Source organism: Natator depressus, chromosome 2 (assembly GCF_965152275.1).
Source record: "Natator depressus isolate rNatDep1 chromosome 2, rNatDep2.hap1, whole genome shotgun sequence".
NCBI classification, from domain to species: domain Eukaryota; kingdom Metazoa; phylum Chordata; order Testudines; family Cheloniidae; genus Natator; species Natator depressus.
In genome coordinates, this window is record NC_134235.1 from 10,132,743 (window position 1) to 11,286,175 (window position 1,153,433).

At 41.9% G+C, this 1,153,433-nt stretch overlaps 4 protein-coding genes and 1 pseudogene across 8 annotated transcripts; 2 read left to right on the forward strand and 3 right to left on the reverse strand.

The window, feature by feature from the left end:
* Window positions 1-15,264: 15,264 nt before the first annotated feature.
* CHRAC1 (chromatin accessibility complex subunit 1) lies at window positions 15,265-21,630 on the reverse strand. 2 transcript variants are annotated; one of them, XM_074942937.1, is made up of 3 exons: window positions 21,353-21,630; window positions 17,550-17,676; window positions 15,265-16,362 (listed from the first exon to the last, which is right to left on the reverse strand). In XM_074942937.1, exons 1-3 carry the CDS (start codon window positions 21,545-21,547, stop codon window positions 16,226-16,228), a joined length of 459 nt encoding a protein of 152 aa, XP_074799038.1. In that variant the 5' UTR covers window positions 21,548-21,630; the 3' UTR covers window positions 15,265-16,225. The 2 variants fall into 2 exon arrangements, with proteins under 2 accessions (XP_074799038.1, XP_074799039.1); XM_074942938.1 differs by having other exon boundaries at window positions 21,395-21,621.
* A 33,163-nt stretch (window positions 21,631-54,793) lies between these two features.
* LOC141983516 (E3 SUMO-protein ligase ZBED1-like) lies at window positions 54,794-58,010 on the reverse strand (annotated as a pseudogene).
* A 354-nt stretch (window positions 58,011-58,364) lies between these two features.
* On the forward strand, window positions 58,365-864,968 carry TRAPPC9 (trafficking protein particle complex subunit 9). Of its 4 annotated transcripts, none has more exons than XM_074943804.1 (23): window positions 58,365-58,462; window positions 64,389-64,989; window positions 83,161-83,306; window positions 85,505-85,633; window positions 88,647-88,673; window positions 101,553-101,674; window positions 103,540-103,665; window positions 105,652-105,868; window positions 114,517-114,660; window positions 138,767-138,893; window positions 145,724-145,869; window positions 165,188-165,273; window positions 193,254-193,380; window positions 195,036-195,168; window positions 199,869-200,032; window positions 221,376-221,528; window positions 236,691-236,815; window positions 366,575-366,717; window positions 383,872-383,982; window positions 489,079-489,232; window positions 509,149-509,239; window positions 857,469-857,692; window positions 863,612-864,968. In XM_074943804.1, the coding sequence occupies exons 2-23, from the start codon at window positions 64,406-64,408 to the stop codon at window positions 863,789-863,791; spliced, it is 3,459 nt and encodes a 1,152-aa protein (XP_074799905.1). In that variant the 5' UTR covers window positions 58,365-58,462; window positions 64,389-64,405; the 3' UTR covers window positions 863,792-864,968. The 4 variants fall into 4 exon arrangements, with proteins under 4 accessions (XP_074799905.1, XP_074799906.1, XP_074799908.1 ...); XM_074943805.1 differs by having other exon boundaries at window positions 58,435-58,566; XM_074943806.1 differs by lacking the exon at window positions 58,365-58,462 and adding an exon at window positions 59,401-59,419.
* A 70,831-nt stretch (window positions 864,969-935,799) lies between these two features.
* On the reverse strand, window positions 935,800-1,014,616 carry LOC141983517 (uncharacterized). The gene is made up of 5 exons (XM_074946716.1): window positions 1,014,384-1,014,616; window positions 944,348-944,654; window positions 943,138-943,295; window positions 940,635-940,704; window positions 935,800-937,074 (listed from the first exon to the last, which is right to left on the reverse strand). Exons 1-5 carry the CDS (start codon window positions 1,014,614-1,014,616, stop codon window positions 936,976-936,978), a joined length of 867 nt encoding a protein of 288 aa, XP_074802817.1. The 3' UTR covers window positions 935,800-936,975.
* On the forward strand, window positions 944,000-1,063,688 carry KCNK9 (potassium two pore domain channel subfamily K member 9). Its single transcript, XM_074943808.1, has 2 exons — window positions 944,000-944,576; window positions 1,061,464-1,063,688. Exons 1-2 carry the CDS (start codon window positions 944,000-944,002, stop codon window positions 1,062,303-1,062,305), a joined length of 1,419 nt encoding a protein of 472 aa, XP_074799909.1. The 3' UTR covers window positions 1,062,306-1,063,688.
* The last annotated feature ends 89,745 nt before the right edge of the window (window positions 1,063,689-1,153,433 follow it).

The following is a 1,153,433-nucleotide window of genomic DNA, read 5'->3' on the forward strand; positions in this document are numbered from 1 at the left end:
TCTGTGTGAAGAAGTCTTGTGCTTGCAATATATATCAACCATCTGGTGCTGTTTTGTTAAAATTGGCACTTCTTGTAAAAACGTATTTATACACATTAGATGCATTGTATAATTTCCATTTACTACACTGATGTAAACTTCATTCTACACATTCATATATAAATTGAGGCTTCATGTAGATATTGTTTAGTTTAAATACACTGTATGTATCTTGAATACTTAATTAAATGCTTGCATGATGCTATGTGGTGATGCCACTTTAAGCCTTAACAAGTTGTTAAATTTGTTGATTGTCCGAGTATGCAAAAACATTAATTTAACAGGATAGGTTGTTCTGTAAAGGAGATGGTAAAGAAGAAAAAAGGTTTCTCACCTAAGAAATAAAGGGAATCTTATAGTGAGTGATATATACCATGACTGACCTTTCAAGGCACTAGCTGTCACTGTTGCGCTACAGAAACTGGGTTATTGTGCATTTCTATGGCAGTATACAGAAAGCAAGTATCCTAAAATCTTGGCTTTTTTGTTTCTAAGATTTATATGACCATAATCTTTTTTCCCAATTGAAATTTATTTATGTCGGAAAGAGGATTATTATTCAATATTTAAATTTATGTTTATAAACCTGCTCTCAAGTTCTGTGGTTTCTTCAGAGCATGCCATCATTTTTCACTTCTTATGACTGACATTTAATCCTTACAACATTTTTAATTAGAGGCAAAAAAAAGTGTTGGGGACCCAGCTTTCTTTACAATTTGGATCTACCTCATTTAAACAGTTGGGTGCTATTTACTCAAATTGTCGATGAGATTGGGTAAAAAGTGACCAAACATTAAGTGATGACAAACCTCTTAAGAGGCAATACTCTGCAAACCAAATCTTTGTGGTTTATTGTTTAGAAACAACAAATATTTGGATTTTATTCTTTGTGCCTTTTTGTGTTGAGTCCCAATGCATAACAATCAAACATCAACTCCTAACTAAAAACAGCAAATTAAATAATTTTAACAGCAAATTTAAAAAAAAAAAACATGGAAAAGAGTTTTTAAAAAGTGAAAATATATTTTTCAGTGTATCAAATCATAAAATGTACAGTGTCACAGCAGAATTCTTGTAATGTGAACAAAATAAAAATCCAATAACTTGATGTTTTTCAAAATATATACATCCCAAACTCTTCTATGCATCCACCTCCATCTATATATGTATGTACATACTGTGCACAAGATTCTGTGTGTGAATATATATATATATATAGAAAATGAAAGGGGATGTGTGTGTGTGTGTGTGTGTGTGTGTGTGTGATAGGTAAGGGACTAAAATGTCAAAGTGAGTTTTCCGTGCAGTTTTGTATCTTAACAGTTTACAATTATGTACACATTTTTTTCTATTATGTAAACCTTTTTTACTTAAGAAAAATCCTTTTTGGAGAAATTTTAAGTTGTGATACTATCATTTTTGAAGTTTGAAGAATTAAACTTTAATACCAGTAACCAATACAGAGTGGGAATCTTTACTGTAAATTGTATTTAGTTTTAATATTGGGGGGAAAAAAAAAAGTTCTATGTGGAAGTTGTAAAAGTACCAACATTCCTTAGTGGCAGGACTTCATAACTGTTTCCTAAGGCTTTTTGCTGCAGAGAGACTCAAACAATGGGAAAATGCCTCTGTTCAATGTTTTTTATAAAATTGCTCCGTCAGGTCTACACTTAAGCTATATTTTATAAAGCGTAATCATCCTTTAATATGCTGCATATAAATTATCAGCATTGTTGCACTTTCTCAGTAATGTATGCCCTGCAATTGGCTCATGATAAAGACTTCAGTTTTTTAACAAAACAGTAGTACTTTGGGCAGAAGGTAAGATTTATATAGGTACCTCAAGGAAAAAAAAAAGCCTGAATATGCTGCATTTTGTTCCTTTAACTTTTTTCATGTAGTATTTTGTTTGCTTTTTATTATTTGTTTTGTGTATTATTACTAGCTTCCTGTTTTGCTTTTTGGGACCCCAATAGAGTTTAGAAAGTTGGTCTGTATTCATTTTGTAGGATGTAGTATCCTTTCTTGTTTCTAATGCAGTAGTTGATGTAAGGTTTTCCCTGCATTCAACAACAGAGGGTGTGGGGAGGTAGGCTTTACATAGTAGATTTCGGGGGAAAGATACTACATTTCTAAAACAGACAATATATGTTCTTAATCCTTTTTTTTAATATTTTAATTTTTTGGTTTTTTTTTTTTTTTTTGCTCGTGCTGCTTTCTTGACTCTTTTCTCAAACATGAATGAGAAGATGGGCATCTTGTTAAGTGGGGAAAAAATCCCTGCCCTTTTGATCTTTAAATACAGGCCAATGAATAAACAGTATTACCTAATTAATAAGGCTGGGCCAAATTGTACTCTGTCACACAAATGCAAATCTCAGAGGGAATTGCACCCATGTGACTCAAAGCAAAATGTATCCTGACTTGAAATTGTAGGCTGTCTGATTATTCAGATTAATGAGTTTTCTAGTTCTTTTTCCAAGTAAATTAAAATATAAAATGTGCACAGATGGGAATTATCTTTGTTGAGAAAAGAAACTGTTGAAGGAAGCTTCTAACGCTGTGAAATTGAGCATTTATTGTCATGTTTTAAGCTTAGGTGGGTCCTTTCTCAAGTTTGTTTTGTAGCTTGCTAGGTAAAATAGTTTGCACTACTTTTGCAATAAACTCATGAAAAACTAACCGTTATTTTCTGTTTTGGTTTCTTACTGTGTATATATAAACTAATACTAAAGACTTAGCATAGTGTTTTTCACCTCCATAAGACTTGTAACAAGCGCAAAATGCTGTAAATCTTGACAAAATATGATGTGAATGATATTTTATAAAGTTATTTTGTATGGTGTCAATTTTGTTTTGCCTCATAGTATGTCAGCAAAAAAAAAAAAAAAACCATAAAATTCCTCATCTTTACAATTGTCTGTTCAGAGTCTTATTTAATACAAACACATTTGTTGCACTTTATTAGCATAATAGGAGGTTTGGGTTTTGAGTTTCAGGTTATGAGAGATGAATAACAGTGGGACTTTTCAGCTTGGAAAAGAGACGAGTAAGGAGGGATATGATTGAGGTCTATAAAATCATGACTGGTGTGGAGAAAGTAAATATGGAAGTGTTATTTACGCCTCATAACACAAGAAGTGGGGGGTTCACCCAATAAAATTAATAGGCAGCAGGTTTAAAACAAACAAAAGGAAGTATTTCTTCACACAATGCAGTGTCAATCTGTGGAAGTCTTTGCCAGATGGTGTTATGAAGGCCAAGACTATAACAAGTTTCAAAAAAACTAGATAAATTCATGGAGGATAGGTCCATCAAAGACTATTAGCCAGGACGGGTAAGGATGGTGTCCCTAGCCTCTGTTTGCCAGAAGCTGGGAATGGGCGACGGGATGGATCACTTGATGATTACCTGTTTGGTTCATTCCCCCTGAAGCACCTGGCATTAGCCACTGTCAGAGGACAGGATATTGGGCTAGCCGAACCTTTGGTCTGACCCAGTATGGCTGTTCTTATGATTGCCTTCTTACAAAAATATACTTTGTCATTAAATCCAATCAAGGAATCAAAGTGCTTTACAAATACCAATTAATTAAACCTTAAACCATGTTATCTTGTGGGACAGGTACTGTATTATTCTCATTGTCAGCGTTCAGAATAGAACCCAGAATAATTGACAGCCCAGTCCTGTGCTTTACCATTAGGCCACCTTCTCTCTCTGAGATGTCAGCTTTAGTGCATTATAGACTTGTCTTCACGTACAGCATCATAGAAAAGAAGCTGGGGAGGGGAACCAATCACTAACAAAACTATGCTGGCTTCTGTCATGGACCCTGTACCCATAATCACCAGGTGCCCTCTCCAGGCAACTTCTGGCAGATGCAGGCGCAGATCTGAGCTGTAGGCTATTTCTGAACAGCACAGGCTATGGCTACACTACAGAGCTCACAGCAGCTCAGCTGCACCACTGCTAGTGCAAACGCTCTAGGCTGACAGGAGAGCGCTCTCCTCTTGACTTCGTTATACCAGCTCCCGTGAGCAGCAGTAGCTGTGTTGGTAGGAGAAGCTCCCCCGCCGCCATCGCGCTGTGCGCACCGGCGCTTAGGTCGGGGTAATTTACGTTCCCTGGGGGGGCTTATTCACACCCCTGAGCAACATAACTTATACCGACAGTGTGTACATAGCCCTAATCTCTCCATATCTCCTCCTAGTGGGAGGAAGAAAAAGCAGTTTTGAGGACTATGTCCAGATGGAGGTAATCACCTTAAACTGCTACTCTCAGGGGCAGGAGCCTAGTGCTGATTTGCTAGGTTTTCCTTTTCTCCTCCTGGCTCCTGTTCCCACCACAGTCAGGCCTTTAGCTCTTTTTCCCTGGCTTTGGGTACTTCTAGTTAGACACATTCCATGGGAGCTGTGCTTTGACATGTAAAGCACTATATATTGCTAAGTACTCTGAAAAATCAAGTCCTAGACATCTAAAATTGGTCACTCAAAATTACTGTATGCTTTTTACTTTCATCGCTCTGTGCCTCAGTTCCCATCTGTAAAATGAGGATAATAAGCCCGCATCTCATAGGGGTATATTATAGTGATATGCCATAGAAAAGCCCATCAGATTAATAATGGTCAGAGTCTGAATAGTGTGCAGTAAATAAAGCATAATAAAAATATAAAATCAAATACTGACTAGCTGCTTATTAAATTAGCACTGACCATCTTATGCACTGAATGAGGCAGTGGTCCTGTTGGAAAAAAGAACTTAAAAGCCAGTGTCAGCTCTAGGTACGGTATGAGAAGTCAGCTGTTCAGGGTAACACACTCCAAAAGAATACCAAAATCGCATGCCTGTGCTACAATATTGTGCCATCGTTAACTGTTTGTTCCCTCCTCAACACTCTTAACTGTTGGCTTGCCTCCTATCCCTCTTGAGCCGACTGAGCATGATCTCTTCTCCACCTGCTTCTCCTTCCGCATGACATTTTTTCTTTAACCGGGCAGATGGGGACCCTGTCTGAACTTTAGTAAAACCTCAGGACTGGGATTTAATTCACAATTAATGGACACCTAGTTACTTGATTCTAATGACAGAGAATCAGGCCCCAAGTACCCAGCTCTGGGCATGTACGGTCACAACAGGAAAGAGGCATAGAAAGGAAACTTGGGAAAGTGGGTAGGAGGGTAATCCAGGGAAGGGAGGGAGCAAAACAGAGCAAGGAGAAAAGAAAGGAAAGGAGAGAGAGTTTTTTTTAAAGTGAAGAAAAAGGAGGGTGAAGTGGCTAGAGACCTCCTTTGAAGGATGAAGGAAAGTGAAGTGCAGGCCACGGTGACATTCTGTGAAGAAGGGAAAGAAATGGGGGGGAACAGCTGGATGAGAAAACTAGAAATAGATAGGCAAAGGAAAAGAAAACTAGAAGGAAATATTTGCAAGGTTAGCTTAGTAGGGTGGACAGAGAGGCCTGAAAGGAGAGTGTACTTTAAGCTTAAGAGCCCATGGATTCAGTGGAACACACTATGCCAATCCTGTTGAGTCTAAGACTATGTAGCATGTCTGTCTCTCCTCTCTTTCTTCCCGCCTACAGATAGTTCACTCAGGAGCCAAGCTGCCGCTGTGTCACCCTCTATAACTGGGTGCTTGTTGCCTCTTGGAGGCAGTCAGAAGTCTCTGAAAGGGAGCTAGTGCTGCAAAGAGCACCATTAGCTTTGGCAGGGATATCCACCTGAAAAGCCACTCTATTTTTATTGTTTAACACTGGCTGCTTCCTGGCTTTATCACACCTGAGGCACATTTTGCTCACAGAGCAAAATCTGTGGCACGTAGTCATATTCTCAAGTCCAATGTGTCAGAGGCAAGCAGGTTGTAGATATTCATGCAGATGTTTGTGGGGGGGCAGAGGGCAGAAAAAATAGACTCTCTCTCTTTTGTTGTTTTAGTCCTAGGGTGTATTGGCTACTATTCATTATCAGGGTTAGAGAATGAAACTAACATTAGTCCTATAAGAAATAGTCTGCCTGTGTGGTTCATTTAATGGTTGAAAGTTCCTAAATCATGCTGGGCTCAGATTAAGAAAATTCATTGTAACTGTCATGTTTTATTGTTTGAGCACTATAATAGACCCTGAATCTGAAGCGTGATTTAATTCAAAGAGTAAAGCTGACCTGGTCATGCACTGAGTGCTGGTGCTGTAAATCTTTTCATAAGAATGAAAATGAAGGTTACTTATTTTTAACTGAGGTTCTTCAGGATGGAGTCTACATATTCACACTCTGGGGATATGCACTGACTTGTGCTGCTGAACGGTGCAGTCTTCTGCTAGTAGCGCCTATTAAAGCATTCACATGCCCTTTCCCACCCCTCTTCTCAACATTGGAGTATGAGGATGGGTCTATAAATGGGAGTATCGCAACATTTGCTGCTCCGGTTTCTTCTGCACTAATGCAGAGCCATGAGTAGTTAGGTTTCAGAGTAGCAGCTGTGTTAGTCTGTATCTGCAAAAAGAAAAGGAGTACTTGTGGCACCTTAGAGACTAACAAATTTATTTGAGCATAAGCTTTCGTGAGCTACAGTTCACTTCATTGGGTGCATACAGAGTAGTTAGGGCTCTGCAGAAAAGGGGAAGGAAAGCAGGGAGTGTGAATATACAGAGTCCATCTCAAATTACTTTGACTACAAGCAGATAACCTTTGTTTCTTCTTCGAGCGTCATCTGCATATGTCCACTCTTTGGACAGTTTAGTCATCCACATGAAATGAAAAAAATAGAGGGCAGGTAATGAGTCCTAATTAAACAAGGACTGCAGAACCCATCTACCAAACTGGGCATCCAATTTAGCTGTGATAGCTAATGCATAGTGCTTAGTAAACATATATATTGAGCTCCATGTGGCTGTGTTACACATTTCAATTAGGGGAACATGCTTTAAACATGCTGTAGAAGCAGCCATCACGCTAGTGAGTGTAAGGTATTTTTATAACTTTCTACTTTATATAGTATGAGCCATCAAGATAACATTTGTGTAGTTCTATTTAAATAGAAAGATATAGTCTGTATGCTAAAAGAATATTGTAATTTTGACTCTGCCTTATTTGAATGTGGTCTGAGAAAAAACACTGGTTGCATAATGGATTGAGTGACAAGGAAATCATATATTACTTTTGGTATAAATTTTGAGAGGACAAAGAACTCCTTTATCTTAATTAAAAATTGTAATGGCTAGGCAGCCATTAAGCCATGAAGTTCACTAATCCTCCTGGCTGACATGGCTATAATAAACACAGTTTTAATTAACAGATGGAATAAGGAACAACATGATAAAGGGTTGAAGAATGGAGACCTAAGCTGTGATAATACAAAGTTTGAATTCTATGAGGGAAGAGGCTGTCTCACAGGGGGATAACGATTTAGTAAATCTTTCAGAAATCGCTTAACAATATCATGTAAGACTATAGATTTACCATCTATCGGTATTGTGAAAAGTCACAATTGCAGCTAAATGTATCTTGAGTGAGTGTGACATACCGAGGCACAATCCAGACTAGTGGGGGTGGGGCTGTCACCCCTGCCCTGTAACCCAGGGTGCCTTACAATGCCTTGTTGTAGTAGCTCCCTGCTAGGAAAATCACAAACAGCCTTCCACTATGCAAGCCACACCCTGAGTGTCTGTGTGTAATTGTAACCTGCCAGCTACACCCTGGCTCTCACCAACCTTGGTTATTCTACAGGGTGACCCCTATGTAGTGAGGGATTTTTTGCCTTGAATGTTCTGAATAGAGGTTTGCAGAAAAACCTCAGAAGGGGTTTCAAATTTGTAAAATTATATTTTTTAATTATGCATAAAAAGTGGTGATAGTATCAGGACACTTTAGTGTGCATAAAACAGTAATTAGTTTTAAAACTAAGACTTAAATAAGTAAAAATTAATAATAGTTTAAATTTTAAAAATCCAATATGGTGGACCAAAATGGTGGCTATAGGGGAGGATCACCTAGACCTTTCTGGGAACTCGTAGAACCCAAGATTGGGGGGGGGGGGGAGGAGAGGGAGAGGCAGTCACAGGTAGGTGCACAAGAGTTAGCCAATCAGCTGCCAGCTGATTGGCTGAGAGAATGTCACCCCCATTGAAAGAGAAACCACTCAGAGACTGAGAACATGACACAACCCCCCCCCCCCCCCACTGAAAGGCGACCAATCAGAGATGAGTCGGGTAGGCTGAAAAGTGCATAGAAAGGTGACAGCCAGCAGGTTGAACTCCTAGTGGTTCAAGACCTTCAAGAAGAACAGAAGCTGTAAGACTCCCACCTGGAAAGAAGAGGGTTCCTAGGCAGCTTTGGGTGGAGTCTTGTGAGGCTTTGGGTGGGGGTTGCTTTGGGGGTTCTGAAGAGCCACTGCCTACAAGAGGCAACAAGACTCAGCAAGCAAGACTAGCTGTATTTGGGGTGAAGGCTTGTGAGGCTTTGGCAGGGGGTTGCTTCGGGGTTCCAGAAAGACACTGCCTGCAAGAAGCCTCAAGGAGCATCAGCAAGAGAACCCTGAGGTTGCCCTGGAGGCGGTTGCTGTAGCAACCAAGCCAAGGACCTCAGCTGCCCGCCAGAACCAGCTCTGGCGTTGTGTACCAGCTGAGAGGGACAGCAGTGAGACCGAGCAGAAGGACCTTGAGGGTTCAAGAAATACTGAAGAAAAATCGTGTGGAAATCTCCACCTATTGTTAAGGAATGTATGGGTGTGTCTGTCAAGAAAGCCAGCTGCAAATATTAATGTAAACAGTTAATGTTAGGTATTAAATGATTAATTAGTGTTAGTGTTACATGTTAAATGTTACTGTTAGTATTCTGTGAATGATTACATTGTTGTACATTATAAAGTCTGTGTCTTTTTTTGATGTGCTGTTTTATTTTAAACTGTAACTCCATTATATCTTATCATACTTGACTTCTTTTCTTCTTGCGTTTCTGTAACTACTTAACTCCTTTAATAAATGATTATTTCTGTTTTCGAAGAAATGCTGCTTGTGTGTGTCAATGTTATACCAATAAAAACAAAAACCAGCAGGATCTTATTAAAGGGAAAAAGGCAAAATACCACATTTATTGTGAATACAGAAAGAATCATAGTAAGCAGTTAGTTATAGCTATACCATTCCATTCAATCTCATATTTATTCACACATTCATTCATACACACACACACACACAGGTTCTGCAAGGTTGTTATCATAGTTACCAGCCTTAGGGTTGCTCATGCCAAGCCACTGGCCAGGTGGCCTGGACATGAGGAGGGAGCAGGGCCTTGTCAGATGCTCATCTGATGCTCCTGGAAGTTGGTTTGCAGCATCAGACCCCAAAGTTCTCACTTTCTAGAGTCCATTTTTATAGGAATTTCTTCCTATGCCAGTCTATGGGAATTGCTTCATCATGCTGTTGCTGAATCAATCAGCAGATGGCACATTCCTGACAGCTCCGTGCTGCTAGATGTTATCTTGTTCTTTGGTTCCATCCTTGAGGCTGTTGGGTGGATTCCAGTCTGCCCGCTGGGGGTCCTCGGGTTATTTCCACTTGATGCCTTCTTCAGCCGATGGACACTGGATTCTTAGGCTGGCACCTCCCTGATCATTCAGTTATTATCCACACCAAGCATCCATGCACATACATCCTCTATCTCTATTTTAATCACAATTGTTAACAAAGCAAGATGAATACAACAAAAGGGCGGGGAGTCTCTGGGTGCTGTTTCTGTTGTTACAGAGTATTGTTTTGAGTCTCTCTCTCTGTGAGTAGTTGTTATTACAAAGAATTGCTTTGAGAACATACTCTGTCTTAGAATGTACTAACGCAATTAGCAGCTTGCAAGTTTAACACATAGAGGAAGAGAAACAGTACCAAAAACCAAGAGACCTCTTAATTAGTAATACCCTGGAATTTAAACTATGGGGAATCAAACTCATTTGTGATTTTAATACAGAACTTCTTTAATATGATCCCACATCAGTCCTTGAGCGTAGGATGGTATCTGTGTCCTTTCAGGGGTCAGCAAGACTAGCTTGCTCTAGGGAGCTCTCTGCAGCTCAGAGACAAGAACCCTGGGAAAACCCTTCAGGGTCGACTACAGCCTTGTTTACCCTTTGTCAGACAAATATGTAGGTAATGTAAATGGCATCTAAAAATCTTAGGGTAACACCAACACATCCCTAGTTCTGGAACTTCCCCCAGAAATGTATGTCCGGTACTGCCTAGCCCTCTCCTGCACATTACAAGTATATTAAAGGAATAATATGACAGCTTATTCTCAAGACGCTTCAATTTAAACATATTGGATTAGATAAAACAGTAAATCAAGTTTATTAACTGCAAAGAGAGAGATTTTCAGAGACTATAAGTAATGAGTCATAAAAGTCAGAAATAGTTACCAGAAAAATAAAGATAAAACATGCCATTGTATTATTTAGGGTGGTCTACAATATAAACTTAGTTTGATGGAAGCCGCCTTATGACTACACTACTGGGTCCCTTCCAAACTTGCCTGTAACATCGACTTAATTACTCCACCTCTGTGAGAGGCGTCGCTCTTAATTTGAAGGTGGTGGGTGGACAGAGAGGCAGTGTAGACGCAGCATTGTGTAAGTTGACTGAATTGGCCTCCAGGAGGTGTCCCACAATGCTCCGCTGCGACTGCTCTGGAGATGGTTTTCAACTCTGCCACACAGCAGCGAGATATACAGGAAACAGCCCCTTCCCTCTTAAAGTCCTGGGAACTTTTGACTTCTCATTTCCTGTTTGAGCAGCATAGAAAGTTTGCCAGACCAGCTGATCACGGCGCCTCAATGCCCCAAACGGGCTCCAGTCTGGAATACACAGGAAGTGGTGGATCTTCTTGGTCTGTGGGGAGAAGAGTCTGCACTGGCACAGCTCTCATCCAGCCAAAGAAACGTAGACATCTAAGAAAAGATCATTAGGGCATGGGGGACAAGGGCTACCCCAGGGACACACAGCAGTGCCACATGAAACTTCGGCAAGCATACCAGAAGACAAGGGAGGCGAACACTTGCTCTGGTTCTGCAGCACAGATATGCTGCTTCTACAATCCAACTGCATGCGATTCTAATTGGTAACCCAACCACGACCACTAAACACAGCAGGGATACCTCACAGGAGTCTGAGTGCCGGGCCACCTCAGGCAACAGTGAGGAGGACATTGACCTCAGCATCTGCAAGCCCAAGATGACTGCTACCAGCAGCGTTATGAGAAGGGGGTAGTGGGTTTCCTGTGTTCTCTCATGGTTGCCGCCCCCGCCCCCGTGAGCCACTTCAGACTAGAAAGCCACTTGCAGATTAGAAAGCAGAAAATGAGAACATGCGATGACATGTTCAGTGAGATAATGAATGCCTCTGTGACAGCAGATACAGAGCTCAGAGCCTGGAGTTCATAAGTTGAAAAATTGGACATGGAGAGCATCTGAGGAGCATGAATGTGCCATGCAGGATGAGATGCTGCAGATTATGAAGGACCTGAGGTGTCTGGTTGAGCTTCAAGAAAAACAGCTTGATCTTAGACTCCCTCTGCTGCCCCTACACAATGGCCTGCAAACTGTTCCCAAGCCCCCTACCCCAAAGGCTCCAGGAGGCAGGGGGTGGGGGTGCATTATCCCATTCACTCAACACCCAGGGAGGGTAGTAAAACAAAAGGCAGCCATTCAAAAAATTTTTGATGGACAATCTTTCCATGCTTTCACAAACAGCCTGACCTGGTTTCTCCCCCTCCCAATTTTATCACACCATTTGCCCAAAGTTAAATTATTTCCTATTCTTTCAGTTTCTTTATGTTTGGGCAATAAAAGTCAATGTTTCAAGAATGACATACTCTTTATTTATTCCAAGCATGGACATTTGGTGAGGGGGGGGAGCGCAGCAGCACAGGGAAACTGATGCAACGGCAGGGATGGTATCTGAGGCACAACGCAGATAAGCAGTTGTCATAAATATAAAGGGAAGGGTAACCACCTTTAAAATCCCTCCTGGCCAGAGGAAAAATTCTCTCACCTGTAAAGGGTTAAGAAGCTAAAGGTAACCTCGCTGGCACCTGACCAAAATGACCAATGAGGCGACAAGCTATTTTCAAAAGCTGGGAGGAGGAGGGAGAAAAACAAAGGGTCTGGGTCTGGGTCTGTCTGTGTGATGCTTTTGCCGGGGACAGAACAGGAATGGCGTCTTAGAACTTAGTAAGTAATCTAGCTAGGTATGTGTTAGATTATGATTTCTTTAAATGGCTGAGAAAATAGCTGTGCTGAATAGAATGAATATTCCTGTGTGTCTTTTTGTAACTTAAGGTTTTGCCTAGAGGGATTCTCTATGTTTTGAATCTAATTACCCTGTAAGGTATTCACCATCCTGATTTTACAGAGGTGATTCTTTTTTTTTTAACTTCTATTAAAAGTCTTCTTGTAAGGAAACTGAATGCTTTTTCATTGTTCTTAAGATCCAAGGGTTTGGGTCTGTGGTCACCTATGCAAATTGGTGAGGATTTTTACCAAACCTTCCCCAGGAAGTGGGGTGCAAGGGTTGGGAGGATTTTGGGGGGAAAGACATTTCCAAACGACGCTTTCCTAATAAAAATAAACCCAGATAAATGTTTGGTGGTGGCAGTGGAAGTCCAAGGCCAAAGGGTAAAATAGTTTGTACCTTGGGGAAGTTTTAATCTAAGCTGGTAAAAGTAAGCTTAGGAGGTTTTCATGCAGGTCCCCACATCTGTACCCTAGAGTTCAGAGTGGGGAAGGAACCTTGACAGCAGTGCATATTAGTGTGGCTCATTACTGAAATGGGTTTTCAAAGACTCCCAGAGATGCAGAGCTCCTCACTGGGTTCTTCTTATTGCCCTGGTGTCTGGCTGCGCAAAACTAACTGCCAACCTATTCACCTCTGCAACTCAACCCTGCAGAAACTTCTTTCCCTGTGCCTCACAGATATTATGGAGCACACAGCGATAAAAGTGGGGATGTTGCTTTCACTGAGGTCTAACCAAATAAGCAAACTGCACCAGCAACCATCCTAAGGCACATTCCACCACCATGTTGCACTTGCTCAGCCTATTGTTGAACCGAGCCTTACTGCTGTCCAGGTGGCTGGTGTATGGATTCATGAGCCATTGGAGCAAGGGGTAGGCTGGGTCTCACAGAATCACTACTGGCATTTCAACATCATCAATGGTTATTTTGCGACCTGGAAAGAAAGTCCCTGCTTGCAGCTTTCTGAACAGACCTGTGTTCCTAAAGATGCGTGTGTCATGCACCTTTCCTGACTGTCTCACGTTGATGTCAGTGAAACACCCCAGGTGATCCACCAGCGCTTGCAACATCATTGAAAAGTATCCCTCAACATTTATGTATTCTTTGGCAAGGTGGTCTGGTGCCAAGATAGGATTATGCATGCCATCTATCGTCCCACTGCAGTTAGGGAACCCCATTGTGGCAAAACCATCTACTATGTCTGCACATTGCCCAGAGTCACTACCCTTCTAAGCAGGAATTGATTAATGGCGCTGCACACTTGGCTCACAACTGCTGTCATGGTGGCTTTATCAACTCCAAATTGATTCCCCAGACAGGTAGCAGTCTGGCAGTGCAAGCTTCCACAGAGCGATCACCACTTGCTTCTCCCCTGTCGGAGCAGGTCTCATTTTAGTGTTGCTGCGCTTCAGGGCTGGGGGAAGCTCTGCACAAAGTTTCTGGAAAGTGGCCTTTCACATGCAAAAGTTCTGCAGCCACTGCTTGTCATCCCACACAATGCAATCCCAGCAGTCAGCCAGCAGCAATTGTTCCATTCTATGGCTTGCAGCAGGGCTGCTTGAATGATATTGCAATGATCCACCGGCGGCCCCTGTTTTGGGTCTGGAAATACTACAGGATAAGGCATGAGGGGTTTGTAATGTTCATGACAAGCATGCAGTTGAGGGGGGGTCCATGTTTCTTGGGCTATGGTGTACACGCTGCTAAGCCGGGCTTTGCCTTTGATATCTGGGGAAGGATGCAGGGAGGAAACCGCATCATGGGAAATCAAAGCTATCTTCCCATTCCCCCCATGACAATGTTCTAGTCCTACAAGGCATTGCAAGCCTGTCCCAAAAACCCCTCGGGGTTAATTCCATTGTGGGATAGCTACCCACAGCGTACTGCTCTATGCATCATGCAAGTGCTTCTAGTGAGGATGCACTCCACCAACACAATGAGTGGGGTGTGGATACTCTGGACCAACTTAATTACTGAGGCATCCAGCTGTCAACTTAACTATGAAGTGTAGATATGCCCTTACTGTATTTGTACTATTGATCTGTTACAAAACATACTTTCTTTATCATAAGACCTGGTGTTAATTACTTTTTAGAGATGAGTAAAGAAAGTTTTCATGGCTGTTATAATTAAAATGTAGCAATACATTTCCAGTAAAAGGAGAAAATCACAGATTAAACTAAAGCATCACTGTGGAAAATAGAAAGGGGCACCTAGGGCAAGAATGTTGGGGACCCAAATATCTGAACTGAAAAACTGATGACAGTAAACAGAAAGGTGCTGAATTAAGCAGCATTCATCCACCCATTCTTCTACATGCCCTTTTGAGTTTTTTTTAAAAAACACGTTGGCACTAACCCTCTGCTTGCACATTTTCCTTCATTCCTCTGAACTGATGCTAGGCAGGCCTCTAACATGTGCTGGCTCCCCCTCCCTTAGTCTCCTCCATCTCTCTCTCTTTCTCCTGTTGTTACCCTTTCATCTCTGCAGGTGGAGCTGTCACCAATCAGGATCCTCCATTTGGTGCCTATGGGGGGTCATGAGTGGCCTAACACCCTAATCTCTTTTCCTGAATAGAGATCTAAATCAATCTGATCTATTACTTGTGCAGTAGCTTATGTAAACTGAAGACATCACTCAAGATGCTCTCAGAGCAGTTGTGAAGTAGCCTTCCAGTCTCTCAGATATATGTTACAGCTAATGTTCATGCAGAGACATTGTGACTAACACAGGCTCAATTTCCCCTGAACATACTAAAGTCAGCCCCCAGGGCAAATTGGGATTAGGGATCTGTCACATTTCTAGTGGGTGGCAGACCACCACTCATCCCCTATTTACTAGCTAGGATGATCCACACTTATATATAGTGGGCACATTTGACCCAACAATATGGTAACCCTGTACAAAGCATAAGTTAAAAGCCTTTATAAAAAAGAATGCTGTCAAGGGTCTGCATTAATTTCCACATTTTTAAAAAATATTTATTGTAAAAAATGTATTTTTTAAAAAATACACACAGAACATTTTCCAGTTTTATAGTAGTAAAAATATGCCAGCTCTACCACTCAAATGGTAAAAGAACTGTTCATTTTCTTGCCATAGAGCAATCTATATTTAATAAACTTCAAAACAACAAGTGTCGGTAGGTAGAGTACTATAGACAAACTATAAAAGGTAGAATCCTCCCTGGGTGAAAAAAATCTAGATATACATATTTACATCATGAGCTAACACTTCTACTTCTTAACACCAATGCAGCTGCAGAGCAACACCAGGGATTGCAAAAGGTCTATCCCTGTATCCAGATTCCTTGCAGACTTGGTTATTTAGACTGTATTACAACAGTAGCCACATTATATAGTTTTTGTGGGGTTGGTCCATGGGTATCGCTCCAACAGAATGCTAGAAAACAGGTGGAGATTCTGTCTCAGGTGCTTGGTTCATTGGCTGCCACAGAGTAAGAACTGTATATAAAGTATGCGCCACAGCCCTACTGGTTAAGCAGAAGTATTAGCTACAAGAGGAGTCCCATCTAGCCAGATGGAGCCAGGGCCTTTGGAATTGATGCTGAAAGTTGCCTACAAGGCTGCTTCTATTTGGATAATGATTGTCTGAAGATATTATTTTAAAATATTTTTTGAGCTGATTCTGTCTCAAGATCTGCATATATAGTTCCCCTGGCTTTCCATTTCCAAGGGCAGAATTCCTTCCTTCAAGCAGGCTAATATCCAGTTGTTTCAATTTAAAGTAAACAAGACAGCAACTCTCAAACAGATGGGAATCCAGCAGCTTGATTCCCAAGTTACAACCCCTTTTCCCCTCCCCGCAAAAAACTCAGTGTGGGTTAGCTTGGAAAAAATCAGGGAGCCAATCCGATATGTTATACTGCAGGAAAGAGACTAGCTATTTGACACCCTTAAGATTCAGCATCTTCCTCCTCACTCTCTTCCTCTTGGTCATCATCATCATCATCTTCCTCCACCTCTCCATCCCTCTTCTCTCTTTCAAGCATTTTCAGGTATTTGCTAGCGAGGATCTTCTTTGGTAAGATATCTGAAAGGCACAATTCCTTCTTTTGTAATCATTTTTGACAGTTACAAAAAAGATTTAGAATAATTTATTACTGTACCATCAAGATCATAGCAACTAACAGCCTCAGTCTATGGGCTGCAATTTTTTAGGCTATGGAATAGTCAGGTTATTCTAATCTAACTGGTATCCGTGGAATAGGAATGTAGCCATTGTGATATTAGAGAGATGGTCAGGATTAAGGGTATTAGTAATCCATGAGGGAATTTGTTTAAGTGATTCTTATGCCGATATAATAATTTCTTAAGTCTTACTCACTTATGCTGCTTTGCTTTTTACTTGCAAAGATCAAGTATAATTAAGTAATACACTTAAGATATATCTACTCTATTTATACTCCTTACAAGCTATTTCCCTATACTCAGTGTAGGCTGCCTGTTCAGGGTAATGATATCGCGATGAGCCCAAGAACAGTAAGAAAATATTGCTAAAAGGTGCCACAAGTGGGGCTGATGCGCTAGTAAAATCATATTAACAAGGAGATCTCACTCCTTAGACCAAAGAATTTATTAGAAGAGGGCAAGCATTATTCTAAATGCCCAATCAATGTACAAGATTTAAGACAACAGGGATTGTGGCATAAACCAATGTCTGAAAGGACATTTGTAAATTTAAAATTCACCAATATAGAGTTCTGGGCACATATGTTTCATAAAATCCTTCTTCTGCTTCCCCAAACACTACAAAGATTTAAGGGAGTGTTGTCTATTGGTTAAAGCAGAAGATGGGCGGCACTTACCTCCCCGATTTTATTCCTAGCTCTTAAAAACTGACTTTAAAGTCACTTTAATCAATCTGAACCTGAGCTTTCCCATTTTTAAATTAGGGACACTATCCACCACCCAGGGATACTATTAAAAGGTGTTAGAAAAAAGTAGCTTGAAGTTATTGGAATGTCAAGTATGACTGTTACAATAATTGGAGGTGCAATTATTTTGTCCCATGACTTTGTGTACTTTGCATCAATGAAAAAAGCAGCTCATTCATTCACACAGAATGCTCGTCAATTATTTGGACCATGAGTAAATTAAATGCAACAGAGGTTAACAGCCAAAAAGAGAATTTAATAACAATAATGACAACTGCTACAGTAAGAGCTGCATCTTATTTTCCAGTTGCCCATATCGATTTGCCACAACTGCTATACCTACCAGCAAGGAACTGAAACGTTTCAGATTCCTCTGCTGTATGGGATAAGTCACTGTAGGTTAGGGCTCTCTTCTCTTTCCCACGGCCATGTTTGTAGGAGTAAGTGGCTAAATACTGGACAAAGAGCTCCTATAAAAAACAACCAACAAAAAGAAATCTGTCAAATTATTAATTCCTGTGTGTACAGCTGACTGCAATGCTTCTTCAAGCCCTTGTTTAGGGCCCAATCCTGCCATTAACTGCATGCAGCCACTGCCCTGCACCTACACAGAGTCCCACCAATTTCGATACGGCTCTGTGAGAGCAGAAGATGTGTACCTCTGTGAGTAGCCAACTGCAAAACTGAGGTCTTAGACTAACCCTTAATTTGTGCCACTCTATCAAGTTAATCACTGCAGCAGGCTTTACGGAAACAGAAGACAGCAAGAAATTATTTCTGCAGGTATGTGATTAAATATTGCAAAAAAGCTTGCTGCTTTCTGCGACTTATAATGATAAAAACATTCCTCCCCCATTAAAAGAAACAGACAGCCAGGTTGATCTGTGCTAAATTTAAGTCCATCACTCACTGAGAGGCCACTTCCACTGAATGTCAAACCCCTACCTTTATTCACAGAGCTTTATCTTAGGGCATGTCTATCCTATAAACTTTAAGTCAACCCATGTTAAGTCAACTTGAACCACCACAGTAATTACTATAGTGATTCATATTCACACTGCCCTTCTTCTATCAGTGGTATGCATCCTCACCAGGAGCACTTCCACCGACTTAAGAGGGGCAGTGTGGGAGGCTGAGAGCCAGGGCTCTCAGTTCTGCATGTAGCTCTCTCCCAGCTGCCCTCCCCTGTGAACGGGGCAGTTCCCTGTTGTGAATGGGGCCGCCAACCAGACTCTGGAGGGATAGAGCTTCCCGCCATGCACTGCTGTGCTCCCAGCAGGGACCCAGGAAGCCTGGTGCTGCTGCCCAGCTGGAAAGCCCGCTTTCTTGTCAATTTCATGGCTCCAGCAGAGCCATGAAAGTGACAAGAATGACAGCCAGTAGATTTAAGTAACAGTGCCTACACTACAGGAACACTGCACCACTCTAACTACATGACATAAGCCCTATGCCTCTTGTAGAGATAGTTGTGTCACTGTAGTACGGCACTTCCATTGGCAGGAGTAGGCTGTACGGCATAGACTGAAATAAATTAGATCAATGTAAGGCAATTTATGTCCATCTAACACTGTAGTGTAGACCAGGCCTTAGTGGGAGTGAAAAGTTTAGTGCTGTATTCCATGGCTACAGCCGGGAACATTACGGATCATGTGCCAGTTTTATTAGAGCAGGGGTGGCCAAATCTGTGGCTCTAGAGTCACATGCAGCTCTTCAGAAGTTAATTTGGGGCTCCTTGTATAGGTACCAACACCAGGGATGGAGCTACAGGCACCAACTTTCTAGTGTCCTGGGGGGTGCTCACTGCTCAACCCCTGGCTCTGCCCCCACTCCACCCCTTCTGACCCCCTTCCCTTAGCCTGCCATGCCCTCGCTCCTCCCCTTCCCTCCCCCCAGAACCTCCTGCATGCCACAAAACCACTGATTGGCAGGGCTGCTGGTGGGTGGGAGGCGCTAGAAGCAGTGGGAAGGTGCTGAGGGGCTGCTGCCGTATTACTGTGGCTCTTTGGCACTGTACAGTGGTAAATTCTGGCTCCTTCTCAGACTCAAGTCGGCCACTCCTGTATTAGAGAGCTTCAATTTTCTAACAAATTTCAAGAACTGAAACCATGTCAAAATTCAGACATTAATATGTGACGCAGGCTCCTTGCAGTTCAGTTACTAAGCGGATAATTCCGTTTGTGCAGCTTCTACACACGCGGCTGTCGCTGGCTGTGTTCACAGCAGGTGCCTAGTGATTTTAAACTAAACTCCTGTGCCTAGTCAGTTTTATTTTGCTGAAGGGGCTGGAAAAGCATCACATGCAGCATCCAAAAGTGCAGGTGATCTCCCTCTGGAGGATGCTTCTGGAAGTCCCGAGCAAGACGCAAAATCTGAGGGACTCGGGAAGGAGCTGGTGATCTACTCTCAGCACATCAGGGATTCCTCACTAGCCGCGGGTGCAGACAGGCCTCAAGCCTGTATCGACAGGATACTGCGTGTTTAATTACAGGTTACAGCTGTGTTAGTCTGTATTCGCAAAAAGAAAAGGCGTACTTGTGGCACCTTAGAGACTAACCAATTTATTTGAGCGTGAGCTGTAGCTTACGAAAGCTTACTTCATCGGATGCATACTGTGGAAAGTGTAGAAGATCTTTTTATACACACAAAACATGAAAAAATACCTTCCCCCACCCCACTCTCCTGCTGGTAATAGCTTATCTAAAGCTATCACTCTCTTTACAATGTGTATGATAAGCAAGTTGGGCCTTCTCCCTCCCCCCCCCCCCCACAAACCCACTCTCCTGCTGGTAATAGCCGTCACCTTCAGCCCCCAACTAAAACCCCTCCAATGCATTATTAAGGATCTACAACCTATCCTGAAGGATGACCCAACACTCTCACAAATCTTGGGAGACAGGCCAGTCCTTGCCTACAGACAGCCCCCCAACCTGAAGCAAATACTCACCAGCAACCACATACCACACAACAGAACCACTAGCCCAGGAACCTATCCTTGCAACAAAGCCCGTTGCCAACTGTGCCCACATATCTATTCAGGGGCCACCATCACAGGGCCTAATCACATCAGCCACACTATCAGAGGCTCGTTCACCTGCACATCCACCAATGCGATATATGCCATCATGGGCCAGCAATGCCCCTCTGCCATGTACATTGGTCAAACTGGACAGTCTCTATGTAAAAGAAGAAATGGACACAAATCAGATGTCAAGAATTATAACATTCATAAACCAGTCGGAGAACACTTCAATCTCTCTGGTCACGCGATTACAGACATGAAAGTTGCGATATTACAACAAAAAAACTTCAAATCCAGACTCCAGTGAGAAACTGTTGAATTGGAATTCATTTGCAAATTGGATACAATTAACTTAGGCTTGAATAGAGACTGGGAATGGCTAAGTCATTATGCAAGGTAACCTATTTCCCTTGTTTTCCAACCCCCCCCCCCCCCCCCCCAGACGTTCTTGTTAAACCCTTGATTTGTGCTGGAAATGACCCACCTTGATTATCATACACATTGTAAGGAGAGTGGTCACTTTAGATAAGCTATTACCAGCAGGAGAGTGGGGTGGGGGGAGGTATTTTTCACACTTTGTGTGTATAAAAAGATCTTCTACACTTTCCACAGTATGCATCTGATGAAGTGAGCTGTAGCTCACGAAAGCTTATGCTCAAACAAATTGGTTAGTCTCTAAGGTGCCACAAGTCCTCCTTTTCTTTTTGCGTGTTTAATGGGAGCAGGCGAGGGGATGGCAGAGGCCCCCCTACAGGCGGATTTTTGCCACATGACAGGCTGCAACATACCGAAAAAAAAAAAATCCAGAATCAGGCCAATTCACCTTTCTTTGGAAAACCGGTGTGAACTACTTCCTTTACGCCCTCCTCCTGCCCCCACCCTCCAGGGGCTGGCAAGCGGGCGAGGGCAGCTGCTGCCAAAGCCTTGTCTAAAGCAGGGTAGCCCCCCCCCGGCGCGTGGCTCGTGCCCCGGGGGCAGGAGCGGGTGTGGGGAGGGACACAGAGCACGAATCGTGCCCGGACTCGGGCCCAGCCCATCGGCTCAGGCCCTCGGCGTCCCGGCAACAGCCCCAGCCCCACGGTGCGGAGAGCCGCTCGGCCCTGGGCTGCTTCCCCACCCCCCCGCACCAGGCGCCGGGGCAGGGACGGCGGGAGGCCCGGGCCGGGTACCGTGGCCTTGGCGGTGAGGAACAGCGCGTCCTGGTTGATGCTGGAGACCTCCGGCGAGCTCTTCATGATCACCCGGATCCGGGAGAGGGGCAGCGACACCAGACGGTTCTCGCCGCCGCCTCCGCAGCCACCGCTCAGCCGCGCCGCCGCCATTTTCCTACCCCGCCAGCCGCCGCTCCAAGCCCTGGCATCAAACCGTCGTTAAAGGGCGCCCGGCCGGCGAGCAGAGCCCTTTGGGAGTGGTAGTTTTCTGCCGCAAGGCAGCTCGGGCACTCTGGGAGGAGGGCAGGCGGAGGACTACAACTCCCATGATGCACCTCTCCTCAGCTTGCCTCGCCCACCCTGCTCTCCCAGCGGCCGGGTGACAGAGGGCGGGCTACGACTCCCGTCATGCATCTGTCCACCTCTTTCGCCCGGCGCCTGGGGGAGGCTCCGCCCTGCTCTGTTGACTCTAAGGCAGCGGCGTGCAGACAGGGTGCTTTGAATGCACTCTAGTGGCAGGTTTCAGAGCAGCAGCCCTGTTCGTCTGTATTCGCAGAAAGAAAAGGAGGACTTGTGGCACCTTAGAGACTCACCAATTTAGTGGGGCATAAGCTTTCGTGAGCTACAGCTCACTTCATCGGATGCGTTCAGTGGTAGTCCTAATTGCAGAGCTGATTAGAGCAGGACCTTTGTGCTTTCAGAGTGAATGTACAACAGGACGGATTGTGAGGAAGAAAACTCAAGAGCTCCATCTTTCATTATTATAGATATATTGCCCATGTGCATATAATGTTTGTCTTATCTGTTTACTTACCTAGACAATCAGGTGAAATCCTGGTCCCATGCAAATCCGTATGTGCTAAATGAGAGCCACAATTTTCCCTATAGTATTTGAGCACCTGTAAGTGCGCACATTGTTATAGGCTCGCTTGAATTACAGCTCAGAATCAGATTAGCTAAACTAATGTAACATTAGTTACATGTAATGATGGATACTTTGCATTTCTATAGCACCTTCGGTCAGAAGTTCTCAAAGTATTCTACAAACAGCAGGCTTTAGCACCCATGTGATGTAGGTAAGACACTGAAGGTGAGCCCTTAACTAACCGATCACTGCTCCTATCTAGGGTGAAACATGGCAGCTTTCAACAGTATATAATAATGTTAAAATTATATAATACATAGGTTAAGGAAAGAGTGTCTGTACATCTGGGTGTAGTGCTTCGACTATCCAAAAGTACAAAATCTGGTTTAAAAGTCAGAACATACTTTTTGGACATAATCTGCAATAACCCAAATTTAGGTGAATACATTTAATGGTAGAGTTTAGATATGAGATTCTGAATACTCAGGTACATCACTCAGGAAAAGTTATACAGACGGTTGTAGTGAGCAAATATAGGAATGAATGTAGATTGTCCCTCAGCAATTGAGCATTTAGGATAGGTTGTCCCTTAGAAGATATAATCCACCAGAGAAGTATTTCTGTTACTTTCTGATTTTGTTTCTCATTGGCACTCCAGCTCAGCTCCCCTGGTATTGCCGATGTTCAGTGATGTGTTCTAGATAGATGTCCCTCAACCACCTGATGGCGTCTGACACCATGAAGTGTTGCATCAGCCAAGTGTAGCATTCACCGATTCCGCATTCTCAACACTTGCTCCTTATCGGGGTCCCAGGCTCCCAGGGCTCCGACGATCAGAGTTTCAGAGTAACAGCCGTGTTAGTCTGTATTCGCAAAAAGAAAAGGAGTACTTGTGGCACCTTAGAGACTAACCAATTTATTTGAGCATAAGTTTTCGTGAGCTACAGCTCACTTCATCGGATGCATACTGTGGAAAACACAGTATGCATCCGATGAAGTGAGCTGTAGCTCACGAAAGCTTATGCTCAAATAAATTGGTTAGTCTCTATAGTGCCACAAGTACTCCTTTTCTTTTGACTATCAGAGTGTGAGTTAGAACCTGGTAACCCCTAGCTCTCAAGGTGTCGGCCTGAGGGGTGTATTTCTCCACCTTTCAACCTCGGGCTTTGTGGAAAGCCAGGGTCCTGTTCTCAAAGGGCACTGTGACAACCACCATGATGATCTTTTGGTCCTCATTAATGATGATGATGTCCGGTCACAGTTGGCTGTCCGTTCCAGGGATGGCAGGGTTCATGGCCACCTTCCTCACAGGTGGCAGTATGGCTCTGACTAGTCAGTCTTGGATGGTGTTGTGGCATAGCTGCTAGGCTCTGGAGTGGGGCTTGTAGCTACAAAGGACATGGGGTAGTGTCTCATTAGCATAACCACGCTTCCTGCATTGCTTGTCCCAATTCCCGTGGCGGACAGCTCCGTTCAGCAGGACACAGTTGATGAACCTAGAACTGGAATGGAAGACAGACATATCCAATTAAAAATGCAGTTAGAAGTTTACTGGTAAACTAGGGATAAACTCTTGCAAAAGTGTCGCGGAATTGAACCCAAATAATTATCTAATCTGAAAGAAGGCATCTGCAGCACTACCCTACACCCTAACGCCGTGGTGGGGCACTGCTTAAGTCCTGCCTCACTACCATCATCTCCAGTAGCATTATATTTGGAGGTCTCCTATTCAATTAGTAACCATGTGCAAACTAAAGCTCATGGGTTACAAATTCCATTTAGATTGTAACCTTTTTAGGACAGGGATTTGTTTGTTTACTTGGTATAAAATATTATGTTTGCTGTAAAACATCATTCATCATGGTCCTATATGTTAATATTTAACCCTGTGTCTAACTATTCTTTGATCTTACCTTGTAATGACCTCTTGTGGTAGTAGTTAGTATTACTATCTCAGTGAAATAATTTATACGTCAATCAACTGGAGCTAAGATCAAGTGTAGTATTTAGTATGTGAATCACTGGTTTTTCTGGGTGAAATCAGAACTACTCAACTGTCATTAACCCTCCTGCTCAATGGAAGGTGTACTAGGCTGGATTTGGTTAATACTCCTGTCATGTGGCAGGGGTATTAATTTTTTGCAGCTCTCACCCATGTTTGGTGAGTGGTGACTGAAGCCAGGAAATAAGGGTTAGTCTCTTAGCAGCATTCATGTGTCACACTTTATCATAGAATCTTAGACTTTAAGGTCAGAAGGGACCATTATGATCACCTAGTCTGACCTCCTGCACAATGCAGGCCACAGAATCCCACCCACCCACTCCTGTAACAAACACCAACTACGTCTGAGTTGTTGAAGTCCTCAAATCATGGTTGAAAGACTTCAAGGTGCAGAGAATCCTCCAGCAAGTGACCCGTGCCCCATGCTGCAGAGGAAGGCAAAAACCCCCCAAGGCCTCTGCCAATCTGCCATGGAGGAAAATTCCTTCCTGACCTCAAATATGGTGATCAGCTGAACCCTGAGCATGTGGGCAAGACTCACCAGCCAGACACCCAGGAAAGAATTCTCTATAGTAACTCAGATCCCACCCCCATCTAACATCCCATCACAGACCATTGGGCATATGTACCGCTAATAGTCAAAGATCAATTCATTGCCAAAATTAAGCTATCCCATCATACCATCCACTCCATAAACTTATCAAGCTTATTTCTTGAAGTCAGATATGTCTTTTGCCCCCACTGCTCCCCTTGGAAGGCTGTTCCAGAACTTCACTCCTCTGATGGTTAGAAACCTTCATCTAATATCAAGTCTAAACTTCCTGGTGGCCAATTTATAACCATTTGTTCTTGTGTCCGCATTGGTACTGAGCTTAAATAATTCCTCTCCCTCCATGGTATTTATCTCTCTGATATATTTATAGAGAGCAATCATATCTCCCCTCAACCTTCTTTTGGTTAGGTTATACAAGCCAAGCTCTTTGTGTCTCCTTTCATAAGACAGGTTTTCCATTCCTCAGATCATCCTAGAAGCCCTTCTCTGTACTTGTTCCAGTTTGAATTCATCCTTCTTAAACATGGGAGACCAGAACTGCACACAGTATTCCAGATCAGGTTTCACCAGTGCCTTGTATAACGGTACTAGCACCTCCTTATCTCTACTGGAAATACCTCGCCTGATGCATCGCAAGACCGCATTAGCTTTTTTCACAGCCATATCACATTGGCGGCTCACAGTCATCCTGTGATCAACCAATACTCCGAGGTCTTTCTCCTCCCCTGTTACTTCCAAGTGATGTGTCCCCAGCTTATAACCAAAATTCTTGTTATTAATCCCTAAATGCATGACCTTGCACTTTTCACTCTTAAATTTCATCCTATTACTATTAGTCCAGTTTACAAGGTCATCCAGATCTTCCTGTATGATATCCCAGTCCTTCTCTGTATTGGCAATACCTCCCAGCTTTGTGTCATCCGCAAACTTTATTAGCACATTCCCACTTTTTGTGCCAAGGTCAGTAATAAAAAGATTAAATAAGATTGGTCCCAAAACCTATCCCTGAGAAACTCCACTAGTAACCTCCTTCCAGCCTGACAGTTCACCTTTCAGTGTGACCCGTTGTAGTCTCCCCTTTAACCAGTTCCTTATCCACCTTTCAATTTCCATGTTGATCCCCATCTTTTCCAATTTAGCTAATAATTCCCCGTGTGGAACCATATCAAATGCCTTACTGAAATCGACGTAAATTAGATCAACTGCGTTTCCTCTGTCTAAAAAATCTGTTACCTTCTCAACGAAGGAGATCAGGTTGGTTTGGCACGATCTACCCTTTGTAAAATCATGTTGTATTTTGTCCCAATTACCATTGACCTCAATGTCCTTAACTACTTTCTCCTTCAAAATTTTTTCCAAGACCTTGCATACTACAGATGTCAAACTAACAGGCCTGTAGTTTCCCAGATCACTTTTTTTTCCTTTCTTAAAAATAGGAACTATGTTAGCAATTCTCCAGCCATACGGTACAACCCCTGAGTTTACAGATTCATTAAAAATTCTTGCTAATGGGCTTGCAATTTCATGTGCCAGTTCCTTTAATATTCTTGGATGAAGAGTATCTGGGCCCCCCAGTTTAGTCCCATTAAACTGTTCGAGTTTGTCTTCTACCTCAGATATGGTAATATCTACCTCCATATCCTCATTCCCATTTGTCATCCTACCATTATCCCTAAGATCCTCATTAGCCTCATTAAAGACTGAGGCAAAGTATTTATTTAGATATTGGGTCATGCATAGATTATTCTTAACCTCCACTCCATCCTTAGTATTTAGCGGTCCCACTTCTTCTTTCTTTGTTTTCTTCTTATTTTTATGGCTATAGAACCTTTTACTGTTGGTTTTAATTCCCTTTGCAAGGTCCAACTCGACAAGGCTTTTGGCTTTTCTCACTTTATCCCTACATGTTCTGACCTCAATAAGGTAGCTTTCCTTGCTGATCCCTCCCATCTTCCACTTCTTGTAGGCTTTCTGCTTTTTCTTAATCACCTCTCTGAGATGCTTGCTCATCCAGCTTGGTCTACAACTCCTGCCTATGATTTTTTCCCCCTTTCTTTCTTATACACCTCTACCCCGATATAACACAAATTCGGATATAATGCGGTAAAGCAAAAATGGTTTTCTATTTTGTCTACAACATTGGTTCTTAAAATGGGGGTTGCAACCCGGTTATGTGGGGGGTCGCGAGCCCTGAGCCCAGTGCGCGGCTGCAAGTTGCAAGCCCCGACCCCTGCGCTGGGCTGTGAGCCCCGACTGCGACGCATGGCTGCGAGCCCCGACCCTGTGTGGAGCTGTGAGACTATGAGCCCCAACCCCGGCACACGGCTGTGAGTCCAGACCCCGATCCCTGTGCCGGGCTGTGAGCCCCGACCCCGACAGGGATGTGTGGTTGCAAGCCCCGACCCCGGTGCGTGGCTGTGAGCCCCGACCCCAGTGCGCAGCTGCGAGCCCTGAACGCTGCACCTGGCTGTGAGCCCTGAACCTGACAGGGATGCGTGGCTGCAAGCCATGACCCCGGTGCCGGGCTGTGAGCCCCGACCCCGGGCTGTGAGCCCCGACCCCGACAGGGACACGTAGCTGCAAGCCCTGACCCCGGTGCCAGGCTGTGAGCCCCGACCCTGGGCTGTGAGCCCCGACTCCAACAGGGACACGTGGCTGCAAGCCCTGACCCCGGTGAGCGGCTGTGAGCCCCGACCCCAGTGACAGGCTGTGAGCCCCAACCCCTGCGCCAGGCTGTGAGCCCCAACCCCGGCGCACAGCTGCAAGCCCCAACCCTGGGCTGTGAGCCCCGACCCCGGCAAGGACCCATGGCTGCAAGCCCTGACCCCGGTGCGCAGCTGTGAGCCCCAACCCCAGTGCCAGGCTGTGAGCCCCAACTCCTGCGTTGGGCCGTGAACCCTGACCCTGGTGCGTGGCTGCGAGCCCCGACCCCAGGCTGTGAGCCCCAACCCCGACAGGGACGTGTGGCTGCAAGCCCTGACCCCGGTGCATGGCTGTGAGCCCCGACCCCAGTGACGGGCTGTGAGCCCCAACGCCCTACCCCAGCCTGTGAGCCCCATCCCCGACTGGGACGCGTTGCTGCGAGCCCTGACCCCAGTGCCAGGCTGTGAGCCCTGACCCCGACCACGGGCTGTGAGCCCCGACCCTGACAGGGACGCGTGGCTGCAAGCATGTTCGATATAATGCGCTTTCACCTATAACGCAGTAAGATTTTTTGGCTCCCGAGGACCCTGTTATATCGGGGTAGAGGTGTATGTTATAAGAAGAAAATTTAATCTTTGAAATCCCCCAGTGTAGGAGGTAACTTGACAGAGAACTGGAGGAAACAGTTGCAGAATTTTTAGTATTTTCTGGAAGCAATTTGTATGGCAGAGAACTCAGGTGAAATCCTGCACTACAATGCATTCCAGAAGGAGACTGATGGTGACTGCAAACTGCAGCTAGACAAAGCCATTCAAAAATTTCAAGAATACATTTTCTGCTCATTAAACAAGCTGCCAGTTGAAACAACTGTTATGTTACAGATGTATATCTTAAAGCTAAATCTTGTGCATTTAAACAGCTAATAGATGGACTAATTAGAGGTTGAATTATTTGTGGTGTAACTGATAATTAGAACAAGTAAGGTTCTTACCAGAAAGTGACTTGACGCTATAAAAAACCATGGATATTTCCAGGGCAAGTGAACACTGTGCTTCCTAAATTGCCTGTTAACAAGCAGTGAAAGAACTGAAGAGCATCTAATTAAAGATCCAGGCAAGGCATAAACAAATGGCAGAGACTAAATTTATTTGCAAGGGAATGCAAAGGTGTCATAAAAGTAATAAAACAGCACAAGAGGTACAGTGTCTTGGAAGTAATAGGTTTCAGAGTAACAGCTGTGTTAGTCTGTATTCGCAAAAAGAAAAGGAGTACTTGTGGCACCTTAGAGACTAACCAATTTATTTGAGCATGAGCTTTCGTGAGCTACAGCTCACTTCATCGGATGCATACTGTGGAAACTGCAGAAGACATTATATACACAGAGACCATGAAACAATACCTCCTCCCATCCCACTCTCCTGCTGGTCATAGCTTATCTAAAGTGATCATCAAGTTGGGCCATTTCCAGCACAAATCCAGGTTTTCTCACCCTCCGCCCCCCACCCCCACCCCCACAAACTCACTCTCCTGCTGGTAATAGCCCATCCAAAGTTACCACTCTCTTTACAATGTGTATGATAATCAAGGTGGGCCATTTCCAGCACAAATCCAGGTTTTCTCACCCCCCCACCCCCCTGCAAAAACCACACACACAAACTCACTCTCCTGCTGGTAATAGCTTATCCAAAGTGACCACTCTCCTTCAATGTGTATGAAAATCAAGGTGGGCCATTTCCAGCACAAATGTGTGTGTGGTTTTTGGAGGGGGGTGGGGGGGTGAGTAAACCTGGATTTGTGCTGGAAATGGCCCACCTTGATTATCATACACATTGTAAAGAGAGTAGTCACTTTGGATGGGCTATTACCAGCAGGAGAGTGAGTTTGTGGGGGGGGGGCGGAGGGTGAGAAAACCTGGATTTGTGCTGGAAATGGCCCAACTTGATGATCACTTTAGATAAGCTATTACCAGCAGGAGAGTGGGGTGGGAGGAGGTATTGTTTCATGGTCTCTGTGTATATAATGTCTTCTGCAGTTTCCACAGTATGCATCCGATGAAGTGAGCTGTAGCTCACGAAAGCTCATGCTCAAATAAATTGGTTAGTCTCTAAGGTGCCACAAGTACTCCTTTTCTTTTTGGAAGTAATAAACAGCTATTTTGTAATTGCATTCTCTAAACACAAACAAGATGCACAAAAGCAAAATCCATTCATGAATGTTCAGTTGGAGGACTACACAAGTTCATGATGAGAAACAGGGTTCTTGTTTCAGAGAGTGAATTATAAGGAGCTCAAGTGGCACAGCTCCACTTGTTTATAAAGACAGATACTTTTCAGTAGAGTTTGGAGTAGTGGAACAGGAAGTCCTATGTCTGCTTGAGTTGAACAGCAGTCTACAAATGCAGATAATCAAAAAGGTGTATTCCTTATCTATTGGACAGGAGAGAAAAGCTATTCATATAGGATTTGATGAATAGTTAATGGATTGGGATACACAAAGAATGTAAGACATTACTGTGACACATTGTACCCCTATAACACCCTGTATCCCATATTCAGCACTTTTATTCGATTATGTTGTATTTTGTGTAAAGTATGCCTTGAGGTATCATTTGAAAACTCATAATCTGCTGAACATCATTGTACTGTTATAATGTGTGTACCAACATTGTACATGGAATTATAAGATTTTACTGTATGATTGTTACTGAAATGTATTGTAATTCTTGGTACACCCCCTAGCCAATTTCTCAGAGACAAAGGCACACTGGCTCACCAGCAAGGTGTTGGAGCCATTACCTTTTAATCGGACATTCAGTGGAAGGGGGGGAAGGTATAAACAAAAGAATTTACAATTCATTTGAAGGACTGACTGCAGAGCACATATGCCATGGATCTGCCTAACCCCATGACCAATGTTCCCTCTAATTTTTTACATCCATGTGTGGAATTAATTTTGTTATGTGCACCAATATGGAGGTGATGTGTGGTGGGGCCGAGGGGTTCGAAGTGTGGGAAGGGGCTCCAGGCTGGGGCAGAGGGTTGGGGTGCGGGCCCTACCACTTGAATTCAAGTGGTTTGCTTCTGAAATGCTGAGTCGGCATACCTTGGTTTTGTAGAGCGGGATATTTTTCAAAAGCAGTCAGCATTGGCTTAACTCTGCTCCCACTGAAGTTATCCCATTGACTCCAGAGAAGGAGGGGTAAGCAAAAAACAAGTGCTTCTGGAAATCCCATCAAGAAACTTTAATCCTTACTTCCTCAAATGCAGGTTTATTAACACAAATGGGAGTAGTTATAATTTTAAAAGAACTTTGTCGTATCTTCCACACTGAAGCTGATTATTTAAAAAATAATAATAACCCACACAACAACACTGGTGTTTGCCTTTTAAGTCCTTAAAGATATCTTTATAGAAGTTTATAATATTTGCTGTTATTTTAAACTAGCTAATCCTCCCAAATTTTTCTTCTTGCCAGCGGAGGGCAACAAAAATGATCAGGGGGCTGGGGCACATGACTTATGAGGAGAGGCTGAGGGAACTGGGCTTGTTTAGTCTGCAGAAGAGAAGAGTGAGGGGGATTTGATAGCAGCCTTCAATTACCTGAAGGGGGTTCGAAAGAGGAAGGAGCTCGGTTGTTCTCAGTGGTGGCAGATGACAGAACAAGGAGCAATGGTCTCAAGTTTCAGTGGGGGAGGTCTAGGTTGGCTATTAGGAAACACTACTTCACTAGGAGGGTGGTGAAGCACTAGAATGGGTTACCTAGGGAGGTGGTGGAATCTCCATCCTTAGAGGTTTTTAAGACCCAGCTTGACAAAGCCCTGGCTGGGATGATATAGTTGGTGTTGGTCGTGCTTTGAGCAGGGGGTTGGACTAGATGACCTCTTGAGGTCTCTTCCAACCTTAATCGTTTATGATTCTATTTGAAAGCACAGCTGTGTGCTATCACCTGCTCTTCCTAATGAAGCTACATTTTATCAACGGTTCTCTGTTAACAGCTTGCTTGATTGGGCATTGGTATTTTTGATGTCAGGATGTGCTCAGGGACAGAGCATTGCTGGCGTAAAACCAGCAGAGGGAGCTAAATTACTTTTCAGGGTAGTGGAAACCTGGCAATAGGATTTTACTACAGGTGGTAAAAAATGTTCACACTTCAAAACTTGGAAAGCCTTTTCCCCTTGAAATTTTGACAGACAAGAATAAAATTGTACAGAAATTCTCAGTTTCTTCCCCAACCCCATGTTTTTTACTGGCTTGTGTTTATACCAGGCTTGCATGCATTTGGTCCGTGTTGGTATATGGAATTTTGCTTAATTATTTAATAGAAATCTTTGAGACAGAGTGCATTCCCAAGCAATTTTAAGGTAGCACAGATTTTTGTGCTCATACTATTTGATGATATTGTTTGTTATAGTTGAAAACTTTGCATCTGTCATTTAAATTACACCTACGCTCTATGCTGGTAAAAAATGGCAATAGTAGTTACAATTAAACTGCAGCTAGTGGCACAAAACCATATAAACCTTACTGTGTACACTCTTTTGCACTCCCAGTTCTTTTCTAGTCAATAGCAGAGATGTCTGCCTTTGTAATTAGTGATCTTAAATAGGTTCTAATTTTTTAACCATTGGTAACTCCAGCACCCTTTCCCAGGAGTGTGATAGTCTTAAGAGCAAAGTTTTACCCTGACTTACCTCCTATGAAACTAGTTGAAGTAAATGCATTGCAGCCTGGAGCTGCTGTGGCAGGGAAAGGTGCCTCTCCCCACCACAGCAGCTCTGGGGCTGGGGCTGCGAGAGAGGTGCCCTTCCTTACAGCAGCCCTGCATGCCCCAACTTGCTCCCCAACCACCTTTAGGGCTGCGCACCTGTGTGGCTCTTGGTAGCCTGCTATGCGACCATGCATCTTAGAGGGAACTTAGACTATGATCCAGCAAAGACTTTTCCAGCACAGGGGCTTGGAGTATAAGAAGGGAGAATATACAATACAAATTACCACCCTTCACCTTACATCTCTCTGCTCATAACATCAGTGAATACCTGAAGCACTGAACTAAGGGAAGTGGTCCCAGAGTGAAAGGAAATCCAGCCTGTGAAATAAGAACTGTGAATTGCCTTCAGCAGCTGGTGGAGTGAGAAAACTGTGTGCTTCAAATCTTACTTAGCTTGGTAAAGTTTAGGAATTAGATTGTGTGTTTATCTTTTATTTCTTCTGTAACCAATTCTGATCTTTATGTCTTACCAATTGTAAATTGTTACCCAGAATTGGGCCAGCTAGTAAGCTTAGGGAGGACTAATGACGCACCAGAGTTTGGCAGAAAGCAGCACGTTTATTATACTGATAGCTAAGCTCAAAAGAAGTGGGGGGAGGTCACACTGACACTCGCAGGACAGGCACAGCATTGGAGATGTTAGGATCCTTCAAGGTAAATGTCCCACAGCACAGCGATGGACGGTTCGATGAAGGTAAGTCTTCCTGAGGCACGATGGAATGCAACGCGGTGAACCACTGGCCAGGCAGTCTGGGCGAAGGGCTTTCAGGGGAGTTACAAGCTTGTGAGTGCACTCCCGAGCACATGGCCCCTTCCCCTTTTAAGGACCTGCTCCTCATGGCCTGTGACTAGAGATGACTTGGCCACATCTGGTTGGTCAGGCTCCACCTCGGCCAGTATCCATGCAATGTCCATGCATTGGGTGTGTGAGTGCTGCCTAATTAGAGTCCCAGACACCTTGTCTACCTGGGAGCTCTTCTGATCTTCCAGCTGTTCAACCAGCCCATTCATCCCACAAGCATTCCAGGAGGGGGGGGAGGGGGAAAGCCACTTCACAGGTATTCAAAGAGGAGAGGAGAGGGAGAGGAGACAAAAGGCGGGGGGGGGGGAAGTGTAACAGACTTTTTGAGCATACAGGTTACACATAGCATAGTCATACAGAGCATACAGATCACTGCTGCTCCTACAACATAAATCACTTCAACTCTATTTATTTCTAGTTAATAAACTTGTTTTACTGTTTTATCTAAACCAGTGTGTTTGATTGAAGTGTTTGGGAAATCTGTACTCATGTCAACAGGGCTGATGTATATCCATTACTCTTTGTTGGTGTGACAAACTAATTTATGATCTTCTCTAGTCCAGTGGGCTACTGAATGGTACAAGACACACATTTCTGGGTGGCAACGCTGGGACTGAGTGGTATGCGGGTATCACTCCGTTCCTATTCATGGATGACTGGGTGTAGCATTCATGTACTCAGGTGGGAGTGACTTTACATGCTGGTGGCTCTGAGTAATCAACACCTGTGGAGGTCTGTTGTTCACTACCAAAGCAGTGTAAGAGGCACCCTGGGCTGGAGAGTTAAGGGGACATGGCAGTTCAACAATCCAGCTTGCATCCTGGGGCATATCACAATTACATTTAAAAGCAGAAGCAGAACTTGACAGGCTGGTAAAATTAGGTGTTACTGAACAAATACACACAAAAAATGACTGATTTAATAGTGTGGTCACCTTAATAAAACCAAATAAGTTAAGGGTGTGTATAGCTCCAAAAGCTTTAAATAAATCTATAAAATACAAGCGATACCGCATTAGAACAGCAGGTGAGGTCAGGATTTAAAAATTCAAGCGTTCTTGGATGGAAGCCAAGGGTTTTGGCAGAAGGTGAAAAACTCTACACTTTCAAACAGTCTGAATTGATGTAAATTAAAGCAATTTAAATCACAGATTTTAATCATGATTTAAATCAGTAAGCAGGAAGCCTTGATTTAAATTGTAATGCTGATAACCAAATGCCAGCTCTGCACAAGTTTGTAGGCATTAGCTAAGAACCGACAAACTCAAAGCTGGAAACCAAGGCAGCTCACCTGTTAGTTAGTTTTGTTAAAAATAGGTATTAGTCTTATCAGAATGTGTTTAGTTTTTATCAGCTTGTACATTGCTGCATTAATCTTATTTGTAATGTCTGTATTCCATGCTATAAATAGGGCCCTACCAAATTCATGGTCCATTATGGTCAATTTCACTGCCATAGGATTTGAAAATTGGTAAAGTTCACATTTTCAGATGTTTAAATATGAAATTTCACGCTGTTATAACTGTGGGGGTCCCAAACCAAAAGGAGATTGTGGGGTGGGTGGAGTTGAAACCTGTTGTAGGGGGGTCATGGGATTGCCACCCTCACTTCTGTGCTGCCTTCAGAGCTGGACTCTGAAGGCAGCAACCGCAGGGCTTCCTGCAGCCGCAGGAGGTTCCTGGAGGTGGAGGTGGGTCTGATCTCCCCCGTGCTGCTGGGAATGCCCCAGCCAGGCACTTCTAGCTGCTAGTGCTGACCGGCTCGGGAGGGACAAGACTTGCTCTTCCTCTGCACGGCTGCTCTTGGGTACCTCTCCCAGCTTCACAAGGCTCCGCACCCCTACCCCCCACTCACTTCTTGCCCCCATCACTCCGCAGCTGCAGGGGGAGGGGGTCACTGTACAGGGTGTGCCCCCCTTCCAGATGCAATTATTAGCTTGTTTAAATAAAATAAATAAATGTCATGTGAACTTGAGAGGATTTATTGTTTGACACTTTACAGCAGCAAATAATACTCAGGGCTCAACTCCCCGACTGGAGATACCAGCAACTGAGAGTTTGTAGGGTAGTGATCTCAATTGGAATGTCAGCATGGAGCATCCAGCAACCATGTATTTCTTCATTCCCTGTCTCTGTGCTGAAAACACCTGTCCCTGTTTAGACACTGCTCTCTCTGCATCCATGGAGTTTGTTGGCATTGTCAGACAGCGCTGAGCTAGCCTTGCAAGATGCGGGATTCTGCCTTCCACTGAGTTCCAAAACTGTCGCACAGGCAAACTACAATCTGCTTCTTTCGCAATCTTTTGGTAAGCAGGCATCTTCAGCCTACAGTTCTTATCAAAGCCAGGAATTGCATTAAGCGAGGTTAAATCCACCATTAACAGGCATTTGTGTAGGGTTAAAAATATGCACTGCTTTTAGAACACTGCTGCAAGTTTTTGAAACGTTTGAGCTGTTTTTGCTACATCGCTTGACTCTTCCCCATAGCAGTAGTATTGTCTGAGCTTCTTTGCCACGCAAGAAAACACCTGCTGAGCATTGGCATTTAACTCAGCATTGTCAGAATGATTTTTGTTTGACTGTCCTTCCATCCAGAACAGTACATCCATTACTTTGTTGTACGCTTGGTGGATTGTGACATGTTGAGATTCAAACCAAGTGATTAAGTCCTTGAGTCCTGTGGCATTCTTGGTAACAAACTGAACTTCCTCATTCAGCTGAGCATGGTTTAGAAGGGTTGACAGTTCTGTTAAAACCTGCGTTTTCGGTGTCAGTGTCTGCTCTTCTGAGACAAACTCAGAGTAGTACTTCAGCTGGGCTGCATGGTATTGTCGAGCCCCAAACCAGGAATTCCAATGAGTAATGACTGGCTCTGGGGAAAGTGCAATTTTTTGTTTCCCAATTTTAGTCATTTTAGTAGTGTTCGCAATGTGCTGCCTGTTTCGAAGTTTGCGGCTAGGGCAGTGTTTAAAGATCTTTTTAATGTAGCTGACCAGTTTATCAACTTTACCAAACTCACATCTCCACAGCTCGCTGACAAGAGAAATTATATGTGCATTACATGTAATATGGACAGCATTTGGCATTAGACCTTAGACAACCAATTTGAAAGATTTCGTCATGTAAGTTGCATTGTCACTAAAGAAAGCAGATACTTTGTCAAAGTTCGCACTGTATTTTGAAACAGTTTTAATTATCCCTTGAGAAACTGTACTGTAGTTAACAGCATCCAAATAAATGCAGTCAGCGAGCATTGTTGTTAGCTTTCCTGTCTGTACATCTTCGGCCTTGCCAGAAATAAAATCAAACAGAACATGCAGTACCTAGTTGTCTTGCTCATCTGTGGACTCATCCAAAATAATTGCAAAAGACTCACATGAGTTAATTTCAGGGTGGATTTGATTTAAATCAAATTGATTTAAATCATGATTTTAATCACTAGTCGGGAAGACTCGATTTAATCATGGATTTCTACATAAAAGTGCATTCTTGTTGGTTGTTATGACCTTAATATATATTCTTCACAACTCAGAGATAGATGTAGGTTTCATTTTTAGAAGGTACACACTATATATTTTTAAGCGATTTATTTTGAAAACTTTTCAGGTTAGTTTTACAGCTCTGTCAGAAAATGAATGATTGTTTGGTTATTTCATTTACCAAAGGTAATTGAACTAGATATTTATGAAGTCATTGGGAGGTGAACTATCTCCAATTCAACAGGTTAATCATTAATATTTGGAGGATTTTCTTGCCATGCTGTATTAGGAGGAGAACATCACCAGACAGACATTTAAATTGTTTTATTTAACTAAAAGAACGTTATGTATTCTGGATTTTTTTATTCAACAGTAAACATATAATATTTTAACAAAACAAGCATATGAGTTTTTGAATTTAGTTAAACATTCAAGTTTTTTAAAACCAGGTTTGTTTTTGTTAAAATTGTTTTTAACTAAAATAGTTAAATTAAATATTTAAAAAAAAAAACCCCAAATTAAATCTACTATGTCAACCAAGTCAACATGAGAAACTTAAAATACTGGCTTCTGCAACTAACTCAGTCGTCTTCAGCTTCATTTTCCTGATTGTTCATAATCTGGAAAAGAAAAACAAGCTTTCCTGCTTTTTCAGGTCCCAAACGATTTCTCAATTTAGAATAAATTAGTCCAACGGAAGAAAATATTCTTTCTTCATCGGCAGAAGAGGCTACTGCTGTTAAAAGTGAGATTATCACTTCAACAGTCTCTGAATCCAAATGCTTAAGTGACTTCCACCAGTTCAGTGGTGTGACTTTCTTTAAAACATCATCAGCAAACATATATTTCTTGAATGGTTCACCCTTAGCTCTGAAGTTTATTATAGTAGGCATTATGGAAGGATGATTGCTGGATGTCCATGTCATAGCGAGCTCCTCCTCTTCAGCAGTTAAGGTTTGACTTCAGGGAGGAATAGCTCAGTGGTTTGAGCATTGGCCTGCTAAACCCATGGTTGTGAGCTCAATCCTTGAGGGGACTATTTAGGCATCTGGGGCAAAAATTGGGGGTTAGTCCTGTATTCAGCAGGGGCTTGGACTAGATAATCTCCTGAGGTCCCTTCCAAGCCTGATATTCTATGACCCTGGTACCAAGTATTTAGAAAATGAGCTGGAGATAGTGCTTGTTCCATTTGTTTTTTTAATGCTTGTAATTTAACTCTGTCATTGCATATTTCTCTTTTTAAGATCTCACTCAGTTCCTTCCAAATTTCAACAGCATCAGCAATAAAACAGCTATTTCCCTGCATTTTGTTCAAGGCTACAGAAGTAGGCTTCAGGGTACTCAGCATGTGTTCAACATTTCTCTTAAGCCCAATGTTGAGAATTTTGGCTGTGACAGTGCCATCTATTTTTTCATGATTTTGTTCACAAACTGTCATCAGATTAGGCCAGTTCTTGATATAGTGCTCAAAACAGTCCACTACTGAGTTCCATCGCATGTTTTGTGGGAGAGTTAGCTTGGTTCCTCCCACTTTTTTCAGAGCAGCTTCTGCAAAGTTGTTGTTACGGAAGTATTTTGTAATTTCAACAACATTAGCCTTTATTTCTGGAACACTGAAGTCTTTGGCTCAGAGGTGCATGAAATGAGCACTGCAACCGTATGTTGTTAGCTTGGGACTTTCTTCACTCTCTTTTAAATTTCTTCTCATCTTGGATACATTTGCAGCATTGTCTGTGACCAAGCTGCGCACTAGACATTAGAATTTTTTTTCACAGTTTGTTAAAACTTTCACTGCTACTTCTTGCAAGTATTCTGCTGTGTGTGCATTTCCTCATGTATCAGTTGTTTCTGTAAGGAAGACATTCCCTTCTTCTATTGTCACACAAGCACATACAACAGGACCATTGTGGACATTGCTCCCCCATCAAGACTCAGGTTAACAATTTCACCCTCTAGACCTTTTGCAGACTGCTCAATTTCTCTTTCATACACTTTATCCGCAATTTGCCTGCGACATCTGCTCTGTTGGGTGGACTGTATCCTGGTCTTAATGACTAAACCATGTTAATGAAGTGTGGGTTCTCAATCTTACGGAAAGGAGAGTTTGTTGCATAAACAAACTGGGAAATTTTTTCATCAGTTACCTTTTTTGTAATCTGCTGGTTCTTATCACAAGTTTATCTGTGGTTGTTTCTGGATGATGGAGATTTTTTTTTCTTTTTGCTACAGGTGATATATTGTGACTATGTGACGTACATGATTTGACTGAAACACTATCATTGGCAGATAATTCTGAAACTATTGAAAATGATGGTGATCTTGAAGGTGGATAGTCTTCAGAATCCTGTATGTTGAGGATGGATTTTCCTAAACAAAATAAGTTAATGCAGTTATTTAATTATTATTACCATACAGCTCATTTAGTATTACTGATTGCCTTCACAGACACTCAGTACTACTTTAAAGGTGAAATTGTAAAAGGAAGATCTGCCTATTTCAGCTATTTAATTTTTATCACAACTGCATCTAAAATGATAGTACCATAGAGTAACAACTATATTTTTTGCTCAAACATGAGAATTCAAGAATAGTCCAGAAGGAAGACAGGCAGTCCTTAAGAAAGAAGTATGAAATAAAAAAGTTTACCAACCTGAAGATCCTGCATGTTCAGACATGTTCCTTTAACCATTTTCAACACAGCTTCCTCCTGAGAAGAACACTTCTCATGATGTTGTTTCATTCAGGCAACCAGGCCTTGCATTTCTTTGTTGCACTATTTGCATTTTGCACACATGCCTGTCTTACCCACAGGTTGAGGAACTTCATTAAAATATTCCCAAACTGGGCCTCTTTTACACCCTGCTGCCATGATAGATTTTCCCTTCTAGTGAGAGAATGGTATGGTAGATCTCAAATCAATGAAGGCTACACTCAGAAAGACCTCAAGACTTCTGGAATATGCTGCTCAAACCGTTTCACTTTTGTTTCTACTGCCTGTCCCTTCTCACATTTATCTACAGACTACTGCCTGTCCCTTCTCACATTTATCTACAGACTACTGCCTGTCCCTTCTCACATTTATCTCCAGGTTGAGGAACTTCATTAAAATATTCCCAAACTGGGCCTCTTTTACACCCTGCTGCCATGATAGATTTTCCCTTCTAGTGAGAGAATGGTATGGTAGATCTCAAATCAATGAAGGCTACACTCAGAAAGACCTCAAGACTTCTGGAATATGCTGCTCAAACCGTTTCACTTTTGTTTCTACTGCCTGTCCCTTCTCACATTTATCTCCAGACTTCTCCTCCTTGTCCAGATCTATTCCGCCACCAACAATCTTCTGAACTTTTTGAAACTTTGCACTTTTAGAGAGAGGTAAGGGATTCACTCTGTGTACACAAATTGCAGAGGGACAGTAGGGTTGAGGCTGTTATTTCTCACCTCTCTATATTATATTATTTATTTATTTAAAAACATTTTTGCTGTTAACAAGCATATCATCTCTGGAGACACAAATCCACAGTTTGAGAACTGCAAAACTAAGCATCTCTGATGGTATCTTCTAGACTGAGCACTGAGTCTCATTGGGTAGATAGAAAGATTAACCTAAATAATCTATACAGAAGCCCCTGGAACCCCATAAGATTGGGTCCCTAATCCATGAACTATTGGAACTCATTTACAAAACTTTTCTTAAACATTACATGACTATATTGTCTCATACTGTAGAATTAGAATTTATAATCCGTATTCCATGATGAGATATCTTTGCACTATAATGTATCTTAATTAAAACTATCTTTAGATAGGTTTTTTCCTCAAAAAGCATTTAATCAAAAACATCCGATTTAAATAAAAAAATCAATTTTAAAAATTTTTTTTGAAAAAATCATTGATTTTTATCCACCCTGGTTAATTTGAGATTTCATCACCTCAAAATGTGTAGCGAAAACCTTTGGAAGGTAGTCCTGTCGTAGCTTACTCGGACTTGGTAAGCAACCGGCATTTTGCACATTCCATTGCACAACTCATCGAGCTTTGGGTGATCAAGTTTTTCCAACGGCATATTAGCATTTGCAAATGCATCCACAATTCCATTCTAGCTGAATGACGGGTCTCAAGAGCTCTCTGTCGTCTTCTTAAAAAGAGAAGACATTGTTTTTTGCTTTTTTAACTTTTCATTTACCAACAGTGCACTATCTGCAGCCGTCTTTCTGCTTTGATGGGTTTCCAAGTCTAAGTGGCACTGAACCATTGTCCGACGTGTGTGAGCCAATGAAACATTGCAGTTTGTACAAAATGCTTTGTCACCATCAGCATGTAAAGTTTGGCTTCCAAATTCTTTCACATGATCCACTGCTGTAACCATTTTTGAGGTTTTTAATTTACTTTGGACACTCATTTTACAATAATTGCATGTGTCTTCTGGTAGGCAGTCAATTGAGATCATAGCACAACATAATCTCCCCAATGTCCATATCTACCAAGTGCCCTGAGTGTGATTTGCCATGTAAAGTGTCAATCAAAAATTTTTGTCAAGTGCGTCACCTTTCTTTTCATTTTTAATTTAAATAAATTAATAATTGCATGTGGAAGGATGAGGAGCAGTTCCCTGTACAATGTCCCCTCCCCAGGCAGCTGCAAAGGGAAGGGGACAGGAAGTGAGTGGGGAAGAAGGGTTGCACTGCTATTTGCAGCCGGGAAAGAAATCCAACCAAGAGTAGCCCTGCAGGGAAAGAGCAATTCCTGTCCTGCCCCAGCCCTGCCTGGATTAGCAGGTAGGAGCCCCCTGCTGGGGTGCTCCCAGCAACACAGGAAAAATCAGACACAACTCCATAAGTCTTCTCCAGTTGCAGGAACCTCTGGGCATCCTGCAGCAGGGGGAGGCACCCAGAGGTGAGTCTGGTCTCCCCCACCCCCCGAGCAGCTGTGCAGGAGATGGAGAAGTCCTGTCCCGCCCCAGCCCAGCTGGAGCAAGGAGCCTCCTTGACTGGGGCACTCCTAGGAACAAGGGGACATTGGATTTCATGGGGAAGGGCTTATTTCACGGTCCGGGTTGCATTTTTCATGGCTGTGAAATTGGTAGGGCCCTAGCTATAAGGAATTATATAAGCTTTGCTTGAAAACTTTGAAACCGTTTGCTCTGAACTTGTGAACCCAGGCACAGGAATTGTTCCCCCACCATTGCCCATTAAGGAGGCCTCTCAAGATTAAACAGGCTATTAAGGAGCATCCTATGTATCCAGGAGGCGTGGCCTCCCTCACAGGCATGGAGGGAATGCCACAAGCCACCTGGTGGGCAGAGCCAGGAGGACCATGCACCATATGCCGGAAGCAGAGGGGCAGGACAGGAAGAAGAAATATAAAAGGCTGACCCAGCACCTCTGTTGGGAGGAGCTGCTGAGGGAGACAGATGCGTCTTCCCTGCTGCTGGAGCGGGACACCGAGGAGAACTGTGGCTGCCCCGAGAGCCTGTACGAGCTTCTAGAGAGCCCTGCCACTCCCGACACTGAGGAGCTGCTACCCTTACCCTTGGAGGTATATCCTGGGGAGATTGAGGATGACCCCTGGACGCAGGTACACCCTACGCTAAAAGTAGGAAGCCAGTGTTTTCCCTAGGAATTGAAATTTGGAGGGTTTTGGAATATTCAGGGGGGGTGAGGGCCAATGAAGGTTGAGACCGTGAGGGCGAAGGTGAGCTGTATGGCACCATAGTAAAAACTGAAAGATGTTTCACGACCATTTTATTAGATTTAACTCATGTTTTAAAATCATCACAAACATTAAAATTGGCTACTCAAGCTTACTATGAAGCACTACATCTACATCCTTCTTGATTTCTTGTTGTAATTTTGCCCTCTTTGGTGTTTTCTTATGTGTCCGTTACTTCCAGTCCTTCATGATATGCCCATGATCAGGCAGAAGATGACTTCTTTCAGAACACAAAATTCTATTCAATGAGGAAAAAGAATGCTCAACTGTAGCTGTTGTGATTGGGAGTATCAAGATACGAATTCCTACTTCTTTCATCCCAAGAAACATAGCACAAAGATTGGGTCGAACCACTAGTGATGACAAAGAAGTTGAAGTTAAATCTTCATTTGTTTGTCGTACGATATTCCACTCTGTGTTCAAAATTTTCTATTCTGTCCTCATCACATAGCAGTCCCATTGCTGGTAGTGCCTCAATCCCCTCAACTGTAGGTGTTTTATAAGACAGGCATCTGTAAAAGCTATGTAGAGGTTGAGTAGAATCCAGAAATCACTATTGTAGATTTGTAAGAATCAAGTCTGTGTACTTTTTCAGCAGTCTTCACAAACACTTCTTGTCCTCTTCACTTAAGGAGTCAATATAAGTACCTTCATTAGTCAACTTCTGGACTGAAGTCTTTGCTTCTTCCAGTACGTTTTCAATGGATATCTCTGATTGATCCAAGGGTAGCTTCTATTGCTGGACAAAGATCTGCTACCGTTGTAGCAGATGGCTGGATGACATTGTTTAATGACCCAAGTGATTTCAACAGTAGACTTACAAGAGAGAGAATATGAGCTTTCGTGAGCTACAGCTCACTTCATCGGATGCATAGTATGCATCCGATGAAGTGAGCTGTAGCTCACGAAAGCTCATGCTCAAATAAATTGGTTAGTCTCTAAGGTGCCACAAGTACTCCTTTTCTTTTTGCGAATACAGACTAACACGGCTGTTACTCTGAAAAGAGAGAGAATGGTGATAGTCTTCTCTGAACTCAGTAATAAAAGTAGTCCACCAGCCTCACTACTTAGATCTTTCCTATCTTAGTGGATACTTTCCAAAGCCAGTAATAATGATTGCAGTAATTTTAAGACAACAGCCAAGAATCGCTCATGGAGAAGGCCAGCAGGTTTTCCCTGGTTGGACTAATTTGAACTTCAATCCCAATATATCTTCTATTTGTTTCCAAGATGTTCAGTCCTTTTGGACTTTTGTTGAAAAAAAGTATGAAAAAGCCATTACAGTTATGGCTTTTAAATGTCTTTTGAAGATTCTGCAGCTTACACTAACGCTAGCTGGAGTAGATGGCCTCTGCAGTGTGTATAGGAGAGATTAGGGTTACACTTTTCTCTGAGCAAAGCTTGTACTCTACTATGTCTTCCAGAGAAGTTTGTAGCTTCATCAAATATACAAGCAGCCATCTATTTGGGGTTCAATTTACAAGCATTTAACTCTTCTAAGATGTCACAGACGCAGCTGATGTGTCTTCTATAACCTGAACATCTAGAATGCATCTACTGGCCTACCATGGACATCAAGATAACATATGCAATGACTTAATACTTGATGCCTGTTTGCATTGGTGCATTCATCAGCCATGTATGCACATTTTTTGAATATGGTGAGAGAGTTCTTCATTTTTTCAACTGCTGGGTCTTTCACTGTTGCACCCCATGCTTCTAGAGAGTCAGCTGAGTTTTTTCAGAAAGATAGCAAGCATTTGTCAGTCTTGTTCGAAACCAGTGCCCAACTTCAGGATTAACAAATGACAATGCACTTAACATTGGCCTCCAGTTTGTAGTTTGTGGTATCTCTTGCTTAAATAGAAAGTATGATGCAACAGCCATGTGGATTCACATAAACTGAGTTGTGTCTCCAGCATTCTTAACAGCCTCATTAAGTACTTCTAAAATTGGCTTTGACAGTGACTGGCTTATAAGGCTTTCTACATTTTGTGCAGTCCAGAGGTGTTTTGCAGCGTTTTCATATAGGTTGTCAGTACTGGCTTAATTAATAAAATGTTCCCAGACCATTTAAAACTCAGAGCAATGGAGCTGACGCAATATAATACATAGAGTACTTATAAAAACATACAGACACACAAGTGAATTTCTCCCAGACTGAGAATATAGAGGCAGTTTTGCTTAACTGCATGTTGCCAAGTTTTGTACATGTGCCAAGCTGGTGCTAAGTGTGTTCTGCAAAGTAGATTGTATACAGAACCTTTATACTTCAGCATCTTTATTAACAAGCTTCTTGGTAACCTTGGCCCTGATCCTGCAAGGTGCTTAGCACCTCCTGCTAGATAGTTGGTGTCCTTGGTTCCCATTGAAACCAATGGTCTAACAATGTTCTGCAGGATCATTCCTATTATCAGCAGTATGATTCATAAGAGTTGTAGTAAACTGTAGAAAATAAGCTGTATTTACATGAAAACCTATGTGAAATTTGTTTAATAGGCAACTGAATGGTTGTATAAGGTTTTCTTTAGGTTATCAAAACTTATTGTAGTTTATAGACATCTCATTTTAGCAGAGGATGTGGAACTTGATTACTTTTGTGATCTAAAACACAGTAATATTTTAACCTGTGAATGCAGTTTATGAACTATGGGTAAACCCCCCGCCCCCACACACATTCTGAATGTATAAGAAATGGATTGAGTGGTAGATCCCCCCTCAAACTGGGAAGGGGTGTGTGGTGGCAACATAACTTCTCATAGGCTGCAATTCCAGCCAATGAGATGGACTATTGTAGCTTATGTAACCCTTCTGCCAGTCAGAGTTGGCAACAACAAGGGCCAGGTTCAGTATCTAGGGGTTCCTTTTCAACAATACAACACAAAACTGGCTTGAGCCCACATCCAGTGACCTGGGACAATTACACACCACTCCCTGGGTGTCTCTAAGAGGCAATGCTTCCCTTCTCGCAAGCACAGAGTCTGAGAGGAGTCAAAAAATTTTGATAAAAGGAGGGAAGTAACTTGTGGCATTAATTTTGGGGGAACACTGCAAACAGGGTTCATAAACATAAACCATGAGCAAAAGACCCACCCCCCAAGTAAGTTGGGCAGTGTCCTTTTCCCCTCAGGTTCTTAAGTACAGCAACCCAAAGTCCCTTTAACGTGCATGTCCCTTCTCTGTGCCCCACTTATAGTTGCTGTCTTTGGACAGTACAGACCCAGAATTCAGAGGTGCATCTGTAGAGTTCACTTCCCACCCTGAGTAAGGAAGCACCTTACTCACTCCACTGCTCAGGCAGTCATTTGCTGCCCCTCTTTGTGGGGCTCTGCTCTGACCCTCTCCATCAGCCATCCTGCTGGCCGCTCACCAAGATGTCTTCAGGGCCCACCACTTAACACAGTTCTCAGTGATTTCAGCTTTTAGTGGGGAGCCTCACTATGGGTGCACACTGGGCAGTCTCTTGCATCAGAGATGCTGTCTCAAAGCAGGTCTAATACTTAAACCTAGATATCAGTGATTTCAGCAGCATGTAACAAGACTCTCAATTGAATCTAAATTAGCTGTTATTGCACAGTGGCGAAAGGAAGGGTCAAATAATGTCTGATACCCTCAAGCAGAACGCACACCACCCATGGGTTTTTGGAACCCATGTTCCCTTCCTAGCAAGTGCTTGTGACGTTATTGACATGAACTTTGACCATATAGCCCATTGTTGCAACCAAGGTTCTATAGTGGCACCAAATCTTGTACAAAGGAGGTCACGTAAGGTGTCCATGAAAAGGTTATCATTTGCTGGTTATGATTGTGCTATCTGTATGCATTTATCATTTTTGTGTTTAAAGTTGTAAGTATTGGCTCTATACTGTCTGTATTTCAAACTTGTGCTGTGCTTAAGAACATAAGACCATAAGAATGACCATACTGGGTCAGACCAAAGATCCATCCAGTCCAGTATCTTGTCTACCAACAGTGGCCAATGCCTGGTGCCCCAGAGGGAGTGAACCTAACAGAAAATGATCTAGTGATCTCTCTCCTGCCATCCATCTCCACCCTCTGACAAACAGAGGCTAGGGACACCATTCCTCACCCATCCTGGCTAATAGCCATTGATGGACTTAACCTCCATGAATTTATCCAGTTCTCTTTTAAACCCTGTTATAGTCCTAGCTTTCACAACCTCCTCAGGCAAGGAGTTCCACAGGTTGACCGTGCGCTGAGTGAAGAAGAACTTCCTTTTATTTGTTTTAAACTTGCTACCCATTAATTTCATTTGGTGGCCCCTAGTTCTTATATTATGGGAACAAGTAAACAACTTTTCCTTATTCACTTTCTCCACACCACTCATGATGGTATATACCTCTTATCATATCCCCCCTTAGTCTCCTCTTTTCCAAGATGAAAAGTCCTAGTCTCTTTAATCTCTCCTCATATGGGACCCGTTCCAAACCCCTAATCATTTTAGTTGCCCTTTTCTGAACCTTTTCTAATGCCGGTAGATCTTTTTTGAGATGAGAGGACCACATCTGTATGCAGTATTCAAGATGTGGGCATCCCATGGATTTATATAAGGGCAATAAGTTATTCTCTGTCTTATTCTCTATCCCTTTTTAATGATTCCTAACATCCCATTTGCTTTTTTGACTGCCGCTGCACACTGCGTGGACGTCTTCAGAGAACTATCCACGATGACTCCAAGATGTTTCTCCTGATTAGTTGTAGCTAAATTAGCCCCCATCATATTGTATGTGTAGTTGGGGTTATTTTTTCCAATGTGCATTACTTTACATGTATCCACATTAAATTTCATTTGCCATTTTGTTGCCCAATCACTTAGTTTTGTGAGTTCTTTTCAAAGCTCTTCACAGTCTGCTTTGGTCTTAACTATCTTGAGCAGTTTAGTATCATCTGAAAACTTTGCCACCTCACTGTTTACCCCTTTCTCCAGATCATTTATGAATAAGTTGAATAGGATTGGTCTTAGGACTGACCCTTGGGGAACACCACTAGTTACCCCTCTCCATTCTGAAAATTTACCATTTATTCCTACCCTTTGTTCCTTGTCATTTAACCAGTTCTCAGTCCATGAAAGGATCATCCCTCTTATACCACCACCAGGGGCGGCGAGTTATAGCTCCACGTGGTGCCTTAGCACCAGCAATATTCAGAGCCCAGGGGCCCAGCTCCACCAATATTTGGGGCCGGGTATCCCCCCGGCCCCACCTGCCCCCGTGCCTCCCCTGAGTGTCCCCCGGCCCCATCTTGCTGCCCCTGGCCCCCGCCGCTCGCCTCCCTGGGCCCTGGAGCAGAGCGTCCCTGCCTCTGCATCTTCCGTGCAGCTCCATGCTGCCTCCTTGCAGCAACTTCTGCCGCAGGGTCCTAGTGACCCCCATCTCGACAGCCAGGGCAGACTGACTTTGAGCCCGCCCTTCCACCTCAGACTCTTCCCTTTTCCGACGGGACCCTCCACCAGCACAGGGGGCCCCCCCGCCCACAGTCACTCCTCCTGCCCCATTCTGGGCAAGAAGGCAGCCCCATCCCTCACCCCCAGTGAGGCTACAGTCAGGGGCAACAGCAGGGGAGGAGGTGCATGCAGCACCCCCTGGGCACCCACCACAGGGCAGATGAGGGAGATTCCTGGACCTGAGAGGGGCCCTAGGAGCACATGCAGTGACAGTGGTGGGGGTGAGTGTGCTGCTGGGGGGGGGTTGGGAAAGGGGGGCTCCTCCCCCAGAGCTAGTTGCTGCCGGCAGGGAAAGGGCTGGGGGGAGTCCTCCTCTCTGGCTCCTGTCCCGGAGCATCCTGCCTGCACCCCAAACTCATTCCCAACCCTGCCCCACCCCACAGCCCACACCCCCAGCCAGAGCCCTCACCCCTCCTGCACCCCAACCCTCTGCCCTAGCCCTGAGCCTCTCCAACACCACAAACCCCTCATCCCCAGCCCCAGCCAGAGCCCTCATCCCCCCACACCCTAACCCTCTGCCCAAGCCCTGAGCCCCCTCCAACACCACAAACCCCTCATCTTTAGTCCCAGCCAGAGCCCTCATCCCCCCACACCCTAACCCTCTGCCTGAGCCCTGAGCCTAACACCACAAACCCCTCAACTCCAGCCCCAGACAGAGCCGTCATCCCCCGCACCCTAACCCTCTGCCCCAGCCCTGAGCCTCTCTAATCCCTGAAGCCCTCCAGCCCCAGACAGAGCCCTCACCCCCTACACTCCTACTCTTACCCTGAGCCCCTCCCTCACCCCAAACCCCTCATCTGCAGCCACACCCCACCGCCCTCACCCCTGCACCCCCTCCCTCCGCACCCCCTCACATCCCCAAACTCCCTCCCAGAACCTGCACCCCCTCCCTCCGCACCCCTTTCCATCCCCAAACTCCCTCCCAGAGCCTGCACCCTGCACCCCAATCCCCTGCCCCAGCCTAGGGCCTGCACCCCAGACCTCCTCCTCCACCCAAACTCCCTCCCAGAGCCTTTGGCAGGTGGGGGGCAGAGTTTGGGGGGGCGGAGTTTGGGCACCACCAAAATTTCTACAAATCTGCCACCCCTGCCCATGACAACTTAATTTACATAAGAGGCCTTTGGTGAGGGACCTGGTCAAAGGCTTTCTGGAAATCTAAGTACACTATGTCCACTGGATCCCCCTTGTCCACATGTTTCTTGACCCCCCCAAAGAACTCTAATAGATTAGTAAGACATGATCTCCCTTTACAGAAACCATGTTGACTTTTGCGCAACAATTTATGTTCTTCAATGTGTCTGACAATTTTATTCTTTACTGTTGTTTCAACTAATTTGCCTGGTACTCACGTTAGACTTACCAGTCTGTAATTGCCAGGATCACCTCTAGAGCCCTTCTTAAATATTGGAGTTGCATTCGCTGTCTTCCAGTCATTGGGTACCGTAGCTGATTTAAAGGACAAGTTACAAACAAGTTAATAGTTCTGCAATTTCACATTTGAGTTCTTTCAGAACTCTTGGGTGAATGCCATCTGGTCCCAGTGACTTGTTACTGGTAAATTTCTCAATTAATTCCAAAACCTCCTCTAGTGATACTTCAATCTGTGACAATTCCTCAGATTTGTCACCTACAAAAGACGGCTCAGGTTTGGGAATCTCCCTAACATCCTCAGTCGTGAAGACCGAAGCGAATAATTCATTTAGTTTCTCTGTGATGACTTTATCGTCTTTAAGTGCTCCTTTTGTATCTCGATCGACGAGGGGCCCCACTGATTGTTTAGCAGGCTTCCTGCTTCTGATGTACTTAAAAAAATTTGTCATCATCTTTTGAGTTTTTGGCTAGCTGTTCTTCAAACTCCTTTTTGGCTTTTCTTATTACATTTTTACATTTAATTTGACAGTGTTTATGCTCCTTTCTATTTACTTCACTAGGATTTGACTTCCACTTTTTAAAAGATGCCTTTTAAAAAGGTGCTTCTGGGTGACACCCTATAGAATTTGGCGTCAGCACTCCCTAGCCTGCTTGATGGCCCATTAAGGACCATCAGCTATACAACTGACCCACTGAGAGAAGGCAGATACACCTTGTGACTCAGCAACACATGCAGGGACATGCCTATGGACAGAACGCTAAGGTTTTTCCATGCAATGTGCTGGGTAGCTTGTTTTTGGAACAAAGGAAGCACAGGCCACATGGCAAGAGGATATAAAAGGCCCTGGAAACCCCTCCATTTTTTCTTCAGTCCTGCTTCTTACCTCTGGAGGAACTTTGCTACAAACTGAAGCTCTGAGAAAAGGACTGAATGACCCATCCAAGCTGTGAATGTACTCCAGAGACTTGATTTGAGCCTGCAGTTTATTCCATCACTGCTACAAGCCTGAACCAAGAACTTTGCCATTACTGTGTGTAATTGATTCCATTTAACCAATTCTAGCTCTCATCTATATTTCTTTTTATGAATAAACCTTTAGATTTTAGATTCTAAAGGATTGGTAACAGCGTGATTTGTGGGTAAGATCTGACTTGAAATATTGATTTGGGTTTGGAGCTTGATCCTTTAGGATCAGGAGAACCTTTTTTCTTTTACTGGGGTATAGATTTTCATAACCAGTCATCCCCATAAGAAGTAGTGCTGGTGGTGATACTGGGAAACTGGAGTATTAAAGGGAATTGCTTGTGTGACTTATGGTTAGCCAGTGTGGTAAAACCAAAGTCTTCTCTACTTCGGTGTGCCTTATACATGGAGGAACCCCAGCCTTAGGCTACAACTACCCTACTCTAGACAATTTGTCATGAATTGATACTCTCAGTTGTGTCCCACCAGAGGCAGCATTGTTACAGTGCTATTTAGTTGAGAGCGAGTTCCTCCATAGGGCTATGCCAAGTACAGTTCTGCTGCCCTTGATTCACACAATGAGGATAAGAACGCTTTATTACTCCTGCGCCAATAACAAGGAGACTGGGGATCCAACACCAGCCAAAAGTGATCATTTGGACAAGCAATTCCATCATGCTGAGCCTATAGGCAGGGTGGGTGTGCCCATGCAAATGAATCAGCTCCTGAAGTCCTCTTCCACAGCTCATCACTAGACGTCAGCGGAGAGCTCATTCAGACTCTGCTTACGCTTATATGAGGTTTCTAGGACACCAAATCTTAATATGGATTTGCTAGCCCTCTGTTTGGTTCCTGCCAAGCAACCATATCTGCTCCAGCCTGTTCAGTGCAGTGTTGTTGTTGCTGTGTTGGCTCACCTTGTCTCTCTAATAACCAGCCTGTTAAGGTCTGACACAAAGTCCCTTTCCAGAATGCAGAGCGTACAGAAACCCCTTTGCGCTCCTAACCACTTTGAGGGCTTAAATGGTGCAGAGTGCCCTGTAATGAATAGTTCTCTGCATTTACCTCCTATAACTTTCAAGAGCTAGGTAAATTTTTTTATCCTAAGTTATGGAAAATAAAAAACAAAAAATGTCTTGCATAAATAGAGATGAAAAATTATGTTAATCATAAAATAGAGAACAGGATATTTAACAGAAGATTGCTGAGTGTACTTTAATGTTCTGTTTTCCTGATGTTTTAGAAATCGAGCCCAGGTTATGTTGGTGAAGCTGCTTAAATTATGGATTTTGGTAATCACTTTTCACTGCCAATGTTTTTGTAACTTTCTTTCACATATTTTGTTGTATTACTCAGCTTATTGAATACACAACTTGCAGAGATTCTTGAATATTTACCCACAGAGTACATGTATCAATGCGGTTTGTTGGATAGTTTAAAACAAAGCAAATCAGAGGTAACCTGCTGTTTGTGTGTTGATTACATGTATCAATTTATTAATTTTTTATTATCCCTAAAGACTAAATCCCTACTATCCCTAAATATTTTTGTAAATCCAGCATTTCTGAAGATTAAGTACTTTTGTCTCAAATCAACTTTAAATTTTCAAGGATACATACAACATTTTGAATTTGTCCATAATCCCACCTGCCGCTCCACGCCTGGGGGTCTGCTGCCGGCCCGATTGGATATGTAAGAAGAGTCTGGATAAGCTCTCCCCTGATATTTAGTAGTGAGCTGTGGAAAAATACTTCAGAAGCTGATCTCATTTGCATGGAAACACCCACCCTGCCTAGGTGCCCAGCATGATGGGATTGCTTACCCAAATGATCACTTGTAGCTGGTGTTGGATCCCGAGTCTCCTTGTTATTGGGGCAGCAGTAATAAAGCGTTGTTATACTTGTTGTGTGAACCGAGGGCAGCAGAACTGTACCTGGCATACCCCAATGGAGGGACTCACCCTCAACTGAATAGCACTCATTAGGCAGGGGATATGGGTTCCAAAGCCCAGTGTGTTGAGAGGGTGAGGATAGGTGCTTGTAATGGATGATGTGGTTCTTGTTTAAGGGCCTAAACACCATTGGAGCCTTTCTCTCTCCATGGTGTAATAAAAAAGCTAATTTAGACTCAATTGAGAGTTTTGTTACATGCTCCAGAGCTAAAATCACTGATATTGAGATCTAAGTATTAGGCCTACTTTAGGACAATGTCTCTATTGCAAGAGACTGCCCAATATGTGCTAGCAGTGAGGCTCCTCCACTAACAGGTGAAATCATTGAGAGCTGTGTTAAGTGTGTGGTGGTGAGTGGCCAGATGGGCAGCTGGCAGAGAGGTGTGGCAAGTGGCCAGCAGGTTTTCTGGTGGAGAGGTGTGGCAAGCAGCCAGCAGGGAGGCTGGTGGAGAGGCATGGCCAGCAGGGCAGCTGGTGGAGAGATGCAGCAAGTAGCCAGCAGAGAAGCTGGTGGAGAGGGCCAGAGCCTAGCCCCGCAGAGGCGTGGCAACTGGCCGTTGGGGTGATGAGCGAGTCCCCGAGCAGTGTAGCATGTAAGGTACCTCCTTACACCTCCCCCTCCCCCACCTTCCACTCAGGGTGGGAGGTGAACTCTGTGGGTGAACCTCTGACCTCTGGGGCTGCACTGGCCAAGGACAGCAACTGTGAGTAGGGTACAGAGAAGGGATGGGCATGTTAAAGGGACTTTTGGGTTGCTGGACTTAAGACCCTGAGGGGAAAAGGACACTGCCCAACTTACTTGGGGGTGGGTCTTTTGCTCATGGTTTGTGTTTATGAACCCTAGTTGTGGTGTTTTCCCAAATTAATGCTGAGTTAATTCCCTCCTTTTATTAAAAGTTTTTGCTCCACTCAGACTTGTGCTTGCAAGAGGGGAAGTATTGCCTCTTAGAGGCGCCCAGGGGGTGGTGTGTAATTGTCCCAGGTCACTGGCTGGGAGCTCGAGCTGGTTTTGTGTTGTACTGTTGAAAAGGAACCCCTAGATACTGAACCCGGCCCTTGTTGCTGCTGGCTCCACCTGGCAGAAGGGTTACATATATATTGTTTACTTACACGGGAGGAAAGTGATCAGGAACAGTCAGCATGGATTCACCAAGGGAAGGTCATGCCTGACTAATTTAATCGCCTTCTATGATGAGATTACTGGTTCTGTGGATGAAGGGAAAGCAGTGGATGTATTGTTTCTTGACTTTAGCAAAGCTTTTGACACGGTCTCCCACAGTATTCTTGTCAGCAAGTTAAAGAAGTATGCGCTGGATGAATGCACTATAAGGTGGGTAGAAAGTTGGCTAGATTGTCGGGCTCAACGGGTAGTGATCAATGGCTCCATGTCTAGATGGCAGCCGGTATCAAGTGGAGTGCCCCAAGGGTCGGTTTTGTTCAATATCTTCATAAATGATCTGGAGGATGGTGTGGATTGCACTCTCAGCAAATTTGCGGATGATACTAAACTAGGAGGAGTGGTAGATATGGTGGCAGATAGGGATAGGATACAGAGGGACCTAGACAAATTGGAGGATTGGGCCAAAAGAAATCTGATGAGGTTCAACAAGGATAAGTGCAGGGTCCTGCACTTAGGACGGAAGAATCCAATGCACCGCTACAGACTAGGGACAGAATGGCTAGGCAGCAATTCTGCGGAAAAGGACCTAGGGGTGACAGTGGACGAGAAGCTGGATATGAGTCAACAGTGTGCCCTTGTTGCCAAGAAGGCCAATGGCATTTTGGGATGTATAAGTAGGGGCATTGCCAGCAGATCGAGCGACGTGATCGTTCCCCTCTATTTGACATTGGTGAGGCCTCATCTGGAGTACAGTGTCCAGTTTTGGGCTCCACACTACAAGAAGGATGTGGAAAAATTGGAGAGAGTCCAGCGAAGGGCAACAAAAATGATTAGGGGTCTGGAACACATGAGTTATGAGGAGAGGCTGAGGGAACTGGGATTGTTTAGTCTGCAGAAGAGAAGAATGAGGGGGGATTTGATAGCTGCTTTCAACTACCTGAGAGGTGGTTCCAAAGAGGATGGTTCTACACTATTCTCAGTGGTAGAAGATGATAGGATAAGGAGTAATGGTCTCAAGTTGCAGTGGGGGAGGTTTAGGTTGGATATTAGGAAAAACTTTTTCACTAGGAGGGTGGTGAAACACTGGAATGTGTTACCTAGGAAGGTGGTAGAATCTCCTTCCTTAGAAGTTTTTAAGGTCAGGCTTGACAAAGCCCTGGCTGGGATGATTTAATTGGGGATTGGTCCTGCTTTGAGCAGGGGGTTGGACTAGATGACCTCCTGAGGTCCCTTCCAACCCTGATATTCTATGATTGTCAGTTCAGATATATTACTTATTGGTGAAGTTTATGGGACCCTATCTTGCAGCGTTTTTAGAGAAACTAAGAAGCACAAATGACCATAGTCTTCATCTTGTAATGGAAGGAAACTGATCTTGTGATCTCTGGTTAATCTTCTTTTGGAAGGTGAAAATACTCCAAAGGTCCTACCAATATGGCCTTGTTTTCCTGACCTAAATACAGCAAGGAGTTAATACTGTGGATGTGAGGAAGAATTACTGCAATTAAACATCTAACCCTGTGCTCCCTTCCCCAGCTGTGGCCCCAGCCTCTGCTCCCCTACCCCTGTCCATGTCCCCCCCTCCCAGACACGTGGCCCTGCTCTCAGCCTGAGCCCAGGGGGGATGGATAGGGGTAAAGGGGCTGGCTTTAAGCACCCCCACTATTGAAAATGTTCCCGTGCCACTGGTTCACAATGAATCTACCGCACATATATGTTACCTTTGTCAAGTGTCTTTATTAACAACAAAAATAGACAGTCTTATGTGTAAAACCCACTTTTTTGTTTAACTTTTTACATAATATCCCCGAGCTGTCCAAAAACATAAAAAGTCCAATTAGAATTTCAACTCTACTGCTGATTTTTGTTAAGAAAAATTAACATGTTTACATGCTCTGGTATCAGTCTTGTGCACAGCTGATTAATAGTAAGGCCAGCATTGGAAAACACACGTTCTGCAGGCACAGATGTTTCTGGAATGCAAAGGTAACTCTGCCAGTTTTCCAAGCCTTGGAAAATGCTATGCATTGACCTTCCACCACTCAAATGGACTGCATTCCAATGAAGGACGAGGCTCCCTGAAGTAATTTTCCAGTTCATTTTCTACTGCATTCTCCTCATTCTCCTTTTTGGTGTAATCTTCACCTAAAAGCATCACTACAGTATAGCACTCTTCTCAGTTTAATGGATTTTTTTGGCGCTGGCTCTATCCGCTCATCCGGTTCAGTACTGCTTGGTTCAGCCCTAGTACGTGGAGGTTCTTCTATTTCTAACATGGACGCAAGTTGCAGGAGCTTTGATTTAGCAGCGATCTGGACAACAAGCAAAAGAAACCGCATGTGTTTATGGCATGGATCTAACAAGGAGGCAATAAGTGCAGTGTTAGGATATAGATATTCAGGCCTGTCTGCAAAGGCCTGTACTTTAAGAATTTAGGTGTATTCGTATCACTTGGCTAGTTATAGAGGTATAAAAGAAAGAATCAAAATCACTGTCTCCTGGTGTAAGAGCCTTCTCTTACTGTGACAGTCTGAGGCCCTGTTCTTAGGCTAAGGCCTTTGGCTAAGCAGCAGAGGCAGCCATAAGCTGGGAAGCGAACGGTCACATCCTCACATTCCAAACTAGTCACATTGAAAGAAGGTGCTATTGGGCTCTTAGGAATACAATCCTGTCCTGATAGTGCCTATCACCTCCAGAGAAAGGGAAGTGCCTAGAAAATGTAAAAGGAAACTTAGTTTGATAGCATCCTGTCTGGCAAGAACTCACTTATCAATAGCTGGGATGTGAAATCCTCACTTCTGTATTGTTTTGTCATTAGAGTTCCCACTTTGCTATTGTTTGTCTGTATAATCTCTGTCTGGTTCTGTGATTGTTCCTGTCTGCTGTATAACTAATTTTGCTGGGTGTAAACTAATTAAGGTGGTGGGATATAATTGGTTACATAATCATGTTACAATATGTTAGGATTGGTTAGTTAAATTTCAGGAAAATGATTGGTTAAGGTATAGCTAAGCTGAACTCAAGTTTCACTATATAGTCTGCAGTCAATCAGGAAGTGAGGGGGTGGGTGTGGAGATGGGAACAGGGAATGGGGGTGGGGAAATTGGAATCATGTTTTGCTAAAGAGGGGAAATGGGAACAGGGAATGGGGGTAAGGAAACTGGAATAATGTTTTGCTAAGGGCAGGAATGGGAACAGGGACACAGGTGTAAGGCTCTGTGGTGTCAGAGTTGGGAAGGAGGATACTAAGGAAGGAAACTGGAATCATGCTTGCTGGAAGTTCACCCCAATAAACATTGAATTGTTTGCACCTTTGGACTTCGGGTATTGTTGCTCTCTGTTCATGCGAGAAGGACCAGGGAAGTAAGTGGGTGAAGGAATAAGCCCCCTAACATGCAGGTTTGGCAGTTATGGCAGGATCATTGGGTTTCATGCAATGCTCCAGAGAGCAATGAACAGCAGGCTTGAAATCAGCAACTTTTCCATTTTCGACAGGAGCTTTGCTTCTGAGGTGAGTTTGGAGAAGATGGTTGCAAATTGGATAAATATTTGAAATTGACACTGACTGTTCAGCAGACAAGGCCGTTGTATGCATTTTAAAGTGGAAAGTAGTGGTAAGATATCCTCTATTAATTGCCAGTGCTCATATTGCAGCTGAAGTGTTTGGGCATGAGATAGCTCTGTAACAAAACAATCTGAAAGCACAGCTGTCATAGCCCACCTTTGTTCACTGAGTTTTTTGAACATGTCATATACTGAATTCCCGTGAGTTTTACATGACTGGATCACACGGTGTTGCTTAACCTAAAGTTGTGTTTTCTTTTGAGTGCTTTTGCAGCCATGGTGCTGTAGTGGAAGTGTGCAACTAGTCTACTTGCAGCTGCAACAGCACGATCCACACTATTTGAAGAAAACCCATCATTTATGGCTAGCTGAAAAGTATTGGCAAAACAATTGACAGATTTTCATGTAACATACCTTGATGTGTTGGCGAGCGCAATGTTGATTGCATTATCGTGTATGCACACCGAGACACGGTCTGCCAGACCCCATCTTTCCACTGTAGCATTTAATTTTTCAGCAAGGTGTTCCGCGGTATATCATTCTGCCATACTTTCGGTTTGTACAACTGCAGATCGAAGTTCCCAATTTTCAATATAATGGCAAGTGACAGTCATGAAGCTTTCTGTAATTAATGCTGCCCAGCATTCAGTGGTGAAAGCTACTTTAACGGTGTTTTCCAATTTTTCCCAAACAGACTTCACACAGTTTTCATAGCACTTCTCTAGTCGAGAGGTTATTTTCTGTCTCACAGGCACACAGTATTCAGGTTCTACAAAACTTTTCAACTCATGCATGAAAATCTGTACCCTCAACGACACTTACAGGCAGCATATCTGTAGTGATCATGGCGCACAACAACTCTGTTAGTTTTTCCTCACGTTGTGTGTTGCATTTTCTTGACCTGCCAGAAACAAACACGGTTAGCACTGTTTGATTTTTGCCTTCTTTATCACATGAAACAGAACGATGTTTCATCGTCAAATGGTCCAGCATTGCTCTGGTGCTGTTTGCATACCTCAGGCCTGTATGACACAGCCTACATTTAACAGTGTCTTCTGCTATTTTTGTGAAGTAATTCCAGGCATAACTCCTTTTTGATCGCTCCGTCTTCACTAGACAGAACAGTAGTCACCAAAAATCGTGATAACTTACTTGACGCTACCACAGTGTGATGGGGGTGGGGGGCAGGGGACCGGACACAGACGGGGTAAGGAGGCGGGCTGGGGCCAGGAGCACAGTCACAGAGCTTTTCCAGTGGCCCCAAGCGAGCTCGCAGCCTCCCCCCTGCCCTGGCTGGGGCCATGGCGGGGGGGCTGAGAGCAGCGAGCATGGGCACGGTCTTGTCCCGACGAGATGGGGCTGGAGACTCGTTTCCCCATGGTAACGCCCTTGTAAGCTCTCTGAAGCAGGGACTGGCTTTGTTTTGTGTCTGTACAACACCAGGCACGGGGGGGGGGGGGTCTGGGTCTGTTTACGGGGGCTCAGGACACAAACGACAGCCACCCCTGGAACAACCCCTCAGTCTCAGCCGCTGGCTCCAGCCAAACCACCAGGTAACCCAGCAGCCTCGGCGCCCCCCCGCCCACCTCTCTCAGCCCCTGGGACGGCTCTCACACCGCCTCCCCTCCCCCCGCCTTGCCGGTAGCCTCGTTCTCAGGAGCAACGGCAGGGAGAAGACCGCAAAAGACTCGGGGCCGGCAGGCGCATGCGCCGTTTTGCCGCTCTCCTGGGCCGGGCGAGGCTCCGGGCTGCCGTTGGCGTCAGTTCCGCTCCTCCCGCATTTCTGTGAGCCGGGCTGGAGGAGGAGGCGGAGTCGGTTCCTGCTGGGGCTGTGAGTGTCCGCGACCCGCGTCGCGTTACCCGCCCCCTCTCTCCCTCCCCATCCCGGGCGGGGGGATTTGAATTGACGCCGGGTCCCGCGGCGGAGCCTGCGCTGTGAGTGTGGACGGGACTGGTCGAGGGTGCGCCCGGGTGGGCTTCTGTTGGGGGCGCCAAGTGGCAGCTGCCCTCCGTTCATACCTAGGGAGTCTTGTCCCCCGGGGTGCCCCCCAGCTGGGGCCTCCACCCTTTTCCTTGTGCCCCCCTCCCTCGGCGCCCTGTCCCCCGGGATCGCCCCTAACCGGGCCCCTGCCCTTTTCCTTGGGCCCCCCTTCCTCGGCGCCCTGTCCCCCGGGATCCTCCCTAACCGGGCCCCTGCCCTTTTACTTGGGCCCCCTTTCCTTGGTGCACAGTCCCCTGGGTCCCCCCCCCAACTGGGTTCTTTGCCCTTTTCCTGTTGCCCCCCCTTCCTTGGTGCCCTGTCCCATGCTCCCTCCTGCCCTTTTCTTGGTGCTCTCCCTTCCTCAGCGCCCTGTCCCCTGCCAGCTGTGATCCCTGCCCTTTCCCTGGTGCCCCCCACCCTTGGTGCCCTGTTCCCTGGGGTTGCTCCTAACCAGAGTCCCTGCCCTTTCTTGGGTGCCCTCCTTCTCCCAACTTAAGCAGCCTGCCTTTTCCCTGGTGCCCTCCCCCCAGGTGCCTGGGCCCTGCCCTTTCCTGCACTGTACCCCTCTTCCCATTGCTCCTCCTTGCCCTGCCCTCAGTTGCTTCCTGTTGGACTTCCATCATCCCCCACTCCTCCCACCATAGTTTCCCTGGACAGCAGTGGTTCTGGTCCCCTGGGGTTTATCTGCTAGAGCGTTGTACAGTGGGAACAGCCTTTTCAGACAGCTGTAGTCCCTCCTGAATCTGAGCCTCTGTGAAAAAGTGAAATTGGCTGGTCTATTTTGTTGCCCAAGCTGAGGCAAATGTGGTAAGTAAAGAGCATAGAGGGTGAAAACTAAACTACAGATGTAAACATTTCCCAGCCTGAATAACTCAAGGAAACCCCGCCTAGCTTGACAGTTGTTTCAAACTTAGTTTGAGTACTGGTTTGTAGAATAAATAAACAAATCATCTTTTCCTACACCACTTGTACTTTTGAGCTGCATGTTGGTATTGGTTATTAGCTTGCCCTGGCCCCCCTTCTAAAAATTCACAGGTGGATGACAACTTCTGCTTGGTTTGAATTTAAAACTCAGCAAGAATGGGGGGTGTCAATGTTAGTTCAGCTGAGAGAGAAGTGAAGTGTTTATGTAAAAAGGAAAAAGTAATAAGCTGTCTTGTCCACCTAACAAAATGTATAAACTATCATAAAGGTCAAATGGCTCCTGCGTCTAAATCACTGCTGTTCTGCACCGTGTGGAACCATTTATCACTGTGCAAAGTAGGTGTAAAATTCTGTCATTCTGATTTGGAAATGTTTTACACCCACTTTGCACAGTGATAAATGGTTCCACAAGGTGCACCACAGAGAAGGAATGGCAAATCTAAGGGTAAGCTGTTGCGCTTCAGTGTAGACACTATCTACCCTTACAGGACACCAATGGCTATCTGCACCAGGTGTAGGTCTGTATAGCTACATCTCTCAGGGGTGTGTATTTTTCACACTCCTTACAAATGTAGCCATACCAGTGTAAATTCCTAGCATAGACCAGGCTTAGGGCATGGTTACACTGTAAACTTAAAAGTGCTTCTGCGGGAACGCTCCCGCGGCAGCGCTTTGAAGTGTGAGTGTGGTCATGTGGGAGCGCTGGGAGAGAGGTCTCCCAGCGCTCCTGGTAATCCACCTCTACGAGGGGATTAGCTCCGAGCACTGGGAGTGTGGCTCCCAGCGCTCAGAGCCTGTCTACACTAGTGCTTTAAAGTGCTCAGGCTTGCTGCACTCGGGGGTGATTTTTCACACCCCTGAGCCAGCAAGTTAGAGAACTATAAAATGTAAGTGTAGACAAGTCCTTAGTTGTCAAGCGAGGAATACTATACCAGGGTCGTTGGCATGGTCTACACTAGGAAATTAGATTTATATAACTGTGTGTCTCAGGGGTATGAAAAAGCCACACCCCTGAACGATGAGGTTAAATCAACCTAACCACCACTGTAGATGGTGCTAGGTCCGTGGGAAAATTTTCCCATCAACCTAATTACTGCCTCTCGGGAAGGTGGATTATCTACATGGATGGTGGAAGCTGTCCCCGTCGACTCACTGAAGTGCTACAGTGGCACAAGTGTAGTGTTTTAAGTGCAGACAAGCCCTTAAAACTCTGCTCTCAATGGGGTATACTGTGATAAGGGATAGTATTAGTGCTGTCCAGTAACAGTTAACATAAACTGACCTCATAATGATATTTAACAGGGAGCCAGTATAACTTTCTCAAAATAGAATCACCGGGTTGGAAGGGACCTCAGGAGGTCATCTAGTCTAACCCCCTGCTCAAAGCAGGACCAATCCCCCATAGTTGCCCTAGATCCCTAAATGGCCCCCTCAAGGATTGAACTCACAACCCTCGGTTTAGCAGGCCAGTGCTCAAACCACTGAGCTATCCCTCCCCTCTAATAATTTGCTTGAGTACATAAACTTAACATTTGGGTGTTTTATTAGGTAATAATACAAAGATTTTTTTTTTCCTCGTGTGTATGTTGTGGTTGCAGCCCCAGGTCCTACCTGGATTTGGAATAAGAAAGAATAACCATATTAGGTCAGACCAGTGGTCCGTCTAGCCCGGTATGTTGTCTTTAACAGTCAACAGTACTGGAACTTCATGGAAAGTGTACAGAACAGGGCAAATTTGGAGAGCTCCATCCCTATCTTTCCCTTCTGGCTTCTGGCAGTTAGAAGTTTAGGGTTGCTGTGAGCATCTGGTTGTATTCCTGACCACCTTGGCTAATAGCCATTGATGGACCTATCCTCCATGAACTTACCAAGTTCTTTTCTGAACCCAGTTAAACTTTTGGCCATCACATCACCCCATGGCAATGAGTTCCACAGGTTAATTGTGCATAGTATGAAAATGTACTTCCTTTTGTTTGAATTAAATCTGTTGCCTATTAATTTAATGGGGGTGACCCCTGCTTTTTGTATTATAGGAAAGGGTAAATGACACTTCTCTATTCACTTTTTCAACACCATTCATGATTTTTATAGACCTCTAGGTCATATCATATAATGATTGAAAATAATTGCTGTGGGCACTACTTCATTCTCTGACATAATTTGTGAGCATGAGTCTCCCCTCCACTTGCCCCCTTTCCAAGTTTTTAGGGCATGAACTTGTGAGGTGCTTCAGATCATCATCCCCTCTTGTGGGTGCTTAGTATTTGTCAGGAGATGCTGAACACCTTTCAGGATCAAGAATTGAGTTTAGTAGTGACCAAGTTAAATCCCCTTCCCCCCTGCAAAACAAAGAAACAAACCCAGAGTGTTGCAGAAGTAAGTAGATTAAAGTTAGAGGGCAGTAATTTTCCACTTTTTCACTCGAATGAATTTTTAGGATAACATAACTGTAGTCTCTAAAGGCATAGCTCTCTAAACAATGTTATTGTTTGTAAGATCTGTTGACTGGAAATTTTGTAATCTGTATGATAAATTTCAGGATTAGGCTTCAAAGTGAGAGTGGCAGAGTGTCTCCGAGTCAATGTGAAGCGATGGAAATGGCTACAGATATGGTTGAGAGGTCTTTTGGTTTAGAATATCACCAGGTTCAATCATCATTGGGATTCGTGGGCTTTTATTGTCCAATTTTTAAGTTCTCAGTCATTCTGAGAACTTGTGCACTGTTCAGCTGCAGTGAGGCATGCGTATATTCCAGGCCAAGTGTCATAGACAATTGTGATATCAGACCTAACTCCATCAATCATCACCCTTACTCTACAGCAAACTTTCATGCAACAACCTCATTGGTTGTCTGAGGGAGACTGCACATATGGTGGATTACTTGGCCTAACTGCTACCCTTGTGTCACAGCATGGGCTTTCAGTAGTTGAATAAAATATCAAAGCTAAAACGTAATGTTTGAGTTCTAGAATAGTCTTTGTCATGTACTTGGGTTCTCCTGCACACTGTTACAGTAGTGCACAACTTTTTAATTGTTCTATACATACATGATCGCTGCCTCTTTTTGCTTAACTTTGGCACTTGTAAGCTCTTTAGGCCAGGCCTGTGTCTTTGTATGTGTTTCAATAGTACTTAGCCCAAGGGAGCTCTGATCCTGGTGGGGGAAAGTAATATGAATATAAAATCAGTATTTCTCTTTAATTATTGCAGTGCTTCAACATGTCTTAAGGATACAGTTACATAAATTAGATATTAACAATGTTATGTAGGATTTGCTTTGTAAATAAATTTAAGGGGCATTTTAGCCCTCATAGCTCCAAAAAGGAAGGTCTTTTATTTAAACTTTATGAATTCTTGAATGGTTATTTTCTTCCTACTCTGGTTTTCATCACCTTCTATCTTGCCTCTTAATTTCTACGTTGCCTTGCTTTATTTGTGAGCTCTCCAAGTCTCGTTTTTTATATTACGTTTTTTAAAACAGTGCAATGGCTGCGCCAGCATGTCAAAAATTACCCCTTTTGTGTGTTCAGTTTATCTTTGGCAATAGACAGCATAAGTTTGCTGCAGAATTAGTAGAAAGAGGAAAGTAAAGTAGAGTATAGTCCCTCCTATAGTGGTGGTTTAATTTGTAGTGATGTGGAGATAAAACAGCAGTATCTGGAATGACTTTGAGAGAGTTTGTAACATACATATGTGATCTGGAAGTGTTCAGTATTAAAGTTTGTATTGGAGTAAGCCAGCACTCAGATAACAGAAAATGTGTGTGGCATAAAATAGGGACAGAAAGAAATAATTTTATGTCAGATGTCGAGTATTATTAGGGTTAGAGTTTGCATTATTAAACTATTTTGCAGGGTTTAGTATCTTTACCATTTCAAATTATGTTGGAATGAAACTTGTAAAGGAGGTGCTCAGTCAGGATACCAACTTTTTTTTTATTGCCCTAGGTTAATTTATCTTGCTTTTGCCTACATTGAAATGTCTAAACTCTAATTATATCTTGTTGTATAATAAACAGTAAGATTTCTTCTTTGGAAAGAAGGTTGACAGTACTGGATATGATTCTTTTTCAAACCCCTGGAGCCATTTGTAATACATGACTTTTCCTTTACCTTTGTCCCTTTCTCTACAGTTCTTTCATTTATTTCCTCAAAAATATAAAACTGTAATGGCAGGACGGGGGAATGCAAAATGTGTTTAGGTAGCACCATTCTTTTGCAGCAGATACAGCATTTTAGGAAAATCTGCTTTTAGAAATATTTCTGTATGTATTTTTGTCATTCTTGAAGTTGAGTTAAAAATTTGTTTAATATTGTCCATAGCTGACCTCTACTAACTTCTTTCCAGTCTTTGCTCCCTCAAACAACTAGCATGGTAGCTTATGGAATGGAAAACAGTTTTGAATAATGCACGTAATTGTTGCCAGTGGTAGTACTTCCATAGATAACACTTACTAATTTAGGCCCAGAGCCTGCAATCATTAATGCAAATGCCTTGTTTTATGTGAGTAATCTCTGTGTAGTCAATGGAACTACTCATATGCTTAATGTCAAGCATGTGCATAAGTGTTTGCAAGATTAGGCTCTAAATTAAACATAACCCATTAAGGGATAACAAACCAGGCAAGTGAGGTATAGGAAGGACAAGGATAGCAACAATAGGTTATACTTTAGCCTCGTCTTATTTATGGATTTTTATTTCTGAATGGGGGTTTTAGCTCTGCTTTCTGTGACAAAGGGTTTTAGGGTTGAGACCGCAGGGTGCAGACACGTTAGGTGTCTGCACCCTGACCTTTTTTTTCTAAGTGCCATCCACTCCTCTGAAAATAATTAATATTTTTTCTTTTTATTAGAGTATAATTGATGCATAATGAGCGTTCCTGACTACATGCAGTGTGCTGAGGACCATCAAACTCTCCTGGTTGTGGTCCAGCCAGTTGGGATTGTCCCTGAAGAAAACTTTTTTAGGATCTACAAACGAATTTCAACCGTGAGTCAGATTAATGTTCGTGACTCCCAGCGTGTGCTATATATCCGCTATAGACATCACTACCCTCCGGAAAACAATGAATGGGGGGATTTTCAGACGCATCGGAAGGTTGTGGGGCTCATAATCATAACAGACTGTTCCTCTGCAAAGGATTGGCCCCAAACTTTTGAAAAATTCCACCTTCAGAAGGAAATATATGGTTCTACACTCTATGATTCCCGATTGTTTGTCTTTGGGCTTCAAGGAGAGGTTGCAGAGCAGCCCCGCACAGATGTGGCATTTTACCCTAGTTACGATCAGTGTGAAACTGTGGAGAAGAGAATAGAAGATTTTATTGAATCTCTCTTCATTGTTCTGGAATCCAAACGTCTTGACAGGGCCACTGATAAATCTGGTGACAAGATCCCACTTCTGTGTGTCCCTTTTGAAAAAAAGGACTTTGTAGGTCTGGATACTGATAGTAGGTAAGTAGCTTGTTTACAACCTAACAGGGCTTGAAAAATTTACCTGATGCTAGCTCAAGGACTAAGCCTATTAGTCCGCCTAAAGAAATGCCTGTGGCACCAATAACACCGCTTCCTCAAGGCTGTATCTTCTGTAATGTAAGGGAACTTACTTTATTTACTAGTGGACTATATTTAATTTTCTTACCTTGTTAATTAACTTTCTATTCATATTTTTAAATTTAATTTGTAGGGCTCGTCAAATAGTTTATTAAAAAAGTAATTGAATAGGTTTGACAGATTCTACTTCTAGTTATATTTTTGCTGAATGGAATTTGACTAGCTATAGAACTGGATGAATATTATAAATTAATGTATTGATCAATAAACTGTAGTAAAATTAATTTTACATATTTTGCTGTGTACTATCTGACTAACCCTATTTACTACATTCCTTGCTTTTGTCTTATATCTTCCTGTCCTTACTGTCTTCCCTCCACTTCTTTTGCATTCCTGTAATAGAACTATGGTCTATCTTTGTGAATTGTCTTAAGTATTCGTTTCCTCCTTCTCTTTCCCTCCTCTCATTTCTTTCTCTCTCTTACTTTGTGTTCTGTTCCCTATTCTCATATTTTCTCACTATTCCTTTCTTCTTCCACCACAGCCCTGAAACCTTTCTCTAATCTGTACGTTTCTAACATCCCATCAATATTTCCCAGCCATCTCTATCCATGCCTTCCAGCCATAGGGTTTGGAAGTTTTACCAGACACCTGTTAGCTAGAGAAATAAACCAGCTAGCCAGAGACAGGTGTGAAAGAGCTTGGGTGTTTCACTGCTCAGGGGCAAAACCCAAATGAGACGCTAACCCCCACGCCTTCCAGCTGCTGGAGAAGGAGAGAGTGCTGAAACTCTTAACAGGGTACTTTAGCTGTTTAGGGACTCTGTCGTTACATCAACATTGTGCAGTTAGGGGTCTGATTAAATTTGTAGGCCACCACTAAATCTACTCTGGTGTACATGCTACAGGTTGCTACCTAGGGTGTGTGTGTCTCTGCTGCTTAGTTACTCTGCATCTCCCTCAACTTTCTGGCTGGTCCTAGAAGGGTTTAACTGTCTGATACTGAATGTGATTTGTCATGGTCAATATTGTCATGTAACTCAATTCTTCATACTGTGTACAGGTAGTAAAATTCTGTAAAGTAGACAAACCCATGTAGGCGATGCATTACTCAGCTGTAGACTGTTGGTCTAGCCAGTGGTTCCCAAACTGGGGTTCGTAAAATGTTACAGGGAGTTCTCGGGGGGGGGGGGGGAATTCCCTAATGGCAGACAGAGCTGCCCCTAGGGACCCCGTGCAGCATGGGGCCAGCAGCACGGAGCCCCTGGACTTCCAAGAGCTAAGCAGATCAAAGCAAGCATATCTATCACACTGAGAAGATTTAAACTTCAAGACTCCTTATAAGAAATGGAAAGGGAGGTGGATATTTTTTTGTTGTTTTTTAAAATTAAATCAGCAGCTAGTATTGTTTTTAAAATTATTATGAAGAACAAGTTTAAGCTTTCTTGTAATGTGTGTTCTTTGCCTGGACTGCTCAAGACCTGAATGCTTGTGTAGGAGAAACTCTTTGCGTTGGTTTCTTAAATACCTTCATGCTGTTTCACATCTGATACTCCTCGATGAAACACAAGCCACGAAAGTGAGCTCTTGGAAGAGTGTTGCCGTTTTCATAATGTAATAAAAATACTGTAATGATAAATAATAGTGTGTAATAAGCCTGTCATAAAAACTAATTTTATATTTCTAAGATCACTGCTTTTATAATTTATACTCGGGTAAAGGAGAAAATCCCTGGAAATATTCATTTTTAGGAGGAGGTTCGTGAGACTTGACATTTTAGTGAAAGGGGTTCACAGGTTGTTAAAGTTTGGGAACCACTGGTCTAGGCTGAACATAGTGACAAGGTCAGGGCAATAGAATTCCTATTTTTGAATAAAATAAAACTTCTTTAGGAGTATTGTCTAAAAACTTTCAACAGTATTTGTGGCGTTAATCACTTTAGAATAAAGTGACATGAGATGAAAACACCAAGGAGTCCGGTGGTACCTTGAAGACTAACAGATTTATTTGGTCATAAGCTTTCGTGGGTAAAAAAGCTTATGCCCAAATAAATCTGTTAGTCTGTATCCACAAAAACACCAAGGAGTCCGATGGCACCTTAAAGACTAACACGGCTACCCCGCTGATACTTGACGTTAAATGAGCCCCTTTACACTGTGTGTAATGTAACAGAATACTGGTTTCCAAAAGTTAAAGGTGTTATGCCAAAATGGTTATTTACTAGAGGTGATTATAGTGCAGTCCCAGGGCCAAATGTGACCCATGAAATTCTAAAACGGTAGGGAACTCAAACAGCAATCAGTGCACATTCCTTTCATCATAGGAAAGTGTAGATCCAAGCAGACATGCATTGTTGCATTTAGTTTTCATTTGTTACGTGTGCTTAAAACCGAAATAGTTGTTCTTGGCAAGTTGCCAATGGGACCTTCCATCCCAGCTCTGGTGTAGTACATGCTTTGGACACATTGGCTTACAGTTTTAGTGGTATCTTAGGTGCTCATATCGCCATGCTGAACCTGATGTAATACAGTAACTCTGCACTTAAAAGTCGTCCTGGTTAACATTGTTTCATTATTAGGTTTCTGATCTATTAGAGAACATACTCGTTTAAAGTCACGCAGTTTTCCATTATAAGGTTGTTTGGCTCGCTCTGCCGGGCGTACCAGTCGGGGAGCTCGGTCAGGGCGTGGGGGGCATTCCAGCCGGGGAGTGGGCAAGCCCCCCACCCGGCTCCCCAGCAGGAGCCCCGGGTGGGTGGAGTGGGGCAAGACCCCACTCCCGCTGTCCGGCAGGAACACTGGGTGGGCGGAGCGGGGCAAGCTGCTGCTCCCCCACCCCACTACGCCCCTGCCTCAACCAAGCTTCTCAGTCGTCATTAGTGAGTACAGTATTAAATTGTTTACAGTTATTTAAAAATTATACTGTATATGTATATTATGTCTTTTGTGTGGCGAAAAAGATTTCCCTGGAATCTAATCACCCCATTTACATTAATTCTTTTGGGGAAATTGGATTCGCTTAACATTGTTTTGCTTAAAGTAGCATTTTTCAGGAACATAACTACAATGTTAAGCGAGGAGTTACTGTAGGGAGTAGCTTTTAAATTGGTTCAAGCAATGGGTGCCTTTTAACTACAGTGTTTCTGCAGTTAGCATCACCATGTCGTTAAGAAGACAGTAAGTATTCCAACTTCTATCATAAATCTTCAATTTAAAAATTACACCAGAAAGACTTGATAAACCATAATTTCCAAATTTTTTTTGTTCAGCGTTATTTTGCGCTGGCGTTTTTGATTGTGTTGTAAAACATCTGGATTATATTTAAATTGCACATGAAAGGTGTTTAAAAGTTTCTGTTCAAATTAGCATTTTGGGTAATATTTTAGCAAAATAAGATATACTGAATAGCTGGAACTTGTGGTCACTTTCTTAGCAAAATTTTTCAGTTTCTTAGTAGAGCTGAGAAAGTTATAGTCCCAGAAAAATTCAGTTATACCCCTTCGCATTGGAACCCTCCCACACCCAGCCTCATTAATTCTTGTTTATATTTAAGTAAGATAAAGGCATTTTGTGTCTTTTTATTCTTTCACTACTTGTAAAAGTGAAAGACTGACAGCCCTGGCTTGATCCAGAAATGATATAATAAGTATACCCTTTGTGGGCTTCTTTGCACAGATCTTCCAGAGCACTTTGAACCTACCTTGTAATATTGCAGTTCTTGTAGGCTACTGTACAGAAACTCAGGACTATCACCTATGTATGAACTGGACTGAAACCATAACATTAATTTACACTTTTGAGTCAGAGTATTTGAACATAGATCTTCAAAGGTGAAATGCTAGTCCAGTTTCTTCTCACTATTTAGCTCACAATAAAACGTGTCTATAATGTAGCATGTTATGTTGTATAGTGCCTATAATTCACTAGCCAAATGGGAATCATTGTTTAAAGCTGTATATTGCAACTTTATCTTTTTTTTTTAAACTATAGGAAAAGATTTTTTTTCTTTTCTCATTTTTGAGGGTATGCACACATGATGGTAGAGATTGAGTTTAAATGATGAAAGACCAGACTAACTTTATTTGGATGGTGGAACAAACCATGAGACACTCTTCAGTACTTCCAGCTACTACAAACTGATGAAAGGTGGGAGGCAAACATGGCCTCTTTACAGTGGTTGGGGTTTCTCTTCCCCCAAGTTAGAACTCCTTTTCTCCACTCTCATCTCTTTCTGTGGAGACAATGAGGTGTTCTAACTTTATAGTTTATATACTGCTAACTGCTGCTAGGGCCTGAATATTGCCCTGGCTTGATGCAAATGACTGCATTAGAATATCACCAAATATTGCACAGAGGGATTTGATGCCTCAGTGCACCTCTGATCGTTTGGTTACAGATTGTTGTTTAATCTGTGGGAAGTGTATCTTTCCCTGCAACTCTCAAATTTGCAATTACAGTTGATAAGCCCTCACAGAGGCCAACTCATCTGAAGGCTAGAGATATACCCCATATCAAATGAGCCGGGTTAGTATGTCAATGTAGAAAATCTCAACTGAAATTAGTGAGTTACACATCACCAGGATGAAACACGCCAGGGTAATTTTTGGTCATACCATAATGCCTATGTACGTTCAACTGAGAGAATATTTTAAACCCCTCAATTCAATTAATATCCTTTCAGGCTAGCGCACTTCCCGTCAAAGACTGTGCATTATAAGCTTGGACCACATTAACCTGCTGACTAGGAATAGGTGGCTAGGATCAGTGCAGTCATGTTTCACTCACATTTATTATCAAGAAGTAATATTCGCTACTGAGGTGGATGATTATTGTAACCAAACTGGCTGCCTAAATGCAGCTCTTACAAACTAGGGCAAGAGTCATTTCATGCTTTGTAGTCCAGAGACACTAGATGCTGTTGAGAGGAAGGCAGAGTTGAGATCTGTTTCTTCTAGCAGCTTACTTGTGTACCTGGTAGATGATACTGTTTCCCAGGTTCTATACTGAGAGTGGTGATATCAAGGGAACATTACAAGTAGGCTTGGCAGAATTGGATTTTTTTTTTAAATAATTTCAATGGATAAAATCTGTTCAAAAATAAAGGGCTAAAAACTATCAATTTAAAATCTTCATAGTTGGGAAATTGTGGGGGAGTCAAATTATTTGACAGACATTGAGATTCAGAAAATTAGCTTTATAGTTGTTAAAATACAAATTGTCAACATCATGTCAAAATATACAAAGTAAATATCCTTAAGTCATACTCTGATATTTCTCAAGCAGCCTTTTTCTTAGTTTGCCTATTTATAAATTTAGATGATCATTGATGGAAATATTTTTTCATAGGTTTGTGTGTATGGTAAAATCGATGTTTAGTGACACTTACTGATAAAAATCTAATCCTTCTAAGCCTAATTACAGTATTTGTATTGGAGAATTAGCTTAAATGGTAAAATGCTTGCTTAGCAGATGAGAAGTAGGAAGCGGTGTGTAGTACTCTGTTTTCAAGTCCTTGTATGAGACCATTTCTGTTGAAGTCATTCCCTCCTTGACCATTTCAGCCACCGCTGTTTGATAACTTTTTCTAGGTTTCCCCGGTTTTCAATTTAAAAAAAAAAAAAAAAAAAGCTAGTGTTTCTAGTCTGTTGGGCCCGGATTATTTTAATGTTTGTTATTCACATCAACTCAGTGCGGGCACTATTACATTGTTGATTTTGAACTAATAAGACATCTACTTAACATGGTTCTTGCTCTCTCATCACCCAATATCCTATATAGATGTATTGCTTTTCTAATGTTAACATATAGTAGGTGGGATTTGTTCACTGTTCTTTGTCAAACTGTGTGAAATCTGAGTACATGTATATGTGCCTATTTAATTTTTTTCTGTTCTTGTATATTTCTAATTTTTGTTTTGTTCCTTTCTTTCTTTTTCTTTTTTTTCCTCTCATACTGCCCTGTGAGTTTGTTGTTGGGTCTGAAAAGGTAGGCTGTGATAGATTATATTTAAAATTAGTTAGCTTTCATGTGCTGCCTTTCCATTCTGTCTTCATTACATAGTTGAGCGTTGCTTGTGTATGTTTTTCCAGTACAACTAAGAATTACCGCTGGACCGTTATTATCATGGGTTCACTTCTTTTAGCATATGGCAATTCTATTTGATGGCAATGCTGGAATTTTTTTTTGTAGAATACACACAATTTGCTGAGATGGCTGCTGACCTCTGGAAACTGCTTTATTTTGTAAACTTCAAAGCCATGAAGCTACTGCCTGTGTTTGTTTTCAAAATTCAAAAGTTCTGTCAGTGATGGAAATTAAATGCTGTAGCTGGATTTTTAAAGGCTCAATAATGTTATGAACAGTGATATTTGTTGTTATGCATGCTAACTGGAATTGGGAATTGATTGAATTTGGTGGGAATTTTTTTTTTTTTTTTTGGCAGCATTTTGCATGAAAACTTTGCCAATTCATTTTGCATGGTTTTTGAACCTTCAGGCTTGCTTTCTGATGTTCTGAAGAATCAGAAACTCCTCCAAACTTTTGCTAAATGGTTTGTGGTGAAATTTACTTCTAGTTTGAAATTTAATGATTCAACACTTTTTTGCCCATTCTGAATTTTGCACATAATTATGGCAGTCACCTTGGGCAATTTTAGCTGGAGAATTAGTGAAATAGGGGAGGAACAGAGCAATGCATATAAAGTCAAATGCATGGCTGCAATATATATGCACCAGATGTACATGAGATTAGGTGGGGATGGAAGTGGCCAGGACTCTGCCTTCTGGTTCTATCACCAGAAGTGGCACAGAAGTATGTATTGTGTCCTGCACATGCAAGTTGATGAGGTGCTTGACGTTAAACCAGAAATGCGGACACCCAGAATAAGGTAAGCAAGTTTGATGAAGGCACTACAGTGGCTGTTAGTGTTAACTGTTTTAGTGTGTAGCAGACAAGCATTCTGTTTTCCACAGTGCTCCCAAAACAATACTGATTCTTACTTCTTAAGAGGATTTTGTTTTCTTAAAAACATAAGAGCTACTGCATAAAGATGGAACTATATTTGAAAGCACATTGTAAGCCAGCCTTGCAGTAGTCAACCACATGTAACTCTAGTGCATGGGGAACCTTTAAAGATTCAGGTTTGGAATGGTTATGTGAAGCTGTGGGGTATCGCATAAGACCATGTAGTCCTGTAAGTGACAACACCCTTTATGATTTGGGATAGGATTAGTGGACTTGCTACCACTGGCCAGTATTTTTGGTGGATGGGGTGCTTTTTCATCTGGTGTCTTCAGCAGTCACTGTCCATCAAAAATCTTGGATTGCATTATGGGGGAAAAGGAAGAGCAAGCAAGTACAATGGCTCTCTGCTCATGCCACTCCCTCTGAGAGAACGTAGAAAATGACTTCTAACCCCTGTCACTATGTGGGAATTGGCTTAGACCACAGGGAACCAGAACACTGGTGACTCATGATTAACCAACCAATGCATCTCTTCTTCCCCCCACCCCAAAAGAGAAAAAAGAAAAGGTATAACCTCCTTATTATATTGCAAGATTTTGCACCAATTTCTTCATTTCAGGTCACATAGCATCACTAGCTGGGACAAATAATTTATTTCATGATTTATTTACACTGGAGGAAATCACCAAAAAAGTGATTTTTATTTTTTAGCAATAAATATAGTATTATACATTTGATTACAGACTAGCGTTTTTTCAGTCTAGTTCTGAATTAATGTTTTTACTGACCCTTTTTGTAGCTGGGTGACTTTAAAAATAAAACCAAACAAAAACCTCAAGCATCTGGTGAATTAAGTTTTATCTGTGTGTTGAGGGTGGATTTTGTTTACATGAATGTTCACCTTTTCACTTGGCAGAGACATTTGTATAGTATTCAAGCACAAGTTGGAAAAACTGCATATTGTTGTAACCACTATAAAAATTGTTCACTTGGATAACTTAGTTCTTCATAAACAACAATGAATTATAAAGTTATTTAAAAATGGGTTTTTTTAATGGGGATGTCAGTTACTTTATATGAGCAGCATTTATTGATACCTGGGCTTTGCTGCAGGAAATGAATGTATTTACGTGTTGAATATATAAAACCACATGTCCACAGTGTAAACAATTTCCTAACGCAGTATATCTTGGGGAGGGAGTGTGAACCAGTTGATAGGGCGCTGCACTGGGACTCTGCAGGCCTGGTTCTACTCCTGCTGCTGTCAATGACTGGCTGGGTGACTTTGGGCAACTAACGTCACCTCTCTGCTTCAGTTTCTCACTCTGTAAATTGGGGGTAATGATACTTCTTTTGTAAAGAACTTTGAGATATATTCATGAGAAGTGATATTTAAGAGCTAAATATCAATCTGGAAAATATTAGTTATTGTGACTATCTTCTGATCTTTGGGGTCTAGTACATTTATTTAAAATACATTTTTTGGCAGCATTTATTATTTTAAAGGCAGAACTAATATAGCTGTACACTGAGTGAATCACTTGCTCTTTATTTAATTTCATGTATAATCTTTGAAATCAAAGAACAAATGAGCAAATGGTAATGTCCAATGGAGCAAAATTTTATTATTTTTTTGCATCTGTCAAGGTTCCTTCCCCACTCTGAACGCTAGGGTACAGATGTGGGGACCTGCATGAAAACCTCCTAAGCTTATCTTTACCAGCTTAGGTCAAAAAGTTCCCCAAGGTACAAAATATTCCACCGTTTGTCCTTGGATTGGCCACTACCACCACCAAACAAATACTGGTTACTGGGGAAGAGCTGTTTGGAAACGTCTTTCCCCCCCAAATACTTCCCAAAACCTTGCACCCCACTTCCTGGACAAGGTTTGGTAAAAAGCCTCACCAATTTGCCTAGGTGACTACAGACCCAGACCCTTGGATCTTAAGAACAATGAACAATCCTCCCAGCACTTGCACCCCCCCCCCCTTTCCTGGGAAATGTTGGATAGAAAGCCTCACCAATTTGTATAGGTGACCACAGACCCAAACCCTTGGATCTGAGAACAATGAAAAAGCATTCAGTTTTCTTACAAGAAGACTTTTAATAGAAATAGGAGTAAATAGAAGTAAAGAAATCCCCTCTGTAAAATCAGGATGGTAGATACCTTACAGGGTACTTAGATTCAAAACACAGAGAACCCCTCTAGGCAAAACCTTAAGTTACAAAAAAGATACACAGACAGAAATAGTTATTCTATTCAGCACAATTCTTTTCTCAGCCATTTAAAGAAATCATAATCTAACACGTACCTAGCTAGATTACTTACTAAAAGTTCTAAGACTCCATTCCTGGTCTGTCCCCGGCAAAGGCAGCATCGAGACAGACACACAGACCCTTTGTTTCTCTCCCTCCTCCCAGCTTTTGAAAGTATCTTGTCTCCTCATTGGTCATTTTGGTCAGGTGCCAGCGAGGTTACCTTTAGCTTCTTAACCCTTTACAGGTGAGAGGATTTTTCCTCTGGCCAGGAGGGATTTTAAAGGGGTTTGCCCTTCCCTTTATATTTATGACAGCATCAGACTTATAAAACAAGTGAAAATGAGTCTGCTTAGCATAGTCCAGACAGCAGTAACCAGAAGCAACTTACTTTGCTTTTTCTTTTTTCATAAAACTGTGCAATGGAACTATCCATTGCAATTAGCTGCATTTTTTATTTCTACTTTGTGTCTTAAAATTCTTACATCTTTATTTTTAAACCATTCCTGCTAAAGTATTGATTGCTAGCACTTTGCTTTAAACTGAGAATTTGCATCTTTTGTGAAGCGTAGCTTTAATATAATTCTCTGTTAAAAGATATTTTGTCTATCCTTCAAATTCAGCAAAAGTTTGGATTCCTGGCTGTAACACCAACATTTGAAAAGCAACTATTGTCGAATTATTGGTCATGACAACTTGATATATTGGTTAATATGGGAGAGAAGTACTCGGATGAAAATGAATTAAAAAGTAAACTTTCTAATTAAGAGACACTACAGATCATAATTTGACAGAAAAAGTAATGCCAAGTGTCCTTCATTCTAAGGAATGTGTTATTGAGGTAGAGATAGGTTGGAGATATTACAAACAAAACTAAAATAGCAATGATTAGTCTTACATTTTTATTCCAAAAATATGGGTACTAGCAAAATTCTTCTAATCTCTCCTCTCCTCTCAGTCCCAATTATAATTTGTTTATATCACAGCAGACAACACTAAATATTAGAATGAGACATATTTCCACAGAATCTGAAAAATTCTGAACCTGTGCTGAAATCTGGTTAAAACTTGACATAGTCTTGCACCTCATAGTGAGAGGCAGCCTTAGCTTTCACTCAAAAATTTCTTCCTGTTTCCTTTTCTTTCAGCCATCTTTATAAAGTATACATTTAATGGAAATCTAAAAAGGGTAATGCAAGTGCTGCAGTTTTCTTGACAGCTGTGGGACATAATGGGTAAGGTCCTTGGATTCAGTCCCACTACTTGTCCCTCTCATCACCCTAGTCATGGATCCAATATGATGTGTATGAGGGGCTTTTAAGAAGATTGGATAGTGGGGAGAGGTCATTTCCAGTCTTTCTGGATGGGCAGTAGCAACAGAAGGCATATTTTCGTATCTCACTGTGTGATGTCCTCTGCTGCTACTTCTGCGACAGTAATATTAGCTTTGGTTGGTTACCTGTCTGGTTCTCCCATAGACATCTCTGCCACTTTTCCATATTACCCCTTAAAGTCCATTTCTTCCCAGATACTTGCTAAAAATGGCAAAATTCTGATGGTTAGGTTAAGGGGCTGTCCTTTATGTGCAATTGTCAAGGTTCCTTCCCCACTCTGAACTCTAGGGTACTGATATGGGGGCCTGCATGAAAGACCCCCTAAGCTTATTCTTACCAGCTTAGGTTTAACACTGCCACCACCAAAGTGTTACACAAAGAACAGGGGAAATGCCCCCTTGCAAATGTCTCTCCTCCCCCCCCCAATATCCCCCCAAGCCCTACACCCCCTTCCTGGGGAAGGCTTGATAAAAATCCTCACCAATTTGCATAGGTGAACACAGACCCAAACCGTTGGATCTTAAGAACAATGAAAAGCAATCAGGTTCTAAAAAGAAGAATTTTAATTAAAGAAAAAGTAGAAGAATCACCTCTGTAAAATCAGGATGGTAAATACCTTACAGGGTAATCAGATTCAAAACACAGAGAATCCCTCTAGGCAAAACCTTAAGTTACAAAAAAAGATACACAGACAGAAATAGTTATTCTATTCAGCACAATTGTTTTCTCAGCCATTTAAACAAAACAGAATCTAACGCATATCTAACTAGATGGCTTACTGACTTTTTACAGGAGTTCTGACCTGCATTCCTGCTCTGGTCCTGGCAAAAGCATCACGCAGACAGAGAGAACCCTTTGCCCCCCCCCCCCCCCCAGCGAGGTTATCAGCTTAGGTGCTAGCGAGGTTATCTTAGCTTCTTAACCCTTTACAGGTGAAAGGGTTTTTCCTCTGGCCAGGAGGACTTTAAAGGTGTTTACCCTTTATATTTATGACAGCAATGTATATATTTTTTTAAAGTATAGCAATGTACATATTTTGATCCCCTCTCCCCCAACACTCAAGTTTTCCTTAGGGCAAAAAAAAAGTTATTTCCATTTGTTTATCATTGCCCTAACCATTTAGCTTGCATATTTTGTCCCACTCCCCCTTCCCATTTATTTGTCACTTTAGATTGCATGCTCATTGTGGCAAGAAGACTGTTTGTGTAGTGCCTAGCGAAGTGGCACTCTGTACCTGATTAGGGGTTTCTGGGCGCTACTGCACTAGAAAAAATGATTACATTTCACTGTTTTAGCTGCTGCACCCAGCTACTGTTGCAGGGTTTGAGGCCTCTACCTACAGAAAAGGTCAGCATTAGAAAAATGTAATGTGAATACATTTTACTTTAATAAAATAATAAAAAAAAAAGTCAGTTCATGGGTTTAGATGTTAAGTTCTGTTTTTTAAAATGTTGTCATGAATTGAATTTAGTCACAACAAATGCAATTGCTGCTGTTAGAGGCATCAATCTCTGCTATTATCATGTTTCCACAGAATTTTACTTTGAGTTTTCCCATTTTTTCGTAAGGAGGTGTACCAGTTCATACGAAGTGCTCTGTAAAATTTTCCTGAGGTCCCTATTACACTCTTTCAAATTCTTTAGGGCAGTGGTTCTCAAACTTTTTTTTTTCCTGCGGACCACTTGAAAATTGCTGAGGGTCTTGGTGGACAACTTAATGATCTTTCCAAATGTTGTTTGTACTGTTAGGTAACTATTGTATAGCACTTTGCATAAAAGCGCTATATAAAAAAAACCTTAATGTTTTATTTTTCTACAAATAAAAGTGCACAACTCATATTTTTAATATCCGTAGTCTTACCTTTCTAATGTGATTGTGTCCTCTCGCTGGGGCTGGGGAGGAGTGAAGGGGTCTCCCCTGCAGCTACAGACCTGGAGCTGGGGGAAAGTTGCCTTTTCCTCTGGCTGCCGCAGCCCTGCACATCCCAAATTTTCCCCCCCAACTCCTCTTCTCACCCCACTACCTCCTACTGCCTCTTATCTCAAGGCCACTACCTCACCTTACATGTGAGTCTCCTCCAGAGTCCAGGCACCTAATTAGTGAAGCCACACCTGCGTGGCTCCACTAATTAGGTGAGTGGCCCTTCATTCTCTCATGTGCGGCTGTCCAAGCATGCACCTTAGAGGGAACTATCCCCAGAGCACCTGAATGGAGCTTGTGGACCACAGTTTGAGAATCTCTGCTTTAGGGTTAGTCCATATATACTCTGTAAATCTTAGCTGAAATTTATAGGATTCCTTCTAACTTAAATTGGATTCTGAAATGAAAACTTTGTTCCTGTTTAATTTTTAGATGGTAAGGTTGGATTATTTATATGAAAGGAGATCAATTTGAATAGTTTCAATTAACTGACCTTGGGGTTGATGGTTATTTCTTTTAGTTGTTAAGTAAAAGAGTGGTCTTCAGGGAAGAGAAGGCCAGACCTACAAATCAGATGTCTTTTGGGAAACATTTATATGGATCATCAAAGATTTCATAGTGCTGTATACACATTAATTATTTCAACATGCCTATATGGTAGGTAAATGGTGTTATCCCTGTTTAATAGTTGAAAATACTCAGCCTCTCTACCTCAATAACTTGCCCAACTTCTCACAGCATGTCAGTGGCAGATCTGGGATTATTATTCAGGAGTTCCATTTTTGTACTCATCCGTGCTGCTTCTCAGTGATCCAGAAAGTAGTGAATCTAACTAGAGAATAAGCAACCCTGGATTTACTACTTACTCATTGATAGGAAGGGACTGAGAATATGAATAGTGGTTACAAGATGCTTGAATTAAAAATAATAAAGAATAACAGCCTTGGATTTTAAGAAAACAAATGTATGCATATTAAGAAAGATAATGGAGGAGGTGGCAATATGGAATGGGAGAATATATTAAATCCATCAGTGTGGAAGAAAATTGGAGCGCTATGAAGGATATGACAAAGATTAACGGGTCTGAAAAATGGAAAGTATCAGGAACAGCTGATGAGCTTTCAAGAAAGGCTGTTCACAGATCAGAAAGTGTAAAATAAATCTCTGCTGGCACTGAACATGGAGAAGTGGGAGGCATCCAAAAAAAAAAGCTGCTCTGCAGGGTAGATAAAAATCAATGATTTTTCTAAATTAAAAAAAAAATCAATTTTTTTAATAAAATGCTTTTTGAGGAAACTTATCTAAAGATGTATCTTAATTAAAACTATTATAGCTCAAAGATATCTCATTGTGGATTATTAATTCTAATTCTATAGTATGAGAATATATTTATGTAATGTTTAAGAAAAGTTTCGTAAATGAGTCCCAATAGTTCATGGATTAGGGATCAAATTTTATGGGGTTCCAGGGACTTCTGTATAGATTATTTAGGTTAATCTTTCTATCCACCCAACGGAACTCAGTACTCAGTCTAGAAGATACCATCAGAGATGCTTAGCTTTGCAGTTCTCAAACTGTGGATTTGTCTCCCCAGAGATAACATGCTTGTTAACAGCAAAAATGTTTTTAAATAATATATAGAGGTGAGAAATAACAGACTTCAACCCTGTTTTCCCTCTGCAAATTTGTGTACACAGAGTCAATCCCTTACCTCTCTAAAAGTGCAAAGTTTTAAAAAGTTCAGTGAATAGAAGATTGTTGAGGGCGAAATAGATCTGGACAAAGAGAAGAAGTCTGGAAATGTGAGAAGGGAGGGACAGGCAATAGAAACAAAAGTGAAACTGTTTGAGCAGCATATTCCGGAAGTCTTGAAGTCTTTCCGAGTGTAGCCTTCACTGATTTGAGATCTACCATACCATTCTCTCACTAGAAGGGAAAATCTATCATGGCAGCAGGCCATAAAAGAGTCCCAGTTTGGGAGTAAGAACCAGTCAAGAAATATGTTTGCTGATGTTCTAAACAAAGTCACACGAATGAACTGGTGGAAGTCACTTAAGCACTTGGATTCAGAGACTGTTGAAGTGATGATCTCACTTTTAACAGCAGTAGCTTCTTCTGCCGGTGTAGAAAGTTATTTTCTTCCTTTGGACTAATTCATTCCAAACTGAGAAATCATTTGGGACCTGAAAAAGCAGGAAAGCTTGTTTTTCTTTTCCTGATTATGAACAAACAGGAAAATGAAGGTGAAGACAACTGAGTTTAGCTGCAGAAGCCAATATTTTAAGTTTCTCATGTTGACCTGGCTGACATAGTCGATTGAATTTGTGTTTTTTTTTAAAAAAAGTTAACTATTTTAGTTAAAAACAGTTTTAACAAAAACCTGATTTTAAAAAACTTGAACGTTTAACTAAATTCAAAAATTCATATGCTTGCTTTGTTAAAATATATGTTTGCTGCTGAAGAAAAAAATCCAGAATATATAACGTTGTTTTAGTTAAATAAAACAATTTAAATGTCTGTCTGGTGGTGATCTCCTCCTAATACAGCATGGCAAGAAAATCCTCCAAATATTAATGATTAACCTGTTGAATTGGAGATTGGGATATAGCTATAAAACTCGTCTGAAAAGTTTTCAAAATAAGTCACTTAAAAATGTACAGTGTGTACCTTCTAAAAATGAAACCTCCACCTATCTGAGTTGTGAAGAATATGTATTAAGATTATAACAGCCAACAAGAATGCACTTTTATGTAGAAATCCATGATTTAAATCAAGTCTTCCTGAGTAGTGATTTTAAATTATGATTTAAATCTATTTGATTTAAACCAAATCCACCTTGCTGCTCAGTAAGACATGGTCATGGAAGAAGAGTAAAGACTTAAATAACTTGAAGAAATTTAACCTTGGAGAGAAGATACTAGAAACACTGAGAAATGTGTCTGAATAATATATTCATATTGGAAGAATCTCTAATGTTAGAGCACTAGGATTTGTGTGTACTTACAAATTAATGTAGATGAGTGACAGTTTTATTCAATCTTTCAAATGAAAAAAAGCTTAATTACTGGTGGTGCAAACATTTTCAGTCTATAGAATACCTAGGTGTGTGCTTGAAGGCAGAGCAGAATGTGTGGAGATTTGCTCAGGGGCTCTGAGGGTATGTCTACGCAGCAACTAGACACCTGTGGCTGGTCAGTGCCAATCAACTCAGGCTCACGGTTCTTGGGCTCTAAGGCTGTTTGATTGAAGTGTAGACCTCGCACCTCGTAGGGTCCTAGAGCCTGGGCTCCAGCCCAAGCCTGCAAGTCTACACTGCAGTAAAACAGTCCCGCAGCCCAAGCCTCGTGAGTCAGTCTGCTGGCACAGGCCGGCCATGGGTTTTTATTGCAGTGTAGACGTACCTTGAGAGGAGAAGTCACTTCTTGGAAAGTGAATGATTTGTCTCCTGTCTTGAAGCATGAGGAGTCTCATGGGGGAAGTATATATTTGTTACTTTGCATCTGTTCCATTCACCAACTTCTTTCTGAGAAGTTCTGGTTAAGGAAGGCTAGCATCAATACGAAGAATCCATTATCCAGATTAGTTATTTTTCTTGTAGCTGACTGTATTGAAGCATATATTTAGTTTAAAATTTTCAGCAAGGTGCCTTGTTCCTTGTAGCTTCCTTATTTGTGGTGGTTGGGGAGAGAGATGGGACTGAATGCCTTGTGGTGTTCGCAAGCTATTTTTCTAGCTGATTTTTTCCTTAGTGGTATAGGTGGTCTTTGAAGAGAATCCCATTCAGCTCTTGGCTGAAATGATGGTGGCAGTGTTGGTCCTGGAGGCTGAAAGTGTGAGTAAAAGTGGGAAGATGCTTAGATCTGCAACAAATCCATAGGTAATCCATCCCCTCACAGAAAAAAATAAGTTGTGTGCTATTTTAACAGGCTATTAGTTCTACAGAGCAAATATTTAATTACTAGAGCATGAAAAGAATGATCTGTCTATTTCTATCAGCATTTTTCTCTTTCGTAATTTACAAGTAAAATTATTCTCTCTGAAAGGAAGGCTTTCTATGTACAGTAGTGCTATATATTCAGAATATATGTTGTCTATATATCTCAATATTTCTTGAGGGTGTTTGGTCTTTATTTTTCATTTTGCCCAGTACACTGGTTATAGTTGATGTTGGGCTGTTTGCTCAGTGTTAGAGGGTGGATTGCCATTGTGACAGGTTCGGTCACAGAGACCCCCTTGGGACTGTCACCTGTTGTGCTGAGACTACCTCTGAGCCCGTTTTCTCTGCCAGTTTGGGCCTCCAGAACCCTGCCTTGTTGAGCAAGATATGCCAGTCTGCTCCAACACAGACCCAGGGTCTGAACCACGCCCCCAAAAGCTGCAGACTTAACTTAAAACAGCTTAGCAAGTGCTCCTGTCTCTAGCACCCAGATACCCAGCTCCCAATGGGATCCAAACCCCCAAATAACTCTGTTTTACTCTGTATAAAGTGTATACAGGGTAAACTCATAAATTGTCCACCTTCTATAACACTGATAGAGAGGTATGCACAGCTGTTTGTTCCCCCAAGTATTAATTACTTACTCTGGGTTAATTAATAAGCAAAAGTGATTTTATTAAGTATAAAAAGTAGTATTTAAGTGGTTCCAAGTAATAACGGACAGAACAAAGTAAGTTTATCAAGCAAAATAAAAAGAAACACGCAAGTCTAAGCCTAATAAAGTAGGAAACGGAATACAGGTAAATCTCACCCTCAAGATGTCCCAATAAGCTGCTTTCACAGACTAGACTCCTTCCTAATCTGGGCCCAATCCTTTTCAGACCAGCGTTGTGGTTTATGGCTGTGTCCAGCAATCACTCACACCCCCTTAGTTATAATTCTTTGTCCCAGTTTCTTTCGCATCTCTTTGGGGTGGAGAGGCCATCTCTTGAGCCAGCTGAAGACAAAATGGGGAGGCTTACAGGGCATTTTATATTCTCTCTTGTGGGCGGAAACCTCTTAGTTCTTCTATGCAAAGTCACAGCACCTAGGTGGAGTTTGTAGCCACCTGGGCAATTCACGTGTCCATGAATGATTCAGCTTTTTGCAGTCAGACGCCATTGTTGACATATTAGTTTGAACGTTCACAGGAAAGCGCAGATGTGGACTGGCATCTCCCAAAGTCCATTGTCAGTTAAGTGTTTCTTGATAGGATTATTCTCAGTAAGTGCCCATTCTCAAGAAGCTGACCAAATGCGTCACTGAGGCTACTTACAATCAAACACATTGAGATACAAGTACATACCCAATATTCATAACTTCAAATACAAAAATGATACACATACAGACAGCATAATCATAACCAGCAAATTACTATAGTCACCTTACTTTCTTTAGACACCTTACTTGACCTCCTTTGTACAAGATTTGGTGCTACTATAGGACCTTGGTTGCAACAGTAATCTACACGATCACAGTTCATGTCAATAACGTCACAGCCATGTTTAATGTCTCAGTGATACGTAAATAGAGAGGGAAGAATAAAAACAAGTAACTCAGTGCTTTCTCAGCTCATGGGATGGAGGTATTGTGTGAGTAACTATACGCTATCTTTTATATTGCAGACATTATAAGAAACGTTGTCAAGGTCGGATGCGGAAACATGTTGGTGATCTGTGTCTACAAGCTGGGATGTTACAAGATTCCTTGGTACATTATCATATGGCTGTGGAATTTCTACGGTCTGTAAATGACTTTTTGTGGCTTGGAGGTAGGCTTAATTGATTCTGATAAAACACAAATGCTTTAAGATTCTGGTATGAAGCAAATGATGGTAGCTTTTTGTAGCCTTCCTGCTGCAATATAAAAAGGCAGCAATTAAATGCTCTTAAGACATTTAAAAAAATCCAATAAAATGTGGCTTGAAAATCAAGCCAAAATAATTAGGATGTGACTAAGAATGCAAGGAAAATACTGTTTGTTATAGAAAGTGAGAATTTAGCTTATTTGAAATATAAAATATGTGCTTCTGTAGCATAACTAAATTATGCATGACTTGTTTAATAGCTGTTTTTAAAAAGGTGATTTTAGTCCTCAGGTAAATAGGTGTGGGGAAAAATGTTTCAAATCGTGCCTGTATGAGGCATAGTAAAGATTGGATGAAAAAATGTATGCCCCTGTGGCTGCCAAATCCACATATATTTAACTTACATTGACCATACCTTCACCATACTTTCACCTCATGCAAATCAGTTTTGGCCCCTAGGCTTCACCTCTTTGAAGGCCTTTTTTTTTTTTGTTGTGGTGCTGTTGCCTTTTCTCCTAGGTGCACAAGTGGTCATTGGACTCTTAGCTGCTAATTCTCATCCTCTGTACAATCACAGAAGTGTAGGGACCTCAATCCATCATCTAGTCCAGTCCCCTGCTCTCAAGGCAGGACTATGTAATAACAAGACCATTCCTGACAGGTGTTTGTCTAACCTGTTCTTAAAAACCTCCAATGATGGAGAATCCATAACCTCCCTAGGCAATTTGTTCCCGTGTTTAACTACCCTGACAGTTAAGAAGTTTTTCCTAATGTCCAACCTCCATTGCTGCAATTTAAGCCCATTGTTTCTTGTCCTATCCTCAAAGGTTAACAAGAACAATTTTTCACCCTCCTCCTTGTAACAACTTTTTATGTACTTGAAAACTTTTATCATGTACCCCCTCAGTCTGCTCTTCTCCAGACTAAACAAATCCAGTTTTTTTTTCAATCTTCCCTCCTAGGTCATGCTTTCTGGACCTTTACATCATCCATGTAGGGAAATCACTAGCAGCTCCTGCTACTCTGCTCTTTGCTTCTCCTTCAGCTCCTCTAAGATTGAGCTGGAGGTGTAAATTCTGGTGCAATGCGACGTACCCACGCTAGATTTGATCAAGCGGTTGAGCTAAAAATAGCGTAGCTGCAACGGTACAAGTGGCAAAAGGGGCTAGCTACTTCAAGTATTTAGCTATCCAAGATTCTAGGTATGTACTTAGGGTGGCTATCTGTTCACACTGCCGTACCTATAATCTATTTTTAGTGCACTAGCTTGATTGGAGCTAGCATGTGGTATATATCCTTAAGCTGGAATTTGCACCTCCAGCTAAGCGTAGACATACCCCCACAGACACGTCTTTGGGTTATTTTACTTCATGGCTCCCCTCTTGCAAAAGATCTATCAGCTTCAGCCCCTCTACTTCCTGTCTTTTTCCTTCCTCTCTTGAGAAAGGAACAATGGTGCTTAGAATGTTCTGTTCTGGCACGGGAAGGAGCCAGACAATATTTTTACTCCTGAAGTAAAATGGGTGCAGTGGTATATGTGCAGCCATACACCTGTTACACTTGGTGCGTATCATTGACCGTGGCAAGGAGGAGCAGGGCTGGCCACCCCACTGCCCAGACAGGTGTGGCCCCTCCTTTATGACAGAGGTTGCTGAAAGCATCATGATGGAGAGATCCATGGGGCCAAAATTGAGAGAGTTGCGTTGTAGCCCCTGTGCATTGACTTTTAGCACTACTGTGGTCCCTCCATCATGATGGAGGGGCTGGAGAGCCAAGCCTGGCTGGACACACTAAGCAGTGGGGTTGATAGCACTGATCCTCCTTGCTGCTGCTGTGGGGCTGGCTTCTGTACCAGGGCTCCCCTCTGGGGCCCTGCCTGGCTTTGGTCCATTTCCAGCAGGCCATGTTCCTTCTCAAGGATGGGGAATGAGATTGCACCTGGGCTGGACACGCTTGAAGGCAGAGGGACGGAGTGTGGTGTGACCTCGGTAGGCGCAGCGGGGATGGTTTTGCAGGGATTGACAATGGGAAAAATTTCTGTGGGTGCCCCTGGCAGAGTGAGGTTTTTGAGGCTCTGTGTATAGGATTATAAATTATAATACTTCATGTCATGTAATGAATTGATTCTGTTAATTAAATATTTATTTATCTTTAATCTCCAGCTGCTCTTGAAGGTTTATGCTCCGCATCAGTTATCTATCACTACCCTGGTGGCACAGGAGGGAAAGCTGGGGCTCGTAGGGCACAAGGTACTTCTCTTCCTGCTGAGGCAGGCAACAGACACAGACCAGGTAAACGGGGCTTCTGTTCTGACTTTTTTCCCCAGATGTTTAGTAATGGCAACCTGTAATCTATAGTCTTTTACCCCATGTGTAATAAGAATTTCACACAAGGGTAAAAATGGTATTAAACTGAACTACATTTTTTTGTTAGAAGATTTATTTTTTATTATAAAAATCCTATGGTTTTGTAGTGATATTAAGAAATGTGCTTACCCAGAGATAGAGAGAGAATGTGTTCAAAATTTCTCTGGTTGTGTGTTAAGACCAGGATTCTACTTAAGATTTGGAAAAAATCATTCAGCACGGAAAAACACAGGCAATTTTCAGAAAATATATAAATGGTGCGAGAGGGATATATGTGTTGATAAGGATAAGAAGGGTATGTTCAGTATCCAAAGGCTTTTGGTGTTCTTTATTCAAAGACTTGTTTGGAAGACCCATTCACTTTGTTTAAAACCTTGCATATATACTCTGCCAATAATGCATGTTACTTGTATGAATTATAATACTCTAATATTGAATTGTAATTCATATCAATTTTAAACAAAGCCCATTTAGTAGGTCTTTTATTAAAATGTTGGTTGTAAAATTAAACACCAGTAAGGAAACTGACAACTTGCCATTGTAAGGCTTTTGTATGTTCTTTGTAAATATTTTAATTGTATAGCTTTTTATAAAATGGGTTACCTTCCTTGGAGAGAGTGCCTGCTTGCTATTTAGAGTTAAAAAAAATAAAACAAAACAAAATCCCCATTCCCGTCTTTACATAAGAACGGCCGTACTGGGTCAGACCAAAGGTCCATCAAGCCCAGTATCCTGTCCTCTGATAGTGGCTAATGGCAGGTGCCCCAAAGGGAATGAACAGACAGGTTTATCATCAAGTGATCCTTGCTCAGTCACCCAATCTAAGCTTCTGGCAAACAGAGGCTAGGGACACCATTCTTGCCCCTCCTGTCTAATAGCTGATCACAAATTCGTTTTTAAATTGTGATCAGAACTAATTCCATCTTGTAAAAATAGCTTTACTTAATCGACATATCAAAAACTAGCAAACCTTTATTTTGCAGTTTCAAAGAATGAATTACAAATTATATGTATTGACATTTCAACTTTACAGTAAAAGAGCATCTTTCAAAAAATTACACCAGGTATTCGTCATTTAAGTAAATAAAGTTTTGTCCAGCTGGTCCCATAACCTGTTAAAATGAGTCTTACAAGTTGGACAAGATGATATCTCACTCACAAAGCACACAGTTGTGGCTCTCTTCGCTTCTCAACAAAGATTTAATAGTAGATGTTGCAGTGAGGTCTCGTTACTAAAACTTATTTTTACAAAAGTATATTATCATAATTAAGTGATAGTTGTCAGAATAACTGAACAAAATACATTTTGTGATGTATTACTACTTCATTTGTTGTTTTGTAATTTAATAATTTGCAGTGTCTTCCAGTCACTTCTGCAAGTTATATATTTAATACACTGTTAAATATAAACTTCTTAAATTTCTTGTTTAAAAGCTTTTCAATAAGCTACTCTCTGCATCAAGTAAAAAACATTTATTCATAGAGACAACTAGTATTTTAATTCAGTCTGTTCCCTTCACTCCATACCTTTCAGGAACACACATCTTAATCTAGAGCGGTTATTTTACAGTCCACAAGATATCATTCACTAGCTCCAGTTATTATCACTGTCATTTTGGGGCCTAAATAGTTGGATTCTAATCTTTGTCGGAACAGGTACTACATCCTGATCCCAAACCATCTCTCCAAAAGTATGTATAAAGGTCTGATTACAACACAAACTTTGTACCCATTTTTGTATCTATCTCCTGTAAGGTTTTCTGACCGTTGTTTCCTCTTTAATACATACTGTTTGTGCAACTCCTTTCTGTCTGAAGTATCTTACTTTTTCAGTTGCATTTCTGTTTGATTTCTTGCATTTTTAAAGGTGACTAGTAAAATAGCCTTATAGAATTAGATATAGAAAATTAATTCCAGTTTTCTCGTAGCTTTTAAATCTCTAGTTTACCTGTCTGGTCTAGAGGCTGAGAATCAGTTTAAGGAAGTACAAGCTATTGGATAAAGAACACCAATAATTTGGGGCTATTAAGCCCTCACTTCACATTTCAATTACCTTCTCCAAGGTCGAGAGCAACAGGATGCTGTATCTATTTTAAAAAAAAAAATTAGTCACTTCTCTCAAATGCTATCTCCTTTTACCATATATTTGACATAAATGGTTTGAGTTGTTTTGTGTAAGGCCTATCCAACATCTCATATTAGAATCTCATGGAGTACTTGAGAGGTAGGGAGCGTTTTTTTCTGCTACCCAACCTTGACTGAAGTCTACCACCAACATTCATTCAGTTTCTGAAGAGCCATGCTCTGTGATGGTAGAGTCCATTAAAAATCTCAGAAAAATGGGATGATCTCTTTAAAGAAAGTCAGCAGACATGAAAAAAGTGTAAGGGTCCTAATGGTAGTAATTGTGTGTTAAATACTCTACAATTATTTAAAAGTGTGCTCCTAGAAGAGCATTACATCTGATAATTTAATAGACCAATTAGGAAAATATCATGCTGGCAGAGTACAACAGGATTATTTATATTCAAGCACTTACAGGGAGACTGTTTTATGGAAGCTTGCTAACAAAAAAAAAAAAAGGGGGGGGGGGACTAAAAATTAAGATCTACTAGGAGATGACTCTAAAATACCAAGAAAAATTAAAGAAAAATATTAATTGCTTTTGGTTTGGTCTTAGAACTAATAACTTTTTTCTGAATTTTTTTTAAAAAACATTTAATATAGATACAGGATATGGTAAATATGTTGTAATGAAGCGACAATTGATGTGCTATGACTTCATTCAAGTTTTAAACAGGAATGTCTGCTGGATTTTAATAATTTTCCTGTAATTCTGCTCATGACTGATAGTTGTAAAATATATTGCAGTAGCTTACTTTATGTTGGCTATACTTCTAAGGCTGAAAAAAAATCATTTTTTTTTCCCTCCTCCTAGGGGCACAAGAAGTTCTCATTGACCCAGGTACTTTGTCTTTTTGCTTGTTTTCTGACAGTAAGCTTTTTTTTTTTTTTTGGTTATTACTTGTTTTGCATCTGTGTGGATGATTACAGCTAAATTTTCAAAATTTGTTTCTGACTTTGTGCCTCAGTTTTTGGTATCAGTTTGATAAAGCGTGGGCCTGATTTGACTCTTAGTTTTGTGGATGCTCAGGACTTCTGAAAATCAGGCCCAAGATATATCAAGTCACTTATCCAAAACTTGATAGGCATTTTTAAAAATATGAACCTGTGACTTTGTCATGATCATATGGATTTTGGAGAACACTGTCTAAATAACATCAGAATGGCTAGAAATCTGGCCTAACTTTCTCTTTCCATGTACTTACAAGAACTCCTTGATTTCTCCCCCCCCCCCCCCCAGTTACATTTTAGTAATGCTGTGAGGTAGCGGTTTAATGCTGTTTTCTAGAGCAGTAATGTTGACTTTACTCTGTTCTCAATACAGTGTCTTCCTAGCGTTCTTAGTCCTGTGGGTTTTTATTTCTGTTTCAATAATTACTTTGCTCAAATTCTGAAGCAGCATTCGGTTTACCACCAAAAGGCTGTTGATGACAAAAGAGGATTTACAAAGCTTGTTTGTTAAACCAAAATTATGTGATTTGGGATTCATTTATTTAGTCTATTCGCAAGGTGTCACTTGAGACATCTGAGTATCAGACAATAAGAACCAAATAGAATGCATTAAGACATAAATACAGTACTCATCCGGACACTATCAAAGCATCTGGCACTATGACAAACCCAATAGCTGTGGTGCAAGCCACCCAACCCATTTCAGTGGGATCTATTCCCATTTAGCAATATGAATAGAAGAACAAAAAATGAACAGGTACAAGAGTGGGTATGCGGCAAATATGGTTCAGAATAGGCCAGCTGAAGAAATGAGACTTGCAGCACACCCTAAAGGCAGCTTGTTACATAAGCACTCATGAAAAATACTTCTACCCTGGTGCTCTGTAGCAGGAGTGGTTGAGCACTTTGCAACAAAAAGTTCACTTGCTTCTTTTAAATATATTTAATTATAATTTCATAATTTTCCTTGCCCCCAGTTAATGTAACATGAAACACCTTACCAATGTATTTCAGTTTTTCTTATGCAAATATGTTTTTTCTGGGAACAATTGTTTTAAAATGAAGATATCCAAAATAAGCTGAAAAAGGGCTGTTTTATATAGAAATGACAGTTGGAATGTTCCTTAGTCTTTATAATCTGTACTAGTTTTAAAACAGTCTGTTACTTTCTTTAAAAATAAACACATGATACAGTGAAACTGCCAAATGGGTCACCTTAAATTGAAACGACCATTTCAAATAGTTTCAGTCACTGTTTAAAGTTTTATTTTTAAGTGAAGATCACTCTTCTCCATTTTCTTGACAGCTGTTCATAGCTCAGTTGCTTAGAATTAAATGAAAAATTGTCCAGTAGTTTTCATATGAACAGTATTGTATTTGTTCCCATATGAGGTTAGCGCTGCTCTGTAGATGTCTAAACAGTATTCACTTTTTGGTTTAGGGATTCTTCAGTAGCTTTTATTACTAAATAAGCTTTCTCACAAAGGGAATTGATGTAAGAATGTAAGATCACAATTTTCTCCTCCAATTCTGCAGTTGGAGGGGAGCCTGTGCCCCTGGATTAAGCTTGGAGGCATAAAAGGGGAGAGTGCCAACACTGCTTTTTTTCCTCATGGCTTGTGGAAGCCGGGTTGTTTGCAGTAACTTAAGCAGTAGAACTTCTTATGGAGGATCCTACATGTTCAATTCCACCTCTGTTACTCTGTTTTGTGAAAGTGTAAATTTGACTGGAATGAAGGAAAGCAGTGTGTGATCTCTTTTGAGAGAAGAACATAAGAATGGCTATACTGGATCAGAACAAAGGTCCATCTAGCTGAGATGCGATGTCCTGAGGTTGGGGGTTCCACGACCACCACTCCCAAGAGGAGAAGGCGGGTGGTGGTGGTCGGGGACTCTCTCCTCCGGGGGACTGAGTCATCTATCTGCCGCCCTGACCGGGAAAACCGAGAAGTCTGCTGCTTGCCAGGGGCTAAGATTCGCGATGTGACGGAGAGACTGCCGAGACTCATCAAGCCCTCGGATCGCTACCCCTTCCTGCTTCTCCACGTGGGCACCAATGATACTGCCAAGAATGACCTTGAGCGGATCACTGCAGACTACGTGGCTCTGGGAAGAAGGATAAAGGAGTTGGAGGCGCAAGTGGTGTTCTCGTCCATTCTCCCCGTGGAAGGAAAAGGCCTGGGTAGGGACCGTCGAATCGTGGAAGTCAACGAATGGCTACGCAGGTGGTGTCGGAGAGAAGGCTTTGGATTCTTTGACCATGGGATGGTGTTCCACGAAGGAGGAGTGCTGGGCAGAGACGGGCTCCATCTTACGAAGAGAGGGAAGAGCATCTTTGCCAGCAGGCTGGCTAACCTAGTGAGGAGGGCTTTAAACTAGGTTCACCGGGGGAAGGAGACCAAAGCCCTGAGGTAAGTGGGAAAGCGGGATACCGGGAGGAAGCACAGGCAGGAATGTCTGTGAGGGGAGGGCTCCTGCCTCATACTGGGAATGAGGGGCGATCAACAGGTTATCTCAAGTGCTTATGTACGAATGCACAAAGCCTTGGAAACAAGCAGGGAGAACTGGAGGTCCTGGTGATGTCAAGGAACTACGACGTGATTGGAATAACAGAGACTTGGTGGGATAACTCACATGACTGGAGTACAGTCATGGATGGTTATAAACTGTTCAGGAAGGACAGGCAGGGCAGAAAAGGTGGGGGAGTAGCACTGTATGTAAGGGAGCAGTATGACTGCTCAGAGCTCCGGTACGAAACTGTGGAAAAACCTGAGTGTCTCTGGATTAAGTTTAGAAGTGTGTGCAACAAGAGTGATGTAGTGGTGGGAGTCTGCTATAGACCACCGGACCAGGGGGATGAGGTGGATGAGGCTTTCTTCCGGCAACTCACGGAAGCTACTAGATCGCATGCCCTGATTCTCATGGGTGACTTCAATTTTCCTGATATCTGCTGGGAGAGCAATACAGCGGTGCATAGACAATCCAGGAAGTTTTTGGAAAGCGTAGGGGACAATTTCCTGGCGCAAGTGCTAGGGGAGCCAACTAGGGGGGGCGCTTTTCTTGACCTGCTGCTCACAAACCGGGTAGAATTAGTGGGGGAAGCAAAAGTGGATGGGAATCTGGGAGGCAGTGACCATGAGTTGGTTGAGTTCAGGATCCTGACGCAGGGAAGAAAGGTAAGCAGCAGGATACGGACCCTGGACTTCAGGAAAGCAGACCTCGACTCCCTCAGGGAACAGATGGCCAGGATCCCCTGGGGGACTAACATGAAGGGGAAGGGAGTCCAGGAGAGCTGGCTGTATTTCAAGGAATCCCTGTTGAGGTTACAGGGACAAACCATCCCAATGAGTCGAAAGAATAGTAAACATGGCAGGCGACCAGCTTGGCTTAATGGTGAAATCCTAGCGGATCTTAAACATAAAAAAGAAGCTTACAAGAAGTGGAAGGTTGGACATATGACCAGGGAAGAGTATAAAAATATTGCTCGGGCATGTAGGAAAGATATCAGGAGGGCCAAATCGCACCTGGAGCTGCAGCTAGCAAGAGATGTCAAGAGTAACAAGAAGGGTTTCTTCAGGTATGTTGGCAACAAGAAGAAAGCCAAGGGAAGTGTGGGCCCCTTCCTGAATGAGGGAGGCAACCTAGTGACAGAGGATGTGGAAAAAGCTAATGTACTCAATGCTTTTTTTGCCTCTGTTTTCACTAACAAGGTCAGCTCCCAGATTGCTGCGCTGGGCATCACAAAATGGGGAAGAGATGGCCAGCCCTCTGTGGAGATAGAGGTGGTTAGGGACTATTTAGAAAAGCTGGACGTGCACAAGTCCATGGGGCCGGACGAGTTGCATCCGAGGGTGCTGAAGGAATTGGCGGCTGTGATTGCAGAGCCCTTGGCCATTATCTTTGAAAACTCGTGGCGAACGGGGGAAGTCCCGGATGACTGGAAAAAGGCTAATGTAGTGCCAATCTTTAAAAAAGGGAAGAAGGAGGATCCTGGGAACTACAGGCCAGTCAGCCTCACCTCAGTCCCTGGAAAAATCATGGAGCAGGTCCTCAAAGAATCAATCCTGAAGCACTTACATGAGAGGAAAGTGATCAGGAACAGTCAGCATGGATTCACCAACGGAAGGTCATGCCTGACTAATCTAATCGCCTTTTATGATGAGATTACTGGTTCTGTGGATGAAGGGAAAGCAGTGGATGTATTGTTTCTTGACTTTAGCAAAGCTTTTGACACGGTCTCCCCCAGTATTCTTGTCAGCAAGTTAAGGAAGTATGGGCTGGATGAATGCACTATAAGGTGGGTAGAAAGCTGGCTAGATTGTCGGGCTCAACGGGTAGTGATCAATGGCTCCATGTCTAGTTGGCAGCCGGTGTCAAGTGGAGTGCCCCAGGGGTCGGTCCTGGGGCCGGTTTTGTTCAATATCTTCATAAATGATCTGGAGGATGGTGTGGATTGCACTCTCAGCAAATTTGCGGATGATACTAAACTGGGAGGAGTGGTAGATACGCTGGAGGGGAGGGATAGGATACAGAAGGACCTAGACAAATTGGAGGATTGGGCCAAAAGAAATCTGATGAGGTTCAATAAGGATAAGTGCAGGGTCCTGCACTTAGGATGGAAGAACCCAATGCACAGCTACAGACTAGGGACCGAATGGCTAGGCAGCAGTTCTGCGGAAAAAGACCTAGGGGTGACAGTGGACGAGAAGCTGGATATGAGTCAGCAGTGTGCCCTTGTTGCCAAGAAGGCTAATGGCATTTTGGGATGTATAAGTAGGGGCATAGCCAGCAGATCGAGGGACGTGATCGTTCCCCTCTATTCGACACTGGTGAGGCCTCATCTGGAGTACTGTGTCCAGTTTTGGGCCCCACACTACAAGAAGGATGTGGATAAATTGGAGAGAGTCCAGCGAAGGGTAACAAAAATGATTAGGGGGCTGGAGCACATGACTTATGAGGAGACGCTGAGGGAGCTGGGATTGTTTAGTCTGCAGAAGAGAAGAATGAGGGGGGATTTGATAGCTGCTTTCAACTACCTGAAAGGGGGTTCCAAAGAGGATGGCTCTAGACTGTTCTCAATGGTAGCAGATGACAGAACGAGGAGTAATGGTCTCAAGTTGCAGTGGGGGAGGTTTAGATTGGATATTAGGAAAAACTTTTTCACTAGGAGGGTGGTGAAACACTGGAATGCGTTACCTAGGGAGGTGGTAGAATCTCCTTCCTTAGAGGTTTTTAAGGTCAGGCTTGACAAAGCCCTGGCTGGGATGATTTAACTGGGAATTGGTCCTGCTTTGAGCAGGGGGTTGGACTAGATGACCTTCTGGGGTCCCTTCCAACCCTGATATTCTATGATTCTATAGCCCCGTATCTTGTCTTCCAACAGTGGCCAATGCCAGGTGCTTCAGAGGGAATGAACAGAACAGGTAATCATCGAGTGATCCATCCCCTGTTGCCCATTCCCAGTTTCTGGCAAACAGAGGCTAGGGACACCATCCCTGTCCATCCTGGCTAATAGCCTTTGATAGACCTGTCCTCCATGAATTATCTCATTCTTTTTTGAACTCTGTTAGACTTGGGCTTCACAACATCTTCTGGCAAAGAGATCTACAGGTTGACTGTGCGTTGTGTGAAGAAATACTTCCTTTTCTTTTGTTTTAAACTTGCTTCCTGTTAATTTCATTTGGTGACCCCTAGTTCATGTGTTATGAGAAGGAGTAAATAACACTTCCTTATTTACTTTCTCCACACCAGTCATAATTTTATAGACCTTTATCATATTCTCCCCCCACCCCCCTTAGTAGTCTCTCTTTTCCAAGCTGAAAAGTCCCAGTCTTATTAATCTCTCCTCATATGGAAGCTGTTTCATACACCTAATTATTTTTGTTGCTCTTTTCTGTACTTAAACCGAATAAAGACAGGTAGAATCTCATTATATCTTCTTGAAATGAATGACTTTGCCAGATGACTTAGGTAAAGTGGGTGCATTGTCAGGAACATAAGAGATGCTGCAATGGATCAGACCAATTGTTGGTCTCGTATCCTGTCACTTCTAGTGATCAATGCTTTATTTATGATTTAGGGGAAAGCAAAAATTCTCTGTAATGCATCTAAATAGTTATATGTAGTGTTTACCCTTGTAGAACAAGATTTTATTATTCTTTCTTTATATACATATATAAAAATAGAGACAGAGAGAGGCAAGATAAAATTTAATATTACTTAAAACTCTAGTCCTTTAAAAATGTATCTAATTTTAGATTACTGGAAGAAAATGTGAGATTTTTCTTACAGTTCTGAATTTATTTCTTAATTTTGAAGTAGGACATATAATCCCATCAAGATTGCCTTCTGTGTTTCAGGTTTTTTTGAAAGTGAGCTCCTGAATCTCCTTCAGTTCATCAACTTGAAGAAATTTCAGAGATCCTAGAGATTGTCAGCCATTCTGTTATAAACACTACTGTATTCTGGCAGTATTTTCTGTTGGTTCATTCTTTATATTCCTAATCCTTTTCTGTTTCAATATCTCTATTGGCTTTAAGGCTTTATTATCTTCATAACTTCATTCATAACCATCTGCGGCTGCATCTAGTAAAAGAGCTTTATTTTTTATTTCAGGTAATTTGGAATCTATATTTCCCTATTTTCTTATCAAAGCAGTCTTTTATTCAGAACATTATTCTTGGCTCATTCTTTAACAGCACAAATTAAACCATTGAATACAAATTGTAGAATCACAGTTATAACACAAGGAGAGAAGAATCTGACCAAATAGCTGAAGACGGAGCAGAGCTTTTAAAAAAGTATTATTTTTGTGCTCCCCATGTGGTTTCTTTTAAATTTCGTGTCAGTTCAGGCTAGCCTGACAGTGACTTGAAATCTACTGCTCACTTTTTTTTCTCAGTTACTACCATAAAAGTCCGGATAAAGACTGTTTTAGCTTTAACAGCTCTATTTTTACAATATTGATTTTCCCCAAGTATACAGAATCATAGAAATATAGGAACCTTAATAGGTCATCTAATCCAGTCCCCTGGATTGATGCAGGACTAAGTATTATCTTCTAGACCATCCCTGACAGCTGTTTGTCTAACCTGTTCTTAAAAACCTCCAGTGACAGAGATTCTACAGGTAATTTGTTCCTCTGGTTAACTACCCGACAGTTAAGTTTTTCCTACTATCTAACCTAAATCTCCCTTGCTGAATTTTAAGCCCACTGCTTCTTGTCCTAGCCTCAGAAGTTAAGAAAAACAATTTTTCTTTCTCCTTCTTGTAACAAACTTTTACAAACTTGATAACTGTTATGTCCCCTCTGTCTTCTCTTTTCCCGACTAAACAAACCCAAATTTTTCAATCTTTCCTCATAGATCGTGTTTTCTAGACCGTTAATCATTTTTGTTGCTCTCCTCTGGACTTTCTCCAATTTGTCCTGAAGTGTGGTGCCCAGAACTGTACTCCAGTTGAGACCTTATCAGTGCGGAGTAGAGTGGAAGAATTACTTCTTGTGTCTTGCTTACAAGACTCCTGCTAATACATCCCAGAATATTTGCTTTTTTGCAACAGTACTGTATTGTTGAATCATATTTAGTTTGTGATCCACTATAACCCTCAGATCCTTTTCTGCAGTACTCCTTCCTAGGCAGTCATTTCTCATTTTGTATTTGCTTGATTGACAGTTGATTATTCCTTCCTAGGTTGTAATAGTTTTGCATTTGTACTTATTGAATTTCATCCTCTAAAGCGCTTGCAACCTCTCACAGCTTGGTACCGTCTGAAAACTTTATAAGTATACTCTGTATATCCTTATCCAAATCATTCATGAAGGTATTGAACAGAAACAGACCCAGGACAGATCCTTGTGGGACCCCGTTTGATATGCGCTTCCAGCTTGATTTTTGAGCCATTAATGACTACTCTCTGAGTATGGTTTTCCAGCCGACTGTGCACCCACCTTATAGTAGGTTCGTCTCGGCTATACTTCTCTAGTTTGTGTATCAAAAGCCTTACTTAAGTTGAGATATGACAGCTACTGCTCCTTATCTCTACTGGAAATAACTTGCCTAATGCATCCCAAGACTGCATTAGCTTTTTTCACGGCCACATCACATTGGGGGCTTGTAGTCATCCTGTGATCAACCAGTACTCCAAGGTCCTTCTCCTCCTGATACCTGATATCACCACTGTCTGATACTAAGATTCAAAAATTTAAGACCTCTACTGGCTGGAGGACTAAACCAGTTAGTCAGAGGTAGATATGGTGGGCCTCCACCAGTGATGTCCCTGGTGAGAAGCCCATTGCCCCACCTCTGATTGTTGGCAAGGGATAGGGTGCTAGGAATTCTTTTAATGGTGCCCTTGGGTTTTATTTTTTGGAAGGGAGGAAGGAAGGAGTCTTTTCTCACACTCCAGGACCTTGAGACTATTCTCCATGTTAGTGCTGCAGAGTGTTGCTGGTGCTGCAGAATTGTTAGTGTTATTCTTGAAGCCTCCAGTGTTAGCTGCACTGTCAGAGAGGGCAGCATGTTGATTCAGCAAACCTCAATATTATTTGTAAAGAGAGTCTACAGGCTCATTTGGTGGTAAAGATGGTTGGCCAAGTTTACTGTCAGCACAGCACAGTACTAGTGCCCTGTCCAGTTGGTCACAGGGACACTAACAGAGGTTTTCCTATGACAGGGTAAAGGCTCAGTCGGCATAACAGGATGCTGTCCCCTCGGCTGATACAAAGGTGCCCCCTTTATACATTGATACAAACAAGTTAAGTGTTAACTAGCAAAATCAGGAGTGTACCGCCTTTATACCTTGTACCTTCTAGTTAGAACAAAACATCCTCATCCATTATCCTGTCATCACATTCTTATCTTATGAGGGGTCAATGTTTTCCTGTACAATCTCTTGGGAATTTGTTTACACAGTTGCTTGAGAACTGTAGGTGTTTCTGTACCATTCTCTCTGGTAAGGAACGTGCTTACTTAGTTAGCCAATACCTGGTGTGTTACTATACTGCCTAGGCCTACTCTGGTTCATACTCTTAGTTATGTCTAGGGCTCCAGCAAGACTGACTTACACTCTACTCCTCCATCTTCTTGAGATTTGCAAAAATGGGGAGGGGAAGAAAAAGGTTTATCTTCTCATCTCTCTCCCAGCATCTGTTCTGGGGAGGATCTGCTATTTGAATAACTTTTGGTATCTATTTTCTGGTAGCTTTCCTCAGTAGTGTTATGAAACCGACATGGTCCAAGACTGCCTTGCTTTTTTTGTCCACCGGTATCTGAAGTGTTTTTAGTGAAAATGACCAGTCATCTTAATTTTACTCTGCTGCTGTGTGGGAAAACTTTTAGCAGCAGAGAAATATTGGAATTGTCTGCCTACAGATTCAGAAAGATGAAACTGTATCACTTATCTTTCAAATGTGAGTGAAATTTAATCTTTGCAACAGTAAGATAATTCTGCTAAAATTGATAGTTTAGGTCTTCTCCGCTCACTAGGGAAAACGTCTTTCTCTCACCTAATGAGTGGATTTTTCAAACACTGATCATCTATATCAAAATAGTTCTCTCATGAAACATCCCTTCAGTATAATTTTGCACAATATTTTGATATTTTATTGGTAGAATAAGTTGGAGTATAGGCCTGTGAATATTAATATCTTATCAAAATGAATCATACTCTGAAAACTTGATGTAGAACATTAACTAATTCATCAGTTCTCACATGTTTATCTACGATTGTCCACTGGTTACTAATGGGGGATTCAAAGTAATCATTAGTCCTATCATTATTTGTAATGGATGGTTTTTCTGTCACCTCAAACTTTTGATTTCCATCTTTGGTCAAGTATGCAATAATATCCAGAGTGAAACATACATGGATCCAGTATTGACTCTTAATGGTGAAGGAGTTGTTACATGGAGGCCAGTAATTCATAAATGAAACATACATGATGTGTAGAATGTGTAGCAATAAAATTATTATTTTACCTGGAAATGAAATACCATCGTTATATTAGATCTTCAGAATTCTGAACAACTTATTAAAAACTTAACACAATTGGTTTGATGTTCAGGATGGTTTCACATTGAGACTGTATACTGGATTTTGTGTGAGGGTCTGTTCCCTATTCCAGCTTGTTAACATTTTCTTCTGGTTTTAGGCTGTTACATAAACACAGTAATTGGAATATTTGACTTGAAAAATACTCGAATGTTGTTTTATATTATGCCAATAAACATCATTGGAACCAAAATTTAATCCACTGCTAAATTTTAAGAGCGCTTACGCCTGGATCACTATTGATTATTCAATGTTTATATTGTATGTATGATATATATCACGCAAATTTATATAAATAAGTTATAATTCTGTTTTCTAAACTGACAATTGTGAAGACATCCTGTTAAAAAGGACTTTACAGAAATTGTTTCAGCTTTTAGATTTTCAAAATAGTAAATCTGTACCACTTCTTATCACCGACTTCTGTATAAAATGACGTTTCTAATTGACTTGGAGCTGTAAAACATTTATAAAACTCTCCAGAGCTGTATGTTCCTATTTGATAAATACATATAGTATCATATATACTAGTATCATGTTGCATGAAAAAACCAAAATGTTATAAATACGTGCTAAATGGATTTGTACAGTAAAATATCTTCTAAAATACAAACTTTGAAAATTGCTCAATATTCCAGTTATAATAATGATAGTTTCATTATTAAGGTCCATAGTTTACTCTAAATAATAGGAAGAGTTTCTTTGAATTCTTAGCAAGGGCAATGGTTATTGTTTGTTAGTATTATTTGTATTGCGGGAGCCTCCAAAGGACCCAGTCAGGTTTCGGGCCCTGTTGTGCTAGACTCTTAAACCCATGGGATATATGGTCCCTTTCCTTGAAGAGCTTGCAGCTTAAAAAGACAAAACACAAATGGACAAGGATAAACATACAAGCAAAGGAATTAGGGTGGTAATTAGGGTGGTATGGGCACAATATCTCATTGCTTAAATTTCCCCTTCTTTGACACAATCCCTTTATTTTAATTTTTGGGAAAGAGATGAAGCGAAGGGGAATAACAGGTGTTAGTGATTAAACAGGCTTGGAGGGAGGCCAGAGAGTTGGAGGGGGCTGGTTGCAATATGTGCTTGGTTAGGAGGCCCTCAGGATGTGAGTTTGCTTCATAGAATCACAGAATATCAGGGTTGGAAGGGACCTCAGGAGGTCATCTAGTCCAACCCCTTGCTCAAAGCAGGACCAGTCCCCAATTAAATCATCCCAACCAGGGCTTTGTCAAGCCTGACCTTAAAAACTTCTAAGGAAGGAGATTCTACCACCTCCCTAGGTAACGCATTCCAGTGTTGCACCACCCTCCTAGTGAAAAAGTTTTTTCCTAATATCCAACCTAAACCTCCCCCACTGCAACTTGAGACCATTACTCCTTGTTCTGTCATCTGCTGCCACTGAGAATAGTTTAGAACCATCCTCTTTGGAACCACCTCTCAGGTAGTTGAAAGCAGCTATCAAATCCCCCCTCATTCTTCTCTTCTGCAGACTAAACAATCCCAGTTCCCTCAGCCTCTCCTCATAAGTCATGTGTTCCAGACCCCTAATCATTTTTGTTGCCCTTTGCTGGACTCTCTCCAATTTTTCCACATCCTTGTTGTAGTGTGGGGCCCAAAACTGGACACAGTACTCCAGATGAGGCCTCACCAATGTCAAATAGAGGGGAACGATCACGTCCCTCGATCTGCTGGCTATGCCCCTACTTATACATCCCAAAATGCCATTGGCCTTCTTGGCAACAAGGGCACACTGTTGACTCATATCCAGCTTCTCGTCCACTGTCACCCCTAGGTCCTTTTCTGCAGAACTGCTGCCTAGCCATTCGGTCCCTAGTCTGTAGCTGTGCATTGGATTCTTCCATCCTAAGTGCAGGACCCTGCACTTATCCTTATTGAACCTCATCAGATTTCTTTTGGCCCAGTCCTCCAATTTGTCTAGGTCCCTCTGTATCCTATCCCTGCCCTCCAGCGTATCTACCACTCCTCCCAGTTTAGTATCATCCGCAAATTTGCTGAGAGTGCAATCCACACCATCCTCCAGATCATTTATGAAGATATTGAACAAAACCGGCCCCAGGACCGACCCCTGCTTCCTGTATCCTTGGTATGACAGGCTCAGATTTGATGTCCTTTAGGAGGTGCTGCAAGGCTTATTTGTTTTCCTATGGTTTTCTGAGGTTAGGTATATGAAAGAGAGAAGTTCATTTTAAAGGATTTCCAAGTGTTTTGATAGTGATTGTCTGGTAGATTTTATGAAATTTGTTATGTAAAATTGTTTTGCACTAAACTTTTAAAAATATAAAATTTAAAATAAAACATAAACCATACAAATGGAAAGCTTCTCAAAGTTAAATTGTATCATTTTGAATGGGCTATGGTTATTTAATTCTTTAAGTAACCCCCCCCCCTTTTTTAACAAAGTCTGAACATCCAGGTAGGTATAGGAGACCATAAATTCATATATTAAATGTTCTTTCATAACCAGATAGCTATATCTCCTGTTTGCATTTTTTATGAGTGAATTAATTTTTTAGTTCATTTTAGTAAGGCATAATATTCTCCAGTCATTTGTCACTCAGCCAGGATATGGCTTCTTTATTTATTTATTTATTCATTATGTACACTTCACTGAAACCTATTTTGTATTTTAGCATATTAGATATGTTTAGTTTTAACTAGAAGCTTCCTGATCATTCCTTACTCTGTTCTACTGTAGGTGCCCTCACTTCAAATGGTATAAATGCAGATACCAGTGCTGAAATAGGACGTGCCAAGAACTGTCTTGGCCCTGAAGACATCATAGATAAATATAAAGAGGCCATTTCTTACTACAGCAAGGTAACCTTATGTGCATTATGAAAAATTACCATATATGCATCAATTCCAGTGTACTGTCAATGCATTTTTAGTTGGTGTTAAAGATCACCTGCCTTAAAGTACATATAAATGTTGGCACATTCTTTTCATTTGTGTAAGGGTACAATAATGTTGTAAGAAACATGAGTAACTTACAACAGTACAGCACACAGAGGGAATACAGAGTCTGCTTTCTGATAGAGGATCTGGCCATTTCAGAATTCTGGTTAAGCCTTCACACTATAAGGGACCAACCTCAAACTGTGGGCATGGCTACACTAGAAACTTCAAAGCGCTGCTGCGGGAGCGCTTTGAAGTGCAAGTGTGATCACGCGCGAATGCTGGGAGAGAGCTGGTAATCCGCCTCCACGAGGGGATTAGTTCAGAGCGCTGGGAGCCTCAGACTTGCTGCGCTCAAAGGGGTGATCTTTCACACGCCTTAGCCAGCAAGTTAGAGCGCTATAAAATGTAAGTGTAGACAAGCCCTATGGTGTTCTGTTGAGTAGTACTATGTGCTGTACCACTTGTGCCTTTAGACTGTAAGGTCTGTAGATTACGTTCATACACCCCTCTAAAAATAAATACTAATTAAGTGCTTTTATTAATGCTAGTTATTTTGGGGAAGTTTTCTGTTAATTGGTGGGCACAGTTACACTTTTGAATATTCATGCATATAGTTCTATAATTAACATTGTCAAGGTTCCTTCCCCACTCTGAACTCTAGGGTACAGATGTGGGGATCTGCATGAAAAACCCCCTAAGCTTATTTTTACCAGCTTAGGTTAAAACTTCCCCAGGGTACAAAGTATTTTACCTTTTGTCCCTGGACCTTATTGCTGCCACCACCAAGCGTCTAACAAATACATAACAGGGAAAGAGCCCGCTTGGAAACGTCTTTCCCCCCAAAATCCCCTCAAGCCCTACACCCTCTTTCCTGCGGAAGGCTTGATAAAAAATCCTCACCAATTTGCATAGGTGAACGCAGACCCAAACCTTTGGATCTTAAGAACAATGAAAAAGCAATCAGGTTCTTAGAAGAAGAATTTTAATTGAAGAAAAAGTAAAAGAATCACCTCTGTAAAGTCAGGATGGTAAATACCTTACAGGGTAATCAGATTCAAAACAGAGAGAATCCCTCTAGGCTAAACCTTAAGTTACAAAAAGATACAAAAACAGGAATATACATTCCATTCAGCACAGCTTATTTTATCAGCCATTTAAACAAAACAGAATCTAATGCATATCTAACTAGATTGCTTACTGACTTTTTTTACAGGAGTTCTGACCTGCATTCCTGCTCTGGTCCCAGCAAAAACAACAGACACTGAGAGAACCCTTTGTCGTCTCCTCCCCCCCCGCCCCGGTTTGAAAGTATCTTGTCTCCTCATTGGTCATTTTGGTCAGGTGCCAGCGAGGTTGTCTTAGCTTCTTAACCCTTTACAGGTGAAAGGATTTTTCCTCTGACCAGGAGGGATTTAAAGGTGTTTACCCTTCCCTTTATATTTATGACAGACATGTTACTGTGTAAGCTGACTAACATACTACATGTATGCTGGAGCAATCTCTGAGAGGTGTCTTGAGTTTATTGAAGGGGTTGCAAGTAATGGTACCTTTCCTGGAATCAAATATTTAGAACATTAGTCTCAGGAGCGTGTGAAGGAGGAGGCAGGGAAGACCTGAAGAAATAGGAAAGGCAGATATTCTTTTGATTGATCCTTAAATGGAGATTAAAAGGAAATTTTAAATCCATCAGCCATACTGGACTCTTTCCAGATTTCTGTGTCTAGGCTGCGTCCTCAGAGCATATCCTCTGCACTTCAGTTATTTTTGTTTCCTCTTTTTTAAAGTATAAAAATGCTGGTGTGATTGAGCTGGAAGCCTGTGTGAAGGCAGTGAGAGTCCTGGCAATACAGAAAAGAAGCATGGAAGCTTCAGAGTTTCTTCAGAATGCAGTTTATATCAACCTTCGTCAGGTGAGTGTATAAACTGTTGTGTGTGGTGTGTTTTTTTTTCTTTTTTTTTCTTTTATTAAACTGAGAATAAAAAAATCATTAAGGGGTGAAAAATCCTTGAATTTAGGAACCTTGTTTTGCTATTCTGTCATAAAACTAATGCTTTACACCTCTTTAGTGCCTTACATCCCATGATTTCAAAACATGTTAGAAACACTAACAACTCCATCTAAAATGTGGACGCTTGGTGTATGAGATACTCTTCAAGTGAAGAATAAATGTGTCTTAGGGATGCCCAGGTGTCAAAGGTCTTATTGGAAAGCTATGCTAGAGAAAATTGGCCACATTATCAGTCGTATCATACCTATTATTCCTCAGCTGTGTCTGTTATATGAGGTATGGACATTATATGTACAATACAGTATATTTTATTATTTAAAAAAAAATAAAACCCCTGAAAACCAGACTTAAGGCCCAGCATAAAAATATATCACATTACACGAATAAGTCTTTCATATGGTGAGGGTCTTACAGTGATCCTCAATTGGACAAATTGTCCGCTCAGACAATGTGATCCTTGAAAGAGAAATTATTCTATGAATATGTCCTGGAACTTGTGGAATACTTCACGCTTGGCACTTCCAGCCTGCAGTTATGTGTAGAAAACACATCCTTAACAGGTTGGTACAACGGCAATGATCACTTCATTCAACTGTCGCTTGCAGAAGGGATGCAGAGTCCTTCCCTGCAGGACAGCTGACTAGGTGAATCTCTATTACTGTACTAGTGGAGGGAGTATGTTCAGAGGTCAAAGCACGAAGTCATTTTTGCTTGTCAAGTGGGCAGAGGCCAATTTGTTGTCAGAATGCTCCACATTCTGAGTCCTCAACTACTAAACAAGTGGCTGAATAGAAAAAGTTCTTCTGGAGAATGATTCCCAGATTGTATGCCCTGAAGACAAAGGACTGTCTTCCTCTGTGTTTAGAAAATGTATAACAAAGAACTAATAGAAACCTTTACTCCAGTACATACTTTTAGTGCAGAGCTCTTTAATCTATCAAGGAAAGCATAAAAAGATCCAGTGACTGAAAGTTGAAACTAGAAATGTAGACTAAAATAAGGCAATTTTTTTAAACAGTGAGGTTTAAACAGAAGTTAGAACTTACCATGGCAAGTGGTTCAATCTCCATCACTTGAAGTCTTTTTAGATAAAGATGGATGTCTTGCTAAAAGGTATGCTCTAGTTCAACGAGAAGTCGTGGCATAAATCACTAGGTGAAATTCTTTGGCTTTGTTATATAAATCTTTTTTGCATTTTTTCACAAAGCTAGGAGCATCAATCTTGATTTCCTAGCCAAATTCTAATTTGGGCAACTACATTCTCTCTAGCTAAAATTCCCCTTTTATTTCAACCAGATCAGGGTATTTTTCATTGTCATTAACTTCTTAGAGTTCCTTTGAAATGACAAAACGCTACATAAAAATTTCACTTATAGTCTATTGAATTCTGAAGTGCAACTTACAATGTCATCTTTTAATATAAGTACTATATCAGAGCTAGGTATTATTTTCATCCATCGGTCTCAAAGCTTTACAAAGGAGATGAGTATCATTATCTCCATTTTACAGACGGGGAAACTGAGGCACAGAGGGGCAAATGACTTGCAGAGCCAGGAATAAAACCCGTGTCTCCTGAGTCCCAGTCCAGTGGTCTAAACTATAGGTCACATAAAGTGCAGCTAATATAAAAACTAGAAAATGCAAGTCTGTAAAGTCTCAGTACAAAATTCAGAAAACAGGCATTAGAGCAGATGTAGAAACCTGCTAACGGGGCCAGGACCAGAGATTATTTGCTTGTTTGCTTATAATATGCACGATCATTGGAGTCTATAATGGTGGCTCCTTCATTGTCTTTGATATATTTTCTAGGTATTTTTGTGTTACATTTTTAATATTTTAGCATAGTAAAAAGTTCTTTGCTCTTTTTACTCCTTTTTTACATTTCAGCTTTCTGAAGAAGAAAAAATCCAGCGTTACAGCATTCTCTCTGAATTGTATGAACGCATTGGATTTCACCGAAAGTCTGCGTTCTTCAAGCGTGTAGCAGCAATGCAATGTGTGGCACCTAGCATATCAGAGCCAGGTTGGCGGGCCTGCTACAAACTGCTTTTGGAGACACTTCCTGGTTACAGTCTGTCTCTGGATCCAAAGGACTTCAGCAAAGGTAAGTTTCTGTGGCTCAGACTGCTGTTTTTTGCATTACTGTAACTAAGTTGCATCGAAAACAACTCCTGCACCCACTTCAATCTGATGCCAGCAATTCTAGAAAGAAGCATCTTTATCTTTGCTAAGACTGCTGCTGTTTGTTCAATAAATATGAAATTCTGATCATATCTAGGAATGTCAGTAGCCTGTCAAACTATTCTTAAATCTCTTAAATAAAATGTATTAGAAATGAGGAATTAGCTGAAGAAATCTTGGAGTCACTTGCAATATTATTTGCAAACTCATGGATGACAGGAGAGGTCCTGGAAGACTGGAGAAGGACTAATGTAATCTTTAAAAAGAGGAAAAAGGAGGAGCCAGGGAACTATAGACCAGTCAGCCTGTTCTTGATACCTGGGAAGCTACTAGAGCAATGTATAAAATGTTCAGTTTGCAAATACCTGGAGAATGAAGGAGTGGTCACTAGCAATCAGCATGGATTTACTGAGAACAAATGCCAAACCAGCTTGATTTCCTTCTTTAATAAGGTAACTGGTTTAGTGTATGGGTGAATGCAGTGGACATAATAATATACCAGGATTTTAGTAAGACTTTCGACAGTCCCACATGACATTCTCATAAGTAAGAGAAATGTGGGCTTGGGAGAACTACCATAAGTGGATACATAAACAAAGAGTAACTAACTATTAATGGAATGATGTTAGATGGGAAGGAGGTCTCCAGTGGGGTTCCACAGGGGTTTGTTCTGGTTTCTGTTGTTTAACACCTTTTTTAATGACCTGGGTGTAGAAATAGAGAGCATACTGATCAAATTTGCAGATGAGACAAAGCTAGGGAGGGTTTCAAACACTGTAGGATAAAGCTAAAATTCAAAGTGATCTTGATAAATTAGAGCACTTGGCTATGTACAAGAAAATGAAATTCAACAAAGACAAATGTCAGGTGCTACGCTTTGGGAAGAAAAATGAAATGCACAAATACAGAACTGGGGAAAACTAGTTTGGCAAATAGCACTGCTGAGAAGGATCTGTGAACGGTGGTGGGTCTCAACCTCAACATGAGTCAACAATGAGATACTGTTGCAAGAAAAGCAAATGCAGTTTTGGGTTGCATTAACAGAGGCATAGCGCACAAGACATGGGAGAAGATAATACTGCTCTATTCTGTGCTGGTTAGTCCTCCGCTAGGGTCCTGTGTCTAATTTTGTTCACTGATATATAGAAAGGATGTAGAGAAACTAGAAAGGCTCCAGAGGAGAGTGACAAAGATGATCAAAGGCTGAAGAACTGGGTATGTTTAGTTTGGAAAAGAAGCGATTGAGTGGGACATGATAGTAGTCTTCAAATACTTGAAAGGCTGCCATCAAAAAGATGGAGAAAAATTGTTCTGTCTTGCCACAGAGGACAGAACAAGAGACAATGCGTTCAAACTACATCATAACAGATTTAGATTAAATCTCAGATTATTTTATTTCTGAAATGTCCAAAAAAACCAAATAAAAACATTGAAGAATGTATGATCTACATTTAGATCAGTAACACAAAAAGTGAGGGACGTACTTCTTACTTATTTTATGAGTGCTTTTAATTACGGTTGTTTCTATCCTGGAAATGAACAATTGTGAATATTTCATGTGATGTTGATTCATTTAAAAGAATCATAGAATCAAAGAATCATAGAACTGGGAGGGATCTCGAGAGGTCATCTGGTCCTGTCACCTGCACTCGTGGCAGGATTAAGTATTATCTAGACCATTCCTGACAGGTGTTTGTCTAACCTGCTCTTAAAAATTTCCAATGAGGGAGATACCACAACCTCCCTAAGCAATTTATTCTAGTGCTTAACAACCCTGACTGTTAGGAATTTTTTCCTAGTGTCCAACCTAAACCGCCCTTGCTGCAATTTAAGCCCATTGCTTCTTGTCCTAGCCTCAGAAGTTAAGAAAAACAATTTTTTTCTTCCTCCTTCTTGTAACCACCTCTTACAAACTTGATAACTGTTATGTCCACTCTGTCTTCTCTTTTCCTGACTAAACAAACCCAATTTTTTCAATTTTCCTTTATAGGTCATGTTTTCTAGACCCTTTAAGCATTTTTGTCACTCTTCTCTGGACTCTCTCCAATTTGTCCACATCATTCCTGAAATGTTGTCCCCAAAACTGAACACAATACTCTAGTCGAGGCCTAATCAGTATGGAATAGAGCAGAAGAATTACTTCTCATGTCTTGCTTACAACACTCCTGCTAATACGTCCCAGAAGGATGTTCGCGCTTTTTTTGCAACAGCGTTATACTGTCAACTCATATTTAGCTTGTGGTCCACTATGACCCCCAGATTCCTTTCCTCAGTACTCCTTCCTAGGCAATCATTTCCCATTTTGTATATGTGCAACTGATTGTTCCTTCCTAAGTGAAGTACTTTGCATTTGTCCTTATTGAATTTCATCCTATTTACTTCAGACCATTTCTCCAGTTTGTTCAGATAATTTTGAATTTTAATCCTATCCTCCAAAGTAATTGCAACCCCTTCCAGCTTGGTATTATCTGCAAACTTTATAAGTGTACTCTCTATGCATTATCTAAACCATTGATGAAGATGTTGAACAGAACCAGACCCAGAACTGATCTCTGCGGGACCCCACTCATTATACCCTTCCAGCTTGTCCATGAACCACTGATAACTACTCTCTGGGAAGGGTTTTTCAACCAGTTTTGCAACCACCTTATAGTAGTTCCCTCTAGGTTGCAGTTCCCTAGTTTGTTTGAGAAGGTCATGCGAGACCATATCAAAAGCTTTACTAAAGTCAAGATATAGCACATCTATTGCTTTCCCCCCAATCCACAAGGCTTGTTACCCTGTCAAAGAAAGTTATCAGTTTGGTTTTGACACAATTTGTTATTGACAAATCTATGCTGATTGTTACTTATCACCTTATTATTCTTACAGGTGTAAGTTTTACATTAGCCTCGTCCATTTAGCTCAATATCCTGTCTTCCGACAGCGGCCAATGCCAGTTGATTCAGAGAGAAATGAACAGAACAGGCAATCATCAAGTGATCCATCCTCTGTCCACTGCCAGCTTCTGGCAAGCAGAGGTTAGGAATGCTCAGAGCATGGTATTGCATCCCTGCCCATCCTGGCCAATGGCTGTTGATGGACCTATCCTCCATTAACTTATCAAGTTCTTTTTTTGAACGTTGTTTATAGTTTTGGCCTTCACAACAGCCGCTGGCAAAGAGGTCCACAGATTGACTGTGCATTGGGTGAAGTACTTCCTTTTTTTTTTTTTTTTTTTTTTTTAAACCTGCTGTCTATTAATTTCATTGGGTGACCCCTAGTACTTGTGTTATGTGAAAGAGTAAATAACATTTCCTCATTCACTTTCTCCACACCAGTCAAGATTTTCTAGACCTCTATCATATCCCTTGGGCCTAGATCCTTCTGTTCAGTGATGTATGGGTCTGACTGGTTTCTCATGAGGATGTTAGTTGCCTTAAAGCATCAAGGTGCTTCATATGCTCTGTATTTACTCTGAGGACAAGAAAAGAGAGGTAGAACAAATGTCAGGTGTTTAGCAGGCGCCCCCCCTTGCCCCCTCCCCCCCCCCCCCCCGATCTGACCTTTTCCAGGGATCCAGGAGTGTGCACAGATTGGCTTTGGCCATGATTACCACAAGGGACAAGAAGCAAGAAAAATCTTTGCAGAAATTACTAGCTTCGGTTCAAAGCTCTAAAAAGTCTAAGGTTGCAAGGAAGGATTTGAGACCACTGAATCCTAAAAATCAGAGATTCCTTGTTGATGGCCTTTGTAAGTGGAGCCAATCCATGGGAGAGACGTTCTTTGGTTCTATGCACTCCCAGGCCAGCAGAAGAACCGGGGAACAAAAAGGACTATTATAGGAGCCAAAACTAAGAGATGTTCTGGGAACTTTTTGCATCTGATATCAAAGATAGTATCTGCCCTCATCTTTTCTCAAAGATGTAATTACCTTCAATATCAAAACCCCCTTCAGGATCATCATCAACAGAGAAGGGCAACCTTTATACCCTGTAGCAGAGGTAAACTAACCCCAGCATTGTCATCTTCTGGACCACACATGTAACCTCATATTTGGCATGAGGTTCCAGAATTGTAGACCAGTTCCTATCTTGCTTTTCCCAACTCCATTTGGAGATAGCCTATACAGTACTATTTTTACAGCTAGCAAGCTGTAACCTTGGATTGGTGAGTTTTAGAGATATGCAGCAGATGTGCCATATAGTTTAAAACCCTTCCTCCTCCCAATCCCCTCTTCCTTCTCTTTTCTGGGATCTGTCTTTTATGAGACCTTGCTGAAATCAGAGGTGGTCTCCCTTCTACAAGCAGGTATAAGGAAGTACCAAACTGTTTCAGAAGAAAATAGTTTTAATCAAGGTACTATCTAATTCAGAAAAAAGTTTGAGATCTTCAACCCATATTGGAGCTCAGGAAACTAAATTCATTCAGAAGAAAGTTTCAGTTTCACATGTTCTCTGTCTCTGATAATCTCATCCCTTTCCACATAGGACTGGTTTGCAGCTCTCTATTTAAAGGACGCTTTTATTTCCACATCTCCATCAGACCAGTCCATTGTAAATGTCTGTCTCTTATACTAGGAGACTGTGACCTAGGGACCCCTTAATGCCACAGCAAGACAGAGCTCGATTCCAGGCTCTTACTGAAGAGGGTAAACTGGTGCCCAGAACTGTATTTCTGTCAGCAATTGAAGCAATAGACACATCTAAGTGGATGTCAATGGCCATTGTGATGTAGCCATGACTCACAGCACATGCTTTGGGATTACCCAGGACAGTCCAGAACACCATGGAGGGCTTGCCCTTTGATGAAGCCCACTGTGTCCGTAAAAAGACAGATGAATCCTAACTTATTTGTGAAGGATTTCAGGGCCAAGCTTGGCTCCTTCCCCAAAAAGGAAGTATTGCAGCCAGCCTTCCAAATATAGACTGGGAACTCAACAGTTTATCAAAAGTGGTCTGCGTGTGGCCTTCGTAAGAAGAGTACAGAAGTCTCGTTTCCCTGCACCTCTCACATCTACATCAAGAAGATATTTTTGACAGGCGTTTGAGAGCTACAACTATTTAATGATACGACAACTATCTGATCTGCACGTATCCTTTGGGGGTCATTTAGTACACTATTTCCACAACTGGAGTGCCGACATAATGGGCAAGTGGGTATTAGATATGGTCCAATCCAGCTAAGTGATTGAGTTTCCCTCCTCCAAAACCCTCATTCCTGTCCCTCTTCAAGGATCATTCTCTTGAGGGGATCCTCCAGCAAGGAGTAGTAGAGCAGTGGGTATTTCTTCAACACCAAGGAAAAGGCTGTTACTCTATGTGCTTCCTAGTCCTGCAAAAGAAGGGAGGGTGGAGACCTATCCTCAATCTCTGCAATCTCAACCGCTTCATTTGCAAACTGAAATTTCGCATGGTCACTCTAGTATCAATAATCCCGTCCCTGGAAAAAGACATTTGGTTTACAGCTGTTGATATGAAGGACACTTGGATATTCACCACTCCCACAGACATTTTCTCAGATTCATAGTGTTTCCTGACCATTTCCAATACAGGGTGCTTCCATTCAGCTTTGTCACTGCCCCCAAGGTCTTTACCAGGGTCTTTCTGATAATAGCAGCTCATTGCAGATGCAATGGTTTCACCATCTTCCTCATCTCAATGATTTGGCTTCTCAAGAAGCCTATGAGTTGACCTGAATAATGCTTCAACTACTTTCTTCCCTAAATGTCAATATGGAACTTGAGAAAGTTTATTCTCACTCTGATGCAAACTGTAGACTTCTTAATGACCACCCTAGATTCAGTCACAGAGAGAGCTTATCTACCAAGGAACAGGCTTCTGATTTGTGAGCTACCTGACAGATCAGGTTATGCACAACTCCCGAACTGCAGTCAGAACTTGTCTTTTTCCCTCCCTGAGGCACATGGCTTCATGCGCTTACGTTACCCTGTGTGCCAGACTCCACCTACGTTGCCTTTATGCATGATGCCAATATATTCACCAACCAAACACAGCATGAATACCTTCCAGAGTAACGTTTTCTCTAATGCAGTGGAAAGATCCATTGGGTATACGTGGGCATCCCCTTCCCACCCTCCTTGCCAGACAAGATGATCATTACAGACTCCTCTTTTTTATGCTGTGGAACCCACATGGACAGCCATATGGCTCAGGGCACTTGGACTCCCTTAGAGGCCAGGTTTCACATAAACTTTTTGGAACTTCAGGCGGAAGCTTGCTTGGTTTTTCTGCAATTTATTCAATCCAGCCATGTCCTTGTAATATCAAACAATATGACAGCCTTCTTTTACATTAACTACCAAACAAGGAGGCCGGAGATCCATCCTCTGTGTGTAGAAGTGATTGCCATTAGGAGTTTGTGCATCAAGAATTGAACCACCTGGTCAGCAGGTCACTTTCAGGCAGTGTTGGTAGCACCCTCAGCAGGCATTTCACCATTGATCACGAGTGGAAATTGTGCAATTCAGTAATGAATAACATATTTGGTCAATGGGGAATTCCCCAATTGGAACCTGTTTACCTCCCAAATGAACAAGAAATGCTACATATACTGTTCCACAAGAGCTCTACGACTATACTCTCAGGGCAATGTTCTCCTTCTCCCCTGGAGAGAGCAGCGGAGCTGTGCCTTTCATTCCTTACTTCTTCTTCTATTTCAGGTCTTTTGGAAAATTTGTTAAGACAAGGCATGTCATTCTTATTGCCCTCAGTTGGCCCAGACAGTTTTGGTTCCTGAATCTCTTATAAATGTCAGCTTGTTCTCCGATAAGCATCCAGTCCTTTCCTGATTTCTTGAAGGGCAGGATCAACCATCCAAACCCTGAAGCACTTCATCTCATGTTTTGGTATTTGATGGGCATCAACACTGGAACATTCCTGCTCTGAAGCTTTATAAACCATCTTTAATAGCAGAAAAATAATGCTATTCAGCCGAGTGGAAGCATTTTTCCATTTGTGCACAGCAGCAGCACATCTCCTGAGTCAGCAGATATTCCCTTTATTTTGGACAGTCATCTTTCTCTCAGAATTTCTGGGCTTTCCCTCAGTTCTATACAAGTCTACCTGGCAGCAATCATGTGATAACCACCATCAGATGGTTATTCAATTTTCACTCATGCATTGACTAATGGATATTTGAAGGACCTTATCAGAATCTTCCCACTAGTAAGGAAACCTGCTCCTCACTGGGACTTGTACTTTCATCACTCATTAAACCTCCCTTTGAACCATAGCTATATGTTCCATGTCTCATTTTTCACTTAAAGTTGCATTTTTTGTGGGCCATCCCCTCAGCCAGGAGAGTAGGTGAGCTAGTACCTCTGATGACAGATCTGGAATACTCTGTATTCCATAAGGACATATGTTATGTTATGACTACATCTGAACTTCACCCCAAAAGTAGTTTTGGAGTTTCATTAAACCAGCCAATCCACATGTGGTTTTTTTCCAAAACTGCATACATCTAGGAGGAGGGGAGACTTCATTCCCTCAATGTTGTCACATTCCTACCTTCAACCTGCAAAGGAGAAAATCAGTAAATTTTTTTGCTATAGCAGAATGAGTGTGAGGTCAAGCTATATCTTCCAAGAGGATCTCTAAATGGACCTCAGGTTGTATCCTGCTCCACTACAAGTAGTTGAATCTTCCTCTCTTTCATTGGATGAGGTCTCATTTTACAAGAGCACAAGAAACTTCAGTGGCATCGCTTCTGGAAGTGCCTTTACTTGACATTTGCAGGACAAGTACCTGAAGTTCCAGCCACGTGTTTGCGTGTATGCTAGTGCAGAACTCCTCCGCTGACACATCCTTTGGGACAGTGATCCTCCAAATGGCTCTGCTGTCTGCATCCTTGCACCTTCCTTCTACTTGAGTACTGCTCATCATTCACCCATAGTGGAATACACATAGGGACCAGCACTTGCAGAAGAAGAGGAAGTTACTTACGTTGTGGTAACTGGAGAGTCTTTGAGGTATGTGGTCACTATCTGTATTCCACTATGCATTCTCCTTCCCCTCTGCTTTGAGTCTTTATTAGATTTGTGGCAGAGAAGGAACTGGAGAGGCATTTAGTCTGCTCTGCCCTTTATGCCTTCAGTTGGAAACACAAGGGAGGGCAAGGGTGCATGTGCAGACCAACGGAAACTACTTGTAAGGATTCTTCAACTCTAGTTACATGAGCGGATGTGCACACCAACAGTGGGATACAGATAGGGACTACACATCTTGAAGAAAGTCCAGTTATTACAAGACAAGTAACTTCCTCTTCCACTACACAGTACATTTATCTTTGCAATTTGGAAGAGGGTATGAAATGAAATTTTAATTTTTTAAATATTTGACATGTAAGTTCATTCTGGTACAAAGAAAAAAACAAAAGCACACTCCACCATTATACCTAGCACTTTTTTAAAGTTAAAATCTGGGGTGTTTTTTAATCTTCAGCTTTTATATAAACACCAATAAATTGCTTATTTAGAGTCTGTAGAAGAACCAAATTTAATAATATTTTAAAGCTACTTGTAGTTTTTATTAAAAATGTAACAAAAGTGATTTCCTGTTTATTTTATAGGAACTCATAAAGGATGGGCTGCAGTGCAAATGCGTTTGCTTCATGAGTTAGTGTATGCTTCAAGAAGAATGGGAAACCCTGCTCTTTCTGTCCGACACTTGTCCTTCCTTCTCCAAACCATGCTGGATTTTCTCTCTGATCAAGGTAGGATTTTTTAAAAGGTAAATTACTTTTTTCTGTATGATAGTGAAGATGTGATGTGATATTAATGCTTTGAAATGTATTTAAATTAACAAGTTCTAGAGGGGATTGAGTGAAAACTTTGTCCCAGGAGCACAGAAGAAAGATGAGATGCAATGGATGTGTTGTTAATTAGGCTGTAACTTTATATGCTTAACATATCTGGGAATACTCAGCAATAAATTGAACAGTACAGGTCACCATTTCTTCCTGAATTGTTTTCACCTATTTGGGAGGGCTGCTGAGAGCCCTTCCCACCCTGGTCCCAGTCTATTATTGAGACCCTGCTCCCCTCTCCTTGTATTAGGGTTCAGGGATGGGCTAAAAAATGGGTGTGATCACCACATTATACCTGGTGACAGGAGATTCAATCCCCTTTTCCCAGCTTCCTTACGGGATGCCTTCAGCTAAATCCATTTCCAACTCCTGTTAAGCAGAGAACTGTCTCCCTTCTTTAACAATTACTGTACTGGACACAGAGAGGCATCAGCAATTAGTTTTGCTTCATCCCCTCAACCCCCATTTGAGTTCCTGGATAGTTAATAGTTCCCTTCCTAATGTCAGCTAAAAATATCTGCTCTCTGGTTGAAGAGGTGTATCCCATTGTCCCTGGATAACTCTGGGACCAGGTTTTATTTTATTTTATTCTTTTATTTTTATTTTGCTGTGTAATCCACCAAATTCACCAATCCTCTGAATTTCAGATGTTTCACACATCTTCTGGCCTTGTCAACCCATGGAGGCCTGGCATCAACCCAGCATTTCCTCTACTGCAGCATTTCAGTCATTCCCAGGAAAAGGTCCTAGATCTCATTTAAATCTCTCTGTGCCCTGATGATTTAATAAACCCAATAACAAAATCTAAATAGTGTTCACCCAGGTGTACTATAATACTTTCTCATGGCTTTTTTTCTGGCTGCTAGAGTATAAAAAGGGCATTAGCTGGTCCCAGAACATGCACCTTTTGCCACGCCAACTCAGATTCACCTAGTCCCTGAGAACCAGCTGTGAATCTCTGGGAAACTGGTTGCTTGGATGTTTTGGCTCAATGCCAGTAGGCTTAAACGTTGACTATGACTAAGGCTACGTTTATGTCACAGAGGTCATGGAAGTCATGGAATCCGTGACTTTCAGAGACCTCCATGACATTCTCTGCTTCAGCTCCAGGGACTGCGGGACTCTGGAGCTGGCAGCCAGCGGGGCCCTGGCAGGGTTCCAGGTATGGGTGACAGTCTCCTGAGGGGGCCCTCCTCAGGGTTCCAGTGACAGGCGACAGCCTCGTGGGGAGGGGGACGTCTCAGGTGAGTGGTTCGGGGTGTCCCATTTTCTCTTTGAGAAATATGGTCACCCTGCAGTTCCCAGCTGCCATTGGTGAAGGGGGGCCCTGCTGCAGCTTCTAGCTGCAGCGGGGAACCCCACAGCTACCAAGGTGGTGGGGGAAACCATGAAGCTGCTGCAGCAAAAGTCAGACAAGTCACTGCTTCCGTGAATTTTTGTTTGTTGCCTGTGACATGTCCATGACTTTTACTAAAAATACCCATGACAAAATCTTAGCCTTAACTATGACCTGTTAACTTGCTCCCTGTAGAGCACCCCTCTGTTCAAAGTGACTCAGGGATGCCTCACTGCTGATATCCAGCAATGAGCTTCCAAGGGGAACTGGCCACCCTACCTGTTGGCCAGATGCACAATATTTTGCTTGCATGGCCAGTCACCAACTCCTGTGACCTGTTCACGTGATCCTGAAGGAAGGGATAAACATGAAGAGTTTAGCACATACCCCCTCATAGAATATCAGGGTTGGAAGAGACCTCAGGAGGTCATCTAGTCCAATCCTCTGCTCAAAGCAGGACCAATCCCCAACTAAATCATCCCAGCCCTAAACTATCCTTCCCAACAGGGGCTTCCTTTTATGTAATTGGATGCCACCACTGATAAGAATAACTGTCGGGCTTCTATTCTGAGCTGTTCTGTGGATGTAACTAATGCAATCTTGAATTAATGGGATACCATATCACCAGGGGAATCCAAACAATACATGCTCTTTGACATTGCCATGAACTGAAGTTTCCTTTCATGAGGTAACTCCTTTCCCTGTGAAGAAAGTGGCGCCTACACTAAGCAAGTCTGTCCTACTTTGACTGGGCAAATCCCAGCCTCCCCCATGCTTTTGTAGTGTTATGACTCACCTTGATGTCCCTTAGGTGATTTTTGAGACTGAGAGTCCGTGTCAGATAAGTTAGATCTCTCTTGCAGATCCCTGAATTCCAAAGCCCTATCTAAATCCTTTCTTGCTGAACCCTTATTAGCCCTAACAGAGAACTAAATTCTTCCACATCCCCAATATATAGAATGTTCAAAGTGCTAGTTGCTTTGCATTAAGACAGAATTGTAAATTAAGAACCAACCTTCCAGAGATCTAGAAGCACCTGAATGGCCACTGCACTGGCACTAACTCTCAAATTCTGCCGATCCCATATTCTGAGTGACTTGAAGTGGCTGTTATCAACATGGACCGCTGCCTGAATTGCCTCTCTCATGCCTGACTTAAATTCTTGCAAGTAGTCACTTCCACTAGGATGGGAAAGACCTCTCATAGGGTTTATGTTCCATCCCTTTCCTGATCCAGTAAGCACCCCTTAACAATGTTCAGCTGGACTCTGGTATCTCATGTCCCCCTTCAAGACAATACTGTTGCACTGACTAAGGAATTGTCCAACCCAATGAAAAACCTTCATGTCTTAATTTTCCATCAGTATATATGGTCTGGTTTTGATTAGGGAGGCAGCTGACTGCCAAGTGTAAAATACCCATTCCAAGGCCACCGCCTGGGATGTGAAATTGAAGGTGTCCACGCTTTGTAGTTCATGAAAAGTAATCTTCCTGGATGCCCTGGTCCTCCTAGCCAATTTCTGCAATCCTACCAGTTTATTAACAGTGAATAGAGATACCTCCCTGTATCTAACTAAGGGCTACACTCGCAACTCTCTAGTGGAGAAACTGTAGGTAGCCTTCCGGTCCTGCTTACTTGTTGGAAGCACTCATACTAGCTGCCACACTGGATTGCCCGAAAATCACACGTTCTTGCTCTGCAGTGGGAAGAGAGCCTAGCCAGCCACCCTGCCCCTACAGGAATCACTTTGCTGATTAGTGATTGATGAGAGGGTTCCTTCTGGTTGGCTGGTGTATAAATATAATTCCCCTCCACTCACCTGTGTCCATGGTGACTCAGTGCACCCACTTGGTCTGTCCTCCCTCTCTTCTCTTCCTCATATCTCAAATGCAGTAGGGCCCCTTAAAGGAGCCCCATTCCCTTTATTTCGGGACAGCCAGGCAAAGACCCATCATATTCAGTTATGGTGAGCACATTTGAGGGGGAAAAACAAGAACAAGTTATTTTGTTTTCCTCTAAAATAAAATTTTTAAAAAGAAATTAAGGAATACAGGTGAAGAACAATAGCTGATTGCAAACTGTCATTAACTCTTAACATATTAGAAGGATAAAATTTTGCACAAGCAAAAGATAACTGAAATTAATGTAATCAAGTTGATGTACCGTTTCTTAGCTTCTGTTTTGTAGTCTACGCTTCATGTGTAACATTACAACGAAATACCTTAAAACATTTTCCATCTGCAAATAGGATCGACTGCCTTATGCTGCAGTGTTTTCTTTCTCTGTACAAATTATGCATACACACAAACATAAAGGGATTGATATATGAGGGAGGATTAAAAAGTAAATTTGTGTGTTGATCAAACATTACTAAGGATTTTTATAGCTGTATGCAAGTCTTAATAGAGGGAGAATGTGTTTTAGATGACATGACTGAAACTGAGTAATAGATGCAGTTAAGAAAACATATACTCCTAGACTGAATATATTGGGAACATCTGTTGACAAGCACAATCTAATAGTTTGTTGAATAGCCTTCTAAGGCAATGGGGCAATGATGCCATCATTAAGTTTGACACATCAAACCTTAAGCAGCTGCACATAATAGAATCACAACTCAACAAGGTTTAACTAAGAACTTATTATACTTGCTGGAAGTATTGGAGGTTGGATGCACTTCTCTGAATTTCCTTCCTTTTTCTTTTGGTATTTCAAATTACATTTCAATGGAATTTGTTTGCCGGGTTGGTCCCAGGATATTAGAGATGCAAGATGGGTGAGGAAGTATCTTTTTTTATTGGATCAACTTTTGTTGATGAAAGAGACAAACTTTCAAGCTATCTAGAGCTGCTCTTTTTAGGCTTTGTCTCTTTCATCAACAAAAGTTGGTCCAGTAAAAGATTCTACCGCACCCACTTTCTCTGTGATTGGTACCTTTGTCATTAAACAGTGGTTAAAACACCAGTGATTGCCAGTGTGTTGTCAGCACATTTGATGTCAGTTGTAGAAATAATCTGATTTAACATTGGTAGGATTTTTTGAAGTGGAAAAAGGAAAATATAAACAAGGCCCAATAGGAAAACAAAAGGGGACAACTACTGTTACTCTCCTTTTGCTAGGTATATGGTTTTTTAAAAATAACACTTTTTTTTCAAAGATAAGTTCTTGGCTCCCCATAAATTAAATCGTTTTTTTCTTATTGCTATTGTTGCTTCTCTGTTTGAGATGTAGGAGAACTAGGGGAATTGAACAAAATAATTTGACATCAAGAATTGTTTTAAGAATGACTCTTTGGCAGCTCTCCAGCAGAGAGCGCAGCTCCTTTGCTCCAAATGGAGTCACTCTGTTTAGTGGTTCGAAAAAGTCATATAGAAAGGATAGCAAATAAAGACAATATTTATATGCCCAACAGACAAATGAATTCTCTTGAACTCTTAGGTAACGCTTGATATGCTGTTTTAATGATAAATTTATTTAAACAAAGTAAAGAAATATAGCCTAGTCCACTTACATATGCAATTAAAAAAACAAATAACATCTGTAAATCTTTTTTTTTTCATGTCACCTTTCATCCTTTGACAAGTAATTGGATATGGACTGAACAGAGCAGTTAACTCCCAGCATGTCTACCAACAGTGATTTCTCTTTGGTTCATTTTGTCTTTATAGCAAATTACTTTATATCTGAAGCACCAAACAGTAAGAGGAAAAAATGAACATAAAAGGGGGAGTTGGGAAACATTAAAATCCATAAAAAGGTTCATAATAAAAATATTTTGGGGAACATTTTGATATTTTTAAAACAAAAGGGATTGTCTCATCTATTTATTGCTTCATGATAGTATTTTAGTGCCAGATTTTTAATAGAATTTAGGCGTATAACTCCTGTTGATTTCAATGGGAAGTAGGTGGTTAAATACCTTTAAAATTTGGCTCTCAGACATGAATCAATTCATCCTTACAACATCTCTGTTTTAGGAACAAAAGAGAGCACGCAAACTATCATTCCAGTTTTACAGATGGGGAACAAAGGCACCAACAGATGAAGTGACCTGTCCAGTATCCAACAGGAAGTCTGTGGCAGAGCTATGAACTGAACACAGATAACCACAGTCACATTTCTGTGCTTTAGCCACAAGACCAACATTCCTTTCTAGGAATAGATGTCAAGGGGAAGCAAGTTCCATATCCTGGGACCTGCCACAGCAAATACATGATTGTCTGCCAACCTAATTTGCAGTGGTGGGATCCCTACAGGCTTGTTTAATATTTAATGTGTGGTTCTATCAATTTAAAAAGCATCTCTGCTATTCACCATAAATTTAGGATATATTCATGATTGGTTATAGCTAATGAATACTAGTGCAAAGTGATATGTTCTGCAGTAACTGTTTAATTTAAACAAAATTAAAAGTTCCTCTGGCATAGCAAATTACTTTGCTTTTTTTTTTTTAAGTTCTTTCGGTCAAAGAACCAGAAAAATGTTTTCTGCGGTGTTGGTATATGCATTTTAATAATGAAGTAGCTGGCTAGGTCTGAGAAGAATGAGAGAATCAGGAATATGAATGTGTAGTTCATAGTGTTCTCCTAGGAAAACCTTTTACTGTAAAGATGGATTAAGATGCTGCTTTGCATAGTTGATGCACGAAACTAAACTGCAAAATGGCAAACTCTTGATTCTTTTCATTTATTTGAAACAAAGCTGGAGCTGTTGATTATATCAGAGTACCAAACTAAGGCACTAATATTCAGCTTTTTATAATTTGAATGTACAGCATTATGCCACTTATTAGTGCAGTTGTTACTTTAGGAACTGCTTATTGTTTCCTTTATTCTATAAGCTGTTTTCAGAACATCTACCGGGTGTTTTTTGTCACTCATAACTTTCTAAAAAATTCACTTCTTAGGCTGAAATTATCAGGGCCTGGTGACTGACTAAAGGTTAATTGTTTTGGAAAGTTTGAACCAAAATGATATAGCTGTTTTTGAGCATATGAATAAGAACTTTCTGCTTGCTAGAATTCTTGAAATATTTTTTTTCTTACAGTAGACAAAGCTGGGGATAGAAATTTGGAGGTTGGTAATGCTCACTGAAAAATGCTTTTGGATGTTCTGATTTTAAATTGATTTCGATTTGGAAGAGTTAGGAGACTTTGAAAATAAGACTGCACAGTACATTTTTAATAATTGCACTTTTAGAACAATTTTGCAAGGAAGGTAATCTGTTGCACATAGTCGCTTCTTATTTAGCTGTACAGTGAACAAGGAATTATTCAGGAATATCTGCTACTGAATAGCAACTATGTGTGAGCGCGCTCACATTCCAGAATAAGAGTGCCTTGTTCCTGTTTCGTTTAACACATTTTCATGGGTTAAGCAAAACAGAAATAATCAGGAACAACTGTTGCTGAATAACTCCATGTGTAGACAAGTCCTTAATTACGGAGCCATACTATGACTCTGAGGCCCATTGGTGCCAACAGGTAATGGGATCATTGTTCTCTACAAGCAGCCCCTGTCTTAGATCTGACAAACTCACTACACCTAATACACCACTTTCTTGGTGTTTATCCAGGAACGATAGCATGTGAGGTCTACTGAAAACTTGTAACTTACCACTACTCATAATAATTGTCAGATGTGTGTATGGGTAATATTTATGGAATAATGTAACTATATAGAAAAGTATGCCTTATGGTCTTGGACTAAAAGTTTGTCACCAAGGAATCATATACCTTGGTGATGGCCTATTGAAGTGGGAGTGATTTAATGCAAAGTTAAATTGTCTACCTTAGCTCCACCCCAGAACAGTCCATGGAAAACTGTCAAAGATAACTTCAACCAATTGAAATCACTTTGAGGTAAAAAGTGACACACATGGGGTCGCCCTGTCTGCAAATAAAGACAAAAGACTGATTCACTATATTACAGAGTGGAGAAAGACACTCTACATCCATTCACTGAGGAGACATCTTATTGAGTTGGGGTGTTTCATGAAAGATTAGATCCTGGTTCCTGTCAAGCCATACAGTTCTGCAACAGACTGAACTTTGGGAGAAAAACCTACTTTATTTGACAGGAAAAATAACTATTAGTGTAGGGCAGGGGTGGACAAACTACGGCTTGTGGGCCACATCCAGCCCACCAGCCGTTTTAATCCGGCCCTTGAGCTCCCGCTTGGCAGCGGGGTATGGGGCTTGCTCTGCTCTGGCGCTCCAACCAGGGAGCAGGGTCATGGGCCACTCTGCCCGGCTCCCAGAAGCAGCGGCATGTCCCCCCCCCCTCCTGCTCCTATGAACAGGGGCAGTAGGGGTCTCCACTCCACATGCTGCCCCCACAGCTCCCATTGGCCATGCAGCCAATGGGAGCTGCAGAGGCGGTGCCTGCGACAGGGCAGCGCACAGCAGAGCTGCCTGGCTGCACCTCTGTGTAGGAGCTGGAGGGGGGACATGCAGCTGCTTGAGGTAAGCGTCTCCCTGAGCCTGAGCCGCCCCCGAATCCCTTGGTCCCAGCCAGGAGCACTCTTCTGCACCCCAAACCCCTCATCTTCAGCCCCACCCCAGAGCCTGCACCCCCAGTTGGAGCCCTCACCTCCTGGTACCCCTGCCAAGGCCCAGAGCCCCCTCCCACACCCCAACCCCAATTTCATGAGCATTCATGGCCCGCCATACAATTTTTATACCCCGATGTGGTCCTCAGGCTAAAACGTTTGACCACCCCGGTATAGTGCCTAGTTTATGTGGAATTGTTTTGTGTTGTAACTATTTGTTTCCATCACTCTTACTTCTATTGGAATCTCGTAGTCTTTCTTAAATAAACTTTTTTTTTTAATAAGTGCTGTTCATTGTACAAGAGTGGTGATATAAGGTAAAAGTGGCAAACTGGAGTACACTGCTCCTTTGGAAGCAGAGGATCTGGGATATTTGTGAATAGCCAGTGTGGACATCACAAGAGAACCCTTAAAGGGGAATCTGGAGCTGGGGTGCACTTCTTCTTAAACTGCAAGATAAGGACAAGGCTGGCATAGCCTGGAGGAGCATGTTTGAGTGGATGAAAGTCTGGTGGTGTTAGGGAGCTAACACCCAGCTGCCACAGGCAAGACACGCTCTTTTGTTGGAGGTGAGGGGGTAACTTAGTGACCCTCAGTTCTGGGTACCACAAGAACCGTGTCACATGCCTTACTTAGGCCTGGTCTACACTACATGGTGAGTTTGACACACACAGCTTATATCAACCTAGCTGTGGACACTTCCCTTAAATTTGGCTCCTGCTGACATAAGTGCCTCTCTATGCTGAAACACCACCTCCCCACTGGTGTAGAGTCACGGTTGATAAAATTAGGTGAACACAATGTCAGTGTAGACACTGCATTGCTTATGTTGACTGGTACTGGCCTTCAGGAGCTGTCCCACACTGCTCCATGTTCACAGTACAATCAATACAAGCACTTCTGACAAGGATGTACACTGCTGACACAAGGAAACAAGTGCACGCGCGCACACAAGCGAGTTAATAACTGCAGTGGCTGTATGCTCAGTGAGGTAGGTTGAGATTTTGTAGAGTAGACCTGACCTTGTTTTTTCCTTTAGTAATAAATATACATAGTTGTATGAATCGTGTTTGTTTTTCATCATGGTGTCTCCTTACGCATGGTAAGAACCTAATGTGACTTAAAATAGTGTCACATCCCTAGATTTGCTTGGGCAGACTATTAAGATTTGACCTATAAATTTTTGTTTTCCTAGATTATAGGTTTTTAGTAATTTTGGGGATAAAATTACTTGGCACTTTATACCTTAAAAACACTCTTTTGTTCCCCACAGGCTGGAGAAAGAAGAGTCATGGTTTGGCCAACTCTCATATTCATTAAGTGTTGGGATTGACCTGTGGAAATGCCCACTCTTGAAAGAGGGGCCCCAGCTGCAGCAATTCTGCAGTGATGGGAAGGGAAAATAATCCTTTCAGGTTTTCCTTAGTTACACAGAGCGGGGAAAGAAAAAGAAGCACGGTTCTGTATAGAAGCAGCATTAATTTTTTTAATTTTCACTTTAAAAAAAGTTGCTAGCTGTTCTTTAATCACTGCCCCATGGTGAATAAAATGAAAGGGTGTTTAAATACAGCAGGCTAATCCTTGTGAACGGTGTTGTTAGTAGAATATTTACGGTTTCTATACAGGGTCTTGGTCTAATGTGGGTAGGGAGAATGATTGAGGATTTCTTCTTCATACTCCCTCTTCTTCAAATAAAAATTTTAAATTGCTCAGTCTTGGATTGTTTTGAATTTACTTAATGTTTTTGATTCCGCGGCTTCAGTCTTGTTGTGGACACACTTTTTTTGCCTGGTTGGATTTATTTTAACAGATAATATTGAATTGGCTGGGCTGCATAATGAATTCATATACAACTTAGTATTGTAATTCTGCACAGTAGAAATAACTTTGCGGCTCTGACATAAAAAAGTTAAGGGGCTTATTTGTGGGGAAAAAATGAGCTAGTTGGGTTTCTCCCCTAATCTTTGTAGGGAGGACTGGGGGGAGGGATAGCTCAGTAGTTTGAGCATTGGCCTGCTAAACCCAGGGTTGTGAGTTCAATCCTTGGGGGGTGGGGAGGCATTTAGGGATCTGGGGTAAAAATTGGGGATTGGTCCTACTTTGAGCAGGGGGTTGGACTAGATAACCTCCTGAGGTCCTTTCCAATCCTGATATTCTATGATTTAAACCTAAAATACTAGGGAGTGAGGAGTAAGTGCATAAGTACTCCAGTGTGCTATTCTTGGGTTTATGGTGTTTTAAACTAAGTTGTTCAAGTAACTAATGTGTTAATGCTGTTTTGGGGGAAAAAAGCTATGAATGAAAACTTCAGGGACTTGGTAAAATTTCATTAAAATGCACTTTAAATATGGTAAAACTTGTTTTAAAAGAGCAGCACCATGTTTTTGAAAAGTGAACAAGCCATGTTTGCTTTTGTAACAGAGTACATAGGCATTAGTTTTGTGAAAAATTTAATTCAAATGCTTTAAAATTGAAAAATTTACAATTTGGCTTGTAAATTAATATTTAAATTTTAAAAGTTGGAGTGCTTGTTAGAGAGCAATCCAAGTATAAAGAGAGTGTATTGTAAGTGGTATTTTTCATAATGAGGTAATGGGTGACCTTATTACTTACAAGTGGGAGAGTAAAGGGTACTCCCTATAGAGTACAAATAAAATTCAAATTCTCAATGAGTTGTCTCAGTTCAGGGCAACTGTACCTGTATTTCCCCGCTTCGTGGTCCAGAAAGGGTACCCACCTTAGGCGCTCTGTTCCTCAGCAGTCACCTCTTTTGCATAGAAATGCATATCTCTCTCCTTTCTGATCAGAGGTTTTCTAGGCTGCCTGATTCCCTCCTTACGTAGTGAGAACCCCAGCAGTCTCACTGCATAGGCAGGCCTGCCATGCTTTCTCTCCAGAGGCTATAAACTGCATAATTGTGCACAGTTATAAGGTACCACCCAGCTTTTCCTAAGCAAGCACATTTATTTTTAAGGTGAAAGCATTACAGATGTTGCCTTGTCATCTCCCATTTTTTCTCCCATTACAACTTCCCTTACCACTACCTATGTGTAAATCTCATGTAAAAAGTATGTACTTACGTTAGATTGTTCTTTAGAACAAATACTGTCCAGATTCTGACATTTGTTAGAGCTACATTACAAATGCTACCTTCTATCTACTGTCCTTTGCTTGAACAGTGAAATCCCTAGCTTTTTTCATGTATTGATAATTTACTATATTGAAGATATCTTTTAAAGGAAGACAGTTGCCTTTCCGTATTGCTCAAATAATCCTAAAAGCATGGTTCTAGATTGAGAAATATATATTATCTGTGTTTGCAGGATTATTGTTTTATAAATTATTTGTTCTCATACTTCCATGAGTAGGAAAAGAAAATAGTGTGTATATTTGAGCAATTGGGTGCTTGATGTAAGATATATTAAGCACTAGTTTTTACCTTCACTCATAAAGCTTCATTTTAACAGTATTGTCAAAGAAATCTGTCCCCCACTCCTTCTTCTTTTTTTATTTTATTAGGAGAAAGGTTTTTATTGTGGCAAACTTTAAGTATGACCTATTTCTGATTCCAAACAGTATTAAACTTACCACTTTTTATTCCTTATACTTAACAAATTTTATTTCAATTTTTTTTTTCTGAGGACAAACATTTTGGAATATGTTGGTTTAGGAGATGATAATTAACAGAGCAATTGAGGCATTGTGTACACTGAGTTTTGCTGGTATAGCTATGCTGGCAAAATCCTCCAAGTGTAGACTCAGCTTTTTCTGGCAAAAATGTGCTTTTGCTGGTATAGGTTATACTGATTTGGTGGGCAAAATAGGATATACTAGCAAAAGTACTTTTATGCCAGTATAACTGGAGTTAGTACACTAGAACTTTTGCTGACATAAATATCTCAAAAATCACAACGCAAACCAACATTGCTGTGTTGGCAAAAACTTATAGCGTAGACTTGGCCTTAGTTATGTCAAACTCCAGAATAAAAAGCAAGAAATATTCTTTTTATTGAAGGCTATAATTAATAAAATTGATTTTATATTTTGAATCTATTGAAAGCCTAGATACTTCATGCAGGATTATCTAACTAAGTTTTTAAGACCAGGGCATCATAATATCTATCAAAGTATAATTTGAGCCTTTTGGAAGCAGTTATATTGAATATTTGGAAGCAGAAGCTTGATATCCAAATACTTGCTGCTTCTACTAAATAGTACAAGAATGTGGTGAGTCTAGGTAATCCTGCCTTAGTGCAGGGGAATGGACTAGTTGTTCTCCGTGTCCCTTCCAGCCCTGTATTTCTGTGATTCCAAGTCCTGCAGACAGAGCAGCGCACTGTGTTAAAAGGAAAAACCTGATTTTTAGTACTGTCATTGTTTTTTTCATGATTAAAATAAGTGTCCGGATATTAAATATTAGTGGGTTGGTAGTGACAACTGTGTTAAGGTTATCTAATGCTTCCCATTATAACACCTTATTTTTAATATTTTGCAATAGGATATAAAGAACCCAACTGGGTTAAGAGCTTAGTTGTGCCAGACACTGTACAACCATATAAGGTGACACAATATCTGCCCTGAAGAGCTCTCAATCTTAAGACCATTAGAGAACTCTGTTTGCTAGTAATTTCCCTTGAAATAACTTTCTAGAGGAGCAAAAGTACACTGTGAGCCACATAGGAGCTTGCTGGGAATTCAAGTGTGGTTGTAAACCCCTAAAATAATTCAGGGAATTTTAATGCTAAACTATTGTGATTCTATGGGTTATCGTTGTTGGTACCTAAGAGTGCTACTGCATAGGTGGTTTAATTGTGAGCTTTCTTTAGTTGTTGTATTACATGAAAGAAGATTCTGCTACTGAAAACATACTGCAGAAAATCTGGGCCTTTGTTTTAATATAGCTCAGTACTGGAAAATATTGTCTAGTTACAATGTGTAATTTGAGCTAATGACAGAAGGTTAAAGTTATATTAGGGCAGTCAGGAGAACACATTTAGCAGTGTGAATATATCTATTGCTTTGTTATCCACTGATTTTGTAGTTCTGGCAAGATTAGTTTACAAACAGATGCTATATATATTTTTTTTATACCGTGCTCATCACTGTACTCTCTGAATGCCTTCCAGTAGTGCATTAAGCAACATGACTACACATGTTCTCTCATCCTCTCCCTAGATGGAGAAGCATGTGTAGTGGAGTGTCTTGTTTGGTAGTGTGCGCCTTTAAAAAAACAAACAACCAAAAACATAAGAGTGGCCATAGTGGGTCAGACCAATGGTCCATCCTATTTTCTGACAGTGGCTGGTGCCAGATGCTTCAGAGGAAATTAACAGAACAGGGCACTGTCAAGGTTCCTTCCCCACTCTGAACTCTAGGGTACAGATGTGGGGACCTGCATGAAAAACCCCCTAAGCTTATTTTTACCAGCTTAGGTTAAAACTTCCCCAAGGTACAAACTATTTTACCTTTTGCACTTGGACTTTATTGCTGCCACCACCAAGCGTCTAACAAATATATAACAGGGAAAGAGCCCGCTTCGAAACATCTTTCCCCCCAAAATCCTCCCAAACCCTACACCCCCTTTCCTGGGGAAGGCTTGATAAAAAATCCTCATCAAGTTCCATAGGTGAACACAGACCGAAACCCTTGGATCTTAAGAACAATGAAAAAGCAATCAGGTTCTTAAAAGAAGAATTTTAATTGAAGAAAAAGTAAAAGAATCACCTCTGTAAGATCAGGATGGTAAATACCTTACAGGGTAATCGGATTCAAAACACAGAGAAGATACTGGGGCAAGTCAATGTAAGCCACATCAACTCCAGCTATATTAGTCACGTAGCTAGAGTAGCGTAATTTAGGTTGACTTACCCAGTAGTGAAGCCAAGCCCTAAGCTAGGGAAGCCTAGGAAACAAGAGACTGCATGGAGTGGGAATGATAAGACTTTTTGTTTTGGGAATTTTGAAATCTGTTTTTGACAGACTCTGATGCTAGCCTAGTGAAGAGTGAATTAAAAGGGTTTGGGGCTGATAAGGGGACTGGAAACTGAGTTTTTAAAGGGGAACTATAGGCGGGTTATGGCCACAGTACTATGTACCCACTCTATTGTCAAACTTTTCAACTATTCCATTATTCTTCCAATTTCAATATCAACAGTATTTTTATAAGGCTCCTCACGTCCTTATTGTTGAACTTTTTTTCCTGTTGATGATTTTTAAAATATTCATCATGAATATTCTTTATTTTTTAATTTTATCATTATTAACATAGTAAACTGTTTTGTAAACCTCTATTTGTTACCTTCTAAAGACCCATTTGTGTTTGATCAGTCTTTCCATTATCTGTGTATTTAGTTTGTTCTAAATCTGAAAATGGTTACCACACATCATACAGTCTACTTGATCTCGATATAAGGCTGTTTGTCATTTTTTCTGCTGAAAGAATTTCCCTTTTTCTCTCTGCTATTAATGTTGAGAGCTGTTCTTTTCCAGAAACAAGCTATTTTAATCACCTGACAGTTTTGAGTCCATTTAATCTCATCCCTGTCTTCATATTGTTGAACTTATTTTTTTATATTGTTCATGATCATCTGTTTTTTGAAGTGAATCTTATTATTCTTAACCCATTTGGTTAGCATAGATTAATTCTTCTATTTTGTTTCTGCCTTAGAATTTTCAGGGAAAAAGTGAATCTGACTGTGTATTATTTGGTATGTCTTCCTCTGTCATATTTGTTTACAGTAGAGGTTTTTGAACAGTCCCTCGTGAAGCCACATTTACCAATTTTTCCTTCCATTCCTCCTTTTCAGCAAGATTGTTACATCTACCTGTGTGAGAAGCTTCAGGGGACTAGAGACACCAAGTTGAGCTCTCTTAACCTCTTCACATTTCCTCCTCCGAGCTCTACTAACCCTTTTTAAGTTAGCCCCCCTCTTCCAGGCAAGTCTAGTCAGACCTTCTGTCTGAGCCTCCGACTCCCTGTTCCTGTGACTGCCCTTTCACAATTCCCAGAGCTCCGCTTTCCAATTGTCACCTTGAGCAATCACCCCAGAGGCTCCACCCTTCTCTGATGACATCGCTCCTGGTGATATCACCAGTCTCAGCATTTTCTTCAGAGCATATTTTGTAGGAAGAAGATCAAAAAGAAGATATACTGCTGGGTGCACCGAGACATAGAGGCTTAGACTTCTGCGCAGAAGTGCTACCCAGACTACTCATTCAGAACTTCGGGGTGTTTAAAATTGAAGGTTTGTCAGTTGCCTCCTGTGAGGAGAGGAAACAGGATCACAGAGGTAGTTGGAGAGCTAGATTGTGATCAGAATGGGAAGCACTGCTGGTCTGTTATAAATTTGGCCATCCCTATTGGAGTAAGAAGTAGGTTATTGAACACATTTATTATCTTAGGGGCTTTTTTCAGGTTAAAAGATGAATGTTTTGTCAAACCCAGACATTGCAGGCGTAGTCAGTCAATGGGTCTTGAAGACAAATGCAGGCCCCTCAAAAAAGAGTTTAAAAAAAAAAAAGCAGCAGCCCAGGTAGCTTGATATTGACAGGCAAACGTCCTGAGAGGGATAAAAAGGCTCTACTAATGACCCAGAGACATTGAGTAAGGTATGTGCCCAAAAAAGGGTAGCTCATGACACTGTCTCTATAGGGAGACCTAGGATAGGTCCAGCTGCTACTTCTGTGGGGCTGACTCTCACGGCACGTCTACACTGGCAAAGTTACAGCACCGGCAGTTACAGCAGAATGGAAATGGCTGTTGTGTGTTCACACTGACAGCTGCTTGTGCAATAGTGTGTTCACACTTGGGGCACTTGTAGCTCTGTTTGGAGTGGTGCACTCTGGGCAGCTATCCCACAGAGCACCACTCTCTTTTGCCGCTAAGACTTGTGGGAATGTAGGGGGTGGGGGTTGCGGGACATCCTGGGTCCTGTCCCAATGCCCCGTGATGCATTGCTTTGCATCCCAGAAATCCCTGTGCTTCCATCCGCATTTGATGCCATCTTTCAACGGTTTGTGTACTGCATGCCTTGCCTCTTTCGGGCAGCAGGAATGGATCCTGAACTGCTTGCTCTGACCAACACATCACGAGTGGCAGTGGAGTTATTCCTTAAACTACAAAGGCAAGAGAAGTGTGATGTTAACCTCACCACACGTAGTAGCTATGACACGAGATTGCTTGTGGCATTCACGGAGGTGCTGACCGGAGTGGAGTACTGCTTTTGGGCTCGGGAAACGAGCACTGAGTCCTATTGGGATCTGGCTGGTGAATCTTGCCCATATGCTCAGGGTTCAGCTGATCACCATATTTGGGGTCAGGAAGGAATTTTCCTCTAGGGCAGATTGGAAGAAGCCCTGGAGGTTTTTCACCTTCCTCTGTAGCATGGGGCACGGGTCACTTGCTGGAGGATTCTCTGCTCCTTGAAGTCTTTAAACCATAATTTGAGGACTTCAGTAGCTCAGACATAGGTGAGAAGTTTATCGCAGGAATGGGTGGATGAGATTCTGTGGCCTGCATTGTGCAGGAGGTCAGACTAGATGATCATAATGGTCCCTTCTGACCTTTAATATCTATGAATCTATCCTAATGCATGTCTGGGATGATGAGCAGTGGCTGCAGAACATTTACATGAGGAAAACCACATTCATGGGACTGTGTGATGAGCTCACCCCAGCCCTGCGGTGCAAGGACACGAGAATGAGAGCTGCCCTGTTGCTGGAAAAGCACGTGGTGATTGCACTGTGGAAGCTGGCTACTCCAGACTGCTACCGATCAGTCGCTAACCAGTTCGGAGTGGGAAAGTTGACCGTTGGAGTCACGTTGATGGAAGTGTGCAGGACCATTTGTCGCATCCTGCTCCGAAAGACTGTGATTCTGGGCAATATGTGTGACATTGTGGATGGCTTCCTTAACTGTGGAGGGATGATAAATGGCACGCACATTCCAATTCTGGCACCAGACCACCGAGCTACCGACTACATTAATCGCAAGGGGTATTTCTCAGTGGGTTCTCCAGGCACTTGTGGATCACTGTGGGCATTTCAGACATTAACGCAGGCTGGTCTGGAAAGGTGCATGACTCACACATCTTTCAGAGCACTGGGGTGTTCAAGAAGCTGCAGGCAGGGACTTTCTTCCTGGACCAGAAGATCACCATGGGGGAAGTCGAAATGCCCATTGTGATCCTCTGAGACCCTGCCTACCCCTTAATGCTGTGGCTTATGAAGCCATACACGGGGCAACTTGACAGCAGCAAGGAGCAGTTCAACAGGGGGTAGGGATAGCTCAGTGGTTTGAGCATTGGCCTGCTAAACCCAGGGTTGTGAGTTCAATCCTTGAGGGGGCCATTTAGGGATCGGGGCAAAAATTGGGGATTGGCCCTGCTTTGAGCAGGGGGTTGGACTAGATGACCTCATGAGGTCCCTTCCAACCCTGATATTCTATGATTCTAACAGGCTGAGCAAGTGCAGAACGGCTGTTGAGTGTGCATTTGGCCATTTAAAGGCCTGCTGGCGATGCCTGTATGGGAAGCTGGACCTTGCCGATGACAATATTCCTATGTTTATAGCCGTGTGCTGTATGTGCCATAATATTTGTGAAGGGAAGGGTGAAAGCTTCACTTAGGGCTGGACCGCAGAGGCTCAACGCCTGGAGGCTGAGTTTGAACAGCCAGAGACCAGGGCTATTAGAGGGGCACAGCACGGGGCCATAAGGATCAGGGATGCCTTGAGGTAGCAATTTGAAGCTGAAAGCCACTAATATTCGTTGCTATGCTTGGGATTGCAGTGCTTGTAATGCTAGGAGGTGATTGGTGCACATGATGCAAGAAGGGGGCTTAATGTTATTGGATGTTGCTTTGCAGTGCTCTTTTTGCTTTCACTTAATAGAATAAAGATTGCTTTCAAACCAACACAATTCTTTTAGTAAAAGACAACAGTCGGAGGAGAGAGTCAAACGGAAACATTCATCAGCAGGGTGGGGGATGGACAAAAGGAAGGTCTCCAGAGCAGGGGTCCCGGGACAGCTACAGATTTGTATATGTCCAGGGATCATACCCAACCTTCACCTTTGGAGTACAGTGCAGTGGGTGCTGTACTTCAGCAGGGCCAAATTGCAGAGGGATGGGTGTTGAGTGCAGTCAGTAGTGGGAGTCCACAGTGCTGGACTGTGAGGAGGGAGGAGTGGAATGCAATGCTGTGGGTAGAGAGGGGAGCCAGGAGGTTGATAAATGTTTTGGCGGTGTGTGGGGGATGCATGGGAAAGAGTTTTGCGACAGCAGCTGCAGGGGGGGGCAGGCACAGAGCTGCTTGGTTTGAAGAGCTAGTATCACCTGGAGCATGTCCACTTGGCACTCCATAACATTCAAGAGCTGCTCTGTGGCTTCTTTCTGGTGTGTCATGTTCTCCTTTCAGTCCCTCTTCTCGCTGTCCTGCCACTCCTTCAGTTCCTGTTTCTCGGCGGCAGAGTGCATCATAGCCTCATGGAGAAAGTCCTCCTTAGTTCTTCTTGGCCGCTTTCTAATTCTGCAGTTTCTCCGCCAATAACAAAGAGGGAGGCTGGGCTCCCAAAGTCATCTCTGTGAAGTTTAAATGCAACATTGTACAGAAGCAGTATTTGTTTGCAACACAGACAACACTGGTTCAGTGCTTTAAAACACAGCCAGTATTCATACACCTGTCACTAACTGGCTGACCCCAGGCAAGCACACATGAGCCACAAGACCCACAAAATGGTGAGTAGCTGCAGGGGCAGGGTAAATCACTCTTCCCAGACCCTGCTGTACACTGGGCACATGGTTCTTGGGGAGAGCCAGCACTGTAGGGGCGGCTTGATAATCATTCCTGTCCCCATACTTTCCACAGGATGTGATCATTATGGAAGATGTCTCGCTGCTGAGGGTGAGCAGGAAGTCAAGGGAGGGTCGTCTTCAAAACTGCTGCTTCTGCCCTGGCCCCATGCAGCTCGCCTGTGTGCAGCAATGGTGCCCCCCGTGATGGCAAAGTGGCGTGGGAAAGTTATCGTTAATGGGGCAAGAAACAAAGCAGCTCTGTCGAGGAACCTATGGCAGCAGATTGCCCAGTATCTCCACGAGAGTTTCCTGGAGCTCTGTGAGGGAGATTCCCGTGAAGTGAGGGAGTCTATCAAGAGCCTGTTCTGCTGCTCAGACTAGGCATGCCGTAGGAGAGAAGCCTGCTTTCTGCAACCCTCCTGCCCCCAACAACTTGCTTCAGCAATTCCCAAAATCAGATCTACTTATCAGGGGCCTCTTCTCCTGTTTGTGCTTTGCCAAGATCCGACTGCTGTGACTGGCTAGGTTCCTCTGGGATAGAAAAGAGCTCCTGACTGCATGCATCTCTGGCCTCCAAGTCATCCTCTGTCTCTGGTTCCCACTCCCCCTCTTCGTCCAAGATTTCGTACTCCTGGCTTGGAGTTGGCTCCTGGCACGCGAGCCAACGAAGTATCCAGAGGGGGTCTTTGCAGTGGAGGTGGGGTCGCCACCAAGTATTGCGTCCAGCTCTTTGTGGGCACAGCACCGGAGTGGCTGTTTGCCTCCCGTGCCTTGTGGTAGGCATTCCGTAGCTCCTTCACTTTTACCCTACACTGCAATGTGTCCTGGTCATGGCCGCTTTCTATAATGCATTGTGAAATCTGTCCTTAGGTGGTATAACTCCTACGGCTGGAGCGCAGCTGGGACTGCACAGCCTCCTCTCACCAAATGCCGATGAGGTCCAGCAGCTTGGCATTGCTCCAAGTGGGCGATCGCCTGGTGAATGGAGCAGGCATGGCCACCTGGAAAGATGTGCCGAGACCACTGCACGCATCACCGAGCAAACAGGAAGGGGACTTTCAAATTTGCAAAGGAATGTACAGGGTGGGGATGATGATTGGTCACCTGAGGGCAGGGCAGTAGAGTTCAAACCAATGACCAGAGAGGTGAGAACAGGCATTTTGGGACACCTCCTGGAGGCCAGTTACGGTGCTGTAATCGTCATGGTGTCGACACTGGCACTGCACCGCAGCGCTGTAGCCCCGGCACAGAAAGCTCTACGCCTCTCATTGCGGTGTTTTTACAACGCTACAACGGCGCGGTTTCTGCACACTAAGTGGCTTGGCAGTGTGTACACCTCGGGAATTACAGCGCAGAAAGCTGCTTTACTGTGCAGAAACTTGCCAGTGTAGACAAGGCCTCAGAGTATCCTGATTGGCACTTCTTTTCTTCCTTTTCTCCCCGCATGAGTTCCATTGCCCTTTTAGCAAAGGGAAAGGGTAAGTCAGACATCATGGAACTTACGTTTTTTGGCTGTCCTTTTGCAGTCTCTGATCCAATCCCATCATGCCTTGGAGGTCAAAAGGCTTCCTGCTGCCACTTATTCCTTTTTTTTTTTTTTTAAAACTTGTCAGAACCTCTGGCTGAGATAGGAACCCAGGAGGTTACATGAGCAACACAAATGCAGTTGTTTCCCAGTATAATCAATGATATGAATGATTCTTCAGCATTACAGATGGTTTTATATAGTCACTGTGTTTTTTGTAGAACAAAGAGGCCAGCTAAATGTTTGTTTGCCAGAGTATTGTTAGGGTTGCTAGGCATCCAGTTTTTGACCGGGATGCCCAGTCAAAAAAGGGACCCTGGCGGTGCTGGCCATTATACTAAATTGAAAATGCACCGTTAAGTGAAGGGGTTGACTGCCCACACTTATCTGAGTTCCCTTTCTCTTCGTCAGGCTCATCCATGCTTGCTTGATGGGACTGGCTAGACTGCTGCGGAGTCTCAAACAGATACTGATTCACATCATAGGTGGAGTCCTCTGCTGTGTCTTCTCCTCCTCCTCCTTGCTGTTCATGGCAGGGTCTCTGTCTCAGGCTCCTCTATTCCGGACAGGAGTGCATCTAGTGCATGGAGCCGAAGCGGTTGTTTGGGCAGTTGCACACAACAAGAGTGAGCTACTAGTTGTACTGATTTCAGGATAGGTTTATTCAAGGGGAGTGTTATAAACTTTTCAAGACAGAATGGTCCTTGTGTAGTGCCAAGCCCAGTGGGGTCTTCCTACCTGATTTATATCTCCGAGGGGTTACTGCAGCACAAAGAATATTTTGACAAGTCAGTAATTTGGGGTTTGTTTAGTGCTCCTCACTTTCTAAATGGTTTTGGGGGAAAGGCATAGTAAGGTGAAGATGTATGCAAAACTCATTTCAAGTTGTATAAATAGGACTAATTCTAATTTTTTTTTTTAGGTGCTAGGCTTCAAAACAATGAAACAATTCTGTTTTGCTGTGGACTAAAACTTAATGAGCAGTTAACTTTCTTTGCGAAACTTAGGAGAAAATTTTATGTAGAACTGATCTCAATATATTGTGTAATTCTTTTCTTATAAATTACTTGGGATAAGTTAAGGAAATGAATATGTTTATGTAAAATATTATGTGTAGTTTGCGCCATATGTGATGATGGGTTCCTGTTTGCTTGACATCACAAATTTCTGTGGAATTTAATAGCGGATGATTTAGCTATAGAAGAATCAGGAGGGACAAATACATGGTTAAGTGTAAAAGGTCCTGTTATATGCACATAATAGAAAATAAATACAGTAACTCCTCACTTAAAGTCGTCCCGGTTAACGTTGTTTCATTGTTACGTTGCTGATCGATTAGGGGTGCTCGTTCAAAGTTATGCAATGCTCCCTTATGTCATTTGGCAGCCTACTGCTTTGTCCACTGGTTGCAGGAAGAGCAGCCTGTTGCAGCTAGCTGGTGGGGGCTTGGAACCAGGGTGGTCCTGCAGCCCCCCTATCAGTTCCCCGCTCCCCCAAGTTCCCTGTGCAACAGCCACCCAGAAGGCTATCAATTGCCAGCAATTCAGCTGTCCCTCCCCCCACTGCCATGTGCTGCTCCTGCCCTCTGCCTTGGAGCTGCTCCCCAAGCCTCCTGCTTGATGTGCGGGGAGGGAGGGGGAGGAAGAGGGGGGCTAATGTCAGGGTGTCCCCCTGCTCCTGCACCCTGCTTACCCCATCTTCCATAAAGCAGAGGACACACATGAGAGGGCTCAGGATGGTGGGAGCTTCCTGGCAGCAGCTGCGGTCTCAGCTTGCTGATCTACTTAACAAGGCAGTGTACTTGAGAGTGGGGTCAGTGTACTTAAAGGGGTAACATGCATCACACTCTCGCGCGCACACACACGGTGTGTGTCTCTCTCTCTCTGCCATGCTGTTTCCCCTCCCTCCATTAGTGCTTCCTTGTAGAGTGTGAGGCTACATTAACAATGAGTTAACCCTTGAGAGCTCAGCCAATTGCTAGTTCATAATTTAGCAGTAAGGCATTCCCTGGGAAATATTCCACCCTCTGACTTCATCACCTCAACCAAGCTTCACAATCATCCTTGCGTACCAGTATTAAACTGTTTGTTTATAACTTATACACTGTGTGTTGAAGAAAATTTCCCTGGAACCTAAGCCCCCCATTTACATTAATTCTTATGGGGAAATTGGATTTGCTTAACATGGTTTCACTTAGTCGCATTTTTCAGGAACGTAACTACAACGTTAAGTGAGGTGTTACTGTATAGAAACTGTTTCTGCAGTAAATAGAAGAGATTTTTTCAGAATTCTGTGTGATGCGTCTCAGACTATCTTTATACAGAGTTTGAAAACTAAGCAAAGTCTGACACCCTTTCCTTCTCTGCCCTTTCCTCTTTCTATTCATATTCCCAGATACATTTAGGAAGAAAGTTCATTTTCTTATGTGTTAAGTGATTGGCACATTATCTTCAGTGTTCATAGTTCAGCATCTAGGTAATTTGTATTCCTTTTTTTGCCTTCCAACCTCTGAATGGATTCATGAGAAGGCAGCATTTTTTCTACCATTTTTCTTTTCCCTTCCTTTTACCGCTGTCTCTCCCTCTTCTGTTTTAGAAACAAAATGATAATTCAGGATCCAAATTACTAATAGAACATGTGTGGAGTTTCATAAAAAAAAATAATTAAAAAAAGGGCCAGTACATTATACAATAAAATAGTGGAAAATCATATCCCTTTCCTACCATGTTCACTAATACCTGATTTCAGGCCTCTTTCTATGTTTTTAATGCAAGAGCTGTTACATAGGGAATACAGCTTTCTGTACTGTTTCAGTGTTGTTGATGGCATCTGCTGTTACAGGAGAAACACAGAATCCTGCATTCAGGTAATTAATCGTGAGCCAAATGGTTGTTTGCAAACACTCAAAAATTTCTTTTGAAATGGCTGTAATACATAAGTGTCAAAATAACTGAACAGGTATGGTTAGCTACCTTTCAAAGTGTTTGTGACCCATCATTGTTATAATATGCTTTGTATGAAAATAAGTAATCCAAATTGTATAACTTAAGTTTGTTTCAATTAATATTGACTTGATATTTGATTTTCAAGTTACCTGCTTTCATGCCTTTTTAATTAAACAACAGAAGCAAAACTTGTCCTCATTGTCTGTTTTCAAATTAGGACCATATGTAATTTTTAAAATAAATTTTGCTATAGTTTTAACACAAAATACCATTGAAATCAATTATTTTTTCTTTTTCTATATGGATATTGTAATTGACTGATTATCTATAGTGATAGTTGACTCTGAGCATCATTATGTGAACAAATTAGATAAACTGTTCTTGAGTCCTTTGTATATATAGAATCAGTAGGTAAGTTGTAATAATTGTTCTGGCTGTTTTGAAAAAGGAGAAAACCTACAGAGAAAACTACATGTAAATTGAAGTTTGAAAAACTATTAAATATGTGCAGCAAAAAGTCTATAATTTTTCTAATAAGCAATTAATTAGTCTACTGATCATTTTTACTAAGCATTACTACTGGTATGGTTTGTACTTTGTAAACTTTTGTTTAAGTAGGACTTAGTCAGAATGCAGTTGTTGTTGTGTGTTAACATGACACATTTTATCCTATGCAGTGGGGCCCAATGTATATGTATGGGGTTTAAAAGAGCAAAGGAAATTAAATAAAAATGATGGCATTACAGTACGGTCATGCGTCTGACATAAATACCAAAGCAAGTAAAATATAAGTTAAGGCAACTTCATTGTTAACTCAACCTGTTTTCCCTTGGTGTTGCAACTCAGTTGAGATCTTATTCTCTTTTAGAAAAGAAAGATGTAACACAAAGCTTAGAAAACTACACATCAAAATGTCCTGGCACGATGGAGTTCATCACGCTTCCAGAAGGTTTGAGGTTACCCCCTGTGCCATTCACTAAGCTGCCTATTGTAAGGTAAGACTATATAAAATGGTGCATTGCAAATGTCTGTATTTAACATTTAAAACTTGTCTAGTAGTATTGAAAATTAGACTAGATAGGCATCAGATCTTATCAACCTGCATAATTGGTTGTCCAGAATGACATTGAAACGTGTTAAATTTGGATTTCTGAGATAAACTTACAGAAGCAAAAACTCTGTTCCTTTAGAATGGTTGAGCCAAATGAGACTCTTTGAGTGGTGCAGAATTTTCTCTTGCCTTTAAATTATATCAGAATTTTCTGAAAATCAAAGTTAAAAATAACCATTGACCCAAGAAAAGTTACGTATTTTAAGATGGGATTTTCAGAGGTTTAAGGGAGTTAGACACCTAACTCCTATTGACTTACAGTAGGTTGCCTAACTCCGTTAAGCCTCATGAGATGTCTTAGCCCACATTATTTACATATGTGGTACATAACTCAAAGTCCTTTCATTAAGTAATTTGCCATCTAATTTAGATAGGGACACATGAAGGTACTCGAGTGGGAGCAAATGTCATCGGAGAGCAATAATGGAAAAGAAGGCAAAGGAAGATCTTTGTTTTTTCCAAAAAAGAACTTTAGCAGGGAAGGCAAATGCCTACCAGAAAAATACAGTAGATACTACTGTGAACAATGCTCAAAGTAGACTCCAGTTCAGCGTGGAGTGTCACTGTGAATTTCAATATGCAGGACTTTTGGTACCAAGAAAAGAGAGCAGTAATGTTTGTGGAGTGAAAATTAATGAGATACAGAATAAAAACAAACAGACTTTGTAATCTAGATAGTTGGTTTATGCAACCCAGGAGTCGGCAACCTTTCTGAAGTGGTGTGCTGGTCTTTATTTATTCAATCTAATTTAAGGTTTCGCGTACCAGTAATACATTTTACTGTTTTTAGAGGGTCTCTTTCTATAAGTCCTTAATATATAACTAAACTATTGTTGTATGTAAAGTAAATAAGGTTTTTAAAATGTTTTAAGAAGCTTCATTTAAAATTAAATTAAAATGCAGAGCCCACCCCGGACTGGTGGCCAGGACCCGGGCAGCGTGAGTGCCATTGAAAATCAGCTTGCGTGCTGCCTTTGGCACGCGTGCCATAGGTTGCCTACCCCTGATGTAACCATTTCACTACTGTTACCATCATCTTTCGATCCTATTATTTGTTTCAACAAATAAGTTTTCCAGGGCAAGGGACCATGTTCAAGTGTGTTTGTAAAGCATCTAGTGCAGTTGGTCCCCATTCTGGTTGTGGCCTTCTAGCTCTACCATAATGTAAATATCTAGTTTTCCAGCATAATGTGAAAAATAATTACTTACTTTGAATAAATTGTTAGCCTGGTGTTCTAGAATGTAACTATTTCTTGTCTTCTGAAATTCTTACTTAAGATGGCTTCAGAAATCCCTGTTTATAAAACATATCACTTTTATGAAATCATAATCCTTTAATTAACTAAGCTTAAGTATACCACTTTTAAGAATGTAAATTAACCTAGGAAATATATTTGCAAAACCCTTTCTAATACTTGAAATAAGTGATTAACTAAATTAACTTATTTATCAATGAGCCCCAAGGGGAACTTATTCATTTAGGTAAAACACACAGTTATTTTGAGCAAGGGTTGTTGGTATAGGAAAAAACACAGCAAGCCTTTTTCCTCATTAAATTGCCTCTGCAGATCTCCATTCTCGGAAGGGCGTACTGTGGCTCACAAGTAATGGAAACACTGAATTATAAACCATTATGAAGGACCCAAACTTGGACTGGAGATCTGAATGTTCCAAGCATCAGTAAATTAACACTTTCATTTAGCTGTCCCCAGTTCTTCTCTTCTTGCCTGTCAAAATGGTCATGGAATCACAGTCCTTGGTTGTTATCCTGTTTCTTCGCAAATTGTAGTTGTGGAGTAAGGAATTCAGGATAGCATTTAGATTTTTTAGTATTGAGTAGCATTTGGTTAGCATTAGAACAAAATTGGCAATCTTGAGGAACATTCAGATTTTTAAAGAAGTGCATCTTGCAGTAGCAAGATGTTGCTTATTGACCAACATGTACAGTGCTTGAAGAGCCTGTGGTGACAGGCTTTTGCTTCAGAGTTGCTTGCTTTGTGTTAAATTTATTGCCTGGACTAGGAGGGAATGTGAAACTTATCCACAGAGGGGAAGCTTTAGTTACTTGACCTCTTAAAGAAGCACCAGTGAATTTAGTTCTGAAATGTCAAATCCTAAATTGAAGGCCCAGATCTTTGCTTTTATCTTATCCTTTAAAGACATTGTCAAAGTTGATGAGTCTTATTTGGTGTACCAAGAGTCCACTGTTCCTCTTCTTTCTATACTGGGGATTGAGTCAAAGCATTTAAACCCAGGGATTATGGGAAACAATGATCTAAACAGGGAAAGACTCCAGCAAAGAGGACAAGGTCTTTCTCCCCTCAGTAACTACTCCTACAGACTGGTTCTTCAAGTGATTGCACATGTCCATTCTACGGTAGGGGTAGTGTGTGCCTTGTGTACCACAGTCAGAAATTTCTCCCGCAATAGTACACTTTCAAGGTACTGTGAGCACTCTCTGCTGCCTTGTGCTACTACATGCAGGTAGAAAGGGTGGAACTGCCGCCAGTCCCTCTCAGCTCCTTCCTACTTCCATTGTCAGTTGTTGGAGCTGCTATTCTGTGCAAGTCTTACCCTCTTTAGTGTATGTAGTACCTGTTGTGTTGGTTTTTAGTCTCGTTTACTGTATTTATACATAGTTTAGATATAAGAGTATGTTCAGATTAATATTTTGTAGAGTGGGATCACCGGTTCCCGTTTGGGTACCAGTACAGGTATTGGATCCATGCCCCATTCTCTTGGCTTCAAGTCTTGTCACTCATGTAACAAGTCTCTGCCAGTCAGTGACCCACACCTCAGCCACCTTAAGTGTCTGGGGGAGGCGCATGTGAGTGACAAATGTCTCATTTGTTGGGGTGTTCAAGCCCTGATCAAAGAAGGACAGGCCAGCCAAATCCAAGTATCTGCTTATGGAGTCTGCACTTTGTGTGCCATTGGGGCCTTCCTTCTCATAGCTGGTACCGAGCATGTTCTGAATCTGTTAGGAGTGCTCCCCTAGTCTGACTGGGTCAAGAAGCAAATTATCATTGCTGGTGCTCAAGAAGAGACCACGTAAGTCTTCTAAAGATTTGATACTGGGGTCTTTGAAATCTGAGGTGAAAGCACTGATTGAAGGCCAGGACATTGAGGTGCACTCGAAGAGGCATTCCCAGGCGCAGTCCTTAAGCCAGGAAGGATTGCTGACTTCAGAGTGCAGGAACGTGTCTGTTTAGACTGATCCCTGAAGTGCTGACGCAGCTTTCAGTACTGCAGAACTGTTACCAAATTTGCCCGTTACTTTGGGGAATGCTCATTTATTAGGGTTACTCTTCGGGGTGGCATGTTTCTGTAATTCTATCAATGTACTTCTTGTGTCACGTGTGTTTTCATATGGAGCTCTACTTCTCCCTTATGCAAGTCCCCTCCCAGTGGAGCTATACTGCAGGACCTAGATTCCCCAGGGCTGGGTTCCTCCAGCCCCAGAATCAGATGAACACACACAGGCACACTAACAGAGCAAGTCTGAGTGGATCGGGTGACTCAGCACTCTGAAGCTGACCCCCTTATATGTCCCTGTACTCAATGGGCTGGGTCAAGCAGCACTTTCAAGCTGCCACCCTTATATGCCCCTGGGCTCAATAGGCTGGGCCAAGCAGTACTTTCAGCTGCCACCCTTATATGCCACAGGTTCAGCATGTCCCTGTTCCCACTTTCATATTACAATTGTACTGGTAGTAACCCACTTGATGAGCAAACCCCACAGTATTTTTGGGCGCTACAGGGATCTTTAGCTTAGGTAAAAGAAGCGTTGCTGCAGAGTAAATGGGGAAGCTAAAAACACAAGAGTGAAGTTCAGAGAGAGAAGCAACCAGCTTAACCATAAAAGTTATTTATTGAATAATACTAATAACTACACAAGGAGGGCTAAACAAACATAAGTTACATTATTAAAGGTTAATACCTGAGGTAGAAAGGAAAACAGAGAGGGGGGAAGGATCTCACCCACTCCCTGCGGCTTGAACTGTCGGGGTTCCCAGGTGATGATGGTAGCTCAGGGTCTTGAGTGCTGGAGACAGGCAGAGCCCCCAGCACGATCAGTCAGGAGATGGAGTCCCAGTGGAACTGAGGCAGAGTTTGGGTCGATGCATCAGAACACTTGGGCATAGGTAGGGGTTTTTGTAGAGAAACAACAGTGGTTCAAGGGAGAACACTAGATTTGTTTATGGGTAAACTGATGACTCAAGGGTTTTCTCTAGACAATCGGAGATGATCACTCTTGGCTATGGGTGGTGTTTTCTTCCAGGGAGCTTACAGTGCAATTAGGCTGCTTCAGTATTTTGGATATCAATCAAGAATTCATTACTAGAATTGGTCTAATAACTGCTGAGCTGGGTGTGTGCAGGCCTAGGTTCATTAACATCTGGGGCAGAGATCCCCCCCCCGGAGCCGGGGCTGGGAGCGTGACCACAGCTCTGGAAGGGGGAGGGGATATGAGGACAGAGATAAGGGGACTGAGGCTGGGGCCACAGCTGGGGATGGGGGTGGGGCCGGGAGCGGAGCTTCAGCCAGGGGCTGGAGTCAGCAGCTGGGGCCCTGGGCACCCCACAGTTGAGGGACTTCTGTTCTAGCTCTTCCTATTAATGAGGCTATTCTGGAGCCAGTCAAGGCTTTATGGCAGGCCCTGATTTCCCTGCTTCCCACTGCAAAAAGGGTGGAAGCATTCAAACATTTTCATAACCATCCTCCTCTGGGCTCCATGGTAGTCTCTGTTGCTGATGAAAGAGAGAGACAGGGACACCAGGGATCTACATCAAAAGGGAAAAAAGCAAAGCCACAACTTGTCCTGAAGGTGGCTTTGTGTGCCAGGTGGTGTTTGAGATTTAGCCTGAACCAGTGGAGGTGGTGGTGGTGGTGGTGGTATCTGGATCCATGTCTCTGGCCTGGTCTGGTAGGATGAAGATGGTCCAGGGGTTCCAGGGGATGGTGAGAGATGGCGGGCATGATGATAATGCTCGCTACAGTAGTTGTTGGCAGACACGCTGCTTCTGCCAATTTTTCCTCAAAGTATTTTCTTTTAAAGAACTCCAGAAGAGTGTGTTGGGAGAAAGTCTGTCCTCTCATTATTTTGTCCACCAATAGGCCTAGTTCCTGACCCACAATTTTGATCGACTGATTTGATTCCATGCTTTTCATGTTTACCAAGCATGATCTTAATGCAGTCCTTAAGTTATATCAGGAGGCCTTTTTGTTTGAACTAATTCAATCTTTCTGTGTTGCTTTTTAGAGACAAGGTGGGTGAGGTAATGTTTTTTTTTATTGGACTCTCTTCTATTGGTGAAAGAGACAAGCTTTCAAGTTAGAGAGCTTTTCTTCAGTTCTGGAAAAGGTATTCACTGGGCTGGTCAACACTGGGAATTTACATGGGCATATCTGTGTCTCTTGGGGAGTGAAAAATCCACACCCCCGAGAGACGTAGCTATGCTGACCTGACCTCCGGTGTGGACAATGCTAGGTTGATAGAGGGATTCTTCTGTTGACCCAGCTACCTCTTCTCAGGGAGGTGGATTACCTACGCCAATGGGAGAATCTCAGTGTCTACACTGAAGCGCTACGGTGGTGCATGAATAGACATACCAGAATGAACAACTAAATACAAGATGCAACAGATTGCTTAGCATAAGTAGTTAACACACATTCTAAGAGACGATTCAAGGTGAACTGGCCCATTAACACCTCTCCAGCAATAGGATAAAAAAGGGCATTAGTGGGTTACAGATTGTTGTAATAAACCATAAAGCCAGTGTCTCCTTCAATTCCGTAATTTTTAGTGTCTAGGAAAATTATGAATTTAAGCTCCCAAGCTTGTTTTTAAAGTTATTGTGCAGGTTTCCTTTGAGGATGAGGACTGAGAGGTCAGATAGTGAACACTGTTGGTCCATTGGTGATATGGTGTGTTTGTTTTTGATTGTTCTTTTTTCCTGTGAGACTTAATCTGAGAGTGTAGTGATAGTCTCGTTTCACCCACATAGTGATTTGGGCATTCAGTGCACTGGATGAGGTATACCACATGTTGTAATAGGCCTGTGTGTGACCCATGGGCCTTGAAAGGTGTGTTGGAGGAGCGGGGGGGGGGGGGGTAGTGATCATCTTTTCCCATCAACATTTGTTATAGGTTATTGTGACATCTTATGAACTTTCACTCACCTTTTACTGTTGAGCACATAATCAGGGTAAATTTGTAGTCCCTAGTTGTCACAATAGCAGTTCTATCCAAGTTCTAGCTGGGCCCAAAAACTCTGTGCTAACTGCAAGCAAAGCTGCTCGTTGTTCAGTGCTTATTGCTGAAAACTTTAGACTCCCCCTTCAGAGGCTTGGCTTGTGGCGCTTAGAGAATCCATCATCAATGCTTAGCTACCTAAATGTCATACATTTTAAATCACTGGACTTACTAATCTTTGTCTGGGTCACTTTCTTAAAGAAATGATGATCCTCTACATCTTTTCTTTGGTACCTTTTCCTCATTATACTTTTCTAATATTATACTTGTTTGCAATTTTGCCTCTGAAATGCTATTTGGTTTTCCTTCAGACCCTTGGTTTACCTTATTTCTTTTTTCCCCCCATTATAGACACCATATTCATTATAAAAATGTAAGGAGTAATCAGTATTTGCAAACAATTCCCTTAAAGTAAAAATAACCAGTTTAAAAATGCTGTTTAAATTTTTATTTAACAGATCTGTGAAACTCTTGAATCTCCCCATCAGTCTTCGGCCACAGAAAATGAAAAGTTTGTTGGGTCAGAACATGTCAACCAAAAGTCCCTTCATATACTCTCCAATTATTCCACACAATCGTGGAGAAGAGCGAAGTAAGAAAATAGGTAAGAATATGGTCCAAGCTTTCTTGTAACTGCTGCTTCATGCCTTGACTCCATATACAGATCAGGAATTTAAGGAATTACTCAAAAAAAGCATAATACTTTGGGATAAAGTTTTCAGTGGAGAAGAAATGTTAACTGATTTCAACTTATTTTCTTATCCTTAGGTGATTTTTCAAGCAAATCAATAAGCACTCAACCTAATAATCTTGTTAAGGGAAATGAATTAGATAAAAAAGCAGTTTTAGATCTTGAATTATGTCACAAATACTCTTATGTAGTGTAGTTGTAGCTGTGTCGGTCCCAGGATATTAGAGAAACAAGGAGGGTGAGGTAATATCTTTTATTGGACCAGCTTCTGTTGGTGAGAGAGACAAGCTTTTGAGTTTATAAAGAGAATGTCAGGTCTCTCTCCTACATATTTGGTGTTGTATGTAGTGGTCAGAGGGTTATAGGTGGTGAGACCTCTGGGGATGTGACATTACTCAGGATACAATTTGGACTGATGGACAGGTTTGTCCCCTCAATTCTACAACCTGGGGTGCCTTTTACACTGTGTTGCTATGAGAGCAACCACTCCTTGTCTGCTCACCCACAGCCTCCTGCATGTAAATCACTCCCAGCTATATAGTATGAGTGCTATAGCCAGGCACTTTGAATTACACTGCAGGGCAACATCTGCAAATTCCAAATCCTGGACTTTCTCCCAGAAACGTGTGACTTGTACTGCCCAGCACCCTTCTGAACAATGCAAACTCATATCAAGTCTGTATCTCATTAATAGAAAATGATATGCACAAATCCTGTTATCTCAAATGGAGTTTCCCAAATGCTTCAGTCCAAATACATTGGTTTTGCTAAAACAATAAGAGATTTACTAACTACAAAAAGATAAATTTGGAGTGATTACAAGTAATGAGGCATAAGTCAGAATTGGAAATAAGGAAGAAAAAAAAAAAAGGGAGAGAAATAAAAGGTAAAACACAGCTAATACCTAACTTAACAAGCTAAGTGAATTCAAAGTAAAGATCTCTCTCACCACAAGTTCCAACAGTCTTACTGACTGAATCCTTCAGTCAGGATCTCCCCCCAGTCCAATGTTGCTTCCTTTCTTGTTCAAGTGTTGTTGATGATGTTGGCAGAGAGAAAGGGAAAGATGATTTGAGGCATTTACTCTCTGCTCTTACAGCCATTTCTCTTGCACAAGAACCATCTCCATAGAATCATAGAATATCAGGGTTGGAAGGGATCCCAGAAGGTCATCTAGTCCAACCCCCTGCTCGAAGCAGGACCAATTCCCAGTTAAATCATCCCAGCCAGGGCTTTGTCAAGCCTGACCTTAAAAACCTCTAAGGAAGGAGATTCTACCACCTCCCTAGGTAACGCATTCCAGTGTTTCACCACCCTCTTAGTGAAAAAGTTTTTCCTAATATCCAATCTAAACCTCCCCCATTGCAACTTGAGACCATTACTCCTCGTTCTGTCATCTGCTACCATTGAGAACAGTCTAGAGCCATCCTCTTTGGAACCCCCTTTCAGATAGTTGAAAGCAGCTATCAAATCCCCCCTCATTCTTCTCTTCTGCAGACTAAACAATCCCAGCTCCCTCAGCCTCTCCTCATAAGTCATGTGCTCTAGACCCCTAATCATTTTTGATGCCCTTCGCTGGACTCTCTCCAATTTATCCACATCCTTCTTGTAGTGTGGGGCCCAAAACTGGACACAGTACTCCAGATGAGGCCTCACCAGTGTCGAATAGAGGGGAACGATCACGTCCCTCGATCTGCTCGCTATGCCCCTACTTATACATCCCAAAATGCCATTGGCCTTCTTGGCAACAAGGGCACACTGCTGACTCATATCCAGCTTCTCGTCCACTGTCACCCCTAGGTCCTTTTCCGCAGAACTGCTGCCTAGCCATTCGGTCCCTAGTCTGTAGCGGTGCATTGGATTCTTCCATCCTAAGTGTAGGACCCTGCACTTATCCTTATTGAACCTCATCAGGTTTCTTTTGGCCCAATCCTCCAATTTGTCTAGGTCCTTCTGTATCCTATCCCTCCCCTCCAGCGTATCTACCACTCCTCCCAGTTTAGTATCATCCGCAAATTTGCTGAGAGTGCAATCCACACCATCCTCCAGATCATTTATGAAGATATTGAACAAAACCGGCCCCAGGACTGACCCCTGGGGCACTCCACTTGACACCGGCTGCCAACTAGACATGGAGCCATTGATCACTACCCGTTGAGCCCGACAATCTAGCCAGCTTTCTACCCACCTTATAGTGCATTCATCCAGCCCATACTTCCTTAACTTGCTGACAAGAATACTGTGGGAGACCGTGTCAAAAGCTTTGCTAAAGTCAAGAAACAATACATCCACTGCTTTCCCTTCATCCACAGAACCAGTAATCTCATCATAAAAGGCGATTAGATTAGTCAGGCATGACCTTCCCTTGGTGAATCCAGGCTGACTGTTCCTGATCACTTTCCTCTCATGTAAGTGCTTCAGGATTGATTCTTTGAGGACCTGCTCCATGATTTTTCCAGGGACTGAGGTGAGGCTGACTGGCCTGTAGTTCCCAGGATCCTCCTTCTTCCCTTTTTTAAAGATTGGCACTACATTAGCCTTTTTCCAGTCATCCGGGACTTCCCCCGTTCGCCACGAGTTTTCAAAGATAATGGCCAAGGGCTCTGCAATCACAGCCGCCAATTCCTTCAGCACCCTCGGATGCAACTAGTCCGGCCCCATTGACTTGGCACGTCCAGCTTTTCTAAATAGTCCCTAACCACCTCTATCTCCACAGAGGGCTGGCCATCTCTTCCCCATTTTGTGATGCCCAGCGCAGCAGTCTGGGAGCTGACCTTGTTAGTGAAAACAGAGGCAAAAAAAGCATTGAGTACATTAGCTTTTTCCACATCCTCTGTCACTAGGTTGCCTCCCTCATTCAGTAAAGGGCCCACACTTTCCTTGGCTTTCTTCTTGTTGCCAACATACCTGAAGAAACCCTTCTTGTTACTCTTGACATCTCTTGCTAGCTGCAGCTCCAGGTGCGATTTGGCCCTCCTGATATCTTTCCTACATGCCCGAGCAATATTTTTATACTCTTCCCTGGTCATATGTCCAACCTTCCACTTCTTGTAAGCTTCTTTTTTATGTTTAAGATCCGCTAGGATTTCACCATTAAGCCAAGCTGGTCGCCTGCCATGTTTACTATTCTTTCGACTCATCGGGATGGTTTGTCCCTGTAACCTCAACAGGGATCTCCAGCTGATGTTCAGGAGACATTACAGGCTGTGTGAACAAGAATCTTAAGCTACTTGTTTGTCAAAATGTAGGCTTTTTTTGCTCACACGCTGTCCTGCCGAAGAGTGGCCACTTAATCAGATGATGGTCCATTTAATCTCGTCATCTGAGGCGTTGGCTAGCCTTTTGTCTCTGGGAAATTGGTTTGCGACTGATTTCCAGAACATGTTGGGACATGTTCCAGAAATATCTCATAGTAGAGTCCCAAAATTTTACATACAATGTTGTCACACATTTTACCAGGAGAATGATGATCAGCAAATCACGAGTTTTCAAATGAAATTGCACAAGGCATACTTTTGTACAAGATTTACCATAATCCTCTAAAAGGGGTGAACATAGATGTACAGATTGTCATAGGATGTTTTGTTTCTTGCATTTGCTTAGGGAGTAGGTGTAGCTGTTGTTTTTGCTTCCTTTTTTTTTCATGTTGTGGAGTTTCCTTTTCCGATGGCAAAATTCGACATCTTCCATCGTTGTATATAGTGTTGTTGAAGCTCTGTTGGTCCCAAATATTAGCAACATAAGGTGGGTGAGGTAATACCTTTTATTGGATCAACTTCTGTTGGTGAGAGAGACAAGTTTTTGAGTTTACACAGAGTGGTTCTTCATTTAAGCTGTGTAAGCTTGAAAGCGTGACCCTCTCACCAACAGAAGTTGGTCCAAAAAAAATTACCTCATCCACTTTGTGTCTCTAATATCCTGGGACCAACATGGCTACAACACTGCATACTCCTTTGTTTCAAAGAATATCTATTGTAAAGAACCAGTTAAGACTGAGAGTTCAGAGTACACATGCTGAATGGCTGCTGGATTTTAGGGCTCCCACCATTGCTACTACCTATGAAGCTGCAATAGTTAACTTCTGCAACACAATCGTAGTGTGGAGACAGCCTCTAATGACCCAAAAGAAGTCCTCTGCGGAGGATCAGAATGGATATTCCTAATTTTTTTTAAGGTAAAAAAGAAACATCATAAAATAAATTATAATGACAAACTTTCAGACCACCTTTATATTCAAATGAGAGAACAAGCCCAATTAAAAACAAAACCAAACATATACTTTGCAGGTGTTATTAGGAATGTGAAAAAGCCCAACATGTAAACTTGTCTCCTTCCTTAGATATGCTTGCTATTCTAAAAAGTGTGAATAAAACCACTTTTAAATAGTGTTACTAATATACCTTAATTTCTTTTGCTAGTTTTTTTTGGTTTAGGATACAGCCTCTGCAAGAGTTTGGGAACTGTCAACTAATAGTATAGATTGTCACTAAAGATGTAGTTTTTTAAACCAGATTGTACTTTGCCTTGTTTGTCTCTTCTTCCCAGTGACATCAGATTTCCAATTAAATTTTAGCAAATTAAAATGTTTATCTCATAATTCTGAAAAAGAAGCTATACTTCATGTGCAGAGGGGTCCTTTTAACTCATAAGAGAGCAGATTCTGTCAGTACCTTAACTGCATTTGCCTGCAAACTAAGTTTCTCTTATAAAACCACCTGAGGCTCAGGGCTCAGGAAATAGGAAAAAATGAATGTGAACCGAAATAATGTTTGGCAGCACTGTTGTTTTGTAAGCCTGGCAGTACGCCTAATAGGAGAGAGAGAGCTTGTAAAATTTCTAAGAGCAAAGGTAAGGAAGTTATCCATGTGACAGGTTTGACGGTTAATTTTTATTTATTTATTTATTTAACAGTTAGCTGCCTTTAAATCAGATCGTCTGCTTTTAAGATGGTATTACTAAGGAAAATAGTTTCTTCTAAAATTAGAAAATGTAGAGTCCAAATTTAAAATAGCTTAATGGATTGGGTTGAATCTCATTGAATTTGATGGGTCTAAATATAAATGGAATGAGATAGCAGAAACAGTAGGAGCAGCACCCAAAACACAAGCACATGGTAAGGCCAGAGCAGAAGCTGAACCATGTGGCACAAGGTGTTTCTCTGGGGATTAATATATAGCAAATACAAAGGCTAGTCCATTGATGGGTAGGGGGTGTGAGAGAGAGAAGCAGGAAAAAGACCAGACACGGTGAGAGAGAAGTGGCAGGAAGCAAAAGACAAATGTTTAGTTTACACTACACAGTTTTGTTGGCATAGCTGTGTCTGTTTGGCATGTGGAAAAAAAAACAGCACCCTCTACCTGACGGCAAAACCCTGGAGTAGGTGCAACTGTGCTGACAAAAGAGTGCTTGTTGGCTTAGCTAATGTTGTTCCTGGAAGTGGATAGCTGGGCTGGCAGGAGACTACCTGTTGGATTGTGCTGCATCTCCACTAAGGGGCTCTACTGGCACTGCTATACTGGCAAAGGCTCTGTAGTGTAGACAAGCCTAAGGCCATAAAAGCACTCGTGGTATGACCCGGAGAAACGAGCGTGCCTTTCGTTAACTGCCTAGAAAAGGGACTTGATACTATGATCAAAGATATCGTCTCCTGCTGTCAAATTGCTGCCGTGTTCAGGGAAACAGGACGTTATGTTCATTCTTTGTAAGTAAACAGGATTGCATAAGAGAAATATCTGACTGTCAATTTCTGCTCTTAACCAAAACAATCTACAGGACTGCAAATTTGGGTAACTGCTTAGGTAAGTAAGAAAGAGGTAACAACAAATTTGCATGGGCTGCAGCTAGTCTGTCATTTAGAAACTTGGGCAACCATATTTGACAGAAATATATATAAATTCCTTTAAAATGTTCTTGTTTTATGTTGGAGTGACTTCTACAGAAAATCAACAGAATGATACAAGATTAAACAAATGGTGGCTAGTTTACAGAAACTTGCTTTCAGTTTAGAAATGTGTTGTGGAAAATTTTATCATATCTTTTTGTATAAAAAGAAGTTGGAGTCAGACCTAAAATAATGCATATAGAATTTACGCTAGAAGGAGGAATTTAGATGGTATTAATATAAACTTCATAGAATATCATAGAGTATCAGGGTTGGAAGGGACCTAAGGAGGTCATCTAGTCCAACCCCCGGCTCAAAGCAGGACCAATCCCCAACTAAATCATCCCAGCCAGAGCTTTGTCAAGCCTGACCTTAAAAACCTCAAGGGAAGGAGATTGTACCACCTCCCTAGGTAATGCATTCCAGTGCTTTACCACCCTCCTAGTGAAAAAGTTTTTCCTAATATCCAATCTGAACCTCCTGCACTGCAACTTGAGACCATTACTCCTCATTCTGTCATCTGCTGCCACTGAGAACAGTCTAGATCCATCCTCTTTGGAACCCCCTTTCAGGTAGTTGAAAGCAGCTATCAAATCCCCCCTCATTCTTCTCTTCCGCAGACTAAACCATCCCAGTTCCCTCAGCCTCTCCTCATAAGTCATGTGTTCCAGTCCCCTAATCATTTTTGTTGCCCTCTGCTGGACTCTTTTTCCACATCTTTCTTGTAGTGTGGGGCCCAAAACTGGACACAGTACTCTTGATGAGCCCTCATCAATGTCGAATAGAGGGGAACGATCATGTCCCTCAGTCTGCTGGCAATGCCCCTACTTATACATCCCAAAATGCCATTGGCCTTCTTGGCAACAAAGGCACACTGTGGACTCATATCCAGCTTCTCGTCCATTGTAACCCCTAGGTCCTTTTCTGCAGAACAGCTGCCTAGCCATTTGGTCCCTAGTCTGTAGTGGTGCATGGGATTCTTCCGTCCTAAGTGCAGGACTCTGCACTTGTCCTTGTTGAACCTCATCAGATTTCTTTTGGCCCAATCCTCCAATTTGTCTGGGTCCCTCTATATCCTATCCCTCCTCTCCAGCATATCTACCACTTCTCCCAGTTTAGTGTCATCTGCAAATCGAACACTCCTCCCAGTTCCGTGCGAACCAGCTGAGAGCTGAACAGCAGAGAGGCTAACAGAGGGAGTTTGCCTGGGATCTGTCCGAGAGGAGGTACGCTAAGTGCTGCTGCTGCTACATATATGCCTCCTTCAAGAGACATGTGAATAATGTTTGTACATGCATCTCTTGAAGCAAAATGATGATAAAAGCCTCTTTCCTTTAATTGAAAAATTTACTATAGGGAACAGTCCTGAATTAGCTTATTGGGGCACTCAAATCAAGGTACTCTTCCCTGTTTGTAATGCACCTAGCATGTTGTGGATGCTATCAGAAGTAAATATCAGTAATGATGATTATATTCGATAGGTTGTAATAAAAATGATTGTGTGATATTTGGACACTAAGATCTGATAAACAGCAGTGACCTAGGCAAGGGTGATGACAGAAATGTTATGTACTGTAGCAATCAGAGGATCAGTTGCAGAGAATCCATGACATTTCTGTAAATGTTCAAAGACACTTCTGATGTTGGAGTGATAAAGGTATGAAGTGAACTCTGGGAGTGGTAGAAAATAGTAAGCTATTTTAGAGATGGGTGAGAGAATGAGGGAACTAGGGAGGAGGCAAGTCAACATATGGTTCAAGGAGTAGGAGGCAGAAGTCTTCAACAGAACAAGGCCAAGTCTTCTGACATAGCCTCAAGATGAAAATGCACTTGCATTATAATCTGTTTTTATGCACAAAATTTTTTTGTGTATGTACTATTCATTTGGCAGAGACTTTCCAATTTGTCAGCTCTGGGAGGAATTTTCAAAAGTGTCTAATTTAGGAGCACAAATCCCACAGACTTTTAATGAGATATTTACTTTTAACTCTCCCTAGGCACTTCTGAAAATCCCTTAAATGTTATGGGCCTTGTTAAAGATCCTGAGTACTTGCAGCACTTGTTGTAGCCCCCATTAGAGTCATATTCAGAACCTCTGACAGTCACTCCCTAGTTTTTTAATGATCGGACTGTGGCTTACTGAAATATTTCTGATGCTTAATTTTTGCTCTTGGATAACTCATTCTTATTCTGAGTCGTGGCATAGAATAATGGAACAAGTTCTGCATGTGCACTATACAGGAACACTATGGTGAAGTCAACAGGAGTTTTTGTCATGGAAGGATTGCAGGGTAAAGCAAGTACTGCTGACCCCCAATAAGGTTCAAACCCCAATTTAGTTTAGAAATGAAAATCTGAGTTGGAAAATCATATGCTACGAGTGCCCATTGTACTTGGGAAGATGAAATATTGCTACAGATGCAGCTGATCCTAACCCCTCTCTACAGTGGATTTTTGTTGACCATTTGTTAGCTCTTCTCGAATGAACTGGGGTTCAGCATAATTCCTGCTAGAAAAGTACTGACCTAGTGTCCTGTATCAGTGTAGGCAGGTACTTATGAGGCAGAGAGTATAATTTATAATTCTGGTCAAAATCTGTGTTCCAGAATGGAAGTAGAATTTCATCACAGGCAGTAGTTTCCTGTTAGTTTGAAAAGAAGTAGCTTAAAAAACAGTCAGAAGAACAGTTGTTTTTTAATAGTCTTCCCGTTTGTAGACGAAAGAATTAAGTTTGCATTTTTTAAAATTTACACTTTGCTATACCTGAGTTAAATTCAAGAAAGATTCTGATTCCTGAAAGGGAATAAGGTTTGGTTCATATCATAATGTTCTAAATTATTATTTGTATCGCATCCAAAGTATGTTGATTCAGAGATGATGAGCTATTAGACCTCTTCGGGCTGGTCTATACTGGCCTGCTAAATTGGTGCTGCTGCAATTGCTTCATCGATTTAGTGGGTCTGCTGAAGACAAGATAAAATGATGGGAGAGCACTCTTCTGTCGACTTCAGTACTTTGCCTCCCCAAGAGCTGGTAGCTTAGTCGGTGGGAGAGCGTATCCTGCCAACATAGTGCAGTGTAGACGTTGCGTTAGGTCGATGTAAGTTTCCTCAGGGGCGTGTGTTTTTTTTTCTCACCCCTGAGTGACGTAACTTACAATGACTTAAGTGGCAGTGTAGACCAGGCCTTAGAAACACTTGTTAAGTGTACTAGGTATTTTAAAATCAAATACTTACAGTGGTTGGGCACTTTGTGCTGTTTATCATTTTAAACAGGATTGTTCCACTGTTAAAATCTATTTCTCCTCCCTTGGCTGATGTATTGTATCTAACTTGCATCTTGTTTTATACTAAGATTGTAAACTCTTTGAGGCAGGTGCTTATAGTGCCTGGAACAATAGGGTCTTGTTGCCTGAATGGGACCTCTAGGTGCTAATACAGTATAAATAACAATCCCAAAATAAATTCTGTACCTTGAAGATATAATTATAGGCAGAGCTAGTATCCCTTCATTGAGATGTGCAATATATAAAATCGTATAGAAAAACGCCCAACAGGGTCAAATGGTGACTCAAAACAGATGTGGATGGAATCTGCTTATAACCTTGTCCCAACCTTAGGGTTGGAAAAAGGAGGAGATGATGATTTAAAAACTGTTGTTCATTCGAACAATTGATTTTTCTTCATTCCATGCCATAATTCACACAGAATCATAGAATCGTAGAAATGTAGAGCTGGAAGGGACCTTAGGAAGTCCTCTAGTCCAGCCGTGTGCACTGAGCCAGGATCAAGTAACCCAGACAATCCCTGATAGTATTAGTCCAACCTGTTCTTAAAAATATCCAATGATGGGGATTCCACAACCTCCCATTGGAAGCGTATTCCAATGCTTAACTACTCCTTATAGTTAGAAAAATTTTCCTAATATCTAACATAAATCTCCCTTGCTGCACATTAAGCCTTCAGTTGATATGGAGAAAAAATGGAACACAATCCTGTTTATAATCGCCCTTAATGTATTTGGAGACTGTTATCAGGTCCCCTCTTAGTTGTCTTTTCTCAGGACTAAACATGCCCCGTTTTTAAACCTTTCCTCATAGGTCAGGTTTTCTAAATTTTGTATAATTTTTGTTGCTCTCCTTTTGGACTTTCTCCAGTTTGTCCACATATTTTCTAAAGTGTGACACCCAGAATTGGACACAGTTCTCTGGTTGAGACAGCACCAGTGACTAGTAGAGTGGGACGATTTACTCTCATATTTTACATTTGGCTCTCCTGTTAGTATACCCCAGAATATTAGTCTTTTTTGCAACTGCTTCACATTGTTCACTTATTTAATTTGTGATCCACTATAAGTTCCAGATCCTTTTCAGTGCTATTACCATCTATCCAGTTATTTCCCATTTTGTAGTTGTGCATTTGATTTTTCCTTCCCAAGTGAAGTAGTTTGCACTTGTCTTTTATTGAATTTCATCTTTTTGAATTCAGACCAATTCTCCCATTTCAGGTCCATTTGAATTCTAAACCTGGCTTTCAAAGTTCTTGCAATCCCTCCCAGCTTGGTGGCATCTGCAGATTTTATAAGCATACTGTCCATGCCATTATCCAAGTTATTAATGAAAATATTGAATAGTGGAAAGAAAAGGAGTACTTGTGGCACCTTAGAGACTAACCAATTTATTTGAGCATAAGCTTTCGTGAGCTACAGCTCACTTCATCGGATACATACTGTGGTAACTGCAGAAGACATTATATACACGGAGACCATGAAACAATACCTCCTCCCACCCCACTCTCCTGCTGGTAATAGCTTATCTAAAGTGATCACTCTCCTTACAATGTGTATGATAATCAAGTTGGGCCATTTCCAGCACAAATCCAGGTTTTCTCACCCCCCCCCCCCCAAACTCACTCTCCTGCTGGTAATAGCCCATCCAAAGTGACCACTCTCTTTAGTGTGGCTCTCTTTAGTGGCTGATCCCTTGAGGACCCCATTAGATATGCCCTCCCAGTTAGACAGCAAATCATTGATAACTACTCTTGCAGTTGGTCTTTCAACCGATTGTGCATCCTCTTTGCAGTAAATTCATCTAGACTACATTTCCCTAGTTTTCTTATGAGAATATCATGTGGGACTGTGTCAAAAGCCTTATTAAATCAAGAGATATCATGTCTACTGCTTTCCCCACAATCTACTAGACCAGTGATTCCATTCAGCAAAGGGATTAGGTTGCTTTGGCATGGTGTGTTCTTGACAAATCCATGCTGGCTTTTCCTTAACTGTTATTCTCTAGATGCCCACAAATTGACTCTTTTTAATTATTTGTTCCAGTATCTTTCCAGGTGTTGAAATTAGGCATACTGAATCTACAATTCCCCAATTTACCATTGTTCTCCTTTTTAAGATGGGTGCTATGTTTGCCCTTCTACAGTCCTCTGGGATTTCTCCTGTCTTTCATGGGTTCTCAAAGATATTTGCTAATGGTTCTAATATTGCTTCAGCTAGTTCCTTAAGTACTGTAGGATGAATTTTGTCAGGCCCTGCTAACTAGAATACATCTAACTTATCTAAATATCTTTAACCTGTACTTTCCCTATTTTGGCTTGCATTCCTTCCTCCTTGTTAATATTGTGTTGTGTATCTGGTCACATTACTCCTGAGGGAAATTCTGCACATCTGCAGACGTGCAGAATTCATCTGTCTCACATAATTCTGTATTTTCCCTCATAAAAAAAACATTTTGCCTAAAAAGTGCTGCAGTTCTGCCTTTTGCCCACCAGAGGCTGCTGTGGTACCAGAACATCCAGCTGTGTTCATGTTGGGTGTTCTAGTGCCACAGCGGTTTTTGGTGGGCAAAAGGCAGAACTGTAGCACTTTTTAGGCAAAATGTATTTTTATGTGGGAAAATACAAAATTCTGTGTCCAGTGCTGCAGAATTCTTCCCCCAGGAGTAGAGTTCATCATAGCACCCTGCCCACAGAGCCAAGTTAGGACAGAGTGGGGCACACAGGGCTATTGGGGTCACAGCCTGGGGTTCAGAATGGCTAGTGGTGGGGACAGACTGGGGCATGGGCTCAGGACCTAATGAGGTGACAGCATTGAGCCTGGGGACAGGGGAGAGGGTCCTGTAGAGACCCATGGGGATGAGGGGTCCAGGGACAGGGCAGACGTGCCTGACTGAGTGGGAGAGGCTTCTCAACACCCTAATAATCCCATCCCTGCCCCAAATAAAAATCTCCCACCCACACCCAGCCCTCTCCAGGTTCACTCCTAGATTCCTCCTTCCGTCTCCCTCAGCTCTTCCATTACCCCTGACTCCCCCAAGCCTTTGCACTGCTTCTGACAAGGTACAGGAAATGCAGTTCTGTATTGTAATTTAAATGAATTACACACAGTTCTGTATTAATGTGCCTAGTAAGGAATCTATTTGTTAACAAATAATTACAAGAATCTTTTTTTTTTTTGTTCTTTGTTTTTTTTTTGGTCTGTATTGTTAGACATACTTGCTGACAAATATTTTGAAATAAATTACCAAAATAATTTTAACTGGCATGATTATACTGTTATTTTGACAAATAAAATATGCAGCATTTTGCAGAATTTTCAAATATTGTGTGCAGCATTTTTAATTTTTTGGTGCTGAATTCCCCCAGGAATAGTCACCAGTAACCTTTTTGTGAAGAGTGTAGCAAAATAGGCATTAAACACCTCCACTTCCTTGATGTCATTAGTTATCAGCTCTCCTTCCCCACTAATTAGACAACCTATACTTTTTCATCTTTCTCTTGCTCCTCATGTATTTAAAGAACCTGTTCTTATTCCCTTTTATGTCCCTTGCTAGGTGTAACTCATTTTGTCCCCTAGCCTTTCTGATTTTGTCCCTACATGCTTGTGCTATTTTTTTATACTCTTCTGTAGCATTTTTTCCATGTTTCCACTTTTTGAAGGATTCCTTTTTTATTTTTAATTTATTAAAGAGCTCCTGATGGAGCCATGTTGGCCTTTCACTATTCTTATCTTTCCTTCCCATCAGGATAGTTTGGTGTAGTACTCTTAATATTGTCTTTGAGAAACTGTCAATTCTCCTGAACTCCCCTTTTCCCTTCGATTTTCTTCTCATGGTACTTTACCTACCAGTACTTTTTCGAGTGCTTGCTCATGTCCATTCCCATGCAGGTGTGTGTGTGCGCGACGTGTGCTCAGTTGCTAGAAGGTTTTCCCCTCAGTGGTATCCATTGGGTCAGATTCGGTGCCCCCTGGAGTTGCGCCCTCAAAGTGCTGTATATAGGAGCCTGCCGACCCGTCGCCTCCTCAGTTCCTTCTTTCCACGAGTGACAATCGCTAATTGCTAATAGTTCCAATATTGCTTCAGCTAGTTCCAAGCAGCTCTCCCCAGTGGACTTCTTTGTATTCACCTGTAAATAGTTGAAAGCTTTTGTTAGAGTTACAGTAAGTGGATAACTAGTAGTAGAGAGTAGGATTCCGCTTAACGGCGTTCTTCCCGCCCCTGTGCTGGGGCATGCCTCTGTCTCTGGGGTTTAAACTGTGCGAGGCTTGCCGTAAGCCTATGCCCATCAGTGCCCACAGTTCTGCTCCTTTCAGAATCTGTCTGGGCTCGATCTCGAATGTGTTCCTTATCCCCTGGAAGGACCATCTTTTCTACGCATTTCCATGTATTCCACTCATACACAGGGCTCTACTGAAGGTCAAAAGAGATGAGGCGTGCTTGATCATGATAGCGCTGGCCTGGCTGCACGAGCATTGTTTTATCACCCTCCTGAATCTCTCCTTAGAAACACCAATCACCCTGTCTCTGTTTCCAGATCTAATCTCTCAGGATCACAGGCATCTGCAGCATCCAAACATCGAGTCCCTCCATCTCACAGCCTGGAAGCTCCATGGCTGAACCCCTTGGAGCTGGCATGCTCGGACTTGGTTCAGCAGGTCCTGTTACAGAGCAGAAAACGTTCCTGCAGGGCTATGTATCTGGCAAAATGGAAGAGATTCTCAATCTGGCGAGGCCAGAAAGGGATCTTGCCCTCTCAGGCAACAGTTCCATGTATTCTGGACTACTTGCTACACACCTAAAGCAGCAAGGGCTGTCAGTATCTTCAATTAGAGTGCACCTGGTGGTTATCTCGGCCTTTCACCTGAGGGTGAATGGCAGGTCAATTTTCGCTAATGAGCTCTGTAGCTGTTTTCTTAAGGGACTGGATAGGCTATACACACAGGTGAAGCAGCGTATCCAGTCTTGGGACCTTAACTTGGCACTATTGAGACACGTGGGGGCCCCCTTTGAGCCTTTGGCAACATGCTCCTTACTCTACTTGTCCTGGAATGTGGCTTCCTGGTGGCCATCACCTCAGCCAGGAGGGTCTCGGAAATCAGGGCCCTTACTTTGGAACCATCATACATGGTTTTCTTCAAGGACAAAATCCAGCTACATCCTCACCCGGCCTTCCTTCCTAAGGTGGTGTTGCCGTTTCACAATAACCAGGACATTTTCCTCTTGTGTTTTTTTTCCCAAAGCCACATGCTAATAGTCAGGAGCAGAGACTTCACTTGCTAGATGTCAGGTGAGTGATCCAGTCTAAGGGGATATTCAGGCTGGTTGTGACCTTTGAAAGCTCAAACCACCTTCAGTATATGCATTGTAAAGTATACCCACTTTTCAAATTGCTTCTACGTTATTGGTCTTAATTCTTTTTAATTCAAAGCATACGAGGAACAAAGCCATTAGTAAAGTCAGGTTTTCTAACTAACTTGGGGAGGGGATGGGTCATTGGTGGTCATTTTTCAATTGAGAAATATGCTTGAAAAGGCACCATACATACATTTAAAGAGTGCTGGGAGGATGACCGCCCTCTGTTGTGCCTTGTGGGCTCTACCACTGCTTCTTATCATGTCTTAAGTATCTTGTAAGAAACTCAAGATATTCAAGGTACTTCTTTCAAGCAATGACAAACGCCAGTACTTTGAAGAAATATATTTAATTTACCTAACTATAGGTCAAAAAAATAATCAACAATTTATTCTCTCTGGATAGTTCTTGTGATATTCTAAACAACTGGTAGCTTATTGAAGTTGTTACAAATAATCCTGGTTCATTACCTTGTATTACTTTGCAGATGGGTCCTAGTGTATAATTGAATAAATCATCATTACAGCGAAGGAAGTCAAATATTAGTGAAAACCCAAAGGGAAATGCAGCCCTTGAGAAGAGTATTAAGAAACTGCTTACAGCTCTTTAGCTCTCATAAGCTGATAAGCTTTTTTGGAATTGATTATATTTTAAATATTACATTGGATTATTATAGTCCTATTAAATAGCTTTAGTATCATGGTTATGAGAAATAAAACCAAAGATATTTGTGACCCAGTTAAAGTGATCAGTGTTATAAAATACTCACTTAGCATCTACAGAAGTAAGAGTGTACAATATATCCCCAGTAGGAACCACCTAATAACGTTTCATAGTTTTATTTGACTAGTATACCATTCGTAATGGCTGTTAGTAAGTGGCAGGGGCTAGATGAATCCCACAACTTCTCCCTGCAAAGCTAGTATTTTTGAGAATATGTGGCTTCAGCTACTGCTGGGATCCCCAACGTAGTGCCTGCTGGGGCATTTTTGTGCGCCCGCAGGACACCCCACCGCCGAAATGCCCCCGAGAAGCGTTGCCGTTTCAGCAGCGACGCTTCTTCCCGCTGCCGCTTTTCGGCGGCGACGTGTCAGGCGCCCACCACAGTCTTCTGGGAATAACAATATGCTATTCCCACAAGAAAGGTTGGGGACCACTACCCCTTCTCCTTCCAACAGTGCAATATGGGCTAAATATCTCCTGAAAGTTTTGTCATGTGGAGTGGCCCTTTAAAAAGGCTCCAGGAAGGATGATTTTGTCAGCTGGGCCTGCCAGGATCACTAAGAGGTAGGAAACGGAGGTAGCCAAGACCCCTCTGCTCCTAATCTTCCATGGAGCCAGGAATTTAGGGTGTCATGTGGCTCCACCACCCCATCTGCTTCTAGCAGCACCAGCGGGTTTCCCTTTACCATCTCAGGAATCCTAAGGATGTCTGCAATTTTGGACCTCAGTGCACTGTTGTGGAGCTTGGCAATTGACTCTTCCGTGGGGGATGAGTGAGAAAATGGGAAAATGAATAGAGGATTAGGTATGGGCAGGCCCTGGCAGTACCATTACAGTCCTGAACTAGTTTCAGAGAAGCAGCCATGTTAGTCTGTATTCGCAAAAGAAAAGAAAAGGAGTACTTGTGGCACCTTAGAGACTAGTGACCTTAGACCACATACACCATAACTGTTCATTGACGTTTCTGTCCTGTTGCAGCTCACACTTGCAAAGACCCACCCCTGCACTGGGCAGCAGGGAAGGACTCTCTTGTTTGAGAGAGCAATAAGGACAGTTTATATTTTTCTATCGTAAAAAAGAAAACCTAATAATGCTGCACAGGGAAGTGTTTGGATATATGTTGTATATAGAAGGGAGAGATAAATATAAAAATAATTGGAAGTGAGCCACGGATTTGTTCTTTCAGGGAAGGATGAAGGTTGGAAAGGAGGTGAATGTTAAGGCAGCACAGGAGTTTGTTTGATAAGGTATTTTAAAAACTTTCAAAGTTGGTTTAGAACCATTAAACTATACATATGATTGACCTAATGTTTTCAAATTAAGGGATGTGGAGCACTTCACAAGTACTTTATAGCAAGTTGACTAGTCGTACGATGTTGACTTTCCTCCTTCCTAGTTGCTAAATTTCATTTATACAATTAAAATATATGAAATCCTTTTCTAATATCCTTAGTAGAAATGGTCTGTGCAATTGTGAATGAATGAAGATATGATCTATGAAAGAATTTCTCTATTGTAATGTCTACACTATGAAAAAATTTGAAAATGCTAGATTCTATCACCTCACTTCTTTGTTAATGTTAGTTATCCTCTCTCCCCCATTTCCTCTGATTTTCTGTTACTTGTTTAGCCTTGTCTTAAATTAGACTGTAAGCAATTTGGGGCATGGACTACCTCTACTGATGTTTGTACAGCATCAAGCCCAGTAAGGCTATGATCTAGTTGGGATCTCTGGGTCCTGCCACAATACAAATAGTAAATAGTGGTACTAAACAGAAAAATTGAAATTTCTTTGAGTTAATAAATTTGTACAATTGTTATTACCTTTTCCTTTCCGGATCCCAAGTCCACAGCTGTTTCCTCATATACTTTTTGCTAATAATAAGGCCAAATAGATAACTGATCTGCATAGTATAGCTTACAGTAGGTTTCTTGTTTTCAGTAAGTTGTTTGTTAGTCTCTAAGGTGCCACAAGTACTCCTCGTTCTTTTTGTTTTCAGTAGATAGTTACAGAATTGAAATCCATCATTTGAGTGTCTTTGCTTTGAGAGAGACTTGGAATGATCAAATATTGACATCTCGGCATGTTGTTGTGCTGGTAACTCACCCTTCCAGATTCTGTGAGGGTTGTACTGTATTTATTCATTTGATTTATAAATAGTGTAAAAATTACTGTTTGGCTGTAAGGAATTCATCTTTAGTCTGTGCTCTGTGTATGAGTAATGGCCTCTTGATGTAATTGGAAAGTGTCTACTTCATTTTGGGCACTAACAAAAAATCACAAGTTATGGTGTATAAATAATAATCTTCATTCAATCAGCAATTTGTTGATAGTTTTCATTTGCAGGTTTCATGCTTTTTAAGAGGTTATATTTGTCTCACAGTGCATGTCCTTAATTCCTGCTAGCATTAATTGGAGTTAAACATTTTCATTAAAAACCTATCCCTTAAGCCTTCTGTAATATTGCTAAGAAAATGTAATCAGACAGTAGTAAATGGTTGTGAATGTGTAATTTTAGTACAGCCAATTTCAGCATGTGAATTAGTTTCATATTAAACAACAAGTCTTGATTTATGCAGTCCACTTACTAATATTATCTTGACAAGGGGGTGCTAACAAGGTATGTTAAAATATGGAGGAAGCCAGAGCACTGAAATACTTTAAAACTTGCAACCAGAATCTCTGCATTCCAACTACTACTATAGTGAGACCTCTGTGATTAAGCATCTCCCAATTACTAGTAATGGTATTCCTTGATCTTTCCCCTTAATCCTCATGCTTGTTTATACTTCTAAAATTGAATGAATTTAGTTTGTAATGTTGGTATGTCTCCACTTATGTCTCTGTACTTGGTATGGTACATACTTAGTTCTGAGACTTTCTTGCCACCCTCAATAAAGCTCCCAAGTTACCTACTCTTTCCTGAAGAGAATTAAAAGGGAGTGCATGAGGTTCTCAACTAATGGTTAATCAGGTCTCCTGTTAGTGATTGATTATCAGTGTCACTGTTCCTCTTATCTTTTTAAATAAATGAAGCTGCCAAATCATACTCAGCTCATATACATGAAAACTTGTGTTCCTATTACTGCCACTCTTTCCTCATTCTTTCCCTGTGTTGTGTTCACTCCTTACCATCCTGTTTCATTCTGGTACTTGATTCCATGAGGTGCTGAGCACTCTGGCCCAGATCCAGAAAAGCACCTCAGCATGTAAGTAGCCACCACAGAAGTCAATGGGACTTCTCAAGTGTTTAAAGCTAAGCATGTGTTTAAGTGCGTTTTTGGATTGTTACCAGAGTAGTTAGTACCTCATAGGTTTAAGCTTTTTGGGACAAGAACTGCCATTTATTTTATTTGTACGGTCTCCCAGCTCATTAAGGTAACCAATCCACCTCTAGCCTTTGCACTTCCAGTCCCCTAACACAATGGTTTTCAACCAGGAGTATATGTACCTCTGGGGGTACGTGGAGGTCTTCCAGGGGGTACATCAACTCATCTAGATATTTGCCTAGTTTTACAACAGGCTACATAAAAAGCACTAGCAAAATCAGTGCAAACTAAAATTTCATATAGACGATGACATGTTTATACTGCTCTATATACTAGACGTTGAAATGTAAGTACAATATTTATATTCCAGTTGATTTATTTTAGAATTATATGGTAAAAATGGGAAAATAAGCAATTTTTCAGTAACAGTGTGCTGTGACGCTTCTGTATTTTTGTCTAATTTTGTAAGCAAGTAGTTTTTAAGTGAGGTGAAACGTGGGGGTACGCAAGACACATCAGACTCCTGAAAAGGGGTACAGTAGTTTGGAAAGGTGCTCACTTCAGCAGGAAACTGGGTTGTGGAGGTTATCTGGGAATTTACATTTGACCGTAGGGATAGCTCTGAGTACTAGCATCTCTGTAGCAATATGTCAGCAGCAGTTAGGACTGCTGTTATGGTACACTTCCGGTTTTAAATGTGTAATTATTTTTTACAGACTTCCAGTGGGTCCAAGGAGATGTATGTGAAGTTCAGCTGATGGTGTACAATCCTATGCCTTTTGAACTCAGAGTAGAAAACATGGTATGTATTTTTCCAAATTGTTCTTTTATCATTTTGTGACACAATATTTTTTCAATTCTGCACTGTTCAATTTTCCAGTATTGTTTTTATGTAAAGCAAACTGTTAAAACTATATTCAACTGATAAAGATAAATTCTCAGTCATATAACATTGCCTCATTTAGCCCTTCTCACCTTCTGTACTAGACAACTGATACTAGAAATAAGGCATACATTTTTAACAGTGAGTAATTAACCATTGGAACAATTTACTAAGAGTCATGGTGGATTCTCATTCACTGACAATTTTTAAATCAAGATTGTTTTTTTTTTTAAAAAGATGTGCTCTAGGTATTATTTTGGGGAAGTTCTTTGGCTTGTGCCGTACAGAAGGTTGGACTACATGATCACAATGGCCTTGGAATCTATGAATTATTGCGACAGTGAAATGAAATTCTTTGCCATTCAGAGTGCATGGATGCTTTACAATTACTGACGTACAGATCCCTGAACACTGAGGACTGGCGTATAATGGCTGCATGGTTATTTAAATATCTTATGGTTATTCTTGTTTGCTGGGCAATAACCATATCCTTGACTGAATAACCAGACCTTGAACCCATAGGCTAAGCATCGTCTTAGCCCAGGGAATGATTGTGTCAGAATTATCAGGGCACATCTTCAGGTTGCTATGCTGCTGTGTACTGAACCTCTTTTCATCTCTGTCCTGGTTTCAAACTGGCCTAAGAATTCCCCATCCATAAGGTTGCCTCAACTTTTGACATCCTCCCTAGCTTGATTAAAGATTAACCCCCGCCACACACATCTAAAGCACAAAGATTGAGAGTGGGAGGAACATAGGGGAAGAAGCCATAGATGGTGAAGAGGAGGAGGGACTACAGTAACTCCTCACTTAACATCCTAGTTATGTTCTTGAAAAATGCAGTGTTACTCTAATCCAGTTTCCCTATAAGAATTAATGTAAATAGAGGGGTTTAGGTTCCAGGGAGATTTTTTTTTGCCAGACAAAAGAAGTTATATACATATATAGTATACGTTTTAAATAATTTTAAACAAACAAATACTGTACTCACCAATGATGATTATGAAGCTTGGTTGAGGCAGTGGCGGAGCGGGGTCGGGGTGCAGGAGCTTGCCCCGTTCTGCCCGCTTGCCCGGCACTCTCGGGCAGGAGCATGGGGCAGGGGGAGCCAAACGGCGTTATAAGGGAACATTGCAGGACTTTAAAGGAGTATGTTCTCTAATAGATCAGCGACCTATTAACGAGACCATGTTAACTGGGACGATGTTAAGTGGGGAGTTACTGCATTTAAAAATTCATCTGAGATCTCAAGGACTCCACTTGACAAACTGATATTACCTACTGATCAATTTTATACTTCTATAATCCTACAACTTAAGTCTGTTTAACATACGATTATATATGACATGACATATGTTAGTTAATCGTAACCAGATAATAAACGAGCAATAAACTAAAATCTTTGGCTACACATCATAAAAAATCATTATTTGTTGAAGTCCTTTTGGGTTTCATTTTTATTGTCATCCCTGAGGAAAGCAGACATTCAAATCATATAAGTTCATGACTTCAGTTATTTTTAATTCCCTAGTCAGTGTTCTAAAAGTATATATAGTGCTTTATTGAGGGATGCTGTTGTGAATTTCTGTGGTCTTATCAGTACAAAATAAATTTTTGATTCAGTTGTTCAAATGTGCTCTGGTATTGTACGTGCATTTTTGTGATCCAAAAAGTTTGCATATTATGACAAGAATCAAATATAAATTTCTTGGTCTTGCCATTTGATCAACTAAAAGTTTATGGTTTAATATAAATTTTATGCTTTTCGGTTTAATAATGTATATTGATTTTTTGGTGGTCATCTACAGTTCACCTGACTCCTTCCCATCCATTTTAGTCTGATTTGACACCTGATTCTCCTTCTCATAACAATCACATTCTCTCACCTTCATCCTGGCCAACTGCAGTATTGATGTGCTGTCTGGTGCTTAGCCTCCCTCCTTCTTTGACCTTAAACTCTCAATCAACACATCGACTTATCAAAAGGGCCACTCATTCAACCTTGTTTTCACTAAATGCTACTTGTTCTATGACTTTTCATTTGCCTTTCCCTTTTTGTGACAATCACTTTATCTCCTTCAGTACTGCCCACATGTTTCCCTTCCATTATCCTTCAATCCATCAGTGTGCATGATTTCTCTTCTTCTCCTTTCCCACACTCTCTCCTGTGCTGTCTTTACATATTCTTTTGAATCCTTCTGTTCCTCATTTCCCAACAGCCTAGGGGATCCTACCGGGCTTTGTGTTTCGCCTGCTCTTCTTGCTCCTACACCCTTTCCCTTATCCCTGCCACCTTTAATCTGATAATACATAAATGTACCTCCACTCCTGATCTGATTCCACCCATCCAATCTTGCATCTTTGTCTGTTTCTCTAACATATCCTCGAGGATGTTTTTGCTTTCAGCTTAATATGTCTGAAAGCCTAGAAGCTAGACAAATTCAGACTAGAAATAAGGCATAGGTTTTTAACAGGGAGGGTAATTAAACATTAGGACTACATACCTAGGAATGTAGTGGATTGTCAATCACTTAAGACTGCATATATTTGTAAAAGAGATGCTGTAGCTCAAACGGAAGCTATATGAGCTTGAAACAGAAATTAACTGGTAAGGTTCTATGGCTTGTGTTGTTCAGGAGGTCAGACCAGGTGGTCATAATGGTTCTTCTGGCTTAAGAAATCTATGAAATTTGAACTGCTTAGACCTCTTTGCTTCCCACCTTTTCTGTTCCTGCTAACAGCAATGCTATCTTCTGTCACTCAGCCACACAATTTGGGCCCCTCTCCTCTTTCCCCACACTTCCAGGTCATGTCTAAATCTTGTTCTGTAACACCTCTAAGATCTGGTCTTTTCCTTGTCTCCACATCGTGCAAATTCTGATTCAGTGAGAGGTTTTGTCAATAGGAAGGTGAATTGCAATACTTGTCACTAGAATGCAGAGGTGGATTAGGTAAAACAAGTTTGTATTGTGAGCCAGAAGGCAGGGGAAATCATAGGCTTGATCAGAGAAGGTGATGTCAGAACACTTATCGGGTACCTAGGGCCAGCCATAGCAAGACAAGTTCTTACAAAAGATAGTACGGACAAACATACACAAACCGAAACAGGAACAAACTAAAAAAAACAAACCAGCCTTCATGATATCCACTCGGATTATGTTGAGGAGTAAAAATTGTTTCATTAACCTCGGTACTGGGGCCAACTTAGGAATGAATGTCAGTGTCCTGGATGCACATTTGAAATTCTAGGTGTATACTTTGCTTAGTCTCAAGAAACTCAAATTCTGTCAAAACTTGCCCAGCGATGATAAGCACCCCAGCTCCTACCCCTGCTGCAGTTGCCAAACCCTCCTCTGCCTCAGTGTTGCAAAATGCTACCACAGGCCTTTGTAAATCTTATATGGCACAGCGTTCTACAAAATCTGGTGTTTTAAAAGAGGTTTCTGTTGTTGAACTCTGCTGAGGCCTAATATTAGAATAGTTTGGAGAAACACTCGGGGGGCTAAGTTCCCTAAGAGTGTAGCATCTTTATTGTTTTCTTTGATATTTATTAGTTTTCACATTGAAGACAAATGCATGTTTATACGAGAGGCTCGGAAAATTCTGGGATCTTACTGGATAAATGTAATTTTCTTCTCTTTATGGTGATAGTTACAAGATTAATGGATTGAAAATACTCTTGTTTACTTGAGCTGATCAGTCAGACATACAGAACTTGTCCTGGAAGGTGCTTAGTTCTAAGAAGACTAACAAATACAAAGAAACATTTGATATAAACTATTTTTAATGATTGTATGTTGGAAAACAGCACATGTATGGCTAGAAAATAGTTTGAGAAATATATATTAATATAATTTAAGTAACTTTAAAAATGGCTAATTCATACCATTCAGCAGCATACATTTTAGAATCAGTCCTCATATTTCACTCTCTTGTAACTGGCATAGAATGTGGTTTATTTATTTAATGGACAAGAATTTAATGGTTATGAATCTACTGTAAATTTGGAAATCACATTTCCATCCAAAAGCTTTTTATGTACTATTGTTAAAAATAACCTCTACAGTTATTGTGGCTTTTCTTTTTGTCGACTTTGTGTTAACAGCACGTTTGTGGTCAGTTTCACAGTTTGATGATGATCGGTTGCATCTATTTCACACACTGCTCTTGGGGGAGTACACGTCTATGCATTTTTTTCCCCCACCCTCTGTGAGAGGGTTTTTAACAGTAACAACTACATTGATGAGGTGTAGTAGGCAAGTATGTACGAAAAGAACAAAGGGAAAAGATAGGTGTTCTTTATTTATTTGTCAATGTTAATCTAAAGATTTCTAAGCACTAGAGGGCAATGTTGGACAAATATTGTTGAGTTCTACTAATGGCAAGTAGCAAAATATCAGACTTGTCATTTATACATGCTAGATATGTCGTATTGTGATGCTTATCTGTGTTGATTTAGATTTAACGTTAAGCATCTTGGCTTCAGGCTTAGTGTTGGAACTCTTATGCACAGTAAGGTTTATTTTAGTTGTTTTCTTTGACTGAAAAATCTTTTACCCTTTTCCTATGGTCTTTGTACTTAAACACTCCAAAGTTGCACCAGATAATGGCACATAATGGTGGCAGTGCCTGATGTATGATGATACACTTGAAGCTGCTTATCTCTTACACTGTGACAGTCTCTTCCTAATGCTTATTTTGCTTCTCCCTTCGTAACTAATGGTAGTTCTGTAGAAAGGTTATTAGATTCAGATAATGTTTAAGAATTAAGAGTCTTAGAATGAGGCTGCACAACCACTGCATTATAACAGAAATATGTTGCAACGATTGCTAGTTTGATTTTTATCAACACAGTGTAATTTTGGATACCATGTGTCAAATTGAGATAGAGACAACGTGGGTGAGGTAATATCTTTTATTGGACCGACTTCTGTTGGTGAAAGAGACAAGCTTTAGAACTTACACAGAGTTCTTCAGGTCATTTTGAGATAAGCTTTCTTTAAAAACAAAAAAAACCCCCTAAAACTAAGCTCTTTCCTGTACTGCTCTATAGTTAAACAGTCTGTTGTTCCTCTTACGTCAAATAATTTAGTATTCCCATTTAATTTTAGCAGTTTTTCACCTGTCACATTTTATTCAGGTTGTTGCCGGCACCCAGTGCCGAAAGGCAAAACAACAGCAGGGGTTCGTTACCCGGTATGCTTCACTCAATAATCACAACGGGGTGGAGAAGCAGAAAAGTTTATTTGCAGCTGCAAACAAGGTACAGGGAGAATAGAATCTCAAATCCTGCACAGCAGAGCAGGTCATTACACACACTTTTATATTCCTTAATGCTACTGCACTACACATCAGCCAATTAAAACTTTGCACAAATACTCTGCCTTCCTTATATGGGTTACAACAATATTTATTTCCTGTAACCTCTAACAAGCATTCCTAGCAACTTAAATAACCAGCACATTCTGTCTGGCCTTGTAGTTGTTTCTCTCCTATTATCTTTAACTTGGCGTCAGCAAACCTTACACTATAAGGCGTTATCTGCGACTGCAACATTGTTTTAGGAGCAAAAGAGCTTACTCAAACCAGCCAGGCCTGAATTCTATTAAGGGGGGTTAAGAAGAAGCCCTTAGGCCTTCAGCAGGAAGACCTCCTCGACCCTTATGGCCTTCCATCCCCTCGACTTAACTAGTGGCCATGCCCTGGGGTCTCCAACAAGGTGGTTATTAGGGCTGTCAAGCGATTACAAAAATTAATCGTGTCATTAATCACGTGATAAAAAAATTAATCACGCTGTTAATAATAGAATACCATTTATTTAAATATTTTTGGATGTTTTCTACATTTTCAAATATATTGATTTCGTTTACAACACAGAATACAGTGTGTACAGTGCTCACTTTATATTTTTGATTACAAATATTTGCACTGTAAAAAAAAAATACTATTTTCCAATTCACCTAATACTGTACTGTAGTGCAATCTCTTTACCATGAAAGCTGAACTTACAAATGTAGAATTATGTCCAAAAAGTGCCTGCATTCAAAAACAAAACAATGTAAAACTTTAGAGCCTACAAGTCCACTCTGTCCTCCTACTTGTTCAGCCGTCACTCAGACAGAAAAGTTTGTTTACGTTTGTAGAAGATAATGCTGCCTGCTTCTTGTTTACAATGTCACCTGAAAGTGAGAACAGGCGTTGGCATGGCACTGTTGTAGCCGGCGTCGCAAGATATTTACGTGCCAGATGTGCTAAAGATTCATATTTCCCTTAATGCTTCAACCACCATTCCAGAGGACATGCGTCCATGCTGCTGATGGGTTCTGCTCGATAACAATCCAAAGCAGTGTGGACCGACGCATGTTCATTTTCATCGTCAGAGTCAGATGCCACCAGCAGAAGGTTGATTTTTCTTCTTTGGTGTTTCGGGTTCTGTAGTTCCCGCATCTGAGTGTCGCTCTTTTAAGACTTCTGAAAGCATGCTCCACACCTCATCCTTCTCAGATTTTGGAATGCACTTCAGATTCTTAAATCTTCAGTCGAGTGCTGTATCTATCTTTAGAAATTTCACATTGGTGTCTTCTTTGCATTTTGTCAAATTTGCAGTGAAAGGGTTTTAAAAATGAACAGCATGTGCTGGGTCATCACCCAAGACTGCTATAACATGAAATATATGGCAGAATGTGGGTAAAACAGAGCAGGAGACGTACAATTCTCCCCCAAGGAGTTCAGTCACAAATTTAATTCGTGCATTATTTTTTTAACGAGCGTCATCATCATGGAAATACGTCCTCTGGAATGATGGCCAAAGCATGAAGAGGCATATGAATCTTTAGTGCATCTGGCACGTAAATACCTTGCAACGTCAGCTACAGCAGTGCCATGTGAACACCTGTTCTCACTTTCAGGTGACATTGTAATTAAGAAGTGGGCAACATTATCTCCCGTAAATGTAAACAAACTTGTTTCTCTTAGTGATTGGCTGAACAAGAAGTAGGATTGAGTGGACTTGTAGCTCTAAAGTTTTACATTGTTTTGTTTTTGAGTGCAGTTATATAACAAAAAACCCCTACATTTGTAAATTGCACTTTCATGATAGAGATTGGACTACAGTACTTGTTTGTATGAGGTTAATTGAAAAATACTGTTTCTTTTTTATCGTTTTTACAGTGCAAATATTTGTAATAAAAATAATATAAAGTGAGCACTTTACACTATGTATTCTGTTTTGTAATTGAAATCGGTATATTTGAAAATGTAGAAAAACATCCAAAAATATTTAATAAATTTCAGTTGGTGTTCTGTTTAACAGTGGGATTAATTGCAATCAATTTTTTTGAGTTAATCGCGTGAGTTAACTGTTTATCGAGAGCTCTAGTGGTTATATTTTAGGGGTCATAATAACTTTAATTTTAAACTTGGCTCTTCTTTTTATTGTTTTACAAAGGTGGTTAAACTGGGAGCAGGATTCAAAAGGCTTTGTAAACGTAGGGGCTGTGAAAGTGTCAGGAATATAAAATGAGATGCACGCATGCAGAGTTATGCACCACAATTTGTTCTAATAGTTAACATTTAAAGACTGTAAGGATGACCATGATATAGATGCCTTAAAGAGACTGAAAATAAGTTAGCCTTTTGTTTTTAGGAGAATCTTCTGGAATTCCCCTCTTACTTCCTCCCTCATGGTGGCTCAGTGTCACAATTAACCTGTTTTCTGATGGATAGCTGCTATCCCAACACAACTCATTACAGCCCATGCTGACCATTGGCCAGAAAAGATTAAGTAAATGATACAAGTTACGGCTTCTGCTATGCTCTCAACTAGTGGTTCCAAAACTTTTTACTAATGCAACAAACCAACTGTATTTTGTCTTTTTTGAGGATCCACCATTATATATATGCTTCGTATGTGTGCATGCATACACATTATTATTATTTGAATCATAAAATATTAGGGTTGGAAGAGACCTCAGGAGGTCATCTAGTCCAATCCCCTGCTCAATGCAAGACCAACACCAACTAAATCATCCCAGCCAGGGCTTTGTCAAGCTGGGCCTTTAAAAACTTCTAAGGATGGAGATTCCACCACCTCCCTAGGTAACCCATTCCAGTGCTTCACCATCCTCCTAGTGAAATAGTGTTTCCTAATATCCAGCCTAGACCTCCCCCACTGAAACTTGAGACCATTGCTTCTTTTTCTGTTGTCTGCCATCACTGAGAACAGCCTAGCTCCCTCCTCTTTGGAACCCCACCCCGCCTTTCAGGTATTGAAGGCTGCTGTCCTCTCACTCTTCTCTTCTGCAGACTAAATAACCCCAGTTCCCTCAGCCTCTCCTCATAAGTCATGTGCCCCAGCCCCCTAATCATTTTCATTGCCCTCCGCTGGACTCTCTTCAATTTGTCCACATCCCTTCTGTAGTGGGGGGACCAAAACTGGACACAATACACCAGGTGTGGCCTCACCAGTGCTGAATGGAGGGGAATAATCACTTCCCTCGATCTGCTGGCAATGCTCCTGCTAATACAGCCCAATATGCCATTGGTCGTCTTGGCAACCAGGGCACACTGCTGACTTATATCCAGTTGCTCATCCATTGTAATCCCCAGGTCCTTTTCTGCAGAACTGACGCTTAGCCAGTCGGTCCCCAGCCTGTTGCGGTGCATGGGATTCTTCCTTCCTAAGTGCAGGACTCTGCACTTTTCCTTGTTGAAGCTCATCAGATTTCTTTTGGCCCAATCCTCCAATTCGTCTAGGTCACCCTGGACCTGGACCCTATCCCTACCCTCCATTGTATCTACCTCTCCCCCCAGCTTAGTGTCATCTGCAAACTTGCTTAACTCCAGCACCTTGTTAGCCCTCCAGCCCTCTGTTCCTTCCTCCCCACCCTTAGTCTGAAACTGGGCGATGTGGTCATTTATATATACATTTATAAACCATTATTCTGTTATCACATCATTCAGGGCGGATGCAAGTTTTGTTAGGGGCGGTCCTGCCGTCCTTGTCTAGTAGACTCCGAGCCCGGCCTCATGTGGTGGGCACTGCCTGTGAATCATCTAAGTGGAACAGACGCTACATCCCCTCGAAGAAGGAAGTTATTTGCTGTAACTGTGGTTCTTTGAGGTGTGAAGCACACATATATTCCACGATCCATCCTCCGTCCCCTCTGCATTGGAGTGTAATCTCTGGGTTTTCAGTGCGAAGTAACTGAGGGAGGCCAGGGTGATGCTGCCACATATAGCCCGGGGAGGGGCTGTGGCCACGAGGCATGAGCACTGCCCTTCTGTGGGTACTGGTAGGCAAAATTCTCTGGCTCTGGTGTGCGCCTAAGTGAAATACATGTCTGCATCACCTCTCGAAGAGGCATAGTTACAGTAAATAACAGTTTTTCATTTATCAGATATACTTAAAACAGGATTTCTACATTAGGGAAAACTTGAAAGAAAAGAAATGCTTATGTAAAAGACTGTTTGTGTTTCCTTTGCTGATTTTGTAGAGTTTTTGGTTAAAAAAAATTATTTCTCATAATCCAGCTTTTCTTTCTAGCTGAGACTGTAATGAAGTTATTCTGTCTTTTATAAGACCAGTTTTTTCTCATGGAAATTGTGATGTCACACATTCATAATTATGGTTTCCCTGCAGGGTCATGTAGTAGAAGCAGATGGTTTCTGAAGGGGACTAGCCTTGTTCTATACACACTAGCCACTCTATGCATCTGATGAAGTGGGTTATACCCCATGAAAACTTATACCCAAATAAATTTGTTAGTCTCTAAGGTGCCACAAGGACTCCTCGTTGTTTTTACTATCTCTAAAGTGAGTTAAAGTAGCAAAAAGGTGGTTGTTCTAAATGAAATTTGAGTTTTAATTTCCCTAAAGCATTTAGAGTTGTTTAAGGAAATAATAAGACTGCTTTATTCTCTTTGGAACAAAATGATCTATTTGTTTGGATTTTATTTACTGTACTGCTTACCCAGGGAGGACCATTTCCTGTGAATTCCCCTCCCCAAGAACTTCCAACTATGTGTATTATAATTGAACCATACTATGAAATTATATAAGTAAGGGTATTAATGAAAATATCACTCACCAGTGGACATGGGGGGAAAAAATAAAATGTTTCAAAACTCAGTGGAAAACAACATTTAAAACAAACATTTTTGAAAGGATTATAGAGTCCCAAATTTAAGAATTGAGGCTTTTGGAACCAATATTGTGAGTAAATTTACTTAATCGGAATGATTTGCTGACAATATTCACCTAAGTAGTAAAGAGGAGTGGATTGCCCCTTCAAGCACAACCCTTCCAGACATGTCTATGGCAAAAAAGTAGATGAGTGGATGTAATAAGCTTTTTTCAATGGCTGCACTTGGAGCTGCTGTGGAAGGATGTTAGAAGACTGACTAGTAGGAAGGAACTGCCTTTTCCTAGCTTTGGAAGCTTTGCAGGAGGAATATTGGAGAATCTTGACCTGATGTCAGATCACTGGGACTAATTTGCACAAGATGATAACCAAGACATCTGCTAAACTGGATAAAATTGGGGGATGGGGAAGATAAATTCTTTCAAAATGTATAGCAGTTGAAGAACAGATGGCTGTGGTCCAAATTAGGTTGAGCCAAGTTTTATGTTGTGCCTGAGGAGATTTTGGGCAGATAGAATAATTGAGCTGTGGAAAGTAAGGTCTGAAAAATAAAGCTCCTAAATTTAATGGCAGAACTAGAGCTGTATGGAGAGCTTTCCACCATCCAAACCCCGGAGAACACATGGAGATCTGTCAGAGCTTTATTGACCAGACAGCAATCAATAAGATAATCAGAGAAGAGTTTCCACGGAATACCTGGGGAACTGCAAAGCACCAGATGCTGAAGTGCGAAACAGAGCTGCTGTGGTTGAGTGCTGCTACATCACAAGACCTGGAGCCACAGAGATCCATTTAGCAGCTGAGACACATTCTGCTATGCTGGAGTTGGCTTCTCGGACTAAGTCTGTATAGTATCTGGGAATGAGCCTGGGTTCATAGATTTATGGTAGTGGGGCTTGTTGTAGCGTGCTAAAAACAGCTGTTGTGGCTCAGGCTGGAGCTCATGTTCGAGCACAACCCCTGCCTAACTTGAGAACCTGAGCTGCACGTCTACACAGCTATTTTTAGTGGATTACTGTGAGCCCCACCACCACAAGCCTGTGGACCGGGACAGGGTTACTTGCTCTCAGATGCAGTGTAGATATTCCCTGGAGGAACTGAACCACCCAGTACCCAAAGGAGCTCAAAGTGTCTGTTAAAGTGGAGAGTGAGAACCGCAAGTGCTGTGAAAAGATAATCTTTTCTTAACTGAGAAAATTCACCAGGTATTGAAGACCCACAGGCTTAGTATCACTCAGTGGAAGTTCATTCAGGTTTTCAGATAAGTCTGAATAATTTTTAAAATTTTTCAAAATTAGGGAATGTCACTAGACTGGGGTAGTGCATGTTACATTTCAGCTAGAGTGATTTTTTTTTACAGGAGAATTACAACATCCTTTAAAAGCAAAACATAGAAGTAATAAATGGTGAGAGATCTTTAACTTGCCACAGCATTAGCAGATTCCATAAAAACAGAAGTTGCATTAAGTAAAAATTATCAGTTTGTTTTATTTCACCAGACTACGCTATTTAAACAATTTGACTATGATATTTGCCACTCTACATTTAAATTACACTTTAGGTCGTGACAGACTTTTCCATTATTTGTCACTATGCAAATTTTATTTTATTTTTTATGTGGTCCTTTGCTTTTGAGGCTTGTCTTCATGCATAAAAGTGATTTATATTTGGAAATTTACTACAATAGATAATCACTGCAAGCATGTTGTGACTATTATAAACAGTGTATTCTAACTAGGCATAATTAACCTATGCCACTACAGTTTAATATTCATCAGAATTTCCATGAAAACTTGTTGCATATTGATTCAATCTAAGGTGAAATTTTAATTGAACTTAATTATAGGATTTCTTTTTTTTGGTCCTATCTTTCCCACAAAGGTTTTAATGTTTTAAGTAAAAAGAAAAGGAGTACTTGTGGCACCTTAGAGACTAACCGATTTATTTGAGCATAAGCTTTCGTGAGCTACAGCTCACTTCATCGGATGCATACTGTGGAAAATACAGAAGATGTTCTTATACATACAAACCATGAAAAAATGGGTGTTTACCACTACAAAAGGTTTTCTTTACAAAAGGTGGGGGGAGAGAAAACCTTTTGTAGTGGTAAACACCCATTTTTTCATGATTTGTATGTATAAGAACATCTTCTGTATTTTCCACAGTATGCATCCGATGAAGTGAGCTGTAGCTCACGAAAGCTTATGCTCAAATAAATCGGTTAGTCTGTAAGGTGCCACAAGTACTCCTTTTCTTTTTGCGAATACAGACTAACACGGCTGTTACTCTGGAATGTTTTAAGTAGTCTATTACATTTATGCTTATATGGATTTGATTTGTTTTGTAGGCATTCAGCTTTTAGAATATATCTCTAAACATTGTTTTCCAGTTTTCATATTTTGTGTGTGTAACTGGGTATTTTGTTTTATAGTTATGTAACTATAGTTAGAATATAGTTATATATTCCTGTAACTGTAAAACAAAACAAAAACAGGAAAGAGTGGCTCTCAGTTGAGATTCATAACAGATAAATGGGAGTATACTGTACTATTTGTTAATCTGAAACACTATTTTTTGAATGTCTGCATTAGCTGCGGAGGGCATGTATTTCATGCTGGAAGACAAAGGGATTTGGATAATGCAGAGATTCAGATGAAAAAGGGAGAGACCCTGGCCAGGATGGCGAGGCGGGAGAGGATGACAAACCCCCAGCTGTGCCGGAGGCCGCCTGCTGCTGCATGGCTCCTTTGGCTGCGCAGGGAGTCCTCTGCAGTCCTGCCATCATGGGAATGAGTGAACAGGGCCAGGGCATTGGAGCTACAGAGGGCTCCCTGTGCTGATAGGGATTAGGTTTCAGCAGCCCTGCGCCAGTGTGGAGAACCCCTGCAGCTCCGGTCATGGGAGCAAGTGAGTGGGGCAGAGCAGAGACCCAGACCAAGACTTGGAGGAGGAGTCCTGGCAACAGGGGAGGTCACCCCGCTGATGAATGGCTCCTGCCCTCTCCATTATCCAAACTCCCAGTTATGCGAATAAAATCTGTGTCCCCTATGCTGTTCAGATAATCAGGTGTATACTGTATTTAATATTTATAATTGAAATGTGAAATGTATTTGACAGCAAATGAGTGCACGGTTCTCTACAAGTACAACTGATGTAGTTTTAACTTTGGCAGGACTGTTGCACATTTAGGATTGTTATCTTAAGCTTGCCCCGTCTGAGGCCATGTTTAGGCTACAAACTGTGGTCAACAGAAGTTAATTTGATGTATAGCTGCCCAAATTTGAATATTGCTCAGAGGCATGTGTGCTTGGCTGCTTTTGCTGTTGCTGTGTCCGCTCACCAGGAATGCTTGTATTGCTGCAAAGTGCGGTGCACCACGGGTGGGTGTCTCAGTGTGCCACACATCAGTTCTGGATTGCTAGTGGTCAATAGGAAATCATTTTGGAGTTGGAAAAAGTAAAGTGGGAGCATTTGTTATGCAAGCATGTAGGGCCATTAATAGTCTCCTGATGCACAGGACTTTCACTCTCGGTAATGTGCAGGATGTAGTGGATGGTTTTGCAGCAATGGGGTTCCTGAACTGCATTGGAGCAATAGAGGCACACACATTCCTGTTTTGGCACCAGCCCACCTTGCCACAGGGTACATCAACAGAAAAGGCTATTTTTCTATAGTTATGCAAGCATTGGGGGCTAACCGGGGACACTTCACCAATGTCAATGTGGGCTGGTCGGAGCAGCTTATCTATGTAAACACAATGCTCCGCATGGCCCCTCCATCCCCACCTAACTCAACAGGAGAATGAAAATCAGATGCCAACTCTACTTCTGTTCATGGTACCTGTACCTTTTCTCGTATGAGTAAACAATGACAAATTGATACTTTTGTCTTGTTAACTTGCGAATGGACTGGGTATAATCTTTAAATTTAAACATTGTAAGGAAAAATGCATGCACACACTTGCCTGAGTTCACTTTCCCTTCATCAGGCTCATCCGCATTCATCTGGTGGGACTGACTAGACTGTGGCAGAGTCTCAAATGTGTACTGGCTTGCGGTATGTCTGGAGTCCCCTGCCCTGTCGCCTTGCTCTTCCTTCTCACTTTCACAGTGGGGGGTCTCTGTCTTGGTCTCTGCCAAGGATTGCATGTAGTTCATTGTAAAAGTGCTAGGTCTGCAGGGCAGCACCAGGTCTGTGGTGGGCCTTGTGGTTCCCTGGTGAATTTTGCTTTCACACAGCACTTCTGCTGATCCCTGTCGTACCTGTTACCCTGCATCCCCTGTGCAATATTCTTGTAGTTGTCCATGTATCTACGACTGGTCTGTGGCAGTGCTTGCACAGCGTCATCTTTGTACAGGGCCAGGAGATCCAGTACTACTTGTCTACTGCAGGTAGGAGCGCACCTAGTAGATGGAGCCAGTATGGTCGGTTGGACAGTTGCCCGCAATTAGAGTATGCCGCTAGGTGTGCATTCCAAGGTGTGCAATTAAGAAAGGGAATTTCAAAAACATGTGAGGTAGTAGTATAAAATTCTGACCAGAGCGGTCACTGTCTCTGGGAATGGGGCATTGTGGTACAGCTGCTAGAGGACTGTTAGGATCCGCATAGGTTATGCGGTGTCTACACTTGAACTGTGTTGACCTCAGTAGGTTGACTATGACTCTACACTGTTCAGGGAGGTGGTTTTACTGTGTCACTATAATGGGATGCTTGTGTCAGCTGGAGACAAACTTGAGTGTAAACACATGCACACATAAAGTCATCCTAACTTTGTAGTGTAGACCAGGCCCCAAGTTAGTAATGACAGTATTTTATCTACTGTGATATCAGGCATTCTCCAGGGGCTTTATTTGGCAGGAAGACCTGAACAATTGTATATTACAATTGATAACATGGACATTCTCTAGTTAACTAAGGAACGCCTTCCTTTCAGCTTCAGTGCGGCAGAGATATAGTCTCAGTATTTGTTTTCTGTAAAACGAGAATTTCTTGCAAGGTGTAAAACTTCAGTCTGGGAGTGAGACCCAAGAACCCCTTGATGCCAGCTGGCAGAAAGCATAGGGGGTGCATAACATTGTATAGGGATCCCCTCAATTTGGTATCTGCATAATAGTTCACCAAAGGGTGACATGAAGTCTCTGCCCAAAACCAGTGCTCTGTATTGTCATAATCATAAAATATATGTATGGATAATATTTAAGGAGTTAGATATCTATATGAAAAATTATGCTCTTAAGGTGTTGGAGTAAAGGCAGGTCACAGGAGGTGATATACCTCCAAAAATGTTTTTTATAGGCAGACGGTAACTGTCACCTCTCTCCCTGTGTGCCCATTTGTGTATTGCATGCCTCATGCTGCATGCCTATTCGCATATTAAGCCAGCTGCGAATTGAGAGATAGTGAAATCTGCAGGATGAAACAAACAGGGGAGTGTCCTGTTTATGAATAAAAACACAGGATTGCTTTGAGATATCTTGGAGTGGAGATAAAGACACTGAATCCTTTACCTGTGGGAGGCAAACTGGCAGTGTGCAGGTCTCATGGAAAAAAGGGTCACAGCCAGCCTGACTGTAAAGCACTGCAAGGATTTTGGGAGCCCAATATCCTAGATATGAAAGTACCTTGTTAATTAAGCCTGGACTGTAGAATGCTTATGATTCTTTTATATGTAACCATTTGTTTCCAATATTTTTACATGCTACTACTTGTATCTCTATGCTTTGTTAAATAGACTTCTTTTTGATTTCACTATAAATGAATCTAAATGTTGTGAGTTAAGTGGGGCAATGACCCGAGGTGAAACTGGTAAACGGGATGTACTGCTTCTTTGGAAGCAATGGATTGGTGAATACTGTGAATGTCGAGTGGATCAGGGGTTGGCCACTTCCAGGGGTGGCAGGTTTGTTGAAATTTTGGTGGTGCTCAGGACCCCCCAAACTCTGCCCCCCCACCTGTCTAAGGCTCCAGGAGGGAGTTTGGATGGGGGGAAGGAGGTCTGGGGTGCAGGCCCTGGTCAGGGGATTGGGGTGCAGGACAGATGAGAGGTTGGACTCTGGGAGGGAGTTTGGGTGTGGGAGGGGGTCGGGGTGCAGGCTCTGAGAGGGAGTTTGGGTATAGGCCCTGGGCTTGGGCAAGGGGTGGGGGTGCAGGCTCTGGGCTTGGGCAAGGGGTGGGTGTGCAGGAGGGGGTGAGGGGTGCAGGCTCTGGGGCAGAGTTTGGGTGCTGGCTTTGGGCTGGGGCTGAGGGTGCAGGCTCTGGGAGGGGACAGGAGGGAGTGCGGAGGGAAGGGGTCCAGGCTCTGGAATGGAGTTTGGGTGTAGGCTCTGGGCTTGGGCAAGGGGTAGGGGTATAAGAGGGGGTGAGGGGTGCAGGCTCTGGGAGGGAGTTTGGGTGCAGGAGGGGATGTGTGGGAAGAGGGTGAGGGTGCAGATTCTGGGACGGAGTTTGGGTGCTGTGTGCAGGCTCTGGGCTGGGACAGGAGCTGGGGGTGCAGGAGGGGATGAGGGGTGCAGGCGCTGGGACTGAGTTTGGGTTCAGGCTGGGGGTGGGGGTGCAGGCTCTGGGAGGGAGTTTGGGGATGGGAGGCTGGGCAGAAGGAGGGGGTACAGGCTCTGGGAAGGAGTTTGGGGGCAGAGGGAGAGGCTTCAGGCTCTGGGAGGGAGTTTGGGGGCCAAAGGGGGGGGCGGTGCATGCTCTGGGATGCGATGGGGGGGGGTGCAGCGCTTACCTGGGGCTCCTAAGCAGGTTAGTCCTGGAGTCTCCATGTGCTGCTACCCCCAGGCACTGCCCCCGCAGCTTCCCATTGGCTGCAGGGGCATATGAGGCAGGATACAGACCCACCCCACCCAGGGGCTGCAGGGAGGGGCCGGCAGCCATGTGGAGCGAGCAGGGAGGAAGCAGCTCAGCTCCGCTGCACTGCTGGTGGTGAGTGGGGGCACTGGGCTGTTTTAAATGGCCCGGGGAATGCGTGGAAGGTGGGGCCAAAGGAGAGACCCGTCCCCAAACATTGCTGAAGCTGGGCTCTGGGCCAGGAATATTCCTGGTGCCCAGGCACCACAGGCCCATAGGACTCGCTGCCCATGGACACTTTAGGGAATTGCTTGGAGGGCTCGAGGGTTGGAGTGTGCATTTCTAAATTGTAGTGTCACAGTGGTGCCTGTGAGGCTTAGAGGGGAGTGCTTGTGTTGTCTGTGGCCGGTGGAGCTGGGAAGCTGACACACATTAGTCACAGACAAGGCTTCTTCATGCTAAGTGCAGCTGGTGGCAAGGTGCCTCATAACTCTGGGTACCCCTAGGAAGCTTCACAGAGTGTGGTTGAAGGTAGTCCAATTGCTTGCTATTCAGAACAGTTCACTTGTTCAAAATTTCATGATCAGTATTGGCAGAGGATCTCTTTGATTGCCTCACAGTATGGTACAGGATCATATATTATATTTTATACTTGTTTGCATATTATACCAATTAAAACCTATTTAATTAAGTAATAAACATATAAATCTCCCTACGAGATATTTATGTAAATCTATATGTAATCTGCATTAGTAGCTTCACATACAGATACATAAATAGTTGATACCATGGACCAGATTCAGCAAATCCTGACCTCAGTATGAGTAGTGTTTGTTGAAGACTTGCAGGAGTGGCGTCTAATGCTGAACTCCCTTTCCCTTTCTGTTTTCTTAATGAGGTAACAGATAAGCAATTTTTTTTAACGTTAGTGTGTCTCGTATGACTCATCATTTATCTCATGTTATAGATAGGTATGCATGCATGCCACCTCAAAGTAGTAAATTACACTAATTGACAAACAGAAGGTAAGGTCACTGCCCCTAAGCATTTATAATCTATGAATTATCAGGATACATTAGAGTTGGCGTTGAATCCTCATAAAATAAAATAAAAACTAGAGCTTAAAATAAGATAGAAGTAAATTAAATATTCTTGCAGAGCACTTAGTGAGGTGAGAGGTGAAGGAATAGCAACTGGAAAGAGAATATGGGCAAATGTCTCATGATATGGAGATGGATATTGCTGAGCTGAAGTTAATGTGGTTACATTTCGCATCAAAAAGTGGCTTATAGAATGCCCGATATACAGTGAAAGGATAGGAACATAGGAATGTCCGCTCTGGATTAGACCTGACAATGGCCTGTGTCATATGCTTCAGAGGAAAGTGTAAGAACCTTGCAATTAGCAGAAGTAGATTAATCTCCTCCCTACATTAGGACTCATCCTGATCTCTACTGGTTACTTTGGTTTAAGCCCTGAAGCACAAGATTTAATATTCCGTCCACAAAGTTTATTATAATTAATTATAGCAACTTCAGATGTTCTTGGAATCCATGTCCAATCCCTTTTTGAATCTTATTAAGTTATTGGTCTTAATGACCTTTTGTGCCAGTGAGTACCACATTTTAATTATATGTGTGAAAAATGTTTCCTTTGGTCAATTTTGAATTTCCTACCTTCTAACTTCATTGAATGTACCCTGATTCTTACATTAGGAGACAAGGAGAACAGAAGTTCCCCATCTATCTTGTCTAGATTGTTCATTATTTTATCTACTTTTATAAAATCCCCTCTTATTCATCTCCTTTCTAAAGTAAAGAGTCTTACTCTGTTGCACCGAATAGCTTTTCTCCTCATTCATTAAGAATGGTTAATGCTCCCCACTTATAGAATTCAGAAGTGGGCCAGAATTCTTGTTGAAGGCTACAGGTTTAAGCTCTGCCTTTCAGCTCAGGCCATTGTGAAATTTTCTCTGCTTGACCGTGGAACAAGTTGGTGGTACAGTTTTTTTTCTTAACCGGTGTTTTTTAACTCCTTTATTTCCATGCAGTTGCAACTTAGTCTTCTTCTTTCTCTTTCCGTGGGCTGGATGAATAGCAGCATGGTGGTTTCAACTGTCTGGATCAGCTGCTGCAGCACCTCCCTGGTGGAGTAGTCTACCCCCTTTAAGTCATGGCAGAACTGTCACACAAACACCAGGCTAAATCCAAGAGGTGTTTCCTACTGGAGGCATTACATTTACAGGCTTCCTTTTCCCAGCCAGCCATAACACTGCCAGGTTATGGGTCTCAGAGTTTGACTCTTCATCTGGCCTCAAGTATTTGACTCTAATGCAGAAAAGCCTTGTCAGGAGCTTCTGAATTTTTGGGGAAAGAGTTTAAGGATGAGGAGGAAGCTATCTGGCCTAGCTCTGAGGTAAGTCCTGCAATAGACCTGTGCTGGAGGAGAGAAATCTCCTGAAATAATCTGAAGTTCCCCTCGGATACTGAAGTGTGTCCTCATCTCCAGGGGCAAAGAAGCACAGCTCCTGTATAGCTCCCCTTCCTCCCACTGTGAATCAGGGGATTCTCATGATACTCACAGGTATATCCTGCAAACCCCAGAGACTGCAGGGCCCCAAAAGGCAAGACCAACTATCCCCTTCACAAGGTAGTGATTAAGTATTTGTAATGAGCAAGTGGTTTGCAAATCAGGGATTAAACCCCTTCTCCTTTGCCTTCTCCCCCCCCGAGGGAATATTTGCTAGGGTTTGTCTCCTACACAGAGGCACTTGCAGTGCTCAGTATCATCCGTGCTGCTTCTCCCCCTTCCTGCAGCATATCTGGGCATGCAGAGAAACATGGCCCTCCTGTGGAGATCTATCTCAGGTGGAATTCCTATTAACTGCAGCTGTTCTGGGTTTCAGCTCAAGGACCTTCCAGGGAAAGGGGCTCAGATTTGAGGCAACAGCAGGATGGGAATTGGGCCTTCTGATCATCAGTTTTTCCCCAGCTCTGCCAGAGAAAGGGAACACTCTGAAAGGTGGGAAATGGGTTCTCTCTCTCCATCTCTCCCATGCTTCACAGGCTGGCTCCACTTTAAAGCCTTAAGAACACATCAGGCCATCTGTGACCAGAACAGAAGCACATGAGTAGCACCATCATGGGATTGCAGATTCTGATTTACTGAGTAAAGCCCTGAGTGGTACTAGCTTGCTCCTATAGTACTTGGGTGCTAGCCAGCCTGGGGGAGCAAGCAGGCAGTCTTTCAGGCTTCCACAATCAGTGTGTATGTACCTGTACCCCATCTCTGATGCGTGGTCTCCATGCCAGAATGAATAGTGTACTATCTCCCCCCATACCACAGCTAGAGGAAGAAGTACTACACGTGCATACCCCATCATAGCCACGGAAAAAAGGAGAAAAACAAACAAACCAACCCTGCAGGACTCTTCCAGGAGAGGATGTCAGTGACTTGCAAGGAACTTATTAATAATAATATATCTTCCTACTGAAGCATTATTAGGTTCTTGGTTTCCTGTTGATGCCTCCTTTTGAGGGCATATCAAAATCCAAATGGGGCCATCTGTTTAAACCAAATGTTAAACTGAAAGGTTTATGTAAAAACAAAGATTTCTTAAATTTTGAGAACTCAAGGTTGCTGCAAGCAATAGCTCCACCAAAGAGAGGAATATCGTACATTCATAAATGGGCTTCTTTACAAAGACCCCATAAACCATAAGAAGGCTGGCACACAGCACTACAGTTTCAAAGCCTCAGCTATAGCCATTCAGACCAGAGGTTTTTTTATAGTTAGTAAGGAAGGCCTACTTTGTGGCGAATGAGTGATTTGTCATCTAGGAGTATGATCCTTGTTTGGAGTGGGACATCTCAGGTTCTGTCTTGATATGATTGGTGATGAGGAATGGATTCTAGCTTAGTGGCTACAAGTAACCCATGTTACACTCGTAAACAGCCATTGTTCATCATAAAGAGAGCTCATGCATCCAAACTTACAGCTGAGGTGATACTGCGGAAAAATTAGACACATTAGTAGCTGAGAGGCAGAGAGGCCTCAATCCTCTTTATCAAAGCCAGCATAGCAATTTGTTTGCCACAGACACCAAGGATATCCTAGAAGAGATTATTACCCGGGCAGAGGATAAAAACTGGAGCAGAAACTTCCAAGGAAAAGTAGATAAATTTTAGCGCTTTCAAGTGATTAAAAAAATTAATTGCGCGATCAAACAATAATAGAATATTATTTATTTAACTATTTTTGGATATTTTCTAGGTTTTCAAATATACTCATAGAATCATAGAATATCAGGGTTGGAAGGGACCTCAGGAGGTCATCTAGTCCAACCCCCTGCTTAAAGCAGGACAAATCCCCAGTTTTTTCCCCAGATTCTAAATGGTCCCCTCAAGGATTGAACTCACAACTCTGGGTTTAGCAGGCCAATGCTCAAAACACTGAGCTATCCCTACCCCAAAGGGGAGGGGCTTGGAGAATGCAGGCATCAATCCTGCTACCTCTCGCATACTAAGTGAGCGCTCTACCATTTGAGCTAATTCCCCAATATTGATTTCATTCACAACACAGAATACAAAGTGTACACTGCTCACTTCATATTTATTTTTGATTACAAGTGTTTGCATGGTAAAAAGGCAAAAGAAATAGTATTTTTCAATTCACCTAATACAAGTACTGTAATGCAATCTGTTACGAATATAGATTTATGTACAAAAATACTGCATTCAAAAATAAAACAATGTAACATTTTAGAGCTTGCAAGTCCACTCAGTCCTACTTCTTGTTCAGCCAATTGCTCAAACAAGTTTGTTTACATTTGCAGGAGAAAATGCTGCCTGCTTCTTGTTTACGTTATCTGAAAGTGAGAACAGGTGTTCTTATGGCACTGTTGTAGCCAGCGTCGCAAGATATTTACATGCCAGATGTGCATGCTTCAACCACCATTCCAGGGGGCATGCGCCCATGTTGATGACGCTTGAAAACCATCCAATGCAGTGCAGACCGACACATGTTCATTTTCATTATCTGAGTCATGCCACCAGCAAAAGGCTGATTTTCTTTTTTGGTGGTTTGGGTTCTGTAGTTTCTGCATCAGAGTATTGATCCTGTAAGACTTCTGAAAGCATGCTCCCTACCTCCTCCCTCTCAGATTTTGGAAGGCACTTCAGATTCTTAAATCTTGGGTTGAGTGCTGTAGTTTCTTTAGAAATCTTACATTGGTACCTTCTTTGCATTTTGTGAAATCTGCTGTGAAAGTGTTCTTAAAATGAACAACATGCTCTGGGTCATCATCTGAGACTGCTAAAAACATGAAATATATGGCAGAATGTGGGTAAATCAGAGCAGGGGACATACAGTTCTCCCACAAAGAGTTCGGTCATAAATTTAATTAACACATACTTTTTTTAACTAGCATCATCAGCATGGAAGCATGTCCTCTGGAATGGTGGCCGAAGCATGAAGGGGCATACGCATGTTTAGCATATCTGGCATGTAAATACCTTGCAATGCTGGCTACAAAAGTGCCATGCAAATGCCTGTTGGTGACATTGTAAATAAGAAGACATTTGTAAGTTGCACTTTCAGGACAAAAAGATTGCATTATAGTACTTGTAGGAGGTGAATTAAAAACTATTATTTCTTCTGTTTATCATTTTTACAAATATTTGTAATCTGTAATCAAAATATACACTTTGATTCAATTACAGCACAGAATACGATATATATGAAAATGTAGAAACATCCAAAATATTTCAATTGATAGTCTCTTGTTTAACAGTGCGACTAAAACTGCAATTAATTGTGATTAATTTTTAGAGTTAATTACATGAGTTAACTGCGATTAATCGACAGCCCTAATAAATTTTACTCTTAACAAAATCCTGACCATGACACAGACAAAAAGAGCAGTGGCATATGAGAGCGCACAATTCCTGTACAAGACTTTTCGTTCTGATCAGCCCTTTGTAATCCATGTCTTAAGTGGCTGGTAATAGTCACAGAAAGGCACAGGTCCCATGATATGCACCAGTGCTCATCCATAGATAACAGGCTAATCAGTACCCTGTCCAGAGAAACAGACCCGTTCATAACTAGACAGCTGCTGGAAAGGATTCATAGCTACCAGTTCTTCAAAATGAAAAGCTTTTGATCCCAATGCAGAGAATTGCTCACCCAGAGGTCAAAACAGATATGGCTATAGTTAATATTTGCAAAGATCCAAAACTTCATTGCATCAGTCATTTCTTGAGGGGTCATCAGTAGTCACTTATACCCAATGTCTGGATTGCTAGTGCCATGCATCAGCTTCATCTCCTGAGTGGGTTTCTCAAAATACACCTGCTGAAATTCCTTTGAAGGACATAGAATCGTGCGTTTGATGCAATGTAAAATTAGATGTCATTCTCAGATCACATCCGAATGCCTCTTTGTGGGCAGGTAAGTACAAACAACATGCTGAACACCAACCCAGTTTTCACTGTAGATCCCTTGCATACTCAAGTGCCAAATTTAATCTCAGTGACAAATTAGAGAAATCTGTGACTGGCTTTCTAATCGCAAGTTTTGGAATTAGTTCCCGTACCCATTCAAGAACCACGCTGCTTTTTGTCATGAGGAAAAGATGATTCTTACATCCACTAACCCTTTTGTTCAAGTTAAGTTCCTCTTTCTACAATTTCTAGGAAATAGTTCTACCATGGTTTTGTTTGAAGCTTTTTGTGGCATAAATGGGCATTTCTAGAGCTCCAAAGAAAGATTCCAAGCAAATGGAGTACATACATTTGGTATGTCTTGTTCATCATTTTTTCAAAAATGCCAAGACCTTAAGCCCTCAAAGTCGTTGTAGGCAAGAAGTGAAAATCCTGCAATAGTTGGAATGATAGTAATATCTGGGAAACGATTCACAGAGGTCCCTAGAGGCACTGGGGGAGAAGGGCATGAGCCTTATCACTGGACGATTTCCAAAGTTTTCATTCCTCTGCAATGGCATCCTTTGGTAGAAAGATATTACTGGGTGGTAGGTTCCCTATTATTGCGTAGTTTATAAAGCTCTTGCTTTATATGGGGGAACCTTCCATTCCTGCCTATGTTTCTACGATAATAAACTCTGCTTATCCCTCCCTCTCCCTCTCCCACACATGCTGGTGCGATTCACTGCTCATTCAGATTAGTAATGAATGAGAAGAGAAGCTGTGCAACAGAATGAGAAACTTCTTACCTGATAATATTCCTTCTGTTAGCAGCTTCTCTCAGAATTCAACCCAACCTGGTAGTCTGTTAAATGACCATAATATAAATTGAATTTTTTCTCTAAAGCAGAGGTGGGCAAACTATGGCCCGTGGGCCACATCTGGCCTGCGGGACCATCCTGCCTAGCCTCTGAGCTCCCGGCCAGGGAGGATAGCCCTCAGCCCCTCCCCTGCTGTCCCTCCTCCCTCACAGTTTTAGCTCACCACACGGGTAGCGCAGCTTGCGCCCACCCACCTCCCAGGCTTTCCAATAAACCTGTCCTGCCTGTCTGAGTGGCCTGGTAAGGGGGGGGTTAAGGATAAGGGGCAGGAGGTCCCGGGGGGCAGTCAGGGGACAGGGGGGCAGTTGGATGGGGCAGAGGTTCGGGGGGTGGGGGCAGTCAGAAGACAGGGAGCAGGGGTGGTTGGTTAGGGGGTGAGATCCTGGGGCGTCGGGGGGGTCCCAGGAAGGAGGGGGACAGAGAGCGGTGGGGGGAGGGTTGGATAGGGGGTGGGGTCCTGGCAGGGCAGTTAAGGACATGGGTCCAGGGAGGGGGTGGTCAGGTGACAAGGATTGGGGGGAGGGGTTGGATGGGGCGGGGAGCAGGGGGGAATGGATAGGGAGTGGGATCATGGGGGGGCAGTTAGGGGCAGGGGGTCCCGGGACGGGGCAAGGAGCAGGGGGGGTTGGATGGGTCGGAGGTTCTGAGGGGGGCAGTCATGGGGTGGAAAGTCGGAGGGGGCGGGGCCCTGGCTGTTTGTGGAGGCGCATTCTTCCCTACCCGGCCCTCCATACAGTTTTGCAACCCTGATGTGGTCCTTGGGCCAAAAAGTTTGCCCACCCCTGCTCTAAAGGGGACTTTGATATATGTTGTTTTACGTTAATTTAATACATCATATCAAGTATTCTTAATGCATAATAATTGGTTGCTGGAGTATTTCTACAGCTGTGGAAGAACTCTTTTGGTGGCCTGAGCTGGAGGACAGAGCTTAGCCCTGGAGCCTCCAGCAACAACATTGGACCACCTCCAAATTCCAAGGGTCAGGTACCTCACTTTAAAAATAAAATCACCAAAAAGCTTGGTAGAAAGTTATAAATTAATGGAAAGAGTTAGATAACTAAACGGAACAGCTTCTGTGCTTGTAATCGACATAATTGCAATATAAGTATGCAATAGAAGTAACTCTAGGAGAGGTATTTGTATGTTTCTACCCCTCCAAGACTTCTGTTGCCCCCCTGAAGGAGAGCAGAAAGGAGAAAAAGTCAGCTTTAAAACAGCCCTCTCCTCATTCCAGTCCCTTCTAAAACCCCATATTTTCTGTTTCCTAGGAATGAGTTGATTTTATACAAGGACTGATTTTTTTTTTTTTTTTTTTTAGAGAGTTTTCTTTAATGCAGTCCTCAATAATGAGCGCATCAACAGTGATCTTATTACTGGAACCCTTGTGCTTCCATTTGCATTACATCTAAAATTAGATTTGTATTAGCTGCTTAGGACAGGGATTATATATTTTGTTTGTCCTTTTTTAAAGGTACTAATACTCTGTTACTTACACATAGTAGCTGAGAATGAAGTGAGCAAGAGCCTACAGTGAGATAAAAAGATAAAAAATTACTTTGAAGTACTTCCCTACATAAATATACCCAATAGAATAGTAACTCTTAAATTTGCAGCTAGAAATTATATTGGAAAGTGAGAAATGTAAATGTGGGTACTCTGACCTGGGCAATTAAAATGTGACACCTTCAGGAGCTAGTGAGGCATGACAAGACATTCTTCTTACTTGTAACTTTAATTTTTGTGTATTATATCTGAGTCGAAACCTGCATATGAAATGAGAAGAAAAAGGGGTAAGCTGTAACTCTTATGCAGTATCGTCTATCTTAGGTACTTATATGACCCCCCTCACTGTAGTATCTGAGTGCCTCATAATCTTTAATGTATTTATTCTTGGAATTCTTGCTAAACCAAATACTATTATCCCCATTTTACAGGTGGGGAAGAGGGGCACAGAAAAGCTAAATGACTTGCGTCAGGTTCACAGGAAGTTTGTTGGCAGAGCTCAACACTGCTTATGAGCCACTAACTTCAAGTGAAGTCCCCAGCTAGGATTCAATGCAACGGTAGAGAGGTTTTTCTTCAGAGGATGATAACTTTAACAGGAGTAAGAATACCTCTGATGACAGTACGTGACATTTCCTCTGCACATAGGCTACAAAGGGGTGATTCCTAAATTGATAAATTTAAAATATTTTAATCCTGATGACCTCAGACCCTCAGCAGAAGATTGAAGTAGAGGACCTAAAAATACTGGAGGATTGAGAAATAAACCAGATTATATGGTAAAGAGCTGCCAGTTCATAGCTCTGAAGAATGGGAATCAGGTGGACAGGAAAATTTGCCATACCTGGCTTCGGTCACCATTAGCAGGTGGCATAACCCACGTGGCACTGTTTGGTGCTGTTTTCTAATTCTGATGTGCTCAGTGTTTTAGGAACTGGAGGAGAATTTTGGAAGTGCTTGTATTTCTTAATTTTTTTTTTTTTGTATCTGACATTGAGTGTTGAAGATAATCTATTAAAAAAAGACTTTAATTAGAGTCAATGCAATGAATTTGTGAGATCCGAGGTAAAGCAAATGCAAGTATTCTCTTGTTGTCCAGGTAACGCAGCTATGCCCCAGACTTCACGTTCAAGCTGTTCAGACTTTGAGAATAGTGGAACAAGGAATTTACAAAACACAAAGTTTATAGAAAAAGAGCAGTGATGGTTGCTGTGAATTTATTGAAAGTTTGACAAGATTGGTATTTACATTAATTCCTGTTGTCTTAACTTTTTATTTAAATTCAGCCTCTTACCTCTCTACTGTCCCTGTGGAACTGATTTCAATGCTACTGAGGTTTAATTTAATTTTATTTATTGTATAATTAATGATGTTAGGATGCCTAGCGCCTTGAATAGGCATCATCATTATTTTAAATCTAAATAAATAAAATAGTTTAGTCATTTACCAATGTACCTGTATTCCACACAAATGTGGAGCTATCACTTCTAATATGTTGAAATATTTACATAAAAACATTAGATCCATAAACTGAGATTTTTTTTTTTAAAAAAAAGTAATTCGATAGGGAAAGTAATGCCACATTATTGAAAACTATATCACTTTAAATTTTCTTCCTTTTTTTGGAGCCATTACACATTGTGCCCCATCTATGTGCTTCAGGAAACTGAAGGTTTGCTTAGCATGCACTGAATGTCTGTGTTCTTTTAACTCCCTGTGCATATGTTTTTCTCTCTGCCCAGTAATTTAATTGAGGATAGACATTGGCTGGTGTTGACAGCTTGATTTTTCTGTTCATATTGAAGTATAGATTTAATAGTAATGTCACAGTTACAATTCAGTATAAGTGTAAAACATTGCAGACTACATTATAGAGCCATTTTATTCATTATACCCTGGCATTTATTTTACCTTTAATCCATAAAGTATACCAAATCAGAAAGTACATGGGTATCTGTAACAGTATTAAAAATAAAAACTTGCATATCTTGAAGTGATTCGAGATGAAATATTCAGTTCACTGATTACTAAAAAGTATTACAATTATTTGCAATTTTAAAATGTCTTCAGCAATCCCAGGAATTGTTTATAGTAATTTTTAAAGATTAAAATAATGTAGTACTTTTTAATATATGCTGAAGAAATTTGTGACTTTTTTCCAAGGGTCTCCTGACAACTGGAGTAGAATTTGAATCTCTCCCTGCAGCTCTTTCTCTACCTGCTGAATCTGGCCTCTACCCAGTGACCCTTGTTGGTGTTCCTCAGACTACTGGGCAGATCACTATCAATGGTAAGGATTATATCTTTTACAGTTCTCATCAGGAAAATAGGCACAAGTATCTTAAGGCATTGTGGGTTTTTTTTGATGTAGTAGTTAAATTAATATTTATTTTATATTTCCACAAAGTCAGTATTTAAAAAGAACTTACAAAATGATCCTTCATCAAGAAGGTAGTTCTACATAGAATGAGAAAATAACCCGTGATTCTAAGAAATACATCACTTTTGTTTAGATGTGTGTGTTCATTGCTGTTACTACATTAAAATGCTAAATCTGAGGGGAAAGGGAAAGCTAAATAACTGAATAGTCTACTGTATTAGCAAACAATGGTGTTAAAATGCTGGTCTGTCTACACCTGTACTCCTAGCATTGCTAGAATATAAGTTCCCAGAATATCAGTTCATGACTATATTTTTTAAAAATGCATGAAAATCGTGGACTGTTACTTCCACAAAAGACAAAAGTACAGGCGTAAATGCATAACATTTATCTATACAATGTGATACGTTATACTTACATAGTCTTTCTTAGGAGGATTTGAAAATGCTTTACAAAGTTTGTCTCTTACCACCTGTGTAAGATATTTTCATAGGAGAGGTTGTGATTTGGCCTAGTTAATTTCCTTTCAGAATCTGGTCCCTAACATGGTGATGATTAAATCAATAAAAATTTAAATTAAAACATTTTTTAAGTTTTAAAGTAAACCTACTTAACATTAAATTTGAAATTATGAAAACCTAATTGAAGGCTTTATCCTATTATCTATTAAAATCATTTAAAATAAATAAAAATATGCTGTATATGTTTGCTGCTGAAATTTAAAATAAAGTCAAACCACTGAACTGATAAAGGTCACTGGCTAAGGACCTGGAACCAGAGTTTGTTGAAGTACTTTTGAAGACTGTTCTTCGTTTCAGTTTGTTCAACCAGTTCAGTTCAATGACTAAATAAAACCTAGATGTGAGAAGATGAGATCTACTAGTTCTAAAATCTTGAAGCACATGGTGTGACCAGAAAGAATCTGTTCAATTTACTAACTTGGAAAAAATCAGTTAGTTTTAAATGCGAAACATGTTTTGATATACACTTATATACCTAGCACATTTTCAGGTAGACTTATTTAAAAAAAAAATCAAATGCTGTTTTTGTGAATTTTTAATAGAATTCTAATTTTCATCCAAATAGAGCTTGACATGAGTCACATCTAAAAAATTAATCATTTAGTAAATAAGGAATGAATCAGTCACCATTTTCTAACATTTAAAAAAAAAAGTAAAAAAGGAATCTATATAAATCATAGGACTGGAAGGGACCTCGAGAGGTCATCTAGTCTAGTCCCCCGCACTCATGGCAGGACTAAGTATTATCTAAACCATTTCTGACAGGTGTGTGTCTAATCTGCTCTTAAAAATCTCTAATGATGGAGATTCCGCAACCTCCCTAGGCAATTTAGGAAAATAATTAAAGCACAAATAGAAAACAAGATTGAAATTAGTGATTTTAAATCAAGGTTTCCTGCTTGCTGATTTCAATCCTCAATAAAATTGGTCATTTACAGCACTTTGATTTAAATCAATCCACCATCATCACTAAACTTTTGTAATTAATTCCTTCATGAAGCAAATAGTTTCAGGACAAATTGGCTCTTTTCTACCTTGAAATAGGTTATCATACTTCAGTCTTTGGAGTCTTCAGTGATTGTCTTCTGGATAATCTGCCAGGATTAAAGACGAATGGCTGTGCAGTAGAAGTCATTCCGGCTTTGCCAAGGCTGCAGATCAGTACTTCTCTACCAAGGTAAGAAATTGCATGAGGTACAGATTTCATTTTTGATAAACTAGAAAATGGTGCATTGGTTATAATGCTGTTTCTGGCTATACAAATTGCTTATTATAACATGGGTATTTAATCACTGTATTTATACAGTAGAGTCTAATTTAGTGAAGTAAGACGTACATTAAAATCAGAGTGGCTTGAAATTGGGTTTGTGCCCTTATTTGCTCTTTGTGTAGTATAAAACTGAAAAAATTGTCTGAACATTTTTCACTTTTTTTAAAACCCTAGAAATATTAGGAATGTCAAGTCTGGTTTTCCTTGATTTTATTGGTTGACTTAATGTGGTCTCGGAGAGTATATACTGATCTCATACTTGAATCGAAGAGGAGTGATGTTGAGTCTTTAACAAGTTTCTACTAAGTTTTCATTAGGCACTGTTGTTAAATAGGTAACTGTATACAACATTTCGAGTTTGGGCCAGGGTGTTCCTATAATTCCTTTCTGTTTCATTAACTTCAGAGTAGGAGTGTCATTTCATTCTGACTGTCTACTCAAGCAAAGTCTTCAGTATTAAGTTGTATATATTGTTTTTAACCAAGCTGTACGTTGGGCTCACTGTGAGCCCTCATTAAAATGTTATGTTAAAGGTTGCTTCTAGTTAATGGATTTTATTGTAAATGGTTTTATTTTGTGTGTGTCCAGCAAAATTATGAATTTAATCTCCCAGGCTCATTTTTAAGGTGTTATGAAGGTTTCCTTTGAGGATGAGGACTGAGGTCAGGTTTGGAAAGATGATTTTGTGAAAATTGTTCGCCCATAGGTGATTTTGTGTTTAATCATTTTTCTGTATGAGTTTATTTGAGTGTAGTGATTGTCTGGTTTCACCCACATAGTTGTGCCATGTAGTGCAGTGGATGAGGTACACCACAAGTGATAGGCATGTGTAGGATCTTGAAAGGTTAGTTGTAGGTGGGTATTGATCATCGTAGCAGTGGAGGAGATCTGTCTTCAGGTTTTGTATATGTTCAGGCAGGGTCTGGTGCCGCTTTGAGTTGGTCTGTCCTGGTCTGTGGGGAATTAGTTTCTGATGATGAGCTTGGAGAGGTTGGGAATTGTTTGAACCCCAGAAGAGGGGGTTCAGGAAAGATTTCTTTTGGGAAGTGGTCCCCATCAAGTATGGGTTGCAATTATTTAATGATACCCTGGATCATTAAACAATTTAATGCTATACACTAAAAATTGTCTTAAAAAGATGCTGGATATATGGCCTGTTACTATAATCTAACCCACCAATTTCCCCTACACACACACCCCCCCTTTTTTTTTTCTATGACTGCAGGCTTGTTAACGGGCCACATCACCTTGAGTGGTCTCTTAGAATATGCGTTAACTACATATGCTGAACAATCTGTTCAACCTTGTATTTAGCTGTGATACTGTGAGTACCTTTCCCAGATCTGAAGAAGAGCTCCTTGTTTGTCTCTTTTACCAAAAGAGGACAGTCCTATAAAAGATATTACCTCACCTGTCTTGTCTCTGAAACATACATAGGGTACTTGAGTGTCAAATATAGATACATATTCTGAAATACCTTAAAAACCTACTGTGAATACATGATTTTCTGTGAAGGCAGCCTTTTCATAATGATTTAACAAACAAGGGTGTTAAAAGTATATGTGAATTTTAAATTACAGAACTCATAGATTTACCAACTATTAATCTCAATTCCTTTTGCCCTCACACCCTTGTTCTCCTCTGTCTCCTTTCCATCAATATGAAGAATTTTCAGTTTCCTCAAAAAACCGTAACCCCGTCTCTCTCTCTTGTCCTGTAGTCCTTCTCCCATCAATTCTAAAGCTCCTTTAATAGTCAATTTACATTCACTGTTTGAACTCCTCTCATCAAAATCCCTCCAGGATCCACTCCAATCTGTCTTATGCCCTCTACACTCCTCTGAAGTTGCATTTACCAAGTTCTCCAATGACCTCTTCCTAGTTTAATTTGAAAGTATTTACCCTATCCTCCTTGATCGTCGCACTACCTCAATACCATACAACATCTGTTAATTTCAATAATTGACTGATATGATGCATTTGCTGTTGCAGAAATTCTTGGAGAATCATTTGGAGAAATCTTATCTCTGAAAATTCATTTTCAGAGAAAGATATTTTTCCTAGAGTATATTAAAACCTTGGTGAATAAATCATCCACTTTATTTTCCATTTACCATATGAAACACACTTAAACCATTATTTCAGAAATCTTCAGTCATTTAACTTGTTAGTAATAGTCACTTAAGCAAACAGCTTCTTTCTGAGTGAACTCCTGGTGACTATACAGTCAGTCACTACTGCTCTCCTCTTCTTCTTCATGTATAACGTAGTTGAAGTCTACGTGCTTAGATCTACTTACCCCGGTGTCTTCGCTGTGGTAAGTCGACGGCTGACGCTCTCCCGTCGACTCTGCCTGTGCCTCTTGCCCTGGTGGAGTACCGGAGTCGATGGGAGAGCGCTTGACGTTAGATTTATCACATCTAGACTAGACGAGATAAATTAAGCCCCCGCTGGATCGATCCCTGCCCGTTGATCCAGCAGGTAATGTAGACAAGCCCTAAGACTGAACCTTAGGCCCCTTCTCGTGTGGCTAGAGTCAGTTTAGTCCCCGAGCAGACATCACTTGGACTCAGTACTTACCATCCCTCCCCTTGTCTTTGTTTTTCTGGCCTGGTGGAAGGAGCCAAAGTCAGTAATGATGGGGGGGGGGGGTGTCCTTCGTGTCCCCATAGCAGTCAGTGTCTTTAGTCTTGGATACATCCGACATAGGGTGGGGAGCCCACCTCAACAACCTTAGGACTCAGGGCCTCTGGTCTCGAGAAGAACTCTTCCTGTACGTAAACGTTAGGGAGCTCAGGGCAGTGTGCCTGACTTGTCAAGTGTTCCTTCCCAAAGTTTCAGGCAAGGTAGTTCAAGTTGTGACAGATAATACAGTGGCCCTGTTTTCTATCAACAAGCAAGGAGGGCCCCGATCCTCCGCCCTGTATCAGGAGGTGGTTGATCTATGGGGCTTCTGTGCAAGACACTCAGTTCATCTCGAGGCGTCTCACCTCCCAGGAGCCTGGAACATGTTGGCAGATCACCTCAGCAGGTCTTTCTCTCACCAAGAGTGGTCCCTTCACTCAGAGGTCATCAGTGTTATCTTTCAGAGGTGGGGGCCTGTTACCCAACATAATTATATCTTTTGACTAGAATTTTCATAAATTTGAAATATTGCAATACATTCCAGTTTAACCCACTTTACATAACGGACATACCTTTAGTAAACCTATGGTAATGAGTGTGGGAGGTGGCCCAGGGTAGGGCAGAGGATGGGGTGCAGGAGTGAGGGCTCTGTTTGGGGGTGAGGGCTTTAGGGTGGAGCTGGGGATGAGGGGGTTCAGGGTGCAGGAGGGGGCTCCATGGGAAGAGCCTCTCTCTCCCTCTGCACAGAGTTCTGGGGGAAGGGTCCATCTCTCCTGGCTGGCAGCAATGAGCTCTGGACCTGGGGGAGAGGCCTGCAGCAGCCCTCCACGCCCCAACTTGCTCCCCTCCCCAGTTCCTGCCCACCCCCTACCTCTCTCCTCTCCAGGTCCCTGCTGCACGGCCCTTTAGAGCTGCTGCACAGCAACAATTGTTACACTTTGAATCAGCAAGGTCACCCAGTGCCTGACATTCTGCGACCCAGTACTGGGTCGTGACCCGTACTTTGAAAAACACTGTTCTAGGGAGCATTCACCCTGGTGTCTATGTCGAGTCCCTTTCTCAGTTGAAATATTTTTTTAAAACTTTATTTGTGTGTTCCATGCCACTCTTAGTTGACATTCAGTAACCAAAGTACTAGATAAACCTCATTTGAAAAATTAGGTAACATCCAACCTTTAAAATTCAGGTTTCAGAGTAACAGCCGTGTTAGTCTGTATTCGCAAAAAGAAAAGGAGTACTTGTGGCACCTTAGAGACTAACCAATTTATTTGAGCATGAGCTTTCGTGAGCTACAGCTCACTTCATCGGATGCATACTGTGGAAATTGCAGAAGACATTATTATATACACAGACACCATGAAACAATACCTCCTCCCACCCCACTCTCCTGCTGGTAATAGCTTATAGCTATTACTAGCAGGAGAGTGGGGTGGGAGGAGGTATTGTTTCATGGTGTCTGTGTATATAATAATGTCTTCTGCAATTTCCACAGTATGCATCCGATGAAGTGAGCTGTAGCTCACGAAAGCTCATGCTCACATAAATTGGTTAGTCTCTAAGGTGCCACAAGTACTCCTTTTCTTTAAAATTCAGTTTTTTAGGTTTCATCTTGCTTTCCCCCACCCTTGCACAGTTCAGTTTTGTTATATAAGCAGCAATTTGTTTAGCGAACTCCCGCAGCTAGAAGTGAATGCTTTTATACCCTTTCAAAACTGTGATTATGAGCTTATTAGTTCTTGCTCCTAATAGTTCCTGAATAGAGTAGCCACTAAAAATTAAGCTGGAATTGAAGAGCTGGAGAAGGAGTATAAGATGAAGCTAGCTGCAATTTTTTTTTTAAAAAGGTTCAGTATTTTGTAAACCACCAAGGACAGGTTGACTGGATTCTCTGATTTCTGTTACGTTTTGTATTGTGGTTAGGTTCTTAAGATGTGATTAATGTTTAACACAGTATTTAATTTGCATATCTATCTTTGTTTATAGGTCTGCTCACACATTGCAGCCTTCCTCAGGGGATGAAATTTCCACCAGCGTATCTGTCCAGCTTTACAATGGAGAGACCCAGCAACTTGTCATTAAATTAGAAAATATTGGAACAGAACCTCTGGAGAAACTAGAGGTCACAGCAAAAACAGTCAACTCAAAAGGTATGTATGCTGGTGTCTGATTAGAAAAATCCCTTGCTTCAAGAGAAGCATGTACAAAGTGGTTGTGACAGACTGTCTTAGTGGAGTGATGTTTCAGAATTCAAGTAACCCTCTCCCCTAATAAAGATTCAGCGGGTTCATTTATTTGGACATCAGTGTCCTCTTTGGACTTCAGATCCAGTAAACATCAGTGTGTTCTTGATTTTCAAAAACCATGTGAAAGTAGATTTGAAGTTAATGCCACTTTGACAGCTTTTATTCTAAATCAATGAATCTTAACTTTAAAGTAGACAAAAGCAGAAATCTCATCTCTAAAACCATCATTTCTTATTATAATATATAATAGGAGCCAACGATTGTCTAGCCATAGATACTACATTGACTATGAAGAAATCAGATAAATAAGATGGTATTTTGTAGAGAAATGGAATATGCATAAGCAAGGTGGTTTATTAAAGAATAATCTTGTTTTAACCCTAAAGTTTCCTTACTTGAAAGACTTAATAGAGGGGAAAAAATGCCCAGCTGCCATCCTAGTCATAGTTTCTACAGCAGGAAAAAATGTGGAAAAGAACAATTGATAGTTTATTTTGTTCATTCTCATATTCTATTTTGTGAATTAAAAGGATAGTTGAAAATGAAGAAAGAATAGGATACAGGCATAAATTTTCCTGTCTCCATGTATTTTTTTCTAAGATTCTGTAGTCTAACCCGCCTGTGAAGGCATCATTATGAAGATTATATTAACAGAATAAATGTAGAATCAGATGAAAGCAAGTTAGTGTTTTCTTACAATGGAAATTACATACACAACTGTATTTTTTGTTCGTTCTTAATTGCATAGTGAGAAAATAAAATTTGATGATTTTTCTTTACTGAGTATCCAAGATTGCCATTTATACACTGGGATTGCCTCTTCTCTGCAGCTTCAGAAAACAGGACCTGCCGATCATCTGTGAGGGGCTCTCTGCCTGTACGGAGAGTCCCCAGGGAGATTGCATAGATTGCATTAAAAAGCTGAAAAGTATCTTGTCATTACTATAATTGGTACTATAAAAATATTTACAGGCCCCATCTGGGATTGACATCCACATTGTTATGCAGTGTACACACACATAATAAAAAGATTAACTCTACCCAAAGAGCTTACAATCTTGATACTGCAAGAGTTGTGATAGGCACATGATAGTAGTTCTAATTCTATCCCTGTGTCTTATAAATTTGTGTAACGTAACAGATTAATGTCTTTTGAATTAGAAATTTGGGTTTCCATAAACAGGGTGGGTTGGAAACGTGCGCCTGGATACTAAGGCAAGAAAAATCATCAGATGTCAATTTTATTTTCTTACATATCCAGGCTTGCCATTCCTACAGTGGAATATTTATAGCGTACTAAGCATAAGCATTTAAACCATAAGAAAGAGCTTCTGATAACCATAAGAAAGAGCTTCTAATACTCATTTCCGGTGTGTAGTATTCCAAGTATCTACTGGGGCTGTTTCACTGACATCAATGGTGGGTGTTCAGGGAAGGTGCATGATGCAGGCATCTTTCGGAAGGCTGGACTATATAGAAAGCTGCACGCTAGGACTTTCTTTCCAGACCAGAAGATTCCAATGGATGATGTGAAAATTCCCATAGTGATCCTGGGAGAACCCACCTACCCCTTGCTCCCGTGGCTCATGAAGCTGTATACTGTGACCTAGACAGCAGCAAGGTGCACTTCAACAGCAGACTCAGCAAGTGTCAAATGACCGTTGAATGTGCCTTTGGTCGATGTGGCTGGTTAGACCTCAGTGAGGAAAATATTCCAATGGTCATCGCAGCCTGCTTTACTCTACATAATATTTCCGAACTGAAGGGGGAAAAGTTTTCCCAGGGGTGGACCGCTGAGGCTGATCAGCTGGCTGCTGATTTTGGGCAGCCAGATACAAGGGCACAGCGGGAGGCTATTGGAATCAGGGAGGCTTTGAAGGAGCATTTTGACAGTGATTCCCAGTAATGTCTTTATGTGATGCATTCAGCCAGGCAATGATTTTTTTGCCACCTTGAATTACCCCTGTAGTGCTTCTTTCCTGAACTTTAATTGTAGTGAGCAAATATTCCGACCTATAGCCAATGTGTTTCAAAGGCCTGGTCTACACTACAGTGTTAGGTTGCTGTAAGATGCCTGGCATTGAGCTAGCTGTGGAAGAATTGTCACTTAAATTTGGCTCCCAATGATGTAAGTGCCCCTCTATGCTGATTTAGTAAGACCACCTCCCCCAGTGGCATAGAGATATGGTCAATGTAATTAGGTAGATGCAGTGTCAGTGTAGACACTGCGTTGCTTATGTCGACTGTTACTGGCTTTCAGGAGCCGTCCCACAATGCCTCAGCTCTGACAATACAATTGATACAAGTGCTTCCAGTGTGGATGTGCACCACCAACATAAGGAGCCAAGCTTGCACCACGCGAGCGATTTAATAATTAGATTGATATAATTTTGTAGTGCAGACATTGCCTCAGGATAGTTAAGTATTGGAATACGTTACCAAGGGTGGTTGATTAATCTGTTCTGAAAAACATCCATTGAAGAAGATTCAAGACCAGTCACAGATGGTCTAGGTATAACTGATCCTGCCTGAATGTGGGGACTTGGACTAGATGACCTCTTGAGATCCCTTCCAGCCCTGCACTTCTCTGATTTCTGTCTTGTTGTAACAGGCGATTTTTAAATTGCAGTAACATCCTCCAGTGAGTCCACAGCTTTGGGTGCATCACAGCAGCACACCTTTGTTTTCTGGTTAGGTCCTCCCTGATGTTCAGCACCTGAGATTAACCTTTTTTTAAAAACCTTTTAATAGAGGAAAATCCATACATAATATCAAATGTCACTTAAAGGCTTGAGAATGGCTATGCTGCTGGTATGCTTGGACCAATGCCCATCATGGTGACCAATATTATTGTCCTGTTCCCTTGTAGTCCCATCTGTCTGTCTCCCCTTGTTCTCATTTTATGCTTAGTCCCTACCCCAAAGACTTTACAATCTATCTTTTTGTTTTGTTTTTGTATACCGCCTAGCACCTTGGAGCTTTTACCTCTTCCCCGGCCTGTGCCAGAGGAAGCAGAAGGTATTGAAAAGTGAGCTGAGTCTTAGGGCTGGGCCTAGGCAGGTCCACCCTGGGTTACTGAGTATATGGTGAGAGCCTGTAATCCTGCACTGGGCCCAGTTAAATACCTGATAAGTGAGAGTGGGAGGAGGGTATGTATTGTGCCCTGCTACTTAAGTCCATCCCGTGTGTGGTGTTTATTCACCGGCATGTCCTGTCAGCACTTCTGTGGGCACATCTACACTTAAAACGCTGCATAAGCGCTGCTGTAGTGTTTTAAAGAAGGCTCTAACCCAGTGGGCAAGAGCTCTCCTATCGTCTTAATTAATCCACTTCCCTGTGAGGCAGTAGCTGTGTTGATGGGAGAAGCTCTGTGGCGGCTCCTCTAGCGCTCCCACCACATCTGGACTTGATTTCACAAGACCGCAATCGGTTGCTTCACCTGAACTGAACCTCCCTGCACCTGACAGCATGGTTGCTGTGTGGCTGAACCCTGAAGAGCAGGCCTGCTCAGAACAGGCTTGGCAAGTCTTGCTAGGTAGCAGAAAGCATTCCACCAGGACTAACTATTTAGCTAAGTGCAAACGCTTCACTAGTTAGGCTTCCGAGAGGAATCTTTCTCCATCCTAGTCTTCTCTGTAGTCTATATTGGATGATCTGCTCCACCTCTTTTAAGGTTCACTTGACAGCTATCTTGGCCATCCAGTGGAGGGCAAATCAGTATTCTCCCATGAGATGACAATCATATTTTTCAAGATCCTGGAAAGACTCTACCCTCAGGTTCATGACCTGATTCCCCCATGGAACTTAAACCTGGTCCTGTCAATGCTCACAGAATCTCCCGTCGAGCTGTTAGCATCTTGTTCCATACTGCTTCTGACTTGGAAGTTCGACTTTCTAGTGGTGGTCACCTCGCCCAGAAGGGTCTCTGAGATCCAAACCCTGATGTCAGAGACCCCTTACATTGTATTTTTCAAGGACAAGGTCCAGCTGCGCCCCCCATCTGGCCTTCCTACCAAAGGTGGTGTCACAATTCCACAACAACCAGGACATTTTTCTTCCGCTCTTTTCTGAAACCTCACAAGACTGCCAAGGAGAGTCTGCTCCATATATTACATGTTAGGCGAGCCCTAGACTTCTATATTGAGAGGACTAAGTCCTTCCGCAAGTCTGTACAACTCTTCATAGTAATATTGGAAAGAATGAGAGGCCTTCCACTGTCATCCCAAAGAATCTTGTCCTGAATAACTGCCTGTATCCTGCCTTTCTATGAGTAGGTGAAGGTTTTGCCTCCAGCCATTGTAACCACTCATTCCACAAGAGCTCAGAGCTCATCAGCAGCATTCCTCACACAAGTACCAATCAAGGACATCTGCAACATGGTCGTCGGTTCATACCTTACTGTCACACTATGCTGTCACCCAATAGGCCCATGGCGATGCCAGCTTTGGAAGAGTGGTATTGCAGTCAGCACATCCATAAACTCCGAGCCCACCTCCAAGGGTACTGCTTGTGAGTCACCTAGCATGGAATGGACATGAGCAAGCACTTGAAGAAGCAAAAATTGTTACTAACCTTTTGTAACTGTTCTTCAAGATGTGGTGGTCTTGTCCATTCCATGACCCACTGCCCTACCCCTCCATTGCAGATAACAGCAAGAAGTAGCTGAGAGGGTGCGGGGCTGGCAACACCCCATATACTACATATAGCACATATGTCCATGGCCTCAGGGGGCGCTAGAGCCAGCCCTATGGATACCTCTGAGGGGAAAAATCTCCGGCAACTGTGCAGACAGCATGAACACACCAAGCATTGAATGGACATGAGCAACACATCTGGAAGAACAACAAGTACAAAAGGTTAGTTACCATTTTTTTCACCTATATACTAATTTCTTTTCTTAAGTTGTATATTCTAATATGACAGAAAAAAGGAGGCTTATTTCACCCAGGTTAATTGTGTTCATAGCTCCAAGAAACAATGCTCATTTAGTCTGTTTTGATAATCAAAACAAGACTGTTCCACTGTGCTCTTGCCTCCCGTACGGTATGATTTTGGGAAACTGCATCTGCTAAGATGGGTAGCCAAACTTTTTGCCCCGAGGGCCACATCAGGTTTGTGAAACGGTATGGAAGGCTGGGTGGGGAAGGCTGTGCCTCCGCAAACAGCCTGGCCATTTCCCCTGCCCCTAACTCCCCCCCGCGCCCCCCCCCCCCAGGACCCCACCCCCTAGCCAACCCCCCCGCTCCCTGTCTCCTGAGCACCCCTCACCCCCCAAATCTCTGCCCCATCCAACCGCCCCCTGTCCCCTGACTGACCCCCGGGACTTTCTGTCCCTTATCCAACCCCCTCCTCCCCCCCCCGCCCCCTTACCAGGCCACTCAGAGCGGGCAAGACAGGCTTATTGGAAAGTCTGGGAGGTGGGTGGGCGCAAGCCACACTACCCACGCAGCGAGCTGAGGCTGCGGGGGAGGATGGACAGCAGGGGAGGGGCTGGGGACTAGTTTCCCTGGCCGGGAGCTCAGGTGTTGGGCCGGACAGTCCCACGGGCCGTAGTTTGTCCACCTGTGTGCTAAGAGCTGGACCAACAGTTAAGAGGAGTTTATTGGAGATTTCCCCCAGCAAACCCCCGTCCTCTTGTAGTGTAATCAATGGTCTTAATGTCTTTTTTTTTTTTTTTTTTTTTTAAAGAAAGGAAAAATCGCTTGTAAGAAGACCAGCCAGAATGCTTACTAGATGAGATATTAAAAGCCACCTCTGCTTAAGATATTTTTAGAAGCAATGAGATTTGGATCATTATCATAAATCTTATATCCAGGTTTATTATGGATTAATGGGATAGATTTCAAACAGGTAGATGAGCACATTTTACAGAATATTCTCTCCTCCTCTCCCCACCCCCTGGAAGAAAAAAGGCATGATCTCCTCTTTCTCTTATTTACTACTTCTTTTTGATTTTGAGAAGGGAAAAATTAACTTAAGGTAATTATGAGTACCCTTCAGTCCAGAGACTATTGAAATAGATCAGGTTTTGTATATATGCAGGCCATGTACTTTCTGAAGTTCCCATACCAGAAGGACTTTGACTTTCTATCGGGTGGGTTGGTAAGCAGTGTTTGGAGCATCAACCTGTTCAGTGTGCCAACTGTGGAGAGCTGCAGTTAGATCCTTTGTCATACCTTTTCAAAACATTATTTTTTCAGTGTGAGTCCAGATCAGACTGGATCCTTCAGTCCCTTTTCAATTAACAGCCCTGATTAGCCCTCCCCCGAACATTGTCACTGCTGGCTAGTCTCTCTCAGTGGCTATTTGTGGACACAATGTCATAAAGGAGAAAAAGGTTACTTACCAAAATAAGTCCTGCTTACTAAATATGTTGGCTCTGTAGATAAATACCAGTCCTCGCTTCCACTTAGAGACTTAAGGGGGGATGCACCTGGAGACAGAGTAATGGAGGGACAGTTAGGGATTGGAGACTTCTTATGCCCTTGGTTCTAGAGTACTGGAACGGACATGTACATGCTCCCTTAATGTCAGCTTTGAAATGGGTTGTAGCACAGTTTACCAGTATACAGGTCTTAGCACAGATCTTCAGAGAGAATACATTTGGAGCACAAATGTTAAATCGTTAAATTAATTTTTGCATTTTTGTTAGTGCAACATTGTTTGACTTAATTTATTTGCACAATATCAGAAAATTGAATCTAGCTAGGAAGTTATTATATGGGATGCAATGGTAGTGGCGAGAGTTTTACTATATACGCTCTTCAGTCTTTAAGGGTATTTCTACACAGCATTATTTAGTGAAGCTGCACAGCTGGGTTGACAAACTTGGAGGTAGCAGGGCTCCCATTAACGTTGTAAAAATAGCTGTATAGGCTGTTCTATGAAGTTGTATCTCAGGCTTGAGCTTGGGCTCTGAAGCCCATCCCCCTTCCTAGATTTTCAGATGGAAGCTATTTTTAACCAAAGATCTTGCATGAAGCTATTGATTCTCTAACCTTGTAAGGTATGTAGCATTTTTCAGCTTGATTCTTACCAATGCTAGTTTTTAATTTTAAATGTTACTTGTAAATTTAAATTCTTGTTCATAGATGAGTATAATTCTGATTCCTAACAGCTTTTAGAATAAACTTAAGATAAGGGAGGGAAAGTTGGCTAGATTGTCGGGCTCAACCGGTAGTGATCAATGGCTCCATGTCTAGTTGGCAGCCGGTATCAAGTGGAGTGCCCCAAGGGTCGGTCCTGGGGCCGGTTTTGTTCAATATCTTCATAAATGATCTGGAGGATGGTGTGGATTGCACCCTTAGCAAGTTTGTAGATGACACTAAACTGGGAGGAGAGGTAGATACGCTGGAGGGTAGGGATAGGATACAGAGGGCCCTAGACAAATGAGAGGATTGGGCCAAAAGAAATCTGATGAGGTTCAAGAAGGACAAGTGCAGAGTCCTGAATTTAGGATGGAAGAATCCCATGCACCGCTACAGACTAGGGACCAAATGGCTCGGCAGCAGTTCTGCAGAAAAGGACCTATGGGTGACAGTGGACGAGAAGCTGGATATGAGTCAACAGTGTGCTGTTGTTGCCAAGAAGGCCAATGGCATTTTGGGCTGTATAAGTAGGGGCATTGCCAGCAGATCGAGGGATGCGATCGTTCCCCTCTATTTGACATTGGTGAGGCCTTTTCTGGAGTACTGTGTCCAGTTTTGGCCCCCACACTACAAGAAGGATGTGGAAACATTGGAAAGCATCCAGCGGAGGGCAACAAAAATGATTGGGGGATTGGAACACATGCCTTATGAGGAGAGGCTGAGGGAACTGGGATTGTTTAGTCTGTGGAAGAGAAGAATGAGGGGGGATTTGATAGCTGCTTTCAACTACCTGAAAGGGGGTTCCAAAGAGGATGTATCTAGACTGTTCTCACTGGTAGCAGATGACAGAACAAGGAGTAATGGTCTCAAGTTGCAGTGGGGGAGGTTTAGGTTGGATATTAGGAAAAACTTTTTCACTAGGAGGGTGGTGAAACACTGGAATGTGTTACCTAGGGAGGTGGTGGAATCTCCTTCCTTAGATATTTTTAAGGTCAGGCTTGACAAAGCCTTGGCTGGGATGATTTAATTGGGGATTGGTCCTGCTTTGAGCAGGGGGTTGGACTAGATGACCTTCTGAGGTCCCTTCCAACCCTGATATTCTATGATTCTATGAAATGCAATATAAACTGTAATTACTGAATTGTGGAAGGTTGCACCTGCCAGTTTTTCCTTGTAAACCCAGATTTGCAGGGTTAAGTATTGTTCATTTGAAATTGAGGATTTTAAATTTAAACATAAGCTTAGAAACTGTCTGTGGATTGACATTTTATACACTGCCCGCTAAACCATTTTAATTTCTTGAACTTCAAAAATGTAATTATCAATACAGTTAGAGAGATAATGAAGTTCTTCAGGAGAGATCTTTTTGTAATGGGAATTTATTCTGTTTTTATAAACTATAGCTCACTTAACAGACATTTTCCCAAATACCACTCCTTTCCAGTTCCACATATGAAATTCAGGTCTTGTCCACTGCTATACAGCTCCACCTACCAGAGAGTGAGGAGGCAAAGAAGTTTGTCATGACTAGTCTCTGCAATGGTGGTTGGATGACCTCCACTTCTAGTGGGGCTTCTTCCCTGTGTAGACCATTTTGTGTCAAGACACCTGCCAGAACATTTTCAAAAGTGATGGTGATTTTGGATGACCAACTTGAGACTCTGTAACTGTGCCTGGTTTTTTTGGAGGCTGGGTGCTCAACACTTTCTGAAATATCAGAACCCGTGAAAGTGTCTGAAGTCAGGAACCTGAAATCATTTGCCATACTTAAAATTCTAAGCTCTTGTCTCCTCATTATTAATATGTTGAAACTGTTATTTTGGTCCTGTACATCTCTGAGAATCCTGCTCCAAGGGCTCGCATGTCGTGATCCGATGTGACAACTGCATAAATCAACTGATAGGCCAGCCAGAGCTTGTTGCTCAGGGCAGAAAACTTCAGTATATGTTTCAGTGATGTATCAAATCCTCTTTTAATCATTTCTTACCTGGAAAGAAAGGCTAATGGATTTGTAGGTTGGCTGAGCAGATGGCAGCTAATTTGCATAAATCTTTTCAGCATTTTGTTGCCTTCCAAGTTCTCTAAGTATTAGCTATATCACTGTGCCCCAGAGAGTGAAGCTTACTTATTGTAAATGGGCTTTCAATTCAACAGCTATATACATATTTGCTTTCTTGTGGGACTGAGGTAATCAAAATGTATACACTGCCCCATTTCACCCCTTAATTCAGAGATTTCTTGGGAAAGACAGGCCAAAAAAAGGAAGCAGGTGATATAGAAGCCGCATTAGATCAGGCAGTCTTAGTTGTTCAGGACCTCTACTGCATGACAATTCATATGTTCCTATTAACAGTTAATGCTAAGAGAGAAATGGAAGAGATGTGAAACCAAATCAGTCCCTAACTATTAGGGATCAGGAATGACACCTTCATTGGGGCAGATTACTGTGGAGACTTTTGTACTATTCTTTGAAGTATGTAGTTCTGGCAACTGTCAAAGATATGACATCAGAATAGGTCAACCACAGGTCTGATCCAGTATGACAGTTCTTATGACACATTGAGCTTGTTTCACTAGTGACTCCCACTTAATCTGGATCTTTTGCTATGATGCCTGTTATCGCTCGTTAGCCCTGCCAAACTTCATTGGATGGTTTATACTCTTGTATGCCTTAGGCATCTGAGAGACATCGTCACAAAAAGCTCTGAGTTCTTGTGTAGTGGTATGGACTATTCCACCTCAAAAGCTTACTCTTGGTTACAATGGATCTTCAGTAAACATGTTCAGGGAAATTTTCTTGTGAGTAAATATTGTTTCCAGCATGTTTTTAAATTATTTTTGGTTTCATTCAATAAATTAACACGTTTAAAAGTTGGTATTTTGTCTGCAGTCTGGCAAATTGGAATTCATGAGTTGGGCATGCATCCTAATGCCTTAGGTTGTCACTTTTTTTCTTTGAAGTCAAGATTTAAAGAAATGATGGGCTTAATTTTGCAAATTCCCTCATTTTATTGAATTGATATCTTAGGTGCAAAAGACAGAAACTACTTTTCCGTAACATGTAGAACAATAATTTTTCTGTATCTACTTTCTTCCATCTTTTATGGAGGAAAAAGAATATTGTGTGTAAGTGTTGTTTTTACCTCTGTCTGTTGCTGTTGCTGACATTAGGTTAAGAAAAGCTATGAAATATCTCGTTTTGAATCTCTGTGGGACACTAAATTAATTTCAGTCAATTTCCCTTGCAAGTCTTAATAGTCCCATATATAAAACAAATATTAGTTTGTTTGTTTAACTCTCGTAGATGGAGGACTAACATATGAAAAGTATCAGACGGGTAGCTGTCTTAGTCTGTATCCGCAAAAACAACAAGGAATCCGTGTGGCATCTTAGAGACTAACAAATTTATTTGGTCATAAACTTTTGTGGGCTATAACCCACTTCATCAGATGCATGGAGTGGAAAATACAGTAAGCAGGTATAAATATACAGCACATGAAAAGTTGGGAGTTGCCTTACCAAGTGGGGGGGTGAGAGCTAAAAAGGCCAATTCAATCAGGGTGAATGTGGCCCATTCCCAACAGTTGAGAAGAAGGAGTGAGTATCAACAGAGGGAAAATTACTTTTTGTTGTGACCCAGCCACTCCCAGTCTTTATTCAGGCCTAATTTGGTGGCGTCAAGTTTGCAAATTAATTCCAGTTCTGCAATTTCTCGTTGAAGTCTGTTTTTGAAGTTTTTTTTGTTAAAGAATGGCCACTTTTAAGTCTGTTATTGAGTGTCCAGGGAGATTGAAGTGCTCTCCTACTGGTTTTTGAACATTGCAGTTCTTGATGTCTGATTTGTGTCCATTTATTCTTGTGCACAGACACTGTCCAGTTTGGCCAGCGTACATGGCAGAGGAGCATTGCTGGCACATGATGGCAAATACCACATTAGTAGATGTGCAGGGGAACGAGCCCCTGATGGTGTGGCTGATGTGGTTAGGTCCTATGATGGTGTCCCTTGAATAGATATGCGGACAGAGTTGGCAATGGGGTTTGATGCAGGGATTGATTCCTGGGTTAGTGTTTTTGTTGTATGGTGTGTAGTTGCTGGTGAGTATTTGCTTCAGGTTGGGGGGCTGTCTGTAAGCGAGGACTGGCTTGTCTCCCAAGGTCTATGAGAGTGAGGGATCATCCTTCAGGATAGGTTGTAGATCCTTGATGTTGCGCTGGAGAGATTTTAGTTGGAGGCTGTAGGTGACCGCTAGTGGCGTTCTGTTACTTTATTTTTTTTGGACCTGTCCTGTAATAGGTGACTTCTGGGTACCCTTCTGGCTTTGTCACTCTGTTTCTTCACTTCAGCAGGTGGGTATTGTAGTTGTAAGAATGCTTGATAGAGATCCTGTAGATGTGTGTCTCTGTCTGAGGGATTGGAGCAAATGCAGTTGTATCTTAAGGCTTGGCTGTAGCCCATAGATCATGTGATGTGGTCTGAATGAAAGCTGGAGGCATGTAGGTAAGTTTAGCGGTTAGTAGGTTTCTGGTATAGGGTGGTGTTTATGTGACCATTGCTTATTTGCACTGTAATGTCCAGGAAGTGGATCTCTTGTGTGGACTGGTCCAGGCTGAGGTTGATGATGGGGTGGAAATTGTTGAAATCCTGGCGGAATTCCTCAGATTTTCTTCCCATGGGTCCAGATGATGAAGATGTCGTCAATGCAGTGCAAGTAGAGTAGGGGCACTAGGGGACGAGAGCTGAGGAAGCGTTGTTCTAAGTCAGCCATAAAAATGTTGGCATACTGTGGGGCCGTGCGGTATAGCAGTGCCGCTGACTTGAAGGTATAAATCGTCCCCAAATCTGAAATAGGTGTGGGTGAGGACAAAGTCTCAAAGTTCAGTAACTAGGTCTGCTGTGACATTATTGGGGATACCTGAAAAGTAGTGGTGTTGTAGCCATGTTGGTCCCAGGATGTTAGAGACACAAGGTGGGTGAGATAATATCTTTTATTGGACTTACACAGAGCTCTTCTTTAGGTCTGGGAAAAGTGCTCAGAATGTCAGCTAATTACAAGGTAGAACAGATTGTTTAGCATAAGTAGTTACCATGTATTTCAAGGGACCAATCCAGGTGAAGTAGCCTGTTAATACCTCACCAGTCACAGGGGGAGGTGGAAAAAAAAGGCTGTGGGGGTGTGTGTTAAGTGGGTTATATATTGTTGTAGTAACCCATAAATCCACTCTCTCTTGTTTTGCAGTTTCCTTTAAAAGTGGAGAGGTCACATATAGAAGTGTTCACGCACAGGTGAAAAGGCTGTTTAAGTCTTTTACATTTTTCTGTGTGAGTTCACTTGAGAGCATAATGATTGGTTTCACCAACAAAGTTGTTGTTGGGGCATTTAGTGCACTTGATGAGGTACAGCACTGGGACGTTCCCTTGCTGTTATATGGACCAGTGACCGAGGACTCCAATCCTCGACTCTGGGAGCCAGCCTCACCCTGCTCTGCTGTGAGAACCCCGACTCCCGGGATGTTCATGCACAGCCTCTGGCATGTAAGCTGCTCCCAGCTACTGCTGCTTGGATTGTGCAACAGGATGATACTAGCCAGCATCTGAGACGCAACCCTAGGAACCAGGCTTGTTATCCCAAGGGGGGTCTCTGCAAAGATAGATTTTAAGTGATAATAAGTCAAAGCACAACAAGTCAGATTTGGTCAAATGAAATAAAAACAAAATGCATTGTAAGCTGATCTTAACACTTAGATGCTTCTTACCAAAGGCTGGCTAGTTGCCCTTCAGCCAGGCTCTCCCCTTTGATCAGTGCTTCAGTCGCTTGGTGGTGATGTCTGTAGATGGAGGTGGAAGAGAGAGGAAGAGCGTGGCAAACGTCTCTCCCTTTTATCATGTTCTTCTTCCCTCCCTCCTGGCTTTGCTCCCACCCCCCACTTAAGGGTCAGGTGAGCATTACCTCATCGTAGTCCCTGACTGACCAAGGGAAGAGGGGTGACTCACTCGAGAGTCCAACAGATCTTTTGTTGCTGCCTAGGCCAGTGTCCTTTGTTCCTGTGAAGCTGGGCTGGGTATGTCCTGTACATGCCCTGATGAGGTGTGACCTGCCCCTCTGTTTCTGGAGAGTTTTGCCTGGGCTTGTTTTAAGCCATGAGGACACATTTTCAACCTCATAGCTATATACGTGAAATTACCATCTGTAATATAACAACAATGCTCAGTGCATCATGAGCCTTCCGAAGAAACCTGACATGGCAAACTTTGCATTGGATACCACACAATCATATTATAAGGATGAACATGGGGGTGCTGGGTGTTCCCCCGAGATACAGTGTGTCACAACCACATGTTGCGATATGCATGTATAGGACCCATGGATCTTGAAAGGTTGTTGTGGGGCGGGCAGTGGGGTTTTGATCATTGTAGTAGTGGAGATATGTCTACAGGTTTTGCATCTGTTGTTCTGGCAGGGTCTGGTGTCACTTTGAATTGGTGTGTCCTGGTCTATGGGGAGCTTCTGGCTTGGAGAGGTTGGGGCCAGAAGAGGTGGTTCAGGAAAGATGTCTTTCAGCATGTGGTCCCCATTAAGGATGGGTTGTAATTTTTTGATAATACCTCATGTGGGTTCGTTCTCCCAGGCTGGCTTTGTGAGGGTTATGGAGTTGTAGTTGGTTCTGCTTTTTTTGTGGTTTGTTTTGTTGGATGGCTGTCCTCAGGTGGCTGAACCCATGGATCATCACACCTACTTTCACAGATCCAGTAATCACCCCAAACACACAAAGAAATCTGTTATCTACAGCCAGGCACTCTACCACAGAATAAGTGCCGAGGAGAAAGTCCAGGATATACACCTTAAAACACTTAAAATAGCCTTCACCAAACAATGACACTCTACCAGTGAAGTAGGTCACATCATGTAACAGGCCACCTAAATATTCTGAGAGAACCTGCTTCAATACAGAAATAAAACACTTTAATAAACACACTGCTAGTGGTCACCTACCACTCCATACTGGAATCCGTATGGATCTGACCTCTCAGTCTTCATCCTCAAAGAAAACCTGCACAACACCTTCAAAAAAACAAGCCTGAGAGCTTAATTTAATAACTTTTCTAGATACTAATATGCATGGACTGAATAGAGATACTGGATTTATGGGTTATTACAAAAATCTGTAACTCACTTAACACCCTCACCCCATTTCCCCCCCCCCCCCCAGCCCCTTTCCCGCTATGACTGGAGAGGTGTTAACAGGCCACTTCACCTTGAATAGTCCCTGGACATATGTGTTAACTACTTATGCTTAACAATCTGTTCCACCTTGTATTTAGCTGTGACACTCTTGAGTACATTTCCCAGACCTGAAGAAGAGCTCTGTGTAAGCTTGAAAGCTTGTCTCTCTCGCCAACAGAAGTTGGTCCAATATTACCTCATCTACCTTGCTCGTCTAATATGAAAAGCAGTCCTACACTATAGCCATTATCAAGCAAAACACATTTAGGTGTGAAAAATTAAAAAAGTCATTCTTATTATATTCTCATCCCTAGATGTAATACATTTCACATTGGAATTAGATTTCTTCAAACAAACCATCTGCTTCTAAAACACACACACAATAATTCCTGTCAATTATATTCTACAGTAGCTATGAGATGTCAGCATTAATAAATTGACAGTGAAATACAAGAAGATGCAAATTAATTTTCAGCTGAGAACAAGTATTAAACAGAATATTGTCAGTGTAGCTGTTCCACTCTTTCAGAACAGAGATTGGAAACCTCTGGCTGTTGTAACTGCACACTTGTTTCCTCAAGTTCATGAGGAGCCATTGCCTTAACCCCACTTCTGTTTCTTGTGACTACTGTGGAAAGAGAACTTGGAACCCTTTATCTTTTTCTTTTTGGTCAATTTTTTTCTTGGTAGATAATCGCTTAATATTGGTGGTGGTTTCATTTTACTGTTGTTGAAGTTTTATGGTAATGTTAGTCCTGTCCCACTATGTGGTCTAGACACACACAAACAAAATGAGATAAGACTGAATAAATGAGTAAGGACAGGAGTGTGGATTTGTACTGACAGTCTACTCAGAGCTAGAATTGCTAGGTAAGTAGCCTTTCTTCTTCTAGTGGTGGTCCCTTTATGTATTGTAAACTCTGGTGCACCTGCATGCAATGTGCTGGAGCTGGAAGATTTTTTTGTAGCAGTCTGTTGACCCGCGTGTGTCGCATGTTTTGCCTTGTGTCTCAGGCGAGGTTATATTAGGTTGTGTGGATCGACGCCTCTTCAGTTCCCTCTTACAGCCTCCTGGCCAGAGTCTGAATCCCTGTTCCTTCATGATAATAGCTTGACTGCAAGACCATTTTCATCCATTTGTATATAGTTCTTCTTTGTTTTTTTTCTTCTTCAGTTAGCTGTAAATAGTTGTTAGTATAGTGTACTTAGTTAATCTTCATTGGACAAGAGACAGTGCTTCTGCACCCTCCTGGAGGAGGGTTGCCTGGTGGCCAGGATGGGGGTCCATGCAGCCATGGATACTGCGGATACATACTCCCATTGCCTCACCACATGTGTGGTCATGCGCAGCAACTTTGGCCGCAATCCAGCAGCTTCCCACAGGAGGTCAAAACCACAAAACAGGACCTCCCCTTTGACGAGGAGAAGCACATCTCCACCAAGGCAGATGAGTCCCTTCACTCCCTGAACTACTCGAGGGAGAAACTCTGGTCCCTTGGGATCCATACCCCATCACACACAGCAGCGACATCCCTTCTATCCCTGGCAGTATGCATAATATCCACCCTACTACTGCTGGCAACAAGAATTCCTGCGGAAGCGACACTGTCCACAGTGCCCCCAGGCTGCGTCCCCTGCCATGACCATCTTCTGCATCTTGATCCACCAACAGCCCAAGGCTCAGTTTTGACTCACAAGTCGAGTGCTCTGAACCCTCCCTGTCACCACTCTGGTCCCCCCAGTTGTCTCTGGGGGCCGTCCTGCCCTCTTCGCCCACAATTGTGGCAATATCGCCATGGATGGTTGGGTGCACCACAGATACTCTATTGAATTCCTTGTTTTCTTTCCCACATGGGGCACCCCTCAGACGCTTACTGGGGATCCTTCCTATCACTGCCTCCTACAAGAAGTGGCGCCCTTGTAGCAATGGGCATCATGGAGCATCCAGATATCTTCAAGTCCTGCGGGAGCTCATTTTGTCCATTTGCAGATAATGCTCTACATCTTAATGAGAAGCTATCTTAGAAGCAATTTCTTGTTAATCCAGCTCAGTGTTCAGAGATCATATTTGTCACGTTATTCCTCTTCACTCATTTTACAGAAAAAATCCTTTTATCTTGCTGTTGTCTCCACTTATCGGAAAGAGGAGGCAGAAACTGTCCATCACCCTTGTTACACCTCCTTCATATGAGTCTGAAACTTTGGCTGTTGTCCCTAAAGAACAGTAGAACACCAGGATTGTGATATCGTCACAAATGAATTCATAAAAGGAGTAGGAGATACCTTTGATCAAACAAAATTACTAGGAGGGAATTTTCCCTGGTAATACCTCACTCCTTTCCTCCTTCCAATCCATGGTACTGTGCTGATGTGGGAAGCGGTAAGACAGGAGGGTGGACATATTTGCTATCTACAAGAGAGTACTTGTCTACAAAAGAGAGGTGCCCAAGAGGAATGAGTTGTAGCTTATCAGGCAGAAATGAATTGGGGAGGAATTTTTTATTTTTCAGTTTATTGATCACAGTTGTATCTGGGTGAATGTCCAAATTTTTAAGAACAATACAAAATTAATTACTTTGAAAGGGAGATCCTTAAATCTAGAATTTATCTATTAAAGCTCCTTCCCTCATCCTCCTACAAAAACTTGAGAGAAGCTGGGCTTTACCCAGTACTCTGAAGGTCACCAGACTGTCCTTGTCTGTTAAATATAGTGGGCTGGTGTGCTGTAAAGCAAAGATCCGTTATTTTCTCTGGTCCCTGTACTGTGCAAAGTAGTGTTAAATGTTTGATGAACTGACCACTTGTGAGGAATCATTTACAGCAGTGATCTCCAACTTTTTTTTATGCCCAAGATCACTTTTTGAATCTTAGGGCAACCCAGGATCTACCCTGCCCCTTCCCCGAGGCCCCACCCTGCTCACTCCATTGCTCGCTCTCCCCCACCCTTACTTACATTCTCTGGGTAGAGGGTTGGGGTTCAGGCTCTGGGCTGGGGCCGAGGTGTTCGCAGCGTGGGAGGAGGCTCTGGGCTGAGTCTGGGGCAGGGGGTTGGGGTGCATGAGAGGTGCAAGCTCAAGGAGGGAGTTTGGGTGAAGGAGGGGGCTCCAGGCTGGGGCAGAGTATTGAGGTGCAGGAGGGGTACAGGGTGCTGGCTCTGGGAGGGGGGTCAGGGCTGAGGCAGGGTGTGGGGTGCAGGAGGGGGTATGGGGTGGTAGCTCTGGGAGGGGTCTGGGGCTTGGGGTGCAGGAGGGGGTTTGAGGTGTTGGCTCTGGGAGGGAGCTCAGGGTGGGGTTTCAGGTTCAAGAGGAGGTTTGGGGTGCAGAAGGGGGTATGGGGTGCTGGTTCCAGGAGGGGGCTGAGGATTGGGGTGTGGCCTCCTGCCGGGCAGCACTTACCTCTGGCGGCTCCCGGTTGGAGGCAGATGTGGCGAGGCTAAGGCAGGCTTCCTGCCTACCCTGGCCCCACACCGCTCCTGGAAGGGGCCAACGCGCACCTGCAGCCTGAGCGCTACCCCCTCTGTAAGCATCGCCCCCACAGCTCTCCCGGCCAGTGGGAGCTGTGGGGTTTGCAGGCAGGAGCAGTGTATGGCGGGAGACCCCTGTCCGGCTGCGGGGCCTCGCTGGCTGCTTCCGGGACCGGTGTGGGGCCAGGGTAGGCGGGGAGCCTGCCTTAGCGGCAGCCACGCTACAATTCCAGAGATTGCAATTGACTGGGATATCCTCTAGGATTGACTAGTCAACTGCGATCAACTGGTTGGTTACTACAGATTTACAGTATACAGTAGCTACGCTATGTGCTATTATGAATAAGTAACCTTTTCCTTATGAAGATGCTCCCAGTCAAACTATCACTGTTTGTTTTATGTAGTTATATGCTTTTTTTGTGGTGCTCATCACTGTAGTTTCTGAGCATCTTGTAAACATTAATGAATATATAGATGGGGAACTGAGGCATTGAAAGATTAACGGTATGTCTACATTAGTGCATGAGAAGCCAGGGTGTGATGTATAGTACACTAGCCTGCTGTGCAATAAGTTTCCATGTGGACCCTACTACCAAACAATAGTGCAGTTTAACGTACTGCTTATTATTTGAAATGGCAGTGTCAAAAATGCACCATAAACTTTTAGTGCATGGTAGCCAGGTCCACATGGAGGTTTACTGCCTGGCAGACTCGTGTCTATACATTGTCTACTGCTATGCATTCACACCCTGGGTTGCTGCACACGGTTTCAGTATCGATAAGCCCTAAATAGTTTGTCCAAGATCACACGAGGAGTCAGTGGCAGAATTAGGAGTTGAGCTGAGATCTGCGTTGCAGTTCAGTTTCTGAATAGTACATCAGAAGAGAGAAAGTTGTTCACTAGACGTCACCGTCTGCATATTACTGTAACATTTTTAATACTTAACATTTTCTTCCAGCAATTTATTAATGTATAAATGTTTGTTATATTTAGCTAGTTATATAAAGTCACTAATTGTTTTGATAATGGGTACTTAATGTCCTTTGGTGTAGTATTGAAACTTTTTATTAACGCAAAGTTACAGTAAAACGTTAACATATTATATCATACATTACTTACTATTTATGCAGGATCAGGTTAATATTCAAAGAACCTGTCTTGCTGGATAAGAAGCTCTCCTCCTTTATAGTACACTAAAAAGGGTGGCCAAATTTCTAAATACTTATCCTCTTTTTGGAGCTTCTATTGTGTATGTACTTGGTATGACATCTTTTCCATTACAAAGACAGTCCATATTTTACTAGCCCACAATTTCATAAGAGAAGTCACATTTTTCCACTACAAAGTAAATAAATTGTCTTTCTGTTTAAAATGTACATCCTTTATTGGAGCATTAAGTAAACAGGTCGGGGGATCTCTGGGAAGCTGGTATTTTTTTTATAAGATGAATCTGTTTAATTATCTCTTCCCCAAACTGTCTAATTCCTGGACACAACCACCATATGTCTGAGTATGTTCTTCTTTCCCCACAACTCTTCAAACAAGGTGCCTCCCCAGGAGCAAAACTCTGGGGGATCTTAACTGCAGTCAAATGCCATCTATACAGTAATTTATAAAATTTTTCTTTGAGTTACATAAATTGAAGATGTACATTCTTTCCCATATGGAGACCCATTCATCCAGATCAATTTCGTTGTCTCAGGACTTATACACACTAGTGCTTACTTCGGTATAACTTAAGTCGCTCAAGGATGTGAAAAAGCCATCCCCCTGAGTGATGTAAGTGACACCGACCTAAGCACTGGTGTGGAAGAAGCTCTCCTGCTGACTTACCTACTGCTGCTTCAGGAGGTGGAGTAATTATGCCAACTGGAGAGCTCTCCAGTATGTATAGCTCTCTAGAATGTATAGCATAGAGCATCTGCACTACAGCTGTTCAGCTACATCGGTACCCTTTGTTTTTGATGATTCCATATGAATTTTAATAGCACATCCTGTCATGTCAAGGATACCAATAGGGATGAACTGAAATAAAAATCATCACTGTAGTATTTTGGCGAACTTCAGAGCTCACTTGGCATAGCACATAATTGGCGTAATATGTCATATTTAGTTCCTCTGTTGTGTAGTTGGCCAACTGAATTGTTGTTTGTTTATTTTAGAAATCCATTTACTTGGTATTGTTTATTGCTAATTATCCAAACTTGAACATAATTAATTGCTAGTGAGATCGTAAAATAAATTCATATAAATTATCTCAATACCACATTTATAGTAAACATAATGAAATATATTCATTTTTTTCCTATCATTTTCTATGTCAGTTTAATGCTTATGAAAGAGAGGAACTAATAGTGCTCAGAGCTGTGCATGGTGTTTGCCAGTGCTATGCACAACCCCCCACAAATATCTTCCAGGGTAAATTAATCCTGACTTGTGTCCCTAATATTCTAGTTCTGAAGTACTCTAAATTGGTGATTGTTAATCAGGGCTCCGGGACCCCCCCGGGGGAGGGGGGATGGAAAGCCGTGAGCAGGTGTCAGGGATCTCACAAAATAAACCAGAGAGCAGGGCCAGCATTAGACTCACTGGGGCCCAGGGCAGAAACCTGAATTCTGAGCCCCGGTACGCATGGCTGAAGCCAGCCCTGAGCACTTTAGCTTTGCATAGCCCCCAGCGGTGTGGGGCCTGGGGAATTACTCTGCTTACTACTCACTAGCCCTGTCATTTAATCTACTGAAAAACAGTTGTTGTGGCGTGGGTGAGCTGTGAAATTTTTATAATAGGTTGTGCCGGGGAGGGAACACAGAAGGAAAAAGGTTAAGAACCCCTGCTCTAAATATTGGTCAGCTACAGCAAGTGGCATGAACATCTTTCTCTGTATTTTGATTTCTAATTATGAAGCAGAACCTCCAGTTAAAACAAACAAAAACCCAACCAAAACCCAAATAAAAAGCCCCCTCCCCCCTAACCCCCAAACTGCAGACACTTTGAAATAGTGACTGATTTAGCTTTGGGATTGGTTTTGTCATATTTTCATGATAAGATGAGGTGCTGAGCGTGTCCTATTTCCTTGTTGGGGCGACTATGTGATTCAGTACTGTATGAAGATTACTTTAGTTCACTTTTAGGCTGCGCTTCAGAGAGGGAGAAACATATTTTATGCTGCTTGTAATTTGATGTCAGTCATCCAATTATTTTTATTGCTGTTGTTTTCAATAAAGTTTATATTTTGGTTTCCTGGGTAAACATGTTTTTCTTTCACAGGGTGTCATCAGCCCTGCTCAGTCCTGTCAGCATTAATTTATTTTTTCATGATTTAATACCAAATATTTTCACACATTTAAACAGAAAATGAAAAGAAATAAACTGCACATGGTATATAGCATATATGGTACTAGTTAGTTTTAAATTTAAAACTTACTGCTTATTGTGCATATGCTTATATATAATATATACATTTTTAATATAGAAAAGCTGTATGGTGAGTTCCTGAGTTGGAAACTAGAAGACACACTCTCCCAGTTTCCCCTAAAACCTGGGAAGATTGCAACCTTTAATGTAAACATTAAAGTGAAGCTAGACTTCTCCTGTCAAGAAAACCTTCTGCAAGACCTCAGTGATGGTAAGTTACAAATAGGCTTGGCATAATGTGATTTATATTTTGTTTTCCATTTGATTGCTAATATCAGTTTATTTTTAAGCATTATTTTAAATTTTTATCTATTTTAAATTCTCATAGTTGTGGAAAATTATAGGAGGGATCAGACACTATGGGGGTCAAACAATACTTATTTAATGATAGCAGACCTTGAGATTCAAGAAGTTACAACTTTATAACTGGTTTCAGAGTAGCAGCAATGTTAGTCTATATCCGCAAAAAGAAAAGGAGTACTTGTGGCACCTTAAAGACGAACAAATTTATTTGAGCATAAGCTTTCATGAGCTACAGCTCACTTAATCGGATGCATGCAGTGGAAAATACAGTGGGGGGATTTATATACACAGAGAACATGAAACAATGGGTGTTACCATACACACTGTAGCAAGAGTGATCAGGTAAGATGAGCTGTTACCAGCAGGAGAGCGGAGGGGGGGTGTGGGGAGGAACCTTTTGTAGTGATAATCAAGGTGGGCCATTTTCCAGCAGTTGACAAGAACGTCTGAGGAATGGGGGGAGTGGGGGAATAAACATGGGGAAATAGTTTTACTTTGTGTAACAACACATCCACTCCCAGTCTCTATTCAAGCCTAAGTTAATTGTATCCAGTTTGCAAATTAATTCCAATTCAGCAGTCTCTCGTTGGAGTCTGTTTTTGAAGGTTATTTGTTGAAGAATTGCCACTTTTAGATCTGTAATCGAGTGACCATGGATTTGGATTTTTTGACCATGGGATGGTGTTCCAAGAAGGAGGAGTGCTAGGCAGAGATGGGTTCCACCTAATGAAGAGAGGGAGGAGCATCTTTGGAAGAAGGCTGGCTAACCTAGTGAGGAGGGCTTTAAACTAGGTTCACTGGGGGAAGGAGAACAAAGCCCTGAGGTAAGTGGGGACGTGGGATACCGGGAGGAAGCATGAGCAGGAGAACGCGAAAGGGGAGGGCTCCTGCCTCATACTAAGAAAGCAGGACAAACAGCAAGTTATCTCAAGTGCCTATACACAAATGCAAGAAGCCTGGGAAACAAGCAGGGAGAACTGGAAGTCCTGGCACAGTCAAGGAATTATGATGTGATTGGAATAAGAGAGACTTGGTGGGATAACTCACATGACGGGAGCACTGTCATGGATAGATATAAACTGTTCAGGAAGGACAGGCAGGGCAGAAAAGGTGGGGGAGTTGCATTGTACGTAAGAGAGCAGTATGACTGCTCAGAGCTCCAGTATGAAACTGCAGAAAAGCCTGAGAGTCTCTGGATTAAGTTTAGAAGTGTGAGCAACAAGGGTGATGTCGTGGTGGGAGTCTGCTATAGACCACCGGATCGGGGATGAGGTGGACGAGGCTTTCTTCCGGCAACTCACGGAAGTTACTAGATCGCAGGCCCTGGTTCTCATGGGAGACTTCAGTCACCCTGATATCTGCTGGGAGAGCAATACAGCGGTGCACAGACAATCCAGGAAGTTTTTGGAAAGTGTAGGGGCCAATTTCCTGGTGCAAGTGCTGGAGGAACCAACTAGGGGCAGAGCTCTTCTTGACCTGCTGCTCACAAACCGGGAAGAATTAGTAGGGGAAATAAAAGTGGATGGGAACCTGGGAGGCAGTGACCATGAGATTGTCGAGTTCAGGATCCTGACACAGGGAAGAAAGGAGAGCAGCAGAATATAGACCCTGGACTTCAGAAAAGCAGATTTTGACTCCCTCAGGGAACTGATGGGCAGGATCCCCTGGGAGAATAACATGAGGGGGAAAGGAGTCCAGGAGAGCTGGCTGTATTTTAAAGAATTCTTATTGAGTTTACAGGGACAAACCATCCCGCTGTGTAGAAAGAATAGTAAATACGGCAGGCGACCAGCTTGGCTTAACAGTGAAATCCTTGCCGATCTTAAACGCAAAAAAGAAGCTTACAAGAAGTGGAAGATTGGACAAATGACCAGGGAAGAGTATAAAAATATTGCTCGGGCATGCAGGAGTGAAATCAGGAAGGCCAAATCACACTTGGAGTTGCAGCTAGCAAGAGATGTTAAGAGTAACAAGAAGGGTTTCTGGAGGTATGTTAGCAACAAGAAGAAAGTCAAGGAAAGTGTGAGCCCCTTCCTGAATGAGGGAGGCAACCTAGTGACAGAGGATGTGGAAAAAGCTAATGTACTCAATGCTTTTTTTTGCCTCTGTCTTCACGAACAAGGTCAGCTCCCAGCCTACTGCACTGGGCAGCACAGCATGGGGAGGAGGTGAGCAGCCCTCTGTGGAGAAAAAAGTGGTTCGGGACTATTTAGAAAAGCTGGACGAGCACAAGTCCATGAGGCTGGATGCGCTGCATCCGAGAGTGCTAAAGAAGTTGGCTGAAGTTGGCGTTTTAAGGTCAGGCTTGACAAAGCCCTGACTGGGATGATTTGATTGGGGATTGGTCCTGCTTTGAGCAGGGGGTTGGACTAGATGACCTCCTGAGGTCCCTTCCAACCCTGATATTCTATGGTTCTATGTGTGATTGCAGCGCCATTGGCCATTATCTTGGAAAACTCAAGGCAATCGGGGGAGGTCCTGGACAACTGGAAAAAGGCTAATGTAGTGCCCATCTTTAAAAAAGGGAAGGAGGAGGATCCTGGGAACTACAGGCCAGTCAGCCTCACCTCAGTCCCTGGAAAAATCATGGAGCAGGTCCTCAAAGAATCAATTCTGAAGCACTTAGAGGAGAGGAAAGTGATAAGGAACAGTCAGCATGGATTCACCAAGGGCAAGTCATGCCTGACTAATCTAATTGCCTTCTATGATGAGATAACTGGCTCTGTGGATGAGGGGAAAGCAGTGGACGTGTTGTTCCTTGACTTTAGCAAAACTTTTGACACGGTCTCCCACAGCGTTCTTGCCAGTAAGTTAAAGAAGTACGGGCTGGACGAATGGACGATAAGGTGGATAGAAAGCTGGCTAGATTGTCGGGCTCAACGGGTAGTGATCAATGGCTCCATGTCTAGTTGGCAGCCGGTATCAAGTGGAGTGCCCCAAGGGTCGGTCCTGGGGCCGGTTTTGTTCAATATCTTCATAAATGATCTGGAGGATGGTGTGGATTGCACCCTTAGCAAGTTTGCAGATGATACTAAACTGGGAGGAGAGGTAGATACGCTGGAGGGTAGGGATAGGATGCAGAGGGCCCTAGACAAATTGGAGGATTGGGCCAAAAGAAATCTGATGAGGTTCAAGAAGGACAAGTGCAGAGTCCTGAATTTAGGGTGGAAGAATCCCATGCACCGCTACAGATTAGGGACCGAATGGCTCTGCAGCAGTTCTGCAGAAAAGGACCTAGGGGTTACAGGGGACGAGAAGCTGGATATGAGTCAACAGTGTGGCCTTGTTGCCAAGAAGGCCAATGGCATTTTGGGCTGTATAAGTAGGGGCATTGCCAGCAGATCGAGGGATGCGATCGTTCCCCTCTATTCTACGTTGGTGAGGCCTCATCTGGAGTACTGTGTCCAGTTTTGGCCCCCACACTACAAGAAGGATGTGGAAACATTGGAAAGCATCCAGCGGAGGACAACAAAAATGATTAGGGGACTGGAACACATGAGTTATGAGGAGAGGCTGAGGGAACTGGGGATGTTTAGTCTATGGAAGAGAAGAATGAGGGGGGATTTGATAGCTGCTTTCAACTACCTGAAGGGGGGTTCCAAAGGGATGGATCTAGACTGTTCTCAGTGGTAGCAGATGACAGGAGGAGGAGTAATGGTCTCAAGTTGCAGTGGGAGAAGTTCAGGTTGGATATTAGGAAAAACTTTTTCTCTAGGAGGATGGTGAAACACTGGAATGCATCACCTAGGGAGGCATTGGAATCTCCTTCCTCAGAAGTTTTTAAGGTCAGGCTTGACAAAGCCCTGGCTGGGATGATTTAGTTGGGGATTGGTCCTGCTTTGAGCAGGGGGTTGGACTAGATGACCTCCTGAGGTCCCTTCCAACTCTGATATTCTATGACCACAGAGATTGAAGTGTTCTCCGACTGGTTTTTGAACGTTATAATTCTTGATGTCTGATTTGTGTCCATTTATTCTTTTACGTAGAGACTGTCCAGTTTGGCCAGTGTACATGGCAGAGGGGCATTGCTGGCACATGATGGCATATATCACATTGGTAGATGTGCAGGTGAAGGAGCCTCTGATAGTGTGGCTGATGTGATTAGGCCCTATGATGGTGTCCCCGGAATAGATATATGGACACGGTTGGCAACGGGCTTTGTTGCAAGGTTAGGTTCCTGGGTTAATGGTTCTGTTGTGTGGTGTGTGGTTGCTGGTGAGTATTTGCTTCAGGTTGGGGGGGCTGTCTGTAAGCAAGGACTGGCCTGTCTCCCAAGATCTGTGAGAGTGAGAGGTCATCCTTCAGGATAGGTTGCAGATCCTTGATGATGCGTTGGAGAGGTTTTAGTTGGGGGCTGAAGGTGATGGCTAGTGGAGTTCTGTTGTTTTCTTTTTTAGGCCTGTCCTGTAGTAGGTGACTTCTGGGAACTTCTCTGGCTCTATCAGTCTGTTTCTTCACTTCAGCAGGTGGGTATTGTAGTTGTAAGAACTCTTGATAGAGATCTTGTAGGTGTTTGTCTCTGTCTGAGGGGTTGGAGCAAATGCGGTTGTATCGTAGAGCTTGGCTGTAGGCAATGAATCGTATGGTGTGGTCTGGATGAAAGCTGGAGGCATGTAGGTAGGAATAGCAGTCAGTAGGTTTCCGGTATAGGGTGATGTTTATTTGACCATCGCTTATTAGCACCGTAGTGTCCAGGAAGTGTATCTCTTGTGTGGACTGGTCCAGGCTGAGGTTGATGGTGGGATGGAAATTGTTGAAATCATGGTGGAATTCCTCAAGGGCTTCTTTTCCATGGGTCCAGATGATGAAGATGTCATCAATATTGCGCAAGTATGGGCATTGGGGACGAGAGCTGAGGAAGCGTTGTTCTAAGTCAGCCATAAAAATGTTGGCTTACTGTGGGGCCACCCTCACTCTCAGAGATCTTGGGAGAGAGGCTAGTCCTTGCTTCCAGACAGCCCCCCCAACCTGAAGCAAATACTCACTAGCAACCACACACCACACTACAGAACCACTAACCCAGGAACCTATCCTTGCAACAAAGCTTGTTGCCAACTGTGTCCATATATCTATTCAGGGGACACCATCATAGGGTCTAATCACATCAGCCATGCTATCAGAGGGTTGTTCACCTGCACATCTACCAATGTGATATATGCCATCATGTGCCAGCAATGCCCCTCTGCCATGTACACTGGCCAAACTGGATAGTCTCTACGTAAAAGTAAGTGGACACAAATCAGATGTCAAGAATTATAACATTCAAAAACCAGTCGGAGAACACTTCAATCTCTCTGGTCACTGGATTTGAGGCCTAAAGGTTGCAATATTAGAAAAAAAAGACTTCAAAACCAGACTCCAACGAGAGACTGCTGAATTGGAATTAATTTGCAAACTGGATACAGTTAACTTTGGCTTGAATAAAGACTGGGAGTGGATGTGTCGTTACACAAAGTAAAACTATTTCCCCACATTTATTCCCCCCCCCCTTCCCCACTGTTCCTCAGACGTTCTTGTCAACTGCTGGAAATGGCCCACCTTGATTATCACTACAAAAGGTTTTTTCCGCCCCCCCGGTCTCCTGCTGGTAATAGCTCATCTTACCTGATCACTCTTGTTACAGTGTGTATGGTAACACCCATTGTTTCATGTTCTCTGTGTATATAAGTCTCCCCACTGTATTTTCCACTGCATGCCTCCGATGAAGTGAGCTGTAGCTTACAAAAGCTTACACTCAAATAAATTTGTTTAACTTTATAACCATTAAAACACACTGTCTACATTGCCTGTCAAAATATACAAAGTAAATATCCTTGAATCAAGCTCTAAGTTCTAAAGCAGTATTTTTCTTTCTTTTCATATCTTTAAATTTCATTTATTATAGATGGACATTTTTTGTTGTTGTTTTGTGTGTACAGTGAAATTGACCTTTACTGTCATTTACTGATGAAAATCTAATTCTTCCAAGCCTAGTTACAAACTCCTCTTCTGCTTGTGTTTTATTTTGGCAAACATTTCTGCGTGACCTCCATATGATGATCTTTGTTTCAAAACTGGAGGGTGGAACTGATATCTATTTTCAAATTTGTATCATGTAGCCTTTAGGGATACATCTTCAACATATGTGGGATTTAATGTGGAGCCCCTGTGGCTAGTGACATGAGGAGCATGGCCCAAACTCTTCTTGTCATGCTCAGGATTTACCCTTACGTCATAAAATCATTGAAATGTAGGACTGGAAGGGACCTCGATAGGTCACCTCGTCCAGTCCTCTGTATGGAGGCAGGACTAAGTATTATCTAGACCAGGGGTCTCAAACTCCAATGACCATGAGGGCCAAATGAGGACTAGTACATTAGCCCGAGGGCTGCATCACTGACCACTGCCCTACCCCGCCCCGCCCCCACTCCACCCCTTTGGAGAGGCCACGCCCCTGCCCCACCTCTTCCAACCTCTTCCCTGCCCCCATTCCAACTCCTTCCCTGAAATTCCCACCCCAACTCTGCCCCCTTCCTGCTCCCAGGGGGTGCAGGAGGGATGCGGGGTGTGTCAGGGGGCTCAGGGCAGGGGGTCGGGGTGCGGCAGGCAGCTCAGGGCAGGGAGTTGGGGTGCAGGAGGTGTGGCAGGGGGCTTAGGGCAGGGGGTTAGGGTGCAGGAGGGGTGTGGGGTGTGGCAGGGGGCTTAGGGCAGGGGGTTGGGGTGCAGGAGGGGTGCGGAGTGCAGCAGGGGGCTCGGCTGCAGGAGGGGCTTGGGGGCATGTCCAGCCCGGCGTGCACCGGGGCAGGGCAGGGCAGGCTGCCTGCCTGCCTGCCCACTCTGCCCCAGCGCCGCTCTGGGAAGCGGCCAGGTCCTGGGGGATGGGGCGGCACAGGGGTCTGTGTGTTGCCCTGGCTGCTCCTCTAGGTACTTCCCCTGCAGCTCCCATTGGTTGGGAATGGGGAACTACGGCCAATGGGAGCTTCGGAGGAGGTACCTGGAGGAGCGGACAGGGCAACGCACAGACCCCTGTGCCGCCCCATCCCCCAGGACCTGGCCGCTTCCCGGAGTGGCGCGGGGGCAAGGCAGGCAGGCAGGGAGCCTGCTCTGCCCCCGGTATGCACCGGGCCGGAGCCGCTCTAGGTAAATGCGGGCGGGGGGGGGGGGGGTTCGGGGGTGCTTCCGGGAGCTGGTGGGCCGCAGAAGATAACCCCGCGGGCTGCGTGTTTGAGACCCCTGATCTCGACCATCCCTGACAGGTGTCTGTCTAACTTGTTCTTAAAAACTCCATTGACTGTGATTCCACAACCTCCCAGGGCAATTTGTTCCAGTTCTTAACTACTCTTGCAGTTAAGAAGTTGTTTTGCTGATGTCCAACCTAAATCTCCTTTGCTAGAATTAAAACCCATTACTTCCTGTCCTGTCCTCAGTGGGTAAGAAGAACATTTATCTCTCTCCTCATTATAATGACCTTTTCGGTACTTGAATCCTGTTATCATGTACCCCCTCAGTCTTCTCTTCTGAAGACTAAGCAAACCCAATTTTTCCAATCTTTCCTCATAGGTCATGCTTTATAGAGCGTTAATCATTTTTGTTGCTCTCCTTTGGACTGATGCCAGTTTGTCCACATCTTTCTTGAAGTATGGTGTCCAGAACTGGACACAATTCTCCAGTTGAGGCTTTATCAGTGCTGAGTAGAGTAAAAGAATAACTGCTTATGTCTTGCTTAAAAAACTTCTGCTAGTACATCCCAAAAGTGTTTGCTTTTTTTGCAACAGTATTACATTGTTGACCCATATTTAGTTTGTGATCCATTATAACCCCAGATCCTTTTTGCAGTACTCCATCCCAGGCAGTTATTTCCCATTTTGTATTTGTGGAATTGATTATTTCTTTTCAAAGGTAGTACTTTGCATTTGTCCTTATTGAATTTCATCCTATTCAAATTCCAAAGTGCTTGCAACCTCTCCTCGCTTGGTATTGTCAACAAACTTTATATATATGCTCTATTTGATATTATCCAAATAATTTATGAAGATATTGAATAGAATTGGAACCAGGACAGATACCTGCAGAAGATCACTTGGTATGCCTTTCAAGCTTGATTTTGAGCCACTGATGATTACTCTGAGTACATTTTTTCCAACCGATTGTGCACCCACTGTTTAGTAGTTTTGTCTAGGCTGTATTTCTCCAGTTTTTTTGAGAAGGCCACATGAGACAGTATCGAAAGCCTTACTAAATTTGACACATATCCCATCTACTGCTTCTCCCCATCCACAAGGGTTGTTACCCCATCAAAGAAGAATACTAGATTTGTCAACAACAAATCGTGTTTAAAATAATCCATGTTGACTGTTATCCCCTTATTTTCTTCCAGATGCTTACAAATTGGTTGTTTGATTATTTGTACCATTATCTTTCTGGGTAATGATGTTAAGCTGACAGGTCTATAATTCCCTGTATCCTTATTTCCCTTTTTATAGGTAGGTACTATATTTGTCTTTGTCCAGTCCTCTGGGATCTCTCCCTGCTCCACAAGTTATCAAAGACAATAATTAACGGCTCAGAGATCTCTTCAGCCAGTTCCTAAAGTATTTTGGATATATTTCATCAAGCCCTGCTGAAGACATCTAACTTGTCTAAGGAATTCTTACTTTTTTCAACCTATTTTAGCCTCAGATTGTACTTCATTTACACTGGTCGCTGTTAGTCATCCGGTTACTGATAACTTTTTTGGTGAAAGCTGAAACAAAAAGGCATTTAGCACATGGCCATTGCTGTGTGTTCATTATATTTCTCTCCTTATTGAGTAATGGGCATTCCCTGTCCTTGATCTTCCTCTTGCTTCTAATGTATTTGTACAATGTTTTCTTGTTATCCTTTGTCTTATCTAGTCAAATCTAATTTTTTACCTTGGCTTTTCTAATTATGCCCCTACATATTTTTTTTCTTCAACTTTTGTAATTTGACCTAGTTTCCATTTTTTGCATGCGTCTCTTTGGAATTTCAGGTCATTGAAGATTTCCTGGTTAAGCGAGGGTGGCCTCTTACTATTGTATATTTCCTGTACGTTGGGCTGCTTTGTTCTTATGCCTTTAATAATGTCTATTTAAAAGACTGCCAGATCTCCTGAGCTCTTTTTCCCTTAGTCTTGCTTCCATGATATCTTACCTACCAATTTTCAGAGTTTGCTAAAGTTTTCATCTTGAAGTCCATTGTCTTTATTCTGCTGTTTTCCCTCCTACTAATCCTTAGAATCAATAACTCATATTATTTCATGTTTACTTTCACCCAAGCTGCCTTTCACCTGGAAATTCTCAGCCAGTTCCATTCTGTTTGTCTGAATCAAATCTAGAATAGCCTCTCCCCTAGCCACTTTATCATCTCTCAAAAAAATTGTCTCAAATGAATTCCAAGAACTTGTAGGATAATCTGTACCCTGCTGTGTTTTTCCAACAGATGTCGCTGTAGCTGAAGTCCTCTATCACCATCAAGTCCTGTGTTTTGTATGATTTTGTTAATTTAATTTTTCCTAGCTTGGAGTTCTTTAGGAGTTTTCTTTTGTTTTTTTGGTAATATATTTGGTTTTCTTTACTATATTCTTATAGTATCAAATTTAAAAACAAGCCTCGCCCTCCTCCTCCTACCCCCCCATCACCAGCTAAATATAGCTGGCAATTTTCCCTTTAAGTGCAGTTGTAGTCTTTTTTTTATTTTGTCTCACATGATCATATTCATTCAGATGAGTTGAATCACAGAATTAAATATTGTGGCACTTTCAATATTTCAGTAGTAGTTCACTGAGATTTCTCAGGAAGTGAGATACTGAAATACATTCTACAATTCCCATTATTTACATCAGAGCATTTTTTGAGGTGATTTTAAAACTATATTTGCTGTGCAATCAAATATACAGCAGTGATTTTGTTTGGCCAGAACTCTTAGAAATATCCAGTAGACACTTTTAACAAACATTCCCTTATTAAAGGGAAAACATAATAAAATAGAGTAATTGTTCATACACTAATGTGTATTTTAAATTATTGATTTTTTTTTCAACTGCCTCATTTATTCTGTTAAATTTTTTTTTTATGAAACTGGTTTAGGAGGAAATTGATAATGTTTTGAGTTAGATTTGTTCATATTAAGCAGGGAGCTCTTATATCTTAATAAATGAAGATAACATGCATAAAGTGACTACCTCTCTTCCCATGATATCATTATAGATCTGCATTGTGTGCACTATGGCTTTTTAAAGTATGACACTCTATGCATGGGAAAAACAGAAGCATGATAATATTATGATCATAATTTAGTTAAAGGAAGCAGGAGTGAGTTCTGGTATGAATTCATTTAAGCAGAAATGATAATTGATAAAGGCTTAATTTCTTATTTTAATACACTTCCTTAGTGCTAAATACACTATTTTTAATTTTACCATTTATATTACCAAAAAAACTCAGCTCAATACCAGTAATTAAGGTTTTGTCGAAATAAATGTTAGCTGAAGAACTCCTACTCCTAATTCTTGGTTAGTACTGTTCTGCTGTTTCTTGGAGGAAAAAATTCTTGGGGAATGGGAGGGAGGAGGGAGGAAAGGAAGGAACTGCTGAGCCTACCCCATGCATATAAAAAGCATGGTTTAGGCTTCCCAAAATCATGAGACTGAAATCCAGATTTGGTTTCTAGCCTTTAGAGTGCACTTGGAGCATACTTCCAAGTTTTTCTCTACAATCATAATGGCTAGAACTTACTTTTAAAAAGATGATAAAGCTGAGTTTCTCACAAAATGACCTGTCTTCTGGAACTGTGACTTTGAGAAACACACTAGAGATCGCAAGACTTTTGATAAAGACACAGAACTTGGGCAACTCTGCAGCACGCCATTCAAAGGATGAGTATAGATGATCTCAAAAAGAAAAGGAGTACTTGTGGCACCTTAGAGACTAACAGATTTATTTGAGCATAAGCTTTCGTGAGCTACAGCTCACTTCATCAGAGCTTATGCTCAAATAAATCCCTTAGTCTCTAAGGTGCCAGAAGTACTCCTTTTCTTTTTGCGAATACAGACTAACATGGCTGCTACTCTGAAACCTGTAGCAGATCTGGAACTTAGCTGCTAGGCTCTTTCTCAGTCCAGCACCAGATGGCACCTCTCCATCCCTTCAAGTCCACTTACACCATCACTGTGTGATTCCTGAACTCCAGTTCCTTCACCTGTCCCTCAACAAATAACTTCCCTCCACGCTTGGAGTTTATAGCAGGTCATTTTATAAACATTTGAAAATACTTGTAAATGGTGTTTTGTAGATACTCATAAAAAGCTGTTTTAAGACATGGCCCAGAAGAAGAAAGAAGGAAGCAAAAACCAAAATATTGCAGTTTGTCACTTTAATGTGTGCACACCTCTGTGCATAGTATTTCGACACTCCATTCTAATGTACAAGGTGTGAGAACTGGGACTTTCTTTGGTGTTATCCAGAAGGCCCAGTAAGCATCGCATTAGGTAAACTGTGCGGCAGCCATTCCTGTAATGAAATGCTCTTTTATGCAGTGTTTATAGTCCTTGTACCAGTTCTTTCTGACTCTATGGTGCTGCTGGGCAGGGCTTGACAATAACTTTCTCTCCCCCCCACCCCAGTCCTTCCATCAGCAGGTATGTGGGTTATAAAACTGTTTTAATTAGACAGTTTAATCCCTTTTCTTTTATATTGTGGGGAGGCTGCATGGCTTCGTGAGTAGAGCACTGGACTGGGATTCAGGAATCCAGGGTTCTGTTTGTGGCTCTACCACTGGCCTGCTGGGTGATGGCTCTGGGCAGGTAATTTCTCCTTCCGGTGTGTCAATGTAACCATCTTTAAAACGAGGCTAATGTAGGTAAGTGTAGTGTGAAGCTCTTTGAGATCTACTGATGGAAGGCGCTATGTAAGAGCTTGGTAGTATTATTTATCATGTCAAATTATGATGGTTTCTATTACATGTTTTGTAACTTGTCACAGGACCTACCAGATAGTTGGCTATATCAACAGAGCACAAGGCCAAGCGGTTATGATTCTATTTAAGAAGGGAACTTTAGGTAATCTTTCAAAACACTAACTTTAAAATTCCTCTTTTTTTTTTTTTACACAAAACTTCTCAGAAAAATCTATTCTGAGATGAGAATGCAGCATACAAAACTTTTGATATTGGCATCCAACAGATACAGGGTAATGGATTTAGATGGACTATTGATTTGAACTATATGGCAATATTATACTTGCCTGTACAAGCAGCATTTTTACCTTGTTAATTTTGGTGAAACAGTAGTGCTTGTTAGGAGATTAAGGATTAATTGAAGCCCTGGAGTAAGCATTCACAACTCCTTCTCTTCTGTAATGAGAGGGTGGTGATAGACTCAATGTTTCTATAGAACTTTGATATCTTTGGATGATAGGCACTATATACATTCAGAGTATTATTATTAGCTTAACTACTGGTTTAACATGAACTAGGTAGAGCTACACTTCCAGATGCTACTATAATTTTAGTGTAGCTTTTAAAACTAATAGTGACAAGTAGTTAACATTTTTAAAGAGTATGCGAGACACTGGAGTAGGAAAAGTAATGCATTATAGAGAGTTGGAAAAGTCATTTGGCTTTCATTGGTTCAGTAGCTACAATAAATGCATTTTTTCCTTCTAAATTAATATTAATATTAATGATCCAAGGATTTCTGTCTTTTAAGCAAAGAAAAGTCAAGTCCTTAGCAGTGTCTTTGACTATTTTTTCATTTACTGCTGAAACTGCTTCTGTTTGCGTTTTGTAATAGGGAGAACACAATAAGGAGAGATTATAGATTGTTTATGTTGCAATAATCCATTAATAAGTGTAATTTATTACAAGATTTTTTTATTAAAACATCAGTCCAAATTGCTGTTGTAATTCCTTTTTTGTGTGTGTTGGTGATTAATCTCCTGCTAGAGAAGATCTTTATGTAATGCTGTTATGGATTGTATGATTTTTTCCGCAGAGGAAGACTGCAGTGATTACTTGTTAGACAACTCAATATTTACTAAATATATACTGGAATTAATTTTTTGAAATAGTTTTTAACTGTACCTCCTAAAACTATTAAATTATTGCTCATTGTAGCTACCATAGTACCTAAATCTCTCACCATGAGCTCCAGTGTGGACATGCACAGATCAGAGAATTCAGCTTCCATTTGCATGCATGCAAAATAGATCTTTTCAAGAAATAAATCTGGTCAGACAAACCCAATTTCAATTTTTTTGATGGAATTACAATTTTGGTTGATAAAGGTACCTGAACAGATAATTAAAAAGTAGCATTACATAATATTATTAAAGTGTATGTTAAATGGATTAAGAACTGGCTAGCTGACAGATCTCAACAATAATTGTCAATGGGGAGTCATCATTGAATAGAGGTGTTTTTAGTGGGGTTTTGTAGGGATCAGTACTATGTCCAGGGCTATTTGAATGTTTTCATTAGTGATCTGGAGATAAATATAAAACCACTGCTGATAACGTTCGTGGATGATACGATGGGCGAAGTGGTAAATAATCATGAGGACAGGGCAATCATACTTAATGATCTAGATCACTTGGTAAGCTGGGTCCAGTCAAATAAAATGTTTTAATACAGCCAAATGCATAGTTGTGCATCTAGAATCAAGGAATAGGTCATCCTTATAGAATGGAAGAATGTATTCGGGAAAGCAGTGACTCTCAAAAGGATTTAAGGGTCATAGTGGACAAGCAAAATAACATGAGCTTGCAGTGTGATGCTGTTGCAAAAAAAAGCTAACACAATCCATGACTCTCTAAACAGGGGAGTAGTGAGTAGCAGTAATGAGGGATTTTTCCTCTGTATATGGCATTGGCAAGACCAGCACTGGAATACTGTGTCCAGTTCTGGTGTCCTCATTTTAAAAAGGAAGTTGAAAAATTGGAGAGGGTGCCCTAATATGATTCAAAGGTTGGAGAAAATGCCTTTATCGAGAGACTTTAAGAACTCAATGTCTGTAGTTTGATAAAGAAAATTGAGAGGGGACTTGATTATGATGTGTAAGTAGTTCCACAGGGGGAAAATGGAGGGTGCTAAAGGGCTCTTTAATCTAGCAGAGAGTCATAACAAGAACCAGTGGATGGAGCTTTGTACTTCCTTCTTTGTACAGAGTCTCAGAAAATAGGCCATATTTATTTATATGTAGCATTTTCATTTTCACTTTCACCTAGCTAATTTGAGGTTTAAATGGAGAAAGTGTGACAGTTACAAATAAGGTACATGAGTTTATTAGTAGCAAAATTTCTGTTGACATTTCTTTTGATTACTGTACAACATATACACTAGTATACACTGGCTACTAGTAAAATATAAAGTTGAGAATGTGACTGAAAATGTGTCCTTCTCATTCAGTTTTGAGATGAGTACTACAATACACAACTTAAGTTTCCATTTTGCATTTGCATTACTTTATAAATGATCATATGTTGCAATTCCCATTTTTTTCATGCATCCCATTGTTAGTAATCTGTAGAAAACATCAAGCCATTATTTCATGCTCCCTATTAAAATAGACATGAAAAGGGATTCCTCAGGCATAATATTAGAAGTTATGCTACAGGAGTTAACCAGTTGATTCCCTTTTTTCGTTATAATCGCAAGGGAAGAAATCCCATCTTTTGCATCTCTCATTTAATTTAATAAGCACTAGTGTAACCTTAAATTTGGGGGACACTTTTTATACCTTCTTTTGTGCCTTTTCATGTTATCCTTCTTTCTTGTGGATTTCACTGAATTCTAATGTAACAATTTAGCTAAATAGAGAATTTCATCCAAAGCCCACTGAAGACAATGGCAGGCTTTCTGTTGCCTTTAGTCAGCATTGGATCAGGACCAAAATCATGACTGCATCTTTTCTTTAACTCTTTCTGCAATAGAGAGAGAGGTTATGTTTCATTACCTGATTTTTTTCCTTTTCATTTGATGATGTATTGGGAGTATTTTAGTTCAAGGCAGTCTGGAATATTACTTAGAACTTGAAAACAGAACAAAATAAGAAATTCTGATCCTTTTATTTTTCTAGATGGAATAAGTATCAGTGGACTTCCGCTTTCCAGTCCTTTTCGACAGATTGTCAAACCACGAGTAGAGAGCAAACCTATCAACCCGACTGAAAGCAGCAAAGTTGGTGACTTCAGTCATGTAAAGGTAAGGTAGTGGTATTGAAGTAGGTGAAGAGTTCAGCCTTCAGTTCACTGCATTCTACTGTGTTTTGTAGTAAAGATATGGAAGAGGAGTTTTTACAGGCAAATATTTTCTTTACATAGTTGTTAAGATGTATTATTTGAACTATAGTCTTAGACAGGGGTGAAAGTAAGTCTAGGGACTTACCGGTACAGGGCTGGGCTGGGGCCGGCTCTGGCCCCTGGAAGGGGCGGGCCCTCGGGAGGAAGGGGTGGGGCTCGGGGGGTCAGAGCCAGCCCCAGCCCACCCTGTACTGGCAAGTACCTCCTTCCCCCTCCCCAGGGTAACAGCGGATTCCGGGGGCTGTGGCAGCGGTTTAAAGGGCCCTGGGCAGTAGCGGCGGCCGGAGCCCTGGGCCCTTCAAATCATCCCCGGAGGTTATTCATTTCCCCCCCTTATTAGCCTTTTTTAGTTGAGACCTGTGATGCGGAGAGGATATAAAGAGCTTGTATTAGTTCATTTTGATAAAATGTACTTGAGTCAGGACAGTGCAATTGCTTCAGAAACAGGGTCTTGTTTTACAGACACCTATGAAGGTGTGAAGCCTGCTATTGGTGATATGTAAATAGTAAGAAGATGGAATAAGATGGAATAATCAGGAGACAGCTTAGTGAATGTCAGTATTAAAATTAGGAAAACTTAGTGCTATGAGTCAGTGTTTAAGTGGGTAGAAACGACACTGTTTGTGCTTACTTTAAGGCGTTCTGCCCTGGAATAAGCAACTGTAATGGGTAAAGATAGTCTATACACTTTGTCGAAGCCTTAAACTACTGGACTGATGCCTTCAGGCAGTGAAATAATAGTTGAACAGTATTCGTACTCCTCAGGTTTTGCAGAAGATATTGCTTCCAATTTTAAAAAATTGTAATTGAGACGCAAAAGTAGGACAATTTCTATATCGAATCCTTTATTCTTTATATTCGTTCTTCTGCATTTCAAAGTAAATTTAGGATGTCACTCTGGACAAGTGGTGGGCAGACTATGGCCTAGGGGCTGCATCCGGCCCTTCAGATGTTTTAATCCGGCCCTCGAGCTCCTGCCAGAGAGTGGGGTCGGGGGCTTGCTCCACACGGGTCCCGGGAGCAGTGACATGTTCCCCCTCTGGCTCCTATGCATAGGGACAGCCAGGGGGCTCTGCACGCTGCCCCCGCCACAAACACTGCCCCCAACACTGCCCCCGCAGCTCCCATTGGCCAGAAAACAGGGCCAATATGAGCTGCAGGGGCGGTGCCTGCAGATGGGGCAGTGCGCAGAACCACCTGGCCGTGCCTCCACGTAGAAGCCGGAGTGGGGACATGCCTCTGCTTCCGGGAGCTGCTTGAGGTAAGCGCCGCCCAGAGCCTGCACCCTTGCCCCCCTCCCGCACCCCAACCCCCTGCCCTAGCCTGGAGTCCCCTCCTGCACCCTGAACTCCTAATTTCTGGCCCCACCCCAGAGCCTGTACCCCCAGCTGGAGCCCTCACTCCCTCCTGCACCCCAACCCCCAATTTTGTGAGCACTCATGGCCCACCATACAATTTCCATACCAAGATGTAGCCCTTGGACCAAAAAGTTTGCCCACCCCTGGTCTGGACCATCACTCTAAAGTTATTTTCCGTTTTTCTGGCTCAGTGGGTGTCCTCCTATGTATTTTCCCTGTTGTAAAATTACACGGACAAAACTAAATTAAAATGTGAAACCTGATAGATTTCTTATCGTCATGATTCTCACTTAGGTATTGCTTTTAGCATTGTAGATTTACTCAGTTTGAATGCATTAGCATTATTTTTTAAGTTTAAATTTGCTTTTGAAAAGTTAAAAATTATATTAAAGTTAATTGTTAAATGGTCTTTCTTCTCAGTCTTTTGGTGAAGATTGAATGTAATGTTAGTTCAGTATCTGATGCATCTTCTACCTGGGATCTACATCCTGCACTAGACCATAACATCAGAAATTAGCACAGTTAATTATTTTATATACTTGAAAATATTTTGCTCAGCATGCCTATAATTTTATAAACAAATCTCGGACTCTACAGTTCTCTCTCAAAACCTTACTTTTGTATCTGAATTTACTCTCTTCCTATGGCAGAGCTATTTACAAGTCTGTTCAATCAATAATCAGATGAAGATGTTTGAAAAGATGATTCTTTCGGACCATTAATATCACTAATGCACTTTGATTTATTTCTGCATGTTAACAGAGAAATGGTAGTTAGTGTAGTTAAGTATTGTTAGTGACAATGTGAGGGATTATAAAATATTCCTGCCGTCTTTCAATTTATTTTATGAGATTGCAAGTCTGATGTTGAGCAGTAAGTGATTTTCCAAATGCTCATCCTGCAAATTACCAACATGATAGCGCAAACATTTGGGAGTTAAACCAGTCAGATGTTCAGCAATTGTGTAATTAACATAGAGCTGTGTAGGAACCCAGAAAGTCCATCCCATGAGAAGCAAAATTTCCCACAGACAGGAAATGTTTGAAAAATTCCATTTTGGAAGTATTGAAATGGAAATTTCTTAACATTTCTGCTAGCTTCCCAGCTGCCTACTTTCCTTCAGAGCCAGGTAGCCCAGTGAATCGGCCAGTAGGGAAGTCCTGGCTCCGCAGAAGCCCATCAGGTAAGCAGCTGAGGATCTGAGTATTGCTGGAGGCTGTGGCACATTGGACTACAGGCTTCCTAGCAGCCTGGGAAGACTGGTATGTGGGCAGGCAACATGGCTGAAAACCAGGCAGGTTTCCTTCAAAAGATTTGTTGAAAATGACATGTTCCCATGGACTATTTCAGTGGCAACAAATTGGCATCATATATTGAGATTTAGGACTTAACATGCATTTTAGAGATTTTTGTAGGGTAGATTTAGTCCTCAACACACTCCAGTTTTTAGCATGTACAATTTGAGTAGTTATGTAAAAATCTACATTTGTAAGTTGGACTTTCACAATACAGATTACACTACAGTATTTGTATGAGGTAAACAAAAGAAACAGTATTTCTCGATTCATCTTTTTTACAGTGGAAATATTTGTAATAAAAATAATATAAAGTGAGCACTGTATACTTTGTATTCTGTGTTGTAATTGAAATCAATATATTTTAAAATGTACTAAAACATCCAAAATATTTATAATAAATTTAAATTGGTAGTCTGTTATTGTTTAACAGTGTGATTAAAACTGATTAACTGTGACTTTTTAAAATCTAGTTAATTTGTTTTGTGTTAATCATTTGAGTTAAGTACAGTTAATTGACAGCCCTAATTAAAATGATTGTGCATACTTAGAGCCTTTGGCTGGTACAAGATAAAGCAATCCCCATATGCTGACATACTTACTTACGTACAGTCTTGTAGAAGCATATAACAGCAAAGATAGAAGAAAAAGTAAGTGGAGATTACCACAAAGCTTGATTGTACTCAGGCTCTCACCATTCCGTTATCCCTGGTGTCCTAACTAGACCTTGTTCTGACCATCTTTTATAACCTTTTTCCTTGCATCCAGGATCATATTTGATTTAGGTCTTAGTGCCCTGCCCATGTTTTCCACTGAATGCATCCAATGAAGTGAGCTGTAGCTCACGAAAGCTTATGCTCAAATAAATTTGGTAGTCTCTAAGGTGTGCCACAAGTACTCCTTTTCTTTCTGCCCATGTTTGTTATTCTGAGGGATGTAAATAAGGTTCCATTTGCTAGTATAAGCTATTTATATCCTATGTTTCCCAATCGTTTAGATACTTAAATGTGGTTACACAAACTCCCAGATCCACTATAAATCTTGTATTCAGGTTTGTGCGGTATACTCGTTTATCACAAGCTACATATTGCAAACTATTTCTAAATCTTATAGCCTTAGGTTATGTAGTTATGCTAACTCCATTGCTAATTAGACTATTAAAACTATTAATAGGCTCATTAGGCCTCAATTTACTGCAAAGCCTTCCTTAGTAGTTTTACATCTCTTGCATTACAGCTTTAATAGCTTCTATTTTAGATGATATTTCAATATGCCTTAGCACGTGCTATGTAATTTAGTTTTGCACCCTCAGATGAAATCAGGGATTACAGGTTAACAAGAACTGCTCCACAGCAAGATGATGAACAAGACACTCCACTCACTGAAAGATTCTCATACCATCCTCTGCCTGTTGGGTTTATATATATATCCCACCTTCCTGGAGAAAATTCTTGAGACTGCAGCTATGAGCTACCAAGACTGCAACAAGGCAGGCGCTTGGCTCCATTAGCATCTTACTTCCAGAGTAATTTGCCTTTTAAAAAGAGATTTTGATGAGTAGCTCAAGAGCCGTCCATTAGTTGTTTTAGTACCCCAGTTTGGCAGTTGCCTAGCCTATTACTTTCCACAGTGGCAGACCTTAACCATAGCCAGATGGATTTTGGATGTTACTTCCACTAGATGTACCACTGAGTTCCAGTCCACCCCACCTTCCAAATCCCCTTTGCCATCCCTCTTCAGGGACCCCTTTCACAGGAGGATTCTTCAACAGGAAGTGGATCCCTTGATCCAATTCGGAGTTACAGAGCCTGTACCTCTTGAATACAGAGGAAGGAGTTTTTACTCCAGGTACTTACTATTATGAAGAAGACAAGGCAGAATTCCCTGACAGAGAGGCACAGCAAACATTTCAGTGAGGACCCTGAGTGGGAGCTGCACTCTTCAGTATCCAACAAATCGTCCATCAGTAGGGCTACCTGCCCTGGGACCTCTGTGCTATCCAAGAAAGAAATGCTGAACTGATTGCTCTCACAATGGTCATGTTCCGGACTCTGGAGTGGAGTAGCCACCTTACTCTCATGGTCAGAACTGTTAATGTTTGTCTTCCCTCCTATTCCCCTCATATCTTAAGTTCTCTGGAAAATGCAGGGCAACAGACCATCATTTTGGGTTCACCATGACCCTGTAAATGACCACTTGCAGGTACATTTATAATTTTCCCCCACACTGTTCTCTCAGAATTGGGGCAAAACCTGCCATCCCAACACAACTCCCCTCTGGCTCACAGCCTGGGTTTTAGTTGGGCAACATACTTAGAGTGAACTTGCTTACAAGAAGTGCAGTCCATCATGATTAATAGTTGAAACCTTCTACATGCAAGTATTACACTGCTCAGACTTGCTCACAAGAAGTGAAATCCATCTTGATTAATAGTGGAAACCTTCTACATATAAGTATTACGCTATTGTGTGGAAAAGTTTTGCCAGAAAGATCACCTTTTTCTGGAAGAGCCAGAACTTCCCTGTATCTGTAACTACATCCTGTCCCTAAAGACACTCAAACTTTCAGTCTGCTTTCTCCTATAGAAAGCTACTCAGTTTTCACTCACCTCATCACAGTCCAACTCTTTAAAGCCATTATTAAAACTGTCCCTCTGGTATCTTGACCTCTATGCCTCTTTGGGTTCTGAATTTAGTACTAGCAGCACTTTGGTAGCTGCCCTTTGAGCCCTTGGCTTCATGTGCCTTCCAATACTAGATACCATTAACTTGGGTTTGAATAGAGACTGGGAGTGGCTGGGTCATTACACACATTGAATCTATTTCCCCATGTTAAGTATCCTCACTTTTTAAATGGGCCATCTTGATTATCACTACAAAAGTTGTTTTTTTTCTCCTGCTGATAATAGCTCATCTTAATTAATTAGTCTCTTACAGTTGGTATGGCTACTTCCACCTTTTCATGTTCTCTCTGTGTGTGTGTGTGTGTGTGTGTGTATAATCTTATATGTTCCATTCTGTGCATCTGATGAAGTGAGCTGTAGCCCACGAAAGCTTATGCTCAAATAAATTTGTTAGTCTCTAAAGTGCCACAAGTACTCCTGGTGTTTTTATCAATGAAGGTGGCTTTTTTACAGACATTACTTCAACTAGGAGGGCAAGTGAGGTTGGTGCCATTGTGGGAGATGCACTGTATACCATCTTTCACTGAGATAAGGTGTCCCTCCGAGTACATCCTCTTTGTTTCTAAGATCCAATCAGACTTCCCTCTGAATCAAACGATTCATCTGCCCTTGTTTTATCTGAAGCCCCACAATGCTAGGGATGACAAGAGATTATATTATCTAGATGTTCAAAGGGTCCTAACTTTTTACTTTGATTGGACCAAAGCTATTAAGTACATCTCCTAAACTCTTCAATTTGCCAGAAGAATGACAGGTGAAACCATCTCAGAGATTCTCAAGATGGATCTTTGGCTGCATCCTCTTCTGCTACTAGCTCTCAAACTCCTCCTCTGTATGATATTAAAGCTTACTCAACTAGGGCCCAGGCTGCCTCATTTGCATCACTGTCAAACATCCTTTGGTTCAGCAGTACGGCAGATTGTTGTCCGAGTTACTTCCTCGGACCATCCTCCGAAATAAGGGTTGCTTGGAAATTACCAACGGTTAGTACGCATGGGGACCTGCGCTCAGAGAAGAAAGGAAGATTACTTACCTTTATAGTAAATGGAGTTCTTCATTTTATGTGAGGTCCCTGTGGGTATTCACTACCAACCTTCCTTCTCCTCCTCTTTGGATCCTTGTGATTCGTGGTAATTTAGGAACTGAAGGGATGGGTGGTCTTTGTTGCTACTTTATGCCCTGGGTTTGCAGTACGAGGAGGCATAGACCAAAGGACTCTCCTACTGAAGAATTTCTCATCCGGGGCACCCGGAGTTTGTGCACATCCACAGTTAACACCCAAAGGGACCACATGTCTCTAAGAGTTTCAGTTTCTATGAGGTAAGTAACCTACCTTCCTTAGACATCTAACAAAAAGGAATGCAGGCTGTACTTACAAAATGGGAGACAGTATCATAGAAAGCAGTGGCTCTGAAAAGGATTTAAGTATTATAGTGGACGAGTATCTGAAAATAAGCTTCCTGTGTAAAGCTGTGGCAAAAAGGGCCAATGTGATCCTTGGATATACAAATAGTAAAGTAGTGAGTAAGAGTGTGTAGATTTTTACCTCTGTGTATGGCATTGGTGAGACCAATACTGGACTACGATGTTCAGTTCTGTAGTCCTCATTTTAAAAAGAAGTTAAAAATTGGAGAGTGGCTCTAAAATGATTGACAGGTTAGAGAAAATGCCTGATATTGAGAGACATAAAGAGCTCAGTCAGTTTAGTTTATTTAAAAAAAAAAAAAGAAGACTAATAGGGGACTTGATTACAATGTATGAGTGCTACTGTGCAGAACAAATACAGGGTGCTAAAGGGTTCTTTAATCTATTGGAGAAAGGCATAACAAGAACCAATATGTGGAAGCTGAAGTCAGAGAAAATCTGATTAGAAATTATGCACACATTTTTAATAGTGAGGGCAATGAATCCTTGAACAAACTACCAAGGGAAGTGGTAAATTTTCCATCTCTCATTGTCTTCAGATCAAGACTTGATGACTTTAATATGCTTTATCTAAACACAAATCACACTTCAGTCAAATGCAAGTTATTGATGTACAGGAAGTCAGATTAGGTAATCTAATGGTCCCTTCTGGCCTTAAACTGTACGAATCTATTAAATCTAAGAGCCTATTGTGGGGACTGAATCTACCCAGGGAGAAATCTTCCTGTTAGAGGATCTGCCCTGCTGGCTTACTTGTTGCTTCAGGACAACCAAGGAGGAGTGAACTGCCCTCCAGATATTGCCCCATAGCCCACACTGTGTGGGAAGGCCAGAGTGCTATTTAGACCAATTTGAGGTATATATTAAGGTTAACCATGCAGTATTCATGCTAATAATAATGGTTTGATAATCGCTAATACAAGAAAGAAGTGGGACTTTCTAAGTTTGCAAACAATTAGGAACAACCTGTCAAAATAATAAATATCTTTTGAGTAGTCCATGAAAATGTAGTATGCAACTCTAATTATGGTTTGGAAATATTTGTGCTTGTCAGAAATGATAATTCATAGAAATGTAGTTATTTATTAGCCCTGTATAACGTAGATAAACGAGCCTTCAAAATAAGTTGAGTTTCTGCAAATGAAAATTAATCTACAGCAGTATTTCAAAAACTGCATACTTCCATTACCACCTTTGAAATGTACTAATTTGGACATTTTCGAATATGGGTGCTTAAAAACACAAACTGCTTCAATCCTAAAAATTATAAATGAAAGAGAGAGTACTGGAACAGTAAATATTACCAATATTTTACATGCAGTTCCCTGCAGTCTACAATAATGTTTCTCTACAAATTTCAATGTTCTAATAAACCAGTCACTGACTTCTTGAAGTGACTGGATTTTTAATAATATCATAAATTTAGTATTCTATAAAAATGCTTAATGACATCATTATAAAATTTGAAGCTGAAAAGAAAATTATAATGAAAATACTATGTTCAGACTTACTATTTCTGTTACTCGCTATTCAGTAATTGTAACAACTCAAGTTTTAGTCATCATAAACTATTGAAAATCTCTACCTGGGGTATAATGCAATATCCAGAGAGGGAAGCTGGAACAAGACATGGCAGTGTGCCTCAAAAGGCCAGTTTGTGTGTTGAAACCTATTCTGTTTTAACTGGGGGAGGTGTGTATTGAACTTCCTATTCCACAGTCCAGAGTATCTTGTGTAGTCTAGTTTGTTACACGGGTGTACTACTCATTGTAATATACAGAAATTTATTAGTATCCCCTTAAATAGGTTGTGAGCTCTCTAGTTCAGTGGCTTTCAACCTTTCCAGACTACTGTACCCCTTTCAGGAATCTTATTTGTCTTATGTACCCCCAAGTTTCATGTCACTTAAAAACTATTTACTCACAAAATCAGCTATAAATAAAAAAAGGGTCACAGCACACTATTACTGAAAAAATGTTTACTTTCTCATTTTTTACCATATAATTATAAAATCATCTGGAATATATTGTTCTTACATTTCAGTGTATAGTATATAGGGCAGTATAGACAAGTCACTGTGGAAATGTTTGTATTGACTTTGCTAGTGCTTTTTATGTAGCCTGTTATAAAACTACATGAATAACTACATGAGTTGATGTATCCTCTGGAAGACCTCTGTGTACCCCGAGGATACACATACCCCTGGTTGAGAACCACTGCTCTAGTGGCCCTCACTGTCTTCTGTTTTAGAACCCACAAAAACCCTGTCAGAGTTGCAGGGTATAAATGGGCCTTGCATATATGTAGCTGGCTCTTGCAATGTTATATTGATTTAGTAAACACAATTACTTGGGCCCCAGTGTGAATGTGGTTCTCTCATGTATATTGTGTAAAGAGCTAAAGACATAACACACGGGATTTGTAAGAGAATCCTTGTGTGATGCATGACCAGAAAGCGTTAATCATCCTGCAGGCTGAATGACCTGAAGCCAACCTTTAAAGTCATGTTAGAAAGGTATGTGAATGGTAATTAGGGCCATTCAAGGTAGATAGGTTAGAACTTCGCAATGCAAACCTATATTGTTAGAAGTGATACTAATTGTGTGTATCTTAGATGCTAACAATGTAAACAGACTGTTCCAGTCTGTCACTATAACTTTTAATTCAGAGATCAAAAGGGAATATTAACATTTAGATGAATCTTGGGTGAAATAAAGTCATTGTCTATATGTCTCCTTAAAGTTTGTGATAGACTGCTTAATGGATAAATTGCCCTATGTTAATTTGTGTAACTAATTACTGGTGGTGCTTAGAAAACAGAAGGTTACATCAAAAGCCTATTGTTTACCCAGGACTGTATAGTCATGTGGATGCTAGAAAATTGGGTAAAATACCCTTGGGTTCCAATCCTTTTTATTTCAGATCTGCTTGAGGTTTCATGCAGGGGAAGCCTAAGCCACAAGGACTGAGATCCCAGTTTTGACTGGACCACCCTGAAATATAAACATTGGACTATAACCTTTGGACTATTTCTAAAATAATTCCTTGCAACTACAAAGCTCACCATTTCTGCTATGAATCTGAATCTCAAGATTGACTCATGTCTTTATGTATATTGATCTTTTAACCATACTTTTACTTTTTTAATAAATTTTAGTTTAGTTGTTAAGAACTGGCTGTAAGCGTGTATTTGGGTAAAATCTGGAATAGTCATTAACCTGGTAGGTAATGTGTCCGATTGTTTGGAATTGGTAGAACTTTTTTATATGATGAAATAAGATTTTCAGTAATCTTCATCATTCTTGACTTGGGTATCTGGGTGGAGGCCTGAGGCTGGGTTACTTTAAGGGAACTGTGTTGGCTTCTGGGCAACCAGTGAGGTAATAAAGAAGCTGTTTTGTGCTGGCTTGGTAAATCTAAGTATTGGAATATCCACCAGCTTTGGGGATTGTCTGCTCCATTCTTTGCAGTTCACCTTAACTGAGTGAGCTCGGCTGGCTCCCCTGGGTCCCCGGTCACACCTTGGCTTTTAGAATGTTAGGAAAGTGTCATTGTTATCGCTCCATAAATGTTTCTATATCTGATTAATTCTCAGTTTCTTTTAATAATTCATTTTGTAAAACACCTTTTCCCTTCCTTTGGTAGGGCTCATGTGTTAAGGTACTACAGTAGTTGATATTTTTCTTGAGTCTTTGATATTGACTGTTTATGCCAGACATAAGTGAGAAAGTTGACTCTTTATGTAGCAATAATTGAAGGTTAGCGTGATGTATTGTCCCTTTAAATGGTTAGACATTCTGTGCTCACTCTGGCATAGCCTCATTTTTGTGTTAGTTTCAGTTTTGCTGCCAGAACAATAAAGCTACCACTACAGCAGACAGCTGTGTTTCTATCAGCTCCCTCAGTCTCTAGCCTCTCCTCTGCTGGGTCCAAATATAACATACTGGTGATGCAAATCTTCTGTCCCACAAATGTCTAGTGCTCCCATTTCGTCAACAGGAAGAAAAATTAAACAAATAATAAAAGGAGGGGAAAAGTTCACCTATCGGCACAAGGTGACAAGACTGCTGTTTTTGCTGCAAGGGACAGCATGAGTCAGCTAGCAAGAGAGGGAAGGTAGGCAAATAAAGATAGAACAAAGAAGAAGGGTTCTGTAGTTACTGCCAGAGGTATTCAAACAGAGCAGTGAGGGGAAAGCAAGCAACCATCTTGACTGACCGCATGCAAGCGGGTAGAGAGAGAAACAGTTTTAGCTAGAACTAAGCGTTCCCAGATGAAGCCAAAGGAGTGAGTCTGCAGCGTAAGCATACAGTCACCAGAGGGAGATTAAGCACAGATAGTGCACAGTAAGTATAAATAAATACATTGCAGACACAAGCTGTAAGACCAGGGAAATAAAAATTTCTCGTGGCAGAGAAGAGATGTCTGTGAGGGTTTGACGTTCAATAGGAGAGAAGTGAAATTGCCCCAAAAGTTGCCATGTTGGTGAGTTGGACAAAAATCATGAATCATGTGTGGTGTACCATGAATGTTTTGAGCAATTTGTAGCTTGCAACAATATTCCAGGCGGATGGAGAGTTTCAACCTTACTGACAGTGATGTGTCAAAAGGCACATGGACTGCTGTGACACCTATTGTCTCCACCTGTGCCTGAAACTGCCACGTATGCTGGAGTTACTGCAGCAACACAGGGATATTCTTCTCTTACCCCATCAATGATAGCAGAAAATATTGGTTCCATCAGGCAAGTGGAGAGTTGGTAGAAGAGTTCATTCCTGCTCTGAGGAAGTTGTCAGATTATTGCCAGTTTGGACAAATATTAAGTGATGCCCTGTGCGACCAGTGTGTCTCTGGATTGTGCGATGACCAGATCCAGAAGACATTACTTACTGTATCAGCATTTACATTCAAGAAGGCTGTTGAAGTAGCTATTGCCATGGAAACTGCAGTGAAAGATTTTCTGGAATTTAGTGTGAGCTGAGAAATGCACCTCCTGAATCAGTGAGACAGAGGACTACGGGAATGTAAGAAATTTCTGTGAGGCCATTTTGCACAAACTACACTTGCAGAGACAGGGTGCTGGGAATGCCAAGTCATTTGCAAAATGTGCCAGAAAAAAGGACACATCATTGTGACCTATCAAACAGTTCAGCAATCAGCAACACAGAATAGTTATCCATCAAAGAAGACACCTATGAAGACTGAAACTAAGACAGGATGGAAGTTGGCAATTTATAATGAAGACAAGATCTCTAGTGATACTGACCAAGATCTAACACTGTATATGTTGTTGGAGGCTAGAGTTTGCATCTGGGTTACACCCTTGATCGAAGGAGTTCCTACAAGAATGGAGCTTGTTACTGGAGCTGCCATTTCATTGATTTCTGCATCTACCTATCACCAGACTTTGTCAAAGTTCTTCAAAAGCATGGAAGTTTCTTCGAGATGATGTATACGGCACAAAAGTTAGTTCCAAAAGGTATACTCCAGGTAAAAGTAGATGGACGATCAGTTGTTCTACCCTTGTATATGACTGAAGGAATGTATCCACCATTATTTGGCAGAACTGGGCTTGAGAAACTCTGAATTGGACTGATATCAAGGAGATCATGGAAACAGCTCGAAATCTTTAAGAAATACTGGACAGACACCGCAAAGTTTTTGAAAAAGAACTTGGACAGATGAGCAATGTGTCAGTTTAAGATCACTTTTGAGTCTGATAGCCAATGAAAATATTGGAAGCCCAAAATTGTGCCCAGTTCATCTATACTGTTGGTCATGGCCTCAGACTTCTTGGACACACATTCACGTGGACTTTACCAGATCTTGAGAAGATTATATGATTACTGAACAACTTTCTACAACTATCTGATATGAGATACACATTAAGGGCCCAATTATTTCTTTCGCAACCTCCCAGCACTCACTGGTGGCAGAAGCGGAGAGGTGTATTAGCAAAGTTTTGACCACTACTTTAGCCCAGGCCTCAGGCCCCATACCAGACCTCTGATACAAGGGCTTAGGTTTCAGGACCTCTTCCTACTACAGCTACTTACTGTAAGAATGAAATAATTGGGCCCTTAACGTGTATCTCATATCAGATAGTTTTAGAAAAGCTGGAAATGTAAAGAAAAATAATTTTAAAAATGTGGCATTTTACAGCAGTAATCTGTTCATCTCAGCAACCTGAAAAGTAAAATTCTGAAGCAGGACTGAGATGAAATTTCAGTAATTTAATTCTTTTTCTAATGCTACAGGTTTTTTCTCTTCAGTTTCAAGATCCTTTTGGTGCCTAATATGATACAAAGATGATCTTACATTTTAACCCAGCCTATGTCAGCTATTAAATTAATAGTCTGCAGTTGCTCCATTTAAGCCCTCGAGGTTCATAACTGGATCTTCAGTATTGATCAATTTCAGGCTTTCAGTTTTTAATCCTATTGAATCTGTTGTAGCATAGCTCTATACTGCAGTAGTTCTTTAGACATTTTTGATGTTTTGCTGTGTTTGAACTTCTCTCCTCCTTCGTTCCTTTCTTGCGCCTCATTCTCTTCTCAAACAACAGTTCCTATGTTACAATTCGAGACAGCTGCTAACTGACAATTTTGGGAAAAGCTTTTTTTTTTTTTTTTTGACTAAGAATGCCTTAGCAAAGCTTCTCCTTGTACTAGTGGCACATTTGGCAAACAAGATATTGAAGCAAAGCAGATCCTCCGTAAAAGCAGTAAATAAAGACGGCCTGAATTAAAAAATGATTCACATTGTGTAGAAATAAGCAAATTAACAAAGGATTGCTTAGGGCAATATGAGCCCTCCTAGGAAAAAGTGGTCTGCTAGGGAGGTGGTCGAGGTGTGATCCCTGAATGACCATGCCTGGAAGCATTACCTCTTTGAAAGAGGTAATGCTTCCACTGGTACTTCAGCAGAAAAAAACCTGGGAAGTAGCTCTTGCGATACCTTTTAAAATGTATAGTTAAGCTTCCCTTGCAGTGTTTTTAGCTGGGCTGGAGGTGAGATCTCCTCACCTACTCAGGCATACTACTTCTGGCATACCAGCTAGTTACCCATCTTCTTGACTAGCGTCTGCAGCCAAATGATGATTTCCACCTGCTTGAATGTATGAGCTGGTAGGAGTGCATCTTTTGTAGTGCATCCTGGCATGGTCAGCTGTAATTTGGCCCTTGCTAGTCAAAACACATAGTTATTTAGAAAGTGCTTTTGAAATATATTTCAATCTGTGTTAATTTTGCTGCTGAGACACTGAGAACAGAAAATAATTTATGGTCTCACAAACAGAGTTCATTTGGTCACTGTCTTAGGATTCCATAGATTCTCTCAGTGTAATCAGTTGATAAGACTTAATATATGCAAATAGACAAGCAAGGATATTTTCAGATTTAGCCTCCAGAAAAGCCATATATAAGATGCAGCGCTTTCTCAGGATGACAGCTTTGAGTTATATGAACTTGCTCATTCTTTATCCTTTTTCTTTACTATGCATATCCCTTATTATGCAGTTCTATATTTGTGAATAAACAGTTCACCAAGAGCTTGTATCATTACTTTTCCAATCGTGTTCTTGGCAGAAGATTCTTAATTTCTCAGTTACAGAGACAGGTCACAGTTATGCATAAAGGTGAGCTGTGCCTTTTGGGCAATTTGTCAGAGTAGTTAAAGTGCATCTTAAAAGATAAGTAGGATCTTCAGATCTCCTGTCTTCTGTTTATTTAGCTGAAAGTGGCATTCTGACTTTCTTACCCAAGAGTATGAAAGACAAATGAAGTTTAGTAATTTATCACTGTGGGGACTTCAGAAGAGTAGGTCAAGTGCTGTGGTTCTCAGCTGAAGAAATCTGAAACATAAAATGTGACATCTGTAATGGATGCTAAACCGTTTCTGAAAGGTCACACTGGAATCTCGTTTTACCTAGTTTATTTCATCTAGGAAAATCTTTGGATAATCATCACAGCAGGCTCCACATTTGCTGTTTATGAGACAAAACAGGTTTTAAATGTCATACTTTCCTTTGACATTTTTAGTAAAACAAGATGAATTAAAATTCTGATTTGATATATTGATGGGATAACTTTGGTTTTCTTTAAGATTTTTCCCCACTGCTGTTGATGTAAGGTTGTAAAAATAGTCTCTCTTTGTTAGACATTTGAGATGTGCTGTAACTTGGCCATCAACATAAACTGAATCTTTAAGTCAAGTATCTGTAATTGTGAATAGTGAAAGTTGAATCTCCAACAGGAGACCGAATTTGGCTAAACAGCTCAAATTTCCAAGAAATACAAAACTAGGTCTTCTGCTTTCAGGCTTCTGAAAGAACATACAGAAAGAGAGACAAAATACATATGATGTAAAAATAGTTAACTTTTACTAACCTCAAAATGCTTTGTTTCCCCTTTAAAACAGCTATTCATGTCAGTTTTTTAATCTGAAATGTCTTTCTAGATTGCATAGACAGCATTAGTACCCTGGATAGAATCCTATAACCATAATAATTCCCAACGAAGGTGTTCACAACGGAAAAATGTTTACCAGAAAGGAGACTTAAGTATTATAATAATTTTGCACTGTATGTAGTAGTTTCCAGCTGATGAGCTCAAGCACTTTTGAAAAGAAAATAAGAATTTTTCAGATGGAGAGACTGAGGCACAAAGGTTTTCACTTGTCTGAGATCACATTAGACTAGGATTGCTAGATGTCCGGTTTACGACCAGAATGCCCGGTCAAAAAGAGACCCTGGTGGCGTTGGTCATCCCTGCTGACTGGACCATTAAAAGTCTGGTTGGCGTGGGGCTGGAAGGCTCCTACCTGGATCCATGTGGCTCCTCAGAAGCGGTGACAAGTCCCTCAGCTCCTAGGTGGAGGGACGGCCATGGGGGCTCCGTCTACTGCCCCTGCCGTGAACACCAGCTCCACATCTTCCATTGGCTGGGAATTGCGGCCAATGGGAGCTGCAGGGGTGGTGCCTGTGGGCAGAGGCAGTGCGCAGAGCCACCTGGGCGCCCCTCTGCCTGTGAGAAGAGGGACATGTCACCACTTACGGGGAGCTCCCTGAGGTGCGTGTTGCCCGGAGCCTGTACTCCAAAGCCCCTCCTGCAAGCTAACCCCTGCCCCAGCCCTGAGCCCCCTCCTACACCCAAACTCCCTCTTGGACCGTGCACCCCGAAAACCCTCCTGTGCTCCAACCCCCTGCCCCAGCTTGGAACTCTTTCCCACACTCCAAATCCCTCGGCTCCTTCCTGGAGCCCCCTCCTGCACCCCAGAGCCCTCAGCCCTGTACCCCAACCCCCTGCCCCAGCCTGGATCTCCCTCCCATACCCTGAAGCCCCTAATTTCTGACTTCACACTGGAGTCTGCACCCCCAGCCTAGAGCCCATACCCTCTCCTACACCCCACCCCTCTGCCTCAGCCTGAAGTCCCTTCCCACACGCCGAACCCGTCGGCCCCAGCCCAGAGCCCCCTCCTGCACCCCCTAGCCCAGAGACTGTATCCCTAGCTGATTCCCAAGCCCCAACCCCCTGCCTGAGCCTGGTGAAAATGAGCGAGTGAGAGAGAGTGGAGGAGCGCGAGCGACGGGGGGGGGGGGGGATGGAGTGAGTGTGGGTGGAGCCTTGGAGAAGGGGTGAGGCAGGGGGTGGGGCCTCTGGGTAGGAGATGGGACAAGGGTGTTTGGTTTTGTGCAATTAGAAAGTTGGCAACCCTAAATGAGACCAATGGTAGTGATAAGAGTGCAAAACAAATGAGGGACTGAAAAACTCTAACCGTTTTTCACTAAGCATCTCCCAGGGGAAGGTGAAGTTTTGGGTTAACAACCATAGTTGTTTCATTTTAAATAGGCATAAACATTTTTACGAAGAGAACAATCCATCTGGTTGAATATATCTACCCTTTAGGGTTTATCTTAATTCACCTTCCCATTTTAAGTCAGATTTACTATCCCTCCCCTCTCGGGGCAGGTGAGGGGGCAGAGCGGGGTTTGCATATGTGGTGTGATGCTAGCAGAGTAGATTTTTTTTTTTTTTCCCCAAGTTTGATACGGTTGGGACAAACTGTTTTTGAGAGATGGGACTATAAGTGTGTGACAGGATGAAACTTCCAGGGAAGGGTTAAGGGCTGCCTACCTGCCTGTCACAGGACTCTGCAAGGGATTGAAGGAAGTAAGGAACTGACTTGATGAGTTTTTGTGCTTGAGCAATTGTGCTCTGAGGCAAGGGCCTGAAGGAGGCAAAAAAAAGCCCCCGCAAAACAATCCCCCCCCCCCCCCAAAAATAAAAAGGCCCTACGAAAAGAAGACACTCCAACTGAACACACTTTTGCCCCTGAGGAGAGGATGAGAGAACACACAAATGACATATGTGTTGTCACATTTCTTAATGCACCACTGAAAGGCTGTTAGATACTCCAGTGATGTGTGCGCTATAAAAACCTATACAGAATAGAGTAGGTGTGGCACTTGTTCTTTCCTGGGCTGATGAAATAGCCCATCAGTTTGTAGATGGTGGAGAACATGGGCAGGTGCTACAGCTTGAAGATAAAAATGGATCCAAATGTTGTACTGAAATAGCTGGGGTAGCAGTAGCATTTTCTACTGCAAGTACTAGCTTTAATGGTTGAGACTCCCAGGTTTGTGCAACACCCTGGTTATCCCTGTAGGATTTTTTTTTCTAAGATACGGCTGGAGGGATGACTCTGAAGACTTTCTGGAGACATTTGAATAGGTGGCAGCTGTTGCCCAATGTCCCTGAGAGGTGTGGGCCATTAAGGTCTACTGTATAGGGGAGGCCCAGCTGTATATTGTGCTATGAATGGGACCTTGACAAAGGACTGTGGGGTTCAGAAAGAAGCCATCTTGGACTGGTTCCGGCTCAGTAAGGAAGGATATTACTACTGATTTAGATGGCAACAATTTACTGTAGACTCTTGTCCTTGAGCGATGGTTCAGTAGCTACAGGATTTCTGCTTTCCCTGGTTAAAGCTGGAGGTGGTGGGATTGGAGCCATTTTGTGATATCCTACCAGCCCAGGCCGAAGGGGTTAGTCTGCCCACCACTAGGTACACCAGTCAGAGAACTTCCTGGAGGCAGAAGTGGACTATTGAGAGACCTTTGAAACAGACCCGCGGTGTCTGGGACTATGAGAGGGTAGCCCAGGGAAGGGTTCTACTGGGCTGCAAGACCTGCTTATGGTCCCCAGGGAGGTTGAGGTCAGAGATGGACCTCAATATCATGTGTGGAGCTATAGTCAAGGGACCTGCAGTGAGGGGTTCCTAGCTATGGAAATGCGGCTCCATGCTACTATAGGGAAGTCCCCTAATTTATTTATTCTGTGGGCAGGAAGGCCTTGGTGGTAATCCTGATTTTAGTCAAAGCCCACAGGGATGATGCAATGTTCAGTCAGCTGTACAGACAATTGGCTACGGTGAATGGGATTCTGGTTGACCTACACAGGAGTCTCAGTACCCTCCCTTTGAACTTGAGGAGGGATATCCTGGTAAGAGTTGTCCAGTTTACCCAGGACCATGCTAAATCTTTCTACTTGTTCACAAACCGTGTAGGAGAAAGGTATTGAATCTAGTCCATTATGTGCCATGGTCAAACCATTTAGTGATAGAGAAGACCCAGGGGAGGGTTCTGGCTGGGTTCTTTTGGCCAGGAGTCTACCAAGAGATCAAGCAGAGATAGAGAACTTGGGCAGGCTGCCCAACATTCCCCAAAACAATCCTATAACAAAAATGTGAAACTTAGTTTATCCGTCTGTGGGATAGGATTCTTAAGCTGCTGCCCTCAGCTGAGAGTAAACTGTTAGTGAAGTAAAAAGAAAAGGAGTACTTGTGGCACCTTAGAGACTAACCAATTTATTTGAGCATAAGCTTTCGTGAGCTACAGCTCACTTCATCGGATGCATACTGTGGAAAGTGTAGAAGATCTTTTTATACACACAAAGCATGAAAGAATACCTCCCCCCACCCCACTCTCCTGCTGGTAATAGCTTATCTAAAGTGACCACTCTCCTTACAATGTGTATGATAATCAAGGTGGGCCATTTCCAGCACAAATCCAGGGTTTAACAAGAACGTCTGGGGGTGGGGGGTAGGAAAAAACAAGGGGAAATAGGTTACCTTGCATAATGACTTAGCCACTCCCAGTCTCTATTCAAGCCTAAGTTAATTGTATCCAATTTGCAAATGAATTCCAATTCAGCAGTCTCTCACTGGAGTCTGGATTTGAAGTTTTTTTGTTGTAATATCGCAACTTTCATGTCTGTAATCGCGTGACCAGAGAGATTGAAGTGTTCTCCGACTGGTTTATGAATGTTATAATTCTTGACATCTGATTTGCGTCCACTTATTCTTCTACGTAGAGACTGTCCAGTTTGACCAGTGTACATGGCAGAGGGGCATTGCTGGCACATGATGGCATATATCACATTGGTGGATGTGCAGGTGAACGAGCCTCTGATAATGTGGCTGATGTGATTAGGCCCTGTGATGGTGTCCCCTGAATAGATATGTGGGCACAGTTGGCAACGGGCTTTGTTGCAAGGATAGGTTCCTGGGTTAGTGGTTCTGTTGTGTGGTGTGTGGTTGCTGGTGAGTATTTGCTTCAGGTTGGGGGGCTGTCTGTAGGCAAGGACTGGCCTGTCTCCCAAGATTTGTGAGAGTGTTGGGTCATCCTTCAGGATAGGTTGTAGATCCTTAATAATGCGTTGGAGGGGTTTTAATTGGGGGCTGAAGGTGACGGCTAGTGGCGTTCTGTTATTTTCTTTGTTAGGCCTGTCCTGTAGTAGGTGACTTCTGGGAACTCTTCTGGCTCTATCAATCTGTTTCTTCACTTCCGCAGGTGGGTATTGTAGCTGTAAGAATGCTTGATAGAGATCTTGTAGGTGTTTGTCTTTGTCTGAGGGGTTGGAGCAAATGCGGTTGTATTGCAGAGCTTGGCTGTAGACAATGGATCGTGTAGTGTGGTCAGGGTGAAAGCTGGAGGCATGTAGGTAGGAATAGCGGTCCGTAGGTTTCCGGTACAGGTGGTGTTTATGTGACCATCGTTTATTAGCACCGTAGTGTCCAGGAAGTGTATCTCTTTTTTTGTGGACTGGACCAGGCTGAGGTTGATGGTGGGATGGAAATTGTTGAAATCATGGTGGAATTCCTCAAGGGCTTCTTTTCCATGGGTCCAGATGATGAAGATGTCATCAATATAGCGCAAATAGAGTAGGGGCGTTACGGACACAAATCAGATGTCAAGAATTATAACATTCATAAACCAGTCGGAGAACACTTCAATCTCTCTGGTCATGTGATTACAGACATGAAAGTTGCGATATTAACAAAAAAAAAAAACTTCAAATCCAGACTCCAGCGAGAGACTGCTGAATTGGAATTCATTTGCAAATTGGATACAATTAACTTAGGCTTGAATAGAGACTGGGAGTGGCTAAGTCATTATGCAAGGTAACCTATTTCCCCTTGTTTTTTCCTCCCCCCAGACGTTCTTGTTAAACCCTGGATTTGTGCTGGAAATGGCCCACCTTGATTATCATACACATTGTAAGGAGAGTGGTCAGTTTAGATAAGCTATTACCAACAGGAGAGTGGGTTTGTGTGTGTGTGGGTGGGGGGGGAGAAAACCTGGATTTGTGCTGGAAATGGCCCAACTTGATTATCATACACATTGTAAGGAGAGTGATCACTTTAGATAAGCTATTACCAGCAGGAGAGTGGGGTGGGGGGAGTTATTTTTTCATGCTTTGTGTGTATAAAAAGATTTTCTACACTTTCCACAGTATGCATCCGATGAAGTGAGCTGTAGCTCATGAAAGCTTATGCTCAAATAAATTGGTTAGTCTCTAAGGTGCCAGAAGTACTCCTTTTCTTTTTGCGAATACAGTCTAACACGGCTGTTACTCTGAAACCTGTTAGTGAAGTGACAATGTTCCTCTGAAGTCTTGCTTTGTGTAGGAATTGTGAATTATGACATCTGCTTACCAAAAATGGCAAAGGTTGCAGATATAACCTGTGAACCTACTGAAACCACAGAAAGATAGGGAGGCATTGTTTGTCCACTTGGAGGCACAAGAGATGGACTTAGAGCCCTAGTTATCAGACGCAGATCTTGACTCAGAGGTGCCTCAGAGAGAACCTCTCCAGTGCACAAAAAGAGCAAGCCTCGGAACTGATCAAGATATCGTCAGTAACATCCCAGGATGACTTACTCAGTGGAGCAAGGTATCCACCTTAAGCTCAAGAACTCTATTCAGAAGGGCCATTTCCAAATCCCTATGTGGATGGATAAGGTGAACAGGGAATTGGTGAGTATGCTGCAGTTAGGGGGAAGAGAGGAGTCCCAGAGCAAGTGGAGCAGCCCGATTTTGCTGGTCCCACAGCTGGATAAGAGTACCTGCATCTTTGTTGCCTTCAGGAAGGAGAAAGCGCTGTCAAATTTGGATACCTATCTTAAGGGTGAACTTAGTAAACTGTATACAAGACTTTTTGTATAGATATTCTATTGGCACATGTTGGGATTTGAACATACACCTCTGAGGCATCATTTAGAAAGTATACCTAAGAATTGTACGTTCACTTTGATTTTATTGCAATATTTTTTCTGTATGGTTTTGGTATTGTTTACATACTATGAGAAAATAAACTGTAAATTGTAGTGCTGTCAAAGATCCTAATTTTCCAGTACATTGTAAGACACACAAAATCACCTAGCATGATGTGTTGGATTTAATCTCTTTATTCCCTACTAACTCCATAAGTACTCACAAGTATATCTCTGATTACAGCCCTGTAGCCATAGGGTTACTCTGAGCAGGCACACAGTAATTTAAAAATGCACATCATTTTGCAAAAGTGAAAGGTATGCATGTGTGATTTTCAAATAACAGAATAAGAGCTTCTAATTTGTTGGGTGGAATGCAATGTGAAGTCAAGTACATGGTGATGTAACCTTTTGTGTATTGCTAATGTTTTTAGCATGAGAGCTGATTATAAACGGAGTCCAACCAAAAGACTTTTATGTTCAGGGTTAGTCATTTGAAAAGCAAAGTTCCAATGTCCAGCAATGCTTTCCTCAAGGGATGCTGTGAAACCTAAGTAAATACCAGAGGTTTTTCCTGGTGTTCTCACAAAAGCAGCCACAGTACATAGTTTCTTTAAAACATGGGTGTCTGCAACAAAAGCATGGTGGTTAGCGTGCTGCAGGATGTTCACTTGAACCTAGAGTCTAAGCAACAAATCCCAGACAAACTTTCCACACACTGGCAAGAGGAAATATACTACAGGTCTGACATGGCTTTTCCCGTGTAACACTTCACCATCATTCCTTTTGCTCTGGTCTTGTTTCATAGGCAATAGAGTGCTGGCTGGAGATTAAGCAGAATCATAGAATCATAGAATATCAGGGTTGGAAGGGACCCCAGAAGGTCATCTAGTCCAACCCCCTGCTCGAAGCAGGACCAATTCCCAGTTAAATCATCCCAGCCAGGGCTTTGTCAAGCCTGACCTTAAAAACCTCTAAGGAAGGAGATTCTACCACCTCCCTAGGTAACGCATTCCAGTGTTTCACCACCCTCTTAGTGAAAAAGTTTTTCCTAATATCCAATCTAAACCTCCCCCATTGCAACTTGAGACCATTACTCCTCGTTCTGTCATCTGCTACCATTGAGAACAGTCTAGATCCATCCTCTTTGGAACCCCCTTTCAGGTAGTTGAAAGCAGCTATCAAATCCCCCCTCATTCTTCTCTTCTGCAGACTAAACAATCCCAGCTCCCTCAGCCTCTCTTCATAAGTCATGTGCTCTAGACCCCTAATCATTTTTGTTGCCCTTCGCTGGACTCTCTCCAATTTATCCACATCCTTCTTGTAGTGTGGGGCCCAAAACTGGACACAGTACTCCAGATGAGGCCTCACCAGTGTCGAATAGAGGGGAACGATCACATCCCTCGATCTGCTCGCTATGCCCCAAGAACGAGAGACCCAAACAGTTATTCATACAGGAACCTAATAAATGAATATCTTTATATGCTCTCTAATGCAGTGGTTCCCAAACTTGTTCTGCTGCTAGTGCAGGGAAAGCCCCTGGCGGGCCGGCCGGTTTGTTTACCGGCTATGTCCACAGGTTCGGCCGATCACTGCTCCCACTGGCCGTGGTTCGCTGCTCCAGGGCAATGGAAGCTGCTGGAAGTGGCGTGGGCCAAGGGACGTACTGGCCGCTGCTTTCAGCAGCTCCCATTGGCCTGGAGCAGCGAACTGCAACCAGTGGGAGCCACGATCGGCTGAACCTGCAGACGCGGCTGGTAAACAACCCCGCCAGCCCGCCAGGGGCTTTCCCTGCAGAAGCGGGCAGAACAAGTTCGGGAACCACTGCTTTATTCAATGAAATCTCCCCCCCACCCCCAAGCTACCTGTGTTATTCTGGAACGTGTTAATGGCAGCTATCAATCACACATCTGGTTAAAGTTGATAGGTACATTAAGCACCCTTCATTCAGGCTAACTGGAGGAGCAATTAAATGCCCCTTTGTGTAGTGATAGCTATAACAATAGATGCCACTGCTCAAGGCATTAGCCACTGTGGTATGTCCTGAGCAGAACCTAAGCCGTGTGGGCAGAGGGGTTTCCCTGGTGACTGATTGCATAGGCAGAGGCTGAGGTATTGAGTGGTTGCAGCTGTGTGTCTCTGAGAGCTAGAAAGCAACCAGGGAGCCAGTAGACAACAAGAGAAGTGGTTGTGAGTATGGCCCTGAGAGGGAGCAGAGACAGAGCTCCTTGGGGCACAATACTTGCTGGAGAAGCAGGCTAGGAAATTGTGAGCAAGTAAACTGCCTCCTGCTGTTTGCTTCTTACTGTGTTCAGGAAAACAGGACTTTGGGAGAGCTCCACAGAGAAGCCTTGCCACCCAGTGGAATCCACAGTTAGGTGGATTAGGTGCCTGGGTTCGCTATACAAAGCATGGAGGGAGTTGGGTTACAAAGAATGGGGACAATAACAATCGCCATGTCGTGCAGGGAGCCACCTAAGCTAATCAGTAAGAAGTTCTGAGAAGAGGGGTGTGGTCTAAACTCTGCCCTTCCAGGAGACTTTAGGTGTCTAAGTCCGGGCCATAGGGAGGAGCCTATCTCTGCTGCGGATTCTCAGCCATGGCCAGCCTCCTTGAGTTAGGCACCTAATCTGTTTTTAATAATATTGCTGTCTTGGCCATACTAGCCTTACTGGTGACTCTTGTCATGTGTCTCAGAGCAGATCTTCCTGTCACATGTCCAGGAAGAGGGGATCTTACTCTCCTACAGCAATTAACCTCCAACACCACTACAGGCCAGTCAGCCTCACCTCAGTCCCTGGAAAAATCATGGAGCAGGTCCTCAAGGAATCAATTCTGAAGCACTTAGAGGAGAGGAAAGTGATCAGGAACAGTCAGCATGGATTCACCAAGGGCAAGTCATGCCTGACTAATCTGATTGCCTTCTATGACGAGATAACTGGCTCTGTGGATGAGGGGAAAGCAGTGGACGTGTTGTTCCTTGACTTTAGCAAAGCTTTTGACACGGTCTCCCACAGTATTCTTGCCAGCAAGTTAAAGAAGTATGGGCTGGACGAATGGACTATAAGGTGGATAGAAAGCTGGCTAGATTGTCGGGCTCAACGGGTAGTGATCAATGGCTCCATGTCTAGTTGGCAGCCGGTATCAAGTGGAGTGCCCCAAGGGTCGGTCCTGGGGCCGGTTTTGTTCAATATCTTCATAAATGATCTGGAGGATGGTGTGGATTGCACCCTCAGCAAGTTTGCAGATGATACTAAACTGGGAGGAGAGGTAGATATGCTGGAGGGTAGGGATACGATACAGAGGGCCCTAGACAAATGAGAGGATTGGGCCAAAAGAAATCTGATGAGGTTCAAGAAGGACAAGTGCAGAGTCCTGCACTTAGGACGGAAGAATCCCATGCACCACTACAGATTAGGGACCGAATGGCTCTGCAGCAGTTCTGCAGAAAAGGACCTAGGGGTTACAGTGGACAAGAAGCTGGATATGAGTCAAAAGTGTGCTGCTGTTGCCAAGAAGGCCAATGGCATTTTGGGATGTATAAGTAGGGGCATTGCCAGCAGATTGAGGGACGTGATCGTTCCCCTCTATTCGACATTGGTGAGGCCTCATCTGGAGTACTGTGTCCAGTTTTGTGCCCCACACTACAAGAAGGATGAGGAAAAATTGGAAAGAGTCCAGCGGAGGGCAACAAAAATGATTAGGGGACTGGAACGCATGCCTTATGAGGAGAGGCTGAGGGAACTGGGATTGTTTAGTCTGCAGAAGAGACGAATGAGGGGGGATTTGATAGCTGCTTTCAACTACCTGAAAGGGGGTTCCAAAGAGGATGGATCTAGACTGTTCTCAGTGGTAGCTGATGACAGAACAAGGAGCAATGGTCTCAAGTTGCAGTGGGGGAAGTTTAGGTTGGATATTAGGACAAACTTCTTCACTAGGAGGATGGTGAAACACTGGAATGCGTTACCTAGGGAGGTGGTGGAATCTCCTTCCTTAGAAGTTTTTAAGGTCAGGCTCGACAAAGCCCTGGCTGGGATGATTTAGTTGGGGATTGGTCCTGCTTTGAGCAGGGGGTTGGACTAGATGACCTCCTGAGGTCCCTTCCAACCCTGATATTCTATGATTCACCAGAGCCTTGATTTCAGTCACAATAAGATGGGTGTAGTGGAAGATCAGCATCAACCCCCATCTCTACCAAAGATGTTGTTTTCATTGCCTGATGAGTCAGTGAAACCAGCCCCTACACCAACAGTTAAAGGCTTAAAAGCCTTTTGGAATCTCCTGTCCCACATTGCAGAGACCCTGTTAATCAAAACAGTCATGCAAGTGAGGTTCCACAGGTTTTGATATTCTCAGCATGACAGCTCAAGACAGGTTTTCCAGCCCATCAATGAGGGCACGGTGGAGCCAGCTAAGGGACTTTGGCAAACTCTGGCCATTCTTCCAACCACCTCTGAACAGGTGGGGAAAAGACACCAGATTCACCGAAAGGGCTTTGGTCATTTTTGTGCCCGCTCAAACCCAGGATATGTGCACAGTCCAAGATAGATCAGTCTTCAGAAGGTACTCTTGCATACAAAAACCCAAAGAAATTAGGTCTGTTTGGGTGCAAAATGTATTCATCAGCCTCACTTCCAACTCTGGGTGACCTTGCTCATGAAATATAACTTCTTCTCCTGTGTGACAGTCACTCCCTTCATGTTATCCTGCAGGAAACACAGGATGGAGTTACAGGAAATAATAAAAGATGGCCAAACAGTGACTAGAATGGTATTTCATGCAATCATGGATGCCTCTGACATGATTTGGAAGTTGTTGGCCATGGCCATTATGATGAGACAAATCCTTTGGCTTAGTGTCCAAGATACCCAAAGGGTGCTAGCCGCCATCAAAGATCTGCCCTTTATGGGATGGAACTCTTTATCAAACAACCAGTGAGGCTGTCCATTCCTTGGAAAGCTAAGGGGCTGTGTTAAGATTTGTCTTTATGATTTTCGCTCTGGCTCCCAGTTGAAAATCTGGTAATTATCAGTTCCAGAACAGAAAAATGACACTGTTGTACTCTCAAGACTGACCACCTAACGACCTGCCTAGGAAAAGATATTGGTACCCTAGAGATGTTGGACTCTCTCTCTAGTGCCTAGAGTTTACAACCAAGTTCAGGTCCTCATTTTGCTAGGTACTATACATTCACACAGTATCGTACAATCTAAACTAGTGATACTCAGACTGAGGCTCATGAACTGCAAGTGGCTCTTTAATGTGTCTCCTGCAGCTCTTTGCAGCACGTTAAAACACTGTGATCCAAGTTATTAACCAATCAGAATGCTTTTACTATGTTGTTAACCAATTATAGTTGATAAAACAATACTTTTGCTGTGAGAATAATGTATATAAAATGGTAAATGAAACAATGAATTCACAGTACTGTGGCTCTTTTGGGTAATGCTGATCCCTCATTTGGCTCCTGAACCACTGAGGTTTCTTTCTGTATCACTAGAAAAGGCAGTAGTATTGCCCCCATTCTAATAGAATAGCAGAATTGAAAGCTACCAGAAGAACATGAGAAGAAGTTAACACTGCAGCGGATACTGGCAAAAATGGAAGGCTCTATGTTTTCCATAGAATGGAGATATATAAGAGAGAGAAATTGCTCCCATTCCATAGCTAGAGAACTTGGGGGACAGAGTGTATGAGTTAATTTCCCAAGATCACACAGGAAATCTGTGGTAGATATGGGAATGGAAACTAGACCTCTTGAGTTCCATTCCAGTGCCTTAGCCACAAGATTCCCCTTGATCTTAGTATTAAGCAATAAGGGCACAATTTCTTAATCGTATCCTGTCCTGAAACCAGATGTACTGGAGTCAGAAAAATGTAAGGACTCCAAATATTGGCACAGTTCAGTTAGGTTGAGAACCACTGTTCTAACTCATTTACCCTAGTGGACCGCATACGTGCCCCAAAATGTGTTGTGTGAGCCTCATCCAATGCTACCTGTATGGACCTGAGAATGTCACATTGGCCTCAGCTCTCTGCTGATTGGCCCGCCTGCGGGACACAGGTTGTACTCCTGGTGGAATTCTGCACCCAAAAAATAAAAAATTCTGCTCACAATATTTTAAAATCCTGCAAAATTCTGCATATTTTATTTGTCAAAATAACACAATATAATCACACCAATTTCAATTATTTTGGTCATTTATTTCAAAATACCCGTCAGCAAGTATGTCTGTAACAATACAGACAACAAAAAAGATTCAGGAAATGTTTTTTGACAAATAGATTCCTTACTAGGCATATTAATACAGAACTCTGAGTAATAATTCATTTAAGCTACAATACAGAACTGTATTTTCCACACCCCCCAGAAGCAGTGCAAAAGCTGGGGGGAGTCTGGGGTAATGGAGAAGCTGAGCAAGAGGGAAGTAATTGCTGGGAAGGAGCCTGGATGTGAACTTGGAGGGTTGTTGGGTATGGGTGGGAAAAGTATGGAACAGTTTTTTTTTTTTTTTTTTTTTCTGGGGGTGGGGGGGAATGGGGAGGGATTGTTAGGGAGCTTCCCCCATGCAGACCCTGGCTGACCCCTAGCCTCTCCCATTCAGTCAGGCACATCTGCCCGTCACCCTGTGTCTCTGTGCCCCGACCCAGCCGCTCCCCTGTCCCTGTGTAGCTCTGCACCCACCCCATCACCATGTGTCTGTGCCCTCACCTAGCCACTCCCCTGTCCCTATGTCTCCCAGTACTCCCTCCCCATCCCCATGTGTGTCTGTGCCCCCACCCAGCCACCCTGTGTCCCCGTACTCCCTCCCCTGTCCCCATGTCTGCCCACACCCAGCTACCCTGTGTCCCGTCCCCCCTGTCCCCATGTGTCTGTGCCCCCATCCAGCCACTCCCCCGTCCCCATGTGTGTCTGCACCTCCCTTCCTGTGGCCCTGTGCCTCCACTCCCATTCAGCGCCTGCCCCAGTCTGTCCTCCCACGCTAGCCCTTATGAGCCACATCTGACCCTCCCAGTACCCTACACTGTCTGTCTCCCCATAGCCCCTGTCTCCTGACCGGGCCTGACAGATGCTGTGAAGAAGGGGCAGGCTTTCTCTTCCTTAGCTGGCCATGAGCTGCAGCTTTGTTCTATTGCCACATTGCCCTCTGGTGAGCAAAAGGTGAAACTGCAGCTATGTTTTGGCAGAAGCTTTTTTCTGCATAAAAAATTAGAAATCTATGGGGCTCATTAATTATGTGTATGTGCAGTAGCACAGAATTCCCCAGGAGTAAGGTTGAGAACCACTAAGTTAGAATGTAAGCTTTGAGGGGACCATATTGTGTAGAAACATACTCTGGTGGCATTTATTTTATTGCTACATGCTCAGTATAATCTGTCCTGGAAAAATTAACCATGCGTTGTGTTTGTATCAGAATAAGCCTGAGGCTCCTTTATTGATTACAAGCGCAGGGAGGTAACAGCTCGAAGTAGCTGCCCCCCAATGCAAAGCACACACAGGTTTTTAAAACTTAAAACCACAGAGAAATTACACATATTTCCGTATTAATTACCTTATTTGGAATACATTGCAAAATTAACACTGGTCAAAAGCAAAAACAAGCGTTTCCCCCACTAGGCCCTTCCTGTTATTCACTATCTGGTCTTTTGCGGTCAGCGACCTTTGTAACACAACTGTTGCGGTTATATATTTCATAAGCTTGACTATTGCAAATTTGTTTTGTCTGGGGACTTTTCCATCCTGCCCCTTCATGCCCCTTATGCACAGAAAACCATTGTTCCGTTTTGGGGACTTTCCACTGTGACTTCTCCTACCCCTTGACAAACATAAGCAAACAGGATCTCAGTTCATGGCCTGCAGGCAAGCTTGACCAAAGTCAGGGCCTTGACCTGAGTTTTATGTCCTGTTAATTTTCCCTCACAAATCTTATTGTAGACTGATACTTTAACAACTTGGGTATTAAATCTTTAGTATATTCAACTTAAGTTTTTTCCCTGCATCCCATCACTGTAGCATGTGATGACTAATTTACAAAATAGTGGAATATTTATTCTTGACGTTCATTTATCACTCTAGTCCGCTTGTTTGGTTGAAACCCAGTGTGTCAGTGTCTCAGAAAATGAACAATGATCAACATGTTGTAAACTTTAATTCGGTGGGTACTGGATGAGTTGCATATCTCATAATATTCGATGCATTTCCCTCTAGCATTTACACCCATCTTTTCCTTACCCTTAAATTTCTTGTTTTCTCATTTTTGCAGTATTTTTCTGACCAAAGTCTCTTATTGTTTCATGTACAACTTCTCATGTGTCCATTTATATCACTGTTAACTAAAGGATGTAAAACTTGTCATATTTATAAAATTATATACATTGATTTTTGCTGTGGCTCATCACCTTTTCCTAGCTATGTGAACTTAACCTCTCACCATTTGGTAATTGACCCTTCTACTGAATGTTGAAAATGATTGTACATGGTTTATAAGCATCAACTCAGTCATTTCTAATTTATTACAGCTTGGATTCCATTTTAGTTCTTATTCAACTTCTTAAAGCTATTAATCCCCAGGTTGGACTGTCTGAAAATTTTATTAGCACTGGTCTATTTTCATTTTCTACCTATGTTGCAAAATGCCATGATCTCTCTTCTCTTCCCCATCCCCCCACTCTTTAAAGTTTTCCACAATTATATTTGGTGATGGTGCAGGGTATCTTTTGATTTTTAAGTGATTTGTTTAAATTCATTTCTTCCTTTTTCAACTGGAATGATTCTCGGTTTGTACTTTATTTTTCTGCTGGCTTGACTTCTTTATATTACATTTTACATAGGTTTAAATATTTTAAACATTTACATTACATTTTAAATATGTTTGCAGTTTTGTTATAGCTGTGTTGGTCCCAAGAAATTAGAGAGAGAAGATGGGTGAGGTAATATCTTTTGTTGGATCAACTTCTGCTGGTGAAACAAATAAGCTTTTGAACTACACAGAGTTCTTCTTCAGGTCTGTGTAGCACTGTGCAGCTTGAAAGCTTATTTGTTTCACCAGCAGAAGTTGGCCCAATAAAATATATTCTTCTTTGAGTGCTTGTTCATGTCAATTCCAATCACGTGTGCATGCGCATGCATGGCAGCTGGAAGATTTTTCCCCTAGCAGTATCCATCAGGTTGATCCGGACACCCCCGGAATGGCACCATCATGGAGCTCAATATAGGGCCCTACCGACCCGCCACTCCCTTAGTTCCTTCTTACCGCCAGTGAAGGTTAGTTGGAACTTCCCCTTGCTCTTGTTGTGATAAGTGCATTCGGCAGTCTGTATATAGTTGCTCATTAGTTCTGTAAAAAAACAAAGTCTGGTGGCACCTTAAAGACTAACAGATTTATTTGGGCATAAGCTTTCATAGGTTAAAAAAAAAAAAAGCCCACTTTTTCAGATGTTCTCCCCGTCTAGATGGGCGAGGTCACCAGCACCGCTTGCTGCCCTGGAACTGTCAAGGGGAAAGCCTGCAATGATGGCCCGGCGGTCTTCATCCCCAGTCTTCATCCTTCATCTTCCCAGCACCAGAACAGGGTCAGCAGCCTCATCAGTCCCCGAGCCCTCGGCACCTCGAAGTACCGCTCCTCTTTGGTCATTGGTTTTGGAGACCTCTGCATCAGACTCGGATTCCTATCAATCTCGTAGGAGCAGAAGTAGAGGGTCCAGGTCATCACAAGACCAGCACCCTTACCCAGCACCATGGCCTACACAGTGTCCCTTTTGGACTCCCTGGGCCTTTCGCCAGGGCCAAGGGTGGAGTTAAGGGTCGCGGCCAAGGGTGGCGTTGGTGGCCTCGGCCACTTTCGTTCTGCCTCTGGCACCGTGGGCATTGGTGGGATTGGGGGTAGCTCCATCGCTCCCTGATGCCACCGGCGTCTGCTACACCAGCCCCAGTGGTATCAGCGCCGACAGCCCAACACTTGATTCCGGCTGATAGCTTCATTACAGGCGGCCTCGGCACCTACGTATACAGCTACAGCACCAAGGGCTATGGCACCATTCGCGTCGGCTCCAGCCCAGGATCCCCAAGTGCTGCGGGATCCCTTGGGCACGGAGGAAAGAGAGCAACCACTCCTTGCAGGGGTCTCTTCCTCCTCCTCTCCAGATGAAGCGCTGGTGGGCACTTCGGTAGCCCCAGCCCTGGAGGACAACAGGGTCCTACAGCAATTGCTGGGGAGGGTTGCCCAGGGCCTGGGCATTCAGTCGGAGGAAGTAGTGGAGGATTCAGATCCAATGGTGGATATCCTCGCCCCCTCTGGACCAGCACGTATTGCCTGACACCACAGAAATCTTGTGGAAGACCCCAGCTTCATTGCCTCCTATGGCTAGGCACAATAAAATATGCTATTTTGTGACGTCCAGAAGCTATGAGCACTTGTATACCCATCCTCCACCAGATTCCTTGGTCATGGATGCTGCTAACCAATGCGCGCGCCAGGGCTACCAAGGCCCCTCCGTAAAGAATCCGGAGGCAAAACGACTCTACCTTTTTGGTAGAAAGGTCTACTTCACTGGTGGCTTGCAGCTCCACATTTCTAATCAGCAGGCCATTGTCAGCAGGTACTGCTACAATACATGTAGGGAAATGGCAAAGTTTGCAGACGTGCTGCTGCAGGACTCCCTTGCTGAATTCTCGGCCCTGGTGTGGGAGGGCAGGCTAGTTTCCTGAGCTTCGTTGCAGGATGCTCTGGATGGGGCTGAAGTGGCCACTTGGGTGATGTCTACCAAGATGGCCATGGGAAGGGGTTCCTGGCTCCAGGTATCAGGTCTGCCATACAAGATCCAGCAGACCATTCAGGATCTCCACTTTGAAGATGAGACTCCATTTTCCGAAAAGACAGATAAAAGGCTACATAGCCTAAAAGACTTGAGAACCACTCTCAAATTGCTGGGCCTCCACACACCCATCATGCAGTGGAGGCATCGTAGGCCGCAACTTCCTCCGCGGTTCTATCAACCGCAGAACCGGCAGGATGGCTCATGGAGGAGAAACAGGAGGGGAGGAAGAGGCCGCACCTGTCCTCAGGCCAGGGCTCTGACCCATCCAAACCTTCATCCGGCCAGAAGCAGGCCTTTTGAAGGACGGCGCACCAGAAGTTGGACTGGATCCAACCCGCCTTACCTTCTCGTCCCGACTATCCCCTTTCTACCCTGCGTGGGCCCGTATCACATCGGACTGCTGGGGGCTCCATCCGGTAGAAAGGGGATACTCCCTCCAATTCTCTGCCCTTCCACCCCCATTCCCTGTTCCTCTTCAGGGACCCTTCTTACAAGCATCTCCTCATACAGGAGTTGCACTCGCTTCTATTGCTAGGAGCAGTGGAATACGTTCCTCAGTTGCTGAAGGGCAAGGGTTTCTATTTCTGGTATTTTCCTAATACCAAAAGCCAAAGGCAGGCTCAGGCTCATCCTAGACCTGCGAGAACTCAACAAGTTCATGAGGAAACTGAAGTTCCGCTTGGTCTCTTTGGGCTCCATCATCCCTTACTTGGATCCAGGGGACTGGTATGCCACCCTTGACTTGAAGGACGCGTACTTTCATATAGCAGTTACACCGTCCCACAGAAGGTACCTCAGGTTTTTGGTGAACAACAAACACTACCAGTTCACAGCCCTTCTGTTTGGTTTGTTAGCAGCGCCTCGTGTGTTAACCAAGTGCATGGCAGTCGTGGCTGCATTCCTATGCAGACGCCAGGTTCAGGGGTTCCCGAACCTTGATGAGGAGGCACAAGTCGACTGCATAAAAATGACGTTCAATGAACTTGGCCTTATCCTGAAAGTGGAGAAATCGACTGTCCCCTTTTCAGCGCATAGAGATCATAGGAGCGGTGCTGAACTTGACACACACCAGGGCATACCTCCCAGAAGTGAGGTTTCAGGCCTTGGGTGACATCATTCAAAGTCTCAGGCAGTTTCCCACCACCACAGCAAGGAATTGCCTGAAACTTCTAGGACACATGGCCTCTTGCACCTATGTGGTGCAACACTCCCGGCTCAGACTCTGGCCTCTCCAGTCCTGGCTAGCCTCGGTGTATTGGCTGGCTCTGGATAGTTTGGATAGGGTCGTGACTCTGCCTTGCCCGGTCCTCAACTCCCTCCAGTGGTGGTTCGACCTGCAGGTAATGTGTGCAGGTGTTTCCTCCACCTGTCGTCAGCCGTCCCTCTCAGTAGTGACTGACGCGTTAGCCTTGGTCTGTGGAGCACGTCTGGGAGACCTCAGAACACAAGGCCTCCGGTCTCAGACGGAACTTGCTCTTCACATCAGTGTCAGAGAGCTGAGAGCAGTGCGTCTGGCATGCCAGACTTTCCGAGCCCACTTGACGGGGACATGTGTATCAGTCATAACAGACAACACCACAGCGATGTTCTATATCAACAAATGGGGGTGCACGCTCCTCTCCCCTGTGACAAGAAGCCCTCATGCTGTAGGACTTTTGTGTAGCTCATTCGATACACCTGCAAGCATTGTACCTCCCGGGAGTACAGAGCGAGTTGGTAGTGGTTCCTACGCCTGAATGTCACGAACTCCTTCTTCTGATGATGGGGCTTTCCCCAGATAGACCTGTACGTCATGCGATGCAACAGGAAGTGCCAACAGTTTTGCTCCTTCCTGACTCACAGCCCGGGCTCCATCGTGGACATGTTCCTCCTCCCATGGGGAGGCAGTCTTCTCTGCGTGTTCTTGCCCATCCCTCTCGTTTACAAGGTGCTCCTCAAGATACGAAGGGAAGAGGCTTCAGTGATACTAATAGCTCCAGCCTGGCCCCACCAACGCTGGTACACATCTCTCCAGGAAATGTCCGAGGAAGCCCCAGTTACCTTGCCGCTACTCCCGGATTTAATAACTCAGAATCACAGCCATCTCCAGCACCTGAACCTTGAGTCATTGCATCTCACAGTGTGGAAGCTCCATGGCTGAACCCCACAGAGCTCTCCTGCTCGTACCTGGTTAGACAAATCCTCCTTGGCAGTAGGAAACACTCCACCAGGGCTACCTACCTTGCCAAATGGAAGAGAGCGATGCTGCACTGACCAGATTGAGACTCATCCCCGACGCTCACCTCTATACCACCCATAATGGGCTATCTTCTCCATCTGAAGGAGCAGGGAATGTCTATGTTGTCAATAAGGGTTCACTTGGCTGCCATTTCTGCCTTCCATCCAGGCTCAGAGGACCGGTCATCGTTTGCGAACCCTATGGTCAGCCGTTTCCTGAAAGGTCTCTACAGGCTATATCCGCACATCCGGCAACTGACCCCAACCTGGGACCTCAATCTGGTCCTTTCCAAATTGATGGCTTCGCCCTTTGAACCACTGGCGATGTGTTACCTGCTCTACCTGTGATACAAAGTGGCGTTTCTGGTAGTGATAACCTCAGCCAGGAGGGTGTCTGAGCTCAAGGCCCTAACAACAGAGTCCCCTTACACGGTGTTCTGTAAGGACAAGCTTCAGCTCAGGCCACATCCAGCTTTTCTCCCGAAGGTTGTCAACCAGTTTCACATCAGCCAGGACATGTTCCTCCCAGTGTTCTATCCTAAGCCCCACTTGAGTGGCAGAGAGCAGAGACTTCACTCTTTGGCTGTCCGCAGAATGCTAGCATTTAATATCGAAAGAACGAAACAGTTTTGAAGTCCAGTCAACTGTTTGTGGCTGTGGCAGACAGGATGAAAGGTCTTCCAGTCTCCTCCCAACTAATTTCCTTGTGGATCACGTCCTGCATCTGTGAATGCTACAGCCTGGCAGAGGTGCCTGCCCCTCCACTCACAATGCATTCCACTAGGGTGCAAGCTTTTTCAGGATGTTCCTGGCGCAAGTCCTGACCCTGGAAATATACAGAGTGGCGACATGGTCCTCCACACATGCTTTCACTGCGTATTATGCGATTACCCAGCAGGCCAGAGATGATGTGGCCTTCGGTAGAGCAGTGCTCCAGGCAGTGGTCAGCTCCGACCCCGCCTCCTGAATTCAGGCTTGGGAGTGATCTGATTGGAATTGACATGAACAAGCACTCGAAGAAGAAAAAACAGTTACTCACCTTCTTGTAACTGTTCTTTGAGATGTGGTGTTCATGTCCATTCTAATGCCCACCCAACTACTCTCTGTCGGAGTAGCCGGCAAGAAGGAACTGAGGGGCTGGCGGGTTGGTAGGGCCCTATATTGAGCGCCATGATTATGCCACTTCAGGGGGTGCCCGGACCGAACAGACAGATACTGCTAGGGGAAAAATCTTCCGGCTGCCATACACGTGCATGCACACACCTGATTGGAATGGACATGAACAACACATCTCAAAGAACAACAGTTACCAGAAGGTGAGTAACCGTTTTTTACCTCACCAAACTTATCTCTGTAACATTTTAAATAGCTCATTAAGCTGATTTGGTTCTGTCCTAAATGACTGCTTTGCTCTAGTCATGTTTTTAGTGAAAGAAATAAGTGTGTAATGCTAAAACTTGATCATTTATTCTTACAATTGTTTGACTTGCAATAGTATCAGAAATGGCTTTTCGTACCTGCCTTGTGGGAGACTGCCTCTCCCCCCATGCTATACTGCCACAGCTGAAGTTAGTGGAGTCGCTCAAGTGAAAGCTCCCTCAATTTAGTTAAGAGGGGGCAATACATCTTCTGAGAGAGACCTGAGACTGGAATTAAGTTCCATCTTCCACCAACAGTCCAAAATAGTCTGAATCTGTTGATCTTCAGGGCATGGGCAAAGCCCATACATTTTAACACTATTTTGGGGAGAAAGATCATAGCGGAAGGCCAGGATGTGGGGACAGGGGCTGTGATTAGTGGCTGGAGTTATGGTCTCTGTGTTCTGCCCCCCCCCCTTTTTTATTGCTGTATGTGTTGTGACAAAGCTCTGTCCTTGCCTCTGTGGGTCCCGCGTTTCCTGGCGGATTTTGCTAGCCTCAGAGGCTCACTGTGACCCTGCGTAACCCTTCTCTCTCTAGAGACAAGGGTCAGAGTCTACTGAGCCATTTTCATCATAAGCCAGCAAGGGAGGTGAGGAGAAGTTATCCTTCCTTGCACAGTCTCTGTTGTCTTCCAGTCTCAGTGATTAATCAGTGGGCAAAGGTGTGTGTGTGGGGGAGCCTGGGGCCACCCTCTACTCCGGGCTCCAGCCCAGGGACCCTAATAGTATCAGCTATGGTAGCTGACCTTTTAGAAACATGACATGTACAATTCCCTGAGCTACTTCCCCCACAGCCGCCCTCACTTCCTCAAGCTCCACTTCACCCTTACCTCAGGGCCTCCTTCCTTGTGCCTGATATGGTGTATGCTACTCAGCCTCTCCAACAGCGCAACTTCCTCCCACAGCTCCTGACATGCACCCCCACCTGAATAACTGGAAGGCTTTTAACTAGTTTCAGCCAGCCCCTGATTGGCTTCAGGTGTCCCAATCAACCTAGCCTTCTCCCTGCCTTCTGGAAAGTTCTTAATTGGCCCCAGGTGTCTTAATTGGCCTGGGGGCAGCTGCCATTTCACTTATCCTGGTACCAGGGATTTCTTTAACCTGGAGCTAATATATCTATCTCCCACCAATTTTCTATAGCCATCTGGCCTTCTATAGCCATCTGCCCCGTCACAGTGTATATTTTAAAATGGACTTATTTTCCCCTTAGGTATGTTATCTGAAGAATTTGCAGAGCACAGGCAAAGCAAGCGATTTAAAATTGTATATGCACCAAAAACAGTCTGTTGCCCATTCTGAACTCCAGCCCTCAGCATGTCCATCCTCAGGCTAAAGATTATAAATGATAAATTCAATACATTATGATTAGAGTAGAAGAGTATAGCTATAAATACCCAACAGTATGCAAATCAAAGTCTCTGTTAAGAGTAAAACATGCCAGTTACCATTTATCTTCCCTTAAAAGATAAATACTGTATGCAATGACACCCTCAATAAAGTGAGCTGTAGCTCACGAAAGCTCATGCTCAAATAAATTGGTTAGTCTCTAAGGTGCCACAAGTCCTCCTTTTCTTTTTACCCTCAATAATGAATACGTTATAGATTCCTTTTCCGGCCTTGATCTGTTATTCTTAAGATTATCTCATCTGACCAACACAAGCCTCAGTCTTTACCTAGTGATTCTTTCAACAAGCCCATAATTTCTGGTTTAGTTAGAGCATGTGTTTTAGAAAGACTTCAAGTGGCAGAGGATCCACCACATCCCCATGGAAGTTATTTAAGTGGTTAATTATCCCCACTATTAGATTAGTAATTTTTAAAAAAATTTGTCTAGCTTAAGCTTCCAACCAATGAATCTTGTTATGACTTTTTCTGCTAAATTAAAGACCCGTCTACTCACAGAAATCTTCTTTCCATGGAGGTACTTATTAACGTGTGTCCTCCTGAATCCAACTTTTGGTCATGTTTCTTCTGAATTTGTGTTCATGAAAGAGGAGATGGAGAAATTATAACAACAAATCATGAAAGGTAGCTTTCTAACAATGTTTTTCTCAATAACCAATACACCTTAAATGGGACTGATTTAATGATTCAGGTAATAAGCTTGTCAAGTTAGGTGAAACTTCATTAATATTTATTTGCATTTCAGGGAAATCTTTATGTACCTTACATATAAAGGTTACTGATGACATTCTACGTAAAATACATGTGTTAATATACAGTCCTTTTTGGATCCCAGTTTTTGGGTTTCTCATATGCAGTTGAACAAATAAATTGCTGCCATCCTGGTACTGTTTGTGATAGAGGGTTTCAGTCACAGGATTTATATATGGTTATGTTTTTAGCTTCTTGTAACCATTTTTGCACTTCATTTACAAAATTACATTAAGTATTAGTGGTTTTTGTTTTCACATAGTCTAGCAGGCACAGAAATGGAATTATGCTGTTCATAGATTCTAAAGCCAGAAGGGACAGTTATCATTAGTCAGAACTCCTTTATAACACAGGCAAGGAACTTCCCCAAAATAATTCCTAGAGCAGATCTTTCAGAAAAACATCTAATCTTAATTTAAAATTGTCAGTGACGGAGATTGCACCACTACCTTTGGTAAATTGTTCCAATCATTAATTACTCTCACCATTAAACATTTTCATCTTACTTCCAGTTTGAATGTGTCTAGCTTCAATTTCCAACCATTGCATCGTGTTATACCTTACTCTTTCCCCATATAGGTACTTGTAGACTCTAATCAAGTCAACCCCTTAACCTCCTCTTTGTTGAGCTAAGTAGGTTGAGCTTCTTGGGCCTATAACTATAGGGCTTATTTTCTAATGCGTTAATCATTCTCATGGCTCTTCTGTGAACCCTCTCCAGTTTATCCACATCCTTCTTGAATTGTGGACACCAGAACTGGACACAATGTTCCAGCTCCGATCACAATGGTGCCAAATATAGAGGTGAAATAACCTCTCTACTCCTCGTTGAGATTCCCTTGTTTGTTCCCTTGTGACCCCAGGATCACATTAACTTTTCTGGCCACAGTGTGCGATTCGGAGCTCGCATTCAGCTGATTATCCACCCCTCACCCCCAAATCTTTTTCAGAGTGACTGCTTCCCAGAATAGAGTCCCCCATTCTGTAAGTATGGCCTACGTTCTTTGTTCTCAGATGTATATGCTTATCTTTAGCTGTATTAGAACGCATATTGTTTCCTTGTATCCAGTTTACCAAGTGATCCAGATCTTTCTGAATCAGTGGCCTGTACTCTTCATTAGGTAACCCCCCCCCCCCCCCCCAGACAATTCTGAGTCTCACATGAACTTTATCAGTGATTATTTTGTTTTTTCCAGGTCATTGATAAAAACGTTAAATAGTGTAGGGCTAAGAACCGATCCCTGTTGTACTCACTGGAAACACACCGACTCTATGATGATTCCCCATTTACAGTTACATTTTGAGATCTCTGTTAGCCAGTTTTTAATCCATCTAATTTGACAGTTAATTTTATGTCATTCTAGTTTTTTAAATAAAATGTTGTGCAGTACCAAGTCCAAAGTCTTACAGAAATCTTAGTATATTATATGAAAACTATCATTTTTATCAATCAAATTTTCAATCTCATAAAAAAAAAAGACATAAAGTTAGTTTGACAGGATCTATTTTCCTTAAACTCAAGGCTGATTTGCATTAACTGAGAGAGAGGGACGATCAGCAAGTTATCTCAAGTGCCTATACACAAATGCAAGAAGCCTGGGAAACAAGCAGGGAGAACTGGAAGTCCTGGCACAGTAAAGGAATTATGATGTGATTGGAATAAGAGAGACTTGGTGGGATAACTCACATGACGGGAGCACTGTCATGGATAGATATAAACTGTTCAGGAAGGACAGGCAGGGCAGAAAAGGTGGGGGAGTTGCATTGTACGTAAGAGAGCAGTATGACTGCTCAGAGCTCCGGTATGAAACTGCAGAAAAACCTGAGAGTCTCTGGATTAAATTTAGAAGTGTGAGCAACAAGGGTGATGTCATGGTGGGAGTCTGCTGTCGACCACCAGACCAGGGGGATGAGGTGGACGAGGCTTTCTTCCGGCAACTCGCAGAAGTTACTAGATCGCAGGCCATGGTTCTCATGGGAGACTTCAATCACCCTGATATCTGCTGGGAGAGCAATACAGCGGTGCACAGACAATCCAGGAAATTTTTGGAAAGTGTAGGGGCCAATTTCCTGGTGCAAGTGCTGGAGGAACCAACTAGGGGCAGAGCTCTTCTTGACCTGCTGCTCACAAACGGGGAAGAATTAGTAGGAGAAGCAAAAGTGGATGGAAACCTGGGAGGCAGCGACCATGAGACGGTTGAGTTCAGGATCCTGACACAGGGAAGAAAGGAGAGCAGCAGAATATAGACCCTGGACTTCAGAAAAGCAGACTTTGACTCCCTCAGGAACCTGATGGGCAGGATCCCCTGGGAGAATAACATGAGGGGGAAAGGAGTCCAGGAGAGCTGGCTGTATTTTAAAGAATCCTTATTGAGGTTACAGGGACAAACCACCCCGTTGTATAGAAAGAATCATAAATATGGCAGGCGACCAGCTTGGCTTAACAGTGAAATCCTTGTTGATCTTAAACGCAAAAAAGAAGCTTACAAGAAGTGGAAGATTGGACAAATGACCAGGGAAGAGTATAAAAATATTGCTCGGGCATGCAGGAGTGAAATCAGGAAGGCCAAATCGCACTTGGAGTTGCAGCTAGCAAGAGATGTCAAGAGTAACAAGAAGGGTTTCTTGAGGTATGTTAGCAACAAGAAGAAAGTCAAGGAAAGTGTGGGCCCCTTACTGAATGAGGGAGGCAAGCTAGTGACAGAGGATGTGGAAAAAGCTAATGTACTCAATGCTTTTTTTGCCTGTGTCTTCACGAACAAAGTCAGCTCCCAGCCTACTGCACTGGGCAGCACAGCATGGGGAGGAGGTGAGCAGCCCTCTGTGGAGAAAAACGTGGTTCGGGACTATTTAGAAAAGCTGGACGAGCACAAGTCCATGAGGCCGGATGCGCTGCATCCGAGAGTGCTAAAGAAGTTGGCGGATGTGATTGCAGAGCCATTGGCCATTATCTTTGAAAACTCAAGGCGATCGGGGGAGGTCCTGGACAACTGGAAAAAGGCTAATGTAGTGCCCATCTTTTAAAAAGGGAAGAAGGAGGATCCTGGGAACTACAGGCCAGTCAGTCTCAACTCAGTCGCTGGAAAAATCATGGAGCAGGTCCTCAAGGAATCAATTCTGAAGCACTTAGAGGAGAGGAAAGTGATCAGGAACAGTTAGCATGGATTCACCAAGGGCAAGTCATGCCTGACTAATCTAATTGCCTTCTATGATGAGATAACTGGCTCTGTGGATGAGGGGAAAGCAGTGGACGTGTTGTTCCTTGACTTTAGCAAAGCTTTTGACACGGTCTCCCACAATATTCTTGCCAGCAAGTTAAAGTAGTATGGGCTGGACGAATGAACTATAAGGTGGATAGAAAGCTGGCTAGATTGTCGGGCTCAACGGGTAGTGATCAATGGCTCCATGTCTAGTTGGCAGCCGGTATCAAGTGGAGTGCCCCAAGGGTCGGTCCTGGGGCCGGTTTTGTTCAATATCTTCATAAATGATCTGGAGGATGGTGTGGATTGCACCCTCAGCAAGTTTGCAGATGACACTAAACTGGGAGGAGAGGTAGATTTGCTGGAGGGTAGGGATAGGATACAGAGGGCCCTAGACAAATGAGAGGATTGGGCCAAAAGAAATCTGATGAGGTTCAAGAAGGACAAGTGCAGAGTCCTGCACTTAGGACGGAAGAATCCCATGCACCACTACAGACTAGGGACCGAATGGCTCTGCAGCAGTTCTGCAGAAAAGGACCTAGGGGTTACAGTGGACAAGAAGCTGGATATGAGTCAAGAGTCTGCCGTTGTTGCGAAGAAGGCCAATGGTGTTTTGGGCTGTATAAATAGGGGCATTGCCAGCAGATTGAGGGACGTGATCATTCCCCTCTATTCGACATTGGTGAGGCCTCATCTGGAGTACTGTGTCCAGTTTTGGGCCCCACACTACAAGAAGGATGAGGAAAAATTGGAAAGAGTCCAGCGGAGGGCAACAAAAATGATTAGGGGACTGGAACGCATGCCTTATGAGGAGAGGCTGAGGGAACTGGGATTGTTTAGTCTGCAGAAGAGACGAATGAGGGGGGATTTGATAGCTGCTTTCAGCTACCTGAAAGGGGGTTCCAAAGAGGATGGATCCAGACTGCTCTCAGTGGTAGCAGGTGACAGAACAAGGAGTAATGGTCTCAAGTGGCAGTGGGGGAGGTTTAGGTTGGATATTAAGACAAACTTTTTCACTAGGAGGATGGTGAAACACTGGAATGCATTACTGAGGGAGGTGGTGGAATCTGCTTCCTTAGAAGTTTTTAAGGTCAGGCTTGACAAAGCCCTGGCTGGGATGATTTAGTTGGGGATTGGTCCTGCTTTGAGCAGGGGGTTGGACTAGATGACCTCCTTATGTCCCTTCTAACCCTGATATTCTATGAATCTATGATTCTAATTACATTAAACTCCTTTAGTTCTTTATTAATTAAGTCCAATATCAGCTGCTCCCTTATCTTGCTTGTGATCAATGTCAGGCTGACATGCCTGTAATTACCCAAGTCATCCCATTTACCATTTTTAAAAATTGGCACAACAGTAGCTTTTTTCCAGTCTTTTGGAGCTTCTCAGTGGTACAAGGCTTATTGAAAATCAACATTAATGGTCTAGTGGGCTCCTTAGCCAGCTTAGTTTGGTTTCATCTGAAGGGCTGAGGCATTGAGCATAATTACAGTCAATGCAAAGTTACTATTCAGAGCTTTTCAGCCTTTAGATTCTTTGGCTTCTGTTTTCTCTGTGCAAGCTTGTTTTATGACTGTCTGCCCCATTTAGTTAATGCTGTATTTTGAAAGTGCATATTACTCTATTTAAATGAACTCATATAGCTAAAAAAAGTTGTCCAGACATGTAATTGAGTGTTGTTGTAATCCTGGTTTAATTTAATAATAATTTCAATTGTCCATGACTACTGTAAATAAAGGTGTTCAAATATTACTGTAATGGTAGCTGTAGTTCATTTGCCATCTTTATGAGCATCATTCATTTCAGAATCTCCTCACAGTAAAAGTTAATTGCACATATGGGAACAGTGAGAGACACAAACTATAGTATGGTTATATGTAGAGGCTTCAATTTTATTAAAACTATTAAACAGGAAGTGACTCCCCATACTAGCATATGGCTGTTGGCTCCCCATATGGCTCTCCATAGCAGGGCTGTTACAAGGTGGATTTCAGTTTGGCACCAATGGACTTGGATTCTACAGTCATGGCGGTGGGTTTGGGGGCACTACCCCTCTTAAACCTCAGACTATCTGGAAGCAGAAGTCCTAAACCATTCCCTCTCCTCCACAAAGAAGGTAGTTGAGGAGACATGATGGGGGAGCTCCACTCTGCATGAGACATGGGGGCATACTCCCTCACTGTGCAATGCTGTGCTCAGGGTCCAGGCCCAAGCAGCCCATTGGATTACAGGGACTTCCACATCAGACCCTTTTTAACCCACCATCTGCACTGGAACCTATCAAAGTTGTGATGTTTATCCCCAAAAGTGGATCTCTGGGATGCCAGATTCAAGGTGGAAAAATCTGCACGGCACTTTGCCAATTTTGTCATATGGGGAAAAATCCCTTCCAAACCCCAATCAGAATTTGTCAGTCAGCATAGTCCCTGGTGGCATACGAGATCCAGCATACTAAAGAATGGGGAAGGCTAGGACTGGAACAGAGTCAAAAATGGCTATTCAGCAGCAGCAAGCAAAAGCAACTCTTTCCCACCCTGGCAGGCGAGAGCTAATCAGCCAGCCCATCGTGTCCCCCAATGGCAGCAGGAGTGGTTGGAACAGGCTGGAGTACCCAGAGGCTGAGAGAGCTTTTTTTCCCCCCTCACCCAACAGCATGGGGAAGCAGAGGGGTGGGAGAGGAATGAATGAAAAAGAAGCAGGACCTTCCTTCTCTCCCATACACATGCTATGGCCCATGTGGAGAGGAGGGGGAACTGGGGAAAGTACAAGTAGCAGTACTCCAGCCACTCCCACTTGAGATCTGTCATAATCCTGATTTTTGGCCCACATCTAAACGTCACAAAAAACTTTCATACTTGCCGCAAAATATTTAGGATACAAGCTAGATTGGATATATCTGGGGCCAATGTAGAACTTTTTAGCTAAATTTGAGATGAATTAGACAAGTGACTCTTGAACTAAGACCTCTTAAAATATAACGGGTGATCCTAATTTCACAATAGTAAATACTTTCCCCTCTTTATACCAAAAAAAGAGGTAGCAATTTCACTAGACTCCTGAAGGTGAGATCCAGTATCTTTTAATCTTAATTTTGAACAGTAATTTCATATGTCAAAAGTTAATATTGCCGTTCATAACAATGCAAAAAAAAATCCGGTCTGGTGAATTTAGGGAAACGTGTAGCCCTTGTCCCTGCACAAATTGATTGCAAAGGGGCCTTATCAATGGGAGGAATTTTTTTTTCCCATCTAACGTTTCACAAGAGGGCTCTTCTGCAGATCTTACGAAGGAGAGGAAAGATGTCCTAAGGTCCACAGAAAGGAATCATGCTCCTTCAGATTTTGAGATCTGCTCCTTGTTTGTGAAGTGCAACTTTAACTCCACATTTCCTTGGAGTTTTTTTCTTAACTGTCTTTAAAGATAACATGTTCTCAAATTGCTGATGTCTGAAATCTTAAATTCACCTTAGTGAAGTGTTTTGTGTTGGATTTTTTTCATCGGAGCCTCTCCATGTGGTGTTAATCTTGGTTGAACTGATCAAATGGTTCTTAACCTTTTCTTTGGACAGTGCCCTGCTTGAGATGAGTTGGTAGATGAATTTCTCCTAACCCACTGTGTCTTACACTGTCCAGCAGAAATCAGATCTCTCTCTTTTTTCAGTCCTTTTTCTTTTTCCAATCCATTTGTCTGTTCTCCCTTTTCTGCCATTTCCCCCTTCTGTTTTTTCTCTTTTACAGTGTGTTCTGCTTTTTTCCTCTTCTTAATTTTTTTTCTTTTCCTCTTTGTGGTTCCTGCTTCCCTTTTCTTCCACTCGCAAGAAAAACTACATACTTCTGTTATCGGCAGTGGGTTGCTGGGTTGCATGTTCTTTCATGACTGAGCAGAGTACGCTGGGAGCAGAAAAGAGATGCTTGGATTGGTGGGTTGATGTCTGACTCTTTTGATATGAATACCTTCCAGGGCATTCTATACTGAGGGCCCTGGTGGGAGAAGACTGAAAAAAGTGGTAGTTTAAAAGATAATAATATTGAAAGGATTCATGATCCAGTGTCATGCAGTGTGTCATGCCTCCAGGGCTCCTTCCCTCTGCTCTACTCCATTTTGGGAATCACTGAAGTCTACAGAAGGGAAAAAAAGTTCTACTTCGAGTAGTGTCCCTATGGGTGCTCCACTGTAGGCATGCTTGTTTCCCTGTGCTGCTGATTGGAGACAGTGTCCATTAGGCCCTCACATGTGCTCCCCCTCCTCCTTCCGGGCCACGAGGCTAGTCAGTGCATGCAGGCCAACTCCCCTCCATTCCTTCTCAACCCTGGCTGGCTAGAGACAGAGCAATTAGCAGTCCATTTGTGATCATTAGCTTCTTTAGCATTTCTAGTAGTTAGTCTCCTTAGTCTTCGATGTAGTTTTTTCTCTTTATTTTCTCTTCAAACCTTCCTGCCCACACACTTTATTTCCCCCCCCCTTTTTGTCAGGGACCTCTTCCCCCAGTGGGGTATGCCCGGCTTACCGGGCTTCAAGAAGTGCCTCTTTTGCGAAGAGGCCATCCCTGTGGCAAACAAAACACTCTCGCTGCATATGCTGCTTTGGGGAAGACCACATTCCCCAGAAGTGTGGTCTCTGTTAACAACTGAGACCGAGGTCTCAAAAGGAGGAGTTGAGACAGAAGATCATCTTCATGGAGGCAGCCCTCCAACCTTCCCCGGATCCGTGCCACAACTAACCCAGAAGGCGCGAGTCTTCCCCACAGCACTCAACATCCCAAGGACTATGGGTCAAAGAAACCAGCTGCAGACCCCTCTCATAAATCATCAAAAAAGACAGCAGTGAGTCCCCAGAGTGAGCCCGAAGCTAGCTATAAAAGATCCCTGGCATGCTCAGTATTGTCGGCATCGAGACAATCCAAGCTTGATACCTATGGCTCATGAAGATCTAGAGCGACAGACAACTGGTGTCTCCCCATATTGTGGGGGAGCACCAGCTAAAGGGGAGGACATGTGCCCTCCCCACGTGACTCCTCCCTGCTCCCAGCAGGGCCCCCTTTATTCTTCCCGTCCCCTCCTGCCCCACGTTACCTGGTGGGAAGGGGCTCTGTCCTCTTGCTGCACTGGCTCCCCCAGGTCATGTTCGGCTGCTCTCTGCTCTGCTCTCCCTAGCAGTCAGGCCCCGGAGACGCTCCTGGATGCTGCCCAGTGCAGCACAGCAGCTGCCTGGGAGAGTGCCTGGCTGCGGCGGCAGTGGGCTGCCTCCCGCCTGGGCTTGGCTTCAGGGTCAGCAGCTGAGCAAGTTGGAGCACACCCTAACATGCTCTGTGCACAGCAGTGGCTGGCTGCAAGAGAGCCTGGCTGGGGAGGGGACAGCAGCAGCGCAGGCTCAACTTCTGGGGACAGGAGCTGGATGGGCAGTGGTGCTCTGGCTTGCTCAGCTGCTGTCCCCAGAAGCTGAGACTGCGCGGGGGGCAGCCTGCTGCTGCTGCAGCCAGGTACTCTCCCGGTGAGCCGGGATGTTGTGCTGCACTGGGCAGTGTCCCAGGCAGTGTGGCTGGAAGAGGCTCTCGTCCTGCCTCGTCTCTTCTGGCTCTGGCCCCGACCCTTCCTCTCCCCGCTTGGGCCAACTGCAGGAGGGCACTTGATCCCGCTGGAGGGTCACTTGACCCTTCATGCCCCTCCCACAAGTCGCCTCTGCCGGACAGGCAGCGAGCCAGTAGTACCAATGCAAAAAGATAGGAGCAGAGAGCACTCCACTAAGAAGATGTTGCTAGTATGCGCTGTACCTTCGGCACCATCATCAGTGCCACATCCAGCACCAGAGCGTTCAGGGAGGGCAAGATCCCCGACTCCCTCCGTACCGCCAACAGCACTGGGTTGGTTGTCACCGCCGGACTTCCGGCACTCAAGAGAACTCAGGGTATCCGAGACACCAGAGTCTCCTCTTTTCAGCACTCGGACTTCGGTACCGAGTCTTCTCCACTACCCTGCCATGCACCTCAACTTTCTAGTAGTGAATCAGACAGTGACCCAGAGGAGGTCATCTCTCACCACTCTTCCCATGCTCCTTATGATGCTCATTATCAAGGGGATCCTCGGGGATACCTTCAGCCTGGTACAGGCAGCCATGGACACCACGGCTGTACTCTAGCCCACTGACACAGGGCCCTACTGGGATCCCTGGGTGGCATATCACCCCCACCCTTCTCAGGCTTCCAGCTTCACCTGAGACCTTGCTAGCCAACAAATTCAAAGACAATATTTAATGTTTGGACAAGATATAAAATCTGTCAGGAATATTTGGACACAGATGGCAGCTTGGCATATTCCAATTGGGACTTATCGTCTAGACCAGTGGTTCTCAAACTTTAGCAACCTGATCACCCTATTTTTATTGCCCTGCCCCCACTGCACCCCTTCCCCAAGGCCTCACCCTCACTCACTTTCACCAGACTGGGGCAGAGGGTTGGAGTGCGGGCTCTGGGAGGGAGTTTGGGTGCAGGAGGGGGTTTGGGGTGTGGGCTCTGGGCTGGGGCAGGGGGTGTGGGGTGCGGCCTCCGGCCAGGTGGCACTGACCTCGGGTGGCTCCTGAAAGCAACAGGCACCTCTCTCTGGCAGCAGCTCCTAGGCGAGAAGCCAGGGTGTCTCCATGTGCTGCTCCTGCCCACAGGCACCACCCCTGAAGCTCCCATTGGCCGCAGTTCCCGGCCAATGGGAGCTGCGGAGTTGGTGCTCAGGGCAGGGGCAGTGTGCAGATACCCCCTGCCCCCCTCTTCCTCCTTAGCCCCACTGCGCTGCTTGACTTTTAGCACCCAAAATCTCCTGGTTTGGCTTAAGTAGCCTCTGGGAGCTAGAGGGAGGGGGAGGAGTTGATCACTGAGGCCTGCGGACCCCCTGGAGTACCCTTGGGGAGCCCCAGGGGTCCGCAGACCCCAGTTTGAGGAACACTGGTCTAGACCAGGGGTCTCAAACACGCGGGCCACATGCGGCTCAGAGTTATTTGCTGCGGCCCACCAAGCTCCCCATGGCCTCCCACCCCCCAACTGCCCCCAAGTTATTTCCTGTGGCCACCAAGTTCCCCTCCCTCCCCCCAGCGCACTGTGTCCCCCCTCCTCTGCCTATCTCCAGGCGCTTCCTGCTGCCAAACAGCTGTTTTGCGGCTCTTAGTGTTTGTCCAGGAGGGAGCGGGGAGAAGAGGCGGGGAAGGGGTGGGAAGGGGCGGGGCCTCATGGAAGGGGTGGAGTGGGGGTGGGGCCAGGGGCAGCACGGGGGTGTGTGTGTCAGTGATGTGGCCCTCGGGCCAATGTACTAGTCCTCATGTGGCCCTCGTGGTGATTTGAGTTTGAGATCCCTGGTCTAGACCGTTTTTAAACACAGAGTTAAATGTATGGAGGATGATATTTCTTTGGGTGGTGTCTTCAAACCCATCAGAGACCCGTCAGGTGTTTCTGGAATCTTCATTCATTGCTCGATCAAGTCATCGAGATTATATTTTTTTTTTAGCTGAGGAGTTAAAACATGCAACATTCTTTAAATGCAAACCATAATTTGTTTCATGGTTCTTGTTTCAATACAATGATGATAGAATTTATTTTAACTGATCATGACTTTAGTGATTATTAGGTCTTTGAATCAAATTTTGCTTTCCAGAGCTATTCTCATTGGTGCTCTGTTTGCTCCCTGCTCATACTGATTGGAAGGGCTTTTGAGCACTACTGTGTTGGGGGCAAATGATTGACAGTAAAGGTAGATAAAACTGGCAATTTAGAACTTCCATAGTTATAAAATGCCTAATAGATTTACCCTCCTAGGAATTGGATTGTGCTTGTCCACACCCTGGGTGTGGAAAGCTCTCCATTCCATAGTCTTAAAACAGAATATTGGTTTTTGCCAGTTTGAAGAAGGTAGAAGTGTTGGTTAGTGAGAAGTTACTGAGGAGCCACCTGATGAATCCCAAAAGTAATCTTCTCCATGCATTTATTACAGTGTCTTCCTTCTAAGGATCTCCAAATGCATAATTATAATTAATAATGTGGCAGGATGATCATTACTAAAGATGTTATAGAAGTGTGGACTATTGTAGAGTCTTTGACTAAAAGTGGGATAATTTACAACCTAATTCTACTTCTCGATAAACAGAAAAGATGAGTGATATGTAAAGGAAGTTAATAGGATTAGGGAATTACACTTCTTTTTCATCACAGAATGCTGCCCGCACTCAGTGCATTGTTTAGCTAAATATATTTCAGTGCACAGAGAAACAGTTCTTTTAAAGAAACTAACCTAAAAATTGGGCATTTTAGAGATTTATATCTGTCTTTAGTCACCCTTGCTGTAAGCAGTATATTCTTTCTATGACTAGTTGAACAGTATCAAGAATTCACTTTTATGGGCAAGACTGAGACATTTCATAACATTCATTTTAGTGTTATAGATCATGAAATGGGACTGCATCTTTAGTTTTGTTTTTTTATATGAGGAGAAAAGGTATGTATATTCCACACTGAGAATTGGGTACACTAAAAAGATGCTGCTTTGTTTAGTACACCACAAATAGAGTTGAGATCTAGTTGCTGCTGTCAAAAGATTTGTGCTGTCTGGAGGACGAGTTCCGCTGTGTCTCACTGCCCCAGTTTCCCTCTGCTTTGAAAAAGTCACATCATAAGGCTTTGCTGTTGATGTGTTGATGGTTTTGTCAAGAAAATAAACTAAGGCAAAGTTACTTGTTCGCAGAAAAACTTGGAAAAGACCAGGCAAAAATGTTTTGTTTAGTGTCTGTACAATCTGAAACAATGGAAAATATATGCTCTATTTATGAGAGCAGGTCTTTTTTTTTTCAAAGGAGATGGCAGGTACCTTCATAAATGCTTGTAAAAATCTGTATTAAAATAAAAAGCAGTATTCAGTGGTTGCAAGTTATTCCTTATGAATGTATTTACTAATCAGAAAGATATATATATATATATATAAATAAAACTTGGGATTATGGTAGTGCCAATGATGTTACAAGCATATATGGCCTAGCATGTATTTATGCTCACAACAGCCCCATGAGTTCAGGAAGTACTATTTCCACTATTTTACAGGCTGGGAACAGAGACACAAAATGACTTGCTCATTGTCATCATGCAGGAAGTTTGTGGCAGACCAGCGAATTAAACATGGGTCTTGCAATTTCTAGGTTAGTGTCCTCAGCTGACATGGACTCAAGTGCCAGTAACATGCAGATGACACACAGCTTTCCTGGTCTTTCATCACATATAACCACACTACTTCAACAAGATGGCCCAGTGATTGAATGAGATCAACTCATGGATCAAGAATGGTTGGTTGAAGCTGAACTTGAATAAGACAGAGATTGTTGGTGAGCAGAAGAAAGCATCTGAAAGAGTTTGCAGCCATGATGCAATCTCCACTGAATGCAGGCACACACCAACAATTAGTCAGTTGCGTGCATAGTTTAGGAATACTCTTGGATTCCTTGCTGACACTAAGTTCACCCAAGTGTGTAATGCTTTCTGCTATCTCTGGTTGGCTAGGAGTTTCCATCCCTTCCTAGCGGACGATGACCTGGCCCCAATTATACAAGCTTTCATCACCTGTCAGCTGGATTATGGCAATGTCATACAAGAATACCTGATCATGAAACCTTCAGCACTTGGGTAACTTCAGCTAGCACAGAATGCAACAGTGTGTCTCCTCAGAAATGTCGGCTACCATGAGCACATCATACCTGCCCTCCACTCTCTATACTGGCTTCCCTTAGAATACTAAATCAATTTCTAAGTCTTGGTCCTTATGTTCAAGATACTCAATGACCTGGACCCAGGATATCTATAATATCGCCTAAAGAGCTCGGATGGAGAATGTGATTGATACCTCCACTCCTCTGGCACAATGGAACTTTCTACAATAAGAGTAAAATTTGTGCAGGAGACAGGGCTTTTTTGTGGTACAGTCTGAGAGGGGAATGAATTCCCGCTGGAACTAAGCCTTAGTGTTACAAACCTTACCATCTTTCACTCCAGGTGCAAGACATGTTTCTTTGAGGTGCCTTTTCTAACATAAACATAAAGCAATATATATATTTTAAAAGCAAAACAAACCTACCAATACCAAGCACTCCATTGCATACACTTTTCTACCTTGGGAGAGGAGGAGACCCCAAACAATATATGACAGATGTTAGTCATGTTGCTTAAGGCGCTTCTGGAAGACAGATACTGCAGTGATGAGTGAGTTATAAGAACTTACTAAGACTAAAATGGAATAACCATTGGCACGTCCTTTCACTTTAAACGGAAGACAAAAAATGTTGGGTGAGAAGGAAGGGAAGAAACACTGTAGTGTGAAGATCTTTCTATCTCAGGTTGTCTGCAGCAAATCCTGTCTGAATTTTGTTCAAAACCTTCTAGCGATACCTTATTCAGAACCTTAATAGAGATGATTAAAAAAAGAAATAATGATCATAAACAATACTTAATACTGCTAAGTCAAGTAATACTGAGGAGACTCAGTAGGAGGCTACATTAATTTTTGTAATGTATGAACAAAAATTATTTCTGTGATCAGTAGTTTTCGTAAATGGGATTACCCTTCAGTTTAGTAACATTTCCAGGGTTTTTAATGAAATAATGATGATAGCTGCAGCAGAATTCAAAAAGTAAAGTGTAACATCATTGCTGTCTTTGCACAGCAGACTTTAAAACCTTAGCCCAAGGAAAGAACAAATAGAACAAAAGAAATATTATTACAATTACTTCCTTCTCTAGGCCATGATGTAATTTCAACAACAAACTCATTCCATCGTAAGAGGTACTTTATTTGCAATCTGTAATAATTACTAAAAGGGAAGAATGTTCTTGAAAATATTGAGTGAGAACAGAGTGCAATAGTAAAAGAAAACAAGAAAATATCACAGAAACGATGAGACTTGCAATCACATTATGCCTAAAACTTATATTTTGCCCCAAAACCCTACTGAGGTTTATATTGCAGCAAAATTCATAGCACTCAACAGTTAAGTTCAGTGCTACAGTATATTAAGTTTTCTCTGCACTTCTGGCCTGTGGCTAGAGGAGGAACAGCTGAAATGGAAGTCTCTCAATATTCCATTTTATTTAGCAATAATCATGTGCCCTGAAATTATACTGGGGATCTCATATGGGACACTGAATTACGCAAAGATATTGGTCATGCCCAGAAAACCGAATTACATAATCCAGCTGGAATCCATATAATTATGGGTAGTCATCAAATGGCACTATGACAGACTTAGAAGTCCCTTTTTAACCATTAGTATAGACAGTTAAATATTGGAATAAATGCTGTATTGTCAGTCCTGTTAGGAGCTATTGCATTAAAAAAAAATTTCTGTGCATAACTGTGACTATCATTTCTTAGGTTCTAGAGCAACTGCTTACAAGGTACCTATGCATACAAGCAAATAACACACATTCACATAGAAATAGCATTATAGAAATAGGAACAGTCAGTCTGATATTTATTAAAGTACAATTTTTAAAATTATCTGAACCATAAGAATATGGTAAAAACAAACAATTCTTATGTAGTCGTCTGCTTTTGCTTCCAAGTGGGTACATGCAACTAGTAATTTGAGCATGATCATTGTAGCTATTCCTCTGGCCAGAGTCAAATTTAGCATTGACAAAAGACTAGTTGTATCCCAGGATTTATCCATTTATAAGACATTTGGGTCTGCAGAGAAGATCAATCTAGGGGAGTGGGAATAAAGTTGAGTTCTTTTCATATATCGTTTGGAGAGTGGGAAATCCTCCTTCGGACCTTTTTTTTTTTTTTTTATGTCAAACCGTACCTCAACCTTGAATTAAAAACAGTATTGTAGCAGACATTTCAAGGAAACAAAAGTTGGATGCAGTCTCATTCAGATAGGAGTTCCAGCTAGCATTTGTTTTATCTCAGTATTTTTCATTAAAAACATGTTTAAAAAATACTGGCAGGTAAGATATCACTAATTATAATGTCCCATTTTGGTCAGAAAGTTTGTTTGCAAAGGCTGTGAATTTGAGCAAATAGCAATAAAAGAGGGCGAACACTTTTCACAAACTGATCACTCCTATCTGGCCTCTCAGTCCTCATCCTCAAAAGGAAACCTGCACAACACCTTCAAAAGGTGAGCCTGGGAACTTAAATTCATAATTATGCTAGGTGCTAAAAATCATGCACTTAACAGGTTTTATGGCTCATTACAACAATTTGTAATCGACTACACTGACTGCTAACCCATAATTGCTCACTTCATTTTAAGTGGTCTTCTATAGCTTGTATGAACCCGTTATGCATAACAATCTGTCCCGACTTGTATTTAGTAAAGGGACAGATTAAACATAAGAGGTTCACACATGCTGGTTACCCTCCCCAGACCTGAAGAAGAGCCTCCATGAAGCTCAAAAGCTTGTACCCTCTGCCAACAAAAGTTGGTCCAATAAAATATTTTCATCTACCTTGTGTCTCTCATCTCCTCGGACCAACATGACTACATCACTGCAAACAAATCACAAAACGCATTTACAGTACTAAGCATACTGGGTCCAGCAGAAATCTGAGTACCAGTGACATCTGTAAGCTTGGTTGATAGGAGCAAGTCCTAGAAAGTACTAGAAATAGTGATGTGTTATGGCTTACATAAGTCTGAAGAAAGGTGAGGTCCAGGATCTTATTATATGCTATGCATCCTTGTGTGACAAATTTAGAAAAAATGTAATCATTTTGGAAGAATTAACATTTTAAATGGTTGACCGTGAACTAACTATGAGTAGAAGTAGCAGCTCTATTTGCCTTATGAGGGAAAAATCATTGGTGCAGAGTGGACATTGGTCCATACATTTGCTGAAAGGAGCTGTCAAAATTCATCCCAAAATTGAACCTGAATTTTCTCACCTGAATCTTGATTTGGCTCTTACTATATTATTATTATTCACCATTGAGATTTCACCACCAGAGATTTCTCTGTCTTAAGATATTTCTGGCAGTAAAAGAAATGAGGGAGATAATGGCTGTTTCAACTGTAAGTTGTTAAATATTTTTTCAGAAAACAAATTAGAACTTTATCATAATCCTTTCCCAAAGTGTCATTTTCATCATAGTTAGGAAATCTTTCTTAAATGTACTGGGGAAGGAAATTCGGTTGAGGAACTTCATTTTCCATCTGATCTGATAGAACACTGCAATGGTGCTCTTAGACTCTGGAAATGAAACAGATGGAGCCTCACCAGTAAATTTCCTGGTTTCCTATTTTAAGTGGCATATAGGACAAAGAAATACTGATTGTTGTGTGTATACTTCGCTGATACAAAATACAAAACTTTCGCTTAATAATCAGTTGTTGGGGTGTGGCAGTATTGTTACTTTGCTCTGATCAGCAACGGATAAGGGTTGAGCTTCAGATCTAAAAAGTGAGAGAATTCTGCGTGTTGATTGAAAGCATTCTGACGTGACTAAAAACACCATGTAGGGTGTGTGTAATGTATATTTTTGACTTCTAGATACAGAAAACTGTTATCAGGTACAATTTTCCGATGTTAATATTAAAACTTAGCTTATGCAGATGCTGGTACAGGACATAGCAATACAACTTTCATTTTCTTTCAATTATGTGTTTGCTTACAAAAACTTATATGAAAATGAAACTAAGCATGACTAATTTAGACAGTACAATGTGCATGTTCATCATGTAAATATTTCTCTCTTGTAAAATGGTTTTTGATTCTGCCCTTGCTTCATATGGTTTAAATTCTAGGGACTGCACTATGTTTCATAGCAGCCTTTTCAAGTTTTTATGGTTGTGGTATTATTTGTAGTGTTACAGAGGAGAAAGGAGGTCAGAAAATGTCACGTTGTTGGTCTCGTGTGTTTCACAGGTGTTCACTTTCAGCTACATCGAAGAAAAAATTGGAATTCACTCTGTATATGTGACAGAGTGTTTCTGAGGACAAGTGTTCGGATGCAGTATTGTCAAGCTATTTTTAGCCAACTGCTGTCCCTACAGTGCTGTTTAAAGATTCAATTCAGACTGCTAATAGGTATATTTATAACCATTCTGTCAACTGCCACAGCATGGATGCTGTTACAGATGATAATTCTATTCTTGGAAGCAGTACCATGGTTACCGTTACCCTGGTTGCTCAAGTAGAAGCTATACATCTGTATACACTTGGTAAAATTTTAATACACTAAACTCATTTTTACACTGTGAGAAACATCATGGTGGACACACAAAGCAAGGCATGATACTAACAGAAATAGTAAATACAGAAGATTACATTTATGTTAGAATTGGCTGGTACATTTTTGTTGGTTAAGCAAATACCCTTTTTTTCATTTCTGAGCCCTATTGGCACAGGTGAAGCTTGGAGTCTGTGAGTGTGAGAGAAACGATTATAAAATGTAATGTTTTCCTGCATTTATTTCTTGAATTTAATTTAAAACTGTATAAGTTCTTAAGTGATTTTTTTAACTGCTTCATAACAAATGGCCCATATGTATTCACTTGGGTACAGGCTAGAAGACTATAATTATTACTGCTATTATATGTTTGTACATAGCACTATAGGAGTGCAAGAAGCGTTAAAAGAGAATAAAGGCACTATATCCTCCCCAAAGAGTTCATAATCTTATTGTACTGAAGAAATTCATATATCAACATAGCCAGAAATGCTGGGCTAATTTAAATTATGCTAGATTTAGGAGTTTGGAGACAGAGAAGGCTTTGTCATTTAAACCCATCAGCAATGTGAATAGCTGGATCCTAATCTTTGAGGAACGGACAGTAAGATGTGAATGTCATATACTGTACAATATGATCATATAGAGCTGTTGCATGAGCCTTTTTTCCCCTGTAAGAAGCAATCTAAGACAATAATAAATCCTTACCTTACTGATCAATGCTCAAGAACTTTCAGACAACTTTCCTGCAGCATCTAGAAATGAATCATAGTCCCTGAGAACAATAAACCCTTGGCATGCTGTCGGGTTGTACTAGTTTTACTTTCTTCCTGGTATAGATTTGGAAAAAATATCTTCTCTGGGTGATGAATTCTAATTCAACTGCTAATTCCAATTGTACCTTGCCTTTAAATTCAGTAGACAAATAAAAAATCTGTTTTGGCTTTTCCACATAGCTACTCTGATCATAGAAAGATCAGTATATTGTCCAATACATCTTATTTGCCATTGAATGTGTCAGTGTTCCTCTGCAGATTATATATCAACTATGGATCACGTCTTTCTGAGAAATAAAGTGAATGTTGTTGTAATAAAAATATTTTGGTAATAAAATGTGAGAAGATGGATATTTGAGCCTTCTGCAAAAGACTGCCTTTAGTATTTGATATTGATTTGTTAAGCTGCATGATTCTGAAGCACACGGGAGAACCAACAGAACAAGTGAGAACACAAGGAAAAGTTCCCAAGTAATCCAGCACCTCAGAGTGTTTTCATCATAATTTTGTTAGCTGAAAAAACTAGTTTTCATTTATTCTGTGTAGTTAGTGAGAAGAAAGTGATAACATCTCAAATTTTAAGGTTTTCAGTATTTTTTTTAAATCATCTACTCATAAGCAGTCCATAGCGTGGATCAATGCATAAAATAGGATATTGTGCTGTCTCACTGGTTAGCAATAGCATTCTGCTTTGGGTGGATCATAGATCTGTATTCTACCAAAAAATGGGGATTGAGTGTGAACAATTGTAGATTTAGCTTTTCAGAGGCTGGCCTCCATTTTTACGTCCAGAGTTCCACAACTGATCCCAAAATTATTTGCCCCAGTACTGAATATCACTTGGACAACCGCTTCATAACTGGGCACAACCCGTCACTTAGCTTTCCAAGCAACAAAAATTGTGAGTCCACATGAATTCTCTCAAAACTGCAAGTAGAAAAGCAGAGCCCCAATTAAAGCTGGACTCAAAATTTGGCCCATGATATCCAGAATGTATATTCTTCAGAATTTGTGTATATGTTTTAGCATTTGTAAGATGCTCAAATGCTAGGGAAATGAGCACGATGTAAAAATCTAGATTAGATGGATCATATAATGCACAGGGGAAGGAGTATCCCATTTCTGGACTTGTCATTAGTTGGGGGGAAGAAGCAGCAACAGAGACATCATGTTAGTAATATAAATAGAGTGGAATTTCACCGCCATGGGAAGAGAAGCAGTTAAGTACAACGCAGGCCACAAAATCTCACCCGCCCACTCCTGCAATAAACTCTCACCTATGTCTGAGCTACTGAAGTCCTCAAATCGTGGTTTAAAGACTTCAAGGAGCAGAGAATCCTCCAGCAAGTGACCTGTGCCCCATGCTACAGAGGAAGGCGAAAAACCTCCAGGGGCTCTTCCAATCTGCCCTGGAGGAAAATTCCTTCCCGACCCCAAATATGGCGATCAGCTGAACTCTGAGCATATGGGCAAGATTCACCAGCCGGATACCCAGGAAAGAATTTTCTGTAGTAACTCAGATCCCACCCCATCTAACATCCCATCACAGGCCATTGGGCCTACTTACCATGAATATTTAAAGATCAGTTAATTGCCAAAATCATGTTATCCCATCATACCATCTCCTCCATAAACTTATCGAGTTTAATCTTAAAGCCAGATAGGTCTTTTGCCCCCACTGCTTCCCTTGGAAGGCTATTCCAAAACTTCACTCCTCTGATGGTTAGAAACCTTCATCTAATTTCAAGTCTAAACTTCCCAATGACCAGTTTATATCCGTTAGTTCTTGTGTCCATATTGGTACTGAGCTTAAATAATTCCTCTCCCTCCATGGTATTTATCCCTCTGATATATTTATAGAGAGCAACCATATCTCCCCTCAACCTTCTTCTGGTTAGGCTAAACAAGCCAAGCTCCTTGAGTCTCCTTTGATAAGACAGGTTTTCCGTTCCTTGGATCATCCTAGTAGCCCTTCTCTGTATCTGTTCCAGTTTGAATTTATGCTTCTTAAACGTGGGAGACCAGAACTGCACCCAGTATTCCAGATGAGGTCTCACCAGTGCCTTGTATAATGGTACTAAAACTTCCTTATCCCTACTGGAAATACCTCACCTGATGCATCCCAAGACCGCATTAGCTTTTTTCACGGCCACATCACATTGGCGGCTCATAGTCATCCTATGATCAACCAATACTCCCAGGTCCTTCTCCTCCTCCTCCGTTACTTCTAATTGATGCGTCCCCAGCTTATAACTAAAATTCTTATTAATTTCCAAAGGCATGACCTTACACTTCACTCTTAAATTTCATCCTATTACTATTACTCCAGTTTACAAGGTCATCCAGATCCTCCTGTATGATATCCCGGTCTCTCTCTAAATTGGCAATACCTCCCAGCTTTCTATCATCCGCAAACTTTATTAGTGCACACCCACTTTTTGTGCCGAGGTCAGTAATAAAAAGATTAAATAAGATTGGTCCCAAAACTGATCCCTGAGGAACTCCACTGGTAACCTCCCTCCAGCCTGACAGTTCACCTTTCAGTATGACCCGCTGTAGTCTCCCTGTTAACCATTTCCTTATCCACCTTTCAATTTTCAGATTGATCCCCATCTTTTCCAATTTAACTAATGATTCCCCATGTGGCACGGTATCAAATGCCTCTCAAACAGGTATAGGTGGATGCAATACCAAATTGACATACTAGGTCGTTGTACCTGGAATGTATCACAGAACTGGTGGTTTTTGTTTGAGGAGCTTTTTCAAAGATGAGATGCAGGTGGACGACACGTTATCTTAAATTATGTTCCTAGGGTAGAAAGAAAAAGGGTATGAAGTCAGGAAGGATGCTGTCAAAACACAGACTTGAATTCATTGGCGACATAGGAGATTTAAGGTAAGATGGTGGGACAGGTGTTGAGTTGTGAAATATTTTCAAAATGAAAAAAATAGACTTTTATACAGAGAAGGAGGGAGACTGAGTGGTGTAGAAGGGAGGCTGGAGAGTGGGAGATAACTAGATGGCAATCTTGTAGAGAATTGGGAAGAGAGGTTGAATTCTGCTGAGATTGTACAGAAGGAAGTGGCAAGTATTGATGTGAAGGCTTGAACCATCCAGTGAGTAGGAGGGAAAGTTGCATCCAAGATAAGGCTGTAAACTTGGGGAACTGGAAATATGATGGTGTTGGAGACAATGATAAATGAAGTGGTAAGTGGGGAGAGAGAGTTCAGAAGGAAGAGTTTGATTTTGGACTTTTGCTGTTGGGGGTAATGACATTCAGGAGATCATTTTGGAGAAACAGGCAGAGAAAAAAAATTAAAAGTCTGATAAAATAAGATGTATTTCCAATTAAAAATATAGATTTATCAGTTTTTTTTCTATAGGTCCTCCATCTTCAAAAATAATCAAAACTCTTCCAGGACATTGCATTAAAATGTTTCTTAGGGGGTAGATAATTTTTTGAAGAATAATTTTGGCTTAGTCTCTTCAAACCCTAATCATTAGATTCCACTAAATTGTATTCTAGAAGCTAAATTATTCCATATCTGTAATCTCAGCAAAAGAGAGTACTTAAAGATAACTGTGCTACCCACAGAAACTAAAATTAAACTGCTAGAACAATTACATAGACAAACTGGGAATCTGGATATGCTTCAGCAGTTACTTGAGATTATCAATGAATATGCACTAATGTCCTGTCCACTGGACTAGTTCAGAATGCCATATTGCTCCAGAAAGCCAAGATCAGTAAGAAGAGGGAGAAAGCTTGGTGAGCTTCTATCCTACTATTTGTATTGACAGGAGGTGGAGTAGCCATTCCCAAAATTAGACTAGTGTTGTAATAATAAACTGACTGAAAACACTCACTTCTTCAAGGGTTTTTCCATATATTCCACTGTTAGTGCTCGTGCACCCAGGCACTCAGGTTCAGATACTTTTTGGCCAGAAATGTCTGTCGGGGCCCTAGATGTAATAAGTTCAAAGGATTAGGGCCTTATATCTTCATCTTCCTTATTTTATATACATATTTTTAACAATTACTGAATTGCCACAGTGTGCATATGCTTAAACAGAATAACTATTACTCAGTTCAGAATGAGCCTACAGTAGATTGGGGATTTGGTGGGTTTATTTTGGTTGCATCTGACTTTAAGTATAGGTCAACTCCTTTTCCAAAACTGGATTAATTTGAACGTGTTTGTGAGTATAGAGTTAAAATAGGAATAGCATTGATGTAAAAGCTATGTCACTTCACCTGGGTGAATTATGAATTCCTGTCCTAACTAGTGTTGAAGTCACTGGTGTGTATTGTCCCCAGGTGTCTTCCAGTGAACAATGACACTGGCAGGTTAGCTTAAGATTTCTTGGCTGCTTGGCCAGCCATGGTAATGTACCCATTGGTTTTTCTCTTGGAGATGGAAGGGGTGTGTGAAGGCTTCACCTTTATCATGCTCTGTGCTTGTTTACAAGGGACATTACTGCATGGCAAGCTAGGGTGTGAATATATAATGCACTGTCTGGCATCTTGGTCATGTCCCACATGAACTTCGCTACAGCACATTTAAAGTCCCAAAATGCTCTGTGACCACTACTACTCATACACTGTAGTAAATCAAAGCATGCTTCAGAACTTTTAGTGTTCTGTAGCAGTGTCCACAGGGACATTACTGCACGGCGAGTTAGTGCACTGTAGATTCACACCATAACTTGCTATGCAGTAATGTCTCATGTAGACAAACCCTCAGTCTTTTACTATTTCCAGGATGAGATGAGGTCATACCTTTGTTCTTATCATGGTGCAATTTGTTGCACTTCCAAAGGACAGTGGGTCTCCATTATTGTTGGAGATTCATTGGTTCCTTTTGTTAGGGCAAATTGCCAGCATCATCTCTCAAAGAAGTGATGGTTAGGTTCATGCTCACAAAAGCTTCTGCCAGTTATCTTCCTACTCCTAACTTATGGGGAAGAAAGAAGAGATAAGGGAGAAGCAGCCTTAGTAGTTGTTGTGGAATTCTCAGATAGCCTCTATCCCTTTCAATTTACTTTTTGGCAAGGACATAATACAGAACCTATCCTAGTTTTATTGGTCGATCTTATGTTGATAATGGACAACTGTCAAGTGAGAAGAGTGCCTTCAGTGTCATTGGCCATAAATTATTAACACATTTTCACATCCTCATAGTGGTAGATGGAGTTATGTTTGAGTTACTGCATTCTTTTCTCTCTCAGAAGGCAGAGAGTGGTTTGGGGCAGTTCTTCTCCACCATGGGTGGTTCTTTGGAATTTTTCAGGAGTCGCTCCTGCCAATCTTGCTTTTATAGGAGTCTTCAAGAGAAGATTGACAGATTGGGTTACAGTTCTATCAATATATTGCTGATATTTGGTTTTACATCTTTTTCATGGAACCCAGATGGTATAGTGGTTAGTCTGCTTGGTGTCTGGCTGAGAGGTAATTGGTTGAAGCTCACCAGGGATGGAGCAGATGATTCTAGTTGAGGAAAACCACAAGAAAAGATTGAGGATTTATCTGTTTCTTTTAGGGTGTCTGACTACCTCTTGTTATTAAGGTAAAACAATCTGGGGTTCGTGTTGGATACTCTGCTTTTTTAGGATGTCCAGTTAGTGGTGTCCAAGAGCACTTGTTTCCATAAATTATTTAGAGTCATAAGGACTACAATGTTTTCGGTCCTGTATATTTTAGTGACCACCATTCCTTTGGTGGTCCATCCACATGATTGAGATCATCTGGGATTCTCAAGCTGACAGTCCCTAGACTTGTGCATTGAAGAACAAGAATTGACTTCTCACTTGGCATGTCAGTCTGATTCTTTCAAATTTCAGGATATGTTGTGAGGCTATAATTTCCCCCTATACGTAGATTTATCTTGAGGGAATGTAAAGGGTTTGGGCCATCCTGAGCACCCTTTTTGGCCAAACGTAGCACTGTGGTTGAGGCCTGTTGGAGTTGCCGGCAAGAAGGAACTGAGAGCGCTCAGGCCCGGTTGTGCCTGATATAGTGCTGCATGAGAGTGCCACAGCTGGCCCTACGGATACCACTAAGGCAGAAATTGCCAACAACTGTGCACATGGGCATGCATACGCACACGAAATGGAATGGACATGAGGAACATATCTCAAAGAACAACTTTGAGTCTCGTGGTGATCGGGGGAGGTCCTTGACTATTAGAAAAAGGCAAATGTAGTGCCCATCTTTAAACAAAGGAAGAAGAAGAATCTGGGGAATTACAGACTGGACAGCCTCACCTCAATCCCCAGAAAAATTATGGAGCAGGTCCTTAAGGAATCCATTCTGAATCACTTGGAGGAGAGGAAAGTGATCAGGAATAGTCAGCATGGATTCACCAAGGGCAAGTCATGTGTGACCAACGTGATTGCCTTCTATGATGAGATAACTGGCTCTGTGGATATGGGGAAGGTGGTGGACGTGATATACCTTGACTTTAGCAAAGCTTTTGATATAGTCTCCCACAGTATTCTTGCCGGCAAGTTAAAGAAGTATGGATTCAATGAATAGACTGTAAGGTGGATAGGAAGCTGGCTAGATCATCAGGCTCAATGGGTAGTGATCAACAGCTCGATGTCTAGTTGGCAGCAGGTATCAAGGGGAGTGCCCCTGAGGTCAGTCCTGGGGCTGGTTTTGTTCAACATCTTTATTAATGATCTGGATGATGGGATGAATTGCACCCTCAGCAAGTTTGCAGATCACACTAAACTGGGAGGAGAGGTAGATATGCTGGAGGATAGGGATAGGGTCCAGAGTGACCCAGACAAATTGGAGGATTGGGCCAAAAGAAATTTGATGAAGTTCAACAAGGACAAGTGCAGAGTCCTGCACTTAGGATGGAAGAATCCCATGCACCACTACAGGCTGGAGACTGACTGGCTAAGTGGCAGTTCTGCAGAAAAGGACCTGGGGATTACAGTGGACGAGAAGCTGGATATGAGTCAACAGTGGTCCCTTGTTGCCAAGAAGGCTAATGGCATTTTGGGCTGTATAAGTAGGGGCATTGCCAGCAGATCGAGGGAAGTGATTGTTCCCCTCTATTTGGCGCTGGTGAGGCCACATCTGGAGTATTGCATCTGGTTTTGGGTCCCCCACTATAGAAAGGATGTGGACAAATTGGAAAGAGTCCAGCGGAGGGCAACAAAAATGATTAGGGGGAGGGGCACATGACTTGTGAGGAGAGGCTGAGGGAAATGGGTTTATTTATTTTGCAGAAGAGAAGAGTGAGGGGGGATTTGATAGCATTCTTCAACTACCTGAAGGGGGGTTCCAGAGAGGATGGAGCTAGGCTGTTCTCAGTGGTGGCAGATGACACAACAAGGAGCAATGGTCTCAAGTTGCAGTGGGGGAGATCTAGGTTGGATATTAGGAAACGGTATTTCACTAGGAGAGTATTGGAGCGCTGGAATGGGCCTAGGGAGGTGATGGAATGTCCATTCTTAGAGGTTTTTAAGGCCCGGCTTGACAAAACCTTGGCTGGAATGATTTAGTTGGTGTTGGTCTGGCTTTGATCAGGGGATTGGACTAGATGACCTCCTGAGGTCTCTTCCAACCCTAATAATCTATGATTCTAAGTAGCTTTTGTGATTTGTGGGTGTGGAACTGGAACTGAAGACCAGGTCATAGTATCCACTTTCACCAGCTTTGCTTTTGAATGGTGTTCATTTTTTAATATTATCTTCCTATTTAAAAAGCACTTTTTAACCTCTCTTGGAAAAACAAAACAAAACATGGGCATCTGAAATAATTTTGCAAAATCCAAAGCTTCTGAAAAATATTTTAAGAGCATCACCAAACCCAAAATTAAGTTTGGTTATTATGAAAAACAAAGGGTACACAATACATAAAATAAATTATGCAGAGCCTTAGTCACTAACAAAGGACTCAATTCTGAATAGTTGAGACTTTTTTTTTTGCTGTGAGTTGTTTAAAGCTATATTATAATGAAGTCTACTAGGAATGATGCAAGATGATTTTGAAGATAGTCTGAAAATACATCAGAACCTATATTGGATAAAATGTAGTTTCTTGCAGTAATGAAAAGAAATGAAATAAAAAACATTCCTTGTTTTTGTTTTTTTTTTAAATCCACTGCTCAGGGATATTGCCTACTGGTTAATGCATGTCCTGTGTTGTAATTTGCCATAGGGATTTAGTGACATATTCATCTAAGATTACTTATTCTTTCTCAATGTGTGGGTACAAGTTGGTGTTACGCATCCTAAGGGACAAGATGAGTCAGATATTTGGTTTTATAGTAGCAGCCGTGTTAGTCTGTTTCCACAAAAAGAACAGGAGTACTTGTGGCACCTTAGAGACGAACACATTTATTAGAGCATAAGCTTTCGTGGGTTACAGCTCACTTCATCGGATGCATAGAATGGAACATATAGTAAGAAGATTTATATAAACAGAAGGTGGAAGTTGCCATACAAACTGTAAGAGGCTAATTAAGATGAAGTATCATCAGCAGGAGAAAAAAACTTTTGTAGTGATAATCAAGATGGCCCATTTAGACAGTTGACAAGAAGGTGTGAGGATACTTAACATGGGGAAATAGATTCAATGTGTGTAATGACCCAGCCACTCCCAGTCTCTATTCAAACCCAAGTTAATGGTATCTAGTTTGCATATTAATTCAAACTCAGCAGTTTCTCATTGGAGTCTGTTTATGAAGCTTTTCTGTTGCAAAACTACCACCCTTAAATCTTTTACAGAGTGGCCAGAGAGGTTGAAGTGTTCTCCGACCGGTTTTTGAATGTTATGATTCCTGATGTCAGATTTGTGTCCATTTATTCTTTTGCATAGAGACTGTCCGGTTTGGCCAATGTACATGGCAGAGGGGCATTGCTGGCACATAATGGCATATATCATATCAGTAGATGTGCAGGTGAACGAGCCCCTGATGGCATGGCTAATGTGATTAGGTCCTATGATGGTGTCACTTGAATGTGACAGAGTTGGCATCGGGCTTTGTTGCAAGGATAGGTTCCTGGGTTAGTGTTTTTGGTGTGTGGTTGCTGGTGAGTATTTGCTTCAGGTTGGGGGGCTGTCTGTAAGCGAGGACTGGTCTGTCTCCCAAGATCTGTGAGAGTAAGGGATCAATTTTCAGGATAGGTTGTAAATCTTTGATGATGCGCTGGAGAAGTTTTAGTTGGGGGCTGAAGGTGACGGCTAGTGGCATTCTGTTATTTTCTTTGTTGGGCCTGTCCTATAGTAGGTGACTTCTGGGTACTCTCCTGGCTTTGTCAATCTGTTTCTTCACTTCAGCAGGTGGGTATTGTAGTTTTAAGAATGCTTGATAGAGATCTTGTAGGTGTTTGTCTCTGTCTGAGGGGTTGGAGCAAATGTGGTTGTATCTTAGAGCTTGGCTGTAGACGATGGATCGTGTGGTGTGTCCTGGATGGAAGCTGGAGGCATGTAGGTAAGTATAGCTGTCAGTAGGTTTCCGGTATAGGGTGGTGTTTATGTGACCATCGCAGTGCTGCTGACTTGAAGGTATACATTGTCCCCAAAAGTGAAATAGTTGTGGGTGAGGACAAAGTCACAAAGTTCAGCCACCAGGTTTGCCGTGACATTATCGGGGATAGTGTTCCTGATAGCTTGTAGTCCATTTTTGTGTGGAATGTTGGTGTAGAAGGCTTCTATATCCATAGTGGCCAGGATGGTGTTTTCTGGAAGACCACCGATGGATTGTAGTTTCCTCAGGAAGTCAGTGATGTCTCGAAGATAGCTGGGAGTGCTGGTAGCATAGGGCCTGAGGAGAGAGTCCACATAGCCAGACAATCCTGCTGTCAGGGTGCCAATGCATGAGATGATGGGGCGTCCAGGATTTCCAGGTTTATGGATCTGGGTAGCAAATAGAATACCCCTGGTCGGGGTTCTAGGCATGTGTCTGCACAGATCTGTTCTTGTGCTTTTTCAGGGAGTTTCTTGAGCAGATGGTGTAGTTTCTTTTGGTAATCCTCTGTGGGATTAGAGGATAATGGCCTGTAGAATGTGGAGTTAGAGAGCTGCCTAGCAGTCTCTTGTTCATATTCCGACCTATTCATGATGATGACAGCACCTCCTTTGTCAGCCTTTTTGATTATGATGTCAAAGTTGTTCCTGAGGCTGTTGATGGTGTTGTGTTCAGCATGGCTGAGGGTATGGGGCAAGTTATGCTGCTTTTCCACAATTTCAGCCTGTGCACGTCGATGGAAGCAATCTGTGTAGAAGTCCAGTCTGTTGTTTCGACCTTCAGGAGGAGTCCACGCAGAATCCTTCTTTTTGTAGTGTTGCTAGGAAGGATTCTATGGGTTAGTATGATGTTCAGAGGTGTGTTGGAAATATTCTTTGAGTCAGAGACATCGAAAGTAGGATTCTGGGTCACAACAGAACTGTATCATGTTCGGGGGCCTGGAGGGACAAAAGGAGAGGCCCTGAGATAGGACACACTTCTCTGCTGGGCTAAGAGTATATCTGGAAAGATTAACAATATTGTTGGGTGGGTTAAGGGAACTACTGTTGTGGCTCCTTGTGGCATGTAGCAGTTTAGATAGTTTAGTGTCTTTTTTCCTTTGTAGAGAAGCAAAGTTTGTGTTGTAAATGGCTTGCCTGGTTTTTGTAAAATCTATCCACTGTTTTTTCTTTCTGTAGGAAATGTCAATAATTTAAAGATTTAGGAGATACATTAGAGAATATATTCAACAGGTACCGAAAGAGGTATGTAATGAAGATGTTCATATATTCTGAGAAGTTAGATAAAGCAAATGCATCTGGTTGTTTCCAGAATATGAAATAAATACAATTTCTAGGGAAGGTAAATAATAATCTAGTTTACATTTTGAATCTCAAATTGTTGTTTTGTGTATAACTTATGATCCATGAGGAGAAATACTGGTAACTTCAGTGTTAAGGAAATGAGAAATTGTATCTCTTTGGTCAGTTATTTTGATTAATATTTTTAACTTTGCTTTGTTGATCATTTCAAAGCTTCAGCAAAGGTAGCTGACTCGTGTTCATAATGCATTAGCATTCCCCTCTCTCTCTTTTAGAGTTCAGATAACATTAATTTGAGATCCCCTATGAAGTGGATTATAGTTGTTTGCTCATGTTACAAAAATTTAGGCCCTGATATTGGTTCACTTTACATGCCAGTGCTGCAGTGAGAAGCAGAACTAGTGGTTATTTTACATAATACCATGCAATTTGCCTCTGGTGACCTAGCCCAGTAAGCCAGATTTGAACATTTAATATAGCACAAATAGCAATTTCAATTTTCAGCAACCCAGGTACCAGAAAGTAAATCACTGAAAGTGTCAGGAGGCAGCTCATAGACAAATAAAAGCTCCAAACCATTGCTAGTTTTTGACAGCAGGTACAACTCCAATACATACTGTTTTCAAGTGTTTGTACTTGGAGTTCCACCTTTTCTGCACAGCTTTAGTTTTGACTCTTGATGTAGATACAGATATGTGGCGGATGTGGCAGTCTCTTATAATTCTCCAGAAATCTCTCCAGAGATTTTCGAGTATCAGAAATTACCTGCAAAGAACGTTTTTCCTTGCACATAATAGACTGAAACAGGACCAGAGTGAGCTAGTGGAAATTACTTATTCACTTGCGCTTATTGGCCTGTCATTTCATTCAATATGTTGGTTTGCATACTGTCTGTTAGCAATTGTGATGATAGTAGTGCAGTGATTAAATAAGAGCTTGATGAGGGAGAGAAGGTTTTTATTTTAAATGTCATAGGGTCAGTGACTGATAAATGGATTAAATATATTTTAATTAGTTTGTGATTCACAAGATAGTCAAGAGAAGAGGGCGGAGTGCTTCAGTGTAAAAAAAAACACAAAAAACCTAGTGGAATGCAACATGCAGGATGAGATTTTAAAACACAACCAGGAAATTCTATAACAGCCTTTATTCTACCCCTTTCTATGAATGCTGTAGCACAGGATGAAAAAAAATCCTATTTTCATTCATTCAAACAATAATGTTTCAAACTTGACCAAAACAATTTTTTTTTAGACTAAGTCCCAGCTGGGATTTTTTTTCTGGGTGAAGGGAATAATTTTGCGAAAAGTATAATTGTTTCAAAATGGAGGGTTTGTACTGAAACCCTTTTATCTACAGTTGTAAAAAGATAATCCGATTCTGTAATTACAGTTCACAGCTTGTTTCTTTTACTGTTTTCATGCTGTGAAGGGAAAATTAATTGATGTTCATATTATATACTACCTCAGGTAGGGTTGCCAGGCATCTGGTTTTTGACCGGAATGCCCAATTGAAAAGGGACCCTGGCGGCTCCGGTCAGCACTGCTGACCGGGCCATTAAAAGTCCTGTCAGTGGCTCAGCGGGACTAAGGCAGGCTCCCTCCCTGCCCTGGCTCCACACAGCTCCCAGAAGTGGCCTGCATGTCCCTGTGGCCCCTAGGTGCAGGAGTGGCAAGAGAGGCTCTGCGCGCTGCCCCTGCCCCTAGTGCTGGCTTTGCAACTCCCGTTGGCCAGGAACAGTGGCAAATGGGAGCTGTGGGGGTGACGCTTGCAGGTGAGGGCAGCACGTGAAGCCCCCTGGTCGCCCCTGTGCGTTGGGGCTTCAGGGACATACTAGCTGCTTCCAGGAGCCACCTGTGGTAAGCACCACCTGGAGCCCGCACCCCTGCCCCAAACCTGAGCCCCTTGCCACATCCAAACCCCTCTTTTCTGGCCCCACCCCAGAGTCCACATCCTCAGCTGGAGCCCTCATCCCCTCCTGCACCCCAACCCCCTGCACCCAGTCAGAAAGTTGGCAACCCTAACCTCTGAAATCCTACATGCCTTCCTTTTGGCTTTGAGTTCTCATACATCCAACAATTGATAAAGATATTAGTACTGGCACATTTAGGCTTTCAGTGTCTTTGGTTATCACTCACAATCATTATTGAAGAACTGTGCTAAAACAACAAACGTCATAGTGAAATATAGTCCGTAATTCTTTTTTATTGTAGTAGCTAATGTAATGAGATCCTCAGCTAGTGGTTTTCCCAAAGGCCTAAAATATGTGAGCTTTACCATTCCACTATTTTAAATACAGTTCCTCACTCGACTTTCCCAGACCTCTAACTTACTTTTTTATTCAAACAAACCATTTTGAAACTGTATTATTGTTTAAAAAAAAAAGTATCCCAATTCTTCCTTTTTTACACATCAAGCTCAAATAATCTATTGTGTTCTTAAAATCTTATGGGAATCAATGTTTCAAATTTTGTTACAACAGTGACAAATCTAAAAATCAGAATATTAATAATTTGAATAAATATTATGTATGTAGATGTCAATATTAGCTTTAAATGTATACTTACGTATTTTAGTGTTCATTAATGATCTCTCAGTAATTAAGGATGAAACCAGCTTCCATTATAAAGTCACATTTCAGCTCCCTTGATAATCTGAATTGAAAAAGCGGCAAAGAGTCCTGTGGCACCTGAAAGACTGACAGACGTATTGGAGCATAAGCTTTCGTGGGTGAATACCCACTTCGTTGGATGCATGCAGTGGAAATTTCCAGAGGCAGATATAAATATGCAAGCAAGAATCAGGCTTGGGATAAGGAGGTTAGTTCAATCAGTGAGGATGAGGCCCTCTTCTAGCAGTTGAGGTGTGAACACCAAGGGAGGAGAAACTGCTTTTATAGTTGGTGAGCCATTCACAGTCTTTGTCTAATCCTGAGCTGATGGTGGCAAATTTGCAAATGAACTGAAGCTCCACAGTTTCTCTTTGAAGTCTGGTCCTGAAGTTTTTTTGCTGCAGGATGGCTACTTTTAAATCTGCTATTGTGTGTCCAGGGAGACTGAAGTGTTCTCCTACAGGTTTTTGTATATTGCCATTCCTAATATCGGATTTGAAAAAATGACTTGTATAGAATTGTTGCCAGATTTACTCTGAAGGCCAGGAGACTGTTTTTGCAAAGTTTTATGAAAATCTGTAAAATTGTTTTGAGTTGCAGGTAATTTACAATGACTTCGTTTTTTTAAATTTTGACTTGTTTATCTTGCTCAAGGTCAAAAACTTCTCGACGTAGCTTCAGACTGTCCATTTAGTTAAATTGCCTTGTAAATGTGGACACTGGCTCTACTGGAACAGATTGCTGTTTAGTGAAGATATTAATAGTTTTTATTGTGGATGATTTTTGGCCCAGTCATGCTCCCACTCATCTCACAATTTGAGTATTTTGCTATTGATTTCAGTGGTAGTAGGATTGGGCACTACATTACTATCTGAGCATGCTGCAGTTTAACAGGAAGAGAAGTTCCTTTCCACAGTGATCTTCCTTTAGCTTAAGTGGTAAGGCCTGTTGCGTTGGAGCAAGAAGACAAAGGTTACAGTTCTGCCTCTGCATGTGTTCTATATTATTCTTTATTTGTATTGCGGTAGCATCTGCATGCTGCAATCAGTGTCCCACTGTGCTAGGTGATGTAAGTGTACAATAAATAGTCCCTGACCAAAAGAGCTTCAGAGTCTAAATATACAAAGAGACACAGCAGATGGAAAAAAACAGACAAATGGTGGAGGAGTGGACGATACCCTGGACCAGAATAAAATATGAAATACTGATTCAGGATACCAGCTGCCTCTTTTCATTGTTGAGAGTTTTGTCATTGAGACTTGTTAGCTTACCTATATTGAAGTTTGCAGCCTTGGCCTTTTGTAAGGTCAAGGTTGATTCCCCCTCTCGCTCAAAATCTGCACTCCTCACTGCAAATGAAATGAAATACAAATTCTTGTGATTTCAAATGTTCAGGCTGTGGATTACTGTTCCTGAGTCAGCATTATTGCAAGATGATTTTCATCATAATTGTGTCTGAGTGCCCTCTTACCTCCCTACAAAGGTTAATTGCTCTGCATCTGACAGACACATTCCTGTTCTTGGTGTAGCTGACACCCAGAATGTCAAAAAGTCTGAAAATATCATAAAATTGCTAGCTAATAATAAGGATATGTCTACACTTGGAGCTAGGGATATAATTATCAGTTTCAGGAGACATACCCATCCTATCTCTCATCAAGCTAGCGCACTCAAAATAGAGTGAAGTTTTTTCTGTATGAGTGGCTGGAGAGGCTAGCCACTGCATGTATATGCCTGTTAAGAGAATATAGGTTTCTGAACAGGCACCATCTCAAGGAAGCTAGCCCCTCCTGCTGCTTGTGCTTCTGTGGCCACATTCTATTTTTAACATGCTAGCTTGATGAAAATTAGCGTCATAGTGTCTCAAGATGGGAATCATTCCTCCAGCTTGAAGTGTAGACATGGACTCAAAGGATTGGGAAGTGAGCGTACTATTATAGATGTATCAGTTCAGATGGTTTTTAACAAGAGAATCTTGTAATGACTATTCTGGTTTTTTTGTTCCATTAAAAGAAAAACACTTCGAAAAGGTTCTTACCAAGAGAAAATTAGCTTTTAAAGATTGGGTTTGTTTAGTCTGGAGAAGAGAAGACTGAGGTGGGACATAAGTTTTCGAGTACATAAAAGATTGTTACAAGGAGGAGGGAGAAAAATTGTTCTCCTTAACTTCTGAGGATAGGAGAAGAAACAAGAGGCTTAAATTGCAGCAAGGGAGGTTTAGGTTGGACGTTAAGAAAAGATTCCTAACTATTAGGGTAGTTAAGCACTGGAACAAATTGCCTAGGCAAGTTGTAGAATCTCCTTAGTGGAGATTTTTAAGAGCAGGTTAGACAAACACCTGTCAGGGGTGGTCTCGATAATGCTTAGTCCTGCCATGAGTGCAGGGAACTGAACTTGATACATGAAGGTCCCTTCCAGTCCTACGATTCTATGATTCCTCTTCTGTAATTTGAATTTGTTTCATCTAGCAAGAAAATACCCAGTGCTCATTAAAATAGTATTTACTTTTTTAGTTTAGTTGTAAACGATTCTATTCAATATCCAATCTTTATTCCTCCTTACCCTACGTAAAGTATGTTAGGAATGATAGGAGATGATTTTATAGTGATACCAATCTTATTGACCCAGAATTCATAGATGTTTATTTCTGAATTTCTGGGAATAGGCACAGATTATAATCAATTGTCCCTAATTTGACCCCGTCATAGGCAATATATATTTTTTTAAAAGTACAGATTACTCATTGGCGGCATTTTGGCGGCGAGGTGTTCGGTGCCCACCACAGAAAGGTTGGGGACCACTGATATAGATATATATGAATAAAGTTATAATTTTTGATCTTTCACTATCTCAAATTCCAAATGAATCCAAATAGAACACTAGTTTCGCTGTTGTTTTGGGGATGGAGGGAAGGGAGGGAAATTGGCTTATTGATGGAGAGAGAGCTCTGTAAAATAAGTAATTTTATTCCTGAAAAGAGAAGACTGAATAGTTTGTGAAATCTAACTAAGTCATACTCTTGGTGGTGGTTAGTCAATTTGCCTCAGCAAATATCGTATTAAACTCACTTTTGAGCATGTGTGCTTGGTGATTTACTGCAAATGTCAACATTCTTTCATAATCACTATCAAAGTTATACATATTTTTGAAGGTATGAGCTGTTTGTTCTATAAACTTATCTATTCTGAACAAAGTAAAGTATATGCCTATCTTGTAGCATTATTTATGAAACTTTAGTATGTTTCCAAAATTTTTTGCTGTAAATCAATGGGTTAGAAAAGTTCTGTTCTTTCCTAGTACATAGATTGGGGATGAAAATTGGGCACTAATTTGTAATACCTCAATCGTGTTTACACAACTGCATATTAGATTATTCTAAATGTATTAGAGGAAAGCCTCATACACTGCGATGGTTGTGTTTTTGGCACATTTTGTAGAAGGGAGGAAAGACATTGCTGAATTATAAATAATTCCTTCCATCCTGCTCACTTAACAAAAAAAGATTCAGGCGGTTAACTCTGCAGTGAAGACATCCCTGAGAGGAAATTCACAAATACAATCCACTCACTCACTTATGTTCAACTATTAATAACCAGTCCTTATGTTTAAAGGCCCAGGAAGGTAAATTAAGGTTTTCTTTGCGTCAGGTTTAAATATACAATAAACCTGGTCAAAATATAGCTATTTTTTCCTTCCTGTACTGTACTATACTATACCAAAATAATCTTTAGTTAAAAGTTTAAATAAAGAGGGCCACATGAGCTAGGGTGCACATACATCTTTCCTTGTCTTCTCACATAATTAACTGGATAACAGAAAAGAGAGAAGATGTGTAGTGATACTTCTGGTATATATGTTTTTTGTGTTTATCAGAGTGATACTGTTAACTACACAATGATCTGGTACTGTGGGGATGGAAAATTCATTAAATTATTCAGGAAGTAGCTATGCATGTGAAAGTAGGATAACTTCTTGGTATAGTTGTGTTGCCAGAGATAGTGAATATTGGGTCTTATTGCCTCTCTTCCCCCTCTCCACCCATTGGACCTAAAAAAGAGACTTTCTTAAATAGAAGAATTGCCTCTTCTGCGGGTTTTCTTTTAGCAGTAATACATAGAAATTTTTGTGGAGCAAATAGCTCTTTAAACCACGTTATACAATATGTCCATATCATTTTCAAGCATGTCAATGTGTAGTGGCAGTCAAAAAAGCTAACAATGTTAGGAACCATTAGGAAAGGGGTAGCTAATGAAATACAAAACATCATAATAACACTATATAATTCCATGGTATGCCCACACCTTGAAAGCTGCATGCAGTTCTGGTCTCCCCATCTCAAAAAAGATATATTCGAATTGGAAAAGGTAAAGCGAAGGTCAAGAAAAATGATTAGGGGGATGGAACAGCTTCTGTCATAAATATAAAGGGAAGGGTAAACCCCTTTAAAATCCCTTCTGGCCAGAGGAAAAATCCTCTCACCTGTAAAGGGTTAAGAAGCTAAAGGTAACCTCGCTGGCACCTGACCAAAATGACCAATGAGGAGACAAGATACTTTCAAAAGCTGGGAGGAGGGAGAGAAACAAAGGGTCTGGGTCTGTCGGTATGCTGCTTTGCCGCGGATAGAACAGGAATGGAGTCTTAGAACTTTTAGTAAGTAATCTAGCTAGGTATGTGTTAGATTATGATTTGTTTAAATGGCTGAGAAAAGAATTGTGCTGAATAGAATGACTATTTCTGTCTGTGTGTCTTTTTTGTAACTTAAGGTTTTGCCTAGAGGGATTCTCTATGTTTTGAATCTAATTACCCTGTAAGGTACCTACCATCCTGATTTTACAGGGGTGATTCCTTTACTCCTATTTACTTCTATTTCTATTAAAAGTCTTCTTGTAAGAAAACTGAATGCTTTTTCATTGTTCTCAGATCCAAGGGTTTGGGTCTGTGGTCACCTACACAAATTGGTGAGGATTTTTACCAAACCTTTCCCAGGAAGTGAGGTGCAAGGGTTGGGAGGATTTTGGGGGGAAAGACGTGTCCAAACTACATTTCCCAGTAAACCCAGTTAGAGTTGGTGGTGGCAGTGGATATTCCAAGGACAAAGGATAAAATTAATTTGTATCTTGGGGAAGTTTTAACCTAAGCTGGTAAAAGTAAGCTTAGGAGGTTTTCATGCAGGTCCCCACATCTGTACCCTAGAGTTCAGAGTGGGGGAGGAACCTTGACAGCTTCCATATGAGGAGAGATTAAAAAGACGGGGAGTGTTCAGCTTGGAAAAGTGACAAATAAGTGGGATATGATAGAAGTGTATGACATCGTGAATGGTGTGGAGAAAGTGAATAAGGAAGTGATATTTACCCCTTCACATAACACAAGAACCAGGAGTCACCCAATGAAATGAATAGGCAGCAGGTTAAAAAAAAAACAAAAGGAAGTACTACTTCATTCAATGCATAGTCTACCTGCGGAACTCATTGCCAGGGGATGTTGTGCAAGCCAAAAGTATCACTGGGCTCAATATAGAATTAGATAAGTTTTATTAAGATAGGACCATCGATGGCTATTAGTGAAGATGGTCAGGGATGCAACCCCGTTCTCTGGGTGTCCTAAGCCTCTGTGTGCCAGAGGCTGGGAGTTGTCATCAGAGTACGGATCATTTGAGAATTGCCATGTTCTGTTCATTCCCTTTGAAGCATGTAGCATTGGCCACTGATAGAAGAAAGGCTACTGGGCTAGATGGACCATTGATATTGCCCCAGTGTGGCCTTTTTTATGTTCTTAGTATAGAAAAATACATTCTAAAATATATTCTTCATTCATTTTCACTTATTTTGTAACTTGATCTTATAAGACTGGGCTGCAGATCAGAACTGTTTGAAGCTGACTTCTAAGATGTCTTAACTTTTTTACCACAGTTTTTTCTGTCATCTTTAATCACATATATTTTGCTAGTTCAAACCAGTCTTTTAACTATTAATTATTTCACGTATTTTTAAAGAGTTTTCATTCAAAGGATCACCTTGATTCTGTACTGCTACTGTGTTGAAGAATGCCTTTATTATTAATGTGTTAGCACTGTATGAACATCAGTAGTGGAATTTCAATATATTTTCCATTACCTGTTTAAAGCAGTGCGGTATGTGGTTTAGAGTTAAGTCTCAGGACTGTATTCCCTGGTATAATTTTTCTGTGTGGTATGCAGCATCAAACACAGTATTCATTGTCATTATTAGGCAGTGTATAGCTGGTTCCTTGTACCTGTTGATAAAAGTCCCTCTGCTGCTCTGTGTGAAGTTTCACTGCAAGTGGAATGGATGCCCACTGAAATAAATTGAAATAATCTGGTATGTTCCATGTTGGCCGGCACTTTCTCATTGCCCTCCAGATTACAGAAATCCTGTGTGTGAATATTCTTTGAAGATGTCTGAAGTCGAAATGGGTTGAAATAGTGCTATTTAATCATTGTTAGTATTTTGAGACAAGAGTGCCTGAAGTAAGGTGGCAAATATAATTTTTTAAAGTAAATCAAATGCATGTAAATGTGCAATAAATTATTTCAGAAGGATGCTTGTTGTTAAAGTACGTTTTAAATGTATTACCCAACTCCTGTAAATAGCCTTACATTAAGTTATTAAATACATTAAAAATGTTAAATATTCCTATAATGAATAGATTTAGACATTGGGTTCTTCTGGATACATGATTTTTGTTTTTGTAAAAAAAATAATAAAAAAAACCCTGCCTGAGTGGATAATTACTCTAGTTTTTTTGGGTAAAAATGAATACAATGGATGTTTTATAACATTTCACAAAAGCTTTGTTTTCAGAGGAACATCAAATTAAAAATCGATGTTTAAACAATAGTAATGCTTTACAATGCAAAGGCCAGGAAATTCAAACATATAATTTAATGGGCAAAGTGATGTTGAAGTTTCAATCTTTTAATCAATTTAAATTTCTTGGGTCCAACTTGTCTGCTAAATCTTAATGTTAATCAAATTTTAAAATATATTAATATATGTAAGCAGTGTCTTGAGAACACTTACTCAGTGTACTACTCTAATCTTTAATGTTTTTAAATCAACACTTAGTGAAATTAAAATTTCACTTGACAGTCCAATTCTCTGTTACAACTTGGACAGCCGACTAACTGAATTGTTTATAAAAAAGGAAAAAATAGTCATTCCCTCTATTTTCCCCTCTAACAGAAAACATTTTATATTTAAGTTAAGGTTAGTTTAGTATTAAAAGTTTGACATCATATATCAAGGAACTTTTATAAGAAAAAGACTCTCCCTCCAAAAAAATAAAAAAAATTAAAAGGATAAAAATGAACAGGTAAGGGAAGGTAGATAAATACTCAGCTAGATTTACAAATCTTAACTAAGAGTACAAATAAAAAAAATCACATTGCTCATTCTAGAAACAGTCTTAACTTTGCTCCTTGTTTATCTGAAAAGGGTATGTTTGTATATCCCAGTAATTAAAATTTTGATTCGGTATCTTTGTTTTGGTTAATTTTTAATATCCAGGATCTTTATCTAATTCAGACTGAATAGCATACTGTATTGAAAAAGTATAAAGACAAAAAACTATTTTGAAATAGATTTTTCTATAGAGGAAATAAAGTTAAGGCTTATATTGAACTTGTTTATAGTGATTGTTGTGATAACTGGGCCTACAAATTTACCTTAATTGTGAGTTACACTCACATTTTACAGTTGAGGTTCTTAAAATGTCACAATAACCTATGACAAATGTTGATGTGAGAAGTTATGAAAGGGAGACAGATTGAATGAGTTCCAACAAAAAGACCTCCTGTTATAACTCAGGGAGCATGTTAAGATCATACCTGATAAACCAGAAAACTGGGGAAGCAGAAATCAGTGAACCATAACTGGTGTGTAGGAATTTAGGCCTAACTGGTGGACAAAATAATGAGAGGATGGGCTATTCCACACACCACTCCCTTTCTGGGTCCTTAAACACAGAGACTTCGGGGAGAAAAAATGGCTACTGGAGTGAGCTGTATCATCATGGCTGGGACCCTGAGTCTCATTCTGATCCTGAGAGATGTCCTGACCAGACTGGGCCAGAGAGAGGGACCCAGATGACATCATAACCTCTACGGGCTCCAGCTGAATCCTAAACGCCACCTGGGGTGAAACAGGATTACACTTTAGCAACAATAGCTTCCTAACTTCTCTTTCCCCCCCAAATTACGCTTTTTACCATACAATATGAGAGAGTCAGACAAGGGGGTTTTTCCTTCTGAAAAGGAAGGGAAAGGGAAGAAGGGATGTTGTTAAAATGAAAGCTTTATTTAAAACTTTGCATTTCAAATACTTTAACTGTTTTTCCTTTTCTTTATTTTTAATTACAGGTTAAAAGGATTTTTAATGTTGTGTTTGTCATGGGACTAAGCAGGCGGAGGCCTCTGTATACCAGGTGCCAAACCTTGTTTAACATTGTTTAATATCAGACAGTGACTGGGTTATGTTAACATCTTTGGGGCCCTATATTTCATCTAAATTATTACTCCATGACTTCTTTGATAGTTGAATTTAATTGTGGTGAAGGCAAATGGAAGTCACAGTGTCAATGCATGGGAGCATTACTGGAGTTCCATGGGCTTCGTGACTGGTACCTCCTATTGGTACAGACGGCTCCAGGTTTTAAGGATGTATGTACATTCCCCACTGTAAACTCTGAAATGCTGCATTGTGAGTTAAATGACTGCCACTTACCATATTGCATCCCCTCTGATTCTTCCCAGTCTTTGACAAAGGAGGTTTCCAGGGTGTTTCCTGCAACTGGTTGCTGATGCTGATAACCAACTCTTTTTCCTCTGTGGGGACTCTGTACTCCAGTGAAGGATTGCTGTGGGGATAGAGCAGTTCCTGGGGATGGGTTTTAGTCTGACTACGTTAAATAGTTGGTAATCTGAAAAACAAACCTTTGCATCATACACTGGTTTAATGTCCTCCCCTCCCATTGGATTCAGGGGGTTTAAATTTCAGTGGAGTCAGCTCAGCCGTTCATCCTTCTGAGACTGATAAAATGAGTTCCATTTAGATTACTGTATGGGGATCTCTTGAATGACATGTTAAAACTGAAGTCTGTTCTGTTCTACATAGATATTAAAAAGGTAGAGATTTGCTTTGTTATCTTTGGAAAAAAATCACTCTCCCGCACATGTTGTAGGTTTATTTATGACCTTATTGACTTCCTGGCTGGTACCCTTTATCCCAGAGGGGACTGTTTTGGTGTATTGTGAGTGAGGTGCCTTGGAATCCTTCTGAATGAAAGGTGGTATATAAATATAAAATATTGTTGTATTATATTTTAGTCTTCCTTCCTTCCTTAAATCTATGTGTTTGTACAGTTTCATGCTCACTTTCTTCAGGTGTTTAGCTACATCAGTTTACAGAAACAGTATATAAAATATTATAATCCCTCTTCCCATATTTTCATAGATTATAAAGCCATAATGGACCACTGTGATCATTTGATCTGATCTCCTGTATAACACAGGCCATATGACTTCTCCAAATTAGTTCCTGAATGCACACTGCTCAATTACTTCCTCAGCTGAAGGATAAATGGATGTCTTTTTGCGTTCCCTTTATATTCACCAAAGTCATTGTTTGGCCCCAAAGATGACCCTGTGGTTTATTCCCTGGTGTGCTGACTCCATGTTGACTTCACACCTCATGTCGACGTCGTATGCAAATGAGGCTTCCATTGTGTTGGCTTACAATGCTTAATTTACATATGAACCAGGCCTTTATTGAAGACCTCACATGATATTTCTTATGGATGAAGGCTATGAAAGCAGTGTATTAGGTTGTCAGGTCTATTAGGTGTTGCTGTTACAGAACAGTGAATCTTTTGCCAGTCAGCATTGACAGGTTCTTAGGCTCACATGTGGCCTACGTTTTTGTTTCTACATGTATGACTTTGCATTTGACTGTATTAAAATACACATTGTATGCCAGTATTCAGCTTACCAAGCTATCTTGATCGTTCTGTATCAGTGACTTGTCCTCTTCATTATTTACCATTCCTCCAATTTTTGTCATCTGCAAACTTTATCGGTTATGATTTTGTTTTCTTCTAGGTTTCAGAGTAGCAGCCATGTTAGTCCGTATTCGCAAAAAGAAAAGGAGTACTTGTGGCACCTTTAGAGACTAACCAATTTATTTGAGCATAAGCTTTCATGAGCTACAGCTCACTTCATCGGATGCATAAAAGTGGAAAATGCAGTGAGGATGTTTTTATACGCGCAGACCATAAAAAAAATGGGTGTTTATCACTTCAAAAGGTTTTCTCTCCCCCCACACCACTCTCCTGCTCGTAATAGCTTATCTAAAGTGATCACTCTCCTTGCACATTGTCACTTTATCACTTTAACACTGACCAGATTTGTAATCTCATAAAAAAAAAAAGTTAGACCAGCTCTGTTTACTAAATCCATGTCAATAGGCATTAATTACCTCCACTAATTTTTCAAGTCCTGCATCAGTTGTTCCATTTTTTTTGCCTAGGACTGATGTCAGGTTGACAGGTCTCTAATTAACCCAGTTGTGCCATATACTCTTTTTTTAAAAATATTGGCACAACATTAACTTTCTTCCAGTCCTCTGGAATTTCCCCACTGTTCTATGACTTACTGAAAATCAACAGCAAGGGTTCAGCGAGCTCCTCAACCAGCTCTTCTAAAACTCTTGGATGCAAGTTATCTGAACCTGCTGATTTAAAAATTATTTATCTTTAATAGCTGCTTAGTTCCTTAGTTGCTGTTTGAAATAGAAAATATTTTTGTCATCATCGTCATATGACTACATTATCTGGCTTTTTCCCAAATATGGGACAGAAATATTTATTGAACATGTCTGCCTTTTTTTCATTATTATAGACAATACCACTATTTCTTTCTTAAATTAGAATCTTCATAATCAGCTCTTAGATAGACTGACTCTTCAAAAATAGAAAGTAAAACAAGAAAGAAAAAAGAGAAGCAACAGCTAACAGCAGAATGGAAAAAAAAATCCAGATTCTGCATTTAAAATAAAGAATTGGCCTCGGTGAATTAAAAGGGAAATAGTTCTTTTTATCATACTAGGCTATACTGTAAATCAGAATTGTCTGAAATTTAAAACCTTTTAAAATTCAGTATATTTGCCTTGTTTGCTTCTACCCATAGTACTATAATTCTAGTGAGAACATGAATATAAAATTTTTTTTAGTAACATAATTTTAGTAGAGCAGCTGGTACAGAGGTAAGAAGTATACATTAATAGCAGAAACAATTTAGAAAGAAAAAGGTGATGTTCTCTGTTCTTTAATGAGTGCTTCAAAATGTTCTTCGTAATACTCAAAGCCCCTCTTTTCTTCCCCCCCTCCCCCCAACCACCTAGAAATAGTTTATATAAAGCCTACTTGGAAATTCTTTCCTTGGGTGTTGAATATGCAAGAGCAGTGCAGAAGTGCTTTCTTTTTTACCCTCAATGGTTGGTTTGTCAAGAATGATCATATCACTAATTCTGTATGGGGAGAGGGTGATTGAGTAGGGGAGAGTGTAGTCATGGGTAAACACAGGTAAACAGAGTATACCCACTTCTCGTTTGGGGAATATGGAGTTTAGTTCAGGTTAGTTTAACCACTTTTTTTTTTTTTAATCACTGCACTATTGAGACAGCTCCTCTAAAATGGCAGCTCCAGAATCTCAAAGGATGAGAAAGAAAAGGTATGAAACACCATAGCTCTAAGTATTCTCCTGCTTTCAATCAAAACTAGAGAGGGCCTTAATGCCAAGAGTACTCAGTTCTGATGGATGTTAGTGTGAGAGAATCTTTGGTACCAGGTACAGTAAAACCCCATTTATCTAATTCTCCATTTTCCAGCTCCATATTAACTGAACCACTAGGGCACCTGGGTCCAGAGGTGGATGATCTCTTCTGTGGCCGCTAGGTGGTGCTGCACCCTTGCACTTTCCCATTCTCCGGATTATCCGAATTTTTGATTATCCGATCTGGCCTCGGTCCCAATTAAATTGGATATACAGGGTTCTGCTGTATTTGGTTCCCGTGCAATTATCTTTCTTGCCACCAGGCACCCTTTCTGATTGTTCTGTTTTGTTAAATTTCTTATACTGTGGAATCCAAGCAGCTGCCACAAGTGCATAAAGCATCATGACTAGCATTTGTCATATCTGTTTGTCTTTCTTTCCTGTGGGGAGAAATTATATATAATTTCTATTTCCTATGCTATGTATATTTATTATTGAAGGCAAGATAAATATAGTGCACGTGTTTAATTTCTACCACTTATATTTCCACCCATTTGTTCTCAGAAAAGCATGAGAACACACTTTTGCTTTTTGGGAGTGGTAGTTGATTTTTTTTTTGTAAATAACTCAGTTGGCAGAGGTCAATGATTAATCCAATATTGTTCTGCATATTGTTTTGTTTTACTGATGTCTAAAGCTGTTCACCTCCTTAGGGTAGGAAAATCTGTCAGAAGTCCATGCCATAGAGACTCAGTTCAGTGAAGGTGATTTTTGGCATTTTGATCTAATCTTTATTCCACCAGTTGAGGGTGAGGATGGTTTCTTTATTCATTATACCTCTCATACTGTTATATATGTAAACAAACAACAGGCAAAACTTTACTTTCTTCAAAGGGCTTATATTTTGGTCATTACTTTACTTTTTCTGCAAATCTGCAATTAGAATCTTTTTGGGAATTGGGTATTGAATTCTGAAATCAAATTTTAGGGTGAAGTTAGCGTTTGAAATGCAGCTAATTTACTTTCCTATGGATATTACTTGTTTGTGATAGAACACCATGTTGTCATATTACATAAAATATGTAATATTTGTGGAAAATGTAAATAAGTATGTATGATGGGTTTAAATGGTGCATAGGGTCTTTTTGTGGGTCCTCTGTGCTGTGGTGAATTGTCTAAACTGAACAGAACATTAGCATACTTGTTTAAAATGGACATAGTAATAAAACATTTAAAATGCTTATTGTAATAAACATCTTAGTACAGGGCAGTCAGTTTTGCTGTCATGTTGCTGACTTTTAATATAATTTGTCAGAAATATCAAGAAAAAGGACCAAGAAATATATTTGAATTTTTTTCATTGTACTGATATTTTTCTTCTCTTTTCATACTATTTTTGTGATCACATACAGTGAATGAATTCATTTTGCAACTCAGGAATCATAATGGTATTTTCAGTTTCTTGTCAGAAAGGATTTAATAATTTGTTTGTTTGCTGTGTAATAGAATTTCATGAGTCGGCTTTGACAGCCCAAAACAGGGACAGAATCAATTGTTTTCTCTTTAAAAAACAGAACTAAAAAACCAAAATCATATATATTTTAGAGAAATTTGGTTTGTGGCAAATTTGGTTTGTGACGTTATCCACAGCAATTATACATATTGTGATTTTAGATTGCCAGCGTTTCCTGTTTTGAGGGTTTCAGTAGGGTTTCAGTAGGATTTAAGAAGAACAGGAGTACTTGTGGCACCTTGGAGACTAACAAATTTATTAGAGCATAAGCTTTCGTGGGCTACAGCCAACTTCATCAGATGCAAGAATGGAGTAGGATTTAAGCAATGGGGAGACTTTGTGCTGGTCCTCCACTCAGGAGCATATTTTACCTATCAGTGAATAAGGATCAGTTGTTGGATTATTTACCCCAGATTCTGTTTGCTATATTCCCCTGACATTTAGTATTGTGGCAACTACACACACAGTATTTAGTAACTGCATGAGAAATTATCAGTGTAGGTGCAAGTACCACTACAGACAATTCAATGTGAAGTTATTTAAAACTTGTTAGTACATAATATTAGAGATTGGCAAATACTTGCATAGGAATTAAGTCTTCACTTTATCCATTTGAAAGAGGAATAGAGTTGCTTTGGAATGGATTCTATATTTTTAAAGTTTAAAATCAGTAAATAAAATGTATTTAATGACTTCATAATGAAGTCCTGTGAGGAAAATTAGGTTCCAAATGCAGTAAGGTCAGACATAGTGTATTAAATTGGATTGTAATATCACATACTAACAATGGAAAAGGATTTTGGAAAAATTCTTGAAAACTTCTAGCTCTGTATGTAATTGATATAAAATGAAAATTCCATGAAGTGTTAAGATGCATCAAGAGTAGAATATAATATACAAAATAAAAATATTTTCTGCACTAAAAACAAGATAGAGTCCATTTAGAATACTACATTAAGTTATGGTTACCTTTTCATAATAAGCATAATCCTAGTCTGGTATTTAAAAGGTGGTTAGGACACTCATCTGGCAGAAGGGAGACCTGAGTTCAAGTCCCCGCTCCAATGATTATTTAAGTATTTATAAAAAGTGGAACCACTTCAACAGGTGAGATTAAGAACAATTTACTCCAGAACAGCTTGTAGCTTCATGGTAGTATGCTCACCTGCAAGGGAGGAGACCTGATCTGAAGTTTCTGTTCCAGAATGCGGATTCAAACTTGGGTCTCCCATGTCCCAGGGAAGTACCACGAGCACTGGACTTAAGGGGATAAACAACGTACAGTTTTCAGACTTTTCTACTTTGCTGACAAATTATGAACATTTTCAGAATCAAATCAAATATTTCCCCCCATGTTTGCAAGCCAAACTCTTTCCATGTTCTTCTTTTCTATAATTTTCATTACCCCCGTTCCCCAGAACTTATGTTCACAATTCTAAAATGTATGTGGGTTAGCTCCTTTGCATCATTCATTTTTTTTATTTCCCCAAATTGCTCCTTATCATTTTCTGTCAGAAATGTGATGTGTATTGCGCCCATTCTCAAAAAGACTTCAGTGGTGGAATAGTCAATCTAACTTCTTGATTTGGAAAGGGTAAGGACAAAGCAGACGATGATGCATTTATCATGGTTCACCACCCATATTGAACAAGCATTTGATGTTGTTTCTGACAGACTATTTGCATTTAAACTGTCAGCAGTTATCCAAGATGACACATGGGCTGGGACAGGAAAACAAATCAACTGAAAAAGACAGAAAATAGGGGGCCCTACTACAGGTTAGGGGTGTGGAGCCAATCTGGAGTAGATATTGGAAGATACATCACTAACAACTTGCATCTATATATTTATTAGACAGCTATGAAATACTGCGTGCTTGTTTTTCTTTAATATATAGATTTAACTTATGAAATGAGTAATAATGAAGATCCTAAAAGATTTAGATCTTTTTCATGAACTACACAAATACTATTAGGTAATGTTGAGATTCTACAGCAATAAATAAATACATAACAATAAATAAAAATAAGTTTGTACAACAATCTTGGCTCTCAAATACCGTATGAAAAGTAACTTCTGAATTCCTTTAAAAAGATCTGTACAGTCACGTGATACATTGAATAGTGTTGTGGACTTTTAAATTTCTTAATTGAGTTAAAAGAAAAAGATTGAGAGAGAAGTTTCCTGTGACCACAATTGCTTTTAAATGATGACAGTCAGGTCTTGAGATTCATGCATCAATGATTTGAATGTATTAGGGAAGTTGGGAATTCATACACTGTGCTGGTGTTTGACTGACTGACAATACAATTTTCTAAAAGTTTGATTTAACAGAGGAGCAATATGTCTGTTTACATTCATGGTAGCTGAAAATGAAAGAAGGTTAATTAAATGAAACCTTAGAATTTGCAGAATATCCCAGAAAGCAGGAAAAGTTGTGGAAAGACACTAAATTCAGATAGAACATTCATTGTGATATCGCAGAATGGGTGGTCCTTCACTGGATTCTGCTAAGAAAGCAAAACAATCTGAGCAGATGCCTATGGAACAACCCCATATTTCCATCACTTACAATGTTTGTGGATTTTTCCATGTTGGGTTTTGGACATTATACTGAACTTTTAAGATTCAAAAATTAGCCATTTAAAGTTGCCTGTGCTTATGGATGTATGTATAAAACTTAGCAGTCATTTCTTACAGTGAGAAAAAATGATAAGGAGCAGTTTGGGGAAATAAAAAAAATTAAAAGATGCAAAGGGAAGGGTGAGGTAAGTCAAAAATAGTTGAACAGGCGTAGCAACACTTTTTGGTTTACAAAATTACAAAAAACCAAAATACATTTTTAAAAATGTTTGCTGGTATTGCCATTGTGAGCTTTGGCTGAAAAGCAGCTTGCTTATATTTCTCAGAATTAAGGCTTTTTTTCCCAGGACCATAACCTCATTCAAGTCATTATCATGCAGCACTGAACACGTTTTAACAACATTTCACTTTGAACAAAAAAAGAGTTTGATAGTGTAAACATTTACTTGACTTTTCGAAACAATGTCTGTCACACTGAGTGCTCCTTCCAAAAGAAGTGCTTGTTTCTTATAATACAGAATAAACTTCTACTTGATATAGCAATAGGTCTTGAACAAACATTTTGTTGTTAAAGTAAAGAAATTTGATGAAATGTAAAACTGGGATATTTCAGGTATGAATACTGATTTTTATAAGAGAGTAAGTTTCTTTAATACTGAATTTTTAAAAATAGCACATTGAAAATCAATCAACATCCTATTCAGATTTCATTCTATTTTGTGATCTTCCTGTTTTCCTGTATGTGGTGCTGTTAACTTGCAGTAGGCTAAAGTTAGCTTTTTGTTACAAATAATTTTTCTATACAGTAAAATATTTGACACCCAACTGTGTTAATACTGAATGAAATAGTCCAGTGAAATCTTTCTGTATGTGCGTATGTTTAAAAAGAAAACTCTTGATTCTCCTGAGGGAATTGGGGCTTCTGTAAATGTAGTGCACTCTACAGCTTTCACATATCTCATTAATGTTTTTGACTGATAAGAGTTTGGGTGAGGGGGTGAGGTTGGGATCTTTTAAAGGGGGAAAACATTTAGGAATTTGGTATTTAATGTACAGAGCCAGACTGAGCTTCATGGCAAAGTCCCCTCCACATCGTGAAGACTTTGACATTTAAAACACAAAAAATCCTGAAAGAAACTTCATAGCTACGGAGAAAATACAATACATTTATGCAAGAAGGAGGTGATAAAAATGCTTCTAAATAATCCCAGTGCAAAATGGTTATGTTCGATCAGATCTATATTTTACGAGAAAAGGAAGATGTCACTAACACTCTCATTTATTCTTACATCGAGAGACAACATATCAAGTCTTTCATCTGTAAATAGATGAATTAGTGCAGACCCCTATGTCAGTGTGGATTGAAGGGGCTACCCTAAACTCACATAATTGCAGGATCAGAGCTTGGGTTATGACAATATAATACATCTTTTTTTATCTTAGGCACACTGTTCTTTTTGTGTCCTTCTTTGTTTAAATTTTTAAAAATGAATTGATATGTTAATTTATGCCACATATGACTGTGTCTTATGCAGTCTCAATTGTAGTGGAAGTGATCGTGGCTACTCTGATTAGGGGATGAAATGGAAGACTTATGGAGAGAATGACTTTTACTCATGGAGTCTTCCTTTATAGGAGAAAGTATCTAGTGAGGTAAATAGAAAGGAGCATAAACACTGCCAAATTAAATGTAAAAATGTAATAAGAAAAGCCAAAAAGGAGTTTGAAGAACAGCTAGCCAAAAACTCAAAAGGTAATAACAAAATGTTTAAGTACATCAAAAGCAGAAAGCCTGCTAAACAACCAGTGAGGCCCCTGGACGATCGAGATACAGAAGGAGCACTTAAAGACGATAAAGTCATCACAGAGAAACTAAATGAATTATTCGCTTCGGTCTTCACGACTGAGGATGTTAGGGAGATTCCCAAACCTGAGCCGTCTTTTGTAGGTGACAAATCTGAGGAATTGTCACAGATTGAAGTGTCACTAGAGGAGGTATTGGAATTAATTGAGAAACTTAACAGTAACAAGTCACCGGGACCAGATGGCACTCACCCAAGAGTTCTGAAAGAACTCAAATGTGAAATTGTGGAACTATTACGTATGGTTTGTAACCTGTCCTTTAAATCAGCTACTGTACCCAGTGACTGGAAGATAGCTAATGTAACGCCAATATTTAAGAAGTGCTCTAGAGGTGATCCTGGCAATTACAGACCGATAAGTCTAATGCCAATAATGGGCAAATTAGTTGCAACAACAGTAAATAATAAAATTGTCAGACAACATAGAAGAACGTAAATTGTTATGCAAAAGTCAACATGGTTTCTATAAGGGGAGATCGTGTCTTACTAATCGATTAGAGTTCTCTGAGGGGGTCAACAAACATGTGGACAAGGGGGATCCAGTGGACATAGTGTACTTAGATTTCCAGAAAGCCTTTGACAAGGTCCCTCACCAAAGACTCTTAGGTAAATTAAATTGTCATGGGATAAGAGGGAAGATCCTTTCATGGACTGAGAACTGGTTAAAAGACAGGGAACCAAAGGGTAGGAATAAATGGTAAATTTTCAGAATGGAGAGGGGGTAACTAGTGGTGTTCCCCACGGGTCAGTCCTAAGACCAATCCTATTCAACTTATTCATAAATGATCTGGAGAAAGGGGTAAACAGTGAGGTGGCAAAGTTTGCAGATGATAGCAAATGGCTCAAGATAGTTAAGACACAAGCAGACTGTGAAGAACTCCAAAAAGATCTCACAAAACTAAGTGATTGGGCAACAAAATGGCAAATGAAATTTAATGTGGATACATGTAAAGTAATGCACATTGGAAAAAATAACCCCAACTACACATACAATATGATGGGGGCTAATTTAGCTACAGCTAATCAGGACAAACGTGTTGGAATCATCGTGGATAGTTCTCTGAAGACGTCCACGCAGTGTGCAGCAGCAGTCAAAAAAGCAAATGGGATGTTAGGAATCATTAAAAAAGGGATAGAGAATAAGACGGAGAATATCTTATTGCCATTATATAAATCCATGGTACGCCCACATCTTGAATACTGCATAGAGATGTGGTCCTCTCATCTCAAAAAAGATCTACTGGCATTAGAAAAGGTTCAGAAAAGGGCAACTAAAATGATTAGGGGTTTGGAAAGGGTCCCATATGAGGAGAGATTAAAGAGACTAGGACTTTTCATCTTGGAAAAGAGGAGACTAAGGGGGGATATGATAAGAGGTATATACCATCATGAGTGGTGTAGAGAAAGTGAATAAGGAAAAGTTATTTACTTGTTCCCATAATATAAGAACTAGGGGCCAGCAAATGAAATTAATGGGTAGCAGGTTTAAAACAAATAAAAGGACGTTCTTCTTCACTCAGCGCACGGTCAACCTGTGGAACTCCTTGCCTGAGGAGGTTGTGAAGGCTAGGACTATAACAGGATTTAAAAGAGAACTGGATAAATTCATGGAGGTTAAGTCCATCAATGGCTATTAGCCAGGATGGGTGAGGAATGGTGTCCCTAGCCTCTGTTTGTCAGAGGGTGGAGATGGATGGCAGGAGAGAGATCACTAGATCATTTTCTGTTAGGTTCACTCCCTCTGGGGCACCTGGCATTGGCCACTGTTGGTAGACAAGATACTGGCTGGATGGACCTTTGGTCTGACCCAGTATGGCCATTCTTAAAGCATGTACTTGTGTAACTAAAATTGATCTGATTGCCATAGGCACTGACTCTGAGTGTGCTCCAGGGCTCGAGCACCACCCCAAAAAAAAAAGGGGGGGGTGCTCAGCACACATTGGGTCAGATTAATATTTTGTGGCCCTCAGCGCCCAGACCATGGTCCTGCCCCTGCTTGGCCTCTTCCCCCCCCTCCCCCCCAGGCCCTGCCCGCCGCTTGGATGGGGAGGGGAGAGAGGAGCGGAGCACTGTGCTAGTTACAATAGTGTAATCCACTTTTATAGATGCACTTTTACTCGCTTAAACTAATTTAACATAATAGTGGACCTATGACTCACTGCGTGACCTATAATCATCTGTAAATGTGGAGCTAATTATTCCAAGACTTTGAGGAGACAAAGGGCATTCTCGGTAGCAGGAGATTTACTTGCCAAGTCTCCAAATTATTGAACTATGAAGTTCTGGGATCTTAGACCTGTCAGATCATTCTCTGCATGTGTGTGTGTGTGTGTGTGTGTGTGTGTTTTCTCTCTGTCTCTCTCTTTCTAAGCTGTGAGCTGCAGTGGAGCAGCAATGTTCATGAATGCCACCTTTGAAAATGTTAACCAAATTTAAAGCATGTAAAGTGCATCTGGTGTACCACAGTGATGGTTGCATTGCAAATGTATGTAAGTCATAATAATTGTGCAAAGGACTTGCACTTTTGGACTAAATCTTACCCAGGTTAGTTGTGAATTAATACTCACTGGTCACTCAGGTTACTAGTGAGCAGGTATTCATACCAGTAAATACATTATTAGAGTTGCTGAAATGGGGGCTTGTTCATATTCTCAACTGAAAGTCCAAGGAATAAATCAACGTACAGATTCATAGATTGAGATCAGCTAGTCTGACCTCCTATGTAACCAAGGCCACAGAACTTGCCCAAAAGAATTCCGAGAGCAGATCTTTTAGAAAAACATGCAGTCTTGATTTAAAAGTTGCCCTAGAGCAGTGGTTCCCAAACTTGTTCCGCCGATTGTGCAGGGAAAGCCCCTTGCGGGCCGGACCAGTTTGTTTTCCTGTTGTGTCCGCAGGTTCGGCCGATTGCGGCTCACAGTGGCCGCGGTTCACTGCTCTAGGCCAATAGGAGCTGCTGGAAGTGGCGGCCAGTACATCCCTTGGCCCACGCCGTTTCCAGCAGCTCCCATTGGCCTGGAGCAGTGAACCGCAAGTGGCGGAACAAGTTTGGGAACCACTGCCCTAGAACAATCCACCACAATCCTTGGTAAATTGTTTAAATGGTTAATTACCCTTTGTTAACAACCTGCACCTTATTTCTACTCTGAGTTTGTCTAGCTTCAACTTCTAACTGTTGGATCATTTCATACCTTTTACTCCTGCATGGAGCAAATTCTAGCCACAACATAAACTTGTTAACAATGAGGGGTGGCATTTTAAATATATATGAATGTATAATCATTTTATTTACTCATCACTTGTATTCTTTTTAATTTCAATACCCACATGAAAACTGTGAGTGCAGTGTAATACGTTTCAGAAACATTTATTGTTCTGTTTCAGAGTAGCAGCCGTGTTAGTCTGATTCGCAAAAAGAAAAGGAGGACTTGTGGCACCTTAGAGACTAACCAATTTATTTGAGCATAAGCTTTCGTGAGCTACAGCCTACTTCATCAGATGCAAGAATGGATAGTAGGATTTAAGCAATGGGGAGACTTTGTGCTGGTCCTCCACTCAGGAGCATATTTTACCTATCAGTGAATAAGGATCAGTTGTTGGATTATTTACCCCAGATTCTGTTTGCTATATTCCCCTGACATTTAGTATTGTGGCAACTAAGCACACAGTATTTAGTAACTGCATGAGAAATTCAGTGTAGGTGCACGAAAGCTTATGCTCAAATAAATTGATTAGTCTCTAAGGTGCCACAAGTACTCCTTTTCTTTTTATTTATTGTTCTGTTTGTTTTGTATCTTTTTTAAGTGAAAATAAGCACATGAAGTTGGACTCGCGTGCTTTATTTGCTGGTTTTGCATCAGAACCGCTATCTGTAATGAGATATGGTGACAGTAATCAACACTTTCCAGTGAATAATAAGAGAAGCAGATATATCAGGGTGGATTTGATTTAAATCATGATTTAAATCACTAGTCAGGAAGACTCTATTTAAACATGGATTTCTACATAAAAGTGCATGCTTGTGGTTGTTAATAACCGTAATACATTTTCTTCGCAACTCTGAGATAGATGTAGGTTTCATTTTTAGAAGGTACACACTATACATTTTTTAAGTGATTTAATTTGAAAACTTTTCAGATTAGTTTTACAGCTATATCAGAAAATGAATGATTGTTTGGTTATTTCATTTACCAAAGGTAATTGAACTAGATATTTATGAAGTCATTGGGAGGTGAACTATCTCCAATTCAACAGGTTAATCATTAATATTTGGAAGATTTTCTTGCCATCCTGTATTAGGAGGAGAACATCACCAGGCAGACATTTAAATTGTTTTATTTAACTAAAGCAACATTATTATGTATTCTGGATTTTTTTATTCAACAGCAAACATATAATAATTTAACAAAACAAGCATATGAATTTTTGAATTTAGTTAAACATTCAAATTTTTTAAGATCAGTTTTGTTTTTGTTAAAATTGTTTTAACTAAAATAGTTCAAGAAATATTTAAAAAAAACAAACAAACCCCAAAATTAAATTGACTATGTCAGCCAGGTCAACATGAGAAACTTCAAATATTGGCATCTGCAGCTAACTCAGTCGTCTTCACCTTCATTTTCCTGTTTGTTCATAATCTGGAAAAGAAAAACAAGCTTTCCTGCTTTTTCAGGCCCCAAACCATTTCTCAATTTGGAATGAACTAGTCCAAAGGAAGAAAATATTCTTTCTACACTGCTGTTAAAAGTGAGATCATCACTTCAAAAGTCTCTGAATCCAAGTGCTTAATTGACTTCCACTAGTTCACTGGTGTGACTTTTTAAAAAACATAATCAGCAAACATAGTTCTTGAATGGTTCACCCTTAGCTCTGAAGTTTATTATAGTAGGCATTATGGAGGGATGATTGCTGGATGTCCATGTCATAGCGAGCTCCTGTTCTTTAGCAATTAAGGTTTGACCCTGGTACCGAGTACTGAGAATATTTGCAAGAAAATGAGCTGGAAATAGTCCTTGTCCCATTGATTTTTTTTTTAATGTTTCTAATTTAACTCTGTCATTACATATTTCTCTTCTTAAGATCTCACTCAGTTCCTTCCACATTTCAACAGCATCAACAATAAAACAGCTATTTCCCTGCATTTTGTTCAAGCCTTCAGAAATAGGTTCAGGTTACTCAGCATGCGTTCAACATTTCTCTGAAGCCCAATGTTGAGAACGTTGGCTGTGACAGTGCCATCTATTTTTTCACAATTTTGTTCAGAGTGTCATCAGATTAGGCCCGTTCTTGATATAGAGCTCAAAACAGTCCACTGCTGAATTCTATCGCATGTTTTGTGGGAGAATTAGCTTGGTTCCTCGCACTTTCTTTTTTAGAGCAGCTTCTGCAAAGTGGTTGTTACGGAAGTATGTTGCAATTTCAACAACATTAGCCATTATTTCTGGAACACTGAAGTCTTTGGCTCGGAGGTGCATCAAATGGGCACTGCAACCATAAGTTTAGCCTGGGTCTCTCTTCACTCTCTTCTAAATAATTTCTTCTGATCTTGGATACATTTGCAGTATTGTCTGTGACCAAGCTGCGTACTAGACATTTGAATTTTTTTCACAGTTTGTTATAGCTTTTACTTCTACTTCTTGTAAGTATTCTGCTGTGTGTACATTTTCTGATGTATCAATTGTTTCTGTAAGGAAGACATTCCCTTCTTCTGTTGTCACACAAGCCCATACAACCAGATCATTGTGGACATTGCTCCACCCATCAAGACTCAGGTTAACAATTTTACCCTGTAGACCTTTTGTACACTGCTCAATTTCTCTTTCATACATTTTATCCAGCAATTAGCTGCGACATCTGCTCTGTTGGGTGGACTGTATCCTGGTCTTAATGACTGAACCATGTTAATGAAATGTGGGTTCTCAAACATACGGAAAGGAGAGTTTGTTGCACAAACAAACCAGGCAATTTTTTCATCAGTTACCTTTTTGTAATCTGCTGGTTCTTATCACAAACGTATCTATGGTTGTTTCTGGATGATGGAGATTTTTTTTTCTTTTTGCTACAGGTGATATATTGTGACTATGTGACATACATGATGTGACTGAAACACTATCATTGGCAGATAACTCTGAAACTACAGAAAATGATGGTGATCTTGAAGGTGGATAGTCTTCAGAATCCTGTATGTTGAGGATGGATTCTCCTAAACAAAATAAATCAATGCAGTTATTTAATTATTAATTACCATACTGCTCGTTTAGTATTACTCATTGCATTCACAGACACTCAGTACTACTTTAAAGGTGAAATTGTAAAAGGAAGATCTTCCTATTTCAGGTATTTATTTTTTTATCACAACTGCATCTAAAATGATAGTACCATAGAGTAACAACTATATTTTTTTGCTCAAACATGAGAATTCAAGAATAGTCCAGAAGGAAGACAGGCAGTCCTTAAGAAACAAGTATGAAATAAAAAAGTTTACCAACCTGAAGATCCTGCATGTTCAGATATGTTCCTTCATCATCTTCAACGCAGCTTTCTCCTGAGAAGGAATATTTCTCATGATGTTGTTTCATTCGGGCAACCAGGCCTTGCATTTCTTTGTTGCACTGTTTGTATTTTGCACGTATGCCTGTCTTACCCACAGGTAGAGGAACTTAATTAAAATATTCCCAAACTGGGTCTCTTTTACAGCCTGTTGCCATGATAGGTTTTCTCTTCTGGTGAGTAAATGGTATGGTAGATCTCAAATCAATGAAGGCCACACTCAGAACGACCTCAAGACTTCTGGAATATGCTGCTCAAACAGTTTCACTTTTGTTTCTACTGCCTGTCCCTCCCTTCTCAAATTTATCTCCAGACTTCTCCTCCTTGTCCAGATCTGTTTCACCCGCAACAATTTTCTATTCATTGAACTTTTTGAAACTTTTCACTTTTAGAGAGAGGTAAGGGATTGACTGAGTACACAAATTTGCAGAGGGACAATAGGGTTGTGGTCTGTTATTTCTCACCTTGAAATATTATTTATTTAAAAACATTTTTGCTGTAAACAAGCATGTTATCTCTGAAGACACAAATCCACAGTTTGAGAACTGGAAAACTAAGCATCTCTGCTGGTATCTTCTAGACTGAGCACTGAGTCCCATTGGGTAGATAGAAAGATTCTCCTAAACAATCTATACAGAAGCCCCTGAAACCCCATATAATTGGGTCTCTAATCCATGAACTAGTGGAACTGATTTACAAAACTTTTCTTAAACATTACATGAATGTATTGTCTCATACTGTAGAATTAGAATTTAAAATCCCTATTCTATGATGAGATATCTTTGAGCTATACTGTATCTTAATTAAAACTATCTTTAGGTAGGTTTTTTTCCTCAAAAAGTATTTTATGAAAAAAAATCAATTTTTTTAGTCACTGGTTTTTATCCACCCTGATATGTATAGTGTGTGCTGTAAATCACTAGTACCGTGTGTTGGTGTTTACGGATGGTGAACATGCAGGGAAGTTAAATGGAACAAACCAGTAGTCACTTTGTCTCATTTCCTCCCTGACTTTCAGCAGGTATACTCCCAACCAGGTCTCAGACCCTCTGGTGAGATATCAGTTATAAATACTTTCTTTTAAAATGGTTTCAAAATAGAAGCAGTATGCAGACTTGTAGAATAAAATACCAAGTCCAGAACTCTCACTTTGCTAACTGAGACTCCTAACAATGGTTTTGTAGAGTTAAATTTTGGATATTCTTGTCTACCATATGTAAACAAACCTGTTAAAAAATTTAGACCTTTTTTGTTACCTGGCCAAATCTACCTAAGTTTCATTGATTTGATTCTGAAATACACCTACATATTTTTTGCTCCAAATTTCAAAAACATCCAATCTGAAGCAGACACCAAGCAAAAGAAGTATTAACCCAAAAGGTTAGTTTATCTAGCGTTATAAGCAACTGAAAACAAGGCGTTATAATGGAAAGTGTTAAGCAACCTTAATAATAGGCCTTGCTGTTGTGTGGGGTATAATCAGCTTTTAATGCCTTTGGAATGTCCATTGTGCGCCTAAATGTTTGTGATTAATTATTACTAATTTATTATTAATAGTGTATTAGTTATTACTGATTAATTATTATTAATAACATTTATTAATTAGTCCAGTGAAATGTATTCCATTATCTACCCTGTTGATTTCAGCATAATATGAAAGTGTTGTTATATTGCTCAGAATATATTGTGGCTACTGGTACCGTTGCTGCTTAACTTTTCTGAAGCTTGTGGCTTCTGCTTTCCCAAGCCCATACAACCCTGGGAGAAACAGGAATAGAACACAGCTTGGACTCCTAGAGCTAGTAACTACTAGACTGTGCTTTCCTTTACTACCAGAAGGATGTGGAAAAATTGGAAAGCGTCCAGCGGAGGGCAACAAAAATGATTAGGGGACTGGAACACAAGACTTATGAGGAGAGGATGAGGGAACTGGGATTGTTTAGTCTGCGGAAGAGAATAATGAGGGGGGATTTGATGGCTGCTTTCAACTACCTGAAAGGGGGTTCCAAAGAGGATGGATCTAGACTGTTCTCAGTGGTAGCTGATGACAGAACAAGGAGTAATGGTCTCACGTTGCAGTGGGGGAGGTTTAGGTTGGATATTAGGAAAAACTTTTTCACGAGGAGGGTGGTGAAACACTGGAATGCGTTACCGAGGGAGGTGGTGGAATCTGCTTCCTTAAAGTTTTTAAGGTCAGGCTTGAGAAAGCCCTGGCTGGGATGATTTAGTTGGGGATTGGCCCTGCTTTGAGTAGGGAGTTGGACTAGAGGACCTCAAGAGGTCCCTTCCAACCCTGGTATTCTATGATTCTGTGTTGTTACAGAACTAGCTGGTGTATACACAAAGTTCAAAGTTCCGTTCAGAAGGATTTTACTCCTTTCTACGCTCTCTGCATGGAGTGAGTGAGAGTTTGATTATGCCATCCATCTTTATATACAATCTATGTTGCTGTAAAATGCAAATGAAATTTAACAGAATAAAATTGTACGCAGGGTGACAGACGTGTTCTGAAATCAACCCTGACTCAGTTTAAAACGGGCGGGGGGGAGGGGCAAACTTTTTGGCCTGAGGGCCGCATTGGATTTTAGAAATTATATGGAGGGCAGGTTAGGGATGGGGTGGGGCGTGGCTTGCCTCCCCCCCCACTTCTGGCCCCCTGATGGCCTCACCCCCGGACTGCTGCCCCATCCAAGCCCCCTGTTCCCTGATGGCCCCCCGGGACCCTTTCCCCATCCGCCCCCCCCCGCTCCCTGTCCCCTGACCACCCCTGACTGCCCTCCCGCCGCCCCATCGAAACCCCCCTCTCATTCCTGTCTGCCCCACTGGGACCCCTTCCAACCATCCCTTCTCCCTAACCGCACCCGGAACCCCTGCCCCGACTTCCCCCCGCTGCCCCATCCAACCTCTGCCTCCTTCCTCACTGCCCCTCCAACCCCTGCCCCCATTCAACCCCCCTGTTCCCTGCCCTCTGACTGCCCTGACCCCTATCCACACCCCCACCCCCTGCCCACCACCCTGAACTCCCCTGCTTGCTATCCAACCCCCCCTCTCTCTGCCCCCTTACCGCACTGTCTGGAGCACCAGTGGCTGGCGGCGCAGCTGCACCAGGACAGGCAGCTGCATAGCACAGAGCACCGGGTCAGGCCGGGCTCTGCAGCTGTGCTGCCCCAGGAACTTGCCGCCCCACCGCTCAGAGCATTGCGTCGGAGACTGCCTTATTCCGTACAATTTTTTGTTTTTATCGCTCTTGTTATATTTTATTATCAATTTTTGTTTTATTTTATAGCTTGTTCCCTGCATTTCTATTTTAGGGGTCATTTCAATTCTTCTTCAGCCCCTAACCTCCTTTCTCCAACTCGCCATCCCAACATGGCAGTTTCTCAGTTAAATACAGTGACCACTCAGATAATGCTATGTTGTTTTGATTTTCCCTCCTCATTTGAAGATGTCCTCCCTTTGCCCTCCTACTTCTGCTTGTGCTGTGTTGCTTCCATTTCTCCTCCCAGAGCGGTAGGTACTTATGGACCATCCTTTGGGGAGGAAACTGGTGGTCGTCTGTCCAAATCTTCTGGGTACTGAGGATGGATGGAGGGACAGCTGGAATGTATGCTCTTTGAGGCAGGGACTGTCTTTTTTGTTTGTGCAGCATCTGGCATAGTGGGATCCTTGTCTATTACTAGGGTTGCTAGGCACTATGCCAATACAATAGCTAATATTAATAGCACAGCAATGCCTCTTCTCCTGTTATCTACCTACTATGGAGCTATGGTAGAGAGAGATTGAAAATCAGCCAATAACATGGAATCTTCAAATGTTCTCATGGGGATTCTGTAGGAAAATGAGATCCTTCTTATTGTAATTGTTAGGCCAATACCCAGAATGCTTTCAAGTCTTTTAGCAGCAGTAGTGTATAGGTATGTGTATGAAATTTCTTCCTGGTTTGAATTTTTTAGCAAATGTGTAATTGGAGAGAGACAGGAAACACAAATGTGAATTACCTAATACAGTAACAAAGATTAACTAATCAATCTTGCATTGATACAGTGAGGCTCATATGTAATTCAGGCAGTTAATATTCACTGACTTAATTTATCAGACAAAGTTGGATTGTCATGCCAAATGATGCCTCATAATGAATGAGGATAGAACAAGTGTCCTGAAGGCTGCTGTTTGTGGTAAACTAATTAGACTTTGCTGACACTAGAAAATGACTGGATTAGTCTGTTTTGGCTCCAGATAGGTAGAAAGCAGATGATCTTTTATCTGAAGCACCTCTATCGTTTGGACATGCTGTTTACATAGATTCATAGATAGTAAGGTCAGAAGGGACCATTATGATCATCTAGTCTGACCTCCTACACAACGCAGGCCCCAGAGAATTTCACCCACCCACTCCTGCGAAAAACCTCTCACCTATGTCTGAGCTATTGAAGTCCTCTAATCGTGGTTTAAAGACTTCAAGGAGCAGAGAATCCTCCAGCAAGTGACCCGTGCCCCATGCTACAGAGGAAGGCAAAAAACCTCCAGGGCCTCTTCCAATCTGCCCTGGAGGAAAATTCCTTCCCGACCCCAAATATGGCGATCAGCTAAACCCTGAGGGTATGGGCAAGATTCACCAGCCAGATACTACAGAAAATTCTTTCCTGGGTAACTCAGATCTCACCCCATCTAATATCCCATCCAAGGCCATTGGGCCTATTTACCATGAATATTTAATTATCAAAACCATGTTACCCCATCATACCATCACCTCCATAAACTTATTGAGTTTAATCTTAAAGCCAGTTAGATCTTTTGCCCCCACTGCTTCCCTTGGAAGGCTATTCCAAAACTTCACTCCTCTGATGGTTAGAAACCTTCATCTAATTTCAAGTCTAAACTTCCCGATGACCAGTTTATAGCCATTTGTTCTTGTGTCCACATTGGTACTGAGCTTAAATAATTCCTCTCCCTCCATGGTATTTATCCCTCTGATATATTTATAGAGAGCAATCATATCTCCCCTCAACCTTCTTTTAGTTAGGCTAAAAAAGCCAAGCTCCTTGAGGCTCTTTTCATAAGACAGGTTTTCCATTCCTCGGATCATCCTAGTAGCGCTTCTCTGTGCCTGTTCCAGTTTGAATTCATCCTTCTTAAACATGGGAGACCAGAACTGCACCCAGTATTCCAGGTGAGGTCTCACCAGTGCCTTGTATAATGGTACTAAAACCTCCTTATCCCTACTGCAAATACCTCTCCTGATGCATCCCAAGACTGCATTAGCTTTTTTCACAGCCATATCACATTGGCAGCTCATAGTCATCCTGTGATCAACCAATACTCCAAGGTCCTTGTCCTCCTCCTCCATTACTTCTAATTGATGCGTCCTCAACTTATAGCTAAAGTTCTTGTTATTAATCCCTAAATGCATGACCTTACACTTCTCACTATTAACTTTCATCCTATTACTATTACTCCAGTTTACAAGGTCATCCAGATCCTCCTGTATGATATCCCTGTCCTTCTCTAAATTGGCAATATCGCCCAGCTTTGTATCATCCGCAAACTTTCATTAGCACACTCCCACTTTTTGTGCCGAGGTCAGTAATAAAAAGATTGGTCCCAAAACTGATCCCTGAGGAACCCCACTGGTAACCTCCCTCCAGCCTGACAGTTCACCTTTCGGTGGGACCCGCTGTAGTCTCCCCTTTAACCAATTCCTTGTCCGCCTTTCAATTTTCATATTGATCCCCATCTTTTCCAATTTAATAATTCCCCATGTGGCACTGTACCAAACGCCTTACTGAAATCTAGGTAAATTAGATCAACTGCGTTTCCTTTGTCTAAAAAATCTGTTACTTTCTCAAAGAAGGAGATCAGGTTGGTTTGGCACGATCTACCTTTTGTGAAACCATGTTGTATTTTGTCCCATTTACCATTGACCTCAATGTCCTTAACTACCTTCTCCTTCAAATTTTTTTCTAAGACCTTGCGTACTACAGATGTCAAACTAACAGGCCTATAGCTACCCGGATCACTTTTTTTCCTTTCTTAAAAATAGGAACTATGTTAGTAATTCTCCAATGATACGGTACAACCCCTGAGTTTACAGATTCATTAAAAATTCTTGCTAATGGGCTTGCAATTTCATGTGCCAATTCTACATTTTGGATTATATGATAAAATCGATATAATGGAAGTATCCATTTGATTGCCAGGTGAAAGTTCAGACTACAACCAGTACAATTGCACAGGTAAATACAATTTTATCATGATCACTGAATATTTCACTGAGACATCCATACACCTGTATTTCCCATAATCTTTCCCACACTTTAAATTGTTTAAAGTGATGTGGTTTCTTCTTTACAACGAGAGGACGTTTCTTCTTGTAGTTAGAGAATGGGACTGGGAATGTTGAGTACTGGGGTCTGTTTCCAGCCCTGGCTCTGATTCAGGACTTGTCTACGCAACACGGTTAAGTCAACTTCAGTTATGTTGACGTACAGCCACTGCTGTAATTAAACTGCTGTTGCATGTCCATACTATGCTCCTTGTGTTGACGGAGCGCATCCACAGTAGCAGCTCTTGCATTGACCCAGAGAGCAGTGCGTAGTAGGTAGCTATTCCACTGTGCAACTGACTGCAGGATGTTTTGGGAAGGGTTTGCAATGCCTCATGGTGTGGGGGGGGGCAGGTTCAGCATCACATGATGCAGGTTTCTCAATCCCATCATTCCATGGGACTCCTACTAGGTTTCCAGCTGCCTTTCAGCTGCCCTAGTAACTTGCGAGCCAGCCATCTGTCAGAAAGCATGGATATAGCACTACTCTTCAGTATCGTGCTGTGCATTATGAATGCAAGGTTATAAGAATCAGAGGGGTAGTCGTGTTAGTCTGGATCTGTAAAAGCGGCAAAGAGTCCTGTGGCACCTTATAGACTAACAGATGTATTGGAGCATAAGCTTTCATGGGTGAATACCCACTTCGTCAGATGTGTATAGTTGAAATTTCCAGAGGCAGGTATAAATATGCAAGCAAGAATCAGGCTAGGGATAAGGAGGTTAGCTCAATCAGGGAGGATGAGGCCCTCTTGTAGCAGTTGTGAATACCAAGGGAGGAGAAACTGCTTTTGTAGTTGGCTAGCCATTCACAGTCTTTGTTTAATCCTGAGCTGATGGTGTCAAATTTGCAAATGAACTGGAGCTCAGCAATTTCTCTTTGAAGTCTGGTTATAAGGGGAGCTCAACAGGGGGCTATTCGGTTGAGGAAGGCCTTAAAGAAGCATTTTAAGAATGAGCCACAGTAACGTGTATTGCTGGAATTGTTTGCTTGCACTGTGCTATGAACTTTGTGTGTGCCCGACTATAACAATGTACATGCACCTATTGCTATTGTCTGTGAATGTTAGCAGCAGCCACCATGTGATGGAGAATAATAAAGATAAATTCAGTTTCCATACGTAGATTTTTATTCCACACCCATGCAGACATAGCTATGCAATGCTGAGGTAAACATCATACATATAAGGGAAAGTATCTTTAATGGAAGGGAAAAGGGAATTCACAAGCACAAACAGCAACCAGGCTCTCACAGCTCGGTGTATGTGTGTCTATCCTTGTGTTGAATCTCCTGTGGGGTGAATGTCTTGGGTACTGCTGTGGCCCCATAAGATATGGGATGGGGAGGGGAGAGTGTAGGGAGGTCCTGGAATACTGTATCTTTTCTAATTAAGCTTTGCATGATTGAATTCAGCCAAATTAAAACAAACCTCAAACATATGAATATGTTTCAGATAGAGATTATTTAAATTTTTATCTAGTGATTTGTTGTAGAGTGTTTTAACTCGCATGCAGCACACTGCAGTATGACCTGCATAGAGAACTCCCTTGTGATTCTCTCCCCCGGCTCCCCACAGTGATTTCTCTTAATATGAGGACTTATGCACCTGTGAAACGAGGAAAGGATTTGATCCCCTTTGCTTGTGATTTCTCTGCAGCTACTAGCAGTAAGAATTCTGTTGTAAATACATTCAGTAGTACTACTCCAATACGGAATTCAGGCAACATTCAAAAGAGCATATCACAGCAAAAATAACTACGGGAGCAGTGGAAGGATAGATTCTTTAAATTGGAGGCACTGGTCCAGTTGTTTTCTGAAATCTGATGGCATTTGAGACACCCCCTTTCCTTCCTTTGACAGAGGTGAGAGTCCAAAGGGATACCATTGTGCATCTGTGATCATTGTGGAGGTAGAGACCCAAGTCATATTGTCCAGATAACAAAAATTATTCCAAATCTGAATATGTGCAATGTAATGGAAATATATTATCTGTCCACATGACACTGACTCACTTTTAATAATGCTGTACAAAGCCATGTAACGTTGAAATTTATTTTAACGTACCATGTTTAGTAAAGTAAAAGTCTTGAAAACTGGGTTTTGTTTTAACACAAAAGTCTTCCTCAAGAGAAGTAAATCTTTTCTTTAATGACAGGTTTCAGAGTAGCATCCGTGTTAGTCTGTATTCGCAAAAAGAAAAGGAGTACTTGTGGCACCTTAGAGACTAACCAATTTATTTGAGCATAAGCTTTCGTGAGCTACAGCTCACTTCATCGGAGTACTCCTTTTCTTTTTTCTTTAATGAATCTTCTACAGTAGGCATACCAAAATTGTACCAATTTCTCACCGTCCAATAGTAATTTAACCCTGCGCAGTTTACATCTATACGAAATGTGATACCTGTTTATACTTGTCCCGGGAAGGCTTTAATTCTGTTTCTTTTCATTCTTTCTTAAATCCATGCCCTCTTTTCCTACAGCCTGATGCTAGGCACCCTGAGCCCCACCCTGAGTGCTCCCCCCACTCATATTCCACCACTCTGACCTCAGGCTACTCCTTATAGAAGCAGCATGTCTGTGGCTCTGCACCAGAGCGACTATCTGCCTCCCTTGCATTCTGGTATGCCTGACACAGCTCTTTGATTTGTACAAGCCCTTCTCCTCCATGCCTTGAGCAATCTGGCCACAGATGTCAAAGTTCCTGTGGCTATAGCAGAGCTGTGACTGCCAGCCTCCTCTCCTCACGGACCCAGGAGATTCACCACCTCACCTATACTCCCGGGAGGAGCGCATTTGCTGCATAGGGCAGGCATGCTCAGCTGGGCACTTGCTATGTGAGCTCTCCAAAGCAAACAGGAAGAGCAAGTTCACAACTTCCCTGGGCTGTAAAAAGGGGAGCAGTGTTTACCTGTGTATTTGGCTGCAGGCAGTGGAGTTCAAAACTGTGACCAGAGCGGTTTCAGTGGACATTGTGGGACACCTCCTAGAGGCCACATAAGTCCATGTAAGCAATGCAGTGTCATTGACACTGTGTCGACCTAACTACGTCGACCTAAGCACTATGTGTCTAGTGGAGGTGGAGTAATTAAGTTGACTTAACAGGCGAGATACATCAGAGGAAGGGACACTGACACTATTAGGTCGATGTAAGCTGCATCGACCTAACTCTGTAGTGTAGACCAGGCTTTAGGTTTGGGTTTGTCACTTCAATCTCTTTTTGCCTGTTTCCACATCTGTAAAATATGGTGATAGTTATCTATGAAGCTTAATTAAAGAATGCTTGTAAAGTGCTTTGAGGTCCTTGAATGAAAGGTTGCTGTACAAGTACATAGTAGTAATGAAACCACAATATTTAAAGAGTTTCTCACAAGATAGTGCTGTACTGAAAGAGGCTAACAAATGATCTCTGTGAGCATCCCCCAAAAGGTGAAAATTCTGAAGCAAAAACTAAGTGCATTTTAAATATTAAGTTAAAGCAGGAGGAGAGGTTTTCATAAGAGTCTATAATTTGTCATTCCTTTTGTCAACTAGCCAGATATCCTACTTCCAACAGAAATCATAACTTGATGATTTCCAAGGAGGCAGCCTCACATTCAATAACGATTCTGCTATCAATCTTAAAACAACAAAAACATGCAGCCAGGTGGGAAAGGGAGAGTGTTTTTCACAGATGAAGTAGGAGAAGGTAAGAGGAAAGCCCTAAGCAACTGACACGTGCAGAATTCTGAGCATTAATGGGAGTATAGGGTTGTACAGCAATCACTTTAAGATTTGCATGGTAGGACAAAACATACTTTTCCATTATCTTACTCATAACACTGTATCGCACTGACAACATAAACCTATTTTCCTATTCAAATTCAACCTGGTATTTTAGGCTTTGTCTACACTGGATTTTTGTTCGTAAAACTTTTGTCATTCAGGGGTGTGAAAAAAACAGCCCTCGAACGACAAAAGTTTTACTGACGAAAAGCGTTGGTCTGAACAGTGCTTTGTCAGCGGGAGAGTTCTTCTGCCAACAAAGCTGCTGCCGCTCGTTGGGGGTGGACGTTTTTTTGTCAGCAGGAGAGCTCTCTCCCACCAACAAAGAGCAGCTACACTGCGCATCTTTTAGCGGCATGGCTTTAGCAGCACAGCTATGTCGCTGAAAGGTGTGTAGTGTAGACACAGCCGTAGTATCCTGCAAACTTGTATGACAGGGCAAATGACTGGCCTATCAAAATTAGGAGTCACCTTTCACAAGATTCAGGTTGACGGTAGTCCTGTGGGTAAGGAATACTAAGTTGGCTCATGTAAAATATAAAATTTATGCATTCCACAGAAGTTGAGATACCAATCTTGTCTTTATTAAAACTTCTGACCTCCACTCCCTTGTCCTTTCTCTCTCCCCTCCCTTGCTCTTATAAGAATACCATAAGTTCAAATAAGAATCACAGAATGAAATCATGTCTGTCTGCACATCCTCAGTTTTTATATAGCCTCATTTGAGCACTTTCTCTTACCTCATCACTGTAGGTGTATTGAGCATGATATAATTCATTGAGGCAGAAGAGGCATAGAATAAAGCAAATAGAAAAATAGTATTTTTATTTTCTATCCTTTTCATACTTTTCCCAGGACAAGCACTATGGGGTGCCCAAGGTGGTCATTGAAACAAATGACTCATCCTTGCAGGCTGCTTTGTACTTGTGATGGCAAAGGCTTTCAAATTCTCACACCTGAAGCGGCACGGACGTTCTAATTGATTAAGCCATGTAAAAGGGGATAGAAGCAAAAGGCAGTAGTGCAGATCAGCCTATAAATTAAGCACAAACTCTACATCTGAAACCCAAGAATAATTTCCTTTGATAATCAGAGGATTTGGTTGGATTGTTGTAAACTGTTGTCCACATTACTGATTTTGTAAGAAATATAATGGTAAGGTGAGACTCATCAGTGGCAGTTTTTAATGATTTAAAGTCATCACCTGTGATCATCCCTGGCTGTTTCCAAGATGGAACAGATAGTTTAGCATAAGTAGTTAGCACATATTCTAATGGACCATTCAAAGTGAAGTGGCCTGCTAAAAACCCTGTAGTCATAGGATAAAAAGTGGTGTTATTGGGTTACAGGTTGTGGTAATAAGCCACAAATCCAGTGTCTTTATTAAGACCATGATTTTTAGTATCTAACAAAGTTATGACTTTAATGACCCAGGCTTGTCTTTTGAAAGTGGTGTTCAGGTTTCCTTTGAGGATGAGGACTTACAGGTCAGATATAGAGCAATCACCCGGAGTACAAACGGACTTGGACCCTGTGGGTATATGTGTGAGGCAGCTACCCAGTGTCATTGCTTGCCGCAGCCTTTGCTACAATGGCTATACTACTATTTTTAGCATGCTATCTCAATGAAAGTTAGCATGAGTATGGCTACAGGAGTTGGGAATCCCACCCTTTACTTCAAGTGTAGATGTAGCCTTAGGTTCCACCAAATTCAAACATGCAAAAAGACAGCAGCATTCCACCAACAGGACAATGCCTTAAGAAGCTGGTGAATCATTGTCGTATGCTAACCTTGACCATCAACATGCTGGTCCCCAAACAGCCTCTTCCTCCTCATTGCCCAGAGAGTCTGACACCCTGAGTCAGACAGAGAGGATTGGAAACTCAGGCATTAATGGAGAAAAATGAAGATTGAAACAGACTATTTCCAGCTATATTACAGACCAAAAGATTCTTCTTCTTAGCCTCCATGGAAGCTGCCAAATCCTACTGCAAGGAGCTATCCAGGTTGGTAAAATGCTTCATCAATCCTCAGTGCCCAAAGCCCTCAAAAGAAGCTATCACCAAACAACAAGCATTCTACTTCAGTGAAAAGATCATGCATGCTCAGGAGCCTTCATTACTAACCTGGATCTGCTCTCCTTATACAAGCTAACAAACAGCACCGAGGGCTGACATCCATTCTCATCCTCTTGGATCTTTCTGCAACATTTGTCACTGTAAGCCATGAGATACTGCTGTCTTGTCTGAGGGAAGTAGCGTCATGAAGGGAAATGTGTTAAAATAGCTTTAAGCCCTTCCTGGAGGGATACACCCAAAGAGTAGTGATAGGAAACTGCCTTTGCCATTACCCCTCACTTGAAGTCTTACAAGGATCAGTTCTGTCCCATTCTATTCAGCATCTACATGCAGCCACTAGGTGAACTGGCCAGATGACATGGACTCAAATGCAAGCAAGGTACAGATGACACACACTGCTCTACCTGTTTTTCACCACATATGACCATACCACTTCCAACAAGATGGCCCAGCTCTAGGATTAAATCAACTCATGGATGAAAAACAGCTAATTGAAGCTGAACCTGAGCAAAACTTAGGTGAAGCTGGTGGGCAGAGGAAAACATTTAGAAGAGTTTGCAGCCATGGTGCATTATCCTTTGGGTTGAAGGGGCAAGCCATTCCATAGTTTGAGTGCTTATGGATTCCTTGCTGAAGTTAAGCAAGCCACAAATAATGCTTTCTGTCATCTAGGGTTGACTTAGGAGAGATTGGTTTCAGAGTGGTAGCCGTGTTAGTCTGTATCAGCAAAAACAACGAGGAGTCCTTGTGGCACCTTAGAAACTAACCAATTATTTGGGCATAAACTTTCATGGGCTAGAACCCACTTCATCAGATGCATGGAGTGGAAAATACAGGAGCAGGTATAAGGGGTTGAAAGGATGGGGTTGCCTGACCTCACACTTGGAAAGGCAACCCCCATCCTTTCATGTATTTATACCTGCTCCTGTATTTTCCACTCCATGCATCTGATGAAGTGGGTTCTAGCCCACGAAAGCTTATGTCCAAATAAATGTGTTAGTCTCTAAGGTGCCACAAGGACTCCTCGTTGTTTTTGGAGAGACTGTCACACCCAGGTGGACAATAACCTGGCCTTAGTTATACATGCCTTTGTCACCTCCCAGCTGAAGTAACAGTCCAATCTACTTGGGCTTGAAACCATCAACACTTAGAAAACCAAATCAAATTTCTCTGGCTTGCCTTCCCTAATATAAACACAGAGCAGTGTTTGATTTTAAAAAAAAAAAAACTTACCCAAACAAAACATTACACTGGACACACAATTCTCCCCCTAGACAGAGGATGAGAGCAAAGACAATTCTCTCTATAGAGAGGATGGAAGGAGCTCCGTTATAAGAAACAAAATAGAATAGAATAGTCCATATCTAAGTGCTTCTGTCTAGTCAGCAAGCAGAAAAGGCTGGTCTATGAATCCTAGCCACCTCACTTCAGTCCTATATTAATGATTAACCTGTCTTTAGTTTGGTTGATGTGGAAATGTTGCTTATAGGAAATATTTTGCAGGTCTGAGACATTAGTACAAAACACAATCCTTTGGTTTTCCATAAAGCTTCACTCAGAAAGGACACTACGTTTTCAGTGTGCCAGGTGAGTTAAATAAAGGGTTTCTAAACCTTCATCTCACTGAGCTCAGCTTCTGTTCTTTTGTGCACTAATTTATCCCATGTCATGTCTTTTAGCACATATACGTTACAATACAATTTTTATTATGAGATCACACATTACTTCCCAAATAATATGATGATGTATGTTTTCTGTGATCTTTTTTGATACATCACCCTGACCATATGAACTGTGGCATTTTCTGACTTTTGGGTGTCTAACCATGCAACCAGAACATTCTTTTAACATAGTTTTTTATGGGTTAATATGAATATAAATAAATTGTTGCTCACTTCCAGTTTTTATTACTTCTTTGCAAGTAGTTTTGAAATGCCTAAGGTATTGTGTCTAATAATTTTGTAAATACAGCAGCAGCAAACTGCTGTGAAGTTTAGAAAGAAGAGAGGCATTCTAGTAACTTTTTAAAGACTTGCCAGTTGAACCACAGATTCCCTGTCTTTTCTTAAACTAACTTATGATGTTCGTCCAAAGGAGTGGGGAAGGTCATCTCTCATTTCTCTACTGATGGGGGAGCCCTCTCAGGCCCAGGTGGCTTAAGTCTAGCAACATGTAAGTCCGGTATTGACTTTGAAGATCCACTAGCCTAAGTAGCCCTCTACTTGGTTTATGTGGATTCCAGGTCCCTGGTTTTAGCTGGCTGAGCTAAGCTCATGATATCATCTACGTGGTGCAAAGGTCCCCAGGCTTATCCAAATGTAATTCAGTGCTGTGGTTCCAGCACTACTGAAGTGGCACTCAGGCCCCTGGACCTCTCCATGTAGGCCTAATTTGCCACCAAGGTTCCCCATCCCTCCAGTTCAGCCTAATTTAGTACTAGTAATCTCAGCACTCTCAGCATGCAACAGAGGTTCCTGGATCCTTCAGAATCCTACTATTCTGACCTCATCTGTATCAGGTGTCAGGGCATTCATGTATATATGTAGGCTTTGATCCACAGACAGGGTCCTTAACAGTGTACTGGGTGACACCTTTATCTATGCTACATATGTGACCACCATATGACTGATTACCAAGATACAACCCCTTTGTCGCTACTTACACCTGAACCACTTATGTCTCAGGTCACTCGATGTAAAAGGAGATGGTAACGCATAGTCATCTGCGGATTCCTTTCTCATCTCCCTCGCCATCTACAGTAATATTTCTAGGTGGTGGACTGGGATGCTTACCTTTTTCTTCAGTCTTTTCAAGGTTTGTGAACTCTATGGGAGATGCAAGCTCCACATCAGTGTTGTGGAATTGAGAGCTCTTTGTCTATCTTCTATGTCTTTCTTCTTTTGATCGAGACCAAAGATGCTCACCTGCTGGGTAACAGGGAAAAAACCTATGTCTGGGCAGATTATTTGAACAGAATTTTCGTACAATAGCACAAATGTATGTCTTAAGTCTCAGTCAAGCATTATGTTTTATCCAAGGGGAATAAGTCCTGACTAAGTCTCTTTGTCACCAAGGGGGAACAGCCACTGTATCCAATTCTGGTTCAGTGTCAAACAAGACCCAGTGTTATTGGTAGATTGCCCTTTTCTTGTGTAGAGATCACATGAAGAAGAAAGAGAGGTAGGTTACTTACCATTAACTGTTGTTGTTCAAGAGTGTCACCTCCGCATATTCACACTTCTGTCCCAACTTCCATACTTTCACCATCTTGGGTCAAGGATTCTGGAATTAGGGACAGGACTGAGGGGTAAATGGGACCAGTCTCACTTTTATACCTTAATAATCCTCCATGCTAGGGGTGTGTGTGGAGAAAGATTGAATGGCCCCACCAGACATTGCTCTCAAGAAGATTCTGCTGCTCAATGCCAGGAGGTACCAGTCCCACAAGGGGGAATATGTAGAGGTGACACTCTCGCAGAACAGTAGTTACTGGTAAGTAACTTCTCTTTTTAGTGCCTCCTATGAATCTTAGTCCAGTCTGAGGTTCTGTGATGGCTGAGGTCTATATCAAGTGCTTCCATGGTTACAGGGATAAGCCTTGAGGCCCTTATGAAACTGGGTTTGTCGTCTTGGCATTGTGCTGCATTACTGTCATGCCAACAGACTGTATATAATCTGTTTTCAATTATTTAAACAGGCTACTACAAATACACTGCCAGAAAAATTACTTTACTTTTCTTTTCCGTAACTTTATTATTTTTTCAAGAACAGTTCAACTGGTGGAGAAGTAATTCTATGGGTATAGTGTTAGTACCCTCTTTTTCTCCTTCTGACCCTTATGTTTTGGAGACACCAACTTGTGTTCAATAATTTAGGAATATATAATTCCAATAGCTAATTAGTAAGTAAACTTTTGTATTGAAATGAACTCTGTCCCATAAGAAACTGCCATGTATTCTATTTGCATCTGTCAACCTGTATATTTGTCTATAACAGTGACCCTTGGTTCACCCCATTAGTTAATGTGCGAGCAGTACAGCACGACAGCTATCCCTTTTAAATTGAATATTATTCTGCTTGCATTTCCACACTCAGTATAAACAAAGTTATTTTTAGCCAGTTCAGATTAAAAATATGCCTTCTAAACTTGGGGTGGATTCCTTGCTGAGTGGACTGATTTAGGGGGGGGAAAAGCACTGCATTATTCAATTCCCCAGCTGTATCTGCAGAAGCTATATTTATCTTCAGCTACTTGTCACTGCCATTGTATTATTTTACAAAGGATGCTGCAATTTCATTGCTCAGTGGCTTGGTGAGACATAAATATAGATGGATGAGCTAGATAAATGTTTGGTGTTGTACTGCACATGTTTCTACTGAAATTTAAAATGCACACAATGCACAGACTTGAGAAAGTCTGGGATAGAACTTGAACATTGTACAGAGATATTTCTGACTTTGTTTCATAGACTATTTGGATCCATATTGTAGTTGCCTTACAATTTCACCTAATTCACAGAGGCACCAAGTTTCATAAGAGGTCAAGTTGTTTTAAATAGACTAACTGTGAGAGCCATGTTTAGCAGTGAAAACTGAAAATTCAGTTGGGATTTGGTTTCTGCTTTTCATACGTTAAAGTTGTTTTGTTGGTTCCAAATTAAATAAATTGGCAAATAAATTATTACCAAGCTGGGCAATTATTATTATTGCAGGTTCCCTAAAATATGCATTCTGTAACTAACATGCAGACTTAACTGTGCTGTAGAGATGAATTGCAGCTATTATTATTTTCCCATCAGTGGGTTGTTTTTTCTTTCTTTCCATATATACTATAAAATGTATAAATGGAAATTATAAAAAAGGATTACCTGCATATTATTTACAGAATGTATGCATTAGGGAACCTGCAGTATATCACTGTAATAATATCTAGCTTTTTATATACCGTTTTCATTGGTAAATCTCAAAGCACTTTACAAAGGAGGTATCACTCCCATTTTATAGACTAATTTGATGACAAAGTAGCGTGTAGAGAAAGGAGAATCCCCTGCTACTTAAGCCCCACAACTACTCTCTCTCTCTTGCTCAAAAGTGAGCACTATGGGCTGTCTCTCAGTATAGATTTATCGGAAGGGAGCTTGAGGAACCTGTAGTCAGGTGGTCAGAGCCCCTTCTTAGTAGGAGATTCTGTCTAGTCAAGGGGTCCTTGCAATTCTTGCTGGTGGCCGCACTGACACTTTTTCCTAAAATTATTTATTTTTCCTAAAATTAATAAAGTAATATGCACATATATACATCCAAATCATTTTAATTTATTTATGTAAGGTTTTGGGGGTTTTTTTTGCATACCCAGTAATAAAAATAATGTACAGTTATCTCTATTCTTTACTGGACCTGTGTGCAGATGTGGTTGCCCCATCTCAAGAAAGATATACTGGACTTAAAAAGGTTCAGAAAAGGGCAACAAAAATGATTAGGAGTATGGAACGGCTGCCATATGAGGAGAGATTAATAAGATTGGGACTTCTCAGCTTGGAAAAGAGACGAGTAAGGGAGGGATATGATAGAGGTCCATAAAATCATGACTGGTGTGGAGAAAATAAATAAGGGAGTGTTATTTACTCCTTCTCATAACACAAGAACTAGAGACCACCAAATGAAATTAATAGGCAGTAGGTTTAAAACAAAAAAGAAAATATTTTTTCACACAATGCACAGTCAGTCTGTGGAACGCCTTGCCAGAGGATGTTGTGAAGGCCAAGACTGTAACAGGGTTCAAAAAAGAAAAAGATAAATTCATGGAGGATAGGTCCATCAATGGCTATTAGCCAGTATGGGCAGGGATGGTGTCCCTAGCCTCTCTTTGCCAGAAGCTGGGAATGGGTGACAGGGGATAGATCACTTGATTACCTGTTCTATTCATTCTCTCTGGGGCACCTGGCATTGGCCCCTCTCGGAAGACAGGGTACTGGGCTAGATGTACCTTTGGTCTGACCCAGTATGCCCATTTTTATGTTCTTATGACTTAACAGAATAGAAGCACAGGTAAGGTGGTTTGCATGTTCTTGTCTTTTTTATGATTGTTTCTTTTGCTTTTTTGGTAAAAGTGGTTGTCTGTACAACAATTCTGAAATAAATTTAAAAATGCTTTGACATAATAGAAGTCCAAATAATAATGAAAATCCTATCTGCAAATTGTTCCAATTTTTTTTATTTCAGAAACAGACAAAAAAAAGCCATCCAATCCAGTAATAATGATAACAACAACAAACATAATCCTCTTATTTTGTATGTTAGCAGTACAGTGTGATGATAATAATAAAATAATAAAAGTTCTGGGTTTTACCACATCCATTGTGTGGATCAGATTATTTGCAAAATCTCAGCAGCTCTTTGAAAGGAAAGTCTGCAGGATCTTGGGTCTCCTGTGAAATTAGAAGAGAAGCTTCAAGGTTGGCATCAGTGAGGCGGTTTCGGTACTTGTTTTTCAGGAAATGAAGTGCACTGAATGCCCTCTCACACACAGTAATAGAAAACAGGGACAAGAAAAGAAAAGCAACTTTAGCTAGGGTCTTGTAGGTGTCCTCAAATAGGTATGTGTTACTCCAGAACTCCTGTGTTGTAACAGCAGGCTGACAGAAGTATGTTTTAATTCTTGAATCATTACACATTTTCAGCATGAGGAACTTGAGATTCCTTAAATCCAAAGAATCAAAGGTAGCTAATTTGTCTTGCAGGGCAGTTTGTTTGCAGCCAATAAAGCTGAACCAGAATTGTTGAATGGGTCAATCACAAAGGTGTGCTAACGGAAAAAGTGTCCCTCACTGAAAAGATTTTTAAGCTCCCCCGAGAGGATACTCAAGTATTTGGTTACAGCTGAGCCAACTTTTTGCTGCACTTTCTCATCCTGACAGCTGAGAAGCTGACTCTTCCTCTTGTAGGTGCTGGACTATGTCAGTGATTGTCATTCTAAATGTATTAATTATTTCAATGCTATCAAATATTGTTAGCTGAGGTTTCTGAAGCTCCAGGTTCAAGGAAGAAAGCTTTGGTAAAAACTCTTTCATAAAGAACAAGCAACCATTTATTTCTGGATCTTGTAATTTTTGGGACGGTTCCGGTGAAACTTTATTCAGAACCTCAACAAGCCCTTTCCAGAGCTCAAACAGCCTCTATACACTGTCATTAAAACTAAGTCAGTGGACTGGATTGTAATTCAGGAGCACCTTGTGTGTCTCTCAGCCCATTTCACAGCTGCGAATCTCGCTTTATTGTCATTGCTGATGTTGACATTACTGATGCAATTTTTTCACTAAGGATTCAGTCTCATTCATACTTTTCATTGAGGGTTTGCTAGCAAGTACTTCTTGGTGGCTAAAACAGTGAAACAATAAAAGTTTGAGTGCACCGTTCTTGGAAGTAGTTCAGCACCCCTACTCGTGCACTTTGCATAGCTGCTGCCCCATCAGCTGTCAAACCTCAGAGATTGTCAAAGCTAACGCGGCACTCCTGCATTCTCACCTGAACACATTCAAAAATATGTTTGCCAGTAGGCCTGTCTCTGAGGTTGACACAGCCTTGTTGCTAAAAGTCAGTGTGTGTAAACGCTCTTTGTTGGTAGTTTGTTGGCACAAAATACTTCCAGCCCTGCGAGTGGCGTTAGCTTTGTCGGCAGGAGAGTGCTCCTGCTGACAAAGCCGCGTTCACACTGCCACTTGAGTTGGCAAAACTTTTGTCTTTCGCGGGGGGGGGGGGGGGAAGGGGAGGGGGAGGGAGAGGGGTTAAGTACCCGTGAAAGACAAAAGTTTTGTTGACTGCTTCACAGTGTAGACATAAAATGAGGCTCACCTGACATAAAACACAGTCAGAAAAACAATGGCGATCACAGTCCAAAAAGCAAGCATATACGATTATCTTGAGATTCCTCATGACATGAAGGCTGTCATCCAAGCACAGACTGTAGAAAGTGCTTGCTGCGACTTTTCCAGCTATTTCATATTGTAGAAAATTTGCCAGATCTCTTGTGGTCCTCTGTAATGTATCATTGCTGAGTGGTATCTCTCTGAAAAGCTTACTTTCTGGTTCTACAGCCAGAACAATTTTTTTTCAGGAGTTCTCCGTCGCTGAATGGTTTCCTTGCGTGCCCCAAATGTAGTGGAACTTTAAAAGTAGCCACTCGAATCTGATCCGCTTTATTCAAAAAATCTTTGAGCTGCCACTGTTGTCTTTCAAACTCAATTTTTGCATCATGTAACAGCTTGCACCCCTGAAACTCATTGTGGTAATTCTGTTCAAGTACCCCTGCATTAGTTCTATGGTGATGTTGCATTGCGTACATTTTGATTTGATTAATTTTTCTCTTACAAAGAGCGTACACTGCAACGTGCTGAGAAACAGAATCAGACGGCTTCATAAACACAAGAAACTGCATTTCCCACTGGTCTTGAAATGTTCATTTTTCTTCCTTCCATGTTCCGCTTTTCGTAGCGGGAGGTTGCTCCTCTGGGACCATCTCTGTATCACGTTCAGGGGCACCACCTGGCACTGATTTTTTTGAAATACTTTGATATCCATTTGTGTCTTTAATTCTTTTGCCTTCTGCCACAAACAATCTCAGCTTACTCAAACACCACATAGTGATCTTGCCAACGATGAGGATAACCAATAGCTGCTTATGGAGCTATAGTAATGGGAGATGTAAAAACACAGTGTGAATATGTTTTATGATTTGAAAGGAAACCACATGTATGTAATTTAGCTTTGCCTGCACTGTAGCAATATTTAGAAGGGAATGAGTCTGCATTATAATTTATGGTGTTTACAAGGCAACTTTAAAACTTTACATCTCGCAGATTGTTGGGGTATTCTGGTCTGGTGCATAGGAGTATTTTGACTTTTATATATTTGGGGGAGCAGGGCGGTGTGGATTTAACCAGGACTGAACAGGGCCTTATGGGTGGGCAGTGTAGACAACCACCCTAGTGCCATGGTGGGGGGAGCACCAGGAACAAGAGGCAAGGAGTGGGGCAGGCCTGGGGTGTGAGGATGCAGAAGGGAGCTTGGGACAATGTGCGGGAGGCAGCAGGGCCCATGAGTGATGGGGTGGTGGGTGGGGAGCCTGGAAGGAAGCAGGAACTAGAGGCGATGGAGGCAGTGATTAATTTGTAATGAAAGAGGTGTCAGGGCTCAAGCTAGGTGGCTGCTGGCAGGTACCCAGCTGAGAAGGCAGGGTAGCATTGGAGTTCTAACTATGCTGTGGAAAGTGACATTTGTATCTTTTAAAATATCACTTTCAACAGCAAGTCCTGGCAAATTGAGACCTGGGTGGAGGATGAGGTGCCAGGGCGATGGGGGACGGGGGGAACAACCACCATGTGGTTGGGGCTGATGGTCAGCGCCCTGGGTCAGCACCTGCAGGATTCCATGTTTGGTGCCCGCTGCCACTCGGCTGGGGGTCAGCACCCGGGGCATCTGCTAGAGCCTCCTGTCCTGTGACCGGGGCATTTTTTTGCTGCGTAGACATACCCTCTGACAGAAATGGAGGGGTGAGGAAAAACACAAGAGAACACCAAACAATTAATACTGTGGAGAATCATTCTGTTTTGTCCCTTGAGGGAGGGACTATATAAATGAATAGATCTTTTCTACCTCTTAATCTCCTGAGCTGAGAGAGAGAGCCAAGCAGAGTAAAGGAACCTGGCAGGGATATCAAAGACTTGGGGGAGAAAGAGAAGGCCGAGAGAACATTAAACAGGAATGGTATTCTAGTCTGTATAAAGCTATCAAAGAAAGGGATCAAAAAAGAAATGTGGAAATGATGGGAGAACAGGAACTATAGTGAAAAGCAGAAAGGTAAAGGCTTGACATTAGTGAAATATATTATCTTTTTCTGGAAAGTGTCCCATAGCTCTGTTAATGAGGAGGTGCAAAAAGTTGTGGTGGTGATGGTGGATTTGGGTAAAATTGATGCTTACGCTGGGCATAAAAATTGGTTACAGGTAGGCATATTTGAAGATAATTTTTAAATTTCAAGCCCTGATCCCAAGACAGATTACACTCATTTGTGAGATTGTTTTCCCATAATCATTTTAAGAACTTGTATTTTGAAAGAAAAGCTCATACTTTTTTTTTTTAAAACTTAAATATTTCAGAGCTCCTTTCCATGCTTCCCCACCAGAGCAAATATGATGGCTGCCATTAGTGCCATAGTCAACATTTAGTAAAAGGTTGTCACTTACTTAACAGTTACGGTACTCTTGAGGTACCACACTTATTGCCTGTTTTTAGTTGAATATTGAAGTTGAATAGCATGTATGAGTTTTCTTTACAATGCATGAGTTGCTAGTCTGATTATGGAAAAAAATCTGGCTAATAAAGATGATTTGCTAAGATTAAAGCTCTAGTTATACAAATCAAAGAGCAAAATCTTGTCTGGGTTTTCATTAACTTGTGGAAGTTCTGAGCACACACTGAGGGGAGCTTCTGCCTATTATAAAATGAATCTCATTTCTACAGATGTGGTATATATTATGCTTGAGTATATTTTCAGTACAGTGAATTTATTTTTTTCTACATGGCCATATTAAGTGTAGTGGACATTGCATAGCTAGATCCTATACAGGTCAATGCAATTTTAGCTTGGTGCAGGTAACCATTACTGTAAAACAGTCTAAAATATCTTGAGCATTAATATAATTGTATGGAGCACAGCATTCTGTTTTTACATTGGTGAAGTGATATTTGCACAGGTATTTTGTTCCTATGTCATTTTCCCACTGTATTTTCTTTTGCAACTGACCAGTGCTGATGTGCATCCCCTTCAAGAATTCTGCATGTGGGGGGTCTCAGAATACCTCCTCTTCTGTGCCAGGATATGGGCTGGCAGTATTCTTTTCATTCTTTGGTGCTGAAAGAGCAGGTCCTTCTGTCCTCACAAGTTGGGCTGGTACTCCCCACTGCAGTCCAGGGTTGGAGTCCCACTGCTGACTCTTCTGTGTTGGCCCTGGCTCCTCCTCCTTTACTGAACTCTGGGGGTTGAGGACTCAGTTTATGGTCTTCCTCCTGCCGTTGCCTTTTTATTTTACGACATTACCTCCAGTTTGTCCTGATGATTTCATCCTAGTTGTTAGAGATTAACCCTGACCTGAAGGTTTGAATCCAGATTCAAATTTTCCCCAAATGTTGTAAATATTTGGAGTTAGCGTTTTGATTTGGCCCGATATAGGGAAGGAGGCAGCTTTAAAGTTTAGATCCATATTTCCCCAAAGTTATGGAGTGTTTGTGTGGAGGTGTGTGTGGGTATAAGGTGTGAAGGCCATTTAAGATTTAGCCTATCTGTTTGCTATGCTGGCTTGGGGATTCTTGTAAGTGAATGTCACTGTGAAACTGAATAAATTGTCATCAAGTATGAGGTTTAATATTATAAGTAATAGTAAGTTAATAAATTTACAACCACTACTAGAGTGAAGTAGAGGTTTGTTTAGTTCTGGCTTGGTGGTGGTACTTCATAGTATCTTTACGTGCTCTTATGTTCCTGCTTGTGTACTTTTTTTCTCTTCCTCTTCCTGTGTCAATAGTAGCACTAGTAGATTTCCCCATACACTTATAGCATGCGTTTGAGCTCCAAGATTCTTTCTTATTTAGTCCCACTCTGGTATCTTGTTTTATAGTAGGCGTTATTTTTGGCAATGAGTACATCCTGAGAGAGAGCGCGCATATCCGGCAATTTCAAGATTTTGCTCAATAGACTGCCAAAGTTGCCGGGTGGTACTGGGTTCCATTTCTCCTTTTGATTACTGTTGATTGTAGAGACTTTACATATAAATAATTAAAATACCAATACTTTCTTACTTCATGAGTATAACCTAGCGAAGTAAATGTACACATGCGCACACAGAGTATTAGCATTATTCATTAGATAATAGTGGGCTGGATCACTCTTTCTGCTGTTCTTTCCTGATCATTACACTCTAGTTTGGGTTAGTTCTGCTACAAAATTAATCCATCTGCCCAACCTCCAAACCTAGAGGATCCACAGGATGCCAATCCCTTTGCAAGCCAAAACCCAGGCAGGTTTCTTTCCTCCCCACTGCCCGGCAGCACGTACCAATGGAGCCATGTTACAAGGGACTCACGGGGCTGCAGCTGCCCAGGAACATCCCTTAAAGATGTATCCCCATTGTGTAACGTTCTCAGTGGAAGAGCTGTTACAGTCCCAGGCTGGGGAAAATCTGCTTGGCACAGAAGTGGATGATGTGCATTTCCTAGTCCTCACCCAAAATCATTCTTTTCCCTTTCTTCGCACAGGTATCTCAACTCTATGGAGAGCTCTGTAGGGTCCTGGCAAGGGGAGAATAACACAATGGAGGTGTCTGGCACTTTTCTCAGGAGGGTCTCCTTGTTGCAGGTTGTATGTAGGGACAGATCAAATGTTACTAATGGTAATAGCAGGTTCCTGGGAATAGGGATTGCTGAATTCTCTTCCTGAGTCTATTAACTTGTGGTGTGTTCTTGGAAAAGTCTCTGCACTAATATCTGCCTTAGTCTATCCATCGGTAAAATGGATTTAAAAGCACTTATGTATTTCAGAAGGATGTTAAAGGTTTGTTTATTCTTTGTAAAGTAATGGCTTATTAAATGTAAAGTAACCTCAGATGGGAAGGTTCTGTATAAGTATAAAATATATGGTCATTCAATATTGATTAGCTTTTCGATTGGAAATGTTGGGTCTCTTAATGGAAACCTTGGTTTGTTTTAATAGGTTATTTCCTTTGATTGCTTCAAGCCAACCTCATATTTGAAAGTGCATTAGTGTCTTTTATTTAGTAGAGCTTTAATTACACATTGCAGATTTTATAAGGATGGAAAAATAAATTTAATTAAGACCAGAACCTGTTGATCTAAACCTGTTGTTTAATATGTTTCTCTTTGCCATTTTCCATAAGCAACAGTTAAAGTGCTACCTAATGCAGGTATACAGCATTTTTCATTACTAAGTGGGAGTAAGTGGAAATTTTATTAATTATTTGCCTTACCAGTGTATCATTCTAAATACAGTTCAGCTGATTACTAATAGGTCTAAGTATCACACTCAATGTGACATGGTTTTGTACAGAACACATTTGATGGTGCTGAGCAATTAAAAATGTTCTGAATTACTAAAGAAAAGCTTCAGACTTTTCAGTTTTGATTTTTCTTATCACTGACTCTAATTATATTATTAGGAGGTGTTTAGTAGCAAGTGATATTTTTTTATAAACCCCAGTTCCATATGTTCTTTGCTTACAGAAATGTTTGAAGTTTGGTCGCAGCCTGAGACTGTGTTATCTTAAATTTTTCTTACAACACGTCTAAAAATACTTGCTCAAACTTTATACGTATGCAGAGGTGAGCCTTAAAATTAAACATTTTCAGGTAGACCAGTCCTTTCTGAGAATTATTGTAGACTTTTTGCTAGTTTGCCTGAAATTGTTTTTTAAGCATTTAAAAACTGTATTGGACTTAGTTCTACTTTAAACAAAATAGAGCCCCCACTAATTAACTAGCATACAAAAATTGTTGAACCACAAGACACATGCTTAGCTTCCCAACACAATGACACTGCCTTTCATCTCTCTCTTTTCAACACTCCTTTATATGTTCTCTTGCATTGTCAATGGTTAAGGGTAGGGTCCTGATCTAGTCCCTCTGCAATGACCCTAGCAGACAATAGGATCTATATAAATAATAATAATACCCTGTAAACTAAGGTGGAAACACACCCTTAGCTGGGGTGTACATTCCCTACTTACTCCTGAATATAGTATATAAAACAAGGCAGCCCCTTTGTAACTGTATTACAAGTCATCTGATTCAAAGTGATTGATTGAAATGCTGGTAAAACAAATATGAAAAGACATGCTCTGAACATTCTAGCCATCTGTTTTCCTTGCCTAACATAATTGTTTTAAGGAGTGTTAGGAATAAGGCTAAGTCAGGGTAAGCACTTCTGATAATTCCACCTGTTATTGTTAACTAGAAGTCTTCATTGCCAAATATTAAAAGTAATTTGATAAATTCTATGGCTTGAGTGGCAGTTTGTTCTTTTGATAATTATACTTTGATTTCTCTGCAACATATTATAACCTGAGATATGTAATGACAAGGATTTCCAAAAACAGGCAGAGAGAAGATAATTGTGTTAAAGAATTAAGTTCCACTGTCTATGGAAGCTGTCTTGGTGAACAAAATGTTTCAAGAGAATTACTGTGATAAATACGATTTTCTTTGGTGTTCTGTGGTTTATCACTAAAACATTTCTGCCCAGTGTTATGAAGTCTTGATATATAGAGTGTCCATTAATTTCTGCAAATGGCCGCCTTACCACTTGTGCAAGTCGTCAGATGGCAATTTCACACTAGGGCATTGTTTTGCTTTATTTATTTTTTGGATTGGTTAGTTAGGAGGAAAGGCCTTGGAGGGAGCACTCAATAGTGATTGAATTTCACAGATTTACTGATATTTTCAGAGTAAATTCACCCACACAGCTGTGTGGTTCCTTGGTGTAAAATATAGGTGAACCAGACATTTATCTTATTGCAGATTTCTAACTGGTTCTGTTTGATTCCATGGAAAATGAACAGCTGCTAGTATTATTTAAGACCTGAAATCGAAATTTTCATGTTCTGAGTATGGATCTCCTATATTTTAGATAAGCTGAGGTTTTTTTTGTCTTCGTTGAGCTATCTACCACTTCTACCATCTCTGGTTTTACATGCTCATTGTTTAATTTGGGATTAATCTGGAAATCGTCTAAAATCCAGTGCTTGATATTAAGGGCTTTTTACAATTGTCAAAGGAAAGAAATTTGATTTAATAAATACCTTCTGACCTGCAGGTCTTCCAGTAAATGTGTCTTTTTGGGGACATGACAGAATGCAAACGAGTAGATATGCTAGAAGTGTAGAAATATAGGATTGTATAGAAAATTTTATTCTATGACCTCCAAGGAGGATCCCCATTCTTTGTGTTGTCCTCTCTTTAATGAATCACTTATACTCTTCTTTGAATAGGGTCCCTATGGGTGCTTCACCATAGGTGTGTCTGCATCCCTGCGATACTGATTGGAGAACTTTGGTAGCAGTCTGTTCGGCCTGCTAATGCGCTGCTCCCTGTCTGCCATGAGAGTAGCCAGGGTGCGCAGGCAACCCTCCTCAGTTCCTTCTCAACTACTTTGGCTTGAGACGGAGTTAGAGCTGTAACTCATAGATGGTTAACTCTTAGAATTGCTAATTTTAGCTTCTCTTGAAGTCTTTTCCCTTTCTTTACTTCGTTTACATTTTATTTTGTCTATTGCCTAAAAAAATATAGGAAAAGAAGAAATCTTTAGAGCATCTACCTGGGCATCTGTACACACCTTTTCAGAACACTATGCCATCCTAGGGGATTTGGCTGCAAATGCCAAATTCAGTGTCACAGTACTATCAAAGTCCCAGACTCCAGTGGTGGGCACTGCTTGGGAGTCACCTACAATGGAGCACCCATAGGGACACTACTCCAAGAAAAAAAAGAAGTTACCTTGTGCAGTAACGATGGTTCTTCAAGATGTGTATTCCTATGGGTGCCCCACGACCCCCCTCTTCCCTCCCTTCCCCACTTTGGAGTTCTAATAGTTGACTGCAGTAGAGAAGAAACTAAGGAGTGATTACCTGCGTGCGCTGGCTAGCCTCGTGGCAGGTGAGGGGAAGTGCATGTGGGGGCTGGACGGACTGCTCCCAAAGTTCTCTGATTAGCAGTACAGAGACGCAGACACACCCACAGTGGAGCACCCAGAGAAAGACACATCTTGAAGAACCATTGTCACTGCACAAGGTGAGTTAACTTCTTATGTTACCTAATCTTCCCTGTAGTACATGTGAGGCACTTGTATTTTTAACATGGTTGCCACAGGACAGTGATACAAATGTATGAGATTTTAAAATGTCATCCTAAAGCATTTCTCTCCTCTTTCCTTTTGGTGAAAAAGTACAGAATAGTTTCCACTCCCAGGTAATTTCTCACTTAAATCTGAGTGTGCATGTTGCATTTTATAAAGCTCACAGGACTAAGTTCAAAACCTGGTTCTGACACTAACTTCCTCTGTGACGTGAGAAAATTGCATATGTGCCCTATTTCAAATTCTGATGTCAGGTACATCAATGTAAATCCTGAGTAACTTCACCATCTGTACACAGGGGATACTATAACTTATCTCACCACTCAGATGGGTATTATGAAGCTTAGTTAATGTTTGCAAAATTCTTCATGGATTAAAAAACTGTACAAATACCTCTTACTATTGTTAATTTGAAGAGCTTCAGGTATCTGAATTTATTTTAATCAATACATTTCAAATAATTAAATAAAATAATTAAAATTGTGACCTAAGGTGCAGAATCTGGGTAAGTAGCTTTTTTGATCTGCAAGAAAAACCAAATAGAAGCTATACATATGTTATAAGGTATTTCTTCTTGATAGCTCCTTTCTGTGAATTCACAGAAAACTAAATTAAAAGATTCTAAATTGATTTACACATAATATGGTGGTAGCTGGTGTACATGTCCCATTGAAAAAAGAAGCCCCTACACTATTCGACACTGGTGAGGCCTCATCTGGAGTACTGTGTCCAGTTTTGGGCCCCACACTACAAGAAGGATGTGGATAAATTGGAGAGAGTCCAGCGAAGGGCAACAAAAATGATTAGGGGTCTAGAGCACATGACTTAGGACGAGAGGCTGAGGGAGCTGGGATTGTTTAGTCTGCAGAAGAGAAGAATGAGGGGGGATTTGATAGCTGCTTTCAACTACCTGAAAGGGGGTTCCAAAGAGGATGGCTCTAGACTGTTCTCAATGGTAGCAGATGACAGAACGAGGAGTAATGGTCTCAAGTTGCAATGGGGGAGGTTTAGATTGGATATTAGGAAAAACTTTTTCACTAAGAGGGTGGTGAAACACTGGAATGCGTTACCTAGGGAGGTGGTAGAATCTCCTTCCTTAGAGGTTTTTAAGGTCAGGCTTGACAAAGCCCTGGCTGGGATGATTTAACTGGGAATTGGTCCTGCTTCGAGCAGGGGGTTGGACTAGATGACCTTCTGGGGTCCCTTCCAACCCTGATATTCTATGATTCTATGATTCTATTAAACTGGTATAGCAAGATCAGTCCCATGCAAGATAATGGAGTGGCTCATATGGGTCTTGAGTAATATGGAATTAAAGGAAGGTAATATAATTAATGCCAGTCAGCGTGGGTTTATGGAAAGTCTGTCGAACTACCTGATATCTTTTTTGATGAGATTACCAGTTTGAATGATAAAGGCAATAATGTTGATGTAATATAATTAGACTTCTGTTAGGTGTTTGACTTAGTATTACATATTACACAACATTTTGATTAAAAATATTGAATAATATAAAATTAATGTGGTGTTGTAGTCATATCTGTCCCAGTATATTAGAGAGACAAGATTGGTGAGGTAATATCTTTTATTGATCAGCTTCCATTGGTGTTCTCTCTCACCAACAGAAGTTGGTCCAATAAAAAATATTACCTCATCCTCCTGTCTCTCTAATAAAATTAACGTAGCATGCATTAAATGGATTAAAGGCTGTCTAACTGATGGGTCTCCAAATGTAATTATAAATGAGGAACCATCATTGAACAGTGGGTGTGTTTCCACTGGAGTTCTGCAGGGATCGGTTCTTGGCCATATGCTATTCAACATTTTTATTAATGACTAGGAAGAAAACATCTGATAAAGTTTACAGATGACTTACAAATTGGGGGAGTGATAAATAAGGAAGAGGATAGGTCAGGTCAATGATAGAGTGATCTGGATTGCTTGGTAAACTGTGTGCAACTAAACAATATGTGTTTTAATATGGCTAAATGTAAATGTATCCGTGTAAGAATAAAGAATATAGGCCAAACTTACAGGATGGGAGACTGTATCATTGGAAGCAGTGACTCTGTTAAAGACTTTGGGGTCATTGTGGAGAATCAGCTGAACATGTGCTCACCCATGTAACTCTGTGGCCAAAAGGCTAATTGGATGAATAAACAGGGTCTCTCAAGAAGGAGTAAAGAGGTTATTTCACTTCTGTATTTGTCACTACTGTGACTGCTGTTGGATTACTCTGTCCAGTTCTGGTGTTGACAATTCAAGAAGGATTTTGATAAATTAGAGATGGTTCATGGAAGAGCCACAAGAATTATTAAAGCATTGGAAAACATGCCTTAGAGTGATAGACTCAAGGGGCTCAGTCTATTTAGCTTAACAAAGAGAAGGTTAAGGGGTGACTTGATTACAGTATTTAAGTACCTACATGAGGAATAAATCTTTAATAATGGGCTCTACAACTCAAGTTCATTTCTTTCCCACTTGTGTATCATCATCAGTAGTAAAGATTCTGCAGGCAAAATTATCATCTCAAGTGACACCTGTGCAACCTCACTGCTTACTGTAGGCTTGGAATGATTTAATTTATAGACACTTGGGAAGTGATTCTGTTGATGCTCAAGATGAATAGAATCTGCACCTCAGTCTCATTTAGTTGTTGTTTCTGCATGGCTAACTGTTGTAAATAGCTGACAGTGCTTATTATGCTCTTGCAGTAGTAAGACCATACTTAACTTTGCATCGGAATTTTCTGTTTTACAGGGTCCGTGTCTCACATTTTAAATCTGAAACATGCTACAGGGAACTTGTACCAAATTTCAGCCACTAATTAATGTGCATGTGGAATAAATTCATATGAGTTTGAGTGTTTCTGTGTTGTTGGGTTTAAAGGAAATTTGGGAAAACTGGAACACTGGAAAAGCCTGATTTCTTTTCACACAGCACTGTACATTTAAAGGCCCCTGCTGCTCCCTGAGCAGTAACATTGTGACATCAAAAATAATCAGCCACTCGTCTCTCACGCCCTCCATTTTGTTTGCATACTTGGGAGAGCACTGATTGCTTACCTGGTAGTCATGGCAATGGCTGCCTTTGAAAACTGGTTTACATCAGACTATCATAAAGTTATAATGAAGGGTCACAGGAATAAATGTAATGAGTTTTAAGGAGCTCCTGCTGTGCTCCTTGGGGTTTGTGCTGTGTAAGTTACACTGTTTCTTTTCAAAGGGTAATTGTTACTTTCCTCAAAAAGGGTTACATGAAAATAAGATATAAAATTAAAGCTCCTTGTAGTGTATATTTTTATATACTTACAAATCTATGGCTTTCTGAATATTTACCTTTTTCAAAAAGTAGGAAATTATAAATCTGAGTCCCTACTCAGTTTTCTATTACACAATTAAAAAAGAAGTAATTTAAAAGTTGCAAGATAAAAAAAAACATGTTTTGTTTGAATACAGTTTAGTTTAATTATTTCCAGTAAGTTGGTCAACATGGCACTGAGTGGTGAAACATAGAGCTTCACAGATAACAGTAGCAATTAAATATACAGTGAAGAAAAGGATTGTGTAAGTGCTTTATTATTTAAATAGCATATGTATGAAAAGATATTTTTGATTAAAAACTAAGGTAATTCACTCACACAAAGTTTTTAATGTTAAGGTTGTTCTCACGAATAAACAATCATAAAAAATTAGGCAATATAAAGTCTTCAGTTACATGATTGCATATTATTTTTTACACAGGATGTCTTGTTTATTCCATGCACAGAATGGATCAATAGGGATGTATAGGGAAGGAGTCTGTTACCTGTAGAACTTCTGCGTCATTTGTTGCAGAAGTTGGAAGTTTTGTAGTGAATTAGGTAGTGGACTGCAGGAAGTGAAAGGCTGGTCTCATGGCTAGGGAAGTTGACTGTCACTCACCTGGAGACTTGGATTCTATCTTTGCCTCTGAACTAGAGTTCTTATGTGAAACTGAGCAAGTTACACCAAACATTTCACAGTTACTTCTGCATGTAATTAAAGTCTGTATCATCATGCATTTGCACAAGGGGCTGAGTTAGGGGTGCATGGGCAATGTTCATGCTGGAATTTTCTAATTTGAGAGTGAGGAATTTTCTAATTTGAGAGTAATTTGATTATGATGTCAGAGTTGTTCCTGAGGCTATGGATGGCATTGTGTTCTGCACAGCTGAGGTTATGGGGCAAGTGATATTGTGGAAATTGTGGAAAAGCAGCATCACTTGCCCCATAACCTCAGCTGTGCAGAACACAATGCCATTCACAGCCTCAGGAACATCTCTGACATCATAATCAAAAAGGCTGACAAAGGAGGTGCTGTCGTTGTCATGAATAGGTCGGAATATGAACGAGAGACTGCTAGGCAGACCTCTAACACCACATTCTACAGGCCATTACCCTCTGATCCCACTGAGAGTTACCAAAAGAAACAATACCATCTGCTCAAGAAACTCCCTGAAAAAGCACAAGAACAAATCTGTACAGACACACCCCTAGAACCCCAACCAGGGGTATTCTATCAGCTACCCAAGATCCATAAACCTGGAAATCCTGGACGCCCCATCATCTCAGGCATTGGCACCCTGACAGCAGGATTGACTGGCTCTGTAGACTCTCTCTTCAGGCCCTGCGTGACCAGCACTCCTAGCTATCTTCAAGACACCACTGACTTCCTAAGGAAACTACAGTCCATTGGTGATCTTCCAGAAAACACCATTCTGGCCACTATGGATGTAGAAGCCCTCTACACCAACATTCCACACAAAGATAGACTACAAGCTGTCAGGAACAGTATCTCCGATAAAGTCACGGCAAACCTGGTAGCTGAACTTTGTGACTTTGTCCTCACTCACAACTATTTCACATTTGGGGACAAAGTATACCTTCAAATCAGCGCCACTGCTATGGGTACCCGCATGGCCCCACAGGATGCCAACATTTTTATGGCTGACTTAGAACAACGCTTCCTCAGCTCTCGTCCCCTAATGCCCCTATTCTACTTGTGCTACATGGATGACGTCTTCATCATCTGGACCCATGGAAAAGAAGCCCTTGAGGAATTCCACCATGATTTCAACAATTTCCATCCCACCATCAACCTCAGCCTGGACCAGTCCACACAAGAGATCCACTTCTTGGACACTACAATGCTAATAAGCGATGGTCACATAAACACTACCCAATACCGGAAACTTACTGACCGCTATGCCTACCTACATGCCTCCAGCTTTCATCCAGACCACACCACACGATCCATTGTACACAGCCAAGCTCTAAGATACAACCACATTTGCTCCAACCCTTCAGACAGAGACAAACACCTACAAGATCTCTATCAAGCATCCTTACAACTACAGTACCCACCTGCTGAAGTGAAGAAACAGAATGACAGAGCCAGAAGAGTACCCAGAAGTCACCTACTACAGGACAGGCCCAACAAAGAAAGTAACAGAACACCATTAGCCGTCACCTTCAGCCCCCAACTAAAACCTCTCCAATGCATCATCAAGGATCTACAACCTATCCTGAAGGACGATCCCTCACTCTCACAGATCTTGGGAGACAAGCCAGTCCTTGCTTACAGACAGTTCCCCAACCTGAAGCAAATACTCACCAGCAACCACACACCAAAAACACTAACCCAGGAAGCTATCCTTGCAACAAAGCCCGTTTCCAACTCTGTCCACATATCTGTTCAAGGGACACCATCATAGGACCTAATCACATCAGCCACACGATCAGAAGCTTGTTCACCTACACATCTACCAATGTGATATATGCCATCATGTGCCAGCAATGCCCCTCTGCCATGTACATTGGCCAAACCGAACAGTCTCTATGCAAAAGAATAAATGGACACAAATCAGACATCAAGAACTGTAACGTTCAAAAACCAGTCGGAGAACACTTCAACCTCCCTGGACACTCAATTACAGACCTGAAGGTGGTAATTCTTCAACAAAAAATCTTCAAAAACAGACTCCAATGAGAAACTGCAGAACTGGAATTAATTTGCAAACTGGACACCATTAACTTAGGCTTGAATAAAGACTGGGAGTGGATGAGTCATTACACAAACTAAAAACTATTTCCCCATGCTAATTTTCCGCCTGCTGTTACTCACACCTTGTCAAGTGTTTGAAATGGGCCATCCTGATTATCGCTACAAAAGTTTTTTTTCTCCTGCTGATAATAGCCCACCTTAATCGATTAGTCTCTTTAGAGCTGGTTTGGCAACCCCCATTTTTTTCATGTTCTCTGTGTGTGTGTGTGTGTGTGTGTGTGTGTGTGTGTGTGTGTATCTTCCTACTGTATTTTCCACTACATGCATCTAATGAAGTGGGCTTTAGCCCACGAAAGCTTGTGCTCAGATAAATTTGTTAGTCTCTAAGGTGCCACAAGTACTCCTGTTCTTTTTGCTGATACAGACTAACACGGCTTCCACTCTGAAACCTGTCACTAATATTATAGCAATAAAATAAAGCATAGAGATCCATGCTTTTCATTGTAGAATTCCTAATTAAATGTTGAGGTTCTGTCTCAAGTTACGACTTAGTCTTAAGCAGTGTCAGCTCTCTGGACTTGATGATTCCAGCTCAGTTGTTTGTTAATTAAGCCATCTGGAAAAGCAGAATGAAATTGTTTTTTTTTAGTGGGTCTGCATTTTTTTTTTTATTTTTGTATTTTCTATTGATCAACTCCGGAAGTGACGTGAGCTTAGATTCATTAACGTCCAGTGAGAAATTATTGTAAAAGCAGTAGAAGTAACTGCACAGAGTGTCCAGTGGCTACTTCTGTTGATATTGTAAGTACTGCTTTAGGGCTATGTTAGGAAGCAAAGTTAAGCTGCACTGTTCTGGATGAATTGTGAATGGGATAATATGGTACCTAGATACACACTTATTGCAGAACAGTGAATTGCTAACTAACATAAATCCTCAGGGAATTTTTTTATTAACATTAAAAAAACATTTTTACTCCATTCCCTCAATATGACCTGAAATAGAACAGTGTTAGAGCACTTCACAACATGAAGTTCCTTCATAACTAGGAAATTTTGAGTTACTTCTGGTCTCTGATTGTTCTGAAGTGGTTTCTGAGTAAGCAATAGCACCAAATATTTGCAGATTTTGTAAAATGCTTTGTGGAGCTTGAAGTGGAACCCTCTGAAAAGTGATGGCATCTAGTTGGTGTGATATTGCTTTCTTTTTCTTTTTTGCGTTGGTGGTTGAAGTTATACCACATGCCAGTGCTTCTAAACCTTTTCTGGCAACAGCTGGTTTTCCACTCTGACCTCTGTTGCAACAGCCAGTGCAACTTGCATTTGGATCCACCAAAGCTCCATTGTGAGTAGGAGGGCACACAGTGAAATGGAAATGGTGTGATGGGAACCAGCAGAGGCAGCTCATTAAGGAAAAAGTGCGGAGTCTAGAGTAGCACTCATGAAATTCTGAATTAGCACCAATAAAAGCAATATATTGGTGATTGGAAACCACTACCATAGATACACCCACCATTGTAATATCTGTTAATCAGTAAGATGCTACTGTAAAATGGACTTTAAGAAAGAAAGAGATTTTTGTGTGTAATGTATGAATGACAACTTTGTTTCAAAAGCTACCAGAATTTTTGTGACACGTTATAAATCAATTTTCATTTGATTTTTAAATTTTCTGTTTAGAAATTTCATCACTACTGCACATTTTCCATGACCTAATTTGATTGAGCAGTTATGATGCACAGAAATGAGCCATAGTTAATGACTTATTTACCATTATTTTTCCAGACACTGGAAGCCATTTTGAATTTCAAATACTCTGGGGGACCAGGACATGCTGATGGCTATTACAGGAACCTTTCTCTGGGCCTTCATGTGGAAGTGGAGCCATCTGTCTTCTTTACACACATCAGTACCCTTCCTGCAACAAGGTAAGGCTTGCAGTCATCCTTGCAACCCAAGATATCCACAGCAGCACGCAGACAAAAGCTGCTGAATGTAATTAATAAGATGTATGGAGAGATGTGTGGAACTGCTGGATATTTTATAAGATACCAGCTGTAACCTACCTCTCACTTTGTGGTAAAACAGTCCATGTGAATGTCTATAGTTCATATATTTTCACCTTGCTATAGCTTGAAAATAAAACATTTCCTTTTATAATGGGTACCTTCTTCCGTGTCTCTTCACTGAAATTGTGAAGGATTTAGTGTTGTTGTTTGCTGTTCTAGACTGTGTTCTGCATGCTACTGGATACCAATGAAAACAATAAGTTTGGGTCATTCTCTCCTAAGTGGATTTTTACCTGTTTCTTATAGGTGATAAATTAAAGTTTTGTATTTATAGTGACTTTCATCCCAAGCATAGTATATGGAATATAGTCAGAGGTCAAAATTTTCAAACTTCGGGTGCCTAAAGTTAATCAACAATATTGAATGGAAAGTACTTCCAGTAATTGTATTTGCTGCTATTATAATTAGTTGATAAAGACTAAAACCTCAATTCTATATAGTCAGTTTCATTATCTTCTTTTTATTTGAGGTATTTTTTGAGCCAACAGCTATTTTATGAAAATTAATTCTGTATGTTAAAGTTCTTCTTCTGGTGATTGCTACATGATTGTATAAAAGGCAGCGCAGCCTGAGACCACGCTCAGTTCCTTCTTACCACCCACAATCGATAGAGTATATTGCCTTGCTTCTGCAAGTTTGTTTTTACAGGGAAATTATCTTCCTTTCTGTAAATAGGTAAGTTAGTGGCCTTTGCTAGTGTTAAGATTAGTGTAGCTCTTCTTTGTTGTTTTTCTTGGAGCCGGGGTTCCCTCTTATTCACAGTGCCAGAGTATGCTTCTGTCTCTGGGTTTTATGCCTTGTGCTGGCTTGCAACAAATCTGTGCTGGTGAGTGACTTGTATTCCACCTTCCTTAAATGCATTGGTGAGGGTCACATTCTAGACCACTGCCAGATTTGCAAGAACTTTAAACCCCCGACAAACAAGGACAGAGAGGTGAAACTGCGTCACATCCTCATGCAGTCTGCCTTTTGTCCATCTTCTGACCCTTCTCACTCAGGGCTGGCACCAAGTATTTCAATATTGGTGAGGAGCAGGCCTCCAGCCGTTGCTTCTGAAACTCATCACCAGTTCCCTTCTCCAGTGCTGAGAAAGAAGCACAAAAGATCAGACCCAAAACAGTAAACAACAGTAAGCAATCTGGTGGACAAGGTAGAGTGTCCTCTGGAAAGAGAGATTCCCCAGCAGTGACCTATTTTCATCAAGGGGTCATCTGCTCCAGCACCAGTGCCTGTGCTATTGATACTGCAGTGTCGGCTCCTTTGGTGCATCAAGAACAGCACCAGGAAAATCTCTTGATATCACTGGTGCCAGAAACCCATGCAGAAGCACGGGACCTACTCTGCCTCTCGATACTGGATTCTCTGATTGTCCAGGAGACAAGCTGGAAGGTACCAGTGGAAGTCAGGCCCTAGCTACACACATTCTCAGAGACCAGATCAGTACTTGGTGTCAAGTATCAGGGGGTAGCCGTGTTAGTCTGTATCCACAAAAACAACAAGGAGTCCGGTGGCTCCTTAAAGACTAACAGATTTATTTGAGCATAAGCTTTCGTGGGTAAAAGCCCCACTTCTTCAGATGCATGGAGTGGTAATTTTCACACACAATATGAAGTGTACACTGCTCACTTTATTTATTTTTGATTACAACTATTTGTGCTGTAAAAAGCAAAAGAAATAGTATTTTTCAATTCACCTCATACAAGTGATGATTAGGGCTGTCAATTGCAGTTAACTCATGCAATTAACTCAAAAAAATTAATTGTGATTAATTGCACTATTAATGAAATTTAATACATATTTTTGGATGTTTTTCTACATTTTCAAATATATTGTTTTCACTTACAACACAGAATACAAAGTGTACAGTACTCACTTTATATTATTTTTTAATACAAATTTTGCACTGTAAAAATAAAATCATATTTTTCAAGTCACCTCATACAAGTACTGTAGTGTAATCTCTTTATCATGAAAGTGCAACTTACAAGTCCACTCCGTCCTATTTCTTGTTCAGCCAATCACTAAGAGAAAAAGATGTTTACATTTACGGGAGATAATGCTGCCCACTTCTTATTTACAATGTCACCTGAAAGTGAAAACAGGTGTTTGCATGGCACTGCTGTAGCTGGCGTCGCAAGATATTTATGTGCCAGATGCGCTAAAGATTCATACGCCTTTTCATGCTTCTGCCATCGTTCCAGAGGACATGCTTCCATGCTGATGATGCTCATTAAAAAAATGCCTTAATTAAATTTGTGACTGAACTCCTTCGAGGAGAATTGTATGTCCCCTGCTGTGTTTTACCCACATTCTGCCATATATTTCATGTTAAAGCAGTCTCGGAGGATGACCCAGCACATGTTGTTCGTTTTAAGAACACTTTCACTGCAAATTTGACAAAATGTAAAGAAGACACCAATGTGAAATTTCTAAAGATAGCTACAGCGTTTGACCCAAGGTTTAAGAATCTGAAGTACCTTCCAAAATCTGAGAGGGGATGAGAAGTGGAGCATGTTTTCAGAAGTCTTAAAAGAGCAACATTCTGATGCAGAAACTATAGAACCCAAATCACCAAAAAAGAAAAATCAACCTTCTGCTGGTGGCATCTGACTTAGATGATGAAAATGAACATGCATTGTTCCGCACTGCTTTGGATTGTTATCGATCAGAACCTGTCATCAGCATGGATGTACGTCCTCTGAGTGATTGGCTGAACAAGAAGTAGAACTGAGTGGACTTGTAGGCTCTAACATTTGACATTGTTTTATTTTTGAATGCAGGATTTTTTTGTACATAATTCTACATTTGTAAGTTGCACTTTCATGATAAAGAGATTGAACTAAAGTACTTATATGAGGTGACTTGAAAAATACTATTTCTTTTGTTTATCATTTTTACAGTGCAAATATTTGTAATAAAAGTAAAGTGAGCACTGTACACTTTGTATTCCATGTTGTAATTGAAATCAATATATTTGAAAATGTAGAAAACATGCAAAGATACTTAAATAAATGGTATTCTCTTATTAACAGCACGATTAATCGTGATTAATTTTTTTAATCGCTTGACAGCCCTAGTAATAATGCTATCTCTTTATCATGAAAGTTGAACTTACAAATATAGAATTACGTACAAAAAATAACTGCATTCAAAAATAAAACAATGTAAAACTTCAGAGGCTACAGGTCCACTCAGTCCTACTACTTGTTCAGCCAATCGCTCAGACAAGCAAGTTTGTTTACATTTGCAGAATATAATGCTGCCGCCTTCTTGTTTACAGTGTCACCTGAAAGTGAGAATAGGCATTTTCATGGCAATATTTTAGCCCACATCGCGAGATATTTACATGCCAGATGCACTAAAGATTCGTATGTGACGTCATGCTTCAACCATCATTCCAGAGGACGTGTTCATGCGGATGACAGGTTCTGGTTGATAACGATCCAGAGCAGTGTGGACTGACGCATGTTCACTTTCATCATCTGAGTCAGATGTCACCAGCAGAAGGTTTCAGAGTAACAGCCGTGTTAGTCTGTATTCGCAAAAAGAAAAGGAGTACTTGTGGCACCTTAGAAACTAACCAATTTATTTGAGCATAAGCTTTCATGAGCTACAGCTCACTTCATCAGATGCATACTGTGGAAAGTGTAGAAGATCTTTTTATACACACAAAGCATGAAAAAATACCTCCCCCCACCCCACTCTGCTGCTGGTAATAGCTTATCTAAAGTGATTGCACTCCTTACAATGTGTATGATAATCAAGTTGGGCCATTTCCAGCACAAATCCAGGTTTTCTTCCCCCCTGCCCCCAAACCCACTCTCCTGTTGGTAATAGCTTATCTAAAGTGATCACTCTCCTTACAATGTGTATGATAATCAAGGTGGGCCATTTCCAGCACAAATCCAGGGTTTAACAAGAACGTCTGGGGGTGGGGGGTAGGAAAAAACAAGGGGAAATAGGTTACCTTGCATAATGACTTAGCCACTCCCAGTCTCTATTCAAGCCTAAGTTAATTGTATCCAATTTGCAAATGAATTCCAATTCAGCAGTTTCTCGCTGGAGTCTGGATTTGAAGTTTTTGTGTTGTAAAATAGCGACTTTCATGTCTGTAATCGTGTGACCAGGGAGATTGAGGTGTTCTCCGACTGGTTTATGAATGTTATAATTCTTGACATCTGATTTGTGTCCATTTACTCTTTTACGTAGAGACTGTCCAGTTTGACCAATGTACATGGCAGAGGGGCATTGCTGGCCCATGATGGCATATATCACATTGGTGGATGTGCAGGTGAACGAGCTTCTGATAGTGTGGCTGATGTTATTAGGCCCTGTGATGGTGTCCCCTGAATAGATATGTGGGCACAGTTGGCAACAGGCTTTGTTGCAAGGATAGGTTCCTGGGTTAGTGGTTCTGTTGTGTGGTATGTGTTTGCTGGTGAGTGTTAGCTTCAGGTTGGGGGGCTGTCTGTAGGCAAGGACTGGCCTGTCTCCCAAGCTCTGTGAGAGTGAGGGATCGTCCTTCAGGATAGGTTGTAGATCCTTAATAATGCGTTGGAGGGGTTTTAGTTGGGGGCTGAAGGTGATGGCTAGTGGCGTTCTGTTATTTTCTTTGTTAGGCCTGTCCTGTAGTAAGTGACTTCTGGGAAGTCTTCTGGCTCTATCAATCTGTTTCTTCACTTCCGCAGATGGGTATTGTAGTTGTAAGAATGCTTGATAGAGATCTTGTAGGTGTTTGTCTCTGTCTGAGGGGTTGGAGCAAATGCGGTTGTATCGCAGAGCTTGGCTGTGGACAATGGATCGTGTGGTGTGGTCAGGGTGAAAGCTGGAGGCATGTAGGTAGGAATAGCGGTCAGTAGGTTTCCTGTATAGGGTGGTGTTTATGTGACCATCGTTTATTAGCACTGTAGTGTCCGGGAAGTTGAATGTCTTGTGTGGACTGGACCAGGTATTTTTTCATGCTTTGTGTGTATAAAAAGATCTACACTTTCCACAGTATGTATCCAATGAAGTGAGCTGTAGCTCACGAAAGCTTATGCTCTGATAAATTGGTTAGTCTCTAAGGTGCCACAAGTACTCCTTTTCTTTCAGCAGAAGGTTGATTTTCTTTTTTGGTGGTTCGGATTCTGTAGTTTCCGCATCGGAGTGTTGCGCTCTTAAGACTTCTGAAAGCATGCTCCACACCTCATCCCTCTCAGATTTTGGAAGGCACTTCAGATTCTTAAACCTTGGGTCAAATGCTATAGCTATCTTTAGAAATTTCACAATGGTATCTTCTTTACATTTTGTCAAATTTGCAGTGAAAGTGTTCTTAACATGAACAACATGTGCTGGGTCATCCTCCAAGACTGCTTTAATATGAAATATATGGCAGAATGTGGGTAAAACACAGCAGGAGACATACAATTCTCCCCCAAGGAGTTCAGTCAAAAATTTAATTAACACATTTTTTTAATGAGCATCATCATCATGGAAGCATGTCTCTGGAATGGTGGCTGAAGCACGAAGGGGCATACGAATGTTTAGCATATCTGGCACATAAATACCTTGCAATATCAGCTACAAAAGTGCCATGTGAACACCTGTTACTTTCAGGTGACATTGTAAATAAGAAGTGGGCAGCATTATCTCCCGTAAATGTAAACAAACTTGTTTGTCTTAGCAATTGGCTGAACAAGAAGTAGGACTGAGTGGACAGGTAGGCTCTAAAGTTTTACATTTTTTTTTTGTTTTTGAGTGAAGTTATGTAACAAAAAAAAATCTACATTTGTAAGTTTCACTTTCACGATAAAGCAATTGCACTATGCTACTTGTATGAGGTGAATTGAAAAATACTATTTCTTTTGTTTATATTATTATTTTTATTACAAATATTTGCACTGTAAAGTGATCACTGTGCACTTTGTGTTCTGTGTTGTAAATGAAATCAATATATTTGAAAATGTAGAAAAACATCCAAAACTATTTAATACATTTCAATTGGTATGCTATTGCTTAACAGTGTGATTAAAACTGCAATTAATTTTTTAATTGTGATTATTTTTTTAAATTAATCGCGTGAGTTAACTGCGATTAAACAACCACCCTACTTTAAAGATATCTTTTCTTCACAGTTACCTAGTTCTAGAACAGTCGTTTAAAATTAACAGTTAATACAACCTAAAAGATAATTTCCTGTAGTTGTAATCTCCTATTATTAAAAATCTAATCTTTATCTTTATCAGTCATACAACATACCTCTATGCATTTGATAATATTAACTTACTTGACCGATGTGGTAACTTCATCAATACTTTCTAAACTTCAATAAAGATTGCAGGTTTAAAGTTTATAATTTACTTTTAGAATTTCCTTACTTGTATTTATTTTCTAGAATACATCCCTCTCATACTATGAGATGCAAACATGTTCAGGAGTGAAATAAACCACAGATTTAACTTTTTGTGATTCAGGTTTAATTTTGTACATACATCTTTTATACATTTGCAGAGTCAAATCATGCAATTTTATTGCTAGGCTGATGTACTGAATACTGTGTTGTTTAAAAATGATGTGTAACACAATGGGGATAATTTTATTCTCTTTTTTTCAGTTGCACTAAGTAAGTTCATACCTGGTGCTAACTGAAAAATATGGTAAATATCAAATTGTGTGGGTATATACTTTGGGGATTGTGTAAATGCTTCTAATCCAATTGTGGGGGTGTTTACTTTGGGGACTCTGTAAATGCTCAACAAAACGTCTACACTGTTTTACAAAAATTCCACAGAACCAAGAAAAATTCTACAAATCTCTCCAAGGGGATCCACAACTTATTTAGTCTGATGGCTCATTGTATGGTAAAAAGATCTGTTGTTGTCTATCCTATGTAACCATAAGGCTTTTAAGTTTTATAAACAACCTCCCCTCACCACTCCTTAAAAATAAATAACACTATGACTGGATTATGTATTTTTAATATGGAAACATATTTCAGTTCTTCTTTTATACGTATTTTATTGTGTTTTTTTGGGGGGTGGGGTGGGGGTTGTTTCCGCTTGTTCTTTCGTTCAAGAATCTCAGAAAGCGTTTTCCACATGTTATTTATGCCTACCCTGCCCGAGGTTTGTAGATGAGTAAATTAAAGTTCTTTGAAATGATTTACCCATTGTCATGAAGTGAGTCTGAGGCAAAGCTAGGAACCCAGCCAACTACAAGTCACCTGCTCTAAATCCTAGGTACCATGCCACTTTCCCAACACTCATTAGGGTCTAAAGTTAGTTCTATTCTGATCTCGAGGTGATTACTGTGTTTAACAATGTAATATTGAGAAACTCACACATTCATTATTTTTTGTTTTAGGTAATGACCATTTTCCTTAACCTAAAATAAGACTTTCTTATTCCTTAAGTGTCATTCTGTTGCCAGTGTGTTAACTGCACATGGCAAATATTTTACCCTAAAAAAAAAACCCAAGCACTTTTTTTTAAATAGTGCTAACTTGATTTGAATTTAATGCTTCTATGGAGTCCAATTATGTACTTATGCATACTTTCTCTGCATAGTAGCAAGTGCTGGATAGTTCCAGTTCAGCAAAGGACTTCAATATATGCTTAACTATATTCATTGGCTTTAGTCCATCCGTATTCAACATACGTATCAGCATGTAAAGTTAATGGAAGCTAAGTGTGTAATCAAGTGATTGCTGAATAGGGATGGACTTCAGCACATGCTGAAGTAACTAAGCTGATGCATAAGTGCTTTGCTGAAAAAGGGCTAAAAATAATATACATATTTAAATCTATCTTTGTAGGCAGCTTTTTTTCTGCAGCCCCTGCCGAAAGGTTCTTATTGTCCCTTTATTTTTACATACATGTGTTGACTGCATGTTCATAAATGCACTTTATTATTTTCATGTGCTCATCATCTCTCTCTGTATTTATTCTATGCTAATGGTTTTGGTGATCACCAAAGTTGTTGTTTAGCTTTTGTGCTTCATAATATTGATTTCCCAGCACCTAGCCAAGTCATTTATCATACTATATTACATTTTAAAGTGAAAAATAGTAGAAATTTATCATTTTCAGAACACGTGTGAATAAATGTTTCTCATTAAGTAAAACACCCTTTGTTCCTTGATTTATTGATCTTGTCTCTGCTGACTCCAAATAGTTAGATGCTGTGAATTAGAAGTCAAAGTTTGCACTTATGCTTTCTCTCCTTATTTAACTTTTTTAATTAATTTGCATTGAACTTTTATCAGATTTTGTTGCTTTGGTATTATGTGAGATGTTAAAGTGCTTTTTAGTTTTTATGAGATAGGCTATGCTTTTATAGCTTCAGATTTTCAGTTGGCAATTCACAATATAAAAAATTGGTCTAGTTTTTCTGGGTTCCAAAAATATGCAATCAAAGTGTTCCTGGGGAATTTGAATGCAGTTGGGAAATGCATCTTCTTATTAAAGCTACTAATGTGACCTATACATTGAAACACAGTATTTTTTTATTTACTAAGAGTAAATAAAACAACCTTTAGTTGTTGATGAGAGATTTGTTGATACAAAATTGCTCAAGATAGTTATGTCCCAGGCAGATTGTGAAGAGCTAAAAGAGGATCTCTCAAAACTGGGTGACTGGTCAATAAAATGGCAGATGAATTTAATGTTGATAAATGGAAAGTAATGCACAGTGCTAAATAAGGAAGTGTTATTTACTCCTTCTCATAACACAAGAACTAGAGGTCACCAAATGAAATGAATAGACAGCGGGTTTAAAATAAACAAAAGGAAGTATTTTTTTCACACAATGCACAGTCAACCTGTGGAACTCCTTGCCAGCGGATATTGTGAAGGCCAAGATTATAACAGGGTTCAAAAAAGAACTAGATAAGTTCATGGAGGATAAGTTCATCAATGGCTATTAGCCAGGATGGGCAGGGATGGTGTCCCTAGTCTCTGTTTGCCAGAAGCTGGGAATGGGCGACAGGGTATGGGTCACTTGATGATTACCTGTTCTGTTCATTCCCTCTGGGGCACCTGGCATTGGCCAGTGTCCGAAGACAGGGTACTGGGCTAGATGGACCTTTGGTCTGACCCAATATAGCCATTCTTATGTTCTTATGAGAGAACAATGCTACCCAAGTGATCAATTGGAAAAATACCATACAGACTTTTTTCTCAGTTCCCTTATGTTTCAAATAGACTTAAATTTGGGAAATGATCTTTCCTGTATGATGTCTTAGATACCAAGGTGATTGCTGCCTTAGGAATACTTAAGATAGTGATGCAAGCTAAGTGAGAGATCTTTTATTGGACCAAATTCTCTCTCATCAACAGTTGGTCTAATAAAAGATATTACCTCACCCACCTTGTCTCTCTAGTATCCTGGGACCGACACTGCGTAAAATGGTGATAACATTTCCATCAGATTTAATTTGAGGGTGCAAATAGTAAGCTCGCATTTTAGATGGCTATCTACTCTTACTCTCTTTCATATGTATGTACTAACACATCCTGTACATTACGCTGAAAAAGCTAATTAAAATTCACCAATTTATATCTACTATTCTTCTTTCACAAACTTGATTCCATATTAATCTTAGAAATGTAATGCTGGAAGCTTCCTCAGGAGGTCATCTAATCCAGCCCCTCCTGCCTAGAGGCAGGACTAAGTATATCTGGACCGTCCCTGAAAGGTGTTTGTCTAACCCAGGGTTTCTCAAACTTTGTCATAGTGAGCCTCCATAAGTTAAGAAAAAAATTATGCCTCCCTGTAGTTTATTAGGACAACACAAAGAACTGAAAATCCTATGTTTTGCAAGTATGAGTAACAAAGTAAAAGGGTTTTGATCAGTGTAGTTATAAGAGTGTGAAGGTCAAAAGTACTAATTTTGTTTCATGAAGCACTTTTCATGTTATCTCACAGTTCTGCTCATCAAGGGTACAGATTGCAGTAGCTAAAATAAAACTGGTGAGCGTGACTGAAAAAGTGACACAGGGCTTAATGAATGGCATCAGCCCATAAAAAAGCAAGAGACGAGTACATTAGTGTGAGAGTAACTGGACCAACTAACTGAAACAGGGAACAGTCCCTATTATAGAATTGATTGACTTACAGGAAGAGCGCCCAACACAGGAACACATAGGCAACGCGTCTGGAGCCCAAAGGCCTTGGGAAACAGAGCATTCAGTAGGAGCTCTTAACTTTTGCCTTCCTGTCTTGCTAGATACTGTCGTGGCCCTATCACTATACTAGCTGATACACTAAAAAGGGCAATGTGACTGGCAGGCGAGGTGGTTGCCAGTGGACCTCGTGTGCTGGTGGGGAGGACTAGTCCCCATGACAGCTGCTCCCATTGAATGGCACAACAGGACAGTGGTGTCTCCCAGTGCGCCCAGCCCTGCTGGACCATGTGCTGTTCTAACTGCGTCCCTATGTTGCATCCTTGATGGGATGATTGCTCTGATGTGCTTGTACGCTGTCCTGTCAATAAAGATATTGCAGCTGTAACTTATGTCACAGCAGATGTCCGAAAGGATTGTTAATGGCATCTGTGGCTTCTTTCCTCCTTGTATCTCATTTCATTGGCTCAGCTTTTCCGTGTGACCATGCTGTGTTCAGGGCAGCGAGTCACATGGGCTTCATCGTCTCTGCTCCTAGCAGAGTAGCCAGTTTTCACTCAAAGAAGGAAAATAGGTTGGTTTGGCATGATTTGTTCTTGACAAATCCGTGTTGCTTATTGCTTATCACACTGTTATCCTCTAGGTGCATACAAATTGTTTGTTTAATAATTTGTCCACGTATCACAGTTAATCTCATTTACCTCTGGGAGCTGGCCCTTTTAGCCTTTATCTGCACTGGCCACTGGGAGAACAAGTGATTGACTTGACTGAACCCCTCCCCACCCCTTAGTGTCTGGTGGTGTTATGTGTTTGAATTTAGTAACAATAATAACAATGTGAGAAGTCAAAGTAACAAGCTCAAATGGAATTATGTAATCAAAGATTATCAGTCAAAGGTTAATACAGCACTATACAGAATACATAAAGAAAGTATACCTCACAACTTTTTGTGAAGAGTAAAAAGCTGACCCCATTTCCTTCATCTGTAACTGGTGGAATGCTAGCAGTGTTCATTCTCACTCTGACTCCCAAAACCTCTTTCCTTCTATAGGATGTGAGACCCCATAACATTTCCCTTTTGGAGGGAAAAATTACTTTCCCACAATGTATACTGTTTTTGATATCTCTGTTTACCTCATTACTTAAGGAATTTCTTTTGTGGTATCTCAGTTTACCTTGTAAACCAGTGGTCCTCAAACTTTTGTACTGATGACCCCTTTCAGATAGCAAGCCTCTGAGTGCGACCACCCTTTTATAAATTAAAAACACTTTTAAATATATTTAACACCATTATAAATGCTGAAGATGAAGCGGGGTTTGGGGTAGAGGCTGACAGCTCGTGACCCCCCAGGTGGTAATCTCGCGACCCCCTGAGGGGTCCCTACCCCCAGTTTGAGAACCCCTGTGATAAACTATAAAGTAATTTTTAATGCAGTCATTATTACTGACAGCTGTGGCAACAGGCAGTTTTCAGTGAGCTAAAACAACTTTCAGTGGGTCATTATTTCATTCATTTCAGAAAATATGTGCAATAACAACTATGTATCAATTGCAGAACATAAGTGGATCATAGGCATCTATTGTTAATTACCCACTGTTGTTTGTTATAACATATTTCTGTAGGGTCCCTTCATTAGTTTTGAGGAATATCTTCCTGATGATCTGGACTTTCACAGACTGAGAGACTCTGAGAATAAAGGTACAGCCCAATATTTAGGCCATGTGTACACTACTGGCTAAATCGACACTGCTGTCATTGATGCAGCTGTGTTGATTTAGCGGGTCTGGTGAAAATAAGTTGATGGGAGTGTGCTTTCCTGTTGACGTCTGTACTCCATCTGCCCAAGAGGCAGAAGTGGACACCGCTGTGAGTCAACCTAAGTTACATAGAGTTCAGTTACAAAATTTACATAAATGAAGTTGCCTTACAGCGTTAGTGTAGTTGAGCCCGTAGTTACCTCCATTCCTGAGCACTGATCAGACACTAAATTCAGTTTAAGGACAGAACTTTTCAGCTTCCTAGGTACAGGGGATTAAATTTATAGATAACCAAAGTCTCTTTTATGTTGTATAATTTACAAAATCATAAAAGGTTAATACTTACCAAAAGGAGCCTTTTGCGGCCACTGCTCAGCTGGTGCCCTCCTTTCGTTCCCTGCTTGGAAGGTTAGGACAAAGTGCCAATCCAGCTGTTCTTGCAGTGTGGCCTGGAGATAGGTGTACTGTCCAAAATGAAAAGTCTACAATTCTGGAAGTGAAACATCAAGGGATAATAATTGAAACTCCGGTCTACTAACTAGTCAGGCCTTCCACTGTGTAGTATCTTATCTTGGCTAACTATAAAGTTTTACCGAATTTATACTTTTGCATCCTATTAAAATGTTGCTGAATCAATCTGAATATGTTAAACAACCTTGATTAATAGTAAGTTTGCTGGATGGGACTTCTGGTCTTTGTAAAACGTGACAATTCAAAATTCTAATTGTTTTGTGCTCCATTGTATTTACACAATTGCCCAATATTTCACTGCAACAAACCGTGACACAGCCTCCTTTGCAAATAAAGATTTGGGGTGAAAAATCTGAATTATAAGTTTTAAAAAATAAAAGAGAAGGAATAAACTGATGTTTATTTTCCATCAGCATCATTTCAGCCTCTTCTTTACAGTGTTTTTGGCTAAACAATGGAAAAGTTCAGTAGTTGTTGAGTGATTTTTGATTTTGTCCTTGAGTGGCTCCAGTTCTTTAATTATTTCAAACTAGGTTTCCACTGAAACGGACAATGGAATTGATTAGCAGCTTTCACATTTTCTACAGTTAGAATGAGAAATAACCACCTAGAGAATTCAACACTGTGAAGACTGAAAAATGTGATGAGCTAACTGGTTATATATATTGTGATAGACCCAGGCCAGTTGGGTACAGCAGAATAGCAGAAGGCAGATATACTGGCCACTGGATTAACAGTTTTCTGTTCCCTGACTGACCAGAGCAGGGGCTGCTCCAGGCTAATGAGAACACCTGACTCCAATTAACCTGCAAAGAGTCAGGTGAGGCCATTAAGCTAATGTGACCACCTGACTCTAATTAAGGCCCCTCTGATAATATAAAAGGGCTCACTCCAGTCAGGCAGAGAGGAGCCAGAGGAGAGGAAGTATGGTTGAAGGACTGGTTAATGAAGACACCCTCAAATCATTGGTAAGGGAGCCCTAAGATAAGGGAGAAGCAGGAGAGCTGTGGGGAAGTGGCCCAGGGAAATGTAGCAACTCTGGCTGCCAACAGCTGCTACCATTAGGGTCCCTGGGCAGGAATCCAGAGTAGAGGGCGGGCCCGGGTTCCCCCCAACTCACCACTACAGAAACACCTCCAGGGAGGGGAAAACATGCCCCTGTCAGGACAGGAGGCTAAACTGTTTTGGCATGAGGCCGTAGGAGCAACAGAGACTGTGGGAATTCTCTCCCCAACCTCCCTTGCTGGCTTATGATGAAAAGGGCTCAGTAGACTGTATCCCTGGCCCTAGAGAGAGAAGGGCTACATGGAGGGTTGCAATGAGCCTCTGAAGCTAGCATAAGTTGCTTGGAAGTGGGGGACAAGGTCGGAGCTGTGCCACAATATATATATATAGACAATATATATATAGGGCCCTACCAAATTCACAGGGCATTTTGGTCAATTTCATGGTCACAGGATTTTAAAAATAGTAAATTTCATGATTTCAGCTATTTAATTCTGAAATTTCACGGTGTTGTAATTGTAGAGATCCTGACCCCAAAAGGAGTTGTGGAGTGGTCACAAGGTTATTGTAGGAGGAGTTGTGGTACTGCCACCCTTACTTCTGCGCTGCTGCTGGCAGCGATGCTGCCTTGAGAGCTGGGCAGCTGGAGAGCAGTGGTGGCTGGCCAGGAGCCCAGCTCTGAAGGCAGAGCCGCTGCCAGCAGCAGTGGAGAAGTAAGGATGACATGGTATGGTATTGCCACCCTTACTTCTGTGCTGCTGCCTGCAGAGCAGGGCCCTCAATCAGCAGCCACCACTCTCTGGACATCCAGATCTGAAGGCAGCAGTGCAGAAGTAAGGGTGGCATGGTATGGTAAGGGTAGCAATGCTGCGACCCTCCTAAAATAACTTTGTGACTCCCCTGCAACTCCCTTTTGGGTCAGGACCCCCAAATTGAGAAAGGCTGGTCTCCCCCATGAAATCTGTATGCTATAGGGTAAAAGCACACAAGACCAGATTTCACAGGGGAAGACCAGATTTCACGGTCTGTGATGCGTTTTTCATGGTCGTGAATTTGGTAGGGCCCTCTTTATATAGAACCATGTTAGATGTCCCACCCGTCTTCCAGAAATTTCTATCAACCAATCCCAGTCCCACTTCACAATTCAGAACTCCACCCACTCTTATCTTTTCAAGGACCAGTGACAGTCAATTTTACTTACTAGCCACTCCCTTCAATCACCAGTGACTCATGTGACAGTCTGTACACCTATGTTCACCCCTTTTAAGAGATTATGCTAAATTTTGTATAAAGTATAGTATATACAGTATCAATTAAAAACTCATGATTTGCTGATCATTGTTGTCCTGGTAAAATATGTGTGGCAACATTGTATGTAAAGAGATAAGATTCCACTGTACGATATTACCAGGACATGTTCTGGAGGGCAGTGATAAGTTCCGCAGAGACGAAAGGCTAGCCAATGCCTCAGCCAGGTGTCAGCAAGATCAAATTCACCATCACCTGATTAAGTGGCCACTCTTTGCAGTAGAAAGGGTGTGGGCGAAAGATCTACATTTTGACAAAGAATTAGCTTAATGGTCCTGGCCATGCAGTTTTTCTGTCTCCTGAACATCAGCTGGAGATGATTCTTGCACAAGAGGAAGGGCTATAAGGGGAAAGGACATATGTCCCAAATCATCTCACCCTTGCTCTCTACCCATGGCAGCATCAACCCCTGAAGAACAAAGAAGCATCATTGGACTGGGAAAGGGAGGGAGATCCTGAATGAAAGAGGTTCAGGTAGTAAGACTGTTGGAAAATGCGGCGAGAGAGACCTTTTGCTTTGTATTTACATAGCTTGTTAAGTGAGGTGTTAGTTGTGTTTTACCTTTTATTTCCTTGTAACCAATTCTGACTTATGTCTCATTACTTGTTGTCATTTAAAATCTTTTTGTAGTTAATAAATTTGTTTTGTTGTTTTATCTAAACCAGTTTGTTTGGATTGAAGTGTTTGGGAAATTCCATTTGGAGAACAAGATTTATGCATATCATTTTCCATTAATGAAATGGTGGACTTTATGAAATGAAATGATGAGCTTTATTGTGCAGGAGGGTTCTGGGTAGTACAAGACTCACATTTCTGGGGGAATGTCTGGGATTGGGAGTTTGCTGATGTTACCGTGCAGTGTAATTCAAGAGTGGCTGGCTATAGCACTCATACAATATAGCTGGGAGTGATTTACATGCTGGAGGCTGTGTGAGAGTAGACCAGGAGTGGTTGCTCTCACAGCGAAACAGTGTAAAAGGCACCCCAAGTTGGGGAATTGAGGGAACCACAGCTGTCCATCAGTCTAGATTGACCCTTGGTAATGTCAAAGCTCCATCCATTCCCCTCCGTCCTTAGGGTTCTGAACAGTTATATAGCAATTTTTTCTCTCATTAGTCATAGTAGACATAACAAGAATCTTAGGGCTGGTCTACATTTAAAAAGCTGCACCAGAGCCACTGTAGCACTTTAGTGAAGACACCACTATGCCAGCGTGGGGAGAGCTGCTTCTGTCAGTGTAGTTTAATTTACCTCTGCAAGAGGTGGTAGCTATGGTGACGGGAGAAGCTCTCCTGCCAACATAGCGCTGTCTACACTGGAGGTTATGTCGATATAACTACATCGCTCAGGGATGTGGACATTCTACACCCCTGAACGATGTAGTTATACCTATATAAGGTTGTAGTGTAGACCTAGTGTTTTCATTACTTCCCTTCTACTTTCTCAAACAGTTGAGGTTTTCATTTACAGATTGAAATTGAAGCCTAATATTTCTACTATGAACATTATTCATATTATGTTCATGTAAATACTTCATTTAAAAATAAAAATAACTAAAGCTTCGACAAACAGTGCACTTCTGGACCCCTAATTATTAGACACAGAGACAATTTGGAGGGGGTTCAGAGAGAAGAGCAACAAAAATAGTTTACAGCCTGCAGGGACTGATTTTTCAGTGAAGATCAAAAGTTAAATTTGGAAGCTCCATTTCTTAAGACGTCTAAAAACTCAACTGAACAAAATTCTAGTAAACCTACAATAATGAACAATGCTGCAAAAGATGTTCTAGATAAACGGTTCCCAGTTTGGTCTCTGAATCAGTTGTTCATGAAGTGCGTGCTAGTGGTTGGTAGAAAATTGGGTGGGTTTATAACATGCTGTTGGCTTTCCTCCTTGTTTCCAGCTGATTCTGCTGTCTGTCTTCATTTTCTCTGAAACAGCACTGATCTTAGTAGTTTGGGTCTTAAAAGGACTTTGTCAACAAACTCGTGTGTATTAAAACTGTCTTAAATGAGCATTCAAAGAATTGACAAAAAAATCCATTGTTTAATGGAGGCAGTCTGCTAATAAAGGTGGTGCTGGATTGTACTTGGTACTTTTGAGGATATTTAGGAGTGATTCCACTAGATTGGTGACAGACATTTGCAGATCATAAGTATCGTTAAATTCTGCTCTTGTTCAACTATGCATACTCTTTTTAAATTTCAACAAGGTTTAATCATAGTTAGTTTTAGAGGAAAAATTAAGATACTATAATTGGAATAGATGAGGGTAAATATAACTTTAAAGATTCAATAATATATGTAATTCAAATACTCCATTATGTGTTACTAAAGCTACAGTATTAATTTATTTTTCCTTTCCAAACAGCACCCGACAATGCCATCTACTCCTTGATGTCTTCAATTCAACTGAACATGAGCTGACCGTTAGTGCTAAAAACAACGAAGACCTAGTTCTGCATGCGGGGGAATGTCAACGGTAAGTGCTTTTGGCATTAAAGAGATACTGCTATAGCTTTATTTTCTCAACTTTTGTGAACTATTCATTTTTTTAAGATCGTTGTACAGTTCAGAGACTGTAATCTATTTTTGTTTCTCTGAAGATACATCTTTGAGTGCTAAGAATTTCTCGGTGTAATTTATTTTGTCTGCAGTTTTCTTCCAGTAAAATTAATTGCAGAGTACAAGGTGATTGTTACTTGTGGAGCGAAAGAATGGGTTCAGCATTGTACAAATGACATGGACTGTTGGATTGACTGGCTATGTTTTCCTAAAACTTTTATAATATAATGGCTCTTGATGCACTTTAAACACAGCGTTTTTTGATGTTGAAACCTCCGTTTTTATTTATTGAAATAGATTGAATTCACGGATATATAATCTTTGCACAGAATAGACCTTTCTTGATTCAGTTTACTTCTACCATAACAACCATTCTGGGAAAAGGAGAAATGGACAAAAGAAAATGGAAACGGAGAAAAAGAAAACGAGCAATTACAGTAGGGTAGCTCTGCAGTCTGTTCCCTTCATTCATCTCTTTGGGCACTTATCTAGGCAGGAGGTCTTAGAAGTATTCCCATCCGCTTTCCTAACCTGTCCACTTAACAGTTGTTAGACTGTTTGTTCCTAAGGGCAGGTACCATCCTTCTTTAAAATCTGGAAAGTGCATGGCACATAATGGACACAGTCCTAAACAATTAATAAATGGTGTTGAGACCATTACCCTATTAATCAAATCCTTCCTAAGACCTCACTTCTTCTGTGATGCTTATAAGAAGTGAATTTATTTTATCATTTGGGGAAAATCAATGTTGTGATGCCGAAATATTAACAAGAGGCTTCCTCAAAAGTTTATGCCTCACATACAACTAAACATTATATTCTCTGAGTAAAATATCCAGCCCTCCAAACTGTCCCTCTACCAAAATAGCCATCAGTTACATATTTGTTCCCCCCCTTCCTCCTCCCAGATTGTGGAGAGAGGTGAGTTGGTGTGTGTCATGGTTCCTTCCCCACTCTGAACTCTAGAGTACAGATGTGGGGACCTGCATGAAAACCTCCTAAGCTTACTTTTACCAGCTTAGGATAAAACTTCCCCAAGGTACAAATTATTTTACCCTTTGCCCTTGGATTTCCACTGCCACCACCAAACTTTATCTGGTTCCTGAAAAAACGGAGTTTGGACACGTCTTTCCTCCCAAAATCCTCCCAACCCTTGCAGCCCACTTCCTGGGGAAGGTTTGGTAAAAATCCTCACCAATTTGCATAGGTGACCACAGACCCAAACCCTTCGATCTTAGAACAATGAAAAAGCATTCAGTTTCCTTACAAGAAGACTTTTAATAGAAGTAAAAAAAAAAAGAATCACCTCTGTAAAATCAGGATGGTGAATACCTTACAGGGTAATTAGATTCAAAACATAGAGAATCCCTCTAGGCAAAACCTTAAGTTACAAAAAAGACACACAGACAGGAATATTCATTCTATTCAGCACAGCTATTTTCTCAGCCATTTAAGGAAATCATAATATAACACATACCTAGCTAGATTACTTACTAAGTTCTAAGACTCCATTTCTGTTCTGTTCCCGGCAAAAGCATCAGACAGACAGACCCAGACCCTTTGTTTTTCTCCCTCCTCCCAGCTTTTGAAAGTATCTTGTCTCCTCATTGGTCATTTTGGTCAGGTGCCAGCGAGGTTACCTTTAGCTTCTTAACCCTTTACAGGTGAGAGGATTTTTCCTCTGGCCAGGAGGGATTTTAAAGGGGTTTACCCTTCCCTTTGTATTTATGACAGTGTGAGTTGGAGGAATGAGTCTTGTGACAAAGTTCCTCCTCTGCCTTGGTGGGTCCTGCGCTTATTGGCAGTTTTGCTCGCCTCAGAGGTTCCTGGCAGCCCTCATTTGGCCATTTTCGTGGCTCAAATTTGCTGTTCACTCAGTTAGCCTCATCACTGTCCAGCATGGGGGAAAAGGAAGAACAACAATCCCCATAGTCTCTGCTGATCCACCTAGTGGATTGGGGAAACAGGCCGGAGACCTTCTCCTCTGATGGAACCAACCGTCCAGGTCAACTCCTCCGGTATCAAGTAGGGAGTTGGGGGGGGTGAAGGATGGGGGGAACCCGGGCCCGCCCTCTACTCCGGGTTCCAGCCCAGGGCCCTGTGGATTGCAGCTGTCTACAGTGGCTCCTGTAACAGCTGCGTGACAGCTACAACTCCCTGGGCTGCTTTCCCATGGCCTCCTCCCAACACCTTCTTTATTCTCACCACAGGACCTCCCTCCTTATGTCTGGTAATGCTTGTACTTCTCAGTCTTCCAGTAGTATGCCTTCTCACTCTCAGCTTTTTGCTCCCAGCTCCTCGTACACACACCACAAACTGAAGTGAGCTCCTTTTAAAACCCAGGTGCCCTGATTAGCCTGCCTGTCTTAATTGATTCTGGCAGCTTCTTGATTGGCTGCAGGTGTTCTAATCAGCCTGTCTGCCTTAATTGTTTCTAGAAAGTTCCTGATTGTTCTGGAATCTTCCCTGTTACCTTACCCAGGAAAAAGGGACCTACTTAATCTGGGGCTAATATATCTGCCTTCTGTTACTCTCCTGTAGCCATCTGGCCTGACCCTGTCACAGTCTACACTGAGTATTTCGGGAATTTAGGCAGAAAAAGGTTTCCTCGGTTGATGGTAGCGGAATCTGGCTCTTTCTGAAAGGTGGTTCTTCACCATCTTCTCCATACTCTGAAACAAAAATTGAAGATGAGAATCAGGTTGATAACTGACAAGTGTCAACATCAAGTGATTTTTTTTTAAGTTAAGATATGCACTTCCTTCCTTAAGAGCTCTCAGTATTCTGCCCTACTTAAAGGTGGGATTGACAGTCTGCCTCCAAAGGACCCAGTACTTCCCTTTAAGCTTTCATCAGCCAAGAAGACCTAATGTCCAAACAGGGTGTGGAATAGAATTTTCTGATCACATCCAGAACCTCAGTGAACACCACAGTTCTAAACCCAGATAACTTTTGGCGTTCAACTTCTCAATATCCTGTTTTACTGTCATTGATGTGGGCAACTTAGTCTTAATCCAAGTAATTTTCTCTGCAAAATAACCAGAAACTTGCTCTCAGTGAGGGGTAGTCAAAATCAGCCCCTGTGAGAAGGCAAATTTCATTAAACAGTTTCTCTACCATATGGAATGGTGGTGGTTCTCAAGAGGTTGCAGATGCCTCTCACACAACTGTACCTCAAGACCTTAGGAAACGTTTGTCCCCATAAGTCCTCTTTGGCCCAGGATTTCTGCCATTAGCTCTTTGGCTGTCCTGCACCTCACAAAACATTTTTAAACCAAGATTACTTGTGAGGATGAAACTATCAAAGGGGAAACACTCCAATACCATTGATAGTGGCAGATCATCAGAATAAGTTCCTCACTCCTCTAGGAGAATAGTAATACATTTTCAAACTATTGGAGCCTATGATTTTCCATGAGAGGAGTACATTATCCAGCCCTCTAATTCTAATGCAAACACTAGATCCAAAGCTGAATCTGCAGCTACCTGGGACAGCCCTGTAACCCTCATGTTGGCCACAAAATCCTGAACTGAATATGAAGATTCATCTTCTTATGTCAGTGTTGAAATTATTGGGTGTTGTCAGCCTGAGTGACTCCAGAGCCACAGCATTCAGGAAATCCATTGTCTTAAATTGAAGCTGCACTTTTGCCATTTGTTCGTTATAGAATTCACCTCTTCCATGATCCCTGCGTTAAATAAGACAATAATATGCAGTCTTGTCTTCCTTATGTTTAATTAAAAAGATAAAAAGAAAAAACTTGAACAATCACCAAGATATGCCATGCCTAACCATAGTAAATGTGTGATTGTGCTGCTGTGTCCCTTGTCCTTCGTTTTCACATCCCTTCCATATTGTTTCTGAACCTCAGTCGTATTTTAAAAAATCCTGTAAGCTCTTTGGAGTAAGGACTAAATCTTTCTACGTCTTTTGTGAAGAGCCAGCACAGATTTGGGTGGCATAAAATAATAAATTGTAGTAATAGAATCATAGAACTGGAAGGAACTTTGAGAGGTCATCTAGTCCAATCCCCTGCACTCATGGCAGGACTAAGTATTATCCAGACCATCCCTGACAAGTGTTTGTCTAACCTGTTCTTAGAAATCTCCAGAGATGGAGATTCCACAACCTCCCTAGGCAATTTATTCCAGTGCTTAACCACCCTGACAGTTAAGGACTTTTTCCTAAACCACCCTTGCTGCAATTTAAGCTCATTGCTTCTTGTCCTGTCCTCAGAGGTTAAGAACTACATTTTTCCCCCTCCTCCTTCTAACAATCTGTTACGTACTTGAAAACTGTTATCGCGGCCCCTCTGTCTTCTCTTCTCCAGACTAAACAAACTCAATTTTTTCAATTTTCCCTGATAGGTCATGTTTTCTAGACCTTTACTCCTTTTTGTTGCTCTTCTCTGTACTTTTGCCAATTTGTCCACATCTTTCCTGAAATATGGTGCCCAGAACTGGTCACAGTACTCCAGCTGAGGTCTAATCAGCATGGAGTAGAGTGGAAGAATTACTTCTCATGTCTTGCTTACAACACTCCTGCTAATACATCCCAAAATGATGTCTTCCTCTCCCCTGCCCCCCCCCCCCTTTTTTGTTTTTTTTGTTGCAACAGTGTTACTTTGTTGACTCCTATTTGGCTTGTGATCCACTATGACCTCCAGATCCCTTTCCGCAGTACTCCTTCTTAGGCAGTCATTTCCCATTTTGTATATGTGCAACTGATTGTTCCTTCCTAAGTGGAGTACTTTGCATTTGTCCTTATTGAATTTCACCCTATTTACTTCAGACCATTTCTGAATGGTCCAGATCATTTTTAATTTTAATTATACCCTCCAAAGCACTTGCAACCTCTGCCAACTTGGTATTGTCCACAAACTTTACAAGTGTATGCTCTATGCTATTATCTAAATCATTGACGAAGATATTGAAGAGAACTGGACCCAGAACTGATCCTTGTGGCCCCCCCCCCACCCTTGGTATGCCCTTCCTCCTTGACTGTGAATACTATAAACTATAATACTATAAACACCTTTTAAAAATAGGTCTACAGCACAATGACCCTTTATTGGGTTGATAAATTTGAATAAGTGGCTCCTTTTATTTGTTTATTTAAGTTTAATAACTTTAATTTAAATAGTCTGAAATGCCAATGTCATAACAGATGAGAACATTTCCAAGTACTTTACTCCTCCAGTAGGGTCATTTATCAAGGAAAAACTTCACAGCTTGTTCCATGTTTAAATTTTAATATTATATGCTCCTATCACAATAATGTGATTTTTAGTCCCATCATAAAATATTTGAATGTTTCAGAGTAGCAGCCGTGTTAGTCTATATTCGCAAAAAGAAAAGGAGGACTTGTGGCACCTTAGATACTAACCAATTTATTTGAGCATAAGCTTTCGTGAGCTACAAAGCTTATGCTCAAATAAATTGGTTAGTCTCTAAGGTGCCACAAGTACTCCTTTTCTTTTTATTTGAATGTTGTAATCTGGGTTATAAATTGCACATTACTATGTGTATTTTGTATTAATTCATCTTCTGTTTCACAGGATAAGTACTTTTAATTGTAAGCATTACTGCATAGCTCCTACTTTGTTTCCATAGTTCTATAGATAGTATAATTGAACATATAGGCAAACTTAAGTTGCGTTTAAGAAGGCCCTGAGAAGATTACCAAACCGCTTCAGTGAGAAGACTGATTTTACTACCCAGAGGACAGTATGAAAAATGCAGAAATTAGCCTTTTTCAATCTTCTTGGCTGTCCAGGGACAGGGTGCACTGGGCTTCCCAACAGAGCCTTGACACTGGATTCTCACTTGTCCCTTTTTTTCTGTCTTATGGACTACCCTTTATTAATATCTGATTAGGTGTTTGACATATTCACCTCCAGTCAATTTTTAATTCCTTGTTCTTTCTCCATCCCCAGTATCTCCATTATTTCCTTTGTCACCCATCATTAATATTTCCCTCATTTCTCTTCTGTTTTATCCCTATGCATTCCCCTCACTCTCCAGCCCCTCCTTCAGGGCTTGTCTACATAGAGACTTATTGCTTGGCCAGCCAGGGTATAAATCTACATTGTACTAGCCTGCCACGCTAACTGGCCATGTTACAATGCACTACTACTGCTTGAAATAGGCTGTGGAAAGCATAAGCACTCCTGTATCATTCCACTCAACATAGCAAAGCTTTATTTATCCGGTGTTTTAAGAAAAGTGTGCAGTTCTCTCCCTTCCCAGCCACCGCTGTAATAAATTAAAACACTGACTGCAACAATTGTCTTATTCTGCAAAATAATGCAACCCTGGGGGCTCCTTAATGCTACAGTACTACTCTACTGTGGCTAATCATTCTCTGAGTAACTAATGAAGGTTCCAGGACAGCTATTGTAGTTTGAAAAAACATATATTTGTATATGGAATGTTCAGTGGTTACCATTAAATAAATATTTAAGAGTTACATAACAATAGCATCTGTGAGAGCATGTTCCTTTTTTCTTATATGTAGAATAAGGAAATATGAGGAATATACTTGTCTTATCAATTTCTATTCCTTATCCCCTTTGTCTTGGAGAAATGACCAGCAGTTCAGGGGTGACCAGTTAGCATGCTTCTTCTATCTGAGGAACACAGAAAGAAACATAAATTCTGGCAAATCAAGTGTAAAAGTATAATTCGTACTCCTGGGAGTATTCTGCGCCAAAAAATTAAAATTTGCAGAATTTTAAAATATTGTGTGCAGAATTTATTTGTCACAATAACACTACATAATCACGCCAGTTTCAATTATTTTGATAATTTATTTCAAAATACCTGTCAGCAAATATGTCTGTAACTATACAGAAACACAAACAAAAATTCCTCCGGGAGTAGAGTTAAAGAAACCCCTATGACAACCCAGTTCCTGTTTCTCTGCCCCCTTCCCTGCTCCCACCCCCCGAGCCCAGCTGGAGGGCCAGACACCCACAACCCCTCCCCCCGAGACCCCAATCATGGGGCCCTTCTTGCCCAGGCACCCGCCCACTCCTCCCGCAGAGCCCAGGGATCCAGAGGGAGAAACAGCCTGATGCTTGGTCCCAGACTAGCACAGTGTTTCCTGTGCATCACCCTCTCCTTCCTTCAGGGCATGCTGAGAAACTGCAGCTGTCAGGAACCCTCTATCTTCCTCCCCCTCCCCCAAGCAGTGTCTTCTATGTGGAAGTTGGGCTGTGCCGGGTCCAATGGTCCTTAATGGCTGCTAGCAGCACTGCAGCCCATTTCTGTGAGGGAAAGGAAATTCTGCACGCACAGTGGCACAGAATTCCTCCAGGAGTGAATTAGGTAGACCAGAAAGAATTAGAAGAGCAACTAGTAAAAGAAAAAATAATTGCTGTTCATTTTTGTGTAAGTACATGAGAAGCAGAAAACCTGCCAAACAACAGTGCAGCCACTGGATGATCAAGATGCTAAAGGAGCACTCAAAGGAGATGAGGCCATTGCAGAAAATCTAAATGAATTCTTTCCATTGGTCTTCGTTGCAGGGGATTTGAGAGAGATTCCCACACCTGAGCCCTTCTTTTTAGATGATAAAATCTGAGGAATGGTCCCAGATTGAGGTCTCACTAGAGGAGGTTTTGGAACAAAGTGATAAATTAAACAGTAATAAGTCATCAGGACCAGATGGTATTCACCAAAGAGTTCTGAAGGAACTCAAATATGAAATTGCAGAACTACTAACTATGGTATATAACACTTAAATCAGCATCTGTACTACATGACTGGTTGGTAGATAATGTAACACCGATTTTTAAAAGAGGTTCCAGAGGCGATCCTGGCAATTATAGGCCAGTAAGCCTAACTTAATTACTAGGCAAATTGGTTGAAACTATACCAAAGAACACAATTATCAGTCTCATAGATGAATGAAATATGTTGGGGAAGAGCCAACAGAGCTTTTATAAAGGGAAATTATACCTTAAAAATCTATTAGAATTCTTTGACAGTGACAACAATCATGTGGACAAGGGTGATCTAGTGGATATAATGTACTTGAACTTTCAGAAAGCCTTTGACAAGGTCCTGCAGCAAAGGCTCGTAAGCAAAGTAAGCAGTTATGGGATAAGAGGAAAGGTCCTCCCATGGATCAGTTAAAACTGGTTAAAAAATAGGAAACGGGGTTGGAATAAATGGTCAGTTTTCACAGTGGAGAGAAGTAAATGTCAGGGTCCCCTAAGGATCGGTACTGGGACCAGTGCTCTTCAACATATTCATAAATGATCTGGAAAGGGGGGTAAACAGTGAGGTGTCAAAGTTTGCAGACCATGCAAAATTGCTAAAGCTAGTTAAGTCCAAAGCAGAGTGCGAAGAGTTACCAAGGGGATCTCACAATACTTTGTGACTGAGCAAGAGAATGGCAGATTAAATTCAATGTTAAGTGCAAAGTATTGCACATTGGAAAACATAATTCCAGCTATACATACAAAATAATGCGATCTAAATTAGCTGTTACTGTTCAAGAAAGAGATCTTGGTGTCATCGTGGATAGTTCTCTGGAAACATAAGCTCAGTGTGCAGCAGCAGTTAAAAAAGCTAACAGTGTTAGGAAACATTAGGAAAGGGATCGATAAAACAGAAAATATCATAATGCCAGTTTATAAATCCATGGCATGCCCACACTTTGTATACTGCATACAGTTTTGGTCGCCTCATCTCAAAAAATGGTAGGGGTGTATGTGTGTGTGTATGTATTAAAAAAAATTGGAAGAGGTACAGAGAAGAGCAACAAAAGTGATTAGGGGTATGGAAAGCTTCCCTGTGAGGAGAGATTAAAAAGACAGGGACTATTCATCTTGGAAAAGTGATAATAAGGGGGATACGATAGAAGTTTATAAAATCATGAACGGTGTGAAGGAAGTGTTGTTTACCCCTTTACATAACACATGAACCAGGGTTCAAGCAATGAAATTAACAGGCAGCAGGTTTAAAACAAACATTAGGAAGTACTTCTTCACAAAATACACGGTGATCCTGTGGAACTTGTTGCCAGGGGATGTTGTGAAGGCCAAAAGTGTAACTGGGTTCAAAAAAGAATTAGATAAGTTTATGGAGGATAGGTCCATCAGTGGCTAGTAGCCAAGATGGTCAGGGGCACAACTCCATGATCTGGGTTTCCCTAAACCTCTGACTACTCGAAGCTTGGATTGGATGACAGGGTGGGTCACTCGATAAACCACCCTGTTCATCTGAAGCTTCTGGCACTGGCCATTCTCAAAAGACAGGACTCTGGGCTAGGTAGTCCGTTGGTCTGATCCACTGTGGCCATTCTTATGTTCTTATTGTTCATCTTTGTGGCTGTGGAGCTGGCAGGGATATGCTTTTTATCCTTTGCCCAAATCCCCAAGATATCTTCTTGGGAGTGCACTTCATACTTCCCTTTTCAATAGCTGTGGGATTCAAAATGTTCCTATGGATCCTGCTATTATGATGGCCACTTTCTTCATTTGGAGGCCAGGTACACTTGGAATATACTGTTTTACTGGAGAGTTCGGTGCTCTCTGACCCCTTTATAAAATATTAGTTGGAGGGGAGGGGCCAGGATTGCTGGCCACCAAACCATCCAGTGGATGAAAGTAGTGGGATCCTTGGGAGAGGAGTGTGTCTTGGCTTACAATTTCAGTTGATAATGTTTTGGATTCATTGGAAAGATACTCTCAAGTGCTGCAAAAGAACACAAAATATATTTTTCAGCTCATCAAACTTTAATAGCTGAGTTTCTTCTGGCTCTAATATATACATTGAAAGTTATTGTTTGTCACTGGTGGCTTGTGTGAGGGGTTGTAATTGATGCTGGTGAACTTCTGGGTGGATTGAGTGATGTGTATAGTAGCCTCAGTTAATTAAAATATGTTTGTTGTACTAGAATGATGTGTGTCTATTTTGCGAACCTACTCAGTTGAATACACCTCTCATGATAACGAGAGCTATGGGCTTTATTTTATATATATGGTTTTGGGAAAATTTGTCTTAAATCACTTTTCTGTGTGACCGGAGTCTCCCATTTGCAAAGTTTTTTGAGAAAATCACTTGTACATTAGATTCTAACTTTACCATTTAAAGTGTGTGACACTGTATCTACAGGAAAATTCCGCACTTGGCTATAACCTTAGTAGTATCATTTTGTAGTCTCTCTGCCTCCCCTAATGCTGTTTAGCTGTTACATTAGTTTTCTTTAATGTAGGAGATGCTGCTGCTCGACTCTACAGGAGACTATTGAGGGACTCTTTTGTAAGAGTGTTGAAATGTGATGAATGTAATCAGTAGTAACAACTTATTTGTCATAGTTGTTTGGTGGTTACTACTGATGACCAAAATTAAAACAGCAGAATGTATCAGACAGAGCTCTTGAAAGGAGCTGTATTATGTATGTTAACAAAAATAATGTATTGCCAGCAGCAGTGATTTTAATTTATTGAAAAACTTAGTTATGGTAATTATTGTGTTTCTTACTTGATTATCAAGCCATTAAAATTAAATTTCATGACAACCCTCGTTTACGTGTAAATCACTTTGTAATTTATGGTAATAGATGTTATCTCGTTACATGCCTCAAGATATCTAGTTTTGTACAGCATATCATGCATTGCCTTTGAATTTAAATTCTGTGCACAGCATGTCTGGCACTGAAGAATCTCAAACAACATAATCAGTGGAAAGATATTTATCATGGTGATGATCTCAGTAGCTCAGCTCTGTCATCTGTCTTTGTGGTGCACCATAACTGAGTTAGGAAAGTCTTTCATGCATATGAGATAAACAAAGATTCTACAGTCAATAGCTGCAGGTGTCATAAAAGGTGCAGAGGCTAAGAATGGTTTGGTCGATTAAATGACTGGCAATAAGGAGATCCATACACTGTTGCTGACCAAGTGACATCTTCCTATGAAAGAATGTCTTGCCAAGCGTAAAGGATGTGAAAATCTGAATCTACTTAATCTATTAGAGGTTTCAGCTTTATATGAATTGTCTGTTCCTCTCCTAAAGAAGTTGTCATCATACAAAGAAGTACTCTTACTTTCAGAATACAAGGGTCCTTGAGTGAAAGCTGAGATGAAGTTAGAATAAAATTTATAAAATGTTATAAGGTGGCCCCATCTGGAATGCCCTCCAGCAGCAGGCTGCAGCAAGACAGAATGCCTGCCTCAATTTCCCTCCTCCTCCTGCCCATGAAAGGAACATAGTCTCCCATTGTCTAATGTAGAGCCCAGCTCTGGGCATAATTTATTCATGCACGCCAGTGCAATGTTCCTCTCCCCCCTTCCAGCCTTTTAGAAAACCATTTTCCAATTTACACAATAAACATACAGCAGATGTCTCCCAAATCCCTTTCCAGGGATGATATCAGCAAGTCAGCCACCTGAAACTCAATAGCAGGATTGTGTTCTCAGTGGCTTTGACTCCTGTTTCAGGACCCCACTCTCTAGATGTCACTGCCTGAGGGAGGCTGGTCTTCCTGCTGCCCTTCATTTATGTCTTTGCCCTGAGGGCTTCCCCTCTTGCAGGGTTCCATCCTGCAGGTCTCCCAGCCTGTCACTTCTGTCCCTGCTCAGGGGATGCACCCTATCACAACTATCATCTTGCTCCTGGGCTTGGCTTCCCCATACCAACCTAGATCTTCCACTTTTCCTAGGGGCCACTGTCTGAGTCTTCCACTTGTCGGGATCCCCAACTTTGATCTGTTTTCACCAACAGTTTTCCTCCAAGCTCGTCACTGGGCAGCTCAGAGTTACTGCTTGCCTTCCAAACTTAGCTCTCTCCAAGCAACTCCTGCCAGCTCTTCCTGCTGCTTCTCTCTCCTCTGGGTCTCTGGCAGCTCTCAGCTGCCACTTCCTGACTCTCTCACAGTGACTTGCCAGTTCTCTGATGCTCCCAGTTTGCTCCCCAGTATGACCCAAGTGTCCTCTTTTAAGTTCAGTTGGAATGAGCTAATGAATCAGAAGTGCACTGGCCTCTTCCCTCATAAAGGGTCAGTGTTACTGTATGACAGATATATAAGGACTTACCTGGTTTATAAAGAGAGAAGAAAAGACACAATGAGAAAAGGGTGGAGTTCGGTTACAGTACATAGCATTAGAAACACTTGTCTAAATGTGATGCTTCTAGAGGGAAGCAGTTTTCCTGTGCATTTACAAAAAGTCAGCAAGAATGTGCTAAACATTCTTATAGGTGGGGCGGTAGCAACACCTGTAATTAATGCCCAACAATTGCCATGATAAGATATTTTTTCAGTTGCTTTTAATTTTGCCATATTTAACCGTTTGGGCTGAAATTTTCTATGCTCAGTGTCTGTTTTAGGGTGAATTCTTCTGGAAAATTTCAGCCACAATGGTTCAGCTGTTTCAGAGAATGTTGTCATGGGAAAAGGCATTGTTTTTCCATTTAAAAAATTTCTGGCCACCTTTTCTTTGAAAAGCTCTAGCATCCCTATACTTTGGAGAAAGGGTTTGAAATTTAGGAAGGGGGTGCCTCTGTGACAGGTGGCTTTTGTTGTATCCATCAATATCTGCCAAAATTTGGCTTGATTATAATAGTTGAAATATCGCAGATTGCACATGCTCAGTAGAGACTTCTTACAGTTGAACGGCTAAAACCCTTGAAGATTCCATCCATGCAGACCATGCTCCTTCCCCTCACAGCTCCTGTGTGTGATTTAACTGCTCATGCACCATCTCCCCACTGACCAACTGAGCATGCTGCTGCCCAAGGTGCAGCTCCTAGCTGCTGAGAGCCAGTATGATCAGGAAGCCTGTCTTTCCTGTGCTCTGAATGACAATCCCCCCCTGTTGGCACCCAGGCACCGTGGAGGAGGAAGCCATGTGACTTGAATGCACAGAGGACCAGAACATGACTGTGAGAAAGAAATAGGTTGGAGCAAGGAGTTTGGTGAGACTGGGATAGGGGACTGGGAGTTGTTGGGCTAGGATTGGGACTAGAAGTAAGCGGGTAGAGTGCAAACTGCAACTTGTTGGGCAAAGAGACTGGGAGGAGACAGGGACTGCGAGGCAGGTGTAGGGGGAGACTGAGAGCCACTGAGGAAAATGGGTGAAGGAAGAGAAGATAGGGAGGGGATGGGAGGGGGAGTGAGTGCAGAGGCAGGTCTGACACGTAGCTGGTGCAAGGACTCAATATGTAGAGAGATTAGGACAGGATGCTAGGTCAGGAGTGGTGACTGATATTGGATGAGGAACCTGGGGAGTGAGTCTGGAACTATCAGCCAGTGTGCAGGGGAGAACTACATAATGCTGTGAGGGAGGTGAGAGATGAATCAGACCAGGAGCTGAGAGGGGCAGTTGGGATTGGGTGGGCAATGAGACTGGGTCTGGGAGTTGGAGGAGATGTGGAGCAGAGGAATGACCTGGACTCTGACTGGGGAATTGGATCGGGAGACACAGGTCAGCTAGGCAAGGGGACTGGGGCTAGGATGTGAAACCTGAGATGTGGGGACTGGGACTACGTAGTCAGAGAAAATGGGATTATGCTGAGGAGCCAGGGATGGGTAAGAGATGAACAGCTTGGAAGGGATGGGGCAGAATGGTCAGACTATGGGGGAATAAGCAAAAGTGACCACTAGAAACACTTTCCTCCAGAGCCTGGAATGGAACCCATGATCTCTGAATCTCACAATTCATAGAATCATAGAATATCAGGGTTGGAAGGGACCCCAGAAGGTCATCTAGTCCAACCCCCTGCTCGAAGCAGGACCAATTCCCAGTTAAATCATCCCAGCCAGGGCTTTGTCAAGCCTGACCTTAAAAACCTCTAAGGAAGGAGATTCTACCACCTCCCTAGGTAACGCATTCCAGTGTTTCACCACCCTCTTAGTGAAAAAGTTTTTCCTAATATCCAATCTAAACCTCCCCCATTGCAACTTGAGACCATTACTCCTCGTTCTGTCATCTGCTACCATTGAGAACAGTCTAGAGCCATCCTCTTTGGAACCCCCTTTCAGGTAGTTGAAAGCAGCTATCAAATCCCCCCTCATTCTTCTCTTCTGCAGACTAAACAATCCCAGCTCCCTCAGCCTCTCTTCATAAGTCATGTGCTCTAGACCCCTAATCATTTTTGTTGCCCTTCGCTGGACTCTCTCCAATTTATCCACATCCTTCTTGTAGTGTGGGGCCCAATTCTTCTGCTTTCAGCTAATATTTGTGAAACCCAGTGGCAAAGTATATCTCATTTCCCTCCACCTCATCCCAAGTGCTAGTCCATACTGTAACTGAGGCTTGACTGCCAAGATGTTACTTAGTTGGCACTATAATGTAATATAGGCATATTTCCTGTATTTACACTCTCCAGACACACCATAAAGATACCAAAGTGTCAACGGTAGCCTTTTTAAAAAACACAAAAAACAGGTTGTTTGTCAGGATCGGATTCTGAGAGCGAGAGAGAGACAGGAAGTTTGGATGGGGAAGGGGGTAAGTCAGCTAAGGTCAGAGAAGCTGAAGTGGGAGAGAAGGCTCCATGTTTCAGCACACAAGCAATACATTACAATAGATGAACACAGGACAATTCCAGGAGACCCTGACCCCAGCCCAAAGAATGCTCTGCAGAGCAGAGGAAACCGAGACACAGGAATGCATAGATGTTCATTTTTATATACATCTTTGTAGTTCTTGTTCCATTAAAGAAAAAGAGCAATAACATTGCAGAACCCTGTGCAAAGTGTCTGTATGTGTTTTGTGCTACACCTTATCATATGACCCTCAAAGATGTAAAGCAGAAGGCTCACGCCTTTGGGTGGAGTTCTGGGAGAGTGGGTGCAGTTAAGCTATGGGGAGAGTCTGAGGAGTCAATACTGGTTCCAAGGTGTGAGGCATTGGGCTGCATAGTCTAAACTCTCAGGAAAGTGATAGAGAGAGGAATTGCTCCACAAGAGTGTGCTTAGGGATCCCAAGCCAGAAGGGTGTTCAACATATTCATATATGATCTGGAAAAACAGGAGAACAGTGAGGTGGCAAAGTTGTTTACAGATCGTACAACATTACTAAAGATAGGTCCAAAGCAGACTGCGAAGAGTTACAAAGGGGTCTCTCAAAACCGGATGACTGGGCAAGAAAATGGCAGATGAAATTCAATGTCGATAAGTGCATTGGAATACATAATCCCAACTGTACATACAAAAGGATGAGGTCTAAATTAGCTGCTGTTGTTTGTACTGCAGAGTGTTGTTCAAGCTGATAAGTTAATGCTGCTCGTGCTGCTGTTCCTGGAGCTCCAGTGTTAGTTCCCCTTGCAGCGAGTGCAGCTTGCAATTCAGCAGATCTCCATTTTGTCCATAAAGAAAGACCACAGTCTCGGTTCAGTTGCAAAGGGGCTGGGCCAGGTTTATTCTCAACAAAGCCTGGTCCTAGTGCCCCATAGGAAGTACAGGTACACTAACATGTGTATGCCCGTGCAATCAGCACATCAGGATGCTGTCCCCTAAGCTAGCACAAGATGTCCCTCCTATGACTTCTGCTTTTATATATTGATATAAGCAAATTGTATATTACATTCCATATGCTTTTCTTCATTATACTGTACCTTGTACCTGCTAGTTCGAAGAAAACATCCTCATCCCTTATCCTGTCATTCCTTCCTTATTTTACAAGGGGTCTGTGTCCCTATTCCATGTCCTAGGAATGTGTTTATGCAGCTACTTGAGAACTCTGGTTGTTCCTGTACCATCCTATCCGGTCAGGAATGTGGTTACTTAGTGTTAGCTAATACCTAATGTGTTGCTATTCTGCCAACACCAGGCCTACTCTGGTTCACAGCCTTTGGTGCATACCGTTAGTTATGCCTAGGAGCTCCAGAAAGGCCTATACATGTTACCATTCAAAAAGAGATCTTGAGGTCATCTTGGATAGTTCTCTGAAAAAAATCTGCTCAGTGTGCAGTGGAAGTCAAAAAAGCTAACAATTTTAGGAACCATTGGGAAAGGGATATATAATAATAATGAAAATATAAATCCATGGTATGCCCATACCTTGAATACTCCATGCAGTTCTGGTTCCCCCATCTCAAAAAAGATATATTAGAATTGGAAAAAGTACAAAGAATGGCAACAAAAATGATAAGGACTGTGGAACAGATTCCATGTGAGAAGAGATTAAAAGTATGGGAGCAGTCTTGGAAAAGAGATTACTAAGGGAGTATATGATACAGGACTATAAAATCATGAATGGTGCGGAGAAAGTGAACAAGAAACTGTTTACCCATTCACATAACATGTGAACCAGGGTTCATCCAATGAAATTAGTAGGCAGTAGGTTTTAAGCAATCATAAGGAAGGTCGTCTTCACACAATGCACAGTCAACGTGTGGAGCTCATTGTCAGGGAGCATTGTGAAGGCTGAAAGTATAACTGGATTCAAACAAGAATTAGATAAGTTCATGGAGGATTGGTCCATCACTGGCTATTAGCCAAGATGGTCAAGGATGCAGCACCATGCTCTGGGGTGTCCCTAAACCTCTGACTGCTAGAAGCTAGGACTAGAGAACAGGGGATGGATAACTCAAAGGGGATGATCACTCAATAAAGTGCCCTGTTCTGTTCATTCCCTCTGAAGCATCTGGCACTGGACCCTGTCAGAGGACAGGACACTGGACTAAATGGACCATTGATTTGACCCAGCATGGTCATTTTTATGTTCTTATGAGGCATTGATGGGACTCTGTTTAGAATCCGGAGGCTTAAAACACCTAGGATCCAGCAACTTTTCAAAAAATCTTTCAAAACAAGCTTAGAAATTCATTTTCACTATTTATTCTGAGCAATAACGCCACACTGTAGTGAGAGCAAAGAAACAGATGGCCATTCACATACAATTTTCATATGTATCTTACAGAGACTTTTGATTTTTCATTTTTAGTTAAAGGTATAAAAGTCTAAAGTTCCCCTTCACCATAAAGGGCACAAAACAAAAGTAAGTTCTCCATCTTTGGTAGGAGCACTTGTAGTATTACTTTGCCACATCTTTGATTAGAGCTCTTATATCATTTCTTTTCAGGGGCACTGATCATATGTATTGCAGTGTCTGTTCCAATCTGCTTCTAGCTTCATTCAGGAAAGAAGGCAGCACAGGGACTTGAAGTTGCAGAGCTAGCCTTAGCAATTTTAAGTGGGCATGTGAAACATTTTTGCCCTCCCTGTGCCCAAAATGGTATCTATATCTAGTCCCTCCCACTGTGCACATAGACAGCCTAAGATTTTTGTTGCAGAGATGATCATTTGGGTACACCAAAAGTTAAATGACTCTTAAATAACAAGTGTGTGTATGGGAGAGGATCTTTTGAGGATTATTGAGGCAAACTGCTTAAATGTATATGGCTAGCAAGAACATCCAAAGTTACAATTGCAAGAATTTTTTTAAAAAAAGAAAAAATAAGTATAAATATTTTGGAAGGCATATAAAGCTTCATGCTTCAGTGCATAAACAATCCTCTAATTCAGTATTTCTCAACCTTTTTGATACCAGGGACCAGCTTGCTTCCTTCCTAAACTGTGTTGGGGAGATCTCAGGAACTGACACCAGTCCACAGACTGGTCGTTTAGAAATACTGCGCTAATTAATGGGGGTTGGGAAAATACTTTCACTTAGGACAATTTTTCCCATAGATGTCTACTGCAGGGTTTGTTTTGCCTTCTTCAGAAGCACCTGTTGCTGGCCACGGTCAGGAGTAAGATACTGCACTAGATGTTATGACAATTGCTCTGTTCTCCTTATCTTTCCCACACAGATTCTAAGCTCAGAAGACACCACTGTGATCATCTAATCCAATGGTTCTCAAACTGGGGGTCGGGACCCCTCAGGGGGTCGTGAGATTATTACATGGGGGGGGTCGTGAGCTGTCATCCTCCACCCCAAACCCCGCTTCGCCTTCAGCATTTATAATAGTGCTAAATATTGTTAGAAGTGTTTTTAATTTATAAGGGGGGGTCGCACTCAGAGGCTTGCTGTGTGAAAGGGGTCACCAGTACAAAAGTTTGAGAATGACTGATCTAATCCAACCTGTGTAACACAGGGCATAGGACTTTCCTTAACTAATTTCTGTTTGAATTAGAACATGTCTTTTAGAAAATATCTGTTCTTGATGTAAAAATTGCCAGTGATGGAGAATCCACAACAACACTCGGTAAGTTGGGTCAATGGTTGATTAGCCTCATTATTAAAAACGTGTGCCTTATTTCCTGTCTGAATTTGTCTGGTTTTAACTTCCAGCCATTGAATCTTGTTATACCTTTGTCTGATAGACTGAAGATCCCATTATCAAATATTTGTTCCCCATGTAAGTGCTTATACACTGTGATTAAATTACTTTTTAACTTTCTCTTATGCTAAATAGATTGAGCTCTTTGAGTTTGTCACTATATGGCATGTTTTCTAATCCTTCAATCAATCTTGTGGCTCTTCTGTGAACCCTATCCAGTTTATTAACATCTTTCTGAATAGTGGACACCAGAACTGGACACAGTATTCCAGTAGCAATTGCACCAGTACCAAATTCAGAGGTAATATACCCTCCCTACTTCTACTCTATATTCCCCTGTTTATGCATCCAAGATTGGATGCATAAACAGGGGAATATAGCTTTTGGCCACAGCGTCACTTTGGGAGCTTATGTTCAGTTGATTGTCCCCTATGAGCCTCGAATCTTTTTCACAGTCACTGCATCCTGAGAGACTTTTAAGTAATGTCTTGTAAGTATGGTCTATAATTCTTTGTTCCTAGATGTATAGGTTTACATTTGGCCTTATTAAAATGCATATCGTTTTCTTAAGCGCAATTTACCAAGCAACCAAGATTGCACTGTATCATTGACCTGTCCTCTTAATTATTTACTACTCCCCAATCTTTGTGTCATTGTAAATTTTATCAGTAATGATTTTGTTTTCTTTCTGGTCATTAATAAAAATGTTAAATAGTGTAGGGCCAAGAACTGATTGGCATTAATTCTATTATCCTCTATTAATTCTTTATTAATTGACTCCTGCATCAGCTGTTCTATTACTTTGCCCATGATTGATGTCAGGCTGACAAGCCTATAATTAACCAGGTCATCATGTTTACCCTTTTTAAATATTGGCACAAGATTAGCTTTCTTCCAGTCCTCTGGAACTTCCCCAATGTTCCAGGATTTATTGAAAATCAGCAGTAAGGATCCAGTGAGTTCTTTGGTCAGCTCATTTAAAACTCTCAGATGCAAGTTATCTGGAATGGCTGATTTAAAAATGTCTAGCTTCAGTAGCTACTCATTAACATCCACCTAAGGTACTGTTGGCTTGGAAAAGTCTCATCATCATCATGTGATATGACTACATAATGGTTTTCCCCAAATATAGAACAGAGATATTTACTGAATCTGTCTGCCCGTTCTTCATTATTATTGACTATTCTACTATTTCCATCCAGTAATAGACCAGTACCATTATTAGAATCTCTTTGTTCCTGATATAACTTAAAATAATCCTTGTTATTTTCCTTAACTCTGCTGGCTGTAGAGTTCTCCCTCTGTCCTTTTGTTTCCCTTATCAATTTTCTGCAGTTCCTAGGTTCTGATTTATATTCATTACTGTCCCCTTTCTTCCAGTGTTACATGCATATATATTTAAATGATTGCTACCTTTACATCTTATTTAAACCAGGTTGGCTTTTTAACCAGTGTGGCCTTCTTTCTCAGTTGTGGGTTTGTGGCTTTTTTGGCATCTAATTAATTCCCAAGAATCATTCACATTTTTCCAATTAATTTTTCTCCCAAATGATGTAACTCATAATTGTTTTTGGTTTTGTGAAACTGGCCCTTTTAAAGTACCAAGTGTGTATATATAACTTGTTTGGGCTTTAATCTGTCTGTACAAAACGAATGTGATTTTCATACTTGTACCTAAGCCACTACTAATTTTTTTAGTTTTATGACTAGTTCCTGATTATCTGTCCAGATCAGATCTAATATAGAATTCCTCTGTGTTTGATTCAAAACTTTGAGTTAGGAAATTGTCATCTATAATATTTTGAAATTCCAAGGATATTTAAGTACTAGCAGCATGAGACCACTGGCATGTGTTACTCAGATTGAAGTTCCCCATGATCACATAGCTTTTTTTCCTATATATTATGGATAGCTGCTTAAGGAGCCAGGAATCCTGTTCCCTGGTATGATTTGATGGTCTGTAACAGTCACCGATTGTACCCCATCTTGTGCTTTTCTGTTAGGACATTTATCTGTTCTCTGTCAAAACTGGAACTCAGATATTTTTCCTTCAACCCCAGGTTAGTTTACATTGGTTCTGTAAATGATTAGAAACACATTTTTATGTTCAATAAAATCCGAGATTCATCATCACATTTATAGTTGCCCTAAATCATAGAGTACATGATGGCTGCAGGCTGTTCAGGGCTCAAAGATCAATATGACAGAGTATTTACATTTTGACATTATCAGAATCCATAGTTAGTGATGATAAAAAGCTTTCTATGAAAAAGGCCCATACGGTCCCTTCTTCCCTCTCAGAACACTTGGGAAAGATGGTTTACTACTTTTTATTGAGTGCTGTCAGTGATGTTGATGCTGGACAAACATGGAGGAAAACAGGTCCTTGTCCCAAAAAGCTAACAGTCTAAATTGACAAATACAATAAAGTACAAACAAAAATGATACACTGGGCAAAGTTCCAGTCCTTTTAGATGTTTGCTGTTTTATTTCTTTTTCTCTGTTGGATGTTAGGGGTGAGAGAGAGAGAGAGAAAGGGAAGTACAGAGATAAATGAAGCAATTTTTTTCTGTAGTTGGGTCGTACCACAACTGTCATTCCTTGAAAAAAGCCATTGTTGAAACTAAACTGCAGACTCTTTAAATTCACACACATATGTCAGAGTAAGGCATTCTGTGTTCTGAATCGTGGCATTGATAAATTATAAACATAGAGGAGGAAGTCAAGACCCCGTATTACCAGCTCTCCACTGAGGATGTTCTGCTTATTAAGAGGCTTGATATTATTGAGGAAGACAAAGATTCATGATTGTTTGTTTAAAAAAAAGTAGGGAAGGGAGGATGGACAAGGGTAGGTACTAAGAATCTGCTACTGTACTGCAGCTGTGGATCTTTGTTAGTAGAAATAAAAGTGTCTTACAATCTCTCCTTCTTTGCATGAATTACTCCACCTCTGTGCCAGACTCATCCAGTCTTCCCAAAGCCAGACATCTTCTGTTCCCTTCTCCACATCCATCAGCATAATTTAACTTGGTTTAGGTCCCCTCCTATCTGTAGCATTCTCCTATGTGCTGTAAGAATCCCTATCCTCCCCTCCCCCTCTCTGAACTATGGTATCCACTCCGGTCTACTCTTCTATCAATGGCAGTTTCAGCATAGCGCTCCTGACTCCCAGCCTCCCATCTAAGATAAGTATTGAGCCGCCTTCCATAAAAGCTCCCATGCTGTTCTGTCTCCATATTCCTCTTCAGAGGTACACTGCCTCTTCTTCTGTCTTCCTTCCCACTCTTTTCTGCAATCCCAGTTACTGCTTAGGTGGCAATTGCGGAAGCTTCAAACACACAAACTCTTTTCCTAGCTATATTTTTACTAGGTGAAAACCTGGGGTCAAGGACCCTCTTGCACTTTATTACCAGATATTAAAAAAATACCCACTTTTTTAGCACTGTGCCAACTGGTTCTAAAACAAAATATTTTACTATGGAGTCTGATTTTTTTATATATGTCACCTAATTAAATCTGAGACCCTTCAGTAGTGGGGGATTGATTGCTCAGGGGATGAGTAACTGGATATAGAGCCTTTCACTCCCAGGTCATAAGTTCTAATTGTGAAATGAATTTGGTGGTATCAGTCCAATTGCCAATTGACAAATGTCTTTATTAAAAAATAAAAATAAACCCACCACCCCGCAACTGGGCACTGTTGTTGACACTGTCAGCAAGACATCAAAGCTGAATGGGCGTAGGTGTCATTCCAGATCAGGATTGAACGTGGGGAAGCTTGCATTGTTGCTTACTGTGTTGTAATTGTTCTATGGATAAACAGATGCCTTCAACCTCTAGAGCTATCTGTACTAACTGTCTGTAAGCAAGGGGACTGTCTGTAAGCAGCGACTGGCGTGTCTCCCAAGATCTGTGAGAGTGATGGGTCGTCCTTCAGGATAGGTTGTAGATCCTTGATGATGCATTGGAGAGGTTTTAGTTGGGGGCTGAAGGTGATGACTAGTGGCGTTCTGTTGTTTTCTTTGTTGGGCCTGTCCTGTAGTAGGTGACTTCTGGGTACTCTTCTGGCTCTGTCAATCTGTTTCTTCACTTCCGCAGGTGGGTATTGTAAGAATGCTTGATAGAGATCTTGTAGGTGTTTGTCTCTGTCTGAGGGGTTGGAGCAAATGCGGTTGTATCGTAGAGCTTGGCTGTAGACAGTGGATCGTGTGGTGTGGTCTGGATGAAAGCTGGAGGCATGTAGGTAGGCATAGCGGTCAGTAGGTTTCCGGTATAGGGTGGTGTTTATGTGACCATCGTTTCTTAGCAACGTAGTGTCCAGGAAGTGGATCTCTTGTGTGGACTGGTCCAGGCTGAGGTTGATGGTGGGATGGAAATTGTTGAAATCATGGTGGAATTCCTCAAGGGCTTCTTTTCCATGGGTCCAGATGATGAAGATGTCATCAGTGTAGTGCAAATAGAGTAGGGGCCTTATGGGACAAGAGCTGAGGAAGCGTTGTTCTAAGTCAGCTATAAAAATGTTGGCATACTGTGGGGTCATGTGGGTACCCATAGCAGTGCCGCTGATTTGAAGGTATACATTGTCCCCAAATATGAAATAGTTATGGGTGAGGACAAAGTCACAAAGCTCAGCCACCAGGTTTGCTGTGACATTATCGGGGATACTGTTCCTGACGGCTTGTAGTCCATCTTTGTGTGGAATGTTGGTGTAGAGGGCTTCTACATCCATAGTGGCCAGGATGGTGTTTTCAGGAAGATCACTGATGGATTGTAGTTTGCTCAGGAAGTCAGTGGTGTCTCGAATATAGCTGGGAGTGCTGGTAGCGTAGGGCCTGAGGAGGGAGTCTACGTAGCCAGACAATCTTGCTGTCATAGTGCCAATGCCTGAGATGATGGGGCGTCCAGGATTTCCAGGTTTATGGATCTTGGGTAGCAGATAGAATACCCCAGGTCGGGGTTCCAGGGGTGTGTCTGTGTGGATTTGTTCTTGTGCTTTTTGAGGGGAAGTTTCTTGAGCAAATGGTGTAGTTTCTTTTGGTAACCCTCAGTGAAATCAGAGGGTAATGGCTTGTAGAAAGTGGTGTTGGAGAGATTCCTAGCAGCCTCTTGTTCATATTCCGACCTTTTCATGATGACGACAGCACCTCCTTTGTCAGCCTTTTTGATTATGATGTCAGAGTTGTTTTTGAGGCTGTGGATGGCATTGTGTTCTGCACGGCTGAGGTTATGGGGCAAGTGATGCTGCTTTTCCACAATTTCAGCCCGTGCACGTCGGCGGAAGCACTCTATGTAGAAGTCTAGTCTGTTGTTTCAACCTTCAGGAGGAGTCCACCCAGAATCCTTCTTTTTGTAGTGTTGGTAGGAAGGTCTCTGTGGGTTAGTATGTTCAGAGGTGTGTTGGAAATATTCCTTGAGTCGGAGACGTCGAAAATAGGATTCTAGGTCACCACAGAACTGTATCATGTTTGTGGGGGTGGAGGGGCAGAAGGAGACACCCCGAGATAGGACAGATTCTTCTGCTGGGCTAAGAGTATAGTTGGATAGTTGGACAGATCAACAATATTGCTGGGTGGGTTAAGGGAACCACTGTTGTAGCCCCTTGTGGCATGTAGTAGTTTAGATAGTTTAGTGTCCTTTTTCTTTTGTAGAGAAGCAAAGTGTGTGTTGTAAATGGCTTGTCTAGTTTTTGTAAAGTCCAGCCATGAGGAAGTTTGTGTGGAAGGTTGTTTTTTTATGAGAGTGTCAAGGTTCCTTCCCCACTCTGAACGCTAGGGTACAGATGTGGGGACCTGCATGAAAACCTCCTAAGCTTACTTTTACCAGCTTAGGTTAAAACGTCCCCAAGGTACAAACTATTTTACCCTTTGCCCTTGGACTTCCACTGCCACCATCAAACTTTATCTGGGTTCCTGAGAAAACGTAGTTTGGAAACGTCTTTCCCCCAAAAATCCTCCCAACCCTTGCACCCCACTTCCTGGGGAAGGTTTGGTAAAAATCCTCACCAATTTGCATAGGTGACCACAGACCCAAACTCTTGGATCTTAAGAACAATGAAAAAGCATTCAGTTTCCTTACAAGAAGACTTTTAATGGAAGTAAAAAAGAATCACCTCTGTAAAATCAGGATGGTAAATACCTTACAGGGTAATCAGATTCAAAACATAGGGAATCCCTCTAGGCAAAACCTGAAGTTACAAAAAAGACACACAGACAGGAATATTCATTCTATTGAGCACAGCTATTTTCTCAGCCATTTAAAGAAATCATAATCTAACACATCTCTAGCTAGATTACTTACTAAGTTCTAAGACTCCATTCCTGTTCTGTTCCCGGCCAAAGCATCACACAGACAGACCCAGACCCTTTGTTTTTCTCCCTCCTCCCAGCTTTTGAAAGTATCTTGTCTCCTCATTGGTCATTTTGGTCAGGTGTCAGCAAGATTACCTTTAGCTTCTTAACCCTTTACAGGTGAGAGGATTTTTCCTCTGGCCAGGAGGGATTTTAAAGGTGATTACCCTTCCCTTTATATTTATGACAGAGAGTAACCAGTTTTGAGAGCTCATTCTTAATCTTTCCCTGTTTGCTGTAGAGGGTGTTGATCAGGTGGTTCCGCAGTTTCTTTGAGAGCGTGTGGCACAAGCTGTCAGCATAGTCGGTGTGGTATGTAGATTGTAATGGATTTTTTACCTTCAGTCCTTTTGGTATGATGTCCATCTGTTTGCATTTGGAAAGGAAGATGATGTATCTGTATGAGTTTTTTCATGAAATTGATAGATTTCCACTCCATACGGCTAAATTCAGTGCCTTGCATAGTGACAGGTTTCAGAGTAGCAGCCGTGTTAGTCTGTATTCGCAAAAAGAAAAGGAGTACTTGTGGCACCTTAGAGACTAACAAATTTATTTGAGCATCAGCTTTCGTCAGCTACAGCTCACTTCATCGGATGCATTCAGTGGAAAATACAGTGGGGAGATTTATATACATAGAGAACATGAAACAATGGGTGTTACCATACACATTGTAACAAGAGTGATCACTTAAGGTGAGCTATTACCAGCCGGAGAACGGAGGAGGAAAACCTTTTGTAGTGATAATCAAGGTGGGCCATTTCCAGCAGTTGACAAGAACGTCTGAAGGTTCCTTCCCCACTCTGAACACTAGGGTACAGATGTGGGGACCTGCATGAAAAACCCCCTAAGCTTATTTTTCCCAGCTTAGGTTAAAACTTCCCCAAGGTACAAACTATTTTACCTTTTGCCCTTGGACTTTATTGTTGCCACCACCAAGTGTCTAACAAATATATAACAGGGAAAGTGCCCGCTTGGAAACGTCTCCCCCCCCCCCAAATCCTCCCCAAATCCTACACCCCCTTTCCTGGGAAAGGGAGTTGCTAGCCCTTCCTCTCTGCATCTGCTCTGTCAATAGCCCTCACACACAACCCACTGCTTGAATGGTGTGGTAACCCCTGCATAAGTGAATAGCCTTTGGGACACTGTTGTCAAGTTTGATCAATAACTACTTCTTCTCACATCCCTCCACCACAATGAGAGGTTTTTCCAGTGCTGGGCACATGATATGGCCCAGTCTGTAGCCCTGGTGAGATCTTCCACAGTGCCTTCCTGGTGCTGCACATTGACAGATGTTCAATGATTTGTGTTTCACCAAAGTGATGTGCCTGGGTTGTTGGAATAGCCCCATTTCCGCATATAGACTTTTGACCAGCCAAATCCTGTTCAGAGGCAACTTAAAGATCTCAAGGTCGATCAATTCTTTTCTGCACCTGTGTGAAGGCCTTGGGCAATGTCGATGTATATTTTCATGTCCTTGTTGAATATTTCAAGCTGTGGGTACCACATTTCTAGTTGTATGGCTGTCGGTGATTTTTTTTAGTGGTTCCATTGCAGCTAAGAAGCATTTCTGCGATTTTAGGCTGCTAACTGCTGTGGTGTAGCTACCTGGTGAATATCTGGTATCTTTGACATGTCATAATCATTCCAGTTTGCTTATGACTGCCCTCCTAATATCAGGTGAAGTGATTTCAGCAAGCACATAAAGGTTGTTCATGTTTGTTGGTTTTATGGATCCTGTGATATAGCAGCATCGATAATTGAAATCACAGAACAACTAATACAGTTTTCATCTTTTTTCACTGGTAAATGCAATAAAAATGGAGTCTAGACTGACTTCAGCTTTTTATGGAGCTATGAACACTGCTACAAATCAAGTACATTGGAATGGTTCGGTCCTTTGGTCCTCAGGATTATTGTTACTTTAAGTCTCTGTGTAACTGCAGCATCATGGGATGCTAGTCCCCATGTGAGCTCCCATCTTGTCCATTGAGCAGGAGAAGCAGTATTTCCTCAAGCACTGAGAGAAAGCAAGAGGATGTAGAATGCAGGAAGGAATCAACCTCTCATTTCTTGAACCATAATATTCTGATTTTAGCCTGGTGCCCTGTGTCTTTAAGGTCTCCAGACCATTTATTACTGTATCTTTAAAATCAATCCCTTTCTCACAACATGCCATAAGTTGAAGAAGGCCCTGAACTCTGTAGTAACTGAGCTCTAAGATTACCCAGTTAGCCTCATTAAAGCTTCCCTCATGAATTCCTAATCAATCCTTTATGGACATTTGTAAGAAAGAGCAGCAGTTAATGAAACAGTCCCAAGTAATGGACATTTTTATGAGACTCTTCCAATGATGAAATTGTTTTTGGAGGTGGAGGAAAGGTTCTACCAGGTGTTGTGAAAATGAAGTATTTAATCAATGATTGTTCACAAAAGGTGACTTGTGGTAATGAATTCTGCAGATTAATTATGTGGTGTATAAAAAGTGTTTCTTTTTAATTTCTTTAAATGTGATACGTGTTAATTCTATTGTGCTCTGAGTATTGTATTATGAGAGAAGGTATATAAAGTGCCTGATGAACTATCTCTGTACCATACATTATTCTTTATACTTACATCATGTCTTATTTTTCTGCTCGCTACACCAAACCGTCCCAATATGTGTGTATCTTTCTCCAGAGGAAGTGTTTTCTCTTGTCTCTATCAGCTGGGATCTCTCGGGACCCCTTGTTTTTCTCCTATATCTCTTTTGAGATAGAATGCACCATATATGAGACAATAATATTGACTTTATAATGACATAATATTTTCATTATTTTTTTCCATTTTTTATGCATTCTAACATTTTTGTTTGCCTTCTTGACTGTCACTTCACATTGAACAGATGTTTTATTTGAATGTTCCATAATTACACCCAGGTTATTTTCCTGAGTGGTTACAATTAATTAAGAACCTAACAATGTGTATCCAGTTGATCTAGCCCTGGACTGCAAGTCAAAATATAATGGCTTGTAAAATATGTTGCTGCTGGTATAAGATGGGAGACAGAATCTGACACTTAAACTTTTTTTGTTTATAAGGAAAAACATACAGAAAAGGGATATCTGCTTAATAAAGGTATATTTATGTACTCTTTCTAAGTGGTTATAATTACAATTTAGCAATTATCACCTGTAGTTAAAATACTGTTTGAAAGTATGAATCTGGACATCACCAGCACAGATGTGTGTTGTACCTGTGGTATATTGTCTCAGGGCGCTTGATGTGTTTCATTTTAGGGTACTTACAGATTCATTGCTCCTTGGAGCTCACTTTCTTAAGACTGCACAGAAAAGAGACAAGTTAAGTAATCTCATTCCCTTGCTGATGGAATCTCTGTTGTAATTTCTGATTCTTCTTTGTGGCATTCAAGACATTAGATTTACTCAAATTCTCTTCACTGGGTCCTGCAGAACCATTTGCTCTTTTGGTATTACAAAGTCTGGAATTGATGATGATGAAAAAAAGAGCCATAACAGATTGAGAGGATATATGGAAAAATGCAAAGGGCATTATTGTTAGTGCTTTTAAGTAAGTTTTAATTAAAAGAAAAGAGGAGAGACTCAGGGAAAGAATTTCAAAAACAAAAATGAAGTGAAGAAAACGTGGCAAACTCTCTCACCCATGGAGCTGATTTCTCTAGCTCAGGTTCCATAAACAAACAAATTAGAACTAACAAGATATATTCCATTTTTTTGTCATCTTAGACTGTAAATGTTTGAAACAGGGACTCTTTCTAAATGTATCTTTATTAAGCAGATACCCATTTTCTGTATGTTTTTCCTTCTAAACAAAAAAAACCCCCTGATATGCTTTTGAGTTTTTCCATAATGCAAACAAAAAGTAATAAATGGCAAGGCAATGTGAGAGAAAAGAGTGAAATCTTGGGTCAATTGAAGTAAATGAGAGTTTTGCCTTGACTTTAAATCCAAATAATTTTTCACTGGAACATTCAAAGATTTTTCTTCGTAATGTCTATTTTTATGGCAAATATCAATGTTCTCTCTCCACTGTTTCAACTACAAGGCTCTTTTAAAAAAATATTCTTATGGCTTTCCTTTTTTGAAGTATTTGTGAAATTGCATTTTTTAAAATTCTTTTCTTACTTGAAAACAGTCAAACGACTTGTGCTTTAAAAAAAATCATAATCTTTGTTTAAAGAAAATGTTAGCCCCAAAGGTGAATTTTTCAGAAAACTACGATTACCTGAAAACAGGTGTTCAGAATGGAAACACTCACATGACCATAAAACTATAATAAAATGGAAACATTCATGCTATTGCTACAATAAAAGTTATAAATAACAGAAATATGCTAATTTCAGATTAAATTAGTCGGACTATTATACTACTATATAATATGCTGTATAATATGTACGTAACTTTTTTGTAGAAGGTTGAGCAAGTTAGCATTTGAAAATCTACTTCTGTACATAAGCCTTGATAGGATTTACATGACTTCATTTCAACATGCCTATGTCCATTGTTAACAATATTCATAAGGCTCTGTACATTGTTTTATGTGCAGATGGACAGGAGAGGTGCTACTGGCTCCAAAGTAATTTTCTGTTGGACTCATTTTCACTGATTCTGATCTCTGTGAGCAGTTGTCTTCTATTTTCTCAACTTTCCCATATAATTAGAAAGATTCTTTTTTTTATTATTATTATTATATGTAATTGTCACAGAGTGCATCACTCACCGCTGGTCTGGAGCCGCCTCCTGGTAAGTCTGAGAATTATCTTGAGGCCAAAGCCCCCATCTGCAGTCTGCACCCTGTCACTCCTTCTCTGCAGTCCCTCTTGCAGAGTTAGGAACTGCAGTGTCCTCTTTGTGGCTTGTCATCCGTGTCAATGTCTGTGTTCCCACCTTCTGGGGTAGTTTAGCTCCTAGTCCAGCCACTTCCACAGTGGTGATTGCAGTCAATAGTCCTGAAACTTCTCCATTGATGTATTGGGGGGACCCAGGCCTGCCTGCTACTCCGTGTTCCGGCCCAGCGACCCTATGGATCGCAGCCTCCTGCTGCACCTCAGATTCCTCTCCCTGCTGCTATATCCCCAAGGGCCACTTCCCCATGGCCCTAGCACCTTCTTCACGGCCTGCAACTACCCAGTCTCAGTAGCCAGCCAGGAGCACCTCTTGCTCCCCTGGTTCCTGCCAGAAGTAGCTCTGTCCAAGGTGCCTCTAGGTGTCTCAGCCTGCTAGAGAGACAGTCCTACCTCCTTGAGCTCCAGCTTGCTCTGCCCTGAGGCTCTGTTTATATGGGCCTGCTGGGCCCTGATTGACCACTCCTCACAGCTCCTCTCCTATTGGCTGTTTTTTGTGCAGCCTCTCTAGCGTTCTGTTAACCCCTAACCTGCCAGTGTGGGGTGCATGCCCCATCACAGAAACTTTATCAAATATACAATCAAGCTAAAAAGCTATTTAAGCTGGCATTAAGTGATAGGGAAAAGCAACACAATTAAAAGTTAAAACTGAAACTATGAGCTCGTACTCTTTCTTTAGCTCACTTACTTTTAGCATAAAGAATATAATTTTCTTGTGTGCTTTAAATTCTCTGTCTTTGAATATGAAGTGTTCTAGCATTCTTTATTTTTGACTTTATATGAATAGAACTGTTAGACAAATAGGTCTTTGTCTAATTGCTGAAATTGTTCTCTCTAATTCTCCTACCTTGATTTGCCAGGTAAGGATCTTGCTTAAATTATTTTCTAAAATCCAGATTACTTTTGTGTTACACATTAATGCCCCATTACCGTTTTTTAAATAGTACCTATTTTTGTTAAGCAGTAGTTGATGTCTTATTCATGTTCCACTATTTAAGATACTTTCATTAAGTGCAAGAACTTTGAATTGGAGTTTACTAAGATGAAAAACTCTTCAGGTGCAGGCCTGTATTTTTTTTTTTATATGTTGTACAACACTTTGCACAGTAGGGCCTTGATACATGATTTGGAGAGATTAGGCAGTGCCACCAGACCGATGATAATAGTAAAGAAGTGGGAAACAAGGAAAATAAACAGACAGCACAAATATTAGAATTTAAAGCTTCTTTCAATTATGAGAGTATTTTTTAGTATTATTCCGGACCAAAATCTTTGTTTAGTTCTGTTTCTGAGGGCTTGTCTTCACTACGGAGCTAAATCGGCGCTGCTGCAGTCAATGCAGGGGCATCGATTTAGCTGGTCTAGTGAAGACGCACTCAATTGATGGGAGAGCGCGCTCTCATCGATTTCTGTACTCCACCTCAACGAGAGGCGGAAGCAATGTCAGCAGAAGAGCGTCTCCCGTCGTCATAGCATAGTGTGGACCCCGTGGTAAGTATATCTAAGCTACGTTGACTTGAGTTATGCTAGTCACGTAACTCAAACGGTGTAGCTTAGATTGACCGGCAGCAGCAGTGTAGACCTGGCCTGACTTACACAAGTGGAGTATGAAACAACTCCACAATCACCTTCTGATTCCAGAATTTCAGTAATTGTAAAATAACTGCTTGCAGACACACCGCTCTGTCTGATTTGCACCTAAGGTTGTGTGAGCTCTCTGACATTGAAACGGATTTTGCAGAGACTCTGAACTGACAGCTGTGTGAAAGAAATCTCATTTTGGAAAAAAGCTATTGGGTCATTGCTCCCTTGAGAGAGAACCTGTAATTCTTAAATTATTGCAGCAGGTACAGTTTGCCAGGTCATCTGTTTTCTTCCTGAATGACTTATTCTTTTTCCTGCATAACACTGTGTTTTTTGTTTGTTTTTCATTTAGCTACACATTGAAATATATGTCAACACTGCAGAATAAGTGTCAGAACACTATTAATTCAGTTGGTATTCACTGTAATAGAATCATCCTCTTGGTGTTAATATGTCTATTCTTCTCAGTGTAAAATACTAATGCATGTATATCCATACTATCCCCAGCAGAAGGCTGCATCTAATTTTCTAGAAATGGAGAAGTTTGAAACAGTCCACAAGAATTATACAATCTCAGCAAATGATATACCATCTTGGTCCTGAGCTTTGATGAAGCCAGGACATTGCCTACTGGGACCCCTACTTACTGCAGGTTATATTTCCACAGTGAAAATGAGGACAGCTACAGGCCACATTGTAGAATTCCATGGGCAAAATTTGGCCTATGGATGGTACTTTGCAAAGTCTGCACAAACTCAGTTTGATAAAGCACCATGTATGTGATTCCAGTGCCAAGGAATTAATCATGCTGAATTTACAAATCAAGTAATTATGTAAGAAATTATATCCTTATCCTATATCCCATTTGAATTCTAGCATCTGGTAATAGGGGTGAGTCACACGTGCCAACAATGTGTGGAAGAGCATAGCCACCCAGTTACAAGGAACCATATGCACAACCCTGTTGCATCCCCTTTGTATCATAAGCTGCCAATCGTTTTGACTGTGAACGATGTTCTCTGTTAAATTGACTTTGATTTTAGGAAAAGAAAGATGACTGTATTTCATAACTCAGCGGTTCTCAACTGGGGGGTCTGCGACCAAAACACAGAGAGCCGGAGCCCCAGCACTCCCAGCCGTGGGACTGAAACCCAAAACCCCGGTGCCCCCTCACCCCCCACCGCTAAAATCCTGAGCCCTTGTGTCCCTTGTCGCAGGGCTGAAACCCTGAGCCCCAGTGTGCCTGCCCCCCCGGTGCCAGAGCGGTGCAGTGCCGGGGCAGCTCCACACACCCCTTTTTCTTCTCTCCCTGCCCCCAAGGCTCCACCCCCTGGCCAGGTTGGAGGTGTGAAGCCAGAGTAGGGCAGTGCAGGCAGCTGCTGCTCTGGCTGGTGTCATGGAGCAGGCAGCCACGGCATTCCCCTGTGTGCTGCTGGCGCCCAGAATTGCGGCTGCTGCTCAGCTCGGGCAGCCGGTCAGAGCCGCCCAGGCAGGGGGACCCTGCTCTGTGGTCAGCAGAGCCCTTGAGGAGCAGTAATCACAGGGGAACCCTCCTGGCACACAACCCCTAGCTATCCCGTCCCTGCACCCTGAGCTACCCCCCTGCCCTCACACAGCCACTACCTACCCACTCCCTGCACCCTGAGCTACCTCCCTGCCTGCACACAGCCCCTAGCTACCCTCTCCCTATACCCTGAGCACTTTTCAAACTTTATGAGCTGAACCCCCACCACACACAACCCAGACAGGCTGGGTGGCCTGCTGAGGTGAGTTAGGGGGTGGAGGTGGCGCTCCCCTCCTGGATCCTGCTGTGCAGAGCTGGCCCAAGCACCCCAAGCCCCTGCCCCCCAAAATAGAAGTCAAACTATGCCTATGCCCAAGGGCCCGGCCCCGGCCTGGAGCCCCAAGTCCTCCCCCTTCTCCCCTCCCCCCGGGCCCTGGAATTTTTATAGCATGTTGAGGGGGGCCTCAGAAAGAAAAAGGTTGACAACCCCTGTCATAACTCATTTTTCAACACAAGCAAAACTGCTCTATTTGGGTTGACTAGGGTGATCAAATGGAGTCTACTGATATTACATATAATAATGTATACAAGGCCATATGTGCATGTGACAGTTTGCAAACAAGTTCTGCAGTCTGGCCTATAGCCACCAACCTCTTCTCTTTTTTTAAGGAAGATTAGTACTCACTGTGTGCAACTCTTTATCTTGACCTGAGCAAAAGGCAACTTGGATCAAGATGAAACCGTATATGCTGTGAAAGAGAGAGTTTTTGTGGACTGTGTCTTTGTGGTAATGATGAGGGCAGGAACAATGTACTACAGTTTGTGCAAACCAGGTACATCCCTGGGCTCTTAGCAAGTTGCCAAGGCAGCTCTCCATTGGGCGCAGTTTGAGAATACTAAGGTATACTTAACAGTCAATTACTTATGCTTTGCATTTAGGGGCAGCACACTGAGGAGAAGGTACAGTAATACACATCTTCTCATTTTTCAGTGGAGCTGTGAAACATCACACAGTGAATTATTTAGAGTCCTGACAAAGGTTCTCTCATTCCACAGGTACAATACTGAATTCATGCAATTTTGTCATTAGAGAAAAGTGCTCTTGGTGGCAGTGATGGTTCAGATTTGTCTTTTGTAACTGCAAGAATGAAAAAGAAAAATGAGAGGTGTATCAAATTTTTAAAATTTTTGATTCACAATGAAGGTTGGCTTATGTATATTTGGAAAAATATTACAAGTTGGTGGTAAAATATTACATATTAGTAATATATGTTCTGTGTTTATGCTGAAACACTTGTGTATAATAAGAGAAGGGAGTTCATTACTGAAAACTTATAAAAATAATCATCTTAGTTTCATAATAACATTGCTCAAAATGAAAATCCTTATTGACTTTTACCTTTTTGTTCTGGTATTATACATGTCTGCATACATTCCTAAAACACTGCCTCTCTTACCTGCTTCTCTGTTCTCGTGTTTTGAGCTAAATCCTATTTTGCAGGAAGTATGGAAAGTGTGATGTTGTGTGGTAGGTCTGATCTGTATACACTTTAAAGCCTAGTTTAAGCTTTTAGCAATGGAACTACAAAGTTCTGAGGGAAGAAGGTGGTGAGCTAACACAGAATAAAAACAACATGCATTTTAAAGATACTCATATAGCAGCTTATTTTCCAGCTGCTACTTGAAATAGAAGGGCAGGGGAAGAAAACACTGTTTCTTTAAATAGACCGTCAGGTTACCACAGCATCTGGCTTCTTCTGTGACAGATATTGCATTTCTCATTAATAGTACCTTGCAAGTGTCTGCTGTTGCCATAGTAACTATCTCTGAGCCTTACACCTAAAATTTATCCTGACAAAGGTTATTGTGGCAACTGCTACTAATTGGGATTTTGTTCATTTTGTTCTGTGGTTGGCTGGAATCATATAAGTTGTAAATTGTATGAGCTAAAATTCCCATGCTATCCTTTTTGTAATACTTAAGAATTTTTTTATATACTAAAAAGACATTGTCCCTGTCCTGAGGAGCTGAAAGACGTGCCATAATGAGAAGTGTGAGGAACAAAACAGCATCACTAGGATTGTGGTTACTCAGTGAAGGCTAGTGCACAGCACGTTAGAGCAAAACATTGTTTTAAAAATAAATATCTTGATGACTTCAACAGCTAGTTCCTTCTAGGTGTCATGGGAAAAATGAATTTTTGGTAGGGATTGGAGGGACCATTGTTGAACAATTCTAAGGCTGTTGAGTGCCCTCAAATCCCATTGGTGTTAATGAGTGCTGAGGGCATTCACCTTTCAGGATCGGCCCCTAGATAAGTGGGAAGATGGTAGCTTTATATACCAGCTCAGGAAGCACATTACATGAGTAGGGGGCAGCATGAAAGTAAAGCTTTAAGTGAAGTTAAAAATAGAGAGGGGCTAAGTTTATCATCCTTTTCACAGTGGAAGGACTTTATGGTGAAGTGATATATCTTGACTTTAGCAAAGCTTTTGATATGGTCTCCCACAATATTCTTGCCAGCAAGTTAAAAAAGTGTGGCTTGGATGAATGGACTATAAGGTGGATAGGAAGCTGGCTAGATTGTCGGGCTCAACGGGTAGTGATCAATGGCTCCATGTCTAGTTGGCAGCCAGTATCAAGCAGAGTGCCCCAGGGGTCGGTCCTGGGGCCCGTTTTGTTTAACATCTTCATTAATGATCTGGATGATGGGATGGACTGAACCCTCAGCAAGTTCGCAGATGACACTAAGCTGGGGAGAGAGGTAGATATGCTGGAGGGTAGGGATGGGGTCCAGAGTGACCTAGATAAATTGGAGGATTGGGCCAAAAGAAATCTGATGAGGTTCAACAAGGACAAGTGCAGAGTCCTGCACTTAGGAAGGAAGAATCCAATGCACTGCTATAGGCTGGGGACCGAATGGCTAAGCAGCAGTTCTGCAGAAAAGGACCTGGGGATTACAGTGGACGAGAAGCTGGATATGAGTCAGCAGTGTGCCCTTGTTGCCAAGAAGGCTAATGGCATATTGGGCTGCATTAGTAGGAGCATTGCCAGAAGATCGAGGGAAGTGATTATTCCCTTCTATTCAGCACTGGTGAGGCCACATCTGGAGTATTGCATCCAGTTTTGGACCCCCCCACTACAGAAAGGATGTGGACAAATTGGAGAGAGTCCAGCGGAGGGCAACGAAAATGATCAGAGTGCTGGGGCACATGACTTCTGAGGAGAGGCTGAGGGAACTGAGCTTGTTTAGTCTGCAGAAGAGAAAAGTGAGGGGGGATTTGATAGCAGCCTTCAACTACGTGAAGGGGGGTTCCAAAGAGGATGGAGCTCAGCTGTTCTCAATGGTGGCAGATGACAGAACGAGGAGTAATGGTCTCAAGTTGCAGTAGGGGAGGTCTGGGTTGGATATTGGAAAACACTATTGCACTAGGAGGATGGTGAAGCACTGGAATGGGTTACCTAGGGAGGTGGTGGAACCTCCATCCTTAGAGGTTTTTAAGGCCTGGCTTGACAAAGCCCTGGCTGGGATGATTTAGTTGGTCCTGCTTTGAGCTGGGGGTTGGACGAGATGACCTCCTGAGGTCTCTTCCTACCCTAATCCTCTATGATTCTAAGTGTAGTTATGCTATCCAACATTAAGTATACCTAGAAGTTTGGTAAAATGAGACTTAATCTTAAGGAAGGTAACCTCATAAACAAGAGAGCCAAAATAAGAGCAATACAAACTATACCAATAGGGGGAACAGAGGGAAGTGACTTAAATATTCAATTAATATGGATAGTGCTCAGCATTTATTTTACTCTAAATCAATTTATGCAGTTGTTGCATATCTTAGTTAATGACTCAAGTTTGTCGAAATAGGCTTAACTGGAATTATTTAATCTCGGGTTATCAATCAGAGATTAGTATAGCACTATGTTGAATACAAAAAATAATAGATACATTACCATTCTTTGTCAGATTAAGAACTGGATATGTGACTCTCTTGCATCTGGAAGGGATACGCAGTTTTCATCCCCCAACTTAGTTCTCATATTAGTAGCATTATATAGGGTTTCAGACAAAGGAAACCTCATTGCCAAGATCATTCTCCCAGAAACGCATTTTGTGATGTTTTTTCTATACATTCTCAGTTTGTGATTTATATGTGAAGGAATGATTATTTACAGCTGGGAGATTAACAATTCTTCAAGATAGTATCTCTCAGTGAGTCCTTCTTAGCCCACAATCATTCTTCGTGTTGATCCCCAAACAGGAAAATCTGTTATAATAGTCATCCCTTATTAGTTTCCTAAGTAGCCCCAGTCCTATCGAGATGCAGCAGAGGCCCTTCTGGAACTCATGGGGAGTTCCCCCAGATTTGAGGGCCACTTCTCCTTATTATCCAGCATCAAGGAGATTACTATTCCACCTGACCAAACAGAAACTTTAATACTTCTGCATAACATCTCCTCATTGTCTCCTGATGAGGCTGCTGTCTTAGAGTTGTCATCTCCAGTCATTAGTGACAACAGGGCAAGTGTTTCTGAAGAGGGACGAAAAATCAAGGCAAGGTTGGGTTAATTCAGCTCCCAAAGGATGAAAAACTAATTAACTTTATTTATTTGGAAGAAAGGTTTATTCTTCTTCCGGTTTACAATTTAGAATTGTTATATGCAATATTGTAGTTGAGTTGGTCCCAGAAACAAGGTTGGTGAAGTAATATCTTATATTGGATGAACTTCAGTTGGTGAGACAGAGAAGCTCTGTGTAAGCTTGAAACCTTATCTCTCTCACCAACAGAAGTTGATCCAATAAAAGAGATTACCTCACCCACCTTGTCTCTCTAATTTAGAATTGTGACTCACCAGGCGCTGCTTGCCAGCTATGACTTTTCAAACTGGGATGTATTGTCTAAATTTCAGTACAAATTATCAGATGATGTGAAAGAAATTTAAAGCCTTTATAAATGAGAATCAGTTGGTTGCTTCCTCCTCCCTACAGGATGGCAAAAACCATTATGCCTTGTGCTTCATGACTGGAAGCATCATGCATACCAGCACACAACAGAGACTTGCCCTTTTAAGTCCCAAAATTATTTTTAGGCAAAACAGATGAAGCTCTGCACGCTAAAATATTCCAGGTGACCCTGAAATTGTTGGGTATTTTATATCTCTGCTATTAAAAGGAACAGTTTCAGCCTCAGGTCCAGCAGAAGTATCTGTACTACCCAGTGGGATAACCCATCAGCTCAAGAAAGTGTCACAGGTATCAAAAGAAGAGACCAAAATATCGACCTGCTTCACTTCTCCTACCTCAAGATTATTTTCAGCTTCCAAGCAGTCTTTTTGATTCCTTGGTGCAGCGCAGCAAACCATTCCTAGAGATCTCCCTTTGGCAGCATGGTGTCCTACTTCCTTCATGCTTGTACCCACATTACATCAGACCGTTGGGGTCTGAGGACAGTGGAACTGGTATATAGTCTGCAATTCTTCAAGTGCTTCCACATGTCCATCCCACTGTAAGTATGTGTGCGCGCCTCATGCACAGTTGTTGGATACCAGAGAGAAAAAGTTCTCTATCGGGGCAGTGCAAGCGCCGTCTGTCACCACATGCCACTGTGTGTTGGTATAAGAGTTAAGAGTGTGAAGCCACTTCTGACCTCCCTCAGTTCCTGCTTACTGCATGTGATGGTTGTCAGAGCAATCTCAGACTTGTCATAAGTGCTTCCCTTGCTTCTTTATATATCTATATATACGCACTGTTATTGTTAGGAATTAGTGAGTGAAGTTTAAGTTTGTTTTAGTTTGTTTTAATGATAGATTTTAGTCTTAGGTCTTTTTGGACCAGTTTTTCATCTTTCATTACTGGCATTGGTACTGGAACGATGCCATGCCCACCAGGTCTTCAGTTCTGCTGGACTTGCGTTAAGCCTGTGCCAGTCAGTGACCCCACACCTGGCCTGCTTGAAATGTTGGGGAGAATCCCCCCGTAAGTGACAAATGTCACAGTTGTAAGGGATTTAAGCTCCACTCAAAGAAAGAGTGGTGAGGCTCAAAAAAAATCACAACTAATCGTGCGATTAAAAAAATTAATAGTGATTAATCGCACAGTTAAAACAATAAAAGAACATCATTTATTTAAATACTTTTGGATGTTTTCTCCATTTTCAAATATGTCGATTTCAGTTACAACACAGAATACAAAGTGTACAGTGCTCACTTTATATTTATTTTCATTACAAATATTTGCACTGTGAAAAACAAAAGAAATAGTATTTTTTCAATTCACCTAATACAAGTACTGTAGTGCAATCTCTTTATCACGAAAGTTGAACTTACAAATGTATAATTATATACAAAATACTAAATATACTAAAACAAAACAAAACCATGTAAAACTTTAGAGCCTACAAATCCTATCAGTCCTACTTCTTGTTCAGCCAATTGTGCAGACAAACATGTTTTATATTTGCAGAATATAATGCTACCTGTTTCTTGTTTACAATGTCACCTGAAAATGAGAACAGGCATTTGAATGGCACTGTTGTAGCCGGTGTTGCAAGATATTTACATGCCAGAAGCGCTAAAGATTCATATGTCCCTTGATACTTCACTCCAGAGGACATGCATCCATGCTGATGACAGGTTCTGCTTGATAACGATTCAAAGCTGTTTAGACGGACACATGTTCACTTTCATCATCTGAGTCAGATGCCACCAGCAGAAGGTTGATTTTCTTTTTTGGTGGTTTGGGTACTGTAGTTTCTGCATCAGAATGTTGCTCTTTTAAGATTTCTGAAAGCATGCTCCACACCTCGTTCCTCTTAGATTTTGGAAGGCACTTCAGATTCTTAAATCTTGGGTCGAGTGTTATACCTATCTTTAGAAATCTCACATTGGTACCTTCTTTGCATTTTGTCAAATTTGCAGTGAAAGTGTTCTGAAAACAAACAACATGTGCTGGGTCATCACCTGAGACTGCTATAACATGAAATATATGACAGAATGTGGGTAAAACACAGCAGGAGACATACAATTCTCCTCCAAGGAGTTCAGTCACAAATTTAATTAAGGAATTTTTTTAATGAGCATCATCAGCATAGAAGCATGTTCTCTGGAACGACGGCCGAAGCATGAAGAGCATATGAATCTTTAGCACATGTGGCACGTAAATATCTTGCGACACCAGCTACAACAGTGGCATGCGAATGCCTGTTCTCACTTTCAGATAGCATTGTAATTAAGAAGTGGGCAGCATTAGGTCCTGTAAATGTAAACAAACTTTTTTGTCTTAGTGATTGGCTGAACAAGAAGTAGGACTGAGTGGACTTGTAGGCTGCACAGTTTTACAGTGTTTTGTTTTTGAGTGCAGTTATGTAACAAAAAAAAATCTACATTTGTAAGTTTCACTTTCGTGATAAAGAGATTGCACTACAGTATCTGTATGAAGTGACTTGAAATATTACTTTTTATCATTTTCACAGTGCAAATATTTGTAATAAAAATAATGTAAAGTGAGCACTGTACACTTCGTATTCTGTGTTGTAATTGAAATCAATATATTTAAAAATGTAGAAAAACATCTAAAAATATTTAATAAATTTCAATTGGTATTCTATTGTTTAACAGTGTGATTAATTGTGATTAACTTTTTTTAATCGCAGTTGATTTTTTTTTTTTGAGTTAATCCCGTGAGTTAACTGTGATTAATTGACACCCTTAATTTAAAGACAAGTTACCAGAAGACTGTGGGCAGGAATTTGCGGTAACTGTGGATGAGGGCAAGCTAGTTGCCAGAACTGCTCTCCAGGACAATTCAGACGGCTCAAACATGACGGCTTGAACCATGGCATCAGACATTTCTATGAGAAGCTGCTCATGGTTGCAGTCACCTGGGGTTTCCACAGAAGTCCAGCAGACCATACAGGACAACCTCCCTACTGAAGGTCCCTCTTTGTTTTCAGGTATAACAAACAACTGGGGTCCATAGCCTAAAAGATTCTATGGTAACATTAAAATCTCTTGGAATCTGTACTCCAGCAGCAGAGGAAACAATTTGGTTCTCATCTGCCATACAGACATCAGAGTTTTGCTCCCCAGTCTCAAGATCTGATGAGGAGAAAGGGCAGTGGTGATAGGACACATCGTCTGCCACCCTCTTCTTCAATATTAGTGGGCTCATCCAATCCAGATGTCTTGTCCAAACACACATTCTCATACACAGATCGAGGGTAATGGATCAGTTCCTGTAGTTCCATCTCTTTCCCACCTTTTGTTTACAAATCTTATTCCACTTCCTAAGTGCTTGGGCCCGAGTTGCATCAGATTGGTGGGTCTTAAGCACAGTGGAACTGGGATGTGCCCTCCAGTTCATTTCTTCTTCTACTTCCCACTCCCCTTTCCTGTCCTTCCTTGGGGACTACTCTCATGAGATCATCCTTCAGTTCAAGGTCCAGTTGCTTCTTCTGGTAGGGGCCATTGAGGATGTCCTGCTAGGATTCCGGGGGAAGGCTTCTCTTCCCACTAATTACTTATCCTCAAAGCAAGAGGAGGTATGACTAGCCTATTCAGCTTTCCTTCCAAATAAAGTAGGAAGGAACTTGTTAATTCTAACAGACAACTCTTGCAACTGTATTTTATGAAAACAGACAGGGAGGAGTGCGATCGACCCAGCTATCCCACAGGGCAATTTGCCTCTGAGACTATTGTGTAACAATTCAGTTAATCTCCCAGCTGCTTACCTTCCAGGGAAGCACAACACACTGGCAGATCAACTGAGCAGGAACTTCTCTGAAGACCATGAGTGATCTTCATGCCCAGACATTGCCAGATTGATCTTTCAGCTCTGTGTGATCTACGTGGATCTGTTTGCAATAAAGTCCAGCCGAAAATGCCATTGGTTTTGTTTCCAGAGAGGTCCCAGCCCAGGCTTATTTACATATGCTTTTCTGCTACCCTGAAGGACCTTCCTTCTTTGCCTTCCTTCTGATTCCTCTGCTGCCCAGATTCCTGTTCAAAGTTAAACAGACCATGCTCATATCATCCTTCTAGCACTGATGTTGTACTCGCTGCTACTAACCTTATCAGTCAAGCCTTGACTGTCTCTCCCACTGGATCCAGACACGTTTTCTCAGGACCACATCTGTCATAAATATAAAGGGAAGGGTAAACACCTTTAAAAATCCCTCCTGGCCAGAGGAAAAACCCTTTCACCTGTAAAGGGTTAAGAAGCTAAAGGTAACCTCGCTGGCACCTGCCCAAAATGACCAATGAGGAGACAAGATACTTTCAAAAGCTGGGGGGAGGGAGAAACATGGCCTCTCTCTGTGTGTGATGCTTTTGCCGGGGACAGAACAGGAATGGAGTCTTAGAACTTAGTAAATAATCTAGCTAGAGATGCGTTAGATTCTGTTTGTTTAAATGACTGAGAAAATAAGCTGTGCTGAATGGAATGGATATTCCTGTTTTTGTGTCTTTTTGTAACTTAAGGTTTTGCCTAGAGGGATTCTCTATGTTTTGAATCTAATTACCCTGTAAGGTATTTACCATCTTGATATTACAGTGGTGATTCTTTTTACTTTTTCTTCTATTAAAATTCTTCTTTTAAGAAACTGAATGCTTTTTCATTGTTCTTAAGATCCAAGGGTTTGGGTCTGTGGTCACCTATGCAAATTGGTGAGGATTTTTATCAAACCTTCCCCAGGAAAGGGGGTGTAAGATTTGGGAGGACTTTGGGGGGAAAGACGTTTCCAAACGGACTCGTTCCCAGTAACTGGTGTTAGACATTTGGTGGTGGCAGCAAAAGTCCAAGGGCAAAAGGTAAAATAGTTTGTACCTTGGGGAAGTTTTAACCTAAGCTGGTAAAAGTAAGCTTAGGAGGTTTTCATGCAGGTCCCCACATCTGTACCCTAGAGTTCAGAGTGGGGAAGGAACCTTGACAACATCCCAATCTGCAATCCTAGGCCTGATGGCATGAGTGCTGCATGGTTAATGCCTTTGAGAGACCTTGTTCTAAAGATGTTCAGAAAGTGCTTCTGTAACCATGCCTTCTGGGGGTCACAACTGAGAATGTCAAATTCAGGACAAACTGCTGCAAAATAAGGCAGATACACCCCAAGGCTGGTGCCTAATCCTCCGTAGGATATACCAAGCCAGCAACAAACTAAATTTCTGTTTCACCACACTGGCTAACAAGAAGTCATAAAAGCAGTTTCCTTCAGTATTCCAGTCCTTGTATTACTCCCCCCCCCCCCCCCAAAGCACTGGATTTAAAGATGAGTGGTTCTTTACAACTAGTCTCATCAAATACAAGGTTCTTGTGATCCCAGAGGAGTAGCCACACACGCAGGTCAATAAATAACTCAGATCTTACGCAAAAAGCACGCTGATGCCAATCTTTTAGTATCTAAAATCGGAAGATTTATTCATAGAAAGAAAGAAAGAAAGGTGAGAGTTAAAATTGGTTAAAGGAATCAAATACGTACAATAAATGCAAAGTTCTTGGTTAAGGCTTGTTGCAGTGATGGAATAAACTGCTGGTTTAATTCAAGTCTCTGGTTGCTTCCAAATCATTGGAAGGACCTCAGTCCATTGGCTAGAATGCTCCCATTAGTATAATCCATAGTCCAGGGGTTTGGATAGGAAAGAGGCAAAAGGGAGGAGTTTCCAGGGCCCTTTATATCTTCTGCCATGTGGAGGAAATCCCATTGTTCATATTTTGGAAAAGTACAGTAACAAGATTGGGTTTGGAGTCACATGGAAAAGTCACATTTCCATGCATTTTGCCTAGTCATTGCAGGAAATCATTACCTATACCCCAGACAGCAGGTTTGCAGGACAGTCCATTCATTGTATCTGGGCGTGTCTCATGGTCCATTGTTAGTTAAATGTTTCCTGATGAGCCACTTAATTTGAATAGTCCTTGCAAGATGTGCAGGTTAACTACCTTGTGGACGTTACCCCAGGAGCAAACATTTAAAATACAGATATAGAGCCAATACTCATAACTTCAAATACAAAAATGATACATGCATACAGTTAGCATAATTATAACCCGCCAATCATAACCTTGTCATAGACACCTCACTTGACAACCTTTGTACAAGATTTGTTGCAAATATATAATAGTGCTTACAACAATGATCTGTATGGTCATATTTAAATCAGATAACGTTACAGCTTTTGAATAATAGAAAATAAGGACAAGAAGCAATGGGCTTAAATTGCAGCAAGGGCAGTTTAGATTGGACATTAGGAAAATCTTCCTGTCAGGGTGGTTAAGTACTGGAATAAATTGCTTAGGGAGGTTGTGGAATTGGTCATTGGAGATTTTTAAGGGCAGGTTAGACAAACACTTGTCAGGAATGGTCTAGGTAAAACTTCAGTTCCTTGCACTCAAGGCAGGACTGACTAGGAGATCTCTCAATGTCCTTTCCAGTCCTGCGATTCTATGAAAACCCTCAGCTAGGGGCACTTATCTGGCTAAATTGAAGTGCTTCTCCATTTTGTCCCATCAGAAAGGCATATTCCCAGTGCATACACCCCTGAACTTTGAACTGGACTATTTTCTATACTTAAAACACCAAAGTTTAGCAATTAGCTCTATAAAAGTCCATTCTTTGGTGGAGAGTGGATCCCTTTCCTTTAACCCCATCATTACCAGATTCCTGAAGGGGTTGGTCAAATTATATTCACATGTGCAAGATCCTATCCCTCATTGGGATCTGAACTTGGTCCTAGCAAAGTTGATGGGACTGCCATTTGAACCCCTTGCAACTTGCTGTCTGCTCCACCTCTGTATGAGGGTAGCATTTCACCTTAGCCAGAAAGGTGGGTGAGTTGAGAACTCTAGTGTCAGAGCTTCCTTATAAAATTTGCTGTAAGAATAAAATTTAACTCCATCCTCACCCAAAATTTTTCATGAAGGTAGTCTCTAATTTTCATGTTAACTAAGCAGTCTATTTGCTGATGTTCTTCCTGAAACCCCATGCACCTAGAGATGAGGACAGACTTCAGTCGTCGTCTGTGAGCAAAGGGCTTTAGATTTCTATCTGGACTGTACTAACTCTTTTAGATTTTCCACGCAGCTTTTTGTTGCAGTTGAGGACTGAGCTAAGGGCCAATCAGTTCCCACTGAGAGAATCTCATCCTGGATCTCTTCATGCATTTGTTTATGCTACCAATTGAACAAATATAAGAACATAAGAATGGCCATACTGGGTCCCACCAAAGATCCATCTAGCCCAGTATCCTGTCTTCCGACAGTGGCCAATGCCAGGTGCCCCAGAGATAATGAACAGAACAGGTAATCATCAAGTGATCCTTTCCGTGTCGCTCATTCCCAGCTTCTGGCAAACAGAGGCTAGGGACGCCATCCCTGCCCATCCTGGCTAACAGTCATTGATAGACCTATCCTCCATGAATTTATCTAGTTCTTTTTTGATCCCTGTTATAGTCTTGGCCTTCACAACATCCCCTGACAAACAGTTCCACAGGTTGACTATGCATTGTATGAAGAAATACTTCCTATTGTTTGTTTTAAACCTTCTGCCTATTAATTTCATTTTGTGACCCCTGGTTATTGTGTTATGAGAAGGCGTAAATAACACTTTCTTATTTACTTTCTCCACACCAGTCATGATTTTATAGACCTCTATCATATTCCCCCTTAGTCATAGTCTTTTCCAAGATGACTAGTCCCAGTCTTATTCATCTTATGCAGAAGCTGTTCCATACCTCTACTCATTTTTGTTGTGCTTTTCTGAACCTTTTCTAATTCCAGTTGGCTATATATATACACTTATAATTATATATAGTATAACCCTGCTTGCTAGAGTATTGGCACATTCTACTAGAGCTCAGGCAACTTGGTCATCTGTCCACACTTTTGCTTGTTATACCATTTCCCATCAGTCCAGGGATGGTGCCAATTTCAGACAGGTTGTCCTACAATCATTGTTCAGGTAGACTCTGAGCCTACTTCCATGTTTGTCTGGTGGTGAGTCACATACAATGGAAGAGACATGTCGTATTCTGTCATAGTTACAGGTCTGTATCAAATTGTGAACTCTGTTTTATATTGGCCCCCATTTTGTGTACTAACTGCCATTTTGTATTCTCTGTTGAAAAGCCAGCCTGACCTTGAGAAGGCCAGTCCATTCCAGACATGGACCTTCCAGGAAGGGACATGGGACAGCCCAGTTAGGAATATAAATTAGGGAGCCATGACCTTTGAATGAATGAAAAGGCACTCAGTACTCATGCAGATAATATAATGCAATGTCCACTCACCTGAGAAATCTGACTCATGACTGAGTCAACATAACAGGTTTGTGAAAACTTGGAGGTGTTCAGCGGATGATAAATTCTCTAGCCATAGTGTATTCATTCCAAATAATAGATTGCCAGAGAATGTCTCCTCCACACTAAGATAAAAATTCTACACGAACAGCTAGTTTAGGCCCAGATTTTTTTGTTCTTTTATAAAAGGATATATTTTATTTGTTTTTAAATTAAATTAAAACAGTTTCATTTGGAGTTGAATATTTCATCAGAAGAGTTTAGAAACAATGTTTCAGTGTTGGTTCTGGTACAGGAGAATCAGAGAATGAAACTCATTACATACTTCCTATAAACAAAGTGAAATGACGGATACAATGGTTTTTTGCGAACTGAATGAAATGCATGAGGAAACAGAATAATAGTAAAAAGTACATTGAAAAAATTATTTGTTTTAATTAATCTGTTGCTTTTAACAACATAGCTAAGGGAATTTTCTTTAAATATGTGACCATATCCTTTGAAAGAAGTGTTAGATCAACATAATAGTGATGAAACATTCAGTATGTGTAAAGCTAGTGAGCAGTCTGTCATGCAAATAACTCAGAGTTCACTCTGAGATGTGAAGTACTTCTCATTTTAAATAGAATGTTATGTTCAGAAGTTGTCTTAAATATCTGACCTACATGTGTCCTCCTGATTATCCATGGAAGTATAAAAAGGTTTCTGAACTGGGAAAATCCATCTTTACTTGAAACCACTAGCTGTTTATAAGAATCGGAGATATTAAGCTTGCTCTTATGCTGTCCAGCATATTTCTATGTTAGAGTTTAGGTATATTTTGGACATGTTTCTTTGTCTCCCATTGTAAAAGGTGACTTCCATTTCTATATGCTTATCAGCTTAACAATTATTATTTAAAAAGTTTGTAATTTTGCATAGTAGGCTCAGAATATCAGTCAATTTGATGTACAATTGCAAGAGTATGCAGTTTGTGGAGAAATGGAGAGACTTTGGTCAGATTGCGGGGCAAAAAGACTCATTAACGATAGTAGCATTGCTTGCCACTCAAATTCTCTTTTAGCTTTCAAAGGAAACCTTGAGAACAGAAAATTCCGGGTGAGTTTTACTGTGTCTCTGAATAAATCTGTCAGGAATTAATCAGCCAGTGAGGCCTCACTAATCATCACTGGTCTCACTTATTCTAGCTGTCAAGTCAAGTGTCAAATTTAAATTTGACCAGTGGTGGAACTGAGTTTGATTCCCACTACTTTAACACAAATATAGGATGGCACTGCTTGGCTAGAGGTCAATCAGAAGCAGATATATACTATTTTGTACTTTTGCTGTAAGCCTAACTCTCTGAAACATCTCCAAAAAACTTTGCAACTTCCCCCCCGTGTAATAAAAAATACAGTATTGTTTCAGGTTGCTTTAAGAAATTTTGTGTCCGGGGCTGTACACATTACGCAAGATGTACTTCTGGTTAGTAGCATCTGAACCAATCCAGACACTAGCTCTTGCATCTACCGTATTGAGCCTGAGGACTTGTATAGAAACTGCATAAAAATCAAATGGCTTTCTTCACCCTCATCATTAAATTTTATTCCCATTTTTGTAGTCAAGATTTCTACCCCTTACTGATTAGAGAACCGTTCCATGACTGTTGGTTCTCTCACCTGAAGGGCCTTGAATGTTAAGACAAAAAACTTGAATGTGATTTGGTGGAAGAGAGGGAGCTAGTGGAAGGAATCAGGATCACTGGTTCTTGTGATCCTTGATGAAAAGAGGGTCCTTAGGATTTGCCCAAGCATGTGTGAAGTACCCATAAAATGAGAAGGGAGTTCTATTACATTCTAGCAATTTATTGCAAGAGTAATATGGAATATTTAGTTAAATATTTTGTTTAGTCATATCCATATATATGCTATTTTATATTTTTGTGCCATATATCTTCAACCAGATAAAACGAGTTGCCTTAAAGAAAGAGAGAATTCTAAAGACACTTCACCTTTTTAGAAAGATAGAGCATGTACTTGTTGGATTGTGGTTACCTCTCTATAGACTAAATTGCAAATATCTTTTAAAGAAACTATCATTAAGTATAAAAACATGATTAAAAACACTGGTAATGCTAAACTTTCTAAATGTATAATGCATATATTTAATATTCAGTACATTAACTTTCTTCCCAGTGGTAATGAACTCAGTTATTTTATCTGCATGTTTTATCACTTTGCCTTGCTACAACATGCTAAATATTTGCCTTATCAATTCCATTGATGAGAAGCAATTCAGTTTAATTTTCAAATGGTAATTAGTATGCTACCTTTCCATCCAAGGTACAAAATTACTCTTAATATTGGACTGTTGTGAATTCAGTCCGTGCTTCACTTGTTAGCAGCTATAGCTACTACCTTCTTTCTTTCCCCTCCCCACTGCAGCTAATTGTTGGCTCAGCTAGTGTTTGGTTTGAACTTCTTTTCCACTCCATTTCACTAGACATATACCGGCTGTTTGTACCCTCCTTCACTGTAGTCTACCATTTGTACAACATTATCAGCATGTTGTGCTCCATAGCTTAGGTATTGTGAAACCCTGATAAGAGTACATCTGTTCAGATTGTGTAATGGATTGGACAATAGAAATTAAGAAATAGAAAAGACCTGTTTAGTTCATTTTGTCAATTGCCTGTGAGCAGTGCAGGATTGTTCCCTGTGCCATTGCTTTGTCTGGTTTATTTTTTAATGGGTTGTTTTGATATTCCTTTTTACTATGATACAGCTGTATGTGCCCACACTTAAAACATAAGAAAAGTACACTATTCATTGAGTAATGTATGTATTAAATACTAGTACAGTATGATATGTATACTGAATTATTCCAGTGGAATTTTTCTCCCCCACTGTGTTCCTTTTCAGTCTCTCCTATGTAGGCTGTAAACCTCATATATAACATTCTAGTTTTCCTTTGGTTCAAAATTCAGCAAAAAAAGTTTGCTCTTCTTAGGAGTTAAAGTTAAGGCTCTTAATTAAATGTAGTGTGACATTAATAGGAGCTCCAGATGTTCAACATCTTTGAAAATAAGGGCTCTTACCTTTAGGAGTCTAACTATAGAGTTAGGATTTAACTTTAGGTAGGTTTGAATATGTTGGCCTGTGTCTATATGATTGTGTTCATGCTTGGTTTATGTGAATTTTGCTGAATCACAAAGCAGGCATTGGATTCTTCGGTTTCACAATTCAGTGAAACACTGTTGGTATCTGAGCCTCAAAATGTAGCTCTAGTTAAAATGATCGTTTTACAAAATTTGGCCTCAATCCTGCAAAGATCCTGTTTAACTTTATGCACTGTGAATGATCCATTGAATTAAATGGGGATACAGTGCTTAAATATAAGCATGTGTGTAAGCCTGCATAGTCAGGATCTTTAATTGTAGTTAGTTATAGTCAGGTCTAACAGTCTCCTGGTCTTTTAAGTAAATCCTCTATTTCAGGGGTGGCCAACCTGTAGTTCTGGAGCCACATGCGGCTCTTCAGAAGTTAATATGCGGCTCCTTGTATAGGCACCGACTCCGGGGCTGGAACTACAGGCGTCAACTTTCTAATGTGCTGGGGGGTGCTCACTGCTCAACCCCTGGCTCTGCCACAGGCCCTGCCCCCACTGTACCCCTTTCCACCCCTTCCCCTGCAGTGTCCTCGCTCCTCCCCCTCCCCCCCCCCCCCGAGCCTCCTGCGTGCCACGAAACAGCTGAGGGGGATGGAGGGGGAGGCGCTGATCGGTGGGGCTGCCGGTGGGCGGGAGGCGCTGGGAGCGGGGTGAGGGAGCTGATGGGGGGCTGCTGACATATTACTAAGGCTCTTTGGCTATGTGCATTGATAAATTCTGGCTCCTTCTCAGGCTCAGGTTGGCCACCCCTGCTCTATTTACTTGACTATACCAGTGCCCTTGTAACAACATCATGGGAAAGGACTTTCACTATGTTCATAGACTGATCTCACTCTTGTTTCCACTTCCCTTGTGGTCAAAGAGTCGGGCTCTTTATCTCTGAAGGTGCACAACAGTGATTCCAAAGTCAATAATTCCAATGATCTTAAAGAAAATAAAGCATTTGTGCAGAGAATAATGCCAAAGTAAAATGAAAGCTAATAATAAAATTGTACCCAGGCTGAGACTGTGATAAGCATAGCATGTGAGAAAGTACTGTGACGGGGCAAGGCCAGATGGCTACAGAAAAGTAGTGGGAGATAGATATATTAGCTCCAGGCTAAACAAATCCCTGGTACCAGGATAAGTGAAATGGCAGCTGCTCCAGGTCAATTAAGACACCTGGGGCCAATTAAGGACTTTCCAGAAGGCAAGGAGAAGGCTAGGTTGATTGGGACACCTGAAGCCAATCAGGGGCTGGCTGAAACTAGTTAAAAGCCTCCCAGTTAGTCAGGTGGGTGTGCATGTCAGGAGCTGTGGGAGGAAGTTGCACTGTTGGAGAGGCTGAGTAGTACACACCATATCAGGCACAAGGAAGGAGGCCCTGAGGTAAGGGTGAAGTGGAGCTTGAGGAAGTGAGGGCTGCTGTGGGGGAAGTAGCTCAGGGAATTGTACATGTCATGTTTCTAAAAGGTCAGCTACCATAGCTGATACTATTAGGGTCCCTGGGCTGGAGCCCGGAGTAGAGGGTGGGCCTGGGCTCCCTCCCCCCACCTTTGCCCCCTGATTAATCACTGAGACTGGGAGACAACAGAGACTGTGCAAGGAAGGATAACTTCTCCTCACCTCCCTCGCTGGCTTATGATGAAAATGGCTCAGTAGACTGTGACCCTTGTCTCTAGAGAGAGAAGGGTTACGTGGAGGGTCACAGTGAGCCTCTGAGCCTAGCGAAATCCGCCAGGAAACGCGGGACCCACGGAGGCAAGGACAGAGCTTTGTCACAGTACTTAATTACTTAATTTTTTTTAAGCGACACAGTCCCCTTACCATAGTATGAAGTCCTGTGCCTAACATCAGTAAGCTGTTTCTCTTTAAGGGCCAACTCCTGTGAGAAGTGCCTCATTCAAGGCATTGAGAGCCTTCAATTCCCATCTCTTGAATCCCAGAATTTTTCTCCAGTTCTCCAGTGGCCCAATCCTGGAAGGTGCTTAGTGGCTAATGGAACAGGTTTGATCATCCTCAGCACCTCCCAGGAGTTGACTCCAGGATCAGTGTCTTAGTTAGCCCCTTTGTACCTTGACTCCTTTATGGACTGTACGCTTTTCTCGCTGGTGCATTGTGTGCAGATGTATCTTTTAGGATGGATATTAGGAAAAACTTTTTCACTAGGAGGGTGGTGAAACACTGGAATGCGTTACCTAGGGAGGTGGTGGAATCTCCTTTCTTAGAGGTTTTTAAGGTCAGGCTTGACAAAGCCCTGGCTGGGATGATTTACTTGGGGATTGATCCTGCTTTGAGCAGGGGGTTGGACTAGATGACCTCCTGAGGTCCCTTCCAGCCCTGATATTCTATGATATCAGCGGTGTATGCGTCACTGTGTTATTGGTAATACACAACCAAAATTGTATGTCTGAAGTTGGAACCTGTTTAATTTCATCATCCTTTCTGTGTTATGTCACTTTCCTAATCAGCATTTGGGATATATTGGAATATCATAGTTATTTGCTCAGTTCAAAAAGTTATTTTGATCCTCTGTTAGTGGTTGGGAAATCCATTAATAAGACATTAATTCTAGCTGCTGTTAATACAGTTGTAATTTTCAAAAGGCAACCACCTTTCTGGGTGATGTCTGATCACAGAAAGCAAAGGTTAATGGAATATTAATTTGCTTCTCACTCTAGGAGGCATCTTTGTTTCACTTACTGAATTGTCAAAGAGCAGAATATTTCTCTGACATTTTATAGCTAATACAGTTCACATAAGACATCCAGCAAAAGCCTGCCGCGGTACTAGGGATAGAAGTATTTTATGGTTTTAGGTTTGTTTTTCCCCATTCCAATTAAAACAGTTTTGTGTTGAGTTTTAAAAATATATGTGCAATGTTTACAATCCAGATATTGCAGAAATCTGTTACTGCATGAAAATTGAATAGGAAAACTCTGTATCTCTCTCAAACAAATATGGGGACTACTATTTTTCAAATATTAAATTGTATCTTAAAGATCTTTGAGACAGGACCATGTCTTTGCACAATAAAGATGTAATAGAGCCTTGATTATGATTGGGGTCTCTGAGTGCTATTGTAAAATAAATAATAAAAATGAATAAAATGCAAAAGTAAACAGTATAAATGATTAACATAAATTTGATGCTAAAATCGCTTTTAATAATGTAAGATAGCGTTGGTATTAAAATTAACACTTTTGTTTAAAAACATTTAAATACTGATAGATCTTCTTTAAGAGATCACTCTTCCTGATTTGGAAGCTGTTGACTGTATTTCAGATGTTTCAAAGAGATAAATAGACACTATATGACTGATCAATGTTTGTATCAATTTTTAAAATGCATTTTCAAATATTTAATCATTGTAACATTAGAAAATTAGCATCACTTTCCTCACATTGTGACTCACTTGGAATTGGTATGCTGTAATACTGGGGGAAATTTTATTTGAAATCTGTAATTTAGCAAAAGCTGGATCTGAGGGTTAATCAGAAGACCTGATAATTGTGAAGTACTGATAGCTCTCAGTATTCGGGTGGGAATGAGGTTGAGGCTGGAGCAGGGGCTTGGACTTGGGGGTATTCTTGTCTTTGTATTAGAATGAAACTGTTACTTATATGATGTATATTACATTTTAATATTTACTTGTTATTCACATATTGCCTTTGCCTGTTCCCACATGTGGGAGATCCATCCCCAGTGCTAGTGAGCTTTGGCATTCTCAATAAAGTAGTGCTCACTGAACCCATATGAGTGCCCTGTCACAGCACTGAATGTTTGGAACCAAGATTAGAAAATTACCATGCAGTTGGAGTCTTTTCAGTTTCTTTTCAAGGTTAGCTGGAGTCTTAGGTACCTCTGCTCTTTTAAATTGCTAGGAGATCAAGTCTCCATGCTCTCTCCTTCAACACTGTTTGTTTTCCCTTTACACCACCTTTAGCCAGCATTCCTGATGGCTTTTTTTGGCCCTGAGGAATAGGAGTTAGTAGGTGACAGGGACTAGTCTTTTCCTAAAGGTCAGGATGCTATCGGGGCATCTTCATTATTTTTTGGTGACAACATCTCCACCTCATTTATATCACCACAATCTTCTAGAGCCGTCAGGACCCATTACAGAATCACTGGAGTTTGAGACCATTATAGTCTAGAGATATTGCCTCTTTTATGTCTTAGCATCTTTGTTGTTGTGGAGGCTAAGGAAAATGTAAAATTACTTTTCTGATTAATAGAAGGTTACTGGACATAGCCCAGAATAGTCTAGCTAATATCTGCATCAATTCCTATGGTCTTTCAGGACCTGAGGAAATTGAGATGCAGAAATGCAGTCATTTGCTGGTGGTCACACACCACATCAGAAGCAGAACTGGGCATAGAAATCTGGTCTTTTGATTCCCAGTCCAGTGCCCTATCCACTGGACCACACTGTCTGGTTTGTTTTTTGATGTGTTCCACCTTCATGTTGTAACTGAGGTATTCTTGACAGCTGATAGATAAATTCTGATACCTACCCGTTAAAGGCATCTGAGGAAAGAAGTCTAGTAAAAATAATTCTTGAGGAAGGTCACAATAGTAATTTCCTTTATCAACTTGTTGATCACCCTCCTGAACTATGAAATATGTAGACTATGACCAACGTAAGTGTTTTGAAAGCACCTTTTTTCTTATAATTCTTTATGAAAGTTGGAGTGCTAATGTGACATAGTCAATGTGGTATTATGTCTAATCTGTACACTGTTAATGATTTTCCTTGCACACATAGGAGATGTAACATCTAAGCCAGAAGTCCCCAGAGTGTGCCCCTAGGGGGGCATGGAGAGCCATTCGGGGGGTTGTGCAGCTGGGGCTTGGGCCAACTCCCATGGGGAGGCAGGGAGGAAGCACCATCCAGCTCTGCTCCTGGCCCCGGCTGCCGGCCCCACGCCCGGGACCCCAGCTGCTAGCCTTGGCCCCTGGCCAGGGCTCTACTCCATTTCCAGCCCTGCCCCCAGCTGTGGCCTCAGCCTTGGCCCCCTTGCCCCGTCCCCCAGAGCCACAGCCCTACTCCTGGCCCCAGCTCTGGATGGGGAAGAGGGTGTGGACCAGAGATAAAGGGGGGGGTGACCCTAAAAAGTTTGGGGACCACTTATCTAAGCAGTAGACTATCATGTATCTCTTGTGGGGAAATATGGATTTGCAGATCTCTTTGCCAGTAATGCATACATTTTTACTACATTTAAACTAGATTAAATTATTCTGAAAAAATTGGAAAGTATACCACTGAGGAGTTATGGAGAGAATAAAAACATTTCAATCTCTCTTGAGGGTCTATATCAGTGTATTTTATTAGATTTTTTTGGTAAAGCAGAGCTGGAAAAATTGAAAAAAGGAATATTTGATCCTATGAAATCCTTAGTATTTTGATTTCCTGAAATGATTATCTTATAGATAGTCAAATCATTTCCTTGACAGAGGAGATGAAGCCAAGAGCTGTGGAAGTAGTTCAAAATTCATAAATTGTAGTAGTTCTTTTGTGCCATAGCTGTCTTGAGGTACTGTCTTGGTATGTATATGTGTTCTTTAAAAATATTTCTTGTAAGTGAGATGTTTGAATGTATACATTTGGGAGTGTGTGGGAGGAAATAGTATTTCTGGAATGTGTTCATTATGAGCGTAAACTTGCTCTTCTAATTAATCACTATCACAAACTGACAGAAGGGTGTGTGTGTATGTGTATATATATATATATATATATGTGTGAGACAGATAATGTGTGATTCTGTAGTTTCATTTTTACCTGATTCTGCACTTTACTCCAATATAAAACAAGATGCTACCTTTTATTATATGTGAAATAATGTTTGAAAAACCTGTTGGACATAGCAGTCAGAGAAAGGAAAAGATACATTTGTGTTGGGGTAATTGCCCCACTTCTGTGGAGGGTAGATACACTGGGGAAGGGATAAAAGGCAAATACAATCTGAGGATGTATCAAACGAACTATTTCCAGTACAGAAAGAAAAGTGTTAATACCACTGTGAAAGGCTTCACTGATAAGATCATATCTATAATAGTGTGTACTGTTTTGGTCATCCATGTTCAAGAAAGATTAATTCAAACAGGAACAGGTGCAGAGATCAGCTACTAGAATGATCAGGAGAATGGAGAACCTATCCTACAAGAGGTGACTAAAAGAGGCTGGCTTGTTTAGCCTCGCAAAATGAAGGTTGAGAGAGAATATGGCTTTTGGGTATAAATCACCTGATAAATCTTTAGCTTAAAAGGCTCTTCTCCTTCCCTGGGAAAATATTGGCACAAGAATGAATAGGTATAAACTGGTCATGAATAAATTTAGACAGGATATTAGAAGAAGATTTCTGATCATCAGAACAGGTTCTGGTACAGCTTTTGAGTACGTGTAGTGGGGGCAAACAACCTAACGATTTTTAATATGGAGCATGGTATAGTTATAAACAAGATTATATGACAAGGGTGCCTGTAATAGTAGGGGACTGAACTTGGTGACCCAGGAGGTCCTTTCTAGTCCTATGTTTAAACCTCTTCCTAATCAGGAATGAAAAAGTGGGTTTTCAATTAAACAAAGATTTTCACACAGTTTATATTTTCATTTAAAATTTCTGATTTTTCATTGGAAAATATGAAAATCAAAATATTTTTGTAACCAAACATGTTTTGTTTTTTTTAAAAAAAGGTTGAAAAGTCAAAATTTTCTGGTTCCCCCCCCCCCCAATCCATTTTCTGACCAGCTGTTGCAGATAGCTCACCCCAGATAAGTATTGGTGGCATATTTAGCATTGAAGTAGATTCTCAGTAGATTCTCTCAAGACCTATTCGTGCACTCTTGCATGGATGGGTATGTGGAAAGCCTACAGATTAGTCTTGCAGATTGCATCTGGGCTGCTGGTTGTATCTGTTTTAGTTCCCGGGTCTACTAACAAGATGTGTAGTAGAGTAGTGTAAAAGCAAACAACTACACTTTTGAGGTTATAAATACCAAATTATATCCATTTCAATTTCTCACTTACTTCAAGAACTGTCACAATACAATAATTAAGAGTACAGCTTTGCTGAATCCTCTAGAAACAACAAACTATCAGTATGTAGGAGAGCTCATTGTTTGAAATTCACCTTTTTTCCCCCAACTCTGGTTTGGTTGTTGAAAATGGAACTATTCATATTCAAATAGAGGATATAATAGTTTTTTCACTAATATGATAAGGAAGTCTAAATATTCAACTAAAAATCCAAAAGGTTATTCTTACAGAACAGTGCATATTATGATAGTACTATTACTTGTTCTGTTTTCAAATTTAAAAAATAAAATGTAGAATTGTACTTTTTTACATATATTTCTTTGTCATCTTTTTGATGTTTTTTTCTGCTTGGCTTATTCTTAAGAATACAGTTTGCTAGTTTTCCTGTCACACCAGATATCAGTCTATTAAAACCAAAATTACCATCAATGTGGAAAACATACAGCTCCCACTACTAAAGAAAAAACAACTGTATAAAATAAGAGAAAATCTTAATATTATTTCACCTATTTCTTGTATTATTTCAGAAACAACATTAAAAGAACATTAGGGTTTCCACAGAAAATGAGGGACATAACAAACACAGTCAAGGTTCCTCTAACACATGAGACTAGAATCTTAAATCACGTTTGTAACATGAAGAGGACCCAAAACTGATGGCACAAACTGAAGATTGTTCTTTGAATAGTGCCCCACGGATGCTCCACTGTAGATGTGTCTGCGTCCATCTCACTCGCACATGTGCTTCTCTTCGCTTGCCATGAGGCTAGCCAGCGTGGGCGGGCATTCCCTCCTCAGTTCCTTCTCAACCACCTGGGCTAGAGATGGAGCTAAGAGATGTCCATTCATGGATCATGAACTCCCTTTAGTTTTGTTAATTTTAGCTTTCTTTGAAGCCTTTTTTCTTTTGTTACTTTGTTTTTTGTTGGCTGTGCCAGAAAAAGAAAAAAGAAGAAAGGGTTTGCCACTGGATCCCACTGGACAAGGGTATGCCTGGCTCTCAAGGCTTCAAAAAGTGCATTAGATGCAAGGAATCTATCCCAATGACAGACAGACATTTGCAGTGCGTTTGCTGCCTGGGAGAGAAGCACAATCCACAGAAGTGTGGTTGGTGCCAGCAGCTAAAACCCAGGTCCAGAAAGGACAGAGTTAAGGCTCAAATTCTTGCTCATGGAGTCGGCCCTTCAGCCCCTGGAGTCCTGGCTTGAACTCTCTCTGCGACCTTCTACTTCGAAGGCAGGTGATCTTAAGAAGATGAGCCACTCATTCAAGACCAGTAAGAAAAGCTCTGTGAGACCCTGTAGCGAGTCCTGATTGAGCTGGAAATTCTCTGGCTCCATCGGTACCGACTGCACCGATGCCACCTAAAGCTGGTACCGAGGGCACGTGCATTTATTGAGCCAACAGAGCAAGTCAGTCTGCCCAAAGACCTGATGGGCACAGGCAAAGAAGTACTGGTACCGTGTGGGCATGAAAGACATGGAAGATCCATTCCAGGGAAGGCTACTTCGGCACAGACATCAGCACCGGCACTGACCCCAGTGCATGTGGCACCAATGGACCATACAACCAAATCCTCATCTTTGATTCCATGGGTACAAGCCTTTCAGCACCGACAACTGCCCCAGTACCAACGCCATCTGCACCACTGGATTTTCAGTGCGCGACAGATCTCTGTGTCTTGACACACCGGACTCGCCCCTATTCAGTACCTGGGCCCCAGTACTGAGTTGTCTCAGTGCACTGGACTTGCTTACATCTCCCTGCCATTCACTGCCTTTCTCATCATCTGAGTCAGAAAGTGAGCGAGAGGACTTGGGTTCCCACCACTCTTCTTACCCACTGTATGGGACCCAATTTTACCATGGGCACCACGCATATCGTCTATCCAACCCTCAACTTCCATGGTTTGGCCAGCTGTGGTACTAACCGCTAGCCCCTACCCTCAAAGGCCTTATTGGGGCCCTTGGCAGGCCCAGAGGCAACAAGCCTCCAAAGTCCCTAATGTGACATACCAACAGACAAGGAGACACCTTCCTTCAGCTGTGGCTTCAAAAGCTTCAGAACTCCCTGAGCAACTGGGGGAGGAAGTTGAGGCAGAGGAGGAAGACACTCCTCAAGTTCATTTCTCGCTGTCCTCACCAGACGAGGTGGTGATGCCCCCTCCGCTATCCATGGCTGTTGACTTTAAATCATTTCAGGACCTAGCTCAGAGGGTGGCAGAAGCCCTGCAAATACAGTTGCAATAAGTGGCTGAGCTTCACCACAAATTGATGGACATTTTACACTCTTCCACCTATGCTATAGATGCCATCCTGGTTAATAAGGCACTCCTAGACCCCACCAAAGTTATATGGCAGACCCCCTTTTCCATCCCGCCAACATGCAGGCGGGCGGACAAAAAGTATTATGTGCTGGTGAAGGGCACGGAATTGCCATTTTCCCATCCATCTCCCAATGCCACCATTGTGGAATTCTAGGGGCTTTCAGCACCAGTTTAAATCCACGCAGAATAACCATGGTGGGAACCATCTAGATTTGTTTCGCAGGAAGGCGTTTTCATCAGCCACCCTCCAATTATGGGTAGCAAATTACCAGGCCTTGCTGGCAAAATATGACTACCAGAATTATATAAAACTGGGTTACTTTATTGAACAGCTTCCAGACTCTCATGAAGACCAATTTAAGGCCATAATCAACGAGGGCCAGCTAGTGGCTAAAATGTCCCTCCAATCCACATTAGACGTGGCCGACATGGCGGCATGCTCAATTTCCATGGTCATGTTATGAGTTGCATGTTGTGGCTGCATTTGTCTGGCTTCCCTAAAGAAGTCCAAACAACGGTGGGAAGACCTCCCTTTTTTAGGTGATGAAGCTATTTGCAGAAAAGACCAACGCATCTCTTCACACGTTGAAGAATTCACAGGCAATTCTCTGGTCCTTGGGGATATACACACTGGCCTACAAGAGAAAATACAACCCTCAGGTACCATTTCAGGCCCAATCATCACAATACCTGTCTCAGTACGTGTCAAGGTTCCTCCCCCACTCTGAACTCTAGGGTACAGATGTGGGGACCTGCATGAAAAACCTCCTAAGCTTATCTTTACCAGCTTAGGTCAAAACTTCCCCAAGGTACAAAATATTCCACCCTTTTGTCCTTGGATTGGCCGCTACCACCACCAAACAAATACTGGTTACTGGGGAAGAGCTGTTTGGACACGTCTTTTCCCCCAAAATACTTCCCAAAACCTTGCACCCCACTTCCTGGACAAGGTTTGGTAAAAAGCCTCACCAATTTGCCTAGGTGACTACAGACCCAGACCCTTGGATCTTAAGAACAATGAACAATCCTCCCAACACTTGCACCCCCCCCTTTCCAGGGAAATGTTGGATAAAAAGCCTCACCAATTTGCATAGGTGACCACAGACCCAAACCCTTGGATCTGAGAACAATGAAAAAGCATTCAGTTTTCTTACAAAAAGACTTTTAATAAAAATAGAAGTAATTAGAAATAAAGAAATCCCCCCCCCCCGTAAAATCAGGATGGTAGATACCTTACAGGGTAATTAGATTCAAAACATAGAGAACCCCTCTAGGCAAAAACCTCAAGTTACAAAAAGATACACAAACAGAAATAGTTATTCTATTCAGCACAATTCTTTTCTCAGCCATTTAAAGAAATCATAATCTAACACGTACCTAGCTAGATTACTTACTAAAAGTTCTAAGGCTTCATTCCTGGTCTATCTCCGGCAAAGACAAAATATAGACAGACACACAAAACCCCTTTGTTTCTCTCCCTCCTCCCAGCTTTTGAAAGTATCTTGTCTCCTCATTGGTCATTTTGGTCAGGTGCCAGCGAGGTTACCTTTAGCTTCTTAACCCTTTACAGGTGAGAGGAGATTTCCTCTGGCCAGGAGGGATTTTAAAGGGGTTTACCCTTCCCTTTATATTTATGACAGTACACGTCTCAAAGAGTTTACAAGGAGCAGAGGAAGAAACTGAGGTTCTTCAGGTGGAAGCAGTTGGGATCCCAACCGATTTATCCCAGCCTTCCACCTCGAAGCGGCAGTTTTGATGGGCTGGTCGAGGCACCTGTAGAACACTCTCCTTGCCACCTTATGGTAGAAAATTTTGCCCATTTTTTCGGAGACTGCCTTTCCCCATTCCACAGCACCTGGCAACAGATGACCTCTGTCAAGTGGGTGCCGGAGATCATCCAGAATGGATATGCCATTCATTTTTCCTCTCTCCCTCTTCCCAAACACCCTTCCCCATCCCTCTTCAGTGACCCTTCTGATGAGAGTCTACTACTTCAAGAGGTGAACCATCTTGTCAGCATACGAGCTATAGAACCGGTGCCTGTACGTCTCAGAGGCAAAGGCTTCTACTTTTGCTACTTTCTGATACCAAAGAAAAAGGGAGGTTGGAGACCCATACTGGATCTCAGAGAGCTCAACAGATATGTCAAAGCTCAGAAATTCAAGATGGTCACCCTATGAATGATTATTCCGGCATTAGAGGAAGGAGCTTGGTTTTTGGCCCTTGACCTTCAAGACACATACTTCCATATTTCCATCATACTGAGTCACAGGCGTTACCTCAGATTCCCGCTGGACTAGGACCACTACCAGTACAGAGTACTGTCTTTCAGCCTCTCATTGGCCCCTAGGGTATTCTCCAAGCTCCTCTCAGTAGTAGCAACCCACTTACACTCTCAAGACATCATGATTTATCCTTACCTGGATGATTGCCTTCTCAGGACACAGTCCTTCGCAGAGGCCTGAATCACTCAGTCCACACGGAACCTGTTTCTGAATCTGGGCCTACAGATCAAAGAACAGAAATCAACCTTAACACTGATCCAGGGCTATTATTCATAGGAGATGACCTCAACTCCATTCAGGTGAAGGCGCTCTTCCCACATCAGATTTCTCAGTCTCTCCTCATTGATAGTACATTCCAGCCCACAAATTTCAGGCAGACACTGCCTCCAGCTTCTGGGGAACATGGCCGTGGGCACATCGGTTATTGCTCACGCTAGATTATGCATGAGAAGCCTCCAGGCATGGTTCAGTTCAATGTACAGGCCTAACAGAGACAACATGAACAAACTTATAATTTATATGCCCACCAGGGTCAAAGAATTCTTGGACCGATGGAAGGACCCGGTAAATGTCTTTATGGGAATCACATGTGCTCAGTCTTCTCCATCTCTGCTCCTGACCACTGATGCATCAATTGTCTCACAATATGAGGCAAGTGGTCTCCAGGAAGAGACATGTCTCCACATCAATCTGCTGGAACTCAGAGCAGTCAGAAACACATTTTCTCACTTCCTCCCATGGATCAAGGACATGAACACAAGGGTCATTGAGACATGCCAAACCCGCAAAAAAAAAAAAAAATGCAGAAATTGGGCTTGTTTTTGGCTTTATTGGCTTGAGTTGTTTGTTGGCTAGGTTTTGGCTTGTAGCTTGTTGCTTCTTTTTTTTTGATTAGCTCCAGTCAAGCAGGGGCAAGGGACGAGCAAGTGCAAGGAGGGGAGAGAGTCAGGGGTGCACAGCGGGCCCACCACAGTCTCAGACTGCATGCCGGGGGGATCTAGTCACATAGAGTGTTGAGGTCCTTAGGGATTGGCTTGTTTTGGCCTTGTTTAGAAATGGGATTAGCTTGATTTTTGGCTTATTGTGAAAGTCGGGGTGCTTATTTACCGTGTGAAAGTTGGCAACTGTGGTCCTGACAGCCAAGATGGTCTGCATGTATTACATAAACTGTCAGGGAGGTGCCAAGTCTCATTCCCTGTGTGTGGAGGCACTAAAACCTATGGAACTGGTGCATCTCCCACAATTTTCTGATATCAGTGGCCTACCTACTGGGAATACAGAACATGACGGCCGACAGTCTCCGCCGCAAATTTCCACACGACCACGAATGTGAGATACTTGGTGATACAACACGATATATTCCAACAATGGGGGACACCAGTAATAGACCTGTTTGCTACCTACCAGAATGAGAAACGCCCACACTACTGCTCCAGGATGGGGATCGGACAACACTCCATGGGAGATGCTGTCCTCCTTCCTTGGAAGAAGGGCCTTCTTTATGCTGTTCCCCTATTCCCTCTATTACCGAAGGTCCTGTTGAAAATAAGAGAAACCAAACATCATATTGATTGCTCCCCCCTGGCCCAGGCACACGTGATACCCTTTCCTGTCACAGCTGGCGTTGTGTCCACCAATGATTCTCCCGATCACTCCTTACCTCCTATTGCAGAATGAGAGATGCACTCTCCATCCCAATTTGTGGATTTTGCCACTCAAAGCATGGCTTCTTCATTGTTCCAGCACAGAGACATCTTGCTCTGAGGAGGTACAGGAGGTGCTATTACAGAGTAGAAAGGAACTAATCGTCGTACCTACCTTCATAAATGAATGAGGTTCCAGATCTGGTGCCAACCCACTGGTGTCACCCCTACTTCAGCTACCCGACCAGTTGTCCTAGACCACCTGTTGATTAAAGAAATCAGGACTTTATTAGTTCACTGAAGGTTCATCTGGTAGCAGTTGCAACCTTCCACCAGCAAGTAGAAAGATACTCAGTCTTCTCCCAACTGACTACCAAGTGTTTTTTCAAGGTCATAACAAACCTCTTCCCACAACCCAGGCTTCCCACCCCCCAAAGGGATCTCAACGTAGTGTTAAAAGGACTAACTAGACCACCATTTGAACCCATGCCACTTGTTTACTATCTCACCTTTCCATAAAGATGACATTCCTCATTGTCATCACTTCTGCCAGAAGGATTGGGGAGATAGCAGCTTTGAGGCTCACCCCCCTTTCATGTGTTCTTCCCTGACAACGTCACACTTAAACCACATCCAAAGTTTACTCCCAAGGTGACTTCTGCATTTCACATGAACCAGCTTCCAGCCTTTTATCCCAAACTGCATTGGGATAACTGAGAAACCATCCTCCATACGCTCGACGTGAGAAGAGCCTTGGCCTCCTATTTGGACAGGATAAGGTCTTTAAGGAAATCTCCAAGATTTTCCCCTCCGTTGCAGATAAGTCGAAAGGTACAGTGATCTCAGCTCAGAGACTCTCCAAATGGGTCTCCGTGTGTATTAAATTCTGTTACCAATTGCGTAATACAGCACCCCCATCTTTAGTATGCACACATTTTACGAGGTCGGTCTCCTCATCTGTCGCCTTCTCCAAGGGTATCCCTATATAAGAAATCTGCAAAGCAGTTACCTGGACATCTGTGCATACCTTTTCAGAGCGTTATGCCATCCTGGGGGATTTGGCAGCAAATGCCAAATTCAGTGCCACAATACTATCAGCCATATTGGACTTGACTCCGAAGTTCCAGGCCCCAGTGGTGGGTACTGCTTGGTAATCACCTACAATGGAGTACCAATAGGGACACTAGTTGAAGAAGTAGGAGTTACTCACCTTGTGCAGTAACAATGGTTCTTCGAGATGTGTGTCTCTGAGTGCTCCATGACCCACCCTACTCCTCTCTACTTCAGAGTTCTAGTAGCTTACTCCATAATAGAGAAGGAACTGAGGAGGGAATGCTCGTGCAAGCTCGCTAGCCTTGTGATGGGTGAGAAGCAGTGCATGTGCAGGTGGGACGGACTGCTACCAAAGTTCTCTGATCAACAGTGCAGGGGCGCCGACACATCTACAATAGAGGACCCATAGGGGACACATCTCAAAGAACCATAGTTACCGCACACGGTGAGTAACTTCTTCCCCCAGCTTACTGGAATTCTGAGCTAGCATAGAGCTGCCATAGTGGCAAGGGGGAAATGTTGGAGGTGGGGCTGGAGTGCAATATAATTTTGGCTAGTAGAGCGGCTTACTGAGGGCCATTATCCTCTGGTGAAAGTTAGAGCAACTGACGCTGCACTAACCTGTGTCAGGTTGGTTTGACTCCATGGCAGCTACCAGGTTCTGAGGGGCAGAAAGATACTATAAAGCTGTCTATGCTGCTCTTTAATCTTAAATTCACCAAACTGGCACACCTGGGGGTCCAGCCCATGTAGTGTACACATCTGGAATGTAAGAGGTATTAGTTTTTTTTCTGTGTGAATCTAATCTTTTTTGGCTTCCTTGAGGTCGAGGTTGATAGTAGAAACTTTGATTTACAATGTGAACATCATTAAAATGCTAAAAAGAAAAAACAAAGAACCTAGTGTGTACTTTCTCATGCCAAGGGCTGATAAAAACCCTTTCACAAACCTGGATTGTTTGGCTGTAAGAAGCATGCTTTCTCCTTTATTTAATGTCAGAATGAAGGTTTGATGGGAAAGCACTTACAAACTTCACGTGTAAAGACCAGATAATTACAAATGGCAAGGGACTCTCTAATGAGAGATCACAAGTTACACATGCCTTTGTCACCTTCAGGTAGCTTAACACGCACTACTTATCACTGCTCTTCTTAGTGATGAATACTTCTGCCCTTGATGAGGACAAGGTGGTCATGTTAGACATTTACTCTTACATTTTGCTTGCTTTGGGTACAATTCATGGTGTTGGTAATGATCTTTAAACCCTTAAATAGTCTTGAATCTGGGATTTGAGATACCCCAATCTCACCTCATAGCTTCCACAACTGAAGGCCCCTATCATTGAGCTTTGTTTGTCAGAGCCTGAGTCTAATCTTCCAAATGTGATGCAAGAGGCATTTACTTTATTTAGTATTTGATTATATTTATTTTATCTTGTTTTGTTCATTATCATTTTCTGAGTTTTTCTTCTAATTACCGTGGCAATGGGTGCTATAGAAATTAGCAAGGCAAATAAGACTGCCATGTTGTTGTTGTTACTGTATTGTTACAGTAGTACTTAGAAATCCCAGTCAGGATCAGTACCTCTTCATTTTGCTATGCCTTTTGCAAACACAAATTAAATGAGTGGTTCCTAGCCCAAATGATCTTAATATCAAATTTAAAAAAATGCAAAAAGTGGATGTAGAAAACAATCAGAAGGAATAACTGAGGCTGAATGAGGGAAAGAGTTATAAAGACATATTTACTTAAACCATCTATATGCATTGTTAGATAATTTTGAGAATATCAGGTATAAATAAATATCAGTTCCTGCTGGCCATCTAGCTATTATTAGATTAACACAGGCACTATAATAGGAGTGAATCTTATGAATCTCAAGGAGGAAGGGTTTGTGGGTTTACAGACTAGTTTGAGAAGGCTATTCTATGAATAAGGGGCAACTTGGAAAACAAAGTTGTTTTATGAAGAAATAGACAATGGGAATAGAAGCTGGCACTGTTGACAGAGGTGGGGTGCTAGCGTTGAGGTGTGATACAAGATTATATAGACTGAGTTGGCTACGTTGGAAAGGGCCTTAAAAGTACTGACAAGAAACTTGTATTTGATGTGGTGGTGATGTGACCTGGTTAAAATGAGAGCTTAGGAAGATGAACACCAATTTGAATGTCCCTGAGGAAAATGATATGGGTATTAGAACACAACCTGAATGTCTGGGAATAGAAGGATGATCCAATTAAATATTACAGTCAGATTATGAGCAATATGAACAATGGTGGTGGTATGAACAGTGGCAGAGAAAAGAGGGAGTGGGAAGATATTAGGAGGGAAGACAAAGAGCTCAGTTTTGACCCAGTTAAGTTTAAGATGGCAACAAGACATCCAGGAGGAGATATGAGAATGGCAAACTGAGATATTGGAAACAGCTCAGGAATAGAGAAATAGCTGAAACCTTGGGAGCAGATGAGATCACCTAGAGAGGGTGAGAGAGTGGTCCCAGGAAAGGGTCTTATGGAACTGCCATGGCAAGTGGGAGAAAGTAGGGAGGACCCAATGAATGTAACGCTGAAGGAATGACCAGAGTTGTAGGATAAGAACCTGCAGACTGTGGTGTCATGAAGGACAAGATTTCAAGGAGAAGGAATGAGACAGCATCCAGTGGCTAGGGCAGTGGACTCTAATTAGGTGACATTTGTTCTATTTCTGGTTCTCCCACTGAACTGCTCTGAGATCTTGCATAAGTCAATTTCCTTCTGTGTACCTGTATTTCCCTTCCACTCTTTGTATGTCTTGTCTATTTAGTTGTAAGCTCTTCAGGTCAGGAACAGCACCTAGTGTAAGGGTGACCTGATCTCAATTGGGGTCCCTTGGCACTACTGTAATACAAATAATAAGTAGCAAAAAATATTGATCATCAATGTCAAAAATAGTCACAAGGCTGCGAGGATGTAGATGGAGTAGAGAACTTGAGATTTGTTCAGGAAGAGGTTGTTGGAGACCTTGGTGAGACAGTGTAGTAGAGGGGGAGGAAACCAGAATGGTGAATGTGAGGAATGGAGGTGTAGCTTGAGTCAGCAATGGTATATGACACATTTAAATAATTTAGAGGTGAAGAGAGAAAAGGGGACTGAAAATTAGTAGATGTTTTTTTATAATGGGGAGAAAATAGTATACTTTCATATAAACAGAGTAACCTGATGAACTTCAGAATTTATGGAGAAAAGTAAGGGAAAGAATTGAGCGAGAGGGCAAGGAAGGCCATTGAAGGAGAGGTGGTGTTGCTAGGACAGTTGGAAGCATTAGAGGAGGAAAATAGGTGACAGAGAAGGGAGTAAGCGATGAGAGGAGGATCAAAAGTAGTTTGAGATCATAACCATTTGGTAAATAAGCAGGAGCTCCGAGAAAGTCAAGGAAAGATGGTGCTTGTCATTAGCTTGGGGATTTCTCCTAATTAAGGTTCCTCCACTGAGTTGGTTGAATATGCATGTCAAAGCAAAATTGCTTCATACTGAATGTTGTGTTAGTATACCAATAGAAACAATTATTGGGAAGTCCCAGGGTGAGAACCATGCTCATAACTTCTGCAACCCCTTGTTCTTGACAGTAATTTTTTTCTCCCATCCATTGTGAAAACTAAAGAATAGTCCATCCTGCTGCCCAGTCTCCCATTGTCTCTGATTTCTGTTGTTTGCCTACTTAGATTGTAAATTGCTCGGTGTAAAGGCTGTGCCATTTTTTAGGTTTAATACATTACCAATAAAAGTCTGCACATAAATAATATAAACCATCTTTCTTATCTAACAAATAAAGGTTGGATTTGCATGCTCTGGGAGAGGAGAGTTATTTTGAAAGTTAAAATATTTTGATTTCACCACCATCCCCCGTTTTGAGTCACATCTTTTAGGGCAAAGGGGGAGATTTGCTCCCACTTAAAGTATTGAGTGAGAAGAACGCGATGGTTTTTATTATGCTTTCAACAAATTTGCATGTTAGTCAGCAGGATAAAAACTTAGTCTTGTGGGATGAGGAATCAGTGTCATATTGATTAGTGAAGATCAAAAGAGAATTGTTAAGGAATTCATGATGACTCAGAATGCACCTAATTATTATGGAGATTTGGGTTACAGGTTTCTGTCCTCTCCTTGCATGCTACTGAAATGAAACTGTACCAGCTAGTCAGAAGTAAAGTGCATAGAATATGACTTGACAGAAATATTCAAGTTATCTGAGCTATTATATTTTATATTTGGGTTATGTGGCCTCTGCTTAACATCACTCATAGATTTTAATTGTTTCTTGAATTTTTCAGAATGGCAATGTGGACTTTGGAAAGGTGTGTGTGTTCATTGTTGTCAAGGTTCCTCCCCCACTCTGAACTCTAGGGTACAGATGTGGGGACCTGCATGAAAACCTCCTAAGCTTACTTTTACCAGCTTAGGTTAAAACTTCCCCAAGGTACAAATTAATTTTATCCTTTGTCCTTGGAATATCCACTGCCACCACCAAACTCTAACTGGGTTTACTGGGAAACGTAGTTTGGACACGTCTTTCCCCCCCAAATCCTCCCAACCCTTGCACACCACTTCCTGGGAAAGGTTTGGTAGAAATCCTCACCAATTTGCATAGGTGACCACAGACCCAAACCCTTGGATCTGAGAACAATGAAAAAGCATTCAGTTTTCTTACAAGAAGACTTTTAATAGAAATAGAAGTAAATAGAAGTAAAGGAGTCACCTCTGTAAAATCAGGATGGTAGATACCTTACAGGGTAATTAGATTCAAAACATAGAGAATCCCTCTAGGCAAAACCTTAAGTTACAAAAAAGACACACAGACAGAAATACTCATTCTATTCAGCACAGTTCTTTTCTCAGCCATTTAAAGAAATCATCATCTAACACATACCTAGCTAGATTACTTAGTAAAAGTTCTAAGACTCCATTCCTGTTCTATCCCCAGCAAAAGCAGCATACCGACAGACCCAGACCCTTTGTTTCTCTCCCTCCTCCCAGCTTTTGAAAGTATCCTGTCTCCTCATTGGTCATTTTGGTCAGGTGCCAGCGAGGTTACCTTTAGCTTCTTAACGCTTTACAGGTGAGAGGATTTTTCCTCTGGCCAGGAGGGATTTTAAAGGGGTTTACTCTTCCCTTTATATTTATGACAATTGTTTTTGTAATTTCTTCTTTTTCTTTCTTACTTCTCTAGCTTCTTACCTGGATAAAACAGTTATGCCTTTAATGACAGGTTTCAGAGTAACAGCCGTGTTAGTCTGTATTCGCAAAAAGAAAAGAAGGACTTGTGGCACCTTAGAGACTAACCAATTTATTTGAGCATGAGCTTTCGTGAGCTACAGCTCATCCGATGAAGTGAGCTGTAGCTCACGAAAGCTCATGCTCAAATAAATTGGTTAGTCTCTAAGGTGCCACAAGTCCTTCTTTTCTTTATGCCTTTAAGGAGTTTATAACCGTGAATGGGATGACATGAAAAGATAAAAGCATCTGTATTAGGTCTCAGTATAAATGTTTCTGTCTTCCCTAACATAACTTGAATCTTTATGCTCGCTTGAGATATTCTTTTGTGCCTCTTCCCTCTAAAAGTCCTTCTTCAGGCCCCCATATAGTTTACTCCAACACTTTGCGAAGTCCCTTACATCTGCTCCTAAGTTGGTGAGAGGGAGTTAATGGTAACACAAGATAGCATGGGTGTGAACAAGTGGTTTAGCCATCTGAATAAACAGGAAGTATTGAATTTTGGAGATCTTGTGTAAGAAGCAATAGGGCTTTGATACTTTTTGGATGTAAAGGAGTAATGGGAGTGGTCAGCTTTTCAAGCTTTCATAACTGGGGGAAAGAAGGTGTTAGCAATGGAGACAAGGGGGCATAGGGAGAAAAATGTCATCTATTAATTGTGGAAAACAAAGTTTTGAATTGAGATAGATTAGTCGGAGGATGATTTTATTTGGAACAAGAAGTTTAGTAGGGTGTTTTAGAAAACTGTGAATAGAAGAAATTCTTTAAAACTTTAAACTGTTTAAAATATTTAATGTATTGTGTAGACCTGAAATTTGTGATTATTTTTTGAAACAAGATCTTTTAAAATATTTCCTGCATTTACAAAATAAGACTGGAGTTAAAAGGGTAACATCAACTGAAAAATCACAATTCTGCCTGAATTTATTTTCTTTGTTTCAGGTATAATCTAAAATGAATAAAACTAGATTAGAGGAAAAATATATTTTAGTATTTTTGGTTTGGTTACTTTGTGCATTTGCCAGCATTTACATGGTTATCTTTTTCCCGGTTACTCTTGAATAGTCACTCATTTTCCCCTTGTTTACTGTGTTGTTCTTTCAGATCAACAAGGGAGAGGAAGAGATTTTAAAATTAGGAAAATGTGATTGTAAAACCACAAACATTGGCAGGGAGAATCTGAGACAAATGTCCTATATGAACCCGGGCTGCAATGGGTAAAAAAAAATGTTGTTTGTTACCCAGGGTCTTCTGCAACCAAAGCTTTTGGTAACTTTACTCTGTGCAAGGCAGTGTCAGGAAATAAATCAATGGGGACACAGTGTGTCTGTCTGATAGAGGGTTGGCACAAGCAGTACAACACAACAGTGCTTTCACTTACAGCTTCTACTTTATTTAGTCTCAAGCATGTACAAATGCAATAGGCTGTAGAGAACCCCAAATCAATAGTTACCACAAAGGTCCAGAGTGGTCTCGAGCAGGTCAACAACAGATTTCCAGTGGCCGGCCTTCTATCTGCTACTGGGAATCTTGAGATGTATCCACGAAGAATCCACCCAGCTTAGATCTTTTCCCCTTTTTATGCTTGTAAATGTCACATAGCTTGTCAATCATCAATAACCACTGAGCAAACAGTTTGTTAAGCAAGAAGTTTCAAGCCGTCATTTATACAGATGTGTTTTTGCAGAATCTGCAGTCTCATGGGCCCAGACAAACAAACACACCAGAAATCAAATATAGATAGACTTCCTGTCTTTCAAAACTGCATACTTCAGCAGTTTGAAAGAAAGCCCAACAGGATGGTGCAGGGTCATACTCAATTCTTGTGGTTACTCCCCCTCCCATCCTGGTCTGCCTAGTTATGCTAAGGCTGCTACAAAGGCCTGACAGCTGCTTTTGACAATAAGCATAATAATCGATATTCCAGTTACTGGCAGTGGCCTAGGCACTTTTCTGGGCTGTTAAAATCTCCCCTTAAAAGTTTACCTTTTAAAGTAAAATCTAACTTTTGTTAGGTGATATTGATTTCCTCGCCATTGTAACTTGTCTTTGAAAAATCTATATAAAGAATTTTTAAATCAGCTATTATATTAATGTCTGATTTTTGTAACACACTTATGTAAAAATCACAAGTCTAGAAGGAGGCATTCTCTCTCTCTCCCTCTCTGTAGTTTGAACTATTTTATTTTTTTAAAAAGATTTCTCTGTAAATATGTATTTGCTAGGGGAAGGGTTTATGGAAAAGATGGGTCTTACATTTCATTCTGTACATGGGTAGGCTTAGGGTTAGGCTGAACTCCCGATCAGACCCAGTATTACTTAAATTATTATATAGTTGGGAACCCTGATTTGCATAGTTGCAACACTCACAATATAGAAACTCTTTTATATTTACAAATATAGTTTATTAATACATTTAGCACAGTCACAAACACACCAAGTTAATAAGATAGATAGAGATACGACAGAATGTACATCTACACACCCATATACTCTCACCATCCCTTGTAGAACAACCTGAAATGTTATCCATCATCTTCCTCATCACCTTCCCCATCACCAGTGGCCATCATTCTGGCACCTCCCAAGGACTACATCTCTTTCCCCTGCCCCTAGGTTGGGATGCCATTTTTATAATATGTTACGCTGACGCTGTTATGTTCGATGCATATTCAGTAGGGAATTTTCCCCTTCTCCTTATTTGTATTTCCTCACCTCACTAATGTTGGAGTGTCTTTTTCCTATAGGTTAGTATATCAATGATCTCAACTTCTTATATACATCAATTCCTTACCCGGGCCCTTTTGTGCTTAGATATCACACTTGTTATTTCTGTCCTAACTGGTTATTTGAATTCTTTCCAAGTTCTAAGTTGTGGTGTGCCTGTTAAGTTTAAAAAGGTATGAACTTAGGAAAGCCCCTATGCCAACCTGCTTTAACGCATCCTCTATGTTAAAGTTTGCAGTCATATATGGACCTTATGCTTTAGCTCCATTTATCTAGGTGAAAGGTCCCAGACATATATGTATGCTAACTTTGCCTTAGCTCACCATACAGAACGTGGCCTGCAGGTCCCTTGTGTTACAGCCAAAATATACCCTAATATAAACCTATTATAATAAAACAAATAATCAAACCTATAAGAAAATAAGAAACTTATAAGAAAAAATATATATATAATTTCGGCAAGCAAGCAGGCTAGTCTTAAATGTATCTCATGTACCTGTTATGTACGTCAGCTCGTTGCCAGGACTCTTCTGTGGTTGAATTATTTACCTGTGATCAGAACTTCCCCTTAAACTCTCTTTTCATCTCCCCAAATACTTGGGGTTTTTCCATTGGGCCATTTATCTGTTCAAAGATCATAGGTCTCAAACCTTGTGTTAACTTGCTGAAGCTAATGTCTTACAGGGTACAGGCCTGTAGGTTTCTTGCATTACTTCTGAATATATGCAAAGCAGAATATAATGCAAAGCAGTAAATATAATGAAGGCAAGCTAGCCCACTAGGCTACAGTAGCAGTGAATATAATAAAGCAAACTAGCCATCTGGGCTACAATGCACACTATTCTTAATCACCCTCCCCCATGGAATTGCATATAATCCTTGATCCACAATGATACATAAACTTAATGCAGTAAGGTCTCCCAAAGATATTGCATGAAATTGCCATATCTGTCACACTATAGTTACTGAAAAGTAACAGTTCTTTCTGCAGAATCTGTGTATGTCACACGGGACACATAAATACATCTAATGTGGTGGATTCAACCTATGGGCTGAATGTTTGACATGTTTTTCTTGAGACATTGCTTTAAATTGGTTCAATTAATGACACTTGCATGGGAGAGTTTTATCACTGTTTCAAGTGCTGTGTTTTGTAATAGCACTACATAAAATTATGCTGTCAAAATTCTTTACCTGCCTAAATAAATAAATAAAACCCCAGGAAGGAAAACAGAATCAACAAAGTTTAGGTAATTTTGTATTTAAGTATTGGAATGATTAAGTGTTGAAGATTTTTCTGTAGTAAAATTTTGAAAATTAATGGATAGATAATTTGTTTGACTTTCCACTGTGAAAGTAGAAATAGGGAACAGCAGACTTGTTAGAGGTTGCTGGTACTTTCCCCTTTCATTGTGTTAATACATTTTAAAACACACAATAACTATGCTGATTTATACAAGTGATTTTTCAAGTACTTGGATTTTGCAAAGGAGAAAGGATAAAATGCAAGTTGATGAAAATGACTTGATAAAAAAGCTCTCTTCAACTGCAGATGATAAAATCTGTTTGTGTTTATATAGTCGTTGTTTTGAACATTTTGTTCTTGGCATATCAAACCCATAGCTGAAAATTTAATTATTCTTGGGTTTGCTTTATTTTTCTTTTGGTTATTAATAGAGTTTTAAATGTAATATATTAGAATAAATAGACAAAATGACCATTCAGGTAAATTGTGGTACAAAAATAGATGTCTTCAGCTGTTGATAATCTAGTGCATTTTGCTTGTGTCTGCCTCCCTTCCTCCTGATGGTTCCATTGTTTTGTATACCTGCACTGTGGTCCTCAGCAATGAGTTTCTGTTGTCCTCGATTAGTACTGAGCATTCAGTGATTGTCAGGTAATAACTGTCATCCCGATGAGTATTTTATGATCCCACTTTGCTAAGAATTATTTATGAATCTGAGTTAAGAGTTTTCAAGGATGAGAAAATCTTAGTCTCCTCAGCTTCCACTTGTGTGAATTGCTGCTGCTTGCGCTTTTCCTGTTGCTTACCTAATGCTTACCGGTGAACTGTTTAACCTTTTACATTCCTAATTCCCAATTGTCAAGGTTCCTTTCCCACTCTGAACTCTAGGGTACAGATGTGGGGACCTGCATGAAAACCCCCCTAAGCTTATTTTTACCAGCTTAGGTTAAAAACCTCCCCAAGGTACAAACTTTGCCTTGTCCTTGGACCGTATGCTGCCACCACCAAGCGTTTTAAACAAAGAACAGGGAAAGAGCCCACTTGGAGACGTCTTCCCCCAAAATATCCCCCCAAGCCCTACATCCCCTTTCCTGGGGAAAGCTTGATAAGAATCCTCACCAATTTGCACAGGTAAACACAGACCCAAACCCTTGGATCTTAAGAACAATGAAAAATGAATCAGGTTCTTAAAAGAAGAATTTTAATTAAAGAAAAGGTAAAAGAATCACCTCGGTAAAATCAGGATGGTAAATACTTTACAGGGTAATCCGATTCAAAACACAGAGAATCCCTCGAGGCAAAACCTTAAGTTACAAAAAGACACAAAAACAGGAATATACATTCCCTCCGGCACAGCTTATATTACCAGCCATTAAACAAAAGGAAATCTAGCTCATTTCTAGCTAGATTACTCACTAACTTAACAGGAGTTGTAAGGCTGCATTCCTGACCTGTTCCTGGCAAAAGCATCACACAGACAAACTCTTTGTGTCCCTGTTCCCGCCAGATTTGAAAGTATCTTGTCCCCTCATTGGTCATTTTGGGTCAGGTGCCAGCGAGGTTATCTTAGCTTCTTAACCCTTTACAGGTGAAAGTGTTTTGGCCAGGAGGGATTTTATAGCACTGTGGACAGAAAGGTCGTTACCCTTCCCTTTATATTTATGACATGCCCCCCAAATCACAGATAGGGTGAAACACTGGCTATGATTTCTTCCTGGAGCTCTAGGAGAAAACAGAGTTAATAAGACACATGCACCTCTAAATATACTACTAACTGTATAAAGACTAACAATATTTTCCACATCTCAAGGACGATTTTAACCAGTTGATTCTGGGAAACTTTCACGGGAAAGTGCATTAGTCACTTTGTTAGAAGCTCCTGAGATGTGTTGTCGAAATCAAAATCTTGGAGAGCTAAACTCCACTGAATAATACCAGTATTTATATTATATTACTTATATTTCAATTTAGAATAGCATCTTCTTTCCAAGGTAACAACATTGTGCTCTTTCCAATGTTTTTGTTAGAAATCCTGAAAGACATTTGTCTTCATCAGAGTGCAGAAAAATCTTCACTGTTGTTTGAGCTCTAGTTATACCAGCATTAATGACTACTGTCTACGGGTTGCTGAACATTTTGCTTTCTTCTCAGGAACAGTATTACCACTTTTATCTTCTCTTTTGTTCGGATTCCTATTCACCTCTCGAGTGATGCTTGATGAGCTCTTTACCAATAAGGAAAGTAAATGGAAGCATAAATCTCTTGAAAGTCGTGTTTTTGAGTTCGGGTAGATGGTACACTAATCCAGGTTCCTTGTTTTTTGCCCTCTATACTAGAAAGCACAGGTATCTCCTACATACCAGTAAATTATGCTAAACATTTCTCTGCAAAATATATTTAATCTTTGCACTGTTACATTTGTATTTGCGTCCTCACCACTGTGTAGTACTGCTGATCTTTAGTAACAATAATTTGACTTGGAAATTATTTCCTAATGCATATAGAAGTTTGAAGGATGGCAAAGTTTAATAGTACAGAATTAAATGTAGGCTCAGACACCAGAAGTCTTCTGTTTGTTGATATACAGAAAAGGAACTATTTTTTTTTTGTACACACAGACATTCTGAATTTATAATCTGTTTTATGCCCCTGAAAAGGATATCTATACCTTTTAAACTTATGTCAGACGAGTCTAGTATACATAAGCATAGAAACTTTGGGCCAGATTCTGCCTTCTACATCTTGTATTGTCTCATTGACAGGCTTATGTGGAATGTAGATTATGGCTGAATTTTGTAAAATTTAATTTAATAGAAGGTTCTTAAAGCATTTCATATTCCAGAATTATTGCTCCCAATAACTTAAATCATCCATTTAGTTTAGCAGGAAAGTATCTGTCCTTAAAATGATAACTAGTTTTCATGCTCTTAATATGGTTTCACTGGTTGCACCTAAACTTGACAAGGTTCATCAGTAACTTCAGAACTTGGAAATAGAGATGATTACTGATTAAGCGCTATATGCAGTATATACCATAACTTTAGATAAAACAGGTAAGAATCCCAGGATGTTAAAATGGCAGGTCTATCTTTAAAAGTGAGCATTGCTATTTAGTGAAATGCTGAGTATGGGGAATGCAGTAAGGGTTAATCAGAAGCACTTATCACCTTTGATAGGTTGCAGTATTTCTTATGGCTTTGTTTCAGCATTTAGCGCCTTTCTTCAGTAATCAAATACGTTCTGTACCTCTTTGTAGGGCAAGCCTTAATTTCTGTAAAAGCACAGAAAGTACAAAAGTACAGCCGGAGGGGCTCTAGGCTCCCTCAACCATAGGTTCAAATCCTAGCACATTTGACTTAGCTCTTCATATTTTCCATGATAGATAAATTGATCACCATGCAGTTATGTGTGTGGAGAGACCTTACAACCCGAAGTTCTGTGTGAAATTAAAGATTCCATGTAATTTTTGTAAGAGCAGAGGTCTGCACCTAATTCTTGCTCAAATTTCCTCTTCACCACACAGTTGTGCAGTGTTCTGCCTGACTGGATATGTACCTCCACCCCAACGGGTGATTGTATTTCATAATATATTTTGTGAAGAATTTTAAGATCCTTTAGGATGAAATGTTGTGTATAAATGTAATATCGGCATTGTCGGATTCTTTCCTTTCTGCATTGTACAGAATGGAAAGAAGAATGTATTTTCCTTAATCATAACATCTTTTGGATACCTGATAGAAATAGGAAAGTAGATCTGTCATTTTCTAGAATTCAGATATTTTGTTCTGCTTGAAAAATGCCTTTTTAGTAACTTAATGAACCATTTTGAAATACTTCATTTTATCACATGCTGCCAACTATCAGTGTTCAAATCATGAAACAAATCAGGCATAGAAAACTCATGTAAACCACTGTGCTGAACAACAAGTGTTCAGAACTACCAATATTCTTATTTCTATATCTCAGAAGATGGGGGGAGGAGGGGAGAATAATATGAAATAATGTCTAAATGAAGATTGTGTTCTTGGCACCTGGCCAAGGATCTCAAACACAGTGATTAAGTGCCTAATTCTGTTACCATTGAAATCAATTGTAAAACTCCTACTGACTTCAGTGGGAATAAGATTGGACCCTAAAAAGGTACTTTCATTAAGGAAAGAAACACAAACATTTTGCAAGGAGTTGTTTACTTAATCATTTCTCTCAGCCCGAGGAGAGAGGCCATGGTAAAGAAACACTGAAGTTTTCAGTACTAAACTTTGCATTTAACTTTACTATCTGTTGGCCAGGAAATTAACCTGTTGCAGGTTTGTCATAGTTTTCTTCATAAAAACACTTAGATCCAGTTTTGTGTTGATTGAGTCTGCGATAGATATGCCATAAATTCGCAACCCAAAAGACATTCCAGATGAAGCAGTGTACAGTCTTTGTGCTGTAATTATCAGCTTAGTATGAAAAAGGACAGCATTGAGCAAATACCATCATTCTGACACATTCAGAGAAATCTCATATCTTTCTTAATGTGGTATCCATATGTATAGCACTGAAAAGAGACCTTATCAGATAAATACAAATGGACATCTATAAGGCTTAAAATATTTGGAGTCTTTTTGTCTAAATACAAAATGTATCTTTAGTAAGCAAATTTCAGGTAATAAATTTCAGGTAATAAATACAGACAAAGACTATATGTTCAGGATCTGAACTACGTTTCAAACTATTCAGATATTTCAGCTTGAACACAACTTAGCATAAATTAACGACTAGCAAACTTGTAGGAGTCAGCTATGAACTACTGACAATACTTTTACTTTGGCCTAGTCCACTTCCTCTGTAGAGAGCTGCAGAGTTCTTCCTTGTTTGGATTCTCTTTCTTCTGTTCCATGGGCATCTGGTTTACAATTTCAAAAATCATCTGTAGGCCTTTTGTGGACATATAAAGTGCATGGTGATTTTTGGCCCTTTGAAGTTTGAGAAGCCAAGTGGCATATATATTAGAGGCACTGGGCATGGCTTTCTAGTTAAGGCTGACTTCTCTTTTGCAATTAAAGATCGGATTAAAAAGAGATGAAGCTGCAAATCCAGCTTCGCTGACCAGTGTGCTCTGGCTTAGTTTCATCAGTGAATCTGTTAATAAAAGTAAAAATCAAACGAATGAAGATTGATATTAAATATATTCAAATAATTAGAAATATGGCACAGTAGTATTCTCTTTGGATGTCTTGTTTAGGATTCATGTAGGAAATTTTTAATAATTTTAAAAACAAGGGACATTCCAAGACACAAAACCATGTTACAATGGACTTAATTTTGAAAGTATATGTTTCAGTAATTTAAACTCAGTAAAAAACCAAAACAACCTCCCTCCCCAACATTCCAGGGATGTTGTAATGATTCCAAAAGCAAGCATTACAAACTCAAGAACTTCATAGTTAAGGTTACACTTAAAAAAAAAAAAATCCAAACATGTTAAAGAAGGGAAATGCATATTTAAGACATCCAAACAAATTTAACTCTGTCTTGTAGTGATACCATAAAATCACCATATAATTATTAGTAAAGAATTTTTGGGTTTGTAGTTCCAGATTAGATTAAACTAATTTTTAAAGACACGTTATGAGTTTTTTGTTTTTTGTTTTCCCCTTCTCATGGAATCATGTTTTTGTCTTGGAATTTTTCATGTAAGATGGAAATCATTACTTGCTTATTCTATGCCAGAGAATCTTATTCTATCTCATGTTAAGATATTAAAGTGTATTTCTACTGTGAAAAGTGACACTGTAAAAAATGGTACCTCATAAGGGGCAGATCTGTTCACTCTGTGTACTTAGTGTCTAAGACACTTATTTTGCTATTAAAATAAGTAAGTTTTTCTCTTTTTTCACTCCTATTAATATTGCAGTCGAACGGGTTCAGTACCCACCTCTTGCGAGCGCGTCTATGTTATTTCACTACTGGTGATCCCTTTTGGTGGTTTTCAGGTGGTTTTTTCAGTGACTAGCCTTCTGGCCGAGTCTCACACAGTCTGCATGTTAACCAGAATAGACCCTTTCTGGGGTGTACAGTCCATCAGGGCCTATCTCAGTACGCCTCTGGTGGTGTCTCTCTAGCCTTCCCTGGGTCTTGGTCTTTAAGTAGTCCTGCCCTGCTATGGGGCTGTATCCCCAGGGCTTCCTCCCTGGAGACACTATCTTCCTGCAGCTCTTCCCAGGCTCAGTCCCTGCAGCCAGCCAGGAGCTCCCTTAATGCGCCCCCGGTCCCTGCCCACACTGAGCTGTCCGTGGCCCTGCTGCTCTACGAGGCAGCCAGACCTGCACTCATTTCTTCTTCAGCTCCAAGCAGTGACTAATTGCTGCTCTGTTCTGCAGCTCCTTTTATATGGCCCTCCTGGCCCCGATCGGCTGCTTCCTGTGCAGCAATTCTAGCCTGCTTAGAGGACCTCTCCACTGCTCCTTTCCTGGGATGGGTGTGGCAGTAACCTGAGGCCTCCAGAAGGGGGCCTTTGGCCTAGTCCACCACATCACATGCAAAGACAATAAAGCGTAAAGAGAAAAATAAAGACACACAGTTGAATTCCAGTCCAGCTCATGCACCATCAATAAAAATGTTAACGAAATTCCATTTACATGGTAAATTCTGCCTTTGCTTACACAGTGAAGTTGCACAGGTGTAACAGGGCTGGATTTGGCCTGCAAAATGCTCATTATTTCCGATGATGATGAATGAGTCAGAAAGATTGACTTTCAGATCCAAGGCTGAGTTTGCTGGTTTGAAGATTAGAAAAAATAAAGTATTTCACTTAATAAACTGAGCAAATTTGATTTGGAGTCACTGACACAATAAACAGAACCAAAAGGTAACTTTTCAATGTACAATTGCATTTTGAGTCGGAGGATTTCACATAAAACAGGCTATTGCTACAAGTAATGAGGACTGGTGGAGAAATTGTAAAATTAGGGAAAGGTTTAGCTCTAATTCTGATATACAGTATTTATTTTTTAAAAAAAATCATTGCCAGTAGAACAAAAGTGGGGTCGTTGTTGGTCTTTTTAGCTAAATATACAGGAAATTTATGTCCATAGTACAAGAGGTGAAATCTTTTGCACTTTTTGGCTGATAAATACAAAGTTGCATCTCATAAATTGGTCACACAGCAGAGTAATATAAATTTTTAAATCGTCTGATGACGATATGAAGTCATGAAGTTATCAGATTTGTCACTCTGAGAAAAGGAATTGAATAATAATTAGCTATTTCTCACTGTGGGTGGGGTGGGGATGAAAGAAATGAAGCATCACCTGATATTCTGATGGTGTTTCATAATTATTACCGTCTTGACTTTTTTCTTTGCTGCGAAAATATATATGAATAACTCACTATATTGTGTTGGTCGTTTGCTTGTTTGGTATGTAGCACTAATATAAATGTATTTCCTTCAGAGATTTAAGCAGTTCTCATTGTTTTGAATGAGAGAAAGCAAATAAATCCCATTACATGGACCCATCCCTTAGAATCACTGTATTGTCACATTCCCCTTTCTCCTTCCTCCCCTGAATCAGGTTATAAAAGCCCTAATGTGTCTTTAAAAATTAGTTGAATCTCTTCTAGAACTACAAACACTAAAATTCTGTATCACATATTACAAACAAAAACTATGTTAAAATAACAGTATTGTGGTTGCAAAGTGAAATGCTCAAAAACTAGGAAATGCTAGAATTAAGGTTGCCTTTTCATCTAATATCACTCTCTCCTCTCACGCTGTCTCTGGCCTCTCTGACCTGATCTCTTTACCCAGACAGTCTCAGTAGTCCCCTCACACCTTGGCTCCTTGTCAGCTCTGTCTCCCCTCCCCCACAACATTCCTGCACCTCACTGTTTCCCAGTCCCAATCTCCTTGTCTAGCCTTTTCCAGTCTTCCCACCCCCCCACAACTCGGTCTCCATTTCCTTCTCCCTCCCATGAGTTTCCAGTCCCAGTTCTCCCCTCCAGGCTTCTTGTCCCTAACTGCTCCCGCCTCCCCATAGTTCCTGATCTTGTAGCCTCTGCATTCGAATCAGGCAGCTTTCTTTTCTCCAGGCCGCCTGGACCCAGCTGAGGAGTATCGAGAGCACAGGAGAGCCAATCCCCTTGCTCTTAGTTCCTGTGCCTGGCTCTGGAATGGTGTACAGCAGCCCAGAGTGGAAGAGGGAAAGTTCTGCTTAGCTCAGGGCTAGAGCATGCTCAGCATGGGTGGAATCTTCAGAAATTTTAGCTGAAGTCAGGCAAGTCTCTACTGAACATGTGTGAACTGGAATTTTTCAAAGGCTTATTCTTTCCAAAAGTGGATGGATTTTCACAGTGACAGCAAAAGTTACATTCCTGACGCAAAGGCTACCCACTGCTAATTTTCAGGTCCTTGCTCCAAAGCATTGAGACACTAAAGCTTCTCAAAGAAAAGGCCACCAGAATTTAACAGGGGCAAAACAACGTATTCTTTCCTACCCTTGTTCTTGGAAACAGGTGAACTATTTTTGCTGAAATAAAAGTAAATTCAGCCTGAAGAAGATACCCCCCACACGTTAAATTTCAGCACAGTTTGACAAAATTATAAGCAATTGAAAATGGGTCATATAATAGGAAGTGTCAGGTTAATAAGCAGTGTTGTTATCATCGCTGTTTATAATAAGGACCAGTGAGAGGGGGAGAGAGATTATTCCCCTGTTTTCATGGGAATGCAAACAGTTATTAACAAATGTGAAAATTATTAAAAGTACCTAAGTTCCACTTACAAAAGTGACTTCGTCAGTTTGGAGCCTAAGTTCCATTGACTTTTGTTGAGATGTAAGCTTGTAAGTGCTTAAATCACTCCCCGCGTCCCTCCAGTTGCACAGCAGCAGTATAGTACTCATGGGTGTCAAGCACACTTGCTGTACTAGGCATCTGGAACACTCCAAGTTCTTCACCAATAGCTCACTTTAATTCAGTCCGCTGGTGAATAGTTGTGCCAGACTAGGTATCTGTTGTTAAAGGATATGCATTTACAAAGGAGGTTAACAATATCAGTACCTCCCTATAGTTCTTGTTTGTGGTATTTTTGTGTTGTTAAAGAGCGTTTTTTTCTGAAAAGAGGCCAATTATCTTTAATTTTGAGGAAGAGCTGTTTGTCTTTCATCTGATGTTATCTGAAAGTCCAGGCAGATCTGACTCCTGTATTTTCAAAGACATAGTGACATTAGACAGTTGGTTGTGTCTGCAGTACTTGTCCTGAATACATATTCATCAAAACAAGCTCTGGTTTTTGTCTTTTAAATCACCTCTTTCAATTTTCAGTACTGCCTTCAACTACATAACACTAATTCTTTTCCCTGTCCATCTGGTAGTCAAGAACTGGCATATGTGAATAATTTAAAAATGATTAAACTACTATACTTTGTTGCAAAACTTAGAAGTCAGTGTTTCTTTTTGTGATATTTCTAAGCAATCATTTCTGACTTTTCAGAGACAACTTAGATCACGTGACTTATTCCGTCTGTTCTGCATTTCCATGCTGTTCAGTTAATTAAGAATGCATCAAACTGTTTTCCTTGGGCCTTTCTCATTGTTGTTTGGTCAGTGTGTTTATATATACAATAAAATGTGCATAAAATGTGTAAGGTATTTCTGACTACTGTCAATGAAGTAATAATGATTTAAATTGTGGTTTTTCAACATAATAATTCTCGCTACTTGGGAAGCATATGCCAAAGTTTGGAATTGCCAGTATGAACAAGATTGAGAATAACTAACTGTTGTTCATCACATAATGGAAGGCATATGTTAAAATCAAATGTGATGGGTAAAACCTACCGAAGACTGTACAGTCTATGCAGTTTAAACAGATGAAACAGAAACAAAGGATGTGAAATAAAGGGATGCACCATCAATGGAAGAATATTTGAGTGGTTCAATATGGAAAATGGAGTAAGTTGTTGGGAGATACTTCAAATATAAGAATGTCGATAGTGGGTCAGACCAATGGTCTTTCTAGCCCAATATCTTGTCTTCCGATAGTGGCTAATGCAAGGTGCTTCAGAGGGAATGAACAGAACAGGCAATCATCGAGTGATCCATCCTGTCATCCACTCCCAGCTCCTGGGAATGAGAGGCTAGGGCCACCCAGAGCATGGGTTTACATCCCTGAATATCTTGGCTAATAGTCATTGATGGACCTGTCTTCCATGAACTTATCTAATTCTTTTAGAACCCCATTATAGTTTTGGCCTTGGCAATGAATTCCACAGGTTGACTGTATGCTGTGTGAAGAAGTATTTTCTTATGTTTGTTTTAAACCTGCTGCCTATTACTTTCATCAGGTGACCTTTGGTTCTTGTGTTATGGGAAGGGGTAAATACCACTTTCTTGTTCATTTTCTCCAGACCAGTCATGATTTTATAGACCTCTATCATATCCTCCTTAGTTGTCTCTTTTCTAAGATGAACAGTCAGTCTTTTTAATCTCTCCTCATATGGAAACTGTTCCCTATCTCTAATAATTTTTGTTACCCTTCTCTGCACCTTTTCCAATTCTAATATATCTCTTTTGAGATGAGGTGACCAGAACTGCATGCGGTATTCATATTGTGGGCATACCGTGGATTTATATAGTGGCATTATGATATTTTCTTTTTTATCGATCCCTTTCCTAATAGTTCTTAACGTTGTTAGCTTTTTTCCTCTGCTTTTTCATAGTGGATGTTTTCAGGGAACTATCCACAATTATTCAAAAATCTTTCTTCAGTGGTAACAGCTAATTTACATCCCATCATCTTGTATGCATATTTGGGATTATGTTTTGTAATGTGCATTACTTTGCACTTATTAATGTTGAATTTCATCTGCAATATTGTCGCCTAGTGTCAAGGTTCCTTCCCCACTCTGAACTCTAGGGTACAGATGTGGGGACCTGCATGAAAACCTCCTAAGCTTACCTTTACCAGCTTAGGTTAAAACTTCCCCAAGGTACAAACTATCTTACCTTTTGCCCTTGGACTTTCGCTGCCACCACCAAACGTCTAACACCAGTTACTGGGAACGAGTCCATTTGGAAATGTCTTTCCCCCCAAAATCCTCCCAAATCTTACACCCCCTTTCCTGTGGAAGGTTTGATAAAAATCCTCACCAATTTGCATAGGTGACCACAGACCCAAACCCTTGGATCTTAAGAACAATGAAAAAGCAATCAGGTTCTTAAAAGAAGAATTTTAATTAAAGAAAAAGTAAAAAGAATCATCTCTGTAAAATCAGGATGGTAAATACTTTACAGGGTAATTAGATTCAAAACATAGAGAATCCCTCTAGGCAAAACCTTAAGTTACAAAAAGACACAAAAACAGGAATATCCATTCCATTCAGCATAGCTTATTTTCTCAGCCATTTAAAGAAATCAGAGTCTAACGCATATCAAGATAGAGTACTTACTAAGTTCTAAGACTCCATTCCTGTTCTGTCCCTGGCAAAAACATGACAGAGACAGAGGCTTTGTTTCTCCCTCCCCCCAGCTTTTGAAAGTATCTTGTCTCCTCATTGGTCATTTTGGTCAGGTGCCAGCGAGGTTATCCTAGCTTCTTAACCCTTTACAGGTGAAAGGGTTTTTCCTCTAGCCAGGAGGGATTTTAAAGGTGTTTACCCTTCCCTTTATATTTATGACACCTAGTCACCCAGTTTTGTGAGACCCCTTTGTACCTCTTCACAGTCAGCTGTGGATTTAAGTATCTTGAGTAATTTTGTACCATGTGGAAATTTTGCCACCTCACTATTCAGCCCCTTTTCTAGATCTGAGATGTTGAACAGCACAGGTCCCAGTATAGGTCCTTGGGGACCCCTCTATTTACCTTTCTCCATTGTGAATATTGTGGCCACTTATTCTTACCCCTTGTTTCCTATCCTTTAAACAGTTATTGGTCCATTTAAAAAAAAAAAAGAAAAAAAAGAAACCTTCCTTTCTACCCCATGATGTGAAGGAAGAGAATGAGATTGTCTGATGTACTTAAGGAGAAAGGTCCAGGTGTTGCAAATGGGAAGAGATGAGTGGTTAGCAAGGTGGTTATTGTTAAATTAAGCTTGAGGACGGACTACAGAAATTAAAAGTGTGTCAAGCTCCAACAAGCTAATTATGACTATTCCCAATTGTGTTTGGGTGGTGGTGGGAATTAGGAAACAATTTATTTATTGATGTAAACACACCCCTATTTCTGCTGTTAGGTCTGAATGTATAGGCCTGATCCTGCAAACACTTTACCAGAGTGTCTGCCATTGAGGACACTGACATGCATACCTTTTTAATAGAGGTCTGGCTATACCTGTCATGGTTTCATACTAACATAGCTACTCCTTAATGGCTTTTCATTTTAATAATTCTAAGCACGTTTTCCTTTCATAAACTGAGAGGTGCTGTTTAAACGCCAGTGTCATGACATCTGGTAATGTATATTCAATTCATCCTTTTGGTTTGCAGTGAGAGAAAATATACTTTTTGGTTGCACTGAAACCGCCAGTCCCTTGATTTTGGAACATATATAACCTGTCATGCCTTTGAAAATTCATTTTGGCCTTTTTCACAATGACTCTAATTCTGTCTCCTGAAAAAATTTCATTTAATTACACGCATAACACAACTTTCTTTAATTGGGCTCTCCTACATTGTTTCTGCCTAGTAGATGATGATTTAGCAATTTCCAATTTGTGTATCCCCTAGGTAAACTAACTCATGTTAAATGGGAATAAAAGCCTCTCCACTACTTTCTCCTTGATTTACTGCTTGGTGCTTTCTCTCTCTTTATGCATTACTCTGGAAAGATAAGAATATAAATTAGACTGAAAAGAAAACAAATGACAAAAGACCATGTGGTGAAAGACTGGGAAATGGTGAGAGAACTGTAAGCAGTGGAAAGGGAAATTATTTGTTGATAAGTCTTTGAGAAAGAAAGCAGGCCATATATGTTTTTGGTTTTGTACATTTTTGATTTTGTTACATTACTTAGAGTGGGAATTTTATATTTTAAGGTTTGAAATGGTAATAAATCAGAGCAGGAGTAGGAAACACCAAAATTAAGAAGTGGTAAGTATCAGATAAAACAAAGTCAAAGAAACTGGATGAGACATGATCTTATTATTTATTATGCTTTTGGAACATTTTGTATTTGACATATAATATCATTTCATGGCTGAGATACTTTTCAGTTGTAGGCACCAGTCTCTGGAGTGCAAGGAAAGAATGCTTTGGTTTTAATACTGCTTATATTTTGTCATACACAAGAAATTAAGTAAGTAATACTAAAATGTTTGCGTTGCAGTATTCCTGTTTGTTTAGTATCTAATACATAAATCCAACTATATATCAATAGACCGACAATATTACCTAATAAGTTAGATGATTTGGGCCAGACTATATGAACTTTTTGTAGAGTTGTTACCTCAGTGTCCTTACACATTTTATTTATCTTTGTGTGTGTGTGTCACATTCTTTGCATTGTAGATGTAAAACAAACATCCAACAAATCAGGTACATCTTTGGTCCTGTGGATGTTTGATACCAATATGTAGCACTTACATCACACTTCTCTATTTTCCAAGCTCTTAACAGATATTGACTGAGCAAACTTCACAATGCTCTTGTGAGAGACATAAGTATTGTTGTTGGCATTGATTTGGTGTCCCTCACCATTGTATATGGGTGCCTTATCGGTCTTTAAGGTAGGCACTGTTAGCCCCATTTTACAAATAGAAATAGAAGCAGAGAGGTTGTGAATTGTTTAATGGCACAGAGAAAGACAGAGTCACAGCACAGATTCACTCTCTGGAGTTCTGCTCCCACTGCAGCCCTCTCTCTTAGAAATATTGTATAGTCTCATTTTGCATGAGATTAAATGACACACAGATTAAAGCCTTATGGTTCTTCACAAAAGAACTGAGTTTGGCACTCACAAAGATAATTCACTTCATTTTCAATACTACTCCTACAAGCAAAAGCAGGGTACATATGGTAAAATAGCTCTAATACGACAAGGAAAAAATATTGGTGTAATTATTAATTTTGAGTGGGAATGGACTCATCAATATAGTGTTCCTAAATATTGATATAAATCATATTTGTAAACACATCAAGCCCTTAGAGCCCCAAGAATATTTTCTCATTACTCGCAACGTGGCATCAAACATAGACCATACATATGTGCTTTGTGACAAAGTTCCTCCTCTACCTTGGTGGGTCTTGTGCTTATTGGCGGATTTGCTCGCCTTGGAGCTTCACGGCAGCCCTCAGTTTGGCTGTTTTCGTGAACCCACAGTCCAGGTCAACTCCTCCTGTGTCTGACCAGGAGTTGGGAGGTTTGGGGGGAACCTGGGCCTGCCCTCTACTCCGGGTTCCAGCCCAGGGCCCTGTGGAATGCAGCTGTCTAGAGTGCCTCCTGGAACAGCTGTGCGACAGCTGCAACTCCCTGGGCTACTTTCCCATGGCCTCCTCCCAACACCTTCTTTATCCTCACCATAGGACCTTCCTCCTGGTGTCTGATAATGCTTGTACTCCTCAGTCCTCCAACAGTATGTGTTCTCACTCTCAGCTCCTAGCGCCTCTTGCTCCCAGCTCCTTACATGCACACCACAAATTGAAGTGAGCTCCTTTTTAAACCCAGGTGCCCTGATTAGCCTGCCTTAATTGATTCTAACAGCTTCTTGATTGGCTGCATGTGTTCTAATCAGCCTGTCTGTCTTAATTGTCTCCTGAAGGTTCCTGATTGTTCTGGAACGTTCCCTGTTACCTTACCCAGAGAAAAGGGACCTACTTAACCTGGGGCTAATATTTCTGCCTTCTATTACTCTCCTGTAGCCATCTGGCCCGACCCTGTCACAGCTTTCACTGCATACACAATGAGATGTATTTCCTGGGGAAAGAGATTGAAAGTCTCCCAAAATTAAGTTTCAAATGCACATTTTTCAATTTAAATACTGAAGCCTGTAACTGCAGTTCTGTAACATGTTGCACCTGCTGCACAGCTTCTGAATTTGCCCATTTTTCCAAGAGAAGTTTCTGCCAGTAGAAATTCCCTCCTCCTACCCCCATTAGCCTCAGAGATGGGTAGGTGGATGTATCTTTGTCTGGACCAACAGGAGAGAGAAAACCCTTTAAAGAATATACCTGCCCCAATTTTAGGCAACTAGACTCCTTGTGGCTTAGAGGGGGAGGGCCTATGTGGTTTATTCTGATTTGCTGGACAAAAGGGTACAAGGGTATAAGCCTTTCCCCCCCAGTCCTGAGGTGTCATTCTGCCTTGGGAAGGAAAGCTCACTCCACTCCCACCTTGGGATTAGAATAGGGCCCTTGTTTTGGGTCTTCCTCTAGTCATCATACTATTCATCATTTTGGGGCTGGAAAGGAATCTTTCCCTAAATGCCACTTTGACCTGGGCAGTGAAGGTTATCTCGACTTCCAGCAGCCCAGGACCCAGTTGGGAGGGTGAGTTGTAAAATTCATTTTGTTGCAACTTGGCAGGTACCCAGTACAGGGGGCTCTGTAGGGGTCTGGTTCCATGATAAAGAGGAATTGGAAGTGGATAAGGATAAGCATTTCCAAAAGAAACATCTCCTGGGGTTGGGGTTCCTAATGCCTGGTGCAGTGAGGAGACAATCCTCCTTCCCCACCCCATTAACTTTTGGACAAGGAGAGGTTGTTGGTGTCTCAGTAATTGTACTGGGACCAGGTTAATGGGGAAGACTGATGGTAGCTCTCCATCAGGTGGAATGGATTACAAAGGAGGGATGAACTGTGGCCTAGTTAAACCATATTTCTGGTGTCTTGTCCTGTGCTGTGAGGGAGAATGCTTTTCTTTTTTGGATCACAATAACTGTTGAGCTTTTGAGTCTCAGAGTGTAAGCATTTCACAACTTACTGTGACATTGCATCCTTGTTCACCAAAGCTCCCTGCTGGAAGAAAGGGAAGATCTTCACAGCACACGGATGACATATGGGAATTGGAAGGAATATGGAAGTAATTCAAGGAAGTAATTCATATGCTTAGGTTGAATCTTGTAGAAATTGTCTGAGGTGTGGTCTAGGGATTTACACATTGGAAAATAACAGAAACAAATTAGCTATTGTGGAGTTGACGGGTAATTTTAAACTGTTGGACACCAATTAATTTTGTTTTCAAAATTACTAAAAATATTTAGTTTAGAGAAACAAGAAATGCTAGGTCAGCTCTTACTAGTTGTTTCTCTTACTGTGAATTCAGGGGTGTGACTATTACTATTTTAGTCACAGGGGTTCTTATATATACCTTAGGGGATATAATGATCAAAGCCAAACAAAATATCACATTTATTAACCATGACTATTTTATTACTAAGAAAGGAAAAGAAAAAAATTAAACTAAACAACATAAATGACCAAACATAAATGATAAACTGGCTATGTCCATTGCAGTGTCTTTCATACGCCTCTCTGTGGAGAGCTTTAACAGAATTAACACCCTTGAGACTTAACCACCTCTGAGAAGTTCATTGTTTGGTAAATTAAGTTCTCTGAAAACATTCACTCAATGTGCAGGGGCAGTCAAAAAAGTGAACAGAATGTTGGGAATCATTAAGAAAGGGACAGATAATAAGACAGAAAATTTCATATTGCCTCTATATAAATGCATGGTATGCCCACATCTTCAATACTGCATGCATATATGGTCGACCCATCTCAAAAAAGATATATTGGAATTGGAAAAGGTTCAGAAAAGGGCAACAAAAATGATTAGGGGTATGGAGCATCTGCCGTATGAGGAGAGATTAATAAGACTAGGACTTTTCATCTTGGAAAAAAGACGACTAAGAGGAGATTCAGTTGAGGTCTATAAAATCATGACTGGTATGGAGAAAGTAAATAAGGAAGTGTTATTCACTCCTTCTCATAACACAAGACATATGGGGGTCACCAAATGAAATTAATAGGCAGAAGGTTTAAAACAAACAAAAGGAAGTATTTTTTCACACAGTGCACAGTCCAAACTGTGGAACTCCTTGTCAGAGGATGTTGTGAAGGCCAAGACTATAACAGTGTTCAAAAAAGAACTAGATAAGTTCCTGAAAGATAGGTCCATCAATGAGTATTAGCTAGGATGGGCAGGAATGGTGTCCCTAGCCTGTTTGCCAGAAGCTGGGAATGAGCTACAGGGAATGGATCACTTGATTTTCTGTTCTTTCCCTCTGGGGCACCTGGCGTTGGCCACTGTCAGAAGACAAGATACTGGGCCAGATGGATCTTTGATCTGACCCAGTATGGCTGTTCTTATGTTTCCGACTTCTGAGGCTTGGCAGGTTGAGAGGCATGAGAGCAGTGCTTCATTGAGCTGTGCCAGAAAGCTGGTACATACTGCTCATCCCAAGGAGTAATTGTTGAACTGCTTACAACTTTATTATTTTTAATTTGTTCGCCTCAAATTTAGCAAAGATAATAGTCTTCACTGAGGAAGCATTTATATCTGAGTTAAGGCTAACAAAAATAAGAAGGGAAATTGTTTCAACAGTGGGAGCAGAAATCCCATTTTCACTCACTGGTATCTTTTTAACAACCACTTTTTGGGTTGAAATGATCCAGGTTGTTTTTTTTTGGTAACAGTGAATTTTTTGGTGAGTTTGAGCTGAAGCCCTTCAGCCATTTTTGAACTATGGGAGAGCAAATCAAAAACAGTCACATTTTTATTTTTTGTTTTAAAGAGGACTACAGCAAAATTGACTGATTTGAAATTTGTTTTAGATGCTGCTGTGATGATCCTGGTACAAATGCTCAGAAAGGTAGGTAGACAGATAAAAACAAGGGAGAACAATGCCAAACACCTACTATAGTATGTTGCTTTCACTATGTTAGTTCACTGAAATAAATTATTATTGAATATAACCCTTAAAATTCAATATTATTTTTCATAAGAATGGTTGAATTTCTAATTTACAGGCATAATAAAGTCTGAGGCTGATGGGTCTTCAGTTTCCATTGCTCTTTTCCTTGAGAGAGCCAATATGTGGGAATGGATACTGGATCGCTTAAAAGGAGGACAACTGGCAAAATATTTAGACATGCTAAATTTTAAGTGGGAAGTTAAAGCAGTTTTCTGTTGGCTTCAAAAGAAATAGAAATTTGGCACAAATTCTTGGGAAGTCTGGGGTTGTGCCCAGCTTCCATATCTGTGTAGATCTCAGAAGTATAGTAAAAAGACAAATTAAGGAACTAGTACAACACAGCAGTATACTGGGGAAATATTTAAAAGTAAATCAATATATAATTAATCAACGACAAAGTGAATGTAATCTTAACTCTGCATAGTGCTGAATCAGGAATAAAGGCTGCCATAGGCTGAGTGATATTAAAAATAAAGTAGCACCTTATTTTATTAAACGCTATCTTCTGTAGAGACCGTACGTAGAGGCTATAAAATAAATGTTCATCAGCAGAAATTTAAGTTATTACAGATTATTGGGGAAATTTAAGACAATGTAGACTTTCAAGTTGCTCCAATGCTTTACTGTAGATTTTGCTCTGCTGAAGTGTATCTTAATTATATCGGTTTTTAAAAATGCATTTTTGAATTGGTGTTATTGTGAGTCCAGTCATAAATAATGCTGTCTATGTACACTGTTTTGGGGAAAATAAGATTTTGTGTGTCATGCAAAAGTTTGCGTGAGAATACGTACCTCTGTATGTGTATGTCAATATAAAAATGTGTGAATATTTCTTAGTAGTAGACTGTGGTGACTTATATTTCAATAATTCATGGCAGATTACTAATTTGCAATGGAACCGGTATACTCATAATTTTTTACATATTATTTACTGAGGCCCAAGCTTTGGTAGTCAGACTTAGTTTCCTTGGGACTCTACTCACAGTAGTAAATCCTGTGTGTGGTAGTAAGTAATTGCAAAATCGGGTCCTGTAGATCAAACCAGTAGGTCACAGGAGACCACTAGGAGGCTAGGGACATCTGTGCTGAGGCCCTACCCGTCTGTACAAGTCCTGCACCTTGGTGTCTCCTCCCCCCACTCTTTCACAGTGTAGTTCTGGTAGAGTTGCACTGACAGAGGTACTGCAGCTGGCATCAAAGGACCTCCTTTCTCCCACTGCGCCCTCCCCCTAAGATTTCTACAGTAGAGAGACATGAAAAGTTAATATAGTTTCCACTTAACCTGCCCACCCACTCTCATCTCCTTGCAGTTTCTCAGGTTCTTGGATATGTAAAACTCCTTCTGATGAGACTGGAGAAAGTGGGGACAGTGCTGTGGAGACAGCTGATTCCTTTCCCCCCTTTCATATGTGAGGAATATATTACATGAAGAATATGGGGACATGATTGAGCTGGATCACATTTCTTTAGCACTTTACCGCTACGCTGCACTGTTTCATTAATCCTCACAACATCCATGTGAGATAGTTAACTTTACTATTTCCCTGTTTTACAGTGATAAGACATAAGACGCAGATTAAAGGGTGTACTCTCAAAGTCCCTTCTTCAGAGCAGCCTTAACCTTTAATATAGGACAAGATCAGAAATGAGGATATTTGTAGACTAATCCAGCAACAGCCTCAATCAGCAATGGTTTGCTTTTGCTGGCTTTCTTGCTAAGGGTGTATTATTAGGATGGAATACCAATGAAATACAAAGCATGTTTACCAAGTTTTGTTGCTATATGGCCAGTGATCACATGATCACCAAAACCTTCAGTGGTATAATATAATCACCACTGATGGACATAAATTAAATATCCCACAGGCTGCCTTAAGGATCTAGCTAGAAATCAATGTAGGTGGTGCTCGATTTGCAAGTAGTCCATGTGCGGTTGGGATTTGCCATGATGATGATAACTTTTGATATCTACTATTTTTTTTGCATATAGTTAGTGTTGGTTTTAAGTGTAGGAATTTTAGTTAGCATAGTTGTGTTGTTCAGGTAACTTTAAGTATATATTTTTCTTGTTACTCAGTACTTATCTTCAGTCTTCATGGCTGAACAGAAGTCACACAGTTTCAAATATTCTCCTTCGTGTGACATGGCCATTCCCTTGAATGGTGGCTGCACAAAATATTCATTTTGTTTTGGTGATGGGACATATTTCGAACACATGCTCAGTTTATTTCTTTTCACAGCAAACTAGATATCTAGATGGGCTAGGTTAAAACTATTTCTATTAGATAGATCAATGAGACCAGCCTCAAATACTGGTGTAGCGCAGATTAAGCTGTCTCAGAAAAGTCCTTCTCTAGTTCTGGTGCCTATAAGGTTGGTCCCATCCCTGTGTGGTAAAGGCTCAGGTGCTGAAATCGTTGGGTGGGGATAAGTCCCATCCTCATTCCCCTGAAGAGCATAAAAGGAGGTCACCTCCTTAGGCACCCCCCAAAAAGAGAATTAAATCTCTTCAGAGACTGGATGAAAAAGGTATTCAAGGTACAAATGTAAGATCTCTGACCCCATTAAAAAGACTTTATCGTTATTGATAGCCTTGGTACTGTACAACGTGACACTGGTCTGGATGCCTTCAGTATTGACTCGGCCAGCACCAACTTCTACAGCACTGAAAGACTTAATAATCTTTGACTTTCCTGATTCCCCATGACTTGAACAGACACAGAGAATTCCATTATCACTACCGAGCAGTTCCTTACTCAGGGACACTCTCCTACCTGGAACACCTTTAAAACCAGTTGTCTGTGTCTGGGAAGAATATTCTTTCTCATCCTCTTTAGTGGATAGTAGTGGGGTTCTCCATCTTACTTTCCAGCATATTTTTCTACAGGTCCATATACTAGGACCCCGCCTCATTTTAGTAGCCATAGAGAACACAGAGGGACTCATGCGTCCTGGTGTCCACCACCTTGGCCTAGAGCACATTTTTCATATGGAGAGTAATCATGGTCATGTTGGGCTTCTTAATATCTGAGGAGACTGGTGTCAGCTATGCAGTCTACAGTCTACCAGGATAGAGAGAGAGCAGCAACCTCATACCTTTCCAGCACAGCAGCAACTCCACTCATCTGAGAATGAGCAAACTCATCACACTGATCTTTCTACATCAGCATTATCAAAGCTGTAACTCCAGCAGCAGCAGTACCTCCTGATGATTATAAAACATTTTAAGAGCTTCTAAAAAGACTGGTTGAAATGCTGAAAATTCCAGTAGAGGTGGTGAGCAAAAAATCTTACAAATTACTGGAAACTTTACACACCTCATTGCCAGACAGAGTGGCAATGCCAGTTAACGAAGGCCTTCTAGAGTTGCCTTAACTGCAGTGGGAACTTCTATCGCAATCCCTGTGACATAAAAGTAGGCAAAATATAACAAGTCCAGGCCCTGGGATTTGAGTATTTTTGTGTATAGTCAACACCTTTTTCTCTTGTCATTGTGGTGTTGTGTCCAAGAATGTATTAAACAACACAGTTATAAGTATACTCTGAAACAAAAGGACCAAAGAGATTAGACTTACTCGAAGAAAATATATTGTTCTGCAAGTTTACAAATGAGAATTTTGAATGATCAAGCTTTCTTTTCAAAAATATAACTACCAATGTTGGCAAAGGGTTGCCAGATTTTTTTGATAGGATCCCACAAGTGTTGAGAGAGGAGCTGCAGTTGTTAACCAATGAAGGACAACTAATCCTGAGAACAGGTCTTTAAGCCACTATATATGTATCGGACACTGTCAAGGTTCCTCCCCCACTCTGAACTCTAGGGTACAGATGTGGGGACCTGCATGAAAACCTCCTAAGCTTACTTTTACCAGCTTAGGTTAAAACTTCCCCAAGGTACAAACTATTTTACCCTTTGCCTTTGGACTTCCACTACCACCAACAAACGTTTATCTGGGTTTATTGAGAAAATGGTGTTTGGAAATGTCTTTCCCCCCAAAATCCTCCCAACACTTGCACCTCACTTCCTGGGGAAGGTTTGGTAAAAATCTTCACCAATTTGTATAGGTGACCACAGACCCAAACCATTGGATCTTAGAACAATGAAAAAAGCATTCAGTTCTTGAAAAGAAACATTTTAATAGCAGAAACAGTAAAAAGAATCACCTCTGTAAAATCCGGTTCTTAAAAGAAGAATTTTAATTAAAGAAAAAGTAAAAAGAATCACCTCTGTAAAATCAGGATGGTAAATACCTTACAGGGTAATGAGATTCAAAACATAGAGAATCCCTCTAGGCAAAACCTTAAGTTACAAAAAAGACACACAGACAGGAATATTCATTCTATTCAGCACAACTTAATTTCTCAGCCATTTAAAGAAATCATAATCTATCGCATATCTAGCTAGATTACTTACTAAGTTCTAAGACTCCGTTTCTGTTCTGTCCCCGGCAAAAGCATCACCCAGACAGACACAGACCCTTTGATGTTCTCCCTCTTCCCAGCTTTTGAAAGTATTTTGTCTCCTCATTGGTCATTTTGGTCAGGTGCCAGTGAGGTTATCCTAGCTTCTTAACCCTTTACAGGTGAAAAGGTTTTTTCCTCTGGCCAGGAGGGATTTAAAGGTGGTTACCCGTCCCTTTATATTTAGGACAGACACCATGGCATGTTCAGTGGTGACTGTCATAACAATGAGATGTTGGCTTCAATCATCTGGTATTTCATGAGAGGTACAAAATGCTGTAGAGGACTTACTCTTTGAAAGAATCAAACTTTTTGGTTCAAAAAACAGATGACACCTTGCACATCTCAAAAGATTTTTGTTAAACTTTAGGATCATTGGTAGTCTGTTCCCTGCAACTACAGAGAAGACAATACTAACAACCTCAAGCAAGGCAACCTTCTAAGCCTTTTGCATACTCATACCAAAGGCCTACATTTTCATAAGAGACGTCCATCTGCTTCTTCTGCATCCACTTCTTCGTGATTGTTTCTGAGCAACAAAAAACAACCTCTTAAGACTATCAATTTGACCCCCAATATTTGTATCTCTAATTCTGAATCTGATTTCTCAAGATGAAGTTAGGATCCTTCCTCTAGGCTATCTATCATCCTTGCATTTTACAGTGACCATATGGAAATGGAAAGGACTTGCTCTAGGGTCATCCAAAATATTTTGACCTCATAAAAGATTCAGCGAGATTTGGTTATAATGCTAAATAGAAGAGATTTTTCCTCTGGGCTGAAGATCACCATATTTCACCATTTTGAGCAGACGTTCATTTTATTTCAGATTACCTACTCTCCCTGAAGTCAACAGCTTTCTCAGTTAGTTCTGTGATGGTTCACCTGACTGCTACATCTGCTTTCCATCCATATATTGAGAATTATACTGAATTTTCACACCCCATGGTGGCTAGGTGTTCAATGGATTTAACACAGGTGTCCCCTCCAATTAAACTATGTCTGTGCTGTGAGCTAGGGGTGTGATTCCCCCGCTCACGAGCACGTTTGCACTAACTCAGGATAGCACAAATATAAATAACAGTCTAGCAATGGAAGCATGAATAGCAGTAGTGGAGTCATGGATTACCTATGCCGAGTACAAACCTGCCTGAAACCCTTGGTACGTACTCGGCATGGATAACGCATGCTTCCAATGCTGCTACCCATGCTGCTATGGCTACACTGCTATTTATACTAATGCTAGCTTGATGAGGGCTAGTACAAGTATGTATCGTGAGCAGGGAAATCACACTCCTGCATAGTGTAGATATAGCCTTAGAGAACTTCATCCCTCATGGTATTTGTAGCAGTGAGTCACATGGTTCTATCCTGTGAATGATTAGCAACATGTTCACGTCAACATCCTTCCATGAGAACCTCTTTTCTAGTTGCCATTGCATCAGTGCAGAGAATGGGAGAGCATCAATCCTTGACAGCAGGCCCACCAGATGCTGATTTTCGTAGAGAGAAAATCTCTAAGGACTCAACCTAGTTTATGCCAAAAGTTGTATCAGTTTTTCATAATAATCAGACTGTTAATTTAGCTATTTTCATTTAAAAATCTCATGCTCATAGCATGTAAAAGAAATTACACCCTTTACATGTATTACGATCCTTATCCATTAATTAACATAGAGCTAAACTATTTAGAATCTCATCTAGACTACTCATAGTCTAAAATACTGAGAGGGTAAAAGGGAAGACTATTTCTTCCTTAAGAATAGCTAAATCAATCTCTGATTGTATCAGACATTATCTGGTTGCTAAACAAGATCTTCCTGTTCAGATCAAGGCTGACTCTACTAGAGCTCATGCTGCTTGGACAACTTCTTTTAGGAATGTTCTAATTCTTGAAATACATATAGAAGCCAATTGGCACTCAATTCATACGTTTACAGAGCATTATGCCATAGGGGAGGCTGCCAAAGCAGATGCTAGCTTTGGCAAAGTAGTTATTTAATCATTATTCTCTTGGGACTCCAATATCCCACCTCCATTGAGGTCTCTGCCTGGGACACATCAGGAGTGTAATACACATAGATAATTACTTGAAGAAAAAGAGGTTACTTACCTTGCAATAACTGGTGTTCTTCGAGATGTGTTGTTTATATGTATTCCACAGCTTGCCTTCCTATCATACCATATTGAAGGCTATAATCATTGGATGTTTATTTAATGAAGGAGCTGATATTCATTTGCCCCACTCCACCCTTTTATGCCCTCAGGAGGAAGGGGCACAAGGACAGGTAGGATACAAGTGTGAACCAGTGGGCATTGCTGATCAAAACATTCCGATCTCTGGCACTGGGGGCACACTCATGCCAGGAGTACAATACATATAGACAACATATCTCAAAGACCATCAACTGCTGTATGATAAGTAACTTCTTTGTTTTGTACATATACCCTGCGTTGTGACAGAGAACAATTTGGAAGCATAAAAAGATAAATTAAAAAATCAGAAATTACATGTGCAGTTTCTGAAAATGTTCATCAAATGGCTAGCATTCCAATAAGAGAGTTATGAGGTGCTACATATAGTTAATGGGTAAGATAATCGTCTAGGTTCTAGGAAAATAAATCCTGATCTGTCAGTAATCCAAATATGGTTTTGACATTGCTGAATAGAGATCAGATATTCATTTATATATGTATGCATCTTCACTTAATATAATGCTAACGCTTTTCCAAATTTCCTAATTAAGTGAATGAGCTTCGATTATTAGCTTCTCATTCGCCACACTGGAGAATGTTTGTCTGTAGAGTCTGGTGTCCTAATACGTAAATTAAATAGCAAAATCCGTATTTCCATAAATAGCTAACACTTTTCCAGTGTGGCTTTTGTTATGAAAGGATAAGCCATTTAAATGGTCAAGTGAAAAAAGGTAGAGGTCGGAGCTAATTTGTTATCCCTCTCCATTTGCTATTTAGGGCTCCTGTGTCTGGGTTGAGGAACCTTTAGACACAACAATCACAGTATCCATAATATAATCTGCGTCAAGTTGAGCATTTCAATAGCTAACACTCTCTTAATGTGGCAGCATTTTTAGATATTACATTATATACAGTGGAACTATTCTTTCTTAGCTTGAATTTTTATTATTTGAAATGATTTGGATCAGATATGTAGATGCCAGTGAATTTGAGACTTCAGCATTATGGGTTAACTTATCTTCCATTTCAATTATTTTAAATAAATACTTAAGCTATAAGTGCAGTTTTGTGAATTTAATTGACCTTTCAAAGATGAATGGAAAAATTATCTTTCCCTCTGCATAGTTCAGATGTTAACGCAGTCCTTTTTTCTTCATGAAATCAGTTGTGGGCTAGGAGGGAGATCATTCCTGTGGGCTGGCTCAGTCATTTAGTTTTACCGTTGAGCTCTCCTATAAAATATGAACTATGGATTTTTTAATAATTAAAAAATAGAAATCAACATGATGTACATAAATTTAGAATAGTAGTCTTACTAAATATCAATGATTAAATGTAAAGGGGGCCAATTTCTGGGAGTCTTTTTCTTATATAAAGAGTTTTATATAAAATGTAAAATTAATTAGAAGGATGTCAGCTTTTCTGTAAGGCATTTTCTGTCAGGCATTTTTTTTATTGCCTTTGTTTTCAACCATTGCAAAATTTCTGTGCCAGTTAGAAAGGTAGTTTCTAATTTCTATTGATTCTATTTTCACTATTTTTATGGAAAATGACAGATACCATAGGAATGTATAGTGCACACTGGGTCTTACAATACTAATATTTTCATTTTACTTCAAATATTTATTTTTTCAGTAAAAATCTGCCTGTACTGTGCATTTGGTTCGTGTGGCAGACAGTAATATATCAATAAAGTGGCAATGCATATATAGGAAAGTGAAATGTCTTATCACTTTTGTGCGAGTTGGTTTACTGACGTTTAACTAACTACTCTCTACAGTTTTGGAAGGTTTGTTATATTTTCCTTAAGTAACACTGACAAGTGCCATGGCACAGACCATGCAGATATATCCATGTTGCACATGAGCTGATTTTCATTTCCTAGTCATTCATTTAATTTATATTTGACTAATTTGCATCCCTGTAATACTACTTTATCATCTGAGCAGCTGTCAAAATAATGTGGACTTATTTCATGACTAAAACCAGTAGCTTCAAAACATGAATGTTTCATTATTCATGAAAACTGTTGTCAATTCATTCTTCTCTCCCTCACCAGCAAGGTTATCCTTAGAGAACTAAAAAGGGGAAAAAAATCTGTTTCCCATGTGCAGTGTTGGCCATGGATATTGTTTTACATAATGCAGTATCTTTATGCAAATATCTCATGAGTTATTAAAACCTTCTCCTCTCAGAAAATTGAATTGCTCATTCAAGGTAAAGTAGGTTGAAATGAAATTCTAGTTCCTTTTTTCAAAGCAGGTGTACATTTTTTTAAGTCCTGGGATTTGGGGGTCTTGTTAGCTTCACATTTCAGATTTCCCCTGAACTGTGGTTACTGTTAAGGCCATGATTTCCTGTATAGCATAACTAGGCTTGGAAGGATTAAATTTTTGTTGTTAAATGTTGGTAAACATCAATATCGCCATACACACACAAACCAATGAAAACATATTTCCATTGATGAAAGTTGAAATTTAAAGATTGGCAAAGTAAACAAAATGCTGCTTGTGAAATTCAGAGTTTGATTTAAGGATATTTACTTTGTATATTTTGATATATAATGTTAATATTTGTTTTAACTGTTATAAAACTTTATTTTTTTGAATCACTGTGTCTACTGTCATTAGATAATTGACTGACCCACCCCATAATTTCCACAGCTGAGAAAATGTATATGGATACAAATGAATATGTATATGGATACAAATAGAAAAAATTATTAAAAATTAAGATCAATTAAAAAATAGTCAATTTTCAGTCAATTAAAAAAATAGAATTCTGCCAAGCCTAAGCATAACCTTGCAATCTGGGCCTTTTGTGCAATAGCTTTTGACAAAAAATGAATAACTGCTCTACAGCCATTTGTTTCCTCTTCTTGTTCGTACTTAGGTACTAGTACGCCTTACAAAAGGCTAACAGATTTTGAAAACAAAGAGGGACAGTAGTGCAGTGACTCTCACTGTAGATAGAAATGATAAATTAAGTAAGGATTCCAAATCTAGAATTAGAGAAAAACCTAGATACAGTAGAATGTGTCTTAGGCCATGTCTAGACTATGAAAATACTCCGATTTTACAGAAGTCGATTTTTGGGAACAGGTTGTATAAAGTCGAGTGCATGCGTCCACACTAAGCACATTAATTTGGCGGTGTGCGTCCACAGTACCGTGGCAAGCGTCGACATTCCGAGCGGTGCGCTGTGGGTAGCTATCCCATAGTTCCTGCAGTCCCCGCTGCCCATTGGAATTCTGGACTGAGCTCCCAATGCTTGATGGGGCCAAAAATTTGTCGCGGGTGGTTATGGGTAAATGTCGTCAGTCAACCCTCCCTCCCTCTGTGAAAGCAACAGCAGACAATCATTTTGCGCCCTTTTCCCTGGATTGCCCGAGCAGACGCCATACCACGGCAAGCATGGAGCCTGTTCAGCTCACCGCAGCAGTTATGACCATTGTAAATACCTTGCGCATTATCGTGCAGTTTATGCAGAACCAGTACCTGAAAAACCAGGCGAGGAGGCAACGGCAGCGTGGTGATGAGGACATGAACACAGATTTCTCTAAAACGGTGTTCCCCCGCAATTTGGAGATCATGGTATTACTGGGGCAGGCTCATGCCGTGGAATGCCGATTCTGGGCCCGGGAAACAAGCACAGAGTGGTGGGACCGCATAGCGTTGCAGGTTTGGGATGATTCCCAGTGGCTGCGAAACTTTTGCATGCGTAAGGGCACTTTCATGGAACTTGTGACTTGCTTTCCCCTGCCCTGAAGCGCAAGAATACCAAGATGAGAGCAGCCCTCACAGTTCACAAGCGAGTGGCAATAGCCCTGTGGAAGCTTGCAACGCCAGACAGCTAACGGTCAGTCGGTAATCAATTTGGAGTGGGTAAATCTACTGTGGGGGTTGCTGTGATGCAAGTAGCCAACACAATCACTGAGCTGCTGCTACCAAAGGTAGTGACTCTGGGAAATGTGCAGTTCATAGTGGATGGCTTTGCTGCAATGGGATTCCCTAACTGTGGTGGGGTTATAGACGGAACACATATCCCTATCTTGGGACCGGACCACCAGGGAAGCCAGTACATAAACCGCAAGGGGTACTTTTCAATGGTGCTGCAAGCACGGGTGGATCACAAAGGACGTTTCACCAACATCAACGTGGGATAGAAGTCATAGAGTCATAGAATATCAGGTTTGGAAGGGACCTCAGGAGGTCATCTAGTCCAACCCCCTGCTCAAAGCAGGACCAATCCCCAATTTTTGCCCCAGATCCCTAAATGGCCCCCTCAAGGGTTGAACTCACAACCCTGGGTTTAATAGGCCAATGCTCAGACCACTGAGCTATCCCTCCCCTTGGGATGGCTGGGAAAGTTTCATGATGCTCGCGTCTTCAGGAACTCTGGTCTGTTTAAATGGCTGCAGGAAGGGATTTACTTCCCAGACCAGAAAATAACTGTTGGGGATGTTGAAATGCCTATAGTTATCCTTGGGGACCCAGCCTAACCCTTAATGCCCTGGCTCATGAAGCCATGCACAGGCACCCTGGACAGTAGTAAGGAGCTGTTCAACTATAGACTGAGTAAGTGCAGAATGGTGGTAGAGTGTGCATTTGGATGTTTAAAGGGTCGCTGGCGCAGTTTACTGACTTGCTCAGACCTCAGTGAAACCAATATTCCCATTGCTATTGCTGCTTGCTGTGTGCTCCACAATCTCTGTGAGAGTAAGGGGGAGACGTTTATGGTGGGGTGAGAGGTTGAGGCAAATCGCCTGGCCGCTGAATATGCGCAGACAGACACCAGGGCGGTTAGAAGAACACAGCAGGAAGTGCTGCGCATCAGAGAAGCTTTGAAAACCAGTTTCATGACTGTTGTTGTTGTCCAAAGTAGTGTATTTAATTCTTTATTAATTAATTTTCCGTAGCAGTCCATTTCAGAAATTGCTTCTTATTCATGATACTTTGACAGGAAACCTGTTTTATTGGATCCAGGAAAACCCATTTCACACGACATTCAGAAAGGTGTAAATGCTTGTTTTTTATCTAATTGTTGTTTATAGTTTAATATCTGATTGTTTAGCACACACTATACTATAATATTTTGTTTTCATGGCTCACCATATGTTTGTTAAAGTAATTATTTTACTAATTATTTGTTTGTTTTACTATTACCATAAGATGTTACAAGTAGTGCCTGAGATGCGTTGAGAGATGCTGAAGCTATGGACTTCATAAGTTTTGCTTACAAATGTATTAATGTACAAAATCTGCCTGGCTGCATGGAAATTGGGTACTTTTGCAGTTATCTCATGTGCATGAGTAAATGTGTAGGTTTTGCATTTACAAAATGTGTAGGTTTATGTTAGGAAATTTGTGCGTGTGTGTGTGTGTGCGTGTGTGAAGCTACTTTTGGCATAGTTATATTAAACAGCATGTCCACACCCTGGAGTCTCTTATTCATGTTATAAAGTGACTTGTTGGGGTGCTGGGTCCTCATTTGTTCATCTATGTGCAGAGGCATGTCAGTGTTTAGTGGCAATTTCATCAGGGGTGGGGATCCTTTTTCTATCAGGGACCACTGACCCACATAAAAAATCAGTTGTGGGCCACACACAGCCCTGGGGGGGGGGGGAAGGGTGGAAACTCGGGGCTTCCCCTATGATCCAGATTGGGGCCAGAAATGAGAGGTTCAAGGTGCAGGAGGGGGCTCTGGGCTGGGGCAGGCGGTTGGGCTGTGGACACCGGCTGGGGGTACAGGCTATGGCTTGGGGCTGGTGCCAGGGGTTTGGGATGCATGAGGGGGCTCTGGGCTGGGGCCAAGAGGTTTGGAGTGCAGGAGCAAGCTCAGGGCTGGGGTGGGGGTTGAGGTGTGGGAGGTGGTTTGGGTTCTGGGAGGGAGTTAGGGTACAGGACGGGGATCAGGGCTGAGGTAGAGGGTTGGGGTGCAGGGTGCAGGCTCCGGGAGGAGGCTTGGGTTTGGGATGCGGGGTTCTGACCTGGGGCAGATGTTTGGGGGTTCAGGTGGGGATGCAGGGTCTGGGAGGGAGTTAGGGTATAGGAGGGGGTTCTGGCCTAGGGCAGGGGGTTTGGGGTGTGGGCTCTGGCCAGGCGGCACTTACCTGATGTGGTTCCTGGTCAGTGGCACAGCGGGGCTAAGGTAAGCTCCCTGCCTGTCAGTGCTCCGCACTGTTCCCAGAAGCGGCCGCCATGTCTGGCCCCTTAGGTAGAGGGGCCAGGGGGCTCTGCACAGTGTGTACTGCCCGTGCCTGCAGGTGACAGCCCTGTAGCTCCCATTGGCCGGGAACCACGGCCAATGGGAGCTGCAGAGCCGGCGCTGGGGGCAGGGGCAGCGCATGGAGCTTCCCTGATTGCCCCTGCTCTTAGGGGCTGCAGGGACATGCTGGTTGCTTCTGGGAGCTGCATGGAGCTTACTGAACTTTTAATGGCCTGGCAACCATAGCTTCCCCCCGCAGTGGGGTGAGGCAGTGCTCGCGGCTCCAGCCCTGCAGGAGGGCACCGAGGCTTGGGGCTTCTGGCCCATGGCGCAGAGAATTGCCACAGGCTAGATGAAATGAAACAGTGGCCATAGGTTCCCCACCACTGTTTTTAGTTATGAGTTTCATAAGTAAAATATTTGAAGGAAACAAAATTTAGAAATTTCCTTTGCACAATTTGTAAACATGTCAAAATTAATTTCAGGGACAAATGTTTACATTCCTACAATTTTTTTTCTTGTTTTGGTTTTCTTTTACATTTACTTTGATGCTACATGTGGTTGAATTGCTAAAATGTAATTTATAATGTTTTCTTACTAGCGTACTCATATTTTAAGCAGGTTGGATTTATTTAAATCAAAGTGATGCAAATCACCAATTTTAATTATGGTTTAAATAAGCAACAAGAAAGCTTGATTTAAATAATTTTTTTAAACTTTTTTTTTTGCATGTGCACATTTTAGTTACTCTCCTAAGAAAGATTGAGTGTCATGGTTGATAACCATTAAAGCATGTTGATTTGCTACTAAATATAGCCTTTACATTAAGTTAGGTGCTTCCTTTTGCTAACTGAGAGGATACACTAAGTCTATACATTTTTATTTAAGCAGTTATATGGCTTAACTTTCATTTATTCATGGTCTTAATTTCTACATTTTTAGTATGTTAGAAAATGAATAACACATTTCTTATTTACTAAACTTTTTTTTTTTTTACTGGTGATTTGTGTCAAGCTCTATTTGGATGGAAATTCAGTGAAAAAGCACAAAACAGCATTTTAATTTTTTTAAATTAAATAATACAACCTTAATATGTTGAATACCTAGAAGAAAACATTTATCACAACATATGTTTCATTTAAAGCTAACTGATTTATTAAACAAGCAAGTATTAGTAGATCTCATCCTCTCTCATTTTTGATTCAGAGACTGAAAGAGGAAAACAAGATTTCCTGGGTTTTCAACTCCCAGTTGGTTTCTTAACTTTGAATTAAGTCATTGAACTGAACTAAAATAAGTTAAAAAACTGAAATGACGAAATTATTATCTCTGCTGAACTAAGTTTTAGGGGTGTAACTGTTTGTCCAAATATTGTTATTGCATCCTATGTATCTTCATCACTTTGGAAAAGTAAGTCCTGCTGGTAGGTTTTCCGGTGGCAGGTTTGTTGAGCTTTTGAGGAGCCCCAGTGAAGTGATCAGGTTTCAGGGATGAAGGAATACCCAGTATTTTCTTAAGTTACAAATATGGATCTTTGATCATAACTTGCTTTCAATATTCTGTACCATAAATCATAATATTAATGCATCATTGTGATCCAGATTACTCTGACTGAAGCAATATATAACACCTTTTTGTTTGGTTTGGTTTGGTAAAGGTCTGTGAAATGATCTGCGGGAGACATTCCCACAAAATTGCTGTATTGACGATTCTTTTCTTTTCTTCCTTTTTTTTATCTCAGTATGGCTATCCAGGTTGACAAGTTTAATTTTGAGAGTTTCCCAGATTCCCCTGGTGAAAGGATACAGTTTGCAAACCCAAAGCAACTGGAAGAAGAGAGACAGCAGGCAAAAGGGCTGGAGATCAACAGCAAGTTAGACGTTTGCTGGAAAATTATATCCTTTAATACATGCTTGATTTATATCTATATCAGCCTTATGACCCATTTTATTTTATAATTTATATCACCATTTAATGAGGTTACTGAAAGGGAAAACAACTAGAACTTAACATAATTATAGACTTCTTAAAATTAATTGCACTACATTTTATTTAGATTTTTCACAATGTTCAGGTCTTAATATAATGGTTGTCTTAATCTGAGTCATATGGGCATGCTGCAAATCCTGTCTCTTTTCCCAACTTTTGGGGAAAGCAGAAGAGCAGTGAAGGTTGGTGTTATATAAAGTTAGATTAGTTCTCTCCAAAAGCAAAGTCTGCAAAGTGGTAATGAAATCATGATTTAGCCTTAAAAATGCTGAGAATATTTTTTAAAGTTATGCTTAGAATAATAGAAATGTAGGACTGGAAAGGACCTTGAGAATTCATCAAATCCAGGCCCAGGCACTCAGGCAGGACCAAGTAAATCTAGACCATCCCTGATAGCTGTTCATCTAACCTGCTTTTAAAATCCTCTAATGATAGGGAGTGCTCCCTGGAAGCCTTTTTCCAGAACTTAATTACAGTTTTTCTCCTAAAATCTAACCTAAATCTCCCTACTGCAGATTAGGCCCATTACTTTTTTGTCCTACCTTCAGTAGACGTGGCGAACAATTATTCACTGTTCTCTTTATAACAACCCTTAACATATTTGAAGGCTGATTTCAGGTACTCCCCCTCAGTCGTCTTTTCTCAAGGTTAAATTTGCCCAGTTTTTCTAACCTTTCCTTATTAGTCAGGTTTTCTAACCCTTTTATCATTTTTGTGGCTCTCCTCTGGAGTCTCTAAAATTTTTCCACATCTTTCCAAAAGCGTGGTCCCTGGAACTGGACACTTCCACTATAACCTACAGATCCTTTTCAGCAATACTTCCACCGAACCAGTTTTCCCCATTTTGCAGTTGTGCATTTGATTTTTCCTTCCTAAATGAAGTATTTTGCACTTGACTTTATTGCACATCTCTCCCTCCCCAACCCTTCTTGGAGTGGTCTGTTTCATTATAGACTTATTTTGTTCTGGGGCTTTGGCCCTTTAAGGTTCCCTAATAATATGCAAAAAGAACAGGAGTACTTGTGGCACCTTAGAGACTAACAAATTTATTTGAGCATAAGCTTTTGTGAGCTACAGATGATTATAATAATAATACAATAATAATAATACATTACACATATATAGTGCCTTCCATCCAGAGATTTCAGATGCTTTGTCATCACTAATTATTGAAAATGCACAGAACAGCTGTGACATGGGTTCGCAATAGTATATATTTCTAATGATGATGAGTAAGCTGAACCACAGTAAATTGAAAATGACTTGCCATAAGAAGTCAGAGGCATAGCCAGAAATAGATACCAAGAGTCTTTATGCAAAGTTCCATGTCTTGCTCATTCAACAACATTTCAAAAACAATCCTTCCTATGAAAAATTTCTGTTCAACCAAATCTCCCATATCATATTGCTAATAGATTCAACCTTCTGGCAGCTATTAAAATATTTAAACACTTCCTGATAACATGGATGAGAGTCTTGCACTGGAATTGGGTGACATGCTGTAATAATCCTAGTGCCCTCATCTTTTTGATTGTTATTGAGCAGCAGTATTAAAGTACATATTGCATACTGCATTCTTTATTTAATTGCAAAAATATATCAAATAATTTTCTGATCGGCAGTTGTTTGACTTGTCTAGGTAATGTCCCATTTGCACTTCCTTCCTGTAGTGATGTGAGACTCACCTCTGCGGCGCCTCCTGCTGGTTGTCCAGGCAATTATCTCACCAGCCTCCAGAGCGCCTGTTGCTGGCACCCCCGTGCGCCTTTCCCTTGGGTGCTGCCCCCTGGCAGTACCCCCACAGTCTCTGGGTGTCCCCTCCCAGGGGAGCCCCCAACCCCCTATCCCCACCTCGCCTCAGTATATGGCTACTGCAGGTCACCATCTAGCCCCCACTCACTGGGGCAGACTGCAGTATATAAGCCATTCATCATTGGCAAAAGGGGGGTTTGGACCTGCTGCCTTTGCCTATCCTGGGCTGCAGCCTCTGCAACCCCAGTACCTGTCCTGGCCTTTATCAAGACCTGCAGCCTGGGGGTTCTCCAGACTGGAGCTCCCCAGCTCCGCTATCCTTTCCCCAGGCCTGCTCCACTCTAGGTACCTTTCTTGGCTCCCAGGCAGCCAGGCCCTTCTCCCTCAAGAGCTAGAGGGAGAGTCCTCTCAGCTCCTGGCTTCACTGGCCTTTTATAGGGCCAGCTGCGGTCTGAATGGGGCATGGCCGCAGCTGTGGCTGTTTCCCAATCAGCCAAGGCTTGCTGCTTTCCCCAGCAGCAGCCGTCTCACAGCCTCAGCCCCCTCCCAGGGCTGGTTTCAAGCCCTTCAGGGCACGAGCGAGTGACCACCTCGCTACACTTCCCCACCAGAACTAAAAAAAAACAAAGACACAGTTGTCTGAATATTCACCTATGAAAGAGGTGATGTGACCTGCATCTGAATCAGGCCCTGATTGTGATAGACGGGACTCTGAATCCACGTGGAGCACCCCTCCAGCAAATTTTTACTCAAAGCACAAGTTGGGTGACAGACATCACAGTTCATCTTCTCAGTCAAATTCAAAGCATTCCAAATGTTCCTCTACGTCTCGGTCTCCTTCAAGAAAATCTTCCTCTAAATCTCTGGTATAGGTTTGAAGTCTCACAAATCTAAACACTCAGTGGCCTTGTCTGAGATGGCACTGTTGGGTCCATGAAGATTGGTGTTGTCACCTCTGCCAACTCCTCCTGCCTCTTCTCAGCTGATTCCGTGTGTTTCAGCACCATCAGCACTAATACGCTTCTACTCTGCATGCCTTCTTGTTGGCAAAAGATCTTTTTTGTCTTTCCCCACCTGATTCTCCTTTGATGCAGCCGTGTGCATTGTTTACTCCATTGACACACCCAGCACTGTCGGCCCACTCTGTTACACTGGCACCAGTGGCACACGGGCACTGACAACACACACTCTGGTTATGTCTTCACTGTTGTCACCGACTTCATCACCTTTCTGACTATCCTAGCCATTGCCTGTTCTTGAGCCTTGTTGATCTCCAATGCGAAGACCACCTAGGACCCCACTGAGAACTGCTCCTCCCTATTCTGAAGAGGTTTGTTTCTTCTTCAGACTCTGAAAGGGAAGAGCCTGTTTCTCCTTCCAGGTCTTCCAATACTTGATGTAAAGATCAGGATTGGATTCCCTACAGGGAGACTCCAGCTTGGGGTGCCCCATGGATGACTCCATCTATGCCATGCCCTCCATAGCCTTATTGGTCTTGGGCTGACCACAGAGATTCTAGAACTGTGTTTCATTCACTTTCTAGGAGGAAGTCTCCTTCTTCTTTATTGCAGGAGTTATCTTCTCAGCATCCTGCTACTGTTCCTCAATTTGCTGTGCTGGACCCAGTGGAGGACAGAGAATTATTGGAGGAGTCATTAGACATTCCTCTCCACATTTCTTCAACGTATGAAGTGGTTATTCTGGAGTCAACACCTCTCCCAGAGAAGACTTCAAAGTTTTCCAGGATCTCATGGGGAGGGTGGCTACCTCTTTAGGGGTCCAGGCGAAGATTGTATAGAGTCCACACATCCTTCTGGATATTTTACACACTCATACTCCAGGAAGGGTTGCCCTTCCTGTGAGTGAAGACTTACTAGACCTAGCAAAGGTTTTAGAGTAGCAGCCATGTTAGTCTGTATCCACAAAAAGAAAAGGAGGACTTGTGGCACCTTAGAGACTAACCAATTTATTTGAGCATAAGCTTTCATGAGCTACAGCTCACTTCATCGAATGCATTCGGTGGAAAATACAGTGGGGAGATTTATATACACAGAGAACATGAAACAATGGGTGTTACCATACAGACTGTGATGAGTGATCAGGTAAGGTGAGCTATTACCAGCAGGAGAGCGGGGGGGTGGGAAAAAACCTTTTGTAGTGATAATCAAGGTGGGCCATTTCCAGCAGTTGACAAGAACATCTGAGGAATAGCGGGGGGAGGGAGGGGTGGAATAAACACGGGGAAATAGTTTTACTTTGTGTAATTACCCATCCATTCCCAGTCTTTATTCAAGCCTAAGTTAATTGTATCCAGTTTGCAAATTAATTCCAATTCAGCAGTCTCTCGTTGGAGTCTGCTTTTGAAGTTTTTTTGTTGAAGAATTGCCACTTTTAGGTCTGTAATCGAGTGACCAAAGAGATTGAAGTGTTCTCCGACTGGTTTTTGAATGTTATAATTCTTGACATCTGATTTGTGTCCATTTATTCTTTTACGTAGAGACTGTCCAGTTTGGCCAATGTACATGGCAGAGGGGCATTGCTGGCACATGATGGCAAATATCACATTGGTAGATGTGCAGGTGAATGAGCCTCTGATAGTGTGGCTGATGTGATTAGGCCCTATGATGGTGTCTCCTGAATAGATATGTGGACATAGTTGGCAATGGGCTTTGTTGCAAGGATAGGTTCCTGGGTTAGTGGTTCTGTTGTGTGGTTGCTGGTGAGTATTTGCTCCAGGTTGGGGGGCTGTCTGTAAGCAAGGACTGTCCTATCTCCCAAGATCTGTGAGAGTGTTGGGTCATCCTTCAGGATAGGTTGTAGATCCTTAATAATGCGTTGGAGAGGTTTTAGTTGGGGGCTGAAGGTGATGGCTAGTGGCATTCTGTTATTTTCTTTGTTGAGCCAGTCCTGTAGTTAGTAACTTCTGGGTACTCTTCTGGCTCTGTCAATCTGTTTCTTCTCTTCAGCAGGTGGGTATTGTAGTTGTAAGAACTCTTGATAGAGACCTTATAGGTGTTTGTCTGAGGGTTGGAGCAAATGCGGTTGTATCGTAGAGCTTGGCTGTAGACAATGGATCGTGTGGTGTGGTCTGGATGAAAGCTGGAGGCATGTAGGTAGGCATAACCATCAGTAGGTTTCCGGTATGGGGTGGTGTTTATGTGACCATTACTTCTTAGCACCGTAGTGTCCAGGAAGTGGATCTCTTGTGTGGACTGGTCCAGGCTGAGGTTGATGGTGGGATGGAAATTGTTGCAAAGGTTCTCTGGCAGACCCTGTCTTATATACCTTGTAAGGCTAAGAAAGTGGACTCATGATATCAAGACCCTCATCAAGACTTTGGTGATTTCTTTAACCACCCAGTTCCTGATTCTTTGCTGATCACAGCCACTAATAAACGGTGTCATCAATCCCAATCTAAAGCCACTCCAAAGGGTAAGGAATGTAATAGATTAGATTTATATGATTTGTAAGAATTTTTGCACTTCCACATTTGAAATAAGGGTTGCCAGTTATCAGTTTTATCTAAAAATAATTTTATTATTTCTCTATCATTTCCAAGTTTGCTGACAAGTTGCCAGAGCAGTATAGGGGCCAGTTTCTATCTTTGGTTTCTGATGGTCAATCTGCAGCTTGTACATGTCTTCAGGCAGCCATAGATGCTGCTGACACTGCCTTACCACTGCAGTCTTTGTGAAACATTCGTCCTGGTTGCAAGTTTCTGGCATTCCAAAGAAGTTGCAGCGTACAATAGAAGATTTATCTTTTGAGAGGTCTAAGTTGTTTTCTGCCAAAACAGTCGATGCTGTGTGTGCACTGAAAAACTCTAATGCAACACTTCACTCACTAGGAGTTTACACTCCAGCTATGAAAACTGTTTAGTCCATAATCTTATTCCATACCCTCTTTCTATCAGAGGCCTCAGTATGTTTCTAAGAGAAGGTTAACACTCCTCCATGTCACCAGCCATCTTTGGCTGTGACAGGCCGTTCTGACCTCGAAGACAACTGCAGCCTCAAAGCAATTGTTTTGACTTCTCAGTCGATGACAGCGCTCTGATTATATCTCCTCCCTTTGGATCATGCCTTTCCCTTTATTATGCTTTGGAAAACATCACATAGGCCAAGTGGGTACTCAGCACAGTAAAAGAGGGATATGTTATCCAAGGCACCTCCTTCCCGTTCCCCATCCCTTTTCAGGGACCCTTCTCATGAGAATTATGCTGTCTTCTAGAATGAAGAGCTACAGAATAAAATCCTTACCAGCATAGAGGAAAAGGCTTCTATTCCCAGTACTTACTGGTCCCAAAGAAATCTGGTGGCCTCTGCCCCATTCTAGCTCTATAAAAGCTGAACTACTTTATCAAGAAAATCAAGTTCAGAATGGTTATCCTCTCTTCTTTTATCCCTTCCCTAGAGATTGGTATGCTGACCTCGATTTATGAGACTCATGCTTACACTTGGCAATGAATCTTTGCCACATGATTGATCTTCAGTTTATGGTGCGCCCCATCCAGTACCACTACATGGTACTTCCGTTCAGTTTATCAGTCCCAGCGGTCTGCACCACATGCATAGCTGTAGTAGCAGCCCACCTCGGTTGCTTGGACTTTCAGATTTTTCCTTATCTGGATGATAGTCTAGTTTATGCACCATCAAGCAACCAGGTCCAACACATCGTCCTAGTCATCAGACTTTTCCTCCCATCTAGGCCTGAAATTAAATTTGGACAAGTCATCATTACAACTGACTCCGCACATAACTTTCATAGGAACAGAGGTTGTGGGGGGTGGAAAGGGGTCGGGGCAGTCGGGGACAGGGAGCAAGGGGTGGTCGGATAGGGGGTGGGGTCCTGGGGGAGCAGTCAAATGCCCGACAGAAGTTTAAAAATAGTACATCAACACTATTACGTTTTAGCCAAACTTGTAATATCATTTAAAATATATATATCAAGTTAATTTGACAAGCCGTTGGCATTAATCATATTACCCTCTTTTAATGCTTTATTAATCAAGTCCTGTATAAGCTGTTAAATTATTATGCCCAGGCTCAGTGTTAGGGAGACAGGCCTATAGTTACTCAGGTCATCCTGTTTACCTTTTAAATACATTCGCACAATAGCTTTCGTCCAGTCTTCTGGAACTTCTCTAGTGTTCCGAGAGTTACTGAAAATCAGCATTAATGGTCCAGCAATCTACTTGGCTAGCTCTTTGAAAAAACTTGGATGCAGAGCTGCTGATTTAATAAATGTTTAGCTTTAGTCACTGCTGTTTAACATCCTCCTGAGTTACTGTTTGAATGGAAAGTACGTTATCATCATTATCATATGATCTGACTGCATCATCTGGCTTTTTCTCAAATACAGAAGAGAAATATTTATTGAACACTTCTGCCTTTTCTGCATTATCATGGACAGTTCTACCATTTCCATCTAATAATGGAGCAATACTACTGTTAGGAATCCTTTTGTACCTAAATACTTGAAACACTCCTTGTTATTGTTCTTATCACTGCTGGACATATTTTTCTCCTGGTGCATTTTTGCTTCAGTTATCAATTTTCTACAGTTCCTAGCTTCTGTTTTGTATTCATTACTAATCAACTTGCCGTTTTTTCCATTTGTTACATATGTTACATACATTTTTTTATAACTGCTTTCACTTTTATAATATCTTTCTCTTCAGTCTAGACCAGGGTGGGCAAACTTTTTGGCCCGAGGGCCACGTCGGGGTTGCAAAACTGTATGGAAGGTGGGCTAGGGAAGGCTGTGCCTCCCCAAACAGTCTGTCCCCGCCCCCTGACTGCCCCCCTCAGAACCCCCAACCCATCCAATCCCCCCCCCCTTGTCCCCTGACAGCCCCCTCCTGAGACCCCCTGACCTTAACCACTCCCCCAGGACCCCACCCCCTATCTGACCCCCCCTTGCTCCCTGTCCCCTGACTGCACCGACCCCTATCCACCCCCCCAACCCCTGACAGGCCCCTTGGGACTCGAACACCTATCCAACCGCTCCCTGTCCCCTGACTGCCCCCCGGGACTCCCACGCCTATCCAACCCCCCCATCTCCTGACCGCCTCCCCCCCCCCGAACCTCCGCCACATCCAACCGCCCCCTGCTCCCTGTCCTCTGACTGCTCCCTGTGACCTCCCGCCCCTTATCCAACCCGCCTCCCCGCTCCCTTATCATGCCACTCAAAGCAACATGTCTTGCCGCCCGGCCGGAGCGCACAGCCCCGCTGCCCGGAGCACTGCCCACACAGCGGCGTGGCTGCGGGGGAGGGGCCGGGGGTAGCCTCCCCAGTTCGGAGCTTAGGGGCTGGGCAGGAAGGTCCCGCGCGCCGCAGTTTGCCTGCATCTGTCTAGACCCTTAGCAGTGGCCAAGAGGTAAAGATTATTTCTTTGAGATCTGTTTTCTAAGCTGTCCTGTTTTTCTTCCATTTTGTGTAGTCTAAGCTTTCAGGAGGCAGTTTCTTCTTTATTTTCACTGGTTTTATTGGCAGTCCTTTGTAGCTCATTTTCCAAGTGAGACATTTGGGATTTTACATCACATACAACCTTAGAGAGGCCACAAATATGTTTGGAGATTGAATCCAGTCTGTGAGAAATTCTTTCAGTGGCTGGGCTATGTTCTGCTGTGCCCTTGTGGTCTTCCCCTTCAGTTGCTTAGGTGATTCAGGCTTAGGTCTTTTGTTGCCTCTCATTGTTTCATTGGAATCCATATTCAACAGTTTGAAGTTCATCCAGGGGATTAATTCAAATGTTTGACAGAAACTTAATTTCAGATTTGTTAGGACAGTATTTATTAGAGATGAATTAATATATGGGGAGTGAGGAGATGCGGGACTAGGCAGCCATCTTCTGTGTGGGTACCATGTGACACCCTGATGATGACATTTTATTTTTGGGGTTAAGGTTGTTAAAAGTTTTACTGATAAGTATGTCAATTATATATCCTTTCACTTAAATGGGACATTTAAAACAAGACTAGGCAAAAACTAGGCAAATAGAAAATGCTTTAAATTATAATCTAGCATTGATAGGGCTATGGTTTAGACAGCCTAATATATCTCTTCCGTCTAATTTCTATGATTCATTCCACCCTGATGTGTATTTTGATCAGTTTTAGAAATAGTTTACATTTGCATGCAGATCATTCATCTCTTGGGGTAGCTTTGTGATTTTTAGAATGCTAAATAAATATTTATTTATACTCACATTGTACTTTGTAATAAATCTCCTTTACTGCCTCATTTTTCTCAAAAAACAAGTGAGGTTTCATTGGTCCATCTGGCTGATTGAGATCAGCAAATCGAGTTTATCTTGTTTTTCAGAACCTAAACAAGTGCCTTTAGCAAGATCAAAACAACACCATAATCAGCATTCCAAAAGTTCAAAATGCAAATGAGAAAACAGATTTATGGTAAACAGTGTTCATTAATCATTTAAAACAGTTTTTCATTAGTATAATTTCTATTTATGAAAATTTGCTAATTTATTTATGCTGAAGTAGGACTGGGATGCATTCATCCACCTGTATTTATTCATACAGAAACTGACAAGTGTGACGTAAAAAACATCTTCACCATGCCTGAGGTGAAACACTGCACAGCAGATAGAAAACAATTAAGGGATTTAAAACGGAAAACAATTTGATAAATCTGTACCAAATTCCTTTTTAGCATCACATTTCAAACAAAATATATTCAGTAGGTTGTACTTTAGTTATATGGTGTCTTCAGAACAGTGATTAGTGCCTTCCTCTCTCCACTGGAAGGATGCTCTGTCTTTACTCACTCAGCTATAGTATGATTTATTAAGGATCTGATCAGGAAATTCCCATCAGTGCTTAAACCTACCTCTCAATGAGACCTTAACATTGTCCTGTCCAAGCTCACTAGTCCACCTTTCAAACACACGGTGACTTGTACCATAGCCCATATATCCATGAAAGTAGTGTTCTGAGTTGCTATCACCTCAGCTAGGAGGGTCAGTGTGCTTGGCACCATCATGGAGGACCCACCTTATACATTGTTTCACAAAGAAAAGGTTTCTCTTCAACTACACCCCAAGAGACTTCACTCCCTCAGCGTCCTATGTTCTACCTGCAAAGAGCAAACCCTTTAAAAAATCGAGACATTCTAACACCATAGTAGAGAGGTTGCGTGGACAAGCCATATCCTCCGAGGGGATTTCCAAATTGGTCTCAGGCTGCATCTTAGAGCACTACAAGTTAGCAAACATTCCTCCCTCTGAGCTCCCTATTGCGTCCCTATCAGATGTTCCACAACAGGACATCTGCAGAGCAGCCACTTGGAATTCAGTCCACACATTTTTGATGCACTATTGCCTAGTTTATGTCCCGGCCCACAGATGCACCAGTGGGGTCGGCAGTATTGCAAATATGTTTGCTACCAGCTTCCTCGCACCTCCTCCAGTCTGAACGCTGTTTGCCAATCACCCATGTGTGGGATACATATAGGGACCACCACCAGAAGTAGTGGAGGTTACTTACTATAACTGAAGGTTCTTTGATACATTTGGTCCCTGTCTGTATTTCACTACCTGCCCTCCATCCCTCTGCTTTGGACCCAGTTGGATTTACAGTAAGAAGAGGAACTAGAGAGGCATTGACCTGCAGTGCCTATTATACCCTCTGTCAGGAGCAAAAGGAGATGCACTGTACATGTGTGGGACGACAGACATTGCTTGGAAGAACTTCTGGACTTGGGCACAATAGTGTGCATGCGTTCCCATGTGTGGAATTCAAATAGCGACCATACATCTCGAAGAACTTCCAGTTACAGTAAGTAACCTCCACTTTTTTTTTAAATAAATTTCCGGCTCATTCTATCTTATTTTAAAAGCAACTAAATAGTCATTTAAAATGCACAATCTGCAACATAAAATCAGTAAATCACATTAAAGATCCTGGGGATAACCCTTTCAGTATAGAACAAAAGGAAATTCATTTTCCCTTTTAATGGGTGAGAAAAGCCATAGAATCTGAATGCATCTTTCATGTAAATTTCACGTATCTTGATTTTTTCTAAAGTTAGCATTGTTTGTTTTAAATGATCAAATATGTTGTTCTTTCCATTGCGGTAGCATCCAGAGGCACCAGGCAGTCATAAAGTTTCATTTTGTAAGGTGGTGTGCAGACACATAGTATGAGACACCCTACCCCCAAAGAATTGATAATGTAAGGAAATCATAAATTGTACTTCTTATTCCTACAGTAACTGTGCTAAAATAGATAATCGGTCCTCACACCATGAAACTAAACGTTATAATTTTACTTATTTTGTTTGCAAGCTCTTTGGGGCAGGGTCTTTGTTATATGCTTGTCTAGTGCCTAACACAGTGGGTCTGGGGCCCCTGGGTGTTATTGTAATGCAAATATGTGATAGTAACTGAAACACAATCTCATGGTTCTATCCTCCAGGCTAACACCCACCACCCCTTGTCTTTTCTAATATTTGTGATAGCCCTCTAATTAAACTATGACTTTTATTTAATGTATTTAAGAATGAATGTGTAATTTTAAACCAAAAAATATATATGTAAAAATGGTGAGACAAGGTGGGTGAGGTAATACCTTTTATTGGACCAACTTTTATTGATGAGCGAGACAATCTTTCAAGCTTACATAAAGCTCTTCTTCAGGTCTGGGAAACATAATCACAGAGTGTCACAGCACACAAAGAGCCAGCTTCCTTCAGGACACAACCAACCTTCTTCACAAACTCTGCAGTGATGTCCAGGTTGGGAGGATGGGAGGGATGTTGTTGGTGTCTGGAGTTTGTGGAGGAGGTCAGTTTGTGGAGGAGGTCAGAGTACATTTCTCAGATCTGAAGGAGAACTCTGTGTAAGCTCGAAAGCTTGTCTCTCTCATCAACAGAAGCTGGTCCAATAAAAGATATTACTTCACCCACCTTGTCTCTCTAATATCCTGGGACCGACACTAAGATGGTGTCATCTTAGTCCACAAATCCACTCCCTGGGTGTATTTAGGAGTTGTATCAGCTAGCTGTATTGACTGAGTTTTTCTGCTGGTTGCTGCTGGGACTTCTACAGAACCAGCAGAGAGATAAGACAGTGATTGGGATCCTATTCCTTCTTCTATATCATCAATAGAAAAGTTTACTGAGGGGTGCACAGGTGTTATGGAGGAAGGACAACACAGTTGCACAGATGTAACTGAGGACATAATTTGATGGTTAGAAACTTAATAGTTGGTGATACTAGATTCTTTCCTTCATATTGACAGGTTTCAGAGTAACAGCCGTGTTAGTCTGTATTTGCAAAAAGAAAAGGAGTACTTGTGGCACCTTAGAGACTAACCAATTTATTTGAGCATAAGCTTTCGTGAGCTACAGCTCACTTCATCGGATGCATACTGTGGAAAGTACAGAAGATCTTTTTATACACAAAACCATGAAAAAATGGGTGATTACCACTACAAAAGGTTTTCTCTCCCCCCACCCCACTCTCCTGCTGGTAGTAGCTTATCTAAAGTGATCACTCTCCTTACAATGTGTATGATAATCAAGGTGGGCCATTTCCAGCACAAATCCAGGGTTTAACAAGAATATCTGGGTGGGGGGAGGGGAGGAAAAAACAAGGGGAAATAGGTTACCTTGCATAATGACTTAGCCACTCCCTACAACACTACAAAAAGAAGGATTCTAGGTGGACTCCTCCTGAAGGTCAAGACAGCAGACTGGACTTCTGCATAGAGTGCTTCTACTGGCGTGCACGGGCTGAAATTGTGGAAAAGCAGCATCACTTGCCCCACAACCTCAGCCGTGCAGAACACAATGCCATCCACAGCCTCAGAAACAACTCTGACATCATAATCAAAAAGGCTGACAAAGGAGGTGCTGTCGTCATCATGAATAGGTCGGAATATGAACAAGAGGCTGCTCGGCAGCTCTCCAACACCACTTTCTATGAGCCATTACCCTCTGATCCCACTGAGAGTTACCAAAAGAAACTACAGCATTTGCTCAAGAAACTCCCTGAAAAAGCACAAGATCAAATCCGCACAGACACACCACTAGAACTCCGAGCAGGGATATTCTATCTGCTACCCAAGATCCATAAACCTGGAAATCCTGGGCGCCCCATCATCTCAGGCATTGGCACCCTGACAGCAGGATTGTCTGGCTATGTAGACTCCCTCCTCAGGCCCTACGCTACCAGCACTCCCAGCTACCTTCGAGACACCACTGACTTCCTGAGGAAACTACAATCCATCGGTGATCTTCCTGATAACACCATCCTGGCCACTATGGATATAGAAGACCTCTACATCAACATTCCACACAAAGCTGGACTACAAGCTCTCAGGAACACTATCCCCGATAATGTCACGGCTAACCTGGTGGCTGAACTTTGTGACTTTGTCCTTACCCATAAATATTTTACATTTGGGGACAATGTATACCTTCAAATCAGCTGCACTGCTATGGGTACCCGCATGGCCCCACAGTATGCCAACATTTTTATGGCTGACTTAGAACAACACTTCCTCATCTCTCGTCCCCTAACGCCTCTACTCTACTTGCGCTATATTGATGACATCTTCATCATCTGGACCCATGGAAAAGAAGCCCTTGAGGAATTCCACCATGATTTCAACAATTTCCATCCCACCATCAACCTCAGCCTGGTCCAGTCCACACAAGAGATCCACTTCATGGACACTACAGTGCTAATAAACGACTGTCACATAAATACCACCTTATACCGGAAACCTACTGACCACTATTCCTACCTACATGCCTCCAGCTTTCACCCTGACCGCACCACACGATCCATTGTCTACAGCCAAGCTCTGCGATACAACCACATTTGCTCCAACCCCTCAGACAGAGACAAACACCTACAAGATCTCTGTCAAGCATTCTTACAACTACAATACCCACCTGCGGAAGTGAAGAAACAGATTGATAGAGCCAGAAGAGTTCCCAGAAGTCACCTACTACAGGACAGGCCTAACAAAGAAAATAACAGAACGCCACTAGCCGTCACCTTCAGCCCCCAACTAAAACCCCTCCAACGCATTATTAAGGATCTACAACCTATCCTGAAGGATGACCCAACACTCTCACAAATTTGGGAGACAGGCCAGTCCTTGCCTACAGACAGCCCCCCACCTGAAGCAAATACTCACCAGCAACCACACAACAGAACCACTAACCCAGGAACCTATCCTTGCAACAAAGCCCGTTGCCAACTGTGCCCACATATCTATTCAGGGGACACCATCACAGGGCCTAATCACATCAGCCACACTATCAGAGGCTCGTTCACCTGCACATCCACCAATGTGATATATGCCATCATGTGCCAGCAATGCCCCTCTGCCATGTACATTGGTCAAACTGGACAGTCTCTACGTAAAAGAATAAATGGACACAAATCAGATGTCAAGAATTATAACACTCATAAACCAGTCGGAGAACACTTCAATCTCTCTGGTCACATGATTACAGACATGAAAGTTGCGATATTACAACAGAAAAACTTCAAAACCAGACTCCAGAGAGAGACTGTTGAATTGGAATTCATTTGCAAATTGGATACAATTAACTTAGGCTTGAATAGAAACTGGGAGTGGCTAAGTCATTATGGAAGATAACCTATTTCCCCTTGTTTTTTCCTCCCCCTCTCCCCCCCCAGACATTCTTGTTGAACCCTGGATTTGTGCTGGAAATGGCCCAACTTGATTATCATACACATTGTAAGGAGAGTGATCACTTTAGATAAGCTATTATCAACAGGAGAGTGGGTTGGGGGGGGGGGGTTGGGAGAAAACCTGGATTTGTGCTGGAAATGGCCCAACTTGATTATCATACACATTGTAAGGAGAGTGATCACTTTAGATAAGCTATTACCAGCAGGAGAGTGGGGTGGGGGGAGAGAAAACCTTTTGTAGTGGTAAACACCCATTTTTTCATGGTTTATGTGTATAAAAAGATCTTCTGTACTTTCCACAGTATGCATCCGATGAAGTGAGCTGTAGCTCATGAAAGCTTATGCTCAAATAAATTGGTTAGTCTCTAAGGTGCCACAAGTACTCCTTTTCTTTTTCCTTCATATGTATCTTGACCGTCATATTCCAGCTTGACTGTAGCTCTGGCAATTATTATAAGCATTTGTTACTTATTAATTGCACACATTTCATGTGAAAATCTTTGAGACAATAAGCATGGCAGCTCACAATGCCACTGTTACACAGATGTTTTTTAGCGTAGGATGGCACATTAAAGGAAGACAACTTGTGACTAGCTGGTAGAGGTAGCAATATTTATTTGCATTATTTTTTATGTGAATCCTGGCTGTTGATGACTTTCAGGGCTTCCAAGTATTGTCTCAAGGATAGCTGAAGCCTTGGACATCAAGACAAGGATGATTCAAGATAACACGCCCAAGCTGTTAGATATCCTAAGCTCCACTTAGCAAAAGGACTGTGACACACCCAGGCCTTGCTTCTCCTGAGTTCAAAGCTAGTAGAAAAGTGCTACCAAGTCCTCCTCCATAAGGACTTTGAACATTTTTACATGCACCCAGCCCTGGGGCTGTTTGTAGTTTCTGCAGTCCAAGAAAAGGCCAGGCCCACCAAGGGGATTCCAAAAGAGAAGCATCCCAAGAAACTAGACCTCTGGCCAACATGCTTGGCTTGTCAGATGCACACCAATTCCACATCGCAAACCTGTTTGCTAAGTACTGTCTCTGAGTTTGAGAAAGAGTGACCTTCCTATCAAAGCTTCTGCGGGAATGCAGGGAGGAGCTAAGAGATACAATCAAAGAAGGGCAGTTGGTAGCCAAAACAGTGCTATAAATTGTAGTGGATGAGTCTGAAGTGGCTGCTTAATCCATGGCCACAGCTGTTACAAGGCACCAAGCCTTCTGCTTAGAGGCATTTGGGATTCTGAAAGAAGTCTAGGCAACAATGGAGAATCTACCCTTCAAGGGCATGGACTTCTTCAGTAGCTGGAAGGATGTAGTGCTTCATTTCCTGAAGAATTTGAGGGAGACACTGAGGTTCTTGGTATTAACATTTTAACTTACCAGTGCCAGCTCCCTGAATGAGGGAGAACACTCTCTGATTCCCATGGTTGCCAACTGGAATGCCCTCTCAGAAAGTGACCCTTGTACTCTTGGAGGCACTCATCCTCCTCCTTCTCTATAAAACATTAGGGAGGCATCAGGTTTGATGGAGGAAGAAGGGGATGTGAAGAACACCACCACCCTGGAACTGATCTTCAGAAATCACCCTCCTTTCCATCGAGGAAGGTTGACGATTATAGCCAATAAATGGTGTGCTGAGTATTGTCATCCATGTCTACTCTGTCCAATTCCTTTCCTGTTCCCTACCAATCCCCCTTTCCTGTCCCTGTTCTGAGACCCTTCTCATGAGATCCTATGACAAAAAGAAGTCACCTCTGTGAGTCTAGGAGCTATGGAAGAGAGTCTGCAGGAGTAAAGGAGAAGAGTCTTCTATTCCCTATATTTCTTCATCCCAAAGAATAAAGTGGGCGGGGGGGGGGGGGAAGAGTTTCATCCTAATCTAGATCTTAGGATAATGAATGATCTCAGGTTCAGTATGATAATATTTGCCTTCATCATTTATCACTTCAGGCTAAGGACTGGTTTTTGTCTCTGAACTTACAGGATGCATACTTCTGCATTGCCATTCACCCCTCCCACAGGAAGTACCTGGGATGTATAGTGAAGCCATTCAACTGCATCAAGAACCTTTACAAAATGCCTTGCCATAGTGGTGGCAAGCCTAAGGAAAATGGGCGTTCACAACTATCTATATCTGGATAACTGGGTGATAAGAGGCAGATCATATCAGGAAACTCTTGACAAGCCTCATCAGTGTACTCTCTCTGTTTGCCCATCTGGTCTTCCTGGTGAACTATGAGAAATTGTCACTCATTCCATCACAGATGATAGAGTCCATATGGGTTAAGATAAATTTCATGACTGTCAGGGCCATAGGACAGATTCCTCTCACGTCACTTGTTACAGGACACGTTAATCTCATATTGGACTACGATGGTAAGGATTTGTCTCACATTGTGTTAGGCCATATGTCTCCATGTACTTCTTTGATGCCGCTTGATGGACTTCATCTTAGGCTGGCTCAGGTCAGTCTATTTCCTGATGAACCGCCAGATGACCAAGGCAGTCTTATCCCTCTCACATTCTTGTGGGGCTGACCTGAGGGCAGAGTCCTGGCCATGCCCAAAAAGGGCTACCATTCTAGATCCTGTCAGCATTCAAGGCATTAGTCACAGATTCATCTGGGTGGGCACACTTGCACCACCTACAGGTACAGGAGCATGGATCCCAGAGGTTCTGAAACTACATATAAATGTCTTAAGCCTGGCCACATCAGATTGATGTGGAAGGTGTTCCTCTGTATTCTATGCCATCCAGTAGTGCACTATATAAACTAGCAAGGGGGTGCTTGCTCTACCCCTCTCTGCAGACAGGTCATCAAGCTAGAGAATATATCCTACATACGTGGTATAACTCTGATAGCCATAAACCTATCAGGAATCAGCAATGACTTGGCAGACTACTTAAGCAGATAGTCTGTTACTAATCACAAGTGGTCATTGCAGTAATCCATCACCAAGTCAATATTACATCAATGGGGGAAACTGGTGATAGACTTGTTTGCCACAAAGGGCAACAAGGCACAGAGGAGGCATTAGCCTGGGATCCTTGCTGGATTTTTTCAGTCTGCAGTGGAATCAGGGCCTCCTTTATGCCTTGCCATCCGTTCCACTAATTCTGAGGGTAATTATAAAAGCAGACAAGACTAGGCCATCCTCATCCTTATCCTCATAGCTCTTTTGGCTGAGGCAGTTCTGGCTGACAGACCTGTTTATAAATGTCCATGTGACCACTGCTCACACTCTCTGGCACAACCCAAACCTGTTGTTGCAGGATCAGGGTTAAGTACTCCATCCAGGCCCAAAGTCTCTGGACCTGATTGCCTTGGGTGTTGGCTGGTTGAGCCATGAAAAGGAACTGCTCCTGGCATGTTCAGAAAATCCGTGCGGAGTAGAAAACTGTCCACAAACTGTCCATTATTCCTCAAAATGGAAAAGTTTCTTGATATGGGAAGACCAATATGATCTAGACGCAGTACAGGCCCAGGTATTGAGGATTCTAGATTATTTACTGCAATTGAAACACTCCAGACTCACTTAGTTTAATCAAGGCCCATCTGACAGCAATATCAGCATTTCATCTACTGCTAAGTCGTTCTCAGTCTTCTCTCATCTACTCCAACATGAGACCTCAGCATTATCCTTCTAAAGCTTATGGAGCACCCCTTCGAGCCCCTCTCAGGGAGTACCATCTTACTCTCAAAATGGTCTTTGTTGTGACCATAAGCTCAGCCAGAAGCCTGAGTGAGCATCAAACGCTTCTAGTGGAACCTCTGTATACCTCATTTAAAAAAAGACAAGGGGGTACTAAAATCTTATTAAAAATTCATCCTCAAGGTGGTTTCTGAGTTCCAGTTCAATCAATCAACTTAACTGTTGTCTTCCCAAAGCCACATTCCACACAATGGGAGAAGTAGCTCCACACCCTAGATGTATCCAGAGCTCTTCAATATTACGTTGACAGGACCAATCTTACAGACTGTCCCCATGTCTATTTCTAGCTATAACTGGCCACTCCAACGGTCAGGCCATTTCATAACAAAGACTTTCAATATGATTAACACATTGTATCTCACGGTGTTACCATGGATGTACTCTCTCACTGACTATTAAACTCACTCCAGCAGAGCCGAAAAGGAATTCTCAGCCTGTTTCAGCAAGGCTACTACATGGAGCAACCCACTCACATTTATCAAGCATTATGTGCTGGACTTTGCTCCTAGATTAAATGCCAAATTTGGGAGAATGGTATTCCAATCTGTAGATTCCAATGCAGCTAAGATTCCTGAAGAGGATGTTGCTTACCGGTAACCTACAGTGGGATCCTCACTGATACTTGAAGAAAGTATGGTTACTTACCCTACAGTAACTGTGATGTTTAAGATGATGATGTCTGTGTGAATCTGACAATCTGCCCTCTGTCCCTGTTTTTGTAGTCCTCAGCTACGACAGGGTGCAAGGAAACTGAGGAAGGGACAATGTCACTTTGCCCTTTTTATGCCCTCACATTGGAGTATGCGCTGCCCCCAATGGATACCGCTATTCCAAAGATTTTGAGCTTCTGCCTATGAGACACGTGCACGGCTACAATGAGATTCACACTGACTACATCTTGTAGAACCACAATTATCGTACGGTAAGACAAGTAATCTTTTTTTCTGTGCCCTTGCAGAAGCTGTTTTTGGACATGCAATTTATTTGATACATCTTTACTTGAACACTGTTTAATACGCTGCAAAATGCAAGAGGATTTATATCTGCACTCTTACTTCTCTAGAGTGCTTTGAATTCAAAGGCAGCCACTGCTTTTGTTTTTGTAAACTAATTTGTGACACTGTAGTTGCGTCAACCTATATACAGTGAAAATGAAATGGTGTGAATGTAAGGTATTTTTTACTTGAATTGACTGTTATATTAGCACTTATGAAATATGTATTTTTCAAGCCCCTACAGCCTGATTTCCCAATACAAGGAACTTGCTGTGCAACTTTGATTTCCTGGATTATGAGCTCTCTTAAATGAGCCCCTTTTGTAATAATGCATATAATTAAAGGAAGATATATAATGTGGCACACCTAAACAAGCATGAACCCAGTGCTTGTAAGTAAATTCATTGATTTTATTTAATAGTGATTTGTGGTTTACATTTTGTATTCAAGGAAAATAATCCTACATTTCCCTTTTATTACAAAGGCAAAGGTAAGTAGAATTGTTTGATAGGAGGAACTCCCATTTTCTCCCTTTTTTTTAATAAGTAGATATGAAATTTTGAATCTTTAATAAATCCTTAAGGTACAGTTTTGGTTTTCAGTAATCATAAATGTTTGTGCTACAGGCTCCCTTTCTCTCTGGATCAAAGTTTTCCTTAACTCTCATTTACCCTTCTTTGAAGCGTGAAGGGGAAGCAAGTGTAGAAGGAGTTCTTAATCAACTGGTCCTAGAGCATCTACAGTTGGCTCCTCTCCAATGGGGTGAGTAATGTCAAAAAGCATTCACGATCATTTAGGATGAGTATTGATTTCTAATCTTCTGTAATATGTATCTTACAGAGATTTATTACATAAAATCATCAAGTAATGTTTTGATAAGATGTACCATGTACAACATTGTTTACATTTTCATTTATTGATTGAAAATCTATGATGCAGAAGAGGTTAGTAGGAAATAGTTTTTTTTCCATGAATGCTTTGCTCAGCTGGAGAAAAGCTTATAATTTATATATCTATTGTCTTTAAAATGTATTAATGTTAAATATGGTGATAATAGTTTAGTGATACAGCTGATCAGGAATTTGTTCTTGCAAACAAATGTCCTAATGTTTTGTACAGGATGCAACTGTTCTTTACTTTTTCCTTACATATTACAGTATGTGGTGTAAAATAAGTTCTGTGTTTATCACTGATCCGTGATAAACTTCTTTTCAAGTATATTTATTACTGTATTCTAGAGATTTATATGACATTAACTTTTACTGGAAGGGTGATTGTTTGGCTAGCAAGGAAGAGCATTTTCTCATAATTATGCCTTACCTGTGTGAGCAGAGTCAATTTCACATGTAACAGTTATGTAAATGTGACTCCTGGGTAAGAGTGTCAGCAGTGTTCATTTAAGAGCCTGTGGTGGTTGATTTTTACAGCACTTTAGAACGGATTTAGAAGCATTTGTCCCACTGATTTTTGTTGGGGCGTGTGCTTCTAACTCCCATAGGAATATGTGAAAATCTCCCCCTGTGTTTCTGTATGATCCATCTTATTTAAAATGAAATCTTTTGGTTCTTCTCATATTCTTTCTTGCTTTCCCAATTTGGGTTTTCCTTCAACTTGCAAATTCCATTACTCCCTTTAATATAGCAAGAGTTTTGATTCATAAGAACTAAGTAGTCTTTTACATCCCTATTTAACATGGTAACTCTGTAGGTTAGGATCAGATGTTTGGTGGAGATACATGACTTGTTCTGATTCACAATACAATTCTTTTCTGCACAATAATCTTTGACTTCTTATATGGAACCTAATGGAAGGATGACAGACTTTGTCTTGTGTCAAGGATTTGAACTGTCATCTCTGTTTCTAAGGTTTGTGATATTTCCTGCCTTATAGTCAAGTGGGTTGAAATATCTCCTGGCCTATGGCGTGATATTCTTCCTTATTAAAACAAAGGATTCTAAGGGTCCTATGGCTCCAAAGGAATATACAATATTGTGGAAAAATGGCGTGAATGTTATTACATTGCTGATACAGTAAGATCAAAGGTAAGAAAATGAAAAGTTATGGAGCCAAGTTATGCCAGCAGAATATATGGTCTTTCCTTAAACCATACCTTGAGTTCTTGTTCACGTCTAATATTTTCCTTTTCTGCATATATTGTTAACTATAATGACTCAATTTTTATGTACGGTGTCAAAAAGTTATGTTAATGTGGGAACTGTGAATTATTTCCCTGGCTTTGTGTTTGTGTAAAATTCCTACCAGAATGTTACATTAAAAATGTATGGTATTTATTTCCCCTTTTTACCAAAAACAAAGAAGAAGAAAGATTCCACTTGCTTTTTTTAAAATTTCGATTGAAATATACAATCATTAAATCATGCATTGAGTTGAGGCTCTACATGTTTGGGGGCCAAGTATTCCAGAGTGAAATAATTGCAGTGGAAGTCACTGGGGACCCTCAGGAAGAGCCCCACCACAATGGGTGCCACTTCTGACACAATTGGAAGTGATCTGCACAAGTTATGGATGAGGGCTGGTCTCCACTAGTGGGAGATTAATGCTGCTGCAATCGATGCAGCAGGGATCGATTTAGCAGGTCTAGTGAAGATCCACTAAATTGACTGCAGAGCGCTCTCTGCTGGACCCAAGTACTCCAGCTTTCCAAGCAGAGTAAGGGAAGTCAACTGGAGAGTGTCGACACAGCGCTGTGAAGACACTGGGGTAAGTCGACCTAAGCTATGTCGACTCCAGCTATGTTATTCGCGTAGCTGGAGTAGCGTAACTTAGGTCAAATTACCCTGATAGTGAAGACAAGCCCAGAGACACAGTGTTATTGGAGGATCTGGGGAAGAAGTGTGTGTGTGTGTATGTATGTATGTATGTATATATAAAATATGATATCCTCTTGCCATTCATAGTTCAAATTGATAGGGAAAAGCACATAATGCATGCATAGTGCTCTGTATTGACTTGCTGATAACATGGGTGCCCCAGGAATACCTTCATGTTAAACATGAAGCTTGAAATTCAAACGGTTTTATCATCAGTGCAAAAATCTGTTGAAGTTGTGAAAAACACCATTTGTACATGCTCTGGTAACTCTTAAATGGCAGGATAGATTTTCTTCAAACTTCCTAAACAAATTAACTTCTGGCTGAGAATAATCATGAAAAGTGTCATCCCAAGAAGTAACTTGGGTGTGAGTCAGGACTTTGGCTTCTTAATTGTAAGTATAATCACCTCATACACTTATAATAATTACTATATATACTGCAGCCCTTAATTTCACTCTAAGCTTTGATTCTATAATAGCCGCACATGTAGATTTAATTTATTTAAAATGAACACAAAAGGTTTACACTGTTCAATTCCTTTTCATATTGTAGCCTGATTTAGGGTGCACTAATAATATAATTTATCAATTTGACGCCTTTTTAAAATTTAATTTTAAATTTAATATTAATTAGTATGGGTTTTTGGCTCTCCAGTCTGTTTGATCAGATCATCAGGCTCCACAGAATTTACAAAGGACCCTCGGGGGTATGACAGGAAGCTCACACTGAGACAGATATAGCCTTAAAGACTTTTTATTAAAATCAATAATAGTAAGTAAATGGTAAAATACTCAGAGTTACAAAGTTACAATTGTATTACTGCTTTTCAAAAGATGCATATGATAAGTTAGTATTATATGCAACAAAGCTTTGGTTAATAGACTCACACACTTCCTTGGTAACCTGGTGGTAAGAGACACGGGACCAGCCTTGCAGTTCAGGTTTCTCAGTTCTTGAGTGACAGATGCAGTGCTTAGAAAAAGTGAATGCTAAAAGTTATCAGAACTAACTTAGGGTTTACTTGACTAACTTAAACTTAAAATAAAAACCTAATAAACAAACTAAGAATAAAAACGTAGGGAAACCAAGCTTAGCCTCGTTCCCTTGAAACTTAAAGTTTAAGAAGAACAAGTATAGCCTACTAATAGTAGTAGTCATAGTAGATAGATAGAATAAAGTAAAATAAAATAGAAAGAGTGAGTGAAATGAAGTAAGATAGAATAAGTGAGAAAATGGAGCACTCTAGCGAGGTGGGTCACCTCATTTATAGGGCAAAGTGCTGGAAATCCTTCCTCCTATGCCCAAATTTCATTCCTCACCCACAAAATGTTAGGGTATGCTTACCCCATAGGCTAGTATGTTTGTGCATATTGATGAGAGGTATATACGCCCATAAGTTTCCTTATGTTGTACCTGTTAAGTCTGTGGGTACAACATTGAAAAAACCCCTATGCCAGTCTCCATTATCTATTGGTCTAGATAAAAGGTCATAGACATAGGTGTGGGTACTTATCTATTTAGGTAACAAGATATAGGTCAATTTTGCTTTCTGGGTAAAAGGTCTTAATATAGATATGCTAACTTTGACTTAGCTTAACATACAGGATATGGCCTGTAGGTCTCTTGCATTATAGCCAAACTTATTTTTAATATAAATCTATAAACCTATTATAATACATCAAATACTTACATTATAAGAAAAGATATATATGCAAGCAAGCAGGTTAGTCCCATAGGCTACAATATGGGACAAATGGGTAGCCAGGTATTGAACATTGATGATCAGAATTTAATCTATCCCAATTCCTGACGCAACTAATGTGAATTGTGAATTTTTTTTTTAGAAGACAGAGTAATAGTATTTGTTTTTAAATGTCTTCTTATGTGTGTCAACTGTATAGTATGGCGTAATTTATGAAGTGAAAGCAGCCAGTGATACAATTTTCTAAGGCTGAAGTACCAGTAAGGAGGTGAAAGTAATATTTAAAAGCAGGTTTAACATTTTTAATGGGCATTTCTGATAAAAGACACATTTAACATAAGCCAATATAAAAGATTTAAGACTATATGAAAAGGGCATCAGTCAGACTTTTAAAAGCTGTGTACTTCAGATCACTGCCGGACATTATTAGAATTTTGGTTTCAAATGAACTACAGTCTTCTGGAAATTAGGAATGCAAAATGTAGACCCAGTTAAGCAGCTGTTAGCATTATTTTGCTTGTGTGTTTGTTTGACAGCATTTCTTTTGGGATAACATTTTTTTCATGAGGCCATAGATTAGTGTCAGCAGTTTGAGAAGTTTTTTCTCTTAAACATTGAACTTTGAATAATCAGGAACTGGTTTTGCTTTGAGTTTTGTTATTTTGATGCTGTTATGTAAGAATTGCTTACATTTTATGCTGAGACTACTTGTATAGTATGATACATCACTTATTTGTACAATGCTTGTGTGTATTGACTGAAGCTTTTGTGACAATGATTTATAGCTAATGCTGTATGGCAGTAAGTTATATTTTACTGACACTCAGGCTCTGTGCTGTCTTTAGGAAAAGCTGACTGCTATAGTGAAGATTTACTGTAATTCATGCGAGCTGTAGCTCACGAAAGCTTATGCTCAAATAAATTTGTTAGTCTCTAAGGTGCCACAAGTACTCATTTTCTTTTTGCGAATACAGACTGACACGGCTGCTACTCTGAAACCTGTAATTCATCTGTTTTCATTAAAATTTCCGTGAGTACTTAACAATGCAGGTGACCGTTATAGCTTTATAAAAGCTGTTTTTCTAACCTCAGTATTTCTTTTAAATGACTATTTGGCATATAGTAATGTATGTTATACATTTTAAAAAATCTGATAAACATATTTTAATAGTTTGTCTTGTACATTTCAAAACTCTGTCTTGCTTTGGTAAGGTAATTTGGCAGAATACAATCAATAGTCTGTTAGATTAAATAAAATATAAAGAATCATATAATTCATTGTTAATGGTACTAAAATGTTTATCTGGGTTAGGAGTCAGGTCTGTTTTCAATGGCAGTAGGGACAGGGGAGAAAAGACCCCATTCAGTAGACTCCTTTGTAATGGATGTGGCATGAAATCCTAATATTATTAAGTGATTTGGGAAGAAATGCAAAATGGAAAGAGAGAAGTTGATCAGTGTAAAAATATTTAAAATTGGAAAGCTTATAAAGAAGGAAGATGTATCAAAGGTTAATGTGAGAGTTTTTAATGTGTTGTTAAAAATCGATTTTAAGATTTAGACCATCTTTTTAGAATGGAGTTGTCTATTATTAAGTGTAATAAATCACGTGTAATTGAAAAAGGTAATCTTGCTTAACACTAGCAAGTTCAACACTTTCTAAAATTTATGGCATATTTTCTTTGTACTACTGGGCATCAAACCAAATGTGGGAATAGTCTTTTTTTAAGTGCATATATGTTACCATTATCAAATCAAAGAAACATAATCTTACAAATGCCTAGTAAGCAAAAAGAGATTATGCTAAGGAGAATATTAATGGAAGTTTTATGGTTGGATTTCTGAGAGACCAATTGTAATTGCTTGAATTGCAACATTTTTCTTTTCTGATGTCTCTGTATATTTCATGCTGTTAAATTATACAAGAGAACAAAATTCTCTGGAGATGAAACCTTTATCAGTCTGTTAGTACTGTTCTGTGTTTTATAGTGAAATTATCATAGTTACAAATGTAATGAGCTAACTGTTGATGCTTAACAATTAATGCATGATACTGTTACAATATTTTAATACATACACCATAAGTTAAAATAATCTTTTTATGTAGATCAGTGTTCCAAATCATATTTTTTATCATAAAAGCAAGGTACAGAGCTAGGACTTGTGTTCTCACTATTTTAAACTGGGAGCAAGGAACTCCTGTGTTCTAATATCAGCTCTACTTCTGACTCCTTTTGGGTGAATTGTTTAAGCCATTGATTCTCAATCATTTTTATACCAGGACCCTGTGCTACAAGAGAAGTAGTTTTGAAATCCCCTTTATATAGTTTTGGGGCTTTCCTCCCATAAAGGAAAAAGGGTGTTCACAACCGATCCCATTCTTGGGATTGCAACCCTCTGGTTGAGATACCATATTTATTTGTACCTCGGGTTCCACACATGTAAAATGGAGATGATGATGATAAACTTCAGAAGCCTGGTGAGAATGAATTAATTAAGCTTACATAGTGCTTTAGAGTTGTAGCAAGCTATAAAAGTTCTAAAAAAGATTTTTGATAAATAGGACTGTCAAGCGATTAAAAAAATTAATCGCAATTAATCGCGATCATGTTTGTCTTAGCAATTGGCTGAACAAGAAGTAGGGCTGAGTGGACTTGTAGGCTCTAAAGTTATACATTGTTTTGTTTTTGAGTGCAGTTGTGTAACAAACAAAATCTAAATTTGTAAGTTTCACTTTCATGATAAAGAGATTGCACTACAGTACTTGTATGAGGTGATTTGAAAAATACTATTTCTTTTGTTTATCACTTTTACAGTGCAAATATTTGGAATAAAAAAATAATAATATAAAGTGAGCCCTGTATAGTTTGTATTCTGGGTTGTAATTGAATTCAATATATTTGAAAATGTAAAAAAAATCCAAAATATTTAATAAATTTCAATTGGTATTCTATTGTTTAGCACTGCAATTAAAACTGTGATTAATCATGATTAATTTTTTTGAGTTAATTGCGTGAGTTAATTGTGATTAATCGACAGCTCCACTTATAAAGCAAACCCTTGGCTTCCTTCAAAGCCCTTGAGACACTGAGTGAACAACTCAAATTGAATAATAATTATACACAGTATAAAGCAAAATAAACTCGGAAGGCCAAGCATGCTGGACTTGTGTAAGAATTGCACGTTAATCCTGCCACACCTGGATACAGTCCACAACTATCTTTTCATTAAGGGGAATTGTTTTTATATATGGGTGTCACCCTCTGAAGTTCTGAGTACATCAACTTCAGTGAAAGTGGATAGGAGTTGAAGGTGCTCCTCACCTTGCAGGATTGGACATTGTGTGATTACAAAGGCTTTCTCTGTGGGCTTGAAATATAACTAAGTTTCTGTTTTGAGGGTTTATTTAATGTCATTTTTGGGATTAATTTTAACAAATTTTGAGTTTGATGTAACTTCCAGAAATCCTGGGTATTGGGTGGGTGGTGGTTGCAGCTTTCTCTTTGTATATACTGTAATGAGTAGTGTATATTACATACATTGCTCGTTACAGTAGTATGTTCTGTAATGAGTAATCCCTTTATAATGTTTCAAACAGCACTATATTAAAGAGCATTAGGGAACTTTTAGTGTGCACCAGAAGAGTAAACAAAGACCAATTAATGTGCAACATGTTAGTGCATTTTAGAAATCACACACCCAAAGTGCACACTGCTGCTCTATGTAGACAAGCCCTTAGATACTAGTAGCAGCTTCCAGAGTGTTTCTGGTGTTTATTGGATAAACATAGATTTCAGCTTGTTGTTGTTGTTGTTATATATCAGGGAGGGGGGCGATGGGAGAGAGGGAAGTTTATTGGTTAAAACCAAAAATCAGAAATCCTAAATATAAATGTGGAAATTCTAGTGTTAGACTTTCCTCAACTCTAACAAAATGCCATATCTATTTTAGGTGATTTCCTTAGTAAATCTTTAATTAGCTTGTATATTTTCCATGGGATGCCTGAAAATGATGCCAGAGTAGTATGAACTCTCTCCCCACACACTGTACATGTACTTCAAGACAGTTTAAATTAAACACTGATGTCTCAAAGCATTGTACAGTACAGTAAATTGCATTTGCCACAGTGAGAGTTAAGAAAAAAAATAGAATTGCTTATATAGAATATACAGCATTGAAGAATCTCCAGCTCACAATTAAGAAAAGTAGTGCTAAATAGCTGTATTCTTGATTGCCAGTTTATAAGTACAGAATACTAAAACTTTTACAGAGAAATCAGAATATACCAGCTGTCCACTTGCCTCATGTAGGTTTATTATATTGAGAGGAGACTGAAAATTGAAGGCTAAATTTAAATTCCTCATAATGGGTAAATGGCATAAATATAAGAGGTGGATTTAACAGCTTCTCAAACAGCTTAATAAGCACATCAGCCATTTTAGGGCAGCTATCCTCTGGGTTGTATCCTCAAAATACCTTGGACAATATTTAGCAATATGTTGTTGCATTTTAAATGAGACAACTGTTATTGCAGGGGCCTTGACCACTGGTGCCCCTCAGCGCCTCCTATTATCTGCCTGTAGCATAAAATAATCTAGTCTCCTGTGGGTCTCATTTTGGTTGTTGGGTTTAGCGTGCAGGTGCTGGGTGGTGGTGGTCTGTGATATACAGGAGGTCAGATTAGATGATTTAGGAGGTCCCTTCTGGCATTAAACTCTGACTGTTATAACGACAATGATATATTAACAACAGTGAATAAATAAAATCACTGAACAGAAGCCATCTCTTAAATACACAAAGGTCCTTCCTCTCATGGAGCTTAAAAACAATGAATGAAACCGTTCATTTTATTTTGTAGCTTCTAGTCAGTCCTCTAATCGTAATTAAGCCTTTCAGCAATACATTTGATTAATTCTGATGGAGTACAGCAGTGTCAATTCCTAGTACCCTAGTACACATGCTATGAATGTTGGATTTTGCTCCTTCATAAGTCCAAGAATTTTTTTTTGATTACTTCTATTTTAGAATTAAAACAGCATTGGTGATATGGTCAGTAGAAAAGGAAATCTAGAATATCATTGAGAGAAATTCAAGAACAACTCATCTACACAGAAAAAGATCAATGTCTGATAGAAAGATTAAGAGGCTGCAGTTGGGAAACAACCTTGATTTTGTATGAATTCTGTTGCGTATCCTGAGCTTGCTACGCTGCCCCCCCCCTCCTCCTTTTAACAATCTACATGAGATGCAAGAAAAGTGGAAAAAGCTTTTAAGTATCCTAACAGCCTGAGAGGTGATGGGATAGTCTGGCAACAGCAAACAAGCAAGAAGCAGGGTGTTTTAGCTCCTGAGAAGTATCAAGAGACTAGGATAGTGCACTGAGAAAGGAACTAACTTGACAAAACTAAGACATTTGGCACATTTTAAAAATGTTTCTCAGGTGTCAACAAATGCCTCTGTATGACATACTTTGGATCAGCTGATTGTTCTAATTCTTATTGAAGTTTTACTTCCTAATGTTTTTATGATGATGAGCAAATGATGAATTTGAATTTCAGCTAATATTTGTTCCATATTAACTCAATTAAATAACTCAACTTTTTAAAATAAATGTCATGCAAAATCTTAGGCTTAGAATTTACTAATGTCAATTTACTTATTTAATAAAATATTGCTTAGAACAAGGTAATTCATATGAGAGAAATGAGCGGCATTGAGAGGAAAGAAAGGTGAACAATTAAATGACTAAAGTAGAAATGCTAAACATTTTTTATGAATTGTTAAGGGTTCATACAATAGAGTTGCTGAACTGGATATACTAGTTTTATAGAACAAATGTGATGATAGGAATAACCAGGAAAATGGATTGGAGTTTAAAATATTATATCAACACATACTTTATTGAGAGGATCTGAATTGGAATCCTCCCTGTGCTTTCAGGTGTCGCTTAGCTCATTCACAAGGCTCTGCTCTTCCTGTTTGTCATGTGGTTTGCTGGAATAGCTGCCTTCTTGTGTTTCTATAACTTAAAATTTTTACAAGGATAGGCTGTTGACTTATCTTTCAACCCCCAATCTGGAGGGCCCGTGGGTTGCTTTTCACTTGGATCTCTTCAACTTGGGTGGCTCTATCAGGAGTTAAAACTCCTGCTGGTATAGCTCTCAGCATCATTGGAACATGCAAGCCTTCCCACCATGTCAAGGTGAAGCCACTATAGAAAGTTTATCGAGAGGATGAGCAAAATAAAAGTTGGTTTTTGTTGCGCAGTTTGTGATGGATAATATTGAGTATGTAGAGAAAAGTGATATGAATATTTTGGCTGACACAGCGGAGGCTGTGTAGATAGAAATTAAGAACAATAAAACTGGGTATATGATTCCTGGAAGATACTTAGCTCATGGGCAGCTTGGAAAAATAGATCAGGAAATGAATTTATAGATATGAGAGTCCAGTCAGAAACTTTGATTACAGGAGATTTTAATTACTTAGCAATTAGATGGAATATACTAATAGCTATGCAAAAACTCAGACGTGAACGATATTCATAACTGTACTGCAGGAATGCTTTGAATAGCCTATATCAACATGATATTTTGAGCCAATTTTAGGCAGTGAACCAAAGTGAGAGCCTCTGTTCTGGACTGAAATTGGTGAGCTTTTCCTCTCACACCCCCATTTCGAAGTGTTGTTTTTCTCCAGGGGTGGTTTTGTTTTTTTTTTTTTTTTTGTACTGACTTGTGCTCTTGGGCATGATCTTACATCCATTGAAGTCAAGGCAAATCTTTCCCTTAACTTCACTAGGCTTTTCATTATGTTGTTGCTGCAGTACTACAAATGATGATTCCTTGTTCAGGCTGAGTTGTCCTTTGCATGTATATCCTTCCAAAATTACAAATATATGGAAACGGGGTGGGGGGAGGAGGGAAATAAGGCTGCAGTGGCCAGGTTTTTTTAGTTATTTGGTGGAAGGAACTACTTTCACACCTTTCTGTTTAGTTTTTGGGCTGTGTTTCACTTTACAGTTTGAACTGGCAATAATTCTAATGTTCCTACTTGGGGAGATTGGGCAACCCAGACCCATACCCAAATGCAGTTTGAAAGTTTTAGACTTTTATCAGTTTATATTGAGATTGTTTCCTTTCTTTTACACAGGTCAAACTTTTTTAATAGGTATCACAAATAATCCACTTTACTCTGTCAAATGCTTTTCCGGCAGCTAATGACAGAAGAGTAAATAATGGCTCAGGCTAATTTTCTAGTTCTTTAATTTGGGTAGTAATCTCTGAAAATGATAAACTTTTGAGTAATATTTGTAGGATATAATTAAGTTTTTTGAAACTGAGGACAAAGCATCTTGGAGTTTCTTGGGTGGTTATTGTGACAGGGAAGATAGTGACACTGAGCCAAAATTTAGCTAGGACACAGAAGTCATACGACCTGTTGAATTTGATGGGAATTGTGCCTGTCAAATTGGGCATGGTCCATGATCACCACAAATTCTTTGGAAATCAGACAGTTCTTGACAAAGATTCTTAGGGTGAGTTGGTTCAGTTTTAAACTTTAGGCATCCGTTTTCCACAGAATTCTGCTGCCTTGAAAAAAATAACAAACATGTAACTGATTTAAAAACAAGAAATCCATCTGGATCTGTCTTGTGATAACTAAATTAATGGTACCCCAACATTGGAAGCCTGAAAAACTATCAACAATAAGAAAATGAAACATAACAGAAGCAGCCTTTGTATGAGTAATTCAATGTACACATTCATAACATCAAATATACGTATACAATTATTTGCTAACCATTATATAGGAACACTGACAGCTAATTATGTATTTTTCTGTTCAGTATTTTCTGTCTTTTTTCTTCTAGTTGTTGGTTCCTTTCCCTGTTTCTTTCTTTATCTCTGCCTTTTTAAATCCTTTGATAAAACTGGAATGTAGCAAAATATTTTCTGTAAGTTTTGTTTTATTATTGCCTCCTATTCAGACTGTCTTGTTTTTCTTTTTATGGAACTATCATTAAAATAAATATATTTTTAAAAGAAAAATGTAACTGTTTGTGGGGTAAAGGAAGATTAAAACAGTTTAAACTTTTGGTTTTATTTTACAAGGGAACCAACCAACCAAACAAATAAGCTTGAGCTGAAATTGTGTTTTCACCCACATCAAATATTTACTGCTGGGTTGTAAACTCTGAATTCTTTTTAGCAGCTCTCTTATATATCAAATTGTCAGGTTGGCCATAACATATACGTGTACCTACAGAAACACCCTGTGATGTTGCAGGAAGAGGAAGAAGATATTTATAGCATCCTCAGATAATAAGAGGAGCAGAGTGACACAAGTGTGTGTCAGTCACCCCATTGGCCCAGTGGGGAGTTTGTACGTACTGTCACACCACTGGTGAGGCTCTCTGTTGGATCAGGCAATTTCGATTAAGGGGACTCAGGGCTCCTGGCAGGGCACGGTAAACATTTCATCTATGCCTCCTGAGCCTCCTGGCTGGGACAAACAATCACAAATGGGCTTTGACCCTCTGCAATGTAAAGTCAACAAACAGCTAGCAGCCTCTGGGGCAGACAGAGCCAATGTTCAGTCTCTACTCTCCTAAGCCAACTGGCTAGGGTAAACAATAGCAGTTAGGGGGCACTGACCCTCTGGGCAGGGCAAAGCAAGCAGTCAGCCTGTAGCCCCTGGGCAGGGGAAAAGCAAAGCAAACAGTTTGTGGCCCCTGAGCCACCTGGCTCGGGTAGGCAATCACTGTTAGGGGGCTCTGACTCTTAAGGCAGGGCGGAGCAAACAAGCAGTCTACCGCCCCTGGGCAGGGCAGGGCAAACAATCTGCCTATGGCTGTAGCCCCAATAATCACACCTAGTGGCAAAAGTGCAGGGGTGGGGGGGGCATGGGAACCTGGGCCCACCCTACTCCACCGGGTTCTGACCCAGGGCTCCTATGAAGCCGTGAAATTCTCAGTTAATGGTTCAAGCATTAGCTTCTGATACATTCCCTGGGTCACTTCCTACCGCAAGACTCATCTTGGGCATCTTCTCGGCTGGCAGTGTTTTAGCATCCCAGTCAGTCTCTGGGATCGGCTCGTTGTCCACAGCATAGTCCAGGTCCGTGGTTCCCATCACTTGGAGAGTGGCAGGAGCTTGTAGCACACATCATTCCTTCTTGCCAGCCAGCCCTGATTGAACGGGGCTGCTTCCTTTTATCTGTCCCTTCCACCTGCAGCATGCGCAGCATGGGCGATGCAGCGTGGTCTCCTGGGCCCACAGTGATTGGCCAGGCACCATTGGCCCAGGGCAGGATTGGCATACCCTGTCACACAGAGCAAATGTATTTTATAATATGGCTTTGTAAAGCAGAAGTGTTATCAGTAGACGTTGTATTAGACTCTTTTTGTAAAGTTCACATGAAGGTGAGTATTACAGTATCAGGATCAAGTCCAAACTTACAAGACGTAATAAAGGAAGACAGTTATTGAAAATGATTGCAATTATACAGTGAAAGTAAGAAAGCTTTCCAAATTAGGGTGGTGCACTTTTTTAAATTTTATTTTACGCTTCTGTAAAACATTATGATGATTGCTTTCTTAGTTACTCAGATCAAGTCACTGCATCGTTATTTGCTTTTGAAAACTCCATAATTTGGAATGATTGAGCAAAAATTAGTTCCATGAAGAAACAATACAGTAAAATGTTGTTTTGCACAGCATCTTGTATGCATATTCAGAAGCTGCAGGTAAGGGCTGTTGTGTACCAACTACTTCAGGCAGCTGACTGACATTCCTGAGTCTAGATATGAACTCAGTCTTACTTCCGTCTGTAATACGAAAATTTTGTGATTTTAAATGTGCTTAATGTGCCTGTTACAAATATTTAAAACCTGTTTGCCATCATGTCACAGTTGCAGGGCTAGCTGCACCTTTGTCCCCTTCCAGGTCTCTCTGAGTTCACCCCCTGAGGTGTCAAGCCTTATGTTTTTATCTCTTCTGGGGTGGAATTCTGCAATTCTCCCTCTCTTAGACTAGGTTATGGGCTACAGCACCTTGTGTATAAAGTGTGCTTACCCAGTAAGTCTGACTGGGTTTGGCATTTGCAGTTCTTCCTTTCAGGGGACCCTGACCAGTGGTGTTACAGTGACTGGACAGCTTTCAAAGCAAAGTACTGTTTAATTTTAACAGTAGAAACAAAGCACTTGGAGAAAAAGGATTTTAAAACAACAATCTACATACATGTCTACCTTATCTAAAGCCCTACCATTCTGTGATGGTAGCCTAGGCAGACATAGCATCTTCAGACATCCTGGTGAGTGCCTGTGTCAGTCTGTTTTCCACAAACAAACTTAAACTACCCCTTCTCTTCAGAGAGAGTCCTTTTTAAAAACTGTTTTAGTGCTTTTGACCTCTGGTTCCCAAGCCTTCTCCAGTCCAGGCATTGTCTTGTAACAACTTTCAAATGTTTCCCAAGGTGAGGGCTGGCTTATCTTGGACCATTCTTTCTTCTTCCTGACTGTTTTTTCCTTTTATAGCCTGCTATTAAACTAAGCAATGTATTCATACGGTAAAATCTGAATAACCAGGTCAGCATACAGTATTCATAAACTATTACAGAGCAGCTCCACATCTGTCACACGCTCATTAAAGAATAGTGTTGGAATCCTGCCAGTGGGTATTCTCTTGGACAGTTCTGCTTACATGGGGTTTTGGGGTAGTATGGATGGGCTTAACTGTGTTTAAACTACATTTGGAAACTCTTTTGATTTATGCTTAGCGTGGATGGGGTTTTTCGTTGTAGAGATCTATTATGTTTCCAGGGGTAAAGTACAGATCTTGGTATGTAGGTCATGACAGGTGATACATACAGCAGCTTGTAACAACATTTTTTGAAGATTTGTGATACATAATTGTTGATGTTTATAGGCCATTGAAATGAAGAGAGGGGAGAGAAGCACACGTGTTGCGGCAGTATAGGCAACATTGAATTTGAAAGTTGTCACGCCTGTAATGAGGAAAAAATAGGAACTTAATAAAACATTAAGAGAGACAACTTAGATTTTTCTTAAAATTACAGAGAACAGTGAACATTAAAGTAATGAGATCTGGAATTTTGTACTGACTCTTGCCTAATAGAAGTAAATTTTTCCAGCTGCTCATTCTAAATATACAGTGTTTATCATGGTAGATACATTTTCAGCTATTAATGTACATACTAATCTCACTGTTAAAACTTGAGAGTAAAGGTACACTGTAAATAATCTTTAACTCTGTGGTAATATTTACAAAATCTTAGTTTTTAATCACTGACAGTATTACTGCCACAGCTGCTCCATCAGTGGGCAGTCTGGATGATCACGGATAATCTTACATCCCAAGAGGGAGAAAAGTGTCTGCAGATACAAAAAAATGGATAAGTATTAGCTCCTTGTGAAAGGTTGGCAATAAAAAGCCATGCTCAGTAATTTTTTAGAAAAGATGTTTGTGTAGGGATATTTGTACTTTTTTCTTGACATATGAGTGTTTTCCTTCCTACAGCTATGTGAATTAGTGTCTAATTTCTAGGGCTGCTCTTAAGAGTCACCTGTGTGGCATTAACTCCTGTGACAGTACTAGATCTTCCTCTGCCATCTCAAATCCTTGCCAATTACATACTTATTCCTGATAATGGAATGTAATAAGTGGTGCACACATACCTATGTTTTGTCATTCATACTGTGACGTTCCCCTTTGGTGTTATCTGGATGGTGATCTGCTAGGTCACTCCAATCTTAGACTCTAGGAGTCAGCCTTACCTTGCTCTGCTGTGAGAACCTCCACTCCTGGGCTGTTCACGCTAGCATGTAAGCTGCTTGGATTGTGCAACTGAATGACACTAGCCAATATCTCTGGTCCCAGACACAACCCTAGGAACCTCTGTCTTGCAGTGTCCAGTTATGCCCACTTGTTCTGTTCTGTTCACAAGATTTCTCTTTTATTTGTTGGGCTGCAAAGATCATGTCTGTGGTATCATGGCCAGCAAGAAAGCAACACTGTGACTCTTGATAAACTGAGTCAACTAGGTAATACTCGAGCCTGTTGAGAATGACCCATGCAAGGATCTTTCCCACTGTAGATGGCAGTGAGATTCCACGATGGTTGTAACAGATAGATATGCTTCCCTTCATTTTGTATAGATGGACTATGAAACATCCTTATGCTCCTGGGACACAGTACCATGTTTCCATATAGTCTTGAAAATGTTCTTGAGTCTCCTGACCAGGTGGGCACCTCCACATTTGTACACTTCAGGTAGAAAGCCATCAGGATCTGGAGATTTGCCCATGGACAGCTGCTTAATGGCCTTAGTACCGTTGTCTAGAGAAGGGTTCATGGACAGCTCTTCCAGCACAGGACACTGCCGGAGGGAGTTGATGGCTTCATCAGACATAGTGGATTGACAGTTCAGGACACTATCAAAGTGTACTGCCCAGCAAGAGAGAATGTCACCTTTGTCTGTGATCAGCAAGTTACCATCTGTACCACTGGATTTTGTGCCTTTATAGAAGGCCTTCATGTCATGCTTGTCAGCTGCTTCCTTCAGTTCTGCAGTTGACTTTAGTAAGGCTTTTGATACTGTGTCACATGACTTTCTCATAAATAAACTAGGGAAATACAACCTAGATGCAGCTACTATAAGGTAGGTGCATAACTGGTTGGAAAATCATTCCCAGAGAGTAGTTATCAGTGGTTCACAGTCATGCTGGAAGGGCATAATGGGTGGGGTCCCGCAGGGATTGGTTCTGGGTCTGGTTCTGTTCAATATCTTGATCAACGATTTAGATAAATGGCATAGAGAGTACACTTATAAAGTTTGCGGATGATACCAAGCTGGGAGGGGTTGCAAATGCTTTGAAGGATAGGATTAAAATTCAAAATGATCTGGACAAACTAGAGAAATGGTCTGAAGTAAATAGGATGAAAGGACAAATGCAAAGAACTCCACTTAGGAAGAAACAATCCGTTGCTCACATACAAAATGGGAAATGACTGCCTAGGAAGGAGTACTATGGAAAGGGATCTGGGGTCATAGTGGATCACAAGCTAAATATGAGTTGTCAGTGTAAGGCTGTTGCAAAAAAAGCAAACATCATTCTGGGATGTATTAGCAGGAATGTTGTAAGCAAGACACGAGAAGTAATTCTTCTGCTCCACTCCGTGCTGATTAGGCCTCAACTGGAGTATTGTGTCCAGTTCTGGGTGCCACATTTCAGGACAGATGGTGACAAATTGGAGAAAGTCCAGAGAAGAGCAACAAAAAGGAGTAAAGGTCTAGAAAACATGACCTATGAGGGAAGATTGAAAATATTGGCTTTGTTTAGTCTGGAGAAGAGAAGACTGAGAGGGGACATAACGGTTTTCAAGTACATAAAAGGTTGTTACAAGGAGGAGGGAGAAAAATTGTTGTTCTTAACGTCTGAGGATAGGACAGGAAGCAATGGGCTTAAATTGCAGCAAGGGCGGTTAAGGTTGGACAGAGGGAAAAAATTCCTAACTGTCAGAGTGGTTAAGCACTGGAATAAATTTTCTCGGGAGGTGGTGAAATCTCCATCATTGGGGATTTTTAAGAACAGGTTGGACAAACACCTGTCAAGGATGGTCTAGATCCGGGGTTGGCAAAATTTTTGGCCCGAGGGCCACATCGTGGTGCCAAACTGTATGGAGGGCCGGGTAGGGAAGGCTGCACCTCTCCAAACAGCCTGTCCCCCGCCCCCATCCGCTCCCTCCCACTTCCCGCCCCCTGACTGCCCCCCTCAGTACCTCTGACCTATCCAAACCCCCCTGCTCCTTGTCCCCTGACCAACCCTGCGGGAGAGCGGGGACAACAGGGGAGGGGCGGGAGGCTAGCCTCCCCGGCTGGGAACTCAAGGGCAGGGCAGGATGGTCTTGCGGGCCGGATGTGGCCCGTGGGCCATAGTTTGCCCCACCTCTGGTCTAGGTCATACTTAGTCCTGCCTTGAGTGCAGGGGACTGGACCAGATGACCTCTCGACGTCCCTTCCAGTTCTATGGTTCTATGATTCTATGAGAGTAGGATGTCAGAACTCTTCTTGACAGCAGTAAGCTGAGCTCCTTGTTTAAGTAGGAATATCTGTGCTGTCCCCAGCAAATGCCTCTGCCTTCAGTCCCATTTATTTACTAACCCACTGTGGAGACTGGGTTGCACAAGACACCAGTCTTCTGAGAGAACATTCTTTTGATAAGGTGGTAAACTAAATTTTGCCTATAGCTAATCTATGTGGAAATGTGCTTTTATTATTGTTATCCTGTGTTACGGGATTGATTTAATTCAGTAACAAGAGAAGTCAAATAGCTAGGCTTAATCCGCTTTACTAGTCAAAGATTAATTCAGCATAATAATAATAATGTACTTTATTTATCTACTACTAGCTACTTTCTTGTTTTGGTTACATAACACTTTCAATTTCAATTACAGCTATGACAACAAACAACTCCCATGCTGTGATCAATAAATTTTGCTTCTGAGAGCTGAATGCATCTGTTAGCAATAAAACAATTTACATTCCTGGTTAACAGTTCTTTTTGTGAGAGCTGATTTCCCAATATATCTGTTCACAAGAGTCAGCTTCACAAGCCTAAATAAAGTTTTTTCTTTATCTGGTAACTGCTGCAGCATCTAGAAATTTATGTAACTAAAACTTTGCAAACAGTGTTTTTCCATTTACTCTTTGGCCTGGCTGCAAAGCAGCATGGGCTTTGGCTTAGTTCAGTCAGTATTCAACTTCCCTCACTCCGTTTGTTCCATCCATCTGAGTTTTGTCATTAACCAAGATTGCAAGCTCTTCAGGGGCAAGAACACTCTCACAGATCAAGAATCCTAAACTATGGTGATATGAGAGTTAACTCAACCAGTCATCAACCTTATTATACAGCTAATTTGCATGTGACAGTTTCATTGGTTGCATGAAGGAAATTGCACAGATGGTGGTTTGCTTGGCCCAGTTACCACAATTCTTCAAAACCATTCACACAACACAAAAGGCATACATAATAACCACAAACAATAGCTTCTCACCATAGCACAAACCCCTCAATTCACCACTTGCACAAATCAACACAAAATCCCCCAGCATAACCCTTGAGACACAAACCAGCGCAGCAATCCACACAACAACACAGTAATATCAAGCACGCACAACCCCACACCACACCATACACCTCTCATTCTCTACATGAACACATCATCGAGGGTTTACCAGCACAACACACACACTTGACTACCCTCACTCATGCTTACCATAAAACCATAAACTTGAGTGGAAAATCCTTGGGTTATCAGTAGTGTTGACACAAGTGTTTACTAATTTGGCTTATCACCACTCTACTATCTTTCCCTTCCGGATTTTGTCATATTGTAGTTTGTTCTTCTAATTGGAATCCCACTTCCATTCATTGGGAGATAAATGTTTCTAAGCTGCACATATTCCAGAACTCTCAAGTTATTTTCTCTCTCACCAAATTTTCAAGCTAGCCTGGTGACTTCACGTATATGGAGCACACTAATTTCAATACCTGGCTCTTTGGGGTATGTTTGGAAATCAATGGTAAGAGTTGCCTGGTTTCAGCACTGCAGGTGTGAGGTTTGAGTATTTGACTAATTAGCCTACCTATGAGAAGAAACTCTGAAATCAGGTGTCTGAGTAGCAAAGTCCATATAGTTTAAAACACAGTTTAATTGGGTTAGTGTTCTTGCAGAAGAGGTAGTATAAAATCTAGAAAAGGGACTGTATACAAGAAAGGTCTCTATAGACTTCTTGTATTGTACAGCAGTACAAAAGAGGTAGAAGTTCTTCGAGTGATGGTCCCCAGCTGTATTGCACTGGAGGTGCACATGCACCGGAGACTGGAAAAGTTTTCACTGGCAGTGTCCATTGGTCCACGGCTGTGACCTCTACCTCCTTGTGCTCTGAACCAAGGTGTGAACTGACTGCCTCTTCAGCTCCTTTCTACCACCCTTGGCTTGAGATAGAACCCCACCAGTGTCCTCAGCTTTGTTAGCATTCCTGCTTTGAATTAAATTTTCTTCTATAAAGAGTTTTTATATTTTTCTAGATTGTTAGCTAATTTGAGTGATTATTTAGATAGACAGTGTTAGTAAGGGACTTGACTCCCCAACCTGATACCCCACCACGTGAGATATTTATTATACCTAAGAACCCCAGCTTCAAGTCCTGTGTGGCCTGCCCTCAGGTCTTATTGGTTAGTGATTTCCATTGCGTTTGTTTGTATTTCTTTGCGGGGGCTATCCTACATCCCCTCCAATTGTAATGTCTGTTGTTCCTTTCGCATTTAAACCCAGATATCTTGAGAGTTCTAGCTCAGAAAACTCTTGATCAAATGCTCAATGAGACTGCGGTCTGACCCCTGTACATTGGCTGGAGGTACCAAGAACTGTCCCTCCAAGCATGGTACTCCTGGGCTCCAGATCATCAGAGGGCAGAGTTAAGGACCCTAGCAGGCGGAGCAGACAGGAGGAGCGCAAGTACTCTCACAAAACGTGAGAAAAATCCCCTCCCAAGTCCTCATCCAAGAAGAGGTCATCTTCCCATACACCCTCCATGTCTGGTGAGACTCCATGTCCCAGTATTGGTGTGTTGGAGCTCATAGGGAACACAGGTCTGAGTTGTCAGTACTGAGAGCTAACAGTGCTCCAAAATCACTGACGGGTGTGACTGGCTCCAGCGCCATCAAGGAAAAGAAGGAGAGATTGACCCCTACATTGACAGTACTGTCCCGTTTCACTGCCCAACCAAAATCAGCATCATCGACTGTGCCAAGAGGCAGAAGCCCCTCACGCTCTCCATCCCTCATGGCTGGCAATACTATCCTCAACAGCCTGGCTATGTATTCTGACCTGGTGTTGATGATACCTTGGAAATGGTGATCACTAGAGAGGTGCCCACACCTTTGATGCCCCATTCGTTGCTACCACTGACCAGCCGAGGTGTCACAAGACACCCAGTACTAGCAGTCCACTTGTGAAATCTGAGGACTTGTACTTTTCTGGCACACTTGAGACTGAGACAGTGGCTCCACAGATCATATTGAGATGTGATATTAGCCCCTATAGAAGTTGCACAGTCTTTTTAGGGCACCCTTTCACTCCTACAGGACACACTACCCAGCTTGAGACCAATGGCACTTACCCCATTGGAACCTCTTCCTTATCCATATGATCCCTCACACTGGCCCTACTGTGGCTCCTGGGATCCATATCTGAGACCTCCTGAGATCAGAGGATCAGAGAGGGAGTTCAAATGTAGGTTGTCTCATAAGGAAGAACCACACCTCACTCAGGGGCACTATGAGGAGGAAGAACAACCTGAAGAAAAGGACCTACTTGCCTTTGAGGCACTTTTGTCCTCATCTTCTGATGAAGCAGTTGCATGTGTCTCACCATCGCCACCTGATGAAGATAAACATTTCCAGGAGCTCTCAAGGAGAATTGTGGATGCGCTCCAGATTCCCCTGGAAGAAGTTCAGGAAACCATTCTCAAGCTGCTTGATATTCTCCAGAGTGCAGGCCCTAGCAAGGTTGCACTTCCAGTCAAGGAGACCATACTAAGAACCAGCCAAGATGGTCTGACAAACCCAGCCACTTTTGCCCCCACTCTGAAAAGAACAGAGAAGAAATACTCTGTACCCTCTAAAGGGCAGAATGCTTGTTTTTGCCCCCCATCCCAAGGTCCCCAGTGGTTCAGGCCATCATTGAGCATTATTGTTTGCACCAACCTAGGTCTGGTACCTCCAACAAGGATCAAAATTAGACCTCTTTGGAAGAAAGAGTTTCACGCCAGCTAGCCTACTATTCCACATTGAGAATTATCAGGCCTTGATGGCTAAATGTAATTTCATTAATTATAATAAGCTTTCTGAGTTCACCAAGAAATTACCCCTATTGTTTAGATTACAATCCCAGGCCATCATCAACGATAGTAAGCTTAATAGCTAGATTGTCTCTCCAAGCTTCAGTAGATGCAGCAGATACAGCTTCTCACTCCATGGTGACATCGGCTGTCATGAAACAAACTCCAGGGCGCCAAACTACTGGGTTTCCCAGTGAAGCTTATGCTACTGTGGAGGATCTTTCTTTCAAGGGCAACAGCCTATTCAGTGACAAAAAGTCACTGCATACCGTTAAGGACTCCATACAACCCTTTGCTTCCTGGGTATATACACCCTGGCACCTCAGAAAATACTCCAAACCACTGCCAGACAAACAACATCCTGCTCTTTAGTAGTTTACCACCAAAGATCCTGAGAGGCTCCCAGGAAGTACCAGGGAGTGCAGCATAGCAGAAGAACATCCCTCTGTCATTCACTCCCCACACCCATCTTCCCACAAAATAATACTTTTGACAGGACCCTCAAGAGCTGCAAACCAGCCTCCTTATCACCTAGCATCCATAATCCATTCAGTGGCCATCTGGTCTGTTTCTCCCAGGCGTGACATCATATCATGTTGAACAGATGGGCCTAGAGATTGTTACTACCAGTTACATTATAGTATTTCTGTCCATCCATACCACAAAACCCCCTTCCCTGTCCCTCTTCAGGGACCCCTTTCATGAGAGGACACTCAGAGAGGAGGTAGACTCCTTGCTCCAGCTAGGAGTGATAGTGGAAGGGGGTGTTATTCAAGGTATTTCCTTATTCCCCAAAAGAAGGAAGATTGGAGACCAATTCTGGATCTCAGATAACTGAGTATCTTGATCTGCCGTTCAAGATTCAAAATGATCACCCTTTACCTTTTATAATCTCCTCTCTGAACAAAGGTGGCTGGTGTGCAGGTCTTGATTTGAAGGATGCCTATTTCCACATAGACATTCACCCAGTACACAGGAGGTTCCTGCATTTTTGCAGTGGGCCGAGACCATTATTGATGCAGCCTGCTTCTTTTCAGTCTCTTGATGACCCCAAGGATTTTCATGAAGGTGCTATCCATGGTGGCAGTATATCTGCATACCCAGGGCACTCAGGTAGGTATTTCCCTATCTCAACAACCAGTTGCTCATGAGTCGATCGTACTGGGAGGTACAGGTGACAATCCTGCCAGAACCTTTCATCTGCTGCTGAAACCTAGGCCAGTCTGGGACTTCAGCCTTGGATCGTGAGCACTCATGAATCCTCCATTAAAACCTTTAGCCGCCTCCTTCATTTGTCTCTGAAGGTGGCCTTTCTGACTGCTATCTCCTCTACCACAAGAACAGTTGAGCTTGGGTCCCTTATGGCAGACCCCTCCCTACACAGTCTTCCAAAAGGAGAAGGTTTCTGTGACATTACCCTCCCCCCCGCGCCCCATATTCATCCCAAAGGTTCCCTCTGAATGCCACATGATTCAGGTCATACACCTACCTCTTTTCTGCCCAAAGTATCGTGCCACCAGAGAAGGTAAGAAGCTCCATTCTCTGGATGTCCATCAAGCCTTAGCTTTCTACTGGCTAAGGACAAAACCCTTCAGGAAATCTGCAAGACTGTTTCCTTTGCTGAACAGATAAGATGGGAAGCAGTCTTCTCACAGAATCTTTACAAATAGATTTCAGGTCACATCCTGTTTTGCTATGTGTTGACGACACCTCTCCCACAAGGTGTGAGAGTCCCCTTGACTAGAGGTCAGGCTTCTCAATAGCTTATATTCAGGGTGTCGCTATTCTGGAGATCTGTAGAGCAGCCAAGTGTGGCTGTGTGCACACCTTAACTAGATTGTTTAGTTTTTATCATTTTATCATACCTATTTTGGGTATTGAGTGTTTTGAATATAACTTATTTACATGTAAACAGTGACTCACGGGGAGACTTGTGAATTACTGTATTTTGGAAATCAGCAGGTAAATTAACAGATACAGTAAAAAAGCAAAAATACAGCATTAGAAAATGTCCTTTGCTTGTTTCTTTTAAGAGGTGTAAATTAGAAATGTAAAGGGATTACTTCCTTCCACAGGAAACCTTTCCTAATTGTTCCAGTCTCCATCCCTCACCCCCCACCCCCAAATTAGGTGTGGTGCTTGCCCACAAACCAAGAAGATTCCCAAAATGTCTCACACAGCCAGGGTCATCCTCACATAGACTATGCCTTCAGAAGCAGCCTGCAGTGGAGTAGTGCTTCTAGGTACTCAATCTAGAGGCAGTTGCCTCCTGGACACACCTAAATGGGGAATCTTGATGATGGAGGATTCAGACATTACAGTTTGAGATTAATTCCTTTTTCTAGGGAATCTTCGCTGGTATCAGTTGTAATATCAAAGAGAAGGTTTTTAAAAACACTGTGAAGAGAGGAGAGAATCTTCCTTTTTTTTGTTTTGTTTATACACTAAATCATACAGTTTTGATAGAAAAATTAAATCTGGTACATCTAAAATCAAATTATGAGCTACACAGATGCAGGTTTTGTGTCATTTGCGACTGCTCTATGTTGTACTCACTAATCCTTTTAATGAAGAGCTTTTAGCATGGAACAGATTCTATTTATAGTAAAATCATTAGAGCATAAAGCTCCTCATTGCCATTCTGCAGCATGTAGCTCTAGTGTTTGTCAGTGGGAAAGAGGTATTTTTAGCTGCAGCATTCAGAAGGGAGGCTCAAAGGTCAAGAATTCTGATGGGGATGTGTTCTGCTACATCAGTGCTCTCACACATCTGTTGTTTACTCTCATTAGCTCTTCAATAGTAAGAACATTTCTTTATTGTGACACTGAAGGTAAAGCATCAAAAGGATTCCAAGCATGAAACAAATGATCAGGAAAAGATGGTGTAGCCAATTGTGTTAAATGTTCTACTTCACCTTGTGTGTGTGATTTTCTTTTCCCAAAGACTTCATTCAGTAACATATTAGTTAAAAAGATTCTGCTCTAGGAACTTTAATTTTTATTTTATTCTGTTCTCCAAGAAATAGCAGTCAGCTGAAGTAGTAAAGAGTTTTAGGTATATATTCTTTTGATTGACATCTAAGCTATTCATTTTCTTAACAATGCATTGCAACAGTATGGAAGAAATAACATCAATGTATAGTTCGATAAGAATTGTGGTTTATTATTATGTACAATTTGCAATGCAGAATAGCTCATAGTCACCAATCAGGATCAGAGGCCCATGGGCTGGGCATGCTACAGACACAAAGTAAGACAATGCCACCCCCAAATTACATGCAGGCCAAACAGAGACAGGACATTCATAGTTTGTAAGGCCAGAAGGGACCACTGTGATCACGTAGTGTGACTTCCTGCATGACACAGGCCATAGAACTTCTCATAACAGGAGAGTGTTGCGAACATGAGGTGGGAGAAGGGAGGGAAGAGGAAGACAAGGGTGATAATACTAGGAATACGTGGTTGCATATATTACCTAACTGTGTAGCTTGGAGGCTTTATAGTTTCTTCTGGTTTTGTTTTTATGTAAGATCTGGGGGAAATGTATTAATAATCGCCGCACTGAAAAGGGGTGGGAATCCATAAAAAAGACTGGGAGTAGAAAAAAGCTTTTAAGAAAGATGGCCTGTAAAAATAACACGAAAATCAGGTAACATCAGCCTGGGATTTTATGCAATTTTAAGGGACATAAGGGTTGCCAGCACACTCTGTTATTAAGACCAGAAAGCACTGATGTAGCACTTTTAGTACAAAGCACTTTACATTGTTAGACAAATCATGCATGGTAAGCTCTAGATCTATAGGTACGCTGCTTTTTCAATTCATAGTGATGTGAATTTAATTATAGTTGCCTTTTAAAAATTCTCTCTCATACCCACACTGCTATATATTATTCTTTGCTCTGTTATATGGATGCCATTATCACATAACTTGTAAAATAGGATACTTTGTGTCAGCAAATTGTTATATTCTTTTATAATAGACTAAGTCTTTTTCTGTGCTCAAGACAACATTTAATACCATCTTCCTCCACCCCTGTCAATAGTTAATTTATGGAAGTCCATATAGTAATGGTGGTGGTGGTTGTTCTGCTGTTATTATTGTGTTGTTATGTTTATTACAGTAGTGTCAGGTAGCAGCCGTGAGTGGGGCCCCATTGTCCTAAACATTGCACAAATATAGAGTAATGGACAGTCGCTGCCATAAAGAGCTTACAATCTAAATAGACAAGACAAAGGGTAGGGGAAAGGAATATAACAAAGAAACAGAGTGAACAGAGTGGTGGGCTGCAAAACAACATTTTGGTGTCACAATTATTTTCTTTTTTAATTCTTTGGGTTGGGTATAGTTAAATTGTGATTAGCTACATGAAAAGACAAAGCCAGGGAGAGGGGACTTTGAAGGAGAAGGGAGAAAACGAAAGAAAAGAAGGAAGGTGAGCAATAGACGGCAGGTGGAGGGAGCCTGAGATGGAGACTGTGCAGGTGGGGTTGGAGTAAACAGCCAGTCAGGACATGGGAGAGAATTTTCAGAGCAAGAATTGTGGAAAGCAGTCTTATGACATCACCAGTGTTCGCCAGTTTGCACTAATGCACTTCCCAAAGATGCTTCTGTGCTGGCTCCTGCTGGCTTTGGGGTATTTTTGGCCTCTGTGTCAGGCTCTTTCCAAGAATTTGTTTTTTTATCCAGCTCTTACACAGTCATGGATCTGAGAGGCACTTGCAGGGAAGGATTGTCCTGTCTGGGTCCCATCTTTCTCCCTCTTCCTCGCCAAATACTGGAGTATTTATTCAAGCTGTTTCTGAAGTAGTCATCTGCACATAGGGTTACACAGCCCCTCCCAAAAAGACAAAGTAGTAATGACATTAATAATAGTGCTTGTATAGAACTGAGGAATTCCTCCTTCACGTGTGCTCAGATCATTTTATCATGTTTTTACCATTAATATATTTTAAAGAAAGAAAAGCTTTGTAGATTTTAAAACGTTCCTTACGGATGTGGGAAAAATTGGGACATCCTTAGGTTTCTTGCAAAAGAAACTTCCTCCCCCCCTCCCCCGGATTCTTAGTCTGTAGAAGGAGTCAACATAGGTGCAGAAGGTAAAAGCTTAACCAAGGTCATACACTGCCACACAGTGACTGTGACTAGGCATCTGTAAAACAAGAAGTTCTTTTACTGTAGCTTTTGGGGGTTGGAATTGGAATCAGGGCATTCGTGGAGAGGGTCCCTCTCTGAGGGGAAGGATTTGTACTAGGCCCCAAGCTAGTAAAATAATGCTTAAAATCAGTTGTTAATATTCTGTGTTTGAATGCAAGTACTTCTGGTCACCTAACTGCTCAAGTATTCAGATATTCCAGATACACCCTCCCCCTTCTTTTGTTTTATTAATTGCACCATTTGTTTTGATGCTGGTTATGTGAATTTCTGTGCAGTTTTACTGTCTCTGTTAGTTTAAAGTTAGCAAAACAGAAAGCATTTAATCCTTATTTGGGTTTGAAACAGGTTTAATTACCATAATGATGGTATCTTTGTTTAACTTGCAACCATTGTGACAACTCTTTTTTGTAATTAGTTTCCATGCAGGTAGCTGTTACTGTACTGTTGTACTTTGCCATATTGGGTGAATTTTAAGAATAGTTGTAAGAAATGCTCCTCTGAAATTTTCTTTTACAGACTGTGTAATTGGTGGTGAGAAGTAAAAGACAGCTCTGCTTCCAAGAGTCGTAGTTTAACTCTCAAGGTGACTGAAGCATTGATATAAATTTGAAGCTTTAGTGAGATACAGGCTCCTAGTGACTGTGATCATAGAATCATAGAATATCACGGTTGGAAGGGACCTCAGGAGGTCATCTAGTCCAACCCCTTGCTCAAAGCAGGACCAATCCCCAACTAAATCATCCCAGCCAGGGCTTTGTCAAGCCTGACCTTAAAAACCTCTAAGGAAGGAGATTCCAGGTAACGCATTCCAGGTAACGCCTCCCTAGGTAACGCATTCCAGTGTTTCACCACCCTCCTAGTGAAAAAGTTTTTCTAACCTTAACCCCCCCCCCCACTGCAACTTGAGACCATTACTCCTCCTTCTGTCATCCACTACCACTGAGAACAGTCTAGATCCATCCTTTTTGGAACCCCCTTTCACATAGTTGAAAGCAGCTATCAAATCCCCCCTCATTCTTCTCTTCTGCAGACTAAACAATCCCAGTTCCCTCAGCCTCTCCTCATAAGTCATGTGTTCCAGTCCCCTAATAATTTTTGTTGCCCTCCGCTGGACGTTTTCCAATTTTTTTACATCCTTCTTGTAGTGTGGGGCCCAAAACTGGACACAGTACTCCAGATGAGGCCTCACCAATGTCGAATAGAGGGGAACGATCACGTCCCTCGATCTGCTGGCAGTGCCCCTACTTATACATCCCAAAATGCCATTGGCCTTCTTGGCAACAACAGCACACTGTTGACTCATATCCAGCTTCTTGTCCACTGTAACCCATAGGTCCTTTTCTGCAGGACTGCTACCTAGCCATTCGGTCCCCAGTCTGTAGCGGTGCATGGTATTCTTCCGTCCTAAGTGCAGGACTCTGCACTTGTCCTTGTTGAACCTCATCAGATTTCTTTTGGCCCAATCCTCTAATTTGTCTAGGTCCCTCTGTATCATATCCCTACCCTCCAGCGTATCTACCTCTCCTCCCAGTTTAGTGTCATCTGCAAACTTGCTGAGGGTGCAATCCACACCGTCCTCCAGAACATTAATGAAGATATTGAACAAAACCGGCCCCAGGACAGACCCTTTGGGTACTCCACTTGATACCGGCTGCCAACTAGACATAGATCACTACCTGTTGAGCCCGACAATCTAGCCAGCTTTCTATACACCTTATTGTCCATTCATCCAGCCCACACTTCTCTAACTTACTGGCAAGAATACTGTGGGAGACGATGTCAAAATCTTTGCTAAAGTCAAGGAACAACACGTCCACTGCTTTCCCCTCATCCACAGAGCCAGTTATCTCGTCATAGAAGGCAATTAGATTAGTCAGGCATGACTTGCCTTTGGTGAATCCATGCTGACTATTCCTGATCACTTTCCTCTCCTCTAAGTGCTTCAGAATTGATTCCTTGAGGACCTGCTCCATGATTTTTCCAGGGACTGAGGTGAGGCTGACTGTCCTGTAGTTCCCAGGATCCTCCTTCTCCCCTTTTTAAAAGATGGGCAGTACGGTAGCCGTTTTCCAGTTGTCCAGGACCGCCCCCGATCGCCATGAGTCTTCAAAGATAATGGCCAATGGCTCTGCAATCACATCCGCCAACTCCTTTAGCACTCTCAGATGCAGCGCATCTGGCCCCATGGACTTGTGCTTGTCCAGCTTTTCTAAATAGTCCTGAACCACTTCTTTCTCCACAGAGGGCTGGTCACCTCCTCCCCATGCTGTGCTGCCCAGTGCTGCAGTCTGGGACCTGACCTTGTTTGTGAAGACAGGGGCAAAAAAAGCATTGAGTACATTAGCTTTTTCCACATCCTCTGTCACTAGGTTGCCTCCCTCATTCAGTAAGGGGCCCACACTTTCCTTGACTTTCTTCTTGTTGCTAACATACCTGAAGAAACCCTTCTTGTTACTCTTAACATCTCTTGCTAGCTGCAGCTCCAGGTGTGATTTGACCTTCCTGATTTCACTAGCAATACTTTTACACTCTTCCCTGGTCATTTGTCCAATTTTCCACTTCTCGTAAGCTTCTTTTTTGTGTTTAAGATCAGCAAGGATTTCACTGTTAAGCCAAGCTGGTCGCCTGCCATATTTATGATTCTTTCTACACATCGGGGTGGTTTGTCCCTGTAACCTCAATAAGGATTCTTTAAAATACAACCAGCTCTCCTGGACTTCTTTCCCCCTCATGTTATTTTCCCAGGGGATCCTGCCCATCAGGTTCCTGAGGTTGTCAAAGTCTACTTTTCTGAAGTCCAGGGTCCGTATTCTGCAGCTCTCCTTTCTTCCCTGTGTCAGGATCCTGAACTCAACCATCTCATGGTCACTGCCTACCAGGTTCCCATCCACTTTTGCTTCTCCTACTAATTCTTCCTGGTTTGTGAGCAGTACGTCAAGAAGAGCTCTGCCCCTAGTTGGTTCCTCCAGCACTTGCACCAGGAAATTGTCCCCTACACTTTCCAAAAACTTCCTGGATTGTCTGTGCACCGCTGTATTGCTCTCCCAGTAGATATCAGGGTGATTGAAGTCTCCCATGAGAACCAGGGCCTGCAATCTAGTAACTTCTGTTAGTTGCCGGAAGAAAGCCTCGTCCATCTCATCCCCCTGATCCGGTGGTCTATAGCAGACTCCCACCACGACATCACCCTTGTTGCTCACACTTCTAAACTTAATCCAGAGAAACTCAGGTTTTTCTGCAGTTTCATACCAGAGCTCTGAGCAGTCATACTGCTCTCTTACATACAATGCAACTCCCCCACCTTTTCTGCCCTGCCTGTCCTTCCTGAACAGTTTATATCCATCCATGACAGTGCTCCCGTCATGTGAGTTATCCCACCAAGTCTCTGTTATTCCAATCACATCATAATTCCTTGACTGTGCCAGGACTTCCAGTTCTCCTTGCTTGTTTCCCAGGCTTCTTGCATTTGTGTATAGACACTTGAGATAACGTGCTGTTTGTCCTGCTTTCTTAGTATGAGGCAGGAGCCCTCCCCTTTCCCATTCTCCTGCTCGTGCTTCCTCCCGGTATCCCACGTCCCCACTTACCTCAGGGCTTTGGTCTCCTTCCCCTGGTGAACCTAGTTTAAAGCCCTCCTTACTAGGTTAGCCAGCCTGCTTCCGAAGATGCTCACCCCTCTCTTCGTTAGGTGGAGCCTGTCCACCTTCTGTTAAATTCTTCAAAGATAAGGTAAAAGCAGGTACATAGAGCTTTTGCCTTTTGTTCAGAAATGATATATCTTAGCTCCCCATCATGTAGTTCTTCTTTGAATGATAGTCCCTGTGGATGCTCCACTTCAGGTATGCATGCATCTTTGGTTGGTTGAAAGCAAACTAGATCATGCCACAAACATTGGAGGGGCATTGCCTACAATTTCTAGACCAGATGGCCTCATCTATGTTCACGACATCTCATGCAAAAATACATCTCCACTGTTTTCATGGCTCTGTGCAGTTTACATTCCCAACAAACGTTGATTAGTTATCGCAGCCTCGATTCCACAGAGAGTTCTGCAATCACTCACTTGGGGGAAGGACACCCCCCCTCTCCCCCGCACACACAGTTTGAATGGGGATGCAATTTACCTCACTTATTTTATCAAAAATGATTGTGTCCTGTGCATCACTCATCAGATGGGGAACATATTTTAGCTTCCACAAAAGAAGACCTTTCATAAATGTTTTTTTGGTGAAGAAGAAAGCACTGGCCTGTAATTTGTTCTCTGAAGATATGGATTGCAGATTTTGTAAAATGTTACACAACCTGGCTATAAATTCTGCCCTCAAATGCACATGTCTGACTTTCATTCAGAGATTCAAGGCCAAGGGGAGACCATTATGATCATCTACTGTAACCTTCTGCATAATGGGGGCCAGAGAATGTTATCCAGTGATTCTTTCATTCAGCCCAATAACTTGTGCCTGAAGTCAAATATATCCTTTAGAAAGAGATCCATTCTTGATTTAAAGATTGCAAGTGACGGAGAATCCACCACATCCCTTCTGTAAATTGTTCCAATGATTAATTACCCTTCCTGTTAAAAATGGATGTCTTATTTCCAGTTTGAATGTATCTATCTTTAACTTTTGCCCACCATATGCACACATCCTAGGGCAGCATTTCTCTCTGAAGCCAACTAAATTTGCAAAGCAAAGATTGTAATTTTTTCCCAACCGTTATGTAAAGTTTGCTGGTGAATGATTTAGGGTATAAGGCTAGTCATCCTAGCACCAGTTATAGAATCAAATCAGAATTTCTTATTTCTGGGTCACATACAGAACACCATGCAGCAAGGTAAACAACAGAGGGTAAAGATGTCATGTTTAATGTAGAAATTTTGATTTTTCCTGATCTGCTAGGTGATTATGTGACTACACTAATTGTTTTATAATGTTTAAATGTAGGCCAACATCTTCAGACTTGGGTGCCCAGATAAGTAGCCTTATTTTCAAAGGTATTCAGCAACCACAGCTTCCAGTGTTTTCAGTTGAAGCTATGGGTATCTCAGCACCTATGAAAATAAGACCATTTATTTAGGCATCTGATTCTGAACATGCTGGCCTAACGTTAACAGCCATCATTAAAAGAATACTACAACTTTTTGTAAGTTGTATTTTAAAACATTTGACTACATAAAGATAACAATTGTGTTACACCAGGATTTCTTCCCATACTTTAATTTTTGAACTCAGTGCATTCTCTTTCCTGAAAGCCCCATACCTTTCATAGAAAAATAACTGTTTAAAGCTGTTTTTTTTCTATAAAGTACGTATCTCATCATTCAGACTAACAATAATACACCCATCCTCTGCTTGCTTAGTGAGGAGTGGAACTTACCATCAAGTTTCAAATCAAATCAAAATTTCAATTCTATACCAGAATTAGATAGAAATATTAAGGTATCCTTTAAATAAGGTAGTCAGATCTATGACATTCGCAACATAATGAAACTTGATCAGGTTCATCAGGACATTATATAATGTATATTTATACTGAAATTGAGGTTTTGTGGATCTCTTATGATCCATGGATTTACAGTGACCATCTGTTGGATATAACTGGCATAGGCAAAGGCTGATTTTTTGTTCTCTTTTTCAATGGATAATACTAAAATTATTGTATTGTTTGTATTATAGCAGGAGCCTAAATGACTACTTCAGTTAAGTTTGTATAAGAGTTTACATTCCAACCTCCTGTTTTCAGTAGCCCATAACTCTGAAAGCTGAAATTATTCAGGCTTATTTTTTTCTGAAAGATGACACTTTTTAAGCTTGAGAAAAAAATCTGTTTTAGTATGAGAAATGTAAAATTATATACTTTTAAACCTATTTTAAAAAAATCACTGCCTCTTTTAAAAACAGCAGCTCTACAATCAAAAATGCTGAGGGAAGTATATTTAAGTTTGGTATGGAAATAGTCTGGTCAGCGCCCTGTTACCGGTGAGCCACTCCTCGAGCCTCTCTGCCCTTGTCCAGAGACCAGAAGGGGCTGTGAAGCTTCTACCTATCACGGTCAGAAGCATGTCAGCTGGGAGAGGGTGACCGCTGGCAGGACGTCCCCCATAATGGGGAGCGTTGCCAAAGAGGTGGAGACCGTGGTGGTCCAAACGCGGGTTTACCCCGTGACCAGGACCCGCAGGGGCTGGAGTGGATGGCACCGGGAGGGACATAATTACTTGCGCTACTTGCAGGGCCTCCGGTGTGGATGGCACCCAGAGCTGATGAGGACCTTCACCGCTATTCGGGGGAGCGAGCTGGGCTACACCGTGGGCTGGGCTGCACCGCTCAACCTGATTCCTGTACTTAAATGTGATCTAACTACTTAGATCACTACATAGCAGCCTGATTGTCAAAGCCCCCCAAAACTCCCATCTTCCAGAATTCTGTGGTATACTGGATCCTTTGTTGTCACTTACTTGCCATCTCAAAAGGAGAGCGCAGAATTTATGATCTAGGGTTATCTCTTTAGGCCTACACTATTTCAGCTAAATTACAGCTTTTAGCATAAATGCTCCCTGAAGGCCTTAAATTAAAATAATAGGCCCTTAGCTATATACTAAGCTTAATAATCCATCTCCTTATGTCCACCTATTTGCCCCCGATGCATGTTCCAAACTAATAAGCAATACATACCTGCCAATCTTACACATGTCATTTTACCTCTAGCAAACATAAAATCACCCATGAGACAGAGTCCTAGGTCATACAATCAGGTCGGGGTCAACTTTTCTATCGCAAAATGTAATTAGCTCCTGCCCGTTTGATCAGGCTGCTGTGCACAGGAAAGCCTGAGGATTTTGGAGAGGGCTGCTGAATCTTGGCATGATTGGAGTTTCGATTCAAAAGAGACACTGAAAACTGGATTAAAATGGTTGTTCTGGATCAGGATTGGGCTGCATTGGCAGAGATCTGTGGAGAATTTTACAACCCATGCCAGGACTGCTTCTGAAGATTCTCAGTCTAAGCCATTTTAATTGCAGGACAAACTGCAGGTTTTTCAGTTGGTATGGAACAATATCTTTTGAATCCTATTTCTCTAATCTAGCTAATCAATCTCCCTATCATATGTATAGTGTCAGTCAACACAGTAGCTCCAATTGAAGGTTATAATGCTGTACTGATTGTCATCAGCTGTGTCTTGATTAGCTTTTTTTCTGGAAAAAAAATGCAGTGGTGGGAGCACTATTACAAACAGGGCTCAAGGTGGCTGCTAACATTTTAACTGCCTCGTCACTGCTCAGAGGAGGTCTATGTGACATAGTAGTAAAAAAACACTAGCGGACACTGGAGACTTGTCTATGCTAATGCTGAACCTCCAATAACAATGGGAGGATGTTTGTTTGTTTTTTTTTAAAAAAGGCTAACATCTAAACCTTTCCAGCAGTTTAACTTATGATGAAGTCATGGGACAGTGTCATTGGTACTTCTTGATACTCTGTGTTTGTATGGTCTTCTAGTTGATAGGCACCTTAAATTTTTATTCACTCTCTCCCTTTCCGTTAAAAAACTGAGACAGTTAAAGGAACACCACAAAATGTCATTTGTCAGTTGATAAAATATTTCCATGTGATTTTACACCTGAAGTCCACTATATTTCATGGTTTTGCTATCAGTGAAGGAGTTTTATACCTACTGTAGTGACATCTGATGATATCACAGCTCTAAAATATGTCTTTGCCCTGGCAGACATCATCCTTATATTGAGCAATAGCCACCCCTGACAAAAATATGGCTTTCTGCTAGAAAACAGTGCAGTTTTGGCTATACTCCTTAGATAAATATACATGGTGTGTAAAAATAACTTTTAATTTTAAAACACTGATATGGAAATAATTTTTAAAATGTGTTTGATAGATTGATTAAAAATATTAAAACCATAGTCATCCTTTTATTGATCCAGTTTACCACCTCTTTAAATAGACTGTCACATTTTGACTGATCCAAAGATGGACACACACACCATCCTAATAGCTGTTTACCATCATCCTTCTAAAAAAAAGGCTGCAGTAGTCTTAAACCGCGGGGCCTGATTCTGTTGTTTTTATTCACCACAATTAGGAGTTTTTTGAGCGGTGTACTTTCTGGGTGAAGCCTCTTGGATGGTCATGTGCGTGAACCTCTCACAAGAAATAATAATATCTGTCTCTTATATAGCACTTTTCATCAGTAGATCTTAAAGCACGTTACAAAGAAAGAGATATTTTATTATCCCCATTCTATAGATGGGGAGCTGAGGCACAGAAACGCAAAATGACTTGCCCAAGATCACTCAGCAGGCTAGTGGCAGTGCTGAGTATAGTCTTGGAGACCATATCAACAGTTGGGATTAGCTGCAGTATATGACGACAGCATCTCATATTTGAACGTTGGGTACTAGAGGCAAAGGATTCTTAGAAGGGGATTCTTGGCACTGGATCTTACTTTTTCTCTCCACTAGACTTTTTGGGGCTAAGTGTAAACTCCATCTTCTTTCTCAAGTTACTTGCCAACAGGTAGCTTGGTCTTCATAGAAGTCTCTTTAAGACTGGGTAGAGGATTGTCTTTCATTCCTACCTGCTGATATATAATTTTTTTTATTGTATATCTGCTCTCAGAGACTTCTGCAGTAGATTCATCTTTATGTATAATTAAGAAAGCACAGGCATGCATTTTTCGTATTTTTCCTATCAGTCTGTCTCAAGGTACATTTACAATAAGTAAGAGTAAAAAATGGACATCGGCTACCCTGTGTTACCTAAGAGAAACATAAAAACTCCTCCAAATAAACCCCAAATTACTTCTCAAAATCCACTCAGAATGCCTTGATAAACTGGGCTTGCAGTGTGATCTGATGATTAATGCGATATAAGTAGCTTCTGTACCAGGAGAGTGATGTCTAGGGTTGTGGGCCCAGGACTGGGAACAGCTCTGTCCACATCTCCAAGACGTATAGGTCTAGGAACTGTAAGCTTAAGAGCATCTGCTGATCTCAGCTGCTGATTAAACTCAAGGAAAGAGACCATCATAAACTGAGCAAGGAACCAAGACATAAAAGGATTATGGATTTAAAATATCACCATGAATTTCACCCAGAAAGAAAGAGAAATTAATGTAGTCTCTGGAGCACAGGTGTAGTATTCTTCACGCTAGAAGCATCACTATATAAGTAAAAAGAAAACGAGTACTTGTGGCACCTTAGAGACTAACAAATTTATTTGAGCATAAGCTTTCGTGAGGTACAGCTCACTTCACTGAATGCATCCAATGAAGTGAGCTGTAGTTCACGAAAGCTTATGCGCAAATAAATTTGTTAGTCTCTAAGGTGCCACAATTACTCCTTTTCTTTTTGCGGATACAGACTAACACGGCTGCTACTATATAAGTAGGTAGTCACGTTCTCCACTAGCTCAAGTTTCCAAGTGATGTTTGAGGGTCATCCCTACTAGAGAACACTGCAGAAGTCTAATCTGGAGGTGATAAAGTCACAGATAACTGTGTCAAAATGTGTTAGAGAGAAATGGTCTCGGTCATCTAGCCAAGCATGGTTTGGGAAACAAGTCTGTTACTGCTGCTATCTGGACATCCAAAAGAAATCAGCAATCCAGCAGCATTTTTTGCAAATGTCGCTAACAGAAAGTGGGCAGTTCTCCTTAACTGAAAGGGCAGAGATTGCCTTCACTATTTCCTCTGGTTATTTCCCAGCCAATCTGTTTCATTCAGTTTGTGCAGATGTGTCATTGCATCATCCCTTCACTCTCCTTGTTTGTTCTGTCCTTGTGAGGTGATAAATAACTATAATTGACAAGATTACAGCTCTATTGGAGTTGAGGAATTGTGGAAATGCCTGATGTTTCTGGCTCCCAAATGCAGGATTCAAGACAGATAGAAGGATAGTATGGTAAGCATGCAGGATGATTATTTCTGACTCTGTGGTGATAGTTTTTCTCTCTGACCAACACCTGGGTCTTCATTTTGGAAGGGTAATAAGTTTGGCATTTGGGATTTTTTTTATGTCAGAAATACCTCATGCTATTTTCCGTTATATCCGGTGTTATTACTTTGAACCTGTCAGTGCCCTTTAAAGACTACTGGATACGGATTGATATTGTACAATTTTGTTAATGTTCTGTTCATAAGTGTGCCATATATCCTGTCTCACTAGTATGAGAACATAATTGCCTTCATTATATTATTCACTTACCCCCAAATTATGAACTCTACTTTGCATTTACGGTTCCGTTCATCTGAAAATCTGTGTTTTTCAGCATCATTGAACTAAGACTTGCAACATCTCTGTGAGTAAGCATTATATTCATATAACATATGGGTAAACTGAGTAACAGAAGGATAATTATCTTGCCCAAGATAAGTCCACAGAGTGACTTAGTGACGGAGCCAATAACTAATTCAAGTGTCCTGAATCCCAACGCAGTCCTGCGGTCTAACCAATCAACAACTCATGTTGGACATTAGCTCAAAATGCAGTAAAATCAATTAATGAACCAAATTATCATAGAGTATCAGGGTTGGAAGGGACCTCAGGAGGTCATCTAGTCCAACCCCCTGCTCAAAGCAGGACCAATCCCCAACTAAATCATCCCAGCCAGGGCTTTGTCAAGCCTGACCTTAAAAACCTCTAAGGAAGGGGTTTCCACCACCTCCCTACGTAACACATTCCAGCGCTTCACCACCCTCCTAGTGAAAAAGTTTTTCCTAATATCCAACCTAAACCTCCCCCACTGCAACTTGAGACCATCACTACTCCTTCTGTCATCTGCTACCACTGAGAACAGCCTAGATCCATCCTCTTTGGAACCCCCTTTCAGGTAGTTGAAAGCAGCTATCAAATCCCCCCTCATTCCTCTCTTCTGCAGACTAAATAATCCCCGTTCCCTCAGCCTCTCCTCATAAATCATGTGCACCAACCCCCTAACCATTTTTGTTGCCCTCCGCTGGACTCTCTCCAATTTTTCCACATCCTTCTTGTAGTGTGGGGCCCAAAACTGGACACAGTACTCCAGATGAGGCCTCACCAATGTCGAATAGAGGGGAACGATCACGTCTCTCGATCTGCTCGCTATTTGTATCAGGGCTAGAAAAAGAATCCAGATCTTCTGAGACCTAACCTTTGAACTTTAGTCACAAGATTCTTCTTCTCTTCTACCTTCTCTTTGTCTCTGTTTCGCTGTCTTAAAGATGATGATGATGATATTTACCTAACGTGTTGATAAAGTGCTTAGAAAAAGAAAAGTCCTACTTTTAAGTGATGTCACAATTTCAACATATTAAAGGAAAATAAAATTTTTGGAACACATGACTAGTTTTTTATTTATTATTTATTTTTTATTTTTTTCTTTAAACCTGTCTCAATCCTTCTTCCAAAATACGCAGCACTAATGCTTGTTTGATTGTTCTATGGCACGTCGATATTTGAGAAAATGAGAAGCAGTGAATGTAATGAAAATTCAGCTGTCACCTGCCCTTCCAAACCATACTTTATAATCAAATAGTAGCTATACTGTCACTACCCACCAAAAAATTATCCTAATTTAGATGTCAAATTTGACCCCAGTAATGTATTCCCAACCCTGTGGAACATTACAGAAACAGCTGCCTTCATTTCAGCTGGAACACTAACAAAATTAGTTTTATGATAAATCATCTCCTATAAATAATTAATGCTTCTTTCTCAATTAGATTTTTGATTATTAAGTCATTATTTGTTCATCCCCTTGGTAATGATTCTACTTCCTTTACAAACATATACAAACACAACTTTAGAGAAAAATAAAATCCTTGTTACCTTGTCCTGTGCACCTGCAGATTGTGAATGATTCACCATAAGAAGCTGAAAGGGTCAAGAATTTTGAATTTGAAAATATTAGACTAATAAGTGTTGGAAATAATTCAGAGCTGCAAAACATTTATTTTGCTTAGCAATCAGAAACCAAAATTTTGCCAAGACCAAAATGCTAGTCTCACTTTTTTGATTTGGATTCCAATCCCCTGTAATACTTAACTACTCCAACAGAGTGTCATGAGGCTTGATGAAAGTTTCCAAAGCACTCTGAGATCTTTAGGAAGGAATAAAGTGCAAGATGATGAAATATATAATCATTTATTATTTGACTTGCCTACAGTCAAACAGTGAGTTAGTGACAGAGTTTAGATTTAATTGCAGGCATTCCTGTTTTGTCTCCTGCTCAACTCACGTCTTCTCAAAGACCTTAAATACACTTCAGTTTTCACACTGATGCACTCCACCACTACTACAACCTTGCTGGTGTTTTAACCACCAGATTGTCAAATTTGCATCTAATCTTGCATTGCAGTCACGGATGGAGCTACATCAGTAGTATTGCAATGGTGTGAAATTTGAAGAAAATCCTGGAGTAAACACAGTCCAAGTGCACTAGGGTATAATTCACTGAGATTATTTGGATGTCAGGTGATGTGAAGGGTCAATGGTGTGCTTAAAAAAAGAAGAAAAAAACAAATTAGGGAAGTTAACAAGCTCTGCTAGAATATAAAATCTGTATCTGCTAGTCTCAGTTAAATTCTCAAGGAGACAAAAAGACTAAAATAAAAAACCCTGTTTATCAGGTAATCAGATGGTTATTTTCTTTTGACTCCATATACTCTCTTTAAAAAGAATGAAAGCTTAGACTATGATCCTTGGTTGACCTATGGTAGCTTGGTGCAGTTTCAGCACTTTTTGTCATTCTAGTTAAAGTATATGCTATTGTCATCTTTTGAAATGGAGACCAAGCAGCAAGGAATTGCAAATCATATTGCTGAGGTACTTACAAAAAGTATCCACACAGGTATTTGTTTAAATTTTTCCACATTATTAGTGGCCCTTTTATTTCTCTGAAAGTTATTCAAAGTGTTGATACAGGGATTATTTTTGTTTCCTAATTTCCCTTAAATCTTGGGACATGCACTATAGTTAGAGAATTGTAAACAAGAATTGTTGATTTAAGGGGTTTCAGAGTGGTAGCCGTGTTAGTCTGTAACAGCAAAAACAACGAGGAGTCCTTGTGGCACCTTAGAAACTAACAAATTTAAGGGGGTGATCAAAGAGCAAGTTGTGGCCCACAGAGTTATACTGAGATGCCTGTTTCCTAAAGTTTGAATTTCTTTCCCAGCGTTCAGTGCTCCATCTTGAGCTGAGTGACCTGAATCAAGATGGAAGAGTGCACGCTGACATTTTGGTTTCATGGGCCACATCTTTATTCTAGATGAAGATGGCTGCTGTTGGCATGGCCCTCAGACTCATTGCAGATGTGGTCCTTGTTGAACTAAATATGTACTACTCTTTGCTCCCCTGCCTGTATACATATCTTTGTTTTGATAACGAAACCAGCTTAATGAAACTGGCTTCTTCCTATTTTTATTGCTAACAAACACAATTTTTATTATAGTGTGTTACTTGGTGTCTGTTGTGAAATGTTAGAAAACTGAGTGTCATACATTTAAGGACATTTAAGTAAGATGCATTGCCTTCCATTACAGTCTTCTGTTCAGCAAAGAATCTGACCCCATGGGGGGGGAAAACATCTAGGACTGCTTAATGGTCACTACTGTAGAATGTTGTATATACTGTTACTGCTTTTTATTTTTTTTTTGCCTTTAGAACTGTTAAAGTCATCTCTCATCTAAGAAAATCTTCTAGTGGTTTTTAATGCATGTATTCCCCATGGTTATCCAAGGAATGTGTCCTACCAAAAATATCTGTCTTAGAGATTTTAATCTTTTTTCTCTCATTCTTCTCTAGAGAAAAGAGTCTTCTGCAAACTTATTAGGTAATTTTAGTAAAATAAAGCTTTGGTAACAAATAGCTTGCTATTAAAGAACACTAAAACTGCTCAGCTTCTGTCTGGGGTGGTGGCAGAAGTCTCATGATAATGAGAAGATGCACAGCTAGTTTTAGTTGAGATAGTGAGGTGGGGTCTGTTTTATGGTTATCAGTAAGACTTCAGAACTTTCCTGAGATGGCTTTATGTACTGAAGCCTGAAGTAGAACTGATAGTAGCTAGACTGATCAATGCATCTTCATCTTCTTTCAAGAGCTCAGTGTATGTAAGGAATATAAAAAGCCACCATTGCGAACAGTGGTTTAGTTTTACCAGCATTAGCAATGTTAGGAGCACTAATGTAGACTGATGTGTAGCGTGCTGACTGCTCACACAATTTTCATTTAGTAAGCCTTCAAGAAAACTTATGTTCCTCCATCTGGCTCAGTGGTGGGCAACCTGTGGCGCATCAGGGTAAAGTGCTGGTGGGCCACCAGACAGTTTGTTTACATTTGCACAGCCGCCCGCAGCTCCCAGTGTCCACGGTTTGCCGTTCCCGGCGATACTTTTTGCAAGGTAGCTGACAACCACTGAAGTTGAAGGGAAATCTGATTGTTTTATTTTTATATTCTCATAAATAGAACAACCATTACTATTTTGCTTATTTTCTTTTCTGCTCCTGATTGAAAGTGGGGAGACAAGGTGGGTGAGATAATGAATCTTCTATTGGACCAACTTCTGTTGGTGAGAGACACATTCATTCAAGCTTACACAGAGCTCTTCTTCAGGTCATTGTCTCTCTTGTCCTCCTATCTTGTCTCTCTAATATTCTGGGACCAATAGGGCTACAACAACAACTGCCAGTGGATGCACCTTAAATCTAGAGGATTTTTTCCTCGCCATTAATTGAGTCCCTACATTATTCTGTAGGGGGAAGAGACTGTCACAGTCTTTTCAGTGCAGGCACCGCAGGCTGTTACATTCTGCTGCTAAGTATTTGTGTTGCATAATGTTTACAGACCCCCCCCAAAATGTTAACAAAATGAGCTTACATAAACACCCTATTATGCAGCAAAGATCATTAAATATGAATGGTTTCCAGTAAGCTCCTGTTTCTTGGATTATGTGACTTAGTTCATCTGAAGTATCACTTCCTGCCTCTTCGTGACTTTCATGCTGAACTTTATACTGCATTCCCTGGTGATTTTCCAATTTAAAAGTAGAAAGGGGCCATAATCACTTTATTGCTGTGGTTTGTGTTGTTAAAACTTTCTCTCAGATCTCTGCGCAAAGAGAAACTGAACTGCCATCAGTGGCTTTCCTCAGACAAAGAGATCAAACAAATAGAATCACTCCCAACATTAGAAAGATTCACAAGAGTTCTAGTGTTCTGCTGCAATTCATTATTAAAAATCCCCCCCTCCCTTTATTTTACTTTGGGTGGCAATAATATCAGCATTTTTATTAATGAGCCTTTAGGTGTTTTTATGTCTTTCATTTCATTTTCCAAGTTACCTGAGGGGAAAAGATTGCAGTGCTTCTTGGTGACAGAAAGTGTTGGTAAACAAGCCAATGTTATGTCTATTTTAAGAATCTTGGACCTGGTCTACACTGGGGGGGCATCGATCTAAGATACGCAACTTCAGCTATGAGAATAGCATAGCTGAAGTCGACGTATCTTAGATTGAATTAGAATCACTTCACGTCCTCGCGGCGCAGGATCGACGGCCGCCGCTACCCCGTCGGCTCCGCTTCCGCGCCTCACCCTGGTGGAGTTCCGGAGTTGACAGCAGAGCGATCGGGAATCAATTTATCGCGTCTACGCTAGATGTGATAAATCAATCCTCGATAGATCGATCACTACCCACCAATCTGGCGGGTAATGTAGATGTGGCCTCAAGGTATTGTGAGTGAAGCTTTAGAAATGAGAAATATTGAGTGGTAGAAAGGGAAGTCTTGTTCTGGGGCTTATGTGGTGTTTAAAATAAGGGAAGGCAAGGTGAATTAGAGGTTCCCAAGCATAATATCTGTAGTGCATACATAGAGAATAAAAACAGATACAAATTATGGTTGTACAGTAATAATTATATATAATCCCATCAGGAGGACATCTGATCTTGTAAAGCATGGGATCAAAACTAGGGTGGTTTATGTAATCTCAAGAACCCTAAGATAGTACCATCACTAAAAAATTAAACGAAACAACAACAAATCCTTTGCATTCCAGTAGCTGTGGAAAGCAAGCTCTCAAAAGTGTTGGGAAATTCCAAAAGTTAAGGTTGAATCTTCAGTTTTATGTCTGCTTTCCTGTGCATATAAAAAAGCATCTGTTTATGTCAATATATATAATTAATATATAATACAGTCTGGCTTAAAGAACTTTATATACACTCCTGCTGTGTGCTGCTGCTTCACAAAGTTATGATGACCAGCAAAGGCACTGGAACTAGCTGTATGCAGACTTAGGAAAGAGGGATGCTATTTGTTTGCAAGGCTTTCTTTGCAACCCTAAGGACCAGAAACCTCATGATTGTTTGGATTTTAATGGAAGCTTAAAAACTACAGAAACTCATAATGGATATTGGTCTCTTAACTCGCAAGATGTAGGAAAGCAAAGGGCTCTTTTAAGCCTTATCCATGATCACAGGAAGATTATTCTCAGGCAGAATCAGAGATTTTATTTCAGCTGCCAGGAAATAGTTAAAAATTACCACTTTTCATTCATAGGCTAAGTTTTATTTTAAATTTTGGAGAGTCAGCTTTAACCTTAAGGCTCGTGTTAGGTTTTATTTTGTGCTTGTACAGGGGTTGGAAAACAGTGGTGTACCAGTTAAAATTACATATTTTTTCTAGGCTAGAACCTTTCAACTTCATTTTAACTTACTATTATGTCTGCAAAATGAGCAGTTCAAAACAAATCTATCTACTGCATTACACAGCACATCCAGTCTGGATGGTCTGCAAAAGAGATTTGTGTAAGCTCGAAAGCTTGTCTCTCTCACCAACAGAAGTTCGTCCAAGAAAATATATTACCTCATCCACCTTGTCTGTCTAATATCCTGAGACCAATAAGGCTGCAACAGCACTCCATATAAATTTATTTGAAAGAGAAAAAGTTAACTTATTGATATAGTACTGATTCCATCCTATGGGTATTGTCTGGAATGGTGAGAAAACTTGTACTCTTTACGCAATGGTACAGATGTAATTCTATTTACAAAAACAAATATGTATTTTGTCACTTTTAGATCCCCCCCCCACACACACTGAAATGTCTCCTTAATAATTTCACAATCTTTTATTTTTTGTAATTTCCTTTTCATAGTCTCGGAAGAAATAAGGGTGATGTTAAAATCTGCTTAGAAAAATGTAAAATTGGGAGAGAAGTTTGCACAAACCCTTCACCATTACCAAATTTACTTTAAAATAAACATACTTACATTCCCCTGCACTGTCCATTTTCCTAAAGAATTTGTTTAACCTATAAAATTATAGACATCGCAGTTTGAGTTATAGACTTAATAAGGATATATTGACAAGTTAGCACTTAGACTATGCAAGGATTTTAATTAGTTTTAATCAGTCCACACAAGAGATCCACTTCCTGGACACTACAGTGCAAATAAGCAATGGTCACATAAACACCACCCTATATCGGAAACCTACTGACCGCGATACCTACCGACATGCCTCCAGCTTTCATCCAGACCACACCACACGATCCATTGTCTACAGCCAAGCTCTACGATACAACTGCATTTGCTTCAACCCCTCAGGCAGAGACAAACACCTACAAGATGTCTATCAAGCGTCTATCAACTACAATACCCTCCTGCTGAAGTGAAGAGACAGATTGACAGAGCCAGAAGAGTACCCAGAAGTTACCTACTACAGGACAGGCCCAACAAAGAAAATAACAGAACGCCACTAGCCATCACCTTCAGCCCCCAACTAAAACCTCTCCAGTGCATCATCAAGGATCCACAACCTATCCTGAAGGATGACCCAACACTCTCACAGATCTTGGGAGACTGGCCAGTTCTTGCTTACAGACAGCCCCCCAACCTGAAGCAAATACTCACCAGCAACCACACACCACACAACAGAACCACTAACCCAGGAACCTATCCTTGCAACAAAGCCCGTTGCCAGCTGTGTCCACATATCTATTCAGGAGACACCATAACAGGGCCTAATCACATCAGCCACACTATCAGAGGCTCGTTCACCTGCGTAAAAGAATAAGTGGACACAAATCAGACGTCAAGAATTATAACATTCAAAAACCAGTTGGAGAACACTTCAGTCTCTTTGGTCACTCAATTACAGACCTAAAAGTGGCAATTCTTCAACAAAAAAACTTCAGAAACAGACTCCGAGAGACTGCTGAATTGGAATTAATTTGCAAACTGGATACAATTAACTTAGGCTTGATTAAAGACTGGTAGTGGATGGGTCATTACACAAAGTAAAACTATTTCCCCTTGTTTATTCCCCCCCCCCCCCCCCCCGCACCACTGTTCTTGTCAACTGCTGGAAATGGCCCACCTTGATTATCACTACAAAAGGTCCCCCTCCCCCGTGCTCTCCTGCTGGTAATAGCTCACCTTAACTGATCACTCTCGTTATAGTGTGTATGGTAACACCTATTGTTTCATGTTCTCTTTGTATATAAAATCTCCTCACTATATTTTCCACTGAATGCATCCAGTGAAGTGAGCTGTAGCTCACGAAAGCTGATGCGCAAATAAATTTGTTAGTCTCTAAGGTGCCACAAGTACTCCTTTTCTTTTTGTGGATACAGACTGACACAGCTGCTACTCTGAAACCAATTAGTTTTGTATTTCACAACTTGAAATTAGATATTCCAGTTAAATATTATTGAGCCAGATTTTAAAATAGTATTCATTATTCAGATTAATTTAGACTTTCCACAATTTTTTACTGAATGAACTTGTATTGAGAAGGCTATTATACCAGAACAGTTCAATACTGTTCATTTTTCCAAGATAGAGGTGGCCACAGAAGAATAAGAAAGTTTAGCAAAGTAATTTTAAAGGCACTCATTCAACTTTAAATCTAATCAGTTATTTTTTAAAAAAAATGAGTTAAGGTAAATTAGGTACTATACGTGGCCCAAATCCGCAGCTAATTTTTGTGGTTTTACGGTCATACTCACCTATTTTTAGAAATGTTTTTTTCTTCCCTATTGCTGTGTGAAACACCTTACACAAACAATAGGAAACCCTAAGGCCCCATCCTGACAGAGGATTCACACAGATGGACTCCTGCTTCCCAGCTGAAAGTGGCAGTCCACCTTCATGACTGTCAAGGTTCCTCCCCCACTCTGAACTCTAGGGTACAGATGTGGGGACCTGCATGAAAAACCTCCTAAGCTTATCTTTACCAGCTTAGGTCAATACTTCCCCAAGGTACAAAATATTCCACCCTTTTGTCCTTGGATTGGCCGCTACCACCACCAAACAAATACTGGTTACTGGGGAAGAGCTGTTTGGACACGTCTTTCCCCCCAAAATACTTCCCAAAACCTTGCACCCCACTTCCTGGACAAGGTTTGGTAAAAAGCCTCACCAATTTGCCTAGGTGACTACAGACCCAGACCCTTGGATCTTAAGAGCAATGAACAATCCTCCCAACACTTGCACCCCCCCTTTCCAGGGAAAAGTTGGATAAAAAGCCTCACCAATTTGCATAGGTGACCACAGACCCAAACCCTTGGATCTGAGAACAATGAAAAAGCATTCAGTTTTCTTACAAAAAGACTTTTAATAGAAATAGAAGTAAATAGAAATAAAAAAAATCCCCCCTGTAAAGTCAGGATGGTAGATACCTTACAGGGTAATTAGATTCAAAACATAGAGAACCCCTCTAGGCAAAAACCTTAAGTTACAAAAAAGATACACAGACAGAAATAGTTATTCTATTCAGCACAATTCTTTTCTCAGCCATTTAAAGAAATCATAATCTAACACGTACCTAGCTAGATTACTTACTAAAAGTTCTAAGGCTTCATTCCTGGTCTATCCCCGGCAAAGACAAAATATAGACACACACACATACCCTTTGTTTCTCTCCCTCCTCCCAGCTTTTGAAAGTATCTTGTCTCCTCATTGGTCATTTTGGTCAGGTACCAGCGAGGTTATCCGAGCTTCTTAACCCTTTACAGGTGAGAGGAGATTTCCTCTGGCCAGGAGGGATTTTAAAGGGGTTTACCCTTCCCTTTATATTTATGACAATGACTTACTAAATTGTAGTTGGTTACTCATTGTTAGTATATCAGGCACATACAGTGGACATTTGTGGGAGGCAAAATGCAGGCATTATAGATCAGGGATGCATATTTCATGACAGAAAGGTTTCTAGTAAATCGTCCCTGCGCTGTATTATTGTGCTGATTTAGGCCCTGTTCCTGCAAACACCTAAGCATGTGAGTATCTTCATGCATTGGAGTATTCCCATCGAAGTCCATGGACTACTATTCACATGCATAAGTTTATTCTTACACATGCATAACTTTTTACATGATTGGGGCCTTACCAAGGTTTCTGTGCTTTATGCTGCACGCCAGCTTGACAACCAGACTCTCCTTAGTTCTAATTCTGGCTCTGCCACCCACTCCCTTTCAGCAAGTCACTAAATTCCTTTATATCTGTTTGTGTCTCAAAGGCCCTGATCCTGCAGATATTTAATCATATGCTTAACTGAGTTGTCCCATTGACTTGGAATTACACACAGTTGTAAAGTTAAGCACATGAATAAAACTGTTTGTAGGACTGGGGCTTGATGTGGAAATAATGATACTTCCACATTTCACCAAGGTGTGGTGAAGATTAATGTCTGTGCGGCATTTTGAAGATAGAAAGGGTTTTGTATGTATTATTATGATTTCAGTAAGAAGTCCTGTTTATGAGAGAGGTCAAGAGGATTAGAAAGATCAGTTCTTTCTCCGGTCTTGTTCAACGTTGCATGCAACATTTGAGAGAACTGGTAAGGCATTGTGGACTCAAATGCCAACAGTATGCAGATGACATACAGCTCTATGTATCTTTCACAATGTATGACACCACCATTCTCATTAAACTGGTCCAGTGCTTAGATGAGATATCCTCATGGATGAAGAACATCTGGTTGAAACTGAACCCAAGCAAACTGAAGGTTATGCTGGTGGGCAAGGAAAGCACTTTGAAGAGTGCAGTCTCATTTGGCTGAAATTGTAACAACCACAGCTGCTCAGTTCAATCTGCAATTTAGGAGTGTTCCTGAATTCCTTTTTGACTTAGCACTAAGCTCTAATATAGCAGCATCTCCGAGTAACTCATTCTATCAGCTATGGTTGGCCAAGAGATTGCATCATATCCTAGCAGATGATGATCTGGCCTTAGTTATACACACATACAACTGCACTACAGCAATGCTACCTGCGTGTGAAGCCATCAGCCCTTGGGAAATTCCAGCTAGCACAGAATAGCAGCTTCTTTCTTCAGCTACCACAAGAACATCAGATCTGTCCTCTGTTTTCTGCCCTCATTTACCATGGAATATCAAGTCAAGTTAAAAGTCTCTGTCCTAAGCTTCAAGGTTCTTAATGGTTTGGGCCCAGAGTGCCTAAAAGATTGCCTGAAGCAGTGGGCATAATGGATCCTCTACAAGGGTAAAGCGCACTTGTACAGGACACAGAACTTTCTCTGGAACTGGTCCAAGAGTTTGGAACAAACTCCCAAAGGAATTAAGAGTCATTAGAAAATTTACTATCTCTTGTTCCAAGTAAAAGTACACTTCCATGTTCTTGCTTTTGCTAATATAATCACATAGCACAGTGTACGTATAATACGTTCTCAGTCAAATAATTTATGTGAAGATGGAGTTAAGGTTAAGACTATGTATCAGTAATTTAAGGGTAAGAAATTTTGCAGAGATGTTGTAATTATCCCAAAACCAAGCATTACAAATCCAGGAAATTGAGAGTTAAGGTTATACTTAAAATAAATCCACACATATTAAGGAAAGAAACGTAGTTAAGGCACCCAAACAACTGTAACTCTGCGCTGTAGTGATGTAACTCCATAACCATACCACTAGGATTATGGCACTTCAGTGTTTCTGGTCCCAGACTAGATTAAATTTGTAAAGACACTCAGTTTTTTCATACTTTATCCCTTTGTGTCATCACTACAATCCAGATAAAGGTGGTTCTTCCCTATGATACCTTTGGTAAATGAACAGCTTTCCCCTTTGTTTCCTTGAGAAGGCTCTTAGTCAAGATCACTGTTCCCAAAGTCCTGTCTTGTCTTTGGAGCTGATGGTGGTAAGTGTGGTAAGGTGCCACAAGTACTCCTTTTCTTTTTGTTAAAACTAATTCATCCAGCTTTTGTGAAGCACCTTGCCCACAGTCACTCAAAAGTCAATAGCAGAGCAATAGAATATTGTCTTCTACCTCCCAGTTGTATGCTTTAATTACAAGCCTATCCTTCCTCCCATTTTATTGGAGAAAATGCTTTAGGATGCTGATAGTTGCCACAGGAAAATTGATCTGTATGACATCACCATCATTTTCCCTAACTCAGATTGTTAATTTTTGACAGTGAATTTTCTTTTTCTGCTACCCTGGGTGATGAGTGGAGGAGCACATAGCCTGAATGAGTAGTGGGTTGTTATGGAAACTAGAAAAAATACACTGAGCAATTAATTCCTCTTTCTCAGAGATGTGCCTTTGGGTGCCGTTATCCTGATTAATGTTTTGGAGGTATGATGATGTGCAATTTTCTTCTTTTTAGCGGTCAGTCACTACATTCATATTCTAGTAGTTTGAAGACTAAAATTAAATCAGGACTGTAACATACCATATAGCTTTTTTATTTTTAGTATCTCTGAATATACCAACATCCCTTTCTGACATACAAAAAGATAAGACAATATATTTTTCTGTAGAATACCTGCCAACATAATTAATGTCCACTGTTCCCCATATTGAAAGGTAGATTTTTTTTTGCAAGTTGAGAGGTGGAAATGTATATATTTAACCTGAAACTCTGACTGGAAATAAGGCATAAATTGTAATGGTTAGAGTAAGTAACCATTGGAATAATTTACCAGTGATCATGGTGAATTCTCCATCACTGACTTTTTAAGTCAAGATTGGATTTTTTTAAAAAAATATTCTCCAGAAATTATTTTGGGGAAGTTCTCTGGCCTGTGTTCTGCAGGAGGTCAGACTAGGTGATCACAATGGTCCCTTCTGGCCTTGGAATCTATGAATCTATTACATAAGGAGTTACTGGAAAACTTTTTTCTCATATTGATATGTACACTTGATTTAGATAGAAACTTGTCTATCGTAGTATAGGATGGAGGAATTAATACAGTTGGTATACTCTACAGCAGGGGAGGGCAAACTTTTTGGCCTGAGGGCCACATCGGGTTTCTGAAATTGTATGGAGGTGTGGCATGGCCGAGCCCCCACTTCTCACCCCCTGACCGCCCCCCCGGGACTCCCGCCCCATCCACCCCCACCCCCGCTCCCTGTCCCCTGACCGCCTCTGGAACCCCACCCCTGACTGCTTCCCGCTGCCCCATTCATCCCCTCCTCTCATTCCTGACTGTCCCCCTGGGACTCCTGCCCCATCCAACCACCCCTTCTCCCTGTCCCTACTGCCCCCCCCGCTGCCCCATCCAACCCCCCGTCTCCTTCCTGACTGCCCCCCCGGGACCCCTTCCCCCATTCAACCACCCTGTTCCCCGCCCTCTGACTGCCCCGCCCCCTATCCACCCCCCCCATCCCCTGACTACCACCCCAAACTCCCCTGCCCCCTTAATGCACTGCCTGGAGCACCGGTGGCTGGCAGCACTACAGCCACACCGCCTAGAGCACCAGCACAGGCAGCTGTGTTGCCTGGCTGGAGCCAGCCACGCCACCGTGCAGCACAGAGCACTGGGTCAGGCTGCAGCTGTGCTGCCTAGAGCATTGCAACAGCAGCACAGTGAGCTAAGGCTGCAGGGGAGGGGAAACAGCAGGGGCGGGGCTAGGGGCTAGCCTCCTGGGGCAGGAGCTCAGGGGCCAGGCAGGAGGGTTCTGCGGGCCGTAGTTTGCCCATCTCAGCTCTACAGGGAATAAAGAATGCCTGGATTGATTTTAGTTTCTTTACTCACCTAAGTGGCTAAAATGGGAATGCAGTACAATTGCCCTGAAAAAACTAAAGTCAAAATCTTCGTACCTTGGCACCTAAAATCTGGGTTCTAAATCCATATTTAGGCACATTCCATGACTCCTATTAAAGACATGGGCTTCCTTGGGACTCATGTACGTAAGAGCTGCAGGATAGACTGAAACCTTGCAATCTTATAGGACATCAACACCCCACCTTTTGAGATTCTTATGACAGCAATCTCTGACCATTGCCACACTTTTCTTTTCTTTTCTTATCCAATTTTTTGTAAAGAGAAAAATGGCTATATTAATAAATTATTATCGCTCTGGCTTGAGTGCACCAAGGTGGACAACACTTAAAGTTTTGAGATTGAGGGAAGAGGTTGTTGTCAAAGGGGATCCAGTGTGAAAACTAATCTGACTGTAAATCTGAATTCCATTGTGTGAAGTCTTTTTCTCAGATTACAACTATTGGTTACTGAGAACTAGCCTACTTTACTTTATTTCACCAGTAGTAATTGCTTCACATTTTGTTGTGCAGTTTTCTTGTGCAGACTTTGTTTGTTTCTACAAAGACAAGTTTATCCCAGTGAGAAATTATACACATATGTGGATGGAGCTGTCTCTAATGAACAGGATGGAAAATAGTAATAAAATTAGATTTATTTACTCTATTTGTGTTTGATTTTCTGGGTGGGTTGGTTGGTTGTGGGGGTTTGTGTTTTTTTTCTTTTCATTTTATTTTGTGGTTGGCACATGCAGTTTCAAACCGAATGACAGAAAATACTAATGTTAGACAAATAGCCAGTATTCCAAATATGACTGTAGGGACAAAGTTGTTTGCAAATATCTCCAAGTTCCTTTCAGAACCTAAAAAATTACCAGTTGAGTTGTGGGAAAACTGTGATTCCTGCTTTTTAGGGAAAGATATTTTTATAGTGCTTTTAAGAGGGTTTTATTTTTATAAGCAGTCGAGAAAAATCTAATCATAACAAAAATGAAGCCTGTTCCTATAGTGAAACCAGTTGTCACTACTAACTTTTAAAGGATGTACATACGATGCTTAGATAAACCCAGAGCCACCAAAATGTAAAAATAAATAGTAAGATTGTGGGTTCTTCTCAGGACAGAAAGAAGAGATGAATCATTCAGGTACTGTCACAGAGAACCTTGAAATGAATTATGTTTATAAAGATGTCAGAATAACAATGAATTAACAAGTAGTAGAGTAAAGAAATGATGGAAAAACAGTCAGTTCTTTTACGCCCAAAGACATTTTAAAGCAGTTCAGTTGTGTGCACGTTCAAATGACCTGGTTTCATATATTTATCTATTTGGAAAAGAGAATAAATAGGTAGTTCTACATTGCTTTTCTCATTGCCTGCAATGATAACTAGTGGTCTTAATTCTGCAGCATCTGCTTGCATTCTTATCTATTTGTTGTAGATTATTTACAGATTATAGTAATGTCTTTTAAAGTACATAATTCTGGATTCTCTTCTCATTTACGTTTTTACACTCTTTTGTGCTGATGTTAAATTAATTGCCTTCAGTGGAGTTATTCTTAATTTAGGGAAGTTTAAGTGAGGAAAGAATCAAAGGAAAGGTTTAAAAAAACTTGTTGAATTGTGTTTGAATTATGGAAGTCTCAAAAATACAAAATTATTTTAAAACAAGATTTTTTTCTCACTTTATTTTACATTATGAAATTTAAAGTTTATCCTATGCATGGCCCCTAATAAGGGCTTAATTTAATTAAGTTTTTGAAAAGACTTTATACATGATTGAAATTAGCATATTGTGAGACGATATCCAGTACTTTATTTTATAAATCCGTGTTTTCAAATGCACATATACATCTATATTTGCATTTTACAATATAAAAATTATTGTGAATGTCCCGTACATTGAGATGGCTGAAGAAACATTACCTTTTGACTTTTGTGCCTTTCAATGCTCAACAATAAAATTGCGTTATCATGTTTTTTTGTTACATATTATTTATATTCATGATAATGGACTAGAGTGACACTGTAATTGTTTATTAGATTAATTCTTGGTTATTTTTAGTACAAGTAATTTCAAATTCAATCAGATTATGATGCTGAACGTCAGACACCCTGGGTGAAATCCTGACCCTACTGAAGTCAATGGGAGTTTTGCCATTATTTGTAAGTCATGAAATGTTTCCAAGCTCTTTCAAAGTTATTTTTTGTAGTGTGTTAGATTTATGGTGTGTAACTATACAAAGTATTTAATCTGTTTCCATCACGATAAAATTTTGCTGATCTAAATTGAAACAAATATGGCACTATGGCATCTGGCATGAATTTGGGATCATAGCTAATTACTGACATGTAATAAAAGGGGCTTTTAAATCAACATTTCACAAATGTTGTTTTTGTATCTTCCGCTATTTCTTTAAATCTCTTAGACCTGGTCTCCACATAAAATTTAGATCAACATAGCTGCTTCACTCTGGGATATGAAAAATTCATGCCCCTGAGAGCCATACTATGCCAACCAACCTCTTGGTGTAGATGTGGCTAGGTTGACAGCACAATGCCTCTGTCAATCAAACTATCACCACTTGGGGAAGTGGATTATCTAGAGTGATGGAAAACCCCTTCCATCAATGCAGGAAGCATCTACACTCTGGAGCTGCAGTGGCATAGCTGCAACACCATATCTGTGCTGCTGTAGAACCTGTAGTTTAGACAAGCCTTTATAGGGCCTCATGTTTTGGTTTTGGGGTCATTATTTTTCAGACTTGAACGTGCCTTATTTATTAATTTTGAGAGGTGATCCATTAAAGAGTGCATTTCTTGAGAAGTTTGATGCATTATGCCATGTGTTCAGGCAGTCCTGTCCCCTTGCTATTTGGAGTAATCATGTTACATCGTGCAAAATAATACATAAAAAACTGTAAAGACAGATGCACTTTCAGGTCTGGTAATTGGTTGTCATTTGGATTGTCAGTTTCCAGTATGTAGAAATAGAGAAAATGAATAGGAAATGTTATAGTGCTGGAAACTACTATGCTCATTTTTAAATTATATTTTACATAGTTGGCATATGTGTAACTTGAATGATAACTTGACAACATTGACAAATAGGGCAATCATGTGTTCATTAGTTTCTGTTCAAGTGTGAAGAGCAACAGCCCTTGAAGTATAGCTATGGTGTGAACATTCTACATTACTTTTATCGTGTGCTGAGTAATAGAAGCTTGGGTTGCGAGCCAGCTACTTGGTTTAATTCAGCAGACTGTTTATTGTAAATGGACATAAACCTCCTCCCATTATCTCACCTCTTATTGATGATATCATTGATCTCTGTAAGTGTAAACTTTGCTTCGCTATAAACCTGTGTTTTATGTTATACGTTACTAATTGTGACTAGTGCAAAGCCAACAAACAGTTTTGGACTTCCTCAGACAGGCTGTGAAAAAAATGATATGGGAATTAAAAAAAAAATCCAAACTAAATAAAGAAGACTTACCTGTTTTCACTGGCCTCAGATTTAAAATATCATAATTGTCAAAAAAGTGACCATATCAAAAGTTCATTTTTGTAGGTATTTATGAATTGTTGGTGCATACAGTACTGAAATAATTGTGTTCAGTTCTTTGGCAGGTTCTATTTATGTAAACATAACTTTACAAAAGAGTATTTCTATGGCATATAGTTATATCTGGCTTGATTTTATTATACCTTTTGAATTACTGACCAAAGTCCAAAATCCTTTTTTAATCCTTAGGCCTAGAAATTTCCAAAATATTTGTGAGCCAAGTTTTAAATTTCTGCACTGAAGAGGTCGTTGTATTGTTGTAAGAGCTTCTTACTTGAAGGGAGGAAAAATACTCTTTACCACTGGAAAATGGGGCATGTAATGCATTGAAAGGGTTCTCATTAAATACACTGTGCTTCGGAGCTGCACTACTACAAGATTAAAGGTACGGAAAAAGCTCACTTTGTTTTTCCGTATTGATTTTGATTGGGCTTATAAAATACAGAAGTACATTATTGTGTTTTTAGCCAAGTGACAGACCTACCTTTAAATACTCTCGTATGTACCAGAGAAATAACTATGGGTGAAATTCTGGTTGCGCTGAAGTCAGGGGCAAAACTCCCATTGACTTCAGTGGGGCCAGGATTTCACCCTCAGCTTCAGGACTGTTACTGCATGAAAGATACATGGAGAGCTCCATGCAACATAAAACACACGTGAAACACATGTGAAACATACATGGAGAGCTCCATGTGGTCTTGGAGGGAAAGGGTTTTATTGCCAGTATTTCCTAATCCCAAAAGTAAAGTGGGGAAGCGGAGTTCAGACTAATTTTTAGACCTGTGTCATCTCAGCAGATTCTTTAAAAGGATAAAGTTTAGCTCACCATAGCTTCTGTGATCCTTCCCTGGATCTTGTGGACTGGTATGCCGTCCTCGACTAAAAGATGCCTACTTCCCTGTAGCAATCAATCAAGCTCACAGAAAGTACAGTAACTCCTCACTTAGTTGTCCCAGTTAACGTTGTTTCGTTGTTACGTTGCTGATCAATTAGGGAACATGCTCGTTTACAGTTGCGCAATGCCCCCTTATAACACTGTTTGGCATCTGCCTGCTTTGTCCACTGCTTGCAGGAAGAGCAGCCTGTTGCAGCTAGCTGGTGGGGGCTTGGAACCAGGGCGGACCGGCAGCACCCCATCAGCTCCTCGCTCGCCAGTTCCCTGTGCGGCAGCCGCCCAGCAGGCTATCAGTTGCCGGGCAGTTCAGCTGTCCCTCCCCCCACTGCCATGTGCTGCTCCTGCCCTCTGCCTTGGAGCTGCTCCCCGAGCCTCCTGCTTGATGTGCGGGGGGGAGGGGGGAAGAATGGGGCTAATGTCAGGGTGTCCCCCTCCCTCCGGCTCCTTTACCCCATCTCCAGGGGGCATGACACGACATGGCTCAGGACAGAGGGAGCGTGCTGGCAGCAGCTCCTGTCTGAACTTGCCGATCGACTTAAAAAGGCAGTGAACTTAGAGTGGGGTCAGCGTACGTAAAGGGGCAATGCGCGTCTCTGTCTCACACACAGGCTGTGTGTCTCTGTCTCTCTCTGCCATGCTGTCTCCCCTCCCTCCATTCGTGCTGTCTTGTAGATGGTGTGAGGCTACATTAACAACAATCTTTTAACCCTTGAGGGCTCAGCTGAGTGCTAGTTCATAATTTAGCAGTAAGGCATTCCCTGGGAAATATCCCACCCTCTGACTTCACCACCTCAACCAAACTTCACAATCATCATTGCTGTGTATGGTATTAAATTGTTTGTTTAAAACTTATACTGTGTGTGTATGTGATATATATAGTCTTTTGTCTGGCGAAAAGAATTTCCCTGGAAACTAACCCCCTCCCCCCATTTACATTAATTCTTATGGGGAAATTGGATTCGCTTAACATCGTTTCACTTAAAGTAGAATTTTCAGAAACATAACTACAACGTTAAGCGAGGAGTTACTGTACCTCCGATTTCTGGTAAGTCTAAATCATTACCAGTTCACTGTTCTACCTTTCAGCCAGTAAACAGCTCCCAGGGTCTTTACAAAGGTCATAGCAGTAGTAGTTGTATTCCTCCGAAGACCAGGAGTGCAGATTTACCCCGGCCTAGATGATAAGGCTTGTCAAAGGCCAGTCCAAACTGCAAGTGCAGTATAATGTTGCCCTGATCCAGTCAATGTTCTGAGACAGAAGTTAGAGTTTATAGGGGCTGTACTGCACTTATCTCTAGCCTCAGGGCCTTTCTTCTGCACTCCAGGTTCTAGTCAATTCAATCACTTGTTATAGATTTGAAGGCGCTCCTGCTCACAACAGCACAAAACTCCGTAAGGCTTGCACCTATGTAGTTCAGCATGCCAGACTGCACCTCCCAACTGTGCTGGCATTAGCCAACTCACCAAGCCACCATCAGTTCACCTTGGTAATAAGAATGTCCTCCCGTGTCCTCACCTCCCTAGATTGGTGGACAAATCCATGTGTATATGTAGGCATTCCATTTGCCTTCCCACAATCAACTCGCATGCTAGTGACAGATACTTCTGTTATGGCATGGGGAGCCCACTATGGTTTTCTACAGATGCAGGGTCTGTGACTCAGACCTAATCTCCAAGATCCTACTCCACCCAAGCCTACAAATCTCTTCACTTAACTGCATGGAGCCTCCATAGCTAGACACTGGTGAGCAAGCTTGCTTGAAAGACTTTCAATAAGTCCTGCTAAAGAGGGGTATGTCTTCTACAAGAGCTACTTACCTCACTAAACGGAGGCATTTCTTCACCTGGTCTTGCCAGTATGCCAGTTCTTCAGTTCAACATATTCTGGACTTCTTCTTATACCTGAAACACCAAGGTATGGTGATTAGTTCCATCAAAGTACATCTGGCTTGTATTTCAGTGTTCCATCCTGAAGTAGATAAATCACTTTATTTTCTCCAACGATATGGCCATAAGGTTTTTAAAGGGCTTAGTCAAGGTATACCCTGAAGTGCAACACCTTGTTCCTCCATGGGATCTAAACTTAGTACTGTCAAGACTTTTGGGTCCCCCGTTTGAATTATTGGCTATCTGCTTTCTGCTGCGTCTGTCAATAAAGATGGCGTTTTTGGTGTCTATTATCTCAGCCAGAAGTGTAATGGAGCTGCAGGCATTAGTGTCAGGACCTCCATATATGATCTTCTTTAAGCACAAGGTTTACCTGCGTCATCATCCAATCTTTGTCCCAAAGGTGGATTCCTCTTTCCACATTAACTTAGGCAATTTTTTTTGGTCTGTTTTCTAACCAAAGCTGCATCTGACCAGGGAGGAAGAGCGATTGCATATCTTGGACGGCAGAAGAGCCTTGGCATTTTATCTGGACAGAACCAGACACTTTCGTAAATCCTCCCAGTTGTTCTTAGCAGTGGTTGGCAGAGGAAGAGGTCAACCAGTCTACACCCAGAGAATTTCCTCCTGGATCTCATCTTGCATATGTATGTGCGATGACATGGCTAATGTCACTCTGCCTGAAGGAGTCACAGCTCATTTGACAAGGTCGCAATCAGCCTCAGCAGCCTTTCTGGCACAAGTTCCAATTGCAGGCATTTGTAGATCAGCAACCTGGTCCTCATGTTTGCTTCCCACTATGCTGTGGCTCAGGATTCCAGAGATGATGCTAGAGTTGGACGAATTGTTCTCCAATCTTTATTGAAATAGATTCCAATGCTGCCTCCTGTCTTAGAGCTTGTGAGTATCCAAGAATGGAATGCATATGTGTAATCACTTGAAGAATAAAAAATGGCTACAGGTGTAAACCTGTTCCATAACTACTGTTGTTCCAGCTATTTTGCACATGTTCATTCCACAACCTGCTGTCTTACCCCTCTTCATCAGTGTTACAGCAAGAAGGAACTGAGTTGGCTGCAGAGGCTCTGCCCTTTATATCTGCATGCAGTGGCAAACGGCAGCACGGGGAGCTGGACCTGCCCAATGAGTACAGCTGAGGGAAAAAGTTTCTGACAACTTCTGCACTGGGTGCACCAACACCAAGTGTGGAATTGACATGCGCAACACATCTTGTACAGCAATCATTATGGAACAGATTAATAACCATTTTTTCTATACTTAGTTCTGAAATTTCCCCTAGGAAGGTATATACAAATATACTTGTGCCATTTTGTTTTGTGAAATTAAAATTACACTGCTTGGAACTTGTATCAATACTAGTGATAGCAGAGCAGTCGTCCCTAGAGAGAGAAGAAAGGTCTGAGTACTAGACTGGGTTCTAACCCCGGCTTTGGCATTCTCTCTCTCTCTCTCTCCATGGCTTTGGACATGTCAAACTGTGCATAAAATTCCCTGTCTGTTAAATGGGTAGAGTACTACTTATCTTATGAGGGAGTTCTAAGAACATAATTAAAAACATTAACCAATTCCGATCCAAAGTATTTGTTATTGCTCAAAGTAAAATAATTATTAATGAACTATACTCATCCCAATGAGCATTCCTAAGTATAGAAAGGACTCATCCAATATTTTTTCTTAAATATGTAGTCATATAGTGAGCAGTCATTTGCTGTTTTCACTTGAACATTTGTTCTTAAAAGTTAAAAAAACAAACTATCAGCATTTCATTGTCAATGATAGATTTTTGTACAGGGCTAATAAAGCTAACTTGAACTGAATTATATTTATACCTTAATTCCATTAATGTTTTTACTAAATTGTTTCATCCCACCAACTTGCCTAAAATCTAAATAAGTATCCTGATAGGAGCAAAGATAGATGGATTAAAAGTTGAATGATGTTGCCATGAGGCTCCAATGCTGGTTAAAGAGATCTAGAGACATAGAACAGGAGTGTCTTGTCTACATTAATTCAGTCCTCCAGAAGCTACATGTCAGCTCCTTCACTTCAGAGATTTGCAAACAGATACGATGGTAGGGGATGGGTGAGAGTGCCCCTGGCTTCAAACTAAAATCAAGGTCAACTTAAAAACAAAACAAAACATGAATGTAAAAATAGTAATTGTGAAAGGGCACACTGTTGACTCATATCCAGCTTCTCGTCCACTGTAACCCCAGGTCCTTTTCTGCAGAACTGCTGCCTAGCCATTCGGTCCCTAGTCTGTAGCGGTGCATGGGATTCTTCCGTCCTAAGTGCAGGACTCTGCACTTGTCCTTGTTGAACCTCATCAGATTTCTTTTGGTCCAATCCTCTAATTTGTCTAGGGCCCTCTGTGTCCTATCCCTACCCTCCAGCGTATCTACCACTCCTCCCAGTTCAGTGTCATCTGCACACTTGCTGAGGGTGCAATCCACACCATCCTCCAGATCATTAATGAAGATATTGAACAAAACCATCCCCAGGACCGACCCTTGGGGCACTCCACTTGATACCGGCTGCCAACTAGACATGGAGCCATTGATCACTACCCATTGAGCCAGCTTTCTATCCACCTTATAGTCCATTCATCCAGCCCATACTTCTTTAACTTGCTGGCAAGAATACTGTGGGAGACCGTGTCAAAAGCTTTTCTAAAGTCAAGGAATAACACATCCACTGCTTTCCCCTCATCCACAGAGCCAGTTATCTTGTCATAGAAGGCAATTACATTAGTCAGGCATGACTTGCCCTTGGTGAATCCATGCTGACTGTTCCTGATCACTTTCCTCTCCTCTAAGTGCTTCAGAATTGATTCCTTGAGGACCTGCTCCATGATTTTTCCAGGGACTGAGGTGAGGCTGACTGGCCTGTAAGTCCCCGGATCCTCCTCCTTCCCTTTTTAAAAGATGGGCACTACATTAGCCTTTTTCCAGTTGTCCAGGACCTCCCCCGATCGCCATGAGTTTTCAAAGATAATGGCCAATGGCTCTGCAATCACATCCGCCAACTCCTTCAGCACTCTCGGATGCAGCGCATCCAGCCCCATGGACTTGTGCTCGTCCAGCTTTTCTAAATAGTCCCGAATCACTTCTTTCTTTACAGAGGGCTCGTCACCTCCTCCCCATGCTGTGCTGCCCAGTGCAGTAGTCTGGGAGCGGACCTTGTTCGTGAAGACAGAGGCAAAAAAAGCATTGAGTACATTAGGTTTTTCCACATCCTCTGTCACTAGGTTGCCTCCCTCATTGAGTAAGGGGCCCACATTTTCCTTGACTTTCTTCTTGTTGCTAATATACCTGAAGAAACCCTTCTTCTTATTCTTAACATCTCTTGCTAGCTGCAACTCCAAGTGTGATTTGGCCTTCCTGATTTCACTCCTGCATGCCTGAGCAATATTTTTCTACTCTTCCCTGGTCATTTGTCCAATCTTCCACTTCTTGTAAGCTTCTTTTTTGTGTTTACGATCAGCAAGGATTTTGCTGTTAAGTCAAGCTGGTCACCTGCCATATTTACTATTCTTTCTACACATCGGGATGGCTTGTCCCTGTAACCTCAGTAAGGATTCTTTAAAATACAGCCAGCTCTCTTGGACTCCTTTCCCCCTCATGTTATTCTCCCAGGGGATCCTGCCCATCAGTTATTACAACAGTATTTATCATAATGTTGATGTTGTGTCAGTGTCGCCTTCCAAACCCCTGGAATTGTGTGTGTGTGTGTATATCCACTAAAAGTCATATTGATATGGCCCTGTATTCTTTTTGTGACAAAGCTCTGTGAATAGCTCCTTGTGTGTTCTATTCCAACTAAGAGTGGGCCTGTTGGAAAATACCTGTGCATTGGGACTATTGCTACTAGGGATTCTGTGAACATTTATCATAGTTTTTTAGCTAGATACAACCAATTTAATTATGTCTTAGATTTCATCTAACTCTCTTCTCACTAGTTTTATTTGTCAAAAACTTTTCCAATAGAAGGAGATTATTTTTTCCTGTTAAAGTATATAGTACTGAATTTTTTTTGTAGAAAAATCCAGTCAGTCCTACTTTCCAAAGTTGCAAGGAAGCTGATAATTTGACAGGACTATTTTTTAGCAAAAAATGAAAATGTATTTAAATTTACTAGGTTACCAGCCGCACTCAGAAAGTAGTACATTTCTTGAGTACAATTTATACTACATTTCTAGTGAGTCCTTTTCTCTCTCTCTCCCTCTCTCAAAACACCAGTCTGGACTGATGGGTGGTATTCTGATCATCTGGAAATTACAGATATCAGAAACAATATCATGTAAAGAAATTTAGCTTTACCTGTGCCTACTGCCTATTAGGCAAGTTTCTTACAGTATCAAGAGCTAGCAATGAAGTGACCAGCTAGCCGTACCTGGACCAGCTCTGATTGGTTTAATATTAGCTATGCAACTGGATAAAAGGAAGAAAAAAGAAAAAGGCCTTTTTGGTTGAACTCTGAAACTTACATTAGAAGAGAGCAGTTTTCATTGGGAGACTTTAATTTATAGGATTGGGTTTGCTCTTCATTACAATGAAATTAACCATTGTCTCCTCCCTTCTTCCTGACATCTAGATCTCCACAACATGCAAAAAACAGACAGCCATTCAGTCAAGTCCTTCCTGGTTTGGCCTCTACTGAGTCCATATTTAGTGCCCTGGTGCATCTATAGAAAAAACAAATATGGGAGGCAGTGCTTAGTCCTTCTGACCAGTATCCTATGTGGCTGAACCTTCAGAGGGTCAGCATGGAAAGAGATAACCATGAAATCTGAATTCTGGCCATGAAATGGGAGAACAAATCATAATACTTTTCTTGTGAACTCTCACTTAGAGAAAGTGAAGCTTCCAGCACCACAGCTGCCTTGGAGGCTGTCAGGGTTCCTTCCCCACTCTGAACTCTTGGGTACAGATGTGGGGACCTGCATGAAAGACCCCCTAAGCTTATTCTTACCAGCTTAGGTTAAAACTTCCCCAAGGCACAGATTTCTTTCTTGCCTTGGGAACCAGCTTAAATTAAAAACCTGATACGCTGCCACCACCAAGCGATTTAAACAAAGAACAGGGAAAGAGACCACTTGAAGACATCTTCCCCCAAAATATCCTCCCAAGCCCTACACCCCCTTTCCTGGGGAAGGCTTGATAATAATATTCTCACCAACTGGTACAGGTGAACACAGACCCAAATCTTTGGATCTTAAGAACAATGAAAAATCAATCAGGTTCTTAAAAGAAGAATTTTATTTAAAGAAAAGGTAAAAGAATCACCTCTGTAAAATCAGGATGGTAAATACTTCACAGGGTAATCCGATTCAAAACATAGAGAATCCCTCTAGGCAAAACCTTAAGTTACAAAAAGACACAAAAACAGGAATACACATTCCCTCCAGCACAGTGAATTTCACAAGCCAAAACGCAAAGAAAACCTAACGCATTTCCTCGCTAGATTACTTACTAATATTACAGGAGTTGGAAGGCTTGCATCCTTGATCTGTTCCTGGCAAAGATATCACACAGATAGACAAAACCCTTTGCCCCCCCCTCCAGATTTGAAAGTATCTTGTCTCCTCATTGGTCATTTTGGGTCAGGTGCCAGTGAGGTTTCCTTAGTTTCTTAACCCTTTACAAGTGAAAGGATTTTGCCTCTGGCCAGGAGGGATTTTATAGCACTATATACAGAAAGGTGGTTACCCTTCCCTTTATATTTATGACAGAGGCAGAGGAACCTGACTCTTCTAGAAGGTTCAGAATAGAAGACCTAACTGTTCTACATAACACTATCAAAAAAATTCTCTGTCTATATCAGTGGTTCTCAATCTTTTTCATTTGCCAGTAGAAAAAAAAAACAAATAGAAGTGCAGACCCCTTTGGACATATACTGTCTGTACATATAGTTGAATTCTGTTCACTCAGTTTTCAGTCTGTCTTTTGTGGACACCTTAGACATAGTCCGTGGACCCCCAGGGGTCTGCGGACCACAGATTGAGAACCACTAATCTATAACAGTTGATTTAGAAAGATCCACAAGAGAAATTACAATTTGTGTGAGAGAAAAGGCAGTCAAAACACTTTCTCATTCACCCAGCACTTGAAGTACTGAGTTGATCAACATTTTGCTACCTTAGTGAAGAAAGAAATGTGTGAATCATTCTCCAAAGTTTGATCCTTTTGTCTCATTTCACTCTCCTCCTGGACATCACTGTTGTTAGAAATGATTGCACCTCCAAAAGATGCTTAGATTAAAAAGACTAAGTAATACTTAATTGCGAAGGAAGGAAGTCCTTTGAAGTTTCCGCTATTCAGTTCCTAGTTTCTCTTTAATACTGTTATCTAACAATTTTTTTAGAGTGGATGGGAGAACTTCACTTTATTTTTACCAGGGTTTCATTTTTAAAGGGTTCAGGAAATCCTAGATATTTCAAAATGGGATATGGCTGCTTGTTTCCTATACTTCTCTGCTTCTCATTCTCATAGGGCTGGTCAACACCACGCAGACAGGTTGACAAAAGGCAGCTTACGTTGACCTAATTATGTCAGTGTATACACTACAGCCTTGACCTGCTGATGTAAGCTACACTGACGATATAACTCCACCTCCACAAGAGGTGTAGGGCTTATGTCTGTGTAGTTAGGGCAACGCAGTGTCTGTGTAGACAGTTCATTACTTACATCTTCTGTTGGCTGTCTTGTCTGTCTTGAAATTGATAAGAGAGCTGAGCAGCTAGAGCCTGGTTTCCCCCAGCTCTCCACTCCCAGCTGGGCTGCTGCCCAGATGCTCCCCACTCAGGGAGCCGAGAAGCCAGGATAGCTGTCCCCTCCCCCACACTTCTGGCTGGGAGTGGGGAGCAGAGAGCACTGCGGGGAAGGAGGGACAGCCGCATGGTGCTTAGAGTCCTGGCTCTCAGCTCCCCCCGACACACTTCCCCTCTTCAGTCGGTGGAAGTGCTCCTGGTGAGGACGTGCACAAGCCACAGAAGGAGAGTAGTGTGGACATGTAGGTCAACTTAGGGCTGTAGTGTAGACATGCGCTTAGACTTTCTTTTCAAAAGCATGACTATGCCTACAGTGAAAAGGTCTCTGTGGCTCTGCTTCCCCAGGTGACAGAGAAGCTGAATAAGATGTAACTAGTTCAAGGAATTTCTCTTTGGGGAGCATCTAGATTCCACCCTGATGGGTAGTTATTGTTGAGAATAAAAGGACTTTATCTTCTTCATTTAGGAAACATAAACTTATTTCCTTTTATATTTCCTTTTTCCAGGTATACCATGTCTCATGTTTCTCATTCACTAGGCCTGGGAAGACTGATTGAGTTGAGGACATAGTTAGAGATTTAATCTGTAGTCGATGAGAGACAATAAATATGGTGTCATGTTTTACAAGGTCATTTTTAAGAGCAAACCTCACTTTTGAAGACTTGGTTTACACTTAAAAATTATATCAGCATAGTAGCTGCCTTGGTCAGGAGTGTGAAAAAACTGTCACCTGGCCCAGTAAAGCTATGCCAACAAAATCCCCTTTCTATATGCAGCTATGTCAACTGAAGAATGCTTCTGTAAATGTAGCTGATATCATTCGGGGAGATGGTATTCCTGTGCTGACAGAAAAACATTTTCTATTGGTGTAGACTGCATCTACGCTAGGGTCCTGTGCCAGCATATGTTCTGTAGTGTAGATGTAGCCTTATTTAGCTACCATAAAGGACTTAACTCCCAGATCCACAGAGGCACATAGAGATATAACTCCTGCATGCTAAAGTCCCGGTTTGAGGCACTGCTACAATCCACAAACCCCCGCTCAGCTGTCACCTAACCCTGTGGGTGCCTAACCACGCTCAGTGCTTAAATATCTGTTGTAAAAGTTCCTTAGGTGCCTAACTTTCTGCCTCTGGACATTTGCACTGTTGCCTCACTTTAGGCACTTGGAGGCCTATCTCGCGCTTAAGCCCCAGTGCGATCCACAAACCAGGAGAAGATAGACAAAGGAGCGCGAGTCTTACGTGTTGTGCCCAATCTGGCAGGCATGCTCAGAGGCTGCCTACTGGATCGGGTCCCATTCAAAATCTGTCTGGAGGAGGAGGAATTTGCACTACTGACCTCTTTATAACTTTTAGCCCAGTGGTTAGAATACTCACCTGGGATGTGGGAAACCCAACCACAGGGCTAAAAGTTTTAAGGTTGGCACCTCCTTCTCCTCTGTTTGCTGTGGAGCAAGGCAGGCATCTAACTCATTCTCTCAAGAAATGACTTAGGCACCTAATCTGCCTGACTTCCAAGAGAGGAGTTCATAGTCGTGTATTGGAAGCAGAGATAGGTGCCTTCCTTCAGCCAGGACTTAGGCACCAGTATTTGTGAGAGAGATGGGGTTTAGGACACACTTTTCTCTTTCATATCTCTCACTGGGTAGCTTAGATATCTGTCTGCTGGCTTTTGTGGATCCCATTCTTATAGACTCATAGATTCCAAGGGCAAAAGGGACCATTGTGATAATCTAGGGTGACCTCCAGTATAACACAGGCCATAGAACCTCCCCAAAATGATTCAGAGAGTATATCTTTTAGAGAAAAAAAAAACATTCACTCTTCATTTAAAAATTGTCAGTGATGGAGAATCTACCGTGATCATTGGTAAATTGTTCCAGTGGTTAGTTCCCCTCACTGTTAAAAAGTTATGCCTTATTTCTAGTCTAAATTTCTCTAGTTTCAAATTTCAGCCATTGCTTTTTGTTATACTTTTCTCTGCTGGATTGAAGAGCACATTATTCAATATTTATTTCCCATGTTGGTACTTATATTTGTAATCAGTCATCCCTCAATTTCCCTTTGTCAAGCTAAATAGATTCAGATCCATGAGTCTGTCCCAATAAGGTGTATCTCAGGTACCTATCTCTCACCTTGCATTGTGCAGGGATTCCCAGGGTATGTCTACATTGAAATTGGACACGCATGGCTGGCCCGTGCCAGCTGACTCAGGCTTGCAAGGCTTGGGCTGTGGGCCAGTTTAACTGCAGTGTAGACGTTCGGGCTCAGTCTGCAGACTGAGTTCTGGGACCCTCCCACCTTGAATAATTCTAGAGCCCGGGCTCAAGCCCAAGCCCAGAAGTTAGCCCAAGCCGCTGAGTCCGAGTCAGTTGGCATGAGCCAGCCACAGGTTTTTAATCGCAATGTAGATATACACTCTGGGTACAAGAGGGGCTAAAAATAGCAGTGTAGATGTTCCCGCTCAGGCTGGAACCCAGATTCTGAAAATAGGGGAACAGGGGTGGGTCTTAGAACCCAGACTCCAGCCTGAGCAGGAATGTCTACACAATATAAGCCCATACGTGAGCCTGAATCAGTTGACCCAGGCTCTGAGACTTGCTGCCACAGTTGTGGGGATTTGTGTGTTTTTGTTTTGTTTTGGTTTTTTTCAGTGTGGACATACTGTTGGATTTTAGAGTAACAGCCGTGTTAGTCTGTATCCGCAAAAAGAAAAGGAGTACTTGTGGCACCTTAGAGACTAACAAATTTATTTGAGCATAAGCTTTCATGAGCTACAGCTCACTTCATCGGATGCATTCAGTGGACTTAGAGATTAACAAATTTATGTGCGCTTTAGCTCACGAAAGCTTATGCTCAAATAAATTTGTTAGTCTCTAAGGTGCCACAAGTTCTCCTTTTTTTTTTTTTTGACATACTGTTGGTGTCTACTTTGGCTTTGTGGCTTGCAGTGTTGTTTCAGTGATTTTCCTGGTGTCTATAAATTAGACTTTGCAATGCTGAGGATGGTAAAGCCTTAAGTCCCTTTGTGGATCCCAACATAAGTGAACGCAGGGATAATCATCCATAAATCGATCAAGAGTAAGGACAGTGTTCAAAGTTTATGAAAGCAAACACCATTTAACACCTACATTTGTGTGAGTGGGCTGCAGACTACATTGGTGTCCCTTTTATCCATTGTCTAGCATCCCTGAAATGCATTTGATGGAATTTGTTCTTTGGTATATCTACCAATGAAGCCATACATGCTATTTATCAAAGTGATGGCAATGTGGATTCTAATGTACTCAGAGTTGAAAAAACTATCAGATGTGAATGTGCCATTATATGTTCACAGTCTGGAAAATTTCTATTTTGGTACTTGTTTGGATCAAGTCTTTCTTGTTGGATGACTGATGTATTTTTAGTTTTATCTTCATTGTTGTCATAAAAGCCCAACATGTAGATTTTTGTGTCTGGGCTAGTATATTTTCATGACAATTTTGCAAGGCTGCTATAGTGTACTTTATGTTAACATCCATGCTTACCACATACTTGATATAAACCATGGTTGTATGTACAAGCATATAAATTTGTCAAGCTATATCAACTCTTGCTGGTAAGTGAATTAAATTAGATGTTTTAATTTTAAATTTGAGACTATAAAGGCTTGCCTAGCCTGTTAAAGACAGAACCGTACAAGTTTGCTAATGGATTGTAGAAAGCAAATGGCACTTGAATTCATTTCATTTCATTTTGACAACTGTTATTGATGTGAAGTGTAATTAAAACAACCCGTTGCTTGTAAGACTGTCAGTTATTTGGCATGCCATTTTCAGCCTTTAATTTACAAGGACAAAATAATTGACCTTTGCATTCTTACAACACTGACTTGGAATTAGTGACTGCAGTTTTATTTTATTTAAACTTCTTTTTTTTAAAAAAAATAGAATGCTGGTTGGTTTCCAGTCGGTGAAGAGTCTTTTAGAGATTTGTGTTACCATCAGAGCCTAATGATTGCATAAAATAGAGAGAAAAATACTGCAAACAATAAGTAAAGACAAATTTAATAGCAAATGAAGCAGAAAATGTACAGTAATTTCAGATCTGCTGTGTTCAAGCTTCTAAAGTACATTGCTAGAATTGTGCGACAATTGAGCCCCAAGATAAGAACTGTAAAGTAGCATGATTTTCAGTATTATTATTGGAATGTAATTGCTTCATGTAGTAAGATTTGATAACTACTAAGGTTAAACAACTTGATTCGTAGCGTCTGCAGAATAAAAGCTTAGGTCCCTTGAATAGTGCCATTGCATAATCGTTCATACTGTGTACTCAGTGTGGTATTGTCAAGGACGTGCCCAAGGCACCATAGTGAGTTCCATTTCTTGTCACTAATGGGATCAAATTCTTGTTGATTTAACAAGACTTACTGCTCATTAGGTGCATATCCCCAACCAGTTTTTGGTGGAAAGATCGCATCAAATCTGTGATTGAGGTGGGAGGAAAGGGTGTGTGGAAGGGGTACAGGAGAGTATAAATACCACATCTTGCTGAAGGTAACTTTTTGTATATATTTGCCCTTATTTGGAACTATGGCCCACTCTGCTTCTTTTACTCAGGTAATACTCTCTGCCCCTGCGCATAATAATGTCTTTGGTGTGATCTTTTGTAGGATGGGATGGGGGGAGGGATGCTGTGATTGGGGCATGGGAGGGTGGGGGTTGGAACGGGGAGTGATGCAGTGATGGAGGGGTTGGGGGTGCGGGGGGTTGGGACGGGGCGGGATTCAATGAGTGGGGTGGTGGTGCAGCCACATTCCTAGCACACAGACATGGGGATACATACCTCCAACTCCTGGGTGCTGGCGATGGGGCGACAGACTGCGGTTCGCAGTGGGGCACGCGCCACAGCTCGAGCTCAGGAGCGTGAGGAGAAGAGGGCGGGGCAGCAGCGGGAGAGGTGGGTGCCACGTGACCCCTCAACAGCCATCTGCTGAGCACTCACGAGTCGCGCTAGTTCCTCCCCTGCCCTGCCCTCGCCAATGGGAGCTGTGCCTGAGGGCGGGGGGTGGGGCAGCATGTGGACCCCCCAACCCCGGCAGCTCCCAAGACTAGGAGCTGGACATGCCGGCTGCTTCCTGACCCGGGAGCCGCAAACCGGACAGTCAACAGCAGTGCTGGCTGGAGCCATCAGGATCCCTTTTCGACCAGGTGTTCCGGTCCAAAATCGGACACTGGTCACCCTACTTCTTAGCAAAGCTTACTTCCATGCAAGCTAAGCTGTGCTGGCCAGCGTATTCGGGGGTGGGGGGGGAACATAGAACTAAAACTCTGTATAGTCAGTCCCACCTACCGGCCTGCCCACTTCCCTCCCACCTGCACAAGAAGGGAGATAGCTTGCCAGCAGCTGCTCTCCCTTCTATGCAGAGTTTGGTGGTTTCCTGTTACACTTCTCAGTCTCCTCCACAGGTGTGAAATCAGCTCCTCCTTGAGCCCAAAGTGTTTGTGTAATACCTAGCACAGGGTGTCTGGGCACTACTGTAACGTAAGTAATGGCGGTTATCCGGAGTACAATCTGGAATGATCTTGGGGTTCATTAAATAACAAACCAGTGAATGAAAAACTTCAATAAAACAAATTGGAGAGCGTCTGGTGAACTGCTGCACATGCAGTTTTCCCAACACCTGCCTCTAGGGCATATCCCCAAATTCCTGTGTTCATCATACTGTCCCTTATGAGGGAGCATTTCTAAATTATCATCTTATACAAACATATCTTTACGCATTTTACTAGTTAAACTAGCTAACTTTCAAAGAAAATCTGCTGCCTATGAAATCTCTTTGCTGAAGCTACCCATCTACTTACCAATCTTAAAATCATTATTGCTTGTGGTTTCCAACTCCACAGACAGACATGTGTTCAGTGAAAATAAAGCTGAAAAAGTAATTAAAAGGCTTACCCTTCAGTTCTCTTAATTAAACAGTAAATAGTGTTCTTAATCAGGGAAAGAGGTGCTGAGATCTCCCCAAAGATTTTCTTTACTATAAAAAGATCCTTCTATTTTCATTTGACTTCTCTTTAAAAATGAGCCACCTACCTTATTTATTCATCCCCAGCTGAAATTTACTGATCTAGTTTTCAGTCTGAGCTGTTCAAAATTAGCAGCTGTGCTGTGGAAGCCTTAAGGGTGCAATATTTTAATTTTGTAAAAGGGAGGCCTCAAGGTCCCTACATTACTTATAGAACTACTCAGCCAGAAAAAGCTCTCATAGTGTCAATACTTCTTATTTTTAATATTTAATTAGTCCACATGTAAAAGCAGATTACTTTTGACAACATCTACAGTAGATGAAACATGCTTTCATTTTTTCCAGCAAACTAACCTCATCCAGACATGCAAGTTAAAATAATGCTCTAGGTTTGTGTTATCTTCCTTCACCTTTTAAGTTAGGGATGTACAAGTAAAGTATTATACCAGTGAAGCATCCAGAGAGAATTAGCAAATTTTGTATGTGTGTCATATTTATCTATTATTTGTTGCTTCCTAGTAACTAACCTATTCATTATCCATCACAATTCCAAACTTTGGAGAACTGACTCTTTCAGAGTTCTGGCATGAGAATATATGGAGCCTTTCATATTTAGTTTACCCATTTGTATCTGGAGTGGTAGTGCTAGAAGTCTGTTATCATTTGGTAGGTGTTTGGTGGCCAATATGAAATTAATTGGTGGTCACAATACCTGGTCCACAGGAGCATATCTCACCACAGAGGAAATACAACCACATTTGGTGGTAATTTACATCTATGTTGTCAGCTTCAACAGATGCAAATGACTGAAAGGGCATTGAGAATGAACTGTATTCTCTTACCCCTTGCAAAAGAAAGGATGAGGCACAATTCTGGAGTGATGCATAAGTTTTCACTGCTGCTCTTTGTGCTTTACGTGTTTGGTATATAAGCAGAGAGCCAAGGTCTGTTGGCCTGTTATTCTGCCGTTCTTCACAAGCATGAAATGCACACCATTTTAAAAAATAAAACTATTCCAGTTTACTCCCTTTTGAATGTTGGGCATTTAATTTTTAACTGCCTTTTTTAAATTGACTGTCCGCATCTAATGTAACATCTACCATCATATGATAGTGTGATGTTCCTGGTACCAGGGATGAAATCCTGTCCCCACTGAAGTCCTTAGGAATTTTGCTATTCACTTCAGGAAGGCGAGAATTTCACCCTAGATATCAGAAATTAACAGGTAGCATAGAACTTTTATTTCATGGCTGTAAATGATGTTTCTGAAATTTAGAGACTGGAATATCTTTGATAATCTCTGTGCTATATCACCATTTTAAATTTTTAATATGTTAACTGAATAGATACACTAAGCCTAATGTATGAAAAATATACTCTTTATTCTTATAATGTTGACATTTCTATAAGCTCCATTGACAGTACCGTATTTTCCTTTTTTAAAAAAATCCCTTCTGCATGGGGGGGAAAAACAAAAACAAACAAACCACCATGACTTTAGGCCATTTTCCTCCAAATTACATGTGAAGTACAAATACAGAATCTGAGACTACTCAGGTGCCAACATTTTGATTGTTTTGAAAACTAGACTTTCTTTTTAAAGAAAATGCCTTTGAATAATAAAACAAGATTTGGCAGGTGTCACCCAGAGAAGCAAATTTTGAGTCTGAGGATTAGAAAATTTGTGTTTTGCATTTAAAGGTTTTGAGAGAGTAAATGGTGTTGACACCTAGGTCAAACGTATTTTTGTATATTCTAAATTTAAATTAATCAAACACCACTTCCTTCAACACCTAGGTTGTCTGAGAGGTCTTCTAGCCAAGAGCTGACTCAGCCTTACCCTTGCTCACTGTATGCGATGTGATGAAACTATAGCTGGAGGTGGTTTGACTGACTTACTGTCTGCTGGATTTCAGAAAAGAGAAACAATCTATTTGGAGAAGAAGCTTTTAGAGATGTCAGTGGAGTGGAGTAGGGAGAGATTCATTCTTTTTTATTGTTTTTAAAGATTACACTTTGATGACATGTACTGTTTCTACTGGATCAAATTGCATAGGAATAGATACAGTGCATCAGAAAGAAAAAGAGAGAAATGTTATAACTAGGGTAGTGTCTGTGTAAGGCAAGAGGCTAATTGGTATTATTCAGAAGGTCTCAGTGATAGAGAGCACTGTTCAGTTATGTTTGGTATCATTTCCTTGCACTTCCTTTCTTCTGTTGATTCAGGAACTACAGCCAGTGAAACAAGCAAGGGACTGTTCCCATGAAATAATTGATCAAAACCTCCACAAACTTCCCTAGAATGAAGCATAATTGTTCAAAGACCATTCAGTAGTAATCTGCATTTTATATTTTGAATATTTTATGTAGGGTTGTTTGTCTTGTCAGACCTTAAATATTAAAATGAAACAGACTTCTGTCTGATGGTATACAGGTATCATAATAATGCAAATACTTCTATTTTTGCAATGAATGTCAAAGAAAAAATAACCTGTTTTGCACTTTGAGTCTAAATACAGCACCAGTAGATTAAGAAGAACTATATGATGTGGTATGGAATTTTTGTCAGAGAGAAATAATCTTTGAAATAAAATTTAGTAGTCACATGCCACCTATATTTATATATAGTTAAGTACTCCTATATATGTATATAGTTAAGTACTCCCACCACGTTAATTGTGGTTTATGAAAATATAAACCGTGATGACCCAAAAGGAAATAAAATAGAACAGGCAATCGTGGTATATAGTTTAGAAAGAAAGAAAAGAGGTAGAATGAAGTTGTAAATGCGAACAAATAAATATAGCACTCATTGATAATTTGTGCACTGAATTGTAGTTAGTAGTGAAGACAATCAGACAAGGAAGAATAGACCAAATTCAAATTTTTCAACGAGAAAATTTTAGGCAAAAATGCAGATTTGGCAACACCAAAATGTTTTATGAACGTTCAGAGGTTTCTCTGAATTGTTTGTCAAAAGAGAAACAAACAAAATTATCTGAATAAGTTTAAACCATCAGTTCTGGCCTGAAACTCTATGAATCTCCACATTCTCCTTAATAGTATTCCAAAAATAGAAGCCAGTATTACAACTGCATTTACAGTAATGCGTTGTCAGAAACAGCAGTAAACTTTATCTGCTGCACTTGAGATCTGCTGCACTTAAGCACTCATTAAATCTATTTGTAGGGTCAGATTTTTAGGAATTTTCCCATTTTAAACATGTGGCTGCTTTGTTATAGTGGGTCACGCTTAGCAAGAGTTAACAGTTGAGAAAAGCCCTCTACAAATGAATTAATTGTGAGGAATTCCTAGCAAATTGCTTTGACAGTGTATTAGGTATCTATGCACTTTTGATTAATAACCATAATAATATTTTTCCCCCATTTTCTCTCTCGAAAAGTAAAGGGCAAAATAAAAGAGCTAGTCCCATCCACCACGTGGGCTGGTGCAGTGCGAGTGGGTTCGTGATGCCATCTCTTCCCCACTCTTTTTAGTCTATTACCTGGGGCTCTGTGATAAGGCATGTATAAGGCACACTCAGCTGTGGGAAAGCTCCTTGTGTCCTCCCGTTACCACACACCCACACAAATGTCATGAATAATCTGACTCAAAAGTGTTTCTTTGTATTAATCTACACAAGAAAAATATATTGTGACATGGCAAATCTCTGTACAGTACTTGTTAGAGGGAGGGACTACATAGTCTAAGATTATAGAATCATGGAAATGTTGGGCTGGAAGAGACCTCAACAGATCATCTAGTCTATCCTCCCTCACTGATGCTGGGTTAAGTATACTTAGACCTAGATGCTTATTGCGGGTCACAAGATTATGTCATTATAGGTAGTTTTACAGTTTAATTTTAATTTACTAACAGAGAGAGGGAGAGACTACCCTTCCCTTATCTGTTGTCCTTAAATGATTGTCCTGCTGTCTTTCTTTCCCAGTGGTCATTTCATTATGTAATTATCAAAAATTGCATTGCAGAATGGCATCTAAAATAGGGTAAGCTTTTAAAAAGGCTATTATTAAAACAAACTCTCTGAAACTCTGGGATGAACAATATAAAATCATGTAGCCTATCCTTCAGGTTGGCAGCTTCATTCATAACAAAATATACAGTTGTAATAAGGAGGAAGGTGTGCAGTTTGAAATTCTATCTCGCCATGTCTTTTTCATACCCAAAATTCAGGGAAATATATAAATTTAAGACCTGTCACCAGCATTCGTAGCCAACATATTGGTATAGGATGTTTTTCAACTGTATGTTATTTGACATTTATTATGTTACTGTGGAACTGGGACTTTTGACCTCTGTGGCTCTCACCAATTTGGAATCTTATTGGAGTTGTGTTGGGATAAATCAGATTTAAAAAGCATCCCCCTTTCGGGGAGGTGGCGTATCGAAGTTGACGGGAGAGCGCTCTCCCATCAACTAATCGTGTCTTCCCCAGACCCGCTAAATCGATGCCCACTGCATCAGTCGCAGCAGTGCCGATTTAACCTGTAGCGAAGACAAGCCCTAAGTCAACTAAATAATGGCAAATTTGAGGGGCAGTTATTAAAAGGGGGGAGCAATCACCATCTTGACTACTTTATCTCTATGTTGTACACCTTCCCCTACTCTTTGTCTGGCTTTTTCATAACTATTAGAAATTAGTCTGATGTAATCTTTTCAGAGAGTTAGGTTTTACGACTAAACGAGGGATAATTTGCAGATCAACCCAAAACCTCAGAGGGGGAAGTCCAGCCTCAAGGGACTTTGGTAAGATTGGCAATTATCTCATAAATGCTTGAATGGCTTATAGTATTCCAGGCAAACCACTACTGAACTTTTTAAAGATCTAGATGCCGATATTCTAACAGTTATGTTTCAAAACTATAGAACTTTGGGCTGAATATCCAGTAATTAAAATGTTGTTAAAGGAGAAAACTGGAGAGATAAAGTGAAAACCCAATTATAACTGATGTTTCAAGTAGTCAGTGTTCTTAAATGTCTCATAGTCTGGTTATTTTCTTGGAAACTACATTTCCTAGAATTGCTGTGATGTTAATGCAAAATCTCAGGTTTTATACATCAGTAATTTAAGTATATGATTTTGATTGCTGTAATTTGAGGTTGATTCTAGTAGGTTTGAGTTGGTAAATTCAGAGATTGATCAACAGTGCTTCTTTAAAACGATGAAAAACCAATCAGATTGGTTGGTAAAAATTACTTTGGTGTAAAATGCTGTAGATATTAAATTGGAAGAGAAAACTGTTTATCCAATCTTTGCTGTTGTGTCACCACCTTAATATTGCATGGAAAAATGACCCCCTTAACATAGACTCATTTTGTTAACATCAGAAAAGTTGAATGGAAGATGAGTCATGAACTATAGCTTTAGCTTTTAAATATACAATTGGGGAGGAAAAAAATTGAAATTCCACAAGAGAAGGAAAATATATAGTCATGTCTGTAAGATCTGAACCTTAGTAAATTTGAATGGGCGAGGGGGTGGAGTAAAGGTTTTCAGAGCACCTTGATTTTACCTGGAATGAGTGTTTGAACTAGAAAGAACTTCCTAATGACAATTCAGTAAGTAAGTCACAGACACCTTTAGAAAAAACAAAAATAAAAGGAGGGAGGGACCACAGGTGGCCATTCTGTAATCCAGTTGCCACATTTCATCACAGTTGCCTGATACGCTACCCTCACCAGTGTTTTAGCTGTTGGACCTTCCCACAAAACCCTCTTGATATCTGGCCCAATCTTTAGATGCTGAGTTCAACTAACAAGTTAACAGTACTCACGGCATCTGCCTGACCTCTTGTCTATATTACCCTAAAGTCATTCCTATCTAAGAGCTTTTCGTGATCTGTGACATGAATATGGAGGTCTCACTCTGTTCACTGTTGACTCCACATCTCAAAAATCGCCACCACAATATCAAGTCTCAGCAGAGAGGGCTAGGATTTGAAAGGAAATGTAGCTGACCTCTCTTTGTTTTTAGAGGTAGTTCCTTCTCGTCAGGATCAAGGACAATTATCAAGGGAGCATGAGGGAAGCTTGCATTGCCACTGTTCTATGGCTTAATTGAAGACAATAATCTCAAGAGCAGTCAATGGCAGTTTGCTTTTATGACCAATAAATTCATACTTTAAAAAAAATTCAGAATTTTTGAATGATTTGTCACTGCAAACATTAGCATATTAAAACTATCAAAGCTGAATCCTTTGACAAGTAAATAGCATGGCAAATAGACTAGTGCCTATTGATCATCTGATGTCTCTCATATTTAGACATACAAGTGTAATTTCCTTTGGGTAGTTTGGTACATGGTCCCTCTTCAACCATCAGTATGAAATAAGGTTGACATATTTCTATTTGAAGATGCCGCTTTCAAAACTGAAAATGTATCAGTGTTAATAAATTTTATGTCACTTGCTGCAGTTTTTTTGTTGTTGTTAAACTGTAGGAGCTTTACAATATGCTAATAGTATAATGTACCACAATTGTAAATGTTAGGAACAGTGTAGTAGTATTCCAGCAATGGGCTATTAATGGCCATTGCATTAACTATTTAAATATAAGTTTGGTATGCAATTACAGCATCACATTTACATTGCATTATTTAATTTTTCCAGTTTGAAAGATTTTACCAGTTGGAGAGGGATTCATTCATATACTTAAAACTGGGAATGCTGGCAGACTTGCTAATATCTCTCAAACAAGTACAACTTTGAACTGTATCTTCACAGTACTTTATTAAAAAATAATTTAAGTAATTCACCATATCATATCTGAGAGATTTCTTTTCTTTTTCAATATTTTCAAAATGGAATTCAAAAATGTGAAATAAGAGTAAGGGTCTAATAAAGACTCAGAAGTGAGAAAGTACGGAACTGAAACAGTGAGATGCTGTAGTGTTCTGGGGTACTGCTGCAAACTATTTAACATCATGTGCAGTACTACTATAACTAAGCATATAGCTATATAGCTCAGGGACATATATATACCTACACGGAGCTGAATCGTGCTGCAATTGTAAAGTTTAGCCCAGTGTGTTAGCCTGAGATTCAGCCTTCTTCTGAATGTCCTGTTTTGGGGCTCAGGGGGTTTAAGTGGAACCTTCAGCAGTTCTGTTAATTAGCATTAGAGATTTAATTTATGTCCCCTCGAAAACAGCTTTAAAAAGCCCTATTGATTAAATGTTTTCTGGGACAAAACTTCACTTTTTGTAATTATTTAATAGACAAATTTCCATGTGGTGTGTGTGTCTGTCTGTTTTTGTTTTTGAGATTAACGGATTCCACAGATTCAAACATAGATTGTTCTTCAGTGTGCAGGTGCCTATTGTGGAGTGTAGAGGCCACTATTGCAGCTGAAGTCAAAGGGATTTTTCTCTAACATAAAAAGGTGTGGAGTACACTTTTATTTCCATGAAACTCTCTATAAATGACTCCTGCATGATGTTATACAAGGATATGTGAATAAATCTGATGAAATCACTAATATGATGTGGTTCTATGAATTGACAAATGTCATCTACTTTTTTTTTTATTGATCAGGGTCGATTGTTAACTTTTCTATAAACTGAGTTTATAGGCACTTACATAGACACTACTCTCATTGTAACGTTTCTCTAATGGTAATTCTTGATTTCTTTGTGTAAATCTACCTCACTACTTGTCATATCACCTCAGGTTATGATCTTGTCAGATCTAATAATCTGATCAGTGTTAGACCGAGTCAGCACTTGGACTGGTGACTATGAAAGGAAAAAGAAAAGGAGTACTTGTGGTACCTTAGTCTCTAAGGTGTCACAAGTACTCCTTTTCTTTTTACAGATACAGACTAACACGGCTGCTACTCTGAAACCTACCAAAGGAAAGCATAGTTTTTTTCCAGCGCCACTATCTGCATGAGGATAGCGAGGTTATTCTGTATTGAAAGTCCTGACCACCTGGTTTTGGGGTGCTTTCAAAAGGGACTCCATATTAGAGTGTGGGGTGAAAGTCACATCAGTGCCCCTCTTAAGAGACAGAGCTCTGTCAAGAGGGCTTCAGTGAGGAGCCCACAAATGTTAAGGCCAACTTCAGCACCGAGTTGGAAGAGAGCAAATTGCGTGACATTCTCACTATATATCTGGCTTATTAGACACATGTTAAAAGGAAGAAATAAACGTTTTAGAGGTACATATAGTGAAATTATAAATGATACCTTTCTGGCAAGGTGATGATTGTCACTTTGTAATTGAAGATTGAGATATTTATGGTTTATAAATCCATTAATCGCTCTATAGATTTGAATTTGTGAATTATTTGTTATGCTACAGGCCGAGCAGATCAGATGCGGTAGATGTGACTGGTTGAAGATGTAGCTGACACTTTGTTTCATGGTCACACAAGCACTTACTGTCCAGCAATTTCATGCTACCATTTACTGTTAGTCACCAGTTAGTTCAGTTGCCAGCTCTGATTTTCCAGGGCAGTATGCAATATTACAAATCTGTAAGTGGGTTTTTTGTGAATGATTTTTAAATGTTTCCTTCGTATTGGCTTTATTACACAGCTATATAATTGTAACTCTTTGCAATTAGCATATGCAATAAGCTCATGCATAGGCAATAGTGGCAGTGACAAACTGGAGTGAGTTCTCCCGAGCTACTTGTTAAAATTCCATCATAACTTTCAAGGTAGTTTGGGGTGGTTTCCATGCTTCTGATGAAGTCCACCATCTCTCTGGATCCTGCAAAATCATCATCTCTGTGGGTGGCTTTGACGCATGGGAATCCTAAAAATTCTTCTGAAAAGCAACTCTTACCTTTAGAATGACTCAAATTGCGCCAAGCATCAAGTATTAAAAAAAAAAAAAGTGAGAGGAGGAAAATACTAGGTCTTCACCCCACCACATTTCAAATCACACAAGCTGAACACTGTGCTGTACTGTCCATATGTAATGCTGATAGACCCCAGTCGTCGGCAGGCAGGATCAAACCAGGGACTGCTGGAGCTTAGTGCATGAGCCTCTACCACATAAGCTAAAAGCCAACTGCCTGTTAGCTAAGGCTGTAGAGCAGACTCATTAAGTGGTCTTGGTGCCACTAGATGGGCCGGAACACCACACGCAGGAGGTGTGTGGGTTACACATACACACCAATATTTTATAGCAACAAATTCTAAATATTTGTAATGTGTGGCACGTTTATTTGCCGGTCTGTGGCTTCTTGGTTACATAAGAATATTGTTGGTATAAAAGACAACCAGTAGATTAGATAGCCCCTCCTCTCTGCAAGTGCCTGCAGCCTAGGGAAATGATATATCACAGCTAAAGGAAAATAGGATTTTTGAGACTTCCTTCTTCAAAATATTAGCAACATATTGCTGACTATGGATGTTGTAATACAAGAGTCAGCATTTTGGGACAAAAACAGTTGTAAATTTTGAACTAAACTCATGCTGTACATAGCTATAAATTTCATTTTGTCACAAATCACTTGGACTCTAACTCAATAAAAATTATGCCTCAATGATTCTACACTTAAACTTGGTTTTTTAGTGCATGTGCTGAACCAGACTGGATTGCACTTGTGCATTCTCTCTAATGAATTTTGAAAATGCCAAGTACAAATTCTGTAAAGATTCTTATGTCCTATTACTGAATTTTGTCTTTACTAAAGAGTTGTGAGTGTACGGTTTATTTCTATGTGAGGCATGAAGGGATCCTAACAGCTCTGTGGTACATTATGTACCTGTTTAATTCCATGATTGTGACTTTTGTGCCCTTGGGAGTTCGTAAAACTCCACAGCTGGAGATTTGGATTAAAAAAAGTAGTGAATTTTTGTGTGTTGGAATAATTTGCAATCTGTAAAAGAGGAAATTCCTTGTGAATTTTATCAGGGTAAATATGCACTGTTACCAGACATAGCTGTTAGTGTCTGTGCTTGCAAGAAGCTGTTAAATTTGCCAAGAAGCATTACCAATTAAAGTAGTTAATTAACAAGAAGCTATGTTAAAATTACTTTGGGGTTGGGAGAAGGGAGAGAGAGAATTGTAATTAGAAAAAGAAATCACAGCTGCTGTTTAGAGAGCTGTTAAGAAAGTTTGCAGGTCTAACTGGTGGAAGGAACACTGCATTGCGGATATGCTTCTTTCATTCCTTCTCTTCTCAGTTTTCTAGGAAAGATCTACTGAAGTCTTATGTGTCACAATTTCCAAACAATATTGGTTACCCTAGTCTAATTTTTCCTATGTCAACATTACATAGGTTGTTCATAGTCATCCTGTGACTAATACACCCAGGTCTTTCTTCTCCTCTTTCGTTCTAAAAAATGATGTTACGTGTTGAAGTAAACCAGGAATGTATGTGTGGATGTGTTATTGTGATAGCTGATGAGAAATTCTGAAGTAATTGTATCGGATAAAAACTGGCATAGCTATCCAGAATGATAAGCAACTTCAGTTGTACAGTACCTGGTTTCCACGCAGGTTCTCCAAGTCCGTAGGGGCTGCCATGTTTTAACTTGATTTCAAGATGGCAGCTTGCTTCTAATGTCACAAGCAGACTTCTGTGAAACTGCAAGGATGCCCTAAATACCCAACTTACTTGTTGGGGGCTTCTTTCAAAATGGCATGAATTGGGTAACAGCTCCAAGTTTCAGACCAAAATGCCCAATTTAGCAGTCTCTCTCTGAACGGAAACTATGAGTACATCCCTGAGTTGGTGTATGCTTATAATGGAGTTAGTTTCTCCATGAGGGGACACCTTGCCTACAGCATCACTTTGCAGTATTGCTCTGAATTGAATCCTCTCAATTCTTTTTTTTTTTTTTGTATTATTTGCTTTCAGTGTCTTTGTAATTTTCCTCCTTAAAACCCTGAAAATAAAATTTCTTTGCTTATTCTCACTGTGGCAGTCTAAATCTGCTGGTGTGATCTTGCTGCTGTTTTTGTAGACTATTCTGTACTGGCAGACAGTTTGCCTTTGGAACTTGTGGCGCTCTGCTACAGCTTGAGCTTCATGAGTTTCAGGGTACAATGTAAGATGCATTTATTTCACTTAACTTTTGATTGATTTTGTTGCTGCTCACTGCTGGTACTGTACTGAAGCTGTGTTTTTATTACTGCAAGCCCCTAGATGCTCTAGTGCTAGGCAATCTAGAAACGTATTAAATAAATGATATTGATTTGCTCCTTTTCCCACTTGGCAAACATTTTATTTTGCTATGTTTCTAATGCTGTCTGAGGCACCATTTACTGCCTTTATTTTCCTCCTTACTTATGCCTTGGCATCATACGGGGGGGGGGGGGGACATATCAGTGTCTAAATAGAACTACCTAGATAGGAGATGTTCACAAGAATATGTATTGGGGCTTCTTATTAGTTGGTTAACTGCCACTGAATGGCAGCAGAGGGAACTCGCATTGTATTGTTCATCAATAATACTTTTTTGTACAATAATTTTTCTCAGAAGAACAAGTATTGGATTTTTTTTCATCCCAGTAAATATAACTTATTAGATAAGTATCTTATCCTACTCTGACCCCTGAGGAATCAACTGGATGAACTTGGTTGGTCTCTCCCACCTTCAGTTTCTGTGATAGGAACCATAGGTATTTAGACATTCTCCACTTGATTTATAGAGTTATATAATTTGGGCCCTAACTGGTTGCCAGTGGCCCGTTCAGATTTGTTTTAATTTGACAAATGCAAGTATGTTTCTTTTCTCCTTCAGTGGGGAGAAGGGAATATTTTCAGAAGAGGGACGATCGTTCCTTTATCTTAATAAAGATGCCCTACTAGCCCTTGAATTGGTTCCAGAAACTTACTTGCATTTTTATTTTGAGTTAGAAACCTGTCTGGGGATTTACTCCCATCGTAGCACAGAGAAGAATGCTATGCTGAAGAAAGTGAGATACCATGGCAGCTGCAGGTTTTTCGGAATACAGTAGAGGTATAAACTATGGTTTCCAAGAAGTTTATAGTCATTGCTGCAAGAACAGAATGCTTTCTTAAAATATAGTAAGTGTCAATCTGTTTCTAGTGAGACTTTCTCCCCCAGTGAGCCACTTTTTCCAGTGAAATAATAAAAAGCTAATATTGAGATCAAAACAATGCTTCCTTGTCAATAGATCAGTTTACTTTTACAATTTGTGAATAGTTGTGTGGTGGGTTCCCTCCTCCCCCGCCCTTACAAGTTTATTATAGTTCCAGAAGATTTATATTTTTGTCACTGAGTCTACACTGTTTCTTTAATAAGGGACAACTTTAGCTCAAATCTTGCATAACAGTTAAAATACTTAATTTTCTTGGGCATTTTTGTGTGGGTCTCAGGTCATGCTTATGTAGGGCCTTAGCTAGAGCGAGTTGATATTTTTTCATAGAAAAGTTTTTCAGCTAACATGAATTTTATCTCAGAATTATGGGAAAATGCCTACTGCTCAGGTTTTTTTTTTTTAAACCTTTTTCACTTAAAAACATGGGGGGAAGAGTGGGAAAAAAGTTAAAAGGTGAGAGAAAGTTACATGTTGACATTTAAATGACTTTTTCTCATTTTTAAACTTTCTCTTTTCAAATGATGAGAAAAGAACACTCACAGTAACATTTTGAATTTTTTCCAATGGAGAAAAATTTCAGTCTTTTCACCCAAAAAAATTTGCGCCCCCCCACAAAAGAAATAAAAAACCCCACCCCTTTTTATTTTTTGTTTGCACCAAAAAAAGGCCACTTTTGACAAGCTCTAGTCTTAGTTTTTTCCTCTCATATAGGAAACCCTAGGTCTGGGAGTGCTTTGAAGCCCCTGGAGGGAAGAATGGGTGCCGCACATTGCTCAACAAAAACTCTCTTTCTTCTAACAGCAATAGTCTTTGAAGGGAGTTTCGTCTAGTCCCCTTCACTTTGAAGGATGGGGGTTGATATATGCAGTCTCTAGATATGGGCTGAAGAGCTCAGTAGGGTCCTAACAGTGTGGAAAGTCAAGAATGCTACATGGAAAACTGGCCTTTCTAATGGCAAGTCTACATGGGAAGTGAGTAAAGCTAAAGTGAACACAGGCCACTGTGGCTTAGTAAATTCACCTTGAGCATTTCAGTATTTTAATAGTCACTTAGTGCACAATATTTCTTACAGATACATACTCTAAGTATAGGTTTCAGTGTACCAGCTGTGTTAGTCTGTATTCGCAAAAAGAAAAGGAGTACTCTAAGTATAATAATCAGGTCATTTGGACTGCAAAGCACCAATTGTCACAAAAATAATGTTTGCAACACAGTGTCAGTGAAAATCAATTTATACTCTTTGTGATATCATAATATACGTCTCATCCCCTTTGACTAATGGTAAACAGAAGTCCTACTCACTTAGTTTCCATTAGTTTATTTAAAAATGTAATGACAGTAATTTATGAGCATTAACCTCTGGAGATAATGTTTGGGCAATTTATTTCATATTTATTTATTCATGTAGCATAGTAGATATTCATGACAATTTTCAGACAAATATAAGCAATGGGCCATGATCTAAATTAGGCATAACACAGCAAGGGAGGAGAGTATGGCAATCAATGCAGAGTGATGGAGAGGAGACTGGACAGATGAGGGTTACAACAGTGAAAGACCATAACAAAGTCACAGCTTTGAATGCCCTTTTAATGCTGCTACTCCCATGTGTTAACCTCAGCTTCTTCACTAGATCAGCACCTGGTAACTCAATAAATCCCATTGGGTGCCCAATACTTTATTTTAGTTTGCCTGATTACGTAATAGTTTTCTCAACCAATTGATTTCTGACCTGATTCCTTCATTCCTGATTCAACTGATTTACTTAATAGCTTTATTAACTACAATTGCCAGTAATTTGTCTTACTAGTCATTTTTCTTTTAATACATTGCATCATTTTTGCTACCCATATGCTTTTAAATTGCCCATTTGTATGGATTATCTGCAATAAATATGTTGTGGCTCATTTGATTCTCTGCATAATTAGTTAATTGCTGCTCATTTGATTCCCTTAATAACTAATTTGCTGTCACACAATTAACAAACTCTTTGATTCCTTATTAATTATTTACTGTCTTTTGAATATCTGAATTAATTGACTGTTTAAATTTGCTGTCTTGCTGATTTGACACCAAATTAATTATGCTTTAATTAATCAACTGCTTACTCATCACTTACCTATATACCGTCCATACCTACCATTCTAGCTGTCTTGATAGTTACTTTGTTTAGTTATATTACAGTGAGGGGGACAGAATCAGGAAGGAGGGAAACAAGGTGGAAGTCAACAATGGAAAACTAACTAAAAATGAGTTTTAGAAGGGATTTGAAAAAGTGTGAGTTTACCTGGAAGGGCCAGGAAGGAGGCACAGGGGAACTAGCACTATACATGTACTAGATCTTTGCTGAAATGGAAAGAGTTACTGAAGTATCATGGGAAGCCTTTGATTCAGAAACAGTCATTTTTGCCTACTTTGTGGTTCTTTAGACTATTTCGCCCTCATTCTTTATTATCAAGGATTTTTCTGTGAAAAGAAATTGTCTCTTACTCATTGCCAGCAAAAGAGAATTCTTTTCAGCAAATCCAAAATTAAAAAAACCCCGATATCATGTCCTGTTGTTTTAAGAGCAGAGAGATTTTGGTCCTATAAATTACACTTCACGCAAAAATGTATGGTATTACTTAATTTGTCTTAATATCTGCCATATACTAGCTTAATCCTTGGTGTTATGAGTCTCGTTCTATTCTGAATTCTTCCATACTATACTTAGATTAGGGCAGAGTGTCCTATTGTTAAATAATTACCCTTGTTGCTACTTAATAAGTAAGTAAAGGTAAACTTTCCTCCACTGCTGACACTCATTGTCCTAAGTATTCTTTGATCACCAGTCAGTTGATTTTTGTGTGTGGCTCTTTTCTCTGTCTATTGTGTGGTCAGTTTCTTTCTTGGAGGAAGCATGGGGAGGCAGAACCCTTTTCATTTAATTACTGCCTTTGACTCCAGCTTCTTATCTTTCTAAAGATATCTCCTCCTGCCTACCTAGTCTCTGCATTATGTTCTACATTGTGTTCTGTCCTCATAGCTGAAGAAATTTTGAGAAAAATAGTGTATGCATTATTACATATTACAAATACATTTCTGAACAAAAATGTGTATTAGACTGTAAAAGTACTAAGTACTAAGCACTTGCTTAAGTATCTTGATGAATTTAGGCCTTAGTAATGTTCTCCTGAGAGATTTTGCTGTTGCAAAAAGAGATCTTTCAAGCAGAAGTGTGGCCTTCTAAATTGAAAAGCAGCTTTTTAAAAACTTTAACAGGTGGAGTAGAATTTTGTATTTTTATTATCAAGAAAAATGTATATCAAACTACAAGTATCTTCTGTAGTTATCAAACAAGGTGAGAGGTCTAGGTCAAAGCATGCCTCTCAAGCACTTGTCCTGGCTTACTTCTGTTTAACACCAATTTTATGCCTGTGTAAATCCATAGATTTCAGTAAAGTTTCCAGTAGAGATAAGGAGGTGTTAGTACAAGGCACTGGTGATACCTCATCTGGAATACTGTGTGCAGTTCTGGCCTCCCATGTTTAAGAAGGATGAATTCAAACTGGAACAGGTACAGAGAAGAGCTACTAGGATGATCCGAGGAATGGAAAACCTGTCTTATGAAAGGAGACTCAAAGATCTTGGCTTGTTTAGCCCAACCAAAAGAAGGCTGAGGGGAGATATGATTGCTCTCTATAAATATATCAGAGGGATAAATACCAGGGAGGAAGAGGAATTATTTAAGCTCAGTACCAATGTGGACATAAGAACAAATAGATACAAACTGGCCAGCAGGAAGTTTAGACTTGAAATTAGATGAAGGTGTCTAACCATCAGAGGAGTGAAGTTCTGGAACAGCCTTCCAAGGGAAGCAGTGGGGGCAAAATACCTATCTGGCTTCAAGATTAAACTCGATAAGTTTATGGAGGAAATGGTATGATGGGATAATATGATTTTGGCAATGAATTGATCTTTAAATATTCATGATAAATAGGCCCAATGGCCGGTGATGGGATGGGATCTGAGTTACTATAGAGAATTCTTTCCTGGGTATCTGGCTGGTGAATCTTGCCCACATGTTCAGGGTTCAGTTGATTGCCATATTTGGGGTCGGAAAGGAATTTTCCTCCAGGGCAGATTGGAAGAAGCTGTCAAGGTTCCTTCCCCACTCTGAACTCTAGGGTACAGATGTGGGGACCTACATGAAAACCTCCTAAGCTTACTTTTACCAGCTTAGGTTAAAACTTCCCCAAGGTACAAACTGTCTTACCTTTTGCCCTTGGACTTTCGCTGCCACCACCAAAAGTCTAACCGGTATTATATTATTAGGAAAGAGTCCATTTGGAAACGTCTTTTCCCCCAAAATCCTCCCAAATCTTAGACCCCCTTTCCTGTGGAAAGTTTGATAAAAATCCTCACCAATTTGCATACGTGACCACAGACCCAAACCCTTGGATCTTAAGAACAATGAAAAAGCATTTCGTTTCTTAAAAGAAGAATTTTAATAGAAGAAAGAGTAAAAAGAATCACCTCTGTAAAGTCAGAATGGTAAATACCTTACAGGGTAATTAGATTCAAAACATAGAGAATCCCTCTAGGCAAAACCTTAAGTTACAAAAAGACACAAAAACGGGAATATCCATTCCATTCAGCACAGCTTATTTTCTCAGCCATTTAAAGAAATCAGAGTCTAACGCATATCTAGCCAGATTACTTACTAAGTTCTAAGTCTCCATTCCTGTTCTGTCCCCCGGCAAAAGCATCACACAGAGAGAGAGAGAGAGAGCTTTGTTTCTCCCTCCCCCCAGCTTTTGAAAGTATCTTGTCTCCTCATTGGTCATTTTGGTCAGGTGCCAGCGAGGTTATCCTAGCTTCTTAACTCTTTACAGGTGAAAGGGTTTTTCCTCTAGCCAGGAGGGATTTTAAAGGTGTTTACCCTTCCCTTTATATTTATGACAGAGGCCCTGGGGGTTTTTCGCCTTCCTCTGCAGCATGGGGCACGGGTCACTTCCTGGAGGATTCTCTGCACCTTGAAGTCTTTAAACCATGATTTGAGGACTTCAATAGCTCAGACATAGGTGAGAGGTTTATTGCAGGAGTGGGTGGGTGAGATTCTGTGGCCTGCATTGTGCAGGAGGTCAGACTCGATGATCATAATGGTCCCTTCTGACCTTAATGTCTGAGTCTATGAATATAAAAGAATGTCTCAGAGGTCCAGTCAACATAAAGTATTGAAAATTTAAGAAGAGATACCATGAACACAATATCTTCAGTTCGTATTCTTTTGCTTCTCATTTCCCACAGCTTCTAGATCCTTATTATGCTGCAAAGATCTCTCTCTCTCTCTCTCACTCACACCCCCCCCCCTTTTAATGTATCTTTGCAATTTTTTTAAACGTGGAAAAAGAACTGGGAAATATCTTGTGTTACAACTGCTGGTGAATCACATTTTTTCAAATATTTGTGTTAATCATAATATTAGGGTACACCACTGTTGTTCCTTAAAGTATCAGGTGCAGCTAATTTTACTTTCATGATCCTATAGGGAAAATACTTTAAAGCAGTTCTTCTCATTTAGGTAATTGTTCTTTTCCATAAGTATTTTTCAATAGAACAGTGTAATTGGAAAAAAAAATCAGCTCTTGGTATCACTGAATACCTGCATGTACCATATCTCTGCTCCAAAGGAGAGCATTACTATAAGGGATGGTGAGTAAGCTGTGATTTATTTGTGAAATTCCTGGAGGGCAAAGCTACATAATGCTCTTGAAGCTGCACGTTGAGGTGCAATACCATATCTTAATATATTTGGCAAATTAAAATTTCAAGCCACAAAAAAAAAATAAAGGGAAGAGAAAGCAAATATTTTCCTTGGGAAATTATGGAACATTTAGAGGCAAGTAACAAATAGGTCAGCCTTCTTTTCTAATACATCACTGTGAGCAAGTGGTTTCCATTATTTCTGCCATGAATATTTTATTGTGGAAGATATTTTAAACATGATTTTACTTAAATGTTCAAATACAGTACTATGAGTGTGTGGTGGTTGTACCATGAAAAATGTGACAGTGTAAGAAATGGCATAATGGATTTTCATATTTGCATCTTGGTGATTTCCAGATTAAATTGGCTCAGCTGATAACTAAAAAGAAATTCTTGCTAATTGTCAATTCTCAAGCTCCCCTGGAGATCTCGATGTCAAGTCTTGTTCTTTCTGGCTCCTACCACTAAAGTTCTGCAATCAATAACTTAACAGTTCTTTGCATGACAAAGGAGCCAGAAGGGGTTCAGCATAGTTTCCCAGAGCGGTTTTAGCTATTTAGGGCTAACAGGCATACAAAGGCAGCAAAATAAGAAGATATGACTCAGAATTCCTTTTGAATAAGAAGATAACATTTTTACACATAAAACCTGAAAGGCCTCATCTGAACAAAAGTTATATTGTCTTCAAAGGACAATATTTTGTTACTACATAGCAATGTAGGAGTGTTTCCCAAATGTTTGGACCTAGCCAGCCTCTTCTAGAACAAGACATATTTTGTGACTTCTAACCCCAAACATGAGCAGTCAAGTATGGAGTTTTGGAATTAGTTGCTCTCAGACATCATCAGCCACGTCGTTGATACTGTGTGTTGTTTGACGAAGGCTTAGCTGCAGGCCAATTTTGATACTGTCTATTGCACAGAGAAGGGACTGTAGTTTTGTACGATGCTGTGTGGCTTACACTGCTGTGCAGTTGGTAGAAGGATCGAATGGGCCAAACGGGAGGAGGAGTGGCACTCTATGTCAAAAATGGAATGACCTCTTTTTGGGTCACTGACCGTTTGGAAAAAAATGATCTTGAATGCTTATGGATCAATGTGCTAACAGAGAAAAGCACAAGCTGGAGTGTTAGTTGGTGTCTGCTACAGACCATCAAATCAATGTAGAGAAGAAACTGACTGTCTATAATGTGTAGGGGGGGAAACTACGTGATTATGGGGTTCTTCAGTTTCAGTAACGCATGCTGGTAGTCTCATGCTACCACTACTACTATAACATCCTCTGAATTTCTAAACAGTACAGGTGACAATTTCCTAACTCAAGAAGTGTTGCATCCAACATGGGTGAATTCTTTATTAGATGTTGCCCTGACAGATAAAGAGGAACTAATCACAGAACTAAAAAACAATGGTAGCTTAGGTACAAATGATCAGGACTTGATCACATTTATAATGTGCAAGTAGAATAAAGTCCAGACCAGTAATATGTATATAATTGGTGCTTTACTAGGGCCAGTTTCAAAAGGTGAAAACAATTGTGAACCAAATCAGCTTGGATGAAGAATTTAATCAGAAGAATGTGAATGATAAATGGAAATCATTTAAGAACATGTTATTCATTGCCAAAGTAGCCACTATCAAGGAAGAAGGTTGTACTGTTTAAAAAAAAGTCTGTACTGATTTACAGAAGAAGTGAAAGCATCTATACTATTTAAAAAAATAGCAAATGGAAGAAAGGGGAAGTTGATAGTGATGAATATAAATCAGAAGATAGGAACTGTAGAAAATTGATAAGGGAAGCAGAGGGCCACAAGACAAAATCTGTGGCCAGTGGAATTGAGGACAATATATTAGGGAAAAAATCCTATTGTATTGGTCCGTTACTAGATGCAAGTGGTAGGATCATCAATGATAATGTAGAAAAGGCAGAAGTGTTCAATAAATATTTCTCTTCTGCATTTGGAGAAAAAAACAGATGATTCAGTTTCCTCACATGGTGGTGGTGACACTCTTTCCATTCCTCTAATATCTCTGGAGGATGTTCTAGAGAAGCTACTAAAGTTAAACATTTTTAGATGAGCAGTTTCAGATAACTTGCATCCCAGAGATTTAACAGAGCTGGCTGAGAGCTCACTGGACTGCTAATGTTGATTTTCAATAAGTTTTGGAGCATTGGGGAAGTTCCAGAGGCTAGAAGGAAGCTGATGGTTCAATTTTTAAAAAGGGGAAATGGGATTGATCCAGGGATTGATCCTGTCAGCCTGACATCAATCCCAGGCAAAATAATTGACTGGCTGATATGGGACTCGATTAATACGAATTAAAGGAGGGCAACATAATTAATGTAAATCAACATAGGTTTATGAAAAATAGATTCTGTCAAACTAACTTGGTATTTTTTAATGAGATTACAAGTTGGATTGATAAAGGCAATAGTGTTGATACAATATACTTAGACTTCTGTAAGGCATTTGACTTGGTACCACATGACATTTTGATTAAAATCTAGAATGATATAAAATTAACATGGCACATATTAAGTGGATTGAAAACTGGCTAACTGGTAGGTCTCAAACTGTAATTGTAAGCAGGAAATCATGTTTGATCAGGTGTGTTTTCAGTGGGGTCCCACAGGGATCAGTTCTTTGCTCTACACAATTTACCATTTTTATCACATGACCTGGAAGAAGACAGAAAATCACCACAGATAAAGTTTGCAAATGACATAAAAATTGGGGGAGTGGTAAATAAAGAAGAAGAAAGGTCACTGTTACAAAGCAGTCTGGATCACTTTGTAAACTGGGCACAAGCAAACAATATGCATTTTAATATGGCTAAATATAAATGTATAAATCTAGGAACAAGGAATGTAGGCCATATTTACAGGAGGAGGGACTCGATCCTGAAAAGCAGTGACTCTCAAAGATTTGGGAAGCACTGTGAATAATCAGCTAAACATGAGCTCCTAACCTGAGGCTATGGCCCACAAAACTAATATGATCATGGGAAGCATGAACAGAGGAATCTTGAGGAGAAGAGATTTGGTGATGGTGCAACTACTGCTGGAATACTGTGTCTAGTTCTGGTGTACACAATTCAAGAAGGACGTTGATAAATTGGAGAGGGTTCAGTGAGGAGCAGTGAGAATAACTGAAGGATTAGAAAACATGCCTTATAGTGTTAGACTCAAGGAGCTCAGTCCATTTAGTTTACCAGAGAGATGGCTAAAGGGTGACTTGATTACAGTCTTTAAGTATCTACATGGGCAACAAATATTTAATAATGGGCTCTTCAATCTAGCAGAGAAAGGTATAATGTGCTCCAGTGTCTGGAAGTTGAAGCTAGATAAATTCAGACTGGAAATAAGGCATAAGTTTTTAACAGTGAGAGTTATTTACCAAGATTCATGGTGAATTCTCCGTCACTGACAACTTTTAAATCTAACCAGGATGGGCAGGAATGGTGCCCCAGCCTCTGTTTGTCAGAAGCTGGGAATGAGCAATGGGGGATGGATCACTTGATGTTTACCTGTTCTGTTCATTCCCTCTGGAGCACCTGGCACTGGCTACTGTTGGAAGACAGGATACTGGGCTACATGGACCTTTAGTCTGACCCAATAGGGCCATTCTTACGTTCTTATGTTCTAAGAGTGGTGGTTTTCTAAGGGAATTTATTTTATTTTATTTCAGGGAAGATCTATGGCCTGTGCTATACAGGTGGTCAGACTATCTGATCGCAATGATCCCTTCTGGCCTCGTAATCTATGAAATGTTAAATAACGTGCCCAAAAGGTGTTCCTTGTGACATTGCCAGTTTAGGGAATCAAATTTTGATTTTTCAAGGCTTCAAGTTTTCTCAGGAAGAAACATCCTCAGGCTTATCTTTAAGCTCCAGATGTTTGGTTTCAGAATGTTGCAATAACTGCAAAGGTTGCATCATCCGAGCAGCCAGCATGTAAGAACATACTGTGCTGTAATTTGGAACCAACCAGTGTTACACGATATATGTCATCTCATTCCTTCTTTCTGAGTTTCCATTTAACAACTTACTACTTTCTGTTTCACAAAATGATCCATCCCTTGGCAAGAACTCAACTCCAGCAAAGACTGAATGACGTGTAATGCGTCATCTGAGACACGGCAATGCCCTCATCTTAGCTGTATTCTCTGACAACTGGCTGGTGTTCCAGTTCAGTGACGGATTTTGTAACAGCTGCAAGAATGAATTTTTGCATCATGTATATAACAAGTACTTACTGTAACTTGTACTGTTTTGAATAAGGTAATTACCAACTACACTCACAATGTTGTAGGATTAGTACTGTTACAAAAGCAGAGACTCTAGCAGTCTGCTGAACGTTCTCACATCCTGCACTGTTTGTAACCTGAAAATCATTTCACTGTCAAATATAGTGGCTTTAATGGGACCTCTCCTTCTTTTCACGGTCACACTGGACAGCACCACCCTTACACATTCCGTGGGCATCATCTTCGACTCAGCCCTCTCTACCGCTCCTCACATGCAGCCTGTACCTAAATTTTGCTGGTTCTTCCTGCATAATAGCTCTAAAATCAGCGTTTGCTATCCACCCACACAGCTAAAACTTGAGGCCTTACTCATCTTGGCCCAGGCCTTCATCAGCTTGCACCTCAACTATGGCAACATCCTGGCCCTACTCTTATCCATTGTCCACTTTAAAAAATTTCAAACAAGCACCTTTGTGCTTTCTCCCATGCTCTCCTATACACTTTGGGGAGCTCCCTATAAACTTCTACAAAGTCATCTCACGATCCTCATTCGTATCCCTCTCTTGTCCATGATGTCTAAGAAAAACTTGGCAACACTTAGGCAGCTGTTTTGCTGAGACTACTGTCTATCATGTTAACTCGTATTGTCTAATTATTTGCTCATCCTTCCCTTGTCGGTCCTTACCCATTTGTTTTTTCTTGTCTTATACTGGATTGTAAGTTTTTTGGGGCAGGTCTTTCTGTTATGTTTTTGCATACAGAACAGTGCTTAGCAGAGTGGGGCTTTGGTCCATGACTAAGGCTCCTAGATATACTGCAATACAGATAATAAGAATATGTCTGATTTAAACTAAACTGTACAGTGTGATATTATCAGTTTATTGGAGTGTAGGAACCAATCCTCTACTGGTGTCCAAGGGATGGTCTTTTCTGTTTGACTTCTCTAATTCTGTGGCTCAAGATTATTATAATAATTGAGGTTTACTGTCTTTAATATTGAAGGTGATGGTGGAGAGTTTTTTCTCAGTTACTTAAAAAAAAAAAAAAAAAAGGCTTTGTATCAATTGACTTCCTATTTACTTAGTTCCCAAGTTAGCTTCCGAGATCTCACATATCATGACGTATGGCACAACAACTCTATCCCATGCAATTGAATTTTTGTGTGATTTATTATGGTACCTTATAAAGTTATAGGAAATAACTCAAAATTGATGCTTGTCATTACAATACAGATGTCCCTTTAATCTGACACATTTTGCTAGGAATTTTTGGGTGGTTGTTTATTACCTTAATCCTCCCACAGAAACCCTTCCATTTTGACTTCTTCCAAGGCAATTTGCTATTCAGACTCTGAGCTGTCCAGTCAACATCTGATTTATAAACTATTTGACCTTAGTTACAACAGCATACAGTAGCTTCCTTTTCCATTTAAGTTGGTATCACATTTTAGAAATATCTGCTTTGGCAATGTGTAGTGGCAATCCCTTGACTACTTTACTATTGCCTAGTGACTTATTTTTATCACCTTGCAATGATGCAGAATAAGAATGGGTCTTTTCCTTATTTTGCAAAGTTAATTTACTATGTAAGAAGAAATTGTAACTATACCATATAGATTTGAACATTTTAAATATAACTTGAGGCCAAGAGCTTCAGTTTCTGGCAAAGAGTGGGGTGGGGAATGTACAATAGAAAGTTTTTGTTTTAACCCCCTGTTTAGTGACTGCATTTGGAGTTAACTGGAGGATTATTTCAGACTACCTAAGGATAAGCAAAAAAGAGGAAATAAGTTGAAGCCAATTCATTTTTAAGGTTGATATTTTTGGAACTCTGCAGCCTCTAGGATTTTGATGTTTTTCAAAAGGCTTTAGGCTGTAAAAGCTCTTTCAAATGATAGCTTAGTTTAGTTGGGGATTGGTCCTGCTTTGAGCAGGGGGTTGGACTACATGACCTCCTGAGGTCCCTTCCAACCCTGATATTCTATGATTCTATGATTAGGGCTTACTGGAAATGAAAAAACCAATCGTCTGGGGGTTTGCATGCGATTTCTGAGTGTGACAATCACGGATTAGAAAGGTCACTTAAATGTGGATCATGTAATGGTCATAATTTTTTGAATTTATATATTCAGCAGTTATACACAGAATAGATATCATTTAATTACAGTGAGCTAATTAGTAATATATTTTGGAGGTTTTAACAATGAGAAAAGAATGTTGCAAAGGGTTGAGAAGGAGAGCACAGAATGTGTCTGATTAACTTGGGGTTTACTTTCCAGAAATTGGTAACGAACGATCCCTGCAGAAACTGACAAAGAGGATACCTTTGATAACGGTTATTACAACTGGTGTAGCCTATCGCTGATTCTTAATGGGACTTGAACAGCCTGTTGTAAGGATTACAACTGTTAACTTCAGGGAAGGAATTGAACTTAAAATAAATATGTATGTGAAAGTATTGTATATATAATGGTATGTAAAGCTGCTGCATGTGATTAATTATGTTCTTTTACTAAACCAGAGAACAGAACTGATTTACTGTTGCCGTGGAAATTTAAAGGGTAAATTCTCAGTTAAGTTTCTGTTTTACTCCTTAAATTAATGTGAGGTTAATGCCTAAGATTTTATAAGTGTTTATTCACATCTTTAATTCTAAAGAATAACTAATTGTTTTAAAAAGAGCTCAATCTGGGGATTCTTCCTTTATACAGTAAATTAAATCCATCTTGCTCTCCATTTCTCCTCTTACTGATTTGAAGCTTTGCTCCAGAACAGAGCCAGCTTTTCTGGTTATACAAAGCTTATAGCCACAGAGAAAATGAAAAAGGAGAATAAGGAGACAGAGAGAGAGAGAGAGAACTTCTAGCTCTTTTACTTGAAAAGAACCTTCAAATTATAATCTGTGCAAACGAATCCCTTGGGCTGAAAGTTTATCACTTGATTTTCCAAAAGATCAGTGGGTTATTCACAGTCCCTTCACAGCACCCAGATCCAGAGTTTGGGGTCCAGAAAAAGTGTGTCCATACAACCTTCATTTTTTTTCTTTTGAAGACTCTAGATCAGCTTCACAGTTGGAGGAGGTAGTGCCATGTGAGCTTCCTTTGACAGCACTGGAGCCATTCCAAGATCCAACCAGCTAGCTGCCTGCAGCTTCACCAGCTTCTCTGCTGAGCAGTCAGTGTGACCTTTGACCAAAAGAAGGGGCAGCTCAGTAGCAGGGGTAGTACGATGCAGTGGACTGAGACCAGATAATCCCAGCTGTGACCGTACCTTCCTCAGTAGTCTTTGTCTAGTTATGGAGGATGCAAATTTCAAATCTGGTGCCCAAAATTAGGCACCAAATTCAAAATTTTCAGATTTAGGTGCTTAAATTTGTACACCTATATTTGGAAAAGTTGGCCTTAACCTTTCTGTTTTCATATCTGAAAAGTGGAGGAAATAACATTTACCTGCCTTACAGACGGGTTTTGGTAATTAAGTAGTTTGTAAATTGCTAGATAAATCCTAAAATGAACCAGAATACACACAGATTCCAGAATCCAACTATATTTGACTTCTGAAAATATTGGCAACTATCCACAGGCTCCAAGACAGGCAGTGGGGCTCCAGTTCTTCTATAGCAAAGGTTGCGGGGAAGGGAGGGTTTGCGGGGAGGACGTAAAGATCTGAGAACACTCATTTTACATAAATTATTACTGGTAAAATGGCAGCATCCACAGCATGCTAGTCACTGGCCAAACATAATGAGAAAAAGCCCCTAGCCCAAAGAGCTCACCATCTAACATGACAAGCAACAGATGATCTTGATGAAGCGTGGGGAGAAGGAAAAAATATACAACAATGAATATTTCTTAAGATAAATATCAGCTTTCCCTGACTTGCCTAATCTCTTGTAGAGATCACAGTAGAAATGGGTGTCAAGGAGAAATTTAAATGGGAGAAATTGACCAGCACTGGTTCAAGCCTGCCAGTGTTGGTGTAAGGCAGAAAGTTCCTCTAAACTAGAGCAAGTGGTAACAGCCCTCCAGCGTAGTCTGCCAGCTGACACTGGCTGGACTATAGCAGCACTCCAGATACACACCCTTTGCCTGGCCTAAGGGAATTGGGTCTAGAAGCTGGAGACAGTGGGTGTGCCATACGGGGAATCCCCCTCACCTGCCAGAGCTCTGCTATGCCTGTCCTCCACTGGCTAAAATCCCTTATGAACTGTATGCAGGAGTGAATTTCTAAAGTGTTGTAGTATTATTTGTAAAATATAGCTCAAAATCCAATGTTGCAACAAAAGAAGCAAACAGAAACCATGGCATTGTTTTGAAAATTGTCACTAATTACAAGAAGCTAGATGCTGGTATATTGACCTGGTTTTAATAGTCATCATTATTGCATTTTAAATGTTACAGAACAGTAAATTGATCGATCAATTATTTTTATACGTGGATCAGTTTAACATTTCTTTCACATTTGGAAGGAACTGATCTTTTGACCTCCAGACTCTTTGGAACTTGCATGTTTAGTAAATTAATATCTGCTTTTCCAAAGCAATAAGCTATCTTGTTTGTATTCCAGATCTCTTGCTTTTTCTGGAGAGACATTTTTATAATGGAATTATTACTGTTAATTTATATAGGTGCTTTGCAAACAGTATGAAAACAGGGTCTCTTCCCTGAAGTGCTTACGGATCCATCGCTTCAGGTGCTCAGACATCACAGTGATGGGCATGATCTAAGAACCAGAAGAGAATTCAGAGCCATCCTCTTGCCTGGATAGCAACATAGTAATATATTACCTTTTTTGTTAGCAACCAGTTATTGTACTCAGCTCTGATAGCTACCTTACTTTTTGGTGCAGTGTCTGACAAAAATGTCTTTCCATTAGTGCTAGATTTTAAATGTTATCCTCTTTGCATGCTGAGAGTTGGCACAGCTTGTAGATTTCAAGTACCTGTTGGGTGGGAAACCAGAAAGTACTTAGCTTACAATGAGATCTTAAGTATTTCAGCTGGGTTTTATCAGCACTGAAATATCTTCTCTCTGATTTGGCACTGGAGAGAGATCTTTCTCTCTAACACATTCGACCCACAGACACTCCCTCTTTTTCCCTCTCCCCTTCCACCGCTTTGGACAAAGGAGAGCTACTCCTGTTTGTGTTCTCTCATTCACTGTACTGAAGCAGTACTACATTCCCATTGATTAAGTAGGGAATAATTCAGTGGTGATCCCCTGTTAAACATTCTGCACTACAAGAGCCTGAATTTGCTGCTGACATGAGGAAACTCTGATGTTTTTCTGTTGGAAATTACCCAAACTCTCTTTCCTCTCGGGCAGCTATGATTATTCAGACAGCTTTTACAAAAGAATAAAATGTTAAGGGAATAATTTAACAACCCTTGCAACTTGGCTGATATATCTCATGCATCTGATTTAGCAAAAATGAAATGTAAAGTTTAAAATCCTACCTTTTAAATACTATTTAGCTCTTGTATAGCATTTCCAAGCGATTTACAGACTTTGACTAATTGAAACTCACAATATCTCTGTGAGGTCAGTAGGTATTTCCACATTTTACAGATGGATAAACTGAGGCACATTTGCCCAAGGCCAAAGAATGAATTAGTGGACACCTAGATTATATATAATTTATGAACTACTGCCTCCCATTCCTGAGTTCAGGTCAGCTTCTATACAGAAAATAGAGAAAAAATTGCTATGCTGATTTATACGATGCTCCAGGTAAGTGTGATACACAGGTATCCCCAACTAAACCCACTACCCTCCAAAACTATATGGTAAGAGGAAGATAGCTGCAGAGGAGAGTTTAGTATAATTCTCCACTGTAGGGAGTGCCATCACCCTCAGAAAGCCATTCTTGAAATCTCATCAGCATTAGATAATCAATCACTTAATCAGCAGTACCACTATTCTGGGTTGTACTTTCGGAAATGGGAAACATAACAGCAACTGGGGCATATGGCAACCAGCATGGTGGTGATTCCGCACGCCAGACTTCATATGCAATGCCTACAGCTGTGGTTCAGCTTGGTTTACAGACTGAAGAGGAGCAATTTGGACAAACCGCTGTCAGTGCCCACCAGGATCAAGAACTCACTGGACTGGTGGAAAAACCCAGCCAATGCCTGCAAAGGGATCCCCTTTTTTCAGGCACCGCCGTCATTGCTCCTTACCACTGATGCAAACCTCATAGGATAGGGCATGCATTTAAACGGTCTCAAAAAACAAGGCAAATGGTCAGCTGTGGAGATATCCCTACATATCAATCTCCTCGAGATGAGAGCAGTCAGGAATGACTGTGCCCATTTCCTCCCACCAATAACAGGATCACAGATAATGATCCTCACGGACAATATAGCCTGCATGTATTATATCAACCATCAGGGAGGAACCAGATTGCCCCCTCTATGCACAGAGGCAATGTAATTATGGAATTGGTGCATCTCTGATAACATCACCTTGTCTGTGACTTAACTCCTGGACACGCAAAATGCAGTAGCGGACAAGATCAGTCTCACATTCCCACATGACCACAAGTGGGAGATCCATCTGTTAGTACTTCATGACTTGTTCATACAGTGGGGAACACCATCCACAGACCTGTTCACCGCTTACAGGAACAAGAACTGTCCACGATACTGTTCCAGGGCGAGGATCAGACAGCACTCTCTGGACAGTGCTCTCCTCCTCCCATGGGACATGGGCCTTCTTTATGCCTTCCCTTCATTTCCCCTTCTGCTGAAGATCTTGCTAAAGATAAAGAGGGACAGAGCTCACATAATTCTGATTGCTCACACTTGGCCGAGACAGACCTGGTACCCTTACTTGACGCAGCTCGTGATGTGCCCACCGATCCATCTCCCTTCTGGCCACTCCAAACCTTCTCACTCAGGACAAGTGGTGTACCATACATCCCAACTTGGGGGTCTGCCTCCTCAAAGCATGGCTCCTGCGTGGTTCCAGCACCTAGAGAGCTCACAATCAAAAGAAGTACAAGAGGTTCTTCTGCACAGTAAAAAGTCTTCCATATGGCACACTTACCTGCAGAAATGGCCCATATTTCAGATTTGGTGCACGTCCCTTCAAAGCTCTCCAGTGTCGGCAACTTTGCCACATATTCTGACCCTTAAAAAATAAGGTTAGCCCTGAGCTCTAAGGGTCCACCTAGAAGCTATTACAGCATTTCACCAACCCATAGACAGGTCCTCAGCGCTATTGCACCTGACCACTAAAAGGTTCCTTAAGGGAATAACAAATCTCTTCCCTCAAGCTTGACTTCCTACTGCCTTGTGGGACCAAAGCTTAGTGCTGAAAGGGGTGACTAGGCCCCCCTTCGAACCTATGGCCACCTGTTCGATAGCATACCTATAGATGAAAACAGTGTTTCTGATTGCAGTTACCTTAGCTAAAAGAATAGGGGAAATAGCAGCTCTGATGGCGCATTCCCTATGCACAGTGTTCTTCCCTATTAAGGTTACACTTATGCCGCATCCAAGATTCATCAGTAATAAACTGATCTCCTCGTTTTACGTGAATCAGTTTATTCACCTTCCCATCTTCTACCCCACTCCTCACCGAGACAATAGGGAGGCCATTCTGCATAACCTAGACGTTAGGAGAGCCCTTGCATTCTACCTCGAAAGGCCTTCAAGAGCTCCCTTCCTCTCTATGGCAGAAAGGTCTATGGACTCAGTAATATCAGCCCAAAGACTCTCCGAGTGGGTCTCAAAATGCATCAGACAGTGTTACGAAATTCTTAACATGAGCTCTCTGCATCAATCTGTACACATTCCACTCGGTCAATCTCTTCATCTGTCACCTTCTTTAAGAATGTCCTCATCTCAGATATCTGCAGAGTGGCGACGTGGGCATCAGTCCACACCTTCACAGAACATTATTCAATCATTGGGGATGCTGTCTCTGGCTTTGGCTCCACAGTACTTTAATCTGTGCTAAGCCAAATCCAAAGTCCCAGCTCTACAAGGGGGTACTGCTCGGGAGTCACCTACAGTGGAGCACCCATAGGGACACTTTTTGAGGAAGAAATTACCCCCCTTATGCAGTAACAATGGTTCTCTGAGATGTGTGTCCCTATGGGTGCTCCACTACCCACCCTCCTCCCCTCTACTTTGGAGTTCTTGCTATGAGACTGCAGTAGAGAAGGAACTGAGGATGGTTAGTCCACACGTGCTGGCTAACCTCATGGTACAGCATGAAGAGAGATAATGCATGTGTGGGCACAACAGACATTGCTACCAAAGTTCTCCAATCAGCAGCACATGGACACAGACACACCTACAGTGGAGCACCCATAGGAAGAACACACACATCTTGAAGAACCATCGCTACTGCACAAGGTGAGTAACTTCTTCTTATGTTGTTCGTGCAAAACTCCTTCCTTTGGCAGAGAGTAGATGAGTGGAAGGAATATCACATGCTTTTTTCTTTTCCAAACTCTAGAATATTCTCAGAATTCCCCCAGTACTTGCTGTGTCTACTTACAGAGCAACAAAAGGCCAAGAAGCAACTTGGAGGACATACCAATAAATATTCTTCTCTTTACTTCTGTGGAAACAGTGCGCCCTTTTAACATTAGTATTATTCAGAATCCGAAATGTAGGTCCCTTAGGATTTGCTTTTTGTTATTTGTGTATGTAATTTATATTTCCTTCATTGTGTATATAAAGAATTCTCCTAGAACTTATTGGTATGTTGTGTTGCTTAGCATATAGATACCAGCTATATACTTGAGCTAAGGGAATAAATATACTAGTGTTGCATTTACTGATAATGATAGCAATTATCTATCAAAGATCAAACAATCCAAACAGAAAACACTTAGAAAATAGAGTTTTGCACCATATTTCCAAGATTATTTGCATTGACTATGCAACAGATGCTTATCCCTACCTGTGCTTGTTGGCTGGAGATTTCTGCTACATTTTAACTATTGAAGAGCCAATTTAAATTAATAAGTAGAGCAGAAGACTGCTGACTCTTAAGCTCTGTTCTGAGTTGTAGCCTGGACTTGCTTTATGATCTTGTACCAAACCACTTAACTAATCCTTCTTTTAGTACCCGATCTACAAAAGTGGGCTACTACCTACCTCTCAGAAGTGTTATGAGGTTTACTTCATGAATGCTTGTAAAGTGCTTTGGGATCCTTTGGTTAAGGGGAGCCTGATATGTACAAAAGATAGTAGTAATAATTGTCTAGGAAATCTTTTTAAAGACACAACGAGAAAAAGTGGAACCAACATGTTAATACATAATTAATTATATTCTTGAACAAATCATGAAATTGTTGAGAGAGGAGGGGCCTTTGTTCATCTGTAAATCAGGATTAAATAGAACACTAATAGATAAAAAAGAGTTCTCTTCGCTCTATATAGAATATCTTTTTGTGCAAGACATTACAGTTCACCTTTCTGGGGTTAGATTATATCTTTTGCAAAATAGTAATTGTGGTTACTTTGAGTTTCAGATAGAGAGAAAAATGATTCAGTGAGCACAATTTCCATGGCAGAATGTGCAAGCAATTTTGCAGAGATTTAAAATTGTACAATTCACTTCTCAAAGTAGTGTTACACAGTTCAGCATGGGGTCTGTTTACTCCAGTGGCATACTGGTGTTTTCTAACACCTCAAAAGCACTAGCACATGAGAAAAGTGTTATATTTTGTACTAAAATGATATCATTCCGGGGAGCCTGTGAAGGAGTGTACTACCTCTTTAAGGGCCAGCCTGGAACCCTCAAACAGAACAGTCTGGGTGCAATTAAGGAGACTCCTCGTTCTGCCCTATTAGCCTGTTTAAACTGGAAGAGGAAGCTGAGCAAGGGGGGAGGAGAAGACTAGAAGCTGGACAGTCTTCAAGAGGGATTGATCTCTCTCGAGCTCTGGAAGGTTAGCTTCACCAGACTTTAACTTTGGGAGCTCTGAACCAAAGGGTTCTGAGGCAAGCAACTTTAAACTGTTATTCCAAGTGCTCTTTCCCTAGACTTCATTAAAAGGAGGCATACTTATTTTGATTAATTTATTTTGGTTTCTCGTTACCTTCATCTGTACAAGAGGGTTTATTGATGCTGAGGTGGAGGAAGGGGGGGAACAAAGGTGGGGTCTCATCTGCAGAGCCACACCTTGCCACAAGGGTCATCCAGGGTGTCCCACCACTTCATAGGCCCTAACAGAAGGAAATTTTATTTTACTAATTATATTTGAATTAAATGGACGAGTAGATTAATTTAATTATTTATTTTTCTTTTGACTTAGACAATAAAGTGTCCGTACTTAGGATCTGAGCTTGCTGACCATTTAAAAATTACAAATACAAATTTCAATCAAATTACCCCTTCAGCCAAGCAGCAGCTCCATATGAAAATAGGAACACTCTAAGACACTGTCTAGTACTTCAGGCTCCCCTAACTCTCTTCAAAGGCAAGTCAAAATGAATTGGGCCTTGTTTTAATGGGGTAGTTACTCCTGAGTTTGACTATAAAAGAGATTAACCAAAGTCATTCAACAATAAGATGTGTTGTATTTTCTTGTTTTAAAATGCATAAGAAAAATAAGGCCCTGAAAGGTTAAGTGAATTGTATAAGGCCACAAAGCAAGTTAATGACAGATCCAACAACAGGACCTAGGACTGTGGTTTTCACCAATCTGATTACATGCTAGGCAGGGAATACTTATCTCAGGCTATTTTATTGCATTGCATCTTTGACCTGAATCCAAACATAGTCAAGAAAAATCAGTATCTTCTTTAGGCTGTTGGAGATTGCTTTGGGGGTGAAGGAGGATAGCTTGAGTTATTTAATGAAGTTGATTGCATGAAGTGAGCAGTGCCATAGAGTTTACACCCACACACAAGAGGGAATCTGGTGATTTAGGGAGCTATGTATTGTCTCATTCATTGATTCTGTGTTGGATCCACAGCTTCTTGAACTTTCGTGATGCCAGATTAGTCTAACTGAAGCATTTGAGCTCTCCCATGCATTTCCTACTCAACCCCCTAAACTCATTGTAGCCAGTAGGACAGTATGGGAAAGCAATAACAATTATTCTGGCAGAAAGGTGGAACCTTCTTGCCAAATTGGAGCTGACACTGGCGTTGCCAGGATGAAAATGCTAATAACAAATGTTTTGTCAGTTTGGTTAAAAAGACCCAGTCTGTTCTCTGACTAGGGGTATTAAACTTGTTACTGTACATGTTGTTTCTCCATAAAATAATGGGTGCATCCCAGCCTGCTGTTCAATGTAGCAAGCACTCCCCCTCAAACACTCAGATGATCCAGCTAAGGCATGAAAGGCTACGTAAGAGAATCTATAAGGTTGTGCTTGACAGCAATGAAAGAAAACTTTACAATGTGTTTTGGCTCATGAATTTAAACACCAGTGGAATTATGAAAGCTTACAGTGTTACCAGGATGATGCTTGCCAGTTGCCAATTACAGTTCTTTTTAGATCTGCTTACTGTGTACTTAGAAGTCTCTTTGAAAACAGAGATTAATTTGACAGTCTATCTTAATCCTGTTAAACTACTACATGTATTATAATAATGAATACCTAACCTTGTTTTATAAAGGAGAATCAAATTGGTTAAAGCCCTCAGAGTCTCATAATTTACCAAATTTAAAGTTATAGTAAAACTAGAGCTTGAGTCTAGTGTACATACACAGTTTCATTTCTTTATGCTCCACTGAGCCAGTTAATTCTCTCCACAAACCAGAATGTGGGACGTGTTAAAATTTTAATTAGCAGAACCCCAGGGTATTCACATCTCTGCAGCCTGAGATATTTGGAGTGGGGAGGGGCAGGAAACTCTTTTGGTTCCATCAAATAAAAGAATGTGTAGGCTGTCCCAAATACATCCTGAAGCTAATGATGTCTGAAATTAAGGAAACCCATGGGCTGCGTCAGAGACTGGGAATAGGATACACAATGAATGAATGGGTGCTGGTGTAAGGAGGGTACGCACATTGTAGGATGCTTTAGAGGAGGGAAGGTGCCATGTGGTGGCATGCATTCCGGTGAAGCAACTTCCCTACCTGTGACAGACAGGGGAAGCTGACAGTTTCCTCATCTGAACAGTTTTCTAGAAAAGGACCTCCTGTACATATGGAAGTATGCACTAAATTCTTGTGCTTCTGTCTTCTGCTCAAGAGGTGGGGAGACGAGGATGTCCAGCAAAGTAGCTGACTGTATTCAGGGGAAACTGACAGGTTAGAGTATATTTATGGGCCCTTTGCACTTCCAGAGTAAGGATTACACTGTTCTGCAGAAATCCTCAGTTGCTTGCTGAGGTTACCTTTCTGGCGTGTTTGCACAATTACTTTGGTACCATGAGGCTGTAGCATGGGGGAGAATCTTGACCATTGTTTCTTCCTATGATGGGGGCTAACTTAGCTACAACAAATCAGGAAAGAGATCTTGGAGTCATTGTGGATAGTTCTCTGAAGATGTCCATGCAGTGTGCAGCGGCAGTCAAAAAAGCGAACAGGATGTTCGGAATCATTAAAAAAGGGATAGAGAATAAGACAGAGAATATCTTATTGCCCTTACGTAAATCCATGATACGCCCACATCTTGAATACTGCGTACAGATGTGGTCTCCTCATCTCAAAAAAGATATACTGGCATTAGAAAAGGTTCAGAGAAGGGCAACTAAAATGATTAGGGGTTTGGAATGGGTCCCAGATGAGGAGAAATTAAAGAGACTAGGACTTTTCAGCTTGGAAAAGAGGAGACTAAGGGGGGATATGATAGATGTATATAAAATCATGAGTGGTGTGGAGAAAGTGAATAAGGAATAGTTATTTACTTGTTCCCATAATATAAGAACTAGGGGCTACCAAATGAAATTAATGGGTAGCAGGTTTAAAACAAATAAAAGGAAGTTCTTCTTCACTCAGCGCACGGTCAACCTGTGGAACTCCTTGCCTGAGGAGATTGTGAAGGCTAGGACTATAACAGGGTTTAAAAGAGAACTGGATATATTCATGGAGGTTAAGTCCATCAATGGCTATTAGCCAGGCTGGGTAAGGAATGGTGTCCGTAGCCTCGGTTTGTCAGAGGGTGGAGTTGGATGGCAGGAGAGAGATCACTTGATCATTACCTGTTAGGTTCACTCCCTCTGGGGCACCTGGTATTGGCCACTGTCAGCAGACAGAATACTGGGCTGGATGGACCTGTGGTATGACCCACAATGGTCGTTCTTATGTTCCTCTATCAAGGCACAAGTCTTTTAAATTCACCTTTAAAAACCCTAGTTCAGTGCAGTCCTCCTAGACTGGGAGCAGGAGATTGAGTATAACATTCAAACAAAAAGAAAAGGAGTACTTGTGGCACCTTAGAGACTAACCAATTTATTAGAGCATAAGCTTTCGTGAGCTACAGCTCACTTCATCGGATGCATACTGTGGAAAGTGTAGAAGATCTTTTTATACACACAAAGCATGAAAAAATACCTCCCCGCACCCCACTCTCCTGCTGGTAATAGCTTATCTAAAGTGATCACTCTCCTTACAATGTGTATGATAATCAAGTTGGGCCATTTCCAGCACAAATCCAGGTTTTCTCACCCCCCCCCGCCCCCACACACACACACAAACCCACTCTCCTGCTGGTAATAGCTTATCTAAAGTGACCACTCTCCTTACAATGTGTATGATAATCAAGGTGGGCCATTTCCAGCACAAATCCAGGGTTTAACAAGAACGTCTGGGGGGGGGGGGGAGGAAAAAACAAGGGGAAATAGGTTACCTTGCATAATGACTTAGCCACTCCCAGTCTCTATTCAAGCCTAAGTTAATTGTATCCAATTTGCAAATGAATTCCAATTCAACAGTTTCTTGCTGGAGTCTGCATTTGAAGTTTTTTTGTTGTAATATCGCAACTTTCATGTCTGTAATCACGTGACCAGAGAGATTGAAGCGTTCTCCGACTGGTTTATGAATGTTATAATTCTTGACATCTGATTTGTGTCGATTTATTCTTTTACGTAGAGACTGTCCAGTTTGACCAATGTACATGGCAGAGAGGCATTGCTGGCACATGATGGCATATATCACATTGGTGGATGTGCAGGTGAACGAGCCTCTGATAGTGTGGCTGATGTGATTAGGCCCTGTGATGGTGTTCCCTGAATAGATATGTGGGCACAGTTGGCAACGGGCTTTGTTGCAAGGATAGGTTCCTGGGTTAGTGGTTCTGTTGTGTGGTATGTGGTTGCTGGTGAGTATTTGCTTCAGGTTGGGGGGCTGTCTGTAGGCAAGGACTGGCTTGTCTCCCAAGATTTGTGAGAGTGTTGGGTCATCCTTCAGGATAGGTTGTAGATCCTTAATAATGCGTTGAAGGGGTTTTAGTTGGGGGCTGAAGGTGACGGCTAGTGGCGTTCTGTTATTTTCTTTGTTAGGCCTGTCCTGTAGTAGGCGACTTCTGGGAACTCTTCTGGCTCTATCAATCTGTTTCTTCACTTCCGCAGGTAGGTATTGTAGTTGTAAGAATGCTTGATAGAGATCTTGTAGGTGGTTGTCTCTGTCTGAGGGGTTGGAGCAAATGCGGTTGTATCGCAGAGCTTGGCTGTAAACTGTGGATCGTGTGGTGTGGTCAGGGTGAAAGCTGGAGGCATGTAGGTAGGAATAGCGGTCAGTAGGTTTCCGGTATAGGGTGGTGTTTATGTGACCATCGTTTATTAGCACTGTAGTGTCCAGGAAGTGGATCTCTTGTGTGGACTGGGCGAGGCTGAGGTTGATGGTGGGATGGAAATTGTTGAAATCATGGTGGAATTCCTCAAGGGCTTCTTTTCCATGGGTCCAGATGATGAAGGCCAGTCCTTGCCTACAGACAGCCCCCCAACCGAAGCAAATACTCACCAGCAACCACATACCACACAACAGAACCACTAACCCAGGAACCTATCCTTGCAACAAAGCCCGTTGCCAACTGTGTCCACATATCTATTCAGGGGACACTATCACAGGGCCTAATCACATCAGCCACACTATCAGAGGCTCGTTCACCTGCACATCCACCAATGTGATATATGCCATCATGTGCCAGCAATGCCTCTCTGCCATGTACATTGGTCAAACTGGACAGTCTCTACGTAAAAGAATAAATCGACACAAATCAGATGTCAAGAATTATAACATTCATAAACCAGTCGGAGAACGCTTCAATCTCTCTGGTCACGCGATTACAGACATGAAAGTTGCGATATTACAACAAAAAAACTTCAAATGCAGACTCCAGCGAGAAACTGTTGAATTGGAATTCATTTGCAAATTGGATACAATTAACTTAGGCTTGAATAGAGACTGGGAGTGGCTAAGTCATTATGCAAGGTAACCTATTTCCCCTTGTTTTTTCCTCCCCCCCCCCCCCCAGACGTTCTTGTTAAACCCTGGATTTGTGCTGGAAATGGCCCACCTTGATTATCATACACATTGTAAGGAGAGTGGTCACTTTAGATAAGCTATTACCAGCAGGAGAGTGGGTTTGTGTGTGTGTGTGGGGGCGGGGGGGGGGTGAGAAAACCTGGATTTGTGCTGGAAATGGCCCAACTTGATTATCATACACATTGTAAGGAGAGTGATCACTTTAGATAAGCTATTACCAGCAGGAGAGTGGGGTGCGGGGAGGTATTTTTTCATGCTTTGTGTGTATAAAAAGATCTTCTACACTTTCCACAGTATGCATCCGATGAAGTGAGCTGTAGCTCATGAAAGCTTATGCTCAAATAAATTGGTTAGTCTCTAAGGTGCCACAAGTACTCCTTTTCTTTTTGCGAATACAGACAAACACGGCTGTTACTCTGAAACATTCAAACGGTGGTCTAGCATCTGGCACATAGCTTCTTTTTAATACTTTAACTCCTTTGATGCTTCATTCTTAAAAATGAAAATCCTATAAAATAAATAAAATAAAGATTAGGATGCTCTAAATTAACTATATATATTAATGATTCAGTTGGATGGTTCTAATAAGCAAGGGAAGTATATGGCACAAAAGCCTTTGCTGTAAACACTTTGTCTTCTGTTGAATACCTGTTTTAAATAGAAGCATCGCTACAGTTAATTATTCAGCTTTTTGTAGTTCAACAGGGTGGTAATTTCTTCTCTATCTTAAAAAGAAATAGCGGTTGGTGTTTTTACAGGTAGAACAAGGCAATTAATTGTCTCTCTACCCTCTGGTGTTCTCTAATCAGTTTGTCTCCTTCTCCAGCTGGGATCCTCTTAGCACTGGTAGGCTGAGATTCTGAAGCTGGACTCATTGCTTATATATGTCTGAAGGGCCTCCATCACAAAGTCATTAACTGAGAGCTACAAACTAGAATTGATCTGTTGTAGACTTAGCATAATTTTCACGCTTGGGCTGACTTGAATGCTATTGTCCGACAGGCTTCTGAAAATGTCAAGTGCCAGAAGGGAGGCATCAATGAAATTGAAATTATTCCTCCCCCAGGAGTAACTGAATTTTAAAGTCCTCAAGCATTGTAAATAAAAAAAAAAAATTGGTAATGAGAAGGGGAATTAATAGGATAGTCTTTCATATGATTTATATAGCTTTCGTAAGTAGTTGCATTATTGTGTTTAAAAGTGCTGCTCTACAGCCGTTTCACATTAGGAAGATAAGATTAAAAATTTGAAGGGGCAACTCTGGAAATTAGGAGCTGAAAGAACTAATGGGTTTTAAATAAATAAAAGCTGCTATTGGAGAAAAATTATTTCAAAACTACAATGGTGGGGCTTCCATAAAGCATTCAGGGGACTTGAATGTTTCCCTTGATATAGATGCGACATTTCAATTTATTAGACAATTCCTTATTTTAATTGCTGTCATTATGGAAAATAGTAGACTTAAACCATGCCAGGATAATACATTATACAGCAAAATAGAACCTGCTTAACCACCCTGACAGTTAGGAAGTTTTTCCAAACTAAACCGCTGCTGCTGCAATTTAAGCCCATTGCTTCTTGTCCAGTCCTCACAGGTTAAGAACAACAGTTTTCTCCCTCCTCCTTGTAACAACCTTTTATGTACTTGAAAATTATTATTATGTCTTCCCTTAGTCTTCTCTTCTCCAGGCTAAACAAACCATTTTTTTTCAATCTTCCCTCATAGGTCATGTTTTCTGGACCTATAATCGTTTTTGTTGCTCTTCTCTGGACTTTCTCGAGTTTGTCCACATCTTTCCTGAAACGTGGCATCCAGAACTGGACACAATACTCCAGTTGAGGCCTAATCAGCGTGGAGTAGAGCGGAAGAATTACTTCTCGTGTCTTGCTTACAACACTGGTGCTAATACATCCCAGAATGATGTTTGCTTTTTTTGCAACAGTGTTACGCTGTTGACTCCTTTTTATTTAGCTTATAATACTCTGTGACCCCCAAATCCCTTTCTGCTATATTCCATCCTAAGCAGTCATTTCCCATTTTGTATGTGTGCAACTGATTGGTCCTTCCCAAGTGGAGTACTTTGCATTTGTCCTTATTTGAAATTTGACCTATTTACTGCAGACCATTTCTCCAGTTTGTCCAGATCATTTTGAATTTTAATCCTATCCTTCAAAGCACTTGCCACCTGCAACTTTGCAACTTGCAAAGATGAGGTTGAGTTGCAAATTTGTTTTTAAAAATGGGTTACCTAATATTTTCATTAGGTGGTCTTGTTGCTATTTGCTGTAGGGATTCTTTACTTACAATTCCCATCTTCTCATAGTGTTGCTGAATTACCCACCTTCCACTTTTTTCTTGGAAGCAACTGAGGAATATTCTTAGCAAAGAAATTGATTGTTACACTCCTGTGTTAGAGGATTTTCGTGTTGCATTTTATGAAAATGTTACTGCTCCTGAAACTTTGATGTGAAACTGCCAAAGCTTTGCAGTCATTTTTCTGTTTTTTGCTCTGTTTGCACCTTTTTTGACTATACAGAAATAACTACTGTATTGTTAAAAAGAAGTTCATAATCATAAAAAGGAGTGCCGCAGGAATGAAAAGGACTGTGTGTGGAAAAAACATATACTTTGGTGTTAGAAACCAGGCTCATAGGCTGAATTATTTCTTTTCCTTTGCTTGTTTCTAGCTATTTACTTACAATAGTCAATACAAAAGAAAACACTGTGTTGACTCTACCAGATATTTTCAGAAATAGAGGAGTATTTTTTGTGTACTCCTTTGATTTTTTGCCCACTTAAAAAAATCAGGGATAAACTCTTCTACCCATTCTTTAGTTTAATTTATCTATGTATTTCAAATATATATTACAATGTAATTGCCACTGCTACATAGTGGTAATTACAGCTTACGATCTATGAAAGTGTGATGAGGTGTACTGGCCTTTGTGGCTCCCTACAAGAGGCTCCGGAGCCCTAATGTGTCCCACCCCATTAAATAGTGAAGTGACAGAAAAGGAGCAGTGAAGATGGGTCCTCCTGGTCTGCCTAGACAGGCCTCACAGAAGCAGCCAATCAGAGAATAACGGACTGAAGTAAAAGGTGCTGCAGGGCCTTACTTAACAGGTCAGTTCCTGGCTGGGACCAGAGGAGTAAAAAAAAAGTGTGTTCCTCTCTGGTCAAAGGAGCAGAACAAGTAGCCAGAGTTTATGGCAGGCTGAACTTACACTGAGATTGCAGACGCAGAAGGGCCTGGGGAAGTTGGCCCTGAGGTAGGGGATTAGACATAAAAAAGGCCTGGTAGGAATAGGTCCAATGAACTAGCAGCAAAAGTTTGAAATAAGTAGTACATGGCTGTTGTGTATTGGGTGCTTGTTTGGAACCTGGGGTAGTAGGTGGGCCTGAGTTCCCCTACTGGACATATTGGCATAAACCCCAAGAAAGGAACAGGCCTTATTTGGGAGCCCAAATTTAAGGGGTCCAGATGTGAAGACCCTAATGAGGACAAATAGACTGTTTAGTTATTGAACTCTTTAATACCCCACCAAGGGTTCACTTGGACTTTGTGATGTGAGCAGAGGGCCAAGCCACTGATGACCCTCCAAGGTCAGCCAGCAGCCTGCAGGGAGTGCCAGGGGTGAGAAAAACCATGCAGTAGAGCACCCAGCCACTAGGAGGCACTCAAGAGATGAGTGCTCCATTACAGCAGGGTATAGATAATATATCAAAAATAGAAAGGAAGGGTTAATAGGCATGACATTGTTAACCCACTGTATACTAGGTTCTGTGTTACACTTTCACATGTGGTGGAAGATTGAACATTAAGGGCCTGATCACTGCATTCAGTGGCAAGACTCCCTTTGACTTCAGATCTACTATAGACTAAGGGGTTGATCCAAAGCCCATGGAGTGCATGTCCCAGTTTAGGGCTGTTAGTATATTTGCCACCTATGTATGTAGTTGGACGCTAGAAAATACTGGTTCTTTGGAATGAGTGTCTTCCTCAGGGTAGTCTGAATAAGTGAATGATGTTGGATAAAATTGGTTGTGCTGCCCTCATAAGTAGTGAGCTAACTTAAAAAGCTTAAGAAAATTAATTAGCTCAAATTTCCAGCTGTCAAACATAGATTTCACGTTAGATATTCCCAAATTTAGGATATGTTTTTATACTACCAGTCATAACATTGGTTCTTTTCTGGGAAGCCTGTGCATATTCGCACCTGGACCAAAGTGATCGGGAACCTTCTGGATCGCCCATTGTGGTTCACATGACTGCTGTTTCACCACACCACACATTCAGGGCCAGAGGTTATATAAGAGGGATGAGAGCCTTAGCCACGTCATTTTCTTTCTTCCAGCCAAAAGCTGCAGTGTCTAACATTACTCCCAAAGTATGGGTATCACCTGTTCTGTAAATTGCTACTCCCATCTGTGTGTTCCCCCCTCCCCCAAGAGTGCTTTAGAAAGAAGCTCATTATAAGCTTGGAAGATTCTGCCATGAGGTCCTGCAGGCCCTTAAAAAAATAAATGATTTGAGGAAAAATTGCCAAGCAGGAGAATCCACCTCATAGGAAATCCCTTAGAAGAATTCACTTTGCAGTACTTGAGGCAGGAACGCTGGGCATGATTTAAAATATTTAACACTTCACAGGGAAATCTAGAGTACCTTATATCACCTTGATAATGTGCACACATTATTAACACACATATTGTAACTAATATGTAGGCATTTTATTTTATGAGGTTTTATCTTCAAGACCATAATATCCTCACTGTGGTAGTGTCCAGTGTTCTCTACAATATTTCAAATAACTCTGAGGGTGTATTTTAGAGTAACAGTGTGATGGGGCAGTATGCCAAACCCCTGCCTATTCCACGAACACAGAACAGTCTGAGACTTCCTTGCTTGTAAACACCACCGTGTAGTTTATTTACAGTGCTTTAGTCCCTCCATCAACGCGTATCAGTGCCTCCACATCTTTACGCTATATCTCAACTTTCTAACTCCTTCTCCAAAAGAGTGGGGAGTGATAAGGTATATCTACTCAGAGAACTCCCTTTGTCTGGTTCTGCTAACCTTCTGTTTCTTTCCTTCTCTTCCCCTCTGAGCAAGCCTTTCTGTGCCCTTTTTAAACAGCTTTCCTTTTAGAGGGCTAATTGGTTCATTGACTCACTCTCCCCAATCAGTCCTCTGTCCATTTAGGCCTTCTCCAAGGGAACCAAATTGAGTACTAATAAGGTATGTGTACACAGCACCTAGACACCCTCAGCTGGCCCATGCCAACCGACTCAGGCTCACCAACTCTGGCTGTGGGGCTGTTTCATTGCTGTGTAGACTTCCATGTTCAGGCTGAAAGGTGGGGGAGGGTCCCAGAGCTTGGGCTCCAGCTCAAGCCCCGGAAGCCTACACGGTAATGAAACAGCCCTACAGCCCAAGCCCCATGAGCCTGAGTCAGCTGGCATGGGCCAGCCGAGGGTGTCTAGGTGCTGTGTAGACATACCCATAGTGACCAGAGTGCTGACTCAAGTGCTAGTCCTCAGCACTCTGTCACAAACTGTAACAAAACAAGTTAAAAGAGAGAGAGGTCCACATCCAGATTAGTCCAAACTACATTTAAGAGAACTTTTCAGACTGTGTATACAGGCATTCAAGCTAGAGGGAACAACTCCTGTAGCAGGGCCCATCAAGCTCTGGCATTCATCCCTTCTTTCCGTATTAAAATACACCTGTATTCTAGACCAGGAAGTTCTATCTATGAGTCCACAGAAACTATTCTTGTTCCCTGGGTCAGCCAAGTCTGGTGTGCAAGCCCCACAGACTATTTCTGACTCTAGACCGGGGGCATGTGTGCCCCAGAAGATGATTATTGTGCGCTGGATTCGTTACTTCTAGTTTGCAGTTTTCCAAAGACAACTCTAGTGCCCTGTGTTAGCAGGTATTCAGATTCTGAAAGATGCCTTTTCTGCTGTGGTTGAGTATTTGAGCTCCTGAAGTAGTTTTTTGTACCATGGGCTGAGAAGGTCAGGGATCAGAGTCAAGCTGGGAAAGTTGTTTAAGAAATATCCTGGAAGGCACAGTTTTTCTAAGCTATGGCAGGTTTTATTTTTCTTTTTTTTTTGCCAATTAATATGTTGCCATTGTCCTAAAGAAAACATTTGTAAATAGATGGCAAGGATTTTTTTCCCTTCGATTCCTTATCCTCCTCAGAAGGGCAATGTTGGATGAAAACGGCAGTTTCTGAGATGGAGGCAATACTTGGAAAACTAGCAAACATCCCAGCTGCTGTTACCTACTCACCTTTTTCCTTCCATTTTCACTGCTTCTGGGACAGAGTACTTCCTCTCTCCAAACAGAATCCTCATTTCTCTTCACTTACAGATCTAATCTGTACCCTGAGGTCATCGCTTGTTTGTTCTGTGGTTCCTGCTCACTTAGGAATGCTTCTAGTGCACCTCTGAAGTCTTTGCTGCCTTTCTTTTCCCTTCCCTGTTAATTTTTAAGGTGATTGTCAGGCTGGTGCCAGGTGCTGAATTGAGACTGGGGGCTTTCATCCATAGCACAGTACAGTATGAGAAGTAGCAGTGAAAGCATTCGCATACTAGCATGCCAGTCTTCTCTGTTCTGACTTGGAACGACCTTTTCTGTGAGTAACAGAACAGTCAATCTTCATGCAGTCTCAATACTACGTGGTCTTTCTTCTGAGTTTGCCTTTGTGGGTTTGGCTTTACTGCTCTCACTAGCAACAGGAGCATAAGTCAAAGTCTCCTGGGGTGTATGAATAGTGTTCTGAACAGTGTTCCAAACAGACAGGCAGAAAATAAACAGGTTCATGAACTTTGGGCACCTCAGTGGCACTGCAGACCATTTGGCAGTGTACAAGAAGCACAGCTGAAAAGAAATTTACTATTGCTAATTCAAGTGCTGCAGTCAGGAATAAAATAGGATGGAGGCAGAAAACCCAAATATCAGTGACAATTTCCCTTACAATTGATGCATCTGGAATCAAAGCACTTAAGAAGCATCTCATGAAAGCTAATTAGACAGCATTGCTCAGCTGGTAAAGAATGGGTTTTTGGGTAACATAAGTTTAAACAAGAATAAACTACTAACAAAATGTGCTGTTAAAAAAGTTAGACACGTTACCAAATCTTTGTCAAATAAAACTTATATTTGACACTCACAAGGAGAAACTACCAACATTTAAAGCTAGTAGGATGATCTTTCATTTAAAAGTATCACTGTTTTCACAGAAGGCTATTCAAAATCCCAATCACCATCTGAAATGAGATGGGACAGCACTGTACTTTGAATAGGTTGAGTAAAACCTTGCTAACAAAAAACTGGAAGTACTCTATCAGATACCAAGAGCACTTATATAAAGTAACCTGTGCCACTTAATAATAATAATAATAAAGCAAAACCCGCCCACCAAACCTGGTAAGAAGATGATACATTGTCAGAGAATACATTCTCCAAAATGCTTTCTTGTATGGGTCAGCATTTCATTGATGAGTGCAAATTTGCCAAATAAATAAAATTGTCTCTGCACCAGGGATGCAAATCTCCACAAATGATCTTCCATACATAATGTGCCCCTCGCTAAGTCGGAAAATGTTAAAACTGAACGTGTTAGCAATTCTGTGAAATGGACTTCTCTGTCAGTCACATTAAAGATTTAATTATCTTTAAAAGAACACAAAGACTGCATCATATGCATTATGAAAACACACAAGGAAAGTGAAACTCATGTCAGGGACAGAAATGACTGTTACACTGAAATGGAGAAAATTTTATCCTTTGATTCCTACAACAAAGTTCTGAAAACTCCATATCTGTGTCCAAAATTTTATGTACAAAGGCTAACAGATAAAGAAGCATTGGATGTATGGTATTTCTAGCTAATGGTAACCTTAATCCATACAATCAATACTGGGATTATTTTACTTATACAGTAGAAACCTCTTAATTGGGACAATCCTGTGAAAAACTGATTAGCCCCTTACATACATCATAAAAGTGATATTTTTTCATTCTAGCTGTAGCACTTCACTAGAGAAAAGGTGCCATACTTAATTTCAGGACTAAAGTGTCTAAGCAGCTATCTCAGCAACAGAAGAGTCCATTGTTCAGTAGTCTGAAATGACTTGAAGCTAAATAAAACACTACTAAGTAAAATGTATTAAATTGTCATTAATTGCATTTATCCTTATTTTTGGTTCTAATTTTTCTTTGACAGTCATCACACTTATTTAATACCTGGTGAAACACAACTTGGTTACTTGGCACTAGGCAAATGCAGTTCTCTTCGGGAAAAAAAATTGCTAATTGTGTTCATTTTAAACAGTAGTTACTGTTCACCAAAATTATGCTAAATTATTCCTTGGAAGATGCAGCTCAATAAACCAGCCGTCCTGATTGTATCCTACTTAAGTGGAGTTTAACTGTGTCAGTAATTCAGCTTTATTATATAATGAAGAATACCAGTGAAATTCTAACTCTGTCTGACTCACTCTTTACTGAATAGTGTAATATTTGCAGATTTTATACAAAAATACATTTAATGGCAATACTTCAGTACTGTACTTTCAGCCTCACATCAGATCAGTTTCACAACCCCAGTGTTAAATAAACAAACACTGGACAGGAGAACTATCTGTCTCATTGGTAAAAAAAATTTTGCACTCCCTAGTGATAGTAGGAAGGTTATGCCTTCTCACAGTGCCCTATCCCCATGCCCCAGTTCATCCATTCAAGATGAGGCATAATTGAGCTCTAAGTGTGACATCAATACATACAATATTCAGGAAATGCAAAATTGAGTGGCAGCATGGAAACTTTAATGCTGAATTCCTCATGGATGTGCTGCTATTTAACATTAATATTACAATAGTGCACAGAGACTAGTCAGAGCCTCATTGTGCTAGGTACTGTACACTCATAGTAAATGACAGTCCCTGCCCCAAAGAGCTTTACAGTCTGAAATATATGTCATTACAAGTAGATGAGACAAACAAGTGTGTTGGGCAGTGGAACACTGAATAACAAAAATGAAGGTGTTTAGCCAAACTACTCCATGTTTAGATGTATTTACTTTTTGCTAACAGTTGCACTTTAAGTCTCAAAAGCGAGCTGGACAGTCTGTAACTGAATTCCTGTCTTCACAGAGAGAGGACAATAAGCTGCTGCATGATAGTGATGTACATTAATTTCTTGGCTGGCTTAATGGAGCATGCCGTTTTCATGTCATGTTACTCTAGGCATAGGAAATTGTGCCAGTCAGAAGTGATAACTTGCATTCTGTTCTGCCCAGGTGGAATCTTGAAGACTTGGCTCCACCAAGCCAGAATTTGGCCAGGAGATCCTCATGCATATAAAACTTGAAAGATCAGGTGATACCAAGTTATGAGGAAAGCAGTGGAGCACACTTACTTAGAAAGAGAGAGGCCTACTGATCATACTTTAGAGTACTTAATTCATTCTTTACTCCTGATCGTGTAAGAATTCTCATCTACTGATATACATGTTGTATTGTGTCTTGTCCTTGTAACTCTTTTTATTCACATTTTTAATATTTTAATCTTTTCATGGTCATGCCTCTGGCACATTCTGGGGCTCCATCATTTAGCATGGTCTGATTTTTTTCCTCTCCCCCCAATGACGTGACAGAAATAGAAATATGTACATGGTATAATATATGTCCTTGGGCTTTGCAGATGGCATTTGGGTGGACATATGCTGCGTGTCTTAAGCTGTTCAACATCACACTTTAAAAAACACTGAGCTCCTCCCTCAAAATTGTGTGTTTCTGGCAGTTTTCAAGGTCTTGTGAAAGACCTTATTTTTTATCATCATCAGCAGGAGTGTGAATTTCACCGTAAATGTCTTTGGGATCTAACTTGCAGTGTCATCTGCAATAAAAAGATGTTCCATCCCATATCGCTAGACGATATGGACCTTAGTCTAATCAATTATTTTTCTTTATACACAGAAAATAATTTTCTCTCAGCAGCAGAAAATCACAGATCTATTTTGAATTGTTTGATTAATTAGAGGGGGGAACAGAAATTGGATCTCTTGGGTTCTATTTTTTGCTTTGTCACTGATTTGAAGTATGACCTTGAGCAAATCATTTAGACTAACCTTCACTGGGGTTATTGTAGCGAAGGGTACTGCTCACTGTGAGTAAGGGTAGCAGAATGTCACCCTTAACCTTTCAGTATCTCAGTTTACCCAACCACAAAACACACACAATAGTATCTCTCTTGGTCCTTTGAGATCTTTGGATGAAAAGTACTATATAACTGCAAAGTATTAATGTTACACGAACCAGAATACACACCATTGTCAGTTACAAGTAACTACTGAAGCTGTTCAAAAATTTGCAGAGTACATTCACTGTAAAATGCGATACTTGTCACATACAGACATATGCTCTTGAAGAGATGCTTGGTAACTTCCTTAAGTTGGCTGCAGAAAATTGTAAGCTGCCACATAAAGTAATGTTTAATAAATTTTGGTGTATTTCTCTGTTACAGTCTTTGTATGTGGTGTGATGGGGCAAGGCCAGATGGCTATAGAAAAGTAGTGGGAGATAGATATATTAGCTTCAGGCTAAACAAATCCCTGGTACCAGGGTAAGTGAAATGGCAGCTGCTCCAGGTCAATTAAGACACCTGGGGCCAATTAAGAACTTTCCAGAAGGCAGGGAGAAGGCTAGGTTGATTGGGACACCTGAAGCCAATCAGGGGCTGGCTGAAACTAGTTAAAAGCCTCCCAGTTAGTCGGGTGGGTGTGCATGTCAGGAGCTGTGGGAGGAAGTTGCACTGTTGGAGAAGCTGTGTAGTACACACCATATCAGGCACAAGGAAGGAGACCCTGAGGTAAGGGTAAAGTGGAGCTTGAAGAAGTGAGGGCGGCTGTGGGGGAAGTAGCCCAGGGAATTGTACATGTCATGTTTCTAAAAGGTCAGCTACCATAGCTGATACTATTAGGGTCCCTGGGCTGGAGCCCGGAGTAGAGGGTGGCCCCAGGCTCCCCCACCCCAACCTTTGCCCCCTGATTAATCACTGAGACTGGGAGACAACAGAGACTGTGCAAGGAAGGATAACTTCTCCTCACCTCCCTTGCTGGCTTATGATGAAAATGGCTCAGTAGACTGTGACCCTTGTCTCTAGAGAGAGAAGGGTTACGTGCAGGGTCACAGTGAGGCTAGCGAAATCCGCCAGGAAACGCGGTGCCCACGAAGGCAGGGACAGAGCTTTGTCACAGTGGTTACATTTATTTATTTTTTCAGTAAATATAATTATGAAGTTGCTTTTTTTCTTTCATTAGCCACCTTACTTGCAACTCAGCACCACTGGGAGATGACAATTTTAGTCTTTAAAAGGGATGCAAGGTCATTCAGAAAGCATGTTTTGGACTTCATTGGGCTCATTTGGCCCATTCTGCTACTTTTACTTTCCAATCACATTGTTGATGTGAGAAATTGGGAATGCAGATTTTTTTTCCGCTGTGCATCCTCTGCGCTTCTAACCCCAAAATTAAAATTGTTTTATGGATCCTTTGGCTTCCATGGTGCAGATTTCAGAGGAACAACACCTAGAAGTGAAACAAATTTACTCATTCTATGGATATGTTTTTAAATCCAGTTTGAATGTTATTTCTCCAATCCTAGACACCAGGGTACACTATAGGTAATGCAATTTCCAGCCAGCAGGTGGAAACAGGAAATACAAGAGACTTGATCCACTTGAACACACTAGTTCTTCAATCTCTTTCACTTTGTGAGCCAGCAGTTTTTAAATCAATTTTAAACACCCCTGTACTGCACACTTCACAGACTAATATTTTCAGACCTGCTAAAATATTCCAGTTGGTGACTGGAGCTGGAGAGAGTGCCCAGTGCCCTAAAAAAGAGTCCAGCATTATGTGAGCAGCATTCAGTTGGAAGAGTGGCACTAGAACACTGTCAGCTGAGAAGGAGATGAAAGGACGACAGAGTGGTAAAAACAAAAGAAAAAATGGTTTAAGAAGGGGGGAAATGACTGTCTTCTGGGTCAAAAAGAGCAATTTCTTCCAAACCCTATTTCATTCACAATAGCAGAGACTGGATAGAGAATTCTAGGTAGTGTTTCAGGAGAGGGGTGTAGGTGCACTTGGTAAGGTTAGTTAATTTAGAAGAGAGCGCCGCAAGCTAGGGAGGGAAACAGGAGATGGTTTGTGAAGATTCTGTCCCAGCAGAGGCACTACAAGCTGCTGGAGTCATAGCTAACATGGGGAGGGCTCTAGAATTCAGTAAATAAGTGAGTATTAGAGACGGGTGAAATTTTTTGGACAAATAAGTTCATTCTCTGAAAAATGATGTTTGGGTTGACCTGAAACTATTCATGAATTTGACAAAATTCTAGAATTTGCAAAATAGTTTTGGACAATTTTTTTTTGTACACTTAGCTGCTGAAGAGGAAGAGCAGGAAGGAAGAGGAGGAGGAGGTGGTGGTGGTGGTGGCGGCGGCATCAAGCCTATAGCCTAGTAGCTAATTGAATGATTATTCACTGTCACTGTGAAAGTCAGTGAAGTGCCACTATGAAAGACAATGAATTATCATTGGGCCAGGGAAGAGGGTGAAAATGACTCTATAGTCTGATTGTTAGGGTGCTCACCTCAGGTGTGCAAGACCCATGTTCAAGTCCCTGCTCCACTGATTAGTTAAATATTTATGAAAATCTGAAACAGGAGAGATTGAGAAACACCTGTGTACCTAGGGTGATCTTCTGCAGTGTAGTCAACCCAGTTCAAATCCTTTCTCTACATCAGGCAGAGGGGGGAATTTAACCTGGGTCTCCCATAAGTGCCCTAACCACCGGGCTAAAGATTATAAACTAGGCTGCCTCCTCCACTGCTCGACCCAAAATGGATTTTTTGATTTGCTGAAATTTTTCACAATTTTTGGATTCAATTTGAGCTGAACCAGTTATTGGTATTACTATTATTTGGAACTGCCAGCATACCAAGGTAGCAGTTATTTTCCCAGCTGTAGTGCGCAGTAGTATCATAGAATCATAGAATATCAGGGTTGGAAGGGACCCCAGAAGGTCATCTAGTCCAACCCCCTGCTCGAAGCAGGACCAATTCCCAGTTAAATCATCATAGTAGTAGTTACTATCAGAGGAGCATGCAGTATGAGAATTAGTGGGGATGGAACACCCACTGTTCAATTATTTTCACCAAAAGGCATGAATTTGAAGAGGGTGAATGTGAGCAGCTGTTGGTACTTAGAGGCGACAACTTGAGTAGCTGCTGTTGTGTAGCCAAGCACTGATGATATAACATTATGTGTAGAAAGGTTGGGGCAAGTGTTTGTGTGTGAAGGGGGAGAAGTCGGCTGAGCAATGAAGCGAACGTATTGAGTAAATGTAATCAATGTTCACATCTCCTCTTGGACTTCACCTAGACATCTGAAAATGTTCTGGCTGCTTCTTGCTTAGATAATAGAAATCCCTGAACTTGATCTGTTTCTCTCTTATTCCCCTACTCTTGTCACAGTATTGGTGTTCAGCGCAGTTGTATTAAGACACATATTTTCACCATTTCTAGAAGCAGAGTGAGGAACGATATTATCCCAGATTATACATTTTTATTTCACGTGCAGGGAGAAATTCAAATTTCTTTTGCCTACAAAGTGTGTTAAATGATTTTCCCTCCCCCAAATGGGAAGGCAACAATCCAATTATGTTCAAATGTATCAGAGAGTGAGACTTTTTTGTTTGGTAGCCAACATAGAAATAATTTGGTTAAACTATTCTGATTAGTACCAGATGGGTTTTCATAAAATATGTCCTGAGCATTAAATGTGAACAAAAATGCATAAAAAAGTATGTTTGCTTTCAACCCTGCTGGAGTGAGGTGGAGAGGCCCCCGGACATCTTCATCGAGTTTTAGAGGAAGCTATTTTACATAAAGAGGTGTAATGCATATCAGAGGAGAGAACTGACCCCTAAACATTTATATCAAATTTCTGCAGCCAAATCTCTTCAAAAATATCCAGAAATGTTGTTTGTATTATGAGTTAAGAGGAAAAATATACAGAAGATTCCACAAATACATTGAGCAACAAGAAGTGTTTTATTTTGTTGAATGCAAGTATTAGAAATTTCCATCAGCAGTATTATTTTGAAAGGTCATCAAGACGCATGTTTATACAGAATTGTGAGCGCTTAACTCGTGCACACAGCTACTACAATTGCACATGCAAATTAGGTATTTTCACATGACAGTGACCAGTCACATGGAACTTACCATTTGCGTGTGTAAAAGATGAAATTTGAACACTCAATGGATATTTACACATTTTGTCTTTTGAAATCAAAACCTAAGTCTCATGGGTTTTGCAGCTGTAACTATAATTTGGTGTCTTTGGAATTGGGTTTTAAATCTAAGCCCAGTCCCTGGAACCTCAGGTTTGAATCTTAGCAGGATTGACTCAGGCCTTTAGCCTTTTGAAGAAGAGAAATATAATTCCAATGAAGTTCATTCTTTCTCTCTCATTCATCCATGCTCTTTATAGTGAGCTCTTAAAAACAGAACATCTGTGTGATTTCAGTGGCCAGTGATGCTTTTATAAGAGCTGGGTTTGGTCTTGGTGCCCTTGAGAAAATTTTTCCTCTCTGCACTAAACTTCTACCCAGTGATGTCTGGCTGCTTTTCAGTGACAGTGTCTGTACACAATTTGAGAAATGCACTGAGATATTTTCATGTGAAAGGAGTTCTGGGAAGGAAGTAAAAATTATTAGACTGAAGGAGAGCACATCTAAACTGTACTTACTGTGTGCCCATAGTTCTGTCATGCCTTAGAGATTAATCTATCTCAGGTCAAAAGTATTTCACCTTCAGGACATGGCTGAGCTCCTGATGAGGAATCCAGTCTCACCTGGATTGCAGTAGCACCTGGGATTTCAACCTCACACCAGCCTCTTGAGTTGGAACTTGGAAAATAATATGCTCTTGTTGGAGGGAAAACATTTCCATGAGCTGACAACTTAGTGATTTATTTAACAAACTGTTTCCAAAATTAGCAATTCTTTTTTAATTTTAATATTTAGGATAACTGAGGTGTCTGTTACAGTATGAAATGAGCTTCATAAATGAATACAGTTGGGGAAAATCCTAAAAGTACAAGTATTTCTGCTAGGAAGAAAGGACAAAAAAATACATCAACTGAAGTAAGAGGGAAATTGTCTTGATAATATGATTGCAGGGGGAAAAAGTCATGTTTAATCTCTTGAAGTTGCGTTTAAATTGGTATCTATTTATAGGTTCTGATATTATAACTCTAGAGCATTTTCCCTGGGGTGATATGTGACACTTTGACTTCCTGCAAGAAATTCACACTCTCTCTTATTTCAAAGCACACTGACATTTTCTGTATTTCCCCATGTAGAAGCCACACAGTATTTTAACTCATGTAGAAGCACCAGATATTACCTAATGGCCTAATGCTTTAATCCAGTTTTATAGGACATCTCTTATTTTGATTTCTTTTCTAGATGAGATTAATAAGTCTCATCTTGAACCTAAAGCAGAAGTGAATAAATCCATTAGTTGCCATAGGTAATCAGTTGAAGTCAGTTAGTTTAATGTGATAATGCCATCAAGTTTATATTCACTTTTACCTGCAATATCCCTTTTGGACCTGTGTGAGTCTCATACAGGAAAGAGAGCAAATATATTTTTATGTCTTTTTATTTAAGAATTTTACATGATTGCATATTTAGTGAGGATGAAAGCTGCACGTCCAACATCTCTGAAGACTGAAGTCCTCTATTGATAACACAGTTTACCATGGGCTATGGCAGTAGAAACTTCTCCAACACTGGCCTCCCACTGTACCTCAAATCCAATTTAAGGAGGAACAGTTCTAGGAGTGAGTGAATAGCTTGTTCTGCATACCTATTCTGCCTTTGACCTCTGCTTAGTATTATTGTATAGTTATCATTTTTGTTACTTGCATTGAGAATGACTGCACCGCACCTTTAAGCAGGCAGGTATTTGGCTGGCTGGCCAAATGATGGGAACAGTGCTTTATGGCTGGGAGGGTGGGAGATGAAAATTGCTGCAAAAGGGGGGTCAGCGTGGTCGCTGACTCATCCCCTGGGAATGCAGAGTTTAAAAGGGGCAGCTTTGTGCCTGAAGCCTTCCTTTTACATGGAGCAGGCTGAGGCAGCACCTACCCTCCCTCCCCTTTAGGTGGTAAAATACCAGGTATGGTCAAGACCTGCTGTGGTCATTATGCTAGCCACCCCTTTTTTAGAGGAGCTGGGAAGGAATTTTTCCCTTACCACCAGATTGGTTTAGGTACAGTTGGGGTTTTTTTCACCTTCCCCGCAGTGGGTTCAGGAAGGGCTCTATTCATGCATGGCATGAAGGGTGGTAAGCTATGTGTCACAACTCATTATTTAAGTGTAGGGCGGATGTCCAGTGCAGGTACTCCATAGGAAAGGTATACAGTGGCCGGATAAATGTCTTTGAAAGGACTTAAAAAGAGGTGTTCGTTAAAGGAACAAATGGGGGGTGGTTGGGAACTCCTATGATTGGTATGGCAGGGAGCCAACTCCCCATTCTTATAGCCCACCTTACCCCTCCTACGAGGGATGTGGTTAGTAAGGTCCTGGCAATGGTTTTGCTGGAGGGACATGGATTGAAAAAGAGGGGGAGTTGGTAAAAGCCCCCTGGGTAATTATGGAATAAACATGGGGTTACCTGCACTGTACACTTTCATCTGCCAGGTAGTCCCAGATATCTTCTAATAAAGTTGCGGCCTGATTAAACCCATGTCAGATGTCTCCTGTCCTTTTTTCAGCATGGCCAGATAATTCTTCACTTGTTTTCATTGTACATCTTGAAAGTTTTAGTTACCCTGTAGATTGTCAAAGATCCTGCCTGATCTCAGAAGCACTCGCTGTCACACTTATTCTTTCTCGGCTTGCTCAAATGAGCAGAACTTAACATTCTGTTCAAGGTGCAGCCCTGTCATTGTCACAGCACAATATGCAGCCCAGGCAGGACTCCAAAAATATTGAGATTAAGGTGGTTTGAGTGCCTCATTATAGGTAACTTTGACTGCTGTAATGACCTTCTCCCTGGTCTTCCAGACACACATTTTCCCGTCTTCTTCGATTGCTTGTTCCTTCCACATCGGGGGTCTATATGTTCCATATGCTGGAAATCAGAATGCTTTAGCTAGTAGTGTCGATTGGTTGCACCCGCTACCTTCATAGCCTCAAGCCCCTCTTCCCTTGAGGGTATAAAAAGGGGCAGAGTGACCAACTGACCCTCAGTTCCTTTCACCGTTCTTGGCTGTGAGACAGAGTCAGTTGGCAGGGTCCTATCTTGTCCACTCACATATTAGTTTATCTGTAAATAGTTGAGTTAATGGTAGGTAGGATATAGTGTGTTGATTTGATAGACTTTTAGTTTAATAGTGGATTTTTCGTTTTGTTTTGTTTTGCATTTTTTCCTAATAGGGAAACTTCCTCATGGCCGTTCAAAAGTCTCCAGGTTTTAGATTTGTTTGTCTCGTGAGGGTGCTAGGAGCGTTAATGACACTCACTCTAATTGTCTTTACTGCCTGGATGAAGGACATATTAGGGAAAAATGTACGAGTATAAGACCCTTACCAAAACGGCTGCTAGATCCAGAGAAAGGCTAAAACCTTTTCTGTTGCTTTAGACCCTGAAGGGAGGCAGGATCCTCCCAGTCTGGGACAACTGTCAATGAAAAGTGCCATTACTGTGGCCTCAGGAATCCCTGTTACCTCAGTCTCTTCTTCTCAGGCAGATGGCAGTAAACAGTTCTCAGAAGGAACATAGGGATTGGTCCTGTACTAAAACAGTTCTAAAAAGAAAGGAGAGGTACTCCCTTTCTTGCTCTTCAGAGATCTGCTCCTAAAATTACCTTAGATCCCTCCAGCTCTCACAAAGAGAAAGCACCGAAGTTTTCCCAGCCATTGGTCTGCAATTCTTCAGCACTGTGCAGAGAACTTGTCTCAGTGGCAGCAGTGGTCTCCTTGGTTCTGCCTCCTTCAGTTCTGGAGCCAGCTCACTCAGGACTGTGCATTCAGGAGATGAGCTTGCAGATTCAGCCTCCTCCTACATCGGCAGCTTCGGTGCCAGTGTTTCAGAAGCTGTTGCCTTTGGTGCCAGCTATATTTAGGTCTCAGGTCTCCGAACCAGGTTTCTCTTCAGCATAGCAACAAGGAGTGCTGATGTACACAGCATCCTGGCTCTGACTGTGACTGCCCTCCCTGAGTCTTTGTTGCTGGCCACTTCAGGACAATTGGGATATTGCTTAGGACTCCTGTAGGATCAGCCACTTCACAGAGTGATGAAGCAGTGCTGTCTTCATCTTCTGATAGTGCGGATACCTCACCTTCATAATTCCCCAAAGCTGCCATTCTGTGATCCATATATGTTAGGGCGGCAGACTAGGGTTAAAGGCAAACTAAAGCAGGTTAAGCCAGTTTACCCTGCCAGGTATCCAATCCTCTGACTACATTTTTTTTATCCATATGTTCAAAGCTCTTGGCTTTATTGGTCCCATGGCCCTATCCACTCTCCACCCTTCGGCATTTTGTTCCAGAGACAATCACCTTCACCTTCAGACCTGTCTGTACTTCAGCATCAGCAACTATACCAGCAGGTCAGGGCCCCTGCTTGCTCCCTGCCCCCGACTCTCACTGAGAATGTTCCACAGCATCAGGCTGTTGATATCATCCCAACACATATATTCTTTTCATTGTCAAATGAAGCTGCTATACCACCTCAGACTTCCCATCCTGATGATTACAAAGTGTACTGTGAGTTATTCCAGCAAATTTCAGAGATACTTGAAATCTCGATTCAGACTGCCCAAGATACAGGAAGTAAATTGTTGGACATTTTACAAACATTCCTACCTGAGAGACTCACTGTGCCTATAAATGAGGGCATTTTTGAACTGGTGCAGTTACTGTGGTCGACACCAGCATCACTACAACTTCTAAAAAGGTATCAGATCCCTCTGTTGGGTTTGAATATTTCTGCTCCCATCCTGTGTCTCTGGTCATCACTCTTCTCAAGAAAAGCCAAGCAACAGCCCTTTGTAAGTACCCATAAGGACAAAGAACCAAAGAGGTTGTATCTTCGGTGCAGGAAAAATTATTTGCCCACAGACTTACAATTTCATGTAGCAAATTACCAAGCTCTTCTTTCTCGTTTTGATTATTCCAGTTAGAATAAGGCTGAGAAGTTTCTGGAAAACCAACTGCTACTTCTGTGACAGCTAATACAAAACCATTCCCGTTGTCCAAGTAGTCAGTTTGATACTTACTTTGAGAACTACCAACCAATCTTAGAGTATCTTTACCATTTCCCTAACCAAGTTTTAGGGACCATTTGCATTATTTCCAGAAAACTAGAAGGATATTGCCGTCGACTGAGGGGTGCTGGAAAGAATTCAAAACTGTTATTCTTTCCAGTTCAGGGATGTCCCTACATCCTCACACTGGCCTTCCCCTTCCATCTCCAGGGACCCCACCCACAAGAATCTACTTAGAAATTCAATCACTTCTGGCTATAGGTACTCTAGAAGAGGTCCCCTTTCAATACTGGGGGGAAGGGGTTCTATTCCCAATAAATTAGGAAGCTGTTGTCCAATATTAGACATGAGAAATCTAAATTGTTCTGTACATCAGTTAAGTTTTAGATGATAACTCTTTTCCATATTCCCCTCTCAGTTGGTTTGCAGCTCTTGATCTAGAAAACACATATTAACATGCATCTAGCACATTGGCAATTACCTGTGTTTTATAACGTGCAACATGCATTATCGAGACAGGGTGCTGCCTTTCAGCTTGTGGAAGGCCCCATGGATGTTACAATGTGCCTGGCAGTACCTGCAGTGTAGTTAAGGTGAAGGAACATCTTAGTTACTGGTTGGTGCAGGGTTCCACCCCCTCACCCAACAAGTATCAGACAGTGTTCAGTACATCATGCACTTCTTCACAAGCCTGGGACTCTGAATAAACAAGGACAAGTCTCACTTAACTCCAACTCACAGAATAGAATATACTGGAGCCCTCATAGATTCCACAGTGTTGAAGGCGTTTCTGCCTCATGCCAAGTTAAGCAACATGTCGGAACTGATCAGTCAGCTAAAGATCAATCCTCCGGCAACCATCAGAACATTTGCCTCTTTAGCCATATGGCCTCATGCACTCTAACTCCATTTGCAAGGATGCATCTATGTTGCCTTCAGGGATGGCTAAAAAACCTTTACCAGCCCAATGTTCACAGTATGGACATGATACTGCAGATACCTTAGTTAGTCTTGGATTCCCACAGTTGGTGGAAGGATCATTAGCAAGCTTACAAGGATGTTCTTTTCTCCCCATTACTTCCTCTGAAGTAGATTGTCAGAGATGCACCAGTGTTGGGAAGGGGAGCTTATTTTGGAAATCTCATATTTCAAGGACAATGGTCTCATCGTGAAACCCAGCTTCATATAAGAGTTCTGATGCTCGGGGTTATATGGCTTCAATGCAGCTCCTTTCTCTCTGACATTGCAGGTCAGCACTTTAAAATTCAGAAAGGGCTGCCATATATGATTTTTCCATAAAGACAAGGTTATTCCCAGACCACACCTTAAATTCCTTCATAAGGTACTGTCTTATTTTCATTTACATCAGTCTGTGCATTTTGTTTTTCCAGAAACCATGCTCAACCAAGGGTGAAGCTGTACTGCACACGTTAGATATCCTATACATCTTATCCTTTTATTTGGATAGGACAAAATCATTTAGTCATTCCCATGGCTGTTTGTTTCTCTTGCTGAAAGATTGAAGGGTCAGGGAATTTCAACCCAATTATGTTATGAAATGGCCAATTTACAGTTCTGTGGGAACATTAGGGTGCATTCAACTAGGGCACAGGCAGCCTCCACAGTCTTGTTTAGGGGTGTTCCTATAGTTGCTATTTATAGGGCTGTTACTGGGAATAACGTATGTACCTTCACAAAACGTTATGGTGGAAGTGTCATGGGCAGATGCTGAATTCAGCAGGTCTGTATTAAAATCCCTATTTAATTTGACTTATCATAGAATCATAGAAATATAGTGTTGGAAGGGACCTCAAGAAGTCATCCGTGCAGCCCCCTGCACTGTGGCAGGACCAAGTAAACCTAGACCATCCCTGACAGGTATTTGTCCAACTTGTTTTTAAAAGCTTCCAATGATGGGGATTCCCTGACCTCCCTTGGAGAAGCCTATTCCAAAGCTTAAGTACCATTACAGCTAGAAGGATTTTCCTAATATATAACCTAAATCACCCTTGCTGCAGATTAAGCCCATTATTTCTTATCCTACCTTCAGTGGACGTGGAGAACATTTGATCACAGTTCTCTTTATAGCAGCCCTTAACATATTGGAAGACTGTTATCAAGTTTCCCCCCACAGTCGTCTTTTCTCAAGACTAAACATGTCCAGTTTTTTTCACCTTTTCTCATAGGTCCGGGTTTTGAAACTTTTCTTCATTTTTTTTTGTTCTCCTCTGGATTCTTTCCAATTTGTCCACATCTTTCGTATATTGTGGTACCCAGAATGGGACTAGTAATCCAACTGAGGCTTCCCTAGTGCCAAGTAGAGCGGGACAATTGTCTTACATACAACTCTTCTGTTAATACACCCCAGAATCATATTAGCCTTTTTTGCAGTTGCATCACATTGTTGACTCATATTCGGTTTGTGGTCTACTATAACCCCCAGCTCCTTTTCAGCACTGGTACCACCCAGCCAGTTATTCTGCATTTTGTAGTTGTGCATTTGATTTTTCCTTCCTAAGTAAAGTACTTTGCACTTGTCTTTAATGATTTCCATCTTGTTCAATTTAGATCAATTCTCCAATTTGTCATGGTTATTTTGAATTTAAACCTGTCCTCCAAAGTGCTTGCAACCCCTACTGACTTGGTGTCATCTGCACATTTTATTAGCATACTGTCCACTCCATTATTCAAGTCATTAATTAAAATATTGACCCCTGTGGGGGGCCCCACTACACATGCCCTCCCAATTTGACAGCAAATCATTGATAACTAGTCTTTTCAACCAGTTGTGCACTCACCTTATAGTAATTTCATCTAGTCCATATTTCTTGAGTTTGCTCATGAGAATGTCATGTGGAACTGTGACAAAAGCTTTACTAAAATCAAGGTATATGGCATCTACTTCTTGTCTCCCCCTACCCCCCATCCACTTGGTCAGTAACCCTATTAATGCAGGAAATTAAGTTGGTTTGGCATGGTTTGTTCTTGACAAATCCACCTAACTCTATTATCCTCCAGGTGCTTGCAAATTGATTGATTAATAATTTGCACCAATATCTTTCCAGATATCAAAGTTAGTCTGACTGCTCTATAATGCACTAGATCTTTCTAGACTTGAGGTACTCCTCTGTCTTTACGGTATACTACTTGGGAGTCAGCAGACATGGAGCCCCACACACACACACACACACACACACACAGTCAAAGAAGACAGGAAGTTACTTATCTGTTTAGTAACTGGAGTTCTTCAAGAGGTGTTGGCTGTGTTCCATGACCCACCCTCCTTTCCCCACTACTGCTGAGTCTCTAATACATTGGACTGTGTAGTGTTGAAGGAACTGAGGGTCAGTTGGTCACTGTACCCCCTTTTTTTATTCCCTAAAGGGGAATGGTTTGAGGCTATGCAAGGAGCAGGTCCAACCAATGGACATGGCTGGCTAATGCAGTCCAATCTCCAGTGCTTGGAGCATGTGTGCACCAGATTTGGAATACATGGAGACAACACATCTCAAAGAACTCCAGTTACTGAACAGGTAAGTAACTTCCTTTTCCAGTAACATACAAAATACAGCCACTAAATTGATGTTCCTCATCCACTGACTTGAATGCATCACTCCCTTTCCAGTATCTCCTTTGGGCCCCAATCCATTGTCACATCATATTTTTCAGTTATTTTTGTCTTCCTTCAGAGTTCTACTTAGCTCTGCCCTACTTTCTTTATCCTCCTTTGTCAAGCTTTTCATCACTTGTACTCTGACTGCTCTGCTAACGTCATCAGCGTCTTGCACAACTGCATTCTTTCCTTCTTCTACGTAGCCTGTTGGGCACGGTTACATCTTCCTTTGGCTCATCCTGTCCCCATGTAAGTCCCTCTTAAAGACTGAATTGACTAATATATGGTTGTTCCCCTTTCCCAAATCTCTCCCTGTCTGTCTGTGTTTTAGATTGTGATGTCCGTGGAGTTTCTCTACCTCGTGAGTGCCACCATAACCAAATATTAAATAATAATTTTATTTTCCATATCTGCTAATTCCAGCAGCTGGACAGAGAGTCCACAGTTTCACACTTCAAACTGTTTCCAGATAAGCACGAACGTATTTCATAGAATATTAAGCCCCCAAAGTGTGTAACACAGTTCTCTCCTCATTGAAAGTGATAGCCCCAATCTCTGCTTAAGTTGGTATCCTGAAGACAGAAAGGTCCATTTCTGAGAAGTGACAGTCACCGGGAGCAGGAAAGATCCTTTCTTCATAAAGACACATTATTTTAATCTGAAAACTTTCAGGCCTCATCATCTTCATTCATGTTGATGTATTATTCAGCCTGGAATAGATGCACTTTGGGCTTGCCATATCGCTACCTCTTTTTTTTCCCCTTCTGCATCAAAGGCTCTAGTCAAATGAGAAATGTTTATAAATAGAATGAGAGTGATATCGTGGCCAGAGTGGGACTTTACAATATTCCTGAGACTTCATTCAACTGGTGCTTTGGATTTTGGCTCAGGAAAAGTAATCTTAACAAGAACCTTCAAATTCTCCCCCACCTCCGTCTGTCCAGTAAATAAGTTAATGCTTCAGAGTTCTCATGTGCTCAACTGTCCTACTTTTCAGGGACTTAATGGAATGAATCCTTCATTTTCATTCAGTAGACACATTGCTTTTCCAGCTTATGTAGGTTACACAAGTAAGTAAACAAAATCTGAGTGATTGCTCAGAACAGAGATTGTTGAAGAGGCAGTGCTATGCGAGTGTCCCCTAGTCATAGTTTTTTTTAGCAAAAAATAGAAAAAGAAATTTACCTTCTATCTGCTATTATTAATCAGATCACCCTAGTATCTGGTAAAGAATTTGATCATTATTTGGAATGGCAAGATTGGTTTTATTTTGTAGGAAACCTAAGCATAGTAAATTGTAACAGTAGGATATCAGAGAAACAGTAGCTAAATACGTCTGGAAGATTAGCAGTTCTGAACACTGCTAATTATAAATCTGTGCTAAAAATTTAGGTCTTTAAATGGGATTTAAACTTGGACACAGCCTGAGAATTCCTTGTATACAGAAGCATAGCATAGTGTTCCACGAACTGGAACAGTGGGGGTGGGGAGCTAAGTACCTATCATGCACTAGAATGAGAACCATCATCTATGTAGAACTACAAGGGAATGCAGCTTAGTGGGGGGAAAAATGCAAAACCTGTAAAAGTCCCCACCAAAGAGCTTACATTCTAAAGATGTTTGTGCACATGATAAATTAAGATGTGATATATAACTGAGCTGGAGAGTTGTTATATGAAACCTAGATGCTCAGGCCCGCGTGATGAATGCCACATTCGTGTTAGAATTCAGGTACTGGTCTAATGGTTTACCTGTAAATTTGCTAAGATAGCTGTTATTTTCCCTTCATTCCTTCCTTCTTTCAGTACTTGATGGAGACCTCAAAAGAACACTTATGTGCTGCAAGCATATGTGTTGGTGATTTGGTAGATGGCACTTTTGCCTCTATAAAGGATGAACCAATGCCCCAGCACAGTGCTAGTAGAATGTGTTATCTGACTACTTGTTGTTGGAAAAAAATGACTTTTTTTTTTGAGAGCAGCTCAATATTATGCCCTGTCCAGTTTCAATCTGGGCAACTACTTTCTGTCCATTTGAATGTACTCCTGAGTTTCAGTTGACTCTTTGCTTCCTGACCTTAAACATTGCAGGGTATGGGTATGCTCTGTTGATAGTTATTGTCTTTTGCCTAAGGTTGGGGGAAGTGATATCTGTGTACATATATTTATTTATTGTATATGTATGTAGGTATGTACATGTGCCTAATTTGAAAATCTAACCCATAATGTCTTTTGTATTTCTGAACAAATGTAGACTCTAAAAAGATAGCATGTTACCACAAAGAAAGTGCGAGTGTCCAAACAGCTCACCTTAGGTTATTCAGTTCATTTGATTTTGCTTTCAATCCATTATCCCAAGTCTTTCTCACTAATTGTTTTCACGCAATGTGCAAGTGCTAGCTACCTTTTAAGAAAGTCTTCCTCATCACCAATTTATGACTTGGGTTATGGCAGTCACCCACTAATCCTATGCATCATATTTTTTAGTATTTTCATCTTAGTATCCTGTTCCTAGGTTCACTGGAAGGCATGTTCTGTGTCAGGTAAACTTTCTTTGACTAATTATTAAACACATTTATGTATGCCTTCACTGGCACAAGAACCGTCTATATGAAAAATCATCCCTCTTAGCTGTATCATGTTAGATCAAAAATCTCTAGTTTGATCAAGAGGAAGTAAAATTTGAAAGTTAAGTTTCACAGACTGCTCTGATAGCCCCTTTATAGCAACTCTCAGGGTTCCTTCTCCACTCTGAACTCTGGGGTACAGATGTGGGGACCCGCATGAAAGACCCCCTAAGCTTCTTTTTACCAGCTTAGGTTAAAAACTTTCCCAAGGCACAAACTTTGCCTTGTCTTTGAACAGTATGCTGCCACCACCAAGTGATTTAGACAAAGAACAGGAAAAGGACCACTTGGAGTTCCTATTTCCCCAAAATATCCCCCCCCCCAAGCCCTTACACCCCCTTTCCTGGGGAGGCTTGAGAATAAACAAGAGGAGCACAAACCAGGCTTGGATTTTTAAGACCCAAAAAATCCAATCAGATTCTTAAAAATCAGAACTTTATTAGAAGAACAAAAAAAAAGATAAGAGAACAACTCTGTAAGATCAGACTGGAAGATAATCTTACAGGCAGTCAGATTCAAAACATAGAGAATCCCTCTAGGTAAAACCTTAAGTTACAAAAAGACACAAAAACAGGAATACACATTTCCTCCAGCACAGCGAATTTACAAGCCAAAACAAAGAAAACCTAATGCATTTTCTAGCTAGATTACTTACTAAATTTACAGGAGTTGGAGGGCTTGCATCCTTGATCTGTTCCCGGCAAAGGTATCACACAGACAGACAAAAGCCTTTTTCCCCCCCTCCAGATTTGAAAGTATCTTGTCCCCTCATTGGTCATTTTGGGTCAGGTGCCAGCGAGGTTACCTTAGCTTTTTAACCCTTTACAGGTGAAAGGATTTTGCCTCTGGCCAGGAGGGATTTTATAGCACTGTATACAGAAAGGTGGTTACCCTTCCCTTTGTATTTATGACAGCAAAGCATTTCTGCTCAGCCTCTCTTTCTAGAGAATGCTGCTGTCTGTTTCTCTTTCATGTGCCCACCCATGTGGATGACCACACCTTGCTGGCCTCCTCATAGGTTATATATGCAGTTTTTTTGACAACCAGCCACTTTCCTTCTCCTGTACTGAGGGAACTGTTCTTACTGCAGTAGCTAACAAACTGAAATGTCCCTTCCCAAGGAATTCTGTATATTGTGTAATTATTTTAGTTGTCCGTGCAGCTAGTTTTGCTGGACCGTGAGCAGGGTACAGCACTTTGTGAGAGAACTTTGCAATACAAGGAGAGTGCATAAGCCTCCTGAACTGACTTGATCCACAAAAGATAAGGATTACAATTTCAAATTTAACCTCTGGAGAACCTGCAACCAATGAGCAGAGAATGGTAAAGGGGTAATATTTTCAAACATTCTTTTGTCCCTATGCAGCAATATTCTGAAGATGCTAAAGCCAAGCCAAAAGCGTAACAGGGCAACCCAGCTAATGGAGCATTCCAGTTATCAAGTTTTGAAGTGATAAAAGCACAAATAAAATGGTCTTAATTTTGCATATTGAGATCAACTGTATTTTTAGCAATTTTAGAGGAGTTGAACCCCAGGACCTGAACAGCATTACAAGAGTAAACTGTAAAGAAAAGGTTGATATAAAAAGCAAACATCTCGATTAATCTCTGAAGGTTAGTCAGTTTCATGACCACCAGGATAATACAATGTACGCTGTTTGTAAAGTGCCTTTAAGATGGAAAAGGAACTATATGGACCAGATTCTGAGATGTTTTGAGAAGACCCAATTCCTGTTGAAGTTATTGGGCAGAGTTTAATATTTCTGAGGGTTCTGGGTAGGCAGCGATTTCAAGCTTTCTCCAGCCTAATTTTAAAATGGGAGATGTGGGTTTGGAGAGAAGTGTGTTCCACTGCTTTTTCCCTAACCATCATCTAGGTTGGGGTTCATGGCCTTAGTAGAATCATAGAATCATAGAATATCAGGGTTGGAAGGGACCTCAGGAGGTCATCTAGTCCAACCCCCTGCTCAAAGCAGGACCAATCCCCAATCAAATCATCCCAGCCAGGGCTTTGTCAAGCCTGACCTTAAAAACTTCCAAGGAAGGAGATTCTACCACCTCCCTAGGTAACGCATTCCAGTGTTTCACCACCCTCCTAGTGAAAAAGTTTTTCCTAATATCCAACCTAAACCTCCCCCACTGCAACTTGAGACCATTACTCCTTGTCCTGTCCTCTTCTACCACTGAGAATAGTCTAGAACCATCCTCTCTGGAACCACCTCTCAGGTAGTTGAAAGCAGCTATCAAATCCCCCCTCATTCTTCTCTTCTGCAGACTAAACAATCCCAGTTCCCTCAGCCTCTCCTCATAAGTCATGTGTTCCAGACCCCTAATCATTTTTGTTGCCCTTCTCTGGACTCTCTCCAATTTATCCACATCCTTCTTGTAGTGTGGGGCCCAAAACTGGACACAGTACTCCAGATGAGGCCTCACCAATGTCGAATAGAGGGGAACGATCACGTCCCTCGATCTGCTCGCTATGCCCCTACTTATACATCCCAAAATGCCATTGGCCTTCTTGGCAACAAGGGCACACTGCTGACTCATATCCAGCTTCTCGTCCACTGTCACCCCTAGGTCCTTTTCCGCAGAACTGCTGCCTAGCCATTCGGTCCCTAGTCTGTAGCTGTGCATTGGGTTCTTCCGTCCTAAGTGCAGGACCCTGCACTTATCCTTATTGAACCTCATCAGGTTTCTTTTGGCCCAATCCTCCATTTTGTCTAGGTCCCTCTGTATCCTATCCCTGCCCTCCAGCGTATCTACCACTCCTCCCAGTTTAGTATCATCCGCAAATTTGCTGAGAGTGCAATCCACACCATCTTCCAGATCATTTATGAAGATATTGAACAAAACCGGCCCCAGGACCAACCCCTGGGGCACTCCACTTGACACCGGCTGCCAACTAGACATGGAGCCATTGATCACTACCCATTGAGCCTGACAATCTAGCCAACTTTCTACCCACCTTATAGTGCATTCATCCAGCCCATACTTCTTTAACTTGCTAATAAGAATACTGTGGGAGACCGTGTCAAAAGCTTTGCTAAAGTCAAGAAACAATACATCCACTGCTTTCCCTTCATCCACAGAATCAGTAATCTCATCATAAAGGCGATTAGATTAGTCAGGCATGACCTACCCTTGGTGAATCCATGCTGACTGTTCCTGATCACTTTCCTCTCGTGTAAGTGCTTCAGGATTGATTCCTTGAGGACCTGCTCCATGATTTTTCCGGGGACTGAGGTGAGGCTGACTGGCCTGTAGTTCCCAGGATCCTCCTTCTTCCCTTTTTTAAAGATTGGCACTACATTAGCCTTTTTCCAGTCATCTGGGACTTCCCCCGTTCGCCACGAGTTTTCAAAGATAATGGCCAATGGCACTGCAATCACATCCGCCAATTCCTTTAGCGCTCTCGGATGCAACTCGTCCGGCCCCATGGACTTGTGCACGTCCAGCTTTTTTAAATAGTCCCTAACCACTTCTTTCTCCACAGAGGGCTGGCCATCTACTCCCCATGTTGTGATGCCCAGCGCAGCAGTCTGGGAGCTGTTCTTGTTAGTGAAGACAGAGTAGTAGTGGAATTTTTGCATTTCCATACTTTAAAAAGTTTAGTTTTCTTTTATGTTAAATTTTACTCTGAATGTCCTTACTTTCTAATTTTTTATTATTATCATAGGTGCTGGAACTAGGGATGTGGGGGGTACTGCTGCAGCCCCTGGCTTGAAGTGGTTTACATCAGATACAGGATTTACAGTTTAGCTGAGTGGCTCTCAGCATCCCAATTAAAAATGGTTCCAGCGCCCCTGATTGTTGTTACAGGGCTTTTAATGGTGTTTCACCCTTAAGTTACTGAAATGTGCTTTCAGACTTGACTTCGTCTTAATTTTTTAATTTAATTTTAATATTTTGCCTGCAAATTAGTAACATTACAGTGCGGCAGTAGCTGCACCATAGTTTAGGTTGTGTTACAGAATTCAGCTTTAACAGGCATTTTAAACCTTTATTTTGTAAACATCTTATTGAAATGGCAAAAATGAAAACACAGAATATAAACTGAGAGCACCATTTGAATTTCTCATGGTGATCTGATGAAAAATGAATTTATCCAGATAGAATCATGCGTCTTAAAATCCCCCCTGTGGGCAGTTTCTCACTGGAGTGTGTCATTTTCTTTGTACCCTTTTTTGCAACAAATCTGAAACATTCTCAGACCTGTCCTTAGTCCACATTATTGTTCCTTCTGAACCAATTCCTAGAATATCAGTTACCCTTTGATAGTGTTTATCTACAGAGTATTTGAAAAATGTGTGCACCAAACTAAACCCATGGAATTGTAATTTGATGAAAAATCTGGTGCGGCACAAACACCGCCACACACTTGCAGGGGCAAAAACCGAGAGAGAGAGAGAGAGAGAGAGAGAGAGAGAGAGAGAGACAGTCCTTCATCAGAAACACAGGAGTCTATGGCAGAGATCCGTGAGCTAGGAAGGAGGAGACCACCAAGCCATTCAAATCTCACCTCTTCAAAATGCTGTTTACATTTCCTTGTAATTTGACTGCCCTTGTTCTGACTACCGCAATGAACACTGACCTAGAAGACAATTAGAGGATATTGGCTGGACACTCTCCAAACTATCTCCCCACTCCTTTTTAAAATAAGTTAGCAGAGAGAGTTTATGTAAAATCACTGCCTGCCCAGAACCCAGATCTCTACCATGGCAAACACCCTTCTTATCCACTTGTCACTTCAGAGTGACTAAACAGTGATCTCTGCAGTACTAAGGAAAAATGACTTCCGAGTTGTGTGGAATGTATGACCATCTCTGCTGCTCTATTGGTATAAAAGAATGTGAGGTCACTGTCAAGATTTTGCATTAGGTGCAAGTTTGGTGGAGTTAAGGTATGTTCTATTTTGGGGATGTGCTGCAGATGGAAGTGAAAGCTGGGAAGTGCTGGAATGTGGTGTTGACATCATTGCGGGCAATGTGAAAGTGGAAAGGAATGCTGAAGTCTTTCCCTTTAACAACTTATTTCCATTCCTTTAAGGTTTTGGGTAGGTGTGTGCGAATGGGGGGATGTTGCCACAATGTTAATTGTTTGCTGATATTCTGTAGATGCAGAGCATTTAGTTGCTATCACAGCTGAATGTCAGCTGGTCGTCATTTTGATTTTGATCTTGTGGTTCTTCATGCAGTCTTTTTAAAGTGGGTCCAGTTGGGTTTTCATTTTGTGTTGTGCATAAGACTGACTGCTACATTATATTCCATTATTTGACCTTAGAAATAAACAGGGCTATAGTGTAAGGGTATTTCTACATTGCAATTGGGAGGTATAATGGCAACACGTGTAGACATAGCCATGCTAACTTTCATCGAGCTAGTTCATTAGAAATAGCAGTGAAGCCGTGGCAGCACAGGCTAGTCAGCCAAGTAGATACCCAGGCTCCTGGGCAGGTTTGTACTTGGGTGGCTAGCCCCTGCCGCCCCCTGGGCTGCTGCGGCTTCATTGATATTTTTAGCAAGTTTGGTCAAAGCTAGCTCAAGTACGCCTACTCATGCTGTACTCCTACCTCCCAGTGGGAGAGTAGACGTACCCCAAAAGAAACATCATGGTGTGCATTCTTTGATCCTGTGAACAAAATAGAAAAATCTAGAATTATGCCCCACAATAAAAGCCTTGATCCTGTAAGGTCCTGAATATTCTGGCCCCAACCCAGCAAAGCAATTAAGTCCAGCTTTAACTATACACATGTGAGTAGTCCCACTGAAGCCAATGGGCCTATTTATGTCTTTAAGTGCTTTGTTGGATTGGGGCCAGAATTCTCTGGACCTTGCAGGATTGAGATTGAGCTCAAGCTCCTCAGACATGCTTATACATATGAATATATGCCCAATCACTTAGCATCTACATAGGAGTTTTCCTTTTCAAAGTACTTTGCAAATATTAACTATTAAAGCCTCATTACCCCACCCTTCTTATTTTAAAGTTGGGGAAAGGGAGGCAAAGAGAGAGTGTTACTTATTTAGAGTTGCACAGTGAGTGAGAACTGGGATTGAACCTAAGGAGTTACTGGCTCACTGTGTCCCATGTTTCAGACCATACCTCACTCCTTTTTGAATATTTAATAAATACCCACCCTTGTGCACTTCCTTCTTAAAGCCGCACTTCCACTAATTTATGCACCCTACCATACATGATATTGTTGGAGAGCCTATAAAAGAGAGAGATCAGTGTTTTCAGACTTCTGAGGGAAGAGATTTTTTTCCTGTCACATTTTGATATGGTGTATAATGTCTCTTGCTTGGTTGTAGATTCACAATAAACCATATTTAGTTTGAGGTTGATTGAACACCTCAGATTTGTTTCAGCAACTAATTAGTCTCAGTAGCCCTTTGATGCTTTATGCACTACAAAGCATTAGAGATTATCTTCTTAAAATGGGCAGCTGAACACAGAAATCCCATAACTAGGCTTGTCACTTTGTAGTAGTTACGCCACTTCGGAAATGCAGGGACCATCACTGTTTCTGATGTTTTTACAGGCTAGAAGCATATCCTCGTGCACTTACCCAATAGGCCTTGAGAACAATCAAAGCGATTTGATGTGATCAGAAGCTCTCAAATGGATTCTGTCTTATTTCATACACAACTCTTCAGGTTATTCTTCATTAGATAAGAACTACCTTCGTGATCCAAATTCAGTCTCACAGGCCTGCTGTTTACTTCATTTTCACAGGCCTGCTGTTTACTTCATTTTCATTTTAAAACAATGAATTTAAAATTAGAAATGCAGAGTGAGCAGAAAGATTTTGGAAAATTCTTTTTAGCACCAGTTTATTGCATCAGTTTTATTATATCATACAGGATAATACTTTTTTGCATCTTGTTTAGGGTATCAGTACCACATTTTGAACTCTTTGGAAGTTTTTGACATTTTACAAGACTCTTGTCATTTTTCCAACTCACTGCCAAGCCTTGGAAACCATTCTGCTTCAAAAGCCAATTCCAGAAATCAGCACTATTATTGCATCTATAACCATCTAAATTAGTGGTACAATAACAACCCAACCTCACATAAGCACAGAAAGCTCTAACTGTTCATGTATGATGCTGTGAGACATACAAGAATATAGACATATTGCGTTGTGTCTGTCTTGATGTTGAAGGCTCATAGACTTCTTGTCCTTGGGCAACTCTAGATATCCGTGTTGACAATCACTCTAATAAATTGGCTCTGATTTTCATGGGTTTAGTAGTAGCCTTGTTTTTGGAACATGTACTATTCTTTGGAAATATTGTCTTTGTGGTGGGATTATGGCTGCTATATATTGCTTCGTGGGAAGTGTTTTGGATGTGCTAGTGTTTTTGGTGATTTAATTTAAGTAAATGCACCTAGAGGCCTTTTTAAATTAGCAAGTCTTTATAGATATAAATATAAAGAACAATAGAATCAGCTTGCAGGTCTATAGGTTTGTTGTTTCTTTTCCTTGCCCCTTGTTAGTACTGCTATTGGAAACACAAAGCACAAATATAGCTATTATATTTTTGGATTTATAACCTACTATAATTACTTTTTATTTTATGGGGAAATAAAGCAGTTTTTCAAAAGTTGCTACCTTAGTTCTACTTCCATCACTTGACTCCAAGGTGGTTGATTCTAAACACACACCTGGGCACTGGAGAGTTTGCATGCTGTGTACAAACATATTACAGCAGGTAAGAAGATTAGATAGTTTTTGCTTCCAATGTTCCTTGTTTTTCAGACAGCTGGAAGAGAACACTGTACTGCTCAGGGGCAGCTCTATGTATCTAGTCTGTGTAAAGATTTGTATGTAGAATAATCTGATTCCATATTTGGATGCTATGCCGTTGCAACTAGGGAACTGTATAACATCATTGAGCAGTGATTCATTCCTTTTATCTGGTATTTGGAAGAGGGTTGTTTGTTCTTTTAGTGTGTAAATTTACAGCTTTACTAGGAAGGGGAGACATCCTATTCAGTCAAGAAGTTCCTCTTGAAAGATTTTTGGTAAATGACAGAATTAAACCCACAGGCTGATCATGTGTGCTGCCAAAAACTAAACCAAACCAAACCAAAAAACCTCAAGCTATTGCATTGTTGGACGAGTGATATAGCATCCTATAGCAGTTAGTTGTGGAATTAAAATTTTCTGGTAACTAAATTTGTTATTTTTAAGCTATGAAATTGATACATCAAGTAATTAGTTGGAATATTTGCTTTGGTATTGTTCCTTATGTTATCTACGTTCTTCTTCACTCACAAAAAAACAAGTTGCTGTTTTTCTGAGTGGTTTACTAAAGAATATACTCAGTTGTCAGTGGTATTGTGTTAATTTTTAAGGTATTTTAAACAGATTATATCCATTTTATTTTCAAAGCACTTTACAAACTCTAGTTAATCTCCAAATATCCTACTAAGAGGTATGGTGTGTGGTTTTGTTTTGTTTTTTCTTTTTTATGTCCAGCAGTCCAACGATGGTCCTATGTGCAGGCTGAGTCCTTACTCCACCCTCAGCAGAGTACCCAGACCCTGAGTTTCCTTTCATTGGTAACTCAAAAACAGTAACACCAGGGTTCCTTCACCGACAGGCACTTCCAACCCTTTTATATACTGGATGGATAGATAGATAGATACACCTGCGAGCATGACCTAGCAGTAATTACTCTGGCTTCTGTAATGCAGGTTTAGGGTGACACAGCAAAAGACCTCTGAATGCATCCTATGAAGTGAGCTGTAGCTCACGAAAGCTTATGCTCAAATAAGTTTGTTAGTCTGTAAGGTGCCACGAGTACTCCTTTTCTTTTTGCAAAAGACCTCTGCATCTCTATACAGAATCTTAGAATCTGCTACCCTGTTGTATATCTTTCTTTCCGGAGCCATGCACAGAGGTGCACTTAATTCGTTTCTTTCATCTTGAAAGATTTTGCCAGTTTGAGAAATATTTCTTGTATATAAAATGGGGGAAAACCTTTGGAATCAGAAAAATCTCTGACAGTGGAAGAAACTTTTAAATTCTGATTACTGCATCATGCTGATATGTGGTATAAATATCTAGATAAGTACTGCATCGGCAGGAATCATGCCTCCTACTTCATTCTATAGTATTCTTGGTTCCTTTTCTGCATAGGTCTTGTTAATGTTTTTTGAAAAAAACCTTGGTACTTTTACCTGTTGTGTATATCCCACACAATGTCACACAAACAAAAGTAGGGAAAGAAAAACTTTTTTTATTTTATTTACCTATTAATTTCTTTTGTTATTTTGAATGTCTGACAATGTATCTGTCACAGCCTTTGTAGATTACAGAGTAGTAGCCGTGTTAGTCTGTATCCGCAAAAAGAACAAGAGTACTTGTGGCACCTTAGAGACTAACACATTTATTTGAGCATAAGCTTTCGTGGGCTAAAACCCACTTCAATGGATGCATATAGTGGAAAATACAGTAGGAAGATATATATATAAACACACACACACACACACACACAGAAATGAAAGAATGAGTGTTATCATACACACTATAACGAGAGTGATCAGTTAAGGTGAGCTTTTACCAGTAGGGGCCATTGTAGAGCTTACCCTGCTGGATACTCACCAGGCTGCTGTGTTTAGGCCTCGTGTGTGTGTGTGTGAAGCTTGCTGAATTTTGAATAGACTCAAGGTCTGTCTCTTTCCTTGGTCTCTGGCACACTTCCTTCCCTTCATGGAAATGAGACCTGTCAAGGTTCCTTCACCACTCTGAACTCTAGGGTACAGATGTGGGGACCTGCATGAAAGACCCCCAAAGCTTATTCTTACCAGCTTAGGTTAAACACTGCCACCACCAAAGTGTTACACAAAAAACAGGGGAAGTGCCCACTTGGAAACATCTCCCCCGAAAAAGATCGCCCCAAGCACTACACCCCCTTTCCTGGGGAAGACTTGATAAAAATCCTCACCAATTTGCATAGGTGAACACAGACCCAAACCCTTGGATCTTAAGAACAATGAAAAGCAATCAGGTTCTTAAAAGAAGAATTTTAATTAAAGAAAAAGTAAAAGAATCACCTCTGTAAAATCAGGATGGTAAATACCTTACAGGGTAATCAGATTCAAAACATAGAGAATCCCTCTAGACAAAACCTTAAGTTACAAAAAGATACAAAAACAGGAATATACATTCCATTCAGCACAACTTATTTTATCAGCTATTTAAACAAAACAGAATCTAACGCATATCTAACTAGATTGCTTACTGACTTTTTACAGGAGTTCTGACCTGCATTCCTGCTCTGTTCCCGGCAAAAGCATCACACAGACAGAGAGAACCTTTGTTTCTCCCCACACACCCCAGCTTTGAAAGTATCTTGTCTCCTCATTGGTCATTTTGGTCAGGTGCCAGCGAGGTTGTCTTAGCTTCTTAACCCTTTACAGGTGAAAGGGTTTTTCCTCTGGCCAGGAGGGATTTAAAGGTGTTTTCCCTTCCCTTTATATTTATGATACGACCTCACAGCCCAGTGCTTCAGGCCCCCAGGACCAGTGCTGGCCACCACCTGCCTTGAACTCTCTGGAAGCTTAAGCACACCCTTTCCCTGAATTCCACCACATGGATACTTTAGCTTTCACCTCTTTAGGGCCATGTGATAGCAGTAACAAACAAACTCAGGCTTTGAAAAGCTCTACTTCAGCTAGCACAAGAAATATACAGATCTAGAAAAAACAATTAAACACCTGTACACCATTCCCTGCCTCAATTTCCTCACGACTCCTGAATGTACTTTGGGCATAGGTCAGAGTCCTTTTGAATTGTTGGCCACTCAAAACAGGAAAAAAGAACGAAACAGTTAAGCAAGCTAAATATTTTTATCTCTGTTTTACAACTGGGAAAAGTGAGACAGAGATAAAGTGATGCGTCTCTCTAAAACCACTTGTATTTTATAATATTTGATATAAAAACTTAAGCTGTAGAAACGTCTTAACAGATCTAGAGAGTCAGTGATGCACACCCCCCCTTTTCCATTCTGTTTTCTTATCACTTCTGTGACAGTTCCTGTTATCACTGTTTTTGCAAGTCATTCTTTCAGGAGGTAGCATATGCTACATGTGATTTAGAGTAGCAACTAACATTGGGTGTTATGGAGTGATGTGACTGGAACAACCACACACATTTAACACATCCTCTCTGATCTTACTTAGGTTATGGAAATCCAAGAATATCCCTCAGGACAAATCTCCATATTGCTGCAATGCTACCAGACCAGATTTACAGTATCTTCTGTCTTCAGAGTTATTTAGGTTGATGAGATCTGGAATCAAAGATGGATAGCCCTCATGATTAAGGATGATTGTCCAGTTCACCTCTTCATTTAGAAATGAAACAGAGCATATTGTAGCTATGACCTTTAAGCTCATTCCTTCTCTGACAAATGTCCGTGGTGCAAAAAACAATAGAATGAGACAGTTTCTAAATCAGGCTTGTCTTCTGTCCATGAGGTAGCACACTCAGTAAATTATCTGTACATATGGTTGGCCAGTAAGCTTCATAGGCAGCTCGTAGCTAAACTTTTACTTTAAAAACTCATTCTCTACTACTGTCCCATGCCTGTGAGCTTTGTTGTCACAGTGGAAATTTGCCCCTCCCCTGACATGATATAACTGAAATCTGGTATGCTGCCAGTTTTAACTATAGTAGAACCTCAGAGTTAGGAACATCAGAGTTAGGAACCAACCAGTTAACCACACATCTCTTTTGGAACTGGAAGTACACAATCAGGCAGCAACAGAGACACCCCCCCCCCCAAAAGGGCAAATACAGTACAGTACTGTATTAAACATAAACTACTAACAAATAAAGGGAAAGCAGCATTTTTCTTCAGCATAGTAAAGTTTCAAAGCTGTATTAAGTCAATGTTCAGTTGTAAACTTTTGAAAGGACAACCATAACATTTTGTTCAGAATTACGAACATTTCAGAGTTATGAATAACCTCCATTTGCAAGATGTTCGTAACTCTGAAGTTCTGCTTTATCTCATTTACCTCTCAAGTTGCATGTAGATATTGAACCATGGTTTTGATTCACTACATTTATAAGCATGGTAGCTAATGAGCTAGTTTTATTTTTTGTAATTAAATGGTTGTAAATTGATAGATGGGATTGTTGGGTCTACATGGGGAAGATGGGATGAATGGATCTTTTTGGCTTGAACAGCTTGCACATAGTTTCTCTAGTAACTTGTAGCAATAGCCAATGTCTTGGGGACCCTCAGATTGTGGTCTGTTGGTCATAGATTATGCAGCACATATTAAAATGCAATGTATGATTCTTCTTTGAGAGATGTGAGTGCTCCATTCCAGGTGATGGTGTGTCCCTGCGCCTTTGCTCAAAGAGTTTTGCAGCAGTGCCTGCCTTGTGCGCTGTTGGCGCTTCATCTAGCACATGCACAATCCAGACTCGTCAGTTCCTTCTCAACCATGTGTGGCCTGAGACGGAGCTCAGCAGTCCCATTGGAAACCTTCATTTCTACTGGATAAGTTTAGATAGATTATATACGGTAAGTTTGTTATTAGAGTTACGTACCCTACCAGAAAAAAAAGTTATTTCTTCATCCCTTAGTACAATTAGTATTAGAAAAATGCCTGGTTCACCAGGATTTAAAAGATGCACAACGTGCAGAGCGGCGATGCCTGTGCCAGATGGACACACTCAATGTGTTCATTGCCTAGGGGAAGCTCACATTCCTCAGAAATGTGCCCATTGTAACAAACTGAAAGCTAGGGCGCCCAGAGATAGAGGCTGGGACTGAAACTCGTCTTGGTGGTGAAGTCATTAAGACCAGCCTCCATCCCAGGGCAGGAACCCTCTTCCCTGCATAGGTCACTGGTCTCTTCACTGCCAAGGTCCCCGAAGACCAAAAACATCCTCAAAAAGCCAGCCATCCTCTTCGCCTCATAGAGAACAGACCAACAAAATGGTCGCCGACCAAATCACTCTCATCGGTGCTGGCCGCATCGCAGCTCAGCACCTATGACACAGATTATGCAGCACATATTAAAATATAATTTATGATTACCGTCATGTCTAATAGAAAACTGCAGCCTGTGGAGACTACAGGTAGCAAAAGTGATACATCTTGATCTGAACGCTCACATGAATGTTGCACACTGGGACCTATTGTCTCTCTGAGCTGCACCTTCAAACTAGAGAGAAGAGCAGTTTCACGATGCTCCATTTCAAGTAGATTCTAGGTAGCCCTTGAGTTCCTGACAAGTTTCCAGTGCAGCCCTGGCTGGACTAAGTTTGGTGTCCTTGATGTAACTGCTGCACATATCAGAGGTTTGCAAAAAGAAAAGGAGTACTTGTGGCACCTTAGAGACTAACCAATTTATTTGAGCATAAGCTTTCGTGAGCTACAGCTCACCTCATTGGATGCATTACCACTTTTTTTCCACAGTTTTTTGGAGCAAATTTCTGGATTTATCTTTTTGCTTGAGACACAAATGCAAAAATCTATTTGTTACCAACTGTCTAAAAGCAAGTAAAAATTATTTTAGGAGGAAAGAAATCAAGCAAGGAAGCATAGCTCGTCATTATTTAAATGACTGTGTTTCATGGCAATTTTCTCTTGAAATAACCTTCTGGTTTCTGAAATTGTGGAGCATTATTTATTTCAATAGCCAAAAATCTTTCTCGCTCAAACCTCCTCGTACTACATGCATTATTATAGCAGTAATAAAAAGCCAACCCCAGATAACTGAGTAATAATATTAATAGGGACTGCATGTCAATGAGGTGACAAACCACTATAATGCTTCAGAAAATGCAGATCATTATCCAAGCAACTTAGCAACATCTTTGCGGTTTGAACTGAAGAACATACTAGTAGTCTTTCACTGCATAGATCAAGGGTCATGCAACATGTCCTAGGAGTAGCACTTGGCATGAGGCAGTGTAAGGAAGTGGAAAGGGCTCAAGACTTTGAAAAAATCCACACAGATTCTCTCCTCATTACTGCATGAATGCATGTGTTGACTCTGGTTCTTCCTTGAGAAATGAGACTATAGTTAAGGCACGGTTGGAGGGTCTGCCCCAAGCCAAAACAATGGCATGCACTACCTTGTGAGGGTGCCATATTGTTCCAGAGGATAAGCTCAGAAGGATTCATGTTGTTGAACATTCAGTATTTATTTCTTGTCATCTGCCTCAAAGAAACATACTTAAGAAGAATTTTTTAAGTAAAAAAAAATTGCCCTTAATCATTTCAGAATGCCCAACGTTGTGCAGTAGTGTTTCTTTTAAATGTATGGTCTACTGCGTTCCAAGCACACACCCTCGCTTAGTTGATCTATTTTCTACAAACTTGTAGTAAAAGGAATCATTCCTAATACTTTTTCCTCTTAGGGTACCCTCACAGGTCTTCTCATATGGTAGTATTAGAAGCTTCATTAAAACCTGGATTTAATTTGAGACCCATTCAGACCAGAGAAGTTTTGTAGAAATGCAGCTATAATTTGGCTCCAGGTCTTTTCAGATTGCTAGTGGTGTCAGAATTCATTGCCATCTGAGGGCTGTTCGGTGGCTTATGCAAAATGTGTTGATTGTTCTCAGTCTGGTTCTACAACATAGGTGTCATTATCATAAAGCCGTCCCCATGACTGGCACTTTATTGGCTGTCTCAGGCTCTGTCAGCCTCTATCTCCTATCTAAGTTTTAATAGTGCATTAATTGCTGTGGTATTTAACATTGAATCAGGTTTTCAGAAGAGCTCGGCTCCTCTATAGACAAAAAAGTAAGAGGTCTTTTGATTCTAATAGTCTTCTACTCTCAACTGAAGATCATCATTTATTCCAGTAGATTTGTTTGCTTTGCACATCTCTCAGACGTTTTGTTTTGTAGGTAAATTTTCTCTATTTGAGTTTGGCTTGTCAGTTTACAAGAAGTTGTCATTCTATCATTGGTAAAACCTTTTCTTCTGTAAGCTCAATATCCATGCGATATGTAAAAAAGGCACTGCAAAGCCCTGACAAGCACTTTCCATTTAACAATAAAAGGCTCCAGGCTAGAGCTTGATGTTTGAAATATACCTAAACTGACTTATGGCTGTAGAACCTGCACTAGTTGGAAACTGTCCTTTGGGGATGTCTACACAGCAGTTAAACGCTCGAGGCTGGCCTGGGTCAGCTGACTTGTGTTCACAGGGCTTGGGCCGCAAGGCTGTAAATATTTGAACTCAGGCTGGAGCCTGGGCTCAGGGACTCTTCTCCTCTCTTGGGGTCCCAGAACTCAGGCTCCAGCCCGAACATCTAAACCACAGTTGTACAGTCCTGCTACCTGAGCACCACAAGCCCAAGTCCGCTGACCCAGGCTAGCCAAGGATGCTTAGTTGCTATGTGGACATATATTTGGAGTTCAGTGGGGCATGACTGGGTAAAAGATGACAGATTTAATTACATTGTGTCTCCAACATTTGTCAGAAGCTGTATTGCTGTTTATAACCTGATTTTTTTAAAACCACCTTTATTTAAGTAACATAAGTATAATGGGGAATGCAGAGCTATAGGCCACTAGCATTAGGCTAACAATTATTTAGTATTATGATTAGAATGTCCATGCCTAACAGCCCATATTCAGGTCATGGCCTCTTCATAAGGGGCGCTGTATAGACACATAGTAAGGGACAGTCTTTGCCCTGAAGAGTTTACACACTAAATAGACAAGGCAGACAAAATGTTGGAAAAAAGAAGTATTATCATCCCCATTTGGAGATGAGGGCCTAAGGCACAGAGAAATTATGTCCCCAATCCTGTGATTCTCTGTACACATGCACTCTGCTTCATTTTTGCACAGTGCTTTACAGGATTAGGCATAAGCAACTTGCCTAAATTCTCACAGGAAATTTGTGGCCAAGATGGAAATTGAACCTCAAACTTCTGTCCAGTGCAGTGCCTTAACCATAAGACCTTCCTCTCAATTAGAAATCATTTTTTGTTTACAGTTTATTATGACCCTGAAAATATGTGCAAAATGATCTCCCATTTAAGTTCCATCTGTTTTTTTTAATTGCCTTAACACAACCTGAAATCAGGAGGAAGTATAGTTTAGTGGTTAAAGCAGTGGGCTGGAAAATGGCACTCCCTGAGTTATGTTACTGGTGCTTTCATGCATACAAATAGGATAAACATATTCAGTAAATCATAACCTTTCCAATGATATCTCACATGCCTTATCTTTCATAAAACATATCATATTTATGCTATAATCATATTAGAACAATATTTCTATGAAGAATATGGGGTGCAGTGTCACAGGCACATGGACGGGGGGACCAACAGATTCACATACACCAAGACCAGAAAGGATCAGCGCTACCACCTAGGCCAGCCCCCCACCCTCCCCTTGACCCACACATAGGCTGTAGAATTTCTTCCTGAAGCTGAATGAGAGCATATCTTTAAAAAGATATATAATCTTGTTCTAAAGACTCCAAGCAATGACGAGTGCACCATCTCCCCTGGTAAGCTGTTCCAATGTTTAATTATCATCACAGATAGGAAAGTGCATCTTACTTCAAGATTGAATTTGTCTAATTCCATCTTCCAGGTTTGGATCTTGTGCCTTTGTCCTCAAGATTGAAAAGCTCCACGCTATTAGATATATTTTCCATGTGTAAGTACCTCTACACAGTGATCACGAGAACTCTCAACCTTCTCTTCAGTAAACTGAATAAATTAAGATCCTTAACCTCATATCATAAGGCTTGTTTTCCAGTCCATGGATTATTTTTGTGGCTCTCTTTTGAACTTTTTCCATTATTTCCACATCTTTCATGAATTGTGGACAAACACCAGAACTGGACATAGTATTCTAATATTGGAGTTAAACCAGTGTTGTACATAGAGTCATAGAAGATTAGGGTTGGAAGAGACCTCAGGAGGTCATCTATTCCAACCCCCTGCTCAAAGCTAAATCATCCCAGCCCCCAACAAAATCATCCCAGCCAGGGCTGTGTCGAGCTGGACCTTAAAAACCTCTAAGGATGGAGATTCTATCACCTCCCTAGGTAACCCATTCCAGTGCTTCACCACCCTCCTAGTGAAATAGTTTTTCCTAATAGCCAGCCTAGACCTCCCCCACTGCAACTTGAGACCAATGCTCCTTGTTCTGTAATCAGAGGCAATATCACTTCTCTACTTCTACATGACATTCCTCTTTGTGTACCTCCAAGAATCATATTATCTTTTTTTTCATAGCACTGTATTGAGAGCTAATATTGATGCAATTATCTCTGATGACTCCTAAATCTGTCTCCAAGTCACTGCTTTCTAAGGGAGTCTCCCATCCTTTAATAGGCAGCAGGTTAAAAACAAAAAAAGGAAGTATTTTTTTCACACAATGCACAGTCAACCTGTGGAACTCCTTGCCAGAGGATGTTGTGAAGGCCAAGACGATAAGAGAGTTCAAAAAAGAACTAGATAAATTCATGGAGGATAGGTCCATCAATGGCCACTAGCCAGGGATGGTGTCCCTAGCCTCTGTTTGCCAGAAGCTGGGAATGGGTGACAGGGGATGGATTACTTGATGATTACCTGTTCTGTTCATTCCCTCTGGGGCACCTGGCATTGGCCACTGTCGGAAGACAGGATACCGGGCTAGATGGACCTTCGGTCTGACCCAGTATGGTCATTCTTATGTTCTTGCGAATAACCTGCATTTGGTTATATGAAAACACATTTTATTAGATTGTGACCATTTAACAAAGTGATTCAGATCTCTCTCTAATAGTAACTGATCCTCCTCAGTATTTACTACCTAGCCAATCTTTGTGTTATCTGTAAAATTTACCAGCAGAGATTTTATGTCATCATCTAAATAAGTGTTTCGAAACAACTGGTCTGTGGACCAGTCCCAGTCCCTGAGAAGGCAGCAAGCTGGTCCCTGGTATCAAAAAGGTTGAGAAACACTGATCTAGGTATTTAATTTAAAAAAAAATAGAGTTGGACCAAGAACTGATCTCTGAGGGAGATCTATATTTTGAGATCTGTCAGTGAGCCAATTTTTAATTACTCTTATGTGTGCCCTGATAATTCCATACAATGCAGTTGTTTTAATAAAAAAAGGCATATGTACAAAGTCAACCTTCCAAGTATACTATAGCAATATGGTTGCCTTTATCAACCAGACCTGTAATTCTGTCAGGAAAAGCGACAGGTTTGTTTGACAAAACCTACCTTCCATGAAACCATGCTGATTGTCAATAATTATATTTTTAGTCTCTAATTCTTTGTTGGCAGAATCCCGAATAAAGTGCTCCATCAGTCTGTAGTTACCTGAGTCATCCCAAAGATGTTCTCTTTCTAAATATTGGAAATACATTGGCAGTCCTCCTTTCCTTTGGAGTTTCCCCAGATTTGGCCAAAATTAACATTAGTGGTCCAGAGTGCTCCTCAGCTCATTCATTTAAGATTCTTGGGTCTAGGCTTGTTGCTTTGCTCTGAAGTTTCGTAAATATTTTTTGTACATCACTGTCAGATCAAGGGAAGAAAGGTGTTTTATATAAGTACAATATATAATTAACTACAGTTTTAATAAATGTGTATTATTTAACTATTTTACATGAATAATGTGCAGAAATATTTTAAATAAATACAATGAAAGGGGAGAAAGAAATTGTAAGCTCTTTGGGTTAGTGAACATCTTTGCATTTTGAGTATGCAGAACCTAGAACCATGGGACCCTCCTCATAAACTGGGGCCTCTAGGTGCTACCACAATACAAAAAATTAATAGTAATCATAATGATAAATTCCATTGGCTTCAGAAGTTCAGCCTTATTAAACCAACATTTCATGGCTCTGTACAACAAAACAAATTTGTTATCTGCTGGCAAATATGCTGCATTTTGTGCCTAAAGAGAGAAATTAAATCCATGAATTAGTGATGAGATTCAGTTTTACATCATCATTTTTTGTCCTGATAAGGTGGTATTAGCATTTTACACAGATGCATCAGACAGCACCTGGTGTTCCATCTTAACGAAGTGAGTCTTTCATGTTCCACAGCAGCATGCAGTTCAGCCAGGCAATGAAAAAAAATTAGTCCATTATTGGGGAAACATTATACAGACAAAATACATTTCCTCCATACAGGGGGGAAAATAGCCAGCATGCATGATGAAGACTTTCTGAATCAGATTTCTGTTTTCAAATAGTTTCAAATAGTTGCATGGACTAAGATCCAAGTTATATTTTTATCTGTTTGACAGTGATGCAATTGTATTTTCTTTTCCAAACTTCCCCATAACTTGGCCAAATATGGCTTGGATTTAAGAGGACGTTTTTAAAGTAGCATTTCAGTGATCAGTTGGTATAATTTGAATTGTATGAGTTCTCATTGAAAACCATAACACATTTATTTATTTATTTATTTATTTATTTATTTTATTTATTTATTTATTTATGAATTATCCTGTCACTTAAGCATACCTGTTTACTGCAGAGGACACCTGCACTGGGAAACCTTTAAGGTAGCATTTGAAAAATGAATTTAAAGAGCATTTTAGTTTAATTTTCTGGGTCAGTTTATTTAAATACACATTTGTTCAAGGGAGACTTTAGGCAGCAGGGTATATTTGAGCATCAATGCAATAGAATACAGCAGTTGTGCTAATGGACAGAAAACAGATAATGTGGGCAGCATATTATTTATTTTTATTAGGAATGATTGATTTTTGGCTTGTGTCTTAGTCTGGGATTGACTGCAGTGTATCTCTTCATTTTCTTCCTGGCTTCACTGTTGAATTACTCTCCTTCCGTACCTCCTTACTCCCCTACTCCCCTCCGTCCTTCGCCTCCTCCCTATGAGATCAGCTCCAATCTCTGCACTGTGTGACAGTCAGCCATAATGACAGGCTGGCCTATTTTTGGAAATCTGTCCCCACTCTTTCCCCACTAGAAAAGAAAGATAAGTTGTCTTTAAAAATTAATCCATCTGGAACAGGAGGAGAAAGCTTCATAGAGAGAGAGAGAGAGCCAGCAGGCACTTGCTACTTGTTTGCCTGGCCTGCAATATTCCTAATTATTTGTTCATCTTGTGTCACTAGATCAGGGAGCTTTGTACTTTGCATGATGGTGTCATTGATTACGTATTCTAAAGATCTCCAAAAGGCCTCTCTGTTTAGCACAGAAAGAAAATCAGACTAAATTGCAGCGTGAGCTGCATGGATCCCATCCAGTCGTGTCTTATTTTTCACACATTCTGATCTTCTTTAGCAAAAACAGAACTACTACTGCTTGTCTCCAAGGAACAAAAACAGACGTTCAGAACTTGGCAGTCAGGACGGAAAGAATCTTTTCCCCATTTATTTAGCACTTGCCATAGACTACAGGCCCTACAAGTACTACAGTATATTTGATAAATCATAGTCAGTACAGGAGTAACACTGATAGTGCTGTTCTCTGAACAGAAATAAATGTTGTGGCCTTAGCAACAACATATTTTATTCGTATATGGGCTCCTCATGACCAGACCACTTTGCCTCTGCACTTTACATATGAGGCCCAAATAAAATAATTATAGTTTTTGGGTTTTTTCATGGTGGGTAATTAAAAAAAATTATGGAAAAATTAGTACAACAGAATAATGCTATTGGAAGGTGATATGGACCATACCAGGAATGAGGAGATTGTTTGTCAAGTGAGAACTAAAGGTCCTTTGAATTCTGGTCCACGTTACCTGAACCACTGAAGATCAGGAGGGTTTGGCTAAATAGTTGAACTTCTGGCTCATCTCTAGCATTAACTCTGTTTTCTTTTCTCACTAGTTACCTTTTTTTATTCCAATAACAATATCTTGTCCATCTATCAAATCTACCTACTTAATCTTTGCCATTATTTTTTATTTTATTTCTGTATACATAACCTGAACAGTTCTCTACCTACCTACACGTTGATATAGCCCTCAACAGTATCTAAGCACCTTTCACGGGAAATCAGTGCTGACTCGTCTTCAGACTGCTGTTTTTCCCTTCTGATTTCCCTTTATTATATTAGAATCCAAGATGTATAAAATAAGGATAAAAGAGAAATGTTCATAAATAGTACAAAAATAGTAAAATCTACTCAGGCTAGTGTAGATTGGCTCCATGCTCTAGTGAAGTTCTGTGAAAGTTGTGTCCTGTCAGCCTAGTGAGTCTTGGGACGTCACATTTAACACTTATCAGCTAAAAGTGACAAGGATGGATGTCAAAAGACCTGCAAAATGCCTTAAATTTATAGGTAAAAATGTGATGTTACTTCTTTTAAATCAGACTTTTGGGGTATTCAGCTCACACTGGTAAAATTGCTTGACTATATTATTTTATCTTTGCTTGTCACCTTTAATGATAGTAATAATACTGTACACACATTTCTCATCATTTGTATCTGTTGCAGCTGGAAATTTTATAGCAAGTTTAATTGCAAACCAGGCACAGTTTGTTAATTTTACTCCTGGGGGAATTTCGCACCACTGTGTGTGTGCAAAATTCATGTCCCCTGCAGATTTCTTTGCTTCCCCAAAAGAAAAATGACTTTCTGACAGGGAAGCAAAGGGAAGCTGAAAGAACAGTCTCACACCACTCCCTACCTGTGCAGGTACATCATTTCAGGCACCCAGAACAGCCAGCGGAGAGGTAAATCACTGCAGAGCTGGGGACATCCCAGCGAGTGGCTCCTACCCAGAGCCAGGATCAGCTGGGCTGGAGGCAGGAGAGGACGGGACTTCCTCTTCCCCTGCAAGAAGTGGCTGGGGCTGTCAGACCCATCCCCAGGAACCTCCCCCCGTTGCAGGATGCTCAGCGTCCTCCCCTGCTTCCTGCCCCCATCACTCCTCAGCTGCGTGGTGAGGGGTCTCTGTACAGGGAGCTGCTCCCCCATCCATCCAACCCCCGAGTATTCGGACCCTCCCATTCCCAGATATCTCCTCCAAGCCTCACCCTGTACACCCAGAACGCCGCTCATCCTCCATACCCAAACCCCACCCCACTGAACCTCAACTGCTGCATCTGGAGGCCCCTGCACCCAGACTCTCTGCCTCCAGACCCCCTCCTCTGCACCCAGACCACCCCCCACTGCACCCGGGAACTGCAACCAATGGGAGCTGTGGGGGCAGCACTTGAGGGTGCAAGAGCAGCACACGGAGCCTCCCTGGCTGCCCATGTGTCTAGGGGCTGCAAGGACCTGGCGACAGCTTCTTTGGAGCCATGGTAAGCGCCACCGGGACCCCGCACCTCAAACCCCCACACACTACTCCCCGCACCTCAAACTCCCACACGCTACACACATTTTGCACCAAAAAATTAAAAATTCTACACACAATATTTTAAAATTCTGCAAAATTCAGCACATTTTATTTGTTAAATCAATGTGGCGGCTCCAACGTGGCATAGAGGAGCACAGGCCACTGGCTGCACAGAGGTGGGAGATCACTGTGTAGCTTCATCCCACTCCCCCCAGGACATGGACTCAGCACCTCCTGGGCCCTGCCCCTCCGTGCAAGGTGCACCAGGTGTGGGCAGGCAGGCTCAGCAAAGTAGGATCCACGTGTGGAGGGGCTTAGTGTGGGGGACTCCAGGTGTGGGTTGAGAGGGTTCTGTGTGGGGCTATCTGGGTGCAGGTGGCTTTGTGGGGGATCTGAGTGCAGGGGGATCTGGCTGCACAGGGGCTAGTTGGGGGGTTCTGGGTGCAACAGTAATGGGACTCTGCAGGGGGGGTCCAGGTGAAGGTGGGGCTCAGCGGGAGGAGGGTCCAGATCCTGTGGGAGTGGGGCTCGCTGGGGTGGGGATCCAGGAGCAGCTGGTTGGGGCTCGGTAGGTTGGGGATCCAGATGTGGATGGCTCATTGGGGTGGTCCAGGTGCAAGGGGAGTGGGGCTCATCGGGGGGGTTCTGGGTGCAGGGGGGTGTGAGGCTCAGCGGGAGAGTCTGGGTAAAAGGGGGCTTGGATGCATGGGGGTTGGGCAGATGTGTGAGCAGCTCCCTGAACAGTGATCCCTCCCTCTGCAGCTGAGGAGTGATGGGTGCAGGAAGCGGTTGGGGGGGAGGGGAGGGAGTTTGCACAGCTTCCTACAGCCAGGGGAGAAATCTGGGGGTGGGTCTGACACAGCCCTGGATGCTGTGCAGAGGAAGAGGAAGTCCCGTCCTTCCCAGCCCAGCTGGGACTAGCAGCTGAGCCCGGTGCAGGGTAGGAGCCACCAGCCAGGTCTTCCCCAGTCCTGCCCTCTGCCGCACAGTGATCTACCTCTCTGCCAGCTGCCCTGGGCACCCGAAAGATACTGCTGGGGAGGGTTGCAAGACCGCTCTTGTGGTTTCCCTTTGTTTCCCCATCAGAGAGTCATTTTTCTGCAGGGAACGGAAGAAATTTGCAGGGACATAAATTCTGCGCATGCACAGTGGTGCAGAATCCCCCCAAGAGTTACACACACCCCAACCCCCTGCCCCAGCCCGGAGTCCCCTCCAGCACCCAAACTCCCTCCTAGAGTCCGCCCTGTACACACACCCCCGCAACACCCCAACCCCCTGCCCCAGGCCGGAGCCCCCTCCTGCACCCCAAATCCTTCATCCCCTGGAGCCCTCTCCCGCACTCTGAACCACTCATTTCAGGCCCCACCCGGAGCCCATATCCCCAGCCCAGAGCCTTCTACCACACTCCAAACCCCTCATCCCGAGCCCATACCCCAGCTGGAGCCCTCACCCCCCTCCCGCACCCCAACCCTCTTCCCCAGCCCACTGAAAGTGAGTGAGGTTGGGGGAGAGCGAGTGACAGAGGGAGAGGGAATGGAGCTAGCAGAAGCGGGGTCTCGGAGAAGGGGCAGAGGTACTCAGTTTTTTGCGATTAGAAAGTTGGCAACCCTAAGATCATCAGATGAACCACAAGACCATATGGACAAGGCCCTATGAATCTTGTGATAGTGGCTGCTATCAACACACTTGAGGTATTCAAAATCATCCATCTGTTGCTGTAAAGTGAATCATCATTGTAGCCTCACTCAAGTGCAATATCCTTCTAAAAGGAAACTAACTTCAGTTGTTTTCAGAATAAAAATGTTTGCTACATATTTAGTCCTATATGTGAATATAGGAATAAAACAATCCAATTTGTTGTAGCTAGTTATTCTCCAAAAAGAGAAGTGATGTATGTATATATTTATATAATGCCAATTGACAACCATGAAACTTAAGTCTTCTGTCCACCTTGCTGGTACACACTACTCCACCCTTCACATGGGAAGACTAGCTTATCTAGGAATATGGTGAATTCTGCAGACATTGAATTTTTAAATCAAGACTGTCTTCTTAAAAGATGTTGTACCTCAACCAAAAGTTATGAGCTTAATGCAGGAATTACTGGGTGAAATTCTCTGGGCTGTATTATGCATGAGGTCCAACTAGATCATTTATAGATTCATTGATTTTAAGGCTAGAAGGGACCATTAGATCATCTGGTCTGACCTGCATATCACAGTGCAATTACTTATATAGTGAGCCCAATAACTTGTTTGACTAAAGCATATCTTCCAGAAAGACATCCAGTTTTGATTTAAACACTTCAGGAATGTTTCCCCTTGGTAGTTTGTTCCCATGGTTAAATTACAAATTTTTAACAATCAGAGTGATTTTTTCTGATCTGAATTTGTTTAGCTTTAACTTCCATAACTTTCTTATGCCTTTCAGACCTAGTATTTTCTCCCTATGGAGGTACTTACACACTTCAGTCAAGACACCTCCAAATCTTCTTTTTGATAAATTAAACAGATTGAGCTGTTCATAATTGTCCCACTCTGGCCTCAAAAATCTGTGCATCTATGAATCTTTAAAGGAGTGAAAAGGCAGCATGGTCCTTCAATTTCTTGCTGCTTTGCTGAGATTTCTAACTTGCCAGTTAATGCAGACTGTGCTGCTCTTTTCTCTGATGTGCTCACCCATCCACTTGGAATTGAACCAACTACAAATTCTTTTCACACAGATGACTGAATGGCTATCACTTTCAATGACTAACTAGTGATTTGTGCTGCATTTGAACCAGAAAACTAAGCAGAGAGCCTCTGTGGCAGAATACAATCCCCAGGGCCCACCCAGTCTCTCCTGTTTTTATACTAAAATAGATACAACAAAATCTGACATACCGGTAATTTAAAATCTCTACATTTTCCTGTTGATCATCACTTGCCTACCTTCCTGTAGGTTTCTTGTATGTACATTTTATCATTACATGTTACCAAAACTACACTCTTTTAAAATATGTATGTGTCTACAGTTAGGCATCTAATTTCATATTTAGGTACATGAAGTGACCTTGAAGTTAATAGGAGCTTCAGGTGCTCAGCACCTCTGAAATTTAAGGCACTTACAGAAGTTAGGTGCCTAAATATGGATTTAGGTGCCTAACTTTAGACACCCAAGTTTGAAAATATTATCCTTAGCTTATTAAAAGCCTTCCTGTATTAGAAATACAGGATTTATACTTTACTACTCTTACATTGTTTTCAGTTTCCTAGTAAGGATTACTTATACTGTGTGTTTCTGTGGTTAAAAATTCTTTAAAAATTACTGGAAATTATTGACACAAAGCACAGAGTAACATTTTGACAAGAAATAAGCGTGACATTTCATAGCAATGATCAAACAAAAAGATTATTTTGCTAAATGTTATTACAATAAGATCTCTTCCATAGATTTGCACTAGCCCGTCTCAAAGATGCTGGGTCTGATTCTCCCCTGCCTTTCACCTTGTGTGGCCATTTACAGCTCTGTTGGTGCAGATATGTGTAAAATATACTATCATTCTGATATGGTAATATTTTACTCTCACTTTGCATAGGGATAAATGAATATACAAGGTGCATGGCAGTGGAGAATCAGGTCCCATGTCTCTCCCCTGACTCCCTTGTTCATCTAGCAGTGCCATCCTTTGCATTCCTTCACAAAATCTCACCACACTTGATGCAAGAGTCTTTAACACTTTGCTTCATAAACCCTCCAACGTATCTGAAAACATTCCTTTCTCTTATACACAGTATAACTTTCAATTCTCCCTTTGCAATAATTTCTCTCTTTAACTTTCTTTAACTTTGTTTTGTATATGCCATATGGGGATAGCATACTTATGAAAGACTACAAAGTATTGCATTTAATTATTCTTTCCATGATTAATTTCATTTTATAGAACCTCTGTATTGACAGATATATTCCCTAGAACGACACATGGTGTGGAAAAACAAAGGTAGAATATACATGCAAAAGGGTCCTTTTTCAATCAGTGCAGTACAATGCATAGCTCTTGTTTCTGTGACCAGAAATGGTATTTCTGTTTTTGTGCTGAAAATTCACCATGTACCCTTTTATTTTGCCCTCTTTTTATTCATTGTATTTTTCAGTGGAAATAGTGCAGTGCTTTTAATATTTTTTTATAAATTCTACTGTCTAAGACTGACCTTCCAAAGGTTAGTTGCGTAAATGATCACAATTCTGTGAATCATATGGTTCACAAAATCCTAAAATGTGCAAGTTAAAATGCTTCCATATGGCTTCCTAAGCATTAGTACTTGTTAATCAGTGGAGGACAGGGGGCTAACTAGAATTTTTTTGCATATGGAGTTTCATCTGTTTTACTGCTGCCCCCTATATATGTGACTCTGGCATTCATATGCCTTACTTTGGCACTTACTAGATTGCAAAACTGCTTCTTTATTGATTCATAGTCATTATACTTGCTTCCCTTTGTTTACCATCTTACAAGCTGGTTAATGTTCAGAGGCTATTTTAATATTGTTACAATGCGGGATAAATCAATAATGGAACAAGAACATAAATATTAAGGTTAGTAGACTACAGCTGTGTGTGTCTACCATATGCAACAGAGTACTACAATCTTGCTAAGCTACCTCTTGTGTTTCAGTGAGTAAGCCTAATATTTTATTGACATTTTCATGCTAATGCACATCCTTTTGCTAAATAGTGTATTTTATTGAAATATAGGCCCCAATTCTGCAATAAAAACTCTACAGTTGGATTCCTGCCCCGATGTGAAGCCCCATTGACATTAGGGGCTTTTGCATAGGTAGGACTGGGTTATAGGACTGTGCACAAAAGGCACACTGGGTCTGAAAAGGCAAAAAAATATTTAAAAGTAGGTTTCACCTTTATTATTTTATTTTATTTTTTGCTATTGTAGGTGAAAACTGCTTCTCTTTTAATGATGATCACGGCAAAATTATGTAAAGCATAAATCTGAAGAAAATATTTTTAAGCATTTCTCTGATTTCTTGAGAGGCTACATCTCGCCTTGCCCGTACTCCCACAAGACCTACCTTGCATGTTTTGTAGATATACGATAAGGAAATGTATGTTTTCATTAGCTGTGTGGGAACAAAGCTGTACCAACAACATGTGTACTAGTCTTTCAATTTCCATGTTTTTAAGTTGAATCCCTTTCCTTACCCTTTGAATGTATTTTGTCAGTTTAGTTTGTAAGCTCCTTGAGGCAGGGACCTATTGTTATAAGTCTGCTAAGTGCTTAGGAAGTTTTTGGATGCTGAAGATGATGTACCAGGGCTGGTTCAAGCATCACTACCTAGCCTAGCACTTCTAGTGTAATGCTTGCTGATCATCTTCCAATGTGCTGTGGAGTTCCTGCTCCTTGTACTCTCAGATTATAACTGCCCTCATAGGAAAAACAGAATGTCTTCCAAATTGTCACAGTTCTGGGTGAGGCATTCTCACAGTTTTCCTTTCTTCTTCTAGTTAAAAATAGACCCCCATTTTCTTTCTTCCTTAACCCCACAGTCACCAAAACACATGCTGTATCTGCAAGTCTGGCCCTACTGAATTTCATTGCCTTGTTCTCATCTTTTACTAGCACAGTGCTGTTGTGTTTGGTTTTACAGCCCTACAAGATGTTAACTAAGATAAATAGTTGGCTTTCTCTGAGCTTAAACAGATCCTAGGAAACATCTATTAATTTTTTGTTTTGTAAAATTCTATTTTAAATTAAAGATAAAATTTGAGCCTAGGCTCAGTTGTTATTTTTATTTATTACCGAGAAACCCTAGTGATGGACCAAGACCCCTCTGTGGTAGGTGCTGTGCAAACACAGAACAGAAAGACAGGCAGTATCTTAAGGAGTTTGATAATATTAACATCCCTTCATAGCCCTTGGATTCTTCAACTACTTTGGTTAGAATCAGCATGCTTTGTGACTTTAGGTTATGTGCCATATGGCTGTTCCAGATCCCAGTAGCAACAGGAAGTTTTAGTGACTGGTAGACATTCAGTTTTAATGGCGATGCAGATATTTATGTACTAAGGGAGTGTGATTTGACTAAGTATTTCTGGGAAGAAAATTAATCTAATTGTGAAAATTGAAGTACTTCATAAGAGCAATAACATTAAATGACAACTGAATAATTTCAGCTAAAATGCAGTTCTACCCTGAAAAGTGACTTTGAGCCAGTTTTATAATCTTACTCAGCACAGCTGCTTTTCATGTAGTTATGACTTCCGAGTTACAAAAATCGTTTTACTGCTTTTGACTTCTGACAGTCCTGAAGAGCCAATTTAGCTAAGAGGGAGGGAGCTAGAAGATATTCCTTTTTGTTATCACAAATGAGAGTTTTTTACACTTATGCAAAAAAACATTGATTTAAATATAGTTGCATGGGGTCATTAAGACCATACTTTTCTCTCCTGTTCCATTCAGTTTCTTATACCATGCCCTTTACGTGGTATCTGAGTGCTTTTCACTCTGGCATATCAAGCAATATGACTAACTTTGTTTTTGCCACCTTCTCCCCAGAGGGAAAATTATGTGTTATTTTTGTTTAAAATAAATATTTATGAATGCTGTGCTGTGTATTTTTTACTAGCAAAGGCAAGCTTTCAGAAGTTCACCTTATGTTCAGAAGGGAAAGTGGTGGTTTGTGGTAGTTCTTAGATCCAGCTGGTGTTTGTTTCACAATCTTGGACCAATCCCTGAGAAAGCTGTCTCTCCTTCATGAATGATCTTTACCCTTGGGCTAGATAGTTCCATTGTGCCACGGTTGTTGATCAGTCTTCATCCCAGAGCTTTAGGTGATATTTTATGTATCCCTGGCCAAGACTATTAAGCACATTGAAGACAATGGGATTTCATAGGTGTAAATGAGGGCACAATTTGGCTACAGGATGTTTATTACCAGAGATGTGCAAGAAGAAAATAAGAGCTTGACTTTCAGAGCCCAGGTTGAGCAAGTAGGACTGACAGTTGGCGGAGAGTGGGAGGTTGTGACTTGAAAATCAAGTGTGTCAGATATGTGATGATTGAGAGATAATTTACGATGAAATCCCACAATACCATTTTATAGGGTCATTTTTCAGAGAAGAACCACACTTTAAATTTTCACTCTGCAGTCTCCACTGTCCTTCATGTCATGCGCTTTTACTGGAAATGCAAATAAAACAAAACCTTTTCAGCTAATGTAGGGCCCCAATGCTGCAAACACCTTCATATGAACTTAGCTTTAAGCACATGAGCAATCCCACTGAGGTGTGTAAGTTTGCATGAGAAGAGCCTTATAAAATGCACTACTGGAACTAAGTCAAGGAGGATGGGGGAGAAGAAAGTATATATAAGTTATTATGAGCTCTATTTGTTTGCGTGTATTTACCATAAGGAACCATTACTGTGCTTTGAAATGTAATTTATGCTTGTGCTGCTGGCTGCATAGGTAAGTGAATAAAATACAGTATTTACAACATAATAAATTATTCTGTTAATGCAAAAGAACACAGCATAAGGATAGTGTTGTAGGTACCTAGGCTGTAAAATATAATACAGAATAACATAAATAATCTTTACTAATAACAGCGTAATATTGGTCCTGCTTTGAAAATAACAAACATTTGATATATTCAGTAAATTGGTTTAATTAAAAATCAAGATTATATATGAAGATGAGTAACTCTTTTCTTCACTAACTTGTAGGAACAAAAGAAACTAAATTATCAGAAAGAATGGACCTAGTATTGTGTATCAGAAGAGTGACAGATTCTTCCTTAGAAGAACAGGGACATTCATGTTAAATTCTGCCCATTCCCACCCTACTCCCCCAAGTGAAAAAGAAATGAGGTTCAAAGGAAATTGACTGTGTGGAGCTGCTGGTTTGGGGGGTAAAAATGATATTAGGATAATGGTAAGTGCAGTTGTCAAAGAAGAAAACTGTTGCTTCAGAAGTATCAGAGAAGATTAACGGGGCAATATAAAATCCTACAGCCTTATTTCAGATTGCAGTGCATTTTCCAAGTACAATTTAGATGCACAGTATTTACGTGTGATTGGTTTCCCTGGCTTAAGTTCAGAATATTGATGTCATCCTCACGTAAAGAAATTTAAGAAAGTAAATGAGACTCGTATTCTAATTTCCCCCCAAGTTTTGAAAAAAGAGGCAACGCCAGCATATGCACTGCAGTGTCTTATATTTATAGGTCAATTTAGCAGCTTTTGCTGTTGAAGTTTGTCACTGTTCCTGATTTATGTGATTATTTGTACAGTGCCCCTGTAGCAGTCGGCACTGATAAGTTTAAAAATAAAAAATGTTTAGCTCCGAGCTAAACTAATGCTAATGATGGCAACAGCTTAAGCCAGCTACACAGCTTCATTTCAACATTGTAGATTTTTGTGCTTTTGTTACTTTTATATCAGGGGAAAATGTGAAATGTTATTTATATACAAGCAAGGTTTGTTGAATATTATTCTAATGAGTAGATTTCAGGTCTTTGCTTTATAAGCAGGAGACAAGATATCTTATTCTGAATGTTTCCTGAAGTCCCAACTTTTGGAAGAGTCACCTGTTCTTAATATTTCCTGTGTTACCTGTGCTTCAACTTAGGTCTTGAATATATTAGAACTCCCAGCGTGTATAACTACACAGATATAGTTTCACCACTGCAGCCCCTTGATGTTAGATGCCCTGCACTAGTATATAGTGGGGCTAAACTGATGCTGGTTTGGTTTTTGCTTTTAAAGCACACTGCCATTTGAAAAGGAAAACACAATTTCTTGTGGTTCTTTTCTGGAGCCCTTACAGGATTTGAATTAAGTAGCATGTTTTGTTTATACCGTTTTACTCTTTTTTACTGTTTATACTGCATGTTTTATAGGAATGCACACTTTTATTATTTAACTATTACTTTTTATTTATTATACCATTATATAATTCATATTCATTGAATTATTATTATTATTATTATTTTGCACCTGTTTTAGCTGTTGCTTTATTACTGAAAAGGGGATTTAGGGTCTTTTTCTATTATTTTGGTTCTGGCCACCCCTTTAGTGTCTATTTTTATTTACTAATTTATGGTTAATATTTATAACCTAATTTTTTTTTTAATTAAACTTTGTAACAGCATTAAGACGGTCGAAGGGTTAACTAACAAAGTTAAGACTGTCAGGAGACGTTGGCTGCTGCCCAAAGAGTGTGTGTTAGCTTTACAATCTTTAATGAAAGATCTGGATGGATTTAGTGGATTTTTTTTTAACAGCCAATTTATTTTACACATCAGTTTTTTTTATATATATATATAGGTGTTTTAAGAAAAACTGCAGTCCTTTTTCTATGTTGTAAGCAGTTTATTTCAAGAGACCAAATAAATATTTTAAACTTTCTTGGCTTAGCTTTACTAGTTGAGCTTTTGAAATTTTTTTCCTTTCCTAAAATGGTTTTATACTCTTGAAGTTTTCTTTTTGTAAATTGTAAATTAGGAGTAGATGATACATTGAAACTGTGTACATTTTTAAACTGCATATTATTTTTATATTTAATTTTTAAATACTTTTTTTTATAGATGAGATAACTAAGATACAGAAGAAAAATAAGGACGCAAAAACATCAGTAAAAAAATAATTGCTAAAATACAGCAATTATTAGAGCCCAGGCCAAAAAAGTTATCTGAGACTGTAGTAAGCTTAATGTTACACTTAATTTTTTGTCTGGCTATATCGAAAAAAGACAGGAAACATTTGACATGGGTTTAATTAGGTCGCAACTTTATTATTCGATATCTGGGACTATCCGGCAGATAAAAGTGTACAGTGCAGGTAAACCCATGCTTATTCCGTAATTACCTAGGGGGCTTCCACTAGCTTCCCCTCTTTTTCCAGCCAGGTCTCTCCAGCAAATCCATTGCTGGGACCTTACCATCCCCCGCCCCCCGGGGGTAAGGTGGGCTATAAGAATGAGGGGGTTGGCTCCCTGCCGTACCAATCATGGGAGTCCCCAACCGCCCCCTGTTCATTCCTTTAATGACCTCTCTTTTTAAGTCCTTTTCCAAGCCATTTATCCAGTCACTGTATACCTTCCCTATGGAGTACCTGCACTGGACATCCGCCCTACACTTAAATAATGAGTTGCGACATACAGCCTACCGCCCATCATGCCATGCATGAACAGAGCCCTTCCTGAACCCTCTGCGGGGAAGGCGAAAAAGCCTCAACTGCACCTAGGCCAATATGGTGGTGAGGGGAAAAATTCCTTCCCAGTCCCCCTAAAAAAAGGGGGTGACTAGCGTAATGCCCACAGCAGGTCTAGACCAAGCCTGGTATTTTACCACCTAAAGGGGAAAGAGGGTGGGTCCTGCCTCAGCCTGCTCCATGTAAAAGGGAGGCTTCAGGCAAAGAGCTGCCCCTTTTAAATCTGCATTTCTGCGGGATGAGTCAGCGACCACGCTGACCGTTTTGCAGCAGTTTTCACCCCCCTTTTACTCCAGCCATAAAGCACTGTTCCCTTCATTCGGCCAGCCAGCCAAATACCCTCCCACTTAAAGGTGCGGTGCAGTCATTCTGATGCAGCGTTTTAGCTGCTGTTTCATTTATTTTTTCCTTCAATTTAGCACTACAATTTATTATGGGTTTGTTTGTTTTTTTGTGCCCAGGTTACATCCCTACTAATACATTTGGAACCAGTAAAGCCTTATAGAAATCTCTATTTTCTTTAATGATTTAAAGTAAATTGTCCATAGTCAAACAATTTAAATCAGATTGTCTTTGTACTTGCAGTAGCCAGCATAGTTGATTATTTAGAGACATTTATTGCCCATTTCCTTCAGAATGGCCGTAACGGCTTCTCAGGAGAAAAATAAAAAAGCATAGTGGTAGTAATTGTCAGCACCCGACTTCCTCTTTGCATAATTTCTTGGATTACTAAGGATTTAACCAGGCACGACTGCACATTACTAGAACTGGGTTTTATTATTAAACCAAGCATTCTGTTTTTCTTTTAACACTTTCAGATTTAACACTTTATTACTTGCACTACTGCTGACGATGTAGTCCCGTCTGAGCTCTGCAGTCTTAATTTGTGCAAAGGCTCCTTTTAACTGCACACACTTTAAAAAATATAACTTATTTCAGTGTTTCATTGTTTAAGACACTTCCTAAGACTTTATTAGCTGCTATATTCTGGGACCATAACTCTTCTATCTTATTTCTTAGAATAACTCATTTCTCAGCTGACTTTTCCTTGGTGGCTTTAAGCATATCTTTTATGAGTTTTTTTACACTTATTTCTTAACTTAGTACACTTTGCCTGCAAAGCTGTACTCACTAAATACAGTCCTTGAAGGATAGCTGCTTTTTACTTTGGTTTTATGCAAATAGGTAACATATGGTTTTCTCCCTGACCTTTCAGGATTTTTTTTCTATTTAGTTTTTTTTTTTCTTTCTACAACTGAGATTTGCTCTCTCTGCTTTTTGCATTCATTCCTCAAGGTGGCACATTTTGTTTGTAAAGTTTTAGTCACCCAAAATAATCTTTGTGAAACGTCTACCTTGATTTTGGCTTTCCTTGTCTTAGGGGGGAGGGGAAAAAACCCTAGATACTATTCTTTTTGTGGCTGCCAATGGGTGTTTTTTTTTTTTTTTAACATTTCAGTGACATTTAATAGACCTCTCCTGTACTTTGCCAAGCATTCTTCTTTTCTTTTTTTAAAATCTAATACCACTCTCTGGAGTTCCTTTTTCACCAAGTCCCAGTCCTCCCCTAATACTTCTCTGGGGAGCTCATAGATTTAACCCATGTCTCCAACATGGTAGTAACTTCCTTATATTTAACCTTTCCACTGCTAATGCTAAACCACTGGGTTGCAGTCCTTGACAGTAAAGCTACATGAGTAATAAATTGTGTTACCTGCTCCAAACAAATCGAATCCCAGTCATGGCGCCATGTTGGGTTTCCCCCAAGACCTCTTCCACTCGGTCCCCGAAGAACTCAGTTTGGCTCCAGTCTCATCACTCAGGTTCCTTTATTTGGCATACAGCAAAGGCACGCTGAGTTGATCAGACTGACGTGAAAGGCATGGCTATTGGGCATTATTCAGAAACCCCCTTTCTTTTTTACATTTACACATCACATTGCATCATATGTTTTAGGATTGGCTTGGTTATTTGCAGGAACCAATCCATGTACAGCTTGCTCTTTCCATCACTGTCTATGTTCAACTTTACTCTTTACCTCACCTTTATGCTTCCGATTTCTCTTGTCCATTGTTATCTTATCTTATTCTTAGGAAATGGTTCCGTGGATGTTCCCCCTTTATCTTAGCTAGCTCAGACATTGTGTCTTTGTGCTAAGATAAGTAAATGGGTCAGTAAGTTAAAACATTCCATTTTCAGCCTGCTGATCTAGTTACCTTCCTACTCCTGCCTTCCAAAAAAATGAGACCTCCCCCGTGTTTAATTACTCAGGTCAGTCCAGGCCTACAACATGCACCAGTGCATGAGATCTACATTTGGAATTTACTCTGGTACACCCACATCAGTGTAAATATCCCTAATACGAACAATGACTCAGTAATTAAAAATGCATCGTGGCCAAGCTTCTTGGATTGTCATCCTGTTAGGCACTGGCAGGCCAGATAAGTAAGTGGATGGGAGAATACCAAGGAACAACGAGGTCCAACAGGAAATGGTGCTGATGATTCAGTAATGATCCAGAATGGTATATTTAAGGTGTATTTAGAATGATCTAGAATGGTGTATTTAATGGTCTAGTTAAGGTGTATTTAGAAGTTGTGCTGTTTTTTAGATGAGACATGAAACAGACATTGCGGTATAAAGGATCTTCTGGAACTTTTCAGATGAGTGGAGGATGATGTCTTGGCCAGGTTCCACTTCTCATTCCTTGTACTGCAGTTCTCTGTGCATTTTCAACTGGATATAAATACTCCTCATTTCTGTGCCCTAAACCCTGTTGTGTTGTTGCTCTTTATATTTGTACAGCTGCTAATGTATGTTGCAGCCCAGATATTTAAAACATGATTATTATTATTATTTGGATAACTTTTGCACATATTTAGTACTATTTAATGCTCATAAGTTAGATTCAAATTCAGTTAAAATATTTGGGTTTGTGCAGATGTTAGTGCCTTGGAAAATGGATCAGACTTTTTATCGAATTCATCCTATTTCCATTGCTTTGAGCTGGGAAGGATTTTTCCCCAGCCTTTAAAATATAACTGCCTTGCTCTCTGCTCCAGTTAACATAAGAGTTACCAGAAAACTTCTGATTATAAATTCACCTAGCTCTGATGTATCCCTCACACAAAAGCTAACACAATTGCAAAGTGATCACACTAGATGTGACTGTTGTGCAGGGGGAGGACAGGCTGGAGGTCTGCAGTAGACTTTCTTATTGCATAGGTTGATAAATCCTGGGTTCATCGGGCTGTAGAAGGAGTTTGTCATGGAGCGCCCCTGTTGGCCATTCATAGAGCAGCTTTGAGAATAATCCAAATGTCAAGCTTTGTGTGGCTTTCCGATGACTTGGAAGGGGGAATAATGGTGAAGAAGTGAAAATTTTAAACCACCTTTCGTTCATAGAATCATAGAATATCAGGGTTGGAAGGGACCTCAGGAGGTCATCTAGTTCAACCCCCTGGTCAAAGCAAGACCAATCCCCAACTAAATCATCCCAGCCAGGGCTTTGTCAAGCCTGACCTTAAAAATATCTAAGGAAGGAGACTCCACCACCTCCTAGGTAATGCATTCCAGTGCTTCACCACCCTCCTAGTGAAAATTTTTTTCCTAATATCCAACCTAAACCTCCCCCACTGCAACTTGAGACGATTACTCCTTGTTCTGTCATCAGCTACCACTGAGAACAGTCTAGATCCATTGGCTTAATAAACTAGATTTATATATTGGTCTCCTGGATATGCTAGCTAAATCTAGAGCCTTTAGCAGCATTTAGACTTCCATAGGACCTGGATAAGCAGACTGACTGTGACATCTAGTATCCAGGCCATAGAGCATAATTAAGTTCTTACAGAAAAAATTGTCACTATTAGCTGACTCATTTTATGCCTAGAGGTAACCCTTAAAATTATGCATATTTGCACTGGGTAAATGGTGCCTATCAAAATACTTCTGTCCGAGGGATGTGCTTTTTTTTTTTTTATGAGAACAAGATTACTGTTTGAAAGCATTATCAGAGAGCCTTGTTTTGCCATAGGCAGTGCAATAAACTTTCACATCTTAACTATTGCAGCAGAGGTACAGATATAGGGTGAAATAGATTGCTTTTCAACACACAGCACCAAGGCTTGGAGTCAATTTCAGATAGGCTGGAAAAACTTGCCTGGTGTAACATATCTGTTATGCAGTCGTGTTTCTTGTCATGTCCAAATGTATTTGTGACTCACGTAAAGTATGTCCTGTAATATTAAGCAGCAAGTATGAGATTTTGCTAGTACTTGCCATTGTCTTCTGTCATATGGTAAACTTCCAAAAATGCAAGTTAGTAGAAGCAAAAGAAAACCCTCCATGTTTTTCATAGTCATGAGACGTGATATGGGTGGTTCCAGCTGGCTTGCTGTTCTGGGAGACTGATCATTCCCAGTGATGTCTAGCATGGGTAGTGGTGCCAGAGGGAGTGATTAGAAGAAGTCATGATTTGGGTTAGGACTACGATTAACTTGCAAGTCGACTGACTTTATTCCAAGTCAGACTGAATCAGTGCCACAGAATGAAACTAGGGGTCTAAGTGTTGCCCTCTTTCAGATGAAATGCAAAACCCAAGTCCTGATCACTTTTTGTCATCAAAGATTCCATTCACGAATAGGGGTGTTAGCCCTTGTACCTTGGTAAAACTCCAGTTTGTCTACTTGTAAAGGGTCTAACTGCTGGTTTAGATCTCCCCAATGTGGCTGGTTAGCAGTGCTATGGAAGCAGCATCTTCAGCAACTGTGGGTAGGGGGCTTGTCCCATTGTTCCAGGATCACCTGCTCTGCACTGCATTCAGAAAAGTATTTACACGATTTAGATGAAGCCAATGGAGCTACATACAGCCTTCCGTGGCCAGAAGAAGGGTCACTATGATTTGGGATCTCTAGTTTCGAGGGGAGAAAAGGTGGGGAAGGACAGAGGAATCTTAAAGAAGAAGACCCCCAGCAACTTACAAATGTAACTACTTCTAGAGGAAAAAAAAGGCAGCAGCAGTATACCATTTTTCTAAAGTACAGAATTCTAGGCATAAGGAGCTGAAGCAGGTGACATGATTAAAATAAGTGTCAAATTCCTTGTTAGCATTATAAACACTCATTTGTATGTGTTGTCTTACTCACCTGCAGACATTATTAATACTTATATAGCATCTAGGAACCTCAGACATATTTGGTTTCAGAGTAACAGCCGTGTTAGTCTGTATTCGCAAAAAGAAAAGGAGTACTAGTGGCACCTTAGAGACTAACCAATTTATTTGAGCATAAGCTTTCGTGAGCTACAGCTCACTTCATCGGATGCATACTGTGGAAAGTTTAGAAGATCTTATTATATACACACAAAGCATGAAAAAATACCTCCTCCCACCCCACTCTCCTGTAGCCTTGCCTACCCCCTTTTCCTACCCCCCGCCCCAGACGTTCTGGTTAAACTTGGATTTATGCTGGAAGTGGCCCACCTTGATTGTCATGCACATTGTGGGGAGAGTGGTCAGTTTGGATGAGCTATTGCCAGCAGGAGAGTGAGTTTGTGTGTGTGGGGGGGGGTGAGAAAACCTGGATTTGTGCTGGAAATGGCCCACCTTGATTATCATGCACATTGTAGGGAGAGTGGTCACTTTGGATGAGCTATTACCAGCAGGAGAGTGAGTTTGTGTGTATGGGGGTGGGGGAGTGAGAAAACCTGGATTTGTGCTGGAAATGGCCCACCTTGATTGTCATGCACATTGTGGGGAGAGTGGTCACTTTGGATAGGCTATTACCAGGAGGAGAGTGAGTTTGTGTGTGTGGTTTTTGGAGGGGGGTGAGGGGGTGAGAGAACCTGGATTTCTGCAGGAAATGGCCCACCTTGATTATCATACACATTGTGAAGAGAGTGGTCACTTTGGATGGGCTATTACCAGCAAGAGAGTGAGTTTGTCTGTGGGGGGGCGGAGGGTGAGAAAACCTGGATTTGTGCTGGAAATGGCCCAACTTGATGATCACTTTAGATAAGCTATTACCAGCAGGAGAGTGGGGTGGGAGGAGGTATTGTTTCATGGTGTCTGTGTATATAATGTCTTCTGCAATTTCCACAGTATGCATCCGATGAAGTGAGCTGTAGCTCACGAAAGCACATGCTCAAATAAATTGGTTAGTCTCTAAGGTGCCACAAGTCCTCCTTTTCTTTATACTATTTTACTGGAGTTACTTTCATGCTGAAAACTATGGCCTGTTGGGTTTGAAAGATGCCTACAAGTTTATTGAATCGGACCCAATCCAGGAAGGCTGGCAATCTTTTTCTCACCGTAGCTTGCTGAGAGAACATTATAACATTGATTTGTTTGCAGAAGATGTGAAAGAAAGTGAAAAAGCGCTGCTAAGTTGTTGATATTAGTTGAAGCTTCATTCAAGGCTTTTATGTTACTCCAGACTTAAACCGGAGTGACTTTCCCTAAAATGCTCTATTTTAAATTGTAACCTAGAAATTTGATGGTGCTGTGAGAGAAGGAAAGGGACATCTTACAGGTAAGGCATCACAATGTACGTCACTGCTGACAGCACAATAAGTCTTATTCCAGAACTTTGCAAGAGTCAACTGTATTTCTAAAAATTAAATATCATATTTCATTAAAAAAACCTTTGCCTTCAGACCCTTTGCGGTGACTGCTTTTTATTGTTACAATTCTGCCTTTCTCAATATAGTGAAGACACTCAACGGTTTTTATGTGGTACAAGGGCATTTAACTAAATTAAAATAAAGAAAGAAGGGAAAAGGAAGATCCATGCTGGATATCAGAAACATGTTTGGGTGAGGCATTGTAGACTGCATTTTCTCCCAAGAGAAGTGGTAGAAATTCCATCATTGCAGACATAGAAAGCTACTTGGAAAAGCAGTGGAAAATGTACTGTAGATTGAGCTTGTTGTGTTCCATGTTTCTGCAACTACAGAGTCTGCTCCCTATCAGAAAATAGAACATTTAAAAAAAAACACCTCTATTGTTTTAGTTCACTTGTAAGGCTAGTTTTGGGGGTTTTTTTAAATCTTTCCTCTTATTCAAAATGGCTGCTGTGACTCATTTGATCATGTGTTAAGTCATGTAAAATGGCACACAACAAATCTGGTCATGCAACATTATAGACACAGGTAGCAGCTAAAAAAAATTCTCTATTCAGGCACCCAGAAAGCGGCAAGTTCATATCTGAGTGGTAGGGGCCTGCAGGTGAAAGCATTTCTTGCGGGCTAAAAACGAGAGAGAAGACATACATGAGCCCAGGGAGGAATTTTATTTTTTAAATAGCCCTTGTTAATTTTTAAGTTCTCTCTGTTATTGGGTTTTGGTAACTATGGAAATGGACAGCAGAATTTCAGTTCCATTCCACAGAATTCAGTATGCCTTATGTGAAATTCTACTGGCTTTCACTATAGGGAGGAATCTTGCATTAACCGAACAGGGAGATGTAGTGGATGCTTTATTAAGTTTTTTCCATCTCTAATTTATATTATTTTTTTCCAGAGTTTGCATGGGTCTCTCTTTTACTGTGCATAGAATTGCTGTCTTTATGTCATTGAAAGGATCTGGCACACCTTGGAATTTTTATCAGTTACTGAGAAGCTGTTTACTATAAGTGATTCTTCCAGCAACCTAAAATAGCACGGTTTTTCCTCATTCCTTCCTGTGCATCCTGGTGAGGACCTAGTAGGCCCATCTTTAGACATAGATATAAATGCATTGATATTTAACATTAAAATCTATTATCTCAAGAAAAGCTTTTAAGATCGTCTCTATTCCCAATGTCTATTTCCTATTTGTAGTCATAAAGTTCTGTTTGTGGCATCTAATACTTTTCACAGCAAATAATTGCAGTGGCACAGATTTCTGACTTTGACGGAGAGGAATAACTGCAGGAATAAAGAGATCCCTAAAATCTAATATCTGGTTTTCATTCCTGTCTGGCTAGTAAAAACTAGGGTTGGAGAATAATTTAGAAAATGTGCACCGTTGAACATGTCAGAGTTTTAAATCAGGTGTTATCTTGTCTTTAGTTGCTTACAAGTTAATTAAGCAACAAAATATGACAGGCAGTACATTTCCATGCTATCGTTGTGCTCCTCAGGTGATGACATGATGTCAAAATTCATTAAAAACTTTTTATAAGTACAGTATCAACACCATATGGAATATTCCTGTCATGGCACATGGATCTAAGCTAATCTAACTCCTGTTAACAACACTGTGTACACAGAACAGCATGCAATTCCAAGACTGTAGATTTTCGTGGAGAGAATCGGGACATAGCACTCAACCTATTAACTAATTATTACCTAGTTAATCATTTATTTTTACTGGCAATTAGTTATTAGAGTGACAGTTGGAAAGTCCTATTTATGTCTGCAGTTCTAAAGCTATTTTACAAATATATGTTGCTTTTGATATTTTAACAAATAATTCTGATATAAAGTACAAGCCCTTTTAACTTCCAATCACGCAATTATCATCTAAGGGAAACAGAATATTTCAACACCAGGAAATCATCAAATAATCCTTTATATATTGTCTGTATAGAGGTGTAAGTGTTAGAGATTATAAATTACTGTAGTTTTAGAACAAGCTATAAAAAAACTGAAAAGAGTCTGAAGAAGGGGATACTACACAGTTAGTTTTTCCAATCGGTGTAAAGAGTTGTCCTCCTTAATTGAACTTCATTCATCTTTGATATATAATAAAAAGCTTCTTCAAAGCTAATTTCTTAAGTGGAAACAATTAGGGCAATTTGCCATTCACTTTTTAACAGATCCTGTAATTTCAGTTATGTTTTGGTTTTATGTTCAGGAATTCAGGGTATGATATATGCCTAACTCTGGTTTAGAATAGTTTTTCTCCAGGAGAAAAAAAAATGGTATGTGTTGAATCCAGCTTATGAATGAGCCCTGTCTAATCAGAGCAGAACAATGATTAGTGATGGGTCTGAGCCAAAACACTACTCTGAATTTCACAATTCTGTAATGAATCAAACCAGAACAATGGATCCACACACTCCTGAACTTAAGGTTTCAAAATCCAAACCGGCCAATTGTGATGTGTTGTTATAAAAGCATCTAAATGGATAGACTTTTCCAAAACGAGGCTTGAGATAAATTTAAGATGAGAACTTTGATCCAATTCTGGCTTCAGATCATGGATTTGGGGGGTTAGATCCATCTCAAATTTTGACACAATATGAACAGGTCCTTTTCTTTCCTAATACCTCCAAATATTTATTTTGCATACTCCAATACAATCACATACTAACCCTACAAAACAAAATGTATGCTATCATCAGTTGGGTTGTTGATTATTTTCAGGGTATTCCTGTTGGCACGCAGAGTTATGAACAGTTACTTGTGACACTGACAACTAGTGTTAATTGATTTAAATAATTTCCATTAAACAGTCAAACTGAGTAAGAATCATATTAGAGAGACAAGGTAGGTGAAGTAATATCTTTTATTGGACCAACTTCTGTTGGTGACAGAGACAATCTTTCTAGCTACACAGAGCTCTTCTTCAGGTCTGGGAAAGGGACTAAGAGTATCACAGCTAAATAAAAGATTATCACAGCAACACATCATTGCATGGCTTAGAATTTAAGCTGCTATGCTAAAGTTTGCTATTATTACAGGACAAGCTTAATGCCTAAGGTTGGATTTTTCAAAGGTGCCTAAGGAAGTTAGTTTCCAGTTTCAATGAGAAGTGGGTTCCTTTAGTCACCCTTTGACAATTCCACCCTAAATTTTTTTGTTCATTTTGTGTGCACTTTAATTCAGGGCCCTGTTTACTTCTGTGCATATCTGAAATGAGCTAAGAGAAGAAGGCAGGATGACCTTTAAATTTTCCTAAGGTATTCATGCCTGGTCAGAACCAGTAGAACCTTGATAAACCATTGAGATTTTTCAAAATCTAGTGTAAATGCACAAAGTCCTTTTAAAATCCCCTTTAACTTTCACAAATTACAGCCACTTTTTGACCAAACCACTAAAAATCAGATCTGTGTCATAAGGCCTATGCCCCTACCAAATTTCAGCTTTCTGCCTCAAACTCCTGATATGTCACACCTATACAAAACATCTCTCTTTTTTATAATAATAGTGGTTGTTCCCATATCCTGTCTTGTAAAATTAAGTAGAGTACTGGTTTTAAATAACCAGCATAGAATAATGCTTGAGTTTCTTTGCTACATTATATTTTAGATGGCTAGGCTGCAGCAGTCAGATTATGGTTTTTAGTAGAATATTTTATATTTGACATGACATTACTTCTAAATTATTAACCATACCAAAGAAACAGAAATCAAGGGCAAGTGATATACTTAATGTAATGCATTATTAAATACTCCTTTGTGATGTAAAAGGAAGGCCTCTAAATTTTGTCTGTCTCTCTATAATAAATATGGAGAGATGGACATATACATAAAATATATTGGATAATGGGAGAAATGATGTGGAATATCGATATCGTAATAGGCTGAAACCTGCAGCTTTCTCAGCCTAGAGACAATTTAAGACTGTCTAAAACATAACTCTCACTCAATTCAGTGCTGAAGAAACTGCACCTCAGATTTTAATCTTTGCTATTCAACCTGTGTAGGTTCTTATGTGCCCCATTCATCATAATATCTAAGTATGTGTTGAGATGTCACTATCACGTCCCAATTCTACTGCCTTCCAGCAAAACCTAGGAAGTCAAGAGCTAATATTTCAGATAGGGCTGTCAAGTGATTAAAAAAAGTAATCACGATTAATCGCACTGTTAAACAACAATAGAATACCATTTATTTTAAATATTTTTGGGTGTTTACTACATTTTCAAATATATTAATTTCAATTACAACACAAAATACGAAGTGTACAGTGCTCACTTTATATTTAATTTTATTACAAATATTTGCACTGTAAAAAAACAAACAAAAATTATTTTTCAATTCACCTCGTACAAGTACTGTAGTGCAATCTCTTTACCATGGAAGTTGAACTTTCAAATGTAGAATTATGTACAAAAAAAACCTGCATTCAAAAATAAAACAATGTAAAACTTTATAGCAGGGATCGGCAACCTTTGGCAAATGGCCCGAGAGGGCCAGCCCCCTGGCAGGCCGGGCCGATTTGTTTACCTGCCACGTCCGCAGGTTCGGCCGATCGTGGCTCCCACTGGCTGCGGTTCGCTGCTCCAGGCCAATGGGGGCTGTGGGAAGCAGCAGCCAGCACATTCCTCGGCTCATGCCGCTTCCCGCAGCCCCCATTGGCCTGGAGCGGCGAGCCGCAGCCAGTGGGAGCCACAATCGGCCGAACCTGCGGACGTGGCAGGTAAACAAACTGGCCCGGCCCGCCAGGGGGCTTACCCTGGCGGGCTGCGTGCCTAAGGTTGCCGATCCCTGCTTTATAGCCTCCATCGCTAGGGTGAAAAAGATTATTCCATGGTCCTACACTCTTTTCCCACTTTGAAAATACCTTAAAGTTAGTGAAAATATCAGTGATGAAATAAAAGCGGTCTCTTAGGGGCAACTTCACCTCTCCTCGCCTATGACCAAAAAGACATTTCGTACATAATACTACCTGAAGTACTTAGCTATGTTATACTCTAATTCAGGGGTGGCCAACCTGAGCCTGAGAAGAAGCCAGAATTTAACAATGTACATTGCCAAAGAGCCACAGTAATATGTCAGCAGCCCCCCATCTGCTCCCTCACCCCACCCATCGGCAGCCCCGCCAGTCAGCACCTCCCCTCCCTCCCCGCACCTCCTGATCAGCTGTTTCGTGGCGTGCAGGAGGCTCTGGGGTGGGAGGAGGGAGGAGCGAGGGCACTGCAGGCTAAGGGGAGGGGGCGGGAAGGGGTGGAGTGGGGGCAAGGCCTGTGGCAGCACACTGGAAAGTTGATGCCTGTAGCTCCAGCTCCGGAGTTGGTGCCTATACCAGGAGCCACATATTAACTTCTGAAGAGCAGCATGTGGCTCCGGAGCCACAGGTTGGCCACCCGTGCTTTAATTATTTCCTATCCTAAATTTGCCACATACCACTGTGTTACTAACTCAAATACCTAATCTTATTAAATATTGACTTTTTTAAGGTGAAAACTATACTATCACCTTAAAATGCCATTGCTGGAACTAGAGGAGCTTGGTTTACTATGAGTGCATGTTGGAACTTGGAGTTCCAGCATAACCACAGTGACAGAGCATGGCAAATGGTGGGTAACTGCAGCAAGGGGAAAATAACCTCTTTGTAGAGGTTCATATTAAAGGACTGGGATTTAATCCATTTTTTATCTATCTTACTTTGTTTAACAGTTCTTACAGTTCTTTAAACCCTAATTAATTCTGGTAGTTGTTATCCTTCTATGAAGCATTCCCATGTAGAGTGCATTCTAGTTAACCTGAAGTCCAGGAGGAGTGATTAGCAGAGTAGCAGGAACCAATGGTGTCCCAGGGTCAGGCACGTTACTAGATATATTGGCATTTAAAAAAAAAAAAACTCTGTATTCTTGGGTTTGTGCTTCTGTTAGAACATATTGAACAGAGTGTATTTTATTGGATTACCTCAGCACAGGTGATAATTAAATGAATGTTTACTAAAATAGGACAGTTATATGACATCTAATTATTTAACAGTGTAAACTGTCAAGATCTTTTATTCAAGGACTCTAAAAGATGGATTTTGAATCCAACCCAATGCAGTTCTTTGGAATCAAATTTCACATCAGCTCTGACTCTGTCAGTTGTTATTGTGTGGGTTATCTGTAAAACACTGTTGCATCAGTGGCATTTATCATTTGAAATATAGGATTTGTTTATTTATAGTTGTATAATTTCTCTCTTTATGTCACTGAAGTACTCCAAATTCAAGTACATAACCTTTGTGGTCAGTAGATCTGCACACCCTTATATGGTGAAAGGCACTTATGGTGCACTTGTACAGTAATTATGGAGGCACTCTAATAATTCCATAGTTAAGGTTCTGATGAGGTTTTTAATAAAAGTCCTAAATAAAAGTCTTAGCTAATAAATAGTTAAGGTTGAAAGTGAAACTCCAAAAACAAATTACTTTCTTTACAAAAATTCTACCACACACACACACACATTCTGAAAACACAACCTAACATACAGTTATGTCTGGAAAGAAACAGTTAACGGATCCAGTCAATTTCCATTACCATACAATCATCCTTCATCACTTACTGTCGTCATACCCGATGTACACCACCCAAATAGCCTTAAACCTGCCTCAAACACCAAAACATCTAGGTCCATACTCTCAAATGGCATAAACCAGATTAGCTCAATTGACTCCAATAGACCATTTTATGATCTGGATTTAGATGTTTTGATCCTGGCCAGGAAACTGACATCATGAGGCTGGGTGCTGCAAGGAGCAAAAGATACTGATTATTCTCACTCACACTTGGAAAAACAAATGGACTAAATACATATTTGTGTCCTTAATGTGTGTGTGTTCAAAATATTTTTCTTTTGTAGGCTTTTCTACTTCAGGAGCATAGTTATTGTTTTGTTTTCCGCTTGATTTTAATCATCTGTAAAAGTTATCACTGGTTCTTGTTTACAAATATAGAGCCATATGTGAAAAAGAAGTGTCATTTCTCAGAGCATTGATCTTATTTTGTTCACATTTTTAAAAGGCACTCTGTCGTTTCTGAAAGGGATTAGTATTATTTATCTTTTTCGCAGTGCTTGGCTTCAAAAATAAGTGCAAACTCCTTCTGGGAAAAGACTGTCTTAAGTTCATAGTGTAAGGTGATTTAAAGCTTGCAGAGGTTCACGTTTGGGCCCTATTCTGACATCTTTACTCAGGCTCTTTCTCAGGCAAAACTACATAGGAGTTTTGCCTGAGGAAGAATTAAGTAATTACTTCACACTGGAACCCATAGGAGATGTACAAGGTAATTTCCAGCAGACAGAGGAATCCTGACTCCCTGTAGCCTCCTCTAACTACTTCCAAGCTCTTCCTACTGGCTCACCCAGAGGGAGGGGCTCCCTTCTTGTCTGGCCTTGTAAATTTGATGTATGTGGATAAGTGAGGATCCCGATTTGTGCCTTGGCTGTGGGGAGAAGGACCCTCCTCCCCTAGAAGGGAGCTCACTAGCTTCTTTCCTTTGGTTGGGAGGGGGAAGGAAGAAAGGGGACAAGCAATGGTGCTGAGGGATGGTTTAGACACTTGTCAGGATGTTGAGTCAGTGTTGTTCAGAATGAAAGGACATGATCATTGGAGTGGGGAAGAATTTGGCAGATAGCTCATCACCTCATATCTTATAGACAGTTATTGGAGAGCTTTGGAAAGTTATAGTACTATTTTTCTGTCCCTCTGCTGTGTCAGGTTTCCTTAATTATCAGGACCCATGGAACAGACAGAAGGATCCCATGGTATTTTTACAGAAAAGGAAGGTCTTGCACCTTCCACCATCAGAGACAGTACACTGGACCAGGTAGACATTGGATCTCATCCAGTATGACATAGTAATTGTTCCTAAAATCATCATAGAATTTCTTACACAAGGCCACTGGCGCACATGTGCAGCTGCTGTCTATCTAATTCAAAGATGTTCTTGTCCTTATGTTTGTTTAATGCCAGAAGTTTTTTTAGGATATGTATATACTCAAGCCGAGGTGTGATCACATCTCAGGTAGACAGACCCATGCTAGAATTGCTAAAAATACCAGGGTAGGTATGGCAGCATGGGCTGCAGCACCGTCTAGAAATGCGCGTATGTACTTAAGGTCCCTGGCATGCTTCTAATGTCTGTCCCAAACCCCTTGCCGCAGCATCTACACTGCTAATTTTAGCAATGAGAGGGGAAAGGTAGCACGGGTATGTCTACCCAAGCTGCAGTCACACCTCGGATTGCAGTGTAGACGTATCCTTAGGGGCTATAATGCACTTATGCCTGAGACAATTTTATTTTAAAAGATACAGACAGTTTAGAGAATGTTCAACAAAATAGGGCTTGAAACTGTGAAACCCATGCACTATTCTTTCCTTTAATTTAGCAAAAACCAAAACAGCTGAACAAATCTAAAATCTTTATATGCAAAGTTTTAGGCTGGAACAATTTTTGCAAGAATTTTATAAACCTCTGAAATGAAAAATGGTTGAAAATGGATATTTTGACCGGTCTTTAATGATAGTGTTAGGTGGCAGGATTATAATTTATATTACGTAAATACATAATATAGAGAGACAAATATGGTTACTATTTCATCTTTAGACTCAAGCCTATCCCTACTCAGTTTCCCTGAAATAAGAAACTTAGAAAAGAAAAGAAAGTCAGTAGTTCTGAGCATTGCCTAAGAATCTGGAAAATACAGTACAGTTGAAGTAAAAAATGGCAGTTCAAACTCAGCATTTGTGTGAGATTTTTCAGGAGTCAGGGTCATTAAACAGTCTGATTCTTCTTTAAGTGTTTGTGACATCTGAAAGACTTGCTTTAACTTTATACTTAAAGCCTGTAGGTGACTTTGAACTAAGGTAACATTGTGTTCAAGGGTTTTTTTTCCTTAAATACAGTTTCTTAATTTACAGGATTAATTTGGTCTGTAATTATCATTGGACTAAAACGATCTGCTATATTACTTTTCTTTCCACACATAGTGTTCTTCAGAGAGTTTATTTTGTTGTTGTCAGAATGATGATCTAATTTATTACTGCACTCTGTACAGTAACATCAATAAACCTAATGAGGGCCTATAAGGAGAGCAATTTATTAGCTTTCTCAAACAGACTTCTTGTGTCTTTCAAACAGTTGAGGTATCTGCACCATAATGAATATAAAATCTCATGCTGCCTTCATATGCATGCCCCTGCACTATACAATAGAAGTGTGTGTGACAATGCATTTGCTGGTATACAGAGGAGTAGCTTGTCATCATCTTGTTTTTGCAGTCAATTTCCCTGAATAATGCAGTTCAACACAATGGAACCAAAACAGTAATCGACAGAGTTATGAGTGTCTTTGATACTGCACTGAGTGGGTATCACTTAAGTGAGAGAGCCACGTTAGGCAGTTCTATAAAAAGCATGAATGCTGCTGTTTGGTGGGAAAATGCATGCACAAAACTTTTAAGTTTCATACCGCTGAATTTACAAAGGCAAAAATTCTTTTACATCTCCCTCTTTCTTTGGGGCCTGTTGTACCCTGGTCTAGAAGAGGGACCTTGAAATAAAATAATTTCAAAGGACATAGAAATCTTAGTTAGTAGTTGAAGAGGCAGCATGTGGTATTTTGGCGACTCCGTCCACTTTGAAAACACAAATTGGGACGCATACACACAAAATGGCTACCTTAAGATATAGGACTGGATTGCACTCTGTCTAGTAAATGCACTCCAGCTCTAACTGGGTTTCACTTTCAGTCTAATCTCTGAATAGCTAATTAGTTGGTATCAAAGTCACACAAATAGAACCTCCTATGATGTCTTTTAAAAATTTCTGTGAACTAGAGTTCTGATCAGTATGGTCTGGCTTCATGCTGTCAGGAGGGCAATTACTAGCATAGGGTTTGTTTAGATTTGTTTTTTCTAATTTTAAGAAGCTTCTTTTTCATTTCACTAAAAAGAGTCCTTCTCTCCTATATTCTGACCTCTATTTCCTTATTCTAAAAGAGAAGAAATGATCATCTTGATTTAATATTTTCCTTTGATGAGGAATGTACAGAGCATCCTCAGAGTAATAATAAAACCACCTAGTTCTTATATAGTGCTTTTTGCCTGTAGATCCCAAAGCACCTCTTAAAGGAGGCAAGAAACATTAACCCCATTTTATAGATAGGGAAGCTGAGGACTATATCGGTGAAGTAGTAGCAGAGCCAGGAATAGAATCCGTGTCTCCTAAGATGAGTCCAGTGCTCAGTCCACTAGCAACACTCCCTTACTGTAATTAAATAAGTTGAGTTAGTGGGTGAATCAGGGTATTTACCTGTACAGCCTCTGATATTTTATCATCTTTGGTGCACTATCTGTATGGTCACATAACATAACTGTGTCACGGTAGTTCAGAGGACATCAGTTCCAAACATCTTCTAATATTGGGTGAGGGAAAGGGAAATGGGATATTTTTATTATATTGGCTTTCATCCTATGTGCTTTTTTTTTTTTTGCAATTGGAAGCCACATCTTGGAAAAATATCATATTGCACTGAACTCTAGAGTGGATGGAACCTAGGAAATAAAATACCTAAAATGTTCAATCATAGTTTTTGCATGAAGGGAACACACTAACTCCGTTGTGTTCTTGGGATCATGAGTGGCAGATGCAGACAAAAGGCACTCAGATCTTGCCAGGAATGGCACTCATCCCAAGATACGAAGAACACGAACATGTACACAGAGCAGTACCACAGTAGCCCTTGGATTTGCCTTGGTGCTCTTCTCTACTGTTGATTCTTGCAACAATGGATATTGAGGTACAGTAAAACCTCAAATTTACGAACACCAACCTTACCGGTGACCGGTTATATGAACCATTTTTTCCTCATGGAAAAAAAATCGTGTAGTGAAAATGATGTCAATGAAGAACAAGTTTGCATCCTTTCACATTCCAGTCCTTCAGTGCACTGGAAACTACCTTGCAGTGGTTTGAAGGACAAGAAGAAAGCAATGCAGTGCCATTTATTGCAACTTATGTACTGCACCTTCTGTAATTTTGAGATGTTGAATTGTATTAACTTTTCCATTTTATGAATCCCTCAGTTCTCACTTAGTTCATAAAATAAGGGTTCTGCTATATTGTACTGTTCTGCCAACATGTTCAGGTCTGGTTCTGGTTTGGAATCTGCTTGCAAAGGATTTTTTATAGTTATCCAACTTTATAATAATAGCATAATATTTAGCATTTACATAGCATTGCTCATCCATAGCATCCATCAAAACGCTTTACGAAGTTGGATGTCACTATCCCCATTTTTCAGATAAGAAATCAGAAGCACAAAGAGGTAAAGTGACTTGCCAAATTCTACTCCTGGAGGAATTCTGTTCCTCAAAATTAACAACATTTGACTGCATTTACTCATGTGAAAAGATATAATCATGCACCTCGTGCTTCACACTGATATTTAGTCCTGGGTGTTGTTTAAGAAATTACTGAAGTACTGTTTCTAAAATGGTTTAGGAATGTTAATTAGTGTCCATTAGTTCTGAACTGAGGCCATCAAATTAATTGTACTTGTATCCTGAATCTTAGCTTCCTGAATTGAAAGAGCTATTACATTGTATGTAACCCATTGTGTCTCCATGACTTCTCTATAATACATTTATAATACTTATATGTTCAGCAGAAGCTTTTCTGCTTATTCAGGTTGAGACCCCTGAAATACTGGCTTGGAGGCAAAGGGATCTGCCTTGTCTGTTTCTTTTCTTTTATTTCTGGCTTGTGATGAAGTTCCAGCTCTTAAACTGAAATAACAGCTATTTACATCCAGAGTTACAGCTTCCTTATTTTATACATGGAACTTTTATAGGATCTTCTGACGGTACAGTTATTTTTACACTGCATTAAGAGGACATATAGAGAGAATATTTCCTTGAATTGTTTGAAAGAAAGTAGGCCTTTTGAAAATGCTGGTGCTGTCTGACTCATTCTAACCCTATATACTGTCAATGATAGGTAGGTATGATGATTGCTGTCTAATAAAAGGTATACTTATAGAATTACATGTATGCAGTGTTTGAAACCGTGATGATCATGAAACATTACCCAAGAAGAGCATGAATCACTCTAGCCAAAAGCACTTTCCTTAATTTCAAAATGCAATCCATTACGTAAGTGATGCTAATTTCAAGTTTCAGCCATTACTGCAGCTTTCATAGAATGTGCAAGTTTGGAAAACAGAGCTTTTGTGAGGCAATAGGCTTTACCGGTAAGTTGCTAGGAAACTGGGAATCAGAACTCCTTAGGTTCAATTCCCTAACTTGCCATTGGCTCTGAGTAGCCTTGGGCAATTCACATGGGCCTATTTATCAATAAAAGATCTCATTTTGTATATGTCAGCCTTGGTGCACATGTTTTTCGAACCCTATCTCCTGCATGTATAATTGATAAGAATGTCTCACCTGTGCACATAAACCCCATTTGTGTCTGCATATTCTGTCACCTGCTCATGAGTAATAGACCCAATGTATGCAGATAATGTGCATGCAAATATTTGTATGCAAAGTTAGACACACACACGAAAGCCCCATTTAAAACCCTTTGAAAATCTTCCCTTTGACCATTAAAGTGTCTGTTTCTCTCCAGTTTTCCCATTTGCAAAATAGGGGTATATAATAATTGCCTCAAGTACACAGTGCTTCTTGCAGCCTATTTAATTAATGAATGTAAAATGAATTGAGAACCTCTGATTAAAGATGCTATAGATTTTCAAACCATTATTTGTTGTAGGGGAAACTTTCCTCAGATAAACACCTTTGGGATGATATAATTGTCATGAAAATCAATAAGGTGTCTGCATGGTTCCTCTTTAACATTTTTAATTCATTTTCCAGGAAAGAATTATCCTAGTTATGTCTTTTTGTTTTTGTTTTTTTACTACCCAGCTGTACATCCTAAGCTCAGCTTCAAGGAAGCTAATAAAGAAATACAGCAAGAAAATGTATTCCCATGTTTAGTGTCTGGAAATATAGATACTATAATTAGGATTTCTCTCTAAGGGAGGAAAGATAAAATATTGGATTGGGCATATAAAAGGAAATGATCTTAATTTATGATATTTTAAGTTATGGAAAAATAACAATTTTCTTGTAAAACAAAACCTTTGTTTTTCAGATTCTCTACAGAGGATCAGAGTTAGTCAGTAGGTAGAGCATGAGATTGAGAGTCTGTCACTTACTTCCTTTGTGGCTTTTAAATTACTGCAGTCCTGTGCTTTCGTTTCCTCAGCTGCAAAACAGGAATAATACTTGCCCACTTTAGAAGGTGTGTTAAATAATCTTTCAGATGTGTTTGCCAATACCTGTACCTAGTTATCCAGCTCACTTGCATCTGGTATTAGTGGAACATTAAAACAATTGCATATAGCGTTTTTCCTCTCTTAAGTGATAAAAAATCCAACAGCAGAGATACAACTATGGGGCCAAATTCTGCTCAAGATGCATCATTGTTATAAACCCATAATGTGCTTAGCACTGTACAAGACATCTTAATTGTTGCCCCAAAGAGTTTACAAAGCAAATGACAAAATAAAGTCAATATGTACAGCTCTGATTTTATTTGTGGTCCCTTTTCCACAACTTTTGAAGTTGGTTAATGAATACATTTAGCAGCTTTACAATGTTTTATATCTTATTCAAGCATAAACTTCCCAAAAGTGTATGGATTTTCATTTATCTACCTCCTCCGCAACTGATTAGTCATCTAAACTTGATACTGAAGGTATGTGGTAATAAATAACACAGTGTTCATTTATTCCTTTCCCACATCTATTGTAAATTAACGTAATAAATCTTTGCAAAAGGTTGAGGTTTTTTAAAAAAACAATTCTAAACAAAACTCTAATACAAATATATTTATTTGACTCTGGTGTCAATGTTGTTAAGGGGAGAATTAATAGGTGAATGGGTTTCTTTAGTTCCCTATTATTATTTATGATTTGTAGTGCCTAGGAGCCATACTCATGGTCCAGGGCCCCACTATGGTAGGCACTGCACAAGTTCAGAGCAAAAAGACGACTGCCCCAAAGAGCTTATAATTTAAGTAAAAGACAAGAGACAACAGATGGATACAGACAGATGGGGGAGTACAAGGAAACATGACAGGCTGTGGTCTTAACACAGCAACAGCAAGACCATTGTCAAGTTTTTTGTAAGCTTCAAGGCAAAGAAGGGTTTTAACAAGGATTTTCAAGGAGGATATAAGAGGAAAAACATAAATTTGGCTATTCAGCAGCATTATATTTTGGAAAATGTATATTTAGTATATGAATGCATAAATCATTAGTATTGTGGGTAGCTGCAATGAATTATTTTGATATTTTGTAAAGGAGTTTGTAGCTTTTTAAAAACGTATGAACTTACATATTATCTCTAACCATGTTGATTTAGTTGGGGATTGATCCTGCTTTGAGCAGGGGGTTGGACTAGATGACCTCCTGAGGTTCCTTCCAACCCTGATATTCTATGATTCTGTGTCATATAATAGCATATATCTAAGCAGTCTCCAGAGTAATATATTCTCTACTTACAAATTATGATCCACATCTGAAGAAATATATTTCAGGAGACTTCCAAAAAAGAAATAAAGGACTGCAGTTCCACAAAGACCTGAAAATCAAGCCTACTAATATTTGCAGAACAGCATGTGAATTATCTAAACTAGAGTATAACAACTGAATTGGCTCATGTGACTATAAATAGGGTGAAGGAGGTCACTGGAAGCATCTAAGTGAAATGATCAATTCATAATGAAGTTTTGCAATTAGGTTGCATTGTTCTGTGTCCATTCTGCCTCCAAGGATTTGACTTCTGCTGATAATCCTTGAAATGACCAATGCCTCCCAAGCAAAAAAGAAGCGCTGAACATGTTTCAATGCCGTCTAAACCTTTTGAAGTTTTTCGTGAATATATTGCTAAGCCTCTGGGTCCTGCTGACTGGGGAATGTTTGATTGGTTAAAAGTTCTCTGTGTCTGCCCACCCTATCCCTAACTCCATGAGCTCTTTATATGGTACTGGAAAGTATTAGAAAAGGACTGGATAATCAATATATATGAAAGAACTGGTGACTTTCTCATATTGTACACAATACAGCAGCTCAAGGATCATTTTAAATATTGCAGCTACAAAAAAGAAAGGAGGATTATATAGGAATGCCTTAGAGAGAAGGAGCAATTTAGATACCTAGCATAGCTACTTAAAATGATAATTTGAATCACAAGAACCACTTGAAATAGATTGTACCCAGTTACCTCCCCATCTTATATGTAAGCAGAAAATGAGGTAGTGTCTATTAATCCACTTGTTAAAACTACATGATCTCTTGGAAATCATTGTTTTCTATTTCTGGACTTTAAACTGTTAAATTAGGGTACTTGACAATGAAGGAGAATACAATCTAATGTAATCAGATTTTTGTTCACTCAGCCTGCTGGCTTATCCATGTTCTCAAGTTTTTATGTCATGTACTCATATTGGCTGCCTAAGGCATAATATAAAAGCTCAAATGTGGCGATCGTTCTCTGAGCTGGCCATAACTACTGTATCAGTTGTTCCTTTCCTGAGAAATAATTAAATGTAGCCAGTTTTCTTTGTTTACAGGGACTCAGCCTGTGGTACCTTCTCCTTTATTAATATTGACTACAAAACTCTTACTATTTCCCCCTCTCTGCCACCCATTTCACTTGAGAGGCAGCTGCCAATGTGCATAATTATGTGGCATAGATAAGCATTTTATAAAAGGAGCATGTGACAGCCACTTGCATCAAGTCTCTGTAGACTGGACCTCCATAGTTAAGATGAGAGCAGGTGCAGTATGGATGATTCCATGCAGTATGGACGATTCCATGCAAATTATTTGGAGCCTTTGGCCTCCTCACACTATACAAACAAGTAATGAAAAGGTAGCCCCTGCTCCAAAGAACTGTTGCTTGATTTTAGGAGGTTAATATTATTAATTTGGATATGGGTTATAGGCTCGCCAGTTAATCTGATCAGAAGATAATAAGGTTCTTGTCCCAGAATCAGGCTACACAGCATTTCCAAGGACCCTCGGGGGTATGACAAGGATGTTCACACTGAGACAAATATAGCCTTAAAGACTTTTATTGAGATAAATGGAATAGTACTCAAATAGTAAAATAATCAGAGTTACAAATGCAATACTATTATTCTAAAAATTCATATGATATTATATACTATAAAGCTTTTGATTAATATGCTCACACCCTTCCTTGATAACCTGGCGGTAAGAGACAAAGGACCAGCCTCACCTCTGGTATGCCAAGAGGGTTCAGGTCCAGGTTCCTTGTTAGGATATAGATATTCAGGCCTGTCTGCAAAAGCCTGTACTTTAAGAATTTAGGGGTATTCTTATCACTTGGCTAGTTCTAGAGGTATAAAAGAAAGAATCAAAATCACTGTCTGCTGGTGTAAGGGCCCTCTCTTACTGTGACTGTTTGAGGCCCTGTTCTTAGGCTAAGGCCTTTGGCTAAGCAGCAGAGGCAGCCATAAGCCAGGAAGCGAACAGTCACATCCTCACATTCCAAACTAGTCACATTGAAAGAAGGTGCTATTGGGCTGTTAGGAATACAATCCTGTCCTGATAGTGCCTATCACCTCCAGAGAAAGGGAAGTGCCTAGAAAATGTAAAAGGAAACTTAGTTTGATAGCATCCTGTCTGGCAAGAACTCACTTATCAATAGCTGGGATGTGAAATCCTCACTTCTGTATTGTTTTGTCATTATAGTTCCCACTTTGCTATTGTTTGTCTGTATAATCTCTGTCTGGTTCTGTGATTGCTTCTGTCTGCTGTATAATTAATTTTGCTGGGTGTAATCTAATTAAGGTGGTGGGATATAATTGGTTAGCTAATCATGTTACAATATGTTAGGATTGGTTAGTTAAATTTCAGTAGAATGATTGGTTAAGGTATAGCTAAGAATATTACTATATAAATTAGGGGCAAACAGGAAGTAAGTTGGGATTCGAAAATAAGGAAAAAGGAACTTGTATTTAAGCTTGCTGGAAGTTCACCCCAATAAACATCGAATTGTTTGCACCTTCGGACTTCGGGTATTGTTGCTCTGTGTTCATGCGAGAAGGACCAGGGAAGTGGCAGAGTGAAGGAATAAGCTCTCTAACATTCCTCAATTCTTGAGAGGGAGGTGTAGAGCTTAGGAGAAGCTAAAGAGCTTAGAGTTTTGCTTAACTAACTGACTTAAAACTTACCATTAAAAACTAACAGACTAATAGACTAATAAGCAAAGAAGCCTTGAAACTTGAAGCTCAAAGCTTAGAAACCCTGAAGCTTAGAAGCTTCCTTGGCAAGGTGGGTCACCTCTCTTACATAGCTTGAGTACTTGATCCCTCCTTCTATGCGCAAACTTAGTTTCCTCATCTACAAAATGTCAGGGTACACTTACTGCATAGGCTGGTATGTTTGTACATATTGATGACATATACATACAACTGAATGACATTAGCTCATTCTCACGTTTGTAATTTCTGTCCTACCCCGTTATTTTGGTTCTTTCCTTGTGGTTTACCTGTTAAGTTTACAAAGGGTATGAACTTAGGAAGCCCCCTATGCCAACGGGCTTCAATGCATCCTTTATCTATCTATGTTAAAGGTTGCAGCCATATATGGACCTTATGCTTTAGCTCATCACCACCTATGTAGGTGAAAGGTCCTGAACATATGTATGCTAACCTTGCTCCCTGGGTGAAAGGTCCCAGACATATGTATGCTAACTTTGCCTTAGCTCAACATACAAAATGTGGCCTGTAGGTCCCTTATATTACTGCCAAAATACTTTAATATAAATCTATTATAATAAAACAAATAATCAAACCCATAAGAAAATAAAAAATCCATATGAAAATATATATATAGGCAAGCAAGCAAGCTAGCCCTATAGCAGGGGTCAGCAACCTTTCAGAAGTGGTGTGCCGAGTCTTCATTTACTCACTCTAATTTAAGGTTTTGCATACCAGTAATACATTTTAACTTTTTTTAGAAGGTCTCTCTCTATAAGTCTATAATATATAACTAAACTATTTTTGTATGTAAAGGAAATAAGGTTTTGAAAATGTTTAAGAAGCTTCATTTAAAATGAAATTAAAATGCAGAGCCCCCCAGACTGGTGGCCAAGACCATGGCAGTGTGAGTGCCGTTGAAAATCAGCTCGCGTGCCGCAGGTTACTTACCCCTGCCCTATAGGCTACAGAACACACAATCTGCATTACTGACAAGACATAGCAGGTGGATGAAAAAATATGTAGATAATGGGGAACTCCTTGTATTCATTTTAGAGTTTAATAATAATAAATAATAGTTATTGCCACTTATGTAGCACTTTGCTTGTTCAGTGCACTTTCTGACATAAACTAACCCCCAGAACACCCTTTTGATTGCAATTTGATTACTGCTATCTCCATTCCATTCATTGGAAAGTTAGACTAACTGTCTTGTCTAAAAGCACACGGTGAGTCAATGGCAGAGCTTGGACTCAGAACTACCTAACTCCCAACCCCATATTTACTGCACTCGACCAGGTACATTTGGCAAAGTTCCACAAAGAGTGTACTAAACCTTGCTCTTAAAGCAAAAAACAAAACAAAAACCCAAAGAAACCCTGTCCTGTCTAGGGTTAGCATATTGCTATGATTAGTGATAATCCAAGTTTCTTTTATCTCATCCTTTCAGATATTACAGATGAGCAAATATTTTCACTGACTATACAACTTTTATCTTCTAAGTGGGTGTCTGATGTAGTCTATTAGAGACATTCAAGGAATTGGGGGATGGAAGCTTACTAAGAATATCTAGCAATATACTGCTACCTTTGCCACTGAATACAAGACAAAGAAGAAAACAAAAATAACAAATTGTACATGATTGGGTTTTTTCATTCCTGCTTTGGCAAAAGAGGAAAAATAGCATGATCACCAGTGGCTTTTCCAAGGCCCTTTCTTCTTTTAGTTGCACAATAATGCAAAAATTTGCCATGTAGTTATTGTTCAATACTTTAAAAGATCTGAGAGTTTTGAATATATAAGTTCAATTATAGGAATGCCTTTTTTGAAATGGCAGGGTACCTAATACAAACATTTCCAAGCTTATAAGAATGTTTTTCTGCTCTGTGCTAGATGGATAAGTCCAAATTACTGCAGTGCAAGGCCAGATCTATGCTGCAAAGTTTTGTTGGCATAGCAATGTCAGTCAGGGATGTAAAAAAACCCACATCCCCTAGCTGATATAGCGATATCAGCAAAACCCCCAGTGCAGACATAGCTATGCCAACAGAAAAGTGCTTCTGATGACATAGCTAATGTCGTTGAGAGAGGTGGTGTTGCTATATAGACAGAAAAAAACTCCTTCTGTCTGTACACCTCCATCTATGCTAGAGGACTTTGCTGGTATAGCTGTACGAGCAAAATATGTCTAGAGTAGATGAGCCCCAAATAATAGGCATTGATTTCAAGTAAAGAATTTTTGTTGTTAATCAAGATATACATTACCCCAACTTTCATAATTTTCATTTCCTTTGTTAGCTTGCATTTGTAACTTATTTTTTATTTAAACTTCTCCCTTATGGATTTCATAATTACTATTTAAGTGAGCTAGGGAAAAAATAATTTTGTTTTAATTCATTTTCTAATTGCAGTTTTCTCCAAAGGGTAGAATTACATTTCTCACTGTACTTACAGAAAGTATCTTAGTTTAACATAAATATTAGTCTACTTAAAGGTATGTATAATTTTTAATCACAGGAAAATCCTCTCTAATTTAGCAGACATTTCAGCTGTATGCATAGGGAAATAGTCACAAGCAGCAGAAATGAGGGCCATGCTCTTTATTTCTTGTGCATGGCATTGAATAATTTATTCTTTAAGGTATTTGTAAATTGTCCTGTGAAATAGAGCAGCTAGTTTTCAAAAACATCTTGGCATCAAAGTTATCTCATCTTGGAGATAACTAGGAAGGATACTTGTTCAGTGTCTAAGCTAATGTTTAGCCTAGTGATACTCAGACCTCAGTGGTTCAGGAGCCAAATTCGCAATCAGCATTACTCAAAAGAGCCACAGTAGTGTGAATTCATTATTTCATTTGCTGTAGTACTGTATATTCATATTAAATCAGCATGACAGGGAAATATTTAGTTTATTTATGTGTATGTGCATATATATATATATATATATATATATGTATATATATATATTATTCTCATAGCAAAATGACTGACCAACTATTATTATTTTATCAACTACAGTTGGTTCATAACATAGTAAAAGCATCCTGATTGCTAATAACTTAGTGGCTTAATAATTAAATCACAGAGTTTTAATATCATGTGCTACAAAGAACCACAGGAGATACATTAAAGAGCCACTTGAAGCTTTGGAGCCTCAGTCTGAGTATTACTGGTTTAACCTGACAAAGGCTATCTACTGCCACACATGTGACAGGAAAAGATTAAACAGTTGAGCTCCATGGTAACTGCTTATAATGTAGGAATCTTCAGAGCACACATGTAATACCATAATCATCAAGTTTTTTTTTCAGTTGTCCAGATCTACTTTTGTTCGTGTCACTTCACAACTGAAAATGTAGTTTTGAATTAAAAGATAAACTTTGATAGAATTAGGCCAAAGATTTAAAGTAAACTGTAGAACTCGATAACCAGGTCTCTCTTGTAAAAGAGATGCTATTCTCTGTGGACTAACCTTGTTAAATAAAATATTGATTGGTTGTTAATGCGGATCTATATTGCCGCTCAGTTACAAAGGCCCTGCAGGTCTAATGTTTCTGCCTAACTTCTCTCTGGGAAAGATGTTCCCGTTTTTACTGGTTTCTCTCCAGGAAAGATGGTGGACCTGAATAGAAATGCCCATATTAGTAGTTAAGAGCAAACAAAATTAAACAAATCTTAATAGAGCAGAACTTGTTTTGCTTCTAACTTTGTCAGATGAATTAAATGATCAGGATGATAAAGTCCATTGCCTGAAGAGAACTGCTTTTAACTTGCAGGATCCTGGGGTTTTATGACTGTTAATTGGCTTAGGATTTAGGAGAAATGAGCTATTTACATATTTTATGATTTCAGAGCGCCAATAGGAATTTATTTGTCATTCTTTTATTCGCAATCTTGCTAATGTATTCTTAATAAGATCAAAAGCTAATTTAAATAACTCTGTTCTATGACTAGTCAGTCATCGTTACAGTTTAATCTTGCCATCTGAGTTTTTTGCTCCTGGTCAACGGGGATCATGTTGAATGGAGGGGTACATCCATTTCTCTTTAATCTGGTAACAAGATACTAACTGGTTGGTCCTCAGAGGCGTACCTCAGGGATGCTATTTTCCTGAACCGTGGTTTCAGAAAGTTGTACTGGATTTTAGTGGCCTCTTAGCACAAAACTCATTGAGTGCAGATGTATGTCAATTTAGTAATCTGGCCAGTTATCATGATTTTAGAAGTATATTGTGACTGAAGACATATTCACTAGAATAGCTTTAAAAAGAAGCATTTTACAAAACATCTTACACATTACATAAACCTATATTAAAGAGTGATTCACTTACCAGCCATGGATAGAGTAAGAAAACAATCTGAGGTGAACAAAGGTCTACATAGTGGGGAATTTATGTCAGGAAACAATGCCAGTGTTATGTGTTTTTAGAGATGCAGCAGGAGTTGCCCAGGAAGATGCTGGTTTCTTTAGTTTCCACCACCACTACGAGGCTCTTACTGGTTTCTGCCCTTTCATCGTCTTCATTTATGAAAAAGAAAAATATAACTCAGCAGTCTGGCCCCAAAGTAGTGCCATGATCAAGAGTACCTCATGTGTGAGTACATAGTTTTCCTAGGATGGGCTTTACCAAGGAACATCAAAGTCATACCAGTAAGTTGCTGTAAATAAACTTGCAGGAATTTTAATGGATTTAATGCACCATTGTTTAGTATCATAGAAATGCACTGTATTTGTTCCTGGGAATTTCAGTTAAGCGAGTAAGCCATTTATCAAGATGCAGTCAAGTGGATTATACTGGATTGTAGTCTAAAATTGCACCAGCTATTCAGTGTAAAGTATCAGAGGGGTAGCCATGTTAGTCTGTATCCACAACAGCAACGAGGAGTCCGGTGGCACCTTAAAGACTAACAGATTTATTTGGGCATAAGCTTTCATGGGTAAAAAACCACTTCTTCAGATGCCCAAATAAATCTGTTAGTCTTTAAGGTGCCACCAGACTCCTGGTTGTTTTTATTCAATGTAAAGTGCAGGGAAAACTCCTATGCAGCTTCTTAAAATGTTTAATGACAATTGATTACTGTCACTCTGGAATGATGGACTTGGTTTCGAAGTAGCGAATGTTATCATCTGCTTCCCAGCATTCATACTTGTGCTTTATTTGAGCAGGATACACTCCATTTGTTTGTGGTCCTTCCACCAATTTTCAATCTGTATCAGAGTTTATATAAAACCAGTTTCAATTATTTTTTTATTTCAAATCTAATGAGACACTGTAGTAAGTGCTTCCCTAAAGTTCAGGTGCAGACTATTAGATCTACTATATCCCCTATTTTTTGTAACTTGAGCAAAAAAATTTCTGCATAAAATGAAATGTCTGGGACAGAAAACTAGTATTTTAGAAGCGAAGTATGACTGAAATTGCTCACATATTCACATACACTTGTATGAAATGTTAATTTGTAAGTGGACTGCTAATTTTAAAAGTCACTAACTTTCAGAAGTTCCTTATGATGGCTGTTGTATTTGCATTCTGCAATACAGAAGGCACTTCACAGCTAGAGAAAATAGATACCTCTATTATCCATGACAACAATAGAAAGTATCCACAAAACTGTTTTTGTAGCCATCCCATTTTTAAGATTGAGAGGCTTACTTTTAATTTTTGTTTCCTGAGTTTTTGAGTCTATTAGTTTATTGTAGTGTTATGCAAAGTACAGTATCCCCTCCATAAATAAAAACATCCCATTTTTATATTGTCTGTTAGCCCAAAACTCAGAAGTAATATTTAGGCAATAAACTTGCACAAACTGCAGCTCTACTTTCTCTTCTAACTCAGGCAAGCCTGTCTTGCTCTTTGCTGGTGGACTCTCCTTTGGTTTTAGGTGGCTGGTGACATTAGTTTTGGTGGGGCTATTAAAATAGGAACATAAGCATTGCTATATTGGGTCAGCCCTATGATCCATTTAGTCCTGCCTCCAGCAGTGGTCAGTACCACATGTTTCAGGATAAGATGTAAATACCCCTGTGTCAGGGTTCCCTCCCCACTCTGAATTCTGGGGTACAGATGGGGGGACCCGCATGAACAACCCCCTAAGCTTATTTCTACCAGCTTAGGTTAAAAATTCCCCAAGGCACAAATCCCTTTTGTCCTTGGATGGTATGCCGCCACCACCAAGTGATTTAAACAAACATTCAGGGAGGGCCACTTGGAGCCCTATCTCCCCCCAAAATATCCCCCCAAGCCCTTACACCCCCTTTCCTGGGGAGGCTTGAGAATAATATCCTAACCAATTGGTTACATAGTGAGCACAGATCAACACCCCTCACCCCCCGGGTCTTAGGACACTGAAAATCAATCAGGTTCTTAAAAGAAGAATTTTATTTAAAGAAAAGCTAAAAGAATCACCTCTGTAAAATCAGGATGGAAGATAATTTTACAGGGTAACAAAAGATTCACAAACACAGAGGAACTCCCTCTAGGCTTAGTTCAAAGTTACAGAAAACAGGAATAAACCTCCCTCTAGCAAAGGGAAAATTCACAAGCAAAAACAAAAGATAATCTAACATGCCTTGCCTGGCTTTACTTACTATTTTTGTAATATTAGAGACTGGTTCAGGATTGGTTTATAGGAGAAGGAGTTTTCTGACCTGATGCTTCTCTGCTTCCCAAGAGAACACACACACAAAACCTCCCTCCCCTCCCCAATTTGAAAGTATCTTCTTTCCCCATTGGTCCTTTTGGTCAGGTGCCAACCAGGTTATTTGAGCTTCTTAACTCCTTACAGGTAAGGAGGAATTCTAGGCTACCCTTAGCTGTATGGTTGACACCCTGTCAAAGGTACAGAAATATCTGCAGTTTCTTTCAGACCCTCTCAGACGCTGATTTATGCCCTGAAGAACAAAAATGTATATCCCTTCCAAAACTGTTTTATCCTTCCTAATATAACTCTAGATGGTCTAATGTCTTTTAGAAACGTTCAGTCCTTCTCTGAATTTTACTTAACTCTTGACTTCAATATTTCACTTTGGCAGTTTGTTCCACTGACTACTTGGGCATTATGTTAAAAAAAGAAATAAAGTGTTCCCTTTGATCAATTTAAATTTGCTGCCTTTCAGTTTCATTGTATCTAAAATATTAGATGGCAGACAGTCAAATCAATTTCAAATCCTTACATGCCTTTTGTGTTTAAAGATTTTATTTGGTATTTGTAGATTACAATGCATTAGAACCTCAGACTTACAAACACTTTGGGAATGGAGGTTGTTTGTAACTCTGAAATGTTCGTAACTTTGAACAAAACATTATGGTGGTTTTTTCAAAAGTTTACAACTGAACATTGACTTAATACAGCTTTGAAACAAACCATGCAGAAGAAAAATGCTGCTTTCCCTTTACTTTTTTAGTAGTTCGTTTAACACAGTACTGTACTCAGGGGTGAAAGTAAGTCGAGTGACTTACCAGTATGCTGGGGCCAGCTCTAGCCCCCGGAAGGGGCAGGGCCTAGGGCGGAAGGGGCGGGATTGAGGGGGTCAGAGCCAGCCCCAGCCCAATCCGGGGCTCCCCTCTTCTACCGCCCTGGCCCTTTAAATAGCTGCCAGAGCCCTGTGGAAGTGGCAGGGCTCCAGCGGCTATTTAAAAGACCGGGGCTGCAGAGGCAGCTGGAGCCCTGGCCCTTTAAATAGCCCCTGGAGGCCCCCCCTCCCAGGGCTCTGGGGGCTGTTTAAAGGGCCCGGGGCTCCCCTGCTTCTACTTCCCCAGCCCTTTAAATAGCCCCCGGAGCCCTGGAGTAGCGGCAGCAGGGCTCCGGCGGCTATTTAAAGGACCGGTATAGTAGAAGCAGGGGAGCCCCGAGCCCTTTAAATAGCCGCCGGAGCCCTGCAGCCCCTACCCCAGGGCTCCAGCAGCGGGGCACTGGAGGCAATTTAAAGGGCCTGGGGCACCAGCCACTGCACTGGCCACTGTCGGAAGACAGGATATTGGGCTAGATGGACCTTTGGTCAACCCAGTTCTTATGTTGTTTGGGTGGTTGGTTGGCTTTTTTTCTTTTTTTGTCTCTGTTCCTGCCTGACTGTGTACTTCCAGTTCCAAATGAGGTGTGTGGTTGACTGGTCAGTTTGTAACCCTTGTGTTTGTAACTCTGAGGTTCTACTGTTCATTAGAAAAAACAGACATCTTGAAAACTACTGGTACCTAGAAACCATGCTGGTTCAATGAGCTTCATCTTCTCTGGGCCCCAAGACAACGTACGGTACGACTAGACTGTGATAAAAGACCCATGCCACGGGTGCAGCTGGCCCAAGTCAGCTGGCTTGGGCTGTGGGGCTATAAAAGCGCAGTGTAGATGTCTACACTACAATTTTTAGCCCTACAGCCCACACTCCTTAGGAAGTAGACAAAGGAAAAACCTGTGAGTAGGAGAAAAACATCTAGAAGGAGGGACAGGAAGATTGGTAGGGACAGCTGTACAATTTTATCAGAAGCAGCAAAGTTTTAATTTCTCCCATGAATTAACAGACTGGTGTAACTTTCAAATGTTTTAGACCTTCAAGGTCCCAAGTGAACTTAAAGGGGGAAAGGGAAGGCAAAAGCCAGTGGAGAAGAGAACAAAGGAAAAAGAAGGAAGTTGGGTACAAGGACTACTCCTATGCTTCCCTCTCTCTTCTTGTGGTTCCTTCTGTGGGTCACAAACCCTCCACTTTACACTGTAGGCTCAGTGCCACTTACAAGCTTTCGAGATTTGCTTAGTTTTCTGCTGCTTAAACCTTTGGGGACAGCTAGAGACCACAATGCCAACATAACAGAGGCAGCTACATTTCACTGATGCATCAAGCAATTCCTATATGCCTAGCTTGGAACCCTTGAGGAGGAAAGGTGTGATATAAAGGGCTTTTTTATTTGAGTATTTTGCCTTGCCTTTTAGACCATCATGGTTATACAACCTTGTCACTGGCAAGGGCAAAAGTTAAAAGATAAAACATTTCTTTTTGCATCTTTATGCATTTAGCAGGCAGAAATGTATACTATGCATGCGGTGTTTGTTTGGCAGTAACTATAGCTTTAGTCCAAGCCTCCTATTTTAGTTATCTTTCTAAATGTACTGGAGAAATACTGCAGCATATGCTGTGTGGTCTATGTGTTAATGTTTCAGTCATTAAGCTTGTTAATGAATAAAGCTCTGTCCTCTGTCAGCAGCAGTTAAGGATGTGGATAGAAATATGTGCACCTTCCCTGAGAATAATTGTGTGCACGCTGAATGCATGCACAGAATCACACAAGTTTGTTTCATACTCTTTGGGGAGGTGCATTAGGTAGTAGTCAGACTGGGTTATCCATGTGAACCAGTATCATAGTTGAACACATCTCTTGTTGTCATGAGGCTAACATGCTAAAATATGAAATAAGTTGCTAGCCCACATGCCGTCCCATTTCTTAGAGACACTATATATTTAAAATAGACGCACAAATTTAAACAAAAATGTTAACATGTTAGATTATTAAAATTACCATTAGTTGTTAATAATTATACATGATTGAGACTGTACAATAAAGTCCTTACCCAGAGGAGAATCATAGAATATCAGGGTTAGAAGGGACCTCAGGAGGTCATCTAGTCCAACCCCCTGCTCAAAGCAGGACCAACGCCAACTAAATCATGCCAGCCAGGGCTTTGTCAAGCCTGACCTTAAAAACTTCTAGGGAAGGAGATTCCACCACCTCCCTAGGTAACGCATTCCAGTGCTTCACCACCCTCCTAGTGAAAAAGTTTTTCCTAATATCCAACCTAAACCTCCCCCACTGCAACTTGAGACCATTACTCCTTGTTCTGTCATCTGCTACCACTGAGAACAGGCTAGATCCATCCTCTTTGGAACCCCCTTTCAGATAGCTGAAAGCAGCTATGAAATCCTCCCTCATTCTTCTCTTCCGCACACTAAACAATCCCAGTTCCCTCAGCCTCTCCTCATAAGTCATGTGTTCCAGTCCCCTAATCATTTTTGTTGCCCTCCGCTGGACGTTTTCCAATTTTTCCACATCCTTGTTGTAGTGTGGGGCCCAAAACTGGACACAGTACTCCAGATGAGGCCTCAACAATGTCGAATAGAGAGGAATGATCACGTCCCTGCTGGCAACGCCCCTACTTATACATCCCAACATGCCATTAGCCTTCTTGGCAGCAAGGGCACACTGTTGACTCATATCCAGCTTCTCGTCCACTATAACCCCTAGGTCCTTTTCTGCAGAACTGCTGCCTAGCCATTTGGTCCCTAGTCTGTAGCGGTGCATGGGATTCTTCCATCCTAAGTGCAGGTCTCTGCACTTGTCCTTGTTGAACCTCATCAGATTTCTTTTGGTCCAATCCTCTAATTTGTCTAGGCCCCTCTGTATCCTATCCGTACCCTCCAGCATATCTACCACTCCTCCCAGTTTCGTGTCATCTGCAAACTTGCTGAGGGTGTAGTCCATGCCGTCCTCCAGATTGTTAATGAAGATATTGAACAAGACCGACCCTTGGGGCACTCCGCTTGATACCGGCTGCCAACTAGACATGGAGCCATTGATCACTACCTGTTGAGCCCGACAATCTAGCCAGCTTTATATCCACCTTGGAGTCCATTCATCCAGCCCATACTTCTTTAACTTGCTGGCAAGAATCCTGTGGGAGATTGTATCAAAAGCTTTGCTAAAGTCAAGGAATAACACGTCCACTGCTTTCCCCTCATCCAGAGAGCCAGTTATCTCATCATAGAAGGCAACTAGATTAGTCAGGCATTACTTGCCCTTGGTGAATCCATGCTGAATGCAGTCTAAACGTTGAAGTTGAAAACATGAAATGATTTTTTAAAGATAATTTTCACTATTTATGCTCTGTTTAGTTTTTGCATTTCTCTCAGTTTTGGACAACGGAAACACACTGTTTTTATTAAATTTATTTGAAATTAGTTTTAGGTTCTTTTGTTTGGGCTGCTGCATAGAATCTTTATAAGATAGAAATAGAAATAGCTACTCAGTCATCCGGTATATCTCCCTCTCAGTGTAGGATTGTTCTCTGTGGGTATATCTACGCTGCATTGTAAACCCATGCTCTGACTCAGGTTTGAGGCCAAAACCACCTACCATGCATGCACACATCTTTCTGACATGGATCAGCAAGCACTTAGGACCTGGGTTCTAGGACCCACCTATGGGAGATGTGGGTCCAAGTCTGAGTCCGATTATGACTCAGGCCCAAACCCTGTCATTTTGCAGTGTGGACGCAGCTCAAGTGACAGACCCAATTCAGAAGGTCAGTGTAGGCTGGTGGTCCTAGTCACTTGTTGGGGATAGATGGATAGCCATGCCCAGATTAGATTTCTGTCCCTTTCTTCAGGGATTAGTTTTTTGTCTTCCCAAACAAAGCAAGAAAAGTATATAAAAAGCAACACCAATAACAGTCTGGTTAGGGTTTTGGACTGGGGCCTCTGGCTTCCAGTAGCTACCGGGTAGGGCCCTTTCTGACCCTGGGGCTCTCTACAGGGCCTGCTTGACTGCCTGCAGCCTCCTGCTCTGTTTAACAGAGGATCGTCTCTCTTGGCTTCCCCCTTTTTCATGGCTACGCTCTCCTTTATATTTGAGCTGAGAGTGTGGGCCAGTCATGAGCTGCTGATGAGCTGTGTCAGCTGATTCCCAGCACCTGTCTGCTGGGCTCCTCTCTGGGTTCCATGTTAGCCCCACCGCCAGGCTATTAAGGGTCAGATCGCCCTATTACTGTCTGCATAATGCAGTATGTATGCATTAGCACAACTGTGAGACCTGGGTCCTCAAATTTTAAACCCAGGTTTACAATACAATGTGGATGCTCAAGCATGGGCTTGGAAGCATCAAGTCCACAAGTTCAGGTCCCACAGATCTGGGTTTACAATGCAGTGTGTACACATACTCAATACTACTTTTTCTAGTGTTTATTTCCAGTATATTCGAAAGTCCTTAGCAATCAAAATTTTATCACTTCTGTAATTTGATTCCACAGGCTAAAATATATCATCAGTGGGAAACATTTCCTGGCACCAGAAACAGCATTCTAAACTTTTCCTCTTTTACATCTCGTTTACTCCAAGTTGTATATCCTAATAATTCCCACAACCTTGGCAACATTTAAAGGATAAAAATAGGGATTGTGAAGGAGGAAAATACATACCCACCTTTTAAATAGTTTGAGAGATATTTGACTAGAAGATAGTTTTGGAAGGCTGAAGTGGAAAATGATAAATATTTTACTTCGAAAATAGAAAATGTTCCTCTCAAATCTGCACATTTTCTATTGGAGGATCTTTGCTTAATAACTGTTCCTATTTGGTGTTTTTTTTTTAATGGACACATTTACATGGCTCTTAAATTTAGTATAAACTTATTTGTAAAAAAGCTAAACTTTGGGCTAAATTTGACTTGATATGTTCCATAAGTTACAGGGAAGGTTTCTTTTTAGTCCTTTCATGAGCGAATTAAAACGACATTAGACAAAGAATTGTGTACTCATGGTTCTTCCAAGCCAAGTACTAAAGTGCTTTGCCGGTTCCGTGTCTAGAGATGAATTGTGCCATAAACTATGTTACAAAGGCACGCTATAAACCATTTTTTCAGCCATCAGCATAGCTCTCTTTAGATGCACTCCTGGGGATGAAGCATGAAACCAGGAAGCTAACATAGCACTACAGAGCACTGTTTTACTGAGTACTTTATACCACAATTCATCTGTGTCGGCTAGAGAAACAGCATTAGCATTTTGTAGGCAAGAATCGTGTTTAAAAAAACTATCACCTTACCATTTGAATTCTAGTATGGACAGGGCCCTAACAAAGGAGATTCTGCGTATCTTAAGAAATGACCCTGGTTTGTAGGCTGAGCAAGAGTCATTTGATAAAATTGAATTTTCACCTTCTCTTATTACTTATATCCAATTATGTTGCCTTCTGTGTCTGATGTAATCTCTTTTTTTCTTCTTTGAGTGATGGTTTCTAGCTGTAGTCCACTCAAGGTGTGCATGTGCTCCATGCACTTCAGACTGGAAGATTTTTCATTAACAGTGCCTGTTGGTCAGCCCCTAAACCCTTCACTTATCTTCAGTATATATGACCTCCCCAAAGCTCTCATGAAAATGAGGCCATTATGGTAAATTACAGAACTATGTTAAAATTTATATTTGGCTGTCCCTTGATGCAAGGATGATGTCTGGCCAACGGGTTCATTGGTGGGTTTTTAGATGGCTGAGGATCCCAATTCGTGCCCTTCAGATTTTCCCACAGAAGTGACAGGTATAATCTTGGAGGAGACATAGTTGCTGGCTGGAGTGTTGCGCCCTTTCCTCTGTCGTTGCTTCTCTGTCTTGTGAGCATGTCTGTTCTCCTCTAAGCGAGCTGTGGCTTGGTGTATGGTGTGGCACCACCGTGTTCTGTTCCATGCTGAGTCCTCCCAGCTTATTGGGTTGATGCCTCCCTTTTTAAGGTGTACTTTCAGTATGTCTTTGAAGTGCTTCCACTGCCCTCCATCAGCCCTTCTTCCCTGACTTAACTGAGGGCATGGCTACACTTGCAGATGTAGAGCGCTTTGAGTTAAACCAGCCTTCGGAGAGCGCAGTAGGGAAAGCGCTGCAATCTGTCCACACTGACAGCTTCAAGCGCACTGGCTTGGCCACATTTGCGGCACTTGCAGCGGCATTGGGAGCGGTGCATTATGAGCAGCTATCCCAGCATGCAAGTGGCTGCAATGTGCTTTTCAAATGGGGTGGGGTGGAATGTGACAGGGAGTGTATTGTGTGTATGTGGGGAGAGAGAAAGTGGGTTTTTGGGGGGCTGAGAGCATGTCAGCATGCTGTCTTGTAAGTACAGACAGCAGCAGACCCCCCCATCCCCCCTACCTCTCTCTCTCACACACAGCATTCCACACTAGTGGTTGCTTTGTCTCGGAGCAGATAAGCAGCCGACTGTCAGAAATGGAGCTTTCAAAGGGCATTTCCGCATTCCTACAGCCGATTCCAAACAATGACAAGAGTGGCCACTTGACTGAAGGGGATTATGGGACGTTTCCAGAGGCTGATCAGAGCGCAGTAAAGCAACACCTCGTTCACACTGGCACCACAACGCTCCAGCGGGGGGCGCAGCAAATGTTATTCCACTCGCTGAGGTGGAGTACGAGCAGCGCTGTAGCCGCAGAGTCAGAGCACTCTACATGCCTTGCCAGTGTGGACAGGTAGTGAGCTAGTGCGCACGGGGCAACTTTATTACGCTGTAACGTGCAAGTGTAGCCAAGCCCTGAGAGAAGAGTACTTGATTCGGGAGGCAAGTGTCAGGCATATATACACAGTGGCCAGCCCAGCGGAGTTGGTGTTTCATGACCTGTGCATTTATAACAGGAGTGGGAACAATCTCTATAGTTAAGGGTGTATAAGTATTTCTATTCTAAGTGCTTGACTGAAAACTTTATAACTTTCTGAGACTTTCCTGTGAGTTTGAAATTTTTCAGTCCTGTTTTCTGCCTGATGGTTAAATTTTTTAAAAAGTTTGACTAAAAATTGTTCAGCTGCTTTTGAAGTATGAGAAGAGTTGGGGGAAAAGATGTTTTCCTCATCATAAAAACAAATTGTTGCAACACAGTGTTGGTGAACATTTGTTGAGATAGGTATCCCTCCTAAATTTACAGCTGAACTAGTTCTGTAGTGATCTGCCTCATCCCTTGGCTTACACCTAAAGAAGGCTATAGTGAATATATGTATGGTGCTATGTTAGCTTTTTATTTTCATGTTTCATCCCCTGGAGTGCACCTAAAGCGAAGTATGTTGATGGCTGAAAAAAATGTACATTTCTCACGTGCTTGCAAAATTATTAATTTACAATAAAGATAAGTAAAGTTATTGGGCCAAAATCAATAGAAATCAATGGAGTTCTGACACTTTACACCTGCCAAGTATTTGGCCCATAATACAAAAAATTTAAAGCCCTGGACCTAAACTGCACTCATATGGACATACCTCAATTGCCTTCAGTGGAGTTCCATCTGCAGGATAGCAGCCTTACGGTAAGTTTTTCAAAAGTATTTAAGTAACGTAGAAGCCTAAATCTCATTTTCAAACCTGGGGTCTACACTAAGAAATCAGGTCAGTATAACTATGTCGCTCAGGGGTGTGAAAAATCAACACCCCCGAGCGAAGCAATTAAACTGACCTAATCCCCAGTGTAGCCGCACTAGGTCAATAGGAGAATTCTCCTGTCAACCTGGCTACTGCCTCTCAGGGAGGTGGAGTACCTACACCAACGGGAAGGATAGTGTCTTCTATGCTACAGCAGTGCAGCTGTGCCACTCTAGTGGTTTATGTGTAGGTATATCCTTAGGATCCTATGCCCTAGTAACTTTCAAAGAGATATAGGCTGTTAAGGGCATGATTTTCAAAGGTTTTTAGGTACCTAAAGATGCAAAGTATTCATTGAATTTTCGAAAGCGTCTAAGCAGGTTAGGTACCTAACTGGCTTAGGCACTTTTGAAAAACCAACTAGGCATCTAAATACCTTTGAAAATCAGACCCTAAGTAACTTTTGAAAATGTATCGCAGGCTCCTTAGTCATGTAGGCACTTTTGAAAACTTTATCCTTAGTCATTTAAGACAGACAGGGTCATTATGATAATGGAATCAATGAAAGTATACAAGAATGGAAACCATTACTAGATCCTGCATGCATGTACCTAACGCAGCAGAAAAATGTGTGATGTATTGTATTTGAGAAGTCATAATCCATATACACAAGGGGGCAGAGTGAAGATTGTGACTGCAAACTTAACATTGTCAATTCCTGACTTTTGAATGCTTAACATTAAAACTGAACACATTCTGAAGATAGCTTTCTAATGGAATTTATAATCTTGAATGACAATGTCTTAGGTGTGTATGTGTATATATATATATATATATATATATATATATATATATATATACATATCAGCTTTCATCCAGATGGAATTCAAAGTGCTTTACAAATCATTTCTTTAAACTACTTATATATTGTAGAAATCTTTACACCCACCACTTTTGGTGTGAAGCATGTAAGATGTTAAAAAGAAATGACAAAGAACAGTCTTGAATAGAGTATGAAAATGAGGAGAATATCCAGTTGAAACTGCACGGAGAATTTATGGAGGCAGAATATGGTTATCTGAACAGTAGGCAGCAAATGGGAGTTTTGAAGGGTGTAACTGTGCTTAGAGATAAAGGGACTTGGTGAGCGGTGTGTTCAGTCTGTTGGTTGTTAGTTTTTATTCCTGGGGCTCATATGGCTACAGTTTGAATAGACCATGTGTATCAATGTGTAAACTAACAGTAGGGGGTACTAGTGGAGATCTGTTACGGAACATTGAATCAAACCAAAGAAAAGGATGGGTTACTCCTTGAGAGCCTGTCTGTAATGTATAAAGAAAAATCGTGTTGTTATGGGAGACTTCAATTTAGAAGACTCTGTTTTGAACCTCATTATGATTTTGGTGGTCTCTTCTGGCCTTAAATTCTATGACTCTGTAATGGGTAAATATGAACTAATCACTGGACAGGAAGTTGGTGGTTGCCTAGGACATGATTACATTCAATATGGGGAAACAGAGAGCCATCCCAACCAGTAAAATACACACACTCCCCTGATGCTTCAAAATGGCTAATGTTTCAATGTTAAGGAAAATTATAAGCAAAATTGATTGCGGGGAAAAATATAGACAAAAAATATGAATAAAAATTGGAAGTTCTTTAAGAAGAGTTTGTTAGATGTCCGAAAAGCCATGATTCCACAATCAAGAAAGAAGACAACTTTGGCTAAAATCACATCTAGGTTTAGTGGGGAAGAGAAGGCAGCAATTAGAAATAAAGAAGCTATATATAACAAATAGGAAAAAGGGGAAATATATAGCAATCAATATTGATAATAATGATGCAAACAAGGCATAAGAATTCAATGCATACTTTTGATCTGTATCACATGAGGAAGAGAAGAACCTTCAAGTCAGTCAGTAACCAAGGAGGATGTTAAACAACATCTACTAGAGATGAATGTTTTTAAATCAGCAAGTGTTGGATAATTACACCCAAGAAGAGTCCTAACAGAGCCAGCTGAGGAGATCTCTGGCCTGATGATGATCAATTTTAATAAATCTTGGAATACCGAGAGAATTCCAGAAGAGTGCTAATGGTATTCTGCCAATCTTCAGAAAAGCCAATGGGATAACCCAGGTAACTCTAAGCTTGTTAGCCTGACATCAGTCCCCGGCAAAGTAATGGAAAAGCTGTAACAGGACTCAATTAATAAAGAATGAAAAGATAGGAATCCCATTAATGCTGGTCATGACATTGTTTTATGGAAAGTAGGTTTTATGAAACAAACCTGATTTCATTTTTTGATGAGATACAACTTTGCTGGATAAAGATAACTGCATAGATATATTTCAGAGTAGCAGCCGTGTTAGTCTGTATCCGCAAAAAGAAAAGGAGGACTTGTGGCACCTTAGAGACTAACAAATTTATTTGAGCATAAGCTTTTGTGAGCTACAGCTCACTTCATCGGATGCATGCAGTGGAAAATACAATGCGGAGATTTATACACACAGAGAACGTGAAACAATGGGTGTTACCATACACACTGTAACAAGAGTGATCAGGTAAGGTAAGCTATTACCAGCAGGAGAGCGGGGGGAAAAATCCTTTTGTAGTGATAATCAAGGTGGGCCATTTCCCGCAGTTGACAAGAACCTGTGAGGAACAGTGGGGGTGGGGGGAAAATAAACAAGGGGAAATAGTTTTACTTTGTGTAATGACACATCCACTCCCAGTCTTTATTCAAGCCTAAGTTAATTGTATCCAGTTTGCAAATTAATTCCAATTCAGCAGTCTCTCGTTGGAGTCTGTTTTTGAAGTTTTTTTGTTGAAGAATTGCCACTTTTAGGTCTGTAGTCGAATGACCAAAGAGTTTGAAGTGTTCTCCGACTGGTTTTTGAATGTTATAATTCTTGACGTCTGATTTGTGTCCATTTATTCTTGTATGTAGAGACTGTCCAGTTTGGCCAACATACATGGCAGAGGAGCATTGCTGGCACACAACAAAAATATCTATTCAGGGGACACCATCATAGGGTCTAATCACATCAGCCACACTGTCAGCGGCTCGTTGATCTGCGCATCTACCAATGTGATATATGCCATCATGTGCCAGCAATGCCCCTCTGCCACTGTTCCTCACATGTTCTTGTCAACTGCGGGAAATGGCCCACCTTGATTATCACTACAAAAGGTTTTTTCCCCCCGCTCTCCTGCTGGTAATAGCTCACCTTACCTGATCACTCTTGTTACAGTGTGTATGGTAACACCCATTGTTTCATGTTCTCTGTGTATACAAATCTCCCCACTGTATTATCCACTGCATGCATCCGATGAAGTAAGCTGTAGCTCACGAAAGCTTATGCTCAAATAAATTTGTTAGTCTCGAAGGTGCCACAAGTACTCCTTTTCTTTTTGCGTAGGTATATTGGACTTTTGTGAGGTATTTGGTTTAGCACTGCGTGACAGTCTTATTACAAAGCTAGCACTACACATAACTAATAAAGCACATCTTAAATGAACTAAAAACTGGCTAACTGACAGATCTCAAAAAGTAGTTGTCAATGAGGAATCATCATCAGATAGGGGTGTTTCTAGTAGAGTTTTGCAGGCATCACTGCTAGGTCCAATGCAGTTGTGTAGAGAAATCTGGATCATTTGATAAGCTTCTCTTATTGAAATAAAAAGCATTTTAATGCACCTAAATGAAAAAGTTATACTGATAGGAACAAGGAATGCAGGTCAAACCTACAGAATGGGAGACTTTATCCTGGAAAGCAGAGACTTTATCTAACGTATCTAAATATTGTTTTAGTTTGTTCTTTCCCTATTTTGATATGCATTTCTTCCCCCCTTGTTGTTAACGTTAATTGCAATAGGTATTCAGTTACAAGTTACCTTGTTAGTCAAGACTGAAGCAAAATTGTCATTAAACACCTTTTCTTGATGTCATGTGTTATTAGATCTCCTTTCCTGCTAAGTAGAGGACCTACACTTTTCTTCATCTTTCTCTTGCTCCTATTGTATTTATAGAAACTCTTCTTAATTGCTTTTTATGTCCCTTACTTGCTATAACTGATTTTCTGCCTTAGCCTTTCTGATTTTGTCCCTACAAGTTCGTGCTACTTTTTTGTATTAATCCATATCAATTTGTCCGTTTTCACTTTGTGTAGGATTCCTTTTTGATGTTCAGGTAGAGCCATATTGGCCTCTTATTGTTCTATCTATCTTTCCTTCATATCAAGGTATTTTGCTGGTATGCGTTTAATATTGTCTCCTTGAGAAACCGCCAGCTATCCTGAACTCCTTTTTCCCTTAGATTTTCTTCCTGTGGAACCTTACCTACCAGTTCTCTGAGTTTGTTAAAGTCTGCTTTTTTTGAAGTCCATTGTCCTTATTCTGCTACTCTTACTCCTTTCTTTCCTCGAAATCATGAAATCTATTATTTCATGATCCCTTTCATCCAGATTCCCTTTCAACATTCAGATTCACAACCAGTTCCTTACTGTTAATCCTAACATGGCTGTCCACCGTCTGAAACAAAAAGTAGTTTCCAGTACTTTCTAAAAATTATTGGACATTTTGTGTTTTGCCATATAATTTTCTAATAGATCTGCATAGTTCAAGTCCCCCATTATTACCAGGTCTTATATTTTGGATATTTCTGTTACTTGTTCTAGAAATGCCTCATCTACCTTCTCCTCCTGATTTGGTAGTCCACAGTAGACCACTACCATGACATTACTCCTGGTTTTTTCCCTTTATCTTCACTCACACTTTCAACTGATCTGCCTTGCTCCCCCTTCTCTGTCTCAGAAAAAGCATATATATTTTTTAATGCTTTAGCCAAATACAAGTTATACTTTAGTCCCATCTGGCCTTAAACTCTGATGTATGAATAAAAATTTGACCCAGATAGTGGTGTAAACTCCCCTACTGTGGCATAAAGTGTGATGGACTCTTTAATGGCCCCAAGTAGTTAGGATGCAATATTGATACGAAATTCACTTGAAAATAGGTATCATAGCGGCATTCATTGGTTTGCAGCCAGCTGATGTCCTACAGGTATGAATGAAAGCTAAGAAATCTGGCTCTTTTTTGTAAAGGAAGTTTCCACAAAATTGAGTTGAGCCTGATCCTCTTTATGATTATGTTTTATAGTTTGCCAATCATGTCTTTTGTCAGAAGAGCTTAAGATGTTACCAGACTATTCTGCTCAATGTATTGCTTTGCAGGGCATTGATGAGTACATGGAGTGGGGATGGTGGGGACCTATAAGAGAAGATTATGCACATTAATGTGGGTGATGAGTACTAGGAAGACAACAAGAGTTCATTTGGAAATCTGCCTGGTGGATATATAAGGGAATGAATCATTTTCAGTACTTCACTTAAGCAGAACGTCCGCAAAAGTAAATGCAGGGTAAGACTCTGTTTTACACTTCAGAAGAACCTATTTGCCTAATAAATCCCACAGTCGTGTAGTTTTTGCTTGGTTATGAGACCCATGAGAAACTGCATTTGTGGTGAAAATTTATTAAATAATCATCAAGATTTTTTTTTATTAAATAAACCTCTCTTGTGTAGAGAGCCTGAGTCCAGGTTGTTGGGGGTTCTTTATGTTTAAAAGTAAGGATGTCCAGAGACCTTTTGAGAATTAGATCCATTTGCTACAGTGGTATCATAGAATCATAGAATATCAGGGTTGGAAGGGACCTCAGGAAGTCATCTAGTCCAACCCCCTGCTCAAAGCAGGACCAATCCCCAGTTAAATCATCCCAGCCAGGGCTTTGTCAAGCCTGACCTTAAAAACCTTAGTTATGCAATGCTCTCAAATATCAAATGGAACACAGATCTTGAAATGTGTCATAATGGTACCATGCTCAGATATTTAGGAAAAGTACTTTCTTTAGTCCAGCAACCATGGCTTTGTGCAGATTCTAAGGTTTGTTACCATTCAAGAAATGGGTGTAAGCTATCCAGCTCACATCTTTTTTAGACTGAATGACTGGGCCAAATTAAGCAAGTGCAACACCACTGAAGTCAGTGGAATTACACCAAAGTTGAATTTGGCCCTTGATGTGTGAGCTCTGGGAATAAACACTGTTTGGAATGCTATTGTGTGCACAGAGTAGTTTTTCTACTGCATGTAGGCAACAGAAGAATGATGGAAAACTTTCCATATTTATACCCTCGTGAGAGAGTGTGTGTGAGTGAGAGAGAGCGAGAGAATATGCAGGGAGCAAGGTAAATAGTATAAAAATGTAATTATACCATATTCAAATATTTCTGCCTAGTTACTTCCAGGCAAACCCTTTTTACTTGTTTCTAATCTACTGTACAGTTTAACAGGATCCATAAAAATCACTGCTAACACCTCACTAAACAGATCCAGCTGATAGTTTGATCTTAAATTTCCTCTTCAGTGTTCATCTAACTCAGGCCAGGTCTACACTAGAAACTTTTTTTTCTCACTATAATAATATTGGTTAGGGTGTTGCTTTTTATGACATTTTTATATCAGCAAAAATTCTAGTGTAGACTCAATTATACTGGCAAAGAGCTTTTGTTTTTGAAAAAAAAAAAAGTACATTGTGTCTACACTGGGGAGGGGTTTGCTGGTATAGCTACACTGGTGGACCTTTTTAGTATAGACTAGACCTAAGTATCTAATATTGGTCTTGCCATTCAGGCAGGTAGAGAAAACTGATTTTTCCCCCCCTTCTCTGGAAGTGTGTATTGTGTCCTAATGTCCATTGCCACTGACCTCTGTACGCTCTATATTCAAGTGCACTTAAAAGCAGTAAATACATTGCTTAGTGACTATTGAATATCAGATGATGGCACCGTGAATTCGGTAGCCCACAGCAGATTCTGAGAGAGTTTAATATGTAGACAGCTGCATGATATCCCTGTCACAAACCAAAATACTTCAGACTCTTCTGCATGTCTCTGTGCTCTTGGACTTGTTGTGGTAACTGGCCCTGAAGTGCTTAAGAGCCAGAGTTTCAGGGCCATAAAATACAGTGGATCTTACAGTATAAAAAATCATGTTACTCTGGCATGAATACTCAGATAGCTTGGGGATTTAATCTGTACAATGACATTTCCACACAATCTCTTCCCAATGCATGAAAGGACACTGTCAGGAGAGAACTTTTTCCCCGTGGCCAAGACTTGCAATTTATGCTGCTTTCTTGTTCATCCCTATGCCTTGTTTGATCAAGGCCTTTCTAATCATGTTGAATTCTCTGCATAGTTGTACGTGATAGGCTTTGTGATGTGAACAACTGAGCTGAGACTATTCAGCCTATGTCACCTGTGTAGAGTACAACCTCCAGGGGACCACAGAAAAGAAATAGTGACTTGGTTCAAGACTATATTTAATTAAATGTCATAACAATGGATGCAATGATATGAGGGGAAGCAGAAATGGAAAAGGTGCTCAGCTCAAGTTAGTCAGCAGCTTCCAATTATAGCAGTTAACCGCTAGAGAGCTATTCGGTTTCCATCATTGACGGGGATCCTTGAAATTGACAAAATGCTTAGAAGTGACAAAATTCTTCTTGATTTGAATTGTTTTACAGGGTGATATTTCTCCACAAAAAAAGGTAAAAACTTATTTGTCTGGCTGATATCCCATGCTGTTGCCATTGCAGAGAAACTCCTGATATGCCAATGTACTGTACCTTGCAAAAATATAAGTGAATGACTTACTGTTTTATTCGTTCTACATCATCTCTAACACATGCAGTTGTCAAGGAGGGGCATATTTTGTTTATTTGGTATGGTAGGGAAGGAAATTGTTTGCCAAATACACATTACCTGAATTTATTGCATCTCAGCATTTTGGATCCTTTGCATTTAGATCTCATAAAAGAAATGCAACCTTGTTCAAATTCATTGGCACAGTAATGGTAAATACAGGTTTGCTTTACACTCGGAAGCAGAGGAAAACTGCTCAGCTTAAAAAGAGAATTGGCAGTGTTACAAGAATGGCCGTAAGTGAGAGTTTTCAACTTTATTTAGATCAGACTCCAGTATAGTCTAACAAATAAAAACTACTGGTCTGAAAAGGGACAAACACACAGCCTGAGGGACCATATGTTAATTAAACCTACCAAGTGGACCAAAGTGAAGTCTGTGATTCTCGAAAGCAGCATCTACTCTACCCTCAGCATGTATGCAAAAATTCTCTCTACGGCTAATAGGACAGTGCCAAGAAGAGCATATTGATTGCAATCTTTGTACTACATGGTGTGCATCATGTACACAAAGGATATTTGAGCTCCTGAATGAAGTTTAACAATTAGGGGCAAATCAGTGCCTTCAGAGTTCTTGTACTAAATTAATTAAACTGCTGCTAAAATAACATGGAGCTAATCCACATATTAGAAATAGCAGAAACATAATTCCATTGCTGCTATATTCAATATGTTTATACTCCAATAAGTACATAAAAACAAAAAACGTCACCTGTCCCACTCCAAATGTCCAGCCGAACTATCAAAAATAAGTGGTTCATTCATACATATATTTAAAATGGGAGGCTAAGGGGTCTGGTTAAGATTTGTAAAAAGAAAAATTTCCCTGCAGTCCAATTAGAACAAAAACCATTGCAAATGGGTGATTTAAATTGGAAGCAGGTGTTCATAAAAAGAGAATACCCCAATCCAGCCACTTTATACCATGTAAAAGAGGTGGAGCAGCATAAAGGGTCTCTGAAAGCCTCAGATCTGCCTGGAGAAAGTTCCTTAGTGCAGGAACTGAGTAAGACAGCCATAAAGCTGTCCTCTAGTCACCCCCTTGCAAGTCCTGCAGTAGGGGTGGTGCTGGGGGTGGTAAGAGGGGCATGTCAGGGACAGGGCTGTGTGACACCAGCACTGCTGATCATGTGGGCAGCACTGTGTCCCATGGACAGATGGGGGTAGATTGCTGTATTTTATACAGGTCCCCAGAGCTGTCTGTGTAACCCCAGCAGCTGCAGAACAGTCCAGACTTGGGAGGTCTCTTAGAGGTACATTACAAAATCTTATCCAGGGTGTGGAGAGGGTATGGAAGGCATGTTTAGTGAACAGAGACCAGTGAAATAATGACACATTTAATCTGTGCTTGTCCTCCTTATGTTCTATCTAATCAGATGCATATGCTCAATCTATACCATGTGGAAAGACAAATCCAATCTCAGGTTGCCATGCCTCTTTCTCTCTCAGGTGAAAATTGTCACATACTGGAGTTGGCATTATGTCTGACAGGGAGAGGACCTTGTAGTAGATAATTAATTTGGAATAAGCATGTACCAGTCCTGCCTCTCTCTGTTCTCTCTCTCCCCTCCTCATCCCAATGGATATAAAATAATGGTAGCCCAGATTGCCCCCTCCTGAGGAAAAATCCCTGGTAGGGATGAAAATGTCACAAGGCGTTCTCATACAGGGCATGCTCCCAAAGAAACACCAGGAGAGTTAACTAGTAATCCAAGGATTCTGAGGGTTCACGATGACATTTAGCTATCTGGGGAGAAGTTCTCTTTATGAGAGTGCCTCCTATTCCCACTGGGGATGAAATTCAGTGGGAGCTGAGTGATCAGCACCTCTCAAGGTTCAGACCCAAAGATTGCATACTCATCCCTACGTAGTCCAAAATGGGGGTCAGAATAGCTTCTTATCCTATTAACTAAAAAGTGTGTTCATCTCTCTTGCATTATGCAGAATGTTCCTTAGTAGTGTAGAATGTTGGGCAGTGCTATTATAAGGTTCTTCTTTCAAATAAGTGCTTTAGAAGCCCCTTCCCTGTCTCTGTTTAGTTTGGCATGAATCCAGTACGCTTGTGACAGTGTATTTTGGGCTGCTGTTGTACATACAGCATGAGTAATGCATCGAGAAGTTGTTTTTAGTGTCTCTGGGGACCCAGGAGTTGTGATCTGCTCTGTGCTATGTTTTTGCTAGTTAGAGATACCATCCAACAAGTGGACATGCATCAGTTCCTTCTCTAGGCGTTACTGGTGGTCCAAAAGAAATCACTAATGAAATGCAAGCTAAAACCTATTATTGGTGATCTTTTGTATCTCATTAATTAAATTACTAGGTTTTGTAAACATTTGTATGCTGACAGTTTCCTGCATTTCTCTTGAAGGTAGAATCATAGAATATCGGGGTTGCAAGGGACCTCTGGAAGTCATCTAGTCCAACCCCCTGCTCAAAGCAGGACCAATCCCCAACTAAATCATCCCAGCCAGGGCTTTGTCAAGCCTGACCTTAAAAATATCTAAGGAAGGAGATTCCACCACCTCCCTAGGTAACACATTCCAGTGTTTCACCACCCTCCTAGTGAAAAAGTTTTTCCTAATATCCAACCTAAACCTCCCCCACTGCAACTTGAGACCATTACTCCTCGTTCTGTCATCTGCTACCACTGAGAACAGGCTAGATCCATCCTCTTTGGAACCCCCTTTCAGGTAGTTGAAAGCAGCTATCAAATCCCCCCTCATACTTCTCTTCTGCAGACTAAACAATCCCAGTTCCCTCAGTCTCTCCTCATTAGTCATGTGTTCCAGTCCTCTAATCATTTTTGTTGCCCTCCGCTGGACTCTTTCCAATTTTTCCACATCCTTGTTGTAGTGTGGGGCCCAAAACTGGACACAGTACTCCAGATGAGGCCTCACCAATGTTAAATAGAGGGGAAAGATCACGTCCCTCAATCTGCTGGCAATGCCCCTATGTATACATCCCAAAATGCCATTGGCCTTCTTGACAACACGGGCACACTGTTGACTCATATCCAGCTTCTCATCCACTGTAACCCCTGGGTCCTTTTCTGCAGAACTGCTGCCGAGCCATTCGGTCCCTAGTCTGTAGCGGTGCATGGGATTCTTCTGTCCTATGTGCAGGACTCTGCACTTGTCCTTGTTGAACCTCATCAGATTTCTTTTGGTCCAATCCTCTCATTTGTCTAGGTCCCTCTGTATCCTATCCCTACCCTCCAGCGTATCTACCTCTCCTCCCAGTTTAGTGTCATCCGCAAACTTGCTGAGGGTGCAATCCACACCATCTTCCAGATCATTTATGAAGATATTGAACAAAACCGGCCCCAGGACCGACCCTTGGGGCACTTCACTTGATACCGGCTGCCAACTAGACATGGAGCCATTGATCACTATCCGTTGAGCCCTACAATCTAGCCAACTTTCTATCCACCTTAAAGTCCATTCATCCAGCCCATACTTCTTTAACTTGCTGGCAAGAATACTGTGGGAGACGGTGTCAAAAGCTTTGCTAAAGTCAAGGAACAACACGTCCACCGCTTTCCCCTCATGCACAGAGCCAGTTATCTCGTCACAGAAGGCAATTAGATTAGTCAGGCATGACTTGTCCTTGGTGAATCCATGCTAACTGTTCCTGATCACTTTCCTCTCCTCTAAGTGCTTCAGAATTGATTCCTTGAGGACCTGCTCCATGATTTTTCCAGGAACTGAGGTGAGGCTGACTGGCCTGTAGTTCCAAGGATCCTCCTTCTTCCCTTTTTTAAAGATGGGCACTACATTAGCCTTTTTCTAGTCATCCGGGACTTCCCCGATTGCCATGAGTTTTCAAAGATAATGGCTAATGGCTCTGCAGTCATATCCGCAAACTCCTTTAGCACTCTCGGATGCAGCGCATCTGGCCCCATGGACTTGTGCTCGTCCAGCTTTTCTAAATAGTTCCCAACCACTTCTTTCTCCACAGAGGGCTGGTCACCTCCTCCCCATGCTGTGCTGCCCAGCGCAGCAGTCTGGGAGCTGACCTTGTTCGTGAAGACAGAGGCAAAAAAAAGCAATTAGTACATTAGCTTTTTCCACATCCTCTGTCACCAGCTTGCCTCCCTCATTCAGTAAGGGGCCCACACTTTCCTTGACTTTCTTCTTGTTGCTAACATGCCTGAAGAAACCCTTCTTGTTACTCTTAACATCTCTTGCTAGCTGCAACTCCAGGTGTGATTTGGCCTTCCTGATTTCACTCCTGCATGCCCGAGCAATATTTTTATACTCTTCCCTGGTCATTTGTCCAATCTTCCACTTCTTGTCAGCTTCTTTTTTGTGTTTAAGATCGGCAAGGATTTCACTGTTAAGCCAAGCTGGTCGCCTGCCATATTTACTATTCTTTCTACACATCGGGATGGTTTGTCCCTGTAACCTCAATAAGGATTCTTTAAAATACAGCCAGCTCTCCTGGACTCCTTTCCCCCTCATGTTATTCTCCCAGGGGATCCTGCCCATCAGTTCCCTGAGGGAGTCAAAGTCTGCTTTTCTGAAGTCCAGGGTCCGTATTCTGCTGGTAGTTACGTTAACATTAATGGACTTCATTCATACAAACTGTTTCTCCGAAACAATTTCTGGAATTAAATAATCTTATTAGGGTTAAAATAAATATAACAGGAGAAGGACAGAGAAATTAAGACGTAGAGACAAGACATATGTTTTCATATCTTAGTGATGGAAAAAACCTGCAAGGTCTCATAATCCATCTCCCTGTCAGTGCAGTTGTGATGGCCACCATCTCAGCCAAGAAATCCAGATTTGAACCAGAGACTCCGGAATTGAGAGCACGAGTCTCTGGAGCTTGAGTTATGAACTAGGGGCTATAACAGACTCACATTCTCTGTGGATCAAGCATAGTAAAGGGACACATAGCATACAATGACCAGTGAGTTACACAAGGTTGTTCCATACGATATATTTGCAAGTGTTGAAATACCCCAAAGATGGGGCTTCTACCATTTCCCTTGGTAGCATATTCCACACTCTTCTAGATCTTCGTCAAGTAGATTTTCAACCCGATACACAATATAAATATTTTTGAGATTTTTGGCAGAGATTTTAAATATTAACTGGGGGCCTGAATGCTGTGAAAAGATTCGGGATGGTAGTTCCAGAGAGCAGAGGCGGAGAGCCTTATCCCAGCACAGCAGGGCTTTGCAAAGGGACAGATAGGACAAATGCCTCTGAGAAGTGGGGGAAAGAATCGGATAAAGGCCAAGTCCCTGACAAATTATTTTGTTGTTGTAAATTTGTATTCCCTAAAACCAGTCAATTTGCACCCAGGCTGAGATTTTATATGACAAGGTGCTGCCAGGATTGTATTTTCAAGACCTAGTCACTATAAATCCCTGAGAAATTGAAGCACTGATTCATGAATGGCCTGGATTTATTGCTCTATTTAAATTTGTTTTTGCTTACAACTATCCTTTAAACACCCTTGTTAAGAAACAGATCGGGCACAAGGTAGGCAATCAATACAACATGGCAAATATTTGGATAAACTAGAGCATATTAACTGAATTATTGTATGGAGATGATGGACGAGATGCAGCAGACTGGAAAAATTTAGAGAATTTTAAATTGGTTAAATTGAAACAAAGAAACACACTGAATAATTTTTTTAAATCTCCTTTGTCAACTACAGAAACTCTTATTACTGTATATTGATCCGTTGCTATATGTTAGCTTGCTAAGTGGCAGAAAGACCTCCTTATCAGAAGCTATGAAAGTACTTAAACCATTTCCTCAGTTTGCAAGGCTTAGCTTTAGGATTCTTATCATTGATTGTATTCTAAGGTGATTCAGTATTGTTCACATTCATGAAGGCATGAGGTCTCTCCATTGGCACAAAGACCTATTTCTTAGCTAGCTAGTGACTGAATAAGTGGCCCTACCTTTAAAACTAAGGAAGCAACATGTGTGACTGAACAGTAACACACAATTTAGAGGTAAACTGATGATTTCTATAGTGTGGTGCTCAGGATTCATTTTATAGATAATTGGGTTTGTTTTTAATCTAATCTTGGTATTTTACAAAGCAGAAAAGTTTCCAATGTATCAAGCTGCATCAGTACAGACAAATATAGAATAATCTCTTTGGTTAGATCATATATATTAGTTTCAGTTTAATATCTGATAATGCCTGCTGTGACCTAAAAGATTGAGGCGAATAAGGTGCTTTTGTCTCTGAGACTGAATTGCTGTGTGGCCTTGGGCAACTCCTTTAACCTTTATTAAGGAAACAAATCTCATTTGGCCATCTGTCACATGGGGATAATGGTTATAACCTACCCTCCAGGAGTATTGTGAGTACTTGAACATATAAAATGCTATAGAAGTGCTGCCTTTTTAAAACTGTTTCTATTACTACTGTTGTTGTTATGGAATTGTTCTGTGTGCTTTCAGGGGATGAAGTAGATAATTTAATAGGACTTTGCCATCTCTAAATCCAGTGATTCTAGAACAGCCTGAAGTGCAACGGCTTATGTCACAAATGTAATCGTAATAATGATTTGTACTTGTGTGGTATCATGTCTTTTAGCGGGGATCTTAAGAAATCAGGAAACAATTTTTAAAGATAGCTGTAAAGCAACTTTTATCTCATCGGTATTAGCCTGAGCTTGCAAACACTTCAGGATGTGAGTAACTTTATGCATGTGAATATTCCCGTTAAAGTCAGTGGGATTACTTGTGTAGAAGATCTGTGTTTGCCAGGTCAGGGCCCTAGAATATATTCTGTGCCCTTTGGGGAGACTTAGATGATTCAATCTAATCTGTCGTTTATAGGGGTTTCTGTACTGGTAATCACCAAAATATCTCTGTGCTTCACAGGTAAATTAGACTTAAACAGTAAGGCTCCTAATGCAGTTAATGGAGTTTTCTGCACTTCCTGCTCTCTGTATAGGTACTTGGGTTAAATATATATAATCACATAAAAGTATATTTTAAATAACATTCTAGATAAGGGAAAGCTTTCTAACCGCTCCTCCTTTTCCTTCTCCTCCCTAGACCCCTCCTTCCCATCTTTTCCCATTTATGTATGTTTTCTCCTATTTTATAGCTGTAAACTCCCCCCCCCCCCCCACCACCACCACCTTGTGTTATGTCTATGTCCTGCTTTGAGCAGGGGTTGGACTAGATGACCTCCTGAGGTCTCTTCCAACCCTAATCTTCTATGATTCTATGTTGTATTGTTTGGTTTTGTACCATCTGGTTTTGCAGCTTTGTGTTGTAAAATTGCATAATTGCATGACTTTTGGAGATCCTATGAAGTGTACAATATTCAGAAACATATACAAGCTATAAATCATTTATCTCGTTGCATTTTTTATTCTTTGTTTTTATATAAAAATAAAAGTGTTACACTATGCCCTTAAGGTGGTCAGACTCTAGATTAATCTGGTCTCCTCGGAGAGCTCATTCTACAGCTGAACCTCCTTGACCAAAAACATATTATCTCCTGCTCTGATGTGCTTCGTTCTGGACTTTGTGAACTACGTTGTCCCTAAAGAGCATGGCAGTCTTATTAATTGTCAGAGACTGTGAACCGTAGAATGTGATTATAGCTATACTAATGTGAATGGTTAAAATAGAATAATCAGTTTAAATGTAGCATAAATACAGTGTAGACTGAGTTGAAAATAGAATGCCATATAAACACAAGTGCTTCTGACCTTGTGCCTCCCATAATACTCATTGTGTGTCTACAATATGACACCATTACCGCTCATCCTGTTGTTTGTCTACATATTTATATTGAGATGGGAGTTAAGCACCTACCTGCCATTTGTGCTTTCGGAAATCTCTTCCCTTGTGCTTGTCACTGTGGTATCTGAGCATCAGCATGCAGTTGCGATTCATGTACATCATGACTCTTATAATGTAGCACAGGCAGCCTAGGTGTACGACTGGTCCATTCATCCGCTAAATCCTGTCATAGTACCTGTTATAATGATTTTAACTGTGAGGAAAAGTAAGTGACCTCTCCTAAAAAAGTACACTAAAACAAACAAACAGGCCTTGATTTGACAGACGTAGCCTGGTTCCTTTTTTCAGAACGTGCGAATGAGGTGTTACTCTGGTGTGGATGCTGAGGCAATATACAAAAAGCATTATGATGGATCAGGATATCCTACTGTTCCATTTTATTATGTGCAAGCCTCGGTAAGTGGATGAGGAGACCTGTAGTGTTCTGTTGTGCTGTCACATATAGTCTGGTTGCATATTGCGGATGATAAATAATAGACAGGCTGGTTTTGATCTCACTGTTGATTAGATAATCTAATTCTGTGATGTGCTATTGGTAGGACCTCCTTCATATATCCCTACAGAAAAGGACCCGGGGATTACAGTGGACGAGAAACTGGATATGAGTCAGCAGTGTGCCCTTGTTGCCAAGAAGGCCAATGGCATTTTGGGATGTATTGGTAGGAGCACTGCCAGCAGATTGAGGGAAGTGATTATTCCCCTCTGGTGAGGCAACACCTGGAGTATTGCGTCCAGTTTTGGTTCCCCCACTACAGAAGGGATGTGAACAAATTGGAGAGAGTCCAGCGGAGGGCAACAAAAATGATTAGGGGGCTGGAGCACATGACTTACAAGGAGCGGCTGAGGGAACTGGGGTTATTTAGTCTGCAGAAGAGAAGAATGAGGGGAGATTTGATAGCAGCCTTCAACTACCTGAAAGGGGGTTCCAAAGAGGATGGAGTTAGGCTGTTCTCAATGGTGGCAGATGACAGAACAAGAAGCAATGGTTTCAAGTTGCAGTGGGGGAGGTCTAGGTTGGATATTAGGAAACACTATTTCACTAGGAGGGTGGTGAAGCACTGGAATGGGTTACCTGGGGAGGTGGCAGAATCTCCATCTTTAGAGGTTTTTAAGGCTCGGCTTGACAAAGCCCTGGCTGGGATGATTTAGTTGGTGTTGGTCCTGCTTGGAGCAGGGGGTTGGACTAGATGACCTCCTGAGGTCAGTTCCAATCCCAATATTCTATGATTCTACATCCAAGGAACAGGAAAAGCCTTGTTTTTTGGATCCCGTTCCAAGAAAGCATTTTGCTTAAGCTATTGTTCATTCTGCCCTAGTTTAGCATTTGTGATGATGAGTTAAAATGGGCTTCTTCAGGGTGTTAAAATTAAAGCTTTTCAGATAATTTCCTGGAGTCTAAGTAGTGAGATGATTATAATGTCAGAAGCATTATTAGCCAGGCTACACTGTCATTATTATCTTATTTCATTTTATTTTACTTAGCTTCCATTAATTTCTTATGTCCTTAAGGAAACAGAGGCATGTTTAACCTTCTGATCTCTTGTTACAAGAAACATAGAACTTCCACAGAATAAGCTATGCCAAAGGCGATTGCTTGACTTAACTCTGCTGTTGTTTAAAAAAAAATCTACTGTGATTATACAAGCTCCTCCTTATTTTTAAATTTACTCTTGATTAGCTCTACTTCAGTTATGTTTTTTTGTTATCCATGGCTGACTCCCCAAGATGCTAATTATTACTGTAAAACACAGATACCGCTGAGCTAATGAATTCTGAAAACATTGGGTAAAGGAAAAGGGTGTCAGGCATGCACAGTTAGAAAATGAACCACTGAAAACTATTGACAAATTTCAGAGTAGCAGCCGTGTTAGTCTGTATTCACAAAAAGAAAAGGAGTACTAGTGGCACCTCAGAGGCTAACCAATTTATTTGAGCATAAGCTTTCGTGAGCTACAGCTCACTTCATCGGATGTAATTTCAGCTATTTTTGGAGCTGGGTAATCTATTATTCTTCCCTTTTTTGAAGACAAGCACGCCTTCTCGAGTTGCTTACATCTGCGAAAATTGGATCTCAAAAACAAGCGGGTTTTTTTTTCATTTGTTTGCATTACATTTGATATGTTGCATTGCATCGTCTAGTCTTAGGAGGTGAAAGTGTGGTGGGATGTAATGAAATGCAGGACTAATGTTTTGTATAACATAATGGGGTGGCCAAATTGACTGATCCTCTGAGCCGCATATGATAATCTTCAGAAGTTCGAGAGCCGGCGCACGTGCCAGGGCTCGGGGCTTCAGTCCTGCTCCTGCTGAAGCCCCAAGCCTTGGCAGGCACCTCCCACAGGGCTGAAGCCCCAAGACCCCCTTCCCTGCTGGGTAGAAGCCCCTACCCCACCACCCTGCCACAGGGAAGAAGCTCTGAGCTCCCCCTCCAATCTGGTACATGGAGAATGGGGGTGGGAGGTGAGGGGCTCTTTAACTGTAAAAGAGCCACAGTTTGGCCACCCCGTAAGATAATATATTTATCATCACGTTTTGGAAGTACTGACTCTGGTAATATCCTGATCTCATTGAAGTCAGTAGCAAAACTTCCATCAACTTAACTAGAGCCAGGATTTCATCCTTTAGTGTATTGTCTCGTTACCTCATTGTCAGCACTTAAATTAAAAGAATGAAAATACAGAATGGGCAGTGATTAGAAACAAAATGAACTGGACAGTAGTTACAGAAAATCAAAGATATTTGCCATTCCTCCTTGCTTGGGAATCTGGGTGAGAAGGGGAAAAACTCCCCGTTGCAGCTGTGATCTCACAAGTGGGAAAACAAGGCTGAGAGTCTATTCAGATTTTGCCATTAAATTGCTTTTTCACCTTGGGCAAGTCCCTTAATCACTCAAGTATCTGAATTTCTCATCTGTACAAAATGTGGATAGTAACATTTACCCATCTTTGCAAAGCACCGAGATCAGTGGATAAAAGGAAGCATTTAAGTGCAAATCTCAATGTTTGTCCTCAACCTTTTATAAAACAAACTGAAATCTTCTACAGAAGTTGCCTACATTGCCGAAGATTTCTTCAGTGGTGTTTGCAGAATTTAACAATTGGGGTGGCAAGGGTTTGCCTTTGGGAGCATCAGGTGCTGTCTCAATAACTGCTGCCAACTGCAGGAATTTCATTTATGGCACTGAAGAGGCTATGCTGTGCCACATTTTATCAATGAATTGCTCTAGAGAAGGTGCTCATAATGCTGCAAACAGGTGGTGTGGATTCTGACTGTTGCCTCTGGAGAGATGCCACGGAAATGTGATGGCATAGCTGGAATGGCATTTTTGGACACTCTCGAGTTTTAGAGAATTATTTCAGTGAAGAATATTACTTCTGTAACAGGGAAAAACTTCCTCAAACTCAGGACCTGGAGCTATGAGCCATATTTGCCTGCTACATTTGGCCCGTAGGTTTATGAGTTTTGATTGGGAATGTAAAATCATGTTAGTACAGCTTACGATACTTATCATATAGCATTTTGTCTAATGGTTAGAGTAGAGTGCTGGGAATCAGTACTCATGGGTTCTGTTCCCTAATGCCATTATCTTACTGTGCGACCGTGGGCAACTCACTTCACTTTTCTGCCTCTGTTACCCCCATCAGCAAAATGGAAAAAACTCACCTGTGTAAAATACTTTGAAATCTTTTCAGTAGTGGCAGGGTATAATAACAATATTAGTAGTTGTAATTTGCGGTTGAGACTAGAGGACCCTTATTCCAATTAGTAGAGCAAAGGGCAAAGCCTTTTTAAAAATTGCAATTTAATCTTGAAAATGGTCAATCCATGCTATGGGCTGGCAGCAGTGTCTTGTGACATTTCTGTTTTTGTGTAACCAAAGCCAAGCTGAGCTGATTAAAAAGACTCAATTACACTGAGCAGATCCTTCTGTGTTTTTTTTTTTTTTTTTTTTACGGGAAATTGTTACATGGGCCTTTGCAGATGTTCTGCTCCCAGCCTATCACATCAGAAGGCAATGAGAACTGCAATTATAATAGCACCTTGTGGAGTTTCCAGGAATTGAAAACAAACCAAAGCATTAAAACTAACTATTTGTCTAGACTGCTGTTTCCACACAGAGAACCCGAAGACATGGAGAGGTCTGCATTCTTAAAAATGTAGGCAATGATAGATTCCGTGTTGGGGGAGAATTGCTACTTGTTTAATGTCATTCATATTATCAAATCCTTTTCCTGTGAAGTACCCTTTTTTAAAAAAAATAACCTGATTTTGCTACTGTTGTCAAATGACAATTTTAAAACACCGCAACAAACTGTGCTAGTTCCTGTGTAGTTAATTACTTCCCATCAACTTGTATTGTGAACGTGTCTGAAAAAATTAACACAGTGGTGCCTCTTAAGTTCTTTTGCTTTTCCAAAACAGAATAGCCTTCCCAATCACCATTTCCCAAAGGACAGAAATTTCATCATCCCCAGGACACATGGGGTTCAATCCTAAAGCACACACTCAGGTTTCACTTCACTCATTCACGTCAATAGGAATTTGCCTAAATAAGGAGCATGTAAAAGCTCGGAATTTCAGGATTTGGTCCATGATCTTGGAGATCATTTGATTTCACTGACTGTTTCTAAGGGAAGCACATATTTTATTTCTCAGTTTCTTTTGGTTTATCATGATTAATGATGCATTTTAGTTCTTCAGTGAATAATATCCTGGCTTAATTAAAGGGTATTTTACAAAAGATTTAAATCAGTACAAGTGTAAGAAGAACCTAAGGCATTAAAAAGCACTGGTTCCTATCTAAAAACTGTCAGAGCTTTGGTAGAGATCCATTTAAATAGCAGAAGTACACAAAACAGTCCATGATGAAGGCTTTCTGAGCGATAAGTAAAAATGCATGAGACCACATGGTGAACGTTTAGAGACTCTGACATGAAGGGGGATCCTTGTGACTCCAGCATTAGCTCCTTAGTAACCTGCTCCCATTGAGGTCAATAACAAACCTCCCATTGATTTAATTAGTGCAGGATTAAACCTGTAATTTGCTGGAAATGATTCTTCTGTGAACTCTATCTTTAAAGGAAATAAGTTTATTTTAAAAGAAATGAACAACAAGAGAAAATACAATAATCTGTCTTGCTCTGTCAGTCTCATATATATCTTTTTTTTTTCAATTTTACATTTTAGCATAATTCAATAACTTCCCCAAATATGTAAGTAAATATTTTATGTGGGGTTAGTGAAGTTTCTTCAGATATGAACTGTAGCATGCTTTTTGGATACAGCCAGTCTACTAGTCACATCATTAGCCAGAAGATGCCCTCTGGGAGCTTGTTCCTTGGTTATTAAGTGTACTAAGGCAGTGTAATGTTGCATTTTATTTAAACTGAAACAGCCATTCTTTATTCCCTGGGTCCTCAAGCATGATGAAACTCATCAATTGAAGGTGATGTCAGAGGGAAATCAAAACGCTTTCTGGTGTCTTAGATTTGTATAGCCATTGATTTGACAGATAAGGTATCTTGATCAGTTTCTATTTACTTAGATGTCCAGGCCTGTATAGAAAAGTTTAGCTTGGATATAGGTTTTGATCTTTTGGACTCCGATCCTCCATTCTTTCTATTCCCCTTATGGCTGGCTGCGCAGCAGAATTCAGCCCAGGACTTGTGGAGCAAGGTAGAGTTGCTAGGCCCTATCTGCCAGTACCTCATTCCCTTCTGGAAAGGACACACTGCTGTATACTCACATGACTACTAAGGTACAAGGATTTCTTGAGACTTAAATGCTGCAGGCGGAAGAATTTTGTTTTTCATGCAATGAGGAAAGTTGGCCAATTTATTCTTGGCTGTGAGAGTACTTTGTAGGGCACTAATTTTTTTTAGTCACTTCCAATGCTATCTACGCTAGAACAACTCACTACCCTTCTGCCTCCACTTGAAAAACAAAAAGAAAAAAAAAAGAAGAACATTTAGAAACAACATAATATGGACCTAGTCCTACAGTCTTCATCTGTGCAAAAATCCCTGCTGACCTTAATGGCTGGAGGAATTTGTTTTCAGTGGAAATCAATGAAGTGCTTAGCCATTTTGTCTGCTGTGTGTAAATAACTTGATTTTCATGGAAAAGAAAATGATGGCTTGATAATCACTTTAACTGGGCTACAGGACCCTCCCTGAAAGAGTTAACTACTAGCTCTCTAATTGTAAAATATGATTAAGTGAAAAGGGCCAATCTTGCTTTATTGACCCAGATTTCTACCTCTGAATACACTGATTTAAAGTAGTTTAAAAACTACAATGCCTGTAGCTTAGCACAGACAGTATTAAAGACACTTAATCCCCAGTGCTTAGTATAAATACTATTGTATGAACTGGGTGTTAGAATTGAATTCATTATCAGCATACATAGGTATTTTTCTTTAACTTGGAAATAAGATTTTTCATCCTTAAAGTGGATTCCAGGATAAAATGTTTCATTACATTGCTAATTAGTTTAAGGTTAGATGTTGTTGCAAATTGCAGAGTCCAGAACTACAGGCATTAGAAGAAGGAAGCATTGTTTGCCAGCCATCATAAAGTTACATTAGCAAGCATTTTTCAATATGACCTTTTCATGCTGCAGGTCAGAGGCAAACCATTGAGATTAGGCAATCAGTCAGTATTTCTATGTGATTCTAAATTGTTTCTTGTTGTTTTTGTGGGGAACATCTGCTCGTAAACAGAGAACGTGATTTGTTGATATTTGTCTTGGCATTTAGATACCGTGGTGAGCGGTGCCTTAGAAATGCCACGATAGGAAGAAATAATCCATAATACAGATGTGCAAGCCTGGGCAGGTTTGGTTGTGCCTATAGCTTATGGGAATATGGAATATTTTTTACAAGATTTTCCTCACTCTTTTTGGAATCTTAAATTAAAATATAATCTTCCTCCTCCCTTCCCCACACCCAAATATTTATTGCATTGTACATAGGCCTGAAGGGACATAAATATTATTAAAAACACAATAGAAACATTACAAAAAATTTAAATGCATGCCCAAAACTAGTAACGCTGTAGAAACAGATGCACCAAACCTCTGAAAGCTTACAAACAGCATTGCAAGAATATATTCCAAAAACTAGCAATGAGGAAACCTCCAAAGGTTCCAGAGTTCAGAGGTGAAATCCTGGCCTCACTAAAAGTCAATGGGAATTTTGCCGTCAATTTAAATGGGGCCAGAATTTCATCCCAGATGTCTATTTTAGCCAGTAGAGGTCCCTAAAAGGCAGGCCTTGAACCTTCTGTCCTCAATACCCCATCTTTTCATCAGGCCCTGTGACCCGTTATTTTCTCTACGCAGGACTGCCTCCTCCCTTCCTCCTCTTTTCTTCTGTGGGGCATCGGGGGTGGGGGGGAGGTGCAGAGGCAGAGTTTGTATCCCTCTATTGTTCTTAGGGAGCATCTGGTAAATCCACATCCCCTTCTAAAGATTTTAAAGTTGGGCAGCAAGCCTGCTCATTCCTGTAGTATTTGATGGAATGATTTTGCCCCCTCTATGTCTGGCAAAGTGAGAAGGGACATCTTCACTCCTCTTTCTCCTGGGAAGAAGAGTGGATATTTCTGTTTCTTACTCCATCCATACTCCCGCTGTCTCCTCCATGAGCCTGAACTGCCTGGCTCAAGTCAGAGAAATTGATTTCCTTCCAGATATGGCAAGATGTAGTTTTTAGACTGAGATTCTTACTCGTCAAACTGCTTTTGGAATTGTTCGACCCAAGTTTTGATATGTTCCATAGCTTTTATTTTGTTCGTTGCATTGTAATTGTAGGTTTTCCTCTTATGATCCCTCCTTTCACATATTTCCTTCACACTAATCTTCTGAATACTTTTCTTCGCTGCTTTGTAGATTTGGGGGGTATCTCTCCTAACATAATGGGCTGGGTTTTGGTTTAGTCAAAGTGTTTGATAGTTTTTAGAAAATGTAAGAAAACTGCTACTTGATTGAAAGATTTTTCTTTTAATTGTTTACTAGAAGGTTATTTCACTTCGTTGATTTTTGGTTTCTGTTTTCATGTTCTTAGAGTAGGGGCATGAAAATTTTATCTACAGTTTCTAGTTTAGTATATTAGCACTTAAATTGTAAATAGCATTGTCACCTCTAGTGTAAATGGAACACCTTGACAAGTAACTACTATAAATTAGGAACTGAAGCTTGTCCATCACAAAATCTCTTTCATGAGGACTCTGAATATTCAAATCAAATGCTGCAAGCTCCTTGTTAGTAAGAACCATGCCCATTATATTAAATGAAAAGCATAACATAAAGAGGGGGCTGTGTCCAGAGGAAATGGCCAGATATCACACATACAAATGAATATTCACTGACAGAGCGGTCCACCAAGAATGTACCATTATCTTTCCTACAAGACAGAATAATAATGGTGATGTCAGTCGCTGCAGTGAACTTTTCTTACATGCCAGTAACTCACCAGAGCTGACAAGAAATGTTCAACAGGGTATGAATTACATTGAGTGCAATATCACCAACGGCTGATTGGCGTAAAATAAGAGGATCCTGAGCCAAGGAAAGAAGAAAAATGTTAACAGAATTTGCTGGACAGGATAAAGTGGCCTTTACTTGGGCATGGTTAGTACCCCTCTACCTGGGCTGTGTGTTTTCTAGTAACTGTGGAAGATTAACAAAAGGGAGCTCCAGCCTCGCATTCTCTGTATCTCTCTTCCTTTCTTTATATAAGTAAAAAATGTTTTGGTTTTAGATACCAGAATTAGGGCACTGTATTATGACAATACAGGAGTTTGTTTATTGAGTGCTAGTAGTGTGCTTGGCACAATGCAAAGACAATGCATGGCCTCTACAGCAAGGACATATTGTCTTACAACAATGTAGAAGTTTGGGTTCTTTTCTCTCTCCCTTCCCATCTCATTGTGCTCCAGTCAATGAATCAAAATCCTTATCTAGTGTCTGGCTGAGACTGGTACCTGGGGAAGACCTTCTGGCTGAGGCTCAATCTGGCTAAAATTTGAACCAATGCTGAAGGTTAAGGAAAGCAATTGGAAGATGTGGCAACGATTTTATCTTCCCCTTTAATTGCTGGTGTGTGGCTAACATTTGTTACTCTGCTTTGCAGTTTGGTTCTTAGATTCCCAGCTGCTGTTCGATGATCATGCAGCAGCCGTGACAGAGATGATTTTTATCCACACCTGATAGAGGTTGAAGCGACTGTGTTTGGATGCACTAGTAGGTTCTGTTCCTTTATCACCTTGAGATTAGGCTACTGCTATGCAGTCCTCATGAGGCCACCCTAGATCCATCCAGAAACTGAAACTGTTTGTCTGTTGCAGCCCACTTGTAAAGTGATATATCTTGCGGTGAACACGTACCAGCTGTCTATGATCTGCACTGGCTGCCTGTTGGATTCCAGATAGAGTTTATGGCATTCTTTTTGACCTATAAAGTACCAAAATGGCTGTGAACCGTTCCCGCAGATGCATGCAGCCTAGGAGCTCAGTTTAGATTTCTTTGCCACACAAAGATTGGTACTGTTTAAGTCCAGATGTCTGTCAGGAAGAGGATCAAGAAAGAGGTCTCCAATGTAACTACAGCCTATGTATGCCACTGTTAAGGGTTTTAAAAAGTAGCAGTGCTAACTGGATCATAAGAGGAAATTAGTATCTGAAATAATGTAAAACGACAGTTGTAAAATAACAGTAGTTAAATATGAACACCTTGAAATTTAATATATGTAGATGTATAAATTAGTGCAATAAACGCTTTAAATCAATTAAATATTTGTCTCTGACTATGGCTAGCTGAATGTTCAGACAGGTAGACCATTAGAAAATTAGGCAAAGCATTTCTCATACCTTCTTCAGGGAATATATCATTTCAGAGTACGTGTATATATACAAAAACAAATTTAAGAAACAGCCCCAAATGACTGATATGGACACTGCTGCTATCTTTCAGAAAGTGATTCAAGCAAATTACTGGTTTTGATGTCTTGGCATTTTAGAAAACTTAATCTGAGTGTCCTATCTTTTGTTCTCTCAGCTAAGGCACAGTAATACTAAATATTGTCAGGTTACGTTTGCTTATGGTTTGCATTAAGTGTCAGGTGTCCGTGTTCCACATCTTAGGATGAGTTAAAGGCCTCTCATCATAGTTAGTTCATGACAGTGTAGAAGACACTATGAATTGTAATAATAGACATATGGCTGAAATCTCAAGTGTTCAAGTCTGGTCGCATTTCTCTTGTGTTGTCTAGATCATACTCGTGTACTGTGGAAATTAGGCTTCTGCTTCCTAAGACTGGTTCTTCGGTGCAGCTGGTGTCTCAGCTTACATCTCAAGTACTTGCTTCTTCAGTCATCGTATACCTTCAGGGATCATAATGAACAAACTTTAGTCCCAATTCAGGAAAGCCTTTGAGCGCATGCCTGAGTCTATCTCTCTTCAGGCCAGCACTTGAAACATGTTGAATTTAAGTATGTGCTTAAGACCCCTGGATTTCAGTGGGACTTAACTAAGTGCTTGAAATTAAACATGTGTTTTTGCTGTCCTGAATAGGAATGTTTGTTGAATCTAGCTGTCTTACATACTTATATGAACCCAACCACCATAGTATCTGGGCATCTCAAAATAATTGCCTCACAACACCACAGTAAGGTAGGGAAATACTTGTGACCCTGGGAGCCCATTGATGCCAACTGGCAGAGGGCCCCACCATTCTGAAACTCACACCAGGCCCGACACACACATTGCCCGAACATACTGTTGTCATAATATATATCTCAAAGGTGTCATGTAAGGTATCAAGTAAACTGGTTGCACTCTGGTCCCGAAAATCATTGTGCGATGTATGTATGGGTTGTGCACTAAGTTTTACAGGAGTGTGCTGGAAATACGTTCTTAAACTGTGTCATAGTGCATAAGCCCCAACCTGTCCTTGGCAAAGGAATGTGTATTTAATTGTCTGACCGACTTAGTCATGGGCAGAGGACAATGGAAGTACATTTACATATAAGGTAAACAAGCCATCAAGTTAACAAGTGATGGAGAAGACAGTTTAACGATCACACCAGGGGACAGAATCTGCATCCCAGGAAACCTTCCTGGTTCTTGAAACAGGGAAATGAGACTTTGGGCCATACAAGAGCAGCAAAGAAACATTTGAATTGTCCTTCACTTCGGGGACAAGAGGATACAGCATCCTTTGAGCTTATGAAAGCTGAATCCTCTTGGCCTGAAAGCCAAGAGTTGCTGGAGACTTAATGTAAATGTGAAACTTGCTCAGACAAAGACTGTAACTTGTTGAAATTACATGTTGGTCACTAGAAAGCATGGTTTGGTTTGGTTTATAATCATACCTGCTTCTTTTATTCTTGCTTAGTATCACTTATATTTTTCCTTTTGTTGATAAACTTAGTCTTGTTTTATTACAAAACCATCTCAGTGCTGTGTATTAAACTGGAAGGTGAGCCCTCAGCTAGCCAGGCTGGCATGTGTTCTACCTCTTTGGAGGCTGCGAACTTAATAACTTCAGTGTGTCCAGTGAGCGGGACTGGACACTACAGAGAAATGTGTCTCGGGAACTCAGGAGTTGGGGTTCATTGATTGTTACCTGCAAGGCAAGGTCTGGACTGACAGAGTCCTGAATGATGGCAGGGCAGACAAGTTGGTGCGTCCGGCTGCTGACAGAGCGCAGCAGCAGCAAAGCTCTCACTTGCTGTGGCGGGTAATACAGGAGCTCACGGTTCCGGGTACCTGAGTGAGGTGTCACAGTACTGTTATCCCCATTTTATGGAGGAGGAACTGAGTTCCCAAAGGTATAGTGCAGTTTTGTATTGACCCAACTGCAGCCCAGTGTCTCAAGGCTACAATCAAGCGCTGGGTATGTAAGAAAAGGTGAGACTGGGGTGAGATCGCAGGCAGCATCAGCCCAAAGAGATAGAAGAAGGCTGAGAACAAAACCAGATGGATGTCTCTAATGTGCTACAAGGTAGAGGAGGACAGATGATAGTACAAAGGGGCTGAAAACAGCTGAAAACAGCAGAAAGGAGAGTGTCTTCCAAGGGACATGCTCCCCTTCACAAGAGTGCAAGAAAAGATGCTGTGTGTTACACTGCACTGTGTGACTTGTTTTTGCTTCGATCTTTGGGCCGTGTTGGGTTGTTCAATCTACTTTTCAGAATGCCAAGTGATGGGCTTCCCACTACGTTGCTAGGGAAACTATCCTGTAACTTACTCCTTTATATTGAGCATACACTTTTCCATAATAGAATCATAGAATATCAGGGTTGGAAGGGACCTCAAGAGGTCATCTAGTCCAACCCCCTGCTCAAAGCAGGACCAATCCCCAACTAAATCATCCCAGCCAGGGCTTTGTCAAGCCTGATCTTAAAAACTTCAAAGGAAGGAGATTCCACCACCTCCCTAGGTAACGCATTCCAGTGTTTCACCACCCTCGGAGTGAAAAAGTTTTTCCTAATATCTAACCTAAACCTCCCCCACTACAACTTGGATTTGTGCTGGAAATGGCCCACCTTGATTTTCATGCACGTTGTAAGGAGAGTGGTCACTTTGGATAGGCTATTACCAGCAGGAGAGTGAGTTTGTGTGTGTATGGGGGTGGGGGGGTGAGAAAACCTGTATTTGTGCTGGAAATGGCCCACCTTGATTTTCATGCACGTTGTAAGGAGAGTTTGTGTGTGTGGTTTTTGGAGGGGGGTGAGGGGGTGAGAGAACCTGGATTCCTGCAGGAAATGGCCCACCTTGATTATCATACACATTGTGAAGAGAGTGCTCACTTTGGATGGGCTATTACCAGCAAGAGAGTGAGTTTGTCTGTGGGGGGGCGGAGGGTGAGAAAAGCTGGATTTGTGCTGGAAATGGCCCATCTTGATGATCACTTTAGATAAGCTATTACCAGCAGGAGAGTGGGGTGGGAGGAGGTATTGTTTCATGGTGTCTGTGTATATAATAATGTATTCTGCAATTTCCACAGTATGCATCCGATGAAGTGAGCTGTAGCTCACGAAAGCTCATGCTCAAATAAATTGGTTAGTCTCTAAGGTGCCACAAGTCCTCCTTTTCTTTTTGCGAATACAGACTAACACGTAGTTACTTCAGTTACTCTGAAACTACAACTTGAGACCATTACTCCTCGTTCTGTCATCTGCTACCACTGAGAACAGTCTAGATCCATCCTTTTTGGAACCCCCTTTCAGGTAGTTGAAAGCAGCTATCAAATCCCCCCTCATTCTTCTCTTCCGCAGACTAAACAATCCCAGTTCCCTCATCCTCTCGTCGTCAGTCATGTGTTCATAGAATCATAGAATATCAGAGTTGGAAGGGACCTCTGGAGGTCATCTAGTCCAACCCCTTGCCCAGAGCAGGACCAATCCCCAACGATGTGTTGGGGAACAATGTGTTCCAGTTCCCTAATCATTTTTGTCGCCCTTCGCTGGATGTTTTCCAATTTTTCCACATCCTTCTTGTAGTGTGGGGCCCAAAACTGGACACAGTACTCCAGATGAGGCCTCACCAGTGTCGAATAGAGGGGAACAATCACGTCCCTCGATCTGCTGGCAGTGCCCGTACTTATACATCCCAAAATGCCATTGGCCTTCTTGGCAACAGGGGCACACTGTTGACTCATATCCAGCTTCTCGTCCACTGTAACCCCTAGGTCCTTTTCTGCAGAACTGCTGCCTAGCCATTCGGTCCCTAATCTGTAGCGGTGCATGGGATTCTTCCGTCCTAAGTGCAGGACTCTGCACTTGTCCTTGTTGAACGTCATCAGATTTCTTTTGGCCCAATCCTCTAATTTGTCTAGGTCCCTCTGTATCCTATCCCTACCCTCCAGCATATCTACCTCTCCTCCCAGTGACACTGAGAGACAAGTCACTTACCCCAGGACACACAGGAAGGCTATGGCAGAGGAAGGAATTGAACCCAAGTCACAGGCTGGCACCCTAGCCACCTTTCTTCTAGAATTTTGGCCTTTAGCTGGGAGCATTTATAAATCTTCTTTGTCTCTGATAATGTATTCACGGGTGAGATTAGGATACGGAATACCTTTCTGTAAGCTATTATAACAACACAATGATTTCCAGTCTCCAGGTGTAAAGCTATAGAAAAGCCTCTTAAGGTTCTTAAGGCTCCCTGCTTAACAAGATTTCCGGTGTTCTCTTTAATCACAGATGTACTTTGTTTCTGAGCTCACAGTATCTTAACTTTTCAGTAAGACTTCCTAAGTGAATGCCTAATTGTTACTATTTCCAGCTGTCTGTTGTAACATATTTTCTCCTCTCTCTTAATTGATACCAATGTCAGGGCATTGTTGGTACCAGTGTCAGGGCATTATTGACACTTCTCACTGCCTCTTCCAGTTCCACTTTGTCTGTTTGCTCTTTTCTAAGTGAATATGTTTTCCTGACTTTTCCTGTCCCCATTTCAGTGATTTATACTTTTCCTACTGAATGCATTCTCCTGCTTGTGTTGTGTTAGTAGGAGTTATTCTAGGCCTTTTTCACAGATGGTCAGATAAGATGGCTTCTTCATCTTATTCAGTTTGCTCATTTGAACAAAAACATTTAGAAGTCAACCAGGGGCAAATACTCTTACTTCCCAGATTTCTCCTTGGACTTTTCAGTGCCTTTTCTGAAGGTAAGGATTGAAAATTAAATTTCCTGTTAAGGTTTAAAGGCAAAATTTAATTCTCAAAATATTAAGTTCTTGTTCCGTGAAAGCAGGGGAGATGTTGATGGGAAAAATGACAACAATCTAAGCGAGAAAAGGTAGGTGAAATAATATCTTTTATTGGCCCAACTTTTGTTGGTGAGAGAGACAAGCAATTGAGCCACACAGAGCTCTCTTCAGGACCTGAAGTGTGGCTCAAAAGCTTGTCTCTCTCACCAACAAAAGTTGGTCCAATTAAAGATATTACCTCACCCACCTTTTCTCTCTAATATCCTGGGATTGACATGGCTACAACTCGACTGCATAAAGCAATCTAAGCCTAATTTAGATGATATAATACATGATATCATAACTTACTCCATTGATATTTATATTTTTAAAGTAATATGTATCTATGATAAGATCTTAGACACCAGTAACAATTCACACTTAATGTACTCTAATTTCATTAACTATATTGTTGTCGTACTCTCTGGCAGAACGTCTGGTGTACTTTTACTGCAATATCACATCTTTCTAAATTCCATGTTTTTAACAAATACTCTGGATCTGACGGATCATAACCGTCATAACTCCATTGACTGTAGTGGAGTTATGCAAGATTTATAGCAGCATGGGAGGAGAATCTGGCACTCTAACTCTCCAAATGCCTGGTTAATAGATTCCAAGGCTAGAAGGGACCATTGTAATCATCTAGTCTGACCTCCAGTATAACACAGGGCATAGAATTTCCCCAAAAGAATTCCTAGAGCAGATCTTTTAGAAAAACATCCAATCTTGATCTAAAAATTGCCTGTGGTGGAGAATCTACAACCTTTGTTAGATTGTTCCAGTGGTTAATTAGTTTCACTTTCAAAATTGTACACTTATTTCTAGCCTGCATTTGTCTAACTTCGTCTTCCAGCCATTGGATCATGTTGTACCTTTCACGGCTAGATTGAAGAGCACATTATTAAGTATTTGTTCCCCGTGCAGATACTTAAAGCCTCTAATCAAGTCACCCTCTAGTCACCTAAACTTCTCTTTATTAAGCTAAATAGATTGAGCTCTTTGAGCCTATCATGATAAGGCCTTATTTTCTAATCCTTTAATCATTCTTGTGGCTCTTCTCTGACCCCTCTCCAATTTAGCAACATCCTTCTTGAATTGTGGACACCAGAACTAGACACAGTATTCCAGTAGTGTTCACACCAGTGCCAAGTACAGAGGTAAAATAACCTCTCTTCTCCTATTAGAGATGCACCTGTTTATGCATTTCAGGATCATATTAGCCCTTTTGAGCATCACTGTGGGAGCTCAAGTTCAGCTCATTAGCCACTCCCATGCCCAAATCTTTTTCAGAGTCACTGCTTCCCAAGTCCCCCATCCTGAAGATATGAATGGGCAATAGGGGATGGATCACTTGATGATTATCTGCTCTGTTCATTCCCTCTGAAGCACCTGGCATTGACCACTGTCGGAAGACAGGACACAGGGATAGATGGACCTTTGATCTGACCCAGTATAGCCATTCTTGTGTTCTTATCCTGTAATTATGCCCTACATTCTTTGGATGGGGCTAGAAACAGCATGTAGTGGATCTTAAAGTCACTGAATGGTTTTTAGGGGGACAAAAAGCCATAAAAACACTTTATTTGCATAACCTCTTGAACCAAATGGAAAATACAAAATTAATGGGAATTCTTTTAGCTGTGTTCATCCTAGAAAAATACAGATCTAAGCTGAAAAGACTCAACAGCAAAAGGACACTCGCAAAGATAATGGACCATTCACAAGACCAGCAGCGAGGCTCCAATATATCAGTAGTCACAAAAATTTCCATCTATGGCTCTTTGAGCAATATTTTTTCAGTGCAACTTTAATTTTTTTTCTTTCTTTTGCACTCCAACCACTGTCACCTGGATCCCCCTGCAGAGTCCCATTATCATTGCACCCAGAACCCCCCAACAAGCCCCTGTGCATCCAATCCCTTCCGCACCTGGGTCCTCCACTGAGCTGCCCACACCCAAATTGCCCCACACAGAACCCTCTCAACCGACACCTGGAACCCCCCGCACATTAAGCCCCTCCACACTTGGATCCTGCTGGGCTGAGCCTTCCTGCCCACACCTGGTGCACTTGGCACAGTGGGGCAAGGTCCTGGAGTGTTTCTGGGGCAAGCCCGGTCCTTGCACTATGTCAGGGTTGGGTGCAGAGTGATCTCCCACTTCTGTGCAGCCAGTGGCCTGTGCTCCCCAATGCCATGCTGGAGTTTCCACATTTATATGACAAATAAAATTTGCAGAATTTTGCAGAATTTTAAAATATTGTGTGCAGAATTTCTTTTTTTATTTTTGGCTCAGAATGCACTCAGGAGTAGTATCTGGCAAGACTTAAGGGAAATCACAGTGTGTCTGTTGTTTGAGTTCATGGATAACACTGAAAAGAATTAATATCTGAATTTCAATCTGAACATTGGGAATTCTCAAACACAGTAAGACACACAAACCCTGTTTCTTCTGAGAGAGTTTCAGAAGGGGAACCCATTTCATATTCATTGTAAAATCAAAGCATAAATTTATTCCAGGCATTTACAAGTATCTGCACTGATGCCAGGCACCTGAGCAGTGCTACTTAGTCAGTAGGTAGGAAACTGCCATCATTGTATTCACAAACATCTCCCTGCACCAGCCATCAGCTCTAACTGTGCACTCATCTCAGCCTGCCCTTCCTTGCTTTCTTTAACTCCCATTTGTTTTTCTCTACTGCCTGCTTTCTTCTTCACTGCTGAGTATTTTATATTCTTTGTCTGTTTATTTTGGATAAATCTAGATGAGCTGTTTGCTTTTCCATTCTCACACTTTATTATATTACTGAACAGCCATTGTCCCCAGTTTGTCAGCTTTTGTCTCTGATGTGCAAACACTGCTGAATTGAAATAGCCTTTTGGGGAAACTAGTCTGCCAAATGAGTAAATACATGAATGAATCAGTTTTATAAAAGCCCTGTTGTCTGAAAAGATGAAAAAGTGCTTATTTCCTCCTAACATCTGATCGGATCTACCCCCTTATTATACACTGGATGTGAGGAAAATATGTATTTGGTGCCTCTTTATAAAGCAATATAGTTTAGCTGGGAAATGGTCTCTTCTGTTCTGTAAGCATCTCTGTTTCTCTTTTCAAAGGGCTACTTTGACCCAGTTTAATTTTCGGTACTTGGACCAGTGTCACTAATCTCAGCACTGCTCCAAAAGCACCCTTTTTTTAATTGATTCTATATCCATGACATTTCAAAAATCTGTTCCTCCTATTATTATTTTATAGTTAAAATGTTTGTCCGTGCCTTCTGTATCTATCAGTCTATCACAGATACCTATATGGGCCTCATTACCATAGTATCTCAGCGCCCCATAGTCATGAATGTATTTATCTTCACAACACCCATGTGAGGTAGGGAAGTACTATGTATCCCTGTTTTATAGGTGGATAACTGAGGCACAGAGGAACTAAGAGCAAGATTGGTAAAGGTATCTACGTGCCTAAAGATGCAGATAGGTATTTAATTGGAATTTCCAGTGTCTAGGTGCCTTACAGGCAGTCCTCGGACTACGGCACAATTGGTTCCTGAAAATTGCATCGCAAGTCGAAACGTCGGAACTCGGAACCGTAATCCATTGCGGGACCAAGCATCGTAAAGTCGAAAGCAATTGTCATAAGTTGAATCAGGGTGTCAATTCCGAAATGTCATAAGTGCCGTTTGTCATAAGTTGAATGTCATAAAGTCGAGGACTGCCTGTATTCACGTTGATTTCAATGATGTGAGAATTAGGCATCTAAGCGCTTTTGAAAATCCTATTAGGTGCCTATCTGCATATTCAGGTGGATAAATAACTTTTAAAAATCTGGCCCTAAGTGATTTACCCAAGGTCACACAGGAAGTCTGCCAAAGCAGGAATTGAACTTAAGTCCCTGTCTAGCACCCTGGACCTTCTTTCCCTTGTGGTCATTACCAACCTTTATCATTCCAGTCGTAGAATTATAGAAATATAGGGCTAGTGGCGACCTCAAGAAGTCATCAAGTCAAGCCCCTGTGTGTGGCAGGACCAAGTTAACGTAGGTCATCCCTCACAGATGTTTGTCCAACCTGTTTTTAAAAACCTGCAATGATGGGGATTGGAAGCCTTTTCCAGAGCTTAACTATTCTTGTAGTTAGAAAGTTTTTTTCAAATGTCAAACCTAAATCTCCCCTGCTGCAGATTAAACCAATTACTACTTTCCCTATCTTTGGTGGACATGGAAAACAATTGATCATAGTCCTCTGTATAACAGCCCTCAACATATTTGAAGACTATTATCAGGTCCTTCCCCCCACCTCCTCGCCACCAGTCTTCTTTTCGCAAGACTAAACATGCCAAGTTTTTTAACCTTTTTTTCATAGGTCAGGTTTTCTGACCTTTTGATCGTTTTTGTTGCTGCTCTCTGGACTCTCTTCTGTTTTTCCATATCTTTCCTAAAGTGTGGTATGCAGAATTGGCCACAGAACTCCAGCTGAGGCCTCACTAGTTCCGAATACAGCGGGACAATTACCTCCTGTCTCTTCTATCCAGTTAATACATGCCAGAGCACTAGTAGCCTTTATCACAACTGCATCACATTGCTGACTCCTATTCAATTTGTGATCCACTATAATGCCCCAGAATCTTTTCAGCAGTACTACCACCTAGCCAGTTATTCCCCATTTTGTGCATTTGATTTTTCCTTTCTAAGTAAGTACTTTGCACTAGTCTTTACTGAATTTTATCTTGTTGAATTCAGACCAATTTTCCAATTTGTCAATACCAGCTGGAGTACTGTGTCCAGTTCTGGGCACCACCATTTAGGAAGGATGTGGACAAATTTGAAAGAGTCAAGAGGAGAGCAAAAAATGGTGAGGTTCAGAAAACCGGAGGTGTGAGGAAAGGTTTGAAAAACATGGGAATGTTTAGTCTTGAGAAAAGAAGACGGAGGGGTGGCCTGATAACTCTTCCAATATGTTAAGGATTGTTATAAAGAGGACACTGATCAATTGTTCTCCATGTCCACCAGCGGTAGGACAAGAAGTAATGGTCTTAAACTGCCACAAGCGAGATATAGGTTAGATACTAAGAAAAACTTTCTAATTATAAGGGTAGTTAAGCTACACAATAGGCTTCTAAGGGAGGTCGTGGAATCCCCATCATTGCAAGCTTTTAAAATCAAGTTGGGCAAACACCTGTCTAGGTTTACTTGGTCTTGCCACAGCATATGGCACCGGATTTGATGACTTTTCGAGGTTTCTTCCAGCCCTATGATTCTATAATTTTGAATTCTATTGTAAGAATGTAAGACTGGCCATACTGGGTCGGACCAGTGGTCCATCTAGCCCGGTATCCTGTCTTCTGTCACTGGCCAAAGCCAGATGCTTCACAGGAAATGAACAGAATAGGGCATTTATCAAGTGATCCATCCCCTGTGGTCCAATCCCAGTTTCTGGCAGTCAGAGGTTTAGGGACACCCAGATCATGGGGTTGCATCCCTGACCATCTTGACTAATAGCCACTGATGGACCTATCCTCCATGAATGTATTTAATTCTTTTTGAACCTAGTTATACTTTTGGCCTTCATAATGAGTTCCACAGGTTGACTGCATTGTGTGAAGAAGTACTTCCTTATGTTTGTTTTAAACCTGCTGCCCATTAATTTCATTGGGTGACCCCTGCTTCTTGTGTTAGGTGAAGGGATAAATAACATTTGGTTCCAGAGGAGCTTTGTTAGATTCAAACCCTCTCTGTGGAATGCTTAAATTTCAATGAATTGGTAAATTTCAGTGAAAAACTGTCTCTTCTGAATTTCTCCAACAAGCTCTAACTGAATGATCCTTGCTGGTGGCAATATGGAGAGATAGCTGGTGGCCTAATCTAATGTAGTACTGTAGAGAAGTCTGAATTATGTGCTTCCCAAAGCCTTTCATGCTCCCTGCATTGTGTTTAAGTCCATCATCTCTCTGAAATGAGAGGCAGCAAACCTATTCTCAAATAATATTTCTGCATAATGTTTTGGTTTTTTTCCTGGGACTTTCTTTTTAAGGCTGAATATTTTTTTTCCAGGCAGCTTCACATTCTCAGTAGGTGTTACTAAGCAGTAACATACATTGTCACCTAATTAGTTATATATTGTAACCTTAAGGCACTTAAACAGGATTAGCCAAATAGTATTAATGTGTGTAATGAGCTGCTTATGGATCTTTCAAAGTAGTGTTTAAATTTGTTATACTTAATAGGCCTTACCCTACATATTAATGTTTTTCTTTTAGAGAAGCTGATCAGGATCCTTTTATAACTGCAACTAATTGATGCACCATTTTTGTCATTACTATTTTTTCTTCCTATATGTAAAATAGTTGCTTAGCCATATAAATTACCAAGCTACATTTTAATGGTTAGAATAGTTAGTCAGTAGCATGATTTTATGCAGATATTGACTTCTATAGTGAATATCATAATTATACTCCTTGTTGAATAAAACGGAAAGCAAATCTTGTCTCTACTTGACTGCATCAAACACTCGCACAAAGGCACCCTCTCAAATGAGTTAGTCTGTCCTTTTAAACCAAGAACATTTCACAAAATGGTATTTTTAAAATGATGCTAATGATAGTTTAAAAAAGAAACCCACCCACAATGTACTCTACTGCCCTAAAGATATTCTTACAGTGAAAATTCAAGGTAATTCACATCTATATTCTATTACAACAGAAAAGCCTGATTAAATTGAAACCTGCAGGGAATAAAGTTGTTACTGCTTAGCCTTGGCTTTGTAAAAATTCTCAGTCTAATCTGAATGCACCTTTCTGGGAGAGAAGGTAAGGGACAGTAGAAAGTTTACAAGTATGGTAATAGTATTGGCTCAAATAAGTTTATGCAGGCACCAGAGCAAGGGCATTGAGAGAAGCACAGTATAGAATCCACCTCATACATTAGCCTGTTGTTGAAGCAGTGACATAAAAATCATATAAGTGTTCCAATAGATGGGAACCCCATATGATGGGTGGAAGAGACTTGAATGGGGAGTCTTCCCCAGCCTAGTGTGGAGAAGAGAAGCAACTCCTGAGACAGGAGCAACAACAGGGTGTTCGAAATAGCAGTAGATCAAAGTGCACTATGGAACTTCTAGTACACAATATCTGGGTCCACATGGCCAGTTAGCATGCAGCAGGCTAGAGGGTTGTACGTTCAAAGCCCAGAGGTTTGCTGGATATTAGTGTTAAAATCATAGCTTGACTTTCTGGTATGCGGTGAGTAACACAGCCTGTCATTTCCATACAGTTTCATAATAGTAATGACTACTAATACTGATATAGAAGCTCGTATGCAAGGATCTCAAAGCATTTTTCAACCTTAATTAACCTGTGAGGTAGGTCAATATTACGTTTTCATCAGTTTTATAGGTGGGAAACTAAAACAGAGAGAGATTGGAGGTCAGACTAGATGATCCTAATGGGCCTCTTTAGTCTTATAGTTTATTAATTACATCACAGAGAAGAGGCCTATGTGAGTCAATGAGGTTTCCCCTAAAGTCTAACCATAAGCATACTCTGTGCCACCCACAGTTCCTTTGTCAGTTTCAACAAATCTTTGGTCTCCTGTAATTAAAAAGGAAGGTAATATGTTCCAGTGGGTAGTTCATGGGACTGGGTGGCAGGAGATCTGCCTTCCCCATTCTTGCAGTGACTTGCTCCATAACCTTGGGAAGGTGATTTAGTTTCTCAGTACCTTAGTTTCCCAGCTGTAAAATGAATAGAATGATACTTTCCTACATACCATTGTAGAATGATTTGAGATCTTTGAATAAAAAGCACTATATCATTAGCAAGTATTATTTATTATAATAAAATTACTTAATTTGAATCCATATTTTTGTAGGGCCCTGTCCAGTATAAATAAGGATTTCCACCTGTTTTGTATTATCATTTTATTGTGTTTGTTGATATAATCAAGTGATCTAATTATATATTAAATAAAAATAGTGTTCCATCAACGTGCATCCAGTGTTGTTGTAACATCAGACACTCTTACTATATCAAATTATATTTATAGGCATTTCTAGAGGTAAATATAGTTTCTCCTAAATATTAAATGAAAAGAAAGAGAGAAAAATACAGATATCTAATTCTGTTTGCGTGTGCATAAAAGTCTTGTAAGTGACACAACAAGGTAAAAACAGGTGCTCTGAGGATCACACTCATTGTTAACTATTCATAGTGTAAATGTAGTAGTGTCTTCTGAGGAAGATCATACTAAAAAACTGTTTTAAAGTTTCTCGTTGTCAACCAGTGCAGTTAAATATAATATTTATTATCTGAAAATACAGGCTCAGACATATCGTGACTCCCCCTCCCAGTCCCCTTCTCCTTGTTTAAAGAGGGAGGAGGGTGTTGGTTTTTGTACAAGTGCTCTGTTTGAATCTGTGTTAATCTGGGCCAGCTGTGTGGGCTTTTAAAACAGGCACTATCCAACCCTCTTCCTCCCCCACACACACTCAGAGAAACTGTTCATTCTTCACAGGGTAATGCCAAGGGCCTCCCCTCTTTTTAAATGATACCAAAATATTATTAAAATCTCTTAGAGTAACACAGGCAGCTGATAATTTGGTTACATCATGTTCCTAAATTCAGCTATTTATTATTTATTTGGAGGCATGAGGGGCTACCACCATTAGCTTTGACTTATTAAATGAATTGTATATAAAGTAATTCACGCAATTCTGTTTAGAATAGGCGTCAGTATTTCCTAAATAGCTACTAGAGGCTTGGAGCTGACTGTAGTGTTTAATTTTGTAAAACCCTCTAGGGTACAAGAGAAAGAATAATCACATTACAAGTGAGAAATGCTGGGTAATTTTTTTAACAAAAACTGCATCCATTATAAATTTAGCCCCTAATTGGTAGCATTTCTAAGTCCTGGGAAGGAAAAGAAACAGGAGGAAACCTAATCATTCATAACCTCAGGAGTCTGCACCTCCAGTTTTGTCATGGCCTACTCTGCCAGTTCTTATACGGGCTTTAGAGGGGATAGAGTTTTTTCTTTCAAAGGAAAAGATGTTCAGATGTATGTGTGTGGTGAGGTGAGGGTGTCTGGCTGAGGGGGAAAATAACAGCTTTAAAATGCAGCATTCTGTTCCTACTAATTTGACAGTCTGAACCAATTGATTTCCCTCTGCTGTGACTTTCTCCAGTTTGTCACCTGCCTCAGCCCCAGGCAGACATCTTCAGCTTCTCACAGAGCAGTCAAGAAGCTGGTTGGGCAGCAAATGCTACAGGTGTGGCTTTGTGATGCCACAGTAGAGATGTCCTGCTCACTCCCTCTTGAGAATAACTGGAACAGGCCCAGACTCTAAGTCTCCCTCCGCTTCCAGAGCAGGCCATCGGGCTTCTAGCAGCAAGGTCCACGGCAGCAACCGCAGACTAAGAGGTTTTGGATTTATGTGACAAGTCCTTCCGCCTCTGCCCATTTCTTTACCTGGAAACCAACATAAAGAGCTGTGCTCCCACTCCACCTCCCTCACAGGGCATGCAGCACATCCTCTAAGATGTCCCAAATAAGCTCTCTGTTGGTCTTGTTCTTCTCAGTGGTCCTGCTTCCCCTCCAGGGTTCGTGACACTTCAAAGACTCTGCCCAACACCTTGGGCTCTGTATGTGTCTCAGGCAGCATTGCCAGTCCAGCTCCTCCTGTTCCCACAGTAAGAATCAGTATAAATCAGTGCTGAGAAGATGCTCCCTTCTGAGACTAAGGATATTGATTTTCAAACTGGCTGCATGTGTAAGCCTCTATTTCAGACCACTCTGCACATTTATTCTTCTGTGTGATCAACTTCCATCCTCTGAAAGTATCCTACCTGTCTATCCCCAGGAAGCCGGGAGTTGTTACCATGGAGAGATGGTGTCCTTGGACATTACACTGGTGACCAGCAGTGGGTCTCTATCACTGCAGGTGTCAACATGAAGGAATGAAGTAATCATTGAACAATCTCCCAGCCCATAGTTGGTAGACTGCAGGGTATGAAAATGACCTACAATAAATTAGCCAGTTTAGACATGTATTGCTTTTATTCCATCAAAACAAAATAAGAAAAAAACACCAACTCCACCCTTCTGTGCACTAACCCTGGCTGAATTACTACATTAGCTAACTGTTATAACCCAACCTCCTTTCCCAGCCTACTGTCCCGTCACCCATCATTAGATCATATTTTATGTTAGCTCCTCATTGGAGCAAGGATTATGTCCTTTTGTCTCTTTTGGGAGGTCCTACAAAATAGTTGTATTGATAAATATATATTTACATGGACATCTCTGCACTAGCAACTAGGTAGAATCACCATCTTATTCCATATATGTTAGTAAACAGCCGTTGGAATTTACATTTTGGGTTGCTTTTTGAATTTTAGAAGGAGATCTAGTCCTAAAGGTGCTGGAGACCTGAGCTGGTCCCAACTTCATGCAAAATGGAAAGTGCCATGTTCTTAAGTCTCAGATGACTAAGAGCTCTTTTCAGCTGATTTGTTGCTCTGTTGAAGCTATGAGATAAAAAGCACGGGGTTTCCTATAGTTGGAAACTCCATCTGAAGAATGGAAGATACCTCAGTGTGGAGTCTTGCCCTACCTGTGGGGGAAAAACAGCTATTGAGACAGAGGAGAAGCACCCAGGGAACCATGGTGAAGAGCAGGGCCCTGAAACAATTATTCAAAGAAGCCCCAAAGATATGATAGAACCCTCCTAGAAACTGAGTGGCATCCAGTCGCCTGGGAGTACAAAGCAGTCAGAGGTTTCAGATATCTGCAGCTGGTACTTGGGAGAGAGAGAAATCTGTTGGATATTAGTGGGGATAATATTAAAATGTAAAGATCACAACTTGACTTTCAGATCTGTGTTGAGTAGGAAAATTGAACTGGCATTTCAACGCTGTCAGTTTTAAAACAGTATTAATACTTACATATTAACAGTAATAATACTTACATAGAACCTCGCATCCAAGGACCTCAAAGCACTTTACAGGCTTAATTATTAATCTGTGAGGTAGCTTGGTGTTCTGTTTTCCAGATGGGAAACTAAGGCAGTGTCTGCACAGAGAAATTGACACTCTGTGTGGACACTGTTCAAGAATAAAAATCGCTTTATTACAATAATTACTGTGCTTTGTGGGCCGAGTAATTATTCTGGAATTAAGTGTCTCTTATTCTGGAATAGTGTCCACATGGGGAACTATTACAGTATATCTGTATATAGTCAATTTCTTTGTGTAGACAAGGCCTAAATCACGGAGAGGTTTGAGGTCAGATTAGATGATCATAATGGTCCCTTCTGGCCTTAAAATGTATGAATTAAGTCAGAGAGAAGAAGCCATGTGAGTCGACACAGTTTCCCCTCAAGCAACATCTATTTTGTGCTGATTCTTAATTAAAAAAAAATACACTTAAGGGGAAAAACATCTTCAGAGGGCACTTACGCTGAAAGGGCAGCCTCAGGCACCATATCAGAACGAATGAGCATTGAAATGTGCACATTCTTCAAAGGAAAGTCATCGGACTAACTGCTGCCTCTGCTCCCATCAGCCATGAAAGGCCAATTCTCCTTCATTCAAATCAGCCACTGCTTGGGATCAGGGCAGCATTTTTTCTTGCACTCCTGTCACCAGTGGTCAGACTTGTACTTTAGTTTTACAAATGTATAGTAATTCTTCCCTTCACATACAGCGAAAGTCATTATCATCACCACGTTTAAATATTCAGCATTATAACCATCTGACAGATGGCGAGCAGAGAAAGTGATCTTTTTCTGACCTGTCCTCATTTACTACCACAATGCTTTGTCTTCAACGCTTCATTTTGCTAAAGACCCTCTTCAAGACATAGTAGCTGCTAATATATTTTTAGAAAACAGCCAGATTGCCCAGTCAGTAAAAGCTAGAAAAAGAAGCCGTGGATGAGATACGAACTTGTCAGCATTATCAAAGGTCACTCATTTCACCTTTGCAGCTTTGCGTAAGACAGAAAAAGTCTAAAAGGAATATGTACATGTTTCATATCATGTGGCTAATCCAACTCGGCTTTACTATTCCGTCTGCCCTGTCATAGATGGAGCGCCTCTCCCAGAAATAAACTAGAAAGACTCCTCAGATTCCCCAAAACACTCCTGATCTCCCATATCTGATGAAGCCAGCGCTCTGTAAAATAATCTCCTCCCCAAAAAGATGTCCTTCCCCCTGATCCTCACTTGCTCCCACTCAGCTGCCATTGAGGTCTTTCCTTTCAGTGACTGCTTTTCTGCTCCACTCCCTTCTCATGCTCCCTCTCAAGTACGGATGCACCCGTCTGCAATAGGGCTAGCCCCACTCTCATTGAACTGACTCCAGTCTGACCTTGTGCCTTTCTAGGAGCCTGTCATTCCTCAGGCACACTGCTGTTTTCTTATGCTGGAAGAGATGGGCCTGTCTCAGAGGCAGATTACCGTTTTATGGGGCCCTAGGCCAGAGCAAGTGGGGGCCCCTCCCCATACCTTCGGCCTGCAGTCCCCTCCCCCTCCCTCTCCCCCCCCCCCCCCCCCCGCCTGGCGCTCCTGCCAGGGAGCAGGGTCAGGGCATGGGGGCTTTCCCTGCTCCCTGGCAGGAGTGCCGGGCAGGCGGAGTGGGTCGGGGTGTGGGAGTGCCCATTTTTCTGGAGGCCCCCAATTGGCTGGGGCCCCTAGGCATGGGCCCCATTGGTCCAGTGGCTAATCCACCACTGGCCTGTCTTCACTATCCATTTCATTATCTAAGCCACTTTTAGAATTGAAAATAATGGTGTTTGATATGATTAACGTGGTGACTATTCTATTTTTAATATGTGTTTTAACTGCATTTTAGTACAGAGGAAAGGTATTGTACTCACAGGCCAGGAAAGTTAAGTCTTCTATCCATAGAATAAATAAAGTGAACTCTTCTATCCATGGACAGTATGGGCAGGGGAGATGCAAGCTCTGCCAATGTGCTTTCTTCCCGACCGAAGGTATCACCTCTAGTGAGAGAGTAGTTTAACTTCCAAGCAACATTCCCAGCATCATAATGTTATTAATTATTGCTCCTTTCTGATATTCTTCTGTTTGGAAGGACATTGTTTTTACTGTAATAAAGAGTGAAAGAACATTCACAGAGCGAGCAGTCCTATTATGGAGTGAGAAGGGAGTAAAAAACAGGTAGCAATCAGCAGTGTTCTGCACATAGAACATATTTGTTGATGAAAGCACTATATTAGGGATAATTATGAGCTGTCCTGCAATGCGAAATGCGAGTAAAGCTTACTCAGGTTGTCCCATTCTAATGATTATGTTTGTCTAGCATTATTATTATACTGTGGCAGTGAGTACAATTTGTGGCCACATTGTAATAGGCTCTGTACCCACACGTAACAAAAAAGATGTCCCTGTCCCACAGAGCTTAAAATCTTATATAAGATGAAAGATAACACCTGGATACAACATACAGAAGGTGGTGGTGATAAGGTAACAGTGAGACAGTTATGATAATGTAATGCACTCTTACTACTGTTTATCAGCTGCCTAGCATTGATATTTGGGTGCCAAGTGACTTCTGTGGGACTACTCCCATGAATAGGGATTATTCCCATGAGTAAAAGTTTGCAGGATTGTGTTACTTTAGTTCAGGGAAAGTTGTAAATTGTAGCTGAAATACAAATTAATTTTAGATAAAGAATATAACTGTCCATTAGATGGCAGATGGTGGTATTATGCAGTGTTAGAAGAATCTCTTACCTGTCTGTGAGCAATGTAATGGGATATTGAGAAAGCAAAACTTGTTAAGTTTAGAGGGGACAAAATGTTATGACCTAGTTGCCTATCCAGGAAGAAAGCAGTCTGCCTGAAACACAGCACATCAGTAGAGACTTTAAGCCATCTTCCTTACAAATCTATAATCCTGGATCTACAAGTTCCTCCACATCGGCAAACCCTGCACCCATCCACAGCCCCATTGATTTCAGTGGAACTCTATGCATGTAGGGATTCACAGGAGATACGATGCATGGCAGTTTCTTTTTCTTCCTTTTCACTTTTCAAATACTGGATTGTAGTGTGCTGTAACGGAGGATGAGAGTTACAGTGGAAGGTCACTAGAGATGCTTATACACATCTTGTTAATTCATCTCCAGTTTGTTTTCTTTCAATTAATGCAATAAAATTGAGGCTGAAGGTCAGGAACAATAAAATTCTTCTTTATTTATGGATGCCCCAGTTGGTTCCAGTTAACTGGCAGGTTTCCTATTTGTGGTTAAGGAATGATCTCTTTTAGGAAAGAGTAGGTCATTAATGTGTTTGGTAACAACTTTTTTTAAGATTCAGATTTCTCCTCTAGGGCAAGCCTCATAAATTGCCGAGGAGTATTTGTGCAGAAGGCACATATGTTTGATGGGAAGGAAAGTTAGGCTAAATTGGACATTCTGATTATTAAGAAAAAATATAGAGGAGTTATTTATTTTATAACAACCTTGCAGTGACCAGAAACTAGCTGTAACTAGACAAAAATCACTTGAGATTGAAAACAAATTCTGTAGCTCAAGTGCAGAATTGATTTTTTATTAATATTGTCATACATTATTGAAAGATTATCCTGTGTGGGGAAAGTTTTGTTTTCAGTAGGAATCTATTGTGTGTTTTGGATACCTAATCTCATAAATCATCTTCTGCTTTCTACTTCCCTTCTTCCTCCCTACCACCAGCAATAAATTTCATTAACTGAGGCTTGTTTATATGAATTCCTGTGGGTGTTCCCCATTCTCTAAATTGCATTTTACTGTGTTTTTCTCTGCCTTAAAATGAAGACAAAATAAACTCTCTAAATAGAACTTTAAAAAATGAGCTGTTGAATTGTCCAGTCTAAACACAGTGTACCATATTAATCTTTTCAGAGGCAGTGCCTAATGCCTTTTGACTCATTTCTGTTTGTACTCTAGCAGCAGCTACGCAGTGCACCCCTTCTTTGACTGTTTGTGGTCCATTTTCAGTAGTGAGATAAGCATACGGAGACCATGTGAAACAGTGGATTACAAGTCAGGACTCCTGAGTTTCGTTCTTGGTTCTGCCATTTACTGCCTGTGTGAGCTTGGGCAAGTAACTTAACTCTCTCTACCTCGTTTTAGCCATCTTTAAAATGTGCTTAACAATGGCAAATGTACTTCAATATAAACATAGTTCTTTGAACTTCTGAATTGGAAATACTGTTGGCTTTTAAAGGAATAGTTTTATCATTATTCCCTGACAGAAACAATGTTTGTTTGTTTGTTATTGTGTTAACATTTTTAAAGTGAATGTAAAAGTGCAAGGGTGGTAGCTCTGGAACCTGAAAAACTCTATTAGGCACAGAACAGGTATGGTAGGATTATTCAGAATTCCCTTACTTTGTAAAATCTTATCCATTTCATTGTGTCAGGTGAAACTAAACAGGGTACTGTATATTTAAAGCTTGGGGTCAAAGTCTGCTCTCATTTACATTTTTTCCCCACTCTCATTGACATTGCATGGAGTAGAACTCACGTAGCAGAATTTAACCCATAGTTTTTGTGGAAGCTCAGAAAAAGAATTTGCCTAAATGCCCATTTGAATGATGAGCGAGGTCCTTCCAAAGTCTGTTTAGTTTCTTTCACGTCATTGCTTACATAATGCAGGGTAAATATCTCTTCATACTTCATGGCTTCAAAACTGCCAGGAACCTTGCTGGTGTGTGAGCAGCACATTAATGGCTTAAATACAGTATGTTTCTTGAGCTTCAGGTTTAGAACAATGTTGGCATGTTATTTTTTGTTAAGAAAACATAAATTTCCTTACATGTCAAGTCACACTTTTAATACCCTTAGAATCGTAACCTGAGTCTATAATGTTGACAGTCACTTACAAAATCAGAGAGGTACTGACAGCTATAGCTTAGAGATTTTAGATAACATCTGTCCTATAAAAAAGGGAATAGTTTCTGTGACAGCTTCAGAATAAGGAAATAAGCAGCATTTAGCACCTTTTCAGTTGTGATCTCATTTTTATCAGTGTGTGATAGGATAGTCACAAAACAACCTATTGACAGCACAATGATTTTTGGTCATGGAAAAGTTCCATAGATCAGGAGGGGCATTTTTCCATCTACGTGTTACTAGGACATACTTGCAGAAGTGGTCCTAAAGAATAAACAGATTGAAAGATGACACGACAAAAGGAACTATTGGAGTGCCATTTCTGCCACTCTTTTGACTATTTCTGAGTACTAATTAAAGCGGAGAGGTGTGCAAACAAGTCCTGCAAATCTACTCTTTACCGAGAGGCATATGTTTCATGAAGAGACTCAGACGTTCACAAAAAAAAGCTTTCTTGAAGCTCAAATAGTCCCACCAGTGTTCCAGGAAACACAAACTTTTCTGATGTGGAAGCCAGCATAGTTTTTAAACCATGAAGCAGAGGTAATTAAGCACTTGTGGTAAAACATTATGCTGTAGTCTCTGTGGTTATGCCTACAGTGCAGGTGAAGGAGTGATTGCAGATGGGTATGCCTACCCATCTTAGCTTTAATATAGCTAGCAGGAGTAACAGCAGTGTAGACATGGTGGCACAGACTTTAGCCAACACTATCCTCCTGGGTACGACCCAGGGTCCCTGGCGGGTTTGTACTCAGGCAGCAAGCGTGTACTGAAGCCCGTGCCACCATGTCTGCCCTACTGTTGTTACTTGTGCTAGCTAGATTAAAGCTCATATGAGTATACCTATACGTGCTACAATCACAGCATCTTTTTATAAAATTTTGACAGATAATATCAATATTTATTTTTAAGCATTTTTTTTCTATTTTAAATGTTTGCACTTGCAGGAAATTGTGGGGAGGGGTTCAGACAATGGGGGAGCCGACAATAATTATTTAATGACAGTCGATCTTGAGATTCAAAAAGTTAAAGCTTTGTAACTGTAAAGACATGGGGGTAAGGTAATATCTTTTATTGAACCAACGACTGTTGGTGAGAGTGACAAGCCTTCGAGCCACACAGAGCTCTTCTGTGGCACAAAAGCTTGTCTATCCCATGAGCAGAAGTTGGTCCAATAAAAGATAGTACCTCTCCCACCTTCTCTCTCTAATATCCTGGGACTGACACGGCTACAACTGCACTGCAAGTCACAAATTGTCAACATCGTATATCAAAATATACACAGAAAATAGCCTTAAATCAAACTCTAGCAGCAGCTACGCAGTGCACCCCTTCTTTGACTGTTAGTGGTCCATTTTCAGTAGTGAGATCAAACTCTAATAAGTTTTCAAGCAGAATTTTCCTTACTGTGCCTATCTGTACGTTTTGATTACTGTCGATGGAAATATTTTTACGTTAGTTTATACGAGGAAATGGATGTTTATTGACATTTACCAGTAAAAATCTAATATTTCCAAGCCTATCAAATGAAACTTACTCTGTGCAGAGATACTTGTACAAGGCTCTGTATAGCACTTTAAATCACTTTACATCAAAAGCCCTTTCGGAGTAAAGGAAAGGCAATGTGCAATCTGAAAAATCTGGAAGACCACTTCTTACTTGTGGGTAAAAGATACTGACTAGTTTTACTTCACAGGGTTTGTGCAGATAAGCAGCTTGGCTTTAGTTAATGTGTGTTTGTGCTTCCCTGAGTTTTGCTTTCAATTTGCGTTTGAGTTGTGCTTAACCCAAAATCTCTACTTGAAGCTCAGTCAAAACAGCTGAGTTTCTCTTGATTTCACATTCAAACCATGCAACAGTGGTGATGTCACAGAGTTTTAAAATAACAAAAAGCCAGCTTAGTGTGCTTCAGAATGATTCAACATTAATTCAGACAGTCTGAGAACCTTTCAACAATTTGAGCTACAAGTTTGTAATGAACCCTTAGAAAAGGCAAGTTTCATGTGATTTTGTTGACAATTCTTTTCATATCTCTAGTTATCAGGTTGTACAAATTATTTGTTGCAAATAACTTATCTGATTAATTTTAGGGGGGTTTTTCAATAAATTATTCTCAAATACATCTGTCATTACTCACCCAAATCAATATATGGCTAATAATATTAATTCAACTATTTAGTTGGCTGTTTTTTTCTGTAAAAACAATGAGGAGTCCTTGTGGCACCTTAGAGACTAACGCATTTATTTGGGCATAAGCTTTCGTGGGCTAGAACTCACTTCATTAGATAAATTAGTGGCAAATAATTGATTTTTTTTTTCATTATTTGACCAGCTCCTCTGGCAAGCTACAGTAGCTCCCAGTCTCTTGTCTTTTTTAAGGGAACCCATCCTTTAACTATTGGTACTTCTCACAATCCCAACAAGATGCTTCGGCGCTAAGGCTAGAAGTGCCAGTGTCCAAATAAATGGAAACATGAAATAGAGTCTAAAGCTTTGTTTGATAGGTGTACTCATATAATGCACTTTAAGAAACAGGATGCTTTTCAGTAAAAATTTCCTTGAGAATCCAAAACTATTCATAGCAAATTGTTCACTGAATGTCTCAGAGCATGACCAAGAGAAAGAGATTAATTTTTAATAAAACTGGTGAATCAGCTGAGCCCTTTCTAGGCTGTTTGAAGAGGAATATGGTTGCATAGTGCCTGTCAGAAACTGTATCACCAGGCTGAAAATAGTCTTTTTAAGGTTTAATGCCTTTAGGGTGCCATTCATGCCAGTGCAGAGAAACCACCGTGGCAGGGAAACAGAGGTAGGAAGGCGTAGGGGCCTCTACACAAAAGGCTCTTGCCTGTTGAGTATTGCTGGGCGTAGGGGCTCATTCCCCACGAGAAAAATTTACTTCCAAGCTTCCTGTTCCGAAGTATCCATTTCATTAGTGCAAATGTGGTAAACCCATCCCCAACCCTTGGATGGTTTGTGGGGAAATTATTTTTTTAATTCACTTTTAAAAAAAACAAAACCACTTTTAACTTGATAGCTTCCATTTCTACAGTATATGAGCAGAAGCAACTATATATGGCACTCTGCTAGGACCCAGCAGATCAGAAATGAGTATGAGGTGCCTCTAGGGTATTCAAAGTCTCTATTAAATGCACAAAAGTCAACTTAATTTTTTGACTACTTGTTCTCAAGTCGTTTTTGATAAGAACACCATTTAAATGTTAGAGCCCAAGCCCGACATTTTTCTTTTAAAATTCCCTTTGAAAATGTAAAGGTTTTTCTGTTCCCCGGTTGATGTTTATAAGTCTTTTCGGAAAATGGCTGACTGCACAAGGGAAATGAAACTAACTATATGCATTGGTGTCAAATGTGAAAAGTATAGAGAGCTTTTTCCTCTTTCAGAGACAGTAATTTTTGGTGTCACTTGTAACAATAGTCGGTACAAAATTTTCAGAAAAATGTGATTTTCAAGTTGGTGGCATCGCTCTAAAGGTGAGATTGAAAATGCCAGTGTTAAGTGGGAAACTAAGTGATGGTCCTCACTGTAGGAAGAGTGAGAAAGAGAACAATAGTGTGTCCACTGAAAAAATGATTTTACCAATTTTACCATATTGCAGGTGTCTAAGATCGGCATGTTTTTCATAGATACTTTGAAAACATCCACACTGATAATCCAGTTTTAGTATCTGATGATGGAGTCTCTCATATTGGATTCTGAAATCCTAATTAAATGTAAAATTTCCTTTTAAAGGCTTTGAAGTATTGGTCATTAGTTCTTTTAAACTAATATTTAATATAATAGTGTTTTCCCCCTTGACAAAGATGTACAATACTCAATGTTCTCCCTAGTTAGATTTTCTTTTACTGTGTAAGAACTGATTTCCTGAAGCATTGTTGGAAATTGCTCTATAAATATGCTTGGCCTTTGGAAATGAAAATAAGAGATTCTTTTCTGAAGTTTATATATCCTCGAAGTATTTACTGAAGCAGAAGTGCTTCCGTTTTGGAGTGTTTTGCTCATTGAGAGTTTCCATTCTCCCCATTTCACAAGATATTAAAAAAACCCTCCTCAAGGGCAGCCAGCAAAATGTAACAGCTGAAAGGCCACCCAAAGGGCAAGCAGATTGCCTTTGGAGAATTAATTCTACAGGAAATCCAGAGAAGAAATTTTGCTTCCTAAAATTTCATCTCAGTTATAAAATGATTTTTTTTATTATTTTTATTTTTACACAGAGTCTTGTCAAGTTTTTCCATGCAATGCTAACTATTACTCTTATTTTCAGGGTTCACTTCTTAATATTATGGGTACATTGTAGGGGCCAGGAGCACTTCAGATTAAAATTATGCCTACTGAATCTGATTTTGGGAAATGCTTCAAGGGCACAAGAAATTGCAAGCTCAATAGCAAAGATTTTTAATGAATCTGTAAACTCGGGGTCATACCCTATGACTGGAGAATTGCTAAGATAGTTCCTATTTTTAATAAAGGGGGGAAATGATCTGGGAAACTACAGGCCTATTAGTTTGACCTCAATTGTATGCAAGGTCTTGGAACAAATTTTGAAAGAGAAAATAGTTAAGGACATAGAGGTTAATGATAATTGGGATAAAGTACAAAATGCTTTTACAAAAGGTAGTTTTTGCCAGATCAACCTCATCTCCTTCTTAGGGAAGATAACTGATTTTTTAGGCAAAGGAAATGCAGTACATCTATTCTACCTGGATTTCAGTAAGGCATTTGATACAGTTCCACATGGGAAGTTGTTAGTTAAATTGGAGAAGATGGAGATTAATATGAGAGTTGAAAAGTGGATAGGAACTGGTTAAAGGGTAGACTGCAACAGGTCATACTGAAAGGTGAACGGTCAGGCTGGAGGAGGGTTACTAGTGTAGTTCCTCAGGGATTTCTCTTGGGACCAATCAGATTTAATATTTTTATTACTGACTTTTGCACAAAAAGTTGAGTGTGCACTAATAAAATTTGTGGGTGACACAAAGTTGGGAGGTACTGCCAATATGGAGTCAGACTGGAATATCATACAAGAAGATCTGGATGACCTTGTAAACTGGAATAAATAGAAATGGGATGAAATTTAATGTGCAAAATCATGCATTTAGGAACTAACATCAAGAATTTTTGCTATAAGCTGGGGATGTATCAGTTGGAAGTGACAGAGGAGAAGAAAGAACTGGGTTGATCACATGATGGTTGATCACATGATGACTATGAGCCACCAATGTGATACAGTCTTGAAAAAGGCTAACACAGTCCTAGCATGCATCAGGCAAGGTATTTCTAGTACAGATCAGGTGTGTTAGTACCATTATTCAAGGCACTGATGAGATCTCATCTGGAATATTGTGGGCAATTCTGGTCTCCCATGTTTAAGAAAGCTGAATTCAAACCGGAACAGGTGCAGAGAAGGGCTGCTAGGGTGATCTGAGGATTGGAAAACCTGCCTTATGAGAGGAAACTCAAAGAGTTTGGCTTGTTTAGTCTAACCAAAAGAAGGCTGGGGGGAGATATGATGGCTCTCTATAAGTACATCAGAGGGATAAATACCAGAGAGGGAGAGGAGTTAAGATTTAAGTTACTTGCCAATGTGCATACAAGAACAAATGGCTAGAAACTGGCCATCAATAAGTTTAGGGTTGAAATTAAGTGAAGATTTCTAACCATCAGAGGAGTTAAATTCTGGAACAGCCTTTCAAGGGGAGCAATGGGGGTAAAAAAACCTAACTGGCTTTAAGACAGCTTGATAAATTTATGGAGGGGATGTTATGATGAGACTGCCTACAATGGTATGTAGCTGATCTGTGACTGCACTGGCCAGTGATGGAACATTAGATGGGGAAGGCTCTGAGTTACTACAGAGTATTATTTCTGAGGTGTCTGGCTGGTGGGTCTTGCCCACATGCTCAGGGTCTAACTGATCACCATATTGGGGGTTGGGAAGATTGGCGGAGACTCTGAGTGGGGGGGGGGGTTTCGCCTTCCTTTGCAGTATGGGGCACTGGTCACTTGCAGGTTTAAACTAGTGTAAATGGGTGAATTCTCTGTAACTTAGTCATTAAACCAGTGGTGGGCAACCTGTGCCGCACGCAGCTCGTCAAGGTGATCCGCTGGAGGGCCGTGAAACAGTTTGTTTACCTTGACCGTCCACAGCCATGGCTGCCCGCAGCTCCCAATGGCTGCGGTTCGCCATTCCTGGTCAATGGGAGCTGCAGGAAGTGGTGGCCAGCACGTCCCTGTGGCCCACGCCGCTTCCCGCAGCTCCCATTGTCTGGGAACGGCGAACTGCGGGCAGCCGTGCCTGCAGATGATCAGTGTAAACAAACTACCTCGTGGCCCACCAGCGGATTACCCTGACGGGCCGGCCACAGGTTGCCCATGAATGCTTTAAACCATTATTTGAGGGCTTTGACAACTCAGCCAGAAGTTAGGGAACTGTTACAGGAATGGGTGGGTGAGGTTCTGTGACCTGCAATGTGCAGGTGGTCAGACTAGACAATCATCATGCTCTCTTCTGACCACGAAGTCTATGAGACCTATTTTAGCTCTTGGAAAAATTAAAAGCTCTTCTGTTTTTTAAAATGTCATTACTTTTTATAGCTTTGATGTAAACTGTCCTGTCTGATCATGTTAGTAAGTGGGTGCATCCTCCTAACTCTGAAATAGAGGTCTGTCAAAAGGAACCTACATGTGTAACTGAAGCCAGTTGGCATTTCTAAGATTAATAATGACAGGCTTACTTCTGCAAATCCTGTCCCTTTATTAACTAACAGTCATTCCTTACGGGTTTGTAATCACTCAATTTAGAAGAAAACCATCACATTTCTTGGCTATTAATATACTGAAGAAAGAACAGATGAGCAAGAACGGTCAAAGTATTGCTGTGTTTACCTCTGTACCTGTTTTTTAATTTATTTAAATATCCAGGACAACATAAGGGAAATGTTGTTATTGTTTTAGTGTAGGACGGTATGGCTCTGTCTTTCTTTAGTCTCAAAGTTTTAAAAATCATTGGATACACTATTGTTCTCTTCCTTGTTCTCTTTCTTCCTGAGTTCATAGCTCATGTTGATATTGCATAGCCCTACCAAGAAGATGCATTATTGGAGGTGTCATCCTGCAGATGAGACGATAAAGTGTTTCTTGTACTGAGCGGTAGTTTAAGTTCCCATAGCATCTTTTAAAAAGTGCAGGGGATAAACTCCAGTGACTAATAAAAAAACCCCAATTAAATGGTGTAGCAGGTTTGTCTATGTAGCCACTGCACTATCTTTCTCTGATTTACCAATCACAATCAGTAAAGCAGCGTGTGATACTTTGAGTACGCACAATATAAAACCAGAATCTTTTCTCGTCTTTTTATTTCATTTGTATACTTCAATTTTTCTGCTAATTTCTACTAGCTAATAGAAATAACCATTCTGGGCATGCGATTGAAAAGTGGGGTTTTACGTATGTTTGCAGTCTGCCTCTGTTTAGGTAGCCTTTTAATAGGGATCCCTACAGGGAAGGCCAGCTCTACATATGACACTTTGTAGTTGGTCAAGAATGGATATGGGCTTCAACTGCAACGTTTGGATCCAGATCTGAGCCTGTTTAGGTCTACAATTTTGCTTTGTCCCATCTGTAATCAAATTGAGAGATTTTCTTTGATCCTGGTATAGAAGTCAGGATATCATATCAGAAAATGAAAGCAGGGAGGTAAGGGGGAATATTGTGAAGAAATGCAGCTGTTAATTCAATCACCTACTATTAATTTTCTGCTTCTATGATGAATAATAATACAAGGTTAAAAGACGTGTTTTAATTTTTCCTTCTGAATTTATATTTGTCAGTATTTGAAATTGTTTATATTTTTAAGTCCTGTTTCTAAAACATGGTATTACAAGTTAATTTGCATTGCTGAAGTAATGCAGACTGTCCAAGCTTTACTTGAACAATATTTCAAAAAGGAGAAGAAATAGCTCTGGTTATCTGAGAAAAATCTGTGGTGTACCTAAGTCCAATAGGGCTGTGGTTTGGAACCAGACTATTTCAGTATTTGAGTATACCCAAATAAACACAATATTCTTACCACCCACAGGCCCTGATATGTATCTGTTGGGCACTATAGAAACTTAAACGTGGATATGGTTGCTGCTCCAAATTGCTCACAATGTAAAAAAAAAAAAATTTTTGTTTTTTTCCCCACAATATCCCTTATTTTTTGTCATCATATAAAGGATTATTGGAAATGTAGGGTCTCAAATTGCCTGGATGCTGGGATTGTATACAGGGTTTAGTAGTTTTATTTAAAATATTTGTGTTTATATTTTTGCATGGATCAGTGTAGCCTCCAAGAACTATTTATGGGGCCAAAATAACATGAGGGTTGTTCTTTTCATGGTATATCAATAACTACGTGGTGAGAAGATCAGCTCTCATTTTATTTTGCCCACCTGAAGTAACTTCCTGAAGCATTCAAAAAGATTTGGAGAAGTTTGGACAGAAATATATAAATAACTGCCCTTTCTTGAACAGCCTAGGCAGTCATAGATCTATATTTTCTAGTAACTTAGCAATGACAATTTCCATATTGTTTTTGGTGTAACCAGCGTGGATTTTAAAGGAATTCATATGTTGTATCACTTGATCTTATTTAAGAAAGACAGCGTTCTGACTTACCGAACTTAAATTTTGTAAAATCTCTGTAGAGGTCATTATGACACTAATCTGTTTAGTTATGGAGAGACAGGATTCAACATTTTAGACACTCACAGAAAGTTTAATGTTTTCCTCTGATCCTAGATGCTTGTATATACTTTCACAGTACGTCTTTTCTCTTTGTGCTCTAGTTCTGATGTCAAAGTAGACCTTTTCCCTTTGATAGTCAAAGAACTGTCAACTCAGCAATAGTATGTGTCCTGTAAAGACTGGATTTCTGAAATTTAAAAGTACAGCGTAATAAGTGATGTTCTTTTAAAGCCTGAGATACTAGCAGAGGCATTTTTCAGAGTAGCAGCCATGTTAGTCTGTATCCGCATAAAGAAAAGGAGTACTTGTGGCACCTTAGAGACTAACCAATTTATTTGAGCGAGCTGTAGCTCACGAAAGCTTATGCTCAGATAAATTGGTTAGTCTCTAAGGTGCCACAAGTACTCCTTTTCTTTTAGCAGAGACATTGTTTGCACAACTTTACCTTGTGCTGAAATTGCAATCTGTAGTACCATAAATAAAACGACGATACACTTTTTCATTTGTGCTACATTTGGAATCAGGAATGGTTTATTTCTTCTTTCTAATTAATAAAACCTTCTCCCACTTATAACTCTTAGAATCTGTCACCTTTTTCTGGAAAATAAAAGAACAGGATTGGCTGGCAGGGGGCAGGTATTTGAAAACTAGGAATGCCTCTCCAATGTAATTGGGTATTAAAACACTAATGCTGTAGGATGAGCTTATACTGTGTAACAGGATATGCAGCTGGGGTGACAGTTAGTAGAGTAGATCCACAATTACTCTTATGAAGAGCAATAAACCTATAATTTTCTGTGCACTGTGTTGAAAATGCACCCCTGTATATTTTCTTATTTCAGTTTTCCAAAGAGATAGCCCAGAACAGATCCCTGACGCAAAATATGAGAGTGCCTTTCAGAGAACTGTTTTCTGTACAAATTCAAAGGTTTTACATATTCAAGTTTGAAACTCCAGTTTTAGAGCAGATGTTAAACCACTTCCTTTACTTCGCCCCCTCCCCCACCCCCCCAGGTATAGAAATTATCTTATTCTGAATGAAACCAGAGTAAGTGTGTATATTGCTTGTAGGCTTTTTTATGGCACTCATCATTACAGTATCCGAACACCTTGCATACATTAATAAATTAATCATCTGTGAGGTAGGGCAGTATTTTTATGCCTATTGTACAGATGAGGAGCTGAGGCATAGAGTCTTAAGTTTTAAAAGTTCCAAACAATGAGATTTATATTTCTTCCCGTGTAAGAGTATTCCACAGGCTAATACAGCATCAAGAAGATTTTCCTAATGACCTAATTTTCTCTTTCTTAATATCATGCAATTATCCATAATATTATTCCCAGCTTCTCTCCATCACTGATACTTGTACCCTTCAAACAGTTGCAAATGGTATCACGCTCCTCCCATGATTGTTGCATAGTCAACATATTTGGCTCGTAATCTTTTCACATAGGTCAATTTCATTTCTTTCTGTGTCACTACTTGAATGCCACACTGAACTCAGGCCCAGGAAGCTATGCAGAAATCTTCTTTTGATGTGTATTCTGTGACACTGTACTTCACCTCCTTATGCCTCAGTATACCTCCTCCAGGACAGCCTTTCTGTGGGTTGTCTTTGCTACAAAACATTGTTCTTTTCATCATGAATGCCATTTGCCATAATCAGTTATCAAGCTTGAATATTACTTGTTGAATGCATAATTTCCTTTGGAAATGCATCCCAAACAACTGTGTTTGCCAGGTGTTTCCTTCATTTGGACACAATGATGCTTCAATAATCTGTGAAGCTCTTTGTAATGTTTTATATGTTTTTGCTTCATAATGGAGTAGATTATGTCTGCAACCATTCAGGAGAGTAAGGCCCACCCCCCACCCCCTGAAGGGCCCCACAGGACCAACAAGATCTGGGGTCAAAGATCTTGGGAGGGCAGGGGGTGCTGATTGTCCAATATTCTCCCTGCAAGAGGTGGGGAGTAAGCAAAGTCATGGCTCTACCTCTTACCTCTCATCCATGCCAGTAGAGTTACCTGGTTACAAGGTGGGGGCAGTATGCTGTATCTGTTAATGGGCTAATGCAGCGTACTCATTGGTCCATTTTGCAGATCAGAGCAACTAAACCTCAGAAGAGCCTTTCCTTTCTGCAGCTGCTCGGGGCTGGGACTTCAGTGCGCAATCCAGCTCTCAGAGATTATCTTTTGCCCCTTCACAAAAGTTTTCATGGCTTTCCTGAAACCGTACAAATTTCTTTAAAATTAAGTGATACAGGGATTCCTTTAAAGTCTTTTGTGATCTGAGTGAATCAATTAGTAATTCCTTAGCAGTCATCCATTAACAATTGCGGTGTAGCAATAATTATGCAAAATTGTCACAGCATCATTCAAACTCCTAGGAAGGAGCCTTGGCTTCCTCACTGTCTGATTCCAGTTGGGAAACGTTCAGTGTGGCAGATGGGATTCTATTTCAGACACTATTCCTGCGGGGATTTTGTCCATCAGTAGAACATTCTCTTCCCAAAGACCCTGCAAGCTGAGATCTGCTCAGCACAGGATGGGATATCAGGGAGCCCTTTATGGTTCCCTTATCCTGAGGGTTGTTCAAGCAAGATTTAGTCTGGTCAGGGGCTGTTCTCACTTATTCCACTGGCATATAGGGTATCTGGGAAGCCCTGTGTCACAGAAGGACAGACTGTCATAGCAGAACTCTGCCACATTTGCTTATTCCCCTAATAATTCTCTATACAGGGGGGAGGGAGTGGCTGGTACAACCACCTAAGCTAGTTTTATGCCATGGGGACTTCTCCCTCACCTGGGTAATTCCCTACTGTTTATTTCTCAGCAGATTCTGGTCCCCTTGCTCCACCTGAACTGAGACTGCCTCTCAAATAACAGAACAAACACCAACAAGAGAGAGGTGATATCTGGTCTCCAATGAGCAATATTGTTTCCTTCTTTTTCATAGAGCTTGATGATGTGACCAGCTAGCTTCAAGTCCAACTTGTGCCCTTGCATCCCTGTTCAAATCTTAACCAAGTGGCCTGCCTCATCCTATAACAGCCCAACCAAAGCCAAGACCACAATTACAAATCTGGATACGTAAGACACTTGTGAAATGCCCAAACTCTGTAGCATTCTGCTTTGGATATGGTCATATGATTTCTTTTCATGCATGAAATATTAGAAGAGTAATAACCAATACACCCGATATTTTACCTTCAAAAGGGGAAGTTCAAGTACTAGGAAACCATTGTCAACCTCGTTTAAGGTTTTGTGTCTGAACTTCATTTTTTCTAGCATTTTATGAAACTGTGCTATAAAATATTGCATATACACTTCACAAAAGGATCTCATCTGTATTTTTGATATTTAAATTGATAGTGAATTGCACTCTGATATGATTGGCCATTTCTCGTATATTTCAGTTAAATATTGTAGGATAAAAAGAAAAGCTACTAACATTAAAAAGTTTCAGAGTAACTGTTAGTCTGTATTCGCAAAAAGAAAAGGAGTACTTGTGGCACCTTAGAGACTAACCAATTTATTTGAGCATAAGCTTTCGTGAGCTACAGCTCACTTCATCGGATGCAATTGCGGTGTAGCTCACGAAAGCTTATGCTCAAATAAATTGGTTAGTCTCTAAGGTGCCACAAGTACTCCTTTTCTTTTAACATTAAAAAGTAGTGTTGCAAATAATGTAGATTAAATGTAATACTGGAAATCATGGTGAAACCCAGCTGTTTTCTTCCCTTGCAATATATGACGATTAGAGATTTACACCTGCTAACAAATGGCTTGATCCTGCAAAGTGCTGAGCACCTTCTGCTCTCTACTCCCTTGGGAACTGAGGGTACTCAGCATTACAGGAGATTGAGATAAAGTGAATCTCAGCACACAGAGAGGTTAGTATTTTTGGGTAACAAAAAAGGGCTGTTTCTATATGTGATTATGGTCAGAAATTATACTCTTTAGAAATTGTCTGTTACTGCTCCCTGTGATTATTCACAGTTAGATCAGTTTAATAAATTGACAGATACAAATTTTCATTACTGTCAGCACTGCAGAACCAATGTAGCTGCAAAAGATCAAGCTGTGTTCCTATTGTGTTTCATGTATCAACAAAATTGCCATCTAAGTTTTGATTCTGGGCTCTTTATTGTGGGTGTCGGTTGGCGAGGCTCTACCACAAATGGTGAAAAGGTCACAGAGTGATTTTCTGGCACCAGGCAGACGTTTCAGGTTTGGCAGTAAGAAAAATCTTGTTTTGTTTGTAAACTGAGCAAATTGGGCATGAGACTCAATGGGAGAATAAATATGAAACCCCATAATGTCATTTACACAGTGTCCTCAGCTAACCCCTCTTGGAGACCATGAGGCCTATGCTAATGGCCACTTTCAATATGCAGCTCTCTTCCCTCTCCACATTAAGCATCATCTTTAAAATATTCCCAAAGGTTTTATTGTTTCTATTTCCTCTTTAGCTAAAGGCCACCTCTCTAGGCAACTGGGGTTTGCTGGTTGGTTTTACTGTAGATTGAGGCTTATTGCTAGAGGGAGTCTGAGGGTTTTCTTCATTTAAAAAAAAATTAAAAAAAATCGGGGGAGGTGGAAGCCAGCGATACGATCCTGCCTGAAAAAAAGTTAGCACAGACGAAAATCAGTGTGCCATTGTTGCACAATTCAGGCCCTGCGTTGAATTTAACTAGATGAATGATTTTTAAGGCTAAATGTGCATGTGCAGCTGGCATTGAGCTTACCAGTAGCTGGGCACCAGCATCCAAGAGAAAAATTTGGCTCTTCATTTTGAATGTAAAATGAAGTGCAAAATAATGCAGCTGAAGGGAATGTTCTACATATGATGACTACAGAAATATATACAGCTAGTTTTAACATAATTCAGTTAATCATCAATACAGATGAGATAGCTGCTGTCCCTTTTGTCCCTTATCCATGCCTTTCTTTCTTTCTTTCTTTCTTTCTTTCTTTCTTTCTTTCTTTCTTTCTTTCTTTCTTTCTTTCTTTCTTTCTTTCTTTCTTTCTAAACCCTGCACATTATTTTAAGATACAATTCGTATGAAAGAAATTATGCAGAATAAAGTTGTGTACTGTATGTAGTCTAACCTTTGTGGGGGAGTTTTTATCCTTATTTGCACATGAATAGCATATTATAAAAGAGCTGATTAAAATGAGGTAACATGGCAGGAGAATAAGAATATTGGCAGTTAGTGAATGGATACATTATCTGTCCTATTTTATAGGACTTTACTATAACCTTGCCTGTAATCCTGCAGAGTAGTTCTCAGTAAGTAATGTGTCCTCTACCCCTCCCTGAAATCTACTTCCAACAATTGACTTGTAGATTATCCATGCAAGTAAAGTTCTTTCTGTTCTCTCTGGATCAGAGGCTGGCAGTAAAGGCTGCGTTCCTTGTTAGAAACCAACTGTAAAAAAAATCCGGAGCTCATATTTCACTAACAAAACCCAAGATGTACTTTGTAATGTAATTTTTGTTATCCTAAAATTATGCAGGAGAGCACAAGGAAAAGATTAAAAGAATTCAGCAGGTGACATTAATGAGCTTTTATTTTATTTTTTCCTACAAGAGGTTTTGCCCTGATTTGGCTAAGGTGTTTAATTATTTAAGCAAATATCTGCCTTAGTGTGTGAACCTAATAGTTTAGAAAGTAACATGATTTATTTATTTATTTTAGATTTGGAATTCACAGATTACAGGTGGTTACATGGGTTTGATGCTCCTATTGGATTTCTCATGCACTACCTTCAGAATGGAAGAGAGGAAATGCAAAACAGTTCAAAATCTCTACTTGCAAAGAGAATGTAAAGCATTTAGAGTCTCTTTGCATGAGCCACAGCCCAACTCTTGCACCAGGACATGAACTAAAATAACTGAGTCATTTAAGGCTTCCCATCCATCCTTCTGCAATTCACAGATATATACATTTTAAGACCTGAAGGGATGATTGTGATAAACTAGTCCAGTGGTTTTCAGCCTGTGGACTGCAGACTGTCTAAGATTTCCAAAGAAGTCCATACCTCCATTCAAAATTTATTGTGATTGTATATTTTAGAAATACATTCAACCTTTATTTAAGGTCTACGAGTGATGTAGAATTTATCACATCCCTCAGTAATCTGTTCCGAATGTTAATTGTCATCACTACTAAAAGATTGCACCTTATTGTTAGTTTTAATTTTGTTAGCCTCAGGCCTCAGCTTCCAGCCACTGCATGTCATTATCTCTTTCTCTTCTAGAATAAAGAGCCCTCTAGTATCTATTATCTTCTCCCTGTGTAGGTACATATCACTCGTGAGCAAGTTGCTCCTAAACTTTCTTTGTTATCCAGGCCCCAACTCCCCCTGTCCATCAGGTCAACAACCAGCAGAGAAAAGAGCAGTAGCTCTTTAAAAACTCAGTGGTACTGGGCTTTGAGAAAGTTGCTGCCCTGCCCCATTAGGGTGATCATAACTATTTGCCAAATGGGAAGTTAAAAGTTTTAACTGATATTTGTAATCCCAGTATAAGTACACTTAGGTGATGATCGTCCTATTCTTTACTTGATCAATGCCCATTGTTTTATGAGGTATTCTTCTGCTCTGAGTGGCAGAGGGCCCAGGTGAGAATTGTTGTAGCTATTCCCATGGGAATGAAAGACTCAAAAGCGTCAAGGGTTGGTGTTTTTTACCTGCAGAGACTGAAGAAGTTTGGGAGTTAGAGAGTGGATTTTATGTGGCAATTAGGGTGGGAGGCTATATTGCTTATATAGCCCTTGTAGTTTGCTTTGGAAGTCGTTATTCAGATGCTGAAGCTGCATTGCTTTAATGAACACTTCAGAGTAAGCAAGAGGGAGGGAAATAACACTACCCTGTTCTGTGGATGTGGAGACTCCGTAGAGAGCTTGGTTGCTGGGTTGGGCCTTAGGCTGTGGGGAGATGAGTCAGGAATAGATTGTCTGAGGTATAAGTCTGATTCAAGATGCTTGCGTCTCATTCCACTGGCTTCATCTGCTTTCTCGCAATAGGACAGGTTGTTTGGGTCTTTCCTTTGGGTGATGCTAACTAATGCATTAATTAATTAGCAAAGTAATCACCTGTGACAGATATGGCAATGTCTTGCAATATCCTAGGAAGACCTTATTATATTAATTTTTATGTATTAAGGTGGGCCGGGATTGGGCCAGTGTTTTGAAGCTATGCCCTGGTTTACAGAGTCATAGATTCCAACGCCACAAAAGGCTACTGTGATCATTTAGTCTGACCTCAAGTATAGCCATAGAACTTCCCCGAAATAATTACTAGAGCATATCTTTTAGAAAAACATCCAATCTGAATTTTAAAATGGTCAGTAGTGGATAGGGCCTACCAAATTCACGGCTGTGAAAAATGTGTCATGGACCATGAAATCTGGTCTTTTGTGTACTTTTACCCTATACTATATAGGTTCCATGGGGGAGACCAGCATTTCTCAAACTGGGGGTCCCAACCCAAAAGGGGGTTGTGGGGGATTGCAAAGTTATTGTAGGGGGATTGTGGCATTGCCACCCTTACTTCTGCGCTTCTGTCTTCTGAGCTGGGCGGCTGGAGAGTGGCGGAAGCTGGCCGAGGGCCCAGCTCTGAAAGCAACAGCACAGCAGTAAGGGTGGCAATACCATACCAGGCCATCCTTACTTCTGCACTGCTGCGGGCGGCAGCACTGCCTTTAGAGCTGGGCTCCTGGCCAGCAGCCCCCACTTTCCAGCTGCCCAGTTATGAAGGCAGTGCAGCGCAGATGGATTGGTAGCAGTACCGCAACCCCCCTACAATAATCTTGTGACTCCCCATAGCCCCCTTTTAGGTCAGGACCCCCTACAGTTACAACACCGTGAAATTTCAGATTTAAGTATCTGAAATCATGAAATTTACTTTTTAAAAAATCCTGTGACTGTGAAATTGACCAAAATGGACCGTGAATTTGGTTGGGCCCTATTAATGGAGAATCCAGCATCACCTTTGGTAAATTGTTCCCATGGTTAACTACTGTGTCAAAAATTTATTCCTTATTTCCCATCTGATTTTGTCTCATTTCAATTTTCAGCCATTGGATCATGTTATGCCTTTGTCTTCTAGACTTAAAAGCCAATTATTAAATATTTGTTCCCCATATAGACACCTATAGACTGTAATCAAGTCACCCCTTAATGTTCTTTTTGTTAAGATTAATAGATTGAGCTCTTTTAGTCTACCACGATAAGATATGTTTTCTAATCCTTCAGTCATTCTCATTGCTCTTCTCTTAACTTTCTCCAATTTATCAACATCCTTCTTGAATTTTGGGCACCAGAGCTGGATACAATATTCCAGTAGCGGTTGCATCAGTGCCAAATACAGAGGTAAAATAACCTCTCCCATTTGAGATTCTGTTTATGCATACCAGGATCACATTAGCTTTTTTGGCCACAGCTTCATATTGGGAGCCCCTGTTCAGCTGATTATCCATCATCCTCCCCAAATCTTTTTCAGAGTCACTGCTTCCCAGGATAGAGTGTCTCATTCTTTAAGTATGGCCCACATTCATTATTCATAGGTGGATACATTTATATTTAGCGGTATTAAAACTCATATTGTTTGCTTGTACCCAGATTGCAAGGAATTTAAATCGCTCTGTACTAGTGACTTGTCATCTTCATTGTTTACCACTCCCCCAGTTTCAGTGTCATCTGTAAATCTTATCAGTGATTATTTTGTTTTTTTTCCAAATCATTGATAAAAATGATAAATGGCATAGGGCCAAGAACTGATCCCTGCAGGACCACACTGAAAACACACCTACTTACTGACAATTCCCCTGTTAGTTACATTTTGAGACCTGTCAGTTTGCCTGTTTTTAATCCATTTAATTTGTGCAGTGTTAATTTTATATTATTCTAGTTTTTTAATCAAAATGTTGTATGGTGCCAAGTCAAACACCTTACAGAAGTCTAAGTATATTACATCAAGACTATTATCTTTATCAACTAAACTTGTAATTTCCTAAAAAAAGATATCAGGTTAGTTTGATAGGATATATTTTCCATAAACTTGTATTGATGTGCAGTAATTACATTATTCTCTTTTCATTCTTTATTAATCAAGTCCTGTATCAGCTGTTTCATTATCTTGCCTAGAATTGATGTCAAGCTGACAGGCCTATAATTACCCAGGTCATCCCATTTCCTCATTTTAAAAATTGGCACAACATTTGCTTTCTTCCAGTCTTTTGGAATTTCCCCAGTGCTCTGAGACTTATTGAAAGGCAACACTGATGGTCCAGCAAGCTCCTCAACCAGATCTTTTAAAACTCTTGGATACAGGTTAATTGGACCCACAGATTTAAAAATATCTAACTTTAGTAGCTTCTGTTTAACATCTTCCAGAGAATCTAGTGAAATAGAAAGAGTGTTATCATCACCATATGATGAGACTATCATCTGTTTTTTTCCCCAAATATAGAACGGAAATATGTATTGAGTACTTCTGCCTTTTCTGCATTATTGTTGATAAGTCTACCATTTCCATCTAGTAATGGACCAGTACTACTGGTCAGAGTTCTTTTTGTTTTTAATATATTTTTAAAAGACTCCTGTTTACTGTCCTTAACTCTGCTGGGTATGGAGTTCTCTCTGTGTCCCTTTTCTTCCCTTATCAATTTTCTACATTTCCTAACTTCCAATTTGTATTTAGTACTATCAAATTCTCCTTTCTAGCATTTGCTATGTATTATTTTTTATATCTGCCTTAACTTCCCCTATAAATCAGGTTGTTTTTTAGTCAGCATAGCCTTCTTCCTCAATTATGGGATTGTGGTTTCTTGGGTATCTAGTAAGGAGTTCTTAATAATTACCAATTATCATTCACATTTTTTTGATTAAATTCTTCCTCACACCTGATTTGGTTCATAATTGTTTTAAGCTTTGTGAAATTGGTTCTATTGAAGCCAACTATATATATTGCTGATCTGGATTTTATTCTGCTTGCACATTATAAATGTGATCAAGTTGTAATCACTTGCACCTGAGCTACCATTAATTTTTGCTTCAGTGATCAATTCCTTTTTATCTTGTAGGAAAGATGTAATAAAGAATACTTTTTGAATTAGGAAATTGTATTCTATAATGTTTAGAAATTTCAAGAATCTTTTAGTACTGGCATGAGGTCTCCAGCATATGTCACTCGAATTGTGAAGTCCCCCATGATCATGCCATTTTTCTCCTGCATATTATAGATAAGTGCATAAGGAGGCAGTCATCCCATTCCCTAGTGTGGTTTGATGGTGTGTAGCAAACACCAGCTAGTACCCCATCTTGTGCTTTATCTATTAGGACATTGATCCATAAGCATTTAAGATCATTTTCTTCCTACTTATCAGTGACTCAGAAACAGGTAATGCCATTTTTAACAGAGTACCATTCCCCCTCCCTTTTTGCCCACCTCATCCTTCCTAAATGGGTTATAATAATTGATTTTAATAGTCTGATGGTTATGAATCATCCCACCAGGTTTCATTAATACCAACTAGATCGAATTTATACCCATTCCAATTCCTCTTGTTTATTACCCAGGCTCATAACATTGGTGTATAGGCAATTTAAGAATTTCTTCTGTTCATGTCCTTCAGTTCCCCTGCTTCTGAGGTGCAGGCCATCCAAACTATACAGCCCCCTCTCTGCACAGAAGGTGGACCAATGTTCCACAAAACCAAATCAGTTACGTAACGAGCAGTTCACTTCCAGAATATTCTGCCTTCTGTTTTCCTTCACTCTTCGGACAGGAAGGATATCATACAAGATTCGTTGGACATTGTTCTTCTTCAGCATGCTTCCCAGTTCCTTGAAGTCATCCACTATCTGTGAGATATCCAGCAGTGCAGGGTTCATTAGAGCCAATATGAACTATCACCAGTGGATCCTTTTCCATCAACTTGAAATGCCTATCCAATCTCAGAGTGACATATCATGTCTTGGCTCTGCGAAGGCAGCACACTCTCCTGTAAGCTGCTGTCCCTTGCAGAATTTTCTCTCAATTCTTCTGAGTACTGAATTTACAACAAGGATTGTCTGTCTTCTTTGGACCGTTAGAACATTCTTTGTGGGCATGCTTCATTTTCTTACAGGTTGGGCTAAGCTGCCATTCACACATATATCCCATACATCTCTCCATTCCCTTTGGCTTACTGGATCTTGAGAGGTATCTTCCAAAGTTTCCATGTTGCGGACCTGGTATTGATTTGAAACTTGTAACTGTGTGGAACTCTTCCTGGCCCTCTTCTCTCTGGTGGCCACAGACTACCCGAATGCCACCATGACCTCCTGCATTTGGTGGTTACAAACTGCCAGGCCTCCTCTCTGACTTCCTTTCTCTCCATTTTCTTGGTGGCCAGCTCCATTCTTCCTTGAAGCTACTGGTGTTTCCTGAACCTGACTGTTTAGGAACTCCTCATATTCTCTGATTCTGGTTCTGGATATAAGATGGATATAACTATGGGGAAAAACCAGCTGTGGGTCTTGAAGGACTAAAACCCACTGGAGCCCTAGGTCAGAGTTGGGAGTGACCTCTAATGAGCTTTTTTGCATGCATGTGTGATGCTGTCTCGGGGCACCCTGAACCATAAGTCGCTGTGTTACCACTCTGCTTCAACAAGTGACAGCTTTGCTGGAGTTTAAGCTGTTTGTCAGCTCCCTGCCACACTAGTCTGTCTGCCTCACCGGCAATCTCCTGGAGACTCTGCCAGACTTGACTTTGCCTAGCAGGTAACATTCAGTGAAATCCAGCTCCCATCACCTCTGGAAGAGTTTTTCTCTGTAGTGTCCAACCCCTATCATTAGACACTCACAGAAATTGCAAAATTCACTGTCTCCAAAAGGACAGTATACATACCAGTCTATTAGCACAACTGAGGACATACTCTTTACCTTAATATGCAGCACTGAGATAGTTTATAGTAAAATTAAGCATGTTCAGTAATAAAGAACAGAGATTTAAGTGATACTAAGAAGAGAAAATAGAAAAAGAAAATGGTTGCCAATAAAACAAAATAAAACACACTTTCTAAAATTTAACAGATTACAATCCTGGTCTCAGGCAAGTTCTCACCTACAGTCAGTTCTTTGCGTCCTCAACCCACATGGCTGGGGAGATCCACCTTTCACAGATTACAAGAGCTCTGGCCCCCTTTGTCCCTTAAGTGGTGGATACCAGAGGAATCCCCTTTCTTCCTTTGGTAGTCCAGAAAACCTTTGAAATGTGTTCTTTCTAAAGTAAGCCGAGACAGAGTCCTCTCCCCTGCTGTTTGTTCTTTGGGGTGCAGGCTCCAAACCCCTTCTTTACCCGCTGGTGAATTTTTTTTTCAGTTAGCTTGAGCACTTTGTTTACCTTAGAGGCAATTGTACTTTCAGTGTCCTTTGGTTGTAATCAAGCCATGCTGTTTTCTCATCTGCCTGTTAGCTTGGTGTATGCAGACAGGTAAACCCACATTTCTTTGTCTAGAGCAAGCTTGTTTGTCAACTGCCTCCAAAACTTATTTTAAAAACATGAATGTATCATCACACAGTAATATGTATGAGCAGTATGTCACCAGTGTTCACAAAATACCTTACAAGACACTGTTTGGATAAATATTCGGACAACAGTTTTTTGAGTGTAGTGAGTATGTCAGAGCTTCTGGGATTTACTGTTATATAACAATGTTCCCTTAGCCAATTGGCATATAAAGGGGCTCAGAAGGTCATGGTGTGTAGGAACTTTTATTGTTTTTTGTGTGTTTTCTCTGTAATGCTTTTACCTTAAGAATAAATGTGCTTGCTTAGGAGGAGCTATCTGGTAACTTATAACAGCAGGCAATATACTAGTTATCACCCCCGGAGAGAAAGCACAACAAAGACTATCAGCCTTTTTAGGCATTCTGACTTGTGGGGGACATCACAGTGTAAGACAAGGAACTGTGCAGCCTTAAAATCCCTTGTCAGGAGGGAGTGAGATGAGAGTCTCCATCCAAGAGAGGTGACAGCTGGGAGCCAGAAGTCTAAAGTGGGTGCCCTTGGTGGACCATAGATGGAGAATACAGGTGCAGTTACCCTGAAGCTGTGACACCACCATTCCTGAGTTAATTTAGGGCAAGGTTCCAGTTTTGCTATTATAACTGAATCCTAGGTGGACTAAACCTGAATCCTGGTTGGACAATAAAACAGGTTTTGCACTGTTATCTAACATCATTTGGTTCCATGTGCAGGGAAGAGGGACAGGGGGTCAAGGACGTATCTTGGGCAAGTTGTTTGTATCTAGCCGTAGATGCAAACAGTCTTTCCATCCTTGGTCCTTTCTCACTGTCTCTGAGCAGTACTGTAAAGTGACTTTATGAATTTTGTGTGCAGGTTGCTTTCAGAATACAGTAATTTTATTATGTGTTGCTCCTCCGGTTTTCTGTCATTTTCTGATGTATTTAAATGCTGCTAAGTTTTTTTCCAGACAAGATGGCAATTAGATCTGATCAACTGTTATGTCTCGATAATGAAAGCAAAATTGAAATATTATGCAACACCTTAAAAAAGAGTGGGGGACTTTGACAGTTTTTATTTTATTTGACTTTGTCTACTCTATTATTTAACAAACCATATCTTTATTGCTTAAAGAAATTATTGCAATATTTCACAAGGAGCTAATTTTTCTTCAATTTCTGTTCACTTGTACAGTGTGCCTTGGATAGCTTTGTGCTCTGCTTCTCATGCTAATTCCTTTTACTGCAGCCGCTAGAGAATGTTAATGAAACTTGGCATTTCAAGCTTCTTTGCTCTCTGCATTATAAAATGCATTCGTAAAACCTGGCTGATCATACAAACATAGGATTTGTAGTTCCAGAACAGACCAATGGTCAGTCCAGTCACTCATCCCCTGAACCTGCAAACGTCTACTCTCACGATTAATCCATACCCATGATTCACCCATTGAAGTCAATGGGCGCAATGTGTACATCAGTAAGGCTTTGCAGGATCAGGCTCCTAGTTTGATATCCTGTTCTAACAATGGCTGATAGTGGTTGCTTTACAGAGAAGTGGGCAAATGCAGTTGTGCAATAATCAACCACATCATGCCAGTAGCAGAACAGTATGCAGTTATGATAAGATATGTGGCCATCTTCCATGCCACAGATGGTGATCCGTTTACCCTCTGGATCAGGGATCTCCAAACTTTGAGACTAGGGCCATATTAGATTTTTGAAGGGGCTTCGTGAGCCAAAGCGACTGTGAAAGAAATTAAATATATGCAAAATCGTTAAAAAAACCAACACTACTCTACTGTGTCAGTGTTCCACTGAATTCTAAATCGGGTATAAAAGTTAATCGATGCAGGTACTGAAGTTGGCTCCCCTTTTTGGGTCTGCTCTGTCCCAAGCCTGCTCCCTTCTCCCTGTGCCTGCTCGGCTGAAGAAAATGACAAAGGATTGACAGTTTGGCTGTACTTTGGTAAGAGAAGCTCCAGGTTTCCATTGTGGATTGGGACTGTTTGGTTCTATTAGTGCTGTAGTTAAAATTTAACCATTATGAAATTGTTAATTTCTATCTTCTTTACTCCATTCATTGGAGATGTAATTAAGCATCTGGCTTGTATTTTTGCTTTAAGGCAGGGGTCCGTGCCTGCTCGGCTGCAGCAGCAACTCTCCCCTAAGTTGGCTCCCCGAGGCACTCATCCCTCTGCACAGCTCAGCTGAGCTACCCCCCACCCCCCCCATCTGCGTGAGCTGCTGCCGGCAGCCCCTCTCCCTACCTGCTCGGCGTGCCTACTCAGCTGCAGCCTGCCTGTTTGCTTCTCCCTGTACCTGCTTGGCTGCAGCAACGACTCTCCCCAAAGTTGGCTCCCCTTTTGGGGGGGACACTGGCTCCCAGAGGCACTCACCCCTCTGCACAGCTCAGCTGTGCTGCTGCCCCACGTGAGCTGCTGCCGGTGGCCCCTCGCACTGTCTGCTCCGCGTGCCTACTCAGCTGTTCGCTTCTCCCCTGTTGGTTAGAGGGCCGGACAGATGGAAGCCCCGGGCTGGATCCGGCCCGCGGGCCATAGTTTGGAGACCCCTGCTCTGGATCACAAGGTTATGCAGTTATTTTTAACTTATGTGAACCTGACTTTTACTCATATAAAAATCAAATGCTACTTGAAATGAGCAAAACCTACTTTTTTCAGTGATACGGCGGTGAGTTCCCCAGCTTAATTGTAGTTGGAATAGAAAAGTGCTTTCTTTCATCTCTATCAATAATTTGTCTTTTAGTTTTACTGAATGGCTTCTTATTTGTATATTTTAGTAGACAGGAAATATGAGAGCCTACTTATCTTGTGATTCTCTCTCTCTGTCTTCCCCCCCACCCCCATTCATTGGTCAAAAATGTCTTTGTTCACTTCTCTGTGTAGAATTTCATGGAACAAATTTCTGACCCCCTTCAGATGCATTGAAGCCACACAAGGTTCCTGTGGCCAGTTCTGTGCTTGCAATTGTTTTAGCTAGGGCAAATGGAAATAGAGATTTTGTATTATGTCCACCTAAAAAACATCCCTGGTCATGCAGGATGGGGGGATTGGTCTGGAAATATAAAGTTATAAATGAACCATATAGTAAAAGCCATCCTATATTTTTCCTGTACAAACACTGTACGTGCCTCATGTTATGTGTGAGGGATAGATAATAGAGGAATGGAGGTGTTTTCTATTTTGTGTAGGTCCTAGGACTTCAGTCCTCAATTATCTCCAAGGAGGCATCATTGCTGTCAAAAAAGCTCAATAAACTTTTCTTTAAACACCTGTAGTGTATGATGAAACACGTTCTTGAACAGAAAGTGGAAATCATTAAATATATACCATATACTGTAAAAAGAAAAGGAGTACTTGTGGCACCTTAGAGACTAACAAATTTATCTGAGCATAAGGTTTCGTGAGCTACAGCTCACTTCATCGGATGCATTCAGTGGAAAATACAGTGGGGAGATTTATATACATAGAGAACATGAAACAATGGGTGTTACCATACACGCTGTAACCAGAGTGATCCCTTAAGGTGAGCTATTACCAGCAGGAGAGCGGGGGTGGAGGGGGAACTGTTTGTAGTGATAATCAAGGTGGGCCATTTCTAGCAGTTGACAAGAATGTCTGAGGAACAGTGGGCGGGGGGGGGGGGAGGGAAATAAACATGGGGAAATAGTTTTACTTTGTGTAATGACCCATCCATTCCCAGTCTCTATTCAAGCCTAAGTTAATTGTATCCAGTTTGCAAATTAATTCCAATTCAGCAGTCTCTCATTGGAGTCTGTTTTTGAAGTTTTTTTATTGAAGAATTGCAACTTTTAGGTGTGTAATCGAGTGACCAAAGAGATTGAAGTGTTCTCCAACTGGTTTTTGAATGTTATAATTCTTGACGTCTGGTTTGTGTCCATTTATTCTTTTACGTAGAGACTGTCCAGGGCTCCTCTGCCATGTACACTGGTCAAACTGGACAGTCTCTACGTAAAAGAACACTTCAATCTCGAACCTGCTGTGGGGAAGGTGAACCCGCCCCTCCACTCTGCTTTGGCCAGTCTGTTGGTGAGGTAGAAATTCCTTCTCAGCCCTAAGAGAAAGGAGCGGCTAGCACGATGCCCACCGCAGATACTGACCTGGTATTTCATCACTTTCAAGGGTGAGAGGGTGGGTGCTGCTCTGCTTGGTCCAGGTGAAAGAGGGCTTCTCCCCACTCAGTTTGTACTTCTATAATCTCCCCTCTGTTCCAGTCACCCTGGGGTACGAGTCAATATCCCCATGCTGACCCACTCTGTGCCTGCAGCACATCTGTGCCTCTCTGCCCTTAAAGAGGAAACCCCGTCCCCTGGCAAGCCAGGCAACATCTCCCTTGCTTAAGGTGCGGTGTGGTCATTCTGCCTTCACATCCCTTGCAATCCGCTTTAGTTTACTGGGTGTGCACAGAGTATAAGTGAGGACAGAATTAGGCCCTTCCTGTCAAAGGCACTCCAGGTGTTTTTGCAACAGTGTTACAAAGATGCCAGACTTGCCTAAATGTGGACCAAAGCTTTTTTCTATAGTGGGCAGGTGAGACACTGTCCAAATAGTCTGTATGCTAATATTTTTTCAAGAAGATAAATGCCTTTCCTCATCTCATTTGTCTGTGAATGTAGATCCTGACCCTATGTATGGTATTGCAAAACAAAACAGAATTCTTTAATGTTTCTGGTGGATGTCAAAAGGCTCTGCTAGTAAAAAGTATTCTTTTCATGTGATTTTTAAAGATCTAAATTGTCACAGTGGTAATCACTCCAAGAGATTCAGAAGTCCCATATTATAGTTGTTTTGATGGTTAGTAGTACCTGATCTGGGGGGATTCCTTTTGTTAAGATAAGAGAAGTAAAATATTTTCTCCAAAAGTTTAGTAGACACATTTTACATATATTTGTATGCAAAAGGTGTAATGCCTATGAAGCGTTATCTTTGGTTATTATTTTATTTGTACAGTGTTCACAACTGTATTTCCCAATCAAAGCTATCCACTGCCATGTTCAGAGGACTTCTGCAATTATTGCCACTTACAGTACAAATAGGAATGAGGATTCTGAGCTGTTGCTGTAATGTCCAGTGGTGCAGTACGCATAACTGCAACATGAAATATGAGCTATCAATTTCCTGCCCACTTCAAAGAAATGAAAAATATCCTTCCTAACTGAAAGCTAGCCAGTGCACTCAGACCACAGTTTTCCTTAATAGTGTCCCTCTGCAGTTCGCACCGCCATACTCAGCCCATTGTTTATTTTATGTGTGCGTTAATTTTAAAACAAACTAATAATAAAATAATTTGCATTTATACCCCATCTTCCACTGAAGGATTTCAAAGCACTTTACAATATTAATGAATGAAACTGCAAAACATGGAGTAGCACAAATAGCTGTTTTACAGATGAAGGAACTGATTCGCAGAAAGATTAAACAGCAGATTCTGGTATTCTTACTCATGCTGAGCAGCACATTAATCCATGTCTAGTCCCATTATGAATAAAGGAACTAAATGATTTGCCCAAGGTCTATGTGGCAGAAATGGGGGTCTGGACTCCAAATTCTGTGTCTTTATCACAAAACCATCCTCCTTTCCCAGAACAAAGTATTTGTTGAAACTCAAACAAAACTAAACAAAAAAGATTCAGAATGTAGCCGTGGGCATTTAAAATAACATATATTTAGTCATGTTTAGAAGCTTTTCTTCATTTTGTTTTCATAGCAAGTTTGACATCTGTGTTACTGTCAAATTTTCCACATCATATAATGTAGGTATGAAGTAGAATTGATTTACGTGGTGTGACCTTTGTGATGACATACTCATGGCCATATCTGATATGAGATCTCTGGACATCATAGTTTCCCTGTCATTGACTTCTCTGTAGTTGATCCTAGGTGCCTATTTTAAGAAAAGTGGCCTTTATAAGACAGCATTAGTTCTCTGTGGCTAGCTGAAAGAGAGGTACAGTGTTGATATCAAACATATATTTAGTAGTTTTGTTTTATAGTAATATATGTGGGCAGGATCATCTGACATCATGTTAAAATTTTTAGAAATGTGTACCTTATTTTTTATCATAGGTTGGGGGTGGTTCCACTAAGGTAAATTTTAGAAATGAACCCTGCGTATTACAGCATGTAACATCTTCCTGCATTTCTGAAAATGAAGTTGTATACTTCAGATTGTGCTGGAGGCTGTCAATTGGTCTTAATACATATGTGGTCAAGAAGTGATTGCTTCAGACCTTGCAGTTAGCAAGTTTGATTTAAGGGGCAGCATTCCCCCGGTATAAACAATTAATGACAAAGATGGACTCTTGTACAAAATTTCTTCCCCTCTGAGGGAGAGCTGGGATATCATTAAATATAGCTCATTCTGTGTTTAATTAGTAATTTATCTCCAGTATTCTACCATATACCGATGGGCAAATTACTGCAGTGGAATGTGGTGGCATTTTCAGACACTCAGGAGAAGCTGCAGTGTGAGGCACACACACGAGGGGGAGGGATAACTCAGTGGTTTGAGCATTGGCCTGCTAAACTCAGGGTTGTGAGTTCAATCCTTGAGGGGGCCATTTAGGGATCTGGGGCAAAAATTGGGAATTGGTCCTGCTTTGAGCAGGGGGTTGGACTAGATGACCTCCTGAGGTCCCTTCCAACCCTGATATTCTATGATTGTATGAAGCACGGACAGGCTTGAATTAACTTTATTAATGACAAGCAGGAAGAGCAGTACAGGCTAACCTCATCTCTGGGACAACTTTGTTACTTATTTCAGTACAATGCACTGTGTATTGGTTCCTGCCAGTAAACCCATACATAAAGGGTTTTCTGCTTCAATTCTGGGTCTTTCAAACTTGAGGACAGCCCTTCTGCAGTTGTTTTGTGAGCCCTCTCCAGTATAGAGGAGAGCTCTAGGACACAGTCCATATTTTTTTATGTCTACAGCCCCAGATGTGGCCCCCAATTGCACTCCTTTATGCAAAATATTCCTGTTGCTACCAGGAATTAATTTGTGGAAAGACCTCGACAGATGTTTTCCCTTTTTTGGAGGATACATTTCTGTGTGGAGGGAGAATTGGGCCCCAAGTATTCCCTTCAAACAACTTATTTTTAGTATTTGGTTGTGAAATAATAAAAAGGCAAATCTCTAGCCTAGTTCTTAAAAGTGTAGAAATATTTCCACATTCCCTGTAGTTGCTGCTATCACTTAGCATATCAGTGCAGATTTCTGAGCTCTGTTCTGAACCAAGCTATTTGCTCTCCTTTTTGGGTTGCCTTTAGAGCAACTCCTGGCTGATCCTTATCAACTGAGAGAGATTATGAGACGTGACCTACACACTTAACTTAAAGCAAATCATACTCTACACAGGCCTCAGGTCATTTTTAGAAACTTGGCTTCTATATTAGGTTCCTGGAATTCTATATTTGCTTCATCTGAAGTATGACAAAATCCTCTCATTAATTTTAAAAACAAACCTCTTTGGAATAAAATTTGGTTTAATAATGGAAGTGCATTAAAAATTTATATGATCAAGGGAAATTTATGTCTGTCAGGGAACTTGAATTTAAATGCCATCTACGTGAAACAGACTATCTGGAGGTAATAAATGCATGGTGTGGTTTGAGTCCTATTAATGTATCTAATGCCATTCTGCTTAGAACGTTTGTTACATCTGAAGTAACAGCACCACCCTTGAGTCCTAAGGTGAGTTAGAACATTAACAATGTGTTTATTAAGGGGGATTAATTTATTTTCATGAATAGGAGAAGAAAATCTTCTCCTTGCTGGAGATAACTAATTCTGACTGATATCAGAGAATTTCTACCCATCCAAAATTCCATTAAGAATATTATATGGTGTCAAGGTTCCTCCCCCACTCTGAACGCTAGGGTACAGATATGGGGACCTGCATGAAAAACCTCCTAAGCTTGTCTTTACCAGCTTAGGTCAAAACTTCCCCAAGGTACAAAATATTCCACCCTTTGTCCTTGGATTGGCCGCTACCACCACCAAACAAATACTGGTTACTGGGGAAGAGCTGTTTGGACACGTCTTTCCCCCCAAAATACTTCCCAAAACCTTGCACCCCACTTTCTGGATAAGGTTTGTTAAAAAGCCTCACCAATTTGCCTAGGTGACTACAGACCCAGACCCTTGGATCTTAAGAACAATGAACAATCCTCCCAACACTTGCACCCCCCCTTTCCAGGGAAATGTTGGATAAAAAGCCTCACCAATTTGCATAGGTGACCGCAGACCCAAACCCTTGGTTCTGAGAACAATGAAAAAGCATTCAGTTTTCTTACAAAAAGACTTTTAATAGAAATAGAAGTAAATAGAAATAAAGAAATCCCCCCTGTAAAATCAGGATGGTAGATACCTTACAGGGTAATTAGATTCAACACATAGAGAACCCCTCTAGGCAAAACCTTAAGTTACAAAAAAGATACACAGACAGAAATAGTTATTCTATTCAGCACAATTCTTTTCTCAGCCATTTAAAGAAATCATAATCTAACACGTACCTAGCTAAATTACTTACTAAAAGTTCTAAGACTCCATTCCTGGTCTATCCCCGGCAAAGGCAGCATCGAGACAGACACACAGACCTTTGTTTCTCTCCCTCCTCCCAGCTTTTGAAAGTATCTTGTCTCCTCGTTGGTCATTTTGGTCAGGTGCCAGCGAGGTTACCTTTAGCTTCTTAACCCTTTACAGGTGAGAGGAATTTTCCTTTGGCCAGGAGGGATTTTAAAGGGGTTTACCCTTTCCTTTATATTTATGACATATGGTAATACAATAAACTAATTACGAACAAATTTAGAAGCATTCCATCATCAAAAATATTGCCATTGGCTATATCAGTGATCCTGAGGATAGGACATAGTTCCCTAAAACCTGCTGTGTGGGTTTCTTTTATTGAAAGGGTTTGATATTGAAGGATTTGTTGTGGGTGTCACAATATAATTTTTTTGTGAAACAATCTTTTTTCCCCTAATTTTGTTTCTTTCTCTGTTACACTCTTATTAAGCAGAGGAGTAAATTCATCCTCATATGGGGCAATCACAAGGAAAACTTGAGCATAATTCCAAATTTTAATAGTCTTGCTTGGCTTGAAGTAAAGAAAAATGTAAAGCAGGCTTCTCTCAATGCTAAATTAAGAACCATATCATTTAAAATGAGGGATAAGTGAATTGGTCTGCGTGAAAGAACAGGTTCAACCTTCATCAAAATCTCTACCCAAACCTTTGTCGACATTTGAAAAACTCTGGATAACTTTTTCTCCTTGATGATCTTCATTTTTAGGCATTTGCTCACTGACAGATTTTGGCCAGAAATAGAAATGCAGGTGATGAAATACCATAGAATAGGCTGTTGTCTTTGTATTTCTGTCCCAGCTGGAAGCGGGAAGCACTGTGAATATCAATAAAGAGCCTATTTTCTGTTCAGTCCACTTTGCAGCCCATTCCTACCTCAACCAACTATCTGATCTTTGAGCAAATTTTGTGGGGGAAATAACTTCTGAATGATTTTAAATAGCATTGAGGCAATGTGGAAAGGAGGCAATGTACAAATGTTTGTATGCTTATCTGCAAAATATAAAAAGAGAGGTGTAATCAACTGTATTGGTCTAAACACAGGACAGAAAATCAAGAGATGCTGAGTACTATTTCCAGCTCTGGCAATGACTCCTATCTTTGGCCCTTGGAAATTCATTTTCTGCCTTAGTTTCTCCATGTGTGAAAATGGGTATAATAATGTTTTCCTATCTCACAGAGGTGTTATAGCATTTTTAATGAATTTGTGTCAACAAAGTGCTTTGGAAATGGAAAATGTTCTTTAATTGTGAAATTTATTTATTTATTTATTATGGAAGGCTTGCAGGAAAGGTCCTTTTATGGATTGGTAACTGGTTAAAAGATAGGAAACAAATGGTAGGAATAAACGGCAAGTTTTCAGAATGGACAGAGTTAAATAGGGGTGTCCCCCATGGCTTGGTACATAAATGATCTGGGAAAAGGGGTGAACAGTGAGCTGGCAAAATTTGCGGATGATACAAAACTACTCAAGATAGTTAAGTTCCAGGCAGACTGTGAAGAGCTACAAAAGGATCTCTCAAAATTGGGTGACCGGGCAACAACATGGCAGATAAAATTCAGTGTTGATAAATGCAAAGTAATGCACATTGGAAACCATAATCCCAACTATACAAATAAAATGATGAGGCCTAAATTAGCTGTTACCACTCAAGAAAGAGATCTTGGAGTCATTGTGGACAGTTCTCTGAAAACATCCACTCAATGTGCAGTGGCAGTCAAAAAAGCGAACAGAATGTTTGGAATAATTAAGAAAGGGATAGATAATAAGACAGAAAATATCATATTGCCTCTATATAATTCCATGGTACACCCACATCTTGAATACTACATGCAGATGTGGTTGCCCCATCTCAAAAATATATATTGGAATTGGAAAAGGTTCAGAAAAGGGGAACAAAAATTATTAGGGGTATGGAACGGCTACCATATGAGGAGAGATTAACAAGACTGGGACTTTTCAGCTTGGAAAAGAGTTAACTAAGGGAGGATATGATAGAGGTCTATAAAATCATAACTGGTGTGGAGAAAGTAAATAAGGAAGTATTATTTGCTCCTTCTCATAACACAAGAAATATGGGGGTCACCAAATGAAATTAATAGACAGTCAACCTGTGGAATGCCTTGCCAGAGGATGTTGTGAAGGCCAAGACTATAATAGGGTTCAAAAAAGAACTAGATAAGTTCATTGAGGATAGGTCCATCAATGACTATTAGCCAGGATGGACACGGATGGTGTCCCTAGCCTCTGTTTGCCAGAAGCTGGGAATGGGCGATGGGATGGATCACTTGACGTTTACCTGTTTTCATTCCCTCTGAGGCACCCGGCATTGGCCTCTGTCGGAAGACAGGATACTGGGCTAGATGGACCTTTGATCTGACCCAGTAAGGCCGTTCTTAAACTCCCTGACTTCTGAGAGAAGTTGGATTCAAATCAGATCTGAACATTGTGTCTCATGCTCAGTTTTATTTCCTTCTAGTTTGTCTCTTATATTTTATATTTGCAGTAAAGTCCATTGAATTTTTGTGATCCATTTAATGAATTTAACCTCTAAATGCTTAATTTATTGGAGACTGATAACCACCAAATTAAACATTATCCAGCAATGATTTTCTGAAATAATATAAAAGAAATGAAAATAATTCATACATGTGGAAAAATCATCAAGCCTGCTTTTTAATCTGAGACTAATTCAGACTAAATGTAAATAGAATTTGAATAATTATCCTTCATCTTTTCACTAAATTCATCAAGATACAGTCTGAAAAAGCATTAATACTCCTGTTTCCTCTTAATGACACAACATTGGCATGTACGTGTAAATTAGCCAAGATGTCTCATTTGGACTGGGTTGTGCAACACATTAATTTTAAACTGCATAAAAGGAAACTCGGCTGCAGTTTTATGACACATGCAATCGGAGGTTAAGGGATTGTATTAAATAGCCTCACAAGCGTAGCATCTCTGTTAAATGGTTCTCTCTCTAAATATATCACGCGCTTGTCAGTGTATATTTGAATTTTATGTACAGGTTTTCTCTGTCTTCTAATGTACAGACCAGATTAAACAGCTGTAAAATTCTATAACCGGCAATAGAAATTAGTAACAGTGGTACTATATATATGGCAAAATATTGCAAAAACCTTATTTGACAAGCCGAAACAAGTTCCTAAAGGAGATTTGTATTTTTATACACAAATCTCTCTCAATGATAAATTCATGCGTTGTCCAGCTATACTGAAAGGAGCACAGCAGACACTTCATTTGGTTTTAATCAGGCTGCGACTTTTTTTTATTAAATGCCTGGGATTACCCGGCAGATAAAAGTGTACAGTGCAAGTAACCTCATGTTCATTCAATAATTCCCCGGGGGATTCTGCCAGCTCCCCTTCTTTTTTCCATCCACATCCTTCAGCCTACCCATTGCTGGAACCTTACCATCCACCCTCTCTTGTAGGAGGGTTAAGGTGGGCTATAAGAAAGAGGAGGGTGGGTGGATCTCTGCCGTACCATTCATAGGAGCCCAGCACCCTTCCCCCATTCAGTTCGTTTAACCAACACTTCCTTTTTAAGTCCTTTTCCAAGCCATTTATCCGGTCACTTTATACCTTCCCTCTGGAGTACCTGCACTGGATATCCACCCCACACTTACATAATGAGTTGTGAGTTTGCCTAACCCCTTCGTGCCAAACATCAACAAAGCCCACCCCGAGCCTCCTGTGGAGAAGGCGGAAAAAAACCACTCCACCTAGACCAATCTGGTGGTGAGGGACAAATTCCTTCCCAGCCCCCCTGAAAAGGAGTGGCTAGCGCAAGGCCCACAGCAGGTCTTGACCAAGCCAGCCATTTCACCATCTAAAGGGAGGGTGAGTATAGCCTTAGCCTGTTCTGTGTAAAAGAGGCCTCACTGCCAGAGGCTGCTCCTTTTAAACCCTGCTGCCCTTCCGGTTCCCAGGGGAAGAGTCAGTGACCACGTTGACCCTTCCTCCCCTTTTGCAGCAGTTTCTGACCTCTCTTCCCTACCCCTTCTGCAGTAAAGCACTGTTCCCTTCATTTGGCCAGCCGGACAAAATCTGCCCCGCTTAAAGGTGTGGTGCAGTCATTTGTCATCAATATGCTTGGTTATGGTAATGTGCTCTTTGCAGTATCGGTAATTTAAAAAAAAAAAAAACTCTCATGAATTTGGTCCTGATGCAATGTGCCGGATTGACAGCCCTGGAGACTAAATTGCTCTCTACACAAAATTGCTACTACAGGGCAATAGTGATGCAAGCTTTCCCAAACCATCCTTCCAAAGATGTTCCAGCACTAACTGGAAGGAATGCCTCTAGGGGTCAGAGAACACTGCCCATTCAGTCTTTGGCCTCAAGAGTACCAGTTGTGCTTCTGAATTTGTAATATTGATACTTGTCCATTAACAACAAGGCTGAGATTTGAGGTGAAAAATACTCTGGGTTGGGACTATCTTGGTGTACCTAGTCATTGCTGTGCACGCTACATGACAGACCCAAGTACATTCAGTTTCCAGGTCTAAAGAAGAAATCACTTACTGTCAAAAACCTTCATTTTTATTTTTGCAGTAGTTTTTTTTTATTTAATTAACCTTTTTTCCTTAAATCCCTTGGGGAAATACTGTATGAAATAGTTGGAAATACATTTGAAGTTGTTGTATACTTCATAAACGTGCATGTTAAGTAGACTAAATTTGAAAAGCTTACTGCTTTGCATTGTTCAAAATCTTTTCAAACTCTAATTTTTCATATGATGGTGACTGTGGTACTGACTTGTCAACATGTTTTTACCATCTCTCTTTCCACCTCCACTCAGTGTCATCCTACCAGTCGATCCCTTGCTGAGAGAGCAGTCTATTCTCAGAGTTACTCAGGCAAACATGGATGAATACAAGATGGAACTTCATGGCCTGGTTCTGTTCTGTTACATCACCAATGCCATAGAGTCAATGAAGTTATACCCGTGTAATAGTGGTGTGAGATCAAAATAAGGCCCTGGGTATAAAATCCATCCTACCCCATTAATCCAGTGAAACCGTTCCCATAGATCAGTGGTTTTTAATCTGGGGTCTGCAGACTCTGTCTAAGGGATCCGTGAAATGTTGTCATTACCATAGAACAGTAGTTTTCAGCTTGTGGTCTATGGACTCCCAGGAGTCTATGTCTAAGATTTCCAAAGGTTTCTGCATCTCCATTTGAAATTTTTCAGGGGTCCACAAATGAAAAAGCCATAGATAGATACTTGGGGTGACACCCTGTCCCCATTAAAGTCAGTGCAAAACTCCCATTGCCGTCAGTGGGGCCAGGATTTCACCACTGGGGTATTAGCTTTTGGAAACCATATCTGCACAACATCATGCCAATAAAGTAGAGATAGCCCTAAGCTGCATATCCTCAGAACCGTTTACAAACTTCCTGCAGATTTGGGCATATTATGATCTGAGGTTTTGGTTCAAGACCATTTCTAAAATAGTTATTTTAAATTAAATTGACAAGAGAGCCACCAAAGAACTGAGGGGCGGCATCGTCCTTGGCCAGGCATCCTTCCAACATGCCAAAGCGCAAGTGTGAGAAGTAGCTTGTCAAAATGTCAACAAACCGGCACTACTGGAAGCTGGGAAAAAAACTTCTGTAGGCTTTGAGATTAATTTTTTTAGCATGATTTATTTCTCTCTTACTTCTGCTTCTCGTGTTGACAAAGATATATATGAATTTGTAATGGAGCGATAGCTGAGAAAACAGCTGACTGAGAGGTTAGGAAAACAAGGATTATTTTTTCTTTTGTGTAAATACAACATTGTGTTATTATTAAACCAACTGATTCCACTAGCCCCTTTGCCTTACAGGAGGTTTATAGCAGCTGATCATCCTTATGTATTTTTTATACTGTTTACTACTTAGGGAAAATAACACCATGTTGTTGTTGTTTGTGCCAGTAAGCCATAAATTAGATGTCAGATAAACCAGTTACAATAGTATTTCCATATGTTGATATTTATCTCCACTATCTATGTGCAATCCAGTGGATTATAGAAACCCCACTTACACTTGTGAACACCTACATATTTCTCAACTGTTTTTCACACCTGCATTAGCTAAAAATGGATTTGGCATTAAAAATGTGCTTTCAAAATAGTGATAACTATAACTTGCAAGAGAGCTTAAAAAAAGACATCCCAATGAATTACTTTACTGCTGTGCTTGTAGGAGTTACTGAATAACTGTCTATCTTAGGTACTTATAGGGGTCTCATCATATAGTGACTATCTAACTATAAGTTATTTTTAATGGTATTTGTTTCATGAAGCAGTTATAATGGGAAAGAAGTGAATGGATTTGATAAGAAAAGTGGTTGAAGTGTGTGGGGATAGGACATTCCCCATTTGCAATGCCCACCTCTTTCTGTTCTTCCCATCAATCTTGGTACCCGTTAAACTGTGAAGACTCAGACGTCACACTGGTGGAATCCTGTAAGTGTGGTGTCTCTCTCAAAAGGTCTGTACATATTGTTTTGGGTGATTTACCTGGAAGATGACTCCATATGGAATGGGTGAACTGGGGAGACAATTGCACTTAAATAGCAGGTTTGAAGATACCTATTAAGATGATTCTCCAAAGAGAATGTAAATCTTTGTGATGTTAGACAATGCCTCTTTTGACAAACCCACTTGACTCCTACTGAGAAATACTTGGAGAGGCAAGGTGGTAGAAGAAAGGATATTTCAGATTTCTCTCATATATGCGGGGTCTGTTATGAATAAAGTAGAGAAGGCATTTATCAGTAAGACCCTGCTTGAGTGATGCCACAGGTCCTATATATATCCACACTAGCCATTTCCATACAATGTATTATCTTCATAATGTCCCTTTAATTACATTTTTTTAAAAAATATTTCCATTTTGTAGTTGTACCGGTAAGCCAGAGAGGTTCATGCTTGCTAAACAAACTGGATTGCAACCTGACACTGTCACTGCTGCAATATTCCCTTTGAGAAAACTCTCACTGCTAACTCTTAGCTAGCACAGAGAATACTCAGGCAGTTTCTAAACCTTTGCACATCCAACACAGAAAAGTCTTATCCTGGAATATCTTCTTCTAAAGTGTTTGAATTCAGAAGTTAATCAGAGGCAGGGGTATTGTTAGCGGAAGGAAATAAATAAAATACATGCTGGAAAGAGCATATAAGATTAAAATAATAGCTCTGCTATAGGGCCTCCCTTAGGCTATGGGGAAAAATAGAACAAGGTTAGCAACATTCTTTTCTTTTTCTCACAGCCTACAGAAGCCTTCCTGTGCAGCATATTTTCAATCTCCTTTTCTGTTTCTAGAGCGTATTTTAAAAAGTCAGTTTTATGTGTTGTACCATAAACACTGCAGCATTTTCAAGAGAGATTTTGTGCCTGACAAAATTAGATGCATCGTTCTGGGTACTGTAGTGCTAAATGTGAGAGGGAAAGAGAGAGAGTCAAAAATCTACTCTGATTTTATGCTTTAGATAAGGGACCTTACTCTGCTCCCAAGGACTGAATGACCATGAGGAGGATTGGGAGCATTGTCTAATGATTATCACAGCAGACTGGGAATCAGGATTCCTGGGTTCTATTTCCCACTGTGCTGCTGACTCAGTTTGTGATCTTTTTTGAGTCACTCTATGTGACAGTTGTTCCATCTGTAAAAAATGGGTATAAATATTTATCTGCCTCATGGAGGTGTTCTAAGGCTTAATTAATGTTTGTAAAGCATTCTGAGATCCTTGGTTAGGTTTCTGGTGTGCTGAGGTCACGAACTATCATGCTGACCAATACTGCCTCATTTCCCCATCTGGATCCATCTGTTGTCTCTTGTCTTATATTTAGATTGTAAACTCTTGGGCCAGGGTCTGTGTTTGTAGGCCCCTTAGCACAATGGGGTCCTGCTCCAGGGCTAGGGCTACTAGGTACTGCAGTAATACAAATAAATCATCATAATCATCTATGGATAAAAGGTGCTATATGTGTGCAAATTCTTGTTATTAATAAAAGCATTAACACCTTACCATGAGCATGTCTACACGCTCATCAAATTCCCATGTGGACCTACAACTATTAGGATCAATTCTCTTCTCTTCTGTTTTACTTAGGTTCTTATACTTCACCCATTACTGTAGAATCTGAGGACCTTCCAGTAGCACAAGAAGTGACATCACTAGAGTCTGACATTTGTTTCTCTCTTCCACTCTCCGGTGCAAGAATTTTTATGTTAAAATTCATCTCTTTTTTTTTTTTTCAAAATTATCCTGGTATGGTGCTGGGTGCCTCGATCTTTGCACATGACTCCAGGAGTGTGGGTATTGTGACACGGTCGGACCAGAATATATAGGAGCTATGGGAGAGTAATAGAAGGCAGATATATTAGCCCCAGGCTAAGTAGGTCCCTTTTCTCTGGGTAAGATAACAGGGAAGGTTCCAGAACAATCAGGAACCTTCTGGAGACAGTTAAGACAGGCTGATTAGAACACCTGCAGCCAATCAAGAAGCTGCTAGAATCAATTAAGGCAGGCTAATCAGGGCACCTGGGTTTTAAAAAGGAGTTCGCTTCAGTTTGTGGTGTGCGTGTGAGGAGCTGGGAGCAAGAGGCACTAGGAGCTGAGAGTGAGAACGCGGACTGTTAGAGGACTGAAGTGTACAAGCATTATCAGACACCAGGAGGAAGGTGTTGGGAGAAGGCCAGGGGGAAGTAGCCCAGGGAGTTGTAGCTGTCGCACAGCTGTTCCAGGAGGCACTCTAGACAGCTGCATTCCACAGGGCCCTGGGCTGGAACCCGGAGTAAACGGTGGGACCGCGTTCCCCCCCAAATCCTCCCAACTCCTGGTCAGACACAGGAGGAGTCAACCTGGACTGTGAATTCAGAAAAACGGCCAAGCTGAGGGCTGCCGTGAAGCTCCAAGGCAAGCAAATCCACCAATAAGCGCAAGACCCACCAAGGTAGAGCAGGAACTTTGTCACAGTATGTAGAACCACCATGACCCTGATCCTGCCCCCATTGAAATCTATAACAAAATTCTCATTGATTTAAATGGTACAGGATAGGATATATATAGAATGGAAGCCATATTTAATCTGACTGTCTGTTTGTGTAGCTGTGTTTGAATAAGTGAAGAAATTACATTTATGAGGTCTGATCCTGCAAACACTCACGTGAGTAGTTTTTATTTGTATGGGACCACTTGTGTGAGTAAAGATTATTCCTGAGTGTAAAGGTTTTCAGAAATAGACCCTAAAATTCTTGCAAGTCTTGGGATTGTACACCAAATTCACATATCAGGCCCCACAATTACATCTGCTTTGGCTACCCTGAAGACTAGTAAGCGGGAAATAGACAAATGAATTAATAGTAAACTCATCTAAAAGACAGGTTAGAGATGTGCTAAAAATAGGACTTAGGCAAATGGAGAATGTGGTTTGAATAAGAGAATGTGCCCATCATGCTGAAAGGCAATTGGCTTACACAGTCTTTTACACTGTGAGGCTTGTCTGTTCTGCTAATCAATATTTTCTGAATTGCTTCAAAGAAAATACAATCCAATAATTTTGTAAAGCATCTTCCATACAAGCTGTATGTGAAAATTATTTCCAGGATTAAATAATATAATATCAGAGATAAATAAGAATAGAGGGAGGGAGAAAATACTATCTGAATACAAGGAAAAAAGGATGTGTTTTCCTTTCAAATTTAAATTATTATTTCAAAGAAAGCATAGAGTCAAATATAGTAAAAATCTTAAATTTTGAAACAAACTGTCATAAATATAAAGGGAAGGGTAAACACCTTTAAATCCCTCCTGGCCAGAGGAAAAACCCTTTCACCTGTAAAGAGTGAAGAAGCTAAGATAACCTCGCTGGCACCTGACCAAAATGACCAATGAGGAGACAAGATACTTTCAAAGCTGGAGGGGGGGAGAAACAAAGGTCCTCTCTGTCTGTGTGACGCTTTTGCCGGGAACAGAAAAGGAATGGAGTCTTAGAACTTAGTAAGTAATCTAGCTAAACATGCGTTAGATTCTGTTTTGTTTAAATGGCTGATAAAATAAACTGTGCTGAATGGAATGTATATTCTTGTTTTTGTGTCTTTTTGTAACTTAAGGTTTTGCCTAGAGGGATTCCCTATGTTTTGAATCTGATTACCCTGTAAGGTATTTACCATCCTGATCTTACAGAGGTGATTCTTTTTACTTTTTCTTCAATTACAATTCTTCTTTTAAGTACCTGATTGCTTTTTCATTGTTCTTAAAATCCAAGGCTTTGGGTCATTGTTCACCTATGCAAATTGGTGAGGATTTTTATGAAGCCTTCCCCAGGAAAGGGGGTGTAGGGTTTCGGAGGATTTTTGTGGGGGAAAGACGTTTCCAAGCGGGCTCTTTCCCTGTTATATATTTGTTAGACGCTTGGTGGTGGCAGCAATAAAGTCCAAGGGAAAAAGGTAAAATAGTTTGTACCTTGGGGAAGTTTTAACCTAAGCTGGTAAAAATAAGCTTAGGGGGTTTTTCATGCAGGTCCCCACATCTGTACCCTAGAGTTCAGAGTGGGGAAGGAACCTTGACACAAACTTTATTATAGAATCTCTATGGATGGAAATTCCATGTTTGAATAATGAGCACAGAAGCCAAATCCTAGAAAGGAGCATAAACTGTGCAAGTGTAAAAGTATAATTAGGCAGGTCAAAAAAGAATATGAAGAGCAACTAGAAAAAGAAGCAAACACTAACAGCAACATTTTTTTTAAGTACATCAGAAGCAGGAAGCCTGTCAAGCAGTGACTGGGGCCACTGGACAATCAGGGAGCTAAAGGAGCACTCAAGGAAGACAAAGCCATTGTGGAGAAGCCAAATTAATTATTTGTATCAATCATCGCTGTAGAGGATGATGAGGGAGATTCCCACACCTGGGCAATTTTTTTTTAGGTGACAAATCTAAGGAAGGGTCCCAGATTGAGGTGGCAATAGAGGAGGTTAAGAACATAAGAATGGCCAAACTTGGTCAGACCAAAGGTTCATCTAGCCCAGGATCCTGTCTTCCAACAGTTGCCAATGCCAGGTGCTTCAGAGAGAATGAACAGAACAGGAAATCATCGAGTGATCCATCCCCTGTCGCCCATTCCAAGCTTCTGGCAAACAGAGGCTAGGGCCACCATCGCTTTCCGATCCTGGCTAATAGCCATCGATGGACCTATCCTTCATGAACTTATCTAGTTCTTTTTTGAACCCTGTTATAGTCTTGGCCTTCACAACATCCTCTGGCAAAGAGTTCCACAGGTTGACTGTGTGTTGTGTAAAGAAATGCTTCCTTTTGTTTCTTTTAAACCTATTGCCTATTAATTTCATTTGGTGACCCCTAGTTCTTGTGCTGTGAGAAGGAGTAAATAACACTTCCTTATTTACTTTCTCCATACCAGTCATGATTTTGTTTTGGAACAAATAGATGAATTAAACAATAATAAATTACCAGGATTAGATGGTACTCACTTGAGTTCTAAAGGAACTCAGATATGAAATTGCAGAACTACTCACGGTGGTGTGTAACCTATTGTTTAAATCAGCCTCAGTACCAGATGACTGGAGGATAGCTAATATGATGCTCTTTTTTAAGGAAGGCTCCAGGGATAATCCTGGCAATTACAGGCTAGTAAGCCTAACTTCAGTACAACACAGATTGGTTGAAACTATAATAAAGAACAGAATTACCAAACACATAGATGAACACGGTATGTTGGGGAAGAGTCAGAACAACTTTTGTAAAAGGAAATCATGTCTCGCCAGTCTATTAGAATTCTTTGAGGGAGTCAGTCAGCACAGGGGCAAGGGTGATCTAGTTGATACAGTGGACTTGGACTGTTGGAAAGCCTTTGACAAGATCCCACACAAAAGGCTCTTAAGCAAAGTAAGAAGTCATGAGATAAGAGTGAAAGTCGTCTCAGGGATCTGTAACTGCTAAACAAATAGGAATCAGAGGGTAGGAATAAATGGTCAGTTTTCATAAAGGAGAGAGGTAAATAGTGGAGTCCCCCACAGCTCTGTATTGGGACCAGTACTGTTCCACATATTCATAAATGATCTGGAAAAAGGGGTAATCAGTGAGCTGGTGAAGTTTATAGACTATATAAAATTACTTGGGATACTTAAGTCCAAAGCTGGCTGTGAAGAGTTACAAAGGGATCTCACAAAAGTGGATGACTGGGCAGCAAAATGACAGATGAAGTTCAGTGTTGATAAATACAAAGTAATAAATACTGGAAAATATAATCCCAACTACACATACAAAAAGATGGGGGTCTAAATTAGCTGTTATCACACAAGAAAGAGATCTTGGAGTCATTGTGGATAGTTCTCTGAAAACATCCATTCAATGTGCAGCAGCAGGCAAAAAAGCTAACAATGTTAGGAACCATTAGGAAAGGGATAGATAATAAGGCAGAAAATATCATAATGCCTCTTTATAAATCCATGGTACCACTCACACCTTGAATGCTGTGTGCAGTTCTGGTCACCCCATATTAAAAAAATGGTTGGAACTGAAGGTACAGAGGAGGACAACAAAAATGATAAGGGGTATGGAACTGCTTCCATGTGAGAAGAGATTAAAAAGACTGGAACTGTTCATTTTAGAAAGAGACAACTAAGGAGGATATGATAGTGGTCTATAAAATCATGACTGGTGTGGAGAAAGTGAATAGGAAACTGTTATTTATCCCTTCACATAAGACAAGAACCTGGTTTCCCCTTGTGAAATGTATTGGTAGTAGATTTAAAACAAATGTAAGGAAGTACCTCTTCACACAGTACCCAGTCACCTTGTGAAACGTGTTGCCAGGGAATATTTTGAAGGCCAAAATATGACTGGGTTCAAATAAGAATTAGATAAGTTCATGGAGGATAGATGTGTTGCCGGCACAGCGTGCCTGAGGGAAGCAACAGTTGGGTTCGTTGCCCAGTGTGCGTCGTGCCAATGACCACAATGGGGTGGAGAAGCAGAGAGTTTTATTTGAAGCTTCAGATATGGCGCAGGGAGACTGAACTGTCTCAAATCCTGCAGCCCCAAATGCAGATTACATTATACAATTTATACCTTTTTCCTACTTAACTACACAAGCATATACAACCAATTACCTGTTGCCCCATACAATACCGTAGCCAGTCAGCTAAAGCAGCCAGTTATGTTTTTCCTCATTAGCATTGCTCGAGCCTTGCCTTATTTGGTTATATTTGTTACTAGTTTTTGCTAAACATTTCTTCCTTATCTATACGTTTCCCTGGCCGAAGCTGGTTTTGGCTAGCGAGCCGTGTGCAAACCTGTCTGTCTGTGTGCTAGCTTCCTCATAGTTTTGCAGGGTTACAGAAAGTTCAAGGAACGGAGGGGCTTCAGTTTGCCTGGGCCTAGAGCAAGAGGGCTTCATCGACACTCGTGGTCTTCCACCCTCCCGAGTTACGTAGAGTAGTGCCCAGTGTCACCAACAGATGCGTCAATGGTTATTAGCCAAAATGGTCAGGGACACAACCCCATGCTCTGGGTGTACCTAGCCTCTGACTGCCAGAAGTTGGGAGTGGACAACAGGGGATGGATCACTCAATAATTGCCCTGTTCTGTTTATTCCCTCTGAAGCACCTGGCATTGGCCAGTGTCAGAAGACAGGATACTGGTCTAGATGAACCATTAGGTATGGTTGTTCTTATATTTATTATTTGTATTTCTAATACAAATACAGTAATAATAATAAACAGACTTTAGTAGTCCAGATATGAAGGCATTATATTCTTTTTTGCTGTTAGATTTTTTGCATGATCTGATCTGCTGTGCTTGGAGTTGTATACAATAATGTTTGTTACCTTTGATGAGGAAGAGAGAAAAACTCTTGGAAAGGAGAAAGATGAGAGAGAGGCAAATGATGGAAGAAAAATGGATGCTTCAGGTCAAGAGTGACTCTGTGGAAGGAGCCACTTCTGTACAGTCCTGTTTTTTACTTGTCTCTGACGGGGCCAGTGTTGGGTCTGATGCCTGATCCAAAGCCCATTGAAGTCAATGAGAGTCTTTCCAATGTCTTCAATGGGTTTTAGATAAAGTCTATGGTAAGTCTGTGGCCAGCTAGGTTCCTGCTTCCACGAGTGCATTAACAGGGTACTGGGACTACTGTGGTCACCTGCCAACAGACCAGACCTGACCTGATGGGTAGGATCCCCTGGGGGACTATCATGAAGGGGAAGGGAGTCCAGGAGAGCTGGCTGTATTTCAAGGAATCCCTGTTGAGGTTACAGGGACAAACCATCCCGATGAGTCGAAAGAATAGTAAACATGGCAAGCGACCAGCTTGGCTTAATGGTGAAATCCTAGCGGATCTTAAACATAAAAAAGAAGCTTACAAGAAGTGGAAGGTTGGACATATGACCAGGGAAGAGTATAAAAATATTGCTCGGGCATGTAGGAAAGATATCAGGAGGGCCAAATCGCACCTGGAGCTGCAGCTAGCAAGAGATGTCAAGAGTAACAAGAAGGGTTTCTTCAGGTATGTTGGCAACAAGAAGAAAGCCAAGGAAAGTGTGGGCCCCTTACTGAATGAGGGAGGCAACCTAGTGACAGAGGATGTGGAAAAAGCTAATGTACTCAATGCTTTTTTTGCCTCTGTTTTCACTAACAAGGTCAGCTCCCAGACTGCTGCGCTGGGCATCACAGAATGGGGAAGAGATGGCCAGCCCTCTGTGGAGATAGAGGTGGTTAGGGACTATTTAGAAAAGCTGGACGTGCACAAGTCCATGGGGCCGGACGAGTTACATCCGAGAGTGCTGAAGGAATTGGCGGCTGTGATTGCAGAGCCCTTGGCCATTATCTTTGAAAACTCGTGGCGAACGGGGGAAGTCCCGGATGACTGGAAAAAGGCTAATGTAGTGCCAATCTTTAAAAAAGGGAAGAAGGAGGATCCTGGGAACTACAGGCCAGTCAGCCTCACCTCAGTCCCTGGAAAAATCATGGAGCAGGTCCTCAAAGAATCAATCCTGAAGCACTTACATGAGAGGAAAGTGATCAGGAACAGTCAGCATGGATTCACCAAGGGAAGGTCATGCCTGACTAATCTAATCGCCTTTTATGATGAGATTACTGGTTCTGTGGATGAAGGGAAAGCAGTGGATGTATTGTTTCTTGACTTTAGCAAAGCTTTTGACACTGTCTCCCACAGTATTCTTGTCAGCAAGTTAAGGAAGTATGGGCTAGATGAATGCACTATAAGGTGGGTAGAAAGCTGGCTAGATTGTCGGGCTCAACGGGTAGTGATCAATGGCTCCATGTCTAGTTGGCAGCCGGTGTCAAGTGGAGTGCCCCAGGGGTCGGTCCTGGGGCCGGTTTTGTTCAATATCTTCATAAATGATCTGGAGGATGGTGTGGATTGCACTCTCAGCAAATTTGCAGATGATACTAAACTGGGAGGAGTGGTAGATACGCTGGAGGGGAGGGATAGGATACAGAAGGACCTAGACAAATTGGAGGATTGGGCCAAAAGAAATCTGATGAGGTTCAATAAGGATAAGTGCAGGGTCCTGCACTTAGGATGGAAGAATCCAATGCACCGCTACAGACTAGGGACCGAATGGCTAGGCAGCAGTTCTGCGGAAAAGGACCTAGGGGTGACAGTGGACGAGAAGCTGGATATGAGTCAACAGTGTGCCCTTGTTGCCAAGAAGGCCAATGGCATTTTGGGATGTATAAGTAGGGGCATAGCGAGCAGATCGAGGGACGTGATCGTTCCCCTCTATTCGACACTGGTGAGGCCTCATCTGGAGTACTGTGTCCAGTTTTGGGCCCCACACTACAAGAAGGATGTGGATAAATTGGAGAGAGTCCAGCGAAGGGCAACAAAAATTATTAGGGGTCTAGAGCACATGACTTATGAAGAGAGGCTGAAGAGGGAGCTGGGATTGTTTAGTCTGCAGAAGAGAAGAATGAGGGGGGATTTGATAGCTGCTTTCAACTACCTGAAAGGGGGTTCCAAAGAGGATGGCTCTAGACTGTTCTCAATGGTAGCAGATGACAGAACGAGGAGTAATGGTCTCAAGTTGCAATGGGGGAGGTTTAGATTGGATATTAGGAAAAACTTTTTCACTAAGAGGGTGGTGAAACACTGGAATGCGTTACCTAGGGAGGTGGTAGAATCTCCTTCCTTAGAGGTTTTTAAGGTCAGGCTTGACAAAGCCCTGGCTGGGATGATTTAACTGGGAATTGGTCCTGCTTCGAGCAGGGGGTTGGACTAGATGACCTTCTGGGGTCCCTTCCAACCCTGATATTCTATGATTCTATGATTCTATGATTCTATGACCATTCTGCCTGGAAATGAAAAACATCTATTGCATTCATTTGAGCAGAAAAAAGAATCCCCTTTTACGGGAGGAAGGGATTTGAGTGGTTTACTGAGCTGGGTGGGAGGATGGGAACAGGGAGACATGGAGAACACCACATTTCATCTTCACCAAGTGTTTCAATGCATGTAGGATTGGTCGTGGGGCCATGCCTAGTACTTTTGCTCTCTGATCCACCCATGTTTCAGCTACACACAAAAAGCCTGCCTGATTCTGTTGTACAGTAGTGTAATTCCATTGATCTGAAAGGAATGAATTTACCCCACTGTAAATGAGAGGAGATTTTGTGCTCTTCCAGGACAATGCAGTTTGCAAAACTCTGAACAAGGCACATGAGAGCTGGGAATAAAGTGTTCATGGTTGAGTGGATCTGGCAAACAAAGGAAATCAGGTGAAGCCAGAGTCTGATGGTCTTTAGGAACACTGCAAAACCTTCCTCTTCGAACAAGCCTTTTTACCATAAGAATGACATTAACGCTGACAGCCTTTCTGCACAACAACAAAAAAAGGGGAATAAATAAATCTAAACCAAAAATATTTTCCCAAACAGGGAGCAGTGTCAGAAACTCTGTGCTGTCCACTAGGGACTTCGTTTATGCTATTGATTTTATGTGGAAGGTGCTCAGATACTATAGTGATTGGCAGCAATATGAAATTCTAAGATAGACAGAATCAGACCCCAACATGTTGATTGATGTAAAAGAATATAGAACACAAAGGAGCAGCTTTTTATTTGACAGGTATAATTTTGCAACTGGTATTGCAGCATCTCTGCTCCTTGGGTTAATGACAATGTAAGCTGGATTGCTAAACCCTTCAAAGCAAGCTGGAATGATCCTCTTTCTATCAATCAATTCAAAAAGCCACCCAGAGTGCCAAAGCAAAAAAAAAAAGGCGGCCGGAGAAACGCAGAAACGCTGCCCCAAGAATGGCTGAAATGCCGCCCCTTCACAGGGGCCACCCCAGGCACGTGCTTCCTTAGCTGGTGCCTGGAGCCGGCCCTTTGTATACTTTCCTTTTGTTTTGAAGTGTGGAAAAGCACTTCTCAATCTGTAATATATCACCTCATATTGTAAATAACAAGGGCTTTCAGCCCCACTCCCAAATAGCTTCACAATATTGTAGGTGAATCCTTCCCACTGAAGTCAGTGAACACTGTGTCAGTATTTAAGGTGCAGAATGCTTGTTCCACTGAGCAGATTTCTGTCCTTTGATTTCTAGGAGAACTTGACACTTCAACTCAGCTTTCTTATCTCCATTAATACGTCATGAGAAGTACCATGTCATAGCATGATTTTCCATCTGCTCTGCTGCTGGTCAATATCCTCAGCTGGGTTTCATTTGGGTTATGGGCATAAACGTAGCGTCAGAGCCAGACCTGAAACATGGGAATTGCAATATTAGCTAAGAGGCCAGTGGTCCATCTAGTCTGGAACCATACCAGTACCAAATCTTTCAGTAGAAAAAGCATGGTGGACAATAATGTAGTAATCTGTCCATACAGGAAGGTTAATGGCAGGTTTATGGCTTCACACATGAATGCAGATTGGCTTGGTGCCTGGCTTATGTCAGAACTGCATTGCCTGTTTGCACCATACTGTTCAGAAATGCTGAGTTTTATCTCTTCTCTTCCCTCACATTAACAAACCAACATGGAGAAGTGGGGACTGATGTATTAGATTTCTAATCGTGTGTTGAGCACATATGGAGGAGTCGGTAGAAATGGAATGCATTCATTTAGAGCAGTCTAAATCTTTGTAAGCTGTTAAAGGAAAACATCCACCTTGAATTGGTTAATTATTGGCAATAAAAGAAACCACAACCTTGACCCCCAAATTACAGGGAACAAATAATATATGCAAGTTTACGCTTTGCTGAAGCTTTGTTGAAACTGTAGGTATACTAAATTTATACTTAAGAATGCCTGGTGGATAAATAACAGACACTCAAGCCATCTATTCTTTTTAGCTGCAATTAGTGGTACATTACAATCTGTTTTCTTAAAGAACTGGATGCCTTCCAAAAGAGAATTAGGCCTTAGGCTATCAATACAATTGGTAGAGATGAAGTGTTGCTGTGCCCTTGCAATATGGAGCAGGGAACATCAGTTAGGAAAGGGAATAAAACTGTGGAAATTGTATGGCAGCTTTCTGAATCTCAGCTAAGTATGACAGAAGGAAAGCAGCAATTCACAGAATCATGATTGCCAGAGAATCATAGGCCTTTTTATTACAGTAATATTTGTGGAATTCTGAACAACTCATTGCTTGACTTCAGCAGGAAGGGAATACAAAACGCATGACTTATTCATGCCTTTCTATTACCAGTCTGTATTAAATATTTTTTATTTGTTAAATGCCCTGACTCCAGTAGCTGCTAGGTTGTATATGATTAAACAAAAATTAAAGCAAGCTAGGCACAGTGCCTAGAGACATCAAACTTTCAAACAAATGGCAGAAGAAAATGTTTTTTGAAAAGCTGATATGGTTATAAAGGATAAGCCAAATGGTCAAAGATAACTTGTACCAACATGAGAAGAAAGCCTCAGGGAGAGAGTTTGATAGATGAGGTCTCCAGATCAAGAAACTCCTGCCTCTGAATGACTCCATCCAGATGGTATTTTAGGATGTTGGAAAACTCGGCCAAACAATTGGCCAGGAGCAGGATAGTAGGATAGGTGATCACTAATATGCCTCAGAGCTGAATTATTATTAATGCTTTTATAGACTGTCAGCAAAATCTTGAAATGAATTTTTGATTGGTTTATCCGTAACTGATGTAGATCACAGAGCATGCACATTAGCTATTCTTTGCCCCTATGCCAAGGAAGCAACGCTTGAGTACCATGTTCCGTATTGGCTGGAACCTCAGGATCAATTTCAAGGTCAACTGGATGTTTACATTATATAATTCTGCTTAGTGTAATTAAAACTTAGTGAATTTACCATGTAGCTACAGCATCCTTTGCCAAACAGCATTACTTCTCTTCCCCTCTCCCCCATCAGTACCCACTCCCACAATCCCAGCTGCTTATTTATAACCTTTGGCTCCCTCCTAAAACCCTCCCCACTCTTACCCATTGCTCATTCTCTGGGTAATATCTTGCTGACCTTAAAAAAAAGATTGACATGATCTCCTTTCTGTCCTCCCCTCCTCATCCAACATCGTCTCCTCACCTCTGTCACTAACTCTGAGGTATATCACTTGCTTTCTACCTCAAACCCCAGCCCCTGCCTGCTAGATCCTATCCCTTACCAGGTATTAAATTTTTCACTCTCACCACTTCCTTTGTCCTCCTCAGTCTCTCCAACATCCCAGTTAAGTATCCTAACCACTGGGCTGAAAGTTATGAGGCAGGTCCTCCTCCTTTTCCCTCTTCCTCCTCCTGTTTTGTGAGAAGTTGCCTGAGGGCCCCAGTCCATCAGGCGTGGTCAGAGGGCACCTGCTAGGTTGAGCCCCTCACGTGACTTCGGTAGTTGAACACCTATTTTCCCCTAGTTTGTGACTCATTCTAGCGCTTAGGCAGGAGAGAAGCAGCCAGATCCTTAGACTGAGGCCACAGGCCATGTGCTCAGAGGCAGAAACATAAACATCAAAGGAACTTCTTACTGCAAAAACTTAGGCACCAAGTGAGTTTAGTCACCTACAGGGTTCAGTAGAAGTTTTGTGCATTGCAGTGGTCCCAAAATAGGAATTTGCCTAAACCAGGGACTTTGATGCCTAACTCCTTTTGTCCATCCATTGAGATCTACCAATGAAAAGAGCTGTATAAGAGCTAGGTATTATTATTATTATTATTAGTCTTAGTGGCACATATAGGGTTCACATCATAGTTTATGGGAGACAGATACCTGCATCCAAGGAGAGAATTCAGCCATATATCTCAAACATTCATTAACTGATTGATGATGACTTGTGATATTGCTGTCTGCCTTTCTAGTACACTTTGCCCAGTCTAAACTGCAATGCTCTGCTTTGCAGATTGTGCAAATGGACAAGGAAGATCTTTTGTTCTCTTCCCTTCCACTCTTCTTATAATTTTTAAATTAAAAAAAAATGTTAATCTGGAAGATAGAACTATTACAGCTCACCTGATCAGACCCCAAAGAAAGTGAGGTGTATCTAGACACATACTATTGCTATCAGTTTTGTGAGGCTTTTAGACATTGCAAGGAGCCTTCCAATTAGCTTCAAGGATAGTGGCTCTAGTAGGGATACACTATGTTTGCAAATAAATAAAAATAAAAAACAGAAAAAGTCCTTTTCCCCCTTTTTAATTCTCCAAGGTATATTTGTATTACATTGAAGGCAGGTGTAATTTAATTTCTTCAGAGACAATTTAGCTTTGAGCTGTTTATATCTATAACTGCACTGGATAGCACAGACTCAGTCCCTCTGAAAATACTGTAATGAGATTGCCATCACAGCTGTTATCTGTGGGTTGGGTCTTTTAAGACATTTATTGAGGGTAGCCCTGCTGCAGAGACAACTAGTTTAGCATGAAAATCCATTTTATTTTCTGAATTACTATTTACATTCGGATACAGCTGAATACAAAGATGTTCTATATGTAGGATTTGCAAAAATTGCTCTTATTGTACATGTATTCAAGAAGCATTAGGTACAAGATCGAGGAATAATTCTCAATATAACCTGACAATTATATGGGAGGAGAGGTAGATACGTTGGAAGGTAGGTATAGGATACACAGGGACCTAGACAAATTGGAGGATTGGGCCAAAAGAAATCTGATGAGGTTCAACAAGGACAAGTGCAGAGTCCTGCACTTAGGACGGAAGAATCCAATGCATCGCTACAGACTAGGGACCGAATGGCTCGGCAGCAGTTCTGCAGAAAAGGACCTAGGGTTTACAGTGGACGAGAAGCTGGATAGGAGTCAACAGTGTGCCCTTGTTGCCAAGAAGACCAATGGCATTTTGGGATGTATAAGTAGGGGCATTGCCAGCAGATCGAGGGACGTGATCCTTCCCCTCTATTCGACACTGGTGAGGCCTCATCTGGAGTACTGTGTCCAGTTTTGGGCCCCACACTACAAGAAGGATGTGGAAAAATTGGAAAGAGTCCAGCGGAGGGCAACAAAAATGATTAGGGGACTGGAACACATGAGTTATGAGGAGAGGCTGAGGGAACTGGGGATGTTTAGTCTATGGAAGAGAAGAATGAGGGGGGATTTGATAGCTGCTTTCAACTATCTGAAAGGGGGTTCCAAAGAGGATGGCTCTAGACTGTTCTCAGTGGTAGCAAATGACAGAACAAGGAGTAATGGTCTCAAGTTGCAGTGGGGGAGATTTAGGTTGGATATTAGGAAAAACTTTTTCACTAGGAGGGTGGTGAAACACTGGAATGCGTTACCTAGGGAGGTGGTGGAATCTCCTTCCTTAGAAGTTTTTAAGATCAGGCTTGACAAAGCCCTGGCTGGGATGATTTAATTGGGGATTGGTCCTGCTTTGAGCAGGGGGTTGGACTAGATGACCTCCTGAGGTCCCTTCCAACCCTGATATTCTATGATTCTATGATAAGGTATTTGTCCACTATTTGGCACATTTTTGAGGAGATGTATGGGTTAGTGTAACTAATGCACTTCATAGCAAATTTACCCGCAGGTAGGTAGGTAGCTTTTGTAACTCAACTAAATAAAAGTAATAGAAACTGACAAAACAGAGTTTTGTAAATAACTAAAAACTGGGGACTCTTGAGAGGAATTGTAATGAAAGAAGATTTCAAATACATTTGCCTGAGTTGGCTGGATGACCCAATGGATTAATATCAGCATGTGGAGCCTTTCACCTTTACATCATCTGTTAGTAATCAGCTCAGACATGTGTGACTGAAAATAATTATCATCTGGCTACTAGCTGGTGATTTCTGTTCAGATCTTAGTGGACAGGTATCCATGTCACAACTGTTGTTTACCGTATTAGCCATCGCAGCAGACAGGCCAAGGAGTGAATGCACATGGAGTCTAAACCATTAAGAGTTTAAATGAGCTTCAAATTGAAATTGATGTCCATTCTGCTAGAGGTCTCACCTGATAGTACTTTACATTTTAACAAACAAGGTGCATCACTTGTCAGGATACAAACAATAAGTTACTCATAGATTAGAACTCCTGAAACATTCCATTACTGAGAAATGTGTACAATTGTTGCATTGGAAGTTGTTTCAATTTTTCTAGATAGGCCCATTACAATGGAGGAATAGTATGCAGTATGTTCCAAGACATAGATTCCAAAACAAATGACTGCCGTTTCACAGTGGAAGTTAGTTCTTTGACTAGATTGCGTTTCTATTATACTTCTGCCCTAATACTGTGTCTATATTATACCTTAAGTAAAGATACAATGTTCAGGATAAAAGCGATTATTTCAAATCACATCTGCAAAGAAATGAGATTTGACAATCTCCAAAGTATCTTAATCTCTCCAAAAATGAAACTTTCAGCTTTAATGTACAGTTGCTAATAACTGAAACTATCTCGTAGATCATTATCAGTGGTGGAATATGGAACAGCTTGGAAGAAATCTAAAAAAAGTCCAGAAGATATTGTAATCTGGTCACACTCTAATCAGCTGTTATTTGTCAGATATGTCATAAATCTGTCTCCATGCAGAATAGAAGCTGGTCAGAAGAATCTCTCTCTCCCGTCATGTTGATTCACAGCCTTAAGATATTAGATATGGTAGTTGTAAAGTGTTTGGACATACATGTGTCTGTCATTAAGTATTCAAGTGTCATATATTTTTATCATTCTTTTTCTGCTGCCTTTGGGTTTGATGGACCCCACAAACTCACTGCTAGAGATCTCCTAAATCACATTATTTAGTCACAACTCTGTGGGCAAAAATTTAAACTGTGCTGTCAGGTTGAAATCCCGGAATTGGAACCAGTATTTGCCTGAAAAATATATCTATCCGTGTATCTTGTATGTGAAACTAATATACTCCTATAAGTAATGACTAGATACCACTATGATGGTATACATTAGAAACCTCATAGTTGAATGTGTAGATTCCTACTGAGTTTTGGTTATTAAACCACATTCACCAGGTCAAAACAGGTCAAACAGAGAGGCAGGCATTAGTGCCCTGCTCATAAATCTGAGAATCAAGAACTCCTGAGTTCTAGTACTTGCTCTGTTGCTGACTGCTTCTATGGCCTTTGGCAGAGTCACTTAAAGCCTCTCTTCCTCGGTGTTCCCATATATGAAACGGGGATAAATACCTCCCACACAGAGTTACTGTTCAATTAATTAAAGTGAAGTGATGTGAAGATGTGTCTACACTCTCACACACCTCAACTGTCTAGTGTTTTTGTAAGTTCTCTGAATCTGTTTTATTTTGAGTTATGACAAACACCATATTTACTGTACATTAACAGTACTATGTACAGTAAATCACAAACAATAAAACTATGTTAAAAGATCATTAAGGTGGTAAAGACAAGCACTCAAGAGGTAGGGAATGCCAGAAATAAGGCTAAGGAGGCCAGCAGCTGTTCCCTGTTTGCCACTGAGGCCTGGGCTTACTCAGCCAGCTCCAATTCCCCTTTCTTGATTGGAGCTGGCATGACAGAGGCCTGGCTCAGAGTTCCTTAGCCCCCAGCACCCTGTCACACTCCCATATGGAGTCTTCCTTTTTATGTCCTGGCTGCCCACACTGCCAGCAAATGATCACACCAGCTCTACTGGGAGCTCCTCAGGATTCCTCCTTCTTCCTCTCTGGGCCTTTCCCGGGGAGGGGTTCCCTCAGTTTCTTCCCCTACTCTGTCTTTATAGGGTCGGCCCTCCCTTCAGAGTACATCTGCCTCCGTGTATTCCTCAATCAGCTTGACCGCTGCATCAACTGTACTTGGCTGATGTCGCCTGACCCAAACTCAGATATTCTCGGGGAGGCCCTGTAGCAATTGTTCTAGGACTAGGGTGTCCATTATTTCCCCCACTGTTTGTGTCTCAGGCCTCAGCCATCAGTCTCTGAATGAATGCCCCGGGCCGCACAGCCCTCGTCCACCTGACCGACTAGAACTTTTTGCATTATTTCTCCACCAACAGGCCCAACGGATCCAGAATGGCCACTCTCACTGCCTCATAGTTTCTGGCCTGTTCATCACTCAGTGCCACGTAGGCTGCTTGAGCTTCGCCCGCCCAGTAGGGAGCCAGCCGTAGGGCCCAGGTTGCTTAATCCCATCCAGCACCCATGGCTATCCGCTCGAACGTGCCGAGAAATGCATCCGGGTCATCTGCCGGTCCCATTTTACAGAGTCCCAAGCCCTGGCTTACAAGGCTAGGAGCTGTTCCCCGTTTGCCATTCAGGCCTGAGCTTACTCAGCCAGCTCCAACTCCCCTTTCTTGATTAGAGCTGGCATGACAGAGGCCTGGATCAGAGTACCTTAGCCAGCACCCTGTCATGCTCTCATATGCATATGCATTATGATCATCTTTAATTACGTGATTGCCCACTGTTTTTCCACAGGACCCCAGTCCTGTCTTTTCCCAGTCACACCACCACTCCCGGGTCCTCGTCCCAGTCTCCCTCTCTCAGCTCCCTGTGTAGGTCCCAGCCTTCCTCCAATGCAAACTTGTTGTCCCAGTCTTCCCCACTCCTCATCTGATCTGTCCCCCACCCCCAAACCATCAGTCTCCACATAGCTCGTTGTCCCAGTCTCCTGGCCAAGCCAGTCTCCATCTTCCCACCTCAACTCCTCATCCTATCTGAGCTTTCTTGGGTCCTTTTACCCCCACTATGCCCATGAGCTATAATTGGGCCCTAATTAATTCATCTAGTGGTGAAAGACAGAACTGGCATATTTGGTCAGTATTTATCAAAGAGTATTGAGAAGAAAAACCTCTGAATCCATCAGATTATAAGAGAAAATCTGTAGGAATGTTCAAAGGAAAAAAAACTCATTGAAAATGGCTCTACATTTAGAAAGGTTTCAGAGTAGCAGCTGTGTTAGTCTTTATCCTCAAAAAGAAAAGGAGTACTTGTGGCACCTTAGAGACTAACAAATTTATTTGAGCATAAGCTTTCGTGAGCTACAGCTCACTTCATTGGATGCATTCAGTGGAAAATACAGTGGTTAGATTTATATGCACAGAGAACACGAAACAATGGGTGTTACCATACACACTGTAAGGAGAGTGATCAGGTAAGGTGAGCTATTACCAGCAGGAGAGCGGGGGAGGGGGAAACTTTTGTAGTGATAATCAAGGTGGGCCATTTCCAGCAGTTGACAAGAACGTCTGAGGAACAGTGGGGGGGACGGGGAGCGGAAGGGGGGGAATAAATATGGGCAAATAGTTTTACTTTGTGTAATGACCCACCCACTCCAAGTCTTTATTCAACTTAGGCTTGAATAAAGACTGGGAATGGATGGGTCATTACACAAAGTAAAACTATTTCCCCATGTTTATTCCCCCCCTTTCCGCCCGTCCCCCCTCCCGTCCCCCCCACTGTTCTTCAGACGTTCTTGTCAACTGCTGGAAATGGCCCACCTTGATTATCGCTACAAAAGGTTTCCTCCTTCCCGCCCCCCCGCCGCTCTCCTGCTGGTAATAGCTCACCTTACCTGATCACTCTCCTTACAGTGTGTATGGTAACACCCATTGTTTCATATTCTCTGTGCATATAAATCTCCCCACTGTATTTTCCACTGAATGCATCCGATGAAGTGAGCTGTAGCTCATGAAAGCTTATGCTCAAATAAATTTGTTAGTCTCTAAGGTGCCACAAGTACTCCTTTTCTTTTTACATTTAGAAAAAAGTAATTTAATTTTTAATAAATAATTTAAATTGTCTTTGGAAACTTGATCCCCAGCCTATCGGTCTATCATGTCGCTTTAAAATGTATAACTTTCTTTCATTATTAGAATATGTCAAGATAATCAAAATATGGAGGAAATTATAGCTGAAATGGTAAACAAGCGATATGAAAACATGAGTTGCGTGATGCTATAATATTCACTATACATTACTTATTTATAAATAGTTTTGCACACATCATTTTAATTCAACATAAGAACGGCCATACTGGGTCAGACCAAAGGTCCATCTAGCCCAGTATCCTGTCTTCCGACAGTGGCCAATGCCAGGTGCCCCAGAGGGAATGAACAGAACAGGTAATCATCAAGTGATCCATCCCCTGTTGCCCATTTTCAGCTTCTGGCAAACAGAGATGAGGGACACCATGTTACACTCATAAAAATGATACCAACAGGATCTTGTAAGAGGGACAAGGCAAATTGCCACGTTTATTGTAAATACAACAAAATATTCCTATATGCAATTTCTATATAGATCCATTCACACACACACAGACATTCACACACAGGTTCTACATAAAGGTTGTTATAGTTACCAGCCTAGATGCTGCTCATGTCAGGTCACTGGCCAGGTGGCCTGGACACAAGAGTGGAGCCGAGTCGTTGTCAGATGCGCATCTGATGCTCCTGGAGGGTGGTCGTAGAACCAGACTCAAAGAACAGAGTCCCTGGACCCAATTTTTATAGGTCTCTGGTTCAATACAAGTCTCTGGAAGTTGCTTCATCCTGCTGAATTTACAACTGAGGTGACCATCAATCAGCAGGTGGTACATCCATGACGGCTCCGTGATGGCTAGGTATTATCTTCTTGTTCTTCCTTGATGCGTTTTGGGTGGATTCCGGTTCGCCGTCCGGGGGTCATCCAGTTATCTCCACTTTGCATATTCTTCGGCCCATAGATATCAAGGTTGAAATTCTTAGGATAGGCTGGCACCATTTACTAACCTATTATTTCCCTGCTTCCGGCTCTCAATTCCATGCACTCATCATTCATTCTTTTACTTAACAACACAATCTATGACTCTTGATTCATTTAACAAGTTTTATCCCACTATCTATTTTTCCCTCTTTGGTTACTAAGATTTACATAGGCATGACAAGGGGCCCCCACGGGGGAAGAGCATCAGGGTGTTGTTTTAAAGAACAGCATTGTTTCCTCAAAGTTCTTATCACTTTCCAGCACAGACTCTTTGTCCTGTAGCGGCCTGAAATAATTAGCACTTTGGCCTTGCATTTGCTACAGAATGAAATTCAACAGCATGGAACTGATGTTCATACCTTTTTACAATACCTATATACTCTTTTGTCTATCTTTATTTCTACTACTACATAATTATAATTCTATCATACTTATATAACTTTGAGGGCGACCCAACAACCATCCCTGCCCATCCTGACTAACAGCTATCGATGGACCTATCCTTCATGAACTTATCTAGTTCTTTTTTGAACCCTGTTATGTCTTGGCCTTCACAACATCCTCTGGCAAAGAGTTCCACAGGTTAACAGTGCATTGTGTGAAGAAACACTTCCTTTTGTTTGTTTTAAATCTACTGCCTATTAATTTCATTTGGTGACCCCCATGTTTCTTCTGTTATGAGAAGGAGTAAATAACATTTCCTTATTTACTTTCTCCACACCAGTCATGACTTTATAGACCTCTATCTTATTGTCTCTTTTCAAAGCTGAAAAGCCCCAGTCTTATTAATCTATCCTCATTTGGAAGCTGTTCCATACCCCTAATCATTTTTGTTGCCCTTTTCTGAACCTTTTCCAATTCTAATATATCTTTTTTGAGATGGGGCGACCACATCTGCATGCAGTAGTCAAGATGTGGGCATACCATGGATTTCTATAGAGGCAATATGATATTTTCTGTCTTATTATCTATCCCTTTCTTAATTATTCCAAACATTCTGTTCGCTTTTTTGACTGCCGCTGCACATTGAGTGGATGTTTTCAGAGAACTATCCACAATGACTCCAAGATCTCTTTCTTGAGTGGTAACAGTTAATTTCGACCCCCATCATTTTATATGTATAGTTGGGATTATGTTTTCCTGTGTGCATTACTTTGCATTTATCAACATTAAATTTCATCTGTCATTTTGTTGCCCAGTCACCCAGTTTTGAGAGATCCTTTTGTAGCTCTTTGCAGTCTTCCTGGGATTTAACTATCTCGAGTAGTTTTGTATCATCCACAGATTTTGCCACCTCACTGTTTATCCCTTTTTCCAGATCATTTATGAATATGTTGAATAGAACTGGGCCCAGTACAGATCCCTGGGAGACACCACTAGTTACCTCTCTCCATTCTGAAAGCTGATCATTTATTCCTACCCTTTGTTTCCTATCTTTTAATCAGTTACAGATCCATGAGAAGACCTTCCCTCTTATCCCAGGACAGCTTACTTTGCTTAAGAACCTTTGGTGAGGGACCTTGTCAAAGGCTTTCTGAAAATCTAAGTACACTGTATCCACTGGATCCCCATTGTCCACATGCTTGTTGATCCCCTCAAAGAATTCTAGTAGATTGGTGAGGTGAAACATGATTTCCCTTTAGAAAAACCATGCTAGTTCTTCCCCCAACAAATTGTGTTCATCTATGTGTCTGACAATTTTGTTCTTTACTGTAGTTTCAACAAGTTTTTCCGGTACTGAAGTCAGGCTTACCAGCCTATAAGTGCTGGGATCACCTCTGGAGCCCTTTTTAAAAATTGGCATCACATTAGCTATCCTCCAGTCATTTGGTACTGAAGCTGATTTAAATCACAGGACTGGAAGGGACCTCGAGCGGTCATCTACTCCAGTCCCCTGCACTCATGGCAGGACTAAATATTATCTAGACCATCCCTGACGTTGTTTGTCTAACTTGCTCTTAAAGATCTCCAATGATGGAGATTCCACAACCTCCCTGAGCAATTTATTTCAGTGCTTAACCACCCTGACAGTTAGGAAGTTTTTCCAAACTAAACTGCTGTTGCTACTATTTAAGCCCATTACTTCTTGTCCTAGCCTAACAGGTAAAGAACGACGGTTTTTCTCCCTCCTCCTTGTAACAGCCTTTCATGTATTTGACAATTGTTGTTATGTCTCCTCTCAGTCTTCTCTTCTCCAGACTAAACAAACTATTTTTTTTCAATCTTCCCTCATAGGTCATGTTTTCTAGACCTTTAATCATTTTTGTTGCTCTTCTCTGGACTTTCTCCAATTTGCCCACATCTTTCCTGAAACGTGGCACCCGGAACTGGACACAATACGCCAGTTGAGGCCTAATCAGCATGGAGCAGAGTGAAAGAATTACTTCTCATGTATTGCTTACAACACTCCTGCTAATACATCCCAGAATGATGTTTTGCTTTTTTTGCAATAGTGTTACATTGTTAACTCCTATTACACTTATAATACACTGTGACCCCCCCCCAATCCCTTTCTACTGTACTCCTTCCTAAGCAGTCATTTCCCATTTTGTATGTGTGCAACTGATTATTCCTTCCTAAGTGAAGTACTTTGCATTTGTCCTTATTGAAATTCAACCTATTTACTGCAGACCATTTCTCCATTTTGTCCAGATCATTTTAAATTTTAAACCTATCCTCCAAAGCACTTGCAACCTCTCCCAGTATGGTATCATCTGCAAACTTTATAAGTGTACTCTCTATGCCATTATCTAAATCATTGATGAAGATATTGAAAAGAACCGGATCCAGAACTGAACTTTGTGGGACCCCACTTATTATGCCCTTCCTGCACGACTGTGAACCACTGATAACTATTCTCAGGGAATGGTTTTCCAACCAGTTTTGCATCCACCTTATAATAGCTCCATCTAGGTTGCAGTTCCCTAGTTTGTTTATGAGAAGGTCATGCGAGACAGTATCAAAAGCTTTACTAAAGTCAAGATATACCACATCTACCTCTTCCCCCCCATCCACAAGGCTTGTCACACTGTCAAAGAAAGCTATCAGTTTGGTTTGACACGATTTGTTCTTGACAAATCCATGTTCACTGTTACTTATCACCTTATTGTCTTCTAGATATTTGCAAATTGATTGCTTAATTATTTGCTGCATTATCTTTCCAGGTACTGAAGTTAAGCTGACTGGTCTGTAATTCCCTGGGTTGTCCTTATTTCCCTTTTTATAGATTGGCACTATATTTGCCCTTTTCCACTCTTCTGGAATCTCTCCCATCTTCCATGACATTTCAAAGATAATCAGTAATGGCTCAGATATCTCCTCAGTCAGCACCTTGAGTATTCTAGGATGCATTTCATCAGGTCCTGGTGACCTGAAGACATCTAACTTGTCTAAGTAATTTTTAACTTATTCTTTTCCTATTTTAACTTCTGATCCTACGTCATTTTCACTGTTATTCACTATGTTAGACGACCAATCACCACCAGCCTTCTTGGTGAAAACCAAAACAAGTAAGTCATTAAGCACCTCTGCCATTTCAACATTTTTTGTTATTATTTTTCCCACCTCATTGAGTAACAGGCCTTGGTCTTCCTCTTGCTTCTAATGTATTTGTAGAATGTGTGCTTGTTACCCTTTATGTCCCTAGCTAGTTTGATCTTGTTTTGTGCCTTGGCCTTTCTAATTTTGTCCCTACATACTTGTGTTGTTTGTTTATATTCATCCTTTTAATTTGACCTAGTTTCCACTTTTTGTAGGACTCTTTTTTAATAACGATAGGTTACAAAACTAACTTTTAGAATACTTAATTTTTCTATGTAATTTACTATCTGTTTTAAAAATGAATTACAATATTCCTTATGTTGGTATGCAATTCAAATAATTAATTTGCACTGCAGAAAAAAAGAGATTTAATTTTGTTCTGCCCAAATCTTGCTACATATAAATCTGTGTGGGAAAAATAACGATAATCACATATTCACACATCTTTGCAAAATCAATGTAATTAAAAGTACTTTATATTTCTGTAGTACAATCTATTTAAGGATCTTAAAGCATTTTACAAAGATTAATTAAAGACTCATACCATCCTTGTTACATAAACAAATACTGTACTGATCATATTCATTGTTTTATAAAGTGTTTTCTATATTTAGGTCAATACAGAATTGAGCATTAATAATTATACAGCTTAGTAAACTGAGGCAAAAAGGTTACATGATTTTACTAAAGCCACACAACAAGTCATTGGTCAGTCTGCAAATAGAATCAGTGAGTAGTGATTCCCTGTTCTTTCTGCTCTACCCACAGGACCACACTCCTTTGGGAAATTGAAAATATTGTCAGTGCTTTAAATTATGTTGAAAAAATTAATTCATAACATTAATAAATGTAGGCTTGCGAATGAATTATCATGTAGTGTCACTTGATTCCAGATACGTGACAGTAGGTCAGCCACAAAGCATAGCACTGCAGCTAGGGTCTTTGCCTATAGTAGATTATAATAGACATTTGTTTGTAAGCATAACTTGTGCTTTATTATGATGAGTCTAGGACTCATTTATTCCAGGTTGCACTAAACTGATTCTTTAAATATTAATAGCTTGCAGTGCAGTTTGCTGCTACTTCCTCTTCTTCCACAATTGTACCTTTTTTTCCTGTAATCGGACACTTCCCTTGCCTGTGCCAAAGGCTGTTTTATTAGCTCCTGGCTGAGTTCTGTTTCCTATCATTTTCTGTTGCTCCTCCATCTGAAGGAAGGCGGGTCATGTCATAATTACTTTCTGCAGTAATTGCCATAGAGATGTTGACTGATTCCTAATTAGATCAAGCAGTGTTTACCGTGACGTTTCAGAGAGGCTGTCCACAGATGCTCATCTCCAGATCTCAGTAATTATGAGTTGTGCAGCTTGTAGTTTGTGCAACTAAAGTTTTGCACATCAGTTCTTTAAACACATTGCAAGAAGTGTAGAAGTTGTGGTGTTTAATGAGAAATGGCAGAGTCCCTAGAGCAATTAAAGTGAGTTTTCTTTTAAAGTTGAGGAAAATGAGGAAAGCTTAAAATTCTATTCTGTTCTATTCTAGTCAGGTTCTTATGCTACATCCTATACTAGGTATCTGAGCTGAAAGACCTAAATATCTGTATAGTTTGGCTAAGCAACAGCAAAACCTCGGGGTATAAATCTGTACATATTTGAAAGCTTTAATCAGTGGTTGGCAAAATGACTCAAGGATTATACAACTGTTTCTCAAATCCAGAACAATTTTGGTTCCAATATACTTTTCAAAAATCTCTGAATGGGGCCTAGAGAAGTGTATGTGTTGGTGTTTGTGGGGGAGTGGAAGATAAGGGATAAATAGGACATCGAATTTTCATTTTGGGGAGCTATATTTATAAACCGTATACCAGCCTATTGTACTTCTGCTGTACATACATCTTTCCTTCAGTTTTATTCAGTTAATAAATTGGAATTAATTTGCAAACTGGACACCATTAAATTAGGCTTGAATAAAGACTGGGAGTGGATGGGTCATTACACAAAGTAAAACTATTTCCCCATGTTTATTTTTCCCCCCTAATGTTCCTCATACGTTCTTGTAAACTGCTAGAAATGGCCCACCTTGATTATCACTACTAAAGGGTGGGGTTTTTTTGTTTTCTTTTGTCTTTTCTCTCTCCTGCTGGTAATAGCTCACCTTACCTGATCACTCTTGTTACAGTGTGTATGGTAACACCCATTGTTTCATGTTCTCTGTTTATATAAAATCCCCCTACTGTATTTTCCACTGCATGCATCCGATGAGGTGAGCTGTAGCTCACGAAAGCTTATGCTCAAATAAATTTGTTAGTCTCTAAGGTGCCATAAGTACTCCTTTTCTTTTTGCGGATACAGACTAACACGGCTGCTACTCTGAAACCTGTCATTAAAAAGTCAGCTTGTCACCATCCTGGGGGTTACAAATGCAGGGAATAAGAAAAGGGGGGATGCTGCTGGAGTGCAGCTCCTCCTCTTCTGCTAAAAATAGGGAGAGAGTCTCCTCTCTTCCATGCTTGGTACTGCTAAAAGTAAAGGGAGAGTACTCCCTCCTTCTTGCCTGGTATGTTAAGAGATCCCCCCTTCTATCTCAATTTCCCTCAACCACTTTATGAGTGGGGATGCTTTCTCTGGCCTGGGCTGGGAGCTATAGCCAGTGGGTCTGTGATACAGCCTGCCCTCTGAGTGCTGCTGTGCATTTTAAGCACCACTGAAATGTAGCTGCCTCTGGGAGGAATAAGGCAGATATTTAATAGTGTTACACACTATGCTACACAGCAGATCGTGACAGGAAGTGAAGTATATCTTATCCAATTGAAAGTTTAGGTAGATGGTCCCATGCAGCCCATCATACTGTAATTTGGCTAGAGAGCTACAACCTTATGAAAAGTACAGTGGGCTCTTTCATGACTGGAAGTGGTCAGCACATTTACATCTCATCTAAAATTGTCACCTCCAACAGTCTGTGGCCCCTCCATTCACACACCCCCATACCATATTTGGGCATTCTTTAAGTACTTACTCAAAGGGGAAAGTGACATCTACAGAATCACCAGTGCTACTCCTTGCAGCATCTGGGTTTTTCTGAGAGGCCTCCTATTCAAATACTGACCAGGCCCAGCACTGTTTGATTTGTGATTTCTAATGAGTTTATAACCCAAAGTGGTATTGCTCCAGAGCTAACCAATAGTTTCTTTCCTAGAAGAAAGGTCTGAAAAAAAATCACAGCTATGAATTATAGTTTATAATGGAACTACAAAATGAACTGTGGCATTTATAGCTGATCATTGGTAGGTAATAACTACTAGCTGGAAAAGGGATCAGACAGGAAAAGAAAGAAGAATTAGTTGTACAGTATTGTGTATTTTTAAATAATAGTAATTATACCAGATAAAACTTTTCTGCTGAGACAATATACAGCGAAGACTGGTCATGTAACTCTGGAATGGACTTTAAATACCCAGATTGTAGAAGTCTTTAAATCTCTGAGCTGATGAGCTGTTCAGTGGACGTGCCTGCTTGTGTGGTCTAAACATGATTGTGTGACTCCTAAGCCACAGATAAGTACAACATGAATTATTATTTTTTAATGAGGTACTCAGCTAAGATGATGAAGAGGTTAATTGTTTGGCTGTCTGTATGTCATGCAACATATCACTTATCACAGACAGAAATCATTCCCCATGATATGTAGGATGGATTTTTTTTTTTTGTATACTAACAGGGAACTTTTGTTCTGTCTCAGGACATAATTTATATAAGAATATTAAACAATTCAGAACCTAGCTCAACATCACCCAGCAGAAGACCAGATAAAGATTTTCAGCATCCTAAAAAATATAATTTTAAAGGAGACTTTCAACTTGATTATTCCTCCTTCATAGATGTGTTGCCTGTCCTCAGAGTTCTCCCCAGTGAGATTCTTCTGAGATTCTGTATTATCACCTGGATACATGGAGACTCTCTTAAGCACCTTGTGGTCAAGACAAAGTCTCTCCTAGTGCCTAGTCCGTTGTACACATTTCAACTGTATGTATCAAGGACTAAGAGTACCTCTCCAGGAAGTGCTTCTATTAAACCTATACCAATTCACCTCAGATTCATCCAAGAGCCGGTTAAAAATTGTTGACCCCCTCATCAGGACTCATGACATCAGAATTAGTACGTTCATCTTACAAAAACTGGTGGAGGTTAGAACCAGTGCCCTAGAAAAAGAGGCAGTAAAAATAATTTGGAATTTTGGCATGTATTTCTAGCAATACCCTTGAGGACAAATGAACCTGAAGCACTTATATCCTTTGTTCAGATGTTCTCTCTATTGCTGTAAATAAAAGAGACTTCCTATAACAATAAAATCTGAAAAATCTTTTTGCCATACCTATGTCAGATCTTTTTCCCTTGCATTCCTCAACTAAGGATTGTCATAATTAAGATAGTAGCCAATGCAATCTTCTTTAAAAGAGCAGAAAAATAATATTCTAGTACTTGGCCTCTTCCGGTATACTTTTGTTTAAATTTAATCAAGGGGTGGAAAAATTTAAGACATAACAGAAGGATGGTTTCTTCAAGATATATGTATTTTCACTCAGAGTTGGAAATGCTCCCCAGGTACAGTAGTTGTATTTTCTACGTTTTGAGTGGTTGGGAGGAAAGTTAAGTTTCCTAGCCATCACTCATGGGAAAAGAGGAGGATAAGCTCCAAACCTTAACTATGAACATATATTACATCCAATCTTGTAAGAGCAAGCCAACATGAAGATTTGAACCACGTCTTTCTTCCACAGATAACTAAATAATTTTCCAAGTGCATTTTGGTAGACTTTTAAAGCATCCTAAATCACTTAACAGCATCAGAGAGTATCATAACGCAGATATGAGAAGGTTAGTATTTAAATTAAACAAAGTAAATTAGAAAGGCTAGAAACTTTATATTTATCTTTCACCCGTCAACCATGACGCCACCCAATTTCTCTTACTTTCTGTCTTGCAAGAGAGGTTGCTACAAAGTCGAGAAAGGCCTACTCTCTCCTAGATTAACCTTTTATTTGTACTGAATCCAGAATTAAGGAAATTTTATTGCAAGGACATTTCTCCCTGAATTACGATTTTTTATTTCAGTCTACTCAAACCTAGGGGAGCTCACTCCTGTACTCAGCTATCTGATATATAAATGTCTGGTATTTTTGAAGCAGTTTCTTGGTACTCATGCTGAATACTTAAGAATCATTACAATTTACAGATCCCTGCTTTTGTTTTACCCAGAAGTCACAGAGAAGGAAAATGTGGATATGTTGGGGAAGAGTCAACACAGCTTTTGTAAAGGGAAATCATGCCCTCACCAATCAATTAGAATTCTTTGAGGGAGTCAATAAATATGGGAGCAAGGGTGATCCAGTCAATATAGCATACTTTCAGAAAGCCTTTAACAAGGTCTCTCACCAAAAGCTGTTAAGGCTGTTAATGTGCAACAGCAGTGAAAAAGCTAACAGAATGTTGGGAATCATTAGGAAAGGGATAGATAACAAGACAGAAAATATCATGTTGCCTCTATGTAAATCCATGGTATGACCACACCTTGAATACTGTGTGCAGACCCGGTCACCCCACCCAAAAAAAGATATATTGGAATGGGAAAAAGGTACAGAGGGAGGCAACAAAAATGATGAGGGCTATGGAACAGCTTCTGTACCAAGAGAGATTAATAAGACTGGGACTTTTCAGCTTGGATAGGTCCATAAATGGCTATTAGCCGGGATGGGCAGGGATGCAACACTATACCTCTGTTTGCCAGAAGCTGGGAATGGGTGACAGGGAATGGATCATTTGGCGGTTGTCTGTTCTGTTCATTCCCTCTGAAGCACCCGGCATTGGTCGCTGTTGGAAGACAGGATATTGGGCTAGTTGGACCATTAGTTTGACCCAGTATGACCATTCTTATGTTATGTTCTTACGTTAAGCAAACTAAGCAGTCCTGGGATAAGAGGGAAGGTCCTGTCACAGATCAGTATATGGCTAAAAGATAGGAAACAAAGGGTAGGAATAAATGGTGAGTTTTCAAAATGGAGAAAGGAAAATAGCAGGGTCCCCCAAGGATCTGTACTGGAACTTGTGCTGTTCAACATATTCATAAATGATCTGTTAAAGGTGGTGAACAATGAGGAGGCAAAATTTGTAGATGATAGTAAATTACTCAAGTTAGTTAAGTCAAAGCTGACTGTGAAGAGAGTACAAAGGGATCTCACAAAACTGGGTGACTGAGCAACAGAATGGCAGATGAAATTCAATGTTAAGTACAAAATAATGCACACTGGAAAACATAATCCCAACTACACATACGAAATGATGGGGTTTAAATTAACTGTTACCACTCAAGAAAAAGATCTTGGAGTCATTGTGGATAGTTCCCTGAAAAATCCACTCAGTGTCTAGCAGCAGTCAAAAAAACTGACAGTGTTAGGAACCATTAGGAAAGGGATAGATAAAAAGACAGAAAATATCATAAGCCTCTTTATAACTTCGTGGTATGCCCGTATCTTGAATATTAGTTGCTGTTCTGGTTGTGTCATCTCAAAAAAGATGATAGGAGAATTGGACAAGGTACAGAGAAGGGCAACAACAATTATTAAGTATCTGGAATAGCTTCCATACAAGGAGAGATTAAAAAGACCAGGAGTGTTCATCTTAAAAAAGGGACAATTAAGGAGGGATATGATAGAGGTCTATAAGTTCATGAATGGTGTGGAGAAAGTGAATAGGGAAGTGTTGTTTACTCCTTCACATAACACAAGAACTTTTTCATTTTTCATCTGATGAAATTAATAGGCAGCAGGTTTAAAACAGATTTAAGGAAGTACTTCTTCGCACAGCGCAGTAACTTCCCATGGAGCTCATTGCCATGGGATGTTGTGAAGGCCAAAAGTATAACTGGGTTCCAAAAAGAATTAGATAAGTTCATGGAGGGTAGGTCACCAAGATGGGCGGGGATGCAACCCCAGGCTCTGGGTGTCCCTAAATCTCCAAAAGCCAGAAGCTGGAACTGGATAACAGAGGATAGAGGATAGATCACTCAAAATTTCACTGTACTGTTCATTCCCTCTGAAGCATCTGGCACTGGCCACTGTCAGAGACAGGATGCTGGGGTAGATGGACAATTGATCTGACCCCGTATGGCCATCCTTATGGATTGACATTTTTTTCAACATTTTATTTAAAAATTTGCATTACAAGGAAAAAAAAGACTAGTGCCTCAAGAAAACGGTAAGCATACAATACCACAGAAGAATCTTTATGCATAAAACAATTCTATGTTCTCGTTCAGTTTTCACTTATCATCTTCCCTTTGAACTCAGTTAAACAGATTTATTAAGTTAGAGCCAAATGAACTGCTTTGGAAGTGGGAAGATTCAGAAAACAGAAATAATTGCTCTGATTTTCTAGATTATAAAAGGTTTCCAAAGGTCTCTAGTACTAACCCCTTGCACCACAAGACTCATCTTTACACAAGCCCTTCCAGCAAAAATGCCTACTGCAGAATGTGGCAAAATTTTCTCCAGCAAAGTCAAAGGGGACAAAGTCTTGGTAAGAAATGGCAGATTCACTGAAGAAATGAATAGTACAATGCTTTCAGTAAAAAGAGTGCTTTTTTTCTTTGTGCACACTGATAACACTGTTTTAGAAATACATAGTTAGGTAGATACTTCCATAGCACTTTTCATCCAAGTGTCTCAAAGTGTTTACAAGCATCAATTAATTTAAGCATCACATGTGAGTGAGGTGGTTAGTCCCAATTTAAAGAAGAGAAGACTGAGACATGGAGGGAGTAAGCAGTTTGTCCAGGGTCACATGGTAAGTGTGTTGTATGGTCATGAGAAGAACCCAGATCTCCCAGTCATCTGCCTTAACTACTAATACATCCTTCCTCTAATGGTTCTATACTGAATCATTCACATACTCCATACTTAAAAATATTCTGGAAGTAGGAGCTTTGAGTGCCCAGTTGCAGCCCTCTCGGCTAAGATAAAAAACAATGTTGCCATCTCTTTCAGAATTTTGAAATATACGTATCAGACTATAAAATCCCATAAAATAACTGAGAGTTTACAAGTCAAAGATTTTGAAGGCCTTATTGCAGTTGAATTTGGGCCATCTGTCTCCTGCTCCTCTGGAATGGTGTTTGTTGTAAGAATAACTCCTGTCCTAGACCTGGCTGTTGTTAGAAATCGAGATTCATTAGTTCTGTGTCTGGCAGTTACACTCCTGGTAAACAAAAATATTAAATATTCTTCCAGCTCCCAAATCCCATGTGTTTTTGGGGAAAGTGCAGCTCAAATGAGGTTGGATTGCAGCAGAAGTACAATTGTACCTGACTGCAGACAAACAAAGCCACGTTACCCTTTCTGCTCAGAATGTGGAACCTTACATGATTCTGGCCAAAATTAGGGACTACCATGACAGGTACTTGAGAGAAGCCCTGTTCAGCATCCTCAAACTGGAGATATGTTACCATAATACACGACCTGTTTGAGGGAGAGAAGGGAAAATGACTTAGGGTGATGAGTAATAAAAATTCACACAGAGATAGACACAAATATGTTAGTCTTGTGTAGAATACAAATAGTACAAAAGCCAGGAAATGCAAAATTAAGGAAGGCGTATAAGCTTATTCTTGGCTTTTTGGCTTCGATCATGGGTAGCATCAGTTTACTGTGAAACATCCTGTATTGGGGGATGGACTCAGTGATCTAATATGTCTTTTTTCATTTCTATCTGCTATAATCCTATTTATCTCAGAATGATCTGGCTTTCGTTGGTTTGTGTGACAATTTTAATTTTAACTAAGTGTATTTTTCTAATGCCTCCTTATGCCAGAGGGAAGTGAAGCTACATATATTAAAGGGATGTAAACACCAAGCAAGGAGAGGGATTATTTTGAGTATAGAACTACGGGCTATAACTAAGAGTGGTGGGAAATAATGTAGAAAAGAACATTTAAACTGAGTATCAAGAAACCTTTGACAATAAGATATCTTAGACTGTGGAATCATTTCCTAAAGGAAGTGGTGAAAGACTCATCATTTGAGACATTTAAAACAGGACCAGAGAAGACATTAGAAATATTACTATATATGAAGCAATCTTGCATTTGTAGCTCCATATAGCAGTTCTAGTTTGTAACTGTCTGATCTATCTAGGTGTTATCCATCTCTTCTCCTCTCTCTGCCCAGATCCATCAGTGGAACTGAAAAAAAGGTACAGAGTAGAAAACAAATTACAGTAAAAGTTAGGATTATCTAACAAGAAGGCTAATGGCATTTTGGGCTGTATAAGTAGGAGCATTGCCAACAGATCGAGGCACGTGATCATTCCCCTCTATTCGACATTGGTGAGGCCTCATCTGGATACCATGTCCAGTTTTGGGCCCCACACTACAAGAAGGATGTGGAAAAATGGGAAAGAGTCCAGCGGAGAGCAACAAAAATGATTAGGGGGCTGGAGCACATGATTTATGGGGAGAGGCTGAGGGAACTGGGATTATTTCGTCTGCAGAAGAGAAGAATGAGGGGGGATTTGATGGCTGCTTTCAACTACCTGAAAGGGGGTTCCAAAGAGGATGGATATCAGTGGTACCAGATGATGGAACAAGGAGTAATGGTCTCAAGTTGCAGTGGGGGAGGTTTAGGTTGGATATTAGGAAAAACTTTTTCACTGGGAGACTGGTGAAGCACTGGAATGAGAATCTCCTTCCTTAGAAGCTTTTAAGATCAGGTTTGACAAAGCCCTGGCTGGGATGATTTAGTTGGGGATTGGTCCTGCTTTGAGCAGGGGGTTGGACTAGATGACCTCTGAGGTCCCTTCCAACCCTGATATTCTATGAACACTTAAGAATCAAGGCTCTGAATTTCTCCTGTCTCCACGTGATGGAAAGGAGGACCACAGCCACTCTCTGGCTGGCACTCAAGTAACTGGTGAAAACTAAAAACGTTCTTATTTACAGTAATACTATTTTTCAGAAGGAAAAGGTAAAAGATTCTGCATTCATTCTAAGTTCTACCTTTAGCTTTGTTATATAATGGCTAAGATGTCAATACGTTATAATTAAAAATGTGATGCAATGGAACTTTGATACTTAACTTGAGAGACAGGTCCTTAATATGTAACTTAGTGCTCATTAGCAGCCTTTGTTAGTATAGTTGTTATGATTAATATGCATTACGGTGGCACCCAGAGACACCAGTCAGGATTTGGAGCCCATGGTGCTAGACACTGTACAAACACAAACTAAAAGATGGTCCATGCCCCAAAGAACTTACAGTCTAGTTAAGACAAGATGCAACCAACTGGGTATAACAAACGATGGGTACAAATTGGGGAGGGAAAACCAGCAGGGACATGTGTCTATATATTGGCCAACTAAAATAAAGAGCAGAAATATCTAATGGTCATCTTCCTAGCCATTATCTTTTAGTGGCTTCGCATAGGCATCAAGGCAGGCATGGGTGAGGAGGAGGTATATGAAGGCAAACAAGTTTCTTTATGCACTTGTTTGGAAAGAATGAAAGAAAGTGTAGAGATTTTTATGGAAGAAGCAGATAAAATGGTGATAGAGGCTGGTATTGCTGGAAGGACAAGGTGTGACAAGATAAGACACAAGGGCAGACAAGATTGGAGAGGCAGAGTTATGAATTGCCTTAAAGGTAAAGATCAGATGTTTGTAGTTGATGCAGTGGGGAACAGAAGCCAGTGGAAGGATTCAAAGCAACAGTGACATGGTTGGAAGGATGGGCTAGGAAATGATCTTAGCAGAAGCATTTTGAACGGATCGGAGGGAAGCAAGGTGCTAATTATCTTACAAAACCAAACTTTTTGAGAATTCAGCTAAGCTCTATTGGTCTTTTCCTCAGCACGTGTTCACTGGCTACTGACTTCACTGGCCACTGGTGTCCATATGTTAAATACTGTATGTAGTATCTGCTTTAAATAGGAAAACTTTTTTGCAGCATTAATTTAAGTGCTGCCAACTAAATGGAACTGTGATAGCATTGTCCTGTGGATAATGGAGTCAGACAATCCAGTCAGACAAATAAACAAATGTTTAGCCTTTGGAGAGAAGAGGAATTCTGAAATTTTTATTTTGCAGTCTGTGAGAGAGAGCTCTTTCAGAGCTATTAGGACTCAGTTCTCTTCTCCACTATTACCTTGTTTGCAACAATTCTCTTTCTCCTAGGGGGCTTAGTGACTTGAAAAGCAACCATCATTATAATACCAACTCTGCTCATTATTGCAAGCAGCCTGCAGCCAAACTTTAGCTATTTTATTAATTAACAGCAGTGTTGCTCTCCCTTGGAAATCTCAGTAGAAAGGCCATCTATGTCATTGCCCAGCAGAAACTGTTCAGCAATCAGAGTCAGAAATGGCAGGTGGTTGTCCAGAGCTGTAAATAAAGTCTGTACCATGTTCTTCCTTTTTTCCCCAGGATTTGTGGAGGAGGAGAAGGAAACAACATTTTATTTGGTTTGAGGGCTGTGCGTATTCTAAAGCCTGGCCCAGAGATCAGTAGTAAAGGGCTCTGTTAATAAGTGATGTCAGAAGATTACTATCCCCACCCCCCAAAAGCACATACTCTTGTGGAAGATTTAAGTATTTATGATTCTGTTGATAGAACTTTCAGTGTTATGGAATGTGTGATGTTGCCAAGTGTAGTAACATTACCAGGCAAATGCAGTTTGCTCAGAGTAAGGATTTGTTTAAATATTTCAGTGCAAAGCATGGAACTGAGTCTTGCAGTGATCTCAGATGTGTTTTCCAAAGTGAATGTCATACTGGCATTCAAATATTTTATTTTATTGTTGGATTTATTGTGATTGCATGGGTGCTCAATGCTCTAGAAAATTTGCTGTATGGAAGATTCTTGCACTGGCAGGGGGAAGGGCTAGGTAAACTACTATCGGCTTTTTCCCGTCTGTAACTTTTGTGTGTCTGTGTCAATTAGAAATAATCCAAAATATATTAAGCAATAATATTTTTATGTATAGAAAAGCTGTTACTGGTCTGGGATGGAATTTTCTACATGCTGGTTGCAGTCAGGAGTAATAACTATCATGAGTTATATCAGGGAGCTAATACGAAATAAAAATACAGACCTTTCAAATGGCCAATGAACACAAAAAAACTCATGCAGCTCCCCACCTCACATGCATCAGGCTTGCCTTTTGATGATAAATCCCTGTCGGTTACAATGTCAGATGTGTTGTACATTTCATCTGAAAGATGTTCCATCCATATGCTTTGGCGGACTGTAAGCAGGACTGATGTAAGGATCCCTTATCAAAATTTCCCTCCATGAGTTCCTGGCCAGGTTTCCTGCAGTTTTACTCTGGGGACAGATAACTAGAGCTTCCAGTTAATTAATATGGGTCTGTTGGCATAGTACAGGGTGGGGGAAAAGTGCACTGGATAACCTGTTAGGATTTGTTCTAACTTATGTGAACAACTGAATTTTTAAATCACATTTTCCTGTTAGTGGGACATGGTTTTTTGATGCACTGATGTGGTTTTGAATGTTAAGGAGGGCAGTCTAGAAGAGAGTAGTTTTGAAACTCTGGGGGGAGGGAGGACGAAAGAATGTCATCTTAAGTACGGACACATCTCCAACTGGGCTATACCATCAGTCGCTCTTTGTTATGGGAGAATACTCAGTTCCACTACTAACATTCCCTTTTCAGGAAGCTTACTTTCCACAATATTGTCGGTACTAGGTGTCTGAGGCAATATACTGTAGCCGATACTGACTTCTTTTCCTGGACAAATCCTTAAATTAAGTAGCAGTAGGCCAAACTTGCCTGACTTCCAGTAATTAACAGTTATATTGGTTTTTACTGTACGTTTTAGAGGGAAGCCTCCAGGCCACCAGAGGAAGAGATGATATTCTTATAAATCAGGGCTCAACGATAAGCGTCAGAGGAAGTGGACCTTTGCTCTTTCAAAACAGTTTTCCACCAAGCAACCATGCAGCAGAATTTAAAATTAGAGTCTAACTAGGAATGACAATTGGCAAAGGTGGGGGGGGGGGTTTGGTTTTTTTTTATGGCTACAGGTTGGCAAGGCTGTTATCTGGAACTGACCCTTCTGGTCAAAGGATACACTCCACTGCTTTGAGTATAGGTTTTCAGGTTTTGTTTTTATTGTTTTGTTGCTTGTAGGCTCCAGCAGGAAACGTGAAAATAGCATTTACTTCAGCACAAGGTTTCATCTTTTCCATTTGATGAACACTGAGGGTGAGATTCATCTGAGGCCTTGGTCAACCAAGAATGGGAACTGTAACCTCCCTTCTGTCAGGAGGCAGGCAGTACAAAGCTAACACTGCTAAAAAAGTACATGTCGCTGGACAGGAATGGAAGGGGCAACTATTCTGCCTATCCCCTCACTGGCCAGCAGGGCCCCTATGCAGCACCTGTTTGGAATTAAAGCTGTCCTCTTGTTGGGGTGAATCACAAATGGAGTATAAGAAGCACTCTGGTGCAGGGTGGGAGGAATGTACAGTAATTTATAAAATTATGTGAAAGAGTGTGATCATTTTGGGCCAGGAATTGTAGTTTCTTTTCTGTTTGTACAGTACCTAGCACACTGTGGCTGCTACCAGTAGCAAATGAATAAGTATAATATATGCAGAGGAGAGAGTAAAGAAGTGGTAATGCAGTGAAAGGTGAGATCAAGAAGGGAAGAAGAGAGAGCAGAAAAGGATGAGAAGTGCTTTTACGTCTCTAAATATTCATTTCTATCATTTTTCAAAAAATTTGAATTTGCATTTTGGGGAACTTGATTTGGAGCATGAACTTTCCCAGATTTTCAGACCCCATTGTATGATTTGGCTATATCTGCTATTTCTTGTAAAACACTTTCAAAATCAGGTTCGTGATGAAGATGAACAAAACACTTTCACCTGTGATTTTCATTTTTTTTACGATTCAGAATGTTCCATGAACCATCTTGGAGCTTGACTTTCATGAAATCTGGTCATAATGTCAGCCCCTGTTTCACAAACTAAATTTATGACCAAGTTACTGAATGAGAGTCTAGAATTCTAGAAACAAAGTGTTATATTTAATAACTTGCACTTACATAGCGTTTTTCTATCCTAATTTCTCACCACAAGAAAAAGTTAATCTTTCTCTTTCACATGCTGTGCACACACACCATGAGACAGGGTATTAATGTACTCTTTTTACAGAGGGATAAACCGAGACAGAGAAAATTGATTTGCCTAAGATCACAGAAGAATTATAGCTAAGAAGAGAACCTAGGTCTCCTGACTCCCTGTCTTGTGCCTTAACCTCTGCTTTTATCCCCAGATGAGGTATGTGAAGTGAAGCAGGCAGATAGAAGAATGGAAAGTTAGTGACATAAAACTGACTCTGAACCCAGTTGACAGTGTCACCTCTGTGAAGAGAATGACAAAGAATCTTCTCCACTACACAGTTGGCAAAATCTTGACTAGCAGAAGTGTTCTGAATAGTGAATAGGCTAATAACTGGCTTATCGCTGCCATCTGTGATAAAGGGTGACCCAGTTACGCGCAAATAGAGGTTTGAAAGCACTAAGGGAAATCTGGCCCATTAAATGCAGAATTAACCGTGTGCCTCTTGCCTGGTGAAAACAAGTGGGAGAGCCCCTTATCCCACTCTTCATCAAGGGGCATCAGTTCCTTGCCCAGAGGGCAAACTGCTGGCCACATTGTTGCTCATGATATTTCAGGTTTCAGAGTAACAGCCGTGTTAGTCTGTATTCGCAAAAAGAAAAGGAGGACTTGTGGCACCTTAGAGACTAACCAATTTATTTGAGCATAAGCTTTCGTGAGCTACAGCTCACTTCATCGGATGCATACTGTGGAAAGTGTAGAAGATCTTATTATATACACACAAAGCATGAAAAAATACCTCCTCCCACCCCACTCACCTGCCGGTAATAGCTTATCTAAAGTGATCACTCTCCTTACAATGTGTATGATAATCAAGTTGGGCCATTTCCAACACAAATCCAGGTTTTCTCACCCCCCCCCACACACACACAAACTCACTCTCCTGCTGGTAATAGCTTATCTAAAGTGACCACTCTCCTTACAATGTGTATGATAATCAAGGTGGGCCATTTCCAACACAAATCCAGGTTTTCTCACCCCCCCCCCACACACAAACTCACTCTCCTGCTGGTAATAGCTTATCCAAAGTGACCACTCTCCTTACATTGTGTATGATAATCAAGGTGGGCCATTTCCAGCACAAATCCAGGGTTTAACAAGAACGTCTGGGGGGGGGGTAGGAAAAAACAAGGGGAAATAGGCTACCTTGCATAATGACTAAGCCAATCCCAGTCTCTATTCAAGCCTAAGTTAATTGTATCCAATTTGCAAATGAATTCCAATTCAGCAGTTTCTCGCTGGAGTCTGGATTTGAAGTTTTTTTGTTGTAAAAAAGCGACTTTCATGTCTGTAATCACGTGACCAGAGAGATTGACGTGTTCTCCGACTGGTTTATGAATGTTATAATTCTTGACATCTGATTTGTGTCCATTTGCTGTTTTACGTAGAGACTGTCCAGTTTGACCAATGTACATGGCAGAGGGGCATTGCTGGCACATGATGGCATATATCGCATTGGTGGATGTGCAGGTGAACGAGCCTCTGATAGTGTGGCTGATGTTATTAGGCCCTGTGATGGTGTCCCCTGAATAGATATGTGGGCACAGTTGGCAACAGGCTTTGTTGCAAGGATAGGTTCCTGGGTTAGTGGTTCTGTTGTGTGGTATGTAGTTGCTGGTGAGTATTTGCTTCAGGTTGGGGGGCTGTCTGTAGGCAAGGACTGGCCTGTCTCCCAAGATTTGTGAGACTGTTGGGTCATCCTTCAGGATAGGTTGTAGATCCTTAATAATGCGTTGGAGGGGTTTTAGTTGGGGGCTGAAGGTGACGGCTAGTGGCGTTCTGTTATTTTGTTTGTTAGGCCTGTCCTGTAGTAGGTGACTTCTGGGAACTCTTCTGGCTCTATCAATCTGTTTCTTCACTTCCGCAGGTGGGTATTCTAGTTGTAAGAATGCTTGATAGAGATCTTGTAGGTGTCTGTCTCTGTCTGAGGGGTTGGAGCAAATGCGGTTGTATCGCAGAGCTTGGCTGTAGACGGTGGATCGTGTGGTGTGGTCAGGGTGAAAGCTGGAGGCATGTAGGTAGGAATAGCGGTCAGTAGGTTTCCGGTATAGTGTGGTGTTTATGTGACCATTGTTTATTAGCACTGTAGTGTCCAGCAGGAGAGTGAGTTTGTGGGGGGGGGGGGGGTGAGAAAACCTGGATTTGTGTTGGAAATGGCCCACCTTGATTATCATACACATTGTAAGGAGAGTGGTCACTTTAGATAAGCTATTACCAGCAGGAGAGTGGGGTGGGAGGAGGTATTTTTTCATGCTGTGTGTGTATATAATAAGATCTTCTACACTTTCCACAGTATGCATCCGATGAAGTGAGCTGTAGCTCACGAAAGCTTATGCTCAAATAAATTGGTTAGTCTCTAAGGTGCCACAAGTACTCCTTTTCTTTTTATGATATTTCAGCTGATTCTTAAAGAAGCATCACTCAGTGCCAATGATTGTAACAACTTACCTTCCTGTGTCCATCATTCACTTCTCGAGCCAGGTTATTGAGAAGGTCGTGATGAATATACTAGACCCTTCCCAATGAGGTTTTGGTATAAATTATGGCATAGAAGCGCCACTAGTACTTCACCTGGTTATGGCCATGGATGGGGGGAAAACATCGATGCTTATATGTCACATTCTGCCAATGATCTTTGACACTGCTAATCATAAGGTGGTGCTGACTCACCTGTAAGACTTACCAGGAGTGGATGTAGCCATCTGAAATTGGTTCTAGTCATTCCTCTCTCCTCACCAGAGGCACCTGCCCTTAACATCCAGGTGGTGCATAGTGACAGATCTCACAGACTTTTAAGGCCAGAAGGGATCATAGTTATCATCTAGTCTGACCTCCTGCACATTGCAGACCACAGAACCTTACCTACCCACTTCTGTAGTAGGCCCATAACCTCTGGCTGAGTTACGGAAGTTCTCAAATCTTGATTTAAAGACCTCAAGTTACATGGAACCCACCATTTACTCTAATTCAAACCAGCAATTGACCTGTGCCCCACACTGCAGAGGAAGGCAAAAAACAAAACAATAACAGGGTGTTTGCTAATCTGACATGGGGGAAAATTCCTTCCTGACTGCAAATATAGTGATCAGTTAGACCCTGATCATTTCGGCAAAACCCACAGCCAGGCACCTGTGAAAGAATTCTCTATAGTAACTCAGCCTTCCGCATCTAGTTTCTCATCTTTGGCCATTGGAGATATTTGCTAGTAGCACTCACAGATTGGCCATTTGCCATTGTAGGCAACCTCATCATACCATCCATGTCATAAATTTATCAGTCTCAGTCTTGAAACACGTTAGGAATTTTGCCCCCACTCCTCCCCTTGGAAAGCTGTTCCAGAACTTCACTCCTCTGATGGTTAGTAACTTTTGTCTCATTTCAAGCCTAAAATTATTGATGGCCAGTTTATATCTATTTGTTCTTGTGCCAACACTGGCCCTTAACTTAAATAACTCTTCCCTCTCCCTGATGTTTATCCCTTGAATGTATTTATAGAGAGCAATCATATCTCTCCTCAGCCTTCGTTTTGTTAGGCTAAATAAGCCAAGCTCCTTAAGTCTCCTCTGGTAAGATAGGTTCTCCATTCCTCTGATCATGCTACTAGTCCTTCTCTGCTCCTGTTTCAGTTTGAATTAATCTTTCCTAAACATGGGGAACGAGAATTGAAAACAGTAGTCCAGATGCGGTGTCACCCATGCCTTTGTATAATGGTACTAACACTTCGCTACCTCTACTAAAAATAGTTCACCTGATTGCCCAGGATTGCATTAGCCCTTTACACAGCCGCATCACATTGGCGACTCATAGTCATTTTGTACTTGATCAATACGCCCAGGTCTTTCTCCTCCTCCTGTTGCTTCCTCCTCTGGTAAGTCCCCAGTTTAGAGCAAAAAATTTTGTTGTGCATGTCCTTGCACTTTGCACTATCAAATTTAATCGCATTTCTATTACTCCAGTTTTCAAGGTCATCCAAATCTTCTTATATGATCATAAGAATATCAGGTTTGGAAGGGGCCTCAGGAGGTCATCTAGTCCAGCCCCCTGCTCAAAGCAGGACCAATCCCCAACTAAATCATCCTGATATTCCTGTCCTCCTCCATATTGACATTAACTCCCAACTTTGTGTCATCTGCAAATTTTATTAGCACACTCCTACTTTTTGTGCCAAAACCATTAATGAAAATATTAAATAAGAATGGTCCCAAGACTGATCCCTGAGGAATTCCACTAGTAACCTCCCTCCAGCCAGCCAGTTCACCTTTCAGCATGAACCATTGAAGTCTCCCTTTAACCAGTTTCTTACCCATCTTTTGATTATCATATTAATCCCCATCTTATCCAATAAGTGAAACTGTATCAAATCCTTTACTGAAATCCAGATAGATTAGAGCTACTGCATTTGCTTTGTCTAGAAAAATCAGTTATCTTCTCAAAGAAAGTGATCAGACAGCTCAGGCACGATCTACCCTTTGTAACACTGTGTTGTATTTTATCCCCATTACCATTTATCTCTATATCCTTAATTACTCTCTCTTTCAAAATGTGTTCTAAGCATACAATTGAGGTCAAACTAAAGGACCTTTCTTAAAGGTCACTTTGTTCCCCTTTCTTAAATATAGATCCTATATTTGCAGTTTTCTTGGATCTTTACTGGTGCTAGACATTCACATATATACTAGAAGTGGCAATAAACGTCTTTTTCCATCTTTATTTAGCAAGGAGGATTATGCCTATTCTCATGGTTCGCTGGAATAGCAGTTGCAACCCTGAATACTGGCTCCACTGCTTCTGCATAAACCCATATCAACAGCCCTTCTCCGGTATAACCATCTGCGTAGACTGTTTTGATGCCAGCACAAAGACCGTTCTTGAGGAGCATTAGGGTTATAGCATGTGGACCTCAGTGTAGATCCTATGCAAGGCCTGAGTGTTTTGGGTGGCTTTATTCTCTCCCTATCCAATAGAGCGAGGTTCTTGTCTATGGTATGACTTAGGAATTGTTTTTTTCTTGCTGCCATCTGGACATTTGAAATCAGTTCCAAAACTTTGGGGTTTTTAGCTAAAACTCCCATACTGTCTGCATTTACTGTATCCGTGAGCTGAGACAGAGGCCCTGTTTTGCTATGTAGACTGCAATGTCTGTTCAACAACTTTATGTAGGCTTGAAAAATATTTCACTTTTATTGTGATTTGTTACATTCTGAAAACCTACCACTTCTGAGCTGTTTGTCACATTATTATGCTCTTCTGTGATCTTGAAAATTATGTTTGCAATTCAGGTACTTTCCTTTGCCACTAACCATGACAAAGCCAGTGATGGAAATGGGTTAGAGAAAACTTATTTTGCTATACAGAGCTTTAGAAAAGACATTGGCCTCATTTCATTCTGGGTCAGTCAGCACAGTAAAGTGTGAATATAGATTACCAGTAGCATTCTCACGGAGTCTCTATCATCCCACAATTGACTGCATGCTTAGTTCTTTTAATTCAGTCTCTTGTTTGTATCACAACTGGGCGAAGGGCAGGCTTTTCCACAAATTAATCTTGGAAAAGACAAACCACACAATAGAATGGTTAACTGCCAAGGCGCCCTGCACTCTGTGAAATCAGAAATGCTCTTGGGAACTTTTTCCAATATGTTACTGTTCATTTTACATGCTTTCTAACCAGGTCACAGACTTGCCTTCACTGTCTAATTTCAACAGTAGTTATGTAAGAACATAACCTGAACTTGTATGAGAGGCCATTAGGTAGCAGAACAAAACACCATTAAACTGAAAACATTTTTCACTTTAGGAAGGACCAGACCGCCAACAAAATGACTTTTTACAATGTGAAACTGCAGGTTGAACTCTCTTTTTAGTTTACATGTGATCCCAGATTTGCAGTCCTAGAGACGAAAATCCTCTCTCATCCTAAGGGCAGGTCCCACTTGAATGGCAGCAGTGCCATTTTCAACACTGCCTACCAGTGTGCCTCCTGAGGAAGAACCATTTCTGGGGCTGAGAGGGTGACTAAGGGCATGTCTACACTTCCCCGCCGTTTGGGCTACGGGGGTATAAACTGCTCCATGCAGATCCAGCAGGCATGAACTTAAAGGTTGTGGCTCTGTTTGAAGACGACTACATCAATGCAAATGACAGACCTTTAAGGTCATGCCTGCTGCATCCGCACAGGGGAGTTACAGCTCCGCACTGAGGTACATGCTGCACTTCACACCCCTGTAATCTGAACCGTGAGGCAATGTAGACATGCCCTTAGTCTCCATAGCATTCGATTCTTGGTCTCTCTGCTAAGACTACACAGAAGTGTACTAATTCTGGTGGAAGAAAGGAAGTGTTTGAAACTTGGTGAGCCAGGCATGCCCCGCCAGGAGAAGACAAGCCTCTCAGAGTGAAAAGAGGGAAAAACAATCCTCTCACCTAAAACTAACTATACTAAATAATAACCTACAACTATAAACTACCTAACTGCAATGAAAACAGAAGGCTGAGGACACTCTAGACAGACTCACTAGGGTTCTATCTCAGGCTAAGGTGGTGGTTTGCCCGTGCATCCCTATATAACCTCAGTGTCTGCCACAAGGAGGCATAGGGCTCATGCGTGAGCCAGACGGACACTGCTAGCTTGAAATCTCTGATCAAGGGCTCAAGCGGTGCACGGATACCTGCAGAGGAGCACCCATAGGGACACTACTCGAGTAAGAATTTATGTTCCTTATTAAAACTCATTCCTCTTGGGCTGTCCTCCAGTCACAGTTCTGAAGCCTGTTAAGTGCCTCATTGCAGATCCTCAGATGGTACAAATCACTGATGTTCAACTGACTTTTACAGAGCTGCACCAGTTTACACCCACTGAGAATTTGGAGAATTAGGTGTAGAGAGAGTGCATGTTTTTCAGATGAAGTAAAAATAAGTGTGTATGCCCTGTTTAATCAGTAACAAAGTGTAGGTTATTTGACAAAGTGACACGCTAGTGCAGAAAGATGTTATGAGCTGATCATTAAATCTTTCCAGAGTTTGGTTTCTGAAGCATTTTAATCTCAGTTTTCTGTAACTTTCTGCATTTTAGAAACTCTCTTCTCCATTTCTTATCAGCTTCGTTTCCACATATATTTGACAGAAGTGAACAATTTAAACTTCTGAAAGACCACTTTTTATATCAGACCTAAGACAACATTTCTAATCTTTTTGTTGTTGACTGTTGCATTTTGTCTATTTCATCTGCTGTGGATTGGCAAGGGTTAATAGTCTCTGTGTTCTCTGATTATGCATCTGTGTCTCTCTAGCAGGTACAACAGACACAATATTGTGTTTCTGCAGATAAGCTGATATCCTTGTCCTGTCCGCCCACCAAGTACTGCACAAATAATTCTTAGAAAAGAGACCTAATGAACCACCACACCACACTGATTTGCACATAATTGTATCTGCCATTTAAAAGCCAATGATAAAAGGACAGAATTTGATACTTGTTCTTTCCTCATTTTGTTCCACTGGTTTCTCTGGAAGAAACCGAGTTTTAAATTTTAGCTAGAAATGATTTTGCCACCCAGCTGGCCAATTAAAAATAGAGAAGTGTGCTGGAATGATTTGCAACACTAGGTGGGTGAAGCTGAAGGCATGTACAGCAGCCTCTGAGTTCAGAGAGGATTTGATTCTCTACTCTCCATAGCTAGGCTGAATTTTTTTATCCTGATGTATTTAATTTGTCAACTTATTTAAACCCAAACTTTTCTTTCTTTCTATATTTCACCAAGCTCAGATCTGAGCCCTTGAGTGCTGGGAAGAAAGGCTTTAACTCTCTTATCAAAGAGTTCTCTTTCTTTTAATAGCATTGTGTGTATTCCAATTTATTTTTTGTTAAGGCTGGATTTCTTTTTAACCTTTCCTCCTCCTTGGTGTGTGTCTTATAAATCCCCAGCTTTTGCCTTTAGTTCTGCATTGGGCTTGATACTGTAAGGAGCTGCTGGTAACAAAAGCTAGCAGATTGAAATGACCCATTATGAACCAACATGGAGATTTGAAAAGTTTACAATTAAGAATGAATGGGGGGGGGGGTTTGCAGCCAACTTGGGAGTGGAACACATTGCACTACAATATAATAAGCATAGATCTCCTTCAGGAGTCAGGTTCACATCTCACTCTCACTGGGTATTTTAAACATTTGTGTCTCTATATAAAGTATTGCTAATGTGTGGTCTGAGATTGAGAAACTCAAGGTTTAGATACAGCCTGGAAATGTGAGTCATAAGAGGGGGACAAGGGAAGAGGAAGCCAAGATTACAGTCTTGAGAGACATGGAGGATGGCGATGCTGTCCCCACGGTAGAGAAAGTGGAGGGAGAGGAAAGGGCTCCAGGGAAAAGTTCAGTAGCTCAGTTTTGGGAATGTCAAGTTCCAGTTGATGGCTTGACATCAGCAAGATGATGATAGAAAGACAGGTCAAAATGTTAATTTTGGTAGAAGGAGAAAGGTCCGGAATAGCAAGATAGATTTGTCATAGAGATTTTCTCTTACCAGTGGGTTCAGTTGTTCTTCACTGGCTCTTACCAGCCATGAGGAACATGGATCCATTTCACAAATGGAGACCCCAATCTTTTTCAGGCATTCTAATGCTTCATTTATCAGGGGGTAGCGGTGTTAGTCTGTATCCACAAAAACAACAAGGAGTCTGGTGGCACCTTAAAGACTAACAGATTTATTTGAGCATAAGCTTTCTTGGGTAAAACACCACTTCTTCAGATGCATGGAGTGAAAATTACAGATGCAGGCATTATATAATGACACATGAAGGGAAGGGAGTTACCTCACAAGTGGAGAACCAGTGTTGACAGGGCCAATTCAATCAGCGTGGATGTAGTCCACTCCCAACAATAGATGAGGAGGTGTCAATTCCAGGAGAGATAAAGCTGCTTTTGTATGAGCCAGCCACTCCCAGTGCCTATTCAAGCCCAAATTAATGGTGTTAAATTTGCAAATGAATTTTAGTTCTGCTGTTTCTCTTTGAAGTCTGTTTCTGAAGTTTTTTTGTTCAAGTATAGCTACTTTTAAATCTGTTTTAGAATGTCCAGGAAGATTGAAGTGTTCTCCTACTGGCTTTTGTATGTTAACATTCCTGATGTCTGATTTGTGTCCATTTATTCTTTTATATAGGGACTGTCCAGTTTGGCCAGTGTACGTGGCAGAGGGGCATTGCTGGCACATGATGGCATATATCACATAGGTAGACGTGCAGGTGTCTAATGGGACCAAACTCAATCAGGTGGCTGGGCAGTTTCTTGCTTTATTTGATTGGATTTAGAATTTTCTGTTCTAACAAGTTTTTGCCTTTTATTCAGTTGTACTATTCTGTAACTAAGGTTAAAGCTGTTCTCAGCAGTCACTGCTTGGCTATAGTATTTGGTTAAATAATGCAGGTTGACTAGCTGGTTTACTCTTCAGAAGAAGTGTGCCAGCCATTCTGGTAGAGATGAGGATTCTTTTAGCTGTGTGGCTATGGTGTAGTCCTGCAAGAAATCATAGTGCTGTTGGTAAGTGGATTTGAAATGGGTTTGAAGGAAGGTCAGGTTTTAAAAGCAAAGGATGATACAGTTTGGTCAGATCCAAGAAATAGTTAATGCCTCAGAAATTATGGTCTGATAACTTTCCAGACATGTCTGCCTGGATTTACTAGGTGATGTGTTGGTGCAACAGCAGTAACAAAAACATGAAAGAATTTAACTGAATCCACTAAGTGAGACCTCGAACAATTTAGAATTAGGAGATGGCACATTTTATGTGTAAGCCTCTCTGTGAAATGCAAGGAAACTGCATTAAGAATGCCTAGACATTTGTTTAAAATACACACAGTAAATACGATAAATGGCCTCTCTCTTCTTGAGTAGTTCTGGGTTATGGACCTTTGCCATGTGTAATCTGGTAACCACATGCCCCACCTTACCTTTTTTAAAGTGCTGAGATAGGCCGATTTGTCCCTGAATAAAACCCTTTAATATCTCCAGTTAATTCCAGCTCGTTGAGTTTCAATCATGGCTGGGCTAAACTAGCCCCATGAGGCTTGGTGTCTTAGTGCTCATATTTACACAGTCATTGAGAGGCAGCAAATCATCTACCTGCCTGTTAATAGGGAGTTATGTATTACCTTTAACAGGGCTCTGGAAAAAGGTTGCTGTGTTAGGGTAAAATTTTCTTGCAACCTTGACGTCTGATCTAGTATTTCCTGGCTGCCCTGTAACACACACACAAAATGTATCTTCAGGAACATCTGCTGACCCTTTGTTAACGTGTTCACTATCACTATAATGCTTTCTTAAAACATTCTTACCATGTGTTTCTGCATGTCTATGCACAGATATCTCTGTTCTTCCGTCCTTCTCCATGTATTCTTGAGGTCCTTCCCACTTTGGACAATTCCAGATTACACAGGGACTTTCCATCCCAAAGGATCCCAAAATAACAAATTAAATGAAAAATAGTGACTTGTGGCATACAATGCAACATCTATGTAAAGAGCACATAACAATAGTACACTGCAGTTGAAATCTGGTAATGAAGATTACTGTATCCACTTGAAATTACTATATCTAGGGAGCGTTTAGGTAGGTAATGTAATGTTTACAATGTAATGACCAGAGGTAGAATTTAGACCTGAACACTGGGAGTAACGTCCTTTCTTTTTGCACACACAAAAAGCTCAGTTGTATGTCTCATCTGTAAGACAGCCCCTCTTGCTGTATAGTATCCGCTGTGTTGCTGGTGTTGAGTACTGACTCAGAGGAAATGCATCACTTTCTGCATCACTATCACTGTTTCCTGAATCACCTAAGGGTTTCTTGGAGGTCTCCAATCAAAATACTACCCTGACCAATTCTTCTTAGAGATCAGACAGACTTTCAGCATAACGCGGTATGGCTGCAGACCATTTTGTTTTGCATTTGGTTACAAAAGGCATGCCACCCACACTTATCACAGGAGAATGTTATGGTTCTCCTCTCTAGGGCCGGTCAGTGTCGCACCTCGCCACCATCATTGTGGAGATACACAAAGAGGGCGAAAGCCGTGTACAGTAAAAGCTGTGTTATCCAGCACTTTACCAACTGGAATGCTCTAGAAACTGGCATTTTTGATAGCTCCCAGTGCAAATCTTCAATCTAATAACCAGGACCAATGCCGTAGCTAACTGGAATAGATGCCGAAGCTATTTGGGACAAGGGATGTAAAAGGTTAAATGGTTAACCAGCGCTGGTCATGCCATGCCGGCAGGACACCAGCCCCGGCCGCGGTGGGCAAGCTGGTGGGACCCTGGCCCCTGCCGCACCTGAGCAGCCCTGCAGTCCCAGCCCCAGCCCCAGCCACGCTGGGCCAGCAGGACAGCAATGCTGCCGCCCCACGCCAGCCTGCCGCCAGAGCGACATCGGTTAATGGTTAACTGGTTAAACTGGCCCTCATGGGGCTAGTTTAGCCCAGCCATGATTGAAACTCAACGAGCTGGAATTAATTGGAGATAATAAAGGGTTTTACTCAGGGACAAATCGTCCTATCTCAGCACTTTAAAAAAGGTAAGATGGGGCATGTGGTTACCAGATTACACATGGCTAAGGTCTATAACCCAGAACTACTCAAGAATAGAGAGGCCATTTATGGTATTTACTGTGTGTATTTTAAACAAATATCTAGGCATTCCTAATGAAGTTTCCTTGCATTTCACAGAGAGGCTTAGACATAAAATGTTCCATCTATCATTTAACTGGTTAACTTTTTAAACTGATATTTACATGCCTATTCAGGACCCCGGAATTTCCGAGAGCAGTTGGAAGGAGAACTTCAAGTTTGCCGTGAAGAGCCGAATGCTGTTCTTTCTGTTTGTATCCACCATTGTGATTGGTCCGTTTATTACTCAGTGTATTTTCCCGTGTTTATCGTAAAATATTAACACCACCTTACCATTATGGCATCCAAAATACCAGCAAAAAGCAAAGGAGAGCAGCGTAATAGAGTTGCGTTGACATTAAAACAAAAAATAGATATTTGTTCATGTCTTGAAAAGGGCGAGAATAGAAATGTTTATTCATTTCATTGTATTCTAATTCTTTGAATATTGGTAATCCATTGGTAAGTATAACTCCTAGTTGACAGGAATTTTTGACTAATTGGCACCCCCCCACCTTTCCCCCAACATGCCAGATAATGAAGCTTTTACTGTATATGATTACATAGCCTTTGGAGAGAAATCATAGTGTTTTCTTTTGAATAACCTACAGTTTAAGTAATATTTTAAGCCATATTCTACCGCATTATGGGCTTATTCCTAGAATATTTCTTGTACAAAAGAAATCTTTTATGCTAGTGCTATACAGAATAATAATATACAGTGCAATCCAATGCATCAGAGTGTGAGTTTACTTTGTCTAGTACTTAGCACCTGTTTTGGTTTTTTTTGTAAAACAGTGCAAGGAATCAATGAAAAGAAATAGCTCTGCCATAAGCAAGCTACAGTAATAATGTTTTCAAAGGCCTTAAAGCATATGTGAATCATAAGATAAGAAATTTTCAAAACATGGGCATATTATCTGTTAGCTTGACCTGTGTAGCAGTTGATCAAAAGATCTTGACTGCAAACCTGCTTGTGATGAGCAGATACAAGTGATTGGCCTACATTCAGATGTCAGGATTATTTAAACAAACTGGGACTGTGCCACAGAAACTAGTCAAAAGAAGTTTAGACTCAATTAGAAAAAAAAAAGTGCCTTAAAATTAAAGGGATCTGCTTTTGAGCCTTTAGATTACGACTTGACACAAGCAGTAAAACTCAACTGATTTTCACTTAGATAGCAAATACCTTGCTCATCTAGATGAAATTTCTGGCAAACCATCAAACGACAAGTCATCCTGGCTGCCAGAGAAGAAGAGAGTGTGATCAGCTTGCCAGAAATTTCATCTAGATGAGAAAGGTACATTACAGAATGCATAAACATCACCACCACCAAACCCTACCACCCAATACCTAAAGATTAAACAGAAGGAATAAACTAGTTTCTTAAAAGAAATCTGTGGTTCATACGTGGTCAGATTTATCTAAATTTCCAGTTAAAAGTTGGAGCCAACTAGCACCCAGAACACAGGTTTTGTTAGTGCTTTTCTTTCCAGCGAGCATGACCCTGGTGTTTAGCTTTACTTGAAGAAGATTTTACTACATCCAAATGTTTATAATAGAGATCGAACAGCACTGAAACTGAGCGCTGATCACGTATCTGTTATGGGTAAACTTGGGAATTAAATTGAACATTAGCATTATAGCGATGAGGGGGAAGAAAGCTTACTCCGTCCAAGTGAACGAGTTTGAAAAATAAAGCAATCCTTTTGAAACAGAGCCCACAGGGGACATAAAGGCTGCCTTCATCCATTGTCAGCATAGAGCAAATAACAGATACAAACTGAGAATGTATCTGGGATAACTGTAATCAGACCAGTCAAGATCGATCTTTAGAATACCAGCCACTGTGGATGACTGATTAAATAGAAAAATACTGACAAGTATCAAAGATTACTCACTGCTTACTTTGCTGCAACAATGGTTTTAATGGTGTATTTCTTTTTAATTGCTTGTGGAAGAAATAAAATGACTAATTCAATTTTAAAATGTTTTGTGTATGAGAAAGATTGCCAGAAATCAGGCAGCTAGGAAGGATTATGAAATTGGGTTGGCTGTTTCAGTAGTTCATCTTAGCGTTTTATCATTTATTTACTATACCTAATCCCCTGTTCTCCACATTGTATGTTTGCAGAAGTGTGACTGTTACGTTACTTGAAGGACTCTGGCTCAGTTGTTGGTATTTCCAGAAAGTTAGATTGGTTTTATCTATGCTTTAGAATCATCCCATCTCAAAAGATCTGATCTAAAGACGTACTGAGCACCTTTGTAGTTGCTCTGACTTCAGTGGGAGCTGAGAACATTCAGCACCTTACAGCATAAGGCTTAGAATGGTCGACTCTAAGGATAAAATCCTAGCACAGTTTTAAAGTATTACTATGTAAATAGCTATGCGTGTTTATACACGGTATAGTTATTGGCTCCAATGGAGTAATGTTATGGATGAATTTAGCTCAATATTTTTTCTGCATTACAGTGAATGAACCAAACGATGTTGCTCCAAGTTAAAATGGTTGGGCTTGGTATGAGAAACTGATCTCAAAGACATACAGTAGAATTTATGTAAATACATGTGATGCTTTCGTGTTATTAAATAACCATTTGGCCAGTGCTTGATGAGCACGACCAAGAACATAGAAGCAATACGTTTTTATGAATATCTTTTGTTTGGATTTCTCCAGCTGTGAAAATACTGTAGGCCTCATAATGGACAAACAAACATAACCAACCCTATTTCCCAATGTGTAAATAATCTGCACCATCCTTTTGGAAAATGAAGGGGAAATGCTCTGCACAAGAAAGAATAACGGAGGACTAGGGAGACAGAAACAATGCTTGGGTTTGGTTGTTGAATAAGGTATTTAACGGAGTTCAAAAGAGCTTGGTATGTTGGAAGAATACTGCGCAGAACCTGAACACTCCTCTATCAAAACTGCTTACTCAAAATGAAATACAAGGCTGCCAGAAACTGTTTCTGACTTGATGCATAAAAGAAGGGACAAGGTACTGGCTAAATCTAAAACTGCCAGACAAGAGAATCAGCTTGAATCAAACGGCAGGTTTGTTTGTGGTGGGATGATTTCTCTCCATCCTGAGATTTCGCCGTTTGTTTTTTTTAAAAAAATATATATAGCCAGGGTCAAACTGGATTGTTCAATGTATTTGCAAATGGTAACTTTTGCTGATTTTTGCTCTCTGTGCTCCTGAGCGTTCCCTATAAAAACCTGAACGAATGTTACCACTCAAGAAAAGAGAAAGTTGAAGCAGTTCCAAACAGCATTTCTGGCCCTTAGATTGCTCTGCTAGCAAAACTGAAAGCCAAACTGGCGTGGCTAAGGCTTTTAATCATCACTTTATACTGTGTGTACACAAAATAACTGAATCATTCTGTAACACTATGTCACTGCAGTAATTCCTGCTTGGGCTCTCTTTCTTTAGCTTTTCTCCAACCAAGTATCTGATGCATCTTATCTAGAGATTTCAGTGTTATTGCTGTTCCTCATCAAACTGGTTATGTCTACACTACGGACCTTACACCACACAGCTGCACCACTGTAAGGTCTTCTATGTAGCCAGTCTCCCACCGGCATAATTAAACCACCCCCTATGAGCTGCGGTAGATATGTCGCGGAAGAGCATCCACACCGGCCTTTTTGTCTGTTAAACCCTAGTGCAGACAAAGCCTTAGTGTTGCTCTCTCAAATTTGCAGATTAGCAAAACTAACCTCCCTTGCACAGTTATAACAACATTTTTAAAAAGCCTATCTTAAGAACCCCCTGCAACTATCACACTGCAGCTGGTTACGGTCTGTGTTTGTGGGCTTGAAGATCAGTTTGTATCTGTCAAGTGAGTGAGTTTATTTACTCCTCTAGCCATCTGCTGCTTTAAATTTTGTTAACCTTCTCATTTGAATAAATTAAGCTCTGGCTAAGATTTATTAAAAGTCCCAGATCAGATTCTCAGCTGGTGTAAACTGTTTGAGAGAGAGAGAGAGGGAGAGAGAATTGAAGTCAGTGCAGCTACACCAATGGATGATATGGCCCCTGGTCTTTAATGGCAAATACCTGATTGAAAACTCTCTTTCCCTCAATATGAGGAATAGTACAAATCACCCACACAGTACAGTATGTATCTCAAAATCAATATAAACTTTGGAAGATGAGTGTAAACATTGCCAGAATATGTATTTTCATTGAGGATAAACATTCAGGGTCCCATTGGTATGCTGTTTCCAAGCTAAACTTTCACATTGGTGCATAGGGAGTTCTGTGCACAAATCCAATTAACCATGACAGTATATGTACGTAGAACTTTCAGCACACAAGTTTGGAATTATAGCTCTGAGTTGCCAAAGCTCCTACAGAAACTATATTGGAACTGGGAAAATAGCAAGAGTATGTAAAGTATTCTACTTATTTTATATTAATATATTTAGATATTGATTTTGAGACAGAAGTTAATAGTAATTGGTATTTATTTACAAATGCAAGTTTTCACCATGTGATTCTGACAGTCTCACCTTGCAGACGCTAAATAACATTTTTCACTGATACAGTATCTTTCATCTTAGAATCTTAAAGCACTTTAGAAACATTCATTTGCCTTTGTAAAGCACATTAAAACAATGGAAGAAAGATGTTATATGAATTCTGAAATATTTTTTACTATTATTCATAATTAAATCTCTCAGCTTCCCTGTGGTATACATTAATCTAGTGTGTAAGGTAGGTAACAAAAGGATGAACTCACACAGAGGTTAAATTCCTTGCCTAAATCAGGGAATCAGTAGGAGGGCCAGGGCTCCTGATTCTATCTATTCACGTAATTTCTTATATTGTGCTAATTCAGTACCTTCCATCCTGGGTTCTAACCACTAGCCAATGGTTCCTGTCTCCGTAGCGTATGTAATAATAATAAATATATTGCACTTATATAGAGCAATCCAGCATCAGTTTGGTGATGCAGGACAGACAAGATGCCCTCTAGGGCTTTCCCTTCTTTAATTTCTAGCATTGCAATGTATTGCGGTAAAGCACATGAAGGTATTTTCTGCACCAGACATGTGCAGGTAAATGAAATATAAGGGGTACATGAAAAGTAGAGAGAGAAAAGAACAAGGACTTATTCCATTGCTTTATTTTAATATCTAGGAATAAAGCATGAAACTCTCCTCCAGTAGCAGACATCCAAACCTTCATGTTTCTTCCCTGACAGCTTGACTTTCCCCTGCACCTATTATATTTTGTATCAGTACTTGCATTAGACTCGTCTTCTAATTTTCTGAAACACTGATTATCTTTTATCTGAATTCTAGCACTGTCATAAATATAAAGGAAAGGGTAAACACCTTTAAAATCCCTCTTGGCCAGAGGAAAAACCCTTTCAGCTGTAAAGGGTTAAGAAGTTAGGATAACCTCGCTGGCACCTGACCAAAATGACCAATGAGGAGACAAGATACTTTCAAAGCTGGAGGGGGAGGAGAAACAAAGGCTCTCTCTGTCTGTGTGATGCTTTTGCCGGGAACAGAAAGGAATGGAGTCTTAGAACTTAGTAAGTAATCTAGGTAGATATGCGTTAGTTTCTGTTTGTTTAAAAGGCTGAGAAAATAAGCTGTGCTGAATGGAATGGATATTCCTGGTTTTGTGTCTTTTTGTAACTTAAGGTTTTGCCTAGAGGGATTCCCAATGTTTTGAATCTAATTACCCTGTAAGATATTTACCATCCTGATTTTACAGAGGTGATTCTTTTACCTTTTCTTCAATTAAAATTCTTCTTTTAAGAACCTGATTGCTTTTTCATTGTTCTTAAGATCCAAGGGTTTGGGTCTGTGTTCACCTATGCAAATTGGTGAGGATTTTTATCAAACCTTCCCCAGGAAAGGGGGTGTAGGGTTTGGGGAGGATTTTGGGGGGAAAGATGTTTCCAAGCGGGCTCTTTCCCGGTTATATATCTGTTAGACACTTGGTGGTGGCAGCAATAAGGTCCAGGGACAAAAGTAAAATAGTTTGTACCTTGGGGAAGTTTTAACCTAAGCTGGTAAAAATAAGATTAGGAGGTTTTCATGCAGGTCCCCACATCTGTACCCTAGAATTCAGAGTGGGGAAGGAACTTTGACATGGTGGCAGAGCGGTGGGATTAACTTGAAATCATTTTGAGATTAATTTGAGATTTTTTGAACTAGAAGCACAGATTTTAAAAGGAAATTTTTTTTCCTTTGAGCTGCTGGAAAGCAGGTTTTAAGCTGAAAGCAGAGGTTTTTTTTCTCTGCTTGGGGGCCAGAGCAGAGACAAAAGGGGATTGTCTTTTGTGAGCTGGAGTTTTCTCTACCTAAAGGCAGGGTAGTTAACCTCCTGCAGGGAAATTCACAAGTCTTCAAGAGACCTGAAGTTGTTTTTTTACCAAAGAGCAACTGGGGGGGGTTTCTGTCTATTTGCCTGGAGACAAAGGTGTTAGTTTTGGGGGTTTTTTTAATGATTTTGATTTTTTGAACAAGAAGCACAGATCTTAAAAAGGAAGGTTTTTTTTCCTTTGGGCTGCTGAAAAGCAGGTTTTCAGCTGAAAGCAGTTAGAGTTTGTTTTTTTCTCTGCTTTGGAGCCAGAGCAGAGACGAAAGGGAATAGTCTTTTGTGAGCTGGAGTTTTCTATACCCAAAGGCAGGGTCGTTAACCTCCTGCAGGGAAATTCATAAGACTTCACAGACCTGAAGAAGTTTTTTTTTTCCTAATAGCAACTAGAGGGGTTTTCTGCCTATTTACCTGGAGACAAAGGTGTTAGGTTTTTTTTTAAGGATTTTTCTGTAGGCTGACAATCACTGTCAGAGAACATAGGTATCTGGACAGCACAGCAAAATTTTACAAGCCAAGTTTTTTTTTTTTTGTTTTCTTTCTAACTCTCGGGTGTAAAGTTAGTTAAAAACAGAGAGGTTAGGATGACAGACTGCACTGTTCTACAGAAGCTGGAATTAGCCAGATTTGAGGCTGAGGAAAGACAAAAGGAAGATGAAAGACAGGTAGAACTCAGACAGATGGAGATGGATGCACAAGCGGCCAAAGAAAAAGTAAAAGAATCACCTCTGTAAAATCAGGATGGTAAATACTTTACAGGGTAATTAGATTCAAAACATAGAGAATCCCTCTAGGCAAAACCTTAACTTACAAAAAGACACAAAAACAGGAATATCCATTCCATTCAGCACAGCTTATTTTCTCAGCCATTTAAACAAACAGAATCTAATGCACATCTAGCTAGATTATTTATTAAGTTCTAAGACTCCATTCCTGTCTGTTCCCGGCAAATGCATCACACACACAGACAGAGACTTTGTTTCTCCCCCCTCCAGCTTTTGAAAGTATCTTGTCTCCTCATTGGTCATTTTGGTCAGGTGCCAGCAAGGTTGTCCTAGCTTCTTAACCCTTCACAGGTTAAAGGATTTTTCCTCTGGCCAAGAGGGATTTTAAAGGTGTTTACCCTTCCCTTTATATTTATGACAAGCACGATTTAGATACTGCCACTGTCTGCTGTTTCATATGACTCAGAGCAAGCATATATTGAAGCCAGTAATGATTCACTTGCAAAGCAGTGGTGTGAGCAATCGCAGCTTTTATATGCCATCTGTGTTAGTAAGCTGAATCCACAGAAAATGGACCCTATACACATGGCTTTTCCTCTGTCCATGGATTAAAATATGTAAGCGGATCCATATGGTATAGTAGGTGCTTTCTGAGTCAGGAAGGGGGTGAAACCGCATGTCAGATCAAGAGGCTTTCTCTGATGAAACATAATTGTTTCTAAACGCTGCTTACTGTAGTATTCTACAGCACAGATGCACGTGTTTTGTCATTTGGCATGTTATTGAGATTGTTGGCTTTATAACTACAAATGTACAGCCTACTGCTGTGAGGACAGGAAATAATTAGTCCATCTACCGACAGGCAGACACACAACACTCCTCTCTTCTTTGTGTCTCTTTCTAAATCAATGTTTAGTGAACTGATTTTCAGGAATATCAAAGAAAACTGATTTGTTGGAGGTGGGTATAATTTCCTCACCTTCTTGTGGATTTAATATTTTCATTTAAAGATGTTGTGGAGCAATAGTCTGAACTGTTATTACACGATGGGGACAGCGAGCAAAATTTTCATCCATAATTCCTGAAGTAGAGCATGGAGTTGAAAACCTAATGGCAAATAGATGAGTAGCTTTAAAATAAAGACTTATGCACTTAGCTCGTTGAATATTTCTGAAGGTTCATGTGAGTCAGAGGCAGTCTTTGGGGCCAGTAAAGCTCATGGCTGCAAGGCCCCATGGTACGAAGCAACCAAAGTAAAGGGTAATTTTTTAAGAATGAAAGCACTTCCTCCAAGAGAGAGCCATGAAAACAAATAGCGCAGTTGGTCTCCACTTCTGCAGCAGGTGGCTGGAGAACCTTAAGTTTATATATATATATATATATATATATATATATATATATATACACACACACACATTTTTGTGTGAGAAATCAGTCAGTTAAGCTTGGAATATATCCCCAACGACCGTCTTGCTAGCCTACCCTGAAGTCCTTAGACAGTCCTATAGAACTGGGGGTCTCAAACTGGAGGGGGTGTGTGTGGAATATATTCTGTGGGTGTCTGAGAAGCTTTAGAGGGGAAAAAACTTACTGCGTGCATTCAGAGCTGGGCATCCGGAGAGCAGCAGCTGCAGGCCAGACACCCGGCTCTGAAGACAGCACCACTGCCAACTGCAGCATAGAAGTAAACGTGGCAAGGAATGGCACTGCCTTCAGAGCTGGGCAGGGGGAGCGTGGTGGCTGCTGGCCGGGTGCCAAGCTCTGAAGGCAGCACCACCAGCAGCAGCAGAGAAGTAAGGGTGACAATGCCATACCACGCCACCCTTACTTCTGCGCAGCCATTAGTGGCATTAACTATTACAGACACAACACGGGGGGGGTCAAATAGGTTTGAGAACCACAACTGTAGAAAGTAGTGTGATCATGCTGTGCAAAAACCATTACGTTTGGATGCGGTGGTACAAAAATAGTTTCTCTCAAGCCCTCCCCAAAACGCTCAGGTTGATTGTGAAGTGTGTTCCTTCTAATCCCATAAACTGTACATCCTATTTGAAATGGAAATGTTTTGCTTAAATAGGCCTCATTTTCAACCGTACCACTGGAATGTTTCTCAAAAATGACATATATAACACCAGCAGTTTGGGATCCTGGTGTCCGCGTCATGTCTGCTCTGACGGTTGTACCTCTTGTGTCGTGTACCTGCTTCTTGTGCTGTGACGTGGCAGCTGTGGCTGAAGGGAAGTTTAGAGATCACCGCCTTTGACTGATCAGCCTGTCGTTTGCTGAATGGATCTGTCAGAAAATGTTAATTTCTGAACGTGTGTCTTCGTTCTTGCTAGCTGTTTTCTTCGTCGGTGCATCAATGTTTGTTCAGTTTGCCAGGCTCAATGGGCATTACAGAAGACTAGATCATATTCTGGTTCTGAGCCAACAATGCAAAAAATCAAAAACTCGCTCCTGTGAGAAATATTCTCTCTCCGAGCCGAGCATATCTGAACGTTCCTGGAGAATAGGAAATAATATCTGTAAGAAAATAGGGCACGTTCTGATTAATACAACTCAAACCTTCTTTGGAGAAAAGTAACAATGCAAATCCCACAATGGCAGTAATATGGGAGGAGGTTGGAGTAATGGAACTGAACAGCCCCATGAATGTGAGATATCCTGAATGTATGTATCCACTCCGAATGGTCTCTCTCACATGTGCTCAAAGCTTTTCCCTGTCTCTGAACAAGAGCCTGTTGTGAAATAGAAATACTATAGTATCTACAGTGCATCAGAGATAAATTTAGTCTGTGAAGTACACTGATAATGCACAACTGGAAACCCTTTCAGAGTGGGGAATTATAGTAGCAATTTCATATTGGATAGGCAATGAATCATTTCACTGCTGTACAACCAAATAGGCAGTGTTACTGGGCACACTTACTTTGATTGCAGTTTGGCCCAGCAGAATCAGTTTAGAGGCATTATATTTACTGCTGTCTCTGTGAGAAAAAAGAAATAAATGAAAACTGTAAAGTAAAAAATAAGAATCTCAGAATGAAATAAAGTGCAATAAGTAGACAAGCTTTATTACCCCTGTAACATTTTGAAATCCCATTTTTTCTTATTGCTGGATATTAGTGTACTGTATGTGATAGAGATATATCACATTGCAAACCCCAACAGAGACTGCCCTGCTTTAAAAGGTCACCTTATTAACAGGGAGATTTATTTCTGGCTATGACACATGGACATGTGGGCATCCAGAACAGGATCTATCACCAGTTACAGTTTGTATTTAAGAATTGTATATAGCACCCCTGCCCACTCCCCTAGCTGACTACCTGGTTCTTTTTGCTCAATACTTATGCATAAAGAGCAGGTGGAATACAGCTCACATAGGGCCAGATTATGGTTTGCACTGCATGAGGGTGCAAGGAGCTGCCGCCTCCCCCACCTCTGCATAGGGCTAGTCTCTCCAAGCTCAAGGATGGCTCCAAATAGCACCACTGGCTATGCTAACATCCCCGGAGGAGGCAGGGTGAGTATAAGTCTGTAGCTTTAGCACACCAGCCAGTAGAATGGGGTTGGCAGCTATTCACCCGGAAAGTATCTTGTTGTTCTTTGTGTATGGAAAAATGTAACAAATGTTTTTACCTCTTATAGAGGTGGACAATTAGCCGCTGACAGGTAATAGGTCACAATGTTCAACTGGTCAATGAAAGTAATTCATGGGTTTCTTACTGGATGTCTCCTTCATTGTCATTAAAGACTCCATGGCATTTTTTGCAAGAGACAAGATGTAAACCCTAGGATCCTCGCTAAATTTTAATTTTCATAATTACATTATACCTGCTAGAATGCCTTCTGAGGTAGCTACACAGTGTATGTCTTTACTCCATAGCCTAAACTGCTGTGTATTGTTGCTGTGCATCTTTCATGATTCTCATGGAGACCAATTTTAGTGCTGTTCCTACAGCAAAAGTCCTAAATAATGTGAAATTCATTTCTTGTATTGCAGATGTCTTGGTGGATGGAAAGGTCTGTGACTGTGATATTGTAGTAGACTGCAAAGTCGGGGACCCCATCGCATTGGAGGTGAAGCTGACCAACTGGAGCAAACACAGTGTGGGCCCGTTTGCTCTAACGGTGATCCCATACCAGGATTACCAAAATGGAGTGCACAACTACGAGCTCCATGATGCCATCACCTTTGTTGGATCCAACACCTTTTATATTGATTCAGTGAGTCCTTCTTTTTCATAGTCCACTCATCTGCATGACACATGCATTAAAATTGATACTCCAAAACAGGATGCCAACGTATGCAGCTTTATATTAGTGAATTCTACTGGATGTGAGGGATTGACAGCCCTGGAGACTGAACTCTTTTATTTATTCATTCAAAAGGTATAGAATAGGCGGCAGCCATGCAAACTTCTCCATACTGGCCTAACAGAGTTTCTTAACCATGACCTAAAGGGGTCCACCCCAAAGGGGAATTCAGCTTCGTGCCTATTGAATCCTTGATCTTTCACTGATATTGCCAACAAGGGCTGTGAGTTTCATAAATAGCTTGTGATTTTGGGAACTTCAGTATTTGGGTGCACACTTTAAAGAGGCCTGATTTTCCAAAAGTACTGATGGTGTCCCAGCTGATGCCAATAGAGGGTGTTGGGTTCTGTGATGTAGAAAATCATTTCCATGTAATGGTCTAGGGGATCACTAATTCCTTTGACACAGGCCCCTCGAGTGTTAATAGCTTTTGGTCACTACCAAGCTGGCAAAATCTGAGTTAGTACCATTGATAAAAGGTTTGATACAATATTGCCATTCCCCTGAGCCATTCAATCCCACCAGCGTTTAGAGTTTAAAGAACTTTTTCTGCAAGGTAATGGCAATATCCTCCAGGCTGAACAAAGAAACTGCAAACAACTTTTAGTCAGGCTATGAGGAAACGCTACAGCCTGAAATAGAGAAAATGAGATAAACATTAAAGTCCAATAAGATGGGCATGTGCATTCAGTTGTCACTTAACACATTTATAAAGGCTGATCTCATCATTTTGATTGTTCAGTTTTTAAAAAAATCAGTGTTAAAACCATGCAAAAAATGTTGAGTGTCCCTACTAAGAAGAGGTGATCTTTCTCTCAAGTTCACTTCTAGAGATTTCAAGTCAGAGAGATTTTTGTTCCTGAGGCAAAACACTGAAGGTTATTTAAAGATACAAAAAATCAAAGAGGAGTGAAAAACAGAGGACAAATACTGAAAGATGTTGTCAGGAATGCTCTGATTCTGGTAGCATATTAAATAAACATGAAGAGAGAGTGAGTATATGGTCAGGTCTTTACTTAGGTCAGGTCTTAAGTTATCCAGTAAAATATGACTGTCAAAACTGAATATTTAAGTGAATCTGAGCTGGAGCGAAATTAAAGGTTAACCACTGGAGACTCAATGTGCATATGTTTTCAACTATACAACATATGCAGAAAATAGGTTTTTTTAAAGCTAGCATGTACAGAATTTATCATCAGCCTGAATTTTAATGGATGCTAACGGTATTGTTTGCTGAATAATTTCAGTTTAAATGTGCCAACAGAAATCATCAAGAGAGGGATTTCTTGACCTGGGGCTATCATTCTGACAATGTTGATTTTGAATCAGAATTCCAGTACTTAGGTACCCAGTTGTGGAAGAGTCTTGCACATGAGGTTAGCAAGGGAGAAGGCAGAAGTCTGTGTAATATATTCTGCCTTGTGATTGGGTCTCCCATGAGGAGAGAAGCCAAGGGGTTATCTCCCCCGTGAATACCTGGGGTGCAATTTCAGCATTCCCCCTGCTGTTGTATTGTAAACACTATTGTACAATCCCTTATTAAGGTAATGGGGGTTGTTTTTTTGTTAATTTGTCCAAATTCTAACTCAAAAAAGGCCAAGGGGAAAAATGTGAACTTTCTGAGACAAAAAGTATTCTATTGTGTGATATTGGTATCAGGGCTTTTCCTACAGTAAATCCCAAAGATAACATATTGTCATACTTCCTCAGGGCTCCGAATACTGATCACAGAAGGAAATTTCCTCAGACAGTATATCTGATGTTATCAGAGTTTCTCTCATCCTCCCATATTGACTCATTAATCAATGGCAAAAAGTAAATTTCAGAAACCGGTACCTCGTTTTTGTATTTTGGGTATGGATACTGTGGGAAGGAATGAGTGCTACCGAGAATTATGATCAAGGTCCAAGCCAAACTTCAATAAGACCTTAGGTCAGAGATTGAAAGAGTTCAGTGAATCTGTATTATCTTTTTATAAACTGACTGATACATCAGACTAGATTCTCAACTGGTGTAAAGCAGCCAGTTTTTACCAGCAGAGTGTTGCCCATTATTACATTGACACAGAAATGGGTTGGTCATCAATGCTGAACTGAGTTTACCTTTCTGGACCAAACTGCTATCCTCTACCTTAACTTCTTACCAAGCCAGACTCCTAAAAGTTCACTCCTGGAAAATCTTTTTAGTTTTCAGACTACACTTGAATTTGTTTCTGGACATATCTGGAGCAGAGTGGGGTTAGACAGACACACAGACAAACGCACACATTTCATCGCATACTCTTTGTTATGCAGCACACAAAAAGTGTTTGAATTATTACTTTAAAAGACAAAACTTGTGATTTTTCATTTCACTCCATAAAGAATGGAGAATGGTCAGTTTCCCTTGGAGTTGAAAGTCCATGTTCACTTTTTCATTCTCTGTAATGAAGTTGTGTTTGGGTCCTTCAGTTTCAAACAATGCAGAGATTTATCTATATTAAAAAACAAACTCTTTTATTGGGTTTTTTAATCATTAAAATATTGCTATGGATTTTAAGTTATGCAAAATATTTCTTTTTGACACTTAACTTTTAGTCTGGGTTAAAACTACTTGACACTGTCCCTTTAAAACACACAAAAAAGATGAGTTTATTAGTAATCAGCAAGATTGTGATACATATTACCAGATGTAGGAATTTGAGATGTGAGATAACAGCCTAATTGATTAAAGTACTTTTGCATTGATTGAGATTTCTTTTGGATGTATCTTGGCCACCTTAAACCTAACCACTTTAGTAATACTCCTCCAGCTCTTACCAATGTTTTATCTGATTAGTTGCTCAGACCAAGCTGATACTTGCCAAATTAAAAGCAAAAAAAAATCTAACTGCCCTGGAAATTTCTGTAACTATCAGCAATTCATGTTTCCTTGTGTTCTCTGTGATTACCAGTATTGTTTTCAGAGTGTGTGTGTTTGAATGTGTTTTTAGTAGATGGGTTAGGGCGGAGGTAGTCAATAAGCAGACTGAGGGCAAATCCAGACCACCAGACACTTTTGACTGGACTCCAGAATCTTTTTATTTACTTCTTATTATCATTATTATTATTATTTATTATTATTTTCTCTGGAGCCTGGACCGTGACTATACCTTGACCAAGAATTTGGACCTTGACAAAAAATTAATTGACTACCCCTGGGCTAGGGGATTGGTAATGGGGAAAAAACATTTCATTGTGGTTGACAGTTATTTTGAATCAGCCAAGGAATAACGATCAACAACTCTTTGACAGCTCCTTGGAGTCCCGTGTGAAACAAGTGAGGAGCATCAGTGCAGTTTTACTTTAAATGTATACTCTTTGGGGCAGAGCCCATCTTTCATCTATCTGCACAGTGCATACCACAATGGAGGCTGAGTTCCTGACTGGGGCGTCTAAATATGACAGTAGTACAAATAAATACTATTAATAAGTTCATAGCCATCAAATATCTTCTTCACAAAACCCACCAGTACAAATGTTGCCCTTAATAGCAAGGTGCCATGGACTGAATAGGGCTGGAGACTGTATTTACACTCTGACCCCTAGATGACAGCAGGCAGCAAGGGCAAGTTGGCACTGTAGCTTGCCTGTGTTAGCTCAAATGTGTGGTTAAACAGAGTGTTGTGTTCTCACGTGCTGTCTATATTGCACCTTTCACAAACACTGTCAAAGTTCCTTCCCCACTCTGAACTCTAGAGTACAGATGTGGGGACCTGCATGCACGACCCCCTAAGCTTATTCTTACCAGCTTAGGTTAAAAACTTCCCCAATGTACAAACTTTGCCTTGGCCTTGAACAGTATGCTGCCACCACCAAGCGTTTTAAACAAAGAGCAGGGAAAGAGACCAATTGGAGACATCTTCCCCCAAAATATCCCCCCAAGCCCTACACCCTCTTTCCTGGGGAAGTCTTGATAATAATCCTCACCAATTGGTATAGGTGAACACAGACCCAAACCCTTGGATCTTACAAACAATGAAAAATCAATCAGGTTCTTAGAAGAAGAATTTTATTTAAAGAAAAGGTAAAAGAATCACCTCTGTAAAATCAGGATAGTAAATACTTTACAGGGTAATAAGATTCAAAACATAGAGAATTCCTTTAGGCAAAACCTTAAGTTACAAAAAGACACAAAAACAGGAATATAGATTCCCTCCAGCACAACTTATTTTACAAGCCATTAAACAAAAGAAAATCTAATGCATTTTCTAGCTAGATTACTTACTAACTTTACAGGAGTTGTAAGGCTGCATTCCTGATCTGTTCCTGGCAAAAGCATCACACAGACAGTCCAAACCCTTTGTCCCACCCCCCTCCAGATTTGAAAGAATCTTGTCCCCTCATTGGCCATTTTGGATCAGTTGCCAGTGGGGTTACCTTAGCTTCTTAACCCTTTGCAGGTGAAAGGATTTTGCCTCTGGCCAGGAGGGATTTTATAGCACTGTATACAGAAAGGTGTTTACCCTTCTCTTGATATTTATGACAAACACTAAGTTCACTTTAAAAGAAAAGTAATAAACAACAATGAAAAATATTTTTTTTTTACTTGAGCATTTGTTCAGGTCCCTGTTTCCTGGGTATTGTATTGGGAGTGGTAAGGATCACCATGCTTGGTGTTGCATCCTTTCCATAACATGCCTCTGCAGATCCCTCCCTAAATCATATGCCCTGTCACATGACTCCTACTGAATGGCTTTGCATAAGTCTGATCCTGCAAGATGCTGATAATCTTCCACCCCGAATTGACTTCAGCATGTCTTGGCAGCACTCTGCTTGCTGCAGAACAACATTCATTGGCAAGTAACCTTTCTTTCTGGACCTCACCATTCAGTTTCCTTCGACTTTTTGAAACAGAGGTGAAATTTGTGGAGAAGTTTCAGTGACATCTGTTCAGTGTTTATGGCTCCAATTGAGCAAAGCATGTGACTAATACCAGCCCAGTTCAGCAAAGCACGTAGTTAATTTTAGGTATGTAAGAGGCCCCGCTTGCAGTCATTGTCACTATTCATGAGCTTAAATTTAAGCCTGGGCTTAAATGCTTTGCCGAGGAGGGATGGGATTAGTCACATAATTAAAGTTAAGCGCATATTTAAGTGCTTTGTTGAGTTACTGTTTGTGTGTGTGTGTGTGTGTATATATATAATTTGAATTGCTGTGTGATGAAAGGCTCTATATAAATGGTGAAATAATACTTCAATATACTATACTTAATTGGGTTGTGCTAATTTAGGATGGCTGTCTTACTGGGATGTCTCTCACTAAACTCATTTAGCCCAATGATGGTGAAGTGTGCTGCTTATTTGGACAATATTACCATAAATGCTACTTCATGGGGATGAATTTAGCTATTGCCAAGTGGTTAAATGGTGTTTAGCGAGGTGTTTAATAGGTGTGAAATTCTAAGAACCAGTCTTTTAAAACACAAGTTGCTAAATAAGGGTCGAGAGTTAGATGTTCCTGGGTGTTCAGGAAGCCTCTGATGGCTTCTGCCAAAGACAGCTACATTCTGGTAGATTCAAGCGATCTGTGTTCTAGTCAGACCTCTGCCAGAGACATGCTGCAGAGCTTGGGGAAAACTCATTTAACTTCATTCTCATTACATCAGTGTCACCATCAGTAAAAAGGGGATAGCACATTTACTTCCTTAGGGTGGAGGTGAAGGGGGTTTGTGAGGTTTAGTTCACAAATATTTCTAGAGCACGTTGGGGTCCTTAGATGGAAAAGTTATAGAATGGCAAAGTATTACTATAATTTATTATTATTTACCACATTTGTTTTATTCAGGTAACTTCCACCCTTTCTTTTTCAGGTGAAACCAACCAAAAATTCTGTGTGCTTTGGAGCCCTGCTCTTTCTCTATACAGGCGATTTTTACCTGAACATCAAGTTTCACGAAGACAACTCCAGCAGGGAGCTTCCTCTTTCTTGGTTCTGCCTGCCCAGTGTTCACATTCGTGCTATGGAGCCTGTGATCCAAACTAAACTGTAAATGTACCATAAGATATTGGATTAGCCACCGTGCACAGAAACACTTGACATGTCCTCTGCTTGACCCCACTTTGTTTCTTTCCAACCCCAGACCACAGGCTTTCTTTAGAGGCACAGCTGAACACTTTTAGAATTGGCTGAAGTCATTTGGGCAGCTGCCTTTGCTTATGTGGAAAGGAGTGATGGAATATAATGTACTGGATTCCCCCCCCCCCAAAAAGAAAAAGCCTTTGGTAGCCACTAACGGAAAAATTCAGCTCTTCCTGATAGCCATGGCCTCCCCATTGATATCAGTGGATTTGCAGGGGTGTATGTGAAAGCTGAATTTAGCCATGAGCTTGAAGGCCTTAGCTCCAACCTGAACGATACCTAAGGATATATCGTCAGCACTTCAACAAGAGTTGTGTTTCTCCACTAAATTCCCACCACCACGATACTGAACACACCGTTTGGGACCTGTTTTCTCAGTCAGTTTCTTTCTGTGCTTGTTCCTAAACCCTTTGTTTGCCGGGTATATTGGTGTCTTTCTAACTCCGAATAAATGTCAGCCATGCAATAGCAGAGCAGCTGTCTTTGTCTTTCCCACCAGATTCTAAGGAACGCAGCAGCAGTAGTGCCTTTTAATGTGTTACTTATTGCAGGAAATAGCAGTACCGGTATCTCCAGTTCTTGTTGTTAGAACAGGCATGACCCCCAAAGGAGCTCTCCGCCCCTCCTTGGTCACAGTGCAGTTACTTCCCTTTGTGCATCCATAAACGAGACAAGAAGGAAGGCAAGACAGACAGAAATGTTTCTATGCCTGCCAGAAAGGAGAGAAGCCAAATATTTGCCTGCCTGTGGGTTAACCTATGAGGCAGAGTGCCACAGGCCTATTTCATGGCAGTTGGGAGCCATTTCAAGCATTTGCAGACCCCTTAAAATGCCACCAAGTTGAATCTGCTGATAGTCTTTAAAGCTTTTCACAAGAAATTGTTTCCAAACGTGTACTAATCAGGATTAGACAGGCCAGGCTAGACTATGATAGTTTCTTCTTTTCTTTGTCGAATGAATAAAATAAAATGTTATGGAATAACTGCTGTAAGTTACTTCACTGTGGCTATCGCTGCCAAATGTACTGTAAATTTGCTTTATTGTGTTGTCTTTTACATAGAAGCTTTGAATAAAGAGACCGAGGCTTACCCTAGATGAAGCACTGAAGGTGTCTGATCTGTATGTGAATTTTTCTTTGCCATGTTAGTCATGTTTATGTCTAAACATGCAAATAACCAAATGCGTATTTTATTCAGCTATGATAGCTATACAGCCCACTCCTACTGGCAAAATTCTCATTGTCTTCAGTGGAAACACAATCCTGCCCAGGCTCAATTGAATGATGAATACTGCAGTTTTTGAATGGCAATAATGCGAAAATATTCCCACTTGAACAGTAGTGTCTAAGCATGAGGGAACTTTTGCTTCAGGCTATAGTATCTACATTTCCAGTACATTCAAGAAGCAGTGATGCCTTTTGCTCTAAAATTTGTTTGTCACAACACAGTCAACGTTTGCTTTTGAGTTGGAGGAAACATCTATCTAGAGCTTTAGAATTTCAGAGGGAAAGATCTCTGAAGTTCAAATGACTGTCTAAAAGGCTTATTTGGAACTACAAATTCTTCTGTCAGCTGCAAAGGGGTGCAGTGCCCTGTGACAGCAGAAATAGTTCCACAGCTTTGTAGTGCTCTTCTTAGGGCAGGAAAGCCTGAGAGGGAAGAGCCTCTGAGTGACTCGAGCTTGGCACCCTCTTTACGTTGGCAGAGCTCCATCGAACAGAGCTGTGCAGTGGGGCCAAATTTACTGCATACCATCGCATGCCTATATGGGCGTTAAGGGAAGAACTGAGGAGAGCGGGAATTCAGTTTCTCCAGAAAGGCTTTGCTTTTCTTGCATGCGCCCATGCTGCATAATGTGATACAATAATATTACTGTACCACCACACTCTAAATTGAGATTAATTCAGTAATCCCCAAAAGATATTCTTTGTGCTACAGTTGCTGCTGGGAATAAAGCTAAGGCTTTATGAGGACCACATTTATGAGACAAAAATATTGATGGATTGCCGAGCTCTGAGACCATTAATGGAAGATTTTCTCTTTGAGTAGAGGATGTTGTACTGTGAAACCTGTTCTGCTGTGCAATCCTCTGTTAAAATGACCAGGGAAACAGCACCCTTTTACCATTAAGGGGCTAAGCCAAAGACCATTGAAGTAATTGGAAACACTCCTGTCGAATTCAATGGGCTTGACTCAAGCTCTAACAGCTGTCATTGCAATAAAAGAAAGCTGCATGTTTCTCAACCTTGGCTTCCAAAATGGCATTTTAATTTTGCAGTATGTGCTCACTAACATAAGCTTTTTTATATATATATAATACCCTGCCACTTGTTAACTTTGGCACTTCTAATGTCTTTCCAAACTTTCTTACACATTTACCTGTCAGGGTAAGAGAGCTGAAATGTCACACTGTAGTGTAGATTCTTAATGCTGAGGCTTACCTGTGACGAAAGTTAAGTGGTGGTGTTGTTTTGTGGGAATGTATTCAGAATGAGAATGCCGGAGCTCATTTTTTGAGTTTAAAATAGAAAATTACACCCTTTAGAATTGGTACATCCAGTGGTTCGAGTAAAGGACTGTGCTTATCTGATCTGCTGTCCTTTGCTGGAAATGCAAGCTGATTTTACTTCTCCTTGAAACATCCAGCTATTAATTCAAACGTAATGAGCCAAACAGTGCTTTGTTACACAACTGTAAATCTGATATGACCACACTTAGTGATTTATCTTTGTCTTCTGAGGTAAATTTAGTGCTAATCAAAGGTGCCAGATTCACAGTGCTGTTCCTGTTTGTCTCTCCATAAAGCAGATACCGCATGAACGGTAGCAGTCCAAGCTTCCTAACACTGCCTTGCCAATGCACCTTAACCCTAAATTGGAGGGAAGACCTTTAGAGGTGAGAGGTTCCTTCCGTCTCCATACCCATTCCATCCTCAGCCTGTCAACCGAGACTGCTGAGTTGGCTGTTAAATAGTAGGGCCAGCCTGATGGTGATTTTTGTGGTGGGGACGGATAGCTCTTCATTAGACAATATACTGAAACCATCAGCTCATTTCAGATAGGCTGCCAGGCAGCTGTCGGATGTCAATAACTTTGTCACTATGGCCCTGGTTCAGCAAGGTACTTAAGGACGTGCCTAACTCTAACCATGTGAGTAGTCCCATGGCCTTCAGTGGGAACACTCGGTTATTTAAAGTTAGGCGCCTTGTTGAACCAGCACCTAAATGTGTGGGCTGTATTTGAAACAGTGATCTTGGGGATAAAAGAGCACATGTCCCATTACTGAGCTCATGGGCCAGCCACTTCCCCTGATACCATTGGCTCCAAGTGAGAGGCAAACTTGCAGCCAAACCAGGGCTGCTCACTCTGCTGCTGTGGTGAGTCAGTCTTTTGACACCTGGGTCGAGTGGCTTGCGCCCGCCCACCCCCAGAGTCTTAACAGGTGCTGCGGTGAGTCAATAGAGCCTGTCGTGTGTCAGCCCTCAGGCATTCAGCAACAACCTACCCCTGAGCAGAGCCTGGGCACACGTGTCCACAACCCCAGCAGAGCTGCAGATCAGTCTGAGCAACAGCACTACCCCACCAGGAAACCTCATGGTGCACCAGAATCCAGCGACTCCCAGCTTGCTCCTGCTCCGGCTCCTGCTCCTTGCCTAAGCCCTGTCCCAGTATCATCCTTGCCTTGCTCTAGCCTCGCTCCAGCCTCGTCACTGACCCACTCTAGCCTTGCCTCTGCCTCCTGATCTTCCTTCCCCCCCCCACCCCCAACTCTCAGGCTGACTATCCAGATTCAACCTTTGGCCTGTATCTGGACTCCAGCTTCAGTATCAACTTGGCTTGTCTGTGGACTCTGACCACCCTGCTTTGGACTCTGGCTACAGTTCTGATTCTGGTTTGGCTATGGATTCTGAGCTCCATTTTGTCTCCAGTCTGTCCCCAGACCTCGATTCCAGAACCACTCTTGGCTCAGGCCCAACCCTATAACTAGCTGTAACACACACTTCAACCACTAGACCTGATTATCCGAGGCAGAACCTGACACTGTTTGTGATGGTGCCAGTAGCATGAGACTTATCAAAGTGATGGCCTTGCCATTTTTTATATTCTGAGGGTTAATTTTTTCATTCTTCAGGTGAAGGTGTCTTGTACCCCCTTCATGTACACACATCAACCATAGTCATGAAGGTTTATGGGTGTAAAGCACATTAATAAATTTGGCTGGGAAATCAACTTATACCAAAAGGCTATGACCACAATTACATTAACTCCATGCTAGGAGGGATGCTGCCCCTACCTTGCCTAGCTGGGATTCCTCTTCTTGCAGTCATCCTGCTTCCTGGGCAAGCCTGAGAGCAGCTGGGTTGGTATTCATCTTTTGTCGGCTCTCCATGGTCCCATTCCCTGCAACACCCCAATCCCCAGGGCTGAAGTGAAAGACACAAAACAAAAACATAAAATTGTATTAAAATGGTTTACACTTTATAAAGTATTTATACCTGGAAACAAGACAAAGCATTAATAAATTATAGCTGTTATAAGCATGTTATAAACATAAGTAGTGTGTGCTACAGATGGTTATAAACACATTAATAGAGGGTGTTACTGATTGCAAGTAACAACTCTAGAGACCAACAGGTCAATAACAATATAAAACACTTGATTTAAACAGCTATTAAGCATTTATGAATGGACCCTAAATATAAAGTGTGACCTTAAAAGTGTGAAACGTGGGACTTTATAAAATTTTTGTTTCTCCTGAAAAACCACAGAAAGACAAAAATCCCTTGTTAAATAGCAGCTGCATCATACCCCTCTGTCCCGATGCACTTACTGTACTGGGGACTACCACAGCACCATCTCCCAGATGCTAGAGATGTGAAAAAAGAAATGCTGAAAGACACTTTAGTTAGAGGTTACACAGGAATTGTGCCCCGTGCTCCCAAACAAACCCTCCTAGTTCACTGTGACGTTTCAGCATCCACTCATTGCTCCCCCAGGGATTGCTATGTCCCACTGCAGTAGGAGGGGAAGGAGCAGATGAAGGAAAGTGAATGGGCTGTATGGAGGGGTCCAGACGGATACCAGCTCAACAAACTCTGCCTTACATGGCTCTTGATTCTGGATGCTAGAGGGAAACATGAGAAAGAAGTCTAGTGCTGCTAAAAGCCAAGAACAGAACAGCAGCAAAATTAAACTTACACAAATTATTGAGTCAATGAATGAAAATAATAACCTCCAGCCTCCATGAGCATTGACTTCCAGTGGTGATGATCCCCATCCTACTAGACCCTGGGTTTCTTGGGGCGTGGGTGATCAGGTAGATGGTGTGGGGAGCTGCTGACTCCTGCCAGTGTCAGTGTGAAGGACATAGCAGTCACACCTCTGCCCATCATAATGCACACACAGCTCCCCATGCAGAACACAGCCATTCAAGACAGACAAAGGAGCATACCAAAGAGAGCCCAGAGGCGTTATTGTAACAAGTGATGGGAGTAAATGCTGTATAGCTATGCTTACCGTCCCCTTTTCTACACCTCAGCTTAACTCCTTGCTGAAGCACTCGCCAGAATTCTAGCTTTTCAGGACTTTTGGAGAGAAATACACAGAGTCTTTGTGTTGGCACTTACTCCTGCACAAACTGCACGTACAAAGGTACCAGACCAGAATAATAATGTAATCCACGCACCATATAAGGCCGCATGTTATGCTGGGGGTTGAGTGAAACCTCACTGAAGCCGCTGGATGTAACTGGATACCTGTAAAAAGGAATTTAGCTCATTTATGGAACAAATAGGCGCCACCACCTAAAACACAGGTCACATGCGAGCCTGGTCAGCAAGGTGTGCTCTGTTTCACTGGGGGGTAAATGCAGGCATTGGGTAGTGTTTGACAGAGCTCTGTGTGTGAGAGAGAGAAGCAGCAGAAACACACAAAGAAGCCCCAGTGACACACTTATAGCATGATTGTTTGATACTGTCTCGCATGACCTTCTCATAAACAAAGGCAACCTAGCTGGAGCTACTATAAGGTGGGTGCGTAACGGGTCAGAAAATCATTCCCAGAAAACAGTTATCAGTGGTTCACAGTCAAGTTGGAAGGGCATATTGAGTGGGGTCCTGCAGGGATCAGTTCTGGGTCTGGTTCTGTTTAATATCTTCATCAATGATTTAGATAATAGCATAGAGAGTACACTTCTAAAGTTTGCCGATGATACCAAGCTGGGAGGGGTTGCAAGCTGTCAAGGTCCCTTCCCCACTCTGAACTCTAGGGTACAGATGTGGGGACCTGCATGAAAAACCCCCTAAGCTTATTTTTACCAGCTTAGGTTAAAACTTCCCCAAGGTACAAACTATTTTACCTTTTTCCCTTGTACCTTATTGCTGCCACCACCAAGCGTCTAACAAATATATAACAGGGAAAGAGCCCGCTTGGAAACGTCTTTCCCCCCAATATACCCCCAAGCCCTACACCCCCTTTCCTGGGGAAGGCTTGATAAAAATCCTCACCAATTTGCATAGGTGAACACAGACCCAAACCCTTGGATCTTAAGAACAATGAAAAAGCAATCAGGTTCTTAAAAGAAGAATTTTAATTGAAGAAAAAGTAAAAGAATCACCTCTGTAAAATCAGGATGGTAAATACCTTACAGGGTAATCAGATTCAAAACATAGAGAATCCCTCTAGGCAAAACCTTAAGTTACAAAAAGACACAAAAACAGGAATATACATTCCATCCAGCACAACTTATCAGCCATTTAAACAAAACAGAATCTAACGCATATCTAACTAGATTGCTTATTAATTCTTTACAGGAGTTCTGACCTGCATTCCTGCTCTGGTCCGAGCAAAAGCAACACACAGACAGAGAGAACCCTTTGTTCCCCCCCGCCTCCCCCAGCTTTGAAAGTATCTTGTCTCCTCATTGGTCATTTTGGTCAGGTGCCAGCAAGGTTGTCTTAGCTTCTTAACCCTTTACAGGTGAAAGGGTTTTTCCTTTGGCCAGGAGGAATTTAAAGGTGTTTACCCTTCCCTTTATATTTATGACACAAGCGCTTTGGAGGATAGGATTCAAATTCAAAATGATCTGGACAACTGGAGAAAGCGTCTGAAGTAAATAGGATGAAATTCATCAAGGACAAATGCAAAGTACAGTACTCCACTCAGGAAGGAACAATCAGTTGCATGCATACAAAATGGGAAATGACTGCCTAGGAAGGAGTACTGCAGAAAGGGATCTGGGAGTCATAGTAGATCACAATCTAAATATGAGTGAACAGTGTAACACTGTTGCAAAAAAAGCAAACATTCTGGGATGTATTAGCAGGAGTGTTGTAAGCAAGGCACAAGAAGTAATTCTTCCACTCTACTCCATGCTGATTATGCCTCAACTGGAGTATTGTGTCCAGTTCTGGGCATCACATTTCAGGAAAGATGTGGACAAATTGGAGAAAGTCCAAAGAAGAGCAACAAAAATGATTAAAGGTCTAGACAACATGACCTACAAGGGAATATTGAAAAAAATGGATTGGTCTAGTCTGGAGACGAGAAGACTGAGAGGGGACACAACAGTTTTCAAGTACATAAAAGGTTGTTATAAGGGGGAGGGAGAAAAATTGTTCTCCTTAACCTCTGAGGGTAGGACAAGAAGCAATGAGCTTAAATTGCAGCAAGGGAGGTTTTGGTTGGACATTAGGAAAAACTTATTAACTATCAGAGTGGTTAAGCACTGGAATAAATTGCCTAGGGATGTTGTGGAATCCCCATCATTGGAGATTTTTAAGAACAGGTTAGACAAACACCTGTCAGGGATGGTCTAGATAATACTTGGTCCTGCTAAGAGCGCAAGGGACTGGCCTAGATGAGCTCTCAAGGTCCCTTCCAGTCCTGTGATTCTATGAAAATGAGAAAAGCTGAGAGAGAGTGCATGCTTTTGCACAGAGTGCTATCTGGAAAGAGGCTTGGAACTGTGAGCAAAGAAGCTTGTCCTGTTGTTTGATTCCTGCTATGTTCAGGGAAACAGGATTTTTGTGTATATTCTTTTGTAAATAAGATTGTGTCAAAGAAACATCTAGTTCAGTCAGCAATTTCTCGTCCTAATGGAAACAATCCACTAGACTCCAAGTATTGGGTAATTGCCTGGGTCAAAAGGGATAACAAGTATTTGATTTAATTCCAAAGATGGCAAGCGAAGCAGTGGGGAGGTGGCAAGGATTTTTGCTGAAAGCATCTGTGGCTCTGCAAATGTGCAGAGAGCAGAGCAGGCCAACTCAGTTAAAAGGCTCCAGACTTATCCAGAAAAAGGGTGTGGTAATTACTAGAGCTTCAGTGAAGGACAGACAGTCTTGCTTCCAACCCAGACATCCACTGCCTGAGAACTGAGCTAATCAGATCTTGGGAAAGTGGGGAGGTTATAAATAAAAGAGTCAAAGACAGCTTTCTGTATGCAATGGCTGATCAACATAGAACCAAGAACTGTGTGCACTGTCAGGACTGGTTCTTAATATCTATACCACTTTGGATATAGACTATAGAGTTCCTATTTTACCAGAAAATGAGGAGACCAGTCAACCATTAATCAAAGGACTAGAATGCTGTTCCGAATCCCAGACTTTATTTTGCTAACAAGTGTTTGGAAAAGGGCTGAGTGACACTGTAGGTCTGAAGAAAAAAATCACATGTGCCACATTTTATAGCCACAAGGGAGGTTTTGGTTGGACATATAGAGACACAGAAATCATCTCTAATAGACAAGCACAGGGAAAAGAGAGGGTTTGTGTGTCCGTGTGCGCGTAAGGGGACATAGTGATAGATTTACCACCAGCTTGTTTTGGTTTAAACTTTTTTTCAAATACTGTTTAAATGTTCTCTGTTAAGTTTAAATGTTTGTTTACCAAAAGATGGGCGGGGGGGGGCCTGACTTTGAAGCTGCCTGGCGATTGTTACTAACACTTACCTAATATGAGTAGCCAGGTGTGGAATGACCTTGCTGGAACCGGACTTAATGCAGTGATTATACAGAGGCCACATTATGGGGAAATGCAACCCTCCTGGTAGCAGCTAAACTACGGATGTGGAAAGTCTGGGCAAAAGAGGTGTGTTTGGTCTATCAGTGCTTTGTGCGAATGAGCTGCGAGCTGACCCAGCATTGAAAAAATAAATATGTTATTGCATTGCCCACTGTTCTATTTCCTCTCACTTTCTCGCTTGTTTCCAGTGCCTTTCCCTGCGCTGTAGATAACACTGCATTGTTTTGGCAGCTGGTATCTAGTGATGTATCTGTGTGCATATCTAGTACATTAATGGAAATATGTCACCCATCACCATTATTGTTTTTTAACTTGCCTCTGCTTATTGAACTATTGACATCAGCTGGCTGCTTTGATGGCAACAAGAAGTGCAGCAGTTTGCAGAGCTGTCAGGTGCAGACCAAACAGATGTCAGTGTTCAAACTGAAAAACGAGATTAGCCTGGTCCCGCGCTGTGGCTGTTTGTTAGATCTGTACTCTCCATGGAGAATTTACAGCACAAACCTCCTTTCCCTTCTTCTGATTTTAGTTTAATGGAATAAAATTTTATCCTACATCAGATTTTTTGTAATCTCTTTTTCGGTGTAAGCTTCTTTACTTTATGTGGGTTATTTTTTTACAGTTAGTCTGTGGTATTTTGTCCTCTCCCCTCTAATCCTCTGCCTCAGAGTTCATAGGGGTAAGGGGAAAATACTGGAGATGGGGACTAAATCCCAGTGCACGAGCACTGCTTTCTAGTGCATTGGCACACTCTCTCAAAGTAGCTTTGGGCCGACTCGCTCCCCTACCTTCAGCATTTCATACATTCAGCAGAGATGCAGGCTACCTGTGATCTCAGCAAGACCTATAGAGCTGTCGCAGCCATTTTGAATGAGTTCACAAATCCAGTGGTCACTTTCTCTCCTCTCATTCCCTGATTTTCCAATACTCCCACCAGTTTCTAACAACAATAAAGAGACCATGTGCTGGATTTTGGTGGCTTTGGCTATGTATTGAGCAGGAAAACCTACAACTTTATTACCTGTGCAGAACCGCTGTTGTTCACTGACAAGATCATCTTAAGACATTCCAGTGCTGCATGTAAATTATTAACTACAAAATGCTGCTGCCTTATGCAGGCAGAAATTAGGAGTTGCTAAACGCCATGTCTCTGGGCTCCACATTGACCGCACTTTCAATACTACAGAGCAAAGACTTGCCTCCTTGAAAAGCTGGAGAGACATTTCGTTGTTACCAAAAAAGTTTGCTTGAGCACCTCAAAATTAGTATGGTAAACTGGCATTTTACTGGCGTTTACATGTATCATGCCAGCCACACTGTCACACGTTGCAACATCACAGCACAAACTGCTCCCTCACCAACTCAGGTCAGTGCCTCGGAATCGTTTTGTGGTTTTTCTGTGACGCTATTACCAGTGTTTCTCTTTTCTCTCCTGTCTTGCAGCTCTTGGGAAGGAGGATCTCAGTGGCTCCTTTTCCTGGGGGAATAGGGGTGGATCCTAGCAGTTCTCATCCTAAGGTCTCTTTGCTCAGCAGTCCCATTTTGACACTGTGCCCAAAAGAGCTGATGTGGTCATGGGATGCATAAACAAGGGACTCTTGAGTAAAAGTAGAGAGGTTATTTCATCTCTGTATTTGGCACTTCTATGACTACTGCTGGAACACTGTCCAGTTCTGGTGCCCACAAGTCAGGAAGGATGTTGATAAATTGAAGCGGGTTCAGAGACAAGCCACGAGACTGAGTAAAGGTTTAGAAAACCTGTCTTATAGTGATAGACTCAAAAAGCTCAATCTATTTAGCTTAACAAAGAGAAGGTCAAGGGATGCCTTGATCACAGTCTATAAGTACCTACAAGAGGAACAAATATTTGATGATGGGCTCTTCAGTCTAGCAGAGAGAGGTACAACCCAAGCCAATGGCTGGAAGTTGCAACTAGGCAAATTCAGGCTGGAAACAAGGCATACATTTTTAACCATGAGCGTAATTAACCATGTGAACAATTTACCAAGGTTTGTCGTAGATTCTCCATCACAGACAATTTTTAATCAAGATTGGATATTTTTCTCCATCACAGACAAATTTTTAATCAAGATCTGCTTTGAGAATTATTTGGGGGCTGTTCTATGGCCTGTGACACACAGGAGGTCAGACTAGTTGATCGTGATGGGCCCTCTGGCCTTAGAATCTATGAATGACTTACCGTGTGTGTGCCAGGAACCATTCCCATAGCCAGCAGGGAATACTACAGCTACAGAGGTCTGATGCCACAGCAATGGGGAATTGACCATGGAAATCAGTCAAGGCACTAAGAAATCTCCTGAGTCCCTAACTTAGGGCCCCCAGTTCTACACTTGAGCCTCAAGTGAGCCTATCACCCCTATAACAAAGTGCCAATTTAACATTCCACACCCAATCTTCACTTGAGCTAAGCTTGGCACAGCTGAAGACAGGAGGAAGGAAAATGGCTCTAAAACCACTTTTCTCCTCCCCTGATCTTGAGCCAGCCCAGGACAAAGACAGCCTTTACCTGCCCCTGCTCCTCACTCCCCCATAAAACTTAGAACAGCCTTTAGGCTGCTCTAAATTATGTTGGGTGCTGTGGTTCCATAAGGACTGTTGTGGCAGCTAAGAAGCAGGTGAAATATGATGTGCCCTGTCCCAAAAATGCCCTCTGCATAGAAGTCGGGGGGGGGGGGAGGCATGCGAGTAAATGGTGTAAAGTCAATTAAACTTTCTCTAGGATTCCCTTCTGTCAGAAAGATCATTTGCCGCTATTTTGCCTTAGCAGCACAAAGCATCTGGGTCAGGTGCCAAGGATCTGGCCCCCTAACTTAGGTTGCTTCCAGAGTATTGAATAATGAACTAATATACAAGATACACAGATCAAAAAAAAAAACCATATACAAGAAGTTCAGCAGAAGTGCTAAGGAATGAATGGTTGATTCAGTCAAACTGAAGTGGTTGCTTTATGAAAATGCATATTTCATGGGCTGCCTGAGTCTGACAATGCATCAGCTATGTCTTGAACGGTCTCCACGTTGCGAGTAAGCTCACCATAATATATGCTAGAGATTGAAGCCGCTGCAGCATTCTTGGCGGCTCCACACACGATTCCATTTTTATCTTGTTTGATATTGTCCCGAATGTGTGCAAGGCAGCACATTCGCTGCTGCAAACGGCATTGTTCTTCTTTTTAACAAAAGAAAGCGCTTCTCTCATTTTAGGTAAACCCTGCATTTGCATTAAAAATACCCAGGGGTTATGGAGACGTGAAAACACTTTATCCTAGGGAAAATGTTCTTATAAGCCCTCACTTGTCTTCCTCTAAAAAGACGCTAGTGTGATACAATAACACCATGAGCCTTTCCGAAATACCAGGGGCAGTACACACATACCTGCAGATGCTGCTCAGGGGTACAATAACAATGAGAACACACAATTTGAATGGATTTGGAGACAAAAAGAGATCAGCTTAATGAGGCTGTTCAATGTGCAAGGGCTCCTAGAATAGTTATCACAGATCCATTTTCATTAATGTGTGTTAATTTAAAAGCTCAGCGTTCACATCAATCCTGCTTGAAAAACATCCCAACGACGTGCAGTGTCATTGCTTGCCATAGGATTCCCATGTTGCAGAAAACAGAGATAACCCTCGCTCCTACCATCCGGGAGCAGGAAAGGAAGAGACATAATTGTGTTGAAGCAAAGGCCACCAGAGTTTAGTGACTAGCACTAGCAGCCTGGTTGACAGAATTCAAATCTTTCTTCATAAGCAGATGCGATCTGTGGCCCACTTGGTATGTGAGTCTCTTATGTATCACCTACCCTCTGACTCCTTAGAACAGGTATTCTGTGTAGATACAGCTGCTTGAGGGCAACATTCCATCCAACAGAGGGCAGCCCATAGTACAGACCTCCCTACTTCAGGGATATTCCCTCACAGCCGCATTCAGTGAGCTCAACTGGCCGTTCTGCGCATGGTATAACACCGCAGTGTAAGGTATACAGTGAGAGGTTGTCTTCTCTAGTGGTTAGCGCACTTGCTCGGGGAGTGGGGGTGGGGATGGTCACGAGACCTGGATTCTAAGCCTAATGTCATTGATACTCTTTGCCTGTCATGTCTATTTAGGTTGGAAGCTCTTAGATTGGGCCTCTCTTTCACTATGTCTTTGTATAACACCTTGCACAATGTGGGCCAAATCTTGGTCGGAGCCTCTAACTTTTAATGCAGACAAAAATCAATATGCTGGACACATGCCTCTGTATTCTTTGACATATAACTAATATATTATAGGCTTTTCCTAATGTCATTCATAGACAAAGCAATAAACAATGTGCACGCATAAAAAAGGCTGAATGCACAAGCATTGACAAAACCTAAATTATATCTGACGCCTATGTAACTCACCTAACATTAATAAACTATTCAACCAGCCCAATATATTAGCTGTGCAAATCAATAAACATGTCCTAGAAAGCAGAGCTTTCAGCTCGAAGCTGTGCGCTTATGAAACAAGAGTGGCTACTGGTTACGGAGGCGGGGGGAACAACACAAAAAGCAGCTGGGGCTGTGATCCGTTTGCACTGGAAGTAAATTAAACCAGATAGTAAAGAAGAGAAGATTTAACTAGACAACAAAGAGTTTGTTGCATTTATAAATAGCCTGCAAAGTTCTGCACCTAGGTGCTGTGTGAACAATTCGGCTTTATGAAATTCTTCGTACATATTTAGGCACTTCAAAGGACACATACCAAGAAGGGTGTAAGACACTACAATGCAATGATGGATTGTTCCCTATATATCTAATCAGAAAAGCCTTTATTTGAAGAACTAGGGCCGGGAGGGGGGGAAAAGAAGTTCCATTTAGGAAAGGTTTATTAAAGGGAAATAATCCATCAAGTAGATGGTACACACTTTCCTGTCGGCGCTTCAGACAGGCACAGTTCTCTTTGTAAAATGCTGAGCAGTATTCAGCAGGGGCTCTGTAGTAACTATATGTTCATTAGGAACAACAGGAGCTTCAAAAACAAATGGTGTTAGCAGCAGCACTGCTATGTTGTCGCCCCTCCCAATAACGTCTGTAAATCACCCTGTTGCTGTTGTGTATGTGCCAGATCGAGGGAACACTACCTGCACACAACAAACCAGACAGCTTCAGAGCATCAAGGGGGAAGCATAAAACTAGCTCGCATCATTGCTAAGGGGCCCTTTGCGTGGAGTCCTGTTGTGACAATTGGCTCTACAAATTTACTGAAATCTTGAGCCCACCTGTAAATAGTATGTAAACGTTCACGAAAAGGCCATAATAACCTATAATAGCAAGTGTCGATGGGAAAAGGTACAAAAGGGAGACAAAAGAACCAAATTAGGCTAGACAGAAAGGCCAAGTTGATATGATTCAAGGACTATGTTGAAATTATGCTGGTTAAAAACAGGAGCTGTGGAGCCGGAAGTTAATGAGCCAAAATTGGTATGTCGGATATTAGGGATAATTGGTGGACACAATAGTGTGGCGATGGGCTATGCCACACATCAGCTGTCTTCTGGGGGGCCTTAAAGAGAGACTTTGTGGGGAAACGAAAGAACAGACAGAGGCTACCGGTGCAAGCCTGGCTGCCATCCCCACCCTTTGTTGGGACCCCGGACCTTTATCATCCTGATTCTGAGGGGTGCCCTGACCAGACCAGACCAGAGAGAGGGACACAGATGGCATGGCCACCCCTACCAGCTCCATCTGAATCCCAACCACCACCTGGGATGACCGTTACTATCAGCATTGAGACCATCTAAGAGACTGTCAGGCAAGGGAGCCTTTCCCTTTAAGACTGGCCTTTGACAACAACAGCAGCAGCAGCAATGGCATCTCCAGCCCAGCTCAAGTAACTTCTTCTTGTTTTCCCCAAAGGATGATTATGACCATCTTTAATCCCATCTAAGAGACTGTCAAACAAGAGGGGAGTTTTCCTTCTAAAAACTAGCTACAGCTCAAGAGAACAAGAGCTGTTGTGAAAAACAAAAGCCTTATTTAATACTTGACTTTGCAAATGATTTCACTGTGTTTCCTTCTTTTCTGTATCTTTAAAAGGATTTTTTAATGGTGTGTTTGCCATGCTGCTAAGCAGGCGGAGGTCACTGTGTACCAAGCCCCAGATGTTGTTTAACACTGTTTAATGTTGGACAGCGACTGGGTTATGTTAGTCCTTATAGTCCACCTAAATTAATGCAACTGTCAAAAAGCCTCCCATTTTGGCCTCCCGTTCTGTTTGCTTTGTATATGGAGTCACAGGCTGCGGTGTTGACAGTAGCCTGATGACGCTCTGCTCTGAATTTGGGTTGGTCAGATGAGATACAGTGCTGCTGAGCACCTCACTGAGCATCAGAGTGAGCCTGCCTTGTGGATGAGAGCAAGCCAACTAATGCACAGTTATGGTGATGCTGAGAGGTTGGGGGAAGCAACAGGAAGACTGGACAATGCTTAGAAACAGGGCCCAAATCCAGGCCTCAGCTCTGAACTGTGGCTCCATATCTGGGCTCTGGGGGGAAGGGAAAGTGCAAAAAGTAATATTTATGCACCCCCCCACCCCGCCATAGGTGCTTTGTAGAAATGTAGGAAGGCAGGTTGCCTACCCCAAAGAGCTTATAAATTAAATAAGGCCTAACACAACAAGTGAAGAGAACCAGAAAATGGCGTGGGTGGGTGGAGTGAAGACTAAGGGTTACTGTGGTAAATCTAGCTATGGCCCTGTTACGCATTTGTTTTACATTTACTGTACCTTTAAATCCATAAGGAATCCTCTCTCTACAGTCATAGGCAGCCATTTTACAGCATAGACAGTTAGATGGGGGGGAGTGCAATGTGTGCTGTCTTGTGGAAACTTTTGATTTGTTCTTTCTTATTTTGTTAGCCTGTGAATCCAAAGGCCATCTGGACTGAAGAAACCTGTTTGCGCTTTGTGTGTGGCAAAGCAACACACGTACATAATGTCACTTCAACTGTAAGTTACTGGACTTTCTTGTTACTCTTATGAAAAAGAGTAAAGTCATAACCCAAAACAAGACAGCTGACAAGAGACTTAGTGCAGGTTGTGGCCATTAATGTAGTACACTTGGCTAAGGGTAGATCTGAACCTCACTTTCTCTCTTCTTTTCTGCACGCCCTCCATCCCTTTTGTCTGATTTGGGAAGAATATGATCAGAGCAGATGTAAAGGGCTCTGGAATGGGAAGAAAAATAATTGAATGCTCTAGAGTTTTCTAGATGGTTCATTCCAGAAAAGGCAAAGAGTTTTAGCTCTGGGCATCTAAGGTTTCCTCGTATAAAAAGGCAACTGAATGGTGCTTTGAGAGCTGCAGGCGGAAGGACAAGAGCTCTGGAAGTGGTAAGTATCATGATTTTCTTTTGGATGGTGTGATGGGTTGTTTACCCCACACTTGCCCGGAAAGGTTTAATGAAGTCTAAGAAGGGGGCTAATTAACTCAACGGGCCACAGAGAGAATCAGGTGGCTAAATAATCCCTGTACTGAGGGAGGGAGCCCAGCTGGGAAGGAACAAGTGGGGCTGGATTTATAAAGACAGGACATTGGCAGCAGAAAGGAGGGATGTTGGGAAAGGCTGCAGTCGTTTCCTGGGAGGAGGGAGGTGTGTTTGAAGGCTACAGAGCCATGCAGCCTGCAGTTGCTCCCTGGGAAGCGGGAGTGGTGAAGCTGGCAGATCCAGAGAAGGAAGGGAGAGCTGGGTTGTTAGGAAAGCACTCAGGGAAATGCAGCAAGGTCAGGGAAGGAACAAACCTTGACTCCTGGCTGGAACCTGGAGTAGAGGGCAGGCCTGGGTTCCCCAACCAGCCACTGGGGAAATGGCACCAGCGAGGCAGTGACTAGGAAGACTGCCTTAGCCTGTTTCTGGGAACGAGATTTTCCAGCACCAGAAGGGGAAAGCATTTGGTGACCTGGCCGGAGTGCCAAGTCACAAAGAGGCAGCAGCCACTCGTGGAGTGAGAATGGGGCCTCAGACCCAGACAGAGAGGCAGAAGATGGCGTGCAACTGCAGGAAGGGGCATTGACCTTGTGAGCTATTCCCCAGCATGACCAGGAGGAGGTGCTATCTGACTGGTGAGTGGAGCACCCTGTCACAGATGGGTTCAACTTTCTCTCCTATACAGCTGTCACACATTCCGGTAATCTCAGTGCCACAGGGTCTGCCTCCATGATGTAAATAACTGATGAAAATCAAGGTGAAATCTCAGTGGGTCTCTGTGGGATGGAAAATCTGTGATGCGAGGTGCCCCTCCTAATGAGGAAGAGCAGAGAGCTATGGTTCCTGGAAATGCAATAAACATCATTCATTGAAAAGAAATGAACCAATGATTAGTCTCTACAGTGCATTGATTTACAGGGCATATCCCTAGAAGTGTAAAAGCATCAGTAGTAAATAGCCTGGTAGACAAAGCAATTACTCCATGCTAAAGACACCTCTGGAGAAAGGACTTAGCAGAAAAAGAGAGATCAGAAGCTCAGGGGGTCTTCTGGGTCCACATGATATTAAACAAACCAAAGCAAAAAAATCACACTTGCAACTGGAGGCTGCCCTTAGGTACATTGACCCCCATGGGGAAAATAGTATTTAGGGCTATCTCCTTCCCAGTACCCATATTTCTCCCTCCTTCTGTCTTACCAGTCTAACAACTCTCCCAATCTCCTACTTCTCTCATTTGATCCTCTAAAAAAGTTGGCCTAATTTCCACTAAGTAAGGGGTGAACTAAAACAGTGCTGCAAAGGAAGCACCATTGTGCAAAAGACTCTGGAGCCAAACTGAGGAAAACATGACTGAGCAGAAGTGGGGGCACCTACTGAGCAGAGGCCAGGTGGGCACGAGCTCTGGACTTCGTCTGTGTCTCTTGTGTTTGTACGGCGCCTGCTGTAATGGGGCCCTGAACCTGAAGGAAGCCTGTGGATGCCACTGTAATAGAAACATGGAATAACAGAAGCCACTATCTCTTGACTTCTAATCCTAGTTTTGCCTGTGTGGCCTTTGGTGAATCGTTTGATCTCTTTGGGCCTCAGTTTCCTCATCTGCAAAATGGGGATGCAAAGGACTCTATTGGTTTCTGTTTACAGCATGTGCTGGTTCTAGCTATGAGCTCATGTACAACTCAACCTTAGAACCCTCCATTTCAGCATAAGCCACTTCACCATCCCCCTCCTGGGCCTGGGGACACGGTTAGCTATGGGAGTTGCAGGACGGGCAGGGAGTGCCAGTTCCCCAGCCAGCTGTGAGAACTCAGGGCTAGGGGACTTCAGGATTGCTCTAGCCCTGTGTTCTCAGTGAGGGAAGAGGAAAGTTCAGCTACTGGGGGCTCTCTCTCAGTAAATGCAGCTGCTCCGATTGGCTGCCCTTCCCTAGAATTCAGGGGAGTGCAGCCAATCAGACAGGGATACTCTAGGAGCACTGTAGGAGGGTCTGAAAACTGGTAGAGCTGGCAAATCTGCAGAAATGCCTTGGAAGCCGGGGCAGTCTTCGGAGTACAGGCCGATGTGTCATACAGCATCTGAGTAACCCTGAGCTACGCATATGTGAAAGTAGAATGAATTATATTGAAATTATAATTCATTAAAGAAATGCTGCTTGAAAGGGTTGTTGAAATATAGTTGTCAGGAAAAGAAATATTAAGGAGTGTGAGACAATGGGTCCTCAAACTAATTAACTTAGAGCTCCTACTGAGCTAGGAGATTGGTAAACGTTAGTATGCAAATAAGATATGTATGTATATTTGTCAGTTTCTGCTTCCTTTTGTCTCCTATGTTAAATTGGCTTTGGCTTATCTGAATAAATAAGTTAGCTTGAGCTTTTGCAGGAGGCTCACATATATCTGGGTGCATTGGCAAAGCGCTTTGCTAATAAACAGAGTGGTCAGACAAATTCAGTGAGTCTTGAATCTGACTTTGACACATATGAGCATTTCATCAGAGCAAGGTGTTTTCATCATTTTGGTTGATCATTTGATAAATAATTTTTGAGCCTTGTCATGCCTGAGTTTCTCCACTGGTAAACTGAGGATAATACAGGACATACATACCTGCCTTGCTAGGGTGATTAATGTTTGTACATCAGTCTGGAAGCATAAAGCACTACATAAAAGTGCTACGTGTTGTGTGTGACTGACTCTAGTCCTAATGCTGTCCTGGCTACATCCCCTGAGCTGTGGCACCCAAGATAACTGTCTATTTAGCCTATATCCTCTGCTGCCTCTGCATTCTCTCACTGCACCTTGGAAACCAAAGTTCTATTCTTGCCAGCTAATCACTTTCAGACGAACGGGGGAGTGCATGGCAGCTTGGAGTTTTGCAATCTAAGAAAAGAAATGAGGACCTATTTTTAAAGATTATTTTTCTCCCCCATGTGCTGCGACAAATCGGAGTTTGGGCTCATGTGAGAACATTTGTACAGCAGTCGCAATCTGCCAGGCGCAGTTCTCAAAAATGTATTGGAGAATAGTAAATGATGGCGAGCGGAATACAAGGAAATACAAAAGGGGGGGGGCTGGGATTTGCAGCTCAACGTGGAAATAAATATTGGGCAATTTCAGAACATATTGATCAGCAAATAGTCTGCAAAAAGCCACTGCCCGCCCCCCTGCACCTATTTTTAAACCCATCGATTTAATAGCCCACAATGGGGCATGGTTAATGAGATGTTTTTCAGGAAATATGACTGCAAAAAACAGTCTCTCCTCCTTGATATATTTTATAGTTAAAGAAACCAATAAGCGAAGTAATGGCAATGATATACCTATAACATGATTTGAAGATCTGGGGGAATTGCCTTAGCGCTATAAAATCCTTTAGGCCTTTGGTAAGAGTAATAATTTTTAAATGCTGTTATTAGCAGCTCTGTCAATTCTATTGTGAGGTTAACACATTAGATGTTAGAAAAAGTCCTATTTGATCCTGTTGAAGGCTACTGTTTTCAGGAGGAAATATAGCACCTTCTAGTTTAGATCAAAAAGACTCCTTGGACCTCTGTGCCCAAGCAGGGCCATGTTGGGTGACTAATGTTGAGTGTGAGCTATTTATCCCTTAAATTGTGTTCATGAACTGATTATGTTGTTTAACACATCTTTGGTGATTTGATTGTGAACCTGCAAGGACTTGAATAGAAGCAGATTCAAAAGAAAACCTGCCGCAGAGGAGCTGAAAGGCAAATGTAGCCTCTAGGTAAGGATGTTCTTGGTGCTCTGGTATTACCAAACAATAGCTCCTGATTAAAATGCCATTTTTGCAGCGCTCAGGGCTGCTGTGCAGTCACATCTATTGTAAAAGGAGTGAGTTAAGCTGACTGAGATATATAAAGGAATACTGATTTAGTCTGCAGATCTTTGTATAGCTAAAAGAAATGACACTGCACTTCAGGTTTACAAAAAATTTGAAAGATAGAACAGGGAGAAAAGAGCAGTTACTAGCCTGTTCTGTAACTGTTGTTTGTCGAGATGTGTTGAACGTCCCTTCCACTTTGGTGTGTCAGCGTGCCCAGCACATGGCTGTTGGAAACTTTTCCCCTCAGCTGTACCTGTTGGGTGACTCGAATGCCCCCTCCTGCCATATGCTACTTTGTGCAGGTATAAAGGGAAGAGACGACCCCCCAACCCAGTTCTTCTTGCCGGAATGTCTTGCTGGGTAGGCGGGTGGGTTGTGGAATTGGCATATGCAACACATCTTGAAGAACAACAACAGTTATGGAACAGGTTAGTAATTGTTTTCTCTTCTTCGAGTGATTGCACATGTGCACTCCACTCTTGGTGACTCTAAAGCCATAAGAACAGGAGATGGGATTGGCGTCTATTTCAATGCAGATTGGAGAACAACTCTTCTAAATCTACCACTGTCCCTGGAGTCTTCAGCCACAGAGTAATGGAGGGCAAATATGTGGACCGAGGATCAGGTTACTACACTACAAATGTCTGCAATTGGAACTTGAGCCAGAAAGGCTGCCGAGGCCAACTGTGACCTCATCAGATGAGCTGTGACTCTGTCAGGCGGAGTGACATTAGCCAAATCGTAGCACATGCATGTGCAGGATGTGATCCAGGAAGACATTTTCTGGATGGAGACTGATTGACTTATTCTATCCACCACTGGTATGAACAGCTGGGAGGATGAAAGTGTCTGGTTCTATCCTAGTAAAACGGTATGGCACTCCTGACATCCACGGTATGGAAACGCTGTTCCTCCCTCCCCATATGTGGCTTTGAATATAAAATGGGCAAATAAATTGGCTGGTTGACGTGGAAAGAAGAAACCGCCTTTGGGATGAACTTTGGATGAAGATGCAGGTAAGCCTTGTCCTTCAGAAAGATCATATACGGAGGCCCCAACATTAATGCCCATAGCAACCCTACACTTCTGACCAAGGTAATGGCTACCAAAAATTCCACCTTCATTGATGGATGCAGCAGACAGCAGGTAGCCAACTTCCCAAATGGAGAACCCATAAGTCTTGACAAAATGAAGTTTAGATCCCATGATAGAACTGGGTCTTGCACCTGACTAAGTCTCTTAAAAACCTTATGGACCTGTCACTTGAGAAAACAGAGCGATTGTCTGCTTTCAGGTGGAATGCTGAAATAGTTGCCAGATGTACCTTGATGGAACTAACCACCATACCTTGGTGTTTCAGGTATAACAGGTAGTCCAGAACATGTTGAACTGAAGAACTGGTTAATGATACTCCAAACTGACAAGACCAGATGGGAAAAAATGCTTCCATTTAGAGAGGTAAGTAGCTCTTGTAGAAGACTTTCTACTATTTAGCAGGACCTCTTGAATGTCTTTCAAGCAAGCCTGCTCTCTAATGTCTAGCCATGGAGCATCTATGCAGTTAAGTGAAGGGATTGTAGGCTCGGATGGAGTAGGTGACTGATCCTGGAGATTAGGTCTGAGCCAGGTGGAAGTGAAATTGGAGGTTTCACTGACAGTGCCAGGAGAGTGGGGAACCAGTGCTGATGGGCTGGCCTGGTCCTGTCTTATCTTTAGAGATATCCTGTAAATGAGCAGGATTGGTGGGAAAGCATGGAGAAGCCTGCCTGACCACATCTGTAAAAAGGCCTCTGTTATGGGACCTGGGCTGTGATCACACAGGGAGCAGAGCTGCTGACTCTTTCTGTTGGTCTTTGTCACAAACAAGTCCACTGGGGAAATCCCCACTGCTGGAAGATCTGTTTGGGTGAAGAGACCACTTGTGGTTACTTGTAAACAATCTTCTCAGGTGATCTGCTAGATCATTATGTATGCCTGGCCAGTAAGATGCTTCTAGATCTATCCAGTTGGCCATACAGAGCTCCCAGAGTAGAGTCACTTCTTGACAGAGTGAAGAAGAGTGGGCTTTCCCCCGCTATCTTGTCTGTGAGGACTAACAGGTTGCTTCCCCTGATCCGCAATAGAAATACTTGGCATGTCAGTCTGACAGCTTTCAGTTCTCTGACATCGATCTGTAAAGTTAAGGACCATAGACCCTGTAAAGAACCCAGATGGGCTCCCTATCCCAGAGCAGAAGCATCTGTCGCTAGCATGAATGTCAACTATAGGCAAGCAAATGGGACATCTGCACATACACTGGATGGGTTTGTCCACCAATCTAGGGAAGTGAGGACGTAGGAGAGCAGTCTTACCACCGAGTCTAACTGATAATGCTTGGTGAGTAGACTGATGCCAGCTAGCTCTGCAGAGTTCTGCGGTGCAGTCTGGCATATTGAACCATGTAGGTGAAAGAGGCCATGTGACCCAGAAGCCTCAAACAGTTTTGTGCTGCTGTGAGCAGGTGAGCCTTCAAACTTGTAACAATTGGACAGATTGCCTGGAACCTGGAGAAGAGAGATTTGTTTAACAGTCCCAGAGCATTTAACATTGGCTGGATCAGGGCAACACTGTTCTGCACGTACAGTTTGGATTGGCCGTTGACAAGCCAGTCACCAAGGTAGTGGCAAATCTGTACTCCCGAGGAATGCAGCTACTACTGCCATGATCTTTGTAAAGACCTTGGGAGCTGCTGACAAGTCAAAAGGTAGTAGAGTGAACTGGTCAAGATTTTGATTTACCAGAAATCAGAGGTACTTCCTGTGAGACTGATTGATTGCCACTTGGAAATAGACAACTTTTAAGTCAAAGGAAACATACTAGTCCCCAGCATCCAGGGAAGGGATAATAGAAGCTAGGGTGACCATGGAAAACTTTATCTTTTTTAAGAATTTGCTGAGATGACACTGGTCTAAAATTGGTCTGAACATCCCCATTTGCATTTGGAATTAGGAAACACTGGGAATAAAACCCCTTCTCTCTGAGACCACATGGAACCTCCTCTATGGCTCCCAAGAGAAGGAGCGATTGTACTTCATGAATAAAGAGTTTCTTGTGAGAGTGGTCTCTGAAGAGGGACCGGGAGGGGTAGAAGCAAACTGGAGAGCATATCCCACTTCCACAGTGCTCAAGACCCACTGGTCTGAAGTAATTCAGGACCAAGCACTGTGGGAGTGGAATAGATAGTTTACTAGTGAGGGAGTTCAGGTCTGGAGAGATGAAGACTGGTATGGCATCAAATTGCCTTCTTTGCATTTCCCAGGTGCCTTGAAGGGCCTGGAGCTAGAGCCAAAGCAGCGGGATGGGGAGACCTATGCCTAACCCATAGACCTGTTTTTTGGCAGGTCCTGCTGAGAAGGAGATGTGGAATATCAGTGTGTCTCCTGTGGCCGATAGTGCTTCCTAAGCATGGCACGTGGGTATAAAGGTCTCTAGAGCCACCTTGAAATCCATAGGTTAAGTCCATGGAGCTTGCTGTCCATTTGGTTCAAAAACTAGAGAAGGACCATTGAATGGCAAGTCCTGGATAGTACTCCGGACTTACTGGGGAAGACCAGAAGTCTGCAACCAGGATGATCTACACATGGCCACTGAGGAGGCACATGATTCTAGCTGCTGAGTCAGTGTGTCCAGCCCCGCTTGCCGTGAAGTTCTCATGACTAATCTGCTCTCATTGACCAGGGAAGAGAACTCCTACCTAGCATTCCCCGAAAAAAGCTCTCTGAACTTTTCCATAGGGTCCCACAAATTGAAATTGTATCATCCCATTAGTGATATGCAGCTGCAGATCCCCGTTGAATAAATCTTTCTGCCAAATAAGTCTAGCCTCTTATAGTCTTTTGATTTTGGGATGGAAGCCTGGTGCCCTGTCACTCTCATTGGCCACTATGATGACTAATGAGCCTGGAGGTGAGTGAATATAAACTCATATATGTACATGCACTCAAAACCTTCGGAGAGTACATAGTGCTTTCTTTCTGCCCTTTTACAGGTGGGAGGAAAAGAAGATGGAGTCTGCCATAAAGCCTTTATCGGATCTACTACTGCCTCATTAATTGGCAGAGGTATGCTGGAGAGACACACTGATGAAAAAAGGTCCACTAGGCAATGTGAGGACTACCTGACCTCTTCCACCTTACACCTAACTCTGCAGTTACTCTCTTTAACAACTCCTGGTAAACTTTAAAATCATCAGGAGTGGGTGAATTTGTCCTGGATGAAACAGCCTCATCTGGAGAGGACGAAGAGGAATCCAAGACTGGAGCAGGTAGAATCTCTTCTACCAGCTTTTGCTGCTGTTCTGATGCTCGGTACCAGGCCTGGTACTGGACTCTGAGGATGGAGTTGCTCTGTGCATAGACTCTGCCCTCTAGATGAGGATACTAAGTACACATGGTGTGGGGAAGATCTGAAAGCTGGGGAAAACCCCAAGGGTTCCAAAACACCCATTGGTATGGGGCAGGGCATTCCCACATTCCCAGGGCAGGTCCCATTGAAGGGTCATGGGGGTAGGTTGGGGAAGACGCTCTTTGAGCAGACTGGTAGGCCCTGCTTCAGTGTTGTTAGATGTAAGATCCTACCTGTGACTCCAGCAATGAAGATTTGCCGTCCTCTGACCATGGAGGGGCTGATCTGTCAGTGCTGGGAACCATTGCCAAGAGCCTGGCAATGGGTGGAGCGACGCCATCATAGATGGTACCAAGCGCCGGCTGTCGGGGAAGCAGGAAAATTCGGTACTGGAGGTTGAAACACTGGCGTGTTTGTTTTATTTGCTCAGTAATCTGCTTTAATCTGTTCGCTATCCCTTATAATCACTTACAATCTACCTTTGTAATTAATAAACTTATTTTTTGTTTATTCTCAAACCAGTTTGTGTAATTTATACCTGGTGGGGCAAAAAGCTGCGCATATCTTCCTCCACATTGAGGGAGGGGATGGATTTCATGAGCTGTATAGATTTCTGTGCAGCACAAGACCAGACAATTTTGGGTTTACACTCCGGAGGGGGTGTGCACTTGAGTGCTGGGCAATCCCCAAGCTGAGTCTTCCCACACAGAGCTGATCTCAGTGTCCGTGTCCTTTTGCAGCTGGGTGTGGCCCTACCTGTGTGTGTACTAGAGGAAGCTTGAGGGCCTGGCACAGCAGGACACAGAAAGGGGGAGCCCAGGCTGGTGGAACAGGTGGGCTCAGTGGGACCCCAGTACATCAGGTGGCACCCCAGAAAGGGGGGAAGCAACCCATCACACACTCCTCCTCCAAATTTGTGCCTATGTTTCCGATGCTCTCTACTCCACTCCTCCTAACCCCTCTTACCAAGTTTTAAAAGCTCTGTATTTCCTCCTCAGTACGGGTGAGGGAGAACAGTGCCAGGAATCTGCTAAGGCTGGAGGCGCGCCTCTCACTGAAGTTTAGTTTAACACAACAAAAACTAACTATTCTAATTATACTGAAGACTAGACTAACTATATATATAAATATAGGTTGTGAATATATATATACACACAACCTATATTTACAAAGGCTGAGAGAGAGAGAACAGTTCTGGTATTGAGCAGAGGCCAACGATCATCGCAGGTGATAAGAAGGAACTGAGGGGGAGCTGGGAGGGTGTGTGGTTCTGCACTGTGATGTGTGGCAGCAGGGTGAGTTTGAGCCATCCAAGGGGTACTGCTGAGGGAAAAAGTATCCCATAGCTGCGCACTGACACCAAGAGTGAAATGCACAGGTGAAATCACTTGAAGAAGAATAGCAGGTAATTTGGTGTGATGCCCAAAATTTAAAGGGAAAGGTTGGGGGGGGCGGGGTTTCACCTCAGCTACCCACTTTGAATAATTACCAGCCACTTCTGGTCTTTGAATCCCATAGCATTAGAAGAACAAGAGCTTGTTGACAGCAATAATACTACGACTTAGCAAAATAATAACAATAATACTTACCACTTACACAGCTCTCTTCATCAGTATGCCGCAAAGCACGTTGCAAAGGCACGTCAGCATGATTATCCTTAGTCTCTAGGTGGGGAGACGGAAGCCCAGATAAGTTATGTGACATGACAATGGGAATCCATTGCACAACCAGTAATATAGCTCAGAACTCCTGACCTTGGATCCAGTGCTTTATCCACTGCTTTCCCATGCTAACATGTTTTGTTGATCTGGTGTCCGGAATCAGGGCCTGCAGCAGAGTCGATCTCTGGGCAACCACACAAGCACAGCCAACCTGCAGTAGGCTGCCTGGCTGGCTACACTGCCTGAGTGGCTGGAAGCCCAGCAGCAGTTCAGTTTTTGCTCAGAGCAAGCACCCAAGGCTGTGATGGCTCCTGTGCCTGCTTGTTCTCAGCTTTGCTCAAGTCTTGTTCCAGCCCTGCTCTTGCCTCGACCCCAGCCTTATCCCTGTCCTGCTCTCGACAGCTATCCCTCGGTACCAGGATGATGTCTGCCAGGGGAAAGGTCATAGATGAGACTTAAGATGGCTGAGGAGTTCAATCCATGCTCACTCCAAGTAACACAGCCCTTACCCTCAGCTCTGACTTCTGACTTCGGATCTGACCTTTGGCCTCTGATCATTGGATCTGATTCCTGACTTGGACTCTGATCCTTAGCTCTGGCACTGGCCTCTGGGCTCTGATTCCTGACTATCACTACTGCTATAGGCATGGCCACCCACATCCCGGTCACTGACAGCAGGGAAAGTCATCAGAGAAAACTAGTTAGGCTTTTTCGCAAGCCAAGACCTGGGAGAGTCGATAAAGCAAGAAACTTCTCCTCAGAATAACTTCCATTTGCCTGAAGGGCTGAGATTAGAGGATAACAGAATAGTTGCCATCTCGAGAAGGTGTTACATGTATGTGTCTAGAAACTGGGTCTTGGACAAGTCAGGAGATGGTTTTGAATCAACTGTTGAAATGGCACAGGATGTATTTCTGAAAATCTGCTGGCGTTAAGCTGACAATTACATGAAACGGAAACGGAGGTAATTTTTGTGTGTGAATGCGAGATCATTCTTGTGAGAATGGAATCTCGTCCTAAATACCTCAGAGAGGGCAAATGAGATTCAGGTGGTAATAAGTGTCTATTTGATTTCTGCTTGGTTACTAACTGTTTAACTGTCAGAAAAGAACTGGAACCCAGGAAGTGACACCTGGAAGTCAAAGGGCCGCTTCATCCATAAGGTGCAGGTCCCTCTCAGAGGTAACAACTCACGAGGAGGAAAGAAATAAAAGACTGGGCAAAGCAATTAACAGCTGTTCTCTCTCTTAGCTGATTTTCTTTAAAATCAGTGGCACTGTCAAAGATGCATTGAAGCTAGTAGGCTGCTAGCATTAAGGTATCCCACTAACAGAAAAGGGTGTATGTTGCTCCATGTGCTTTGCCTGGTCTAAGATTAGATAAACTGAGCTCCATTCACATACTCTGCACTGAGCCTGATGGCCAGAGAAAGGCAGTGGGTGGTTTATCAGTTCTTGCAAATGCTTAGTGCTCCAACTCTTGGGCTGACCCAGGAGATTAAGGAAGCATGAAAATTAACCCTCAACTGTGACCAGGCATCCACAATTCTAATAAAGTTTGTTTTGCAGTTAACTTTTGACACTCCATTATTTTGCATTTTCTGGACAGTCCTGGTTCTTCATTTGTGCCGAGGAGCAGGAATGTCAAAATGCTCTGAGAAATGCTCTCCTAGTGGTATTTCCTCTTTCACTCCCTAGTCACTTGTCATCGAATTTATCACTGAGCAAATATTTCACCATCTCCTTGCTCAGCTGGCTCTCTTCAGACCTCTGGTCACATTCCTTTACAAGCCCTTTCCCCTCCTGTTCCCTTTGGAACCCCCAATTCCATCCGTTGTCTCTCATATAAACCTAGGTATCCCCACTGGGTGCTCTCTCCACAGCCTCTTTCTCTCACAAGGCAGCCTCTCTCTTGCACACATTCCACACCCTTCTTATCATCCAAGGGTCACCTGGTTCGCCCGCTTGGTTTTCACAGCACTGCCTTCTCCTAGTTCTCTCCCAACTTCTCTGGCTATTCCTTTGGCATCTCCTTTGATAGACTGTCCTCCTCTCCTCTCCCATTTTTCATGGGTGCCCCATAGGGCTGGCTGCATCCTTTTCTCACTCTATGCCCACTCAGTGACCTCATCTGCTAATGTGGAGTCAGCTATGGTCTCTATCTTGGCAGTTCACAAATCCAACCCTCCACTCTTGACCTGTCCCTCTCAGTTCATTGATGCAATCCTAGACCCATTTCCCTGACATCAAATCCTAGATGCAGACATCAACTTCAAATTAACATGTCAGGAACAGAATTCCTTATCTCTGTCTGCTACCCCATTTGCCCCTCCACTCCCTGTGAGGGTTGAATACACCACCATCCTCTACCTCACTCAGGCCCAAAACCTGGGCAGCTCCTTCAACTCCTCCCACTCCCTCATCCTTACAACTAGGCCAGCCCAATTTTTGTTCCGTCTTCATATAGAACATTTCTAAGGACAGAGCTTTTGTCTCTGCTCACACTACTAACTTTTCATTCAGGCCAACATTATCTCTTGTCTTGAATATTGTAACCTCCCCCTCTCTGGCCTCCATGACATTATCTCCTCCCATCCACATAAAGCACAGGACACCTTCCTTGTGCATCACATCACCATTGGTTACCCTTCCTCTATCAAGTTCAAGAACCTTCCCCAGCTTGGCCACCCTTGTCCTTATCTCTTGCCCCTCCACTCCATTAATTCCAGACCTGGCATCTCATTTGTCTACAGTTATCTCTGTGCTTTCTTTATACTATCCTCTATGTCTGCAAAGCTTTTCATGAGCTCATCTTCAGACCACTATCCTTTCTGTAATTAAGGTCCTTCTGAAAACTCTTTTGTTCTGGTGCCTACAAAGCTTAGCTATGTTCTATTTGTTTATGTTCTTTAATGTGTTTATCTCCACCAAATAGCCAGGTAATCATATTGATGTTGCCCTCTTCTGCCTCTCCCAGCAGTCTTTTTGCCCTCTTGAATTGTCTGAAATTAGTTTGCAAGGTCTTTGGGGCCAAGATCATGTCTTTGTATTTGCATTGTGAGGGGCCTGGTGCATTTTTGGATGTCATTAAAATAATAAACAATAATTAGGATTACTTCTGGCCTAACCAGAAGCACGATGTACTGGAAATATAATGAGAGCCTCCTCTCAGAAAATTATCAGCCCCATGTCCACATTAGAAATGTTTTGAGAAGTTTCAGTCAAATATTCAAGACAATATCTTCAGCTAGTGTAAATTGGTACAATTCCACTACAGTTAATAGTACTTCACAGATTCATGCCAGCTGAGGATTTGGACCCCCAAACTATTTTATCTGAGGTTCAATCAGGGGTAAATTTTGTTTTTACTATACATTTCAATATTCCATATCCTACAGTAAGTAACATTACATTGAAAAAGAGCTAAACAACAGAACAATAATAAACCATAGAGCTCCACAGTAACAATGACTTGCAGCAGGAAATAATCTATCATATAATCTGCTACAGTAGGAGATTCCAACCAACTACTGAGTTTCATACTTGATCAAGGGATTTTTAGATCATCATATACCTCGGCATGGGATGGTTGGGTTGCATGGCCGACAATGTGCAGATACTGAAGGGACTCCCACTCAATGGAAACATGACAGACATATTTCAGTGTCTCAGTTCTTTGAGATCACCATGCAGCACAGTGTTGAAGAGACGTGTATATCAGCTACTGTCAGGGATTTAGAAGTCTGCTGGGATCAGTGAAATAAATCCAGAGCCATAATTGAGAATCACGTAATGACCTAATGGTACAGCCATCTAAATATCAACAGATTTCAGACTATGTTAATTGCGTGAGGGCTAAGAAACCAGAGAGTATCATTTTGTTCTTCTTCACAGGGAGATGAGCCGCTCTGATAGTCTTGATCTTTCCTTTTACTTTTCTTGTTTTTTTTTTTTTTTCAAAGTCAGAAGACTCTTTTCAAAACTATTTCCTCCACAAACTTAAGTGGCTGCAGAATGGAGCTGAAGAGAGAAGGCACATGTAATTCTCAACAAATCCTTTCAAATAAAGAATCACTATCAACAGAGGCCTCTGCAAGGTTACAAGGCAGCTCAGAGTCTTACTTACAGTATTGCATGAGATAATAGGGTGGGTGTCAGCAGGGGCAGCTCCTACCTCATTACTCCTACATAATGCTCAACAACTTCAAACAACCAGACATCTGAGATGGCAACAATGGTGTTTTAGGGCCATATTCTGACTCATCTTGTGCTGTGTGATAAAAGGTTTATCAGAGACTTTTCTGTGAAACACCATCACACACACACAGTTAAAAACAGCAAAGATTTACACAGGCTAGAAGAATATCTGGTTAGATTCCCAACCACATCCGAGGCATGTGCACAGATCACATGAGGGATCAAGGGCGTCAGAAAGCTCCCATTTGCGCTCCCTCAGTCCTGGGGCTGCTTTGCGGATGGTTGGTTCCTGAATATAATTTAGAGCAGCCTAGTGTAATCTCTAACTTACTCTAGCTGCAAAAGGTCCTAAGTGACTGATACAGCAACTGCTGATAAGCTGGGGAGCCTTGTAGGACCCATTATGCTGGCTCCATGCCACTAGGTGATCTTCTTACACTGATCCTCCAGTGACCTGCTACCCCAGCTTTAATGTCATTTTACAGCAGAATTGCAGAGCAAAGTGGCCACAACATAGAATCTGGGCCACAATCTTCAGAGGACCTTCTTGTGCAAAGGTGGAAGAAACCTTTTTTCTTCACCCTTATATATTTTGATGCTGTTGTAGAATCAGCTGAGGACAAGACCTTGTGAACATGAGATGTGTTTCCTGGAAATGCAGGATGAGAAATCACCGAGAATGCATTTAAACTGCTCACTGGCAGGCCTGTGCTGTGCTCACAAAGAAAGAACTATGATCGTTCAACTGTGCAGGGCAGGTTGGGTCAGACAATAGGATAGTGTCACCAAACCTTTCTAGGAAGTTGAAGTAATGCAGAGTTAAATGTTTAATATTTGTGTTCTATGAGACTTCACTTTGGTAGCCCAACTTGTTACTAAACACCCAATTAAATTAAGAAATCAAGGCTTTTGTTCATTTATTCAATGGGAAAATTACTGTCTGTCACCTTCAGGGAGAACATTACCCTGTCTCCTTGCTGCAAGAAGGATATGCCAATGTTTCTGAATGACAGCCTGGTATTTGGCTGTGTGAGAAATGTGAAGCCGGTGGTCCCTACCCCCAGAGGTGTCGCTAGGCACCCAGAGGTCTAGTTCGGGCACTTGGGGCCTGATCCAAAGCCTACTGTGATCAATAGAAAGACTCCCATTGATTTCATTGGGCTCCAGGTCAATCCCAGGAGAGAAAATGACCCAAAGGCAATGTCCCAGAAGTTTATCCTTTGTGTGTTATTCCTTCCCTTTAATGTCTCATCATGATTCCTCCACATAAAGAAACTGGATGGCTCAGGAAAGTGAAAATGGGCCTTTCACTTCTAGGGCATGAATTCAAAATGTAAAATGTGATTGGACCTGGATACAATTACCCTGTTAGCCTATAGGTGGCCCCATTAGAACAAGGTTGAAGAACATGGGCAGAGCTGAGTGGAGATGTTTATGTACTTCCTTGTTATACCGGCTCTGTGAATTGATAGTGGACTTTGATCTCTAGGGCTGTGAGTCTGGCTGCTTATAAAAGGTCTGAGATTTTCATTGCCTCATTAGATTTCATGCTGCAAGCAATAAACTCTGAAGCCTGCAGCAGAGGCTATACTAATCTGAAAGCTATTTTTTCGGCGGTGTTATGCAGATACTATTCTGATTTAAACTGGACCTACAGCTGTACAGATTGTTTTGATGAGAGGCAAACTTTTAATGGTGCTAGCTGATCTCCTTGCTTTATCCCCCTTCCAAATACTCCAAACCATCAGGTGCTGCCATGTTTTTATGTCATTCTTGAAAGCAGAGTTAAGTTAATAATCCATAATGAATCATTAATGGATTTTGGTGCATTTTTTTTCTGCTTAGAGGCAATGAAGTTCTAGAATGTGTTTGTTGTTCATAACTGTCCTCATATTCCCCCCCATAGACCTGACTAAAAGTCTATTGAAGTCACTAGAAAGATTCCCATTGACTTCATTGGGCTTTGGATTAGGCCTTAATTTCATAAATATTTTCAAAGACAGTAATGGAAGTTAGGTGCTCAGCTACCATTAACTTCCTCTTTTGTCCATTCTCTCTCTCTCCCTACTTTTTCTGCCTCTTCTTTCATTTTCTATCTCCTTTCTAAGTATTTTTACCATCTTGCTGTCCATATTTTTATTCCTATTTCCACCTCCAATAACTTCCTTCCAGTTCCCACCTCTCTTTTTCTGCCTCTCTTGGAAGCCCTTAGTAATCAGCCTCTCTCCATTTTTTCTCCCGCTTCATTTTCTCTCCAGTCCCCTCTCTCTTGTCACTCACCCCATCTTCTCTGTGCCACTCTCCCAGATCCCTCCCACTTCTCGTGGTGAGTACATCTATGCTTGACTTTGTTCCCAGTGGTGTTTTAACATGTGTCAGCTCACATGATTGCAAATTCTAGAGAAGATGCTGCACAATTGTTCCAGAACAATACATGTCTGTTTCTAGTTGTGTCTAATGAGACTGAATGCTACGGGTAAAAACGACTAGCAACACATGTTTGTGCCCTGTCCATGCTAAACGTTGCAATCATGGTAGTTAGAGGAACTAAAACTCAAGGGTAGACATAAGCAATGGGCTTAAATTGAAGCAAAGGCAGTTTAAGTTGGACATTAGGAAAAACTTCCTGATTGTCAGGCTGGTTAAGCACTGGAATAAATTGCCTAGGGAGGTTGTGGAGTCTCCATTGTTGTAGATTTTTAAGAGCAGGTTAGATAAACACCCGTCAGGGATGGCCTAGATAATACTTAGTCCTGCCATGAGTGCAGGGAACTGGACTAGACGACTTCTAGATGTCCCCTCCAGTTCTATGATTCTATGATTATTATTATTTATATTGCAATAGCACCTAGAGACTCTGCCCAAGATCAGAGCCCTGTTGCGCTAGGGCCTGTACATACACATAGAGAGACTGTCCCTGCCCTGAAGAGCTCACAATCTAAATAGACAAACAAAGTGAGGGAGAAGAAAGAGAATCACAGAGAGATGAAATTACTTTCTCAAGGTCACCCAATGGGTTGGTAGCAGAACCAGGAATCTCTACCCTGCCTTACCTCTCTTCCATTTCTCCCCCTCACCCCAACTCCATTCTCCTGGTTTCTTTCTCTTCTTTCTCTCCTCACAAACCCAGTATATAGTGGGCAACAGATGAAATGTCCTTCCGAGGACAATTCTCCTGATAGCACACCAAGGTGAAGTCCACTGAAAATTTGTCCCTAATGATAGAAATTATGAAGACAATTAAACATAGAGAAAACCATGTCAGTCTGTGTCTCTTGCAAAAATGGAAGGAGAGGCAGCATCTGCCTCTTTGCTTGTCTGGGACTTTCAGGGTTAAATGTGCTTCTACTCAATGCAGGATCTGATGAAAAGACACATTTCTGTGTGACTTAAATATGGGCTTTCAAAATAATATCTGAGTCAAAATGTGACTAAGCACGTCTAAGGGCTGTCATGCTTGACACCGAAGACAGCTGGTCATGTTCTTTAAGTCCATTTTAATAAGATTAGTGTATTGCTCATTATACAGAGATCTAGGAAATGCCTTACGTTATAATACTTTTACAAAGTAACTAGCTGCTCAGGGATGTCCTTATCCATCCTACACAAAGGCTCTTGACGATCTCTGCTCCACACAGGAGCAAATAGAAATTATTCAGGGATGGCGTGGAAAGTGTATTTGGGAGTGTGATTCAGGGTGCGGGTTCATTCCCACAGTAGCATGATTTACAGGCAGTCCCCAGTTCAGCACAGCATTTAATCACATGCTGAAGCCCATCCCTATTTAGTAAAGAATTATAAACATGATCACTTTTAGGCATGTGGTTAAATGAAGCAAGTGCTTAAACACTTTGCTGCGCATGGATGAACTGCTGAACTGGGGCCTTACTCCACGGCATTGCAACGACTGCAGACTGGCCGCTAGTGAGTTTTCAGTGGGATCCTGTGTTGTGTGATGCGTTCACTCTCATCTACCAGTCAGGATAGTAACTGAGTGCTGATGCTAATGGCAGCTATGAGCATTGTTGTTGTTGATATGTGCAGGTTGTCAATGAACTGGAATTCATGGTGGCCACAGTGGGCTACAAAACTTACCACTGGAAAAACTAATACTGATTTCCATAAATCCCAGGCACATCCATCCACCCACCCACCCACCTCCCTCCATGATGGTGTATCCAGATTAATGGAATAATATTTTGCATGTATATGTGATGGTGGCCATCTTGGTTGACATACTTGGGGACCTACAGAGCTAAAAGCAGGAGTCAACAGCTTGAGCTAAAGATCCGGCTATTGTATATGGGATTACAATAGACTTCTATCCTCTGTGGATTGGGCACAAAGGGGAACATGTCACATGTGTAGCAGTGGGTTACATACACACTGTAGCCCTTCATGGGGTCACAAAGCACATTTCAAACATAGAGCAGGCCCTATTGTGACTTTAAGGCACATCCCCAACTTGGGGGTCTTCAGAGGTAGCTCTGGCAGGTATTGTGCTCCAAGTAAGCACGATATGTTCTGGAACACAAGGGAGGTGTGGCAGTGGCTCCACCATTTGCAAGGGTGCACTGTGTGGACTTGATTTCCAGGACATTTTAATCCCCAGAACACATTCCTAATACAACCCTAATACAGATTATGGCGGTTAAACCACGGTGCACGTTCTTGGGGCTGGAGGTACAAAGGAGCTGCACAGGCTAAGTCTGAAATGGCAGCTGCGCTACCCTTTGAAAGGGGGCAGTGTGGGCTCCCCCCTGTTGCCAAGCCAATGGAGCTTGCCCATGCGTGGGCAGCAGGGTCATGGTCCCCACCTCACCCCATTTCCTTGGAGGAGGCTCAAAGTTTTAGCGTGAGAGAGGCCCTCCATTTCTCGTCCAGCTCCCACCCAGTAGCGAGGGGAAGGCGAGGGGGCACATTGTTTGGTGTGCCTTTTCATGCAAGGTGGGGCACACTCTAGACCTAAATGCTTAAAAAGATCTTTCTTTCAGACATGTCCTCGGTTACAGTCCCTTGTTCAGAATTCTCATTCCCAGTCTAGGTGGGGAGAGTACAAGAGGCATAGCAATAGGAGAATAGAACTGGAAGCAGGAGATGAGAACCTGAACTGAAATTCATTCCAAAGAGATAAGCAACTCGGAACATGTGCAAACAACTTGTCTTGAGCCGCCAGGACGATCAGATGAAAGACAATAAAAACAACTAAGGGAACCTTAATTTATGCTTCCTGGACAAAGCCACCCAGAAGAGATGTTGTATCAGGTATTCATATGCCCATGTTCTACTTGTATTTTCTTTGTGAACAGTTCAGATATGTACCAGCTGCCTGACTGCTTTAGAAAACGATGACTACATGTTGGGTGAAGGCCAGGACGGCTCAGGCATTGAGCAGCAAGGTTTCCTTCCACCATCAGGGCCCTAGATACTGCGACCTGTCCCATGCAGGCAGTCTCAGTTTGGGGGCTAGGGTACCAGCTCAAATCTGCTGCAGGTCAATAGTGACTGAAAATGATGATCAGCAGCAAACTGTTAATTGGCCCATATTTAACTTGGTGGTGGCTTCAGCCTCTGGAAGAAAGTATCCGTGTTACCAAAATAAATAATATACATCACAATTGGTTCTATCCTGACAGGGCCGGCTCCAGGCTCCAGGCTCCAGCGAAGGAAGTGGGTGCCTGGGGCGGCCAATAGAAAGGGGCAGCGCTCCCTGCGTTATTGGGGCAGCACGTCCAGGTCTTCGGCGGCAAGTCCTCATTCCCTGTCTTCCTCTTCGGCGGCAATTCGGCGGCAGCTCAATCTGGTTTTTCTTTTTTTTTTTTTTCTTCGCCGCTTGGGGTGGCAAAAAAGCTGGAGCTGGCCCTGTTTCCAGACAGCAGCTCAGTAGAGAAGCCGAGGACTGAATGGGCCCTGACGATGGAGCTCCCTTCCTCCAGGCCTAAGAGAAATCCTGTAAACAAGGGCAGAGGGAGTTTGGTGCAGTGTGTGCTGCTTCTGCTTCTGCTTCTTCCAGTTCTGTGGTTTGGTTTCAAGATCATCTACCCAGCATCTTCCACAAACACCAAAAAACCCTTCAAATTTTACAATAAACAATCTTTTTAAAAGGATTACGCTACTCGGGGGCAGAAACTAATTAATTCAGATGCATTTTCAAACATGGAAAATGTCGTCTCTGTCCATCTCTGATTCTGATCCTTCACCCCTCTGCTCAAACAGAACCCGAAGAGATGCTCTCTTGTGGGTTAGGAATGTTTGGATACCTTCCCCACCCCTCATTGTCCTTCATTTTCCCCTTCATCTCTTCACTTCTGTGTTCTGGCCAAAGCCAGGAAAGGAAATGCCAATAAAACCCCCCAGTGCTGGCATATTTCCATCTATCCCAGAGACAGTACTGGAAGTCTTGTGAGAGATCATCTTCTCAAAGGCCAAGTGATCCAGCTAGACTTAGCAACTGCTGGGTGCTTTGCTCATTTGCTATTTACCCACCTCTGTTCATTAGAGTTTCAAAAAGGCACTTGCTTTTGAGCTCTCCACATTATTTCCACTGACAAGATAGTAACTTACGGCCATTTCACACCATCTGTTTTTCTAAAAAATCATGCTTAAAAATCATTGGTATGATATGGCCTTGTTGATTTCTGATGATATATTCTCCCGTGTAAAACCTGCAGTTAAGTTCTAGGGTTGCAACAGAAGTTATTGGCTTTCTCACAATTTTTTTTTTGTAGCTGCACTGGGATGCCTTGGTAGCTGGGATTTAATTTTTAATACTTTATAAAATCTGCTGTTTTCTTTCTGGTCATTCCGACAGGTTCCTTCTAATTACTACATGTATGCCGGCCTTGCAAATGGGCTAGAACATCTCATGGGCATTAGAGCGTAAAAGGCAACACTTCTTACAGTAACAAGCTAAAGCACTTGCTCATGTTGCATTTAACTAGAAGCCAGCCTCCCACTCCTATGGCAGAAAATCAATTCCACAATAGCAATTCCTTTTTGGCGAGAGACTGATAACATTGGCCAGAACCCAGAATAATGCAAGCTGGATGTGTAATGTGCTGCCAATGTACCTTACTCCTCCTGACCTTCAGCATCTCTGGCATTCCTACCCGGGGTCTTTCTTTGAGAAGAGATTGATAATTATGCTCAGTTGTGAGCTGGCACTCCACTCCACAGCCACTGTAAAGATTAGCGTAAAGACACCAAAGCCTCTGCCATGATCTAAGCTGGATTTGAATATAGGTATACGGACTTGAAAAGGTTGTTGTATAGCCTCACTGTACCACCTAAATCCCCCATACACTGGCTCATTCTCAAGAAGAGGCCAAGTATAAAAACAAAAAATGTCATAAGAACATAAGAACGGTCATACTGGGTCAGACCAAAGGTCCATCCAGCCCAGTATCCTGTCTGCCAACAGTGGCCAATGCCAGGTGCCCCAGAGGGAATGCACAGTGTAGTAAGATGAGGCCCTGAAACATAAACCCTTGGTATCAGAGGCCCGGTATGAGACCTAAGGCCTGAGCTAAAGTAATGGTCAAGACTTTGCTAACGTTAAGCAAAGTTAAGCTGTGAGCCAGAGGCAGGCCCTGCTCACAGAAGCTGGCAAGGAGAAGGCTGATGTCGCATAAACATATATCTAAAGTGTATTGGATACCAGAACTGTATACAAATGGTACAAGAACATTCCTATACCGTCCACACAGATAACAAGGACAGGGGCAAAAGGCTAGTATGATGGATAGAGTTGTTTTGTTCCAACCAACATGTACAAGGTGAGAGGCGGCACCTCACTACGTAGAAGGGTGGTGCATAGTTACGTAAAGGGGTTGCACCTCAATACGTCAAGAGCGTTGTGTAACTTGTTTGTATCTGTGTATAAGAATGCATCCCTGGGGGGGTGTCTTTGTCCGGCCTGGGGGGCAGTGGAAAGTCCTGCCACTGACTGAGCTGAGTCCATTGCCAGGGAGCACAAATTCGTAGTATGCCCTGTAGAGCCTATGGGGAACTATCACTGTGCTTTGTTTGAGCAATAAACCTGGCCGACGTGCCTTCGTACCTTGCTAGAGTCTGTGGTCATTGGGGGTTCTCTCGGGGTCTGCTGTGTTAGCTACCTGCGCAGAGCTGGGACAGCACACAGAGGGAACACGCATGCAGCCGACTGTTATCATCACTGAACATGAGCAAAGCACCACACCGGTAGCTTCTGACAACATTGGTGACCCTGACCGCTGATCTGGTGAGTAAGCGAGCTGTCCGCTGTAGGAATCGTGATCTAACATGACAGAAAACCCTGAGCTAGGGAACCCCCTTATCTCCTCCCTTCATATTCCCACTGAGTTTGATAACTCCTGGACCCACTGGATTGCCAGTAAGGGAGGTCCATATGGATTTAGAAAAGAAAGTGGGGAAACGTGGACTGGCATATGTAGAGCGATGGTAGAAACCGAGGCTCTTAAGAATAATAATAAAAGTAAAAAAGCTAGGATTTTACAATTAATGTCTATGGCAGTAAGATGGCTTAAACAGCATGCCACAAAATTGGCGGGGCAAGTAACAGTAACAAAGAATGAGTTAAAAGAATCCAAGGAAGCTACACAGCCCTGGAATGCTCCCACCCCCTTGCAGGGTGGCAAGCAGCCCAGAGACAGCCACCACAGGAACAGAATAAAACACTGGAAACAGCTTCAAGGAACCCACAAAAAAGAGATGTGCCGTCCTCTGTTATAAATACTGCTGATAAACAGCAGGCTTCAGGTAGCTCCCCTGTGCCTGAAAAATGGGGACAGAAGTGGAAAAAGGTGGCCCTAGTAAAATTGAAAGATGAAACGGGGTCCACTACAGTGCAACCACTAGCTTCTGATAAAAGCCAGGTTCTGGTAAAACCTAAACCAGGACCTAGACTGCTGCCTGTCAGAACGGGACAAGTAAGTGCACAGATGGGAAAAGTAACACACAATACTTTCACTGAATTGGTAAATCAGATGAAGGAAAAAATGGAACAGTTCACAGAGCACATTAGGAGACAGGCGCTGCAACTTGATTGCAGGGAAGTGAATAAAAACGAATTTCAAAGTCAAAAACTAAAATTGAGCAGGTTAACACCTAGAACTGATGCATTAACACATGGAGTTGCCTAAAAACAGTTAACTGCCGCAAAAAAGGGCACTCCTGCCATCCATTTGGCATGCACACAAAAGCAACAGACACTGGGGGGAACAAATTCAGGTTTTACAAGAGGAGGTAACGACCCCCACTCTCATCTCAGAGCCAGGAGAAAAACCAAGGGCGCACTTCCCAACTGTGCAGGTTCCAAATTGCTTTAACCCATGGAACCACACTCCGCGCTCCTATCTAAAAAGACAACCTTCTTTCTCAAATATTTTTACCTACCAGTTAAGTTTTTCCTTTCTATGCCTTCTCAGTTTGCTGAATTTGCTGCTGCTTCCTGTACTTTCAAATACCTTGACAGAGTTAATCTTTCTTGGCTCAGGTCTCCCTACCTTCCTAGGTTGCTTCCTAGGGTAACCCCCTTTTCCCTACCTCTCCTCACTTTGGCTCTCTCTCTGTGTGTTAAAAGTTATAGTTTTTACAGAAACCTCCAAAAGATAAAGCAAGTGAAAACAGACCAAAACAAGAAACAAAAAGAAAACAAGGTAAAAACTTTAAATCAATCCAGTAAATTAATTATTTTAAGCCTTCAGGAAGGCAACAGGTGGAATTATTCCTAACTTTCTTGAAGATATGGTTGCCAAGCAACAGAAATGCACACGCTGCTTCTAATCCTAACCACTCACTAATATTTGAAGCATGGGCTTTTCCTATTTCCATATCGCAGAGTTTTAAAATAATGTTAAATATAAAGTAATGCAAAATTCCTTGTTACCAAATTAATACAATACATTTGGCAAATATTAAAAAAAATAATTATCAATTTTTGTTAAAAGTTTTAAAATAAGGTAATAACTTGTTTATTCAAATATTTAATCCTTTTTATTTTTGTTTCCTTATTTTGTATAGTTATGTATAGAATTCTGGCGCCATTTGTTTTTAATTGTAAGTTTGTCCTGTATGTCATGTGTGTTGTCCTGTGTTGTATGTTGTGTGTGTCACGTGACTATTTTTTATTATTTTTATTTTGTTGCAACAAAAATCAATTTTATACCCTTTTAAAAATATATATATATAAATGGTACCACACTATTTAATATTATAATTTGGGATTGGTCCTGCTTTGAGCAGGGGGTTGGACGAGATGACCTCCTGAGGTCCCTTCCAACCCTGATATTCTATGATTCTATGAATATTATTAATACATTTTTTTTTTCAAAGTTCAACAAGGTCTCAGTTATAAATATATGTACATACATTTCTGCCTCAACAAATAATGCAATTGCAAACAAAAATAATTCTCTTCTATTAAATGCAGTTTTGTTTTGTTTTTTAAGTTTTTTATTTGTTATTCAAAGAAAAAATGTAAGGGGAAACCTCAACATTAAGGTAAAGATAATATTAACAAAATGTCAATTACTTGTTTGGGTTTTTATAAACTTGTTTGCACTTTTAAATATAATTAGAGGAATGTGATAGCAGAAATATTTTAAAATAACAATTTATGCATAAAGCTAACCAAACAATGTCAACAGGTTTCCACCTTTGGCTTCCAAACACAACAAAGCATCATGCCCTCAAAGTATTTGCGTGGACCTGTATTTAAATTTATTTTGGTTTAATTTTATAGTTGGTTTAATTTTATACGCTCTTCTTTTGATATGTTATGTTAATGGGAAGCCGTGGTTGTTAGTTTGTGCTTCTAAACCGTTAACAAGAATGAAATTGGTATCACAAGCAAATTAACTCTGAAAAGCTTGGTAAAAATTATGTTATTGACTCTTTTGCTAACACAGAAGGTTCAAGGGGGAAAAAAGCATTTATTTTAGCAGTTAAGCATTACATTTAGTATAAAATATTAGTAAGGCAACTCAAATGAAAATGAATCTCGACACAATAATTGCAAAAGGATAGCTTGTGTTATCAAAGTCTCGGTCCCTATTACATTGTAAACAAACTAAGTGAAACTTTGTATTAAATTTGGGTTACTGAAAACAAAAACAAAAAAGGAAAACAAACAAAAAACTTTACTATGTGAACTAACAAAAGTTGTTTTAAGTTGCATCCCACAGACCAAAGACACGAGAAAATATCACAGCCTGAAGACACCAGAAAATATCAGTATACAGCGAAGAAATCCCCAAGCATCAAGAAAAGAAAAATGAAGTGCCTTATAAATAAGAGACTGGTCAAATACACCTCCCTCTACCATATATGGATGATTAAGTTAACAATCAGCTAAAAACCATCAGCTGGACCAGGATAGACTGTCATTTGATTTCAACTTGGTTACTGTGTAAAAACAACCGCATTGTCGCTGTATTATCACTGTACTGTTTTATTATTGCTGTACAACATTTACAATCGTGCTCAACTGTTTAACCAACACACAGGTAAACAGTAACAAATGAACGGCAGCAAACAACATGAAGGCAGTTAAAACAAATTGGTAAAGAAATTAAGTTACACAGTAACTACAAACTGGGTAAACAAATTCCCTGTTAGTACCAGTCATAATTTGGGTTGCTGACGCTGCCTCCTAACTAAGGCACCTGTTATTCAAAACAATCTTGCTCAGTGTCTGGGTACCAGTACTGCATCCTGACACTGCACTATTTGATAAATTGGTTACTGCCCATGCAGGTGGTTATCTGGAAGGCAGCAGCCATCAGCAACAACTGGATCTACATCAACTACGGGTGCATCACAGTGCAGTTCAACCAATGGATCAGAGAAGCGAGCCAATTCTGTTTCCTGCCCAGCGAAGCTTACCAGAGCGTGACAACCAGCAGTAAGGGTAATCTGTAACATGGATGGACAGTACTGTGTATTAACTAATTACAATATATTTACATATAATGGCCTCAGTGGTAGTATCACTACTCCAAATTTCTGTTTTACTTCTCATATACATAGCATCGTGGGACACATGATCACAGTCCCTAGCCCAGTATTTCAAAACACTCAGCCTACGGCTAATAATGACACAGATGGTAACTGTAATTGCCCTAATAAAAGTGGGTTGCTATCTGCAGTACCGCAAGGGCCAAACTACAACACCAGATTGGAAAAGAATTGTTATGCTTGGATATAAAGTGCTGTTATATGTACACATACATACTATACATATATGCCCATATATGCTACAAATATATATGCCATATCCATATTATTCATATATATTAATTATTTGGGAGTGCCTCTAAGGCTCAATCATAATATTACGTTCCTCAGTCATGGTCCCGGGCCTAACATTCCCAGTCCCACCATAAGGGACTACAAAATAATAATTGGATAAAATCTGTCTACCAGTCGTACGAGGGAATGTGCAGACGAAGGGACGGATGGGGCATGAGTGTATGGATGGAAAAATAAGGTAACCACATCACAGTGTTTAGCCCACTGGAGTTATCTTTCGTCCATGCACTATGCTTTTCCGGGATGATGGGTAAACATCCTCCCCGTAAAAAGACAAAAAGCGGGGGACTGTAGTAAGATGAGGCCCTGAAACATAAACCCTTGGTATCAGAGGCCCGGTATGAGACCTAAGGCCTGAGCTAAAGTAATGGTCAAGACTTTGCTAACATAAAGCAAAGTTAAGCTGTGAGCCAGAGGCAGGCCCTGCTCACAGAAGCTGGCAAGGAGAAGGCTGATGTCGCATAAACATATATCTAAAGTGTATTGGATACCAGAACTGTATACAAATGTTACAAGAACATTCCTATACCGTCCACACAGATAACAAGGACAGGGGCAAAAGGCTAGTATGATGGATAGAGTTGTTTTGTTCCAACCAACATGTACAAGGTGAGAGGCGGCACCTCACTACGTAGAAGGGTGGTGCATAGTTACGTAAAGGGGTTGCACCTCAATACGTCAAGAGCGTTGTGTAACTTGTTTGTACCTGCGTATAAGAATGCATCCCTGGGGGGGTGTCTTTGTCCGGCCTGGGGGGCAGTGGAAAGTCCTGCCACTGACTGAGCTGAGTCCATTGCCAGGGAGCACAAATTCGTAGTATGCCCTGTAGAGCCTATGGGGAACTATCACTGTGCTTTGTTTGAGCACTAAACCTGGCCGACGTGCCTTCGTACCTTACTGGAGTCTGTGGTCATTGGGGGTTCTCTCGGGGTCTGCTGTGTTAGCTACCTGCGCAGAGCTGGGACAGTACACAGGGGGAACACGCATGCAGCTGACTGTTATCATCACCGAACACGAGCAGAGCACCACACCGGTAGCTGCTAACAACAAACAGAACAGGTAATCATCAAGTGATCCATCCCTTGTCGCCCATTCCCAGCTTCTGGCAAACAGAGGCTAGGGACACCATCCCTGCCCATCCTGGCTAATAGCCATTGATGGACCTAGGGCTTGATTCTGCTTTCACCCTTGTGTAAATAAGGGATGATGCCAATGAAGTTACACCAGTGTGAAACTGGGGTAATGAACAGCATAATCAGGCTCCCAAGTAATTTCATGTATCTAGACCTACATTGTCCTGAGTTTGCTAACAACATATATTAGACACGGAGGATCTAGGACTTATCACTGTTTGTTGTGATCATTTTGCTTTGCAGATGAACACATAATTTGCAAAGCTAGTTCCCACCGATGTTGATGTATTTGTCCTCTTCCTTATGCTGCTCAGTGGGGACCAATTCTATGGATCTGGATGAGATCTTTTTGATGTATTTGAAAGCAGCTAGAGTGCTCACTCCTTTCTGAGTACCACTTGTCTGCAGGTACAGTAAATTACATCATAGCTTACGGTGTGCAGCTAAAGCCAATTATATCCTGATTAGCCCAGTGAGGCATTAAAATAGCCAGAGAAACTCATTTTGTCCTTGTGAGATGGAAGTTTTGCTTCCTGCCAAAGAGAGTGGTTTGAGCCAATTGTCTAAGCATGGCTCTGGGAGCGAGGAGCTGGTGTGTTCTAATCCTGACTTGAACACTGCTTCACTGTGTGACGGTGGGCAAATCTGTGAAATTCCCTGCCTCATTTTCCCTATCTTTGAAATGGGATTAATAATGCTTACTAACCTACCTTCTAGCAGTGGTTTTCAAACTGGGGTATGCGTACCCGTGGGGGGTATGTGAGCTCTTGTCAGGGGGTATGTGAGAAAAATCCTGTAATGGCAGACAACGCATTATACTTAGTAAGACTTGGCAATCTAATCATAGATATAGCAAGACCCTGTCTCAGATGGGGCTACACAGTACGCTACATTATTTGGAAAGGGACATGCAGCCTATAAAGTTTGAAAACCACTGGAGGTTTCCTGCTAACATGTAAAGTGCTTCTGTATAAAAATGCTAGTTTGATTCCATTTTATGACATCTGATGCTTGCGTCACGATTTGGTGCCTCTCCATGTATTGCTCCTTTAGACATAATGATCCAAAGGAAGAGCTGCCCAAACCCATTCTTGTAACAAAATTCCACTGCAAAAGGCTTCTTTTGAAGGCATAAAGCCTGAGAGAATTCTTATACGATGAGGTATCTCTGCACTCTGTTCTGCTATAACTGTGCCAGTCCCGTAGTCTGCAGGGCTGCCTCCTGCTACATGTAATTTCTTATACTGACAACATATTAGGATATGCCTTTAGTAGCACATGGTGTCTTGGATCTATCTTTTAGTGGATGAAACAGCCCAGTCCCGCTGTCAATAGGATTCTGGTTGAAGAGAGGGTTTTGTTATTGCATAAAGATCCATTATGAGCATCTAGCCTGAGCTTCTGCATAACGCAGGCCATAGAATTTCACCCGGGGATGACTTGCCTCAATATATGTTTTATTTCATTTTTCTGCAAAGATGCAGCAATGTTAGAACTACAGGTGTTAAATGAAAGAAAAGCAGGAGTTAAATTAAACTGCAAAGTGACAGGGCCCCAGCTGCACTGCCACTAATGTGCCTTTTTAGAGTCCATGCCTAGAGGCTTTGTGTGCGATGATAAATATATTTGTTTTGGTCGTTAGAGGGGCCCTTAAATTATTAAAACACAGAATAGAAAAATGGCTTTTCATTTTCTAGCCCCATTAACTTGTTTCACTGGCCGTGAAAGAACAAACAAACAAACACGAAAAGTTCAGAACTCAAAAAATCAAGGCTTGAAACAGACTGGATGCTGGTGCTGTAACTTGCAGCCGGTCAGTGCCTCCACTTTTTCTATTTGACTATGTCCAGTTAGCAAAGTAGCTTGTTTATTAAGAACCACACTGTTGATTTCTGCAGGAGTCTTGTACACAGTGAAAGGGAAAAGGTGCATTTTCAATAGTCTCCTTTATTGATTTTGTGTTTGTGGGTGTTTAAGAAAAAATTACCATTACAGTAGCTGTGACTTGACAGGAAAGAAAAATGAACAAAGGAAAGAGCTGCCTTGTTTTTTTAAAATTGATGATGGGCCTTTGGCATGGACTTGGTGGTTGTGGTCTTATAATTTAGGGCCAACTTTTCAAATTGGAGATCCATGGGAGCTGTTGATGCTCAGCACCTCTGAAAAACAGGTCACTTGTTTTGCTGCTGAAAAGCTAGACCATGTTCCCAGGACACAGCCCAGGGTCAAAGGTGGCGTGTTGATGCATTGTCCCAGGAGCATTCCAAGTCAGGAATTATGGCTAAGGGAAGCAGCTGTGTGTGTGTGTGTGCATGTGTGTGTGTGCGTGTGCGCGCGCGCTTACCTGCCAATTTTTGTTTTTAAGAAACTAAACTTCCCCCTCTTCCAATCCCGCCCCCACAATCTCCGGTTAGACACCCTGAGCAGTGGCGGTGAGCAGAGGGTAGCGGGATGAACCAGCTGCTGCACCTTTTCATCTTGCTCAGGAGGGGACGATGCCGTGGCATTTGGGAGGAATGGGTGACGGAGGTGGGGGGGAGTTTGGGTTATCCTGGGCAGAGTGCTGTGATTACAGGCAGTTCTGGGACTCATCGTGTGCTAGACCCTGAGCAGCGAATGCCTAGTGGGGAGTGGTCGGGCAGGGAGCTCCAGGACTCTACGGGCGCAGGGAGGTTACCACCCTCTTCCCTCCAAAATGCACCATTTTCATTCTACCCCCACCCCAACCTCTCACATGTATACGCCCAAGGGGAGGGGGCAGCACAGGGAGGATGTTCTCCCCTCCTCCCAGCAGGGAGCCAGAGCTGCCCCTGTTGTGTTTACAGCAATGGAAGATACGGGCAGCGGCACAGAGAAGCACTCCCGGCCCATCACCGTAGAGGTGGGATTGGAAACTCTGCCTGCTCCCTCGGTGCATGGAGCAACTCTGATTGGTCACCCTTCTCAGGAGTTAGGGAAATGGTGAAAGGCGGCCAGTCAGGCAGGGAGTTTCCTGCAGATGAGTACAGGAGTCTGAAAAATCCTTGGGGTGTGTGGGACCAAGAGACTTGGTCAGCAACAGCCCTAGTCTCCTGTCATGTGCCCTTTACTCTCCCCAGGGTGCTGCTTGTCATTCCCTCAGTCTCCTCTTGCCTGCATTTGTAGTGCTGAAGGTCCCAGATTCTAGTGTTGCTATGACCATAGTGTCTGTCTGCATATGCCCACGACTACAGCCTAGAGTGAGACTGGAAACGGCAACCTCTGGCGGTGGCAGGTGGGAACAGCTTTCCAAGGTCATCAGCTCAGACTGCCAAGAAGTGTCCTGGGGGCTGCCGCTGAGACCTGCTCATCCAGAAATTTCTGGGCCGTAGAGCTGCTGAGTTGAAATCATTGCAACACCTATGTGACAATCCCTGGTGTTCATGGAGAGCATGCTTGCTGCTACAACCCTTAATAGGGTATAGTACTCTCCCCCTGCAGGCTCTTCCAGCTTTGTGGCTGGTGTTTGTAGGGTAAGATGGAGGGAAGAGAGGGCCTTGTTCTCACTTTCTTTCCAGTACTCCCCATCTCTTTTGGGCTGGCTAGCACCCAGGGGGAGTGTTGGGAAGAAGGTTCTGCACTTGTGCCTGTCTGTCGAATGGAAATACAAGGTGCAGTGAGGCTCCTTGTACTTCCTGCCCTTGTGATCCTATACACAACCTGCCCCTGACAAAATATGGAAGAAGGAACTTAAGCCCACTAATAGGCTTCCTCCAAAGTGTGTGGCTCAATACTTCTGCTACTTGCTAGTACCAGGCATCACATTTCAAGAAGACTAAACAGATTTCACCAATAGCTTACAGTAATGTAGTCATTATAACGCTGCTTCTCCTTATCGCTGATTAACATGGCTTGGTGGAATTTATGCTGAGCATGATGTCCCACAAGGAATGGGCAGGGTCCATGCTTCCTTGTGGATCCCTCCACATTCTAGGTGCACTTCCCCAGCAGCACCAGAGACTTAGAAGCACAAGGAGGAGTCGAGACTGAAGTGGATAATGAAAGATTCCGACTTATTGATCACCCCAAGTGAAGAATGTGTCTCCAGCATCTACTGTTCTCTACTGAAGGTGTTGTTTGCCCTCAGCCTTCACAGGTATTCATGATGATTATTTACTTGCTATTTAAACAGCACACAATTAGCTTAGATACTTGAGAGAGAGAGAATAAATAGATATGACATCTAGGCCCTACCCTGGAAGGCCTTGCAACCTAATTTGAATGTGATCCAGTAAGTGAGAGTAGCAAATAGAGGGAATCCAAGAACCATAGTGTTACAAGGGACCGCAAGGGTCAACTAGTTTAACCCCCTGCCAAGATGCAGGATTTTTTGTGTCTAAGGAAGGGCAAGGGCTACAGTGGTAAGATCCTGTGGTGACATTGTTTCAGCATCTATGTGTCTTGGTGATTCTTTTCCATCTGTAATTTCCATCTGAACATACCTGAAGATAGAGACAAAACCATGTGATGGTAAAGGGGGTAGAGTTGAGTAACATCCTGTGCACTACAGGATCTCTGCTGCGGAAGAATGGTCTATCTGGGAAGATGTCTATCGTATGATCTCCTAGGCCATTATGACAGATGGAGAGAGGTGATGATCTCTTTCTGTACAACACTCGGAAGATTGCAGGGGAAGAGGTGGAAGCCCCGACACTGAAAACTACACCAGAAAAGGCACTAGAAAATATACTATACTGATCAATCCTGAGTTGCAGGAGATTGGGTTTAGGTGGCCTAATAGGCTTTTTCCATTTCTAACCTCTACGACTGTAGGTCTGGTTCCCTTCCGAAGTCTCCTTTAAAATGTTTTGAAGAAGAAAAATTACAGATTAACTAAGGTATATTCTTTCCTTTTCTGGAATCTAGGTGTAAAGCCTGTGGCTCTAGAACATTGGTTTCCAACCTCTTTGGGCTCAGGACCCATTTCTAACCTTTGAGAGATGCCCCTGGAGCCAATATCCCTCTGCCCCATCATGCTCTATCAGGGGAGAGTAGGTGCGCAGAGCTAGGATTTCAGATGCTCCAGACAGATGTGAACAGCTGGAAAACCCCCCTGTCCCAACAACTGGGGGGAGAGGTGGTGAGCCAGGGCACCCCACAAATAACATACAGTTCCCAGACAAGGTTCATGGGGGGCAGAGGGTAGGAGGTATTGATGGTGGGATCTGGAGGCAAAGTAAGGAGATCAGGATGCCTGGGGTTTAGTGAGGAGGCAGTTAGGAGGGCAAAGGCATGTGGGAGTATAGTGAGGGACTGGGGAAGGATATGGGGCAGAAGGGTTTCTGGAAGGGGCAGCAAGCAGATAGCTCCCCAAAAATACACATCCTCCTCACACAGCCCATGGTGGCAGAGGGTAAAGAGGTGGCAGGTATTTGAGGTCCTGGGGGTAAAGTGGGGAGGCTGAGGGAAGGAGTTGAGGGACAAAATGGGCTAAGGATGCAGTGAGGGAAGATCTGTGGGGGGGGCGGGTTGGGTGCCAGGATGGGTGGTCTGACAGAAGGGAAGTTGCCTGGCAGTGGGGGAGGTATACATTGGGGGGGGCTATTCTGGGGAGAGTGGACAGCAAGACAGGGGGTATGGAAGACAAGATGTCATCTGTCTGCAGGATAGGGAGTATATTGCGTGGCTGCTACCTACTGGAGAACATGTTATCTGCAAACCAAACCAGGAGGCTTCTTTTCCCCACACCTGTGAGAAGAAGGGGCAGATTCAGGGGAGCATCCAGGACCCCAGAATCCCTGCCTGCCCTACTGTATCCCAGACTGACCTGCTGCATCCAATGCAAGCAGACCTCGAGTGCTCTCTCCAGCTCCTCTTCCACAGGGCTGTCTGGGCATGGCTCCCTGCTCCAGGCATTGCGACCGCCGGGGTTGCAGCACCACTCAGGTTTGGCCTGGCTCCCCTGATGGGGGTCTGGCCCTGCCAAATTTGGGAGAATGGCATTGCATGGAGTCACAATAGCCCTTACTCAAATTTGGCCTGGCTGGCCCACCGTCGTCACGAGAGAGGTGCAGCTGGGTCGTACCTGAGTGACACTGTGACCTTGTGCACAAGGTTGCAATGTCCAGGGCAGGGAGCCAAGCCCAGCCAGCCCCACAACTCTTTGACACATTCTGGTGACCCTTTTTTAGGTCGGGACCTGCAGGGGTGAGGAAACTCTGCTCTAGAGGGTAGGGAGCTCACTACCATGTGTTGATGAACAGGGGAAAGAATACACAGATCCTCCATAGGGGAAGGAGCTCTCTGTTACCATCTATCGGTCAGCAGGGGAGAGTGCTGCTACAGAAAGAGTTCATTCGCATAAGCTTTCTACCCAGAATTCCTCCAAGTGACTCTTTGGGGAGTCATCAGAACTGTACAGAAACTCAGAATTGGTGGCGTAGTGAGGCTGAAAATGGGGGGGGGGTCTACTTTGCAGCTATCAGGGATGCACTTCTTGCCAGCTCAAGGGTCCTAAATGCCACTGATTCCCCTTCCACTGGAGGCTTTGTGAAGACGCAGCACAGAGATGAGCGGCAGAGGCAGCTTTGCAGGGAGCTGGTTCTTTGTTGAAGCTGCAGATAGCAGCAACGGAGCTGAGTGAATGCTGGTGAGGGCTCCCCTACACACCACCAATACGGCTGAAGTCCCTTGGGCAGATGGTGGAGCCTCAGCGTTTCCCCTCGTGGCTGGAGACAGACCTGCAGAGAGCACTCCAGTCTCTGGGACTATGCTACTCACTGACACCAAACTGTGAGTGGAGTGGGGCGGGGGGCTACAGAAGGGAAGGGTGGGGGGAAGTGATATCTCAAAGGGATGTTTGCTGATCATATATTCACATGGGGGGCTGAAGTAAAGGACTACTGCTGACGTTTACTGTCCGGGTAACAGTTTTACTTATTATTCCGATGGCTTTACTGTGGATTTATTGTTGCTGTGTTTGCCCTAAGACAATGCTGTGTTCCTTTATCACCTACTAGAGTTTTCCTTGTGTCATACACAGGCTCTGTGCTTGCGAGTGGTGACGTATTGCCAGGTCAGGTTTTTCCCAAGTTCCTGAGTGGGGTCTCAAGCTGATGGTGTTTGTTAATTTTAAGAGGAACCTGTAGACATTTGAACCCAGGCCTTGTTGCTGCCGACCACACATGGCAGAAGGGTTTTTCTGTAAATAAAAACGGATTTGTGGAATAGGTTACTGAACTGATCAGCAGGGCTTTGGGTCTGTATATTGTGGAACAGAAAGCAGCCACAGAATGGAAAAGGAGGACCTAGCTCACAAGAAGAGTCACGCACATCAACATAAGCGTAAGGTTAGTTTTCAACTTGTTCCTAGTGGGTCCAGTTAGAAGGATAAACATTCCTTTCATCCGTGCAGCTAAGACAGTCGGCTCATAAATTCACATTTGTGCTGGCAACTTCAATATGTGCCAGCGATGATGGTACCGGAAAGTGACATTAAGGCATCATATGAAGGTGTGTAAAACATACAGAAATGGTGTTTATTTTTCCTGTCTAAACTGGCGAGGCATTTCAAGACAAGTATAATGCCTTGGTATATTTAAGTGTTTTGTTATTTATAGACATGACTTGGATGGTATTGAAATCAAGAGTTCCAGGTGACAGTATATTGGGAGGAAAGGTAAATAATGAAGAACAATGCAGTTAGACACAAAAGGTCTTAGATCGTTTAAGTAATTGGGCAAAAAAGATGACAAAATCAGTTCAGTGCAGATAAATGTAGAATAATGAGTCTTGAAGCAAAGACTATAAAGAAGGAATATGCTAACTAGGAAAATGCTGCAGCATACTGACTAGCAAAGAGATCTGGGGAGTTACCGGAGAGAAATCTCCCAGAAGCTCAGGGTATAACTCCTCCTGAATTAACGGAATTGCAGACGAATAAAAAAGGGGTCAAGAATTTGAATTTTTCATAGATATTAGGCCCTCTTAGGTTACCAAATCCATCCCCTTGCATCACTTGTAACTGAATTCTTTCTGTAAAGAGCCCTATTATGTTGAATTATGAGAATTGTCAAGGTGGTTTATAAGGCAGATCTAGCTAAACTGTGAACATTTTTGCTAAGCACTACAAAAAGCAGGAAAAGTTGAGTTAGATTCTGACCTCACTGACATAGATGTCAGTCAAGTGACCTGGGTAACAAAGATCAGAATCTGTCCCACTTTTGATAAGAAAAAGTGTCCTGGAAATTGGAATTAAAACTCAGGCCTTGTCTACAAATACACGGGTATTTTAACCACAGGTGCAGCTAAACTGGAACAAACCCCTAATGTAAATGTGATTTGTGCCAGTGAAGCTCACTCTTCAAACTGGAGTAAGCTGCATTGATCCAAACCACACAATACTGGTGTAAACTGTGTCTACACTGGGAATTTGCATCAGTGCAGCTATGGTGGCTAAACTCCCAGTGTAGATAAGGTTTACAGTGCTGCATGGGTCCCATTGACTTCAGTGTTTCTACACATGGAGAGCAAGTTGAGCAGGAATTGCCCTTGTAGAAAGTTCCCAAAAGTGGGCTCAAAGCAAAACTCCCAAAGTAATTAAGTCAATGCGTGATTGTCCTGTTAACTCAGCCTTCCTGAAGTTTACCTCTGGCTAAACAGCATCAAGGAAAAGGGTGAATTCTATTCCCTAATAGCCCATTTATGTCAATGAGGTGTAAATTCTACCACCTCATTCACCTCAATCAGTTCTTATTTCAAAGCCTAGCTGGGGACCATTTAAAATGCAAACATTGCTAAGCACAGGCAATTTAAGAAACAAACATTCAACTGGAGTTTGAGATGTGATCTGAAAAATTGTCTTTTTCTTTTTCTTCCCCCCTCTTTTTCCCATCAGGTTCAGAAGTATTTTTCAGGTAAAGTTAAAGTGGGGTGAGACTGAGGGATGAAGGGTTATATGGCAGTAGGCTGAGGTGAGCACAAGAGTGGTGTAGTGGTCAGGGCAGTAACTAGGGACTTGAAAGAGAAGGGTTCAAGTCTCTCTTCTGCTAAAGACTTTTTTAACCTGGTGAAAGTCACTTGTGTCTTTGTTACCCATCTGTAAAATGGGGATAATAGCCCTTCTCTACATCACAGGGGTGTTGTGATTATAAATATAGTAAAACTGTGAAGTGTTCAGATGGGAGCCATATATAGGGTTGCCACGTTTCTAATTGCTGGTAACTGGACCCTTGAGGCCCCACCCCTTCCCTGCCTCTTCCCTCAAAGCCCCACCCCCATCTCTCACTCCTCGCCCCACACATGCCCTGTTGCTTGCTGGAACATCTCCATCTCCCTCCTCCCACCCCACCTTCCTATGCTCTGGGGCTGGGATGGGAGCTGCTGCAGCCTGACAAGGAGCATGTCTGCGGGTAGGAGGCAGCCCCAGCTGAGCAGTGGCTGGTGCTGGTTAGTGACCTGGCGCCTCCCCGCACCCTGCGATAACCGGACTTTTGGTGTCTGGTCAGTACATCTGACCAGACACTGCCAAGTTCCCGTTTCGACCGGACCTTCTGATCAAAAACTGAGCACCTGGCAACCCTAAATGACACCCGGACACAGAAGCCAAAAACTGGACTGTCCAGGTAAAACTCAGAAGGGTGGCAACAGTAGCTATATAGGTTCCCGAGATAGATGGCTTACCGCTTCATTTGCAGACATTCTAATGTTTGGGCTCTTCAGGAGGTGTACCGTTTTTGTAAAGTGTGTAATTTTGTGGTGTTTGCTGCACTCAGCTGGCACACTTAAATTTTTTCCTCTTTGGTGCACGAGCACCTGTTTAGTATTATTGATTGCCCTTATTTCACTTTTAAGCTGGGATCTCTTGTATAATCAAGCTGCTAATAAGCCTCTGTGGTTGTTCTTTTCCTTTTGATACTTTGATTGGATTTCCCTTGAAGATTTTTATTTCACCGTGGGGTTTCAAAATAGAAATTAAATGTTTCCCTCAGTCTTTGATATAACGTAGATCCCAAATATTCAGTTCCTTTGATATACCATAGATCCTAGTATTCAGTTAATGATTATCAAATATTCAATTACTTCCTAACCCGTTTAGTATTTAAAAAACTCAGAGACTTTCTTGATACCTTGTGGTTATAAATACTTTAGCGAAGTCTACCCTAGAGAGCTTACAGTGGCACAGCTGTACGGATGCAGCTGCATCGCTGTAAGAGTGTTCTCCCATCGACATAATTAAACCACCCCCAATGAGTGGCGGTAGCTATGTTGGCGGGAGATGCTCTCCTGCAGACAGAGAATTGTTCTCACTACCACATATGTTGGTGAAATATATGTTGCTCGGGGGTGTATTTTTAACACCCCTGAGCGACATAAGTTTTGCCAATGTTCGTGGTAGTGTAGACGTGGCCTTAGCAACAGAACTTCACTTCAGGTTCTGACATTGTTACACCACCGGGCTCTGTTTGGAATTTTTAAAATAACTTTAGCTCTTTATTGTTTCAAACCTCTATAAAACTACAAAATAAAATGATACTCTGCTTAGTAGTAGTAATATTAAACAGTTCCTTAAACCCACCAGCTGTATTGTAGAGGTTAGGGGTTCATAACAGGTGGTCAGACTAGATGATCATGATGGTCCCTTCTGACCTTAAAGTCTTTGAGGCTATGTTGGCATCATTTTGTCTGCGAGAGACGGTGGGAATTGCAGCCTATGATGTAGCTGGTTTGCAATGTCTCATGTGACTGAATAGTCCAATCCAAGATTTGTAAGATCTTTGGCAGTTGTTGCAAATGTATGTATCTTGACTGGGAGCTGTTTGCTTCCAACAGGCTCTTTTCTCTTCAAGCTGTAGGAGCCAGCTCCTGTCATGGACTTTGATACCCTGATGGAGATGATGGTGCCACTTGTTACAATCACTTGCCAAGACTTCCCATTGGTCAGGAGCAATTCCAAATTCCTTCATATCATGTGTCTTTATAGCGAAGCTAGCATGTGTCTTTATAGCGAAGCTTGGGACATCCTGTTCTTGTTCCCTCTGATAGCTCCCTGCATAGCATGTCCTTGGGTATGTGTCCGTCTTCCAACCTACTCAGAGGGCCCAGCCAGCACAGTCGTCTTTGCTTGAGCAGGGCTGTCACACTTGGTAAATTTGCCCTTTGAAGAACCTCTGCATTGGTGGCTTTATCTTGCCATTTGGTGTTGAGTATGCAGCGTAAACAGTGTAAGTGGAAACTGTTTAACCTTTTCTCCTGATAAGCATAAGTTGCCCATGTTTCCCCACCGTACATGAGAGTGCTGAGGACGCAAGCTTGGTACACTAGCATTTGGCCTTGATGGTAAGCTTTGAGTTGTTCCATGCTCTTTTAGTGAGTCTGCTAAAGGTGGTGGCAGCCTTTCCAAAGTGAACATTTAGTTCTTCATCCAGTGAGAGGTTGGTGGTCACTGTAGAACCTAAATAGCTGAACTTTTGGACTACTTCTAGCTGGTTTGCATTTAAGGTAATTGAAGGATCTTGTGGAACCACCTGTCCTAATAGAACAGTTTTCTTGATGCTGATGGTGAGAGCAAATGCTGGACAGGCACTTGAAAGGCAGTCCATGAGTTCTTGTAATAGATCTTCACTGTGAGCTATGAGGGCAGCATCATCAGCAAATAGAAGTTCCCTGATTAGCACCAACTGAGGTGCAGCAAGCAAGCAGACGCTGTGCAAATCATTACTGGAGCAAGCTTTGTGAAGAGATTCAGACACAGGAAACCTCAAAGTCATGTATGATGGCCTGAAGAAAGCTCTAGGTCCCACTGTCAACAAGGTTGCCCCTCTCAAATTGCACAGCAATGGAATCATTTCAGATAAAAACAAGCAGTTGTTTCTTTGGACTGAACACTAGTCAGAGCTATACGCACAAGAAAGAAACATCACCAGTGAATCACTGGACCAAATACCAACTCCACAGGTCATGCCAGAGCAAGATGTGGAGCCCACTGTAGAAGAGCTAAGCAAGACCATTGATTTGCTATCAAGTGACAGGACTCCTGGAAAAGATGGCATCCCAGCGGAAATCCTCAAGGGCGGGAAAGACAGCCTATTACCATATCTTCATCAGCTGTTACTCAAATGCTGGAAAGAGGGTGAGGTACCACAAGAGATGGGTGATGCAAACATCATCACTTTGTATAAAAATAAAGGCAAAAAGGGCAACTGCAACAACTACAGGGGTATCTCGCTACTAAGTGTAGCAGGAAAAGCTTTCGCAAAAGTCATCTTAGTGTGCCTAAAACAGCTGGCTAATCATGTGTACCCTGAATCACAGTGCGGATTCAGGGCTGGAAGATCAACTATAGACATGATACTTTCTCTGCAACAACTCCGAGAAAAGTGTGAAGAGCAAAACCGACCATTGTACATCACCTTTGTGGACCTAACCAAAGCATTTGACACAGTCAGCAGAGCAGGTCTATTTTTAATACTAGAAAATATAGGATGCCCAACAACGCTGGTAAGTCTTATATGTTCATTCCACAACAACATGAAAGCAACTATCCACTTTGGACAGCTCTGAGATGAAAAGCGGAGTGAAGCAAGGATGCATTCTTGCCCCTACACTCTTTGGAATCTTCCCGGTACTCTTCAACTCTTGTGTTTAAGGACATGAAGGATGGAGTGTATCTCCACACAAGATCAGATGGGAAACTCTTCAACCTGTCCCAACTTAAGTCAAAGACCAAAGTAAAAAAGGTTTAAGTCTATGAGTCATGTTTAATAAAATAATAACCTGACCTCTCTTTTGAGAGGAGGAATCTCTTATTTTAGCCAACCTCAGAAAGAAGAAGCTTTCTGGTAGGCCAGTGGTTTGGAATCTAATTTCTCAACCTGAAAACTGATCTTTATGTGAAGCATATGTAGCACCCTCTGCATGGCTCATTAGCAAGCTTTAAAGCCAAAGATCTTCACCACTGCAGTGCAGACCTCCTCTGTTTGAACTCATGGCGTAGCCCCATTGGCTGGTAACATTAGTAAACTATAATTCTCTGTGTGAACTAGCCATTAATTGGAAACGCAACAGATTTTAACAAGAAGGCGACTCATGGAAATGGACTTCTTGTATAGCAAACAGAAGCTAAGCCTGTATAATCACCAATACATAACATTATTAATAAAATCCATAATTTATGGGTGGTGTTTTCACATCCAAGACTATATCCTGCCAATTCAGGGCTTGGACCAATATAATTTTGAGGGGGAATGTCCACATTTGTAGGGTGAGGGAGGAATAATTTCTGTGGCAGGTTGATTTAAAAAGAAAAAGAAGCCCGAGAGTTCTGAATGGTATGCAATGTTGGAATGAGTCTCAGATAGATGGAATCAGGAGCAGAGGACAGTTGAGGAAGACAAAGATGTGTGAGGCATTCTCTTATGTGGCACTGCATCATTAATTACATGGGAGTTTTGTTATTGACTTCAACGGGAGCAGAATTGGGCTTTTGACTGTTCCAGCAGTAGGACATTGCTACTGGCTGGAGCCCCTGATTGAGGGGCTCCGGCTGAGAGATCATGAGGTTTCAGTGATTACCATGGGAACCAGAAATGATCCCATAAGGATAGAGAAATTATAAGAGGTTTTAATTGAGAGATGATGAGGTTTAAAATGGTTACTATGGAAACCAGAAGTGGCATCCAAAAAAGAGTGTATGTGTTTATCTCCCATTCTGATTGGCAGATAATTGTTTAAATGTTTCAGTGATGAGGTGTTTGTGGCAGAAACATCACATATGCTGTCTGATACATCCTGTGATGCTGGTTCAATTATTATTTATTAAAGCACTCAGAATGTGTTTTGGAGCCATAGAGACAGCAAGGGTCACCTAGTCTAATCTTCTGCCAAGATGCAGGAACTTAGACACAAAATTCAGTGGATGACCCAGAGCATAGTTTTGTCATTGGACCTGGTGCTGAAAGGTGCTGAGTGCCTCCTGGGATGTGCAGAGCACGCTCATCGGCCACTGACATGCATGTTTTGCTTGGTATGATTGGCAAGAAGGAGTTGAGGAAATGGCCTTTTGTATTAGGTGGGATTTCCAGGCATAAAGGACAGCATGGAAAAATTCCTAAAAATAATGGTGGGAGAGGATTCAAAAATACCTACATGGGGAACAACTATTTGATAATGGGCTCTACAGTAGAACACAATCCAATGGCTGAAATTGAAGCTAGACAGATTCAGGCTGAAAATAAGGCATAAATTTAACTGTGAGTGTAATTAGCCCGTCCACTATAGGGGGTAAAATGAGCTTCTTTCTAATGGCTCCAGGTCCTTTTATATCAGTGATATTAACAGCAGCACATGTAGATTTAATAAGTGTGGCTTATTCCTTCCTCCGTATCACGAGTATACCTTAAGTGAGGGTGAGTTATTTTAGTGAAACATTACTGATGTGGGAGTGTTGGAATGCTTGTAAAACACAATTTACCAAGGGTTTTCCATTACTGGCAATTTTTAAATCAAGGTTGGATGTTTTCCTAGAAGTCTAGAAATTATTTTGGGGAAGTTTTATGCTCCACAGGATGTCAGACTGGGTGTTCCCAGTGGTCTCTTCTGGCATTGGAATCTATGAATTTATAAAAGGGCTCAGTGAAGCAAAAGAAGCCAGGGAAAAGGGGGATAGAGCTCTCTTGTGGTTATGGCTCTGGATTGAGACTCAGGCATTCAGTTTTCAGCTCTGCCACAGACTTCCTGCATGACCTTGGGCAAATCATTTAGTCTCTTTGTATGTCCATTCCCCATGTGAAAAATGGGGATAATGATTCTCCTTTCTCCCATTTTTTGCCTTTAAGGCGTTAATAATCAAGATTTTTGGCGGGGACGCAGGGACCGTCTCTTACTAGGTGTCCTGTAGTGTGTACTATGTACAGTAATTAGCACCTGGGCTGCTGGTGATAGGGGGGTAGTTTGCCATGGGGCCCCCATTTGAGAAGGCCCCCTAGTAGCATTTCAGCCTGGTGTACAGGGTCACAGCACCACTCAGGTTTGATCCGGTGACCTTCTGTCATGATGGAGGGGAGGGTGAGCAGGCCAAAACTGAGTGAGTCACTGTAATCTGAGTTGCAGCACTGCTCAGGTTTGGTCTGATCACCCCTCAGTCATGATGGAGGGGAGGCCAGGTCACATTTGAGGGAGTGACATTGCTGACCTAGTGCACCAGCTTGCCATGCCATTCAGGTTTGGCCCAGCTGCCCCTCTGTCATGTTGGAGATGTGGCAGGGCCAAACCTGAGCAACGCTGCGACACTGTGGCCACGTCACAATGGCTGGAGTGGGGACCCGGGCCCAGCTCTGTGGGACAGGAGTCCGCTGTGGGGTGAGTGCAAGGCAGGTTTCCTCTCCAACCCTTCCCCCAGCTCTCCTTGCCTCAGCGGTAACTTTTTTGAAGGATAGGAAGACTCCATTTCTGATTTTCTCCCAGGCCCCACAAAATCACTTTGTGGCCCTGCCTAGCACAATGGGACTCTGGTCTTGACTGGGGCCGTGAGTTGTTACTGTAATACCAATAACAGTAATATAGTAGGAAGGAGCATGAGAATAGACGAGGAGTTGTGCAGGTCTCCGTCTGAGAAAGAGAACTTTGAATGTGGACGGGATGAGGAAGCCAATGAAGTGATTCAGAGAGGAGATTGATGATGCCATGCTGGGTGGGGATGCGGTTCAATAGGACGAGGTCGGCGTGGTTTATTGTTCCACAACACTGCATGTTTCTAAAGGCATTTAATATTCTAATTCTGACTACGGTTAACCCCGAAACTCCCAAAGCAAATACCACCCATCAGAAAACTATGTGGCATTGTGAAAACATGATCCAAGATTTTCCAAAATGTCTAATGACTTTGAATGCCTCAGTTTCTGAGACACCTTTTAGAGGTCTAATTTGTAGACGGTAGGCACCTGTGAGTAAATCCGTTTGCTCAACAGTGCCCTTAAGCATGTGCCTATTTTGAAGCACTTGGGTACTTGGAATTGAAGGCACAACTTTAAGTTTTGGTTGCATTGGGTCCTTACTGGGGAACTATTATGGAACTACAGTTTCTCATTGGACCTTGCTGAGATCAAAGTAGTGGTCCCCTATATTTCCCAACCTACATTTTCAGATTTTTTAAAGCAAGATTAATATAACAGTGTGTTGGGGAGCGTGCGGATGGAGGTTTTTATGACGTGAAGGTCTTCATGTTGCCATGGCCTTCACACAGCGCGTTAGAACTCCGATACTGCATTTGAAAAAAGAGGCCCTGTCTACACACAGCTTGCACTGGCTTAGTTAAACCCTCTTATTTGGGTTTAAGAGTGGTTTAGTTCAGTTAATGTACGCCTCTTCCTAACTGATTTAAGATAAACAGAAATAAACATGTTTTTTAAACCCAAATAGAAGTGTCTACATAGCCTTCTGCACCCAGTTTCAGTAAATCGGTGTAAAAAAAAATCACACCTTAAATTAAATCAGTGTGGCTCTGTTTTGTAAACATGCCCTAAGATTACATGATAATTAAGTCAAAGTGCATGTTTCTGAAGGTTGCCTTTTGCGGTTTGATCACAGAGTTCATTAGGTGATGTCATAAACATACAGCTAAGAGTAGCATAAAATCCCTCCTTTACCTGTAAAGGGTTAAGAAGCTCAGATAACCTGGTTGGCACCTGACCAAAAGGACCAATAAGGGGAGAAGATACTTTCAAATCTGTGGGGGAAGGTTTTTGTTTTGGGCTTTTGTTGCTCTCTCGAGAGACAAAAGAAGAGACCAAGCAAGTAATCCAGCTCCTACTGAAAGGATATATCTAATATTACAGAAATAGTAAGTAATAGCAAGGAATGTGTTAGATTATCTTTTGTTTTAGCTTGTGAATTTTCCCTGTGCTAAGTGGGAGGTTTATCCCGGTTTTTTTTTGTAACTTTAAAGTTTTGCCTAGAGGGGAATCCTAGGTGTTTTGAATCTGATTACCCTGTGAAGTTACTTTCCATCCTGATTTTACAGAGGTGCTTCTTTTACTTTTTTTTCTTTATAATAAAGTTCTGTTTTTTAAGAATCTGGTTTACCTATTTGATTGGTATATTATTCTCAAGCCTCCCCAGGAAAGGGGGTGAAGGAGCTTGGGGGGATACTTTAGGGAACAGGAACTCCAAGTGGTCCTTTTCCTGAATCTTTGTCTAACTCACTTGGTGGTGGCAGCAGTACCCATCCAAGGACAAGGAAGGATTTGTGCCTTGGGGAAGTTTTTAACCTAAGCTGGTAGAAATAAGCTAAGGGGGTCTTTCATGAGGGTCCCCACATCTGTACCCTAGAGCTCAGAGTGGGGAGGGAATCCTGACAGGTGATTAGCAAGCCTTGTTAATATGCTGGACTTCTTTCCTCCTAGCAGCGTGAATAGATCAGGTAAGGTAACAGTGATGGACTGGAGCAGTTAGTCAGAGCTGGGTGAATAATTCATAATGAATAATTTATCTGAAGAGTGACACCTCTTTTTCTGTTCAAATTGTCCGTGAACAGATAGTGATTTTTCTCAAATCTGTCTTTTGAAGTTAGGAGCTGAACAATGTTTTTATCTAATTCTTCTTTATCTATCTGGTGCTCATTTGTGAAAAGTTCCTTTCATGCATTTGCGTGGTTTAACTGGACACTTAAGTTACATAGCTCTTTTCTAGTCCATGTTTGTTTACAAGAACTCAGAATGAAGTTTCTGCTGAGAGAATACAAATTCGAAATCTGCTTTGTGTAATATCCAATTAAATGTTGGTGCTTTTACAACCCTTGGTTACTGTGTATTACCTACACCTGATCTGCAGAGTATATGCACCTAGTAAAGAGCCTGGCTCCAACTCAAGCTATAGAGCTTCATGCTTTCAGATTTAGCAATCCCCACCTCAATCCCAGGTGTCAGCTACAATGGCGGGTATTGCACTTTGGCCAATATTCCTTTCAATAAACATGTTTTGCTAGTACGTGAGTGAAAAGTGAATGCAAAAGGGACCCCAGCACCGCTGAAGTGAATTCTTTTAAAAGTGCAGACAAATATTCACAGAAATTGTTTTTGCAGTATTTTTGCAGCTCTACTCAGAATGTAAAAACTTGAAAACATCTGGGATTCTGATTCTGAGAATTTACCTTGGGAGTATTAGAACACAATGTCCTATAGACGTGGGGAAATGCAAAATACTGGAAGGAAAAATTGATTGTATAATCTTCTGCAGAAAAAGTGAGGCATTTATTTATAGAATAACTAATTAGGATATAATTCTTGCTTATGATGATAGAATCCATTAGTCAAGAAGCACAGATGTCATTATGGTGAGCCAAAGAAAAACAAAAATATAAATTAAAAGAAATAAACAGGAGAAGCATTTAACAAAAATGATATTCTACAATTATATAATGCTTCTCATCCGTAAATATAGCAAAGCTCATCTCTCTCTAACCTTGCCCCCTCCCGCAAATACACACAGAGATAAACAGTCTGTGCCTATGCACATGTAGGACTCGCTTCGTCTGTCACAAATACAGCCACATTTAATATCACACAGACATTCTGCACAACAGTTTAGGACAGGAAGTGAAGAATATTGTATCCAGTTGAAATTGTAGTGCATACTGTCTTGTGAGAAGCAAATCCCAGCACACCCAATGGAACTGTTCTAGTACTCTTGTTTACAGAACTGTCAGAGTCTGCTCCATACTGAGCATCAGCTGGCGTACCACAATCACTGGGACAAATTCAGCCTTGGTGTGATGGGGTCTACAAACCCCATACTGAGCGTAGACAGAGGCAGGAGGAGATCCTCTCCTGTTTACAAGCAAGCAGCTTGATCACCCCCCCCCCCCCCCCCGCCCCTATGCAGCTGCCAGAGCTGCCAGTCATGGAGGCAGGCACCCACAGCTGCACTCAACAGAGGAAACAAGGCCTGCTGTAAATGAGGGAGTACAGAGAAGGAAAGGGAGGCTGAAAGTCCTGGATTAGCACAGGAGTAATAGCCCTGCACCACGCTATCTCCAAGAAAACAGCCAGGCAACTGAAGCAGACTGCAGGCCCTAAAATTGAAGGGTTGATAGACTTAATTGAAGGTGAGGTCCAGGAAATGCCCTGACTGAGAACAACCAGTGTGGGGTGGTAGGTGACAACTAGGGTTGTGCGGTTGACAGTTTTTGTTTTCCTGTATTGAAGCAGCTCTCTTGGAAAGGGCCACCTAAATATCCCATGATGCAATCTACTTCTCTGGTGGAGTGTCCTTATTTAGTGAAAGTGGTTTTAAGTGTGTTTAGGTGTGTATCCTGGACTTTCTCATCAGAGCAAATTCTGTGGTATCTGAGTGCCTGACTGTAGATAATGGATTGATTTTTTTTTTTTTGGTGTATCTGGGGTGGCTGCTGGATCTGTGGAGGTAAATGTGGTGATTGGCAGGTTTCTTGTGTATTGTCATTTGTAGGGTTCCATTGTTTAAGCTAATTGTGGGTGCAGGAAGTTGATGCTTGTGTGGGAGTGTTCCAGAGAGAGTATGATGATGGGTGGTGATTGTTGAATCCTGTGGTGGAAATCTGTGAGGTAATTTAGGTCTTCTGTCTAGAGAATGAAAAGTTAGTTGATGTATCTCAGTTATATCATTAGTTTCATGCTGCATTTTTCCAGAAATTCTTCCTTGATGTGGCCTGTGAAGAGACTGGCATGCTGGGAAGCCATCCTAGTGTCCATGCGTGTTCCTATGGTTTGCTCAAAATGTTGTTAAATGTGAAGGTATTGTGGGTGAGAATGAACTGGTAGAGTTTGGTGATGGTTTTGGGTGAATTTCCAAGTGTTGTGCATTGTCTTGTATGTATTTGAGGCAGACAATGATGCTGTCAAGGTGAGAGATGTTGGTGTATAGGGAAGTGATATCCATGATGGCAAGGATGGTGTTCTGGGGGAGGTTGTTAATGTTGTGGACTTTCTGGAGAAAGTTGGTAGTGTCTTAGAAAAAGCTGGCCATGTGTGTGGTGAGTAGTTTAAGGATGGTTTCTATGAGAGTTGATCTTCCTTCAGTCAGAGTGCTGTGGCTGGATATGATGGGTTTGCCTGGGTTCCCTTGTTTGTGTATCTTGGGAAACATGTAGCCACATAAGGGATGAGGTTGTAGAGATTTTCTTGGAGTTGTTTGGAGAAAGATTTGAGGATATCTTTAAATTCCTGTGTGAATTATGGTGTGGGGTTTTCTTTGAGTTCTTTATAATAATTGGTGTCAGAGATTTGTCTGTTGGCCTTGTTGACATAGTCATCATGATTAAGGACTATTATTATCCCCCCCACCCCCCACACACTTTTTTTCCCCTGCAGGTTTAATCATTATTTGGTGGTTTGATTTCAAGGACTGTATAACTATACTCTAGGTGGTAGAGAGATTGTGGTGGTTGTAATGTTTGTTGATTTCACCATTGATTTCCACCCCCCCACCCCCCAAAGCAATCAATGTAATGATCCACTGTGTGGTTTCATCTGCTGAGGGGTGTACAGTCAGATGACCCCTTTTTCTTGGGTATGTCTATACTGCACTTAAAAACCCATGACTGGCTGATGCCAGCTGACTCAGGCTTGCGGGGCTCAGGCTAAGGGGCTGTTTAATTGTGATGTAGCTGTTTGGGCTTGGTCCGGAGTCAGAGCTCTAGGACCCTGTGAGGTGGGAGGGTCCCAGAGCATGGGCTGCAGCCTGAGCCTGAACATCTATCCTGCAATAAACAACCCCTTAGCCTGTGCCCCACAAGCCTGAGTCAGCTGGCACAGGCCAGCTACGTGTGTTTAATTGCAGTGTACCCCTTATGACTGTTGGTGAGGATATAGTGTCTGTCATCTTTGTTGTGAAGAATTCCTTGAGGTGGAGTCAGCATAAGTATTCTTCTAGTTCTCCATTTGTTGGTATGGTATCAGGTTTTGTGGTGGAGCAGAAATGCAATCCCTTCGAGATTACTGATACTTCAGTTCTGGTTAGGGGTAATCTTGATAGGTTGGTGACCCTGGGTGTTGTATAGCATCCATGTGGTGGGCTATGGTGTCTTGGTTTCTCCCAGAGGCGATGTTCCCTGTTGGTTGTGAAGTTGTTGTAGCTGGTTCCATTTTTTGTTGCTGGATGGCTATCATCAGGGTTTTTTAAATAGTTGTTTTGGGTTTCCTTCATGATCTCTAGGTAAGCTGCCTGGTTTTTTTTTCTCTTGCAGCGTGTGAGAGCATGTGGTGATTTCTTGTTTGAGGTGGTCTCTTCTGGAGAACGTAAGGTTCAGGAGATGGTTTCTCAGTTTTTCAGAGGTCTTCTGAAGAGATCGTCAGCATATTTGTAGTTATATATAATGGCCAGAAGGTTATAGATGGTAAGTCTTCTGGGGATGATGATTTGTTTCTTGCATTTGCTCAGGAAGTAGATGTCACTGTCTGTCGACTTTCTTTATGTTGTGACGTTAAACAGCAACATTTCATATCTTCCATAGTTGTTTGCAGTGTTGTTGTATGAACTATAGTGAGTTACCTAATTTCTGTGAGTGAAATCCTGGCCTTATTTAAATCAATGGGAGTTTTGCCATTGGGATCAGTGCCACCCGGTATCTCAGTGTTCACATCTGAAAACTGGGTGTAACAATATTCACTTGCCTCAGAGGGATGTTAGTAATTAATTCATGTTTGTAAAGTGTTTGGATGGATATGGTGCTACTATAAGACTTCCTGAGTTTCTGGATTTGTTATTTAGTGAAAGTGGTTTTAAGTGTGTTTAGGTGTGTATCCTGGACTTTCTCGTCAGAGCAAATTCTGTGGTATCTGAGTGCCTGACTGTAGATAATGGATTGATTTTTTTTTTGGTGTATCTGGCATGGCTGCTGGATCTGTGGAGGTAAATGTGGTGATTGGCAGGTTTCTTGTGTATTGTCATTTGTAGGGTTCCATTGGGGCCCTATGTACAGTGTGTAAAACTGGAATTTTCAAAACCAGTTTTGTAAATGATTTGTCATCTCAGCAGGGGTGAAAGTCAGCCCTCCTCCCATGTAAAGCCGGAGTAGTTGCTGCACTCCATGCAGCTAAAGTGCACAGAGGGTTGGGAATTAAATCCACTTACAAAGCTAGACTGGGGTCTGGAGCAGCAGCTGATATACAGGTGGCAGACTGTAGGTTGGTAAAGTGTACACAGATCCTCTGTGCCAAGCATGTCAGGCATTAGGGCCAGTGCATCATGCAGTCCACTATCCTACCATGTCCCCAACAACTGTCTTCCTTACCAAGATATTTGGGAAATGTGTGGGTTCTCCCTCTGCCACACACAGGGCTGCAAAGGCCTTCATAAAAACTGGGTAAGTGATAGGTCTCAAAATACAATTGTAAATGGGGAATCATCATTGAGTGGGTGTGTTTCCAGTAGAGACCTGTGGGGGTCAGTTCTTGGCCCCATGCTATTTAACATTTTTTAATCAATGACCTGGAAGAAAGCATAAAATCATCACTGATAAAGTTTGCAGATGGTACAACAATTGGGGGAGTGGTGAATAATGAAGGGGATGATTCACTGATTCAGAACTATCTAGATCGCTTGGTAAACTGGGCACAAGCAAACAATATGCATTTCAATATAGCTAAATGGAACCAAGAATGTAGGCCATACATACAGCATGAGGAACTCTATCCTGGGAAACAGTGACTCTGAAAAAAATTCGGGTTTCGTGGTGGCTAATCAGCTGAACATGAGCTCCCAGTGTGATGCTGTGGCCAAAAGAGCTAATGCTATCCGGGGATGCATAAACAAGGGAATCTTGATTTGGAGTAGAAAGGTTATTTTACCTCTATATTTGGCAGTAGAGCGATTGCTGCTGGAATACTGTGTCCAGTTCTGATGCCCTCAATTCAAGAAGGGCGTTGATAAATTGAGAGGATTCAAAGAAGATCCACAAGAACGATTAAAGGATTAGAAAACATGCCTTATAATGATAAACTCAATCTATTTGTCTTAACAAAGAGAAGATTAAAGAGCATCTTGATTACAGGCTATACATATCTACATGGTGAACAAATATTTAATAATGGGCTCTTCGATCTAGCAGAGAAAGGTGCAACATGATCCAATGGCTGGAAGTTGCAGCTAGACAAATTCAGACTGGAAATAAGGCAGAAATTTTTAACAATGAGAGAAATTAAGCATTTGAATAATTTACCAAGGGTTGTGGTGCATTCTTCATCACTGACCATTTTAAAATCAAGAAGGGATGTTTTTCTAAAAGACATGCTCTAGGAATTATTTTGGGGGAAGTTCTGTTGTTATACAGGAGGTCAGACTAAGCAGTCACAGTGGTCCTTCCTGGCCTTGGAATTTCTGAAATCTATGAAACAGTGTCATCTCTGCTGCAGGCAAATATTTTCAGCCCCACTGCAAGCCTTGGGTTGTATGGACAGTATGGGTCCTCTGTGAATATTGCCCTACATCCAAGACTTTGAGTGATATGAAGAGTCTCTTTCAGTGGAAGTCGCTGTTCCACAAATGCTGCTCACTGGGAACTCCAGATTGCTGCTGGTGTGTAGGACTGAGAGGATTCAGCTATTGTGGGAAACCAGGGTTGGGGAAAGTTTCTTCATCAGGTAAGCTCCAATTTTGTTAATCGTTAATTTAATAATGGTTACGTAAAAACAAAAGCATTCCCTTACATTAAAAGTTCCCTCTTTCTTACTAATCAAGCAGTAACCAGTTCCCTGAGATCTAATCTAAATAATCTGATAGTCTAGGTGATTGCTTTGATTTCGTATTAAATAGATTCTGTGTTTTATTCTCATGTATTTAGATACAGTGAACAGAATAGGCCAGATCTTAAGTTAGTGTAAATCACCTTGTTCCTTTAAAATCAATGCATCTACCCCAGTTTACATCAGTTGAAGATCTGGCCCAGTATGGCTTTGATTATATTACTGCACAATGCAATTTTCCTTTGAAGGCCCAGTTGTGCAGTCCTTCCCATGGAACACTCTCATGGACCATTATAAGAGTTTTGCCTACATAGGAACTGCAGAGAGGAAGGATTACCCAGTGGTTATCGCACTTGGGGGCACAGAAGACCTGGGTTCAGTTCCCTGCTCTGCTACAGACTTCCCATGTGACCTTGGGCAAGTCACTTACAGATGAGGAACTGAGGCACAGACAGTAAGTGGGGATAATAGCACTTCCCTACCTCACAGGGGTATTGGGAGGAGAAATCCACCAATGATTGTGAGGCACTCAGTTACTGTAGTATGGTGGCCATATAAATACCTTAGATAGTACCAGCCTCATAGAGGGATGAACTTTGTTGCATTTTATGGTGAGGAGAGCCATTTTTTGGTCCTGTTTTCAAGTTTGTTTTTTTGCTCCCTGTGAGAAAGCAAGGGACAGTGAAATAAATATCCCAGTTACAATTCCATGGGGAGAGTCCTCTCAAAATAAAGAACTGAAAATTGGAAATTGCTGTTTTAGGATCAACTGTCATTTTCTCTGTCAAGCCATTGAAAGGTTTTTGAAAAATAAAAGTGTTTTGAGGCTCTTTTTCTCTCTCGCTCGCTCCTCATTCCCTTCCCCTTCCTTTAAAACGTCATGACAACCTTAGCACATAGTAGTGATCTTTTGCAGAATTAAATTCACCTTCCCATTTCTCTTCCCCATAGGCTGGGTTATGAGTCTGGCTTGGAGGTCATGTCTCACTCAGAAACTACCAAAGTCATGCTAGGAACAGTGTAGAGACACTGGGATAATAAAATCATTGGGCTGAATCCTAAGGCTCTTGCTTAATTCATTCTTAGTCCTTACGCAAACTCCCAATGAAGCCAGTTATTTAGACCAAGGCCAGACTTATGATTTGCTAGGCCCACAAGAAGAGCAATTTTCCAAGCAGCCAGAACCGCATGGTGGATCAGGCTACAAGTCCCTCATTTGACTGATGGAGAAACGGAGGCACAGAGAGGGGAAGCGACTTCCCCAAGGTCACACAGCCACCTAGTGGCAGACCCAGGGACAGAAACCAGGCCTGACACCCTGTGCAGTGCCTTATACAGTCACTTATATTAGCCTGAGTTTTAGTGGATATCGTGAAAGAAGTGAGTTTTAGTGGGAACTTGAATGAGGCTTGGGAGTGGCTTGGCAAACCCACATGAGGAGGGTATTCCATGAATAAGGTGAGGCCTGAAAGAAAACATGGAAGCAGGAGGAGAGAACAAAAGGAGTGGAGCACTGAGGCTGGAATAACTGGTGGAGTGGTGGGGGTAAGGAGTACGGCAGGGGGGATGTGGTAAGAGATGGTAAGCCTCAACTGTTTGTATTTCATCCTTCTATATTACTTATTAATAGCCCACTTATAAGTTGGAAGAAGTCAAGATTTCAATGTACAAAGTAGTCAGCGCAAAGGTATTTGTACCATATGTTTAGAACAGAGGAGATGCAGAGATTCCAAATGGATTTCAGCCACTGTTTTATCTTGTAAACCTGACATTCCTTCTGGAAGGGAATGTACAGCAGAAAATGGAGCACTGTTTATTTCATGACATTTATATGGAAAACACTCAATCATATTCTTTTCTTTTTCATACCGTTCAGATGGAGAATAACTTGTCTTATGAACCTATCAAGCAGTTTCTTACATCGAGCTCAACTTTCTGCCTATTTCTTTAACAGAGCTTTTCAATCTGGCCTAAAATTATTATCCTTGCCAAGACATGATCTTCTGAAGGGGGCGGGAAAGAGGTGGGACCACCACAGCCTGACTCAGCAGACCAATAAATTACTTTTACATCTTCCCCTTAGATGTTTGCTCTATAACCCTTGTGGCTTTGTAGCTAATGCACTCCACAAGAGTTAGCAGAAGTGTACAGATTTCAGAACTATGGCCAGCTCCAGCTATCTCCAGCTAGTCGGTGAGGTTTTTCTGCAAAATCACTACTGAGGGACAGGTTTTGCTTTCAGGGCTAAGTGTCCCTTGCTTTAAAGTGGCGGTGTGGAAGAATGCAGGGAATAAGGATCTTCCTTTGTGCAGATGCTAATGCCACCATGGTTCTGAGCACACAGGAACGACAGGAGAAGCTCCACTTGTAGAGCAGGTGGGAAAGGAGAAGTGGGGAGTAGGTGAAGCCATGGCTCCATTTCCTCCCACTCCACCAGTTTGACACCCAGGTGCAGGGGAATTATGCTTCGCTCTGTAAAGGGATTTTCCCCACCCTATGCAAGATGGAAGCCCTAGGAGGAATTGTGCTTCAAAAGTGTCTCTCTGGGACCGAGTGCCCGCTGAGACATGCCCTGGGAACATAGTACCACCCCTCATTCACGGCTGGGCCTAAGGCACAATCTAGACCACAATTTAGACTAGCTAACTTCACTGAACTGGCCACTGCTGAATCCAGAGCAGAATTCAACTCTAAGGATCCTATTTGGCACTCTATTCAGCCAAACTTCCATTGGCTGTTCTGGGGATTTGCCTAGCTGAGACGTGCTGAATAGAGCCTGATAGATATGTCTACACTGCAGTTAAAACCCCACAACTGGCCCATACCAGCTGACTCAGGCTTGCAGGGCTTGGGCTAAGGGGCTGTTTAATTATGATGTAGACATTGGAGCTTGGGCTGTGGTCAAAGCTCTGGGACCATAGAATCATAGAATATCAGGGTTGGAAGGGACCTCAGGAGGTCATCTAGTCCAACACCCTGCTCAAAGCAGGACCAATCCACAATTTTTGCCCCAGATCCCTAAATGGCCCCCTCAAAGATTGAACTCTCAACCCTGGGTTTAGCAGGCCAATGCTCAAATCACTGAGCTATCCCTCCCCCCTGCAGGGTCCTAGAGTCTGGTCTTTAACTGAGCCCAAATGTCTACATTGCAATTAAACAGTCCCTTACCCCAAGCCCCATGTGCTCGAGTTATCTCACATGGGCCAGTCGCAGGTTTCTAATTGCAGTGTAGACATACCCTAGTGCAGGCACATGTCCTACCATGCCTCTAAAGAGGCTGTGCTATCATGATCACATTACGCTGCTGTTCTTGAAGCTTAATAGGGAGGTGGAGCCCAGAACATCTCAAATGCTGTTTAACGTCTGAGACATTTGGTCGTATGAGCTTGCACTAAACAATAACCAGGGAGAGGCACTGCTCGATATTGGTTAGAAGACAGGGAACAGGGTTCATGAATCTGGCACTAACTCATTTGCTGACCTTTGGCAAGTCACATAACTCTGCTCTGTTTGTCAGTATATCCATCTGCAAAATGGGCATAGTAATCCATACCTCATGGGGACATTGAGGCTTAATTAATGTTTTAAAAGAGCTCTCAGATCCTGGCATGAAAGGTGCTTTGTAAATAAAAATCATTCTAATTTATCTCTTTTGTGCAAACTCCTTGCTCTGGTTTTCTTCTTCCATCACTTTTACACCAGTGTAACTCCATTGAATTCAATGGAGCTAGTCCTGATTTGCACTGGTATAACTGAAATGAGAATCAGGCCCCTTTTCTCCAGCTGAGCAGCGAGCACACTAAAAACACAGAGAAATTCTCAATACCACAGCCACCTACACTCCCCTCCAAAAGTAACCTAGTTAAAAGCCTTATTTTTGTCTCCAGTAATGAGAGAACGTGCACCTCATGTTTACTCGGCACCAAGCCCCTTTTAGCTGCTTGTGTGTTTACAAGCTGTCTTAAGTATTTGCAGATTGACTATTCTGATCCAAAGGGATTCTGAGAATTGTCTGGTTATTAAGCCACGTAGAAGCCTATTTGATTTTCCATTTGTTCTGGTGTGAGCAGTGTGAGGAATGTTCCATCCAGTGCTTGACTTTGGCCTTGGTTTGTCCCTCTTGGTTTCTCAGCCAAACTTTCATTAGGATACATGGCCCGTTTGCTCTTAGAGAGTAAAACAATAATCTTCCGTTCAAGAAAACAGCATAGCCTTTTGTGAATATCCAGGCTGAGATTTATTTTAGAATGTGGCTCTAGGAGACATCTGCACAGCAAAACGTAATTGAATTTGTTTAGATGTAGGACTCTGCTATGTTCTTACTTCCATTATAACACAATAATAATAACAATAATACTTAGCACTTAGTGCTTTTTACATTTTCTAAGTGCTTTGTAAACATTAACTAATTAATCCTCCCGACACCCTTGTGAGGTGAGAGAGCTCTGATATTTATAGCGTTTGAATAAAGATGAGGTGCTATGCTGCTCGCCCATGCAGTTGATAGCAAGCTAATCCAGCAGGGTTGGCTTGGTGGTGCTATTATTAGGGGAGGGTCCATCCTGATTAAGTGACCATATTAATTACAACAGTGCTGTGGTTTTTTTTTAAAGGTTTAAAAATGAATGACTAAAAATACAATAATTTTATTCTCTCCTAAACTCAAGTCATGGTATTTCCTCCTCTGTCCTCTGAATAATCATTGGCACTTCTTCTATCCTTCCCTTGCTCAAACTCAGGATCATCTTCAAGTCTTGTCCACCTCCTCTTTCTATCCAGTTTGCTATCCCTCTTTATAAGTGGTTACATGCATATGTGTATTTAGTATACGTGCACCAGGGTCCTGGATGGTAAGCTCTTTAGGGTAGAAGCCTTGTAGAACAACAGGGCCTGTGGGCGCTACCACAATACAAATGACTATTAATGATAAAAACGGAGTCTTGGCTATACACATCCAGACGGAGTGGAATGCATTAAATACATCCTCCTCGGAAGAGAGCAAGGATGGCCCAGCAGTGGCTGGGGTCCTAGTTTACCCAGGTTTCATTCCCTGCTCCCCCACAGACGTCTTGTGTGCCTTGGGTAGGTGCTTTTCCTTCTCTGTACAATGAGGTTTATAGTACCAGGGTGTTGTGAGGACAAGTGCTGTAAAGATTGCGAGATGCTCTCCTACTACAGTGATCGGGGCCATGTAAATACCTCAGGCAGGGAACGGGAACTGGATGCACTCTGAGAAACATTTTCCTAAGAGGGGAGAAAATATCTGAAGGGCTTAGGAAGTGGCCCAACACTTTTAAATGTAAAAGGGTGGTCTATAAATCCAGGATGCCTCCAACTATTTATTCTCTGGAGACAAAAGATGGCCCCTTCTGCTCTGCTGAGTGATGTAGAAAAGGCAAAGCACATGTCAGTTTTCTCCAATATTGTTTTCAATGTCCCCCATGGTGGCTCTTGAAGAGACCTTTGGCTTGACTGTTGAACTCCCCCTTCCTGCCACATACAAGCTCTGCAGAATAAAAATTACACACGAATATAAAAATAGAACAGAGGAGACTATTTAGGTTGCACCAGATGCTCGAATTCCTGCTACCTAAGTTGATTTCAATTTAGTATGTCCCCAGTAAAAAGAAAGCTGAATGGCAAAAATTAGAAATGGAGGCTGATCCTGCACCCCTTACTCCCATGAGTAAATCTTCCTCAGATGAGCCGTCCCATGGAAGTCAATGAAACTAGGCATGCAAGTTTTCCCTTGTCTTAAGTCTTTTGTAGGGTGACTGCCACGTTAGTATCTAGCAATAGGGGTAAGTATTAGAGCAGAAGTCTCAATTCTGCCTTCAGCGGTACAGGTGTGACTGTGGTGAGGAAAAACACTGAAGAATGGGTGACCTGGCCCTGCACACCTAACTTAAGTGAAGCTCCCCTCTAGTCCAGTGGAACGTCCAAAGGAAAAAAGAGGAAAGAAAACTTCCTTGGCAAGGTCAGTGTGGTCTAGTAAATGGAGCACTAGACTGGGACTCAGGAGACCTGGATCCTATTCCTTGCTCTGCCACTGGTCTTCTGGGTGACCACAGGTGAGTCATTTAATCCCTCTATACCTCAGTTTTTCCATGGGTGATATAGGGATGATGATACTAACCTCCTCTGCAAAGTACTTGAGATCCACTAGATGAGCTAGGCATTACTGTTGTTAGGGTCCTCTCCTCCATCATTACCCTGAACTACTGCAGTACGAACACAGAAATGTTCATATATTAAACAGGAGTAGGATTCCCCTTGCCGGTGACACAATAAGTATGTAATCAATAAACTTTTCACTGAGTTCGTAAAAGCACAAGTGTGATGAAAACAGATGCCAAGAACAGAGATTGTGATCCCAGTGGTAGAATTGTGGTCTCTTGTCCCATAGTTAAATTGTAAAGCTTTCTGAAACAGGGACTGCCCTATGTCTGGCCAGTGAGTAGCATAATGGGGTCCTGGTGCTTGAGTAGGGCTCCTAGACATTCCAGTAATACAAATAAATAATAATAATCAGTAAAAATCAGGCCCTGATAGTTTTATGTGAAAACAATTTCACAGTCAAGGGCTTATCCAAAGCCTACTGAGTCAGTGGAAAGCTTCCCATTGAATTAGTTTTGGATCAGGCCTTACATTTTAAACTGAATCTAATTCATTTAAAATCGCAAAGCTCTTCTCAGCACTCCAGCTCCATGGTGAAGCACAGTCTTCATTCACAGTCTGCTCGTTCCCGGAACCATTTTGAAAATTACAGGAAAGAACTTTTATTAGGGAACTCTGCAGAGCCGTCCTCAGTCACTGTCAGCTGGGTGCTTTTCTCAAGCATAGCAATTCTCGCTTATCAAGCACGGGAATCGTTCTGAATTTGTAAACCTTGATCAGAAACTCGCCTCACGTAAACTGGGTGGCAATAACCACTCCTTCCGTCTGATCACCTTCCGTGAAAATAAGTGACTGTCACCACTCAAAATAATGCCTAGAGTAATTTTCTATCACCCATGTTTGGCTGAAATGTCTCTCCTTCTGTCTCAGTATCCTGGCTTCTGAAGGACAAAAGATCTACGGTAAACAGTCCTGGCTTATTATTTAAATTGGATGTGTCATATAGTGCATAAAGGGCCCCATAAGAATCAGAGCCCTATTGTGCTAGCTGGTGTACGAACACAGAGAAACAGACAGTCCCTTTCCTGTTTTTCCTCTTCTTCCCCTCCCCCTGCCACGTTCCCCATCTAGATTGTCATTAAGACATTAGCCCTGGGCGAGGGGCAGCCTGTAGCTACACCACCTCAGGAACACCCCAGGGAAGGAACTGTATCTCTGAGGACATGTCCTGACTGAGATCGCCTGGGGTCCCAGAGCCATGACCCTTCAGCGCAGGCTGGGTCCGTGAGTAATTCCCAAGGTTCGGGGCAGCTTTGTCCAGCCTGTGCTCACGCTTTTGCTGCCCCAGCTTTGCTGCTCTGGGCTGCGAGCAAGCTCGATTAGAGCTGTGTGTGGCCCTCTAACATCATGGCAATGGAGCCATATAAGTACCTAGGGAGATGGATAGAGAAATTGTTCCTGCTGCCACAGCCCCACTGCAATGTGAGCAGCTTTGAATGCACTTAGATATTTTTCCAGAAAACAATACACCAGTTCCTTAGCCCGGTGTCTCCTAGGCAAAAAGCAGGCATTAGCCTGCCTAATTGTACACACTGTACTGTACCACAGAGCTCTCTCCCCACCCCCAATCAGTTCCAGGCTGTTCACAGGACACGTTTCAGCCCAGCACTAAACATCACTTTCCAGCTAAAGGTTAATTACTCAGGGGGACATTTTCATCCAAGCTGCTGCCCGCAGGTTGCAATCCCTGCCTGAGCTCTATTTTTAGCCCAGCTCCTTCCTTGTTATTGATCCTAGTCACCCTCTGTTAATTAGATACACACAACACATACAGCATTTGCAACTCATTTTTCAATTCAGTTCAGCACCTCCCTCCCCTAAGATGTAATTTAGAGCCCTCCTTGATTCATGCTATTGATCTTCCCAGCAACTTTGCTGTAGGATTCTCTGTGTTGCAAGCTATTTATAGATCTCACCCCCCCCCCTTCCCCTGGAGAATCAGAAATGGGCAACCTTAATCAGACTGCTCAGTTTCAAAAAAACCAACTCTTTCTTCAGTCTCTGTCGCTAGACACTATAGCTCACATCTGTGAGCTCTTCCCGACATATATGTCGTTGTTATGGATGTGGAAGTGTGTAAGCTGCCGTGACAAAGATTTACCTTAATGAAATATTACTCTGCCCGTCAATTAATCCCACAGCATGTTCAGTTACGAGACTAATTGGCCAAGGTTTTCAAAAGTGACTGTGATTTTCTTTTTCAAAAAAACCCAGCAACGAGGGGTCCTTGTGGCACCTTACAGACTAACAAACCCACTGATGAAATGGGTTCTAGCCCACGAAAGCTTGTGCCCAAATAAATGTGCTCGTCTGTAAGGTGCCACAAGGAGTCCTCATTTTTGCTGCTGATTCAGACTAACACGGCTACCGCTGAAATCTGTGATTTTTGGTGTCTCACTTTTTGAGATCCCAGCTTGAGACACCTTACAAGGGCCTGATTTTCAGAGGATGGGTGCTTAACACATTGTCTCAGATGTGAGCATCCAAAATCACTAGTCACTTTTGAAAATCTTGGTCATCATCCATTGAGCCACACAATGTCCTAGTTGCTGTGGGAGCACTGAGGAAGACAAGGTCTTGGGAACATAGGCTGGGACTCTGAAAGGAGCCTGCAGGAGTTTGGTGCCCAGCTCCCATTGGATTTCAATGAGAATTGGGCACCTAACTCCCTTACACTCTTCTGAAAATCCCAGCCTTACATCCTAAGGCCCAAATTCCAGAGTCTCCATTGAAATCAAGGGGAGTTTGACTTGAGCGAACACCTCAGGCTCTGGCCCTAAATCAGACATACTAAAATAAACCTGCCTCAGCCATGTAAGAATAGCAGGAGGCGGCCCTCTCAGGATTTTCAGAATGCCCCAAGCTTTTGGAAATCTCATACTGACTTGCCTGTATCCAGAAACCTGGAACACTGTGAAGCCTCATTTGTGAATATCTGCGATGAGCATCATCACCATGCCTTTAAGTAAATGAAAATCAACATTAAAACCATATAGCACACTGCAGTGGTAGAGCTCCCTCTCTTTATCCCCTGACCAACTCTGTCTTTGTGTATGGGACTTTGTCAGCCTTGAATAAATAGGGTGGTGGTGGTGGTTATTTATTTGGATTAGGGTAGCACCTAGAGGACCCGATCCGGATCAAAGCTCCATTGTACGAGGGGCCATGCAAACACAGTGTGAGAAAGTCCCTGTCCTGAAGAGTTTCCCTAAATAAATTAGGCACTCGACTCCCTGTGATCAGCTCACTCCCTTGCCTGCCTTTGAAAATCCCAACCGACCTAGGGGAGAGCGGGAGCAATGAAGTCGTGTGATACGGGGCTCCAAGGCAGGAAGAGTTTGGGTTCCCCAGGGGCCGTACAGGGAGTCTGCAGCAAGGCCAAGCACTGCCTGCACCCCAGCCCAGGGCTTTCTTCACAAGCCCACCCTGCCTCTCTGGCTAGCAGCTGGACTGAGTGATGGCCCCAGAACCCATCTGCGCTGTAAAAAATGGCCTTCGAGTAGATGGGATGATTTAGTGGGGGATTGGTCCTGCTTTGATCAGGGGGTTGGACTAGATGATCTCCTGAGGTCCCTTCCAGCCCTGATACTCTGATTCTATGGTGACATGTGCCCTCCCCGCGGGGCAGAGGGCAGCAGCCAAGTGGCATCTGCCTCCCTGCTGGGTGCTCCTTGGAAAGGGAAGTGCCAGTGGGAGAGAGAGGCTGGGTCCAATCAGCTCCACATGAGGGGAAGTGCTGAGCCACCCCGCAAGCTCCCGGCTCCTCCCAGCGCCTGGCAAAGGGCCGTGGGCAGCCACGCCCGGTCATGATTCATAATTGCTCTAATCGCAGCGCGGCCCCGGGGTCGATAACGGGGTTTGCTTTATTTAACCACCGACAGCCGGCTCCTCTGAGTCCCTGTGTTTACCGACGGGGCTTATTTCACCCAGCGCGCCGCCCGTAATATGGCCCAAGCGCCCCGCGAGGTCTGATTTGGGGTGTGCCCTGTGATTCCGCCGGCTGCCCCCCGCCATTACCACCAAGCGGGGGGGGGGGGGAACACACCTGGCGGGTAACTTCTGCTTTGTCCAGTGCCCGGTTTACCTGCTGCAGGTGACCGGACCCGCCTCCCTAGGTAGAGCGATCAGCCCCGCCTTCCACGGGGAGGAATTCCCTGGGGTGAGGAATTGAGGGTGACACACCTGAGCAAAGGAGCGGAGCGGGGGAGAGAAGCCGAGCCCATCCGGCGAGAGCTAGCCCAGAAAAGCAGGGCTGCAGGCCGGTGGGAGGGATGTGGTCTCAACGCCGCTTAGCAACAGCTGCGCGGAGCAGAGAACTTTGCGGAGCGCGTTTGAAACTGGTTTCACTCCTGGCCCCAGCACATGGCAAAGATCTAAAGCGTCGTCTCCATCCAGCGTAGTCTGGAAGGGAAGCAAGACCTGGGTCTCCCCCCACTCCTCCCTTTCCGCTGCTTCTGCCCCCCCCCCGGGAAGATGGTCAGGGTGAAAGAAGGAAGAGAGCGCGCCTGGAAAACCTGCCCCACGTGGTGCGTGGCTCCCAGCAAAACCCCGCTAGGCTGAGCATAGGAGGAGGAGGCTGGGAGTGGCCACAGCGGGGGAGGGGACCCGGGGCGGGGAGGGGACAGAGCCAGCGGGAGCGAGTCGCATGCGATGGTGCAAGGCAGGAGAGAGCCAAGGGGAGCAACTCATCGCTCCAGCCTCTTGCAGGCAGGGTGGGCGCAGAGCGGCTGGGGAGGGGGAGCGTAAAAAGTGCCTCGGGAAGGAGCGGGTTAATAGGGGGAAAAACCCACCCCAGCAGCTCACAAAAGCCACCGCAGGTTGGTGAGCCTGGGAACTGTTCCCCCTGCCTGCCTGGAGCGAGAGACATGGCTCGGAGCAGTGGCTTGATTTTCCCCGAGATGCTGTCAAGTGCTTGGGAGGAGGCGGAGAATTGCTCTTTTTAAAAGGGCGTCGGTCCAAGAATCCCAGCGGGGCAGGAGCGGGAGCAAGTGGCCGTTTTGGGGTCTGGCTGGGAGGGGGCGACACCCCTCGCTCCGCTTGTATTTTCGGGTGACGGTTTCGGTGTCTTCTCCTGCCCGCAGCAGAAAGGATGGAATGAGCGTCCCTGGGATCTGATGCTTCACCTCCATGGGCCAGACAGGTTGATGGGCTTGTGTCTGCTCCGAGCCTGTCCCCGCCGCCACCCCGGCCAGGTGGGCTGCTGATTTCGTCCACCCTGGGCAACGCCTCGGCTTTTTGTGCCCCTCTCCGTGGCCCAGGGGACCCTCCTGCCCGGCGGTGCGTTACTCTGATGGTTTGAACCCAGGAAGGAAGCTGCACCCCCGAGTTTGTTCCTCCCCCCCCCCCCCCGGCGAGGAAAGCCAGCTTTCTGGGTATGCTGCCGAAAACTCACAGGCTAACGTCTGACACGGTCTCCGTCCTAGTCGGGCTGGACTTCCAGATCTTCTTCGCGAGCATCGGCTGTCTCCAGCCACCTGACTTCAGCCTGGCTCTTTCCGCGGGGAGCGGCTGAGGGCCGAGGCCGCAGAGCGCCCGGTTTGAGTCCTTTAGCTAGGAACAATTCATTTTTTAAGAAAAGTTGGTCCCCGCGATCAAACCCAGCGGAGCCCTGTGAGTGCCCGGGGCGTGCTCTGGGGCTGGAGTGTCGCTCCGATCCGGTCTGGGCAGAGGACCGGCACCCGCCGCCGGGGGCTGGCCTCTCCAGCCCTGGCGCCGGGGTGCCTTGCGCCAGCCTGCCCTTGAGGGCTCCTCTCACGCCTCCTCCCCGCACGCAGCCGCTGGAGTGTGACGGTCCCGGGCAAGCCTCTGCCCCACCTCCCGGGCACAGCTGGCGTGATCGCCGCTGCGGACCCTCCAGCCTTTCCCCCAGAAGCGATTCCCCTTCCTCCCGGGCGGCAGCTCCGCTGGGGATGCTGCTCCCTAACCCCCTCCCCCCCTTCCCTTCTCCCCTCCCCCTCGCCAGCCGGAGGAGCGCTGAGTACAGAAACTTGTAGTAGTAGAAGAAGAAACCCAACCTCCCCTCGCACCGAGTCTGCCTTGCTGCTGGGTGGCTCCCCCGGCCCTTCCCCGCCTGGCACCCCCGCCCCCCGGCTCCCGTGCTGCTCAGCCTCTCCTCGCCAGCACTCGAGGACTGGTCCTCCCCTCCTCCTTCCCCAGGACGGCGGGGCTCGTCTCTCCCCCCCGCCCCCCCAGCCCACTCCTGGAGGCAGCGGGGAGGGAGGCGCTGGTTTTCAGGCGCTAAGGGGGTGTTGTGGATGGCCCTGCGCACTGGGACGGCTTGGTTTGGGCAGGTCCTGCGCAGAGTTTCCCGGCTGCCGGGCACCTGGTCCAGGCGCTCCAGCAGCCTCCTGTGCCTGTCTTCCTCCCAGGAGCCCGAGCAGGGAGGCGGGGAGCTGCCGCCCCGGAGCCTCGGGAGCCGCCGCCGCCCCCTGCGGCTGCCCCCCTGCTGCCTGCAGCTCCCCCCCGCCGGCTGCGGCTGCTGCACCCTGTCGGATCCCCGGACGGCCAGGGGGGGACATGGTCCCCTCACTCGCCCCTTGCTGGCGGCCATGAAGAGGCAGAACGTGCGGACCCTGTCCCTGATCATCTGCACGTTCACCTACCTGCTGGTCGGGGCCGCCGTCTTTGATGCCCTGGAGTCCGACAACGAGTTGCGGGAGGAGGAGAAGCTCAAAGCCGAGGAGATCCGGCTCAAAGGGAAGTACAACATCACCAGCGAGGACTACCGGCAGCTGGAGCTGGTCATCATGCAGTCCGAGCCCCACCGGGCCGGGGTCCAGTGGAAATTCGCGGGCTCCTTCTACTTTGCCATCACGGTCATCACGACTATCGGTGAGTGCCCGGCCTGCCCGGTCCCGCACGCTCCCTGGCCTGGCCGAGTGATGCCAGGGGCTCCCAGGGCTGGGGCTGCTGGGTGCAAAGGGTTAAACAGGACAGAAGTCGCTCAGGACCCCTTCCCCTCCCTATCCCTGCGGTGGGTAGCTAGTGTTGTTTCCAGGGGCTTTGAGGTGTCCCCCACCCGTCACCCCAAGACGCAGCCTTTGTCCTGTTGCACCTGGAAAGTGTGTCTGAAGTTGGGTGAGGGGGTAGAAAGGGGGCTGGCGTTGACTGCCAAGCTAGAGTCATGCTCTCTCTTGGGAAGGGGAGGAGAAGGATAATAAATGCTAAAACTCTGCTCTGGAACCTCAAGGCAGGTGGCTGGGATGTGCAACCCATTCTGCTCTGCAACTCCTGGCTTGGCGACTTACTGTACCCCGGGCACTCCTTCACTTGCAAGCTTCAGAGACTTAGGGGGGACACTCACGCAAATCGCTCTTTGAGGATGATGGTAGTGAAGCCTGCATCAGCTAATCATAAGTCTTCATTTAGTCATGGGAAAAGTTATCTCTATTTGCAAAGTGCTTTGGTAGGGGTGGGTGCTGTGCTAGGAGACGCTGAATACAGTTGTAGTTTCTATCCGTGGCTGTCTTGTTCACGACCCTTATTTTCCAGAAATTTTATTTTGCAATTGCAGTGACTGGTGCTTGGACAGGCTACAGTAGTGTGTCACACCCGAGCCTGCATTTGGGGGGGGGGGGGAGTAAACAATTAAACAAACATAAAGGCGATCCCTCGCCCTCATTCATTACTCCACTTCAAAGTGAACTTTCCAGAGACTGTCAAGTGACAATATGTTGACAAAGCTAAGGGCTATTTTGCAGTTCTGTATTTCACTCCAGTAAAACTGCATGGCCCAAACAAAGTTTTGTTTCCTGAAATAAAAACAAGTAGGTAGACGGCAATCTACAGACAAAATTATGTCTAGCACCGTTGCTTTGGTCTGTATGGTGTTTACATTGTTACTTGTTTTATACTAAATAGGCTGCATTTAATGAGGCAACTAACATGTCCTCACAGGACATGTTCCTCTTTAACATCTGTGGAGATCTGAGAAGGTCACTTCAGCTCAGTGAATGGTTGATAGTGCATTATATTGAACAGGACATGAAAGACCAGCTTACTGTTGTTAATAAAGACAGACACTATCTTTTGACTGTTTAGGGCTTGTTACAACAAATTTGCACATTACCACCTGAAGATACTGTCAGTTTTCAGGAGAATATCCAATCCACTCTCCTTTGAGCTGTCAGGAAAAAGTGTTTACTTACATCTGTATTTTGACTTTCTTACCTGGGGCAGTGAATCATTTTCTTTGAAAGATCATCTGACAATGTGAAGCCTAGTTCTCTTTATGGAGGTGATGAGATTTTTTGATTAGTTTTTTTTCCATTGCCAGACATCTTTTTATGAATAGAAAACATAAATATTTCATATGAGGCCATACAACAGACCGTTATTGTGTACACTCTATAAAGCTAGAACTAGATTCCTGTTTTGTTCAGTGGGATTTCTTCTCCCCAATTTTGCATCTTTTAGTTTTTATTTGTGCCTTATTAAAACATTGAAATATCTTGTCCATATGGATTATTATATGACTTACTGTACATTGTATGCCTGCTGTAAACAACAATTAAATATTTTCACAGTCACTAAGCTATGCTGGTGATGGGTATGAAGGGTTGTAAATGTGTGGGTTTTTTTTTGTTTTTTTTTTGGCCTGGAAACAAACCAAAACTTGCTTTTGTTTCCAAAGTTGAGGAAAGTTGGATCAATGTTTTCCTTTCAGGTACAATAGAAATGACTTAATGAAAAATACAGAAGAGTCCAATTTCTTTTGCTAAAATGAAGGCTGAAGTTTATGAAGTCAACAATGTCAGTTACAGGATGCTTAGGTGTTTTCTAAAATGAAGAGTTTAGATACATTTAAGAAAATCAATAGCCTTGGACATGTACCCATTCTTGTCAGTGGGCTGAGGCACTTTGGGAGGTCAGCATTCTTTTAACATTACAATATCTATAGCAGTAGTTAAGTGCTGGAAGAAACAATGCAGTGGAAAGACACAATGTGGAGATACCTTAACAAGTATTTATAAGTGTATTCTCTGGCAGGATAAGTAATCACTATTCCAAAAGTTTATTAATAAATTAGTTACTATATCTGTCTTACTAAAGGCACTTTTCTTCTATTGTCTTTTACATAATCCTTTCAAAACATAAGCTGCCCAGTGATGTTATCTTTTATAACAATTGTCTGTAAAAAATTAGAGTGGATGAAATAGTGTGGATAAATTACTGGTTCATCCAAAACGATTAATTTTCCAGTAAAAAGCTTCTCATTTTAAATTTTTGTCTACTTAAGAAGTTCTTGGGCCTGGAAAGGAAATACCAAAGCATTTTCCCTCTATTGTATTGTTTCTTAGATTGTGCAGGAATATTAACTGTTCAGGTTAATCTTCTGTTGCTATTCCTGTTTTCATTCTAAACTTGCACACGTTGCTTGCATGCACATCTCATTCTTCCTTCAAAATCTTCCAGGTAGAATTCAAGAAACACATACAGTGTTAACGAAGAGGGCCCAGTCATTAAATGCCCCTGTAAAATTAGTTTTGATGATCACAATTACTATCTCAGCCTGGTAGAGACAATTTATATAGAAAAAGGACCCAAATGAAAGCAGGATTGACTTGAATTTTTGAGCTTCATTTTGAATGTCTACTGTACAAATATGGTGCTGAATTGGACAGCTCCCTGCAGCAAATGTCCTGCAGTATCCACATTTTGCCAAATTTTGACTCCACAATATAAAGAAACCCAGCTCATGATTTCATCTTAAGTATAGATCATTAAAGATCTATTTTAACTGAAGTATAAATAATTAAAAACCTTCCAAGTCAGGTGCAGTAGTAAGATTTAGCTAACTTTTTAATTTTGTATTCTCTAGATCATTTTATTTTTATTGGCTTGCAGTCGTAGTTATGGTCTGCGTAGCTTCTCAATCCCATTTCTAAATAAAGGAATCTGAGGGATCAAGTACATGGAAAGAGGATTTTTATTCTGTACCCAGGAGATATTGTAAACTGAATTTGGGAAGATTATTTTACTTCTGTTTTCTAATATCTCTAGCAAGGAATTAGCAAGAGCAAACATCACAATTTTCTGTAACCCTATTCTTAAAATCCAGTGGCAGAATAGAAACACCCTTTTTATTGACGTTTTCATCATGTTAGAATTATGAGAAAGTTTTCACATGGTCAAAGGAAGTAATCAGACTCTCATGGCTCTTAACACTTACTGATTTTATTCAGGATTCTTCTCACTTCAGTGTTCGTTAATATCAGCTTCCATCCACTTCCAGCTATCAGGCCAAGAGGATGAGAGAGAGGGAGAGAGAGTGAGTGAATGTATCTGGTATTCCTTCCAGCTGTTTATCTCTGTAATGGTACACTGTAGTTTATACCATTGAGTAAATCAAGAGTCTGGGTATTATGAATAACAATGCCAACTTTTGAAAAGAAATTCTGGTAACTTGTGACTCCATCTTCCAGGTTTTTAGTGGTGAGTAAACTGTTTTACTTAGGCAGGTGGTGACACTGTCAAAATATGTTATTAGTATAGCTAGGACTCCATCATTTAGGCTTTTAAGGGTGATAGTCATACTTGATTTAACACTACAGAGTTCTAGTAAACACTGAATATTTCTGAAGGCTTGTGTGGATTGTAAAGAACTGAAAGCTGTTTGTTGCCCTAAAATGAACTAAAGCTATGAACAGATTGAGGATGTTCTTTTTTTTTTGGAAAAAAGAAGTGACTGCATAAAGTAATGAGAGCTGAATGCAGACATGGCATGTGATGTGCAGTGGGAGTCTCAAAAGAGCTAGTTTTCTAGCTTTATGACTTTCTGACTCTTTGAACTCAGTCCATAGCCTACTGTGAGAAGAGATTGAAACACTCTGATCAACAGAGATGTGATGTTTTTGGAGAATGCTGTACAGTATTTGCAATACCCAGTATATGATGTTCCCACTGATAGGGATTCTTTGCAAACGACAGATAGCTGCTTCACAGAGAGTTTGGCCCCAGATTTAAGAAAGTAGCTAAACACATGCTTAAATGCATTTCCGTTCAGGACAGCATTTAAGTTACTTACCCTCTCTATGCCTCAATTTACACATATGTAAAATGGGCATAATACCTATTGCAGAAGGATGGGTAAGATTTGTTTGCTTAATTTTTGTAAAGTGCATTGAGATCCTTATATGGAAAGGTCTTGGAAGTGAGAGAACAAAGAAATCCATGCTTTGGTCAGCCAACGGCTGCATCAGCAACTTGCCACCAGCATGAAGGCCATATCGAATTTAAATAAAACAGAGCAGATTGGAGCCACTCTCCTCTTTAATACACTCAGATCAAGAAGGAGGGCCTCATGCACTTGTGGTACAAATGGGCATAGTTCCAATGAAGTCAATGAAACTCTGCTAATTCATGCCAGCAAAGATCTGGCCCAAAGTATTAGATGCTGAGACTTGTAGTCTCTGTCGATTGCACCTTCATAACAAAGGGGAAGTCAGCCACCTTTCAGAACTCTGTGGATATGATCACATTGTACATGAGCATGCTAAGTCAGCCACACTGTAGTACTCCAGGTATCTGTACAACTGTAGAATAGGTTCAGTGAATCTTAAAAGGCCTATCTATACTATATTTCCAACTGCATGAAACCATTTAAAAATAGTTCTCTGCTAATGTGGCTGGTTCACAACTTGGTTAACATGTTTTTAGAGACAATTCTTCAGTCTCTTAAAGGAAAAATGTTTTTTTCATAGTTATATCCTGTCCACACTCCTGCTACAGTCATGTTAGCAGGACCCATTTTAAAACGGTTTCCGAAGAAGGCTGAAATGTAATTTAGATTGATCTTAAACCACGTTTGCCCAGGATAACATACCCAAGTTATATATACAATAAAAGGCTGCAGTTGGGTTTCTGAAGCACCCAAAAGTCCCTTAGCCACTCTTTGGTGATTGTTGTCCCCAGATCTCTTTGATACAAATCTGTCAAATGGGTGACTGATATAATTATTATTATTTAGCATTTGGTGTCCTTTCTCTCGCTTCTCCTTGCCTTTCTGTTCCTTTTAATTTTTCTTCACTTCTTTCTTCCTTTTTCTATTTTTCGTAAACTCTGATGCTCCTTGGGCTCAGGGTCAGTTCTACGGGCAGGCAAGCAGGGCAGCCACCCTGGGTGCCATCTTCCAAGGGGCTTTATACCTCTGCAAGTTTTTCTCCTCTTTCTTTTAATCCACTGATCTGTTAGCTGTGGTTGGGGCTTCTTCTTTTTTTTGGCTTGGTCACTGAGGATGGGGAGGGGTGAAAATGTTTTCCACCCTGTCTGGCAAAATGGCTGGGGCCGTTCCTGCTCAGTACATTTTTTTTCCCATGTAGAAAGAAAGCCCACAATCTTTTAAGTGACACTTTCTGTTTTTCTCTCTTGTATAGTCATTGAATATACTCCTTGGTTATTTTTCTATTCCCACATCAAGTGTATGAATTCCTTGTGCACCTTTCCTAGGAATGGCTTATAAGTGTCTGTGTTTGTACACCCGTACTTCACTTTCTGCAATAACTAAGCAATGCCAAAACAAAATCACAGTATAAATCAGAGTGTGCACCTTTTGTGATGGAAATCAATTAAACAAATGAACAAACTATCAAGCTGGTGTAAAGGGAGGAAAAAGAAGGGGGAGAAGAGAAGGAGCAGAGGCATTGATGGGGAAGATAAAAGAAGCGGGGAGGAAGAGAAATTCGGGAGAAGAAAAAGAAGCTCAAGAGACAGCTCATGGTTGATTTAACCATGGACCTGCTCTTGATCCCACTGAAATTAAAAGCAAAACTTCATTGATTTCAGTGGGATCAGAATCAGGCTCCTGTGCATACAGGACTTGAGCCAAAGGAAAGTTATCCAATGGAAAGACAGCCCTTGACCAAGCCCATTGTTTTTATTTCATCTGATCCTTGCTTCATGCAAGGAACTAAGTGTCTTTAACTCCTGTAAAAGGCAGTAGGAGTTGAGGGTGCTGGCTCCCTAGAGGAGGAGCTCACACCCTTGTGGTGGGGTCCATTGTTTGGTAAACATTGATGGATGTGGTCAATGCTTTATTGTAACATGAATAACAAACATCATATATTACCTTGCATGTTCAAAGTGCTATACAAACATTCAGTAATTAACCCTCACAGCACTTATGTGGGACTGGTAAATCCTGTAATAAATCTCCTTAGTTGAGAGGTAGGAAGCTTAAGTGACTTTCCTAAAGTCACACACTGCTTCAGTAGCAGAGCCAGGAGGGGAACTGGGGATGAGCTGGCTCCCAAACCTGTTCTTATGCCTCCAAACCACTGCTGGAGGTGAAAGTGTGAAACTGTCTCCTAAATCCACCTGATTTAGGCTTAATCAATTTTTGCCTTTATTTGTACAATTTCAGACAGAATTATTGTCAGACAAATTTATTGATGCCAGCAAATAACAGACAAGGTGGAATAGGTAAATGGGCCCAAGTTACCACATTCTCGGCACTGGGAAGTTCTTTTACATTCCATGATGGCCGTTGCCTTCTCTGATCCCTTGGTCTGGTCCTTCAGTCCCATTCCTTCACTTTCTGCATCCGTGTTTTTTCCAGTCTGGGCCTTGTTCACTTAGGTGTTTTATACATTTCTACATTACAGATTACTTAATCTTTATCCAATCAACTTTTAGCACATCACCCCTTGGTTTTTTTAAGTATCCCATACATGATGTATGTGCAGCCTTCATTGACCCAACTTCTGCATTTTTCCTGCTGGTTTTTCACTTTTTGGGTCACTTCGTTCTAAGTCACTCTGATCCTGAGCCTTTCCAGACAAAGTGTGTTTTATATTTATCATTACATGTTTGTGTAGCTCTTACTTACATCTTCTGGCATGACATATTACTTATCTCGCCAACAATAACGTCATTTTAAACAAATCACTCATGCCAGGCAACGCTTTGGCCGAAGTGTTACCTTATCTATACTTGTTCCTTATACATAATTACAGTTTATTAATATCTAGCTAACAAAGTCCTTAATCTTACCATTTAACAGTTCTTCATTTTTATATCTCAATAGCATATTCAGTATGTGTTATCCTATTCTATCCCTTAATCTATTGTGGGGTGGGGGCTTGGAAAACATGATGAATCTTTAATGTCAACATTTTTTGTCACCGTTAAATATATGTTTTCAAAGGCCTTTTTCATTCAAAGTCCAGTTTTGTTTGTGAATCATTCAAAAAAAACCCCAAACCCTTCATTAGAAATTTTCCTGGGTTGCATTTTGAGGGATGTCTCAATTTTAGGGCCTTGATATTTAGTTGTTTTTCATGGTACCACAACACCACACAGGCTTTCCTAGTTTATATCCAGGTAAATAGTACCTCCGCTGAATGTAGATATACCAAAGGCATACATTCGTTGTGGGTTCGTGGTATTATAAACAAGCTTCTCTAACTTGGGTCTCATGGTTCTGGATAGCAGCAGAATCTGTGCGTGGAAATACAGCCATATTATATAGAGCTGGGCATGTACTATTCTGTTTTATTATTATTTTGGGGAGGGATTTTCAAAAGAAGGCTTAAAGAGCTAGGTGACTTCTATTGAAAATCCCCGCCTTTGTTATGGTTGTGGCTGGATGAATTCTCCATCTTTCCCCTAATACAAGCTAGCCATCAAGGACATCTGCTGGTGATGCAGAGCTAATCAGTTATAGTCCTCTCTGCTTCTGACTTGAGCCAACAGGTTGAACAGCAGATGTTCATTGTATGTAGTAGATCATGGGTGGCACCCTATGCCTATATTACCTGGATCCTAGGACGTCTGGAAATTTAGGGCCTCATTTAAAGCCCCCTGAAGCCAGTGAAAGATTCCTATTTAGTTCAGTGGGCTTTGGATCAGGTCCTTATTCAAAATGCATTCCATGATCCAAGGAGTCACATTCGGTAGCAGCCAAATTCCTAGAGAATTCTCTGTAGTGTAAAGCAAATAACAGACATTAAAAGAAGGGAACACAAGCAATTTATTGACCTGTTGTTATGTCTTCTTGCTGCACAAGTGCCATTTTCAGATGCACTTCCCCCCCCACCCCCCAAAAAAAAAACCCGCAAAGAAACGTATGTGATTTGCTGAGGTTGAGCTTATGTTGTCTTCGGAGTTTACAGCTAGGATTAGCGTGAACCTTTTTCCAAGGAGTGGGGGATTAAGCTACATAGTCAACTTTTGACAGAGAGAAACCTGCAAGAAGAGCTTTGATGCTTATTTTTGCAGTTGCGTTAAAAAAATATGATGCGTTCTTTCCCCATTGCCTGACCGTTAACATCCTCGTCTGATCAGCTGAGAGAGTGGATTTTTTTTTTTTTTTTTTAAAAGCTTGATCTGCACTTTCTGCTTCCGGAAAGAAAACACCCCTCCGAGTTGCTTGGCTTTTTTTTTTTTTTTCAGAATTACATAAACATTTTTTTAACGTCGGGCAGATTGCCACAGCAGGCTTATGCAACACTCAGTTGGTTCAGGGGTGATAGGCTCACTCTCGATTTTTTTTAAATGCTTGCATTATTGAGATGATGAGGGCATTACAATGGATGACAACTCCCCGTGAAGGGGCACGTATGTATTTGTTACTGTTAGGGTGATTAAGAGGGAAATAATTTTATATTGTCCTGTGACTTGATTCCTGGGTCATCCTGAAGCAGCACAACCGAGAAGAGCATCTTGTAGAGAAGAACACCCACTGTGGGGTTATAGGGATATGACAGGCAGCAGATGGTCTCTTAGGCTCTGCCATCATTGAAAATGATAGCTCTCTTTGCTAAATGTGGCAGCCTCTTCGGAAAGGCGTGTTTTTCCTGAGAATGATAATACACAGAGTGACGAATTAAACCCCAGCAGCTAATTGTATAGTACAAGAGGTCAGATCAGGGCAAATGGTGCTGGTCCCTCAACCTGTGGAAATTCTTAAAGCTCATATTGAAGGGAAATTGGAGACAAAAATTCTATTCTTGAGGCAATTGGTGGTGCCAGCAGTTTTCTGTATGTCTCCATTATCCTACTATGAAGACATTTGAGGTCCAGGTGGTGGCATGCTTTATCCCCCACAACCTACCTTCTCTTTTAGCTGCGTCTAGCAGCAATGTCCTAGTCCAACGTTTAAGTCATCACAGGCTGTTGCCATGGAAGTTGTGACACAAAGGCAATATTTTAACAAATCTATGGCCACAGAGGAACTTTGCAGTTGTCACTTTGCTGTATGTTATGATGGAAATTTGCCAGGGCAGCAGGGATAGATTTTGTCTCATCTGCTTCAACAGCACAGCCCTTTACCACCTGAGCTAAAGGAGAATCCCGATTAGCTGTTAACCGTATGGGGTCTGTGCTACACAGGGGAGCAGGCCTGATTTCATCTAGAGCAAGACAGTGGTGCATGTAGTAATAATAATTGCATCAATTCATGAAAGCTCCAGTTTGGAATTTAAATGAAGTCTGTTGCAGAAACTAGGGACATTGTAGCAGAATTTAACTCTAGTGTTGTGGAATACAACAGGCCATGAATATAAAGCTACTGTATCTGAAATATTATAAGACCTTCCATGAAGTAGTGGTAGTTGACCTTCTTAGCTTTGGAAGTTTGCATCAGGGAAGAACCTCGAAGTCTCAATACTTCTCTGATGTTGCTCTGAACTATCCAAACATCTTGTGAATATGCTTCTGTCAAGGTTCCTCCCCCACTCTGAACTCTAGGGTACAGATGTGGGGACCTGCATGAAAACCTCCTAAGCTTACTTTTACCAGCTTAGGTTAAAACTTCCCCAAGGTACAAATTAATTTTATCTTTTGTCCTTGGAATAACCACTGCCACCAAACTCTAACTGGGTTTACTGGGAAACGTAGTTTGGACACGTCTTTCCCCCCAAAATCCTCCCAACCCTTGCACCCCACTTCCTGGGAAAGGTTTGGTAAAAATCCTCACCAATTTGCATAGGTGACCACAGACCCAAACCCTTGGATCTGAGAACAATGAAAAAGCATTCAGTTTCCTTACAAGAAGACTTTTAATAGAAATAGGAGTAAATAGGAGTAAAGGAATCACCTCTGTAAAATCAGGATGGTAGGTACCTTACAGGGTAATTAGATTCAAAACATAGAGAATCCCTCTAGGCAAAACCTTAGGTTACAAAAAAGACACACAGACAGAAATAGTTATTCTATTCAGCACAATTCTTTTCTCAGCCATTTAAAGAAATCATAATCTAACACATACCTAGCTAGATTACTTACTAAAAGTTCTAAGACTCCATTCCTGTTCTATCCCCGGCAAAGCAGCATACCGACAGAGAGACACAGACCCTTTGTTTCTCTCCCTCCTCCCAGCTTTTGAAAGTATCTTGTCTCCTCATTGGTCATTTTGGTCAGGTGCCAGCGAGGTTACCTTTAGCTTCTTAACCCTTTACAGGTGAGAGGAGATTTCCTCTGGCCAGGAGGGATTTTAAAGGGGTTTACCCTTCCCTTTATATTTATGACAGCTTCCTTGTGAGATTTCTGGTACTTCCTGCTTCTGCTTGTGTAGGAATGTCCTTTCAGTGGTATTTGGGCTCTAAAAATAAGGGACATAAATGTTAATCAACTATGTCTGAACCCAAAAGAAGCTCAGTTTGGTTTTGGTTTGAGTTAGGGCCAAGGTTTTGCAGAGGAGAGATTTTTATTGTATTTGAAAGGGGTTGCCCATCTCTCACATCCAACACTCTTCTTGAAAATACATGAACCACTGTGCACCTTGTTACAGATGGTACCAAAGGTGGATTTTCTCTGGGAGGTTTTTAGCTTCTGCACCTTTGAACAATTATTGTTAAAATGAGATAAAACTCATTTCAGGCAACAAATAGTTGAAACAATAAGTTCTCCTTCCTTCTGCCTTGTGCAAGGGACACATTTTGGCTTTGAATTAATGTCCAGGAACTGCTTACAGGCATTTGAGGGTAGAATTTGACCAAAATACTTCTGAAAATGTGTTCACTGATGTCTTGGGGAATCTGAGTTGTACACATGTGCACACATACATACAAACATACACACACAGCCTCCCTTCCCATGTTGCTTTCTGTGGTAAGAGATATCACAAAAAAGGAGGGAGATGGTAACTTTATCAAGGAATATCTGTCCAGTATCAGTTTCTGAATTTCCTTGTAGTGCCTCTGATCTGCACACATGTGAGCATCTGGCCTTTGAAAGCAAAGGGCTTAAGTACATGAATTGCTCTTAAGACAGACCACGACTGGTAATAAAAGGGCTATTATTTAAAGGGTACTTTCCAGAACAATTAGGGCTTCGCTACCAATGCATTTGCTTTAATGACCACACTATGCCAGTCAGAGGAAACAGCATTAGCTGATACCTACTTACGTAGGCCAACAGAGGCAAATTAGCTATATTACGAGCCAGCTCCTGAATGCACTGCACAACTCGGGGGATATTTTAATGCTTGAGAAGCAATAGCTAAAGATGATTTCGAATGGCTACTTTCTTGTTTTCTTCAAACACCCGCCCCAATGTGGCTTTTCATTTAAGATGCACAGTTCCTCTACTTTCTAGTAGCTAACCCTCTGTGGGCCATATTGATCCCTGGTCTAACTCCTCCAGAGGTTAATTTGACCCTACTGTTGTAATATCCTCCTTGCAAATACACCAGAGCCCGTTTATAACCCATAAAACAACTTCACTCACTCTCAGTGGAGGCTCACAGTGCTCCAAATTGGCTTTGAGCAGCTCCTGTTCTACTTAGGAAGACGTTGGTGTTTTGATGAAGTATTTGCTTCTAACCACGAGTAAGTGTACTAGTATTTCAGCCTTTTATGATGAGTTCTTAGGCTCACCCACCTTATCTTAATGATGAGTTTCTATGGTAGGTCTTTCTAGAACACCACTCTCTTCCAGTTATGCATTTACTCGCCTACAGTAGAGTTGGGGTGTTTACCACCTGTGAGCATGTGTTCAGTCAACCTCATGTATTAGAGCAGTCACAGTTGACTGGGAGGTAGCAGGTACTGGTCGGCACAGCTGCCATCTGCGGGCTAGAGTTTGGGCGTCCCCGTGTGTCTGGGTAAAAGAGAGGGGCAGGGATGGAGCCCTTCCTCCCCTGAGTAAGTAAGGTGTACATTTTTAATGATGAGCATCAGTGACCATTGGAACAATTTGCCAAGGGTCATGGTGGATTCTCCATCACTGACAGATTTAAATCCAGATTGGATGTTTGTCTAAAAGATCTGCTCTAGGAATTCTTTTGGGGAAGTTCTATGGCCTGTGTTATCCAGGAGGTCAGATTAGAGGATCACAATGGTCCCTTGGGGCCTTGGAATTTACGAATCCTCGCCAGCACAGGGGGAGATAAAGGCCGGGGCTTGTGGTCCATTAGCAGAAAGCCTGGGGATAACTCAGCCAGACTGCACTCCTCTCCCCCCAAAGTAGAGACGGCCTGGTAGGTTATGCCACCCTGCTTCTCATCCACTAGAAGCTGGAGGCTGGCTTTTTGAGGAGTGCTGACTTTCACGGGATGTAGCTGTCGGCCCTCCTAATCCTGCAGTGCTAGTGCGCCTGGAAGCATACTGCCTGCTTTAGTCCTACGCATGCAGTACCTCAGTACCTGCTGCTTAGCTGCTTCATTTCTCCATTTCCCTCCTGCGACGTGCAACAGCCAGAATACAGCCCTTGGTCTGGTAAAACACTGCTGCTGTCCAGAAGGATACTGAATTACTATTCAGAAGTAACCAGTTCCTCTAAGAGCCCTTGCCCAGGAAGGAATCAGGGTGTTTTTAAACTATGTCTCAAAAATGTGGTTATGTAGATTTTTTTCTCCCCCTGAGTGAGTTTGTTATGTAGATGGAGGGGTACCATTGTGCTAACAAGTCGTGTGCTTGTTTGGAATTGCTACTGATCAGTTAAGGGAATGGGACTCTGGGCACTCTATGCTAAATATGTATTTCATCTTTGGATACATGTGCAGTGGCTTCTTTTGGCGCTAATACAATACAGGTGCAAAATTGCTCAGCACACTGGATGCACGCTGGGGTCTGTGCTCTTTTGAAAATCTGGCCTTCGATGTCACCGTGGGAGCTGCTGAGTGCTGGGGCATTTTAGAGACATCAGTATGGGATGGTCAGGGATGAGGCAAGGCACCCGCATCTTTAAGAACACAGGTGTGTTCAGAAAGCTGCAAGCGGGGACTTTCTTTCCAGAATGCAAAATAACCATTGGTGATGCTGAAATGCCAATATGTTCTTATGTCTGATATACTAGGCCAGATTCTGATCTTGATTACCTTATTGTAAATCCAGCCCAACTCCACTAATCTCTGGTGGAGTAACTCTGGATTTACACTGTGGTAAATGAGTTCAGAATCTGGCCTACTGACCCTAAATTTTAAAAGCAACCCCCCTGAATTTTACAGTGTCAGTACTGTCTCCTGCAGCAAATGGCAGGTTAGGCAGTTCTTTGTATTATAAAAGTTTTGTGTTTCTGAGCTGTTGTTCTGCTTGGAGGGCTCCTCTTCAATCCTTGTGGAACCCTGAGGAAACCCCATTTCCCCTCCTGTATATATTTCAGTCCTCTCCTCTCTCACACTCCATGCCTTTCATCTCAGCCATTGCTACTCTAGCCACGGGAGACTTCCTGAAAAATTTGTCCAAGCCAACCTTCTATCAACCAGAGGGATTGGTGTGGATGGAAGCAAGGCACTCCCTTCCCTTTCCTCCCCTTTCCATGGGGCATCAACACCCTTGTCAGTCCAGGGAGCAAGAGAGTCTCCTGTTGGCCCTTCAATGCTGATTAACACTGTGCTAATTAACACAGAGAGTCTGCTACAAAACTTCTCCATGGAAGTTATGTTAGAGTTAAAAGAAAATAGCAGTCCATTGGCGCTGAACCGTATAGGGTATGTAAGTAATATGGATCAAACTTGTGGGCCCATCCATGGTCTCCTTGGAATGGTGAGTCTTGTTTACATGCACAGTGTTGCGTTGATCACTAATATGGGACGTTATCAATGGATTGTCCTGCACCACATATTGACAGGGACTTTGAAGAGGTGGGTGTCTTTCCACTCTGGAGGACTGAGCATGAATTCTCTGTTAGGATCAGGTGGATCAACAATTAGAATCATTCACTCAGTTGATTTCCTGAGACTGAAAGCAGTGGGCTGTGGTGGTTTTCAGTCCTTTTAGTTTTCTGTGGGTGTATGTTCCAAGGCATGATAGGGGAGGCCAGAGGAGCGTTTCTTAGTGTTATTAAAACAACATACAGATTCTTTTATATAAGAGCTTTTTAATATGACTTGCTCCATTTTTCTTACAAGTTGCGGTAGGATCTTTGGTAGGCCCACAGCCTTTAATCTTCAAAGGGAGAGAGAGGGCTTTTGTCTCCTCTCACCTGCCCTTCACCTCCCAGCTGCTGCAGTCCTTGATATAAGTTCTGCTGGTCAGAGTGCCTGAGGCATGAATAAAAATCTCGGCAACTAGACTCCACCTCCATAGAGCCTGTGTTCAGAAAGAGATGCTAAGAGGGAAGGCTCTGCATGCATGGTGCTTCTGCTTCCCATCTCACTCACATGAGTGTAAATCAATTGACCTCAGGGGAGTAACTCCAGATTTACCCCAGTGGGAGAACAGTATATAGCCCAGTGTGTCAGAGGGGCAACTCTTTGTGAGTAACTTCCATGATTGTGCACAAGGAAACACTGGGAGGGAGAGACTTCGTTGGTCTTGAGGCTCTTTGATCTTTCCTCTGCTCCTAATGGGGTGTCCGTTTTTAATATCCCCTCACTTTGATTCCATCTGTTGACTTACAGGAAAGAGTCTGAAGGGCAGACCTTCGTCTGAACAGTGCCCCAAGTGTGGGTTCCCTCCAGAGTCTCTCCCCAACTGCAAACAGATTTCCCCCATCTCCACATAGAATTGCCTCCTCCAGCTGCCAAGCACACTCAAAGGCTGCTGTGACGGACACAGCCAGTTGCCTAACCTGGATCCCAACAAGCTGAGGGCCAAATCCTGAGATCCTTGATTAGGCAAACTCCCACTAACTTCATTTGGTGGCAAAGCTCATGGAGTAAGAGGGACATTGGGCTGAGCAGGAAGAATGGTCTAGTAGTAGCTGGGGCACAGGTCTGAGACGCAGGAACTTGGGGTTCAGTTCTTGGCTCAGCCACAGGCTTCCTGTGTGACCTTGGGCAAATCACTTAATTTCTCTCTCGGTTGCCTCCGTGTGGCTGACACTTCAGAGATGTATTCTGAGATGCTTAGATACTGCGGTAATGGGAGAAAGATAAGTTTCTAGACAGAGCGTCAGGGTGCTGAGGGAGCAGCGTAGCAGATGTAGCTATGTAACTTACGATTTTGCTTTCTACGTATTGCACCGTTGATGTCTGACAGCTGTCTGTGCAAGGCCAGCGGCCGTTATCTGAGGCAGAGCTGTTGCGGCATGTTCCTAGAGGAGAGGGACACTGTGTGCTCTGTTTTGAGGCTGTTAAGAGCTCCACACAAGAAGCCATTTGCCTTGCACAATAACGAGTTTTATCGGTCCTTCAAAACCTATGAACAAAGCTGCGTGTTCTTGAGTACCACCCGCTAGCACTATATCCACATCTAATTACAGACAGACAGATATCTCTCTGTTGTAAATCACTCCTGTAACAGAGGAGACTTATCTTCCATTCTTCCTTATGTTGTTGTTTCCCTTAAACTAATATAAAAGTCATTCAAGGCTGGAGCAATGGCCTTAGGACCGGGGAATGAAAAGTCCGCTTAAAGACATCTTTGCCACCACCCTGGACTGGTGTTAGGTGTTTCTTGACAGGACCAGAAAATCTGGCCCTATGTATTTTGGTTACAGAAAAGTTTCATGACAGAAAGATGAAATAAAACCAAAAGTAAATACAGTGAAGTGCTTTGAGCAAGTAACAGCGTGAAGTAGTAAACATGCCAATGCAGTCCTGCATCTGTTAGTTGTACGGAGAAGCAATTTCCGGATTTTGAGATTGATAAAGAGCTTTGTTTCCTTGTTTTTCTTTTGAAAGTGTTATGGACTCCAGTAAACTCTAAACGTAGTGGGATTTTCCAGCTGTCACTCGTAGTGATTAGTTGGTTACGTGGATCTGTTGTCATTATTATATGCGGTATTGCCCAAAGAGCCCCATCTGAATCAGGCCCCATTATGCTAGGGGCAAGTCTCTACATAAAGCAAGACTCAGGGTAGCATTTTCAAAAGCTTGACTTAGGAACCCAAATCCCATTTGAAAAACAAGCGACTTTGGCCCCAGATCCTCAGATATTTAGGCGGCTAACTCCCATTCCACTAACTTTCAATAAGACTTAAGCTCTTAAGTGCAAAAGTCACATCTGAAAACTGGACTTAGACTCCTAAATCATACAGGAACTTTGGAAAGTGTTATCCTAAGACCCTGCCTTGAAGGACTTAAATCTCTTTTGAAATGAGACAAGAGTGTGTGTTAAAAAGGATGGGAAAGGGAAGCGAGCACAAGGGGAACGATAAAAAGTTCATGTCATTACATAGGCTGCTTTGTTCCAAATCATTTGAAAGGTGGATTTTTTTCTTAAATATGTAAATATATGAAATCAGCTCTCCCTCACTGCCACTGATCCTCACCATCACTGGCTGGCAGGCAGATATCTTGTGCGTGTCGCAGTAGGGGTGGGCGTTGAGGAGGGATTTGAAGAAGAGGGCAAACTTTGTTGCTGGCCAGTTTCACTGACATCAGTGGAATAATAGCAGCAGAGTTTTTAGCCGGGAGACGGGAGTGTAGCCATATAGATTAAGTCACAAAGGTCTCTGGTGCATAAGGAGCTGTGGGAAAGAACGTGTGGAGACATTTGTGGGAGAACCAGACAAACAGGCATTCACATTCACATCATTGACAAAGCAGGTGGGGAAATGGGTTACGTGATGAGAGACAAGACGGCGGCAGAACCACGTAAGATGTTGAAGGTGATGACAAGGAGCTTGGATATGACATGGGGGAAATGAGGGAGCCAGGTGAGGGATTTTAAATGGGGAGAGAAAGATGATATTGTTAGGGTGACAGGTAAGGAAGATGGATTTTCACTGCTCTGTTTTTACTTTTGGAAAAATATTTCCTACTGGTGTTCATATGTTAGGGTGACCAGATAGCAAGTGTGTAAAATTGGGACAGGGAGTGGGGGAGGGTACTAGGTGCCTATATAAGACAAAGCCCTGAATACTGGGACTGTCCCTGTAAAATTGAGACATCTGGACACCTTATCATATGTCTGCCTTTGCTTGTACCCATTCGTGTGGCTGGAATGATCAGAATGGAAGTAATTTCTTTGATGTTTGATGGTAAGTGAGAATTTCACACCTGAGTGCCATTGCCTGCAGGTGTAGAATATCACCACTTGTGGGAGTGTCAGTTAGAACCAATTATAACTTGACTGACCTGTATTAAAAAGCCTGTAGGACTAGTCCTTGCACAATGGAGATTTGTCTTCTTTGCATGTTTCTGATGTGCCAAGTTCTCTGCTTTAGGGATCTGGATGCAGTGCTCATTGAGAGAGTCTTAGAGGGCCACAATTATTTTTCAAACACCCGGAGATGTGTGTGTACCTGTAGACTTACAGGACCAGTGCACAGTTCCCTGCAAAGAGGTAACAGACTAAATACAACATGACCCAACAGGTGAGGGTCATAAACAGACAAGGTGGGGGGCGTGGGGCGTGGGGAAGGGAATGGAAAGGACACACATGACTAAGAGAGGGGGATGTAGTTATTCTGTAAGGCAAATGCACATGCTGATGGTCATTTATTGTCCTGTTTGTTCCCTCTGCCTCTCGTCTCGTAGGCAAGATGGTGGAGGTGAGTTTTTAGGAGGTGCTGAATGTGGACTGGCGAAGAGACTTGTGCTGGGGGAGGGTATGTTGTAAGTGTAAGAGGCAGAGACATAGGTGAGCCAAAGACTCTCTCTGCACTAGGAAGATTAAAACCCATCATCCTCCAGGAGCGGAGGCAACAGGGGAAGATGCAGTGTGGACAGGGCTCAGGCATTTATGCCCAAGTATTCTACACTAGACTTGATTTTCCTATTAAACGTCCCCAGTTGCTGCTGTAACCCACACACCTTCTGGGTGTGGCGTTCTGTCCCATCTAGTGGCACCGAGACCACTTAGAGAGAGTTAATGAGTCTTCTCTGCAGCCTTAGTGAAGGGGCTTTTAGCTCATGTGGTAGAGGCTCATGCACTAAGCTCCAGAGGCATCAGGCTTGATCTTGCCACTGTAACTCCAACGGACCCCGGTCGTAAGTGGGCACCAGTGCAGCTGCATGGGTGGCAGAACACTTGTTCACAGATTACTGGAGCTTTAGGTGACTTGGTGGTTAAAACTCTGGGGGCTGATCGACAATATTGCTTCTACCATCGTTACTAGTGATGGAGCTATATTGGTGATCCCAACAGCAGGAAATGTTAGGAAGACAATCCTCTCTCAGAACAGGGTTAGATGACGTGGTCATAAAAGCATCGGAGTTATGTATCACGAGCATCCTCTCCTGCAGTCCTTGGAGGAGCTGGGGGTGAATACAGGGGGTGAATTATGGGTCCTAATTTTCCTAGACAAGGCCAAATGCTGCTCGTTGACCTGAGCTAGAGTTGTGGGCACTCAGCAATTTGGGTGTTTGAAGTTGGGCACCCAAAAATGGAAGCACCCAAATGCAGAAGCCACTTTTAAAACCGTATGTCCTAAATGTATTGGTGCTTCAGAGTCTTTGTGTGTAAAGTGGGGATACTGATACTTAAATCCTCTGCCGTGGGCTTTGAGAGCTCTACGTTAAAAAGCACTCTAAGCTAGAGTAATAAAAACAACCATAGAGTGAAATTAAGAGAACAGAATTCCCCGCTCCGCCCATTGAAAGGAGCTACCCAAATCCCTCCTCATGACAGGATTGCACTGAATAAGAATTTCCAGGTTAGTAATAGCCCGGCCCCAAACAGTACGGGGCTCAGTTGCTGACATTCCTGAGTCAATGCTAAGGCAGCCTTGCTGCTTGCTTCAGGGATTGTGTATGTGGAGCACGTTTCGGTAGTGCTCTGAGGTAACAATTTCCCTTCCTCCACACTGCCAGTCACTGGATTTTCTTCATTTTAGTGATTAATTGCTCTAAATACTCCTGCACCTGGTCTGCAAGAGTACAATTTCTGAGATGTTTCATTTGAACTTGCAGTGCAAAGGCAAGAGAATTTGGGGGAGTATGCACACCCACATGTCACAAGGTCGAGATGGTTGCCAAAAGGACACACAGTAAAAGAACAGTTAGTTCTTAAACGAGGGTATAATCTAATAAACCGAAAGGAGAAAATTATATATTGGAATATTTAGTCTCCCCCGTCCCCCTCAACATGTTCAAGCCATGACTAAAGTGGCTATTAAGTGTATATATAGGCATCTGTGCTTCTGAGAAAGTGAATGTGTGTGATTGTTTGGGAATCTCTGTGGAATGAGTTGGAGGCTGTCACTCCAGTTCCTAGTGACCTGGTCTCCATATTAAAATCCATTGTATTAGCAAAAAAACCCTGTTCTGGCTGGCTCGAATCTGTGCATCTCATCCTCAAATGGGTGCCCGCTGTCTTGGCAACTTCAGTAAAGGGGCTGTGGTTTGAAGGAGGATGGAAAATGGGTTACTTTCTCATCCTTCACATTGGTGCATGCAGATCAGGGTTAAGTAAGACACGTTGGTTGGGATGGAGTAGGTTGGGATGGGATTCTCAACCTTTGCTCTACTGTGACCCCAAGTTACAACTGAGGAAAAATGCCAGGGCACCTCCATGCATAGTTTCATGACCCTGAACCTGTCTAGCTATATACAGAAGCAGAGGGTGATCACAAGTTCTCTGGGAGTTGGGACCCCCAGGTTGACAGTCCCCTACATCCCATGGTCTAGCTGTTCTGAGGACGCCAGCTGCCAACACCAACAATCTGGTACCATTTACATACCTTACATTCACTTTCAAATGTTATCACAAATGTTATTGGGTGTGAACCTAGTTGATTTTGCTTACCATGGATGTATTTGGCTGTGTAACGGTCGGAGGGTGTGCCTCCAATGGCCCTTCCTGCTGAAAGCAGCTCTCTTCTTTCCGAACGCTTTTACCCCGCTTGACTTAAGAACTCAAATGAAATGTTAATTGCTTTACCAGCAACATTGTTGAAAAGCAAAAATACCAGGCTGACAAGCAAGGAACCATGCGGTCTGGTGCTGATAAGAGAGAACAGACTATGTAAGTCCATGAAAAGTCAATGGCTCCCAATGATGCTAGGGCAAATTCAAAAGCTGAAGGAAAATCACTCAGTAATCAAGTACCTTTTTTGTTGCCTTTGTTTGGAGATAGCAGGGGTGACTGGCATCTCAGGCTGTGTTAACTTCTGCATTGTCTTGCAACAGGCTGCTGGCTGGCTTAATGCGGCCTTTCGGCTTCCCTTTTATTGCAAGTGGCTAGGTAGAATGAAAATGCAAATGACAGGAAAGGGATCGGCCCTTTGGGGGATGGATGAGTTACAGGGTATCAAGAGCAGGATATACTATGTGTGTGTATGTTACTTCTCCTCCCAGGTGTGGACGCCGCCACCACATCTCCCTGTAAGCAGGATCAGAGCCACCTTCCGTTCATGCCCATGGGATTTAACCATAAAATATGCTGATAGTGTCAAATATCACTCCCAGACCCTAGATTCAGATTTGAGAGAGATGAAGGTGGAGCCCAAGGCCCTGGGACTCCTTCCCAAGGATGTTGGGAGGAATTCAGACATTGCCATGTTCAAGAGCCATCCTTTTGCCAACTGATTGCCTGTCTTTCACCAGGGAACAAAAGAAAACACATGGCCTTGTGAGTCCCCCTGGGCCAGGACTCAGGAGTTGTGAGTTCAAGTCTCAGTTCTGCTGCAGCTTTCCTGACACCGGGTAAATTATATAATCTCACTTTGTCTCAGTTCCCCATCTGTCAAATGGGCATAATAGCATTTCCCTTCTTCTACTCGTTGTCTGTCTCTACAGATGGTAAAGTCTTCAGGACAGGGATTATCTCAGACATATGTACAGTGCATAGCCTCTAGGTATGTGGTTAGGGCCTGTAGATGAAACTGTATAACAATGATAACAATAAGTGGGAACCTAAATGCTCATTTAATCAAATTAACTAATTCATTTTTCTATTGTCATCAAACTCCAGGTGCAAGAGCAATCCAGTCTTTTAAAAAAACATATGATTATTCTCTCCTAGGAGGGTTTAATTTGCAGATGAAAATGGGGCAGGGTGGAACATTCAGAATAACCCCAACAGTTAGAAAAGCCTATTAACGTAATGTAGAACTCTTTGAATTGCTGTGGTATTGTATTATCCCACATCATACAGCACACTTTGTATGGTAATGGACTAGCTAGGCAGTATACATGCAACTGCTCTATACAGATGTAATTGGAACTGCTCAGCTGTGTGTCATAGACCTGTAATGCTAATGATGAGTCTCTTTTGTAGTGCATTTGTAGCAGGGGGATCTGGGTTCCATCCCCACTGTTGCTATGAAGTTCCAAGAGCAATACAGTGACAAGCATGCCCTCAGGTGTGGCCACAGATTTGTTACAATGTGTACAACACCCATCACAAAATGTCTATGACACGGTGTGAGTTAATTGGCAACACTTAAATCATAAGTAACCAATAATTAATAATTACAACTGTACTGGCCTGATGGTTTAGACTCAAACAGCCTATCTTCCAAATAAAATCGTATGAACAAAGAGGATAAGAAAATGAATCCAGAGCAGACAAACCAGCGAAAAAGGGTTTCTGAGCCGAGTAGAAACTCTTCCTATTGTAAACTGGGAGAAATGCTGTGATCTACTGTATGGGAACAGAAGGCCTCAGACACAAGAGGAAAACTGCATTGCCACTATGCAGAGGGCCAGAGAGCAAAGAATCCATGCTGGGTGGGGGGTGGTCTCCACACACCCACATACCGCCAAGTGCTAGATCTTGGCAGTACTTATCTACTCTAAGCATACTGGGTACATAGTCATTGAATCCATGCATAGCGTGGATCAGCTGAGTCAACAATACCACTAACTGAGGAGAAGTGGGTATAGCCCACATCCCCTGCAACTTCCCCATTCAGGAAAGTAGTGGCTGCATGTAATTTTTCTTACTCTATGCAAAGTACTGTATGTCATTCAATCATTAGACTCTTTCCCTTTGCACCACGTTGCTGGGTTGACTCCATCTCTACCCATTTCCCTTGGTTATTCTCTTCTTTCACCTGAGCGCTGACCCATACACTTTTATAGACCTTGCCACTCTAAGTACCATCTGGTAGGTGGGTAAGGTATTTGGGAGGAGGGTCGGTGACGTATAGCAAAGCGTGTTATTTCGAAGAACAGCCCATATTGAATATGTTGTGAGTAGCGATGGGTAACGTTCAAAAGCTCAGGTCGGGATCCAAGAGTTCAGATACTTATCCGAACTATTCAAAGGTCAGCAAAACTGGGCCTCGGTTTGCGATGTTTGTAACACCCTTGAAAGGTTATGGCCTGATCATCTGGTTTCAGTGGGAATTGAGGACACGTTCTAGGAATCCTGCTGGAGAAGTTGGCAGGTGAATTTCCTATGGGACACATAGGAACCAGAATCCCTTCTCTCCAGCACACTCATTTGAGTGAGGTCTTACTACAATCAGTTATGTTTCTAACTCGCTTCAGGACTCTTGCGTACATCACTCCAAACACAGCCAAAATCTCATAGGAACAGTAGGTATTTTGCCCTCTCTGCTAAATGGGAGAGGTGTGTGAAGATGAAAAGTGAATGTAAGGGTCAAATCAGTTTTGTTTCAAGCTGCAGGAGGGTGATTCCTGTTCTAGCCACTCAGGTTTGCATTAGTTGTGAGTGGTAGGCTGAAAAGTGATGGCTGCCAGCACCACAGAAGTGCCATTATTGCAGCATAGTCCCCGCAGAGTAGTCGTCACATTTCTCAAATATGTTTACCATTCTGTCTTACTCACAGCCCTATGGCTGCTGTAGGAGGTAACGTTCCTTGGCCACCCTCACAGCCATGAAAGAAGCCTTTGAGAGCCACATGATGCTTTAAAAGCGTTGAATGCAGCCACAGGGATTCTGGGAATCTGAAATGGCAGCAGCCACGTGGTGCCCGATGGGCAGGCAAGTTCCCCCACAGAACATGTCACTGACTGAGGACTCAGAAACTTTATTATGCATATCTTCAGAGCCCAGCGTTATGATGTGGCCGGTTCTAAGAAGTATGATGCATTTTCCAACGTCCTGTGAGAAGGGATAATGTAACCGAGGTGCTTTTTTTTTTTCCTTTCTATCCCTGACATGCATTATAAAACAGTAAGCGACGACAGTCTGACTCAGCCAACGGACGGAGCCTAACAGTTTTTGCTCTCTGATGAGTTGTGGTACGGAGTCATTTCCTCCTAGTTAGCTTTCAAGCCCAAGGACTTCAATAAGGCCGCCGGTGAGGTAAAGAGGAGGGCACTTGGTACAATCTAGTCCTTATCTGACTGACCGATGGACACATAAGTAGCTTCTTATTTCTGATTGGAATTTAACTTTAGCGACAACAAGGAAGGGAATGGAAAATACCTATTTCCAAAGCATGCTCACACTCAGTGAAGTGCCTGTATAAAAGGCAGAATGGGATTCCATGCTTATGCCCCCTCTGTGGCTTTTATACCAAATTTGCTCAGTTTACAAGTCAATAATTTTTTGCCGACTGCCAACCTAATAAACTCAGTTTGAAGATCAAGCTGTGTTCTCTCCATCTCTGCCCTCATCACAGGTAATATTCTGCAGTGAGCTCGCAGGAAACAGCTTTATTGGTGGTATGTGAGGTGGAATAGAATCCAGCTCAGAGACCCTATCATGCTAATGGTAGTAAAAAAATTTGTTCCTCTGAAATAAATAGCAGATCTGACTTGGAAACATCCCAGGAGCTGCTATACTGAGAAATAAGGGGGCATTTTTTACCATAGTCTCATCTGATTCTAACCAGACAGTTTTATGTTTTATTTCTGGTTCACATACTCGTGAATTTCACTGCTTGTTTCTACATGGGGGTCAAGCAGAGTGTGTCTGTTGCCTCTTGTGGGGTAAGGAAGTGGAGAGAACAACTTTGATTACATGTTTCCCCCTCACTATTCCTAGCAATCAAGATCCAGTAGAATGACCAGGTGGAACATGGGTTTGTACATTAAAAGGCTTATAGGATACATAGGTTGAGATTCTGTGCTGTGCCTCCAGGAGTTGTAGCACAGAAGGTAAAGCCCAGGGGAGGGGAGCCAGGGAAGCCACCTTTTGCATCTGTGGGATTCTGGGATTTTCTGGGCATTGGTGCAGCCTCTGGTGTAAAATAGAACATTTTCCCAAGGGTTGCCTATGGGCTGGACCAGCTCTGAACTGTAAATGTGCTAAAGGCGGCCACCCCTTCTGGAATAGTCCTATAGACTTTAGAAGGAACGATACCCTTCCCATAAGATCTTTTTAACCTCCCTATATAATATAATAAAGAACTATGGAATTATAAAGGTTGGTTCAAAAATTCTATCTAAAGTGTATCATTCCCTATTAAAGTCTGCAAGATTATTCCACACAGCGTTGAAAACTAGACTGCACATTAAATTCTATACGTTTTAGAATAATTTCTATAGACTACTATTAGAATTTCTTTAGTTTCCCATAGGTTCCATCCTAATTAAATAATACAGGATTTTTCCATAAGAGATAACTTTCCCTGGCAAACCATTCCGCAGCCTAATGGATCCAGTTCCTAATTTTCAACCTACGTTTTCTGTTTCATAATTTTTTCCCATTCCTCCTAGCTTTATTCCCCTTTACTACTTGAAATAAAATGTTTTCATCCCTCAGATATTTATGGACTATCAGCAAGTCTTCACTGTAATTTCTGTTTAGCCAAACTGTATCTATTTGTCTGTTTTAAATTCTCTTCATTAGTTAGTACCGTCCAGTTGCATAATACTTTCTTATCCCTGTCTTTAGATTTCCTTATCTTCTATAATTTGTCAATATCTCTCTGGGATTGGGAATTCCCAAAAGCCTGTCAGAAAACAGCATTCTCCCTGTTATCGTTCCATCAGAATATTCATTTGAATTATATATACTTCATCAGTTATTTTTAGAGCTGGGCAAAACATTTTGTGAATTTATGTCAAATTTGCAAAATTATTTTGGTTGGAAAAATAAAAGATATTCAGACTAGTTGGCTGCAACATTTTAAATATGAAATGTTTCAATTTTTCAATTCCAAATGATGTGGTGTTTTGAGATTTACTTCTATTTTATTTTAACAAAAAGGTTAAATAAACTCAAACATAAAATGAAATGGTTCATTGTTGGTCAAGGAAAATATTTTGTTCAACTCAAAATCATTTTTTTTAAACTTTTTCATTTTGATAAAAGAACCCTCCCCCCCACCTCTTCCCCAATAAACAAAACTTACAAACCTTTGTGGGTTGACCCAGAACAAATTTCTTCCCTAATTTTTTGGTTTAGCCAATGAAGTGAAAAATCAGTTACTTGCATAGCTCCAGTGATTTTATTTTTTAATTCTACCCTCTTTAAGGAGACTGTAAATACAAAAGGTGTACAAATGTGACAGTCCTATCTTGGCTGATACCTGGGATGTCTAGAGCTCAAAGCATAAGTCTGCAGTTTGAGCTAAAGGGACAGTTTCTGTAACAGACACAGTATCTGTGGAGAAGGCACAGAGAAGAAGGCAGAACACAGATTGACCAGTGGGTTACATATTTCCTGTGTACAGAGGAAGCATGTCATGAGATTACAATGCCCATAGCACCATCTTGGCTAACAGCAAGAATTCAATGAGGGACCTCCCAGAGCTAAAAGCAAAAGTCCCCTAGCTCTTAAGGTAAAGACAGTGGGGACTATCTGTAGTGGGTTCCACCACAGACTCACATCCCCTGTGGGCATAAGGGGAATGTCTAACATATACTGACCAGTGGGTTACACAAACAACTAGTGAAAGATCCTCCTCTGAAGCAACATGACAACTCCTGGTCCTTTTTTGCAGGAGAATTCTAACATTGTAATATTGAATTAGAAATGTTGGCATATCATCGATGTAATGCACCATTCACTCTCTTCAAGAATGAGGACAGCCACTGGGGAATCTTCAGATTCACTGGAAATTACTGAAGTTAAATTTTTTTATAGTACATATACTTAAGGTAGAGTGATACCTCTTCCTCTTTGTCCTGTACACTCACATCCTGATGTAGTTTGCATCCCAAAGGGTCCTCTAAGAAATATTTGACGAAAGATGTAATTTTACTAATAAATATAGTAAGGATGAATGTTGTTGGGAAGGGCAGTTAGATGGTCAGAGCAGAATATACTGTTGATATTAATAGAGCCATTCAGAATTCATGAAGCTAAAGTTCCTACAGATACAAAGGCACATGTGGAAAATCAATGCCTGGGAATAGGCAGAAAATATTTTATTTTATTTATTTATTATTGTAGGACTTAGATGGCTTAATCGGGGCCCCATTTTGCTAAGCACTCTACAAACATAAATTGTTTCCTGCCCCACAGAAACATTGTCATTGAGAGTAACATTTTAGCACCTTTTTAATTTCCACCTCACTGTTTTTTTGGTTAGCCCCCTTGTCTTTCTGTGCTTATTCACTTGAATTATCCACCAAAGTGGGCCATAAAATATTATTTTAGGGCTGACATTGCTCCCTCTGAATTTGCCAAGGGGAGATGATGCTTAGTTTTAAAAATAACAATAAAGGGGGGAGAAGTTTCTTTCTATAATTTAACAGTATCCTCCTTTCAAAATAAAGCACAAAACGTAAAGGCCACTTGGGGGAAGAACTGTGATTTCAGAGCTCCCCCTAGAGGCTTCAAGGAGAGCTGGCAGAACTGAGCTGACCTACACGTACACCTGGTCAGAAAATGGAAAAACAAAGAGAGTCTCTTATCATGGTTCTAATGTGTACTTTAGCTTTTAATGGAGAACATTGGATATGGGCTGCTGCAGAGAATCAAACAAGCTGGAGCAATGTTTCAAAGTGTTCTTTTTCCTAAAAAGATTTAGATAGTAAAGCTTCTCTGCTCCTCTGCAGAAACGCTTTTCTTTTCTGCCTGGTGGATGCATTTTATTTCTAGAATTGTGCACATCCCCTCCACCATCTGCTAGACTAACATGATCATTATTAGGAGTGGATAAATCATTAATCACTATTTATGAACTCCATGCTAACAAAAACCCCAACCAATTTCTTTAACATATTGATTTTTGGCATTCGCTTTCTAGAGACTATTTCAGGTTAAAACGGCTACATAATGTTTGGAATGCCTGAGCATATCATGTCTAGCTTGTCCCTTTAGGTACGCTGTGGTCCAGCCTTAGATAGCATTGGTTCATAGCTCCTGTAAGGAAAGCGGCTTCTCCTAAAATAGTGTGCCTTCGGACTTGTCCTTGATACACTTAGGAACATAGAACACAGGCCTAGAAGAGACCTCCTGGGTCACTGAGTCCAGTCGCCTGTTATCTCAAGCAACCCCCTAATATATAATACTTCTTCATAAACTTATCAAGCTCCATCTTAAAACTAGTTAGGTTCTTTGCCCCCACTACTCCTATTGGAAGGATGTTGTTGCCCCATTTGGCCATGCTTGCTTTAGGGATTTTCCATCCAGTTAGTCTTTCGTTTGGTTTCACTCTACCATACGGCTCTGTTTCCAGCTATGTCATCTTGACCCCCACTGCTTCTTGGGACTTGTTCTTGATGCATTTGTTCCCCCCCCCCCCCGCCATGTGGTTGGGGCACTTGGGACATTATGCCATGATTCACTTCCCAACATGGCAGGAAAGTCGGTGCTTTGGGGTTCAGAGAAGCCGTGCCAACATAGGACAGCGCTGGGGGAGGCTGTAAAAGTTGCAGTGGCTACTCAAGTTTTGCCTGTGTGTGTTTGTCGGGGATGCTGATTCAAGGAGTGGTTGGAAACTCTGGGAAACTTACGGAGGTCATGCTTCACACCATGCTGATAACACGTCATAGCATTAGCTGTGCAGTAGAGATGATACTATCAAACTCACTGTGTTGTGAGGTGTTGTGCATTAATGTTTGCAAAGTGCTTTGAGATCCTCTGCTGACAGTGCTGTGAAGGGCAAGGTTTTCATCTGATGTGTTTATTGTTGATTATTTGTAGGGACAATTACATGGAGCTGGTACAAGAAATTACAGTTTGTGGGGGAATTTGCATTTTGCTTGTATGTGACACCTGGACCTGTGGTGAAGTCAATAGGTTATTGTTAAAATGATGTCTTGGTGCCCCGTTGGACTGCTTTCTGAGATGGAAAAGGAGAGACATGGATCTTGGTATTGTCCGTGAGGTTTTGGACCAGCTCCAAATAAGCAGTAAACTGGACAGTGAGATGCATTTGTGGAATTATGGGATGCTTGTTATTTATTGGTTGTGAGTTCAGATTGCCATTCTCAGCCTGTAGATGTTTAATATGACATTAAGCCTAGACACGCTCTTTTTTCTCTTTAGATTTGTTGTGTACTCAGCTGGGATTTGCGCAGACTGATTTATTTTTCTATTGGATTTCTTTTTGGCACATGCACTCAGTTATTACAATGGGTTATATACTTACTGGACATTATTCTCAGGTATTTTCTTCATCAATCAGTTTACTCTGCAGACTCTCAGGTTCCCTACCTGCAATAATGCAGATTTAAAAGCTGTAGGTGATTGATAGCTTTGTGGTTAAGGCTGGGACTCAGGAGATCTGGGTAAAATTTCTGGCTCTGCTGCACATTTTGTGTGTGGCTTTGGGCAAATCACTTACTCTCTTTGTGCCTCAGTTTCTCATCTGTGAAATGGGGATGACAATATTTCTTTCCACACCCTTTGTCCGTCTTGTCTATATAGATTGTAAGTTCTGTGGAGCAGCAGCAGTCTCTTACTCTGTGGGCTAGTCTACACTAAAGCTGTAAGTCGACCTAAGTTACGTAACTGAAGTCAACATAATTTAGGTGTTTATACACTCTATGTTGACCGGAGATGCTCTCCCGCAGACTTACCTTCAGGCTCCTGGGGAGGTGGAGTACAAGCATCAACTGGAGAGCACTCTGCCATCGACTTAGTTGTCTTCACCAGACCTGCTAAATTGACACCGCTGCATCGATCGCAGCAGTGCCAGTTTGTCCGGAAGTCTAGACAAGCCCTTAGATTGTACTATGCTTAGCAGAACAGACCTCTAGGCACTATTGTAATACAAGCAATAATAATAAAAAATGACAACAAATAAAGATAAGACAGTATTATCGAACTGGACAATATACAGTTTTAAAACATCTGTGTGTTGATAAATAACAGCCTTTATTTAGAAAGTGGCTTCTTTTTCTGTTCCTGGTTTGAATGTTAAATTTATAGCATTAGCTACGTTTGACATCAGTGGGAGTTCCCTGTGGATTCAAGCCCCAGGGTCATATAGGCTGCAGTTCAGCAAAACACTTAAGCATATACCTAAGTCCCACTGACGTCAGGTTGAGTTCTGCACATGCTCAAAATTAAGCACATGCTTGAGTGCTTTATGGAACTGGAGCCTAGTTAACCCCAAATCTAGCCAGTCTGGGATGTTTTACTGCAGACCTTCCTTCCTCTTTGTAACCACGAGATTCCGTGGAGAGGGAATCTGAGTTAATGTATTTTTTTTCAAAATTATATTAATAATTTCAATATTTTAGATGAATTGTTTAAAAAAAAAATGATGAGCACGTTCTTGAATTTTTAAAGCAGACGTACAAGAAATAAATAGACATTTGTGTCCATGTCCACAAAATGCCTTGGGTAACAAGGATCTATTGGATAAAAAGGCTAATTATATTAGTTCATTTCATTTCAGTTTATGAGATGGTAACACATAATAAAAAACTTAGCCCAGATTGTGTTATTTATCAATTTAACCAGTATCCAGTTAAACACCTATATGGTTAAAACTGATTAATATCACAATGAGTAAATACAAACATATTACCCTCTGGATAGCAGAATTTAATAAAATAAGGAGCTAAGCCAAAACTGCTCTTATACTTGCCATATTATTCATCAGAAAAGGCTACTATTGATGTACAAACTTATTATTTTTCAGTTAAAAAGTTTTAATATAAAAATTCAGTAGAAAACTTAGTCCAAACTGTTCTTTTCTTAATAGCAATCAAATATGCATTCAGTCTGGTCAAATTATTCAACAAAAAAGCCTTCAGAATTAGCCCCTTATTGATGTTATGGTAAGTAAATGAATTATGTTACTTTCCAGATAATTAGGCCTCAATTAAAAAAAAAACAACTTAAGAAAAACAATATAACTCAAAGTCTGATGGAATAGACTCAGATAACTGATCTTTTTATCTAAATCATTCAACTTTTCATCAGCAGACTCATTTCTCCTCTCTTTCCCCTTGATTTGACTATTCAAAAATGCTACCTCTTTGTCATAAACATAAAAGAGAACATTTTAACGTCTTTAACAAGATGATATTCAGCAGGGAAATGAACTGAAATAGAAAATCCTAGTCAAGATAAGCATAAGAATTCATTTTCCTTCTAGCTTGGGTAGGACTAGACATGTGTGGGGGAAAAGATGGATTTGTTTATCTTATTTGTTTTATAACAACAGTTATCTTCCACTCACCAAGCCATGGGCACCAATCTGTCCCGATCTAAAGAAGACTCACTTTGTCAACGATGCCAGTCTATACTACCCCTCCATTCACTTGTCGCACAGCCACCATCTTTGTGCTTTTTCCTATGTTGCCCATTATATGTGAGAAAAACTCTCAGTTAAAATCCATATGTCCAGGATAGATTCCTTCGACATCATTTTTTCAGACTCACCTCTGCTGTGATGATTATATGCTGTAATCTAACATGTGCGGAGCGGGAGGAAGGATGGTCTCATTATGGGAAATGATGAGCACTAGCTGAGGACTTTGGAGACTTGGGTTCAAGTTCCTGATACATCACAGACTGCCTTTGTGACCTTGGCCAAGTCACTTAGCTTCTCTGTGCCTGAATTCCCAGTCTGTAAAATAGCAATACTAGCCCTTCCTTGCCTTGCAGCGGTGTTATGAGGATAAAATACATTAAAAAGATTATGAGGCACTCAGATGCTAGGGTAATGATGGCCATATAAGTATCTAAGTTGAGAGTACTCCTTATTATACAGAATTGTGCTGATTTTACTGTTACCTCATACTCTCCGTTTGTCTGTGCCATCCACCTGTTGTATCTTGTCATAACCTTGGATTGGGAATTCTCTAAGGCAGGGGACTGCCTTTTTGGTAACATTTATGCAGAACCTAGCACAATGGAGCCCTGCTTCTTCAACAGGCCTCTAGTTGCTACTGTCACAGAAATAGTTAATAATTATACTCAAAATTATACAGTACGAGTTCACGTCAGAGGTTAGAACCCGATGGAATTGCTGACCTTGGAATTTTGTTGGGAGCCTGGGGGATCCAAATCATCCCTAGATACAGAATTGAAAAGTAAAGAGATACAGCTGCTTTTATGAGTTTTGTTCTATAGACTTTGGAAACGCCGAAGGCCAACCACTCTTCAGCTTGGAATGGTGAATATAACTTCAACTTTTTGATGGATCTGTGAGTTATCCTTTGACTAATTTGTATCTCTTCAGTTTGCAGCTCAATTAGATTTTCTTCTCCTTTTGTCAAAGAATCTCTCCAATTTTTACTCCTTCCTGCCCCAACCCATGCATTCCAGGTGAGAAATCCTGGGCATAATTCTCCATTGACTTGATCCTTGTGTATTTATTTACACCTATGCAAAGTGAGAGTAAAATGCAGCCCAGTCAGAATGGTAGCATTTTACATCCACTTTGCACTCACTGGCCCAGATTCTGTCCTGTACGCTAACTGCTTTGTGTTGCTCTGGCATGCATTCGACTGGAGGAAAGCCCTATGGAGTCCCATGAGGATTGCCCTTGTGTAGAGCTTGAGTAGCAGCTCCTAGAACACTGCCCATTTGATTTCTAGTGAAGAGGGCATGGCTGAGGAAAGGAGACAGGGCCAGTGTCCCTATGCTGCAGTGAGCTTTGGCAGTTGGGACAAACCCTTGTGGCTGTGGGCCGCTGGGCATAATTTAGAGCAGCCCTGAGGCAGCTTTAAGTTGCACTGGAGGATAGAACCAGCATCAGGAGGGCCAGTATTGGGGGGGGGGGATCATAAAGGTGTTTTCTGCTCCTCCAAGGAGGCTGAGCTGAGCATACCTCTGGTGTATCCTAGAACCTTGCCCACTACACTCAGGTGTAAAAGATTCCACAATGTGCAAAACAGTGGGGAACCAAGCCCATTGTTTGTAAAAATCTTATTTTGAATGGACCTGACCATTTGGCTGAATTGCTGATAAATTAAACTCTTGGGAAGCCACTGGTGATCCTGTAGCATTAGATCATTGGGGATAAAGGCTGATGTATCAGATGAAAGCACTTGAGTTCTGAGGTGGTCACTGGGAGAAAAAAGCTCCTCTTCTTGATATACCCGGCTCTTTAGGTGACACTGGAGTGGCCGTTGTGGTGCTGTCCTTGTTTTCTCCTTCTCTCTAGACATGTTGCCAAATGAGAGAGACAGAAGATAGCACTTGAGAATGCACACACATTCTATCCCACTGAAGGTGAGAAAAAAAGCCAGTTGTAATAAAGTGAAAATACAAAGTGCTACCAGAAGCTAAATTTTAAGCTCGAGTGATTATAACAAGAGCGGCAGCATGATGTAGCAGATTGATTCGGGGTGGAGGCCCTGCCATTTAATTTCATCCTGTCTCTGCTTTGACTTGCTGTGTAACTTTGTGTACATGGCTTCGACTCTCTGACTCAGTTTCCCTGTCTGTAAAAATGCCCCCTTACCTCCCTACCAGGAGTGTTTGTGGGGCTTAATTAGTTACTATTTATTTCTACAGTGTGGTGGAAGTGAAAAGCCCTATGCAAGGGCTAATTATTAACACAAGGGATAAAATGATACCCTCCATTATAATTCTTTTTTTTGCTGGATGAATTAGGCAAGTGGCAAATGAGCTGATGTTCTAAACAGTTCATTCCAAGGTCTCGCTTAGCTGGGTTTATCAGCTACTGAATTATTATCCCAGCAAATTGTTACATATTACACAATAAAGCTATCGAATATGCATCAGCAAAGCCTCTATCAGCAAAACGACACGGGTGTAATGCTTTAAGTTACAGCCGAGCCCAATTACTATGTGAGAACTCCTCTCTTGCTCAGTAGCTGCCGACCATTTCAATGACATGTTAATAGGGTTTACACTATAAGTGGCTTTACCATTTTTGTCATGCTCGTTTTCTTTGGCAGTGGCTCATTGCTGGTTCGAGCATTAGGAAGGTTTCATCGTGGCAATGTTTCACTCCCGTTATCGAAGGGACTAGGCTGAATTCTGCACTCATTTGCGCCTGTGCAAACCTGATGAAAGCAGGTAGGTTTGCGGAGGTTTAAATGAGGATAGGACTTGTTTCCCTCTTTAGATTTTAGGGTAGAAGTGAGCACAGCTCCATAGAAGTCACCGGCCCTAGGGTCTAAAGTCAAACAAACATAAGTGTTCCACAAAGTGTCCCAAGGTATGAAACAATGTGACCCTCTTCTCCCATTCCCCCAATGATGTATCACAGGGAAAGAGATGGTATTTTCATAGATTCATAGCAGTTAGATAGAGGGAGCGGGCTAGATCCTGCAGCTCTTAGACAATATGCCCATTCAAAACAATGGATGGTTTGCCTGAGTAAGAACTGCAGCATCAGGGCCAGTAAAAAATTGGGTCAAAATCTGCAGTTACCATGCGTGAGGTGTCAATCCGCAGAGAGGCTGGCCCTTTCAGTCATTTGCTCCATCTCTGCGGCCTGTTCTGACCAATGCATTCCCTGGTGCTTTTTCAAGCCAGTGTTAGATGACCTAAGTAATGGGACTTCCTCCATTTCTGCCTTCTGAATAGCAGTACAAGAGATGGGCCAAGTCCACATGCCTGTGCACTCCGTGAAAATGTGGATTAGGATCCATGTTTAACTCAAGAATTGACAGAGAAGAGCTTTTATACTCTGAGTTATAGCTACTCCAACAGGCAAATGCTGCAGTTTCCTTGCTTCTGTCCGAGTTTCAGTGAGTCTCCCTAAGGCAGACTGGAGGCTGAGTTCATCCCTGCGTTGGTGCAGCACATAGCCCAGGGACTGAGGGAATACAGTTTGCACATCCCTCACCCTGGCACAGATTACTGCAACCTGAAAGCAAGCACTGGACCAAACTGGACTGTCCCCTGTGCTGGAGAAGGGACTTTTGGCCTCTTTGCAAGGGCATGACTGAGCAAAGTGGCTGCAGTGCAGGGTCAGATTCCCTCTGGGGGATTCCGTATATGGAAAAAAACCCTTTGGGGCCATGAGGGATTTACTGCAGCCTTTATCTGACATTACTCACTAGCTAGAGATTGTGATTTGCTGGTTCTGAGTCAATAATCTTACAGAAACCTGGCTTTTAGTAAACATGCAAGAAGACAAATAGCAGCTGGAACAGGTGGGAGATGGGACTTCGAAAATAGTTTCTCTGTATACCCTAGTGAGACAGGGTTGTCTTGTGTATTAATAACACACATTGGTATTAAGAGTGAGGATGCTCTTGTGTAACAAACTGGGACAGGGATGGGGAGATTTGTCATAGGGCACCATGACTCCTGCTCCCAAATAATAAATCCAGAAAGCCTAGAATGCCTTGATTCTCATGCCTACATCTCAGCCTCCTCCTAAACAGCAAGGGCCCGATTCTTTTACATCCTACTAATTCTTCCATCACTGTGGGGGTTGGTCTGAAAATCCTTAAGGGGGTAATCATGAGGGGTGCGAAGCACTAGAACCACGTCAGCAGGAGCTCTGTGTAGCCAGCACCTCTCAGAATTGGGCCCTACAATAACGTTCCTCAGCCCTGTGCTGTCATTGCTGGGCTGTTCCGTGAATTCCTGCTGCTGCCTTGGAGACCCCTATGGGATCATAGGCTTTAGGGTATGAGGTAACAGAGTAGCTGCCCCTGCTGGGATCCTGTGGAAGAGGACAGGGGTTTTTGAAACCTGTGGCGCTCATGAGATGTATGTGGATCTTCTGAGATCCTCCAGGGGCAAGGAACATCTGCACAGAGATCTCGCTGCCCAGTTCTCGTTTGCTTCCTATTGCCCCAAGAGGGGGAATATGCAAACTCTGCAGTAACTTGCTCAGATTGGCCCTGTGGGTTTGTGAAGAGGAGAATCCACCTGAATTTGGACCACTGTGTAGAACAGTATATTTGTTTTTAATAAGGGAAGAAATATTGTAAGTCTCTTGAGAATATCTGTTCTTGTGAAACTTCCAGCCCAGTTTTACAAACCCCGAGTGTCAGATGGTTCAGATAGGGATTGAAAGTGCTGGGTATTTATGTGAACTAAACCTTTGAACCTTGGGAGATTTGCCTCTTGCTGCTTTTTGTATTAGTTGCTGCAGCCAGATGGCTGTGAGGAAGCTCTGTGCACAATCCCGAAATCTCTTTGCATGTTTTTTCAGAAGAACTCAAAGCGATCTCCTGGTGATAGAGCAGTTCATTAAGGCACTCCAGCCCTGCTTGTATCTTAATGCATTTTTCTTCATTTTTTTTTCCAGAGATTCCTTTTTCTTTCCAACACATCTGAAAATAAATATTTTCATTCAGATGCAACTGAGTTGAGACCCACATTGAGACCCACAGTCTTGATCTGTGTGAGGTTACTGGGCAGTGCAGAATGAGGCATAAATTATAAGGTAATGTATGTAAGGAGAAATGTAGGAAACATTCTGTGGAGAAAAATGAGGGTAGGTAGCTTTGGGGTGCCTATCAAAAAGGTGGGGGGCGTGTCACATAGTAGGTAAGCAAAAAAATCAAATCACTTTATGGAATTTAATAAGTCAAAGCGGTATTCGTCAATGTGGTGCATGGGAGTAGCTGCTTGTCCTTTGTGAGGCATGCTATTGAAATCCACAAAATCTCCATCCTGAGTTGACATCACCTTTCACTTACACTTGTTCAAAGGGGGTGTAAGTGATGAGGCCAGGTGGTAAACGAGTGGAGATTTCTGCTTTGGTGGCATTTTACACCCACTCTGTAGGAGGGTTGGTGAATACAAGGCACAGGGCAGTGGAGAGTCTAGCCTCGTGTTTTTCCTGTGTCTGGATCTGGAGTTTTCTTATACACAATTCTTTCCCCCTTCTCTGGCATGAGAAAATTAAATGCATCTGGGACAGAGATGGCAGAGTTCTCATCAAAATGTTACTGTCCCTGAGAGCCAAATCCAGCTCTGGAGTAAGTGGGTACAACTACTACTGAAATCAATGGGACGAGATGGGTGAGGTAATATCTTTTACTGGACCCGCTTCTGCACACACAGCATAGACACTTGCTCAGCTGTTGTGGTGATAGCAGTCGTATAAGCAGATAGGTACTTGCAGTGACTCTTGTGGCAGAGGAAGGACAGAGCTTGGTTGTGATGACTCCAAAGAGGATTCTTTGTTCAGAATGTTGAACCCAGACAGAGTCTGTAGTTCTTCCTGGCTCTCTAGCTCCAGCCTAATTCACCTCTGGTGTGGCCTACTGTCACCAATAAGGATCTGCCCAGATCCTGGCCACTGGAGGGAAATGGAGTGCTGATTACATTACACCAGCAAGAAGCAACTTGTTACTACATGAGCTAGGAGGATTCCAGGTTAAGGGGCTGATTCTGCAGTCCTATTCATACAGATGGCCATGGGAGTTTTCTCAGCGTGAGAACTGCAGGATTAGGCCCTGAGTCATAAAAGAGCAAAACTGAGTTTCATCTAAGGAAGCAGAAATCTTCCAGGAAGGTATTTGCTTCTAGCATGGCTCAGGGCAGGCTCTTTTTCTGGGCAGCTTATTAAAAAAAAGGAACAAAGGATTTCAGAAGAGGTAGAAAAAGGAGCCAAGACTACTCAGGAGACTCTTACCTGGCTTCATAGATTCCAAAGCCAGAATGGTACAGTATGATCACTGAGACTGAAATCCTGTATAACACAGGCCTTAGAACTTCCCCACAATACCTCCTAGAGCAGATCTTTTCGGAGAATATCCCATCTAGATTTAATAAGTGTCAGTGATGGAGAATCTACCATGACCCTTGATAAATTGTTCCAGTGCCTAGTTACTCTCACCATTAAAATTTCACCCCCTAATCTTCTCTTTGTTAAGATAAGTAGATTCCTGTTACCCTCTTTCATACTGCTCCTTGTTAGGTAACAACTCAGAGCACCTTTTCTCCTGCGAGGACCAGATTGGCTGTTGCCTACTGGAGAGTGATTTCCAGAAGAAAAGCTCCGTGTGGATGAGAATAAACTTTTTAAAGGCTGGTTCATTCCTCTGGCATTATCAGCATCCTCAAAAGACCTATTAAATACTGCTGCACTGTAGAGTAAATCTCATAAACTTTGAAATTAGAAACCATCTGCAACTGTTCAATCTGCCCATCGCTGTGCATTTTGGTTGCCTCTGTGTGTGTGTTTCACACCATTTCCCTTCCTTGTTATAGGTAGACTCTTTTTAGAGGGCCCTCTTGGCATTTTTATCACTCCATCAGCATGCTCCACTCCCTCAGCTAACAGGCCTTCACCAAAAATACCCCCCAAAACCCAGCACCCCCAAGCAGCTGAGGTAACAGGAATAGCTACCAAATGGGAGGACTCTGTTTGAACCCAGGCCAGGCTGGGTCTGGGAGCACAGTGTAGGCACTGGCTCACTGCAATCTCACGCTCATTTTCCACCATTGTGACTCTGACTTCAATGGCATTACTCCTGTGTGAAGGCAGAATCAGACCCAACATGTTCAGCCTCACACGTGGGTCCTGAAATGGCACGGTCAGGTTCCACCCAGGAACTATATCTTGCTCTCCTTGGGTGGGAGAAAGGTCACCAGGGACAAAGGGTGGAAATCTTGACTGGAACCATCAAGAACACCTGTGATTTTGCCCCCCCAGCCTAGAGAGCCCGAACAACAACATAATAGTATTTTGATGTCTGTTCAATTTTGTTTTTAAATCGTCCACCCGGTAATACACATCCTGTAAGACAGAAAGCGATTGAGTGACTAGTTTTGAACTAAATGCCAGACAATAAAAACAAAGTTCTCCATTGTGTGAGGTGCCTGAATGATTATTAAGAGAAGCGTCTATGCAAGTCACCATCCTGCGGCAAATCCCAGACCTCAAAAAACAAAATTTTAATTAGCCAGTAAATCCAACAGCAAAATCTGCTCCTGCCCCCACACTCCCTATGACACCTACACCCTCAGGGTTCCCCATAAACCCTGGGAAACAGATGATCTTTGTAGCATGCCCTGAAAATCAATCGGTCAGTGACAATGCCCTGCTGCCTGCTTTTTTTCTCCTGTAGTGAAGAGGATAAAGCTTGAATATGACTTCTAAATGCAGCTGGGGCACTACAGCACAGGGAGACTTGCAGTCTTTTTGGTAAGCAGGTCCAAGGCTGCATAGGTTAAAATTAATGACTTATCTCCACCAGCTAGTGTCGATCACAGGATACTGGTGTTGTGCGCTGCTGCTGAGATACATTGCTTCATAAACAGGTTGCTACGTTCTGCACCAGCTTTGGTTACCAAATGGGTTTAAGATGTAGAGCGCATTGAGTAGCGTAGCCTGGAAGTGACACATGTATGTATAACAGCAGCAATGTCCTTATGCAGGAGGGAAGATTGGGGAGGCATGTCAACAGGCTGCAATCAATTTTCTACGGTTTAAACCCCTTCACTCAAAGTTGCATCCAGAACAGCAGCATTCACATGGCTCACCTCATGTCCCATTGAAATGTTGTGCTATGTGGTAGGTGACCAGGCAGGTCACTGAGCAGGAACTGATAAAGGGATTAAAGCCTGCTAGTGTCTTAGTGCTGAGGTATGAACTCATGACATGGTCCGACAGAGGAAAATAACAGTAAAGGATGGGTCTGATGGAAGAGGGGGGGGGGAACAATAAAGAGACCACTCCCTTCTGGATTAAGAGGTTAATGCAAGCCAAAGCACTGGAGCATGGCTGATGAAGGTGCATCCTGGCAATGAAAAATTCACAGGCTAACATCTCAAGCCTCTGCCAGACTGCAAAGTGTTGACCATCATTACCCTGTGCCCATTATGTCATTGCCAGGCTGTAGATGCTGAGCCTTTGCAGAAGAATAAGATTAGAAACTGATGGTCAGTTCGCATCTGCTACGGCACTATTCCCTGAACTGCTGGTTTATATCTATTCTCATTCAAGGTGGAATAATAAGGCACCTTGAAGAGTTGGAAGGGGTGTGTGATAGCTATGGGCCTATTCCTGGGCCTACTGAAGTCAGTGGAAGTTGTCCTCCGTGAGAACAGGATTGGACCGAATCATACACCGAATCCTGACAGGTCCTGAGCACTTGCAATTCCAGCACAATTAGTTGACTTCACAGTGCATAGCAGTTTGCTCAGCAGTTGCTTAGCATCCCTCAGGATCTGATCTAATACTATGGGATTTGGACTAACAAGACTCTTTTTTTAACTATACAAATGCTGAATATGCTTCTCATCTTTACCTGGAAGAAGGGAAAAACCTCAAAACCCAAAGAACTATGTTAAATAAATGGATGCCCAAAGTTTTCACAAGTTGTTGCAGAGAATATAAATTGGAAACCTGGTAAATGTTCCAGACATGGAGTAACACACAGAACTGATCAGGGAGACATGCTAGCCTAATCCCACAAACAGTCACCTTCCCAAAGGATGTGGGAGAGGCAGTATGGTTTGAGGATTGAAGCATGAGGCTAGGAATGAAGACTTCTAGGTTTTACTCCTGATTCTGCCCGTGACTTACTGTGTAACTTCAGACAAGAACCTAATCGGTCTCCATCTTTAATCCTTGGCAGCCTCACTGGCATGTTGGAAATCTTGATTGCTTAATGTTTCTAAAGTGCTTGGAGATCCTCCAATGTAAAGCAAGTGTTGAGTGTGATTTCAGGATCATCTTGCAGGTGTCATCTTTGATTAGTAGCTCAGCTCTTACTTTAAAACAAACCTTATTTAGACTTGGTTATACCAAAGCACAAAAACAGAGAGAGGGAGAGAGATGCATTCATGTGCACATACAGTAAGTTTGCCTGACTAAGGACGATTAAATAATGATTAAAATCTGAGGAAGGCCATCAGAAGTTGGTGCATAGTGAATACCTTTTTCATAGAACCAATTGACTAAAAGTAGATGTTCCCTATATCAGAGGCTGTTATTAGTATGTCCCACTATATAAACAAGAATAATTTCAGCCACTTTTAAAATGAAGCCATCTCTGGAATGTGACGCACTAGTTGTTTAACAACAGATCTCAAGACTCCGCGTCAGTTTGAGACTGAAAAATACCACAACCAATTGACACTGCAGAAGAACATAGGCAGGTAGTTGTAACTGTTCTCACAGTCAGAACACCATGGCTAACAGACTAACTTGTGAAAACTGCCATGGGATGTTTGTCTCTTCCAAAAGATGGCCTTCCCAGCAGCACACTATACATCTCAACATGATGCTGGTGCATTGCCTCGGTAGTGATTCAAAGGGAGGGTGCCATCTACTTAATCAGCAACACCATTTCTGCAGCCCGTGGGATCTATTCTCTGCTGCCTTGCAGCTTGTTACTCATTTACCCCTGTGTAAAGCGCTATCACGGGTGTGCGTGGAGAATTGCTCATTCGACAGCACTGAACGCTCACTTTGCTGAGGGGTAAATGACTGCAAAAGACACACGGCAGTAATTTCACACACTGGGTGGCTTGGGATCTCCAAGATTATACTTCTGGAAGTCAAAGGAAAACTTTGGTTTGTACACAGAAGTCTTGATAAATCAAGGCTTGAAAGGCACATTGATTTAGTGGTGCAGGGAGCAGCAGACAGACAAGTGCAAACATTGGTCTTTTCCTCTGTTTCACTCACTTGCTCTCATTTTCTCCCTCCTTAACCCCGCTGCTTAAAGCTTTTATGCTTTGCCATACACAGCTAGACTGTATGAGTCAGGACCATACCTCGGTTTAGATGCCCCCAGCTTTTTTTCCTCTTCGGTATACTAGCCACGCAATTTACGATGAACATAAACCGGTAGCAGAAACATACTTTCCATTTATTAGTGACTTTCTGTATAAAAATGAATATAAAAGGCAGCATTCCCAGGACTCTCACCTAAATCCCAGATGTTGTGATGTAGCAATGCTGGCAGCATTCTCTTCTCAGGTTGAAGCTGGAGACCTCATTCATGCTGAGTTGCTCAGGCCTCTGATAAAGCTTTGTGGGCTTCCAGCTGCTCTATCATTTCAGAGTCATTTCCTGCCTGAGTTAATAAACAATTGATTCAGTCTCTTTTCCCTAGTTACAAGCTAGTGGAGATGACTCTAGACCTTGAAGGTGAAAAGGAGGCAATCACAGAGGATAAAGAGACTGCGGAGGAGTTAAATGACTTCTTTGCATCAATCTTCATTTCAAAGCAATGTTCAGACTGAATTGGGAGGATTTAGGGTGTGTGTGTACATGGGGATTTCCCTTCCTCTGATGGAGTTTAATCCGCCTCTGTGGGTGCTGCTGTACTATCCCTGAAAGGAACGACCTGTGTCCATGAACCAGGGTACTTCTGAAGATAATTATTCCCCCTGGGGAATATATCTGGCCAAAGCAAGGGGCATTTAAAAAGAACCAGTTTCTGAGGGTTGAGGGTGCAGGGTACCACTTCAGGGGGTGTTCTCTTCCATGCTGCAAAATGCTTGTGTCCCGCACAGCCACCCCGGAAGCTGGCTTAGTTGTTACACAGAGCAAGGTGAGGCACTGTAAGAAAGAAGCATAAGACAATAAGGTAAAGGAACAAGTTAAGAAATTAAGGCCCTGATCTTGCCAGGAACACTCATGACAGAACCACGCAAATCCCCACAGAATTCAATTGGCTTCTGTTTGAGCACATGGCTCTGTTTGTATGGCTCAGCTTGCAGAATTGGGGTTAAATCAAGACAGGGTGAAATTCCCCTAGGGAGTTCTGAAGACGTGAAGGAACAAAGTATTATACTGTAGTTGAAAACCTGTGTAATTTACCATTAAAAGCAGCCACCTCCCTGGAGTTACAGCTGAATAAATAGAAAATCTGGCTAAAAGATATTTTTGCAACTCAGTTGCCGAGTTCAATTCAGTTAGCTTTGCAGGGCCGTATCATTCGCTTCTCGGGAGTATTTGGACAACCACCAGCTATTTGTGAAAACATCTTCCAATCCTAAAAGTTCAGTCGTGTTCATCTGAAAATTCATACCAAAAGAGCTTGGTTTAAGAATTTTAAACAGGAAATTAACAAATAAAACAAATCAGGGAGCAGATACAAAAACACTGTGCGACTTACAGGACCAATCAGAGAATATGAATAATAAAGAATCAAAGAAAATTGTTTGCTAGTAACTTGAGGACAGGCCCACAAAGATACACAGGCACCTATTTGTCTCTTTAGGTGCCTAAATCCACCATTTAGGTTCCACTGACACTCTCAAAACCACTGTTTATCGACCCACTAACCCTGTATGTTAGTAAGTTTCTGCCGGTTGGCATTTGCAAAACTGCCTAAATTTGGGCACTCCCCACAGAGCTAACAAGCTGCTCTGAGCCCTAGCTTAAGCTGAAGCCCTGAAGCGGGATTCTCAAGTTAGGCATTACCCCACTGATCTTGCCAGCAGGGTCCAATGCGACATTTGTGCTCTAAGCACACCTAAAATCTGGTATTTTTAAGACCCTGTAGCAGGAGGGCTGGATGCCAGGCAACACTAGGGGAGGGGCAGCAGCTGTACAAAGAGGGTGGTAGTTGTGTTTCCCTGATGGGTAGAGCCTTCATCTGGGATGCGGGAGATCCAGGTTCAAATCCCTCCTCTGCCTAATTTGGAGCAAGGGCTGGATCTGAAGTTTCCTACTTGTCAGTGCCCTGGCGGCTCTGCAGTGGAGCAGTTTTGGTGACGCTGTTCCACTTTGTATAAATTAATGGGGTCAAAGAGGCTGACTCTATAGCCCAGTGGCTAGGTCACTCAGCTGGGATGTGGGAGACCCAGGTCCGTATCAGGCAAAGCAGAGATTTAAAGTTGTTTCTTCACATCTTAGATGAATACCTTCATCACCAGGCTAGTCATAGAAATGTAGAGCTGGAAAGGACCTTGAGAAGGCATCAAGTCCAGCCCCTCCGTGCTGTGGCAGGACCAAGCAAACCTACCCCCGTGTTTCTCAATGACCGATCCGTGGACTGGTGCTGGTTCCTAAGATCTCACTGGCACAGTTCAGGAAGGCAGCAAACCAGTCCCTAGTATCAAAAAGGTTGAGAAACGCTGACCTAGACCACCCCCGACAGGTGTTTGTCCAACTTATTTTTAAAAGCTTCCAAAAATGGGGCTTCCTGACCTTCCTTGGAAGCCTATTCCAGAGCTTAACTACACTTATAGTTAGAAAGATTTTCCTAATATCTAACCTAAATCTCCCTTGCTGCAGATTAAGCCCATTACTTCTTGTCCTACCTTCTGTGGACATGGAGAACAATTGATCATTGTCCTCTTTATAACAGTCCTTAACATACTGGAAGACTGTTATCAGGTTCCCCCCTCAGTCATCTTATTGTGTTCTCTCACATCGAAAGGCCTCAGTTTTGTCTTGTTAGGGCCAAACAGCTGAGTATCCCAAGCAGAAGGAGGTGCCTATCATGGGCCTGTCAGCCAGGTGCCGAAGGTCCAGATCAGTGGGCATTAGGTGCGTAAATACCTTTGAGGATCTGGGCCTAAGTCCTCCCTTTTCTTCCCCGTTTCACTCTTGGGTTGAGTAGCCGGCTCCCTGCTCAGTTTGCTGGTTTCTGAGGATCCGTCCTTTCCTTAGGCCCCTAACTCTCCCCAGGCCTTGTCTGGAGTGCCTAACCTGGAGCAGAGGATTCCACAAGGCGGGATTAGGCCTTGCAATGCTGAGCAGAGCAGTGCCTAAGGACCCTTGTGCGTCTGGCCCTCACTGTCTGATTAATTGTTTGGCCACGCTGTTGGGTGAATGTTTACAAACTCTGCATACCTTTAAAGAAAATCAGGATTGGTTTCCAGGCAATTTGCTAACCAAAAGGGGGCTGAATGCATAACAAATACTACTTATGATGAGTAATTTGACCAGGTAGGATTGTATTATGGCCAACATATCATCTATTTAATAGGAGCTAAGGGTAATCCTGGAAATTACAGGCCTTTCAGTCTTATTTCAGTTGCAGGAAGAACCAGTTGAGAAAGGAATGGTAGACACAGTAATAAAGCACCTTGCTAAGTATAAATTTCAAGTGACAAACCATCACAACTTTTTGAGGGTAAATCTCTTTGTGCCTGAGTTTCCCCATCTCTAAAATTTAAATAATGCTACTTCCTGGCTCCCACCCCTTGTTTTTCTCATCTAGTTCAACTGTAAAATCTTTGGATTTTCTCTTATTGTATGTATAGCGTTTAGCACAGTGGGCCCCTGATCTCAGTTAATCAGAATAAATTGTGCCTCTTCAACATTAATAACCCGGTAGATGCTGTCACGGGATACACCACTCACCCCTGGACTGGTGCCTCCTCCTGGTACTCTGGGGATTAGCTGAAGGCCAACATCCCCCCCCTACCCCCCATCCGCGGTTTACATACCATCACTGTGTCCTCCTGCAGCCTCAGGAACCACAGCATCCTCTTTGTGGCTTGGCCCTCTGGCCATGTCACTGTCAGAGTTCCCTCTTTCCAGGGGAGATTTAACTCCTCAATAGTCCTAGGCAGTCCTCTCGCTCAAGGCCTTGCTGCCACTTGCCCAGTGGCTGGTAGGGGAACCGGGACCCACATTGTTCTCTGGGTTCCATCACAGGGACCCTCAGCTCAGCAGTCTGGGCCTTCCCTCTCTGGCCTCATTGTTCTATCCCTGGGTTGCTTCCTACTACAGGTTCCCCTTGTCTTCCTGGGCCTACAAGTTCCCAAAACCTCTTCCCAGGGAGTGACCGCAGCCTGCAGTCCCCACTCACTCCTCCCTTTCTCCTGGGAGCATATGCATTTTCCCAGCAGCCTCTTCTGCTTTCAGCTCCTGGGCTTTATAGGCCCTGCCTGTTCCTGCCCAGCTGAGTCTCCTTAATCAGCTGCCTATTGGGTTATTTGGTCCATCTGACCTGCATTAAACCCTGCTGGGTGAGTGTGGGAGAGTCAGCCCATCACAGATGCCTTTCAAGGCATTAACAACACAGCAGATAAAGGCGAACTGGTAAATACAATATATTTAGACTTTTGACTAAGTCCCTCACAAGAAGGTATTAGCGAAATACGGTAACCATAGGGTGTGAGGGAACGCACAGCTATCAATTAAAAAGTGGTTAAGAGGTAGGAAACAAAGAATAGGGCTAAGCGTTCAATTTGCAGGATGGAAAGGACATTAATAGGAATGTACCCCCGAGGTCAAGTTAGTAAAGACTAGTGTGGAAATACGAGGAATGCCATAAGTACCTAATTAACCTCAGAAATTGCCAACATGATGGCAGATGAATTTCAACATGGCCAATCTAAGATAATACGAGCTGAAAGGAACAACTTAAATGCCTTGTACACACTGATCGGCTTTGAATTAATTCTAACTTCTTGGGGAGGGGGGAATAAAAAGACCTGTAGGCATCATTGTCAACAGCTCAATGAAGATATCTACTCAATGCGCAGTGGGAGGGTTGAAGAAGTGAATGAGACATTAGCTGAATTAAGAAAGGGGTGGAGGAGGCTATGGAAAATGTTAGAATTGATGGTGCATTCTCACCCACATGCAGCGTTCAGTTTTGCTCTCCCTTTTGTTAGAAAGGAGATAAGGTAATACAAGATCCAAAGAAAGGCAATGCAAGTGATTTAGCAGCATGTGGTTCTCTAATGTAGGGAGAGATGAAAATGACTAGGGTTAATTGGTTTGGAAAGGAGAAGAATAAGTGGTGATAGGAGAGATGAATTTAATATAATGAATGGGAAAGATTAGGCTAATCTGCCACTCTGATTTCTTTTTTTTTACCCTGTTCCATAAAATAGAGAATGAAGAGAAATTCAATGAATGTCAAAGGCAATACATTTAAAATGGGTAACAGGAAACATTTCTCATGCCACACATAGTGAGTCTGTAGAACTTAGGGCTTGTCTACATTACTGGCTGGATCGACGGGCAGCAATCAATCCAGTGAGGATTGATTTATCACGTCTAGTCTAGATGCGATAAATCAACCGCCAAGCACTCTCCCTTTGACTCCGGTACACGACTGGAGCGAGAGGCGCAGGTGGACTCGACAGGGGAGCGTCAGCTTTCGACTCACCGCAGTAAAGACACCATGGTGAGTAGATCTAAGTACGTTGACTTCAGGTACGTTATTCATAGTGTAGACCAGACCTTAGTGATGCAGAGTGTTACTGGGGCAAATAGTTTAAGAAGACTTTTTTAAAAAGATGTAAACATTAATTGGGTTAGCCTCTCCTGTCATATGTATCAAGGTAAAAATTACAAGGGCTCATAATGTAGTAAAGTGGTCATCACTGGATGAACTGGGTTATTATGGGTTGGAGCCTTCCTTCACCCCTCCCTTACATCTTGATCTAGTCAGTGTGAGTTCCTGCATCCCCAGTTGTATTGTGATGCCATTTGAATAAAGCAGCAAGTTCCCAGCCTGCAGTTTGGTGAGGAGAGTTGTAGTTGCATTGAGCAGTCCCTTTACAAAAATTAATGTTCATGGCATGAATCAGTCAGGAGTTGTGGGCAGCAAGGACTGTCTCCCCATGGTAATAATGCTGAATAAAACTTTCCTCTTTTAGAACTCAAAGCACTTTACCAAGGAGGGTAAATGTCCTTGTCTCTATTTGACCACTGGGGATCCTACGGCACCAACTGGTTAAGTGACTAGTCTAGACTCACTAGTTTAGTGAGTCAATGGCAGAGCTAGGTTCTGAATCCAGCTCAGTAGCTCCTTAGTGTTGCCACACTAATGGCTAGCTAGAGAGAAGATGCAATAATATTCTAATTGGTCTTATGTGCATCTGGACCCCTCACAAGAGGAGGAACTCATAGAATTTCCTTCCAGCTTTTCCAAGGAGTGGCAGGGTTTGCCTTCTCTGCAGATGAAGCTAGAGGTTCAGGCCTTAACCCCAGCAGATTTTCCCACAGTCCCCTGGAGGTACAGGGCCATCTGCACAGAGATCCTGTCTTTCTGCACTGGGTGTATGGCTCTGAGCTGCTCTTCCTGGTTCTCCGGCTATGTGACTCTGTGCCTGCAAGGATTCCACAGCCCGCCCCTCAAGCTCTTTCAGATCTCACCTCAGGTTATTGTAACTCCTGTGCTGCTGCCCTGGTGGGAGGATAATATCTGCTCTCCCTCCCACCCAATGTCTGTCACTCCTCATCACAGACATATGCTTGGACCCAATGAGAATTGTTTGCAGATCCAGAGATGAGTTTGGGTGCCGGAGGTGGCTGATGCACACACACATTGTGTATCTAGGGACAAAGTTAGTTAGTTCCACCCATGCATCTAAAGGCACGCACAGGTCGCAGTACCCCACCCATGACAATAAGAATAGGCTGTATATTGTGCTCGCCCTGTGTGCTGTAGTGACTAGAGCCATGCAAAAAGTTGGTTACCACCCCCAAATCCATGTGTACCTCCAGGTTTCAGGGTTCATGAAAAACTTAAGACCTAGCTTAGGTTCACCTTGTGTCACTGGCAGATCAGGTGTCAGTTCATGCCAAGGCCCCAACTGGACACTGACGAATGCATCACTGGAAACCAGCCTGACTGACCTGTGTGAAAGTATTATTAAAATAGTCATTAGATTTATAAAAAAATGTGTTTAGACTTTATGAAATGCTGGTAGGATGCTGCATGATTAATCTCACTTAACTTCTGTACCCCATGTTATAAGGTAGTATGTAAGTAAGTGTTTGCTCTGAAACTGTAAACCCCCTCAGTCAGGAGAGAAGTATTCCCAAGTGTGAAATACTAGTTTACCACAAGAGGTGTCATCTCCTTTCCAACAAAAGAAGGCCCATAGATACCAGACAAACCATTGTGGAACATCAGAGGACAAAAACTTTGTTGATTGCTCCCCCCACACCCATGAAGAGGGGACGTGCACAAACACTCGTCCCATCAGGTTGAACTGTGGGAGAAGGGAATAAAAATCCCTGACAAGAAGGAACTGTACCTCTTTATGCTGCTTGGACTTTGGGGAGCAAAGATTTCTAAGCATAAGCAAGAGATCCCCAGCTGCTTGGCCTGGGTTAGCACTAAAGGATACATAGAGCTTGCATATAGCTTCTATCAGTTTTTGGAACCTGGGACTATAACTCATTTGTGTGTGTATGTTCACCTGCTTTCACACTGTAAATAACTCTCATTTCTTTTTCTTCGTTAATAAATCTTTAGTTAATTTATTGTAGGATTGGCTACAATATTTTCTTGGAGGATCTAAGGTGCAATTGACCTAGGGTGCAATCGACTGGCTCTTTGGGACTGGGAGTAACCTGAATATTGTTATGATTTTTGGTGTAAGGGACCATCTATCGCAAGGGCAGCCTTGCCTGGGTGGCAAGATAGGTCAGAGTACCCAAGGAGACTGTCTGTGATTCTATGTTAAGGCTGTTATAGTGCTTGAGGAGTTCACACTTGATACTTAGGTGGTGAAATCTAAGTATAGAACTCACAACCAGTTTGGGGTTTGTGCCCTGGTTCTTCACAGTCTGCCCTGAGGTTCATACTCACACTCGTGAACCACTCTAGACAGCTTGTCACACCTAAAAGTTCACTAAAGTTTGCAAACCTGGGCCCATTTTGGGAGACTCAAGGACCAATTTCGAATGGCCAGGTGGGTCAGGGCGGGGTGTACAAAAGTCTCTGCCTCACATGGTTTGACATGAATCCAGGTGAGGCCCAGCAGCACCGTTTCAGTCTGAATTTTTGAGTTCCTTTGCACCCGAAACTCAAAGCAAAACTCATGGAGCACTATTCCTCCTGGGAGCAACTCCATCAATGTCAGAGCACTAACAGCAGGGATGAATTTTGGCCAAGAGGCACAAAACCAAGTTAACCCAAAGAAGTTTGCAAAAACCCCTGTGAACTGAAACTCTCGCACTTGTGGTGACACTAATTCAGGGCCAGATCAAGGCTTTATGACATGGGAGGCAGGTTGTGGACTGGTGGAAGAGCTACCTGCAGCATGAACCCTTGGAGGAATTCTGTCATAGACTCATAGAATATCAGGGTTGGAAGGGACCTCAGAAGGTCATCTAGTCCAACCCCCTGCTCAAAGCAGGACCATTCCCCAACTAAATCATCCCAGCCAGGCCTTTGTCAAGCCTGACCTTAAAAATATCTAAGGAAGGAGATTTCACCACCTCCCTAGGTAACGCATTCCAGTGCTTCACCACCCTTCTGGTGAAAAAGTTTTTCCTAATATCCAACCTAAACCTCCCCCACTACAACTTGAGACCATTACTCCTTGTTCTGTCATCTGCTACCACTGAGAACAGTCTAGATCCATCCTCTTTGGAACCCCCTTTCAAGGTAGTTGAAAATAGCTATCAAATCCCCCTTCATTCTTCTCTTCCGCAGACTAAACAGTCCCAGTTCCCTCAGCCTCTTCTTGTAAGTCATGTGTTCCAGTCCCCTAATCATTTTTGTTGTCCTCCGCTGGATGCTTTCCAATGTTTCCACATCCTTCTTGTAGTGTGGGACCCAAAACTGGACACAGTACTCCCGATGAGGCCTCACCAATGTTGAACAGAGGGGAACGATCACATCCCTCGATCTGCTAGCAATGCCCCTACTTATACAGCCCAAAATACCATTGGCCTTCTTGGCAACAAGGGCACACTGTTGACTCATATCCAGCTTCTCGTCCACTGTAACCCCTAGGTCCTTTTCTGCAGAACTGCTGCCTAGCCATTCGGTCCCTAATCTGTAGCGGTGCATGGGATTCTTCCGTCCTAAATTCAGGACTCTACACTTGTCCTTGTTGAACCTCATCAGATTTCTTTTGGCCCAATCCTCTAATTTGTCTAGGTCCCTCTGTATCCTATCCCTACCCTCCAGCGTATCTACCTCTCCTCCCAGTTTAGTGTCATTTACAGACTTGCTGAGGGTGCAATCCACGCCATCCTCAGGATCATTAATGAAGACATTGAACAAAACCGGCCCCAGGACCAACCCTTGGGGCACTCTGCTTGATACCGGCTGCCAACTGGACATGGAGCCATTGATCACTACCCGTTGAGCCCGACAATCTAGCCAACTTTCTAGCCACCTTATAGTGCATTCATCCAGCCCATACTTCTTTAACTTGCTGACAAGAATACTGTGGGAGACCGTGTCAAAAGCTTTGCTAAAGTCAAGAAACAATACATCCACTGCTTTCCCCTCATCCACAGAGCCAGTTATCTCGTCACAGAAGGCAATTAGATGCTCAGCCAGCATTCCTGGAGGCAACTATAAGGGAATGCAGGTTGGTGGGGGGAGAGCACCACCTTTGATTTGAGCAGTGCACCTTCTCCCTATGATAACTTTGCTCCACCGGCCAATATCAAGAGGGAAGTTGCTCTCCCCCTGCTCCTTCTCATGCCTTTGAGGAAGTCAGTGCTACCATTGTGAGCTTGGAACACCAGCTGTGGCTGGCCACTGTTCAGGAGCACAAAGGTGTGGGGGGGAGAGAGGCGGAAGGATCCTTATGCCCCCTCCCCTCTTGTACACCTGCGGAGAGCAAGCTACAGTCTGACCCTAAGTATGCATCTCGCACACTGAGAAGGTGAGGTACAATTATTAGCACATTCCGTTCTAGCGAAATCTTCATTAGAAAGCACTGACGCTCCTGCAGTACTCCAAGGCTGAAGGGAGCAATGCAGCTGCCGGCATCATCATTGCCACTTGGACAATGCTCTCTGGATGTGCATGGATTTATCTTACCAGCACCCCAGCGAGGTAGGGAAGTATTATCGCCCTGCTGTAATGCACAGAAAGAGTAAAGTGACCTGCCGAAAGTTGCACAGAGTCAGTGACAGTGACGGGAATTGAGCCCAGATCTCCAGAGTCCCAGTCCAGTGCCTTGATCACATGACAGGCCTTCCTTCTGTCATTCCTCACCCCTTCCCCTCCCTACTGTTTGTTAATGTTAGCTTGCACGTGCTTTCTGGGCACAGGCCATGTCTTTCTGTTTGATCTCTGAAGCACTGAGCTTACTTTGGGACGCTGCAAAAATGGATAATAAAAATCAATGCCTGATCGCAGACAATTCATGCACAACATTAATCAAATACGTTATATTCTATAAATAATGTTCCCAGTCCTACCCATTAGCAATCGGTTGGACTACCCAGTTCCCCTAAAATGAGATTTTAAAAGGGATCAGTCCCTAATGTAGTAGTTTTTATTTCAGTTGAAAAATATGTAACTTACAAAAGGAGGTGTTGGATCTGAGATATTTACTGCTTTTCAGCATTAATCCCTTTGTTCTCAGACGTACTGCATGGCTGTGGATTCATAGCTCAGATGCTTCCTTAGGCAGACACTGACATGCTGGGTTTTGATGGTCTCTTTGGCAATCCATGGATAATAGGTCACTGAGAGATTTTTTTTTAAACTGCACCTCTCAGTCTGTGCTGCTGTGCCTTCGAGGGTGTGCTGAGGCTGTAATGGGACTTACTGGAGACCAGTGAACTTACACCCACCATAGAGCAGCTTAGGCCTTGTCTACACCATGTGGGAAAGTCAATCTAAGCTACGCAATTTGAGTTATGTTAGTAGCATAATTCAAATGGGTGTAGCTTAGATCTATTTCCCAGAGGGTCCGCACTCCCCTTACTCTTCTCGTTCTGGTGGAGTATGGGAGTTGACGGGAGAGTGATTTGCAGTTGATTTAGTGGGTCTTCATTAGACCCACTAAATCGACCATCGCTGCATCGATCGCCGCACCGTTGATCCCCTGGTAAGTGTAGACAAGCCTTTAGAAGCACCTTGGGCAATGTCTCATGTTGGCACTGACCATGGAATGGCTCTAAAGGACAGCTTTCAATGACAGAGGGTTTATTATACGTGTGGAGCAAATGAGAAAGCTAAAGCAATTAACACAAAACTATGTTTAACATAAGTTGTTGTTATTAATCAGGGATGAGGCCTCCTTGGGATGGGCACTGTGCATAAACATAGAAGAAAACACATGGCCAAACACTCTGCTGGCACCAGTCCATTAAGTCAATGGAGCGATGCCAACAAAATTTTGGCCCACCGTTCCTGCTCCAAACAGTTTATAATCTAAGAAGACAAAGCAACAAACACAAGGTTGGAGAGAAGGAAACAATCAAGAACCTTGATTATTTTGTGCGTGTGTTGCCTTTGCTCTCTGTTTGTAATCTGATGTGTCAGATAAATATTGATCTTCCCTTATTGCCTTTCAGCTGCCTGCTCCAACTGCCCCTCATTCTAACATTAATCATAGTTTGTTTTCTTGTAGGGATCAAGGCAGGAGTGAGACTCAAGAAGGGTTTAGCACAGGGGTGGCCAACCTGAGCCTGAGAAGGAGCCAGAATTTACCAATCTACATTGCCAAAGAGCCACAATAATATGTCAGCAGCCCCACATCAGCTGCTCCCCTCCCCACTCCCAGTGCCTCCCACCCACCAGCAGCCCCACTGATCAGCGCCTCCCCCTCCCTCCCTGAACCTCCTGATCAGCTGTTTCATGGCCTGCGGGAGGCTCTGGGGGAAGGGGGAAGGAGCGAGGGCATGGCAGGCTCAGAGAAGGGGGTGGGAAGGGGTGGAGTGGGGGCAGGGCCTGTGGCAGAGCCAGGGGTTGAACAGTGAGCACCCTCTGGCACATTGGAAAGTTGGCGCCTGTTGCTCCAGCCTGGGTGTCGGTGCCAAGACAAGGAGCCGCATATTAACTTCTGAAGAGCTTCAGGGAAAGGGTCTGATAAATAGCTCCTCAACTCTGGCCACTGATTTTAATGGGGCACAGGTCAAATGGGCTCCGTGAAAGAGATCGATATCTTAATGCTGTTCCTAGTGGACAAATATCCACAACATAATAAATCCCTCGGCAGTGGCACCTTAATATTATGGGGATTGGCACCTTAGGAACGTGAATTATAGTACTAAGAATCTCTGCAGAGAGGCCAGAAGTTGAATGAACATGGGACCTTTCTGCTCCCACCTGTAAGTGGGTCCCCCAGGTCAGAGTAGAGGCATGTGGGTGGAATGCTGTGTAGGAAACTTGAACTGTTGCTACCTGGGCATGTTCTGTCAATAGAGAGAAGACTTTATTATTCAAGGATGCTAATCGAGTCCAGCTAGTTAGCACTAAATGCCATTTTATCATTAATGTATGCTGTTGGTCCTGGGTATTGCACTGATCTCTTGGCAGCGATCAATTGCACAGATAGCTAAGCAGGAGAGCAGTAGGATAGATATGATTCTCCTCTCACACCAGTGTAACTTCACTGCCATCATTGGGGATGCTCCTGATTTGCTCTGCTGGGAGGGGAATCAGGCGAGCAGTCAAAACACTTCATTTCCTGCCTTTGAAATTTTTTTAATTATCAAATTGATTTTACTGGCTGTAAAAGATGCTCCATCAGCTGCACGGAAGACTGCATTTCCTTCTCCTTTGTTTGTTTTAATATTTAATATCTTCAAAGTACTGTAGAAATATTAACTAAGCCTCACAATGAAGCCCAGAGGCAGGTTAGTAAGCATTGTTGTTATTCCCATATTTTAGTTGGGTAAACTGAGGCATACAGTGTCCGAGTCACAGAGTCAGGATTAGAACTCAGGCAATTTAAGCTTTTACACTCATGCTCAATCCACTACACCAGACTACCTCTCTTAACAACCTCCCTCGGTGTTACTGTAATGTCATATTTTCCTCTTTTCATTTCATAAGTAAATTTCTGCATCAAAGAACAGATTTATTTCCCTTAGTCCCTCCTGACCAATCCACTCTTGGTTTTACTTCTCCATACCATGCTTGGTGAGGGTGTGTGTGTGTGTGTATTTAAAACAATTGGGTTGCACTTCACCCTACGGAAACAAAAGTGCCTATTTAAGGGCAATATTGTCCTCTTGCAGCTGAATAATCAATCTCAACTCTGCTAGTCTGTCCTTTTTTTGTGTGTACAGAATTTTCATTTGATGTGATCAGATATCACAGGAGATTTTTGATATGATGGGGGCAGGATGGAATAGAATGGAATGGATTCTATTCTATTCTATGCATACTGTATACACCTGCCCTTATTTGAACCATTTATATTGCACAGCACTCATCTTGTCACCTAAATTGAGAGCATGTAATGGAATTAGTGGAGGGAGAACCTCAAAATGTTTAGAGGTTTCATTTTGTTAAGAAACCAAAATCCTCATATGGATGTCAGAAAGGGGCACAAAATTTATCTTGACATTTCTGGTCTTTCCTTTTGAAGATTGAGAGGGAAGTACTGCACGAGCAGCTGACCTTGATTCTGATCTTCGGCTCTCGCTATATGGATAGTTCTTTCATATGGGCACTCTTCACATATAACAAAATATCAGGGCTTACCATGAAGATAAAGACAGAGAATCATGCCTTCATTTTAATGGATGATACATTCCTATATATTGTAATATATCATCTAGGATCTTATAGTGAACAAATCTGGTGTGTATCTCACTCAGAAGGAAGCTCTGTGACCATTCCATATCTGGTACAGAAGTACATGGTCGGGAAAGAACAAGTTAAAATTATTTAGACAAGTTAGATGTCTTCAAGTCACCAGGGCCTGATGAAACACTTCTTAGAATATTCAAGGAGCTGATTGAGGAGATATCTGAGCCATTAGCGATTATCATTGAAAAGTCATGGAAGATGGGAGAGATTCCAGAGGACTGGAAAAGGGCAAATATAGTGCCCATCTATAAAAAGGGAAATAAGTACAACCGGGGGAATTACAGATCAGTCAGATTAACTTCAGTAACTGGAAAGATAATGGAGCAAATAGTTAAGTAATCAATCTGCAAACATCTAAACAACAATAAGGTGATAAGTAACAGTCAACATGGATATGTCAAGAACAAATCATGTCAAACCAACCTAATAACTTTCTTTGACAGGGTAGCAAGCCTTGTGGACCTGGGGTGGGGGTGGGGGTGGGGAAGAAGAGGTAGATGTGGTACATCTTGACTTTAGTAAGGCTTTTGATACTGTCTTGCATGACCTTCTCATAAACAAACTAGGGCAATACGACCCAGATGGAGCTACTATAAGATGGGTGCATAACTGGTTGGAAAACCATTCCCAGAAACTAGTTATCAGTGATTCACAGTCAAGCTGGAAGAGCATATCAAATGGGATTCTGCAAGGATCAGTTCTGAGTCTGGGTCTGTTCAATATCTTGATAATGGCACAGAATACACTTATTAAAGCCTGCATATGATACCATGTTGGGAGGGGTTGCAAGTGCTTTGGAGGATAGGATTCACATTCAAAATGATCTGGACAAACTGGAGAAATGGTCTGAAGTAAATAGGATGAAATTCAATAAGGACAAATGCAAAGTACTCCACTTAGGAAGGAACAATCAATTGCACACATACAACATGGGAAATGACTGCCTAGGAAGGAGTACTGAAGACAGGGATCTGGGGGTCATAGTGGATCGCAAGCTAAATATGAGTGAACATTGTAACACTGTTGCAAAAAAAGCAAACATCATTCTGGGATGTATTAGCTGGAGTGTTGTAAGCAAGACACAAGAAGTAATTCTTCCGCTCTACTCAGCACTGATATGGCCTCAACTGGAGTACTGTGTCCAGTTCTGGGTTCCACATCTCAGGAAAGATGTGGACAAATTGGAGAAAGTCTAGAGCAGAGCAACAAGAATGATTAAAAACAAAAATGAGGGAAGATTGAAAAAATGGGTTTGTTTAGTCTGGAGAAGAGACATCTGAGAGGGGACATAATAACAATTTTCAAGTACACAAAAAGTTGTTACAATGAGGCGGGAGAAACATTGTTCTCGTTAACCTCTGAGGATAGAACAAGAAGCAATGGGCTTACGTTGCAGCAAGGATAGTTTAGGTTGGCCATTAGGAAAAATTTCCTAATTGTCAGGGTGGTTAAGCACTGGAATAAATTGCCTAGGGAGGTTGTGGAATCTCCATCATTGGAGATTTTTAAGAGCAGGTTAGACAAACACCTGTCAGGGATGGTCTAGGTCAGTGGTTCCCAAACTTGTTCTGCCGCTTGTGCAGGGAAAGCCTCTCGCGTGCCGGGCTGGTTTGTTTACCTGCTGCGTCCACAGGTTCGGCCGATCGCGGCTCCCAGTGGCCACAGTTTGCTGCTCTGGGCCAATGGGAGCTGCTGGAAGTGGCGGCCAGTATGTCCCTCGGCCCATGCCGCTCCCAGCAGCTCCCATTGGCCTGGAGCAGCGAACTGCGGCCACTGGGAGCAGCGATTGGCCGAACCTGCAGATATGGCAGGTAAACAAACTGGCCCGGCCCTCCAGGGGCTTTCCCTTCACAAGTGGCAGAACAAGTCTGGGAACCACTGGTCTAGATAATGCTTAGTCTTTCCATGAGCTCAGGGAACTGGACTAGATGACCTCTCGAGGTCCCTTCCAGCCCTACGATTCTATGATTCTGTGATATGCATATTGTCCTTCCTGATGCTCATTGTCAGTTTTTATATTGACCTGTGTTTTTTATGTACATGCCATAGAGGACTTGATTGGTGGGTTTTGGATAATAAGACATAGGAAAGGAGCTGCTAGCTAAGAATATCTATAGTACAGGTCAAATTAAAGAAGGGATCTATGCAGGTAATGTAAACTTTAATCTGTGGTTACCGTTACTCTTGTCATCCTCTTTCCTTTAGTTATGAAGTACAGATGACCCAGCTGAGTTTGCAGTCCTTTGTCTTTAAGTGCCACAAATGCTCTTTGTTTTCCCTGGTACTGCTCTGTTCTGTGCAGAGAGCAAGTGAGTCAATGAAACAGCCCAGGAGCTGACACTGCTGAGACTGTCCTTCTCAATTCCCTCACCGCTCTTTTTGCCTTGCTTGGTGTTGAAATCACAGGGCCTTCATTCAGGTCTTAGACCTGTGTCTTAATTACCATGTGTCTAACTATATAGGATTCAGAGGGAGCCATAAAACCACTAAAAATCACCTAAAATAGCTTTTATATATAAAAAATAGCAACTGTTTTGAAATCAAGTTTTTCAGTAACTTCCAGAGCTAGAAGCAAGTGTTCTGTATCACAGTGGAAATCTGGCACTCTCTCCTTTCTGAAAATCTAAATACACTATATCCACTGGATCCCCCTTGTCCACATGCTTTTGACCCCCTCAAAGAATTCTAGTAAACAAAGTAGATTGGTGAGGCATGATTTCTCTTTACAAAAAACATGTTGACTATTCCCCAACAAATTATGTTCATCTACGTGTCTGACAATTTTGTTCTTTACTATAATTTCAACCTGTCAGGCTTACTGGCCTGTAATTGCTGAGGTCACCGCTGGAGCCCTTTTAAAAAATTGGCATCACATTAGCTATCCTCCAGGCATTTGGTACAGAAGCTGATTTAAATGGTAGGTTACAGACTGCAGTTAGTAGTCCTGCAATTTCACATTTGAGTTCCTTCAGAACTCTTGGGTGAATACCATTTGGTTCTGGTGAATTATTACAGTTTAGTTTATTTAGTTTATTTCCCAGCTTGAAAAAAAGACAGAGGAGGATGATGTGATTTTGCTGTCAGTTCTGGAAGGTGAATTGTTGCAGGTCATGGGGCTGATGGAGATGTGCATTTTGGGGTGAAACGAGGGCCAGAGCCAATGCACTGACTTCAGTGAAAATGGAAACAAGCTTTCTACTCTCAGAATGCTCATTTGCCCTGTTTTATGGAGAGATGAGCTTTGTTACTAAAACCTCGTGGAGAGAAAGGACTGAGACGTCGGCCTTGTTTCAAATGATTTTGCAAAGGAAAAATGACAGGATAACTGTGTACAAATGTCCAAAGAGTGTAAACTTTAAAGGCCTGATTCTGTAAGCATCCTGCACATGGCTGCCCCCTGACACTCCAGGGGAGTTCTACACACAGAACTCATGGAGGAGAGAAATTAGTTCAGGTTTTTCAAGGAGATGAAGTGGAGAATAAATCAGCCAAAGGAGAATGCAGACTAAATAGATGGAAAAAATTCACTTCCTAATGTAGAGTGGCAGAAGCCTCATATCTTAATTAGTTCAAACTGGACTGAACAAACCATTGGGGAATACATTTCAGGGAACGACCCTATCCTGGCATCTCACTGGGGATAGACAGGACAAATGTACGAGTGTGATTGTATGAAGGGGTTGCTTGTGAGAGTGGGAGAGAGAATACAGCCCTGGGGAGGGGGGGGTTCCTTCCAGTTTATGCCTTATGTTCCTAAAAGCTCATGCTTCAGGGCCTCAGCTGGTCCCCTGCAGGGGTCAGGAGGGGATTCCTTCCCCAACACCACTGTATTCTGTTTTGTGGCATGGGGGTTGGTCTCCTTCCTCTGACACATCAGAAATGGCCATGGTGAGAGATGGGACACTGCTGAATAGAGAGGGCCAGCACTTTGAGGTGACACCCAGCATTCTCACTCACACACGCTTATCTGGCTGGTTCTTGCTTGCATGGTTAGGGTCTAACTGATCACCATTGGTGGGGTCGGGAAGGAATTTCCCTCAGGTCAGAATGGCAGTGACCTTGAGGGGTTTCCACCTTCCCCTGCAGCATGGGATGGGGGTCACTTGCTGAGATTATCTGCGTATATCTTAATCAATTCCCTGCCATTGAGGGAATTGGTCCCTCCTATTCTCTGCATGTGGCACATAATAGTGTAGTCTCCTGTGGGCTGTAATACTTTGGTCTAATTTTGATTGCTGGGTTTAGTGTGCAGGAGATGGGTGGTGTTGGGGGCCTGGAATATACAGCAGGTTGGACTAGATGGTCTGGTGGTCCCTTCTGGGCTTAAACTCTGTGATTCTATGAAGATGGCTTAATAGTTTATTCTGTCTCTCTCTCTATCATCTGTCACACAGAGCTTCCTATAATTATGAAAGGGAGAAGAAAAGAAGCTGCCATGAAATCCACTAGGGACATTGCTGTACATATCTGATGTACCTGAGCAATGCTCAGTTACTATGGTGATGGGCAATATAGAAAACACGTAATGTAGAGAAAGAGTTTTATGGTGGGTTTCAATTTGAGGTGTCCTGGATTGAGAAGTGAAGATGGGATAAGTAAAGGTTATTACTTTTGAATAACAGTAATTATTATTATTATTATTATTGTTATTTAGGTCTTACCTAACTATAAATACGAGTGATTGCAAAGTCTTAATACTTCGACAGCACTTTCCCTGAAAGGATCTGAAAGCCCTTTACAAAGTTAATTTACAAAAACCTCACAACTAGTCCCTCTGTAAAGTAGCTATTAATAATTATTATTATGATATTAATTTTGAGATGAATAAACTGAGAGATCAAGACGCTAAAAGTTAAATATTCATACATAAGGGCCTAAAGGTAGGCACCATGTTTAGGCTGTGTCACATGGTAGAGTGGACCTTTAAGGGTATTGTGCTTTGCCCCCAGTGGTGATATATCAATAGGGTTGCCAGTTTTGGTTGGATGTAATTCCTGGAGGGTTCATCACATGACATAACCTTTAACTAAAGATTAATCTTTAATTCCTGGAGATTTACTAACCTTACTAATCAGCTGCCTCCCACCTGATGCAATGAGGCCAGAGTTGGGTGATAGCATGTCATAAAAACCAGCAAGTAGCTGAGCTAGAGAACTGTGGGGAGTAGATAGACTCCTGTGGGATTCCTTGGGCCAGGAGAGAGAACCTGGTTTATATATATGACTCAGGCAGATGGCCTGCAGAGTGGAATCCCATAGGGAGCAGGCTAGAAAGGAGTAGGGATCAGAGAGGCTCACCTTGGCTCCCAGATAGATCCTGTAGGATTTGTAGATTGGCTCTTGCAGAAGTCTGGGGTCATGACTGATATGTTCAACTTATGCTATTTTGAAGAAATAAAACTGAAGTCCTGAAGACATGGGGACATATATCCTGTGCCTGGAGAGAGTTCTTAGCCGACTGACTTACAGGCATCTGAATAAGTGGCCTGAATTTCAGAGTTCTTGAGTGTCCAAAGCTCCCATTGAAGTTGAGAATCAAATTTAGATGCTTAAGTATGGAGTTAGAAGCTGACTGTTTGGCACCTGAGCTTGAAAATTTTGGCATAAATGATTTGCCCTGGATTACTCAGCAAGTGAACGGCAGAGTCAGGAATGCAATCCATGTGTCCTAACTCCTAGATCTCTGCTCTGTCCAGTGGACAAAACCTACGTCAGCCAACCTTGCTTCAGGTTGTTTCCTCTGCCTTTCCTTCCATGCTGTAACAAATACCAAGTTTGACTGACTGCTAGAAATGGAGAATTTGATGAGTCATTGTCTTGTAGAGCGGCATGATGTGTGTAGAACACTGCACTAATCTGCCTACCAATCTCTGTGTAAGATTTATTTATGGCATTCTCTAGTGTAATACTATAATATCCTTTCCCATCTCAAATTTCCCGTCTGGTGCCTGCTTACTACAACTTTTTTTTTTTTTGGTAAGTAAGATGATTGTGTATTGAGGCTGAAGGGTGCAGAATATTATGAGGATTTTTGTCATCAGATTAAGACTTTAGATAAAATGAAAGTCTCTGGTTAATTATTGAAAGCTCCACGTACTAACGTTGGCTCTCGTGTCCACCTCTCCACCCAATGCCCCTGAAAGACTCAGCTAGGATTTGGGGGGGTTACTCAAGGTAAAAGTGGAAAACATGTTGATGTGAACAGATGCTGTGGCCACTGGCTCCGCAGCACTCGGTGGGAGTTCCGAGGCAGTGTATTTGTCTCAGTGAAACATTTTTCATACATGGTAAGCCATAGAATCGTAGGACTGGAAGGGACCTTGAGAGGTCATCTAGTCCAGTCCCCTGCAGTCATGGCAGGACTCATGGCCATGCTTCATTAATGTACTTATCCACCATGGAACTATTTACTGTCAATGTCCATTCTAAGAATGAGGTCCCAGCCCTGCCCTTGCCTTGCTACTCTTTCTGTAAAGCACTCTCTCCAGGCCTGATAGACTCAGGGTCATTATGTGTGTGATGGAACAAGAGCACCCACAGAGAAAGACTGTAGCAGGAATATAGGAGTCTCCCTGCAGGGTCATACTGCTCCATCGAGCCCTGTTCTCTGCCCCCAGCAGTGGCCAGGATATGATGCTTCATAGCATGATTGCCCAAGGTTTATCCTGAGGCTTCATTATGGTCCAGAGACTTTAAATGCGGTTCACAACTGTTCTGTTCCTCAAGTGCAGCATGAGAAACCTGATCAGCTGGTAGTTTTGATTGGTGGTAAACTCAGCCAACACCCCATTTCTGTTCCTCTTTCATGTATGCAAAGAATGTTGTCTTGCAGTTATTTTTGCTACAATAATGTATGTACATCTAAATGAAAATTTGGTGGCATGTGGCCAGTGTCGTCTTTGGTATCCCTGCTTCAGAGGGATATGAGCCTTCCCCACTTCCTAGCCATTGTACAGTGTACTTGTGAAGAGGAAGTTTATCCTGCTGGTGATCACTTCATGCCCTGAAATGTGAGATTTGACTTATGCTCATGATTCTAAGAAAAGGAAGGAGTAAGACTAGCAGAATGAGGACAATGGACTTCAAACAAACAAACCAATAAACAAGACAAAAACCAAAACACAACAGACTTTAACAAACTCAGAGAACTGCCATAGGAAGAAAATCTAGGGGAAAAGGAGTTCAGGAGAGCTGACAGCTTCTCAAAGAGGCAGCATTAAGGGCACAACAGCAAAGTATCCTGGTGAGAAGGAAAGATAGGAAGACTAGCAAGAATCAATATAATGGCATCAGCAGTTCTTGAATGACCTGAAAAATCAAAGTGAAATCCTACAGAAAGTGGAAATATGGACAAATTGCTAAAAATGAGTACAAAAGTATAGCACAAGGATGTCGAGACTAAATGAGAAAGGCTAAGGCACAAAATGAGTTACACCTAGCAACAGATATAAAAGACAATAAGAAGAGATTCTATAAATATATTAAAAGCAAGAGAAAGGTGAAGGAAAGTGTTGGCTTTCGACTCAGTGGGGAAGAAGAACTAATAATGGATGGTTTCAGAGTAACAGCCGTGTTAGTCTGTATTCACAAAAAGAAAAGGAGGACTTGTGGCACTTTAGAGACTAACCAATTTATTTGAGCATAAGCTTTCGTGAGCTACAGCTCACTTCATCGGATGCATACGGTATGCATCCGATGAAGTGAGCTGCAGCTCACGAAAGCTTATGCTCAAATAAATTGGTTAGTCTCTAAGGTGCCACAAGTACTCCTTTTCTTTTTAATAATGGATGACACCAAGCAGGCTGAGGTGTTTAATGACAATTTTGCTTCAGTCTTCACTAAAAAGGTTAATTATGACTAGATGCTTAACATGGTTAACATTAACAGCCAGGGAGAAGGAATACAAACCAGAATAGGGAAAGAACAGGTTAGAAAATATTTAAGTAAGTTAGATGTATTCAGGTTGGCAAGGCGGGATGAAATTCACCCTAGGGTACTTAAGGAACTAACTGAAGCAATCTCTGAACCTTTAGTGATTATCTTCAAGCACTCCCGGAGGGCGGGTGAAGTCCCTGGGGATTGGAGAAGTACCTAACTTAAAGGGAGCAAAGAGAATCTGGGGAATTGTAGACCAGTCTGCCTAACTTCAATTCATGGAAACGTATTGGAACAATTCCTCGAAAGATACTGGAACAAATGATCAAACAATTAGTAATTAACTAGAGGATAATGGGTTGATAAGTAATAGACCCTTCCGTGCAGCAATCCGTGTCTCCCATCTGGGAGTGTGTGAGCCACTTGCACACACGAGTGCGACCAGGGACAGCTGCCAGTGAGACTGGTGCCCGCCCCAGTGGGCAGTGCTGTGGGCAGTAGAGGCATGCCTGAGGAACTGCCCTTGTGGGGCGTTGGCTCCTGTGAGCCGCAGCCCGATGTGTTGCTGCCTTTGCTGATGCGGTTCCCGGTAGAGCCCTGCAGCTCTGCGGATATCTGGTTTATATCCACGGAAATCCGTATCCCCAGATATACATTTTGTATCCATGGAGGATACTGGCCTAGTGGATAAGGGAACAGCTGTGTACATAGTATTTCTTGATTTGAGTAAGGCTTTTGACACAGTCTAACATGACATTCTCATAAGCAAACTAGGGAAATGTGGTCTAGATCAGCAATACTCTAAATTTAGCAACCTGAGGACCCCCATTTTGACTTAAATTTTTTGGGGACCCCCAACCCCCCCCACTCAGCCCAGGTCCTGCCCCCACTCCACCCTTCCCTGAAGGCCCCACCCCACCTCTTCCCACCCCCCGCTCACTCCACCCTGTTAGGGGGCTTATTTCTTCACCCACTTACTTCCCTGGTCCTTGTCGCATGAACAGAGAGCAACAATCCCCCAAGTCCAAAGGTTTATTCGATGTTTATTGGGGCGAACTTCCAGCAAGCATGATTCCAGTTTCCTTCCTTAGTGTCCCCCTTCCCAGCTCTGACACCATAGAGCCTTACACCTGTGTCCCTGTCCCCATTCCTGCCCTTAGCTAAACATGATTCCAATTTCCCCACCCCCATTCCCTGTTCCCATCCCCCCCCCCCCCCGCACACACACACACTTCCTGATTGACTGCAAACTATATAGTAAAACTTGAGTTCTGCTTAGCTATACCTTAACCAATCATTTTCCTGAAATTTAACTAACCAATCCTAGCATATTGTAACATGATTATGGAACCAATTATATCCCAACACCTTAATTAGTTTACACCCAGCAAAATTAATTATACAGCAGACAGGAACAGTCACAGAACCAGACAGAGATTATACAGACAAACAATAGGGAAATGGGGACTACAGTGCAAGAACAAACACAGAAATGAGGATTTCACATCCCAGCTATTGATAAATGAGTTCTTGCCAGACAGAATGCTATCAAACTAAGTTTCCTTTTACATCTCCTAGGCACTTCCCTTTCTCTGGAGGTGATAGGCATTATCAGGACAGGAGTATATTCCTAACAGTCCAATAACACCTGATTTCAATGTGACTAGTTTGGAATGTGAGGAGGTGACCGTTCGGTTCCCAGCTTATGGCTGCCTCTGCTGCTTAGCCAGAGGCCTTAGCCTAAGAACAGGGCCTCAGACTGTCACAGGTTTCAGAGTAGCAGCCGTGTTAGTCTGTATTCACAAAAAGAAAAGGAGGACTTGTGGCACCTTAGAGACTAACAAATTTATTTGAGCATAAGCTTTCGTGAGCTACAGCTCACTTCATCGGATGCATTCAGTGGAAAATACAGTGGGAAGATTTATATACATAGAGAACAATGGGTGTTACCATACACACTGTAACAAGAGAGTGATCACTTAAGGTGACCTATTACCAACAGGAGAGCGGGGGGGTGGGGGGGAACCTTTTGGAGTGATAATCAAAGTGGGCCATTTCCAGCAGTTGACAAGAACGTCTGAGGAACAGTGTGGGGTGGAGGGGGGGAATAAACATGGGGAAATAGTTTTACTTTGTGTAATGACCCATCCACTCCCAGTCTCTATTCAAGCCTAAGTTAATTGTATCCAGTTTGCAAATTAATTCCAATTCAGCAGTCTCTCGTTGGAGTCTGTTTTTGAAGTTTTTTTGTTGAAGAATTGCCACTTTTAGGTCTGTAATCGAGTGACCAAAGAGATTGAAGTGTTCTCTGACTGGTTTTTGAATGTTATAATTCTTGACGTCTGATTTGTGTCCATTTATTCTTTTACGTAGAGACTGTCCTGTTTGACCAATGTACATGGCTGACTGTCACAGTAAGAGAAGGCTCTTACACCAACAGACCGTGATTTTGATTCTTTCTTTTATACCTCTATAACTAGCCAAGTGATAAGAATACACCTAAATTCTTAGAGTATAGGCCATTACAGACAGGCCTGAATATCTATATCCTAACACCCCCCCCACAATCACTCGCTCTCCTCCACCCTCACTCACTTTCACCAGGCTGGGGCAGAGGGTTGGGGTGCAGGAAGAGGTGCGGGGTGCAGGCTCTGGGAGGGAGTTTGGGTGTGGAAGGGAGTGTGGGGTGAGGGCTCTGGGAGTGAGTTTGGGTGCAGGAGGGGGTGCGGGCTCTGGGAGTGAGTTTGGGTGCAGGAGGGGGTGTGGGCTCTGGGCTAGGGCAGAGGGTTGAGGTGCGGGAGAGGGTGAAGGGTGCAAGCTCTGGACAGGCAGCGCTTACCTCGGGCAGTTTTCGAAAGTGACTGGCACATCTCTCTGGCAGCAGCTCCTAGGCAGGGAGGCCAGGGGGTCTCTGTGCACTGCCCCTGCTTCCACATTTCCCATTGGCTGCAATTCCCAGCCAATGGGAGCTGCGGATTCAGTGCTCTGGCAGGGGCAGTGCGTGGAGACCCTCTGGTCCCCCCAGGGGCTGCAGAGATGTACCCGTCGCTTCTGGGAGCAGTGCGAAGCCAGGGCAGGTAGTGAGCCTGCCTTAGCCCCACTGTGCCACCGGACTTTTAGTGCCTCAAATCTCCCAGTTTGGCTTCAGTAGCCTCCGGGAGATAAAGGGAGGGGGAGGAGTTGATCAGCAGGGCCTGTGGACCCCCTGGAGTATCCTCGGGGACCCCCAGGGTCCACTACCCCAGTTTGAGAAATGCTGATCTAGATGAAATTTCTATAATGTTGTGTCCCTGTGCGTCAATGGGTCACAGATGAGAATACCAGATTCAGGACAAACTGATGAAAAATAGAGCAAACACCCCAGACTGGTGGTCATTCTCTCATAAAATAGACCAAGCCAGTAACAAAAGTAAACTTCTGTCTCACCACACCAGTTAACAAGAAGTCCAAACTGCAGTGTCCTTCGGCATTCCAGCACTCATTTCACCATCTAGACTCAAGACTTTATGATGAGTAGTTATTTAAAAACAATTTCATCAACCAAAGGGTCCTCCTAATCCCAAGATATAAGCCACATAGCCAGGTCAATATATAACTCATATCTTACCCAATAATTATGCTGTTGCCAATCCTTTAGTATCTAATATCTAAAGGTTTATTTATAAGAGAAAAGAAAGAGGAGAGAATGGTCAAAGAAATCATATACATACAGTCATTGCAAAGTTCTTGGACCAGGGTTGTAGCAGTGATGTTACAGACTGATGGCTTGTAAAGTCTCCGAGCGCCAACTCCACAGCTTTTACTGGCTGGGAAAGATTGGAAGTTCCTCAGTCCATTGATTGGAATGCCCCTTTTAATACAAGTCCATAGTCCAGAAATCAGAGCAAGAAAGAGGCAAAATGGAGATGCTTCCAAGGTTTTTTATACCTTCTTCCATGTAGAGGGATTGGTCGCAGTCATAGTGTGTGGAAAATTACAGGCACAAGATGGAGTCCAGGGCCACATGAACTAGTCACATGCCCTTGCATGCTTTATTGACTCATAGGAGTAGCCATTACCCATATTATGGCTAAAATATTCACAGGAAGAATCACTGGCTGGGGAGAAGCTTCTTCTATATCCATTGTGACAGCTAAGTGTTCTTTAATGGGCCATCATCTTGAATAGTCCATTCATCATGTGCTGGCTAGACTGGATGTAAACACATTTGAAATACTGGTACATCGTTAATATTCATAACTTTAGATACAAAGATGATACATGCATACAAACAGGATAATCATATTTGATAGACTGTAACTTTTCCATTGATACCTTATGTGACACTGCACCCCATATTCTTCATAGTGATATTATTATGATATGATTATAGCATAATTATGATGAATTTTATGCAAGATGGGTCATGTGAGCTGTCATTGAAAAGGTTATGATTTGCTGAATATGATTATCCTATTTGTATGCATGTATCATTTTTGTATCTGAAGTAATAAATACTGACTATGTATCTGTACTTCAAATTTAGTTACACCTGTGTAATGCCCGCTAGACAAGATGCTTTCAGTCTAAATAGCTGGTTGTAAAGGGCCCATTCAGGGTAATGGGCCATTAGAAAGAACAACAGGCCTTAGGAGAAGCTTATCTCTCTCCTGGTGAGCCTTCCTGAGAACGCTACAGACAGCCTGTGAGTGATGGCTGCTATGACTCTACAAGGACATGTGATAAGGACACATGATATTGGACTCCATCTTGGGATGTCAGTATTTTTCCACAAACTGGTCTGGGAACCAAGCTTTGGAACAAAGGGTTCCGGCCATATGCAAAAGGTGTATAAGGCAGGAAGTGACATCATCTGAGGTTCTTCACTCCCCACACAAGAGGACTCCTGGAAACATCTGAGGAACAAAGATTGAACTGGGGGAAGTGCTGGACCCAGGCTAAAGGAATTTCTAGCCTGTGTATGAAGGACCTGGGGATTCTAAGGTGTAAAGCAAATGCAGATTGCCCCTTAAAAATCTGTAGCCTGCTTGTATCATTTCTCAAGGTGTGAATCTGCTAATTCATATCCAATCTATTTAGTATATTAAGCTTAGTTTGTGTTTTTTGTTTATTTGCTAGGTAATCTGCTTTGATTTGTTTGCTATCACTTATAATCACTTAAAATCTATCTTTTGTAGTTAATAAACTTGTTTTTGTTTTAATCTAAACCAATGAGCTTTGACTGGAGTGCTTGAGGAAAATCTCTGCTTGGTCACCACCCGTGTGTATTGTCCTCTTCACATTGAGGGAGAGGCAGACCAGGTATTAAATGCATATACTGGCCAGATTTGACTAGGGCAGGATGGTACTGCTCTGCGTCCCAGGCTGAGAAGCTGTGGTTAGAGAGCCTGCGTGTAACTGCAGTTGGGTGTGTCCTGGGTGAAAGTAAGTATAGGGACTTACCGGTACGGGGCTGGGCTGGGGCGGCTCTGGCCCCCGGAAGGGGTGGGGCCTCAGGCGGAAGGGGCAGGGCTGGGGGTCAGAGCCAGCCCCGGCCCACCCTGTACTGGTAAGTGCCTCCCCCTTCCCCTCCTCCTTCCCCTCCCACCCCACCAGGGTAGCAGCAGCAGCCGGGGGCTCTGGCAGCAGTTTAAAGGGCCCGGGGCGGTAGCAGCGGCTGAGCCCTGGTCCCTTTAAATAGCTGCTGGAGCCCCACCACCGCTTCCCCAGGGTTCTGGCAGCAGGGCTCTGGGGATGGGGCTCTGGCCGCCGCTACCGCCCCGGGCCCTTTAAATCACCATCAGAGCCCCGCCGCGCCTCCCCAGGGCTCTGGCAAGCTCCGGGGATGATTTAAAGGGCCCAGGGTGGTAACAGCAACCGGAGCTCCATCCCTGGAGCCCTGCTGCTGGAGCCCTGGGGAAGCGGCAGTGGGGCTCCGGGGACAATTTAAAGGGCACAGGGCTTGGCTGCCGCTACCGCCCCAGCCCTGCTGCCGCTACCCCAGGGCTCCGGCAGCAATTTAAAGGGCTGGGGGCTCCAGCCACTGCTGGGGAAGGCAATCCGCCCCGGACAGTGCACCGGCTCTTGCCGGTACGCCATACCAGCGCATACTGGCTTACTTTCACCTCTGGTGTGTCCCTACCTGTGTAAATGCTGGTGAAAATGCAGGCTTAAGGGCTTTGCAGCTTGTCACAGCAGCACAGTGTGAGAGGGAGCCCAGGTTGGTAGGTCAGAGGGCTCGGTGGTACTCCAGTTCCAGGTGGCACCTTAGGGGGAATCCATCACACCCTACATGACATACTTTGTACAAGATTTGTTGCAATTGTCTAACAGTGGCAATCTTTTATAAGTGGTCATATTTCAATCATACAGCATCACAGGTGGGTTCACTACTGATTGAAAAACTGTACTCTAAGAGTAGTTATCAATGGTTTGCTGTCAAAGTAGGAGGAAGTATCTAATGGGATTACACAGGAGTCTGCACTGGGTTTGGTACAATTCAATATTTTCATTAAAGACTTGGGTAATGGCATGGAGAGTATGCTTATAAAATTTGTGGAATTTCATCGTGTTGATTTCAGACCAATTCTCCAATTTATCAAGGTCCAAAGTGCTTGCAATTTTGGTGTCTTTCACAAACTTTATAAGCATACTTTCCACTCCATTACCCAAGTCATTAATGAAAATACTGAATTCTTTAACAGCCTTTAACATATTTGAAGACTGTTATCAGGCTGGTGTTCAGTTGTTCTTCATGTCCACTTCTTCTTTCATATGGCTTGGGTAGGTAGCAATGATTACAAATTTATATCTAGATTTGATAGCCTGCACCTTGCCACAGCAGTGAGCTGGTGAATGTCCTCCAGGCTCCCAGTGAAAGAATGAAGGGGACACTCAGATATGATGCACTGCATCACTTGTGCCTGGTGACCACAGTTACATACAGGAGTTTGCCTCCTTTACCATTTAAAGAGAGTTTGTTCACATCTCCCATGAGATGTCCTGATGCGATTCAATCTGCACCAGTCTTTCTGACCCAAATCAAAACCTGATGGTTCCTTGGTAGGATCAATGATGAGCTGTTTGTTTTGAGCGGTCAAAATGCTCCACGTGGCTCTCCATTGAATTTCTGCATTGAAGTTGAGTGTAAGGGTCTTGATGCGGTTCCACAGAGGGTTGGCCACTGGATGTCGCATTACCGACTTCCCAGTGAAAGTATAAGCCAAGATTAAAATCCATGTCCGCTGGACTTAGGAAAGGAAGTAATCAGCTTAATGTGCAGCAAGGGAGATTTAAGTTAGATATTGGGAAAAGCTTCCTAACTATAAGGATAGCTAAACCTTGGAGTAGGCTTCTGGAAGGTGTGGAATCCCCATCTGTGACAGACCAATGATGTCTTGTAATATGCAGTGTTGTAGCTGTGTTGGTCCCAGGATATTAAAGCAAAAAAGTGGATGAGGTAATGTTTTATATTGGACCAACTTCTGTTGATGAGAGAGACAAGCTTTTGAGCTTACACAGAGCTCTTTGTCAGGCCTGGGAAATGTACTCAGAGGGTATGTCTACACTGCAATTAAACACCCACAGCTGGGCCTGTGTCAGCTGACCCAGCTTTGTGGGACTCAGGCTACAGGGTTGTTTAATTGCAGTGTAGATATTTGGGCTTTGTCCTCCACCCTGCGAGGACAAAGGGTCCCAGAACCTGGGCTTCAGCCCAAGTCCAAATGCCTGCATCTCAGTTAAACAGCCCCATAGCCCCAGTTCAGCTAGCCCAAGTCATCTGACATGGGCCAGCCAGGGGTGTTTAATTGCAACGGAGACATACCCAGAGTGTCACAGCTAAATACGAGGTACAAGTTGTTTCACATAAATAATGAGCACATATTTCAAGGGACCATTCAAGGTGAAGTGGCCAGTTAATGCCTTTCCAGCCATAGGATGGCTCCTCAATATGCCAGCCTCTCCATAGGATACCTTGAGGAAGAATTTCTGAAAAAATGCACCATGAAACCTGAGATACATGTGAGATACATCGAAGACATTTTCATCCTCTGGACAGATGACCTAAACTCCCTCCAAGATTTCCAGCACAACCTCCACCCATCCATTAAACTCTCTTTAGAACACTCCCACACCAGTATTAACTTTCTGGACACTATGATCAGCATCATCGATGGAACTCTACGGACAGCTACATACAAGAAACCCATTGATCACAACACCTACCTACACAGATTCAGTAACCACCCCCAACATACCAAGAAATCTGTTATCTACTGCCAGGCACTCAGATACCATAGAATATGCTCTGAGGAGAAAGTCCAGGATATACACCTTAACACATTTAAAACTGCCTTCAGCAAACAAGGACACTACACCAGAGTAGTAGATTGCATCATGGAACAGGCCACTCATATACCCCAAGAGAACTGCTTCAAAATGAAAATAAACCCCAATCTGACCGCACACCCCGAGTTGTCACCTACCACCCTACAGTGGAACCCATGCAGGGTATCATTAAATAGTTATACCCCATACTCAATGGAGATCAATGGATGTGATCGTTCCCCTCTATTCGACACTGGTGAGGCCTCATCTGGAGTACTGTGTCCAGTTTTGGGCCCCACACTACAAGAAGGATGTGGATAAATTGGAGAGAGTCCAGCGAAGGGCAACAAAAATGATTAGGGGTCTAGAGCACATGACTTATGAAGAGAGGCTGAGGGAGCTGGGATTGTTTAGTCTGAGGAAGAGAAGAATGAGGGGGGATTTGATAGCTGCTTTCAACTACCTGAAAGGGGGTTCCAAAGAGGATGGCTCTAGACTGTTCTCAATGGTAGCAGATGACAGAACGAGGAGTAATGGTCTCAAGTTGCAATGGGGGAGGTTTAGATTGGATATTAGGAAAAACTTTTTCACTAAGAGGGTGGTGAAACACTGGAATGCGTTACCTAGGGAGGTGGTAGAATCTCCTTCCTTAGAGGTTTTTAAGGTCAGGCTTGACAAAGCCCTGGCTGGGATGATTTAACTGGGAATTGGTCCTGCTTCGAGCAGGGGGTTGGACTAGATGACCTTCTGGGGTCCCTTCCAACCCTGATATTCTATGATTCTATGATTCTATGAGACCAGATCCTGAAAGAGTTACTTCCTGAACCCTCTCTTCTGGCCTTCAGAGAATCCCCCAGCCTCTCTGAGATCATCATCAGAAGCAAGCTACCCACAGACCAGGCAACACCAATTCAAAGCACCACCAGACCCTGCCAGAGCAACAGGTGCAAAACCTACAGATATATCTCCACTGCTAGGATGATCAACAATCCCCACAACATATCTTTCAAGATCCCTGGGTCTTACACATGCCAATCACAAAATATGGGGTACCTTGTTCAGTTTACTAAATACCCCAATAACAACGATGTGGGTAAACATGACAATCACTACACTCCCAAATGAACTCACACAGAAAAATGATGAAAGACAGAAACACCATATCACCTGTGGGTGAACACTTTTCACAAAGTGATCACTCCACATCTGACCTCTCAGTCCTCATCCTCAAAGGAAACCTGCACAACACCTTCAAAAGATGAGCATGAGAGCGTAAATTGATAACTTTGCTAGATAATAAAAATCATGGAATAGAGACTCCGGATTTATGGCTTATTACAACAGTCTATAACCCAATAACCTCTCCCCCACCCAGCTTTTTTCCCCCCTCTCCCCCTATGCCTGGAGAAGTGTTAACTGGACAGTTCACCTTGAATGGTCTCTTGAACTATGTGTTAACTCTTATGTTAAACAATCTGTTCCAACTTGTATTTAACTGTGACATTCTGAGTACCTTTCCCAGACATGAAGAAGAGCGCAGTGTAAGCTCAAAAGCTTGTCTCTGTCACCAACAGAAGTTAGTCCAATAAAAGAGATTACCTCACTCACCTTGTCTCTCTCATATCCTGTAATACACTGAACTAACCTTATGGAATTAAGATACACTTTACTGAGTTAAGTTAAACCTTATTGAAGTAGGGTTGACAACTTTGGGACACGTATTAAAAATGCGATCAGATCTGTTTTGTAGTGGCATTGTACGTATCTTCTGTGGTAGGGAGGGCAGATGCTAATGTATTCCCTCTATTATCAACCCTCTGAAGCCACCCTTCTGGGGAGAAAAGCATATATTAGTTAAAACTGGATACTCTGAGACTAAGAGACAAAGAAAAGTCTTTTGGATAAAACCCTGGGGTTTACCCTGCCTCAGGGCCTTCTTCATGTTCCAGCAAATGGACAGGAGCAACCTGTCTGTGCTGGAAATGAGAGTGAAAGCAAGGGAACTGTCCAGCCTGGGAAGATCCCGGTCAGAGTGGAGAGAGATGTGTGCCTCCACCCCAGCGAGGGAACAGCTGGAGAGCTGAAAGCCAAGAGTGGATGCCCTTACTAGACCTTTGAAGGGAAATACAGATGCAGTAGCTCTGTACTGTGACACCATCATAAGAGGTTGATAAGAACAGGTTAGACACACACTTGTAAGGAATGGTCTAGGTCTGGTTGGTTATGCCTCAGTGTGTGTATGTGTGGAAGGGGTGGGGCTGGACTAGAGGACCTCTCGAGGACCCTTCCGGCCCTACCTTTCTATGATTCTATGAGGTATGTTGTCTTAGCCTAGATGCAGTGGCTACAGATTCTAACCAGCACAGCAGTTAACTTGGCAGATTCGCAGTGAAAGGGTTAATATAATGACAGGTTTCAGAGTAACAGCCGTGTTAGTCTGTATTCGTAAAAAGAAAAAAGAAAAGGAGTACTTGTGGCACCTTAGAGACTAACCAGTTTATTTGAGCATGAGCTTTCGTGAGCTACAGCTCACTTCATCGGATGCATAGCATATCGTGGAAACTGCAGAAGACATTATATACACACAGAGACCATGAAACAAAACTTCCTCCCACCCCACTGTCCTGCTGCTAACAGCTTATCTAAAGTGATCATCAAGTGATCATCAAGGAAGGCCATTTCCAGCACAAATCAAGGTTTTCTCACTCTTCCCCCCCCCCCACACACACAGACACACATACAAACTCACTCTCCTGCTGGTAATAGCCCATCCCTCTTTGAAACCTCTCTTTATAATGCGCATGATAATCAAGGTGGGTCATTTCCAGCACTAATCCAGGTTTTCTCACCACCCCCCCCCCACACACACACCCCCTCCAAAAACCACACACACAAACTCACTCTCCTGCTGGCAATAGCTCATCTTACAATGTGCACAGCAATAATCCAAGTTTAACCAGAACGTCTTGGGGGGGGGGGTTTGTAGGAAAAAAACAAGGGGAGATAGGCGTTCTGGTTAAACTTGGATTATTGCTGTGCACATTGTAAGATGAGCTATTGCCAGCAGGAGAGTGAGTTTGTGTGTGTGGTTTTTGGAGGGGGTGTGTGTGTGGGGGGGGGGTGGTGAGAAAACCTGGATTAGTGCTGGAAATGACCCACCTTGATTATCATGCGCATTATAAAGAGAGGTTTCAAAGAGGGATGGGCTATTACCAGCAGGAGAGTGAGTTTGTATGTGTGTCTGTGTGTGTGTGGGGGGGGGAAGAGTGAGAAAACCTTGATTTGTGCTGGAAATGGCCTTCCTTGATGATCACTTGATGATCACTTTAGATAAGCTGTTAGCAGCAGGACAGTGGGGTGGGAGGAAGTTTTGTTTCATGGTCTCTGTGTGTATATAATGTCTTCTGCAGTTTCCACGATATGCTATGCATCCGATGAAGTGAGCTGTAGCTCACGAAAGCTCATGCTCAAATAAACTGGTTAGTCTCTAAGGTGCCACAAGTACTCCTTTTCTTTTTTCTTTTTGGTTAATATAATAACGACAGTGGTATATAGAAATAGCTTGAATGAGAATATCCAGGTCAGGCTGTTTCAGTTTGCTGATATAGCCCAAGCTGTAGACATAGTGAGTAGCTATGGTAATGATGGCGAATGCAGGCCCAGCAGATTCGCCTGTGGAAAATGCCGTTTAATGTGGGCTAATGTCAAACGATGCAGTGGGCATAGCGAAGCACAGTAAAGTGCATATGTTAAACTGGATAGTCATGCATGCAGCCTGCCCACCGACAAAAAGGATTTATGGGTTATTTATTGCAAATTATATGACAAGAGAAGTACTCCAGCTCATTGGGGTCTAGGGAAATCAAATATTATTCTCCCATCACAGAGGGTGCTAAAATGTGTGCTGTAGACTCCAGTCACATCTCTCGATGTTTACAAACAGCAGCTCGTTGTTCAGTTGTCCAGGCTGGATTTTGAAAATTGGAGCTGACATTTCACGAGCAGCAATGTTGTTTCTCGTGCTCTGGTTCAGGGCAGAGAATGAGTTCTGCAAGGGTCAGGAAGGAAGGAATCCTTGCTGGGTATACTGCATGTGGCTGGTTGCATTGTAGTTGTGTGGGGGGGGGGGGAGGAAGGGGGGCATGTTTGTGTAAGGCATGCCTTTCTCTGAAACATTAGATCACAATGTGATCAGATCAGAATCAGGATTTCCAATCTGATAGACCAAAGGCCTGATGCAGTGTATTACATTCTATGGCCAAATTGTCAGTTGGTGCAAATTGGTGTAGCTCCATTGATTTCAACTGAATTATGCCAGATTACACCAGCTGAGGGTCTGGCTCATGTTTCTCTGTAATGTATTGCAAAGCCCCCCATAGCCATTATTTGAACTCTGCCTCTGCTTGAGTATTCAGTTCAGACCGAGCCACAATGTCAGTTAGAAGTCCAAGAACGTGGGCCAGTAAAGTGCCAGCATGGCACATTCAGAGCCTCATTTGGCATGCAACCAATGCCATTATTTCTCCACCTCCTCATGAAGGCTTTTCCTGTAACAGCAATCACCCTGATTGCTTTGTGGGATCTTCACACAGAATAAATGACTCTGGTGATTGATTTGGTCTATCATAGTAGCTCTTTACTGCTTTGGATACCATGAGGCTATCTAGTCATTGCCCAATTGCCTTGCAACTTGCCAGTTACCCAAGGATCACACTTGATTTACACAAACTAAATCAGAGTGTGGCTGCCTTGATATTTATCCAGAACTACAAATCCCAGCATACCATGCTTCAGCTTGATCCCAGCAATCAATATATTATCACCTTGCAGATCAGGCCTGTAGGCACTATTGTAACACAAATTATAACAACAACATCATGTAGTCTGGGGCCTTGGGTCTCCACTGACAACAGCTTCTTATTAAAGATGACAAGTGCTGTGGACTGCACTGTGAGTTTCATTGAGCCTTTAGTCATCTTTGCTGTACTCCAAACTATATAGGTTAGTGTCACGTACCTGGGTGTGGGTGAATAGGACAAGTCCAAGTGATTTTGATTGTGCTTTTTAATGGTATGATGGAATTAAACCCCAAACCAGCCACATGATTATTGCCCAGGCCTTAGTAATTAGACTTTACCTGGGACCCTGTGCTTGGTTTGGTTGCTTTTTCAGTGGCAAGACATTTGCTTTCCCCTAAAGAGGCTTGCAGCTAGCACAGGACGACAAGACTCATTAATACCACTTATAAACAAGTTTGTTCTATAAGCAAAGATTAAGTATCTGAGTCTGTTCCCACTGGAGACCCTGAGCTGACCAACCCACGAGCACTCTGCATCATGAAGTGATTCGATAAATCTGAACAAGATTAACAGTCCTTATCCAGAGCGGCTTTTCGAGCAAAGCAAATGAGTAGACAACTTCTGAAAAATCAGGCAATATAAATGCAGGTAAACCATACAGGGCTACATTGCTTTATGCAAGTGACAATCGTATGGAAGAAAACAGGGCTGACAAATTTAGGAGACAATGAGGTAGCTGTAGCTGAGGGGAAGAATGGCCTTAAGGGTAATGTGCTGGCGTAGGACTCAGAGGTGGGTTCTGCTCATGGCTCTGCTAAAGACTCAGGCCCTCCAGCATTTGGGACGGAGAAATCAGCTTGCTTTTCTCCTGTCCCCAAGTACTGCTGCCTCCACCCCTCAGGTATTCTTGCTTCTCTGGTGCTTCTGCCCAATGGGTGCTAATGCAACCCCTGCCACTTGTTATCAGGCTGCTGTTCTGCGGGGAGGGGAAGTTTTGGTGGCTCCATAGGATTTTTGAGCTGCTGTTCTGTGAGCTGTGGTGGTGATGGGGTTTAGTAACTGAAAGGTAGCCATCTGCCAGCCATACTCCCTATCTCAGCCTTGAAGTGCTCCTAGAGTGGGGGCAGGGTGGGACAGACTGGAGGATGGCAGGTATCCCAGCCCCCCCCCCCTGTAGTTCTCTCTCCTTCTCTCCCAGAGGTCTCTGGCCAACCATGGAAAGTGGGAGAGGCAGCTGTTTTTTAGCGTGGCACATAGCTGGGGTGGCTGAGAGAACAGGGTCCATTTTGTGATGTCCCTGGCACCTGGGACAATTCTGTACCAATTCTGTAGTGGGACAGTTGGTACAGAGACCCACATTAGAGAATCACCATTTACCAACAGTTACCTTGCCGCTGTCTCGGAGATGGTATTCTCTGCACAGGGAGACACAGGTGTGCCCTCGGTACCCAGTCCAGTTGGTAAAGGATAGCATTTTCAAGGCTGGAGGGTGGGCAGACACTACCATGGGCAAAGCACTGACCCTCTCTGTCTTTTGGCTGTACATTGGGGATGCTGACAACTATCACACAGGAAGGGCATGAGGCTGAATTCATTAATCCTTGTGAGGTGTGCAAAGTGTTACAGAAGTGTGACATACCAGGAAGAAAGGGAACGTGCGGGAGAGAAGGAGTTGGGGAGGATGGGAGGAGAAAGGGAACAGAGTAATGATGAAGCAGATGGAAATCAAGGCTGTGCTAGAGGGAAGCTCCTCTTTCCCTGCCAGCTGGTACCACGTCCCCTCCCCAGCCCAATTACTGAAAGCACGGCAGGCCAAAAAAAGCAACAGTCAAAACAACCTCATGTCATCTGAGTGTTCCTCAGTCCAGCTGCATGTGCCAGCACATGGCACAGAGATGAGGCATCTCTCTCTTCAGCAGCATGGGAAGAAAGGGTTTGATTCTACTTAGGTCTGGTGCCTTCTTCTCCAATGAGAAAGGAAATGTCAGACCCGCACAGACCCAGTGAGAGGGAGAGTGCGTGGGGAGCAGGGGCAGGGCTCAGTGCCCATTGACTGCCAGGGCATTGCATGGCTTGGAGCTAAACAGAGCTGTGGCAGTGTCATCAAAACTCTCACTTTGGAACAAAAGAAAGAGAGAGAAACACTGTCTCCAATTTGTCAGTCAGCCAGAGCTCTGAGAATGGGAAGTGACAGCTGGTGGCATACAGACTACATTCCCGTTAAGTTTGTGTGAACTCTCAACCCAGCACTACAGCCCATGCCATATCAGCACAAACCAGCACCCCTTTCCAAATCAGCAGGGCAGTTGTTCCTTCCCCACCCTCCCCTCCTCTGTACGCATCCCTGATGCCCAGGAGAAGCATTGCTGAATCAACTACAAAATGCAGAGGAATTGGCAAGGAGAAGGGTCTCTGGAAATCAATTACCTTAAATGCAACTGCCGGTCTGGTAGATGTCTTTTATTTGCATGCTCCTGGACACCTAGAGATTATAGGAATTTACATTGCATGATGATGTTTTTTGGAGGGTGCTCTTTCATAATAATAAATTTGCCCCCCTTTAATGACTACAGCAATGAGCATGGCCTCAAAACCTAGTCAGAGGGAGAGCTTTCCTCCTCACTTCTTGCGACCATGGTTAAATGTCACAGCATCACTGTGAGGCAGGAAGGCATTGTTAAATCCATTTCACAGATAGGGAAGCTGAGGCACAAAGGGGTTAAGTGACTCGCCCTATCTCACACAGCAACTCACTAGCAGAATGAGGAGTAAAGCCCAAGAGTCAAGATTTCCAGTTCTCCATATTGCCTGTTCCTTCAGAATGGCAATGGACTCCACCCCTTTAGGGCCTGGACTGTTGCAATCTGTCTTATTACCTCTTGGGTGTTTCTTTAGAATGCATGTAGGTAATTGGAGTACATTTGTAGACAGCACTGGGTCCTTGTGCCTCTCTTCTTCCTTTCCCATCGTATGCACATCCTCCAATCTTTAGAGCCTGAGAATGCCTAAGAAACTGAAAAGCTGTAAAACGGATGACTATTCCACTATATTAGCATCTTGTATGTGAATCTATCTGGACTCTTAGTGTGACCTCTAGACTGGAGCACTGGTGCCTGGGGGTGCTAGAGAATAAGTGGCTGGCTTACCGCCAGGAAGTAAAAAAAACAACACTTCTGAAAGCTCTGGCCCGGGAGGATGAAGCAGTCACCCGGAAGTTGAGCACTCCGGCAGCAGCAGCTTAATCAGGGAAAGAAAGAGGAAGAAATAAGGAGGGTTGTTGCATCCTTCTGGGACAAGGAAGTCGCTCTCTTCACAGCTCTGGTGGAAGGATGCTTTCAGTTCTGGACATATTGTTACCAGAGAGTGATCGATGCACTGGAAGAAGTTCAGAGAAGAGTAACAGAAATTACTGGGAGGAAGGGGACCGTGTTTTCTGAGAAAGACTGCAAGGGTTAAATCTAGGGAGGTTGCCAGAGTGATGACTAAAGGGAGACCTGCTAAATGGCTACAAATAATGAAAATTTACAAACCAACCAGGGAGAGGAACGATTTAGTTTAATAAAAGGAGGTAACATTTAGGAGTTCTGGGGTGAGGTTATGAAAGTGAAAACGTAAGTTGAATATAAAGAAATATGGCCTTGCACTCAGCTGTATTAGCCTGTAGAGTAATATCCAAAGGGAAATAGCGCCCATTGCTTGACTTTGCACTTCTAAAACTAGACTGCACAAAAACATTGATAAATACATAATAGGAGACAGTCCCGCACTGCGCCCTAGAGAAGGGACTAATGTTCTAACAGCTCATCTCCAGCTCATCTGAAGCTATGATTTGGTGGCCCCACAACTATTTCTTCTATTTATTAATGATGCTAGTGGTGCTCGCATGAAACTCTAAGCAATTCTAATGCAATCTGTCCCTTAGTTTTCCCATGATATACGACCAGCTCCTTTTAAATAAATAGCACGACAACAATGTGTGGGGTTCACTGAGCTGGTCAGGCCAGCTGAGACTCTGCTACATACCAGGGAGCTCCTTGCCCTCCGGCACTGGGATGCTCTGAGGGTCACAGATGGGTGCTATTGTCCACGGTCACAGCGAGTTAGCAGCAGAACTAGGGGCAATCTCGTTGCTCCCTGTCCCATGTCCTCTCCACCGGCCCAAACTGCATCCCCTATGTTCAGGTAACTTTTCCCCTGTTTCTGGTTTCTGTCCAGAGCTGGAACCTGAAGTACCAATATCCTGTGGGAAAGGCATCTCTGGTGGCTTATCCCTCTGAGACTAGGAGTGGAATTGCAGGGAATCTCATAAGAGAAACAATTCCTGTGTGAGTTCCAGCTCAGCTTTTCAGGCTTGAAGTACAGACAGTTTGCAAAGGCATCTGAACCCATGGATGCCTCTTTTAACCCAAACTGTGAGCCAGAATGCTGGAATCTTGTCCTGAATCCAGGACACCAGCTTCCTTGATTTCTCTGTCGGACTCACCCTTGTTTGATGCAGAGGGTTGCTATGTTCTGAGTTTATGGGGCATACACAAGTATTTAGTTATTCTTTTATTTTTCATCCATCCAGTGATGAACAGAAGGCAGCCAGCTGCAGGAGAAGGGTGGGGGAGGGGAAAATATAAAAGCAAAGCGGGGATTATGAATAGCTTCCTTATATGGCTAGAAATGTAGCAGAATTCTTCTGGCAAACGAGTAACTAAGAGTAACATCTGTCACAGTTAAGAAGCTGGCCTAGTAGAAAACTGGTCTGGAGCTCAGAGCAAATGTCCACTGAGTTGTAACCCTTTTGAAGGCTACAAATCTTGTAGCAGTTCTGCCATTCCCTCCTGATGGAGAGGATGTCTAATTGCATTAATGAGTTGCCTTCTTTTCATTCCTTTTTAAAAAATATAGTAGATTTCCTGTACTTCTAGCTGTTTTCACCCCATTGAAGCCACAATCATTTCACCAGACTGTTTAAAGGTACAAGGTTTAATTTTGCTCTTTCTTACATCAGTGTAAAGAAATTCACCCCAGATTTACCCAGTGTATTTGAGAGGAGAATTTGATTTACTCAGCACTATAGAGCTGATTGAGGAGCGCATGTGTAAACCCACACCAGGAGAGCGTGGGTTTCTGTCTCTCTCTATTGGCTGGTCCATGAAGGTGGTTAATGACTGCGCTACTACTTTCACCTAATGAGGCTTAGTCCTTTATCTTAAGTGGCAGAGGCTATGACTTCAGTGTTGAAGACGTGGGGTTCCTAGTCCACTGACAAGCGAAGTGGGGGGTTCATAAACATGCATTCTCACAAATGGGTGTGTAGAGATTGTTTTTGTGAAGCTGTTGTTATTGTTCTAGTGCATGGTAGTACCGAGGTGTCTACTAGTTTTCTCTTTGGCACAATCTTTCCATCCATAAAGAGCTATCACCTTCCTTACACAATAGGGCATTGATTCCTCCACTGTGCACTTAAAGAAGATTCTAAAATCTTACAGGAAGAAAACAGCAGTGTGTCCTCTCATTATCGGGGGATGTTGGGTTCAGTTAATTAATTCTGTGCTTATGAAGGATGTTGGATTAACATCTCTCCAGAGTGAAGTACAAGTAACCTACTGGGCAATTTTCCTTAACCCTGTTGCAGAGGGTCTGTGCTCATATGTACCTTGATCTCTGAGGATGTTACTTCATGAACTGGTTTTTGTGATGCTGGTAAGAAAACAGGACATGAGATCACCAGTTCATATCACAGAGCAGCCAGCAATGACTTGTGGATTGCTCATGGGAGCTGGCGTTGAGCTGGCAGTCATGAAGTGGAAGGCTCCCTCTGGGATTACTGGTCCCCTGAGCCATTTTCTCCTGTGGCATACTGCTAAAAATAGAATTGGTGCCACATATGCATTACATGGTGCATTACTAAAGCATACAGATCTTCAGAAGCAGCTGCTGCTCCCTTCCTTTCAGTCCGTGTCTGCTGGTCATGGACACTGACGAGGAAGAAGTGATGGTGAGTGGGAAGATGGTATTGTCTGAAGTGCTAGTGCAGAGATTGGCAACCTTTGGCTTGCAGCCCTCCAGGGAAAGCCCACTGGCGGGCCGGGCCAGTTTGTTTACCTGCCGCATCCGCAGGTTCGGCCGATCACAGCTTCCACTGGCCGCGGTCACTGTCCCAGGCCAATGGGGGCTGCAGGAAGAGGTGCAGGCTGAGGGATGTGCTGGCTGCTGCTTCCCGCAGCATTGGTGGCTGCCATCTTGCCTGACATAGCACGGATTTAAACAGGGACCTCCAGAGCTGTAAACATGAGCTAAACAGCCAGGCTCCCTAGCTGGGGGCTGTAGCAGACTCACCCCCTCTGTGGACTGGGCACAGAGGTGGATGCTGACCAGTGAGTTACCCAAAAAAATCCAGCAGTTAAAATGTAAAACAGCGCTCTAGCTCAAGATGTAGCGGTTCATACTTTCCCATCTGATGGTCCCTGGTGTTGGCTAAAACAGCATTTGTCGTGTTCTGTAAATGCTGCTTAAGTGCCCTTTATTCACAGATAATAGGTGACCATTTAATTTTGTGTTACAAATGTGAGAGAGACAAGGTGGGAGAGGTAATATCTTTTATTGGACCAACTTCTGTAGGTGGAAGGGACAAGCTTTACAGCTTCACACAGTTCTTCTTCAGGTCTGGAGAAGGTAACCAGATGGTCCAAGCTAAACACAAGGTGGGACAGATTGTTAAGTGTAAGGGATTCACTCTGTGAAGCTCGCATAAAGACAGGTTTCAGAGTAGCGGCCGTGTTAGTCTGTATCCGCAAAAAGAAAAGGAGGACTTGTGGCACCTTAGAGACTAAGAAATTTATTTGAGCATAAGCTTTCGTGAGCTACAGCTCGCTTCACCGGATGCCTTCAGTGGCACCCGATGAAGTGAGCTGTAGCTCACGAAAGCTTATGCTCAAATAAATTTCTTAGCCTCTAAGGGGCATCCGATGAAGTGAGCTGTAGCTCACGAAAGCTTATGCTCAAATAAATTTGTTAGTCTCTAAGGTGCCACAAGTCCTCCTTTTCTTTCTGTGAAGCTCGAAACCGTGACCATGCCACCAACAGAAGCTGGTCTAGTAAAAGCTATTACCTCACCTACCTTCTCTCTCTCTCCTATCTGGGGACCAACACGGTTACCACAACACTGTTAAAATTGTGGCATGCACAGAAAGTACCTTGTAATGCAAATGACCAACATAGTTCTTTCTGCCTATTAAGGAAATGGGAGGTTTCAAGGGAGTTTATTTTGTACCTGCTAAATGTAATGACCAGAGGAGGTCATTGCTGTGTAATTTTAGTGAGCCCATTTCCACTTACAGGGGTGTGGTCAGGAAAGTGAGGAGGCACAGGGGGCACATTGCTGTACACCAGCTATTCTGGGCTGCCTGCCGCAAAGGCCCACAGAGGGCCATTGCACCAGAGCATAAACGGGCCAGCCCTTTGCTTCAACTCTGGCTGTGTCCAGAATTGGGGGGCTCGGGCGGAGAAGCTGCAAAGGCACCTTGGGCTCCTCTTCACATTCTTCAGGCAGGTCCAGGAATGTAGCAACAGAGGACTTTGACCTTTGACTCTGGAGTTTGCTTCCCCCCCATGGTGTGCCAAAGGCCTGCTTGGGTTGTAGAAAATCCCGGCAGCTGTTTAGAATGCAAAAATCTGCAAAGTAAGCTTGTTAATGTAAAGTGAACACCAGTGGGGAATGACAGAGTAGAGATGGAAGGGACCTCTTTGATCACCCTGTTTGTCTCCCTGTCATCAAGTCCTATTGCTAATCCTACCGGGTTTGTGGGGATCTTGTTTTGCTTTTAGGGGGTCATTTTCAGCAGTGGGTGTCCAAGTGACATGTGCACAGCGATGAGGTGTGTGCATATGTGCTTCACTCCTTTTGTGTGTGCATATATGCAGCTTCATACCTGCTTTTATCAATTGGCATGTAACAGGGCGGCAACCTAGGGACCTATATTTTAAAATAATCTTTGCATGGATTAGATTCCTCCCCTCTGGGAGATCTGAGCCTGTACATCGGTGGAACTGGTGCAGTTTTGCTTCATGAAGGCAGGTTGTGGAGTGTCCCTGCAGAGATTCTGAATTTCTGCAGGGCTCCATCCGTGAAAACTAAAAAAGGGATTTTGGAGGCAGGCCAGGAATGGCGAGAGACACAACAGTGGATCTGTATACAAGAAGGGTACAGCAGCCATTGAAGTGGATGTAACTGTAATACCTCCAGCGTACTCTGACTTGAGGAAAAGATTTCATCCTTTCAAGCCCCTGCTGTAAGTTAATGCCAGGGCGGTTTGGGGCCCCTTAACAGCCATCAGCTTTGCATCGCTAAAGCAGTTGTTCGAAGCTTGCTCTTTCATTCCCATAAAGTGCCGACTACTGTGGTCCAGTTTTATTTCGTTGCTCATAAGTTGTGAAAGTGGCTGGAGTGTGTGGTGGGGAGATAGACGCCTGCAATTAGACTGTCATCTGCAAAGCAAGAGAAGTAATGTATATAGCTCAGGAGCACATAGATTTTCTTTTGTTATTAAAAGTGCTTTTTGCTGTTTTTGTAAAGTGGGATCCTTAGCCAATAATCAAATAAGAGAAGCCAGAGATCATTAGAAAAACAATAAAGGTTCAGAATAATGACTCTTAGGGCCTCATTTGCTCCCCAGTTAATTAAACAGACAGCACAGATGCTACTGCTGTTGATAATATCATTCAATTATTGTGCTGCTAAGTATTATGGTCCCTAGGAAATCATTACCCAGGGCTGACTGAGAAGCGGAACTGCAAAGGGCTACTTAAGGGCCAATACACCAGGTCTGTGTTGAAAGAGGGGGCTGAATGCAGCTTTTATCAGGGATGCTGGCTGCTGTGGCCCAGCAAGCGCAAGGGTGTTTGAGTTGGTGGAAGAGCGGTCATGAAAGATGCCCTTGCGGCAAAGTGTTTTTGTGCAGCAAAAAGCAGTTGGTCTGGAGTCAATGGGAGGCACCTTTTATGAGGGAGGAGCTGGGGGGAAGGCACTTAACTGGCTGAAACAAGCTGATGTGTGTTTAAAAAGCTGCTCTGAGCTTGGTCATAGAACAAAAGAGAATCGGAAAGGGAAATGAATGTACCTCAACACCCCAGTTCGTACTAAACTGCCTTTCAGAGGGGACACAGGATATCAGCAAAGCCTCATTTAGTGATGCAAGTAATGGATTCACTGGGCTAAAATCTCCACTCTCCTAGTTTGAGGATGAGTGTACAATGCAGTCTGTCAGTAAGAGGCCTCATCTCAGCACTTAGGGCTTTATCAAACCAAACTTTCCCTTTCAGGAAATGAAACAACAGTGAACTATGGAAGTGAAAGAGCCCGGCATAGAATGCACCCCAAAGTGCTCCCTATCTCCTGTGCTTGTCTTTATGCTGAGAGCATAAACCCGCTAGGCCTCCATTCTCCCAGTGTCTCAGGGGGGCGATGTCTGAGATTGTGGAAGGGGAAGGATTGGCCAACAGGAGAATCCTTTCCCAGGGAGAAGGGGAATCAGTTGGTTTGGGTGCTGAGCCCAGCCCAGCTCTCATCCTGCTCGTCTCTGGCCTCGTACTCCTGCTGCTCAGAACACAGCTAGGTGCTGCCACTCAATCAATACCAAGGGTCAAGTTCACTCCTGATGTAATTCCAGGCATGAATGTAACCCCAGGTGGGAGGGAGGGAGTGGGAATAGTGTTTAAGTCTGCAACCCTTTCTATGATGAGGTTCAACAAGGACAAGTGCAGAGCCCTGCACTTAGGACGGAAGAATCCCATGCACTGCTACAGACTAGAGACCGAGCGGCTAGGCAGCAGTTCTGCAGAAAAGGACCTAGGGATGAGAAGCTGGATATGAGTCAACAGTGTGCCTTTGTTGCCAAGAAGGCTAACGGCATTTTGGGCTGTATAAGTAGGAGCATTGCCAGCAGATCGAGGGACGTGATCATTCCCCTCTATTCAGTATTGGTGAGGCCTCATCAGGAGTACTGTGTCCAGTTTTGGGCCCCACACTACAAGAAGGATGTGGAAAAATTGGAAAGAGTCCAGAGGAGGGCAACAAAAATGATTAGGGGACTGGAACACATGATTTATGAGGAGAGGCTGCGGGAACTGGGATTATTTAGTCTGTGGAAGAGAAGAATGAGGGGGGATTTGATAGCTGCTTTCAACTACCTGAAAGGGGGTTCCAAAGAGGATGGATCTAGACTGTTCTCAGTGGTAGCAGATGACAGAACAAGGAGTAATGGTCTCAAGTTGCAGTGGAGGAGGTTTAGGTTGGATATTAGGAAAAACATTTTCATTAGGAGGGTGGTGAAACACTGGAATGTATTACCTAGGGAGGTGGTGGAATCTTCTTCCTTTGAGGTTTTTAAAGTCAGGCTTGACAAAGCCCTGGCTGGCATGATTTAGTTGGGGATTGGTCCTGCTTTGAGCAGGAGGTTGGACTAGATGACCTTCTGAGGTCCCTTCCAACCCTGATATTTTACAATTCTATGATTCTATGCTGTAACTCCTGCAAGTGCAGTGTAGATTGGGCAGGGGATTTGGAAATATGTATGCCCTCTCCAACAGGAGGTGAGTTCTGGCATCTTCCCTCCATAATGCCCCAGTGGGATCTGTGCTGTGGATCTTCCCCTGCCTTGGCTGAAGTGTGTTTCTTCACACAAACACTTTTAACTGTTTCACTTGAAGGAAAGGAGAACGTGATCCAAGGCCTGAAGGAAGGACAGCGCAGGTTAAAGAAAACAGGGCAGAGTTTAAAGTATGAACCAGTCCTGAAGCTCTCACTCACTTGAGTTTTGCCTCCTTATGACTGTGCTCTACTCTTCAGTTCAGATCTGCACTACAGCTTTCTGGCACCTCCCACGGTGTTTGTCTTTGCACCTGGAGTGCCACCTGTATTATCATTGTTATCTGCTATTTTTGTTATGACCGTGCCTGGAGACCCCGACTGTGGAAGTTGTAGAAGCCATGTACAGTGGTGGCACTGGAGACAGCAGCTAATGACAGTCGGGGGGTTAATGGTCTGCGTGTATGGTATTTTCAGCTGATCTTTATTACCCAGGAAATGCCCTGGGTCATAATCATAATTGCTTTAGTAATATAAAGAAATGTATTTGAAAAATGCCTGGCAGTGGCACTGCTTAGAAATGCTGCCCTTTCCCTTTGCTCTGCCGCATTCACATTGTCTGTGTAACGTGCTGCTCTTGCCTGGGTATTTTGCTTCTGCATCGGACTGTGAATTTTCAAATCGCTCACCATCTGTACTGAAGCACCTACCATGTCGGGGATTGTATTATAAAACCACTTTAGAACGTATTTTGGTTTTGCCTGTGTATATGAAATTCTACACTGGCTTCTTGTAGATCAAGATTATAGTTCCCATGTCTATGGCCCTCTATGGCAGGGTCTCAGTTAGAGCTGGTTGAAAAATGACCCTTATTTTTTTGTGGGGATTTTTCACAAAACTTTCATTTTTTTTTCTGGAAAACCAAAACTCAGAAATGGTCGGGTTTTGAAAACTGTTTTCTAGAAGAAAAAAAAGTTGGTTTTCATTAAAAATGTTTGTTTTTTTGGAAAACCAATAAATCTACATTTTTACCAAAAGACTGCAAATTTTTATTTGGTTTCTATTTCTTCAGTGAGAAACTGGAAAATTGTTTTGGTAGAAAAAGTCCTTGGACAGTGAGACAGATAGACAAATATGCACACATGCACACACAGAGAGTCAACCAGCTCGAGTCCCAATGTAACTTAGAAAATGCCTGTCTACTTATCTGACCTCCATTATCTTAATATCTGAGCTCCTCACAATCTTTCATGTATTTATCCTCACAATTTCCCTGTGAGGCAAGGCAGGGCAGGGCAATTATCCCAATTTTACAGATGGAGCAACTGAGGTACAGACAGATGAAGGGTTATGCCCAAGCTCACTCAGAAAGTCAGCGGTGGATCTTGAAACAAAGTTGCTGGACTCCCAGACTACTGCCCTAGTCACATCCTCTTTGTTCTCTCTGAGACCATCATCCCCCTTAACATCTGCATCTCACTGGAGTTCTGAAGCTGTCCACCTCTAGGTTCAACCTCATGGGAGAAGGAGAGCAAGGGACCTCAGTGGCTAGCCTAAAGGAACTGTCTTCCAGAAGAGGGGGGCATGAGTTTGGCCCTTGAGAGCCCAATGGGAAATGGAATTCCTCAGCTTGTCTTTATCACAACATCAGAAAGGAAAGGAACATAGAGAAACAAGAGGGCAGGGGCTTGGGATGAAGAAGGAGGAAACAGCTGTAGGGAAGTGGATGGAATTCCAGTATTCTAGATGAAATTTCCACTATTCTATGGAAATGAAGGGCCTGTAGGAGAGCTCATAGTATGAGAACTTTAGGTAAATCAGAGCAAGAATGTGCGTGTGCGTGTGCTCAGAATTCTGTTTTGTCCTTACATAGCATCTGTCAGCCAAAGTTCTTTTCAAATGTTCCCAATTCCCCTCTGAACCAGGGAAGTATTATCCCCATTTTATAGAGAGGGAAACTGAGGCATGGATAAGCTAAGTGATTTGCTGCAGGTCACACAGGGAATTGGTGGCAGTGCTGGGAATGAACCCAGGAATTTTGGGGCTGATTCTGCTCTCACTTACACAATGTAAATCAGGAATACGATCACTGCAGTCAATGGAGTTAGCTGTGAGAAGAGATCCAAACTTCTTGATTTCAGTCCTTTGCTCCATTAGTGCAGGAGATTTATTGTGAATGAAATCACTCTCAAAGAGCTTTTCTGGTGTAAACAAAGTGGCTCCTCATCCCCACACAAGCACTCTCTTTTGGCACAGACCTGCTAAAAGGCAGCTTATGCTGTCTGTGCTCCGGGTTTCCTTATGAGTCAGCAGAAATAGAGATTATTCTCATAATGACCATGCTGTTACATTTGTTTATTTACTTGAACAGTCTGTAAGCAGTGTGTGTGTGTGTGTGTGTGAGAGTGAGAGAGAGAGAGAGAGAGAGAGAGAGAGAGAGCGCGCAGATGAATAGTGCTGCTCTATCCTGGGAGAGAGTGATCACAATTGGATCCCTGCTAGAAAAGGGCCCTTTCGCTGGGGAAATGGACAGTTCTCCCAGGTGTCTCCTGGTTCCCAGTTCTGCTCATTCAGAATCTGACCATGCCATGCCGCAGCAAGGGAGCCAGCCTGGGCTCCCAAAGTCCCAAGTAGGAAATGCTGCAGCAAGCACATCAGAGACACACTTGCTCCTCATCTTATTTTCCCCAGACATTAGCCACAACTCCACTTCTTACTGAAACAATTCCCTGCTCTCTCCCCTCTCTCCTTGTCAAGTCTCTTGCCTCTTTCTCTCCTCTCGCTCATCTCTTTTCCTCTCCTTGTCACTTTCTCTTCTCTCTCCCCTCTTTCTTTTCTCTCCTTGTCCCTTCTCATCTTTTCCTCTTCTTGGCTCTGTACATCCTCATCTTTTTCTCACTCCCTTCTCTTTTGCTTGTCTCATTACCCCTTTCTCTACTCTATTTCTCTGTTCTCCTTTATGTCTGTCCTCCTCTTGTCTCTCCCCGATGTTGGCTCTCTTGTTTCCTTGCCTCTCACAGGAAGCTGAATCTCTCCCATAAACTTGTGAACCCATTTGTATGAGGCTATGCTGTTCAGTGTGCTCCTTTTCCCCCTTTAAGGTCACACTGCAAAGCAAAAGTGGGGATCATATTTTAAAGCCAGTTAAGATGCACTTAGTCTATAAAATATGGAGCAGTCTTATACACAGTGAATCTATCTTAGCTAAAGTCCCAGAATGGCTGTTGGAGTTAAACAATCAAGGGCAGTGAAGCTCAGACCTTGTGTGCACACTGGATTACTTTAAGCCCATGCAAATGCTGTTATTTGTTATCTCTGTTCCCTGGATTTAACAGGCCATTTGCTTGTCTTGCCAAAAGCTGCTGGTTTTTACACCACGCTATATGCACAGTGTTATCCACCTGGGAGAGGAGAAGAGACAAGGATGGCAATGAGTGGGGATGTGATAGAGGAGGAATGGTGAAGGGAGGGAAGTAAGTAGAGATAGGGAGAGTGTCCAGGGGAGAGCAAGGGGACACAAGGAGGGGAACATCCAGGGGTGAGGGGAGAAGGAGGATGGGGTTTGTGGAAGTTAACTAGTAAGGAGAAGGGCTTGGACTGGGAAGCTGAGTAGGGATGGCACCGTAGGGACTATCACAGTTGCAGGGCTAGTTGCATCTCTTTCCCCTTTTTAGTTTCCGAGCTCAGCCGCTCAGGTGTCAGGCCTTTACTTCTCCGGAGGTGGAATTCTGCAATACTCCCCTCAGGCCCTGAGCTACATCTCTGCAGCTCAACCATGCAGACCCAGAGTCTGACTGGATTTAGCACCTGTGGTTCTTCCCTTCAGGAGTCTGTGACCTGTGGGGAATACAGCCTTTCTTATAAACCAAACTACTCTTTGTTTTCATAGAATATCAGGGTTGGAAGGGACCTCAGGAGGTCATCCAACCCCCTGCTCAAAGCAGGACCAATCTCCAATTAAATCATCCCAGCCAGGGCTTTGTCAAGCCTGACCTTAAAAACTTCTAAGGAAGGAGATTCCATCACCTCCCTAGGTAACACATTCCAGTGTTTCACCACCCTCCTCGTGAAAAAGTTTTTCCTAATATCCAACCTAAATCTCCCCACTGCAACTTGAGACCATTACTCCTTGTTCTGTCATCTGCTACCACTGAGAACAGTCTAGATCCATCCTCTTTGGAACCCCCTTTCAGGTAGTTGAAAGCAGCTATCAAATCCCCGCTCATTCTTCTCTTCCGTAGACTAAACATCCCCAGTTCCCTCAGCCTCTCCTCATAACTCATGTGTTCCAGTCCCCTAATCATTTTTGTTGCCCTCCGCTGGACTCTTTCCAATTTTTCCACATCCTTTTTGTAGTGTGGGGCCCAAAACTGGACACAGTACTCCAGATGAGGCCTCACCAGTGTCGAATAGAGGGGAACGATCACGTCCCTCGATCTGCTGGCAATTCCCCTACTTATACATCCCAAAATGCCATTGGCCTTCTTGGCAACAAGGGCACACTCTTGACTCATATCCAGCTTCTCGTCCACTGTAACCCCTAGGTCCTTTTCTAAAATCATTTAGAGGGATTTAGAAGGAAAGGGTTTAAAAACAAGGAAGCATTTATGTATATGTCTAGCTCACCTAAGGCCATCCTGTGATAGTGGCCTGGCAGGCCTAGCTCCATCAGGTACTCGGGGGCGGGGGGTCCTGTCTGGCTCCCCATAATTTCTGCTCCTGGCCTTTTGGTCTTCTGTTTCCTGGCCCTGGGCCCTAATATTTCAGGCATTGTCTCTCAACAACCTCCTAGTGTTTGCTGAGAAGTGGCTTATCTTGATCCATTTATCTTCCCTTTCTGCTTCTTTTCCTTACAGCCCCTCATTAAACTAAACCAGTACATTCACCCAGGAAGCATATCAATAATCAGGTCAACACACAGTATTCATAAATTACTCGAGAGCAGCACCATTTCTGCCACAGGTAGGGAGATGGGTTAGAGGGGCTGGGAAGGACAGTATCAAAGAAACCGAGGAGGGATGATGCCGTGTGGAGTATTTTGTACTGTCTACAGCAGGGGTGTGAATGTAGCAAGTGCTGGCCACTGCTGGAGGCAGGAGGCTGGCCTAGATGGCCCACTGGTCTCATCTAGTCATGTGACTCCTCCATGTGAGTGGGGAAGAAGAATCGGAGAGTACTGGGTGGGTGGCCATAAGCAATATGAGGTAAGAAGAGGATGGGCGTGGGGATGTCAGCGGTAGGGTAGGGTAGGCGATGGCGCAGGAGGTGAACGGAATAGGCAGGGTGACAGCCTGGGAGGGCAGGGATGAGGGTGCCATGGTATTTCTGAGCTCCCTCACATTTCCCTTTCAATAGAGATGCAGCTACTTACTTTTCCCTCCCCCCCTGAAATTACATTTAATCTCCAGGACAAGTCAGCCCTCTTTTTTGTGAGTGGCTCCTTTGCAGCCTGGTAGGAGTGCTGCCCGGCCATTACCTCAGCACTTTCTCTTTGAGCTCAGAGTCAATTTGGCAACAACAACAAAATAAAAAGCCCAGAAACTGGCAACTCACCAAAATTAAAAAAATAAAAATAAAAATGAAGCAATGACTGGTTGGCCAATTAAGCTAAAAGCATTTCAGAAGCTAATCCAGCTCACCCTATCAATAATTCAAGGATCCAGAATCCTTCTAACTGTTTGAACACCTTCCACGATGGTAAACCACTAATAGGACAAATGAAATGACTTTTTATGGTTGTATCTCCATGCCACATTCACTCAGGCAAAATCCTGCAGCTCTGTTCATTTAAGGAGTTGGATTATTATTTCTCTTGGTGGAGATGAATCGAGGGCCAACATCTGTTTGTAAACAGTAGTATGTTAAAGCTGCCAGCTCATTTTACTCAGCTCTGATCCTGTAGTTGGTGTCGAAGCAGAGCTTCGTGAAGCAAGACACCCACATGAAACTTGCTTGGTTTCTAGTTTCATTGCAATTGTGATCACTTGGACCAGGTTCCCCAAAAAATGGAATTTAAACCTAGGAGCTTCAGCATTATGGTCCATAGCCCCTTGCCATAAGACTACAGTGGGCTTTGGTTCAGACCCTAAAAGCATAGGTCTCTACCTCTTGAGTTAAAGGAGTAACATCATCACTGATTATTCATTAACTAGTACGGTTGTAGGCTCCTATCTTGTATGATAGCATTCTCTGAAATGCTTCCAGTTCCAGAGCAGGTTAGGAAAACAGGCAGAACTGCAGGGTCTCAATGTGTGGATGAGCTCATGGTGTATGGAGGAGGGTTTTAGGTTTAGTTGGAACTGGAGAACTTTTTGGAAAAGGAGGAGCCTCTACAGGAAGGCTGAGTTCCACCTAAGCCAGAATGGAACCAGACTGCTGGCATGTAGGGTTAAAAGGTTGTAGAGGAACTTTTTAAATTATGGACTGGGAGAAAGCTGGCAGGTGTGGAGGAGCACACACATTCCTTAGGAATGAATTTATTAAAGGGGGAACTCTATATCCAAGTAGAGGGGATTGGAAAGAAGTTGGTAAGGTCCAGGTCGGAGCTAGTGAGGAACAGTCAATGTAAAAGAGTCCCATTTCAATGTAACACATGAAGGCAAGCACCTGAATATTGACAAAATATATAAGGGCTTATATAGACATGGTAGAAGTCTAAATACAAAGATGAGTGAACTAGAGTGCTTGGCATTAAATGAGAGTATTGGTATAATAGTCCCCATGGAATAAGGCTAGTCAATGGGACATGGTAATATCAGGGTACAAAATATATAGGAATGACAGAGTAGGTTGTGCTGGTGGGGAAGTGGCACTGTATGTGAAAGAAAGCACAGAGTCAAATAAAGAAAAATCTTAAATGGATCAAACCATAGAATCTTTATGGGTAGAAATTCCATGCTTGAACAATAAGAGTCTAGCAGGAGGAACATACTACTGACCACCTAACCAGGATGGTGACAATGATTGTGAAATGCTCAGGGAGATTAGAGAGGCTACAAAGGCAGAAAATGGAGTAATAATGGGGGATTTCAACTATATTAACCGGGTATATGTTACCTCATGAATGGATGCAGAGATTAAATTTCTACAAACATTAAATGACTGCTTCTTGGAGCAGCAAGTCCTGGAACCCACAAGAGGAGAGGCAATTCTTGAGTTAGTCTGAAGGGGAACACAGGATCTGGTCCAAAAGGTGAGTATAGCTGGACCGCTCAATAATAGCGACCAAACTGTAATTAAATGTAAACATCCTTGTGGGGGGGAAATACAAAAAAACAAAAAACAAAAAAACAAACAAACAAAAACCCACCACAGGAGCATTTAACTTCAAACGGAGAAACGACACAAAAGTGAGGAAGCTAGTTAAATGGAAATTAAAAGGAACAGTCACAAGGGTGAAATGCCTGCAAACTGCATGGAGACTATTTAGAAAACACCATAATAGGAGCTCAAACTAGATGTATACCCTAAATTAAAAACCAGTAAAAGGACAAAAAAACTGCTACCGTGGTTAAACACTAGAGTTAAAGAGGCAGTTAGAGACAAAAAGGCATCCTTTAAAAATGAGAAGAAAAATTCTTCTACGGGAAATAGAAAGGAGCATAAACTCTGTCAAGTCAAGTGTAAGAGTATAATAAGGCAGGCCAGGAAAGAACATGAAGAGCAACTAAGTAAGGATGCAAAAACTAGCAGCAACTGTTTTCAAAGTACATCAGAAGGAGGAAGGATGCTACACGGTCAGTGGGGCCACTGGATGACCATTATGCTAATTGTGCATTTAAGGAAGATCAGCCTGTTGCAGAGAAGCTAAATGAATTCTCTGCATCAGTCTTCACTGTAGAGGATATGTGGGAAATCCCCACGCCTGAGCCATTCTTTTAGGTGACAATTCTGAGGAACTGTCCCAGATTGAGGTGTCCATAGAGGAGAGTTTGGAACACATTGATAAATTAAACAGTAATAATTCACCTGGACCAGATGGTATTCACCCAAGAGTTCTGAGGGAACTCAAATATAAAATTACAGAACTTCAAACTGTGGTATGTAACCTAGTGCTTAAATCAGCCTTTGTAGCAGATGACTGCAGGGTAACTAATGTAATGAGTATTTTTTAAAAAGGCTGCAGAGACAATCCTGACAATTACAGGCTGGTAAGCCTAACTTCAGTAGTAGGCAACTTGGTTGAAGCTAAGAACAGAATTATCAGACACATAGACAAACACAATATGTTGACGAAGAGTCAACATGTTTTTTGTAAAGGGAAATCATGCCTCACCAATCTGTTAAAATGCTCCGAGGGTGACAACGAGCACATGGACAAGGGTGATCCAGTGGCTATAGTGTACTTGCACTTTCAGAAAGCCTTTGACAAGTTCCCTCACCAAAGGCTATTGAGCAAAATAAGCAGTCATAGGGTAAGGGGGAAGATCCTCTCATGGACAAGTAACTGGTTAAAAGATAGAAAACAAAGGGTAGGATTAAAAGGTCTGTTTTCATAATGGAGAGTGGTAAATAGCAGGATCCCCCAATAATCTGTATCAGGATCTGTGCTGTTTAACATATTCATAAATGATTTAGAAAAAGGGGTGAACAGTGAATTGGCAAAATTTGCAGATGATACAAAATTATTGAAGTTAGTTAAGTCCAAAGCTGACTGTGAAGAGTTACAAAGGGGTCTCACAAAAGTGGGTGACTGGGCAACAAAATGACACACGAAATTCAGTGTTGATAAGTACAAAGTAATGCACATTGGAAAGAATTATCCCAACTATAAATACAAAATAATGGTCTAAATTAGCTTTTACCACTCAAGAAAGAGATCTTGGAGTCATCATGGATGGTTCTCTGAAAACATCCACTCAGTGTGTCGTGGCAGACAAAAAAGCTAACAAAATGTTAGGAACCTTTAGTAAAGAGATACAAAATCAGACAGAAAAATTCATAATGCTGCTATATAAAATCCATAGTATGCCCACACCGTGGATACGGCATGCAGTTCTTGTTGCCTCATCTCAAAAAAGATATATTAAAGTTGGAAATGTGCAGAGAAGGGCAATGAAAACGATTAGGGATATGGAATGGCTTCCATCAGAGGAGTGATTAAGAAGATTGTGACTGTTCAGTTTAGAAAAGAGACAGCTAAGGTATGGTCTATAAAATTATGAATGGTGTGAAGAAAGTGAACAGGGAAGTGCTATTTATCCCTTCACAGAACCCAGAGTCACCTGGTGAAATTAGTAGGCAGCAGGTTTAAAACAAACATAAGGATGTACTGAATGCAATCCATCTGTGGAACTGGTTGTCATGGGATGGGATGTAGTGTAGGCCAAAAGTATAACTGGGTTAAAAAAGAATTAGATAAGTTCATGGAGCATAGGTCCATCAATGACCCTTAGTCAAAATGGTCAGGGGCACAACCCCATGTTCTGGGTGTCCCTAAACCTGCAACGGCCAGAAACTGGGACTGGATGACAGGGGATGGATCACTCAGTAATTGCCTGTTCTATTCATTCCCTCTGAAGCATCTGGCACTGGCCACTGTCAGAGACAGGATACAGGCTTGATGGACCATTGGTGTGTCCCAGTATGGCCGTTCTTGTGTTCTTAGGTGGACTAGCCACTAAAGTGGGACTTGACACGCTGTGCCAGTGTGTCACATTTGCAAACCAGGGCCCATTTTTAAGTAAACCAAGGCTCAACATCCATTGACCCACTCTCGAGTCATAACTTTGTGTTGAGATCATGCGGAAAGAGTGGTTTTGGATGGTTTGTGATGTGAAACTATGTCAAACTCAGCTTTCTGACTGAGCTTCACTTTGTTTGAACTTCATACCTAAACCATGCCTCAGAAGGTTAGTATGAACTGCCCTGGATTGAGGCTGCAGACACTGTACACACGAACCTCGTGGGGCAAAAGCGCTGAGTCTTGCACAGCGCTCACCAAAGACTGCTAAGGAATGAAAATGAAACTTGGTAGCTGCCATCTGTCTGTGTTTGCGTACAGGCGCCTGTCACGGGGCAAAAAGCTTCCTGGACAAGGCCTCTTTAAAACCAAACGCCTTCGCAGTCACACTAACACAGCCACGCGAGCTCTCATGCATGGGCTTTTCCAAAATACGGGCTGTGAGGCCAGATCTCCAGCCGGTGCAAATCAAAGTAGTTCCTCTGACTTTCAGTGGAGGTCTGATGACTTATACCAGCCAAGGATCCGGCTCAGGGATTCAGAAATAGGTCCTTTTGCGACGCTTGTGAGCATGACTGTAATTAAGAAAATCTGTGGTCTGTGTGCATGTTCCAGAATCCCTGCCAGGGTTAACGTTTCAGCTCAGAGAACAGGCCACTCCCTGAGTAACCCTCAAAGCTGCCGACCTGGTAGCGACTTCAAATTGCATTCCATCGTCTGTGATTACATGTGCTTCTCTGTGGCTAACGAGGCAGGGAGGGGGCAACTGTGCCTGGAAGTTTTCTGTATTGCCTCTGAAATAACACACTCAAGTGCCTGAACTAACCAAGACACAGTTGCCTCACATCCCATTCTAACAGCTTCATGATGCTCATCTCCTCTTAGCTTTGCTGTAGTTTGCTTGCGCAAATGTCGTTTAATTGTGTATCTGTAAACGCTGCCGGTCTGTCTCCCTCTGCCAGGGATGGCTAATTTTATTATCTATCATGCCAGAATTAATCCCCTCTGCGAAGATGAGGAAGATGTTTTATAGACAAGTGTTATGATCATAGAGCAACTGTTGTATGAAGTGGTTATTGGCTATAAAGTTCCCCAAACTGCTGTGTGCTGCCTGGCGAGGTAAATGCTGTCAGTAGCCAACAGAGGGGAATGAAAGAGTGAGACCCTGGTGTGAGGGGGAAAAAAAAGAGGGACGGAGAAAAGAGAACAGGAGAATGAGCGAGAGACAGGAACAGGCAGCAGGGAGGAATGAGAGAGAGAGTGTGTGTGAAGAGAATAGGGAATGGGAATGAAAGAGAAGGGACTAAGAGAGGGAATGGGACAAGGGAAAGAGAGCAAGAAAGGAATCGAGGCGAGGAGCAGGGATGCGGGACAGAGGAGATCTGTGTTTGAGGGCAGTGCCTCCAAAGAGGATTTTTCCCTTTGATGAGGGGTATTTGCAGCTTCTCTGTCTGCTAGGCTATCTGCGGCCCACCTACTTGATTAACCACTAGCACTAGATGTTCTGCTGCTTGTCGGGGTTCTGCCTCCGAGACAGAGTCTTCCAAATTGAATAATACTGGCACCTTTCAAAGGTAAAGGAAATGTCTCCCACCTTATTACTCTGCTGCTGCTCAGTCAGGAAGTCACTGTGCAGTGCTTGGAAATAGCCGCCTTTTCTGCGCAAGCGTTCAAGTGCAATGCCAGCAGCTCCATCCAGCAGGCCTGGACTCCTCAAAGGAAATGGAGAGCCAAAAGAAATAAGGAGCAGCGCAAATTGCATCGAGCCTGGAAATGGAGCTTTTACTTCAAAGCCTTGAAAAAAAACCTGCTATGGACACAGTTAGGGAACATTGTGTCAAGGAACCTTTCTCGCCACTAACCCCATTAAGAGGCTTTTCTCAGGGCCAAATTTTGAGAGTTGCTGAGCACCTGCAACTCCTGTTGCAATGAGGGTTTGGCCTAAGGCAGTGGTTCTCAACCAGGGGTATGTGTACCCCTGGGGTATGCAGAGGTCTTCCAGGGGGTACATCAGCGCATCTAGGTCAGTGTTTTTCAACCTGGGGATCGTGAGTCCCATGGGGGTCACAGGATGGGTTTAGGGGGTCACAAGTGCAGGGCTGGCATTGTGGGTGGCAAGCAGGGCAATTGCCTGGGGCCCCATGCAACAGGGGGACCCAGAAAGCTAATTTACATGCTTCACCCCTGGGCAGCAGGGTTTGGGCCTCAGCCGTGGGTGGCGGGACTCGGGCTTCAGACTCCTGAAAGGGGTACAGTAGTCTGGAAAGGTTGAGAACCCCTGGCCTAAGGAGTGCGTGGTATATCTTGGGGGCAGTGTTTGGGGAGTGGGGTTGAGCAGGATGTACACTTGCAGCATTAAAAAAGAAAAGATAAACATTTTGGCACCTGATGGGCAGACTGTAGAGCAAACACACAGGAGCGTTGCTCCTTCCATAGAAACACCAGCTTCATAGGTTGGGTGCCCTGCACACTCCCACAACTCAAACTTAACCTGCGTAGGTGTCTGTTCTGCTAGTCAAGCTGAAAGGGAGCCTCACTCTGGCCAAGCTGGTTAGATTCAGGCTCAGCTCGTGTCAAGTAGAAGCCACATATTCATATTTTACGGTCCTTCTGCCTGCCAGCGATGATATCATTTGGTACTGTGCTGTGGGAAGAGCTCAGGGGACGACATCATAGGTTTGGAATGTCAATCACTGAGCAAAACCTAAGTAACTTCACTGAATTTAGTGGGATCACTCTGGGTTTACAGAGGGTGAAACTTAGAGGAGAATGTGTCTTATAGAAATCAAAGATGGAAAAGACCTATTGTGTTATCTCACCCAATCTCCCTGTAAATGCAGATGTGGTCCCTACAGTGCATCATCTAGTGTTTCACCCACGTTAAGTTTAAATGTCCCGAATGATGGACTTCCTCCATTGTCCTTGAAATTATTATTTGGAATATTCCCTATCAGACAGTCTTTCCTGAAAGTCAGTCTAAATGTTTACTTTAATTGTTTCATCCCATCATTCCCAGACACATCCTCCTGTCCCACTCTCCAGCTTTGGCATTCTCTCGCTGTAAAGGGAGGATGAAAATGCCCAGCTTCACAGGCATTTTATGAAGAATCGGGGCCATACTTTTTTTTGCATTTGTACAGCTCCAAGCGCAATGACTGGGGCTGCCAGGTACTAAAGCAATACAAATAATAAATAATTGTGATAATCAATGCTTTCGAGCAGCTTAGATATGAGAGTGATGGATACCAGAAGGAAATATTTTGTCCATTTTATTTTTTGTTCTACCTGGAACCCAGGAACTCTGAAGTGAAAGAAAATGAAAAATATGAGGTTAAACAGATTAAGAGAATAGTTTTAAAACCTAAAGAGAAAGGAATAGGTTAGAGTTTTGAGCTAAACTTTGGAAGGTGGTTTCCTATTTTATCCCAGGCAGTTTGTCTATTCCTATTCCCTGGGAATGGAAAACAAAAGTGATGGATTATTCTGCTTATGCCTAGTCAGGTAGATTAAATGGTGTGTCTCACTCTGTTGCCTCCTGCGAGCTTACAGTAGGTTGTGCGTATCGCAGGCTGGCATGGAAAAGGCTTGATGTTTTGTAAACCCTAAAGAAGAAAGGGGCATTGTGCCAGCAATGCCCCTCTGCCATGTATATTGGCCAAACTGGACAGTCTCTACGTAAAAGAATAAATGGACACAAATCAGACGTCAAGAATTATAACATTCAAAAACCAGTCGGAGAACATTTCAATCTCTGTGGTCACTCGATTACAGATCTAAAAGTGGCAATTCTTCAACAAAAAAACTTCAAAAACAGACTCCAAGGAGAGACTGCTGAATTGGAATTAATTTGCAAACTGGACACCATTAAATTAGGCTTGAATAAAGACTGGGAGTGGATGTCATTACACAAAGTAAAACTATTTCCCCATGTTTATTTCCTCCACCCCCCACTGCTCCTTGGACGGTCCTGTTAACCGCTGCAAATGGCCCACCTTGATTATCACAACAAAAGGTTCCCCCCCACCCTGCTGGTAATAGCTCACCTTACCTGGTCATTCTTGTTACAGTGTGTATGGTAACACCCATTGTTTCATATTCTCTGTGTATATAAATCTCCCCACTGTATTTTCCACTGCATGCATCCGATGAAATGAGCTGTAGCTCATGAAAGCTTATGCTCAAATAAATTTGTTAGTCTCTAAGGTGCCACAAGTACTCCTTTTTGCGGATATAGACTAACACGGCTGCTACTCTGTTAGATATTTCCATGTAGGTAAACTCTGATCAATGTGCTGGAACCCTGATCGGGTAAGCCTAATCCAAACCTTACCACTGCCTCCTTGGATCCAGTTATATATAAATAGAACAGGTCAACCTTTCCCCATTAACTTTTTTTCAAAACAAAAATGCCTTTTTGATCAAAATTAACATTTTCGTGAAAAATGTTCATTGTGGTCAAAATATTTTTATATGAAAATTTTTGAAATAAAACATTGCAACTTTTTTTTAAAAATTGGGTACACTTTTATTGTGGTTTTCCAATTTTTTTTCTTTGCATTTTCTGTTTTTTGGGAGAGAAATGGTAGGGAGGAACCAACAAAAACCTTAAATTAAAAACCACATTTTTTGTTTTTGCTTTCTTAAAAAGCAGCTTAAAAATTTGAAAATTTTCTTTGAAAAAAACCCAAAAAATGGAAAGAAGGTTTTTGAACACAACACTATGAAATTAGTGTGCCCTGGTCTACACTATGAGTATTCCCTGGGACACACAATTTGACTGTATAAAATCGCTCCCTAAAAAATCAACTTCTATAAATTCGACCTTATTGTTTATTTCATTCATGGTTTTTCATGAAATGTACTTTTTTTGACCCAGCTCCTTATGTAAATCTGATTGAATCGCCATTGGGTCGTTATGCAGGGTGACCATGAGCTAGGCTTTGCATGTCAGAGCACCGCTGGTGCTTGAGGCCAGGTACAGCTTCTGGGGAAACAGTGACTGGTCTCACTGGGCAAGTACTCAGTTGCCCAGCAGTCCAATCTAGATTTGCCAGCAAGAGTGAGACAACTTTGGGAGATTTTCCTTCAGAGGAATGTAAAGTAAATTCTCTGACTGTTGACATAAGGGAAGCCGTCAGTGATCTGGAGAAACTAGAACCCGGGACAGTGGTGTTTAGTATCATTCCAGTAGCTGCAGGAAGCCTTTCAAAGCCTAGAGCTGTTTGACCACTGGCTAGCTCTTGATCATGACAGGGTGGTGACACAGAAGTAAAAAATTAAAAAAGCAGCTTCCTCCAAACTGGGAAATTCAACTCCTTGTAAATATTGGAACTGGCTGAGAACATAAGAATGGCCATACTGGGTCAGACCAAAGGTCTGACTAGGCCAGTATCCTGTCTTCTGACAGTGGCCAATGCCAGGTGCCCCAGAGGGAATGAACAGAACAAGTAATCATCAATTGATCCATCCCCTGTTGCCCAGACCCAGCTTCTGGAAAACAGAGGCTAGGGCCACTGTCCCTGCCCATCCAGGCTAACAGCCATTGATGGACCTATCCTCCATGAATTTATCTACTTCTTTTTTGAACCCTGTTACAGTCTTGGCCTTCACAACATCCTATGGCAAAGTGTTCCACAGTTTGATTGTGTGTTGTGTGAAGAAATACTTTCTTTTGTTTGTTTTAAACCTGCTGTCTATTAATTTCATTTGGTGACCCCCAGTTCTTGTGTTATGAGAAGGAATAAATAACACTTCCTTATTCACTTTCTCCACGCCAGTCATGATTTTATAGACCTCTATCATATCCCCCCTCTTAGTCAATTCTTTTCCAAGCTGAAAAGTCCCAATCTTATTAACCTCTCCTCATAAGGAAGCTGTTCCACACTCCTAATAATTTTTGTTGCCCTTTTCTGAACCTTTTTCAGTTCTAATAACAGATTAATCTATTATCCCCATTTTACGAAGACATTCTAGCCCTTTCGCTTTATGTTCCTCCTCACTAGCGTGCTTAGAAGTGAACTCACTATTTCCATTCCTTTAATTTAGTTCTTGTCTACTCTAGGAAGTTTTGCTGCTTTAACTATATTGCTGTAGTAAAAGTGGCAAAACCCACTAATGTGGATACAGCTATACTGGTATAAAAGTGTTTATATTGGTATTGCTTATTTCCATTTGGGATGTGATATAAGATATACCAGTATAATGGTGTCCACACAAGACTTCTACCAATATAGTAACTATATCGGTAAATATCACACCCCAATAGTTATGCCAATATGGCTTTTCTAGTGTAGACCAGCCCAAGCCCAGTGAAGGGAAGTCACAGAGCCTTTCCTTTATCCTTCGTCTTGAATGTGGAAAGCCATAGCATCTCTTTGAAAGCTGAGGCGACACCACACTCAAAATCCACACATGTACAGGCCTCTTCTCAGAGTTCGCAAAGCTTGATTTTTTTTTTTACACCGGGTGTGCAATTTATGGCAGATACAGCAGAAAATAAAACAAATTAAGCCTGTAAATGCACTGGAAACTACCTAAGAAGGCAATTTTTATGCTTTTATAAATCTTAGTTTCATAGAAAAGAAGGAGCCTAATAGAGATAAAATATCACTACCTTACAGAGATCATAGGCGACCTCTGACTGCCTGTGACAGCCTCTCATGCTACTGTAGATTACCAGCCTGCTTCTCTCAAAGGGGGTTAACTGGATGCACTCAGTTTTACTAGGCTATATAAGGCAGCTAGTGATGCCACACTGCTTCCCATGGAAGACTGTCAAGACTCACAGACTTTAAGGCCAGAAGGGACCATCATGATCATCTAGTCTGACCTCCTGCACATTGCAGACCACAGAACCTCAACCACTACTCCTGTAGTAGGTCCATAACCTCTGGCTGAATTACTGAAGTCCTCAAATTTTGAGTTAAAGACTTCAAGTTACAGAGAATCCACCATTTATTCTAGTTCATACCAGCAAGTGACCTGTGCTCCTCACTGCAGAGGAGGGTGAAAACTCTCAGGGTTTCTGCTAGTCTGACCCAGGGGAAAATTCCTGACTGACCCCAAATTTGGTGATCAGTCAGCCCTGCGCACGTAGGCAAGACCCACCAGCCAGACACTGAAAAAGAATTCTCTGTAGTAACTCAGAGCCCCTCCCCGCCATCTGGTGTCCTGTCTCTGTCTATTGGAGATATTTGCTAATGGCAGTCACGGATGGACCATATGTCATTGTAGGCAGTCTCATCAGACCATACCTTCCATTAAATTATCAAGCTCAGTCTTGGAACAAGTTAGATTATTTCCCCCCCACTTCTCCCCTTGGAAGAATGTTCCAGAACTTCACTCCTCTGATGGTTAGAAACTTTCATCTCACTTCAAGCTAAACTTCTTGGTGGCCAGTTTATATTCATTTGTTCTTGTGTTAGCATTGGCCCATAACTTAAATAACTCCTCTCCCTCCCTGGTATTTATCTCTCTGGTGTATAGAGAGCAATCATATCTCTCCTCAACCTTCGTTTTGTAAGACTCTGTGGTCTACAGGAGAACCAGTAGGCTAATGTCATCACAGGTATTGATGAAATGTTTAATGGAGACAGAAGTGATTTTTATTTGACATTTAAAACATTCTGTTTCTTGATTTGCTTTTGTCAACACATATTTAATTAGAGTCTTTAAGGTTCAACACCTGTGACCCTTTTGGTGAAAGCTTTCCAGACAGCTTCCACGCCACATTTCTCAGACCAGCTCAGGATAGGAAGAAGCCCAATTCATTTGTAACTTTGCAGGGATCATTAGCCCACAAGCCCCTGTATTCCTTCACAAAAGTACTTACCCTCTTACTGAGACATACCAATCAAATGGGCCTGCTGACTCATGCAAGACATGAGATGCCCAGGCCCCTGCCCTTGTGAAGGGTTCCCAGCACATCACAACTGAATTCTGAGCAAGTTGAACTCTGTGATCCAGGGGCCTCTTGGTGCCAACTGACAGAGGGCACAGGGGTTGCACAGAGATTTACAGGGATCCTCTGAGTTGAATATATGCATAATAATTCCCTAAAGGGTGGCATATGAGGTCTCTAATGAGAGCCAGTAGCTCATTGGACATCATAATGGTTGTGAAATGTGTGTACAGATAATATTTAAGGAGTTACGTGTCTATACTGAAAGTTCTGATGTTCAGACATGTAACCAGGAGGTGACATGTCTCAGACAGGTTCATTTAGTTGGGGATTGGTCCTGCTTTGAGGAGGGGGTTGGACTAGATGACCTCCTGAGGTCCCTTCCAACCCTGATATTCTATGATTCTACGATTTCAAACAGGAGGTAACACATGCTTATCCCTCTGTCTGGTCATGTGTGTGCTGGGCATCAGATGGCTCACAGTGGATGCTCAGCACTGGATTTCCAATTCGGCACGGTAGGCATGTGCCTGGGGCACCGGCGTTCTAGGGGCACCTTACCTCTCTAAAACTGTGTGCAACACGAAGATCAGCTGTAGGTGGTGGTGGAGGGGCACTGAAGATGCTGTGCTGAGGGGCACGAAGGTGTAAATCCAGCCCGGTGGATGCTTGTTTGCATACTGAGCCAAATGCTCATCGAGTGATTGTGAAAGCTTTAAAAGAGGGAATTTACAGGAAGAAATAAACAGCAGGAGGGGATCAGATTTATGAGGCGGCAAGCTGACAGGGTGACTTGTCTCATGAACGGAAAAGCAGAGCAAAGCCTGGCTGTAAAACACGGGAAGGACTTTGGGTGAGCATTGCTGTATAAGAGAGGAAAGTATCTAGTTAAGTAAGTCTAGGCTCTAGACTGTGTGTTATGATATTATTTTATGTGTAACCATCTGTTTCCAATACTTCTACTTGCTATCACTTGAATTTCTACTCTTTGTTAAATAAACTTAAACTTGTTTTCATTATAAACATATCTCAGTGATATATGTTCAATGGAACAGAGATCTGAGGTGAAACAGGCAAACTGGACATTCTCTTCTGCAATCATGCTTTATTATTGTCCTATATATATCTGACTAGGGGAAAACAAATCCTAGTCTGCATCACAGATGTGCGGGGAGAGGAAGATTCTTGGAAAGCAGTGATGACAAATAAGACCTAGCGGTGATAATGAATGGCAATTTCAATATGAGTTTGTAATGCAATGGGATAGTTAAAAAGACGTGGCCCTTTGGAGCTACATAGGCAAAGTCATCATGTGACCGACTGTGTACATTGCTCGGAAAGATTCTGAAGATTATAGGGAATTAAGAAAAGAGTAATAAGAATGACCAAGGAAAGGATTTGCATGTGGGGAAAGATTTAAAAACTAAATATGCATAGGTAATCTAAAGCTGTAAAACGTCTGTTGATTTCAGTACAGAATTGTGCCGTGAATTCCTCAATATATAAAGCTTATTGACTATGGTGAGAGACAATAACTATCTACAAGTATTTCAAGGGAGTTAAACAGCAAGGAAGGAGAGAAATTGTGTCTGGGGTATGGGGGTATAGACGTAATAATTACGGGAAAAAGAACAGAAGAAAACATAGGCTGCATAGCAGAAAGACTTCCTAATTGTAGGATCCACTGGACAGTGGACTAATCTCCTAAGGTAAATGGCAGAAGCCCTGTTATTTCAAACATTTAAACAAGACTGGAAAAGCCCTGGAGAATATACTGTACGGAACAGCCTGCACTTGCCCCTGGGAATGGACAACATGATGTAATAGATCTTTTCTTACTTGTCTCTATGATTCGCTTCAGTTTGAGATCTTGTTCTAGGCATGATTTGTCTTGGGAGCGTCTGTGATGTGACCCATGGGTCGAACCTGTGACATCTTCAGAGAAGGAAGAGTTGGAGCAAGTGGAGAGAAGGGATATAGGGACTAAGTATGAATTCGGCTTCCTAAAAGTGCTTTGAGCTAATTAACAACAATTAGAACAGAGTCAGATGGAGGGAATGTGAGCTGAGTGGGGAAAAACTGGACTCAAAAATGCTACAGGCCTGATTATCCACTGCATTTTGGACAGTCTTTTACATCAGTGCAAAGGGGATGTCAAATGCTGCCAAATCTGAATCCTGGTATTTTGCACCCACATTGGTAAATGATGGCACAAGGTTCAAGGCAGTGGAGAATCTGGCCCTACCACTGTAAATGATTACATAGTCCATACTGTGATGCACGCAAGTCTTCTGAACCCAGAGACTCAGTGTCAGCTGCTTTCTTCCCTTTGCCATTGAATCCAGTGACTCCCCATCCCGGTGACTGGAGGATTGTTATTCTTTATAAGAATCCAGCATGCCAGCTGGGCGACTCTTCCAAGTTCCCCCTGGTGTATACTGAGTCCAAAATGAGCTTATCCTGGGAAGGCATCTGGCTGCTGATTTGCTGCATTGTTTGTTTCTTTAGTAAGTTGCCCAGGCTCAGCTGTAGTCCAGGCAAACTGTCAACAACCGACCAGCAGGAAATCCAAAGCAAAATCATGGTCGGTTTAGGAAAGAGTCAGGAAGGGTGGTCTGGTTAGAAGCATCAAATTGGCCCAAATCTCTGCCCCATCCCTGAAATGCCAGTGCCCTTTCACGGTTGGATAAAGGACTCCCTCCCTCTTCCCAGCCCCTTAGTGCTTGGAAGCTGCAGACCCCACAGTGGTCGGTACCGTGGTGCCAGGGTGGTGGGATCCCTAGGGTGGATGGAGGGGCTGTTGCTATTGTCTATTTCTTTTTTTTTGAAGTGAATTGAAGTCAGGGGAAAGTTTCCTGGTGGACAGTCTGGGGAAGACTGGTATCCTCTCTCCCAAGAGCAGGGTCAGCACAGGCCCTCATGGTGCCTCATGCTTGTGCTCAGTTCTGCGCTGGGGAGGCTAGTGTGGAGGGCACAGCTCAGTTGCAACACCCTTTACGTTGAGGGCATGTCTGCAGAGAAGGTCAGCAAGATATTAGTTGTGATGGCTGTTCTGTCGTACGGACACTTGTCCTCTGGGAATGGTCTGAAGCCACCAAAGAGTTGCTTTGCAGAAGTGACGACACAAGGCAGAGGAGAATCAGGCCCAGGGTGCAGCAGCAACAAATAAAAAAGGAGGTTATGAGAATTAGTTAATGTTCATTCCAAGCTTTGAAGTGATGTGTTCATTATTATTGTGACTTGACAGAATACACTGCTTCTGTCAGCTGAGAAGCGTGTCCCACCCTGGCACCTCTGCGGAGCAGAGCTATCAGAGCACTTACTCCTGCAGGTGTAGTTCCATCCATCCATCCATCCATCCATCCATCCATCCATCCCTGGGAAAGCGGCATTAATATTTCCTAAACTTTGCTTGGGATGTTGCACCAGCACCCCTTGGAGCCAGCCCTGTGGGGTTCCAGCACATATTGGATGTTAGCATAGAGAGGGAAAATGAGGGATGAAACAGAATTGGCTTTGGAGTAGGCATTCAAAAGAGTATGGTTAGTCATGAAAAATCCCAGCCAATCCTGGCTGCAGCACTGAACTCTCGACAGTCTGAGTTCTATACGCAGCATCATGCCATTGGGGAGATGCAGCTGCCATGTCTCCTGTGAGGTAAAACAAAGAAGCTGCTTCCAGTTATGTCTGCTCTCATATGTGAGAGGAGTTAGATGAGACAGCACACACAATGGGAGGAATGGAGGTGAAATAGCAGGGGAAGAAAGAGAGAGAGGCAGGCTCTGTGCCCTTAGTTTCCATAGGCTTCCTCTGAACTAACCTTGTCACTTAAAACATTTCAGATTAGACAAGACATTGGACAAAACACTAGTGGAGATACATAAGGGAGTCCTTCTGCTTTGTCTGGGAGCTGGACTACGTTAGCTAACATGTCCGTGATTTCTAGGACTCTAAGAACAGTGTGTGAAAGAACAGATACATTGGACATTTTACTTATTAGGTTTTTTATTAAAGGGTAAAGAGAACTGTTGGCAGTCCCAGTTATTTCCTACCTTGTCAGTAAAAAAGAAAATATACAAGATAATGAGATACAGCAGAATTGAGGCAATAAAGATTATGGGTTACAGCCTACAGGGGCCAGCATACTTACTATTACAAAATAGGTATCAATAATTTGCTGTACCAGTCAAAAATTATCATTGGAAAAAAAATGTAAACAGCCTTTTTTGAAAACAAAAATTTTCACAACGTTCCAGTTATATGATGAAAATCCCCCACCCCCATATACATGTGTTGGTTTTCAAAAATTGCATTTTTCAGATTTTTTTTTAATTGAAAAGCAAGATATTTTTATTTTTAAACCTTTTTTGGAAGTTGCTCACTATTTTCTGTCCATTTCTAATGTTTTGTTTTTAACTAATTCATCTCACTGGCTCCATCTTTCCTCAAAATATTTTGGTTATTTACCTACAAGGCCACATTGTCTGACCTGCATGTATCTATGCACACCCTGAATGCATGGCAGAGAGTAGGGTAAATGCTACCTCTAAAACACTATTCTCAAAGGCCCCTGGGTGAAGTAGGGGTGGCCTGTAGGTGGGGGCTGAGTGTGCTGCTTGCATTGACCACCTAGAAAAGTACTGGGGAGTCTACTCAAAGGCAGTCCCATCAGGAAATATACCAGGACCTCTGAATTTTGCATACAACACTCCATCTTGATAGCAGTGGACCTGTAGCCCTGTGTTAAAAAAGAGTTTGGCTTCACTTAGCTTCAATTTACACACATTAAGTGTTGCCCTCAAGCCACTGGTAAATCATCAGTGTGGCCAGCCTGGCCCAAGACCAAATGATGGTGCCCCAGGCAAGGAGCGTCTTTGGCGCCCCCTCTCCATTTGTTAAACGTTTGAATACCTTATTTCTATTGCATTTGTAGCCCATTTCATGACTTTGATGCACAATTTACATGCATGATTTATTCCTGTCATATAACACAATACATTTGCATGCTAGGATCTGTAAATCTGTATTTATTCATGCTAACAGCAAAAACAGCACTTTGAGCTTGGTGGCCCCCAAGCCTGGCACCACAGGTGGTCACCTGGGTTGCCTGCCCCTAAATGTGGCCATGAATGTGGCCCTTGGTGGGGCAGTACCCAAAGATTATCTAAGAAAGGTATCTTCCCACCAAAGGCAGGCACAGCAGTTGAGATCAGGAGGGGCTGTTGATTCACGGAGTTCTGCTCAGCACTGTGCAGCAGGCTTTCTTGGTTGATGGCCTGCCACTGTTATTCCCCACAGCTGTCCAGAAGAGCCTGTGCTTGGCTAGCTTTACTGAGCAACAGAAGCATTGTTTATTTTCTCAAGTGTCTGTTTAAGTGCGTGTTCTTTGCTGCTGGTTTCTCTCACCTAACAAGAAGTCTATTAATATGTGTGGGTAACAGTTGTGGCAGTGGTATTTATGCCACCATTTGTCGTGCGTGGCACATGTACATTACATGGATTGGAAATGTTGGTGCTTAGGGCATCTTGTTGCTACACAGAGATATGTGAAAGGAAACAATTACAATAAGTAAACAGGCCTTGCTAAAACAGAAGGCACAAGTTTCATAAGCCAGGGAAGATCTAGGTAGAGAAGACTCTGTACAATTAATTTAGGCCATAACATGATCTAAAAGCGCTTGAGGAAACAAGATTTTGAAGAAACCAGCCCGTGACTTGAAGAGGACAGGGATGTGCTGACACAGCATCTGTGATCTATCTTTTGAGGGAATGTTTCATCCCTGCTACTTTGCTGTCATCTGTTCTGTTTGCTGGCAGGCGTTTGATTCAGTCTCTCCAATTTGCTTTCAGACATTCCTGCTCCTGGGGTAATTTTGCAGGCTGAGGCAGTTATCTGTCTCATGACTCACGATGTACAGAGATCTGGCTTGGCCTCCCACCCTCACGAATAATGGCTCAGGCTGGAACCTGACATATAACTTAGCCGATCAGAGGAGAAGCAGCCCATTCCTCCTGCCTGTTATGTCCCTGCCTATATCTTGGAGGGATCCACAGACCCAGCCAAGTCTCTGCTGAGGCTAATTTAAACTTGTTTTATGTGAGCAACTTAAAAAACTTGATTCAAGTTCAACAAGAAAGATTCCCAGTGAGAACAAAGCCACACGAGTCACCTGCTGCGCCCTGTGGACCCTGATATAACATGAACTGTTCAGTGTAATTTCCAAACAGTGTATATGGACTTATATTATGAATCAGAGTGGATTGTAGGAAGCATCCTGGGAGGAAGGATGGTTATTGGGAAAGGTGGGGTGTACAGTAGCAGAGGAAAGATAAGGAATGGTTATAAACTGAGCCACCCTCATACATGGTATCTTCATCGGGGATACCTCTAAGATTTTGACACTCACCCCCCTGAGATGAAGGTTGCAGTGGACTTTCCCCAAACTCTGCAGGGTTCCCATCTGTGACAATGACATCTTCACAGCAGTGTGTGACATCGCTACATGTCACCACGTCACCCTGTACAGAGAGAGAGCCATCGTGTTGTGGTATGATATGACTTTAGCCGCTGCATTTTATACGTGGACAATGCATGCGTTTGGAAGACCAGAGGGGAGGACGTAGCAGTAGTTGAGGCAAGACATACTGAGGGCTTGAACCTGGCTGTAGGAAGGGAATGAAAAGGGTGGATCCTGGAGATGTTCAGGAAGAAAAAGCAGCAGGATTTGGATATTGTTATTTTGTATTTATTTGTATTCCTGCAGTGCCTAGGAGCCTTAGTCATGGTCCAGGGCTCCATTGTGCTAGGTGCTGTACAAATACAGAACAAAAAGATGGCTTGGATATATGGGACAAGGGAGAGGGAGGAGTCAAAAATAACTTCCAGACTGTGTGCTTGAATGCCAGGGAGGATGGCTATATTAACAAGGCATCTTTCATCCAGGCGAACCAGGCTCAGAGCACAGATTGGATGGAGAGCTGCTGCTTTTCTGACAGGAATCTGATTTGTTTACTTTTCTTTCTCTGGGTCACTGAATAGTTTAGTTGGCTTGGATTTCACTCCAGTCATCACTGATACATAGCCACATCTGGGGTGGAATGCAGCAGCTATGCTATGCAACAGACAGGAAGAGTAATAACACCATCAGAAACTCGGAGGGGAAATTTAATTCAACAGACTATAATCAAACAGGAAGGCAGCCAGGAATTGGGATTAGCACTCCAATCTTGCAGAAAATTTTGCCCGGGATGGCTTCCTCTCCCTCCCATTTGAAGCGGAGGCGCTGAAGTCAGAAAAGTGCCAGTAATTCTCTGTGGCACTTTCTCTGGCGTAGATACGCCTCTGAAGTGAACCTGTGACATCAGTTTGGCTTTTTTATCTGAATTATGCCTCCCTGTCTGAGTTGCAGATGCCATCATTCCCGTTTCATTTTCTGCCTTGCGGAGCTGCAGCCAGAATGAGTAAGAAAGGGTTGAGTCACGGGGCTGGCACAGTTCATTTTTTGCACGTGCTGTTGTCAAAGAAGAGATGGCCCGGTGAGAGATGCCAAGTGTCCGTCACCGCAGTGAATGATATGAGAAGGAAAGAGGAAACAAAACCTACTCCCCACAGGAAACAATTCTGCCCCCTGACTAACACCGAGAACTGTGCTACTTCGGGACTCGAGATGGTCTGAAAACTGCTGTAAATGTGAATGAACCTAGCAGCTCTGCAGCTTCACCGTGGGTTTGACACTGATTACAAATACCAAAGAGCTTGTTGTTTGTACCTTTCAGTTTTAATATGATGATTTGTTAAGCACTGACCATGTGCTTGGTCTGATACGAGGGCCTAGGATGCAGCCACGCCTGGCCAAAGAACTGAGAGCACAGGACACAGAGTACAGACGCAGACTCTGCCCTGGACTGCTAATGGTCTAAATGAGGTGGGCACAGTGTAGACACGCTGCACTGGGAATGTTTAAGATTTGTTTCCCTTTTAATTTATTATACCAATTATCACTGTCTTGCTTATTCCAGGAGATAAGATGCATAATCACAGTTACATTTCCTTGTTTGCTTAGTGCTGGTGCTTTAATACTCCCAGCTGTCCTGAGAGTGTCTTTCTCCTCACAGGAACTCAATGTGATTCAATGGAATTCACCTTGTTGGATTAGTGGGACTTTAAGATGCCAGTACCATGTCTGTACTACTCTTTTAGAAGCTTGAAAGGAAGCTAACCAGTATTTCTCCCTGACTGGACAGTGCCAGCCTCCAACTAAGTGGGTTTCCTTTTTCCTTACACTTAAAAGGGCACAAGCAAGCAATGGAACAGCCAACTTAATGGAACAAAGCAGGTTGCCTCAAGCCTCCCAAGTTATACTCTGCTATGACCGGAGCAAACAAGAGTGTTTAGATCTTGCTGATTTTCCAGAATTGTCCTTAGGCACGAGTGCAGTTGAGTACCAGAAGCATCCCCCAGAGCCAGCAAAGAAGAAAGCAACTCAGTGACCAATTTGGGATGAGGCTGTGGTGACCCGAGTCTCTGCCTCTCATGACTAAACCTCTCAACCATTTTGCATGACTGTTTTGAGGAACTGGACACCCTTCATATCACCTCAGCCATAGCTGGGAAGGAAATTGCAATTGACATAGATCGGCCCAAAACAGGGATAACACTTTGAGAAATGACACGTTCCTCATGCCTGACTGTCCTTCTCCAAACCAGGACTAACTGAAGAATTCCATCAGTGAAGCCTAAGCAAACATCTGGGCGTAACAGGGAAAGAATGGGTATAGAAGCCACTTTGTTCCCACCATTCAAGGTGAAATACAAATCATTTGTACACCCCCTGTTCCATCTGGTAATGTTTCCTTAAACGTTAGGGATCACTCTCCCAGTCCACCAACTCAGAGATGTCTGCCTGCTGTTAACCAGACCCTTGCATTCTGCCATTCCAGATACTGTTGTGATGGGAGCCTTCTAGATACCTAGATAGATATGGCCCTGCTCCAAGTTAAGGCTCCACAGGTTGGGCTTCTCTACTGTTTGATCCTATTGCTCAGCTGAGCAGAGCAAAACCTCTTTGCTCTATCCACTGCTCATCTCCCAGGCACATCAAACTTACTCACATTCAGAATAAGCAGAAACTCTAACCTGGCAGAAGGAGCTGTCTTCTCTGCAGTGCTCCACTCCCTGGTGTAGACATGGTGTGTCACCTTTATGGACCTCTTCTCCTTTCTTGTGGATGCCCAAGTTCCCTGGTTTTCTTCATTCCCTTAGCTTCTTAAATTGATGTCTTCTCAATATCATGGTCCTAGTGTCCTCTGCATAACCTTCACCCCCTTCTCAGGGTGGTGAAAATGAGCTAAGCTGAAAACCCCATACCACGTGTATTCAGATGCCTTTATTTCTGTAACCAGGCTCATTTCAGCCCAGTGTCTCTCATCTCCCAACTTGTAAGTACTTCTCTTCATATTTGAATAAAGTGCAGTGGCATTTGTGCTGGGGAAGTTAACAAGAGTCTCTAGACACCCTGTTTAGGCAATCAGCTTCTGCTACTGAAGTGGTCGCTTGTGTCTACCGAGGCTTGTTGTAAGTAAAACCCATCTAGTTGGAGCCTGACCTTATCCACTGGAGAAACACTATTTACAGGTAAGAAAAACTAAAACTGTTTATCCTCCACTTTCTTCTGGCAAACTTTGATCCCTCTCGCTTCTGACATTGGGCCTCTGAGGGAGTTTGAAATTAAAAGGGACAGTGTCCCATTTTAAATTTTAGACCTACATTATTAAAGTGTAAAGAACTTAGCTGATTTACAGTGTTTATGGCTTGATTCTGCACCGCTGAAGCACATGAGAGTTTTGCCTTTCCTTCATAAAGTTCAGAGCATTTCACTGTTAATCTCTGAGGCCAGTGCCACAGAGCTACGCATGCTCCAAGGCCTTGTCTGCACTAAAGAAATGTGCTTTGCCTAGCACTCATGGACCTGTTTTAAAGGTCTGATTCCATCTCAATAAAAAAGGCCTTGTCTGTCCTATGTGTTTGTGTTCACACTGTGATATATCAGATTGTATAAACCTACATTGATGCAGTGAGTATGGTCTAAAGGCTAAAGTTATATAGTAAGCATTCTCTTTCTAGCTGTGTAACCTTGTGAGAAGTCACCATCTATCTGTGCTTCACTTTTCCTATCTGTAAAATGGGGCTACTAATGCTTATCTATCTCACAGGAGTATTGTAAGACAGAATTAATTACAGGGTCTGTAAAGTACTTTGAGAAACTCGGATGGAAGATGCTCTGTAAGTGCATAATATTAATTTATTATAATCTTTCCAAATTGTCTCTCAGGATCCTTAAGGAGTGGGATTGGACAATTTCAAAGGAAAAATTTTTTCATCCCTAACCATTTTCTTTAGAGCCCAAAGTGAAAGCTGTTTCTACCAACTGCCATCTCTGTCACCATCTGGAAAATCACATTTTCTGAAGCTTTCCTCCTCTTTATCAGCTGTAACTAAAGCTATAAAATGGGAAGATGTCCTTGCTTTAATTAACACCCCTGTAGTTCAAAAGCTGATCTTAGTAATGAGAGGCAATTATAGCCTTTATTGAGGGATAGTCAGGTGGAACAAATCCAGCATCCATCTATGGGAGGCATTTATTCCCCCAGGAAATTTGGAAGCTGCTTATTATAAAGAGCTGAAAACAAGGTCTGGTACAACAGGTGAATCAATTTGTTCTTTTTGTAATCTTAAAAATAACTTGTTTCTATTTTTTTTTTGCAGACTTGTTTTTATATCACCATCCAGCTGCCAGCAAGTAGCAGTTGAGTTAAGAAAGGTTGTTACTGGCTCTTTGAAGATGTAGTTTCTGTTTTTTGTTTCTTTTTCTAGATGAGTGTTTCTTTCTACTTTGCATGGGATTCAGTACTGAGTTCTGGTGAAAGTGCATTAATAGATCATTGTATCGGTAGCCAAGTGCAGGACAATTGACTACCGTTACCTGCAGCAGCGTAGCTAACTGACTGCTAGTTGCAATTCATACTGTGCACATTGCAAATGGGTAATTTTTGGGCCAAGAGGCTGGCTGAAAATAGAGTACGGCTGCAATATTGACTGGGGAAATGTCAAAAGAAATTCACGCCTATGTGGAGGGCCAAGAGACCATCTACATTCCACTTTAAATCCTATTTGGAGGACTTAAGTGGAAAATAGGTGGTGAGTAAGACCTTGTACAAGCTCTCTGCATGGGAGTGAATTCCACACTGAGATTAAATTCAGTGTGGATAAGTATCTAAAAGTTGAGACCTTTATCCCACCCTCCTGTGTGTGTCTTGCACTGGCAAAGAGATGCATTAGATGGCTCACTAGGTTATGACCATCTATAGACCTGATTCTCCACTCCAGCTTTACACCTGTGTATCTCCATTGATTCTACAAGAGTCATATTCTGAACATAATGGAGTGGGGAATAGGACACTTAGATTCTGTGAAACCTCTTAGGACTGCAAAACTGGACAAGAATTCCTGCAAGAGCTTTCTTTCTTGAGGTATTTTTAGAGCCCTGCAAATCTGCAGATATCTGCTTTATATCCACGGATATCCACGCACTTTGTTTGCAGATTGCAGATCAGGTGCAGATACAAATTTTGTATCCGCGCAGGGATCTAGGTATTTTCACACTCCCACTCCTAGCAGGTAGTACAGATTTGTGCAACAATGTGGGGTGAAAAAGTTAGGTCACATTGGTTTGGGTGAAGGTTTGGGTAGGTTCTCACTCAAAATGCAAACCAGTTCTTATATCCCTACTAATATAACATGAAACATACCACATACCCGGTCCTGGACTACCTGAGTCACCTGATATAGTTAATTGTTCCAACCATTTCTAGTAACTGTAGAAGGAGCTGAGTCAATTGTGCATTCCTCTGTAATTAAAAATAAGCCTTAACCCTCCCCTCAAAACCCTACAATCTTCTAGCAATGAGTGTCTGTCACAGGGTCCGTAGGAGAAGCTTGTTAAAATTCCACCACCAAACTGGAGAGAGGTTTGGGATGGTTTCTCTACCTCTGAAGGTTCTCTGGATACTGCTGAATCACTCCTGCCAGAGAATACTTATCTTTGAGGTCATCAAAATCCCCTGCCTTTGCAATGGACCACATTCCAATGCCAGGTATCAGGTGTGTTTTGGTTTTTTTAACTGCCCCAGTGAAGACATCCATTTCCAGTTATGGAGGTTGAATGTTATGCTATACACCATAGTAAACCCTTCAGGAAGGAAGTGAAACTTCTCCAGCAAATGAACTCTGTATATAATTTTGTTTGCCATTAAACAGTGTTGTCACCCTTCTTGCTTGCTTACAAGGACAAGGCTTTTATTTAAATTGGAACACAACGCAATAGATTCTCCACTCCCTCATCCCGTCTTTTCTTCAGGCACATGCACATCTTGGGTTTTAGCTGGCTTTGGGAGCCCCCTGTTACAATAGGGGCAGTTCATCACGGCAGTGTTTTCAGGAACTCCCAAGCTGAGCTTTTCCTCTGCTGCGGCAGCAAAGAAGTCCTTATTAAAGTAGGAGCCACTTGTGCCTTCCAAAGACTTTGAAAGAGGTGGCTTTGACTTCTCCATTGAGGAGAGTATTCTGCCTGGGGAAGACTTGAGGGTTGACAGGGTGCTTGAGTTATTTTTGTTGGTGATTTGCTCTGCTGGTATGATGAGGAAGTTTAAGGAATTACCCCTCCTTGCTGACTCTCCTGTCTTTTCCTTTCCTTCTCCAGGTTATGGACATGCTGCCCCAGGGACAGATGCCGGGAAAGCCTTTTGTATGTTCTATGCTGTCCTGGGGATCCCACTGACACTGGTCATGTTCCAGAGCCTGGGCGAGCGCATGAACACCTTTGTCAAGTACCTCCTGAAACGGATCAAAAAGTGCTGCGGGATGAGGAGCACTGATGTCTCCATGGAAAACATGGTCACTGTGGGTTTCTTCTCCTGCATGGGAACCCTCTGCATTGGAGCAGCAGCTTTTTCCCAGTATGAGGAGTGGAGCTTTTTCCATGCTTACTATTACTGCTTTATAACATTGACTACGATAGGGTTTGGCGACTATGTGGCCCTGCAGACCAAAGGGGCCCTCCAAAAGAAGCCACTCTATGTGGCTTTTAGCTTTATGTACATTCTAGTGGGGTTGACAGTCATTGGGGCATTTCTAAATCTGGTTGTTCTCAGGTTCTTAACCATGAACAGTGAGGACGAGAGACGGGATGCCGAGGAGCGGGCATCCCTGGCAGGGAACCGCAACAGCATGATTATCCACATCCAAGAGGACAGCCAGCATGTTCGGCCACGGTACAAGGCCGAAGTAACAGACCTTCAGTCGGTTTGTTCCTGCATGTGTTACAGGTCCCATGAGTACACCAGCCGGATGGTGTCGCACCAAAATTCGTTCAGCTCCAAGCTGAATCCTCAGTACTTTCACTCCATCTCTTACAAGATAGAAGAGATCTCACCAAGCACATTGAAAAACAGCCTTTTCCCATCTCCTGTTAGCTCCATCTCACCTGGGTTGCACAGCTTTACAGATAACCACAGGCTGATGAAAAGGCGAAAGTCCATTTAAAGTGATTTGTCTTCTTTTGCTTTACTTGTTTCCCCCAATTACTTTTTTTGTTTCTTGAGTGAGACGGAGCGAGGCCAAAGGGAATAGAAAAAGCCAGTCCTCCTCTGAGACTCAGCTCTTGAGCATGAAGCATGGATTATTACTGTTCCAGAAAAGTATGCCTTACATTACCCCCTCGGTGGATTTCAGAGGATTCGAGGTGACATGAAGTGGGTACCAAATCCAAAGTTGCACACAAAAGCTGGGAGCCTTCATGTGCCATTGGCACTCCTGACCTAATAAACTATTTTCCTCTCAAGCAGGTCGCTGTGTGCGTGTGCGCGTGTGTGTTGAGTGCGTGTGTGTGCAATTCCACAACTAGTGCCATGTGACAAAAATGCATCAGGTATTAATTTTTTTCCCCTTGAAGCAATTGTGTTCCAGCCTGCTTTTAACTTTTAGACTGCTTCCAAAAGAATAGGGGACGGGGGAGCCAATTTGTTTTGTTTTTGCCAACTCAAGCATGTGTCATAAGCAGTCAATATACCAGGTGTATCATGATAAATTTTTGAATGCTAGATTTTAGATTGTATTAACATAAAAAAAAGAGACAGGAAAAGATGGATCATTTTAGCTTGCCAGTTCAAAATTAAAAATAAAATAAAATAAAAATAAAGCATGCACTTTGTAAAACTGGTATGCATTATAAAAAAACACAAGAAAAACTAGCAATGGAATTAATAATCAAAAGCAAATAATATCATTGATTTAACTACATTTACTTTCACCATTTGCTACTGTTCCAACAATTTGTTGTGCAAGTAGAATTTTTTAAGAGAAATTGGGGAAATTGTTGGAACTATAGAGTTTCTTTTTGTTACTTTGCTCCAATTTATAAAATTTATTATTATTATGAAGGCGATTATTTTATTTTATTTTTTTGTGCAGCAACTACCTGCATGAATAGGAATTATATTTTTTGAAATGCTTGGATGAGGATGGGTATAAATAGGCGGATGTATATTTTTTTCCTATATAATAGTGACAAGGCATTCCTTGTTTTAAATAAATAAAAAAATAATGATGATTGTCTCTAAATGCTTTTGATTTGTAAATAGTGGAAAGCCTTTGTTGGTCTCAGGAAGAATTCAAGGAACAGTATCTTGATGGTTTTTGGCCTACTGGGAACTTGCAGTAGTAGATATGGTCTTGCTTTTGGGCTAGTCTGAAAGGCATAAGTATGTGCCTGCATGTGGCAAGAACAATTGCACTCCGGTGTTTTGAAGGGTTAAACTGGGAACAGATTGCATTAGCCAGATGGAGTGAAGGCTGATGATATCACTAAGTGAAATTGTTCCTTTGGGATCATTTGCCACCCAGCTAATGATCTGAACCAAACTGACTTTACAGAACCATATTCTAGGTCCTGGTCCAACTCCCACTGATGCTAGTGGAAGTTTGTAATAATGAATGCAAGCAGGATATGGTCCACTGGGAGTTTTGTCTTCGTGTTCAATGGAGGCAGGATCGGGGCCCATATCAGGGTACAGTGGTGCATCTGAATTAATAATCCTACCTTTTAAAATGCCTTCAGGGTTAAGGTACAAAGAAGCATTATCTATCTGGCACAAATCATCTCTCTTGCTGATTACACTTGTATATACTTTCTGTATACAAGCAATAATCCCCCATATATAGTTCTAAGAGTACCTGGATAATAAGTTTTCTCAAATTCATGCAAACCTCCATTTCAGATCTGACCTCAACAGCTGGGTGCACATATGGGATGTTGACTGCCTTCCTACGGTTTATTTGTCAGGGGCATTAATGGGCAGAAGTTAGTAATGACCTCTACTTTCAACTCTCTTCTTCTGGCTTTTATCATTCAGCAAAGTCAAAGTCTGTAATTTCAGTGTCTTATAACACACAAGTATCCACAACTTTGAAAGCTTTCTATGACTTCCTCTTCTGGGAATTTCTGCTAAATCATGCTGGTATTGCACATTAAAACCTCCAATAATATGTGTGAAACACTAAACTAGAGTTCTGAGTGACCATGAACTGAAATGAACATTTTAGCCTAATTTATGGGAAATGCGTTTTTATCTAGTGTTAATGGGTACTGTGGGTACATAATTAACAAGCCTATTAGTGACATGCTCTAAGCACCCAATAGACTCTAAGACTTATGATGATGATAGAAGCTTTGAAACCAGTAGACATTTGGAAAGCAGTCTTAACATTCTGTGATCCACCTCTATGATAACCAATTAGACATCTGTTTCAAGACATGTGATCTACTGGTCTTCTGAGACTCACTGTTACATATGTTTTTGTTTGTGATGCTATTCTAAGAGCCTCCCAAAAGTGAAAATGATTGTGGTCCTCTTTTGCTACTAAGGAATAAGCTGTATGTACACATTGTGCATATCTGGCAAATATAGTAGGAATCCAAGAAAATCAACAAAAAGTTTGGTTTCACAAAGCTTTGAACATTCAAATTCTGCTTGCCTTTGAGGGGAGAATTTGGCTTGGAGAACTTTTTTCAAAAACTTGAAAAAGTTATACAAATGTTGGATTTTTTTTATTAAGGGAAAAAAAATCTCTTTTCTCACCAAATGGAACTAAATTGTCAAAAATTCTTCAAGGTTTTGAATTATAGAAGTTCAATGTTGTAATGTGTTCTAACCGAGAAGTTATAGATTCTCCCATCTGAAGCTAGACAAATTCAGATGAGAAATAAAGTACACATTTTTAACAGTGAGGGGAATTAACCATTGGAACAGCTTACCTAGGGAAGTGATGCATTCTTCATCATTTGAAGTCTTTATATCAAGACTGTCTGTCTTTTTAAAAGATATGCTACAGCTCAACCAGAAGTTATGGTTTTGGTCCAGGAATTACTGGGTCAAATTCCTATGGCCTGTGTTATGAAAGAGGACAGACTAGATAATTATAACACTCCTTTTTAACCTTAGATCTCTGAATGTAAAGAGAGAGTGTGTGTGTCTTGTAGGACACCATTTAGACAGAAGGTGTCTATGTGCCTTAGGATATGTTTTTCTGCCTGAAAGATCCGTAAATCTGTCCAAACTCTTTCTGGTATTCTTATCTTAAATACGATCTTCATGTCTCCTTGTTTACATTTTGAAACCAGTCCCTTATATAAAATCTTTCTAAGACCCCTTTTGTATGAGCACTTATAGTATATTTAGCTGAATTCTCTTGTCTGTATGTTCATCCCCTTCTTGAACTAGATGAAAATGTAGGCGTGTATTTTGCGGTTCACTCTCTGATATTGGGTGACAAAAAATGCATTGGGTAGAGAAAGCAGGGGACAATGGAAGGGGGCAGTCCCAGAATCAAGCAGTAAATGTGAAGCCTTGGGGATATAGCTGCTCCTATGCCTCTTCCTGTGGGGGAAAGGGAGATATGGCTGGGGCATAAAAATGTCTAGGTGATTTCCTGGTTGCTGCTGGTAGCTGGCACCACTTACGGCAGTCCACACACCGCTAAGTCTGCCTAGCGACCAGGCCAGTGTATATTGGTGTAGACTAAAGGGACGTATGAAGGTAGTTTAAAGCCACCTTGGCACTATGCTTCCTTGAACTGTGGCAAATGCTCTTGAATTGCAGCTCAAACTCTGGGTCTTTTTGTGAACATATTTCAGCCCATGGGTTATAGTCACACACTGTTGCACATCTATTTTTAATTCTTCACGATTAGTTATTTATGGAGATGGAGAGGTAATAAGTGAGGACCTGAAGAAGGCTGAGGTGTTTAATGCCTATTCTGCTTCAGTCTTTGCTAAAAAAGGTTAATGATGGCCAGATACTCAGCACAATGAATATTGACAACAAGGAAAAAAGAATGCAAGCCTAAGTAGAGAACAACAGGTTACAGAATATTTAGATAAGTTGGATGTATTCAATCCAGCAGGGCCTGATGGAACTCATTTTAGGGTACTTAAGGAACTAGCTGAAGCAATCTCGGAACCATAGCAATTATCTTTGAGAACGCATGGAGGAGAGTGAGGTCCCAGAGGATTGGAGAAGGGCAAACATAGTAGCTGTCTTTAAAAAGGTAAACAAGGAGGACCTGGGGAATTATAGACCAGTCAGCCTAACTTCAATACCTCGAAAGGTACTGGAACAAATTATTAAACAATCAGTTTGTAAGCATCTAGAGGATAATAAGATTATAAGGAATGGCCAGCCTGGATTTGTCAAGAACAAATCAGGCCAAACCACCAATTTTCTTCTGTGACAGGGTTACTGGTCTGGTGGATGGGGGAAAGCAGTAGAAGTGATATATCTTGATTTTAGTAAGGCATTTGATTCAGTCCACGTGACATTCTCATAAGCAAACTAGGGAAATGTGGTCCAGATAAAATTACTGTATGGTAGGTTTGCAAATGGTTGAAGGACCATACTCAAAGAGTAGTTATCAATGGTTTGTAATGGGCTTAATCTGCAGCAAGGGAGATTTAGGTTAGATATGAGGAAAACTTTTCTAACTATAAGGGAATAGGCTTGCAAAGAAGGTTGTGGAATCCCAATTATTGGAGGTTTTTATGAACAGTTGGACAAACACCTCTCAGGGATGGTCTAGGTTTACTTGGTCTTGTCTCAGCAGAGGAGGCTGGACTGGATGTTTTATTTAAGTCCCTTCCAGCCCTAGATTTCTATGATTCTATGGTACATGGTTGATTGCCCAAATGACATGGTGTTGTTTCTGCTCCTTGATTGGTTGACTGAACATTTTGTAAAGTGGATGGGGAAGAATCAAAGTGATGGCTGCCCAAACACTTGCAGCATAAAGCATCTTGGACCATTTGCTTTGTGACCATTCTCACATAGAAAAACTCACTTGTACGAACATCTGCAGACAAACAATAATAACAATAAAACCATAACAATGAAATCTAATTAAAATACCCTTTGTAATGCTTTTTTGCCATATTTGTTCAGCTTTGTGTGTGGAATTTAGAACTGGAATGAACAAAGCACTAGAGGAAACATTATATGGAACACAATCATACACAAAAAAGCCAAATCCTGCTTACCTGACCCCCAGGAGAATTCCCATTGACTTCAGTGGGGAATTAATCATAACAGTCACCCTGTAAAGGGGGATGGACAGTTCTGACGTGTCTTTTCCATCTGTGGCTCTCTGGATTCTATATAAACTCTTGCTTGTTTCTGTGTCGCTCTGTTTTTCATTGTACAGAATCTTTTGTTTGAGCTACATTTCTTGAGTTAAATCTTCTTCTTCTTTTTTTTTGTTTGCTTCCTAGATTTTTGTTTTACTTTGAAAGAAACAAAACCAATAGTTTTATCATCCCACCCTTGAAATCGCTGCATGGAAAGCTCTGATTGGGTACAGGCGTGCAGTAGTGGAGTTAATTATAACAAGAATTCATACTGCTCAAAGTAACTAAACAGTGTCTTTACAATACATAGAGACTTGCAGGATCATTTTGCAATGTATTCTCATTTTCAGGTGCCTTTTGTCCCCCACTCCTCCACATTATTAAGCATTAGAAATAATAATAAATCAGATTAGTCTATTTATGTCACACCAATGTGCTCTTTATCAAAACAACACCATTTTAGCTCCCCACAGTTGACTTTGATTTTTTTCTCTTTGATGATAATATGTAATATGAGAGGATAATAGAGTTGTTATATAATCAGTTTGATCAGTGCAGGCCTGAAATAGCTTTGACTGAGTATGCTGTGATATGGAAATGAGAGAGGAAACTTAATAGAACAGTGAAGGCGTAACCCTCCGCTTAGTCTTTATTACTATGTAAGAATTGCACTGGCTGATCTAACCGGGGTGCTTCACTAGAACCTTGTTTGTGAGGTTTGCAGAGATGCCCACAGTAGAGAGTTTTTAAGGAGACACCTATGAAAGGCAGCTTTGGATGTTACGTCCAGACTCTGAAATTGCCTTTAGGTTATTAACAAATGGAAAAGATGAATATTAAACCTAAGTGAAGGACTTTCTTCTGCATGGACTCCTCTGTAACAGATCATTTAGAACTGAATACATTCAAATAAAAGGAAAGTGACCAAGTTAATTTACTATATTGTAGGTCATCTTGTTAGTTATCCTAGTACTTTGATTGAAAGAACACTGAGATAGTAACCAACAATCCTAAGAATTAAGTCTCAGCCCGGTAATTTATCTTTTCTCTGAAAGATTTGAAAGGTTTTGTTCCTGGCAGTATAAAAAAGGCGTCATTAGATGCTAAAAGCTAGAAAGTGTAATCAGTGGAACTAGAGCTGGAGAAGGGAAATGATTTGGTATGTGGAAGCTGGAGAGAGGAATGATGATGGAAATAGCCAATAATAGAGGTTTATGGCCTGATTTTACTTTGTGTAATATTCCTGTTAATATCGGGGTCTAATTAAAACATACATTTGACGCCTTTACTGGGGAAGCTGGAACAGAGAGATGTGCTGGAATGTCTCCATTACTAATGTTATGGCCTTTTTAATGCATATTTTAATGAGAGGCTATTATTAATTGGAATATTACCCAAATTACAATCAGAACCACAGTGTTACTAATTTTGCAACTAAGGGTGCATAATATTTCCAGAATCAGAAAAGAAAGGTTGCCCGTTATTACGTGCCTGCCATCCAACTTTAATATCCAACTTCATTTTAGAAAACTCAGCTAGATAAACTGTATGGAAAGCATTAGCCAACATCAAGATACATGGAGGGCAAAACAGATAGCATGACACTGGACACAGAGAGATTGATTACAGTTGGCATGCATGCTGGGACTCTGTTCCTATTTAATCAGAAGTTAGAGGCTGAATTAGAGCCCCCACAAACTGATCTTACTCCTTGCTGGACTGTAACCAGGATGGCAGAGGAATTTGCATCTGAATAAGTACCAACGAGGCAAAAATAAACAAAGATCTCAAGCATGCGACTTGAGCACAAATATAATTTCCATGTGGAATCCTAATGCAGTGGTTCTGAGGACAGCAGTTGTGTGTTTTGCCCCACATAAGACCCAGTTCTGTGAGGTGTCCTCTATGCAGCACCTTCCAGAGCTAACCCCCATCCCTGGTATAATCTTTTTAACTTGACCAGGAAGGAATAAAGCCCAGAGTTGGTCTGTTTCTGTTAGAACCAGATGTAACCTGGTTAACATTATCTTCCTCTCCACAATGACAGCCTCCTCACCCCAAATTGGGGATTGAATTCTGGGACAGAGGCCAGCCTGGAGGCTCAGGGTCTCCTTTAGGAACTGCACTGCTGTAGAGGGTCCAAGATGGTAGACAAGGAGCGTCATGGAAGATCAGGATCTCCGCATGAGATGGCCTGGACCATTTCAGATCTATTGAGATGCTTGGGTTTTGATGGCCAAACTCTTTGTCTACTTTGTGGGATGCAGACCCTACCCTACAATGAGCCATTTCAGTGGTAGCTCCTGAGGGGGGAATTTGCTGAGCTTCCTGTCCCCTATTGCGTTTTTTCCTGCATATAGAAGAATCTTATCTATAGAAAGTAGGGATTGAACAGATACTGAATCATCTATTCCATCCCTTTACCAGCATTGTTCTTTGCAGTATATTATACTACTGTAAACTGTTGTTCTGATCCTATATCCCTAACTGAGGCTGTAGCTCAGTAAAGAACCTAAGTACATGAATTCAATGGGGCTTGAGTGCTTTGCTGAACTGGGGCCTGAAGCACTGTGACATCCCACTGAGGTCAGTGGGAGTTTTTCCTCAGCATGGTTTATCCCTGAAGGCCCTAATTGCCCTGGAAACATTGCTCTGTTGTTCCTTTCCAAAGATGTAAATACACATTTGTTTCTCCAAAATTGCTGAGAAAGCTAATGAAAGCTGTATAATTATATAGACTCCTGAGTTACTCGTGTGTACAAGTCTGCACTTCTTTGGAGAAGTTGCGGTGTGAAATTCGAATTCAGCAAATTGAATACCTGATTCTGATTACACTTATACAGGTAACTCCACTCGTTTCAGCTAAATTACTCCTAAGTGGCAAAGGAGTTAGAGAGGCCAGAATCAGGCCCTGAAAATGTATAAGGTTTGGATTTGGACATGCTATATTTGGTGCTGATGCTGCTAAGTAGACATTTGGGAAAGCAGGAGTAATTTCACTTAAGTAAATGGAGTTATACTGGTGTAAAAAAGAGAGGAATCTGACCCAATATCCCTAATTTTAATCTCACAATTGTTTTACACTAGAGTAACCCAGATGATTTGAATACAATTCCGTTAATCCTGATTAACACCAGTGTTAGCAAGCTCAGAATGTGGCTCAATCTCTATACACCATCGCATAATAATAATATATACAACTAATGCTTCACATTACACAGTCCTTCCTGACCATTATAATGGTGGCAACAGCACGGTAGAAAGTCCTAAAGAAAACTAAACCGCCCAATTGTACAACGTGTGCTGCAGTGTTTTTGCTTTATAATCCTGGAATCCTGGCAACAAATCTGTCTGGCTAATTTTAGGATGGCAATATTATCCCTGGAGCCTGCAGTCTCCAGTCATCTCTCCTTCTGCAAATGTGACAGATGAATATTGTAATTAACAAAAATCCCAGTGTGTTTCATTTTTACTTAATTTTCTTGTCAGCCTTCTTCCACCTTGCATCCTGACCATGTATGGAGCACCGCCACACATCAACACCCACAGCAAAAAATGAATGGTATCATTGTGTTGGTAATTAATATTCGCAGTTCCAAGCTGTGTTGTCTGGGCTCACTTTGAGAAATGCAGAACAAACAGCAGCGCGATAGAATTTATCATCGCTTGCTAATTCACAAGTGGATCTAAGCAAGCATAATAATTGAAACCATGCTCCTTAATGCATCTTTTTCATGCGCCAGTTCTGAAGCTGCTGGTCTGGCTTTGATAAATTGTTTATCCGGCATGTGGCAAAGCTTGCCGTCATTCCTCCACCCAGACCATTGTATCTGGGGCTGGGGTGGGGAGGAACAACAAAGGGTCCATTTTACAGACAGTGTCCCTCTTTGGCTTTCTCTGTGCACAACATCCCTGTCTACCTCTGCACTAATTCATTAGCTTGCCATTTAACAGAAGCATATTAACAACCAGGATCATTGCATGCTGTACTTTCCCCCATTACGTATTAATGAAGAGTATTATATTACAGAAAAGCACACTGGGGAAGGAAATGTTCCACTCTAATTGTTACTGGCAAAAGAAATATATAGATTGATTAAAAACCAAAACAAGGGAATCAAACAGGAAATGCAATTTGCACAAACTTGTCTGTGTGCCGCCTACTTACACTTTGATTAGATGCGATTTGTAGGCCCAGAGGACAAGATATTTGAGTCTGTTCCTTTGGTAGAGGAGCTTGTGGAGGGAGGGGAGTGAAAGCAGCAAACAGGTGGGTAGGAAGCGGATAGAACCTTGGCTCTACTCCTCCCCCCGAAATGCAGGAGTTGGCATGGGGAGTGTTGGCATCTGCAGTGCAGGCAACCCTGGGAACAAGCAGGGTGGAAATTGTGTCTCAGAGAGAGACATTCCCTGCCCAGCCCTTGGGATGGTGCGGCTACACAGTGCTTCATTCACAGGGTTTGTGGCAAAGCCACAGTCTACCCCAAGACTAGAATATCCGTATTCCTCAAAAAGGGACAGATGCTGCTGGATGTGACCTCATGTGTTATGCCACTGGAGGGAGTAGGACTATTTATCCACTAAAGGGCTCCTCATCCTGAGTTTGGGGGAGGGGAGCTGCCCAGAATTCGGTACACAATGATCTTCATTTTTGGTACATTTGGATTTTTCAACTGTACAACAATAATCAAAATTGACCTTTAGAGAAATGACATGAATGAAACTCAATATTGCTGGCCATCCTGACCACTTCTGCATGCAGCTCTATTGTATTCATTATCGTTGAGAGTCTAATTAATCTGATAATGGCATTTAATTAGGGTAGCTGTAATAAAATGGGTGAGTGTGTTGTGCCTCCCAGAGACTGATGTCCCAACTAGGCTAAATATTCTTCCAGGGCCTGCTTGAGAATAAGGAGGACATGGTTGGAGATGGGGGTTGAACCCAGGCTGCCCTATTTACAGGAATCATCCCATCGACTTCAATCGCACTGCTCATGGGAGTAAAGTGAGCAGGGTTTGGCCCCGTCCTGTATCATGAACAGGAAAGAGAAACCAGCTAGTACTAGAAGGACAGCGTGGGCTAGGGGACAGAGCAAGGGGCAGTGTGTGAGGACTAATCCTGGCTCTGCCACTGACTTACTGTGTGACCTTGGCTTTGTCAATAAACCTCTTCGTGGGCCTACCCCCCTTTGGGATAGATCGTGCCTATAAGGCACAGCCCAGGGTAAGGCGGGTGTGAAGCTGCACCTCAGTGTGAGCACAGGAAGGCATTTCCTGGACTCCCAGGCATGCATGAGGAATACTCCTCCCCACTCTGCAAGTCAGTGTGGCCAGGGCACCCTTCTCCCCCTCATAGTCCCTTCCTGCCTTGGTGCGAAGAGTGCAGAGCATCAGGGAGTGGAATTCTGCTTGGCCTTTACATGGACCATGGTGGCTAGGGAAGACTTCTAGTGCCCTCTCTTCACACTGTGCAACTGCCTAATGGCCGGGGGAGTCTTCCCCAAGGAAGTCCATTTTTTTGGGATCAGGGCGTGCATGTGTTTCACTCTTTATAAGATATGTGCACCACCAGTTCACAGTGTTTTGGTGAGGACTCATTAGTTAATGTCTGTTCAGTGTTTTGAAGACTGTAAGTCCTAAGCCTTCTCATACACACTGGTTTGAAGAATGATTTGCAAATAACCAGGGAACAAAGTCTTATCAGAAGAGGAGTCAAACTGGTACCCACGATTTGGTTTTTTTACATGATTCTTCCAATTTTAGTTGTGATTTCAACAATCACATCAAGAAAATCACTGGGAGCTAATGTGACATCTTCAGGCACTGTGTCATATTTAGGAGACTGGAAAAAAAAAAAGGTAACCAAACAGAGTTCTAAAAAGTAGAATTCAAACCAGCATGTGTACTGGTCAAGGACAGGGCCTTCATTCCAGCTCTCTGGTTTTGCCTGTGTGTACATTTCTTTTGAACTGTCCAATAGATTTCCGAAGTGAAGCACTCAGATACAAAAGTGATGAGGGTGGCATGAGAACCTATACAGAATGTAGCAGAATTGTTGCCGCATCACAGGTTCCCACGGACCATACATCAAAATGCAGATGGATTAATGCTAGATTCTCATATTCTTAGCATGTGAGTGACCCTAATGTGGGGTCCCACAGTACGGTGCTACTCATTGCAAATAAAGGGATCAGAATCTGGCCCAAACTGGCTCTTTAGCCCTTGGGAACCTATCATGTTGTCTTGCAATTGGCTGACTATGCACAGGAATTAATAAATCGTACCTCTGCAAGATTCTCTTTTCAAGACATAGTCAAAGGTCCCATTATTTTTTACTGCACACTCTTCTCGTATTCCTATTAGGAATGACTATTCTAGTGAAGTGGTTCCCACCTTTGGGCCACCACTGGTCCACTGAGAACTTGGTGATGTTCCAAGCAGAGCTGTCTGATCACACGGGTCTCCTCCTTTCCTGCTGGTAAATCGACTTACAGATACATTACTGACTGAATGTTACTGTTCCATATAAACAATTGCTGTGGTTGCCAGGTTGACGTTAGTTGGTTGTCAGTGGGAGTGGAGATGGTCTACACAATCATGAATGGGAGAGGTGAGCCAAGAGACAGACTGTTATTCAGAGGTGATCAATGCTATGAAACAGTTTGAGAACCCCTGCTCCCATAGATGGCTTTACTGGAAATCCACTGCCAGTGCACAGGCTCCACCCTGCAGACCTTAAACTTGATTAGTCCCATTGAAGTTAATGGGGTTTTTAGGTGCATGAGGACTGCTGGATTGGACCATATAAGAGAAAGATAATCATTATATAGAATGTATCCTCTCTAGCACCACACTCCTCTTTACCAAATACCCAACAAACTCAAATAATTAGAGGCTTGCTGGTTCTTCAGAAAACAAACACAATTTGTTTTTGCTTTTTAGAATGTTCATAATTTGCTATTTAACCAATAATCGAGATGCTTCTCTTTGCGAGTGCGGGGTTAACTGTGGAAATGAACAATACAAGTTTATTCTTGTATAATCTTTTTCTTCTTGCCTCTTCCAGATGCTTTTTAAGATTCTTTTGTCTGGTTATTGTTATCAAGGAATATTTGATGAAAATTTTTGATCTTAGTGATATGAGTGCAAAGAAACTAATAATTTGGAGCCAAAATGGGAGATAATGAGAAATCAAATTGTCAGATTGTTTCCAGCAGGCCAAAAGAATGTGGATACTGTCTCTTTAAGGTGCAATTTCTTACTTCAACAAACTGTTTATCTATGAGAAACAGGGATAAAAGTGTTCAATTTGTGACCCAAGGAGAAATTTTTGGATTTCTTCCAAACACACATACATGAAGAAATTGAATTGTGGACTCTACTTGGGAAACTGAGCTTTTGTGCTCAAACAGGAGCGCTTGTGTGTTTGTGTGTGTGTTGCCGCTGTGTCTCTTTTGGATCTCTAGACACTTTTTGGGTACATTTTAGTACTTTTTTGGGAGGTGCATAGGAGGACTTAGTGATGGTATTTGGGCGGCATTCTAAAGGCTCTTGACAGTTTGAGATAGCATTTAAGCTAAATTTCTCCACTGGTTGGTAAACTTCATGTGCAGTGCACAGAGAATCAAGAGTAAAGGGTGGAAACTAAGAAACAGGAGCACTCTTCTCAACTGGCTGTGTCTTGTACTGAACATTTACCTCCAGGAAGCTGTCTTGTGTGAGTCAATGATCAGACCTAATCTCAGACTTTTAATTTCACAATGGTTGTTGAGCTGGCCCTAGCGATGGAGATAGAGGAGGTCACAAGCATCAAGTAATGAGTTAAGCCAGCGACAGCCTGATTACAGAGAACCAAATTAAAGCATTTTAATCTTTTGTGGGTTTTTTTTCTTTCTCTGTCCTCCTCCCTGACCAGAGAGGATGCCTTCACTCATGGCCTTAGAATGCCGTACTGGAGTTAGCAGAGTGAAACAACAGTCAAATTAAACTGAGATTTATTGCAGCTTATGTCAAGAATGAAAACTGTATCACACAAATGTTTACAAGTCCAAGTAGACAGCGAACCCATGTACATTATGTAATTTATGCAAGGGATTGCATCTTTCTTTTGTAATGAATGCACTAAGCAACCCTGTATATATTTTACAATGTCTTTACAAAAAAAAAAAAGACTCATTTACTGTAGTATTGTAAAATAAATGCACTTTTCTAATTTTTTCATTAAAAATCCTATGGCACGTTTTCAAATGTATATTGTTTCTTTTATATTGAATGTGGAAATGTTAACTTCCTGTAAAATTGCACTGCAGACGTAAAGTCCGCTGATGAGTCCTATTTTGTTAAAGAAAAGTCCATCAGCAACAAGTAGATGTTCAGTGTATGTATATATGTGTATATATACATATATATCTAGTACTACGTATCAATATATATATATTATTTATATATGTTCAGATTTATATAATGAATGTATTGATATATCTATGGATTGATAGATATATATGTGTGTGTGTGTGTGTGTGTGTGTGTGTGTGTGTGTACATGTACACACACACACAGACATATACACACACACACGAATCACAATGTACAAAATGAGATTTAGTCAGTGAATTTAAGGGGAAAATCAACAGAGATGTCCTATACAGAAGATATTTTGCAAGGTAATAAAGGCTTTTTTTGGACAAAAGTATGTGCAGAGTGAAATATGAACCTTTATCAAATGTTTGCTCATGCTGTGACCAGGTGAATCAGATGTAGCCAGACTGAAAGGAAAGTTAATGGGAGAAGTGTAAAAGTCTAGCCAGACTGGAATTAGTTATGGGCAACTGAGCCTTTCACCTCTAGGCTGCCAGCATATAGATCAAGTGTGAAATTTTGGCCCCATGCAAATCAGTGGCAAAACTTCCACTGACGTCACTGAAGCCAGGATTTCACCCTCCAAATTATTGACTGTGCAGTGGTCTGCGTAAAGTGGGTTTTGGGGTCTCAGTGCAATTCCTAGTGGGAAGTGTCCACACCAGGCACCCTTGTTGGCAGTCTCAGCAGTGAGGAGAGGACTGAATGGGCATTTTGAATAAACCACCCTTTAGCGGTGGTCCCTTCCAGGTGAGGCTTGGGATATGCCAACTGATCAGAGTCTCCCCTGCCCTCCTCTTCTGCCACATCCATCACGGTGGGATCCGAGCACTGTCACTTCTTGGGCTGCAGCGGTTCTGTGGTGACTGGAGAGTTTCATTTCCAGAATTGTTACACTAACAGTAAGAAAAATAAATCATAGAAATGAACACACCCTTCTTTCTCATAGACACCACAACCCTAGAATCATAGAAGATGAGGGTTGGAAGAGACCTCGGGAGGTCATCTAGTCCAACCCCCTGCTCGAAGCAGGACCAACCCCAACTAAATCAGCCAGCCACAGCGGTACAGCAACCAGGAACAAAGACATTACCTTTGGCTCCAGTAATACAAATCTCTACTTGGTCAGATAAAGAAATAGCTCCATAGTGAGGGTGATTATCAATAGAACAACTTACCTGGGGCTATAGTGGATTTGCCATCACTGCCTTCTCTGAATCGAGCCTAGCTATCTTTGTAAAAGGCATGCATGAGGTCAAACCGAAGCTGTGGGCTTGATGCAGAAATTACTGTGCGAGGTTCTGTGGTTTGTGCTATGCAGAAGGTCAGACTAGAGGATCATAATGATTCCTTCTGGCCTTAAAGGTGATGAATCAATTAAACTCACTTACAAACAAACGCATGGATCTGGCAGTCTCCATCCAGTGGGCTACCAGCTGTTCAATATATATCCGCCATTCTGTCCTTGGCCTATTGCTAAACAATGGTGGTGATGGAATGGGCCTCATCTTTTGGGAGGCGAGACTGGCATCTTTGTGGCACAGAAAGGAGGAGGACCTCTTTAACAGTGGCAATAAACACCACCTACACAATCTTGTTTTAAGATGTGATTTTTGTGCCGTATCACAGTGTCGTCATTCACAACTAGGGCCAAGAATTTTTTTCTCTTTGGGGTGATTGTCACTGGTAGGTTTGGGGGCATATTTTAGCACCTCTGTTTATCCAGGCTGAACAGAGAAGCCAAAATCAGCAGAGGAAATGGTTGTTGAACCTTATTCACTGCCATGTGCAGGCAAACACTTTTTAGTGTAATTATTCAAATTCAGGAATAAAGAGTACTGGCTAGAGGGCCAGGTTTTTACAGATCTTTAGGTGCCTGAAGATGCAGCTAAGTGCTTACTGCGATTTTCAAAAGCACCTAGGTGCCTGGCTCCCATGGGAATAAGGCACTCTTGAAAATCAAGGGAGTTAGGCACCTAAATACCTGTGACGATCTGGCCTTAGTGGGATTTTCAAAAGTGCTTAGGTGCCTAATTCCCATTGAAATCTGGCTCTTTAGGCACTGTGATGGGGTGGACTAGGTCCAAAGGCCCCCTACTGGAGGCCTCAGGGTTCTGCCACACCCATCCCAGGAAAAGAGCAGTGGAGAGGTCCTCCAAGCAGCATAGAGTGGCTGCAGGGGAAGCAGCCAATCAGGGCCCAGGAGGGCCATATAAAAGGAGTTGCAGAACAGCGCATTAGTTAGTTGCTGCATGGAGCAGGAGGGACTGTGGACAGCTAAATCTGCTCGCAGGGACCTGGGGAGCGAGAGGCTCCTGGCTGGCTGGTAAGGACTGAATCTGGGGATACAGCCCCATACCAGGGCTGGACTACTTCAGGAGTAAAGCCCAAGGAGGTCTAGAGAGAGACACCAGCAGAGGGGTACTGAGATAGGCCCCTATGGACTTTATATCCCAGAAAGGATTTATGCTGGCTAATGTGCAGACAGTGTGACTTGGCCGGAGGGCTGAGTCACTGAAAACCCACCTGAGAACCACGAGAGGGGTCTCTAGACCTAAAGAACACAGACATGCCCAATCAGAAGGGGGTACTTGTGAGATGTGGGTGCCAACCCTGTTACAGGCACCCAAATACCTTTTAAAAATCTGGCCCAGGGCCATTAAAACTTGACCTTTCCTGGCATCTCCATGGACAAATCTGCTGGCCCTATCTTTGAAAGACTCAGTGGAGGAATGCAACCATTCTGCACCACAATGAAGACATCTGCTCAGGGTGCAGTGGCAGTCACAATCCAAACAAACATTACCAGGTATGAAAAATAGAACCCAGAATACGATCGTGCCATATGTGCCTCACCTGGAATAGTGTTCAGTTCTGGTCACTCCCTTGGGAAAGGCTTTCATTCAGCGGAGACAAATAAGCAGGGATATGCTAGACATGTGCAGAATAATGAATGGGCCAGAGAAGGGAAATGAGGTGCTCCCATTTACCTTTTTTCAATATACAAGAATGAGGTGACATTCAATTTATCTGAAAGACTGTACATTTAAAACTGATACATGGAAACATTTAAAAAAAATTCCATTACCCACAATAACCAGCGGAACTTGCTGGAACAAGATGGCACTGAGGCCAAGAGTTTAACAGAAGTCAATGAGGGATTAGACACTCTTATGGATTAAGAAAACCACCACCGTTCCATTAAAAAGGATAAAAAATACATAAGGGATATAAGTCATGATTCAGGGCATAATCCAAATACTAAGTGCCTGGGGATAGGAAGAAATGTCCCCTTTACTCAAGATAATCCATTGGAACAAGAGTTTCCAAACTTTTTATGCAGGTGACCCACCAACAGCATTTTGTCTTTTTTGTGACCAACAATATCTGCACCCTCCGCCCTGATACTGCAACCCTAATCCCAGTCTGGTGTGGGGGTGTTTGGAGAGTGAGCCCACCTCACACACATCATAGAAGATTAGGGTTGAAAGAGACCTCAGGAGGTCATCGAGTCCAACCCCCTGCTCAAAGCAGGACCAACACCAACTAAATCATCCCAGCCAGGGCTTTGTCAAGCTGGGCCTTAAAAATCTCTAAGGAGGGAGATTCCACCACCTCCCTAGGTAACCCATTCAAGTGCTTCACTACCCTCCTAGTGAAATAGTTTTTCCTAATATCCAACCTAGACCTCCCCCACTGCAACTTGAGACCATTGCTCCTTGTTCTGTCATCTTTCTGCAGCGGCTGCTCCTGTCCTGTGGGGGTGGGCCTGGCTGTCCACTCTGGGCATAGTGACCTGGTGCACAGTATTGCAGCACCACTCCAGTTTGGCACAGGGCCCTCACTCTCACACCTGGTCATGATGGAGGGGCAGCTGTACCAAATTTGAGTCAGTGTCATTGTGACCTAGTACAAACTTTCAGCTAGGCCAGACCTGACGATGCTGGTGATCGCACCCTCTCTCCAATCATGATGGAAAGGTAGCTGGGCCAGACCTGAGGGGTGCTGTAAGCCCATGTGCCAGTTCACAATGCTTGGAGTGGGGAGCCAGCCCATGGGACAGGAGCCACTGCTGTGGGGTGAGTGCTTGATCTCCAACCCATCCCCCAGCCTCCCTTCCCCAAATGCCTTCCCTCTGCACTGGTCTGGGAGAGCTGTGTGCTTGCCTAGGCCGTAGCCAGTGATGGGTTAATCCAACCCTGGTTGTGATGACCCATCTAGAACCGACCCACCATTTGGGACACACTGCGGTTTAGGATTTCTTGCATTTTCCTCTGAAGCATCTGTGAGTGACTGATGTTGGAACCATGATGCTGGTCCCCTGGTCTGATCTGTGAAGTCAGTTCCTATGTTGGTATAAATGTTTAACAGGCAAACACGGGGTTACAGTCACATGCCTTCAAAACTGCATGACACTGTAAATTGTGCAAAAGGCAGGCAAGAAAGGCTCTGGAAGGCATGTTTCAGATGGGTCATTCAGAAGGCTGGACCTGGAATCACAATCGGCCATCTTGTAAGAGGGTGTAGCTGTGTCAAAGGCAAAAGATTAGCAGCTGCTCATACCCGGGCTGGACTTGGCTCCAGCATTTTATTACAAGACCGTTTTGGTTGCTGAAGGGAAAAAAATGCAGTGCTCTCTCAGCAGGAGCCAACTGATTGTGATCAATGTATACAGCATTAGCATGTCCTATTCTTGCAGCCTCTTGGCTGACAGAGATTGGGATAAATTGCCTTTTTTTCCTCTGTGGGTTCCCACTCTTGCTTGAATGCCAGTGATCTGCTTGTTTTCTGCTAGGACAGAAACTGAGGGGCAAATCCAGCCCTGGCACAACTCACACTGATTTTGTGGTTGAATTTTCCCCCTGCGGGACACACCCACTGAATGCCAAATCAGCATAAATTATACACCCTTGCTCTTTTCCCCCCTTGTTTAGAAGTTGCTCATACCTGCCATGTAAATTACACCATTCTTTTTGCGTCCAGGGCCGGATTCTCCTCTCACTTGCACTGGTTTTATTCCCATGAAACTCCACTGACCTCACTGGAATCAGCCTAATTGACACCAGGGTGGGATCAGAATCAAGCCCGTGGCATCGTTTACTTGTAAGGTTAATAAGCTTCACTTTTTTGTCTTCCCTGGAGGCACACGGAAGAGGTTCTTTCTCGTGTACTGTAAACTCACCTGCCTGTGTGTTACAGCCAATGAGATCTGGTCACAGAGGAGGAACCCTTTCACAGCTTCACAGTACGTAGAGGTGGTGGACGAGGAAGCTAATGGCCTCTGGTTCGTTAACATGAGCACAAGTGTCTGTGGGAGGTAATTGTAATGATAGTAATAATGCAGGAAACATCCAAATCATCGATCTCCGTCTCAGTGTGAATCGCAGGGTGCTAAATTACTTTAAATTAATCACATACAGCTGCTACAGCCAATGATTAGCACGCTCTCCTGGGGGAGAGAGCAAATCACACTGCATTTACAGTCCCGTGTGTGTTCTCAGGCTTGTATGGGCTCTTTCTGTGGACTGTTTGCAGGGCTAATACCACCTACCAGGCCACGTGACTTCCCGGGATTCAGCTGGTCAATTCTTGCATGAAAAATTGCAGAGCAGACCCAGGCTACTGCAGGGAGGGAGACAGGGCTTTCAGCAAATGGCAGGCTTTGCAGGACTGGCGGGTGGCCAGGACTGACAGGCAGGTTTCCCTGTAGAGGAAACCCTACTCTCAGTTACATGGGTGTAAGCTCCCACAGAAGCCAATGGTGGTTGCACCTGTGTAACTGAGAGCAGATTTTGACCCTAACTTGACTGTTTCAGTCCAGGTCAGATGGGTAGCTGTGACAAAGTGATTACCATTTCACGGCTGTTCCATCACCTATATGAATGGAATTAGTGGACAGGTGTCCCCATAAAAAAATACCTTTACATGTGGTGTCCTTGTTGACAGTCTCACAAAAGAGATCAAGGACTGAACAGGCTGTTGGGAGAAAACTATCCTCTCATCCTGATTAGCAGTCCCCCAGGGCAGGGCTGTGGCACACCGGCAAGAAGCTGCACTGTTTGCCTCTGCTGAGCCCGATCTGTAGAGCAATGGAGGACTTCAGCCTCTGGAGACACCAGGCCAGCAGGGTTCACGAGTCTCAACAGTCTCGTCCAAGCAAATGGAGGAGGCATTCCCTCCTCTGAGCTCGTATAGTGCTGGTCCTGGTAGCATTTGCACTGAGCAATGTGTGAGGGAGGAGGGGATAAAGCCCTTGGATGGGGGCTGGGGATACTCACCCTGTGTTTAAAATCATCTATTTACTGTATTTGCCACTTGGTGCAAGCCAATCATCCCTTGAGGTCAGAACATGTAGGGATAAAGTGAGAGGTGAAAAGCCATGTCGAGTTGGACCTTGCAAAGGGAGTTAAAACCAATAGTAAAAGGTTCTATAGTCATATAAATAAGAAGAAAACAAAGAAAGACGTGGGACCGCTAAACACTGAAGATGGAGTGGAGGTTAAGGATAATTTGCCTCAGTCTTTAATGAGGAGCTTAGGGATAATGGTAGCATGGCAAATGGGAACAAGGATATGGAGGTAGATATTACCATATCCGAGGTAGAAGCAAAACTCGAACAGCTTAATGGGACTAAATTGGGGGCCTGGATAGTCTTCATCCAAGAACATTAAAGGAACTGGCACATGAAATTGCAAGCCCATTAGCAAGAATTTTTAATGAATCTGTAAATTCAGGGGTTGTACCGTATGACTGGAGAATTGCTAACATAGTTCCTATTTTTAAGAAAGGAAAAAAACATGATCCGGGTAACTACAGGCCTGTTTGACATCTGTAGTATGCAAGGTCTTGGAAAAAATTTTGAAGGAGAAAGTAGTAAAGAACATTGAGGTCAGTGGTAAATGGGACAAAATACAACATGGTTTTACAAAAGGTAGATCGTGCCAAACCAACCTGATCTCCTTCTCTGAGAAAGTAACAGATTTTTTTAGACAAAGGAAACAGTGGATTTAATTTACCTCGATTTCAGTAAGGCGTTTGATACCGTCCCACATGGGGAATTATTAGTTAAATTGGAAAAGATGGGGATCAGTATGAAAAATGAAAGGTGGATAAGGAATTGGTTAAAGGGGAGACTACAGCGGGTCATACTGAAAGGTGAACTGTCAGGCTGGAAGGAGGTTACCAGTGGAGTTCCTCGGGGATCAGTTTTGGGACCAATCTTATTTAATCTTTTTATTACTGACCTCGGCACAAAAAGTGGAAGTCTGCTAATAAAGTTTGCGGATGACACAAAGCTGGGAGGTATAGCCAATTCAGACAAGAACCAGGATATCATACAGGAGGAACTGGACCTTGTAAACTGGAGTAATAGTAATAGGATGAAATTTAATAGTGAGAAGTGTAAGGTCATGCATTCAGGGATTAGTAACGAACTTTAGTTATAAGCTGGGGACGCATCAATTAGAAGTAACGGAGGAGGAGAAGGAGCTTGGAGTATTGGTTGACCACAGGATGACTATGAGCCGCCGATGTGATATGGCCATGAAAAAAACTAATGCGGTCTTGGAATGCAGCAGGCGAGGTATTTCCAGTAGAGATAAGGAGGTGTTAGTACCATTATACAAGGCACTGGTGAGACTTCATCTGGAATATTGTGTGCAGTTCTGGTCTCCCATGTTTAAGAAGGATGAATTCAAACTGGAACAGGTACGGAGAAGGGCTACTAGGATGATCCGAGGAATGGAAAACCTGTCTGATGAAAGGAGATTCAAGGAGCTTGGCTTGTTTAGCCTAACCAAAAGAAGGCTGAGGGGAGATATGATTGCTCTCTATAAATATATCAGAGGGATTAATACCATGGAGGGAGAGGAATTATTTAAGCTCAGTACCAATGTGGACACAAGAACAAATGGATATAAACTGGCCATCGGGAAGTTTAGACTTGAAATTAGATGAAGGTTTCTAACCATCAGAGGAGTGAAGTTCTGGAACAGCCTTCCAAGGGAGGCAGGGGGGGCAAAAGACCTATTTGTCTTCAAGATTAAGCTTGATAAGCTTATGGAGGAGATGGTATGATGGGGTAACAAGATTTTGGCAATTAATTGATCTTTGACTGTTTATTGTAAAGAGGCCCAATGGCATGGGATGGGATCGTAGAATATCAGGGTTGGAAGGGACCTCAGGAGGTCTAGTCCAACCCCCTGCTCAAAGCAGAACCAAAGCAGGATCTGAGTTACTACAGAGAATTCTTTCCTAAGTATCTGGCTGGTGAGTCTTGCCCACATGCTCAAGGTTTAGCTGATCGCCATATTTGGGGTCAGGAAGGAATTTTCCTCCAGGGCAGATTGGAAGAGGCCCTGGGGTTTTTTTCTTTCTCTGCAGCATGGGGCACAGGTCACTTGCTGGAGGATTCTCTGCTCCTTGAAGTCTTTAAACCACTATTTGAGGACTTCAATAATAGCTCAGACATAGGTGAGAAGTTTATTGCAGGAGTGGGTGGGTGAGATTCTGTGGCCTGTGTCGTGCAGGAGGTTAGACTAGATGATCATAACAGTCCCTTCTGACCTAAATGTCTGAGTCTATGGTCTCTGGGTAACAACACAGTTGCCTTTATTCCCCATCATCGCCATTAAGTAGCTATCTGGCCTGGTCTCCTCTCAAATTCAGTCTTTTTTGGAAGCCAACTTACCCCATATTCAGACAAGGGTCATCACATGGTGAAGCCTGCCCAGCCTCCTTAATGAATGCATTGGGGAACTACCCAGAGACCCTGTAAATTCTCTGTCTCAGTCCCATGGCTGTAAAAGGCAGCAGTTGTGGGACTGGGGAGGGGGGAGTTTCCTGGTTCCACTGCAGCCTTATTATTTATTATGATAGTGCCTAGAGGCCAACAAAGAATGGGGCTCCATCGTGCTAGGTGCTTTACAGACAGAGACAGTCCCTGCCCCAAAGAGTTTATAGTCTAATAAGATGAGGGGTTAATACCTTCAGCCCCATACTAGAATTTAAGGGACAGATGAGCCTATTGCCTGCTGCCCACAAAATGGGAGGGAGCGGTGAGCAGCCGAACTGGCTGCTGCTTGGGTATCTGAGAAGGTAGTAGCCTCTCCGAGTTGATGAAGGGGAGGTTACCCCAAGAAGACAGTTCCAGGTAAGGAGATGACATAGGGAGGAGCACAAGTCCAGGAAAATTGAAAGGAGGAGGCTTATATTTGAATTAGGATAATACCTAGGGGATCCCCTGAATTTAGGAATATTTGCCTATTGGTACATGAGGTTAGAGGCTTATATTGCCATGGCTGGTGAAGTTGCTCCCACAGATGTCCAGCTCGTACAGTGCTCTGTGATTCAGGTGGTCCATGGATGTAGGATATCATTAGTATTATCATTTTCCAAGGAGCAGCAAGTCTGCAAGCCAGGAAATGCTTTGGTGTCAGCTTGAAAGCTTGTCTGTCACCAACAAAAGCTGGACCAATAGAAGATATTCCCTAACCCACTTTGTCTCTCTTATTCCCAAATGGATATTTACATTGATGCCAGTGGGAGATCTACTGATGAAAAGTGCTGTATAAGTGCTAGAGAGACAATGTGGGGGAGGTAATAGCTTTCAATGGACAAACCTCCGTTGGTGAGAGACACAGGCTTTCAAACAGAACTAGGTCCAATAAAAGATACTACCTTGCCCACCTTGTCTGTGTAATATCCAGGGACTGACATGGCTACAACAACACTGCGTATAAGAACTAGCTATTATTAATATTAGTATTAAATTGCCACTGACTTCAGTGACTCAGGATATGTCTACACTACCCACTGGATCGACGGGCAGTGATCGATCCAGCAGGGATCGATTTATCATGTCTAGTCTAGACACAATAAATCGACCCCGAGCACTCTCCCGTGGACTCCTGTACTCTGGCTCTGTGAGGCGCAGGCAGAGTCAACGGGGGAGCGGCAGCGGTTGACTCACTGCGGTTAAGACACCACGGTGAGTAGGTCTAAGTATGTCGACTACAGCTACGTTATTCACGTAGCTGAAGTTGTGTAATTTAGATCGATCCCCCCCAACCCCAGTGTAGATCAGGGCTCAGAAGCAGCCTATCATAAGACTGTTCCTCCCCCCACCTCCAGCCTTCAGCCCCAGGGGACCTTCTCCCAGCACACTGAGGGTCCATGGGAGAGTGTCATGCTTGCTCATATAGGCACATATACCACTGGGATTCAAACCCTTGGCCTGCAGCATTGTGGCCTCCCAAGGCGGGCTCTACGCTGACTCTTGTAAATGCAGGCAGACATTAATCACTCAAGACTGTGAAGTGACAGATGGGGGAGCACATGGGACACTACGCACTTTAATTCTCACAGCATAAGCTATTGCTGGGGCTCAAAGAACATGATTATTAGTGTAGCTGTCTCATTACTAGAGAAACAGCAATATCAAATACAGTCTGTTTGCAACAGCCGCCCCTCTCCCCCTGCCCCCCCAACACAGCAAAAGCCTAGGAGCTGTGATAGATATATGCCCAACAGTGCTCATGGGCCATCGGGGCCAGGCTGTCAAGGGCAAGTGGCAATATATTTTGAGCCAAGCAGAAAATATTTAGGTCTGGATTGTCTCCTTTGGTTCCACAAGAGGTGGGAAGCCTGATCCAGTGGGATGGAGGGAGCTGCAGCTCCACAACGCTGACTTCCTACATCCCCTGGCCTCAAGGGAATCCCTCCGCTCCGGATGTTTGAGGACCAATGTGTGTTGAAGGTGTGAAGAGAGCGGGGCAGAGAGGCAACTTCTCTCTACAGCATCATCATCTGCTTCCCCCAACTCCAAGGAAGCCCCTCAAGGCAGGTCAGACTGCTGGGTCAAAGAGGTGGGCCGAGAGGAGCTGATGCTTCCCACGGTATCGTTGCCTTGAGCCCCGCAGAGGATCCCAGCTGAAGAGTGCTGGTTTTGGTGATGACAGTAGCAGACAAACAGATCGCTAGCAGACAAGGATCCATGCCATAAAAGTGCCATCCTAACTGAGGCTAAAAGGTTCCCTGTAAGGGCAGTGTCAGCCCAGAGGCCCACGTATAGAACAGCTTTCTGCTATGCAGAGGGGCACACCGGTGGGGAAGCATGTGTTACCTGTTACATGAGCAGAGGACTTTAGCCTCCAGTACTGTCCACTGGGCACCTTCCAACAGCGCTAAATTCCACCAATAAAGAGAGAAAGTGAACACATGGGAGAAGAGCGCCCACGTGTCTGTGTGAAGACCCCCAAACGCAACAGTGTCTTTTACACAACAACTCTGATGTAACGTGGCTGTATAGGCAGCACTGCATATGACTTATACATTCCAGCGTAGCCTTCCGACACCTACTTCCAGTGCCCTGCTCATTTCCCATTTACAGCTACCGGCCTTTTGGCTCACTCTTTTCTTCAGCATGTATCACCCACTGCTGCGTTTAGCTATTGGATGGCCCTTCGTTTGATCTCTGGAATTGCTTAGCTAGAAGATGCATGCACTCACATACCATATTCCAAGAACACTACTCCAAGCATGTTGGCTGTGGCTGAAGCTTAGAGTTCTGGGGATGGGGGTGGAAGGAACTATTGACTCATATATGCTGGCTACCATAGATCTCTCTCTATGTGTATGTCATCATATAGTGTGGATACATGATATATATTAGTCTGCATTAAGCACAAATATTGTAAGAGTGATATAGCCTAAACTGGCCTATACCATAATCCTATTCACTTATGCTGAGAATCCCATAACTCCTTGGATTTGCTGAAGTAAGCATTTGGCACAAGCAGGTAGGAAACTTGCAAAATCAAGATACATTTGCTCTATGTCTTAGTACAAGCTAGGGAAGTACCTTCACGAACCAGTACCTGGAATGCTGATATCCGAAACAATGATAAGGAAGGAATAGAACAACAAAGTAAGGAACTAAAGAAGTATGGATTGGATGAATGGACTATAAGGTGGACAGAAAGCTAGCTAGATCATCGGGCTCAACAAGTAGTGATCAACGGCTTGATGTCTAGTTGGCAGCCGGTATGAAGCGGAGTGCCCCAGGGGTTGGTCCTGAGGCCAGTTTTGTTCATCTTAATGATCTGGATGATGGGATGCATTGCACCCTCAGTAAGTTCTCAGATGACACTAAACTGGGGGAAGATGTAGATATGCTGGAGGGTAGGGATAGGGTCCAGAGTGACCTAGACAAATTGGAGGATTGGGCCAAAAGAAATCTGATGAGGTTCAACAAAGACAAGTGCAGAGTCCTTCACTTACGATGGAAGAATCCCATGCACCGCTACAGGCTGGGGACCGACTGGCTAAAAGAACCTGGGGATTACAGTGGACAAGAAGCTGGATATGAGTCAACAGTGTGCCCTTGTTGCCAAGAAGGCTAACGGCATATTTGGCTGCATTAGTAGGACCATTGCCAGCGGATTGGGGGAAGTGATTATTCCCCTCTATTTGGCACTGGTGAGGCCACATCTGGAGTATTGTGTGCAGGTATGGGCCCCCCACTACAGAAAGGAGAGGGCAACGAAAATGATTAGAGGGCTTGGAAACATGATTTATGAGGAGAGGCTGAGGGAACTGGGCTTATTTAGTCTGCAGAAGAGAAGCGTGAGGGAGGATTTGATAGAAGCCTTCAACTACCTAAAGAGGGGTTCCAAAGAGGATGGAGCTAGGCCAGGGTTGGGCAAACTGCGGCCCGGATCCAGCCTCTTAGGGCTTTGGATCCAGCCCATGGGGATTGCCCCCCATGGTGCCATAGGCCCCACGCTGCTCTCAGAAGTGGCCGGCACCACATCCCTGGGGCTCCGGGGAGGCAGGGTGGGCAGAGGTCTCTGTGCGTTGCCCTTGCCTCCAGGCACGGCCCCCTGCAGCTCCCATTGGCAGGGAATGGGGAACTTCAGCCAATGGGAGCTTTGGGGGAGGTAAATGGAGGCGTGGCAAGGGCAGCGCTCGGAGCCCTGTGGCCCCCCCCGCCGGGCGGTGCAGGGACGTGGTGCCGGCTGCTTCCCGGAGTGGCGCTGCGGGGCGCCAGGGCAGGTATGCAGGGAGCCTGCCCTGGCCCTGGTGCATGCTGCTGCCACCCCGGAGCCACTATAGGTAAGCAGCACTGGGTTGGAGCCCAAACCCCTCCTGCACCCCACCCCCCAACTCCCTGCCCTAAGCCCCCTGCCTGCACCTCACATCCCTCCTGCACCCCAACTCCCTGCCCTGAGCCCCCTGTTGCACCCTGCACCCCAACCCCCTTCCCTGAGCCCCCTCATATACCCACACCCCTCTTCTGACCCAATCCCTTGCCCTGAAACCATTCCTGCACACTGCACCCCCTACCACACCCCGCACTCCAACCCCCTGTCCTGGCCCTGCATACATTTTGCCCACCCCTGAGCTAGGCTGTTCTCAGTGGTGGCAGATGACAGAACATGGAGCAATGGTCTCAAGTTGCAGTGGGGGAGGTCTAGGTTGGATATTAGGAAAACCTATTTCACTAGGAGGGTGGTGAAGCACTGGAATGGGTTACCTCGGGAGGTTGTGGAATCTCCTTCCTTCGAGGCTTTTAAGGCTCGGCTTGACAAAGCCCTGGCTGGGATGATTTAGTTGGTGTTGGTCCTGCTTTGAGCAGGGGGTTGGACTAGATGACCTGCAGTGGTCCCTTCCAACCCTCATCTCTGATTCTATGAACTGAGACAAACTGATGGGTTGGATTTTAATGAGTGTAAAGGGATGTGTAACTTGTAAAATCATCATATAAGTAATACCAGCTGAAATGTGTACCTTGGGGAGCGCACCTTCTGCATAAGGTGAATGCAACCTCGCTTCACAAGATACACCGATGATTGACACCCTCTGATAGATGAGGAGCCAGACAGCGATACACATCCTTTGGATGAAATGTACACTCTAGCCACCAGCAGACTGTGACTGTGCCAGTCTGAGATTGTGATGCTATAGGGCCTCAGCAAGCTAGTATATTGTTACCCCCTTTGACCCAAGCGGTTAGCCAATATCCAGGGTCTTGGGGGTTGTTTCTCTTAGGAGGAGAAATTGAGGATGAATCCAGGGTTTCTTTATGAGGCAATCCTGCTTATAGAAAAAGAAAGTCCTGTTTCCCTTAACAGTGGGAACTGAACAGGAGGTGGCTTCTTTGCTTACAGTTCCAAACCTCTTTCCATCCATCATTCTTCCTCAAAAGCCTCCTCTTGGCTTTTGCTAAGAGTCAGGCTGCAAGTGCTCCTTTTTGCTGTCTCATTGGGTTTCTGACTGCTTCTGCCCACAGACACAAACCTCCATCAAACACTACCCATCAATGCCCCTCTGCCCGCCTACCTCGGTTTCTGACTGGCCTTGCCGGGGGCCTGTGGTTTGGCTGGTGGCTTCTATTGTTTCAGCTATCTTACTCCCAAAACCTTAACAGCTTTTTACGTTTATCATGAATGAAGGATGCCTGTCACACCCACCAGCTTCGCTGAGGTCTGGTCTACACTACAGACCCATATCAGTATAACTACACCACACAGCGGGGTGAAAAATCCACCCCCCCGAGTGATGTAGTTATACAAACCTAACCCCTCATGTAGACAGCACTATGTTGGCAGGAAAGCTCCACCCGCCGACATACCTACTGCCCCTCAGGAAGAGGTGTTAACTAAGCGGATGGGAGTGTTCTCTCCTGACAGTTTAGAGCATCTTCAATAAAGCACGACAGCAGCGCAAGTTGCATTGGTGCAGCTGGTTTAAGTGTAGACGTGCCCTGAAATTTCACCCAACCTCCATCATAACAGTGCAAGGGGCCTTTTGCAATGTGTTCATAGAAGAAGAGTGTACTGCCCCATGACCCTCTGTCAGAGGGGAAGCCCAACGCAGACAGTGACACCAGAAGGGCTAACTGAACCTGAACTGAATCTGAAAGAGGGTAAAATATCTTAACCACATGAATCAATTCTACAGTTGAACAGAGAAGGGAACCAGTAGCTCAAACAGGCATAACCCAACTTGTAAACAATGTGGTGAATAGTGCCCTCTTATGGAAGTCAAAAGAAAACAAACACTCCCCTGGAGGGGGCTAGATGGCTGGCAGCATAAGCCAAATATGCCCATATAGTCCTCTCCCTTGAGATCACTAGTTCAAGACAAGGTGAGTTAGAGGAATAAACGAAGAAAAACGGTGTCACTCGGCAGCCTCTGCTGACTCCCCTGGGAATCTGGCCAGGAGACTGGGATTTACCTGTGTTTTGGCAAAGAGTGCCATGGATCTTTGAGGACCACAGCTGGTCAGGACCAAAGTAATCTCATCTGAAAACTGACAGCCTAACAGCACAATGCCATAAAGTCCAGGCTGAGGCACTGGTTTAATAATGACTTGGGAGGAAGAATGCGACCCACTGTATCATTAACACCACGTTTGGCAGCATCCTGCAGTGGGCCGAATTCTCCCCTCCCCCCACCACATACACACAATAATTTCTAAGGAAGTTTGTGCGAATTAGTGGTGTCCTGCAAAGGGAAGAGAAGGAAGAAAACTAGGCCTGAGTTCACAAAAAAGCATCATCTCGCTCTCAGTCTCAGCTGTAAGTGAAGGATCAGAACTCTCACAGTGTCCCTGCAGAAATTAACCTCAGCCAGCAAAGCCAGACCAATGAGATGGATGCAAGGCTTAGCGACTTGTTCTAAAAAAAGATGGGAGGTGGAAGGTGGCTTCTTTTCAAGGTTAATAGTCGGTAAATTTTTGTGGCATGTGGGGAATTAGGAGAGAGCTTGTAGAAAGCAGTGCCGTATGAAGAGTACTGTGGGGGGAGAGAACGAGAAACAGAGACCCCCCTCCTCATCCCTGGCTATAGATTTTCAGAGAACCAATACTAGTAATATTTATCCACACGGAGGCTGAACATAAAGGTCACACACTTGTCAATGGAATACAGAATAAAGGACTGTCACAGGATGGCTGGCCCCTTGCAAGGAAGCAGGTTTAGCTCCCCTGTGCTAGAACAGGTGCTCCCAGTTGGGCCAATTCACAGGATCAGGCAGCACCTGGGGCTATCAAGGGCCCAGCTGTCAGTAAGGAAGGGAGATGCTTAGGGAGCAGGAACAGCAGGAAGTTCCCTGGGGGAGGTTGCCAGAGTCCCCTGCTGGGAGGGGAGGCAGTGGGAAAAGGGTCTTCAGGGAGATAGCGTCAGGAGACAGTGCTTAATTAACAGAGTGCGGGAGAACCCGGCAATGAGCCCTGAAGCAGGAGGGACTGAGAGAGGCCAAGGGGAAAATCCCCTGGGAGCTGTAGCCCAGGGTAGGCTGAGCAACAGTGCAGGTATTTTGCTTATGTCTGAAAAATAAAACTGCTTGGGTAAGAGACTCTGGGTGCGGCAGTGGGCTGGGGACTAGCTAACTCCTCACACAGACAGGGCAACAGTGCTATGAGCAGGTGGGGGAGATGCTTTTAGATCTTATCCGCACGACACCTAAGGGCTGACATATGATTAACCTCAGCAAATAAAATGTAATTAAAGCGACAATTCCTGACTGCTTGTGAAAGCGAGAAAGGACACCCAGACCTCAGGGAGAAAGAACAGGAGCGCCCTGAAGGGCGATGTTTATTAAGATGCCATAAATCTGCAAATCATCTCCATGAAAAGACTGAAGAGTTCAGGAGGTTGCTAATGGGGTCCAGAGCCTTTCATCTCTAGGGCACTGGTTCAGAGTTGAGTCATGTGCATATTAGCTGAAAGTTGTTAGCCTCTGATGACTGCTTAGCGGCCTGTATGAAATGAGCTGAATGTCTCAATCCAGTTCCCTGTGGGTGCGTGTCCACATCACAGTTAGCTTCTCTGTCGGCAAGGACATTTCAGGAAAGATGTGGACAAACTGGAGAAAGTCTAGAGGACAGCAATAAGAATTATTAAAGGTCTAGAAAACAGGACCTATGAGGGAAGATTGAAAAAACTGGATTTGTTTAGTCTGGAGAAGAGAAGACTGAGAGGGGACATGATAACAGTTTTCAAGTAAATAAAAAGTTGTCACAAGAAGGAGGGTGAAAAATGTTCTCCTTAATCTGAGGACAGGACAAGAAGCAATGGGCTTAAATTGAAGCAAGGGCCATTTATGTTGGACATTAGGAAACACTTCCTAACTGTCAGGGTAGTTAAGCCCTGGAACAAATTGCCGAGGGAGGTTGTGGAATCTCTACCATTGGAGATTTTTAAGAACAGGTTAGACAAGCACCTGTCAGGAATGGTCTAGTTTTTGTGTAGTCCTGCCTTGATTGCAGGGTCCTGGACGAAATGATCTATTTAGGTCTCTTCTAGTCCTACACTTCTATGATTCTAAGATTTTCAAAGTTATAAAGCAAAACTTACATATTTTCTTATAGCATGGAATACAGACATTACAAAATGATTAATGCATGTAGCAACTTACTAACATTCTGTAGAGTCGAAAGACTAAATATATTCCTATGTGATATAATTTTATATTTTTATAAAATATCCTTTTTGAGCAACACTGACATATATGTGAATTGGTCTGTTCTCCAGCTACAAGTTTGTCAGTTCTTAGCAAATGCCTGAGGCCCTGGCATAAGCTCGCACCTGGCCTGCCAGCATCACAGCTGGGATGTTCTTTCCTCTGGCTAAATAAATGCCAAGCTGTTCATTGTTGGAGGTGACAATAACCTGGTGTTGAAGTTCTATTTCCATGACTCTATTTCAGTGACGTTGTTTTATTACCAAGAGCTGAAACTTTTGATTGGATAGGTTTCAGAGTAGCAGCCGTGTTAGTCTGTATCCACAAAAGGAACAGGAGTACTTGTGGCACCTTAGAGACTAACAAATTTATTTGAGCTCAAGCTTTCATGAGCTACAGCTCACTTAAGTTGGATGCATGCAGTGGAAAATACAGTGGGGAGATTTGTATACACAGAACATGAAACAATGAGTGTAACAAGAGTAACAAGTGCATTAATGGTCTGTTGCATTCTGATTGATCTACTGTGGGTTTCAGCCAATCGGATACCAGCTCAACCTTGAAAACACAGTAATTTAAGGGAAAAATCCTGTCCCCTTCTCCATGGTTGCAGAGGACCCTCTTGCCACTGAATTGGTGCAGCTCCAGTACAGGGGTGAGGGCATCCTGCATGATGTGTCATAAAGACCAATTCTCCAGTGACTCCCTATGCTGCCCAGGAATCTGACATTCCTGCATGTACCTCAGAACTTGACAGTACTGCAGTCAGCCATTTTGTATGTACAGTCACTGCCGACTGAAAACCAAACATCACATAGCTAGGAATAATCTTACGCCTTTGTAAGACAAGGTCAGACAGCTGCATATTTGCAGTTTGTTCATTAGAATGGGAGGATGGGATAGAAAGTTATGGAGGAAAGTGCGTGAATAGTGACCTGGGTTTTAGGTGCCCCTGACTTGTTGTTGTTATGGCTAGAAATATTAGAACTGTTTTGAGGTAATGAGTAGTTTGCTGAAATTAGGAGAATTGGTGAGCCAGTAGAGGTTATTGTGCTGATCCACATATAGGTCACTATAAGTTGTGTGTTTTGTTAGAGTAAGTTATAAAAGATTAGGCAAAAGTAAATACCTCGGAGCCATCCGAGGGAGCTTTTCTTCGGGGAAGGAGCTGACATCTAAACTTCCCATCAGATGGACAGAAAGAGGGCCCCCGGAAGTCTGGCTGGTGATTACACAAAACCATCTCAGACTGTGAGTAACGATATTTGGGATGTCCTAATCTTATTGCTAATCTCTGTGTGTGCTTAAACCTAATAAACTGTAGTTTTAGATAAGAACACGCTTACTTGTATTAATCATTTATCAGACGGAAATTGCTGTGTTCCCATTGATTTATTCCTGGCACCACCTGGAGTGAAACATTTAAGTTACCACTGTTGTGGGTTCTGAAAACCCCAGATAACACCTCCACATCTGTGCACAGTGAGAGCTTAGATGTGGGGTGGATGTGACAAAACACACCCCTTTATTCACAGCCTATGCACTATTGTAATAATCTTTGCACAAGGTATGCCCTGTAAGGTATTAATTGAAAACTCTCATTTTGCTGGCCAGTATTGTGCTGATAAAATATGTGTGGCAACACTGTATATGAAGTTATAAGATTTCCGTGTATGGTGTTATTAACACATATTCCAAACCCCACAGCACTGCTCAGGCAGAAGTCAGGTCTGTCCTAAACAAAGGAGGGAATGTGTGCTTCCTTTAATTTGCATTTAAGCAGTAAACAGAGTCATCAAGCAGGGAAGGAAAACAAAGGAAGTTCAAACAGGCAAAAAAACCTAGCAGGGAACATCCTTCCACATAGACTCTTTGTCTCCTGGGTCTCAGCTGGAAATGTTTTTGAAGAGGTGCCTGAAACTACAAAAAGGAGGGACAAACACCCCAAGCAGCCCCACTGTCTCTTCCTCCCCATCACATTCACCCCGGAGAAAAGGAAAGGAAACGGCTGTTGGACTCTGAGGGGAGGGTTTCTGACCTAAAAGCTTGGTCAGTAATCTGCAGGAGCATGTAGTGAGAAAGTTTGCTTTGCAACTCAGTTTCTTAAGTAGATACTAGTAAGTGTTTTACCTTTATTTTTCTTGCAGTAATTTCTGACTATTATGCCTCATTACCTGTACTCATTTAAAATCTCTCTTTGTAGTTAATAAACTTGTTTTATTGTTTTATCTAATCCAGTGTGTTTAAACTGAAGTGTCTGGGTAACTATCATAGAATCATAAAATATCAGGCTTGGAAGGGACCTCAGGAGATCATCTAGTCCAACCCCCTGCTCAAAGCAGGACCAATCCCCAATTTTTGCCCCGATCCCTAAATGGCCCCCTCAAGGATTGAGCTCACAACACTGGGTTTAGCAGGCCAATGCTCAAACCACTGAGCTATCCCTCCCCCTATTACTATTTAAGGTAATAAACAGACACATTATTCCCTTAAAGGAATAACAAACTTAATATATTTGTACTGTCCAGGAGAGTGCTGGGCAGTACAGGACAAACATTTCTGGAGGAAGATCCAGGACTGGGGGTGGGGGAGGGGAGTGTTAGGATCACTCCGCAGTATAACTAAGGCTGGTGAGAGCCAGGGTGTACCTGGCAATCTGCAGTTACACATAGATGCTCAGGGTGTGGCTTGCATGCTGGAAGGCTGTTTGTGAGCAGCCCAGGTGGGAGCTACTACAGCAAGGCACGCAAGGTTGCAAGGCTGGGGTGACACAGCCATGTCCCCCCTCACTAGTCTGGATTGTGCCCCGATATGTCACAGTGGGATCACTGTAGGTCATTTACTTCTGCATAGGGTGTGTAGAAACACTGCCGAGACGAGCAGTGGAATAGCAGCCACTGAAGCTCTGTGGTCTGACAGAGGAAATCCTGGGCCAATCCTGCCCCAGAGGAAACTCCCAATGCAGAGCCTGGCTGTTTGGGCTCAGCACTGGGGCTGAGATAAGGACTTTAATGAATAAGATGCACTTTGAGGGGCTGAAGCTTATTTATGTCAAGCTGTGTGGGTGCCGCTAAGGGATTCCACATGTACAGTGCCTAGTACAATGGGGCCCTGATCTGCACTGAATGCTACCACAATACAAATGATAACTAATACCGTTAATACAATAAAAATAGACATGCTTATTTAGGTCTTATGGGGCTTTATGTTTTTTAATGTTCCCTGAGCACTTCAGTGATTTCTGTGGTCCAGGGTCTGTAGGCTCTTCTACATAGATGGTATCAGAAGTAAATACATCCTTAACCAATGGCAACATATCCATGGGAGAAAGGAGGTGGATCAGGCTCCCTCACTGGAATGCAGAGAATTAGTCCTTGCAGAATAATATAACAATCTCCCCAGGCACTCTGGGGGGCCATACAACTTCTTGTTCCTCAGAGGTAGGCTGACTATTAGAGGAAATCTTCCTAGCAGCCAGAGTAATTCTCTTGAGGAGCAGTCTCCCCAGGGAACTAAGTGCTTGAGATGTTAGAAACCAGACTGCATAAGGCCTTCCACGGCAATGCTGGGAAAGAGGAGACGGGGAGAGCAGTGAGTGCTGAGTGAGGATGAGATGGGGGGGAGGAGAGACTGGGGACTGGCAGGGTGAGAGCACAGGGACTGTCTTTTTGTTTGTACAGTGCTTAGCAGAACAGAGTCTTAGGCTCTGAGGTGCTACCACAGTACAAGATATAATAATAATAACTAATAATAGGGATGTTGTGGAGAGGGCAGAAATACCAGAGTCTGAGAGCACTAGTGGGGCTTGGCACACAGGCTGGAGAGAGGCACTGGAGGGGCCCAAAGAGGCAGTGGAAGAGAGCTGGAGGAAGATACCTGGGAAGTACACAGCTGGCCAGACGAGAGCTAGCAGCACCAGACTGAATGCTGGGATGCACATGGGAGGGAGGAGAGACACTCGATGCTGCTGGGAAGTAATTTTCCCTGAGAACATTTTTCGTGGGCAGTTAGTTAAGGTTCTTGGAGATCTCCAGCCAGGGCCCTCCTAGATTCTAAGCCCAGCTGCTTTTGAGGTTCACTCATCAAAATGGTCTTTTGCCCCTGCCAAACTGTCACGGATGAGGGGGAAACCCCACATAGAACCTCCAAGCAGCTTTTAAAGTAAGCCCCATGCAGGGACAGGATCCTAAGGTCCATCCGGTGCTCCGAGCTCATGATGCGATAATATGCCGCAGCACCAGCAAGCGATCGCTTGGCATAATGTGTATCATTGAAACAGTGCTCTCTTCTGCTTGGAGATTACTGCTCACTGCCGCCGTATACATTATTTAAACTGTAATTCTGAGCTACTCTGAAAGTGCAAGGGATGTGGTTACAGTAGAAAATTATTAGGCATAATTCTTTATAGAGCTTTGCTCTCTTAAAAACATCCCCAATTTGATTTCTGATATTTATAATCAGGACACAAGCTGCTGCTAAGCAGTAAAATGCCTGGAACAAACTCATTTGAAAATTCTGAGCCAAAGGAATAAATCCCACCCTTCGAAGCACAGTGTGCACCCATCAGAGAGCTTGTGTTTTTAACCACAGCACTGTATCACTGGCAAAATGTGAGGGGGAATCCCGTGGAGAACTGATTCATGTTCTGTTTAGCTCTTCAGATCTGGACCTGTATTGCTGAAATATGGGCCTGATTCTCCACTGCCCTGCACCGTGGGCAGTCATTGACACCAGTACCAAGTGGGCGTGCACACAATTCCATTCTGAGCTGGTAGCACTTTACATGCACTTTGCAAGGGGGAAGTGTAAGCGCAAGATGCAGGGCAATGGAGAATGAGACTTGATTTAACAGAGGCCCTTTTGCAGTAGCTTGGGTGCTGCAAAGGGGCTGTAAAGCACATATCAACTCCTCTGGGGCCTGCAGGCCAGTTCTCAGACAGGCAGGGGTGAGAAGAGGGCAGTCTGTAGGAGTAGAAGGAGAAATAGCTGGGACAGTCCTCCACCTGGATCATTCTGTGCACTAGAGGCCCTAGTCTGTGCCTTGGGCTGCAGAGGTCCCTGGCAGATCAATAAGCACAGAAAAAACCACCTCCCCTCGGGCTTTGCACCAGCCAAAGGATGACTCTCCCACATAGTACCTGGAATGCCCTCCAGCTGGGAGCTTTAAACATAATGCTACTTAATACAGGAAATTGCCTGTTGGATTACACTTAACAGGAAGCCAGGTGAGTGAAAAGTAAAGCCTGGGGTGGATTGCTAGCAGCACACCCCAGGCTCCTTGCCTTTCCTTACAAAAGGATGCAACTCCTTTGTGTGTTCCTGTGCAATAGGCAGTGCGTGCAGCTCCTCCCTTGCTGGTCAACAGTGTGCCCTTGTTGCCAAGAAGGCCAATGGCATTTTGGGATGTATAAGTAGGGGCATAGCGAGCAGATCGAGGGACGTGATCGTTCCCCTCTATTCGACATTGGTGAGGCCTCATCTGGAGTACTGTGTCCAGCTTTGGGCCCCACACTACAAGAAGGATGTGGATAAATTGGAGAGAGTCCAGCAAAGGGCAACAAAAATGATTGGGGTCTGGAACACATGACTTATGAGGAGAGGCTGAGGGAACTGGGGATGTTTAGTCTTCAGAAGAGAAGAATGAGGGGGGATTTGATAGCTGCTTTCAACTACCTGAGAGGTGGTTCCAAAGAGGATGGTTCTAGACTATTCTCAGTGGTAGAAGATGACAGGACAAGGAGTAATGGTCTCAAGTTGCAGTGGGGGAGGTTTAGGCTGGATATTAGGAAAAACTTTTTCACTAGGAGGGTGGTGAAATACTGGAATGCGTTACGTAGGGAGGTGGTAGAATCTCCTTCCTTAGAAGTTTTTAAGGTCAGGCTTGACAAAGCCCTGGCTGGGATGATTTAATTGGGGATTGGTCCTGCTTTGAGCAGGGGGTTGGACTAGATGACCTCCTGAGGTCCCTTCCAACCCTGATATTCTATGATTCTATGGTCTGCTTTTTTAACACCTCCAGATTTCCTTCTCCTGTTCATCTGCTTTCCCATTTATTTTACCTGTCATTTTCAGAGCTTCTCAAAACCCAACAGAGCCCTAGTGTGGCAAACAAAGGGAAATTCAGTCATTGGTCAGAAGCTCCATTATTGGGTTCGAGGGGGATTGAGACTAGAGGATTTTCAGATCAAGCCTGGGAGGCAGTCTGTGTAAGCCTATGGTGTTCTGGGAATAGTAAGAATTGTGCACACACTGATCAGTATAGACCAGTGGTGGGCAGCCTGTGGCCCGCGGGCTGCACGTGGCCTAGCAGGGTAATCCGCTGGCGGGCTGTGAGACAGTGTTTACATTGACCGTACGCAGGCACGGCCGCCCACAGCTCCCGTTGGCCAGGAACGGTGAACCGTGGCCACTGGGAGCTGCTGGCAGCTATGCCTGCGGATGGTCAATGTAAACAAACTGTCTCATGGCCTGCCAGTCGGCCTGCGGGCCGCAGGTTGCCCACCACTGGTATAGACTGTACTCCCATTCACTTATTAAAAACTGCCTCCTACGATTCCAAGCACTGCCCTCAGAGACGCTCACGTAACCCACACATCTCCTGGGTGTGAAGCTCTGTTCCCTCTACTGGCACTGATTGACCCGCCCCCCTTCAGAGGTGGGAGCTGAACCCACCTGAATGTACCCCTGAATCCTGGGCGTTCCCTGACTTCAGACAGTCAACTGTGAGTGGAATGCAGCAGATGGGAAGAGCAGTGGGGTGTTAAAGGGATTTATGTCTATCAGACTTTCATACTACAAGGTGGGGAAACTGAGGCAAGGGAAACTACCCAAGATACTGTGCGGTGGGTGTTTGCTTAGGGTTTGCATATTTTTAAACCATTGTTGCAGTGTTTGCTCACATTAATGCTGAGTTCCATCCCCCTTTTAATAAAAGTTTTCATTTGTTATACTCACTGCCTGCGAGTGGGGAAATATTGTCTCTTAGAGGTGCCCAAGGGTCATGTTTAGTTTTCCCAGATTTCTGAGTGGGGTGTGAGCTGGTTCTGTTTTATAATGTTAAGAGGAGCCAGTAGCTAATTAACCCTTCCCTTGTTGCTGCTGACACCCCCTGGCAGAAGGGTTACATGAAAAAAGCTCAATACAGACGAAGCAACAATATCCAGGTGTATGTTTGAGTCCCAGCTCTGTTCGCTGCTAAGAACAGCAAGAAGAACAGGACAGTAGCTGATTTAATATTGTCTTGGTAGCAATTCTTAAGACATTTGGGGGCTATTGTTAAATAACCGTCTGCAGATTTCACACTAGTAGGTAAAACCTGGTCTCAGTAGGCCTACTCACAAGCTCTTGGTACAGTCCTGGTTTATAGCTCTCTACATGCTGTATTACCCTTTCAAATATAAGACCACTAGCCCTTGGACTAAATCAGATGCACCAGTGCTAATGGACCGTAATGCACCCAGGAACGGGTCCCTTTGGGCTCTCCCTGACTCTGGCTTTTTGAATTCTTGGGGTTGACCAGTGAGGACCAGAAATTAGTTCTCTACAGATTTCCATTTTAGTGTGCTAATCTCCGTGCTAATCTCCCATGCCATCTGGGGTTTATATGAAAGAGACCAATCTAGCCGTACCACCTGAGCTGAGTGAAATGCACACCATAAATAAATAGCAAAATGATGAAAGTAAATTAGTTTAATAATCCAATATGTAGTTAGCAGAGATGAGCACCTCAAATCCAATCCCTTCAGATTTCTGGTTCTGAGGGGAGAGATTTGAATACAGAGATCTGTTCCGTATTGAACCTTATCATTGTAGTGTCTTTACGTTCTGTATACGGTACCTTTACATTGGTAAACATTTCCCCTATGTGCACAGTCCAGCAACTATTTTGTTCTCCGATCTCAGTAGAGGCTGTCCAAGGAGCCACACACGCTGAGCTTTCTCTTTACTTTTGTACTTCCTTGTTTTGTTACTCTTGCATTTCATCAGAACAGACTTTATTTCAAATCCTCTGTTTTTGTGTTGTGATGTGACTAAACACACTCTGAGATGCAAACCTGAATTTATGCGTTTGCAGCATGCATAGCATTTTGATCTAGTGAACAGGGAACTGGTGTGGGAGTCAGTGAATAAGACTGCGTGACTTTGGGCAAGTTAATTCATCTCTCTGTGCTTTGGTTTCCTCTGCTACCTTTTGTCCATGTTGTTTTATCTAGTGTAACAGGCTGGCTAGGAGGAGGCAATCTTCGCTTTGCCTGTGATGCAGGAGCTATCTCCCAACTGATCCTGATTTTGGTGGCTTAATTGCAATTTTTGGACAGACCTGAGAAAGGGCAGGAAGGTCTACAGAGAGAGAGCTCAGTGGTGAAGGGGAAAGCTCCAGGAGAGAGGAAGGAGGTTGGGAGTGCTGCTCCAGTGAAGGGCTTGTTAGGACTGAGGTGGAAGGAGAGCTAGAGAAAGCCACGGATAAAGCCTTTGAGCTGACCAGCAAGTGGGACGCCAGCAACCACTTCCTCGCCGGGGGCAGCTTCACCCGTTTCACCGACTGGTGGTTCATCCACCATGCCCGGCTCAGCTGCGTCCTGCTCAATGGAGCCTTCCGCCAGGGGAACCGAGACAAGTGATGCAGGAAGTGCGGCTACTCCAACGAGACCCTGCCCCACGTCCTGTGCAGCTGCAAGCCCCACTCCAGAGCCTGGCAGCTGTGCCACAACGCCATCCAGAACCGCCTGGTGAAAGCCATCGCACCGCGCCTGGGGGAGGTTGTCATGAACTGCGCCATCCCCGGTACTGACAGCCAGCTGCGACTTGACATGGTCGTCACTGACAAGGCCCAGAAAAATATCATCCTCGTTGACGTCACGGTCTCTTTTGAGAACAGGACCCTGGCCTTTCGCGAAGCCCAAACTCGTAAGCTGGAAAAGTATGCCCCCCTGGCCGACACCTGAGAGCGAAGGGCTACGAGGTGCAGATGGATGCCCTGATCGTCGGAGCCCTGGGCGCCTGGGACCCCTGCAACGAGTTTGTGCTGTGGCCCTGTGGGATCGGTTGACGCTATGCATGGCTCACGCGGTGCCTCAAGGTCTCGGACACCACTCGATGGTCCAGGGACATCTAAATCGAACCGGCCACTGACAGTAGCAGGCGGGGTAAGCCGGAGCAAGATCGTGCATCAACTACGAGGAAGGGACCAAGGAACTTTTTCCATTGGACCATATGAACTGGAACCATAAACTCACTGAACATTAAATCTCACCAAATGAGGGTAAATCCATCCTCATCATCGTATCCACTCATTATACTCCAAACCTGACCATAGCCATTATATGAGCAACATACCCTCATATCTCAATGTCTGTACTTTGACCTATTAACCTTTTACCCCCAATTGGGGATATTGCAGATTATGTATTCCTTATGCCATCCAATCCTAAACCGAACTTCGCACCCCAGGATAATCTGTAAATTATTCCCTGATCAACAGAAACGTCTATGCTTAAACTCTGTACCATTTTCTTTTTATTTTAACATCATCTTAATAAAAGCCCTGAAATAAGGGCAAGACTCCAGGTGAGGCAGCCCTGGGAGTTGGCATTCAACTGAGGAATGGAGCACAGGGGAAATTTAAGAGTGATGAAATTTCAAGCCTGAGGAAGGCAGAAGTGGTTTAAGTTTATATTTTCAGTGGGGATTTGTGGGGGACTCCGCCGAGGAGCCTTATGAGCCTCTGTCCTGAAAGAAGAGTGAACCTTGAGAGGGTTTGAGGCCTGGGAAGGTAGAGAGATCCTGGAGCTTTGGGAAAAGGGGTGGAAGGACCCCCAATCCCAGAGTCAGGGGCTGAAGACCTGACACAAGGTCAAAGAGCTATTTGTGGGTGGGACTTTCTGTTCTTCCAGAAGCGATCTGAGGGGGAACTTTAAGTGACCTGGCCAGAAGGCTGAGTCATGAGAAGAAACAGTCTGCTGCAGGTCTGGAGTAGCAGTCATCAAGGGGTGCCAGGGAAGGAGCCTGCTATGCCCAGCCACAAGGGGACATGTTGGCCCATTAGTTGCTGTTCTACAGTGAGATTGTATTTGCACAATGGGACTCAGATCCAGGTCTCTACTTGCTGCTGTGTAGCTGAAATAATAATAATACAGAGCAACAGTGAGCACTATCTTTTATAAGTAGCATCACTGAAATTTAGATGCACACTAGAGTAAGTGAGATCAGAATCTGATCCAAGGTCCAGTGATGAGATAAAATAACCACACCCACAAAAGCACAGATTTCTCCTGGTTCTGAAATTTCCTAAATGTTAAAATGAGGTTTGGATGAAAATAATTATTGCTGAAAAAGTTCAACAGGTTTTTTTAAAAAGGAGTAGGTTGGCAATATGATCTCTCTGCAGATAACCGTCCAGGACTTATCTCTGGGGCAGAGAAGATAACACATAATTCGCAGAAAACAAAGGGTGCAGGGGAGAAACTTGTGAAAAGCTTTCATTGAAGAAAACTGAATTTAGGGGCTGAATTTGTCCTATAAATCTGGGAGTAAAAATAGCCAAGTCTGGCTGATAGCGGTCTGAAAAATGAGTTCAGTAAGAGTGGTCACAGCTTTGATGGATAGGGGAGTGGCTTCTTCTCAGGTCAGGCCAGTAATGGGAAGGCAATGGGATAATCATCAAATAATTCTTTTTACTACCTAGCCGTTACACATAAATGGCTGCTGTACAAAACCAGTTAACTGGTGACAGTAAATCTAAGTTCGGCTTTTACACATGAAAAGAGGATCTTGTTACACTCCTTCCTTCTTCATTCAGTTTTATTTTGTTTTTCTATCTCTGTTGGGATATCACTTGTGGGGTATTTTTGTGGCCAGCTTCCCTTAGGTCAGTGCATATGGACAGGCCTGGTTACAGATGGGTTCACGGTTCCCTCTGAAATTGCACAGGGTGGTATTGGGTGGCCTAGGGAATTGTTAATGGAATACACTTACTTGTCACTTTCAGGTCATTGGGTTAAATGCAGCTACCTAGGTTGTCCGTGACCGAGTGTCACTTAGTCTGATGATATCTTCGTAGCTTATGTGAAATGAGTTTGCAGTGTCAGTCTAGTTTAATGCAGGCAGGTCTGTCAACGTCACAAATTCTGCCCGAACTGGCAATTCTATTGATGGTCTCAGCAGAGCGGGAAAGGACTATATGAGAAGAGGGGACGTCTTTTGGATGAGAGGTAAAATTCAAGTCATCCTGACCACTCAGGATCTTTACAGATCCCATGGCACTTCTTGCAAGACGAGGAATACTAGCCCTGATCTGACTTTGGATATTTAACTTGGGATATTAACATTTTACCTATGTAGAATTTGCCTGCAGCTGCATTTGGATACAGTGTTCTTCACTTCCTTTCCTAAACTCTAATATAGTTCTGGTGCGCACATCAGAGATGGTTACATTTTGATGGTGGGGGAAAGAATGCCTATCATGGCATAGTAAATCTCTTTGAAACGCTTCTGACCTATGTCCTTAGTCCTGCTCCCATTGAAGTCAATGGTAACACACCCTCTGAGTCCAGTGAGTCAGGTTGGGGCCCTGTAATGATGTATATTGGCACTTTAAGGCGACATGGGGATGTCTTTGGGATCAGGCTACTCCAAACCAGTTCTGCAGAAGACCCAGGGAATGACAGAGAGAAATAGCTACTGAGAGGGAGAGAAGAAGTGATTAACAGTTGGTTTCTGGAAATCCACCGATATGCTGTTCTCCTTAGGGCCCAGGACCACCAGCCTTGTAGAACCGGGTGGGGCAGGGCTCTTAGTTAACCAGGGCAAATTCTGGAAAGGAGGCCAGCATATAATCTGTCTCTTCCCTCATAGCAGAGGAGATGCTTGATGGAAGAGGCCTGCTGGTATGTGAGTGAGGCTGAATTACCTGGACTCTACCTCCAGATTGCAGAGGAGAGTGTGTGTGAACTCCACCCCAGGGCGGGGGCGGTGTGTGCCAGGGGAGAAAGACAGTTTGGTTGCTGAACATTTCATTTAATGTTCTGTATATTTGAGAGGCTTTGTTGCCAGTCTGTAGGTCTGTTACCAGTAGGAGCTGTCTGGGGGTAATTTAAAGGGCCTGCTGGGAGAGGCTGGTTCAGGGTTGTTGCCTGCTATAGGCCCTATCTAACTATCTTATAAAAATCCTTTGGTAAGATTATAATGCCTAACTACCTCTCACCAGGTAATGGGTTGATCTCCTGGCTTCAGTGCTGTGATGAGTCTCTTTAGTTCTTGAGCACTGACAAGATACTTGGCGCTGTGCAGAGAAGAGTTATTGTGGTGGTCGGTGTTATATAAATACAGTCGTTAGATGAGAGAGAGGGTGCATGGTCCATGCCAATAGGTGCTTCCCATCTAAGAAGAGAAACCTTCTTAGAGAATTAAACAGGAAGAGCTAATGCTGGCATGGCACAGTAAGTTTGGCTCTTGTTTCTTTAAATATTGTATACTCTTCATGGTAGAGATTGTCTTGCTCTGCTCATACAGCACTCGGTATAATGGAGACCTGACGTGAGTAGGCCCTCTGGCTGCTACCTTAATCCAGAAGCAATAACTGTCAAAAGGCAATATACATCCTCCCCCGACCTCTCTGCCCCATGTGCACCCCTCTCCACCTGCCCACCCCTACCTGCGCATACAAACAATCTGTGGAAAGATATGTAGTGCTTGATTGGTAGCTATATCCTTCATCTGAAAATCCTATACCTATGCACAATGTGCTTTAGCAAAGCAAAATGCTTTGTGGTCTTTATTGCAAAACATCGTGCTGTTCAGTGGCGCCGTAGCCAGCTTGTGATTTTAATTAGTTATGTGACTTTGTTTCTCTACACCAGAGACTTAAAGGAAAACATAGTTCCAGTTTCCCAAGTGCCATGTCACACTGCACATCTGTCAAAGAGGCTGTGGGAGTTTTCCAGGAATGGTTTGTCTTGTTTTCAAGATAGGCAGTCTTTTTGTTCCCTTCCCTGACTTAATAATTAATACTTAGCGCTCTATAAACATTAGCTAACTAAGCCTCCTCACAGCACCCCTGAAAATAAGGATTAGTGTCTCCATGATGGAGACAGGGAGCATGGGCCATCCTGGGACACCCTGTCCCCTCATGGTAAAGGACAGAGGAAACCCAGGAAACCCTGTCAGGTGACCCTCTGGGACTGTTGCTTCCTACAGCAGACAGAGGTCTTGGGAAATCATGGAGCAGGCAGAGGGTGTTGTGTCCACATCTCATGGTACCCAGGATGTGTAGAGAAAAGAAGCAATGACTCAGTAGTGATGGTGGTGCCCAGCTTTTCCCTTCTTGCTGGGGCAGGGAGCAAACCCAACCGCTCCAGGTGCAAGTGGGGGTTAATGCTGGTAGGAACAGAATTAATTCCACTGTGATATCAGCATGGATAATGACAGTGTTCTGCACAGATGGCAGCTGCTTCCTGATCTCTCCCCTCCTCAGAGTGCCCCTTCTGAAGGCTGCACACCATAGACTAAGGGTCTGCCTCTGCCTCCCAGAGAGGGATGAATCACGAGCGGAGGCCCTGCTCTTCTGTACCTCTCCTCCATGCTGCCACAGACTCTTACTCCCCTTACAGGTGACAGGGAATACAGGATTCAGAGAGCTTGAGTGAATTGTCCAGGACATGGAGGAAACTGGGTGGCAGTCAGGATCAAGGAGGACAGATCTCTTCCAGGCTCAAATGCAGGGAAAGCTCATTCAAATCAAAATCCTCTGAGAACATCCACTTAGTCTCTGAGTCCAGAAATGCCTGGTCTGTGTGTCCTGCTAGTCTAGAATAACCTGATCAAGATGCTGTCTGACGTCGTGGTGAATTGTGGAAGTCTCCCTGTCTTAGGAGACATCAGTATCCACTGGGGTAATACAATAGCCTGAACTCTACATGTTATGTTTCTCATAAACAATCTCTGGACTTGTGAAAACACTGTTGGCCATATTTCGGACTGGATTTAGGCGTAATTAATGGAAGAACCACCTTCCAATTCTTGTCAGATGTTCTCTCCTGCAGGTGAAAATGAAAACTTCTCTTTCCAGAGTTGGACTGGTGACTGTCTCTCACAAGAGAAATGATGATTGGTCTACCTGCATGTAGAGCTAAATGCATAACTCTAGTTTTAAAACATAATTTCCCTCAATAACATTGTGCGCTCATCCCCCCCGCTCCAACCACACCCACTCCCTGACACAGCCATAAAGGAGCAAATCAACAAATATAAAAATCCTGTACATGCTGGAAAGAGAAGCATATGGTTATTACTGTACTCCTGCAGGCCCTGAGCCAGGGTTTGGGTCCCATCGTGGTAGGAGCTGTACACACAGCTGCCCTGAAGAGCTTACAATCTTAAAATAAACAGACATAGGTGGAAGAAAGGAATTATCGTGATTTCCATTTTACAGATAAGGAACCGAGGCACAGAGAGGCTAAGTCAGTAGTTCTCAGCCTTTCCAGACTACTGTACCCCTTTCAAGAGGTGGATTTGTCTTGTGTACCCCAAGTTCCACCTAACTTGAAAACTACCTGCTTACAAAATCAGACATAAAAATACAAAAGTGTCCCAGCCACACTATTACTGGAAATTTGCTTACATTCTCATTTTTACCATATAATTATAAAATAAATTGCAACCCCCCCCCAGACTGAGAGATAATATATAGAGCAGTATAAACAAGTCATTGTCTCTATGCAATTTTAGTTTGTACTGACTTGGCTAATGCTTTTCATGTAGCCTGTTGTAAAACTAGGCAAATATCAAGATTAGTCGATGTATCCCCTGGAAGACCTCTGCGTACCCCCAGGGTATGATGTGTACTCCTGGTTGAGAACCACTGGGTTAAGTTACTTGCCCAAGGTCTCACACAAAGTCTGTGGCAGAGTTGGGATTTGAACCCAGCGCATTTGATCTGTTGCTTGCAATAGGACTGGACTTGATGACCTGGGAGGTCCTTGTGCTCTTATGACATCCAAGAGATACACTATGTGGTATAGGTCGTCAGTCAGCCTCAAGATGTGAGGTTGTCACTAACATGTCCTTGTGTGTATGCAGCCTTTGTCTGAGATGCGTAAGCATCGTGGCTGATGTCTCCTGAACAGTCTGGGTGTTGCCATTCAGACAAAGGGCACAGATGGAAGAGAGAGAGGATGAGCAGCGAAGGGATGCCTGAGTGGGGAGAGTGCCACTCCTTTGGATAGGGCTTTCACTTGCTCCTGGAATAACACAGCCTTGGTTTAACTCAGGGGGAAATGACACTTTCTCTCCTCCCATCCCCAGCGACAAGCTCATTAGGAGTTTCTTGGTGTCATCGCTTCTCCTTGTGCCGCTACCCTTGGTTGACTGCAAGGATGATGCAGCAGCAGCTTGTGGCTGACTCACCGTGTCGATGTATCTGTGATGAACCACACGCAGGAGGGGCACAGAATAGATTTCTGTTTCCCTATCTTAAATTCCTGCTTCTCTGTGAAGCCAGCGAGACGCTCCTAGCAATGGTGAGTCAGTGTCCTGTTCAGGGGAACCTTTGGGCCCACTCACTACAGATAGTTGTTTGTGATATCCACAGATTTCTAGCACCCTGCTTTTTTTGATTGGAGACATACAGTACCCAAAAGATGATAAAAAAGCCAGAGGGATGGTTCCTGACACAGAGGTGACTGCAGTAGCCTTTCACCCATTGCAAGGAAGCGAGAGATATTTTTGGGATCTGAATGAGAGCAGCACAGAAAGGCAGATGATCAGATCTGAGCCACAAGCAACCGAGAACAGCTGCCTGTCGCACAAACATCCCTGTCTGTCTGTGGCATCGTCTTGGGAGTCTGATAAATCTCCTCTTTGTCTCAGCCTGAATTAAAAAGCATAACTCCCCTTTGTCACCGGTGTCCTTTACACTCATGCTTGTTCTTCGACCCTGGCTCCTCCCCAGAGCTAATGCACGGTGGAGTCTCTTTGAATCTTTATCTTGCCGTCTGACAGAGTCTTACCCTGAACATTGTGTGACTGCAAATTATAATCCGATTTGAAAGCGATACTTATCAAAAGCAGTGTAAGCTACTTATATTATAAATCCCCCGGTTCAATAAAAATAGTCTAGGCATCAGACACGCACAAAAATTGTCTGTCCAGAATTTAATGTTATAATCTGCCAAGGGTTCTTGTTTGGTTCTAGGGATCAAATTCTTGTGTGTAATGCAGGAGTCGGCACCATTTAGATGAGCTAGATTTTGAGTCGTTAGACTACTGATCGCTCTGTTTCCCAAGCTGCTTCACCTTCTGTTCCTTATGCCAAGAGTCTTATTCCCCTGGGTCACAGAGCATCACATCACCTCATCAGCAAACAGTTTGTGACATCCGCATTGAGGAGTTCAAAGCCTGACCCAGCTAATGTTGCCTCTCTTCTTGTCTTCTCAAGGGCAGCCACAGCCACTACATGCAACATCTGGCAGGAAGGGAAAAACCAATGGGAATGATAAGCCTGAAGATCTCTTCTTCTTCTTCTTCTTCAAAAAATAGGATTGAAAATCTAGTGCTCATGAAAATGTGGGGTTCTTTTGCCATGGAATTGTTCAATGCCGAGCCCTATGAGATCCTTGGCCATGACTGGGGTTTGAAGGTTCTACAGTAATACAAATAATCAATAACCATCACACTGGCTAGAGTCCGGTATAACACAGGTGGGCAGGATGTATGCCCTCCTCCATAGTGCTGCCATGGCATTGCTTTTCCAGTGTGCAACACTCTTGATATTTTAGCTCTGGCTTGCCTCTGATAAGTGATGTGAAAAGATCTGTGATACAAAAAATACAATGTCATCTAGGGACCAGGACCAGCCCCTCAAACTCATTCCCCATTTGGCTTAAACAATCCTGGAAGTTAGAAGTGAGAGGCTAGGACAGTGGTTCCTAACTCTTTTATACCAGGACACCCTCTTCCAAATCAGGATCACCTTGACTCTACCCTCCCCATCTAGCCAGAACCCTCTTACCAGTAGCAAGGACAGGATGGTTGTGACTCCCTATCACCTGCTTGTGAATCCCGTAGAGAGACTCTAGAGACTCCTACACTAAGTCATTGTGCCACCAATCTGAAGCTTCCAAAGAGCTTCGGAGCCTGAAGAATCTATTCAGGTTTGGGAAGGCTGAACCATCAGCTGCCTTTTATCATGCAGGACCTGAAGTGCACCACATATGGATGGCAGGAATGGAAGAGGGAATCCCTCATCCAACAGGTTCTCCTCTGCTAGTGCTGCTACAGGCGGCAGATAATCACAAGACATTCCTAAAAGAAATAGTGCAATTTAGGAATTGTCATACTGATGTTCAGACTCATGATCCATACAGTCCAGTCTGCTGTGTCTGATGGTGGTCCGTGCCAGATGTGTCTGAGGCAGGCACACAAAATCCCAAAGTAGGAAGATAGGGAGTAATCTGCCTCCATGAGGGTCTTGGCTTAGACCCTGAAACATGAGGTTTTAGACCTCTTCCAAAACTCTTCTTTTAGCATTAGCTATTATAAGTCTGGTTATTTGTTCATATAATTATCCACCCCATTTTTGAATCACGCAGATGTCTTGTCCCCAGCGGTATCTGGTGGCAGTGAATTCCACAGTTTTATTATCCAACTGACTGGGAAAGTTTTTCCTCTTCCGTTTTGAATTTGCCATCTTTCAATTTAATTGAATGTCCCCTTGCTCCCGTGTTAGGAGACAGGGAGAGCAATAGTAGTTTCAACTCTTCCTGTAAGCCAGGGCTGAAGATATTAAGGCAGACCCAGGTGAACTCAAAGGATGTCTTGCAGTTCCAAAAGAGGGCATTGTATGCGAGACTGCACCTGCCTTTACACACTTCATTGGCTTTAACGTTATGAATAACTAAATTCTAATTGCTGCAGCTTTCATGGAAGAAAGGCTTGTAATGCTGCCTGGCTCTTACATGGGAAATCTGGACAGCAGGCAGACCCCTTCCTATGGAAAATGAGCTTCAATGACCCCTGCCTGTGGAAAATGGTGGCAATTTGCAATATTGTCCCGAGTCGCTTGCAGTAGTCTCCTTAAAAAACTGCCTAGACCCTTTGCCCCATCTTGAGTGTGCCCTCCCCTGGCCAAATTCACCATGTTTAGGGCATTCGCTGAGCTGTGTGCTAGCCAATGGACAGTGAGAAACTGATTTGTATTTTAAAAGAGGTGTATTTTACTATCATGATTCGATGCTGTGAGTGCACTAACAATCATGCTTCTGTTTGTTTCTTGTGCTTCAGCAGAAGTGGCCTTCAGGGGAACCCCCTACACACCAGTGGAGCGCCTCTGCCAGATAAGGAAGTCACTGAGGACAAGCAAGGAGGACATGTTTAGAGAGGTGCTCCAATCCTCAGATGCAGAAAAACAAGAACACAGGGTGTGGAGAGAGACTGTAAATGAAAATCAGACTAGACAGGCAGGACAGGAAGGAGAGTCAGGAGCATATTTTAAAGGGCCAGGGGTTGATGATAAAAGTGATGGAGAAGCAAACAAAGATGTTGAAGTGCCTTATCGCGCTGCAGGCAGAATACATACGTGCTCCCCCTCCCCTGCAGCCGATACTGAACTGCTTGGTATGCTCTCCCCAAACTCCTCCCATGCATTCCTTGCATCTTCCCAGCTCATCTCAGTACCCCATTCGCTCCACCACAGCTTCCAAAATGATAGCTGGAGTTACACACAGCTATGAGAGCCTACATCAAGACACTGCCCTGCACTCTTGTCTCCCTTTCCACCAAACGTTTTATGTGTGTGGTTAATTGGTATTTAATAAAAACATACTCTCTGAAAGATAATCAATATTTGTCTCCTACATACAGTGGTTGCTGCTGGAATTAATACACAGTGGCAGTTGGAACTATTGAGGACTACAAATCACGGTTGGGAAGCTATCATCAAAATTTTCATGGACAGCGGCAAGTTAACAAAGCGTGGCAGAGTGATGTATAGAAAGACACATTACTGGAGCTCATTGTCAAAATGGTACCTCAAAGCCTCCCTGATTTGAATACCACCTCCCCCCCACCTCCCATTGTGCCCCTCTAATGGCCCTGGTATCTGGCTGCTCAAAATCAGCAGCCAGGTGATCCACCTCCACACTCCACCCCGGGGGGAAATTCTTACCCTTAGCCTCACAAATATTATGCAGCACACAGCAGGCCTCTATGACCATGGGAATATTTTCCTCATTTAAGTCTAACCTGCCATAAAGGCAGCATCAGTGCACTTTTAATCTGCCAAACACACATTCAGTGGTCATTCTGTACCTGCTCAGCCTATTGTTGAAGTGCTCCTTGCTGCCGAGGGTAAGCAGAGGCACCTCCTGCATTCTTGTGGCTTCAGACTGGGTACCTATGCTGCTCAGCTGTATGCCACTTTGGTTCCTGCACAAATGATTGCTGATTGGTATGGGAAAGTGTCCTACAAGGGGGGAAGGAACAAAGCAGTTCTGCCAAGGAACCTTCAGCAGAGGATTGGCGAGTACCTCCAGGAAAGTTTCCTAGAGATCTCTCTGGAGGATTCCCATGAAATCTCAGCGTGTATTAACACATTATTCTGCCCCACTGCATAGCTGCACAGGGGAATGTGAAGCACATGCAGACACAGCTAGTTTTGTACATTTCTAACTCTTAACCCACTTCTAGCATGTAACAAAACGAAGGACAGCTCTACCTCTCATAACTGAGCAGCATTAACTCAGAAAGATCGCTTAACAGAGCTCCCTTCTCCTGCATCATGCACACCAGAGATGGAGTGCTGGGACTGGCTTGAACCCTTCTGGGTCGAGAAAAGGTCCTGGCTCGGCATGGTACCGGACGACCCTGTTGCCGGTCCCATCTCATCCACCGCTCCATCCTTGGGGTTGAGTCCGCTGTTGGCTATCTTCAAGCTTCCCACCCCCAAGTATCCACAGGGCTCTTGGTGGTGGAGGTGGGGTCGCCGCTGATTATTGCATCTAGCTCCTTATGGAAGTGGCAGGTCTTCAGCACCAGAGCAATGGTTTTGGCTCCCTTGACTTCTGGTACACATGCCTCAGCTCCTTTATCTTCACATGGCACTGATGCGTGTCCCATTCATAGCCCTTATCCAACATGCCACAAGAAATCGGACTGTAGGTATCAAAGATCCTATGGCTGGAGTGGACCTGGGACTGTACAGCCTCCTCTCCCCACAAAGCCAGCAGATCCACAACTCAGTTGTGCTCCAAGCGGGAGAGCATTTGCTGCATGGAGCCGCCATGGTCAGCTGGAAAGATGCGATGTGAGCTCTTGACAATGAGCAAACAGGAAATGGAGTTTCAAAAATTCGCATGCCTTTAAAAAGGGAGATGGGCAGATGCCTGTGTACCTGGATGCAGGGCAGTGGATTTCGAACTGCTGACCAGAGCAGTCAGGATGGGCATTGTGGGACGCTTCCTAGAGGGCATTTACAGCAACATAACCAAGCACGGTGTCTACGCTGATACTTCGTTGATACAATGTTGCCGCAAAAAGCTCTACATCTCTCGTCAAGGTGGTTTTATTCTGTCAGCAAAACAGGAGAGTTTTGTCGGTGGAAGGAGTATTGTAATGTATACCCCCACTGTTTTTGTCAACAAAAGTTGACTTCTGTCGACAAAACGCTGTCATGTAGACAAGGCCTTAGACAAAGGAACAAAGAGAGAAAGGAAAGCAAGATGGTTCCTACAGCAGCATAGAGCCCTGGCTTTAGCCAGTATGGACTATGTCTTAACCTTTGCTGCCCTATGCTAAGGTAAGGACTTCCTGGTGTTGTATTCCAGTTGACTAATAAACCCTATTCTGTTTTGAAAAGGCTGCGTGGAGTTGCTGCAGTTACTTGCTGATATGCATTGGTCCCTGTAGAGGATAAAAGTCTCTGAACAGGAATCTGTCTCAATGGGACTCGCTGGCGAGAAACAGGAGTGCTGGAGCTCAAGTCTCAGCCAAGGAGGTGTTGGGGCCCTGTGGCCTATGCTTGTAGAAAAGTGTGACCCGTGTGGGGTCTGGCACACTGCACGAGTTCAAGGGGGAACAGGCTGAGGGGAAAGTGTTGTGGGGGAGAGGAACATTAGCGTCTGGGGCAATAGGCTCTAGGGGTGACTGGGACACAGTGGGGAACTTTTCCATCTTTCCTTTGAGCTCCACTTCTCAGGCTGTTCTTCTCTGAGCCCCTGGGCTGTCCTTTCTTACCTTCCTGCCAGCATGGGCATGAGCAGCTGGCTGCTGCCAATGCCGCCTCCGCCACTTAGTGAGTCCATACTGTCTGCAGGGAGGTGGGGATTGTACATGGTGCGAAGCAGAGACGTACTCTCTGACCTGAGTGTCCAAGCTATAGCTGTCCTTAGCGGCTTGGAGTCTCTGCAGGGGAAGCCCTGCTTGGTCCCTGCAGCCCTGCTTGCTTCTGCGGGGAAGTTGTAGCTGGAGCTGGAACAAGCTCACAAGTAGAGATGCGTGAAATTCAGAATATCTGTCCTAAGGAATATGCCAACATTTCAACACTTGCTTTTGTCCCATCTCCCATCATGCACCCAGAGTCATGTGTAGTCTTTTAGGAAGTCTGTTCCCTATGAGAATCATAGAATATCAGGGTTGGAAGGGACCCCAGAAGGTCATCTAGTCCAACCCCCTGCTCGAAGCAGGACCAATTCCCAGTTAAATCATCCCAGCCAGGGCTTTGTCAAGCCTGACCTTAAAAACCTCTAAGGAAGGAGATTCTACCACCTCCCGAGGTAACGCATTCCAGTGTTTCACCACCCTCTTAGTGAAAAAGTTTTTCCTAATATCCAATCTAAACCTCCCCCATTGCAACTTGAGACCATTACTCCTCGTTCTGTCATCTGCTACCATTGAGAACAGTCTAGAGCCATCCTCTTTGGAACCCCCTTTCAGGTAGTTGAAAGCAGCTATCAAATCCCCCCTCATTCTTCTCTTCCGCAGACTAAACAATCCCAGCTCCCTCAGCCTCTCTTCATAAGTCATGTGCTCTAGACCCCTAACCATTTTTGTTGCCCTTCGCTGGACTCTCTCCAATTTATCCACATCCTTCTTGTAGTGTGGGGCCCAAAACTGGACACAGTACTCCAGATGAGGCCTCACCAGTGTCGAATAGAGGGGAACGATCACATCCCTCGATCTGCTCGCTATGCCCCTACTTATACATCCCAAAATGCCATTGGCCTTCTTGGCAACAAGGGCACACTGTTGACTCATATCCAGCTTCTCGTCCACTGTCACCCCTAGGTCCTTTTCCGCAGAACTGCTGCCTAGCCATTCGGTCCCTAGTCTGTAGCGGTGCATTGGATTCTTCCATCCTAAGTGCAGGACCCTGCACTTATCCTTATTGAACCTCATCAGATTTCTTTTGGCCCAATCCTCCAATTTGTCTAGTTCCTTCTGTATCCTATCCCTCCCCTCCAGCGTATCTACCACTCCTCCCAGTTTAGTATCATCTGCAAATTTGCTGAGAGTGCAATCCACACCATCCTCCAGATCATTTATGAAGATATTGAACAAAACCGACCCCTGGGGCACTCCACTTGACACCAGCTGCCAACTAGACATGGAGCCAAAGAGCCATGAGAGAATGGGGGCCTGAACTACAACTCCCATAAGGCAATGTACTAATTAGCCATGTAGTCTAATGTTTTACTGAACTGATTCAAAACAAAATATTTCAGGTCAGGTCAATAAAGCCAGATATTTTGATTTGGGTTGTATCTACCTGACATGAATTACTTCTTTTGGGTTTTTTTTCCTTCCCTGATGGAAAATCAAATATTGCTGGCAAAATCAAAAATTTCCCATGGGCAAACTTTAGTTTTGCAGAATCTTGATATTCCCTGGGAAAATCATTTTAACAGAAAACTCCCAACCAGCTCTACTCACAAGGAAATCTCATGGTTGATTCTAGATAGCTACTTGCTATCTCTTACTTTTATTTCAATTTAAAACCATGATAAACATTTCAGGCTCTAACTGGACAATGCTGAGGCCCATAGGCCCAGACATCCAGCTCAGCCTCTGTTTTATATTCCTCTCTAGGTGTGGCATAGAAAGCCCACATGAAAGGATTAATTATAAAAGGCTGAAGTTTCTCACCTGAGAAGGAATTGAGCAGGATGGGACTTCTGTCTGAATTCCTGAAACTACCTTAACCCACCAGCCTGCTGTCAGATGGCCTCCCTTTATTCCTTAACATGTATCCCCTACATGCCCTATGTCCTCATCGCCAGTGGTAAAAACTTCCATTTCCTAGCACTGCAGGGTTGTGAGATATTGGACTTCAAACTAGTTGGTGCATGATTGAGTCTTGTTCATCCTAGGCTCATTGAAATTTTAAGTGGGCAATTCCACGCTTGTGAAAGAAACATTTTTATAGCAGCTGTTTTTTTGTTTTCGGGTGGGACATTTGTTTGAAGCTGCAAGTTTGGAAATTTAAAAATTATCTTGGTGGAGATTAGTTAGTGGTCAGAGTGGAGGTGAGGTGACTTACCACCAGGCTATCGTCACCAAATATGTGGATAAGGAGATCTCGTGTGTGTGTCTAGAGGTGGTGGGTTTTCTTCAGACCGTTACAATGTCATTGACATTTTGGAAGACCCCATTACTCACAAGCAGCCCTTGCCTTCGTACTTTGTATATGCCATCCATCTTGCAGAAGACCTATTCTAAAATTGAATGAGAAAGTTAGAAAATATTTCATGGGTACTGCACTTATGTGAATCCTGGTTACCTTAATTACCATCTGTCCAGCTATATCGGGTGATAGGAGACAAAAATTAGTAATAATTAGAAGGTTTTTAAAAAAATATTGGTAAGATCCTCCTTTGAGTTATAATGCTGTGATATTACAGACCAGTATCTTGCATTTTACCAGACTAGAAGACTATGAGTGCAGAGAGTAGGAATCACTGCTCTCAACAGGATATATCATCTATTTATAGCCTTACCGGTTCAGAAAATACTGGACTTTAACTTTAGTCTAAGGCTAAATATTGTCAGTTCTAGATCTTGGGCCCATAGAATACTGTGTCCCTGCTTTGACCCATTCCATGTTTGCGGGGGGGAGAAGAGATTTTTTTTTTTTGAGGCAGGTTCTTTTAATTTTTAAAGGGTGGGGCTGCTTGAATACATAAGTATGGGATGTTATCCTGGTAAACACGGATTAGTACATTGTTGCTAACTCGCACAACTTGATCACAAGTCAAGTGATTTTTGATTTTCTAGAAAGCCCCAACTGTTGGACTCAATAGCAGATCCATGAGACTCTTAGCTTGCATTAAAAAAAAGTAAGTTGTTGGCCTTTGTGGTGGCAGAGAAAAGCTTGGAGAGGTGAAGTAAGTGCACCCTACAGGCTCAGAAACCAGAAGGTAAATAAAACAATCCAAAAACTGTTCTTTTGAAAGACACCTAAGATTTTCTGGAACCCCTGATTTCTGGATTCTTGTGGTCAACAAGGTCCCACACCATAGGCTCTCAAGCAAAATAAGCAGTCATGGGACAAAGGGTAGGGTCCTTTCATAGATCACTAATTGGTTAAAAGACAGAAGACAAAGGGTAGGAATAAATGATCAGTTTGCACAGTGGAGAGAGGTAAATAACTGGGTCCCCAAGGAACTGCACTGGGACCTCTGCTGTTCAACATATTCATAAACTATAAATGATCTGGAAAAGGTGGTTAACAGGTAGGTGGCAAAATTTGCAGATGATGCAAAATTACTCTAGATAGTTAAGTCCAAAGCTCAGTGTGAAAAGTTATAAAGGGATCTCACTAAACTGGATGACTGAGCAACAAAATTGCAGATGAAATTCAATGTTGATAAGTGCAAAGTAATGCACATTGGAAAACATAGCATCAGTTTATACATACAAAATGGTGGGGTTTAAGTTAGCTATTACCACTCAAGAGCTCTTGGAGTCGTCATGGGTAGTTCTCTGAAAACATCTGCTCAATGTGTAGTGGCAGTCAAAAAAGCTAACAATGTTAGGAACCACTAGGAAAGGGATAGATAATAGGACAGAAAATATCATGATGCCACTATATAAATCCATTGTACGCCCACACCTTGAACACTCTGTGCAGTTCTGGTCACCTCATCTCAAAAAAGATATATTAGAATTAGAAAAGGTCAACAAAAATCATTAAGAGGTATGGAACAGCTTCTATATGAGGAGAGATTAAAAAGATTGGTACTGTTCATCTTAGAAAACAGATGACTAAGGGGAGATATAATAGAGGTCTATAAAATCATGACTGGTGTGGAGAAAGTGAAGAGGGAAGTGTTATTCCCCCTTCACATAACAACTGAACTAGGGTTCATGCAATGAAATTAATAGGCAGCAGGTTTAAAATAAACATAAGGAAGTATTTCTTCCCACAATGCATAGTTAACCTGTGGAATTCATTGCCAGGAAATGTTGTGAAGGCCCAAAGTATTACTGGGTTTAAAAAAGAATTAGATAAGTTAATGAAGGATAGCCATTGATGAACCTATTAGCCATGATGGTCAGGGACGCAAGTCCGTGCTCCGGATGTCCCTACACTTCTGACTGCCAGAAGCTGGGCTGGGACAACAGGGGATGGATAGCTCAATAATTGGCCTTTTCTGTTCACTCCCACTGAAGCAGCTGGCAGCACTGGTTACTGGTGCAAGTCAGGATGCTGGGACAGATGGTTGTTCTTATATTCTTATGACAATACTGATAGTGGACTAAATGCAAGCCTATCCTATTAGTTATTAATACCACCACAATGTGTATCCATCTAGGCTTTGGTTTCTACCTCCTTCAGGCAGTAAAAGACATCACACTTTAAAAGGGCATTACAAATAAAGACACACAGCTCGATAGTACAGTGTGTGTGTGTGTTCGTTCATTTGTTCGTTCCATGGAAGAGCCAAATAATTCCAGGTACTGAAGTAATGATTTGCCCTCAGATGGATGTACAATATTATCCTAAAAGTTGTGTTCATTGAGAGAGTTTTCAGATAATATATCCTGAAATTCTCAGAAGGTTTTATTTTTCCATGCACAAGAAGTAAACTGACACTGTTTTTAGGCTAAGAACAGCTGAATAATACAGAACAAAAGGCAAAATCTCCAAAGGAGCACAGACAGTGTGTGACAATTGTGACAGGGTCAGGCCAGATGGCTACAGGAGAGTAATAGAAGGCAGATATATATTAGCCCCAGGTTAAGGAGGTCCCTTTCCCCTGGGTAAGGTAACAGGGAAGGTTCCAGAACAATCAGGAACCTTCTGGAGACAATTAAGACAGACAGGCTAATTAGAACACCGGCAGCCAATCAAGAAGATGCTAGAATCAATTAAGGCAGGCTAATCAGGGCACCTGGGTTTAAAAAGGAGCTCACCTCAGTTTGTGGTGCGCGTGTAAGGAGCTGGGAGCAAGAGGCGCTAGGAGCTGAGAGTGAGAATGCGGACTGTTGGAGGACTGAGGAGTACAAGCATTATCAGACACCAGGAGGAAGGTCCTATGGTGAGGATAAAGAAGGTGTTTGGAGGAGGCCATGGGGAAGTAGCCCAGGGAGTTGTAGCTGTCGCACAGCTGTTCCAGGAGGCACTCTAGATAGCTGCATTCCACAGGACCTGGGCTGGAACCCGGAGTAGAGGGCAGGCCCGGGTTCCCCCCAAACCTCCCAACTCCTGGTCAGACACAGGAGGAGTTGACCTGGACTGTGGGTTCACGAAAACGGCCAAACTGAGGGCTGCCATGAAGCTCCAAGGTGAGCAAATCCGCCAATAAGCGCAAGACCCACCAAGGTAGAGGAGGATCTTCGTCACACAGTCCTCTGACAATCTGTACTGAACTCTAAGAACAAAATGGCTGCTTAATGTGCCCACCAGGGCGAATGCTTAGAAACTTAAAGATGCAGTGCAAAGACAATAGAAGGCATCACTGGTTCCTAGTCACACAGCCCAGTTATACTGTTCAGCCCTTGAATAATCTTTATTTGGGAAATGTTCCTGTCTGTAAACCTCCAGTCACTGCAGCTGAAGAAAAAAAAAAAAAACCTCCAGTCACTACAGCTGTAGCTCACGAAAGCTTATGCTCAAATAAATTGGTTAGTCTCTAAGGTGCCACTAGTACTCCTTTTCTTTTTGCGAATACAGACTAACACGGCTGCTACTCTGCAGCTGAAGTGTTTAGCAGTTGATAGATCAACTTTTGCTCTAGTAGTTGGCTTGTGATTTCTAAATAGTCATGGCATGTTTAGTCATGTATTGATTCTTGCATTTAGTTAATTGCTATAAATGACATAACTGCATTGGTCTTCATGATAATATATTGACTTATATTGCAATTTTTGCCTGTAGCAGAGCTGACCTCAGATGTGTGCAAGTCACATCTCTGAATCACACAGTGGTGCTCGCTGATAGTAGTAATATTACATTTTTAATCTGCTCTGATAACAAGTCTGTCTAAATTAGTTCAGCCCCATGTGGGGAGGGGAGCTTGGGCGAGCGGCTCAGGCCAGCCCGAAGGGCTGTGGCAGGGAGGGCTAGCCCCATGCAGTGTCCTATTTTCCCTTGGGGAAATATGGTCACCCTAATTATCTAGACCATCTCTGGCAGGTGTTTGTCTAACCTGCTCTTAAAAATCTCCAGTGATGGAGATTCCACAACCTCCCTAGGCAATTTATTCCAGTGTTTAACCACCCTGACAGATCATTTTGAATTTTAAACCTATCCTCCAAAATCACTTGCAAGCCATCCCAGCTTGTATTGTCCACAAACTTTATATGTGTACTCTTTATGCCATTATCTAAATCACTGATGAAGATATTGAACAGAACTGGACCCAGAACTGATCCCTGTGGGACCTCACTTGATATGCCCTTCCAGCTTGACTGTGAACCATTGATAACTACTCTCTGGGAATGGTTTTCCAACCAATTATGTATCCACTTATAGTAGCTCCATCTAGGTTGTATTTCCCTAGTTTGTTTATGAGGTTGTATTTCCCTAGTTTGTTTATGCCCATGCGCGACAGTATCAAAAGCCTTACTAAAGTCAAGATATACCACATCAAACACTTTCACCTATCCACAAGGCTTGTTACCCTGTCAAAGAAAGCTATTAGGTTGTTTTGACATGATTTGTTCTTGACAAATCCATCTTGACTGTTACTTATCACTTTATTATCTTCTAGGTGTTTGCAAATTGATTGCTTAATTATTTGCTCATTGTCTTTCTGGGTACTCAAGTTAAGCTGACTGGTCTGTAATTCCCCAGATTGTCATTATTTCCTTTTTTATAAATGGGCACTATATTTGCTCGTTTCCAGTCCTCTGGAATCTCTGCTGTCTTCCATGAGTTTTTGAAGATAATCACTAATGGATCAGATACCTCCACAGTTAGCTCTTTGAGTATTCTAGGATGTGTTTCATCAGGTCCTGTTGACTTGAAGACATCTAACTTGTCTATCTAATTTTAACTTGTTCTTTCCCTATGTTAGGCCTTGTCTACACTACGAAATTAGGTCGAAATTATAGAAATCGGTTTTGTAGAAAGCGTTTTTATACAGTCAATTGTGTGTGTCCCCACACAAATGCTCTAAGTGCATGTAGTTGGCGGAGTGTGTCCACAGTACTGAGGCAACCATCGAGTTCCGGAGCGTTGCACTGTGGGTAGCTATCCCACAGTTTCCGCAGTCTCTGCCGCCCATTTAAATTCTGGGTAGAAATCCCAATGCCCGATGGGGCTAAAACATTGTCACGGGTGGTTCTGGGTACATATCATCAGGCCCCCATTCCCTCCCTCCCTCTGTGAAAGCAACGGCAGACAATCATTTCACGCCTTTTTTCCTGGGTTACCCATTCAGACCCCATACCATGGCAAGCATGGAGCCCGCTCAGCTAACTGTCACTGTATGTCTCCTGGGTGCTGGCAGACACGGTACTGCATTGCTACACAGCAGCAGTTAATTGCCTTTTTGGCAGCAGACAGTGCAGTATGACTGGTAGCCGTCGTCAGCGTAGTCCAGGGTGCTTTTTTAACTGACCTCAATAAGGTCAGGGGCGCCTGGGCAAACATGGGAGTGACTCAGGCAGCTCATTTCCCTTTTAAGTTTCGTCTCATGGCGATTCAGTCCTACCAGCAGTGCACTGTCTTTTAATCAGCAGCCAGGAGAAGATAATGGCCAGCAGTCATACTGCACCGTCTTCTGCCGAGCACCCAGGAGATGACGATGGCTAGCGGTCGTACTGCACTGTCTGCTGCCAGCAAGATGTATAAAGATATCTGAAGTGGCTCAAAACAAGAAATAGACCAGATTTGTTTTGTATTCGTTTTCTCCTCCCTTCCTCTGTGAAATCAACGGCCTGCTAAACCCAGTTTTAAGTTCTATCCTTGAGGTTTTGAGTTCTATCCTTGAGGGGACCATTCTGTTTCTTGCAAAGCCACCCCCTGTGTTGATTTTAATTCCCTGTAAGCCAACCCTTTAAGCCATGTTGTCAGTCACCCCTCTCTCCGTCAGAGCAACGGCAAACAATCATTTCACGCCCTTTTCCCTGGATTGCCTGAGCAGGAGCAGACACCATAGCACAGCAAGCATGGAGCCCGTTCAGCTCACTGCAGCAGTTATGACCGTTGTAAACACCTCACGCATTATCACGCAGTGTATGCAGAACCAGCACCTGAAAAACCAGGCGAGGAGGTGACAGCAGCGCGGTGATGAGGACATGAACACATTTTTCTCTAAAATCGCGTTCCCCCGCAATTTGGAGATCATGGTGTTAATGGGGCAGGCTCATGCTGTGGAACACCGACTGTGGGCCCGGAAAACAAGCACAGAGTGGTGGGACCGCATAGTGTTGCAGGTCTGGGATGATTCCCAGTGGCTCCAGAACTTTCGCATGCATAAGGGCACTTTCATGGAACTTTGTGACTTGCTTTCCCCTGCCCTGAAGCACAAGAATACCAAGATGAGAGCAGCCCTCACAGTACACAAGCGAGTGGCAATAGCCCTGTGGAAGCTTGCAATGCCAGACAGCTACCGGTCAGTCGGTAATCAATTTGGAATGGGCTAATCTACTGTGGGGGTTGCTGTGATGCAAGTAGCCAATACAATCATTGAGCTGCTGCTATCAAAGGTAGTGACTCTGGGAAATGTGCAGGTCATACTAGATGGCTTTGCTGCAATGGGATTCCCTAACTGTGGTGGGGCTATAGATGGAACGCATATCCCTATCTTGGGACCGGACCACCAGGGAATTCAGTACGTAAACCGCAAGGGGTACTTTTCAATGGTGCCGTAAGCACTGGTGGATCACAAGGGACATTTCACCAACATCAACGTGGGATGGCCGGGAAAGGTTCATGACATTCGCGTCTTCAGGAACTCTGGTTTGTTTAAATGGCTGCAGGAAGGGATTTACTTCCCAGACCAGAAAATAACTGTTGGGGATGTTGAAATGCCTATAGTTATCCTTGGGGACCCAGCCCTCCCCTTAATGCACTGGCCCATGAAGCCATACACAGGTACTCCTGGACAGTAGTAAGGAGCTGCTCAACTATAGGCTGAGCAAGTGCAGAATGATGCTAGAGTGTGCATTTGGACATTTAAAGGGTCGCTGGCGCAGTTTACTGACTCGCTCAGACCTCAGTGAAACCAATATTCCCAATGTTATTGCTGCTTGCTGTGTGCTCCACAATCTCTGTGAGAGTAAGGGGGAGACGTTTATGGCGGGGTGGGAGGTTGAGGCAAATCGCCTGGCCACTGAATATGTGCAGCCAGACACCAGGGCGGTTAGAAGAGCACAGCAGGAAGCGGTGCGCATAAAAGAAGCTTTGAAAACCAATTTCATGACTGGCCAGCGTACTGTGAGACACTTCTGTTTGTTTCTCCTTGATGAAAACCCACCCCCGTGGTTGCCTCTAAATTCCCTGTAAGCCACCTGCCCTCCCCCCTTTGATCACAGTTTACTTGCAAAGGAAATAAAGTCACTATCATTTAAAAACATGTATTCTTTATTAATTGATTATAAAAATAGGGAGATAACTCACAAGGTAGCCCAGGTGGGGTGTGGGAGGAGGGTAGGAGGGAAGGAAAAGGCCACTTTAAAACTTGTTGAATGCCAGCCTTCTGTTGCTTGGGCTGTCCACTGGGCTGGAGTGGTTGGGTGCCCGGAGCCTCCCACCCCGCTTTCTTGGGTGTCTGGGTGAGGAGGATATGGAACTTGGGGAGGATGGAGGGCAGTTAAGCAGGGGCTGCAGCGGCAGTCTGTGATCCTGCTGCCGTTCATGAACCTCCACCAGACCCCGGAGCATGTCCATTTGATCCCGCAGTAGCCCCAGCATTGCCTCCTGACTCCTTTGATCTTCCTGCCACCACCTTTCCTCACGTTCATGGCCACAGTCCTGTACTCTGCTATTGTGTCCCTCCACACATTCTCCTGAGCTCTGTCAGTGCCGGACGACTGCATGAGCTCAGAGAACATGTCATCGCGCGTGCGTTTTTTTCGCCATCTTATCTGAGATAGCCTTTGGGATGGAGGGGGAAGGCTTGAAACATTTGTAGCTGCTGGAGGAAAAAAAGGGAGTCAAGTATTTAGAAAGATACATTTTACAGAACAATGGCTATACTGTTTCACGGTAAACAGTGCTAGTCATATTACATAGCACATGTGATTTTGGTACAAGGTCACATTTTGCATCTTATATTGAGTGCCTGCGGCTTTGGTGTTAGAGATCACACACGCAATGCCGGGCAACAGAATTCAGCTTGCAGGCGGCCATGGTAAGCCATAGTCTTTCGGCTTCTGCAACCTTCATAACAGCAGCCCACTCCTTTCCCATACCAAGCAAAGCACGTTGAGTTGGCCATTTAGTGCTGCAGTTTTCCTGTTAACGTGCAGCAGCGGAAACCAAACTAACCCGCTCCCCCAATCCAATTCTCTGGGATGATCACTTTTCCCATCCCCCCACCGCCTGGCTGGTATCAGGGAAGATCCCTGCTAGCCAAACGTGAACAGCTCAGCGCCAATGCCCCTGCCCCCGTCCCCCAACGTGGCTAACTGTGGGGAGGATTTCTTTTCAGCCACAGGCAAACAGCCCAGTAGGAACGGGCACCTCTGAATGTCCCCTTAATCAAATTCCCTTATTTCAACCAGGTTACCATGAACGATAACACTCTCCTGAGGATAACACAGAGAGATAAAGAACGGATGTTGCTTGAATGCCAGCAAACACCGGGACCATACGCTGTCAGGCTTTGTCATGCAATGATACTAGATTACTTGCTACTAGCATGGCGTGGTAACGTGTCCTACCATGGAGGATGGAATAAGGCTGCTCTCCCCAGAAACCTTCTGCAAAGGCTTTTAGCGTACCTCCTGGAGAGCTTCATGGAGATGTCCCTGGAGGATTTCCGCGCAATCCCCAGACACGTTAACAGACTTTTCCAGTAGCAGTACTGGCCACGAATGCATCCCAAGTCCTCAGCGCTACTTAATCATTAAAAAACGCTTGCTTTTATAATATGTATTATATTTAAAAAGGTACACTCACCAGAGGTCCCTTCTCCGGCTTCGTTGGGTTGGGAGGGTATTTCAGTCAGGGTGATAAAAAGATCCTGGCTGTCGGGGAGAAGGGTGTGCTGTGTGCTCTCCCCAAGCTCACCTTCCTCTTCCTCATATGCAAAATCCTCAACCATGGTGGAGAGTACCCCATCATCAGAGTCCATGGACAGGGGTGGGGTAGTGGTGGCGGCCTCCCCTAGAATTGCATGCAGCTCAGGGTAGAAGCGGCAAGTCTGGGGCTCTGTCCCAGAGTGTCCGTTTGATTCTTTGGTTTTCTGGTACGCTTGACTGAGCTCCTTAAGTTTCACGCAGCACTGTGTTGTGTCCCTGATGTAGCCTCTGCCCCTCATGGCCTCTGAGATTTTTTGAAATGTTTTGGCATTTCGTCTTTTGGAATGTAGTTCTGATAGCATGGATTCCTTTTCCCACACAGCGATCAGATCCCGTACCTCCCGTTCGGTCCATGCTGGAGCTCTTTTTCGATTCTGGGACTGCATGGTCACCTGTGCTGATGAGCTCGCCTGGCCAAACAGGAAATGAGATTCAAAAGTTCCCGGGGCTTTTCCTGTACACCTGGCCAGTGCAGCCGAGTTCAGAGTGTTGTCCAGAGCGGTCACAATGGTGCACTGTGGGACAGCTCCCGGAGGCCAATACCTTCGAATTGCGTCCACACTAACCCTAATTCGAAAACGTAATGTTGATTTCAGCGCTAATCCCCTCATTGGGGAGGAGTACAGAAATTGGTTTTAAGAGCCCTTTATGTCAAAAAAATGGCTTAGTTGTGTGGATGGGTGCAGGGTTAATTCGGATTTAATGCTGCTAAATCCGACAGAAACTCGTAGTGTAGACCAGGCCTTAGTCTCAGATCCTACCTCATTTTCAACGATTTTCGTTATGTTAGATGTCCACTTGCTACTAACATATTTGGTGAAAACTGAAACAAAAAGCTAATTTAGAACTTCTGCCATTTCCACATTCTCTGTTATTGTTTCCCCCTCCCCCCTGATTGGATAATGGGCCTACCCTGTCCTTAGTCTTCCTCTTGCTTCTAATAAAAAGAAAAGGAGTACTTGTGGCACCTTAGAGACTAACAAATTTATTTGAGCATAAGATTTCGTGAGCTACAGCTCACTTCATCGGATGCATCCGATGAAGTGAGCTGTAGCTCACGAAAGCTTATGCTCAAATAAATTGGTTAGTCTCTAAGGTGCCACAAGTACTCCTTTTCTTTTTGCGAATACAGACTAACACGGCTGCTACTCTGAAATCTTGCTTCTAATGTATTTCTCGTTACCTCTTATGTCTCTAGCTAGTTTAATCTCGTTTTGTGCCTTGGCCTTTTTAATTTTGTCCCTACATACTTGTGTTATTTGTTTATATTCATCCTTTTAATTTGACATTTCCACTTTTTAAAGGATTATTTTTTGAGTTTCAGATAATTGAAGATCTCCTGGGTAACCCAGGGTGGTCTCTTGCCAAACTTCCTATCTTTTCTATGCAGTGGGATAGTTGGCTCTTGTGTCCTTAATAATTTCTTTTTGAAAAATATTCTGATTGCTTGTCCTGTCATATATAAGGCAGAGCTGTCCATAGCATTTTCTCTTGCCAGATCTGTGAAGTGTTTTGCCACCTAGATGTTGTGATATTACAGGCTAATATCTTGTTTCCTACCAGATTTTTAGACAGGTCGTGTTCTGCTGATATTGCAAAGTATTCCTCGACTCACAGAAGAGCTCAAATAATGTAAGTCTTGAATAAAGTTACAGCAAAACTATATTCTGCAGAAATCACAGTATAAAATATCTACAGTCAATAAAATGTGCAGTCCTGTGTAGATGTGGTGGTCAGGAATGGAATCAGAATCCTATGTTCATCTGAAAGTGGAAGGGGAATTTAGATAGGCATAATCTAACTCCCCAGTTAGCAGATGACCACGCCCTGCAACGTGCATTAATTCTGGAATGCTCTTCACAGTTGTAATAACGTCAGTATCGCTTCCTTTTGGCAGCAGCGCTCCAGGAGGTGCAGTGGATTAGTCAGAGCAGGAGAGAGGAATCTGGGACACCTGGGTATCATTTCCAGCTCTGTCGCTGAAGTGCTCTGTAGAAACTCACTTGACTTCTCTGTGCTTTACCTGCCTATGTAATGGATGTAACAATACTTACCTGCCTTACAGGGGTGTGGAGACTTTTGGTTTTTGTAAAGTCCTTTGAATCCTAGGAAAAGATGCTGTATAAATAGGGGGTGGGAGGATTCGATTTTTGTCTGTAAATGTTGGTAAAGGTTGACCTAATCATATACACGCACAAACCAACGAAAAGCTATTTCCAACAATAGTAGCAGGGATTAACAGATAGGCACAGTAAGAAAATGCAGGTTGAAAACTTGTTAGAGTTTGATTTCAGGATATTTATTTTGACATGTGATGTTGACAATTTGTGTTTTTAACAGTTATAAAGTGCTACTCTTTGAATCTCAACGTCTGTCATCATTAAATAATTATTGTCTGGTCCCCATAAGTTCCTGCAACTATGAAAATTTAAATTGACCAAAAAAAAGCTTAAGTCCCATAATTTGGCACAACCGTGAAAATTTAAATCAATAACAATTGAAAATAATGCTTAAAATAAATATTGATATTATCCAGTGAAAGTATAAAAAGAATTATTGAATTCTGCCAATAAATGCTATTATTGATAGTATGTATTTTCACTGTTTCCAGTTTGACTCAATTGGAACTACGTATGCAAATATAGGACTGGAACCTTAATCCAAGTGCAGAAAACCAAACTGTAGACAACCCATAGATGGTAGATGCCAGGTTCTCTTGTGGCCTGAGACATATTGGATAGATATTTTTTTCTCTAGCAGCATTAAACATAGATGAGTAATTCTTATAGACTTTAAAAATAGCCCAGGCAAAGAACTACCATCTGCACAACGAATATTGTTATAACCATCGCATCTTGAAATTGCCTAGCCTCCTTTAAAGTGGTCCTTGTTCCAGCAATTTGAGCTTACTGTAATGATAATTATGGCAACATTGCCACCCCTGCTGGGGCGAGGAGATCAGAACGGGCAAGTATTAAATTACTCCTTGAGGTGACTTGAATCTCGACAAAAATATGTTTTCCATAGCTATTTTAGGTGCTGGCTGAGCATTTCTCTGAACGCGCACTGCCTTTGCTCAGCAGCATGGTGGCTTTTTATCACCGCTCTCTCCCAGCACAAGATTGTTTTCTTTATTAATGATGGAGATGCCTCAGCTTGCCCTCTCAAGAGCTTCATTTGCAACTTGCCAGGAGACCTCTGACTTGGTCTGTTGGTGCAGTAGGCCCTCCTCTTTAGATGGAGAGGGAGGACCAGAGATAGGAGAGAGGCAGCTTGTGCTTCCCCATCCAGGGCCTAATGAGCCCGCAAGCATATGGAAGGGCTGCCCTGACATGCCCCCATTACAATGATCCCATATTGATAAGATGCAGGAAGGTTGAGAGTGAAGGAATTTATGGATTCAATTCCAGGTGCTGGTGAGGGCTTGTGCTGCTGCCTCTGACTCCTCTAGCCTGCCCCTTTCCCGATCCTGTCTCACTTGTTCTTCCCTCCGGGCTTCTCATCCCAGTCCTAATTCCCCCCTCCATCCAGGCTCTTCATCAGAGTCCCAGACTCCTCCTTCCTCCCCTCCCCCTCCTCTGCTTCTGGTCCTTTGGGCTTTCCTGTCATGCTACTGCCTGGGCTCTGTGCTAACGCCACAGCGGCCCTGGACAGCCAGAAGGAACAATTTCAGGGAATGTTCTGCTCAGCCCCTTTGGACATGGTTGGCGCATGCTACGTGCATGCAGAAGCTTAGCACAAGTTAGCTGCCAACTGTAATATACTCCTGCTGAGTGTATGTGAACGGCAATTTTTTCAATGCTTATAACAGCCAAAAGTGTCTGCAAAAGGCCCATCTCTGCCATGCAAGCCACCCCTTGCAAAATGTCAGATCCCTGCTTCAAAGCTTCGAGGTGCTGGAGCTTCGCAATTCAAAGGCCGCTAGAATGTTTTAACGTGGGCAAAGTGTGTTGTCTCATTCTCGGAAACAGCTAAACCTTTTTTCTGAAACTTTGCACAAGAAGCCTTTGCTTGAGGCAGATGCTCAGTATGGAAACTTTCAGCCCAAACACTTAAAATGTGGTAAAGTTTCATAAGCAACTAAAAACAGGGTCTTAGAAGGGGACATGCCAGATAATCTTTAACTTCAGGCGGTGCTCCCAGTTTGGCGTTTAATACACGAATCAGTCCTTAAGAGCAGAAAGCAAAGGCAAATATGGTTGAAATGGCAGCCCAGACAGATCATTTTTAATAGAGATAGGCAGTGAATTCCTTAATCAAAACATGTAATTAAAAAAAAAAGTTCTAGCTCCCATTGTTTGCTGCTAACGAAGTCAAGTAACTTAGTACTGATCTTAATGGAAGGTTGGGAGCACAGGACAGCGAAAGACAACTGAGACAGGCAAAATATGTCAGAACCGTGAACACATTCACTTTCTGCCTGCACAGCTTTGCTTGTTTTCCTCTGGCAAAAACTGCCTTTTTGCTCCAAGCGCAGCTTGTGGGTCATTGAAGATGATTGAGAGCCGGGGAAGGGATGAAGATTGAAGGGCAAATTCTGCTGCTTGTGATTCACTTTTATGTGTGGAAACCGAATTTAACGGTTGTAACCACAGTTACAGGGATACAATCAGATCTGAGGGGAGTTTGCAAAGGTTTGCTGTTTAGGAGCCTAAAGAAGGAAGGCATCTAGTGGGGTTTTCATAGGCACAGGTTTGGTTCCTAATTCCCATTGACTTCCTGCTGATCCCACCCGCCTTCTGTCTTGCATCTTTTGGCCCTCTAATACTTTGGTAAATCCTGTCTCTTGGCTACACTAACTCTTAACCATGTAGTCACCAGGGGCCAGATCCACAAAGGGACTTAGGCACCTAAACCCCAGTTTTAGACACCACTGTGATCCACAAAAACCCTGCTCAGCTGAATTGTGCTTGGTACCTACATTTTCCCTGTAAAAATTCCCTAAGCACCTAAGTTTATGCCTCTGGCTTTGCAGGCTGCTCACTCATTCTTGGTGCCCAGATGTGTACCTCCCACCTGTGCTCCATGCACCGAGGGAAGATAGATTGAGATGTGACTGTCTCATCGTGGGGCCCAATCTGGTGGGCGTTCTCATAGGCCACCTACCTGACTGGGTCTCATGTGACATGTGGAAGCAGGGATGGTGCCCACCTTGTAACTTTTAGTCCAGTGGTTAGAACACTCACCTGGGATCCCCAGCTTTCATTCCCTCCTCTGCCTGAGAGGGAGACAGGACTTGAACAGGGGTCTCCCACGTGAGTGCTCTAACCACTGAGCTAAGGGAAATTCTGATGTGGGGCTCCCTCAATCTGTCCCGTTGAAGCTGTTTCACTTTGGAGAAATACTTAGCCATTGGAGCAGGGTGTCTGGGCCCTAAGTCTCCCACCTCCCACCAAGCTACTAAGGCGTTTCCAGCCTCTATCTTTCTGGCCCAATGACTCTTTCATTATCTAATCCAAAGAGGAGCAGCCTCCACAGGACCCCACACCACACGATTCCATAGCCCAGTGGTTAGAGCACTCTTCTGTGGGAAGCCTCTGTTCAAATCCTGTCTCCCCCTCAGGTAGAGGGGGGAATTGAACCTGGGTCTCCCACATCCCAGGTGAGTGCTGTAACCAGTTGGCTAAAAGTTTTATGCGGGGGCAAGTGGTGATGGCACCATGGTAATGATGAGGAGAAAGAGGCAAAATGAGGCCTAAGCCACCTGACTCCAAGAGAAGGATTCCTGGCTATGGATTGCAAGCAGAGATAGGCCCAAACCCAGGCTTCAGGAAAGCATCTATCTTTGCGAGGGTCCTGGCTTAGGACATACCAATGAGGGGTATCTTCCAGTGGCTAACTTAGGCGACTCCTCACCTAGGGTGTTGGTTTTTGTGGATTGGAGTCTAAGCTGCCCATCTTTCCCCATGCATTGTATAGGTAGTCCAAGCCCCTAACTCAGGGTTCGTGGATCCAAGTGATGATTCTAGGCACCTAAAAGTTAGATATTGTGATGCTGAGCGTTGCAACACCTAAGTCCCTTTGTGGATCTGGGCCCAGGTTCCTGGGCTTGGATATAGTTATAGTGCAAATTCAGGCACTGTTACTTGTGGTCACTTCCTCAGCACAGCCCACTTCCCAGAACAGCCCATGTTAACTCCTCCTAGACACTCATTCTCCCGAGCTGCTCATTCCTCCCTTTTTGTCACGTCACACCTGGATTACTACAACACCCTTCTCTGTGTCCCCTCAGTGTTTGCTGTCCTCTCCTCTTACAGCCCGCACAAGGAGTCAGAACCTCAGATACAAATACTCCCAGAGTTTGGCGGACTTTGAATCTGAGTCCAATATAAACTTTACAACCTGGACCCATCTTTTGTTGTTACCGCTGAGTGCGGTGTGATATATATTGGGAACAGTGCATTATCTAATTGAACTGTTGTTTTTCAGGTGTTTCTCCCCTTCTGCAGCATCCATAAGGTACAATTCAATGAATTGATTCTAAACAATATATTTTGTGATTACTTAGAAAAGTTAACAGATCACTTACAAATATTAATTCCAAGCAAACTGGGTTTTGTTTTTTAAAAAAGTAATTTCATAAAGGAAAGTAAATATCCAGAAAAGAAGTTAGAAACATTTTGGGTGAATAATTTTACATAGCCTTGTCTTAGATTTAGTTGCTGATTTACCAAACAGTACAGGAAATATTGTGCAGGTACTGCAGTATGAATGAGTGATGTGAATTCCATACATTTACACACACACATGTTACATCAGACAAACTCAGATATGCACAATAATGTATGAGACTCTCGTGTGCCTTACACACAGTGAGCTTAAATATCGGTTTTGTGTCTCACCCAATTCCGTATTAAAAGAAACAGTATTCTAATTCTGTCTCTGTTGTGACCAGATGACATCCTCCATCCCCATAATAAAAGCAGCCATTCCACTCATTAAGCACCAGGAAGCAATCCTAGACAGCACTTAATTGAGTGCTTCTTAAAGAAAAAGTTGAGTCAGCAGCTCTGAACTGTAAAGATTTATAACTTGGTTTCACCTACTAGTTTACCACCGAGAGATGCTAGGGCCAGTGAAGAGAGATGAAAGGGTAACCTTGAATATTGTAATGAAGACATTGATTATCTCAGTGGTGGTTGGGACTACATATAGTTTCTACAAAGAGTTGTCTTCAAAGCTAGTATTTAAGTTCTTCTTGCATGTGTAGCAGTCATCAGTTCTTGCAGTATTATCTCACAGGCTCTCTCACAAGAATATTGCATGGACCACTGATTTATCATGAGCTACACTCTTGATATGAAATCATTTGCATCGACTTTTGAGAGCAGAAGGGACCACTAAAATCCTCTAATCCAACCTGTACCATGACATAGGTTATCCACTGTCATCCAGAAATTCCTGCATTGAACTCAGTAAACTGAGGTTGAGTTACAGCACCCCTCTTGGAAAGAGATCTGGGTCTAAATAGAGATTCCAAGTGATGGGGACCCTGCCACTTTCCTTGGTAATCTATTCTGGTAATTAATTACCCTCATTCTTGAAAATTGTGCACCTTATTTCCAGTATGCCTTCCTAACTTCTCTTACTGGGTGTTGGTTCTTCTTATGCCCTTCTCTATTAGATTAACGAACCCTGTATCAGATACCCTCTTCCTGTTCAGGGACTTATTGACCATGATCAAGTGGCCTCTTACCCTTCTCTTCAATAAGCTAGATCAAACTCCTGCAGCATTTCATTGTGAGGCATATTTTCCAGACCATAAACCATTCTTGTCACTCTCTACTGAATCATTTTGAATTTCTTCAAAGCATGAACACCAGAACTGGGCATAGTATTCCAGTAATAGTCTCACTAATGTCTTATACGAAATGCAATATTGCCTCCTTCCTATTTCTACTCAGTATTCCTCTGTTTATAAATTTTGCCTGGTTGGGAGAGTGTGTAATGAGATGCACTAATGTTATTGGTTTAACAAAGGTATTAAATTGTGCCACTTGCAAAGACATAAATAGGAAGACACATTCTTCCCCTATTCCCCTCTGCAGCTTGCCAGGAACAATTTTGCTGTAAATATGCATGTCAATATGAATCTGTATTTTCTGTTTGAAAATGCTTGCTTTACAGACAAGAACTGGAAATACAGAGGATTGGTGTGTGTGTTTAAATTCCTCACAGCAAGGTTCCTGCCATGGTTGGGACCTGTCAGAAAATTCATCGCACTTGTCTCATGACAAAAATAAAATTAATACGAAACAATAACACCCTACTTCATGAGAATGAAAGATCAAACAGAATTTGTTTTAAATTCCTTCATTGTTATTTAGTAGAATTCCACACCTTGACTGCACACTCTTTCTTGACAGCGTAAAAAACTACTTTATGCATTTATGTCCAATCCCTTCTTACTCTTCATCTCTTTTTCATATTATAAAGAATTGTCAGGTGTGCTGTCTCTCAGATGCTAAGATACGGGATGTGGACCTGAGGTTGAAAAGGATCCTAAAGGGAGCGGGAAAGAATCCCCTAATTATCCTTCATGTGGGAACAAATGATACCGGTAGATTCTCGCTGGAATGTATTAAGGGAGACTATACTAGGCTGGGGAAGACGCTTAAGGAAATCGAGGCTCAGGTGATCTTTAGTGGGATACTGCCTGTTCCTAGAGAAGGGCAACAAAGGTGTGACAAGATTATGACTATCAACAGATGGCTCAGGCAGTGGTGCTATAAGGAGGGCTTTGGGATGTATGGCCACTGGGAGGACAGTTCTCTCGGGATTGACTTCATCTGAGTAGGGAAGGAAATAGACTTCTAGGATGGAGGCTGGCACAACTGATTAAGAGAGCTTTAAACTAGGAATTTGGGGGAGATGGTTGGGAGATGTCCAGGTAATCTCCATGCCAGATTTTGGAATTGAGAGGGAAGAAAACGAAGTAAGAAAGGATACAGCTGTGGGTAGGAGAATGGACATAAGGAGGAAGGGCAGTGTGGATACCAGTCTAATAGGTCATACCGGCTGTAGAATGACCATGCCTAATCAGGTAAAGAATGTGAGCGAGGCCAAACAGCAAAAATTAAGATGTTTGTACACCAATGCCAGGAGCCTAGGTAACAAAATGAAGGAACTAGAGCTACTGGTGCAGGAAGTGAAACCAGATATTATAGGGATATCAGAAACATGGTGGAATAGCAGTCATGACTGGACTACAGGTATTGAAGGGTATGTGCTGTTTAGGAAAGACAGAAATAAAGGTAAAGGTGGTGGAGTAGCATTGTATATCAATGATGAGGTAGAACGTAAAGAAATAAGAAGCGATGGAATGGATAAGACAGAGTCCATCTGGGCAAAAATCACACTGGGGAAGAAAACTACTAGAGCCTCCCCTGGGATAGTGCTTGGGGTGTGCTGTAGACCGCCGGGATCTAATTTGGATATGGATAGAGCCCTCGTTAATGTTTTTAATGAGGTAAATACTAATGGAAACTGCATGATCATGGGAGACTTTAACTTCCCAGATATAGACTGGAGGACGAGTGCTAGTAATAATAAGAGGGCTCAGATTTTCCTAGATGCGATAGCTGATGGATTCCTTCATCAAGTAGTTGCTGAACCGACAAGAAGGGATGCCATTTTAGATTTGGTTTTGGTGAGTAGTGAGGACCTCATAGAAGAAATGGTTGTAGGGGACAACCTTGGTTCAAGTGATCATGAGCTAATTCAGTTCAAACTGAATGGAAGGATAAACAAAAATAAATCTGCGACTAGGGTTTTTGATATCAAAAGGGCTGACTTTCAAATATTAAGGAAATTAGTTAGGGAAGTAGATTGGACTGAAGAACTTATGGATCTAAAGGCAGAGTAGGCCTGGGATTACTTCAAGTCAAAGCTGCAGAAGCTATCGGAAGCCTGCATCCCAAGAAAGGGGAAAAAATTCATAGGTAGGAGTTTGTAGACCAAGCTCAATGAGCAAGCATCTCAGAGAGGTGATTAAGAAAAAGCAGAAAGCCTACAGGGAGTGGAAGAGGGGAGGGATCAGCAAGGAAAGCTACCTTGTTGAGGTCAGAACATGTAGGGATAAAGTGAGACAGGCTAAAAGTCAAGTAGAGTTGGACCTTGCAAAGGGAATTAAAACCAATAGTAAAAGGTTCTATAGCCATATAAATAAGAAGAAAACAAAAAAAGAAGAAGTGGGACCACTAAACACTGAGGATGGAGTGGAGGTTAAGGATAATCTAGGCATGGCCCAATATCTAAACAAATACTTTGCCTCAGTCTATAATGAGGCTAATGAGGATCTTAGGGATAATGGTAGCATGGCAAATGGGAATGAGGATATGGAGGTAGATATTACCATATCTGAGGTAGAAGCGAAACTCAAACAGCTTAATGGGACTAAATCAGGGGACCCGGATAATCTTCATCCAAGAATATTAAAGGAATTGGCACATGAAATTGCAAGCCCATTAGCAAGAATTTTTAATGAATCTGTAAACTCAGGGGTTGTACCGTCTGACTGGAGAATTACTAACATAGTTCCTATTTTTAAGAAAGGAAAAAAAAGTGATCCAGGAAACTACAGGCCTGTTAGTTTGACATCTGTAGTATGCAAGGTCCTGGAAAAAATTTTGAAGGAGAGAGTACTTAAGGACACTGAGGTCAATGGTAAATGGGACAAAATACAACATGGTTTTACAACAGGTAGATCCTGCCAAACCAACCTGATCTCCTTCTTCGAGAAAGTAACAGATTTTTTAGACAAAGGAAATGCAGTGGATCTAATTTACCTAGATTTCAGTAAGGTGTTTGATATGGTGCCACATGGGTAATTATTAGTTAAATTGGAAAAGATGGGGATCAATATGAAAATTGAAAGGTGGATAAGGAATTGGTTAAAGGGGAGACTAAAGAGGGTCCTACTGAAAGGTGAACTGTCAGGCTGGTGGGAGGTTACCAGTGGAGTTCCTCAGGGATCAGTTTTGGGACCAATCTTATTTAATCTTTTTATTACTGACCTCAGCAAAAAAAGTGGATGTGTGCTAATAAAGTTTGCGAATGATACAAAGCTGGGAGGTATTGCCAATTTACCGAAGGACTGGGATATCATACAGGAGGATCTGGATGACCTTGTAAACTGGAGTAATAGTAATAGGATGAAAGTTAATAGTGAGAAGTGTAAGGTCATGCATTTAGGGATTAATAACAAGAATTTTAGTTATAAGCTGGGGACGCATCAATTAGAAATAACGGAGGAGGAGAAGGACCTTGGAGTATTGGTTGACCACAGGATGACTATGAGCCGCCAATGTGATATGGCCGTGAAAAAAGCTAATGCGTTCTTCGGATGCATCAGTGAGGTATTTCCAGTGGAGATAAGGAGGTTTTAGTACCGTTATACAAGGCACTGGTGAGACCTCACCTGGAATACTGGGTGCAGTTCTGGTCTCCCATGTTTAAGAAGGATGAATTCAAACTGGAACAGGTACAGAGAAGGGCTACTAGGATGATCCGAGGAATGGAAAACCTGTCTTATGAAAGGAGACTCAAGGAGCTTGGCTTGTTTAGCCCAACCAAAAGAAGGCTGAGGGGAGATATGATTGCTCTCTATAAATATATCAGAGGGATAAATACCGGAGAGGGAGAGGAATTATTTAAGCTCAGTACCAATGTGGAGACAAGAACAAATGGATGTAAACTGGCCATCGGGAAGTTTAGACTTGAAATTGGACGAAGGTTTCTTACCATCAGAGGAGTGAAGTTCTGGAATAGCCTTCCAAGGGAAGCAGTGGGGGCAAAAGACCTATCTGGCTTCAAGACTAAACTCAATCAGTTTATGGAGGAGATGGTATGATGGGATAACATGATTTTGGCAATTAATTGATCTTTAACTATTCATGCTAAATAGGCCCAATGCCCTGTGATGGGATGTTAGACGGGGTGGGATCTGAGTTACTACAGAGAATTCTTTCCTGGGTATCTGGCTGGTGAATCTTGGCCACATGCTCAGGGTTCAGTTGATCACCATATTTGGGGTCGGGAAGGAATTTTCCTCCAGGGCAGATTGGAAGAGGCCCTGGGGGTTTTTCACCTTCCTCTGTAGCATGGGGCATGGGTCACTTGCTGGAGGATTCTCTGCACCTTGAAGTCTTAAACCATGCTTTGAAGACTTCAATAATAGCTCAGACATAGGTGAGAGGTTTATTACAGGAGTGGGTGGGTGAGATTCTGTGGCCTGCATTGTGCAGGAGGTCAGACTTGATGATCATAATGGTGCATCCGATGAAGTGAGCTATAGCTCACGAAAGCTTATGCTCAAATAAATTGGTTAGTCTCTAAGGTGCCACAAGTACTCCTTTTCTTTTTGCGGATACAGACTAACACGGCTGTTACTCTGAAATCTCCCACTAGAGTCTATGAATAATCCTTTTACCCTGTCAGGGGCCCACCACAGCTGAAGGCGGTTGCCTACAACTTTCATCAGTTTCCTTCTCTAGACCCTTACCAGCAGTGACCAAACATCTGCAGACGTTCCCCTTCAGGCATTCCAATGAAAGAGTCCATACGCTTTCCTATGCTGAAAAACAAACAGGCTGTCTTTGTTTCCTGTTTCTTCTCCCAGCTGGAATTGCTCTTGGCTCAGTCACATGCTCTGTAGGGGCCACAAGTAACAGAATGCCTTGCCTTCAAGGGGCTGAGACTCTGTGAAGGGGTTCTGGCTGGGCCCTGAAAGGGTCAGTGTGCTGCTAGACAGCATTCTCCTTCCTCCAGGCTGTGTCTTTTGTGATATGCCCCTTCATCTCTACTTCAAGCTAGGAGGCAGCTGCAATTTTGGCATCATTCTAGGATCATGCATCTGGAAATGAGACTTCAGGGCCTGTCTGCATAGAGACACAGCATAGCTAGAGGGTCCTAGGTACCGCTGTGATTTGGAACTATGCTCTTCACAGGGTTACTCGTGACGCGTCCAGCTTGGCAAGCAGCTTACCACATGCTCTAATGGCTGTATTGTCAACTGCTCTATCATTTTGCTGTGACACTTGTGATGTGAGAGGTAAGGAAACTCAGACAAATACATGCAAGGAGCCAAGAACAACAACAAAAGACAAATAAATCTTCCCACCAAGGTAGAGATCTCAGAGCTCATTTATTTAGAGCTCAAACTGGAGCTGAGATTTTCCAATTCGCCAACATCCAAAAGTACATCAAAGCTTGGCTGGAATACAAGATCTACAACAATTTTTTTAAAAAATCCGAATTCATATCTAAGGATATAGAGAAGATGCATAAAAGAGTGGCTGAGGATCAAGCATACCAATCCCAGGATCAGGGATTTGCATGGCACATTGCGAACAGTGTGATAGAGTTGTTTCCTGTGTGTTCCAGTAGCACTGAAAGGCATCAACGATCATTTCCTTGTTCACAGAACTGTTAGAAATGGAAGCGACTGCGGTAGATTTAGTCCATCTCCTGCTTTCTCCCCCACGCCCCGGACTCTATTATCTTTGATTTCTTGGAACTATCTCCAGCTTGTCAAGGTGTGATGTGAGCGGGTCCAGGGATCCCGATTCGACCAGCTCGTTCGGAAGCTGGTGCCCGCTCCCAAGGAGGGCCATTGAGCTGTTGTGATTGTCACTGTGGTTTCTTTCCTCCCAGTCCTAGGGCTAATTCAGCTCCTTGCTGTTTGTCTGGAGTAAAGGGCAGCACGTAGTTGTACTGCCTCAGGCGCAGAGTAGGGACCAAATTGTGACTCCGTCAAACTCAGCCTCCGCTTCCCTTTTGCTTTCTGGCAGAATAAGCTGGAACAGCCCATTTCCTGGCACAGCTTACTTCCCACACAACAGCAGATCAACAGTGCTGGCTGGCACACTGGAGTTAGGGGAGTCAGGGCTCTGTGAATTCCCTGCTCTTGTGCACCCACTCCTTGTCCATCTGGCAGAAGTGGTTCCTCTCTCACCCCAGTTGTGAGCCGTAACGTGCTGGCACATAGGCCGGCTCACAGCTGAGCTCAGAATTCCAAATCTCTGTGCTAGGCCAGGGGTTACAGTGGACGAGAAGCTGGATATGAGTCAACAGTGTACCCTTGTTGCCAAGAAGGCCAATGGCATTTTGGGATGTATAAGTAGGGGCATTGCCAGCAGATCAAGAGACGTGATCATTCCCCTCTATTCGACATTGGTGAGGCCTCATCTGGAGTACTGTGTCCAGTTTTGGGTCCCACACTACAAGAAGGATGTGGAAACATTGGAAAGCGTCCAGCGGAGGGCAACAAAAATGATTAGGGGACTGGAACACATGACTTATGAGAAGAGGCTGAGGGAACTGGGATTGTTTAGTCTGCGGAAGAGAAAAATGAGCGGGGATTTGATAGCTGCTTTCAACTACCTGAAAGTGGGTTACAAAGAGGACAGATCTAGACTGTTCTGAGTGGTACCAGATGACAGAAGGAGGAATAATGGTCTCAAGTTGCAGTGGGGGAGGTTTACGTTGGATATTAGGAAAAACTTTTTCACTAGGAGGGTGGTGAAACACTGGAATGCATTACCTAGGGAGGTGGTGGAATCTCCTTCCTTAGAAATCTTTTAAGGTCAGGCTTGACAAAGCCCTGGCTGGGATGATTTAGTTGGGGATTGGTCCTGCTTTGACCAGGGGGTTGGACTAGATGATCTCCTGAAGTCCCTTCCAACCCTGATATTCTATGATTCATGGCTTGTGCTGCCCTTCTCCCACTCCTGGGTAAGCAGTTTAATCTCAGTGGAACGTGAGCTGTTCCAGACCTCGTTGGTATGATTCTTATGAACCTCCATGCAGACTGCACAAGAAAATGGGAGACGATAGGCACTGGCTTATGGAGGCTGTAGCTGAGTCTGGAAAATAGGAACAGTTGCTGGAAAAGGCAGGACATTGCTGCTCTAGGTGACCTTACTACTAACCCATCAGTCTCTGAGGCGTATCTACCTACCCACTTTCTTCCCCCGCTATTTGAAGAGCTGAGATTAGACCTGTCCAGTAGCCCAGAGATCAAATGTTTCGAAGTGTGAGTCTCCTGGTAAGAAGTGTGCAGTTCCATCAAAATACATTTCCCTCTAAGCCCTGATTTGGCTTTGCAGACTAGAACATATAATTGCTCATTGAGTTAAAATGTGGGTTTGGGGTTTTTAATGCTCCTTAAACTAAAAGACTCTTGTCCCAGTTTAAATCCATTCTTTTCACTGCAAACAGATGAGACGATCTTCCCCCAGTGCCACTTTATGTACTTCCTTGCAGACTTCATTCCTTTAGGCGGCGCATATAAAATTCTAGCAATCATTCCTCATCGTCCACTCTGCTTGGTGGCTGGAAAAGACACTGGGCCTAATTCATCTTTGATGCCCATTCACTCAGTTCAAATAAAGAATTCTTCCAGGTCAGGTTCAAGACATTGGCAGGAGGAGCGTGAGGGGAAATGTGCATTCTCAGTGCCTGCGGTGTCTTTGTTGCATGGATAAACAGACGCTTAGCGTCCACCGGGGCTGTCAATCCTATGCCTTTCACGAATGCCCTCTGTCATGCTGTCTTGAGTGGCTCATGACAGTGAGTGCCTACCTCACAGCAGACTGTCAAAACCTGGACAGACACCCCAAATTGGTTGTATGTTCTCTAATTAGATTTCACCAACCAGTAAAAAAAATGTGAACTCCTTGATCATTATAATAATTTTACCATGGAGGCACAGACACTCCTCTTAGACTCTCCTGTGTATCTTAGGAAAGATGGACTTAGTGATAGATGGTCACTTACACCAGAAATCACACAATATTCAGATGGCTGCCAGTCCCAAAAGGCCAGTCACCTTTGCCAGATAAATGTGCATCTTAGATCTCACACCAAAAACAAACCTTTTTGCCAATCCTGTCATAAACTAACTTAAATGTTTATTAACTAGGAAAAAGAAATAAGAGTTATTTACAGGTCAAAGCAAGCAAGCATGTACACAAATGAGTTGCAATCTAAATCCTAAGAGTGACAGAGTTGTAGTGATCTTTCAATTCAACACACACTTTGCTTCTCTACAAAAGAAAAAGGACACTAAATTATCTAAACTACTACATGCCACAAGGGGCCACAGCAGTGGTTCCCTTAACCCACCCAGCAATATTGTTAATCTATCCAGCTATACTCTTAACCCAGCAGAAGAATCTGTCCTATTCGGGGCCTCTCCTTCTGCCCCTCCACCCCCACGAACATGTTACAGTTCTGTGGTGACCTAGAATCCTATTTTCGACGTCTCCGACTCAAGAAATATTTCCAACACACCTCTGAACAACATACTAATCCACAGAGACCTTCCTACCAACACTACAAAAAGAAGGATTCTAGGTGGACTCCTCCTGAAGGTCGAGACAGCAGACTGGACTTCTACATAGAGTGCTTCCGCCAACGTGCATGGGCTGAAATTGTGGAAAAGCAGCATCACTTGCCCCATAACCTCAGCCGTGCAGAACACAATGCCATCCACCGCCTCAGAAACAACTCTGACATCATAATCAAAAAGGCTGACAAAGGAGGTGCTGTTGTCATCATGAATAGGTCGGAATATGAAAAAGAGGCTGTTCGGCAGCTGTCCAACACCACTTTCTACAAGCCATTACCCTCTGATCCAACTGAGGGTTACCAAAAGAAACTACAGCATTTGCTCAAGAAACTCCCTGAAAAAGCACAAGATCAAATCCACACAGACACACCCCTGGAACCCCGACCTGGGGTATTCTATCTGCTACCCAAGATCCATAAACCTGGAAATCCTGGGCGCCCCATCATCTCAGGCATTGGTACCCTGACAGCAGGATTGTCTGGCTATGTAGACTCCCTCCTCAGGCCCTACGCTACCAGCACTCCCAGCTATCTTCAAGACACCACTGACTTCCTAAGGAAACTACAATCCATCGGTGATCTTCCTGCTAACACCATCCTGGCCACTATGGATGTAGACGCCCTCTACACCAACATTCCAACAAAGATGGACTACAAGCCGTCAGGAACACTATGCCCGATAATGTCACAGCAAACCTGGTGGCTGACCTTTGTGACTTTGTCCTCACCCACAACTATTTCACATTTGGGGACAATATATACCTTCAAATCAGCGGCACTGCTATGGGTACCCGCGTAGCCCCACAGTATGCCAACATTTTTATGGCTGACTTAGAACAATGCTTCCTCAGCTCTCGTCCCCTAATGCCCCTACTCTACTTGCGCTATATTGATGACAACTTCATCATCTGGACCCGTGGAAAAGAAGCCCTTGAGGAATTCCCCCCTGATTTCAACAATTTCCATTCCACCATCAACCTCAGCCTGGACCAGCTGACACAAGAGATCTACTTCCTGGACACTACGGTGCTAATAAGCGATGGTCACATAACCACCACCCTATACCGGAAACCTACTGACCGCTATTCCTACCTACATGCCTCCAGCTTTCACCCAGACCACACCACACGATCCATTGTCTACAGCCAAGCTCTACGATACAACCGCATTTGCTCCAACCCCTCAGACAGAGACAACCACCTACAAGATCTCTATCAAGCATTCTTACAACTACAGTACCCACCTGCTGAAGTGAAGAAACAGATTGATAGAGCCAGAAGAGTTCCCAGAAGTCACCTACTACAGGACAGGCCCAACAAAGAAAATAACAGAACGCCACTAGCTGTCACCTTCAGCCCCCAATTAAAACCTCTCCAACGCATTATCAAGGATCTACAACCTATCCTGAAGGATGACCCATCACTCTCACAGATCTTGGGAGACAGGCCAGTCCTTGCTTACAGACAGCCCCCCAACCTGAAGCAAATACTCACCAGCAACCACACACCACACAACAGAACCACTAACCCAGGAACCTATCCTTGCAACAAAGCCTGTTGCCAACTGTGCCCACATATCTATTCAGGGGACACCATCACAGGGCCTAATCACATCAGCCACACTATCAGAGGCTCGTTCACCTGCACATCTATCAATGTGATATATGCCATCATGTGCCAGCAATGCCCCTCTGCCATGTACATTGGGCAAACTGGACAGTCTCTACGTAAAAGAATAAATGGACACAAATCAGATGTCAAGAATTATAACATTCATAAACCAGTCAGAGAACACTTCAGTGTCTCTGGTCACTCAATTTCTGATCTCAAAGTGACTATCCTTCAACAAAAAGACTTTGAAAACAGATTTCAAGGAGAGACTGCTGAATTGGAATTAATTTACAAATTGGATACAATTAATTTAGGCTTGAATAGAGACTGGGAGTGGTTGAGTCATTATACTAAGTGAAACTATTTCCCCTTGTTTATTCCCTCCCCCCCCCCGCCCACACACTGTTCCTCAGACGTTCTTGTTAACTCCTGGAAATGGCCCACCTTGATTATCACTTCAAAAGGTTTTCTCTCCCCCAACCCCACTCTCCTGCTGGTAATAGCTCATCTTAAGTGATCACTCTCCTTACAATGTATATTTTTTCATGGTCTGTGTATATATAAAATCTCCTCACTGTACTTTCCACTTTATGCATCCGATGAAGTGAGCTGTAGCTCACGAAAGCTTATGCTCAAATAAATTGGTTAGTCTCTAAGGTGCCACAAGTACTCCTTATCTTTTTGCGGATCCAGACTAACACGGCTGCTACTCTGAAACCTGTCAATTCAAATTATCTTTCAGGGTGGGGAAATGTGATAAACCCTGGGGAACCCTGTGGGGGGCTTCAGTTTAGTGGCTCTGGCCCTGTGAGAGTTCAAATAGCAAAGAAATGAAAAATCTTCATGTCAACTATTTATATTTTCCTCTTCCAGCAATCAAACTGATGGCAGGAGGCATTCTGCACATACTTCTCAACGGGTGGATGGGGCAATTAACAACATTTCATCTTATAATGGCCCACTTAAGTTTTGATAGTCCTCCTCAATAGGTGGCAGGGGAGCAGGAGAGAGGGTGAATGACTCCTGAGCCTGGGTTCACAAGTTCAGATCAAACATTTTCAAAGTTATAAAGCAAAATGTACATACTTCTTTATAGCTTGGAATACAGACACTGCAAGTGAGATTAATGCATGCGGCAATTTACAAACATTTCAGAGAGTCCAAACGCTTCTTATAAGACTATTTTTAACAAAACTAACATATGAGTGAATTGGTCTGGTCTCCAGCAATGAGTTTGTCAGCTCTTAGTTAATGGCTGCAGCCTTGGAAAGAACTGGCACTTAGCCTGCCAGCGTCACACCCTCCTCCCAAGAGTTTGAATGGCTGATATGAAGACTCTGACCTTGAGACACTTCATCTCTTGGCTGCTGTAGAAGGAAAAGTCTCAGCTCTTCAAACAGCGGGTGAGATTGTACAACCAGTGTCCTTTTTGCCATCACTGTTACTGGGGAGCTTTGAAACCCTGTATATAGTTTTTAAAATACCTCTTCATAATAATAATCCTGAAGGGAAAGCATAATTATCATCATTAAAGGGCCTCTCCGAGGAAAGAAATAGGTAATTGCCTTGATGAGCTCTTTGTAGTCACAGTCTCTCTCTGCCTGACTGGTCTCATTTCACGATCAAGCAACCACATTTTCAGGTTGAAGCATTATTTGCATTGGCAGTTGGTCAGTGTAGCTCTTCCCTACACACCAAACAGGGAGCAGTGATTTTTTGGGAGTTTCTCCAAGTGAGCCTGGAAAGTGCACTGATGAGTAGCTGGAAGTCCAGAGCAGTGGTTTGGTTCTCCACCTCTTCCACACTAGTATCTCCAGAAGCCTCACTCCCATCCAGTTGGGATATGCCCCCCTTTTAGCAATAGGGAATGGCGAGGTGGTTGAGAACCTGTGCTCCTAACTATAGAATGAGTTCCCTTTTTCCCTGAGACGTGGAATTGGGGTTCATGGCAAGTGGGAATGAAGGGATAGAAACAACCTCAGTCATACCAATTTAAATTTCTTGGTATAAAACACCCCAGTCAGGATGCTAAGCATTAAACCCAGCTACACTGTAGTCAGATGCCTGGCACAAGAGGGGTTCAACCAGCAAAGAAACAAAGGATGGTCTCCCAGAGACTTACTGAACGTTAGTGCCCCAATCCTATGGTGCTACTCCTTTCCATCGCTACTAATCAGAGATGGGAGAGCGGGAAAAAGGAATAGCTACCTGCTGCTTTCCTAATAGATCGGTTGACACTAATCACCAACTTAACAAATCTCCTACTGGTCCTACTAATGATCCACCAGAAATATCTGCACCGCATCAAAATTGGTCCTTGGAGTCTGAGCTGAATGGCTGGAATCTGTTTGGATTGTCAGCTCCTTGGTGAATGGACTATATCTTTGTCTCGACAAAGCTGAGCATGCTGTCCACACTCAATAAATTATTAAGATAAACAATATTGCATTTTGGAATGGTCTCCTAAAGGAAGCAATTGGAAAACTCCATTGCCTGAGTCACTTAGCACTAGGCTAGTTAGCGAACCGGAGTGTATACTGTAGGTTCCCAAATCCTAGTCTGTGGATCATGTTGCTGCAGGGTGCTTAATGGTGTTTTGCAGCGAGCTGGCTTATGAAATGGTGCTGGCTGCTGCTTCTTTCTAGCTGCTGCTGCATTCATTGCCCAGAGAAAAGTTTGGCGGCCTGTAAAAGCAACTGAAGCAAAAAAGAAGAGGATCTATCCTAGCTGTAACTGTTAAGGGATTCCTCTACATAAAGAGAGGAAACAGGAGCTACCAGTGGAATTGGAGTTGGCAGACACCAGCTGGAGAGAGATGCTAGGGAAGCAGAGGACAAGGCAGCTGAGCACCAAGTCCAGGGAAGCAGATGAGAAGGGAAGAAAGTGGAGGGGGTCGGGAAAAGAACCAGAGAAGCATTTGTAGGGGAGCAAAGGGATGGAGACTACTAGGACAGATTGGGAGGGAGAAATGGAATAGAGAAGTGAGGCACTGTGGTCTCGTGGATAGGGGCTGGGAATGGGGCCAGGAGACCTGGATTCTATTGCTAGCTCTTTCACTATTTGACCTTGGGTAAGTCACTTCCCTTCTCTCTGCTTCTGATTTCCCTCACACCATTTGTCTAATAGATACAGATTTAAAAGTCTTCAGGATAGGACTCTCTTACTACATGTCCGTACAGCACCTAATGCAATAGTGCCCCGATTTCAGCTGGGACCTGTATGTGCTACTGTAATACAAACAACTGATGAGCAAAATTTGATCACCATAGTTGGGGTCAGGAAGGAATTTTCCCCCAGGGCAGATTGGCAGAGGCCCTGGGGGTTTTTCGCCTTCCTCTTCAGCGTGGGACATGGGTCACTTGCTGGAGGATTCTCTGCACCTTGAAGTCTTTAAACCACGATTTGAGGACTTCAGTAGCTCAGACATAAGTTAGGGGTTTGTTACAGGAGTGGGTGGGTGAGATTCCATGACCTGCGTTGTGCAGGAGGTCAGACTAGACGATCATAATGGTCCCTTCTGACCTTAAAGTCTATGATTCTATAAAAAGGAAACTGCATGATTAACTCTTTCAAAATGGACAAAACAGGCCTTTTCTCAAAGGCAGTCAGTATGTAAGATACTTTCCTGATACTTTTCCCTGGCTGCTATTGCTACAGTTGCCACAGGGACATCATACAGTCACAAAAGGAGGCGATGCATCCACAAGACAATTGCTCCATTGAGGTGTGAGCCACATTTCGGGAAAAGCCTGAGACACCCCAGCCTTGATGATATAAGAGAGCTCTCCTATGCTCAACTTCTACCATTCTCTGATTCTCTGACACTAAAGTTCATTGCCCACGCATATTCTAGGATCGCTCCAGCTGCCTGGTTTATGGCTATCTGAAAAGCTTCTGCTGCAGAGTAATAATATACACATGAAAGAGGTTATTGAAAACATTACAGATCATAATTTTAATAAATGCTGGCTCCTGTCATCAAGTTCTTCTGTATTTATAGTTTTATATACTGCCAACAGATCGAAGTGTTTTGTCTTTTTGACAAACATTTCATGCACTCATAAATTAACTCATTTTTCAACAAAATCTGACATCAGCGGTTAAGTTGTCAGTACATAGACGTACTAGGGATGACAGGTCCTCTCCCATAATGAAAACAAAGAGGTTTAAATGAGTACCAGCCAGTAAGCTAAGTGCACTGATGTCCAGTTTGCTATCGCAGGCCCCATTGGTCACATTTTGACAGGAGGTGCCGATGTTGCAGCATGCACATCGGCCCAAACAACTGCATGAAATATTGGATGATTTCGAGTACGTACTGCACAGATGTGCCAAAAGGGGCCAGGTGACACCCACTAGCTCCGGTCATTTTGATGCAGCCAGAAAAGCCGAGGCTCTTGACCCTGCTTGCTGCTCGTGACAGTCTGCAGATGAATGGGCGTGTCATAAACATACAGTTAAGGGTAGCATAAAATCCCTCCTTTAAACTGTAAGGGGTTAAGAAGCTCAAATAACCTGGTTGGCACCTGACCAAAAGGACCAATAAGGGAAGAAGATCCTTTCAAATCTGTGGGGGGAGGTTTTTTGTTTGTGTCTTTTTTGTTCTCTTCAGGACAGAGTGGGACCAGGGCAGGAAAAACCATCTCCTAAAACCCTACCTGAAATACGCATCCAATATTACAAAAATTGTAAGTAATAGCAAGAAAATACGTTAGCTTAACTTTTGTTTTAGCTTGTGAATTTTCCCTATCCTAAGAGGGAGGTTTATTCCTGTTTTTGTAACTTTGAAGTTTTGCTTAGAGGGGAATCCTCTGTGTTTTTAAAACTTTTTACCCTGTAAAATTACTTTCCATTCTAATTTTACAGAGATGCTTCTTTTACTTTTTTCTTTATAATAAAATTCTCTTTTTAAGAACCTGATTGGTTTTTAGTGTTCTAAACACCCAAGAGTCTGGTCTGTGCTCACCTTGTTTACCTATTTGGTTATTATTCTCAAGCCTCCCTAGGAAAGGGGGTGAAGGGGCTTGGGGGAATATTTTGGGGAAACAGGAACTCCAAGTGGTCCTTTTCCTGAATCTTTGTCTAACTCACTTGGTGGTGGCAGCAGTACCGTCCAAGGACAAGAAAGAAATTGTGCATTGGGGAAGTTTTTAACTTAAGCTGGTAGAAATAAGCTTAGGGGGTCTTTCATGCAGGTCCCCACATCTGTACCCCAAAGTTCAGAGTGGGGAGGGAACCCTGACAGGCCGGGATTCTAAAAGCTATGCCACACCAAGTGAGTTTTCAGATACAGTTGTAATAAAAACAGGCCCCATTCTTTTATGCAAGTAGTCCCATCTACCCAGCACCAGACCCTGGGAGGCCCCATTTCAGCAAGACATGAAGCAAATGCCTAGTTTAAAGTTAACCTTGCTGAATCAGGGCTGCTTGTGCAGGTCTGATTGCCACACTGAGGGCTTGGAGAGATTTTGCCCAGTTATGTAGAAGGACACGGAGGCGGGGAAGCTATTTTTGTAGGAAATGTGGCATTAGCTGTAATTCATAACCACCCTTCCCTCTGCACAAAAGGCTTGTCACTTGAACCAGTGCCATTACTCTCCTTACTTGCTCACTTCCCCAAATCATAGCAGCAGACTAACTCAGGAAGCTCCTGCCACTTTAGAGAGGTTGTAGCCAATTATTTCATTTAATCATTTAATAGAGGATTTATTGTTGTGGTTAAGTATAATTAATTAGTGCATGATGGGTAGGTTTAAGTAGGATAGGATCATAGAAGTATAAGGCTGACAAGCATTTATGAGTGATGAATGTGAATTAAGTATAAGCAAAGTAAGGCTCTAGTGCAAGGCCTATAGGCTGAGGCCTGTAAGATGTCAGCTTAGCCAGGCTAGGCCTAAGAAGGGTTGACATCAGTAGGAATAACCCTGTACCAGTAAAGTTACAAGATTACTGTAAAGAATGTACCAATGGGTGATGTTCTGGAAATTATTCCACAATGTATCTCTCTAGACTGCGAGACACCCGATTGTAACATCATGAGAAATTCTGCTGTCACCACAAGTTACCATGGGGCCGTGTGTATGTAGATGCTAATGAGAATAAGGGGCACTAAGAGGATAACCTATAAAAAATTGGGGCACACCAAAGTTTATGGGAGGTGGAAGTACAAGTAAGGAAAAAAGGGTTGGAACCGTAATGCATCTATATGTAAGGTAGTAGGTGTGGTCAGAACACAGGACAGGGAGGGAAGACTCCATCAGGAGATATCCCCCCACTCACCTTCCACTGATGACAACCTGACTCTGATATCTTTGGAAATGTGAGTATGAAGACAGTACAGGCTATTGCCAGCCAGCACCGTTGATCTGCTGTTTTATGGGAAGTAGCTTGTCTAAGGCTGCACAGGAAATTTATAGTACATCAGAGATCTTGGGACTCCTGCTTCCCTGTCCCCTGTTGTAAGCAAGATTATACTTCCATATTTCAGAAGCTTCAAGAGATGGTAAATATATTTAGCCTAGAAAAGGACTGATGAAATGCAAATCACAGATCTAACAAGAAACCAATATGGTAAGTGGTGCTGAAGAAATCAGTGAGAGACTCAAGGGCTTAGAATTCTTGAAGATCTGTTCAACAAAGGCATTTCAGTGCAGAAACACTGCTCAGTACATCAGCTACTGCAGGGAAATAGTAAAAAAGCCTGCATGAGTCAGTATTGGAACAGAGATAAGAGAGGAAATAACCTCACTGCACTGGAGTTCTGCTCCTAAGTCATTCCCATAGCTTGTACGATGTGTGTATATATTGTACGCATGTGTATAGACCAGGGGTGGGCAAATTTTTTGGCCTGAGGCCCACATCTGGGTATGGAAATTGTATGGCGGGCCATGAATGCTCACGAAATTGGGGGTTGGGGTGCAGGAGGGCTCCAGCTGGGGAGGCGGGCTCTGGGGTGGGGCTGGGGATGAGGGGTTGGGAGTGCAGGAGGGTGCTCCGGACTGGGACCGAGGGGTTCAGAGGGCAGGAGGGGGATCGGGGCTGGGGCATGGGAGAGGATCAGGGGTGCAGGCTCCAGGTAGCAGTTACCTCAATCAGCTCCCAGAAACAGCAACATGTTCCCCACTCCGGCTCCTATGTGGTGGTGCAGCCAGGCGTCACTGCTTGCTGCCTTGTCCTCAGGTGCCACCCCTGCAGCTCCCATTGGCTGCGGTTCCCAGCCAATGGGAGCTTGAGCCGGGATGCGGGGGGATATAAGGAGGGAACAAGCTCGAGCCAGGGGGAGGGAGGGAGGGAGGAAGGAAGGGAAAGAAGAGTGAGCTTGAGCCATGACTCAGCATGGGAGGGAGGAAGGAAGGAAGGGAAGAGTGAGCTTGAGCTGCGGGGAGGGAGGGAAGAGTGAGCTCAAGCTGTGACGCAGGGAGTAGCTGGGTTGCCAACTTTCTACTTGCACAAAACCGAACACCCTTGCCCAGCTCCTCCTCTGAGGCCCTGGACCTTCCGCAAGGCCCCGCCCCCTGCTCACTCCAGCCCCTCCTTCCTCTGTTGCTTGCCCTCCCTGCACTCATTAGCTCATTTGGACCGGGCTGGGGCAGGTGGTTGGAGTGCGTGGGGGGAGGGGTGAGGGCTCCAGCTGGGGGCACAGGCTCTGGGGTGGGGCCAGGGGTTTGGAGGACAAGGGGGTTCAGGAGGGGGCTCCAGGCTGGGGGTGGAGGGGTTTGGAGGACAAGAAGAGGATCAGGGCTGGGGTAGGGAGTTGGGGTGCGGGGGCAGTGAGGGCTCCAGCTGGGGGTGAAGACTCTGGGGTGGGGGTGCAGGAGGATGCTCTGGGCTGGGACCAAGGAGTTGGGAGGGCGGGAGGGGGATCAGGGCTGGGGCAGGGAGCTGGGGCTTGGGCGGGGGTTTGGGATGCTGGCTCCAGGCAGTGATTACCTCAAGCAGCTCCCGGAAGCAGTGGCATGCCCCCCTTCCGGCTCCTACGCAGAGGCGCAGCCAGGCGGCTCTCTGCACTGCCCTGTCCAAAGGCGCCGCCCCCCACAGCTCCCATTGGCTGTTGCTCCCGGCCAATGGGAAGTGCAGAGCCAGGGATTGGGGTGGGGGCAGTGTGCAGAGCCCCTACACTTATAAGCCAGAGAGGGGACATGCTGCTGTTTCCGGGATCCATGCAAAGCCACAGCAGCCAGGGAACCTGCCTGAGCCCCTCTGCGCCAACGGCCGGAGCTGCCAGGGTCCCTTTTCGAGTGGGTGTTCCGGTCAAAAACTGGACACCTGACAACTCTACTGGGGAGGGAGGAATGGAGGGAAGAGCGAGCTGGAGCTGGGACATGTGGAGGGAGAAAAGGTAGGCTTGCCAACCCTCACGGTTTCGCCAGGAGTCTCCCAGAATCAGGCCCTATCTCCTGGAGGCTACTGAAACCAAACCGGGAGATTTTAGGCTGCTGAAAGTCTGGTGGCGCAGCAGGGCTAAGGTAGGCTCCCTATCTGCTCTGGCCCTGCTCCGCTCCTGGAAGCAGCCAGCACATCCCTGCAGCCCCTGGGCGGGGTAGGGGGGTCTCTGCGCACTGCCCTGCCTCCAGTGCCTGCAGCTCTCATTGCCTGGGAACTGTGGCCAATGGGAGCTGTGGGGATGGTGCTTGCAGGCAGGGGCAGCGTGTGGAGCTCCCGGGGCCGCAGGGATGTGCTGGGTGCTTCCAGGAGTGGCGTGGGGCCAGGGCAGGCAGGGAGCCTCCCTTAGCTCCACTGTGCCGCTGACCAGGAGCCGCTCGGGGTAAGCACCACCTGGCCAGAGCCTGCACCCCCTCACCCCTTCTGCACCCAGCCCTTTCCCCAGCTCAGAGCCCCCTCCCACACCCAAGCTCCCTCCCAGAGCTCGCACCCCGCAACCCCTCCTGCACCCTAACCCCCTACCCCAGCCCTGAGTCCCCTCCTGCACCTGAATCCCCTGCCTCAGCCCTGAGCTCCCTCCAACACCCAAACTCCCTCCCAGAGCCTGCACCCCGCACTCCCTCCTGCACCACAACCCCCTACTCCAGCCTGGAGCCCACTCATGCACCCAAATCCCCTGCCCCAGCCCTGAGCCCCCTCCAATACCCAAACTCCCTCCTGGAGCTTGCACCCCGCACCCTCTTCTGCACCCTAATCCCCTGCTCCAGGTCTGAGCCCCCTCCTGCACCCAAACTCCCTCCCAGAGCTTGCACCCCACACCCCCTCCTGCACCTCAACCTCATGCCCCAGGCTCAGCCCAGAGCCACCTCCCACACTCTGAACCCCTCGGCCCCAGCCCGGTGAAAATGAGTGAAGGTGGGGGAGAGTAAGTGATGGAGCGAGTGGGGCGGGGCCTCAGATAAGGGGTGGGGCAGGGGAGGGGCCTTGGGGGAAGGGGTGGAGCAAGGGTGTTTGGATTTGTGTGATTAGACAGTTGGCAACCCTAGAGGAAGGGTGTTCCGGTCAAAAACTGGACACCTGGCAACTCTACTGGGGAGGGAGGAATGGAGGGAAGAGCGAGCTTGAGCCAGGATGTGGGGAGGGAGGG

Bases quoted from the DNA above. Each gene is read 5' to 3' on its own strand.
- LOC141983517 (XM_074946716.1), bottom strand. From the start codon at position 1,014,616: ATGCGACATCCAGTGGCCAACCCTCTGTGGAACCGCATCAAGACCCTT. The intron at 944,655-1,014,383 runs GTAAAGGAGGCA...CTTTGCACCCAG, and splicing joins GAACAAACTCTCTTTAAATG to CAGCCCCAGCCCTGGGAGCC. The intron at 940,705-943,137 runs GTGAGTTTTCGG...ATTTACTTAAAG, and splicing joins ACCGTGTCAGACGTTAGCCT to GCATGGTGATGATGCTCATC.
- CHRAC1 (XM_074942937.1), bottom strand. From the start codon at position 21,547: ATGGCGGCGGCGCGGCTGAGCGGTGGCTGCGGAGGCGGCGGCGAGAAC. The intron at 17,677-21,352 runs GTGCGGGGGGGT...TGTTTTTTATAG, and splicing joins CGTCCCTGCCCCGGCGCCTG to GAGCTCTTTGTCCAGTATTT. The intron at 16,363-17,549 runs GTAGGTATAGCA...TGTGCCTTTCAG, and splicing joins AACGTTTCAGTTCCTTGCTG to ATATCTTACCAAAGAAGATC.
- KCNK9 (XM_074943808.1), top strand. From the start codon at position 944,000: ATGGCCCTGCGCACTGGGACGGCTTGGTTTGGGCAGGTCCTGCGCAGA. The intron at 944,577-1,061,463 runs GTGAGTGCCCGG...TTCCTTCTCCAG, and splicing joins CACGGTCATCACGACTATCG to GTTATGGACATGCTGCCCCA.
- TRAPPC9 (XM_074943804.1), top strand. From the start codon at position 64,406: ATGAGCGTTCCTGACTACATGCAGTGTGCTGAGGACCATCAAACTCTC. The intron at 85,634-88,646 runs GTAAACGGGGCT...CCCTCCTCCTAG, and splicing joins AGGCAACAGACACAGACCAG to GGGCACAAGAAGTTCTCATT. The intron at 509,240-857,468 runs GTGAGTAATGTC...CTTGTATTGCAG, and splicing joins GTTGGCTCCTCTCCAATGGG to ATGTCTTGGTGGATGGAAAG.